This window comes from Rana temporaria (assembly GCF_905171775.1).
Source record: "Rana temporaria chromosome 4 unlocalized genomic scaffold, aRanTem1.1 chr4a, whole genome shotgun sequence".
In the NCBI taxonomy this organism is placed as follows: Eukaryota; Metazoa; Chordata; class Amphibia; order Anura; family Ranidae; genus Rana; species Rana temporaria.
In genome coordinates, this window is record NW_024404432.1 from 3,916,129 (window position 1) to 4,852,787 (window position 936,659).

At 46.3% G+C, this 936,659-nt stretch overlaps 2 protein-coding genes and 2 long non-coding RNA genes across 4 annotated transcripts; 2 read left to right on the forward strand and 2 right to left on the reverse strand.

Annotated features, from left to right (window-relative positions):
- The first annotated feature begins 71,116 nt into the window (after positions 1 to 71,116).
- LOC120921726 lies at positions 71,117 to 71,630 on the forward strand. The gene is made up of 2 exons (XR_005744934.1): positions 71,117 to 71,221; positions 71,449 to 71,630. It is a non-coding gene; the product is annotated as an uncharacterized LOC120921726 (long non-coding RNA).
- An 11,929-nt stretch (positions 71,631 to 83,559) lies between these two features.
- Positions 83,560 to 566,680, reverse strand: LOC120921724 (NACHT, LRR and PYD domains-containing protein 14-like). Its single transcript, XM_040334262.1, has 13 exons — positions 566,543 to 566,680; positions 481,643 to 481,687; positions 432,286 to 433,942; positions 411,723 to 411,893; positions 391,205 to 391,375; positions 378,849 to 379,019; positions 320,064 to 320,234; positions 273,153 to 273,323; positions 197,735 to 197,905; positions 155,098 to 155,268; positions 136,923 to 137,099; positions 83,881 to 83,950; positions 83,560 to 83,785 (listed from the first exon to the last, which is right to left on the reverse strand). Exons 1-12 carry the CDS (start codon positions 566,562 to 566,564, stop codon positions 83,917 to 83,919), a joined length of 3,132 nt encoding a protein of 1,043 aa, XP_040190196.1. The 5' UTR covers positions 566,565 to 566,680; the 3' UTR covers positions 83,560 to 83,785; positions 83,881 to 83,916.
- Positions 566,681 to 778,793: 212,113 nt separating this feature from the next.
- On the reverse strand, positions 778,794 to 779,797 carry LOC120921732. Its single transcript, XR_005744936.1, has 3 exons — positions 779,757 to 779,797; positions 779,511 to 779,646; positions 778,794 to 778,833 (listed from the first exon to the last, which is right to left on the reverse strand). It is a non-coding gene; the product is annotated as an uncharacterized LOC120921732 (long non-coding RNA).
- Positions 779,798 to 792,802: 13,005 nt separating this feature from the next.
- On the forward strand, positions 792,803 to 797,925 carry LOC120921735. Its single transcript, XM_040334269.1, has one exon. It carries the CDS (start codon positions 793,063 to 793,065, stop codon positions 797,923 to 797,925), a length of 4,863 nt encoding a protein of 1,620 aa, XP_040190203.1. The 5' UTR covers positions 792,803 to 793,062.
- The last annotated feature ends 138,734 nt before the right edge of the window (positions 797,926 to 936,659 follow it).

Genomic DNA, 936,659 nt, shown 5'->3' on the forward strand with positions numbered 1-936,659 from the left:
CAACACCGATCTCGATAAAGAGCCTCTGAGGGAGGCCCTTTACCACATGATCAGCTGTGTCCAATCACAGCGTAAACAGGAAGAGACGTTTATCGACTTTTCCTCACTCGCATCTGACAGACGAGAGTAGAGAAGAGCCGATCGGCTGCTCTCCTGACAGGGGGGTCTGTGCTGATTGTTTATCAGTGCAGCCCCCCACCCAGGACCACCAGGGATGCCTACAAAGGATGCCCACCAGGTATGAGGTATGCTACCCTGGACCACCAGGGATATGCCAATCAGTGCCCATTAGCAATGCCTGCCAGTGCCATCAGTGCAGCCTTTCAGTGCCACTTGTCAGTGCCCACCAGTGCCATCTCATTGGTGCAGCCTGATCAGTGCCCATCAGTGAAGGAGAACACATACTCATTTACAAAATTTTATAACAGAAACAAAGAACAATGTTTTGTTATTATTATTATTAATTCATTCCGTTCCATTCGTTTAGATGCGGCATTCGTTATTTCGGGTAACTCGTAACTTCGGATAAATTCGTATTCATTACGTTCACTAACAGCTAAATTTGAAAGAAAATTCCGATACCGATAATTTGTTATTATTTCGGATTTTCGAATTTATTCAAATGAATGAATGCCGATCATAACGAATGACCCAAAAAAGGAAGAAACAAATGAAAGGAAAACAAAGAAATGTTTGGTCAGTGCACATGTCTACAGCTTAGTAGATGATAAATTAGACAGATAACTGAGAAGCCGCAGATGTCACTCGCTAACAAGCTTTTAGATGTTTTACGAAGTTCCAAGGAATGTCTATACAAGAGGAAATCTATATGTTGTAAACGCCTAGAAGAGGCCACTTGGCATCCTGGCGTGAGTCGCTCCTTTCCCTGGTGAAATAAAAGGTTTGTTTTCCTGGAGTCCGTGTCCGGAGTCCATTCCTGGTTTCCCAGAACTCAAAGAGCCGTTTTGCTGCAACATTTATCTGGTGCATTGGCCGGGAAACCAGGTGTGACGGCTGTGACAGGTGACAACACCACCAGCAATTCTTCTCATTCCACCGACACACACAACTTTTTTTTCTCTTCAATACATTTTTTTATTATAATTTTTACTTTTAAACAGATTACAGTCATAGAATCAGGAAATAGTAAAAAGGTAGAAATGCGATCGGTCAGGAAAATGACTTGTCTGGAATGTGGAGGCGGAGTCATACAATACACAACGTGTTCCATTATTATAACAAAGTACTGTAGAAAAGATCACACCATAGAAAATGGGGGAAAGGAGAAAATAAACCCAGATATTAAGGGGGAATTTGTGTACGAGGAACACCTTAACAATCACCACCATTTTATTCTCTAGGGTGTAAGAAAAAAAATATATATAATGTTTGGGGGTTTTAAGTAATTTTCTAGCAAAAAAATCTGTTTAATCTTGAAAGCACCAAGTCTGAAAAACAGGCCCCGGTCCTTAAGTGGTTAATAATCAATTCCACTTTTATATCCCGGGGTGAAGGACATGAAAGAAAAAACACAAGTACCATAGTGCTCTCTGCTTCTGAATTTATTATAAAAGCCCCCCCCCCCCCTAAAAAGTTACACTTACAATAAAAACAGCAAGTATCAGATCACCAGCTCACTCACCGCCGATCGACATTCACATTAGATTTTATTAATGATTGATTGTAATATGTTTATAAAGTGATATAAGCTCATGAAATGTGGGAGGGGTAACTCGGCTCGTTGGTCTAGAGGTACGATTCCCGCTCGGGGTGCGAGAGGTCCCATATTCAAATCCTGGACAAGCCGTAGTTTTATATATTATTATTATTTTTTAGGATCGGTGTACAATTGATTTTTCATATATGTGATTGATTCATACATATTTATATTTTCTAGAATAATTTTTAATGAATGGACAACGAGGTCCTAATAAAGATAGAATTTGTCCCGGTAGATAAAGATATACAGTACATAGGAACATCTTTTCATTTTATTTTAGACTTGTTTTTTTATTGTATGTATATGGGGATACATCGCACACTCATGTGGAGATCAGATTGTAAAGGGACATTACCACGGAGCTCAGCGGTGTGATCGAGTGAGAGCGCCCTGCTGGTTTGCAGATTCGGGTGACACGCTCTCCAGCTCTATGAATGTGAGCTCTGTAGTCACAGGAAGAGGGCGTGTCCTCACAGACTGTGGTGATGCCTGAAGGGTTGCCTAGGCAACAGGCAGGTATATAAGGTTTCACCTCATTTGACCCACCCATCTACCGACGAAGGCCAACGAGAGGCCGACACGCGTTTAGAAGGGAGGAGCCCTATCTGTGATGTCAGGCGAAGCGCCGTGGGTCTAGATCGGTGGTGAATGAGCTGGTGATTTGATACTTGCTGTTTTTATTGTTATTTCTTGTAAGTGTAACTTTTTAGGGGACTCTAGCTATGACTAAGCACTAGTTTCAGTGCAAAACGCGTCAGCGGTCGGGTTTTATTTTGCTGTGACTTGTAGTGCTGTCCTTCTTTTAATAAAGGCGACAATTTGTTCAGAGTGCGGCTGTCCAGAGACAATTTTTGTTCCTGTGTAACTTTTTAGGGGGGTCTTTTATAATAAATTCAGAAGCAGAGAGCACTATGGTACTTGTGTTTTTTCTTTCATGTCCTTCCCCCCGGGATATAGAAGTGGAATTGATTATTAATAAGTGAATGGAGGAAGGTGGTGTTTGGAGACAATTTATACGTTGATTCCCCACACAGAGGTGCAGTCTGGAGACTGTAGGAATTACTACCATTGGTAAAGTGGACGGATCGTGATCGGACACGAGGAGTGATCTGTCTATGAGTTTTATACTCACCCTTGAGGTGAGCATGCATTTTAGCAGGTGGGGGTGCGTACTGAATATTGGATCCATTTAAATCAGATTTTTCACAGCGGTGACAGCTTTGGAAACCTCCATATGAACTGTTTTTTTTATCATTTATTTCTTTTTTCATAAATAGTTTTATGGAATGTATAATTATTTGTTTCTATAAGATTTATAGATACGGAGCGCTGCACTATTTTCACACAATTAATACGCAGCTTCTACTTTTCAGAGGTGCGATATCCTTCTCTGTACAATCCGTGTTTTATTGATTGCATGGAATATTGGAATTTTCTGAGATTGTGGATTTGGGGTTTTCATGAGCTGGAAGCCACAATCATCACAATGATGACAAATCACGGCTTGAACCCTCTTGCTTTGCATGTAACGAGTCTCTCTCATATATTAGTCTCGCCTTTTAAGTTGCATTAGTGAAATAAATGAACTTTTGCACCATATTCAAATTTTTCGAGTTTCACCCGTATATCAGGGTGTGCTTCTTCCCCACATGTCCAGCAACATTCACACACAAAGACATTTCCCGCACTCACTAATACACCTCGAGGGTTGTGTGAGACCCCTGATGTACAGGAAGACAGGACTTCAGTGAGGAACAATTCCCTCACTCAGGACAGGAATACGGCTTCTCCCCCGTGTGAGATCTCTGATGTGTGGAAAGATTGGACTTCTGTGAAAAACATTTCCCGCACTCAGAACAGGAAAAAGGCTTCTCCCCCGTGTGAGATCTCTGATGTCTGTAAAGATTGGCCTTCATTGAAAAACATTTCCCGCACTCAGAACAGGAAAAGGGCTTCTCCCCCATGTGAGATCTCTGATGTGTGGAAAGATTGGACTTCTCTGAAAAACATTTTCCGCACTCAGAACAGGAATACGGCTTCTCCCCCGTGTGAGATCTCTGATGTCTTGAAAGAATGGACATCTGCGAAAAACATTTCCCACACTCAGAACAGGAAAAAGGCTTCTCCCCCGTATGAGATCTCTGATGTTTGGAAAGACTGGACATCTGCAAAAAACAGTTCCCGCACTCAGAACAGGAAAAAGGCTTCTCCCCCGTGTGTGATCTCTGATGTTTGGAAAGACTGGACATGTGCGAAAAACATTTCCCGCACTCAGAACAGGAAAAAGGCTTCTCCCCAGTGTGAGTTCTCTGATGTGTGGAAAGATGGGACTTCACTGAAAAACATTTCCCGCACTCAGAACAGGAATACGGCTTCTCCCCTGTGTGAGATCTCTGATGTGTGGAAAGCTTGGACTTCACTGAAAAACATTTCCCACACTCAGGACAGGATAACGGCTTCTCCCCCGTGTGAGATCTCTGATGTTTGTAAAGACTGGACTTCACTGAAAAACATTTTCCGCACTCAGAACAGGAAAATGGTTTCTCCCCCGTGTGAGATCTCTGATGTGTGGAAAGACTGGACTTATCTGAAAAACATTTTCCACACTCAGAACAGGAAAAAGGCCACTCCCCGGTGTGTGATTTCTGATGTGTGAAAAGATGGGACTTCCGTAAAAAACATTTTCCACACTCATTACAGGAAAAAGGCTTCTCCCCCGTGTGAGATCTCTGATGTTGGGAAAAATGGGACTTCTGTGAAAAACATTTCCCGCACTCAGGACAGGAATACGGCTTCTCCCCCGTGTGTGATCTCTGATGTCTGGAAAGCCTGGACTTCACTGAAAAACATTTCCCGCACTCAGAACAGGAAAAAGGCTTCTCCCCCGTGTGAGATCTCTGATGTGTGGAAAGATGGGACTGCATTGAAAAACATTTCCCGCACTCAGGACATGGAAATCTCTTATGTGTTGGAAAGACAGCACCGTCCCGCACAGTCTGAGGTTCCTCAGGATAAGAGGAATACGATGGTTCGGCACCATCCCTCACAGTCTGAGGTTCCTCAGGATAAGAGGAATACGATGGTCCGGCACCGTCCCGCACAGTCTGAGGTTCCTCAGGATAAGAGGAATACGATGGTAAGACACCATCCCGCACAGTCTGAGGTTCCTCGGGATAAGATGAATACGATGGTCCGGCACCGTCCCGCACAGTCTGAGGTTCCTCAGGATAAGAGGAATACGATGGTCTGGCACCGTCCCGCACAGTCTGAGGCTCCTCAGGATAAGAGGAATACGATGGTCCATCTACACTGTGTGGTGCCGGATGGACATTTGAGGTAGTCGGGTTTTCTCCTGGACTATACTGTGTGATGTCCTTATCTTCTACTTTACAATCTGGAGACAAAGTGAGACAATCCTCTGAGGTTTTCCTCATCTCCCGTCCATCTACTAAAATAGAAATACAAAGATTATTACTAGACATGAGCTGATTGATTCCCCTAAACCAGGACTCCGCCCACATCAGGCAGCTTTGTCTCTGAGGATCTTACAATTCCCCCCTCAAGGTAACTAGTAAATGGGTCCTCTGATCTCCTACCAGATCATTTCTTTATTCATGGACCTTAGTCAGAGAGTGAGGAAACAACGAGAACTGTCTTTTATAGGAGTGACAGTGATGAGGGGATTATAGGACGAGGGTCAGGAGTATGTAATGTACAACATAGAGTATATAGTGCAGGGGTCAGGAATATGTAATGTACAACATAGAGTATATAGTGCAGGGGTCAGGAGTATGTAATGAACATGTAGCACCCTGGTGTTTAGGAAGGGTGGCTAATAAATTGAGTTCACCAGGTGGTAGTTATCCTTGCTTATTGTTAGGAGATTTACGGATTCCTCTCTAACTTTGGATGGCTGCACCTTTTCTCTTCAGTCACTAGGTGGCACTAGATAGACAAGGGTGTAGCAAGGTCGGATTATGAATGGATGGGGTGCCTCAGCCAATTTGCAGGGGTTTCTTTGGTCCCTTGGCCTGCTGGGAGAGACTATTTATTTGGGGGGGAGTCAGGTGATCAGGGTTCTGTGCCACCTGGACAGCTGTCTGGGTGGACGTGTGTTATGTTGCCCGGTTTCTTAGGCCGGAAGCCTGAGGCCTACCCAGGAGCAAGAGAATCAGCGTAGGATTGGGACTGCAGGATTGGATTCCAACTGAGAGTAAAGATTCAGCTGAACGGGGAACCAATTGTGGTTGGAGGTGGAGGGGAAGCTGTCAACACTAAGGGACCATCCACCTTGTTACCGGAGACTACAGTTAGTAAGCTGGAGCCAGTACCAGAGCAATCTTCTCACCAGCCTGGGACATTGAAGAAGTGGGAAAGCTTCAGCAGGTGCCAAGCCTGGGGCCCAGCAGGATAGCGGGGGTGACGCTTGAGGAATATACAGCGGGTTAGCTGTAGAAGAGCTCAGGAGATTCAGTGGCCACTGAATCTGGAAGTCCAGTGAGTAGGGAGGAGCCTAACACCTCCCAGTTCGGTTTGCGGCAGAACAAGCGAATAGACCGAAAGTTTGTGCGAACATTCGAACACCGTTAAAGTTTTTGGGGCCCGAACGTGAAAAATCAAAAGTGCCCGCAGGCTCTATATACTCTGAACAGCAGTATACAGGCGGTCCCCGGGTTACAAACAAGACAGGGACTGGAGGTTTGTTCTTAAGTTGAATCTGTTTGTAATTTGGAACTGGTACATTTTGTAAGTGTAGCTCCAGCCAAAAAATTATTTTTTAAGCTTTTTGGAAAACATAGGGAAGGGTTATCACCCCTGTAACATTTGTTTTGCTATCTGTGCCCCGTGTTCAGAAGATCTCACCTCACTTTTTGTCCCAATGACAATTGGATTTGGAAAATTTGGGGTTATTAGGGAAACAAGGATTGGTGATAAAGCATCAGTGGAGAGGAGACACCTTTTTCCCATATTAACTCTTACAGGAGAGAATTTCCCTTCCTAGGGGTAGATTTCCTCTCACTTCCTGTTGTCTCCTTCTGTTTGTAAGTAGGAGTCGTTTGTAAGTCGGATGATTGAAAGTAGGGGATCGCCTGTATAAACTATACAGCCTGCCCTATATACTCTGCAGAAAATTGGGCCTTAGGTGTTGGTGGTACCAGAACACTGTAAGCCCTCACCGTTACTCTTGGTGGGTGCAGGAACGGGCCCTGCTGTGAAATATTAAATCAAAAAATTTAATTAACAGGGGCATGTAAACAGGGGCAGAAAAATTGGGCCTTAGGCAGTGGTGGTAGTGCCCTGAAACAAAAATATTCTTAGAAGCTATCAACATGAACATTGAGGAGGAATAGGATAGTCACTCAGCATTATAGGATAGTCCCTCAGCATAGGCAGTCTTCAAGGGATCCCACATCCATAGAAAAATCAATTGGTTACATCAGCATCAGGTGCTTGGTAGCTGGTGATCCAAGACTGATTCATTTTTATGAAGGTGAGCCGATCAACAGAGTCTGTGGACAGGCGCACTCTGTGATCGGTTACAAAGCCTCCAGCAGCACTGAATGTGCGTTGGATTCAGGACAGGCCAGTAGCTCAATTGCATATTGTGCAAGCTCTGGCTCAGCTGCGATTCCCCTGTTTTTAAACGAATTATACAACGTTGTCTTATTTTTTAATTGCGTAAACCAATCCATCTATCTGTCACCCTTTTTTGATTAACTATTGCTGTGTGTTTTTCTATGATTAAAGTTCATTGTACCATCCATAGTGGTCTGTTTTGGTCTACTTTGAGAGAACTTTATTTTCTCACTTTTTTGCTAGATTTTTCTAGGCCATCAGAACTGCATTGACATAGTATTCTATGTGAATGAGACTTGGATAGATGCACTGAACTATATGTAGATTTACATATACTACCTCTTTGTAAGGTATTTATAATCGGTTGATCCAGGCATTACTCCATATTTTTCGCTCTGTCAAACAAGGCCCAGACATTGCCTTCCACATGCTGGTAGAGAGCCGGAATGGTCTTCCGTGAAAAGAAATGGAGTTTGGGAACCTGCCACTGAGGTACCGCACATTCCACAAATTCACAAAAGGGGGCAGAGTCTACCAGCTGAAAAGGCAGCAGTTGCAGTGCTAGCAATTTAGCCAAGCTAGCGTTCAGACGCTGAGCATGTGGATGGCTGGGACCATATTTCTTTCGACGATTTAGCAACAGGGGTAGGGAAATTTGCCTGCTACAATCGGATGTTGGGACACCTAATTCTACACCTTCATTCCTCTTAGTGCAGGCTTCTGAGAGGACTGAAGGTATACTGGGGTTGGAGATCCCAGCTGATGAGGAGCTAGGAGAGGTCCGCCTTCTTCTTTCATGTGGGTCTTTTAGGTACACTTGCCAACAGACTGCATGGGAGGTCGTCATATGTCTGGTCAAGCATGTGGTGCCCAAGCGGTTGCTGTTTTGGCCACGCTTGATACGCTTCAGATATAATGTTGCAAACAGCAACGGTGCGATCTGTTGCACATGTGTCAAAAAAGGCCCACACCAAAGAACTTTTCAAAATACGCGGAGAGTCAGCAGCGCCCTGCACATGCTTAGCTCTGCAGTGTGATGCAATAGGGTGGCTGCCCTTAAGCTGCCCCCTGGAGGGCATTCTGCCTCATTGGAGATGTTCCTCCTCCTCTCTTCTATCAGGCACCCAAGTAGAGTCAGTGACCTCATCATCCTCTTCCTCCTCCTCACTGGAGCAAACTTGGCAGTATGCTACAGCTGGGGGAACATGACTGCCAGTTTCTTGTCCTTCTTGGGCACCCCCTCTCTCTAGGCTCACGTTACTCCCTTCCTCAACCTGGGTCCCATCATCAGAGCCTTCAAAACGCTGTTCATCCTCCTGCAGCATGTACCCGACACTGTGGTCGAACAGTTCGGGGGACTCCTCTGTGCATGATGGTGGGGCTAGGAAAGGCCGCTGTGGCAGTTGCATTGGCAGGCAAACTACTCTGAGCCTGGGTGACAGAGGATGAGGACGGCTTTGTTATCCACGCCACCAACTCTTCTGCATGTTATGGCTCAAAGCTTGGCTAGACTGGATGCAGTGGATATATATATGTAGGAGACTGTATATATATATATATATATCATTTTTTGGACTGCAGCTCACTGAATCACCTGCCTGCCTGAAAGTATATTAGAAAAAGTACACCAGGAACGGCCTGCAGTCAGATCTAGCTACACTGGATGAATGAATGAATGAAAAATTTATATAGCGCAGCACATGCGAACTAAATCGCCTCTGGGCGCTCGTTGTTCCTGTCTCTCTTGATATCAAAAGAGATGAGTTTTGATCTGTCTTCTGAAGGTCAGGTGGTTTTCCTCTAACCGAATGCTGGTTGGCAAAGCATTCCATAGTCTGGGACCTTGGAGCGCAAATCTTCTTTCTCCTTTGGACTTGAATTTGGCTTTGGGTATCTGAAGCAGATTTTGGTTGGTGGATCGCAGAATGCGATTGGAGTTGTGAGCTTTTATCTTGTCGCAAAGATATTGCGGAGCCTTCCCATGGATGCACTTATGCGTCAGACAGAGTGCTTTGAATGCAATTCTGTCCTTTACTGGCAACCAGTGAAGGGTTCTCAGTGAAGGTGAGATTGATTCCCAGGGCTTTTTCCCAGTCACAAGTCTGGCGGCCGTATTTTGTACGACTTGCAGACGAGCGATTTGGTACTTTGGGAGTCCAAGATAAAGGGCATTAGCATAGTCCAATCTGGAGTTCACAATTGTTCCCACCACGACTGCTTTGTCCTCTTTGGGGATAAATGGAATAAGTCTGCGTAGTAGGCGCAGCAGATGGTGGGATCCGCTGACTACTGACCCTATTTGTGCGTCCATTGTCATGTAGGTGTCAAAGATGATCCCGAGACTTTTGACTTTGGAGCTAGGGGTGATGATTTGGCCCAGAATGGGCGGGGGTGTCCAGGTTGTTGTCCGTTGACTCTTACGGCTGGCCTGTAATAGAAGAAGTTCTGTTTTGGAACTGTTGAGTTTAAGATAACTCTTGGTCATCCAGTTTTCTATCAAAGAGAGGCATGTCTCTAGATTTGGATGATGATCCTTTTTGTTGCGGATGCGAAAATACAGTTGCGTGTCATCTGCATATGAGTGATAAAGTAGTTTTTGGCTACTGATGATTTCAAAGAGAGGGCGAAGGTATATATTGAATGCAGTGGATTATATATATATATATATATATATATATATATATATATGTGTGTGTGTGTAGGAGACTGTATATATATATTTATATTAAATGCACTGCAGCTAACTGAATCACCGGCCTGCTTAATCTAAATGACACTCTGTCTCTGTCCACGCCAACAACACACTACACAGGGCCGACGTGCATGTGACCTTATATAGTGTGGGGCGTGGACTTAATCCCCCTGAGCCATGATTGGCAAAAGGCACCCTGCCTTTGGCCAATTATGTCTCTCTTTGCTGATGGCGCTGGGATTGGCTAAAGTATGCGGGTCATAGTGCATGCTTTGGCCAATCATCATACAGCAATGCACTGCGATCTTGTAGTGCATTATGGTGCGTGACGCAGTGCTCGAATTTGGCGCGAACGCCCCATAATGTTCGTCTTTCCTTGAACGGGCGAACAGCCAATGTTAGAGTGGAACTCATGTTCAACCCGAACATAAAGCTCATCCCTACTAATGAGAGACCGGGAGCTCAGGGAGAGAAGATCTGCAGTGAGAGACTGTGTGAGAAGAAGAGAACTATTCTGTGTTACCAAGAGTTATGTAGAACTAGCGTTAGTGACTGTAACAAGATTTGTTACCATAGGAGACAGCGGTCCTACCTATACAGAAGTGGTGTCCGGCTGGAGGCCTTCCACTGTATAGCAGTCTACCTATAGAAGTCTCGGAGTCTGCCAATTGTCATTGCATCTACTCAAATGTGTCCTGGCCCTAAACCGTCTCTCCAACCGTTCTTGTTCAGAGATAATAAAGAGTATGTAATGTACAACATAGAGTACATAGTGCAGGGGTCAGGAGTATGTAATGTACAACATAGAGTATATAGTGCAGGGGTCAGCAGTATGTAATGTACAACATAGAGTATATAGTGCAGGGGTCAGGAGTATGTAATGTACAACATAGAGTATATAGTGATGGGTCAGGACTCATGATATTGGTATTCAGTAATCAGTGGCAGATGAAATGTTTACTGGAGACAAGTTGCAGAGATCCCACACCGCTGCCTCCCATCTCCTGAGACTGCACTCAGTGACTTGGGTCTGAGACTATACAGACATATCCCTCCACCCGGCACAGCCAGCAAATAACAGAGCAAGTAACCCGGGAGAATTGTTCTGTCAGAGATCTCACTAGACCCGGGCATGGGGACAGAAGACCCAAGGTACATACCCCAGGTGTCTAGGTCGATCAAACCCTATAGTGAAAATCAACATTTTGCTGCCAGCTGAACCCCAGAATCTCCATAAATCCAGTCTAGAGACATAAATTGTGTCTGCAGCACAGAGAAGGAAGATTACCTGAGAGAAATACAGGAATACAGGACAGGGAACACAGCTCAGGAAAGTGACCAGGGGATTACAGGCTGATATCACCCAGTCCCCGCCCTACTCTGGCCCAATCAGTGAGCAGTATGGGTGGAGGAATGGATTTAGTGTTAATGACCCACCTGTGCTGATCTCTGTAGGAGTGTCCTCCTCTATAAATGTCCCCGTTATTCCATCCTCCTCCATAGACTGCTGATCATCCCTCACATACGTCTCTTCTTCTTCTGATTTCACCTCAAATTCTATATCGATTGGATCTCCACTCTAAACCAAGAGAATGAGAGAGAATATCATCTGTAAGATATAAACTTACATACAAAATCCACACATCATCTCCACCAGTCCATGTTCTAGATGCTCCGCCCCACCGACCTTGTAACAGTGGGGGATGGTGTGACCTTCCTGTGTGGTATTCCGGGAATACAGAGGACGGGGACATCTCTCTGGGGGGTTCCTGGTATTAGGTGGCTCCATCATATCCTTGTGTCCTTCTGAAAACTCCTCCATCCTCCATACTCCTTATCCTCCTCTTTATATTCTTCTTTTACAACAATATTATTATCCCAGAGGTTTCCACCCTAAAAATATATAATTATACATTCATTGTAACGAAATAGCTTTAGTATGAACCTTTCCCATCTTTGTAGATGCTCCGCCCCACCGACCTTGTAACAGTGAGGGATGGTGTGACCTTCCTGTGTGGAATCCCGGGAATACAGAGGACGGGGACATCTCTCTGGTGGGTTTCTGTATCTGGATGACTCCACCATGGTGTCCTGGTACAGATCTTTGTGTATTTCCTCCATCACCCCATCCTCATCATCCTCCTCCTTTATCTCTTCTTTAACCTCAACTTTAGGATATCTCAGGTTTCCACTCTGAATATAGAATAAAAATGACATCAATGGTAACAATGCAGATAATGTACAGATCCTAATGATACTATCAGTGATTGTTCCTCATCTACCTGATGATGGTGGGGGATGGTGTGACCTTCCTGTGTGGAATCCCGGGAATACAGAGGACGGGGACATCTCTCTGGTGGGGTCCCATTACTGGATCCATCTGTAGGAAACACACACACTGACTGAATCCATTGTTTCTATGTGTTTATCAGATGATGGGGGATCTAGGTGGAGCCTCCGTACTGCTCTCTCCTTTACAATAAAGTCTCCTCTTACCCGGTGATGTGAGGGGCGGCTGATTGTCCATCATGACGTCCTTGTAGAGATCCTTGTGTGCTTCTAAATACTCCCACTCCTCCATGGTTAAATAGACAGTGATTATAAAATCAAACACATGTATCATAAGTCCACCTCTTAATAAATGCTCCAACCCGTATTATCGTATAATCCGTTAGTATAAAACTGAAAAGGTGAAACTGATGGGAAAAAAATAATTTCCGAAATGAAGAGAATGTTCCGGCCCTGTAAGTGGGGGGATGTTCTGACCCTGAAGGGGTTAATGTACAACTCCACACTATATATGTGTACATACCTCCCAACTTTCTGAGATGGGAATGAGGGACTTCTATAAAGTATGTAGGCATAGGACACACCCCCTGACACACCCCTTAATGGAGAAACATTTAAAAAAATAATCGGTTAAACCCACAAGTGCATTTTTACCACTAATATTCCTTTATATTGGCTTTCGGAATTTACAAATGCAGCAGAAAAATTTAGAAATTGGATGGAAGGTTTAGCACTGGTAAAGACATTTTGATAGATAAATAGTACATTTTATATACATGTATATAGATCAGACCAACATGAGGAGGAAAGAGGGACTTTGTTGTGAATGAGGGACAGTCCCTCCATATCAGGGACAGTTGGGAGTAGGGTTGCCACCTCATCCCTTTAAAAAGGAACACATCTGAATTACACAGGTTATGAGGCTAATTTAATGCAGATAAGGCACCAAGTGAGTTTAATTACCACCTTAATCATCCACAGAACCTGTGTAATTCAGATGTGTTCCTTTTTAAAGGGATGAGGTGGCAACCCTAGTTGGGAGGTATATGTGTGTATTATCATCTGCTGGAGATAAAAGACGTCACAGTGACTATGGAGGAAGAGGACAGACATGACGGGGGTTACTGGGTGTAAATAGAAGATAAGATCTTATTACCTCATCTGCTGCCGATTCCAGCTTTGTCTCCTTGCTACTTCGTACCTCATGGAACTTCCTGTTTTTATCTAATATTACTTCCTGTTTGTATCTGACATCACTTCCTGTCTTCCATAGAGACATCCTTTCTCTATGGTATAAGTGAGATCACCACCTTGTGAATCTCAGAGGAACTGCACCCCCGAGAAACGTCTCGTAGTGTGACCACGGCCTTGTGCTGTGTGTGTGTGTATGTACTGTATAACCTTATAGATGGGTCATCTCCACTCCCACCAAGGGGGAGAAAAATATATTACTGCCTAGTCCAGACTTTCTCAGCCAGGGTTTCTCCAAAGGCTTCTAGGGGTTCCTTGAGCAATGAGCAATTTCTGTCTCTTAGTAACAACTGACATCAATGATCTGTAAGGAGGGCAGTCTTCCCACCAATGACAAAATAAGGGGGTCCTTCTCCCATTGGTCACCAATGTAAGGGACCACTACACTGACCACTGATATAAGGGGGTCCTTCTCTCATTGGTCACCAATGTAAAGGACCAATAAACTGACCACTAAAACTAGAGCTCTGGGTTTGGACTGAACCCATTTTTGAACAGAACTTGGCTTGTTTAGGCGGTTGACTGATCTAAATACATGTTCAGCCAATTCCAACTTTTGAGTGCAGTATTACTACCGCTTCTAAATATAGCAGCTTCCTCACCAGGTTGGATGATAGGAGATAAGTTAAGTGTCAAGACAAGTGTCTTAACACCCAGTGATGTATAACTACCAGACTTGTATCATGTCCTCAGTCTCTGACCTTCTCTTGTATCATGTCCTCAATCTCTGACCTTCTCTTGTATCATGTCCTCAATCTCTGACCTTCTCTTGTATCATGTCCTCAGTCTCTGACCTTCTCTTGTATCATGTCCTCAGTCTCTGACCTTCTCTTGTATCATGTCCTCAGTCTCTGACCTTCTCTTGTATCATTTCTGCAATCTCTTACTTAAACACACTGCTAATAGTATTAGCAAAATTTCCATTCAGTGCACCTCTAGCAGACATAATACAGGAGATGGTCAGAGACTGCAGAAACTATACAAGAGATCAATGCAGCCTCGCCAGTGTCTGTGGGATGCAACCTGTGCCCATCAGATGCAGCCTCGCTAGTGCCCATAAGATGCAGCCTCGGCATTGCCTGTTGATTCAGCCTGCCTGTGCCCATAAGATGCAGTCTACCAGTGCCTGTCAGATGCAGCCTGCCTGTGCCCGGAGCTGGATCTGATTAGCCCGGGCCGCAGTAACAATGTCCCGCCTCCAGTGATCACTTCACACTGATTCAATGTCCCGGCATTGGATCAGTGTGCCGTCTATCACAGGAGGCGGGACATTGTCACTGTGGCCCGTGCAATTCAGCTCCCTGACACAGTGAGTAATATGATTCAAAGAAGGAAGGGGTTGGTTGGAGAACCTGGAGGAAGAGTAAAAAGAAAGAAAGAAAGAGAGAAAAAGAAAATGAAAAAGGAGGAGAGAGGAGAAAAGAAAGGAGGGAGGGGAAGACGCAGAGAGGAACAAAGATTGAAGTAGAAACACAAGGATAGCACTCACATGGGCCACATCTGTAATTATATTAGGGAAGAAACAATATCAAGCAAGTGGACATTGATGGTCAGACTTTCAGGCCAAGGAAGTATGGTTTTGTAAAAATATATAATTTAATAGCATATAAATAAATTAAACAGGATATACAGAAAAAAATATACAGAAAAGAATTTATCACAAATTGATCAACAGCAAGTGACCACTGTATATTCCTTGGAAGTCGCCAACGCACGTTTCGCCGTGGGGCTTCTTCAGGGCGAGGATGAGGAATATAGAGTTAGCAGAGAGAAAGAACCTTATCTGCAATGATACAGTGTGTCACATTAGTAAAACAGAAATATTAATCAAAATACAGAATTAAAAATGAAATAAATTGAAGTATCGTAGTGTGTATTTACATGGCTGGTGGTCCCTCGACGAATGCATCCACGGGGCATATAAGATACAGGTGGAAATAGACAGGTCGGGAGATAAGCTTAGGTATAAGCTTTCATATATCGAAAATCTAGTTGACAAAAATATATATATATATATAGCAGTAATTAATTATTAAATTCATATCGTAGCTGCTGTCAAGGTGCAGACACAGATACCATATAGAATGGTGAAGGTAGAGTGAAGAAACAAGATGAAAAATAAAATTAAAAGATAAAGCAAAGAAAACTGAAAGCCTGTATGCGTGTATATGCATACACACAAAAAACTAGATGCACACACACACACGCACACATATAAAAGAAAGGGAGGGGGAAAAAAGAAAAAAATAATAAATAAATGAAAATAATAAAATAATACAAAGTGAAATAAAATAAAGTGAGGTAAAAAATCATGTGAACAAGTACACTGAATGTCACTGCTACATACATCCATCAATAAAAAGACAAATCAGCCAACATAATCACCTTGGGTAGATCGAAAGAGTCAAAACTACATATCCAAGGAGTGGAAATTATACACCACAGGAGGAATTGTAACTCGGACTGTAATAATGAAAAGATAACGAGAAAAGCTATTAAACAGCCTTTAAAGACTAACTTTTGAGATGGAAGTAAAGAGTTAATAAAAAGATCAGGGTTACCTATTTTTGTGAGGTCCTAAGCAAACTGGGACAGCAGATGGCAGTGCAACAGCAATGTAGGGGAGCTTACATAGAAAAACCCTGTCTGTAGCATCATTTGCATGGGGCATTAGTACAAGCCTGTTGAAATGAAACAATGTGTTCATTCAATAGGTTATTAAAGTGTGATAAAGTTGAGGAAACGGTTTGGAGCAGAAAAAGTGACTTACCATGTATCTGATTGCAGCAATGCGTCTGTGTCCCAGGGTGTACACACGGTACCACAGCGCCATTGCATGAGCATCAGGTTTATATAGCCTGTGGGATCTCATAGACGTATGACGTGATGACGTCATAGATGCGCGCCGTTTCGGTGACACGGCGCATAAACAAAGATCCCAGTGAGGCGGTGCATCAAAGCACATCGCCCAAAACGGCCCATATAATTCAGGGCACAAGACAACAGGGAGCACACACGTCCAGACAGAAACCACACAAGAGTAGCCATCATGGCTTAACTACCTAATAAGCATCAGGCACATAGTAATGGATTAAGATATCTCACATGGCTTAACTATAAGGATTAATATTAATGCTAGGGCTGCCATCTAGCGGTTATGTAGGGAAATACATCCCCAATAGTATACTAGATGGAGAAACCTAATTAGTAGACCATTAGGTATAGTGCATAGCAATATGTATTAATATCACTAATGTAAGTGAATAGAAGGTACACACGATATTACAAATAAGGAGGAGAGAAAAAAAGAAGAAAAAGAATGAAAAATGGAAGCTGTGTCCGCACATAGAAAGCAGCAAATGTCAATTATTGATAATATTGTCTAATACCGCTATCAACAGAGTATCATTCAAGATAGCCTTATGATTTGATGGTTCTATTGTGAGGGAAGAACCAATTGAAGTAAATCAACCCTCACAAACCGACAATACTGGTCATATCAGTACCCGGTGCATCCGCGGAGGGGCGTCCAAACGAGAACACACACAAAGACACAATTTCATTAAAAAATAGAGAGAATATACATAATAAATATACAAAGGTAGATCTATCTACCTTTGTATATTTATTATGTATATTCTCTCTATTTTTTAATGAAATTGTGTCTTTGTGTGTGTTCTCGTTTGGACGCCCCTCCGCGGATGCACCGGGTACTGATATGACCAGTATTGTCGGTTTGTGAGGGTTGATTTACTTCAATTGGTTCTTCCCTCACAATAGAACCATCAAATCATAAGGCTATCTTGAATGATACTCTGTTGATAGCGGTATTAGACAATATTATCAATAATTGACATTTGCTGCTTTCTATGTGCGGACACAGCTTCCATTTTTCATTCTTTTTCTTCTTTTTTTCTCTCCTCCTTATTTGTAATATCGTGTGTACCTTCTATTCACTTACATTAGTGATATTAATACATATTGCTATGCACTATACCTAATGGTCTACTAATTAGGTTTCTCCATCTAGTATACTATTGGGGATGTATTTCCCTACATAACCGCTAGATGGCAGCCCTAGCATTAATATTAATCCTTATAGTTAAGCCATGTGAGATATCTTAATCCATTACTATGTGCCTGATGCTTATTAGGTAGTTAAGCCATGATGGCTACTCTTGTGTGGTTTCTGTCTGGACGTGTGTGCTCCCTGTTGTCTTGTGCCCTGAATTATATGGGCCGTTTTGGGCGATGTGCTTTGATGCACCGCCTCACTGGGATCTTTGTTTATGCGCCGTGTCACCGAAACGGCGCGCATCTATGACGTCATCACGTCATACGTCTATGAGATCCCACAGGCTATATAAACCTGATGCTCATGCAATGGCGCTGTGGTACCGTGTGTACACCCTGGGACACAGACGCATTGCTGCAATCAGATACATGGTAAGTCACTTTTTCTGCTCCAAACCGTTTCCTCAACTTTATCACACTTTAATAACCTATTGAATGAACACATTGTTTCATTTCAACAGGCTTGTACTAATGCCCCATGCAAATGATGCTACAGACAGGGTTTTTCTATGTAAGCTCCCCTACATTGCTGTTGCACTGCCATCTGCTGTCCCAGTTTGCTTAGGACCTCACAAAAATAGGTAACCCTGATCTTTTTATTAACTCTTTACTTCCATCTCAAAAGTTAGTCTTTAAAGGCTGTTTAATAGCTTTTCTCGTTATCTTTTCATTATTACAGTCCGAGTTACAATTCCTCCTGTGGTGTATAATTTCCACTCCTTGGATATGTAGTTTTGACTCTTTCGATCTACCCAAGGTGATTATGTTGGCTGATTTGTCTTTTTATTGATGGATGTATGTAGCAGTGACATTCAGTGTACTTGTTCACATGATTTTTTACCTCACTTTATTTTATTTCACTTTGTATTATTTTATTATTTTCATTTATTTATTATTTTTTTCTTTTTTCCCCCTCCCTTTCTTTTATATGTGTGCGTGTGTGTGTGTGCATCTAGTTTTTTGTGTGTATGCATATACACGCATACAGGCTTTCAGTTTTCTTTGCTTTATCTTTTAATTTTATTTTTCATCTTGTTTCTTCACTCTACCTTCACCATTCTATATGGTATCTGTGTCTGCACCTTGACAGCAGCTACGATATGAATTCAATAATTAATTACTGCTATATATATATATATATTTTTGTCAACTAGATTTTCGATATATGAAAGCTTATACCTAAGCTTATCTCCCGACCTGTCTATTTCCACCTGTATCTTATATGCCCCGTGGATGCATTCGTCGAGGGACCACCAGCCATGTAAATACACACTACGATACTTCAATTTATTTCATTTTTAATTCTGTATTTTGATTAATATTTCTGTTTTACTAATGTGACACACTGTATCATTGCAGATAAGGTTCTTTCTCTCTGCTAACTCTATATTCCTCATCCTCGCCCTGAAGAAGCCCCACGGCGAAACGTGCGTTGGCGACTTCCAAGGAATATACAGTGGTCACTTGCTGTTGATCAATTTGTGATAAATTCTTTTCTGTATATTTTTTTCTGTATATCCTGTTTAATTTATTTATATGCTATTAAATTATATATTTTTACAAAACCATACTTCCTTGGCCTGAAAGTCTGACCATCAATGTCCACTTGCTTGATATTGTTTCTTCCCTGACACAGTGAGATCGCCACTCTGCAAGGAGAGGAGGAGGGGAGGACAGGACCTTGAGCCACCAGGATGACACCCCGCAATGGGAGGACCCCCGGAAGCGCAGCCACTGCGACTGCGCAATTATCTGCACTTTTTATTCTTTCGGGAATATGCTGAAAACACAATTTTCGGCCGATAAGTTTCGGGCCGATGAAATTTCGGAGCATCTCTTTTTTTTTTAATCTCTTTATTAATATTCCATTTTTTTTCCATACAAAAAAAACAAAAAACATACATATACATATTTATATACATTTTACAGTTACATTTAGCTGCTCTCTTCTCGAACCTTCATCAAATTCCGCTAACATTCATTTCATCTTGTGGGAGAGATGGAGGGAGGATCTACCCGATTTGGATAGGGAAACCTGGGAGGAATGTTTTGAGGCCAGTTCTAAAGTAGTTATATCTTCTAGGGACAAGCTGATCCAAACAAAACTTCTGCATAGGGTGTACCTTACGCCTCAGAGGCTGCACAGAATTTATCCGCTCCGTTCTCCGAACTGCCCTCGATGTCAATCTCCTAGAGCACCTTTTTACACATGTTCTGGACGTGCCCGAAGCTGGCGAGGTTCTGGGCTGCGGTGGGTGAGACTATTAATTTCCGCCTTCAACTGGAACTCCCCTTGTCGGCGGAATTGGCCCTATTGGGTATACAGGATGATGAGCTGCGCCCTAGATTTACCAAGACGTTGATTTCTTTGCTGTTCTTCTATGCAAAAAAAGGGATTCTGTTGAAATGGATCTCCCCTTACCCCCCACTGTGGGCTCCTGGGAAAATGCGGTTAACGCAGTACCTCCATTGTATAAATTGACGTACATAAGTACAGGGTGTCCTATGAAGTATGAGAAGGTGTGGCGGCCTTGGACTGATCCCTCATATGTTGCTAACCCCTGAGTTGTACTCGGATGAGCTATCCCTGGCACCATGGGCAGGCCTTCCCCCTCCCCTCCCTCTTCCCCCTCCCCTCCCTCTTCCCCTTCTCCCCCCCTCCCTGCTTCAAGGCGTTCGCTCTCGTGCCTGTGGTGTTGTTTATTGAGAAGTTGCCTGCTGTCTTATTTGCTTGGTATGACCTCCTTCTCTCAAAAAGTGTGCCTTATTATTTATTATCCTTTTTTTCTTTTCAGTCGTATTGTGCCTTGTCAACCCGTGTGTTTCTTTGTTTTTTCCTTGATATGTAATCAATGTATTGTTCTGCTCTTTCCCAGAATGATTTGTCATGTACCATTTTTGTGTTTTTCCCAATAAAGACCAACCTTGTTGTTAAAAAAAAACATTCATTTCATCTAACACAAATACCTTTTTTACATTCATCTCCCTCCCTTTCTTTAATGGTGTGTTTATCCTCCCCTTATTCCCTATTTATCCTGAAGCTGTCATAGGATTTTCTATCCAACCTGCCCATACTCTCTCGTATTTCTCCCCATGTCCTCTATTGCAGTATGTCTCCCTGTATAATGGTTGATTATTATTTACTAGGTTTTTCCAGTGTGCTACCGAGGGAGCTTCTACCTTCTTCCAATTTAAGACTATCGTCTTTCTAGCGTAGAATAATAATAGGCCCACCTGTGTTCTCCTTCCCACCGGAACAATCTTCTTCCCTACCAATCCCAGTAGGCAGATCTCCGCCTCCTGTTTAGAAAACTATGGATGTTACTATAGCAATTATTCTCAGGACTTCCCTCCAAAATACCACTATCATTGGGCATGACCAAAATATATGCCTGAAGTTTCCTGGAATGGCTGCACATCTCCAGCAGTTCTGAGAGTTTGATGGAGAGATCTTATATAACTTATATGGTGTGTAGTGGCTCCTATGTATTATTTTGAATTGTATTAGTTTGTCTCGAAGTGATACCAGTATCCGAAATGGGAACCTCCACACTTCCTCCCAGTTCTCCTCCACCAAGTTTGGAAAGTCCCTTCTCCAATGTTCGCTTAATTTACTTATATCTGGTGATGTATTTATTAAAAGATACTTATATCGGGTTGAAGTCGACTTTTTTCCACTTTTTACCATTTGCTCGAGACCTAATTCAATTATTTGCGGAGTCCCCCCAGGGAACTGAGCTGATAACATTTCGGAGCATCTCCAATTATAAATACACCTCTTAATAAAAACCCCATCCCGTATTATCGTATAATCTGTTAGTATAAACTGAAAAGCTGAATTAGATGGGGGAAAAAAAACATTTTCGAAATGAAGAGAATGTTCCGGCCCCGTAAGTGGGGGAATGTTCTGACCCTGAAAGGGTTAATGTACGACTCCACACTATATATGTGTACATACCTCCCAACTTTCTGAGATGGGAGTGAGGGATTTCTATTAGTATGGAGGCATAGGCCACACCCCTTAATGGGAAAAAATGCATTTTTACCACTAATATTCCTTTATATTGGCTTTTGGAATTTACAAATGCAGCAGAAAAATGTAGAAATTGGATGGAAGGTTTAGCACCGGGAAAGACTTTTTGATAGATAAATGACATATAAGAGAGTCCTTCTCCCATTGGTCACCAATGTAAGGGACCACTACACTGACCACTGATATAAGGAGAAATTCCATCCAAACCGTGAGATTGGTCAGAGACTAATTGGTATTATTCTGGGCATTGCCAGACTATGTCTTAGTTACAGAGTGAAGGGTGATGCTGCTCATACTATATGTAACCCTCATCTACATCATGGACATCTTCTTCAGCTTCTTAATAAATAGGATAGAAATCTTCACAATCCTATAGAAGAGGTTGGGGGTCCTGAGTAGTCCTAGAAAGGCCCAGCACCCCAATAGTAGAGGAAGAGGTGGTCTGGTGACATGGAGAAGAAGACTCCGGCCAGTCTCTGGATCTCCATCATTGGAAACATGGTGAGACAACAAATACAGCGGGATGGTGGGGGAGATGTTGGTGTCGGTGTGGAAATGGACAGAACACGGGATGATGACACTGAAAGAACAATACGGCTTCATTCTACGATATGCCAAGGAGAGAACCGTACAGGAGAGACTTTTCTCTCTAATTAATGTCAGTAGATGACCCTGACCCCTGTATATGATATACTCCTGACCGCTGTATATGATATACTCCTGACGCCTGTATATGATATACTCCTGACCACTGCACTCTAGGCCCATTATTCAGGGTTACTTTTAACCTGATGACCTGTGAAGACTTTTAACCACTTCCCACCTGGCCTATAGCAAAATTACGGCCGGGAAGTGGTTCAGTTATCCTGATTGGGCTTCATATGATGTCCAACAGGATAAGACATGATTGTTGCCCTAGGGGGAGCGCAGCGCGGCGATCACTGTTGTGGTTTGTCAGTCTGACACACCGCAAGACCGATCTCGATAAAGAGCCTCTGACTGAGGCTCTTTACCATGTGATCAGCTGTGTCCAGTCACGGCTGATCACAGCATAAACCTCTGTATATGATATACTCCTGACCTCTGTATATGATATACTCCTGGCCCCTGTATATGGTATACTCCTGACCTCTGTCTATGATATACTCCTGACCACTGTATATGATATACTCCTGACCCCTGTATATGATATACTCCTGACCTCTGTATATGATATACTCCTGACCACTGTATATGATATACTCCTGACCCCTGTATATGATATACTCCTGACCACTGTATATGATATACTCCTGACCCCTGTATATGATATACTCCTGACCCCTGTATATGATATACTCCTGACCACTGTATATGATATACTCCTGACCTCTGTATATGATATACTCCTGACCACTGCACTCTAGGCCCATTATTCAGGGTTACCTCTAACCGGATGACCTGTGAAGGCTTTTAACCACTTCCTACCCGGTCTATAGCAAAATGACGGCCGGGAAGTGGTTCAATTATCCTTACTGGCGTGTTTGCGCGCCCTAGGGGGTCAGTCAGTCTGACACACCACAACACCTTTGACGGAGACTCTTTACCACGTGATCTACTGTGTCCAATCACGGCTGATCACAGTGTAAACAGTAAGAGCCGTTTATCGAATTTTCCTCACTTGCATCTAACAGACGAGAGTAGAGGAGAGCCAAATCGGCTGCCCTCCTGACAGGGAGGTCTGTGCTTATTGTTTATCAGCGCACCCCCCCCCCCCGGTGGATGCCCATCCAGGACCACCAGGTATGCCACCCTGGACCACCAAGGATATGCCGAGCAATGCCTGCCAGTGCATCAGTGATGCATATCACTGCCACCCATCAGTGCGGCCATCCATGTTTCCTATCAGTGCTGCATGTCAGTACCCATCCGTGCCATCTCATCGGTGCCGCCTTATCAGTACCCATCAGTGTTGCCTATAAGTGCCACTTATCAGTGCCGCCATATCAGTGAAGGAGAAAACATATTAATTTACAACATTTTATAACAGAAACAAACAGAAATGTTTTGTTATTATTATTAATTCATTACGTTCCATTCGTTTAGATGCGGCATTCGTTATTTCGGATAATTTATATCTTCGGATAAATTCATAATCATTACGTTCAACAACAGCTAAATTTGAAAAGAAAATTCCGATACCGATAATTTGTTATTATTTCGGATTTTCGAATTTCCAGATTTTCAAATTTATTCAAATTAATGAATGTCGATCATAACTAATGACCCGAAAAACAAAGAAACAAATGAAAGGAAAACAAAGAAATGTTTGGTCAGTGCACATGTCTACAGCTTAGTAGATGATAAATTAGACAGATAACTGAGAAGCCGCAGATGTCACTCGCTAACAAGCTTTTAGATGTTTTACGAAGTTCCAAGGAATGTCTATACAAGAGGAAATCTATATGTTGTAAACGCCTAGAAGAGGCCACTTGGCATCCTGGCGTGAGTCGCTCCTTTCCCTGGTGAAATAAAAGGTTTGTTTTCCTGGAGTCCGTGTCCGGAGTCCATTCCTGGTTTCCCAGAACTCAAAGAGCCGTTTTGCTGCAACATTTATCTGGTGCATTGGCCGGGAAACCAGGTGTGACGGCTGTGACAGGTGACAACACCACCAGCAATTCTTCTCATTCCACCGACACACACAACTTTTTTTTCTCTTCAATACATTTTTTTTATTATAATTTTTACCTTTAAACAGATTACAGTCATAGAATCAGGAAATAGTAAAAAGGTAGAAATGCGATTGGTCAGGAAAATGACTTGTCTGGAATGTGGAGGCGGGGTCATACAATACACAACGTGTTACATTATTATAACAAAGTCTTGTAGAAAAGATCACACCATAGAAAATGGGGGAAAAGGAGAAAATAAACCGGGATATTAAGGGGAAATTTGTGTACGAGGAACACCTTAACAATCACCACCATTTTATTCTCTAGGGTGTTAGAAAAAAATATATATAATGTTTGGGAGTTTTAAGTCATTTTCTTGCAAAAAAAAACTGTTTAATCTTGAAAGCACCAAGTTTGAAAAACAGGCCCCGGTCCTTAAGTGGTTAATAATCAATTCCACTTCTATATCCCGGGGGGGAGGACAGGAAAGAAAAAACACGAGTACCATAGTGCTCTCTGCTTTTGAATTTATTATAAAAGCCCCCCCCCCCCCCCTAAAAAGTTACACTTACAATAAAAACAGCAAGTATCAGATCACCAGCTCACTCACCGCCGATCGACATTCACATTAGATTTTATTAATGATTGATTGTAATATGTTTATAAAGTGATATAAGCTCATGAAATGTGGGAGGGGTAACTCGGCTCGTTGGTCTAGGGGTACAATTCTCGCTCGGGGTGCGAGAGGTCCCGTGTTCAAATCCTGGACAAGCCGTAGTTTTATATATTATTATTATTTTTTAAGATCGGTGTACAATTGATTTTTCATATATGTGATTGATTTATACATATTTATGTTTTCTATAATAATTTTTAATGAATGGACAACGAGGTCCTAATAAAGATAGAATTTGTCCCGGTAGATAAAGATATACATAGGAACATCTTTTCATTTTATTTTAGACTTGTTTTTTTTATTGTATGTATATGGCGATACATCGCACACTCATGTGGAGATCAGATTGTAACGGGACATTACCACGGAGCTCAGCGGTGTGATCGAGTGAGAGCGCCCTGCTGGTTTGCAGATTCGGGTGACACGCTCTCCAGCTCTATGAATGTGAGCTCTGTAGTCACAGGAAGAGGGCGTGTCCTCACAGACTGTGGTGATGCCTAGGCAACAGGCAGGTATATAAGGTTTCACCTCATTTGACCCACCCATCTACTGACGAAGGCCAACGAGAGGCCGACACGCGTTTAGAAGGGAGGAGCCCTATCTGTGATGTCAGGCGAAGCGCCGTGGGTCTAGATCGGCGGTGAATGAGCTGGTGATTTGATACTTGCTGTTTTTATTGTTATTTCTTGTAAGTGTAACTTTTTAGGGGACTCTAGGTATGACTAAGCACTAGTTTCAGTGCGAAACGCGTCAGCAGTCGGGTTTTATTTTGCTGTGACTTGTAGTGCTGTCCTTCTTTTAATAAAGGCGACAATTTGTTCTGAGTGCGGCTGTCCAGAGACAATTTTTGTTCCTGTGTAACTTTTTAGGGGGGGCTTTTATAATAAATTCAGGAGCAGAGAGCACTATGGTACTTGTGTTTTTTCTTTCATGTCCTTCCCCCCGGGATATAGATGTGGAATTGATTATTAATAGGTGAATGGAGGAAGGTGGTGTTTGGAGACAATTTATACGTGGTTTCCCCACACAGAGGTGCAGTCTGGAGACTGTAGGAATTACTACCATTGGTAAAGTGGACGGATCATGATCGGACACGAGGAGTGATCTGTCTATGAGTTTTATACTCACCCTTGAGGTGAGCATGCATTTTAGCAGGTGGGGGTGCGCACTGAATATTGGATCCATTTAAATCGGATTTTTCACAGCGGTGACAGCTTTGGAAACCTCCATATGAACTGTTTTTTTTTATCATTTCTTTCTTTTTTCATAAATAGTTTTATGGAATGTATAATTATTTGTTTCTATAAGATTTATAGATACGCAGCGCTGCACTATTTTCACACAATTAATACGCAGCTTCTACTTTTCAGAGGTGCGATATCCTTCTCTGTACAATCCGTGTTTTATTGATTGCATGGAATATTGGAATTTTCTGAGATTGTGGATTTGGGGTTTTCATGAGCTGGAAGCCACAATCATCACAATGATGACAAATCACGGCTTGAACCCTCTTGCTTTGCATGTAATGAGTCTCTCTCATATATTGGTCTCGCCTTTTAAGTTGCATTAGTGAAATAAATTAACTTTTGCACCATATTCGAATTTTTCGAGTTTCACCCGTATATCAGGGTGTGCTTCTTCCCCACATGTCCAGCAACATTCACATACAAGACATTTCCCGCACTCACTAATACACCTCAAGGGTTGTGTGGGGCCCCTGATGTATAGGAAGACAGGACTTCAGTGAGGAACATTTCCCTCACTCAGGACAAGAATACGGCTTCTCCCCCGTGTGAGATCTCTTATGTTTGGAAAGACTGGACTTATCTGAATAACATTTCCCGCACTCAGGACAGGAATACAGCTTTTCCCCCGTGTGAGATCTCTGATGTGTGGAAAGATGGGACTTCTGTGAAAAACATTTCCCACACTCAGAACAGGAAAAAGGCTTCTCCCCCGTGTGAGATCTCTGATGTGTGGAAAGACTAGACTTATCTGAAAAACATTTCCCGCACTCAGAACAGGAAAAGGGCCACTCTCCCGTGTGAGATCTCTGATGTTTGGAAAGATGGGACTTCACTGAAAAACATTTCCCGCACTCAGGACAGGAATACGGCTTCTCCCCCGTGTGAGATCTTGTATGTGTGGAAAGATGGGACTTCACTGAAAAACATTTCCCGCACTCAGAACAGGAATACGGCTTCTCCCCCGTGTGAGATCTCTGATGTTTGGAAAAATGGGAACTATCTGAAAAACATTTCCCGCACTTAGAACAGGAATATGGCTTCTCCCCCGTGTGAGATCTCTGATGTGTGTTAAGATGGGACTTCTGTGAAAAACATTTCCTGCACTCAGGACAGGAATACGGCTTCTCCCCTGTGTGAGATCTCTGATGTTTGGAAAGACTGGACTTATATGAAAAACATTTTCTGCACTCAGAACAGGAAAAGGGCTTCTCCCCCGTGTGAGATTTCTGATGTGTGGAAAGATTGGACTTCTTTGAAAAACATTTCCCGCGCTCAGTCTGAGGTTCCTCAGCATAAAAGGAATACGATGGTCCGGCACCGTCCCGCACAGTCTGAGGTTCCTCAGGATAAGAGAAATATGATGGTCCGGCACCGTCCCGCACAGTCTGAGGTTCCTCAGGATAAGAGGAATACGATGGTCCGGCACCGTCCCGCACAGTCTGAGGTTCCTCAGGATAAGAGGAATACGATGGTCCATCTACACTGTGTGGTGCCGGATGGACATTTGAGGTAGTCGGGTTTTCTCCTGGACTATACTGTGTACCAGATCATTTCTTTATTCATGGACCTTAGTCAGAGAGTGAGGAAACAACGAGAACTGTCTTTTATAGGAGTGACAGTGATGAGGGGATTATAGGACGAGGGTCAGGAGTATGTAATGTACAACATAGAGTATATCGTACAGGGGTCAGGAATATGTAATGTACTACATAGAGTATATAGTGCAGGGGTCAGGAGTATGTAATGAACATGTAGCACCCTGGTGTTTAGGAAGAGTGGCTAATAAATTGAGTTCACCAGGTGGTAGTTATCCTTGCTTATTGTTAGGAGATCTACGGATTCCTCTCTAACTTTGGATGGCTGCACCTTGTCTCTTCTGTCACTAGGTGGCACTAGATAGACAAGGGTGTAGCAAGGTCGGATTATGAATGGATGGGGTGCCTCAGCCAATTTGCAGGGGTTTCTTTGGTCCCTTGGCCTGCTGGGAGAGACTATTTATTTGGGGGGGAGTCAGGTGATCGGGGTTCTGTGCCACCTGGACAGCTGTCTGGGTGGACGTGTGTTATGTTGCCCGGGTTCTTAGGCCGGAAGCCTGAGGCCTATCCAGGAGCAAGAGAATCAGCGTAGGATTGGGACTGCAGGATTGGATTCCAACTGAGAGTAAAGATTCAGCTGAACGGGGAACCAGTTGTGGTTGAAGGTGGAGGGGAAGCTGTCGCCACTAAGGGACCATCCACCTTGTTACCGGAGACTACAGTTAGTAAGCTGGAGCCAGTACCAGAGCAATCTTCTCACCAGCCTGGGACATTGAAGAAGTGGGAAAGCTTCAGCAGGTGCCAAGCCTGGGGCCCAGCAGGATAGCGGGGGTGACGCTTGAGGAATATACAGCGGGTTAGCTGTAGAAGAGCTCAGGAGATTCAGTGGCCACTGAATCTGGAAGTCCAGTGAGTAGGGAGGAGCCTAACACCTCCCAGTTCGGTTTGCGGCAGAACAAGCGAATAGACCGAAAGTTTGTGCGAACATTCGAACACCGTTAAAGTTTTTGGGGCCCGAACGTGAAAAATCAAAAGTGCCCGCAGGCTCTATATACTATGAACAGCAGTATACAGGCGGTCCCCGGGTTACAAACAAGACAGGGACTGGAGGTTTGTAATTTGGAACTGGTACATTTTGTAAGTGTAGCTCCAGCCAAAAAATAAATTTTTAAGCTTTTTGGAAAACATAGGGAAGGGTTATCACCCCTGTAACATTTGTTTTGCTATCTGTGCCCTGTGTTCAGAAGATTTCACCTCACTTTTTGACCCAATGACAATTGGATTTGGAAAATTTGGGGTTATTAGGGAAACAAGGATTGGTGATAAAGCATCAGTGGAGAGGAGACACCTTTTTCCCATATTAACTCTTACAGGAGAGAATTTCCCTTCCTAGGGGTAGATTTCCTCTCACTTCCTGTTGTCTCCTTCTGTTTGTAAGTAGGAGTCGTTTGTAAGTCGGATGTTTGAAAGTAGGGGATCGCCTGTATATACTATACAGCCTGCCCTATATACTCTGCAGAAAATTGGGCCTTAGGTGTTGGTGGTACCAGAACACTGTAAGCCCTCACTGTTACTCTTGGTGGGTGCAGGAACGGGCCCTGCTGTGAAATATTAAATCAAAAAATTTAATTAACAGGGGCATGTAAACAGGGGCAGAAAAATTGGGCCTTAGGCGGTGGTGGTAGTGCCCTGAAACAAAAATATTCTTAGAAGCTATCAACATGAACATTGAGGAGGAATAGGATAGTCACTCAGCATAATAGGATAGTCCCTCAGCATAGGCAGTCTTCAAGGGATCCCACATCCATAGAAACGAATTAGACAACGTTGTCTTATTTTTTATTTAAACGAATTAGACAACGTTGTCTTATTTTTTATTTGTGTAAACCAATCCATCTATTTGTCACCCCTTTTTGATGAACTATTGCTGTGTGTTTTTCTATGATTAAAGTTCATTGTACCATCCATAGTGGTCTGTTTTGGTCTACTTTGAGAGAACTTTATTTTCTCACTTTTTTGCTAGATTTTTCTAGGCCATCAGAACTGCATTGACATAGTATTCTATGTGAATGAGACTTGGATAGATGCACTGAACTATATGTAGATTTATATATACTACCTCTTTGTAAGGTATTTATAATCGGTTGATCCAGGCATTACTCCATATTTTTCGCTCTGTTAAACAAGGCCCAGACATTGCCTTCCACATGCTGGTAGAAAGCCGGAATGGTCTTCCGTGAAAAGAAATGGAGTTTGGGAACCTGCCACTGAGGTACCGCACATTCCACAAATTCACAAAAGGGGGCAGAGTCTACCAGCTGAAAAGGCAGCAGTTGCAGTGCTAGCAATTTAGCCAAGCTAGCATTCAGACGCTGAGCATGTGGATGGCTGGGACCGAATTTCTTTCTACGATTTAGTAACAGGGGTAGGGAAATTTGCCTGCTACAATCGGATGTTGGGACACCTTATTCTACACCTTCATTCCTCTTAGTGCAGGTTTCTGAGAGGACTGAGGGTATAGTGGGGTTGGAGATCCCAGCTGATGAGGAGCAAGGAGAGGTCCGCCTTCTTCTTTCATGTGGGTGTTTTAGGTATGCTTGCCAACAGACTGCATGGGAGGTCATATGTCTGGTCAAGCATGTGGTGCCCAAGCGGTTGCTGTTTTGGCCACACTTGATACGCTTCAGACATAATGTTGCAAACAGCAATGGTGCGATCTGCTGCACATGTGTCAAAAAAGGCCCACACCAAAGAACTTTTCAAAATACGTGGGGAGTCAGAAGCACCCTGTACATGCTTACCTCTGCAGTGTGATGCAATAGGGTGTGCTGCCCTTAAGCTGCCCCCTGGAGGGCATTCTGCCTCATTGTAGATGTTCCTGTTCCTCCTCTCTTCTATCAGGCACCCAAGTAGAGTCAGTGACCTCATCATCCCCTCCCTCCTCCTCACTGGAGCAAACTTGGCAGTATGCTGCAGCTGGGGGGAACATGACTGCCAGTTTCTTGTCCTTCTTGGGCACCCCCTCTCTCTAGGCTCACGTTACTCCCTTCCTCAACCTGGGTCCCATCATCAGAGCCTTCAAAACGCTGCGCATCCTCCTGCAGCATGTACCCGACACTGTGGTCGAACAGTTCGGGGGACTCCTCTGTGCATGATGGTGGGGCTAGGGAAGGATTGACTGATGACATGGAGCCGATGGAATAGGCCGCTGTGGCAGCTGCATTGGCAGGCAAACTACTCTGAGCCTGGGTGACAGAGGATGAGGACGGCTTTGTTATCCACTCCACCAACTCTTCTGCATGTTGTGGCTCAACGCTGAAAAAAAAGGAGATAGGCTTGGCTAGACTGGATGCAGTGGATATATATATGTAGGAGACTGTGTGTATATATATATATATATATATATATATATACACATTTATTGGACTGCAGCTCACTGAATCACCTGCCTGCCTGAAAGTATATTAGAAAAAGTACACCAGGAACGGCCTGCAGTCAGATCTAGCTACACTGGATGCAGTGGATATATATATATATATATATATATATATATATATATATATATATATATATATATATATATATATATATATATATATATATATATATATATATATGTAGGAGACTGTGTATATATATATATTTATAATAAATGCACTGCAGCTAACTGAATTACCTGCCTGCTCAATCTAAATGACACTCTGTCTCTGTTCACGCCAACAACACACTACACAGGGCCGACGTGCATGCGGCCTTATATAGTGTGGCGCGTGGACTTAGTCCCCCTGAGCCATGATTGGCCAAGGGCACCCTGCCTATGGCCAATTATGGCTCTCTTTGCTGACGGCGCTGGGATTGGCCAAAGTATGCGGGTCATAGTGCATGCTTTGGCCAATCATCATACAGCATTGTAGTGCGATCTCGCAATGCATTATGGTGCGTGACACGGCGCTCGAATTTGGTGCGAATGCCCCATAATGTTAGTTTTCCGATGAACAGGCGAACAGCCAATGTTAGAGTGGAACTCATGTTCGACCCGAACATAAAGCTCATCCCTACTGATGAGAGACCGGGAGCTCAGGGAGAGAAGATCTGCAGTGAGAGACTGTGTGAGATGAAGAGAACTATTCTGTGTTACCAAGAGTTATGTAGAACTAGCGTTAGTGACTGTAACAAGATTTGTTACCATAGGAGACAGCGGTCCTACCTATACAGAAGTGGTGTCCGGCTGGAGGCCTTCCACTGTATAGCAGTCTACCTATAGAAGTCTTGGAGTCTGCCAATTGTCATTGCATCTACTCAAATGTGTCCTGGCCCTAAAACAGCTCTCCAACCATTCTTGTTCAGAGATAATAAAGAGTATGTAATGTACAACATAGAGTATATAGTGCAGGGGTCAGGAGTATGTAATGTACAACATAGAGTGCAGGGGTCAGGAGTATGTAATGTACAACATAGAGAATATAGTGCAGGGGTCAGGAGTACGTAATGTACAACATAAGAGTATATCATGCAGGGGTCAGGAGTATGTAATGTACAATAGGGATGAGCCGAACACCCCCCTGTTTGGTTCGCACCAGAACCTTCGAATGGACCGAACGTTCGCGTGAACATATAGAACCTCTTTGACGTCTATGGGACTCGAACGTTCGAATTCAAAAGTGCTCATTTTAAAGCCTAATATGCAAGTTATTGTCGTAAAACGTCTTTGAGAACCCGGGTCTTGCCTCAGGGAACATGTATCAATGGAAAAAAGTTTTAAAAACAGTAGTTTTTTCAGGAGCAGTGATTTTAATGATGCTTAAATAAAAAAAATAATGAAAAATTCCTTTAAATATCGTACCTGCTGGGTGTCTATAGTATGCCTGTGATAACGTCTTTAAATAGCACAATCACCTGCCTGCCAGTAAATTAGGAAGAACTGATCTAGCTAAACTATACAGTGTATAAATATATGTACAACACCTGGGATGTATATATATCCTCTACACACTGTAACAATAACTGACTAGCCTGCCTGCTCTATCTACCTGCAAAAATTACACTCTCTCTGTTCCCTGTTAACTGCCGCAACACACTACACAAGGCCGCCCTGCAGGTGGCCTTTTATAGTGTGGGGCGTGTACTAAACCCCCTGAGCCATAATTGGCCAAAGCCACCCTGGCTTTTGCCAATTATGGCTCTCCGTTTTTTGCACGCTGTGATAGGCCAAGCATGCGTGTCATAGTGCATGCTTGGCCAATCATCAGCCAGTGATGGCACAGTGAATTATGGTCTGTGAAACGTAACTCGAATTTGGTGCGAACGACCCGTTTTGTTCGTATTTCGACGAACGATCGAACATACGATATTTGAGTCGAACATGAGTTCGACTCGAATACGAAGCTCATCCCTAATGTATAGCATAGAGTATATAGTGCAGGGGTCAGGAGTATGTAATGTACAACATAGAGTATATAGTGCAGGGGTCAGGAGTATGTAATGTACAACATAGAGTATATAGTGCAGGGGTCAGGAGTATGTAATGTACAACAGAGTATATAGTGCAGGGGTTAGGACTCATGATATTGAAGTTCAGTAATCAGTGGGGGATGAAATGATTACTGGAGACAAGTTGCAGAGATCCAACACCGCTGCCTCCCATCTCCTGAGACTGCACTCAGTGACTTGGGTCTGAGACTATACAGACATATCCCTCCACCCGGCACAGCCAGCAAATAACAGAGCAAGTAACACAGGAGAATTGTTCTGTCAGAGATCTCACTAGACCCAGGCATAGGGCAGAAGACCCAAGGTACATACCCCAGGTGTCTAGGTCAAGCAAACCCTATGGTGAAAATCAACATTTTGCTGCCAGCTGAACCCCAGAATCTCCATAAATCCAGTCTAGAGACATAAATTGTGTCTGCAGCACAGAGAAGGAAGATTATCCGAGAGAAATACAGGAATACAGGACGGGGAACACAGCTCAGGAAAGTGACCAGGGGATTACAGGCCGATATCACCCAGTCCCCGCCCTACTCTGGACCAATCAGTGAGCAGTATGGGTGGAGGAATGGATTTCGTGTTAATGACCCACCTGTGCTGATCTCTGTAGAAGTGTCCTCCTCTATAAATGTCCCCGTTATTCCATCCTCCTCCATAGACTGCTGATCATCCCTCACATACGTCTCTTCTTCTTCTGATTTCACCTCAAATTCTATATCGATTGGATCTCCACTCTAAACCAAGAGAATGAGAGAGAATATCATCTGTAAGATATAAACTTACATACAAAATCCACACATCATCTCCACCAGTCTATGTTCTAGATGTTCCGTCCCACCGACCTTGTAACAGTGGGGGATGGTGTGACCTTCCTGTGTGGAATCCCGGGAATACAGAGGACGGGGACATCTCTCTGGTGGGTTCCTGGTATTAGGTGGCTCCATCATATCCTTGTGTTCTTCTGAAAACTCCTCCATCACTCCATACTCCTCATCCTCCTCTTTATACTCTTCTTTAATATCAATATTATAATCTCCGAGGTTTCCACTCTAAATATAGAATAAAACATTCATTATAATAAACATGTTTGTGTATAAATCATAACCACCAATAATTGTTCCTCATCTACCTGATGATGGTGGGGGATGGTGTGTTCTTCCTCCATCACCCCATCCTCATCATCCTCCTCTTTTATCTCTTCTTTAACCTCAACTTTAGGATCTCTCAGGTTTCCACTCTGAATATAGAATAAAAATGACATCAATGGTAACAATGCAGATAATGTACAGATCCTAATGATACTATCAGTGATTGTTCCTCGTCTACCTGATGATGGTGGGGGATGGTGTGACCTTCCTGTGTGGAATCCCGGGAATACAGAGGACGGGGACATCTCTCTGGTGGGTTCCCATTACTGGATCCATCTGTAGGAAACACACACACTGACTGAATACATTGTTTCTATGTGTTTATCAGATGATGGGGGATCTAGGTGGAGCCTCCGTACTGCTCTCTCCTTTACAATAAAGTCTCCTCTTACCCGGTGATGTGAGGGGCGGCTGATTGTCCATCATGACGTCCTTGTAGAGATCCTTGTGTCCTTCTAAATACTCCTACATAGGGAAATAGACAGTGATTATAAAATCAAACACGTGTATCTTAAGTCCACTCCAACCCGTATTATCGTATAATCCATTAGTATAAACTGAAAAGGTGAAACTGATGGAAAAAAACAAATTTCCGAAATGAAGAAAGTGGGGTAATGTTCTGACCCTGAAGGGGTTAATGTACGACTCCACACTATATATGTGTACATACCTCCCAACTGTCTGAGATGGGAATGAGGGACTTCTATCAGCAAAAGTATGTAGGCATAGGACACACCCCTTAATGGAGAATAAAAAATAAAATAAAAAAAATCGGCAAAACCCACAAGTGCATTTTTACCACTAATATTCCTTTATATTGGCTTTTGGAATTTACAAATGCAGCAGAAAAATTTAGAAATTGGATGGAAGGTTTAGCACCGGGAAAGACTTTTTGATAGATAAATAGTGCATTTTATATACATGTATATAGATCAGAACAACATGAGGGACACATGAGGAGGAAAGAGGGAATTTGTTGTGAATGAGGGACAGTCCCTCCAATTCAGGGACAGTTGGGAGGTATAAGTGTGTATTATCATCTGCTGGAGATAAAAGACGTCACAGTGACTATGGAGGAAGAGGACGGACATGACGGGGTTACTGGGTGTAAATAGAAAATAAGATCTTATTACCTCCTCTGCTGCCGATTCAAGCTTTGTCTCCTCGCTACTTCGTACCTCATGGAACTTCCTGTCTTTATCTAACATTACTTCCTGTTTGTATCCGACATCACTTCCTGTCTTCCATAGAGACTTCCTTTCTCTATGGTATAAGTGAGATCACCACCTTGTGGATCTCAGAGGAACTGCACCCCTGAGAAACATCTTATAGTGCAAAGACGTCCTTGTGCTGGGTGTGTATGTACTGTATATCCTTATAGATGGGTCATCTCCACTCCCACCAAGGGGGAGAAAAAAATATTACTGCCTAGTCTAGTCAAAGCCAGGGTTCCCCCAAAGGTTTCTAGGGGTTCCTTGAGCAATGGACAATTTCTGTCTCTTAGTAACAACTGACACCAATGATCTGTAAGGAGGGCAGTCTTCCCACTGATGACAAAATAAGGGGGTCCTTCTCCCATTGACCACCAATGTAAGGGACCACTACACTGACCACTGATATAAGGGGGTCCTTCTCTCATTGGTCACCAATGTAAGGGACCAATAAACTCACCATTAAAACTAGAGCTCTGGGTTTGGACTGAACCCATGTTTGAACAGAACTTGGCTTGTGTAGGCAGTTGGCTGATCTAAATACATGTTTAGCCAATTCCAACTTTTGATTGCAGTATTACTACCGCCTCTAAATATAGCAGCTTCCTCACCAGGTTCGATGATAGGAGATAAGTTGCCACAAGTGTCTTAACACCCAGTGATGTATAACTACCAGACTTGTATCATGTCCTCAGTCTCTAATCATCTCTTGTATCATGTCCTCAGTCTCTGACCTTCTCTTGTATCATGTCCTCAGTCTCTGACCTTCTCTTGTATCATGTCCTCAGTCTCTGACCTTCTCTTGTATCATGTCCTCAGTCTCTCTGACCTTCTCTTGTATCATGTCTGCAATCTCTTACTTAAACACACTGCTAATAGTATTAGCAACATTTCCATTCAGTGCACCTCTAGCAGACATAATACAGGAGATGGTCAGCGACTGCACAAACTATACAAGAGATCAATGCAGCCTCGCCAGTGTCTGTGGGATGCAACCTGTGCCCATCAGATGCAGCCTCGCTAGTGCCCATAAGATGCAGCCTCGGCATTGCCTGTTGATTCAGCCTGCCTGTGCCCATAAGATGCAGTCTACCAGTGCCAGTCAGATGCAGCCTGCCTGTGCCCGGAGCTGGATCTGATTAGCCCGGGCCGCAGTGACAATGTCCCGCCTCCTGTGATCACTTCACACTGATTCAATGTCCCGGCATTGGATCAGTGTGCCGTCTATCACAGGAGGCGGGACATTGTCACTGCGGCCCGTGCAATTCAGCTCCCTGACACAGTGAGATCGCCACTCTGCAAGGAGAGGAGGAGGGGAGGACAGGACTTTGAGTCGCCAGGATGACACCCTGCAATGGGCGGATCCCCGGAAGCGCGGCCACTGCGACTGTGCAATTATCTGCACTTTTTATTCTTTCGGGAATATGCTGAAAACACATTGGGCCGGATTCAGATTGATTTTTCTATCTATCTGCTGGCGTAACGTATCTGCGATACGTTACGCCGCCGTAAATTAGGGAGCACGTTCTGTATTCAGAAAGGACTTGCGCCCTATGTTACGGCGGTGTAACGTATGTCGTCCGGCGTAAGCCCGCCTAATTCAAATGTGTTTGATGTGGACGTGTTTTATTTAAATTCACTTTGACCCCACGTAGTTGACGTATTTTACGAACGGCGCATGCGCCGTTCGTCAAAAAATCCCAGTGCGCATGCTCGAAATTACGCCGCAAAGCCTTATTGGTTTCGACTCGAACGTAACTTACACAAAGCCCTATTCGCAAACGACTTACGCAAACGACGTAAAATTTTCAAAACTTGGCGCGGGAACGACGTCAATACTTAACATTACCCAAGCCTCATATAACAGGGGTAACTTTACTCCAGAAAAAGCCTCACGTAAACAACGTAAAAAAATGCGCCGGCTGGACGTACGTTTCTGAATTGGCGTAAATACCTAATTAGCATATTCCTCGCGGAACTATACGGAAGCGCCACCTAGCGGACAGCGTAAATATGCAGCCTAAGATACTTACACCGGTTGGATCTTAGGGAAATCTATTCGTAACTGATTCTCTGAATCAGTCGCATAGATACGACGGCCCGCACACAAGAGATACGACGGCGTATCTGGAGATACGCCGTCGTATCTCGTATCTGAATCCGGCCCAATTTTCAGCCGATAAGTTTTGCGCTGATGAAATTTCGGAGCATCTCTTTTTTCTTTTATCTCCTTATTAATTTTTCTATTTTTTTCCATACAAAAAAAACATACATATACATATTTATATACATTTTACAGTTACATTTAGCTGCTCTCTTCTCGAACCTTCATAAAATTCCGCTAACATTCATTTCATCTAACACAAATAGCTTTTTTTTACATTCATCTCCCTCCCTTTCTTTAATGGTGTGTTTATCCTCCCCTTATACCCCATTTATCCTGAAGGATTTTCTATCCAACCTGCCCATACTCTCTCGTATTTCTCCCCATGTCCTCTATTGCAGTATGTCTCCCTGTATAATGACTGATTATTATTTACTAGGTTTTTCCAGTGTGCTACCGAGGGAGCTTCTACCTTCTTCCAATTTAAGACTATCGTCTTTCTAGCGTAGAATAATAATAGGCCCACCTGTGTTCTCCTTCCCACCGGAACAATCTTCTTCCCTACCAATCCCAGTAGGCAGATCTCCGCCTCCTGTTTAGAAAACGATGGATGTTACTATAGCAATTATTCTCAGGACTTCCCTCCAAAATACCACTATCATTGGGCATGACCAAAATATATGCCTGAAGTTTCCTGGAATATCTGCACATCTCCAGCAGTTCTGAGAGTTTGATGGAGAGATCTTATATAACTTATATGGTGTGTAGTGGCTCCTATGTATTATTTTGAATTGTATTAGTTTGTCTCGAAGTGATACCAGTAGTAGTGATACCAGTATCCGAAATGGGAACCTCCACACTTCCTCCCAGTTCTCCTCCACCAAGTTTGGAAAGTCCCTTCTCCAATGTTCGCTTAATTTACTTATATCTGGTGATGTATTTCTTAATAGATACTTATATAGGGTTGAAGTCGACTTTTTTTCACTTTTTACCATTTGCTCGAGACCTAATTCCATTATTTGTGGAGTCCCCCCAGGGAACTGAGCTGATAACATTTCGGAGCATCTCCAATTATAAATACACCTCTTAATAAAACCCCCATCCTGTATTATCGTATAGTCTGTTATTATAAACTGAAAAGCTGAATTAGATGGGGGGAAAAAAACATTTTCGAAATGAAGAGAATGTTCCGGCCCCGTAAGTGGGGGAATGTTCTGACCCTGAAAGGGTTAATGTACGACTCCACACTATATATGTGTACATACCTCCCAACTTCCTGAGATGGGAGTGAGGGACTTCTATTAGCAAAAGTATGGAGACATAGGCCACACCCCTTAATGGAAAAAAAATCAGTAAAACCCACAAGTGTATTTTTACCACTAATATTCCTTTATATTGGCTTTTGGAATTTATAAATGCAGCAGAAAAATTTAGAAATTGGATGGAAGGTTTAGCACAGGGAAAGACTTTTTGATAGATAAATAGTGCATTTTATATACATGTATATAGATCAGACCAACATGAGGGACACATGAGGAGGAAAGAGGGACTTTGTTGTGAATGAGGGACAGTCCCTCCAAATCAGGGACAGTTGGGAGGTATATGTGTGTATTATCATCTGCTGGAGATAAAAGACGTCACAGTGACTATGGAGGAAGAGGACGGACATGACGGGGGTAACTGGGTGTAAATAGAAGATAAGATCTTATTACCTTCTCTGCTGCCGATTCCAAAGATGTCTCCTCACTACTTCCTCCCGACTCACCTCTCACCCGGAACTTCTTGTCTGTACCTGACATCACTTCCTGTCTTCTATAGAGACTTCCTATCTCTATGGTAGAAGTGAGAAGATCACCACCTTGAAAAATCTCAGAGGAACTGCAGCCCGGAGAAACTTCTCGTGTGTGTGTATGTACTGTATATCCTTATAGATGGGTCATCTCCACTCCCACCAAGGGGGAGAGAAATATATTACTGCCTAGTCCAGCCTTTCTCTGCCAGGGTTCCTCCAAAGGGTTCTAGGGGTTCCTTGAGCAATTTCTGTCTCAGTAACAACTGACATTAATGATCTGTAAGGGGGGCAGTCTTCCCACTGATGACATATAAGAGGGTCCTTCTCCCATTGGTCACCAATGTAAGGGACCACTACACTGACCACTGATATAAGGAGAAATTCCATCCAAGCCGTCAGATTGGTCAGAGACTAATTGGTATCATTCTGGGCATTGCCAGACTAGGTCTTGGTGACAGAGTGAAGGGTGATGCTCCTCATACTATATGTAACCCTCATCTACATAATGGACATCTTCTTCAGCTTCTTAGTAAATAGGATAGAAATCTTCACAATCCTATAGAAGAGGTTGGGGGTCCTGAGTAGTCATAGAAAGGCCCAGCACCCCAATAGTAGAGGAAGAGGTGGTCTGGTGACATGGAGAAGAAGACTCCGGTCAGTCTCTGGATCTCCATCATTGTAAACATGGTGAGACAACAAATACAGCGGGATGGTGGAGGAGATGTTGGTGTCGGTGTGGAAATGGACAGAACACAGGATGATGACACTGAAAGAACAATATGGCTTCATTCTACGATATGTCAAGGAGAGAACCGTACAGGAGAGACTTTTCTCTCTAATTAATGTCAGTAGAAGACCCTGACCTCTGTATATGATATACTCCTGACCACTGTATATGATATACTCCTGACCTCTGTATAGGATATACTCCTGATCACTGTATATGTTTTACTCCTGACCTCTGTATATGATATACTCCTGCCCTCTGTATATGATATACTCCTGACCTCTGTATATGATATACTCCTGACCTCTGTATATGATATACTCCTGATCACTGTATATGATATACTCCTGACCACTGTATATGATATACTCCTGACCCCTGTATATGATATACTCCTGACCACTGTATATGATATACTCCTGACCTCTGTATATGATATACTCCTGACCTCTGTATATGATATACTCCTGACCACTGTATATGATATACTCCTGACTACTGTATACGATATACTCCTGACCCCTGTATACGATATACTCCTGACCTCTGTATATGATATACTCCTGACCTCTGTATATGATATACTCCTGACCTCTGTATATGATATACTCCTGACCACTGTATATGATATACTCCTGACTACTGTATACGATATACTCCTGACCCCTGTATACGATATACTCCTGACCTCTGTATATGATATACTCCTGACCTCTGTATATGATATACTCCTGACCACTGTATATGATATACTCCTGATCACTGTATATGATATACTCCTGACCCCTGCACTCTAGGCCCATTATTCAGAGTTACCTTTAACCTGATGACCTATGAAGGCGTTTAACCACTTCCCACCCGGCCTATAGCAAAATGACTGCCGGGAAGTGGTTCAGTTATCCTGACTGCCCATTATATAATGTCCAGCAGGATAAGCCGCCCTAGGGGGCACACAGCGTGGTGATCTCTGTTGTGGTGTGTCAGTCTGACACACCACAACACCGATCTTGATAAAGAGCCTCTGACAGAGGCTCTTTACCACATGATCAGCTGTGTCCAATCACGACTGATCACAGCGTAAACAGGAATAGCCATTTATCGACTTTTCCTCACCCGCATCTGACAGACGAGAGTAGAGGAGAGCCGATCGGCTGCTCTCCCGACAGGGGGGTCTGTGCTGATTGTTTATCAGTGCAGCCCCCCACCCAGGACCACCAGGGATGCCTACAAAGGATGTCCACCAGGTATGCTATACCCTGGACCACCAGGGATATGCCAATCAGTGCCCATTAGCAATGCCTGCCAGTGCCGTCAGTGATGCATATCAGTGCCACTGATATATATCCATCAGTGCAGCCTTTCAATGCCCATCAGTGTTGCCTATCAGTGCCACCTATGAGTGCCCATCAGTGCTGCATATCAGTACCCACCAGTGCCATCTCATTGGTGCCGCCTCATCAGTGCCCATCAGATCAGTGAAGGACAAAACGTACTCATTTTCAAAATTTTATAACAGAAACAAACAGAAATGTTTTGTTATTATTATTAATTCATTACGTTCCATTCGTTTAGATGCGGCATTCGTTATTTTGGGTAATTCGTATCTTCGAATAAATTTGTATTCATTACATTCACTAACAGCTAAATTTGAAAGGAAATTCCGATACCGATAATTTGTTAGTTATTATTTCGGATTTTCGAATTTTGAATTTCCGGATTTTCAAATGAATGAATGTCGATCATAACTAATGACCCGAAAAATGAAGAAACAAATGAAAGGAAAACAAAGAAATGTTTGGTCAGTGCACATGTCTACAGCTTAGTAGATGATAAATTAGACAGATAACTGAGAAGCCGCAGACGTCACTCGCTAACAAGCTTTTAGATGTTTTACGAAGTTCCAAGGAATGTCTATACAAGAGGAAATCTATATGTTGTAAACGCCTAGAAGAGGCCACTTGGCATCCTGGCGTGAGTCGCTCCTTTCCCTGGTGAAATAAAAGGTTTGTTTTCCTGGAGTCCGTGTCCGGAGTCCATTCCTGGTTTCCCAGAACTCAAAGAGCCGTTTTGCTGCAACATTTATCTGGTGCATTGGCCGGGAAACCAGGTGTGACGGCTGTGACAGGTGACAACACCACCAGCAATTCTTCTCATTCCACCGACACACACAACTTTTTTTTCTCTTCAATACATTTTTTTATTAAAATTTTTACTTTTAAACAGATTACAGTCATAGAATCAGGAAATAGTAAAAAGGTAGAAATGCGATTGGTCAGGAAAATGACTTGTCTGGAATGTGGAGGCGGAGTCGTACAATACAATACACAACGTGTTCCATTATTATAACAAAGTATTGTAGAAAAGATCACACCATAGAAAATGGGGGAAAAGGAGAAAATAATCCCGGATATTAAGGGGAAATTTGTGTACGAGGAACACCTTATCAATCACCACCATTTTATTCTCCAGGGCCTCTGCTATCAGATAATATATGTTTGGGGGTTTTATCTAATCTTCAGGCCTAAAATAATGCAAAAACATCTGACAGTGAAAGGGTTAATGTGAGCTAGATGGGATCACTCTGCTGTGCTCACACATTAGAGCTCCCCCTAGCTGTAGCCTGGTAATAACATTGCTAGGAGGTCTATTCATTTATCTGCTCCATACTTCCCATCTTTATATAAACGTCTCCTGACATTTAGGGGTCTATTCATAAAATATGTGCATAGCAATTCCCCCGGGGAAAGTCCATGTACATTCCTTCTGTGTGAATGGGGGAAAGATGAATGTTATTAGGATATTTGCTGTGCTGGTCGAACGGTTTCCATTCATTTACAATGGAAATGATTGCATTTGGCCACTAGATGGAGATAATTTCTATGGTACTTAGCGCCATCTAATGGCCAAATGTGGTATTTTCTGTTTTACGTCGATGGTCTGTATTAAAACCACAGGGCCAGATTTTTGCCACTAGATGGAGCCGATGATCCAATATTTGTCATGATTGGAGGAATGCGTGTCACATTCATTCTACAATTCGTTTTATAATAGATCCCTAAATGTCTGTGAAATCTTCCACCACAAAATGTACTCAGCCAATGAGAGGGAATGACTCCATTTTTATTTTTCTCCTGCTATCAATGGCCAACACGATACAACACTTCATCCATGTCTTTGGTGATCTCTGATCTCCTTATGAAGTGTTTCTTACATGATGAAGATCAGCCATGGAGTATATCTGAGGTGTACAGGTGAAACTCGAAAAATTAGTATATCGTGCAAAAGTTCATTTATTTCACTAATACAACTTAAGAGGTGAAAGTAATATATGAGAGAGACTCATTACATGCAAAGCAAGAGGGTTCAAGCCGTGATTTGTCATCATTGTGATGATTGTGGCTTCCAGCTCATGAAAACCTCAAATCTACAATCTCAGAAAATGTGAATATTGTGAATAGGTGGAATATTCTCAGTGTAAAGTGTCCTCCTCTAATCAGATAATTAAGACATAACACCTGCAAAGGGTTCCTGAGCTTTTAAATGGTCTCTCAGTCTGGTTCAGAAGGAATCACAATCATTGGAAAGACTGCTGTCCTGACAGTTGTGCAGAAAGCCATCATTGACACCCTCCATAAGGAGGGAAAGCCTCAAAAAAGATCATTGCAAAAGAAGTTGGATGTTCCCAAAGTGCTGTATCAAAGCCCATTAATAGAAAGTTCTGTGGAAGGGAAAAGTGTGGAAGAAAAAGGTGCACAAGCAGCAGGGATGAGCGCAGCCTGGAGAGGATTGTCAGGAAAAGGACATTCAGAAGTGTTGGACTTTCACAAGGAGTGGACTGAGGCTGGAGTCAGAGCATCAAGAGCACCACACACAGACGGGTCCTGGACATGGGCTTCAAATGTCGTATTCCTCTTGTCACCCCACTCCTGACCAACAAACAACTTCAGAAGAGTCTTACCTGGGCTAAATAAAAACACACATGGTCTGGTGCTCAGGGGTGCAAAGTCCTCTTTTCTGATGAGAGAAAATGTTGTATCTCATTTGGAAACCAAGGAGCCGGAGTATGGAGGAAACCAAGGAGCCAGAGTCTGGAGGAAGAATGGAGGAAACCAAGGAGGCGGAGTCTGGAGGAAGAATGGAGGAAACCAAGGAGCCAGAAACTGGAGGAAGAATTGAGGAAACCAAGGAGCCAGAGTATGGAGGAAGAATGGAGAAAACCAAGGAGCCGGAGTCTGGAGGAAGAATGGAGAAAACCAAGGAGCCAGAGTCTGGAGGAAGAATAGAGGAAACCAAGGAGCCGGAGTCTGGAGGAAGAAACCAAGGAGCCGGAGTCTGAAGGAAGAATGGAGGAAACCAAGGAGCCAGAGTATGAAGGAAGAATGGAGGAAACCAAGGAGCCGGAGTATGGAGGAAGAATGGAGGAAACCAAGGAGCCAGAGTATGAAGGAAGAATGGAGGAAACCAAGGAGCCGGAGTATGGAGGAAGAATGGAGGAAACCAAGGAGCCGGAGTATGGAGGAAACCAAGGAGCCGGAGTATGGAGGAAGAATGGAGAAAACCAAGGAGCCAGAGTCTTGAGGAAGAATAGAGGAAACCAAGGAGCCGGAGTCTGGAGGAAGAAACCAGGGAGCCGGAGTCTGGAGGAAGAATAGAGGAATCCAAGGAGCCGGAGTCTGGAGGAAGAATGGAGGAAACCAAGGAGCCGGAGTCTGGAGGAAGAATTGAGAGGCACACACTGCAAGATGCTTGAAGTCCAGTGTGAACTATCCCAGCTCGGCTGGGATACGAGTGAGGGCAAGATGCCCCCCCCCGTCTCCATAGCATAGCAGGGCAGAATCGATGTCAAAACATCACATCCGCCCATGCTTCTTAGGCCGCATACACACGGGCAAACATGTACGATGAAACGGGTCCGCCGGACCGTTTTCACCGTACATGTCTGCCCGGGGAGTTCTGTACGATGGCTGTACACACCATCGTACAGAAGTCCGCGCGTACTCGATACGCGGCGACGTGACGGCGCCATCGCCGCGACGATGTGCGCGGCCCGGCCAGTTAAATGCTTCCACGCATGCGTCAAAGTCATTCGACGCATGCGAGGGATGGCGGGCGCTCGGACATGTACAGTAGGTCTGTACAGACGACCGAACATGTCCGAGCGGACAGGATTTCAGCGGGCTGTTTTAAAACAAGCCCAGGAATATTTGTCCGCTGGGAAAAGGCCCGGCGGGCAAATGTTTGCTGAAATTCTGTCCGTTCGGGCCTACACACGATCGAACATGTCTGCTTAAACTGGCCTGCGGACCAGTTTCAGCAGACATGTTTGGTCGTGTGTATGGGGCCTTAAAGGCACATTTTCTTGTTGTCATTTTTTTAATTTTGAAGCGTGACATGTTGGGTATCATTTTACTCGGCGTAACATTATCTTTCACAATATAAAAAAAATTGGGCTAACTTTACTGTTGTCTTATTTTTTATTCCAAAAAAAAGTGCGCTTGTAAGACCGTTGCGAAAATACAGTGTCACAAAAAGTATCGCAATGACCACCATTTTATTCTCTAAGGTGTTAGAAAAAAAAAATATATATATATATATATCTATATAATGTTTGGGGGTTTTAAGTAATTTTCTAGCAAAAAAAACAGTTTAAATCTTGAAAGCACCAAGTCTAAAAAAACAGGCCTCGGTCCTTAAGTGATTAATAATCAATTCCACTTCTATATCCCAGGGGGAAGGACATGAAAGAAAAAACACAAGTACCATAGTGCTCTCTGCTTCTGAATTTATTATAAAAGCCCCCCCTAAAAAGTTACACTTACAATAAAAACAGCAAGTATCAGATCACCAGCTCACTCACCGCCGATCGACATTCACATTAGATTTTATGAATGATTGATTGTAATATGTTTATAAAGTGATATAAGCTCATGAAATGTGGGAGGGGTAACTCGGCTCGTTGGTCTAGGGGTACGATTCTCACTCGGGGTGCGAGAGGTCCCGTGTTCAAATCCTGGACAAGCCGTAGTTGTATATATTATTATTATTTTTTAGGATCGGTGTACAATTGATTTTTCATATATGTGATTGATTCATACATATTTATGTTTTCTATAATAATTTTTAATGAATGGACAACGAGGTCCTAATAAAGATAGAATTTGTCCCGGTAGATAAAGATATACATAGGAACATCTTTTCATTTTATTTTAGACTTGTTTTTTTATTGTATGTATATGGCGATACATCGCACACTCATGTGGAGATTAGATTGTAACGGGACATAACCACGGAGCTCAGCGGTGTGATCGAGTGAGAGCGCCCTGCTGGTTTGCAGATTCGGGTGACACGCTCTCCAGCTCTATGAAATGTGAGCTCTGTAGTCACAGGAAGAGGGCGTGTCCTCTCAGACTGTGGTGATGCCTGAAGGGTTGCCTAGGCAACAGGCAGGTATATAAGGTTTCACCTCATTTGACCCACCCATCTACTGACGAAGGCCAATGAGAGGCCGACACGCGTTTAGAAGGGAGGAGCACTATCTGTGATGTCAGGCGAAGCGCCGTGGGTCTAGATCGGCGGTGAATGAGCTGGTGATTTGATACTTTCTGTTTTTATTGTTATTTTTTGTAAGTGTAACTTTTTAGGGGACTCTAGCTATGACTAAGCACTAGTTTCAGTGCGAAACGCGTCAGCAGTCGGGTTTTATTTTGCTGTGACTTGTAGTGCTGTCCTTCTTTTAATAAAGGCGACAATTTGTTCAGAGTGCGGCTGTCCAGTGACTATTTTTGTTCCTGTGTAACTTTTTAGGGGGGGCTTTTATAATAAATTCAGAAGCAGAGAGCACTATGGTACTTGTGTTTTTTCTTTCATGTCCTTCCCCCCGGGATATAGAAGTGGAATTATTAATAAGTGAATGGAGGAAGGTGGTGTTTGGAGACAATTTATACGTTGATTCCCCACACAGAGGTGCAGTCTGGAGACTGTAGGAATTACTACCATTGGTAAAGTGGACGGATCGTGATCGGACACGAGGAGTGATCTGTCTATGAGTTTTATACTCACCCTTGAGGTGAGCATGCATTTTAGCAGGTGGGGGTGCGCACTGAATATTGGATCCATTTAAATCGGATTTTTCACAGCGGTGACAGCTTTGGAAACCTCCATATGAACTGTTTTTTTATCATTTATTTCTTTTTTCATAAATAGTTTTATGGAATGTATAATTATTTGTTTCTATAAGATTTATAGATACGCAGCGCTGCACTATTTTCACACAATTAATACGCAGCTTCTACTTTTCAGAGGTGCGATATCCTTCTCTGTACAATCCGTGTTTTATTGATTGCATGGAATATTGGAATTTTCTGAGATTGTGGATTTGGGGTTTTCATGAGCTGGAAGCCACAATCATCACAATGATGACAAATCACGGCTTGAACCCTCTTGCTTTGCATGTAATGAGTCTCTCTCATATATTCGTCTCGCCTTTTAAGTTGCATTAGTGAAATAAATGAACTTTTGCACCATATTCAAATTTTTCGAGTATCACCCGTATATCAGGGTGTGCTTCTTCCACACATGTCCAGCAACATTCACATACAAGACATTTCCCGCACTCACTAATACACCTCGAGGGTTGTGTGGGACCCCTGATGTACAGGAAGACAGGACTTCAGTGAGGAACATTTCCCTCACTCAGGACAGGAATACGGCTTCTCCCCCGTGTGAGATCTCTGATGTCTGGAAAGATGGGACTTCACTGAAAAACATTTCCCGCACTCAGGACAGGAATACGGCTTCTCCCCGGTGTGAGATCTCTGATGTCTGTTAAGAATGGACTTCTCTGAAAAACATTTCCCACACTTAGAACAGGAAAAAGGTTTCTCCCCTGTGTGAGTTCTCTGATGTTTGGAAAGATTGGACTTCATTAAAAAACATTTTCCGCACTCAGAACAGGAAAAAGGCCACTCCCCCGTGTGTGATCTCTGATGTGTGGAAAGATAGGACTTCCCTGAAAAACATTTCCCACACTCAGAACAGGAAAAAGGCTTCTCCCCTGTGTGAGATCTCTGATGTTTGGAAAGATCGGACTTCTGTAAAAAACATTTCCTACACTCAGAACAGGAAAAAGGCTTCTCCCCCCGTGTGAGATCTCTGATGTGTGGAAAGACTGGACTTCTCTGAAAAACATTTCCCGCACTCAGAACAGGAAAAAGGCTTCTCACCCGTGTGAGATCTCCGATGTTTGGAAAGATTGGTCTTCTGTGAAAAACATTTTCCGCACTCAGGACATGGAAATCTCTTATGTGTTGGAAAGACAGCACCGTCCCGCACAGTCTGAGGTTCCTCAGGATAAGAGGAATACAATGGTCTGGCACCGTCCCGCACAGTCTGAGGTTCCTCGGGATAAGAGGAATACGATGGTCCGGCACCATCCCGCACAGTCTGAGGTTCCTCAGGATAAGAGGAATACGATGGTCCGGCACCGTCCCGCACAGTCTGAGGTTCCTCAGGATAAGAGGAATACGATGGTCCGGCACCGTCCCGCACAGTTTGAGGTTCCTCAGGATAAGAGGAATACGATGGTCCATCCACACTGTGTGGTGCCGGATGGACATTTGAGGTAGTCTGGTTTTCTCCTGGACGATACTGTGTGATGTCCTCATCTTCTACTTTACAGTCTGGAGACAAAGTGAGACAATCCTCTGAGGTTTTCCTCATCTCCCGTCCATCTACTAAAATAGAAATACAAAGATTATTACTAGACATCAGCTGATTGGTTCCCCTAAACCAGGACTCCGCCCACATCAGGCAGCTTTGTCTCTGAGGATCTTACAATTCCCCCCTCAAGGTAACTAGTAAATGGCTCCTCTGATCTCCTACCAGATAATTTCTTTATTCATGGGCCTTAGTCAGAGAGTGAGGAAACAACGAGAACTGTCTTTTATAGGAGTGACAGTGATGAGGAGATTATAGGACGAGGGTCAGGAGTATGTAATGTACAACATAAAGTATATAGTGCAGGGGTCACGAGTATGTAATGAACATTTAGCACCCTGGTGTTTAGGAAGGGTGGCTAATAAATTGAGTTCACCAGGTGGTAGTTATCCTTGCTTATTGTTAGGCCTCATTTCCACTGGCGTTTTTACAGCCACGTTTCTGAGCGTTTTTTACAGCTTAAAAACGCCTGTCCATGTTATTCTATGGCTTCATTCCCACATAGGCGTTTTTGAGCTGCAAGTGGCATAGACGTTTTTGAGCTGTAAAAAAAACGCGGGACCAGGGCGTTCTGAAGCTCCAGAGTAGAGCTGTAAAAACGCCAGACGTTAAAAAACGCTCAAAAACGCGCGAAAACGCTCAAAAACGCTCAAAAACGCGACAGGCGTTTTTAAGCTGTAAAAAAGGCTAACAACAGTGGCTGTAAAAAACGCCAGTGGAAATGAAGCCTAAGGAGATCTACTGGTTCCTCTCTAACTTTGGATTTGCACCTTTTCTCTTCTGTCACTAGGTGGCACTAGACAAGGGTGTAGAAAGGTCGGATTATGAATGGATGGGGTGCCTCAGCCAATTTGCAGGGGTTTCTTTGGTCCCTTGGCCTGCTGGGAGAGACTATTAATTTGGGGGGAGTCAGGTGATCAGGGTTCTGTGCCACCTGAACAGCTGTCTGGGTGGACGTGTGTTATGTTGCCCGGGTTCTTAGGCCGGAAGCCTGAGGCCTATCCAGGAGCAAGAGAATCAGCGCAGGATTGGGACTGCAGGATTGGAGTCCAACTGAGAGTAAAGATTCAGCTGAACGGGGAACCAGTTGGGGTTGGAGGTGGAGGGGAAGATGTCGCCACTAATGGACCATCCACCTTGTTACCGGAGAGTACAGTTAGTAAGCTGGAGCCAGTACCAGAGCAATCTTCTCACCAGCCTGGGACATTGAAGAAGTGGGAAAGCTTCAGCAGGTGCCAAGCCAGGGGCCCAGCAGGATAGCGGGGGAGACGCTCGAGGAATATACAGCGGGTTAGCTGTAAAAGAGCTCAGGAGATTCAGTGGCCACTGAATATGGAAGTCCAGTGAGTAGGGAGGAGCCTAACACCTCCCGGTTCGGTTTGCGGCAGAACAAGCAAATAGACCGAAAGTTTGTGCGAACATTTGAACACCGTTAAAGTTTTTGGGGCCCAAACGTGAAAAATCAAAAGTGCCCGCAGGCTCTATATACTCTGAACAGCAGTATACAGGCGGTCCCCGGGTTACAAACGAGACAGGGACTGGAGGGACTGGAGGTTTGTTCTCAAGTTGAATCTGTTTGTAATTTGGAACTGGAACATTGTAAGTGTAGCTCCAGCCAAAAAAAAATCTATTTTTAAGCTTTTTGGAAAACATAGGGAAGGGTTATCACCCCTGTAACATTTGTTTTGCTGTCTATGCCCCATGTTCAGAAGATTTCACCTCACTTTCTATCCCAATGACAATTGGATTTGGAAAATTTGGGGTTATTAGGGAAACAAGTATTAGTGATAAAGCATCAGTGGAGAGGAGACACATTTTTCCCATATCAACTCTTACAGGAGAGAATTTCCCTTCCTAGGAGTAGATTTCCTCTCACTTCCTGTTGTCTCCCTCCGTTTGTAAGTAGGAGTCGTTTGTAAGTCGGATGTTTGAAAGTAGGGGACCGCCTGTATATACTATACGGCCTGCCCTATATACTCTGCAGAAAATTGGGCCTTAGCTGTTGGTGGTACCAGAACACAGTAAGTCCTCACCGTTACTCTTGGTGGGTGCAGGAACGGGCCCTGCTGTGAAATATTAGATCAAAAAATGTAATTAACAGGGGCGTGTAAACAGGGGCAGAAATATTCTTAGAAGCTATCAACATGAACATTGAGGAGGAATAGGATAGTCACTCAGCATAATAGGATAGTCACTCAGCATAGGCAGTCTTCAAGGGATCCCACATCCATAGAAAAATCAATTGGTTACATCAGCATCAGGTGCTTGGTAGCTGGTGATCCAAGACTGATTCATTTTTATGAAGGTGAGCCGATCAACAGAGTCTGTGGACAGGCGCACTCTGTGATCGGTTACAAAGCCTCCAGCAGCACTGAATGTGCGTTGGATGCAGGACAGGCCAGTAGCTCAATTGCATATTGTGCAAGCTCTGGCTCAGCTGCGATTCCCCTGTTTTTAAACTAATTAGACAACGTTGTCTTATTTTTTAATTGTGTAAACCAATCCATCTGTCAACTATTGCTGTGTGTTTTTCTATGATTAAAGTTCATTGTACCATCCATAGTGGTCCGTTTTGGTCTACTTTGAGAGAACTTTATTTTCTCACTTTTTTGCTAGATTTTTCTAGGCCATCAGAACTGCATTGACATAGTATTCTATGTGAATGAGACTTGGATAGATGCACTGAACTATATGTAGATTTATATATACTACCTCTTTGTAAGTTATTTATAATCGGTTGATCCAGGCATTACTCCATATTTTTCACTCTGTCCAACAAGGCCAAGACATTGCCTTCCACATGCTGGTAGAGCGCCGGAATAGTGTTCTGTGAAAAGAAATGGAGTTTGGGAACCTGCCACTGAGGTACAGCACATTCCACAAATTCACAAAAGGGGGCAGAGTCTACCAGCTGAAAAGGCAGCAGTTGCAGTGCTAGCAATTTAGCAAAGCTAGCATTCAGATGCTGAGCATGTGGATAGCTGGGACCATATTTCTTTCTACGATTTAGCAACAGGGGTAGGGAAATTTGCCTGCTACAATCGGATGTTGGGACACCTAATTCTACACCTTCATTCCTCTCAGTGCAGGTTTCTGAGAGGACTGAAGGTATACTGGGGTTGGAGATCCCAGCTGATGAGGAGCTAGGAGAGGTCCGCCTTCTTCTTTCATGTGGGTCTTTTAGGTACACTTGCCAACAGACTGCATGGGAGGTCGTCATATGTCTGGTCAAGCATGTGGTGCCCAAGCGGTTGCTGTTTTGGCCACGCTTGATACGCTTCAGACATATGTTGCAAACAGCAACGGTGCGATCTGTTGTACATGTGTCAAAAAAGGCCCACACCAAAGAGCTTTTCAAAATACGCGGAGAGTCAGAAGCGCCCTGCACATGCTTAGCTCTGCAGTGTGATGCAATAGGGTGGCTGCCCTTAAGCTGTTAAGCTGCCCCCTGGAGGGCATCCTGCCTCATTGGAGATGTTACTCCTCCTCCTCCTCTCTTCTATCAGGCACCCAAGTAGAGTCAGTGACCTCATCATCCCTTCCCTTCTCCTCACTGGAGCAAACTTGGCAGTATGCTGCAGCTGGGGGAACATGACTGCCAGTTTCTTGTCCTTCTTGGGCACCCCCTCTCTCTAGGCTCACGTTACTCCCTTCCTCAACCTGGGTCCCATCATCAGAGCCTTCAAAACGCTGCGCATCCTCCTGCAGCATGTACCCGACACTGTGGTCGAACAGTTCGGGGGACTCCTCTGTGCATGATGGTGGGGATAGGGAAGGATTGACTGATGACATGGAGCCAATGGAATAGGCCGCTGTGGCAGCTGCATTGGCAGGCAAACTACTCTGAGCAGACTGTATATATATATTGTGATAGTACAGTTATCTGTCCTGGTAATGGTCGCCCAGGACTCTCCAATAGGCAGGAATCTCCAATCCTGGGACCGGGTTTTGGAAACAGCCAGGAGTCTGGCTGGTTGATTGAGCAGGTGGGTCCTGGGCTTATAGTAGAATCAAGACCAGTGTTCTGGACTCCACCCTCCCGAGGAGTCCAGGCAAGCAAGGGAGAAGCATGCATGTCTGCATGGTATAGAGACAGAGGACCCAAAGCTGTGGGCTGAGCAGCACAGAAGCTGAGAGAAGGTACAGTGATTTGTACAGGTACTTTGGTACGTGGCCAAGAGGGCTGAAGTGTAAGCCTAGGGGGCTGTATTTATGAAGAGAGCCAGGTGGCTTGGCATTTTCGTTTGACCATTTCTATATTGCTGTAGAACTTTGAAACCCCTGCGTGGGAAATTCTGGATGGACGTTTTTCTTTCTTTTAATAAAAGTGGGTCAACAAACCCTTAAAAAGCACAACTGGCGTGGACTGCTGCTCACTGGTATGCTCTACCCAGATGCTAAATAACCCCAACATTACAATTGGTGGAGAATGCGGGCACATGGACTGAAGATCCTTGCAAATACCAGTGAGCTATTGCCAGAAACTGCATAATCTGTGTGTGTGCAGGTGAGGAGAACCTGCAAGAGAAAGGTGACTAGCCTTAAAGAGACAGTGCTCTAATTTGTTGCTGAACTGTGCAAATTTTTTTTTCTGAGTGATTGTGAGTATGGGGCGATCAAGACGCCTAAAAGAAGCAAGGATGGCTGAGATGATAGATGGAGCTCTGAGGCTAGAGGGGTTGTTACCGCCTGATTGAACCCCATACATGCCTGAACAGAGTTTTCCAAGGGAAAAGAGGGCTGCTGTTGTCCCTAGCAACCCTGGTGCAATGAGTGCACAGACGGCTAATGTGGAGCGTCCACCAGCGTTTGAATCTGCAGTGGATTGGTGCAAGCGACACCTGGCAGGATTGGACCAACCTAAAGTGGAAGGCAAGCCAACCTTTGATAAAAAGAGAGATCTGCCAAATGTCCATGCCTGGGAGAGGGGTGTTGTTGCCCCTGGCAACGCTGCTGCAGTTAAACCAGCAGCTATTGTGAAAATTGTGAAAGTGACACAGCTTGAGACAGGGTCCAGCAGATGCAGTGTGGGAAACCCTGACAAGACAGGAAACCAAGTGCGCTGTTTGTGGTGCAGCGAGTGGGGGCATGCAGTCTCCAAGTGCCCTTTGTCCCTGGCTCCAATGCAAAGCTACCTAGCAAAACAAAGGTCTGCGAAGCCTATGTTATGTGCCAGAAGAGAGGCTGACCAAAAGCCAGGACGGAGAGTGGTTGCCCATAGCAACACAGAGGAGGCCAGTCGGGCTGTCTGTAGACCATGGGGTGTGCTTGCCTGCAAGGGTCGTGACAAGTGGCTTCCGAAGGAGCCAATACAGCATGTTGGAGAGAACCAGCAAAGCTCTGCAGGGAGAGTGCGATCTCCCATGACAACAAGAGTGGAAGTTGTGCCTGGAGAGAGGAGCTGCAGGAGAGATTTGCCTCAACGTCCCCACAAAGAGCCCTGTGCCTTCTTGCCAGCTGGGAATCACCAGGAGAGAAACGCACTGGAGAAAAGTCGTCCTGTTCCATGTCTGGAATGTGGCCAGCTGGGGCACGAAATGTTGTCTTGCCCTAGATTCTGGGGTGCACCTGGAGGTAATGATGCTGAGCCAGTTTCCTGTAAAAATATATTTGCTGTCACCCCTGGCAACAAGGAGGAGTTTTCTGTTGTGTCTGCAGGGGGTGCGATTTCATCCCGTGGCCACCAGGGGGAGTTGGCCAGTAAATGTGCGGCTGAGGACTGTTTAAGACATGGGTCCTCAAACTACGGCCCTCCAGTTGTTCAGGAACTACAATTCCCATCATGCCTAGTCATGTCTGTGAATGTCAGTGTGTTACAATGCCTCATGGGATATGTAGTTCTACAACAGCTGGAGGGCCGTAGTTTGAGGATCCCTGGTTTAAGACAACGTACTCAAATGAAGATGGTGACCCCAACTACTGCGGTGGGTAAGACTGTCTTTAATGAAATGATGTCTGGGACTGCTGATTACAGGTATAAAAGAACTGGTTACGAGACTGTCCATGATGATGTGAGAGTGACCCCAGTTAGTGTGGCCACTACATGTGTGCTTGAAGATTACTTCTCCCTACAAAGTGGGAATGCAGGGGTTAAAGTCCAAACAGAACCTGTATTGATGACTAAACGTGTTGTGTCTAATGTCTGCCAGTCTCAAGTAGGCAGTGGGCTAGGACAGCCTGCAAAAACTAAAAATGCTATAAGTGTTATTGTTAATGAAAAGTTTGCTGCTGTCAGGAAAATCCCAGGTTCTTTCAGAGCAAACCCTATTGTCACAAATGGGCTGTTGCCTGTAGCAACTGATGGTAAGACCGCACAATTGTCCCCAGAAATCTCCAGGGAACTTCATGTATTGAAGTCGGAGGTTGCCATGGACAACTGGTATGTCACTCTGGTGGGACAGAGTGGAACTGTACCGTGTAATGGTAATGTGTTAGTGCAAGCTGCTAGTACTAAGAATGTGCAGGTAAATGGTGGGTTAAAACAACATGTGAAAAATGCAAAGGTGTGTGAGGCTTATGAAGCGCCGCCCGAGCAAGGTGGTGGTGGTTGTGTTGTATTGCAACCTGTGGTGCTAGAACATGTGTTACCGACGTCTGCCATGATTTGTAATTTGGGTAATGAATCTGCAACTAAACCCATCTGTTCTAATGTGTGTCCTTGGGCGGATGGATCGGGGCTAAGGAGCGCCGATGAATGGAGCACAGCTACAACAGAATGGGATAGTTGGGGTAAAAATCTAATGTCCCTGATAGATGAGGCTTTCATGCATAAAAGTAAGGTGGACAAAGTTTCTGCTGTGCCAGCAGGAGGGATGGCAGAACAGCTTATACCTGAGGGCGCGATGGCTGCTGCAGGGGTTAACCCTCGTGAGAAATATGGACCACATAAGGGCGAAAACACAGCAGACACTTTGTCCGCAACCTACAAAAATGATGCTGGCGTGGCATGTCAAAGTGATGTTGGTAATGTGAAGCAGTTCATTGGTGCTGAACCTGAGAAGTTGGGTGTGAGTCAAGCACCTGGCAGCGCTCTGGTAGAGCACCAGGCTGTGGTCGTCTCCAGCTGGGAGAAGGTTTCATTAAACCTTGCAACCTCTCACGTCTCAGAGTCTGTCTGCATTCCCAGTGTCAGGAAAGTCCCCAGGAAGGATTTCAATCCGAAGTCAAGGGTATGGTTTCTAACAAAAGTGTTAAAGGAGATGCTTAAACTTTGGGATGTACAGCCAGTCTATACTGGGGTGTCTCCACCACAGTCAGACAGTCTGGTACTGCGGAGTACCATTAGGTGGACCCCCGAGTGGCAGGTGGTACAGCACAAGGGAAGACAAGACAAAAATGGTTTATTTATGACTGTATTACTTACTAGTGTTAAAAGTCGCCTCTAGGTATGCTGATGGGTTACTTCCTGTACAAGAGGTTTATGGGAGAGGCTTTGGCGAAAAGAAAGTGTCTGAGGTTTCACCACCTAACAGCCAGGTAGAAGGCATTTCTGCTGCTATGGTTCAGGATCGTACTGGTCAGTTGTCGATGAAGGGCGTGTATGCTGTACCAGTGGTACCATCACATGAGATGGAAGGGCCAAGTGTGGACCCGAAAGCAGCAGAAATCCTAACTGGGGCCCAACCGAAGGTGGTTAAAGAGACTGGGGTCCCCAGTCCAATGTTTGGTTTAGGTGACAAACGGATAAGAAGTGCAGTAAAAATTGTATGTGGATCAGACGAGAGCTTGTCTCTTCAGGTGGATAAAAATACAGATGGCATCAGAACAGGTCAGGTGGTAGGACAGCTGCCTGCAGAGAGGGTGAACCCCAGGGAGGTGACGTCCTCTGAGGTTCCCGTGGGTGATGGCAACCCTCTGGTATTTGTGCCCTCTGCAGACTCTGCCCTAGCAAATACTGAAAAAAAAGGCATTGGTGACTTTTGCAACATTGAGAGGTGTAAAGTTGGTTTGAATATGTATATCAATGATGAACCAAATAATTTGTTAAAGGTACATGACAGTGTGGTGTCCAAAGGTATTGGGAAACCTGGGAACCTGAAGCGTGGAGGCAGAAGGGTTGGTAGAAAGACCAGGGGTGCCCTGTTTAAATTTCAAAAGAGGAAGTGCTTATGGAACCCCAAAAGAAGAGGGAGAAGGCTGAGTGTAGGGAAATATAGCTTGTTAAGATCCAGGGTGGGACGTACCTGGAAGCGCACCCGGAAAAAAGGTTGGGCCTATGTGGCTGATAGCCAGCACAGAGGTGTCCCAATCATGATGATGGGTGCTGGTGTTCCTCCCTCTGGATCGAAACAAAGGGGGGGGGGGTATGTGATAGTACAGTTCCCTGTCCTGGTAATGGTCGCTCAGGACTCTCCAATAGGCAGGAATCTCCAATCCTGGGACCGGGTTTTGGAAACAGCCAGGAGTCTGGCTGGTTGATTGAGCAGGTGGTTCCTGGGCTTATAGTAGAATCAAGACCAGTGTTCTGGACTCCACCCTCCCGAGGAGTCGAGGCAAGTAAGGGAGAAGCATGCATGTCTGCATGGTATAGAGACAGAGGACCCAAAGCTGTGGGCTGAGCAGCACAGAAGCTGAGAGAAGGTACAGTGATTTGTACAGGTACTTTGGTACGTGGCCAAGAGGGCTGAAGTGTAAGCCTAGGGGGCTGTATTTATGAAGAGAGCCAGGTGGCTTGGCATTTTCGTTTGACCATTTCTTTAATGCTGTAGAAACTTGAAACCCCCTGTGTGAGAATTTTGGATGGACGTTTTTCTTTCTTTTAATAAAAGTGGGTCAACAAACCCTTAAAAAGCACAACTGGCGTGGACTCTGCTGCTCACTGGTATGCTCTACCCAGATGCTAAATCACCCCAACATTACAATATATATATATATATATATATATATATATAGACCCAGTGATCGTCATTAGTAAGTATAAATGTCCACTCCACAATATAGTACAATACTAATAATTATTATATTATTCATTGTGTTATTTCGTTCCCGTCAAACCCCTCATTTGCTGATTTAAAACAAGTTCCCAATCTGTTCCCATACAAACGTAAGCTATTGAATTGTATTATTGTTGCACTGTCTCCATGGTGACCACCATGCAGATTCGGCTTGCTGGTATATTTAAATCCCCTCCCATGACATGGCCGCCATCCAAAGCCTGAAGAAAGAGTAAGAATACTCTGAAAGCTAGCACCACCCCGCTGACCCGACCCGGAAGTGACCAGACCTGGAAGTGAAGCCGTCCACTGTGCACCGCTGATCGTGTTCCATCCAGCTGGAAGCATTGTCTCCAGCTTTGTTCCCGGAGGACAGACCCGACTGCGGAAACCCGTCCACAACAGCGAGGCTGGACCCACCTTCTTCTCTTTGCACCCGGAAGTCGGAGCGGATGATCTTTACAATGCCTGTTTCCACTACAATCCTGTGAGTGCAATCATTTCAATTGTGTCTTATTTATAAGTACTTTACTGCACCTAGAGGGTGCTGTTCCCTCTCCCCTTCTTGCAGAAAAATTGGGCCTTAGGTGTGACGAACGCGGGTGTCAGATACCCGCCCTCCGCGCTAATTTTCGGCGAAGGACCAGCCAACCTCACACCATGCTGTCACTTACGTAACAATGCCACTCTACTAAACTGCGCCCAGCACAAAGATTTTCCAATCTAAGTGCCAACAGCCTGAGAGCAATTGTCACTGGGCTAATGACACAATGAACCCTTTAACTGCCACCACTGACATTTGATGAGGGAGAGTCAGTACTCCCATTAATTAGCAATACCAATTATGATTTTAGAAAAAGCGTCTGCAACACACACTGTCACCATAGACAGGTCTGCTCAGAGGCCTTACTCTACAACAGTAGAGGCAGAGGTTCGTTTATAGCTTTCATTAAGAGTTTTAGAGACAAGGTTAACACTCTTCAACATAAAGGTTTATTACGAAAAAGGCAAGTTGGTGCAAATAAAACATGTACACAAAAAAGATGTTGCAAAAGAGATAACGACAATATACAGCCACAAAGTAATAAGGTAGAATTGGAGAAGAAGAATACTTGCAATTAATGTCCATGGGTTGATCAGAGTTCGATCGATGAACTGGTTAATCGATTCTCAAACTTGGTAGATGTTCCTGCTTCAATGGTAAAAGGGAGAACTCCCATTGACTTGGCATCTCCTCTTTTCTGTCAGATCAAAGGGGTGTTGACATTGACCAATCGTCTGGTCATCTTATTTAGGTTGGTTGCTGGGAGGGGTCTACATTCATGTGTCCCAGGTACACTTTATGATAAATATTCAACTATTAAATACAGAATACTCAGAGGCGCTTTCCCTCTTGTTTTTTCTTTTGCATATTGTGAGCTGGCTTCACTTCTGGAGAGCTGCCCTGAGCGCCTGTAACATACACTGGCTATATATACCTACCAACAATAGCCTAATGGTACTTTGCTTGGACTGATTCCTAAATGGACTTATGAATCTATAGACTTTTAGGCCATATACACCGCCGTTGTGGTTTTATCCTATCACCAATTATATAGAATCTTGCCCTATAATTGATTGTTTGCGCAGACACCCTGAGCGCTGTAACCCACTGCTATTCCAGTCTCGGTAAAGAGCCCAATGCCCTGTACACATGATCGGAAATTCCAACAGAAAAACCGTGGATTTTTTTACGATGGAATGTTGGCTCAAACTTATGTTGCATACACACGGTCACACAAATTCCGAACGTCAAGAATGCGGTGACATACAATATGTACAATGAGCTGAGATCAATGAAATTCAAAAGGCAGTTTGGCTCTTCTGCTTGATTCTGAGCGTGCGTGTTTTTTTTGCATACAGACGATTGAAATTTCCGACAAGAACTTTTTTCATCAGAAAAATTGAGAACCTGCTCTCAATCTTTTGTTGGCGGAAATTCCGACAGCAAATGTCCGATGGAGCATAAACACGGTCATAGTTTCTGACCAAAAGCTTGTTGGAATTTCCGATCGTGTGTATGCAACATAAGAAGTTGGCTTTTCACCATGTGATCAGCTGTGTCCAATCAAAGCTAATCACATCGTAACCAGAAAGTGCCGGTTATCGGCTTTCCTTTATTCATGCTGACAAGGCGTGAGCAGAGGAGAGCCAATCCGTGTCTCTGCACCGATATTCAGCATTGATTATCAGTACAGGCCCATCGCCAGTGATGATCGCCAGTGATGACCACTAGTGATGCCAGTCAGTGCCCACCAGTGAAATAGAAAACGTACTTATTTACAGGATTTTTTTTTATTCTTTTTATTAAGCTTTTAAAGATTATATTACATCAACAAAGCCTATCGGGAATACCCAGGCTTGAATTAAAAACAAAAAACACACACACACAATTATAACCTAATAACACAAGGTATATTTACAACATTTTTTTACAGAAACAAAGAAAAACTTTATTTTTTCAAAGATGTTTGTCTTTTTTTTATTTGTAGCACAACAAATAAAACCCCAGAGGTGATCAAATACCACCAAAAGAAAGCTATATTGGGGGAAAAAAGATAAAAAAATCATTTGGGTACAGTGTTGTATGACAAGTGTGAGAGAGCTGAAAATTGGCCTGGGCAGGAAGGGGGTAAAAGTGCCCGGTATTGAAGGGGTGTTGAATGTGGGCAAACAAAAAAACTGCAAAACCGTCTCTGGTAGTGAAAGGGTTAAAGGATAAGTTCACCTTTGGGAAGATGTTACATGTTCCTGTTCCTGCAGCGGCTCAGCAATCTGAGACATTTCCCACACTCAAGGCCCTAATACACCTCAAGGGTTGTGTGGGATCCCTGATGTACAAAAAGACAGGACTTCAGTGAGGAACATTTCCCACACTCAGGACAGGAATACGGCTTCTCCCCCATGTGAGATGTCTGATGTCTGGAAAGACTGGACTTATCTGAAAAACATTTCCCGCAATCAGGACAGGAATACGGCTTCTCCCCCGTGTGAGATCTCTGATGTGTGGAAAAATGGGACGTATATGAAAAACATTTCCCGCAATCAGAACAGGAATACGGCTTCTCCCCCATGTGAGATGTCTGATGTCTGGAAAGACTGGACTTATCTGAAAAATATTTCCCGCAATCAGGACAGGAATACGGCTTCTCCCCCGTGTGAGATCTTTGATGTGTGGAAAGATGGGACGTATGTGAAAAACATTTCCCGCAATCAGGACAGGAATACGGCTTCTCCCCCGTGTGAGATCTCTTTTTTTGTTTTTTTTAGATATATATCACATTTATTGTACTAATTTTGATTATTTATATTATAAGGAATATGAAATAATGAAATATTATATGTTTGACATTGGCTACTCCATTTTAGATTTAAGGTTCCATTTTGTATAACATAGGTCTCTTAGAGACATTGCAATATGTACTTTATTCTTGTTTTTCTTCTACCATTTAAGCTTTGTGGTTTTTGTCATAGATACAAATAGATTATGTGTTAAACGGCTAGCTGAAACTTGTGAACTTCTTCCCCTTTTCTCTGAACATGTAAAAAAGGGGGAACTTCTGTATGTGTATATAAACTCTGTGACAAAATATAGCAAGTTGCAATCTTTAATACAGCATATCGTGTCTGTGTTTTAATTGACCCGCCGGCGAGGGGGCTATACATCCACCTGTCCAAAGTCCAGCCTAGGCAACGGAACCAGAACCGAACCTTACAGAACCTTTCAACTGGTACCAAAAGTGGGGTATTGATTGACCAGGTAAGTCCGCATCTATTCTCGAATTTTAATATTTGGGCGTTTTTGTGTTCTTTGCCTGGCTCAATAGTACCTCGGATAAATTTTAGTTTTAAAGTATTATAGATACGTTCTGTGCGTATTGCAGAGGTTGCGGTTATAAAGGATAGGGAGAGTCCGACGGGGTGTCTGACTATAAACTATTGTAAGAACATTTTCAGGGTAGCAGCAGATTGCTCCCTGAGGGAGGACGGACATAGAGTGGAGCCCCAAGTACAAAAGAGCTCATTTCTTATTTTGTATTATCTGAATTTGATATGATTGAATCTGTTGCAACCTTTTGAATGATATAGAACATAATGCATTGTATAAGATAAGATTGATTGTTGTTATTTTTGTAACAGTGATTGCATGTCATACTCTGTGTCAAAGACCTCCTGTATTCAGTGCAAAACAGGTTTTACCTTTTCGGTAAACGGGACTAAATTATCCCTTATCTCTGTATGGCCAGGGGGACATAGAAGTCCAACACAATTAGGCAATAGAAGGTTTTATTCATTTAATTCCCAAAGACAGACCCCCGGCACCATAGTACACAGAGTAAATATACACAATCAAATACCGTTCACCCCACAGGAAGGTCTTAGAGAAGGCCTGTCCCCGGACGAAGTGAAAAAGATTGTACAAAGGACAGGACAAACTTTAGTTGTCTGTCCCTTTTCTTTACCAGTGTCCCAAATATTTTAGGAGGACTTGAAATACAGAGTACCGACATGGGTAATAAATTTGGGAAGGAAGATTCAGAAGGTGAGCTGAAACAACCCTCCCCTATAGAGTTTGTTAAGAGTGAAATACCAATTGTATATTGTGATCCTTTTTGGGATTTGATATTGAAACAAAGCCACCAGTTGCATATGTCAGGATATAGTCCCGTGGGTCCCACGAATAGGGAACAATGGTATGAGGTAGAGAAAATGTGTGGAATAGGAAAGAACATATATCCACCAGGGGATTGGGATATGGAGTATATGAAAAAATGTTGTAAGAAGTGGAGGCCTTTAGTGGAAAGATATGAAAAGAAATACGCGGAGTTGGACCAAGGTACTGCCCTTACCAGGGAAGTTCCCCCACCTTATACCAGGCGCCCACCCCCAGTGCCAACCGCGCCAACTCCACTATCTTATGTTTTTGTTAAAGAGGAAACCCCTCAAAGAAAAAGAAAATTATTATACCCCGTCCTTTCAAACCCTCAAGTTGCAATCATGGCTTATGGCTTATGGAAGAAGACAGACCATACACTTTTTGTGACCACCACACTTAACGGGGGAAGCCAGAAGATAGCACAGATGCTAAAAATACTAGACCCTACAATTATGAGAATGGCCCCGGACGCCTTCGTAGAACATGTAAAGGTCAGACACCAAACAGGTCTTTTTGAGGCAAAGGGAGGACTTTTCCCAGCTTTAACGGGAGAGCCCGTGCTGGAGGAAACACCCCTGTTGGCGGCGCAAATGCCTTACCAACAACAGAATCAGTACCCTGGTGGCAATCAGTATCCCTCACGTTTTGTGCCGTATCCCCGCCAAGGCCCACAAAATGACCAGGCATGTTTCCATTGTGGTGGCTTTGGCCACTGGAGGGCTAACTGCCCACAAAGGAGACAAAGTCATAGAAGTAAAGGGGGAAACAGGGGAGCTTATAGAGGTCAAAACCCTAACTGGAATGACAATAGACAGATAGCCCAGTACCCACAGTGGAACCAACAGGCACAATCTCAAAATCAACCACAGCAGCAACAAGCTGGTGCCGGACCTCTTCCCTCTCCCCAAATACCGGTACAATGGCCAAATAGACAAAACCCATAGGGAGGCCCGGAGCGTATCCCGTCCTTAGTTCTTTGCTCTTATTCTGGCACTTGGCAGGCTTTACCTATTATAAACCTTGTTGTAGAGGGGGTAGACACCTCATTTCTGGCTGACTCAGGGGCGAAAACCAGCTCGTTAAACAACAAGGCTTTTGCCAGTAGGGCTATTACACAAGGACGCTGTGTGGGAATTAATGGGATACCAACACCACATGACATAACATCAGACTTAGAAATATGTAATCAAGATGGCAAGTTCCTATGTAAATGTAGTTTTGCTCTGTTATTTACTTGCCCAGTCTCTCTAGCTGGTAGAGACTTACTATCCAAACTACAAATCAAAATAATTTTTGAGCCGAATGGCACGGTGTCAGTTAATTCACCAGACTGTGATGTGTCAGTGCAGAAACGGGTGGACATTAGATCCTTCTTTGTGGCTCTACCCCCACCAGTAGGTCAGCATAAAATATGGGCAGAGTCCAAAGATTCTGTGGGTTTTCTAAATTGCACACCCTACCGGCCAACAATCAGACAGGGATGTATCCCCATTTTTCAGAAACAATATCCCATGTCTGAGGAGAAGTTGAATGGTATAGACCCGCAGATACAATTATTTTTACAAAAGGGCATACTGACTCCAGTCATCAGTCCTTGGAACACACCCATTAAGAAAGGCAAACGGAACATGGCGCTTGGTACAAGATTTGAGGCCCTTGAACAAATGCATTACACCTCTACCTCCCCTCGTTGCAGATATTAGCACCATCTTTGCTCCTTTGACACCAGAGCACAAATGGTATACAGTGATAGACCTCGCCAACACATTTTTTAGTGTGCCCGTTGATGCTGCTAGTCAGCCCCTCTTTAGTTTTTCATGGAAACCCGGCCAACTAACGTGGACCAGATTACCGCAGGGCTTTGTGGATAGTCCAGCCGCCTTCAGCATGGTGTTAAATCAATCCCTGACTGACTGGGTTCCTGAACATGGTTCAGTTCTGATCCAATACGTGGACGATCTTCTAATAGGAAATGGGACGGAAACTGGCTGCTATAATGACTCTGTGCATGTGTTAAACCACCTCGCTGGCAAGGGCCACTTAGCATCTTTTAAGAAGGTGCAGTGGTGCTCGCCTCGGGTGGAATACTTGGGAGCGGTCATCTCGGAAGGTGCCAGGCTGGTATCCCCTGCCAGAGTAGAGGCCATATCGGCACTAAGCAGGCCGAGCGACAAGCGCTCACTGCTGTCTTTCCTAGGCTCAATAGTGTACTGTAGGCAATGGATTCCAGACTGTTCATTTCATGACTCAGTCCTTAGGAAGGCTACACTCGCCACAGCCCCCAAACAAATTACCTGGACCCCTGAGATGGTCACTGCCTATGACACGCTGGTGCGTTCACTTCGTAATGCACCCGCTTTGGGGTTGATACAACATGGTAGGGCCTTCTCACTGTATTGCCTCGTTGTGGGGAATACCATGGCTGCTGTTCTGACCCAAGAGCATGGTGGTAAGCAAAGACCTGTAACGTATATTTCAAAGAAACTACCTCTTCAGGTTCTAGGTATGCCCGCTTGTCTTCAAGCACTGGCCGCCTGTGCCTTAGCAGTACAGGCGGCAGAGAAACTTGTTCTGGCATCACCCATGACCCTTTTCACAACTCACAGCGTCACACAACTGATGCAAAACATGAACACGCAACATATGACAGCTCAGAGGTTAAGTGGGTACGAGATAATTCTCTTGAACACACAAAATTTAGAAATTAAAACTTGTCCATCCACAACTCCTATAGTACGGTTTCTGCACTCCCTCATTAAACTAATGCCTGAATCAGAACCAGTGCCCGAACATAATTGTGAAGACCTAATTTCCCAAACAACCTCCCCAACAGCTGATTTAAAGGAGAAACCCCTGGAAGGGGGCATTGACATATATGTGGACGGTAGCTGTACACGTCCCAATGATAAAACCTACCGTACTGGTTATGCAGTTGTCCAACTTCCTGACATTATTCATGAATCAAAACCCTTAGTCGCAAAATCTGCGCAAGAATCTGAACTTACTGCGTTAATACGTGCCTGTCAGCTGTTTGCAAAACAACAGGGATATCTAACCGCAGAAGGGAAACCTATATCACATCAAACCCTTATCGAAACATTACTAGATGCCATACACCTGCCTAAAGCGATTGCAGTGATTAAAGTGAAAGCTCATACTACGAGTAGGACCACGGAAGCACTTGGCAATGCATTTGCTGACAGAGTAGCCAAACAAGCAGCGGATACTATCCCTGCACATGACACCCCTGTAACCTCTATGTTTTACATGAGTGATTTTAGTGCACCAGACTTCAAAACTACGGTTATGCTTTTACAGTCCATGGCTTCGCCTATTGATATTTCTGACTGGATGCAGCATAATTTGGCCAAAGATCCTTCGGGTCTTTGGACAAATAAGGAGGGAATCATGGGTATTCCTAAATCTGCGGCACCATTGATCATCTCATACATTCATGGACCAGGTCACATAGGCCAGAAGTCCATCTTGAGACCACTTTCAAACAAAAGGACTCATAAAAATAATACAAGACTTTGTAAGCTCATGCGTTACATGCGCACAAAATAATGTACAAGGCAAGGCAATGGGAAGACACGGAAATTTGCCCCCTCCATTTGGACCTCTCACAGACTTACAAATAGACTTTACACATATGCCAAAACAGAAAGGGAATGTCAAATATCTTCCAGGTATACTTTACCAGATAAGGGTTACCCCTAATTCTAGAGGGTATTCCCCTTTTGAGATACTCATGGGACACCCTCCAGCTGAGAATAGTGTAGGGAAGGATAATGATTTGTTTTCTCAACAGGAGACTTGGATGCAACATCTGGTAAGTACTATCCAACATACCCAAGAAGGACAAATATGTAAATGAAGCACAGATACTCAAATCACTGAACACCACACCCCGATATAAACAGAAAACAAGAAATGCGGGAAAGGGTGACAAACCCTGGGATTTTAAAGGTGTTAATATTGGAAAATTCAATCCAAAACAATGAAATAAATATAAAAATAATAATTTATTCAGACATATAAATTGGTTTTTAAATAACACAGAATATCAAACAAGACATGGATGGTCTCATAGGTGATGTTAGCGACTAAAACAGTAGCAGAGGAACCTGTTGGAGGAGGCCCGACATGTTTCGCTAGATTGAGCTTTATCAAGGGCAGTGCAACAAGCTACAAAATAGAAAAAAGAGAAAAACAAAATAAGGCATTGTGAATATTGCCAAAAACAACAACAACAGTCTGAAAAGTACAGACCGCTGGTGTTGCAGTACAAAATGATCTATATTTATACATAAATGATATTTGGGGGATAAACATTTGTAATAGAGTAGTTCATGAAAATACAGATGAAGTCCACAAGGGGCTCTGCCCCTACCAAATCCAACACAGGCCCTAGGGGCCAAATCAACACTCGAGCAGCTGCGGCCAAGAGCTTGCGCATTAATCAAATCAACTCGAGTGGAGCATCTCAGAGCAACACTGCTCCCATTGTATCATCAGTAACATGGGATCCCTAGTTGAATGACCCAGTTTTGGGTGCTTCACAGGGGGATTTTCGGCCAGTTCCCACGTTCAGTCAGCCAGTCTTGGATCCCAGAAAATTGGCCAATCAGAATCCTTCAAACCCAGTGGTGCCCAGGGTAACTTCCAAGTAGTTAATCTATCCTCATATGAGCTATCAAGGGATCAGATTTCCGTCTTGGAATTGGGTTTATCGTTTTGCCCCACCCAAAACATTGACGCATTTGAATTGATCAAGGACGTCAATCTTTTTTCGAGGAAATTGATGTTAAAAATTCTTTTTGACAAGCCTAAACCAGCCATTGAATCAACGAATTTTGGCAATCCCCTTTGGCAGCAAATGTCATTGGAAGATATTAAAGCTGTGGAAGAACTGATGGAGCTTTGGGAAGAGGGACACATTGATGATGATGATCTACTCATGGCTGAATTGCTTGAGGGTGATTCACCATCATCTATTTCCATCGCTGGGGGTCTCCGGCCCAGCGTTGTCCCCCCCATTACTTCCCTCAAAAGAGACTACAAACCAAAGTCTCGGATGTTTCCCACTCTCCAAGGCAACCCCAATGTATGGGCATTTACCAATCAGGTTGCTCAGGAGATTGCCCAAACAAAGTGGCGCAATCTACCTGAGACTAACCTGACGCCCTCTCAGAAACTAGCTCTTTCCTCCTTACAACAACACACTGACATCATAATTAAACCTTCGGATAAGGGTGGTAATCTAGTCGTCATGGATGTCCCTCAATATGAACTTATGGTTTACAATATCTTAAACAACAAGGAGTGGTATAGAAAGGTATCGGTGGATCATTTGAAACTGACTACCTCCCTCTACCAGAGACTAATAGGCTCAGCTTACCACAATGGTTTAATCACTAAACCGACTTGGGAATTCCTAAACGTCACGTGCCCACGCACCCCCACCCTTTATGCCCTGCCCAAGATCCACAAAAATATCCGTCTACCTCCAGGACGCCCCATTGTTTCGGGCAACGGCTCGTTGACGGAAAGGGCAAGTGAATTAATTGATGATTACTTAAGACCCCATGTGGAGGGTCTGTCATCATACTTGCAGGACACGGGCGATCTTCTCAGATCCCTTGATGGCATTACTGTGCCACATGGTTCTTGGTTGGACTCTCTGGATGTGGAGGCCCTCTATAACTCCATCCCCCATGATCGGGGGGTGAGAGTTGTGGAGGAGTTCATTTCAGAGAGCACTGAGGCCCTTCCTCACTACAACCACTTCATCTTGGAATTATTGAGTTTCATTCTAACTAACAACATCTTTTTGTTTGGCGGCTCCCACTTCCTCCAGGTACAGGGTGTTGCTATGGGGACCAAGTGTGCCCCCTCCTATGCAAACCTGTACCTGGGGGGGTGGGAGCGTAGCCTTTTTCACCGGGAGGATATTCAACACCATCTTGAAAAGATCCCTATGTGGCGACGTTTCATAGATGATGTTTTTTCATCTGGACCGGGCCACACTGTGAGTTGACCTCTTTCATCGATAGTCTCAAGATGAACGAGTTCAACCTCAAATTCACCTTTGAGACTAGCCAAGAGAAAATATCCTTTTTGGACGTTGAAATTTTGATCCATCAGGATGATACCATTGGCACCTCCCTGTTTAGAAAGCTCTCGGCAGGGAATGCCCTTCTCCATGCTACCAGCTCTCATCCTGAGCCTCTTAAGTCCAGTATCCCCTATGGGCAGTATTTAAGATTGAGGAGGAACTGTAGCACGGACCATGATTTCCTTCATGAGGCAAATTTGCTCCAGAGACGGTTTCTCGATAGAGGATACAGCAAAAAGTGCCTCAAAAAGGCATTTGCAAGGGCCAAAGCCAAGACCAGGGGTTCGTTCCTTCATGATCCCAAACTTCCCAAACAGAATCCAGGTACTAGGATCATTACTCGCTTCTCTGGGCATCACCGTCAAATTAAGGTCATCCTCCAGAAGTACTGGTACCTACTAATGGGTGATGAAACCGTATCGAAACATCTATGCTCTTTTCCCCAGATCACTTATCGAAGATCCCTATCTCTGCGGGACAAGCTGGTCCGGAGCCATCATGCCAGCCGGAAACCCATTTCGGCTGACATGCTTGGCACACGACCATGTCACAACTGCTTGTTCTGCAGATATATCCACGCAGCAACGACTCTCACTCTCCCCAATGGACGGAGATTTAAACCTCGCTTCTCTGCCAACTGCCAATCCATAGGGATTGTATACATCATGTTGTGCGCATGTAATGCGTTCTATGTTGGGAAAACGAAGCGACCATTCTTCCATCGTATCAGGGACCATGTTGCCCTGGTACTGAAAAAAAAAATGGAAACACCTATCAGTAGACACATGGGGCTCTTTCATGACTTCGACAGTTCCTGCATGCATTTTTTTGCATTAGAGCATATCCCCCCCGGTGACCGAGGAGGAGACTATGACAAACTGTTGCTTCAGAAAGAAGCCAAATGGATCCATCAGCTGTCTGCATTAAAGTCCCCCGGTCTTAATGATGGGTTTAGTTTCAAGCCCTTTCTTTAGGTTAGCGGGCAATACAGTATTATTTACATATGTATTTTGCCTCTTGTGTTTGTTTATTTTTAACACGCATATGTTCTGATGCATGTTCTATTTGTACATGAACTGACGGTCTGCTTGATCTATCTCTATGTTCATGTTCTTTCTTCTCCCTTTTTTTTTTTTTGTTGTGTTTATTTTTATTTTTTTGTGTTTATTATAATTTATTTTTTTTTCTTTTACTGACCGTTTTTGAATTGAAATGTATTCGATGCTATTTGTGTCATTTTTGTGTACTTATTGTTTAATAATGCATGTTTATACTGAGCATATTTTCTATTTGTCCAGGTCCGGACCATCCTTTTACTATGATGTTTTTCATCGATATGTTTTAGGGAGATATTGTTCATTTTTTCTCCTCTGTTGGATGTTAAATTTTTTTGATCCAACATTTGTCATGCTGTTGGGGTACACTACCCCTGTGTTATTTACACACATACTGAAAAAAATTTCATTTCAATTTTGTTCCACTAAGCATGCATCCCTTTCGGGTCCCACTCTTTCCAGCCGTTTTAGGGTTAATCACATGCTATATGGGCCTGTGGGGCGCACCCGATTCGTGGTCTTTGATCGGTAAGTCCACGTGGGTGATCCCCCCTTTTCTCTAGGGTGCCTTTGCCATTTGGTTGCTGATGGCCTGGGTGACTCTATGCCACCCTGGTCCTTTGTTGGAGACTCAGGTTAGTCATCCCGCCCCTTTAAGAGTCTAAACCATTTTGGTTATTCCTATTTTGTTTGTTCCGACCCCTCGTTTAATCTGGGCGGAACTGACCACCTAGGGGCGGCCACCTTGGATCTCCCTGCCCAGCCCATTTTGTCATTGGACACACTTTTGATTCAGGCCCACCCCCAGCAGCTTTGCATCACAGCTGGGGGGTATTTAAAGGTCAATTATGTTTGCTCTTGCCATGGCTCTGAAATGTCAGAGCTTCAGGCTGTCTCTGCCTTATGATTTCTCAGGCATGTGATTTCAACCTCTTCAAACAGGTTTGTTTCTCTCTCTTTCCTTGTTTTATTCTACAGCTTTTTTTGATATCCTAATATTACTGCATTGGGTGTTTATATTGACACCATTAGTGATTTATATGTCTTCTTATATGTTTTTTATTAGCAACCAGCGTTGTTAGAGGTTTCTCTCCAACTGATCAATGCTAACTGGCTGTTTAACTCTTCCTGTGCTGGACACAATTTTGCTAGTCCCTCCTTTTGATCCGATCCAACTGCCTATCCAAGGTATTTACATATGCTTATATATGGATACAGCTGTATATAGAAACTTTTATTTTTAACCTTATTGCTTGAGATTTTACCCCCCCAGAATTTTCTTTGGTGGGTGTACTCTCCCATTATTTATTATTGTTTACCTTTTTTACTATAGCATTGTGAAAACCCCACTTGGACTGACTGGCTGGTGTGGCTCTCCTTTGGGATGCTTGCTAGATTCGGCATATATACTGTGGAATCCTTTTTCACAGTTTGATTTAATGGCATACAGCTGATTTTAATTGTGATTGGATGTTCTTGGACCTGGACGGGTAAGTGTGCTCCTGGTCTCTTTCACTGTACAACTAGTTTATGTGACCTTTGTATTTTCATGAACTACTCTATTACAAATGTTTATCCCCCAAATATCATTTATGTATAAATATAGATCATTTTGTACTGCAACACCAGCGGTCTGTACTTTTCAGACTGTTGTTGTTGTTTTTGGCAATATTCACAATGCCTTATTTTGTTTTTCTCTCTTTTTTCTATTTTGTAGCTTGTTGCACTGCCCTTGATAAAGCTCAATCGAGCGAAACATGTCGGGCCTCCTCCAACAGGTTCCTCTGCTACTGTTTTAGTCGCTAACATCACCTATGAGACCATCCATGTCTTGTTTGATATTCTGTGTTATTTAAAAACCAATTTATATGTCTGAATAAATTATTATTTTTATATTTATTTCATTGTTTTGGATTGAATTTTCCAATATTAACACCTTTAAAATCCCAGGGTTTGTCACCCTTTCCCGCATTTCTTGTTTTCTATATATTTCTCTACCTATAGCAAGAAGCAGGAACCCAGCCCTAAACAATGTACTGCACAGACAATATATCACAGGGGACAGGTAGAGTGCTGGTGAAATAGGCAGAGATTCACCTATATATATTTCTCTACCTATAGCAAGAAGCAGGAACCCAGCCCTAAACAATGTACTCTATTTCTCTACCTATAGCAAGAAGCAGAAACCTATCTCTAAACCTACCTCTAAACAATGTACTGCACAGACAGTATATCACAGGGGACAGGTGCAGTGCTGTTGAAATATACCTAGTCACCCATAGATTGCTGTCCATATAGGAACATTTCTGGAACCTGTCCCTGAACTATGTACTGGACACACACAGTATATAACAGGTGCACAGGTGGTGGCAGGTGCAGTGCTGTTGAAATATACAGAGTCACCTATAGATTGCTGTCCCTATAGAAACATTTCTGGAACCTGTCCCTGAACTATGTACTGGACACACACACAGTATATCACAGGTGCACAGGTGGTGGCAGTTGAAATATACAGAGTCACCTATAGATTGCTGTCCCTATAGGAACATTTCTGGAACCTGTCCCTGAACTATGTACTGGACACACACAGTATATAACAGGTGGTGGCAGGTGCAGTTGAAATATACAGAGTCACCTATAGATTGCTGTCCCTATAGGAACATTTCTGGAACCTGTCCCTGAACTATGTACTGGACACACACACACAGTATATCACAGGTGCACAGGTGGTGGCAGTTGAAATATACAGAGTCACCTATAGATTGCTGTCCCTATAGGAACATTTCTGGAACCTGTCCCTGAACTATGTACTGGACACACACAGTATATAACAGGTGGTGGCAGGTGCAGTTGAAATATACAGAGTCACCTATAGATTGCTATCCCTATAGGAACATTTCTGGAACCTGTCCCTGAACTATGTACTGGACACACACAGTATATCACAGGTGCACAGGTGGTGGCAGGTGCAGTGCTGTTGAAATATACAGAGTCACCTATAGATTGCTGTCCCTATAGGAAAATTTATGGAACCTGTCCCTGAACTATGTACTGGACACACACAGTATATCACAGGTGCACAGGTGGTGGCAGGTGCAGTGCTGTTGAAATATACAGAGTCACCTATAGATTGCTGTCCCTATAGGAACATTTCTGGAACCTGTCCCTGAACTATGTACTGGACACACACAGTATATAACAGGTGGTGGCAGGTGCAGTTGAAATATACATAGTCACCTATAGATTGCTGTCCTATAGGAACATTTCTGGAACCTGTCCCTGAACTATGTACTGGACACACACGGTATATCACAGGTGGTGGCAGGTGCAGTTGAAATATAGAGTCACCTATAGATTGCTGTCCCTATAGGAAAGTTTCTGGAACCTGTCCTTGAACTATGTACTGGACACACACAGTATATCACAGGTGCACAGGTGGTGGCAGGTGCAGTGCTGTTGAAATATACAGAGTCACCTATAGATTGCTGTCCCTATAGCTGAACAAAATTCCTAAACTATATGAAGTACAGCAGATGTCACAGGAATAAAGAGTGCTTGTTTAGATTTCTGAAGCAGGATACACCTCTCTGACACTGTCCCACAATCAACAACAGCAGCCTCTCCCTATCATAACTACAACACAGTGACGAGCCATAAACCATAAGATGATGCAGATCTCATAGAAAAAAAAAGTGTGCTTGTTTAGATTTCTGAAGCAGGATACATCTCTCTGACACTGTCCCTAAGCAGCAGCAGCCTCTCCCTATCATAACTAAAGCACAGTGACGAGCCAGAAACCATAAGATGATGCAGATCTCAAAGAAATAAAGTGTGCTTGTTTAGATTTCTGAAGCAGGATACAGCTCTCTGACACTGTCCCTAAGCAGCAGCAGCCTCTCCCTATCATAACTAAAGCACAGTGACGAGCCAGAAACCATAAGATGATGCAGATCTCAAAGAAATAAAGTGTGCTTGTTTAGATTTCTGAAGCAGGATACAGCTCTCTGACACTGTCCCTAAGCAGCAGCAGCCTCTCCCTATCATAACTAAAGCACAGTGACGAGCAAGACCCCCATCAGGGGTCTTTTAGATACGGACAGTGCACATGTAATCTACAATATGTAGGTAGAACTAAAAGACCCCAGATGGTCCGTATCAAATAACACATTAAAAATATACTAAAGGGTATTGATAAACACAATGTCAGTAGACACTTTGATCAAGTCCACAATAGGAATCCACGTCATTTATCTTTCTGGGCTATAGACAAGTACAACAAACCATGGAGAGGGGCACATCTAGTTAGAACGATAAGCCAAAAAGAATCTTAATGGATACACACTTTACATTCATTGGTGCCTGATGGATTAAATGTGGACTTTGATGTCAACTGTTTTCTCAGTAATTTTTAAGTATTTATGCATTGTAGTTTATTGTAAAGGATGAGATGAAGCTGCACTTCGGTTTATTTTTAATCTTGATCCAATCTTCCCCACCCCTTGCCTGCCCTATATTCAATGGCTAATAGCCTATATTGGATAGTCTGATGACGGGCAATTTTTGAGCTAGGGTGGATCCTACTATTTTACATTATACATCTTTGGGCGTCGACCCATTTTATATTAATTATTATTATATATAATAATATTTTATATTCTAATTTCATTTTAATCTATTATAATATTTTAATTATGCAATTTTATATACAGGAGAAGGTAATGGTTTCTTCCCATATTTGATTCAGTACAGACTGTTATCAATCATCAGAACGTTTCTAGTGACCACTTGTGTTCACGATATGTTCCGGTCTTCTCACCTTGCACCTTTATGATTATCAGTCTATATGTGCAAATATCCTGTTTTAGTCTCTACAATTAAGTCCAGGTAATATACTGACGAGTTCGCTCGTTTATTTGGACACACAATTTTGCTATGATTTTGCCCATTGTTCTCTATTAAAGATTGCTGTGTGTGTTCCCATATCCAAGATGGCCGCGGCTCGGCCTAAGGGCATCCAGCATCGAAAATGGCTGCATTGAACTTCCGCCCACTGCCCTATTTAAGAAGAGTGGGTCGAACCAATCCCTAGCCTCTGATGAAGTCACGTGTCGTGACGTAACGGGTAAGGCGTATCTAGAATTTACCGGAAGTGACGCGGCATCTCGTCCGCACTACCGCTGTATGTCATCTCGTGTTTCAATGTTTTAAAGTTTTACGCTATGCATCCAGATTTTTTTTAATCTATTAAACATTCGTTGGGAATTACTTCACTATTGGAGCCCTTTTTTCTTTTCAACCACCTTGTATTTGCTGGGATACGGAGTCGCCATCTTTGGGAAGCCCGGATCTGCATACAGAGTGAAGGACACGCTTCTGGAGAATAATCTACAGGACGGCGGTCGCCCATTTGAGAAGGAAAAAGTTTGTGTGCAGTCCAGCTGATGATTCCTATGCTGTTTTCCCCTGTGAGGGAGGTAAGCGCTCTGTGAGCCCAGTCGTCATGTGATTATTTACTACTTGTAATTGGATCATTCCATCGCTGCCAGCACGTTTACACGGATTACTTGATTATTTGTTGTAGCTATTTGGGACATTTCATTCATTCATTTAGTTATCTATTTGAAACACTCTATTGGACTATCCTTGTTTAGCACATTTCTCAAGCCATTAATATTGATTGTGGATTTGAGTCATTTCCTCTATTAGAGGATCTTAAGAATCATTCTTTCTATTGTTCACTTAATCATTTTGTTTATGTGTATATGTCATATACCTTTGCGCTCATCATATACTTTATATATTCACTGGTTTTGTTGTTAGCACAATTTAGATTTGAGCTGCATTGGTTCTTTATTATTCATTTTAGATTGTCAGCACATTTCTCACTTTTATTAGGTTAGTATTGGCCAGCGCTTTAGTCACCCCCCCTTATTCAAGAAACCATAAGATGATGCAGATCTCAAAGAAATAAAGTGTGCTTGTTTCGATTTCTGAAGCAGGATACACCTCTCCCTATCATAACTAAAGCAGAGTGACGATCTGTGCTGTGTGCCTCGATCTAATATAGAGGCTGGTCACATGCTGGGTCACATGCTGCACTGGCCAATCACAGCCATGCCATAAGTAGGCATGGCTGTGATCAGTTCCCAGTCACAGTAGTAAAACAAATGGCGATTGGCTGCCGTGCAGCGCGCCAAAACAAACCCGAACTCCGAACCCAAACTTTTTTCAATTATTCGGGTTCGGGAGCAAAAAAAACCCAAAGTCTGTACCGAACCCGAACTTTACAGTTCGGGTTCGCTCAACCCTAGAAATAAGCCATCTTTAAACTAAATAGATTCACTCACCATCCATTCCCTGCCATACATACATGTCAAGAGACCTCATACCATGCTTGTTTTCATCTCGACATCCTCACCAGACTGCCGCCGACGCCCATCCAGGTGTTCTTTTATTACCACAAAATTCTTCACAGACCACATCTGATTGGAGGAGATCACAGCATGTGACCATAGGAAGTGATGTCACAGCATGTGACCTCCTCCATGGGAAGTGATGTCACAGCATGTGGGCTCAACACAGCAAATGCCCATATATGTATTTGGCAGCACAAGATAAACCCTTCCGACAGGGATTCAATACAGTAAAAATTCAATAACAATACAGCAATATAACAACAACAATACAGCAATATAACAACAACAATACAGCAATAAAAACAACAACAATACAGCAATATAACAATAACAATAGGATACAGTTCCTGATGAGAGGAGCTTATCTGCAGGTGTATGCGCACATCACAAATCAGTGTTGATCAGGCACTGAGAGATGCAGAGCGGACACACCCAGAAGGCGAATATCTGTGCATCACACAGGGGCCCTTTCGCCGGCCGACACTCCCCCTCCACAAACACCCTTCTCCAAATCAGGAAGTGTATCTCAACCAGTCTGTCTGCCCCAGTCAGCTTTCTAGAGCGGGCTGAGGGAGAACCAACAATGGGTGACACTATGACAATACATAATAAATACATCTTTAAATTTCCACAACACCCCACGCTTTTTTTTTTATGAATGAATTCTCTCTGAATTGCCAGAGCCGACAATTCATTATAGCCGCGAGTCTGGTATTAAATGACTTTTTTTCTTTCAGAAATTACACTTTGTGCAGTGACAGTTCTATGTACGAGAAACATGCGCTATTTCACATGCTTACTTTACACCACACCCCCCCCCCTGTACGAAATTTAAAGGAATATTTCACTTTTATTGTTTCACTTTTAGCATTATTAAATTCACTGCTCCCGAAAAAACTGCAGTTTTTAAAACTTTTTTTTGCATTGATACATGTTCCCTGGGACAGGACCCGAGTCCCCAAACCCTTTTTAGGACAATAACTTGCATATTAGCCTTTACAATTAGCACTTTCGAATTCAAATGTTCGAGTCCCATAGACTTTAACGGGGTTCTAAAGTTCACACGAACATTTGGTGTGTTCGCAAGTTCTGGTGCGAACCGAACAGGGGGGTGTTCGGCTCATCCCTAGACACATCACATCACATCACAAGAAAATGGCCACGATGCCTCATTTTAGGTAAGGGCTACAAGAAAATGGGCGCAGTATCATTTCCTGTCGGCAACATAAAAATACAATTATGTAACAGCCAATCCGGCTCCCTTGATGAAGTCGTGACGTAACACATAGGGCATGGCCGTTAACAGACACGGACCGGAAGTGACATGAGAAGGTGTTTTTTTTATTCCAATGCACTTTTTAAAGCTTATTTTATGTAAGAGTCCATTTGTTTACAATAAATATCCCTTTATTCAAATTTACTATACTATGGAAGGCTTTTTTTTCTTTTGATTCCTATTTCAACTGGAGCCTATAGAGATTTGGGAGCAGTTTAAAGTCTGGCGTTTTGGAGTCTGGATGCTGGTCTACTTTATGAGTCTCATGAAGGCGTGTATACAGTATACCAGTGAGAGGAACCCGAAGTGATATATTTTAAGGTTGGATATTCCTTTAAATTTTGAGGCTGGATATTCACTGTTTTAAAAGGTGAGAGTTCTGAGAGCACATAGCAGTTGTGTGAAGGCACAAAATTAATCTACATTAGAGATATCACTAGCATGAAGAACCATGTGGATTTGATGTTTTTGGACATGTTTTAGTACATGTGTTTTGCACATTGTTTGTGATAATTCAACACTGCACAAGATCACTTGTTTATGATTATTTATAATGGCACAGGGCCACCTACTGGATGGAGAACAACCTGCACCTGTCTATAGGCTGCTATGACTCAGAATTATCCAATTAACACAATATACTATCTGCCCCAGAGCTTCTCCATAAACTGATAATGATACAATGTGAGCTGAGTCATTTATAATATAGTGTCAATATACTCCTTTATATCTGATTCCAGAAACCAGAGGATGAAGATGAGAACACAGGGAGTCCTCTAAATCAGTGGCCCTGTCAAGTACCCCCAACAGGCCATGTTTTGGTAATTTCTTTTAGATAAATCAGCTGTCCAAAATACCAAGCCATTGACTATGATTTATAGCACCTGTGCAAGATAAAGCAAAACCTGCAAACATGGCCTGTTGGGGTACTTGAGGACAGGGTTGAGAACAACTGCTCTAAACATCAACACGTGTCTCCCTTCTTTTTACAGACACCATGTTGATTTTTGACATTATCATACACAAAGAATATTTTTATTTTCCAGGAAATAAGACTTTACCCCTTCAGATCTGTATGCATCTTTATTCCCACTTATGGAGCAAAGCAACTTTTACATTTCTATTATGAGACTCTTTATTCAGCAAAAATGTTGTTAACAATGAACAAAATAAAATAATATATCATTGATTTTTTTTAACTAGGCTTTTTTTTGGCAATGTTTTGCTAAAATTATTTTATTTTCTATAAAATCGTAAGATAAAATATAATTTTTATTTCTTTTTTTTAGCAGTGCTACTAAAAAGTGATTTTACTGTAAATAAAAAGTATACATTTTATTAATTGTCCCATTTAAAAGTATTTGAATGTGAAGTTTCTGATACAAAGCAAAGCATAGCGAAAAAAATTGCCCAAAAAATTAAATTTAGAAATAAAAAAATCAGCAGAAAATATCATAGCTAATGAGGATATTGGGAGAGAGGAGTTGATTAGAATTGATTGAGGTTAAATAAAAGTAAATACAGTGCCTCGAAAAAGTATTCATAGCCCTTGAAATGTTCCACATTTTGTCATGTTACAACCAAAAACGTAAATGTATTTTATTGGGATTTTATGTGATAGACAAAGTGGCAAATAATTGTGATGTGGAAGGAAAATGATAAATGGTTTTCAAATTATTATTTTTTGTATTCAGCCCCCTTTACTGTGATGACCCTAACTAAAATCTAGTGGAACCAATTGCCTTCAGAAGTCAACTAATTAGTAAATAGAGTCCACCTGTGTGTCATTTCATCTCAGTATAAATACAGCTGTTCTGTGAAGCCCTCAGAGGTTTGTTAGAGAACCTTTGTGAACAAACAGCATCATGAAAACCAAGGAACACACCAGACAGGTCAGGGATAAAGTTGTGAAGAAGTATAAAGCAGGGTTAGGTGATGAAAAATATTCCAATATTTGAACATCTCATGGAGCTCTGTTCAATCCATCATCGGAAAATGGAAAGAGTATGGCACAACTGCAAACCTACCAATACTAGACATGTGCATGACGAAAAAATTAGTTTCGTTTTGATCCGCTAATCTAGTTAATTTGTTTGGTTAAACTCGGTTAATTTGTAATCAGAATTTTCTTCGAATTTACCAATTTCTTAAATTTTTTGGGAAACTATCAAATCGATACATTTTTGGAATCGGTCAAAATGAAAATTTTATATTTTCGTTTCGAATGCAGCAAAGTGAACAAACAAAAGAAAAATCTTCACCTTTGGCTTAACAAAAACAGCATTATTTTGAAATGGTAATTCTAATAACACACAGGGCCAGATTCATAAAAGAGATACGACGGCGTATCTCCTGATACGCCGTCGTATCTCTGAGATACAAAGGTCGTATCTATTCGACCGATTCATAGAATCAGGTTACGCATTGATCTCCCTAAGATCCGACAGGTGTAAGTGACTTACACCGTCGGATCTTAGGCTGCAATTCTAGGCCGGCCGCTAGGTGGCGATTCCATTGTGGTCGGCGTAGAATATGCAAATGACTAGTTACGCCGATTCACGAATGTACGCTTTGCCCGTCGCAGTAAATGTACGCCGTTTCCGTAGAGATACGCAGCATAAAGATAAAGCTGCCCTCTAGGTGGTCTAGCCAATGTTAAGTATGGCCGTCGTTCCTGCGTCGAAATTTGAAATTTAATGTCGCCGTCCCCGCCCCATTTGAATTAGGCGGGCTTGCGCCGGGCGGATTTACGCTACGCCACCGCAACTTTACAGGCAAGTGCTTTGTGAATCAAGCACTTGCCAGTAAAACTTGCGGCGGTGTAACATAAATGTGATACGTTATGCTGTGGCTAAGTTACGTGGAAATACGTGAATCTGGCCCACACAGTCTTTGATTTCAGCAATTTGTGTAGTAAGAATTCGACTGGAGTTCAATGTAGAATTTCAGTCCAAATTTCTGAAATTCGGACAAATTTTGTTACGTTATTCGGAGCAGTCAGGAAAATTTGTTTATATTGTAATTTGGTTATTCGGATATATCAGAATCTCACAATAAAGAATTTTTTGTTCAGAATATTAATTCGGAACAAAACGAGCCGCACATGTCTAACCAAGACATGGTCGTCCACCTAAACTGACAGGCTGGGCAAGGAAAGCATTAATCAGAGAAGCAGCCAAGAGGCCCATGATAACTCTGGAGGGGCTGCAGAGATCCACAGCTCAGGGGGAGAATCTGTCCACCGGACAACTATTAGTGGTCTCTCCACAAATCTGCCCTTTATGGAAGAGTGACAAGAAGAAAGACATAAGAAGTCCTGTTTGCAGTTTGTGAGAAGCCATGTGGGGGAGGGGACACAGCAAACATGTGGAAGAAGGTGCTCTGGTCACATGAGACCAAAATTTTACTTTTTGGCCTAAAAGCAAAACACTATGTGTGGGGCAAAACTAACACTGCACATCACCCTGAACACACCATCCCCACGTGAAACATGGCGGTGGCAGCATCATGTGGTGGGGATGCTTTTCTTCAGCAGGGACAGGGAAGCTGATCAGAGTTGATGGGAAGATGGATGGAGACAAATACAGAACAATCTTAAAAGAAAACCTGCTAGAGTCTGCAAAAGACTTAAGACCGGAGCGGAGGTTCACCTTCCAGCAGGACAACGACCCTAAACATACAGCCAAAGCTACAATGGAATGGTTTAGATCAGGCATGTCCAAAGTCCAGCCTGCGTTCCGGTTTAATGCGCCCCCACTGGTGATATATATATCTTTTGTGGCCCCCAACGAATCGGGATTTGTTAGGGGGCCACAAAAGCTATATACCATATTTATTGTTCAGTTCTGGCAGCCTCGGAGGTGACAGGGAGGGGGCGGGGTGAGTGCCGTTAGATTACATACATCAGAATCTCTTGTTTACTCGGTGGACTCTGTAATAAGAAGTCCCCTGGGTTGACATTGGACAATGGTTCTGTTTATCATAGGAGGCGGGACTTTGTATTAAAGAGGCTGTTGAGTAAACAGGAGATTCTCCTGTATGTAATCTGTTGTCACTTGTCCTGCTGCTCTCCTCTCTGTCCTGACCAAGGCTGCAGATGGGCATGAATGAGGCTACATTCATGGCAATGGTGAGGCTGCAGATCGGCATTGACCCTTAATTTACTTCAGTTCTTTATTTAAAATTGTATTATTTTCCTGAAACTTCCCTCCTAAAGTGAAGGTGCGTGTTATACGCCAATACAGTATATCCAAATAACACTCCTGAGCCCATCTTAGACTCTTCACCACACACAGCCACAAAGGCAAGAAAATTCTTGTTGGCAAATGTATTAGTTAATTTGCATTTCATTTTAATGGTTCAAAGAATGTCAGGCAAAATGGTCAGCTCTCATGCATGTTCATGTAGATAAGGAAGTAGATGGACAGCCGCACTCCAAGTAGGTCTTTAAAAGAAGACGTTGCTTTTATTTAAAAGGAAAAATGCACAGCATACAAACAGCATACAGTGGGGAGAACAGCTGACGCGTTTCGCATTAAGAACTAATGCTTAATCATAGCTACTTTGGTAGCTATGATTAAGCATTAGTTCTTAATGCTTATCTACATAATCTTATGCATTGCCAGCACCCGTGTGGTTCCTGAGTGGACATTGATCACCTGCTTGTGCTCACCTGGAGCGGCGGTCCTTCTACCTCTCATGCATGTTCACTTCATCAAATCTGGCCCTCTTTGAAAGAAGTTTGGACACCCCTGGTTTATATCACAGGATAGTCATGTGTTAGAATGGCCCAGTCACAGTCCAGACCTAAATCCCATTGAAACTCTGTGGCAAGACTTGAAAATTGCTGATCACAGACGCTCTCCATCCAATCTGACAGAGCTTGAGATATTTTGCAAAGAAGAATGAGCAATAATGTTCCTCTCTAGATGTGTAAAGCTGGTAGAGACATCCCCAAAAAGACTTGCAGCTGTAATTGCAGAGAAAGGAGGTTCTACAAAGTTTTGACTCCGGGGGGCTGAATACAAATGTCCCCCCGACACTTTTCACATATTTATTTGTAAAACCATTTATCATTTTCCCTCCACTTCATAATTACATTTTTGGTTGTAACATGACAAAATGTGGAAAATTTCAAGATGTGGGAATATTTTTTTCAAGGCAGTGCAATAGCTAAATATAAATGCATTTTTATATATATATATATATATATATATATATATATATATATATATATATATATATATATATATTTTACTTTTAGGTTTTCTTTAACTGATGTCAGATGCAAATCAGAGGTCACCCTTGTATCCTACATATGCATGACATTAAATACAATGTAACAAAACATGGATACAATGAATTACTCAATAACACTTGCAGACAATCTACAAGCGTGATTTTACACACAAGAAGTTGCACTATGACAGGCTGTAACTGCCGGTAGTAGCAATGGGGGAGCAGCAGCAGGGAAACAGAGCTGGGTTTAAGAAATCCATCCTAACAACTTTGGGCCAGATTCACGTAGAATCGCGGCAGCGTAACGTATCATAGATACATTACACCGCCGCAAGTTTTCTTCGCAAGTGCCTGATTCACAAAGCACTTGCGAGAAAACTTCCGCCGGCGGCCTCCGGCGTAAGCCCGCGTAATTCAAAGGGGCGTGTGCCATTTAAATTAGGCGCGCTCCCGCGCCGGACCTACTGCGCATGCTCCCTTTTGAATTTCCTGCCGTGCTTTGCGCGAAGTGACGTAATTTTTTAGAGCGGCGACGTGCGTAGCATACTTCCGTATTCCCGGACGTCTTACACAAGAAGGAAAAATTTTCAAATTTCGATGCGGGAACGACGGCCATACTTTATACAGCACATACGTGTGCTGTGTAAAGTTAGGGCACCAAAAACGACGACTAACGACGGGAAACTAGACTAGCAGCGACGTAGCGAACGCGAAAAACCGTTGTGGATCGCCGTAACTACTAATTTGCATACCCGATGCTGGTTTACGACGCAAACTCCCCCCAGCGGCGGCCACGGTATTGCATCCTAAGATCCGACAGTGTAAAACAATTACACCTGTCGGATCAAAGGGCTATCTATGCGTAACTGGTTCTATGAATCAGCCGCATAGATACTCTGAGAGATACGACGGAGTATCTGAGATACTCCGTCGTATCTCTTTTGTGAATCTGGGAACTTGTTTCTTAGGATGTATCTCTTACATTATAAACCCTATATAGGTCCTAATACAAATTCCAATATAAAAAGATGAATGCAAAAGATGGGAAATTCCTGAACAGATCATTATGGAATATTTCCCAGTAGATGGAGGTCAGAAGATTACATGGTATTAGTCTGTCCAGTCTGAAAAAAAAAAGAAAAGTGGAAGAATTAGTCTGAGGATTATACAGTATGATAGAACTGAATCCAATCAGAAACAGCCAAATACGGAGCAATACCTTTTACTGCTGTATAACTTCCTCGTTTATGTCTGCTTATGTGCATCTTTTGTATGTAATATAAATCTCTCTAAATGATAAGAGAAAAAAAAAGTTAGTGTGAGTCTGGTATCTGTGATGGCAATCAATAATCCTGAACTGTACAGATGTCCTATATACAACCAATGTATAATCCTAATAAACACCCCCTCTTCTCCTACACGACCTATATATGACCAATATATATAATCCTGATACTCACCCCTGTCCTCCCTCGAGGAGAGCCTATATAATAGTCTTTACTGAAGGAATGCAAACATAAAGGAACAGTTCTTGCAAAGCTGCTTCTTACATGAAATCCTGCAGAACTATGTCCCCTGCCCTCCAAACACACCCTCAGCCGGCAGACTCGCCATAACCAGCCCTTAACCCCCCAATCACGAGGAAAACCACAATGATGTTGAGGGTTAAACATGGATAGCATAAACTGTTAAGTACAAAGCATACACTTTTTTAAACAGTTGGGGACGCTCCCCTTAGCCTTGTCATTAAGGGGTAGGGGACAAGGAAGAACCAATGGGAACTCGACACTTGTACATTCATACAGAAACTACAGTGGAAACAAAGAGATTATGACACACTGGCAGCCCTTCCTTTCACATCCCCCACTGAGATGCCTCTCCACACATTTTGCCTACGTGTCATGACATAACATAATTAAACACAAAAACAAGAGGGGGAGGATGGGGAGAAGGGATGCAATTTATATAGGGACATAATTGCATTATCTCAACGCCATCTTGTCCCCCAAGTCTCTCGTTCTCTGTTGGGCCATAGTCTGTGGGTAGGAGGCCAGCCCACAGCCCCTCCAAAACACACAGTGACAGTGGGTTCTGTCACATTTCTCCTCTTTTAAAAATGGACTAACCAGGTCCCTGACCTTCAACTGGTCCTAACCTGTGTTGGTCACAAACTCCAACCCCAGGCCAACAGTAAAAGTAACAGTATGACTCTGGCGCAGGGGAGAAAAAACGCACATATGATCTCCCGCTGCAGCACGGGACCGGCTGTCCGCCTTCCTATGATCTGGGTCTGGTGTGCAGGTATCGTGCAGAGGTAAATAACCCTCTGCCCCAATGCCAGCACTTCATCTGCCCTGTAGCCAGTGCTTCAGCTGGGGGGGATGGATACAAAGTTAGAGATCGGCCGCTGGAGAGGGGGAAGGGTTTTCTCCTCTCCCGGCTCTGTGACCAGCCACTGGGGCAACTTCTGACAGGGACTGTCTCCCAAACCATCTGAAAACACACTGGGGGCTGGGAAGAGGCCAGCAGAATTCTGCCCAAGAGCTTCTGCTGGAGGGATGAACATTGGGGTAGTGTCTTATTGCTGGGAGGGAGAATGGCTTTCTCCACTCCCGGTGGGGATATTTGCTGTTGGGGAAACTGCTCACAGAGATGATCTCTCGGTCTCCCTGAATTTAACTGTGAGGGTGGGCAGAGGCCAGCGGCACGCTGCTCTGTAGCCAGTGCTTCGGCTGGTCACCGGATGAAATACTCTGGGCTTGCTGCTGATCTCTATCTAACAGCCTTCCATCGCCCATCTCAACTCCCCCTTCTGAGACCTTTATGCTATCAGCTTGTCTCGCTGCCTGGGAAACCTCTGGTTTGCTCTGGCATTCTAGCACTCACAGTGCCCTCTGTATTATCGCTGCTTCTTCCATTGTGGTTAGGATGAGAGAACGTAGGGGCACCCCAGGCCCCATTTCCTCCGCATCTTCATGACTGTCATACTGCTACTTCTCCTGGACAGTCTCAGGCAATGGGAGCCATGCCGGGCTGCTGATCACTGTCAAACAGCTGCTTGTAGGCAATCTTGAGCTCCCATTCCTTCTCAACCAGGAACTCCAATTCCTCCAGGTTACACGACTCTTCAGGGAGAGCCAGCACCTCATCTCGGAAGTCTCAGGATGTCTTCCAGCTGCCACTCCCCATCGTTCCCAAAGTCTGGGTCTCCACTTTCTGTTGGGCTGCCATCTGCTGTACCTGGCAACAGTTGAGCTGTGAACCACCGGAGGGCTCTGTAGCTGGCGTCCAGCCTTGTCTACTCCCAGATTGATCTTCTGAGCTCCATATTCCACTCGTCTTGCAGTCGTTCCCTCAGGAACACCTTTCGAGCATGGTACTGTGACTGGTACATCTCTGTGGAGGAGGGAAGGATCTTTCCCTGATGGTGCCGTTTGTTGCTTAGTGTCTCTTGCCAGAGTTGCCAGCAGATCACATCCCCCCAGCTGAGCAAGGTGCGCTCTGTCGCTAGTCCCTGATGTTGCTTCCACATGTCTTGCAGCCTCCTCCCGAACTCCGCTCTCATGCTGGCCGGTCCCGTACCGCTCCTCGAAGGCTGCCCGGATCTTGAATCCTGGTGGTGGTTTGGATGTCCCGGACTGCAGGAGACGTCAAATGTGATGGATCCCGTATACCCCTCTAGGCACCTCCACCAGAACTATGTCTCCTGCCCTCTAAACGCCCCCTCAGCCAGAAGACTCGCCATAACCAGCCCTTAACCCCCCAATCACGAGGCAAACCACAATGATGAGGGTTAAACATGCAGAGCATAAACTGTTAAATACAAAGCATACACTTTTTTTAAACACAGTTGAAGACACTCTACTTAGCCTTGTCATAAAGGGGGTAGGGGACCAGGAAGAACCAATGGGAACTCGACACTTGTTCATTCATACAGAAACTACAGTTGAAACCTATAAAGAGATTCTGGCATTCTGACAGCCCCTCCTTACATATCCCCGCTGGGATGTGTCTCCACAAATTTTGCCTACGTGTCATGACATAACATAATTAAACACAAAAACAAGAGGGGGAGGATGGGGAGAAGTGATGCAATTTATACAAGGACATAATTACATTATCCCAAAGCCATCTTGTCCCCAAGTCTCTCATTCTCTGCTGGGCCATAGTCTGTGGGTAGGCCAGCCCACAGCCCCCTCCAAAACACAGTGAAAGTAGGTTCTGTCACAATGTTTAACAAAGTATATTTCAATGTGTTACCTTCTGTTTAACGCAGTTTAGTTCAGTGCGCTACTGCAATTTAACGCAGTGTATTACAGTGCATTACATGCCATTTAACGCAGTATATTTCTGTGTGTTACTGCACATTTGATGCAGTATATTGCAGTGCACCAGTGCAGTTTTACTGCAGTATAGTGTATCAGTGGAGTGTGTCTGTGTAGTGAGCACTCAAGTTGAGGTGCACCAAACATCACTTTCCATTGATTAAAGTGCATCCATGTACATATTTCCACATCTTTATTACATTTTGTTAATAAGCATCCCCCAGGAGGGCAGATATACAACATGGCGCCAAGCAGCAGTGTGATGCTGGGAGCTCCTGGGTGTTCCCCCCTGAGAGAATATGCTAAACGAGTCTGCAGGTTCACGTTAAAGCCGACCTATGCCCCCACCATGGTAACTACACATTGGTCTTCTACTAAGGGAGCAGTGAGCCTCATAACGCCACTGGAATGGCTGAATTGCAGGACTGAAGACCGGGTAGGAGTAGTTACTTTGCCTACTAAAAGTAAAAGTGCTATCTAGGTAGCTGTCTGGCTGAAACAGGATCAGGAGGAAGAGGACTGCTGCTTAATTTAAAGATACCTGTTTTTGATTTGTTTCTGGTCTTTAATACTGCATCTGTTGACTGTCTGCTCCCTTTATCATCACTGTAATATACATATAGAAGTTTGAAAACCCTCCTACCAGCCTGATTGAACTAATTTGCTTATATCAACCTGCGTGACTATTCAGTTGCAAAAACGTTCTTCTTTTGGTAAGTTTAGCAAAAAAACGCATAAATACATCTGCTTCTATTTTTACATCTACCTGCATACTTTCCTGCAAAGTTAATGAGGAAGAATACTCCTTAGTATACAGAAGTTGCCTTGTTTTTGGTCTATAGAAACTGTTTTGGGGACACCTTCCCCTCCCTTAAGAAGTTGAAAGGAGAAAAGTTGATTTCTATGGCTGGCTCCTTTGCCTGAAGAAATATCTGTTTGTGTGAACAAGTTGGAAAAACAATTACAAAGTATCTATATATCCCTCTGTACAAGCCGGTATCCTCATTCCTGTTCTACCTGCATCTTTATTTTTCTACCCACCTTTATACCCTCCTGTTGATATACCGCATACAGACTTACGTTCTATTCGGATACTTACCTGGATTTCTATTGGTAAACTGGAACGCATTTGCATTCATGTGAGAATGTAGCAGAATTATTTATGGGATGGTTAATTAAATTGTCCACCTAAGTGTAGATCAGTCATGCGTAAAGGTAAAAACTGTTAGCGATTACCGATGCAAGATTAAATGGGCTAAACACCACCGGGCTGGCAACATATTGGAATACCCCTTTTTTTTCACCTTTAGATCAGTGAATACAGAAAGTGAATAGGAATTTTTTTTGAGGGAAGAAGTAATGGTGAGAAAAGGAATAAAGACCACCCAAGCTGAAACTCCATAAAAACATATATGGTGCAAGATAAAGCAGATCAAAGGGTGGACAAAGTAACAGAGAATGAAGAAGGAATAGCCTCCCCCCAGAAGGGCAAAATAAAAATATTGGTCCAGGAGAAGAAGGAGCCACGCAGCAAGATCAACAACAACAAAAAATGGAGAAAGAAATGGACAATCTTCAGGCACTTCCTACAAAGTAAGATATGGTAGAGATGATGTCCCATTTAGAAGGTATGATTAAAGGAGAACTTAACGCTTCTAGAATGGACATACAAAATGTACTACAAAGCGTAGAAGAATCTGAAGTCCATCTAGATGAGCATAAACATGCGATTTTAGAGCTGCGGGAAAGGGCGGAGATGGATTGAATGGAAATAATGAATATCCGGTATAGGCTTGAAGACCAAGAAAATCGTAATAAACAAAATAACTTGAGGATTCGTGGACTACCGGAATCCGTAAAAAATAGGATCGAGAAAACATGGTCCGTGAGGTGTTCAATAACATACTGAAAAAAGAAGCAACCTCTCCTATACTTTTCGAAAGAGTCCATAGAATACAAAGAATAACCACTACATCAACAGATACCGTGATAGCTGTGATAGCGAGGTTCTCAAATTATGAAAGAAAACAACAAGTCTCACAGAGTATGAGATGTGCGCCACCGATTGAATTTATGGGAGTTGAGATACTAATTTTTACAGATTTATCACAAGAAACTTTAGCCCGTAGGAGGGCTCTGAAACCTCTGATAAAACAGCTAAAATATTTTTTTATAGATGGGGTTTTCCAGCCTGTTTAATAGCAAAAAATCAAGGGGTTTCTGCCACATTGCGATTTCCAGAGGACTTGAAAGATGTCTGCAGTAAATTGGACATACCATTGCTTAACTTGGAAAACTGGGAAAAAAAACAGAATGGAGGAAGTTAAAAAAACAGCTATGGAATAAAGTTTAGAGTTTTAAATAGCATAAAGAAAATAAATAAATAGCACAGTTAGCAGGGTGGGGAAGGTGGGTGGGTAAGAGAGGAGGTTTCCCTTGGGGGGGGGGGTGCACTGGGGTCCGGCCATGCCTATCTGTGCCCCCGGGACCATTCCCATATTGGGGATGAGGTCTGGGGGCCCTGGAGGGCATGTGAAGACCCTCAGGGGATGCCCCGCTTAGCTGAATGCCAACAATCTAGGCGACAGCTTGGTGGGCCATAACATTGATATTTAATGTAATAGGGGATGGGAGGGGGGCTTTATATGAGGAAATGTGTTGGGGCAGAGCTTTTTTTCTCAGAAAATAGGTGCAGGAACTCAACCACGACCCGTTCAGATTTCACAAACAGTAGAAGGGTATTAAAGGGGCATTAAATACCAGGATTGCATTACATACAGAGTGCAGAGTTCAAGGGGGATACACACAGAGTGCAGAGCTGTCACTTGTAAACATAGAAACCAGATTTCTGTGTTTACAAGTGATTGTGGTGAGCAGGCACCAAAGGGTCTGAGCCAAAGGTGGTGGAACTGAGTTCCCCCAAGTTCCTCCTGAAAAAAAGCCCTGGTTGGGGGTAATAGTTGTTGGTGCGTTGTTTTTGTTCTGTTGTTTGTTGAATGGGTCAATCCTTGGAAATTAGAAGAACTGTGTTCCCCCTTGTGGTTAAAAGTATCTGGTCACTCAAGTCATATTTACTTGAGAGATGGCGCCCTTAAAGATAGTGACCTATAATGTTAGAGGCCTAAATAGCCCTAGCAAACGGCATCAAATACTGCAGGACCTGAAAGGTTGGGCATCAAATATATATTTTTTTGCAAGAGACTCACTTTAAGCGGTCATCTAGGGCTGGTTTCAGCTCCAAAGGTTTCCCAGTCTGGTTTTATGGGTATTCTCCTAATAAGAGATCTAGAGGGATAGAAATTGGCTTTGATAGGAATACACCATTTATTTTAAAAGCAATGGAGTCTGACTCTGAAGAAAGGTACTTATTTGTAAAGGGGCACTTGTTTAATAATGAGTTTACATTTGTAAATATTTACTGTCTCAATGTTCACCCCTGTCTGTTTCTAAAAAAAGGTATTAACCACTTAACCACTTCCGGACCTTAGGTGTTTTTCAGATTTGGTGTTTGCAAGACTAAAACAGTTTTTTCTGCTAGAAAATTACTTAAAACCCCCAAACATTATATATTTTTTTTTCTAACACCCTAGAGAATAAAATAGTGATCATTGCAATACTTTTTGTCACACCGTATTTGCGCAGCGGTCTTACAAGCGCACTTTTTTTGGAAAAAAATCACTTTTTTGAATTAAAAAATAAGACAACAATAAATTTGGCCCAATTTTTTTTATATATTGTGAAAGATAATGTTACGCCGAGTAAAATGATACCCAACATGTCACGCTTAAAAATTGCGCCCGCTTGTGGCATGGCGTCAAACTTTTACCCTTAAAAATCTCGATAGGCGATGTTTAAAAAATTCTAGAGGTTGCATTTTTTGAGCTACAGAGTAGCTCTAGGGCTAGAATTATTGCTCTCGCTCGAACGATCACGGCGATACCTCACATGTGTGATTTGAACACCGTTTTCATATGCGGGCGCTACTCGCGTATGCGTTCGCTTCTGCGCGCGAGCTCGTCGGGACGGGGCGCTTTAAACATTTTTTTTTTTTTTTTCTTATTTATTTTTATTTATTTTATTACTTTTTACACTGAAAAAAAAAAAATTGATCACTTTTATTCCTATGTAAACATCCCTTGTAATAGAAAAAAGCATGTCAGGTCCTCTTAAATATAAGATCTTGGGTCAAAAAGACCTCACATCTCATATTTAGACTAAAATGCAAAAAAAAAAAAATTTGGAAATGTAATTTTTTCAAATGACAAAAAAAAATAATTGTCTCTTTAAGACGCTGGGCGGGACTGACGTTTTGACGTCACTTCCGCCCAGCAGAGCTATGGGGACGGGCGAAGGAGATTTTTCCTTCAGTCTCGTCCCCGCTCAGCTGCCGAATGGTCCCAATCTCCTCCGCCGCTACCGACGGCTACGGTAAGCGGCGGAGGGCGCGGGAGTGGGGGGGCCCTCTCCCGCCACCGATAACGGCGATCTCGCGGCGAATCCGCCGCAGAGACCGCCATTATCGTTTACCAGACCGCGCACACTAAAGATTGATACCTCGGTTGTGGCAACAGCTGCTGCCGTTACCGAGATATCAATCTTTAAAAACAGGACGTACATCGTCGTGCGCAGGTCTGGAAGTGGTTAAGGACCGCCACACGATGATATACGTCGGCAGAATGGCACGGCTGGGCACATGGACGTATATATACGTCCCCTTTAAGAGCCCAGACGTGGCGCACGCTCGCGACCCAGTCCGAAGCTCCGTGACCGTGCCCGCGGGACCCGATCCCTGCAGGTGTCCCACGGTTGGGTCACAGGAGCTGAAGAACGGGGAGAGGTGAGTGTAAACAAACCTTCCCCGTTCTTTTCTGTGGCAGTGTCAGTGATCGTCTGTTCCCTGATATAGGGAATGACGATTACTGATGTCACACGTCCAGCCCCGCCCCCCTACAGTTAGAAACACACATGAAGTCACACTTAACCCATACAGCGCCCCCTAGTGGTTAACCCCTTCACTGCCATTGTCATTTTCACAGTAGTTAGTGCATTTATATAGCACTTTTCGCTGTGAAAATGACAATGGTCTCAAAACTGTGTCAAAATTGTCTGATGTGTCATGAAAAAAAAATCGCTGATCGCTGAACGCTTATTGTGATTTTTTTTACCAAAGCTAGTTAGAAGATTACGTATCGACCTAAACTGAGGGGGGAAAAAAATGTTTTTTTTTTATATCTTTTTTGGGGATATTTATTATAGCAAAAAGTATTTTTTTTAATTTTTTTCAAAATTGTCGCTCTATTTTTGTTTATAGCGCAAACAATAAAAAACGCAGAGGTGATCAAATACCACCAAATGAAAGCTCTATTTGTGGGAAAAAAAGGACGTCAATTTTGTTTGGGAGTTAAGTTGCACGACCGCGCAATTGTCAGTTAAAGCGACACAGTGCCGAATCGCAAAAAGGGGCAAGGTTCTTAACCTGCATATTGGTCCGGGTCTTAACCGGTTAAATAAGCTGGAAAATTTTAGAGGGAAAAAGTGATTATGGCAGGAGATTTAAATTTTGTGTTTGATCCAACCCTGGATACCGAACCTCTCTCCCTACGTTCAGAGGAAAAATATCTCAAGGTAGTTAAACAAAAACTACACCAGCAGCAATTAGTGGAGGCTTGGAGAATATTACACCCTAGGGGGAGGGATTTTACATACTTTTCCCAGGTACACTCTTCCTACTCAAGAATTGATTGATTTTTTTTTTTTTAGATCATCAACTCATAGGCCCATGGGTGTAGGAACCCTTACAAATCTGGGGGGGACAGCATTTTTACTCGCCAGGTATATTCTTATCCAGTAAACTGGGAGTTGCTAGCGGCCGAATAGCGCTGCAAAACGACAGTAAAGCGCCGCTAAAAATAGCGGCGCTTTACCGCTGATGCCTCAGTGTGAAAGTAGCCTTAGGGCCCTTTCACACATACGGACCGTATGTCCGCATTTTCATCCGTCCGTTTGCGGATGAAAACGGGACATACATGGGTCCCTATGTGATTACGGGTGTCAGCGGATGAATATCCGCTGACACCCGTAATTTGTCCGCCTCCGCAAAGATCCGCATTTACAGACGGAAGAAATCCTATTTTTCTTCCGTCTGCCGGATCGGATGCAGTCGGACATACGGTCCGTGTTCATCCGATCCCCCATAGGGGAGAGCGGAGGAAAGACAGGGCGGTCCCTGCACAGTGTGCGGGGACCGCCCTGTCAGCTGCCAGCTCAGCAGGGATTTTATGGAGGATCCCCGCTGAGCAAAGCGGACACACGGAGCGGATCATTACTGATCCACCCCGTGTGAAAGGGCCCTTAGAGTGCCGCCTAATCAGTGGCAATGAGTGCAGCCTCAACCTCCTTAATGAGTTTGCATTGATTTCAGCATGCATTGCATGGAACACTTTGCACATGCTGAAATCAATACAAACTCGTTAAACAGACCACATTCATTGAAAGTTGATTAATATACAGATCATGATTTTGCAATAAAGTGATCCATGCTGCAAACTCATTAAACAGTCTCCACCTTCAGTGAAAGTTCATGTACTGCAAAGTTTGCAAAACTTGAACTGTCGCTGAAGGGAGAATGTTGAGTTTGCAGCATGGATCAATTTATTGCAAAATCATGATCTGTATATCATGATAAGAGTATTTTATTACATTGTACCTGCTGTCCTTTGCAGGGGGTTCCCCTCGTGCTTCTCTCTCTCCTCCTCCTGTCATCAGACAGCCTCCCCCTCCCAAGAGAGGACCCAGTGAACAACAGCCGCATGGAGGGGGTGGGCGGAGCGTTAGGCTCCGCCTCCGCCAGTCATGTTTGTAATCCATTAGTCATCAGCCGCTCCGTACTATCCCCCGCCCTCCACCCCTCTACATTGAACTCCGCCTCTCCAGCCCTCTACATTGCCGCTCCCTCCTACTATCCTCAGCATTCGTGAGTATAGCGGAAAAGCAGAGGGATGGAGAGGCGGGGCGGTATTAGCATTCGTGAGGAGAATACTAGGAGGGGGCGGCATTGTAGAGGGCTGGGCCTCCGCGCTGCACACAGACAAAAAAATAAAAAAATAAAAGCAAAAAACAGGCTGAGACAGCGCCGCGGCCGTTTTACCTGGGGGGGATTTTACAATACCTGTCCCCCCCCGCATTATTTCCTGGGGGGGATGCGTCCCCCCCATCCCCCCGGTTCCTACGCCCATGCATAGGCCCCATGCACACGAGACACCGATGCAAACTCTGCTGAACACACATTTTTAATGGCTAAAACGGGCGTTTAAAAACGCCCGTTTTACCGCGTTTGCGTTTATAAGCGTTTAGTTAAGAAACATCATAAGACCCTCCCTAAGCACAAAAAACAATATTATTTAACCATTTCAGCCATTTTGTAAGACCAGAGTGAGTAGCAGCTGAGAGAGCAGCAGTGTACTTGTATTTAACGTGTCACTTGCCACATCACCTGCCACAAGCTGCAGATTGTCTACTTGCCACGTCACCTGCCACAAGTTGTGAATTGTCCACTTGCCACGTTGCCTGGCCACGTCACCTGCCACAAGTTGGCAGGTGACTTGCCACATCACCTGCCACGTCACCTGGCCACAGCGCCTGCCACAAGTTGTGGGTTGTCCACTTGCCATGTCACCTGCCACATCACCTGGCCACGTCACCTGGCCACAAGTTGTGGATTGTCCACTGGCCACGTCACCTGCCACAAGTTGTGGATTGTCCACTTGCCACGTCACCAGGCCACGTCTCCTGCCACAAGTTGTGGATTGTCCACTGGCCACATCACCTGGCCAAGTCACCTGGCACAAGTTGTGGATTGTCCACTGGCCACGTCACCTGGCCATGTCGCCTGGCCACGTCACCTGCCAAAAGTTGTGGATTGTCCACTTGCCACGTCACCTGGCCACTTCACCTGCCACAAGTTGTGGATTGTCCACTGGCTATGTCACCTGGCCACATCACCTGCCACGCCACCTGGCCACATCACCTGCCACGCCACCTGGCCACATCACCTGCCACGTCACCTGGCCACATCACCTGCCACAAGTTGTGGAATGTCCACTTGCCACCTCACCTGGTCACATCACCTGCCACGTCACCTTGCCACGTCACCTGCCACAAGTTGTGGAGTGTCCACTTGCCACGTCACCTGGTCACATCACCTGCCACGTCACCTTGCCACGTCACCTGCCACAAGTTGTGGAGTGTCCACTTGCCACGACACCTGCCACAAGTTGTGGATTGTACACAATGCAATGCAAGAAATTACATTTTTTATGTTTTTTTAATGTTTTTTCATCATCATTTGCCATCATTTTTGAGATTTCTAATGTAAAAAAATAGGTTACCTTTAAAAGCGGCTATAAACAAAATTGCGGCAAAACGCTGATACCGCGTTTTGCGTCTGAAACGTGGAAAACTGTTGCGTCTGAACCCATTTTTTTGCTTCTGGAAAAACTAGGTTAAACGCAACTGCCTAAAAACAGCAATAAACGAGACTGTGTGCATGGACACATAGCATAACATTGAATGTGTTCAGGGGCAGTTGAAAAAAGTGTCCAACTGCCTCTGAACACTTGTTTAAAAGCGTCTCGTGTGCATGGGGCCTTAGAAGGCCTACTAAAGGCAGAAGTTAAATCGATTACCCTCTCCGATCATGCCCTGATGATGGTCAGCTTGGAGTTAAAAGATATACCGGATAGGCAAAGATCCTGGAGGGTGGACAAAACACTTCTATATGATCAGGGTATATTAGAGGATTTGGAAGGGGAACTGAATTTCCTTTTTGAAGAGAATAATATAGAGAATATTGCGCCAACTGTTCTGTGGGAAACCCATAAAGTGTTTATGAGAGGGAGATAGCAGAAGGAGAGAAGAGAAAAAAAATTTGGACAGCCCAAAAGCAGTCCCTCCTACAAGAAAATCAGGAGTTGGAACAGAAACACAAAAGTTTAAATGATAGTAAGGTATTGGCTGAACTAACAGGAAAACGGGAGGCCCTGAGGGATCTGTTGGAGCAAAATACTAAGCGAGTATTTACTAGAACAGCGAAAAGACAGTATGAATTCGGGAATAAATCAGGGAGATTGCTGGCAGGGGTGGTTAAACCCAGAAGGAACCCGAATTACATAGCAAAAATTAAAGATAAAAATAAGGAGATGAAACACGCTACTAGGGACATCAGTAAAATCTTTATGGAATACTATCAATCATTATATAAAGTCAATTTGTCACTTCCGGCCACACAGTCTGTGGGTAGACTGCGGGCAGGACGTCAGATCCTGTCCCCCCCGTTGTGTTCTGGGAAACACTCGGCTCCCAGAACACAGCGGAAACCAGTCAGCACGGAGCAGCGTCACTCGAGCATGCGCCGCAGGGAACCGGGCAGTGAGGCGGGAGCGCTTCACTTTCTGGTTCCCTCACCGAGGATGGCGGTGGGGGCAGCAGAGTGACGAGCGATTGCTCGTCCTCTGCTGCGGATGGCGCTGGACTCCAGGACAGGTAAGTGTGTTGATATTAAAAGTCAGCAGCTGCAGTATTTGTAGCTGCTGGCTTTTAATATATTTTTTTTCGGCGGAGATCCGCTTTAAACTGGACAGTGATATTTAAAAAGGAGAAATAAAATGGGCAATTAAAAACTGTAATGCCGTGTACACACGGCCATTTTTAATGGTCTAGAAAAAAACTAAGTTTTTTCCAACCCGATTCTTGTCAAGCCTGCCTTGCCTACACAAAAAAGCTTGAGCAAAGCGCGGTGACGTATAAGGTCTCGTACACACGACGGGACTGTCCGATGAAAACGGTCCGCCGGACCGTTTTCATCGGACATGTCCGCTGGGAGAATTTGGTCTGATGGCTATACACACCATCAGACCAAATTCCGTGCGGACAGAATACACAGTGACGACGCTGCAACGTGACAGCGACGATGACGCGGCGACGTGCGTGAACCCAGAAGTTCAATGCTTCCACGCATGCGTCGAATCACTTCGACGCGATGTGTGGGTTCTCGGGCCAGCGGACATGTCCGATGAGTCGTACTGACCATCGGACATGTCCGGCGGACAGGCTTCCAGCGGACATGTTTCTTAGCATGCTAAGAAACATTTGTCCGCTGGAAACCTGTCCGGTCGGCCGGAAAATTGTCCGGTCGGCCGTACACACGACCGAACATGTCCGCGGAAACTGGTCCGGCGGACCAGTTTCAGCAGACATGTTCGGTCGTGTGTACGAGGCCTAACACGTACAACGACACGATAAAAGGGAAATTCGGATGGTGCCACCCTTGGGGCTGCTTTTGCTGATTTTGTGTTAGTATAAGTTTGGTGAGAGACGAATCACGCTTTTCAGTCTGTTACAGCGTGACGAATGTTCTATTTCCATTGCGAACGCTAGTTTTACCAGAACGAGTGCTCCCGTCTCATAACTTGCTTCTAAAAATGCACGTTTTTTTCACGTCGTTAAAGACTACACACGACCGTTTTTCACGACGTGAAAAACTACAACGTGAAAAACCACGCGGAAAAAATAGAGCATGTTCTAAATTTTTAATGCCCATTTTTCACATCATGAAATATGCTCTGGAGCCCATACACAATCGTTTTTAATGACATAAATTTTTTTTTTAATTTTCACGTCATGAAAAAACAGTTGTGTGTACGCGGCATGAGGGGGGGGGAAGCCCTGTACCGCCGAGCCCACACGCAGAAGCAAATGCATACGTGAGTAGCGCTGGCATATGAAAGCAGTGTTCAAACCACACATGTGAGGTATCGCCGCGATTGGTAGAGTGAAAAATCAATCTAGCCCTATACCTACTCTGTAACTCAAAACATGCAACCTGTAGAATTTTTTAAAACATCGCTTATGGAGATTTTAAATGGTAAAAGTTTGTCGCTATTCCACGAGCGGACGCAATTTTGAAGCGTGACATGTTGGGTATCAATTTACTCGGCATAACATTATCTTTCACAATATAATAAAAAATTGGGCTAACTTTACTGTTTTATTTTTTTATTAAAATTTTTATTTTTTCCCAAAAAAGTACGCTTGTAAGACCGCTGAGCAAATACGGTGTGACAGAAAGTATTGCAACAACCGCCATTTTATTCTCTATGGTGTTAGAATAAAATATATATATGATGTTTGGGGGTTCTAATTGGAGGGAAGGAGATGGCAGTAAAAACACAGGGGAAGCTCCATTAGTCTTGTCATGCGGCCACCACAAGATGGCGCCAGATCACAGAAGGAAGCATAGGCCTGCAGAAGGCCGCAAAGCCGCGGCCTCAATTACCGGCCGGCGCTTTCTGACGCGATTGCGCGGCGGGGGAGCACATAGACACAGGATGGGGTATCCTGTGTCTCTGTGCGCCCCCACCTCCCCCGCCGTGCGATCGTGGCGGGCCGCACCTGCCGGTAATTGAGGCCGCGGCTTTGTGGTCTTCTGCAGGCCTATGCTTCCTTTCCCAGGCGCCAGGTTGCTAATTCTAGTCGCAAATTGCGACCTGGTGCCCGGATTTCGTCGAGCCCTGGTCTATAGTATGCCTGTAAAGTGGCGTGTGTTTCCCGTGCTTAGAACTGTCCCTTCACAAAATGTAATTTCTATAGGAAAAAAAGTAATTTAAACCTGCTTGTGGCTGGTCCCTGCAATATGGATGAAAATCATTGAGAAAAATGGCATGGGTACCCCCCCCCCCCCCAGCCCATTAGCAGCCCCTTTGGGTCTTGTATGGATATCAAGGGCAGGGCTGGACTGGGACAAAAATTTGGCAGAGGGGGAGCTGAGAGATAGAAGAGGGGTCTGAGAGACATAGGGGGCTGAGAGACAGAGGGGGGGCTGAGAGACAGTGGGGGGGCTGAGAGACAGAGGGGGGGCTGAGAGACAGTGGGGGGGCTGAGAGACAGAGGGGGGCTGAGAGACAGAGGGGGGGGCTAAAAGAGGAGGGGGTCTGAGAGACAGAGGGGGGAGCTGATCGACAGAGAAGGGAGCTGAGCAACAGAGGAGGAGCTCAGAGATAGAAGAGGGGTCTGAGAGACATAGGGGGGGCTGAGAGACAGAGGGGGGGCTGAGAGACAGAGGGGGGGCTGAGAGACAGAGGGGGGGCTGAGAGACAGAGAGGGGCTGAGAGACAGAGGGGGGGCTGAGAGACAGAGGGGGGTCTGAGGGACATGGAAAAAGTGGAAATGGATGGACAGCCGCACTCCAAAGGAACTTGAAGAAGTAGTTTTTATTAATAAAAACTGGACATGCAAATGCAAAAATACAGTCACATAAGGGGACAGCCGATGCGTTTCGCACACTGTTAGTGCTCAGTCATGGCTGATGTACAATTAAAACATAATAAAATTTATATGGTATCTGCACCAAACATGTGACCACCATCCCATGAATGTGGGCCAATTGGTGGAGAAAACACCCAATCTAGATTAGTGATGGAGATCACATGTGAATACAGAAACATTGAAATGCAAACATGGACAAAAGTATATAAACAACATCACTTTCAGAGGCACATTTTTATATATATATATATATATATATATATATATATATATATATATATATATATATATATATATATATATATATATATATATATATATATATATAAACATTCTCTCAACCCAAACCATTAATGTGGGCAAAAAGAAAATATAAAGTGAAAAAAGAATATATAAATGTGTGTACAAATATGTGTATATAACGATCTTTTAAATATGTGGATTTATATATAGAAGGTAGCCCTGCAAAGCTTTGCAGGATGCAAAACCTCAAATAATAAATTAAGTTATGTGAAACCTATATATAAAAAACATATTGAGTGTGTAAAAAGTGTTTAACACACATATGTAAATATATGTGTATAGCAAATGTAACACCTGTGTATATATATATATATATATACAACACACATATGCAGAGTGTTATCAAATAAGTGAGTATGAACGTGAAAGTGAAAAAGAAAAATTGAAAAAAAGGGTGAAAAAAGAAAAAATAATATTTTGAATACAAAAAAGTGAATGTTGTGATGTTAATGAAATAAAAGATAAGGATTAAATCAGGACCTTGTATGAAATATGAATGCAGTTACAATGAAACTGGTAATGTGCATATCTAACTTACATATATATGAGTAATGTATATAACATGATGTAATGTGTGGTAGCCAATGTGTAACTTTAGCATATCTAGAATGAAATACCATGTGTATACAGGTGTTAACCTTAGGACCACACACAGTATAAATCAAAACACAAGAAGTCAGTTATGCACTGTTGAGGCATGGGCAAAATGAATATAAAGGGAACGGGAACATGTATATGTGTGATTATGTATATAGAGATGATGGTGCAATATGGGTATAAGTGTGAGTATAAGCGCATATGCATGTGTACAAATAAAATAGCAATAATGTACCGTACATGCTATTATCTCGTATGACAGGTGGAGAGACAAAAGTACCGTATTTATCGCGGTATAACGCGCTCTGGCGTATACCGCGCACCCCCAAAGTGGCCCCCAATCCTGTGGGAAAAAAAGATTTTTTGTTGTTTTGTACTTACAGTTTTGATGTCTTGCGTGGCGTCCATCTGCGGCCTCGTCGGGTCCGGCGTCCTTCTGCGGCCTCGTCGGGTGTCCTCTTCGGCGGGTCCGGCGTCCGTCTTCGGCGGGTCGGGCGTCCATCTTCGGCGGGTCGGGCGTCCATCTTCGGCGGGTCCGGTGTCCATCTTCGGCGGGTCCGGTGTCCATCTTCGGCGGGTCCGGTGTCCATCTTCGGTGGGTCCGGTGTCCATCTTCGGCGGGTCCGGTGTCCATCTTCGGCGGGTCCGGCGTCCTTCGGCGGCGTCCTCCCGCTCGTTTCCCGCCACGACTTTGAATACTGCGCCCGCATATAGCGAGCGCAGTACACTCGTGAATCTTCGGGCAGGCTCGGGCGCCTCTCGCACTGACGTCCTGTACGCTCAGGACGTCAGTACGAGAGGCGCCGAGACTGGCCGAAGATTCACGAGTGTACTGCGCTCGCTATATGCGGGCGCAGTATTCAAACTCATGGCGGGAAAGCGGGTATCGGCGTATATCGCGCACCCACGATTTTGCCCCGATTTTCAGGGCAAAATAGTGCACGGTATACGCCGATAAATACGGTACATGCATAAACAAATACCTAATTTTGCAATCAATTATCCACATTGTCCAATGCATGTGCCGAACGTACAAAAATCTAAAAAACGAAGGCCCCGTACACACGGTCGGAGTGAAAACCGATGAGAATGAACCGAAGTTCAGTTTCATCGGACCAAACCGACCGTGTGTATAGGCCAGCGGTCTGTTTTTCTTCAGTCCAAAATTTTAAAACATGCTTCAAAACCGAACCGATGGACCGCTGCCCCATCGGACCAAACCGATGCTCAGAATCAAGTCGACGCATGCTTGGAAGCATTGAACTTCGTTTTTTTCAGCACGTCGTGTGTTTTACGTCATCGCGTTCTGACCCGATCGGATTTTGAACTGATGGTGTGTACACACATCAGACCATCAGGCCACTTCTGCAGTGAACCGATGAAAACGGTCCGTCGGACCATTCTCATCGGTTCGGTCCGACCGTGTGTACAAGGCCTAATATGTAGAGCTACACCCGAACAAAGGTAAAAGCTTATGTAAAAGGATCATATACAAGGAAGGGGGGGGGAAGCCCTCCTAGCTAATTAGACAGGTGTACATAAGTGCACATACATGCACGTTCTTTAGGTATAGATCTAATAAAGACAGATATACATATAAACCAATTATGGACTGTAAGAGCACCTTATGACAATAGCATATAGATTACAAAACAGTGATCAATGTGCTCCATATGTCCATAGTTTTGAGTGAAGTGTATAGGTCAAACTCAAGTGAATTGGAATATGTATATTGTTGAATGAATGAATGAATGACAAACTTATATAGCGCGGCACATGCGAATTTAATCGCCTCTGGGCGCTTGATGTACCTGTCTCTTTTGATATCAAAAGAGATGAGTTTTGATCTTTTTCCTGAAGGCTAAGTGGTTCTCCTCCAACCGAATGCTGGTTGGTAAAGCGTTCCATAGTCTGGGACCTTGGACCGCGAGTCTTCTATCTCCTTTGGATTTGTAGTTGGCTTTCGGTATCTGAAGAAGATTTTGATTGGTGGATCGCAGAACGCGATTGGGATTATGGGCTTTTATTTTTTGGCATAGATAATGGGGAGCATTCCCATAGATACATCTATGCTTTAGACAGAGTGCTTTAAAAGTGATTCTATCTTTTACTGGCAACCAGTGAAGGGCTCTCAGTGAAGGTGAGATTGATTCCCAGGGCTTTTTCCCAGTCACTTGCAGACGAGCGATTTGGTACTTTGGGAGTCCGAGGTAAAGGGCATTTGCATAGTCCAGTCTGGAGTTCACAATTGATCCCACTATGACCGCTATGTCTTCTTTGGGAATAAAAGGAGTAAGTCTGCGTAGTAGGCACAGCAGATGGTGAGATCCGCTGACTACCGACCCTATTTGTGCGTCCATTGTCATGTAGGAGTCCAAGATGACCCCGAGACTTTTGACTTTGGCGCTAGGGGTGATGATTTTGCCCAGAATGGGCAAACGATGTTGCATGTTGATTCATCCGCTTGGCGTGAAACAGGAGAAGTTCTGTTTTTGCTCCGTTGAGTTTAAGGTAACTCTTTGTCATCCAGTCCTCTATCAAAGAGAGGCATGTCTCTAGATTGAGGTGGTGATCCTTTCTATTGCAAATGCGGAAGTATAGTTGCGTGTCGTCTGCATATGAGTGGTAGAGCAGTTTTTGGCTGCTGATGATTTCAAAAAGAGGACGAAGATAGATGTTGAATAACACCGGCGACAGAGGCGATCCTTGAGGGACTCCGCCTGATACGGTGCGTTTCTCAGAAGTGAAGGGTCCTAACTTCACTGTTTGAGATCGGTTTTCCAAAAAAGAGGAGAACCAAGATAAATCGCCCTCTGCAACTCTGGCTACTTCAGTTAGCCGTGTCAATAATAGTTTGTGGTCTACAGTGTCAAAAGCTGCGCTTAGGTCTAACAGAACCAGAAGACAAGATTCTCCTTCGTCTGCGGCCTCGAGAGCGTCGTCCCGTATTTTAAGCAATGCTGTTTCCGTCCCGTGTCCGGGACGGAAGTCCGATTGAAATGGATCAAGTAGGTTGTGGGTATCTAGATGCTGTTGCAGCTGTTGTACCACTACTTTTTCCATTATCTTTGAGAGTACATTTAGGCATGTTATGGGACGGCGGTGGAGTGGGTCCTTGGGGTCTAGTGTGGGTTTCTTCAAGATGGGTTGGATTATGCCCTCTTTCAACTTGGAGGGCATTATGCCCTCCTTGAAAGATTGGTTTATAAGCTGCGTGATAGGAGGTGCCAGGATGTCGGCGCATTCCTTCAGCAGTTTAGTGGGGATGATATCATTCGGTGCTGTGCCGTTACGCAAAGCACTGATGATGTTCTTTGTGGCATGGATAGAGATGGGTTCCAGCGTGAACTTACCTGATTGTGGTGGATTGTTGTGGGTATAGTGTGAATAATTGCGGGGGGAGTTGAGGGGGGTATTGTTTTGCTGAATGCTTTCTCGGATTTCCCCAAATTTATTAATGAAGTAATCCGATAAATCATTGCAAAATTCTTGGGTGTCCGAATTGGGGACTTCAAGACAACCTGGATTCATGGTCTGAGTGACCAGCTTGAAGAGTTTGCGGAGGCGGTTGAGGGTGCTGTTGATAGCCTTGGAAAAAAAAAATTCTTGGCTTTGAAAATTTCTTTGTGGTATTTTCTTGTTATTGCTTTGTAGATGGAGAGGTTTTCCTCTAAGAGCTTCTTTTCCAGGCGGCTTCCGCCCTTCTGCGCTCTTGCTTCAGTAACGCCAGTTGGTTGTTGAACCAGCTGGAGGAATTTTTTTCGGATGCAGGTTTTACGTTTCGGCGCTATTACAGTAAGTCAGCAGACTGTAATAGGGCTGCATTTATGGCATCCAGTGTTTCTTCGGCCGTTTGATGCGGCTGAATTGTTTTTATTTTTCCCCTTAACGTGGTTTTGAAGAGTTCCGAGTGGAGCTTCTTCTGACATCTAGTCACTGGTTTTGATGTTTTTGTTAAGGGGGGGATTTACGAAATAATGAATTTAATTGCATGGTAATCAGTCCATGGCAATGGTTCATTTTCCAAGATTTTTATTTCCAGATCTTGTCTGAAAATAAGATCGAGTGTGTGACCTGAAGCATGTGTGGGTCCACATACTAATTGTTGTAGCCCTAATCCTTCCAGGTGATCAATGCAGGCGTCGGCAACAGGGTCTTGCGGGGAGTTGGCCCAGAGGTTGAAATCCCCGAGCAGCAACAGGTGTTTGCCGTTAAGGGTATAGGTGGAGATAAAGTCCGTCAATGATAGTAAGAGCTGCGATTTTGGGCCGGGTGGTCTGTAGCAGAGAAGAATGTGGACGGTCTCCTGGGAGTTTGTTTGCAGTTGTAGAGTAAGTGTTTCCATGAATGGAAGAGGGTTCTGAAGGACTGGTTTGGTGATCGCAAGATGAATCTTATGGATCACCGCCAGGCCTCCTCCTCTTTGCCCTATTCTGTTTTCCGTTATGATACGATAATTCTCTGGCACCAGTTCACTTAGAATGGTGTTGCAGTCGGCTGTGAGCCAGCTCTCTGTAATAAAGAGGCAGTCTAAATCGTATTGTAGAATGAAATCATGGATTTCTAGTCAGTGTTTTACTGCCGATCTTGTGTTGATTAGCGCACATGAAATGGGCTTAGGCTGCGGTGAACGGCAGGGATTTTTGATAGTCGATCGTTGATCAATTCTCAATAGTCGCTCAATTATTAGGGCTTTTTTGGCGATGGCTGGCAATATTGCGGCAAATCGCCTCAGATCCCAAATGGTTTCTGCAGAATATTGCAGATTGACCATGTTTGCGAATCACTAGGGGGGGGGGGGGGGGGGGAGGTTTTTCAAGGATTAACTGGATCCTCTATCCTGGCTTGGTCCAGAGGAAGGCAAAAAAAACCCTGGCCGAGCTGTGCCAATATGCTATGACAGCGAAAAAAATTCCTTCCTGACCCCTTCAGAGGCGATTGGGCAAACCCTGGATCAAGTTCTAATAGTATTGAGAAGGGGAGAGTGGGGCTGGGTGTAGCAAGATGGCCGCCGATCAGGCAGTAGGGGCCAGGCTGGTGGCTATCAGATTGGGTGGATCGGTGCTGCTGGGGAAGACAGGATCGATAGCAGGGAGAAAGGTACTCTTCAGTGGTAGGGGGGGCTTTTCTGGGCCGTTTGGGCAGTTAGGAGAAGGTTGCTGGGGGAGTGGAAGCAGTTGCCGCGATTTGTTACAGGCCGGCGCGGACGCCCGAAAAGGCGGAAATTGAGCCGGAGAGGTGGCGGAGGGATGCCTGGAGTAGTGGTGGTGTGGGGGAACAGGAGAGGGATGTCTCTGTGGAGCTAGGGAAGCCAGGGGAAGCCAGATGGGGGAGTCTATCCGGGCGGAAAAGCCGAGGCTTATCCTTAAAAGGACGGCCGCAACTCGCCCCCGGACCAAGGATCAGAAAGATGGACGGCAATCGTGTAAACACAGGGGCTTACCAGTGAGGTTTCTAATCCTGGGAGCTGGAAGCTGGAGTTGTTTTGTGTAGCAAGGAGCAGGAGCAGCTGTCCTGGCTCCTGGGTCTTGGAGGAAAAGAACACCTGCCTGCCTGCCTAGCTGTCTGCTGCTCGGAGGGAGCGTGCGAGGAGGATGGAGTACTGGAGGTCAGGAGAGAAGAGCTCTCAGGCACACGTCCGTCTGCTAGACCAATGTGCCTGCTGACTGTCTACAGGACTCTGTGTCTGCTTCCTTCCGCAGACGAGCTCTATGGGGATGCTGACTTCATTGTTATCTAGTATTACTGACTGACATGTGATTAGGATGAAACTAATCTATATATACTAGAATCCATAAGGAAAAAAGTGGGTGGGTATTCCTCATGCCTAAAGGAGCATACCTTATATAAAAAATAAAAATAAAAAAGGTTTAAAAAAACATACAGATAATGGAGTCCTAGATAATATGTATATAAAAGAACATACAAATGTGTAAAAACATGCAGTTACATTATAGGGACTCCAAATAGTAGAACCCCCAGAGGACAGACACCTATCACGTGTATAAATAATCATTCATAGAGTGAATTAGCTGTTGTACGTGTCTGTCAAGGCATCTGGGAATGTTAAAAAGGATAATGAAACAAAGAATAGATACTATATGGTAAAAAGAAATGGATGAATTAAATAAACTATATATTCAAACAGACTCTGAGAAGGTATGCTGTAAACACCCTAGATGTATATAAGAAAAAAGGGACTATTAATAAATAGATAACCTCAATGAACAACTACTAGGTGAAAACAGCAAAATATATCCGTGTCTGGTGAAAGGACACTGTGCGGACAATGTCACATAGGTCTAGCTACAGAAAATTTAGGCTAAGATGAACCTCCTGATAAGGATCCTCACCTCCCGGAGTCTTATCGCCCTATTTCCCTGCTTCAGGTGGATGTCAAGATACTCGCTAAGGTGCTTTCCATCCGCCTGAAAAAGGTTATCCTGACACTGATACACGGAGACCAGGCATGCTTCATGCCTGGTAGAAACACATCTTATAATCTCCGCAGACTGTTTATCAATCTACAGACAACTCATGATAACCCGGGATCCAGGATGATAGTTGCCTTGGACACCGCCAAGGCATTTGATTCTGTTGAGTGGCGTTATCTATGGACATGCTTGGGAGAATTTGGGTTGGGACCCAGATTTATAAAATGGGTCCAGCTCTTGTACCAGAACCCAGTAGCAAGGGTCTTGGCAAACGGTTGGCCCTCGGACCAGTTCTCATTGTCCAGGGGCACTAGGCAGGGATGTCCTCTGTCGCCACTGCTGTACGCATTGGTGGCGGAACCCCTGGCCATAGCGATTCGAGCACATCCGGGGATTGTGGGACTGCACGGGGCGGGAGTAGTAGAAAAAATCAGCACTTATGCTGATGATACCCTGTTATACCTAGATGACTCGGATAACTCCCTACCCCAGGCCCTAGCCTTGATAGAGCGATTTTGCACCTTTTCTGGCCTTAAAATCCACTGGAATAAGTCCCAGATACTTCCGTTAGACAGTTTCCCAACACCTGAAGATAGAGCGCTGCTTCCCTTACAAAGAGTCGACTTTATAAAATACCTTGGGATTTATGCCACCAGAGACCCGTCCGACTATGTGACACTCAATATAACGCTTAAAAGCAAGACACAGGTGTGGGCGCGTTTGCCCCTGGGAGTCATGGGTCCAGTAAGCCTCATCAAAATGGTCTTGCTGCCTAAAATTTTATACGTGCTCTGGCACTCTCCTGTGTATCTTGTGCTCAGGCTTTTCAAATCCATAGAGGCTCTTTTAAAACCCTTTGTATGGGGCAATAATAGGCATAAACTCCCATGGCACAAACTTAAACACCCCACTGACCTTGCAGGATTGGCACTTCCTGATTTTAATCTGTACTACCTTGCGGCCCAGCTCTCTCAAATCTTCCAAATTGACAAGACTGACAGGGACAGGTTCCTGGGTTTTCTTTGTCCAAAATGGTCTCGTCCAACATTGGACTCCATGGTGGCAATAGTGGGAGGGGCGGGGAGGATGGGTGGACAGACTGGCCGCAAGACCCTCTTGCATCAGTATAGAAGAGTGTGGACTCTGGCGTCGACCAGATTGAACATCTCACCCCTGCATAGCTATACCCCCCTATGGCATAATGTGGCCCTTCCCAAATTTAATGTGCTCCCAGATAGTGGACTTTGGAGCTCACGGGGCATTTTTTATCTATCTCATGTCATCTCTAACGGAAACCTGAAGCCCTATGACCAACTGCAATTAGAGTTCTCTCTCCCAGATCACATGCATTTTAGGTACCTACAGCTCCGACATGCTTTTCATGCACAGTTCCCCTTAGATGGTCCCACTATAGGAAACAATCCCTTGATGGAGGCAGTAAAATACCCTGATCCTAAAAAGCTAATTTCTAACTTTTCTAACTTTTACACTATGCTGACGCTTGCTGTGGCAACTGTAGCAGCGTATGCTCTGAAGTCTCGGTGGGAGGGAGACATGGGCCCTATTGCTGATGATGAGTGAAGCGACTCCTTAGACACGTGCAAATTGGTTTCCCCCAAATTGTCTGACCAACTCACTCAGATATTTATCACACACAGAGCATATCTCACACTGTTGAGGGTCTCGAGGTATAAGAGAGACCTCTCGGCTGCATGTCCAATGTGTGGTGGGGAGACGGGCACTTTCTTCCACCTCCTGTGGAAATGCCACAATATTCAGGCCTTCTGGTCCCAGGTTGTACGATTTATGCACGACAAAATGGGATCTCCCATAACCCTAGAACCGAAATCATGCCTTCTGGTAATCTTCCCTAACCCGGACATTAATACGTTTACTAAAATCTTCTTACACGAAACACTCTTCTCTGCACGCAAGGTGGTCGCTAGAGTGTGGATGAGGCCTAGCCCTCCGAATATATCGCACTGGATTACGGAGGTTAATGCAGTATTGCCATACAAAAAATTGATATACTCTCATAGAGGTTGTTCTTCTGAATACGAAAAGGTGTGGGATAGATGGCTCAAGGCGGCCGACACATGCAGGGCCGCCATCAGGAATTATGAGGCCCCTTACACTGCTTCAGGCATGGGCCCCCTGGGGAGGGGGCCCACTGTGGGGGGGGGGGGGGGTGTTGCTGCCTCAAATTGAGAAGTGGGGGGGCTGTCCCGAATTGAGAAGCGGGAGGCTGAGAAAATTCAGAAGCGGGGGGCGTAAATTTAGAAGCGGGGGGGTGCCACCTAATTGAGAAGGGGGGCTGCTGCCGCCACGATTGAGGTCAGGGGGCTTTGGGTGCTGATGAACAAAAACAAAAAATAAATAAATAAAAAAAGAATATATATATATATATATATATATATAAAAATATATATATATATATAAATGTATATATAAATGTATATATTCCCCCGGGAACCTCTGGGCCCTTTAATAAAAAGAAAAAAGAAAACACACATATATATATATATATATATATATATATATATATATATAAAAAGGGGGGTTGCCATCCGGGCCCTGGGGACCTCTGGGCCCTTTAATAAAAATAAAAAATATATATATAAAAAAAATATATATTTATAAAAATTCAATAAAAAAAAGGCGGTTGCCATTCAGGGCCCTGGGGACCTCCGGGCCCCTTACAAAAAAAGAGAAAATAATTAAAAAATTAAAAAAGGGGGTTGCCATCCGGGCCCCTTAAAGGGGGGGGGTGGCCCTTTAATAAAAAATAAAAAAAATATATAAAAAAAATATTACAATTTTTTTTTTAAATAATAAAAAAAATGAAAAAGGGGGTTGCCATCCGGGCCCCTTACAGGTCTACTGCCTGTACCCCCTGATGGCGGCCCTGGACACATGTGTCTAGTTTGAAGAGACGTGGCTTGCTTTTTTCTATCTCCTCTCCTAATTGTAGGGGGATATGTGTAATGTATAGGACCTTGGGCAAAACAAGATGCCGATACCTCGAAGTAACAGACTGTTAGGCCCCGTACACACGGCCGAGGAACTCGACGTGCCAAACACATCGAGTTCCTCGTCGAGTTCAGGGATGAAGCCGCCGAGGAGCTCGGCGGGCCGCCTTCTCCCATAGAACAACGAGAAAATAGAGAACATGTTCTCTATTTTCTCGACGAGTTCCTCGGCGGCTCCATCGGGCCAAAAGTGTACACACGACAGAGTTTCTCGGCAGAATCAGGCTCTGACCGAGTTTCTCGCCGAATTCTGCCGAGAAACTCTGTCGTGTGTACGAGGCCTCATAGGCACCCACTGAGTAGTCTTGCATATATGATTGTACCAGTGAGGAATGATGTTCTGTTTTACTGTTTATGAGCTGTATTTGATGATTGTCATGCTATCCTTATGTATGTACTGTATCCGTTCTTTTGCTCAATAAACAGACTTTGATAAAAAAAAAAAAAGAGCTCCTATAAGTTTAGCTATTTATTTATTTATTTTTAACTTTGTTTATTTGTTTTCTGCAATTATAATCATAAAAAAGGCACAGCAACTGTTACAACACTGGTAGAAAATTACGCAGAATACAACAATCACATATTAATCAACAATTCTCCCCTCCCTGAGAATATGTACCCCGGTCCCTCAACGGAGGAACAAGAACAACAGTTGCTCCATGGTATCCCACATGGACCACACTTGGCCTCCTATCTTAGATACACCATGAACAGTGGAAATACCAGTTAGATACAGAACACATCACTCAACACATTCACGCACACCCAAGCATCCATACTGACCTTCTACCAGCCCCCCCACCCCCACACCCAGACTGTTCACACCCCAACCACCCCCCAGCCACCCAGCGATCACCAGAACCATCCAGGACCCCCCTGCTCACAGCCCTTTATGGCTGAGAAAGCGGGGTGTCCCTCCAGAAGGAGTCCGCAATATCCAGACAGGGTTGCCAGATCTTGTTAAACTTTTTGGGACAGGCCCTGCCTTTATATATGCACTTAAATATGGGTAAGACCTTATTCACCATACAATATAACATTTGAATATCCGGAGCAGATGCACTCTTCTAATGTAACAAGATCAGTTTCCTAGCATACAACAAAACTATTCGTATCAGAATTCGAGCATGAGTTGTAGGTATAGAATCATTGAGCACACCCAACAGTCCAACCTCTGGAGTGAGAGGAACGGGGAAGTGTAGAGTGTCCTTAAAAAAAGAAAACAAGTCCCTCCAATACGATAATACAGCAGGGCATGACCAAAACAAGTGTATGTAGTCGGCCTCAGTGGAGTCACACCTAGGACAGAAAGCAATAGAAACCAGACCCATACGGGCCAACCTAGCAGGAGTATAGTGTAACTGGTGCATACATTTAAATTGAACATACTGATCATTGGACCCAATAAGATCAAGGAAGCAGGCATCCGAGGAGTCCTACCACCCCTCCTCGGACAGCCTCGGAATGTCTACCTCCCACTTCCGCTGAGCAATCAGGAAGGGCTTAGCCCCCGTCGACTGGAGGCGTGAGTAAAATGTCATAACCAGTTTCCCAATATCTGAGTATGACATGAGCGTCTCCAAAGGCGATTCAGTGAGCTCCTGGGTCAGACCCTAAAATTGTGTCTGTACTGCATGGCGGAGTGACATATACCTCAATAGAGATGTATCCGTTACCCCACTACGTACCTTTAGGTCCTTGAATGAAGTAAACTTGTCATGAATAAAGATGTGAGAAATGCGTGTGACCCCCATTTGGGTCCACCACCCCGAGTCCGGGTGGCCCAGGAGCTCAGGAAAATTAAAATTTTGCCATAGGGCAGTTCTAGGAGACACCCCACCCGAATCTGTAAGCACCCCGTTACCTTCATGCCAAGCCAACCAGCTAACCTCTATTGGGGAGCTACGGGAGCACCGTCCGGCCTTAGACCTGAGTAGGTCATCAACCAGCGAGTCCCTGGAGCCCACCAGAGCAGTCAGTAGAGCAGTGGAACAGGACGGGGAGGCCTCCAGGAACCAATCATAGACATACGTAAGCTGAGATGCTATAAAATACTATCTCAGGTTAGGACATGCCAGACCCCCATCCAGCTTAGCAGCCTGGAGAGAGGCCCTAGCAATTCGTGGGTTTGACCCCTGCCAGAGAAAAGTGAACAGAAGCGCATTACATTTTTTAAAAAGTTTCTTCAACAAAAAAATAAGGGATGCCCGGAACACATACAAAAATTTGGGTAGGTATATCATCTTGAAAATATTTACATGGTCTATGAGATTAAGCGGTAAATAAGCCCACATTTTAAGCCTGGTCTCCATATGTGATACAATTGGGGTAACATTTATGCCGCGTACACACCATCACTTTATGTGATGAAAAAAAATGACATTTTTAAAAACGTCAATTTAAATGACCGTGTGTGGGGGAAAACGTTGTTTTATGTCTTGTAAAAAACGACAAAAAAAAAATTGAAGCATGCTCCAATTTTATGTGTCGGTTTTCAAAACGTCGTTATTTACTTCACAGAAATTGACCGTGTGTAGCAAAAAACGACGTTTAAAATGACGTTTTTAAACCCGCGCATGCCCAGAAGCTAGTTATGAAGCTAGCTTCAATGGAAAAAAGTGGTGAACGTAACCGCGCTTTGCTAGAGCATTGTGAGAAAAACGATGGTGTGTAGGCAACTTCGTCTTTGAAAATTGAAGTTTCAAAAACGTTGTTTTTTACTTCACAGAAAATGTCGTTTTTTTTCATCACATAAAGTGATGGTGTGTATGCGGCATAAGAATTTCAAAAGAAGACAAGTCTGCGTTAATATGTATCCCCAAATATTTAAAAGTAGGCTGGATGGACAATTTAGACCTAGAGAGGTAGGAATAGTCAAGTGCAGGGCCTATAGGAAATGCCACTGATTTTTCCCAACCTACCCTCAACCCAGAGACCTTCCCGAATTCCTCCACCACGCTCATCAGGGAGACAAAGGACCGCTCTGTACCATCCAGGTAAATTAAGGCATCATCTGCATAAAGAGAAATCTTTTCAGAGAGGGAACCATACAGATGCCACCCACCTCCGCCATCTGTCGCACCGCCAGAGCCAGTGGCTCAATGGCCAAAGCGAACAGGAGCGGCGAGAGCGGGCAGCCCTGCCTGGTGCCCCTCTGCAAAGTGAAAACATCAGAAACATCTTTGTTAGTGCTCATCCTGGCCCTAGGGTTGGTATAAAGCAAACGGACCCATCTAATAAAGTGGGCGCTAAAGCCCATACGGTGCATAGCTTCCCACAGGAAGGACCAATTAACTGTGTCAAAGGCCTTCAACACGTCCAGAGACAGCACCAGGCCACCTCTTTTAATGGCTGCCGCCCTATGAATGTGCAAGTAGAGTCACCGGATGTTATCGTACGTACTCCTTCCAGGCATAAACCCCGCTTGGTCCCTGTGAATAAGGTGAAGAATAACCTTCTGCAGTCTTAGGGCCAGAATTTTGGCGAGCACCTTCACGTCACTATTTAATAGGGATATGGGGCGGTATGACCCACACAACAACTTATCTTTATCGGGTTTAGGGAGCACCACTATCAGGGCCTCGCACATGGAGGAGGGAAGCTCACCCTCCTGCAGTGCCCGCCCAAACAAGGAGTGCAGCCTCTGTGCTAGTTCTTCCGCATAGTTTTTATACCACTCGGCGGGCAAGCCGTCCAACCCAGGGGCTTTGTTAGGAGGGAGTGAATAAATAGCCTCAGTGACCTCTTCCACCGTAAGGGGTTTGTCCAGGATCATAATGTGTGATTCTTCCAGGACAGGGAATTGGAGAGATTCAAAGAATCCCAACGTCTCCACCTCATCCGGAGGGGATGGGGCAGTGTAAATGTTCTCGTAGAAAGCCTTAAAAGTTTGGTTTATGACCAAGGGATCCGATGTGACAGAGCCGTCCAGCAACCGAATATGAGGTATCGTCCGATCCACATACTCCGTGCGGGAGAGATAGGCCAACATCTTACCATTCTTACCACTGTGTTCATGCAACCTAGCTGACAGATATAACTGCTGTTTCCACGTCACCTCCACCCTGTGAAGGTCCAGAGCCCTGTGTGCCCCCACCAGGACCCCATGGGAGTCTGGGGTGGGGAGCGCAGAATATTGGGCCCTGGCGTTCTCCAGGGAGGATTCCAAGGCCAGAAGGGCAGCCTGAGAGGATTTTCTGTGTCGGGCAATATTAGAAATATACGAGCCGTGCACTGACGGCCTAAAGGCATCCCATGTGGGGCCAAAGGAGGCCGAATCAGCATTGTCCATAGTGGGACATTTCTTGCTGGACCGGCTCCTGAAACTCAGGAGTGGAGACCAAGAGAGGATTGAGCCGCCACACCCGAAAGGAGAGCCTGTGTCCCACCACCATGTCTATAGATAGGGCAGAATGATCTGATAGCGTCTGAGATAAATGTGAAACTGTCTGTATATTGGGGACCAAGTCAGGAGTCCCCAAAGCGTAGTCCAACCTGGAAAGAGTACGGTACGTCCGAGACTGACATGTATATTCCTGAGTCCCGGGATGGCCGAGCCTCCAGAGATCTACATAGCCAAAGGAGGTACACCACTGACTAAAAAGCTTAGATTCATACTGGATGGGCCTCAAGCGGTCCCGAACAGCGTCGAGCACCAAATTAAAGTCCCCCACTATAAGAGCAGCCAACACCGGGAAGGTGGCAAATTGTACACTTAAGTCTGTAAAGATGTCTGCCGTGACAGGGGGGAGCATACACCACCACCAACAATAGTGGCGTGGCATGCACCGTGCATTGGAGAAAAACATACCGACCCTTACGGTCCAACACCACCCTTTCACAGTAGAATGGGAGGCCCTTCCGCACCAAAACGGTTACCCCCCGTGCATAGCTAGAGTAGGTGGAATGGTAGCCATACATAACACAACACTTTTTTAGTGCCAATACCTTTGATCCCAAAAGATGCGTTTCCTGCAGGCATAGTAAATGGGGATTGTGCACCTTAAGGAAATAAAATAGTAAAGCTCTTTTAAATTTTGAGTTCAACCCCCGGACATTCCAGGAGATACACCTTATCACTGACATGCAGGGCTGGACTGGGACAAAGATTTGGCCCTGGACTTCATCCAGACCGGCCCACTTTATTTTGGAAACACGCACAAAAACAGTGTACAAACATTACATTTCTACTAAGGCCTCATTCACATGGTATGTACTAAAGTGTGAAGGCCATGTTAGAAGCATGGGGATGTACAGGTGTATGGTGGGGGGTAGTATGTACATGAGTGAGGTGTGGAGTGTAGGGTGGGGGGGTATTATGTACATGAGAGAGGTGTAGGGTGGGGGTAGTATGTATATGAGAGGGGTGCGGAGTGTATAGTGGGGGGTAGAATGTATATGAGAGGGGTGCGGAGTGTATAGTGGGGGGTAGAATGTATATGAGAGGGGTGCGAAGTGTATAGTGGGGGGTAGTATGTATATGAGAGGGGTGCGGAGTGTATAGTGGGGGGTAGTATGTATATGAGAGGGGTGTGGAGTGTATAGTGGGGGGTAGTATGTATATGAGAGGGGTGCGGAGTGTATAGTGGGGGGTAGTATGTATATGAGAGGGGTGCGGAGTGTATAGTGGGGGGTAGTATTATATGAGAGAGGTGCGGAGTGTATTGTGGGGGATAGTATGTATATGGCAGGGGTGCACATGGTAGAAAAGTGGTATATGGTGGTGTGAATGAGCCAAATTGTTTGCTCCATCACTGCAGAGACCACCTTGCAGTGACATGTATGGAACAACTGAAGTTCGCGGCACAGCACCAGAATTTGTTTCCCACCTTGCTGCAGACACTGCTCTCACTGACTTCCCCCTCCCCCATCTCAAGTCCCGACACACAAGTTCTCCCACAAAGCGGCCAGCTCACCTCCCTCCACACATCCGTTGTCCTGTCCCAGAACGAACTCTAAGCTGCCTCCATAGACCCGGGCACTGCCACAACCCGCTCCACTCCCACTGCTTCTAATCGCAGTGAGCGGACAGACACAGGGCACAACGTGCTGCGCCGCAGCGCTGAGCACACAGATCGGAGAGGAGCGAGACCGCCGGAGGGTACTGTAGGTGTGCTTCTCTGAGTGGAGAAAACTTCCGCTTCCTTCACCGCAATTCATTGAGAACATCACCATCCAAGTGGTCAGTCCCTCCCTGGGCAGTACAGCGGTGCTCAAAGTAATGGCTGCGCAAGCCGCGCAGCCATTACTTTGACAGGTTGTCACTCAAACCAGCCCACTGAGCCATCGGCCCACCGGGAAACTCCCGGTAGTCCCGATGGCCAGTCCATCCCTGCTGACATGTTAAAGCATTAAATGTAATAAAGCACAGCAGCACATCATCAAGCAGAGTCCCAGACAAGGCATAGGTGGGGGTAGAGAGAGGGCCAAAAACACACATGCACACCACACTCATCACCTCATACAGCAAAGCAACCATAACCCAAAACAACTGCCCATCACGATTAACCCCTGTCAGACCCCAAAAACAAGGGGCTGGCTTTGACCCTGAACTGCATGTAAATGCTAGGAACATGGCCTGCCGCAGGCAAGCCAGCAAACTAAGTTGGAACAGTCAGCGTTCAGTTAACTAAAGTAAATGGAAAAAAAGAACAGTTGTTAGCAAATATTAGCAGCACAGTCTTCCAATGGAGATCTGTGTCCTCTTACCACAGCAATTAGCTGAAACCTCCTTCCCCAGGTACACTCCGGTGTAGCGTAGTACAACAAAAAACAAGAAAAATGGAAAAGAAAACTGGTGTAAGTAAATCAAGTGTCGGTTGCCCTATCAGACACACGGCCAGGTTGGTGCAGGGATTCAAACCAGGACAAAGCGTTGGCAGGGGTTTGGAAAAAGTGCACCTGGCCCTGATGCACCACTCTCAGCGTTGCAGGAAACAGCATGGAATACTGGATGGTCTTCTCCCTCAGCTTCTGCTTGACATGCTGGTACTTGGCTCTCGAGGCACGGACAGCAGGGGAGTAGTCAGGGAAGAGAGACACAGAGGCATTATTGATCTTCAGGCTCCCCTTAATTCGGGCAGCACGCAGGATAGAGTCCCGGTCCCTGTAATTAAGGAGGCGCATTATCATGGTGCGAGGTGGGCCTCCCGCAGGCAGCGGCCTGCCAGGCACCCTATGGGCCCGCTCCAAAACAAAGCAAGGGGATAGGCAGTCCTTTCCAAATTCCTGGGCAAACCAGCTCTCCAGGAAAGCAACCGGGTCGGAACCCTCGACCCGTTCAGGAAGGCCCACCAAGCACAGGTTGTTCCTGCGTAAACGGTTCTCTAAATCGTCCATTTTGTCTTCTAGCGAACAAATTTTAGTGCCCTGGGCCTTAATAGTGGGAAGGGTTGGGCCTGCAGTGTCTTCCAGATCACTGATGCGGCTCTCCGTTTCAGAGACCCGGTTCGGCATTTTGTGCATGTCCTGGCGCATTATAGTAATGTCCAGCTTGAGCTCCTCCATCTTCCCCATACTATCAGAATGGTTTACCTTCATGAGCTTAAGGACCTCCAGCAGCGTGGGCTCCAGTTCTGGGCCATCCTCCAGGCCATCCTCGCTGGGCGACGCAGGGGCAGGCAGCGCTGGTGTCCACCAGAATCCTCCGAAAAGTATCCCAGGAGCTTCCCCGAGGGAATTGCAAGGTTAGTAGCCATTTTAGAAAGGCAGGAGAGCAGAATGGCACAGGATTGTTCAGAGGGATCTCGGAGCTGCTAAGAAAGACGTCCACTCACATGCTGCTCCAGGCCACGCCCCCAAGTTGAGCTATCTTAACTCATGGCCACAAAGTCGCTGGTATAGCAGTTCCTGGAGCGGGCGAAGAGTGCAGGCAGACAGAAGTGGCTGTAACGCTGCCTGATGCTGGCTAAAGAGGAGAGCCTGCAGAAGGTGGCGTGGCATCGCAGATAGGAAGGTGGAGTCGCAGTGCCAGCTGCGGATGAATGCCATGGACCCAGCCTGGCAGAAGGAAGGAATCCAGTGGTAGCCCTCAGCTAAGCCACCAATCAATGCCCAAACGCTCCCGATTGAGCTGATAGACCAGCTCTCGGACCCCCAGGGAAGGTATGTGTTTTTGAAGTTCTCCTTATGGGGGGACAAATTTCACTATTGCCAACCTATACCAAATACTAATCAAATAGCGTCTGCTCTGCGGTACATGAGGATTTTTTCGGAATTTGCAGAAGGTAAACTAATCGTAGGTGGGGATTTTAACGCCCCCTTGGACCCATTCCCAGACTCATCAACCTCTCGCTCCTACATCTCCTTTCCTAAGCTTATGGCACTCAAATAGGCTATTTACGACCTCTGACTAATCAACATTTGGCGGGTTCTGTTTACAAAAAAATCACAACTATACTCACTTCTCACAGGTCCATCACTCTCGTAGTCGTATTGACTATTTTCTTCTTGATCATAGCTGTTTGGATTGGTCACCTGAATGTGAGATAGACTCAATGGTTTGGTCTGACCACTCACCTATCTGACACTATCGGGCCCGTCCACAAACCACGACTGTTCCCACAAGGTTTCTGAAACCATTTCCAACTTCTTAACAGATCATACCTCGGACACCACCCTGCTACCCTTACAATGGGAGGCGCTTAAAGCTGTCCTGCAAGGAATCTTTATTCAGATGGGGACCCGCTTGAAAAAGGTACGATCAGCCGCAATAACGGCAGCAATGCAAAAGCTACGAGACCTTGAGACCCAACATAAACGAGCCCTAACGGTGGTGACTCTTACAGAGGTCCCAACGGCTCAATCCCAACTCAAGGACTTGTATGAGGCCTCAGCTCGTACCTATGCGGACACACTTGACTTGCAACAATGCCGAGTCCAAGATAAATGTGGTAGACTATTGGCTTGCACCCTCCACCTAAACACGTCTTCCACATTTATCCCACATATTCGGGCCCCTTCTGGGGCAATGATCAGTGAGCCCTCCAAGATATCACAAACATTCCAAGATTTCTACCAAGCATTATACAATCTACTGACTGCATCCCTTCTAGACCCGCCACTACCCCTGAGAATGATAGACAGCCTTATATTGAGGAAATTACAGCAGACAAGGTCGTAGGAACGATAGTGGCCACCCCATTTGGTAAAAGCCTGGGTCCCGATGGTTTCACCCCTAAATTCTACAAAATATTTCTCTTATCACCTTCCAGGACGGCACCCGAGAGATGATGGCTCCTCCCTGCAGGAAACACAATCACATGACAGTTTAAAAAGCCCCACTTTTCCCCTTGCTCCCCAGTATTGATTGTTTCTCCGAACATGCAGCGACACGTTTGTTTTGTTTAAGGAAAACCTAGAGACCGGGGAGGGTCGAAGGTACCCCTGTGAGACAGGTTTTAGGGAGGCTGGGGAGGGCTGAACTAACCTATAGACTTCGGTCCAAATTCACAGGTCGCCCCCAGTACACGCCAGTGCTCTGAGCTGCGGGGAGGTGAGCCATCACTGAGTGCTGTTGAACCACCGCCATTCGAATTGCTGTTCCCGGGTCTTCTAAACTCAAATGCCGCGCTCCAGGCCTCATTCTGAGAACAGGAACCGCATCACAGGAAGTGGGCGGTTCCCGGCGGCGTAACCCGGAAGTTCCTGTCGGCAACGTGGAACAGCGCTGGGCGGTGGACAGGTCGGCTTGCGGACAGCTCGTGCAGGAGTACCGGCAGCCAGGACCGAGTCACCCTCTCATGGAAGAGGACGGAAAGGCAGACGCGACCGCTGGCAGATCCAGGTCGGGGGTCGGTAAGTACTAATCCCCCTGGAAAGGGAGGAGGGAGGCAGTGAGAGTTCCCAAACTTTTAGGTAATGACCAGTGCAGGATCTGGCCCCCTTCTCGTCTGCTTTCTCTCCTCCCCAGTACAGCCAGCAGTCTTGGGAAAAGACAGGGTAATGTATGTGTACCTCATGTCTTTCAGAATCCCCCAGCGGAGCCCAGGAGGCCTCAGTTCAGTCTCCTGCCGCTACAGGGCATAGTTCCTCTAAAAAATGTGGGAATTGTAGAGAGAAGCTCACCAAATCCTACTCTAAGCCCTTCTGCTACAAATGTATTAATACTCTAGCAGGAAAGGAAGCTGCTACAATGATGAAGAATTTTCTTGCATCCATGCAAACAGAAATGTTAGCAACAGTGAAAGCTTTCCGGGAGGCAGCTGGGCAGTCAGCACAGACCGGGACAGAGGAACTTACCCCCAGGGAAGGCACTTCCTCTCTGGAAAACCCCTTTTCTAGGGGCCCAAGTGCTTTCTTTACACCCTCACAAATTCCCCCTCTGGGTGAGGTAGAGGGTGAAGAAAGTGAGGTAGCAAGTCTACCCAGGTCTAGGCACAGCTCAGGAGAGGTAGATGGAGACCCCATTAGTCAGTCTCAGGAAGATATACATCTAAGGAGACACCTCTTTGCCGTGGAAGATCTGGAGGGTCTCCTCCAGGCAATTTACGCCACAGAGGAGATTCCAGAGACCCCTAAACCAGCCTCAGCACAGGATAAAGTTTACAGGGGCTTGGGTGACACCCAGTCTAAGGTATTCCCCCTACACCAGTCCCTTAAGGAGTTAGTCCTACAGGAATGGAGAGACCCTGAAAGGAGAATAATCAAACAAAAAACCTGGAAAATAAGGTTTCCCTTCTCCCAGGAGGACGAAGAGGTCTTTTTTAAGCTCCCTAGACTTGATGCGGCTTTATCGCAAGTCACTAAATTGTCTGACCTCTCCTTTGAGGATGCGGGTAACATCAAGGATGTAATGGACCGCAGAGCAGAATCTCTCCTTAGAAAAGCTTGTGAGGCCAACTCAGCAGCACTGAGTCCAGCTTTAGCAGCAGCATGTGTAGCCAGGAATACCGATATATGGGTAGAAACACTCACCGAACACCTGGCTCAGAACGCCGAGGCAGAGGAGGTGGTTGAATCACTTACAGTGATAAGGAAGGCGATTGCTTACCTAGCAGACGCAGTAATAGAATCTGCTAGAGCATCAGCCAAAACAGCAGCCCTCATTAACTCGGCTAGGAGGGCAGTTTGGATCAAGGCTTGGGAGGGAGATGCAACATCCAAAGGTAAACTTTGTGGCATCCCCTTTCAGGGTTCCTTGTTGTTTGGCAATGGCTTAGATAATGTCCTAGCTAGGTCATCAGAAAGAGGCAAGAAATTTCCTGTTAAACCCAAAAAAGAAGGTTTCAAAAAAACTTTTCGAGGCCCCCAGGGGCAGGGTAAACAAAAAGCCAAAAAGGAACCTTACAGGCGTTGGAACTTTGGTAAAGGGAATAAGAAGAACAATCTGCTTTTCCCTCCTCCCAAAGCCAGCGACAAACAGTCCAAGTGACGCCGAGATCAAAGTGGGGGGTCGACTGTCCCAATTTTTTCCCCAATGGGGAAAAAATTTCGAACAGTCCTTACATTCGCCTAATAATTCAAAAGGGCTATCATTTAGAATTCCTGACGACTCCCCCCTCCATGGTCACCTTTACCCATCTTCCCAGGGATGCCCTGAAGAGGTCTGCCCTCCTAGAGGGCATAAAGGAGTTAGCCGAACAACTAGTGGTAGTGCCGGTACCAAAGGATCAGCAATACCAGTGTTATGACCCTGACAATGAGAAGACTCTATTTAGAGTTTAGACCGCAGCTGTAGAGGCTTATCAGAAATCAACCACCAGTTCACTCTCACTGAACAATAAGAGTTTGGGGTTATATCATCATATCCTCTAATGGAAGTAAAACATAAGCGTAATAGCTTAATTCCTCTTAAGCTTAATTAATGGACACAATCCAGATACTACGAAGATAAAGTCTCGTCTAGGTAAATTCAACAAATAAAGGTAGTAGAATTACTGGTACTGTAGAATATCACCACACTGGTATCAATAACATGAAGTAACTCTGCTGTATCTGGTGCTAGTATATAGTAACAAGTATAGAGTGAAAGATACAGTCCTGACATATACTAGCAATCACTGTCAGCATAACAAGCTGGTATTAGATATACTTGCGGTTTAGGAGGTAGTCTGTACCAGGAATGTCCGCACAGGTGTTGATGGTATCTTTATACAGCAGTAGTTTGGTTTAGATATACTTGCGGTTTAGGAGGTAATCTGTACCAGGAACTCCGCACAGGTGGTGGTGGTATCTTGCATGTAGTATGCAGTAGTGGTGAGTCTTTACCAATATGTACCGAGGTCTTGGGTCTCTGAGGAGGTGTGCTGTGGAGAGAGGTGCTACAGGGACTCTGTAGCTTGCTCCGGGTTCCCAGGTGGCGGCAGGGTCCAACAGGAATATCCGAACACCCTGCCGCCATTCCCGGGAGTTTAAATAGCCCGGGCTGTGGCTGAGCTGAGCGCCACACGCTGGAACGCACTTCCGCGTTCCAACGTGGAGCGCAGACGTCCGCGCACCGGAAGTGACGCGGACGTGTGTCTGAATGGAGCGCAGCTGTCATAAGTGACAAGCCTGCGCTCCATGTAAAAGGAGTAACGCTGACGGCGTTACATACTCCCCTCCTCAAGGGGGCACCTCCGGGGCGCCCAGTGAGAGATGGTTTATTAGGATATTTATGATGAAACTGCTTAATGAGTCGAGGAGCATGAATATTTGAAGAACATTCCCAGGAATCATCTGTGGGAGAATAGCCTTTCCAACGAATCAAATATTGAATAGAGGATCCTCTTTTCCTAGAATCAAGAATCTTCTCTACCTGATATTCAGTTTCACCAAAAACTTGAATTGGAGGAGGAGGTTGTGGATCTCTATCTGGAAAGGGATTAGATTTATAAGGCTTAATTAGTGAAACATGGAAGGATGGATGAATCTTCCAATCTGGAGGTAGAAGTAATCTAACAGCATTTTTGTTTATGACATGAGAAATTGGGAAAGGTCCTGTGTATTGACGACCAAGTTTCTTTGAAGGAATATTAAGTCGCAGATTCCGAGTGGATAACCATACCAAATCTCCAATCTTGTATGGAGGTGATATTGTTCTATGAGAGTCATAATATTTTTTTTGTCTAATTTGAGCAGCTTTTAGGTTAGAACGGAGAGTATTTAAAGTGTTTTTTATGGTTGAGAAGAAATTCTCAACAGCCGGAACATTATTTGGAAGAAAAGTAGAAGGTAAACTATTAGGATGAAACCCATAATTTGCGTAAAAGGGTGAAAACTGAGAAGATGAATTGGAAGCATTGTTATATGCAAACTCTGCATGTGGAAGTAAGTCAACCCAGTCATCTTGAAGATGAGTGCAATAACAGCGCAAATACTGTTCAAGTGTTTGATTGACACGTTCCGTTTGCCCGTTTGTTTGGGGATGATAAGCAGTAGACCTGCGATGATCTATTTGTAATGTTTGGCAAAGGGCTCTCCAAAACTTGGAAATAAACTGTGACCCACGATCCGAAATGATTTGGGATGGAAGACCATGCAATTTAAGAATATTAGATACAAAAGCCCTTGCTGTTTCTTGAGAAGTAGGTAACTTTTTCAAAGGTACAAAATGGGCCATCTTGGTTAATATATCAACAGTGACCATGATGGTGTTAGCTCCATTTGATCTAGGAAGATCTACTATGAAATCCATGGATATAACATCCCAAGGTCTATTAGGTATTGGGATGGAGGTTAATAAACCATAGGGTGGTTTCCTTGAATGCTTGTTGATGGCACAAGTGTGGCAAGAACTCACATAGTCGTGAACAGTTTTTGTCAGATGAGGCCACCAATAATTTCTCTTCAGTAAAAGAAGGGTTTTACTAATACCAGGATGACCTGCAAGTGGGGCATCGTGGAGTTGTTTTAATAGTATGAGTTGTAAACTTGGTGGAACATAGATCTTGTCGTTGAAAGTTAATAGTCCATTAGACTGCTGTTGTAGACCTTTAGGGAGTTGAGATTTGTCTTTGGAAAGAGTTTGAATGAGCAACTTATTAAATGTCAAAGTTGTTCCAATGAATCGGTTGGAGGGAATAATGGAAAGTGGAGGAATGTCCATGGATTGATCTTCATTCATACGAGATAAAGAATCTGCTTTAATATTTTGAGTACCCGGGAGGTATGAAATGACGAAATCAAATCGATCAAAAAATAAACTCCATCTGACTTGACGGGCAGAAAGAGTTTTACAAGTTTTAAGATGCTGTAAATTACGATGGTCAGTGAGAATAGTGATGGGGTGTGTAGAACCCTCCAGAAGGTGTCTCCAGTTTGTGAGAGCGTCCTTTATTGCTAACAGTTCCTTCTCACCAATCGGATAGTTCTTTTCAGCTGGTGATAAAGTTCTGGAATAAAAGTCAACAGGATGTAGTGGTTGTGATAATGTGGGTCGTTGGGAAAGTACAGCACCCAAGGCAAAATGTGAGGCATCAACTTCCAAAGTGAAATGAAACCTTGGATTGGGAAGTTGGAGAATGGGAGCTGAAGAGTAACTGAGCTTAAGTGTTTCAAAGGATTTCTGTGCTTCCTTGGACCAAATGAAAGGTATCTTAGAACTGGTTAAACTAGTAAGTGGTCTCACAATTAATGAGAAATTTTTAATGAATTTTCTATAATAATTAGAAAATCCAAGGAATCTCTGAAGGGCCTTTCTAGACTGGGGAGAAGGCCAGGACAAAATGCAATCCACTTTAGTATGGTCCATCTGAACTCCGTCAGGAGTGATTTGATAACCAAGAAAGGAGATAGTCGTCTGACTGAAGACGCACTTCTCAAGTTTCGCATATAGAGAGTGAATTCTGAGCCTATCCAGAATCCAACGCACATGCTTGTGATGTTCCTCCAGAGTATCAGAGTAAATTAATATGTCATCCAAGTAAATAACAACACAAATGTCAAGCAGGTCATGAAAAATATCGTTAATAAACCACTGAAAAGTTGCTGGGGCATTACATAAGCCGAAAGGCATTACACAATACTCGAAAAGCCCGTATCGAGTTTTAAAAGCAGTCTTCCACTCATCTCCAGAGCGGATCCTTATCAGATTATAGGCACCTCTGAGGTCCAGCTTTGTGTAGATCTTAGCTGTTTGTAAACGTTCAATAAGTTCTGGAATGAGTGGTAATGGATATCTATTCTTTATAGTGATGTTATTGAGGGATCGATAATCTATTATCGGTCGAAGTGATCCATCCTTATTTTTTACAAAAAACAGAGCTGCACTAGCTGAAGAAGTGGAGGGCCTTATAAATCCTTTTTTAAGGTTCTCATCCAAGTAAACTTTTAGGTGTATAAGCTCTGGTTGTGAAAGGGGGTAGATCCGAGCGGTAGGGATAGGACTGTCAGGAATTAAGTCAATAGGACAATCATAAATCCTATGTGGAGGGAGTTTATCTGCGTTAGTCTTACTGAACACATCAGCGAAATCTTGTAAGTAATTTGGTAGATTAGTAGGATGAACTTCTGAAAGGGAGATGATACATGGAGGATGACAGAATTCTGTACAGTAAGTAGACTGTAAGGAAAGGGATCTTGTGGACCAAAGAATAGTAGGCTGATGAAGATGCAACCATGGTAGACCTAAAACTATAGGGAAAACTGGAGATGAAATAATATCAAAATTGAGAGTCTCTGTGTGGCCAGTGGCACAAGAAACTGTTAAGGGAACTGTCTGAGATGTAACTGGACCGAAAGAAGAGTTAGAACCATCAATAAATGTGAGTGACACTGGAATCTGCTTTAACACACTGGGAATTTTATTTGCTTTTACAACATTTGAATCAATGAAATTGCCACATGCCCCGCTGTCGACCATTGCTTCAATGGAAATCTTTCCTTGATCCCACTGTAGGGTGAGAGGAACAAAAATATAATGATTAGATATGGTTCCGGGTGAATTTAATTTACTAATGTGGGAGAAATTACCTTCTGAGTTCTTCTTGAGAAGAGGACAGGTGGAAACGATATGGTCAGGAGCAGAACAATATAGGCAAAGATTGTTAACTCTGCGGCGCTGTTTCTCTGCAGAAGTTAAAGGTCCTTTAATAACACTAAGATCCATTGGAGAATCTTTGGGAGGTGATCTAGACCTCCTGAAGGGAGTGACAGAATAAGTAATGGCACGTTCGGTCTTTCTTTCGCGAAGGCGACGATCAATAGTCACTGAGAGGTGCATAAGATCTTCCAAAGTAGTGGGTAGGTCAACGCGGGCAAGCTCATCCTTCATGGCCTCAGATAAACCCAAACGGAACTGGTTTCTGAGAGAAATATCAGACCATTGAGTTTCTCTGCACCAACATTTGAATTCTGAAATAAAATCTTCAACAGGGCGCCTTCCCTGTTTAAGACTCCTGATTGAATTCTCAGCTGTTAACTGTTTGTTGGGATCTTCATATAACAAAGACATTTCATCAAGAAATGTGTCAAAATCTCCTAGGAGATCTCCGTGTTCTTCTACGTAGGTGTCAGCCCATACCCTGGGCTCACCTTTAAGATAAGTAATTAATGTGAGGATCTTTATCCTATCAGAATGATAAGTACGTGGCCGCAGTTCAAACATCAATCGGCATGAACTAATAAACTGTCTGTAATTTTTTCTATCTCCAAAAACAGGCCTTTGGTTCAGGTCTTTCCCTGGCTTGTGCAAAATTTTGATCTCTTAAAGCATCATTCTGCATACGTAACTCATTCATGTTGGTGGTAAGATTATCAACCCTTTGAGAGAGTGCAACTAAATGATTTGCAAGGTCAGCTGGATCCATTTTAAAGATATATGTATATATATATATATATATCCTTTCTTCCTTTATTTTTGGGGGTTCGGATATTATGTTATGACCCTGACAATGAGAAGACTCTATTTAGAGTTTAGACCGCAGCTGTAGAGGCTTATCAGAAATCAACCACCAGTTCACTCTCACTGAACAATAAGAGTTTGGGGTTATATCATCATATCCTCTAATGGAAGTAAAACATAAGCGTAATAGCTTAATTCCTCTTAAGCTTAATTAATGGACACAATCCAGATACTACGAAGATAAAGTCTCGTCTAGGTAAATTCAACAAATAAAGGTAGTAGAATTACTGGTACTGTAGAATATCACCACACTGGTATCAATAACATGAAGTAACTCTGCTGTATCTGGTGCTAGTATATAGTAACAAGTATAGAGTGAAAGATACAGTCCTGACATATACTAGCAATCACTGTCAGCATAACAAGCTGGTATTAGATATACTTGCGGTTTAGGAGGTAGTCTGTACCAGGAATGTCCGCACAGGTGTTGATGGTATCTTTATACAGCAGTAGTTTGGTTTAGATATACTTGCGGTTTAGGAGGTAATCTGTACCAGGAACTCCGCACAGGTGGTGGTGGTATCTTGCATGTAGTATGCAGTAGTGGTGAGTCTTTACCAATATGTACCGAGGTCTTGGGTCTCTGAGGAGGTGTGCTGTGGAGAGAGGTGCTACAGGGACTCTGTAGCTTGCTCCGGGTTCCCAGGTGGCGGCAGGGTCCAACAGGAATATCCGAACACCCTGCCGCCATTCCCGGGAGTTTAAATAGCCCGGGCTGTGGCTGAGCTGAGCGCCACACGCTGGAACGCACTTCCGCGTTCCAACGTGGAGCGCAGACGTCCGCGCACCGGAAGTGACGCGGACGTGTGTCTGAATGGAGCGCAGCTGTCATAAGTGACAAGCCTGCGCTCCATGTAAAAGGAGTAACGCTGACGGCGTTACAACCAGGGATTTTATTCCCATGTATTCGTAGTTCGCAAACCATCCGGAAAATACCGTCTAATAGTGAATCTGAGAAACCTGAACAAGTTTCTGGAATACAAAAGATTCACTATGGAAAGTATCTATTCGGTAAGAAAGAACCTTATGAAGGAAGCCTTCATGGAGACCCTAGACCTCAAAGATGCCTACCTTTACGTGCCAATTCATGTGGATCACCAGGCATACCTGAGGTTTGTGGTCGTAGTGGAAGGAGAAATCCTCCACTGGCAGTTCAGGGCACTACCATTTGGGCTAACTTCCAGCCCAAGGATATTTACAAAAATACTAGCGGAAGCAACGGCATTCTTACACCTCCAGGTTATATAACTTATACCCTATCTAGACGACGTACTGATTTCAGGAAAGTCAGCCATCCAAGTTACGTTGGATACCAACAGGGTAATAGCACTCCTGGAGAGCCTAGGGTGGATAGTCAACAAAGAAAAATCCTCCCTCAAGCCAGAACAGGTCAAGACCTTCCTGGGATATATAGTGGACACCAGGCAGCAGAGGCACTTCTTGCCAGAAGACAAGGTGTTAAAACTAGCCTCAGCAGCAGGGGACCTAATAAAGAACCCCAGACTCTCCAGAAGAAATGTTCTGAGAGTCTTAGGCCTGATGTCAGCAAGCATTCCAGCGGTAGTCTGGGCTCAGCTTCATGCCAGGACACTGCATTTCTTCTTCCTGTCTTCATGGGACAGAAAGAGTGAGTCCTTAGACCAGGAAATTCTGCTCACCCCTCAGGTCCTGACCTCCCTGGAGTGGTGGACGTTTCACCAAAACCTGAAGGAAGGGCGACCATGGGCACAGTGGAACCCAGTAAAGGTTACTACGGATGCCAGCTCCTGGGGGTGGGGCGCCCACCTGGGAAAGAAAAAAGCCCAGGGGCAATGGGACAGCTCACTAGCTCGCAGGTCATCCAACTACAGGGAACTCAGAGCAGTGGGGGAAGCCCTAGTAGCCTTCCAGGAAGACATCAAGGGCAGAGAAGTCCAAGTAAGCTCCGACAACTCTACAGTGGTAGCGTACCTAGGTCACCAGGGAGGGACCAGATCCAGTCCCCTACTAGAACTATCCAAGGAGATCTTGGAATGGGCAGAAGGAAGAGTGCTCTCTATCTCAGCCATACACATAAAGGGCACGAACAATGCAGAAGCAGACTTCCTCAGCCGCTACCAGCTGAGGCAGGAGGAATGGGAACTGAACCCAGAGGTCTTTCAAACCCTGGTCCAGTGCTTTGGAAATCCGGAAATAGACTTTTTTTGCCAACCGACAAAACAGGAAGGTAGAAAGGTATTTCTCGATTTCCCAGGAAGTACAGTCAGAGGGTCTGGATGCACTATCCCAGACCTGGCGCTTCGGACTGGCCTATGCCTTCCCGCCGGTGGCACTTATTCCGCGAGTTCTTCAAAAACTCAACAGGTCTCCAGGCCAGATTCTTCTGATAGCCCCATGGTGGCCAAGAAGAATTTGGTTTGCAAACCTAAGATCCATGGCGATAGTGGAACCACTAAAACTCCCGTACAGGGCAGATCTCCTCAGGCAGGGCCCAGTACTTCACCCAAAGCCGGAATTCTTTCAGCTAGCGGCCTGATTAGTGAGCGCCAGATCTTAGAACGCAAAGGCTGCTCAGAGAAGGTCATAAGTACTGTCCTCATGAGCAGGAAACCAGTAACTCAAAAGATTTACCTTAAAGTGTGGAAGACCTTCTGTTCCTGGGGTAAGGAAAGACAGGTATCTTCAACCTCTATCCCGGTTATCCTCCAGGATGGGGTAGACATGGGATTAAAAGTTAGTACCCTTCGGGTCCAGGTAGCGGCCCTCTCAGTCTATCTTGACAAAAGATTGGCTAAAGAGGACCTTATTAGACGTTTTTTGTTGGCTAGAGAAAGAGTTTCTCCAGTGCAGAAATATAGTTGTCCGCCTTGGGACTTAACTAGGGTGTTAGAGGCGTTATCTATACACCCATTCGAACCTCTGGAAGAGGTTTCCATTAAGTTTCTAACCTTCAAATTGACTTTTTTGTTAGCCATTACTTCGGCCAGGAGGGTAGGGGATTTGCAGGCGCTATCCATGAAAGAACCCTTCCTGAGAGTACAGGCAGATAGGATCACTCTTAGAGCAGACCCCCTGTATTTACCTAAAGTGGCATCCTTATCTAATAGGACGCAAGACATAATATTGCCGTCCTTTTGTTCTGAACCAAAGAACGAGAAAGAAAAGAAATTTCATTTTTTATACGTAAGAAGGTGTCTTCTCACTTATCTAGAGAGAACTAAGTTTTAGGAGATCCAATCACCTATTAGTTCTACATGCTGGGCCCAGGAAGGGACTGCAGGCATCAAAAGTTTCAGTCTCAAGATGGATTAGAGAAGCTATATCCATAGTCTACGTATGCACCGGAGCGACAGCTTCCATTAAAATCAAGGCTTACTCTACTAGATCCTTAGCTACTTCCTGGGCTGAGAAAGCAGGGGCCTCCTGGGAACAAATCCGCAGCGCGGCTACCTGGTCCAGCCATCACACATTCCTGAAGCACTATCGTGTGGAAATGTTGTCACAGCAAGACTTAGCCTTTGGTCGAAAGGTTCTACAAGCTGTGGTCCCACCCTGAAGGTAGGCCTGTGTATACTTGATTATCCTCTCGGGTGCCGTCCTGGAAGGTGATAAGAGAAAACCTACGTTAGGCTTACCGGTAACGGTATTTCTATGAACCTTCCAGGACGGCAGGCCTACTTCCCGTCCTATGTGGAGGGAAAAGGTAAGTACCTATAAGGACTACGTCCCTTGTGAACCAGTTCAGGATTACTCTATTACATACTGGGGAGCAAGGGGAAGGGTGGGGCTTTTTAAACTGTCATGTGATTGTGTTTCCTGCAGGGAGGAGCCATCATCTCTCGGGTGCCGTCCTGGAAGGTTCATAGAAATACCGTTACCGGTAAGCCTAACGTAGGTTTTTCTCCCCTACTGACCTCCTTCTTGGCTAAGGTGTTCAACTTCCTATCGCAAGGCTCGGCATTTCCTTCACGCTTGAAGCCCACATTACCATTATCCCAAAACCAGATAAGGACCCTACTTAATTATAGAGCCCATATCATTAATTGGAGTAGACTTAAAAATATATGCCAACATTTTAGCCACTAGATTGCAACCGCTGTTCTCCCGCCTCATACACCTGGACTAGGTGGGTTTTGTAAGTGGTAGCGAGGCAAGGGACAACACCCTGAAAACCTCTATGCCTTTTGACCGTCGATGCAGAAAAAGCATTTGATTGGCTCGACTGGCAATTCCTCCAGATGTCTCTGAAGCAGATTGGTCTGGGCCCCAAAATGCTATCCCAAATTATGTCCCTCTACTCCTCTCCTTCTGCTAAACTTTGCGTGAATGGCTGATTGTCACCTACATTTTCCATCCATAACGGGACACAAGGCTGTCCTCTATCTTCCCTTCTCTATGTCCTCATCATGGAACACTTGGCAATTGCCTTGCGCTAAAACATCTCAGGAGTATCGGTGGGCCCCACTCACTCCAACCTGGCTCTCTTTGCGGATGACCTGTTATTGTTTGTAACCCAACCCCATCTATCTTTACCACATATAATGCAGGAATTCACAAGGTTTGGGAAACTGAGAAATTTCAAAGTGAATCATACTAAGTCAGAAATCTTGAACATCTCACTGTCCCAGGAGACCCTCCGCCAAGTCTCCACTAAGTTTTCCTTAAAAACAGGTTCCACTTCCATTCGTTACCTCAGAATCCAAATACCCACAGAAGGGTCCCAATTGTTCTCCCTGAATTATGCTCCTCTGCTGCTTAGAGCCAAGACAGATCTCTCAAACTACATGAAGAAATGCCTATTGTGGCTAGGCAGGATGAATGCTCTGAAAATGGACGTCCTCCCTCGGTTTCTCTATTTGTTCCAAACAATTCCCATTTCCATACCCTATTGGTTCTTTAAGAAGCACCGGCAACTGTTTTGCTCCTTTATCTGGGGGAGGGTGGGGCTCATCCTCGGATACGCTATGAAACTCTATCGCTCCCCAAGATTTGTGGTGGAGCTGGAACTCCAGGTGCCTCTATACTATAGAGCAGCAGTACTAGCGCGTATACTCAACTGGTCCATCATTCCTCCACCAATTTATGGGTACAAATAGAGAGCCATCTCAGTTCAATAGATCTCTGATCAATAGACCGGAATTGTGACATACACGGAGCTTCCCCCTCAGAGAAAACATGCTTAGTATGGTAAAAAAAAGCCCTAGCTTAATTGCAATGAGTGGGCACCACTCGCTGAGTGGATAGTGGTGCTTACCAACCCTTAAAGGGGTTGTAAAGGTTTGTGTTTTTTCACGTTAATGTATCCTATGCATTGAGGTGAAAAAACATCTTGCTGTCATGGGCCCCCAGCCCCCCCGTTTTACTTAACAGAGCCAGTTCATCTGCTGTGCATGTCCCCCGGTGTCCTCTTCTCCACGGAGTCTGGCCATTGATTGGTAGCAGCGCAGCCATTGGCTCCCGCTGCTTTTAATCACACCCAATGATGTGGCCCCTAGGGGGCAGGACTGAGTCATGCGATCTGTGTCTATGGACACAGTGTGTATGACAGGAAGCGCACCTGCAAGCTAACCCCCTTGGGAAAGAGCTTCCCAGAGGAGGTTAGCTTTAGCGTGGAAGAGCTGAGACAGCTGCCGTCAGGGCCACTATGTGCAAACAAACTGCACAGTGGAGGCAAGTATGATATGTTTGTTATTTTTATTTATTTTTTAATCAAACCTATAAACCCCTTTAAGTAAGGTTAGACGATATACAGTAGCTATACAGACTTCTATACCAAACTAACCATGAGACAATATGATACCAGTATTGAAATGATGTTTACCTTTATATATGTGTTACTGAATGACATATTTGTTTACTGTACATTTTTCTTTCTCAATAAAAATAAGATTGAATTAAAAAAAATATATATAGTGTGGCACTAAATAACCATATTGTATTAAAGGAGTTCTCTAAGCTAAAACTTTTAACCCCCGCTGTGCCCGGGCTGAAAAACTATCCAAAATAAACTTTCACTTACCTGCCTACGATCCCCCGTTGTTCCGTTATCGCCGCCCGTGCTCCGGTTCCTGTCAGCTTCCTCTTCCTGCGGGTCGGTGACTCACCGTGCGCTCAGCCTATCAGCGGCCGCGGCGGGACATTGCTGCGGCCGCTGATAGGCTGAGCGCACGGTGAGTCACCGACCCGCAGGAAGAGGAAGCTGACAGGAACCGGAGCACGGGCGGCGATAACGGAACAACGGGGGATCGTAGGCAGGTAAGTGAAAGTTTATTTTGTATAGTTTTACAGCCCGGGCACAGCGGGGGTTAAAAGTTTTAGCTTAGAGAACTCCTTTAATAAAGAGCCACAGTATTAATCATCTAATGTGTTAACCAATAAAAGCATATGAAATAAACAATTAAAATAAAATATCATCAAATCGGATAATGTGCTCAATTAGTAATTAAAAAAGTGACCTTACTATATAATGTGTTAAACACATCAACCTTTACAGATATATATATATAGTAAAGTCCAAGGGCCGGATTCAGATACAATGGCGTATCTGTCCGGCCCGCGTAACGTATCTCCGATAGGTTACGCCGCTCTAACTTTGGGCACGAGTTCTTTATTCACAAAGAACTTGCGCCCTTAGTTACGGCGGCGTAACGTATGTGTTGCGGCCTAAGGCCGCGTAATTCAAATGGGGATGTAGGGGGCGTGATTTATTTAAATTTTGGTTGACCAAACGACGTAAAAAAAAAACGCCGGGCGGTCGTTCGTTTCTGAATCGGCGTAAATCCTCATTTGCATATTTGTCGCGTAAAAATACGGAAGCGCCACCTAGCGGCCAGCCGGGAATTGCAGCCTAAGATCCGATGGTGTAAGACACTTACACCTGTCGGATCTTAGGGATATCTATGCGTAACCTGATTCTATGAATCAGGCGCATAGATACGACCGTCGGAACTCAGAGATACGACGGCGTATCAGGAGATACGCCGTCATATCTCTTTCTGAATCCGGCCCCAAATGCCCTACTGGGCAGTGAACTCAAATCCCAGTGCTGCAAATCTAGATAAGTGAATACACAAAGTCCCATTTGCTCTAAATTAATATAATAGGTGCAATCTATCTATTTAGGTTCTTCCACATAAATAACTTCATTCTATAAAGTCCTGTGTTCCACCAATGTGCAGAATGGCCACCTACCTGCAAATTAAATATAAAGTGCTTTTGTTTAAATCCATGTAATCTTCCTCCCAGACTTGGCAGTATGGCTCCCCGGTGTTTCTCTTAATTGGCTATCACATGCAATAATAAGAATCTATATGGTGTAGTACTTTTTAAAAGATTTACTAAAATAGTAACACTCACGTTAAAAATACTGCTCAAGGGCGAGTGTAACGGGCAGCAGAGTCATGCAGTGTACAATCGCTCTGTAATCCGATCTTATGGTCTTGGCCATGACCGAAAGTGACATCACCCAGCTCTTCCCAATGCGTTGCATCACAGGCACGTGACTTAATTCCTTTCTTTTATTAAAAGTATCATACAGCCCCTCCCATGTCAGAACCCTGAGCTTATTATTTAGTTATTTAAGCCCCCCATCCATAGGTGCTCATCAAAGACTGAAGGATATATAGATGGTATCAGCATGGTGAAGATCTGTGATCCCTCAGTTAGTTGACTGTATCCTGGAATGATGGACTGTTATCTATACAGGGGGAGAATATGTCTGCCTATGTAAGAAAAAGAAGAACTCTGCATTATAAATAGGAGTAGGTTTACTTAAGTACTGGCGGAACCCATTTTTATTAGTCACTTATTGCTCATGATAAGATTCATAATAAATTATATAATGTTCATCTCCAGCTCTTTACAATTTTTTTTTAAATTAGACAAAATGTCTTACCCCTAAAAACATATATAGAATCTAAAATACAACTGTAACGGTCAGGGGTTAACACCGTTTACGATCTTCCATTCCACCAACCATGACAGCTTATCCGACAATCCAGCAGACAGGACCCATTCCATTCCCCAGAATAAAGATGAGACACACAGCTCTGTTCTTTCTGGTTCCAAACGAATGAATCCTTTAATGGTACACTCAGCTTGTTATATACAGTTGCAAGTATGCTACAGTAGTCACAGGGACAATGAAACTCTCCACCCAAAACATCACACAATGGGTGGTTAACGAGTTCCCCCTCCAATCCACATTCCAGACAGACATTCGGGCACCGCATTTAGAGGAGTTAATTACTACAGCTGACAAGTCACATTCCACATCTATTACTAATAGTCTTTTCACACAAAACAGTGTCATTAGTATCCACAATGAAATATCTTAGGAGCAGACCTAATTAGCACAATGGACACAGAATGCAATCACAGCAAGACACATAAACATCCCATAATAGGCAGCCAGACTGGCTACCAAGCTCCAATTCACATCACTACAGTAGCAGACTTGATTAGCATCTCAACAGTCTATTGAATGAGACATTCTTATTGACCTGTTGGGGGTCAGAATAAACCACCTGTAATATGTCAAGATCTCCTGCAATACATGAATTATCATTAATGTCCCATCTCATGTAATCCGAGATATCAGTTCTCAGTCATTCTATGCCCAAAAGGGACTCCCGTTACAACAATTATCAGCATTAAATAAATCATTGACAGTGTTTGAACACTTATTAATAGAAGATCAAGCAATGAGTAGAAGCCTCTCAAAAGTTTATAAATCACTACTTCCCTCAGGTCCAATAAATGAAGTAATACATATGAGAAAATGGGAGGAGGGGATAGAAATAGCAATATCTGGAATGGAATGGGAAAAGGCAATACTAATAATTCATAAAGCATCAACATAAATGAAGCATCAAGAAAGAAACTATAAATTACTGATGAGGTGGTATTGGAATCCAGTTGCCTTAAATAAAATTAATAAAGACAATGCAGAAATGTGCTGGAGGAAAGGAGAACAATGGTACACATTTGATACAAGTGTAGACGTGTGAAGGAGTTCTGGAATAAGATAGGGACAATCTATCAAAAAGTATCAGGAGTAGAATTAGAAATAGATATAAAAGATATAGTATTATCAATAACATCAAGAGCTATAAAAAACACAAGATTAGATATTTTTCACCACATGATTACAGCGGCAAGAAGAATAATAGCACGTAAATGGAGGAAGATAGAAACCCCAACAATAATAGAATGGGTAAATGAAATGAATGAAACACAACATGTTAAGGAAGGAAGGATACATAAAAAAATCAATTACCAAAAATATGGCAACAATGGGAGGATTTCAGGCACTCGGTAAATAGAAGTACATTTTATTAGGGTTTGAGGGGAGAGGCAGAGTGGAGGGGGGGGGGAGATAAGAGGAGAGATAGATTTAACAATATAATTTTTTTTTTCTTTTAGGTTGAATGTGTATGGAAGGAAGCATGAATAGGTTGGCTAATGTTTTAAACATATATAAGTTTTTATATATATTTTTTAGTGCTGTCAGTTAAACGCGTTATTAACGGCGTTAACACAAACCCAATTTAACGCCGTCAATTTTTTTTTGTCAGCACGTACCTCTTAACCCTTTCATGCCGACAGGACGCATATATGCGTCCTCGGCGTTTGGGGGTTATACCAGGATGATGCCTGCAGCCGCAGGCATCATCCCGGTACCGTTGTTTAGAGCGGGCGATCGGCTATCCAAACATAACAACCGATGCAGCTAAAAGCCGCTCGGTTGTTATGCCGGAGGAGCGGGAGGGGACATCCCCCCCCTCCCGCCGCCTTTCGCCGCTCTGACCGGGCCTCCCGTCCCACCGGGAGACCCGATCCTCCATCCGCCGCGTTCTGTGTTCAGGCGGAGACTGACACTAAGCCGTAAACGGCTTTGATTCAGTCTCCGCATTGAAACCACGGAAGCGGCGTCATGACGTCACTTCCGGGTTTCTCGGCTGCCAATGGCGCCGGATTTAAAAAAGTACACAGTATTCAGAATCGCCGTTTTCGGCGATCTGAATACTTTGAAGTGCAAAGGAGGGCTCGGAGGTCTATTAGACCCCGATCCCTCCATAAAGAGTACCTGTCACCACCTATTGCTGTCACAAGGGATGTTTACATTCCTTGTGACAGCAATAAAAGTGATAAAAATGTAAAAAATGTAAAAATGTAAAAAAACACAATTTAATATTATAAAAAAAAAAAAATTAATAAGAAAACACAAAACATTTTTTTTAAAGGGTGAACCTCCTTAATCGCGCGATTAATCGTGAGTTAACTATGACATTAATGCGATTAATCGACATTTTAATCGCTTGACAGCACTAATATTTTTAATTGCAAACTGTATGGAATCTTGTATAAATGACATTTTTTTGTATTAATTATAAAGAAAAAAAATGAATAAGGAAAATCAATAAAGAGAGATTGAAAACAAAATGTCTTACCCCAGAAGAGAAGTTTGATTCCACGCCCAAGTGCAGCACAGATGCTGTAATTGATTAATACAATCATTTGCCTCTGATTGACTAACAACCAGACTTGCCTCCAGTTGGATGCTTTTTTTTCTAATAACTGAAAAGAGACTTTCAGCGCTCAACATTTTTCCAAAACTATGAATGAATCTGGGGAGAGAAACAAAATAATGTCATCTTCATTTTCCAGCATAAGTGTGTCCGATCCCTGACCAACAAAAGTGTGTCCGATCCCTGACCAATAGGGGTAAGCCGAGCACCCTCCGGTTTGGACCAGAAAATGCGAACTGTCCAAAAAATATGTGCAAACACCATTTAAAGTCTATGGGACACGAACATGAAGAAACCAAAAGTGCCAATTTTAAAGTATATGTTAATGATTCTGTTACTCAAAATATGTTCTATCCTGCAGTGCTTAATACTATGTTGCAAGAAGTAGTTGCTTCATTTGCTGATTAATACACAGGTTAAAATATAGTAGCGGTGGGACCCCGTGCGACCTTAAAGACTGTTGGTTTACGCCAGATTTCGTAGAGAAAGACACGCTGATTGCACAGCTGTGTGTTGGGCTATTTAGTTCTGACCTGACTATGACTCAGGCCCCCACTCAGTGTTGCCAACCTACCAGATTGAAATTTACTGACACAACACCCAAAATTTACTGGCACAACCAAGTTTTTACTGGCATTTCCAAAAGTTATAAAATTACAGTTTTAAGTGCAAATTAGAGTATTTAGGCTACAAACAAATATGATATGCAATTAGCAATATGATTTAAGGTAGATAATAAAGGCAAAAAATGAATTTCTTATTGTATATTTTTCAATGTAATAAGTAGCTCAGGGACAGGCCTCAAAAGGGCAAAACTCTCACAGTGACACTGACAGCAGTGTGCAGCAGCACAGATGATGATATGACCTCACTGATACAACATATCCCCTCCTTAGTCACAGTGACAGTCTCTCTGCAAGCCAAGATGTCCCCTCAGTCCACTCCAGTCTAAACAGCACTGAGGGTCAGGCACTGCCTCCACCAGAGCCACCCGATCACACTGTAGCAGGCAATCGGATGGTCTCAGCTGCTCCGGACCAAGTCGAGCGTCACAGCCATATTTTTTGGCAACCTTCTACTGGCATGAGAAAATTGCCTGTTTTTTACTGGTTGCATGTGAGTCAGGTGGACTCCCACCCCTCTGAGAGGAGTCAGATGCTGCATGGGTGCAGCCAGAGCAAGGGAGGATCCAGAGTCTAATCTTTGGGAGGGTCACTGCCAGAAAATAAGGTGTTGCTTACAGAACTCAATTAGGTGTCCGGTGTGTCCGCTGCAATGTTGCAGTACCGCTAAAAAATCAATGATCGCCGCCATTACTAGTAAAAAATATTTAAATATAAATGCCATAAATCTATCCCATAGTTTGTAGACGATTGTCAGGGACTGTAGACATGGTACAAGAGATGGTCAGAGACTGCAGACATGGTACAAGAGATGGTCAGAGACTGCAGACGTGGTACAAGAGATGGTCAGAGACTGCAGACATGGTACAAGAGATGGTCAGAGACTGCAGACATGGTACAAGGGATGGTCAGAGACTGCAGACTTGGTACAAGAGATGGTCAGAGACTGCAGACATGGTACAAGGGATGGTCAGAGACTGCAGACATGGTACAAGAGATGGTCAGAGACTGCAGACGTGGTACAAGAGATGGTCAGAGACTGCAGACATGGTACAAGAGATGGTCAGAGACTGCAGACATGGTACAAGGGATGGTCAGAGACTGCAGACGTGGTACAAGAGATGGTCAGAGACTGCAGACATGGTACAAGAGATGGTCAGAGACTGCAGACATGGTACAAGAGATGGTCAGAGACTGCAGACATGGTACAAGAGATGGTCAGAGACTGCAGACATGGTACAAGAGATGGTCAGAGACTGCAGACATGGTACAAGAGATGGTCAAAGACTGCAGACATGGTACAAGAGATCAATGCAGCCTCATCAGTGCCCATCATTGCAGCCTCACTGTACATAGGATTGCAGCCCCACTGTATATATGAACGCAGCCCCACTTTTGTATATTAATGCAGTCCCACTTTTGTATATTAATGCAGCCCCACTTTTGTATATAAATTCAGTCCCACTTTTGTATATGAATGCAGTCCCACTTTTGTATATGAATGCAGTCCCACTTTGTATATGAATGCAGCCCCACTTTTGTATATGAATGCAGTCCCACTTTGTATATGAATGCAGCCCCACTTTTGTATATGAATGCAGTCCCACTTTTGTATATTAATGCAGCCCCACTTTTGTATATGAATGCAGCCCCACTTTTGTATATGAATGCAGCCCCACTTTTGTATATAAATGCAGCCCCACTTTTGTATATAAATGCAGCCCCACTTTTGTCTATGAATGCAGCCCCACTTTTGTCTATGAATGCAGTCCCACTTTGTCTATGAATGCAGTCCCACTTTTGTATATGAATGCAGTCCCACTTTTGTATATGAATGCAGTCCCACTTTGTCTATGAATGCAGTCCCACTTTGTCTATGAATGCAGTCCCACTTTGTCTATGAATGCAGTCCCACTTTGTATATGAATGCAGTCCCACTTTGTATATGAATGCAGTCCCACTTTTGTATATGAATGAAGCCCCACTGTGCATGGCACTCACCATGGCATTGCCTCGATCACACACAGCAGGTATCTCCTCTCCCGACATGTGTCATGGAACAAACAGGAGCTGTAGGTCTGTGTTCGGCAGGGCAGTGTGCTCTAGCAAGGTCCCCCCTAGACGGGCTTGTGTGATAGACAAAATACTGATTCAATCAGTGTTCCATCTCCATCTACTATCACACAAGCAGGTCTAGCACAGGCAGCACAGCCGATCACAGATCCAGCTCTCACACACAGCGAGAGATGCCCGGTGTCATACACGCAGGAGAGAGGGGAGTGCTGCAGTCAGCTACAGCTCCAAGCAGCCTCAGGACAGGCAGCCTACCGTGACATGATTGTCCCGGGGGGGGGGGGGGGGATTGCCCTGTTGCCCCCCCTGGATCCGCCGTTGTGCGGGGGCTGGTCCATTTGTAACATGTTACACCCTAAATATGGGTGAAACATGTTACAAAAGGTGAACTTACCCTTGAACCTATTTCTAATAGGAATATGAGTATAGTTATTTTCTACATGGGGATTATGGGTGGATTATCATGATTACACCTTCCGAGGAACATATGTAACCTGTTTCTGATAAGAATATGCATCCAGTGGCGTATCTAGGGTATGGCAGCCATGGCAAGTGCCATGGGCGCCATGGCAGGGGGCGGCAAAAAGCCACCCCCCGCATAAAAAAAACTCACCCGTCCTCCCGCACTAATCTCCCGGCGCTGTGGCCGCCCTGCTGGAGTACAGCGCCGGCATAGCAATTGCTAATATTTCTCCTTCTGCCTGGGGATGGGAGTGACAGGTGCCCCCATGACGGTCGATGATTGGTCTGACCGGATCCACGTACGGTGGCAGAGCCTAATGCTCCGCCTACCCTATCATCTTATCCCCAGAGCGGGGAATGGGACGTGAGGTGAGGAGAAGAGAGGACAGGAGAGAAGGAATGTATGGCGGCCCGATGGAAAACCCCCGGCCCCATCAGCAGCACCAAGGATAGCAGTCAGGTACTACTTGATCCTCGTCATCATATTCATGTGTGCCAACTGCCAACCAGAAACAAGCAGCAAAATATAATGCTCAGTGGATTAAATAAATATGCATAGCCATATCATAAATAAAGTGTAATAAAGTGATTTGTGAACAGCTGTTGCACTAATCACTTTAATACACTTTATTAATGATATCTATGGCTATACATATTTATAATTTTTTTTATTCCATATTGAGCACTATTTTTTATGCCTGACGCACACACAATCGCACATGATGATGACTTAAAACTTTTAAGTCATCATGTGCGATTGCGCCCCCCCAAAAACTTTCAGCACCAGCCGCCAGTGGTCCCCGGTGTCCCTCTCTGTCCCCGCCATGTCCCTGGTTATCTGAAAGATGGGTTTCAAATGTTTTGACAGGGGCACAGTTTCAGTGTTTGCCATAGGCGCCATTTTCACTAGATACGCCTCTGTATGCATCTAATTAGTTTTCTACATCGGGATTATAAATGGAATATCATGGTTATTCCAAGGGACATGTTCAACCAATTTCTAAAAGAAATATGCATATTATTTTTCCAAATGGGGATTGTGTGTTGAATATCATGATTACACTTAGCAAGGAAAATATTTAACATGTTTCTGAAAACCTTATGGGTATACTTTGTTTACTGCATGAGGCTTATGGGTGGAATCATGGTTAAACATGCCTAGGAACACAGTTGACCTGTTTCTGATACATTTTTGAGAATGGTTATTTTTCTACATGGGTGGATAATTGTTGATACACATGCCAAGGAACATATTTGGGCAACTAAGTGGCAGATGAGGTTTTATGTTGATAAATGTAAAGTTATGCACTTGGGGGCTAAGAATATGCATCATACAGGGGCGGACTGACAACTCATGGGGCCCCTGGGCAACAGGAGATCATGGGGCCCCCTGTATCCCTGCCCACACTCAAGCTACACCCACACACATCATGGGGGCACACAGCAGGGCCTAGGGCCATGGAGCGGGGCATGGGAGCAGATAGCTGGGCATGGGGCACAGAGCAGGTTGTGGGGCAGACATCAGGACATGGGGGGCACAGAGAAGGGCATGGGGCAGACATCAGGGCATGGGGGCACAGAGAAGGGCATGGGGTAGACATCAGGGCAAGGGGCAGAGATCAGGGCATGGGGTCACAGAGCGGGGCATGGGGTAGACAGCAGGGCATGGGGGCACAGAGCAGACAGCAGGGCATGGGGGCTCAGGACACATCACAGGGCCAAAAGGAGGGAATTGGGCACACAGTGGGACATATAGTAGGGCATTGGGCACACAGTAGGACATATCATGGTGCACACCGTAGAGCACATCATGGGGCACACAGTAGGGCATATCACAGGGCACACAGGGCATGGGGCACATCATGGGGGCACATAGAAGGGCATGGGGGCACACATCGGGGCATGGGGCACGCATGGGGGCACACATCGGGGCAGGGGGCACAGAGCAGGGCAAGGGGGCACACAGAATATGAGGCAAAGAGCAGGGCATGTGGGCACAGAGCAGGGCATGGGCAGACATCAGGGCATGGGGCATATATCAGGGCATGTGGCAGAGAGCAAAGTATCGGCAGATATCAGGGCATGGGGCAGAGAACAAGGTATGGGCATATAGCAGGGTATGGGGCAGAGAGAGAGCAGGGTATGGGGCAGAGAGAGAGAGAGAGCAGGGTATGGGGCAGAGAGAGAGAGCAGGGTATGGGGCAGAGAGAGAGAGAGAGCAGCGTATGGGGCAGAGAGAGAGAGAGAGCAGGGAATGGGGCAGAGAGAGAGAGCAGGGTATGGGGCAGAAAGAGAGAGCAGGGTATGGGGCAGAGAGAGAGAGAGAGAGAGAGAGAGCAAGGTATGGGGCAGAGAGAGAGAGAGAGAGAGAGAGAGCGCAAGGTATGGGGCAGTGTGAGAGCAGGGTATGGGGCAATGTGAGAGCAGGGTATGGGGCAGAGAGAGAGAGAGAGCAGGGTATGGGGCAGAGAGAGAGCAGGGTATGGGGCAGTGTGAGAGCAGGGTATGGGGCAGTGTGAGAGCAGGGTATGGGGAAGAGTGAGAGCAGGGTTTGGGGCGGTGTGAGAACAGGGTATGGGGCAGAGTGAGAGCAGGGTATGGGGCAGTGTGAGAGCAGGGTATGGGGCAGTGTGAGAGCAGGTTATGGGGCGGTGTGAGAGCAGGGTATGGGGCAGAGAGAGAGAGCAGGGTATGGGGCAGAGTGAGAGCAGGGTATGGGGCAGTGTGAGAGCAGGGTATGGGGCAGAGTGGGAGCAGGGTATGGGGCAGAGAGAGAGAGCAGGGTATGGGGCAGAGTGGGAGCAGGGTATGGGGCAGAGAGAGCAGGGTATGGGGAAGTGTGAGAGCAGGGTATGGGGCAGAGAGAGAGCAGGGTATGGGGCAGACAGAGAGCAGGGTATGGGGCAGAGTGAGAGCAGGGTATGGGGCAGTGTGAGAACAGGGTATGGGGCAGAGTTAGAGCAGGGTATGGGGCAGAGAGAGCAGGGTATGGGGAAGTGTGAGAGCAGGGTATGGGGCAGAGAGAGAGCAGGGTATGGGGCAGAGAGAGAGCAGGGTATGGGGCAGAGAGAGAGCAGGGTATGGGGCAGAGTGAGAGCAGGGTATGGGGCAGTGTGAGAGCAGGGTATGGGGCAGAGAGAGCAGGGTATGGGGAAGTGTGAGAGCAGGGTATGGGGCAGAGAGAGAGCAGGGTATGGGGCAGAGAGAGAGCAGGGTATGGGGCAGAGTGAGAGCAGGGTATGGGGCAGAGAGAGAGCAGGGTATGGGGCAGAGTGAGAGCAGGGTATGGGGCAGTGTGAGAACAGGGTATGGGGCAGAGTTAGAGCAGGGTATGGGGCAGAGAGAGCAGGGTATGGGGAAGTGTGAGAGCAGGGTATGGGGCAGAGAGAGAGCAGGGTATGGGGCAGAGAGAGAGCAGGGTATGGGGCAGAGTGAGAGCAGGGTATGGGGCAGTGTGAGAACAGGGTATGGGGCAGAGTTAGAGCAGGGTATGGGGCAGAGTGAGAGCAGGGTATGGGGAAGTGTGAGAGCAGGGTATGGGGCAGAGAGAGAGCAGGGTATGGGGCAGAGTGAGAGCAGGGTATGGGGCAGTGTGAGAGCAGGGTATGGGGCAGTGTGAGAGCAGGGTATGGGGCAGAGTTAGAGCAGGGTATGGGGCAGGAAACACGGGGGAAGCGGCTGTAAACATACCTCTCGTGATGCGCTCCTCCCCGCCGGCCCCCTCTCTCTTCTCGTCCGTCCGAGGTGATGACAAATAGAAGCACCTGGGGTGGACGGAAGGAGAGGAGGGGCCGGCCGGAGGAGCGAATCACAAGAGGTCTGTTTACACTGCAGTCTTAGCAGGACGCAGTGATTCGGGACCCGATCTACCCGTCAGCTAGTTGTGATTGACGGGTAGATCGAAGGGGACACTCAGCTGTCATGGGGCCCCCTACTGGTCACGGGCCCTCGGTCCGTGCCCGAACTGCCCTATGGTCAGTCCGCCCCTGGCATCATACATACTAGGAGGAGTAGAACTGGGGGGATCTGTAGTGGAGAAGGATCTGGGGGTTTTAGTTGATCATAAGCTCAATAATGGCATGCAATGCCAAGCTGCGGTTTCCAAAGCGAGGAAAGAAAGGCCCCGATCAAGAGTGCAACTAGGAGGAGGGCTGGCATGACTAAGGGGGGCAGTGAGGCGGAGTAGGTAGAGTATGGTTTAGGGGAGTTCTTTTTCTTCTGAGTAGCTGGGACATGTTGTTTTGGGTTAGGGCAGTCAGGTGGTTGGGGGAGGTTGCTCAGGGGGGGTAGCGAAAGGGGTGTTTCTTAGGCCACCAGCTTCAGTCGGAGCTCGTGGCAGAAGAAGGAACAACAAATTTTACCTGTTCCTGTTAGCTCCATTTTTCTTTTGCCTTAGAGATACTAAACAAAAATTTTTAGGACTTACCGGCCATGGATTTTGAACCGTGGTTGTCCCAGTTCAGGGCTTGTATAAGAGAGGTATGGACTCCAGAGAAAGAGATATAGGGCCAGATTCAGAAAGAACTGTGGCGGCGTAACGTATCGTCTTTAAGTTACACCGCCGCAAGTTTTCCTCGTAAGTGACTGATTCACAAAGCACTTGAGTATAAACTTGCGGCGGAGTAACGTAAAGACGTCCGGCGCAAGCCCGCCTAATTCAAATGGGGCGTGTACCATTTTAATTAGGCGCGCTCCCGCGCTGGATGTACTGCGCATGCTCCGTTTTGAAATTCCCGCCGTGCTTTGCGCGAAGTGACGTAATTTTTTTGAACGGTGACATGCGTAACGTACTTTCGTATAACCAGACGTCTTACGCAAAAAAAAAAAATTTGAAATTCGACTCGGGAACGACGGCCATACTTTAACATGGCTCGTCTAAAGTTAAGCCAAGTTAAAGCAGGCTTAACTTTGCGACGGGGAAAAAACGACTAGCGACATCGTAACGAACGCGAAAACCTTCGTGGATCGCCGTAAAAGCTCATTTGCATACCCGACGCTGGAAAACGACACGAACTCCACCCAGCGGCGGCTGAAGTATTGCATCCTAAGATCCGACGGTGTAAGTCAATTACACCTGTCGGTTCTAAGGGCTATCTATGCGTAACTGATTCTATGAATCAGCCGCATAGATACGACAAGAGATACGACGGTGTATCAGGAGATACGCCGTCGTATCTGTTCTGAGAATCTGGCCCATAATTCCCCCCCCCCCTGTACAAATCATTAGTAAGACCTCATCTGGAATAAGCAGTTCAGGCATGGAGGAGCTCAGCTATGAGGAAAGATTAGAGGAACTGAATCTATTCACTCTTGAGAAGAGGAGAATAAGGGGGGATATGATCAACATGTACAAATATATAAGAGGTCCATATAGTGAACTTGGTGTTGAGTTATTCACTTTACGGTCATCACTGATGACAAGGGGGCGCTCTTTACGTCTAGAGGAAAAGAGATTTCACCTCCAAATACGGAAAGGTTTTTTCACAGTAAGAGCTGTGAAAATGTGGAACAGACTCCCTCCAGAGGTGGTTCTGGCCAGCTCAGTAAATTGCTTTAAGAAAGGCCTGGATTCTTTCCTAAATGTACAGAATATAACTGAGTACTAAGATTTGTAGGTAAAGTTGATCCGGGGTAAATCCGATTGCCTCTCGGGGGATCAGGAAGGAATTTTTTTCCCTGCTGTAGCAAATTGGATCTCATGCTCTGCTGGGGTTTTTTGCCTTCCTCTGGATCAACTGTGGGTATGGAGTTGGGTGTATGGGATTGTACTGTGTTTTTTATTTTGTTTGTTTATTATTTTTGTGGTTGAACTGGATGGACTGGTGTCTTTTTTCAACCTGACTAACTATGTAACTATGATACACATACCAAGAAAAAACATTTGGCCATTTTCTGATAAGAATATGTGTAAATTACTCTTGTATATGGGGTTATTGTAGAGCATGGCTTTTTTTTCAGCTGGAAGGCAGTTCTGGCACCTTAAGAGTCGGTTCACACTAGGGCGACACAACTTCAAGCGCGACTTTCAGTGGCGACTCTGACACGACTTGAGCATGAACCACAGGGCGATCTGGGGCGATTTACAACACAACTTAAAGTCGTCTCCAGGACAGGAGACTTTCCAGTGGCCAAACAACAAATCAGCTCTGGGAGAGGGAGGGGGAGGGAGGGGGGCAGGAGAGGTTTCCCTGAGAAATGTATGTTATCTTCCTAGAAAGTCGCTTCAGTTAAGACAGTGATCAGACTTCTGAGGCGACTTCCATTGAAATCAATGGGTACAAATCGCCTAGAAGTCGGATTGAAGTAGTACAGGAACCTTTTCTGAAGTCGGATCGCCTTGAGTAGTGTGTATTAACACCGCTCCCATTTACTTCCATTGTTTTTCTCTACAGCGCGACTTGGGACGACTTGAGGCGACATTAAGTCGGATCGCAAGTCGCCCCAGTGTGAACCGTCTCTTAAGGGGTTGTAAAGGAACATTTTTTTTTCATAATAAGCATCTTTTACCTGCAGACATTCCTCTTTTCACTTTCTCATTGTTCCTTTTTGCTCAGAAGTTTCTCTATTTCTTCTCTGTTCTGTTCACTTCCTGCTTGTCTGATTGTTACTCACCACCGTGAAGGGAGGCTTTATTGCGGTGGACAGTGACCTGCTCGCCCCCTCCTGGGAACTACATCTGTGCAGCAGGACGCTCTCTACGTGTTAGAGACTTCAAGGAGGTGTGAATTACTGGGCGTGCCGCAATGCATACTGGGAAATGTAGTTCTTACATGAACGAGAGCCGCAAACAAGGAAGTGAATGAGAGAACAGAAACTAGAACGCCGGAGGTGATATAGATGAAGGAATTTAATAGGTATTTACTCGTTTTTTAACAGAATCATTACACTATTTTGTCTGTCTACCTTGCAGACATTAATTTTAGGCAATTTTTTTTTCCTTTAACACTCCTTTTAGCATTGAATGCATTAATGGCAAGGGGTGTTGAGGTGTGCTCGAGGGTCTATTAATGCTGGCTACTGGAGGATCTATTGTTGCGGTGGGGGGAGATTCAATAGCTGCTGGGAGGGATTTAGTGTTGAGAGAATGGTCTATTATTGTTGGCTGCTGGAGGGTCTATTGATGCTTAGGGCTATAGTAAATTCTTGCTGGGAGGGTTCTACTGTTGAGGGAGGGGTCTATTGTTGTTGGCTGCTGGAGGGTATATTGATGCTGGTTGCTGGAGTAGGGGGGTTCAATTGCTGCTGGGAGGAATATACTGTCGGGGAAGTGGTCTATTGCTGTTGGCTGCTAGAGGGTCTGTTGATGCTGGCTGCTGAAGAATCTATTATTGGGGGGTCTACTAATGCTGGGGTGGATCTATAGTTGCTTGTTGTGGAGGGGTCTATTGTTACAGGGGCGAACTATTGTTGAAAGGGGGTGTATTGTCTCTGGCTGCTGGGGATATATTTTATAGCTTATCATTAACAAATTCCATACAAATTACTAAATACCGTAAAATGATACTTGGTTCTTTATTCTCTAAAAGGGGTGGAAATGGGAGGTGGATAGGGGAGGAACCAAGGGAGGGTGCTCGGAGGTGGGTAGGGGGCGGAGACAAGAAGGGATTTGAAAGGAGGAGTTCCTTCACCTATGTTCTGAGAAAAAAAAGACCTGTTGTAGAACAATAATTATAGCTATAGTCCCATCAGAAAAAGGTCGAAAACATTACATGAGATGTGTAACAATGATATTTGCCCCATAATCGCCTTGTTGCAAAATAATTATACCCATGTTCTTATCAATTAAAGATCAAATACGTTACGTAGGATGTGTATACATTCAATTCCACCCTTGCTTACATTAGGAAAAGGTCAAATATACTGTATTCCATCTATAATCCACATTCAGATACATAATAATCACATTCTTATTAGACATGCCGTAATTATTTTCCTTGGCATGTGTATCCTATAATCTGCATTTTTAAAACATTGTTTTCCAGGTTCCTAATAAAACAATTAAAATGTATTGCTTTACCCTATTATTTCTATTGTTTTTCCATGATTTTTGTTTGATTTACTATGACTCTATTGTGTATATAGAAATCAGCAAGTGAACAGTTAAAGTGGTTGTACAGGCAGAAGGTTCATTCTATACATTCAAATAAAAAGCAGCCCTCCTAATACTTACCTGAGCCCATCTGGATCCAGAGATGTTACAGGAGTGTCTTGGCTGCCCAAGATTCTCCCTCCCCCTCTGCTGAAACGGCAATGTGGTGCTATTGGGTCCAACTGCTGTCAATCAAATTCAGTGAGCCAATGATGGGAAAGAGGGGGCAGGGCCGGGTTGCAGCTCCTTGTTTGAATCACACAGAGCTGCAGATTGGGTACCCCCATAGCAAGCTGCTTGCTGTGGGAGCACTCGACAGTAGGGAGGGGCCAGGAGTGCCAAAGAGGGACCTAAGAAGAGGAGGATTTGGGCTACTCTGTGCAAATCCATTGCACAGAGAAGGTAATTATAAGATGTTTATTATTTTTAACTAAAGAAAAACAAGACTTTACAGTCACTTTAAACATTAGTAACTGCTTCTTGCAACATAGTATTAAAGTGGTTGTAAACAGAGCTTTTTTTCTCAGAAAATAGGTGCAGGAACTCAACCACGACCCCATTCAGATTTCACAAACAGTAGGAGGGTCTTAAAGGGTCATTAACCACTTCCCGACCTCCTCATGTACATTTACGTCAGCAGAATGGCACGGACAGGCACATCCACGTACCTGCAGTGCTACCTAATGTGAGTAAGGTACCAAATGTGATATTAAACAGCGCTCAGAATAATAAGTGAGAATATGAATCAACACATATAATATTGGTACAGTGACATAGTGAAAAATAAATAAATAATTCACCCTCTAAGTGAGACAATATATAAGTGTCCAAAAATACGTGCAAAAATTACATCAAAAAATACCAGGTTGGCAAATACAGTCCATAAACTGCCTAAGTGAACAAAAAATAATTCATAGATGGAGAACAGAAGAAAAATCCTTCCCGATCTTCAATACGTGCTTTCACCACACCACAATGACTGCGTGCTTCCACCACCCATCAGAAATGCAAACTCACCACAACAAATGGCCTGACACTTTCGTGTTTAGGCACACAGGCTTGTTAACTGACCCCCTCAGTTTAGTTGATAGAACTCCTTCTTTTTATAGAGTGGAGCATTCAGTTAAACAGATGGAAATCCGAAGCAAAAAGAAAACTCCAAGATGACAGCCATATGCAATGAAAAAAGAGCACAATAGTGTGATACTGTGACACAACTTTTAATAACACACTACAAATCTCTCAAAGAATGCACTCACAAAGGTAACTCTTGTTACAAGCAGTGTATAAATCCAAAAACTGACACGGTGTAAAACAAAAAATAAAGATATCCTCCAGGTGAACTAGTGGTCACAGCGGACCAACGAATAGCCCAAGTGTTACTCACAGCCCTTGTGCAGGTGTACTGGAGCCGCTGCTTAGGTAATTGAGCTGGTGGCAGATTAGACCATTCCACGTTCAAGCTTAGAAAGTTAAGGTGTGCGGTTGTGACTTCAGTAATCACTCCCCGACATGTTTCATCGAAATGATTTCGTGCTTACGATGAAAGCACGTATTGAAGATCAAGAAGGACTTTTCTTCTGTTCTCCATCTATGAATTATTTTTTGTTCACTTAGGCAGTTTATGGACTGTATTTGCCAACCTGGTATTTTTTTATGTAATTTTTGCACGTATTTTTGGACACTTAGGGCCCTTTCACACTGGGGCGTTTTTTGAGTGTTATTAGAGCGTTATTACAGCGTTATTCAAGCGTTTTTCGAGCGAAGCCTCATCTGCAATCCAAATGTGCTGGTAAAGCACCGCTAAGACCTTAACATTTTAGGGTGTTTTTGCAGTGCCTCAGTGTGAAAGGGTAAGGCGTTTTTACATCGCTTTCAATTCATTTCAATGGAGAGGGGCGTTTTTGGAGCGTTTTTTTCAGCGCCCAAAAGCTATTCCAAAGATGCTGCTTGCAGGACTCAGTGTGAAAGGGTCCATTGAGATGCATGGAGAGCGTTTTAAGAGCGCTATTTTTAATGCTAAAGCGCTGTAAAAACACTTCAGTGTGAAAGGGGTCTTATATATTGTCTCACTTAGAGGGTGAATTATTTATTTATTTTTCACTATGTCACTGTACCAATATTATATGTGTTGATTCATATTCTCACTTATTATTCTGAGCGCTGTTTAATATCACATTTGGCACCTTATTTATAATAGGTAGCACTGTATTTGCATATTAACTATTTTTCATTCTATAATTTTTAAAGCAGCAGCTCTCGTATATTTATTAATTTATTCATTTATTTTATAAATATCACCATAGTTCATATTTATTCTCCAGCTACGCGCAGTGAGGGTGGCCCAACTAGACGGCCCTTATCTCCACCCCTTTTTTTCACATCCACGTACCTGTACGTCCTCTGCTAGACGTGGGTGGGGGGTCCGATCGGGACCCCCCCGGTACATGCGGAGGTCGTGTCCGCTCGGGGAGCGATCCGGGACGACGGCGCGGCTATTTGTTTTTAGCCGCTCCGTCGCGATCGCTCCCCGGAGCTGAAGAACGGGGAGAGCCGTATGTAAACACAGCTTCCCCGTGCTTCACTGTGGCGGCTGCATCGATCGAGTGATCCCTTTTATAGGGAGACTCGATCGATGATGTCAGTCCTACAGCCACACCCCCCTACAGTTGTAAACACACACTAAGTGAACACTAACTCCTACAGCGCCCCCTGTGGTTAACTCCCAAACTGCAACTGTCATTTTCACACTAAACAATGCAATTTAAATGATTTTTTTGCTGTGAAAATGACAATGGTCCCAAAAATGTGTCAAAATTGTCCGAAGTGTCCGCCATAATGTCGCAGTCACGAAAAAAAAACGCTGATCGCCGCCATTAGTAGTAAAAAAAAAAAAAAAAAAAAAAATGCAAAAAAACTATCCCCTATTTTGTAAACGCTATAAATTTTGCGCAAACCAACCGATAAGCGATTATTGCGATTTTTTTTTACCAAAAATAGGTAGAAGAATACGTATCGGCCTAAACTGAGGGAAAAAAAAATGTATATATGTTTTTGGGGGATATTTATTATAGCAAAAAGTAAAAAATATTGCATTTTTTTTAAAATTGTCGCTTTATTTTTGTTTATAGCGCAAAAAATAAAAACCGCAGAGGTGATCAAATACCACCAAAAGAAAGCTCTATTTGTGGGGAAAAAAGGACGCCAATTTTGTTTGGGAGCCACGTCGCACGACCGCGCAATTGTCTGTTAAAGCGACGCAGTCCCGAACTGTAAAAACCCCTTGGGTCTTTAGCCAGCATATTGGTCCGGGGCTTAAGTGGTTAAATACCAGGATTGCATTACATACAGAGTGCAGAGTTCAGGGGGGTTACACACAGTGCAGAGCTGTCACCTGTAAACATAGAAACCAGACTTCTGTGTTTACAAGTGGTTGTGGTGAGCAGGCACCAAAGGGTCTGAGCCAAAGGTGGTGGAACTCAGTTCCCCCTGAAAAAAAGCCCTGGTTGTAAACCCTTACACACCACTTTTCCCTACAGGTAAGCTTATCATAAGGCTTACCTGTAGATACTGGAAATATCTGATAAACCTGCATGGTTTAGGAGATATTTACCATATTGTGCCATTTCTATGGTGCCCGTGCCGTGACGGTCGGCTCCAATGCATGTGTGGGAGTGATGTCACGTGACTCTGGCCAGTAACAGAGCCGGAGTCCATGTACCCTTGGAAGGAAGAGGGGTGAAGAAGGAAGCGGCTGCCAGCAGGGACCTCTGGGACATTGCAGGCTATCTTTGCAGGTAAGTGAAACATAATGGGCTAGTATGCGATGCATACTAGCCCATTATGATTTTACTTTGCAGGGAACAAAGAGGAAGTAAAACCCATCAGGGTTTACTTCCTGTTTAAGCTTTGGTGACCAGATTTTTAAAATGAAATCCGGGGACATATTTTTTCTTTACTAGTAATGGCGGCAATCAGCGACTCTCTGCCCATCGTCGCTGCCTCACAGCCTCTCAAGTCTCAGGCCCCATACACACCATAGAATCTATCCGCAGATAAATCCCAGCGAATGGGTTTCAGCGGATAGATCCTATGGTGTGTACACGCCAGCGGATCTGTTTCCGGGGATAAATCTCCCCTGGGATGGATTCCAGCAGATCGAATATTTGCTGACATGCCAAACAAATCCATCTGCTGGAGTCCATCCCAACGGATGGATCCGCTCGTCTGTACAGACTCACCGGATCCATCCGTCCGAAGGGATCCCCCGCATGCGTCGTAATGATTTGACGCATGTGTGGAATTCCTTATATGACAGCGTCGCGCACGTCGCCGCGCCATAATCGCTGCGACGGCGCGACACGTCATCGCCAGAGGATTTCGGCGCGGATTTCAATGCGATGGTGAGTACACTCCATCGCATTAAAATCTGCTGAAATCCTCAAGAGGATTTATCCGCGGAAACGGTCCGCTGGACCGTATCCGCGGATAAATCCTCCCGTGTGTATGGGGCCTTACTCTTCAGGCCCCGGCTACTACTGGATGGGGAGCGGAGGAAGATCACTCCACCAGGGAAGGCAAGGAGACAGGCAGGTGGCTGGCCGGGATTTGAGCCAAGGCAGAAGAACATGCGAGCGTAGCTGAATGGGCATGTACCCGAAACTGAAGAAATATTCCCTCCGCTCCGACCATCACATGATCATCAGAGAGGGGCACAGATAATGGAAAAATACAACCCCCTAAGCTAGTAGGCACAGCGGGGGGGGGGGTTTGCCACCTTTTCTTCAAGCCAACACGAACACTTTAGCAACGCACAGCATTTTTTTGTAGTATACACTATATATATAGATTAGTGTCCCTTTATATTAGCAGCATAGACTCACCCCCTTTATATCAGCAGCAGAGATCTCCCCCGGGACCCCCCTTTATATCAGCAGCATCGACCTCCCCTGGGGCCCCCTTATATCAGCAGCATCGACCTCCCCTGGGGCCCCCTTATATCAGAAGCATAGACCTCCCCTGGGGCCCCCTTATATCAGAAGCATCGACCTCCCCTGGGGCCCCCTTATATCAGAAGCATAGACCTCCCCTGGGGCCCCCTTATATCAGAAGCATAGACCTCCCCTGGGGCCCCCTTATATCAGCAGCATAGACCTCCCCTGGGGCCCCCTTATATCAGCAGCATAGACCTCCCCTGGGGCCCCCTTATATCAGCAGCATAGACCTCCCCTGGGGCCCCCTTATATCAGCAGCATAGACCTCCCCTGGGGCCCCCTTATATCAGCAGCATAGACCTCCCCTGGGGCCCCCTTATATCAGCAGCATAGACCTCCCCTGGGGCCCCCTTATATCAGCAGCATAGACCTCCCCTGGGGCCCCCTTATATCAGCAGCATAGACCTCCCCTGGGGCCCCCTTATATCAGCAGCATAGACCTCCCCTGGGGCCCCCTTATATCAGCAGCATAGACCTCCCCTGGGGCCCCCTTATATCAGCAGCATAGACCTCCCCACTAGGGTGACCACATTTCCAAACTACCATTCAGGGACACCTCCCTTCCCAAAAATTAGCCTGTGCTGTAACGAATCACAGCACAGTGATTGGACACAAGAGGTGGGATTTATGATTTCTCCAATCACAAGCAGGGGGCGGGGACTGTGCTCCTCCAAGTATTCCCGGCCAGGACAAGTACTGTCAGTGTGTAAAGCGGTGATGTGGTGGACTTTTTTGGGGGCATCAGATTGGCCCGGGGGTGGCTGTATCAGCGTCATTCCGGGACACTGTATTGTCCTGGAATGAATGTGCCCGGGACAGACCTGCAAAATGCGGGACTGTCCCGGGCAATCCGGGACGCGTGGTCACCCTACCCGTACTCCCCAGGACCCCCCCCCCCCCCTTAGAGACCCATAGAGCAAGACAAAACCCCCTTACCTTCCAGGAGCCGCTGCAACAATGTGTGCAAACCTGTTAGGGGGCGTAGTCTAACACCATGCTCTCGAGTCCTCCTGCATAGGCGTCCCTGGTTGCTAGGATACGGTCCCTTCGCTGTTTCTGGCATCGGCGGGAGAGAGAACACAAGCCACAGACTGAGTGTGACAGAGAGAGGCGGACTTGAAGAGAGCAGCATGCTGTCAGACAGGCTGGTGGAAGGGGAGATGAGAGACCGAGAGACCTCAATCAGGACTAGAGGAGACGAGACACACAGCATGTGCCAGGCAGGGAGGCGGGACTCTGGGCAGCCAGGATCACCCACAGTCATGTGACCAGTCATCAGCTCCACTCGCCCAATCACAGACCTTTATGTCCGCCGCTTGCACATGACCCGGGCAGCCAATCTCACGCAGGCTGTATGTGACAGTGAGCGTAACACTGATGGCAGCGGACACAGGAATCGCTATGCGCGATGCGCTCTAGATGTTGCGGCCGGGGCCACTGATCACAGGACGGCTGAACAGTTATGTGTCCGGGTTTCAGGCGGCTTGAAAACCAGACACATGTGTCCAAATCCGGACTGTCCAGGTCAAAACCGGACAGGTGGCAACCCTGGGGGGGTGTGATTCAAATCTTGTTATTTTAATTCTGTACTGACTGTCTTTGAAATTGCCCCTGCCCCCTATTAAATCCAATCTGGGGACAAACTTGGTCCAGGGACAGTGTCCTCAATCAGGGGACTGTCCCCTGAAATTGGGGATGTCTGGTCACCCTAGTTTAAGCACAGTAGGAAAAAACAACATATTTTGAGTAAAAGAGTCATTGCCATATGTGTGTGAAAAGTATACTAACATCTAGTGAGAGTTCTGAGTATTGCAGCCAATAATCCAATCATTCCAAATATGTCCCATAATTCTCACCTCATTTCCTTCAGGGTACATTTAGGATCTTTGAGTCCATCACACAGAAGTTTTATTCCTGAGTCCTGGAGCTGATTTCCTGATAAATCCAATTTTCTGAGAGATCGGTTTGTGATAAGAACAGATTGGAGATCTTGACAGCAAACAGAAGTCAAATCACATTGCTGGAGACTGCGGAGACCAAAGAAACGCACATAAAATTGGTATAAAATCATTATAACTGAATTATTAGAGAGAAACTGCAAATGTTTTAGGCACATTAATGGATTTTTGTGTACATTGTTTATACAGGGACATAATATAAAAGATGTACAAATACAAGTTTTACTTTCACATACACTAATACAAAGTAAAAGATCAACTTTTGTGAAGTTCTAAAAATATGATGTGTTATTGGAACACCTATACAAATTCCCGTATATAAGAAAAAATATAGTAATACAAATTAAAAAAAAAATTGTAGGGATCTACTGCCCTCTACTGTTAGCTGTTAACCACTTCAGCTCCAGAAGGTTTTATTCCCTTCATGACCCGACCATTTTTTGCTATTTTTGTTTAAAGCAGAGGTCCCACGGAAAAAAATATATTAAAAGTCAGCAGCTACAAATACTGCAACTGCTGACTTTTAATATTAGGACACTTACCTGTCCTGGAGTCCAGCGATGTCGTCAGCAGCAGACGAGCGATCACTCATCTCTCAGCTACCCCCGCCGCCATCCTCAGTGAGGGAATAAGAAAGTGAAGCGTTGCGGCTTCACTGCCCGGTTCCCTTCTGTGCATTCGCGAGTAGCGCGGCGCGTTCCCAGTAGTCCCCGCTCTCTCCTGGGACCAGTGTGTTCCCCAGAAGAGTCACTCACTGGAAGTGGGTGCAAATACCTGTATCAATCACAATAGTCTGCTTTGCTGCTATGGTTATAAAGAGCATTAGTTCAAATCATTTTTTGCTATTCAGCACTGTGCTACTTTAACTGCCAATTGCTTGGTCGTGCAACACTGTACTCAAATGAAATTGATATAATTTTTTTCACACAAATAAAGCTTTCTTTTGGTGGTATTTAGACCAAAATGTATTCAGCTACATGTCTTTGATAAAATAAATCACAATCAGTGTATATTAGTTGGTTTGTGTGAATGTTATCTACAAACTATGGTATATATATATATATATAGTATATATGAAAGTTTATCAATTCTGATGGCCTTTCTCATTTCTTGAGACCTGAAATCACCAGGGGCCAGATCCACATACTTCTGCGCCGGGCGCCGCTGTAACTTACTTTTGTTTTGTTTGAATCCACAACGAATCCACGCCGTAAGTTACGGCGTAGCGTATCTGTTGCGGCGTAAGGGCGCGGAATTCAAATGGAAGTGATGGGGGCGTGTTTTATGTTAATACGTCGTGACCCGACGTAAACAACGTTTTTTTTTAACTGCGCATGCGCCGTCCCTGGGGGTATCCCAGTGCGCATGCTCAAAATTAAACCGGAACCAGCCAATGCTTACGACGGTGACGTCATTCTACGCAAATTCCTATTCGCGAACAACTTACGCAAACGACGCAAAAAATTCAAAATTGTACGCGGGAAGGACGGCCATACTTAACATAGAGTACACCTCAGAACAGCAGCTTTAACTATACGCTGGAAAAAGCCGAACGCAAACGACGGAAAAAAATGCGCCGGGCCGACATACGTTCGTGGATCGCCGTACATAGCTAATTTGCATACTCGACGCGGATTTCGATGGAAACGCCACCTAGCGCCCTCCGAAAAATTGCATCTAAGATCCGAAGGCGTACGAAGACGTACGCCTGTCGGATCAAGCCGCGATGCCGTCGTATCTTGTTTTGAGGATTCAAAACAAAGATACGACGCGGGAATTTTGAAATTACGCCGGCGTATCAATAGATACGCCGGCGTAATTTCTTTGTGGATCTGCCCCCAGGACAGTACAAATACCCCCCAAACATAGGCATGCGCACAGGGTGTACCAGGTGTGCCTGGGCACACCCTAATTACCCCATATGGTGCAGATTCACCCTTTTAGACCCCAGATATTTGACCAAGGCCCCCTTATGGGGCTCCTAAAATTAAAAAATTAAAATTAATACAATTGTAAAAAAAAAAAAAAACGACTAAAACTGTGTGTGTATATATATACACATGCACACACACTCATATGTGTTTGAGATTTGGAGTGCACGCTCTTATACAATAAGCTGTGCACCCCTATGCCTCCAAATTACCCAATTTTTTGGAAAGTACACAGTCCAAGGTATTTAGTAAGAGGCATGGCAAGTTTTTTTGAAGGTGCCAGATGTTGCATGGGCATTTAACAAAGGGATAACTGGTTTAACCCGTAAAAGGCAGTTATATGGAGAGGCCCCCAATGGACCGGGAAGGGAACTCCAAACTCACTGGTGTGGGGTGATCAGGGTGTCACCAGTACAGTACAGTGTCATCATATGAGTGAGTGAGAAACTTGTAAAGCGCAACACATGCGAACTGAATCGCCTCTGGGCGCTGTATCCATTTCATGGGTAAGGAACCCCCTGACCTCAGAAGAGATGGGTTTTAATCTTTCTCCTGAAGGCCAAGTGGTCCGACTCCAGTCGGATGGTGGTTGGTAGTGCATTCCACAGGCGAGGTCCCTGGACTGCAAATCTTCTATCTCCTTTGGACTTGTATCTGGCTTTGGGTATCTGGAGGAGGTTTTGATTGGTGGATCGCAGAATGCGATTGGGGTTATGGGCTTTTATTTTTTCGCATAGATATTGGGGGGCGTTGCCTTGAATACACTTATGTATTAGGCAGAGTGCCTTGAAAGTGAATCTGTCTTTTACTGGCAACCAATGAAGGGATCTCGGTGAAGGTGAGATTGATTCCCATGGTTTTTTCCCAGTCACTAGTCGAGCGGCCGTATTTTGAACGACTTGCAGACGAGTGATTTGGTATTTGGGGAGTCCTAGATAGAGGGCATTTGCGTAGTCGAGTCTGGAATTGATGATTGTTCCCACCACGACTGCAATGTCCTCTTTCGGGATAAAGGGCGTGAGTCTGTGTAGTAGGCGCAGCAGATGGTGCGATCCGCTGACTACTGACCCTATTTGTGCATCCATTGTCATGTAGGTGTCGAAAATGACTCCGAGACTTTTGACTTTGGTGCTAGGGGTGATAGTTTTACCCAGAATGGGCGGGGGGGGGGGGGGGGTCCATGTTGACGCGGGGTGATTTTTCCGGTTAGCGTGAAACAGGAGAAGTTCTGTTTTCGAACCATTGAGTTTAAGATAACTGTTTGTCATCCAGTTATCTATTAGAGTGAGGCATTTCTCTAGTCCAAGAGAATGATCCTTTTTGTTGCAGATGCGGAAATACAGTTGTGTGTCGTCTGCATAGGAGTGGTAAAGTAACTTCTGGTTACTGATGATTTCAAAGAGAGGGCGAAGATAGATATTAAACAATACGGGCGACAAGGGAGATCCCTGAGGGACTCCGCATGATACTGTGCGTTTTTCAGAAGTGAAAGACCCCAGTTTCTTTCATATGACTGGTGTGGGGTGATCAGGGTGTCACCAGTACAGTACAGTGTAATCATATGTGGATATATACACTATATTACGAAAAGTATTGGCACACCTGCCTTTCCACGCACATGAAATTTAATCGCATCCCAGTCTAAAGCCCCATACACACGAGAGGATTTATCCGCAGATACGGTCCAGCGGACCGTTTCCACGGATAAATCCTCTCAAAGATATCCGCTGATTTCGATGGGATGGAGTGTACACACCATCCCATTGAAATCCGCGCGGAAATCCTCTGCCGATGACGTGTCGCGCCGTCGCCGCGATTATGACGCGGCGACGGGCGCGACGCTGTCATATAAGGAATTCCACGCATGCGTCAAATCATTACGACGCGTGCGGGGAATCCCTTTGGACGAATGGATCCGGTAAGTCTGTACAGACGAGCGGATCCATCCGTTGGAATGGATTCCAGCAGATGGATATGTTGTGCAGCACAACAAATATTCGATCTGCTGGAATCCATCCCAGAGGAGATTTCTCCGCGGAAACAGATCCGCTGGCGTGTACACACCATAGGATCTATCCGCAGAAACCCATTTGCTGGGATTTATCTGCGGATGGATTCTATCGTGTGTATGGGGCCTTAGTCTGTAATGACTTTTACACAGCGTGGCCACATACAGAGGCCCAACATGCAGGGAGCACCTTCAGGCGTCCTGGAGCACCCAGGCCAATTCTGACATTTCTCTCCTACATGTAAAAATCATCATTTATTTGCTAGAAAATTACACAGAACCCCAAAACATTATGCATGTTTTTTTTAACAAAGACCTTCGAGAATACAGTGGCGGTCATTGCAACTTTTTATCTTGCACGGTATTTGCGCAGTACAGTTAGCCCAATGTTTTTGCATAATGTGAAAGATGAAGTTACGCCGAGTAAATGGATACCCAACATGTCACCCTTCAAAATTGCACACACTTGTTAAATCCCCATTGGCGACGCTTTAAATTTTTTTACTGGTTACATGTTTTGAGTTACAGAGGAGGTCTAGGGCCAACATTATTGCTCTTGCTCTAAACTTTCACAGCAATACCTCACGTGTGTTTTGAACACCGTTTTCATATGTGGGCGGGACTTACGTATGCGTCCGCTTCTGCATGCGAGCTCACATGGACTTTAAAAGAAAAAAAAACATTTTTGTTCATTTTACTTTATTTATTTTAGTTTGACATGATTTTCTAAAAAAATTTAAAATTTTGATCACTTGTATTCCTATTACGAGGAAACATTCCTTGTAATAGGAATATGGCATGACAGGTTCTCTTTACAGCGAGATATGGGAGGGTCAATAAGACTCCACATCTCACCTCTAGGCTGGGAAGCCTGAAATTACAGAGTATTGCAGGGTATTGTGTATTACAGAGTATTGCACATGTAGCACCCCCTTACTTTCAGTAAAGGCACTACGCTAAAGTTAGTGGGGAATGAGAGAGATAAGTTGCTCTCGTTCCGAATTGTGTTAAATTTGGGCTGCTGTCATTCCTTAACTGTCCTGTAGGTCAGTCTGCGCTCCAGGGATGCGATCCCATCCCTGGGCGGCAGTTGGCGCTAGAGGGGTTCTGGCAGAGCCACTTTTCCCCAGCAGCCAATTAGAGGAGTTTTCCCTCACGGGGCATGCTGGGGGAGGGTATATCTGTGGCAGACGCCATTTTTCTTGGTTCTTCGCGGGTTCCAGGTGCGGCACCCACCTTTAGGGTGTGCGCATCCAACGGACCCCGGCGATATGGCCTACCAGGCCGGGGTCGCATGCTACGTGGAGTTCCCTGCTGATGCTGAAAGGGGCCCCAGTGACTCGCTGGGTCTCCCGCTCTACTGAAGAGATCCCAAGCTATGTGCTGTGCAGTGGGGGATCGGCTCTAGGAGAACCCGGAGGCAGGTTATCTGAGAGACTTGAATGAACCATCTGGGATCTGGTGACCGGGACATAGACAGGTACACTTCCACTGTCAACCGGTGACCCTGACTTAATCTACTGGGAGGATTCGCTCAATCCATTTAGCTCATACAAGTATTAGACCTGTGGCAGAGGTCCCTAGAGCCGGGTCTGTGGCAGAGGCCTGTTCCTCTTAGCAACCTAAAGTGACACTTCGGCTGCCAGGCCCGTGGCAGGAGTCTGTCCGGAGGCACTTCACCCACTCCGGCTGGAGTGGCGACGAATTGTGTCTACTACTACTGAGAGCAGGACTGCTTTTCTCTTATCCAAGGCCTGATACAGCAAGGTTCCCTTACTTCATCAACCTTTTCTGCCTACCTCATGTTGATGTTGGTCGTGTTGGGCCGAGAAATAAAGCATTCAGAAAACCTTATTCGCTGACTGGACATTCGTTTATTGCTCTACTCACTATCATCACCCCTGGACAACCTTAAGAGGTAACTTAATACGCCGATCCCAAAAACAACCAGCGGCTCCTTCGGGGGTAGCGCTACACACAGTAATGCACAGGGATGGCTGATCATGAATGGATGGATGGCTTGATCTGTGAATGCAATTGTCACAGATCCAGCCCACAGCACTGCTGCTGCTGCCTCCGCTCATCACATGACGCCGGTTTGTTTGGGGGGTCTGGAGTAGAGACTTCTATTCCAAGGATGTGTGCACAGCCTGCTGACATCACATCCGTGTCGGACGCCCCTGCTCTGGCGCATGCGCAATCATATTCGAGACCCATAGAGCCTAGAACAAGCACCCAGGATTGCAGCAGAGGGTGCATAGCACCCCAGGGCTGGCCTTTGGGGTGTGCGAGCCGTGCAGCTGCACAGGGTGCCATGGGCAACAGGGGCGCCGTGCGGCACACACAGCTCACAGAATGCGAGTCACATCAGGGCCGATCCTAGATGGGGTGCAGTTCACCCAGGCGCCACAGAGGTGGGGTGCTCAAGCACCAGAGTGCTCCCCTCCCTCATCCTCCCCCTTGTTGGTGTCTCTCTCGCAGCTCACAGTCGCCGCGCTGTTTCACGATAGCCTGCCCTATGCCACCACAACCTGCCCTATACCACCCCAACCTGCCCTATGCCACCGCAACCTGCCCTATATCACCCCAACCTGCCCTATGCCACCACAAACTGCCCTATACCACCCCAGCCTGCCCTATGCCACTGCAACCTGCCCTATGCCACCGCAACCTGCTCTATACCACCCAACCTGCCCTATGCCACCGCAACTTACCCTATGCCACATCAGTCTGCCCTATATCACCCCAACCTGCCCTATGCCACCACAACCTGTCCTATACCAACCGAGCCTGCCCTATACCACCGCAACCTCCCCTATACCACCCCAGCCTTCCCTATACCACCGCAACCTGCTCTATACCACCCCAGCCTGCCCTATACCACCCCAACCTGCCCTATGCCACCCCAACCTTCCCTATACCACCCCAACCTGCCCTATGCCACCGCAACCTGCTCTATACCCCCCCAAACCTGCCCTATGCCACCGCAACCTACCCTATGCCACCGTACCCTGCTCTATACCACCCCAACCTGCATTATGCCACTGCAACCTGCCCTATGCCACCGCAACCTGCTCTATACCACCCAACCTGCCCTATGCCACCGCAACTTACCCTATGCCACATCAGTCTGCCCTATATCACCCCAACCTGCCCTATGCCACCACAACCTGTCCTATACCAACCGAGCCTGCCCTATACCACCGCAACCTGCCCTATACCACCCCAGCCTTCCCTATACCACCCCAACCTGCCCTATGCCACCCCAACCTTCCTTATACCACCCCAACCTGCCCTATGCCACCGCAACCTGCTCTATACCCCCCCAAACCTGCCCTATGCCACCGCAACCTACCCTATGCCACCGTACCCTGCTCTATACCACCCCAACCTGCCCTATGCTACCGCAACCTGCCCTATGACACCACACCCTGCTCTATACCACCCCATCCTGCCCTATGCCACCCCAGCCTGCCCTATATCACCCAAACCTGCCTTATATTACCCCAACCTGCCCTATATAGCCCCAGCCGGCCCAATACCACCCTATACTTTAATTTTCAGGGGCCATTTGGGGGGGGGGCGCCACAGGATTATCTTGCACAGGGCGCCTGAACACCTAAGGCCGGCCCTGATAGCACCCTCTCCCCATCAGAGGCATCACCTGCAACTGGGTAAACAACAGAGACGATCAGTAAATGCCCCCCCCCCCCCATCTCCCAGGGGCACCTGAGTGTCCATCAATATTGACTCGGTCAGATGCGCAGGTCTGATCCCCACACCAGAGCAAACAAACCTTAGCAATCAAATTAACACCAACACTATTATAGGACGCAGTTATGTATCGGCCTCCACTGAAGGATGGGAGTGCTAAATGGGTACCTAAACCAAAATATATAAAAAAAATGAACCCTATAAAAAGGGCTTAAAGGTTAATGCTGTATTCAACCCAGGGACTGAGGTCACTTTTTGGTTGAATATCCATTTCGCCTCCTGTTTTAAAATTTGTTTATCAAAGTCACCTCCTCATGGATTTCGGGGAATCCTTTCTAAAATGAGGAAAGAAATCACTGTGGGAACAAAGCTGTGTCTCAGCCCTTCATGTTTACATATAGGTGTGTACAAGAGACCCACATCATAGGTGATCCTGCACCCATTGACCAAAGGCCCGTTTTCGTCTTTCCAATATAGAAAGCTTCACATATACATAGTGCTATATATACCACTCCCATTTTTTGGCAGTCCACATGGGACTTAGATTTGTAATTACCACCTCTTAGGATTTCAAGTGTGTTACCCTCCCTGATCCAGGGACATTGATTACAGCTCCCACATCAATATGTCCCCATACCACCCACAGCTCCTGCCAATGCATCTGGAGTGCAGAGAAGGGAAACCATACTGATAAGAGGCATGGAGGAGCTCAGCTATGAGGAAAGATTAGAGGAACTAATTTTATTCTCTCTTGAGAAGAGGAGAATAAGGGGGGATATGATCCACACATGTACAAATATATAAGGGGTCCATATAGTGAACTTGGTGTTGATTTATTCCAGGGCCGATCCTAGGCAGGGTGCACGGGGTGCTCCGCACCCAGGCGCCTCAGAGGTGGGGGGCGCCGTAGCTCCAAAGTGCTCTCCTCCCTCCTCCTTGTCTGTGTCCAGAGGCGGAGCGCATGTAGCGGGTGCTGCGTTTCCCCATCCCGATTGCTATCTCCGCTGGCAACTGACAAGAGCACATATCTCCCGCTGTCCCCAGAATCCAGTCTGGGTACCACAGCGGAGCCTAGTACCGGAACACGTTCCGGCACTAGGCTCCACTAATTAATTCTGTCCGGTGTGCATGGAGCAGTCTCCTGTCTGCCCCGCTGTCTCTGTGTGTGTCGGCTCTTCCCCATAGGCAGTGTGATGAGAGGCTTCTGGGTTGGCTGGAGCTGCTGCCAATCATCCCGTGCACTCCCAGAAATGCTCTCCGAGTGCCACCCTTCAAGTAACCAAAGATGCCACGTATGCCCCACCCCCTTTAATGTGCTTCTGCTCCCAGTGCGCCCAAGCTACAGGGATCTATTGGACAAGTACTGATCTATGGGGACACCTGATGTGGGGGGCTCTGAGGGACTCCTTCTGTGGGGGGGGCTCTAATGGGGGACACCTGCTGGGGAGGCTCTGATGGGAGACAACTGCTGTGGGGAGGCTCTGATGGGGGACAACTGCTGGGGAGAGGCTCTGATGGGGACACCTGCTGTGGGGAGCTCTGATGGGGGACACCTTCTGTGGGGAGGCTCTAATGGGGGACACCTGCTGGGGAGGCTCAGATGGGGGACAACTGCTGTAGGGAGGCTCTGATGGGGGACACCTGCTGGGGAGACTCTGATGGGGGACACAAATTAAGACTTCTTAGGGGAGCATCTCTGTGTTTGAGTCATAGCCATAGAAACATTTGTAAAGGGGAGGAGTTAGTAAGATGACCCTGCCCATGTGGGAAAGGGGAAACAACAATTACAAGTAGATATTAATGGTCAGACTTTGAGGCCAAGGAAGTATATTAAAAAATAAAGTTTAATATCATATTAAATTACAAAGAAATACATGCCCATGTGGGGGCGCCAGAAATATTTCTGCACCCAGGCGTCTGTGACCCTAGGATCGGCCCTGATTGAATTTATTCACTTTACGGTCAACACAGAGGACAAGGGGGCACTCTTTACGTCTAGAGGAAAAAAGATTTCATCTACATATACGGAAAGGTTTCTTCACAGTAAGAGGTGTGAAAATGTGGAACAGACTCCCTCCAGAGGTGGTTCTGGCCAGATCAGTAGATTACTATAAGAAGGGCCTGGATTCTTTCCTAAATGTACAGAATATAACTGAGTACTAAGATTTGTAGGTAAAGGTGATCCAGGGAATATCTGATTGCCTCTCGGGGATCAGGAAGGAATTTTTTCCCCTCCTGTAGCAAATTGGATCATGCTCTGCTGGGGTTTTTTGCCTTCCTCTGGATCAACTGTGGTTATCGAATTCGGTATATGGGATTGGATGATATTATTATGTAGCGCTACCCCCGAAGGAGCCACTGATTTGTTTTGGGATCTACTCTCTTTAGTTTTACTCACCCCTATTTAACAAGCTCAAACCCTCCCTTGACACATCAGAAGTCTGGTGGGTAAGGTATTGTGACCTCTGCCAGGCTGGGGTCGCAAAATAGCAGGCATGCAATATACAGTGATATAGCAATAGTATTACCTGACTATGATTCCACAAGGGCCCTTGCAAGAATCAGCAATTAATATCAGTGATAAGAATTTAAACCAAAGAATAGTACTATTCACTTTAAGCTAAGGTAGGAAGTCTGTGCTCGTGAGCTCCCTCTAGCGAGCAGTACTGCAGAACGGTTAATATCCACGTTGCTGCCGGTTGGTGCACATTAAATTTGTAATCCACAAGTGGCAATTAATGAAAGGAATTAAACAACGAAAGTATCTGGAACAGTAAACGTTGGTGAGCTGATCGCCCGTCCGCGTCAGTCACTCCTATGAACACTCAAACAGTTTACCGAGTCTCCAAGTTACAGCCGGGGCCGAAAGTATGGTTGCGGCCTGTGAGGCGGCGCTAGGGTGTCTGCCTAAGTGGAAGTCAAAGCTTGAGCATGTGCTCTCTCACCCGACAGGCCGATCCACCTGAATTCTCCTCAGAAGGGCGCGTTGGTAAACCGCTGCTCCACAGCACAAGGGTTCCGGACGAGGACGCTCCACTGTTTCAGTTGTCAGCTGGGCTGCCTCTTCGATCTCCGGGAACACGGGCTGGATACCGGAGTCTTGCTTCCTTCCGGATGGCTGGTCTCTTGGTGAATTTAGGCCCAGGCTTGTGGCCTAGAAGCACGGCTGGGCTGTGTCAGCCGCTCCACAGAGGAGAAGATGCAGGTCCCGAGAGGCCGAAGTCAGTCGCGCCCTTCCTTTAAGTAACCTCCCCCATAAGTCTGTGCGGAGGTGTCACATGTTCCAAAGTCGTAGAGCATTGTGGGAAGTGTAGTCTGTTTCTCCTCAGAGTCAATGGAGTCCATATCTACTGCTACTTGCAATCCCACAATGCATAACTCCTTAAAGGTAACTCACATATTTACAAGCATGACCAAAAGTCCAGCGAGGAAAGCCTGTCGTTGAGTTCTGACAGGATGACCCCGCTACAATTATTTTTATTTTGTGGTTGAACTGGATGGACTTGTGTCTTTTTTCAACCTGACTAACAATGTAACTATGGAGGTGTATAGTGGCTGTGGACAAGACTATGGGGTCAATTCACAAAGCTTTATTTCCAGATTCCGGTCGTTATTTTAACGATTTTGCACGTTATTGAAGCTAGTTCAATTCACTAAACGATTTAATGCTTTGAAAAATCATCAAATAACGTTTCACTACACGGAACCGATATTTTAAGGTGTGGGTCGTTATATAAGGATTCGATCGTTGTTTTAACAAGTCAAATCGTTAAATATGTACAGAAGTGCAATTCACAAAGATTTTTTTGACATATATCAATCGTTAAGCAATCGTTACATAGCACCTGCCTCAGGGTGTTGTTATGACATTTCCCTGGCGATATTTCGTTGTTAGAGGAAGCTTTTGGCGATTTTTGTGTAGTGAAGTTTTTAGTAGTTTTGGGCAAGATGGAACCATGCTCTATTTAAACTTAAAATTATCCAGAGGCGAAGAAAAACACATTAGAATGTTGTTCAGATTTATAAACGTGTATTCCGTTCACGTACTATTTTGGATGACTTTTCTGAAACCCAGGTGATGGCTAAATTCCGATTATCATCTCCCATGATTTATTCTCTGTATGAGGAAATACACATGGCTTTAGAAAAAACGCACACAGAGAAGTTATGCACATCACATGCTCAATCTCCACGTGTGTCTTGCTTGTGTGTCTCTCTCTCTCTCTGCATCTGCTCTTTTCCACATGCAGCTGTTCTCCTCCCCTTCTGCTCCCAGAATGCATCTCTCCAGGGTTATTTAATGATCTTAGACGTTATTATTACGATTTGGGACGTTAAAATAACTCTTGAGTAGTTAGCATAACGTTTGAATTAAGAGTCAGTTGAAAACCATAACAACTATGTTGAATAACGATTATAGCTTTCGTGAATACCATGTTTGCTAGCCTTAAATAAGGGGCGGTAATTTAACCACTTGCCCACCGGGCCTATTCTGGCACTTCTCTCCTTCATGTAAAAATCACAATTTTTTTGCTAGAAAATTAATCAGAACCCCCAAACATTATATATTTTTTTAGCAGACATCCTAGTGAATAAAATGGCAGTCATTGCAATACTTTTTGTCACACCGTATTTGCGCAGCGGTCTTACAAGCGCACTTTTTTTGGGAAAAAATCACTTTTTTGAATTAAAAAATAAGACAACAATAAATTTTGCATATATTGTGAAAGATAATGTTACGCCGAGTAAAATGATACCCAACATGTCACGCTTAAAAATTGTGCCCACTCGTGGCATGGCGTCAAACTTTTACCCTTAAAAATCTCGATAGGCGATGTTTAAAAAATTCTACAGGTTGCATTTTTTGAGCTACAGAGGAGGTCTAGGGCTAGAATTATTGCTCTTGATCTAACGATCGCGGCGATACCTCACTTGTGTGGTTTGAACACAGTTTTTATATGCGGGCGCTACTCACGTATGCGTTCGCTACTGTGCGCGAGCTCGTCGGGACGTGGCGCTTTAAAAAAAAAAATTGTTTTCTTATTTATTTTTATTTAGTTTATAATTTTTTACACTGAAATAAAAAAAAAAAAATGTATCACTTTTATTCCTATTACAAGGAATGTAAACATCCCTCGCCAAACGATAACGGTGATCTTGCGGCGAACCTGCCATGGAGACTGCCGTTATCATTAACAGAACCGCCCACTGAAGAGATAGATATCTCGGTTGTGGCAGCAGCTGCTGCCGTTACCGAGATATCCCTCTTCAAAAACATGACGTTATTTTACAGTGGGCGGTGGGCAAGTGGTTAACAACTGAAGGAAACCAATAACGTTTCTCTTTGTGAATTGACCCCAATATCTCATTGATCAGTAACTCCAAAAAACAACCTCAGGATGATTCTGTACATATTTTGAAATAGTACTAGCTTAAGCTAAAAAGTGCCAATTCCGAGCGAGAATTCCTTGGAACTGCTCCTGTCGGGTACTAAATGTCATATTTACTTTAGCTGTATTGTTGTTTTTACGAGTTTTAGATGTATAAATAAACTGTTCTCTTTGGTTGGATTTTGCTCTCTGCTAGGCACATTTGCTGTACCCTCGAGCCAACAGTCAATTACAATGCTTCAAACTCAAAATCCTGCTCCCTGGCACAATTCCTTTGCAGCCTGAGATATTGACTGTATGGAATAATACGTACCAGGAAGCGAGGATGAGCACCAAGTAAAAGAAACCAAGTAAAAGTTTTTTTCACTTGTTGATCTCAGAAATATGATAAAAATTTAATTTAGGTAAAGCAATGCATGACCGCGCAATTGTCATTTAAAGTGTGACAGCACTGAAAGCTCAGAATTGGCCTGGGCAGGAAGGGGTGAAAGTGCCTGGTATTAAAGGTGTTAAGCACAAAGATTTTCCTAAATGTATGTGTAGCGCCTGTGTACTTTTAGGTACTGATGCTATTTCTAAATTTAAGGGGGATGAGAGAGTAAGTTAGCTCTCATCCAGTTGATTTGTTCAAATTGGGTCTCTGCTTTAGCTGGGCTGTACTGTGGGCTCATTCTGTTGTTGCCTTTTGCCAGCAGCCAATAGTGAGGGAGTTTCTCTCGCGGGGCATGCTGGGGCAGAGTACTTCTGGGGCAGACGCCATGAGGCGGGGTTCTTGTTCCTGGTGTGGCACCCACCTTTAGGCCGGGGTGCGCGTGCCACGAGGTGGTCCTGGTTCCGGGACCATGTTGGCCCGGAACATTTAAAGCTGTGGCGGGGCCCCAGTATTCGACTGGGTCCCCAATTCTGAGAAGATCCCAAGCAAGATAGCTGTTCAGTGGGGAGTCCGCCTGAGGGGAGCCAAGAGAGGCTGGCGATCCAACAGGGCCTCGGACATTGATTGATTGATTGATTTTTTGAGCTTAGTTAGGCGCCAAATGGAGGAAAGAGCCGTGGAGTGTAAGAGAGAAAAATAGAAAAGAAAAAGGAGCTAGAGGAGGGGTAGAAGACATCATAGATGTCTGAATAGTCCAAGCCGTTCCGGGATCATGGTTATTAGAGAGGCAATTGGCCCCTTGAGGGGGCGAACTATGAGGGGAAAAAAAAAATGATCCATAAGCCTGGACGAACAGCTCCGTCTTCAGTTTTTTTCTGAAGAGGAGCAGGTTAGATGTCATCTTAAGTTCCAAGGAGAGGGCATTCCACAGCATGGCACCCCTACTCTGGAGTCGTTTGCCTCCCATGGAAGAAAGTTTAGATGGAATGACTGTGGCTAAATTTTGGGTCTTGCATCTTAATGGGCGCGAGGGTTCATAGTGCACTGCCAAGCTGTGTAAGTACTTGGCACCCTGTCCCCAGTATGCACGAAAGAAGATACAAAGCGTTTTAAAGATCACTCTCTGCTCGATAGGGAGCCAATGAAGTGATCTCCTGGCCAGGCTAATATGGTCTCGCTAGACCGAGTACAAAGCGAGCAGTGTGGTTCTGAACCACCTGGAGCTTATGGGCCCATTTTTGCGGGGCGCCCAATAGGAATACATTTGCCCCGTCTAACCGGGAATGGATAAAAGCCTGGGCAAGTAGTGATCTGTTATTTTGCGTGAATAGGTGTTTCACTTTTCTGAGGAGCCTTAGATGGTAATTGGCATTCCGCAGGATGTTTCTAAAGTGGGGCACAAACGAGAGGGTGTCATCAATTATGACTCCTAGGTTTTTTACCTGCTTGGCTGGAATGGGTGCAGGTCCGAAAGATGGAGGCCAAGCAGCCAGCAATAGGGGGCTAGTAGGACCAATTAATAGAACTTCAGTTTTGGCTGCTTTCAGTCCAAGCTTATTGCCAGCCATCCAGTCCTGTATTCTACCAGGCATTTTGCCAGCTGAACTGGCTGCTGAGGTCCTCTTGCTGAATCAACCAGAATTTGTGTGTCATCGGCATATAGCTGACACTCCAAGTTATTGTTCTGGATGATGTCAGCAAGAGGACGAACATAGCAGTTAAAGAGGAGTGACGATGGAACTCCGCATGTCAGAGGTCCTGGGGTAGACCGCTGTGTTCCCATCTTGACATATTGTGTTCTCTCATGGAGAAACGAGCGTATCCAGCTCAGGACCACCCCATTAAGACCAAAAAGATTTTTTAGTCTGTCCAACAGTATATCATAGTCGACAGTGTCGAATGCTGCGGAGAGGTCTAGCAGAATCAGGTCTGCCGCGAGTTATCACAGGAAGCAAGTTCTTTCTAAATCCCGCGATAACTCGCAGCAGACCTCCGCAATGTCTCCTGGGAACAATGACAAAAGCTCCCAGGAGACATTGCGGCATCGAAGAAGTGACGGAATACCCGCACACTACCTGATGAATCCATATACAGGAAGCGGCCAGTAACATAAAGGATTACTAAGGTTCGCCTGCCCCTGACAGTGACATGAGCTGGGCATCGCCGCTTAGTGAAGGATTGACTCGGGCGGCTCGGCTGCTCTCGGCTGCTCTAGTCCTGCAAAGGGAACTGCGTTCCTGCTGTGAAAAAAGTGCAGGGACTCCGTTCCCACGCGTTCTCGCAGGACTTGAACCCTGGGTTTAGGAGATATTTCCAGCACCTACAGGTAAGCCTTAATACAGGCTTACCTGTAGGTAAAAGGGGTTATACAGGGTGTACAACTACTTTAACCCCTTCCATACAGGGCATTTTCACCCCCTTCCTGCCCAGACCAATTTTTAGTTTTCAGCGCTGTTGCACTTTGAATGACAATTGCACGGTCATGCAACTCTGTACCCAAACTAAATCTTTATGTTTTTTTCCCCCCCACAATAATAGCTTTAGTTTGGTGGTATTTGATCATCTCTGCGGTTTTTATTTTTTGCGCTATAAACAAAAGAAGAGCGACAATTTTTTTAAAAAACACAATATTTTTTACTTTTTTATTTAATAAATATCAAAATTAAAAAAAAACAAAAAAAAACATTTTGTATTCTCAGTTTAGGCCGATACGTATTCTTCTACATATTTTTGGTAAAAAAAAATCGCAATAATCGTATATTGATTGGTTTGCGCAAAAGTTATAGCGTCTACAAAATAGGTGATAGATTTATGGCATTTTTATTTTATTAATTTTTTTACTAGTATTGGTGGCGATTTGCAATTTTTTACTGTGACCGTGACATTGCGGCGAACACATCGGACACTTTTGACACGTTTTTGGGACCATTCACATTTATACAGCGATTAATGCTATAAATATGCATTGATCACTGTGTAAATGTGACTGGCAGGGAACAGGTTAACCACTAGGGCGCATTGAAGGGGTTAATATGTTCCCTAAGGTGTGTTCTAACTGTAGGGGGAGGGGACTCTCAAGGGGAGGAGACCGATGTGTGTTCCTCTGTACTGGGAACACACATTGGTCTCCTCACCGCTGACAGGAGGTGGATCTGTGTGTTTACACCCCATCATTACACACACAGATCCACACTCCTGCTGTGATTACCGGCAATCGTGGGTGCCCGGCGGCAATCGCGGCCGCCGGGCACCCGCGCCGGGTCACGAGCGGTGCCGCGGGCGCGCCCTAGATCGCCGGGAACACAGGACGTCATATGATGTCCACCCGGATCGAGAGAGGGTCCCTGCCGGCGTCATTTTACAATGTGCCGGTAGGGAAGTGGTTAAGGAGGACACTCCACATTCTCGGTTTCTCCATTCCTATATTACAGTAATATTGAAGACCAGGAAACATGCTCCTATTTATAGACCTATAGCCTTACTTAACCACTTAAGACCCGGAACATTATGCAGGTAAAGGACCTTGCCCCTTTTTGCAATTCGTCACTACGTCGCTTTAACTAACAATTGCGCGGTCGTGCGACGTGGCTCCCAAAGAAAATTGGCATCCTTTTTCCCCCCCCACAAATAGAGCTTTCTTTTGGTGGTATTTGATCACCTCTGCGGTTTTGATTTTTTGCGCTATAAACAAAAATAGAGCGACAATTTTGAAAAAAAAATGCAATATTTTTTACTTTTTGCTATAATAAATATCCCCCAAAAAGATATAAAAAAACGTTTTTTCCATACGTATTCTTCTACCTATTTTTGGTAAAAAAAAATCACAATAGGCGTTTATCGATTGGTTTGCGCAAAATTTATAGCGTTTACAAAATAGGGGATAGTTTTATGACATTTTTATTAATATTTTTTTTTCTAGTAATGACGGCGATCAGCGTTTTTTTCGTGACTGAGACATTATGGCGGACACACCGGGCACTTTTGACACTATTTCGGGAACATTGTCATTTTTACAGCAAACAGTGCTATATAAATGCATTGATTACTGTGAAAATGCCACTGGCAGTGAATGGGGTTAACCACCAGGGGGCGCTAAGGGGTTAAGTGTGCCCTAAGGGAGTGTTCTTATTGTAGGGGGGCGTGACTGTAGATGTGACGTCACTGATCATCGTTCCCTATATCAGGGAACAGACGATCAGTGACAAGCCACAGAGAAGAACGGGGAAGGTTTGTTTACACTCGCCTCTCCCCATTCTTCAGATCCTGTGACCGAATGTGGGACACCGGCGGCAATCTGGTGCGCAGGTCCCGCGGGTGCGGTCACAGAGCTTCGGATGGACACAGCAGCAGCAGGACACGGGTGCCCCCATAGAAAGCGTCTCTCTGTGGGGGCACTTGATGCGGGGAGGAGACAGGAGCGCCGCCGGGGACCCCAGAAGAGGAGGATTGGGGCCACTCACTTTTTTTATAAATTAACCTTTAGTTATCCTTTAATTCAGATTGTCATGGAATGTCCCCGCACTCCGACCGAGTGCTTCCGTCATATACCGCTTCCTATCAGTCTGGACATAGATATCAGATATTTCCAGCTGCCTTCAACACACAACAAGATGAGACTTGTCTATGTGCCAAGTATGGAGTCTTTAATAGAACCAAAACCACAATCTTATATACAGTAAAGAGGAGGTGACCAGAACAATAATTAACATGAGCTAATCATCTAATCATTTAGCCAGACGAGGTGACTAGACGCCCCGACTCCACCATTCATCTGCTGTACAATACACAATCTCTTAAGCGTAAACACAGGACATCTTCACACACACAATAGAGGCAATTAGCACAGATAATAGAGAGATAGCTGGAGGTGAGGACATTAACATCCAGCAGTATAAAAAAAGTCACATCTACAATCAACAAACTTAAAATAGTCCTACAGATCTTGGAATATAATGTGGATAATAAATACATAATAATCCCATCTCAGGTAGTCCAAGATATCATTCTTGAGGCATCCTATGCCCCTAGTAGTCATATGATGATTTTAGACATAAGAAGGTCTGAGTCTGTGACACAGATTACACCATTTTCACAAAAATCCTAGCTAATCAGATATCTAAGCTTCTCCTCCGACTTATCAATAGATAAAGTGTGGTTTGTACTCACCTGGCAGGTGGGGGACCACACAAGGCAAATTATTGACCTGGTTGATCTGGTAAATAAATATGACTAACATCCCTACTCTTTTGTTGAGCCTGGATACACAAAAAAACATTTGATAGACTAAGCTGGCCACATATGCTTTCAGTTCTACAATACCTCAGGTTTTGGGGCCCTTTCTTAAAACAATTAAAGCATTATATTTGACTCCCACATCCCAGGTCAAACTCCCGCACACCATGTAAAACCCTTTACTTTGTATAATGAAACTAAACAGGGATGCCACTTATCAATTTTTTTTATTAATTTAATGTTAAGATCCTTTGGCATTAGCCATATGCAATGATAAGATAAGATTTAGGGCCAGATCCACAAAGAAGTTACGTCGGCGCTTCTGTTGATTTCCGCGTAGAGTATGCAAATTAGCTAGATACGCCGATCCTCAAACGTATGTCCGCCCGGCGCATTTTTTTACGTCGTTTACGTAAGGCTTTTTTTGGCGTAACGTTACCCCTGGGTCTATGAGGCGTACGCAATGTTAAGTATGGATGTCGGGCCAGCGTTGCATTTCCGTCGTGTACGTTGTTTGCGTAAAACTTTTGCGAATAGGGCTTTGCGTAAATTACGTTCACGTCGAAAGCATTGACTATTTGCGCCGTGATTTCGAGCATGCGCACTGGAATACCCCCACGGACAGCAGAGCAGCTCCAGCTGCTGTCTTGGGTCCTGATTGGATAGATTGGATAGATTGATAGCAGCAGGAGCTACTGGCTCTCACCGCTGTCAATCAAATCCAGTGACACAGGAGCAGGGGTTGGGCTGCGTCCTGCTGTCTGTCAATGGACACAGCAGCAGCACTTCCAGGCCTTGCTTCGAGAAATGCTGCATTCTGCTTTTGCGTGCACTGGCAGAGGAATTTCCACTCACAGAGAAACAGTCTCGGGTACCAATCCAACAGCGCCTGCAAGAAGAGGGCGGTTTGAAGATGTGTTGGTCACTAATGATATGAGATCATTCTTTCAGCCGACCCATCGACAGCTGTCCTCCGGATCCAGCATCAGGGAATGCCTAGACTGACAGGTGTCAGACTACATCGGGTTAACGGCCGATGTGGACGCACTGAGAAGTGATGAACCCCTGGACTACTGGGTGGGCAGGCTTGACCTCTGGCCAGAGCTTGCACAATTTGCAATGGAACTGTTGGCTTGCCCCTCATCCAGTGTCCTGTCCGAAAGGACGTTTAGCGCAGCAGGGGGGGTCGTGACCGATAAGCGCACTCGCCTAGCTCACAACAGTGTTGACTACCTCACATTTCTAAAAATGAATGAGGCATAGGATGCATTAAGGTGAAAAAAACACGAAGGTTTACAACCCCTTTACGAATAGCGGTCTGGCTATGACCTGACTGAGTTCTTTAAGGACTCTCGGGTGTAAGCCATCTGGTCCTGGTGATTTACAGGTATTTATGTTTAGTTTCTCTAATCCTTTCCGGACTCTGGCCTCTATTAGCCACAAGGCTAGATCCTGTGGCATGTTGCTAACAATATTTAAGCATTTAGTACAGCTGCCTTCCCTGTCCTTTATGAGGCCTATGTGTTCCCGCCTCGCCTTTTTACTGTTGATATATAAAAAAAAATATTGGGATTATTTTTACTCTCCTCCGCTATGTGTCTCTCATATAGCCAGATTCACGAAGAGTTACGCCGGCGTATCAGTAGATACACCGTCGTAACTCGGAATCTAAGGCCCCATACACACGACCGAACATGTCTGCTAAAACTGGTCTGCGGACCAGTTTCAGCAGACATGTTCGGTCGTCTGTACAGCCGAGCGGACAGGATTCCAGCGTACATTTGCCCGCCGGGCCTTTTTCGAGCGGGCAAATATTTCTTAACATGTTTAGAAACATGCCCGCTGGAATCCTGTCCGTCGGGCATGTTCGGTCGTCTGTACAGACCTACCGTACATGTCCGAGCGGCCGCCATCCCTCGCATGCGTCGAATGACTTTGACGCATGCGTGGAAGCATTGACCTTCCTGCGTCGCGCACGTCGCCACGTCATCGTCGCGGCGACGGCGTGGACACGTCACCGCGCTGTCTGTCCGCGGGGATTGTCTCTAATTTCTGTCTGATGGTGTGTACAACCATTAGACAGAAATCTCCGACCAGACATGTCCGCTGAAAATGGTCCGGCGGACCGTTTTCAGCGAACTGTCCGGTCGTGTGTACAAGGCCTAAGCCGTCGTATGTTTAAGTGTACTCTCAAACTGAGATACACTTAAACCTAGCTAAGATACGACGGCCTGCGCCGTCGTATCTTAGCTGTCTAGTTCCGCCGGCCGCTAGGGGCGTGAACGCTGATTTACGCCCAGAATGCGTAAATCAGCGAGATACGCTGATTCACGAACGTACGCGTGCCCGTCGCAGTAAAGATACGCCGTTTGCGTAAGGCGATTCCCGGCGTAAAGTTAGTCGAACAAATAGCTGGCCTAGTCAATGTTAAGTATGGCCGTCGTTCCCGCGTCGAAATTTAAAAAATTTAACTTTCCACTAAAAGAGGCTATACTTAAGAAGGCAAGAGAGAAAAACAGGATCATTTTTAACGGCAATTAGATTAAACTCTACCAAGATCTCTCTAACATCACTTTGCAACAGCGCAGAGCTCTAAGATCACTCTTAGAACAGCTAAGATCCAGAAACATCCCATATAGATGGATGAATGAAAAAATGTACAAGATAGCCGCTTTTGCGGACGACATGCTTCTTTTCCTTTCGCTTCCTCATATATCCCTACCCAATCTCCCAATCTACTACAGGACTTAGAACAATTCCAAGCAATATCTTTTTTTTTTTCCACCTCAGACTTAACCATTTGCAAAGGAAGGTCGCGAGACTTACCCGCCTTTCATTTGCCCGCCATATCTCCTTCCTGGTTTCGCATCATATGTGGAAATTTTTATATGTGGCTTTTTTTTTTTCCCCCCCTCCCTCCCCCTCTTTCCCCCTCTCGTATCTAAAAAGAGCAAGTATATATTTTATCTACTTTTACATATTTTTAAACATTTCACCTTTAATTCTTGTAACCCTTATACCCCACCATTTCCCTCCTCCCCCCCGCCCCACCCCCTGGGACTCCAGTTGCCTTTCTGTATCTTACCTTTTTTTTTTTTCCTCTCTTAATTTTGAGGCTTTCTTATATTGGGTCTATCCTTAAAAATCCGAGAAAGTCTTACCAAGTACTATACCCTATGCACCCATTAGCTCCGCAAATGTCATGGAGTTTTTGAACTCTGTCCACTTAGACCAGGTCTTTTCAAATTCCTCTAAACCGTCTGAATCACTTAACCTTAGAAATTCTAAGTTTTGAATATAATTCATTTTATTGCACTATTCTTTAATGGGGGGACTTTCCCTTTCTTGCCAGTGACTGGCTATCAGGCTTTTAGCAGCAGTTAACAGGTGGGGTAAAAGACTTTTCTGATATTGTTTCATAGGTAATCTTATCCTCTGATGCAAACATCCCCAGGGATCATCTGGAATCTCTGTGTTCGTTATTTCAGTAATTAATTGTCTAATTCTTCTCCAATACAATTTAATTTTTGGACACTGCCACCAAATGTGAGCCATATCTCCAATCTGCCCACATCCGCGCCAGCACATCTCTGAGGCTTCTTTCTTATATTTGTGAGCCTTGTCTGGGGTGATGTACCATCGGATTAAGCATTTATAATTTAACTCGATTATTTTACTATTTGCTGATGAGGTGTACACTCTTCTCCTTATTTGTTTTAATTCTGGAATACTCAACGAGGAACCCAATTCTTCCTCCCACTTTTTGATATATGGTGGAATGTCCAAGTGATCAAATTCTATCAGATTTTTATAAATCTTGGAGATAACTCCTTTCCCTGTTTGTCCTTGACTAATTCTCTCAAGTGGGCGTAAGTTTTCTGCTGATCTACGCGGCTGTGGGAGAACCTCAAAAAAATGTTTTAACTGGGCGTACCGCCATTCGTTTATCTCTATTATCTCTCCTTTTTCCTTCAATTCCTCATAGGTATTTAATTTATCTCGCGTCATGACATCCTTCAGCTGAGCATTTTTTTTTTTTATCCATTTACCGGATATCTTTTCTAACCCCGGTGTAAAATAGTTTGAGTCTTTTATTGGCATTAGTGGTGAATTAAAATCCCATTTTTCCCTCTTATGAACTTTATCCCATATTTTTATAGCATGACGAGTAATGCTATGTGATTGTCTACCTAACTCCCTATATTTGTCTGGGATCCAGATGATGCTCCCTAATAGGACATTGCTCATCTGATATTCCATGCTTACCCACCTTTTTTGCTTAGTGTCTCTAATCCAGTCTATCACTCTTGTGAGAATTACTGCTTCATAATAACCTCTTATATCTGGTGCTCCCTATCCCCCTTGTGTCTTATTTTTTTTCAACGTTGCCCAACTGATACAAGCTTTTTTACCCTGCCAAACAAAGTTTAGTAAAATCGTTTGTAAAGTCTTAAAGTACTTCTGGGGTAGAGCAATCGGCAGCATCTGTATCTTATACATGATTTTGGGCAGGATCACCATCTTAAAAATATTCATTCTCCCCCCCAGGATATCTGTCCTGCCGTGAATCTGCTAAGTTCCATTTTGATATCTTCCAACATAGGAACGAAATTTACTTTATAGATCCTCTCTTTAGAGATTGCTATTTTTACCCCTAAATATTTTATTTCCTTTTTCCCCCACACGAATGGGAACTCCTTTTGGTAAGTATTTTGATCTTTCTTAACTATATTAATACATAGGGTTTTGGACTTAGATGGATTCACTTTATAGTTGGAGAGCTCTCCATATTGTTTCAAAAGTTTTAATAAATTTGGTAACGTTGTTCTCGGGGATGTTAAGTAGAACAGGATATCATCCGCATACGCCGCGAGTTTGTGTTCCTCCCGTCCGACTTCTATGCCCTTTATATCAGGATTCTTCCTTATTTTCCTTAATAATGGTTCTAAGGCTAGGACGAACAATAAGGGAGAAAGGGGGCATCCCTGTCTTGTACCGTTGTAAAGTTCAAAGGCCCCTGAAAGGGTCCCATTAATTTTTACTCTTGCCCTGGGTTTATTATATAATACCTTAATCCAGTTCAACATTTTTTGACCTATTCCAATTCTCTCTAAAGTCTTATATATGAAGCTCCAGTCTACTCTATCAAACGCTTTTTCCGCATCTACTGATAAGAGTAGACCTGGAGCTCCACTATCGCTAATTTTCTGAATGGCTAGCAGTGTTCTGATCCCATTATCTCTCCCCTCCCGTCCTGGTACAAAGCCAACCTGGTCGGGGTGGATCAGGTCCTTCATTATTCCCTTCATCCTCTCTGCTATTATTTTGGAAAAAATCTTGGTGTCGCAGTTCAAAAGAGAGATCGGTCTATAATTCGAGCAAAGTGTGCTATCCTTCCCCTCTTTCAAGATTAAAGTAATAGTAGCTTCAATAGCTTCTTTACCCATGTCCCACTTCTCGCCTAAGCCATTCATATACGAAAATTTTTTCGGGGCCAGAATATCGATAAACTTTTTATAATAAAGAACAGTTAGGCCATCCGGTCCTGGACTTTTACCGTTTGGCGCATTTTTGACTATTTCTCTAATTTCCTCTTCTGAGATCGGGGCTTCGAGCTTATTAAGATTATCCTCGGATATTACCTCCCACTCTATTTCCTTTAGAAATTTATATATTTTTTTCCCCCTTAATCCTAGTTCTTCCATTGTCTCCTGTTTCTTGATTGAATATAGTTTTTCATAATATTCTTTAAAACTCTCCAGTATTTCGCTAGTTTTATGAACTACTTCCCCCCGACTTGTTTGTATTTTCTCAATATAATTCAGACTTTTTTTTTTTTTTAATAAATTTGCTAAATGTTTCCCTGGTTTATTGTCCCATAGATACCTCTCTTTCTTCACTTGATTAAACGTACTTCGTGTTTCTTGTTCTATTTGCTCTCTTAACTCCTCTCTTTTGATATTTAAATTTAATAAAATTTCGTTATTTCTGTCTTGTTTATGTTGTTGTTCTAGCTTATGAATTTCTTTTATGAGTGTTGTTCTAATATCCTTATCCTTCCTTTTTTTTTCTTTCCGCCCCCATTTTAATTAATACTCCGCGCATAAACGCCTTGTGAGTCTCCCAGACTATGGCTTCCGAGACATCCTCTGTTGAATTTATTTAGAAAAACTCCTCCAGTTCTGTTTTTATTCTGATTTCTACCTCTTTATCCTGCAGGAGTTCTTCATTAAGCCTCCACTTCCTATTATTTTCCTGTCTCTTCCAAGCAATATCTAATCTAAAAATCAACCACGTTGAATATTACGTTATCCCCGGGCGAGGTGGACCTTTGTAGGAAAAACTTTCCATTCACTTGGGCAGAAAATTACTTTACCTATTTGGGAATTGTAATTCCCAAATCTTTACCTGACTTATTCAAACTAAACTTTACCCCAATTCTAAAGGAATCTAAAGAAGATCTCAGGAGATGGAGCTCCTTGAATGTCTCTTGGTTTGGCAGGGCCTCGTTGATTAAAATGACAATACTACCCCGCTTCCTTTACGCTATGCAAGCGATTCCTATTAAACTTCCTAGTGCCTTTTTGGTCGCCTTTCGACAAGCCTGCTCTTCTTTTATTTGGAGAGGCAAATCCCCAAGATTAAGATTTACGAAACTGAATTTACCCAAACACAAGGGAGGGATTGCACTTCCTGATCTGCGTAAGTACCACCAAGCTGCCCTTGTAGCGAGGATAGTTGATTGGAACAACCACCACTTAATAAAGGACTGGGTCACATTGGAACACTCGCAACTTGATCAACCAGTCAGGAATCTTCCTTGGATCCACCTGAAACACCACCCTCTAGCTGCCAAACATCATCCTCTCATTGGCCCCACCTTAGAAATATTTCGTACCACATTTAAAGCATCCTGCCCGTCACCATGGCTAGGCCCACTTACCCCCCTAGACAACAATCCTGATTTTCCTCCTGGGCTAGAACGTAATTTCTTTCCCAAGACTTGGCCACACAGGGACAAACGGATTTTGCACTTTTTTAAGTCTGGTATCTTAATAACTAGAGATGAAGTAAACAGAGAACTGAAGTCGACTGTATTTTCACATTGGCAATACTTGCAAATAAAACATTTCTTGACTGCGAAAGAGCCTATCAGTATCTGGTCAAGACCCCCCACAGTTTTAGAGACCTTAACTTCGCAAAATAAACCACAAAGACATACCATCTCTATACTGTATGGGCCAGATTCACGTACCTCGGCGCATCATTAGGCGGGCGTAGCGCATCGCAGATACACTACGCCGTAGAAGCTTAGAGAGGCAAGCAGCCTATTCAGCAAGCAAATGCGCGCTGCGATGCGCCATCGTAACTTAATTTAGACGGCGTAAGCCGACGTAATTCAAAGTGGGAAGGAGGTGGGCGTGATCCATTTAAATGAAGCGTGACCCCATGCAAATTAAGGTCCGAACTAACGGCGCATGCACCGTCACGTGATAGCATGCCCCGTGTCCCACTGCGCATGCGCGCAACTTCACCTATCGTATCCCCCCGAGATAACCCGGCCCACCGTTTATGCCCAGGGCATAAATACGCCCAGACATGCGCCCGTCAAGTGCAAAAGTACACCAGCAGGTTTTGTTGGTTTGGTGTGGCTACTTTTGTCTTGTTCTTAGCTAAAACCATGTCTGAAGCAGAGCCTAAAGAAAGGAGGCAGAAAAACTTTTCAAATGAGGAGAAGGCGGTCATAATTGATGCCATGTCAAGGTACAACAAGTACCTCCACGGCTCGGAGAGTGGCTCGACCAGCAAGTTCCGTAAGGATGAGATATTGGCACAGATTGCAGCAGAGGTGAGTGGCCTTGGCTATGCGGAACGGACCCCAAACAAGATAGCCAAGAAAATCAATGACCTGCGGCGTCTCATCAAGGAGAAGGTGGCAAAGATGAGGAGGCACAGAAGGGGCACCGGAGGTGGACCAGCCCTGAAGATCACCCTGACACCTGATGAGCAGGTCATAGCCAGGTTCTTGGAGAAGGAGCAGGTGGAGGGCCTGGATGGATTTGAGTCTGTTGATCAGCCCTTGAGGACAGGTGAGTGTGTTTTATCTTTTATCTGGTGTGTAGCATGTGTGTGGGGGGGGGAGGTTGCATGTGACAAGTGTGTGGGTCCTCCAACATGTGAATGTTTTGTGTCATCCACAGATGTGCAGGATGAAGCGGGCCCATCCTCGGCTGCTGGGCTACCAACCACATCCCATGAGGACAGTGTCCACACATCTCCTTTAGAGGAAGTGGAGGAGGAGCACGGGGACCTGGAGGATGGCATTTACCTGGGGGACGAGACCACCATCGCAGGAACCTCCCATACCACCACCTCCATAGGGGATAGCCCCCCAAGGGCCTCCAACTTCAGGGGAAGTCCCCCAAGGCCCTCCTCAAATGTGGGAACCCCCCCAAGGGCATCCACCCTTTTGGGAAGCCCCCTAAGGGCCTCCGACCTTTTGGGAAGCCCCTCCTCCATAAGTGCCCCAAGCCTCACCTGCACCCAGGAAGGCAACTAGGAAGACGAGGGGTGATCCGGACGCCTTAGAAGCCACTTTGGCAAGGGAGCAGGCCAGGCAGACCCAGCATGTTGGTTCTGTGGCGTGTGATATGCGCCGGGTGGCAGCCAGCCTGGCCTCCATGCAGCAGTCCCAGGCTGCTTTCACTGCCGCCATGACCGAAAGTGTGCAGGAGGTCAGTGCCAACAGCACTGCGTTGGTGACCTGTGTCAGTGACCTGGAGGCCACAAATTCAGGCCTTGTGGCAGAGGTGAGGAGCCTGGCAGTGGCCATACAGGCCAATACAACAGCCATTGAGGCGGTGGGGAATCAGACAACTGCGGTCCTCACCCGCATAGCCGTGGCTTTAGAGGGTATCCAGGCAGCCAGGGAGAGACCGGGGGATGTTCCTCCTCCCAATGAAGCACCCCCCCACCCGCGGCTGCCACCAGGCAACAGAGGGCCAGGAGCCTTGACACTAGGTGTAGTCCACGTCAGGCCAGATGAGTGCCAGTTCTATGATTTTCTTTTTATACTCGATATGAGTCTTATTTTTTTTATTATTCTCATGAAATGAGTCTTATTATTTGATTATTATACTCATGATATGAGTGATATTATTTTATTATGATACTCGATTGGAGTTTTAATTATTTTATTATTATACTCGATAGATTTTTTTGAATTTATTTTCACAAAAATATACAGCAACATAATTGGAGCCTTGACGTGGCGTTGCTGCTCCCTAGTACCGTGTGCTGTACTTCGGTCTAATCCAATTTAATGGGGTTGTGGGGGGGTGTGCTAGGGACCACAGTGATGTGCATGCGTGCATTCTCATTGTGCCATGTTTATTTTGTGTCTTTAACGTGAAAAGAAGCCTACCACGAGGCATCTCCTGACTGCTCTTCCCTCAGCAGACGGGGGACCCTCGGTTGGGGGGGGGGGGAATGTCTGGTTCGGGGGTCAGGTCCTCACGTAGATCAATCTGCAGGCCCCTTCTCACTGCGAAGTTGTGCAGAATACAACATGCCCCGATGATCTGGCACACGAAGTTTGGGGCATACAACAGGGTCCCCCCAGACTTATCTAGGCATCGGAAACGGGACTTCATGAGGCCAAACGTGCGCTCCACCACTGCACGGGTACGTATATGTGCCTCATTATATCTTCTCTCTCCTGGGGTTTGGGGATTCCGGAATGGGGTCAAGAGATGGGGTCCCAGTGCATATGCAGAGTCACCTGTAAGGGAAAAGACAGAAGGATGTTAGTCATGCATGTGCCCCTCGTGATGTCTGCATCATGGGGGGGGACAGTCATACCTGACACCCATGTCACTCACCAACCAGCCAGCTGTCCCCATACACGTTCTGTTCAAATTCTCTTGGGATGCTGCAGTGTCGATAAATGTAGCTGTCATGGCTGGCCCCTAGGTGTTTGGCACAGACGTGCCATATGAGGCCTTGGGCATCCACTATTATCTGTACATTAATGGAATGCCAGTGCTTCCGATTTCGGTATAGGTGCTCTGCGTCCCGGGGGTGCTGTAGTGCCACATGGGTACAATCAATGGCCCCGATGGTGCGTGGGAATCTGGCAATTTGGTAGAAATCTGCCCTTATCTTATTCCGCTGGACCTCCTGGGTGGGTCTGAAGATGTGGTGTGCCATGTGTGCACGCACCTGCTCATGGTGGATTGTGACATCCCAGCCAAATTTCCACTTGTTCTTTGAGCAGTGGCGGCACTGCTTGTGAGCGTTGTGTATTGCTGGTGAGGTCATCCTGCAGGGATCGTACTATTTCCAGGATGGCTTCAGTGTCAAATCTGAACAAGCGATACACCTCCGATTCCACCATGCCAAAGAGGTCCATGCGATCTCGGTATACCCTCTCCTGTGCCCTCCTCCTCATACGTGCGCGTAGACATAGTAGTGCTATGACCACGGCTGCCCCTGGCATGTTGGCACACAGATGTGTTGTCCTGCAAGTGTTGTTGCTCAGCTCCTCTGTCACGCTGCTGCTGTTGCTGCTCTCCAGCTGACCTGTGCAAGTCTGCTGCAAAGTTACCCCTGCTTTTATGAGGGGTAACTTTAAGCCGGGCGTGCAGCTTACGCGCACCGCCCGTAGCCTGCGCCGGACAATCGTACGCATGTGAATCGGCATATCTACCTCATGTGCATAATTGAATAGGAAATCAATGGGAAAGAACGATGCGCCCAGCCGAAATATGCGCCAAAGTTCCGCCGGCGGAAAACAGTAACGTCGGACGGGTGAAGCCTATTTCCGCGTGTATGTGCTTCTGTGGGTACGGCACATAGATACGACGCCGAAATTTAGATTTACGCCGGCGCATCTCCAGATACACCATCGTATCTCTGGTCCTATACACTGGTCCTATCTATGCGCCTGATTCATAGAATCAGTTACGCATAGATAGGGCTAAGATCTGACAGGTGTAACTGTGTTAAACTGTCGGATCTTATTTTCAATTTAAAAATGGCGCCGGGGGCGTTCCCGCTGATTTACGATGAATAATATGTAAATCAGCGAGATACACAAATTCACGAACGTACGCGGACCCGACGCAGTCTTCTTACGACGTTTCCGTAGCGGCGTACCCATCGTATACTTACCCCTGCTTTTATCAGGCACAGCCAATGTTAAGTATAGCCGGCGTTCCCGCATCGAATTTTAATTTTCTTACGTCGTTTGCGTACGCCGATTCACGAACACGCGCGTCGCAAGTCACGCTCACGCCGAAACCACTGACGTCCTAGTGACGTCAGTGGGAGCAATGCACGCCGGAAAATTCCCCGGATGGCGCATGCGCATTTAAATCGGCGCGGGAACGCGCCTGATTTAAATAGTACACTCCCCCTAGCCGCGGAATTTGAATTCCGCCGGGGGATTTAGGATCCGCCGCCGCAAGTTTGGAGGTAAGTGGTTTGTGAATTACCCACTTGCCTCTCAAACTTGCAGGAGCGGATCTTAAATCACGTAGATCGAGCGGATCTATAGATCCGCTGATCTACGTGAATCTGGCCCTATAACTCTTTATTTGAAACCGCTGCGGACTTCTCCAGTCCGTCATGTCTGGCATGGGAAAAAGACCTCAACCTGAACTTCACACAAGCAGAGTGGGAAACCATCTTTATGTACGCCCACAAGGGCTCTCTAAATGTTGTCACCCAAGAGTGTGGCTATAAAATTGTAACCAGAACTCCCACTTTGCTCCATAAGTTTTCAGCACAAATTTCTAACAAGTGTTGGAGATGCAATGGGGGGAAGGCTCGATGCTTCACATCTGGTGGTCATGCCCATTAATCCAACCCTTCTGGAAAATGGTTCATGAAACTATCACCTCAATCACTTCAGAAGTCCTCAGACTTGAACCGACACAATACCTGCTACACCATGGTTTAATCCCCAGAAGGAGATACTTGAAATCCCTCACAATGTTCATGATAAACGCTGCTAGACACTGTATTCCTTGCCATTGGCGATCAAATATCACACCAACAAAGAAAGAGTGGTTTCGCAGGCTAATCAACATAGAAAGAATCGAAGAACTCATTAGCACTGCTCAGGAACGGATTACTACATTTAATACGACTTGGTACAAATGGCTTGAGTTTAAAAGCACCCCAGAATACAAAACCTATAACTTGTAATTCCTGAACCTCAGATCTGTCTACACTGAGATTGATGGCTTAGCTGATTTTCTCCTCTCATACACGCTGCACATGTTTTTTTCGTTCAGTCCCATCCCCCCCTCATTTTTTTTTTTTATCTAACCCCCCCTCCCTCCCCCTCCTAGGTCAATCCTTCACCTTCCCAAACCCTAAATACAGGTGCAAAACTAAAGGAAGAATTTTTTCTTATACCAATACCTCAAGCAAACTTCAGTTTATCCCATATGCATAATGTCTGCACCATTCCTTTTATTTTGCGCATACCTTTAAAAGTTCTTTGTACTGAATTGTTTAACATTTTATGTGCTCAAAAAATGTATTTTCTTGTTGTCTTTTGCACTATTTTATACTCAATAAAGACTTATGGAATAAAAAAAAAGAATAGGTTGGTGAAAAGGAGAAAACTTTGCAGATTCAGGCTATGGATAGAAGAAGCAGTCCTGGCCTCCAATGATTATTCTTGCTTCGTCGCCACTCCAGCCGGAGTGGGTGTAGTGCACCTGGACAGGTCCCTCTCACAGACCTGGCAACCAGGGTGTCACTCGGAACCACTGAGAAGGAACAAGTCTCTGCCACCGACTTGGCTCTAATAGAATTAGGATTAGTAAAGGGTCTCTGCCACAGGCCCAGTACTCAGGAGCACAAATAGTAGAGCGAATCCTCTCAGTCAATGATTTGCCTGAATCAACCTCAGGTAATGTCAGGATATAACTTACCGAAGCCAAGATGCCAAGGGCGGCTCACCTTTGCGACCTGATGCGATCCGCCCTCTGGATTTTGGGACAGAGGGTAGGACGCAACAGGAGGCACCGGGACCAGTGGCAGGAGGAGATCCAAGGTAAACCGGAAACTGGATCGCAAAAGCACACTGGAGACTGTAGCGGATGACACAGGAAAAAGTCCAAAATAGCAGGTGCACACAGGGAACAAGACTGAAGGAAAAACCAGGAACAAGCCGGAGTCAGGGGCTGAAGCAAGCGGTGTATCCAAAAGTCCAAAGCCGAGGGTCAGGGATTACAGAGATCAGAGAGTCCAAGTTCAAGCCGGGGTCAAGGTAAACAGAAGGCGATAATCCAGGAAACAGGCCAGGGGTCAGGTAACGAGATATCCAAAGAGTATTCAGCAGCAAGGTAATCCAAAAAGCTGTTTACGAACCAGCAATTTGCAAAGAGGAAGGGGCTGGCTTAAATAGGCCGCTCAGGCCCCTGATTGGTCCAAAGTAGCACGAGTTCAGAACCAGGCTCCGACGGACAGCAAGAAGAATAACACTGAGCAGTGGCTCAGAGGCAAAGACCTGGACCAGCAATGGAGAGGTCCTGGGTTCGATTCCACCCAGAGCCAACTGGGGAATGTGACCGTGAAAGGTTAGTGCCCTGACAGGTAAACTTGTTAGATTGGGGTCGGTCACTGACTGACAGTTTGCAGCATACAACCTGTCAGTGTCCGGTCACCCAGATCCCAGATGGATCGTCTAAGCCCTGTTGGATCACCTGCCTCCGGGTTCACCTCAGACCGACTCCCAACCGAACAGCACAACTCGCTTGGAATCTTTCTTTTGAAGGGTGGGGACCCAGTAAGTCACTGGGGCCCCCTTGCAGCTTTTGTTGCTCTGAGCCATGAGGGCCCAGAGTCAGGAAGTCTGTGTAGTCTGGTAGGCCATATAGCCGGGACCCGTGATGTGCGCACACCCTAAAGGTGGGTGCCGCACCTGGAACCAGGAACCCGTGAAGAACCCCAAAAAATGGCCTCCGCCACAGAAATACCCTCCCCCAGCATGCCCCGCGAGGGAAACACGCCTCTAATTGGCTGCTGAAGGAAAGGCATCTCCGCCTGGACACCTCTGGCACCACTTGCCATCTGGAGATAGAACTACATCTCTGGAGCACAGAATGACCCACAGGACAGTTCAGGGCTGGCGACAGCTAAATTTAAATAAATCAACATGGATGAGAGCAAATAACTCTCTCATCCCACTAAATTTGACATAGCACCTGTACTGATAAGTACACAGGCGCTACACCTCTCTGTCTGCCTGACCACCAATCCCTCTCTGTCCACCTGTCCCTCTGTCCACCCATCCCTCTCTGTCCACCTGTCAGCCCATCTCTCTCTGTCCGCCTGTCCCTCTGTCAGCCTGTCCCTCCCTGTCCGCCAGTCCCTCTATCAACCCTCTCAGCATTCACCACAATACACAGCCTGGGATGTGGACTAAAAGTTCCAGCATTCACTGCAATACACAACCTGGGATTGGGACTACAAGTCCCAGCACTCACTGCAATACACAACCTGGGATGTGGACTACAAGTCCCAGCATTCACCACACTACACCTCCTAGGATAGGGACTACAAGTCCCAGCATTCACCACAATACACAGCCTAAGATGGGGACTACAAGCACCAGCATTCACCGCAATACACAGCCTGGGGTCATGGGGGACTACAAGTCCCAGAATTAACCACAATACACAGCTTGAGGTCCTGGGGGACTACATATCCCAGCATTCACCCTAATACACAGCCTGGGGTTGTGGGAGACTACGAGCTGGATTCAGATAGGTTACGCGGATCTAAAGATCCGCTAACCTATCTGATTTACGATCCGCCGCCGCAAGTTTTAGAGGCAAGTACCTAATTCAGAAAGCACTTACCTCAAAACTTGCGGCGGCGTATCGTAAATCCCCCGGCGGAATTCAAATTCCGCGTCTAGGGGGAGTGTACAATTTAAATCAGGCGCGTCCCCGCGCCGATCGAACTGCGCATGCGCCGCCAGCTAAATTTCCCAGCGTGCATTGCTCAAAAATGACGTCGCTAGGACGTCATTGGTTTCGACGTGAGCGTAACTTGCGTCCGCCCGGATTCTGAATCGACTTACGCAAACGACGTAAAAATTCAAAACTCAGCGCGGGAACGACGGCCATACTTAACATAGGATACGCCACACTTACCCCTGCTATAGCAGGGGTAACTTTCCGCCGGAAAAAGCCGAACGCAAACGACGTAAAAAGCAACGGGCGGGCGTTCGTTTCGGAATCGACGTAAATGCTCATTTGCATATCCGACGCGTAAACGAGATGGAGGGGCCACCTAGAATTGCAACCTAAGATCCGACGGTGTAAGTCACTTACACCTGTCGGATCTTAGGGAGATCTATGCGGAACCTGATTCTATGAATCAGTCGCATAGATACGACGGCCGGACTCAGAGATACGACGGCGTATCAGGAGATACGCCGTCGTATCTTCTTTTTGAATCCGGCCCTACAAGTCCAAACATAGCCAGCTGTATACTGAGCTCTGTATACAATTATAACACAACCAGCTGTATGAGGATCTGTCATCCACCTGCTCAGCGGGGATTAGCAGAGAAATCTTCGCTGAGCAAGTGGATTCCGCTTAGCAGAGGCGCCCGTGTGCAAGGGGCCTAGGGTGGCATGAGTTACTGGATCTCCTATCATCCCCACCTTGCTGTACTGTGAGTCGCTGCCCATCACATCATCAAGCCTAGTACACACGGGCCGAATGCCGGGCGACATTGGTCGGTTCAATAAAAACTGGCTGCCATTCGGCCCGTGTGTATGGCAGCCGGTCCGACAGAAGCCAGCTATTCGGCATGCTGAAAAAAAAAACTGGCTCCTAACTTTTCTAGCTGGCTCCTAGATTTCAAGCAAATTTGTCACGCCCTGTAGTATAGAAAAACAACAGGAGGCAGTTTTTGACAAGTCCTTTATTAAAAAAACAAAATAAAAAAAAATGTTTTCTGGTGTAGATCCAGCGTCAATCACAATGAATGCTGCCCGCTGACGATCCTCCAAAAAAAAAAAAAAAAAAGAAGAGGTCTGCACCCGACATAGTCTCCTGCTGAATAGCAGCATGGATGACTCCGGCCACAAGATAAACTAACGGGCGGGCCATCCAGTGACTTCACCGGGTGGCCCAACCCGTTTGTTTTTGTTTTTTTAACGGTGGGAGGTGTCGGCGGAGCTGTGATTCAGCAGGAGCCTTCGTTGAGAGCTGAACGGGTCGGCAGACAGCATTTCTTGTCATTGACGATGGATCTACACTGGATGGATTAAGGACAATATTTCTATTTTTGTTTTTTTAATCAATGACTTGGCTGCATGCTCAGATAGGGGTCTAGTATGGATTGGGTAGGGTACCCCAAAAACATTTTCTCAATTTTTAGTGCCGTCAATTGTTCTACATTCATCTGTCAGTGGGGAAGCCCACGGATAGCTGATAAGTCATCCACTGTTAAGGATGCAACAGCCGGCTTGTCGGCCCGCTCCTTGACAACCACTTATACACTGACACTGGCTAAGAAAAAAAATAAGCTGCAAAGCGGTATTTAGCAGTGGTTATCAGCGTTTTGCAACTTCTAGGAGCTGTCAGCTTTTTTTTTTGGTGGCAGACCGCTTTTTTCTACTCCTAGATGCTGAAGCTTGAAAAACGCTTCTAGACTAAAATCGTGTGCATGGACACATAGGATAACACTATTTATTCTAGAAGCATAGAAAAAAACACTCATAACTAGCTACTAGGAGCTTAGAAAAACACTACAGTGCAAGGAGCCTAAAACTCACATATCTGAGCCCCCAATCAATAAGCTTGACTCTAAAGTCCTGGAGTAGGGATGAGCTTTATGTTTGTGCCAGGTTGCGTGCTCGGATAAGGGTCTGTTATGGATTTTCGGGGGGCTCACACCATTTTTTTTTTCGGTGTGGGGTTCCCCTTATAATCCATACCAGACCTGAAGGGCCTGATATGGAATTTAGGGGGACCATACACTTTTTTTTTGGTTCGGGGTAATGGACTGGGGGGGGGGGAAACCCTGCCGTTTTTTTCAATGACTTTGATCTGTATTGCCGGGAGCCGACAATTCATTAATGGAAAATAGTAAAGATAGTGCGCATACCCAAAAAAGTATATATGATAAACCAGCAGCAAACTCAAAAATGTTATACAACATATACAGGAATCAATAAAAAGAAGGAGTTGCGCTATAAACACCTTATAGATGGTGATATCTATAAGTAAATTACTAAATAAAGTCACATGAGTGTATAGACCCGTGTAAATATGGTGTAAAAACAATAAATGTCCAATAAGTAAAGAAAAAATAGTCCAAATTCCGTGATTTATGATGCTAAGGTGTAAGCTGGGATAGAGGAATATCCAAAGTTCAGGCTGACCCTTACCGGAAATAAAGATCCTAACAGATCAAGTTGGGCAATAAGTAGTGTGTATCCAATCAATGCACCAAAACGAAAGGACCTTCTGCCAGGATGCTCCGAAGTCACCAACCGCAGCGCAGCAACCAAGGAAAAGAGAAGGACCAAAATAGTGCAAAACCACATGACAAAACATAAAACACCTTGTTCTGTGTGCCGGCCGGCTGTTTCGTTTGTTCCATGCTGTTCTTATACTACCTAAGTGTAAGTTTTTTACTCGTTACTTTTTATTAAACCTGATGGTATTTCACTATGTGAGCCCCCTCTCTTCTTTACAGTTAAATCTGATCCCTGAACTGGAGAACATATCTTATGACGCCACATCACTACAAGCTGCAATACTGTTTACATGCTTAACTGATCCCTTGAGGATCACAGGGCTCTGGTAAGGGTCAGTGTGTCTCTGTGGTGGTGGTCCCTCACCTTACTTCACGCTGTCTGTCAAGTGTTCACTGGGAGCAAGTCTGAGTGTTTTATGTTTTGTCATGTGGTTTTGCACTATTTTGGTCCTTCTCTTTTCCTTGGTTGCTGCGCTGCGGTTGGTGACTTCGGAGCATCCTGGCAGAAGGTCCTTTCGTTTGGTGCATTGATTGGATACACACTACTTATTGCCCAACTTGATCCGTTAGGATCTTTATTTCCGGTAAGGGTCAGCCTGAACTTTGGATATTCATCTATCCCAGCTTACACCTTAGCATCATAAATCACGGAATTTGGACTATTTTTTCTTTACTTATTGGACATTTATTGTTTTTACACCATATTTACACGGGTCTATACACTCATGTGACTTTATTTAGTAATTTACTTATAGATATCACCATCTATAAGGTGTTTATAGCGCAACTCCTTCTTTTTATTGATTCCTGTATATGTTGTATAACATTTTTGAGTTTGCTGCTGGTTTATCATATATACTTTTTTGGGTATGCGCACTATCTTTACTATTTTCCATACACGTTCTTATACTCACTAGTGCAGCTACCACTGTGCCCTATCATAGAGCATTATTACCATATCAGCAGATATGGACATTTTTGAATTTAGAGCCCAACGAGTGGTCAATTCAGAGGGTGTGTTTGAAACCTTCAAGGATGGAGATGGCGATTTGGGCGGCCTATTTATGAGGCTTAAAAATCTCACTATAGCTGAACTCCATACTCAATGGGATGTTATCTTCCTAGATACCTATATCAAGCACCAAATGGTTCCCAGAAGCCTGAGATGGGAGGTTGCCCCCCAAAAAGGTGATACAGACTTGGAGGGCTGGTACAAACATTTTAATGAATCTGGTCTCAGTCTCCTTAAATTTTTGGGGGAACGCAAGACCACAAAACTCAAAAGGTTGGATGACGAGATTAAATTAATTAAAGAAAAATTATCTCCATTTATGACGAGTGTGGAATACACCGATAGATCAACCAACCTTCTGAGAATTCTGGAAAAGGAAGAAAAGGAGCAAAAAATTAAGAAAAAGAAAAAATTCAATAGGGACTATAGTGACTACCAGGGTAATGTGGTCTTTGAATGGCAGAAAAAGATTTTGGCTGAGGCTTCAAACACTGGCATTCTTGCAATGGAAGCCACTCCTGTAAATACAGGTGCATACATAGCCGCTCCCTCTACTGGCACGTCTAGGAAGAACAACCAGACCCGTACCCCGAAGGGACAATCTAGAGGTAGAAAATTGCCTGCACCCCATTCCTACAATTAAGGAAGAGGGGGTGGCAGTCAACGAGGACCATCTGGCCCCCCTCCAGGCTATTATGGCCAACCCTGCGGACACAATACCTCAATTAGACCTGGTGTTTCTTCTATACGTGGCCAAGGCCATTTCGATGCCCCCCCCCCCCCCAGGTTATCCATTGAATTATGGTGTGGGACAGCCAGGTACACAGGGCCCCAATCAAGGGGGTGTATTTACCCAAGATCCTCACCCAAATGTGACACAGAGATACAGAAACAGTGAGGTGGCACACTATGCGGGGAATTTTGAACCCGATTATAGTGTACTCACCCACAACAGCTTTCTCCCTCTGGGGAAATTTAATAACCCAGAGGGTGATAACTGTTTCTCTATGCCTACTACTAGTCAGGTGCCGACAGCGGGACCCTATGAATTTGGTTATCCTGGCAGCCAGAGTCAGCCAATTTGTCACTCTCAGCTCAATTGGGGTTTCCCCCGGGCAGGACAAGGGACCAAAAGATTAGCAGAACTAAAAGAGGGACCCGAGGGGGGAAATCCAGAAAGTCCAAAAAGGCCCAAAATGTAATAGGGACTGGCATTTTTAACTTGAGTTCACATACTCTATCAAACTCTGAATTAAGTGTTCTGGATAAGGGGTTGAAATACGCTCCACCAAAGAATATCAACAAATTCAGAACTTACATGGACATACACAAATTTGTTCGCAAACTAAATATTCAGAGGCATCTGCCCTCTAATCCCTTTAATCCCCCCAAGTCCCTATCTCTGAACTATACCCACTCTGGTTTGGCCAATGCCTCTACTTACAACCCACCAGGCCATTTGCCCGCTTCATTGAGGGTTTTAAGGGACTTAACACTTAAAGATTTAGATGAGCTAAACGTTAAAAAAGTGAGGTGTAAACAAACCATTGAGGAAGGAATTAAGTCACTGTGTGATAATAAGGACTTAGTTATCCGCCCCGCTGATAAGGGGGGCGGTATTGTAGTCCTCAACAAAGATGACTACTTAGCTGAGATGCAACGCATTTTGGATGATGGCGATACTTATACTCGTCTCCCCCTGAACCCTGGAGACAAGTATAAGAAGGCCTTGATAAAAATTGTAAACAAGGGCTCTCGCCTCGGTATTCTTAATGCTAAGGAGAAAGCCTTCCTTGTCCCTAAAGCTCCAAGGGTACCTGTCATGTACTACCTACCTAAAGTACACAAGGACCCAGTTTGCCCCCCGGGCCGCCCTATAATCAGCGGAATAGATTCTGTTACGTCCCGGGTGGGCAAATACATTGATTTCTTCCTCCAGCCTCTGGTCAGGAATATGCCATCTTTCCTTAAAGATACGAGACAGGTTATTAATTTAATGTCTGGCCTACAACCATCACCGGATTTGTGGTTGGTCACCGCTGACGTTATGTCATTATATACGGTGATTCCCCACAATCTGGGTCTGGAGGCAGTCTCCCATTTTCTCGAGAGAGACTCGGGTCTTCCTATGATCCAGATCTCCTTCATTATGGAATTGCTGCAATATGCAGCTTCCCATAATTTTTTCTGGCATAATGGCCAATATTACAGACAAGATAGAGGAGTCGCGATGGGGGCTAAATATGCCCCCAGTTTGGCCAATTTGTTTATGGCCAAGTGGGAGGAGGATGTCGTCGATGTGGTCTCTAGGCCCCAGGTAATGCTGTGGGCCAGATACATTGACGACATCCTCCTCCTATGGAAAGGGTCTGAGATGGAGCTGTCTCGCTTTATGGCCTTTCTCAACTCTAACAACAGGGGCATTGCCCTTAAGAATGAAGCGAGCCAAGAAAAAATAAATTTCCTGGATTTGGTCATCTCTGTGGAAAAAGATAGGTTTGTTACCTATACCTATTTCAAAACGACGGATAGAAATTCCTTTATCCCTATTGACAGCTGTCATCACACCACTTGGTTAAGGGCAGTGCCCAAGGGACAGTTCCTTCGTTTAAAGAGAAACTGTACCAACCATGACACCTTTTTTGAGCAGGCAGGTGTCCTGACCCAACGTTTCGTTGAAAAAGGATACTGTCAAAGGTCCCTTGATGACACTCTTGAGATGGTAACCCACACTGATCGGGAAGAGTTACTTAAGGTTAAACCTAAGAGTAATTCGAGGAGGGATTTTAAGACCCCGTTTGTGACCGACTACTCTTGTCAGCATGCCAACGTGAAGCACATTGTAGCCAAGCATTGGCATGTTCTCAAGAGTGACAAAGTTTTGAACACCATTTTACCTGATAAACCTCAGGTGGTGTTTAGAGGTTCACAGCCACTAAGAAATAAGTTAGCACCGAATGTGCTAAATCCACCTGGGATTCAGTCTATGTTCTTGTCAGGATTGGTGTTTTTTTTTAAATGTGGTCGCTGTCAAACCTGTGCGGTTAATAGTGTTACCCCGAAAAAGACCACCAGTTTCTGTTCCAGCAGTACATCCAAAAGTTATCAGATTGAGTCTTTTATCACATGCTCTACGTTGGGCGTTATCTATCTACTTCAATGCCCTTGCGGGCTTCAATATGTGGGCAGAACCAAGCGGGCCTTACAAGTACGCCTGAACGAACATGTGACTAATATCTACAGTGGGTTTGCCAACCATTCGGTTTCGAAACACTATTTACTGGTCCATAACAAAGACCCCACGGGTACTTTATTCCTAGGGATTGATAAATTTCAGGCCCACTGGAGAGGCAGTGATCTGGTCAGGAGTATCTCGAGGACAGAGATGATGTGGGTACACACGCTTAGGTGCTATGAACCATACGGACTCAACATCGAAGTTGATGTCAATTGCTTTATAGATAATTCCTAAAATTACCATCTATAGTTAATCCATTAATCCTCTATATATTATTTATACATCCTGATTATACACTCTCCGTCTAGATGGGCGTTCTGATATATATAATATTCATATACCTATTTTAAAAAAATGCCATAACGGATTATGTCATATTTCTTTTCGTTTTTACTTTTGTCCTTTTTTTCCTCATTATTTATTGTGAGGCAGGCAGTTTTTGGTAAGGGTCACAATAGCTACTGTCAAGGTTGTAACGTTTAATTATGTTCTTTTGACTGAAGGTGTAGTTTGCCCTCTTGAACTATGAGTCTGTATTGACCATTATGTCTTTATATTGTCTAACTTTTAAATAGGTAATGTCTGATGCAGTAACATGCATAAACTCGTTTTTATGTTTTAATGTTAAACATTATTTTTTTAAATAATGTTTTTATATGCTAATTAACATGGATGTGATGCCTGGCTCTTGTGAGTGTAGGCCCGTCATTTGGAAGGTTATTCCATCTGGACCTCTTAATTTGAGCCCCCTTTTTCGGTTTCTCTAATTTGCATGGCATTCGCCATCTGCGCCTTATAGTGCGCCTTTCAGAATAACCTTAGCTCCACACATCCATTGATTTAAACATTAGGTGCTGTTGCCCTTACAGCTTCCCTCTTGCAAGATGGCGGGCCCGCACTCGTTCGAGTTTCGGACTTGACAATTCCCCGCCCTCTATGTCCTTTGTGTATTTAACACGGTTAAGCAGGAACGTATCCTCAATCCCGTGACCAAGTCTTCCTGAAGACGAAACGTTGGGAGGCGACGTGCTGACGTCACCGCGTATTGAGGACGCACCTGGTTCTGTGTGCCGGCCGGCTGTTTCGTTTGTTCCATGCTGTTCTTATACTACCTAAGTGTAAGTTTTTTACTCGTTACTTTTTATTAAACCTGATGGTATTTCACTATGTGAGCCCCCTCTCTTCTTTACGGTTAACTTGCCATCTGATCCCTGAACTGGAGAACATATCTTATGACGCCACATCACTACAAGCTGCAATACTGTTTACATGCTTAACTGATCCCTTGAGGATCACAGGGCTCTGGTAAGGGTCAGTGTGTCTCTGTGGTGGTGGTCCCTCACCTTACTTCACGCTGTCTGTCAAGTGTTCACTGGGAGCAAGTCTGAGTGTTTTATGTTTTGTCATATGGTTTTGCACTATTTTGGTCCTTCTCTTTTCCTTGGTTGCTGTGCTGCACTACTTATTGCCCAACTTGATCCGTTAGGAACTTTAATTCCGGTAAGGGTCAGCCTGAACTTTGGATATTCATCTATCCCAGCTTACACCTTAGCATCATAAATCACGGAATTTGGACTATTTTTTCCTTACTTATTGGACATTTATTGTTTTTACACCATATTTACACGGGTCTATACACTCATGTGACTTTATTTAGTAATTTACTTATAGATATCACCATCTATAAGGTGTTTATAGCGCAACTCCTTCTTTTTATTGACAATTCATTAATAGCCACGAGTAGTTTTGAATGACTTTTTTCCTTCAGAAATGTCATTTTGTGCAGGGACAGTTCTAAACACGGGAAACATGAGCTACTTTACAGGCATACTATAGACACCCCCCAGGTATGAAATTTAAAGGAATATTTCACTTTTATTGTTTCACTTTAAGCATTATTAAAATCCGCTCTCCCGAAAAAACATCAGTTTTTAAAACTTTTTTGCATATTAACCTTTCAAATTAGCACTTTTTATTTTTCATTTCGTGTCCCATAGACTTTAACAATGTTCGTGTGTTCAAACTAATTTTTTGCCTGTTCGCATGTTCTGGTGCTAACCGAACTGGGGGGTATTCGGCTCATCCCTATCCTGGAGTATAAAATGTAGAATAATTCTCACCTCATTTCCTGCAGGGTACATTTAGGATCTTTGAGTCCATCACACAGAAGTTTTATTCCTGAGTCCTGGAGCTGATTTCCTGATAAATCCAGTATTTGGAGAGATTGGTTTGTGATAAGAACAGATTGGAGATCTTCACAGCACAAAGAAGTCAGGCGACATAATTGGAGTCTGCAGAGACAAAATAAACGCACATAGAAATGGTATAAATTGTATTATATTATATTAAGAACTGAATTATTAGAGAGAATCTACAAATTAATGTTTTTGGCACACTGGCAGATTTTTTGCATTCATTGTACATAGTGTTGGGTTAGCGGTTCAGCCCGAGCATGAGTTCGGGCCGAACATTGGCTGTTTGCCCTGTTCAGGGAACACCCAAATTTGCACAGTTTTTGACAATTCCTTTATCAAAAAATGAAAAATAAAACCAATGGCCCCCTATGTAGATCCATCGTCAATCACAACACTGCCAATCTGAACAAAAAGAAATACGCCCGCCATGTAAGGCAAACCGCCGAATGGCTGGCTTGCTGTTTGACAGTTCTTATATAGGTAAGGATGGGTCTACCTGATGCTGTCACCTGGTGGCACTGCCCCCTTGTCACAGTGCATGCTGGGTCAGTGACGTCACAATGTACCCCATACTTATTCACATAGGGGGTCGGGATCTGGGGGCCCCCTTCTTAAAGGGAGCTTCCAGATTCTGATAAATCTCCCACCCGCAGAGCCACCCCGCTCACTTGTTCCCCCCCTTTCCTGGCGTGCCAGGCTGCATGTTCAGATAAGGGCCTGGTATGGACCAGGGGGAAGCTCCATGCCATTTTTTCTTTTAAATAGCTGGGTGCCGTTGCAACTGTGAGTCATTTTAAACTTGTTTTTTTTTCTTTAGAAATAAAATTGTGCTGCAGCATGTTCTATATATTGACCCCCCAGGTACTATATTTAAAGGAATTATACATTTTTATTATTTCACTTTAAGCATCATTAAAATAACTGCTTCTTTAACCACTTAAGGACCGGGCCTATTTTTCAAACGTGTTGTTTAATAGTTAAAATCATTTTTTTGTTAGAAAATTACTTAAAACCCCCAAACATTATATATTTTTCCTAACACCCTAGAGAATAAAATGGTGGCTGTTGTAATACTTTTTGTCACACCGTATTTGCGCAGCAGTCTTACAAACACACTTTTTGTGGGAAAAATTCACTTTCCTGACAGACTCCATGGCAGCCTACGTGTGGGTTAATCCCGCCTCTCATACCTCATAGGACCCTACTCCCATAAAGCTTTGCTTCTCCAAATAGACTGTGTTAATTTTTTGTCCTCCTCCTAGGACCTAGGTTGTTTTTTTACCTGGAAAGAAGTATGTCCCTCGGTCCGAAAGTCCTGGTAGTTATACAGAGTTTCTCTGTCATGTTTGTAAGTCCATTAAATCTTGGCTATTAGCAAGATGGACGTCTGCAGTATATTTATGATGCTTACTAACCTGCCATTGGCAGGTAAGCGGTAGAAATCGGCCATACATCCTGGCTATTAGCAGGAGGCCTCGTTTTTTCTAAGTGACCCAGTCTACACTATGGGCAGCGGTGGCCCTTGCTCCAGGCAGGATCGCGGGACTCCGTGGTGTTAACGTACATTTTTTACTTACTTACAAGGCAGCCGGTTGGTGTATGTTGTCTGTCATTAGGATGTAGCTATGGCCGCTGGAGCGCATTGCGTTCTGGCCTCGCCGCCTTCGGATGGTGTTGCGCGTGCGCTGGTCTCGTTCCCCGAACGAGGCTTGGTTGCGCACGTGCGGTCCCGTCCAGTTGGTTGCGATCGCGCATGCGCGCAAGGCCTGCGGGGGTAACGCCGGACACTGCGCAAGCGCGTGACACGCACGTCCGAGCGCGGTGACGTCATCGCGTGGCAGCAAGTTTAAATAGCTGTCAGATACAGCTATTTGGTGGCACAATCCGGGAGCAGTGTATACTAGGTGCTATTCGTCTGTCCTAAAGGTAAGAGACAGTGCTGGTTCACTGCCTTTGTGTTGATTTATATTTGTGCTGGTTCTCATTGCCTTCTCATGGTGCTGGTTCTCATTCTCATGGATGTGTCACCGCCCCCCTGTGGCCAAACCTTACGCTGCAGGTAGGATGGAATTATTTTCCCTCTACCTGTTTTCTATTGGATTTTTGGCTATTTAAAAAAAAAATATATATATACCTTTTTGTCTTTTTTTTTTTGTTTCCAGTCCCTCTAGGTCTATTTCTCAAAAAATAGTACGTGAAGATAATATTGAAACTCAATCACAAAAACATCAATCAAAATCTAGAAGCTCTAGATCTTCATCTAAACATTATAGAGAAGGTTCTAGATCCTCGTCTGGTCACCACTCTCACCACCATTCCAGTCACTCTGGAAGGAATTCCTGTTGGGGATGTAGAGCCCAGGTCCCAGAAGGAAAATCCCTCTGTGAGCCATGTTATTCCCGTGCTGTAAGGGAAAGAGGGGGTGAAGACCAGCAGGTGGAAGCCCTGGTCAGAAGAGTGGTCCAGGAATCTTTGAACGGCTCTGATTCCGTCCAAGCGGTTGTTCCTCCTGTTGAACCATCTCCAGTCCTGGTGCAGGATGACCCTGAAGTTGCAGGGCCCTCTCGAGTTAACCGCTCCCCAAGTGTGTCTTCAGACAGTGAAATGGAATGTGTCAATTATGCTGCAGGTTTTGACTTTTCCCTGGTTCCAACTTTGGTAAAAGCAGTCAAGGACGCTCTAAAGTGGGAAGATCCAGTAGAAGCACCTTCCAAACAAAGGAAGTACTTCAGCCAGCTTAAAAAGGACCGTCCAAATTTTCCCCTCCTTGGTGAGCTAGGAGATGTAATTACGGATGAATGGTCCGGTACAGACATGAAAAATTCTTTACTATCCAAGATAGCGAAGCTGTACCCATTCAAAAGTGAAGAGGTGAGACATTTAGAGTCAGCTCCTCTAGTTGATGCGGCTTTGATGAGACTGGTGAAACACGTCACTCTCCCTTTGGAAGACACCGTTTCCTTTAAGGATGGACTAGAGAGGAAAATAGACACTGACTTAAAACGCATTTACATTACAGCCGGCATGGCTTGTAAACCAGCCTTGTCAAAAGCAATGGAGGCCCGGACAGGTGAAATGGGCTCTGTATTATCTTGTGTCTCTGAAGACATAAAGTGACAAGTGCTTCTGCGCTAATATAGATCCTTAATCTTCAATAACCTCAACAAAATATATACAGTGCAGCAAAACCTAGCAGTGTTTACCATACACAAAACAGAAATCAAATAGTGAGAGTGATTCTGCGCAACGTATCTCACAACGCTGTGACACACAAAAAATAAACCACAATAAAAAAGTGTGAATAAATATTGGAATAAGTAGTCCATGCAATAAAGTAATATAAGAGAGCTTGTCACACTCAAATAGTGCATCAAAATAGAAGTGCAATAAGAAGTCCAAACTAAGAACCAAAAAATGGTTAAATGAATGGTGTGCAAAAAAGCAAAATAAAGTCCTCAAGTTATATATTAAAAGGATGAGAGCTGCCAGATGATATGCTAAATAATGCTGAATCCAGTATTTAGATAATGACAAGCAGGTGATGGATCATATCCTTCACTAGGCTCACAAGCCTCTTACCTCCAGGCAGATATAAATGAGCATTCAATCTCTCACACAGTTGCAGTCCTCTATGGATAATTCCTGTCCGTCCACCCCTTGAGCTGGCACCGCGTCTCTTTCACAGATCCATACAGTACTCAGCCCAAAATGTAAATAAGAGAGTGTGATACATTTGCCTATATGTCTCAGTTTACTGCTCCCTGCTAGCCAGGTTATTGATGTGCTAATGTCCCCTCACTATTTCTAAAGGTTAATTGATCTATTGTGTTGTGTGAAGGAGAGCTGGGTTTAAGTGGCTTGTGTTAATTATTCTGATTGCTTCATTGTGGTAATTATCTCTCTATATGCGGGGTCGAGCGGTCTGGTTGATGTATTCAGTACAGCTAGTGCTCAGCGTCATTGATGTCATTGTCTAAAGAAAATGTGTTTCAGCATCGGCCCCGTCGTGTCTACCTACTCATCTGTATGGAAGCCCCAGTGTGAGGGGGGCGGAGATTTGTCATTGTAACAGTTTTGGAAATGACATATAAGCTGTGTGTGTTATAACATTAAAGTCTGTGTTGTTCAAGCAGTAAGCTGGTCTCATGTGTGGCTTTCTGGGCGATTCCAGGGATATCCCTCCTCGTGGAATATTGGGGTGATTTTCGTTATGGGAAGAAGGGAACGTTGACGGGGATATCATACCGATACCGTCACAATTGGTTGGTAGCAGTGGGATTTTTCCCTTCTATTCCCCTTCACACCCGGATTCCAAGCAGACACTGGAAGAACTACTGGAAGTTCGTGGAAGGATTGCTAGCAACAAAACCAAGCGGGTCATCATAGCAGAATCAATGGAGCTAGACCAGGAGGACGGGATTGCAGCAACGCCAGCAGTACAAGAGATGGAGACACCAGTGATTCAGGAGGAGGAATCGCCAGCCAACAAGCTAATGAGAGAGAAGCTAGCGTGGTTCGGCCCGAACCCAACGCCAGATGTGGTGCTGAAAGTGATGGACCTGTTAGCGAAGGAGGCTAAAGAAATAAGAGACGCAGAACTACAGGAGGATAAACAAATAAGAGACGCAGAGCTACAGGAGGCTAAACAAATAAGGGACGCAGAACTACAGAAGGATAAACAAATAAGGGACGCAGAACTACAGAAGGCTAAAGAAATAAGAGACGCAGAGCTACAGAAGGATAAACAAATAAGGGACGCAGAACTACAGTTAAAACTGGCAGCAGTCCAACAAGCAGCCGCACATTCTCCAAACAGTGAGTACAGCACAGCAGACGCAAGGAAGATTCCGTTTAGCGCTTTTAAAGCTTTTGATGAAAAGGACTGTGAGATTGATAACTTCCTGGCGGATTTTGAGCGACAATGTAACCTGCACCGAATAGCTAGAGGAGAGTGGGTTGCAATATTGTCAGGCAAACTGTCAGGCAAAGCTTCTGATGCTTTCCGGACCGTGCCAGATCAGGATATTCATAGCTACGCCCGGGTTAAAGAAGTGCTCCTGGCTCGTTATGCAGTAACCCCAGAGTCCCACCGACAGAAGTTCAGGGACTCACGCAAAACCACGAAAGACTCTTATGCGGAATGGGCATGCCAATTGTCCCTGTCGGCCTCTAACTGGGCTAACAGCAGCCAGGCCACCACCGCAGAGGACATTTTGCAACTAATGCTCCTGGAGCAATTTTACAATCACATCCAGACGGACGTCAAAGATTGGGTGAGAGATCGCAGGCCCATGACTCTACCAGAGGCCGCGAAGTTGGCGGATGAATATGCAGATACTCGCAAGACGAACCAGGTCACACCACAGGAACAACCTCCACCACAAACGGTGCCCTCACACCCACCAACCGCTAGATACCAACCTCCTAACAGACCGGTGACATCTAGCCCTCGCTATCATCGCCAGGAGGGCAACGAACAACGCTGCTTCCGGTGCAAACAGCTGGGTCACTTCAAGCAGAATTGCCCCATGAATGACAACACCAGGTCAAATTGGTCTCAACCTGGGTACCGCCCACCAGCAGCAGCCCATTGTGTAGACTCGGCTTGGGATCCAAAGGAGCTGGGTCAGGAAGAACCATTGGGCACCCCTTACGAAGCCCTCATGGTACAATCTGTTATTACGGACAACAGGGAACACCATTGTCAGCTGGTCATGGGCGACAGCCCTGAGCCGGAGGGGCCCTGGAGGGAGCTGGGCAGAAAGAGGCACCGCCGGCCACCCTTCAAGAAGAAGAGGTCCTGGAAGCCGTATAACAAGCTGACCTGGGAGGAGAAGAAGCGACTGGAGGAGAGGGAGTCGCAGCGGGCGTCCCAGATGCGTGCCGAGATGTTCGCCAAGGGCCCACCGGTGGCCCCTTACACCACCACCCAGTTCCTGATGATGAAGGACCACGTGGAGAGCCTGCAGGACATGAGCAAGCAGGAGCTGATCCGTGAGTACATAGAGCTGGAGGAGTGCATAAGCCGCATGGAGGAGGAGAACAACCACCTGAGGTCACAGCAGCATGAACTGGAGATGGAGCTGGAGAAGCTCCAAGAGGAGAACCGGCGGCTGCGGAGGGAGCAGGGGGTGGCTGACCTTATGGGGCTCTGATTCCCCTCCCCCCCCCCCCCGGACTCTGAGCACCAGTGCTACAGCATTTCAACAAATATAACTTTTTCTTTTTATGAATCTCCTGGGATTGTCACTTCAGAGCCATAACCTGCCCCCTCCCATAGCGGGACACCTAGACGGCGGCGCACAGACCCATTCGCTGTCTTCACACTGACTTCTGGTGACCTTGCAAATCGCACAAAGACTTGGGGACTGACCGGCGTGTGATCTGACGACCCGGTGACATACCTGAGTCTGAAGCAGTTGCCAAGGGAGGTCAGTCATGCCAAACGGAGTTAACCTCTGACTAATAGCTCTGAACCCGTCAACCCTACTGGACCAGGGAAGGTCCAACCGGGTTTGCCGGAGCAGGGAGCAAAAGGGGGGCCATTGTGATACATTTGCCTATATGTCTCAGTTTACTGCTCCCTGCTAGCCAGGTTATTGATGTGCTAATGTCCCCTCACTATTTCTAAAGGTTAATTGATCTATTGTGTTGTGTGAAGGAGAGCTGGGTTTAAGTGGCTTGTGTTAATTATTCTGATTGCTTCATTGTGGTAATTATCTCTCTATATGCGGGGTCGAGCGGTCTGGTTGATGTATTCAGTACAGCTAGTGCTCAGCGTCATTGATGTCATTGTCTAAAGAAAATGTGTTTCAGCATCGGCCCCGTCGTGTCTACCTACTCATCTGTATGGAAGCCCCAGTGTGAGGGGGGCGGAGATTTGTCATTGTAACAGTTTTGGAAATGACATATAAGCTGTGTGTTATAACATTAAAGTCTGTGTTGTTCAAGCAGTAAGCTGGTCTCATGTGTGGCTTTCTGGGCGATTCCAGGGATATCCCTCCTCGTGGAATATTGGGGTGATTTTCGTTATGGGAAGAAGGGAACGTTGACGGGGATATCATACCGATACCGTCACAATTGGTTGGTAGCAGTGGGATTTTTCCCTTCTATTCCCCTTCACACCCGGATTCCAAGCAGACACTGGAAGAACTACTGGAAGTTCGTGGAAGGATTGCTAGCAACAAAACCAAGCGGGTCATCATAGCAGAATCAATGGAGCTAGACCAGGAGGACGGGATTGCAGCAACGCCAGCAGTACAAGAGATGGAGACACCAGTGATTCAGGAGGAGGAATCGCCAGCCAACAAGCTAATGAGAGAGAAGCTAGCGTGGTTCGGCCCGAACCCAACGCCAGATGTGGTGCTGAAAGTGATGGACCTGTTAGCGAAGGAGGCTAAAGAAATAAGAGACGCAGAACTACAGGAGGATAAACAAATAAGAGACGCAGAGCTACAGGAGGCTAAACAAATAAGGGACGCAGAACTACAGAAGGATAAACAAATAAGGGACGCAGAACTACAGAAGGCTAAAGAAATAAGAGACGCAGAGCTACAGAAGGATAAACAAATAAGGGACGCAGAACTACAGTTAAAACTGGCAGCAGTCCAACAAGCAGCCGCACATTCTCCAAACAGTGAGTACAGCACAGCAGACGCAAGGAAGATTCCGTTTAGCGCTTTTAAAGCTTTTGATGAAAAGGACTGTGAGATTGATAACTTCCTGGCGGATTTTGAGCGACAATGTAACCTGCACCGAATAGCTAGAGGAGAGTGGGTTGCAATATTGTCAGGCAAACTGTCAGGCAAAGCTTCTGATGCTTTCCGGACCGTGCCAGCTCAGGATATTCATAGCTACGCCCGGGTTAAAGAAGTGCTCCTGGCTCGTTATGCAGTAACCCCAGAGTCCCACCGACAGAAGTTCAGGGACTCACGCAAAACCACGAAAGACTCTTATGCGGAATGGGCATGCCAATTGTCCCTGTCGGCCTCTAACTGGGCTAACAGCAGCCAGGCCACCACCGCAGAGGACATTTTGCAACTAATGCTCCTGGAGCAATTTTACAATCACATCCAGACGGACGTCAAAGATTGGGTGAGAGATCGCAGGCCCATGACTCTACCAGAGGCCGCGAAGTTGGCGGATGAATATGCAGATACTCGCAAGACGAACCAGGTCACACCACAGGAACAACCTCCACCACAAACGGTGCCCTCACACCCACCAACCGCTAGATACCAACCTCCTAACAGACCGGTGACATCTAGCCCTCGCTATCATCGCCAGGAGGGCAACGAACAACGCTGCTTCCGGTGCAAACAGCTGGGTCACTTCAAGCAGAATTGCCCCATGAATGACAACACCAGGTCAAATTGGTCTCAACCTGGGTACCGCCCACCAGCAGCAGCCCATTGTGTAGACTCGGCTTGGGATCCAAAGGAGCTGGGTCAGGAAGAACCATTGGGCACCCCTTACGAAGCCCTCATGGTACAATCTGTTATTACGGACAACAGGGAACACCATTGTCAGCTGGTCATGGGCGACAGCCCTGAGCCGGAGGGGCCCTGGAGGGAGCTGGGCAGAAAGAGGCACCGCCGGCCACCCTTCAAGAAGAAGAGGTCCTGGAAGCCGTATAACAAGCTGACCTGGGAGGAGAAGAAGCGACTGGAGGAGAGGGAGTCGCAGCGGGCGTCCCAGATGCGTGCCGAGATGTTCGCCAAGGGCCCACCGGTGGCCCCTTACACCACCACCCAGTTCCTGATGATGAAGGACCACGTGGAGAGCCTGCAGGACATGAGCAAGCAGGAGCTGATCCGTGAGTACATAGAGCTGGAGGAGTGCATAAGCCGCATGGAGGAGGAGAACAACCACCTGAGGTCACAGCAGCATGAACTGGAGATGGAGCTGGAGAAGCTCCAAGAGGAGAACCGGCGGCTGCGGAGGGAGCAGGGGGTGGCTGACCTTATGGGGCTCTGATTCCCCTCCCCCCCCCCCCCCGGACTCTGAGCACCAGTGCTACAGCATTTCAACAAATATAACTTTTTCTTTTTATGAATCTCCTGGGATTGTCACTTCAGAGCCATAACCTGCCCCCTCCCATAGCGGGACACCTAGACGGCGGCGCACAGACCCATTCGCTGTCTTCACACTGACTTCTGGTGACCTTGCAAATCGCACAAAGACTTGGGGACTGACCGGCGTGTGATCTGACGACCCGGTGACATACCTGAGTCTGAAGCAGTTGCCAAGGGAGGTCAGTCATGCCAAACGGAGTTAACCTCTGACTAATAGCTCTGAACCCGTCAACCCTACTGGACCAGGGAAGGTCCAACCGGGTTTGCCGGAGCAGGGAGCAAAAGGGGGGCCATTGTGATACATTTGCCTATATGTCTCAGTTTACTGCTCCCTGCTAGCCAGGTTATTGATGTGCTAATGTCCCCTCACTATTTCTAAAGGTTAATTGATCTATTGTGTTGTGTGAAGGAGAGCTGGGTTTAAGTGGCTTGTGTTAATTATTCTGATTGCTTCATTGTGGTAATTATCTCTCTATATGCGGGGTCGAGCGGTCTGGTTGATGTATTCAGTACAGCTAGTGCTCAGCGTCATTGATGTCATTGTCTAAAGAAAATGTGTTTCAGCATCGGCCCCGTCGTGTCTACCTACTCATCTGTATGGAAGCCCCAGTGTGAGGGGGGCGGAGATTTGTCATTGTAACAGTTTTGGAAATGACATATAAGCTGTGTGTTATAACATTAAAGTCTGTGTTGTTCAAGCAGTAAGCTGGTCTCATGTGTGGCTTTCTGGGCGATTCCAGGGATATCCCTCCTCGTGGAATATTGGGGTGATTTTCGTTATGGGAAGAAGGGAACGTTGACGGGGATATCATACCGATACCGTCACAGAGAGAACAGAGAGGAGCCTCCGATAGTGAAGTGCAGTAAACCAGGGTAAAATTTATTAGAGGAAAAGACCTGTGCTTACATCTAAAACTACAAACGTGCAGCAATTTTAAAAACGAGCGGCGTCCACAGTGCCGGCTTACGTCACTCCAGGTGTACGCCAATCCCTACGCGTTACGACCAAGCGTGCCCTGTGGCTACGCCCTTGGGTGGCTGACCCTGCCTCTAAACATGCATGGTGCAAGATACCCTTTTTGGGTTCTTCCCTGTTTGGGAACAAATTAGATGACGCCATCACCCGAGCCACAGGGGGTAAGTCAGTGTTCCTTCCCCAGGATCGTCGTCCGTATGGACAGAAGAAATTCTTTCCCAGGCAGGATCAAGATCGGGCAAGGGAGGCTCGTCGGTACAGGCCTGGACGTGATTTCAGGAGGAATTGGAGAAGAAACCAACCCTCTGGTCAGAAGCCGGCAAAGAGCCCTTCTTCTAGTGGACGTGACGCCCCTAAATCCTTTTGATGTAGAGCCGGCCCAGACGGAAAGAGTCGGGGCTCGTCTCTTCCAGTTCAAGCATGTCTGGGCAGCCTCAATAAAAGATTTCTGGTCCGTCAAGACGGTATCTACAGGCCATTCCTGGACTTTTACAGATCCCCCTATTCTTCAAATCATTCATACAACAATGCCATGCTCAGAGAAAAAAGACAAGTCCTCCTGTCATACACAAGCTCCCTTGTGGCTCAAGGTGCTGCTATACACGTCCCAACGGCCGAGAGGTTCCAGGGGTTGTATTCACCCCTTTTTCTGGTCCAAAAAAAGTCAGGTTCCTGGAGACCAGTGATAGACCTGACACATCTAAACACCTTTATCAAGAAGGAGAAATTCAAGATGGAGTCGCTGCTCACGATCCGTCAAGCAGTTCAACCAGGCGAGTTTGGTTGGCTTCTAAACAAGGAGAAGAGTCACCTAGTACCGACACAATCTTTGATCTTTCTCGGGGCCCAATTCAATACAGCCCTAAGTACCATCTCATTGCCCCTGGAGAAAATCCCAGTTGTTCGCGACAGGATCTGTTGCGCTCTAGAGTCTCCTTTTCTGAAAGCCTCACAATGCCTCAACATTATAGGCACCATGGTTTCCACAACTCCGATGGTGAGATGGGCACAGTGGAAGATGCGGCCCTTCCAGAAGGGTTTTCTTCAGCAGTGGGATCCGAGATCACAAGACCAAATGATTCGGATAACATCACACATGCGGGAAAGTCTTTCTTGGTGGCTTCTAAGGAAAAATCTCCTCAATTGCCATTCTCTAGCCCCTGTGTCTTGGATCACGATCACGTCAGATGCCAGCAACACAGGTTGGGGGGCTCTCTGCCTGAAGGAAGTAGCCCAAGGGAAGTGGGATTTTCCGTCCCAGAAAATAGAATCCAATGTGCTGGAACTTCGCGCAGCCTTCTGTTCCCTACAAGCATGATAAAAGGATCTTCAGTCCTCCTAAGGATGGACAATCCATCAGCAGTATCGTACATCAAGAGACAGGGTGGCACTCGCAGTCTGTCTCTACTGAAAGAGGTGAATCCAATTATGTCTTGGGCGCAGACACACTTGAAGGATTTGACAGCTGTATATCTCCCCGGATCTCAGAATCTACAGGCGGATTTCCTGTCGAGAACATCTCTCGACAACAACGAATGGTCTCTCCACAGCGAGATTTTCAGTTGGATCCTGTCACTGGATTTTTCACCAGAAGTGGATCTGTTTGCATCCCCATGCAATTTCAAACTGGAGAAGTATTACACCAGATGCCGCTGTCCCCAGGCCTTCGGGGTGGATGCTCTAACGGATCAGTGGAGGTTCCGCAGGGCTTATGCCTTCCCTCCAATTCCAGTCATCCTCAAGTTTCTATCGAGACTCAGGTGGGAGGAAGTCAAGATAGTGGCAATAGTCCCATACTGGCCCAACAGGCCGTGGTTCCCATTGCTGTGTCAGTTGAGCTTCCGGGACCCAGTTCCTCTCCCATCCAGACCAGATCTCCTGTTGCAAGGATCGACTCCTCATCCATGTCCAACCCATCTACATCTGATGGCCTGGTTCTTGAAAGGGGAAGGTTGGAAGCATTAGGATGCCCAAGTGGAGCCATCTCCACTCTACTGAATACTAGAAGACCAAGCACTAACAGAATCTACCAAAGAATATGGTCAAAATTCTCAGACTACAATACTTCTATGGATGGTTCTCCTAGTAATCCCAGAATTCAAGACATTCTGGGCTTCCTTCAGACGGGTCTTGATCTACCTCTATCCGTTAGCTCATTAAGAGTCCAAGTTTCAGCTATCTCCGCATTCACAGGGATTTCCTGGGCTACTCACACTCTTGTCAGACAATTTTTCAGAGGAGCTATCCGTCTGAGACCTCTAAGAAAACCAAGGTTCTCCAAATGGGATCTTCCTCTGGTTTTGGACTTTTTCTCAAACATTCAAAGTTCAGATCAGCAGTCGATTAAAGATCTTTCTCTTAAGGTGGTCTTTCTCGTAGCCATGACTTCAGCTAAGAGGGTTTCAGAAATTGGCTCGTTGGGGTGTAAGGAACCTTTCCTTACGTTTTTCCCTGATCGTGTGGTCTTGATTCCTATGCTAGGTCACAAACCTAGAGTTACATCGGTCTTCCATGAAAACCAGGAGATCGTCCTTCCCATCTTTCGTTCTTCTGAGGACTCTGATATTCATCCTTTGGATGTTGGGAATGTGTTAAAACAGTATCTGGAAGCTACAGCATCTTTTCGGCAATCCGATCATCTATTTGTTTCCTTCCACGGAAAGAACAAGGGAATGTGTGCTTCCTCTAGAACCATTGCAGCATGGATTGTGCAGGCCATCCAAGGGGCTTATAAAGCGAAAGGTTTGGCTCCCCCAGAAGCGGTAACCGCCCATTCACTCGAAGCGTGGCCACGTCGTGGGTGGCTGCCCGGCACGTTTCTCCGGAAGTGATCTGCAGAGCGGCCTCTTGGTCATCATTGAATACATTTATGACGCACTACTGCGTAGAACCGGCTTCCTTATCGTCGGTTAATTTTGGTTTACATGTTCTATCTGTTGACAATGTCAATTAAAAACTTTTTCTTTAACCAGCAAATTGCCCACCCGGGTGTGTATGGCTAGTTATTTCCCACACGTAGGCTGTCATGGAGTCTGTCAGGAAAAAGGAAAATTTATATGAAATACTTACCGTAATTTTCCTTTCCTGATGGACTCCATGGCAGCAGGAGTTCCCTCCCCTTTGCTGGAGTAGGCTATATTACAGAACACAGTCTATTGGGAGAAGCAAAGCTTTATGGGAGTAGGGTCCTATGAGGTATGAGAGGCGGGATTAACCCACACGTAGGCTGCCATGGAGTCCATCAGGAAAGGAAAATTACGGTAAGTATTTCATATAAATTTTCCTTTTTTTTTTAATGAAAAAACAAGACAATGTTAAAATTAGCCCATCATTATTTTTTATATTGTGAAAGATAATGTTACACCGAGTAAATTGATACGCAACATGTCACGATTCAATGTTGCGCCCGCTCGTGGAATGGCGAAAATCTTTTACCCTTAAAAAACTCCATAGGCGACTTAAATTTCTTTTTACAGGTTGCATGCTTTGAGTTATGGAGGAGGTCTAGGGATAGAATTATTGCTTTTGTTCTAATGATCGTGGCGATACCTCACTTGTGTGTTTTGAACACCGTTTTCATATGCGGGCGCTACTCACGCATGCGTTCGCTTCTGCACGCAAGCTCAGTGGGACAGGGTACACTTACATTTTTTTTACCTTTTATTTTAATTTTTTTACACTGTTCTTCTATGAGATGTGGGGTCAAAAAGACTTCAGATGGGGGGCGTGGTCTGGACATGGCAGAGTGAGGCTGCATACCATCTGAGCTCCCGGCCTGATCCCCCAGTTTTGAGCCAAAAAACGCCTTGAAACCGGCATGAACCCCAATAAAAGATACGGGACCAGAGCAGCATCGAAGGGCACCCCGTCGGGGAAGAATACTGGAGAAATCTCAAAGTATTTCAAGGTCCTACAGGACGTCTCCCCAGATCCGGGCCTACCAGAGGCACGAGACCCTCCACGTGGTGAAGCAGAGGACCCTCGCTCGCAACTACCGGGCCCCAGTGGATCGGAAGACTGGTTCCTATTCAACCAGGAACCCACGGAAGCCCCCCTCCAGGGAGAGATGTCGGGCTTACAGGCCCCGGAGCTGGCTAACCTTGACCCGGTCATTAAGGCCCTACTTCAGGCCTTGCCGACGAGGAGCGACATCGAAACCTTGATCCTGAAGCTAGAGGAGACGCACAGGAGGGACATCCAGGAGGTGAGAGGGGAGGTCTCCACCCTTACCGACCGGGTGAGGAGTCCGTCTCATCCCTGGCGGATCGGGTGGCGGCACTGGAGCATTCTCGGGACCAGCACCGAGATGCGGCTATTACACTGCAGCTCCATATGGAGGAGGCGGAAGATAGAAGCCGCCGCAGTAATCTACGGATCCGCGGGCTACCTGAACCCGCAGAGGCAGAGGACGTGGGCGCAAAAATTTCCGGGATCTTCCGCAACGTTCTAGAGGATCCGGGGGCAGTGATTATCCTGGATAGAGTGCTCGGGCCTAAACCGACGGACCAGGAAAGACCGCGGGATATAATATGCCGCCTCCACCGTTACAACCAGAAGGAGGCCATCCTCCGCAGAGCCTGGGAGACATCGAGATAGACGGGGCACAGGTCCGCATCATGCCCGACCTCTCCAGGGCGACCCTGCGACATAGAGCACTGCTGCGCCCTCTTTTGGAACTCGCCAGGCAGTCGGGACACACATACCGCTGGGGATACCCGCTGGCGGTTACCTTTCGGAAGGACGCCGAGGCCTTTACCCTCCGAAGCCCAGCGGATCTCCCGGCCCTCTTTCGCTTCTTGGGCTCTGAGCCTATTCAGGTCCCGGATTGGCTCCAATTCTTCCCCCGACCGACCGGAGGTCCCTTGAATCCACGCCAGCAGAGGGGAAGACGGCGATGCCATTCGGCCCGCGGGGGGGCAGCACGTGAGTAGGCCCTAGGCCGCAAGCCAAATACTTCTACCCCTGCCGAGCCACCATCCCGGCTCCATGAGACTCCCCCTCGACACTTCCAGGTCACCCCCCCTGTGGATAGATTTTTAGAAGCGCCCGGAGACTGTTGGGCGATATTCATGGCCTCCTATGGAGATGTTCCCCATTTCCCCCCCCTTGACTACATTGTTTATGGCCGCCCCGCTTGCGGGTCATTGCCTTTGGGGTGGCGCCGGGTGATCCCCCTTTCCCCTTGGATGATCCTGGCCCTGGGAGCACTCGACGGAGTAGGCTCCTTCTTGAGGGGGAGCGGGCCCTTGCTGTCTGCCGTGTCCCCCCTTGTACGCTGAATGAACCCCTTGATGACCCGATCCGGGCAGAGCTGAGGCCCGACAGACATTGTGCAAGCCGCTATGGTGGCTCCCCTGCACAGGAAGACCGTATCCGTGAAAGGAAGATGTGAAAACCGGGGTCTCAGGTTTGACACTATCAAAACCTTACTGTCCCTGTTTAGCACATCTCCCCCACCTAGGGCTGCGCTCGTTCCCTGGGGACACCCAGAGAACGCTTATAGCTGTTTTCGGCTAATTTGGTAGAAGCTCCTTGGAGGCCCCATCTGGGACCTTCCCTTTGAGCTCTTTATCTTCCACCTTTTTCTACTCTCTTCCCTTTTCTCCTTCTACTTCTCTGTTCCCTCTTTTCCTTCCAACACTCCCCCCCCCCTTTTTTCCACCAGGGCACACCTACCCATCTCCCATAACCCCCCCCACTGCACGAGCATGGAGGTGCTGATGGTGACGTCATTTAACGTCAAGGGTCTTAACTCCCCCGAAAAAAGACGCATGCTGCTACAGGACATGCGGCGCATGGGAACAGATGTGGTACTCCTCCAGGAGACACATTTTAAGAAATCCAACCTACCGCTCCTGAAAAACAGGTTTTTCCCCACGGCACACCATTCTCAATATACGGAAGCTAAGAGTAGGCCAACCTCTATGCTCCCAATGCTCAGCAGGATGTTTTCCTGAGGAAAACCTTGATACAGCTCAGGCGCTTCGCGGAAGGCCATCTGATACTGGGGGGAGACCTGAATGTATCCCTGATCCCGACTGAAGACACATCTACCGGGAGGTCGTCCTTGACCCGAGATATGCGGAAGCGTATCGACGCTACCCTACACTCGATGCAACTGATAGACGCCTGGCATCTTATGCATCCTGGAGAGAGGGATTATACCTTTTTCTCCAGGACGCACCAAACGTATTCGAGGATCGACTACTTCCTCTTACCACATAGACGCGGTTCAGGGCATTGACATTGGCTCGATCACATGGTCAGACCACGCCCCAGTAACTCTGAAGTATTCCCTCTCTGAGTTCCAGGGGAGTCAGAGGCCACTGTGGCGACTTAATGAGGGGCTCTTATAAAACACAGAGGTCATGACAGACGTCATCACGGAGCTAGTTCATTACTTCTCCACTAATAGCTCCCCTGACAGTGACGTGGGCGTAGTTTGGGAGGCACACAAAGCGGTGATCCGGGGGGTGCTTATTAAGCACGGCGCACGACTGAAAAAAGAACGATCGGCACAATTGCTCCTTACTAGGCTGCGGACGTTGGAATCCACACATAAATTAACCCCGAGTAGACAAATCGGCGCGGAACTAGATGTGCTTCGCTCACAGGTCACGGATCTCTTGCACTTCAAGGCCAAAGCGGCAATGCAGACCTGTCGACGCTACACCTATGAGTCGGGTAACAAATGCGGCAAGTTGCTAGCTAACACACTGCGCTCCCGTCGACTAGCCTCCTACATTCCACACGTACTATCCCCTACAGGGCAGAAACAGTCCACTCCACAGCAGATTTCTCAGGAATTTAGGCAGTTCTATAGCTCCCTGTATAATCTGACCAAACCCCCCACTCAGGCGGACTCAATACGGGACTATATCTCCACGTCTCTAATGCCCTCCCTACCCACTGAGGCTTGAGACAGCCTGGAAGACCCCATTACACTTCCAGAGATCCAATTAGCACTGAAAAGCGCCAAACCGGGTAAAGCCCCAGGCCCTGACGGCCTTACCATTGCGTACTACAAGACTCTACTCCCAACAGTGGGACAACATATGGTAAAACTGTTCAATGAATTAGGCGCGGGGAAACCGTTTCACGCCACCACTCTACAGGCCCAAATATCTGTAATTTTAAAAGAAGGTAAGGACCCAGCTAGTTGCGGCAGATACCGTCCCATATCCCTCCTCAATACAGACCTCAAAATATTCACCAAAGTCCTGACATCGAGACTCCAGGGACACCTCCCGCGTCTTATTCACCTGGACCAGGTGGGCTTCGTACCCACGAGGGAAACCCGGGACAATACGATTAAGGTGCTTAACCTCCTACACATGGTGTCCTCCAGTAAAACACCTGGCCTGTTTGTCGGAACGGACGCCGAAAAGGCGTTCGACCGAGTGGACTGGCAGTTTATGATGTCAACCTTAGAGCACGTAGAACTGGGGGACAAAATGAGGAATTGGGTAGCGGCGGTGTACAATGGTCCGACGGCACGGGTAAGAACTAATGGGGTGTTATCGGATTCATTCCCAATAACTAATGGGACGAGACAGGGGTGCCCCCTATCACCCCTCCTATTCGCACTATCGCTAGAGCCCTTCCTGTGCCACGTCCGGCTGAATCCTGACATTAAAGGCGTACTTACCACAAAAGCACACTACAAAGTCTCCGCGTATGCAGACGACCTGCTTTTTACCCTCACGGACCCTGACACCTCACTCCCGGCACTCTTCCGGGAATTTGACACTTACGGCGAGCTCTCCAACTTAAAAATTAATCTGACGGAATTGGAGGAGTTATGTGAAGAGACTGGAGTGCTCCCACATGCTCTCTCCCTGCTTTATGCCATGTTGATCACCCCCCCCGGAGACTACCAGATACCGGCCATGGCAAAATGCGAAAACGACCTAAATACGCGGTTCTCACCCACCATGAAACAGAACATAATCCGCTTCGCACACAAATCATCGTTGTGCGCGAAAACCCAGGAGACAAACTATAAGGTTCTTACCCGCTGGTATAGGACCCCAGACCTCCTAAAGAAACTATTCCCCAACACCTCCGACGCCTGCTGGAGATGCCAGCAGGATAGGGGTACTCTGCTCCACGTCTTCTGGGCCTGTCCACGGATCAGGGGCTTCTGGGGAGAGGTACGCCGGATCACACAAAAATTTACAGGTTACATAGTCCCGGATGACCCGGCCTACTTCCTCCTGCACGCAACCAATATACCACCGACTATTGCTCTCTGGCTGAACAAAGTAGACGAGATCAGCCGAATGGAAGACTTGGTCCTCTCCAGCCAACAACGTCAGGAGACATACTCTGAGACGTGGCAGCTGTACAACATGTTTAAATACTCAGACGAAGGTCAGAGTCTCAGAGAAGTCGACTGCCCGACCCTAAACCAGCTGCAGGTATAATGCCTGCTCATCTAGACATGCAAAATATGCGGAAACAGATTAGTTACACCTTACGCCCTTCGGGGCGCTTTACATCGACCCTGCTCGTGCAACTCCCCCCCCCCCCCCCCTCCTGTTTTCTCTCTCTTTAACTTCCCCACTCACTCTTTACTATACTTTTCTCCACACCTCTCTACTCTCTAACCTCCATCCTATTTCCTTTACTGAAAACGGAAAATGGACCTGGGGGCCAGTCCGTACGGGATACGCTATCAAGGCATGAGGTAATAACTTCAAAGGCGGAGGGTTACATCCTTCCCGGGGCTTAAATTACACTTTGATGCTTCACCGAAATAATGTTTATAGGCGCATAAGCCCACATGTATATTTGTAACTGTATACGAATTCCATTATCTCTACTGGTATTATTGTATAAAGTTGGTCCGTGTGGACTGGTTTCTTTGATGATAAATAAAAAATTAAAAAAAAAAAGACTTCAGATCTCATTATTACACTAAAATGCAATTAAAAAAAAACAATAATTAAATGTCATGTGAAACATTTTTTCCCTTTAAGAGCTATGAGTGGAAGTGACATTTGACGTCTCTACCACCTTGCTATGATATGGAGACGGGGGGGGGGGGGGGGGGCCATCTTCCATTCACTCGTTTCCATACCAAACCAGGGATCGCCTCCGCTGCTGGTAAGCGGCAGAGGGTACCGGAGAGTGCCGGGAGGGGGCCCGCTCCCGCCGCCGATAAAAGTGATCTTGCGGCAAATCTTTTTCCTATTTAGTTCCCAGAGTCTTCAATGGGGTTCGCCATTTGGGTCAGAACTTTTCTCCTATTTGGGAGTTCTGCTGCGAATTGAACAGGGGGTGTTCGGCCCATCCCTAATTGTATATACAGGGACAAAATATAAAAAGATGCGCAAATCAATTTTTTTACTTTCACATTAGACATGTGCACTGCTGAGAAATTAGTTTGGGTTAGTTTTCGTTTTTTTTTTTAGTTTTTCGGTTCATTGTGGAAAAAATTCATTTTTTTGAATGAAAAAATAAGACAACGGTAAAAATTAGCCCAATTCATTTATCGTAGGCACAAATTTCGTAAATTCGAAAAATATTAAATTTGGAAATTTGAAAATCCGGAAATTTGAAAATGAAAAAATCCGAAAATAAGAAAGAAAGTCCAAAAATTTGAAATATTGTAAATTCGAAAATTCGATAATTATAAAATTTCAGATTTTTGAGTCCTTTTGGTTTTTCGCATTTTCGGTCTTATTTTTGATTTTTCAAATTCTGAATTTCCGAAATTTCAAATTATCGAATTTCCAATTTAAGAATTTCTGGACTTTCGAAAAATTTGTTAAACCATTTTTTTTTTAGTTTGTACAATTCCAAATTAACATATTTGTCTAAATTTGTTAAAAAAAATTGTAACAAAACTAATTGCACATGTCTATTTCACATACACCAATACAACAATCTATTTTTGTGCAGTTCAAAAAGTATGATGTTTTACTGGAACACCCATACAAATGGCCATATATAAGAAGAACAGATACAGTAATAAATATTAAAATGATTTTTTTTCCCAGTGAAAAAAAAATATATTTTTTAAACAAGTAAAATATTTTCTCTCCTGTTTAAAACAGGACCAAGTAAAAATGATTAAAGGGGTTGTAAAGGTTTGTTTTTTATTTTCTAAATTTTCCTTCCATTTCCCTTCTAAATGTTTTTTTCTTTGTCTGAATTTCTCACTTCCTGTTCCTCCTCAGTAAGCTGTTCTAAATGACTTTCCACCGCTCGGATGATGGTGGAAAACTTACTGAGGAGAAAAAGGAAGTGAGAAATTCAGACAAAGAAAAAAAACATTTAGAAGGATAATGGAAGGAAAAGGTACGTGAACCAACAATGCACAAGCTTAAAGTAACCTATTTAGAAGAAAATAAAGGAACCTTTACAACCCCTTTAACCACTTGACCACGTAAACCCACTTAATAACCAGACCAATTTTCAGCTTTCGGTGTTCTCACAATTTGAATGACAATTACTCAGTCATACAACACTGTACCCAAATTAAATTTTCGTCCTTTTTTTCACACAAATAGAGCTTTCTTTTGGTGGTATTTAATCACCGTTGTTTTTTTTATTTTTTGCGCTATAAAGAGAAAAAAGACTGAAAATTCTGTAAAAAAAAAAGAATTTTTCTTTGTTTCGGTTATAAAATTTAGTAAATTTTGTATTTTTTCTTCATTCTTTTGCATAAATGTGGAAGATGAAGTTACGCCGAGTAAATAGATACCCAACATGTCACCCTTCAAAATTGCACACGCTCGTGGAATGGCGCCAAACTTCGCTACCTAAGAATCCCCATAGGCAACGTTGCAGGGTATTGTGGGGTATTGCGGAGTATTGTGGGGTATTGCGGAGTATTGTGGGGTATTGCGGAGTATTGTGGGGTATTGCGGAGTATTGTGGGGTATTTTGGGGTATTGCAGCAGAGTATTTTGGGGTATTGCAGCAGAGTATTTTGGGGTATTGCAGAGTATTGCTGGGGCATTGCAGAGTATTGCTGGGGCATTGCAGAGTATTGCTGGGGCATTGCAGAGTATTGACGGGGCATTGCAGAGTATTGCCGGGGCATTGCAGTGTATTGCCGAGTATTGTTGGGGCATTGCAGAGTATTGCTGGGGCATTGCAGAGTATTGCTGGGGCATTGCAGAGTATTGCTTGGGCATTGCAGAGTATTGCTTGGGCATTGCAGAGTATTGCTGGGGCATTGCAGAGTATTGCTTGGGCATTGCAGAGTATTGCTGGGGCATTGCAGAGTATTGCTTGGGCATTGCAGAGTATTGCTTGGGCATTGCAGAGTATTGCTTGGGCATTGCAGAGTATTGCTGGGGCATTGCAGAGTATTGCTGGGGCATTGCAGAGTATTGCTGGGGCATTGCAGAGTATTGCTGGGGCATTGCAGAGTATTGCACAGGGAGGGATGGATGGCTGGCTGGATCTGTGACTGCATGTGTCACAGATCCAGCTCGCAGCAGCTGCTGCTGCATGCGCTCTCTCCCCTCTCCTCTCTCACACTGTACCGTTCGGTACAGAGAGGAGAGGGAGGAACCGGCGTCATCACATGACGCCAGGTTGTTTACTAGTGATCGCTCCGTCATTGGACGGAGCGATCACGTGGTAAACCGCCGCTATCAGCGGCGATTTACCGTGATTCGCGATCAGCCGGGTCCGGAGGACCCGGCGGTCACGGAGATTCCCGTGTGCGCGCCCCACAGGGCGCGCGGGAGCGCGATTCTGGGAGGACGTACATTGACGCCCTCCCAGAGTTAAGCAACCGCCTTGTAGACGTATTTCGTCTATAGGGCGGTTGCTAACTGGTTAAGTACAGTGAACATAGGGCCAGATTCACGTAGAGCGGCACATATATAGACCGGCGTAGCGCATCTCTGTTACGTTACGCCGGCTCAATTTAGAGACGCAAGTACCGTATCCACAGAGTATTTGCGCCCAATTTTGCGCCAGCGTAATGTAAATTCCGAGGCTTAAGGCGGGGTAATTGAAAGTGGGAAGGAAGTTGGCGTACTCCATTGAAATGAGCCGTGACCCCATGCAAATGAAGGGCCGGCCGGACTGCGCATGCGCGCATGATTCTGCACCTCACTGTGTATGCTCAGAACTCGGCCCGGCGCAATCAGTGAGATAGGAACTAGGCCCAGGGTACTTAGTGAGATACGCCCTGTGTATAAATAGGCCCAGACAAACGCCCTTCCATTGCAAAAGTACATCCATGTGTTTCCCTTCCTGAAGCAAGGTGCTTTTGTTCTGTTGTCTGTGGCTGTGTGTTGGTTTGTGTAGGAGTGTTATAGGAAAGATTTATTGGAGTAGGAGATTGTATTAGCTGTTTGTTTTTTCTGTGTGTTTTTTGGTGTCTGTATTAGCTGTCTGTTTGTGCTGTCTGATTATGGTGTCTGGTTTTTGTGTCTGGTTTTGTGTCTGTGTGTGCTGTCTGTTTTTGTGTCTGTTTGGTGCTGAGTGTTTGGTGGTGATATGGCACCAAAGAGGAGAACATTTAACTTCACTGTCCATGAGAAGGAGATCTTTGCCAGGGCCATCACCCGAAATGGGCTTTTTTTGCATGGCCCTGAGAGCCGGGACACCACCCCGGCCAGGAAGAAGGATATCCTCCAGGACATTGCTGATGAAATCAATGCGTTGGGGGGGAGACAAGGACCATCAGTGGTATCGCAAAAAAGATTAATGATCTTAGGAGCGTGGTCCGTGATAAGCTGGCCAAGCTTACAGTACATTCCATGGGCACTGGAGGGGGACCACCTTGCACCATCAGGCTGACTGATGAGGAGCGTGCAGTGGCCCGGTGCTTCAACAGGCAGCAAGTGGTGGGCCTTCCTGGCCTTGACTCCGATGAGGCCGTGAGGACCGGTACGTTTTTTTTTCCTATCTGGTGAGTAGCATGTGTGTGGGGGGGGGAAGGGAATATGTGACAAGTGTGTGGATCCTCCAACCTGTGTATGTTTTGTGTCATCCACAGATGGCCAGGAGGGTGCGGGGCCATCTGGCCAGTCTGCACCATCCCCCGGACATCAGGCTGCTGAAGATCCCCAGGAAAGGCAGGAGTTCTCAGGGGAGGGGAGTGGCCACAACTCACCGCATGAGGAGGATGAGGGGGAGGAGATTGAGGAGGAGGAGGAGGTCACCATTGCCAGTGAAATACTTTGCCTTTTGGATGAGGCTCCTCCTGTGGCTGGCAGCAGTCAGGCCTCCATCAGGGGTAGCCCCTCCCACTCCTCCCTTAACAGGGCTCCCCCCCAGGGGGCTCCCCTTCTCCCAGGCCACAAGCCTCATCTGGAGGCAGGAAGGCCACCGGAAGACCAGGGGGGTGGCAGACTTTCTGCCTGTTAATCTGCAGAGGGACCAGGCCCTTCAGACCCGCCATCTGGGTCAGGTCACCCAGACATTGGCCCAGATGGAGGAGAGCCTGGTCTCCATAAAGGACTCCGTGATGGACGTGAGCATGAACTCCTTGGCATTCATCAACTGCTTTAATGAACTGCAGACTGCCACAGCAGGCGTGGGTCAGGAGGTGCATGCCCTGACCCAGGCTGTCCAGGCCAATACCCAGGCTGTCCAGGCCAATACGGCAGCCCTCACTGTGGGCCTCAACAGGATAGCCGTGGCCTTGGAGGGCAGGCCAGCAGGTGGGCAGAGCCCAGGGGAGGCTCCTCCTTCCCCTGATCCCCCCCCCATGAGTCTCCCGAGGGGCCGTGGCCGGCCCAGGTGTGGGTCACGCCAACGTTAATTTGTGATGTACTTTTTTTTTCAGTGTTTTATAATTCTTTTTTGTTTTTACTGTGATTATGATTTGTTTTATGTTTGTGAATGATGTATGAATGTGGGGGTGACATTCCTGCCAGAAAAGGGGTGTCACCATCAGTTTTGGTGGAGAAGGGTTCCCCAGGACCAGGGAGAAGTGATCCCAGGTCCATGTGAATGGTGTATGAATGTACAGTGACATAATTGGAGCCTTGGAGTGGCGTTGCTGCTCCCTAGTACCGTGCAGTGTACTTTGGTCTAATCCAATTAGATGCGGATATGATGTGTCTGTGCTAGGGACCACAGTGGTGTGCATGCATGCATTCTCATTGTGCCATGATTAATGTGTGGGTTTAACATGCAAAGGTGCCTTCTGCGCACCTTTAAAGTCACTAGTATAGCTATGAGCATGGATGCCCCTGGCATCTTGGCATACAAATTGTTGTCCTGCAAGTGTGTGTGCTCAGCTGACCTGCACACGTCTCTGTTGCTTTAGCTGACCTGCACACGTCTGGTGCAAAGTTAAGGCTGCTTTTATAAGGGGTAACTTTACGCCGGACAAACAGCTGATGCGCACAGGGCGTAGCCTGCACCGCACAAACCAGATCCTTTTGTGGATTGCCGTATCTCCCTCATTTGCATATTTGACTAGCAAAACAATGGTGCGTCTAGCGTATTTTGCGCCCCAAGATGCGCCGGTGTAATCATTTTACGTCGGTCGGAAAAAGCTGGGTTTCAGGCGTATCTCGTTTTGAGGATACGGCGCATAGATACGCACGGCGCATATTTACAATTACGCTGCGCATCTCTAGATACGCCGGCGTAAGTGCTTTGTGAATCTGGCCCATAGTCACTACAATATTTTGCTGGCTTTTTTAAGTGAAATATACAGTTTTATATACTGTATAATCTTATCTTGATTTTCGGGTTAAAAGCTGTCTGGTGTCTGCCTTATTTACATCAAGAAAGGGCCCGGATTCATGGCGTAACTTTCGGCAGGCGTAGCGCATCTCATATACGCTACGCCGCCGTAACTTAGAGAGGCGAGTACCGTATTCAGAAAGAACTTGCCCCCTAAGTTACGACGGCGTAGCGTAAATGGGCCGGCGTAAGCCCGTCTAATTCAAATTATCAAGGCAGTGGGCGTGTTGTATTACAATGAGCCATGACCCCATGTAAATGAGGGGCCGAACGAACGGCGCATGCGCCGTCCTTGGACGTATCCCAGTGCGCATGCTCAAAATCATGTCGGCTAGAATGCCTAAGATACGTCGAACACTGCCTACGACGTAAACGTAACTTACGCACAGCCCTATTCACGTACGACTTACGTAAACAACGTAAATTTTGACGGTCGTTCCGACGTCCATACCTTAACATGACTTATCCCTGCTTTATGAGGGGTAAAGTTACGCCGGTCGTACGCCTTGCGTAAACAGCGTATAATAAATACCCGGGCGCAAGTACGTTTGTGAATCGGCGTATCTAGGTCATTTGCATATTTATAATGGAAACGCCGAATGCGTCCAGCGTAACTATGCGCCCATGATACGCCGGCGTAGGCAAGTTACGTCGGACGGCTGAAGCCATGTTTTTAGACGTATCTCGCTTTGTGAATCGGCGCAAAGATGCGACGGCGCACATTTGAAATTACAGCGGCGTATCTGGAGATACACCGACGTAAATGCTTTCTGAATCTGGCCCCTAGTGTTTAAATACTTTTTATGGAGTTGTTACAATAGTTTGGCTTTATGCAACTGAAATATGAGGAACTCGAGGACCACAACCGTCGCAAAAACTTGAGGTTTAGAGGGGTCCCCGAGACAGTGAAGAAAGAGACATTAGAAAAGACTGTTCAAGCAATATGCCTCCAAATAGCCACTCCCCCCACACATCAGGTATTTGAGTTTGAAAGACTCCATAGATCTTTGGGTCCCCACTCAGTGAACCCTAATAGACCTAGAGACGTGATTTGTTGCCTCCAGCGCTACTCTCATAAGGAGTTGATAAGTCGTGGAGCGTGGGAGGCAGGAGAGATCACATATGAAGGTTCACAGATTAAAATCCTACCAGATCTATCCTGAGCTACTTTACAGCGAAGGGCGAAGTTACGTCCTTTGCTAGATAAAATTAAGAAATCTAGGGGGACTTATTGGTGGGGCTACCCACTTTCTTTAACAATAAAGAAAAATACAAGATCCTTCTTATTACAACATCCGACAGATCTACCTGATTTATTTAAGTTTCTAGAGACTGAGGCAATGGAAGTGACGGATTGGTTGCAGTACATCCTGGGACCACCCAGGCGGACAATAAACCTAGCAGAAGGGAATGAATCCCAAGTCCAAAGGTGTGGAGAAGGCGGGACGACAGAAAGACCCTTAAATGACTAGAAATAATCTATAATACATAAAAAGAACAGAATAAATATACTGAGAGGGCCTTTAGGTTTTTCAGATACTCCCCATCCCCATCCCCAAACTGGAACTGATTGTTGCCCTCCCCTATTGTCAGATTATTCAGTAATGGCCCTGTGTCCCCTCTCTTTTTACATGCTTGGCAGCCGTCAGCAGGTTTACCCAATGCGCAGTGTAGGTGATATACCTGCCCTGATCGTGCTTTGCAGACCAGGTATCAGTGGTCAGATGGACCCTTGCCCCAACACTGTGTGCCAGGGATGCCATGACCTCCTTTTGCACAATAGAGTACAGGTTGGGGATTGCCTTTTGTGAAAAGAAATTTCGGCCGGGTACCTTCCACTGCGGTGTCCCAATAGCTACAAATTTTTTGAAGGCCTCAGACTCCATCAGCTTGTATGGTAAAAGCTGGCGGGCTAAGAGTTCCGTCAAGCCAGCTGTCAGACGCCGGGCAAGGGGGTGACTCTGTGACATTGGCTTCTTATGCTCAAACATGTCCTTGACAGACACCTGACTGTGGGCAGATGAGCAGGAACTGCTCAAGGTGAGAGACGGAGTGGCGGATGGTTGAGAGGGGGCAAGGAGGACAGCAGTGGTTGACGTGACTGAAGATGCTGCACCAGGAGGGGGATGGTGGCTTCGAGCTTGTGTGCTGCTTGTACTCGTCATCATGTGTTGATCCCATAGGCGTTTGTGATGTGTGATCATGTGCCTTCGCAAAGCAGTTGTACTTAGGTGGGTGTTGGATTTCCCACGACTCAGTTTCTTTTGGCACAGGTTGCAAATAGCATCACTGTTATCAGAGGCAGACACACAAAATAAATGCCACACTGCTGAGCTTTGCAATGACAGCATTCTGGTGGTGGCAACAGCATGCGTTGATTGGCGTGCTGTCTGGCTGACCCCGGGTGCCGATACATGCTGTCTGACTGTGCCACTAGCTCCTTGCGACGACCTCCCCCTGCTTCCAACTCGTCTCCTCCTCCTCTCTGTCTCCCCATCTGAACTTTCCCCCTGTTCTTCTCTTCGAGCGGGCACCCACATGACATCCCCGGACACATCGTCATCATCAACCGCTTCACTTGTATCTGACAACTCAGCAAAGGAAGCAGCAGCGGGTACATCATCATCACACCATACGTCCATGTGTGTAATGCTGCCTGACTGAGTCATATCCCTTTTATCTACATCCTCTGGCAATAATGGTTGCGCATCACTCATTTCTTCCAACTCATGTGTAAATAACTCCTCTGACAGATCAAGTGAAGCAGCTGTGATGCTAGTGTTGGTGGTGGCGGCAGGCGGGCGAGTGGTAACTTGAGAGGTGCCCGAAGCTGAGTGGGAGGAGGATGGTGCGTCAAGGTTTCGAGCGGAAGCTGTAGAAGATTGGGTGTCCTGTGTTAGCCAGTCAACTATGTCCTCAGAACTTTTCGAGTTCAGGGTACGTAGCCTCTGAACACTGGGCATTATTCTAGGGCCAAAGGGAATCACAGCACCACGACGGCCCCTGCGGGGTGGCCTGCCTCTGCCTGTCATTTTTTTTAGATTAGTTTAGTTGTACTATGCGTGCAAGCTACTGTGCCAACACAATATAGATGAGATGTGGCACTGGCAGGCAGGTGGGCAGAGTTTACCCTGTGAGGCAAAGACACCCTGGCAGACAAAAGACTACTATTTAGTATTGCAGTGAATTTTGTTTTTATATCTTATCAACTGTGCCAACACAATATAGATGAGATGTGGCACTGGCAGGCAGGTGGGCAGAGTTTACCCTGTGAGCCTGGGCCCCTTACATTACACAGCACCCCACAGCTCTGGGCCCCTCTACAATGCACCCAGCACCACTGGACCACTTTATATTACACAGCAGCTTGCAGAACTGGGCCCCTTTACATAGCACCCTGCACCACTTTATATTACACAGCAGCTTGCAGAACTGGGCACCTTTATATTACACAGCAGCTTGTACCACTGGGCCCCTTACATTACACAGCACCCCACAGCTCTGGGCCCCTTTACATAGAACCCTCCACCACTGGACCCCTTTATATTACACAGCACCCTGCACCTCTAATCTAACTAAACTATACAGTGTATAAATATATGTACAACTCCTGGTGATGTATATATATATATCCTCTACACACTGTAACATTAACTGACTAGCCTGCCTGCTCTAACTCCAAAAAATTACACTCTCTCTCTCTCTGTAAACCACGTAGCACAGATTACAGAGAGAAAAAAAAAGCAGACTGATTAATTAGGGGGGTGTTTGGGGTGCTGTTCTAACAGCAGAGATCAGATGAGTCTTTCAGGACTGGAGTACACTGGCCTAGCTAGCATTTCCCTATAAAATCAGCAGCAGCAACACTGTCCCTCCTCTCACTAAGAATGCAAGTTCAGAATGAATCTAAAATGGATGCTGCCCGAGAGGTGGAAGGGTCAGGGAGGGAGGGTATGCTGCTGATTGGCTGGAATGTGTCTGCTGACTGTGAGGTAGAGGGTCAAAGTTTGCTCAATGTTAATTAATAGGAGGCGGATCGAACATCGCATATGTTCGCCCGCGGCGGCGAACGCGAACAAGCGAAAATCGCCGCAAACTATTCGCCGGCGAACAGATCTGTACATCTCTACTCCCAAGTCCTGCATGGTGGACTTGGGCTAATCCAATGTGAAGTGGATGTGGTGTGTGTGAGCACAGGACCCCAGATGGCAAGTCACCTTTTTTTAAATAAAAAAAAAAAAAAAAAATTGATATTTTTTAATTTATTTTTTTAATCTTTTTTGTTCCTTTTTTTCTATATATTTTTCTTTAGTTTGTCTTTCTAAATTTGCGGCAGTACCCCCCAGGCCCATGCCTGAAGCTGTGTAAGGGGCCCTGTCATGTTACATGATATTATTTTTTATTATGTACTGTCTCTTTAATGTCTATCTAGTTTGTCTCTTGTGGCATTCCGTAGTTTCCATGCTGCTCAGTCTCTCCTCCCCCTCTTTTTCTGTATCAGTCATTTTAATGCTGTAATTCATCTGACCTGTGTGTATCTTCTATACCTGCATGGAAGAATCGTTCTTTTACCTGTTGTAACTTGCATTCTACAGATCATACGACGAATAAACATCGCCAGATCTTCTCTTATGTGAGTTGTGACTGAGTAAGCTATCTGAAAGGTGATTTGGGATGAACGATCTCTTCAGAGCATTTAGGAACCATGTGCTACTGAAAAACCACATTCATAGCCTTTGCAGCCGATTCAGAATAGTAAAAGAACGTATCCAGCAGCCTGCACAGAGATAACTGCGTCACAGGACAGATCATAGTGAAGTGTAACTGTGTGTATTGCATGAGAATTCTGCATACAACCCCAGCACAGCTTGTTACAGCTCCTCACAGTATACAGACACTCTTCATTGCTACAGTCAAGCCTGTGTACTGCAGGCCATCATGAGTGGAAAGGGCTCAGTGTGTGATGAAACACCACAGCATGCTTCACACAGAGAAAGCCAGGATGAGGACCCAGAGTCCACTGCATTGACCAAACGCTCTGTGAAACCCACTTGGAAGGTTAAAGAGAACTATGAATCCATGAGAACTGAACTAGCAACCAGTTTGAAGCAGATTTGGGATAAAATCCTCACCCACATTGATGTGATTTCATGTCCCAGCCATGAGGTACTGCAACTAGAGGGCGCCATAAAGCATCTCTCTGCTTCATATGAACTGTACCAGACTACAAGCAATAAATATAAAACTATTCTGCAAAGCATCAACACTGAGGAGTCCTTAGAGCAACTTAATAATGCCCAGCTTCTTAATGAGGAAAGAGAAAGCTTTATCCAGCGAACTAAAGCAAAGGCAGAAGCAAAATTAATGCTGCCACGGGACACTGTATCTCACAAATCTGTATCCACCAGACGTTCTAAAGGTTCCTCTAGATCCCGAAGTTCAAGGCACTCAACGCTTAGTGAACAGCTAATAAATGCCCGCGCCGAAGCAGAGGCTATCAAAGTACGGGCCGCATATGCAAAAAAGAGAGCAGACATGGAGGCCGAGGTTGCAGTAATGGAAGCCGAGGCAGCGCATCAAAAGGCAGTAATGAAAACCGAGGCAGCGCATCAAAAGGCAGTAATGGAAGCCGAGGCAGCGCATCAAAAGGCAGCAATAGAAGCTCAAACGGCACGTCAAAGGGCAGCAATTGAAGCTTTAAAGGAACAGAGCAACTACGAGGCAGCTGCAGCAAAACTAAAGGTTTTGGAACAAGCTATCGGTGCAGATGAAAACGCTAGTGAAAGGGTCAGCGTCAAGGAAGATGTAGAAGATCCTTTCGAATGCACTAAGAACTATGTTCTAAACCACAGCAGTGAACACTCAATTACCTCCACGTTTCACGGCAACGCAAGGACTTCACCACATCATCAGGTAAAAGCTGTTCCAGCCACTTCCTACATGCAAAACCACCCCAGTGCAGCTCCCGACTGTCATGCTGATCCCGCATATGTCACAAAACGGCACACTAATCCGCAAGCAAGTCGCCAACCTCCTGCTAACAGTACTGTTCCAGACCTTCACCCAACAATTCAGCTGAATGCCCTTGCTGCACCATATCTTCCCACGTCTCTTTACAACAATACCATAAACAATGCAATCCACAACAATCAACCAGCAACCTCCTATGTAAAGTCAGAGGCAACTGATACAACAGAGTTAGTAAAGTACTTACTTCGACATGAGCTCACCAAGTCAGGCCTAGTAAACTTCGACGACCATCCTGAAAATTATAGAAGCTGGAAAGCCGCTTTCAAAACTACAATAGGCAGTATCGGTATTACTGCCGGTCGTGAGCTGGATCTGCTGATCGGGTTGCTTGGCCCACAGTCTACAGAACGTGTCAAGAGCCTCAGGTCAGTCTACATCGACAATCCAACTGCAGGTCTCACCGCAGCATGGGAGCGTCTAGAACAGACTTACGGTAGTCCTGAAGCCATAGAGAATGCATTGCTCAAACGATTGGAAAATTTCCCAAGGATATCTGGTAAGGACAATAAAGAGTTCCAGAGACTCAGTGACCTTCTTCTCGAAGTCCAGCTTGCCAAAACCGACCCTAAGCTACCTGGCCTCAGTTACCTGGACACTGCTCGAGGAGTTAACCCTATCATTTGCAAGCTTCCGCATGGCCTACAAGAAAAGTGGATCCAAGTTGGGTCATCATACAAACGGGAAAACAAGGTTTCCTTTCCCCCGTTCTCCTACTTCTGCAATTTTGTCAGGAACATTGCTGACACCAAGAACGATCCTAGTTTTGCATTCAGTGAGTTCAATACTCCCTCACCTAAAGGCGACAACATACATACTAGCTACAGGAACCGCAGAGGTCCCGTGTCTGTTAGGAAGACAGACATTATTCCCACTCCCGCCTTAGCTCCCGCCTCAAACAAGAGCGTCAAGATCGAAAACCCAAACCGATTATGTCCCATCCACAAGAAGCCTCACCCTCTTAAAAAATGTATCGGTTTCAGAAAGAAGCCCCTACAAGAACGAAAGGAACTCCTAAAGACTTTTGGGGTATGTTATAGATGCTGTGCTTCCACCGATCACTTTGCTAAGGAATGTAAAACTCCTATCAAGTGCATAGAGTGCCGTTTCCGAGGACCACGTGCAAGCACTCCATCCCCTTGAGTCCAATCCTTCACAACATGCAGACCTTCCTCCTGGGCAGAACCACAGCGGGAAGAGTACAGATCACGTACCTAATTCCACCATGGTATTTTCTTTGTGCACTGAAGTCTGTGGGGAAGACCACTGTGACAAATCTTGCGCTAAAATATGCCTAGTGAATATTCATCACAAGGATCAGCCAGCAAAGACTTTAAGGGTGTATGCTATCTTAGATGATCAAAGCAATCGATCTCTTGCACGATCCGAACTGTTTGATCTATTTTGCACAAAAGGAGAGGTTCACCCTTACACCTTAAGCACTTGTAGTGGAACTACAGAGGTTTTTGGAAGAAGGGCTCATGGATTTATTGTGTCCTCCCTAGAAAATAACCTACAATTACCCTTACCTACACTTGTAGAGTGTAACCAGATACCAGCCAACAAAGAAGAAATACCCTACACCAGAAGTTGCCTTCTACCACCCTCATCTAAGGTCAATAGCAAGTGAAATCCCACCACTTGACAAAGATGCTAAAATCCTTCTTCTGCTGGGAAGAGATATTCTAAGGATCCACAAGGTACACAGGCAGGTCAGCGGACCTCCAGAGGCCCCATTCGCCCAGTACCTGGACTTAGGCTGGGTCATCATAGGCAACGTCTGTATAGGCAAAATGAAAAGGCCTACTAACATTTCTTCATTCAAGACAAATGTATTGCCAAATGGTCGTAATACTCACTTTGAGCCATGCCCACATCACTACTGGGTAAAGGAGAAGGTAACTAGCTGCAAGTTGCAACATTGCAACACAAACCTTTCCCGCACCTACGATGACAGCTTTGGTTCTACAGTTTTCAATGTAAGCAGTGAAGACAACAAGTTGGCTCCTTCAGCAGAAGACAAAGAATTCCTTAAAGTAATGGACAATGAGTTCTTTCAGGAAGATTCCAATAGCTGGGTAGCACTCCTACCCTTTCGCCTCCCGAGAGAGAAGCTACCAAACAATCTACATCAAGCAGTCAAAAGATTCTCCTCCTTAAAGCGTACCTTAAGCAGGAAGCCAGAGATGGAAAGACATTTTGTGGACTTCATGCAGAATATCTTTGATAGGGGTCATGCCGAACCCGCACCCCCATTGAAAGAAGGAGAAGAATGCTGGTACCTCCCTTCCTTCAGTGTGTATCACCCACGAAAGCCAGACCAAATCAGAGTTGTCTTTGACTCCAGTGCCCAACATGAAGGCTTCTCACTTAACAACGTGCTCCTCACAGGGCCCAACTTGAACAACAGCCTCATTGGAGTCCTAATTCGCTTTCGTCAAGAACCCGTAGCGGTGATGGCCGACATTCAACAAATGTTCCACTGCTTCATCGTCAAGGAAGATAACAGGAATTACCTCAGGTTTCTATGGCACAAGGACAACGACATCAACAAAGGTAATTGATTACCGAATGAGGGTGCATGTCTTTGGGAACAGCCCTTCCCCAGCTGTAGCAATCTATGGACTAAAAAAGACAGCTCAGCTTGGAGAAGCTGAGTATGGATCCGATGCTCGTCAATTTGTTGAAAGGAACTTTTACGTAGATGACGGGCTCAAATCCTTTCCTACTGCTAAAGAAGCAATTAATCTTCTTACCAGAACAAATGAGATGCTAGCTGTAGCAAACTTGAGACTTCACAAAATTATATCTAACAGCCAAGAGCTAATGAATGCATTTCACCCTGAGGACTATGCTGCCAGTGTGAAAGACCTTGACCTTGGGTCAGACACACCCCCTATGCCAGAGGCGTAACTAGAAACTTCTGGGCCCGGGTGCAAGAAATCACAAAGGACCCCCCCCCCCCCCGAAAAAGCATGATTTTGATACTTTTTTTGAGGGGGTGGCAACGGCGATAGTTGAGGGGGATGACAGCTGTGTTACTTGAGGGGGAGGTGGCAGTGGTGGTGTTGAGGGGGGTGACTGTGGTGGTACTTGAGAGGGGTGGCAGTGCCATCCTCTCCCACCACCACCTGTGCCTCTTACTGATCCCATCCTCCCACCACTGATCTCAGCCCTATCCCCCATCACCTCTGTTGTAGAAGTAATGGGGGGGGAAGGGATGAGATCAGTGGTGGGGGGGTGGGATCAGTAAGAGGCACAGGTGGTGGAGGTTGGCATCGATTGCTCAGCTCTGAAAAATGTCACTTACTGTCAATCAATCGAATCCCTGGGAATTCCGTTCGATCAGTTACGGTCACCATCACTGTGCCTTCTAATCTCCCGCCAGGATGCCTTCTTGTCTCATGGGTAGACGGTATAGGTACTCCACACAGAGAGGAAAGCTCCTCCCCCGCCTTCTCTCATTGGTGTCAGCCCTCAGTCTCAGCGCTGCCTCTGCCCAGGCCCAGATTTATTCCCTTTGCTGCCCCAAGGCCAGGTCCTTCAATGCCACCCCCCCCCCACACACACCATCACATAGGGGGACTCCCCAGAGAGCCCCCCTTACATCAGGGTCCCCAGAGAGCCTTCCTACTTACACCAGGGTCCCCAGAGAGCCTTCCCCTACATTAGGGTCCCCAGAGAACCTCCCCTTACATCAGGGTCCCCAGAGAACCTCCCCTCTTACATTAGTGTCCCAAGAAAGTCCCTCCTTACATCAGGGTCCTCAGAGAGCCTCCCCTCTTACATTAGTGTCCCCAGAGAGCCCCCCTTACATCAGGGTCCCCAGAGAGCCTTCCCCTACATTAGGGTCCCAGAGAACCTCCCCTACATCAGGGTCCCCAGAGAGCCTTCCCCTAAATCAGGGTCCTCAGAGAGCCTCCCCTCTTACATTAGTGTCCCCAGAGAGTCTCCCCCTCTTACATTAGTGTCCCCAGAGAGTCTCCCCTCTTACATTAGTGTCCCCAGAGAGTCTCCCCTCTTACATTAGTGTCCCCAGAGAGCCCCCCTTGCATTAGTGTCCCCAGAGAGCCCCCCTTACACCAGGGTCCCCAGAGAGCCCCCCTTACACCAGGGTCCCCAGAGAGTCTCTCCTCTTACATTAGTGTCCCCAGAGAGCCCCTTCCTTACATCAGGGTCCCCAGAGAGCCCCCCTTACATTAGTGTCCCCAGAGAGCCTCCCCTCTCACAGTAGTGTCCCCAGAGAGTCTCCCCCTACATCAGAGCCCCCAGAGAGTCTCCCCCTACATCAGGGCCCCAAGAGAGTCTCCCCCTACATCAGGGCCCCCAGAGAGTCTCCCCCTACATCAGGGCCCCAGAGAGTCTCCCCCTACATCAGGGCCCCAGAGAGTCTCCCCCTACATCAGGGTCCCCAGAGAGCCCCCCCTACACCAGGGTCCCCAGAGAGCCCCCCTTACACCAGGATCCCCAGAGAGCCTCCCCTCTTACATTAGTGTCCCCAGAGAGTCTCCCCTCTTACATTAGTGTCCCCAGAGAGTCTCCCCCTCTTACATTAGTGTCCCCAGAGAGTCTCCCCTCTTACATTAGTGTCCCCAGAGAGTCTCCCCTCTTACATTAGTGTCCCCAGAGAGTCTCCCCCTACATCAGGGCCCCCAGAGAGTCTCCCCCTACATCAGGGCACCCAGAGAGTCTCCCCTCTTACATTAGTGTCCCCAGAGAGTCTCCCCTCTTACATTAGTGTCGCCAGAGAGCCCCCCTTGCATTAGTGTCCCCAGAGAGCCCCCCTTACACCAGGGTCCCCAGAAAGCCCCCCTTACACCAGGGTCCCCAGAGAGTCTCCCCTCTTACATTAGTGTCCCCAGAGAGTCTCCCCTCTTACATTAGTGTCCCCAGAGAGCCCCCCTTGCATTAGTGTCCCCAAAGAGCCCCCCTTACACCAGGGTCCCCAGAGAGTCTCCCCTCTTACATTAGTGTCCCCAGAGAGTCTCCCCTCTTACATTAGTGTCCCCAGAGAGTCTCCCCTCTTACATTAGTGTCCCCAGAGAGTCTCCCCTCTTACATTAGTGTCCCCAGAGAGTCTCCCCTCTTACATTAGTGTCCCCAGAGAGCCCTCCTTGCATTAGTGTCCCCAGAAAGTCTCCCCTCTTACACCAGGGTCCCCAGAGAGTCTCTCCTCTTACATTAGTGTCCCCAGAGAGCCCCTTCCTTACATCAGGGTCCCCAGAGAGCCCCCCTTACATTAGTGTCCCCAGAGAGCCTCCCCTCTCACAGTAGTGTCCCCAGAGAGTCTCCCCCTACATCAGGGCCCCCAGAGAGTCTCCCCCTACATCAGGGCCCCCAGAGAGTCTCCCCCTACATCAGGGCCCCCAGAGAGTCTCCCCCTACATCAGGGCCCCCAGAGAGTCTCCCCCTACATCAGGGCCCCAGAGAGTCTCCCCCTACATCAGGGCCCCAGAGAGTCTCCCCCTACATCAGGGTCCCCAGAGAGCCCCCCTACACCAGGGTCCCCAGAGAGCCCCCCTTACACCAGGATCCCCAGAGAGCCTCCCCTCTTACATTAGTGTCCCCAGAGAGTCTCCCCTCTTACATTAGTGTCCCCAGAGAGCCCCCCTTACACCAGGGTCCCCAGAGAGTCTCCCCTTACATCAGGGTCCCCAGAGAGCCCCTCTTACACCAGGGTCCCCAGAGAGTCTCCCCTTACACCAGGGCCCCCAGAGAGTCTCCCCATACATTAGGGCCCCCAGAGAGTCTCCCCCTACATCAGGGTCCCCAGAGAGCCCCCCCTACACCAGGGTCCCCAGAGAGCCCCCCCTACACCAGGGTCCCCAGAGAGTCTCCCCCTACATCAGAGTCCTCAGAGAGCCCCCCTTACACCAGGATCCCCAGAGAGCCTCCCCTCTTACATTAGTGTCCCCAGAGAGCCCCCCTTCACCAGGGTCCCCAGAGAGTCTCCCCTTACATCAGGGTCCCCAGAGAGCCCCCCTTACACCAGGGTCCCCAGAGAGTCTCCCCTTACACCAGGGTCCCCAGAGAGTCTCCCCCTACATCAGGGTCCCCAGAGAGTCTCCCGCTACATCAGGGCCCCCAGAGAGCCTCCCTCTTACATTAGTGTCCCCAGAGAGCCTCCCCTCTTACATTAGTGTCCCCAGAGAGCCCCTTCCTTACATCAGGGTCCCCAGAGAGCCCCCCTTACATTAGTGTCCCCAGAGAGCCTCCCCTCTCACAGTAGTGTCCCCAGAGAGTCTCCCCCTACATCAGGGCCCCCAGAGAGTCTCCCCCTACATCAGGGCCCCCAGAGAGTCTCCCCCTACATCAGGGTCCCCAGAGAGCCCCCCCGGGCAAGGGTTGTGGGGATGAGACCCTTGTCCCCATCAACATGGGGACATCCTCCCCATGTTGAGGGCATGTGGCCTGGTGCGGTTCAGGAGAGAGGGGGGGCCGCACTCTGTCCCCCCCTCTTTTCTGCGGCCGGCCAGGTCAACGTGCTCGGATAATGGGTCTGGTTATGGATATTTAGGGGGAACCGCACGTCATTTTTGTTTTAAATTGACGGCGGGGTTCCCCTGAATATCCATACCAGACCTGAAGGGTCTGGTTATGGATATTTAGGGGGAACCGCACGTCATTTTTGTTTTAAATTGACGGCGGGGTTCCCCTGAATATCCATACCAGACCTGAAGGGTCTGGTTATGGATATTTACCGGGAACCGCACGTCATTTTTGTTTTAAATTGACGGCGGGGTTCCCCTGAATATCCATACGACTTCTGGAGCTGGACTTCAAGAAAGGGTGAAATGTTTTTTATTAACGGACGTTAGAAAGGAATGATATAACGGATGTATACGGATATATACGGATAAACATTATCCGTTTTCAATAAAGGAAGAATGGTAAAATATTTATCTGTATGTATCCGTTATTAAATCCGTTAATAAACGTCCGTTAATAGGTGTAATACGGATATTATAAAACGGACATACAATCCATAGTGTGAAAGAAGCCTAACTCCGAATCATGTATACAGCAGAGGGGGAGGGGCCTCTGACCCGGGCATCAACAACAGTGTGCAAGCAGAGTGAAAGTGAAACTGATACCTGCCTGGGTCAGAGGCCCCTCCCCCTCTCCTCTGTATACACTGACACTCGAGTACTACAAGCCCCAGGGAGATCCTGCTGCCCACACAGGCACCATAGAGCTGCCGATCGCTGCCTTCCACCTCCTACCACATCTCCCCACTGCACTCCAAACGGCCAGCCAGAGGAGATGCCGGGTCTTGGGGGGGTTGCTGCGATACCGCCCCTGCATCTACTGCCTTGTCTGCACCCGATCCCCGCGGCGGAACGGCTCCTCACACTGGCAGGCGGTGGGCGGGCCCCCCGGACTACAGGGCCCAGTCGCAACGGCGACTGCTGCTACTATGAAAGTTCCGCCACTGCCCTATGCAGAGAAGTCTAGGTCTGCTGTGGAACATCAAAATAGACACATTCACCTTCCAGGTGTCAACCTGTGACAAACCCTTCACCAAGAGAGGAGTCTTGTCCGTAGTGAACAGCATCTATGACCCACTGGGATTTATAGCCCCAGTCACCATCCAAGGTAAGATGTTATTAAGACAGCTCACTACTGATAACATAGATTGGGACACTCCGTTACCTATTGAGAAACAACAAAGATGGGAGAAATGGAGAGGTTCTCTGAAGACATTAGAACAGCTCCAAATTCCACGTTGCTATGCCCCAGTCTCCATCTCAGCCGCTGTCCAGAGGGAAATCCATATTTTCTCAGATGCATCAGTTGAAGCTATAGCTGCAGTGGCCTATTTGAAGACCTCAGGAGTTAATGGAGACATACACTGCAACTTTGTTCTAGGCAAGACAAAGCCAACACCAAAACCTGCACATACCATACCCAGACTTGAACTTTGTGCAGCTGTGCTAGCAGTGGAAATAGCTGAAGTCATAAATAGTGAAATGGACATTAAAATTGATTCCTTCACATTTTACACAGACAGCAAGATAGTGCTTGGTTACATTTACAACCAAACTAAACAATTTTACGTGTACGTCAGCAATAGAGTAGAACGTATCAGAAGGTTCTCCTTGCCAAAGCAATGGCATCATATTCCCACTGACCTTAATCCTGCCGATTGTGGGACAAGAGCTAAATCTCCAGTAGCTCTCCTCGACTGCCTGTGGCTGTCGCCTCCAAGATTTCTTTCTGAAAACTCCTACTCAATTTCCACAGACACTACCTATGAACTGGTATATCCTGACGATGATAAAGAAATCAGGTCTATGTACACCACACTGCGTACCTCTGCGAGTTCAGAACAAAAACTAAAGTCGCATCGTTTTGAACGTTTCTCAACCTGGTCATCAGCTGTTAGGGCTGTTGTTTATTTGATACACATTGCCCATTGTTTTAAAAGGAGGTTCTGCTCGGACTTTCTCACGACCAATCACGGAATTGGTGCTTCTTCTCCCAAGTGAGTGACTTAGGCAGGAGTACCGGCTATACCTGCTATGGCGGGGAGAATATCACTATCACTATTGACTGTGCTACTGTTGAAGTCCCACGATTATAAACGATAGACTACAGGACTCAAGCCATCTGTTTTTTGGACGTCATGTTTCGTTGTTCATTTACTGCATACTTTCTTGTGTTTGCGGGTATCTCGTATCCATGGTTTACACACCAGTTTTACCTTTAACGTTTCTTCCCCTACAGGTTCAAATTGGACTTCTTGACATCGGGACTTATCTTTATATATTGTCAGGGAAGGTTCCTACCGCTGGTGTTACTGCCTGGTATTTGGCGTGCAGTACTGGCGTCCACCAGCGGGGCGTTCTTGGCAGTATGGAGCATACAGCCCTTCCTGCGTTCAGGTGTGACCTGAATGCAATCAGCACGCCTCTATAAATACCCGGCGTGTGTAATCACTCCTCGCCCTGGTATCGTCATACCTCCTGGACCTGAGCTTGTATTTGACCCTGATTTCTGGACCTGATCCTGATCCTTATCCTTGATCCCTGCCTGGACTTGTCCTCCCTGTGTCCTGATTCCTGTTCCCTCTTGGATTCTTGCCCCGCAGCCTGTCCATCCATCCGCTCCCTGATCCGCTGTGTTCCCATCCTCACCCATCTGCTGACTTCCCCTGTGTATGACCTCGGCCTGGCTTCGTTTATGAATACGGTATTTCCCCTGATTGTATATGCTATTTTGTTACGCACTGGTTGTCTTCATTTATTTGTTAATAAACACCTTTTAACTTCACCGCATACATTGTGGGTCTCCTCTGTGCAGTCACACAGTACTGGTCTACTATACTCTCCTGACATATATGTAATAGACTTTGAAATCTAAAGATTTCAGGCGGGGAGTGTCATGTTACATGATATTATTTTTTATTATGTACTGTCTCTTTAATGTCTATCTAGTTTGTCTCTTGTGGCATTCCGTAGTTTCCATGCTGCTCAGTCTCTCCTCCCCCTCTTTTCTGTATCAGTCATTTTAATGCTGTAATTCATCTGACCTGTGTGTATCTTCTATACCTGCATGGAAGAATTGTTCATTTACCTGTTGTAACTTGCATTCTACGGATCATACGACGAATAAACATCGCCAGATCTTCTCTCATGTGAGTTGTGACTGAGTAAGCTATCTGAAAGGTGATTTGGGATGAACAATCTCTTCAGAGCATTTAGGAACCATGGGGCATATCCACAAAAAGCCGGCGCAACTTAAAAAATCCCATTTAAGTTACACTGTCTTAAAATTTCTACCTAAGTGCCCGATCCACAAAGCACTTACCTAGAAATTTCAGGCTGTGTAACTTAAATCCGGCCGGCGTAAGGCGTTCCTCTTCATCAGGGGGCGATTCCCATTTAAATTAGGTGCGCTCCCGCGCCGGTCGTACTGCGCATGCGCAAAGTTACATTACGCCGAGTTTTGTGGATCGCGCCGAGTAAAAAAAAGTTGCGTCGAAAAAAAAAAAAAAAAAAAATTGACAGCGTCGCTCGGCATGCATTCCTGAGAGGGAGAACTCCATGCCAATTTTCAAATAAAAAACCGGCATGGGTTCCCCCCCCCAGGAGCATACCAGGCCCTTAGGTCTGGTATGGGTTGTAAGGAGATCCCCCCTACGCCGAAAAATCGACGTAGGGGGTCCCCCTACAATCCATACCAGACCCGTATCCAAAGCACGCTACCCGGCCGGCCAGGAATGGGAGTGGGGACGAGCGAGCGCCCCCCCTCCTGAGCCATACCAGGCCGCATGCCCTCAACATGGGGGGGTTGGGTGCTCTGGGGCAGGGGGGCGCACTGCGGGCCCCCCCACCCCAGAGCACCCTGTCCCCATGTTGATGAGGACAGGACCTCTTCCCGACAACCCTGGCCGTTGGTTGTCGGGGTCTGCGGGCGGGAGGCTTATCGGAATCTGGGAGTCCCCTCAAATAAGGGGGCCCCCAGATACCGGCCCCCCACCCTAAGTGAATGGATATGGGGTACATCGTACCCCTACCCATTCACCTGGAGGCAAAGTGATAGTTATTAAACACACGACACAAGGGTTTTTAAAATCATTTATTAGTCTGCTCCGGAGGCCCCCCCCTGTCTTCTTTAGCTCTAATACCAGGGGGGGCTTCTTCTTCCGCTCTCCGGGGGTCTTCTCCGCTCTCCGGGGGTCTTCTCCGCTCTCCGGGGGTCTTCTTCTAGCTTCGCCGCTCTCCGCTGTTGACTCGGCGCACCCCGGTTCTTCTCCAGGTGTCCGGTGCCTTCTTCTTCAGCGCTGGCTGCCTGCTATCTTCGTGTGTTAGCTCAATTACTAGCAGGCAGCCAGCACGCTCTTCTGTGATGTCATCTTCTTCTCTTCTCTTCTTCTCCCTTCATCCAATGTTGACCCGATGCCTCTTCTCGCTGCAATGACGGAAGCGCGGCTTGCATCTGATTTATATAGGCCTCACCGTCCCATCATGCTCCGGTAGGTACCCACGTGGTGGGTGCCTACCCACGTGGGTACCTACCGGAGCATGATGGGACTGTGAGGCCTATATAAATCGGATGCAAGCCGCGCTTCCGTCATTGCAGCGAGAAGAGGCGTCGGGTCAACATCGGAAGAAGGGAGAAGAAGAGAAGAGAAGAGAAGAAGATGACGTCACAGAAGAGCGTGCTGGCTGCCTGCTAGTAATTGAGCTAACACACGAAGATAGTAGGCAGCCAGCGCTGAAGGAGAAGGCACCGGACACCTGGAGAAGAACCGGGGTGCGCCGAGTCAACATCGGAGAGCGGCGAAGATAGAAGAAGACCCCCGGAGAGCGGAGAAGACCCCCCGGAGAGCGGAGAAGACCCCCGGAGAGCGGAAGAAGAAGCCCCCCCCCCTGGTATTAGAGCTAAAGAAGACAGGGGGGGCCTCCGGAGCAGACTAATAAATGATTTTAAAAACCCTTGTGTCGTGTGTTTAATAACTATCACTTTGCCTCCAGGTGAATGGGTAGGGGTACGATGTACCCCATATCCATTCACTTAGGGTGGGGGGCCGGTATCTGGGGGCCCCCTTATTTGAGGGGACTCCCAGATTCCGATAAGCCTCCCGCCCGCAGACCCCGACAACCAACGGCCAGGGTTGTCGGGAAGAGGTCCTGTCCTCATCAACATGGGGACAGGGTGCTCTGGGGTGGGGGGGCCCGCAGTGCGCCCCCCTGCCCCAGAGCACCCAACCCCCCCATGTTGAGGGCATGCGGCCTGGTATGGCTCAGGAGGGGGGGGGCGCTCGCTCGTCCCCACTCCCATTCCTGGCCGGCCGGGTAGCGTGCTTTGGATACGGGTCTGGTATGGATTGTAGGGAGACCCCCTACGTCGATTTTTCGGCGTGGGGGGGTCTCCTTACAACCCATACCAGACCTAAGGGCCTGGTATGCTCCTGGGGGGGAACCCATGCCGGTTTTGATTTTACAAATTGCCTCTTCCCCCTTTACAATATATATATATATATATATATATATATATATATATATATATATCCCTTTTTTTTATGTAATGTTTACTACCCTGAGTCTATGGGAGATAATGTGAAATTCGAATTTTAGAAGATAGTTATATTCTATTTTATTCTATTCCTTTCTATTCTATTTTATTCTATTCAGAAATTTCAATTCAAATTTAATAAAACATGTTCAACTTTGATTTGAATTTTGTCCAAAATGTTGTAAATTTGTTACTATTGTACAATGAAAAATTAGTCTGAATTTCAATTCAGAGTCCAGCACTCCAAGTTGGAGAGAACAGGGGAGCTGTGATCCTTTCTTTTGGAAAGCAACAAGTAAATGCTGAGCTGCTGTATATTTTTAAAGAAGAAAAAAAACTAAGTGCAAAAACAGTGTGCACCTAACCACCTAATATTCACTATAATTAATAGTTAGGCATACGCCGGTTAGGCCCATTATCCCGCATATTGATGAGTCAAACTGCCCTGTGTTTGGTTTGTGCAGGGTCAGCAAACTTCAAAGAAGTTCGGATGCCTCACACAATCCCCAATGAAATCATTGGTAGCCGAATCTGTTAAACTAAAAATGAAAATTTTGTGGAATAATATACAAGGGGTATAAAAAAACTGCCCCGTGGAACATGTGCTAATGCAAAAAATGTTTTTGTTAACAATCCACAACCTCGGGGGCGTGGCCAAGAGCGGCATGTGAGTGGACGTGTCTCACAGAGCTCACTGTTAGTATCCTGCAACGATCCTTCTCCCGGCCGATTAAAACTTCAGAACCGTCACCGGAACACACTGCAAGGTACCTGTTCACCCTGGGCACGCTCCGGAGACTTAGCCGACCGTAGATCCGACATGATGACCCACAAACAGCTGAAAGGAGACGAGATGCAGGATGTCCAAAATGGCACCGCGGCTGCACAGCGCGCATGAGGGGACAAGAAAGACCCTGATAAGCAGCCTCCCAAGACTCCCAAAGCCCAGGGGAAAGAAGTCCCTAAGGATATGCTGTATTATGCACAAAAACACACTGAATAGTGTGGTGGACCGTCCCTCTGATGAGGAGCTGGATGCTACACCGGGCATTTTTCAGGCTTAGCAAACAGGGGAGTCCTCCATGCAGGCCTCACACCAGGCCTCAGCCCAGCTTTCCCCAGAGTTAGCAGAGAAGGAAGACGGGGAAGATATTTGAACAACCTACGCTGGCTGAGATCCTTAAAGTGGAGTTTCCATCCCAAATTTTTTTTCATTATTGTGCTCATTAGACCTAAAAAAGTAAAAAAACATTTTTTTTTACTCATCTGGAAGTGCCTGTTGCTATGCGGTCCCACGAAATCTGCCTTTGAAACCACCTAGGATTCTGACATCATCTCCCTCTAATGCTCCTGGGAAACGTGTGTCATAATTTCCCAGGATGCAGTGCGCTGTCCAATTATTACTCCCCATCCAAGACTTCCAGGAAGTAAGTGCTTGTAGGCTTCACAATGCCCACAAGCAAAATGACAACGGTGTAGACATAGTTTTATAAACTATATTTTTTGAATATCTATGCGGATCGACGGCGGATTGTAAAATAGTAAGTGACCGGATTTATATTATAAAAACACAGGATGAAAGGACATACATTTAAAAAATGCTAATTGTGGTTGGAACTCCGCTTTAAGGCAGTTAATAAGTGCACTGCCTCTGTACAGACACTGCAGGTACACTGTGGGGGCCTAAAGGAGGAGGTGGGATTGATCCGCCATGATATCCAGAAAATCAGGGAACGCACTACAGCAGTAGAGGGCCGTGTCAGTGATGTGGAAGACAGAGTGGCTCCTTTGGTTAGGGAACTACAAGTCGCAGCAAGGATAGCGTCTGCCAATGAACTAAGGAATGAAGACATAGAAAACCGTTTGAGGAGAAGTAACATTCGCATAGTGTGTTTACCATAAAAAACGGAGGGCAGGGACCGAACCGCGTTTGTGGAACACTGGCTGCAGGAGGTGTTTGGCAAAGATGCTTTCATGCCATTTTACTCGATTGATAGAACGCACAGGGTTCCACCCAGGCCCTTGCCTCCGGGCAACCCTCCCCGTACTATGCTGGCTAAACTCCTAAACTACAAGGACAAAGAGATAATCCTGCGATTTGCCAGAGAAAAGCGCAATGTACAATTTAATGGGGCCAGAGTATCTTTTTACCCCGACCTCTCAGCGGAAGTACAGAGGCGCAGAGCTAAATTTGGAGAGGTAAAGAAAAGGCTTTACCGCCTGCGGGCCAATTACGCCATGTTATATCCTGCTGAGCTCCGAATTATCGCTGGAGGCAGAGCACAGTTCTTTGAGTCGGCGGCGTAGGCTTCAGGGTGGTTGGAAGCAAATGAAACACCTTGTGCGACAGGCCGACGGACCAGCAGCGGACGCGGACTGTGCTTCAAGCACACGGAGACCCGAGATGTCCATTGGAGAAAGGAAGGTTTTCTCTTTTTTTTCCTTTTGTTTTTGTTTGCTTTGTTGCTCTTAGAAGCCATGGTTATCCATACACAGGGTCATACGACCGGGAGAACAATATTTCTATTTACACAGGTTATGAGCATGTGAACTTTTCATGCGATTCGATGTGCAGTTGAAGTACCTAGAGAGGTACGTTGCCTGGGCTGATGGATGCCTGTTGCATCAGAGGCCTATGTGGGTTCCTGTTTACACCCAGAAGGTTCTTATGTTTGAGTTATGTTTTTTTTTTAATGTTTTTTTTCTCTCTCGCATTCCGGAGACTCTCTGCCCAATGGTAATCAGGCAATAACAGTAGCTATCCCTCACTTTTGGATTGAGATCCTGTTGACTGGCCCTAATTTTTGTGCTCGGGACTGCATGACCCCCCTTTTGCAAGACTCTTTTTTCTTTTGCTCTCTTTTACCCCCAGCCATGCTGATTGTTTATATTATTTTTATTAAGCCACATGTGATATATGTATTCGCTTGCAGGTTTGAAGTGATGGGGAAGTGGATGTGTGCTGGGGGACTGGGGTTCTGTATGACAGCATGTACTGTGTATTGGTGCTGGCATGGTGGATACGGGGGCTCACCGCAGACCGAGTTCGGCAGGTGAGCACTCTTATCCGCTCAATTGCAGTGTAACTTTTACTTTCCTAATGTTCCATAATGGCGTGCACAGCATTGGTTTTGTGGAATGTCCGGGGCTTGGGTGATCCACTCAAGCGCACCATGGTGTCCACTACACTTAGAAAGCAACTGCCGGCGGTGTGTGTGCTCCAGGAGACCCACCTGACCCCAGGGACCGTATCATGGGTGGGATTTGCCTGGGTGGGCTGGGCGTATCATTCCACCCACACTTCTTAATCTTGGGGGGGGGAGTGTCCTGATACACCGATCTCTTGATTTTCAAATGCTTGACTCTAGGGTTGATCAGGAGGGCAGGTATGTATTTCTGTTATGCAGGCTGTACCAATTGACTCTCATTCTGAGAGCAGTGTACGTCCCGCCCCCGTTCAATCCTCTGATATTACGCACTCTTCTGACATTCCAGCTCAGTCATCCGGGTGCACCACTAGTCCTGGTGGGGGACCTTAATGGGATAGTTGACCCTGTTCTGGACAGACATCCTCCCCCGTCGGGTGGCCCGGGGAGGACGAGACCTGCTTTAGCTAAATTTATAGAAGAGGTGGGGTGGACGGATCCCTGGAGAAATAGGAACCACTTAGAGAGACAATTTTCATGCTTTTCTAAAACGCACATGTCCCTATCTAGAATCGATGTATGTTTATGTTCACTATCGGCATACCGATACATTGAGAAAGTGCAGTACCTTCCTAAAAGTATCTCGGATTACTCCCCCCTTTTGCTTCACCTGAGGGTCAGACCAGAGTCACACCTCCCAAGGGCACCATGGAAGTTAAATGCATTCTGGTTGAATATTTTTCCATCCCACACCAAAATTGAAAGTGAAATAGCTGCCTACTGGCAAAAACATGCGGACAGCCTCGACCTGGGTGCCGCTTGGGACGCTTTCAAAGCCTTCCTGAGGGGTATATTCATATCGGAGGTCAATGCTGTCAAGCATAATACTTCCGTACATAGAGAGCAAGCCGCACAGATGGTTAGGCGCTTAGAGGCGGAATACATTGCCAACTCAGGGGAGGGCTCCCGTGAGGCGTAGATAGCAGCTCAAAATGCACTTAGCAGGATTGATGCTTCTACCACGGACAAGAAAAGGTTCTTTAATAAATTAGCCTTCTATAAGGAGGGGGAGCAGACAGGCAAGCTTCTGGCCAAAATCATCCACTTGCAGGAGTCGTCTCCGTCTATTGGGGCCATACAAAATAAACTAGGGAGGGTGGTGAATGACCCGGATCTAGTGATGGGTGAGCTGGTGGACTTCTACTCAGAACTCTACGGCTCGAAGCAGGCTCATACAGAGGAGGAGGTTTGGGATTTTCTGCAGGGGATTGAGCTACCGTGTTTGACAGAGTCCCAGGCGGAAACTCTAGAGGCTCCCATTACTATTGAATAGATGGTTATGGCCACTAACTCCTTTCCCAATTCCAAGGCGCCCGGGGACGACGGCATCCCAATTGAAGTATATAAACAGTATGGTGATGAAATCTTGTCGAGATTGCTTCGTACACTGAACTCAGCTAGGGTCTCACAGCAACTCCCTGACTCCATGAGGCAGGCGAGCATAGTCTTATTACTTAAACCTGGGAAGGACCTGCTAGATCTGGGCTCATATAGGCCGATCTCGCTCCTCCAGGCTGATTTAAAAATTCTAGCCAAGGTACTAGCTGTGAGACTTAATAAAGTGATAGAGTCCATTATCCACTCGGATCAATCCGGGTTTATACCGGAAAGGTCCACTGCCATTAACCTCAGTAGACTTTTTCTTAACATGCAGTCCCCGGCTAACAATCTTGGAGATAGGGCACTGCTGTCGCTTGATGCGCACAAAGGATTTGATAGCAGAGTGGCGATACTTATGGGCGACATTGACCAAATTTAGATTTGGGCCAGTATTTCAATCCTGGGTTCAACTTTTGTATAACTCCCCATCGGCGGTCATCAGGGAGGCGGGTAGGGTGTCTTCCCCCTTCCAGTTGCACAGAGGAACTCAGCAGGGGTGCCCCCTGTCACCTCTGCTATTCGCCATCGCCATAGAACCTATGGCTGCAATGGTCCATTCCAACCCCTTAATAACCGGCTTTAAATATGGACAAATACACAAAAAAATTATGCTCTATGCAGATGATACTATGTTGCTGTTGGGGGACACGTCGGGCTCCCTTGAGGAGGCCATGGCGGTGATTCAGAGGTTTGGCACTTACTCTGGCCTGATAATTAATTGGACCAAGTCAGCAATTATGAAACTGGACTTGGCAGATCCAGAGGGCCCCATGCTGCAGAATATTCCCATATCGGTGAAATTTAAGTACTTGGGCATTTGGGTCACACCACAGCCCTGTGATTATATCACTCTGAACCTTTCTCCCTTGCTGAACCGGATTAGGGACAAATCGAAAATATGGTCAAAGCTGAAAATGTCCCTAGTGGGCAGAGTAAACCTTATCAAAATGATATTTATGCCACAACTCCTGTATATTCTTCATAATACCCCAATGGTGATCCCCTTGAAGTTTTTTAGGATAATCAATTCCCTATTCCGGGCTTTCATATGGCTTAACAAGTCCCCTAAAATCAAACTGGAACAGCTGCAAAAGCCCAAGGAGGCGGGGGGGCTTGCCCTCCCTAATCCTTGACTTTACAATTTAGCCGCTCAATTACAACATATTGCCCGGGTAGTGTCCACAAGGGGGGAGGCGGGAGGGGGCGTGGAGAAGACCCGACAAACACCCTGTTACGATACACTTCAGGTGCAGACACAGTAGTTATGGGCCTCGAGGCATTACAATTTGCCAAATCCAACAAGAGCTTTCCCACCTTTGCTCTGATTCAAAAGATTTGGAACAATCCACAACCTCAGAAACTCTTTGATTTGTTCCTCACGCTACTGAAGGGGCTCCAACAACATGGCGGCTGCCAAGTCTGCCGGTGGACCTCTAGTGGCTAGCCATGTTATACAGAGCGGGTCTTCTCCAACTCCCCCAGAACCACTGCTTCCATTCTCAGGACTGCACCCTCTACTAGAAGCCCTATTAAAGCAAAGCCCAGATGCAAATCTCTTGTTGCAAGTGGGGATAAGTAGCAAAATGAAGTGAGCGATCCATGTAATTCTCCTTTTATGGACACTGCTGCCGCAGATCCTATAGCCTCTTTTCCTACCAATGGCCAACCATAATCAAACACCACACTTAAAGAAATGTTATTATCACCAAGGGCGTCATTGCAATCTAATTTACTTCCTTGCCTACATCAGTGCAGAGCTGAAGTGAAGGAGCTAGTAGACAGAGTGAGTGAAGTGGAGAACAAAATGTCTAAGTTTGTTACTTCATTCAACATAATGGTGATACACATGATGCACACATCTGAAGATTTAACCTGGATAAAATCGAAGTTTGAGGATTTGGAGGAGGACAGATAACCTTAAAATAAGGGGGATGCCAGAATTTGTCTCTCCTTTCCAGCTGCCTCACTTTGTTTAGGGATGTTTTTCTCACTGCATATTCAAACCTCACTTCTGCAAATCTTACGATTGACCAAGTCCAAGGCATCCTCTAACCACCTCCTCATCTCCCATCTGACATCCCACGAGACGTACTTCTCAGAGTGCATTTCTACCATGTTAAAGATAATCTATTGGAAACCCTCAGATGAGTCGACCAACTTCCCGAGAAGATCTCAAGTCCCCAACTGTTTCCAGACTTTTTGCAATTCACTCTGCAAAGGTGCAAACAGTAACGAAAGCACTTTGAAACCACAAAATCATCTACAGATTAAATACCCTGCCAAGTTGGTAATTACCCACAGAGGGCCCACACTACGGTCCTTACTTTGAAAGAAGACTTCAACTCAGTAGTTGGCATATCCTCCCAGTAGCACCGCCTGATTCCATTCCATCTCGTCCTATCACAACACCAGAATTGTCAAGCGTCCCATCAAGAAGGCTGCCCCTGCCTTCAATCTCTGAAGTCTCCTGACTATCTCAACTCACCACGACAATAAATGGGCAATCCCTGGTCCACTAGATGAGCACCTGTCATTGTACTCTTATTCCCCACTCTTTTTCTTGCAGTGCATTCTGCTCTAGGCTCCTTCCGCAAAGGGCCTTTAATTTTTAGAATCACCCGCGATGTATATGTTGCAGCAAAGAGATGGCCCAATCCAGCAAAGAGACATCCCCATATATTCACCAAAGAGATGTCTCAATCTAGCAAAGACCTCCCCATATATTTACCAAAGAGATGGCCCAATGCAGCAAAGAGAAATCCCAGCATATTCAGCAAAGAGACATACCCAAATATTTAGCAAAGAGGTTGGCACAGTCACGGCAGGCTGGCAGCACATCCCCACATCCATACATGCCCCTTAGCATCGCTATAATCCCATTCTATAGGAATGTCAGCTCACAGTCATAGGAAAGGAATTTTGCAGCAGCATTACTATCACATGGGCAGGCTGGTCCACGAAAGCTTCATCAGACCCCCTTTCTTTTCGCCGCCACCAACCAAGCTCCAAATCAATCCCGGCTCAGGCTGTGTCAGTGTGATGCCTCATACACACGACCAGGATTCCCGACAGGAAAACTGCAATGAGAGCTTTTGGCCGGGAATCCCGGCTGTGTGTATGCTCCTTTGCAGTTTTTCAGATGGGAAAACTGCCGGCAAAAAAAAAGAGAACCAGCTCTCTTTTTTTCCCACCGGGATGTACGAGGCGTGTAGCAGAAAACTGTATTTTTTGGCAGTTTTCCTGTGAGGAAAAACCCAGATGGAGGGGCGTGGCCAGGCAGAAGATGCAGACGGACGCGTGTTCAGAGAGCTCCGCCGAATCTCCGGTAATATATCCTGTGAAATCACTTACCTTGCTCCGCACTTGGCTCCACGGCTGCCGGACGGTCTCCGATACAAGCCTGCACCTGTTTCAGCCGCTCTGTCCCTCGATGTCGGCTCCGAGGAAGCACAACCAGCCCCGGCCTACAGACCTCATGGCGCAAGATGGTGCCGTGGTCCAGCGTACTGCTAAGGACAGGCACAGAGCGGGGGCGGAAAAGCTCTTCTCCAGGGCGCTCATGTCGGATTCTGTCTCCTCCGCCAGCACCCCTGAGCGTGCACCCCAGGATGGATCGGAGGCGGATGACACCGTTCCCTTGGAGGATCCGGCCGGACCTGCCTTCTCATGGGACGCAGTGAGTACTCCAGAGGGGGCCCCTGCTAGGCCTCAGGCCCGTACAAGCCCTGCCGCTGATACTGAGCCCACACTGCGGGACATTTTTGCGGTGGTGACCTCTAACAATCTATCCATAACAGCACTCTCGGCTGAGCTTAAGGGACTTAAGACAGAAATCACTTTCCTGAGGCACGATAATCAGAAGCTTAGAGAGAGAACATCAGCATTAGAGGGAAGGGTGATCTCCATAGAGGACGACATGGCGCCCATGCAACGTGACCTCACATATAACAACCACCTTCTCACTCAACACTCCTCACGTTTGGAAGATTTGGAAAATAGGATGAGGAGGAATAACGTGAGGGCCATAGGGTTCCCTGAAAAGATTGAAGGCAGGAACCCGGTGGACTTTATTGAGCAATGGCTGTTTCAGGCTTTTGGCAAGGAGGAATTCTCCCCCATGTTTACTGTGGAGAGGGCTCATAGGGTCCTCCTGTCCCAGGGGCCCCCCCTCTGCCTTTTCTCTATAAGCTCCTTAATTACAAGGACAGAGATGCTGTGCTGCGCCTGGCCAGGCTGAACCCTGCTGCATTAAAATTCGATAACACTAAAGTTTAGATGTTCCCGGATTTTTCGGCTGATCTGCAGAAACAACGGGCCAAGTTTATGGATGTCAAACGCAGGCTCCGAGACCTGTATTTGAAGTATGCCATGCTATACCCTGCTCGCCTGTGACTTGAAGTTCATGGAGCCGTTCAATTCTTTGATTCCCCCTCGGCGGCTGCACAATGGCTGGATAGGGAAGAACACTCGCTACGTGAGGCGCGCAATAGGCAACCGGCACCCGTGTGAAGCTGAGCTGCTTTTGTTGCCTGATACAGATGTATATTCCACATTAATATCTCACGGTGGGGTAGTCTGATGCCATGCTGGCATTCTCACACTTGCTACGGTTCATTTGCCTTTGCTGCACGAGAAGCTTTTAAGACACTGAAGTGCGCTTCCACTGTTGCCCCCCAGGATGGCCTGGAATTGGCCCCGAGCATGTTTTTGCTCTGATCGTTTGACCACGTTGGTCAGTTCTTTTCACCCCAGCTCTGCTGAAGCTACCACCTCACCTACAATGCCTGCATTTTTCCTTTTTTATTATTTTTTTGCCCTCCTGCCTTTATTTTTGTCTCTGACACCATTTTGTCTTTCAAAAATTACCAGAAGCTTTGAACTGATGCATGTTCACCGACTGGAACTATGGTCCATAGGGATTGCTATCCCGCTGGGTTCTCGAGCTCTGACTCCTCGAACTGCCTACTTGCTACAGCTATTATTTGGGTACACGTGTTATTTAATATCTCTGTTTACTTTTAATATTGCATTCTTACTATGGCTAAGGTAACTAGATTTATGTCATGGAACGTTAGGGGTTTGGGTAGCCCAGTCAAACGTCTGGCAGTGACCCGCACGATTAAACAGCTCAATGCAGACGTGGTCTGCCTGCAGGAGACTCACTTCGCCCCGACTTCTACACCACAGTTTGCAGCTCGACAATTCTGTCATCAAAACCATGCCACTGGCTCGGTGTACTCGAGGGGAGTGAGTGTCCTTATTAAGCGGGACACGCAATTCTCACCTTTGAATGTTAAAATTGATCCGGAGGGCCGCTTTGTATTTATCCTGTGCTCCCTTTATGGGACTAAGTGTATATTGGCTGGGTTGTACATTCCCCCCCCCATACTCGTCTAGCTTACTCAAGGTTTTAGCTGATTATATGGCCAGATGCCCAGGGGTCCCTATCTTGGTCCTAGGTGACTTTAACAATTATTTAGATTACACAAAGGACAAGCTGATCTCCCGTCTTACCGATCCGGTGGGAGGATCCGCGGGACCTACTCCTTTTGCTCGCCTTCTAATAGAGATGGGCCTCACTGATGTGTGGCGGGTACGCAATCCTGAGGCAAGGGTATACTCTTGTCAATCGGCCTCGGTGGGGGGACTGTCGAGAATCGACATGGCGCTAGGTACTGATTTGTTATTGCCCTTAGTCTTGTCTTCACAATACCACCCAAGGCAGGTATCTGATCACTCCCCGATCACAATAGACGTTACAATGGGGGCCGTTAAGGGAAATTGTTTATGGAAATTAAATCCCTTTTGGCTGTCTCTCATACCGGACCCTGATCCGATCCCAGCACTGTTGGAGTTCTTTGGCCATAACCTGGACTCAGCGGGAGTGGGCACGGTGTGGGAGGCAGCCAAGGCGTTTCTACGTGGTCAATTTATTAGGGTCATCTCCCGGATTAAAACCAAGACCAAGGAATGGGAAACATTTGTACTAGCAGAAGCCCAACGGTTGGAAGCCGTGTATGTAGAGGATCCTAATGATTCTACAAGGAGGTCCTGGTTGGCCTCCCAGTCATTATTGGATCAGCTCTCCCTACAATTGGCCGAGAACAAAAGGTTATTTTTGCAGCAATCACATTTTGAAGAGGGGGAGAACACAGGCCATATGTTGGCGTTACTGGCCAGGTCTCAACAACCTGCCTCGCACATAGCGGCAGTGCAGGACGCACAGGGCACCCCATGTTACTCCACCCGATCTATTTTAGAAACATTCTCACATTTTTTTCAGGACGTTTACACGTCTAAAGTCCAGCCTACCCGGGAAGAGCTTTCCTCCTTTCTGGATAGGTACCCCATCCCTAGTCTGTCTTCATCTGACGCGGCGCTCTTGAACGCCCCGTTAACTGAGGATGAGTTACTGGAAGCCCTGGCACATGCGCAGAATGGGAAAGCACCAGGGGCGGATGGTCTACCTGCTGAGGTGTTTAAAAGATACTCAGAACAGCTCCTACCGACACTCCTGAAGGTTTATAATCATGCCCTTGAAACTGGTGAGCTTCCCCCCTCTATGAGTGAGGCCATTATAGTGGTGATACTGAAGCCTGGTAAAGACGCTATGTCACCGGACTCATATAGGCCGATCTCCTTATTGACATTCGATGTCAAATTACTGGCAAGGGTCCTGGCCAACAGATTGTCCAAGTGCATACAACATGTAGGTAAGAGAGCTGCCGCTCCTGGTGAGCTCACTAGGGTAATTGATGTCCACTCAGAGTGTCAATGCATAATCAGCTATGATTAAGCATTGACACTCAATGCGAAACGCGTCAGATGTTTATCCCACTGTGTGCTGATACCTGTAGTGTATTTTTTCCTGTACCCAATAAAGGGCACGTCTTTTTCAAGTTACTGGAGTGCGGCTGTCCATATCCTTGTTGTTTTCTGCATACAACATGTGGTGCATAGGGATCAATCGGGGTTTATCCCGACAAGATCTACCGCCCAAAATTTGCATAGATTGTTTCTCAACTTACAGGTACTGGTTGACAACCCTGGAGATCGGGCCATCTTCTCGCTGGACGCCGCCAAAGCGTTTGATAGCGTTGAATGGCCTTATCTCTGGGAGGTCCTGGCGAGGTTTGGGGTGGGTAGTACATTTCTTAAATGGGTTCAGCTACTGTATAGCGCCCCGACGGCCAGGATAAGGGTTAATGGAGAGATCTCTGACTCCTTTAGGCTATTCCGAGGCACCCGGCAGGGGTGCCCTCTTTCACCCCTGCTGTTTGCCTTGGCACTAGAACCCCTGGCTATTCATGTTAGAGCTTCACGTGATATTATAGGCTTTTGTAGGGGGCCCAGGCAGGATATAATTTCCTTGTACGCGGATGACACCCTAATATATCTCGGAGACATGGACGGCTCCCTGAGGAATGTGATGACTTTGATCACTGACTTCGAGCAGTTGTCAGGATTTAGCATAAACTGGAATAAATCGGTGCTTCTACCGCTTGACCCCCTGACACACCAGTTACCTGACTGTGCTACAGATGTACTGATAGTGGAAGAATTCAGATACTTAGGCATCCAGGTTACGGCAGACCCAACCCAGTACCTCCCACTTAACCTAGCGCCATTGTTGCGTAAGTTCCGGGCAAAATGCTCAGCTTGGCTTAAGTTACCCCTTTCGGTTACAGGAAGGGCTAACTTGGTCAAGATGATTTGGGCCCCACAGCTGCTTTACATATTCCACAATGCCCCGGTGTGGATTCCGCACACATGGTTTACCCAGATAGATGCCCAATTCAGAAATCTGATATGGGGCAACAAAGTGGCCCGTATCGGTCTATCCTCCTTACAGCTAGCCAAGGATCAGGGTGGCATGGCAGTCCCACACGCTAGATATTACTTTGTGGCCTCACAACTTCAGCACCTTGGGGGCTGGGGCGAGGAGGACACGGAGGACCTCATTCGTTTATTAGTGACACCCTGTGGATCGGAGTTATCTGCGCTATCTCATTTAGAAGCGGGACTCACATACGCCTCGGGTTCCCTGCCTACCTTCAAGCTACTGAACTCACTATGGAAGTACACCAGAACGTTGTTACGCATAACAGGCATATGTTCATTCACACCAATATGGGACAACAAATACTTTACTGAACTCTTTAAACTTAAAAACTTCCGGTCCTGGGAGCTAGCTGGCATACGGTACATTACCCAGCTATACAGAGGAACAACTCTTAAATCCTTCACTGATCTCAGGGAGGAATTTGCCCTACACAGGTTTCAATTTTATAGATACTTGCAGTTGAGACATGCGATACAAGCTGAAACTAGGCTCTCACCGCTTCTATATCCAACATATACAGGGTATTGCTTAGCTTAACGCATGACGCTTCCTCTCTGCCGTGCAGAAGGGGATGGGAGAAGGATCTAGGCCCTATAGATGGAGAAACTTGGGAATTGTGTCTTACCTCAGCTCCATTGGTATCTGTATCTGCGTCTCGCAGACTCTCTCATTTGTTCCTGCTTCATAGGGTGTACAGGACCCCAGTACGTTTGCATAGATGGGGGTGTCGGAACTCACCAATATGCCTAAAATGTTGTGCACATGAAGGGGACCTACTGCATATGATGTGGAAATGTCCGAAACTGTTCCGCTATTGGAGCTTCGTTCTGACCACCATTTTCCAAACGTATCAAGTACCGATCCCGCAAGACCCAGTTGTGTGTCTACTCGGGGCACTGGAGATACCCTCGCTCTCGCCCAATGGCCATACTGCAATAATCCGCCTGTTATACATAGCCAGAACGGCGATTGCGAGGCTTTGGATATCTTCCAGGGTGCCGACGGATAAGCAATAGATTGATGATGTTAATAGATTGTTAATCAGGGAAAAACTTACTTATCAGCATAGAAATGCATTACGAAAGTTTTATTCCATGTGGCAACCATGGCTTGATGTCCCGGGACTAGGTCCTCCACAACTTATCACAGATAGATTGTTGCAGGGGTAATGGGCTGTCGCCTAAAACTATAGAAGCTTATGTCTTACTGGGGACAACTGATGTCTACTCTAACTCGGACCTTCCTCCTTCTTATTCCCCCCCCCTTCTTTTTTCTAGCAGGCGGCATGATGGACTACTTCTTCTACTTCCCCCCCCCCCCTCCTCTCCCCTCCCCACCACCCTCTCCCCCCCTTTTCTTGTTTCTTCTTCCTTCTACCTTCAACCTTCCCCAGGCAGGCCCTACTGAGTCCTTTCTAGGTGGTAGCTTTGATTCTGTTTAAAATTGTTCTGATTCTGTAACATCCCGGTCGTGTTCAGTTTTTCGCCCCGGGATGGCACTGTCTACACTTGTTACGTGTTTTTATACATGGCGATGTAGAAAATACTATAAAATGTCTATTTGCATTTTCTGTACAGCAGGAGTTAAGGATTTTGTCGGGTAGATCTTTCCATTTATCCCTCTCCTTGAGTAATATGTCTTTTATATTGGATTAATGTTAATGCTGGTATCCAGAAATATGTATGACAGTGTATGTTGATGTATGTGATTTTACATTGTTTTTCTCAATAAACGTCTTTTGATAAAAATAAAAAATAAAACCCAGATGGAGTATACACACGGTCAGGATTCCCGAGGAAAAGCTCTCATCTGGGTTTTCCCGACGGGAAAACCGATTGTCTGTACGGGGGAAAAATAGAGAGCAGGTTCTCAGTTTTCCCCTCTGGATTTCCAGCGGACCTTTTCCGGTTTGGGAATCCTGGGCGTGTGTACGAGGCATGACTGATAAATGCAGCCCTGTCCTCTCAAGCACAGACTACCTTTTGACTCTCCTCTCCATCTCTCTCTAGTCTTCCAGCCTCAGTTTGACTGAACTATGCTCTACCACCAATGAACACTTGTAGCTGGATTCAGGTAGGGCGGCTCACTTTTGAGGCGGCGTATCGTATCGCATATACGCTACGCTGCCGTAAGTCAGAGAGGCAAGTGCTGTATTCACAAAGTACTTGCCTCCTAAGTTACGGCGGCATAGCGTAAATGGGCAGGCCTAAGCGTGCCTAATTCAAATGTGAAACAGGGGGGCGTCTTTTATGTAAATGACTGGTGACCCGACGTGATTGAGGTTTTTAACGAACGGCGCATGCGCCGTCCGTGGACATATCCCAGTGTGCATTGCTCCAAAGTACGCCGTAAATTACGTTCAGCCCGATTCGCGTACGACGTAAAAAAATAGGCCTGTTCCGATGTCCATACCTTGCATGGGCTGCGCCACCTAGGGAGCAGCTTATCTCTAACGTAAACGGTGTAACTAATTGCGACGGGCGCATGTACGTTCGTGAATCGGCGTATCTAGTCATTTGCATATTCTACGCCAAACTCAACGGAAGCGCCACCTGGCGGCCAGCGTAAATATGCACCCTAAGATACGACAGCGTAGGAGACTTACGCCGCTCGTATCTTAGCCTAATTTAAGCGTATCTGGTTTCCAGAATACGCTTAAATTTACGACGCCGTAGATTCAGAGTTACGACGGCATATCTACTGATACGCTGCCGTAACTCTCTGTGAATCTATCTATTGGTGACCAGAGGCGGCTCTAGGATTTGTGAGGCCTTAGGCAAAACTAAAACATGAGGCCCCACTCATGCCCATAATGGGAAAAATAATGACAGCGATCGATAAAAATAAACTGTATTAGTAGGGTAAAGTATAGGGGGAGGGTAGGTGGACAGTACTCGGGTCAGAATGGTACAGTACAGGAGGGTAAGTGGACACAGTACAGGGGGCAGGAGGATACAGTACAGAGGGGAGCAGGAGGGCACAGTACAGGAGGTAGGTAAGTGGACACAGTACAGGGCAGTAATGAATGTTACAGATATGGTCTACTAAAGCAGAGCTGCACAGGGAAGCTGCTCTCACAGATCCCACCTATTTTGGCAGGCTGTCACTGGGCTAAATCTACACTAGAATGACAACTCCCCCTCTACCTTCCCCTCCAGAGTTTTGCTATCTTGCGGGACTTTGCAAGGGTTAAGCAAGGTGGAACATCTTATAACTGCTGCTGCTTGTGTGGGTGGGATGTGTATTGCAGCAATCACATGGGATGAATAGGAGAGGAGGGTCAGCAGGGATTGGTGCAGCACACATCCCACCCACAAGCAGCAGAAATAGTAAGATGCTCTGCCTCTGGGTTCTTCCTTAGCCCCTGAAAAAATGTGAGTGGGGGATGGGGCTGGGAACCATGGGGTGGGGGAGTAGGAGGAGGGTTGAAAAAGAGGGGAGTGGGTAGGAGATGGGGATTGAGTAAAGGGGAACTGGAATGGTCAGGGGAGAAAGAAAGATGAAAGGAAGAAAAGAAAGAAAAAAAATATAAAAAGAAAGAAAGAAAGAGGAGGATGAAAGGAGAAAGTAAGAAGAAAGCATAACGGGAGAAAGGAAAAAAAAGAGAGAAAGAAAGAAAAAAGAGAAAGAAAGAAAGATTAAGGGAGAAAGAAAGAAAGAAAGAAAGAAAGAAAGAAAGAAAGAAAGAAAGAAAGAAAGAAAGAAAGATTAAGGGAGAAAGAAAGAAAGAAAGAAAGAAAGAAAGAAAGAAAGAAAGAGAGAAAGAAAGAGAGAAAGAAAGAAAGAAAGAAAGAAAGATTATTATTATTATTATTATACAGGATTTATATAGCGCCAACAGTTTGCGCAGCGCTTTACATCAGGGAAGACAGTACAGTCACAATACAATCAATACAGGAGGGATCAGAGGGCCCTGCTCGTTAGAGCTTACAATCTAGAAGGGAGGGTCAAGTGGAACAAAGGGTAGTTAGCTGTGGGGGATGATCAGATGGACTCAAATGAAAAAACAGTTATGTGTGGGAAGGGTAGGCTTCTCTGAAGAGAAGGGTTTTCAGGGATCCTCTAAAAGCTGATAGAGAAGGAGATAGATGGATAGATTGGGGTAAGGAGTTCCATAGGCATGGAGAGGCTCTAGAAAAGTCCTGGAGACGAGCATGGGAGCAGGTGATGGGAGAGCTAGAGAGTAGGAGGTCTTGAGAAGAACGAAGAGAACGTACAGGTTGGTATTTAGAAACTAGGTCAGTGATGTAGCTGGGGGCAGAGTTGTGGATGGCTTTGTAGGTAATTGTTAGTATTTTGAATTTAATTCGTTGGATGAGCGGAAGCCAGTGGAGGGATTGACAGAGAGGAGTAGCAGAGACAGAGCGGTTGGTAAGGTGGATTAGTCTGGCAGCAGCATTCATGATAGACTGAAGGGGGGATAGAGTATGCAGCGGTAAGCCAATGAGGAGGGAGTTGCAGTAATCGAGGCGAGAGATGACCAGGGAGTGAATTAAGAGTTTTGTGGTGTCATTGGTTAAAAATGGGCGTATTTTGGAGATGTTGCGAAGGTTGAGGCGGCAAGATTTGGACAGTGATTGAACGTGAGGCTTAAAGGAGAGTTCAGAGTCCAGGACTACTCCTAGGACCTTGACATGTGGGGATGGGCAGATAGTTGTACCATTAATTTTGACAGAGAGATCAGGGGAAGAGGCACGTGGGGGAGGAAAAATTATAAGTTCCGTTTTGGATAGGTTGAGTTTGAGGAAGTGGTGTGACATCCAAACTGATATATCCGATAGTAAATTAGTGATACGTGAGGAGAATGAAGAAGTGAGTTGAGGGGTAGAGAAATAGATTTGAGTGTCATCAGCGTAAAGATGGTATTGGAAGCCGTGGGAGGCTATCAGCTGACCCAGGGAGGAGGTGTAGATAGAAAATAGGAGAGGTCCAAGAACAGAACCTTGGGGGACCCCAACAGAGAATGGAAGAGGAGAGGAGGAAGTAGAGTTGTAAGCAACGCTGAAGGTGCGGTTGGATAAGTAGGTGGAGAACCAGCGAAGAGTACAGTCACGGAGACCAAAATTGTGGAGTTTTTTGAGGAGGAGTGGGTGGTCAACCGTATCGAAGGCGGCAGAGAGGTCCAGGAGTAGGAGCACAGAATAGTGTCCCTTAGTTTTGGCTGTTAGTTAAAGATAAAGGGAGAAAGGAAAAAAGAGAGAAAGAAAGAAAGGATGAAGGGAAAATGAAAGATAGATAGATAGATAGGTAGATAAATAGACAAATAGCTAAAGGGAGAAAGAAAGAAAGAAAGAAAGAAAGAAAGAAAGAAAGAAAGAAAGAAAGAAAGAAAGAAAGAAAGAAAGACAAAGGGAGAAAGGAAAAAAAGAGAGAAAGAAAGAAAGGATGAAGGGAAAATGAAAGATAGATAGATAGATAGGTAGATAAATAGACAAATAGCTAAAGGGAGAAAGAAAGAAAGAAAGAAAGAAAGAAAGAAAGAAAGAAAGAAAGAAAGAAAGAAAGAAAGAAAGAAAGAAAGAAAGAAAGAAAGAAAGAAAGAAAGAAAGAAAGAAAGAAAGAAAGAGAGAAAGAGAGAAAGAGAGAAAGAAAGGAAAGAGAGAGAGAGAAAGAAAGAAAGGATGGATTAGAAGCTGCAGCACCGGAGGTGGGGCGTGGCTCAATGATGGTGGAGTAGAGACACACTAGCTCCAGAGCTCCACATCCTCCCTCCGCCCCCGGACAACTATCCATGCCGAATATGTACCTACGATCCTAGCCTAAACAGCCTTACATTGTCCAGCTCTGAAGAGGGGAGTAGGTCTTGGTCGGCGCGCTGGGGATGAAGAAAGAGGAAAGATCCTCCAAAGGCCGCATCCAAGCCGAGATCCAGCAGTACTTCCCGCAGACCAGAGCAGTAGCTAACCGCACTCGATCCGCGGTATCACGTGTGGAGTCAGACCCGGGTACACGCGCTCCGAAATTTGCAGGAAGTAAGCCGGCGGAGAGACACTGCGAGCCGCTCTCACCTACAGTCTTAGGAGAGGTGAAGGAAGGGGGGTCACGGCGGGGGACGCTGGAGACGCTGGAGACGCGGACAGACCAGGGAGAGCTGGCATTTGAGCAGCGACAGCACGAGATGGCACAAGTAATAACAGACCAGGAGCCGGAGCTTAGATCCCTGAAGGAGTTGCCGTTATCCCTCCCAACACGTGCGGACATACTCGCACTGCCTACAAGAGCGGAGATGGAAGCATTAGTAGTAAGGATGGAGGAATCGCACCGAAGAGACCTGGAAACTGTACAGGAGGAAGTACAGCTACTATCAGATAAGTTGGCTCATGTGGAGGTTGCGGGGGGGCTGTTGGAGAAGCGGGTGGCGAGTTTGGAACAATCTCAAAGGTTACAAATGGCACAAGTGGACTCCCTGCAGCTTAAGGTTGAAGAAATTGAGGACCGCAGTAGGCGCAAGAATCTGAGGTTTAGGGGGGTGCCTGAGACTATTGGGAAAGAAGCCATACAACAGACTATTGAGGCAATATACCGCCAACTGGTAGACCCCCTCACCCCTGGCCCCCCTGAATTTGAGAGGCTACATAGAGCTTTGGGACCTCCATCAGATAACCCAAATAGACCAAGGGACATAATTTGTTGTTTCCATTATTTTTCTCAGAAAGAACTTATAAGTCGGAGAGCATGGGAGGCTGGAGAAATTTTGTTTGAAGGGTCGCGGATACAGATACTGCCAGACCTCTCCCGCGCTACCCTCCAACGGAGAGCAATGTTACGTTCAGTTTTGGATAAGGTTAAGCAGGCAGGAGGGACCTATCGGTGGGGATACCCGATTGCGGTCATAATAAGGAGGAATACCCAGACATTTCATTTACAACAGCCCCTGGAACTCCCAGAGATGTTTAAATTTATGGAGATGGAGACAATGGAGGTGCCAAATTGGCTGCAGCATTTATCTGGGATTTCCAGGGGTACAGCAAAATACGTGAGGACTGGCAGGTCTGAGAGGAGAAAGGAGAATGTTGGGGTACCCCCTTAAGGAGAAAGAATAAGGTCCACCTAATACGTGGATGGCTGTACTTTATTGCTTTCCTCCTCCTTGTGGAAGAAGAAATCCTCCCCTTGTCCCTTTTTTTTTTTCTCCTTCCCTTTTATTTTTTTTATTTTTCCTTAGTTTTGTATTATCTGCTCCTCCTGCCCTTTGTGCCCCATGTGAGGTCTTGCCCATGAGGAGTAGATGGGTCACCTCCACCTCTGCCCCGATACCCGGTATTAGGGGGGGGGGACACCCCGACCCCCTGGGCCTGGACTGCCTGTAGAGAGTTCCAGGAAGTAACACTTTTTTTTTTTTTTTTTTCAAAAGGGGGGTTTTGGTTTTTGTTCCTCCAATTTGCACGTCTGTTTTTTTTTCCTCTCACTGGAATAAGTATAAACCCAATACAGTGGGTAATATATAGGAGTGGATAACTTATACACATATATTATAAGGAATGGGTACAGATAGAGTACCCCAGAGTACCCCAGAAGGGGGTTATGTGGTGTTTTTTATTTAGCAATGTTTGACTTAGAAGTGTTTTGTTTTTTATTTATTTAATTTTTCTTTTTTTGTATTTTCCTCACTTTCCTCACTTACCATGCCCAGCAAGTCTGGGGACATGGTATATATAACACAGTTAAGTAGGTTGGGTTATAGTAGACTATAGTAGACCATAGTAGACCAGGGTGGCACTAATGGTAGCAACACAAAGTATTACAAAGTATTACAAAGTAATAAAAGTTCACAAGGAATATAAGCATGCATGACACGGGGGATGGGGGAGGGTTGGATTCCCTCCTGGTTCCCGGGGTGTGAAGGATCACTTAATTAATATATAATGCTGGGACTGAGGGATGGTGGGGTCCAGGGGGGAAGGGGGGAGAGTTAGGGGTGGATGGTGGGCAGGAATTAAGGTGGGGTGTAAGCCCTAGAAGAGGGGAGGACGGGTAGGGAGGAGGAAGGCCTGGGTCGGGGCAGGGGGAAGGGGAAGGGAAGGAGAGAGGGAGGAAGGGAGGGAAGGGAAAAAGAAAAAAAAAAAAAAGGAAAGGGGAAACTTTAATGTATGGATAATGGACTAATTGGAGGGCAAGATAAGAAAAACATGTGGATACGCTAAGGAAGAATAATTTTGTGGGGTAGGTAGGGGGGGATAAATAAATAAATGATTGAATAATATGACCGTAGGGATAAATAAATAGAGGAATAACCGGGGGGGGGGGGAGGGGTGGAGATGGAGCAGGCTGGGGTGTCCCATTTTTATTTTATTTTCTCTGTGTGTGGTTTTTCTGTTTATTTTTTTTTTTTTTTTTTTTTTTGCTCCACTTAAATTGGACCAGCCCCTAGAATAGAATATTACCCACCGAACCATTGGGTGAGGGGGTTTAAAGTGGGTAACGTACCCTGAGGGGACTTAGAGGTGGGAGGGAAGATAAGGGGAGATAGAGTGGGGGGGGTTAAGTAAAGGGGGTGGGAGAGTAAGGTGTTTTTTTTTTTTTTTTCTCTCCCTTCCGCGCCGGAGATGGAGGGATTAAAAATTACCTCCCTAAACGTAAAGGGACTTAATGTCCCTGAGAAACGTAGGATGTTATTAAATGACCTGAGACGTTTAGAGACAGATATTGCCTATATACAGGAGACCCATTTTAGGATGGGGGGGCTCCCACTGCTGCAAAATAGATTTTTTCCTTCGGCCTACCATGCAGGGAACCAAGAAGCAAAGTCCAAGGGGGTGTCTATTTTGATTTCGAATAGGATCCCCTGGACATTAGAAAGTAGCTACTGTGATCCAAAAGGGAGATATCTCTTTTTAAAAGGGAGATTAGGAGAAACAAAAGTGACTTTAGCTACAGTCTATTTACCCAATGTACATCAAGATACCTTTATGAGGAAGATTCTTAAAGAACTGATGGGGTTTTCAGAAGGCAAATTGATTCTAGGGGGGGACTTTAATATCCCCCTAAATCCAAAGATGGATACTTCAAGGGGAACCTCGTCCATCAAGGAGGGGGTCAGACGGGGGGTCTTACGTAGCCTCCATGAAACCCAGCTGGTGGATGCATGGAGGACGCTACATGGGGAAGAGAGGGACTATACCTTTTACTCTAATCCGCATCAGGTGTACTCGAGGATAGACCTCTTCATGTTACCTCACTATTTGATCCCCTTGGTGATGGAGGTTTCCATTGGTAGTATAACATGGTCGGACCATGCGCCGGTTAGTTTACGTATCTCATTATCAGGAGCAGGGCTTGCTCAGGAGAGAAGGTGGCGTCTAAATGAAAGCCTCTTGCAGAATAATGAAGTGAGAGAGGAAGTGGCTCGGGAAATTACAGAATACTTTCAAATGAATGTTACACCCGGGTGTAACCTAGGGATGGTGTGGGAAGCGCATAAAGCGGTGATAAGGGGGGTCCTCATCAGACATGGAGCGAAGATAAAAAGGAAGCGAGAACAGCAGGTTAAAAACTTACTAAGGGAAATTCAGGAATAGGAACTCCAACATAAAAAGATACATAACCCCCAAACAAGCAGAGAACTGAGCCATCTCCGTAGGCAGATCACAGAGATCCTTCGCTATAAGGCCAAAGCAATAATACAAAGGGGTAGAAAAATAAATTACGAATTTGGAGATAAGTGTAGCAAATTACTGGCAGGGAAATTGAAAGAGAAAAGTCAACAAACGTATGTCCCACAAATTAAGGGGAAGGAGGGACAATTAAAAAGGAAGCCAGAAGAGATAGTGGAGGAGTTTGGGAGGTATTATTCCTCTCTATACAACCTGACTCAGCCACAAGCAGACCAGTCAAAAATAGAAGAATATCTCTTAGCAACGGATTTAGCGAGGTTACCATCAATAGCACAGGCAAGTTTAGACATCCCCTTCTCGATAGAAGAATTAGAAGCAACATTAAAAACTATGAAAGAAGGGAAGGCCCCGGGCCCAGATGGATACACAATCAGATATTATAAAGAATTTATAAAAGTATTGGGAGGGCAGTTAACAGAATTTTTCAATGCAGTGGGTCAGACGGCTAAATTTCCACCAGAGGCCTTATTAGCTCAAATTATAGTTATCCCCAAAGAGGGGAAAGATCCCGCGGAGTGCGGTAGCTATAGGCCGATCTCATTGCTAAACTCGGACTTAAAACTCTTTACGAAGATGTTAGCAAGATGGATCCAAGTATGGGTACCTGAGCTAGTGGACATGGACCAAGTGGGTTTTGTTCCTACTAGGGAGGCAAGAGACGGTACAATAAGGGTTCTTAACCTGGTGCAGTGGGCTAGGGACCGGGACATCCCTTGCGTGTTCCTAAATACTGATGCCGAGAAGGCTTTTGATAGAGTGAATTGGAGGTTCCTGTTCTCAGTGCTGAGGCACGCGGGTCTGGGGGAAAATATGTTAAGATGGATTGGGAGCGTCTATACAGACCCGAGTGCCTCAGTGAGAGTTAACGGAAGGAACTCCAAAACTTTCAAAGTTACAAACGGAACGCGCCAGGGATGTCCCCTGTCGCCATTATTATTTGTGTTATTCCTGGAGCCTCTATTAAACAAAATACGCCAAAATCCGGATGTACAGGGTTTACAGATAGGGGGGAGAGGGCACAAAGTAACAGCATTTGCAGATGACTTGCTGTTCACTATATCAAATCCACACGTATCTCTTCCCAGTCTCGTCAAAGAAATCGCTAAATTTGGAGAGCTATCCAATTTAAAAATAAATCAGGCAAAATCCGAAGTAATGAGTGTGTCACTGACATCCCAGAAACAGTCGAGGATACGACAAAATTTTAGTTTTAAGTGGAAGACTGCACTGAAATTTTTGGGTACCCTGATCCCAGCAAACTTAAAAGAAACATTTAAAATACATTTTCCACCACTTCTTACCTCAATAAGTAGGTTACTTGGAAAATGGCAACATGGATTACATTCATGGTTTGGTAGAAATAATATACTTAAGATGAGCATTTTGCCAAAAATTACGTATTTATTTCAAACACTTCCGATAATGATACCATCGGTATTCATTAGGCAAACGAATGCCCTTCTGATGAATTTCATATGGGCAGGGAAAAAGGCCAGAATCAAAAAAGAGGTGATGAGGTTGCCCAAGTGTTTTGGGGGGATGGCAGTTCCGGATATTGCCAAATACTACCAAGCGGCTCATTTGACGAGAATGATAGATTGGTGCAGAAACGGGCAGTATAAAAAGTGGGTTGAGGTAGAGCAGCAGTTATGTCCAATAGCACTAAGTAGGGCATCTTGGTGTTATAAATTATTGCCAAGTAAGATGAAGAAACACCCCACAATTGGTCCAACGCTATTAATTGCAGCTAAAATCTGTAATAACCCGAAATTTTCATCAAAACAATCCCCTTTGTTCCCTATATTAGGGAACCCGGGTTTTGTTCCAGGTACAGAAGGAGTAATCTTTAATAAACTAAAAGAAAGGGGCAAGGTACAGGCATCCCATTTTTTGCAAAGGGATATGTGGCCATCAATTGAGGCTCTAACAAGGAGAGGAGGGAATTACGAGCTATCCCCTTGGCAAGCACTACAAATAAGTTCCTTCCTAAGATCCCTGGGACATCCATCCAATTTCCGGCGCCAATTAACAAAATTTGAACAATATTGCGACGAGGAGGAATCAATACAAAGAGTGAGTTCAAAGATGTATAGTTTATTGAATGCCCCTCAAGAGGATTTCGAGCTGCCGGGATTGAGGAGATGGGAAAGGGATTTGGGGAGGAACTTTTCACAGTCTCAACGTAAACACATAATTCATTTAGCATTAAACTCTTCAATATCTACACAAATACAGGAATCAAATTATAAACTATTGACCCAATGGTATTATACACCAGTAAAGTTGCAAAAATGTTCTAAAGATTACTCAGAATACTGTTGGAGATGTGGCTTGGAGCAGGGAACCTTCCTACACATATTTTGGTGTAAAAATAAGAGAATATTGGAAGGAGGTTCAGAGAATCGCTCAGAAGTTTACGGAATTTCAGATTCCGGATGATCCAGCCTTTTTTCTGCTCCATAGTTCACAAATCCCAGTACGAGAGTATAAAAAGACGGTAATTTGCCACATGATAAATACAGCCAGAAAGGGGATAACACTACAATGGAGGGACAGTAAACCACCATCCATCGCGAGATGGCTCAATAGAGTAAGAGAGACTGGAGCTATAGAGGACTTGATCCTCTCAGCCCGGAACAAAAGGGAACAATACATAGAAACATGGACTGGATGGAATCAATTTGTAAACACGGAAGAAGGGAAGAGTCTACTGGAGGAGGAGAGCGAGTAGGAAAATACCCTTTTTGGGTAGGAACATGTTGGGAAGGGTCGAAGGGTCGAAGGACTTATCTGGGAGTGGCCCCTTGTCTCCGGCGCGGAAGGGATGGGGGGGAGGTAGGAGGGGGGGGGTTTCTCTCTTTTTTTTTTTTTGGGGGGGGGGGGGTGGGTCTGGGGAGGGGTTAAGTAGGGGAATATGGAAGGGTAGGGGAAAAGAGGGGTGAGTGTTGTTGGGGGATGATATGGTGGTACTAAGAAATGGGAACGGAAGTTAAGGATAAGAGGCGGAGTGGTATGTGAACGGGGTTAGGGGACGAAAGAGTGCTTTTCCCTTTGCTTAGGTTTAGTCATTTTAAGTTGTTCGGAACCCCTCTTGTTTTATTCACCAACCTTATATAAGAGTGTAGTGTGAAAAACTACATATATATGCTTCTGTACCCATTATATATGTTATGTTAACCTTTTGTGATACTGTCATATAAAGAAAAAGAGAAATAAAGTACAAAAAAAAAAAAAAAAAAAAAAAAAAAAAAAAGAAAGAAAGAATGAAGGGAAAAAGAAAGATAGATAGACAGATAGATAAAGAAAGAAAGAAAGAAAGAAAGATGAAGGGAGAGTTAAAAAAAAGACATACATAAAGAAAGGATGAAGGGAGAAAGAATATAGATAGATAGATTAATAGATAAAAGGGAGAGAGAAAGATAGATAGATAGAGATATGGAGATAGATAGATAGATAGATAGATAGATAGATAGAGATATGGAGATAGATAGATAGATAGATAGATAGATAGAGATATGGAGATAGATAGATAGATAGATAGATAGATAGATAGATAGATAGATAGATAGATAGATAGATAGATAGATAGATAGATAGATAGATAGATATAGATAGATATAGATAGATATAGATAGATATAGATAGATATAGATAGATATAGATAGATAGATAGATAGATAGATAGATAGATAGATAGATAGATAGATAGATAGAGAGGGGAAAGAAGGGAACCCCTACATCAGTGTACAATGTACTCACTTGGAGGCAGGAGGGATTGATTGGATGGATCAGACAGACTCCATCTTTCTTTTCTGTTTGCTGGACTTTAGTTTCAATCTTCCCGCCCACATCTCTTAGGCAGCAGAACAGTGTCTGTTGGGGAGAGTGGGCGGGGCAGACACAAGAAGAGAGGACTGGAGGGGAGGAGTAGAAGCAGCTCCTCTCCTCTTATTGGCTGTGCGGGCAGCAGGGGGCGGGAGGAAGTGTCAGAGCTGGCTGTTATACGCCCAGCTTATCCCTCTCTATCTGGACGGAGCTTTCAGTGAGCTCCGATCCCCCTGCTTGCTGCTAATACCGTATGTCGCGTTCGCGTTTTCTCTATGTTACTCGGCGCTGCGCTGGTGGCAGGGATGTCTGCAACTAGAAGAGGTGACTCTGTTATAAGGTAAACTAGGCGACCGTGAGGCCTCTCTGATCGCGGGGCCTAAGGCGATCGCCTAATTTGCCTAATTAGAGAGCCGCCTCTGTTGGTGACCGATACCACGCTCACCCCCCAGCCAAACAAAGGAATCTGCAGGTGAGAGGAGGCTCAGCAGGAGTCTGTCTGTTAAAGCGGTGGTTCCCCTAAAAATAAACTTTTGACATTGCATTTGCTACATTAATTACAATTAGAATCGGCTGGTTTTATTGAAAAAATACCTCCGTACGTAGCGTTTGCTATATTCGTTCCCACCGCCACTTCCGGGTACGATGCTGGCGGTGGGCAATCCTAGTTGATGGACAGGCATCCGACCGACGCATCCATCGCGTCACGAGATGCCGAAAGAAGCCGAACGTCGGTTCGGCTCTATACAGCGCATGCGCACCGACGTTCGGCTTCTTTCGGCATCTCGTGACGCGATGGATGCGTTGGTCGGATGCCTGTCCATCAATTGGGAAAGCCCACCGCCAGCATCGTACCCGGAAGTGGCGGTGGGAACGAATATAGCAAACGCTACGTACGGAGGTATTTTTTCAATAAAACCAGCCGATTCTAATTGTAATTAATGTAGCAAATGCAATGTCAAAAGTTTATTTTTAGGGGAACCACCCCTTTAAGCTAAATTCTCCACTTGCTCCTGAAAGAAAATACAGCGGAGTGGGCAGCTTGGGGTGGTGGGGCCCTTTACATGTGTATGGGCTGTTCCCCCTGATGGCGGCCCTGGCCATTCACACAGTAAAATGCAGGCCTCACAGAATGGTCCCATTAATCCTAATGGCACACCTCCAGCACTGTAAATTGCACCCACACTTAGAACTGCACTGTACTCAATGTTCCCGTGTAGGCTGCGATTTCCAACGTCATGCAGGAACTACTATACTTTCCTGTGTTTCACAGGGCATGGCAGCCTATTCAAATAAATGTAGTAGTTTTAGATACACTAACAAATTGAAGCCAAACTCCAGCTCACACTTTATACTCATTTACAGCAAACAGTGTTTTTTTGTGATAAATGTGTAGCGCTACCCCCGGAGGAGCCGCTGATTAGATTGGGGATCGGCGTATTTAAGTTACCTCTATTCTGTGTCTAGGGGTGATGGTAGTGAAGAGAGCAATAACAGAATGTCCAGACCGTTGTTTGACGTTTTCAATGCTTTATTTTCCCAGTCAAACACGACCAACATGTGAACTTGAGGTAGACAGGACAGGTTGGTGAAAGAAGAATAAACTTCACAGTATCAGGCTATGGATAGAGAAAGCAGTCCTGCCCTCTGTAGTTATATTCGTCCACGTCGCCACTCCCGCCGGAGTGGGTAAAAGTGCCCCTGGACAGACCTCTCTCACAGGCCTGGCAGCCAGAGGCCCACTTAGAGCTTCTGAGAGGAACAAGTCTCTGCCACAGACTTGGCTCTGAGTAAATTGGGATGTCCAGGTGAGACCTCTGCCACAGGCCTAGTGCTTGAGAGTTAGAATGATAGAGCGAATCCTCCCAGTATGTCTTTTGGGGTCACCGACTGACAGTCTAAATGCAACCTGTCAGTGTCCAGATCTCCGATCTCCGATGGTTTGTTCAAGCCCTTTTGGATCACCTGCCTCCGGGTTCTCCTCAGACCGATTCCCCACCGAACAGCACCCAGCTTGGGATCTTCTCAATAGAAGTGGGGACCCAATAAGTCACTGGGGTCCCCTGGCAGCATCAGTTTCTCCGAGCTATGAGAGCCCAGAGTCAGGAACTCCATGTAGCATATGACCCCGGCCTGGTAGGCCATAGTGGTGGGGCCCGTGATGTGCGCACACCCTAAAGGTGGGTGCCACACCTGGAACCAGGAACCGGCAAAGAAGAACCCCAAACAACGGCCTCCGCCACAGAAATACCCCTCCCCAGCATGCCCCACGAGGAAAAACTCCTCCAATTGGCTGCTGGGAAGAAGCGGCTCCGCCTGGACCCCTCTGGCACCACCTGCCGCCCAGAGATGAGACCGCATCTCTGGAGCGCAAACTGACCCACAGGACAATCCAGATTTGGCAACAGCCAAATTTTAACAAATTAAAGAATAAGAGCAACATAACTCTCTCATTCTCCCACTAGATTTAAATATAGCACCCAGGGCCGGACTGGCCTACCGGGATACCGGGAAAATTCCCGGTAGGCCGCCTAAAGTCAGTCAAAAAACAACAAGTTTAGCTGCCTGTGTGGCCGGGCTTTTCAATTAGCCCTCTCCCAGTGACTGTCATGTTAATGGCTCTCACCTCTGATCATTGTGTGTATGTTTTTAAAAGCAGCGGCGGCCGGCCGCCGGCGATTTGCGGCCGCCATGCTCGCCGCTGCACTTTCGCGGCTGTGTGGACTGTCTGGAGGCGCGATCGTGTCACGTGTCTGAGGGAGGGGAGGAGCCGAGCAGGAGAAGAAACGAACGTCAGATGTTCTTCCTTCTTCCCGTGCGGCGCCAGCACCGCCAAGTGCAGAGTGACGTCACGTGTCTTCAGCCGCAGAGAAGAAGATAACGCGCGGCCCGGCCACCCTTGGAGCACAAGGTGAGGAAAAAAAGATTAGAAATCCTGACCTGTATAACATCTCTCGACTCTCTCTCACTATATAACGGTGCACCCCCCGCCCCCCCCCTCCTCTCTCTGCCACCTATCTACCTTTGTTGCCCCTGGAAAATGAAAATTATCTGTCTAATAATCTCAGAGAGGGGAGGGGGGGGGGGTTGACCATGGAATGGTGAGAGAGAGAGATTATACAGTTTACAATTTGCAGGGGAAGAAAAGGTAGGTGCAGAGAGGGGGGGGGGGTTGACCATGCAATGGTGAGAGAGATGATACAGTCCAGATTACAATTTGCAGGGCAGCAAAGGTGACAGAGAGAGAGGGGGTTGCATGGTGCACCCCCTTTCTCTGTCACCTTTGCTGCCCTGCAAATTGTAATCTGGACTGTATCATCTCTCTCTACCCAGTCCCCTGTCACCCAGTCCCCCGTCACCCTGACCCAGTCCCCTGTCACCCAGTCCCCCGTCACCCTGACCCAGTCCCCTGTCACCCAGTGCCCCGTCACCCTGACCCAGTACCCCGTCACCCAGTCCCCCGTCACCCTGACCCAGTCCCCCGTCACCCAGTCCCCCGTCACCCTGACCCAGTCCCCCGTCACCCAGTCCCCCGTCACCCAGTCCCCCGTCACCCTGACCCAGTCCCCCGTCACCCAGTCCCCCGTCACCCAGTCCCCCGTCACCCAGTCCCCCGTCACCCAGTCCCCTGTCACCCAGTCCCCCGTCACCCTGACCCAGTCCCCCGTCACCCAGTCCCCCGTCACCCAGACCCAGTCCCCCGTCACCCTGACCCAGTCCTCTGTCACCCCGTCCTCTGTCACCCCGTCCTCTGTCACCCCGTCCTCTGTCACCCAGCCCCCTGTCACCCCGTCCTCTGTCATCCAGCCCTCTGTCACCCCGTCCTCTGTCACCCAGCCCTCTGTCACCACGTCCTCTGTCACCCAGCCCTCTGTCACCCCGTCCTCTGTCACCCAGCCCTCTGTCACCCCGTCCTCTGTCATCCAGCCCTCTGTCACCCCGTCCTCTGTCACCCAGCCCTCTGTCACCACGTCCTTTGTCACCCAGCCCTCTGTCACCCAGTCCTCTGTCACCCAGCCCTCTGTCACCCAGTCCCCTGTCACCCAGCCCTCTGTCACCCCGTCCTCTGTCACCCAGCCCTCTGTCACCCCATCCTCTGTCACCCAGCCCCCTGTCACCCAGCCCTCTGTCACCCCGTCCTCTGTCACCCCGTCCTCTGTCACCCAGCCCTCTGTCACCCCGTCCTCTGTCACCCAGCCCTCTGTCACCCCGTCCTCTGTCACCCAGCCCTCTGTCACCCAGCCCTCTGTCACCCCGTCCTCTGTCACCCAGTCCTCTGTCACCCAGCCCTCTATCACCCAGCCCTCTATCACCCAGCCCTCTGTCACCCAGCCCCCAGGCAGCCAGTCCTCTGTCACCCAGTCCTCTGTCACCCAGCCCCCTGTCACCCAGCCCCCTGTCACCCTGCCCCCTGTCACCCTGCCCCCTGTCACCCAGTCCCCTGTCACCCAGTCCTCTGTCACCCAGTCCCCTGTCACCCAGCCCCCTGTCACCCAGTCCTCTGTCACGCAGCCCCCTGTCACCCAGCCCCCTGTCACCCAGCCCCCTGTCACCCAGTCCTCTGTCACCCACTCCTCTGTCACTCACTCCTCTGTCACCCAGTCCTCTGTCACCCAGCCCCCTGTCACCCAGTCCTCTGTCACCCAGCCCCCTGTCACCCAGCCCCCTGTCACCCAGCCCCCTGTCACCCAGTCCTCTGTCACCCACTCCTCTGTCACTCACTCCTCTGTCACCCAGCCCCCTGTCACCCAGCCCCCTGTCACCCAGCCCTCTGTCACCCAGCCCCCAGGCAGCCAGTCCTCTGTCACCCAGTCCTCTGTCACCCAGTCCTCTGTCACCCAGTCCCCTGTCACCCAGTCCCCTGTCACCCAGTCCTCTGTCACCCAGTCCTCTGTCACCCAGTCCTCTGTCACCCTGCCCCCTGTCACCCAGCCCCCTGTCACCCAGTCCCCTGTCACCCAGTCCACTGTCACCCAGCCCTCTGTCACCCAGTCCCCTGCTGTCACCCAGTCCCCTGCTGTCACCCAGTCCTCTGTCACCCAGCCCTCTGTCACCCAGTCCTCTGTCACCCAGCCTGCTGTCACCCAGTCCCCTGTCACCCAGTCCCCTGTCACCCAGCCCTCTGTCACCCAGTCCCCTGTTACCCAGTCCCCTGCTGTCACCCAGTCCTCTGTCACCCAGTCCCCTGCTGTCACCCAGTCCTCTGTCACCCAGTCCCCTGTTACTCAGTACCCTGCTGTCACCCAGTCCTCTGTCACCCAGTCCCCTGCTGTCACCCAGTCCCCTGCTGTCACCCAGTCCTCTGTCACCCAGCCCTCTGTCACCCAGTCCCCTGCTGTCACCCAGTCCCCTGCTGTCACCCAGTCCTCTGTCACCCAGCCCCCTGGTACTCAGTCCCCTGCTGTCACCCAGCCCTCTGTCACCCAGTCCCCTGCTGTTACCCAGTCCCCTGCTGTCACCCAGTCCCCTGCTGTTACCCAGTCCCCTGTCACCCAGCCCTCTGTCACCCAGTCCCCTGCTGTCACCCAGTCCTCTGTTACCCAGTCCCATGCTGTCACCCAGCCTTCTGTCACCCAGTCCTCTGTCACCCAGTACTCTGTCACACAGTCGCCCAGTCCTCTGTCACCCAGTCCCCTGCTGTCGCCAAGTCCTCTGTCGCCCAGTCCCCTTGCTGTCGCCCAGTCCTCTGCTGTCAGCCAGTCCCCCTGCTGTCGCCCAGTCCCCCTGCTGTCACCCAGTCCAAGTGACAAGTGAAACGCTGAATCTGGTGATGGGATGGGTGGCAAGTGACACACTAAATCTGGTGGCAGGGGACGGATGGCAAGTGACATGCTGAATCTGGTGACAAGTGGCAAGTGACATTTCCGAGTGTCTCCGATGCTCTCTGGCGCCCCCCACCTCTGGCCACATGCGGTATTGCATTCAATTGAAGTCAATGCGGAACAAATTATTTTCGTTTCCATTAACTTCAATGGGGAAACTCACTTTGATATGTGAGCACTTTGGATTACGAGCATTCTCCTGGAACGGATTATGCTCGTAATCCGAGGTTCCACTGTGTAATATATATATATATATATATATATATATATATATATATATATATATATATATATAAAATCTCCCTAGCCCTATGTGCTTTCATATCTGTCTTATCCTTATATAATACGCTCTTTAAATATTTCTTTAAAATGTATGGTTTTCTCTTTTATGAACAAAAAAATAATGACGTTATGATGTTGGGCTGGTATAATAATGCTATAGGGCTGGTATGAAATGTTTTCCAGGGCTGGTTTTTACTCCCAGTCCGGCCCTGATAGCACCTGTAGGAAAAGTACACAGGTGCTACAAAGGTTTTACACAAATCAATAACAGCTAATCATTGTAAGCACCCAAGCCAGTGTTTAGCGGTATGTCTCATCCCTGTAAACTGATACATTGTGCTGGAGAGCTTGTGCTTCTGAAAAACAACAGATTTGCTGGCTAGTTTACCAGGTAAAAAAAGAAGAAAGAAAGCCTAAAAAATAAAATGAATGCAGCCGTCACATATAAAAATTGGTAAGCTGTAATAACATTTTTTGGGGGTTTAATACCGCTTTAAATCGGTCCCTACAGGGTACAGCCAAAATCTACAAGTCCTTTACACACACATTTTGTTTACGAATTTTACAGATTATTGTGTCATTTATAAGTATAATTCTTACCCCAGCACCTGTAATCTACAGCCTGGAGCTCGGAGTCCCTTACACAAATGTTTCACTCCAGAGTCTTGTAGATCATTCTCTGATAAATCCAGTTTTGTTATGATTGGATTTTTGAACAGAACAATGCTGAGATCATCACAGCATGAGGAGGTCAGACAACAATCATTGAGGCTGCAGAGACAAAATAAAGATATTAGGCATTAGATAAATAATCTTTTTTTTATTCTAATCTTTATCATATTTTTGTTATATTAAACAGAGAAAATAAAAACAAAGAACAAAAAAGAGCAATGTAGCGCTACCCCCGCAGGAGCCGCTGGATAGATTTTGGATCTACTCTCACTAATTGATTCACCCCCTTCAAGTGGCTCGAACCCTCCCTTGGCACACCAGACAAATGCAATAGTATTGTGTCCCCTACTTGACTGGGGCCACAATAACACATATGAAATATGCAATGGCAATACAATAATGTTGTTACCTTCTTCAACTTACGGCTCCGAGGAGTAAACACACCTCACACAATCAATGTAGTAAAACCAAAAGGGTAAATTTACTTGGCATATAGTAAAGAGGGTAAAAGGGGGGTTGAACAACAGGTTAAACACACAAATATTGGTATAAAAATTACTCTGCAAGCGTCCCTGCAGTAGTCGGTAAAACAAACCTAAAAGGGTAATACAAATGAGTCTATAAGTAACTGTAAGTAATCTATGCTTGCGAACTCCCCCTAGTGGGCAGCTCCGTAAAACACGAGTGCAGAAAAACCCTGGCCAGGCCTGGCTCAACTAGCTTCAGAATGTTCTTCAAGGATGAAGTCTATGTTGAAAACGTTAGTGCACTTAATTTAATTGTAATCCAAAAAGGAAGTTAAACTCAGTCGAAGGGGTATGATGAACAAAAGTGCTTGTGGACCGATCATCCAGTCAGCGTCAGTCAACTCTGCTAGCATACTTTCAGATGTTAGGCCTCTCAGCTAAATCAATGAACAACACGTGGCTCCGGTTTATGGAGTACTATTCGTTTACTAGCTGTGGTCATTTTAGAACTTGGGCAAGTGCCCGATCACCCGAGCAGGCCCAGTCCGCCTGAGGCCTTCACGAAAGACGTGCCAATCAGTCTCCGCTCCGCAACACATGATCTCCGGTATCCGGCTCTCCACTGCTGCAATCGTCAGCTGGTGAGTTTCTCCGGTCTCTTTTAAGCACGAGCTGGAGGCACTTGGTCTTGTTCCTCTCCGGATGGCCGGTCTCCAGATGGATCTCCTCTCAGGCTTCAGGCCTAACTCCTTGGCTGTGATGCTCTCCCCTGCTCCGCAGAGGGAAGAGCGTAGATCCCAAGAGAGCGAATTCAGCTCCTCCCTGCCTTTAAGTAACCTCCCCTATAAGGCTGTGCGAAGGTGTCATGTGCTCCAGGAAGGCATTGTGGGAAGTGTAGTCTATTCCCACTAATTGTCAATGGAGTCCATTTCTCCTGGTACCTCTAGTCCCACAATGCATTGCTTTTAAGAAAACAAACACATATATACAATGTAACCGGAGCTCCAGTGGGGATTCAGGTCTACATTGCTATCAATAGTCCATGATGGCATGACCCCGCTACAGCAATATAAGGCATAAATAATTCAGAATATTGCACAATTACCCATAGAAACATATAGGCCCAGATTCTTGTATCTCGGCGTAAAACGTTCACGGACGACTTACACAAACGATGTACATTTTTTAATTTCGACGCGGGAACGACGGCCATACTTAACATTGGTTGCCCCTCATATAGCGGGGGCAACTTTACGCCACGCAAAACTTACGGAAACGTCGTAACTTCACTGCATCGTTCGTGAATTTGCGTAAATAGCTAATTTGCACACTCGACAGGGAAAACGATGGAGGCGACACCTAGCGGCGAAAAAAAAATTGCATTTAAGATCTGACAGCGTACTGTAAGAGCCTTGAATGAATGAATGAATGAAAAATTTATATAGCGCAGCACATGCGAACTAAATCGCCTCTGGGCGCTCGTTGTTCCTGTCTCTCTTGATATCAAAAGAGATGAGTTTTGATCTTTCTTCTGAAGGTCAGGTGGTTTTCCTCCAACCGAATGCTGGTTGGTAAAGCATTCCATAGTCTGGGACCTTGGAGCGCAAATCTTCTTTCTCCTTTGGACTTGAATTTGGCTTTGGGTATCTGAAGCAGATTTTGGTTGGTGGATCGCAGAACGCGATTGGCGTTGTGAGCTTTTATCTTGTCGCAAAGATATTGCGGCGCCTTCCCATGGATGCACTTATGTGTCAGGCAGAGTGCTTTAAAAGCAATTCTGTCCTTTACTGGCAACCAGTGAAGGGTTCTCAGCGAAGGTGAGATTGATTCCCAGGGCTTTTTCCCAGTCACCAGTCTGGCAGCCGTATTTTGTACGACTTGCAGACGGGAGATTTGGTACTTTGGGAGTCCGAGGTAAAGGGCATTAGCATAGTCCAATCTGGAGTTCACAATTGTTCCCACCACGACTGCTATGTCCTCTTTGGGGATAAATGGAATAAGTCTGCGTAGTAGGCGCAACAGATGGTGAGATCCGCTGACTACTGACCCTATTTGTGCGTCCATTGTCATGTAGGTGTCAAAGATGATCCCGAGACTTTTGACTTTGGAGCTAGGGGTGATGATTTGGCCCAGAATGGGCGGGGGGGGTCCAGGTTGTTGTCCGTTGACTCTTACGGCTGGCGTGTAACAGAAGAAGTTCTGTTTTGGAACTGTTGAGTTTAAGATAACTCTTGGTCATCCAGTTTTCTATCAAAGAGAGGCATGTCTCTAGATTTGGATGATGATCCTTTTTGTTACGGATGCGAAAATACAGTTGCGTGTCATCTGCATATGAGTGATAAAGTAGTTTTTGGCCACTGATGATTTCAAAGAGAGGGCGAAGGTATATATTGAACAGCACCGGTGACAGGGGGGATCCCTGGGGGACTCCGCATGACACCGTGCGTTTTTCAGAAGTGAAAGGTCCCAATTTCACTATTTGTGATCGGTTTTCCAGAAAGGAGGAGAACCATGCTAAATCACCTTCTGCGACTCTGGCTACTTCAGCTAGCCGAGTCAGTAGCAGTTTGTGGTCTACCGTGTCGAAAGCTGCGCTTAGGTCCAACAGAACCAGGAGACAGGGTTCTCCTTCGTCTGCGGCCTCGAGGGCGTCATCCCAAATTTTGAGCAATGCTGTTTCCGTCCCGTGTCCGGGACGGAAACCCGATTGAAATGGATCAAGTAGATTATGGGTGTCCAGATGCTGTTGCAGCTGTTGTACCACTACTTTTTCCAATACCTTGGAGAGGGTGGTTAGGCCTGTTATGGGGCGGCGGTGAGTTGGGTCCTTGGGGTCTAGGGTGGGTTTTTTCAAGATGGGTTGAATTGTGCCCTCTTTCAGCTGTGAGGGCACTATGCCTTCCTTGAATGACTGATTTATAAGCTGCGTGATAGGCGGCGCCAGGATATCGGCACATTCCTTCAGCAGTTTAGCGGGGATAATATCATTAGGCGCTGTGCTGTTTCGCAAAGCGCTGATGATATTTTTAACGGCATCGATGGAGATGGGTTTCAGAGTGAACTTTGTAGATTCTACCAAATCTCTATGGGTAAAACAAAACAAAAAACCCTAAGGTTGGCGCTGCGCTGAATTAATTGAGTGATTAAAAGGTGTAACAATAAAAATTAATAGTTATATAAATGAAGAGCAGCTAGCATTAAATTGTGTACCACAATATTACAAACATAAAAACAAAAAAAGGGGATGCAGCGCTAATAAGTGACGAATCAGCAATATAGGTGAGTAATTGGTGATGTTAGTAGAAAAAAATCAATAATAAAAATGATCATTCCAAAGAATAAACAATTTAAGGAATAAATAAGAGAAAATCACCACGCTGCAAATAGTCCAGAAGTTAATGAATGATTGCACTTAATTTTCTCTTAATTGTCCCACAAGTGAAAATGTGAAAAAAACTAAAAAAAGAAAAGATGACACGGAAAATCCATATAAAAAAGATCCATAAAGATTTCCAAGACGGTGAAGATAGGGTGATGAAAGATGAAATTCCACACTGCACCCGTGCTTATAAAATGCCTCCTTACCGCAATTAAAGACTGTATCTCACCAGTCTCATAAAGCCTATGGGAATTGAGGTATCCCACAACCCATCCACCTGGATGATCAGAGGGCTCAGCATAGGGTCCGAACGGAACCGTGGATAATGAAAGAGAAAGGGATTCTCATAGTGTATACCGTTTAAAATCACAATCGATATTTATTAAAAGTTGCACTTACAGTTAAGTAGTGTATAATAGGCAGTAACAAGCAGTCATAGAAAAAAGTCCTTCTCCGATGCTCCAATGCTACGATGCTTCCTCGCTACCAGGACTCACACACCGCTAGCGTACAGGGCGAAAACGCGATGACGTCACAGCAACCCGACGATCGTTTCGTCTCAACAGGACATCTACGGGGGTTTGGCCGGATGACGACGTCAGCGCGCACAGTGTATAAATAGCAGAGGACTCCATCTTTGAGGTGGGAAAGACATGCAAAGGCCCTAGTATTCGACTGAGGGCAAACTAGTATAATTGGTAGCGGGAAGAAGAGATCAATTCCGATCATTGCATAAAGCTAATCGGTCAATCATAGTAAAAATAAAATCTTATAGCATAAATTCTTATAGCATATAAGAAAAGAAACGCGGAGGTGTGTTGTCAACCAGTAGGATAGCATCGGGTAGGCGGCAACTAAGTATGATCGGAGAGGATCGATGTTATATCATAAATTAATACAATGTAAACAGTTAATATACATTCTAATTAACAAATTAGATATGCTTAAATTACAATATAAATTAGATAAGAAATTAATACAACAATATATTAACGGGTGCATATAGGACGTATAGACATGCATGCCAGTGCTTGATCACCGGGTTGTATATAGTACCCATTAGGGCATTAGATTTACTTCTGCCATGCCAAATCAAAGCATGTCAGTGACTAGCATGCCGGTGTTCAATCACCAGAAAGTATGTAACAATCAGTACGGCATCAAGTTAACTGCAACCATACAGAAGTATAGTGCACGCCATTATTTATCAACAACATACATAAATATAATAAACTTTTAATGATAAAACCATATAGAATAAACCCTAAATTAATCATGGGTCACATAAGTTTGGATAATAATTTGTTAAAAAATAATTTGTTAAAAAATAATTTGTTAAAAGGAATTTATATTAAGAATTATTAAGAAAACAATTAATATCCCAATCGACATTTAGTCCAAAGGGAACAAAAGATTTTAAACAAAAAATCCAGCGAGTCTCTAGCCTCGATATGGCACGAACCATGTTGGTACCTCTCCAATGAGGGCGGATGTTATCAATAGCAAAAAAGGTGGTCCCCTTCAAATCTCTCCCATGGTATTTGTCATAATGTTTAGAAAGATTATGTTTGGGGAACCCACTCTTAATCCTACCTATGTGTTCACCAAGGCGAATATGCAGTTCACGTTTGGTGCGACCCACATATTGCTTCGAACATGGGCACTGTATCATATACACCACATACTTTGTCGAACAGGTAATAAATGATTCAATCTCATGTGTTTTCCCAGTGACTGTAGATTGGAAATTCGTGCATTTTCTTTCCTTAAAGGAATTGACCTTACAAACACTACATTTCCGGCATGGAAAAAAGCCCTTCAGAGATTGAAAGAAAACTAAGTTTTTAGGAGGGTCGATGACATTGGGTGCTAAATTCAGCCTTAATGAGGGTGCCCCTTTAAAAATCAGGAGTGGGTTCTCAGGGATATATGCCCCCAGGATCCGATCACTTCTAAGTACCCCCCAATGCTTCCTCAGGATTTTTTTTTTTTTCAATTAAAAAAATCCTGAGGAAGCATTGCCGGAAATGTAGTGTTTGTAAGGTCAATTCCTTTAAGGAAAGAAAATGCACGAATTTCCAATCTACAGTCACTGGGAAAACACATGAGATTGAATCATTTATTACCTGTTCGACAAAGTATGTGGTGTATATGATACAGTGCCCATGTTCGAAGCAATATGTGGGTCGCACCAAACGTGAACTGCATATTCGCCTTGGTGAACACATAGGTAGGATTAAGAGTGGGTTCCCCAAACATAATCTTTCTAAACATTATGACAAATACCATGGGAGAGATTTGAAGGGGACCACCTTTTTTGCTATTGATAACATCCGCCCTCATTGGAGAGGTACCAACATGGTTCGTGCCATATCGAGGCTAGAGACTCGCTGGATTTTTTGTTTAAAATCTTTTGTTCCCTTTGGACTAAATGTCGATTGGGATATTAATTGTTTTCTTAATAATTCTTAATATAAATTCCTTTTAACAAATTATTTTTTAACAAATTATTTTTTAACAAATTATTATCCAAACTTATGTGACCCATGATTAATTTAGGGTTTATTCTATATGGTTTTATCATTAAAAGTTTATTATATTTATGTATGTTGTTGATAAATAATGGCGTGCACTATACTTCTGTATGGTTGCAGTTAACTTGATGCCGTACTGATTGTTACATACTTTCTGGTGATTGAACACCGGCATGCTAGTCACTGACATGCTTTGATTTGGCATGGCAGAAGTAAATCTAATGCCCTAATGGGTACTATATACAACCCGGTGATCAAGCACTGGCATGCATGTCTATACGTCCTATATGCACCCGTTAATATATTGTTGTATTAATTTCTTATCTAATTTATATTGTAATTTAAGCATATCTAATTTGTTAATTAGAATGTATATTAACTGTTTACATTGTATTAATTTATGATATAACATCGATCCTCTCCGATCATACTTAGTTGCCGCCTACCCGATGCTATCCTACTGGTTGACAACACACCTCCGCGTTTCTTTTCTTATATGCTATAAGAATTTATGCTATAAGATTTTATTTTTACTATGATTGACCGATTAGCTTTATGCAATGATCGGAATTGATCTCTTCTTCCCGCTACCAATTATACTAGTTTGCCCTCAGTCGAATACTAGGGCCTTTGCATGTCTTTCCCACCTCAAAGATGGAGTCCTCTGCTATTTATACACTGTGCGCGCTGACGTCGTCATCCGGCCAAACCCCCGTAGATGTCCTGTTGAGACGAAACGATCGTCGGGTTGCTGTGACGTCATCGCGTTTTCGCCCTGTACGCTAGCGGTGTGTGAGTCCTGGTAGCGAGGAAGCATCGTAGCATTGGAGCATCGGAGAAGGACTTTTTTCTATGACTGCTTGTTACTGCCTATTATACACTACTTAACTGTAAGTGCAACTTTTAATAAATATCGATTGTGATTTTAAACGGTATACACTATGAGAATCCCTTTCTCTTTCATTATCCACGGTTCCGTTCGGACCCTATGCTGAGCCCTCTGATCATCCAGGTGGATGGGTTGTGGGATACCTCAATTCCCATAGGCTTTATGAGACTGGTGAGATACAGTCTTTAATTGCGGTAAGGAGGCATTTTATAAGCACGGGTGCAGTGTGGAATTTCATCTTTCATCACCCTATCTTCACCGTCTTGGAAATCTTTATGGATCTTTTTTATATGGATTTTCCGTGTCATCTTTTCTTTTTTTAGTTTTTTTCACATTTTCACTTGTGGGACAATTAAGAGAAAATTAAGTGCAATCATTCATTAACTTCTGGACTATTTGCAGCGTGGTGATTTTCTCTTATTTATTCCTTAAATTGTTTATTCTTTGGAATGATCATTTTTATTATTGATTTTTTTCTACTAACATCACCAATTACTCACCTATATTGCTGATTCGTCACTTATTAGCGCTGCATCCCCTTTTTTTGTTTTTAAATCTCTATGGGTGTTGTGTGAATGATTGAGAGGGGGGTTCAGGGGGGTATTGATTTGCTGAATGCTTTCCCAAGTTCTCTCGATTTTATTGATAAAGAAATCCGATAATTCATTACAGAATTCCTGGGTGTTTGAACTGGGGGGTTCAAGACATCCTGGATTCATGGTCTGAGTGACCAGTTTGAAGAGTTTGCGAGGGCGGTTTATGGCATTAGTAATGGCATTGGAAAAGTGATATTTTTTGGCTTTGAAGATTTCTTTATGGTATTTTCTTGTTATTGCCTTGTAGATGGTGCGGTTCTCCTCTGAAGCGTTTCTTTTCCAGGCGGCTTCCGCCCTTCTGCGCTCTTGCTTCAGTACCGACAGCTGGTTGTTAAACCAGCCGGAGTTGTTTTTCCGGATGCAGGTCTTGCGTTTCGGCGCTATTAAGTCGGCTGACTGTAATAGGGCTGTATTTATGGCGTACAGTGTTTCAGAGGCTGTTTGAGGTGGTTGGATTATTTTTATTTTATTACCTAAGGTAGATTTGAAGAGTTCCGAATGGAGCTTCTTCTGAGATCTAGCCCAGTGTGTTATCACCGGCTTAGGTATTTTTATTAATGGTGGAATTTTGGAAACTATGAATTTAATTGCATGGTGATCTGTCCATGGCAATGGTTCATTTTCCAAAATGTTTATTTCCAGATCTTGTCTGAAAATCAGGTCGAGCGTGTGACCGGAAATATGTGTGGGCCCACATACTAGTTGCTGCAGACCTAGTCCTTCCAGATGGTCAATGCAGGTGTCGGCCACGGGATCCTGTGAGGAGTTTGCCCAGAGGTTGAAATCCCCGAGTAGCAAAAGGTGTTTGCTATTTAGGGTGAAAGTGGACATGAATTCTGTCCAGGGTGAGAGAAACTGCGATTTTGGACCCGGTGGTCTATAGCAGAGAAGAATATGGACGGTCTCCTGGGGGTTTGTTTGTAGTTGCAGGGTGAGGGTTTCCATGAATGGAAGTGAGTACTGAAGGGCTGGTTTAGTGATCGCGAGGTGAGTCTTATGGATCACTGCCAGGCCTCCTCCTCTTTGCCCCACTCCGTTTTCTGTTATAATGCGATAATTTTCTGGCACCAGTTCACCTAGAATGGTGTTACAGTCAGCTGTGAGCCAGCTTTCTGTAATAAAGAGACAGTCTAAGTCGCATTGTAGGATGAAATCATGGATTTCCAATCGGTGTCTTACTGCTGATCTTGTGTTAACCAAAGCGCATGATATTCGCTTGGGCTGCGGTAAGTGGATGTAATTTCGCCGTGTCGATCGTCGATCGATTCTAAAAATATGCTCAGTCCTTAGAGCTTTTTTGGTGGCGGCTAATAATCCTGAGGCAAATGGCTGTAATCTCCGTATAGTTTCTGCAGAGTATTTCAGCTTGGCCATTGTCGCCACAAGGCGTGGGGAAATGTTGTCTATTTGGGATGGGAGGGTATTTCAGGAGGATTCACTGAATCCTTCCTTCCTATTTTTTTGATCCAGAGGAAGGCAAAAAACCCCTACCTGTGCTGTGCCAATATGCTAAGGATAGGGGAAAAAATTCCTTCCTGACCCCTCGGAGGCGATCGGACGAGCCCTGTATCAAAAAAAATGTGAGAAAGCTGTGGTTGTTAGGGCCTAATGAATAGGGGGGGGGGATATACTCTCTCCTATGTCCTATGTCCAGTAGGAGCAGCTTGTGGTTATTGGGGGGGGGAGGGGGTTCAGATAGCCCCTGATCAGGGGTCCTGGTCTGGATGGTCTGCCGCTGGATGGTTAGTTTGAGCGGGGGGGGGAGAAAGTTAGAGGGGTGTCTAATGAGGGGGGAGTCCTCCTGGGGTAAGAGGGGGCTTAGTATAGGTTGAGACGGGTGCTGGCTGTTTTTGGTGCGGCGAGCCGCTAGGCCGCGGATGAAGCCGCGGTCTTTCCTAAATGCGGCTGCCGCGAATTGTTCCACGAGGTGGCGCGAGGGCCAGGATCCGGTTTGTTGGCTGTCGGAGGCCGAGGGGGGGTACCTCAGGTTCCGATTGGTGGTCGAGGGTCCGGAGATGGGGGGTGAGAAGGAGGGGGGTCGTTTCCCCGATGGTGAAAGCTTAGGCCGCCGCCACGGCTTGTCCTGAAAAGGACGGCCGCTTGCGGGCCTCGGGGAGGTGTGGATAGCTCTGAGTAGGAGCCTACCTTGTGAGCCTCCTGGGGGTGAAGCCTGCGGAGGGGGAGAGGCGGCCAGGAAGAAGGTGGATGGTCCTGGAGCCTGGAAGGTGGATGGTCCTGGAGCCAGGCGTGCTGCGGCTGGAAGGTGGAGACCCTGCCTGTCTGGAGCCCAGGAGCCACAACGTCCTACTGGTAGGTACGTGCGCCAATTACTTACTGGGACAGTTCTCGCCCTCGGGAGGGTCACTCTTTCAGACCCAACAGGAAGAGCTCCTGGAACACCTTTGCTTATGTCACATCTGTGTATTTCTCGCACTGTCCGATCTAATGGATATCTATGCGTAACTGATTCTAAGAATCAGTCAAATAGATACGACGGCCCAGATTAGGACTAACGACGGCGTACATGGCGTTGCGCCGTCGTAAGCCCTTTGAGAATCTGGGCCACACGTTTTTGTTAGTCATAGACAAGGTAAGAAATACCCTGTCAGAGGATGAATAGTTTGCAAGTAAACAATAACAGTTTGCATTACAATTGCACAGATGTACAGGCCAGAGCCTGAGGCATATCCTGGGGACATCTGGCTGCTAGGCTGTCTGAGGGCCTATCCAGAAGCAAGAGCAGCGCAGGGTTGGGACTGTGGCTTGCAGTCCAACCACAAGTGATGGTTCTGCTGGCCGGAGGTAGAGGGGAAGCTGTCGCCGCTAGGGAAGGGTGACCAGACATCCCCGGTTTCCGGGGACAGTCCCCAGATTGAGGACACTGTCCCCGTACCAAGTCTGTCCCCGGTTTTGTCCCCAGATTGGATTTCAACAAGAGCTGGGGCAATTTCAAAGACAGTCAGTGCAGAATAAAAAAAGGTTTAGGGGAGTGTTTTTTATTCCATTATCTGTGCCCCTTTCTGATTATCATGTGCTGGTCGGAGTGGAGGGAATATTTCTTCAGTTTCGGGTGCATGCCCATTCCGCTCGCATGTTATTCTGCCTTGGCTCAAGTCCCGGCCAGCCGCCTGTCTGTTTATCTCTTTGCCTTCCCTGGTGGAGTGATCTTCCTCCATTCTCCCCCCTGGAGAGTAAGACTTGACTGGCTGTGAGGCGGGCAGCGGCAACGGGCAGAGATTCGCTGATTGCCACCATTACTAGTTAAGAAAAAATATATGTCCCCGGATTTCATTTAAAAAATCTGGTCACCTTACGCTAGGGGACTATCCACCTTATTGCCAGGGACCACCATGAGTAGCAGAAGCCAGTACCAGAGCAGCATTCTCACCAACCGGGTACGGTGAATAATTGGGAAAACTTCAGCAGGTTACAAGCCAGGGACCCAGCTAGCAGAGGTGATGCATGCAGAGCAGTCTTTGGTTCCAAGCCAGGGACCGAGCAGACCAGTGGGGTGATGCTTGAGGAGTATCTGTGAACAGAGGCGTCTCTCTAATTGGGCAAATTAGGCAGTCGCCTAAGACCTTGCACTCGCAGGGGCCTCACGGCCGCCTAATTTGCCTGTGATCAATACTAATGTCGACGTCATTGGATCTCTCTATTACCCCTCTCTCTTTCTCACCTCCCCCTCTTTTCCCCCTCTTGCATTGGCTGAATATGTCTAATGGGTGAAGAGGGTGCCCTGGAAGTGGTGCTGATCACCTGTGTGCTAGATCCATGCATTTTCTCCAGCCATTTTTCTTGCTTGAATTATTTTTCCCATTATGGGCATGAGTGGAGCCTCATGTCTAAGTTTTGCCTAAGGCCTCACAAAGCCTAGAGCTACCTCTGTCTGTGAGTTTCAAGCTAGGGACGCAGCAGGGACACGGTGGTGATGCCTTGAACGAGCGGAATTTCCGTTGAAAAAAACTTGGATGTTTTTTCCGGTGACGTAAAACACTACGATGAGCCGAGAAAATTATGTTCTATGCGTCGATTTGTTTCCGAGCATGAGTCGGAATTTTGCCCAACGAAAATTCCGATCGGATTTCTTTCCAACGGGAAAATAGAGGACCTGCTCTCTATCTTTTGCCGGCTGTTTTTCCGTTGGAAAAAGTCAGATGGAGCATACACACGGTCAGGATTCCCAACCAAAAGCTCAGACAGGAATGACGGCATGATGTTTGAGGAAGATACTCAGTGAGATGATTGAAAGAGCTCAGGAGATCCTGTGGCAGGGGATCAGCGGGTCTAGGTGATAGACTGGGAGCTCAGTTGAGTGAAGATCTAAAAAAGGAGATTGTGTGGAACATTCAATGGGGCGTGGCCGGATGAGGGAGAGATTGGGAGTGAGAGTAGTGATGTGAGTATGAGTGTGTGAGGCTTCCACACCTCCCCGCTCCCTGGCAAAATACATGCTGCCTAAGTACTGATTTCTAAACCCCGGAGATGATCACTCTAAAGGACTGCCGTGTACCTGTCTGTTACCCGCTGCTCTGACGGGATTGGTCGGCTGCAATCGGAGGGATCGGAGGCTGCTGGACGTTGAGACGCTGAGCTGTGAGCGGGCTCCCCCAGCTGTTCCCCGACTGTTCCCCGACTGACTCCCCGAGTGTTGTCCAGGGGGGGCGGTGCGAGACTCGGGTCTCCCAGACGCTACTCCCGAGATCTCGCGAGACTACGGAAACTCGCGAGTGTGCCTGTCACGCTGATCGGAGCTGGTCGGCGCTGGGGAGACGACTCGCAGAGCTGGAGGATGGCGATTTGCTCCACCAGGATCACTGCCGGAGGGGATAGAGGAGATCACAGAGGAGGGACATTACACTACGCGTGGAGGTACTGGTAAGGAGAAGCCTGCTCCAGCGCGCAAGTATAAACTACCTAGCGGTTCCCTGGTAGCTGCCTGAACATTTGGCATTTGGGATTTTGTCTTTGCAGCTCCCCTCTCTTTTTCACATCAATAGACCATTATTATTAAAGGAACAATGAGAGCGATCTCAACTGCTGTTTAAGAAGGGGGGAGAGGAAAGGAAAGGAGAGGACTTAAACATTCCTTAAAAAAAAAAAAAAAAAAAATCAATTTGTTTTCCTACTGTGTGGACTGAGATTTTGAATACATATAAGAGTCTGTTGGCTGCTGCTCTCCTTTATAGCGAGGATCGGGACGAAACTGAGCCACTGAGAGCGGGGGAAAGATCCCAGGGCTATTATTAGAGTTACCAGAGGACTGCATAGAGGCAAAGTGGAAAGAGCCACATTGTATGCGAGGGTATTGGTAAGGAGACAACTTCTGAAGCACGCAGGGACAAGTATCCAATGCTCTCTGGTGGTTCTCTGCGCTTATTGCCCATTGCATTAGAAACAGTGTGAATCTATGTGTTTCCTCCCTATTAACAACAGACTATCTTCTGATACGGGGTCCTAGATAGTTTTTGGGAGCCCCTGGGAGACTTGTCCCCCCCCTTCTTTTTTAATATAGTTGGGATATTCTCTTTTGTATCTCCCTGTCCTTTTTTTTCTCCTCCATGTTTACCATGACTAATAAACGTGGGCCTGAGGACCAGCAAAACTTAGAGCAAAAAACAAAAGAACAAAAGCTGGACAGCCGCACTCCAAAATTTTCTTTAAAAGAGATGTCTTTTATTTTCAACTGTGCATACAGTCACTGCAAGCCCACAAAAATCCGTATGGCCAACGTTTCGCACTGGCGTCAGTGCTTAGCCATGACTAAGCACTGACGCCAGTGCGAAACGTTGGCCATACGGATTTTTGTGGGCTTGCAGTGACTGTATGCACAGTTGAAAATAAAAGACATCTCTTTTAAAGAAAATTTTGGAGTGCGGCTGTCCAGCTTTTGTTCTTTTGTTTTTTGCTATTACCGCATCGCCAGCACCCTGGTGGTTCAACAACCCCTGATCATCACGAGGCTCACCTGGAGCGGTGAGAATTCTGTCAGCAAAACTTAGAGGGAGCCCCTACCACACGGTCCGCTAGGGGAAAGGAGAGGGGTAGCCAGGCTGCAGCGGCTAAACTGGACCGTTTCTTTCATCCATCTCAGCCCATATCCCAAACGCCCACTAAAGGAGGCCCATCACCACCAGCTACACAGCCCAAGGGCTCCGTGGGTTCATCGGGGGTTAGGAAAAGTCAGGGGTCGGTGGTCTCTAAATCAACTAACCCCACAAATCTAACTGGGACTAAAGCCTCGACTACTACTAAAGGACTTGGGGGGAGGTACATGGAGCTGCGTCTGCATTGGCTACGCTTACGATACCTGATCATACTACCGTACCCGGCCCTGAACTAGTAGAAGACCCCACATTGAGGGATGTCCTGCGAGCTGTCAATGACTGTAAACAATACATGGTGGGCTTTGATAATCAGTTAAAGAACCTGAGTGATGAGCTTGTCTCAATACATCAGGATATACGCAAAACTGTTGAAAGAGTTACCACCCTGGAAAAACGAGTGAGTACGGTGGAGGATACCCTGTATCCCTTTGAGAAGGAACTCAGGGGTCTACAGGAGAAAACGAATCAACAAGCAGCCAAATTGGGAGGGGGGAGGGGAAAAGTGGGAGGGAATTTTGGGGGAAAGAGGTATCTTGGTCATCATAGAGGAGAGGAGAGGTCTTGGTTTTGATAAGTGGCAGAAGGATGGGGAAAGGGAGAGAGAAGGGGATGAGAAAAAATCGGCTGCTCTATGTTATGCTATCTTATTTTATGTCATTGCTACTTTATTTAGTCCATGGCTTTGAGAATTAAATCATGGAACGTACGAGGGCTAGGGGACCCCACTAAGAAAGCACTGGTGCTGGCTTCAATGGAGGGAAGGGGGCCAGGGATACTCTCCTTACAGGAGACACACCTGACCAAGGACACTATGACCCAGCTGGGTCTACGAAAATTTCCGTTCCGCTACCATTCTGTACACTCCTCATATTCGAGAGGAGTGAGCATAATGGTGGGGAAAGGTGTGCCATTTACATGTGAGAGAAGTTTGATAGATGAGCAGGGGCGGTATGTGTTCCTGGCCTGCTCTATTGAAAATAAGCAGTATATTCTTGCTAATATCTATATCCCCCCCCCCCCCCATTTAAGTTTGATGTCTTACAGAAATTAGTGGAATTTATGTTGGACAAAACTGACATTCCCTTAATAGCAGTGGGTGACTATAATGAAGTGCTAGATAGAGCCTATGACAGATTCCCCTCGACATACGATCCAAATATGGAACAAGGGAGCCGACTGGCCCATTTTCTGGATGAGATGGGATTAAAGGATATTTGGCGTACTCGACATCCTTGTATCCGACAGTATTCTTGTCTATCTAGCTCCCATGCTACTTTGTCCAGAATCGACATGGCCTTGGGAAACGAGTTGGCTCTGGGCATGGTTGAGAAGATAGAATATGGGCCAAGGGGAATCTCAGACCACTCACCATTGGACTTAGTGATTAGGAGGAGTAAGAGCACCTCTCTAAGAGAGTGGAAAATTAGTCCATACTGGCTTGAGCTATTGGGAGACTCACAGGAGCTGTTGAATAGCTTGAAAGAATATGTCGAAATAAACACAGGCTCAGCAAAGCCTGGAGTGGTCTGGGATTCGCTGAAGGCTTACTTGAGGGGTTTGCTGATCCAGAGAGTGGCAAGAGTACAGAGAGAGTCTAGGGCATGGGAGGAGGATCTTAGAAGTGAAGTGATGGTAGCTGAACAAAGATATATTGAGACCCCGTCCCCAAGCAGGCAAAGAGAGTGGCTCGACAAACAGAAGGTCTATAAAATGGCTACCATGAGAAAGGCAGAGAACCATCGAATATTTCAAAGACAAACCCAATTTGGGGAGGGGGAGAAAGTGGGACGAGTATTGTCCTTGCTGACTCGGGCCAAATATTTTGGCAATTAGGTCTTTAACAGGTGATATTTCTACGGACGGTAGCGAGATAAGACAAATATTCCACGGCTTTTATAAATCTCTCTATAAGTCAAGGGGAGGAAACGAAGGAATGGAAACCTTCTTTCAGGGAATTCCAGCTCCAACACTATCAGATAAAGATAGGGAAAAGTTGGATTCTCCAGTTACATTGGAAGAACTACAGTTGGCAGTAGCGGGGATGTCCAGCCACAAATCACCTGGCCCGGACGGGCTCCCAATAGAGATCTACAGGCGCTTTGGTGAAGCTTTGCTACCAGAATTGCTTCAGACATTGAAAAGTGCTTTTTTGGAAGGGCAGCTTCCCTCCTCCATGATGGAGGCAACGATTGTTGTAATCCATAAAGAGGGAAAGGATAAACTAGACCCGATCTCCTACCGCCCAATATCATTGCTCTGTACAGATGCAAAAATCCTCGCCAAAGTACTGGCAGATCGCTTAAAAGGGTGTATTGAGAGCCTTATCCACTCTGATCAATCAGGATTCATCCCAAACAGGTCAACTAGCAAAAACATCAGAAGAGCCTTCTTAAATATACAGATTCCTATTGACAATGAGGGCCCTAGAGCTCTGCTGGCTTTAGAAGCCGCTAAAGCTTTTGATAGCATCGAGTGGCCATACCTATGGAAGGTATTAGAAAGCTTTGGATTTGGCCCAACATTTATTAAATGGGTCAAACTCCTATACAGCGAACCACGGGCAAAAATTAAAATCAACGGTGAAGTCTCAGATATATTTGAGCTCGAGAGAGGGACGAGACAGGGTTGTCCCCTTTCACCGCTTCTGTTCGCACTTGCTATGGAACCCCTTGCTATCAAAACCAGATTAAATAAAGACATACAGGGCTTTAGAAGGGGTATAGAGGAGGACAAGATATTGCTTTTTGCGGACGATGTCCTGTTTTTTATAGGAAATGTGGATAACTCGTTGACTAAAGTGGTCCAAATGGTTAAGGAGTTTGGAAGATTCTCGGGACTAAGTGTTAATTGGGATAAGTCGGCCCTACTCCCAATAGATCCGTTGGGGGAACAGACAATCGCCGAAATGCCCCAGCTGAAAATATCAACAAAATTGAAATATTTGGGGGTTTGGATCACTAGTGAAGTTAAGGAGTACACCACCAACAATATAGCTCCACTATTGTTGAGACTGAGATTAAAGAAGGATGTCTGGGGCCGCTTCCCCCTCTCTGTAGCTGGGAGATGCAACCTGATAAAAATGATCTGGCTACCCCAGATATTATATGTTCTTCACAACTCTCCAATTTGGGTGAACCAAATATGGTTCAAACGAATGGAAACATTATTCAGGGAGTTAATGTGGAAGGGAGGCCAGGCCAGAATTAGACTGCAGACTATGCAGCTCCCGGTGAAGGAGGGGGGGATGGCGGTCCCACACCCTAGAACATATTTTCTGGCATCTCAGTTGCAACACATGGTGGGTTGTGGTATTCAAAATCCGGGTAACAACGACTTTAGATTAATCCTATTAAGGTCCCCACATAAAATCCTAATAGAAGCCCTGGAAGCAAACTCATTTCGCCATCAGTGCCCAACTGTAAAGCTAATCAACAAAGTGTGGCAAACTACTAAAGCTTTGCTGGGATATACTGGTGTAACTGAGTATGACCCCCTCGGGCACAATGAAAACTTGACAGAACTTAAAGATATTGAAATCCCTAAGATCTGGGAGAATCAGGGGATAACACGGGTATTACACATGTATGAGGGAAACTTAATTAAAACGTTTTCGAAATTGAGGGGTGAATTCAACATACCAAATAAAACATTCTTTAATTATCTACAAGTCAGACACGCCCTCCAAACCCAGTTTAAGATTCATCCGATGGTTAGGACCCATACCCCTGCGCTTCTTAAAATGATTCAGACTAACATCACAAAAGGTCAAATCTCTGTACTGTATGGGAAATTGGGGGCTAAAGCCATAAGTCAAACCGGGGTCTCTAAAAGCCGAGAAAGGTGGGAAAGAGACATTGGATTGTTAACCTCTGAGCAGTGGAACCAAATCTTACAGAGAGGAACATTGGTGTCAATTGCCCCTGCACAGAGATTGTCCCATCTATTCCTACTGCACAGGGTCTATTACACCCCTAAAAAAATGTTCGTACTAGGCTGGAATGTAAGTGATGAATGCCCCAGGTGCAAAGCAACAGGGGATTTCATCCACATGTTCTGGAGATGCCCCAAGCTTTTTAGATATTGGATAGAAGTGATAAATAGGATTAATAAAATCTTTAAGACCTCTTTAGAGCCGGAGGCCAGAACTTGCCTCCTAGGAGACATGGAAGACCATAGAATCCCTGCAGGAGCTTTGGAAAGCGTGCTTAGGTGCCTTTTCCAAGCTCGGAAGCTAATAGCACAGAGATGGCAAGCGCATGTTCCTCCAACAGTGGAGAACTGGGTTGAAACCATTAATGCTCTGATTTGGTGCGAGAGGGTGGCCTTTATTAAGCAAGGAAACTACAACAGGTTTAGAAGAGTGTGGGAGCCTTGGCTGACAGAAATGGGAATATCCGTGGAGAGATAGTCTCTATAGGGGGACTATAAACCCCCCCTTATCCCAGTAGTTGGTAAAGCCGAACGACAAGGAGAAATCAATCTAATATCGCTCTCTCCAGTCCTGGACATGCTGGATTCCCTTTCCAGGTTTTTGAGATTGGACACTTTCTCCCTTTTTGTTTTCTTTCTCTCTCCTTTTGTTTTCTTTTCCATTCTACTCTCTTCTCTTTTACCCCTTTATTCTATTCCTTGTCAACCAATCAAAAGACAATGTAGACCAAGATATCTGCCTCAACTTTTTTATAACATGTTTATAATATTAATAGGGAGGGTGGGAGGGGGGAGAAGAGAGGGAGGGGATGGGGTAAATTAAGGAATTTAAATAATATATGCTTGGTTATATGTAGAAATATAATGTAATTGTACCAGACAATGTAAACTATCGATATGTAAACATATAAATCTGTAGATATGTCTATTCTTTGGAAAACAATAAAGAAAAATTAAGATAAAAAAAAAAAAGGAGATTGTGGAGGAAGTAAAAGAGTTCATCGCAACCTTTGTTAGAAATAGGGATGAGCTGCGAGTTCAAGTCGAACCCATGTTCGACTCGAACATCACCTATTCGGCGAATTTCGAACATTATGGGCCGTTTGCGCCAAATTCGAGTGGTGCGTCACGGCCAAGCATGCACCATGCTTGGCCAATCACAGCGCCTTAAGTACAGAGAGCCATAATTGGCCAAAGCCAGGGTGACTTTGGCCAATCATGGCTCAGAGGAGTAGGTACACGCCACACACTATATAAGGCCGCCGGCGTGGCGGCCTTGTGTAGTGTGTTGCGGCGTTGGGTAAGAAGACAGAGCGAGAGACAGTGTAATTTGATTTGAGTTAGATAGAGCAGGCAGGCGAGTCAGTTAGCTGCAGTTACAGTGTGTAAAGGATATATATGCAACCCAGGTGTTGTATATATATTTATACACTGTATTCAGTTTAGCTAGATCTGTTCCTGTTATTCTCTATACTGACAGGCAGGCAGGTGATTGTGCTAGCTGCAGTATTTTAACTTAACGTACTGAGTCCTTTGCACAGCGTGCTCATAAAGCTACCTGAATACAATTGGTGGTGTTCTCATACTAATACCACAGGCAGGGAGCTGCATTATTTTCATTTAGTGTACTGTGCCCTCTGCAGAGTGTGCAACTAAAACTAACTGAAGACAATTGCTGGTGTTCTCATACCACAGGCAGGGAGCTGCAAGTATTTTCAGTTAGTGTACTGTGTCCTCTGCACAACTAACTGTTGGGTATTAGACATGTGCACACTGACGCATAGATGTATCCATGGGACCGCTCCCCATTATCTGTGCGAAAAAATAAAAGCTCACAACTCCAATCGCGTTCTGCGATCCACCAACCAAAATCTGCTCCAGATACCGAAAGCCAATTACAAGTCCAAAGGAGAAAGAAGATTCGCGGTTCAGGGTCCCAGACTATAGAACGCTTTACCAACCAGCATTCGGTTGGAGGAAAACCACTTAGCATTCAGGAGAAAGGTCAAGACGCATCTCTTTTGATATCAATGGAGACAGGAACAACAAGCGCCCAGAGGCGATTTAGTTCGCATGTGCCGCGCTATATACGTTTTTTCATTCATTTCATTCATTCATACATGAAATATTTTGTTTTGGAATTTCGTTTTAGTCCGAAAAATAAATAAATTTAGTTACTCCCGAAATTCGTTATTATTTATTTTGTTTTTCGTAAAAAAAATGCATTTGTCCCAAAATCCAAATTAATTAAGGTCGAATCTGTCATTGAAGGCTTATGGCGTCTGTCAAATGTTCTAAGAAGATTCAACGGAATCTTTAAAAAAAAAAAGAAGAAGATTCGACGGAATCTTTAAAAAAAAAAAAAAGATCCGACGGAGCAACGAAACTGTACGATGCCGCAATCGTACATTTGCGGTCGAATGTTCTGCCTACAAGCTATAGAAGAATTCTAATGTTGTATGACTAATAATAATTATATTTATTAATTATTATTACTATATAAATAAACGCTGGTAAACAAACATAATTAACGCCCCCTAGTAACTTTCTAAACTATTCAGATGCAATAGATAGTGACCTGCGCAATAGATACATTTTTAACCCTCAAAATCCCAATAATCATTGTATTGGGTTTTTTAAAACAATGGTGCTAAAGGATTTGGATGAACTCCCCCTTTAAAAAACAGATAAATCCTGAATATATCAGAGAGGGAATAAATGCCCTGGAAGATAGAAAGGATATCATTATACGTCCAGCGGACAAAGGGTAGTGTTGATGGAGAAATATTTTTATCACAACCAACTCATTGAACTTTTGAATGATCAGAAAACATATAAAAAATTGTTGAACGATCCAACTGCACCATATAGGGATTTAGAAATCATGCCTTAAATCCAAAAGAAAGGAGATACCTTAATCCCACTTCAAGTAGAATCCTGGTAATATATACATTACCAAAAATTCATAAACATGCAGAATTCCCACCAGCATGACCAATTGTGAATGGTATAGGATCGATCAGCGCGAGACTTGGAGAGTATCTTGATAAATTTCTCCAGTCAAGTGTGATTACTACAAGAGCATATTTAAAAGACACTACTGACTTGCTGCGGTTGCTGGATGGGGTCAGACTCAATTCGGATTTGACCACTTATCTAGTAACCTGCTCCTTATACACCATCATACAATATGATGATGCAGTTTTGGCATTGAACTGGGCCTTAAGAAAACGAGAGGATTTTCCTTACATACAGAAATGTTTTTTGGGCAAGGTTTTGGACTACTGTATGGCTCATAACTACTTTTGGTATCATGGCCAGTTCTATTCACAGCAGGTTGGCGTGGCTATGGGAGCCAAATTTGCCCCTAGCCTCGCCAACCTGTTCATGTCTGAGTGGGAGGACAGACATGTCTTCAACCAATGCAGACCAGAGTTGAAATTATATTGTCGATTTATTTATGATATTTTGTTCATATGGGAGGGCTCCGAAGAGTCAGTCTTGAAGTTTTTGAACCATTTGAATATTAATACCAACAATATTGTGCTGGACCATGTGATTAGTAAAGAGACTAACTGGATTTAACTATTATGAAAAGTGGGGACACACTAAGCACGAAAGTGTATTTCAAACCAACTGACAGAAACAATTATCTGTCCATTGGGAGTGGTCACCATTCATCATGGATCAGGAACATCCCCAAGGGAAGATTCTGAGAGTACGGCGTAATTGTACGACCTCAAGCGACTATTTTGCACAGGCCAATATTTTGGGCAATAAGTTAATTCAGAAGGGATATAAAGAGGATAGAGAAAAAAATGGAAAACAACTGCGCTATGTGAATATAGTGGATGTGGGTTAATAAGCAGCAATTAATACGTCAAACGAACATAAAAAAGCATAAGGAAAAAAATAACTGCGCTAAACCAAAAATTAGTGTTCGTTTGAAGGAAAACTAGGTCGGGCGTAAGCCCAAAGATATATGTTGTTACCTAACAGTAAATTTCACCGTGATGCGTGCATACATAAATGAAATAAGTAAAAACACATTAGGTGAATTTACACAAAGATACGTGCATACATGAATAAATAAATAAAAACACATTAATCTAAGATGATAATTGAGCTCCAACAGCCTGGAGACCCAATGTGAACTTGTGTATATAGAACAGTGACACTTGTGTGTATAAATTAATAACACCTGTGACCATTGCTGGAAAAGTTCCAATATATAAATTATATCCTTAGCAAAATAAAAAATAAAAAGAAGCAGTAATAAAAAAGTTCATTTTTCTAAATTGGTGTCACAAAAGGAGGAAATAAAGTCCGTAGTTGTGTCAGTTTTGAACACCCGTGCACAATCCAAACAGGTAGCTATTCGTGGTTTATAGAAGCCTTATGTGAATCCACCACCAGCAGTCTGAATCTGCTTACCAGATATGAAGGTCCCTACGGACCAAGCCCAACATGTAACTCCAAAACAGATGACCTGTTTGTTAATGATTTCCGGGTACAGCAAACTCCAAGTTAGTGTTCAATGAGACCGATCAGAAAAAGAAAAAAAGAGATGCTTCCATAGCATAAAACCAGGGATACTTTTATTGTACAAAGATTTACAAAGGTATAGCACTCACATTTATGATGATTTGTAAAAGCATTCAGCCATGCAGCTCCGGCCGGATGCTTGCAGGCAAATGGACCGCTCGTGGAGAGGTACGGTGAGAGGGGATGACACCAACGTGTCGATCGTTCCACCCGACGCGTTTCGTGAAAGAATCACTTCGTCTCGGGGCACGTCTCTTTTTCTTTTTCTGATCGGTCTCATTGAACACTAACTTGGAGTTTGCTGTACCCGGAAATCATTAACAAACAGGTCATCTGTTTTGGAGTTACATGTTGGGCTTGGTCCGTAGGGACCTTCATATCTGGTAAGCAGATTCAGACTGCTGGTGGTGGATTCACATAAGGCTTCTATAGACCACGAATAGCTACCTGTTTGGATTGTGCACGGGTGTTCAAAACTGACACAACTACGGACTTTCTTTCCTCCTTTTGTGACACCAATTTAGAAAAATTAACTTTTTTATTACTGCTTCTTTTTATTTTTAATTTTGCTAAGGATATAATTTATATATTGGAACTTTTCCAGCAATAGTCACAGGTGTTATTAATTTATACACACAAGTGTCACTGTTCTATATACACAAGTTCACATTGGGTCTCCAGGCTGTTGGAGCTCAATTATCATCTTAGATTAATGTGTTTTTATTTATTTATTCATGTATGCACGTATCTTTGTGTAAATTCACCTAATGTGTTTTTACTTATTTCATTTATGTATGCACGCATCACGGTGAAATTTACTGTTAGGTAACAACATATATCTTTGGGCTTACGCCCGACCTAGTTTTCCTTCAAACGAACACTAATTTTTGGTTTAGCGCAGTTATTTTTTTCCTGATATAAAGAGGATGTTATTAATGAAACTATCACTGAAATTGTCAATATACCTAGGGAACAAGGTCTGAAGAAAAAAGACAAAGTAGTAGGAGATGGCTCACACCAATGGGGGTTTATCTCCAGCTTTTATTCCCAGTATAAGGAGATAGAGAGTATATTTTGAAAACATTGGCATATTTTGTGTATGGACAGACATTTTGGTGGCTCCTTACCGTAAAAACCTAAATTCATTTATAGGAGGGCACCCAGCTTTGGAGATAACGGAAAATTGTTATCCTTACCTTCGGTAATTTTCCTTTCCTGGCCTGTCCTCACGTCAGCACATCATCATGGGTTAATCCCCTCCTCCGGTCCACCAGTACCACCTTCTTCTAGCTAATAAGTAGGGGGCCCTTCCTCCCAGTCCTTGTTCCACTAATTTGGCGGACAACAGACTATAGGGAGGGAAAGGCTGTGCTGATGTGAGGACAGGCCAGGAAAGGAAAATTACCGAAGGTAAGGATAACAATTTTCCGTTTTCCTGGCCAGTCCTCCCGTCAGCACATCATGGGATTTAATTTAGCACCCTAGGGCGGGAAAATGTATATAAGACTCGGACGACAACTGTTAATGCTGCTTAAGTAAATATATTTATTCTTTTACTTTAACTTATTTCTTATATATACATATATTTTTTTTTATCTTGTCTGAAAAGGTGCCGATACTACGGCATTTCCGAAACTAGACGCCTTGGCTGACGTCACGTCTAGATTGTAATGCCTCGCGAAGGTCTTGCAGGAACTCCAGCTGGCCGTCCTGCATATTTCTTCAATTGGTATTTTGGCAAATGCTGCCCAAGAGGCTGCCACCCCTCTGGTAGAATGAGCTCTAGTTGCCTGTGGAGGCGTCAGCCCTTGCTTCTTGTACGTGAGCTTTATTATTTTGGTGATCCAGGTTGAAATTACTCTTGTTGAAGCGGCTTGTCCTTTTTTAGGCCCAGATGGTAAGATGAAAAGGGAATCTGTCTTGCGCATCTGTTGAGAACGGTGCAGATAAATTGAAACAAGGTTGACCATGTCCAGAGGCCTGAGATCTAGTTCTTCTTCTTGTCTAGGCGGTAATGTAAAGCTAGGTAACACCGCCTCCCAGTCAAGGTGAAACTTTGAAACTACCTTCGGTGTTGTTATTGGTGAAGGCCTCAGAATCACTTTGTCTGGAAGAATGATGCAGTATGGTTCCTTACTGGACAGGGCCGCTAGCTCGGAAACCCTCCTTGCCGATGTTACGGCGATGAGAAACACCAGCTTAAGTGTTAGAAACCAGAATGGGCAAGATTCTGCCGGTATAAAAGGATGTTGGAGCAGTGCTTTTAGTACTGTGCCTAAGTCCCAGGCCGGAAATAGAGACTTTCTTGGAGGATTTATTTTCATGGTCGCTTTTAAGAATTGTTTTACCAGTGGTTCGTCTGCCCACCTGTATCCTGAAAAACCTGACAAAGCTGAAATTTGTACTTTTAGTGTACTATGGGCTAGACCTTTGTTTAGAGCAGATTGTAAAAAGTCCAGTACTTGTGCCACATTCGATTTTATTGGAGAAAAATTTTGTTGTGACGCAAAGGTTGAAAACTTTGCCCAAATCCTGTTGTAGGTGACGTTGGTCGAGGCTTTCCTAGACTTTAATAGAGTTGAAATTACTTCCTCTGATCCTCTGAAATGCCTTGTGCCTGAAGTCTGGTTGATTCAGCAGCCAAGCCGTCAGTTGCAACCTGTTTGGGTTGGGATGTACCCATTGGCGCTGCCATAGGAGATCCCTCTTTAGTGGTAGCCGTATCGGGGGAGCCGACGACATGTGAAGGAGTAGAGGGAACCACGGCCTCTGTGGCCAAAAGGGGAGAATTATTATTGCATGTACCCTCTCCCTCGCAATTTTTAGCAAAGTCCTCATTACTAGCGGCACTGGCGGAAAGATGTAGACTAGGGGAAAATCCCATGGAATGGAGAAGGCATCCTGGGTCAAGGCTTTGCTGCAACGGAACCTGGACACAAAGTGAGGTGTCTTTGCATTGACTCGCGTCGCCATCAGATCCACTGAGGGTGTCCCCCACTCGGAAAAGGTGGGTTCCAGGAACTTCTCGTTCAAGGCCCATTCGTTCTTGTCGGGGAAGTCCCGACTCAAGTGATCCGCGATGGAATTCTGGCTGCCCGGGATATAAGCTGCTGTTAGGGCTTCCAGGTGTGTTACGGCCCAAACAAATATCTTGGTTGCCACCTGCAAAAGTGGCAAGCTCTTGGTTCCGCCCTGTCTGGCTACATATGCTACTGCTGTCTTGTTGTCTAACATTAGTTTCACTCGAGCACCCTGTACCAGTTTCTCGAAGGCCCGCAGGGCCATGTATGCTGCTTGCAGCTCCAAAAGGTTGGAGTGTCGAGATTCCGTCTTGCTCCAAACTCCCTGCACCTGCCTGCCGAGGCAGTGAGCACCCCAGCCCTGGAGGCTGGCATCCGAAGTTATCAGAACCCAGTCCCCGGGGCTGAGGGGCATGCCCCGCGACAGGTTCTCTGACGACTTCCACCAAGCTAGGTTCCGTTGAATCCGGCCTGGTATGAGAATCCTCTGATGGAGAGAGGTACCGTCCCATTGGTTCAGGAAGGTTGCCTGGAAGGCTCTTGTGTGGAATCTTGCCCAAGGAATGGTTGGGCTTGCTGCAGTAAACATCCCGAGTAGGGTCATACAATCTCTTGCCATTAGCGATGTTGACTTCATCACGCTGCTGACGCAGGCTACCAACTCTGCCTTTTTCCGTTCGGGTAGAAGGACCAGGCCTCTGTTTGTATTGAACATCAGTCCTAGATATTCCATCTGTTGTGAGGGAATTAACTGGCTCTTTTGCCTGTTGATGATCCAGCCAAATCTTGATAGGATTTCTAGAACCATCTCGCGTTGAGACGCCAGTTCTTCGCTCGAACGTGCTACTACCAGGATGTCGTCTAGGTAGTGAAATATCTTTATGCCTTTCAGGCGAATGACTGCAATAACAGCTAGCAAGATCTTGGAAAATACTTGAGGGGCTGTGTTGATGCCGAACGGCAAACACCTGAACTGGAAGTGGTCTTCTCCCACCAAGAATCTTAGGTATCTTTGGTGGCTCTCGTTGATTGGAACGTGCAGATATGCATCTGTCAGATCTACTGATATCAGCCAATCTCCTGGTTGCAGCACAGAGATGATTGTAAATACAGACTCCATTTTGAACGTCCTGGGTTCTATGAAGTGGTTCAGAAATCTCAGGTCCAGAAAAGATATTTTGTAACCGTACTTGACTGTCTTGCGGACCCATTGGTCCTTGACTTCTTCCGCCCATACTTCCCAAAAGGACATTAATCTGGCGCCCACCTGGGCAGGATGGGCGGTTAATCTGTCAAAAAGACTTTTCAGTTTTCTTTGCGGTCTGCGCCGCTCTAGACTTTACCTTCCGTAAGAAGGAATTTTGTGGATTTCTCCAGTAAGGTCTAGTATACTCCCGTCCTGGTCTGTATGACCTGGCGTCATACCCCTTTTTGTAGTCTGGTTGAGCGGGTCGGATGGCCTGCTGTCTTTTCCTGGGTCTTTGTGGTATTAGACCCGATTTTCCTCCTGTAGCTCGACTAATCGCTTCCTCTAGGGTCTTTCCAAACAGCACTTTGCCGTTAAAGGGAATATTGCAGAGACTCAATTTTGAGGTGCTGTCTGCTCCCCAATGCCGCAACCAGAGCGCCCTCTTTGCTGTCACTGCAAAAGACATGATTTTTGCGAGCAATTTTGTCAAATCCATCGCAGCTTCTGCTATGAAATCGGCGGCAAGATCAAATTCTTCCATTGACTGTATAGCTGATTCCGAGCCTGTATCTGCTTTTGGGGCTGCCTGAGTTCTCGCGGTCCAGACCTTTAATGCTCTGGAAACTGAGGTTAGGGCAATGGCCGGACGGCACGCTGCCCCTGCGGTTGAGTACACCTTTTTTAGGTCTGTGTCTGCTCGTCTGTCCATTGGGTCTTTAAAGGTCGTGGAATCTTGTAACGGCAAGGCGACCTGTCTGGCCAGGCGTTGTAAAGCCGCGTCTATGCCCAACGGAGACTCCCAAAGATTTGCTTCTGGGGTATTAAACGGGTACAACTTAGAAAAACGATTTTGTGTGTTTGCCTTCTTCTCTGGCTTCTCCCATTCCTCCTCGAACCATTCTTGGATTTCTGGCAAGAGGGGGAAGGTAACCCCTTGTCTTTTCCGGCTAGGGAAAAATCTTTTAATTTTTTCAGGTGGCTGAACATCTTGATCCCAGTCAATGGCCTCCTTTACGGCCATGACAAATGATTCAATATATTGAAAATCAAACAAATATTCTGAGGGCTCTTCCGCGTCCGATGAGCCTAGTGATAGCGCTTCCTGCGCTGGTGATTCGTCGCGCCGCGGCTGACTGGCGCTACTAAGTTTAGATTTTGCCCCAGGGGTCTTGGTGGCTGAAGCTGATTGAATGCCTTCCGCCACTGCGTCTTGAAAATAGTCTCTAATCCTTATCGCCTCTGCTTCTCTGTCTGTAGCCACGTCCGTAATGCAGCCGGTGCAAAGAAGTTTACCAGGTTCGGATGGTGCCGAACATGCCCAACAAAGACCATTGTCTGGGCGAAGTCTTGATATATTTGGTTCTGCTACAGTCGCAGAGTGACTGGATTTGCGTGCTGGACTAGCGTGGGACTTATGCGTTGCCCGAGAGCCAGACGCTTGCGGAGATTTTGAGCGGTGGCGGGACTTTTTCCTCCGTTCATGTCTTATCTTAGGGCTTCTGCTCCTAAAAAGACAACCAAGAAACACTACCTTTAGCTCTTGGTATTGCACTCTTTTACATTATGGCCCCCATTGACCCCTCCTACCTGTCCGGTGATCTTGGTGCATTCTGGGGCTGTGGTGAGCTCATGCTGTATAAAGAAGCAGGATACGCACATCAGGTGGCGAAACAAACCGCTATAGTGTCTAATCTCTATATCTTTTTTTTTTGCAAGAAAATATTATATATTACATATCTCTTTTTTTTTTTTTTAAATAAATAAATAAATAAATAAATAAAAACGTGTATACCTCTATATTTATACTTTAAGAAAAACACATTACCCCCCTTTTTTTTTTTTTTTCTTTTACAAACTATGGGCCAAATTCTCAAAAGAGATACGCAGGCGGAACTGCTGTTCAGCCTGCGTATCTCTGGGCCAAATTCCCAAAAACGTAGCCTAACTTAAATTTCAGCAGTTAAGTTACACTGACTTAAAATTTCTACCTAAGTGCCCGATCCACAAAGCACTTACCTAGAAATTACATGCCGTGTAACTTAAGTGCCTCCGTCGCAAGGCGGTCCTCCTCTCCGGGGGGCGATTACTATTTAAATGAGGCGCGCTCCCGCACCGGCCGTACTGCGCATGCGTGTGACGTAATTTTCCCGACGTGCAGCGCGCAAACGTAATTTACGCCGGGCTTTGTGGATTGCGACGGGACACTAAAGTTGCGACGGGTGAAAAAAAAAACGCGCCGGGAAAACAAAAACAAAAAAGAAAAATTGTCAGCGTCGCTCGGCATGCATTCCTGAGAGGGAGAACTCCATGCCAATTTTCAAAGAAAAAAATGGCATGGGTTCCCCCCCAGGAGCATACCAGGCCCTTAGGTCTGGTATGGGTTGTAAGGAGACCCCCCCTACGCCGAAAAATCGACGTAGGGGGGGTCCCCCTACAATCCATACCAGACCCGTATCCAAAGCACGCTACCCGGCCGGTCAGGAAAGGGAGTGGGGACGAGCGAGCGCCCCCCCCCTCCTGAGCCGTGCCAGGCCGCATGCCCTCAACATGGGGGGGTTTGGTGCTCTGGGGCAGGGGGGCGCACTGCGGGCCCCCCCACCCCAGAGCACCCTGTCCCCATGTTGATGAGGACAGGACCTCTTCCTGACAATCCTTGCCGTTGGTTGTCGGGGTCTGCGGGCGGGGGCTTATCGGAATCTGGGAGTCCCCTCAAATAAGGGGGCCCCCAGATACCGGCCCCCCACCCTAAGTGAATGGATATGGGGTACATCGTACCCCTACCCATTTACCTGGAGGCAAAAAGTTAAAGTTATAAAACACACAACACAAGGGTTTTTAAAATAATTTATTAGTCTGCTCCGGAGGCCCCCCCTGTCTTCTTTAGCTCTAATACCAGGGGGGGCTTCTTCTTCCGCTCTCCGGGGGGGGGTCTTCTCCGCTCTCCGGGGGTCTTCTTCTATCTTCGCCGCTCTCCGCTGTTGACTCGGCGCACCCCGGTTCTTCTGCAGCTGTCCGGTGCCTTCTTCTTCAGCGCTGGCTGCCTGCTATCTTCGTGTGTTAGCTCAATTACTAGCAGGCAGCCATCGCGGTCTTCTGCGACGTCGTGTTCTTCTTCTCCCTTCTTCCGATGTTGACACGTCGCCTCTTCTCACTGCAATGATGGAAGCGAGCCTCGCATCCCATTTATATAGGCATCACCGTCCCATCATGCTCCGGTAGGTACCCACGTGGTGGGTGCCTACCCACGTGCACCCACCACGTGGGTACCTACCGGAGCATGATGGGACGGTGATGCCTATATAAATGGGATGCAAGGCGCGCTTCCATCATTGCAGTGACAAGAGGCGTCGTGTCAACATCGGAAGAAGGGAGACGAAGAGAAGAGAAGAAGATGACGTCACAGAAGACCGCGCTGGCTGCCTGCTAGTAATTGAGCTAACACACGAAGATAGCAGGCAGCCAGCGCTGAAGAAGAAGGCACCGGACAGCTGGAGAAGAACCGGGGTGCGCCGAGTCAACAGCGGAGAGCGGCGAAGATAGAAGAAGACCCCCGGAGAGCGGAAAAGACCCCCCGGAGAGTGGAGAAGACCCCCGGAGAGTGGAAGAAGAAGCCCCCCCTGGTATTAGAGTTAAAGAAGACAGGGGGGGCCTCCGGAGCAGACTAATACATGATTTTAAAAACCCTTGTGTTGTGTGTTTAATAACTATCACTTTGCCTCCAGGTGAATGGGTAGGGGTACGATGTACCCCATATCCATTCACTTAGGGTGGGGGGCCGGTATCTGGGGGCCCCCTTATTTGAGGGGACTCCCAGATTCCGATAAGCACCCGCCCGCAGACCCCGACAACCAACGGCCAGGGTTGTCGGGAAGAGATCCTGTCCTCATCAACATGGGGACAGGGTGCTCTGGGGTGGGGGGGCCCGCAGTGCGCCCCCCTGCCCCAGAGCACCCAACCCCCCCATGTTGAGGGCATGCGGCCCGGTACGGCTCAGGTTTGCTCGCTCGTCCCCACTCCCATTCCTGGCCGGCCGGGTAGCGTGCTTTGGATACGGGTCTGGTATGGATTGTAGGGGGACCCCCTACGTCGATTTTTCGGCGTAGGGGGGTCTCCTTACAACCCATACCAGACCTAAGGGCCTGGTATGCTCCTGGGGGGGGAACCCATGCCGGTTTTTTATTTGAAAATTGGCATGGAGTTCTCCCTCTCAGGAATGCATGCCGAGCGACGCTGTCAATTTTTTTTTTTTTTTTTGTTTTCCCGGCGCGTATTTTTTTTTTCACCCGTCGCAACTTTATTGTCCCGTCGCAATCCACAAAGCCCGGCGTAAATTACGTTTGCGCGCTGCACGTCGGGAAAATTACGTCACACGCATGCGCAGTACGGCCAGCGCGGGAGCGCGCCTCATTTAAATTGTAATCGCCCCCCGGAGAGGAGGACCGCCTTGCAACGGAGGCACTTAAGTTACACGGCCTGAAATTTCTAGGTAAGTGCTTTGTGGATCGGACACTTAGGTAGAAATTTTAAGGCCGTGTAACTTAACTGCTGAAAGTTAAGTTAGGCTACGTTTTTGGGAATGTGGCCCTATATATCTATATATCTTTTTTTTTTTGCAACTTAATCTGTCTATTCATACATCGATTTTATTTTACCTTTAAGGAAGCAGCAAGGTGTCTCAGGGTGGCAGCAGTATAAGGGGAAAGATTGTCTCTTTGAAGACCTGTAGATCAGGAAAAAAGAACCAGCACATTTTGACAAGCCCAGCGCTGACACCAGTTTCTCTCACTCACTCACTCACTCACTCACTCCTCCTTTGCTGGAGGCTTACAGAGAGCTTCCTCTCCCTAGGCAGCCTACTGCCTAGGAGAGTTTTTCTAGCCGATCCGGGCACGCCCACGGTGTGCCCCCGGCACCGCCCTCCCCTCTGACGTCACCGCCGCTCGACAGAAGGCAGAGAGAGGAGGGGCGGCGCGCTCCTACGGAGCTCAGTTGAGCCAGGGAAACCAAGCGTGTTACAGCATATGGAGGGAGACACACCACAGCCCAGAACACAGTAAGCTTCATATAAGCTAAAACGCCCGCGGCCATGCACCTGGCGTCCAGTATAATAAAGGGGCATACCTTTATTGCCTCTGGACCTTCCAACCCCAGGAGAGGCTGAACCTGGGTGGGGAGGGTTCGGCAGGGGGGTTTTCTTTTTCTAATTTGTCTGTAGCATATGTTTAGGAAGAGTCTTAGGTGGTCTGGCGTCCGACCAAAAAAAAGGAACAAGGACTGGGAGGAGGGGCCCCCTACTTATTGGCTAGAAGAAGGTGGTACTGGTGGACCGGAGGAGGGGATTAACCCATGATGATGTGCTGACGTGAGGACTGGTCAGGAAAGGGTTGTGCAGAAGATCTTGGACCCGCCCATAACTCAGAACTTGGGAATAGATCTTAATGGTTTCTATTCATGTCGTAAAGGCATTTGTTGTAGGACGGTCAGAGTGAACAACAGAGGCATGGTTAGTGTTATGAATTCAGATCAGGAAACCTTTAAGATGGAACACTTCATTACGTGTAACTCGTCTTATGTGGTCTACCTTTTATGGTGCCCTTGCGGCCTATATTATGTAGGAAGAACAAAACATCTTTTAACCACTTAAGATCCGGACCAAAATGCAGCTAAAGGACCCGGCCAGGTTTTGCGATTCGGCACTGCGTCGCTTTAACAGACAATTGCGCGGTTGTGTGACGTGACTCCCAAACAAAATTGGCGTCCTTTTTTTCCCCACAAATAGAGCTTTCTTTTGGTGGTGTTTGATCACCTCTGCAGTTTTTATTTTTTGCGCTATAAACAAAAATAGTTCGACAATTTTGAAAAAAATGCAATATTTTTTACTTTTTGCTATAATAAATATCCCCCAAAAACATATAAAAAAACATTTTTTTTCCTCAGTTTAGGCCGATACGTATTCTTCTACCTATTTTTGGTAAAAAAAATTGCAATAAGCGTTTATCGGTTGGTTTGCACAAAATTTATAGCGTTTACAAAATAGGGGATAGTTTTATTGCATTTTTATTATTTTTTTTTTTTTTACTACTAATGGCAGCGATCAGCGGTTTTTTTCATGACTGCGACATTATGGCGGACACATCGGACAATTTTGACACATTTTTGGAACCATTGTCATTTTCACAGCAAAAAATGCATTTAAAATGCATTGTTTATTGTGAAAATGACAGTTGCAGTTTGGGAGTTAACCACAGGGGGCGCTGAAGGGGTTATGTGTGACCTCAAGTGTGTTTACAACTGTAGGGGGGTGTGGCTGTAGGTGTGATGTCATTGATTGTGTCCCCCTATAAAAGGGATCACACAATTGATGATGCCGCCACAGTGAAGACGGGGAAGCTGTGTTTACACACAGCTGTCCCCGTTCTTCAGCTCCGGGGACCAATCGTGGGACTCCAGCAGCGATCGGGTCTGCGGGACCGGTCACGGAGCTTCGAACCGGGTCGCGACCCACGGCTGGGTACTAGCACACCACGTACCTGTACGTACATGTGCCCAGCTGTGCCATTCTGCCGATGTAAATGTGCAGGAGGCGGTCCTTAAGTGGTTAAGGATTAGGATAGCGGAACATCTTGCTAATATCAGTAAGGGGTTCAACGACCACAGTGTGTCTTTACATTTTAAGGAGAAACACAGCCAGGATCCATCTGTCCTTCAATTCTGTGGAATTGATTGTACATTCCCATCTTGGAGGGGGTCGAATCAGGGCCATCTTTTCCATTGGGCACGCTGGGAAGTTGCCCGGGGGCCCCGCTTGCCTGGGGGGCCCCACCGGCTGCCCAGCAACCCCAGTAAAAAATTATGGAGAGTGACGGGTTAGAACTGCCCATGCCCAGTTCGCGGAAATCACAGAGAAGATCCGGTCCTCCACGAGTGCGGGGGTTGCTGATGTAAGGGGGGAGTGAATGCAAAAATGTAAGGGGGCACCGATATAAAGGTTCCCCCTCCTATATTAGTGACCCCCCTTACCTTCGTGTATTTAATCTAAGGAAGGTGGTCTCTGGTCACCAGAGTACCCCCCACATCAGAGTCTGCAGGATTCCCCCTTACAATGCAAGGGGGAACTCAGTCTGCGGACCCTGATGTAAGTGGGAAAGAGAAAGCAGTGGACTCTGATATAAGGTGGTCTCTGGTCACCAGAGCCCCCCTCCACATCAGAGTTCCCCCCTTAGATCATGATCTGCAGCGTTCCCCTTTACATAAGAGTTCCCTTTCACTGTAAGGGGGAATCCTGCGGACTCTAATGTAAGAGGAAACGCTGTGCTGGCTGGGTTATAGTAACCTGACCTTCATGTCAATGAAGACATTTTTTTTTTTTTACTTTTGTTTAACTTAAACACATTTCTAATAGCACTAGCTATATGTTTATAGTTTAAATACTGACATTTGCATTGTTGGGCACTGAAAACTGTAATTTTAGGTACTTTTTTTGCAGTGGCAGTAAATGTGGTTCTGCCAGTAAATTTTATGATTTTTGTCAGTAAATTCTCGTGCGTGATTGTGTAGACAGGGCCCCAGTGCACTGTATTGCCCGGGGGCCTATAATGCTCTTAAGATGACACTGGGTCGAATCGGATCAGGGATTTGTCACAGAGAGAAATTAAGTGGATTTTCCTTTTGAAGTGTTTACACCCGAAGGGGTTGAACATCGAACTGGATTTAAATAGTTTTATCAGCAATTTTTTATTATAAAATAAACTAAATGATTTGGTTACTATCCATCTTGTGTAGTATGTGGAATTTGGGACTAATATTCCATATATTGCTGAATTATTTAGTTTTGGTTATTTTGCATATCAACATTATGCGTTTCTCTCTAAAACCACCTTTTTACTCAACTTCAATGCTGCCGATAGATTGTTGAAGCCGTAGGTACTTTTATTATTAATTAATTAATTTTTCCAACCACTCATTTTATATAATATTTACATAAATATAATTTTTTTATGTATGGGGGCTTTTTTAGATAGTTGTCATATTATTGAGTGTAAATTGGTGCATGCAAATGCACTAATTAAATATGCATTTTACTCAAGAAGCATTTGTCACTGTAATGTACAGGTAATTTGGGACGATGCATTTAATTTATGATCATTTTATATATTTTTTTTTTATTCACCTGTGTTTACCATTTAAATGCTGGGGTATTGCGGCACTGGAGACACAGAATGCGCGCAGGCGCATTAGGAGACACTCGGTAATGGGAAGGGGGGGCGGACTATAAAGATGATGCTGCTATGTTGTGCAGCCAATCCCATTGAAAAAGTCTATACTGACGAAACATGTCAGGGCGGGGCCTGCACGGCAAATTTTTGTGATCCCTATACTACTATACATACTATGGGAAGGTAGCTGTTCCGGCTGGGGAAATGAGCGAGAAAGTGGAGGGTGAGATCTGCTGGGTGTTCTGTGTCCGCCGTGACCGCAATAACCTAACCTCTTACTGCAAGTCTCCTTCATTAGAGAACTTTTTTGATTGAAGTGTCTGTGTGAATTTTATAACATGTGAGTACAATGAGTGAAGATTTGTGTTGTGAGCACTTTTTAACCACTTACCCCCCGGACCATATTGCTGCCCAAAGACCAGAGTACTTTTTGCGATTCGGGACTGCGTCGCTTTAACAGACAATTGCGCGGTCGTGCGACTTGGCTCCCAAACAAAATTGGCGTCCTTTTTTTCCCACAAATAGAGCTTTCTTTTGGTGGGATTTGATCACCTCTGCGTTTTTTATTTTTTGCGCTATTAAACAAAAATAGAACGACAATTTTGAAAAAAATGAATATTTTTTACTTTTTGCTATAATAAATATCCCCCAAAAATATATAAAAAAACATTTTTTTTCCTCAGTTTAGGCCGATACGTATTCTTCTACATATTTTTCGTAAAAAAAAATCGCAATAAGCGTTTATTGATTGGTTTGCGCAAAAGTTATAGCGTTTACAAAATAGGGGGTATTTTTTACTAGTAATGGCGGCGATCAGCGTTTTTTTTTTCGGTATTGCGACATTATGGCGGACACTTCGGACATTTTTGACACATTTTTGGGACCATTGGCATTTTTATAGCGATCAGTGCTATAAAAATGCATTAGATTACTATAAAAATGCCACTGGCAGTGAAGGGGTTAACACTAGGGGGCGGGGAAGGGGTTAAGTATGCCTGGGTGTGTTCTTACTGTGGGGGGGGAGTGGCCTCAGTAGGGGAAACACTGATCCTCGGTTCATACATTGTATGAACAGAAAATCAGCATTTCCCCTGCTGACAGGAACGAGAGCTGTGTGTTTACACACACAGCTCCCGTTCCCCGCTCTGTACCGAGCGATCGCGTGTGCCCGGCGGCGATCGCGCCCGCCGGGCACACGCACGGGGGGCGAGCGGGGGGCGTGCGCGCGCTCCTCCGGCGGCGCGCGTGCGCCCCTAGTGGCGGCTAATAGGCAGGACGTCATATTACGTGGTCTCGCCTAGGAGAGCCACCTTGTGGACGTATTTCGACGGTGCGGCGACGGCAAGTGGTTAATAAATTGGTTTTACATACTTCACCATTGGAAGCATTTTTTTTTTCATGTGGATTTGATTGATTTGTGATCACTGTTGGAATGGTCTATCAACCCGGGTGGGTTATCAAGCTATTGTGCCGAACATGTGAATGTGAGGCATATCGTTTTGGTGAGTTTTTTCCTTTGGGAGTGGATTCAAAAGCACATGAGGTGTGGTGGAAAGTTTGTATCAAGATTTCTTCAAGAAAGATACCATTCATTGATCAATCACTGCTTAATCACTTGAAGATTGGTGTGATTTATGGACACTTTTTAATTTTCTTTTCAACTTTCTTTATATGTTTATGGATCAGTCACATGCACTTTCACTTGTTAATTTTTATGTGCTAATTTTTATGTGTTTATTTATGTTATTTTAATATAATCACTTTACTAGTACTGTTTTATGAAACAGAGCGCTACTATTTTTTTCACTAAAGATTCACTATATATGTGTCTATGTAATGACAGATCATGTGACGCTTAGATTGCACACAGGTGAACATCATTTCACAATTATTATTTTTTTTACAACCACTTCAGACTTTACCAGAACTAGAGACTTGCTCATGGTTTGTTTACTTCAATCGACTCTGCAACGGTTTAGCATCATTTGTGGTTTTCTAAATTTAATTTAATTTTGTCTTGTTTTATTTTTCCCAAAAAAAATTAAAATCATATAGCCTTCGTAAATCCAGCCTAAGCCAGCTAAGGATGCTTCCTTTTGGTCAGTTATTTAGAAAGTCTCCGCGATAGATCCTCCCCCTATTTTTTTCAATTGAAGTTTTCTCCCTTGGTGCTCCCAACTCCCTTTCCCATTTTTGGATGAATGGGGGCATCTCGAACTCGTCCACCCTAAGCACCAACTTATACATCTTTGAGATAGTACCCTTTGAGCTCTCTGCTATGCAGAGCTGTTCCAATGGGGTAAGCTCCTCCCCTGATCTCAGAGGTTGGAGTAGGTGCTTAACAAAGTGGCTAAGCTGGTGATACCGCCACTCATCCATTATCATTAAATCTTCCTTAGATAATTATGTGACTTCTGAAGGTAATTGGTTGCACCAGAGCATTTTATGGGCTTCATAACAAGGGGGGGGGGGGGGGGGGTGAATACATACGCACATGACAATTATCTTTTTTTTTTATTTCTGAAAAAATAATTTTATGTATTTATTTTTCTAATTTTACGTCACTAACTTAGACTATTGTGTTCTGATCCATCACATATAATTCAGATTAAAAAAACATTGAAAAACGCTCTAGCAATACACACCAAACTGAACATGGACTGGGTCATGTGTTGGGATCTATACTGGTAAGGATTATATCTATTTAAAATGATTTGCATCAACTTCCTGCCAAATCCCCTTCATGTGATAAAATGGTACTATTACCTAAACTTAAAATATTAATTCCAAATGCTCCTTATTTCCATATTTCAGGCTTATTTAAATCCTTTAAAAACTTGAATCCCCAAATATGTCTGGTAGCATAAATGCCCTAGACTATTGTATTCCCTATTACCAAAACTAAGCCTGATGGTAGACTTTCCTTGGTTGATTTTAAGCGGTATTACCAAGCAGTGGTAATTTACTGCACTGCTGATTAGGTATATGGCACTTGAACCCTCTCAAATTATGGGTCTCGTTGCATAAAACCCTCTTACCTTTCGATGGGACCAATTTTTTTTTTTACCAGGTAAAGAGGATCCCTCTTTCTTATGATGGTCCAAAAATAAGGACTTCTCTGCATGTCCTGTCTGATTCTACAGTACTCTATGCTCTCTGCAGGACCTCAGGCAGGGCCGTTTGAAGGAATTTGGGGGCCCCAAGCAAATTGGACATGGAGGCCCCCCAACCCTCCCAACACGCAAAGCCTACATGAACCACAGCATAGCGATACAGTTTAAGTTCACCCACACCCTCCCTGTGTCCTTACTCCCCTCCCTGTGTGTTTCTTACTCCCCTCCCTGTGTGTTTCTTACTCCCCTCCCTGTTTCCTTCTTTCTCCCCTCCCCTCCCCCCGTGTCCTTCTTACTCCCCCCTCCCCCTCCCTGTGTCCTTCTTACAGGGAGACAGGGAGGATGGAGATGACAGGGGTGGGTGTTAGGAAGGTGACAGGGAGGATGGAGATGACAGAGGTGAGTGGTAGGAAGGTGACAGGGAGGATGGAGATGACAGAGGTGAGTGGTAGGAAGGTGACAGGGAGGATGGAGATGACAGGGGTGGTAGGAAGGTGACAGGGAGGATGGAGATGACAGAGGTGAGTGGTAGGAAGGTGACAGGGAGGATGGGGATGACAGAGGTGAGTGGTAGGAAGGTGACAGGGAGGATGGAGATGACAGAGGTGGGTGGTAGGAAGGTGACAGGGAGGATGGAGATGACAGGGGTGGGTGGTAGGAAGGTGACAGGGAGGATGGAGATGACAGAGGTGAGTGGTAGGAAGGTGACAGGGAGGATGGAGATGACAGAGGTGAGTGGTAGGAAGGTGACAGGGAGGATGGAGATGACAGGGGTGGTAGGAAGGTGACAGGGAGGATGGAGATGACAGAGGTGAGTGGTAGGAAGGTGACAGGGAGGATGGGGATGACAGAGGTGAGTGGTAGGAAGGTGACAGGGAGGATGGAGATGACAGAGGTGGGTGGTAGGAAGCTGAGAGGGGTGGGTGGTATGTATGTATGACAGGCCTCAGAGATAGGGTGGTGGGATCATCATGCTCCTCGTCATCCCCCTGTTCCTGGCATCCCACTGGGATGACAAGGAGCATGATGATGACAGGCGACAGTAGGTGGCATTACAGCATTACGGCTGTGTGTGAGGTCATCACGGGCAGCTGGTAGCAGGGATGTTGGGGCGCCCCTGTTCAGGGTGTGACGTCACAGGAATCGGATGCTGTCAGTGTCAGCAAGGATGCACAGTACCTTGAGACTGGCTCGCCGATGATCGCGCTGCTGCAGGTGACAGGTCTTCCACACTACGGCCGTCCACCCTGGAGGAGAAGTCAAGGAGCTGCTTGGCATTATCCACGCTCTGCACATGGTACTTAGGAGATTCGCAGAGCGCGGGAGAAGGGGAGGAGCCGGGGAGCACATAGATCTTTCATCCACTGATGAAACAACAATTGGATGATCGAGGTTACAACAAGCTCCCAGCGCCTCCTCCTCTTCCTCCTCAGAACTGCGCCGCGGCAAGGACTACTGCTACTGTACACTGTTAAACATTTGACTGAGTGCAGGGGGAGACAGGGAGTGGAGCGCGCGGAACGGGATGGTGGGCACTTATAGCAAGCGGCTGCTGGGGGGCCCCCTGGCCAGCTCGGGGCCCCAAGCATTTGCTTGCTTTGCCTGTCCTGTTCCGACGGGCCTGACCTCAGGTAGAAAAATGGTCCCTTTTCTCTAGACCACAGGTGTCAAACACAAGGCCATCTTCTGGTCCTACTCCAGACCCTATATTTTCTGCTTTCTAGCAATGCATCCAGCTTCTTCCCCGCCGCAGCATAAAGTAAGGGGGTGCACTGTGATGTAAGTGGGGGACTCAACTTCTGATTGTGGGGTGGTTCTTGACATCTAATGTAAGGGAATGCTGCCAGCTCCAATACTTTATATCCGCATTACCTCAGTCTCTATGTTCGACAAAGGACTTTTGAGTGACTTTTCACCTTGCCAACAGTTTTGAACCACTGTTTCTCAAATGTATAACATCCTTACCACTAGGGCCGGTACAAGGCAGGGGCGGGCGGGGCGAGTGCCCTGGGCGCTACCATTCCGTATAGGAGGGGGGCGCAGTTCTGACAAACAGGCAGCCGCGACCGCCACCCGCCAAACCAGTACACTTGTGTGTCTAGTACTAGTAGTAAGCGCGGGCAGCGGCTGCCGAGTGCGCTCCTCACCTCCTGGCTCCCTTTCCTCTTTGTTTACTAACTCCCCCTATGGAGTCAGTTGGTCCATTCCAGCGTCGTGAGCCGCGTGACGTCACGGCCGGAGGCGGGCTGAGAGAGAGGGAGGACTCGGAGCAGCACTGCGCAGGGAGCTGTGTCTGCTGAGCTGGCAACTGGCAAGGACTAGTCACGAGGAGCCAGAGCGTGCCTAGGAACCTAGCAGCAGTGTGCTACGCTAAAGTACTGCAAAGAAGACTTATTGACTACTAAAAAGTAAGCAGAACAGAACAGAACCTGTTAAAGCAAGTAATTAAATGACTGTATTATTTAAGCTGACTGAGGTGATCAGCACTTTGTGTTATTTTGAATCATGCCTTCTCTGACTAGCAAAAAAAAAATCATCAATTGCAGCCTCACTATGCCACCAAACGCAGCCACTGTGCCAACACACGCAGCCACTGTACCATCAATTGTCGCCACTGTACCATCAATTGTCGCCACTGTGCCCATCACACGCAGCCACTGTGCCCATCACACGCAGCCACTGTGCCCATCACACACAGCCAGTGTGCCGATCAAACGCAGCCACTGTGCCATCTAACACAGCCGCTGAGTGGCTGTGTTTGATGGCACAGTGGCTGCGTTTGATCGGCACACTGGCGGCAATTGATGGGGCAAACTGGCAACAATTGATGGTTACAGACTGTAACCATCAATTGTTGCCAGTTTGCCCCATCAATTTCCGCCAGTGTGCTGCCAGTGTGCCCATCAATTGCCGCCAATGTGCCCATCAATTGCAATCAACGCAGCCACTGTGCCCATCACACGCAGCCACTGTGCCCATCACACGCAGCCACTGTGCCCATCAAACGCAGCCACTGTGCCATCTAACACAGCCACTCAGCTGTGCCATCACTGATGGCACAGTGGCTGCGTTTTATGGGCATACTGGCAGCACACTGACGGCAATTGATGGGGCAAACTGGCAACAATTGATGGCTACAGACTGTGTGCTGCCAGTGTGCCCATCAATTGCCGCCAGTGTGCTGCCAGTTTGCCCCATCAATTGCCACCAGTGTGCTAGTGGAGGAGGCTGACTGAGGTGACCAGCACTTTGTTAATAAAAAATGGCAGATAAAAAACGGGGAGGGGGGGGGCGCAGTTTGCCATCTTCGCCCTGGGCACCAAATGGCCTTGTCCCAGCACTGCTTACCACTTTAGCTGAGCCCAGAACTCCAATGTATCTCTGATGTATCTGACAAAATGGTAGGAAGAGCTAAACACATTACTTCCAGATCTCCAGGGAGTAAAAAATATTCAGATTTCAATTGTTAGCAAGGGCATATATTACCCCATTGAGAGCCCAGGATTACCATCCTGACCTATCACCTCTCTGCTGGTTGGGAAGTAACTCTTTGGGCACTTCTGTCTATATTTGGTGAGATTACCCTATGATTCAAGGGTTTTGGGAAAAAATGTTTTAGGTAGCTGAACAGATAAACAGTGTATCTATCCCAGTTAAACAATGGTTTTAACAGATGTCAACTGTTTGAGGACACGTGGGTGTAAGCTATCTGGTCCAGGTGCTTTATTCACCTTTAAATATGGCATAGTGTGCATTGAAAAAACACCTTTAACCCTACTAACAATCATGATCCCAATGATACTATAGGGTTGATTTACTAAAGGCAACTAGACACTCTGAGGGAATTTGCTCCAGAGCTTAATAAATGAAGTAAAGCTTCACTTTATAAAGTATACCCAATCACATGCAAGAAAAAAATAAGCATTTCTGCATGCTTGCGCATGATTGGATGATGGCAGTTGGCAGGGCTTCCCCTCATTTACCAAGCTCTGGAGCAAATAACCTTGCAGAGTGCCACTGCAATTGCCTTTAGCAAATCAACCAGCTGTGTTCCAACTCAGCCACTCCTACCCCCACACTCGTTCTGTGTGATAGGTGTCCAGATGATCCAGATCCAGTATACTGAAAAGGACAGCACTGTGTGTGTTAAGCTAGTAATTTAAAGCTCCTGTTTCCTCCTACACTGTTTTGCCTGGCAGGTATCTGCGTGTGGTCTCCAGCACTTCTGTCCCCGGATTGGATTTGAACAGGGGCTGGGGCAATTTCAAAGACAGACCGTGCAGAATAAAAAAAAACAGGATTACACACCCCTGCTCCACCGCTCCCACTAGCATAGGGGGGTTGTATTCCATTATCTGTGCCTCTTTCTGATGATCATGTGCTGGTCGGAGCGGAGGGACTATTACTTCAGTTACAGGTGCATGCCCATTCAGCTCCGCTCGCATGTTCTTCTGCCTTGGCTCAAGTCCCGGCCAGACGCCTGCCTGCTTATCTCCTTGCCTTTCCTAGTGGAGTGATCTTCCTCCGCTCCCCACCCAGTAGTAGTCGGGGCACAGAGATTGAGACTTGACAGGCTGTGAGGCGGGTGGCAGCGGCGACGGGCAGAGAGTCGCTGATTGCCACCATTACTAGTAAAAAAATATATATATGTCCCCCGGATTTCATTAAAAAAATCTGGTCAGGCCTAAAGGGTGCACAACATCCTTCTCCAGACACGGCTCCTATTGACCAGTCCATAATGTCTTAATGCGTGTCGCTTCCCAACCTGTGTTTCCGGACCAGTACCTATGGAACAGTCTTTAACTGCCTTCAGAAACAGCTCCCATGGAATAGCCCACAATGGTTTTACCGTGTTGCGCCTCTCAACATAGGCTTTCGAACCAGCTCCTATGAACCAGTCCATAACAGTCCTAACGAGTTGTGCTTCCCAACACATGCCGCTTTGCTACTGGGTGACGCACCAACATCATTCTTCCGTGACAGCTTCCATGTCACCATTCTGCATCTTCTTCTTCCTGACATCTTCATGAAGGGATATAGTACCGGCAAGGGGATCCATTCACTCACCATTCACCAGCACACACTCAGAGCAACATCTCAACCATCCTTCAGATACAGAGCCTCAAGGAGGACCTTACTTGCCCATATTATTAGCCTAAAATAACCTTTATCACACCACACCTTAACATAAATCCACCCATTAACATTAATACATGCATATGTATGATCCATCCAATTGCGCCTCCCGCTCCCAACCTTCTATATCTCTTTATTGTAGATACAGGTCGGGATTATGCAGGCTTGCTCACAGTGGTCTTTCCTACCGCAACTTGGCCTGTCTGCAGTACCTCAGGGATCTAAATTGTCAGCAAAGTCTCTAATTTGTATGAAAAGACCCCACCGTCAACTTGTCCCTCAACTTGCATAGATAGGCGGGAGAGCTTCCTATATAAGTTTTGAGTCTAACAACACATATAATTCTGACAAAACCCACAAAATTCCATCCCTGTGCCTGGATTTCAGTGACCATGCTGAGGGTATATCATGCACCCCTACCTACTGTTAGCTTCAAGAAACACCCTTGTTCCATGACTAATGTTAAATCTGTATCCTTTAGGACAAAGAAAAAAAATTGTCTTTGTCCTAAATAATACCCAGGTGCTTCCTTCCCAGCAATGATCTCTCCATCCAGAACACAGAATACCGTGTATTGACGTGGTATGCAAAGGACATCGTGGTCATGCTTCCAACAGAGGGAAATATCAACCTGCCCCCAGCTTCCATACTCTCTGATCACATATGGGTCACTTAGCCACAAATGCAACAAGATAGAATCCCCAGTCAGTAAGCCCATTGATGCCACAAAATAAACAGACTGGGCCAGATTTACATAGGTTAGCGGATCTTTAGATGCGCGTAATCTATCTGATTTAAGATCCGCCGCCGCAAGTTTTAGTGACTTAAGTGGGTAATTCACAAACCACTTACCTCCAAACTTGCGGCGGCGGATCGTAAATCCCCCGGCGTAATTCAAATTCCGCGGCTAGGGGGAGTGTAGCATTTAAATCAGGCGCGTCCATGCATCGATTTAACTGCGCATGCGCCGTCCACAAATTTTCCCGGCGTGCATTGCTCCCAATGATGTCGCTAGGACGTCATTGGTTTCGGCGTGAGCGCAACTTGCGACGAGCGCTTTTGTGAATCGACGTACGCAAACGACGTAAAAAAAAAAATTGAAGCGGGAACGACGGCTATACTTAACATTGGCTGCGCCTCATAGAAGCAGGGGTAACTATACGCCGGGAAAACCCTTACGTAAACGTCGTAAAAACACTGCGTCGGGCCCGCGTACGTTCGTGAATTGGCGTATCTCGCTGATTTACATATTCTCGGCGTAAATCAGCGAGAACGCCCCCAGCGGCCATTTTTAAATTGCAGTTAAGATCCGACGGTTTAACACAGTTACACCTGTCGGATCTTAGGGATATCTATGCGTAACTGATTCTATGAATCAGTCGCATAGATACGACCGGCCTAACTCAGAGATACGACGGTGTATCAGGAGATACACCGTCGTATCTCTTTGAGAATCTGGCCCACTGAGTTTGTACTTCAGTACATGGATCATACAGCACACCCTTTCACAATCCAAACCAGTACAGCCTATCCAGGCATTCGACGACTACCACTTTGGATTAGTGTAGGCGACGTGTTTTGCAAAGTCTTACTGAGCGGTGATGCTAACTCATCAGGCCACTGCCCCTCAGAGAGAGACTGTACAATCAGCTTGATATTGGTTGATAACTCCGCCTGCCCCTGTGTGCACACCAGGCCAATGACATATATCTGTCCTATACCATCTCACACTCTCTACCAACCTCTCACCATGGTTGACAAAATCTTGAGCCACTTTACACTGGGTATTTATGTGACTCTGTTGAATGTTATCAAGGGGGGGGGCATCCATTTCTGAGTAACAAAGCCCTGCTTGCTGTCTGAAGCTATGGCTGAGAGTTTGTTCCTCAGGAGATTGATGTCCACTCCACTAACAACACCCATCCCAGCTCCTTTTCCCCCCAATATAGTGCTGAATACACTAAGCATTTGACTAAGCATTGGTTTTCAATGTGAAACTAGTTAGCTCTATTACCCCACTGTTTGCTGTTTTTTTTGCTTTTGTAGTATTTTTTACCAGAATAAAAGGCACCACCTTTTTACCTTTTATTGGAGTGCGGCTGTCCAAAATGTATTTCTTCCCATTTATGCTCTGTGCATTGCCTGCACACACTGGATTTTGGGCTATTTTATTCACCACTGAGGTACATCATCTGGAGCGGCGGTTCCTTCTTTCTATACCAACAATAATAATACAAATTGATACTTATTCACTCCTCGAGGTAAAGTCCCCTTGCTGGCTGAGCTCCGACTGGAAAAAGAGCTAGGCCTCTGTGAGCCTCATGGAGTTAGGCCCAAGCCATCAGGCTTCTATGAGGCCTTCAGGGATCCATGTGGCTTCAGCATAGGTCTTCAGGTCAAGAGAACTCTCTCATTCACAAACGTCCTGTTTTAAAGGACCTCAGTCATACCTCATTCAAACTCCCTCCCATTGCCAGCCCATTTGCCTTTTGACCAATCCTTGCATTTCTGGGACCATCATCCTTGTTACTGACTGTCCTGCCATACTTGGCCTCTGGGGGCGGTATTGCCCATATAATCTCCAATAGTTCACTGGCCCTTTGATCATTGCAATTATGTTGACAGTTGCAATTCCCTTTTGTCTGCGGAGGGGCTAATTCAAAAGGATCCCGCAGACATCGCAGAGCCGGGTTTAACAGATTACATTCCTGAGGGGGGGCATGCTGTCCTCCAGGACACTGCCGACAAGCCTCAGTTTATCTGACCATTGGGAATGAAAACAGAATATGTACAAAACCCATAAATGATATTCCTTACAACAGCTCCCCAACCAGTGCACCAGATTGTATGTAAGATTTGTATCTGCCTGTGTCTGTGGTCAGTCGGCTGGATTGCAGTAGAGTTTCCCTCTAGTAGTGGCCAGGGGTATCATGGGCTGTAAAAGTGTATCACAGCCAGTCTAAGTTCCCCATTATTGCCTCTTAATCCTGGACACAAACCACGTCTGGGTTAGCTAGTCGCTGAAGGCGTGCGTCACCGTGACACATTGCTGTTTTCTTTTTGTTCTAGTATTACACTATTAGTGATGGCAATTTACAAACAGAACAATCTCATTCAGCCAGTGGAGGTTCTAAATGCAGCCAGTGCCATGTGAAATAAGACCTCCTGTCCAGTCCATGGATGAAGAACCTGGTGAAGGAAGATGATAGGACAGTTTTGTTTTCCCTGTCCCTCTCCTTCATTTGCCTTGGGGTTAGTGTGGTATAGATAGACTCACCTTGAGACCCAGAACCTATCCCAGCAGTGTGTGTGGCTGGTAGTTTGGACTCATGTGTTAATTCTAAGAAAGCTAAAACCAGTTAAGCATTTGGTGGCATCTGCACAACATTTTTTTTGCTATATTGGGTGGTCTTGGGTCCAGAGATGGGTCTTGCTGTCATCTTGGAGTTGTCTGTTAGTGAGCTAGGACACAAGGGGCCTGTAGAGCCAGTTTGATGACTTGCCATCAGTTCAGCTTAGTGTGCCCAGAGGAGTAAATGGAGCTAGCACTGACAGTGAGAAGTAGCACAGAGGAGAGAGGTGGAGAGGGGTGGAGAGGGGTGGCTGGAAAAATAGCAACACATACTATATGAACTAGAAGCAGTGTACACAGCACCATGTTTCTAGTTCTGTCAGCTTCACTTTTAATATAAATAGAAAGAATGTCATAAAATGTCACCTCAGGTCCTGCAGATTACAACGTGTATCTCTGAGACTCTTGCACAGAACTTTTGCTCCAGAGTCATATAGATCACACTCTGATACATCCAGTTTGGTGAGAAAACGATTTGTGATGAGAACAGAGCGTAGATCATTACAGCATGCGCGAGTCAAACCACATCGCTGAAGTCTGCAGAAACAAAATAGACATCAAATACATTAGAAGATCATATGAACTTACAGTAGTCATTCTATGTTTCTAAAACCAATTACCTGTTTTGGTACTAGCACAGGTGTACCGGTTATTGAAGGGGTAACATTGAAGTGGGGGTATCGGAGAAGTGAGAATCATATTTCTGAGAATGCCCATTCATACAATACACCACAAAGCCATTCTTGAATAGCTCAGTGCTGGTCACAAACTGTACCTACCTAGAGGGCCAGATTCAGAGAGAGATACGACGGTGTATCTCCTGATACACCATCGTATCTCTGAGTTAGGCCGGTCATATCTATGCGCCTGATTCATAGAATCAGTTACGCATAGATATGCCTAAGATCCGACAGGTGTAACTGTGTTACACCGTCGGATCTTAACTGCAATTTAAAAATGGCCGCTGGGGGCGTTCTCGCTGATTTACACCGAGAATATGTAAATCAGCGAGATACGCCAATTCACGAATGTACGCTGGCCCGACGCAGTGTTTTTACGACGTTTACGTAAGGGTTTTCCCGGCGCATAGTTACCCCTGCTTCTATGAGGCGCATCCAATTTTAAGTATGGCCGTCGTTCCCGCGTCCAATTATTTTTTTTTTACGTCGTTTGCGTACGTCGATTCACAAAACCGCTCGTCGCAAGTTACGCTCACGCCGAAACCAATGACGTCCTAGCGACGTCATTGGGAGCAATGCACGCCGGGAAAATTCGCGGACGGCGCATGCGCATTTAAATCGGCGCGGGGACGTGCCTGATTTAAATACTACACTCCCCCTAGCCACGGAATTTGAATTCCGCTGGGGGATTTACGATCCGCAGCCGCAAGTTTGGAGGTAAGTGTTTTGTGAATTACCCACTTGCCTCTAAAACTTGCGGCGGCGGATCTTAAATCACATAGATCACGCGGATCTAAAGATCCGCTGATCTATCTGAATCTGGCCCTGAGTCTTTAAACACATCAATACAGGGTACTTTTGCCCCCTTACTTCCCAGGCCAATTTTCAACTTTCAGCGGTCTCGCACTTTCAATAACAATTGCGTGGTCATGCTACGCTGTACCCAAATGAAATTTTAATAATTTTGTTCGCACAAATAGAGCTTTCTTTTGGTGGTATTTATTCACGACTCCATATTTTATTTTTTGCGATATAAGCGGAAATTTGAAAAAAAAAACCAATATTTTCTTTATTCTATTTTAAAAGAAATCCAATAAAATCGAATCTTGTCAGAAAAATTTAAGCCAAAATGTATTCTACTATATGTCTTTGGTTAAAAAATCCTGTTAAGTGTATAATAATTGGTTTGTGTGATCACGGTCATATGTACACAAATGATTATGTACAGATGTGCGCAGGAGATCACAGACATATGTGTGCAGATAATCATTGGGACATGTGATTTTACTGGTACATATGTGGGGGACATGTGTGTGGGACATGTGTTTTGTGGACATTGTGTTTTACACTGTTACTATGCTGGTGATCAGTGTGTAAAAAGCTGTAAAAACAGCTCATACTCACTGATCACCAAGCCAGCTGCAGCGATCCGCTCTCCTCACCGACAACTAATGTGTGAGGAGAGGAGAGCTGATCGCCTAGCAACCAGCTCTCTGTGATGGCTGTGATCGGACATGGCCGTCATGTGATCAGGAGGGCCAATCACAGAGCCCTCCTGCCGATCTGAGATGCGCCGTGTCTGGGCGCCACTGCGTGGGCTCGCACGCATGCTCGCTCGCGATCCCCCTCCTTCTGAGGGACGTTCCTGAACGTCCACTCAGAAGGAGAGAGTGCCTACCCGGCCGTTTATATGCAGCGGCTGGGTGGGAAGTGGTTAGCAGCTCACTGTGACATTATCAGGCTGCTTAGTCTTATGTTTGTATTCAGATGAACTGCAGTACCCAAACACCCTGTGTCCAGTATGATTTTACAACACAAAAAAATGGTTATTCTGGAACTATGGAGGGAAACAGAAGGTAGCACCAGCACAGGAAACAATAGAAGTGTCATTGAGAAGATTGAAATAGAACAGTGGTCTCCAAACTGCAGCCCGGGGGTTGAATGTGGCCCTTTGATTGCCCCCTGGGGCATTATTCCCCTTACTGTCAGCAACAGTGGACCAAAGTTTCTGTCATTATATTCCTCCTATTAACACAAATGATGGGACATTAGTCCTCTTACTGACACCAACAATGAGGCACTATTCCTCCCACTTCATTTCTACTACCACTGCCCACAGTCTGGCCCCCTAAAGTATAAAGGAAAGTAAGCTGGACCTCTGTGTAGAAAGTTTGGAGACCCCAGAAATAGAAAAAACATTTTTTTGGAAACCGTGTCATGGAGTGCAGGAGCAGTGTTGATAGAACCAATGACTGAGAAGATGGACTTGGGCATGGTATACATGTTTGGAGGACCGCAAACAGTGCAGATGATAGGGTTGTTAAATTGATACTGAAGAGCTAAGATAAGCATTCAACCCAAGAACAATGTAAATATTGCCAATGTGTGTGCTGGGGGTAGGATACAGGGGACAGACCATTGTGTGTGCTGGGGGTGGGCTAATGGGGACACATTAATGTGTGCTGGGGGTGGGATACAGGGGAGAGACCAATGTCTGCTGGAGGAGGTAAAAAGGGAAGAAACCAATGTGTGCACTGTGGGTGGGATACAGGGGAAAGAAAAGCCCAGAGCAAATGGAATGTAATGGAATTAAGTGCAGGGCGCACATGACAGTGTTAACAGGGTCATAGCATAGGAATAAAATGTGCAGTGGGAGGGGGCAGGAGTTAATAAATATGGTGGGCCCCTCCCCCGGGGCACCACAGCACAAAGGAAAGTTAGAGAACAGGTGCCATGTCGGATGTGGAGAAGCTTTTGGCCCAGCTTCGGGCGGAAGCGGCGACGCGAGGCACAGATTGGCCCTAGGAGACCTTGGGGCCGATGCTGGTGGGTCAGGCGACTGGGTCAAGTACGGTGGTGAGGGAGGCTCGGCAAGCTTGGAGGTCCTGGCCTCTGGAGCACTTCACACCGGGCCCCTCCTCTCAGGCTCAGAGGCAACATGGGAGTCCCCCGAGGGCGAAACAAGTGTGTGAAAAGCTCTCGCGCCTCAAAATGAACTCAGTAAAAATGATAAATAAATGGATAGATTGCGTGTTAATGCTGCTCAATCTAAGTGTAAATAAATAAATGTAGCGGGGTCATCCTATCAGGGACTATTGATAGCCTGAATCCCCATCGGAGCTCCAGCCACGTCTGTATATAAAAGTTGATATGTCTTTAAAAGTTATGCATTGTGGGATCAGAAGTACCGGGGACTCCATTGACACTTAGTAGGAACAGACTACACTTCCCACAATGCCCAGCCTTATTGGAGCACATGACACCTCCGCACAGACTTATGGGGGAGGTTATATAAAGACAGGGAGGAGCTGACTTCGCACTCTCGGGACCTGCATCTTCTCCTCTGCGGAGCTGTGGAGGAAACCACAGCCAAGCTGTTAGGCCTGAGGCCTGGGCCTGGACTCACCAGAAGGCTAACCATCCTGAAGGAAGCAAGACCAAGTATGCCCAGCTTGTGTTCCAGGAGACCGGAGAAGCTCGCCAGCTGACGATTGAAGCAGTGGAGAGCCTGATGCCGGAGACCGAGTGTTGCGGAGCGGTGACCGATCAGCGCGTCTTGTGAGGAACTCAGGTGGATCGGGCCTGTCGGGTGAGAGGGCACATGCCCAAACCTCAAATCCCACTTCAGTTAATAACTTGGTGTCCCTCCGTGAACCGGAGCCACGTGTTTGATCCCTGACTGGATTAGAGAGGCCTAATAGGTTGAGAGTTATACCCGCAGAGTTGACTGATGCTGATTAGAGATCAGTTCAGTTTATTCCCTCTTTTACCCTTTTGGATTACAATATAAAAGTGCACCAACAGCTGCAACATAAACTTTGTTCTCCGGAGACATTTGAGAGCTGTTTGAGCCAGGCCTGGCAAAGAGTTCTACATTAACTGTTCTGCAGGACTGCCCACTAGGGGGAGCCCGCGAGCAAAGACTACCTATAGTTGCGTAAGTTTAACAATATTACCCTTTTAGTTTAGATTGTCTTTCTTTAATTGCTGATTCTCGCAAGGGCCCTTGCAGAGTCATTGTGTGTTAATACCCGTTTATCGTTAATGTATTATTCAAACCTCTTTTATCCTCTTTACCATACGCAAAGTAAAGTTACTCTTTTCGTTTGAATATAACAACTGTGTGGTGTGTGTTTACTTTTGGGAGTCGCCAACAGGAAAAGCTAACAATATTATTGTATTACCATTGCATGTTTTGTGTGCTATTGTGGCCTCAGCCAAGTAGGGGCCACAATACTCTTAGGCCCCGTACACACGAGGGGATCTCCGCTGGAAACGGTCTGCCGGACCGTTTCCAGCGGAGATTCCTCCTCCGGATTTGGATCCGATGGCTTGTACACACCATCGGATCAAAATCCGCGCAGAAGTCATCCGCGGTGACGTGTCGCGCGGTCGCCGCGACGATGACGCAGCGACGTGCGCGACGCTGGAAGGTAAGTACTTCCACGCATGCGTCGAATCATTACGACGCATGCGAGGGAGGGGAGCGGACGGATTGATCCGGTGAGTCTGTACAGACCACCGGATCAATCCGCTGGACCCGATTCAAGCAGATAGATTTCTTAGCATGCTAAGAAATTTATATCCGCTTGAAATCGATCGGCCCGAGGAATCTCCGTGGAAAAATATCCGCTAGGCCATACAGACGACCGGATTTGTCCGCTGGAACTGATCCGCGGATCAGTCCCAGCGGATAGATCCGGTCGTGTGTACAAGGCCTTAAATATATCTGGTGTGCCAAGGGCGGGTTCGAGCCAGTTAAAGGGGGTGAAACAGTTAATGAGAGTAGATCCCAAATCTAACCAGCGGCTCCTGAGGGGGTAGCGCTACACGTGGGGGCTCGTCCGGGAATCTACTTCTCAAAAATAAAATTCTGCCTCATACTGAGCCTCACCCTTGCCAAGACCAGCCATGGATGCTGCTGCCGCATCTAAGTGGTGTGAATAAGAGAATTTTTCCTTGACAACGGGCCTAGTGATTGAGATCAAGGGGGAAGCTTGGACTGAAGAGAAACTACTCCCAGTTCTGAAAACTTTATCCAAAGACAAGAAGTTATGGGTGATAGACATGAGGATAGATAATACAAACCCACACACATATGCCCTATGTGAATGGAAACAGGAACTTCCAGACTGCTTTAAAACCCTGGTGTGAAGACCCTAGATGGCATAGAACTTGTTCTGATACATCCAACAGGAGAACAAGACAGTCCTACTTCTTCCAGTGCACCGGCACCCAAAGGGGCTACAGAACAAAAGACAAAGGGGTCTGGCACCACACCTCTAAAGAACATTGGCCCGGAGCTATGTGCTGTTCTAGGGGAAATTGTAGCTCAGTGCAAGAAGGATTCCCCGGATTACCTGATGACAGGATATAGGAAAATTAGAACCTTCTCAGGGAGACATCCAGTGCCATCCTCGGAGGATGGTTTTGAAGAATGGATGGATCATGCCACCCAGGCTCTAGAAGAATGGAGAGTTCCTGAGCCGCATAAGAAACAAAGGATTATGGAAAGTCTCAGAGGACCAGCGCTAGAGGCCATACGTAACCTTAAGCTCAGTAAAGATGATTGCACTGCCCAGGATTATTTAGATGTTCTGCAGAATGTGTTCGGGAGAACTGAAAACACCAGTGAACTCCACTACCAACTAGAGCACTGTTTTCAAAAGAAAGGGGAAAAGTTATCCAAGTTTGTCGGCCGCCAGGATAAGATCCTGCATCAGATCTTGTTGACGAAGGGAATAGATCCAAGGGCAGTGGATGAAACCAGGGTTCAACAATTATAAGGGGAGCCCAGCCCATGGATCCTATTGCTTTCCAACTACGAACCCAACAAGGGAGCGGGGTGTTGAAATACCCTGACCTGATTCGGATCATCCGACAGGAGGAGGTTCTACTGGATCAGAAGAATAGGTACCAACCCCCAGAGACCCCTGCGCGAGTTTGTGTAGTGGCCACAAAGGACTGTGACACTCAATTTAAGCTCTTGAGGAAGCAAGTGTCCCAACTGACGGAAATGGTAGCTGCCTTAACCAGTCAAGCGGGGTTCCCTCCTTACCAAACCAGAAGGTAAGAGCCAGAGAAACCCGCCTATGGGCCATACAATCAGAAAAGGAAACCAAGAAGGTTTACATTCTGCTTCAATTGTGGAGGAGTAGGGCACACAAGGGAAGTTTGCCCCAGCCCGATTAAGGCTAACCAACAAATGTACAAGCAGGCGGAAAACTCCAGAGGGTCCCGGAGAAGGAGTCAACCGGGAGCCCGCCTACTGTAGACAACTCCAAGATAAAGCAGGAAGCAGAAGGGCAGAAGCAGAAAGGGAAACTTCCTCCAAAGCCACCTTCTACTCCTTACTCACGTAGATGGGTGGAAGCCAAAAATAATTCCCACAAGGGGGAGTAAGGGTACAGGTTACAGGAAAAAGAGGGAAAGCTACACCTCAAAAGTTCCCTGAAAATTTAGTGGGGCCATCCCCGTTAGTACCCATTCAAGTGGAAGGGATCTACACAAAAGCTCTCCTGGATACCGGAGCCCAAGTGACCCTTCTATATAGAGACTTCTATGATAAGTATCTCTCCCACTTACCTCTGCAGAAACTGGAAGATTTGGAAATATGGGGCATTGGGACTCAGAGTTTTCCTTATGGTGGGTATCTACCAATACGTTTGACCTTTGACCCTTCAGTAGCCGGAGCAGCAGAGACTTTTTAAACATTGGCGATAGTCTGCCCTCGGCCATCAGGGGCCCACAAGAGCTCCCTCATCATAGGAACGAATACGGCTTTAGTCAGAAGACTTTTGACTCCTTTAACTGAGGCAGTAGAGGTTTCAGCACAGAGTCATCCGAGACCAATGGAACCCCAAATGTGAAGAGGCGTTTGTTCAACTCAAAAAGAACTTAACCACTGCCCCTGTTCTGGCCTACGCGGATACCTCCAAACCCTATGAGTTGCACGTAGACGCCAGTAGAGAGTGGCTAGGGGGAGTTCTTTATCAAGAACACAGTGGTCATCTATGCCCAGTAGCCTATGTGAGCAGGAGTCTAACCTCATCCGAAAAGAACTATCCCACTCACAAACTTGAATTCTTGGCGCTGAAATGGGTTGTCATAGATAAGCTTAAAGATTACTTATACAGGGTCGAGTTTGTGGTGAGGACTGACAACAACCCACTCACTTACCTGCTAACCACAGCCAAGTTGGATGCAACAGGACACCGATGGCTAGCAGCCCTTTCAGGATTTAATTTCAGCCTGAAGTACTGACCAGGGGTGGGAAACAGAGATGCAGATGCCATCTCCAGGAGTCCCCATGGATCAGTTGTCCCTGAGAAAGAGTGGACTCAAATAACCTCTGAAGGGTTGCGGGCTCTGTGCAAAGGGACAGAGTTACAGATGAAAGGGGGGCCCAGAGCCGAAGAAATAGGAGTTTTGGTGGTGGGAGTACCCAAGTTCTATTGCAATGTGACTCAAATGGGAAGCGGAGACCTACCCAAACTGTCAAAGAAAGATCTAAGACAAGATCAAGAAGAAGATCCCCTTGGAAAGTTGGTCCTGGAGGCTTTGGAAGACCAAGACCCAAGTGTGCTCTTTACCAGTCCCTCAAGGGAAGCATGGCTGGTGCATAAGGAATGGGACAGGTTGCAGCTCCATCAAGTGGTGGTCTACCGAAGGGGCCCCTCTGATGGTCCCGAAGAGAAGTGGCAGATGTTTCTGGCCCAACGGCCTGCTATCCTGTGTCTGTCTCCTCTGTCCTCCTCCCCCTCCCCTCTTTGCTTGTCACCTAGTGACAGTGCCACCCCATCCCCCTCCTGCTGCAGGAATATAAAATATATCTATATACTATCCGTTTTGTACCCTAATAGAGTTCCCCGCTGTCTGTGTTTCATAAAAAAAATAGGATTTTTTGTACTCACCGTAAAATCCTTTTCTCTGTCGTCCATGGATGGACACAGCCTTCTCAAGTTTTGACAAGTGATTTATGTTCCTGTTCACAGGGAGAGGACTAGGCAGAAACATGTTAGATATTTAAATACATGTTACTTTACCAGAGTTAAACAGCCCCACCCAGGGGGGGGGGGGCGGTCCCTCTGGACATAACCCTTCTCCCTGCAGCATGCAGCCTCAGTTCGTAACAAGCAGTACAAACCTAAAAAGGAGGGGTGGGTGCTGTGTCCGTCCATGGACATCAGAGAAAAGGATTTTACAGTGAGTACAAAAAATCCTATTTTCTCTTATCGTCCATGGACGAACACAGCCTTCTCAAGTCTTGACAAGTGGGATGTCCCAAAGCAGTGTCAAAAAACGAGGGGTGGGAACAGTATCAGTAAAAACCCAAAACAACTTCACCCCAAACAAGCAGAGCTCCTCAACGGAGGAGGTGCAACTTTAAACAGCTGCCTGCAAGACCTTGCGGCCAAAGGAAGCATCTGAAGATGCACTCACATCAACCTTGTAAAATTTGGAAAAAGGGCTAATGGACGTCCAAGTCGCCGCCTTGCACACCTGTGAGACAGGCGCTTGATGTCGGAAAGCCCAGGAAGCACCAATTGCCCTGGTCAAATGTGCCGTGACTGGAAAGGGGGGCGCCTGCCCCCTAAGAGCATAGGCCTGAATGACGGTCTGCCTGATCCACCGAGAAATGGTGGCCGACGAGACCGCCAGGCTCTTATGTGGACCAGACACCGACACAAAAAGGGAGTCAGACCTCCAAAACGGAGCCATAGCAGACAGGTACACCCGCAAAGCGTGTACCACATCCAAAGCATGCAGCGCAACCTCCTTAGGATGCACCGGCCGAGGACACAAGGATGGAAGTACAATGTCCTCGTTAAGGTGAAATGACGAAACCACTTTTGGAAGAAAGGAAGGTTGCGGGCGCAACACCGCCTATCCTTATGGAGGACCAGTTATGGCGACTTGCATGACAAGGCCACCAACTCAGAAACACGCCTGACCGAAGTAATGGCCACCAAAAAGGCCACCTTCTGAGATAGTGTCAAGATAGGAATCTCTCTGATGTCTTCAAAGGAAGGTTCCTGAAGAACCGAGAGCACCAGATTCAAATCCCAAGGAGGAAGAGGTGGTTTAAGAGGGGGAAGTATATGACGAGCCCCCTGCACAAAGGTACCCATCAGAGAATTGGATGCCAAAGGCCGCTGGAAGAACAAAGCCAGAGCTGAAATCTGTCCCTTAATGGTGCTTAAGGCGAGCTTCTGATCCACTCCATGCTGTAAAAACAGCAGGATTCTGGAAACCGAATACGTCCATTGATGCCACCCCATCTCTTTGCACAAGGAGATGTAGGCATTCCAGGTGCAATGATAGATCTTCCTGGAAGAAGACTTCCGTGCCCTCAGCATGGTTGAGATGACTGAGTCGGAAAGACCTGGGCCCCTCAAAACCTGACTTTCAACAGCCATGCCGTTAAAGACAGCGACTGTAAAGCAGGATGGAGTATGGGACCCTGAGACAGAAGGTCCTCCCGCATTAGCAGCCGCCAAGGTACATCCGCCACCAGGCACACGAGATCGGCGTACACCAATCCGGAGCGATTAGAATCATCGGGATCCCCTTGGCCTCCACTCTGCGGAGCAGACGAGGGAGCAACTTCAATGGTCGAAAGGCATAAAGTAGCTGATACTGTCTGCCCAGGGATCTCTGGACCTGGCCACGAACCTTGACACCTTGCGGTTGAGCCGAGAAGCCAGGAGATCCATGTCCGGTGTGCCCCATCTCCTGCAAAGGAGCTGAAACACCTCCATTCCCCCTGTTCCAGCATCTGGTGACTCAGATAGTCCGCCTGCGAGTTTTCTACGCCTGGAATGTAGATGGCCGACAGAGCCGGCACGTTTCTTTCCGCCCACCTTAGAATGTGAGCGACCTATGACGCTGCAGCCGAGCTCCGTGTTCCCCCCTGATGGTTAACATAAGCCACCAACGTGGTGTTGTCCAACTGAATCCTGATTGGGCGACCTTGCAACCTCCTCGACCACGAGAAGAGACATAGCCTGATCGCCCAAAGTTCCAGGACATTGATCGGCAGATGGGATTCCTCCAGAGTCCAGCGACCCTGGGCCGACTGGACTGGACTCCCCAGATGCCCCCCCAACCCGTGAGGCTGGCTACCATCATAATCACGGTCCACTGTAAGGGAAGAAACGACTTCCTGGATCTCAGCCACCAATTCAGAGAATCTGATGATCCAAAGACAAAAGGGATTTGTTCCGCTTGGACAGGATCTCCCTCTGCAATACGTGAGTGTGGAACTGGGCATACGGTACCGCCTCGAAGGAGGCTACCATCAGGCCCTGGACTCGCATGCAAAACAGAGAGACGTCCATTTTCGGGATGCCAACACCTTCACTGCAGACTGAAGAGTCTGCAATTTGTCCAGGGGAAGGAAGACTTTACCAGAATCAACCCTAGGTACTCCAAACGCTGAGTCGGTATCAGGACCAATTTCTGAATGTTTAACACCCACCCTTGGAGGGTCTGGCTGGCTATAGACAAATCCTCCTCTAATTCTGAGCCAGAAGCTGCTCTCAGAAGAAGATTTTCCAAGTAGCCCAAGATATCAATGCCTCGCTGTCTCAGCAAAGCTAGAATCGGTGCAAGCACCTTGGTGAAAACTCTTGGTGCCGACGCTAGGCCAAATGGAAGGTCCACAAACTGATAGTGGTCTTCCCCTATCGCAAAGCGCAGTAAACCTCTGGGACATGCAAGTAAGTGTCCTTGATGTCCAAGGATGCCAGAAAGTCCTCCGGATGGAGCGCAGCTACCACCAAGCAAATGGATTTCATGCGGAACTTCCTCTCTCTCAAGAAGGCATTGAGGGTCTTGAGGTCCAAGATTGGATGGAAACCGTCTATCTTCGGGACCACAAACAGATTAGAATAAAAGCCCTGAAACCTCTCGTCCTGCGGAACGGGCAAAATTTCCCCGCAACTTAGCAAGTCCTGCACTGCCCCTAGCAGGGCAGACCGATGAGCCAGAAGGAGAGGGAGACTTAAGGTAAAGAATCTGTTTGGTGGATAGGAAAGAAACTCTATCTTGTACCCCGAAGAGACCACCTTGCAGACCAACTGGTCAGAGAGCAGGGAGGTCCACCGAGCTGTGAACCTGCGAAGCCATCCCCCCACCCATGAGTGGGGGCAAGGCTTCATGCATTGGCGGGTTTGGGTTCCGCCTTGTTCGGCTTACGCACCCAGAGACGTTTCGTTCCCCCAGTTGAGCCCTTGTCGGCCTGGGAGGGTTTACCCGAGGGCCCTGACTGACAAAAATATCGCTTCTGAGTGGGAAAAGAAGGACCCGGCTTACGGCGTGGCTCCTTTCCCTTGGTGGACTGAGGGAGGAGAGTGCTCTTACCTCCAGTGACATCCTTGATAATATCATCCAGCGAGGTACCAAAAAGCCTCCCACTCTTGAAGGGTAAATCAGCCAGGGCTTTTTTGGATGCTTGGTCAGCAGACCAGAATTTCAGCTAAATCAGGCAGCACAAAACCACCGCCGAAACAGAGGCTCTGGATATCAATGGTGCTGCATCCAGTGTAGCATCACAGACATATACAAGGCCCCGGACCAACTGGTCAGCCAGTCTAATAAATTCGGGAGGGAGTTGGTGCTCCTCCACAGCCTGGTGCAAAGCCTTTGCCCATTCAGTGAGTGTCTGAGACACCAGGGTTGCGGCCACAATAGGCCGCAATGCAGACCCCAACATGGCAAACATGGAGCGGGTCAGTGCCTCGGAGTCTTCCTCACAAGGAAGGTCCTGGTCCATATCTTCAGATAACACATAACTGGGACCCTGAACCGCAGCCAGGTCCTGGTCTGAGTCAGAACATTCCCCAGGTGATGGCGAGGGGGTGCTTTTTACCCCCTTACGCCCTTACACCGCTTCCACCCTGGCAACAAATGTTTCCAGGACTGCCGACAAAGTGTCTATGGAAACCGCAGGGGCACCAGCTGCCATCTCAGGCATGTTTGGGGAAGAAGAACCAGATACTGACTCCATCCAGACAGCTCTCAGGGACCTATTCAGACCTGAATAAAAACCCACCCTCCTGCTGCGCTGACCAGAGGTTACCCAGGGAACTCACCAACCACAGGAAAAGACTGTTCAGCGCCGCTGCCCACCCTCAGTACACAGCGTGTGTGAGGAAAAAACTGAGGTAAAGCTGTGAGGTAAATCACTGTGAGGAGATCTGTGCTGCACGCTGTAGAAGCCAGCACTAGAGGCCAAACCACATCCAAGATGGCAGCCGGATGCCTCAGAAAGAGCCATGCATGGCCACAGTAAAATGGCCGACCGCAATAGCAAGCTGCGCAATAGTGTGGCCACAACAAAATGGCCGCCAATGGTATTTCCTTATGCAAACCAGCAGACTACAAAAAATGGCGCCGGCAAAATGCCGAAACGTGAATGAGAAGGTCTAATGGGGCCTTTTTGTGGCAAAAACACCCCCACGGAAAAAAAGCAGGCTTAAACACCCCACAGTCCCCAGGTGGGAAAAGGAGCCCCCCCACAGGTCTACCCCAGCAGCAGCATAGCATTGCAGTAAGGGGGAAACATGACAGAGAGCAGGGAAGGGAGCATAGGGGGACCCCCTAACCCAAGGAATGCTCAGCTGTACCTGTGGTGACCGGGGAGGGTGAGTCCCACGGCCACACACATGCGCTTGATGGTTAGCTACTTGGTTCTTGGGGCTAGGAGCCCAGGGTCAGGTGGTATTAACCCTTAGTGAGGGCCAGATGGTATTAACCCTCTCTGTCACGTGACGCCACTGTAGTCTTGGTATACCCCGGGAAACTACAGCTCCGGGGGCCTCCGTATCCCCGCTAGTTAGGATGGTAATAACACAGTCCACCACAGGGGGTTAAAACAACAAAGGCTTTACTGGCATGAAGGCAGGTGTCAAAATCTTCACAGCTTTAAACAGAGTGTCAAAATGTTCTGCAGGCAGTCTCTGGATCACACAGCTGATAATGCTTGAGCTTAGTTGATCATATACTGTATATACTCGGCTGCAAAAGCCGGATAGTAATTCAGGGCCTATGCTTAACTAGGCTGAAAAATAGATACACTTACTGAAGTGTCTGTAGACTTGAGGCTTTTTGCCGGAATAACGGATTGATCCGATAAATGAGCTGAAGTACTGGTTCTGTAATGTTTAGGGATACTCCACTCTTTGTTGTATTTTCTCCTGAACTGGAGGCTTCTGGCCTGCACTTCTCCTCTGACTGTGTGTTGCTCTGCTCTGCCAGGAACTGAGGGAAGCATTAGACTGCCTTAAACAGGAAGTACAATCCCTTATAAGGGCCTGTTTAGACTGAAGCCTATTGGTTGAGAGCTGTGAATCATAGAGACTGCCTTGTAGGATAACATAACACAATAAGGTCTTATCTAGCATTTAATCCTCCTGACTCTAATACACTGACTTAACATGAGATGGTTGACTAAACCTCTTAAAGCTATACACACCTAATAAACGTATTATCAACCATAACAGTATATAAATCACATCATGACTAGCTGAGTCCCTGCAGGGGAGATCCCACAAGCCGAGGGCCTCAATCTGACAGGGCCTACAGCAAATACCTGTACTGGGACACCACATACCGACCCGCCGAGGACCCGCTGATGCATTCCTGACAGGCATACAACCCCTGGAGTCATGGGGCATGTCGTGGCAGAACCAGCCTCTTTAGCAATGGTGTGTTAATCAGGGCTGTGGAGTCGGAGTCGGAGTCGAGGAGTCGGAGTCGGGGGAAATTTTGGGTACCTGGAGTCGGAGTCGGAAAACAATGCACCGACTCCGACTCCTACTAAATTTAGATTGGAAGTAAAAAAAAAAAAAAGCAAGTTTAAATGTCCCAATTCACAAAAAGTTATAATTAATGACTTCTCTACTGTAAGAATAAAGACCAATGCATGCAGTGCCTCACGTAACCGCAAAACGAACACGTTAAGTGACCGTGAAGAAGCATGCTTTTCATGTGCTTCACTATATGGCACGCAACACACAATTAGGAGCTGCAATACTTATACTTTCCATAGTGTTGTGTTCTGCTTTTACAGGGAACGCATGTTAGAGAACCAGTAAGTGTCCAAATAAAAAAATTCCAACAGGAGTTTTATAAAGCACTAAAAGAAGTTGAAAAGTATGATCGCTCATCAAAACTTACTGTTGAGGGGGCTTGACCGGAAGCCAGCCTGGAAGGAAGCATCCCCTGAGAGCTCCTCTCCAGCCCGCAGCACTTAGGCAGAAAACCGGGGGATTCTGCAGCCATCCATGGGCGGCTCGCAGACCACCAGATCCACAAAGGCACGGGGATCATCCCAACCCCCGCCAGGCTCCTCCACGACCTTCGAGCGCTACTTTAAGCCACCCGACATGCCGCCGGGTGAAGGGGACAAGACGGCGCCGGACGCGGCCACGTTCAACACAGGGACATCTCCCCCTCGCTCACCTCAGACCAGCCATCCAGAGCCATCCCCGACCCGATCGCAGACCTCGGCCTCCTCTGAGAGCCCGGATGGCTCCCAGCAACGGGTGAGTGCAACCCCGCACCCCTGCCGCGGACCATGCGGCACAGGCCGCAACCATCCCCGACCCCCGGGACCCCCAATGTACGGGGGCCTTCCCCCGTCTGCTCCGCACCGCCCCGGATCAGGACTTCCAAAACGGGGCCCAGCACTCCCCCTCTCCCACGTTCACCGGGGAGGACTTTCCGGCTCTCCAAGCCCCCACCAACTCCCAGGCCTCCATGAGCTCCCCAGAGCAGGGCAGCGTCTCAGCCAGTGATAGGCCTCAATACACCTCCCCTGCAGCCAGGGGACAGATCCATCAGGCCATCCAGCCCGAGGTCGGAGATCGGAGAGGGATCTCTCCCCCTTCATATGCAGCCATGGCCAGCAATAGCACCCCGTGGCACGGAGGGGCCCCCACCTCACTGGGGGATCAGGCTGAGGCCTGGTCCGCACCGTGGGACTCATCCCATCAACCCCCCCCCCCTAGAGCCCAGAAGGCACGCAGAATTGGTCTCCAGCCACCGACCGTCCCCCACCGATCCACTTTATAACCCCACTGGCACCAGAGGAGCTCCCCAATATCCTCCCCCGCCATGGCAGTCCTATATGCAGGCCTTCCCCACGAAAGAGGATTTCAAACAATTGATTGAAGACGTTAAGGCGACATGCCGCACTGAAATACAGGCCCTACACACAGGCCTCAAGCACTTAGCTGACAGAGTGGAGATGGCGGAGGAGGAGATACAAGAGACTAAACTGGCGGTGCACCGCACCCAAACTCAGGCGTCAGACCATCACCTTATGCTCAGGGATATGCAGCGGCACATTGAAGACCTGGACAATAGGGGGCGCCGCAACAATATCCGCATACGCGGTCTCCCCGAAGTCGACGGGGCGGAGGACCTCCAGCTGACCCTCCAGAATTTATTCAACGACATACTGGGCGCACCAGCTGACAAGCCCATTGAGATGGATAGAGCCCACAGAGCCCTTAAGCCAAAGGGTCCTGCCTCCAAACCGCGCGATGTTATATGCCGTGTAAACTCCTACCCGATGAAGGAAGCTATAATGCGTAAAGCGCGCCCCATTCGCAACCTAATCTTTCACAACAACCCACTACAGCTCTATCCGGACCTCTCCTGGATCACCCTGCAGAAACGACGGCTACTACAACCCCTGCTCCGTACCTTACAGGACAGAGACATTGTCTACCGATGGGGCTTTCCCTTTAGCCTGTCCGCCACCCACCAGGGGACCTCTGCCACTTTGCGTTACCCGGAGGACCTAGACGCCTTCTGCAGAACCCTGGACATCCCCGTCCCCCAGTTGCCGGATTGGGACCTTGTGGCCACGCCACCCCCTCCACCAGTGGTCTGGCAGAGAGTCCCCCCGCCCAGACGCCCCAGGGGACGTGACCCTGCCCGAAAATCCCCCAGGCACAGCCCCACCTGAGACGGCCGCCCTGGCCACAAGAGCCGCCCAGAAATCTACATGAAGCCCTCTTGACTTATTTTCTTTTTTGTTGTTATTCAGTTATTTTACCCCCCGGTTGCCCCAGCCCTACCTTAACGCTACACATCGGGCCTGTCTTGGACGAGACACCGTAGAGGCTGCCCTTCTGAGTACGGACCCCCCCCATGGCTGATAGCCTGAGAGTTCCTTCCTTCCCAATCCCCCTAGTGGAACCTCTCCACGCCACCCCCTTGCCCCCCCGACCCACATTTTTGGACATTTTGGTCGGGAGGTCCTTAAGGAACTGTTGGGACCTGAGGGCCCCTAGGCCACTCGGGCCCACGTTGTTGAATGTTGATGTGTGCTTTTTTTGGTCTTTTGCTCTCATCTTTCTCTTTCTTTTCAGACACCTCTCTCTCCCCCCCCCGCAGGCAGGACCCGACGGCACGTCCAGGTGGCTGTCGGCCCGGCGGCTCCTCCACTCGCCCTCCCAGAACCGAATGCAACGCACCTGACTCCAGCTAAGTATGAACCACGGTCACTCCACCCACAGTATGGCTAAGTTACTATCCCTGAACGTCCACGGGCTTAACTCCAACAGGAAACGTCATCTGGCACTTAGGGAATTTAGGCAGTCAGGGGCGGAGATAGTAATGGTACAGGAGTCGCACTTCTCTAAGGGCGACTCCTTTGCGTTTGCGTCCAGATATTTCCCCTTAATATATCAGGCCTTTAGCTCACGGAAACGGGCAGGGGTAGCAATTTTGGTAAAAAAGGGCACCCCCTTCACCTGCACAGACTCCTACATAGACCCCCTAGGCCACTTCATTATCCTGCGGGGAACGTGGCACTCACGGGACATAACCCTATGCACGCTGTACGCCCCCAATGCACATCAGCATAGATTCCTAGGTCGGGTTTTTGCTCGTCTGGCCAGATCCCCCCACGACCTATTGGTAGTGGGAGGGGACTTTAATCTACCTCACTCGGCTACCTGGGATCGCCTGGTGGTGGATCCTCGGGCCTCGCAGGCAAGGGCCTTGCGGGACTCTAGGCTCTTCCGCCAGCTAACGAGCAGGCATGCTTTGTTTGATGCTTGGAGGGCGCTTCACCCAGGGGACCGCCAGTTTACATTTTACTCATCCCCCCACCACACGCACTCGCGCATAGATTATTTCCTACTAAACAACACCACGTTACGTGTTACTGAGACAGCACGGATTCTGCCCATCTCCTGGTCCGACCATGCCCCCATTACCCTGACCCTTGACCTGAACGCCCCCACCCGTAGGCCCTATAACTGGCGTCTAAATGATTTCCTTCTGAAGCACACCCCCTCTAAAATGGAAATAGACTCTGCCCTTCAACTCTACTTTAACGAAAATGACACCCAGGACATTTCCACTGCCACTCTATGGGCCGCGCATAAAGCGGTAATTAGAGGACGTTGCATGGCCATCTCTTCGGCCCTAAAACGGAACGCTGAGTCGGCTAGAGAGCAGGCGGAAACGCAGCTCCGAACCCTAGAAAATCGCCTACTGACCTCACCCTCCCTACTGCTCCTTAAACGTATCGCCCTGGTATGGTCAACACTTCGGGACCTGGCGCTGGGTCGAGTCGAGAAAGCCCTAGTTCGCCTACGACAGGTATACTATGACAAGGGCAACAAGGCGCAAGCTTTATTGGCAAGGAAACTAACAGACCGCGCACTTGCCTCCACCCCGCACCAGGTCCAGGACAGATCGGGTAATATTGTATCACACCCCCAAAGTATTGCGGATGCATTCGCAGCATTTTACGCGGACTTGTACAACAAGCCAGAAATCCCCCATAACCCCCCCTCCCCCGACCTGTTAGATAGGATGACACGATACCTGACACAGGCGGGCATCCCTCGGCTAAAACCGGAGGACCTGGCCTCCCTAAATGCTCCCATTACAGGAGAGGAACTGACCTTGGCCATTAAGGCCCTACCCGCTCGCAAATCCCCAGGCCCAGACGGGTTCCCATACGAATATTACAAGACCTTCCTCCCCACACTCCTTCCCCATATGACGAAGCTCTTCAACGCCTTTCTACAACGTACCCCCATCCCACAAGACATGCAGCGATCATTTATCACCCTTATCCCTAAACCAGACAAGGACCCCGCATTATGCGCCAGCTACAGGCCAATAGCCCTGCTGAACTCAGATCTTAAGATCTTTACGAAGGTCCTCTCCCTCCGCTTAAACGTAGTCTTACCCTCCCTGGTCCATAAAGACCAGGTGGGCTTTGTCCCCCTCCGCCAAGCGGGAGACAACACGAGAAAGGTGATTGACCTAATTGACGTGGCGTGCAGGGAGGGCTCGGAGTCCTTGCTCCTGAGCCTAGACGCAGAAAAGGCGTTTGACCGCCTTGGCTGGCCCTTCATGCTCGCCACGTTAAGACACATGGGTTTTGGGGGACCTTTCCTCCAGGCGGTCCGACACCTCTATACTAATCCGATTTCACAGGTGAAAACTCCCTTTGCCACTTCATCCACCTTCCCCGTTACTAATGGCACTCGCCAGGGGTGCCCTCTGTCCCCCCTCCTCTTCGCCCTTTGCATAGAACCTCTAGCAGCAACGATTCGCGGCAACCCGGATATTCGGGTATCCCAGTAAGGGGAAGGGAATTTAAAATTTCCCTCTTTGCCGACGACATCATTCTGACCTTGACGCGTCCCCGCATCTCCTTACCCAACTTACAAAGGGAACTGGAACGCTACGGGGCCCTTTCGGGTTATAAAACCAACACGTCCAAGTCTATGGCCATGCCAATTAATATGCCCGGACCCGAGGCCTTGCACTTACAGTCCGTTTTCCCGTACCACTGGGAGCGAACCTCCCTGAAATACCTGGGGGTCCAGCTCACCCCGAACTTCGCATCCCTGTACCAGGCCAATTTCCCCCCCCTATACAGCTCAATAAGGGCGTTGATCCATAAATGGAAGTCTCACCAGATATCCCTTTTGGGCCGGATAGCAGCCATAAAGATGGTGATCCTGCCAAAACTGCTGTACCTTTTCCAGACCTTACCAATCCCGGTCCCGTACGCTCACCTGCGCGCCCTACAAGCGGACCTCCTCCGGTATGTGTGGAACTACAAGCGCCACAGGATCCCACGTTCGGTCATGACGGCCGCACGCACCGAGGGAGGATTGGCCTTCCCTGACCTGGTCAAATATTACCAGGCCTCGCAACTTCGAGCGGTGGCATCATGGTTTCCCCAGAAGTCCTACAACAGGTGGACGGAGGTGGAAAAGATTTGGCTGGCCCCAATACACCCCAATAATCTTTTATGGAACGCAAACGCGACGGTGGAACCCGGACGTTTGCTGGGTTCCATGCGGCAGCTGCAAAGTACCTGGAGGAGGCTAGCCCAAGACTGTCGACTCACGTCTGATAGCTCCCTGCTGACCTCCTTCCTCTATAACCCTAAACTACCGACGAGTCTCACCCACCAGATGTCATGGCCCTGGGCATCGCGAAATTTGTTTCACTTCGGTCACCTAGTAGACCCCAGATCCCGCACCCTGCACTCCTTCACTGAGCTCCAAGCCAAACACGACATTCCACGACAAGCCTTTTTCAGCTACCTACAGATCCGCCACTACGCCCACACGATGGCCCCCCGGCTCCTTTTCTCAAAACCGACCCCATTTGAGCGCATCATACTCGAGGGCACAGCCCGCAGGGGCCTCATATCAGATATCTATCAAATTCTAAATGAATACCCCTTACAAACTAAAGGCAAACACACCTACATGCTCCGTTGGGAGAAGGAGCTGGGAGGGGAGCTCGAAGAGGATGAGTGGAGGGCGGTCTGGAGGCAGGCGGCCAAGAGCTCAATCTGCACCCTCTATAAGGAAAATACATATAAAGTGCTGTTCTTTTGGTACCTGACCCCAGACGTCCTCCACAGGATTTATCCTTCCACCTCTGACCGATGCTGGCGGTGCAACCAGGCCAGGGGCACATTGTTCCACATTTACTGGACCTGTCCCTTGATAGTCCAGTTTTGGACTCGGGTGCAAGAGCTCCTGACCCGCCTCGTGGAGGCACCCATACCCCTCTCCCCGAAGCTGTTCCTACTGGGCCTATCCCAACCCCGCATAGCTAAACCCTATAAGAAACTCCTGAGACACATAACCACAGCTGCGAGGTGCCTGATAGCACTTTATTGGAAGAAACCAACGCCCCCACCCCAGGAAGCCCTTTATGCTAGGGTCAAGGATGTAGAGCTTATGGAAAAAATGACAGCTAGGATTCGGGATAGGCTGGAGGACCATGACCTGGTCTGGGAGAGGTGGCATTCGGTGGAGGACCCGCCGTGAGCTGACAACAGACCACCAAGGTACACTACCTCACCCGACACTCCTGCCTGCTCCCCCCCCCTCCCCTTCCCCCAGTCTCCCCTCTTCTCTTTTTTCTCTCTTTTCTCCCCCCTTTTTTTTTCTTTTCTCTTCCTTCCCCATCTTCTTCTTCTACTCTACCCTCTCACTTCTTCTCCTTTCCTCTTTGTTACCTAGTTGTTTTATACGTTACTGAATGTATAACCAAGAATGTGGCCGCTGTGTAAGCACATTCAGCTGGAATTTTTGTACTACCTCTATTATCTTACACTTGAAATGCTGCTACATTTTGTATTGACCTTTTTTCGAAAATAAAAAAATTGTTATTTGAAAAAAAAAAAAAAACTTACTGTTGAAGAAGCCATCCTTGTTTATCCAGAGATCGTTAGTGATGTGGCCAGAATAGTTACTGCAATGCCACCCACCCAAGTCAGTGTGGAAAGATTATTTTCAGCCCTAAAAATGATAAAGTCTGACTTAAGAGCCTCTATGAAAGAGGATCTGGCAGAGGCAATTCTCTTCCTTAGAACTCTACATTGAATTGATTTGCATTTGCTAAGCCTAGAACTACATTTCAAGATTAATATAAACCATTTCTAGGTTTTGCAGATTTTGTTTTTGGTTCATTATAGATAAGCTTTGTTTTTGTTCTAAAACAACCAAATAATGTGGTTTGTATTTTTGAACTGGTAAAGATCCTGTTCCTGATGTTTATGCCTGCTGCTACTATCCAGTCACTTGATTGTTTTCATTGTGTTTGTCTTTTGCTTAAACTGTGCAATACAGTAGACTGTTGGCTTCCCAGCCAGTAGTCCTGTGGTAGGTTGCGTTTCTTTCCCTCAAGGAATGTATAAAATACATTCGCATATTAATACATCGGAGTCGGAGTCGGGGAGTCGGAGTCGGAAGTACATAAAACTGAGGAGTCGGAACATTTATCTACCGACTCCACAGCCCTGGTGTTAATGCTCGCTGACCAGACTGACGAGACTACGAGGATCTATATATCCAGCCTGTCTGTCAGCCAACAGTTGAAAGATTCTCAACGAATAAAATTAAATAAAATATAAAGAAAAATTTCCTCAGGGCGCTGGACCCAAAGGGAGCCATATGTCCTTCTCATTTGCTAGGCAGAAACAAACTTGAGGCTGTATGCTTCAGGGAGGAGGGTTATGTCCGGAGGGGCTGTTCAACTCTGTTAAAGTAACATGTATTTAAATATCTAACATGTTTCTGCCTAGTCCTCTCCTGTGAACAGGAACATAACCCACTTGTCAAGACTTGAGAAGGCTGTGTCCGTCCATGGATGATAAGAGAAATATCTCCTTCACCGTATCTCACAGCGGCTCACGTGACCGGCCATGTCTCCTCTTTCCTGTCTTCCTCACATTGTGCTGAAGTCAGTGGGGAAACCTCGGTCCCACCCGCTGCTTCTGCAAGACGGGCAGAGAGGTGACACAGCTGGAGAGCCACCGTGAGATACAGTCTACAGTCTACACTCTATTAGGATACAGAACAGATAGTTACTGAAAGTAGATTAACCTGTTGCTATAGACAAAGAATTCCAGAATCCTAGAGGACACGGCGCATCACGGATCGCGGTAAATGGCCGCTAAACGCGGCCGTTTACCACGTGATCGCTCCTTCAAATGACGGAGCGATCACTTGTAAACAAACCGGCGTCATGTGTGCTCGCATGCAGAAGCGAACGCATAAGTAATAACCGCTGACATATGAAAACGGTGTTCAAGCTACACATTTGAGGTATCACTGCGAATGTTAGAGCGAGAGCAATAATTTTGGCCCTAGACCTCCTCTGTAACTAAAAACATGTAACCAATAAAAACAAATAAAAAAAAAATTAAAGCATCGCCTATGGGGAATTTTAGGTAGTGAAGTTTGGCGCCATTCCATGAGTGTGCGCAATTTTGAAGGGGGACATGTTAGGTATCTATTTACTTGGCGTAACTTCATCTTTCACAATATGCAAAAACATTGGGCTAACTGTACTTTTTTTTTTTTTAAGAACAAAACAGTTAAAAAAAAACGCGTTAGAAAAATTGCTGCGCAAATACCGTGCGAGATATCAAGTTATAATGACCGCCATTGTATTCTCTAGGGTCTTTGCTAAAAAAGCATAAATAATGTTTTGGGGTTCTATGTAATTTTCTAGCAAATAAATGATGATTTTTACATGTAGCAGTGAAATGCCAGAATTGGCCTGTGTGCTCCAGAACGCCTGAAGATGCTCCCTGCATGTTGGGCCTCTGTATGTGGCCACGCTGTGTAAAAGTCTCACACATGTGAAGGTGCTCCCTGCATGTTGGGCCTCTGTATGTGGCCACGCTGTGTAAAAGTCTCACACATGTGAAGGTGCTCCCTGCATGTTGGGCCTCTGTATGTGGCCACGCTGTGTAAAAGTCTCACACATGTGAAGGTGCTCCCTGCATGTTGGGCCTCTGTATGTGGCCATGCTGTGTAAAAGTCTCACACATGTGAAGGTGCTCCCTGCATGTTGGGCCTCTGTATGTGGCCACGCTGTGTAAAAGTCTCACACATGTGGTATCACCATACTCGGGAGTAATAGCAGAATGTGTTTTGGGGTGTAATTTGCGGTATGCATATGCTGTGTGTGAGAAATAACCTGATAATATGACAATTTGGTGAAAAAAAAAGAAAAGAAAAAAATCTTGATTTTGCAAAGTATAGTGGGAAAAAAATGACAACTTCAAAAAACTCACCATGCCTTTTTCTAAATACCTTGGAATGTCTTCTTTCCAAAAAGGGGTCATTTGGGGGGTGTTTGTATTTTTCTGGCACGTTAGGGTCTCATGAAATGAGAAAGGCCGTCATTACTTCAGGTGTGATACATTTTCAGTGATTGGTACCATAGCTTGTGGACTCTATAACTTTCACAAAGACCAAATAATATCCACCAATTTGTACTTATTTTTACCAAAAATATGTAGCAGTATAAATTTTGGCCAAAATGTATGAAGAAAAAATTACTAATTTGCTAAATTTTATAACAGACGAGAAAAAAATCTTTTTTTTTTACAGAATTTTCAGTCTTTTTTCTTTTATAGCGCAAAAAATTAAACAAAACAACAGTGATTAAATACCACCAAAAGAAAGCTCTATTTGTGTGACAAAAAGGACAAAAATTGTATATGGGTACAATGTTATATGACTGAGTAATTGTCATTCAAAATGTGAGAGCACCGAAAGCTGAAAATTGGTCTGGTTAGGAAGGGGGTTTAAGTACCCGGTGGTCAAGTGGTTAACAACCACTTTAACTCACTAATCCATACCTACTCACACATGCCTGAATTATGACAAGCAGGCTATAATTATTACTTTATTATGTATTTAGCCTTCCATTTTAACATTCAATCTTAAATCTCTCTCTCTTCTGGCTTTTTCTCCAACAAAATCATGCACTAGCCACTCCCATATTTAAAAAGCCCTCACTGGACCCCACCAATCTTAACAACCTACGCCCCATCTCCTTGCTCCCCGTTGCCTTCAAACTCCTTGAATGTCTGATCTACAACCAACTGAGTGACCACCTCATTAAGAATAACCTTCTTGATCCCCTTCAGTCTGGATTTCGCCCTCAACACTTCACAGAAACTGCTGTCCTGAAACTCGCAAACAACTTACTATAAGCAAAAACCAATGGACACTGTTCTATGCCCTTACTTCTGGACCTTTCTGCTGCTTTTAAAAAGGTTGACCGTTGACCACCCCCTCCTCATCAAAAAACTCCACTTTTGGTCCCAGTGACTGTGCCCCTTGCTGTTTCTTATCCTTGCTATCCCACCACACAGTGACACAGTGTCACTTACACTTCTACTTCCTCCAGTCCAATTCCTTTCTCTGTTGGATCCCCAAGGTTCTGTTCTTGGATCTCTCCTATTCTCCATTTGCACCTCCCTCCCTGGGTCAGCTGATAGCCTTCCATGGCTTTCAATATAATTTCTATGCTGACATCTACCAAATTTATATCTCTATCCCTCAGCTCACTCCATCAGTCTCCTCAAACATCATTAATTTACTAACAGACATATCAGCCTGGATGTCACACCACTTCCTCAATCTATCCAAAACTGAGCTCATAATATTCCCTCCCCCATGTGCCCCTTCCCCTAACTTCTTCTCTGTCAAGATCAATGGCACTAACCTGCATGCCAAGGTTCTAGTTGTAAATTTGTTTAGATAGTCTGAGGTCATGTCCCCTTATTTTTGATTTTGGATACCGTTGACTTGTCCTTAATGTTCCCCTAACGTGGAAGTTCCTTCAATGACTGTGCAGGCGCAAACTTGCCGACGGAAATCTCCGAACCTCGCCCTCCATCCAGGCTCATTCTTTAACATCCCCGTGGATTGGAGGATGTTAAAAAAAGAGCCAGGAGGCTGAGCGAGCGGAGCAAGCCGTCTGAGTGAAGCAAGGACGTGAGGCCGACTGGCCACTTACCTCGAAATCCACGTCGCCCTGGATGCCGGTCGAGGTTCGGAGATTTCCATCAGCAAGTTTGCGCCTGCACAGTCCTTGAAGGAACTTTCCCGTTAGCTGGAACGATCTCCGCACATCAGATTGCGCTTGCGCTGGAACTTCCACGATAGCTAGAACCAGCTCGGCAGATCACCGTCCAAAGCTTGCCACCTCAACCTACACAACATCTCTAAATACACCCCTTTCTAACCAATGACACCACAAAGCTCCTAATTCACTCACTGATTATCTATCGCCTCCACTACTGCAACTCGCTCCTCGTTGGCTTACCTTTATATAAACCAGTCAGAGAGCAGGGAGGTCCACCGAGCTGTGAACCTGCGAAGCCATCCCCCCACCCATGAGTGGGGGCAAGGCTTCATGCATTGGCGGGTTTGGGTTCCGCCTTGTTCGGCTTACGCACCCAGAGACGTTTCGTTCCCCCAGTTGAGCCCTTGTCGGCCTGGGAGGGTTTACCCGAGGGCCCTGACTGACAAAAATATCGCTTCTGAGTGGGAAAAGAAGGACCCGGCTTACGGCGTGGCTCCTTTCCCTTGGTGGACTGAGGGAGGAGAGTGCTCTTACCTCCAGTGACATCCTTGATAATATCATCCAGCGAGGTACCAAAAAGCCTCCCACTCTTGAAGGGTAAATCAGCCAGGGCTTTTTTGGATGCTTGGTCAGCAGACCAGAATTTCAGCTAAATCAGGCAGCACAAAACCACCGCCGAAACAGAGGCTCTGGATATCAATGGTGCTGCATCCAGTGTAGCATCACAGACATATACAAGGCCCCGGACCAACTGGTCAGCCAGTCTAATAAATTCGGGAGGGAGTTGGTGCTCCTCCACAGCCTGGTGCAAAGCCTTTGCCCATTCAGTGAGTGTCTGAGACACCAGGGTTGCGGCCACAATAGGCCGCAATGCAGACCCCAACATGGCAAACATGGAGCGGGTCAGTGCCTCGGAGTCTTCCTCACAAGGAAGGTCCTGGTCCATATCTTCAGATAACACATAACTGGGACCCTGAACCGCAGCCAGGTCCTGGTCTGAGTCAGAACATTCCCCAGGTGATGGCGAGGGGGTGCTTTTTACCCCCTTACGCCCTTACACCGCTTCCACCCTGGCAACAAATGTTTCCAGGACTGCCGACAAAGTGTCTATGGAAACCGCAGGGGCACCAGCTGCCATCTCAGGCATGTTTGGGGAAGAAGAACCAGATACTGACTCCATCCAGACAGCTCTCAGGGACCTATTCAGACCTGAATAAAAACCCACCCTCCTGCTGCGCTGACCAGAGGTTACCCAGGGAACTCACCAACCACAGGAAAAGACTGTTCAGCGCCGCTGCCCACCCTCAGTACACAGCGTGTGTGAGGAAAAAACTGAGGTAAAGCTGTGAGGTAAATCACTGTGAGGAGATCTGTGCTGCACGCTGTAGAAGCCAGCACTAGAGGCCAAACCACATCCAAGATGGCAGCCGGATGCCTCAGAAAGAGCCATGCATGGCCACAGTAAAATGGCCGACCGCAATAGCAAGCTGCGCAATAGTGTGGCCACAACAAAATGGCCGCCAATGGTATTTCCTTATGCAAACCAGCAGACTACAAAAAATGGCGCCGGCAAAATGCCGAAACGTGAATGAGAAGGTCTAATGGGGCCTTTTTGTGGCAAAAACACCCCCACGGAAAAAAAGCAGGCTTAAACACCCCACAGTCCCCAGGTGGGAAAAGGAGCCCCCCCACAGGTCTACCCCAGCAGCAGCATAGCATTGCAGTAAGGGGGAAACATGACAGAGAGCAGGGAAGGGAGCATAGGGGGACCCCCTAACCCAAGGAATGCTCAGCTGTACCTGTGGTGACCGGGGAGGGTGAGTCCCACGGCCACACACATGCGCTTGATGGTTAGCTACTTGGTTCTTGGGGCTAGGAGCCCAGGGTCAGGTGGTATTAACCCTTAGTGAGGGCCAGATGGTATTAACCCTCTCTGTCACGTGACGCCACTGTAGTCTTGGTATACCCCGGGAAACTACAGCTCCGGGGGCCTCCGTATCCCCGCTAGTTAGGATGGTAATAACACAGTCCACCACAGGGGGTTAAAACAACAAAGGCTTTACTGGCATGAAGGCAGGTGTCAAAATCTTCACAGCTTTAAACAGAGTGTCAAAATGTTCTGCAGGCAGTCTCTGGATCACACAGCTGATAATGCTTGAGCTTAGTTGATCATATACTGTATATACTCGGCTGCAAAAGCCGGATAGTAATTCAGGGCCTATGCTTAACTAGGCTGAAAAATAGATACACTTACTGAAGTGTCTGTAGACTTGAGGCTTTTTGCCGGAATAACGGATTGATCCGATAAATGAGCTGAAGTACTGGTTCTGTAATGTTTAGGGATACTCCACTCTTTGTTGTATTTTCTCCTGAACTGGAGGCTTCTGGCCTGCACTTCTCCTCTGACTGTGTGTTGCTCTGCTCTGCCAGGAACTGAGGGAAGCATTAGACTGCCTTAAACAGGAAGTACAATCCCTTATAAGGGCCTGTTTAGACTGAAGCCTATTGGTTGAGAGCTGTGAATCATAGAGACTGCCTTGTAGGATAACATAACACAATAAGGTCTTATCTAGCATTTAATCCTCCTGACTCTAATACACTGACTTAACATGAGATGGTTGACTAAACCTCTTAAAGCTATACACACCTAATAAACGTATTATCAACCATAACAGTATATAAATCACATCATGACTAGCTGAGTCCCTGCAGGGGAGATCCCACAAGCCGAGGGCCTCAATCTGACAGGGCCTACAGCAAATACCTGTACTGGGACACCACATACCGACCCGCCGAGGACCCGCTGATGCATTCCTGACAGGCATACAACCCCTGGAGTCATGGGGCATGTCGTGGCAGAACCAGCCTCTTTAGCAATGGTGTGTTAATCAGGGCTGTGGAGTCGGAGTCGGAGTCGAGGAGTCGGAGTCGGGGGAAATTTTGGGTACCTGGAGTCGGAGTCGGAAAACAATGCACCGACTCCGACTCCTACTAAATTTAGATTGGAAGTAAAAAAAAAAAAAAGCAAGTTTAAATGTCCCAATTCACAAAAAGTTATAATTAATGACTTCTCTACTGTAAGAATAAAGACCAATGCATGCAGTGCCTCACGTAACCGCAAAACGAACACGTTAAGTGACCGTGAAGAAGCATGCTTTTCATGTGCTTCACTATATGGCACGCAACACACAATTAGGAGCTGCAATACTTATACTTTCCATAGTGTTGTGTTCTGCTTTTACAGGGAACGCATGTTAGAGAACCAGTAAGTGTCCAAATAAAAAAATTCCAACAGGAGTTTTATAAAGCACTAAAAGAAGTTGAAAAGTATGATCGCTCATCAAAACTTACTGTTGAGGGGGCGTGACCGGAAGCCAGCCTGGAAGGAAGCATCCCCTGAGAGCTCCTCTCCAGCCCGCAGCACTTAGGCAGAAAACCGGGGGATTCTGCAGCCATCCATGGGCGGCTCGCGGACCACCAGATCCACAAAGGCACGGGGATCATCCCAACCCCCGCCAGGCTCCTCCACGACCTTCGAGCGCTACTTTAAGCCACCCGACATGCCGCCGGGTGAAGGGGACAAGACGGCGCCGGACGCGGCCACGTTCAACACAGGGACATCTCCCCCTCGCTCACCTCAGACCAGCCATCCAGAGCCATCCCCGACCCGATCGCAGACCTCGGCCTCCTCTGAGAGCCCGGATGGCTCCCAGCAACGGGTGAGTGGAACCCCGCACCCCTGCCGCGGACCATGCGGCACAGGCCGCAACCATCCCCGACCCCCGGGACCGGGACACCCAATGTACGGGGGCCTTCCCCCGTCTGCTCCGCACCGCCCCGGATCAGGACTTCCAAAACGGGGCCCAGCACTCCCCCTCTCCCACGTTCACCGGGGAGGACTTTCCGGCTCTCCAAGCCCCCACCAACTCCCAGGCCTCCATGAGCTCCCCAGAGCAGGGCAGCGTCTCAGCCAGTGATAGGCCTCAATACACCTCCCCTGCAGCCAGGGGACAGATCCATCAGGCCATCCAGCCCGAGGTCGGAGATCGGAGAGGGATCTCTCCCCCTTCATATGCAGCCATGGCCAGCAATAGCACCCCCTGGCACGGAGGGGCCCCCACCTCACTGGGGGATCAGGCTGAGGCCTGGTCCGCACCGTGGGACTCATCCCATCAACCCCCCCCCCCCCCTAGAGCCCAGAAGGCACGCAGAATTGGTCTCCAGCCACCGACCGTCCCCCACCGATCCACTTTATAACCCCACTGGCACCAGAGGAGCTCCCCAATATCCTCCCCCGCCATGGCAGTCCTATATGCAGGCCTTCCCCACGAAAGAGGATTTCAAACAATTGATTGAAGACGTTAAGGCGACATGCCGCACTGAAATACAGGCCCTACACACAGGCCTCAAGCACTTAGCTGACAGAGTGGAGATGGCGGAGGAGGAGATACAAGAGACTAAACTGGCGGTGCACCGCACCCAAACTCAGGCGTCAGACCATCACCTTATGCTCAGGGATATGCAGCGGCACATTGAAGACCTGGACAATAGGGGGCGCCGCAACAATATCCGCATACGCGGTCTCCCCGAAGTCGACGGGGCGGAGGACCTCCAGCTGACCCTCCAGAATTTATTCAACGACATACTGGGCGCACCAGCTGACAAGCCCATTGAGATGGATAGAGCCCACAGAGCCCTTAAGCCAAAGGGTCCTGCCTCCAAACCGCGCGATGTTATATGCCGTGTAAACTCCTACCCGATGAAGGAAGCTATAATGCGTAAAGCGCGCCCCATTCGCAACCTAATCTTTCACAACAACCCACTACAGCTCTATCCGGACCTCTCCTGGATCACCCTGCAGAAACGACGGCTACTACAACCCCTGCTCCGTACCTTACAGGACAGAGACATTGTCTACCGATGGGGCTTTCCCTTTAGCCTGTCCGCCACCCACCAGGGGACCTCTGCCACTTTGCGTTACCCGGAGGACCTAGACGCCTTCTGCAGAACCCTGGACATCCCCGTCCCCCAGTTGCCGGATTGGGACCTTGTGGCCACGCCACCCCCTCCACCAGTGGTCTGGCAGAGAGTCCCCCCGCCCAGACGCCCCAGGGGACGTGACCCTGCCCGAAAATCCCCCAGGCACAGCCCCACCTGAGACGGCCGCCCTGGCCACAAGAGCCGCCCAGAAATCTACATGAAGCCCTCTTGACTTATTTTCTTTTTTGTTGTTATTCAGTTATTTTACCCCCCGGTTGCCCCAGCCCTACCTTAACGCTACACATCGGGCCTGTCTTGGACGAGACACCGTAGAGGCTGCCCTTCTGAGTACGGACCCCCCCCATGGCTGATAGCCTGAGAGTTCCTTCCTTCCCAATCCCCCTAGTGGAACCTCTCCACGCCACCCCCTTGCCCCCCCGACCCACATTTTTGGACATTTTGGTCGGGAGGTCCTTAAGGAACTGTTGGGACCTGAGGGCCCCTAGGCCACTCGGGCCCACGTTGTTGAATGTTGATGTGTGCTTTTTTTGGTCTTTTGCTCTCATCTTTCTCTTTCTTTTCAGACACCTCTCTCTCCCCCCCCCCCGCAGGCAGGACCCGACGGCGCGTCCAGGTGGCTGTCGGCCCGGCGGCTCCTCCACTCGCCCTCCCAGAACCGAATGCAACGCACCTGACTCCAGCTAAGTATGAACCACGGTCACTCCACCCACAGTATGGCTAAGTTACTATCCCTGAACGTCCACGGGCTTAACTCCAACAGGAAACGTCATCTGGCACTTAGGGAATTTAGGCAGTCAGGGGCGGAGATAGTAATGGTACAGGAGTCGCACTTCTCTAAGGGCGACTCCTTTGCGTTTGCGTCCAGATATTTCCCCTTAATATATCAGGCCTTTAGCTCACGGAAACGGGCAGGGGTAGCAATTTTGGTAAAAAAGGGCACCCCCTTCACCTGCACAGACTCCTACATAGACCCCCTAGGCCACTTCATTATCCTGCGGGGAACGTGGCACTCACGGGACATAACCCTATGCACGCTGTACGCCCCCAATGCACATCAGCATAGATTCCTAGGTCGGGTTTTTGCTCGTCTGGCCAGATCCCCCCACGACCTATTGGTAGTGGGAGGGGACTTTAATCTACCTCACTCGGCTACCTGGGATCGCCTGGTGGTGGATCCTCGGGCCTCGCAGGCAAGGGCCTTGCGGGACTCTAGGCTCTTCCGCCAGCTAACGAGCAGGCATGCTTTGTTTGATGCTTGGAGGGCGCTTCACCCAGGGGACCGCCAGTTTACATTTTACTCATCCCCCCACCACACGCACTCGCGCATAGATTATTTCCTACTAAACAACACCACGTTACGTGTTACTGAGACAGCACGGATTCTGCCCATCTCCTGGTCCGACCATGCCCCCATTACCCTGACCCTTGACCTGAACGCCCCCACCCGTAGGCCCTATAACTGGCGTCTAAATGATTTCCTTCTGAAGCACACCCCCTCTAAAATGGAAATAGACTCTGCCCTTCAACTCTACTTTAACGAAAATGACACCCAGGACATTTCCACTGCCACTCTATGGGCCGCGCATAAAGCGGTAATTAGAGGACGTTGCATGGCCATCTCTTCGGCCCTAAAACGGAACGCTGAGTCGGCTAGAGAGCAGGCGGAAACGCAGCTCCGAACCCTAGAAAATCGCCTACTGACCTCACCCTCCCTACTGCTCCTTAAACGTATCGCCCTGGTATGGTCAACACTTCGGGACCTGGCGCTGGGTCGAGTCGAGAAAGCCCTAGTTCGCCTACGACAGGTATACTATGACAAGGGCAACAAGGCGCAAGCTTTATTGGCAAGGAAACTAACAGACCGCGCACTTGCCTCCACCCCGCACCAGGTCCAGGACAGATCGGGTAATATTGTATCACACCCCCAAAGTATTGCGGATGCATTCGCAGCATTTTACGCGGACTTGTACAACAAGCCAGAAATCCCCCATAACCCCCCCTCCCCCGACCTGTTAGATAGGATGACACGATACCTGACACAGGCGGGCATCCCTCGGCTAAAACCGGAGGACCTGGCCTCCCTAAATGCTCCCATTACAGGAGAGGAACTGACCTTGGCCATTAAGGCCCTACCCGCTCGCAAATCCCCAGGCCCAGACGGGTTCCCATACGAATATTACAAGACCTTCCTCCCCACACTCCTTCCCCATATGACGAAGCTCTTCAACGCCTTTCTACAACGTACCCCCATCCCACAAGACATGCAGCGATCATTTATCACCCTTATCCCTAAACCAGACAAGGACCCCGCATTATGCGCCAGCTACAGGCCAATAGCCCTGCTGAACTCAGATCTTAAGATCTTTACGAAGGTCCTCTCCCTCCGCTTAAACGTAGTCTTACCCTCCCTGGTCCATAAAGACCAGGTGGGCTTTGTCCCCCTCCGCCAAGCGGGAGACAACACGAGAAAGGTGATTGACCTAATTGACGTGGCGTGCAGGGAGGGCTCGGAGTCCTTGCTCCTGAGCCTAGACGCAGAAAAGGCGTTTGACCGCCTTGGCTGGCCCTTCATGCTCGCCACGTTAAGACACATGGGTTTTGGGGGACCTTTCCTCCAGGCGGTCCGACACCTCTATACTAATCCGATTTCACAGGTGAAAACTCCCTTTGCCACTTCATCCACCTTCCCCGTTACTAATGGCACTCGCCAGGGGTGCCCTCTGTCCCCCCTCCTCTTCGCCCTTTGCATAGAACCTCTAGCAGCAACGATTCGCGGCAACCCGGATATTCGGGTATCCCAGTAAGGGGAAGGGAATTTAAAATTTCCCTCTTTGCCGACGACATCATTCTGACCTTGACGCGTCCCCGCATCTCCTTACCCAACTTACAAAGGGAACTGGAACGCTACGGGGCCCTTTCGGGTTATAAAACCAACACGTCCAAGTCTATGGCCATGCCAATTAATATGCCCGGACCCGAGGCCTTGCACTTACAGTCCGTTTTCCCGTACCACTGGGAGCGAACCTCCCTGAAATACCTGGGGGTCCAGCTCACCCCGAACTTCGCATCCCTGTACCAGGCCAATTTCCCCCCCCTATACAGCTCAATAAGGGCGTTGATCCATAAATGGAAGTCTCACCAGATATCCCTTTTGGGCCGGATAGCAGCCATAAAGATGGTGATCCTGCCAAAACTGCTGTACCTTTTCCAGACCTTACCAATCCCGGTCCCGTACGCTCACCTGCGCGCCCTACAAGCGGACCTCCTCCGGTATGTGTGGAACTACAAGCGCCACAGGATCCCACGTTCGGTCATGACGGCCGCACGCACCGAGGGAGGATTGGCCTTCCCTGACCTGGTCAAATATTACCAGGCCTCGCAACTTCGAGCGGTGGCATCATGGTTTCCCCAGAAGTCCTACAACAGGTGGACGGAGGTGGAAAAGATTTGGCTGGCCCCAATACACCCCAATAATCTTTTATGGAACGCAAACGCGACGGTGGAACCCGGACGTTTGCTGGGTTCCATGCGGCAGCTGCAAAGTACCTGGAGGAGGCTAGCCCAAGACTGTCGACTCACGTCTGATAGCTCCCTGCTGACCTCCTTCCTCTATAACCCTAAACTACCGACGAGTCTCACCCACCAGATGTCATGGCCCTGGGCATCGCGAAATTTGTTTCACTTCGGTCACCTAGTAGACCCCAGATCCCGCACCCTGCACTCCTTCACTGAGCTCCAAGCCAAACACGACATTCCACGACAAGCCTTTTTCAGCTACCTACAGATCCGCCACTACGCCCACACGATGGCCCCCCGGCTCCTTTTCTCAAAACCGACCCCATTTGAGCGCATCATACTCGAGGGCACAGCCCGCAGGGGCCTCATATCAGATATCTATCAAATTCTAAATGAATACCCCTTACAAACTAAAGGCAAACACACCTACATGCTCCGTTGGGAGAAGGAGCTGGGAGGGGAGCTCGAAGAGGATGAGTGGAGGGCGGTCTGGAGGCAGGCGGCCAAGAGCTCAATCTGCACCCTCTATAAGGAAAACACATATAAAGTGCTGTTCTTTTGGTACCTGACCCCAGACGTCCTCCACAGGATTTATCCTTCCACCTCTGACCGATGCTGGCGGTGCAACCAGGCCAGGGGCACATTGTTCCACATTTACTGGACCTGTCCCTTGATAGTCCAGTTTTGGACTCGGGTGCAAGAGCTCCTGACCCGCCTCGTGGAGGCACCCATACCCCTCTCCCCGAAGCTGTTCCTACTGGGCCTATCCCAACCCCGCATAGCTAAACCCTATAAGAAACTCCTGAGACACATAACCACAGCTGCGAGGTGCCTGATAGCACTTTATTGGAAGAAACCAACGCCCCCACCCCAGGAAGCCCTTTATGCTAGGGTCAAGGATGTAGAGCTTATGGAAAAAATGACAGCTAGGATTCGGGATAGGCTGGAGGACCATGACCTGGTCTGGGAGAGGTGGCATTCGGTGGAGGACCCGCCGTGAGCTGACAACAGACCACCAAGGTACACTACCTCACCCGACACTCCTGCCTGCTCCCCCCCCCTCCCCTTCCCCCAGTCTCCCCTCTTCTCTTTTTTCTCTCTTTTCTCCCCCCTTTTTTTTTCTTTTCTCTTCCTTCCCCATCTTCTTCTTCTACTCTACCCTCTCACTTCTTCTCCTTTCCTCTTTGTTACCTAGTTGTTTTATACGTTACTGAATGTATAACCAAGAATGTGGCCGCTGTGTAAGCACATTCAGCTGGAATTTTTGTACTACCTCTATTATCTTACACTTGAAATGCTGCTACATTTTGTATTGACCTTTTTTCGAAAATAAAAAAATTGTTATTTGAAAAAAAAAAAAAAACTTACTGTTGAAGAAGCCATCCTTGTTTATCCAGAGATCGTTAGTGATGTGGCCAGAATAGTTACTGCAATGCCACCCACCCAAGTCAGTGTGGAAAGATTATTTTCAGCCCTAAAAATGATAAAGTCTGACTTAAGAGCCTCTATGAAAGAGGATCTGGCAGAGGCAATTCTCTTCCTTAGAACTCTACATTGAATTGATTTGCATTTGCTAAGCCTAGAACTACATTTCAAGATTAATATAAACCATTTCTAGGTTTTGCAGATTTTGTTTTTGGTTCATTATAGATAAGCTTTGTTTTTGTTCTAAAACAACCAAATAATGTGGTTTGTATTTTTGAACTGGTAAAGATCCTGTTCCTGATGTTTATGCCTGCTGCTACTATCCAGTCACTTGATTGTTTTCATTGTGTTTGTCTTTTGCTTAAACTGTGCAATACAGTAGACTGTTGGCTTCCCAGCCAGTAGTCCTGTGGTAGGTTGCGTTTCTTTCCCTCAAGGAATGTATAAAATACATTCGCATATTAATACATCGGAGTCGGAGTCGGGGAGTCGGAGTCGGAAGTACATAAAACTGAGGAGTCGGAACATTTATCTACCGACTCCACAGCCCTGGTGTTAATGCTCGCTGACCAGACTGACGAGACTACGAGGATCTATATATCCAGCCTGTCTGTCAGCCAACAGTTGAAAGATTCTCAACGAATAAAATTAAATAAAATATAAAGAAAAATTTCCTCAGGGCGCTGGACCCAAAGGGAGCCATATGTCCTTCTCATTTGCTAGGCAGAAACAAACTTGAGGCTGTATGCTTCAGGGAGGAGGGTTATGTCCGGAGGGGCTGTTCAACTCTGTTAAAGTAACATGTATTTAAATATCTAACATGTTTCTGCCTAGTCCTCTCCTGTGAACAGGAACATAACCCACTTGTCAAGACTTGAGAAGGCTGTGTCCGTCCATGGATGATAAGAGAAATATCTCCTTCACCGTATCTCACAGCGGCTCACGTGACCGGCCATGTCTCCTCTTTCCTGTCTTCCTCACATTGTGCTGAAGTCAGTGGGGAAACCTCGGTCCCACCCGCTGCTTCTGCAAGACGGGCAGAGAGGTGACACAGCTGGAGAGCCACCGTGAGATACAGTCTACAGTCTACACTCTATTAGGATACAGAACAGATAGTTACTGAAAGTAGATTAACCTGTTGCTATAGACAAAGAATTCCAGAATCCTAGAGGACACGGCGCATCACGGATCGCGGTAAATGGCCGCTAAACGCGGCCGTTTACCACGTGATCGCTCCTTCAAATGACGGAGCGATCACTTGTAAACAAACCGGCGTCATGTGTGCTCGCATGCAGAAGCGAACGCATAAGTAATAACCGCTGACATATGAAAACGGTGTTCAAGCTACACATTTGAGGTATCACTGCGAATGTTAGAGCGAGAGCAATAATTTTGGCCCTAGACCTCCTCTGTAACTAAAAACATGTAACCAATAAAAACAAATAAAAAAAAAATTAAAGCATCGCCTATGGGGAATTTTAGGTAGTGAAGTTTGGCGCCATTCCATGAGTGTGCGCAATTTTGAAGGGGGACATGTTAGGTATCTATTTACTTGGCGTAACTTCATCTTTCACAATATGCAAAAACATTGGGCTAACTGTACTTTTTTTTTTTTTAAGAACAAAACAGTTAAAAAAAAAACGCGTTAGAAAAATTGCTGCGCAAATACCGTGCGAGATATCAAGTTATAATGACCGCCATTGTATTCTCTAGGGTCTTTGCTAAAAAAGCATAAATAATGTTTTGGGGTTCTATGTAATTTTCTAGCAAATAAATGATGATTTTTACATGTAGCAGTGAAATGCCAGAATTGGCCTGTGTGCTCCAGAACGCCTGAAGATGCTCCCTGCATGTTGGGCCTCTGTATGTGGCCACGCTGTGTAAAAGTCTCACACATGTGAAGGTGCTCCCTGCATGTTGGGCCTCTGTATGTGGCCACGCTGTGTAAAAGTCTCACACATGTGAAGGTGCTCCCTGCATGTTGGGCCTCTGTATGTGGCCACGCTGTGTAAAAGTCTCACACATGTGAAGGTGCTCCCTGCATGTTGGGCCTCTGTATGTGGCCATGCTGTGTAAAAGTCTCACACATGTGAAGGTGCTCCCTGCATGTTGGGCCTCTGTATGTGGCCACGCTGTGTAAAAGTCTCACACATGTGGTATCACCATACTCGGGAGTAATAGCAGAATGTGTTTTGGGGTGTAATTTGCGGTATGCATATGCTGTGTGTGAGAAATAACCTGATAATATGACAATTTGGTGAAAAAAAAAGAAAAGAAAAAAATCTTGATTTTGCAAAGTATAGTGGGAAAAAAATGACAACTTCAAAAAACTCACCATGCCTTTTTCTAAATACCTTGGAATGTCTTCTTTCCAAAAAGGGGTCATTTGGGGGGTGTTTGTATTTTTCTGGCACGTTAGGGTCTCATGAAATGAGAAAGGCCGTCATTACTTCAGGTGTGATACATTTTCAGTGATTGGTACCATAGCTTGTGGACTCTATAACTTTCACAAAGACCAAATAATATCCACCAATTTGTACTTATTTTTACCAAAAATATGTAGCAGTATAAATTTTGGCCAAAATGTATGAAGAAAAAATTACTAATTTGCTAAATTTTATAACAGACGAGAAAAAAATCTTTTTTTTTTACAGAATTTTCAGTCTTTTTTCTTTTATAGCGCAAAAAATTAAACAAAACAACAGTGATTAAATACCACCAAAAGAAAGCTCTATTTGTGTGACAAAAAGGACAAAAATTGTATATGGGTACAATGTTATATGACTGAGTAATTGTCATTCAAAATGTGAGAGCACCGAAAGCTGAAAATTGGTCTGGTTAGGAAGGGGGTTTAAGTACCCGGTGGTCAAGTGGTTAACAACCACTTTAACTCACTAATCCATACCTACTCACACATGCCTGAATTATGACAAGCAGGCTATAATTATTACTTTATTATGTATTTAGCCTTCCATTTTAACATTCAATCTTAAATCTCTCTCTCTTCTGGCTTTTTCTCCAACAAAATCATGCACTAGCCACTCCCATATTTAAAAAGCCCTCACTGGACCCCACCAATCTTAACAACCTACGCCCCATCTCCTTGCTCCCCGTTGCCTTCAAACTCCTTGAATGTCTGATCTACAACCAACTGAGTGACCACCTCATTAAGAATAACCTTCTTGATCCCCTTCAGTCTGGATTTCGCCCTCAACACTTCACAGAAACTGCTGTCCTGAAACTCGCAAACAACTTACTATAAGCAAAAACCAATGGACACTGTTCTATGCCCTTACTTCTGGACCTTTCTGCTGCTTTTAAAAAGGTTGACCGTTGACCACCCCCTCCTCATCAAAAAACTCCACTTTTGGTCCCAGTGACTGTGCCCCTTGCTGTTTCTTATCCTTGCTATCCCACCACACAGTGACACAGTGTCACTTACACTTCTACTTCCTCCAGTCCAATTCCTTTCTCTGTTGGATCCCCAAGGTTCTGTTCTTGGATCTCTCCTATTCTCCATTTGCACCTCCCTCCCTGGGTCAGCTGATAGCCTTCCATGGCTTTCAATATAATTTCTATGCTGACATCTACCAAATTTATATCTCTATCCCTCAGCTCACTCCATCAGTCTCCTCAAACATCATTAATTTACTAACAGACATATCAGCCTGGATGTCACACCACTTCCTCAATCTATCCAAAACTGAGCTCATAATATTCCCTCCCCCATGTGCCCCTTCCCCTAACTTCTTCTCTGTCAAGATCAATGGCACTAACCTGCATGCCAAGGTTCTAGTTGTAAATTTGTTTAGATAGTCTGAGGTCATGTCCCCTTATTTTTGATTTTGGATACCGTTGACTTGTCCTTAATGTTCCCCTAACGTGGAAGTTCCTTCAATGACTGTGCAGGCGCAAACTTGCCGACGGAAATCTCCGAACCTCGCCCTCCATCCAGGCTCATTCTTTAACATCCCCGTGGATTGGAGGATGTTAAAAAAAGAGCCAGGAGGCTGAGCGAGCGGAGCAAGCCGTCTGAGTGAAGCAAGGACGTGAGGCCGACTGGCCACTTACCTCGAAATCCACGTCGCCCTGGATGCCGGTCGAGGTTCGGAGATTTCCATCAGCAAGTTTGCGCCTGCACAGTCCTTGAAGGAACTTTCCCGTTAGCTGGAACGATCTCCGCACATCAGATTGCGCTTGCGCTGGAACTTCCACGATAGCTAGAACCAGCTCGGCAGATCACCGTCCAAAGCTTGCCACCTCAACCTACACAACATCTCTAAATACACCCCTTTCTAACCAATGACACCACAAAGCTCCTAATTCACTCACTGATTATCTATCGCCTCCACTACTGCAACTCGCTCCTCGTTGGCTTACCTTTATATAAACCATCCCCCTTCAGTCCATCATGAATGCTGCCACCAGACTCATCCACCTTACCAACTGCTCAGTGTCTGCTACTCCTCTCTGCCAATCCCTCCACTGGTCCCCACTCAGTGTCCTCCACCCCTCTCTGCCAATTCCACCAGAGGCATCCATTTAGTGTCCTCCACCCCTCTATGCTGATCCCTCCATTGGCTTCTGCTAAATGTCCTCCACCACTCTCTGACAATCCCTCCATTGGCTTCTGCTAAATGTTCTCCACCACTCTCTGACAATCCCTCCATTGGCTTCTGCTAAATGTCCTCCACCCCTCTCTGACAATCCCTCCATTGGCTTCTACTAAATGTCCTCCACCACTCTCTGACAATCCCTCCATTGGCTTCTGTAAATGTCCTCCACCCCTCTCTGACAATCCCTCCATTGGCTTCTGTAAATGTCATCCACCCCTCTCTGACAATCCCTCCATTGGCTTCTGCTAAATATACTCCACCCCTCTCTGACAATCCCTCCATTGGCTTCTACTAAATGTCCTCCACCACTCTCTGACAATCCCTCCATTGGCTTCTACTAAATGTCCTCCACCACTCTCTGACAATCCCTCCATTGGCTTCTGCTAAATGTACTCCACCACTCTCTGACAATCCCTCCATTGGCTTCTGTAAATGTCCTCCACCCCTCTCTGACAATCCCTCCATTGGCTTCTGTAAATGTCATCCACCCCTCTCTGACAATCCCTCCATTGGCTTCTACTAAATGTACTCCACCCCTCTCTGACAATCCCTCCATTGGCTTCTATTAAATGTCCTCCACCACTCTCTGACAATCCCTCCATTGGCTTCTGATAAATGTCCTCCACCACTCTCTGACAATCCCTCCATTGGCTTCTGTAAATGTCATCCACCCCTCTCTGACAATCCCTCTATTGGCTTCTGCTAAATGTACTCCACCCCTCTCTGACAATCCCTCCATTGGCTTCTGCTAAATGTCCTCCACCACTCTCTGACAATCCCTCCATTGGCTTCTGCTAAATGTTCTCCACCACTCTCTGACAATCCCTCCATTGGCTTCTGCTAAATGTCCTCCACCCCTCTCTGACAATCCCTCCATTGGCTTCTACTAAATGTCCTCCACCACTCTCTGACAATCCCTCCATTGGCTTCTGCTAAATGTACTCCACCACTCTCTGACAATCCCTCCATTGGCTTCTGTAAATGTCCTCCACCCCTCTCTGACAATCCCTCCATTGGCTTCTGTAAATGCCATCCACCCCTCTCTGACAATCCCTCCATTGGCTTCTGCTAAATATACTCCACCCCTCTCTGACAATCCCTCCATTGGCTTCAACTAAATGTCCTCCACCACTCTCTGACAATCCCTCCATTGGCTTCTGTAAATGTCATCCACCCCTCTCTGACAATCCCTCCATTGGCTTCTGCTAAATGTACTCCATCCCTCTCTGACAATCCCTCCATTGGCTTCTACTAAATGTCCTCCACCACTCTCTGACAATCCCTCCATTGGCTTCTACTAAATGTACTCCACCACTCTCTGACAATCCCTCCATTGGCTTCTGCTAAATGTACTCCACCCCTCTCTGACAATCCCTCCATTGGCTTCTACTAAATGTCCTCCACCACTCTCTGACAATCCCTCCATTGGCTTCTGCTAAATGTACTCCACCACTCTCTGACAATCCCTCCATTGGCTTCTGCTAAATGTACTCCACCCCTCTCTGACAATCCCTCCATTGGCTTCTACTAAATGTCCTCCACCACTCTCTGACAATCCCTCCATTGGCTTCTGCTAAATGTACTCCACCACTCTCTGACAATCCCTCTATTGGCTTCTGCTAAATGTACTCCACCACTCTCTGACAATCCCTCTATTGGCTTCTGCTAAATGCACTCCACCACTCTCTGACAATCCCTCCATTGGCTTTTGCTAAATGTCCTCCACCCCTTTCTGACAATCCCTCCATTGGCTTCTGCTAAATGTACTCCACCACTCTCTGACAATCCCTCCATTGGCTTCTGCTAAATGTCCTCCACCACTCTCTGACAATCCCTCCATTGGCTTCTGCTAAATGTACTCCACCCCTCTCTGACAATCCCTCCATTGGCTTCTGCTAAATGTACTCCACCCCTCTCTGACAATCCCTCCATTGGCTTCTACTAAATGTCCTCCACCACTCTCTGACAATCCCTCCATTGGCTTCTACTAAATGTCCTCCACCACTCTCTGACAATCCCTCCATTGGCTTCTACTAAATGTACTCCACCACTCTCTGAGGGTCCAGTGGAACTAGTACCTGCGCTACTCTGGTAATCCCCTGTGATACTTCCTCCCAGTACCTATGTAGCTTTGGGCATCTCCAGATTAAATGTATGAAGTCCCCTTGCTGGGCTTTGTACTTTGGGCACATAGGGGTATCCCTTCTTCCCCATCTATGCAGTGCTTTAACTGGGCCGGAACACGGCGGTACTCAGTACCGCCACTTCCAAAAATGGCCCTGGAGAGTACCAGCACCTCTCCGTGTGCCCAGTACGTGGGTTTCCCGTACCGGAACGCAGCCCCAGGCCAGGAATATGATAGCGACCCACGCGGGTGCTATGGGGCCCGCAACTGAGTGGGGCCCGGTGAGCAGGGCAAGGCAATGACCGAGGTTTTTTTTTTTTTTCTCACCGCCGTCGCCGAGTGTCATCTCATTCAGACCTGGGAAGTGCCATCGGCGCTATAGGGGGGGGGACGCCCAAAATAAAAATAAATCCCTTCATAAAGATAATGATTCCTACGGCCGCCTCCCGCAAGCCCCGGCGGCGGTATGCACAATAAACCTTAACCAACCATCCAATCAGCTCATGTCAGCAGTTCCCTGTGTCAGCATTGAGGGGCCAAGTGTGACAGGCACCCCCCATGCTTGATGTGACCAGCCACAGCCCTCCTCTGCGCGCCTTCATCCTTTTGGTCTTCCCCCACGTGAGTGACGTGGGGTGCGCTAAAGTTTCTGGAGCCGGTCGGAGGACAGCCGCCCGGCGCCAGGTCATCGGGGAACCCCAAAGCCAGGCAGCACTGCAGGCAGGCGGCAGCAACACACACACACACTGAAGGCAAGGTCAGGTAAGAGTAAGACATTTCAGGTTTTATGGGGGAAGGGGGTGTTTAAAGACAAATTGATCCCGGTCACAAAAAGCACCAGAAAGGAACAGATTTTCATTTTGGCATGATGACTATCAGGTATTTATTTGCATAAAGAAAAAATATCATCTCACATTTTATGGCTTTTCTTTGATGCCTTTTCTCCAATTATATTAGAATAAGGAAAACCATAGTATAAGCACATTCTCCCTATAGGATGCAATGCATTTTTATGACATGCATATCGACCACAAAACAAAGACATATTGCTTGAATCAAATCAGAAATTACAGTTCAAATCCACGTGTCTGATGTAGGTCATTCAGCAGGGACAAAAAGAGATTCAACAGGGAGACAATTAACCACTTGCTTACTGGGCACATAAACCCCCTTCGTGCCCAGGCAGAATTTCAGCTTCCGGCACTGCGTCGCTTTAACTGACATTTGCGCGGTCGTGCGACGTGCCTCCCAAACAAAATTAAAGTCTTTTTCCCCCACAAATAGAGCTTCATTTTGGTGGTATTTGATCACCTCTGCGGTTTTTATTTTTTGCGCTATAAACAAAAATAATAGAGTACCGGCACCTCTTTTGGCCCACTTAAAGCACTGCATCTATGTAATTGTGGCGCTGTTCTGTAGGCCCTGTGTAAAATAAAAAGTTGTGATAATTTATGAGACGCCGATACGGACACCACCGGAACAGATTCAAGTGCCATTTCCCACTGTTCCTCGCTTATCTCCCCGATGTCTTCTACCCATTTCCTACGACTTCTGAGGGCAGCATGGTTCTGTATTGTTTTAAGCAGTCCCTCATATTTTTGTTATCAGTCCTCTCCCCGAGTTTCTGCTTGCAAAACCGCCATCATCAAAGATGACGGTGATATTACCACCAGCGGTCGTGTTTGTTGTTGTTTCTGTAGAGCATGCCGAAGCTGGAGATACTGATAAAAACCCTGCGGTGCTAATTGATATTCCCTGCATAAGGCTGGGTTCACACTACGGTTTTCCCGTCCGTCAGCCGCATACGATTTATATGAAAAACCGTATGCGGCTGAAACGGACGGGAACGTATGGAACCGCACATATGTACGTTTTCCATTGACATTAATGTTAAAGGAAAACGTATTCGGTTGCCATACTGTTTTAAAAACGACCGCAAAACCGTGGTTGAACACGGTTTTGCGTACGTTTAAAAAACGTTTTGCCAGCAAATCGTACGCACCCGGATGCATCTGAGTGCATACGATTTGCAATGCATTCTCTATCTATACGTTTTCCCGTCCGGGCCCGTACGTTTTCAATACTGAAATCGTATGCGGCTGACGGACGGGAAAACCGTAGTGTGAACCCAGCCTAACTGTGCATATGTTTTCAGTACCTCGCCTTCATATAACTGCGCAAAGAACCAGATTCCCCTCTTTTTCCAGGAGGTGAAACCTGATAATTCCCGCAGCTCTACATATCTAGGATTGTTCCATATTGGGGTGAATGGTAATACCCCCTCTATCCTCAGGGTCTTCCGTAGCTCCCCCCATACCTTTTTGAGAAGGATTCCTGTGGCTGCTGAGTGTGGCATACAAGGCAGATCCATCTCGAGATGGGAGGCTGCCTGCAATGAGGGAGCCGTGCTGGTCACCAAATTTCTATTCGGGTCCTCCCTTTCTTCCCGTCCCTATCCCGCCAGCTGTTGTATCTGTGAGGCCAAAAAATATGTTTTAGGGTGGGGGACCGCAAGTCCCCCCCCTGTCCTTTCTGTATTGTAGCGTAGATAAACTTATCCTAGCTACCTTTTTCTTCCATAACAGCTCCCGCATCTGGGTCTCGATTCTTTTGAACCATTTGGTATCCACATCGGTGAATTATGGAAAATATATAGGAGTTGTGGGGCCCATATCATTTTTATTAAATTGGCTCTACCTACCACTGATAGAGGGAGTTTGCACCAACTATTACATTTCTCTCTTTGTTTTACTAGTAGTGGGCCCAGGTTCAACCGAAGATATTCAGCTGTATAACTGTAGAAACCATCACTCCTAGATAGCAAAAACTACTTGCTATAGTAATCTGTTCTGCTCCTAGGGGTAACTGTTCCCTCAGCGGATCTATAGGCATTAATATTGATTTCGACCAATTTATATTAAACCCTGAAAAGCCTCCGAATTCTCCTATTATCCCCATTGCTGTTCGCAATGATGCTACCGTGTCTCCTAGATATATGATTATATCATCTGCATATAGGGAAATTTTTTCTTCCCTCTGACCCCTGCAAAACCCGACCACCTCCGGAGTAGTTCTAAACAGTATCGCCAGGGGCTCTATTGCCAAAGCGAACAGCAATGGGGACAATGGACATCCCTGACGTGTGCCTCTATGTAACTCAAATGGGGAGGAGAGGTTATTGTTGACTCGGAGTCTAGCTCTAGGTTTAGAGTACAGCACTTTTACCCATGCTATGAACCTTCTCCCCAATCCAAACCTGGTCAATATTTCTAAGAGGTAGGGCCACTCCACACTATCGAACGCTTTAGTGGCATCCAATGACAGAATGGCCCTACCCCCCGGGTTATCCACCGGGACCTGTAAGTTCATATAAAGTCTTCTTATGTTATCAGCCGTTGACTGGTTGGGTATAAAGCCAGACTGGTCACGGTGCACCAGCCTGCCTATAACCTGGGATAGCCTTTTAGCCAGAATTTTTGCTAAAAGCTTGACATCCGTATTTAATAAAGAGATTGGACGGTATGAATCTCGAGAGAGCTTATCCTTCCCTGATTTGGGGAGTAATATAATTATGGCCTCTTGCATACTATCAGGCAATGTTCCCGTATCCTCCGCCTCAGATAATGCCTCCAACAAAGGCTGCAACATAGCCTCCCCATATTGGGAATATACCTCCACTGGCAATCCATCTGGACCTGGGGATTTATGTTTCGTGGCCCCTTCCAAGGCTTCCTTCATTTTGGCCAATGTGATAGGTGAATTTAGCATTTCCCTATCTTCCTCCGATGCTTGGGGCATGGGGCAACCTTGGAGAAACGGGATCATCCTCGAATTTACAGTATTAGTTTTTGAGGAATATAACTCCCTATAAAACTCGTAAAAATCATTTAAGATATCAAAGCTAGTTGTGTGCGTCTCCACCGACTCGACCCTTATAGCCAGAATATTCGAAGAATCTCGTTGTTCCCTAGCTACCAGTGCCAGGATGTGCCCCGTGTTTTCCCCTTCCTCAAAGTGACTCTGTTGGTGGAAGTATCTCCTCTTCTCCACTGCCGACAACAGTACCGAATTGTACAAAGATTGTGCCTCCGCCCAGGAATCCTAATTACTTTGAGAGGGATCCACTATCAGAGCTTGTTCTCTATTTTTCATTTCCTCCCGGACTTTATCCTCCCATTCCCTAGAGCGAGTCTTAATACCTGAGATTTCCCTGATCAGGCAACCCCTCAAAAAAGCTTTTAATGTATCCCAGACCACCCCCGCATGTTGCCAATATTCCTGTATCAACCCTACCGTCCCATCTGGGGATGGGAGTAGGGTTAACCAGAATGGGTTCACTTTCCATAATGGGCGGCCCGATGCTACAGTGACATCCAGCCTAACCCAAAACGGAGAGTGATCCGACAATAATCTTGGCTCATAGGCCGTGTCTCTTACCCTTTGCATTAGTAGTGCAAAAGCTTAGCATCTTAACCTACAGTGCTGCTGATGGGCTGATGGGCTGCTTATTGATGTCTGCTGTCATCTACTATCCCTGGTTTGTTACAATCATTTGCTAAACTTCTTCTGATGCCTCCGTATGCTTGTCATACAGTGGTGCTGATTCACTGTCTCCTGCTGCCACCTGCTGCTCCCTGTGTGACACGCCGCCTGTTTAAAACACACATTGCGGGGGCGTGGCTTGGACATGGCCGAGTGAGGCAGCAGACTCCCTGAGCTCCTCACACACCGACGCTACAACAACTTGATCTGGCGGATCCGCGGCCACAAATAGGACGCCAAAGGCATGTCCCAGAGCCGGAGAGCCTCCTCCAGGACCAGGACAGCTTTACAGCCTGGAATCGGCACGATTAACGCCTATTTCGGCGGCGGAACGCAGTCAAGTGCTGGGCCATACAAGATGGCGCCTGGGAAAAGCAAGGGCGCGGATGCTGCAACGAAGCACGCGCTGAGGCCTACTACACCGCCGCAGCACGGAGGGTCCCCCATACAGACGCCGGCTCTGGTAAGGGATCCGACCCCCCCTGTCTCCCCAGTTTCCACTGCATCGCTAGGTCAGGGCTCTGACATCGCCGATCTGATGGGAGATAGAGACCTGCGACAGCATCTCCTGTCCCTCCCCTCCAAGGAGGACCTGGATCGCTTTGCCACCAGGGTTGAAAGGACCTTTAAGCAGGACATTGAACAACTGAAGTCAGACACCACTCAGCTAGGCACAAGGCTGGAGGCCCTGGAGCAGATAGTGGAAGAGGCCTTGCCTACCATCTCCCAGCTAAGGGATAGATGTGCTGCACAGGACAATCATATTGAGAGTCTCATATCACAACTGGATGATTATGAGAACCGAAGCAGGAGGTCCAATATACGCATAAGGGGACTGCCTGAAGCTACTGGGGCCAGGGATATTATCCCTACACTGCAGGGCATTTTCAAGGAACTGCTAGGCCTCTCCCCTACTGAGACTGTGGAAATTGATAGAGCACACAGGGCCCTGAGACCCCCATCGCAAGATGCGGAGAACCCGCGTGACATAATCTGTAAACTACACAGGTACACGGTCAAGGACCAGCTAATGCAGCGAATGCGTAACCGCCCTTTCTTTGACTTTGATGGAGCACGCCTGTTCTTCTACCAGGATTTGTCACAACGCACCCTGATGCAGCGCAGGGCCCTGGGCCCCCTCCTTGAATCCCTACGCTCGTCTAATGCCACCTACAGATGGGGGTTCCCCTTCGTTTTGCAGGCCAGCAGGGAAGGCAAATCGGCAGCCCTACGTACCAAGGACGACCTCCCGCACTTTTTGTCACAGCTACAGCTGGCCCCTGTGGATTTCCCGGACTGGAGGATCAATTCTGGCATTACGATGGTGGCGATGCCCCAACCATGGCAGCAGGTCCGCCGCTCCCGAGGCCGCAAACGGTCTTCTTCGGCTGCAGTGATGCCGGGGTCTTCAATGGGAGAATGAGATACCACGGAGACGTTAGACTTCCCATCGGGGTCTCCTAAGAACTGACCCTCTGATGTAAATGGCCAGTACGGAGGGGAGCTATTGCAACTTTATTCCCTGGGATGTCCCGGGCTTCTTCAGTATCTGTAGCTCACATGCTGTTGACTGCCTGCTCACCTGCCAGAAGCCTGGTGCCTTGTATTAAGACCCCCCTCCAATTTTTCAATGTTTTATTTTTTGTTACCTTTTCAGCGTTTTTCTTTTTAAGATGGCCTTTTGATACGTGCAATGTGCCCTGCTGTCCGGAGTTTTTACCCGGAGATACTTTGAGACTTTGTGGAGTCGCAATGCTCCCAGAGATATAATGTTTGCTTTTGCTGTGTGAGGGGTGGGAACCACCTGACTTTCCATGTCCGATCACTTCTCCCACATAGGACTACCCGTTTTGGGTGCCAGCCCAGATTTGGGCACTTCGCCCGGCCCAGGTAGCCCTCGCAAGTTGGGGGGGCTCCCTGGGCTTGGTGAACAGTTTGGGGCTTCTCCTCTTATCGCCTTTGAGGCGATCGAGTGGCCCTGTTTTATGTTTAATGTGCCTTATGTAATGTCTGTTTTATTAATGTGTTTTCTTCTCTCCCCTCACTTCTTCCTATTCTTCCTCCCTTCTCTTCCTTCTGGACTCTTACCTCTAGCGCTTATTCAGCGTCTGGCGGAGGGATCAGCACTCGCCGACTACAACAAGATGGGGACTGGCGCCTGGACAACCCTTAACGTCAACACATGGCTACGATCAAGGTAGTGTCATACAATGTGCATGGGCTGTGCTCTCCCAATAAGCGGAATAGGCTCTGGTTAGAACTTAAGAGATTGGGGGCCCAGGTACTATTTCTGCAGGAGACCCATTTTACCGCCTCCTCGCTTCCTAAACTGCCCAGCCACCTTTTTTCACAATGGTACCTTAGTAACTCTCCTACACCTAAGTCCAGGGGTACGGCGATAGCTGTCCATAGGAATTGCCCGTTCCAGCCTTCTGACCACAGGGTAGACCCCCAGGGGCGCTATGTGTTTTTGAAGGGCACAATAATGGGCCAGAAGTACACCTTCGCAACCTTATATGTCCCGAACTCACAACAGATCACGTTTTTGGACCGGACCCTGGCCCAGCTGAGTGACTTCCGGGAGGGCAGACTGATACTGGGAGGGGACTTCAATGTTAGCCCTGATCCTCTCTTAGATACCTCTGCGAGCAAATCTACCCACTCCCACGCCTTCCTGAAACACTTCAAGAAGACCCTTCAGGGACATACACTGGTGGACTGCTGGAGGGCCCTTCATGCTGAGGGGAGGGACTACAGCTACTTCTCCAGTGTACATAAAGTATACACCAGAATAGATTTGATGCTGGTGGATCAGGGTTCTCTGGACCTTCTGCTGGAGGCAACTATTGACCACATTACTATCTCCGACCACGCCCCTGTGACCCTTACGATCTCTTTAGCGCAGGCGTTAGCCAGGGCCAGGACTTGGAAGTTAAACGAGAATTTACTTGACGACGTGGGGGTGGTGGCGGGGGTTCAGGAGACTCTAACAAACTACTTTGCTGAGAATGCCAATGGTGAGGTCAGTGACGGCATCCTGTGGGAGGGTCATAAGGCGGTGGTTCACGGTACTTTCATAGCCTTGGGAGCCAAACTTAACAGAGAGAGGCAGGCGGACTTTCAGAGGGTACTACAGGCGTTGAGGCAGGCCGAACTTAGTCATAAGCAGACGTCGGCCCCATCCGAGCTCTGCCGTCTGAACGAACTTAGACGGCTTTTTGCTAAGTTGCTAGATAGGAAAATCGCTTGTAAACTGCGTTACATGGCCCACGCGTACTATGAATACGGCAATAAATGCGGACGGATGCTGGCGCGTGCGCTTCGAAAGAAGAGGCTTGCGGTTAACGTGCATAAGATACACTCCCCTAAGGGAGAACCGGCTCAGCACTCCTCAAAGATTGCCTCGATGTTTCGCGAATACTACGAGAATTTATATAATCTGGGAGCCACCGACTCCCCTACGGAGGCGACCCTCATAAAACTAAAATTGAGTCGTATCTTGCCTCGATCGGGCTCCCCACCCTACCCCCTGAACAGGCGACTGGCCTTGAACATCCTATCTCCCCGGCTGAACTTTTGGCGACTATTAAGTCTCTTCCCTCTGGCAAAAGTCCGGGCCCGGACGGGTTCACAAAGGCGTATTATGCAACATTTTTTGACAAACTGCAGGCCCCCTTATGCACCCTTTTTAACTCACTGGCGTCGGGTGGCCAGCTTCCAAGGGAGACTTCGTTGGCACACATCACGGTGCTTCCGAAGGACGGTAAGGACCCTACCCAACCTCAGAGCTATCGCCCGATTTCCCTCTTAAATACGGACCTAAAATTTTTTTCAAAGATTTTGGCTAACCGATTGAAACCTCTCCTCCCTGACATGGTACACGCGGACCAGGCTGGCTTCATACCGGGGCGGGAAGCCAGAGATAACTCAAATAGGGCACTACAGCTGATCCACTGGGCGCGTACACGCGATCGGATGCCTCCATACTTGATACTGTCCACCGACGCTGAAAAGGCATTCGATCGGGACTGGCAGTTCCTCAGCGCGGTTCTGGAGAAGTCAGGGTTGGGCCCACGTATGTTAAGCTGGATCTCTACGCTTTATGTCTCCCCTACAGCACAGGTTAAGGTGAACGGTGGTCTCTCGGCTGGGTTCGCGATCCGGAATGGCACAAGACAGGGGTGTCCGCTCTCGCCCCTTTTGTTTGCATTGGTCCTGGAACCGTTGCTGCAAAGGGTCAGATCTAACCCCAACATTAGAGGAGTAAATGTAGGCTCCCTAGAACACAAGCTCTCTGCTTACGCAGATGACATACTGTTCCATGTGGTAGAGCCCCTTGTCTCCCTGCCAGTCTTGATGGATGAATTAAGGGAGTACGGGGAGGTGTCGAACTTCAAGATAAACTATTCGAAATCCAAAATACTGCCTGTCACTGTCCCCCCCGCCTTAGCGTCCTCTTTGAAGGACTCATTCCCCTTCAGGTGGTCCACGTCCTCCATGAAGTACTTAGGGATCCAGCTTACTAATTGTTTAGACTCACTTTATTCCCAGAACTATATCCCTCTTTTGAAAAAGACTTCCCAGGACTTGCAGGCCTGGGATAGGACTATGTTCACCTGGGTGGGACGAACATTCTGAAAATGGCAGTTCTGCCCCGTATCCTATTCCTCTTGCAAATGATACCTATAAGATTACCGAAACGTTTTTTTCGCTGAACTACGAAGTCTTTTCACTAAATTTGTATGGGGGGGGTAGAAGACCTAGACTGGCAATGACGATCTTGCAGAGGTCCAAGTTGAGGGGAGGCTTGGGAATACCAAATATTCTTAGGTATTATCAGGCGATTGCACTACAGCGCATCCTGAACTGGAAGTTCCATACGTCCCTTAAGTTATGGGTCCCTCTGGAAAAGACAATGGCGGGACGGGACTTGTCCTACGCACCCTGGGTCCCGACGGAAAGCAGGGGGCTCTCTGACTGGGTGTCCCCGCTGACGGCTCACTCCCTGTCCATGTGGGATAAACTGAATGGCTGCCTGGCACTGGCGCCGAGGACTTCTCCTCTGGCGCCCGTCGGTGGTTACCCTTGGTTCTCCCCTGGAGAGCTGAAATCCTCCCTCCGAACGTGGGTTAGGGATGGAGTAGTTAGCCTCGCAAGATTTATGGACAGCGGAGTTTTAACACCGCTGGCCACCTTGCGCGCCCGATATGGTAGCTTTCCCTTTGACTTCTGGAGATACCGTCAGCTTGAGACCTTCACAGCAAAGTGTCAGAGGGTAGCACAGATCAGAACTAGCCTGACAGAGTTTGAGCGCCTTTGGGCGTCAGAAGATCCAGAGCCCCATTTGATCTCGGTACTATACCGGCTGCTGGAGGACGCTTCTCCGAATCCCCGTCCTTACTTTGTTAGAGAATGGGAGAGGGACCTACAGACTGACCTTACGGATGACCAACTTTACCACATATACCGCCTGACCCACAAGAGCTCAGTTGATGCCAAAACCCAAGAAAATAATTATAAGTTATTGACGCGTTGGTACAGGGTGCCGGCCTCATTAGCTAGAATCTTCCCCAATGTATCTGATAGGTGCTGGAGGGGGTGTGGACAGAGGGGCACTCTCCTCCATATTTGGTGGGAGTGCCCGGTGCTTCGCCCGTTCTGGGACATGGTTGCCAAACACGTGTCTGAGGGCTTGGGCATGGATATCCCGGCCCAACCCCAACATTTCCTGCTCCACGTCCCCCCCATTCCCCTGTCACGGTATAAACGTAGTGCTCTCCCCCACCTCCTCAATGCGGCAAAACGACTTATCCCGATTCATTGGAAAAGCTCACACATTCCCAGTGAGCAAGACTGGTTGGGGAAGGTGAGGGAGATCATGTAAGCGGAGGATTGGCTGGCCACTTGCAGGGATACCCGCGAAAAATTTGAGGTCACCTGGGCAGAGTGGAAGGCCCACGTACATGACACGGCTTTGCTCTCCTCCAGTTTGGATGAGGCGCTACTGGTGTTGGCTGACCCCTCCTTTGGGGAACTTGTCCGGGCGCATCGTCAGTCGGCCTCCTGAGGCCCCAGGTTGATGGGGGTCCTTTAAGTTGGCGAGTGTGGTGAGTGCTGGTCCATCTATCCTCTCATTTGTCTTCTCTCCACTCTCTCTGTCCCTCCTCCTGACTTCCACTCTGTTCCTCTATTCCTTGCTCCTTTTCCCCCTCCCAAATGTTTAATGCATAGATATTTGTTTAATATTGGGACCATCGATGCAACCCCCAACCTGTTTGACTAGCCCCGTTATCTCAGGTCTGTTACAATTAGCATGTAGTAAAGGGAGCCACCTTGCTGACTGCCGGGGGGCGGAGACACGGGGACACATTCCCTCCCCCGTTATTTAGGGGGGGACCCGCCCATGAGGATCGAATGTCCCGGGCGGGCGGTGTGCCCTCCTGTCCCTGCTTTATGGCGGGCCATTTCTCCCGGTTTAAGGTTTGCCTGAGCTCGGACCAGAGGCACTCTCCCTTAGAGTCCCTTTTCTCCCCCTTCCCTTCTCCCTCCCTTTGGCCCACTATCCCATATCCCTCCCTTTCCTCACCGTCACCCCCTACTCTGGTTATTGTTATTTTTTTGTATTGGCTTTCTGTCTGATTGATAATGCCGCATTGTACAACTGTCAATACCTTTTTGAAAAATGAAAATAAATATTTTACAAAAAAACACACATTGCATTTATGCCAAAAGCAACCAGTGACTGGGGAGCATACGTGAGTAACAAAACACTGTATACTGAATATGGAATATTGAATAGTATCTACAGTGCTTGACATGCTATATATGGTGCTCAGAAACTGAAACTGTTGAAGGTCCAATTTTTTTTCTATGTGCAGCATATAATTATAAAGTATCTATTATTCCTTAGGAAACGCGGGAATAACTCTTAAATATCAGGTTGACCGCTGGAAAAGTCACCCCTTTTTCCTTTTTTTTTTTTTTGGACTTTTTTTTTTACTTTTTTTGGACTTCTTTGCATTTTTGTGAAAAGGGAAAAAAAAAAGAGAAGGGACTGGGAGACAATTGGTAATGTTCCCACTATACTGCTATGTGCACTAAAATTCGGGGACTTTGGATATACGGGAATACTGTGACTATTATCCCGAGTATCTAATAAAGGTTGCCTATATATGCCTCAGATTGACTGTTTAAAAATCGACTGTTTATAACCTTTTGCTATTACGAAGAAATAATCAGCTATGTCGGGTCCACAAGCATTGCGCTCTGCTAAGGACAAGGAAAAAGATAAAAGCGGGTCAGCTAGCGCAGTGGCTAAATTAGAGAAATACGCGCATATATCAGACCACACCCCAGTCAAAGGGGGGTTACTAACCCAGACTAAAATAGCTGATAGGAAAAGTCAAGGACCACCGGCAGGGACTGTTAAAGGTATCATCAATAAAAATGTAGCCACAGTGGATAAAGGGACTGAGATAGATCCTGCATTTGCCCCCACTGTGGAAGGGGACCCTACATTAAAAGATGTATTTTTGGTGGTCAGCACATGTAAACAGACTCTGGGGGAGTTGTGCGACCAGATGAAAGGTGTTAAAGAAGAGTTGATATCCGTGCGGCAGGAGCTCCAAAAAACAAATGAACGAATAACTGAGGCAGAGGGAAGAATATCTCAAATAGAAGATGACCTATACCCAGTAAAGCAAGGGGTTAAAACAATGAAAGAACAGATGATCAAGTTTGAGGAAAAGCTGGATGAAATGGAAAACAGGAACCGTAGGGATAATGTGAGATTGGTGGGACTACCAGAAAAATGTGAAGGGACTAATCCAACACAGTTCCTGGAAAATTGGTTCTTAAAGTTATTTGGAAGAGACGTTTTTTCGCCACAGTTCTCCATAGAAAGAGCGCATAGAGTTCCTGCTAAACCCCCCCCCCCCATCAGGAGGAAGACTACGATCAATTTTGATGAAATTCCTGAATTTCAAGGATAAAGTAATGTTACTCAGAAAAAGATGGGGAGCGTTACGTGGGAAGGGTCGAAGGTCTGACTGTATCCAGACATTTCACCTCTCTTACAGAAGCGGAGGGCTAGCTTTATTGAAGTTAAACATAGAATGCAAAAGTTTAATTTAGTATATGCCTTGTTGTATCCGGCGCGGCTGCGAGTGGCTGCACTAGATGGGACTTTTTGGAGGGGGGGGGGGGGGGAGAGTGTGGATGAATCGATCACAAAAAAGGCCCACAGGGATTACCTAGGCGGGAGTAGGTGGGAAAGGGAGGAGGGAGGGAGAGCAGAAAGGGGGGGGAATATTCTAATGTGACATACTGCGGGAAACAGAAAGATTTGATTACACAGTGGGGAGAATATGTATATATACAAATGTTACAAATGATACAAATCATGGTAAAGGGGAAATCAACACAGATAATATATTTAGAAAAAGTAAGCATAGATTTCACAGAATATAAAGATGAAGTACACAAATACACTAAATGGTAGTAGAAAAAGTTTATGTTTGGTGTGATAGCACATTTAGAGAAAAAGGGAACACTAGGTGTACTGGGTATGGAAGAGAAGAAAAGGGGAAAAAAGGAGAGGCGAGGAACTCTCCTCTTGTCTTTTCCTATTGTTTTGTTGTTCGTCTCTGGAGGTCTTGGATGGTATATGGTTGGTCTAATAGAATGTTTAAGGATATAAATTAATGCAGAATAGAGCACCAAAAATAGGATCTGGGAAGCCATGTTTTTAAAATTAATGGATTTTTTCTATGGGTAAGCAGGTAGATACAATCCTATCCTGGAATGTCAGGGGTTTACACAATCCCCAAAAAAGGACTGCTTTATTTACTTTTTTTTTGCAACAAAACCCCACTGTTATATGTTTGCAGGAATCTCACCTTACGAATGATACTGCTCGATTGTTACGTATGTCTAAATATCCTGTGCAATATCATTTGTTTCATACTAGATACTCTAGGTTAGTATATTGTTCTCCAGAACTACTGCATTTATTGAACAGGATGTGCTTATAGACTCTGAGGGCAGGTTTATTTTTTTAATGGGGAAATGGGACTCTCATATATGTGTCATTGCTAATATATATGTACCGCCACCTTTTACGTTGACGGTATTACAATGTCTAGCTAGATTTTTGGTTAAACATCCCCAGCTCCCTGTATATGTCCTTGGGGACTTCAATAGTGCAATAGATATCTCCCTGGATATATACAAAAATGTTCTCCACAGGGGCCAAGGGTATATACCTCGCTAGCTAGATTTATGACTGAGTTGGGACTGGTAGACTTGTGGAGATGTAAATCTCCCCTTCAGGCCCAGTTTTCCTGTCATTCCTTGACTCATTCTACGCTGTATCGCATAGACTTTGCTCTGGGCAATGACTTAACGCTTTCCTTTGACCCAGTGGTGACGTACTTGGCCAGGGGTCTGTCCGACCACTCTCCAGTGCAGCTCTCCTTGGACTTCCATAAAATATGTCTCCCTATGCATTGGAAGATGAACCCCCTATGGCTCCAATTATTTACTGATGTAGAGAGTATGCGGATGCAGATCCAATATTTTTTGGACGATAATAAATCATCAGCTGCGCCGGGGATGTGCATAAAAGAAATTAGTGCCATTAAAACGAAGAATAGGCAGTGGGCCAAGGATGCTGAGAGGGCGGTAGAAAAAGCAGAGGAGATATACTTACTGGATCCTACTCCCGAACGGGGGAGAGAGTGGATAGATGCACAAAAACTTTACCGCACTATTCATTTACAGAAAGCTGATAATAAAAGGTTTTTCACCTCCCAAAATTATTTTGAGGAGGGGGAAAAAACTGGCCATATGTTGGCAATGATAGCTAGGTCACAGCAGACATCTCAAGTGGTTCATAGTATCATGACGTCAACACAACTGACTAACAGATACGCCTTCTATATTGAAGGAATTTCACTCTTTTTACCAAGATTTATACTCCTCTAAGGTGATATACCCAGTAGAGGATCTGACGCGTTTTCTTGAGTCTATCACACTTTCCCAACTTAAAGAGACAGATAGGCAACACCTTAATGCACCTCTTACCCTTGAAGAACTTCAGACAGCGTTGGCCACTTTTCTAAACTCAAAAGCTCAGGGTAATGATGGTTTACCAATTGAACTATATAAGAAGTTCGGGGGAGTGCTCCTACCGGAGCTACTCCATACGCTGAAAAATGCATTTGACTCAGATATTTTGCCGGGATCTATGTATGAAGCTGTAGTGGTAGTAATACTGAAACCAGGGAAAGAGCCCAATAATCCTGATTCATATAGACCTATTTCATTGTTAAATACGGACCTGAAACTTCTTACCAAAGTAATTGCCATGCGACTTTCGGCGGTGGTGACTACACTAGTGGATCCGGACCAGTCCGGCTTCATACCAAATAGATCTACGGCAAATAACCTGAGACGACTTTTTCTAAATATGCAGATCCCTATTGATAACCAGGGAAATAGAGCTGTACTCTCATTGGACGCCGCTAAGGCTTTTGACAGCGTGGAATGGGAATACCTCTGGAAAGTATTGGAGAAGTTTAATTTGGGCGAGGGAATAATTTCTTGGATTAAATTACTTTAAAAAGCACCAAAAGCGTGTATGCGGATAAATAATACCCTCTCACCCTCATTTGATTTATATAGGGGAACGAGACAGGGCTGCCCCCTTTCTCCCTTGCTTTTCGCCCTGGCCATAGAGCCCCTGGCGGTTGCTATAAGGGGGAATCCAGATATACAGGGTTTCAGGCAGGGAGAATTAGAAGATAAACTGGCACTATATGCAGACCACGCGCTGCTGTTTCTGGGTGATACGTCCGTATCCCTCGTCCACCTCATGGAATTGGTTCATACCTTTGGAACATTTTCCGGTTTTAGAATTAATTGGGATAAGTCTACCCTCCTCCCATTGGACCCGCTTCCGGGACCTTTGCCGCAGATTGCGGACCAGATTAAAGTTGTGGATAAATTCAAATATTTAGGTATTATGGTTCACTATAATTTAGACCAATATATCAAGCTGAATGTGGAACCTGTCTTAAAAAAATTTCAGGAAAAAAAAAATAGTTGGATCAAGCTGCTGCTGTCCGTGGTTGGACGTTGCAACCTGATCAAAATGATTTGGAATCCACAGTTACTTTATGTGCTCCACAATGCCCCCATCTGGATCCCTGCCTATGTGTTTAAAAGATGTAATACCATATACCGGGCGCTAATATGGAGGAAACAAGTCCCAAATGGCGTAGAAGAGATGATCCGTTCTGCCCCCGTTGCCTGGTGGATAACGGGACACTTGTGCATATGCTGTAGAGGTGCCTGAAGCTGCAGCGCTGCTGGGCTGCGGTAGTGGTCACTATCAACAGCATATGGAACCTTCAACTGCCTATTGATCCTAAACTCTGTCTGTTGGGGTGGTTAGATGAAGAGCGATATGGGCCACACACCTCTACCGCTATCCTTAGGGCTTTGTTTTTGGCCAGGAAACTTATTGCCAGGAAATGGCTGTCCGTAGAGGCCCCCACATATATAGAATGGGTTATATCAGTAAATGAATCTCTCGTTAGGGAACAACTTACGTATAAGCACCGGGGTAGACCGGGGAAGTTTGAGAACATATGGGAGCCCTGGTTGGGTACCCAAGGCCTGGCATCATCGTGGCTCATGCAAAGCAGGATCCATGGAGATAGAGCTGCAGTGACTAACTTACTTAACTAGATGGCGGAATGGAATAAAGATTTATTCGGTAAAAGAGAAGGGGAGAGGTACTAATGTTTTAATGTTTTCAAGTAGCTTATTCAGAGATAGCCCTCTTAATATAACATAAATGCTTTTGGATAGATTGAATATATTACATGTAGTGCTGTAGAGTATAAATAAGGTATATTCCTTCTTTCTGTGACCCTGATGATACTCAAAATTTGTTTTGTATTACATGTTTGAAGGGCTTTTGTAAAAAAAAAAAAAAAAAAAAAAAAGAGGGGGGGGGGGGGGGGGAATATAGAGAAAAATGTTTGTATATGTTTTTTATATGTCTCAATAAAAAAGTATCTGATTAAAAAAATTCCTCATACCCATCCAAATTGTTTTCCCTCAATAAAACAACAACTTTGTGTGGAAGTTGGAAAATGCGTGTTGCCTGGCTGTGCAGGAATAGGGGGACCCAGGAATCCAGTGGCTTGTTAGGTAGCACTACAATAATTATAACTTGTGTGAATTACTCTATTCTGTATATCTGGTGCCAAAAGTAGTGTGTGTGTGTGTGTGATTTATTTCATTACAGAAGTTATAATTACAATTCTCAAATTCTCACCTCAGGTTCTGCAGGGTACACCTCGGATGTGTGAGTCCCTTACACAGAAGTTTTACTCCAGAATCCTGTAGATCATTCTCTGATAAATCCAGTGTGGTGAGAAATCTGTTTGTAATAAGAACAGAACAGAAATCACTGCAGCAGGAGGTGGTCAGATCACAGTGACTGAGGCTGCAGAGACAAAACAAAGAAAGAAAGATATGGTTCACAAATGATTATAAATAATCATAGCTCCTAACCGTCCCTGATTTTGAGGGACTGTCCCTGATTTGAAACAAAGTCCCTCTGTCCCTCTTTCCCCCTCATTTGTCCCTCAGTTTGGTCTGATCAATATAATCATATATACAATGCACTTTATCATCTCTTAACCACTAGCCGACCAGCTCACACAAGAATATAGTGTGGCAGGTTGGCAGCGCTGCTCAAAACGCTATACCCATACAGCGACTCACGCAGTTGCGGGCAGGCGCATGTCGCTGCATGCTGTGGGAGCGGGTCGGTTGAACTCTATGTCTGCCGGCGGCCCACGATCGCCTATTACATAGGCAGAACGGGGGAACTGTATTTGTAAACAAGGCAATAACCCATTCTGACAGATGACATGACAGAGATCTACTGTTCCCAGTGTTTTGGAACAGTGATCTCTGTCATGTCCCAGTGAGCCCATCCCCTCAAAGTTAGAACACGCTGAAGGAACACAGTTATTATTATTATTCAGGATTTATATAGCACCAACAGTTTACGCAGCACTTTACAATATAAAAGGGAGACAATACAGTTATAATACAATGAACCACAAGAGGATAATGAGGGCCCTGCTCAGAAGAGCTTACAATCTAATAGGGTGGGGCAGGTGGTACAATAGGTTGTAACTGTGGGGAATGAGCTGATGGAAGTGGTAAAAAGATTAGTTGGAGACGTGATAGGCTTCCCTGAAGAGGTGAGTTTTCAGGGATCGCCTGAAGGTAGCAAGAGTAGGGGATAGCCAGACAGGTTGAGGTAGCGAGTTCCAGAGGATGGGAGAGGCTCTGGAGAAATCCTGGAGACGAGCATGGGAGGAGACGAGAGAGCTTGAGAGTAGGAGGTCTTGAGAAGAGTCGATAGGACTTTTTGGGCTCTCCATCAAGTACATGCTTAAATACATTCTGAGGTATGAATTCAGGGGCTTCTGGTCTAAGGGGTCCCATCACTTGCCGCTTCAGATGGGGGTAGGAAGAAAGTATCAGGCTCTGGTTGCTGGGGATACCATAACCACTCTGACCCCATCCACTCATCTGTGGACTCTTCATCTTCAGAATCTGGAGGCATGGTCTGAGACCTAGTGACTGGTCCCAGGGGCTTGGGCATAGAGGAGGGATCTGAGGAGTCAGGGGTTGTAGGTACTCGGACAGCCTTGGCAAGAGGTAGTAGATGATTCCTGTGCCAAGTTTTTAGAGAACCCACACTTTCTTCGGGTCTGACTTGGTACACAGGAAGGTCAGGCAGTTTCTTGCATATGATGTATGGCTGGGACTTCCAGCGGTCCGCCAGTTTGTGTTTCCCTGGGATTACCAGGTTTCGTAGCAAGACTCGGTCTCCAGGTTGTAGGTCTTGAATCTGGACTCTTAGATCAAAGTTCCTCTTGTTTCTTTGTTCTCGCTTCTAGGAGCTAGCGTGTGCCTGCTCGTAAGCAGTCCTGAGGCTTCTTTTTAGGCGGTCCACATAGCCTTTGTGGGAGGCCTCAGAAGCGTGGTCTAAGGAAATCCTGAAAGCCAGGTCAATTGGCAACCGAGCCTCCCTTCCGAACATTAAACGGTAGGGCGAGTATCCGGTGGGGTCACTCATAGTGCAATTATAGGCATGCACGACGGCTGCTATGTGTTTGCTCCAATGTTGTTTCTCCTCTGAACTCAATGTTCCCAGCATGTTCAAAAGGGTCCTGTTGAATCGTTCGGGCTGGGCATCCCCTTGGGGGTGATAGGGAGTAGTTCTGGTTTTGTCGATGTTCAATAGTCCCAGCAGCTTTCGTACCAGTTTGCTCTCGAAATCCCTCCCTTGGTCAGAGTGGATGTGTTGTGGAAGTCCATAATGGACAAAGAACTTTTCCACCAAAACTTTAGCTACTGTTGAGGCCTTCTGATCCTTGGTTGGTACATTTCCTATTCCACTCAGGTCAGGCTCCACACAAAGGAAGTCTATGCACACTAGTTCCAAAGGACCCTGACTTTGAAGATGGCCCATTGGGGCAGCTTGGCGGGGCAACGTCTTCCTTTGGATACACCGGAGGCAAGAGCAGCAATATCCCTCTACTTCAGCCCTCATGCCGGGCCAGTAGAATCTGTCTCTGACCATCTGGAAAGTCCTCTCAGGGCCTAGATGACCATGCTGGTCGTGAAGCGAAGCCAGCACAGTCTCCTTGTGCTTAGTGGGCAGGAACATTTGCAATTTCTCCTCAGGACCATCAGAGGGGCCCCTTCGGTAGACTACCCCCTGATGGAGCTGTAGCTTGTGCCACTCTTTGTGCACTAGTTGTGCTTCTTTCAAGGCACTGTCGAGGAGGATCTGTGGATGTTTATGTTCCAGGGCCTTCAAAACCAGCCTACCTAGCGGGTCTCCTTCTTGATCTTGCCGCATTTCCTTCTTGGATAGCCGGGGCAGATCCCCATTCTTCATTTGTGTTACATCACAGTAGAACTTGGGTACTCCTGCTGTCAGGACCCCTATCTCCTCAGCTCGAGATCCTCCCTTTGTTTGTAGCTCCGTTCCTTGGCACAGTGCCCGTAGCCCCTCAGGGGGTATGTGAGTCCATTCTGTCCCTAGGGTCACTGATCCATGAGGTTTCCTGGAGAGGGCATCAGCATCCTTGTTCCCCGCTCCTGGATGGTATTTTAAGCTGAAATTGAAACCTGAGAGTGCCGCCAGCCATCGGTGTCCTGTTGCATCCAGTGGTGAACAGGTAGGTGAGTGGGTTGTCAGTCCTCACTTCGAACTCAGCCCCATATAGGTAATCTCTCAATTTGTCCACGACAGCCCACTTAAATGCTAGGAATTCCAGTTTATGAGTGGGATAATTCTTCTCAGACAGGGTGAGGCTCCTGCTCACATATGCCACTGGGCGTAGGCAACCACCGTGTTCCTGGTACAAGACCCCCCCCAGCCCCTCTCTGCTGGCATCCACATGCAACTCATAAGGCTTTGATGTGTCTGCATAAGCCAGAACAGGGGCGGTGGTCAAATTTTTCTTGAGCTGGACAAATGCCTCCTCACATTTGGGAGTCCATTGGTCATGGATGGACTCTTTGTGTTTTCTGGGGCCCATGTGGGGCTTCACAGATTTTACGGATTCAGAAGCGCCCTCTTTGTCTCCAGTTTTTAGTAGTTCATTCAAAGGCTTGGCAATCTTTGAGAACCCTTCCACAAATCTTCTATAGTAAGAGCAAAATCCCAGGAATGACCGCAGCTCTGTTACATTGGTGGGCCTTGGCCAGGAGGTAACTGCCTCTAATTTCTCTGGATCTGTCGATATTCCTTCTGCGGAGACTATGTGCCCCATGTAATCGACAGATGATTGATAAAACTGGCACTTCTCTCTGGACAGCTTCAGGCCTTCATCGTGTAGCCGCCTCAGGACCTTCTCCAATCTCTGCTTGTGCTCTTCCAAAGTCTTCCCAAACACAATAACATCATCCAGATACACCAGTACCTCGATCAGATTCATGTCGCCCACAGTCTTTTCCGTGAACCTCTGGAAAGTGGCGGGAGCACCCGATAATCCTTGGGGCATGCGGTTGAATTCAAAGAAACCCACTGGGGTAATGAAAGCCGTCTTTTCTCTATCCTCTGGGTGCATTGGGATTTGATAATAACCACTCTTCAGGTCCATAACACTGAACCACTTGGCTCCTGACAAACTCTGTAATGCATCCTCAATCCGAGGAGAAGTGTACTGGTCAGGAATAGTCCGCTTATTGAGGGTTCTGTAGTCGATGCACAGCCTCAAAGAACCATTTTTCTTCCTTACCACTACTATGGGAGAAGCATAAGGACTCCTAGGCCTCGTACAGACGAGAGGATATCCGCTGGAAACGGTCCGACGGACCGTTTCCAGCGGATAAATCCTCTGGCGGATTTTGATCTGATGGCTGTACACACCATCAGATCAAAATTACGTGGCCGCGCCGTCGCCGCGACGATGACGCGGCGACGTGCGCGACCCTGGAAGGTAAATACTTCCACGCATGTGTCGAATCAATACGACGCATGCGAGGGATGGGATCGGACGGACTTATCCGGTGAGTCTGTACAGACGACCAGATAAGTCCAGCGGACTGGATTCCAGCGGATAGATTTCTTAGCATGCTAAGAAATTTTTATCCGCTGGGAATCCGTCGGCTGGATTTTTATCCGCTGGGAAATGTCCACTCGGACGTACACACGACCGGATCTATCTGCTGGAACTGATCCGCGGATCAATCCCAGTGGATAGATCCGGTCGTGTGTACGGGGCCCTAGACTCCCGAATGGTTCCGGTTCTTTTTAGTTCGGCAAGCTGCTCCCTGAGATCCTCCAAATCAGTCAGAGGGACTCTTCGGACTCGCTCCCTGAAGGGTTTGTCCTCTTTCAGTCGGATCTTGTGGGTGACGCTCTTCGCACATCCAACATCAAACTCAGTCTTGGAAAATATTTTCTGCCATCTACTAAGCTGAGCTTCCATCCTTTCCTTCCATTCTGGTGAAATCTCGACCCCGACAGGCTGTGAATCCTTCTTTGGGTCTTTCATCTTTTTGTTCTCCCCCAGATGGGGAGGGTTAACAGGGGTGGCCTGATGCACCCGGCCCAGTAGCACTCTGGCTGGCACCTCCACAGGGTTCACAGTGGGGTTCCGGATGTTGACGGATACCCATCCACGGTTTTTCTCTAGTATCTTCAACGGGATCACTGCAAGTATCACCTCCAACCCCTCTGTGGTTTCCCCCGGGTCAGGCTCAAGGACGAGATAGGGGCCTGGCTGAGGCCATGTGAGTTTCACTGAGGCCCTGAGGCAGGTTACTTCTCCAGGTTGCAGTGTCTTCTTTGTTCTTCCTATCCACCAGACTCTACCTACTCTGTCTTCAGGGGCCTTCCCCTCCATCACCAGCTGGTGGTACACCCTTCTTAACACCGGATGGATCCGCTGGATTGGGGCCTCTGTCATTTCGGTCAAAGGAGCCAAGGCTGTGTTTGTTCCTATGATGAGGAAACTTTTGTGAGCCCCTGGGGGTCGAGGGCAGACTATCGCCAGGGTATCAAAAGTTTCTGCTACTCCGGCTATTGAAGGGTCAAAGGTTAAGCGTATTGACAGATATCCATCGTAAGGGAAACTCTGAGTCCCAATGCCCCATATCTCCAAATCTTCCAACTTCTGCAAGGGCAAGTGAGTGAGGTACTTGTCATAAAAGTCTCGGTACAGGAGAGTCACTTGTGCTCCAGTATCCAGGAGGGCTTTGGTATAAATCCCCTCCACTTGAACGGGAACTAACGGGGGAGGCCCCACCAAGTTGTCAGGGAACTTACAAGGCACTGCTCTTTTTTTCTCTTCTGTAACTCGCACCTTCACCCTTCTTTTACGATGGCTCCTTCCAGCCTCCCTCCAACCATTGGGCTGAGAGTTGGGAGGCGACTCAAGAGGGAATTCCTCCTCCTTTTGCTGTTTCAGGGTTTCTTGTCTTGTGTTGGAGCTATTCTCGATAGGCGGGCACCCGGCTGGCTCCTTCACCAGGGCCCTCTGAAGTTTTCCGCCGGTCTGTACACTGACTGATAAGCATGAACCGGGCTGGGACAGACTTCTCTGGTGTGCCCTATCCCTCCACAGTTAAAACAGGAAATTAACCTTCTTGGTGCACCTTGCGGGTCATAAGATCCATAGGTAGGCTTTCCAGCCTTATCTCCATTGAGCTTGTAGGGAGAGAACCCCGCTTGGCCGGATAGAGCAGCCACCAATTCTGTAAGCTGAGTCACCCGTGATTCCAAGAGTTCAACCTTGGGGTCATTATCCTCAGTGGCCATGACATGTACCCGGGCAGGAGCTTCTGTGGCTTGGTACTTTTTCTTTTGATCTAGAAGGTCTTCCTCCTGCTGGATAGTCCGAATCAGATCAGGGTATTTCAACACTCCCCCCTCTTTTTGGGTCCGCAGCAGAAAAAACAATGGGATCCATGGGTTGGGCTCCCCTCACCCCCTGCTGGAAACGTGTTTCATCCACATCATTTGGCTGTATTCCTTTCTTCAACAGCATCTGGTGCAGAATTTTATCCAGGCGACTGACGAATTCAGACAGTTTTTCTCCCCTCCTTTGAAAACAATGCTCCAGCTGGCAGCGGAGTTCACTGAAGTCTTCAATTCTCCCGAACACATTCTGCAAGACCTCCAGGTAGTCCTGAGCAGTGCAATTTCCTTTGCTGAGCTTGAGAATACGTACGGCCTCTAAGGCTGGTCCTCTGAGGCCCCGTACACACGAGGAGACATGTCCGATAAAAACGGTCCGCGGACCGTTTTCATCGGACATGTCTCCTGGGAGCTTTTGGTCTGATGTGTGTACACACCATCAGACCAAAATCCCTGCGGACAGAGAACGCAGTGACGTAGAAGACACCGACGTTCTCAAACACGGAAGTGCAATGCTTCCACGCATGCGTCAAATAAATTTTGACGCATGCGCGTGATTTCGGGACGCTGGTTACACATCATAACCAGCGGACATGTCCGATTAGGTGTACTAACCATCGGACATGTCCAACGGACATGTTTCCAGCGGACAAGTTTCTTAGCTTGCTAAGAAACTTTTGGCCGCTGGAAACCTGTCCGCTAGGCCGTACACACGGTCGGACATGTCCGCGGAAACTGGTCCGCGGACCAGTTTCAGCGGACATGTTCGACCGTGTGTACAAGGCCTGAGGCTTTCCATGATCCTTTGTTTCTTACTCTTCTCTGGGATTCCCCACTCTTCCAGAGCTTGAGTGGCCTGATCCATCCATTCTTCGAAACCATCTTCTGAAGATGGTACAGGGTGTTTCCCCGAGAAGGTCCTGAGTTTTCTGTAGCCTGTATTTGAACAGTCTGTGGGATCTTTCTTGCACTGAGCTACAATCTCTTCCAAAACAGCGCACAACTCTGGGTTGAGATCTTTAAGTGGTGTCTTTGCTGCCCCCTTTATGGGTCTCCTTGGACCCTCACTGTGTGCCGGGGGCCCCGGAAGAGGTGGAGGGAGTCAGACTGGAAGAGGAGGAGTCAGCTAAGGTTTGGGTAGGTTGTGCTAGAAAAAGTTCTTTACCACTTATGGTCTTCACACTGGGTACCTTTAGGAAGTCTGGGACTCCATCTCGCCATTCACTTAGGATATAGGTATGCGGGTCGATTTCATCCACCTCTAGTTGCAGAACCCAGAATTTCAGGCCTTGGGACAAAGCTTTCAAGACTAAGTGTGCTTCGTCTTCATCCCAGACTTCTCCCTTCACCTCAATCACTAAGCCTTTCTTCACAGGAACACCTTCACTCGCACACCACCTAGTTACAGTGGCTGCATCCATGGCTGCTTCTGGCAAGGGCAGGGTTCAGCAGGGCCATCTTAATAGCATCATGGAGATGGAGTGTCCCTCCGGGCATTCCAAGCATTTCAGTGCAAACAGTGCTGGACAGCTGGGCTCACCATGACACCATCCACAATGCTACTTCCGCAGGTGGGCTCTTAGTGCTGCCGAATCAGCAGCTCCCACTCCAGCTCCTACCCCGCAGCCTTTGAGTCCCGAGCATTCAAGATGCATGGGGTGGGGTCAGAGCATCACAGGCATTTCGGGCCCTGTCCCTCTCTGCTGGCTGTGAAATAATAGATATCGTTCTGCACAGCATGGGGCACCGCTGCCAGCCTGCCTCCCCTGTGTATCCATCACTCTCAGTGCCATCATGGGGCCCCCAATTTCGGGGGAGCGTGGGCTCAAGGACCAGCTACTTTGGGGAAAGTGCAGGGGCCCCCATGCAGCTGGGGCCCCTGGGCAGTGCCCATGTGTGCCCTCTCATTAAGACAGCCCTGGGGTTCAGTATCAGGGGATATGTGGTGGTTGGAGAAGTAGAATCCCGGACGAGCCCCCACGTGTAGCGCTACCCCCGGAGGAGCCGCTGAATGACTTGGGATCTACTCTCTTTTGGTTTGACTCACCCCTTTTTTTAACTAGCTCGAACCCCTCCTTGACACATCAGAAGGCTAATGGGTTAGGTATTGTGACCCCTGTTTGGCTGAGGTCACAATAGCAAGCAATATATATATAGGTATGTAGATAAACAGTATAATGGTATTACCTGCTTCACGACCAATCCCTCCAGGTGAGAAACACACTCCACATAGTGAAAATATATTTGAATCAAAAGATATAAATTTACTTCAGGCTGACTTAATAAACAAGCATGAGGTAAAATCACAATTAAACACCGGGCAATGATTCCCACAAGGGCCCTTGTTTGGATCAGCAACTGATATAAAGAGGATATGACTTAAACTAGGAATGGTACCATTCATCTGAACTAAGGTAAACAGTCTGTGCTCGCGAGCTCCCTCTAGCAGGGATTCCTACAGTACAGTGAATGTCTATGATGCGGCCGGTCGGTGCACTTTAGAATTTGTAATCCACAGGGAGGGACGATGAAACTAAGTCAGTCAATCAAGGTGTTGTAGAGACAGAAGGCAGTGGACTGATCGCTTGTTAGAGTCAAACACTTCTATGAAACACTGGAACAATTAACTAGGCCTCTGAGTTCTGGCTAAAGACCCAACACGTGCCTGTGACCTGTGGGGTGACGCTAAGTGTCTGTACTAAACAGGAAGTTAGAAGTTGAGCATGTGCTCCCTCACCCAACAGGCCGTTCCGACTGAACTCTCCTTAGGAAGAAAAAATGCGTCGGTGAAACACTTCTCCACAACAAGAGGGATCCTGGACGAGGTCGTTCTTCTGCTCCGGTGGTCAGCTGGGCTGGTTCCTCGATCTCCGGGTATTCAGGCGGGATGCTGGAGTCTGTGGTCCCTCTGAATGGCTGGTCTCCCGGTCAATCCAGACCCAGGCTTCAGGCCTAACAGAACGGCCGTCTCTGTCAGCAGCTCCGCAGAGGAGAAGAGGCTGGTCCAGAGAGAGGGAAAAAGCGCAACACCCTCTCCTTAAGTAACCTCCCCAACAAGTCTGTGCGGATGTGTCACATGTTCCAACAGGGCAAAGCATTGCGGGAAATGTAGTTCGTTCTTCCTTAGAATCAATGGAGTCCATATCTCCTGCTTCTTGTAGTCCCGCAATGCATAACTTCACAACAGTGTCCAATGTATTTACAAGTGTGTGCAAAGTTCTAGCAGGACGGCCTGTCATTAGATTCAGACAGGGTGACCCCGCTACACTAGTTTTACCAGAACGAGCGCTCCCATCTCCTAATTCAGTCTGAGCATGCATGGATTTTTCTCTGATGGAGTTCCACACAGACGATCAAAATTTCCTATCGTTTTTTTTTTTTCCATTGGAAAAATTTAGAACATGTTCTATTTTTTTACTCTGATGAAAAAAGTCCGATGGGTCCCACACACGATCGGAATTTCCGATGAAAAAAGTCCATCTGACTTTTTTCATCGAAATACCGATTGTGTGTACGCGGCTTTAGAGATGTTATGGAGGTGAATTCTTCAAACTTTTGACAACGATTGGACTTGAGGCTGAAATGACAAGTCTGGCCCAGATTCACAGAGGAGATACGACGGCGTATCTCCAGATACGCCGTCGTATCTCTGAGTCTGGCCGGTCGTAGCTATGCGCCTGATTCTTAGAATCAGTTACGCATAGATTTGTATTACGTCGTCGGATCTTAACTGCATATTTACGCTGGCCGCTAGGGGCGTGTACGCTGATTTACGCCTAGAAATATGTAAATCAGCTAGATACGCGAATTCACGAACGTACGCCCGGCCGACGCAGTACAGATACGCCGTTTACGTTTCCCGGCGTAAAGTTACCCCTGCTATATGGAGGCGAACATGCGGCGTACCAATGTTAAGTATGGACGTCGTTCCCGCGTTGAATTTTGAAAATTTTACGTTGTTTGCGTAAGTCGTTTGCGAATAGGGCTGGGTGTCATTTACGTTCACGTCGAAAGCATTGGCTTCTTGCGGGTTAATTTGGAGCAGGCGCACTGGAATACTTTCACGGACGGCGCATGCGCCGTTCGTAAAAAGCGTAATTTACGTGGGGTCACATAAAATTAACATAACACGCCCACATCTACCACATTTGAATTTGGCGGGCTTACGCCGGCCTATTTACGATACGCCGCCACAACTTTTGTTTGAGAATACGGCACTTGCCTGTAAAAGTTGCGGAGGCGTAACGGAAATAGGATACGTTACGCCTGCACAAAGATACGCCGATCTTTGTGAATCTGGGTCTAGGATTACACCGAGTACCCTGGCCTGAGGAGAGGGACTGATGGTTGCATTGTTGATTTTGATGGAAAAGTCACGGAGGGGGGCACGGATGGGGAGAATATTAGTAACTCCGTTTTAGGGAGATTTAGTTTATGGAAGTGGTGCAACATCCATGCTGAGATGTCAGTTAGTAGCCAGTAATGCGAGAGGAGACTGAAGGAGTGAGGTAAGGAGTAGACAGATAGATTTGGGTGTCATCGGCATATAGATGGTATTGGAAGCCGTGGGCGGTTATCAAGTGACCAAGGGAGGAGGTGTAGATAGAGAAAAGAAGGGGTCCAAGAACAGAGCCTTGGGGGACCCCCACAGAAAGGGGCAATGGAGAGGAGGAGACAGAGTTGTAGGTAACACTGAAGGAGCGCTGTGATAGACAGGCAGAGAACCAAAATAAAGCAGAATCTTGGAGGCCAAGGGAATGGAGTTTATTGAGAAGGAGTGGGTGGTCAACGGTATCAAAGGCCGCAGAGGGGTCAAGTAGAAGAAGGAGTACTGGCTGTTGGTTTTAGAAGTTAGTAAATCGTTAGTGAGTTTTAGTAAGGCAGTTTCCATGGAGTGCTGCGAGTTAAAGCGAGGGGTCAAGAAGGTTATTTTCACTGAGGTAGTAGCCAAGACGGTTGTAGACTAAGGCCGCGTACACACGGTCAATCCATCCGATGAGAATGGTCAGACGGACCGTTTTCATCGGTTCACCGCTGAAGCAGACCGATCGGGTCAGAAGGCGGTGACGTAAAACACACGACGTGCTGGAAAAAATGAAGTTCAATGCTTCCAAGCATGCGTCGACTTGATTCTGAGCATGTGCGGGTTTTGAACCGATGCTTCTGTGTACTAACCATCAGTTTTGACCGATGGTCAGCCGTCTATCGGTTCGATTTTAAAGCAAGTTCCATAATTTTTGTCCGAAGGACAACAGACCGATGGGCCGTACACACGGTCGGTTTGGACCGATGAAACTGGACTTCAGGCCGTTTTCATCGATTTGGACCGACCGTGTGTACGCGGCCTAAGGGTTCTAGAAGTTTAGAGGTGAATGGGAGCAGTAAGATGGGTCTTAAGTTGTTCAGGTTGGTGGGGTCCAGTGAGGGCTCCCTAGTGTTAACCCCTTCTCTTCCAGTGTAATTTTTACATTGATCAGTGCATTTTTATAGCACTGATCAATGTAATAATGTCACTGGTCCCCAAAAAGTGGCATTTGGGGTCAGATTCGTCCGGTGCAATGTCGCAGTCCCGCTAAAAATCACAGATCGCCGCTATTACCAGTAAAAAAAGTCGCTAAATCTATCCCGTAGCTTGTAGACGCAATAACTTCTGCGCAACCAATATATATATGCCTATTGTGATTTTTTTTTTTTTTTTTACCAAAAATATGTAGAAGAATATATATTGGCCTGAACTTCTTTTTTTTTCACAATTCCAAAAAAAAATTGAGAAAAATTATAGCAAACAATTGACAATATACTAGCATTGTGACAAATATGTGAAAACAATGTCAGTTAACAGTATTACAGTGTTCAAATGTACATTGCATATTTATAAACTTATGAATATTTTTTATATATGTATTATAGCAAAAAGTAAAAAAAAAAAAAAAAAAAAAAATCCGCAGAGGTGATCAAATACCACCAAAAGAAAGCTCTATTTGTGGGAAAAAAAGGAAGTCAATTTTGTTTGAGTACAATGTCGCATGACCGCGACGCAGTGCCGTATCGCAAAATGTCCCGGTGATTAAGGGGGCAAATCCTTCCGGGGCTGAAGTGGTTAAAAAGTGTTTTTCGAGTGCTAAACTTTCATACAATTTCTAAATTGCTACATTTGTAAATGTCATAAGCCAATATAAAGGAATAATCTCAAAAAATTGGTAGGTATGGAATAATGACTAATTCATTCTTACTTCAGTTCCTGCAGGGTACACTTTGGATCTGAGAGTCCATCACACAGAACTTTTATTCCAGAATCCTGTAGATCATTCCATGATAAATCCAGTTTGGTGAGGGATCGGTTTGTAATAAGAACAGAGCTGAGATCACTACAGCATGAGGCAGACAAAACACACCTATAGAGGCTTCATACAAAATAGACAAAGAAATATGTTACAAGGTGATTAAAATACTTATTTAAAATCCTTCTATATAAATTGTACTAATATAATTTGTATCTTATTTATAGCAGGGTAGAGGCTGGACCTATGAGTCTCTCTTTATAATTGTATTTATTACTATTATTATCAGGGCCATATTTAACGTGGGGCAAATGGGGAAGCTGCCCTGGGCCCTATCATTGTTGTGGGGCCTATTGCAGCTGCCCCCTGAGCCTGCGCTACCCGCAAATATTTTTCCACATGTACCGGGTGCAGCTGATTCCCCCCGCTTGCTCTTCAGGCCAGTTAATTCAAGCAGCCATGCTGTGACAGGAGACAGACACAGCTTTGGGCTGTATGTGCCGCAAATTAAGCTTCTCCCTCTGTGAGGACTAAAGCTGCTGTGACAAGAAGTGAGACAGATCAGCTCTGTGTTCCCCCACTTGCCCCATCTTCTTCGGTCAGCAGCACTGAGATCAAATACACAGACCGGGCTGTGTGTTGATTCTTCTTCTCACCCTTCTGTCAGCAGGAAAGAGATTAATAGCAGGGGCAGGACCAGAGCAGCTTGCAGAAGAGGACACAGGGTAAGTTGCTGGCAATCAGTGAATGGTAATAATGTGCAGTAACCTCTCTAGCAACCAATCAATGAATGGTATTAAGGTGCAGTAACTGCTCTAGCAACCAATCAATTAATGGTAATAATGTGCAGTAACCTCTCTAGCAACCAATCAATTAATGGTAATAATGTGCAGTAATCTCTAGCAAAAGATTGGTGAATTGTAATGTGCAGTAACCTCTAGCAACCAATTAGTGAGTGGTATTAATGTGCAGGAACATCTAGAAACCAATTAATGAATGGTATTAACCAATTCCTGACGGCCGTACAACTTTGTACGGCCTCCCCTCCTCCTGGCCACTGGGGGGCACGTGCACGCGTGCCTGCCGCATTACTGAGATGCTGATGCGCATGCCTGGCAGCCGCGATGTCCGCTAAGCACCCGCGAACGGCAGGTAGAGAGACAAGGACATGGATCTGTGTGTGTAAACACAGAGCTCCACGTCCTGTCAGGGAGAGAGGAGACCGATCTGTGTCTCTTGTACATAGGGACACAGCATCGGTCACCTCCCCCAGTCACCCCCCTCCCCCCACACAGTTAGAACACACCCAGGATACACATTAACCCCTTCCTCACCCCCTAGTGTTAACCCCTTCACTGCCAGTCACATTTATACAGTAATTAGTGCATATTTATAGCACTGATCGCTGTATAAATGTGAATGGTGCCAAAAATGTGTCAAAAGTGTCCGATGTGTCCGCCATAATGTCGCAGTCCCAATAAAAATCGCAGATTGCCGCCATTACTAGTAAAAAAAAAAAATTCTGTCCCCTATTTTGTAGGCGCTATAACTTTTGCGCAAACCAGTCGCTTATTGCGTATTTTTTTTACCAAAAATATGTAGAATACATATCGGCCTAGACTGAGAATTTTTTTTTTTAAAGTGGGCTATTTACTATAGCAACAAGTAAAAAATATATATTTTTTCCCAAATTTTCGCTCTTTTTTTGTTTATAGCGAAAAAAATAAAAAACGCAGAGGTGAACAAATACCACCATAAGAAAGCTCTATTTGTGGGAAAAAAAGGACGTCAATTTTGTTTGGGAGCCACGTAGCACGACCGCGCAATTGTCTGTTAAAGCAACGCAGTGCCGGAAGCTGAAATTTCACATGGGCAGGAGGGGAGTATATGTGCTCAGTAAGCAAGTGGTTAATGTTCAGTAATTGGCTTTTCCTCCACTCGCACTGACAGGCACGAGTAAAGGAGAGCTGATTGGCTGCTCTACTGACAGGGGGGTCTGTGCTGATAATCTGCGCATTGATTATCAGTGAAAACCTATCGAGGATGCCCACCCATGACCACCAGGAATGCCAATCAGTGCCCAATAGGGCTGGCACTCTGTGTCCATCAGTGATGCCTGCCAGTGCCTCCTGGTCAGTGCTGCCTAACAGTGCAATCTATGAGTGCCGCCTATCACTGCCATCTGTAAGTGCCCATCAGTGCCACCTCATCAGTGCAGCCTTATCAATGCCCATCAGTAAAGGAGAAATACTTATTTCCAAAATTTTGTAACAAACAAAACTTTTTTTTTTTTTTTCAAAATGTTATTTTTTCTTTGTAGCGCAAAAAAATAAAACCCCAGTGGTGATGAAATATCACCAAAAGAAAGCTCTATTTGTGGGATTTTTTTTTTTTATAAAAATCGAGTTTGTGTACAGTGTTGTATAAAGTGCAATTTCACCGAGCCTGTTTTTCAGACTATTGCCTGACCTGGCATGCACACAACACCTTCCCGGAGCTCTGCCTGCTGAACATTGCTTTTGCCTGCTTTTGTCTTGCTCACACACCTTACCTCAGGACCAGGAAGAAGCAGGACTGCATCACGAGTCTGCTCTCACTCCCAGGGCTAGAACTGGTGCTAGCCAATAATTGGCGCGCGCTCCTAGAAGTAGGACGTGTGGCTCCTAGCACCAGACAGGCAGGTGGTTTCTCCCAGCTCCCCTGCACAGGACCCTGGACCCAGGACAAGCGCTCTTCCTCCCCCTTTGGCCTCCCCCTGCTCCTGAGCACCATCAAGGTAAGGCCTCTGTTTTCCCAGGCCTATTCCATCTCCCCTGGTGACAAGTGTGCGGCCTGTCCTTTTCAGGATAAGCCGCAGCTTTCCGGCCCAACATACGAGTGCACCCAGCCCAATTTCTTTATGCCCCACATCCCAAGCCGTCCTCTCCCTGCCAGCCATCCACCACAACCCTCACCAGCCTCAACCCCACCGCGGCCCACAAATTTCCGTGGGTAGGTCGCGGCGGCCGAGTTTTAGGAAAGTCCGCGGCTTCAGCCACGGCCTAGCGGCGCGCAGCATTTAAACCCCCACAAACATCACACAACCCCTTCTGGCCCCATGTGAAACTCCATTCATCTCCCCACGATCCCTCAGACCTTGCCCCCCCGTCGCACAACCAGCCCCATCCAGCAGCATAGCCCCTGGCTCGGGCCTAGTCCCGGTCGGCGGCCATCTTGGTACACCCCAGAAACAGATATCATTAGGATACTAGCTCCCAGCTGTAAACTTCAGGGGTGAGCTTACCCCTCCCCCCACCATCATCAGCTCTAACAGTTGCCAAGTGTTTGATCCAGGGCTCCACCGATCGCCCTTGAGGGATCAGGAAGGAATTTTTTTCCCCTGTCACTGCAGATTGGCATAGCATGGCCAGGGTTTTTTTTGCCTTCCTCTGGATCAAACGTGAAGGGAATGGTTTAGCGAGTGGGGGACCGACTTGAAAATCTTCCTTTCCGTCATCATTATATACCTCCCCGGGCAATATCATTCCCCCCGGCATTTTCTGCGATTATGTCTAAACTGACATACTCTGCAGAAATCATTTGGGGCCTAAAGCCATTCGCCTCAACATTACCAGCCGTCACCAAAAAAGCTCTAAGGAATGAGCAACTGTTAAGAATCAACCGACGATCGACAGTTAAAAATTACATGCATTTACCCCAACCTAAGCACATATCATGCGCTTTGGTCAATACAAGATCGGCAGTAAAACACCGACAAGAAATCCATGATTTCATTCTACAAAACAATTTAGACTGCCTCTTTATCACAGAAAGCTGTCTCACAGCCGACTGTAACACCATTCTAGGAGAATTGGTGCCAGAGAATTACCGCATTCTAACAGAAAACAGAGTGGGGCAAAGAGGAGGAGGCCTGGCGGTGATCCACAAGACTCACCTCTCGATCACTAAATCAGACCTTCAGTACTCACTTCCATTCATGGAAACCCTCACTCTGCAACTGCAAACAAATCCCCAGGACACTGTTCACATGCTACTCTGCTATAGACCACCGGGTCCAAAAACGCACCTGCTCATGTTATTGACAGAGTTCATGTCCACCTATACCCTAAACATCAAACATCTCCTGCTACTCAGGGATTTTAACTTTTGGGCCAACTCCTCTAAGGACCACATCGCCGACGCCTGCATTGACCATTTGGAAGGATTAGGTCTGCAGCAACTAGTATGTGGGCCCACACATGCTTCAGGTCACACGCTCGATCTTATTTTCAGACAAGATCTGGAAATTAATATTCGAGAAAATGAGCCGCAGCCATGGACAGATCACCACGCTATTAAATTCACAATTATCATAAATACCCCCTCAAAAAAACCGTTAAAACCGGTGACAACACACTGGACTAGATCTCAGAAGAAGCTCCATTCAGAGCTCTTCAAAACCACATTAGGGAACAAAATAAAAACAATCCAACCACATCAAACAGCCACAAAAACTTTTGATGCCATAAACCAGGCGCTACTACAGTCAGCCGACTTGGTAGCACCAAAACACACAACGTGCATCCAGAAAAACAACTCCAGCTGGTTTAACGACCAGCTGTCGTTGCTAAAGCAAGAGCGAAGAAGAGCTGAAGCAGCCTGGAAAAGAAGCTCTTCAGAGGAAAATCACACCATCTATAGGACAATAACAAAAAAATACCATAAAGAAATCTTTATTGCCAAAACATTTTTTTTTTACAATATTATCACCAATGCCCTAAACCGCCCACGCGAACTCTTCAAGCTAGTCACCCAGACTATGAACCCAGTCTGTCTAGAGGCCCCCAATTCTGATTCACAAGAATTTTGCAACAAATTATCGGATTATTTCATCAATAAAATTGAAAGAATCCGTGAAAGTATTCAGCAAAATACAACCTCCACCTACCCTCCCCCCCCCTAAATCACAGACCTAATATCCACATAATTCCACCACAATCACCTAACTTCACTCTAAAACCCATTTCCATCGATGCCACTAAAAATATCATCGGTACTCTGTGAAATAGCACAGCGCCCAATGATATCATCCCCACCAAACTGCTGAAAGAATGTGCCGATATTTTGGCTCCAGCAATCATTCAGCTAATAAACCAGTCATTCAAGGAGGGCATGGTGCCACCCTTGCTGAAACAAGGTATAATCAAACCAATTCTAGAAAAAAAAAAACATTGACCCCAAAGACCCAAACCATCGTCGTCCCATAACTGCCCTTAATGTCTTCTCCAAGGTAATGGAGAAAGTAGTTGTACAACAGCTACAACATCATTTAGACACCCATAAATTACTCGATCCATTCCAGTCCGGTTTCCGTCCGGGTCACGGGACAGAAACTGCACTGCTCAAAATATGGGATGACGCTCCAGAGGCCGCAGACGAAGGAGAATCTTGTCTTCTAGTACTGCTGGACCTAAGCGCAGCTTTTGATACGGTAGACCACCAATTATTGCTGACACGGCTTGTTGAAGTAGCCGGAGTTGCAGAATGTGATTTATCTTGGTTCTCCTCCTTTTTGGAAAACCGATCACAAATAGTGAAACTTGGTCCTTTCACTTCTGAAAAACGCACAGTGTCATGTGGAGTCCCCCAGGGATCCCCATTGTCGCCTGTTCCGTTCAATATCTATCTCCGCCCTCTTTTTGAAATCATCAGTAACCAGAAGTTACTTTACCATTCTTATGCAGATGACACACAACTTTATTTTCGCATCTGCAACAAAAAGGATCTTTATCTCGGAGTAGAGAAATGCCTTACTTTGATAGAAGATTGGATGACTAAGAGTTATCTTAAACTCAATGGCTCAAAAACAGAACTTCTCCTGTTTCAGGCCAACCGAAAGATTCATCCCACAAAAACATGGATGCCCCGCCCATTCTGGGTCAAACTATCACCCCTAGCACCAAAGTCAAAAGTCTCGGAGTCATCTTCGACACCTACATGACAATGGATGCACAAATAGGGTCAGTAGTCAGCGGATCACACCATCTGCTGCGCCTACTACGCAGACTCACGCCCTTTATCCCGAAAGAGGACATTGCAGTCGTGGTGGGAACAATTATCAACTCCAGATTTGACTATGCAAATGCCCTCTATCTTGGACTCCCAAAGTGCCAAATCACTCGTCTGCAAGTCGTTCAAAATACGGCCGCTCGACTTGTGACTGGGAAAAAAACATGGGAATCAATCTCACCTTCACTGAGATCCCTTCATTGGTTGCCAGTAAAAGACAGAATCACTTTCAAAGCACTCTAACGCATAAGTGTATTGTGGGACATGCCCCCCAATATCTATTCAAAAAACTAAAAGCCCACAACCCCAATCGCATTCTGCGATCCACTAACCAAAATCTACTCCAGATACCCAAAGCCAGATACAAATCCAAAGGAGAACGAAGATTTGCGGTCCAAGGACCCTGACTATGGAACGCTCTACCAACCACCATCCGGTTGGAGGTAAACCACCTGGCCTTCAGGAGAAAGATCAAGACCCATCTCTTCTGAGGGCCCAGGGAATGGATACCAAGCGCCCAGAGGTGATTCAGTTCGCATGTGTTGCACTATATAAGTTTGTCACTCACTCACTCATTCAAAATGCAAAAGTGCTAAAAGCTGAAAATTAGTCTGGGCAGGAAGGGGGGGAAGTGCCCTGTATTGAAGTGGTTAAAGCCCTGATTATTATTGGGATCTACTCTCATCTATTATTAGATACTAATATCACAGTTTTACGTATAAGTAAATACATTACATCCTGTCCCATGGTCTGAAGTAGGAAACCAGGAAAGAAGAAGTGAAGTGTGAGAGGCCTCTATTAGTACAAAACAGCTGTGCTGATCCCACCAGAGACTGTATTGTTGTGGCTGTTTCTGTGTTACTCAAGGAGTATCTCCTTACCCTACACTGAGGAAGTCCCGCCCACTGGGAAGCAACGCGTACGAGGGGGGGGGAGTTACGTATGACGTCACCCGCGATCGCCGCCTCATGTTGTTCCTGGCTGTACACGCTACACATTGTCAGAACTGTATTGCTTGGGAGCTTAGCACTCGGCTGTGAGTGCTATTCCATGTGAGTGTACCTTTTTACTTGTTTTTATTAAATGCTGGTTTGCTACAGAGAGCACTAGATCCCTCTCCATATTGTTTCATATGTCCAATTACTGCTGATATTCCATGGGCCTTTTTGCTGAGATACGGAAGTGCCAAGTAATCTGCTGACCCTTTATACCAGGACCTGTGTTTGCATACCACGCTTTGTGACCTCTAGGAGGTCGAATTAATGAGGTGAGAGGCCATCCTTACTTTCTGGTGGAGGATCTTTTTTTCTGGTCACCTGCTCTGGACTTGCACCAATTAATGAAATTATTGGATTTCTCTTACACTTATTCACTTATGGACTCTTTATATATCTTTAATTAGTATTATTAGTTTTAATTCACTTTGTTTGCGCTGCACTTCATATTATTATAAGTCTTTTTGGGATGTTTATCTGAATTTATCCTAAGTGCTGGCTAGCATTTTATTTTATTATTTTTTGTATTTTCACTATATGTTTCAGCGCTGAATACCTTCTTCTATTTTTACTCAAGGAGAGACACCATACCGCAGCTTCCAGAGAGGTGAGCTATTGCAGGTACTGTGCTTCTGCTGGATATTCCAAGAGAGAAAATAAGCGACTGCTGCAGAGGATACCATGGACCATCTGGAGGGAGGCTTCTACCGCTGCTGTATTTTCACCCAGACCAGAAGGAGAGACTGTTGGTGCCAGATAGACAACAGTTGGAGGACCTCCCGAGTGCTGCTGAATCTCCTCTTCAGGTCTCTGACACAAAGACAGACAGCTAGGGTTGCCACCTGTCCGGGTTGACCCGGACAGTATGGGATTTGAAGTGTGAGTGTGATCATGGAGGACACCTCCGGCTGGCTCAGGTTACTCTCTTCTTTTTAGTAACACAGACATTGGTGCTGGCTCAGCTCTGGAGGTAGGGGAGAGATCAGATGATTGTGTAGCTCTGTGTGTCCAAGTCGGACAGTGTGTGGTGTGCTTGGGGTGGAGGAGAAGCTCTTCATTATTCAATGCTCTCCAGGTGTCAAGAGTAGCACAGACATGTGTCCTGCTGTCCTCTGCTGTCACTGTCCAGGTCTCCTCTGCCCACACTTCCCCTGACTTGTCCTTAGTATAATCTGAGTTGTGAGCTGTCATATGGTGGGTTGTATGAGGTCATAGCCCAGATCTCTGCATGGATTATTCTATAAAGTTTACTCATCTACTGCATTTTATTGCAAGTTCTCCATAGAAGATCACAAGTCATATGACAGCTATGTGTGGTAGTGCCAGTGTGTTTCTGTAGTCAACCACTCCATGCAGCGCAAGCACGCTTACAACGCACTGCATTACATCTGTGTTAATCCTGACAGTACTGCGTGAGGCTTCACATAGTACTCATACCTAAGCATTGTACTGTATCGCACAATATTCACATCCGTACATTATACTGTGTATACAGTATGCCACATTGCACTATATTGAACATTACATACTCTCACCAAAGTAAAGAATTTCATTGGTTAAGTTGAATCTGTGTGCAGTCCATCTGTCATCCTATGGGATCAATACAACTCAAGGTAATCATTATCAGTACAGGTACTATGGTTACATTTAGTTGGGGAATGGGAGAGTTATTTGCTCCCATTCATTTGATTTGCTAAACTCGGCTGTCGCCAGTCCTGAACTGTTTTCTGGGTCATTCTGTTCTCCAGAGATGAGAAATTATACCGCTCTAAAAACTGCTAATCCCCTGGCTTTGCTTCCGCCCCACTAAGGCTGGGTTCACACTACTACACTACTTTCATCCTACTTTGCTCTGCTACATTGGTCCTACATTTATCCTACATTGGTCCTACATCCATCCTACTTTCATGAACAGGATACTACTTTGGTCCGACTTCAATGATATTCAATGGGCCTGAAGTAGGATCAATGTAGGACCAAAAGTAGTACAGGGAGCATTTTCAAAGTCGGACCGACTTGTGTAGGACGCTACAAGACGCTCTCATAGGGAAACATTGAACACAGAGCAAAGTAGGATGAAAGTAGTGTAGTAGTGTGAACCCAGCCTCAACCTAAAGGGTGCTGGCTATGCACAGGTGCATTGGATAGAAAAAGGTCCTGGACTGCCGCACTCCTTAAAACGATGTCTTTATTATACAAATAAAATCCAATGTTTTGTGTCATCCACTGATGTGCTGGAGGGAGCTGGGCCGTCGTCGGCTGCTGGGCGACCCATGCCATCCCTGGAGAAGAGTGCCCACACCTCTCCTCTAGAGGAAGTAGAGGAGGAGCATGGTGCTCTGGATGATGTTTTCTACCTCGTGGAGGAGACCCCCATCCCAGGACCCTCCCAAACCTCCTCCACCATCAGGGATATCCCCTCAAGGGCCTCCTCCCCCATCAGGGATATCCCCTCAAGGGCCTTCTCCCCCATCAGGGATATCCCCTCAAGGGCCTCCTCCCCCATCAGGGATATTCCTTCAAGGGCCTCCCCATACAGTCGGCTCCAAGCCTCTCCTGCCCCCAGGAAGGCTACCCGAAAGACCAGGGGTGATCCAGATGCCTTGGAGGAGAATCTGGTGAGGGACTAGGCCCGGCAGACCCACCATATGGGTGCCTTAGTGGTTGACCTGCAGAGAGCCTGGCCTCCTCGGCCCAGACCCAGGCTGCCTGCACCTTGGCTGTCCAGCAGGCCCTCACCCAGCAGGCTGTTCAGACTACCTCCATCACTGACAGCCTGCAGGATGTGAGTGGGAACTGCACAGCTATTGTGACCTGTCTGGGGGAGCTGCAGACCACAACAGCAGGCCTTGTCACAGAGGTCAGGAGCCTGGCAGCGGCCGTACAGGCGGAAGGGAGGCAGACAAGGTGCCACCAGCGCAATACCACCACCCGCCAGCTGCGGATGCAGGCTGAGACCAATGACTTTCTCCACCGCATTGCCCTGGCATTGGAGGGCAGGCAGCCAGCCAGGGAGAGACCGGGGGATGATCCTCCTGCAGATGCCCCACCCCCTCCACCTGAGGCTCCCCCCAGGCAACTGAAGAGCAGGAGCCGTGGCACCATGCGAGGCCCACGACAGGGCAGACGATTCCTTTTTTACTTTTTCTTTTATGCTCAGTTGATGTATTTATTTATTTTTTTAATACTCAGGTTATGAGTTTATTAATGTTTTTTTTATACTCAGGTTATGAGATCATTTATTTTTGTAGTGTATGCACAAGGTCAGTAGTGCAGGCTACAGTGTGACTGGTGTGTGAATGTGGGGGTGACATACCTGCCAGTAAGGTGTGTCACCCTGGGTCGTCGGGGAGAGGATATCCCCACGACCGTGTGAATGTGGTATGAATGGACAGCGACACCATTGGGGCCTTGGCGTGGCGTTGCTGCTCCCAAGTCCTGCATGGTGGACTTCGGCTATTCCAATGTGATGTGGATGTGGTGTGTGTGTGCTCGGTACCACAGTGGTGTGCATGCGTGCATTCTCCTTGTGCCATGATGAATGTGTGTGTTTAACGTGCAAAGATGCCTACTGTGAGGCATCTCCTGACTGCTCTTCCCTCAGCAGACGGGGTAGCCTCGGTTAGGGGGGGACTGTGTGGCTCGGGGGTCAGGTCATCACGTATGTCAATCTCCAGGCCCCTTCTCATGGCGAAGTTGTGCAGAATGCAACATGCACCGATGATCTGGCACACAAAGTTTGGGGAATACAACAGGGTCCCCCTGGACTTATCCAGGCATCGGAAACGGGACTTCAGGATGCCAAATGTGCGTTCCACCACTCCACGGGTACGTATGTGTGCATTATTGTATCTTCTCTCTCCTCTGGTTTGGGGGTTCCGGAATGGAGTAAGGAGATGATGCCCAAGCACAGGTGTATTTAGGTTTTGTGCTGCCCTAGGCCTGACTAAACTCATGCACCCCCTAATTTAAATACGACCCACACTTCCTGTCAAAGCCACACCCCTTCTAATTTAAGACACGCCCTATCATCTGTAAACCACACCCCTTCCAGACCCCCGCCCCCTCCATCTCCCCCTAGCAGCAAAAATACCCCCTTTCAGCACAAATCCTCACCCTCATATAACCCCTTCCAGTGAATATCATCATTCCCAGCACAAATTACATCTCTCGGCACAAATCCTCCCCATCTCCAACTTCCAGCATAAATCCTCACGTTCAGAAAAAAAATCCCTCCTCATCTCAAACCTGTGCCTCCTTCTCTCCCCTCCCAGTACAACCCCCCCCCCCCCCCAGCTCCTTCTCCTGTTCTGTAAGAGCAGCCTCCTATGCTGGGACTTGTAGTGCCCTCTGGGGTGCTGAAATATGGCAGCCTCCTATGCTGGGACTTGTAGTGCACTCTGGGGGGCTGAGATAAGGCAGCCGCCTATGCTGGGACTTATAGTGCACTCTGAGGGGGCTGAGAAATGGCAGCCTCCTATGCTGGGACTTGTAGTGCCCTCTGGGGTGCTGAAATATGGTTGCCTCTTATGCTGGGACTTGTACTGCATTCTGGGGGGGCTGAGATATGGCAGCCGCCTATGCTGGGACTTGTAGTGCACTCTTGGGGGCTGAGAAATGACAGCCTCCTATGTAGGAACTTGTAGTGCACTCTGAGGGGGCTGAGAAATGGCAGCCTCCTATGCTGGGACTTGTAGTGCCCTCTGGGGTGCTGAAATATGGCAGCCGCCTATGCTGGGACTTGTAGTGCCCTCAGTGGCAGAATGAGGATTCCTCAGTTCCCCCACAGTCTAAGGCACTACAAGTCCCAGCATAGGAGGCTTCCAGATTTCAGCCCCCACAGTGCACTACAAGTCCCAGCAAAATGGAGCGGCCATATTTCAGCCCCCACACAGTGCACTACAAGTCCCAGCAAAACAGAGCTGCCATATTTCAGCCCCCACAGTGCACTACAAGTCCCAGTATTCACTATATATGTATACATATACAGTATATGTATTCACATGTAAAAAAAAAAGTTAATAAGTGGGGGGGGGGGGGGGGGGGTTGTGGATTAGACATCATGCTGTATGTATTCACATGTAAAATAAAAAAAAGTTAATAAGCGGGGGAGGGTGACAGCAAAGCATGCATCTATATACAGCACTGCACAGGACAGTCCATCCATATATGTGACACTACCCCTCCATAGCCGGGCAGAGCCGGGCACTCACCCACCGGTCAGTGTGCTTTAACCCTTTACTGCGGTAGCTGGGAGAAGCTGAGGCTGTCCTGTGGTGTGAAGTCAGAGCCCTGCCCTCCTCTCCTCACACTAGTGGTGTGTATGAACACACAGCATGGAGCTCTCTTTGTCACACTGTGAGGCCAGGGAAGTGTGGGGGGGGGGGGGTTAGACATCAGACAGCTCTGAGCTCTCATCGAATTTTGTACCTGCTATAAGATGAAGCTCTCTCAGTCTCGCTCCTCCTCCTCCACCCGTCCCGAGTCCCGACCAGATGCTATGATGCCGCGCGGAGGCTGGGAGGCGGAGCATCCACCAACTAAACAACGTGCACCAGATCTATGGGGGGCGGCGCTGGCAGTCGCTCCCCACACTCCCACAGTATGCGGCGGTGACAGTGACACATACAGAACGGCAGCCAGCCGCGGGAAGCAGCAGGCAGCAGCTCCGCGGCAAGCAATCTCTGCGGGTGGCTGCCTCTGTATTCGGGAAACATTTGGGGTTTTTTTCGCGCGGGGGGGCCGTGAAACGCGGCCGCCCACCGCAAAGTGCCACCCTAGGCCTTGTCGGCCTAGGCCAAGATACATCTCTGGGCCCAAGTGCATATGCAGAGTCACCTGGAAGGGAAAGGAGTATGTTAGTCGTGCATGTGGCCCTCGTGATGTCTGCATCATGGGGACGGACAGAAATGCCTGACTCCCATGTCACTCACCAACCAGCCAGCTGTTCCCGTACACATTCTGTTCGAATTCTGTTGGGATGGTGCTTTGACGGTATATGTAGCTGTCGTGGCTGGCCCCGGGGTGTTTGGCACGGACGTGCCATATGAGGCATTGGGCATCGGCTATCACCTGTATGTTGATGGAATGCCAATGCTTACGATTACGGTATATGTGCTCTGTGGCTTAGGGGGGCCGTAGTGCCACATGTGTGCAATCAATGGCCCCCACGGTGCAAGGGAATCCGGCATTTCTGTAGCAACCACACCTGCAGGACAACACATCTGTATGCCAACATGCATGGGGCAGCCATGGTCATAGCACTACTGCGTTTACAGGCACGGAGGAGGGCACGGGAGAGGAAATACCGCACACACATAAACGTCTTTGGCATGGGTGATTCGGAGGTGTATCGCATCTTCATATTCAGCCCTGCTGCCATCCTGGAATTAGCCACAACCCTGCAGGATGACATCACCAGCTAGACACATCGTGTACATGCAGTGCAGCCACTAGTCAAGGTACTGGCAACACTGAATTTCCTTTTTAGCGTACAATTGGATCTCCGGGACTGTTACCGCGGAGGCGGAAGCCACATGGCCAGAACCCTCTACGTCGGTGGAGATCGTGGAGATGGAGGCTGTTGACCCGGAGGTCATTACCATCTCGTCTACTATGACTCTGATGTCAGCTACCTCGCTCTCCCGCTCACCGGAGGTAAGCACCATGGACGAGAGGGACAAAGCTGACTGACCGATGTGACAAGTGCACCAACCGAAGCCATACCTGAGACCACCACCACTACAGCGGTCTCCGTGTGGCATGCTACTGTTGGAGAGGGCCCTGCACAGGCCTCCCGCGGCTGCAGTCGAGGCCTACCTGCCTGTTGCTCTTTACCGATCCTGCCAAGAGACCCATCAGTCAAGGCCTGTGGTTACCTGCCTGCTGAGGAGTTAAACTCCTCAGAACTTGACTCCTTTTTGGATGATGACACAATCGATCATCTTTTTGAGCCTATGTTCCCGGAGTCGCAGGGGTTCGGAGGATTTCGAGCCCCCTACACTACAAGGCAGAAGAAACGCTCTGGCCGGAGCGCCCCGGTGGGTCTGATGCATCGACCTGGGACGTCCCGCAGCTGACCTGGGGAGACGGTGAGTCAGTTTCTGTTCTTGCCCTCACCGCTCCCATGCCCCCTGCTGTGCCTGCTCTTAGAAGGGCACCGGACGCTATTGTGCTCCCGGGACGCGGAGACCCACGTACGCTGCCCAACTTGGCCAGATTGCAGCGCGTGGTGATCCAAAAAGTTGCTGCCAACTATGGGTACGAATAACCATATGTGCCACCCACTCTCCTCTACCAGGTTGATCGGGAACGAGAAAGTTGGGGCCATGACGATATCTGGTCTCATTTGAAGGCGCCCAGATTTGTGTACGGCACAGACTTTGACCTTGCTCGCCTTAGACCCAAATTTGAGTATTGTCTCAAAGAATGGAGCTGGGGTCGCCACATTTTCAGTGATCGGGTGGTTATGTAGTGCCCAGGAAAAGCAGACCAGACTTTTTCTGTGACCTCCACAAATGCTAGTGGAGACATTGTTTCTTTACCAGACCCTCGGTTCTACAAGTAGGTCTCATGCCTGTGTTACCTGACCTACTCCTTTTTAAGAAGTTTTGGACAAGGGTTCTCGCCCCCACTCACCTTTTGTTCTTTTGTTTTTTTTTTCTCCTGCCTTTCCGGATCCACATTATTTTACATGTGAAGAACTTCGGGGGGTGGGTTCAGCCAGTTAGAGTGGGGCCTTGCCAACTTCTTCACAGCATCGAAAGAAGATTTAGCGAAGGGAATGCTTCATTTTTTATTTCCTTCTTGCTGCTATATCTTTTGAATTGAACTTGGACTGCCGTGTAATACCAGCGCACTGACCACTAGGGGAAGTGTTCTGCAACGTCTTATTGCAGGACTTAAATGTACATGTAGGGCCAGATTCACAAAGGTTAGCGGATCTTTAGATCCGTATAACCTATGTGTTTTAAGATCCGCCCTCGCAAGTTTGTGAGGAAAGTGTCAAATTCACAACACACTTACCTCCAAACTTGCGATGGCGGATCCTAACTCCCCCAGCGGAATTCAAATTCCGCGGCTAGGGGAGTGTCATATTTAAATCAGGTGCGGTCCCGGGCCGATTTAAATACGCATGCGTCGTCCGGGGAATTTCCCGGCGTGCATTGCTCCCACTGACGTCAATAGGACGTCAGTGGTTGCGACGTGAGCGGGACTTGCGACGCGCGTGTTCGTGAATCGGCGTACGCAAACGACGTAGGAAATTTCAAAATCGACGCGGGAATGACGGCCATACTTAACAATACTTACCCCTGCTTTTAGCAGGGGTAAGTATACGACGGGTACCGCGCTACGGAAACGACGTAAGAACACAGCGTCGGGTCCGCGTACGTTCGTGAATTTCGCGTATCTCGCTGATTTACATATTATTCAGTGTAAATCAGCGGGAACGCCCCCAGCGCCATTTTTAAATCAAAAAAAAGATCCGACAGTGTAACACAGTGTAACACTGTCAGATCTCAGCCCTATCTATGCGTAACTGGTTCTATGAATCAGGTGCATAGATAGGACCAGTGTAAGTCAGAGATACGATGGTGTATCTGAGACACTCCATCGTATCTCTTTTGTGAATCTGGCCCATTGAGTTTTATTTTCTTGCAGCTCAGAGTAAAAGTAATGCTCAGCACTTAGATAGCTCCCTGGGAGGAAGGGAATTTTCACTCTCTGACGAGAGGGTGCAGTTTCAATTCCGACCTTGGAGATTTGTAAATAGTAGAATTATTAATATATCAGAGTATATATAATGGCCCAGATTCAAGTAGAATCGCGCAATATTTGCGTGGGCAAAGAGCAAATTTTTTTCTCTGCGCCCACGCAAATATTGCGCTTTGCCCGCGATTCACGGAGCAGTTGCTCCGTAAATTGCGCGGGCAATATGCTAAGCAGCCGGGCGCAAGGCTGCCTAATGTAAATGATCCCGCCGGGGGCGGGAATCATTTAAATTAGGCGCGCTCCCGCGCCGAGCGAACAGCGCATGCTCCGTCGGGAACCTTTCCCGACGTGCATTGCGGCAAATGACGTCGCAAGGACGTCATTTGCTTGTAAGTGAACGTGAATGGCGTCCAGCGCCATTCACAGTTCACTTACGTAAACGACGTTAAATTTGAACGTCGCGAGCGGGAGGCGCAGCTATACTTTAGCATTGGCTACGCCTGCTATTAGCAGGAGCAACCTTATGCTAAAGGCGCCGTACGGAAACTCCGTACCTTGCGTAGGCAGGGCCCGCGCAACTTTTGTGAATCGGTGGTAGTATGCAATTTGCATACTACACGCCGATCACAAAGGCCGCGCCCCCTAGCGGCCAACGCAAGAATGCAGCCTGGGATGTGAAGGCATAAGGAGGCTTATGTTTGTCACATCCTAGGCTGCATTCGGTGTAACGAGGTTCCTGAATCAGGAGCACTCGTTACACCGGAGCAAGTAAGCACTTGCGCCGCGCAACTATGGTTGCGCGGGCGCAAGTGCTTCTTGAATCTGGGCCAATGTGTATGTGTATTTTTTACAGGTTATTGGACCCACCTACTATCAACACTGTCGGAGAATGGGCAGAATAGATAGATAGGGCTGTGTATGTGATTGTAGTGTTGTGTAATACCATAGTTCTTACTATAGTATTCAAGGAAGCTAATATTTGTACTTTAAAATTATGAAAATGTTTATCTCTTCTTTCCTACTTTTCTATATTGTTTTAGCAGATCCAGGCCGGCATTCAGGCTTGAATGCCTTAGGACACTGGGGACAGTGTCATTTCAAGTGGGGGGAGTGTGTAGCGCCTGTGTACTTATCAGTACGGGTACTATGGTTACATTTAGTTGGGGAATGGGAGAGTTATTTGCTCCCATTCATTTGATTTGCTAAATTTGGCTGTCGCCAGCCCTGAACTGTTTTCTGGGTCATTCTGTTCTCCGGAGAAATGCCGTTTCATCTCTGGACGGTAGGTGGTGCCAGAGGGGTCCAGGCGGAGCCGCTTCTCCCCAGCAGCCAATTGGATGAGTTTTCCCTCGCGGAGCATGTTGGGGAGGGGTATTTTCTGGGGTTCCTCATGGGTTCCTGGTTCCGGGTGCGACACCCACCTTTAGGGTGTGCGCACATCACGGGCCCCGGCGATATGAATGAATGAAAAACTTATATAGCGCAGCACATGCGAACCAAATCGCCTCTGGGCGCTTGTTGTTCCTGTCTCCTTTGATATCAAAAGAGATGAGTTTTGATCTTTCTCCTGAACGCTAAGTGATTTTCCTCCAACCGAATGCTGGTTGGTAAAGCGTTCCATAGTCTGGGACCCTGGACCGCGAATCTTCTTTCTCCTTTGGACTTGTATTTGGCTTTTGGTATTTGGAGAAAATTTTGGTTGGTGGATCGCAGAACGCGATTGGAGTTGTGAGCTTTTATTTTTTCGCCTACCAGGCCGGGGTGCACGTGCTACGCGGAGTTCCTGACTCTGGGCTCTCATGGCCCGGAGCATCTGATGCTGTACAGGGGCCCCAGTGATTTACTGGGTCCCCTATCTCTGTTGAGAGGATCCCAAGCGAGTTGTGCTGTTCGGTGGGGAATCGGTCTGAGGTGAACCTGGAGGCAGGTGATCCAACAGGGCTTGAACGAACCATCGGGGATCTGGGTACCGGACACTGACAGGTTGTATGTGGCAAACTGTCGGTCGGTGACCCCAAAAGTATATGCTGGGACGATTCGCTCTACTGTTTAAACTTTTAAGCACTAGGCCTGTGGCAGAGGTCTCATCCTAAAATCCAAGTGCTATCAGAGCCAAGTCTGTGGCAGAGACTTGTTCCCTCCCAGGAATTCTAAGTGACCATCCGGCTGCCAGGTTTGTGAGAGGGACCTGTCCGGGGGCACTTTACCCACTTCGGCTGAAGTGGCGACGAGGAAAGAGTTACTATAGAAGGCAGGACTGCTTTCTCTATCCATAGTCTGATTCTGTGAAGTTTATTCTTCTTTCACCAACCTATCCTGTCTACCTCAAGTTGACTGTTGGTCGTGTTGGACCAGAAATAAAGCATTGAAAAACGTCAATCAACAGCCTGGACATTCCGTTACTGCTCTCACAACCATCAACACCCCTAGACAAATCACAGAGGTAACTTAAATAAGCCGATCCCAAATCTAATCAGCGGCTCCCCCGGGGGTAGCGCTACATTTGCTTAAATAATTTTTTTGTGGTGCAGCAAGATATTGTGCTCCCCAACATTTATTGGGTCCACAATCCTCATTAATACCAGTTGTGCCAAGGGTGGGTTCGAGCCAATTCTAGGGGTTGATAGCCAGAGCGTATACCCAAAACAAGCCAGCAGCTTCTCCGGGGGTAGTGTTACATATATATACACCCAGATATAAAACATTGGTCTGGAGGGATCTCAATTAATAATTATATATACCTGGGTATATAACATTCATCTGAAGAGATCTCAAATACCTATATAACCCTGGGTATATGAACACAGCTCCCCCAGGAATCCTTTCGGGCCCTTTGCTGATAATCCCTTTGTGTACATTGGATGTATGGCCTGTTATTAATCTCTTCTGATATAAAGCTTGTATTATTTATATGCTGGTGTACATCTACTGTATATACCTATGATTCATGTTAAATGCTGGGTGCAGTAGTTCTTCTGCTCGCAGTTAATTTGATTAGATTACTGAATAATTTCCTCTATTCAGAGGCCCTGTCTTGGGTGGGAGCCCTGTCTTGACTGGAGGTCCTGTCCTGGGTGGGGGCTAGGGTGACCACGTGTCCCGGATTGCCCGGAACAGTCCTGCATTTTGTAGGTCTGTCCCAGGTACCTTTATTCCAGGACAATACAGTGTCCCGAAATTAAACTGACACAGCGCCCCCCCCCCCCCAGGGCCGATCTGATGGCCCCGAAAAAGTCCGCCACATTTACTCACTGACAGTACTTGTTCTGGCTGGGAATGCCTGGAGGAGAACCATGCTTGTGATTGGAGAAATCATAAATCCTGCCTCTTGTGTCCAATCACTGTGCTGTGATTCGTTACAGCACAAGCTGATTTTTGGGAAGGGGGGTGTCCCTGAATGGTAGTTTGAAAAAGTGGTCACCCTAGTGGGGGCCCTGTCCTGGGTGGAGGTGCTGCAAACTTCATGATCAGTCTCACTCTTCCACTTAGGCTGGATTCACACTTATGGCATTTTTAGTGCTTTTTGCATTTTGTAGATTTGCACTACAGTCCATTTTTTATTTTTTTTTATTAGTTTTTCAACATTTCCATTTAACAATATATTACATTATATCACACCCTTATACAATAAACATCCTTATCTGTATCCCATACTGGCCCCCGCCCCCCCCCCCCCCGGGGGAAATAAAGAAAAAAAAAAAAAAAAAAAAGAGAAAAAAAAATAAAAAAAATAAAATAAAAAGGAGAGAAAAATTACCCCCCTCACTTATTCCCTGCGGCTCTCTCCCCCCCTCCAAACACCAAACAGAAGATAAAATAAATAAATAAATAAAAAAAAAAAAGTGATCCCTTAGATATGAGGCTTCTAAAAAGCCATTCTATAGCTTATCGCTTATTATTCCTTGTTACCCCCTCCCCTAAAAACACTTTTACCAAGTATTTGAAATCTGAGGCCTCTATCAGGCCATAAAGCCACTTATGACTTAACCCCCCCCCCCCGCTTTTTTTTTAATTTTTTATCTCACCCTTTCTCCCTTCCCTATTCCACACACCAACCCCAAAAGAAAATAAGTAAATGTATATAATAAAAAAAAAAAAAAGACCCCTTATTATGTAGTATATCCCAATCCCACCCTCTGTGCCCACCCTCTCTTAAACCTGTACAGGTGGTGGTTAGGAGCAGTGCCGCACAGGATTTCATATTGAGAGCTAAAAATAAATAAATAAATAAATAAATAAATAAAATAAATAAATAAGTACGAGAAAAAAAAAAAAGAGAAAGAGAAAAAAAAAAAAGAAATGCGGCAAAATTATTAATACCTAGATTATGGAAACAGGATAAAAGGCCAACTATTCTTGAATGGAAGAGAGAAGTGAATTTAATTATGGAGGCAGAAAGATGGATTTCCAGGGTTAAAGATAGAAAGGAAAAGTTTAGAGTAATATGGTCAGAATGGGAAAAATGCTCACTAGAGATTGAATAATTTAAGGAGCTGTAGGAAAACGTAAGTGGATAGCCTGTGGGGGGGGGGGTGGAGAATGACTTGTTTGCACTACAGTCCATTTAACATGGTTTCCTATGGAACACGTTCTGTAGTGCAAATCTGCAGAATGCAAAAAGAAAAGGCCAAGTTGTACAACTGGTAATAACTCTGAGGGATGATCTTATAGAGAAGGTGAAAGTATTTTTGTATGGTATATTAAATATACCTCACCTCACATCCTGCAGAGTACAGTGCAGATCTCCGAGACCCTCACAAAGAGTTTTTATCTCATGGTCTAATATGGGGTTGCAGGATAAGACCAGTTTGGTGAGAGATCCTTTTTTGATAAGGATGGAGCGCAGAGCATCCCAGCACGAGGGTGTCCAATCACAGGAATTTAGGCTGCAGAGATATAATAAACACAATGAAGGTACAACACATTTTTATACTTTATCACATATTGCATGTCTCAATTATGAACAGAGTAATTGTGTCAGTTGGCACTAGATACTCGCTATAAAAGTATTGCAACTCATGGTAACTTGATATCAAGTTCCGAGACAAATGCTTACTTTTTCCACATAAAATTATTCTTTGATTTTTGTTTTGTGAAATTGGATGTTTATACTCAACATGCATTTTTTTCATAAATGTTTTTTCTTGTAGTCCACTGAGGGAATTTAGAAGGAATTCGGATACTGTCAATTCACGCTGCAAAAAACTTTCTGGGACACAGGAATTCATACACCAGTGGGACATCAGAAATTAGTCTAAGCCCACGTTCACACTGGGCTGGTTTGGCATGCGTTTGACATGCCAAATCCGTGCGACAATTCCTAAAAGTAGTTCCTGCACTACTTTTGGTGAATTCGGGTGCATGAACCTGCACAGATGTCTCTGAAATCACTCCCGAAGTCAGACTGTAATGCGGGTTAATAATTATGTGAGTTCAGAACCCTGCGCCAATATAAAAAACATGACGTGGGGGTCCCCCCAAAATCCATACCAGGCCCTTCAGGTTTGGTATGGATATCAAAGGGGGCTTCCAGATTCTGATAAGCCCCCCACAACCACCAGGCAATGGTTGTGGGGATGAGGCCCTTGGGGGACCCCAAAGCACCCTCCCCATGTTGAGGGCATGTGGCCTGGTACGGTTCAGGAGGTGGGGCGCTCTCTCCCTCACCTTTTCCTGTGGCCTGCCAGGTTGCGTTCTTGGATAAGGGACTGGTATGGATTTTGGGGGGACCCCCACGCCATTTTTTTTTATTTTGTCGCAAGGTTCCCCTTAAAATCCATACCAGACCTAAAGGACCTGGTATGGATTTTTTTTTTTTGAATGTTAGTGTGGGGTTCCCCTTAATATTCATACCAGACCCCAAGGGCCTTGTAATGGACTGGGGGGAACTTACGCCATTTTTTTCAATGATTTTTTTATCTATATTGCCAGGACCCGAAAATTTATTACAGCCACGAGCAGTTTAAATTACATCTTTTCCTTTAGAAATGTCATTTTGCTGTGGAACTGTTAAAAACATGGGACATATGCACTACTTTACAGGCAAAGGAGACCCCCCAGGCACGATATATAAAGGAATATTTCATTTTTATTGTTTCACTTTAGGCATTATTAAAATCACTGCTCCTGAAAAAACATCAGTTTTAAAATTAATACATGTCCCCTGGGGTAGTACCCGGGTCTCCAAACACTTTTTGGCAATAACATGCATACAGTATAAGCCTTTAAAATGAACACTTTTATTGTTTCATGTTTGTGTCCCATAGACTTAGGCCCCACACACGGGAGGATTTATCCGCGGATACGGTCCAGCGGACCGTTTCCGCGGATAAATCCTCTCGAGGATTTCAGCAGATTTTAATGCGATGGAGTGTACTCACCATCGCATTGAAATCCGCGCCGAAATCCTCTGGCGATGACGTGTCGCGCCGTCGCCGCGATTATGACGCGGCGACGTGCGCGACGCTGTCATATAAGGAATTCCACGCATGCGTCGAATCATTACGACGCATGCGGGGGATCCCTTCAGACGATTTTTCAGCGGATGGATTCTATCGTGTGTACGGGGCCTAACGGTTTTTGCACACATTTTTTGCCTGTTCGAAAGTTCTGGTGTAAACCGAACCTTGGGTGTTCGGCTCATCCCTACTTAACCTCCCTGGCGGCATGATTATGTCAGATTTTTTAAGCTGAAAGCGGAACAATTATTAAGCATGGGAATTTGGCGTTTTATATAGGAATAACTCACTTAAATCTGACCAAACAGAGTCTAATGCTGCATACACACGATCATTGTTCGGCATGAAAAAAATGTTGTTTTAAAAAAAATGTAATTTAAAATGATCATGTGTGGGCTTCACATCATTTTTCGGCTTCTGAAAAACGACAAAAATTTTTTCCGAGCATGCTGCATTTTTTAATGACAATTTAAACAATGTCATTTTTCAGGTTGTAAAAAATGACCGTGTGTGGGCTAAAACGACGTTAAAAAAACGCGCATGCTCAGAATGAAGTTATGAGATGGGAGCGCTCGTTCTGGTAAAACTACCGTTCATAATGGAGTAAAAACATTCATCACGCTGTAACAGACAGAAAAGCGCAAATCGTCTTTTACTAACGCGGAATCAGCTAAAAGCAGCCCCAAGGGTGGAGTCATCCGCATGGAACTTCCCCTTTATAGTGCCGTCGTACGTGTTGTACGTCACCGCGCTTTGCTAGAGCATTTTTTAAAAATGATGGTGTGTGGGCAACGTCGTTTTAATGATGAAGTTGGAAAAACATCGTTTTTTCGACATGCCGAAAAACTTCGTTTTTTACATGCCGAAAAATGATTGTGTGTACGCAGCATAATGCCCCGTACACACGATCGCTTTTCGGCATGAAAAAAAACGAAGTTTTTCCAACTTCATCATTAAAAATTATGTTGCCCACACACCGTTGTTTTTGAAAAATGATGAACAAAGCGCGGTGACGTACAACACGTACGACGGCACTCTAAAGGTGAAGTTCTATTCGCCTTGAGGCTGCTTTTAGCTGGTTACTTGTTAGTAAAAGACGATTCGCGCTTTTTTGTCTGTTACAGCGTGATGAATGTGCTTACTCCATTATGAATGGTAGTTTTACCTCCCGTCTCATAACTTGCTTCTGGGCATGTGCGGGTTTAAAACGTCGTTTTTGCCCACACACGATCATTTTTTACAACACGAAAAATGGCATTTTAAAAAATTACATAAAAAATTGAAGCATGTTCGAAATTTTGTGAAGCCCACACACGATCATTTTAAATGACGTTTTTAAAAATGTCATTTTTTTTTTCATGCCGAAAAGTGATCGTGTACGCGGCATTAGAGTCTACTAGACATCCCGGGTATGATGAAGTTTGAAACACAAAATTATAAATTATAATATAATAAATAACTATAATTATAACAAATAATATAATTATAATAAAAATTATTCAATAATGTAATCAAATCAAAAACACTGAAATTTGCTCAGTTGCAGAATTGTTGCTGTCATTACTTTTAATTTTTGATGAGGAATTTCCCCACAAATCGCTATCGCACAGTTCTGCAAGTGATTATAATTTATTATCACTGTTTTCTAGCTGCTCTAAAACCACTTTGGACATAAAGGGACACTTTTTGGTTGCTAAGGACAATCTACAGTTTCCAGGCAGAAAGAACAGTATTTATAATATAAAACTGCATGCAGGGCACTGGACAGACCACTAGGGACAAAGGGAATGTGTAATTATTTTATACAGTACTGTAATCTGTAAGATTACTGTATGTATTGTGTGTTTTTTACTTTTTTGAATTTGGCGCCGATCTCCGCCCGTGCTTAGCAACGTCGCAGGGAATGGAGCTCGGCAGCACTCGGGCACTGTGTGAATCGAGCGAGGAGACAGCTCGATCACACAGCGGGGAGGCATCACAGGATCCAGGGGACAAGGTAAGTAACTTTCCCTGTATCCTGTAATGCGATCCTGAGTCTGGCTCGGGGTTACCGCTAATGGTACTGAAATTCCACCCTGAGCCAGACTCGGGAATACCGCCAGGAAGGTTAAGACCAAAACAAAAAAGGGTCACCACCAGAGGGTTGACTCTGCACAGAACAGAACATAGAACCTGAACAAGCAACGATCTGATCAACAAGAATCCACCAAAACAGTTGGAACAGCAACAAATTCCCAAATAGAAGACGCACAACCTGATCAGGTTAACCAGAAATACTGTAGGCTTATGCTCCTAGAAAACATCTCCCAAGAAAGAACCTATAATTAGGGTTGAGTGAACCCGAACTGTTAAGTTCAGGTTCGTACCGGACTTTTGGATTTTTGGTACCCGGACCCGAACAATTTGCTGTAAGTTCGGGTTCGAGTTCGGCAATGTAATGGTGCGCTGCAGGGCAGCCAATCAACATTCGTTTAACTTGTGTGACCTAGAAGCCATCACAGCCATGCCTACTAATGGCATGGCTGTGATTGGCCAGTGCAGCATGTGACCCAGCCTCTATATAAGCTAGAGGCACATAGCACAGCACGTCACTCTGCTTTAGATAGGGTAGGGAAAGGCTGCCGCTGCTGCTGCTCTGGGGGAGAGAATTACATAGGAGCAGTGCCGATCCTGACCTCCCTGGGGCCCTAAGCAAAATGACATGTCACATTAAAGTTGAGAAGCGGGGGGGCTGCCGACAGTGACATGTAATGATGTAATGTTAAAGATTAAAGTTGAGAAGCGGGGGGAGGGGGTGTTCTGCTGTCGGAAATTACATCTTACATCATTAAAGTGCAGCCAGCAAGTTGAGAAGCGGGGTGAGGGGCCAAAAATTACTTCTCACCAGGCCACTAGTAATTTGGGGGCCCCTCCGCAGCTCTGTGGGGCCCTAAGCGGCTTGCATAGTGAGCCTATAGGGCGGATCGGCCCTGGATAGGAGTCAGACTCAGTCCTGCTTCAGAAATCAAATTACTCAGCGATCTACATAGCACAGCAAGTCACTCTGCTTTAGATACTTTAGGGAAAAGGTTCCTGTTGTTGGTTTTAGGGAGAGAAATAGATAGGAGTCAGTCCTGCTTCAGAAATCAAATTACACCCGCACTGCATATGTTACTGTGAGATACACCCTTTAGATACTTTCCTTCTATTGTGCTATTCAAAAAACACCCATTTAGGGCAAAAAAAAATATTTTGCAGTGTTTCCTGCATATCTGTACGTGTGAGATAAACACTTTAGCCAGTGTTCTTCGATTGTGCTATTCAAAAAACACCCATTTAGGGCAAGATCCTACATTTGAGAAACATGAGGAGAACGTCAAATAAGGGACGTGGCCGCGGGCGTGGTGCTGCTGGTGGAGCTCCTGTTGCAGGGAGAGGACGTAGTCGATCTGTGCCAGCTACACACACAAGTGAAACACCTTCCAAAGGTGCGAGTAGGCGACAGAGCCTGCAGCGGTATTTGGTCGGGCCTAATCCAGCTCTACGAATGTTGAGGCCAGGAGCAGAACAGGCAGTAGTAGATTGGGTTGCTGACAGTGCCTCCAGTTCCTTCACATTGTCTCCCAACCAGTCTTGTGCTGAAAGTTCAGAGTTTGCGCCTGCAGCCGATGTCCATCAGTCTTTCACCTCACCCCCTTGCAAATCAGCCAAGCAGTCTGAGCCCCAAAGCATGCAGCAGTCTCTTCTTCTTTTTGATGAGTCTGTTAGCATGTTTTCCCAGGGCCATCCACCTAGCCCTGCCCCAGAAGGGGAAGAGATTGAGTGCACTGATGTCCAACCACTTATATTTCAAGGTGAGTACATGGGGGGACCATCACTGCACGTCTCGGATGATGAAGAAACACAGTTGCCAACTGCTGCTGCTTTCGCAATTGTGCAGACCGACAAGGAGGGCAGTGGTGAAGACTGGGTGGAAGATGATGTGGAGGACGATGAGGTCCTCGACCCCACATGGAATCAACGTCATGCAGGTGACCCGTGTAGTTCGGAGGAAGAGGCGGTGGTCGCACAGAGCCACCAGCACACCAAAGCCAGGTCCAAGGAGGTCCCTAGCGTGGCAGTTCTTCACACAATGTGCTGATGACAAGACACGAGTGGTTTGCACGCTGTGCAATCAGAGCCTGAAGTGAGGCATAAACATTCTCAACCTGCATGACCAGGCATCTAAGTGCAAAGCACGAGCTGCAGTGGAGTAGACCCCTCAAAAACCAAGAAAGGTCTCTGGCTCCTCCTGCTTCCTCTTCTGCTTCAGTCTCTGCCTCTTTATCCACCTCTGTAGTGACAGTGGCACCTGCCACCCCGCAAACAGAGGATCTGCCAGCAACACTACCACCTGGGTCACCAACCATCTCCACAATGTCCCATGGAAGCGTTCAGCTCTCTATCTCCCAAACACTGGAGCGGAAGAGGAAGTACCCCCCCTACCCAGAGATGTATTTAGGTTTTGTGCTTCCCTAGGCCTGACTAAACTCATGCGCCCCTTAATTTAAATATGACCCACCCCTTCCTGTTTAAATCACGCCCTATCATCTGTAAACCACACCCCTTCCACTTTAGGCTCCACCTTTTCCTGTTAGAGCTCCACCATTTCCTCTCTGTACATTAGCACACTCACACACCATTCACTCCATACTTACATTAATCAATCCAGTTGCACTTGGCTCCTGTCTAAATTGTTGCCCTTACCATGTGTATGTATGAATGCGAGTTAGGGACTTTAGATTGTAAGCTCCTTGAGGGCAGGGACTGATGTGACCTCTGTACCCTCCCTGCACCTCTGTACCCTCCATGTACCTCTGTACCCTCCCCACACCTCTGTTTATGTCTGTACCCTCCCCGTACTGCTGTACCCACCCCGTACCTCTGTTTATGTCTGTACCCCTTCCTCTTGCACCTCTGTTTATCTCTGTACCCCCCCCGCACCTCTGTTCCCCTCTGATACCACCACTCCCCCCCCACACACACACACATCTGTGTTCCCCCTCTGGACCCCTCCCCCAATATCTGTTCTCTCTGTACCCCCCCACATATCTGTACCCCCCCCCACCTCTGTAACTTCCTCCCCCACACCTCTGTTCTGGGGCCTAGGCCTTGTCGGCCTAGGCCAAGATACATCCCTGCCCCTACCCACCCGCGATCCCTGGCCCTGAATGCCAGCATTTCAAAATTACTGGCCTTTGAAATGCTGTCATTCCGTCTGGTGGAGACGCAGAGTTTTAAAAGCCTGATGGCATTGGCTGTCCCACAGTACGTCGTGCCCAGCCGCTACTACTTTTTCAGGCAAGCCATCCCTTCCCTGCACAACCAAGTGGGGGACAAAATCAGGTGTGCACTGCGCAACGCCATCTGTGCCAAGGTCCACCTAACTATGGATACGTGGACCAGTAAGCACGGTCAGGGACGTTATATCTCCCTAACAGCACAGAGGGTAAATGCAGTGGCGGCTGGGCCTGAGGCGGATAGCAGTTTGGCGCATGTCCTTCCACCACCGAGGATTGCAGAGCGCTTCAGTTTGCCTCCTGTTGCTAACTCCTCCTACTCCACTTCCTCATCCTCTACCACCTCCTCATCCAGTCAGCGTAACAAACTCACCACCAACTTCAGCACAGCCATGGGTAAACGACAGCAGGCAGTTTTAAAACTTTCCTGTTTGGGGGAAAAACCACACACCGTGCAGGAGTTGTGGAGGGACATGGAGCAACAGACCGATGAGTGGTTGGCGTCAGTGAGCCTCAAGCCGGGCCTGGTGGTGTGCGATAATGGGCAAAATCTCGTAGCAGCTCTGGGCCTAGCCGGTTTGACGCACATCCCTTGCCTGGTGCATGTGCTGAATTTGGTGGTGCAGAGTTTCCTGAAAACTTACCCCGATATGCCACAGCTGCTGCAGAAATTGCGGTCCGTCTGTGCGCACTTTCGGCGTTCTCACCCTGCTGCTGCTCGCCTACCAGCGCTGCAGCGTAACTTTGGCCTTCCCGCTCACCGCCTCATATGTGACATGCCCACAAGGTGGAACTCCACCTTACACATGCTGGCCAGACTGTGCGAGCAGCAGCAGGCGATAGTGGAGTTGCAGCTGCAGCACGCACGCGTGAGTCGCTCTGCGGAACAGAACCACTTTACCACCAATAACTGGGCCTCCATGCGAGACCTGTGTGCCTTGTTGCGCTGTTTCGAGTACTCCACCAACATGGCCAGTGCCGATGACGCCGTTCTCAGCGTTACTATCCCAGTTCTATGCCTCCTTGAAAAAACGCTTCGGGCGATGATGGAAGAGGATGTGGCACAGGAGGAGGAGGAGGAATCGGGATCATTTCCAAGACTTTCAGGGCAGTCATTCACAGGGTGCATCCTGCACCAACAAAGGCCAGACAATTGTCCAGCAAGGGCACAGTTCTGGAGGATGACGAGGTGGAAGATGAGGAGGAGGAGATGGAGGAGGAGGAACCATGTTCACAGCATGGTGGCCCCCAGACCAGCTCATGGCTATCACTGGTGCGTGGCTGGGGGGATACAGAGGACACAGGCGATACACCTCCCACAGAGGACAGCTTTTCGTTGACTCTGGGCAGCCTGGCACACATGAGCGATTACATGCTGCAGTGTCTCTGCAACGACCGCCTTGTTGCCCACATTTTAACAGGTGCTGATTACTGGGTGGCCACGCTGCTGGATCCCCTTTACAAGGACAATGTACCGTCCCTAATTCCCTCACTGGAGCGTGATCGTAAGATGCGCGAGTGCAAGCGCATGCTGGTAGACGTGCTGCTGGTGGAATTCCCACCTGACAGTGGGGGCACAGTGGAAGCACAAGGCGAAGGCAGAGGAGGAGGAAGAGGTCGCCAACGCAGCAGGGGCACCGCCAGCACCTCAGAAGGCAGGGATAGCATGGCCGAAATGTGGAAAAGCTTTGTCAGCACGCCACAACAACCAGCACCACCAGCTGATATGGAACGTCTTAGCAGGAGGCAGCATTTCACCAACATGGGGGAGCAGTATGTGTGCACACGCCTACACGTACTGAATGACAGGTCTGCCCCCTTAAACTTCTGGGTCTCCAAATTGGGCACATGGCCTGAGCTTGCCCTTTACGCCTTAGAGGTGCTGGCCTGCCCTGCAGCCAGTGTATTGTCTGAACGTGTATTTAGTACGGCAGGGGGCGTTATCACAGACAAGCGCCGCTGCCTGTCCAGAGCCAATGTGGACAAGCTCACGTTCATTAAAATGAACCAGGCATGGATCCCACAGGACTTGTCCGTACCTTGTGCAGAATAGACACGTATACCGGCCTTACCCAGCCATTCTTGTATTTTTGATCTTTCTCACTCTTTTTGGGTGTACCCTAATTTAAAAAATAAATAAATTAAAAACAAAAACCTGTGTTGGCTACCTCGTCCTCCTCCACCGCCGATTCCACCTTCACCGCCACATCCACCGCCATCTCAACCTAGGTCAAGAGTTTTTTTTTTTTTTTTTTATGTATTTTATGTTATTTTAAGTTATTTCCCTATCCACATTTGTTTGCAGAGTAGTTGCCATGCTCTTACCAACATGTTGCTGCCATTTGCAGCCCTCTAGCCCTTCCCATTACTTTTTTAGAGACATTTTAGTACTCAAAAGTTCTGGTCCCTATTGACTTCAATGGGGTTCGGGGTCAAGTTTGGGTCAAGTTCGGGTCCCGAACCCTGACTTTTTTTCAAAGTTCGGCCGAACCCGAACATCCAGGTGTCCGCTCAACTCTACCTATAATAAAATAGGTCCCGGTGAAAAAGATTGCCTGTTTAAGTTTGAAGGCCCTAGCCCTTTATCCCCTCTGATCCCCTAAAATCAAGGGACAAGAACTTTATGACTAAAGAGATTGCCTGACCAGACAACTAACCTGGGAAAATCCTGAATTGGTGCAAATAAAACAGTCTAGAAGGACTGAAGTGTTGACTTAATCTGAAGGGAACTCAGAGATTCAATCCTACAAAATCAACCTGACCCAAAAGTAGGGAGTACCCCTGCAAGGGTAGGGAGGAAACCTCTTATTTGCCTCAGGCTAATAAACAAGAGGTGCCTCTGGGATGATCCCAGAAGGATCCAGCTAAAAAACAATCCTACCTATCCCTGACCTCAAGCCATATGTCTAGGAAAGTTTGTGATCCCCAAAAACCCAGCAAAGTATCAACAGGATATCAGGATCCTTTGTTCCGTGATCTACCATCACACCCCTGGGCCTTCAATGGCACCTTACTGCAAAAGCTAGTTATACATTGGGGTGGTTGCTTTTTTTGGGGCAGTGCAGTAAGGGGAGGCAGGGCTTCACATGTCATGAACATAAAAAATTAAATAAAAAAATTGAGTTTTGAGGGTCATAGCTTGGCGTCTAGTATGGATTCGCAGGGGACCCCCGACGCCCAAATTAAAACAAAAATGCCATGGGGTCCCCCCAAAATCCATACCAGATGCATGCAGCATGCCAGGTCAGGAAAGGAGGGGACAAGTGAGCGCCTCCCCACCTAAACCATTCTAGTTTGCATGCCCTCAACATGGGGGGTGGGTGCTTTGCCCCCATGTTGATGGGGACAAGGTCCTCTTCCTGACAACCCTAAAATCTGACATAAATCACACTGCCAGGTAAATAAAGGACTTGTCAAAAACCGGCTCTTGTTTTTAAAATACTTTTCCCGAAAATTAAAAAATTTGGAAATACGAAAATATGGAAATACGAAAATTCGGAAATTCGAAATTTTTGGAAATACGAAAATTCGGAAATAAAAAAATTCGGAAATACGAAAATTCGGAATTAACGAATTTTCAAATCTTCGTAAAAAAATACGAATTAGAAACTAAGGGCCAGATCCACAAATAGCGGGCGTAACTTAACTTTTCCCATTTAAGTTACACTGCTGCAAATTGTTCAAGTTAGTGCCTGATCCACACAGCACTTACCTGGAAATTTGCAGCGGTGTAACTTAAATCTGTCCGGCGCAAGGCGTGCCCAATCTAATGGGGCGAGTTCCATTTAAATTAGGCGCGCTCCCGCGCCGGACGTACTGCGCATGCTCCCGACGCGATTTTCCCGACGTGCTTTGCGCGGATTTACGTTGCGCCGAGTTTTGAGAATCGCGACGAGTGTAAAAGAAAAAAAAAGAGTTGCGGCGGGAAAAAAAAAATGTAAAAAAAAATTGACAGCGACGTGGGAAAGAAGGGTATACTTTTACATGGTGTACCAAGTTTACACTTTGTAAAAGCAGCCCTAATTTTGCGACGGCAAACTAACACTTACGGAAAAAAAACGAAGGGAAAAAGCTTTGTGGATCTCCGTAAGTGCTAATTTGCATACCCGTCACGGAATTTCGACGAGAAATCCCCCCAGCGGCGGCCGAGGTACTGCATCCTAAGATCTGACAGTGTAAAACTATTACACCTGCCGGATCTTAGGAATATCTATGCGTAACTGATTCTATGAATCAGCCGCATAGATAGAAACAGGGATACGATGGCGTATCAGGAGATACGCCGTCGTATCCCTTTTGTGGATCTGGCCCTAAACAAATTGCACATGTCTAAATGCCTTACTAATGTACTGTGTTTGAAATTTATACATATTATTTTGTACTTTATTCATGTATTTTTTCCACTTTTGCTAGTCATTCTGATGCTCCTGAAGAAGCGCAGAGTCGAGAACAAGTCTACATCGCTTCTCTGCAATGTAACTACACTCTTGAAACCACCACTACAATGGAATGATTTTCTTATCTTCCGTGTAGTTGTTTATTGGTTATACACAGTGGGCCAGATTCACATAGAGATACGATGGTGTATCTCCTGATACGCCGTCGTATCTCTGACTTAGGCCGGTCGTATCTATGCGCCTGATTCATAGAATCAGTTACGCATAGATAGGGCTAAGATCCGACAGGTGTAACTGTGTTACACCGTCTGATCTTAGGCTGCCTTTTCAGGCCAACCGCTAGGTGGCGCTTCCCTATCTTTTACTCAACGATTATGCTAATGAGCAGTTACGCCGATTCTGAAGCGAACGACCGCCCGGCGCTTTTTTTTTACGTCGTTTGCGTTCGGCTTTTTCCGGCGTATAGTTACCCCTGCTTCTATGAGGCGCAGCCAATGTTAAGTATGGCCGTCGTTCCCGCGTCAAATTATTTTTTTTACTTTGTTTGCGTACATCGATTCACAAAAGCGCTGGACGCAAGTTGCGCTCACGCCAAAACCAATGATGTCTTAGCGACGTCATTGGGAGCAATGCACGCCGGGAAAATTCGCGGATGGCGCATGCGCATTTAAATTGGCGCGGGGATGCGCCTGATTTAAATACTACACTCCCCCTAGCCGTGGAATTTGAATTCCGCCGGGGGATTTACGATCCGTCGCCACAAGTTTTGAGGTAAGTGTTTTGTGAATTACCCACTTGCCTCAAAAACTTGCGTTGGCGGATCTTAAATCACATAGGTTAGCGGATCTTTAGATCCGCGTAGCAAAAAAACGAAAAGAACTCTGGACAGCCGCACTCCAAAATGACTTAAAATAAAGTTGGTCTTTTAATGTAAAAAGTACATACAGGCACTGCAAACAACAGATACAGAATGGCCGACGCGTTTCACGCTGCAATTCAGCGCTTAGTCATGGCTAACATAGGTTCACACTGAAAAAACATATATACCCATACCACCATCATGTGGGAAAACATTCGCCAATGGCGAGACTGAATCGATTAAACAATTAGACAGTTAATTGCATACATATTAAAACCAATTATATGGAGCAGGTGATGTAACCTATCTTGCAATTGACATGTTAGAGTGAAGAAAAAAGACAAGAAATAAAGAATAAAAACATACATAAGCATGGGACATGTGAATAGACAAACCACACCTATATGCCTCGTAGGGTCTCCAAATAGGCAAAATGACCCTTGTGACCCATGTGTGACTCCACTTAAAGTTATATTTATGTGTATATAAAATTAAAAACAAAAAACAAAAAATTAAGAAAATATAAATAAAAAATAGGTAAATGAAAATGAAATTTCATTTATTGTGCTTGGTGAGAGACACAACTATTATGAGGATATATAAAGACACTCCTGTGTAAAATTGTGAATATACCCATCGAACTATGTCTTGGGGGTGAAGATTGAAGTGCTTCTAAATCTTTTACATTTTATTTTTTATTTTTTATGTGTATCATTTTACATTTTTTTTTTTTTTATTATTATGTTTATCTTTTGTTCTAAAGTTTTTTTAGAATTAATTATCTAGTGTTTTACTTTATGTGTTTTTCTAAAACAGAAATTAAAAAAATGAAATATTGAATATATAGAATTATCATAATCACAATTTGAAATTAACGTTAAAAAGATTGGCTTCTGTGTATTAGTGTTAATACCAATATCTTAAATTTTATTTTTATTTTTATTTTTATTTTTATTCTTATATGTGGTATATCAACTGTGACTTAGTGCTAACAAGCATATAGTGGAAGTCATGATCTAATCCATCTAGTTTATATGGTAAACTCGAAAAGATTGCTCCAGGTCATGTGTTTCAAACCAAAAATATATACATATGGAGATTGCAACTGTCAAGGTATAGCCTCTGGCCTCTATATATCTAGTTATGGGCCAGAAGTTGAAGACATAGTGCTCATATAGTGTGAGAATTAATTGTCGGGAACAAAAGCATTGCTCTCCAATACAAGAATCAATATCTAGAACACGAAGGCATGACTCTCCAAAAGGCTGTACAGGTGTAGATAGAGTTAATATCCTTCTCATAAACAAAAATTAAATAAGTATAGAACAGGCTCAAAAAGTTTATCAAAAAAACGGGAAGGAAGAGAACATCCCCTGTACATAAGAGTTGACAATAATTTATAATTGATGGTTGACATGACCATAACTTGATCAAGATCACGATCTGGTGTATTGCGTCCGTAGAACACACAAAATTTGTGTGTATGGACATTAAGTCAACAGTGATATGACACTGTGGAACACTATAGATGATCGGTTTGTTATAGGGACCCTGATCGTGACTCTCCAGAAGGCCAGAATGTAAAGCCAATGGGGGCAATGATGCTTAGTGTATGTTATCCAGTATATGTAGAACTAAGCTAAAATCAATCATGAATATAAGAAAGATGTGGTAATGATGTATGTTATGGGGGAGAACATGTGATCCCCGTAAAGAGAAAGAAAAAAGAGAAAAATGGTGATGGATATAATGTTCCGTGAATTGGGCTTCAAAGAAGCTCCGTTGGAACCGAAAGGGGGGGAGGAGGGGGGGGGGTGGATTTAGGTCTTTAGTATCGAGTCAAAACACAACATGAGAAATATTCCCATGTGGTGCAGAATGTTATAAAATAAAGTATGTGAAAAGTGAAGATTGAATGTCAATTAGCAAAAACAAGGTAGATGGAATGACACAGACACTGTGATGGTAACTCTGTGTCCGGCCAACTGGACTAAATGAAAGTCCATAGTAAGTGCATCGGTTAAGATAGAATTGACATCCAAAATAAAACAGTCATATCTGTAAATAATATAAATACAGATATGTACCGACCCGTCCCTTCTCCCCTCCTAGCAGAACCCTTCTACATCTCAAAAGAAGTTTAGTAAGGAACCCGATTGATGGTGGGTCTACATGAAGGTGAAGTGCAGCAAAGTGATGCATGTACATTGAACCTACATGAAAACTGGTCCATCTATGTGCCAATATGTACCTGTGTTATGCAGTGTCCTTGACACTGTACAGCATATACATTGAAGGCCTGGTATGTTAAGGCAGTATTGTGAATAGATAAAAAACAGTCACTATGTGTAAGTAATATAAGTATGTGGAATGAGGAAAAAAGGGGAGGGGAATAAATAATATAACTAAAGAAATACACAGAGAATAGATAAGGAGAGGGCATGTATGTCCACGAGAGGAGGGAAAGAGACAAAGGCGGGGGAGGAAGGCAATGTTCAGTCATAATAATGAGAGACATCCCAATCAAAGTTAAGTCCCCGCGGCTGTCTGCAGTCAAGATGGAAAATCCAAAAAACTTCTCGTTTACAGAGAAGCTTAAACTTATCTCCTCCTCTAGGTGGACACACTACCCTCTCCATACCCTGTATCGATAAACTGGAAATGTTTTTGTTGTGTGAATTGTTCCAGTGTTTAGCCACGTTAGTGTTGTGGTTCTTCTCAATGTCGTATAAATGATCACTAAGTCTATCCCTTAATCTCCTTATGGTTCTTCCAACATACTGGACATGACAAATACTGCACGAGATAACATAAACTACAAACTTTGTGTTGCAGTTAACGTACTGTTTAATTTTAAAATCTCTGCCATTGGAACATGACTGAACCGTGTTGCCAGTGCCTATTAAAGGACAATATCTGCACCCATGAGTGCCACATTTGAAAGTGCCAACAAAGTCAAGCCATGTGGGAGAGGCAGATTGTGAGACGAATAGGCTGGGTGAAAGGACACCCCCTAAAGTGGGGGCTCTACGGCTCACTGATTTGATTCCCTCAGACAGAATAGACGCATAAGTGCTGTCACTATAAAGGACAGGTAGGTATTTGTTAACGATGTGTTTAATCTTATGGTACTCTGTACTGTAAGCTGTAGAAAAAAAGAGGGGCAAATCTATGAGCCGAAGACCCAGTCTGGATGTCTTTCACTCGTTTTTTGGCCAATAATGAGTCTCTAGATATAGTGTTGACCCTACGTAGGGCATTGTTAATGACAGTTGCTGAATAGCCTCTGTCCCTAAATCTAAGCGCCATTTGGTCTGCCTCTTTTAAAAAATCATTAGGAGAAGTGCATAGCCTTTTCAAACGTAGAAACTGTCCATATGGAATACTATTGATGGTATGTATCGGGTGGGATGAGTCAGCTCGCAGCAAAGCATTGCCTGCTGTACTTTTCCTGTAGAGTCCTGTGGAAATACTTCCATTAGCTCCTGTGAGCATTACATCCAGGAACTCTATGGTGGTAGTTTGTAAATTACCCGTGAATTGCAGGTTCAGCTCATTATCATTGAGATATTTCAGCCATTCGTTCAGATCTGCAAATTCATCAGATACGATGAGTAGCAGGTCGTCTATGTAGCGACAGTATAGAATGGTGTCTAAACGGCGGGGGCTGGTATCCCCAAATATGCGGGACTTTTCCCACCATCCCATGTACAAGTTGGCCAGGGATGGTGAGAATTTGGCCCCCATCGAAGCCCCGCATTTCTGGAGGTAGCAGACCCCGTCAAACATAAAAAAATTATGGAAAAAGAAAAATCGCGCTAACCACACTGTAAACAAAATAAATGAATATGTGAAAAGGCAGCAAAAAAACGTGACAAAGCACAAGTATATAAGGAAAAGAAAATTTTGCGCCACTAATTAATAACATTCAAGTCCATTGTGAACAACACAAATAAATGAATAAAAAATGATGAATAAAAAAGTCCAAAAAATTAATGAAGTTCTTGTGACAAACAACACCCGGTGCACCAATATTGATAGTGAGCCACCACCACACGGACAGAGGCTTACCAGATGGTAGATAAATGTAAGCGTTGTAATACAATCCACAGCAGGATATCCAGATAGCATGAACACACACAGGTTGGGATCAGGGATACAGCTCATCCACGGAGGGATGCGGTTGAATCAGCATAGACAAAAACCTCTAAGACCTTTCCAGGGAACTCAGCAGCATATCATGTAAAAAGGAAAGCCGCACATGGTGTAATACGTCCAACGTAGTTTATTTAAAAACAGATTAAAATCTACTTACATCCATAAAATGTAATAGCAGCATAAAAGAGATGCCGGCCGGCATGAATAGGAGCCCTTCCTCCTCGTAGACACGCGATGACGTCACTGCACGCCGTACCCAGACGCGTTTCGTTATACAATAACTTTTTCAATGGGAAGGGGCTCTGCAGTGATGCATCGCATTAAATAGCCAGGCCTCGCTTTGATCGCCAGGAACCGGAAGTGGCGAAAACGCCATTTTGGAAATGGGAAACTGTATTGTAACAGCGATTGAGACTGGAGGTCTCAAAGTGGCAGCAGGGAAAAATATATCAATACGGAAAAAACATGTGAATATTCCATAGAATTATTTAAATTGCAGATGTGCATATCAAAAAAATAAAATTAAATCTTAATGTGGCTTATCGCAAATAACATTAAAAATTTAGTGCGGCCAAAAATGTAGATATATGTCTGTAACGATAACAGACAAAAGGCAGTCACTCCCCCTTCTGGAGAAAGCGGAGAACACATGCCATAAACATCTAATTCGATGGATAATAAGCCTTTATTCAAAAAAAAGGAAATATTCATATCAAAACATTTACAGTGATCCCAAGGCCTAATTAATACGCCTAGGATATAGAAAGTGAATAAGTGCCACATATAGTGGGTTATAAAAATATTAATATTTATAACTAAATAAATTAAGGGAATAGTAAATGAATCATCATTCCCAAACTTAAATGTATATAGATAAATAGAAGAAAAAATATATATTAAATATAAACGTGTATATAAATACGTATATAAATGCCCTTTGGGTGGGGGCCGATTTAGGGGCATTTATATACGTATTTATATACACGTTTATATTTAATATATATTTTTTCTTCTATTTATCTATATACATTTAAGTTTGGGAATGATGATTCATTTACTATTCCCTTAATTTATTTAGTTATAAATATTAATATTTTTATAACCCACTATATGTGGCACTTATTCACTTTCTATATCCTAGGCGTATTAATTAGGCCTTGGGATCACTGTAAATGTTTTGATATGAATATTTCCTTTTTTTTGAATAAAGGCTTATTATCCATCGAATTAGATGTTTATGGCATGTGTTCTCCGCTTTCTCCAGAAGGGGGAGTGACTGCCTTTTGTCTGTTATCGTTACAGACATATATCTACATTTTTGGCCGCACTAAATTTTTAATGTTATTTGCGATAAGCCACATTAAGATTTATTTTTATTTTTTGATATGCACATCTGCAATTTAAATAATTCTATGGAATATTCACATGTTTTTTCCGTATTGATATATTTTTCCCTGCTGCCACTTTGAGACCTCCAGTCTCAATCGCTGTTACAATACAGTTTCCCATTTCCAAAATGGCGTTTTCGCCACTTCCGGTTCCTGGCGATCAAAGCGAGGCCTGGCTATTTAATGCGATGCATCACTGCAGAGCCCCTTCCCATTGAAAAAGTTATTGTATAACGAAACGCGTCTGGGTACGGCGTGCAGTGACGTCATCGCGTGTCTACGAGGAGGAAGGGCTCCTATTCATGCCGGCCGGCATCTCTTTTATGCTGCTATTACATTTTATGGATGTAAGTAGATTTTAATCTGTTTTTAAATAAACTACGTTGGACGTATTACACCATGTGCGGCTTTCCTTTTTACATGATATGCTGCTGAGTTCCCTGGAAAGGTCTTAGAGGTTTTTGTCTATGCTGATTCAACCGCATCCCTCCGTGGATGAGCTGTATCCCTGATCCCAACCTGTGTGTGTTCATGCTATCTGGATATCCTGCTGTGGATTGTATTACAACGCTTACATTTATCTACCATCTGGTAAGCCTCTGTCCGTGTGGTGGTGGCTCACTATCAATATTGGTGCACCGGGTGTTGTTTGTCACAAGAACTTCATTAATTTTTTGGACTTTTTTATTCATCATTTTTTATTCATTTATTTGTGTTGTTCACAATGGACTTGAATGTTATTAATTAGTGGCGCAAAATTTTCTTTTCCTTATAAAAAAATTATGTGTAAGTAGATAACGTAAGGCTGAAATAATAAATTCCTGTAAGGCAAGCGAATGGCATCCCGACTGCTGTAAAAAATAGGACACCGCCTGTAGTCCCAGGTGGTGTGGGATGCTGGAATAAAGGCTACATACGTCAAAGCTCATCCACCTGTATCCGTGCCCCCAGGGAACCCCTGTTAATTTGCATAGAAGATGCTTGGTATCGCCACAAGTTTTGAGGTAAGTGTTTTGTGAATTACCCACTTGCCTCAAAAACTTGCGTTGGCGGATCTTAAATCACATAGGTTAGCGGATCTTTAGATCCGCGTAACCTATGTGAATGTGGTCCAGTAGCTTTATTTCAACTAGTATTTGATTTATGAATGTGGATTTTAAATATATATTTTCTATGTATATAATTAAAGTATATTTTTGTACAAATGGTCTGGTTGTGCCTAAAAAAAAAGCCTTTTCTTCATTTTTTATCTTCCTAAGGCTTCCAATAAAGTATAAGGGGCCAGATCCACAGCCCCGCAGCGCAACGTAATTTAACAGATTTAAGTTACACTGCCGCAAATTTCCTAAGTTAGGTATCGATCCACAACACACTTAGGTGTCCGTTTAATAAACTGTGAAGTTTTTTTCTCCGTTCAGTTCACAGCAGTTCTCATGAGGAGAATTATCTCCTCTGCAGCCGGTTTATTAAACTGAGAACTTCAGTTCTCAGATGGTGAACAGAGGTGAAGTTTTTTCTCTGAAAACAGCCGAGATCTGTGTAAAAGTGGGTGGACTGCCTGTAATCTCGTGAGATATTGTGAGATTATGGTGCAGCCAAATTCAAAAAGTGAAACTAAAGTTTAAAAGAACATGTAATTAATGTTTTCAGACATGTGATAACATAATATATATATATATATATATATATATATATATATATATAAAAAATTACACATATATACATACATATATACCGTATTTATCAGCCTATTGTGCACACCCGCGTATAGCGCGCACCCCTACTGGACGTGAAATTCCTGAATTTTATTTATTTTTTATTACTTACAGTTTTGGTGTCTTGCCTGGCGTCCATCAGAAATTTGCGGCGGTGTAACTCAAATCCGTCCGGCGCAAGGCGTTCCTAATCTAATGGGGCGAGTCCCATTTAAATTAGGCGCACTCCCGCGCCGGACGTACTGCGCATGCTTGTGACGCAAATTTCCCGACGTGCTTTGCGCAACGTGACGTCATTTTTTGATCGGCGCGTAGCATAGTTCAGTATTCCCGTACGGCTTACGCAATCGACGTAAAATTTAAAAATTCGACGCGGGAAAGACGGCCATACTTTACACAGCAGTACGCCTGCTGTGTAAAATTAGGGCTGGTTTACAAAAGTGTAACTAAGCGACGGGAAACTAACGTAGCGGCGACGTAGCGAACGCAAAAAAGCTTTGAGGATCGACGTAACTCATTAGCATACCCGACGCTTAATTTCGACGATGAATGCCCCCAGCGGCGGTCGCGGTACTGCATCTTAAGATCCGGCAGTGTAAAACTATTACACCTGCCGGATCTTCTGTCTATCTCTTGGAAACTGATTCTGTGGATCAGTTCCAAAGAAAGAAACAGGGATACGCAGGCGGAACAGCAGATACGCCGGCGTATCCCTTTTGAGGATCTGGCCCAGTGTCTCTTGTTTTTGCAGTAATGTCTTTATGCTGTTTTGACCCTGCATTGACATAGTCACATGAATGAGCACTTTCAACAGTAAATGGCTTCAAACATGCTTGGGACAAACATAGATCTATACTCAATAAGTTAAGAAAACAAACAAAATAAAAATGCAGACTTGACGGACTACTCTGTCTTTTTCTGCTGTAACTTTTCTATATTTCTATATTGGACTTGCTAGTGGAGTGCAAGACTTTAATTATACCACTGCCTGTAATATATAATTTTTTTATATTTGAATAATTCATATTTCCTTGTAATGACTTACCTAAGCTGTTGACAGTCATGTATGAATGGAGATAACCTTTCTAATGTCTCAGAATCCATTGTGACATTTTGAAAAGTGAGATTCTTACTTTTACAAACATTCAACCAATAGCACAGCTCCTTGGGACACTTCTTCCTGTTCAGTGATTTAGGAATCCGTGAGGGTCCAATGTTAAAATTTGATTGAGACATGATTTTCTTAATGATGTTGTCATTCTGAGTCTCATACAGACAAGAAATGGCTTCAGTAGATATACCTGATGGGTCATCAAACATAATCCATTCTAACATATAAGTTTTGGCTAGAGGTTGAAAATCAATCCTTATGTCATTTGAGAATTCCCAAACCAAATTTTCATTGAAGAACCCAAAGAGGAATCTTATGACTGGTGATAAATGTGGTTCATCTCTACACAATTCTGAGAATGATTTCCGGTGAAGGATTTCAACAAGAGAATTGCATTCCCTATAACAAGGATGGTAATTCAGCACAAAATCCAGAGCAGCAAGGAACTCCTGTACATTCTGATGGATGAAGCTGTAGTAGGCCTGGGTACCAGTTATATCTCTAAATAAGTTCACAAATACAGACACAAACTTGGAAAGGGGAGTATGTAGGTGTAACTCTTTTTTCTCAATTGTGTTTTGTTGTTTCTGAATTCCCTTATTAGCCAGCTCACACAGTTCAATCAGACTATTCTTTATATTGTGTTCCATGTTATCATTCCCTGTACCAGGGTCCGTTATTAAATCCTTCAAGTAGGATAACAAGAAATAAGTAGCTGTTTTACATGAAGAACTTTCGGGGTACTTAGCTATCTGATTGCACACCATCTGGGCCATGGAGGGGACAGCACACAGGCTGAAAAGAAGGTCATTGTCTTGTATTATACTGAGAGCCTTGTCTTCAGGCTGCCTATTCAATATGCTTTGGTTGCAGACATATTTTTTACGCTCTTCTCCTGTAAATCCCTGAATTTCCACAAAACTTGAACAGGATTCTTTAATAAGCTCATTTAACGTTTGTATTACCATTGGTTTTCTGGTGATGATCAGAGAAGCTTCAGGGAGACATTGTTTACTTAGTAAACCTCCCAGGAGAGAATGTGTGTTAGTGCTCTGAAAAGGGTCTTTACAAATCCCCCAGGAATATCGTTTAAACCATTCCACCTCATCAAAACCATCTACAAGAAAAAGTAATTTCTCAGGATTGTTCAGAATTGACTTTATCACATCCTCCTCCAATCCACAAGCTTCGGATAAACGTTTTGCAAGGCTTATGTATTTGGAACCGATTTCTCTACAGCTCAGATAAATCACAAAGTCAAACTTGTCTTGGTAGAGATCCCCAGAGGCCCAGTCCAGCATGATCTTCTCGCAGGTCATTGTTTTTCCAATCCCAGCAGGTCCTTCTAACACAACAATCTTAGGGGTGGAACCATCTTCATCAGGGTCAAAGAGGGCCTGGATTGTGGTTGGTGAATGCTCCTCAGAAGTTCTCTCCCCCATGATCTGGGGATGTTTTATACCCGAAGCTGTTCTTTTATCTTCTATCACCTCTTTATTCTGAGTATTTCTTATCATTATTAGGTTGCAGTAATCATTTTTTATAGATTGGTATTTCTCTTTCTCTGATTCCATGTATTTCTTTCTGAAATCTATATGAGGAAAATCAAGCATGTAATTATCAGTAAAAACAAAAATTACAACATTAAAAGACATCAGAACACGTTTTAGACACACAACTGATTGACGCTTATGTGAGTATTTATAAATTTGTCATCCATCATTTTCAACAATTCTATTTCCAACTATAGGTGGAGTGTGATGGGAATGCAATGGGGTTGATTTACAAAAGGCAAATCCACTTTGCACTACAAGTGCACTTGGCAGTGCAGTCGCTGTAGATCTAAGGGGAAGATCGAAATGAGGGGAAGCTCTGCGGATTTCTATCATCCAATCATGTGCAAGCAAAACAAATATATATATTTTTTAATTTTCCTTGCATGTCCCCCTCAGATCTACAATGACTGCCCTTACTTGTAGTGCAAAGTGGAGTTGCCTTTAGTAAATAAACCCCCAATGCCTTTATCTTTGATTTCAGGTCTCCCTTCCATAGTTCCTGTCTCTGTTCCCACCCAATTTGGGATGTTCCCAAATGTAACCAGTGGCCCGGATTCAGATAGGAGTTACGACAGCGTATATCCGGATATGCTGTCGTATCTCTGAGTGTGCGGGGTCGTATCTATGCGCCTGATTCGTTGATAGATTTCCCTAAGATCCGACCGGCGTAAGTCTCTTACACCGTCGTATCTTAGGCTGCATATTTACGCTGGCCGCTAGGTGGCGCTTCCATAGATTTACCCAAGGAATATGCAAATTAGGTGGATATTTTTTAACGTCGTTTACGTTAGGCTTTTTCCGGCGTAAAGTTACCCCTGCTCTATGAGGCGTATCCTATGTTAAGTATGGACGTCTTGCCAGCGTCAAATTTTCCGTCAATTACGTTGTTTGCGTAAGTCGTTCGCGAATAGGGCTGGGCGTAATTTACGTTCACGTCAAAAGCATTGGCTTTTTTTGGGTTAATTTTGAGCATGCGCACTGGGATACGTTCACGGGCGGCGCATGCCAAAAACGTCATTTACGTGGGGTCAGCCTTCATTGCCATACAACACGCCCACTGCATGGAGAATTTTAATTCCGCGGGCTTATGCCAGACCACATACGCTACGCCGCCTTAACTTAGGGCGCAAGTTCTTTCTGAATACGGAACTTGCGCCCTAAGTTACGGCGACGTAACTTATCTGAGATACGTTACGCCCGCCGATAGATATGCAATTGTATCTGAATCCGGGCCAATGTCTTTATATGACATGGAAAGACAGGAACCAAACCCCTTAGTACAGAGGAGCAATATACAAATTGCTCAAATATTTTAGAAACTTGTTTTTCAAAATAGTTTTATAAAATAGCTTTTAATTAGTTCGTAATTAGAAATTTTCTTGAAAGTGCAGTTAGAATCCCAAATGAAATCAATATTTGTTATGAACACCCTTTGCCTTTAACAAGCAGTGATTCTGATGGGTGCTTTTCATGCAGTGTCCAGACAAGGTCATCCAGTGCCCAGGGTCAGTGGAGGGGCAGAGCTAATAGTGGCACATGGATACAAATGTTTGCAATGTTTGTGGCATGTGCAAAATAGTTCCAATAGTTGTGGTACACTGCAGCAGAGGGAAGGGTTCAGTGGCGCTGGCGCTCAATGTTTTTTTGGGGGGGCAACAAACAAACTGGGCCCCCTCACTCACACTACAATGAGAAGGCGGCTAACCATTGCCTTATCTTGAGTCGGTGTTTGGGGGAGACCACAAAGTCCCTGGGTTGGGGGAAAGGGAATAGCCGCTCCAGGTGGGAACCCAGACGAACATCCACTGATGCAGACAACTCAGGTGCAGGCAATGCACTTAGCAAAGCAGTAACAAAGATTGTCTCTGGACAGCCGCACTCTGAACAAATTGTAGCCTTTATTAAATAAGCTATGACTAAGCACTAGTTTCAGTGCGAAACGCGTCAGTAGTTGGGTTTTATTTTATTTTGCTGTGACTTGTAGTGCTGTCCTTTTTTTTTAATAAAGGCTACAATTTGTTCAGAGTGCGGCTGTCCAGAGACAATCTTTGTTACTGCTTTGCAAAGTCCCTAGGTTGATGCTGTTGCTTGGGTCCAGGCAGCTCTCGTTTTTTGCTGCGATAGAGGTGTGGGGCGGAAAACAATGAGGAGGTGGTGGTGTTGGTGCTGGATCCGGGGTAGAGATCCTGGAAGAGGCTGTTGCTGCCTCTCCACCTGCTGCTCCTTCCTGCACATGGCCTGCAGCTTGTGGAGGGAACAGCCATGGCCGTTGCTTCTCCCAAGACTCCCTGGCCAATCAGGTCTCAGAACCAGCTTCCTGATTGGCCAGGAGGAGAAGTCATACTCAAGTAACCCTGTCAAAATTTTACACATATTTTGCTCAGAGGCGATTCAGTTCGCATGTGTTGCGCTATATAAGTGTCAAGAAATTTAGATGTGACCAGAACTGTGTGAACTGCACAAGTGAACCAAACGTATATAGGTGAAGAAAGTAAATTATTTATTAATGAAAATGTGAATACTATGAAACACAACCACCTCCAATAATACACAGTGCACAACAACCAATATAAGACAAGACCCACAAATAACAATAATCAGACAAATAAATATAGCCAAAGGGAATACCGGAATCGTAGTCTAGCAAGCCAGGGTCATAACAGGAGGTCAGCAAATGGGGGACAAGGAGCAATGGACAGGGAGAGGCTGGAAGGGATCGGATAGCAGGGCAGTGATCCAGGGATACAGGACTGACAGGAACAGGTGCAAATGGGTTAGGGATCAGGATCAGGTTCAGGTAACAGGTTCAAATCAGGGCACAAGCCAAAGCCAAGGCAAGGTGTCATGAGCTTGCAGGGTCTTTATACCATTACCTGCTATCAGGTTCAGGTGATACCTAATTGCAGCAGGAGATATCTGCTCCATCTTGTCAGGATCCACTCGCTGGTGGATGCCAGTACTGCGGCCCAAAGATCACATAACACCAGCAGGGAAAGGCTCTGACAGTTCCAAACTGCCAGGAGACACCTGCTGGTGGACATCAATACTGCACGCCAGATATCAGATGGTATCACCAGCGAGTGGAACCTTTCCCGACAATAAGTTTCTCACTCACTCACTCATAATTTTGACCATGCTGCTGCTGTTGATTCCCTTTTTCACAAATTACCCTTCCAACACTCTCATAAACCCACCTTGAATGACTCGAGTGTCCCATCTCTACAACACAAATCATTGCGGCTATTAAGGCTTTAAAACTTAATAAACGTCCTGGCCCAGATGGATTTTCTGCTTCCTACTACAATACATTTTCTGATACAGTATATTATCTCCTATCCTAACTGAGGCTTTCAACACAGTGTTGAGGGGACACTTTTTCATTCAGAATTCTTAATGGCCATAAATTCCGTGCTTCATTTTTCGCTTCTTAATGTTGACATTAAACTTTTAGCTAAAATACTTGCAACACGCTTGAATCAAGTAATAGGCAAACTTGTTCATTAACCACTTACCCCCCGGAACATATTGCTGCCTAAAGACCAGAGTACTTTTTGCGATTCGGGACTGCGTCGCTTTAACAGACAATTGCGCGGTCGTGCGACGTGGCTCCCAAACAAAATTGGCGTCCTTTTTTTCCCACAAATAGAGCTTTCTTTTGGTGGTATTTGATCACCTCTGCGTTTTTTATTTTTTGCGCTATAAACAAAAATAGAGCGACAATTTTGAAAAAAATGAATATTTTTTACTTTTTGCTGTAATAAATATCCCCCAAAAATATATAAAAAAACATTTTTTTTCCTCAGTTTAGGCCGATACGTATTCTTCTACATATTTTTCGTAAAAAAAATCGCAATAAGCGTTTATTGATTGGTTTGCGCAAAAGTTATAGCGTTTACAAAATAGGGGGTATTTTTATGGCATTTTTATTAATATTTTTTTTACTAGTAATGGCGGCGATCAGCGATTTTTTTTTTCGGTATTGCGACATTATGGCGGACACTTCGGACATGTTTGACACATTTTTGGGACCATTGGCATTTTTATAGCGATCAGTGCTATAAAAATGCATTAGATTACTATAAAAATGCCACTGGCAGTGAAGGGGTTAACACTAGGGGGCGGGGAAGGGGTTAAGTATGCCTGGGTGTGTTCTTACTGTGGGGGGGGGGGGGGTGGCCTCACTAGGGGAAACACTGATTTTCTGTTCATACAGTGTATGAACAGAAAATCAGCATTTCCCCTGCTGACAGGAACGAGAGCTGTGTGTTTACACACACAGCTCCCGTTCCCCGCTCTGTACCGAGCGATCGCGTGTGCCCGGCGGCGATCGCGCCCGCCGGGCACACGCACGGGAGTCGGGGGCGAGCGGGGAGCGCGCGCGCGCGCGCCTCCGGCGGCGCGCGCGCGCCCCCTAGTGGCGGCTATACGATAGGACGTATAGCTACGGGCTCTCGCCCAGGAGAGCCGACCTGCCGCCGTATAATGACGGTGGCTGGTCGGCTACTAGTTAAGATCAAGTTGGGTTTATCTCCTCGTTGCCAAGCAAGTGATAATAATCGTAGAGCTTCTTTACTCGCCCATGTTGCTAAATCCAGATGTCCACCTGCATGTTTTTTATCGCTCGATATTAGAAAAGCATTTGACACATGATCATACTTACAATATATTCTTCCAAAATAGGGGTCTGGACCGCATTTTTTGAAGTGGATTTCAAACTTATACGACAAGCCGAATGCATTTATCAAATATACTGGTTTTAAATCAGATCCTTTGCCTATTGGAAGAGGCACCCGTCAAGGATGTCCTCTCTCCCCCCTCCTATTTACACTTCTTAATGAACCCCCGGCCTATATAATTAGATCTGATCCAAACATAAAAAAGTATTGAATTAGCTGGATGTTATATCATATAGTACATACCAGTGGCGGCCCGCCAATAGGGGGCGCCGGGGCACCGCCCCCCCCCTCCTGTAGGCACAAAAATATATATATATTTTTTTTCAGTGGCCCCTTTAAGAAACTTGAAAAAAAAAATCCTTTACTTAAAAAAATTTTGAGCGGCGGCCACCATTGCCCTATGAAGCGCCACGTCAAGGCAATCTTTAGATTGCATACATGGTGCTTCATATGCAGGCTTTTCAATCCCCGCCTATCAAGCACATTGCAAAGCGCTGATGAGCTTCCCATCCCCGTGACAGTGCTTCTATGGGCGCTGGGAGGCGGGAGCATTGTTACTTCCGGCCATTCGTCTTTAAGACGAAAAGCAGAAGAGACGTCACGCGGCAGCTCACATCACTTTGCAAAGCCCGAGCGGTACGGCTAGGTAAGCCGATGGATGCCTGGGTTGTGACGTGACACATGTGATTTAAATACCTTGATCGCCCCCAAAGTCATCAGCCCGTGCAGTGCACGGGCTGATGACTTTGTGGGCGATCAAGCCAATCCTGCACTGCTTGATCCCCATCCACCTCGGAGCCTGTTATTGTAGTTAGACTGCTGGGACTTGTAGTTCTCCATCTTCTCATGGAGATTGGAGAACTACAAGTCCCAGCAGATTATACATACAATAAGGCTCTGAGGTGGATGGGTGTGGATTGCATGCACCTATCAATCCCCAGGGGGGGGGGGCAGGATCAGATAACACTGTTATGGCAACAATGGGCACAGAGGCTACAATTAAAGGGCATAGTGGTGACAATTGAGGGGCACAGTGGCTGCGTTTGATGGCATGGCACAGTGGTGACATTTGATGGCACAGTGGCTGTGTTTGATGGCATGGCACAGTGACTGCGTTTGATGGCATGGCACAGTGGTGCTAATTGATGGCATAGTGACTGCATTTGATGGCATGGCACAGTGGTGACAATTGATGGCACAGTGGTGCTAATTGATGGCATAGTGACTGCGTTTGATGGCATGGCACAGTGGTGACAATTGATGGCACAGTGGCTGCATTTGATGGCATGGCACAGTGGTGCTAATTGATGGCATAGTGACTGCATTTGATGGCATGGCACAGTGGTGACAATTGATGGCACAGTGGTGCTAATTGATGGCATAGTGACTGCGTTTGATGGCATGGCACAGTGGTGACAATTGATGGCACAGTGGCTGCATTTGATGGCATGGCACAGTGGTGCTAATTGATGGCATAGTGACTGCATTTGATGGCATGGCACAGTGGTGACAATTGATGGCACAGTGGCTGCATTTGATGGGCACGGTGAGGCTGCAATTTTTTTCTTTTCTTTTTTTTTTCGTTTGCGCCCCCCCAAAATTTTTTTAGCACCAGCCGCCACTGGTATATACATAGTTACATGGTAGGTGAGGTTGAAAAAAGACATAAGTACATCAAGTCCAACCTATGTGTGTGATTATATATCTGTATTACATTGTATATCCCTAAATGTTGTGGTCGTTTAGGTGCTTATCTAATAGTTTCTTGAAACTATCGATGCCCCTCCCCCGCTGAGACCACCGCCTGTGGAAGGGAATTACACATCCTTGCTGCTCTTACAGTGAAGAACCCTCTACGTAGTTTAAGGTTAAACCTCTTTTCTTCTCATTTTAATGAGTGGCCACGCGTCTTGTTAAACTACCTTCTGCAAAAAAGTTTTATCCCTATTGTGGCATCACCAGTACGGTATTTGTAAATTGAAATCATATCCCCTATCAAGCGTCTCTTCTCCAGAGAGAATAAGTTCAGTGCTCGCCACCTTTCTTCATAACTAATATCCTCCAGACCCTTTATTTGTTTTGTTGCCCTTCTTTGTCTTTGCTTCATTTCCAGTACATCCTTCCTGAGGACTGGTGCCCAGAACTGGACAGCATACTCCAGGTGCGCCCGGACCAGAGTCTTGTAGAGCAGAATTATCATTTTATCTCTGGAGTTAATCCCCTTTTTAATACATGCCAATATTCTGTTTGCTTTGTTAGCAGCAGCTTGGCATTACATGCCATTGCTGAGCCTATCATCCACTAGGTACCCCCTGGTTCTTTTCCATCCTAGATTCCCCCCAGAGGTTCTCCCCCAAGTGTATAGATTGCATTCATATTTTTGCCACCCAAATGCATTATATTACATTTTTATACATTGAACCTCATTTGCCATGTAGTTGCTCACTCCATTGCCCTGCTTAGCTTAGTATCGTCCACAAATACAGAGATTGCACTGCTTACCCCATCCTCCAGGTCGTTTATGAACAAATTAAACGGGATTGGTCCGAGCACAGAACCCTGGGGACCCCACTACCCACCCCTGACCATTCCGAGTACTCACCATTTATCACCACCCTCTGAACTCACCCTTGTAGCCAGTTTTCAATCCATGTACTCACCCTATGGTCCATGCCAATGGACCTTACTTTGTACAGTAAACGTTTATGGGGAACTGTGTCAAATGCTTTTGCAAAATCCAGATAGACCACGTCTACGGGCCTTCCTTTATCTAGATGGCAACTCACCTCCTCATAGAAGGTTAATAGATTGGTTGGGCAAGAATGATTCTTCATAAATCCATGCTGATTACTGCTAATGATACCGTTCTCATTACTAAAATCTTGTATATAGTCCAGTGGCGGTGCATCCCTAAGGGTGCACAGGCACCGCCCCCTCTCTCCTGCCACCCCCCTATCACCAATAGATAGATTAATGCATTGCATGAATTGATTGATTGATGTTAGGCTAACTGGTCTGTAATTCCCACGGATGTATTTTGGCCCTTTTTAAATATTGGTGCTACATTGGCTTTTCTCCAATCAGCTGGTACCATTCCAGTCAGTAGACTGTAGACAATGGTCTGGCATTTACTTGACTGTGTTCCCTAAGTACCCTCGAGTTCAAGCCATCTGGTCCCGGTGATTTAATAATGTTAAGTTTCCCCAAGTCTTATTTTAATTCTGTCCTCTGTTAACCATGGAGGTGCTCCTTCCTGTGATGTGTCATGAGGATAAACACTGCAGTTTTGATTACTGAAGCCCCTCAGATTCCCTTGCGAAGTCTGAGGAGAAGAATAAATTCAATACCTTTGCGATCTCCCCATTCTTTGTAACCAGATGTCCTTCCTCATTCTTTATGCAGACCACAACACTTCCATCTGTGACCTCCCCTCCTCTAATGGAGGAGGGAATCAAAATTATTCGTATTCCTATGGTCCACATGGTTAATCATATCACTCATCCCTGAACCCTCAGGGGAGATGGGTAGGCCAACAGCAGCACCCCAATGGTAATTGTGGATGGGGTGGCAGGGGAAGACCACCATATAGAACTCTATTTACCCACAATAGCTATCAGTCCCCTCACAGTGGACCCCCTCTACAATGGAGGGAGAGGAGGGAACAATACACACACTATAATGCTAAGGATTCACGTGGTCCTCAAAATAATGGGGGTCGCTCTAATCATCATAATGTAGACACCTACAGTAGGTATGCACCCCTCTCAAACTGAAAACAGAGGGGCAGAACCAAGAGTAATTAAGAATCATCCCGCTCCCCCCACCTCCTATGATCATCATCCAAGTGGAAACCATAACCAACAGGTTTTTCAGTGGGGCACCAAGGGGGACTCAAAAGAAATGGAGACGCAAGAGAGGGTCCAGAGGGGGAGGTATATTCACCCCAAAAAGAAGGAGGACCTAAGTGATAGTGGTATTATAAATTTGAGTACCAAGGAACTATCTAAAGTTACAACTCTTAATAAGGGACTTAAATTTGTACCCCCACATAATCTTAATAAGTTTTAAACTTTTATAGATATACAAAAATACACTCGAAGGCTAAATATAAAGAGATATCTCATAAGTAATCCCACTAGGCAACTAGCGAGGTGCACATCAGAGTTTATTGATTCTGGTTTGGCTAATGCCTCCCTTTTCAAACCCCCCTTGAAATAGTGCTCCTGATATAAATGTCTTTCACGATTTGGTTGTTAAAGCGGAGTTTCGGGTGAAAAAAAATTATATTTAAAAGTCAGCAGCTACAAAAAGTGTAGCTGCTGACTTTTAATAATCAGACAGACACTCACCTGTCCCAGGGTCCAGCGATGCAGGCGTACGAAGCCCTGCTCCTCTCCCCCTCCTCTCCATGGCGTGCCGGCATTTTTACTGTGGGCACCCAGCTGTGGCTTCACAGCCGGGCATGCACTGCACATGTGCAAGCCGTGCTGCGCACTGTAAATGTACCTGTGACGTGTCCCAGAAGAACTTCCTTCCGGCGCCGCAGAGCCCCGGGAGGTAGTGGGAGCTGAATGACTCTAAAAAGAGAGTATCCGCTCCCCCCTCCCTTTTCAACCCCCCTGAAAATAGTGCTCCCAATATGACGATTTAGTTGTTGAAGACCTAGAAAATTTGAGTGTTCGGCCTACCAAACCTCAACGTGATATTAGGATTGGACTAGACAGCTTGTGTAATAGAAAGGATATAGTTGTTAGATCAGCGGACAAAGGGGAAGGACTATTGTAATTCTGGACAGAGAAGGGTATTTATGGCGAGACCTTTGTCCGATAGTGACACATATACCTCTTTAGATATGTATCCCACGTTGATTTTTAAAAAAGAACCTAAAAAACGTGTGGCAAATGGATTTCACATGGGCATTTTAAATAAAAAAGAAAAGGAGCATATGGTACCTTTAGACCAGGGGTCTCAAACTGGCGGCCCTCCAGCTGTTGCAAAACTACAAGTCCCATCATGCCTCTGCTTGTGGGAGTCATGCTTGTAACTGTCAGCCTTGCAATGCCTCATGGGACTTGTAGTTTCGCAACATCTGGAGGGCCGCCAGTTTGAGACCCCTGCTTTAGACCCTAGATTGCACACAATGGGCCAGATTCAGGTAGGGAGCGCGTAACTCTGTGCAGGCTGTAATGTTTGGGGGACCAGCTTGATCGCAGGACACAGGCTTTTTAAATCAAAACTGAGGTTTATTAAACTTAAATGACTTAGCAGCAGCAAAAACAAAAGAAATAACAGTCTCACCGACAAGTACAGCTCAGAACTGCTATCGCAGTTAAACAGTCCTTGCAGGTAAGTCCTTCAGTAGCAGGCTTTCAGGCAACACACTGCCAAGTCCTTTCACAGCTTTTCATAGCTTCCACAGCTTTCCTTGTCCACCATTCACCATGCATAGACTCTCCTACACTCCTTCACTATCACCTGCACTTCCTGTCTGCTTTAAACTACTTCCTTAGACAGGTGCATTAACCCTTTCCATTCCCTTAAAGGCTCCACAGTCCAAACAGAGGGGAAATATAACGTCCTTCCAGGACCCAGCCACGGCGTCCTGTACATATCCCCCCCCCCTGTGCCCCAACGCCAAGGAGGTGGAGGCAACAGTGGAGCTCAAACAATGGACTCGGGAGAGGGCATCTGCATTTTGATGCAGTCTCCCGGGCCTATGCTCCACTACAAACTTAAATTCTTGGAGCGCCAGGAACCAACGTGTAATCCTGGCATTAGTCCCTTTACCTTGCCTTAGCCACGTTAAAGGTGCATGATCAGAAATTAACCTAAATTTCCTTCCCAAGAGGTAATATCTGAGGGACTCCAGAGCCCACTTAATGGCCAGACACTCTCTTTCAATAATAGCGTAGTTTTTCTCCGCTGCTGTCAACTTCCTACTGAGGAAGACTACTGGGTGCTCCTCACCATGAACAACCTGTGATAATACAGCTCCCAATCCTACATCGGAAGCATCAGTTTGGACAATGAACTCTTCAGAAAAATTGGGCGCTATCAAGACAGGGTGTTGGCACAGTGCTGACTTGAGCTCCAAAAAAGCCTTCTCAGCGTCTGCATTCCACTCCACCATGACCGATTTCCAACCCTTAGTCAGATCGGTCAATGGAGCTGCCAATGTGGCAAAGTTGGGTACGAACCTCCTGTAGTATCCCACCATGCCCAGGAATGCACGTACCTGCTTTTTTGTGAGGGGGCGGGGCCAACTCTTTATAGCCTCTACCTTGCTGACCTGAGGTTTCACCACCCCTCTACCCACGATATAGCCCAGGTATTTCACCTCCTCCATTCCCAAAGCACATTTTTCAGGGTTTATTGTAAACCCCTCCTTCCAGAGAGAGTCCAGTACTGCCTGGACTTTGGGCAAGTGTGACTCCCAGTCTCTGCTAAAAATGACTATGTCGTCCAAGTACACTGAGGCATACTCCCGATGAGGTCGTAAAATCCTATCCATTGCTCGCTGGAACGTGGCTGGAGCAGTTTGCAGTCCAAAAGGCATTCGTTTGTACTGAAAACTCCCCAGCAGTTTTCTCTTTAGCAGCCTTAGTTAATGGGATTTGCCAATACCCCTTGGTAAGGTCTAATGTTGTGATATACCTGGCTGGACCTAGTCTCTCAATAAGTTCATCTACCCGGGGCATGGGGTAGGCATCAAACCGTGAAACCTCATTAAGTTTCCGGAAATCATTGCAGAATCGCAGAGTCCCGTTGGGCTTTGGTACCAACACAATCGGGCTTGACCACTCACTCTGCGACTCCTCAATGATCTCCAGGTCTAGCATCTTCTTTACTTCCTCTGAAACGGCCTTCCTTTGAGCCTCTGGGATGCGGTAGGGCCTGACAAAAACTTTGACTCCAGGTTCTGTGATAATATCATGCTCTATGATACTAGTTAGCCCCGGCAAGTCTGAAAACTTCTCTTTATTTCTCTGCAAGAACTCCTTTGCCTGCTGACTTTGGTATTTAGATAGGGTATTTGCAACTTGGACACTCTCCACCCCAACCTGAGGCTCAAGTCTTGCATTAGCCAGGGAGGTCACCGGTTCCCTGTCTGTCTTTAACAAGTTGACATGATATATCTGATACGGTTTCCTCTTGCCTGGCTGGTGGACTCTATAATTGACCTCTCCCACTTTTTCCACAACTTCAAAGGGTCCTTGCCACCTGGCTAAGAACTTACTTTCCACAGTGGGAATTAGCACCGCTACTCGATCCCCCACTTGGAAGTGCCTTATTTTAGCAGCCCTGTTATAGACCCGTCGTTGAGCCTCCTGGGCCTTTTGCAAATGCTCTTTGACTAGCGGCATCACGGTTTGGATCCTTTCCTGCATTTGGGAGACATATTCCAGGACACTCTTATGCTGAACAGGTTCACTTTCCCATTCCTCTTTAACCACGTCAAGAAGTCCGCGAGGTCTCCGCCCATATACCAACTCAAAGGGCGAAAACCCCGTGGAGGCCTGGGGCACTTCCCGGATAGCAAACAGGAGAGCTGGTAACAGGCAGTCCCAATCTTTCCCATCCCTTTGTACTACTTTCTTGAGCATAGACTTAAGGGTCTTATTAAAGCGTTCCACCAACCCGTCCGTTTGGGGATGGTAGACCGATGTGCGTAGCTGTTTAATCCGGAACAGCTTGCACACATCGGCCATAACCCTTGACATAAACGGGGTACCCTGATCTGTGAGTATTTCCTTGGGGAAACCAGTCCGTGTAAACATCTGGAATAATTCCCGGGCAATGGCCTTTGAGGAGGTATTCCGCAGGGGTAGCGCCTCAGGATATCGGGTGGCATAGTCAAGAATCACCAATATGTAGGAGTGACCTCGAGCTGACTTTACCAAGGGACCCACTATATCCATGGCTATCCTCTCGAATGGGACCTCAATTATGGGCAGAGGGACCAAAGGGCTCCGAAAATGAGTCACCGGAGCGGTCAACTGACAGGTGGGACAAGAGGTACAGTATCTCTTTACCTCTGCTTTCAGACCTGGCCAGTAAAACCGGTCGGTGATCCGTGCCTCCGTTTTTTCAACTCCCAGGTGTCCCCCTAACACATCGTCATGGGCCAGGTCCAGAACCTTTCGTCTATATTGTTGGGGTACCAACAATTGCTCTACCACATTTTCTCTCTCCTTGGTGACCCGATACAGCAATTCATTATATATTGCAAACTGTGGCCACCTCTCATTCGCACCTGGCTCTTGGGGAACCCCATTTACTACTACAACTTGTTCCCGTGCATGGGCCAAAGTGGGGTCCTGCATCTGAGCAGTCCCAAATGCCCCCTGGGAAACACCCAAATCTGGCAGCGCAGGGGTAGAGGCCACTTCCTCATCCTCTTCCCCCAGCATTACCTGAAGTGGGGAAGGCTCCTCCCCCTTAGGGTTTTGATAGGTCTGTGGACCACATATCTTGACATTCTCAATAGTATCAACACTACTTTCATCACCATTAACCCAATCATTAGCATTTTCCTCATCTGTGTCCACATTAACATTTGGCAGTTCAGGGTTATCCCTCTCAACAGCAGGAACAGGGGGGCTAGTTTCTCCCCAGTCTCTGAACTGTTCTCCTTGTTCCCACAGTTTTGTAAACAATGGACAGTCTCGTCCTAGTGTTGAGCAGAATACGCCATATTCGATTTCGCGATATATCACGAATATATAGCCGAATATTCGAGAAATATTCGCTAAATTCGAATATTCGTGATATTTTATCGAAATGAAATGTTTGCGAAATTTCGCTATTGCGAATGCGAAAATAATTGCGAAATTTCGACAACTGCGGTAGGAGCCCTCTGATTGGCTCAGAATATTCGTAATATTTTATCGAAATTTCGCAAAATGCGAATGCGAAATTGATTGCGGAATTTCGACAACTGTGGTAGGAGAACTCTGATTGGCTCTGATGCAAAAGAAGGGCGGAGAAAATAATCGCGCAATATTCCTATTGCCGAATATTCGCATTGCGAATATTCGGCAATATAAAATGATCGCTTCAGCTACTCGGCCGGGTCGGCCCAAGGTCTCTAATCATACCAGCAATGCTTTTAGACGTCGATGGAGATGACTAGGATGTGATCTGTTCTAAAAATAAAATTGAAAAAATACGAATATTCGGAATAGCGAATATTGACCGCGAAATTCGAGATATTCGCGAATACTCGAATATGCCATATTCGAGCCGAATATTCGCAATACGAATATTCGTGAGCAACACTAATTATAACATCATGCACCAAGTTCTTTACCACCCCCACCTCTTGAGTAACAGTGCCACATGCTGAGGCGATAGACAACGTGATGAGCGGGTACTCTCTAGTGTCCCCGTGAATGCATACCATCCGTAAAGTTTTTCTTACCGGAGCGATCTTCCCAATCACTCTAGGATGAACCAGGGTTACCATGCTTCCAGAGTCCAACAAAGCCCGGGCAGGGAGGTGGTTCACTTGGACTTCACACTCAAACTTTTCCTCATCCAGGTTGAGGTGTGTGGTGCACACTTTATGGGCACAAAAAGACCCCCTCCGAAGAACCCCGCATTCCATGGGCTCCTCTTACAGTGGGCAGTGTGTCCGGGTATGACCCCAGGAATGACATCGCCAACATTGTACATCCCCTCCTCTCTGAACAGGAACAGAACGCTGAGGAGGTACCGGGAGTGACTCTTGGCCTTCCGGGGTGTTTGTTCCAGGGCTCCTTGGAACATCCTTTCGAAGGGCAGCAGTTGGTCGAACAGGCCGTGGCAGACTGGGCCCTATGCGCTTGGTAGGTCCGAGCAGGTCCTCCACCACTGTATATCGTTCCACCATCTCAACAAGGAGGTTTGCTGTTTTGGGGTCTCCATGGCTGACCCACCGTTGAAGGTCATCTGGCAGGGACCTCAGGTATCGGTCTAGCACGACCCGCTCCACGATTTGGGGGCCAGACAACACCTCAGGCTGCAGCCATTTTTTTTACTAGTTGCACCAGGTCGTGCATTTGAGACCGGGGTGGCCGATCTGGATGATATTTCCATTGGTGTACACGTTGGGCCCGAACGGCCGTAGTCACCCCCAGACGAGCCAGAATTTCTGCCTTTAACTTTTGATAGTCTTTAGCATCATCTGGTGGCAGGTCAAAGTAGGCTTTTTGAGGATCTCCAGTGAGAAAAGGAGCAATGAGGCCGGCCCACTGGTCCTGAGACCATCCTTCTCTCTCCGCTGTCCTCTCAAACGTAGCAAGAAATGCCTCTACATCATCGCTCAGGGACAATTTCTGTAGAAAATGGCTTGCCCTCACAGTCACCTGGTTGCCAGGGGCAACCACCGCTTGCTGGGCCGCCAACAGGCGAGTATTTTCTTGCTGCAGAGCCAGCGCCTCTTTGTGGTAAGCTTGTTGTGCCTCCAGCTGGGCTGCTAAGCGCTGATTAACTTCCTCATGGCGAGTCTGCGCTTGCATGTTAGCCAAGGTCAGCTGTTTAATTAGCTCCTCCATTGCTTCAACTTTCAATGTTTGTGCAGCTTTAACCCAGGACATAAATCCAATGTACTGTCCCTTTAAATGTCAGTTCAATATAAAGTCCAATGCAAAAAGGAAAAAAAAAAAAAGTTTTTTTTTTTTTTTCTCTTCTTATGCCTGTTATTCTGTCCTGCCCGCATTCGAGCACCAGTGTAATGTTTGGGGGACCAGCTTGATCGCAGGACACAGGCTTTTTAAATCAAAACTGAGGTTTATTAAACTTAAATGGCTTAGCCATACTTGCCAACTGTCCCGTTTTTAAAGGGACAGTCCCGTTATTTGGGACCTAGTCCCAGCTAATTTAGCCTGCCGGGACTTGTCCCGGCTAGTGGGGAAGGCAGGTGCGGCAGTATGTTTATATATCTCCCTGCAGTCCCGGCTGCCTGGTCCTGACTCCTGACACACACATTGCAGAGTGAGACGGAGTGAACTGAGCCCGCCCCCTCCTCCTTCTCCTGCTGTGTGATGTTTCGATGTGTACACAGAGGAGGAGGAGGAGGAGGAGGAGGAGGAGGAGAAGGAGGCTCACCACGCTGCTGCTGAGAAAAGCTGCTCGTCTGACAAGATGACACGTGTCCTAATGCAAAGTAAGTGAGCCTTCCAGAGGGGGAGGGAGGGGGTCATGCCTATGGGTTACAGTTTACTGTGAGTCATTTTGGGGGAAAGGATATGTTCTAGGGGGCACTTTATGATGTATGCTGCAAGGGGGCTTGGATATGAAATCCACCCCCTTAGCACATATTCCTCCCCCCAAATTAAAGCTGCTGTCTGCCACAGAGGGGGTGGCCCTTGGCATCCCAGAAGAGATGTGGCAAATTGCTCCAGGTGCCCATACTAATGCCCCCTTTCCAGGCAAGTTAGCAAAGTGTGGGTTCCAGGTCACAGGTCCAGGTTCACACTGAAAAACACAGGAACACGCTGTGCGTTCTGTGCAATTTCAGCCCAATTATGTCCGCACACTCTCTGACCATCTCCTGTACCATGTCTGCAGTCTCTGACTAAGGATGAGTTCCAGCGTTTTCACACAGCCCATGTGCAGAGCCCACCTGCGCTAATCACAGGCAGTGAGTCATAGATGTACAAGGCAGGAGGCGTGCTGATACTTGTAGTCCTTTATATTGGACCTTCCCTTACCCTAAGGACTTCCTCTCCCCTCTTACACAATCACAGAGGTTGTATCAATTTCCTGTAATTCTCTCTTTATTGAGTAGACCCTATAATCCAGTGGTCTCAAAGTACCGGCCCGCGGGCCACTTATAAATGGCCCACAGGCAGGGCGGAAGTGGGGGGAGTAGATTTCCTTCACATGCAGAGTAGCGCAGGAAGCGTCTCTGTCATAAGTTCACTTCTCTGTCTCACGCTGCAGCTGCTCCCCGCCCCCCGCTCTCTTCTCGTCCATCCCTATTTGCTTGTGATATCACCTGGGATGGACGAGAAGAGAGCATGGGGCGGGGAGCAGCCGCAGCGCGAGACAGAGAAGTGAACTTATGACAGACGCTTCCTGCGCTACTCTGCATGTGAAGGAAATCTACTCCCCCCACTTCCGCCCTGCCTGCGGGCCATTTATAAGTGGTCCCCGGGCCGGTACTTTGAGACCACTGGATTATAGGGTCTACTCAATAAAGAGAGAATTACAGGAAATTTATACAACCTCTGTGATTGTGTAAGAGGGGAGAGGAAGTCCTTAGGGTAAGGGAAGGTCCAATATAAAGGACTACAAGTATCAGCACGCCTGCATGTGAAGAAAAAAGAAAAACAAGTAAACGCTGACATGTACACTGATTGTGCCCCATGTGCTCTGTTTGTTCCCCATGTACCCCGATTGTGACCTCATGTTCCCCATGTGCCTTAATGTGCCCCATGTACCCTGATTGTACCCCGATTGTGCCCCCATGTACCCCGATTGTGCCCCGATGTGCCCCATGTACGTGCCCTCATGTACCCTGAATGTGCCCCATGTACCCTGATGTGCTCCGATGCGCCCCATGTGCTCCGATGCGCCCCATGTGCTCTGATGCGCCCCATGTACCCTAATGTGCCCCGATTGTGCTCTGATGTGCCCCATGTACCCTGATGTGCCGGGCTCTGTACCCTGATGTGCCGGGCTCTGTACCCTGATGTGCCGGGCTCTGTACCCTGATGTGCGCTGTGCCCTGTACCCTAATGTCCTGGGCTCTGTGACCTAATGTGCTGTGCCCTGATGGTGAGTGGTCAGTGTGTAGTGTAGTGGTCAGTGTGCAGTGTAGTGGTCAGGGTTAATAATGCATCCACTTACAGCAGTGCTGGTGGTAATAATGCGCTCGCTGACACCAGTGCTGGGGGTTAATAATGTGTTCGCTGACACCAGTGCTGTTGTTTTTGAAGTTTGAAAGTTTGCATGCGGCCCCCCATGGCATATGAAAACTTGTCTTGTGGCCCTCAGGTAATTTGAGTTTGAGACCCCTGCTATAATCTGATAAGTAGGCGAAGATTATGCGGAGTGGGTGGAGCTTCGGGGAAGTGAGTGTGGTAATTAATTAATAGCTGTGCTGCAAAGTGTCCCTGGAATTTTTTTTCAAATGTTGGCAACTATGGCTTAGCAGCAGCAAAAACAAAAGAAATAACAGTCTCACCGACTTGTACAGATCAGAACTGCTAACGCAGTTAAACAGTCCTTGCAGGTAAGTCCTTCAGTAGCAGGTTTTTAGGCAGGACACTGCCAAGTCCTTTCACAGCTTTTCACAGCTTTTCATAGCTTCCACAGCTTTCCTTGTCCACCATTCACCATGCATAGACTCTCCTACACTCCTTCACTATCACCTGCACTTCCTGTCTGCTTTAAACTACTTCCTTAGACAGGTGCATTAACCCTTTCCATTCCCTTAAAGGCTCCACAGTCCAAACAGAGGGGAAATATAACGTCCTTCCAGGACCCAGCCACGGCGTCCTGTACAGGGCGTAGCGTATCCTATTTATTTACTTTGACAGGCAAGTGCAGTATTCACAAAGCACTTGCTCCGTAAGTTGCGGCGGCGTAGCGTAAATAGGCCGGCGTAAGCCCGCCTAATTCAAATGTGGAAGATGTGGGCGTGTTTTATGTAAATTTATTGTGACCCCACGTAAATGACGCTTTTTCCGAATGGCGCATGCGCCCTCCGTGAAAGTATCCCAGTGCGCATGCTCCAAATTAACCCGCAAAAAGCCAATGCTTTCGACCTAAACGTAAATTACACACAGCCCTAGTCGCGAACGACTTACGCGAACGACGTAATCGACATAAAATTTGATGCTGGCCCGACGTCCATACTTAACATTGGCTGCACCTCATATAGCAGGGGTAACTTTACGCCTAAAAAAAACTTACATAAACGGCGTATCTGTACTGCGACGGCCGGGCGTACGTTCGTGAATAGGCGTTTCTAGCTGATTTACATATTCTAGGCAAAATCAGCGTACACGCCCCTAGCGGCCAGTGTAAATATGCAGTTAAGATACAACGGCGTAGGAGACTAACGCCGGTCGTATCTTAGTCAAATCTATGCGTAACTGATTCTAAGAATCAGGCGTATAGATACGACGCCGCACACTCAGAGATACGATGGCGTATCTGGTGATACGCCATTGTATCTCCTACCTGAATCTGGCCCAATGTATTCATTACCTAAAATTCATAAAAGTATGGTAAACCCCCCAGGACGACCCATCATCAGTGGAATTGACTCCATCACATCAAGAGTCGGCAAGTATATTGATCATTACTTGCAGCCACTTGTGATGGGTACTCCCTCTTTGCTTAGGGACACTAAACACGTTATTAATGTTTTAGATACAATTAAAGGGGTTATAAATGTTTGTTTTTTTATTTTCTAAATAGGTTACTTTAAGCTAGTGCATTGTTGGTTCACTTACCTTTTCCTTCCATTTCCCTTCTAAATGTTTTTTTTCTTTGTTTCTCAATTCCTGTTCCCCCTCAGTAAGGTGTTCAGTAAGCTGTTCTTAATGAGTTTCCACCGCTCGGATGATGGTGGAAAACTTACTGAGGAGAAACAGGAAGTGAGAAATTCAAACAAAGAAAAAAAACATTTAGAAGGGAAATGGAAGGAAAAGGTAAGTGAACCAACAATGCACAAGCTTAAAGGAACCTATTTAGAAAATAAAAGACGAACCTTTACAACCCCTTTAAGTGGAAACCTACATATCTATTGGTGACTGCAGATGTTGATCACCAGTGTTGTAACTAACAGCGTTTAAATAAACGCCGTTAGGTAACGATGGGCCTCCTGAGGGTAACGAGTAATCTATCAGATTACTTTTTTCCTCTCGGCAACGCCGTTCCCATTACTGGGCGGCGTTACCGAAATTACTCCTACCCGTGTCAGCACTGCAGCCGTCGCCCGTCGGCCATCCATTATTAAAAAGAGCACACCTCCCGAGTGTTCCGTGATAGGCGGAACACTAATTTTCCCAGCAGAGCCTCTGTTTAGTGTTCAGCCTATCACGGATGTCCTCTCATCCGAGGCTGAGGATGAGAAGGCATCCGTGATAGGCTGAACACTAAACAGAGGCTCTGCTGGGAAAATTAGTGTTCCGCCAATCACAGAACACTCAGGAGGCGCGCTTTTTTAATAATGGTTTGCCGCCGGCTCCCTCTCCCCTCCTCCTCCCTCCCTCACAGTCCGGAGCCGCCCGCCCGCCGAGTCACAGACAGCCAGGCTACAGCACAGCACAATAGGTAGTGGCAATCCCAGCCATGGCACCAAGCCAAGGACGTAAGGTAAGCACTCCACCACCGAGCGGGCGACTGTGGTGGAGTGACTGTACTAAAAAAAAATTGGAACGGCCTTCTAAATATAAATCAAACTTCTTCTTCTGTAAGCATGACAAAGGCAGAACAGGAACTGCTGAAAAGTTACATTGTATAAAAGATTTCATCTCCAAGTAAATAAATGTCATGATTTTAAAGAATCCGTCACTAAAGTGTAACTTTCATTGCTTTTTTATGATTTTTATTATTTTAAGTGTTAAAAAGAAACACACAAAAAAAATCTACCTTGCACCGTCTTTTTGGCACAAAAGAGGGTGCAAGGTAGATTTTTTTTTGTTGGAGGCACCCCATAGCTGCCCCCTTTTCAACATTTTAGCACCCACTTTGACCCGAATTAGCGTCCACCTAGCCCTCTCTTAGCACCCACCTTAAGCTCTATTAGTGCCTGTCATGCCCTTCATCAGAACCCACTTTGCACCCATTTAGCACTTACCTTGGGCCTCATTATTGCTCACTTTTAGGTAAATTCAGGTACAATGGCATAAAGTTAGGGCAGCGTAGCGTAGCCTGTTTAGGCTACGCCGCCGTAAATTAGCTAGGCTAGTAATGATTCTCAATATACTTGCCTGCTAATTTACGGTGGCGTAGCCTAAAACGAGCGGGCGTAAGGGCGCCTAATTCAAATGGGTTGGGGGGGGGGGCGTGTTTCATGGTAATGAGGCTTGACCTCACATTTTTTACGTTTTTTTGTCACTGCGCATGCGCCGGGCGACTACATTTCCCAGTGTGCATTGCGGTTACGTACGCCGCACGGGCCTATTGATTTCGACGTGGACGTAAATCCCGATTCGCGGACAACTTACGCAAACGACGTTAAAATTTCGAACCTCGCGGCGGGAACAACGGCCATACTTTAACATTGTTATTCCACCTAATAGGTGAAATAACTTTAGGCCTGTAAAGGCCTTACGGAAACGGCTTAATTTGACTGCGGCGGCCGGGGCGTACGTTCGTGAATCGGCGTACAAACTAATTTACATAATCTACGCCGGCCGCAATGGAAGCCACACCTAGCGGCCATCCAAAAAATTGCAACCTAAGATAGGACGGCGCAAGCCGTCCTATCTTAGATATGTTTAAGTGTATCTCTGTTTGAGCATATGCTTAAACATAGGTCGGCGCAGATTCTGAGTTAGGCCGGCGTGTCTACTGATAAGCTGGCCTAACTCTACCTGAATCTACCTGTTTGTGCCTTGTTAGTGCCTACTTTCCAGCCCATTAATGCATACATTGCGCCATGTTGGTGACCACTTTGTGGGGAATTAATGAAGCCTTGAGAGAAGACAGAATCTGGAGCAGCTGTGCATGGCAACTTATCAGCTTTTATCCTCAGTTTGTACAGTACAGTACTAGGCTGCAATTGCCCTGCTTTATCCCCAGCATTTTTTTTTTTTATTATTATTCCAAAGCTAAAGGTCCATAGTGCTTATTAACCCTTGGCTCCATTCATATGTAGATGTGCTGCATGCAGCTTTTTTGACTTTGGTGTAATAGTCAGTAAGGGGTGCTGTCATGGATGTTCACTCAGCAAGTGTGCCTAGATTCAGTGGCCCAGATTCAGGTAGATCCGCGCAATATTTGCGTGGGCAAAGGGCAACGATTTTTGCTCTGCGCCCACGCAAATATTTCGATTTGCCCGCGATTCACGGAGCAGTAGCTCCGTAAATTGCGCGGGCGCTATGCTAATTAGCCCGGCGTAAGGGCGCCTAATGTAAATGATCCCGCCGGGGGCGGGAATCATTTAAATTAGGCGCGCTCCCGCGCCGAGCGAACAGCGCATGCTCCGTCGGGAAACTTTCCCGACGTGCATTGCGGCAAATGACGTCGCAAGGACGTCATTTGCTTCTAAGTGAACGTGAATGGCGTCCAGCGCCATTCATGAATCACTTACGTAAACGACGTGAAATTTAAATTTCACGAGCGGGAAGGGCGGCTATACTTTAGCATTGGCTGCCCCTGCTATTAGCAGGAGCAACCTTGCGCTAAAGTCGCCGTACGGAAACTCCGTACCTTGCGTGCGCAGGGCCTGCGCAACTTTTGTGAATCGGTGGTAGTATGCAATTTGCATACTATACGCCGATCACAATGGCCGCGCCCCCTAGCGGCCAACGCAAGAATGCAGCCTGAGATATGAAGGCATAAGGAGGCTTATGTCTGTCATATCCTAGGCTGCAGTCCGCGTAGCGATGTTCCTGAATCAGGGGCATTCGCTACGCGGGAGAAAAACAGCTATTGCGCCGCGCAACCTATGGTTGCACGGGCGCAATAGCTTCTTGAATCTGGGCCAGTGTAATTAACCATTCAGTCAGTAACATGTCTTTTTTAATAGCAAAAGAGGAGAAAATTGCAGGGGCCAATCTGATGGACTATATAGCACCAACTACAAACCCTTCTCCCTGAAGCCTTACAGTTGTCCATATACTCTTCTCTTGAGGTTTTGAGGGAGGTCTAAATCTTGCCTGTAAGTGATTGCTGGGACCAGCTGTTCACCAAATCACCCTTTTCTTAGCTTGTCCCCTTAAGCCCATGTCATAATGAAGATTTACAGCAAGTATTTGTAGCACCGACAGACTCCCTCTCCTTGTGTCCATACCAAATTTGTGATCCAGTGAGGCCCGGAGTAAAAGCCAGGAAAGAAAATAACGTAGGGCCGGGCATGACTGTGGGGAGGTAGGACAAGGAGGGGTTAAAGGAAGAAGGAAGCTGGTTGGTGGTGAGAAAATGGAATGGTGTGCAGAGAGGGGAGGAGTTTTATAAATGGGGAAGGCGTGGACTCAGGAGGAAAGTGCGGGAAGGGACGACCAGAGGAGGCAGGTTTTTTCTCTGCTCCTGGTCTGCTAGCTGAAAATGGACATAGATTTAATATTTGCCAGGCTAAGGGCGGCGGCCACGTCTCGGGACCCCAGATGGCTGGAGGCACAGGTCGGTGGTCTCCTGAGGGAAGAAGCGGGGGGGTCCCAAGAGACAGAAGCGCGGGTGCCTCGCGCTCAGAGGTCCAGGGCCCCGGAGCGTTACTTGCCCAGCCCAGCAGTTAGAGCTCAGCGCCCAGTTAGGAGCCCCCATGTGGACCCGGCGCCCCCCCCCCCGGCCAAGCGCGCCAATGCTTCGGCGGGGGGTGAGGCGGACCGGAATCCTCGCCGTCGGCGGAGCTCGGTGGGCGGGGCTACGGGTCACGAGGGCGCCCGTACCTCGCCTGCCCGTCGGGGACACAGGGATCGCTCGGTCTCCCCCTCTAGTCCGGGGATCGCGAGGGGGGGGACTCAGCGCGGGAGAAGCAGGGATTCGACCGGCGGGCTGGATTACCACGCGGCCGCCGGTTCCCGAAGGGAGGGGGGTCGGAATACCCCAACCATGAAGATGGAGGGCCGGGGCCTAGTCGGGGCCATGGGAGAGCAGATGGGCAGTCCGCCCCGACGACAGCCGGGTCACACTCCAGAGGTCTCCCGGCGTCTAGGCCAGGGTCTGCGACCTCCAGGCAGGGTCCGCCTGGGGGGTTGACATCTTCACTGACGCCGGCTTCGGAAGACAGGTCGGAGGGGGAGGTCTCGGAGTCGGATGGAGAGGAGCCCGCGGTGGTGTCGCCAGCGGTGGACGGGCCTGCAAGGGCTGTGGGAGACGCATCCAGCCGGCACGGTAAGCACACTAACTCTATGGAGGGGGATGTAGCGGCGGTTTTGTGTAGATTGTTAGGGGTTGGGGGTGGGGGGGACACCTGATGTTTCCGTGGGGGGGGGGCCGCTTGCCCAAGTTCCCCCCCCCGCTGCTGGCCCGGGGGTAGCGGGCATCCCGCCTGCTGCGCCGGGGGCACCGGCGGGCCTGGGGGAATTTTTTAGGGGGTTACGGGACCTGGTGCAGAGGTTTTCTGGGGGGTTGCAACCACATCCACAGGTGGCCCCGTGGGTGGGGGGAGGAATCCCGCGCACTTTTGTAAATTGGTTACAGGCCTTTGCCATTATGGCCAGCGTGATAGGGGAGAAGAATCCGGAGCATTGCTCCGGGTTGTTCTGCTATATGGACGCGATTGGGGAGGTCCATAGGGTGTATGGGGGGACAGGTTGGTTGCGTTATGACGAGCAATTTCGTCAGCGCAGGGCGGTTCACCCCTCTCTTAGATGGGACCATAAGGACATCAGCCTGTGGATGCGCATGATGTCGGCGCCACGGGGGGGGCCGGAGGTACATCCGCCTCGGGACCGCCGGCCGGAAAAAAGTATGGGGTATGCTGGAAGTTTAACGAGGGTTCCTGCATGTATGGAGGAACCTGTCGTTTCCGTCACGAATGTTCAGGGTGTGGAGGCAGTCATCCAGCGTTGCGATGTTTTAAAAAAGGGAAGCGAACAGGGAAGGCTGGGAACAAGAGGGATGACTCCGGTGAGGGGGGAAAGGATGCTTCCTTTCCTAAATAGGTATCCGGATAGGGAGGCGGCTGCTTTGCTCGCCTCCGGTTTCTCGGTGGGTTTTACCATTCCCTGTGCTTTGTCAGAGGTGCCACCTTTGGCGAAGAACTTGCGGTCGGCTCTTGAGAACCCGGGGGTAGTGTCAGACAAGTTGGCCAAGGAGGTGGAATTGGGTAGGATGGGGGGGCCGTTTGATGAGGTGCCTTTGCCCCGGTTGGTGGTGCCCAAAAAAGAGCCGAACAAGTTCCGCCTCATTCACCACTTGTCCTTCCCAAAGGGGGGATCGGTGAATGACGCGATTGACCCAGAGGCTTGTACGGTGTCGTACACTTCGTCCGACGCGGCGGTGCAGTGGGTCAGGCGGTACGGAAAGGGGGCGCTTATGGCAAAGTCGGACATTGAGGCTGCATTTCGTTTGCTGCCGGTACACCCGGACAGTTTTTGGCTGTTGGGTTGCCGGTGGCAGGGGAAGTTTTATGTGGACCAGTGTTTGCCCATGGGCTGCTCCATCTCGTGCGCACTGTTCGAGAAGTTCAGTTCTTTTCTGGAATGGGTGGTTAGGGACGTGGCAGGAGTAAATTCTGTCATCCACTACCTGGATGATTTTCTGTGCGTGGGCCCCCCGTCTTCCAGGGTTTGCGCGACATTGCTGGCAACATTGCAGCATGTGGCAGAAAGGTTTGGAGTGCCGTTGGCGGCAGACAAGACGGAGGGCCCGACTACAGAATTGAGTTTTCTGGGGATCGTGATAGACTCGGTGGCCATGGAGTGTAGGTTACCAATGGAGAAGGTGGACAATCTCCGGCTGGAGATAAAAGGTATGTTGGGGCGCCAAAAAGTGCAGTTGAGGGCGCTGAAATCCCTGCTGGGTAAATTTAACTTTGCCTGCCGCATCGTCCCTATGGGAGGGGTTAAAGCACCGACACACTTTGTACGGTTGACAAGGGAACTACATGCGGACTTGCGGGTGTGGCATGCGTTTCTAGAGAAATACAACGGTCGGTCATTGTGGATGGAAGGCCCGGTGAGTAATTTTGATTTGGATCTGGTCACGGACGCGGCTTGGATCTACGGGTTACGGGGCTTTCTTTAAAGGACAATGGAGCGCGGAAGGGTGGCCGGTGGAGTGGGTCACGGCGGGGTTGGTGAAGAACCTGGTATTGCTGGAATTGTTCCCTGTGGTGGTGGCGATGGAGTTGTGGGGGGAGTCTTGCAGGAATATGAAGGTCAGGCTGAACTGTGACAACATGGGGGTGGTCCAAGTCATCAATCGGATCACCGCGTCTTCTTTGCCGGTGGTTAGGTTGCTGCGCCACCTGGTGTTGAGATGCCTGCAGTGGAACATATTTATGTATGCGGTGCATATTCCGGGGGTGGACAACAAGCTTGCTGATGCGCTGTCTCGCTTTCAGTGGGACAAGTTCAGAGAGGTGGCCCCGCACGCGGACAGAGAAGGGGTCCCCTGCCCGGGGTGGATGTGGGGGATTGTTTCGGAATCGCTGCAACATGGATCAGGCGCTCGGTGAGTGGGCCTACGTGGGCGGCATATGCCAAGGTCTGGAAGGAGTGGGCCAGTTTCATGCGTGTCACGGAGGGCGAGCCAGGTGATGCTGAGGTTGGTTGGTTGGTACTGTATTTTGCGGGTAGAGGGGGGGTTTGTCTCTGCGCTGGACAAAAAGTTGGCGGCACTTGACTTTTTATTTAAGCTTCAGGGCAGGATGGATTTTACAAAAACATTTTGGGTAAAACAAGCGGTGAAGGGGTACAGGAAGGGGAATAGGAGCAGGGATACGAGGAGACCGGTGTCCTTTGGAATCTTACAGGCGATTTGTGGGGTGCTGACGGAGGTATGCTCTGGTGAGTATGAAGTTATTTTGTTTAGGGCGGTTTTTGTTATCACGTTTTTTGGGGCGTTCCGGGTGGGAGAATTGGTTAGCCCCTCAAAAACAGTTGGGGGGGGTTGTTAGTCACGGACGTGCGCGTGGGGGAAGGTAGAGTGGTGTTTAGGTTGCGCAGGTCTAAAACGGATCAGGTGGGAAAAGGGGTTGACGTGTTTTTATATGCGCTACAAGGGTCGGGAGTTTGCCCGGTGAAAGTGGTGGGAGAGTTTTTGGCCATTCGCCCGGGGTTGGGAGGGCCCCTGCTAATGCATGCGGATGGTTCGTTCGTATCCAAGTTCCAGTTCACGGCAGTGTTTAGGAAATGCTTGCAGGTGGCGGGGTTCGATGGAAAGCAATTTGCTTCGCACTCCTTCCGCATTGGGGCGGCTACTGAGGCGGCTCGGTGCGGGTTGGATGAGGCAGCAGTAAAGCGTATTGGCAGGTGGGAATCCAAGAGGTTCAGGTCATACGTTAGACCGCATATGTTGACGGAGTAAAAATGTAAAGGAGGGTGGCTCATATGAGATGTGGTGCATGTTACTGGTCACTCAATTTTGTTATTTGTTTTTCAGATGGTGGTCAGGAGCGCCTCGTTTGGATTTTGGGGCACTCATATGTGTACTGGGGGGCCTGAAGGGCGGAAGCTAGGCCGGATGGCAGGCAGCTGGGTTTCCCTAGGGGAGTGGCTAGGATACGGTGGTTGGGTATCAGGGGAATGGGGTGGGGCAGGGTGCTGCCGGAGGTGCTGGACCGTCCTCCTGATGTGTTAGTCCTCCATGTAGGGGGGAATGATCTTGGAATTAGGCCTATCGGGGACTTGATCACGGCCGTTAAGGCGGATGTATTGGCCTTTCGCGCGGCTTATCCTGGAATGCTACTGGTTTGGTCCGACATAATCGCTCGGACCACTTGGCGCATGGCAAGATCGATAGTGAGGCTGAACAAGGGGCGGATCAAGGTTAACAAGGTGATTGGGTGGTTTGTGGCGAGACATGGGGGGCTAGTGGTAAGACACTTGGAGTTGGAGGAGAACGTCGGCGTTCGTGAGGGAAAGGTTCCTGATTGTTCTTCTGAGGGAAAGTGTTAGGTCTATGCTGTTCTACTGATCCAGAAATATCAAGGGGCACACTTTATTCATTTGATATCTGCATCATCTTATTTCTGAATATTTTAACAACAGTACACCTGCCACAGCACCTGTGCACCTGTGATATACTGTGTTTCTGTCAAGTTCCTTAGCAGGCAGGCACACTTTTCTGAAATATTTGTTCTGTAGGGGCAGTGAGCACTAAAGGTGACTGAGTATTTCAACAACAGTACACCTGCCACCCCACCTGTGATATACTGTGTTTCTGTCAAGTACCTTGTGACGGACTGCATCACATTGTCATCCAATATCTCCTAGTACTGAAGAGAATTCATGGTACCTTGCACACGCTGAAGCTTCCCTGTACCTGCAGAAGCAAAACAGCCCCAAAGCATGATTGACCCCCCGCCATGCTTCACAGTAGGCAAGGTGTTCTTTTCATCATAGGCCTTGTTCTTCCTCCTCCAAACATAGCGTTGATCTATGGGCCCACACAGTTGTAATTTTGATTCATAAGTCCACAGAACACAATCCCAAAACTTCTGTGGTTTGCCCACATGACTTTTGGCATACTGCAGTCGACTCTTCTTATTCTTTGGAGACAGCAAGGCGGTGCGCCTGGGAGTTCTGGCATGGAGGCCTTCATTACGCAGTGTGCGCCGTATTGTCTGAGCAGAAACTTCAGTACCCACATCTGACAAATCTTTTCTCAGTTCCTCAGCAGTCACACAGGGACTTTTCTCCACCCTACGCTTCAGGTAGCGCACAGAAGTCGAAGTCAGCATCTTCTGTCTGCCACGACCAGGTAGCGTTTCAACAGTGCCCTTTGCCATGAATTTTGCATTTACTACTGTATTACAAAACCAATTGATGTCATATTAGTTGCATATGGTTCTTTATGAAGTCCTTGTAGGATTTCATTCTGAATACAATTACAAATGTACACTAAATTCCCTAAAACCCTTTACAGCATTGGGGGGTTCAATAATTTTGAACAAAACTGTATGGACCTCGTCCTCCAAGGTCAAAATCATTATATTTTTTATTTTTATATTTTTTATGTTATTTTGAGTTATTTCCCTATCCATATTTATTTCCAGAGTACTTGCCATGCTCTTCCCAACATTTTGCTGCCATTTGCAGCCCTCCAGCCCTTTCCCTTAGTTTTTTAGAGACATTTTTGTAGTCAAAAGTCTGGGTCCCCATTGACTTCAATGGGGATCGGGTCAAAGTCCGGGCTCGGTCCCAAACTTTTTTTTCAAAGTCCGGGTTCGGGTCCGAACCCGAACATCCAGGTGTCCGCTCAACTCTACTGATGACCACTTGCTGGAGATTTCTTAACAGCCTCACTGTGCCTGTAACATGCATGTTACAGTAAGGTGACCGGATTTTTTAAATTAAATCCAGGGACATTACTAGTAATGGCGGCAATCAGCGACTCTCTGCCCGCCGCGGCCGCCGCCCGCCTCACAGCCTGTCAAGTCTTACTCTGCGGGCCCCAGCTACTACTGGGTGGGGTGCAGAGGAAGATCACTCTGCCAGGGAAGGCTAGGAGATAAGGAGGCAGGCGGCTGGCCGGGACTTGAGCCAAGGCAGAAGAAGATGCGAGCGAAGCTGAATGCACCCGAAACTGAAGAAATATTCCCTCCACTCCGACCAGCACATGATCATCAGAGAGGAGCACAGATAATGGAAACATATACACCCCCCTAAGCTAGTAGGACCAGCACACCCCCATCAGATTTTTTATTTTATTTTTATTCTGACTTGACTGTCTTTGAAATTGTCCCAGCCCCTATTCAAATCTAATCCAGGGACAAAACTGGGGACAGATTTGGTCCGGGGACAGTGTCCTTAATCTGGGGACTGTCCCCTAAAACCGGGGATGTCTGGTCACCCTATGTTACAGGCACAGTGAGACATGTTACAGATGGCACAGTGTCGTCTTATACGCCAGCAAAAAAAAAGTCAGTTACTTTGCTGAGTAACTAATTACTTTGCCAATGAAGTAACTGAGTCACTAACTCAATTACTTTTTCGGACAAGTAATTTGTAACTGTAACTAATTACTTTTTTAAAGGAAGATGAGCAACACTGATGATCACACATCCCAGTACACAGCTATTTCACATAGACTGGGGTATGAAGCGGTTCAATGCTTCCTCTCCCAAGATTTCACCGTTCCTTCTTTACAAAGCAACTTTATTCTAGAGTTGCTTGAATTCTCAATGTCATATAACTATTTTTGGCACAATGGTGCGTACTATCTACAGACAAAAGGTGTGGTCATGGGAGCAAAATTTGCTCCCAGTATGGCCAACCCTTTCATATCCAAGTGGGAAGAAGATGTTGTTTTATGTAACAAACGTCCAAAGTTAACCACTTAAGGCTTAACGCCGATATACGTCAGCAGAATGGCACGGCTGGACACATAGACGTATATATGAAGGAGTGAGTATTACCGCGCTACCAAGAAGTGGGGGGGAAGCGGGGGAGGAGGGGATACAGCTGCAGCACTAAAAAGTGTATCAAACCATAAGATAATTAATTGTGAAAGAAGGTAGTGCTGCGCTATAAAATAGGAGATGGGAAAAACGTGTGGAGGAAGTAAATATGTAAAGATAGTCTGTCTAAGGTTATAACAGTCCAATCAAAAACATGTGGCATCAAAAGTAAACATATTACAGTGAACTTGCTGACAAAGGTGTATCAATTCCAAACACCAGTGCTATTAAGTATATCTTCATAGTATCTTCATAATAAAGTGAAATACAATAATATAATAATATACTACTAAAAATTAAGATGTACAACGTGCATAACACACAAGTGGCTGAGATAGGCTAAAAAATAAAAAGTCCATGCAGCAAAGCCTATGGGCATAACAAAAAAGAAAGAAAAAATAAATAAACAGGAGTCCAAAAAATAATGAATAAAAGTGCTGGTGTGGATCCCAAAATACAATGTGAAGAAAGGATGAATTTCCAGTGATCTCTTCAGAGTAAGTGAGGATGTCCCCTTACCTTCCTGCTGTAAGGTAACAGCATATAAACCCAAACGCACTTTCTGATCGTATCCGCATAGGATGTTATCCAGATGGACTGTAATTCAAAAGACAGGTCCCTCTCGGTAGTCACGTCCCAGGATTGACAATGACTCGCACCCAGAGAGATAAAGTACCAATAGTGTGATATTGTTTAAAAAGGTTTATTCAACAGAAAGACTACATAAGTGTACTCACATAGCTATGATAAAATCAGGCATGTAAAAAAGGAAAGTGTGTTCGCCAACGTCATCTCCGGTACCTCTTGGTGGACTCTTTATAACACTCTTGCGCGTATTCGTCACTTCTCGTGACTTCCTCAGGTATATATACGTCCCCTTTAAGAGCCCAGCCCAGTATATATGACTTGACTTCCTCAGGTATATATATGTTCCCATTAAGAGCCCAGTCCAGTATATATGACTTCCTCAGGTATATATACGTCCCCTTTAAGAGCCCAGCCATGGGTTGCGAGCGCGCCTGCGCCGCGCGCTTGTGACCCGGTCCGAAGCTCCGTGACCGCGCCTGCGGGACCCACAGACCCGATCGCTGCCGGTGTCCCGTGATCGGGTCACAGGAGCTGAAGAACGGGGAGAGGTGAGTGTAAACACACCTTCCCTCTTCTTCTCTGTGGCAGTGTTACTGATCGTCTGTTCCCTGTTATAGGGAATGACAATCAGTGACATCACACCTACAGCCACGCCCCCTACAGTAAGAATCACTCCGTTAGGGCACACTTAACCCCTTAGTGCCCACTAGTGGTTAACCCCCTCGCTGCCATTGTCATTTTCACAGTAATCAGTGCATTTTTATAGCACTTTTCGCTGTGAAAATGACAATGGTCCCAAAAATGTGTCAAAAGTGTCCGATGTGTCCGCCATAATGTTGCAGTCATGAATAAATGAATGAATGAAAGACTTGTATAGCGCAACGCATGCGAACTGAATCACCTCTGGGCGCTTTTTCCAGCCAGTATCTGCTTGGCTGGTGCGGTCATTTTTACCCCGTAGGATCATGACACGCTAGGGACACACAGTCATACACACATATATACTGGGCCATTTTTGGACGAGATCGAATTTACCTACCAGCATGTCTTTGGGGTGTGGGAGGAAACCGGAGTACCCGGAGGAAACCCACGCATGCACAGGGAGAACATGCAAACTCCAGGCAGATGGTGTCGTGGTTGGGATTCGAACCAGCGAACCTTTTGCTGCTAGGCGAAAGTGCTACTCACTACACCACTGTGCTGCCCAATGAAAATAAAAATTGCTGATCGCCGCCATTACTAGTAAAAAAAATATATTAACCACTTCCCGACGGCCGTACGACTATATACGTCCACAGGGTGGCTCTACTTCTCTGGGACGCCGTCTTTTTACGGCTGCCCCTTTCCTCGTTCCCCGCACGCGCTCCCGAGCGTGCATCAGGGAACTTCTGTGCTGGCCGTGTCCCTTGGACACAGACAATCACAGATCGCGGTAAATAGCCAATCACAGCAGCTATTTACAGTGCGATCGTTGGGCAATGAGAGATGATCTCAAATGTAAACATATGAGATCATCTCTCATTGCCGGCTCTCCCTCCTCACACAGACACCGCGTGTGAGGAGCGAGAAAGTTCTGAGATAAAGGGCCCGATCAGTGCCCGACCAGTGCCATACAGTGCCCGACCAGTGCCATACAGTGCCCGACCAGTGCCATACAGTGCCCGACCAGTGCCATACAGTGCCATACAGTGCCCGACCAGTGCCATACAGTGCCCGACCAGTGCCATACAGTGCCCGACCAGTGCCATACAGTGCCCGACCAGTGCCATACAGTGCCCGACCAGTGCCATACAGTGCCCGACCAGTGCCATACAGTGCCCGACCAGTGCCATACAGTGCTCGACCAGTGCCATACAGTGCCTGACCAGTGCCATACAGTGCCCAATCAGTGCCATACAGTGCCCAATCAGTGCCATACAGTGCCCAATCAGTGCCATACAGTGCCCCACAGTGCCCAATCAGTGCCCAATCAGTGCCCGGGAAACACTTGGCACCCACCAGTACCCACCTCTGCCGCCTCCGTACCCACCTCTGCCCCCTCCGTACCCACCTCTGCCTACTTTCCAAGGGGTTATATGGGGGGCATTTGTACTTTCCTGACTTGTTAGGGTCTCAAGAAATGAGATAGGCCTTCAGTACATCAGGTGTGATCAGATGTGATAATTTTTTATGATTTGCACTATAGCTTATAGACTCTAAAACTTTCACACAGACCAAATAATTTCCCACATTTTTGGGTTATTTTTATCAAAGACATGTAGCAGTATAAATTTTGGCCAAAATTTATGAAGAAAAATTTATAATTTGCTAAATTTTATCACAGAAACTAAGAAAAAAACATTTTTTTTCAAAATTTTCGGTCTTTTTTCATTAATAGCGCAAAAAATAAAAAAGCCAGAGGTGATCAAATACCACCAAAAGAAAGCTCTATTTGTATGAGAAAAAGGACAAAAAAATCATTTGGGTACAGTGTTGCATGACTGAGTAATTGTCATTCAAAGTGTGAGAGCGCTGAAAGCTGAAAATTGGTCTGGTCAGGAGGGGTGTTTAAGTGCCCAGTAAGGAAGTGGTTAAAAGTCAACAGCTACACTTTATGTAGTCAGGAAAGTACAATACACTTTATGTAGCTGCTGACTTTTAATAAACAAAAAAGTCTGGAACTCCACTTTAATGCATCAAGACAACATATAGCAGATTGCACATGACAATGTAAAGGTCAGGTAAAAGCCTCCCAAATTCATAAGTCCACATATACAAATGAGGCCTATACTTCAAGCAGACTATTTAACCTAATACATATGCAGAGTCAAGAAATTGAATCACATATGAGACATGATACAAAATGGTACCAAAAGAGAATATAAGCCAAATAACACAAGCATAAGCTCCAATGTTGAGTATTTAACCACTTAAGGGGTCACTAAAGGAAAACATTTTTTTTGCTGAAATGACTGTTTACAGGGTATAGAGACATAAAAGTTAACTGATTCCTTTTAAAAACGATTACAAATAGATAAAAATCAATCATATAATGTGCCTGCAGGTTAGTTTCACGTTTAAACTGATTTCATGTTTATGTGAAGTAGAGAGACTCACAGAACAAAAACAAACAAATCCAGGGCAGTGTTTTGTTTTTAAAATGAATCTGATTGGTTCTGGGAAGTTTTAGACACAGTAATGACAGCTTAGACCATCGTGAGAAAGCTCCCAGTACCATGATTATAAGGAAAAAGACAACCAGGAAGTGTGGAGATCAGAGCAGAATTACAGCTACTTCAAAGCAAAAACGAGCAATGAGGACATGAAACCAGTACTGCAGTAAGGTAAAGGAAGCTATTTAGCTAAAAAAAAAAAAATTCCTTTAGTGACCCTTTAAGGACTGCCTAACGCCGATATACGTCGGCAGAATGGCACAGCTGGGCACAATCACGTACCTGTACGTGATTGTTAAATGCCCAGCCGTGGGTCGCGGACCCGAAGCTCCGTGACCGCAGGACTCGTGGACCCGATCGCCGCTGGAGTCCCGCAATCGGTCCCCGGAGCCGAAGAACGGGGAGAGCTGTGTATAAACACAGCTTTCCCATTCTTCACTGTGACGCCGTCATTGATCGTGTGTTCCCTGATATAGGGAAACACAATCAATGATGTCACACCTACAGCCACACCCCCCTACAGTTAGAAACACAAATGAGGTCACACTTAACCCCATCAGCGCCCCCTTGTGGTTAACTCCCAAACTGCAATTATAAAAATGAAGGAACACTAGTGTTGTTTAAATGTTACATATATAGAATATAACAGGATATGTAAAAAGGAAATCAAGGATGCAAAAAATTCAAAATGAACGACAGATTGCAAAAGATAGTAGGACAAACCCCAAAAAATTATTTAAATATATTAATAGTAAAAAGGTGAAGTCTGAGCATGTAGGCCCCTTACAAAATAATCTAGAGTGGGTGACTGGGGACAAAGAGAAGGAAAATTTATTAAATGTTTTCTTCAGCTCTGTGTATACAATGGAGCATGGGGGAGCTCATGTCCAAAATGGGGGTGGGAGTGACACAGCCCCAAATCCACAATGGCTCAAAAGTGATATGGTCCAGAAATATTAAGACAGAATAAAGGTGGATAAAGCACCTGGACCTGATGGCATCCATCCACGGATCCTAGGTGAGTTGAGCTCTGTCATTTCAAAGCCACTGTATCTAATATTTAGGGACTGTAGCGCCCCCCTACTTTCAGTACGGGCGCTACTCTAAAGTTAGTGGGGAATGGGAGGGTTAGTTTTACTCCCATTCCCAATTTATAGAAATTTAGGCTGTTGCCAATTTCAGAATCTGTCCTGTAGGTCAGTCTGCGCTCCAGAGGTGCGTTATCACCTCTGGGCGGCAGTTGGCGCTAGAGGGGTTCTGACAGACCCACCTTCTCTCAGCAGCCAATCAGAGGAGTTTCTTCCCTCGTTAGGCATGCTGGGAGGGGATATATATGTGGTGGCCACCTTTGGCGGGCTGTTCTGTGCGGGCCAGCTTCACTGAGGTCATGCACCATGCGGAGCCTCATCCTGACATTGAGAGGGGCCCCAGCGACTTGCTGGGTCCCAACCTTCTACTGAGAGGATCCTAAGCTGGGAGCTGTACGATGGGGGATTGGTCCGGGAGAAACCAGAGTTAGAGGTTGTCCAGGAGGCCCAGACGAACCATCGGGGATCCGGTCACCGCACCGTATGACAGGTATGCTCAAGCTGTCAGTGGGTGACCTTAATCACACTAACTGGGAGGATTTGCTCAAATCGATCTCACAAATCCTAAGTTGTCCGGCCTGTGGCAGAGGCCCTGAGTCAAGCCTGTGGCAGAGGCCTGTTTCCTCCCAGTGATCCTTAAGTGACGCTCCAGCTGCCAGGCCTGTGATAATCGCCTGTCTGGGGGCACTTTACCCACTCTGCTTGGGTGGCGACGAACTGAGTTACACTACTGCTGAGAGCAGGCTTGCTCTCTTTTCACATCCAAGGCCTGATACTAAAGTTCCTCTACGCTCATCAACCTTTCACTGTCGTGTGCCATGTTGATGTTGGCCATGTTGGGCCTTGGAATAAAGCATTGAAACCCCATTTGATGTCTGGACACTTGCTCTTCATCTACACTCACGGATGTCACCCCTAGACCAAGTCAAAAAGGTGACCCAGTATGCCGATCCCAAACTAAACAGCGGCTCCTTCGGGGGTGAGCGCTACAGGACTCATTAATGACAGGAATAGTACCACTGGATTGGCGCAGGGCCAATGTGGTGCCCATATTTAAAAAGGGAACAAAGTCTTTACCAATAACTATAGACCTGTTAGTCTAACTTCTATAGTTGGGAAGATACTGGAACGTTTAATAAAAGACCACATGGATGAGTTCTTGCTGGAAAAAATATTTTAAGCACCAGACTGCATGGATTAATGAAAGACAGAAGATGTCAGACAAACCTGATGAGGAGGTAAGTAAAACCTTGGACAGAGGGGTGGACGTGGTATACTTGGACAGAGGGGTGGCGGTGGACGTGGTATACTTGGACAGAGGGGTGGCGGTGGACGTGGTATACTTGGACAGAGGGGTGGCGGTGGACGTGGTATACTTGGACAGAGGGGTGGACGTGGTATACTTGGACAGAGGGGTGGCTGTGGACGTGGTATACTTGGACAGAGGGGTGGCTGTGGACGTGGTATACTAGGACAGAGGGGTGGCTGTGGACGTGGTATACTTGGACAGAGGGGTGGCGGTGGACGTGGTATACTTGGACAGAGGGGTGGCTGTGGACGTGGTATACTTGGACAGAGGGGTGGCTGTGGACGTGGTATACTTGGACAGAGGGGTGGCTGTGGACGTGGTATACTTGGACAGAGGGGTGGCGGTGGACGTGGTATACTAGGACAGAGGGGTGGCTGTGGACGTGGTATACTTGGACAGAGGGGTGGCTGTGGACGTGGTATACTTGGACAGAGGGGTGGCGGTGGATGTGGTATACTTGGACAGAGGGGTGGCGGTGGACGTGGTATACTTGGACAGAGGGGTGGCGGTGGATGTGGTATACTTGGAAAGAGGGGTGGCTGTGGACGTAGTATACTTGGACAGAGGGGTGGCGGTGGACGTGGTATACTTGGACAGAGGGGTGGCTGCGGACATTGTATACTTGGACAGAGGGGTGGCGGTGGACGTGGTATACTAGGACAGAGGGGTGGCGGTGGACGTGGTATACTAGGACAGAGGGGTGGCTGTGGACGTGGTATACTTGGACAGAGGGGTGGCTGTGGACGTGGTATACTTGGACAGAGGGGTGGCGGTGGACGTGGTATACTTGGACAGAGGTGTGGCGGTGGACGTGGTATACTTGGACAGAGGGGTGGCGGTGGACGTGGTATACTAGGACAGAGGGGTGGCTGTGGACGTGGTATACTAGGACAGAGGGGTGGCTGTGGACGTGGTATACTTGGACAGAGGGGTGGCTGTGGACGTGGTATACTTGGACAGAGGGGTGGCGGTGGACGTGGTATACTAGGACAGAGGGGTGGCTGTGGACGTGGTATACTTGGACAGAGGGGTGGCGGTGGATGTGGTATACTTGGACAGAGGGGTGGCGGTGGACGTGGTATACTTGGACAGAGGGGTGGCGGTGGATGTGGTATACTTGGAAAGAGGGGTGGCTGTGGACGTAGTATACTTGGACAGAGGGGTGGCGGTGGACGTGGTATACTAGGACAGAGGGGTGGCTGTGGATGTGGTATACTTGGACAGAGGGGTGGCTGTGGACGTGGTATACTTGGACAGAGGGGTGGCTGTGGACGTGGTGTACTTGGACAGAGGGGTGGCGGTGGACGTGGTATACTTGGACAGAGGGGTGGCGGTGGACGTGGTATACTTGGACAGAGGGCTGGCGGTGGACGTGGTATACTAGGACAGAGGGGTGGCTGTGGACGTGGTATACTTGGACAGAGGGGTGGCTGTGGACATTGTATACTTGGACAGAGGGGTGGCGGTGGACGTGGTATACTAGGACAGAGGGGTGGCTGTGGACGTGGTATACTAGGACAGAGGGGTGGCGGTCGACGTGGTATACTAGGACAGAGGGGTGGCTGTGGACGTGGTATACTTGGACAGAGGGGTGGCTGTGGACGTGGTATACTTGGACAGAGGGGTGGCGGTCGACGTGGTATACTAGGACAGAGGGGTGGCTGTGGACGTGGTATACTTGGACAGAGGGGTGGCTGTGGACATTGTATACTTGGACAGAGGGGTGGCGGTGGACGTGGTATACTAGGACAGAGGGGTGGCTGTGGACGTGGTATACTAGGACAGAGGGGTGGCTGTGGACGTGGTATACTAGGACAGAGGGGTGGCTGTGGACGTGGTATACTTGGACAGAGGGGTGGCTGTGGACGTGGTATACTTGGACAGAGGGGTGGCTGTGGACATGGTATACTTGGACAGAGGGGTGGCGGTGGACGTGGTATACTTGGACAGAGGGGTGGCGGTACAAAATAATCTAGAGTGGGTGACTGGGGACAAAGAGAAGGAAAATTTATTAAATGTTTTCTTCAGCTCTGTGTATACAATGGAGCATGGGGGAGCTCATGTCCAAAATGGGGGTGGGAGTGACACAGCCCCAAATCCACAATGGCTCAAAAGTGATATGGTCCAGAAATATTAAGACAGAATAAAGGTGGATAAAGCACCTGGACCTGATGGCATCCATCCACGGATCCTAGGTGAGTTGAGCTCTGTCATTTCAAAGCCACTGTATCTAATATTTAGGGACTGTAGCGCCCCCCTACTTTCAGTACGGGCGCTACTCTAAAGTTAGTGGGGAATGGGAGGGTTAGTTTTACTCCCATTCCCAATTTATAGAAATTTAGGCTGTTGCCAATTTCAGAATCTGTCCTGTAGGTCAGTCTGCGCTCCAGAGGTGCGTTATCACCTCTGGGCGGCAGTTGGCGCTAGAGGGGTTCTGACAGACCCACCTTCTCTCAGCAGCCAATCAGAGGAGTTTCTTCCCTCGTTAGGCATGCTGGGAGGGGATATATATGTGGTGGCCACCTTTGGCGGGCTGTTCTGTGCGGGCCAGCTTCACTGAGGTCATGCACCATGCGGAGCCTCATCCTGACATTGAGAGGGGCCCCAGCGACTTGCTGGGTCCCAACCTTCTACTGAGAGGATCCTAAGCTGGGAGCTGTACGATGGGGGATTGGTCCGGGAGAAACCAGAGTTAGAGGTTGTCCAGGAGGCCCAGACGAACCATCGGGGATCCGGTCACCGCACCGTATGACAGGTATGCTCAAGCTGTCAGTGGGTGACCTTAATCACACTAACTGGGAGGATTTGCTCAAATCGATCTCACAAATCCTAAGTTGTCCGGCCTGTGGCAGAGGCCCTGAGTCAAGCCTGTGGCAGAGGCCTGTTTCCTCCCAGTGATCCTTAAGTGACGCTCCAGCTGCCAGGCCTGTGATAATCGCCTGTCTGGGGGCACTTTACCCACTCTGCTTGGGTGGCGACGAACTGAGTTACACTACTGCTGAGAGCAGGCTTGCTCTCTTTTCACATCCAAGGCCTGATACTAAAGTTCCTCTACGCTCATCAACCTTTCACTGTCGTGTGCCATGTTGATGTTGGCCATGTTGGGCCTTGGAATAAAGCATTGAAACCCCATTTGATGTCTGGACACTTGCTCTTCATCTACACTCACGGATGTCACCCCTAGACCAAGTCAAAAAGGTGACCCAGTATGCCGATCCCAAACTAAACAGCGGCTCCTTCGGGGGTGAGCGCTACAGGACTCATTAATGACAGGAATAGTACCACTGGATTGGCGCAGGGCCAATGTGGTGCCCATATTTAAAAAGGGAACAAAGTCTTTACCAATAACTATAGACCTGTTAGTCTAACTTCTATAGTTGGGAAGATACTGGAACGTTTAATAAAAGACCACATGGATGAGTTCTTGCTGGAAAAAAAAACTATTTAAGCAGCAGACAACATGGATTCATGAAAGACAGAAGTTGTCAGACAAACCTGATTTCCTTTTATGAAGAGGCAAGTAAAACCCTGGACAGAGGCGTGGCAGTGGACGTGGTATACTTGGACAGAGGGGTGGCGGTGGACGTGGTATACTTGGACAGAGGGGTGGCGGTGGACGTGGTATACTTGGACAGAGGGGTGGCGGTGGACGTGGTATACTTGGACAGAGGGGTGGACGTGGTATACTTGGACAGAGGGGTGGCTGTGGACGTGGTATACTTGGACAGAGGGGTGGCTGTGGACGTGGTATACTAGGACAGAGGGGTGGCTGTGGACATGGTATACTTGGACAGAGGGGTGGCGGTGGACGTGGTATACTAGGACAGAGGGGTGGCTGTGGACGTGGTATACTTGGACAGAGGGGTGGCTGTGGACGTGGTATACTTGGACAGAGGGGTGGCTGTGGACGTGGTATACTTGGACAGAGGGGTGGCGGTGGACGTGGTATACTAGGACAGAGGGGTGGCTGTGGACGTGGTATACTTGGACAGAGGGGTGGCTGTGGACGTGGTATACTTGGACAGAGGGGTGGCGGTGGATGTGGTATACTTGGACAGAGGGGTGGCGGTGGACGTGGTATACTTGGACAGAGGGGTGGCGGTGGATGTGGTATACTTGGAAAGAGGGGTGGCTGTGGACGTAGTATACTTGGACAGAGGGGTGGCGGTGGACGTGGTATACTTGGACAGAGGGGTGGCTGCGGACATTGTATACTTGGACAGAGGGGTGGCGGTGGACGTGGTATACTAGGACAGAGGGGTGGCGGTGGACGTGGTATACTAGGACAGAGGGGTGGCTGTGGACGTGGTATACTTGGACAGAGGGGTGGCTGTGGACGTGGTATACTTGGACAGAGGGGTGGCGGTGGACGTGGTATACTTGGACAGAGGGGTGGCGGTGGACGTGGTATACTTGGACAGAGGGGTGGCGGTGGACGTGGTATACTAGGACAGAGGGGTGGCTGTGGACGTGGTATACTAGGACAGAGGGGTGGCTGTGGACGTGGTATACTTGGACAGAGGGGTGGCTGTGGACGTGGTATACTTGGACAGAGGGGTGGCGGTGGACGTGGTATACTAGGACAGAGGGGTGGCTGTGGACGTGGTATACTTGGACAGAGGGGTGGCGGTGGATGTGGTATACTTGGACAGAGGGGTGGCGGTGGACGTGGTATACTTGGACAGAGGGGTGGCGGTGGATGTGGTATACTTGGAAAGAGGGGTGGCTGTGGACGTAGTATACTTGGACAGAGGGGTGGCGGTGGACGTGGTATACTAGGACAGAGGGGTGGCTGTGGATGTGGTATACTTGGACAGAGGGGTGGCTGTGGACGTGGTATACTTGGACAGAGGGGTGGCTGTGGACGTGGTGTACTTGGACAGAGGGGTGGCGGTGGACGTGGTATACTTGGACAGAGGGGTGGCGGTGGACGTGGTATACTTGGACAGAGGGCTGGCGGTGGACGTGGTATACTAGGACAGAGGGGTGGCTGTGGACGTGGTATACTTGGACAGAGGGGTGGCTGTGGACATTGTATACTTGGACAGAGGGGGTGGCGGTGGACGTGGTATACTAGGACAGAGGGGTGGCTGTGGACGTGGTATACTAGGACAGAGGGGTGGCGGTCGACGTGGTATACTAGGACAGAGGGGTGGCTGTGGACGTGGTATACTTGGACAGAGGGGTGGCTGTGGACGTGGTATACTTGGACAGAGGGGTGGCGGTGGACGTGGTATACTAGGACAGAGGGGTGGCTGTGGACGTGGTATACTTGGACAGAGGGGTGGCTGTGGACATTGTATACTTGGACAGAGGGGTGGCGGTGGACGTGGTATACTAGGACAGAGGGGTGGCTGTGGACGTGGTATACTAGGACAGAGGGGTGGCTGTGGACGTGGTATACTAGGACAGAGGGGTGGCTGTGGACGTGGTATACTTGGACAGAGGGGTGGCTGTGGACGTGGTATACTTGGACAGAGGGGTGGCTGTGGACATGGTATACTTGGACAGAGGGGTGGCGGTGGACGTGGTATACTTGGACAGAGGGGTGGCGGTGGACGTGGTATACTTGGACAGAGGGGTGGCTGTGGACATGGTATACTTGGACAGAGGGGTGGCGGTGGACGTGGTATACTTGGACAGAGGGGTGGCGGTGGACGTGGTATACTTGGACAGAGGGGTGGCGGTGGACGTGGTATACTTGGACAGAGGGGTGGCTGTGGACGTGGTATACTAGGACAGAGGGGTGGCTGTGGACGTGGTATACTTGGACAGAGGGGTGGCGGTGGACGTGGTATACTAGGACAGAGGGGTGGCTGTGGATGTGGTATACATGGACAGAGGGGTGGCGGTCGACGTGGTATACTAGGACAGAGGGGTGGCTGTGGACGTGGTATACTTGGACAGAGGGGTGGCTGTGGACATTGTATACTTGGACAGAGGGGTGGCGGTGGACCTGGTATACTAGGATAGAGGCGTGGCTGTGGACGTGGTATACTTGGACAGAGGGGTGGCTGTGGACGTGGTATACTTGGACAGAGGGGTGGCTGTGGACGTGGTATACTTGGACAGAGGGGTGGCTGTGGACGTGGTATACTTGGACAGAGGGGTGGCGGTGGATGTGGTATACTTGGACAGAGGTGTGGCGGTGGACGTGGTATACTTGGACAGAGGGGTGGCGGTGGACGTGGTATACTAGGACAGAGGGGTGGCTGTGGACGTGGTATACTAGGACAGAGGGGTGGCTGTGGACGTGGTATACTTGGAAAGAGGGGTGGCTGTGGACGTGGTATACTTGGACAGAGGGGTGGCGGTGGACGTGGTATACTAGGACAGAGGGGTGGCTGTGGACGTGGTATACTTGGACAGAGGGGTGGCTGTGGACGTGGTATACTTGGACAGAGGGGTGGCTGTGGACGTGGTATACTTGGACAGAGGCTTGGCTGTGGACGTGGTATACTTGGACAGAGGGGTGGCTGTGGACGTGGTATACTTGGACAGAGGGGTGGCGGTGGATGTGGTATACTAGGACAGAGGGGTGGCTGTGGACGTGGTATACTTGGACAGAGGGGTGGTGGTGGACGTGGTATACTTGGACAGAGGGGTGGCTGTGGACGTGGTATACTTGGACAGAGGGGTGGCTGTGGACGTGGTATACTTGGACAGAGGCGTGGCTGTGGACGTGGTATACTTGGACAGAGGCGTGGCTGTGGACGTGGTATACTTGGACAGAGGCGTGGCTGTGGACGTGGTATACTTGGACAGAGGCGTGGCTGTGGACGTGGTATACTTGGACAGAGGCGTGGCTGTGGACGTGGTATACTTGGACAGAGGCGTGGCTGTGGACGTGATATATTTGGATTTTGCAAAAGCGTTCGATACAGTTCCACACACACGGCTCATGTGTAAGGTAAGGCTTGGAAAGATCAATTTGTAAATGGATAGAAAACTGGCTGAAAGACAGAATTCAGAGAGTCGTGGTTAATGATTCTTACTCTGAATGGTCCAATGTTATCAGTGGTGTACCCCAAGGTTCAGTGTTATCAGTGGTGTACCCCTGTCAGGACCATTAAGGTAAGTACTCACCGAGGCCGAGATGCTGAGGGCGGCTCACCTTTGCGACCCTGTGCAGACCACTCCCTGGAGTTAGAACAGAGGAGGGACGGCACAAGGAGGCACCGGTGCCGGGAACTGGTAGGCAGACTTGGTGCAGCTGACGAAAACAGGGCAGGTGCAGAGGACTGGAGACAGTCGTTGATCAGGCAATAACAGGCAGGTAAGTCCAGAAGGGACCAACAGGAAACAAGGCAAATCCGGGTCACAGGCCGTGGGTCAGGAGTTGGAGAGATCAGAGGAAGTCCGTGAGAGCAAGCCAAGGTCAAGGGGCAGGAGACAACAGCAAATCCGATAAGCAGGCAGGGGTCAAGGGTAGGAGACGGCAGAGAATAGTCAAGGCCCAATCCGGGTCAAAACAGGTCAGGGTATTCAGGTTTCAAGGTTCTCTCACAGGGTAAAGCTGACAACGAACCAGCAATTAGCAAAGGGGAAGGGGCTGGCTTAAATAGGCCGCACTGGTCACTGATTGGTCCACAGAAGTACAGGTTCAGAACCAGGCTCCAACGGACAGCACACAGACTAGAACTGAGCAGTGGCTCAGAGACAAAGAGCCGGACCTGAAAACGGAGAGGTCCCAGGTTCGATTCCACTCAGAACCAACCAGGGAACGTGACCGTGAAAGGTCTGTGCCCTGACAACCCCAAGGTTCAGCGTTATCAGTGGTGTACCCCAAGGTTCAGTGCTGGGACCCTTACTTTTTAATATCTTTATAAATGATATTGGGTCTGGTATTTCTGTCTTTGCAGATGACACCAAGCTATGCAGTGGAATAACGTCCTTACAGGATGTCTCCAATTTACAAGCCGACCTCAATGCTCTGTCTAATTGGGCGACTAAGTGGCAGATGAGGTTTAATGTAGATAAATGTAAAGTTATGCACTTGGGGGCTAAGAATATGCATGCATCATACATACTAGGGGGAGTACAACTGGGGGGATCTGTAGTGGAGAAGGATCTGGGGGGATCCCTAGTGGAGAAAGTTCTGGGGGGATCCCTAGTGGAGAAAGATCTGGGGGGATCCGTAGTGGAGAAAGATCTGGGGGGATCCGTAGTGGAGAAAGATCTGGGGGGATTGGTAGTGGAGAAAGATCTGGGGGGATCCGTAGTGGAGAAGGATCTGGGGGGATCTCTAGTGGAGAAAGATCTGGGGGGATCCGTAGTGGAGAAGGATCTGGGGGGGATCCGTAGTGGAGAAAGATCTGGGGGGATCTGTAGCGGAGAAACATCTGGGGGGATCCATAGTGGAGAAGGATCTGGGGGATCCCTAGTGGAGAAACATCTGGGGGGATCCCTAGTGGAGAAGGATCTGGGGGGATCCGTAGTGGAGAAAGATCTGGGGGGATCCGTAGTGGAGAAAGATCTGGGGGATCCATAGTGGAGAAGGATCTGGGGGATCCATAGTGGAGAAGGATCTGGGGGGGATCCGTAGTGGAGAAGGGTCTGGGGGGATCTGTAGTGGAGAAGGATCTGGGGGTTTTAGTTGATCATAAGCTCAATAATAACATGCAATGCCAAGCTGCGGTTTCCAAAGCGAGGAAAGTCCTTTCTTGTATAAGAGAGGTATGGACTCCAGAGACAGAGATATAATTTTGCCCCTGTACAAATCATTAGTAAGACCTCATCTGGAATATGCAGTTCAGTTTTGGGCACCAGTTCTCAAAAAGGATATAGGAGAACTGGAGAAAGTGCAGAGAAGGGCAACCAAACTGATAAGAGGCATGGAGGAGCTCAGCTATGAGGAAAGATTAGAGGAACTGAATTTATTCTCTCCTGAGAAGAGGAGAATAATGGGGGGATATGATCAACATGTACAAATATATAAGTGGTCGGACGGAAGAAAATCCTATTTTTCTTCCGTCTATCGGATCGGATGAACACGGACATACGGTCTGTGTTCATCCGATCCCCCATAGGGGAAAGGCAGGGCGGTCCCTGCACAGTGTGCGGGGAACACCTTGTCAGCTGCCAGCTTAGCGGGGATTTAACGGAGGATCCCCGCTGAGCTTTTACGGACACGCGGAGTGGATCATTACTGATCCGCCTATGTGAAAGGGCCCTTATGCCCCGTACACACCATCACTTTATGTGATGAAAAAAAACGACGTTTTTAAAAACGTCACTTTAAATCACCGTGTGTGGGGGAAAACGTCGTTTTATGTCTTGTGAAAAACGAAAAAAAAAATTGAAGCATGCTTCAATTTTATGTGTCGTTTTTCAAAACATCGTTTTTTACTTCACAGAAATTGACCGCGTGTAGCAAAAAACGGCGTTTAAAAGACGTTTTTACACCCGCGCATGCCCAGAAGCTAGTTATGAAGCAAGCTTCAATGGAAAAAGTGGTGAACGTAACCTCGCTTTGCTAGAACATTGTGAAAAAACGATGGTGTGTAGGCAACTTCGTCTTTGAAAATTGAAGTTTCAAAAACGTCGTTTTTTACTTCATAGAAAATGATTTTTTTTTTCATCACATAAAGTGATGGTGTGTATGCGGCATAAGAGCTGTGAGAATGTGGAACAGACTCCCTCCAGAGGTGGTTCTGGCCAGCTCAGTAGATTGCTATAAGAAAGGCCTGGATTCTTTCCTAAATGTACAGAATATAACTGAGTACTAAGATTTGTAGGTAAAGTTGATCCAGGGTAAATCCGATTGCCTCTCGGGGGATCAGGAAGGAATTTTGTAGCAAATTTGATCTCATGATCTGCTGTTTTTTTTTTGCCTTCCTCTGGATCAACTGTGGGTACAGAGTTGGGTGTATGGGATTGTACTGTGTTTTTTATTTTGTTTGTTTATTTTTTTTGTGGTTGAACTGGATGGACTTGTCTTTTTTCAACCTGACTAACTATGTAACTATGCAATTGTCATTTTCACAGTAAACAATGCATTTTTAATGCATTTTTTTCTGTGAAAATGACAATGGTCCCAAAAATGTGTCAAAATTGTCCAAAGTGTCCACCATAATGTCGCAGTCACGAAAAAAATCACAGATCGCCGCCATTAGTAGTAAAAAAAAATAATTTATAAAAATGCAATAAAACTATCCCCTATTTTGTAAACGCTATACGCTATACGCTATAAACCAATCGATAAACGCTTATTGCGATTTTTTATCAGAAATAGGTAGAAGAATACGTATCGGCCTAAACTGAGAAAATTTTTTTTTTTTTTATATATATTTTTGGGGGATATTTATTATAGCAAAAAGTTAAAAATATTGCATTTTTTTCAAAATTGTCGCTCTATTTTTGTTTATAGCGCAAAAAATAAAAACCGCAGAGGTGATCAAATACCACCAAAAGAAAGCTCTATTTGTGGGAAAAAAAGGACGCAAATTTTGTTTGGGAGCCACGTCGCACGACCGCGCAATTGTCCGTTAAAGCGACGCAGTTGCCGAATCGCAAAAAGGGGCCTGGTCCTTTACCTGCATTTTGGTCCGGGTCTTAGGTGGGACACATAGGAGACATAACATACAGCTGAAGCACGAGGTCACAGATTCATAGTGTATTCATCTAATACCCAACAGCAATACATATGCAACTGATGCCTATGCCACAATGCTAAAAATACGTGTCATAGATATAGCCTAGTCTCTGGATTCTGATGCATTATACATCTATCAGAAGGTGGAGCCCAGGAAGCTCCAGGTGATAAAAGTCTAGGCCTAAACCCTAAATATAGGGCGTCGCTGAGGTCACCATGGCGACCGGGCCCCATGCTGCAGGAGGCATAGCTGCAGGAGGCGTGCTATCGGCGGCGCGCTCGCAACCCCACGGCTGGGTTTAAAAAAACACGTACAGGTACGTGATTGTGCCCAGCCGTGCCATTCTGCCAACGTATATCGGCGTGAATGGGTCCATAAGTGGTTAAAGCAGCGCAGTGGCAAATTGTAAAAAGTCCTCTGGTCATTCAGCAGCCAAATCCTCCGGGCTGAAGTGGTTAAAATAAGTGAACACCCTGCACCCATGCAGGGCTGGACTGGGACAAAAATTTGGCCCTGGACTTCATTCAGACTGGCCCACTTTGACAGGTCTCTCCCATGGCGGCTGGACAACTCCCGCCCCCCCCGGCCACCCAAGCCCCCTCCCCCCTTCACTAGCCCCAGCTATTCTACTTTATTAGTAGAACGGCTGGTACTGGTACTCTTATAGGCAGTACCAGTGGGGAAGCTAGAAATTATTTCACCCGGGGCAAAGAATCAGTTTGGTGCCCCCCCTTATGGGACAAGATTAGGCAGAAGTGAGAAACTCCCAGGCCATAGCTGTTGAGTCAGCTGTCTGTCCCCTCCCCCATGCTCCTCTGTCGTCCCCCTGCTTCTCTGTTCCCCCAGGTGAGCGCTGCGGGGAGGGAGAGGAGGTGAGCGCTGCAGGAAGGGAGAGACGGAGGAGCGGAGGGGGGGCGGCGGTCCATGTCACTGAAGCCAGCCCACTGAGCCATCGGCCCACCGGGAAACTCCCTGTAGTCCCAATGGCCATTCCATCCCTGCACCCATGGATGATATGCCACTGTTTGTGTATCAGATTTATATTTTTTTAAGATTGAGAATACATCTGTATTAGTAAACAATATGTTATCATCACCTTCTCCAGTACCTTCATTACACATTTTCATCCTTTTCGGGCTTCCTGAAAGAGAGAGAAGAGAGGGTTATTGTTTAGTCATCTGACTCATATATTTCAGACAATAGTATAGTTGTGTACTGTTGGTATATGTTGGTTGATATATGTAAAATAATATATATGTATGTGTATGTATTGTGATGGGTTCACATACAAAAATTAAACCCCTGAGCCTGGAAATAGAAAATCCTGGACTTATGTGGATTGGAGCTCCCAGAGCATACCAAGCAGTGGCAGCCCGTCCATATGGGCGCTCGACGCCGACCCCCCAAGCTGTTAAAAAAAAAAAGTTAACTTCAAGAGTGACCAGACGCCGGACATGGTCTATGAGAAGCCTCCCAGCCTGCAATCATCTGATTGCAGGCTGGGAAGATGATTTGCCCGTGTGCAGGGCGTGTGCACTCGATGCGCCCTAAACACTCCCCACTCTACAGTGATTTGTCTCCGTCCTCTAGTGCATTATTCCTATTGGCAGGGACCGGAGGATGGTGGGCAGTGCTTTTTGATTCACCTCTTCCGGTTTCCCAGCTCACTGCGCTAGTGTGCTATGGATTGTGGACAGTAAGGGGCCCGTTGCCGGTATCTTGCAGAACTGGAGCTTATCCCACCCTGGGGATCACTGACCCTTCACAACATGGGACTGAATTCCCCTGGAGCAGCCAGCAGCAGCGGAGGTCACGGATCACAGTAATGTCTCGTTTCTACTGAGCAGATCGGTTCGGTACGGTACGCTATTTTGGGTGTTTCCATTATGAAAGTGTGCCATAAAACCAAACCGTATTGCACCATTCTGGGTCCTGCTTCAGATGGGGCCATAGAAAATGCAACGGTTCAGTTAGGGCAGAGCTACAATACATTCCACTGATTGGGGGACACGCTAGGCATTTTTTCTAAACCCTGTATGGCCCCCGATGTTCCAACTTGCAGTGGAAATGCTCACCAGAATAGACCGGAACATTCTAACCGTTTCCAAACTGTACCGACCCAAACCAGCCTCTGCCCGTCTACATAGAGGACAGATAAGACAGTGAGAGTAAGGGATCGAGAACAAGTGCACTGTGTGTTATAGAGGTGAGACAATGAAGCCAGCAATGTGTGGGCAGCTTTGTACTTTCACTCTCTCCACTTCCCCCCCCTCTTCCTAACCTCCCTGCTTGAAATGTGTGGCTGTGCTGGAAGACTCATACCTGGCTGTGAGGGGACCGTAAACAAGTCCGGAGGGGGGTGGTTGAACATGTGTGCCTGTGTGTGTGCTACACTGAGACATGTGAGAATGCTGACTGCATGCTAAGAGACCCCTCCCCCACTGTATACATAGCATGTCACAGTACAGAGTCCCTGACATGGGCACACTGGCAGCATTTGATGGGGCACAGTGGCTGCGTTTGATGGCACAGTGGCTGTGTTTGATGGGCACAGTGATTGCACTTGATGGGCACAGTGACAGTGGCTGCGCTTGATGGGCACAGTGACAGTGGCTGCATTTGATGGGCACAGTGACAGTGGCTGTATTTGATGGCACAGTGTCTGTGCTTGATGGGCACAGTGGCTGCGTTTGATGGGCACAGTGGCTGCGTTTGATGGGCACAGTGGCTGCGTTTGATAGGCACAGTGGCTGCGTTTGATAGGCACAGTGGCTGCGCTTGATGGGCACAGTGGCTGCGTTTGATGGGCACAGTGGCTGCGTTTGATGGGCACAGTGGCTGCGTTTGATGGCACAGTGACTGCGCTTGATGGGCACAGTGGCTGCGCTTGATGGGCACAGTGACAGTGGCTGCACTTGATGGGCACAGTGACAGTGGCTGCATTTGATGGGCACAGTGACAGTGGCTGTGTTTAATGGCACAGTGGCTGCGCTTGATGGGCACAGTGACAGTGGCTGCATTTGATGGGCACAGTGACAGTGGCTGTGTTTGATGGCACAGTGGCTGCGCTTGATGGGCACAGTGGCTGCGTTTGATGGGCCCAGTGGCTGCGTTTGATGGGCCCAGTGGCTGCTTTTGATGGGCCCAGTGGCTGCGTTTGATGGGCCCAGTGGCTACAGGAAAGTTAGTCCGTAATCCTGAGATTGAGCCAGCCCATAGAAATCCAAGGGCGGGCATAGAAGACCAGCACAAGGATGTCCATACCTCATATGTCCTGCTAAAGTAACATTATGCTGGCCTAGATGACATACCAGCTATCACACCGGAGTATATGTAGAACTTAAAAGCGGAATGGCTATAGAACATGCAACATTACATAAAGGAAAACAAACTTAAAAGGCACATAACGGAGAATAACATTCGCTAATTTACAAAATAAACAGCGGCACATCATGTGTCCAAGACCAACAGGACCGAGTCTGTGGGCCCGAGCAACAGAGAGAGAGAAGAGAGAGAGGGTGAGGAGAAAGAGAACCAGCTAGAAGAATAGCGTGGGCCTATAATGCTAAAGAGAATGGGAAAAAAAGGAAATGAAGAAGAAAATAAATAAGGAAGAGCAGGATAGGAGAAGAGGGGAAAAGGGGTCCACGGGGTGCGGGGAACAGAGGCTCATCAAAGGGAAAGTAACATTCGGTCAAAACGGGAAGGGTGGTTGTGGGCCACCCAGAGTTGCCATACCCGGAGAAATTTAACATGGGTGTCCAATTAAACGGCAGTAAGTTTTTCATTAACCATAATGTCATTCACACAGTTTTTAACTGCTACAAAGCTTTTATGTGGATTTTAAAGAGAGATGTAACCAGTTTTCAATTACAGATGTAGCGCCCTCTACAATAGGTAGGTTTTCGAGGTGAGGTTTTTGTGATAGCTGCCAGGCAGGTAAATTTAGGCAGGCCTATGCTGTATGCTAGGCCTGCTTGTTTTGGTCTGGGGGGCAGGGAGAGGTTAGTGTAGCAATGGGTGGGACCACCTGTCCTTCAGTTCTTGGGTGCCTCCCCAGCTTCCAGGGAGAATATTCTGGAAGAGGGGCAGGGCTGGTAGTTGGAGTGACAGGGAGATCATGTGAGGAGCCCTGACCAATCCCCAGTTGTAATTGGCAGGGTGCAGGCCTCTTAAAAAGGCTCAGGTCCAGCCCACTGGAGGGGGAGTTGTAGGCTGGGTGAAGTAAAGAATGAAGTGTTAGACTGCAGCAGGAGGCCCATCCCCATCTGGAGGGGAGGGGTGCACGCCTCGGTGGAGGAGCTCGGGAGCTGGGAGGGAGCATGAAATTAATGAAATGATTGACATGACAGTGATACAAATCAGTGTGCCGCAATTGCAACTGACAACGAACCAGACTGTAGAGTATGGAATAAAATGAAATGACCGAAATTAAGCCGACACAAATTGGTGTGCCTCTGGAGTGACTGGACTCGAATCGGAGTGTAGGGTATATGAAATGAAATGAATGATAGATATGACAGTGATACAAATCGGTGCGCCGCAATTATAACTGGATACAAACCGGACTGTAGAGTGTTTGAAATGAAATAATCAGAAAAAAAATGAAATAAACACATAATACGAATCATTGATGCACTAATGCAGCTGGATTAGTCCAAAACTATGTAGCATGTGACAACGAAAATGAAAAGATTGTACGAATGAAACCAAAATGAATCGGCTCAGGGTTTGTGCTTAACAAGGCTAAAATGAGACTGCGGGAGAAAGAAGTAGCCGCTCCAGGTAAGAAGCCCTGATTACAATCCACCTCACAGAGACCACAGGTGCTGGCGATGCATTCAGCAAGACAGGAATAAGAAAAGGGAAAATGTTATACTTACCTAACGGTATTTTTTCTTTCCTGATGCAAGCATGACAGCATATACGTATGGGAAGGCTCCGCCTCCCTGCCCAATCAGGACCGGTTATACTATAAAAGTGGTTCTCCTCCCTTACCACAGTATTCTCATACTTTAGTATCACTGCGGAAGGCCTTTCTTAAATGCTCAAAGCCCTTATATTTGTTTCACTTTATTTTTTTATTTTTTGGGGGGGAGGGGACCTATATGCTGTCATGCTTGCATCAGGAAAGGAAAATTACCGTTGGGTAAGTATAAAATTTTCCCTTTTCCTGACACAGCATGAAAGCATATACGTATGGGATGTACCAGATCACCAGACAACAAGGGTGGGTACTGCTCAAGTGTTTAAGAGGATTAGATCTATCCCCTCCAACGACTGAGATTTATTGTAGTTACGACTGCTGGGTCCACAAGAATGGACCCCCAACATGTTGAATGTAGAACAAGTCATAGTTTACATATTAACTCTGGAGGAACTATTTTGGAGTTCCGTCAATGGATGCGCAACCAGTTTGGAAGAGCTGTCTCTGCCCTAGTCTGATGAATTTGTCCTATCCATCTAGGCTTTGACTAACTTTATCCGCACAACTGCGATTGTCTTCATTGGACAGCGAGATTGTCCTTTTCCGATGCCGTTAGGCCTGATGAGTCTATCGTTTTTCTCCTAGAAGAAGGATAATTTTATGTCTCTCTTCAACCTTGAACCTCTTTTCAATGTTTGTGGAACTTCAAACACTTTAGTTTGGATCTGCCAAAAAGATGATGATGTTCTAACTGAGGTTGCCAAGATACCAACCTTTGTATAGTGTTGAGGTAGAGACTAGAGCCATTTTGCCTGATCATTTTAGCAACAAGGTAGTTCATGGTTTGACACTTGGATGTTTGAGATTCTTCTAGATCTACTCTACATACTGTATTTGCCAAAAGGAATTCTTATTCCATGCTACTGGCCATATTTAGGATGTCTTGTCCCTCTAAATGGAGAGTGAGATAATGTGTCTCACACTATTTGGAAGACCCCATGGTGGAAAGAAAAACCTGCCTAGGTCTTTCGGACTTGGTTGCTGACATATGCAACCGTTACTGGATCCCAGAGAGTGAAGACACAACTGAGTTTCAAGTATCCTTTAATGCCGTCTCTAGGCTTGCTTGTATACAATTAATTCCTTACAGTAAGGAACAGAGAATTCCATCCTTTAAATTCTGTAGGTTCTTCTCATAGCTAATGTACTTGAAGTCTGGAGTAGGCTCTCTGACCTCCATTGCATTTAAAACACTAACAGCGAGACCTCCACTTCTTGGTCTCCTGTATCTAGAGATAACTTGTATGAATTTGGAAGATATCGTTGGCACGCTGTATGAGGTGTTGAATCTCAGGAAGGAGAATAGGAAGTTCTCGGATCTGAGACTGTACCCCTGGGCATCATTGCCTGCAAGCCACAGGGCAATTATCGTTATCACCACTGAACGGCTGCGAATCTAGATAAGGATCCTGGAGACTTAGGTTTGTTGAATATTTACGTATTGGCTAATCTGCCGACCCAGTTGTCTGTCCTTAGTTTATCTGCTTCCATCTCTGGGAAGCCACCCAGGTTACTGTCAGACCAATATCTTGATAGCCTTACTCGTTGCCGATCCCTTGACCGTCTTTTGTTTGAGACTGTCCCTTGTCATCCAACGGCTTTTGTATCTTACGCCATCTGGCCGTAAGTTCTAGAAAACCCTAACCTAACATGCTGGGAGATACCTCTGACAGAAGTTGACTAGTTTTGCATTCCTTCTTGCCAGCGAAGATAGGCCTTCCCAATTTTGCTGAGTCCTTTCAGCATAGTTGAGGCTCCCTTTGTTGTGTTTCGGAAAGACTTCAGTCTGCGACCGCTGTAACTCTGGCTTTTGGACACCTTGTCCTTCATTGGCATGAATACCCAACGAGTAACAACTTGTGATGATTGGTATGCTGAAAGATTAGCTTAGCTACCTCCCCAAGAGGGGACTTTTCTCCTCTGTGGAGTCATCGTTTCTAGCACGGGAAGTAAGTCTTTCTTTACTACAAAACCAGTTAATACAGCTGTCAACCTTGCTTGGGCCCCCTCGGACCACATGGGTTATAACAGGCTACTTTATCGCTCTTGCGACCGTGGGATGCAACCAATGGGAAAGAGCCATTTGTTCAAATGAGATACTTATACTGTTGCTCTCTCTGAATGTAACTTTATTTTTTTATTCATTAACTTTTTCCAGAGTGTCAGAATTACCTCCCAGTAGGTGATTATTGTGATGAGATTAGTTGGTCTCTCGATGATGGCTCCTCCCGACTTGATTAAGTCTGTACTGGGACTTTTCCCAGAACCTGGAAGCCATTGCAACATTCTGTTGTCCAAACAAGACTCACCAGAAGTCCTTGTATCTGCAAGTCGGCCCTTACGGGACACAATATCCCAGGAGATTGTGGAAAGGTCACTGTCTGCAAGTTTAACTCGTAGTGCACTCTGATTGCCAAGTGAAGCTACTTGCTGAAACATGGGTATTTCGAAGTGTGTATACCTTATACACACACACACCCTTGTGAACGACCACCACATACAGGGTATACAAAAGTAAATACCGCCCTATAATCACACACCTGGGTTGGACTAGGTTTCCAGTATTACGACATAAAATTGTGCGATTTTACTGTGATTTCTATGCGTCTTGAATCAATGCCTGTGTATTCTTGATGTCCACGGTCCCCAGTTAGACCACAGTGGGATCTAACTCCGATGCATCATGGAGGGAATGCAATGAATTGGTAGAGGAATGAAAAACAATTCCATTGGCTTACTTAATGCACAGGAATCATGGATCCTAAGCTCAAATTTACATCCAACTGTCAGCTGACCCTATTGGGCGGCTTGGGTTTAGGCAAAAAAAGATGATTATTGATTCTTTATTCTCCGCTATAGTTCTCCCACATTTAACTTGTCAGTCTTTTGGCTATCCTCTGGTCATTGGTGATTAACAAAAGGAATTAATCTTCCTTCCAGATATCGCCATATCCGACTTGAACAGTCACCACTCTGACTTAAAGCGGCATGTGTTTACTTGTGGGAGGGGCCATAAGGGTTCACTGGCCACAATGATTTCTGGAGATACAGCATACAGTCTTGTATCCGCAGTGACTGAACTGCATCATTGGCTATTCCATTTTCAATCTAGGACCCGCCAGCATAGAGAGCTTATCACTGACCAGAGCTCTGCTTTCATCCTGCTCAATCGCAGGTCACAACACCACTACTTACCACCTGCATGCTTCCTGTCCACACCAAGTCCAATGAATGTCCATCCATGGTGTCATGATAAATGAGCAATCCCTAGAGACCAGATGCCTTCACCCCCATCTTCCTGGATCCTGCTGGGGTGATGCCTCCCCCATATAGGCGTTCAGGTCTGCCTGTACAGCGGGGAGCTTCGTCACAGGAGAGGCTTGAACCTGTGCGGCTTGGCCGGAAGTGTCCAGCAAGGAGAGGGAAAAACAAAAAATGTCCTGCTTTCTAGCAGTAGCATAACCTCCTGTAGCAGTGAGGAAAAAACAGAGAATACTGTGGTAAGGGAGGAGACCTACTTTTATAGTATAACCGGTCCTGATTGGGCAGGGAGGCGGAGCCTTCCCATACGTATATGCTGTCATGCTGTGTCAGGAAAGTGTATTTCTGGACAGCCGCACTCTGAAAACGTTGCCTTTATTAAAATTGGAACAGCACTACAAGCCACAGCAAAACAGCAAACTGGACAGATGACGCGTTTCACACTATTCCTAGTGTTTAATCAGCTATCTTTTTCCTGTCTTGCTAAAATGAGACTGCACTTGGAGACTTAATATACGATTCGTAAGTTCTGCTGCGGGGCCTTAATGAAACGTGGAACAAAACAACGACTACACGTGAAATTAAGAAATTATAAATGAATCCTACCTGCGACAGTTGAGCCACGAAAGGAGGACCGTAATGCCGCGTACACACGACCATTTTTAATGTCATGGAAAAAAAAGTTTTTCTCGACGTGATTCTTTTCAAGCCTGCCTTGCATACACACGGTCGTGGAAAAAAATGCTTGAGCAAAGCGCGGTGACGTACAACGGCACTATAAAGGGGAAGTTCAATTCGAATGGCGACACCCTTTGGGCTTGATTATGCAAATTTCCCTTCTCATAACCTGCTTTTGAGCGTGCACATTTTTTTCCCTGTCGTTAACCACTTAAGGACCGCCTCCTGTAAATATACGTCAGCAGAATGGCACGGCTGGGCAGATGTACGTACCGGTACGTCCTGTACAACTACCCAGCCGTGGGTCGCGGGCGCGCACCCGCGATCCGATCCGAAGCTCCGGGACTGGGACCCGCAGACCCAATCACCGCTGGGGTCCCGCGATCGGAGCTGAAGAACAGGGAGAGCCGTGTGAAAAAACGGCTTCCCCGTGCTTCACTGTGGCAGCTGCATCGATCGTGTCATCCCCTTTATAGGGACACACAATCGATGACGTCACTCCTAAAGCCACACCCCCCTACAGTTGTAAACACACACTAGGTGAAACATAACCCCATCAGTGCCCCCTGTGGTTATCTCCTAAACTGCAACTGTCATTTCCACAATAAACAGTGCATTTTAAATGCATTTTTTGCTGTGAAAATGACAATAGTCCCAAAAATGTGTCAAAATTGTCCGAAGTGTCCGCCATAATGTCGCAGTCATGAAAAAAATCGCTGATCGCCGCCATTAGTAGTAAAAAAAAATAATGAATAAAAATTCAATAAAACTATCCCCTATTTTGTAAACGCTATAAATTTGGCGCAAACCAACCGATAAACGCTTATTGCGATTTTTTTTACCAAAAATATGTAGAAGAATACGTATCAGCCTAAACTGAGGAAAAAAACATTTTTTTTATATATTTTTGGGGGATATTTATTATAGCAAAAAGTTAAAAATATTGCATCTTTTTCAAAATGTTCGCTCTATTTTTGTTTATAGCGCAAACCGCAGAGGTGATCAAATACCACTAAAAGAAAGCTCTATTTGTGGGAAAAAAAGGACGTCAATTTTGTTTGGGAGCCACGTCGCACGACCGTGCAATTTTCAGTTAAAGCGACGCAGTGCCGAATCGCAAAAAGGGGCCTGGTCCTTTACCTGCATTTTGGTCTGGGGTCTAAGTGGTTAAAGCCCACACACGACCATTTTTCACGTCGAGAAAAAAATAGAGCATGTTCTAAATTTTTAATGCCTTTTTTTCACATTGCGTCAGCCTAGTAACACAACGAATCGCACACAACCGACAAAGAACACAGATGAGTAGGCTGCTTAACCACTTACCCCCCGGACCATATTGATGGTCAAAGACCAGAGCATTTTTTGCGATTCGGCACTGCGTCGCTTTAACTGACAATTGCGCGGTCGTGCGACGTGGCTCCCAAACAAAATTGGCGTCCTTTTTCCCCCACAAATAGAGCTTTATTTTGGTGGTATTTGATCACCTCTGCAGTTTTTCGTTTTTGCGCTATAAACAAAAATAGAGCGACAATTTTGAAAAAAAGTTATATTTTTAACTTATTGCTATAATAAATATCCCCCAAAAATGTATATAAAAAAAAAAAATTTTCCTCAGTTTATGCCGATACGTATTCTTCTACATATTTTTCGTAAAAAAAAAGTGCAATAAGCGTTTATTGATTGGTTTGCGCAAAAGTTATAGTGTTTGCAAAATAGGGGGTATTTTTATGGCATTTTTATTAATATTTTTTTTTACTAGTAATGGCGGCGATCAGCGATTTTTTTTCAGTACTGCGACATTATGGCGGACACTTTGGACACTTTTGACACATTTTTGGGACCATTGGCATTTTTATAGCGATCAGTGCTATAAAAATGCATTGGATTACTATAAAAATGCCACTGGCAGGGAAGGGGTTAACACTAGGGGGCGGGGAAGGGGTTAAGTATGTTCCCTGGGTGTGTTCTTACTGTAGGGGGGGTGGACTGATTTGGGGAAATGACTAGGGTTGAGCGAACCCGAGCTGTAAAGTTCGGGTACGGTACGGACTTTGGGTTTTTCCCGAACCCGGACCCGAACCCGAATAATTGAAAAAAGTTTGGGTCCGGTATCGGAGTTCGGGAAAAAAAAAATGCGCGGAGGTCCCCGCAAATTCAATAACCAGACCCTTTAGGTCTGGTATGGATATTAAGGGGAACCCCGCCGTCAATTTAAAACAAAAATGGCGTGCGGTTCCCCCTAAATATCCATAACCAGAACCTTATCCGAGCACGTTGACCTGGCCGGCCGCAGAAAAGAGGGGGGGACAGAGTGCGCCCCCCCTCTCTCCTGAACCGCACCAGGCCACATTCCCTCAACATGGGGAGGATGTCATCATGTTGATGGGGACAAGGGTCTCATCCCCACAACCCTTGCCCGGTGGCATTTCACGAAGGAAGTGAAAAGTATTGTAAAAAAAACACACTGACACAAAAGAATAAAGTCCTTTATTAAAAAAAAAAAAAAAAAACCTCCAGCGGTGAAAAATCCACTCGTTCCCAGCTTCCTGCGTTGTCCTGATCCTGCGACGGCTGCGGGTGATCTCCCGCGATGAGAAGATCCTGCGACGGGTGATCTCCGCTCCAGTGATGAGAAGATCCATCCGGAGCGCAGCATCCCCGACCTCCTCTCACCGCTGGACACAGCCCAGCGAATGACGCGCTGGAGCTGTGACATTAATTATATAGAGGAGGCAGGGCCACCCGTCACGTGACCCCGCCCCCTCTGACGTACCCTCTGCTACGTCACTGGGGAAGCCCAAGAAGAGGGAAGACTCTGGGCTTCCCCAGTGACGTAGCAGAGGGTACGTCAGAGGGTGCGGGGTCACGTCACGGGTGGCCCTGCCTCCTCTATATAAGTAATGTCACAGCTCCAGCGCGTCATTCCGCTGGGCTGTGTCCGGCGATGAGGAGGTCGGGGATGCTGCTGCGCTCCGGATGGATCTTCACATCGCTGGATCGAAGATCACCCGGCTGCCGCAGGATCGGCTCATCGCGGGAGATCCCCCGCAGCCATCGCAGGATCAGGACAACGCAGGAAGCTGGGAACGAGTGGATTTTTCACCACTGGAGGTTTTTATTAATAAAGGACTTTATTCTTTGGTGTCTGTGTGTTTTTTTACAATACTTTTCACTTCCTTTGTGAAATGGTAGAGGTACAGTGTACCCCATTACCATTTCACACAGGGGGGGGGTCAGGATCTGGGGGTCCCCTTTGTTACAGGGGTCTTCTAGATTCTGATAAGCCCCCCGCCCGCAGACCCCCACAACCACCGGGCAAGGGTTGTGGGGATGAGACCCTTGTCCCCATCAACATGGGGACATCCTCCCCATGTTGAGGGCATGTGGCCTGGTGCGGTTCAGGAGAGAGGGGGGCCGCACTCTGTCCCCCCCTCTTTTCTGCGGCCGGCCAGGTCAACGTGCTCGGATAACGGGTCTGATTATGGATATTTAGGGGGAACCGCACGTCATTTTTGTTTTAAATTGACGGCGGGGTTCCCCTGAATATCCATACCAGACGTGAAGAATCTGGTTATTGAATTTGCGGGGACCTCCGCACATTTTTCTAAAAGTCCGTGTCCCATCGACTACAATGGGGTTCGGAGTTCGGGTTCGGGTTCCCGAACCCGAACTTTTTTTTTAACCAGTTAAGCCCCGGACCAATATGCAGCCTAAAGACCCAAGGTGTTTTTACAGTTCGGGACTGCGTCGCTTTAACAGACAATTGCGCAGTCGTGCGACGTGGCTCCCAAACAAAATTGGCGTCCTTTTTCCCCCCACAAATAGAGCTTTCTTTTGGTGGTATTTGATCACATCTGCGGTTTTTAGTTTTTGCGCTATAAACAAAAATAGAGCGACAATTTTGAAAAAAATTCAATATTTTTTACTTTTTGCTGTAATAAATATCCCCCAAAAACATATCTAAAAACATTTTTTTTCCTCAGTTTAGGCCGATACGTATTCTTCTACCTATTTTTAGTAAAAAAAATTGCAATAAGCGTTTATCGATTGGTTTGCGCAAAATTTATAGTGTTTACAAAATAGGGGATAGTTTTATTGCATTTTTATAAATTTTTTTTTTTTTACTACTAATGGCGGCGATCAGCAATTTTTTTCATGACTGCGACATTATGGCGGACAGTTCGGACAATTTTGACACATTTTTGGGACCATTGTCATTTTCACAGCAAAAAATGCATTTAAATTGCATTCTTTATTGTGAAAATGACAGTTGCAGTTTGGGAGTTAACCACAGGTGGCGCTGTAGGAGTTAGGGTTCACCTAGTGTGTGTTTACAACTGTAGGGGGGTGTGGCTGTAGGAATGACGTCATCGATCGTGTCTTCCCTATAAAGGGAATGACGCGATCGATGCGCCGCCATAGTGAAGGACGGGGAAGCCGTGTTTACATACGGCTCTCCCCGTTCTTCAGCTCCGGGGAGCGATCGCGACGGAGCGGCTATAAACAAATAGCCGCGCCGTGGTCCCGGATCGCTCCCCGAGCGGACCCGACCTCCGCATGTAGCGGGGGGGGTCCCGATCGGACCCCCCACCCGCTAATAGGCGAGGACGTACGTGTACGCCCATGTGCCTGTACGTGCCATATTGTGGACGTATATGTACATGCGGGGGTCGGGAACTGGTTAAAGTTCGGGTTCGGACCCGAACCCGAACATCCAGGTGTCCGCTCAACTCTAGAAATGACTGATCTTCTGTTCATACATTGTATGAACAGAAGATCAGCATTTCTCTCCCTGACAGGACCGGGAGCTGTGCGTTTATACACACAGCTCCCGGTCCTCGCTCTGTAATGAGGACCGCTGGGCACGCGCATGGGAGTCGGGGCGCGCGCACGTGCCCCTAGTGGCCGCTTCAGGAGCCGACGTAGGGAGCCGACCTGCTGCCGTAGAACTGCTGCAGGTGGTCGGCAAGCAGTTAAATACATCCAAACTCCTCCCATAAATTAAGGCCACCATACTGTAGATATATATCTACACCAGTGGTGGCTGGTAAAGTTATAGGATGGGGGCACCAGACCCTGCCCTTCCTTTTTAATCCATACCACTTTTCATAAGCCCCACCCCTTATAGAATCCACTCAGTCCCCTGTATTCCACTTGCTTCCACTAATAGTGTCAGCCAGGAGTATACAGCTCAGCATTACAGGACAGATTATACAGCCCCAGAATCACAAAACAGAGTATACAGCCCAGCATCACAGATCAGGGTATATAGCTCAGCCTCACAGATCAGAGTTTATAGGTCAGCCTCACAGATCAGGGTATACAGCACAGTCTCAAAGATCAGGGTATACAGTTTAACATCACAGGTCAGGGTATTGTTGTGGAACTTGGAAAAATAAATTAGGCTCCACAAGAGCTGACTGGGGCAGATTGACGCTGGTTGAGACCCGTCTGGTAGTGGAAAACGTCCTGTGATTGGAGAGAGGTGATATGTCCACTGGCGAAGGGCCCCAGTGCAATGCACAGAACAATCGTCTGAGGAGATATGTTCGCTCTGCAAGGACATTATCAGTTATAGGCAGATGTACACTCTTGTCTCTGCTGTGTTTGATCAGCACAGTCGAAACTCATAGCGTACACCTGCGGATGACCTCCAATCCCCAAGAACGGTAGTATAATCCGGGTATGCGTTGTTCTCTGGAACAGCGCAGAATAAGGATTGCTATCATCGGTAATACGGGAGCTTTGGGTTGTTATGGTCAGAGACGGAGTCCATGTTTGTTTAGCTTCCATGCACCCTGTCTCTGCCCAGACATGCCCATAAGCCTTTAGTCATTATTCATTGGTTGTTGTATAAATAAATTTTTCCTGCTTTGACATTCACATCCTGTGTTGTTACATCCTGTGTTGTCACATCCTTATTTGGTCATATCCTGTGAGGTCACATTCTGTGTAGGAGGCATTCTGTGTTGGAGCCAGGACTTCCTGTTTGTAATTTATTTTGTCTTTTACGAATAAAAGAGCCAGACAGACTGGTCTCTGAGAGGCATGCTGATGGAGCTGAGAACATGAGCGGTGGTGATATCGTATATCCCCAACACTTGGGGATATACGGGAAATAGAATGATTGGTAAGATGCATTATATCATTAGACAAAATGTGTGCTTATTAGCACAGGAGAAATGGTGTGCGCATAGCGTACATCCAAATTTCTCTGACAGTATACAGCTCAGTCTCACAGATCAGGGTATACCGCTCAGCCTCACAGATCAGGGTATACAGCTCAGCCTCACAGATCAGGGTATACAGCTCAGCCTCACAGATCAGGGTATACAGCTCAGCCTCACAGATCAGGGTATACAGCTCAGCCTCACAGATCAGGGTATACAGCTCAGCCTCACAGATCAGGGTATACAGCTCAGCCTCACAGATCAGGGTATACAGCTCAGCCTCACAGATCAGGGTATATAGCTCAGCCTCATAGATCAGGGTATATAGCTCAGCATTACATATCAGGGTATACAGCTCAGCATTACAGACCAGGGTATATAGCTCAGCCTCACAGAACAGGGTATATAGCTCAACATTACAGATCAGGGTATATAGCTCAGCCTAACAGATCAGGGTATATAACTTAGCATTACAGATCAGGGTATACATGAAGATGATGATCATCACTATCCCATTGTATAATACACCTGGTGTCATCGCTATTCTCATCCAGTGACCACTGCCAGGACATCCTCAGCCTCACAGATCAGAGTTTATAGCTCAGCCTCACAGATCAGGGTATACAGCTCAACATCACAGATCAGGGTATAGAGCAGCTCAGCCTCACAAATCGCTATTCTCATCCAGCGACCACTGCCAGGACATTCGTCCTGGTCTGGGCCCAGTCTGCACTCACTGAGTGGGGAAACCTCATCAAGCAGAGAAGCGCAGGGAACTGACTGAGGGAAGTGTGTGCGGAGCGAAGGGGTGGTTTGTGGTTGTCAGACAGTCAGCTTACTCAGCTAGCACTCAGAGGAGAGGATAGGGAAATTAAGCCTGAGGCCCGCGGCGCTGTTAGCTTTACCTACCATTACTGCGCGGCTCAGCTCAGGCCGGCTTCGACCACGCGTCGGTCGCACAGTCACTTAATCTCAGAGTCCCCTCTTAAGAACAGTAAGCCAGCTGGGAAAAGCACCGCCCAGTCGTCCTCTGGCCCCCGCCAATAAAAAAAAGGACAGGAGCCAGAGACAAATCATTGTAGAGTGGAAGTGTTTGTGGGCGCATCGCTTGCACCCTGAACACTCCCTAAACATGGGCAAATCAGCTTGCCAGTTGCAATTAGCTGATTACAAGCTGGGAAAGCTTCCCTTAGACTGCTGTGTGTCCGGTGCCTGGTCACTCTTAAAGTGGCCATTTTTTTTGTGAAAAGCTTTGGGGGCGGTGCTCGTGCACCCCCTATTGACGGGCCATTACTGATATATACTGTACATACACACAGTCTTTTTAATTTAATATGGCCTAACACAGCTGACAGGGAAGCTGCATTTTACATATCAAAAAGGCCAGAGGAGTTACTTGCAGGAAATTGTAAAATTTAGATTTTCCAGATCAGACTTTATTTTTTATTTTTTTCTTCGACAAAGAGAACCCTAAACGGAGACATAATCAATTTTGCGTTTATACGCTGTCTCTATCCTGGTTAGCATCATGGTAGGAAATTACTTTTTTGCCTTGTTTGTTATGTCATAATATGTTTATAGACATATTAAGCCGATATGGCCACAGAATGGCAAAGTACAAAAAGTGCAGAAGTTTACATAGTAATAAAACCAAAGTGCCCCTACCCAAGTCCACTAACCCCAACCCCCCCCCCCCCCCCATACCCAAACCCTCCTCTTTCTCTCCGGACCTTAGTCTCTTAACTTATCAACCTTTGCTAAAATGCGCTTCCTAACCTATACCATCTGAACTAGACAACTCTGTGATGACTTATAATCGACCCAGTCCTGCCATTTCACTTTAAATCCCCCTTCACCTTCCTCACCCATAAACTTAAGCTGTTCAATATAATAAATGTCATTTATTTTACCAAGACAATTTCTCATTGTTGGGCTCTCGGGATCTTTCCACTGTTTAGGGATCAGGCTCTTTGCTGCATTCTGGATATGGGGGAGCAAAGTTCTCATATATTGTTTACTAGTCATGTTTGTCCCGTGGAACAAGCACAACCACGGGTCGACTGCTATTTTAATTCCAGTAATTTCCTTGATTACTGATACAACTTTATGCCAATATCTATTGATTTTAGGGCATGTCCACCAAAGGTGTGACATAGTTCCAGGCTCCATACAACCCCTCCAGCAGAATCTGGAAGTCTCCCCTTGGAATCGATGTGCAATATCCGGGGTGATATACCATTGTAATATACATTTAAAATTCATTTCTATCATCCCACAGTTAGTTGATGTGATGTGCACATAATTTCCCATAATCTTTCTCAATATCCCCTGTTGCCAACTCTTCATCCCATTTTTTAATATACAGAGGTAGCCCTTTATTTTTTGGTCCAGACAGTATTTTATAAATCTGTGAGATCGCGCCTTGTCCGCACGGGGCTAGGCACATACGCTCTAGTGGGAGCAAATTTCCCTCTAGCCTGATCGGACGAGGAAGGGAGTCCACAAAATGTTTTAACTGTAGGTATCTCAGCCAATTCAGCTCAAACATTTCTTTGTGTTCCCCAAGTTCCTGATAAGTACAAATTTTGCCATCTTTCAGTATATCCCTTAATTTTACGTCAGTTTTTTTAATCCAACTCCCAGACAAGCTTACTTTCCCCGGTGCAAAATAATTTGTATCATATAGTGGGATTAGTAAAGAATTATATCCCCATTTTTCGTTTTTGTGAACCATAGCCCATATTACCATAGATGTCCGTGTAATCGTGTATAAGTGCTCTTTTAAATGTCTAAATTGTGCCGGAATCCAAATCTCCTTCCCTAACCTAGTTTTATTTAAACTACTTTCCAATTTAACCCATAGTTTTTCTTTATTTTCTCTAACCCATTCAACCACCCGTGACATGTGAATAGCCGTATAGTATGCCTTGATGTCTGGTAACCCCAAACCACCATGCGCCTTGTCTCTGGTTAGTACAGACATGCTTATGCACGCTTTCTTTTTCCGCCATATGAATCTAATTAATAACTTTTTTAACGTTTTAAAATATGCTTCTGGTATTGCAATCGGCAGCATTTGTAATTTATATAGGATCTTTGGCAGAGTTAACATTTTAAAACTATTTATTCTTCCTAATATGGACCTCTGTCTAGAAGCAATTTTGTTTAAATCCATTTTAATATCATTCAATAATGGAATAAAATTATACTGATAAATTGCCTCAGAAGATGTTGTTATATTGACACCTAGGTATTTTAATACAGTATCTCTCCAAATAAATGGGAAGTCTTTTTTAAATCTGGTTACGTCCTGTGCTTTCACACTAATATTCAGGATTTTGGATTTTAAGGGATTGATTTTGAAATGAGAAACTTCTCCGTAGACTTTAAAAGTTTTTAAAAGGTTAGGGAGAGATGTAGTTGGGTTCACTATATATAACAGAATATCATCGGCGTAAGCCGCAATTTTATGTTCTCCATCATCTGTTTGTATCCCCTCAATGTCATGGTTATTTCTAATCGTAAACAGTAAAGGTTCTAAAGACAAGATAAACAATAAGGGTGACAAGGGGCAACCTTGTCGGATCCCGTTAAACATCTCAAAAAGCCCTGATACCGTCCCGTTCACCGTAACCCTGGCAGTTGGGTGGTTATATAGAGCTTTTATCCACCCAAACATCTTGGGGCCTACCCCATAAAACTCTAAAGTAGTCTGAAGATATCCCCAGTCTACTCTGTCGAAAGCTTTTTCAGCGTCTATCGACAGTAGTAGACCTGGGGACTTACCTTCTTTTATCCTCTGTATCAGTAACAGTGTCTTAATACTGTTATCCCTACTTTCCCTACCTGGGATAAACCCCACTTGATCCTTATATACCAGTTTATTCATGATTTTCTTCATTCTACCAGCTAAGATTTTGGCGAACAACTTTACGTCCGCATTTAATAGGGAGATAGGTCTGTAACTGGAACACAATAAAGGGTCTTTACCTTCTTTAGGGATAATCGAAATGGCAGACTCTAGTGCCTCACGATGAATATCCCAGTTAGTGCCGATGCCATTCATATAAGAACACATCCTAGGAACTAAGATATCCCAAAATTTCCTATAATACGCAGTTGTTAGCCCATCAGGACCTGGGCTTTTCCCTATTGGAGACTCTCTTAGGTTTTTCCTAATTTCCATTTCTTATTGTTATAGGGTCCTCTAGAAAACTAAGTTTATCTACTGGTATTTTTTTTAGGCCTGCTTCCTCTAAGAATTTTTTTTGTATTCTGATCTCCTTTTCACTTTCTCAGGGGGATCGTTTTGAGATATCGAGTACAGCCTCCCGTAATATTCTTGGGATATTCCCGCAATCTCAGGAGTTATATATACACCTTATTTCCTTTACTCGTTTGTATGCTTTCAATACAATTTCTTGTAGATTAGTTTTTTAACATTTTGGCTAGATATTTACCTGACAAGTCCCCCCATTGATACCTCTCTTTCTTAACTTTAAGACAGGCTGATCTATTTTCTTGTTCATTAAGGTCCCTTAGTTCCTCCCTTTTAGAATAACCGAGTGTCCAGCTACGCAATTACCTGTTTGTTTATGTCTCTGTTCAAGATCCAGGATTGTTTTATGTAACTCATCACGTTTCTTCCTACTTTCTTTTATTTTAGCTGTTCCGATTGCAATCAGAATACCTCTGATATAGGCCTTGTGAGCTTCCCATACTAATTGTCACGGTCTGGAGTCAGGCTCAGAGGCCAGTAGCTATAGCAGCAGAACAGGTCACCCTGGCTGATGACACGGGGTCACCTGAGGTGCGGAATCTAAGCGCTAACCGGTATTCACCAGAGCTTCTGAAGGTGAAGATGGTGTAACGGACACAGGCATGCTGCCGAGACAGTTATAATCTTCGTGCAGGGGGACTACAAGGAACTGCATGGCTTGTCACAAGTGAAGGTACCACATTGTATTCTGAGCTCAAAGGGTTAACTGGACAAGTCTCTTTCATTGCTGGAATGCTAATGAACCCTCTTTTGTGTGCAGGTAAACAGCCCCCCTGTGAGGTGTATGCTGATGGGGATTATGTGTGAGTGATAATTGTTTTAAAGGTTAATTGAATTCTATGTGCCTGGCCAGGAAATGTTAAGTGGGGTGAGGTGCCGAAGAGTCTAGAAACTGGCCAAGTGATTAATTCAAGGAGATGTCATTGTTTCAGGGGGTCTGTGTTGAAGCCCCCTACTGGGAAAAGGGGAGGGCGGAAACTGTCATTGTTCTTGTAACAGTTGTAACCAGATATAAGCAGGTGAAATATGCCAAATAAAGTCAGTCTACTTGACCCTTCAAACGTAGCACGTCTCGTTTCTTGGAAGGGCGTTCGATGGGATATACCGGCGGTACCTGCATATCGCAGCTTGCCAGGGAAAAGGACGTCTCCAACGGCCGATACCCCTCACTACCAGTGGGTAGCCGTTACATTGGTTGGTAGCAGTGGGATGGTCCTTTTATCCAAAGAGCAAGTGCTGAATGGAGTCGCAGTACGCCAGGCTGAAAAGATCCACACTAAAAGATCTATTGGAGATTCGTGGTAGGAGCGCCAGCAACAGACCACGGAGGGAGCTGATAGCTGACCTGCTGGAGCTGGACGAAATGGATGGATCCATGGAAGGAACGGAGCCCCTTGCACCGGTCAGCAAAGAAGATGTAATTACTGGGATTGTACAGCGGAGATTATGCTTGTATCCAGAAACGTCCGTGGAACTAATCAACCAGCTGTTCCGGGAAGCAAGGGAAGAAATACAAACGAAGAGGGGACAAGAACTGGAACTGGTAAGAGCGAGACAGCCCATTACACCTGCAGTTCCTACCCCCCCACCTGCTGCTACAGGAAAGAAAATACCGTTCACTGCATTCAAAGCTTTTGTAGAAAGTGAGGAGGAAATCGATGGATATTTGGCGGACTTTGAGAGGCAGTGCTCACTACACCAGGTCCCACCAGACCAATGGGTCACTATTTTGTCGGGGAAATTGTCGGGCAAAGCCAATGAAGCCTTTCGGGCTCTCACTCCAGAGGATATTTTACAATACCAGCAAGTTAAAAAGGCGCTGCTAACCCGATATGCCGTAACGCCAGAAGCCTACCGCCGGCGCTTCCGGGAGTCCAAGAAGATGGCTGTGGACTCCCACATGGAATGGGCCAACCAGTTACAAAGGGTGGCATCGCTTTGGGTCCAAGGGTGCAAGGCCAACACCGGGGAGGAAGTATTGCAGCTGTTCCTAATGGAACATTTCTTCCAAGACCTGGCCGCAGACATACAAGACTGGGTACGAGATCGCCGGCCCGCTAACTTAAACGAGGCGGCTCAGCTAGCAGATGAGTACGCGGAAACAAGGAAAGTAAGCCAGGGTACTACACGGCTGGCTCATAAGGTAGAACCGCGTACTCCAACCGTCACCCCACGCCCAGAGTTTCGGGCTCCAGTCCCACCACGTCCTCAGGGGCCTAGCAACTACCCCCGGGATTCGCCTAGGGTGACGTGCCATCACTGCAGCGACACGGGACATATTGCTCGTTATTGCCCTTTGAGAGCTACAAATAACAATTGGAGACGCACAGAACCTAACACAGAGGTCACTCCATCACGTCCCTCTGCGGCCCACTGCCTGGAGACCGAGGGGGGCCCTGAGGAATGTCTGGGAATTTGGTATGAGGCAGACCCAATACAAGCGGCCTCTCCGGATAACCGTCAGCATCACCGTCAGGAGGTACGAGTGAATGGACAAGTAGCACAAGGCTTAAGAGATTCCGGGACTACTATCACTCTGATTCAAAAACATCTGGTAAAGCCAGAGAACGTGTCCACTCGCACAATTGCCGTCCGGGTCGCAGGGGGTGCTGTATTTCACGTACCCACCACCCGGGTGCACTTAGACTGGGGAGCCGGGTCAGGAAAGACCACAGTTGGTATCATGGACAACCTACCTGCCGAGGTGGTGCTGGGCAACGACATTGGCCCTCTGACTTCGGCTTATTTACCTACACCTGCTGCTGCTTGTCCCGTGACCACCCGCGTTGCTGGAATCAACCCGCTTGCTGCTGAGAACCGGGTAAGACTACCTTCCCCGACATGTACTGTAGATCCGGCACAATACCACAGTCTAAAATGGGAATGTGACAAGTTGGCCAGTGAGAAATCAGAGATGCAACGACACTATGTCACGTATTATGAGATGTCCCGTGGCTTGAACGTTGAAATGCACAAACAGGCGGAAATTGTCAAAAGATTAAATGGGATTTGCATCCAGGTGGTGCCGTATCTGTCCCAAGAGCATCAGCAACAGGTTTTGGGAGCCATTGAGAGAGCAAAGCAAGTGACTGTTCCAGAATTGAATTCTATTCTTCACCGTCACCATCAGCTACCGACATGGTAAGCCAATGGGAAGGCCGACGGACTGTCCAGGCAAACGGAACTTTTACCCTAACAGCAGACCGGACATCCCCAAGTTGATCCGAAAAGGATCAATCCGGGTCTGCCGGAGTGTTCCACAAAGGGGGAGTAGTGTAACGGACACAGGCATGCTGCCGAGACAGTTATAATCTTCGTGCAGGGGGACTACAAGGAACTGCATGGCTTGTCACAAGTGAAGGTACCACATTGTATTCTGAGCTCAAAGGGTTAACTGGACAAGTCTCTTTCATTGCTGGAATGCTAATGAACCCTCTTTTGTGTGCAGGTAAACAGCCCCCCTGTGAGGTGTATGCTGATGGGGATTATGTGTGAGTGATAATTGTTTTAAAGGTTAATTGAATTCTATGTGCCTGGCCAGGAAATGTTAAGTGGGGTGAGGTGCCGAAGAGTCTAGAAACTGGCCAAGTGATTAATTCAAGGAGATGTCATTGTTTCAGGGGGTCTGTGTTGAAGCCCCCTACTGGGAAAAGGGGAGGGCGGAAACTGTCATTGTTCTTGTAACAGTTGTAACCAGATATAAGCAGGTGAAATATGCCAAATAAAGTCAGTCTACTTGACCCTTCAAACGTAGCACGTCTCGTTTCTTGGAAGGGCGTTCGATGGGATATACCGGCGGTACCTGCATATCGCAGCTTGCCAGGGAAAAGGACGTCTCCAACGGCCGATACCCCTCACTACCAGTGGGTAGCCGTTACAGATGGATTTTGCTGCGTGTTAGCGCCAGGTCGCGGTCCTCAGGATTGCCCCACCAGGAGGTGAGAAAGCCGGGGTACAATAGCAGATAAGCAGGTAAGGATCAAACAGAAGCGTAGTCGATAACAAGCCAAGGGGTCGGTAAGGAGTATTTGTAGGTTGGGATCAGGCAGAAGCGTAGTCGATAACAAGCCAAGGGTCGATAACGAGCAGTAGCAAATATGGACGGCAGCAGGGAAGACAGGAGCAAGATACAGGCTGGAGATAGCACAATATTCTGGCAAGGAGGAAGTGCAGAGACATGGCTTATATCAGGAAGTTCGTGGGAGGAGCAAGGGGTTCAAGGTTCAAGACAATCAAGACACAAGGCAGGAATGTTGAATGGATCAGATGGGTTTGTCCAGCAGATCAGACAGGGAGCTGTCCAGCATCCCAGATAGCTCAGTGAGAAGGTTCACTGCCAGACATAGCTGAGGTCCCAGGTTCAAATCCAGGTCCTGACACTAATGCTTCTGACAGATATTCTGAACTATTTTCTTTAAAATACAGATCTAAGTACCTTTTGATCTTATCTACGACCTCTTCATCTTGCATCAGATCCTCATTCATTTTCCATGTTCTATTGTTTTTTTGTATTCCCACTATGTTTAAATGGATTGATACTGGAGCATGATCCGACAGAGTTACAATTCCAATATCAGAACTTTTGACCGTCTCCAAAGATCCATGGTCCATCAAAAGAAATGTCAATTCTAGAATACGTCCCGTGTACAGCAGAGCAGAATGAGTAATCGTGTAATTTTGGATGTTGTATTCTCCATACATCCATCAATTGATGTTGATGCAATTTCTTTTTAAGCGATTTCCGTTGTATATTCCCACCCCGCTGTACACGCGACGTACAATCGGCATCTTGGTCCAGGCAGAGATTCATGTCTCCGGCCATAATAACCCTGCCGGACTTGAAATCCATGAACCTCTCAATTACTCCCTTGAGAAATTTAACAGGGTTTTGGTTTGGGCCATAGATATTAGCTATAGAGTAGTCGACTTCATTTAATTTGCCCCTGAGGAAAAGATAGCGCCCCTCGGGGTCTACCATTCTCTCCCCCAGGGCAAATCTAACTCCCCTGGCAAAACCAATGGCAACTCCCTTAGCATGTTTAATCGGTGAGTCCCCATAATACCATAGCGGGTAATCATGTGAGCTTATTTTAAGATTAGAGTCCAGTGAAATATGTGTTTCTTGTAATAGAACAATATCTGCTTTAAGATATTTTAATTCTCTCAGAATGTTACTTCTTTTTATGGGATTGTTCAGGCCACGTACATTGTATGAAAGAATTTTTAGGGTTCCTATGTTGTCTGTCAGATGGTATTCGTTAAACTGAAGATTCGGAGAGAACCCCAAACTAAACCCGCCCCCCCCAAAATCCCACCACCCCCCACCCCTATCTTAGAGCCACCCATCTCCCCCCACCCACACTATCTCATACCCAGCCTACCCCCCCTAACCCTCCCTCTACCACCCCTATCATAATGGGGGATTGCAGCCTTCAAAAGGCTCAAGGATCCGTGGCCCTCCTTCTCCATCCGGCCCTACGGTTCTCCCCCCCGAGGTTGAGCTCTGATGTGAGACCGTCAGAGAGCTACTGCCACCCGCCCCCGACATCCACAGCCCTGCTTAAGCTTATGTCGCTTATTAATTGACTCTAAACCCATAGCATTCCCCATTCCCCCCCTCCCCACTCCTCCCCTCCCAAAATGCTCCAAGCCATGGTTTCTTGGGCCCTTATCACCCCTTCCCTCCCCCCCCCATTTAAAGCCACCCGGATACTCCCTCATTCTTATTTTATTTCTACTATATATCTATTTTCCTCTTTTATTTCCTGAGATGCGTTGCCAAGTCTGTTGTTCCCGTGTATCGGATGTTTTCTCATATGTTTCGCTCCAGCCAGGTATATCTATCAGAGGGATGTCCAGTCTCTTGCAGAACTTATCCAGCTCTTCAGGAAACCTTAAGGTTGCAGACCTACCTTCCTTCCTCCCCGTTGGACATGCAGGGTAACCCCAAAAATATTGAATATCATACGTTTTTAAGTGTTCCAGTAGGGGTTTTAATAATCTCCTTCTGGACAGGGTCTCGGTAGAAAGATCCGGAAAAATCTGTAAATTGACCTCATTAAACTTCGCAGGTCTAGATTTCAGAGCCTGCCAGATTTGTTCCTTATCTTGAAAGTTATGGAATCTCGCAATCACATCTCTGGGTAATTCCGCAGCCAATTCCGTAGGTTTTCTGATCCGATGAAACTTTTCGAATTTAACTTTTTCATTTTCGATTTTTTCCCAATAATTGACCAAAAACTTTATCAAATTTTTCTTGAAGGTCTTCTCCTTCCTGATCTGGCAAACCTCGGATCCTTTTTTTTCCCTCCGGTTCCGATTTTCTTGATCTTCCATTCTGTACCGCATATTCCTTTGATCCCTCTGTAAATCCTTCATCTGTTTTCTTAACTCTATCACTTCCACTGCCTGGTTGTCCAGTTTTTCCTCTGTTTCTTCAACTCTTCTTAATAGATGATTCATATCATCATGTACTATCGATATCTCATTTTTTAACGTATGCTCCATCCGAGAGATAGATATTTGCAACTTTGAAAACATCTCTAATAACTCACCTTTTGATGGTGGTAGATCTATATAGCTTGCTCCACTTAGTCCTACAGCTACCTCCTCTGTTTCTTCAATTGTCCTAATTTCTGATTGCCTTCTTTGACTGTTTTCCAATTGGCCCTTCAACAGTCTACTTTTGGCCCCCACGGTTTTCTCAGAACAGTCTTTGGAGCCATTTTGAGTCATGTATTTTTTTTATAGTGCCAGGACTAGCTCTAGTTTTGGGGGCATTGGCTACCGCTCCTCTTACTGGACGGCCTCTCATTCTAACTTCACTCCTTTCCGCTTTGCTGTTAAAAAAAGCACTCCAGAGCAAAGCAAAATCGGGGGGGAAAAAAACAGGGAAACAGCCCGCTATCAACTCTGGTAATTTTCTCTTATTTGTAACTTTATGGTTTTCTGATTTTTGATCTTATAGTTTTTCTTTTCTTTTTTTTTCCCCTTTTTTTTCCTCCCTTTATATATTTTAGTTTTTTTTATACCTAGTTACGTGTCAAGCCAAGCCAATAGTTGGATTACAGAATATAGATGTATAGGAGGGAAGAGTAATACCCGTCGCTTGTGAAATTGATTGTATTTTGCTACTGCGATTAATGCAATTAATGCTGGGTTTTTTTCTTCTTCTTTTTTAGTTATCCTGTTTATCCTGTTGTCCTGTTATAGTGAGACAAACCGACTGTGTTGTCCTCTTATAATGAGACAAACCGACTGTGCATGGTGTGCATGCTATGTATGCTGTAGAGATGTCCAATCTATAATCGCAATCAGATGGCAAACAGGGGGCTCCTCTCAAAATCTCATTCACAGTCACATAAGTATTTTATACAGAGCACACATTAACAGTCATTAGCAATCTAGCTTATCCAGTTGTCCTATTATAGTAGGACAAACCGACTGTACATGTTGTACATGCTATGCATGCTATAGAGATAACCAATCTATAATCGCAGTCAGGGGGCTTCTCTTAGAATCTTATTAACAGTCTCATAAGTGTTTCATGCAGAGCAAACATTAACAGACCTTAGCAGTCATTGGCAATTCAAAACAATTCATCTTGCAGAGCAATTTTTTAACCACAGGAAGCATGGAGTAAGGGGAAAGTGACTCTCCATTTGTAGAGCTCTCTAAACTCTCTATGAGTGCTGTCTTTAATGTTATCTTAGTGTTACCTGATGTACCTCCATGTACCTCCTTGCCTCTGCACGTGAATTAGAGCCGCTGATCTGCTGGTCCTTCAGGCGTCAGTCACTTCTCTGGGGGGGGGGGGACTGCTCACCCTGGTCCAAAAACACACGGCAAGAATCCAAGCCACCAACCAACCGAATTGTCTTCAGCAACGGGGGGGGGGGGGGCGAATCAGCATGGATCAACAGAGCTCAATGCACAGCGGGAGTCAGTGTGCAGCAACACCACGGCTTACCCCAGCATACCTCCGCTCAGCTCAGCTCCCGATCGATGCATGGAGTCTCCTTCTCATGCACACAAAGTATACTGCCTGCACAGGTGAGCCGGCGTGAAACCCCCTGATCAGACTTATAAGGAATAGTATAAAAAGTATTTATTGATGGTAGTTAGACTTGAGGGGGTATTCATGGGAAATAGTGGTTTGTTTACCTGGAAAACACTAATGTGAGGTTATTGCCAGTAATTAAATGTAGTATTTTCATCTTCAAAGAGTACTTTGGGTTGACCTAGCAGAAACCCCTCCAGTGTCAGACTAGTATTTCAGGGGGGACCATTCAAGCTGGCAGTCATTCATTCATTCTTTCTCCATAAAGAGATGAGGGCACCAGTCTAGATATTGTGATGGTGGGACTCTGTGCTATGTGAAAGATTGCTGGTTTACACCAGATTTTGGAGAGAAAGACACACTAATTGCACAGCTGTGTGTTGGGCTTTTTAGTTCAGTGAGGCCCGGAGTAAAAAGCCAGAAGACAATAACGTAGGGCCGGGCATGACTGTGGGGAGGTAGGACAAGAAAGGGTTAAGAAGGAGGGAAGCTGATTGGTGGAAAGGAAATGCAGGGACTGGCAATGAGGGGAGGAGCATTATAAAAGGGGGAGGCGTGGACCAGGGAGGAAAGTGCGGGAAGCAAAGACCAGAGGAGGCAGGTTTTTTCTCTCTGCTCCTGGTCTGTTAGTCAGTGCGATGGATATTGACCTGATTTTTGCAAGGCTACGGGCGGCGGCCGCGTCTCGGGACCCCGGATGGCTGGAGGAGCAAGTCGGCGGTCTGCTGAGGGAAGAAGCGGGTGGGTCCCAGGAGACAGAAGCGCGGCTGCCTCGCGCTCGGAGGTCCAGGGCCCCGGAGCGTTACTTGCCCAGCCCTACGGTGAGAGCTCAGCGCCCAGTTAGGAGCCCCCATGTGGACCCGGCGCCCCCCCCGGCCAAGCGCGCCAATGCTTCGGCGGGGGGTGAGGCGGACCGGAATCCTCGCCGTCGGCGGAGCTCGGTGGGCGGGGCTACGGGTCACGATGGCGCCCGTTCCTCGCCTGCCCGTCGGGGACACAGGGATCATTCGGTCTCCCCCTCTAGCCCAGGGACATCGAGGGGGGGGACTCGGCGTGGGAGTAGCAGGGATTCGACCGGCGGGCTGGATTCCCATGCGGCCGCCGGTTCCCGGAGGGGAGGGGGGTCGGACCCCCCCTTGAAGGAAGATGGAGGGCCGGGGCCTAGTCGGGGCCCTGGGAGAGGAGATGGGCAGTCCGCCCCGACGACAGCCGGGTCACAATCTAGAGGTCGCCCGGCGCTTAGGCCAGGGTCTGCGACCCCCAGGCAGGGTCCGCCTGGGGGGTTGACTTCGTCTCGGACGCCGGCTTCAGAAGACAGGTCGGAGGGCGAAGTCTCGGAGTCGGACGGGGAGGAGCCCGCGGTGGCGTCGCCGGCGGTGATCGGGCCTGCTAGGGCTGTGGGAGACGCATCCAGCCGACACGGTAAGCACTCTAATTCTATGGAAGGGGATGTGGCTGCGGTTTTGTGTAGATTGTTGGGGGTTGGGGGTGGGGGGGGGGCAATGGGGGTTTCTGTGGGGGGTGTCATGTCAGGGGGGGGTGGGCAGCCCGCCCAGCCCCCACCCCCCGCTGCTGGCCCTGGGGTGGCGGGCGTTCCGCCTGCTGCGCCGGGGACACCGGCGGGCCTAGGGGAATTTTTCAGGGGACTGCGGGATCTTGTGCAGAGGTTTTCTGGGGGGCTACAACCATATCCACAGGTGGCGCCGTGGGTGGGGGGAGGGGCGGGGGCTGCAGCGGCAGCACCCCCCGCGGTGGTGGCGGACGTCCCCCTCACCGGGGGGTCGGGGCCGGTTCCGGATAGCAGCACAGGAGGGGATAAGGCGGGGGGGGACAAGCCAGCGGTGGTCAGATCTGATGTGGTGCGCATAGCTGACGCTGCGAAAGGTGAAGTCTACGTTTGTTATGAGGGTCCGCTTGGGGTGCATTTGAAGCAGGAGGTGCGGGATAAGATCGTAAAAGGTGAGTACGTGGAAATCTTCTCCCTCCTCCCTTTGGAGAAGTTCAATCTGGATAGAGTGAAGCCGGATGACTCCAAAAAGGAGGATGAGGAGAAGAGGAGGTACAGGCTGATCCCGCGCACTTTTGTGAACTGGCTACAGGCCTTTGCCATTATGGCCAGCGTCATAGGGGAGAAGAATCCGGAGCATTGCTCCGGGTTGTTCTGCTATATGGACGCGATTGGGGAGGCTCATCGGGTTTATGGGGGGTCGGGTTGGCTGCGTTATGACGAGCAATTTCGTCAGCGCAGGGCGGTGCGCCCATCTCTCAGGTGGGACCACAAGGATATCAGTCTGTGGATGCGCATGATGTCGGCTCCACGGGCGCCGAACCAGTTTTTTTCGGGGGGGGCCAGAGGTACATCCACCTCGGGACCGCCGGCCGGAAAAAAGTGGGGGTTATGCTGGAAGTTCAACGAGGGTTCCTGCACATATGGAGGAACCTGTCGTTTCCGTCACGAGTGTTCAGGGTGTGGGGGGAGCCATCCGTTGTCACGATGTTTTAAAAAAGGGAAGCGAACAGGGGAAGCTGGGAACAAGAGGGATGACTCCGGTGAAGTGGGAAAGGATGCGTCCTTTCCTAAATAGGTATCCAGACAGGGCGGCAGCTGCGCTGCTTGCCTCCGGATTCTCGGTGGGTTTTACCATTCCGTGCGCATTGTCAGAGGTGCCACCTTTGGCTAAGAATTTGCGTTCGGCTCTTGAGAACCCGGGGGTAGTGTCAGACAAGTTGGCCAAGGAGGTGGAATTGGGTAGGATGGGGGGGCCGTTCGAGGAAGTGCCTTTGCCCAGGCTGGTGGTGTCGCCCCTGGGAGTGGTGCCCAAAAAAGAGCCGAACAAGTTCCGCCTCATTCACCATTTGTCCTTCCCAAAAGGGGGATCGGTGAATGACGCGATTGACCCAGAGGCTTGTACGGTGTCGTACACGTCTTTCGACGCGGCAGTGCAGTGGGTCAGGCGCTATGGGGAGGGAGCGCTCATGGCAAAATCGGACATCGAGGCTGCATTTCGTTTGCTGCCGGTACACCCGGACAGTTTTTGGCTGTTGGGTTGCCAGTGGCAGGGGAAGTATTATGTAGACCAGTGTTTGCCCATGGGGTGCTCCATCTCGTGCGCCTTGTTCGAGAAGTTCAGTTCTTTCTTGGAATGGGTAGTTAGGGACGTGGCAGGGGTTAATTCTGTCATACACTACCTTGATGATTTTCTGTGCGTTGGACCCCCGGCTTCCAGGGTTTGCGCGACATTGCTGGCAACATTGCAGCATGTGGCGGAAAGGTTTGGAGTGCCGCTGGCGGCAGATAAGACGGAGGGTCCAACTACAGAATTGAGTTTCTTAGGGATTGTGATAGACTCGGTGGCCATGGAGTGTAGGTTACCTGTGGAGAAGGTGGACAATCTCCGGCTGGAGATAAAAGGTATGTTGGGGCACCAAAAAGTACAGTTGAGGGCACTGCAATCCCTGCTGGGCAAATTGAATTTTGCCTGCCACATCATCCCTATGGGACGGGTGTTTAGCCGACGGCTGTCGGCGGCTACGGCGGGGGTTAAAGTGCCAACGCATTTTGTAAGACTGACAAGGGAGCTACAGGCGGATTTGCGGGTGTGGCATTCGTTTCTGGAGGACTACAATGGCCGGTCCTTGTGGATGGAAGGCCCGGTGAGTAACTTCGATTTGGACCTGGTCACGGACGCGGCGGGATCTACGGGTTACGGGGCGTTTTTCAAAGGGCACTGGAGTGCGGAGGGGTGGCCGGCGGAGTGGGTCACGGGAGGGTTGGTGAAGAACCTGGTATTGCTGGAATTATTCCCGGTGGTGGTGGCGATGGAATTGTGGGGGGAATGTTGCAGGAATATGAAGATCAGGCTAAACTGTGACAACATGGGGGTGGTACAGGTCATCAATCGTATCACCGCTTCTTCTTTGCCGGTGGTGCGGTTGCTGCGCCATTTGGTGTTGAGATGCCTGCAATGGAACATATTTATGTATGCGGTGCATATTCCGGGTGTGGACAACAAGCTGGCTGACGCGCTGTCTCGCTTTCAGTGGGACAAGTTCAGAGAGTTGGCCCCGCACGCGGACAGAGAAGGGGTCCCCTGCCCGGGGTGGATGTGGGGGATTGTTTCGGAATCGCCGCAACATGGATCAGGCGCTCGGTGAGTGGGCCTACGTGGGCGGCGTATGCCAAGGTCTGGAAGGAGTGGGACATTTTCAGGCGCATCTCAGAAGACAAGCCAGGTGATGCCGAAATGGGTTTGTTGGTACTGTACTTTGCGGCTAGACACATGGAAGGGGGCGGGTCGGTTTCCGCGCTGGACAAAAAGTTGGCGGCACTGGCCTTTTTATTTAAGCTACAGGGCAGGTTGGATTTTACAAAGTCATTTTGGGTAAAACAAGCGGTAAAAGGGTACAGGAAAGGGAACAGGAGTAGGGATACGAGGAGACCGGTGTCATTTGGGGTGTTGCAGGCGATTTGTGGGGTGCTGTCGGAGGTATGCTCTGGTGAGTATGAGGTTATTTTGTTTAGGGCAGTGTTCACTATCGCGTTTTTTGGGGCGTTCCGGGTGGGTGAATTAGTTAGCCCCTCAAAAACAGTTGGGGGAGGGTTGTGGTTCACAGACGTACAAGTGGGGGAAGGTAGAATGGTGTTTAGGTTGCGCAGGTCTAAAACGGATCAGGTCGGAAAAGGGGTGGACGTGTTTTTATACGCGCTACATGGGTCAGGAGTTTGCCCGGTGAAGGTGATGAGGGAGTTTTTGGCCATACGCCCGGGGCTGGGAGGGCCCCTGCTACTGCATGCGGACGGGTCGTTCGTGTCCAAGTTTCAATTCACGGCAGTGTTCAGGAAATGCCTGAGGGCAGCTGGGTTCGATGAAAAGCAATTCGCTTCACACTCCTTCCGCATCGGGGCGGCTACTGAGGCGGCTCGGTGCGGGTTGGATGAGGCGGCAGTGAAACGTATCGGCAGGTGGGAATCAAAGAGGTTCAGGTCATACGTTAGACCACATATGTTGACGGAGTAAAAAAGGTATCGGAAGGTGGGAGGTGGTGCATGTGGAAGGTGGTACATGATGCTGTTCACTCAATTTTGTTGTTTGTCTTTTCAGATGGTGGTCAGGAGCGCCTCGTTTGGATTTTGGGGCACTCATATGTGTATTGGGGGGCCAGAAGGGCGGAAGCTAGGCCAGAGGGCAAGCAGCTGGGATTCCCTAGGGGAGAGGCCAGGATACGGTGGTTGGGCATTAGGGGGATGGGATGGGGCAGGGTGCTGCCAGAGGTGCAGCATTATGCCCGATTGGACCGTCCTCCTGATGTGTTAGTCCTCCATGTAGGGGGGAACGATTTAGGAATTAGGCCCATCGGGGACTTGATCACGGCCGTTAAGGCGGATGTATTGACCTTTCGCGCGGCCTATCCGGGAATGCTACTTGTTTGGTCCGACATAATCGCTCGGACCACTTGGCGCATGGCTAGATCGGTATTTAGGCTGAACAAAGGGCGGATCAAGGTTAATAAGGTGATTGGGCGTTTTGTGGTAAGACATGGGGGGCTAGTGGTAAGACACTTGGAGTTGGAGGAGAATGTAGGCTTATACCTCAGTAAGGATGGTGTTCATTTATCTGATGTGGGGATGGAGCTGTGGTTTTTGGATCTGCAGGAGGGAATACAGAGGGCCCTGCGGGTGTGGAGGGGCCCGTAAGGGTAAGGCTTTACCCTTTCGGGCTGTGGCGGTGTTCGGTGGTCTTTGATGGTGGCAGTACAGACGGGATGAAAATGGTGGTGGGCTCATCGGTGGGATGGGACCCTTATGGGGGATTATTCCAGTGGAACGGTGTCTGCTGGAATACGGGTATAGTTGCACTGCGGTGGGAAAAGGTTCGTCTCCGAGCTGGGTCGGCTGGGGGCCGGTTATGGTTTCCGCAGTGTAAGGTTAAATAAAGGAGGTTTAAGCCGGGTACCGTCAAAGACCAATAGGCTGGGTTACTATTATTAAAAGTGGTTATTAAAGTGTTAAAGAAAAAGTTTTGTTGATTTAAGTATTTTATTTAATATTTATTTAATATTATTTTGTGGTAAAAATAAAAATTTTGGCTGTCGTGGCCAAATTTAACTCCAACTACTTGTGTCTCTCGTTTATATAATAATAGGGGGTTAAGGTAATGGTAACAATGTGGTTGGGTTTTGAGGGGTAATTGGGCTATCCGAATTACACTGGTCAAGTGAGGCCCGGAGTAAAAAGCCAGAAGACAATAACGTAGGGCCGGGCATGACTGTGGGGAGGTAGGACAAGAAAGGGTTAAGAAGGAGGGAAGCTGATTGGTGGAAAGGAAATGCAGGGACTGGCAATGAGGGGAGGAGCATTATAAAAGGGGGAGGCGTGGACCAGGGAGGAAAGTGCGGGAAGCAAAGACCAGAGGAGGCAGGTTTTTCCCACCCACCCTCCCTATTTTTGTTGTGTTTGGTGTAGTTTGTGTGTTTTTCTCTATTTCAGGTCGGAAGGATATGTTCGTCATGACAGCGGTGGCCGAGTGGTCGGCGGTGTTCGGTGGTCTTTGATGGTGGCAGTACAGACGGGATGAAAATGGTGGTGGGCTCATCGGTGGGATGGGACCCTTATGGGGGATTATTCCAGTGGAACGGTGTCTGCTGGAATACGGGTATAGTTGCACTGCGGTGGGAAAAGGTTCGTCTCCGAGCTGGGTCGGCTGGGGGCCGGTTATGGTTATGGTTTCCGCAGTGTAAGGTTAAATAAAGGAGGTTTAAGCCGGGTACCGTCAAAGACCAATAGGCTGGGTTACTATTATTAAAAGTGGTTATTAAAGTGTTAAAGAAAAAGTTTTGTTGATTTAAGTATTTTATTTAATATTTATTTAATATTATTTTGTGGTAAAAATAAAAATTTTGGCTGTCGTGGCCAAATTTAACTCCAACTACTTGTGTCTCTCGTTTATATAATAATAGGGGGTTAAGGTAATGGTAACAATGTGGTTGGGTTTTGAGGGGTAATTGGGCTATCCGAATTACACTGGTCATGATCTGACATGGCTCAGAGCTCCACCCTACAGACAGGAAGTCTGTTCCTGGGAGTCAGGTGGACTCCCATCCCTCTGAGAATAGTCAGAGGCTGTATGCATGTCTGCAGGAGGCAGATGTCATTGGTGATTGAGCAGCAAGACGCTGACAGGAGTAATCTAGGTGTGTGCTTAACTCTAGGAAACTGTTTGTTCTGAGGAACAGAACTTAGGCCTAGTCTACAGGCCTGAAACATCCGGATGGCAAGTATGAAAGCCAGGAGGCTAAACTGTTGAATTGGCAAGATACAGGAATGGTGGAACCCCTGCGAGGGATGTTAATGTATTTGTGAACGTGTGTGCTTTTAAATAAAAGTGGGCTACCAGGCCCTTAAAAACTCAGTTCTGGACTGGCGTACTCACTGGAAAACGCACCTACCACTGAAGTCTGATTCTCTAACCTTACATATGATGGAGGTATTGCTTCGGGCAGTTTTGGAAGAGTTCCAGATCCTCGCATACCAAAAACAGTAAGTAGAAAGAAACTGTGTGTTTTGCAGCAATACTGTGATGAGCAGCCAATGTGAACTGAAAGTCAAAGTTTTCTGCGATGAACTGCTGTTAGCTGTGTGTGGCAGCCAGGCAAACTGCATTGCACAGGAGTTCAATTGATGGACTGTGTTGCAGACAGGTGGTGTACCTGTGGAAGTGAGCGCAGCGTGGCCTGAGAAGATATATCTACTTGGGAAGGCCCAGTGAGTGGATGGTTCAAGCGGAATCGCAAAGAGTGAAGTCTGCATGTGAAAGTGTGGCGTTTGCAATTCTTGGAGACAGTACACCAAAATGTTCCTGTGTTTAAAAAGGAACCATGTTAAAAACCATTGCAGTGATGGGGAGGTCAAAACGCAAACAGGAAGCAATGATTGCAGAAATGAGAGACAGAAGCTTGTGGCTGGAGGGGTTGTTACCAACAGAAAAAGCCCCAGACTGGTGCAAGATGCACTTGGCTGCACTGAACCAATTCAAAGGGAAAGTGCATGCTGTTGCCCCTGGCAACGCTGGTGTAGGCTGGCCAGCTATCAATGTGAAAAGTGTTGAGAGCCAGGTGCGCTGTTTGCGATGCAGTGAGTGGGGGCATGAAGTTTTCAAATTCCCAGGCTTCAGCAAAGCAAAGGTATGAGAAGACTGCTCTGAGTGTAAAGAGTGAGCAGATGGGTGCAGTTGCCCATAGCAACGCCTGTGATGTCAGGTCAGTGGACCGCAAGACAAGGATATTGCCTACAGAGAGTCGTGGCAAGTTTAAAGCAACGCCGCTTCATGGAGAGAGAAGTCTATGTGTGTGGGAGAGCCAGCAACGTGCAGCTGGGAGATCACCATTTCCGTTAGCAACAGGAAAAAATGTGTCAATTGGAAAGAGGAGCTACAGGGAAGAGGTATATCATCATCCCCATGCCAGTGAAATTCTGTGTGTTGGGAGAGTGCCATCTCCCTTAGCAACAGGAGAAAGTCACCAAACACCATGCCTGGAATGTAGTCAGTAGGGATGAGCCGAACATACCCGGGTTTGGTTCGCACCAGAACGTTCGAACAGACCGTCCGTTCGCGCAAACATTTAGAACTCCATTGAAGTCTATGGGACTTGAACGTTTGAATTCAAAAGTGCTCATTTTAAAGCCCAATATTCAGGTTATTGATGGAAAACGTCTTTGAGAACCTGGGTCTTGCCCCAGGGAACATGTATCAATGGAAAAAAAAGCAGCGATATTAATGATGCTTAAAGTGAAAAAAAAAATTCCTTTAAATATGGTACCTGCTGGGTGTCTATAGTAGTGGCACGTGTTTAGAAATGTCCCTCCACAACATGAGATTACTCTCAGAAAAAAATAATTGAATACTGCCTGCGGCTTTAATGTAATGGTTGGTCCCTGCAATATGGATAAAAATCATTGAACAAAATAGCATGAATTTCCCCGCCACCACTCCCCCCAGGTCATTACAAGACCCAGTGCCGATCCTGACCTCCCTGGGGCCCTAAGCAAAATGACATGGCACATTAAAAATGAGAATCGGGGGGGGGGGGCGCTGATGACAGTGACATGTCACATTAAAGAAAGTTGAGAAGCGGGGGGAGGGGGTGTTCTGCTGTCGGAAATGACTCAGCCAGCGAGTTTAGAAGCGGGGTGAGGGGGCGAAAATGACTTCTCACCAGGCGGGGCCTCTAGTAATTTGGGAGGCCCTTTGCAGCTTTGCGGGGCCCTAAGCGGCTTGCATAGTGAGCCTATAGCGAGGATCGGCCCTGATACGACCTTTTGACCCTATATACTTTGAACAGTATACAGGCGGTGCAAACAAGATAGGGACTGTAGATTTCTTAAGTAGAATCAGAACCATGTCATACTTTGCTCCTGCATATTGCACAATTTCCTAAAGAGACCCTCAACAAACTACATGACACTTGTGCCTGATGAGGCCACTGATGTTCCAGTGGTGGTGGCCCGTGAGACTGTCCATACAGGCTTGGCCCCCCAAAGCGCACGTGCTGTGTGGCAACAATATGTTGATTATTTTAGGGGTGGGGGGCCATTACAATGCCAGATCTTGGCTCAATAAATTATTTTTGTTGGGAAAGTAAAATTCTAGAAAAAAAAGGGGGTTGCCATCCGGGGCCCCCTTTGAACAAATTCTGTGAAGAACTCCTGTTCTCTGAAGGCCTCCATTATTTCTGCAAGTAAAAATTTAGCCCAAAAACTAATGTCAGTCAAGCCTTAGCTTTCTCCCCATATCTAACCCACAAACTTATCCACTGATCATAAAGTCCAAAAATCAAGTTTCGTATCGTCGTACTGCACGATCGTTTACCCGACTTTTTCTACCGACTGCGACCGACGTTCTAACTCACGCAATATCCCTTTATACACTGCGCATGCGGGAAGCTCCGCATGTATCCCCGCCTATGACGATCATTCTAGTAATTGGCACGCCCCTTTTCAGTCGGTCAATGCACTTCACTGAAGAAGACATAATGGAGGAGACTCAGGAGAGACAGGAAGCTGCAACCACAATTAAGGAGAGAGGCCAGGCACACACCAGGAGAAGGAGCATGAAACAAGCCACCAGAATGACCTTTGATGAGATGGTGGAGATGGTTGCAATTGTTGAAGAGGAGGACTATGATTCCCTAATAGGGCCTTACAGGAAACCCAAGAAGCTAAAGGGCCAGATCATGGAGAAGGTACGGAGGACTCTCCATGAGAAATTCGGGGTGCAGAGGTCAAGGGATCAGTTGAGGAAGCGGTGGTGTGACTTGAAAAGAAGAAACCCAGAGCTGCTGGAGAGAATTCGAAGAGTCCTCATAAGACGTAATTAATTTTCATGTGTACTCTGAGTATTTGTTTTTATTATTTTGTGGCATTTGTGGTTTTTATTTCAGGATGTGTATATATACAGTTCAAGAATAGATGTTTCAAGGTTCATGTTTGTGGGCATAATAATTGGTTGGTCATTCAATTTAAGTTCTTTTTATGTGAGACCAATTTTTTATTTAATGTAGATGTGCTATTAACTAGATTTAAATAATCCAACTCACGTCAATATACAGTAAAAGGAGAGTATGCTCAGCACAGCAGTTGATTACACATATGGACTCAGTAGCACAATGGTTGGCATGGCCGATACGCCCTATAGGCTCACTATGCAAGCCGCTTAGGGCCCCGCAAAGCTGCGAAGGACCCCCCAAATAACTAGAGGCCCCGCCCAGTAAGTAGTAATTTGCGCCCCCTCACCCTGCTTCTCAACTTGCTGACTGCATGGGAGAAGAGGCAAGAAGTCAGCATCCCTTGCTTCTCAATTTACTGTAATGTAAGATGTCATTTTCGACAGCAGAACACCCCTCCCCCCACTTCTCAACTTTCTTTAATGTGACCTGTCACTGTCGTCAGCGCCCCCCGCTTCTCATTTTTAATGTGCCATGTCATTTTGCTTCTGGCCCCAGGGAGGTCAGGATCGGCACTGAGTGTTGGTCACAAGAACAACCTAGTTAGCGTGTCACACAGAGGTGATCCAGTGTATACTTGTTGTTTTTTCATGTAGGAAACTTGGCCAAAGATAGAGAAATGCAGCAGCTTTGGTAATGGATAAAAGCTTAGAAGGATTGTAAAACAGACAATTGTACCACACTTTTTTTTAAAAAAGATTGATATTCCTCTTTCAGGCCTCTAATCTTTTTGATTTATGTATCCCTTTTTTTACAATCTCATAGGGCGCAATGAAGCTTCATCAGTGGAGCCGACCAACCCCACACAGAGCCAAGCCCCACCCTCGCCGGATGTGCAGGAAGTGCAAAATGCCACTACATCAGGTCGGTGTCATACAGCACAGCTTCAGGTAATACATGTAGGCCTGCATAATTTTAATACATGTTTTTTTTTCCAAATTTCAGGAGGTGTCGGAGCTGTTGGGGGCACAGTGGACACCTACAGTGCCCATGTCCTAATTGGGGAGATAAATTCCTGCAGGGCAGAAATAGAGGAAACAAACATCGCCCTCCAGAATATTATAAATAAAAAGCGAAATCTCGAGCAAAAATTTAAGAATCTTATAGATGTGCTGGGGAGGGATTTAAATAAAAAAAAAAAAAATACATGTACTAAAATATTTTAAATCAAAAAAATATTTCTTGACCCAAAAAAAAAAAAAAAAATGTATATTATATTTTTTGAAAAAATAAAAATGACACATTTTAAGTGTGATACAATAAATATTTTTGGATACTGAACAATGTCTGGCTTCTTATTATATCAATGCTGCCTAAAAGAACAAATCTAGATTTGTGGTGTTTCCATTGACAATGATGATTATTTAGTAAAGTGAAATAAACATGACACTATAAGAACGTAGGAGAAAGCTAGAATGAACTCAAATTAGAAAAGAATCAAACCAAGAAAATTACTAGAACAGGGGCAGAAAATTTGGACCTTAGGCACTGGTGGCAGTGTCACAACACTGCAACCCATCACAGATACTGTAATTGGAGCGCAGCAAAGAGCCACATGCAAAGTATTGCATTAAAAATTGTTATTAGATGCCCCTGTTAAACAGGGGCAGAAACATTGGGCCTTAAATGGGAAGGTCCCCCAGTGGGGTTTTTTAGTGGCATGATGTTCTCAATAAATAAGAGTGGTTGGATGATATTGAAGTTAAAATCTTTCCTTGGTTTCAACATTAAATTACAATAAAATGTACAACATGGTTGGAGCATTTGTAAAATAGTGTAGATAATATACATATAGCACACTCTGATTATACATGAATATAAAAATAACAGTGGCAAAAATCAACAACAATACAATACATGTTACATCGTAATTCAATTGGTTTCCGTATGAGTACCCCGACGCGTTTCGACCTAAACTGTCACGGTCTTCTTCAGGGGAATTGTACTCACTCAAGGGTTAATGAATTAACATGTAATCAGAGATGGTTGCTGAGAAGTCAAAATGATCCGAAGACCCCCATAACAAGAGAAACCCCCGTTCCGCTTGACGAGAACCCACCAAACCGGGCTTACAAGGAGTCACAAGTGTGAACCATAGGGGGGAGGAGACGACCAGACGACACATAGGCTCCATCCTAATGTATGTGTGGAGGGAGCTGTAAACCTGGGACATTGAACTTCCGGGTTCGCGCACGTCGCCGCGTCATCGTCGCCGTCACGTCACCGCGCTGTCTGTCCGTGGGGATTTTGGTTTGATGGTGTGTATAACCATCAGACCAAAATCTCAGAGCGGACATGTCCGATGAAAACGGTCCACGGACCGTTTTCATCGGACAGGTCCGCTCGTCTGTACGCGGCCTAAGTGATATGATGTAGAGAGCCCCCAAACTCCTGTTTGCATAGCGTGACGCCTGGGGTCCCATACTGATAATCACTTGCATATAGAAGTGCATTGGAATCTTAAGAGTATACTATAATTTTAAATGCTAAGCTCTGGTCGCATGTAGTAATGCGTCCAACCTTAGTAGCTCAACGCCTTTCTATATGTGAGAGAGAGATGATGTAGAGAACCCCCAAACTCCTGTTTGTGTGGAGTGACGCCTGGGGTCCAATACTGAGTTCTCACATAAAGAAGTGCATTGAAATCCTTGCTAACCGCAGTTTTGGTTCACTCCCGTTCACCAGAGCTGTTGCATATGGGAAGGTTCCATGGAGTCTGTGTTGGAGTTTCTGAAACATTTAAATTCCAAACACTAAAAATATTGTATTGGACCATGTCATCAGTGATGAGAAGGTAAACTTCTTAGATCTGACTATCATGAAATCTGAAGCCACAATTAGCATCAAGGTATATTTCAAGCCGACGGATAGAAATAGCTATTTGTCCATTGAGAGTGGGCATCATCCGGCTTGGATCAAAAACATCCCCAAGGGACAAATGCTAAGAGTCCGTTGGAATTGCACCTTATTAAAGTGGTTGTAAACCCCTCCTTACAACTTGCACCTACAGGTAAGCCTAGATTAAGGCTTACCTGTAGGTGCAAGAAATAAGGAGATATTTGCTGTAAGGACTGCACCGATGTCTACGTCGCATGCACGCCATAGACAACGGCGCAGGCACACTCAGCGTGCTGGGTTTGTTAATGGGGGGTTAATGCCATAATCCCGCGCATTCGCAGGGATCTGCCAGTCCCATGCGCAGGAGTGACGTCATCGATGCTCCAGCCAGTCACAGCACCAGAGCGGCGAAACAAGGAACAAGACTGCAAGAGACATGGCCCCGGCGGCTAAGTGGACCGACGAGAACTTTGGGGGCTTTGATTTCAGGTAAGTCAATGATAATGAGCTAGTATGCTATGCATACTAGCTCATTATAAAAACATCTACACAAAATTCCTGTGAGGCCCCGTACACACGAGAGGATCTATCCGCTTGAATTGATCCGCGGATCGGTTTCAGCGGATAGATCCGCTGGTGTGTACAACCCAGCGGATATTTATCCGCGGATATTTTTCGGGCGGACCGATTTCCCGCGGATAAAAATTTGTTAGCATGCTAACAAATCTATCCGCTGGAATCGGCTCCAGCGGATCGATCTGCTGGTCTGTACAGACTCACCGGATCGATCCGTCCGAACCCATCCCTCGCATGCGTCGTAATGATTCGACGCATGCGTGGAATTCCTTATATGACAGCGTCGCGCACGTCGCCGCGTCATCATCGCGGCGACGGCGCGACACGTCATCGCAATGGGAATTCGGCGCGGATTTCGATCCGATGGTGTGTACACTCCATCGGATCAAAATCCTCAGAGGATTTATCCACGGAAACGGTCCGGAGGACCGTATCCACGGATAAATCCTATCGTGTGTACCAGGCCTTAGTGCTACAAACTACCAGTCTTGAACGTAATGTATGTGACTTGGAAAAAAAAAAAAAAAAACTAATAACCAGTGCGGCTGTTTTGTGTATTTTTTTTCTACTAGCTCATTATGACTTTCTCTTGCAGGTGTTTTTTTGTTTTTTTTTAAAGAAGGTTGAGGGTTTACTTCCTCTTTACCTGACTATTCCACTCAGGCCAATATGCTTGGAAATGTATTTTTACAGAAGGGATATAGAGAAGAGACAATTAAAAATTCTATTACCACTGAAGTAGCAACAATACAGAGAGAACAATGTTTGAAGAAGGAGGATGGAGTAAAAAATTACCAACATGTTCTGGGTTTTATCTCCAATTTCCATTATCAATATAAGGAGAATGTGAGATTTGTGACATTTTACCGGAAAGGCCAAGATCTATTTATAGGAAGGCCCCAAATTTTGGGGATCGGGTAGAACAAAAGATTCTGGATCCACCAGATAAAGGGATCTCGAGAATAGACTTTAAACGTTTTTTCTCTTGTCGCAAATGTATCTGCTGCAGAACAGTGAAAGTGAGCAATAGAGGCACCAGTAGTATAAAAAATAGAGATCATGAAACATTTGAAATTGATCAGTTTATTACATGCAATTCGACCTACGTGGTGTACCTTTTATGGTGCCCATGTGAGCTTCACTATGTGGGAAGAACAAAACGCCACTTAAAAATCCGTATAGCTGAACATTTGGCAAATATCAGGAAAGGGTTTAGATATCATAGTGTATCATTACACTTTAGGGAGAAACATAACCAGGACCCTTTGGTTTTGCAATTCTGTGGTATTAATAGCACCTTTCTATCATGGAGGGGTTCAAATCGAGATAGGGAATCGTCTCAAAGAGAGACAAAATGTATCTTTCTCTTTAAGAGTCTCCACCCGAGAGGGTTAAACATCGAGCTTGATTTGAACTGGTTCATCAACAATATAAAATGAATTACATTAGTAATCACATCCACTCTTGCATGGGGTGGGGTTCCCTTTTAGGATGAATAAAAACAGGAGTTGGGCCCCACCTGTGCAGCATATTGGTATAGGATATATATTGTATTGTAATATATGATTATTTAGTGCAGTTGTTGAACAGTTTGAAACAATATATGCTCCAAACTGCTTTAATTTTAAATGTATTTTATTTTGAAACATAGTTTTATATTGTACTATTTAATTTTATATGATATTATTCGATGGGTTTTAAATGTGATTTATCATTTATTAATATTGAAGGGTCTATATTGGACTATTCGGTACAGATTAGTTCATATATGCCAATTACTCTAACCATTAGCCTTTACTTATTTGGATTATGCTCTTTTTAATTAATTTTGCACATAAATGTATTTATTAATATAAATATATGTCATTACTCGTATGATCACAGCAGACAGGGTCAGACCCGATGTATTGTGGTCAGGGAGACACGGAGCGTGCGCAGGCGCAGTATCAATTAGTCCATACTAAGTGGTGGGCGGGGTATAAAGGGAATGCAGCTACGCTGTGTAGCCAATCCCATTGAAGAAATCAGTTTGATTAACCACTTCCCGACCTCCTCATGTACATTTACGTCAGCAGAATGGCACAGACAGGCACATGTACGTACCGCTCCGTCGCGATCGGTCCCCGGAGCTGAAGAACGGGGAGAGCCGTGTGTAAACACGGCTTCCCCGTGCTTCACTGTGGCGGCGCATCGATCGAGTGATCCCCTTTATAGGGGAGACTCGATCGATGATGTCAGTCCTACAGCCACACCCCCCTACACTAGTAAACACACACACAGTGAACACTAAATGTTACAGCGCCCCCTGTGTTTTAACTCCCAAACTGCAACTGTAATTTTCACAATAAAGAATGCAATTTAAATGCATTTTTTGCTGTGAAAATGACAATGGTCCAAATGTGTCAAAATTGTCCCAAGTGTCCGCCATATTGTCGCAGTCACGAAAAAAAATCGCTGATCGCCACCATTAGTAGTAAAAAAAAATAAAAAATAAAAATGCAAAAAAACTATCCCCTATTTTGTAAACGCTATAAATTTTGCGCAAACCAAACGATAAACGATTATTGCGATTTTTTTTTTACCAAAAATAGGTAGAAGAATTTGTATCAGCCTAAACTGAGGAAAAAAAAAATGTTATATATGTTTTTGGGGGATATTTATTATAGCAAAAAGTAAAAAATATAGCATTTTTTTCAAAATTGTCGCTCTATTTTTCTTTATAGCGCAAAAAATAAAAACCGCAGAGGTGATCAAATACCACCAAAAGAAATCTCTATTTGTGGGGAAAAAAGGACGCCAATTTTGTTTGGGAGCCACGTCGCACGACGGCGCAATTGTCTGTTAAAGCGACGCAGTCCCGAACTGTAAAAACCCCTTGGGTCTTTAGCCATCATATTGGTCCGGGGCTTAAGTGGTTAAACATGTCTCGGCTGAGCTACACGACAATCAACTGTGGTGTTTAGCATCTGAATTCACTGATCACCATGTGTGAAACCAATCTAGGAGCAGAGAGACAAGCGAGTGAGGGTGAGATCGTTAGGTTCAGCTCCGGGTCCGGCATGACCGTTACATATCGCATGCACCACTGTGAACCTCTTGCTTTTGAAATAGGATTTTGTTTGAAGTGCCTTGTTTTACTTGGAAGGATGTGAGTGCAATATTTGAAGAATTTATGTGTGCTGTTTTAATAAATGGTTTTACAGTACTTCACTATTGCAGCACTTATTTATTCTTACATGTGGAGAGCATTGATTTACTGAACACTGTTGGAATTGCCTGGAGACCTTGGAGGGTTTACTAAGCTTTAATGCCGAGCATGAGAATGCAAGGCATATTCTTGTGGTAAATGCAAATCCTTAAGGGTGTGGAATCACAGAAACACAATTGGTGTGGTGTAAGAATTATTTCAAGTATCTTTGATACGATTGCATGTTTCTTTAAGTTTGAAACACTTGGAAAAACACTACAATTTATGGACTTGATTTTTAGATTTTTTTTTACACTTTAGGCATGGTTTTTGGATGAACACTTATGAACACTTGTCTAGAAATTATATATAATTTTTAGTATATAAATTTCTAATTTTTTTTTTTTCATGTTCAATAATTTTGACACTTTGTCACATGGTGATTTAGTTTATATTATTTACATGCTTTAGATTTGTTTATATGATTTATGAACACAGCGCTATAAGTTTTTTCATTACAATTTTTGCATATACATCATACCATTCAAGTAGCAGCTTTAGGCCTCGTACACACGATAGGTTAAACAGAGGACAGCGGTCTGATGGACCGTTTTCATCGGTCAAAACCGATTGTGTGTGGGCCCCATAGGTTATTTAACCATCGGTTAAAAAAAAAAGCCAACTTGCTTTGAATTTAACCGATGGATTCCTAACCGATAGGTCAAAACCGATCGTTAGTAGGCACGACCATCGGTTAAAAATCCATGCATGCTCAGAATCAAGTCAACGCATGCTTGGAAGCATTGAACTTCGTTTTTTTCAGCACATTGTTGTGTTTTACGTCACCGCGTTCTGACACGATCGGTTATTTAACCGATGGTGTGTGGGCGCGACGGACCATCAGTCAGCTTCATCGGTTAACCGATGACAATGGTCCTTCAGACCGTTGTCATCGGATGGACTGATCGTGTGTACGAGGCTTTAGGCACATATATACACCTTGTGTATATATATTTATATTTACTTTTCCACACATGGAAAAAATAATTTTGTAGCTAATGATAAGACTTTTAATTTAAGCTTCTTTTATAATTGTTCCACGACATATGTTATTTATTGTATTTCTTGTCCCTGTGGCCTTTTTTATGTGGGGAGAACAATTAGAGCATTTCGCACTAGATTTGGGGAACATTGGCGTGCTGTTCATTGTTATGGGCTATGACGAAAATAATAATAATAATTTTATATTTACTGGCGGAATAATGAAGGTCCAATAGGCCTCAGAATTGATGTGAACGATTGTATATGGAAGTCTTTCAGTCATTGAAGAGAAAACAAACTTGGCTCATATTTGCCAAGTTCCCAATACATTAGCCATCTTCTGATTTTTACAACTCCTGTTCTCAAACAGAGAATTCAGAAACAATGGTAACTTTCGTCACAGAACAAAGAAATGTTGTCCCAGCTTTGGTGAACTAACAAGAAGATGTGTACTATCACTGTTGGTTATAAATCCTGCCATAGGAATATTTCTACAGGTAGCTAAACTAACCATCTTTTTATGAGCTCTTTTTGGAAACAAAAGACCAGGCCTGATGTGTACTCAGAATGATTTTAACACTATCAGACTCAGGATGGCGTGCACGTGCATGTGGGAACGTGGCGCGCTCGTAGGTGGGGGGAGTGGAGAACAATGGGATTGCCGGGGGGGTGGACTTCCCTCCTTCACATGCTGACAAGCGTGTTGTATACCGCCGCATACCAGGGGACCCAAGCCGACACCACCGCGGAGGAAGCGACTGTCAGGCTCCGTAGGATACACCGCACCGGAAGACACCAGAGATCTGCCTGTCGGCGAGGAGCAGGGACGGACGGATGGAGTAAGGTAGGAGATGGGCTATACAGCGGGTGGACGGAGCTAGGAGAGCTCGTGTGAGCAAGCATAGCCACCCCCCGCAGGTACAAGCAGCAAAGTAAAACAGCAAGTTGGAATGTCAGCCCAGAGAAACTCTCCGCTCAGAATTCCAAACATATAGGAAATGCCGGAGGTAAGGAGGGGGGAAGACACTGAGTGAGAGGCTAAGGAGGACTGAGAAAAGCTGGTAAAAAAAAAAAAAAGTGACACTACCTATTATCTTTGTTCTGGAAACCAACAGAAATGTGAAACAAATATGAAACAAAGGCACTAAAAGTATGGTGAAAATATGACCCTAAGTACCTACTGTTAGCGCACAAACTGACATATGTGTATGTATATGTATATGGTACCACCAAGACGGCATAAGCACAAGCGATAGCATTTGAAACACATGGTGAGAGGATTTAAAGCAGGGGTCTTGAATTAAAATTCAAGGAGGTCCGGTCACTAAAATTTTCTTTGGGCCGAGGTCCGAATCTCAAGTCCCCATTTGTCCCCATCACAGTGGATCTTTACATCATGTGTCGCTATCACAGCACCCCTTTACAACAGGTGTCCCTATCACAGCGCCCCTTTACATCAGGTGTCCCCATCACAGCACCCCTTTAAATCAGGTGTCCCCATGACAGCACTCCTTTACATCAGGTGTCCTCATCACAGCGCTGCTTTACATCAGGTGTCCCCATCAGAGTCCCCCTTAACATAAAATGTGCCCATCAGCATGCCCCTTAACATAAAATAAGGGTCACGCTGATGGCCACATTTTATGTTAAGGGACACTCTGATGGGCAAATTTTATGTTAAGGGGCACCCTTATGGGCATATTTTATATTAAGGGGCACTCTGCTGGGCACAACAGAACGTATCCCTTAACATAAAATTTGCCCATCAGAGTGTCCCTTAACATAAAATTTGCCCATGAGAGTGCCCCTTAACATAAAATATGTCCAACAGCATGCCCCTTAACATAAAATGTGCCCATGGGCACATTTTATATTGAGGGACACTCTGATGGGCACATTTTATGTTAAGGGACACCCTGAAAGGGGAAAAATTTATATTAAGGGGCACTCTGATGGGCACAACAAAACATGGCCCTTAACATAAAATTGCCATTTAGAGTGCCCTTTAATACAAAATGTGCCCATCAGTGTTGCTCTTAAAATAAAATATGCCCATCAGAGTGCCCCTTAACAAAAAATGTCCCCATCAGCAATGTCCCCTAACATAAAATAAGGGTCACGCTGATGGGCACCTTTTATGTTAATGGGCACTCTGATGGACACATTTTATTTTAAGGGGCACGCTGATGGGTATATTTTTAATGTGTACACAGATGGGCATATTTTATGTTAAGGGGCACTCTGATGGGCACAACAAAATGTGTCCATCAGTGTGCCCCTTAACAAAATATGCCCATCAGTGTGCAGATTAAAAATATACCCATCAGAGTGCCCCTTAAAATAAAATTCGTCCATCAGAGTGCCCCTTAACATAAAAAAGGTGCCCAATAGCGTGACCTTTAAACATATGACCAGCAGTGATCACTAAGAAACATGTCACATACCTTGAATGCAATGCTGCGAGATAAGGAGCCCGGGACCGCGAGTAGCAAGGGGGCAGGGCGCGCATGTGACAACGTGCTCATACTCGTAAGGAGAGCCAGGAGTGGACCCGCGAGCAGCAGGGGGCGGGGCGCGCATGTGACGTCAAGCCCCTACTCACGGTCCGTGAGTGCAAGCTGGTCAACTCCGAGACCTGCGGTGCGCTCACAGCGTCACTGGTTGCTGGGGAAACCCGCGGCCCCAGCAAACCAACGCTGACATTAAAATGATACTGGCGGCATTGTGGTCCGGGCAGAAGCATCACTCGGGCCGGACTCGGACCGCGGGCCGCCATTTAGTGACGGCTGATTTAAAGGATAAAACTTGCACTGCAGCGAAAGGGGCCAAAGGGAGATGACTTTTAGAATCAATCTATTAATATAAAATCCATCTCCTTGTATAAGGTATAAGATCACCAACACAGTACATTCATAATTTTTTGAGAACCGTGAACTTTGATTGGGTTTAACGAGCCTCTTTGTTTGGCCCTTCCTCTCTCTTCTCCTCCTTTTTTTTTGCCCTTTTTTTTTGCCCTCTTTTTTTTTTATTTCTATGTCGCACTTGGGACCCCAGAGATTGGTAATTCATTTGAACGAAGATTGGGATTTATCGAGCAACTCTTATTCATGGGGAGTTAATGAGAAAGAAAACTAAAGAACATTTAAATTTGAATGGTGTGGAAAACTGCTCTGACACGGTGGAGAGAAATATAAATAAGCAGGCCCTCAAGCAAAGTCGTCCTCCTACGTTTTCTTTCTTTTTTTTCCCCCTTTCTTTCTCTAGAACCCTGTGCCTGTTGGCTGGGAGTCATCATCCCCCCGCTATCGGCACAGCACAGCTTACGTGGAAAGACCGAGCTACCCGCCCCTAAAAACGTGGTCAAAAGACACGTGAAAGAAGAGAGGAAGGAGAGGAAAGAAAAGAAAGAAAAAAAGGAAAAAGCACAGGGGATAAACCCAAAAGAAGGGAGCAGCTCAGAAAAGAAAGAAGGCCGAGCTGGGTAAGAGAATTAGAAGGAGGGGGGGGGGGGAATGCACAGGATGGCAAGTAGATCTACTAAAGGGGGTCCCCTGAAGACACCAAGTGATAAAACAGCCACAAGCTCCATCAGATCGTTCATGATTAAAGATGACACCCCACGAGCACAAGGAGCAAAGCAACAACAGACAAAGAAGGAAAAAAAAAAACGGAAAACAAGCAACTTCAAAGCATAGACTCAAGAGAAACCTCAATGGAATTAAGGGAAGGGGGCAAAGAGAGCGACTCAGAAACTAGTAGGATGGATGAACTTCGGTCAGCCACTCAGACCCCGTCTAAGGGAGAAATGGAAGAGATGTTCCTGAGACTAGAGAACGCAATTAAGGGGGAGATACAGACCCTATGGACAGACTTCGGACACCTTCTCTCTAGAGTAGAGTCAGTTGAAGAGAGGATGGACAAGCAAGAACTAGAACTCAACACTTTAAAGGCCCAATTCGAGCAGGTACAACTCCAACAGAGACATACTATGTACCGAATGGAGGACCAGGAGAACAGAAATCGGAGACAGAATCTGAGAATAAGATCTATACCAGAGGAGAGAGGGGAGGAGCTAAAGACAATAATACAGAAGATATTTAATCCCCTATTGGGACATGCACCAGAAGAACCAATCAGGATCGAAAGAGTTCACCGAGTGGGAAACCCTAAAAGAGCTGAGACCGATCGAACCAGAGATGTAATTGTTAGATTCCTGCTATATGAAGATAAAGAAAGAATCTGGAAAAAGCTGAGGGGGGCACCCCCGATAGTGTTCCAAGGATTAGAACTCCAGGTATATGCAGACCTTGCTCCGGACACATTGGCAAGACGAAGACTTTTAAAACCACTTTTAAACCAGCTTGTAACCCAGAAAATTAAATATAATTGGGGGTTTCCCGCTTTTTTAACAGCAACAAAAGAAGGGAGGTCCGCGACCTTAAGATTCCCCGAAGACCTGAAGGACTTTTGAAATTGATTAGGAATTCAGCATCCCGACCTACCTGGATGGGTGTAGACCCCAGAGAATAGGACGTTTTTTTGTTTTTGTTTTTTGTTTTTGTTTTTGAAGGGGGGAGGGAGGGGAGAGAAGAGAGGGAAAAAAGGAAGAAAAAAAATAGAGAGGTCCGTACCCCTCTTAGAGGAGCAAGTCTGAACCCCTCTGCCCCACTCTAAAGTGAACGAGCGAGAAGAGGCAATCCCAGACCCCACCTAGAGAGACCTGAACCAGGACATGGTAGCTGGTTCAGAGGTCAATAGGTGGCCAAAGGGGGGGAGGGAGGGGATGGGGGGGAGAGGGATGGAGGGAGGGATGGAGGGGGGGAGGTGGGGGGGACAAATAGGGGGGTGGGAGGATCTGGAGGGGGGGTTTGGGGGGGTGGGGGAAGGAAGGGGATGGGGGCCTCTCACCAAATTAGCCAACAGGAGAAAGCTCAGGGAAAACGAAAGATCAGACTCAGGGAGGAAGGTAAGGAAGGAAAATAAATGCCAGTAGTTAAATGTTTATCATATAACGTAAAGGGTCTCAACAGTCCGGTCAAGAGGCATATAATATTAAAGGAATTGAAAAGATATAGAACAGACATAGCATTTCTACAAGAGACCCACCTTACAATTGAATCCAACATAAGGTTATATTCCCAAGACTTTCCAATTTGGTACTATGGAGATACGATCTCCAAAAGAGCTAGAGGAGTGGCAATAGGGATAGCCAAGGGGACACGTTTCAAACTATCCGACAGATTGACAGACCCAGAAGGGAGGTTTCTCTTTTTAAAAGGGAAAATAGAAGAGATGGAATGTACCCTCGTGAACATATATGCTCCAAACGACCACCCAACAAAATATGTAGCACAAATCTTGGGAAAGTTAAGAGATTTTAAGGTAGGAAAGGTGATCCTAGGAGGAGATTTAAATTTCTGTATGGACCCAAAAATGGATAAGACCTCACAGATACAGGGAATTAAGAACACACAGATCAAAATGATAAAAAATAGCTTACACAGAAGCCAACTGTTTGGAGAATCTCAAATCCTGGACACAGAGACTATACTTTCTATTCACAGGTACACGGAAGTTACTCACGGATCGACTATTTTCTTGTAGATCACAGCATATTGGAGATGATAGTCTAAACGAAAATTGAAGTAATCACAGTATCCGATCATGCTCCAATTAGTATATCCCTGAGAATCGAGGGAAATCAGAGGCCGAGCCAGACTTGGAGACTCAACAAGGGGTTATTAAAGGATGAAACCAGCTTTATAAGGGTAAAAAAAGATTTAGAAGAATTCTTTAGGATAAACGATACAGAGGGAATATCGACAGCAACTTTGTGGGATGCCCACAAGGCTGTAATCAGAGGGACCCTTATATCAGAAGGAGCCAGGAAAAAAAAAGAAAAAAGCCGTAAAAGGGAAAAATTAATAACAGAGATATACGAATTGGAACGAAAACATAAAACAGCGGAAACGAAACGAGAACTATACCATGACCTGGTGAATAAAATAAATGAACTTAAAGAACTCGTGGACCAGGAAACGAGAAGAGAGTTTAACCTTATCGCTAAGGAAAGATATATGTGGGGAAATAAAACAAATAAACACCTCGCTAGGATGGTACAGAAAAAGAAATCAAGGAATTACATTGAGAAGATCAAAAATGAGAAAGGGAAGGAGGTACACACAACAAAAGACATCGCGGAAACTTTCAGAACATACTATGAAAAACTGTATGCAGTGGAGCAGACGACCCGACCAGAGGAGGAGAAAAGAGACAAGATCTCAGAATTTTTAGAAGAAGCCGGACTGACAAGATTAAATCAAAATGACAGGATATTGATGGATCGGCCTATAACAGTTAAAGAAATTCAAACAGCATTGACAGGCAGTGCTCCAGGCAAAAGCCCAGGGCCGGACGGCTTTACAGCCTTGTACTATAAAAAATGTAAGGAGATCCTTCTCCCAGTACTTTGCAGATACTTTGATGGTCTTGGAAAAGATTACAGTTTAAGCAAAGAAGCCTCGGAGGCAACTATTACAGTTATCCCCAAGGAAGGCAAAGATATAAAAAGCTGTAAAGGCTACAGACCTATATCTCTGCTAAACGCAGATATTAAATTGTTTTCAAAAGTACTGGCAGAAAGAGTTAAATTAGAGATGGGTAAGCTGATCCACCCCGATCAGACGGGTTTCATCAAAGGAAGAGAGGGAAGAGATAACGGCGTTAGAGCCTTGCTGATCCTCCAAAAAATAAAAGAAAATGAGTCCCCAGGTCTACTCCTGTCGATCGATGCTGAGAAGGCATTCGACAGGGTAGACTGGGGACTCATGACACAAACCTTGGAAAACATGGGCTTCGGTCAGAGGATGTTAGAATGGATCAGGGCCCTCTATCGGTCTCCAACGACCAAGATAAAAATAAATGGCAGCTTATCTGATCCCTTCGCGATGAAGAACGGTACAAGGCAGGGATGTCCCTTGTCCCCTCTTCTCTTCGTATTGTCTCTTGAACCTCTACTGGCCAGGGTTCGCAAAAATCCGTACATCGAAGGAGTCAAAGTCGAAAAAGAGGAACACAAGTTATCTGCATTCGCAGATGATGTCCTCTTCTATGTGGTGAACCCTATAACATCAATTCCCAAGCTGATGAATTTATGTGAGCAATACGGGGAAATCTCAAATTTTAAATTAAACCTTTCCAAAACAGAAATTGCCTGGCAAATACAACCAAGAAAATTTATGAGATTAATTATCTACCTCTGTTGGATGAAATAAAGGCGGAAATCAAAAGGGTAAAAAACAGACCAATCTCATGGATTGGGAGAATACATTTTTGTAAAATGGTCCTACTGCCTAAAATTGTATACAAATTTCAAATGATCCCCATGGCCCTACCAAAGCCTCTGCTCAATATGCTTAAAAAATTGACCATAAATTACATATGAATAAGAAATAATAGAATAGAATAATAAGAAACATAGAATCTCCCTACAGACTCTGAAACAACCAAAAAATAAGGGTGGACTCGCTGTACCAGACATAAAAAAATACTATGAAGCAGTCGTCATATCGCGGGTAGTGGAGTGGGCCAGGGTCAACAAAGAAAAAAGGTGGGTCAGTCTGGAGAACGCACTATCCAAGGTGAGATTAGACACAATAATATGGAACCCCCCCCCAATACAGAAAATTAAGCACGAAAATACATGTGATAACAAAAAACGCACTTAGAATATGGGACACAGTAAACAAAGAAATGGATAGACAATTCAATTCACCCCTTATAGCACTAAAAAACAATGAATACTTTGCACCAGGGAAAACACAAGTGGGAGGAAATTGGATAAAGGATGACACGGCACAACTAAGAGATATAATTAAAGATGGACACCTGGAAACATATATGGAACTAAAACAGAAAAAAAACTTGATGGAAATCAATAAATGGAGGTATCAACAACTCAGTCGGTTTGTCCAGAAATTACCATCCCCATTAAGATCAAAGGAACAGCTAACTGAGATGGAAAAATTATGCTCAACAGAAAGCGCTAAAGGTACCATCTCAAAGGTATATAGGATTTTATTGGAAAATGACGAGCGGGAAATACCACCATTTATTGAAAAATGGGAAAGGGAACTTAAAACACAGCACGATAGGACCCAACTAAGCAAAATGTTGAAACTGACACACTCCTCGGCAGTAGATAGCGGAACGGCGGAAATTAATTACAAATGTATTGCCAGATGGTATATAACCCCCAAACAAACTAAGCAAATTTAAAGAGGGTCAATCAGAAAATTGCTGGAGGGGATGCGAGACCCCAGGAACGATGGCTCACCTATGGTGGGAGTGTCCCAAAGTAAAGATATACTGGGAGAAGATCTTGGAGTTTGTAGAAGAGATCACAAAGAATAAAATAAAAAAAGACCCATGGACGGTGTTATTCCACGGAGGTGAAGTAGGGTTAAGAAGATATAAAGATTCAATGGTTCCACACTTATTAAACGCAGCAAAGAGGCTAATTCCCAGAAAATGGCAAGAGACAGAATGCCCCATGATCTGGGAGTGGATCGACGCCGTCGAAGAGACATACACGATGGAAGAACTAAGGGAAGGGCTAGAGGGGAATAATAAGGGTCAAAGTAAGAAATGGGATGACTGGAAGGCTTTTAAGAGGTCATGGAGCTATGCAGAAAACCTGAGGGCTGATATAGGAGTTCCTGGAGGAATTCTAGAAAGTGGCTAAATTTGGTGAGGGGGGGGGGGGGGAGGGAATGGGAAATTTAATGGGAAGAAAATTAGGATAGTATACTTTGTAATCTCTTATAACTAAACTTAAAGAAAAAGGGAAAAGAAAAAGAGAAGGAAAAAGGAAAAAAAAAAAAAAACAAATAAAATAACTCATTTGGTGAAAAAAAAAAAAGGTAACAAGCATAAAGGAGATAAAAGTACACCTTTACTAATGATGTAAAACCAAAATAGAGACGCTACGTGGGCTGGCAAAACAAAAGCTGAGCGCTCTAAAGAAACTCTACGAGGTGGAACCTGAAGTAAAGGAAAAAAAAAAAGAAAAAGAATGATTTGAACAATGGTATCAAAATAGCTGAGAGTGGTGTTTTGAGCTCTCAAAAGTCTGGAACAATGATAACTAGTGTTGCTCACGAATATTCGCATTGCGAATATTCGACTCGAATATAGCATATTCGAGAAATCGCGCTATATTTCGAAATTCGCGGTGAATATTCGCAATTCCGAATATTCGATTTTTTACAATTTTTTTTTTTAATCAGATCACATCCTAGATATCTCCATCGACGTCTAAAAGCATTGCTGGTATCATTAGAGACCCTGGGCCGAGTAGCTGAAGCGTTCATTGAATTTTCCAGAAAGATCGCAATGCGATTATTCGGCAAACGCAATATCGCGCGATTACTTTCCTCGCCCCGATCTTCCGCATCAGAGCGATTTTTACAGTTTCATTTTTAAAACAGATCACATCCTAGTGATCTCCATAGACGTCTGAAAGCATTGCTGGTATGATTAGAGCCATTGGGCCGAGTAGCTGAAGCGATCATTTTATATTGCCGAATATTCGCAATGCGAATATTCGGCAATAGGAATATTGCGCGATTATTTGCTCCGCCCTTTTGCATCAGAGCCAATCAGAGTTCTCCTTCCACACTCGTCACAGGTTAGCAACCAATAGGAACCTGCCTGCATGGACATTATATAAGCTCACTCCCAGCACCATTTCATTGCAGATTCAGAAGCTGGCTATAGAGTGTGGAGGCTGTTTCTGTGTTCCTGGTTTCCTGTGTCTTTGTTCTTGATTGATTTAGATCATCACCAGCATTGCTATTTAGTGATTCCAGTGGATCTTTTCCAGTATATCAACTGCTTTTTTCAAAGCAATAGACCCAAGAGCTTTTTTCAAAGCTACGTTTTGTGCTGTTTTGTGCTGTTTTTTTCATTTGTGTTACTGTTTGATCCTGCAATCCTCCCTGTTCAGTTATATTTGCAAGAGATTTCAGAACACATTTTGCTGAGCTTTATAAAAGAGCTTTTCTAAAAGCTAAGTTTTGTTCATCTTGTGTTACTGTTAGATCTTGCAGGTTCGCTGTTCAGTGATATTTGATAGGCATCTCAGTTCAAATTTTGTTTAGTTTTCCCTAAAGAGCTTTTATAAAAGCTAAGTTTTGTGTTCAGTTTAGTTAAATTTTGTGTAGTAAGTGTACACACTGTTAGTGTACATTTATTTCATCTAGCTTAGCTTAGTGTGTGTTTAGTGTCTGTGTTTTGTGTTTAAAAAAAAAAAAAAAAAAAAAAAGTTAGTGTTTGTTTAGTGCTTTTTTTTTTTTCTTTAATTTTGTAGTCCTTGTCTGGTGTACTACTTTTCTTATAGTTTAGTAGCTGTCTGTGTACGTCTTTGTCTGCGTGCCTGTCTTGTAAAAAAAACACAAAAACACATTTTGTTCACATTTTCCCCCCCCAATAAAGTTTACCCCCCCCACACACATATCAGCAATAATGAGCGGCATCCGTGGCCGTGGCAGCAGGGGTAGGGGAGTTACTCCCAGTGCTGGATCGCTGCCAGCACGGGGTACCTCTCGTGCCCCTACTAGTGGTAGAGGATCGGGTGCAAGGGGAGTACGCCTGATCCGGGAGTTCTTCCCATCGGGCAGCCGCCCGATATTGCCATCTCAGGCTCAAGTAGTGGTGGACTACATGGGGCACAGCAGTGCCACTGAGTCGTCGGTCCCGACTCACAGTAGTACCACCATTACACCGTTGCCTGTACTACCCCCCCCCCCAGCCCCCAAGAGTCCAGCATCTTACTGTTCGACAGCGACAGTGATAGGGATCTCTTGGGGGAGGCCATGCATCAGGCAGACCTCCAGCTCTGTCCTGATGGTCAGGACCTTTTTGAAGGGATGGATGAGGAGGATGGGATACCTGCTGGCAGTATCCCAGAGACATCCCTTCAAACTGGTGCTGCTGTTTTGGTGCAGGAAACAGCAGCACCTAGTCAGACCCAGGCGTGGGTGAGGGGACAGCGGAGCCAGGCTAGAGGCTCCATGTCACGTGGTTCCCTCAGACCAACACATCTCAGCCCTTGGTCTGACATCTCTGGGGGCGAAGAGGGTGACCCATCATGGTTGCCATCTGACGCGTCGGCTCACTACGTCAGTGACGACGGGGAAGGTAGGCACCCTGGTGAAACGGTGCGCCAGGTCACCACCAGGGAGACCATCGTCAGGGTCTCCACTGGTGATGGCAGCAGGAGGTGTCAGGAGGAGGAGCAGCAGCAGCAGCAGCAGCAGCAGGCAGCTCCACCTGTGCGCACCGAATCCCAGCAGGTGCAAGTAAGCGTCACCCCATCTGACAGGAGGGCGGTGCTGAAGTCACCTGTCTGGAATTTCTTTACCCTGGTGGCAGACAACCCTACCGTGGCCATCTGCCGGATTTGTAAAGTGAGGGTGAAGAGAGGGAAGTGTTTGGCTCGGGTGGGTACCACAGCCCTGAACCAGCACCTGAGGATAAACCACTGGGCGTTGTATGACGAGATGAAGCGTGGTGGTGGTAGCAGCGCCACCACCACAAGTGAGCAGGGTACAGCAGCCCCTGCCACATCTTCATCTGTTTCCAGCAGGTCATGCCCCCCCGCTCCCTCTAGTAGAGGTACTGGTACCGGCAGCCAGACCTCTACTTCCACAGCACCCTCCACGTCTGTGTCCCGCACTGCCGTCCGGCGCCAGGCGTCGATTTCAGACGCCTTTGACCGCACCACTCCCTTCCCCCCTGGAGACCGACGTGTGCGTTCCCTCAATGGGCTCCTGGCAAGGGTTATTGCCCAACATCTGCTGCCCTTCAACATAGTTGACAGCAACCCCTTCAGGCAGATGTTGGAGCAGGCCCAACCCCAATGGCGTGTCCCCAGCCGCCATTTCTTTGCCAGGACTGGTGTCCCTGCCCTACACCAGCACATTGTGCAGAATGTAACCCTGTCGCTGGATCACGCTGTCAGCGACAGGGTTCATCTGACAATGGATGGCTGGACCAGCAGGCATGGGCAGGGACGCTACATCAGCTTCACGGCCCATTGGGTTTCCCTCCGAGGCGTCGGTGAGGGATCGTCGGCAACCGATCTTGTGGTGCCGCCCCGGGGTGTCCAGGGGAGAACTGCTGGTCTCCCTCAAGCCACTGTCTCCGCAGCTGCTGAGCCTCCCAGCAAGCGCCCCCGTAGCTACTCAAGTGTGGGGCACGTGCGCTGTCAGGCCGTGCTCCAGCTTGTTAGTTTAGGGGACCGGAGACACACTGGAGAAGAAGTGCTGAAAGCACTTCAAGCTCAGGTCCAGAAGTGGCTGACACCCCGAAGGCTCCAGCCAGGTATGGTTGTCTGCGATAACGGCAGCAACCTACTCGCCGCCCTCCATGCTGGCAGTCTGACGCACGTGCCCTGTCTGGCACATGTCCTCAACCTGGTGGTGCAGAAGTTCCTGCGCACTTATCCAGGGTTGAGTGACATTGTGGCAAAGGCGCGTAGGATTGCCAGCCACTTCAGGCGCTCCCCAACCGCTACCGCGTCCCTGTCCAAATTGCAGCGGAAGTACAATCTGCCCCTTCACAGGCTGATTGTGGACAGTGTGACGCGGTGGAACTCCACCCTCCACATGCTGAAGAGGTTGTGGGAGCAGCAAAGGGCGGTGAGGGAGTACCTGATGGAACTAGGCACTGAGAGGGCTTCACCACAACTCCCTTTCATCGCCTGTGCGCAGTGGGGGCAGATAAACCAGGTCTGCCAAGTGTTGTCCTCCTTCGAGCAGGCGACCAAGATGGTCAGCAGTGAGCAAATTGGCCTCAATAGCGTGCTGCCAATACTGTTCATGCTGGAGAGGACACTAGATCGCCTGCTCGAGGCTGGGGAGAGTGCCTTGGTGGAGCAGGAGGAGTCAGCAATGCTCCACCGAGACCAGGGCCAGGACGAGGAGGAGGAGGAGGAGGAGGATGATGATGAAGAGGAGGAGGAGGTGGTTGCTGGTGTCGTCCCGGAGTCAGGGCCTGGTCAGGAGGGAGAGCCGGTGTTGGGGGCACCGATAGTCCGGGGGTTGGGCATGTCTGAGTTTGACCAGCAGCGCCTCAGGGATGAAGAGTCGCACCTCATTCACCTGGCCAGCATTGAGGAGTCACAGCGGGCTGTGCTCTTCCCCATGGCTGCCCACATGCTGAGATGCCTCAGGAGGGACCCCCGGGTTAAGACCATCAAGACGAGGGATGATTTCTGGATGGCCACCCTTTTGGATCCCAGGTGCAAGGGGAAACTGGAGCAGTTCATCCCAGCCAGCCGGAGGCAGCACCGGATGGAGGAACTGCAGGCAGCCATTGTCAGACGGTTGGAGCAGGCAACTCCCCGGCCTCCAGTTGTCCCCCCTCATCTCACCCAGCAGGTGGCTGCACCCAGCTGCAGCCGAGCAGGGGACCTAATGGAAGAGATGAGGATGTTCTTCCAAACCGAGCGACCCAGTACCACCACCAGCAGCAGCAGCAGCAGTCACCACCAGCGGCTGGCCCACATGGTGGCAGACTACATGGCGTCCGTCGGTGCTTCTGACAGTATGAGCACCGACGACCCCATGGAGTACTGGGTTGCCAGATTGGACACCTGCCGCAAGCTCGCTCAGTATGCGCTGGAGTTATTGTCTTGCCCCCCCTCCAGCGTACTATCTGAGCGGACATTCAGCGCGGCAGGTGGGGTGGTCACGGACAAGAGGACCCGTCTGTCCACAGACTCCGTGGACAGACTCACATTCATAAAGATGAATGAGTCCTGGATCGGCGGTGACTTTCTGGCACCCGTCGTCGGTTCAGGGCGCTGAAGGGTCCCTTGCCATGCATTCCCTGATGAAGCCCCGGACCTGATGTATTTACAGTGCTGAATATAACTATTTCAACATCAGAGAAAATCAATGTTAATATTTGGTACAGTAGGCTTTCTTTGCAATTACAGCGGTCAAACATTTCTTGTAGTTTTACACCAGCTTTGCACACACTGGAGGAGGGATTTTGGCCCACTCCTCCACACAGATCTTCTCTACATCAGTCATGTTTCTGGGCTATCGCTGAGAAACACGGAGTTTGAGCTCCCTCCAAAGATTCTCTATTGGGTTTAGGTCTGGAGACTGGCTAGGCCACGCCAGAACCTTGATATGCTCCTTACAGAGCCAATCCTTGGTTATCCTGGCTGTGTGCTTTGGGTCATTCTCATGTTGGAAGACCCAGCCTCGACCCATCTTCAAAGCTCTAACTCAGGGAAGGAGGTTGTTGCCCAAAATCTTGCAATACATGGCCCCGGTCATCCTCTCCTTAATACAGTGCAGTCACCCTGTCCCATGTGCAGAAAAACACCACCAAAGCATGATGCTACCACCCCCATGCTTCACATTAGGGATGGCGTTCTTGGCATGGTACTCATCATTATTCTTCCTCCGAACACGGTTAGTGAAATTATGATCAAAAAATTATATTATAGTCTCATCTGACCACATGATTTTCTCCCATGACTCCTTTGGATCAGTCAAGACAATTATGTCAGCAGTTATTTCACACCCTATATACTCTTATTAAGACTGCTGTACATCATGGCAACTCCTGCCCATGTGATATGACTCTGTATCAACTACTACTGTTAATACTACTACTGCTGCTTCTGCTGCCCAGTCAAGACACCTATGTCAGCAGTTATTTCACACCCTATATACTCTTATTAAGACTGCTGTACATCATGGCACCTCCTGCCCATGTGATATGACTCTGTATCAACTACTACTGTTAATACTACTACTGCTGCTTCTGCTGTTGCTGCTGCCGCCCAGTTAATACACCTATGTCAGCAGTTGTTTAACACTCTATATACTCTTATTCCTACTGCTGTTCATCATGGCACCTCCTGCCCATGTGATATGACTCTGTATCAACTACTACTGTTAATACTACTACTGCTGCTTCTGCTGCTGCTGCCGCCCAGTCAATACACCTATGTCAGCAGTTCTTTAACACTCTATATACTCTTATTCCTACTGCTGTTCACCATGGCACCTCCTGCCCATGTGATATGACTCTGTATCAACTACTACTGTTAATACTACTACTGCTGCTTCTGCTGCTGCTGCCGCCCAGTCAATACACCTATGTCAGCAGTTCTTTAACACTCTATATACTCTTATTCCTACTGCTGTTCATCATGGCACCTCCTGCCCATGTGATATGACTCTGTATCAAATACTACTGTTAATACTACTACTGCTGCTTCTGCTGCCCAGTCAAGACACCTATGTCAGCAGTTATTTCACACCCTATATACTCTTATTAAGACTGCTGTACATCATGGCACCTCCTGCCCATGTGATTTGACTCTGTATCAACTACTACTGCTAATACTACTACTGCTGTTCTGCTGTTGCTGCTGCCGCCCAGTCAATACACCTATGTCAGCAGTTGTTTAACAGTCTATATACTCTTATTCCTACTGCTGTTCATCATGGCACCTCCTGCCCATGTGATATGACTCTGTATCAACTACTACTGTTAATACTACTACTGCTGCTTCTGCTGCCCAGTCAAGACACCTATGTCAGCAGTTATTTCACACCCTATATACTCTTATTAAGACTGCTGTACATCATGGCACCTCCTGCCCATGTGATATGACTCTGTATCAACTACTACTGTTAATACTACTACTGCTGCTTCTGCTGCCCAGTCAAGACACCTATGTCAGCAGTTATTTCACACCCTATATACTCTTATTAAGACTGCTGTACATCATGGCACCTCCTGCCCATGTGATATGACTCTGTATCAACTACTACTGTTAATACTACTACTGCTGCTTCTGCTGCCCAGTCAAGACACCTATGTCAGCAGTTATTTCACACCCTATATACTCTTATTAAGACTGCTGTACATCATGGCACCTCCTGCCCATGTGATATGACTCTGTATCAACTACTACTGTTAATACTACTACTGCTGCTTCTGCTGTTGCTGCTGCCGCCCAGTTAATACACCTATGTCAGCAGTTATTTCACACTCTATATACTCTTATTAAGACTGCTGTACATCATGGCAACTCCTGCCCATGTGATATGACTCTGTATCAACTACTACTGTTAATACTACTACTGCTGCTTCTGCTGCCCAGTCAAGACACCTATGTCAGCAGTTATTTCACACCCTATATACTCTTATTAAGACTGCTGTACATCATGGCACCTCCTGCCCATGTGATTTGACTCTGTATCAACTACTACTGCTAATACTACTACTGCTGCTTCTGCTGCTCAGTCAGTACACCTATGTCAGCAGTTAATTCACACTCTATATACTCCTATTACCACTGATGTTCATCATGGCACCTCCTGCCCAAGTGATATGACTCTGTATCTACTACTACTACTACTACTGCTGCTGTTCAGTCAAGACACCTATGTCACAAGTTATTTGCCACTCTATACTACTATTACCACTGCTGCTGCTGCTGTTCATGGCACCTCTTTCCCAAGTGATTTGACAATATATTGTCTACTGTTACTACTACTGCTGCTGCTCACGACACCTATGACACAAGTTATTTGACACTATAGACTACTATGGCCACTACTGATGCTGTAAAGTCTTGCCCAAGTGTTTAGATGCTATCTAGTACTATTACCACTACTGCTTGTAAATGCTGCCTGTGTGATAATTACATTATATTTTAATACTACTGCTGCAGCCTCCATGATGAGTAATGCCTCATGACCTCTATGGCACAGCGGATCCACCAAGAGCCTCCGCTACAAGCTACCAGACCGGATCGTAACAGCAAGTGTAACTAAAACAATGAACTTTATGTTAAACCCTGGTTTGCGGCCTTTATACTGCAACCATTAGCCTGTCTGCAAGAGCAAATCTGCACTCTCTCTCTTTCTTGCTCTCTCTCTCTCTCTCTATATATATATATATATATATTGTTGCTTTTGTTATGTTCATTTTTCAACAGTTTAGTTTGTGTTCGTCGTGTCTGTGTCCGCGAACTTTAGTTTGTCCTAGGTTTGTGTTACATAAAATAAGAGTATACAATTTTTTTTGCTTATTATGAAGTTAGATGTGTTGATGTTGATGTTGATGTGGTAGATGTTAAGTTAGATGTGTTGAAAAACCTAAAAATCTATCTCAAAAAGAAAGGAAACATTTCCAAAAAATAACATTTTTTATTTAAAAAAAAAAAATTAAACGTAATTAAGCATGCGCTGCTGAAGCTCTGCTATCTCTGCATAATTTTTTAATTGCTGCTGCTCCAGCTGCTGGTTCTGCTGGTCCAGATAACGAATTTTCTTCTGATTGGAGAGGATCTTGGCATTCGTTCTCTGGATCAAAGCCTGCTTCAGCAGCATATCTTTTGCAACTGTTAGGATATAAGAAAAAAACATTTGGATTTCAAAGACCGTTACCAAATAAATAAAATATTTATGTTGCTTATTAAACAATCATTATCATGTCTATACACTTGTTATGTGTCTAGCACATTCAGGGAGTGCAGAATTATTAGGCAAATGAGTATTTTGACCACATCATCCTCTTTATGCATGTTGTCTCACAAGCTGTATAGGCTCGAAAGCCTACTACCAATTAGGCATATTAGGTAATGTACATCTCTGTAATGAGAAGGTGTGTGGTCTAATGACATCAACACTCTATATCAGGTGTGCATAATTATTAGTCAACTTCCTTTCCTTTTGCAAAATGTGTCAAGAGAAGGACTTGACAGGCTCTGAAAAGTCAAAAATAGTGAGATATCTTGCAGAGGGATGCAGCACTCTTAAAATTGCAAAGCTTCTGAAGCATGATCATCGAACAATCAAGCGTTTCATTCAAAATAGTCAACAGGGTCGCAAGAAGCGTGTGGAAAAACCAAGGCGCAAAATAACTGCCCATGAACTGAGAAAAGTCAAGCGTGCAGCTGCCAAGATGCCACTTGCCACCAGTTTGGCTATATTTCAGAGCTGCAACATCACTGGAGTGCCCAAAAGCACAAGGTGTGCAATACTCAGAGACATGGCCAAGGTAAGAAAGGCTGAAAAACGACGACCACTGAAAAAAGACACGCAAGCTGAAACGTCAAGACTGGGCCTAGAAATATCTCAAGATTGATTTTTCTAAGGTTTTATGGACTGCTGAAATGAGAGTGAGTCTTGATCGGCCAGATGGATGGGCCCGTGGCTGGATTGGTAAAGGGCAGAGAGCTCCAGTCCGACTCAGACGCCAGCAAGGTGGAGGTGGAGTACTGGTTTGGGCTGGTATCATCAAAGATGAGCTTGTGGGGCCTTTTCGGGTTGAGGATGGAGTCAAGCTCAACTCCCAGTCCTACTGCCAGTTTCTGGAAGACACCTTCTTCAAGCAGTGGTACAGGAAGAAGTCTGCATCCTTCAAAAAAAACATGATTTTCATGCAGGACAATGCTCCATCACACGCGTCCAAGTACTCCACAGCGTGGCTGGCAAGAAAGGGTATAAAATAAGAAAAACTAATGACATGGCCTCCTTGTTCACCTGATCTGAAACCCATTGAGAACCTGTGGTCCATCATCAAATGTGAGATTTACAAGGAGGGAAAACAGTACACCTCTCTGAACAGTGTCTGGGAGGCTGCGGTTGCTACTGCACGAAATGTTGATGGTGAACAGATCAAAACACTGACAGAATCCATGGATGGCAGGCTTTTGAGTGTCCATGCAAAGAAAGGTGGCTATATTGGTCACTTATTTGTTTTGGTTTTGTTTTGGAATGTCAGAAATGTATATTTTAGAATGTTCAGATGTTATATTGGTTTCACTGGTAAAAATAATTAATTGAAATGGGTATATATTTTTTTTTGTTAAGTTGCCTAATAATTATGCACAGTAATAGTAGTCACCTGCACACACAGATATCACCCTAAAATTGGTAAAACTAAAAAAAAATACTACAAAAAAAATTCAGCTTTGATATTAATGAGTTTTTTGGGTTCATTGAGAACATGGTTGTTGTTCAATAATAAAATGAATCCTCAAAAATACAACTTGCCCAATAATTCTGCACTACCTGTATACTTCTATCATAAATACCATATTATGGTTCTGAAATCTGACGGGTGCGCTTTAAATGTTGTCAATTTTTATATCTACATGTTATTGTTAAAATGTTATTAAGCTTTGTGCACATAATTACCCTCCTGACCGAGGCTCACAGCAACGGTCTCTTCCACCTCCTCGACCTCCCCTGCAGCCGCGATTTGACCAGAAATTTGGGGGGAGGGGGTAAGCTCTGCATCAGGCACCTCAACTTGAGCAGGAGCTGGGGTTGGAGAGTGGGAGGGCCCTGCCTGCTCCTCGTCATCCCTCTCCTCCTCTGACGCATCCTCCCCTGCCGCATCCTCCTCCTCTGCGGCCTGTCGCCTTGTGCGCTTGGGGCGCACAGTTGGTAGCGGAGCTCCTATAATAACACAATGTTCATAGATTATAAAAATGTTTTCTAATGACGTATGCAAATTCTGTGTACTCTGCTGTATTGTATATGAATACAAAATTAATTTATATAGACAGTTAACCAATGGGACAATGTTATACTAAAGGGTCTTGTGAGCACTACAGGGGACTGAGCGTGAGCTGGGATGCCACCATGGTAAAATGAGCTGTTTTTGTCTCCTTGGTTTTGTTCAGACGATCTCATGTTAAAAAAAGGGCTTGATGGAGTACACGGGATTACTATAACAACCCCAAGCCTAACAAAGGAATTTAGTGGGAATCTATATATATAAAACTCAACGTGTGTGTGCATGCATGTATGTATGTATGTTCCACCATCACGTCAAAACGGCTAAAGATATTTACATGAAACTTGGCACACAGGTTACTTATATGTCAGCCACAAACATAGGATAGGTGGTTTAACCCTTACCCACCCCCATTTGCCTTGGTCAGGGTTTTTCTTTAAAGTCCCATTCAACTCTATGGGAAATACATGTTACTTCATAACAGCTGTAGATATTTCGATAACACTTGGTCACATGTTATCTATACGTCCACTTAAAGTATAGGATCGTTAATTTATCCCTTAACTTACCCCATTGGTGAGGGTCGGGCTTTTTGTTTAAAGTCCCATGCAAAGCAATGGGAAAAGTATGTTCCCACATAACTTCTGTGTTCCTGTCTGCTGTCCCATGTTTTTTTCCAACAGTACTATGAATACCTTGGCTGGTGGTGATATATGTTACAACAACATGGCGTCTTGGTTAACAACATCTGACCTTACATTAATTACATATGACCTTACATAACTGTCCCCAAGGGACCCGGGCTGGCTCAACGCGATTGCCACTCCATTCACCTCTGCAGCTAGGGGTTCGGATCCCGCTCTCGGCTACATGTGAATTGAGTTTGGTGGTCTCAGCTCGGCCCCCGGTGGGTGTGCTATGCGAGGTAAGCCTGCGCTTAGTATGCCCACCTCCCTCCCACAAAAACCACCACACTTACACACGCACTCGCAATTGGGTTAACATGCACGCACTCTGACCATGCGGTCTCTAAAAAGAGAGGCGAAGGACTAACGGGGCTGGTTGAGCGGGCAAATCCTCTCACTCCCTTATAGGGAGTCCCTCTGCCCCGTTGGGCTTCGAAGCGGAGCAGGTAGGACGGTCTGTGTGGGAGGACCCCCTCACACCCGCCATTGCCACCCGGAGCATGGAGAAAGGTGGCAGATTACCTCTGGGGGAGGCCTGCCTACTCCCAACTCCTGCAGTCCGGCTCCTCTCTCGAGTACACGCACAAAATACACTTTAGGGGAAAAAAAACATAACTGTGACCAATAACTTACCAGGATGATATTTATTCCGGATACGCCTGACCCGGTTCATCTGGCGCCTCTTTAGGTCGGACCACTTTTTGAGGATCGCCATGCGAGTGTGTTCTTCGCCTAGTTCCTCAATCAGGGAGCTTATAACTCCCTGTTTTTCTTGCTGCCTCCGCAGCTCATCGTATCCTGTTTCCAGGAACTTCTGCAAGATGAAGAACAAAGTATATTGTAATACTTCTGTTGACAGCCTTATGGATATATGACGTAAATGTATGCTATTCAACAATTGGAAGCATTCTCGCCTTATTAATCAATGACAGGGGTAACATGACAGATTTTATATCCTGCCATTTCGGTCGCCACCTTTTTTGCATAAATATAGCAGCCATTATCATTTGCATAATTATGAATATATTATTAACAACACAGGATACACGTATAGGGGAGATATGCGTTGCTAACTCTTTTCCCTGTCAGGAGCCTAACGCCCCGGGGGGTCAGAGACGGGACCTTTTCGGAGGACCACTGACGTATGCAACCGCCGCAGTTTTTTGTGATGTCACTCTTTAGGTGTGTGCACATTTTTCCTTGCACCGGGTGGAGTTTTTGGGTTGTGTTTTGCACGCCACAGGCTTTTCAACAGGAAAAAAACAGCTGGAGGCAGGATGGTTGCAAAACACTACGGGTTTGTTACCTAACTCTGGGTTTCAAGACCAGTCCACCTCCAGCTGTTGCAAAACTACTACTCCCATCAGCCACGGTCTGTCAGTGCATGCTAAGAATTTTACTTTTGCTGCATCTAGGGTGCCACAGTTTAGAGACCCGTGCATAAAGTCCTGAAAAATGGGGGCCTGCAGAACTTACAATACTAGAAGTGCCAGCATTCCCAGGCATGCTGGAAGTTGTAGTTCTGCAACATCTAAAGGGCAATATGTATTCGAACGTCCTTGGGCCTTGAGGACACTGAAGTCAGGACGTTCGCATACGTCCTATGTCCAATAAAATGTTAAATTCATTATGCTAAATAACAAGGAAAAGTGCCTAAATACACATTTGCCAACCAGGGTGTCTGCAGCTGTCCAGGCATGCTGGGACTTGTAGTTTTGTAAAAGCAGGAGACACATTTTTTGTGAAATACTAATATCTGATCATATATACTAACTTTTAAACTAGACTTAAATGCAGTTGAAGATGATGAAATAACAGTGGTCAAAATACTTACACAAATCAGCAACTTTTCCTCAGACTTAGTGAAATTGCTTCCCACCATGTTGCTGTAATATTGCGCTGCGATCATAAGTTGGAAACTGGCAAGGCTCCAGGAAATGGTCGCGTGTTGTTCGCGCAATTGCGCATGCGCGATCGAAAAATCGCAATCGCAATATGTATTTTGGTTAAAATATCATACATATTCGATTTCAGAGTGCTGCTACAGCAGTTTTCGAAATATCTGCAATCAATTTCGCATTCGCATGTTGCGATATTTCGATAAAATATCAGGAATATTCTGAGCCAATCAGAGCGCTCCTCCAGCATATCTCGAAATTGCGCAATAAATATCGCATTCGCATGTTGCGATATTTCGATAAAATATCACGAATATTCTGAGCCAATCAGAGAACTCCTCAAGCATATCTCGAAATTCCGCAATAAATATCGCATTCGCATGTTGCGATATTTCGATAAAATATCACGAATATTCTGAGCCAATCAGAGCGCTCCTCCAGCATATCTCGAAATTCCGCAATAAATATCGCATTCGCATGTTGCGATATTTCGATAAAATATCACGAATATTCTGAGCCAATCAGAGCGCTCCTCCAGCATATCTCGAAATTCCGCAATTAATATCGCATTCGCATGTTGCGATATTTCGATAAAATATCACGAATATTCTGAGCCAATCAGAGCGCTCCTCCAGCATATCTCGAAATTCCGCAATTAATATCGCATTCGCATGTTGCGATATTTCGATAAAATATCACGAATATTCTAAGCCAATCAGAGCGCTCCTACCGCAGTTATTAAAAAATCGCAATTATTTTCGCATTCGCAATAGCGAAAAATCGCAATCAATTAATTTCGATAAAATATCACGAATATTCGAATTTAGCGAATATATCTCGAATATTCGAATATATATTCGAGATATATCGCGAAATCGAATATGGCATATTCTGCTCAACACTAATGATAACAGCTTTCTCACCAAACAAGATGTTTGAACTGGCTTCAAGTGAGGAGATATACCCCTTGTGGGGTAGTTGTGGTGGACACTGGTCCTAAAACAATGGACAATGACCAACGAGAGCCCCTGAGAAGAAACTGTTTACACAGCTGAGCTATCATCCTGCCTTAATTAAGAGACAGTTTAAAGTCCTATTTTCAAAAACCAATATACGAATTTGACTTGCATTAAAAATACACATGATATTAAAGAATATGTATTGACATGAAATAAATGAAAATTAATGTTTAGATTATCAATGACATCTTAGGACCGAGTGAAATATATGACCATCGCATCCGTTAATTTAGAACTTTGTTAGAAAGAAATATTTAAATATATATATGAATGTAATTTTAATATAGAAGTGTTTTACAGAAGCTAACCCATATTAGGAAAGATACAGTATCAAATTGTAATTATGAAAATATAAATTAACCTGTAACACATATTCATCAAACACATATCAAAATGATTCATGTATCCACATTAATAATTATTTTTGCATTGATTGAGGGATAACCTATGCATATTTCGAAAAAAAACTGGGCCAGATTCACAGAAACAGTACGCCGGAGTATCTGCTGATACTCCGGCGTACTTTCAAATTTGGAATTCTCAAACAAAGATACGACGGCTTTTGGCTAAGATCCGACAGGCGTACGGCTTTGTACGCCTTCGGATCTTAGGATGCAATACTTCGGCGCCCGCTGGGTGGAGTTTGCGTCGTTTTCCGCGTTGGGTATGCTAATTAGCTGTTTATGGCGATCCACGAAGGTACGCGTGTTCGTCGCATTCTCTTACGTCGGCGCTAGTCGGTTTTTCCCGTCGCAAAGTTACGGCTGCTATTTAGGTGGTGTAAAAATAGACAGCCCATGTTAAAGTATGGCCGTTGGTCCCGCGTCAAATTTAATTTTTTTTTTTGCGTAAGACGTCTGGGAATACGAAAGGACGTAATGCACATCGCCGTTCAAAAAACACGTCGGGGCGCCGTAATTTCGCGCAAAGCACGGCGGGAAATTTCCAAGCGGAGCATGCGCAGAACGTTCGGCGCGGGAACGCGCCTAATTTAAATGGAACACGCCCCATTTGAATTAGGCGGGCTTGCGCCGGACGGATTTACGTTACGCCGCCGCAAGTTTACAGGCAAGTGCTTTGTAAATCAAGCACTTACGCTGAAAACTTGCGGCGGTGTAACGTAAATGAGATACGTTACGCCGCAGCGCAAGTACGTGAATCTGGCCCACTGTTTTTAAAAGACATACGCTTATAGAGGAATATAGAAGCGTTATGTGGGATGCAAAAGTATACTAATTGTATCATATATAATATAAAGTTACCAGAGTTGTATATGTGTATGGATATATATATATATATATATATATATATATATATATATATATATATATATATATACACACATATATGTAGATACTCTCCCCAGTAATATAAATATTAACGTATAGATAATCTCACAATAAAGGTGAGACACCTAGTGGTTGAAAGTGATATTACTTGAGGTTCTCAAAGCCTAGGGAACAGTTAATCATTGGGTTGCCAACCAATAGAAACCAGACACTTCATGACAGCAACTCCCATATGTGCCACGAACCTATGAGTGGAGGACACGTATTGAATAGGCAGGACTTGGTATAATTTTTATAGTCTTATTGTCCTGAAATATATATAATGAGGGAAGAAAATTCGAGCGTAAAATAGACCCCAGGGATGAATGGAGGAAAAAGACCCAAAGGAAGAGAGACCCCATCAATAGGATGACCCCATGAAAAGCAGGAAGGAAGCAATGACTGAAGTATGATGCAGGGAGGACTGACTCCGATGGGGATGGGCACATTAGCACAATGCATGAAGATATATCCTTATCCAATGAAGATACATAGAAAGACTGCAACCATTTTAGCTCTGGTCACTTGCCAGTAGGAAATAGCCATTTTGGAATTGGTAATTATGCCATTTTTAATTTTATCGTGAATCTATTGTTGTTCCCTAAAATTATTGAAATATTGAAGCATTGTATATCGTGTAATTATGGTTTGTTATCATAATCAATAACTGATATATTTTTCCTTAAAGAGTACAAATTTTAATTATATTTTTATTTTTGCATAGTTCCAATTTTATTGACAAAACAAACGTCCAATATATTTCACATTGTTAACCACTTACTTACCTGCAGTATAGTAACGGATGGACATGTGAAATAGACGCTTTTGTTTCATTGTCATTTACATAAAGTTATTGGGCCAGATCCACATACATTTAGTTCCGCGCAGCGTATCAGAGATATGCTACGCCGCCGTACCTTACCTGGCGCATTTTCGAATCCTCAGCGAGTTCACGCCGTAAGTTACGGCGGAGTAGTGTACTTCTGGCGGTGTATTTCAAATTGGGCGGGTTGGGGGCGGGTTTCATTTAAATGAAGCGCGTCCCCGCGCCGAATGAAATGCGCATGCGTCGTCCAGAAATTTCCCGCCCTGCTTTGCGCGAAATGACGTCGCAACGACGTCATTTTTTTAACTTAGACGTGAGTTACGTCCATCCCTATTCACAGACGACTTACGCAAAAAAAAAATTAAAATTTCGATGCGGGAACGACGGCCATACTTAACATGGCAATTCTATCTATACGCCGCAAAATACCAGCTTTAGCTATACGCCGGAAAAAGCCGACTACAGACGACGTTAGAAAATGCGACGGCCGCGCGGATGTTCGTGGATCGTCGTAAATCGCAAATTTGCATACCCGACGCGGAAAACACCACCCAGCGGATGCCGAAGTATTGCATCTTAGATCCGAAGGCGTACGAAGACGTACACCTGTCGGATCTAACCCAGAAGCCGTCGTATCTTGTTTTGAGGATTCAAAAAGTACGCCGGCGTATCAGTAACCAAAATGAGAAACGACCATGGCACTAATGTCAAGTATATCGCATGCCCATTTTGGGGGTATTTCATTGATTTTCAAGTCGTTAATGCAACGCAATTGGTATTTTAATTTCATGTAAATATTTATATTCTGTCTACCAATAAATTAGCTATTTTGTATGATCGTACGACTCCGTGAATAAGTTTCATATTATAGACTATGTCATATAGATTGTCTTGTATTTTAAAATATCTTCGTTATAAAAGAATTCAAAATAAATTACTGTGCGGGTAAAAATGACCTTAAAAAAGCACAACATCATGCAGGTAATCCCAAATACAGTGTTGCACGTCACTTTGCTACGCATCATCATAAGGACACCTCTCTTTTGCAGGTGTGGGTTATCGAGGCTATACCTGAAACCCCTACTGCAGTCGAAAGATTTCAACATCTTTGTAGACAAGAAACCTTCTGGATTTATTCTCTAAATACGATGTCGCCCCATGGCCTTAATGAGGAAATAGAGACCAATAATATTATCCAATGTTATTTATTCTATATAATTTTCTGATCACATACATACTTAATTTATCCATTTAACTGATAATTTATTCTTGCATATTTATCATGGTGAGTGCGTGCTGACATATACGCGTGATGATACAGGATTCCTTATGTGTATATGTATGCATGTACTGTCGATGTATCATTTTGATATATAGGTAGATTCACGTAGGGGCGCCTAACTTTAGGGCGGCCTAGCCTAGTCTTTTTAGGCTACACCGCCGTAAATTAGTTAGGCTAGTAGTGATTCTCAAACCACTTACCTGCTAATTTTCGGCGGCGTAGCCTAAAACGAGCAGGCGTAAGCGCGCCTAATTCAAATGACTTGGAGGGGGGCGTGTTGTATGGAAATGAGGCTTGACCTCACGTTTTTTGATGTTTTTTGACACTGCGTATGCGCCGGGCGACTACATTTCCCAGTGCACATTGCGGCTAAGTAGGCCATACGGGCCTATTGATTTCGACGTGTACGTAAACTACGTAAATCCCGATTCGCGCACGACTTGCGCAAACGACGTTAAAAATTCGAACCTCGCGGCGGGAACGGCGGCCATACTTAACATTGTTATTCCACCTCATAGGTGGAATAACTTTAGGCGGCCTATCCCTTACGGAAACGACGTAATGTGACGGTGTAGGCCTGGCGTACGTTCGTGAATCGGCGTATCCCCTCATTTACATAATCTACGCCGGCCGCAATGGACAGCAGAAACATTGCAAGCTAAGATAGGCCGGCTTGCGCCGTTCTATCTTAGCTTTGTTTAAGTGTATCTCTGTTTGAGAATACACTTAAACAAACGCCGGCGTAGATTCAGAGTTAGGTCGGCTTATCTACTGATAAGCCGGCCTAACTCTTTGTGAATCTACCTAATACTATATACTAATCATATACCCTTTTTTGTGTGTGTGTGTATATATGTGTGCATATGCATATTTCTTTTTCTATATTGAATATGTATGTATAATTTTATATATCATTTTTACTATAATTATTTCACTCTTCCCCTTATACCCATACATCTATATGTACATTGATATATGATGTGTTATATATTCGTATTATCATAATTTTTTGGTAATTTCACTATTTTCATCATTATCAATTTTTGGCTAATATTATTATTGTTATTATTTTTGTTTATTTTCCCTATTTACTACTAATATTAATATTATTGCTTTCTACCTTTTAGATTGCCATAGATGTGTGGGTAGTGTGTTTGTTTGCATGTACATATACATTTATGTGTGTGTATGTATATGCACACAAATAGCTAGATTCAGGTACAGTTATGACGGCGTATCAGTAGATACGTCGTCGTAACTCCGAATCCGCGCCGTCGTATATTTAAGCGTATTCTTAAACTGAGATACGCTTAAATGTTGCTAAGATATGACCGGCGTAAGTCTCCTACGCCGTTGTATCTTAGCTGCATATTTACGCTGGTCGCTAGGGGCGTGTATGCTGATTTACGCCTAGAATATGTAAATCAGCTAGATACGCCTATTAACCACCTCCATACCGGGCCTATTTTGGCACTTCTCTCCTACATGCATAAATCATAATTTTTTTGTTAGAAAATTACTCAGAACCCCCAAACACTATATATGTTTTTTTAGTAGACACCCTAGGGAATAAAATGCCGGCCATTGCAACTTTTTATCTCGCACAGTATTTGCGCAATAATTTTTCAAACGCCTTTTTTTGGGGAAAAAAACGGTTTTGTGAATTAAAAAATAACAAAACCGTAAAGTTAGCCCAATTTTTTTTGTATAATGTGAAAGATGAAGTTACGCCGAGTAAATAGATACCTAACGCCGAGTAAATAGATACCTAACATGTCACGCTTTAAAATTGCGCACACATGGAATGGCGCCAAACGTCAGTACTTAAAAATCTCCATAGGCGTCTCTTATTTTTTTTTTCAAGTTACAAATTTAGAGTTACAGAGTAGGTCTAGTGCTGGAATTGTTGCTGGCGCTCTAACGCACGCGGCGATACCTCACATGTGTGGTTTGAACGGCGTTTACATATGTGGGCGGGACTTACGTGTGTGTTCGCTTCTAAACGCGAGCTACCGGGGATAGGGGCGTTTAAATTTTTATTTTTATTTTTTACTTGATTTCTTTTATTTTTTATTTTTTTTGATCACTTTTATTCCTATTACAAGGAATGTAAACATCCCTTGTAATAGGAATGTTTGTGACAGGTACTCTTTATGGAGAGATGCGGGGTCAATAAGATCTCACATCTCTCCTCCAGGCTGGAAAGCATTAGATCGTGAAAAAAAATTCACCGATCTAATGCTTTCAGCCGCGATTGCGGCTGTGTTTACATTCCAGGACCCGTGGCGTGACGTCATAACATCGTGCCCGGGCCTCCGACGATCATAGAGATGACTGGTGACCATCTGGTCACCAGTCTACTCTATGGTTTCTATCAGACGCCGGCGGATCGTTTCTCCAGGTCTCCGATGGCAAAGGAGAGCCTGAAGAAGCACCGGATGGCGGCGGGAGGGGGGGCGTCCCCTCCCGCCGCCTATAAGAACGATCAAGCGGCGGAACCGCCACTATGATCATTTTTATGGTGCAGGGATTCGCCGGCTGAAGAGATGGATATCTGAATGATGCCTGTAGCTGCCCCATCATTCAGATATCCCCACTAAAAGTCCAGGACGCCATATGACGTCCTTGGGCGGGAAGTGGTTAACGAACGTACGCCCGGCCGTCGCAGTAAAGATACGCCATTTACGTAAGGCGTTTTCAGGCTAAAAGATAAACGACCAAAAAGATGGTGCAGCCAATGTTAAAGGGTCACTAAAGGATTTTTTTTTTTAGCTAAATAGCTTCCTTTACCTTACTGCAGTCCTGGTTTCATGTCCTCATTGTTCGTTTTTACTTTGATGTTGCTGTAATTCCTCTCTGTTCTGGACACTCCCCGGTTGTCTGTTTCCTGATCACCACAGTACTGGGAGATTTCTCACTGTGGTGACTAATCAAGGAGGTGTGATTACTGTTTGTAAAACGAAACTGGATTGGTGTTGAGGGGTTTTAGACAAAGCATCACTGCCCTCTATTGGCTCTCTGGCTCTGTACATCAGAGAACCAGGAAAATACAGCAAAAACAAAACTAAACTGCAGGCACATTTTATCTATTTTATCATTTTTAAAAGGAATCAGTTAACTATTATGTCTCTATACCCTGTAAACAGTCATTTCAGCAAAAAAATATATTTTCCTTTAGTGATCCTTTAGGTATGGACGTCGGGACAGCGTAAAATTTTTCACGTTTTACGTCGTTTGCGTAAGTCATCCATGAATGGGGCTGGGCGTAGGTTACGTTCAAATCGAAAGAATTTACTATTTGCGACATGATTTAAAGCATGCGCACTGGGATACTGGAATACGGCCGTTCGTTCAAAGCATTATTTATGTGAGGTCACGATTAATTTACATAAAACACGCCCACCTCTTCCACATTTGAATTAGGCGGGCTTAGGCCGGCCAATTTACACTACGCCGCCGCAACTTACGGACCAAGTGCTTTGTGAATACTGCACTTGCTTCTCTAAATTGCGGCGGCGTAACGTAAATAACATACGCTACGCCCGGACAAAGTTAAGCCACCCTACCTGAATCTAGCTATTACAGTATTTAAAAGTCCATAGGATCAATTCCCTTCTAATTTGTATTTTATTATTATGATCACCATCTTCCCCTATCTAATTTAATTATATTAGTATCTATTACTATATCCCATTTTGTTATAAACATATTCGTTCTTACTATTATTTCCCCCCCCCCCACACTTTTTTCCTCTTCTTCGTTTAGTAATTTTACATTTTAATTTCTATTATTGCCAATTTATTGGCTCTGTCCGCATCATTAGTTCTCAGACTTCCTACATTTGTAGGGAATTTTGTAGTATTTTTTGTATATTTTCTTGTATTTTTAGTGTAATTATCTATGTATTTTATTGTGTGTGTTTTAAAACTGCTATTTTTCCTATTGGCCCATGTTCATTCAACCATAGAGCCCCATCTTATTGATAGTATGCTCCGACTGTTTACTTTGTGTGTTCTCTGTTTTCATGCGCCGCTGACCAATCACAGCACTTCTCCTCGCATATAGTATGTCCGTTCTCTATGGATGCCATGGATCCGATGAAACAGCGGATGCTGTGAAACGCGTCATCCCATTGGCTGGCCCAGCTCCCCACGTCACTTCCGGTACAACGACGGCACACTGCGCTCCACGCTGTTCTGAATCGGCTTTTCCGGCTCCCTGCTCTCCCGTGGCTCCCCAAGGCTTCTGAGACCCTGGAGTCCCACTACATCCAGCGCTTGCATCATTATCTATTTGCCTGTGTTACCTCTCATGTTTGTGAGTAGCCAATTTACTGTCTGTGACATATTATCTAATAAATCCTTGGATTGGCGCATCTTTCTCTTTTACAATATTTTCCAGAGCTTGCTTCTGCTTCAGGGTTGCTGCCTCCAGTGCTTTTCATATATATAGTACACACCAGGACTTTTCATTGGCCTATTATTGGACATTTTATCTTATTCTCAGTGCATGGACCACATGATGATATGATATTGATTTTGACCATTTCTGTATGCTCTTTTTAATCGTGCGCCATCTACCACATTTTTTACATCTATTTATAGGGTAAGAGGCCATCTGCACAGGGGGAGGACACAAGGAATCTGTTGTTTTTATCTACATATTTTCCAGACTTGTAGCTGGATTCAGAAAGATTACAGATACGCGGCGTAAGTGTAAATATGCGCCGGCGCATTTATGTTCAGTACCCACAGAACAAGATACGACTGAAAATATGCTTCCTCCGACCAACGTAACTTTTCTACACAGGCGTATCATGGGCGCATATTTACGCTCGACGCATCTTGCGCTCACATTTATTTCCTATTCAAATATGCAAATGAGGGAGATAAGCCGATTCACGCATGTAAGTGCGCTCGACGCAGGCTAAGCCCGGTGCGCGTAAGTTGTACGTCAGGCCTAAAGTTATTCCATCAAAAAGCTGGAATATCTTTGCACCAGACGTCCACAGGTCAGCTGGAGAGCAGCTCCAGCAGCAGCGTTACGGACGAGCTGAGCACCCACACTTGCAGGAGAACACATCTGTGTGCCAACATGCCAGGGGCAGTCATGGTCCTAGCACTACTAATGGGTCCACCGACTCGTAGGAGGGCACGGGAGAGGATATAACGCATGCGCATGGATGTCTTTGGCATGGGTAATGCAGAGGTGTATCGCATCTTCAGATTCAGCCCTGATGCCATCCTGGAATTATCCACAACCCTGCATGTTGACATCACCAGCAAGACACACCGTGCACATGCAGTGCAGCCACTGGTCAACTGGCAACACTGCATTTCCTCGCCAGTGGATCTTTTCAGCGTACAAGTGGAGTGGTGTCTGGGATGTCACAATCTACCATGAGCAGATGTGTGCACCAGGTTGTCCCCGCAATCCTCAGACGCATGTCCCACCACTTCATCAAACCCACCCAGGAGCACCTGCGGCAGAAGGCAATGCAGGATTTCTACATAATTGCCGGATTCCCACGCACCGTCGGGGCCATTGATTGCACACATGTGGCACTACGCCCCCCCGTGACACAGAGCACATATACCGCAATCGGAAGCATTGGCATTCCATCAACGCACAGGTGATAGCCGATGCCCAATGCCTCATATGGCACGTCCGTGCCAAACACCCAGGGGCCAGCCACGACCGCTACATATACCGTCAAAGCGACATCCCAACGTAATTTGAACAGAACGTGTACGGGGACAGCTGGCTGGTTGGTGAGTGACATGGGAGTCAGGCATGAATGTCCGACCCTATGATGCAGACATCACAAGGGGCACATGCACGACTAACATCCTCCTGTCTTTTTACTTCCAGGTGACTCTGCATATGCACTTGGGCCTCATCTCCTGACTCCATACCGGAATCCCCAAACCAGAGGAGAGAGAAGATACAATGCTGCACACATACGTACCCGTGGAGTGGTGGAGCGCACATTTTGCCTCCTGAAGTCCCGTTTCCGATGCCTGGATAAGTCCAGGGGGACCCTGTTGTATTCCCCAAACTTTGTGTGCCAGATCATCGGTGCATGTTGCATTCTACACAACTACGCCATGAGAAAGGGCCTGGAGATTGAACTACATGATGACCTGACCCCCCAACCACACAGTCCCCCCCTAACCGAGGCTACCCCGTCTGCTGAGGGAGCAGCAGTCAGGAGACGCCTCACAGAAGACAATATTTGCACGTTAAACACACACATTCATCGTGGCACAAGGAGAGTGCACGCATGCACACCACTGTGGTCCCTAGCACACACCCCACATCCACATCACATTGGATTAGCCCAAGTGCACAATGCAGGACTTGGGAGCAGCAACGCCATGGCAAGGCTCCAATTATGTTGCTGTACATTCATACACCATTCACACGGGTCGTGGGGATAAATTCTCCCCAACGACCGAGGGTGACACCCCTTACTGGCAGGAGTGTCACCCCCATTCACACACCAGTCACACTGTAGCAGCACTCCTCATCGTGTGATTTAACAAATCCAAAAAAAAGCTCATGACCTGAGCATAGAATAATAAAAAAAAAAGGGCACTTATTTGGGCTGACGGGGGCTGCGCCTGCTGGCACCTCTCTGACTCCTCAGCTGCCTGGGGTGGGACATCTGGAGGTGGCTCATCCCCGGGTGTGCCACTCCTGGCAGGTGATGGCTGCCTGCCCTCCAAGGCCACGGCAATCCGGCTCAAAAATACATTTGTCTGGGCCTGCATCCTAAGCTGGCGGGTAATGTTATGCCGCTGGTTGCGCTGCCTCTGTCTCCCCTCCTCTTGGATGGCAGCCGTGTTGGCATTGACAGCCTCAGTAAGGCTTTCAACCTTGTCCACCAGGTTCACAGTGGTGGCCTGCAGGTCCGCCACACAGGTGACCACTGCAGAGCTATTGCAATTTGCATCCAGCACTGCATCATATATTTGGCCAGTGGTATGTGCCATACGCTGCAGGTGCCCGGCTATATCCCCCATATGCTGGGTCTGCTGGCCCTGGTCCAGGGCTATTTGGTCCTGGACACTCAGAGGAACACCCCTCGTCTTCCTTGACGCCTTTCTTGGGGCAGAAGACGCCTGCGATCGGGTGTATGGTGAGCCCCTTGAGGTGGCTCCCCTGCTGGTGGCAGATACAGAGGGGTTTCCCCTGATCAGAGGGGAGTTGTGAGAGGGCCCAGGCAGAACACTGGACTCCTCTATAATGAGGCCTATCTGCCCTAGGTCCACCGACTTCTCAACCACCTCCTCGAGAGGAGAGGTGTGGGCACTCCCCTCCCCCGCTGGATCTTGGGGGTCTTGCTGAGGCTGCTCCGGGGACGATGTGGTGGGACGGCCACCGGCAGCAGATGGGCCCGCTCCCTCCTGCACATCTGTGGATGACATAAAGCAGTCACATGTTGGGGGACCCACACACTTGTCACATGTTCCCTTCCACCCCCTCACATGCTGCACACTGGATGGGGGATAAAACACACTTACCTGTCTTTGAGGCATCGTCACGGGAATCGAAGCCCTCAACTCCCTCCAACTGCTCCCTCTGTATACACCGGGCGACCATCTCCTCCTCCGGTGTCAAAACAATGTTGCAGGGTGGTCCACCCCCCGTGCCACTCTGGTGCTTCCGAATGGCGGACAGCTTCTCCCGCACACGGAGCTTCAAGTCATTCATTTTCTTGTTAATGTCCTTGGCGCTGCGGGTAGCATTGCCAAGGGCACTAACTTGAGAAGCTATCGTATCCAGGATTTCCTGCTTCTTGGCGCGGCTGGTATACCGACTCTGGGCACCATGGAGGAACGTATCATATCTCTCCATGCCAGCAATCACAATTGCCCTCTCCTGGGGAATAACATTTCACTTTCTCTTGCTGACTGTAGCAGCCATAGCACAGCAAAAGAGAGCAGGAATAAAGAAAAGCAAAATTACCTTGCTCAGGGGGGGAAAAAGCAGGATGTAATTTTGCGTCGGAGGGGCGCATGTCTGGGCGTATTTATGCATTCGGTGTAAGCCGGTAGGCCGGCGTAAACCAGTAAGTTGGGCCGGCGAAGTTGTGAGCATGCGCACAAGGAAGCGATCATACGTCGACATCACTGCGCATGCTCCGTGGAAGATACTCCAGGCGTAATCCACTGCTCCATGCTCAGGCCATCATTTGCATAAGGTCACACCCACTTACACTTACACCTTCACATTTACGTTACGCCGGCGCAACGTGGAGAGCAAGTGCTTTGTGAATCGTGGGCCAGATCCTCAAAAAACGGGCTTAACTTAAATATTCCGATTTAAGTTACACCGCCGCAAAATTTCTACCTAAGTGCCCGATCCACAAAGCACTTACCTAGAAATTTTGAGTGGAGTAACTTAAATCGGGCCGGCGCAAGGCGTTCCTCATCATCAGGGGGCGAATCCCATTTAAATGAGGCGCGCTCCCGCGCCGGCCGTACTGCGCATGCTCGTGACGTCATTTTCCCGACGGGCATAGCGCGAAATTACGTTACGTCTGGCTTTGTGGATCGCGACGGGTCAATAAAGTTGCGTCGGAAAAAAAAAAAGATACGGCGGCAAAAAAAAAAATCGAAATCGAAAAAAAAGCGTGGCGCGAGGAAGAAGGGTCTGCATTTTACATGGTGTAAACAGTTTACACTTTGTAAAAGCAGCCCTAATTTTGCACTTGCAAACTAAAACTTACGGCGACAAAACGAAGCGTAAAAGCTTTGTGGATCTCCGTAAGTGCTAATTTGCATACCCGAGGCGGCATTTCGACGCGAAATGCCCCCAGCGGCGGATGCGGTACTGCATCCTAAGATCCGGCAGTGTAATTCAATTACACATGCCGGATCTTCGTCCTAACTATGGGAAACTGATTCTGTGGATCAGTTTCATAGTTAGGACCAGGGATACGACGGAGTAACAGCAGTTACTCTGTCGTATCTCTTTTGAGGATCTGGCCCCATATACTTACCTCTCTGACTTATGCCAGCGTAGCGCATATACGTTCAGTTACGCCGGAACAAAGATGTGCCCATCTACCTGAATCTAGCTAATGGACTCCCTTGCCCGTCCCTTTCCTCCGCTCTTTTATCTTGCTCATCCATGAAATGATCCTGTTGCAATAAGGATTGAGTTACTCCCTGGATGATCAGATTTTTCTGTGCATGCACCAATTATAGCACGTTTTTACATGGACTTGGTTTTAGTTTAATATATATTTTACCTGAATGGACTTTATATTATTAACCATATACTGCTGTGATACACATTATTTTCAATATTAGATTTATTTGCACTAATTTTACTCACATAGCACTTTTGATAAATAGTAATTAGCGATATTTAAAAAGATATTCAAATTATTTACATGGTCACATATTCCTATTCTAAAATGTCAGGCTGTTTTCTCTAATGGTGAATGTTAATTCTCATGATCAAATGTCCCTATTTTTCAAGTGACAATCTGCAACTTGTGGCAGGCAAGTGACAATCCGCAACATGTGGCAGGTGACGTGGCAAGTGACAATCCGCAACATGTGGCAGGTGACGTGGCAAGTGACAATCCACAACATGTGGCAGGTGACGTGGCAAGTGACAATCCACAACATGTGGCAGGTGACGTGGCAAGTGACAATCTTCAACATGTGGCAGGTGACGTGGCAAGTGACAATCCGTAACATGTGGCAGGTGACGTGGCAAGTGACAATCTTCAACATGTGGCAGGTGACGTGGCAAGTGACAATCCACAACATGTGGCAGGTGACGTGGCAAGTGACAATCCACAACATGTGGCAGGTGACATGGCAAGTGACAATCCGCAACATGTGGCAAGTGATGTGGCAAGTGACAATCCACAACATGTGGCAGGTGACGTGGCAAGTGACAATCCACAACATGTGGCAGGTGACGTGGCAAGTGACAAGCTGCATCTGGTGGCAGGCAAGTGACATTCTGCAACATGTGGCAGGTGACGTGGCAAGTGACAATCCGCAACATGTGGCAAGTGACAATCCGCAACATGTGGCAAGTGACGTGGCAAGTGACAATCCACAACATGTGGTAGGTGACGTGGCAAGTGACAATCTGCATCTGGTGGCAGGCAAGTGACATTCCGCAACTTGTGGCAGGTGATGTGACAATCCACAACGTGTGGCAGGCGACGTGGCAAGTGACAATATGCAACATGTGGCAGGTGACGTGGCAAGTGACAATCCACAACATGTGGCAGGTGACGTGGCAAGTGACAATCTTCAACATGTGGCAGGTGACGTGGCAAGTGACAATCCACAACATGTGGCAGGTGACGTGGCAAGTGACAATCCACAACATGTGGCAGGTGACATGGCAAGTGACAATCCGCAACATGTGGCAGGTGACGTGGCAAGTGACAATCTCCAACATGTGACAATCCACAACATGTGACAGGTGACGTGGCAAGTGACAATCTGCAAAATGTGGCAAGTGACAATCCACAACATGTGGTAGGTGACGTGGCAAGTGACAATCTGCATCTGGTGGCAGGCAAGTGACATTCCGCAACTTGTGGCAGGTGATGTGACAATCCACAACGTGTGGCAGGCGACGTGGCAAGTGACAATCTTCAACATGTGGCAGGTGACGTGGCAAGTGACAATCCACAACATGTGGCAGGTGACGTGGCAAGTGACAATCTTCAACATGTGGCAGGTGACGTGGCAAGTGACAATCCACAACATGTGGCAGGTGACGTGGCAAGTGACAATCTTCAACATGTGGCAGGTGACGTGGCAAGTGACAATCCACAACATGTGGCAGGTGACAATATGCAACATGTGGCAGGTGACAATCTGCATCTGGTGGCAGGCAAGTGAGATTCCACAACTTGTGGCAGGTGATGCGACAATTCGCAACATGTGGCAGGCAACGTGGCAAGTGACAATATGCAATATGTGGCAGGTGACAATCCGCAAAATGTGGCAAGTGACAATCTGCAACTTGTGGCAAGTGACGTGGCAAGTGACAATCCGCAACATGTGGCAAGTGACAATCTGCAACTTGCGGCAGGTGGCGTGGCAAGTGACAATCCACAAAATATGGCAGGTGACAATCTGCATCTGGTGGCAGGCAAGTGACATTCCGCAACTTGTGGCAGGTGATGTGACAATCCACAACGTGTGGCAGGCGACGTGGCAAGTGACAATATGCAACATGTGGCAGGTGACGTGGCAAGTGACAATCTTCAACATGTGGCAGGTGACGTGGCAAGTGACAATCCACAACATGTGGCAAGTGACAATCTTCAACATGTGGCAGGTGACGTGGCAAGTGACAATCCACAACATGTGGCAGGTGACGTGGCAAGTGACAATCCGCAACATGTGGCAGGTGACATGGCAAGTGACAATCCGCAACATGTGGCAGGTGACGTGGCAAGTGACAATCTCCAACATGTGGCAAGTGACAATCCACAACATGTGGTAGGTGACGTGGCAAGTGACAATCTGCATCTGGTGGCAGGCAAGTGACATTCCGCAACTTGTGGCAGGTGATGTGACAATCCACAACGTGTGGCAGGCGACGTGGCAAGTGACAATATGCAACATGTGGCAGGTGACGTGGCAAGTGACAATCCACAACATGTGGCAGGTGACATGGCAAGTGACAATCTTCAACATGTGGCAGGTGACGTGGCAAGTGACAATCCACAACATGTGGCAGGTGACGTGGCAAGTGACAATCTTCAACATGTGGCAGGTGACGTGGCAAGTGACAATCCACAACATGTGGCAGGTGGTGTGGCAAGTGACAATCCGCAACTTGTGGCAGGTGACGTGGCAAGTGACAATAGGCAACATATGGCAAGTGACAATACACAACATTTGGCAAGTGACAATCCGCATCTGGTGGCAGGCAAGTGACAATCCGCAACATGTGGCAAGTGATGTGGCAAGTGACAATCCACAACATGTGGCAGGTGACGTGGCAAGTGACAATCTGCAACATGTGGCAAGTGACAATCCACAACATGTGGCAGGTGACGTGGCAAGTGACAAGCTGCATCTGGTGGCAGGCAAGTGACATTCTGCAACATGTGGCAGGTGACGTGGCAAGTGACAATCCGCAACATGTGGCAAGTGACAATCCGCAACATGTGGCAAGTGACGTGGCAAGTGACAATCCACAACATGTGGCAGGTGACGTGGCAAGTGACAATCTGCAACATGTGGCAAGTGACAATCCACAACATGTGGCAGGTGACGTGGCAAGTGACAAGCTGCATCTGGTGGCAGGCAAGTGACATTCTGCAACATGTGGCAGGTGACGTGGCAAGTGACAATCCGCAACATGTGGCAAGTGACAATCCACAACATGTGGCAGGTGACGTGGCAAGTGACAATCCACAACATGTGGCAGGTGACGTGGCAAGTGACAATATGCAACATGTGGCAGGTGACGTGGCAAGTGACAATCCACAACATGTGGCAGGTGACATGGCAAGTGACAATCCGCAACATGTGGCAGGTGACATGGCAAGTGACAATCTTCAACATGTGGCAGGTGACATGGCAAGTGACAATCCGCAACATGTGGCAGGTGACGTGGCAAGTGACAATCTCCAACATGTGGCAAGTGACAATCCACAACATGTGACAGGTGACGTGGCAAGTGACAATCTGCAAAATGTGGCAAGTGACAATCCACAACATGTGGTAGGTGACGTGGCAAGTGACAATCTGCATCTGGTGGCAGGCAAGTGACATTCCGCAACTTGTGGCAGGTGATGTGACAATCCACAACGTGTGGCAGGCGACGTGGCAAGTGACAATCTTCAACATGTGGCAGGTGACGTGGCAAGTGACAATCCACAACATGTGGTAGGTGACGTGGCAAGTGACAATCTGCATCTGGTGGCAGGCAAGTGACATTCCGCAACTTGTGGCAGGTGATGTGACAATCCACAACGTGTGGCAGGCGACGTGGCAAGTGACAATCTTCAACATGTGGCAGGTGACGTGGCAAGTGACAATCCACAACATGTGGTAGGTGACGTGGCAAGTGACAATCTGCATCTGGTGGCAGGCAAGTGACATTCCGCAACTTGTGGCAGGTGATGTGACAATCCACAACGTGTGGCAGGCGACGTGGCAAGTGACAATCTTCAACATGTGGCAGGTGACGTGGCAAGTGACAATCCACAACATGTGGCAGGTGACAATCTTCAACATGTGGCAGGTGACGTGGCAAGTGACAATCCACAACATGTGGCAGGTGACGTGGCAAGTGACAATCCGCAACTTGTGGCAGGTGATGCGACAAACCGCAACGTGTGGCAGGTGACGTGGCAAGTGACAATAGGCAACATATGGCAAGTGACAATACACAACATTTGGCAAGTGACAATCCGCATCTGGTGGCAGGCAAGTGACAATCCGCAACATATGGCAGGTGATGTGGCAAGTGACACACTCGGGGGGCTCCCACTGATTCTACATTATGGTTAGTTGAAATTTTTCATTTTATATTACAATGTAATAATAGAAATAATTCACTTCAATCATCCTGACACCATAACAACCATGGCGCCGGGATGATTGAAGCGCCAACACCAGTCATTTCCCTGATAAATTGCCCCCCAAAAAATATTTTCTGGTAGTCCCCCTCCTGAGACTAGACTCTGGATCTGCCCCTGCATAGGCAGCTGTATACATCTCACTCTATATGTGTCTGGGGCATCGTATATATTTTTCTATTATATCAATTACAGTCAATGAGGGTGCAATGTAATAAATAATATTTTACCTTGCTCATCAGATGAGGCCATCTGGAGAGATTCCGGCAGCTGCAACCACAGAAACCACAATAGACGGTTGGGGTGGAAAATATGAACGTTGCTTCAGTTTCCGTATTAACAGGAAACACAGGGTTCTACTTTTCTTCAGACCTGAACCAGATATCAGAGAGAGCAAGACAGATTATCATTATTTTTTTTATTATTATTATTTATATAAAATGTATAGCATGCATTTCACAGCACAATCAACAAAAAAAAGTGCATATAATCAGTATAATCATTATAACAAAAGCTTAAACTAAACTTCACAAAGTGCAGAGATGGCACCACCTATCACACTGGCCCATTAAAACTGCTTTCCGCCCACCATATAGTGGAATGACAGGCGAGTGGGAGCGCTCTCATTCTGCGAGGAATGTGACATGCTCCTATTCTTGTCGCTCACGCAAGCCCGAGGGGGCAGGCGTGGTAATCAGTGGTATGCTGTGTCCCTAGGACACAGCATACCACTGATCATGATAAACAACGTAGGCTCTTTACCATGTGATCAGCTGTGTCCAATCACGGCTGATTACAGTGTAAACAGGTATTGCCGGTTATTGGAGAGGAGAGCCAGCAAGTGACATTCCTCAGTGGGGACATATGCACTGACAATTAGTGCCCTGATTATCAGTGCAGCCCCATCAGTGACATTTAGTGCTGCCAATTATTGCCCATCAGTGCTGCCTGTCAGTGCCTCCTCATCAGTGCCATTTTTCAGTGCTCATCAATGCCTCCTCATCAGTGCCTTTTCTATGTTCCCATCAGTGCCTTCTCATCAGTGCCATCTATCAGGGCCCATCACTGCCTCTCATTGCGGCCTATCCGTGCTGTCTATCAGTGCCTATCAGTGCCATCTATCATGCTGCATATTAGTACCTTCTCATCAGTGCCCACCAGTGCTGCATATTAGTGCCTCCTCATCAGTGGCCATCAGTGCTGTCTATCTGTGCCCATTAGTGTCGCTCATCAGTACCATCTCATTAGTGCCCATCAGTACAGCCTCCTCAACACCCATCAGTGAAGGAGAAAAATGTATTATTTAAAAAAAAAATTCTAACAGAAACTAAGTGGTGGTGATTAAATACCACCAAAAGAAAGCTCTGTCTCCAAAAAAATGTAACAAATTTCATAGGTGTACAGTGTTGTATGACCGCGCAATTGTCATTCAAAGTGTGAGAGCGAGTGTGAGAGCGATGAAAGCTGAAAATTGGCCTGGGCAGGAAGGGGCTGAAAGTGTCCAGTAGGCAAGTGGTTAATGGGGCAGCACCGCAACCTGAACACTTGCTCACAGTTGGGGCCTGGTATCACAGTGTTAAATTGCTATTTGGCAGTTTAACTCTTTCGCTGCCAGGTCAGTATGCCGTAGAGACCTACATTCCTCCTCTGCTATAAGTGACCATGAACTTATAGCAGAAAGACTCTGATGAACCAAATAATAGCCCTGATTATCAGCTAACAGGCCGCTGATCAGAGCTATTCACCTGAAATTACCCCGGCCGCTCCTGCTGCCACTCTACCTCTCACCAGCTGTTTCCTCCAATCCTGCACTGCCCTCCTCACCACTGTCCCCTGCCTTCACCACTGATCCCCCAGCACCAATTCTCATCCCCAGCATTAGCCTTCCCCCTGCCAGCACAGATCTCCTTGGATCTAATTTAATTGTCGGCTTCCCCCGCTACCTCTCTAAAGCAGTTAAAGTTAAACTTTTATTTAAATTATTTTTTATTTAAGTTTGTGCTGACACAATACAAAGAAAATTTGTCCAACATACATTCACTGTCAGTAAAAGTATTAATCACGACATATAGGTACAAGAAAGAGGCCTATGAAAAATAAGTCAAAGTCAGCTAAGGGCAATTACAAACTTAGAGAACAGAAAATAAAAAACTTTAAATTAAAGAGGATGTCCGCTGAAAAAAAAATATTAAAAGTCAGGAGCTACAAATACTGCAGCTGCTGACTTTTAATATTGGCACACTGCTGACCCCACTGCCATCTTCGGTGAGGGAACCAGGAAGTGAAGCGCTCCGGCTTCACTGCCCGGTTCCCTACGGCGCATGCGCAGTTATCTGCACCCCCTCCCCCTGAAAGGTGCCAAATGTGACACCAGAGGGGGGGAGGGTTCCGATCAGCAGGAGTTCACTTTAGCGCAAAAAACTTTTCATTAATGTAGCGCTGACATTCTTGTATATTGATGTGTGTTTGCATACTTTAATACAACGTCTATGGACATTGCTATGTTTAAGTATTTGGAGCCATCTAGTGACCAAATACTGGTAATGCAGAGAGATGTTTTGTTTAGTATTTTGGTTGCCTTGGAGACGAGGAGAGACCCAAATACTGGTAATGCAGAGAGATGTTTTGGTTGAGGATTTTGGGTTGCCTTGGAGACGAGGGGAGACAGGAGTGTAAACAAAAGCCTTCTGGATGCTGATGCCGAGCTGCTGGGGAGCGAAGGCTGAGCTCGGAGAGCTAGAGGACAGTGGCCGGATTGCAGAGACCGAGAGACACTCATCCTTGCATCAGAGAACCGGATCCATCCAGCGGAGCTGAACAGAGCTGACGGAGAAGCAAGTTGCAGTCACAGGACCCTGAACAAAAGTTACTACCCGGAGCTCCGATCCAGTGGGTGAGCGGGTCACGACCCACAGTTTGCTAAGTTTACACACCGTTAGACTCATATACAGGCCTCACTGGGATTTATAGTTCCACAGAGGAACTGAAACTGAGAAGGCTTGAGGCCTATCTAATTTGACATTTCAAGCGATTTTAAAATAGTTGTTGCAGTTACACCAGGAGCATTTTCACATCAATTTGACTCATCAAAACTGTGGATTACAAATCACTTTAGCTAGCGAAGAAAAGAAGATCCAAGACCAAGTACTTTAAGTGAGATCTCACGCATAGCTAATAAAGTAGGGGGAGCTCCCAGGTATAAAATGTTTATGTATACTGTTTTCAAATAGCTTATGTTTAAATCAATTGTGCTGTCGTCTTACGTTGGGATGACAGCACAATTACTGTAATCACTTATTTGCATATTGCACAGTAAAATATATCTCTGGTTAAGTATCCAGTTGTTGTGGCGTACTGTTTTTCTCACTCCAAATGCAGTCAGTGGATCCTGGGGTTATAATACAGGTATTTTGTATTGTCTTACATTGTATTGTATTGCATTGTGTGAAGCATGTAATTCTCCCTGCTTGTTTTAGAGATATTGTGTGTGTTAGAGGTAAAAAGGGTTCATGTGTTACAGGCTGATTGATATGTTAATGACCCTTCCTCAGCCAGCTCCCTAGTTCAAATGGTAAATGATTTATTGTGTGTGGGAAGGAGACCGGCCTTACTGTTTACAATGATTAGATAAGTGGCTCATGTTAATTATTCTGATTGCTTCATTGTGGTCAGGCTGTTACACCTAGTAATTAACTCCGCTGATGTCCTTATCTAAAGAAAATGTGTTTTCAGGTCGGCTCCGAATTGTCTGGCTATATTCTGTATGAGAACTCCAGAGTGGGTGAAAAGGGGGTGGAGCTCCCATTGTTCCTTGATTAAGGATTTAGCTTGTAAAACTGTATTTATAACCAGCAGCAAGCTGCCAATAAATCAGTCTTGGTTCCAGCCTTCAGTCTTGACTCATGTATGGATGATCCTGTGATGTTCTTGTATGGAGAGGAGGGAATGCTTGACGGGGATATCATACCGATACCGTCACAAATTGGTGGCAGCAGTGGGATCTTCCCTTCTACCCCCCCCTTACACCAGGATTCCAAGCAGACACTGGGAACAGTGAATGGAAGGCTGCTACACCCTGCTTAAAAGAAATACACTGAAAGAACTACTGGAAGTTCGTGGAAGGATTGCTAGCAACAAAACCAAGCGGGTCATCATAGCAGAATCAATGGAGATAGACCAGGAGGACGTGATTGCAGCAACGCCAGCAGTACAAGAGATGGAGACACCAGTGATTCAGGAGGAGTCACCAACCAACAAGCTAATGAGAGAGAAGCTAGCGTGGTTCGGCCCGAACCCAACGCCGGATGTGGTGCTGAAAGTGATGGACCTGTTAGCGGAGGAAACTAAACAAATAAGAGACGCAGAGCTACAGTTAAAACTGGCAGCAGTCCGACAAGCAGCCGCACATTCTCCAAACAGTGAGTACAGCACAGCCGACGCAAGGAAGATTCCGTTTAGCGCTTTTAAAGCTTTTGATGAAAAGGACTGTGAGATTGATAACTACCTGGCAGACTTTGAGCGACAATGTAACCTGCACCGAATAGCTAGAAGAGAGTGGGTTGCAATATTGTCAGGCAAACTGTCAGGCAAAGCTTCTGATGCTTTCCGGACCGTGCCAGATCAGGATATCCATAGCTACGCCCGGGTTAAAGAAGTGCTCCTGGCTCGTTATGCAGTAACCCCAGAGTCCCACCGACAGAAGTTCAGGGACTCACGCAAAACCACGAAAGACTCTTACGCGGAATGGGCATGCCAGTTGTCCCTGTCGGCCTCTAACTGGGTTAACAGCAGCCAGGCCACCACCGCAGAGGACATTTTGCAACTAATGCTCCTGGAGCAATTTTACAATCACATCCAGACAGATGTCAAAGATTGGGTGAGAGATCGCAGGCCCATGACTCTACCAGAGGCCGCGAAGTTGGCGGATGAATATGCGGATACTCGCAAGACAAACCAGGTCCCACCACGGGTACAACCTCCATGACCAACGGCGCCCTCACACCCACCAGCCGCTAGATACCAACCTCCTAACAGACCGGTGACATCTAGCCCTCGCTATCCACGCCAGGAGGACAACGAACAACGCTGCTTCCGGTGCAAACAGTTGGGTCACTTCAAGCAGAATTGCCCCCTGAATGACAACACCAGATCAAATTGGTCTCAACCTGGGTACCGCCCACCAGCAGCAGCCCATTGTGTAGACTCGGCTTGGGATCCCCAGGAGCTGGGTCGGGAAGAACCATTGGGCACCCCTTACGAAGCCCTCATGGTACAATCTGTTATTACGGACAACAGGGAACACCATTGTCAGCTGGTCATGGGCGACAGCCATGAGCCGGAGGGGCCCTGGAGGGAGCTGGGCAGAAAGAGGCACCGCCAGCTACCCTCCAAGAAGAAGAGGTCCTGGAAGTCATATAACCAGCGGACCTGGGAGGAGAAGAAGCGACTGGAGGAGAGGGAGTCGCAGCGGGCGTCCCAGATGCGGGCCGAGATGTTCACCAAGGGCCCACCGGTGGCCCCTTACACCACCACCCAGTTCCTGATGATGAAGGACCACGTGGAGAGCCTGCAGGACATGAGCAAGCAGGAGCTGATCCGTGAGTACATAGAGCTGGAGGAGTGCATAAGCCGCATGGAGGAGGAGAACAACCACCTGAGGTCACAGCAGGCTGACCCCCCCAGGCTCCATGAACTGGAGATGGAGCTGGAGAAGCTCAAAGAGGAGAACCGGTGGCTGCGGAGGGAGCAGAGGGTGGCTGACCCTATGGGGCACTGATTCCCCCCCCGAACTCTGAGCACCAGTGCTACAGCATTTCAACAAATATAACTTTTTCTTTTTATGAATCTCCTGTGATTGTCACTTCAGAGCCATAACCTGCCCCCTCCCATAGCGGGACACCTAGATGGCGGCGCACAGATCCATTCGCCATCTTCACACTGACTTCTGGTGACTCTGCAGATCGCACAAAGACTTGGGGACTGACCGGCGTGTGATCCGACGACCCGGTGACATACCTGAGTCGGAAGCAGTTGCCAAGGGAGGTCAGTCAGTTAACCTCGGACTAAAAGCTCTGAACCCGTCAACCCTACTGGACCAGGGAAGGTCCAACCGGGTTTGCCGGAGCAGTGAGAAAAAGGGGGGCCATTGTGAAGCATGTAATTCTCCCTGCTTGTTTTAGAGATATTGTGTGTGTTAGAGGTAAAAAGGGTTCATGTGTTACAGGCTGATTGATATGTTAATGACCCTTCCTCAGCCAGCTCCCTAGTTCAAATGGTAATTGATTTATTGTGTGTGGGAAGGAGACCGGCCTTACTGTTTACAATGATTAGATAAGTGGCTCATGTTAATTATTCTGATTGCTTCATTGTGGTCAGGCTGTTACACCTAGTAATTAACTCCGCTGATGTCCTTATCTAAAGAAAATGTGTTTTCAGGTCGGCTCCGAATTGTCTGGCTATATTCTGTATGAGAACTCCAGAGTGGGTGAAAAGGGGGTGGAGCTCCCATTGTTCCTTGATTAAGGATTTAGCTTGTAAAACTGTATTTATAACCAGCAGCAAGCTGCCAATAAATCAGTCTTGGTTCCAGCCTTCAGTCTTGACTCATGTATGGATGATCCTGTGATGTTCTTGTATGGAGAGGAGGGAATGCTTGACGGGGATATCATACCGATACCATCACACATTGCATCACAGCTGTGCCAAGGGGATTGAGCCAAGTTAGTGGGGTTTATTAGTAGAGTGCAGGCCCAAATTAAACCAGCAGCTCCTTCGGGGGTCAGTGCTACATTAAGATATTGGGCCTTCAGTCTTAATATTATATCAGATACATTAGATGCATTAGAGCAATGGTCATCAACCCTGTCCTGCAGGGCCCACTAACAGGCCAGGTTTTATGTATTACCTTGGGGAGATGCAGTCTAGAATACTGCAATCACTGAGGAGCAAATGATATCAGCTGTGATGTATTTCAGTTATCTTGCAAACCTGGCCTGTTAGTGGGCCCTGCAGGACAAGGTTGATGACCACTGCATTAGAGGACCTCCATTTTGAGGTGATCATAAGACAGGCTGCGATAATGATATGGGTGGTGATGCACCAAAACTGTGTGGGCACATTATCAATTGTAAGATTCAGTAAGGCTAGGGAGAGTGTAGGCGGGAGCAAAATTCCAGTGACAGATGCCAGTAAGGAAAACACAGATTTCCAGAAACTTCTTAGACGTTTAGACCCCTTTCACACTGAGGAGTTTTTCAGGCAGTACAGCGCTAAAAATAGCGCTGCAATACCGCCTGAAAAACTCCTTCACTGCCCACTCAATGTGATCCCCCGAGGGCTTTCACACTGAGGTGATGCGCTGGCGGGAGAGAAAAAAATCTCCTGCCAGCAGCATCTTTGGAGTGGTAAGAGGAGCGGTATGTACACCGCTCCTTCCCATTTAAAACAATGGGAAACCGCGGCAATACTGCCCGCAATGTGCCTCTGCAGAGGCACATTGCGGGCGGTATTAACCCTTTATCGGCCGCTAGCGGGGGTTAACACCGCACCACTAGCGGGCGAATCCCACGGCAAATCGGACGGTATAGCGCCGCTATTTTTAGCAGCGCTATACCGCCACCGCGGCTCCCGCCCCAGTGTGAAAGGGGCCTTGCACTCCTACATTAGGTGAAGTAGCATCTTTTTAGATCCACACTTCCTCCATTTTGAGGATTCCTTAAAAATCCATGATAACCTCCACAGGGGTCAAGTAACTCCTATTTAGAAGTTTCAGAGCTACAGTAAATCCCAGTGGTTCGTACAATGGGAATATTTATAGCTAGAGTAGATAGTCTTATGCCAAGTGGACCAAGATCCTTTTCCCAGTTCAGCATGCTAGAAAACTTAGTAGGGGTGGTATTGTGTAGTATTTTAAATAGAACCAGGAGAGACCTTTAGATTTCTAATACAAATTAATTAAGCATTAATTGGAGGTCTACATAGGATGCTGCATTAGACTGTTGTAGTTTAAGATATTTATACATAGTATCATGCTTATAGGATTCTTTACTTATGTTCATGGAAGGGATAAGATAATCATATGCACCTAGTGGAAGGTCCCTATGAGTGAGTGATGTGTCCTGATCAACTTGAATGTGTAGCATACAACAAATTGCTAGAGTGGTATCAATAAAGGGGAAGCAGAGTTAAAGTAATTGTAAAGCCTTGTTTTGTTTTTTAAATAACAAACATATCATACTTACCTCCACTGTGCAGTTCATTTTGCAAGAGTGGCCCCCGTCCTCATCTTCAGGGGTCCCCCAACCATGCTCGTGGCTCTTCCTTGCATCGGTAAACCCCCTAGGTCCCTAGGAGAAGCGCTCTCTCCCTGGGGGGGGTTACCCTGCAAGCGCGCTCCCGAGTCCAGTATTTGCGTCCATTCACACAGAATGCAGTACTCGATCCCTGCCCCCCCCCCCCCCCCGGTGCCCACATCATTGGATTTGAGTGACAGCAGCAAAAACCAATGGCTGCACCGCTATCTATCCAATCAAGAGCTGGGAACCCCGGGCAGAGAGGGAGAGCGTGTCTCTGCCGAGGGAACACACAGGTCCAGGTAAATAAAACAGGGGGGCTGGGGGCCCGGTCAATGTCAGAAGTTTTTTCACCTTAAGGTGAATAAACATGAGGGTTTGCAACCCCTTTAAACTCTACCAGTGCCTTTTGTCCCTGAATGAACTAAGTGATCATACCAATCAATCTGTTCATTCATCACTGACATGGACTAAATTGTGTTTACTATGCGGAAGTTTGGGATTAAGTGGGAGTATCTATGCAGACTGAAAAATGGGGGAACTAATGCGCAAACCAACAAGGGATAAAATATACTAAAAAAATAGCAGCCACCTAAAAAGTGTTCACACACTGAAAGGTATAACAATAAAAGGGGGGGTGGGGGGTGCTTACTATAAAAAATATTTTAAACCATCTAAAATAGGGTGCATAAAAAAACAAATAATTCAAGAGTGATAATTGCAAAACATATCCATAAATGACCCTTCATAAAGGTGAAATAATATAAAATAACACTGTGAAAAATTAATTAAAAACTGCAACAACCCAGTGCAGAAATGACCTGTGTAAAAAAACTATAAAAAAAAAACACACACATTCAAAAATAATGCAAGTCCTTGTGCTGGAAAATCTCTAAGCCACATTCCACAGCAATGTGCAAATAAATCCAAAAAGTGCAGATGCAAAACAATTGTCTCTTAATTGCAGTGATATCCAATAAAGTGCAGGTGCTTTCATCCAGTGCTACGTGCCAAACGATTCCCCCAGGGGAGTTCCAGGATTTTTTTTTATGTTTACAAAAAGTGTATCTGCTGGCTTTTAACCACTTAACCCCCGGACCATATTGCTGCCCAGAGCACTTTTTTGCGATTCAGGACTGCGCCGCTTTAACTGACAATTGCGCGGTCGTACGATGTGGCTCCCAAACAAAATTGGCGTCCTTTTTTCCCCACAAATAGAGCTTTCTTTTGGTGGTATTTGATCACCTCTACGGTTTTTAGTTTTTGCGCTATAAACAAAAATAGAGCGACAATTTTGAAAAAAAAGAATATTTTTTACTTTTTGCTGTAATAAATATCCCCCAAAAATATATAAAAAACATTTTTTTCCCTCAGTTTAGGCCGATACGTATTCTTCTACATATTTTTCGTAAAAAAAAATCGCAATAAGCGTTTATTGATTGGTTTGCGCAAAAGTTATAGCGTTTACAAAATAGGGGGTATTTTTATGCCATTTTTATTAGTATATTTTTTTTTACTAGTAATGGCGGCGATCAGCGATTTTTTTTTTTCAGTACTGCGACGTTATGGCGGACACTTCGGACATTATTGACACATTTTTGGGACCATTGTCATTTTTATAGCGATCAGTGCTATAAAAATGCATTGGATTACTATAAAAATGCCACTGGTAGTGAAGGGGTAAAGTATGTCCCTGGGTGTGTTCTTACTGTGGGGGGGGGGGGGGTGGCCTCACTAGGGGAAACACTGATCTTCTGTTCATACATTGAATGAACAGAAGATCAGCATTTCCCCCGCTGACAGGACCGGGAGCTGTGTGTTTACACACACAGCTCCCGGTCCCCGCTCTGTAGCGAGCAATCGCGGGTGCCCGGCGCCTATCGAGCCAGCCAGGCACACGCACGGGAGTCGGGGGCGGCGCGCATGCGCCCCTAGTGGCCGCTCAAAGAGCCGCCGTATAGCTACGGGCTCTCGCCATAGAATGACGGCGGCTGGTCGGCAAGTAGTTAATAAACAGACACTCACCTGCTCCACTGTCCAGCGACGGCCGGCGCTCTGCTCCTCTTCCCCCCTCTCCGGCCGGCGTCTTCATTCTTAGTGTGGGCACCCGGCCGTGACAGCCTTCGGCTTCACGACTGGACACTCACTGTGCATTCGCGAACAGCGCTGCGCACTGATTGGTCAGACGATCGCCTACAGGGAGATGATATATCGCCTAGGCGGTCCCTGGACAGAAGGAGGAAGTGGAACAGGAAGTCCCACTCCTCTTGAAGCCCCCACTCCCCTCCCCCCCCAAAAAATGACATGCCAAATGTGGCATGTAAGGGGGCAAGGAGAGAGAAGCCCGGAGCAATAGAATGCAATGGCATATGCGCAGGGCGGACATGACAGAGTTAACAGGGGAAGTAAAATGGTCAGGAGTTTAAAGGGGGAGTTGCCTAGGGGAGGGGTGAGAGGCATATAAAAGGTTGGCCCATCCCATCATAGGCAAGCACAGCGCGGGGGAAAGTTTCAGTGAGGCAGCATGTCAGGTATGGAGGAGCTTTTTTCTCAGCTCAGGGAGCAGGCAGAGCAGAGGGGACAGGACTGGCTGCAGGGGGTCTTGGGGCCTGTGCTGCAGCAACCGATGGAGGAGAGCCCGGCAGCGGCGCCCACGGGTGGCAGGGCCCGGAGGTCTAGGCCTCCAGAGCGTTTTTCCCCCGATCGTTTTGGGGCCTCCACGCGGCGGGGGGCGGCGGTTCGGGGGTGCAAGCGGGTCCCCCGGCGAAGCGATCGGCTGGTAGAGTGGCAGGGAGTCCTGTGCGGATCCCTGGCCAGACCAGCAGGCCTGCGATGGCGCGAGGGGGGGGGCTCGGGAGCTGCGGTGCGGCCTAGCAGAACAAGTGAGCGCGGAAACGCAGGCTCGGCCCCCGCAATGGCGTCACAGGGATCTGGGCCTAGTCCGGGGAGGGTGGATGCAAGAGCCCCCAGGCCTCCTGGTTCCGCGGCGGGGGGCAGAAGAGGTGACGATCGGGAGGATGGTGGATCGGCAGGAGCGGAGGCCGGCAGGACTGAGGTCCCACGCACTGGTCCTGGCAAGGCTGTCCGGAAGTCGGTGGACGGCTACGTGACGCGGAGGATGGATCCAATGTCGGCTGCACCTGCGGCAGCTGCAGCTGTTATGCCCAGTAGGCCGGTGTCGGATGAGGAACAGTCGGATGGTCCGCTGTCGGTCAGCGAGCTGGCGGAGTCGGAGGAGGATGAAGAGCCCCCACCCCGGAGGGTGGCTGCGGTGGAGAACAGACGATCGGCTGGCGGGTCAGCACCTGCGCAGTGTGGTAAGTCCAGTTTACCATTATCAGTGGGTGGTGTGTCTGGCGATGTGGGGCAAGGTAGCCAGGCGAGGGTTGTGGCCCCCGGTGGTCGGGGGGGCTGTTGGTGATAACGGGGGCATGTTGGCATTTTTGGAGGGCATTAAGGCGTTGGTACAAAATTTTGAGACGGCTGAGAGGTCTCGGGCGGGTCCAGCAGCTGCTTGGGTCCCTCCATCCGGGCTGGGGGCTACCGAGACGGGGGGGTGGGGGCCCCCTCAGGGCCCGTTGCGGCTCCAGTGGCTGTCCCTGTAGTGGATTCCCCTGCACCGGTGGTTCAGCAGGGGTCCAGTAAGGTGAGTACGGGGGAATCAGCGGGTAGGCAGGACATCATCAGGCTGGCTGATGCGGCGAAGTGCGAAGTGTATCTTTGCTATGAGGGGCCTTTAGGGTCACATTTAAAACCTGAGGTGTGGGAGAAGCTGTGAAAGGGTGAGTACGTTGACATCTTTTCATTGCTGCCGCTGGAACAGTTTAATTTGGATAGGGTTAAACCCGATGATTCCAAAAAGGAGGATGAGGAAAAACGGAGGTATAGGCTCATCCCGAGAACGTTTACTAATTGGCTGCAGGCTTTTGGGATCATGGCCAGCGTGATTGGGGAAAAGCACCCGGAGTGTTGCTCTGCGCTTTTCTGCTATCAGGGCTCGATTGCTGAAGCACACAGGGTTTATGGGGGCTCGGGGTGGCTCCGCTATGATGAACAGTTCCGGCAGCATAGGGCCGTATGGCCTGACCTGCGCTGGGATCATAAGGACATCACGGTGTGGATGCGGTTGATGACGGCTCCGCGGGGGCAGAATCAGTTTTTTCAGGGGGGGGGGCCAGTGGACCTTCGGCCCAGGGTCAGTCGGCCGGAAACAAAAAGGGGGTGTGCTGGCAATACAACTCTGGGACATGCAAATTTGGCAGTGCCTGCCGATACAAGCATGAGTGTTCCGGGTGTGGGGGTTCCCACTCTGGGTCAAGATGTTTCAAGCAGGGTAAGGGAAAGGCCGGCAACTCTGGTAACAAGAGGGAAGACTCCGGTGAGGGTGGAAAGGATGCTGCCGTTCCTAGGTAGGTATCCTGACAGGGCGGCTGCCCGGGTGCTGGAGGAGGGGTTCACGGTGGGTTTCAGGATTCCATGTAATTTGGAGGTGGTCCCCCCTTTGGCTCGCAATCTTCGGTCTGCCCTGCAGCATCCTGGTGTGGTTTCGAAGAAGCTGCAGAAGGAGGTTGCTTTGGGTCGCATGGGAGGTCCTTTCCCATCAGCGCCACTTTCTGACTTGGTGGTATCCCCGTTGGGGGTAGTGCCTAAGAAGGAGCCCAATAAGTTTAGGCTCATTCACCACCTGTCTTTTCCTAAAGGCGGGTCGGTGAATGACGCGATTGATCAGGGGGTGTGTTCGGTGACTTATACATCCTTTGATGCAGCGGTGAGATGGGTTCGGCGTTATGGGCAGGGGGCGCTTATGGCAAAGGTGGACGTGGAATTAGCGTTTCGGTTGTTACCTGTTCACCCGGACAGTTTCCGGTTGCTTGGGTGTTGCTGGAATGGGGAGTTCTACGTTGACAAGTGTTTGCCAATGGGTTGCTCGTTATCCTGTGCCTTGTGTGATTCACTACCTGGACGAATTCCTGTGCATCGGGCCAGCTTCTTCCAGACTCTGTGGGGTGCTCTTAGCTACGTTGGAACACATCACAGAGAGGTTTGGCATTCCGTTGGCGCCTGAAAAGACTGAGGGACCCTGTACGGTCATCAAGTTTTTGGGCATTGTGCTGGACTCCGAGGCCATGGAGTGCAGGCTGCCGGAGGACAAACTGTTGGACCTAAAAAGGGGGGTGGCTGAGTTGATGGGATTGCGCAAGGTTCAGCTGCGAGTGTTGCAGTCATTGCTGGGCAAGCTGAATTTTGCGTGTCGCATTTTACCCATGGGGCGGATTTTCAGTCGCAGGCTTGCGGCCAGTACAGCGGGCGTTAGGTCACCGAAGCATTTTGTGAGCCTGGCAAAAGACCATAGGGAGGATCTGGGGGTATGGCATACCTTTTTGGAGTGCTTTAACGGTCGGGCATTGTGGATGTCGGGCCCGGTGAGCAATTTTGACCTGGAATTGTTTACGGATGCCGCGGGATCCTTTGGCTTTGGAGCGTTCTTTCAAGGTCAATGGAGTGCGGGTCCGTGGCCAAGGTCCTGGGTGGAGGCTGGTTTTACCAAAAATCTGGTTCTGCTGGAACTTTTACCCGGTGGTCCTGGCGGTAGAGTTGTGGGGGACGTCTTTCAGGGATCTGAAAGTCCGGTACCACGGTGACAACATGGGTGTGGTTCAGGTCATTAACAAAGTCTCGGCGTCTTCATGCGAGACATCAAAGTGGATGTGGAGCAATTGATGGTGGAGTTTCCTGGCATGGTCATTGTCTGGTCAGACATTGTGGCAAGGATGACCTGGAGGATGGCCAGGTCTGTTGAGGGCGTTAATAGGGCGAGGAATAAAATAAACAGCGAGATAAGTAAGTTTATTGTGAGAAAAGGGGGTTTGGCGGTGAGGCACCTGGAGCTGGAGCAGGACACATGGAGATATTTGAGGGGTGACGGGGTGCACCTGACTGATGTGGGCATCGACATGTGGGTGTTGGGGTTGCAGGATGGAGTTCAGAGAGCCCTTAGAGTGTGGAGGGGCTCCCAAGGGTAAGGTGGTTCCCCTTGGGTGCTGTGGCGGGTGTTGGTCTTGGCAGGAGAGAGAAGATATGGTAAAAGGAGGAGTCTTGGGAACCCATCGTTGTTATGGGTCCCGATAATGTTTTCCAGCTAACGGAGGTTAGCTGGAAAGTGGTAATGGGGCACTGCGGTCAGTGGCTGTCTCTGGGCCAGTTTTTCGGCAGGAGGCCTATCTATACACTGTTTGGTACCGCAGTGCTTTATGGGTTTTTTCCCTGATATGAGTACTGAGGGCCTGCCGAGACCAACAATAGTTAAATTATGGTTTATTAACAGAGTTTATGTTATTATGGTATTTATAGTGTTATGTTATTTATATGTTGGCAGGCTGACCGCAGGGAAGCCTGTATTTGTAGGAGGAGTCGGGAGGTATTTAAACCCGCCCTCCTTCCTCCTTCTGGGCGTCGGTTTTCTGGTGTGTGTGGGGTTTCGGACGTCACTTCCGGTTTTTTGAACAGAGCAATGGCGGCAGCAGGTGTCCAGGGTGCTCGCCTCGGGATCCCCATCGGTCGGACGGTCTGTACCCCATCCTCCTCCGGTAGCTGAGCGCCGCTCACCCCAACCGCCCCCCCTTCTCCCGATGCTCGCAGTGGGGTGCAGGTCTGTATGCTGTGGCGGGCATCATTGGGAGGCTGTCCACCCATATCAGCCAGGCACTTGCCAGCATGGTAGGGGCTGCCCGCTTCTCCTCTCGGGCTGTAGTGGGGTCCCTCCGTCCTCCCTCCCGCTCCTCCGGGCATACTCGTTGAGAGGGGGGCCATCCTCCCTCTCACTCCTCCGGGCATCCACGGTGACGTCCACGTGGTACAGGGCTCCATGGAGACCGCTCGCCTGTTCCTCCCGCCCCCGTCTGCTCAATCTCCGCAGAAAGGGCCGCCCGCTCATCCATCTATCCATCCACTGTGGCCGTGCCAGCCGAGTTAAGTCCCCTCATCCGCTTGGAGCATGGACGGGTGAGGGGGAGTATTGTGTAACGCCGGGGGCAGAGCAAGGTAAACTCCACGTGGTGTCAGGGGAGGTGTGGGATCTGTGGCTAGCAGTTGCCACTGGCACAGCTCTAACATGCATACATGTGCAGCCAGTTACATACTCCATACTGCACATATTCCATGCTACACGTTAGCGCTGTCATACGCTGCTGTCCATGTGTCACCTGTCAGGCACCCCCCCCCCCCTCCTGTCTCAGGACTCTGGTTGGTGTGTGTGTGATCAGAATTCAGTTTGTTACCTCAGTGGTGTGTGTATTCAGTCAGATTCGTTATACATTCATTTCTCGTTTGTTTGTTTCTCTCTCCTCATGCGATCACATTTCCCATGCAATCTCATGCGATGACGTTTCTCATGCGATGACGTTTCTCATGCGATGACGTTTCTCATGCGATGACGTTTCTCATGCGTTGACGTTTCTCATGCGTTGACGTTTCTCATGCGATGACGTTTCTCATGCGATGACGTTTCTCATGCGTTGACGTTTCTCATGCGATGACGTTTCTCATGCGTTGACGTTTCTCATGCGATGACGTTTCTCATGCGATGACGTTTCTCATGCGATGACGTTTCTTATGCGATGACATTCTCATGGTGTTTTTCGTATGTAATGATGTTTCTCATGCGGTGACGTTTCCCATGCGATCTTTTCATGCGATCACGTTTCCCATGCGATCTTTTCATGCGATCACGTTTCCCATGCAATCTTTTCATGCGATCACGTTTCCCATGCGATCTTTCAATGCGATCACGTTTCCCATTCGATCATTTTTCCATGCGATCACGTTTTTCATGCGGTCTTCGCAGGCGTTCACGTTTCTCATGCGATCACGTTTCCCGTACGATCTTCTCAGGCGATCACATTTCCATGCGATCTTCTCAGGCGATCACGTTTCCCATGCGATCTTCTCAGGCGTTTTCTCATGCGATCACGTTTCTCATGCGATCACGTTTCTCATGCGATCACGTTTCTCATGCGAGCCAGGTCCTTGTGTGTTCACGTTTCTCGTGTGATCACGTTTCGCGTGGTAGTTCTCATGCGACTACATTTCGCGTGGTAGTTCTCATGCGATTACGTTCTCATGCGATTACGTTCTCATGCGACTTTTTTTTTTTCTCAGGCTAGTCATGTTCTCAATGTTTACATTTTCAATATCAGTTTCCCATGCGTCTACGTTTCCCATGCGTCTACGTTTCCCATGCGTCTACGTTTCCCATGCGTCTACGTTTCCCATGCGTCTACTTTTCTCAGGCTAGTCATGTTCTCAATGTTTACATTTTCAATGTCATTCAGTTTCTCATGCGACTATGTTTCTCATGCGACTATGTTTCTCATGCGACTATGTTTCTCAGGCTAGGCATGTTTTCAATGTTTACATTTTCAAGGCCATTCAGTTTCTCATGCGACTACGTTTATCATGAGTCATGTCCTCAGGTGTTTACGTTTCTCATGCGATTACGTTCTCATGCGATTACGTTTCACATGGTGGTTCTCGTGCAATTACGTTCACATGCGATCACGTTTCTTATGCGATCTTGGTTTTTTCACGAGTCTTGTCCTTGTGTTTACGTTTCTCATGCGATTACGGTTTGCATGGTAGTTCTCATGCGACTACATTTGGCATGGTAGGTTTCATGCAATCACGTTTCTCATGAGGCATGTGTTTACGTTTCTCATGCGATTACATTTCTCATGCGATTACGTTTCACATGGTAGTTCTCATCCGATCACGTTTTTCATGCAATCACGTTTCTCTTACGAGTCATGTCCTTGTGTGTTTACGTTTCTCATGCGGTTACAGTTTGCATGGTAGTTCTTATGCGACTGCATTTCGCATGGTAGTTCTCATGCGATCACGTTTCTCATGAGTCATGTCCTCATGTGTTTACATTTCTCAGGCGATTATGTTTCACATGGTAGTTCTCACGCGATTACGTTCTCATGCGATTACAGTTCACATGGTAGTTCGCATACGATTATGTTTCCCAGGGTAGTTTCTCACGCGATTACGTTTCTCAAGCATTATGTTGTCTCATGCATTACGTTTTTCATGCTCGTGTCTTCATGCGTTTACGTGTCTTCGTGCGTTTACGTGTTTTCGTGCGGTTACGTGTCTTCGTACGTTCACGTGTCTTCGTGCGTTCACGTGTCTTCGTGCGTTCACGTGTCTTCGTGCGTTTACGTGTCTTCGTGCGTTTACGTGTCTTCATGCGTTACGTGTCTTCATGCGTTCACGTGTCTTCATGCGTTTACGTGTCTTCATGCGGTTACGTGTCTTCATGCGGTTACGTGTTTTCATGCGTTACGTGTTTTCATGCGTTACGTGTCTTCATGCGGTTACGTGTCTTCATGCGGTTACGTGTTTTCATGCGTTACGTGTTTTCATGCGTTACGTGTCTTCATGCGGTTACGTGTCTTCATGCGGTTACGTGTTTTCATGCGTTACGTGTCTTCATGCGGTTACGTGTCTTCATGCGGTTACGTGTTTTCATGCGTTACGTGTTTTCATGCGTTACGTGTCTTCATGCGATTACGTGTCCTTATGCGATTACGTGTCCTTATGCGATCACGTTTCTCATGCGAGTTAGGTCTTCATGGGTTACGTTTTTCGTGCGAGTCATGTTCTCATGTAATTTTTACATTTCCGTGTTTCGTTTTACGTTACGTTTCTCATGCATTCATGTTCTCTAACATTTACGTTTCTCTGGCAGGTTTCAGTTGTGATACAATTACATTGGTCATGTTTTCATACGTTACAGTTTTCTTACTTTACGCTTTTCACAGAAGTTACGCTTTTCATACGAGTTACGCTTCTCACACGTTTACGATTTTCATGGTATTTTTATGTTATGTGTTTTTTCGTTCTCATGCAATCATGTTCTCGGGTGTTCACGTTTCCCATGCAATTTAGGTTCTCATACAATTTATCTTGTCATGTTTTCGTATCTCATGCTATTGATGTTTCTCATGTTTTTTGTTTCTCATGCTATTCATGTTCTCGAATGTGTTTGTTTCTCATGCAACCTTACGTTTCTCATGCAGGTTCCAGTTGTGTTAGTTTAGTTGGTAGTATTGGCATGTTCTCTTTAGATTCATGGCGTTCCACCGCTGGGGGGGGGGGGTCACCCATCACGTCTATGGGTGCTTACGGATTGAGATGATCGGTTTTAATTGGCTTGTACGGTAGCAAGTCTCCTCATCCGTTTCTCATAAGTTTCATGCATCCTAACATTTCATCTCTCACACAACGACCTGACACGTCTTCAGGTTCATCAGGCCTGAGTGTACGTTTTTAATTTGCCTGCTACGCCTCAGGTTGCTCGGCCTTCGCATTTCATGGGATTGTCACATTGGCAGTCCAGCTGCGTCAGTCCTACACTTACCTACATTTTATTGTCAGTCTGGGCATACATGTCACGTTCATATCCGCACGTTAGTTCATGGCCACTCTCCACTGCTGGGTACCATCACGTTAAGGGTACTGTCGGATTGAGATGTTTTCGTTTCTAATTGGCTTGTGCAGTGGCAAGTCCCCTCATCCGCTTCTCACGGCTATCATTACGTTTTCGTACGTCATGTTATCTTACTATTTACATCACTTGCCTGACACGCCTTCAGGTTTGTAGGCTTGAGTGTTACGGTTTCAGTTGGCCTGGTTTGCCTCAGGTTGCTCAGCCTCACTAGGTTCTTGAGACTGACACGTCTTCAGTCTTGTGCTACGTAGTCGTTCCTGCTCTACGTCAGTGAGTGTGTCAATCTCGGACACCCGCGTAGGCAGGGGTTAGGGAAGGTAGGGTTTTCCTTTTCCTAAGGTAAGTTGGGGCTCTTTGGTCATGTTTTGTTTTTAACGATGTTGGGCCAGATCCACAAAAACCTGACGTAACTTAAAAAATCCAATTTAAGTTACACTGCCTTAAAGTTTCTACCTAAGTGCCTGATCCACAAAGCACTTATCTAGAAATTTCAGGCTGTGTAACTAAAATTCCGCCGGCGCAAGGCGTTCCTATTCAAATGGGGCGAGTCCCATTTAAATGAGGCGCGCTCCCGCGCCGGCCGTACTGCGCATGCGCGAAGTTACGTTACGCCGAGTTTTGAGGATCGCGACGGCTTAAAGTTGCGTCGGGGAAAAAAAAAAATGACAGCGGCATGCATTCCTGAGGGAGAACTCCATGCCAATTTTCAAAGAAAAAACCGGCATGGGTTCACCCCCCAGGAGCATACCAGGCCCTTAGGTCTGGCATGGGTTGTAAGGAGACCCCCCCACGCCGAAAAATTGACGTAGGGGGTCCCCCTACAATCCATACCAGACCCGTATCCAAAGCACGCTACCCGGCCGGCCAGGAAGGGAGTGGGGACGAGCGAGCGCCCCCCCCCTCCTGAGCCGTGCCAGGCCGCGTGCCCTCAACATGGGGGGGTTGGGTGCTCTGGGGCAGGGGGGCGCACTGCGGGCCCCCCCACCCCAGAGCACCCTGTCCCCATGTTGATGAGGACAGGACCTCTTCCCGACAACCCTTGCCATTGGTTGTCGGGGTCTGCGGGCGGAGGCTTATCGGAATCTGGGAGTCCCCTTTAATAAGGGGGCCCCCAGATACCGGCCCCCCACCCTAAGTGAATGGATATGGGGTACATCGTACCCCTATCCATTCACCTGGAGGCAAAAAGTAAAAGTTAATAAACACACAACACAAGGCTTTTTAAAATATTTTATTATTCTGCTCCGGACGCCCCCCCTGTCTTCGTTATTAGCTCAATTACCAGGGGGGGCTTCTTCTTCCACTCTCCGGGGGTCTTCTCCGCTCTCCGGGGGGGGTTTCTTCTTCCGCTCTCCGGGGGGGGGCTTCTCCGGACTCCGGGGGGCTTCTTCCATCTTCTCCCCTCTTCCGCTCTTGACTCGGCGAACCCCGGTTCTTCTGCAGCTCTCCGGTGCCTTCTTCTTCAGCGCTGGCTGCCTGCTATGTTTGTGTGTTAGCTCAATTTCAAACAGGCAGCCAGCGCGGTCTTCTGTGGCGTCAGGGTCTTCTGGTCTTCTGGTCTTCTGTTCTTCCGATGTTGCCTCGTCGCCTGTTGTCGCTGTAATGATGGAAGCGCGCCTTGCATCCCATTTATATAGGCATCACCGTCCCATCATGCTCCGGCAGGTACCCACGTGGTGGGTGCCTACCCACGTGCACCCACCACGTGGGTACCTACCGGAGCATGATGGGACGGTGATGCCTATATAAATGGGATGCAAGGCGCGCTTCCATCATTACAGCGACAACAGGCGACGAGGCAACATCGGAAGAACAGAAGACCAGAAGACCCTGACGCCACAGAAGACCGCGCTGGCTGCCTGTTTGAAATCGAGCTAACACACAAACATAGCAGGCAGCCAGCGCTGAAGAAGAAGGCACCGGAGAGCTGCAGAAGAACCGGGGTTCGCCGAGTCAAGAGCGGAAGAGGGGAGAAGATGGAAGAAGCCCCCCGGAGGCCGGAGAAGCCCCCCCCCGGAGAGCGGAAGAAGAAACCCCCCCCGGAGAGCGGAGAAGACCCCCGGAGAGTGGAAGAAGAAGCCCCCCTGGTAATTGAGCTGATAACGAAGACAGGGGGGGCGTCCGGAGCAGAATAATAAAATATTTTAAAAAGCCTTGTGTTGTGTGTTTATTAACTTTTACTTTTTGCCTCCAGGTGAATGGATAGGGGTACGATGTACCCCATATCCATTCACTTAGGGTGGGGGGCCGGTATCTGGGGGCCCCCTTATTAAAGGGGACTCCCAGATTCCGATAAGCCTCCGCCCGCAGACCCCGACAACCAATGGCAAGGGTTGTCGGGAAGAGGTCCTGTCCTCATCAACATGGGGACAGGGTGCTCTGGGGTGGGGGGGCCCGCAGTGCGCCCCCCTGCCCCAGAGCACCCAACCCCCCCATGTTGAGGGCATGCGGCCTGGCACGGCTCAGGAGGGGGGGGACGCTCGCTCGTCCCCACTCCCATTCCTGGCCGGCCGGGTAGCGTGCTTTGGATACGGGTCTGGTATGGATTGTAGGGGGACCCCTACGTCGATTTTTCGGCGTAGGGGGGATCCCCTTACAACCCATACCAGACCTAAGGGCCTGGTATGCTCCTGGGGGGGAACCCATGCCGGTTTTGTTTTTTACAAATTGCCGTGGAGTTCTCCCTCGGGAAAGCATACCAAATGCCGTCGCTGGAATGGGCTTTTACAAGGTGTGACTAGTTTACACTTTGTAGAACCAGCCCTAATTTTACACTTGCAAAATAACACTTACGGCGCAAAAACGAAGCTAGAAAGCTTTGTGGATCGCCTTAAGTGCTAATTTGCATACTAGCAACGGCATTTCGACTCGAAATGCCCCCAGCGGCGGATGCGGTACTGCATCCTAAGATTCGGCAGTGTAATTCAATTACACATGCCGGATCTTCTGTCTAACTTTGGAAAAAGCCTTTTGAGGATCGTTTCCAAAGTTACACACAGACTGAACAGCAGTTAAGTCGGAGTATCTCTTTTGAGGATCTGGCCCGAAGTTCTTGTTTGCAGAATTCATATCACGGGCAGGAAAATTGAAGATTTTGCCGCCATCCGTCCTGCTCCGGTCACGGGGTTCCATACACAGTGGCAAGCCCTCTTGAACCTCCCGATACTACCTTCTCTTTGTTACAGACGAAGCTTGATCTTAAGTCCTGTTCAATTCAGCCTGGTAGCTCTTGACTCGGCCTGGGATATCTTCCAGGCGTTTCTATCTCAGTATCCGGGGTTCTTTTCTCACAAACATTCTGTACCTACTTGCCGTTGGTTCTTTTGCCACTTTTCAACTCAACAGGTTTTTCAAGTTGGTGCCCAGCACAGTCTGGGCGCCGGACTTTCGCGGATGTACTCAGAGATAGGCCACCCTCCTTTCCCTAGCACTCCCTTCCCTGCTAGCACAGGGCATGACACGCAGCTATTCCTTGCTGCCTAGCTAGGGTAGCACTTCAATATTCACTCCGGGCCGTGCTTTAGTACAGGTGCAGTTCTGCTGCTTTTCATCGAGGGGTCTGTATTTTCGTTGTTGAGAAGTTAGATTGGCGGTAGTCAGCTTTCTTTTCCGGACATATCCCAGTTCCACATGTCTGTCACAGGCATTCTTGCATTGGGGGCTTGTGGTTACATACGGTTACTCTCATTTCAATCTCTTTGCTAGCTTATCCTACTGTTTATTTTTGGCCTCTTTTAGGCATACCGACCACGTGACCCCGGCACACCTCAGGTCAATTTCCCTGTTTCCCCTCAGACCTTTCTCTAGCACGATTACCTGAGACTCTGAGTACAAGTTGGCAGGCTGACCGCAGGGAAGCCTGTATTTGTAGGAGGAGTCGGGAGGTATTTAAACCCGCCCTCCTTCCTCCTTCTGGGCGTCGGTTTTCTGGTGTCCCACCCACCCATCCCCTTTTTTCTTGCTATTTCTTCTTTTACTTCTACTTGGGTATGCCCCCTTTTAGGCATACCGACCACGTGACCCCGGCACACCTCAGGTCAATTTCCCTGTTTCCCCTCAGACCTTTCTCTAGCACGATTACCTGAGACTCTGAGTACAAATATATATATATATATATATATATATATATATATATATATATATATATATATATTATTATTATTTTTTTTAATAAATTAGGCTGCTACGGCCTTGTTTTAACTCCAACACTGGTGTGGTCTCAGTTACTATAGTAAGGTTAATGGGGGTTGTATTTGGGTTATAGAACAAGTCAATCTGTTATACCTTAGTCATGGTTTAAGTGTAAAGCCCCATACACACCATCAGATTATCTGCAGATTTTTGTCTTCAGATTTACCAAAACCATGTAGTACAAGGGCCTGCCTGATTGCATACAAATTGAAACTCTTAAGGTTTGACCTCCTATTAGATGGTTTTGGTAAATCTGCAGAAAAAAATCTGCAGATAATCTGATGGTGTGTATGGGGCTGAAGTTCCACTTTTGGGTGGAACTCCGCTTTAAGAGGCTAAATGATGAGCCTTTCTGTTGTATTCCTCATAATAAAAAAAAACGACCCCTGCTCACTTTCTCTCTATGGTCACACCTCCTGGTTAGATTCTCAGACAGACACATACAGGAAAGAGAGGGTACTCCATACTGTAGTATTTAACACAAAAAACAAACTTTTATTAATGGTCAAACACTCACATTTAAGCAGAGGTAATTCAGCATATAATGACAGTACTATGTACAGGAGGACTTCTAGGTTTGACCGCACCCGGAAGAGATGTCACCACGGCTTTCTGTCCTCACGCGTATCGTGACTGTTCACGCCACTTTTTCAAAGGATCGTTGCATTTTTTTAATACATTTTTTAGTGTTATTTTATATTATTTCACCTCATGTATGGATAAATCTGCACTTTTTGGGCCAGATTCACAAAGAGATACGACGGTGTATCTACAGATACACCATCGTATCTCTGACGTAAACTGGTCCTATCTTCTGCGCCTGATTCATAGAATCAGATACGCATAGATAGGGCTAGATCCGACAGTGTTACACTGTGTTACACTGTCGGATCTTTTTTTAAATAAAAAAATGGCGCTGGGGGCGTTCCCGCTGATTTACGATAAATAATATGTAAATCAGCGAGATACGCAAATTCACGAACGTACGCGGACCCGTCGCATTGTTTTTCCGTCGTTTCCGTAGCGGTTTTCCGTCGTATACTTACCCTTTCTTTTATCAGGCGCAGCCAATGTTAAGTATAGCCGGCGTTCCCGCGTCGAATTTGAATTTTCCTACGTCGTTTGCGTACGCCGATTCACGAACACGCGCGTCGCAAGTCCCGCTCACGTCGCAACCACTGACGTCCTAGTGACGTCAGTGGGAGCAATGCACACCGGGAAATTCCCCGGACGACGCATGCGCATTTAAATCGGCGCGGGAACGCGCCTGATTTAAATATGACACTCCCCTAGCCGCGGAATTTGAATTCCGCTGGGGGATTTAGGATCCGCCGTCGCAAGTTTGGAGGTAAGTGGTTTGTGAATTAGCCACTTGCCTCCTAAACTTGCGGGAGCGGATCTTAATTCACGTAGATCGAGCGGATCTATAGATCCGCTGAGCTACATGAATCTGGCCCAAAGGATTTATTTGCACATTGCTGTGGAATGTGGCTTAGAGATTTTCCAGCACAAGGACTTGCAATATTTTGCATGTTTTTTTTTTATTCGTTTTTTCTGCACTAAAGACTGTTTATTGCACAATTTCATACAGTTATTTTTTAGTGAATACTAAAAAGTTATCAAATAAAAGTGAACTTTTGTTCAAAGTGATAAAACAGCGCTATAAACAGATATATTCTGTTCAGATGGATATCCTGAATAAGTGATGGTGAGAGAGGTGATCGATCAATGGTATATAAGCACCTAATACCAAACAAAAAAATAATTTGTGAATGCACCTAAATGTGGATAAGTCGCCCAAAAAGGAGGAAATAGGCTTACCACTGCAAATCTATGTGTGATTTGCTTACCAACCATCAATACATCCAGGTACTGTACGGGTTAAACCAACTCAGGCGGGGGTACATAGAAGGCAAATAGACACAGAAATCATAGTGCAATGTGACTAAACATTGTCCCCTGCTAAGAATGGAAAAACCCTTTAATTAATGCCCGTACAATAATGTGAATAAGGTATGCAAACAATGGAAAGGTTTCACCGATAAACTCCTGTCCCCAGGGGCCGCGCGAGTGTTCAGATCAGCTGGTCTCGTTCTCCCGCTGTGGTGGACAAAAGATGGAGCGCGGTGGAACGCACTTTCGACTTCCGTGTAGCGTCTGACTGTAGCCACGCCCTGACGCGTTTCGTCACTTCCGACTTCAACTGAATCTCAGAAATTCCCAAACCTTCAGACTTCTCCTGCGGTTTGGGCATTTTTGAAACAAACCAAAAAACAAATTGAGAATTTTGTCGTCCCTAAGACTATGGACAACAACTTATCTCGGGCACAACAGCAGGCACTGACCCAACTGATGACCAACAGCGAATTAATCATTAAACCCTCTGACAAGGGTGGGAATGTGGTATTTTTTGGACAGAGTACGATATGTCAAAATGTGCAATAAGATACTGAGTAACCAAGACTGGTATAGATTGGTACCTGAAGAAGATGTTCCAAAAGCTAGGTCTCATTATTTATCAATTATTACACAAGCATATCAGCAAAATCTTATTGATAAGGACTTACGGGAATATCTAGAGATAAAATGGTCTATAATTCCAACCTTCTATTCATTGCCAAAGGTGCATAAAAACATTAAGGATCCTCCCGGCCGCCAGATCATATCTGGCATTGGGAGTCATACTGAGACGGCAAGTAAATATGTAGATACACAACTGAGACCCCATGTAATGGGCTTACCCTCATACCTTAAAGATACTCTTGAATTATTGAAAATCATTGAAGGCATGGTTGTGCCACCAGGTGCCATCATGGCAGCAATAGACATTGAAACACTTTACTCAGGCATCCCCCATGAAAAAGGTGTTGAGGTTATATCCCGTTTTCTTCGAGAACAGGACCACAACAACTGGAAACTCTGTAAATTTGTGACCATATTGCTTGAACATATTTTGACTAATAATATGTTAATTTTAAATGGCTCCACTTACCTCCAGGTATAGGGGGTTGCGATGGGGACATCATGTGCCCCCATCATAAGCCAACCTGTTCCTGGGGGGGTCGGAAAGAGCCGTATTCTCGGATGATGCCGCCATGATATACCTCCGCCACATCCTCCTGTGGCGGAGGTATATCGATGATGTGCTGGTCATCTGGACTGGATCTGCCGTTTTACTGTCTGAGTTTATGCAGTATCTGTCTACCAATGAATTTAATTTAAAATTCACTATTCAATTTGACACCGAAGCATCCCCTTCCTTGACCTGAGACTATTTTTGAATGAGGATGGAACACTATATAGTCATTTATACAGAAAGGAGACAGCAGGCAACACCATCCTACATTATTCAAGTTCTCACCCACGACCTTTAGTACAAAGTATTCCATATAGTCAATACCTTCGGCTACGCCGTAATTGTACAAGGGAGGAGGATTTCGAACAAGAGGCACGCGCCTTATTTCTACATCTACTGAAAAGAGGTTATACCAAAAAAGTACTGAAAAAGGCGTACGCTAAAACCAAATTAAGTACACAAGAGATGTTACTGTTTAAATATAAGAAAAAAGAATCAAATTCTACCACTAAACTTATCACAACCTTCAGTACCCACCAAAACGTTTTCCTTCAATTAATTAACAACAATTGGCACTTTCTTTCAGAGGACCGTATCATTTCCAAATATGTCTCAGATAGACCGGAAATTGTTTATAGGAAATCAAGATCTATCAAAGACGGTCTAATACATAGCCACCTTTCCCCTGATGCTTCAGTAATAGAAGCATCTGGGGGACTTGGAACCTATAAATGTGGGCACTGCTATCAGTGTCCCTGGATCCAGGAGGGTGAAGGATGCTCGCTACTGAGAGGTGGCTTCTTAAAATAAAAGATGTTTGCAGATTGCACCACAATCGTCATTGTTTATCTAGCTAAATGCCGATGTGGTGCATTCTATATCGGCAAGACTAAGCGGCCATTTGCCAAGAGAATTAAGGATCAACTGTATTATTTGCATGCTGGCCTTCTTTATACTCCAATGTGTAAGCATGTGGGGCTCAATCATAGCTTTGACCCATCTTACATATCATTGTTTGCCCTAGAGGTCATCCCCTTTCCAGAGAGAGAGGGGGTGACTTCGACAAAAGAATATTGCAACGTGAGGCACGTTGGATATTTGACCAAAGGGCCACTTACCCACCAGGCCTGAACACCTCATTGTCCTTTAGACCGTTCTTGTAGAAAATTATAGTATCAAAATCTTAAAATTGGTAATGTTAAAAGGTACTAATGTATGCGCTAGTGTCGCATTCTGCACTTATTATCCAGGAATGATATATTTTGTTGTATTTGTTGTTCATGTTTTGATTTGACTATTGCTGTGTTTGTATTTTAATCTTTATTTGTTTCTGTTCTGGCTCTCCCTCTGCCCAATTGTACTAGATGTTCCCTCTATTCTATTAATGGAGTTAAATATGCTGGCTATACTAGCCTAATAATGAGCCCACCAAATATCATCGCTAATTGGCATGTATATTAACTGTAGATCTATTTGTTCAATATGTAGTAATGTAACAATATGATGTAAATATACTATTGTATTCCGTTGTCACTTCTGGACTAAGACGCTTTCCATTCCTTCCCGGTGGTATTGGGGATCCAGGCGATGCAGGGCATCATTTTGCGTGGATATTTGTGGGTCCCAATAGGGAGGCGTGCCTATTCTGCAACGTCTCCCTTCTCTGTCGTCTACACCATCGACAGGGTGCGCGCGCCGCACATGGAGACGTATGTGGCTCTCGATCCATACACTGTCTGCCTGTAGCTGTGGGGTGCTGCGCGCCTCACGTGTGCGTTCCATGTGTGCGTCAGCACACATGGACGCAACGTATGCGCGCGCACCTTCTGGGACGCACGGACCGTAAGTGAAGTCAGAGGTCATTCGTGATCTTTCACTTCTGGTGAAGGTGTATACTTAAGATGGCGCTGACAACTCACATGTCAGATGCCGTCCTGGGTAGAAGGAGACAGCAGAACCGGCAGCAGAGCGGCATTGGACACTCGGCAGAGCTCTTGTTAGCCTCCTTTGGCATCCATCTTGCATCTTAAATTCAAGGTAATTACCATTCTCTGGCTATTTCTACTAAGCCATATACACTATACCTGTGTGTTTTGCTATCTAGCACTCCACCCCCATGTACCCTTCCCTATTCTAACGGAATTACCTTTGACATACAAACAACCTTCTTAACCCTTTTAACACCCTGCCTGGCTGCATCAATATACAACTGCTGCCATATATGTTACTAAATTTGGGATAACTCCTTTACTATAGGGTCCTATTTGTAACCAGATTGGGGGGCTCTCTCTTCTTCTTTTTTTTCTTAAATAAGTAACTATTTGGATACACATTTTGGATGGTTTATTGCTTATCTCTAATTGGATTCAATTTACATCATATATCCTGCCCCTATAAGCTTATTAGTGTGATCCAGTGTGGATCCCTAATCTGGCCCACATGGTTCATGTTGGAAACTATTGGTTACTTTGGCTATTTTGTTGTTATTTCCATGTTCCCTAATAGAGTCATGGGACTACAATAATAGTTTATTAGCTATTAAGTGATATTTCTGTCTAGATCTTTGAATGTTATATGTTTACAGCTCTACACAGGATAATTTAATATTACCCTTCCTTATATTTTAATAATTCGCAGATTTAAATTTGGCTCTTGCTGGCAATCCTAGCACCTTAATATTAGTGTTGAGCAGAATATGCCATATTCGATTTCGCGATATATCTCGAATATTCGAATATTCGAGATATATTCGCTAAATTCGAATATTCGTGATATTTTATCGAAATTAATTGATTGCGATTTTTCGCTATTGCGAATGCGAAAATAATTGCGATTTTTTAATAACTGCGGTAGGAGCGCTCTGATTGGCTTAGAATATTCGTGATATTTTATCGAAATATCGCAACATGCGAATGCGATATTAATTGCGGAATTTCGAGATATGCTGGAGGAGCGCTCTGATTGGCTCAGAATATTCGTGATATTTTATCGAAATATCGCAACATGCGAATGCGATATTAATTGCGGAATTTCGAGATATGCTGGAGGAGCGCTCTGATTGGCTCAGAATATTCGTGATATTTTATCGAAATATCGCAACATGCGAATGCGATATTTATTGCGGAATTTCGAGATATGCTGGAGGAGCGCTCTGATTGGCTCAGAATATTCGTGATATTTTATCGAAATATCGCAACATGCGAATGCGATATTTATTGCGGAATTTCGAGATATGCTGGAGGAGCGCTCTGATTGGCTCAGAATATTCGTGATATTTTATCGAAATATCGCAACATGCGAATGCGATATTTATTGCGGAATTTCGAGATATGCTGGAGGAGCGCTCTGATTGGCTCAGAATATTCGTGATATTTTATCGAAATATCGCAACATGCGAATGCGATATTTATTGCGGAATTTCGAGATATGCTTGAGGAGTTCTCTGATTGGCTCAGAATATTCGTGATATTTTATCGAAATATCGCAACATGCGAATGCGATATTTATTGCGCAATTTCGAGATATGCTGGAGGAGCGCTCTGATTGGCTCAGAATATTCCTGATATTTTATCGAAATATCGCAACATGCGAATGCGAAATTGATTGCAGATATTTCGAAAACTGCTGTAGCAGCACTCTGAAATCGAATATGTATGATATTTTAACCAAAATACATATTGCGATTGCGATTTTTCGATCGCGCATGCGCAATTGCGCGAACAACACGCGACCATTTCCTGGAGCCTTGCCAGTTTCCAACTTATGATCGCAGCGCAATATTACAGCAACATGGTGGGAAGCAATTTCACTAAGTCTGAGGAAAAGTTGCTGATTTGTGTAAGTATTTTGACCACTGTTATTTCATCATCTTCAACTGCATTTAAGTCTAGTTTAAAAGTTAGTATATATGATCAGATATTAGTATTTAACCAAAAATGTGTCTCCTGCTTTTACAAAACTACAAGTCCCAGCATGCCTGGACAGCTGCAGACACCCTGGTTGGCAAATGTGTATTTAGGCACTTTTCCTTGTTATTTAGCATAATGAATTTAACATTTTATTGGACATAGGACGTATGCGAACGTCCTGACTTCAGTGTCCTCAAGGCCCAAGGACGTTCGAATACATATTGCCCTTTAGATGTTGCAGAACTACAACTTCCAGCATGCCTGGGAATGCTGGCACTTCTAGTATTGTAAGTTCTGCAGGCCCCCATTTTTCAGGACTTTATGCACGGGTCTCTAAACTGTGGCACCCTAGATGCAGCAAAAGTAAAATTCTTAGCATGCACTGACAGACCGTGGCTGATGGGAGTAGTAGTTTTGCAACAGCTGGAGGTGGACTGGTCTTGAAACCCAGAGTTAGGTAACAAACCCGTAGTGTTTTGCAACCATCCTGCCTCCAGCTGTTTTTTTCCTGTTGAAAAGCCTGTGGCGTGCAAAACACAACCCAAAAACTCCACCCGGTGCAAGGAAAAATGTGCACACACCTAAAGAGTGACATCACAAAAAACTGCGGCGGTTGCATACGTCAGTGGTCCTCCGAAAAGGTCCCGTCTCTGACCCCCCGGGGCGTTAGGCTCCTGACAGGGAAAAGAGTTAGCAACGCATATCTCCCCTATACGTGTATCCTGTGTTGTTAATAATATATTCATAATTATGCAAATGATAATGGCTGCTATATTTATGCAAAAAAGGTGGCGACCGAAATGGCAGGATATAAAATCTGTCATGTTACCCCTGTCATTGATTAATAAGGCGAGAATGCTTCCAATTGTTGAATAGCATACATTTACGTCATATATCCATAAGGCTGTCAACAGAAGTATTACAATATACTTTGTTCTTCATCTTGCAGAAGTTCCTGGAAACAGGATACGATGAGCTGCGGAGGCAGCAAGAAAAACAGGGAGTTATAAGCTCCCTGATTGAGGAACTAGGCGAAGAACACACTCGCATGGCGATCCTCAAAAAGTGGTCCGACCTAAAGAGGCGCCAGATGAACCGGGTCAGGCGTATCCGGAATAAATATCATCCTGGTAAGTTATTGGTCACAGTTATGTTTTTTTTCCCCTAAAGTGTATTTTGTGCGTGTACTCGAGAGAGGAGCCGGACTGCAGGAGTTGGGAGTAGGCAGGCCTCCCCCAGAGGTAATCTGCCACCTTTCTCCATGCTCCGGTCGGCAATGGCGGGTGTGAGGGGGTCCTCCCACACAGACCGTCCTACCTGCTCCGCTTCGAAGCCCAACGGGGCAGAGGGACTCCCTATAAGGGAGTGAGAGGATTTGCCCGCTCAACCAGCCCCGTTAGTCCTTCGCCTCTCTTTTTAGAGACCGCATGGTCAGAGTGCGTGCATGTTAACCCAATTGCGAGTGCGTGTGTAAGTGTGGTGGTTTTTGTGGGAGGGAGGTGGGCATACTAAGCGCAGGCTTACCTCGCATAGCACACCCACCGGGGGCCGAGCTGAGACCACCAAACTCAATTCACATGTAGCCGAGAGCGGGATCCGAACCCCTAGCTGCAGAGGTGAATGGAGTGGCAATCGCGTTGAGCCAGCCCGGGTCCCTTGGGGACAGTTATGTAAGGTCATATGTAATTAATGTAAGGTCAGATGTTGTTAACCAAGACGCCATGTTGTTGTAACATATATCACCACCAGCCAAGGTATTCATAGTACTGTTGGAAAAAAACATGGGACAGCAGACAGGAACACAGAAGTTATGTGGGAACATACTTTTCCCATTGCTTTGCATGGGACTTTAAACAAAAAGCCCGACCCTCACCAATGGGGTAAGTTAAGGGATAAATTAACGATCCTATACTTTAAGTGGACGTATAGATAACATGTGACCAAGTGTTATCGAAATATCTACAGCTGTTATGAAGTAACATGTATTTCCCATAGAGTTGAATGGGACTTTAAAGAAAAACCCTGACCAAGGCAAATGGGGGTGGGTAAGGGTTAAACCACCTATCCTATGTTTGTGGCTGACATATAAGTAACCTGTGTGCCAAGTTTCATGTAAATATCTTTAGCCGTTTTGACGTGATGGTGGAACATACATACATACATGCATGCACACACACGTTGAGTTTTATATATATAGATTCCCACTAAATTCCTTTGTTAGGCTTGGGGTTGTTATAGTAATCCCGTGTACTCCATCAAGCCCTTTTTTTAACATGAGATCGTCTGAACAAAACCAAGGAGACAAAAACAGCTCATTTTACCATGGTGGCATCCCAGCTCACGCTCAGTCCCCTGTAGTGCTCACAAGACCCTTTAGTATAACATTGTCCCATTGGTTAACTGTCTATATAAATTAATTTTGTATTCATATACAATACAGCAGAGTACACAGAATTTGCATACGTCATTAGAAAACATTTTTATAATCTATGAACATTGTGTTATTATAGGAGCTCCGCTACCAACTGTGCGCCCCAAGCGCACAAGGCGACAGGCCGCAGAGGAGGAGGATGCGGCAGGGGAGGATGCGTCAGAGGAGGAGAGGGATGACGAGGAGCAGGCAGGGCCCTCCCACTCTCCAACCCCAGCTCCTGCTCAAGTTGAGGTGCCTGATGCAGAGCTTACCCCCTCCCCCCAAATTTCTGGTCAAATCGCGGCTGCAGGGGAGGTCGAGGAGGTGGAAGAGACCGTTGCTATGAGCCTCGGTCAGGAGGGTAATTATGTGCACAAAGCTTAATAACATTTTAACAATAAAATGTAGATATAAAAATGGACAACATTTAAAGCGCACCCGTCAGATTTCAGGACCATAATATGGTATTTATGATAGAAGTATACAGGTAGTGCAGAATTATTAGGTAAGTTGTATTTTTGAGGATTCATTTTATTATTGAACAACAACCATGTTCTCAATGAACCCAAAAAACTCATTAATATCAAAGCTGAATATTTTTTTAAGTATTTTTTTTTTTTTTAGTTTTAGCTATTTTAGGGTGATATCTGTGTGTGCAGGTGACTACTATTACTGTGCATAATTATTAGCCAACTTAACAAAAAAAAAATATATACCCATTTCAATTAATTATTTTTACCAGTGAAACCAATATAACATCTGAACATTCACAAATATACATTTCTGACATTCAAAAACAAAAACAAATAAGTGACCAATATAGCCACCTTTCTTTGCATGGACACTCAAAAGCCTGCCATCCATGGATTCTGTCAGTGTTTTGATCTGTTCACCATCAACATTGCGTGCAGCAGCAACCGCAGCCTCCCAGACACTGTTCAGAGAGGTGTACTGTTTTCCCTCCTTGTAAATCTCACATTTGATGATGGACCACAGGTTCTCAATGGGGTTCAGATCAGGTGAACAAGGAGGCCATGTCATTAGTTTTTCTTCTTTTATACCCTTTCTTGCCAGCCACGCTGTGGAGTACTTGGACGTGTGTGATGGAGCATTGTCCTGCATGAAAATCATGTTTTTCTTGAAGGATGCAGACTTCTTCCTGTACCACTGCTTGAAGAAGGTGTCTTCCAGAAACTGGCAGTAGGACTGGGAGTTGAGCTTGACTCCATCCTCAACCCGAAAAGACCCCACAAGCTCATCTTTGATGATACCAGCCCAAACCAGTACTCCACCTCCACCTTGCTGGTGTCTGAGTCGGACTGGAGCTCTCTGCCCTTTACCAATCCAGCCACGGGCCCATCCATCTGGCCGATCAAGACTCACTCTCATTTCAGCAGTCCATAAAACCTTAGAAAAATCATTCTTGAGATATTTCTAGGCCCAGTCTTGACGTTTCAGCTTGTGTGTCTTGTTCAGTGGTCGTCGTTTTTCAGCCTTTCTTACCTTGGCCATGTCTCTGAGTATTGCACACCTTGTGCTTTTGGGCACTCCAGTGATGTTGCAGCTCTGAAATATAGCCAAACTGGTGGCAAGTGGCATCTTGGCAGCTGCACGCTTGACTTTTCTCAGTTCATGGGCAGTTATTTTGCGCCTTGGTTTTTCCACACGCTTCTTGCGACCCTATTGACTATTTTGAATGAAGCGCTTGATTGTTCGATGATCACGCTTCAGAAGCTTTGCAATTTTAAGAGTGCTGCATCCCTCTGCAAGATATCTCACTATTTTTGACTTTTCAGAGCCTGTCAAGTCCTTCTCTTGACCCATTTTGCAAAAGGAAAGGAAGTTGACTAATAATTATGCACACCTGATATAGGGTGTTGATGTCATTAGACCACACACCTTCTCATTACAGAGATGTACATTACCTAATATGCCTAATTGGTAGTAGGCTTTCGAGCCTATACAGCTTGTAAGACAACATGCATAAAGAGGATGATGTGGTCAAAATACTCATTTGCCTAATAATTCTGCACTCCCTGTATGTGCTAGACACATAACAAGTGTATAGACATGATAATGATTGTTTAATAAGCAACATAAATATTTTATTTATTTGGTAACGGTCTTTGAAATCCAAATGTTTTTTTCTTATATCCTAACAGTTGCAAAAAATATGCTGCTGAAGCAGGCTTTGATCCAGAGAACGAATGCCAAGATCCTCTCCAATCAGAAAAAAAATCGTTATCTGGACCAGCAGAACCAGCAGCTGGAGCAGCAGCAATTAAGAAATTATTCAGAGATGGCAGAGCTTCAGCAGCGCATGCTTAATTACGTTAAATTTTTATTTTTTTTAATAAAAAATGTTATTTTTTTTAAATGTTTCCTTTCTTTTTGAGATAGATTTTTAGGTTTTTCAACACATCTAACTTCACATCTAACACAGCAGCAGCAGTAGTAGTAGATACAGAGTCATATCACTTGGCCAGGAGGTGCCATGATGAACAGCAGTGGTAATAGGAGTATAGAGTGGCAAATAACTTCTGACATAGGTGTCTTGACTGAGCAGCAGCAGTAGTAGTAGTAGTAGATACAGAGTCATATCACTTGGGCAGGAGGTGCCATGATGAACAGCAGTGGTAATAGGAGTATAGAGTGGCAAATAATTTCTGACATAGGTGTCTTGACTGAGCAGCAGTAGTAGTAGTAGATACAGAGTCATATCACTTGGGCAGGAGGTGCCATGATGAACAGCAGTGGTAATAGGAGTATAGAGTGGCAAATAACTTCTGACATAGGTGTCTTGACTGAGCAGCAGCAGTAGTAGTAGTAGTAGATACAGAGTCATATCACTTGGCCAGGAGGTGCCATGATGAACAGCAGTGGTAATAGTAGTATATAGAGTGGGAAATAACTTCTGACATAGGTGTCTTGACTGAGCAGCAGCAGTAGTAGTAGTAGTAGATACAGAGTCATATCACTTGGCCAGGAGGTGCCATGATGAACAGCAGTAGTAATAGGAGTATAGAGTGGCAAATAACTTCTGACATAGGTGTCTTGACTGAGCAGCAGCAGTAGTAGTAGATACAGAGTCATATCACTTGGGCAGGAGGTGCCATGATGAACAGCAGTGGTAATAGGAGTATAGAGTGGCAAATAACTTCTGACATAGGTGTCTTGACTGAGCAGCAGTAGTAGTAGTAGTAGTAGTAGTAGATACAGAGTCAGATCACTTGGGCAGGAGGTGCCATGATGAACAGCAGTGGTAATAGTAGTATATAGAGTGGGAAATAACTTCTGACATAGGTGTCTTGACTGAGCAGTAGTAGTAGTAGATACAGAGTCATATCACTTGGCCAGGAGGTGCCATGATGAACAGCAGTGGTAATAGTAGTATATAGAGTGGGAAATAACTTCTGACATAGGTGTCTTGACTGAGCAGTAGTAGTAGTAGATACAGAGTCATATCACTTGGCCAGGAGGTGCCATGATGAACAGCAGTGGTAATAGTAGTATATAGAGTGGGAAATAACTTCTGACATAGGTGTCTTGACTGAGCAGCAGCAGTAGTAGTAGTAGTAGATACAGAGTCATATCACTTGGCCAGGAGGTGCCATGATGAACAGCAGTGGTAATAGTAGTATATAGAGTGGGAAATAACTTCTGACATAGGTGTCTTGACTGAGCAGCAGTAGTAGTAGTAGATACAGAGTCATATCACTTGGCCAGGAGGTGCCATGATGAACAGCAGTGGTAATAGGAGTATAGAGTTGGAAATGACTTCTGACATAGGTGTCTTGACTGAGCAGCAGTAGTAGTAGTAGATACAGAGTCAAATCACTTGGGCAGGAGGTGCCATGATGAACAGCAGTGGTAATAGTAGTATATAGAGTGGGAAATAACTTCTGACATAGTTGTCTTGACTGATCCAGAGGAGACATGGGAGAAAGTCATGTGGTCAGATGAGACCATAATATAACTTTTTGGTCATAATTCCACTAACCGTGTTCGGAGGAAGAAGAATGATGAGTACCATGCCAAGAACGCCATCCCTACTGTGAAGCATGGGGGTGGTAGCATCATGCTTTGGGGGTGTTTTTCTGCACATGGGACAGGGTGACTGCACTGTATTAAGGAGAGGATGACCGGGGCCATGTATTGCGAGATTTTGGGCAACAACCTCCTTCCCTCAGTTAGAGCTTTGAAGATGGGTCGAGGCTGGGTCTTCCAACATGACAATGACCCAAAGCACACAGCCAGGATAACCAAGGAGTGGCTCTGTAAGGAGCATATCAAGGTTCTGGCGTGGCCTAGCCAGTCTCCAGACCTAAACCCAATAGAGAATCTTTGGAGGGAGCTCAAACTCCGTGTTTCTCAGCGAGAGCCCAGAAACCTGACTGATGTAGAGAAGATCTGTGTGGAGGAGTAGGCCAAAATCCCTCCTCCAGTGTGTGCAAAGCTGGTGAAAAACTACAAGAAAGGTTTGACCGCTGTAATTGCAAACAAAGGCTACTGTACCAAATATTAACATTGATTTTCTCAGGTGTTCAAATAGTTATTTTCAGCACTGTAAATACATCAGGTCCGGGGCTGCATCAGGGAATGCATGACAAGGGACCCTTCAGCGCCCTGAACCGACGGCGGGTGCCAGAAAGTCACCGCCGATCCAGGACTCATTCATCTTTATGAATGTGAGTCTGTCCACGGAGTCTGTGGACAGACGGGTCCTCTTGTCCGTGACCACCCCACCTGCCGTGCTGAATGTCCGCTCAGATAGTACGCTGGAGGGGGGGCAAGAAAATAACTCCAGCGCATACTGAGCGAGCTCGCGGCAGGTGTCCAATCTGGCAACCCAGTACTCCATGGGGTCGTCGGTAATCATACTCTCAGAAGCACCGACGGACGCCATGTAATCTGCCACCATGTGGGCCAGCCGCTGGTGGTGACTGCTGCTGCTGCTGGTACTGGGTCGCTCCGATTGGAAGAACATCCTCATCTCATCCATTAGGTCCCCTGCTCGGCTGCTGCTGGGTGCAGCCACCTGCTGGGTGAGATGAGGGGGGACAACTGGAGGCCGGGGAGTTGCCTGCTCCAACTGGCTGACAATGCCTGCCTGCAGTTCCTCCATCCGGTGCTGCCTCCGGCTGGCTGCGATGAACTGCTCCAGTTTCCCCTTGCACCTGGGATCCAAAAGGGTGGCCATCCAAAAATCATCCCTCTCCTTGATGGTCTTAACCCGGGGGTCCCTCCTGAGGCATCTCAGCATGTGGGCAGCCATGGGGAAGAGCACAGCCCGCTGTGACTCCTCACTGCTGCCCAGGTCAATGAGGTCAGACTCTTCATCCCTGAGGCGCTGCTGCTCACGCTCAGAGATGCCCAACCCCCGGACTATCGGTGCCCCCAACACCGGCTCTCCCTCCTGACCAGGCCCTGACTCCAGGACGACACCAGCAACCTCCTCATCATCATCATCCTCCTCCTCGTCCTGGCCCTGGTCTCGGTGGAGCATTGCTGCCTCCTCCTGCTCCACCAAGGCACTCTCCCCAGCTTCGAGCAGGCGATCTAGTGTCCTCTCCAGCACGAACACTATAGGGAGCACGTCATTGAGGCCGACATGCTCCCTGCTCACCATCTTGGTCGCCTGCTCGAAGGAGGACAACGCATGGCAGACCTGGTGTATCTGCCCCCACTCCGCACAGGTGATGAAAGGGAGTTTTAGTGAAGTCCTCTCAGTGCCTAGGTCCAGCAGGTACTCCCTCACCGCCCTTCGCTGCTCCCACAACCTCTTCAGCATGTGGAGGGTGGAGTTCCACCGCGTCACACTGTCCACAATCAGCCTGTGAAGGGGCAGCCTGTTGACCTGCTGCAAATTGGACAGGGACGCGGTAGCGGTTGGGGAGCGCCTGAAGTGGCTGGCAATCCTACGCACCCTTAGCACAATGTCACTCAACCCGGGATAGGTGCGCAGGAACTTCTGCACCACAAGGTTGAGGACATGTGCCAGACAGGGCACGTGGGTCAGACTGCCAGCATTGAGGGCGGAGAGTAGGTTGCTGCCGTTATCACAGACAACCATACCTGCCTGGAGCCTTCGGGGTGTCAGCCACTTCTGGACCTGAGCCTGAAGTGCGGTCAGCACTTCAGTGCCAGTGTGTCTCCGGTCCCCTAAACTAACAAGCTGGAGCACGGCCTGACAGCGCACGTGCCCCACACTTGAGTAGCTACGGGGGCGCTTGCTGGGAGGCTCAGCAGCTGCGGAGACAGTGGCTTGAGGGAGACCAGCAGTTCTCCCCTGGACACCCCGGGGCGGCACCACAAAATCTGTTGCCGCCGATCCCTCCCCGGCGCCTCGGAGGGAAACCCAATGGGCCGTGAAACTTATGTAGCGCCCCTGCCCATGCCTGCTGGTCCAGCCATCCATTGTCAGATGAACCCTGTCGCTGACAGCGTGATCCAGCGACAGGGTTACATTCTGCACAATGTGCTGGTGTAGGGCAGGGACACCAGTCCTGGCAAAGAAATGGCGGCTGGGGACACGCCATTGGGGTTGGGCCTGCTCCAACATCTGCCTGAAGGGGTTGCTGTCAACTATGTTGAAGGGCAGCAGATGTTGGGCAATAACCCTTGCCAGGAGCCCATTGAGGGAACGCACACGTCGGTCTCCAGGGGGGAAGGGAGTGGTGCGTTCAAAGGCGTCTGAAATCGACACCTGGCGCCGGACGGCAGTGCAGGACACAGACGCGGAGGGTGCTGTGAAAGTAGAGGTCTGGATGCCGGTACCAGTAGCTCTACTAGAGGGAGCGGGGGGGCATGACCTGCTGGGAAGAGATGAAGCTGTGGCAGGGGCTGCTGTACCCTGCTCACTTGTGGTGGTGGCGCTGCTACCACCACCACGCTTCATCTCGTCATACACCCGCCAGTGGTTGATTCGCAGGTCCTGGTTCAGGGCTGTGGTACCCACCCGAGCCAAACATTTCCCTCTCTTCACCCTGACTTTACAGATCTGGCAGATGGCCACGGTAGGGTTGTCTGCTACCAGGGTGAAGTAGTCCCAGACAGGTGACTTCAGCACCGCCCTCCTGTCAGATGGAGTGACGCTGACTTGCACCTGCTGGGACTCGGTGCGCACAGGTGGAGCTGCCTGCTGCTGCTGCTGCTGCCACCACCTGCTGCCATCACCAGTGGAGACCCTGACGCTGGTCTCCCTGGTGGTGACCTGGCGCACCGTTTCCCCAGGGTGCCTACCTTCCCCGTCGTCACTGACGCAGTGAGCCGAGTCAGATGGCACCCATGATGGGTCACCCTCCTCTTCGCCCCCAGATTTGTCAGACCAAGGGCTGAGATGTGGTGGTCTGAGGGAACCAGCTGACATGGAGCCTCTAGCCTGGCTCCGCTGTCCCCTCACCCATGCCTGGGTCTGACTAGGTGCTGTTGTTGCCTGCACCAAAACAGCAGCACCACTTTGAAGGGATGTCTCTGGGATACTGCCAGCAGGTATCCCATCCTCCTCATCCATCCCTTCAAAAAGGTCCTGACCATCAGGACAGAGCTGGAGGTCTGCCTGATGCATGGCCTCCCCCAAGAGATCCCTCTCACTGTCGCTGTCGAACAGTAAGATGCTGGACTCTTGGGGGCTGGGGGGGTACTGAAGGCACCGGTGTAGTGGTGGTACTACTGAGAGTCGGGACAGACGACTCAGTGGCACTGCTGTGCCCCATATAGTCCACTACTACTGGAGCCTGAGATGGCAATATCGGGCGGCTGCCCGATGGAAAAAACTCCCGGATCAGGCGGACTCCCCTTCCACCCGATCCTGTAGCACTAGTAGGGGCGCGAGAGGTACCCCGTGCTGGCAGCGACCCAGCACTGGGAGTAACTCCCCTACCCCTGCTGCCACGGCCACGGATGCCGCTCATTATTGCTGATATGTGTGTGGGGGGGGTAAACTTTATTGGGGGGGGAAATGTGAACAAAATGTGTTTTTTTTACAAGACAGGCACGCAGACAAAGACGTACACAGACAGCTACTAAACTATAAGAAAAGTAGTACACCAAAGACAAGGACTACAAAATGAAAGAAAAAAAAAAAAGCACTAAACAAACACTAACTTTTTTTTTTTTTTTAAACACAAAACACAAAGCTAAGCTAGATGAAATAAATGTACACTAACAGTGTGTACACTTACTACACAAAATTTAACTAAACTGAACACAAAACTTAGCTTTTAGAAAAGCTCTTTAGGAAAAACTAAGCAAAATGTGCACTGAAATGACTAGCAAATATCACTGAACAGCGAAGCTGCAAGATCAAACAGTAACACAAGATGAACAAAACTTAGCTTTTAGAAAAGCTCTTTTAGAAAGCTCAGCAAAATGTGCACTGAAATCACTAGCAAATATCACTGAACAGCAAAGATGCAGGATCAAACAGTAACACAAATGAACAAAACAGCACAAAACAGCACAAAACGTAGCTTTGAAAAAAGCTCTTGGGTCTATTGCTTTGAAAAAAGCAGTTGATATACTGGAAAAGATGCACTGGAATCACTAAATAGCAATGCAGCACTATGCTGGTGATGATATAAATCAATCAGGAACAAAGACACAGGAACACAGAAACAGCCTCCACACTCTCTAGCCAGCTTCTGAATCTGCAATGAAATGGTGCTGGGAGTGAGCTTATATAATGTCCATGCAGGCAGGTTCCTATTGGTTGCTAACCTCTGACGAGTGTGGAAGGAGAACTCTGATTGGCTCTGATGCAAAAGGGCGGAGAAAATAATCGCGCAATATTCCTATTGCCGAATATTCGCATTGCGAATATTCGGCAATATAAAATGATCGCTTCAGCTACTCGGCCCAAGGTCTCTAATCATACCAGCAATGCTTTTAGACGTCTATGGAGATCACTAGGATGTGATCTGTTTTAAAAATGAAACTGTAAAAAATCGAATATTCGGAATTGCGAATATTCACTGCGAAATTCGAAATATAGCGCGATTTCTCGAATATGCTATATTCGAGTCGAATATTCGCAATGCGAATATTCGTGAGCAACACTATTAGTGACGCTGGCAAAAGGGGGGTGAAAGGGTTAACTAGGGGGTGATCAAGGGGTTAAAACCTTTATTGGGGGGGGGGGGGTAGGGGGCTATCCTGGACCTAACACTAACTGCCTGACACTAACTGCCTGTCACACTGACACTAAATGCAGTGATCAGTAAATGATCACTGCTATTTAGTGACAGTGTGACAGGGGGGGGGTGGGGGGGGGGGGGGGGGGATTGTATGCCTATGTGTACAGGTGTCAGTGTAGTGCTTGTGTACTCACTGTGTGATGTCTCCGCTCCTCCGCCGGACGAATATACCGGCGGGAGGAGCGGTGACATCACTTTCTCCTCTGCCTGTGTTTACAATGCAGGCGGAGGAGGGCGGGGGAGGAAGCGCATTGGCTGGGGAGCGATCCGGAGGGGGCGGACAAAAACGAACCGCCGCCCCCTCATCCCGGATCGCTCGTGAAGATTACCGACCCGCGGCATGTACCGGGGGGTCCCGATCGGACCCCCGTCAAGCAGGGCACGTACAGGTACGTTGATGTGCCTGTCCGTGCCATTCTGCTGACGTAAATGTACATGAGCGGGTCGGGAACTGGTTAAATAACATCAACTCCATTATTTATTCAAAATTAATTCATCAAAAAGTCAAAAGAAACAAACATATTATTGTTCATATATAAAGATAGGGATGAAAAAAAATAATCTATTGTACAGGCCCAGTATAAGGGTCAAAAAATAATTATAGCGGTCAGATGAATAGCAACTCATTTCTCCCCTATACGTGTATCCTGTGTTGTTACTCATATATACATAATTATGCAAATGATAATGGCTGCTATATTTATGCAAAAAAGGTGGCGACCAAAATGGCAAGATATAAAATCTGTCATGTTACCCCTGTCATTGATTAATAAGGCGAGAATGCTTCCAATTGTTGAATACCATACATTTACGTCATATATCCATAAGGGTTTAAACAAAAGTATTATAATATACTTTGTTCTTCATTTTGCAGAGGTTCCTGACCAAATTCGGCGACAGCAGGGAAAAAAAAAATTGTCCGCTCCCTATTGCGGGAGTTACGCAAGGTGCATGGCCACACACATGACCACATGGCCATCTTAAAAAAGTGGTCTGACCTAAAGAGGCGCCACATGGGCCAGGTCAGACAGATCCGAGATGAATTTCATCCAGGTAAGTTATTGGTGACAGTTATGTAAGGTCATATGTAATTAACCTTAGGGCAGATGTTGTTAACCCAGACGCCATGTTGTGGTAACATATATCACCACCCACGGTATTCATAGTACTGTTGAAAAAAGACATGGGACAGCAGACAGGAACACTTATTAACTATAATTAAACTAAATAAACAAGACACACCATTATTGGACTAATACTGGCCGAGGCTGCTTTATTATTGGATTTCAGCCATATATTTTAAATAAATACTTTAATAACTTAAAAAACAGCCTAGTCACTACGGCTCAGGCTGTACCTAAATATATTCCAACTTTAAAATGTATCCAACAACAACTAAACTAAACAGATTTGTCCCCCTTTGTATAATTTTATTTTATTTTTTAAAACAAAGGTGACCAACTGACCATCCCACATAATTAAAGAAAGGAAGAGGTACAGCGCGAATTCTAGTGTATAGAAATTCTGATGTAATACCAGAAAATTCCTGACGTGACACAAATAAGTGAAGGTGACACAAAATCGTAAGGTCAATTGCTATGCATCACTGAAACTAAACAATTGAATATAAATAAAAATGCACGTGAAAAGCAAAAATAACTTGTAAATGAAAACAATATATGAATGTGTATAAAATCTGTGAATGAATGAGATTGTGCAAGCAAAAAAGACTACAGGTGAGGTATTAGTCCATATGCTCCCAGATATCTTAAAGAAAACTTCTTTAGAAGAATGAACTTCACAGCGAATGTCTTCAGAAAAAAGGATAGTACAGGGCTGACACAACCTTCCACCAAGGCACACCTGAGTGACAAAACAATGCCCTTACCAGATGTGGAGACCACAACGGTGGTCAGACTGGACCCCGGGTATATTTAGAGTCACCCAAATGACTGTATGTAGCACACTGGATCTGCTTCAAGCTATTTCCCATCAGTCAGAATGGATGAATGGCTCAGATGCAAAAAGAAAAGAAAAAGGGCCCATAGTGCAACTTTGCAAAACAATTTAATGATCAAAGTAAAATATTGCACTTACAGATAGGTGGAGAATCATAAGCCCAATAAGGTGCACAAAGTGCGGTTTCAAAAGCTGGATCTCGGCGTCCTCTATGGCTTCCGCTTCCTGGGTCACTTCAGGTTAGCATGAAAAACATCAGAGTGCAGGCCACGCCTATGCATTTCGTCATACGTGACGTCGTCTGGGACTGGCTCATCCCACATAATTAGCAGCCGCGACAAAAAGAAAAGAAAAAGGGGGGGGTTGGGGAACACCACAGTCCCGTCTACTGAGGCGACTGAGAGCAAGGCTGATGGAACCCTACTTATATACCCCTAACTAACACTGGATTTTTCCAGAACCAACTGGTACCAGGCCCACAGGCCTAAAAAGTGCGGGAAAAGCACGTGTAGGCCGCGTGATCACCTCGTGCTCACCAAAAAAACAAGTTTTCCAGCTAACTAGGCCACATGAGGACCATCTTACACCTAAAGAGCCCTATTAGGTTCCCAAAAGGGGAACTTGAAACCGTCACTACTAATTTTATTATGTCCTGCCGCTTTCCCATGAGAAAAGGGGGAATTGAAACCTTCTCCCCCTTTTCTATCATTATTCCATCAAGTTAAACCATGGAATTAAAGTGGTGGTGTGGTGGGTTAAAGGGGAAGGGGTGGTATTTTATAACTCAATTACCACTAAATTCCTGTGGTAGGCGTGGGGTTATCATAGTAATCCCGTGTAATCCATCAGGCCCTTTTTTTAACATGAGATTGTCTGAATAATACAAAGGAAACACAAACAGCTCATTTTACCATGGTGGCAGCCCAGCTCACACTCAGTCCCCTGTAGTGCCAGCAAGACCCTTTAATATAACATTATCCCATTGGTTAACTGTCTATATAAATAAATTTGTATTCATATACAATACAGCAGAGTACACAGAATTTGCATACGTTATTAGAAATCATTTTTACATATATGAACATTGTGTTATTGTAGGAGCTCCTCTACCATCTGTGCGCCCCAAGCGCACAAGGCGACAGGCCGCAGAGGAGGAGGAGGATGAAGAGGAGGAGAGGGATGAGGAGCAGCCAGGGCCCTCCCAGTCACCACCCCAAGCTCCTGTTGAGGAGCAAGAGGAGGAGCTGCAACCCCCCCCCCCAAACTCCTGGTGGTGAATCGGGTGATGGAGAAGAGGAGCAGGAGGATGAGACGGTTCCTGTGAGCCTCAGTCAGGAGGGTAAATATGTGCACAAAGATTAATAACATTTCAACAATAAGATGTAGATCTAAAAATGGACAGCATTTAAAGCGCACCCGTCAGATTTCAGAACAATAATATGGTATTTATGATAGAAGTATATGTGCTAGACAGTGACACATAACAATTGTATAGACATGATAATGATTGTTTAATAAGCAACATAAATATTTTATTTATTTGGTAACGGTCTTTGAAATCCTAATTTTTTTTTCTTATATCCTAACAGTTTTAAAAAAGATGGAGGAAAAACAAAGACTCCTCCAGAGGAACAATGAGAAAATCCGCTCAAATCGCCGGAAAATGCGGATCCTAGACCTCCAAAATCAACAGCTGCAGCAACAGCAGAGCAAGATTTTTGACGAGATGGCTGAGCTTCAGAAGCTCATGCATAATTACATTAAATTTTTTTTTCTTTTAATAAAAAATGTTATTCTTTTAAAATGTTTCCTTTCTTATTGAGATTGTTAGGTTTTTCAACACATCTAACTTCACATCTAACACATCAACATCAACATCAACATCAACACATCTAACTTCATAATAACCAAAAACATTTTATACTATTATTTTATTTAACAAAAACCTAAGACAAACTAAAATACACGGACACAGACACGACTAACACAAACTAAACTGTTGAAAAATTAATATAACAAAAGCAACAATATATATATAGATATAGAGAGAGAGAGCGAGAAAGAGAGAGAGTGCAGATTTGCTCTTGCAGACAGGCTAATGGTTGCAGTATAAAGGCCGCAAACCAGGGTTTAACATAAAGTTCAGTGTTTTAGTCACACTTGCTGTTACGATCCAGTCTGGTAGCTTGTAGCGGAGGCTGTTGGTGGATCCGCTGTGCCAGAGAGGTCATGAAGCATTACTCAGCATGAAGGCAGCAGCAGTAGTATTAAAATATAATGTAATTATCACACAGGCAACATTTACAAGCAGTAGTGGTAATAGTACTAGATAGCATCTAAACACTTGGGCAAGACTTTACAGCAGCAGTATTGGTAATAGTAGTATATAGTGGCAAATAACTTGTGACATAGGTGTCTGAGCAGCAGCAGTAGTAGTAATAGTAGACAATATAGTGTCAAATCACTCGGGAAAGAGGTGCCATGAACAGCAGCAGCAGCAGTGGTAATAGTAGTATATAGTGGCAAATAACTTGTGTCCTGACATAGGTGTCGTGAGCAGCAGCAGTAGTAGTAATAGTAGACAATATAGTGTTTTACCACTCGGGAAAGAGGTGCCATGAACAGCAGCAGCAGCAGTGGTAATAGTAGTATATGGTGGCAAATAACTCGTGACATAGGTGTCGTGACTGAGCAGCAGCAGTAGTAGTAATAGTAGACAATATAGTCTCAAATCACCCGGGAAAGAGGTGCCATGAACAGCAGCAGCAGCAGCAGTGGTAATAGTAGTATATAGTGGCAAATAACTTGTGTCGTGACATAGGTGTCGTGAGCAGCAGCAGTAGTAGTAATAGTAGACAATATAGTGTTTTATCACTCGGGAAAGAGGTGCCATGAACAGCAGCAGCAGCAGCAGTGGTAATAGTAGTATATAGTGGCAAATAACTTGTGACATAGGTGTCGTGACTGAGCAGCAGCAGTAGTAGTAGTAGACAATATAGTGTCAAATCACTCGGGAAAGAGGTGCCATGATGAACAGCAGCAGTGGTAATAGTAGTATATAGTGGCAAATAACTTGTGACATAGGTGTCATGAGCAGCAGCAGTAGTAGTAATATTAGACAATATAGTGTAAAATCACTCAGGCAAGAGGTGCCATGATGAACAGCAGCAGCAGCAGTGGTAATAGTAGTATAGAGTGGCAAATAACTTGTGACATAGGTGTCGTGACTGAGCAGCAGTAGTAGTAGACAATATAGTGTCAAATCACTTGGGCAAGAGGTACCATGATGAACAGTAGCAGCAGCAGTGGTAATAGTAGTATAGAGTGGCAAATAACTCGTGACATAGGTGTCGTGACTGAGCAGCAGCAGTAGTAGTAGTAGACAATATAGTGTCAAATCACTCGGGAAAGAGGTGCCATGATGAACAGCAGAAGCAGCAGTGGTAATAGTAGTATAGAGTGGCAAATAACTTGTGACATAGGTGTCGTGAGCAGCAGCAGTAGTAGTGATATTAGACAATATAGTGTCAAATCCCTCGGGCAAGAGGTGCCATGATGAACAGCAGCAGCAGCAGTGGTAATAGTAGTATAGAGTGGCAAATAACTTGTGACATAGGTGTCGTGACTGAGCAGCAGCAGTAGTAGTAGTAGACAATATAGTGTCAAATCACTCGGGCAAGAGGTACCATGATGAACAGTAGCAGCAGCAGTGGTAATAGTAGGATAGAGTGGCAAATAACTTGTGACATAGGTGTCGTGAGCAGCAGCAGTAGTAGTAATAGTAGACAATATAGTGTCAAATCGCTCGGGCAAGAGGTGCCATCAGCAGCAGCAGTAGTAATAGAAAGTGGCAAATCTCTCGGACAAAAGGTGACAGCAGCAGTATGAGAAATATATATCGGTACATAATCACTCAGCCTTTTGGCATTAGCAGTAGGAGCCCATATGGTGGCAAAATTACAAAAGCTTGAAGTTGCAGTAGCATGGTGATTAAATTTGAAAAGCAGAATGACACAGGCCTTAAGTAGCTGTAGCCTGACTATACCATAGTGCCTCATAATTTAAAAGTTTGATTAACGTTATTTCTATGCTATACGTGACTTTTTAAATTCATGATGAGCAATTACTTTTCAATGTGGGCAGCCATGGGGAAGAGCACAGCCCGCTGTGACTCCTCATGGCTGCCCGGGTCCATGACGTCCGACTCTTCATGCTGGAGGCGCTGCTGCTCGCGCTCAGAGATGCCCAACCCCCGGACTATCGGTGCCCCCAACACCGGCTCTCCCTCCTGACCAGGCCCTGACTCCAGGACGTCACCAGTAACCTCCTCATCATCATCCTCCTCCTCCTGGGCCTGGTCTTGGTGGAGCAGTGTTGCCTCCTCCTGCTCCACCAAGGCACTCTCCCCAGCTTTGAGCAGGCGATCTAGTGCCCTGTCCAGCAGGAACACTATAGGGAGCACGTCATTGAGGCCGACATGCTTCCTGCTGACCATCTTAGTCGCCTGCTCGAAAGGGGCCAACACATGGCAGACCTGGTGTATCTGCCCCCACTCCCCACTGGTGATGTACGGGAGTGTTTGTGATGGCCCGGCAGTGCCTTGCTCCAGCAGGTATTCCTTCACTGCCCTTCGCTGCTCCCACAACCTCTCCAGCATGTGGAGGGTGGAGTTCCACCGCGTCACACTGTCCACAATCAGCCTGTGAAGGGGCAGGCTGTTGTCCTGCTGCAACTTGGACAGGGACGCGGTAGCGGTTGGGGAGCGCCTGAAGTGGCTGGCAATCCTACGCACCCATAGCACAATGTCACTCAACCCGGGATAGGTGCGCAGGAACTTCTGCACCACAAGGTTGAGGACATGTGCCAGACAGGGCACGTGGGTCAGACTGCCAGCCTGGAGGGCGAAGAGTAGGTTGCTGCCGTTGTCACAGACAACCATACCTGCCTGGAGCCTTCGGGGTGTCAGCCACTTCTGCACCTGAGCCTGAAGTGCGGTCAGTACTTCTTGTCCAGTGTGTCTCCGGTCCCCTAAACTAACAAGCTGGAGCACGGCCTGACAGCGCACGTGCCCCACACTTGAGTAGAATACGGGGGCGCTTGCTGGGAGGCTCAGCAGCTGCAGAGACAGTGGCTTGACGGAGACCAGCAGTTCTCCCCTGGACACCCCGGGGCGGCACCACAAAATCTGATCCCTCCCCAGCGCCTTGGAGGGAAACCCAATGGGCCGTGAAGCTGATGTACCGGCCCTGCCCATGCCTGCTGGTCCAGCCATCCATTGTGAGATGCACCCTGTCTCTGACAGCGTGATCCAGCGACAGGGTTACATTCTGCACAATGTGCTGGTGTAGGGCAGGGACACCAGTCCTGGCAAAGAAATGGCAACAATGTTGAAGGGAAGCAATAACCCTTGCCAGGAGCCCATTGAGGGAACGCACACGTCGGTCTCCAGGGGGGAAGGGAGTGGTGCATTCGAAGGCGTCGGAAAGCGACGCCTGGCGCCGGACGGCAGTGCAGGACACAGACGAGGAGGGTGCTGTGGAAGTAGAGGTCTGGCTGCCGGTACCAGTACCTCTACTAGAGGGAGCGGGGGGGCATGACCTGCTGGGAACAGATGAAGCTGTGGCAGGGGCTGCTGTACCCTGCTCACTTGTGGTGGTGGCGCTGCTACCACCACCACGCTTCATCTGGTCATACTCCCTGTAACGGAATGACCCGGGACATCCAGAGACTTTGTGAGGATGGGGGATACTCCTGTGTCAGCGTCACTGATAACTCTTGGGTCTGAGTCCACCCTGTGCCTTTTGGGCATGGGGTGGCAAGGGAATCATAATTCATGTATTACATGAGATAGGACATCAATAATAATTCATATTGCAGGATCTTGAGAGATTGCAAGATGTGGGCCCAACCAGTCAATAGTGACTCATTTCTAGTGACATGCTAATTGCATCAGGGCTTGGAAGACATTCCATTGTCCTTGTGTAAAGGTGTTGTAACGGACAGGTGTTAATCCCAGGTCTGCTCCCAGAACTCTAATTATGCATGCTAAAAACTGTTTATGTGTGGAATGTACTTGCGGAGACGGAGTGGGTGAAGGTGTTTTGTTGTTATGCGGTTGATTAAGGAATGTTTAGTAATTAGCCTTAGTGTATGACTAGGGGGGGTGGAGATCTCATTGTTGCTTTAATGCCTGGTACTGTATAAAAAGCTGAGAAGAAACCATTAAAGTATCATTACATTTGGAACAAGCACAGAGCTGTGTCTCGTCTTGATTCTGGGCAAATGAAATGGGAACGGGTCCTGTTGGTTGGAGTGTCGATAAGCTGTCGTGACTGGGATGGAAGGTTGTAAACGGTGGTGACCGTTACAGTGGTGGCAGCAGTGGGATAATTCCATCCCTTAAAGGAGGGCTACAAGGACACAGGACGATGGAGACGCTGTATGAACGGCTGAAGCTCTCTTCCCTCAAGGACTTACTGCAGAGCCGGGGCAGATCGGCCGGCAACCGTAAGAGAAGGGACATTATCGCACAACTTGTCAAAATGGATAGAGCGGAGAGGCCCAGCGTAACAGACAGGACACCCGATGAAGAGTTTTGGGACCGGGCTGTTAGACGTGGACTGGCACAGTATGGACCTAATCCTCCACCGGAGATCATAGACCAGGTTATAGCGGCTGTGGATGCCACTTGGCTAGAGCAAAGAGGTGCTGCAGCAGCAGAAGTCACAGCAGCACCAACTGAAGAGAGGGGAGAGGTACAGATGCCAGTCACCATGAAAGTGGAGTTCCAGGGAGCCGGGGCAATTGGCCCCTCTCCCCAGCAACAAGCTGTGGTGGTAAAGCATTTACCCCCAGCTGAATCCCTGGCAGCAGGGCAGGATGCGACTGGCTGCGGCACACAACTGCAGCTGGAGCTGACATCGGGGGATGGGACTGTGGTCTCCCCTCAAAGCGACCCAGCAGAAGGGCTGGCAACGGAGCAGAGTGTCACAAGTCTCTGCTCTCAACTAGCAGGAGAGGGAGTTCCTGTGGGAGTGGATGGGACTGTGGTCTCCACTCAAAGCGACCCAGCAGAAGAGCTGGCAACAGAGCAGTGCCACAAGCCTCTGCTCTCAACTAGCAGGAGAGGGAGTTCCTGTGGGAGTGGATGGGACTGTGGTCTCCACTCAAAGCGACCCAGCAGAAGAGCTGGCAACAGAGCAAAGTGCCACAAGCCTCTGCTCTCAACTAGCAGGAGAGGGAGTTCCTGGACCAGTGGATGGGACTTCAGTCTCCACTGGTATACCACAGGGATGGGGGCCAGTTGGCCCAGATCCCCAACCACATGATGGACTGAGCCCAGTCACCCTGTCTTCTCTCCAGCGGCTGAAAGGACTCCAGGGAGAAGGGCCAGTCCAGGCCTCTCCCCAGCGGCAGGCAGGTTCTCTGAGAGAGACAGAGGTTGGCGGGGTGAGTAAGTCTCTGTTTGGAGCAATTTATTTGGGGTACGGTACGGATACCAGCATTGGAGGACTGGATCTACTGACTGACTTCGGAGTCAACCCGTTCGGGGTCTCCTCCTGTGTCAGTCTCCCACCGAAAGGGGAGAGATGTAACGGAATGACCCGGGACATCCAGAGACTTTGTGAGGATGGGGGATACTCCTGTGTCAGCGTCACTGATAACTCTTGGGTCTGAGTCCACCCTGTGCCTTTTGGGCATGGGGTGGCAAGGGAATTATAATTCATGTATTACATGAGATAGGACATCAATAATAATTCATATTGCAGGATCTTGAGAGATTGCAAGATGTGGGCCCAACCAGTCAATAGTGACTCATTTCTAGTGACATGCTAATTGCATCAGGGCTTGGAAGACATTCCATTGTCCTTGTGTAAAGGTGTTGTAACGGACAGGTGTTAATCCCAGGTCTGCTCCCAGAACTCTAATTATGCATACTAAATACTGCTTACGTGTGATAACACTGTCTAGAGCCTATTAAAGCTCAGAGGTGTCAAGCTGTGTGCGGAGACGGAGTGGGTGAAGGTGTTTTGTTGTTATGCGGTTGATTAAGGAATGTTTAGTAGTTAGCCTTAGTGTATGATTAGGGGGGTGGAGATCTCATTGTTGCTTTAATGCCTGGTACTGTATAAAAAGCTGAGAAGAAACCATTAAAGTATCATTACATTTGGAACAAGCACAGAGCTGTGTCTCGTCTTGATTCTGGGCAAATGAAATGGGAACGGGTCCTGTCGGTTGGAGTGTCGATAAGCTGTCGTGACAGGGATGGAAGGTCGTAAACGGTGGTGACCGTTACACTCCCGCCAGTGGTTAATTCTCAGGTGCTGGTTGAGAGCTGTGGTACCCACCCGAGCCAAGCACTTCCCTCTCTTCACCCTGGCACGACAGATCTGGCAGATGGCTACAGTATGGTTATCTGCTACCAGGGTGAAATAGGCCCAGACAGGTGACTTCAGCGCCGCCCTCCTGTCAGATGGGGTGACGCTGACTTGCACCTGCTGGGACTCGGTGCGCACAGGTGGAGCTGCCTGCTGCTGACACCTCCTGCTGCCATCACCAGTGGAGACCCTGACGCTGGTCACCCTGGTGACCTGGCGCACCGTTTCCCCAGGGTGCCTACCTTCCTCGTCGTCACTGCTGCTGTGAACCGACAAGGCACTGGCAGGTGGCACCCATGTTGTGTCACCATCGTCTTCGCCCCCAGATATGTCAGACCCAGGGCTGGAATGTGGTGGTCTGAGGGAAACAGCTGACATGGAGCCGCTAGTCGGCTCCGCTGTCCCCTCACCGACGCCTGGGTCTGACTAGGTGCGGTTGTTTCCTGCACAAAAACACCAGCACCACTTGGAAGGGATGTCTCTGGGATACTGACAGCAGGTACCCCATCCTCCTCCTCCATCATCCCTTCAAAAAGGTCCTGACCATCAGGACAGAACTGGATGTCTGCCTGATGCAGGCCCTCCCCCAAGATATCCCTCTCACTGTCACTGTCAAACAGTAAGAGGCTGGACTCTTGGGGGCTGGGTACTAAAGGCACCGGTGTACTGGTGGTGCTACTGGGAGTCGGGACTGACGACTCAGTGGCACTGCTGTGTCCCATATACTCCACCACTACTGGAGCCTGAGAAGGCAATATCGGGCGGCTGCCCGAGGGAAAAAAAAATCGCGGATGTGGCGGACTCCCCTTCCACCTGATCCTCTACCACTAGTAGGGGCGCGAGAGGTACCCCGTGCTGGCAGCGACCCAGCACTGGGAGTAACTCCCCTACCCCTGCTGCCACGGCCACGTATGCTGCTCATACTTGCTGATGTTAGGGGGGGGTAAACTTTATTGGGGGGGGAAATGTGAGGAAGGAGTGTTTTTTTTTTTTTAGCAAGACAGGCACGCAGACAAAGACGTAGACAGCTACTAAACTATAATAAAACTAGTACACCTAAATTATTATTATTATTTATTTTTTACACTGACTGACAAGGACAAAGACGAGGACTACAAAAGAAAAAAAAAATATGCACTAAACAAACACTAACTACTTACACAAAGTTATATGACTATAAACTAAAACTAATTTTTTTTTTTTTTTACACAAAACACAGACACTAAACACACACGAAACTAAGCTACCTTAAAGAAATGTACACTTACACAATGTACACTTACACTAACTACACAGCAATCTAACACTAAGCTACACTAACCTGGACAAAACAACACAAATCTGAGCTTTTAAAAAAGCTGTTGGGTCTTTTGCTTTGAAAAAAGCAGTTTAGAATCAGGAAAATATGAACTGAAATCAGTATAGCAAGGAAGCACAATGCTGATGCTGTAAGCTGTAAGATCACACAGAAACACTCCACTCTCTCTAGCCACCTTGTGAATCTGCACTGAAATACTGCTGGGAGTGATCTTTTATAATGGTCATGCAGGCAGGTTCCTATTGGTTGCTATGGAGGTTGCTAACCTCTGACAACTGTGGTAGGAGAACTCTGATTGGCTCTGATGCAAAAGAAGGGCGGAGAAAATAATCGCGCAATATTCCTTTTCCCGAATATTCGCATTGCGAATATTCGGCAATATAAAATGATCGCTTCAGCTACTCGGCCCAGGGTCTCTAATCATACCAGCAATGCTTTCAGACGTCAATGGAGATCACTGGGATGTGATCTGTTTTAAAAATAAAATTGAAAAAATACGAATATTCGGAATAGCGAATATTGGCCGCGAAATTCGAGTTATTCGCGAATACTCGAATATGCAATATTCGAGCCGAATATTCGCAATGTGAATATTCGTGAGCAACACTACGACACACACAACTTTATTTTCTCTTCAATTCATTTTTTTATTATAATTTTACTTTTAAACAGATTACAGTCATAGAATCAGGAAATAGTAAAAAGGTAGAAATGCGATTGGTCAGGAAAATTACTTGTCTGGAATGTGGAGGCGGAGTCGTGCAATACAATACACAACGTGTTACATTATTATAACAAAGTATTGTAGAAAAGATCACACCATAGAAAATGGGGGAAAAGGAGAAAATAAACCCGGATATTAAGGTGACATTTGTGTACGAGGAACACCTTAACAATTACCACCATTTTATTCTCCAGGGCCTCTGCTATCACATAATATATGTTTGGGGGTTTTATCTAATCTTCAGGCCTAAAATAATGCAAAAAACATCTCTGATGGTGAAAGGGTTAATGTGAGCTAGATGGGATCACTCTGCTGTGCTCACACATTAGAGCTCCCCCTAGCTGCAGCCTGGTGATAACATTGCTAGGAGGTCTATTCATTTATCTGCTCCATACTTCCCATCTTTATATAAACGTCTCCTGACATTTAGGGGTCTATTCATAAAATATGTGCATAGCAATTCCCCCGGGGAAAGTCCATGTACATCCCTTCTGTGTGAATGGGGGAAGGATGAATGTTATTAGGATATTTGCTGTGCTGGTCGAACGGTTTCCATTCATTTACAATAGAAATGATTGCATTTGGCCACTAGATGGAGACAATTTCTATGGTACTTAGCGCCATCTAATGGCCAAATGTGGTATTTTCTGTTTTACGTCAATGGTCAGTATTAAAACCACAGGGCCAGATTTTTGCCACTAGATGGAGCCGATGATCCAATATGTGTCATGATTGGAGGAACGCATGTCACATTCATTCTACAATTTGTTTTATAATAGATCCCTAAATGTCTGTGAAATCTTCCACCACAAAATGTACTCAGCCAATGAGAGGGAATGACTCCATTTTTATTTTTCTCCTGCTATCAATGGCCAACACGGTACAACACTTCATCCATGTCTTTGGTGATCTCTGATCTCCTTATGAAGTGTTTCTTACATGATGAAGATCAGCCATGGAGTATATCTGAGGTGTATATCAGGGTGTGCTTCTTCCCCACATGTCCAGCAACATTCATATACAAGACATTTCCCGCACTCACTAATACACCTCGAGGGGTTGTGTGGGACCCCTGATGTACAGGAAGACAGGACTTCAGTGAGGAACATTTCCCTCACTCAGGACAGGAATACGGCTTCTCCCCTGTGCAGTGGCAGCTGGTGCTCAAAATTTTTGGGGGGCGCAAACAAAACGAAAAAAGCTAGCTGCTACCATAACAATGGTATTTAGCGTCGTGATGTCACTTCTGCTTTTCGTCTGTAAGATGAAACCCGGAAGTAACAGCTATAGCAATGCTCCCAGCGCCCATAGTGGATCCAGGGACACACAGGAAGCTCATCGGCGCTTTGCAAGGCGGGTAAAAAGCCCGCAAATGAAGCGCCATGTCTGCAATCTCGTGATTGCATTGACGTGGCGTTTCCTAGGGCACTGGTGTCCGGCGCCTAAGTTGACTTTCCTAAAGGACATTTTTTTTTGCCTACAGGAGGGGGGGTGGCGCCCCGGGTGTCCCCTATGGACAGGCTGCCACTGCCCCCGTGTGAGATCTCTGATGTGTGGAAAGATTGGCCTTCTGTGAAAAACATTTCCCGCACTCAGAACAGGAAAAAGGCTTCTCCCCCGTGTGTGCTCTCTGATGTTTGGAAAGATAGGACTGATCTGAAAAACATTTCCCGCACTCAGAACAGGAAAAAGGCTTCTCCCCCGTGTGAGATCTCTGATGTTTGGAAAGACTGGACTTATCTAAAAAACATTTCCCGCACTCAGAACAGGAAAAAGGCTTCTCCCCTGTGTGTGCTCTCTGATGTTTGGAAAGATAGGACTTATCTGAAAAACATTTCCCGCACTCAGAACAGGAAAAAGGCTTCTCCCCCGTGTGTGATCTCTGATGTGTGGAAAGACTGGCCTTCTGTGAAAAACATTTCCCGCACTCAGGACAGGAAAAAGGCTTCTCCCCCGTGTGAGATCTCTGATGTGTGGAAAGCTTGGACTTCTCTGAAAAACATTTCCCGCACACAGAACAGGAAAAAGGCTTCTCCCCCGTGTGTAATCTCTGATGTATGGAAAGACTGGACTTCTCTGAAAAACATTTCCCGCACTCAGAACAGGAAAAAGGCTTCTCCCCCGTGTGAGATCTCTGATGTTTGGAAAGATCGGACTTCTGTGAAAAACATTTCCCGCACTCAGGACAGGAATACGGCTTTTCCCCCGTGTGAGATCTCTTATGTGTGGAAAGATTGGATTTCTGTAAAAAACATTTCCCACACTCAGAACAGGAATACGGCTTTTCTCCCGTGTGTAATCTCTGATGCGTGGAAAGATAAGAATTCCGTAAAAAACATTTCCCGCACTCAGAACAGGAAAAAGGCTTCTCCCCCGTGTGTGATCTCTGATGTCTGGAAAGCTTGGACTTAATTGAAAAACATTTTCCGCACTCAGGACATGGAAACCTCTTATGTGTTGGAAAGACAGCACCATCCCGCACAGTCTGAGGTTCCTCAGGATAAGAGGAATACGATGGTCCGGCACCGTCCCGCACAGTCTGAGGTTCCTCAGGATAAGAGGAATACGATAGTCCGGCACCGTCCCGCACAGTCTGAGGTTCCTCAGGATAAGAGGAATACGATGGTCCGGCACCGTCCCGCACAGTCTGAGGTTCCTCAGGATAAGAGGAATACGATGGTCCGGCACCGTCCCGCACAGTCTGAGGTTCCTCAGGATAAGAGGAATACGATAGTCCGGCACCGTCCCGCACAGTCTGAGGTTCCTCGGTATAAGAGAAATACGATGGTCCATCTACACTGTGTGGTGCCGGATGGACATTTGAGGTAGTCGGGTTTTCTCCTGGACTATACTGTGTGATGTCCTCATCTTCTACTTTACAGTCTGGAGACAAAGTGAGACAATCCTCTGAGGTTTTCCTCATCTCCCGTCCATCTACTAAAATAGAAATACAAAGATTATTACTAGACATGAACAGATTGGTTCCCCTAACCCAGGACTCCGCCCACATCAGGCAGCTTTGTTTCTGAGGATCTTACAATTCCCCCCTCAAGGTAACTAGTAAATGGGTCCTCTGATCTCCTACCAGATCATTTCTTTATTCATGGACCTTAGTCAGAGAGTGAGGAAACAACGAGAACTGTCTTTTATAGAAGTGACAGTGATGAGGGGATTATAGGATGAGGGTCAGGAGTATGTAATGTACAGCATAGAGTATATAGTGCAGGGGTCAGGAGTATGTAATGTACAACATAGAGTATATAGTGCAGGGGTCAGGAGTATGTAATGAACATGTAGCACCCTGGTGTTTAGGAAGGGTGGCTAATAAATTGAGTTTCCCAGGTGGTAGTTATCCTTGCTTATTGTTAGGAGATCTACTGATTTCTCTCTAACTTTGGATGGCTGCACCTTTTCTCTTCTGTCACTAGATAGACAAGGGTGTAGCAAGGTCGGATTATGAATGAATGGGGTGCCTCAGCCAATTTGCAGGGGTTTCTTTGGTCCCTTGGCCTGCTGGGAGAGCCTACTTGGGTGGAGTCAGGTGATCGAGGTTCTATGCCACCTGGACAGCTGTCTGGGTGGACGTGTGTTATGTCGCCCGGGTTCTTAGGCCGGAAGCCTGAGGCCTTCCAGGAGCAAGAGAAGCAGCGCAGGGTTGGGAGTGCAGGATTGGATTCCAACCGAGAGTAAAGGTTCAGACGAATGGGGAACCAGTTGTGGTCGGAGGTGGAGGGGAAGCTGTCGCCACTAAGGGACCATCCACCTTGTTACCGGAGACTACAGTTAGTAAGCTGGAGCCAGTACCAGAGCAATCTTCTCACCAGCCTGGGACAGTGAAGAAGTGGGAAAGCTTCAGCAGGTGCCAAGCCAGGGGCCCAGCAGGATAGCGGGGGTGAGCGCTTGAGGAATATACAGCAGGTTAGCTGTAGAAGAGCTCAGCAGATTTAGTGGCAACTGAATCTGGAAGACCAGTGAGTAGGGAGGAGCCTAACACCTCCCGATTCGGTTCGCGGCAGAACAAGCGAATGGACCGAAAGTTTGTGCGAACATTCGAACACCGTTAAAGTTTATGGGGCCTGAACGTGAAAAATCAAAAGTGCCCGCAGACTCTATATACTCTGAGCAGCAGTATACAGGCGGTCCCCGGGTTACAAACAAGACAGGGACTGGAGGTTTGTTCTTAAGTTGAATCTGTTTGTAATTTGGAACTGGTACATTTTGTAAGTGTAGCTCCAGCCAAAAAAATCGAATTTTAAGCTTTTTGGAAAACATAGGGAAGGGTTATCACCCCTGTAACATTTGTTTTGCTGTCTGTACCCCGTGTTCAGAAGATTTCACCTCACTTTCTGTCACAATGACAATTGGATTTAGAAAATTTGGGGTTATTAGGTGTGATGCATTTGCCTATATGTCTCAGTCTAATTCTCCCTGCTTACCATGTGTGATTCTGTCCTCGGCTAACAGGTTATTGACGTGCTAATGTCCCCTCACTATTTCTAAAGGTTAATTGATCTATTGTGTTGTGTGAAGGAGATCTGTGTTTAAGTGGCTTGTGTTAATTATTCTGATTGCTCCAGTGTGGTAATTATCTCTCTATATGCGGGGTCGAGCGGTCAAGTTAATGTATTTAGTACAACTAGTAATCAGCGTCCTTGATGTCATTGTCTAAAGAAAATGTGTTTTCAGCATCGGCTCCGTCGTGTCTGCCTAATCATCTGTATGGAAGCCCCAGTGTGAGGGGGGCGGAGATTTGTCATTGTAACAGTTTTGGAAATGACATATAAGCTGTGTGATATAACATTAAAGTCTGTCTTGTTCTAGCAGTAAGCCTGGACTCATGTGTGGCTTAATGGGCGATCTCAGGAATATTCCTCCTAGTGGAATATTGGGTGATGTTCTTATGGAAGAAGGGAATCTTTGACGGGGATATCATACCGATACCGTCACAATTGGTTGGCAGCAGCGGGATTTTCCCTTCTACTCTCCTTTACACCCGGATTCCAAGCAGACACTGGAAGAACTACTGGAAGTTCGTGGAAGGATTGCTAGCAACAAAACCAAGCGGGTCATCATAGCAGAATCAATGGAGATAGACAAGGAGGACGGGATTGCAGCAACGCCAGCAGTACAAGAGATGGAGAGACCAGTGATTCAGGAGGAGGAATCGCCAGCCAACAAGCTAATGAGAGAGAAGCTAGCATGGTTCGGCCCGAACCCAACGCCGGATGTGGTGCTGAAAGTGATGGACCTGTTAGCGAAGGAGGCTAAACAAATAAGAGACGCAGAACTACAGAAGGATAAACAAATAAGAGACGCAGAGCTACAGTTAAAACTGGCAGCAGTCCAACAAGCAGCCGCACATTCTCCAAACAGTACAGCACAGCAGACGCAAGGAAGATTCCGTTTAGCGCTTTTAAAGCTTTTGATGAAAAGGACTGTGAGATTGATAACTACCTGGCAGACTTTGAGCGACAATGTAACCTGCACCGAATAGCTAGAGGAGAGTGGGTTGCAATATTGTCAGGCAAACTGTCAGGCAAAGCTTCTGATGCTTTCCGGACCGTGCCAGATCAGGATATCCATATCTACGCCAGGGTTAAAGAAGCGCTCCTGGCTCGTTATGCAGTAACCCCAGAGTCCCACCGACAGAAGTTCAGGGACTCACGCAAAACCACGAAAGACTCTTACGCGGAATGGGCATGCCAGTTGTCCCTGTCGGCCTCTAACTGGGTTAACAGCAGCCAGGCCACCACCGCAGAGGACATTTTGCAACTAATGCTCCTGGAGCAATTTTACAATCACATCCAGACGGACGTCAAAGATTGGGTGAGAGATCGCAGGCCCATGACTCTACCAGAGGCCGCAAAGTTGGCGGATGAATATGCGGATACTCGCAAGACAAACCAGGTCACACCACGGGTACAACCTCCACGACCAACGGCGCCCTCACACCCCCCAGCCGCTAGATACCAACCTCCTAACAGACCGGTGACATCTAGCCCTCGCTATCCACGCCAGGAGGACAACGAACAATGCTGCTTCCGGTGCAAACAGCTGGGTCACTTCAAGCAGAATTGCCCCATGAACGACAACACCAGGTCAAATTGGTCTCAACCTGGGTACCGCCCACCAGCAGCAGCCCATTGTGTAGACTCGGCTTGGGATCTCCAGGAGCTGGGTCCGGAAGAACCATTGGACACCATTTACGAAGTCCTCACGGTACAATCTGGTATTACGGACAACAGGGAACACCATTGTCAGCTGGTCATGGGATGACAGCCATGAGCCGGAGGGGCCCTGGAGAGAGCTGGGCAGAAAGAGGCACCGCCGGCTACCCCCCAAGAAGAAGAGGTCCTGGAAGCCGTATAACAAGCTGACCTGGGAGGAGAAGAAGCGACTGGAGGAGAGGGAGTCGCATCGGGCGTCCCAGATGCGGGCCGAGATGTTCGCCAAGGGCCCACCGGTGGCCCCTTACACCACCACCCAGTTCCTGATGAAGGACCACGTGGAGAGCCTGCAGGACATGAGCAAGCAGGAGCTGATCCGTGAATACATGGAGCTGGAGGAGTGCATAAGCCGCATGGAGGAGGAGAACAACCACCTGAGGTCACAGCAGGCTGACCCCCCCAGGCTCCATGAACTGGAGATGGAGCTGGAGAAGCTCAAAGAGGAGAACTGGCGGCTGCGGAGGGAGCAGAGGGTGGCTGACCCTATGGGGCCCTGATTCCCCCCCCCCCGAACTCTGAGCACCGGTGCTACAGCATTTCAACAAATATAACTTTTTCTTTTTATGAATCTCCTGTGACTGTCACTTCAGAGCCATAACCTGCCCCTCCCATAGCGGGACACCTAGATGGCGGCGCATAGACACATTCGCCGTCTTCACACTGACTTCTGGTGACTCTGCAGATCGCACAAAGACTTGGGGACTGACCGGCGTGTGATCTGACGACCCGGTGGCATACCTGAGTCTGAAGCAGTTGCCAAGGGAGGTCAGTCACGCCAAACGGAGTTAACCTCGGACTAAAAGCTCTAAACCCGTCAACCCTACTGGACCAGGGAAGAGTCAACCGGGTTTGCCGTAGCAGGGAGAAAAAGGGGGGCCATTGTGATGCATTTGCCTATATGTCTCAGTCTAATTCTCCCTGCTTGCCCTGTGTGATTCTGTCCTCGGCTAACAGGTTATTGACGTGCTAATGTCCCCTCACTTTTTCTAAAGGTTAATTGATCTATTGTGTTGTGTGAAGGAGATCTGTGTTTAAGTGGCTTGTGTTAATTATTCTGATTGCTCCAGTGTGGTAATTATCTCTCTATATGCGGGGTCGAGCGGTCCAGTTAATGTATTTAGTACAACTAGTAATCAGCGTCCTTGATGTCATTGTCTAAAGAAAATGTGTTTTCAGCATCGGCTCCGTCGTGTCTGCCTAATCATCTGTATGGAAGCCCCAGTGTGAGGGGGGGCGGAGATTTGTCATTGTAACAGTTTTGGAAATGACATATAAGCTATGTGATATAACATTAAAGTCTGTCTTGTTCTAGCAGTAAGCCTGGACTCATGTGTGGCTTAATGGGCGATCTCAGGAATATTCCTCCTAGTGGAATATTGGGTCATGTTCTTATGGAAGAAGGGAATCTTTGACGGGGATATCATACCGATACCGTCACATTAGGGAAGCAAGGATTGGTGATAAAGCATCAGTGGAGAGGAGACACCTTTTTCCCATATCAACTCTTACAGGAGAGAATTTCCCTTCCTAGGGGTAGATTTCCTCTCACTTCCTGTTGTCTCCTTCTGTTTGTAAGTAGGAGTCGTTTGTAAGTCGGATGTTTGAAAGTAGGGGATCGCCTGTATATACTATACAGCCTGCCCTATATACTCAGAAAATTGGGCCTTAGCTGTTGGTGGTACCAGAACACAGTAAGTCCTCACCGTTACTCTTGGTGGGTGCAGGAACGGGCCCTGCTGTGAAATATTAGATCAAAAAATGTAATTAACAGGGGCGTGTAAACAGGGGCAGAAAAATTGGGCCTTAGGCAGTGGTGGTAGTGCCCTGAAACAAAAATATTCTTAGAAGCTATCAACATGAACATTGAGGAGGAATAGGATAGTCACTCAGCATAATAGGATAGTCACTCAGCATAGGCAGTCTTCAAGGGATCCCACATCCATAGAAAAATCAATTGGTTACATCAGCATCGGGTGCTTGGTAGCTGGTGATCCAAGACTGATTCATTTTTATGAAGGTGAGCCGATCAACAGAGTCTGTGGACAGGTGCACTCTGTGATCGGTTACAACGCCTCCAGCAGCACTGAATGTGCGTTGGATGCAGGACAGACCAGTAGCTCAATTGCATATTGTGCAAGCTCTGGCTCAGCTGCGATTCCCCTGTTTTTAAACGAATTAGACAACGTTGTCTTCTTTTTTAATTGTGTAAACCAATCCATCTATCGGTCACCCCTTTTTGATTAACTATTGCTGTGTGTTTTTCTATGATTAAAGTTCATTGTACCATCCATAGTGGTCTGTTTTGGTCTACTTTGAGAGAACTTTATTTTCTCACTTTTTTGCAAAAAAATTCTAGACCATCAGAACTGCATTGACATAGTATTCTATGTGAATGAGACTTGGATAGATGCACTGAACTATATGTAGATTTATATATACTACCTCTTTGTAAGGTATTTATAATCGGTTGATCCAGGCATTACTCCATATTTTTCGCTCTGTCCAACAAGGCCAAGACATTGCCTTCCACATGCTGGTAGAGAGCCGGAATGGTCTTCCGTGAAAAGAAATGGCGTTTGGGAACATGCCACTGAGGTACCGCACATTCCACAAATTCACAAAAGGGGGCCGAGTCTACCAGCTGAAAAGGCAGCAGTTGCAGTGCTAGCAATTTAGCCAAGCTAGCATTCAGATGCTGAGCATGTGGATGGCTGGGACCAAATTTCTTTCTACGATTAAGCAACAGGGGTAGGGAAATTTGCCTGCTACAATCAGATGTTGGTTTACCGCTAGAAGATTTCCCGCAAGTACTTGGCACACCTAATTCTACACCTTCATTCCTCTAAGTGCAGGTTTCTGAGAGGACTGAAGGTATAGTGGGGTTGGAGATCCCAGCTGATGAGGAGCAAGGAGAGGTCCGCCTTCTTCTTTCATGTGGGTCTTTTAGGTACGCTTGCCAACAGGGAGGTCGTCATATGTCTGGTCAAGCATGTGGTGCCCAAGCGGTTGCTGTTTTGGCCACGCTTGATACGCTTCAGACATATGTTGCAAACAGAGCAATGGTGCGATCTGTTGCACATGTGTGAAAAAAGGCCCACACCAAAGAACTTTTCAAAATACGTGGGGAGTCAGCAGCGGGGAGTCAGTGACCTCATCATCCCCTCCCTCCTCCTCACTGGAGCAAACTTGGCAGTATGCTGCAGCTGGGGGAACATGACTGCCAGTTTCTTGTCCTTCTTGGGCATCCCCTCTCCCTAGGCTCACGTTACTCCCTTCCTCAACCTGGGTCCCATCATCTGAGCCTTCAAAACGCTGCGCAGCCTCCAGCAGCATGTACCCGACACTGTGGTCGAACAGTTCGGGGGACTCCTCCGTGCATGATGGTGGGGCTAGGGAAGGATTGACTGATGACATGGAGCCAATGGAATAGGCCGCTGTGGCAGCTGCATTGGCAGGCAAACTACTCTGAGCCTGGGTGACAGAGGATGAGGACGGCTTTGTTATCCACTCCACCAACTCTTCTGCATGTTATGGCTCAACGCCGAAAAAAAAGGAGATAGGCTTGGCTAGACTGGATGCAGTGGATATATATATGTAGGAGACTGTATATATGTATGTATATATATATATATATATATATATAAATAATTTAATGGACTGCAGCTCACTGAATCACCTGCCTGCCTGAAAGTATATTAGAAAAAGTACACCAGGAACGGCCTGCAGTCAGATCTAGCTACACTGGATGCAGTATATATATATATTTATTTATTTATATTAAATACACTGCAGCTAACTGAATCACCTGCCTGCTCAATCTAAATTACACTGTCTTCATCCACGCCAACAACACAGGGCCGACGTGCAGACGGCCTTATATAGTGTGGGGCATGGACTTAGTCCCCCTGAGCCATGATTGGCCAAAGGCACCCTGCCTTTGGCCAAATATGGCTCTCTTAGCTGACGGCGCTGGGATTGACCAAAGTATGAGGGTCATAGTGCATGCTTTGGCCAATCATCATACAGCAATGCACTGCGATCTCGCGGCGCTCGAATATGGCGCGAACGCCCCATAATGTTTGTTTTTCGATGAACGGGCGAACAGCAAATGTTCGAGTGGAACTCATGTTCGAACCGAACATAAAGCTCATCCCTACTAGTGAGAGACCGGGAGCTCAGGGAGAGAATATCTACAGTGAGAGACTGTGTGAGAAGAAGAGAACTATTCTGTGTTACCAAGAGTTATGTAGAACTACCGTTAGTGACTGTAACAAGATTTGTTACCATAGGAGACAGCGGTCCTACCTATACAGAAGTGGTGTCCGACTGGAGGCCTTCCACTGTATAGCAGTCTACCTATAGAAGTCTCGGAGTCTGCCAATTGTCATTGCATCTACTCAAATGTGTCCTGGCCCTAAACCGGCTCTCCAACCATTCTTGTTGAGAGACAATAAAGAGTATGTAATGTACAACATAGAGTATATAGTGCAGGGGTCAGGAGTATGTAATGTACAACATAGAGTATATAGTGCAGGGGTCAGGAGTATGTAATGTACAACATAGAGTATATAGTGCAGGGGCCAGGACTCATGATATTGGTATTCAGTAATCAGTGGTGAGTGAAATGTTTACTGGAGACAAGTTGCAGAGATCCCACACCGCTGCCTCCCATCTCCTGAGACTGCACTCAGTGACTTGGGTCTGAGACTATACAGACATATCCCTCCACCCGGCACAGCCAGCAAATAACAGAGCAAGTAACCCCGGGAGAATTGTTCTGTCAGAGATCTCACTAGACCCGGGCATGGGGCAGAAGACCCAAGGTACATACCCCAGGTGTCTAGGTCAAGCAAACCCTATGGTGAAAATCAAAATTTTTCTGCCAGCTGAACCCCAGAATCTCCAGAAATCCAGTCTAAAGACATAAATTGTGTCTGCAGCACAGAGAAGGAAGATTATCCGAGAGAAATACAGGAATACAGGATGGGGAACACAGCTCAGGAAAGTGACCAGGGGATTACAGGCTGATATCACCCGCCCTACTCTGGACCAATCAGTGAGCAGTATGGGTGGAGGAATGGATTTAGTATTAATGACCCACCTGTGCTGATCTCTGTAGGAGTGTCCTCCTCTATAAATGTCCCCGTTATTCCATCCTCCTCCATAGACTGCTGATCATCCCTCACATACGTCTCTTCTTCTTCTGATTTCACCTCAAATTCTATATCGATTGGATCTCCACTCTAACCAAGAGAATGAGAGAGAATATCATCTGTAAGATATAAACTTACATACAAAATCCACACATCATCTCCACCAGTCCATGTTCTAGATGCTCCGCCCCACCGACCTTGTAACAGTGGGGGATGGTGTGACCTTCCTGTGTGGAATCCTGGGAATACAGAGGACGGGGACATCTCTCTGGTGGGTTCCTGGTATTAGATGGCTCCATCATATCCTTGTGTCCTTCTGAAAACTCCTCCATCACTCCATACTCCTCATCCTCCTCTTTATACTCTTCTTTAATATCAATATTATCATCCCCGAGGTTTCCACTCTGAATATATAATAAAACATTCATTATAATAAACATGTTTGTGTATAAATCATAACCACCAATAATTGTTCCTCATCTACCTGATGATGGTGGGGGATGGTGTGACCTTCCTCCATCACCCCATCCTCCTCTTTTATCTCTTCTTTAACCTCAACTTTAGGATCTCTCAGGTTTCCACTCTGAATATAGAATAAAAATGACATCAATGGTAACAATGCAGATAATGTACAGATCCTAATGATACTATCAGTGATTGTTCCTCATCTACCTGATGATGGTGGGGGATGGTGTGACCTTCCTGTGTGGAATCCCGGGAATACAGAGGACGGGGACATCTCTCTGGTGGGTTCCCATTACTGGATCCATCTGTAGGAAACACACACACTGACTGAATACATTGTTTCTATGTGTTTATCAGATGATGGGGGATCTAGGTGGAGCCTCCGTACTGCTCTCTCCTTTACAATAAAGTCTCCTCTTACCCGGTGATGTGAGGGGCGGCCGATTGTCCATCATGACGTCCTTGTAGAGATCCTTGTGTCCTTCTAAATACTCCTACATAGGGAAATAGACAGTGACATCACCTGATACTTACAAAGATAAAGTCATCATCCAGACACATCCCTTGTGTTGAACCTTCACAGACATCAGGAATAGTTATTTCCTCCTCCATAAAGATTATAAAATCAAAATCAACTATCATAAGTAAGAATGAGCTCCGGTGTGTTCGCATTGAACATGTGCGGAGCCCGCCAGGAAGTCGGCACCCGCGCTGCGCTAATCACAGCCAGGCAGACATTTCCCGATCTCTGCAGCCGAGCATCGGGAAATGATTAGCGCAGCGCGGGTGCCGACTTCCTGGCAGGCTCCGCACGTGTTCAATGCGAACACACCGGAGCTCATTCTTAATCATAAGTCCACCTCTAAAAAAAAAAAAAAACAACCCGTATTATCGTATAATCTGTTAGTATAAACTGAAATGAAGAGAATGTTCCGGTCTTGTAAGTGGGGGAATGTTCTGACCCTGAAGGGGTTAATCTATGTCTCCACACTATATATGTGTGTATCATCATCTGCTGGAGATAAAAGACGTCACAGTGACTATGGAGGAAGAGGACGGACATGACGGGGTTACTGGGTGTAAATAGAAGATAAGATCTTATTACCTCTCTGCTGCCGATTCCAAAGATGTCTCCTCACTACTTCCTCCCGACTCACCTCTCACCCGGAACTTCCTGTCTGTCCCTGACATCATTTCCTGTCTTCCATAGAGACTTCTTCTCTCTATGGTAGAAGTGAGATCACCATCTTGTGGAGATCAGAGGAACTGCAGCCCAGAGAAACGTCTCATAGGTGTCCTTTTATGAAAGTGCGGTAAAATACCGCTATTCAGTTCTCAGGCATTCTCAGTGCCTGTTTATGAAGCTTTGTAGATTGATTCTCATGTTGAGATGAGGAGCGATCTACAAACGGCTGGAAACTCCTGAGAACTGCTTCTCTCACTGTAATCTCGCGTGATGTAGCGGGATTACAGTATGAGGAAGTGAAAAATACAGAAAAAGTTGAACACGAATCAGCACACATTATACACCACATATTAATAAAATAATAAAGTTACATTCCCACCGAACAATATACATTAACCAAATTATTAAAAAAACATTGTTTTTATCAATATTTAAAGCTCATACATGTGCATATTTACATGTGAATGGTGTATAGGAAATGAATGGAATCCCACATATGTAATGCAGCTATACACCATTCATATCAATGAAAAATACATTTATAATCATTACATTTTTTTTTTTATAAAGTATACAAATATAAACCCTGTATAACTGTAATAGAACAGTCCATGGGTAAAACCATATTTTAGGGGTTACAATTTTTTTTACTAACAAATAAAAAATTATATAAAAATGACTTTAATAGCATTTTAACATTTTAATGCAGGTAGACTAATATATATATATATATATATATATATATATATATATATATATATATATATATATATATATATATATATATGTGTGTGTGTGTGTGTGTGTATCTATAGATATATATACACATAGAAATAAACAAACACACACACACACACACACACATATATATATGCTATATGATGATGTATATATATATACTATAAATTCCTAACCTGCTCATTTTGGGGGGTGTATTGGGGGGAAGATGGGATCTGACTGTATAGCTGCTTGTGTGTGAAGCATGGAAGACAAAAGACTTCCTTCTTCCTCCACAATACTCAGCCAGCTTCGGCTTCTCTCTTGGATTCTCCACCTCTGAGATGGTGAATCAGAAAGTGAGAATTCTGTCACAGATCGCCAGTGAGGTGCTGAGATCGCACCTTCATAAACTGCTTTCCGTTTCTGTGACAGTCAGTTACAGATTCTCACTGTGCTGAGATAATCGGTGGAGAGAACATGTTCTCCGCTGATAACCTCAGCTTCATAAACTGTGTATGACCCAGGGGAGGGCTGGCAGCCTTAGGCCTAGGGGGCAAGTCTAGTCAAGCGGCCCATAGAGTGTGGAAAAGTTATGGATTGAGGAAAACAGTATAACATTTTTCATGATCACAAGAGTCTGCACAGAGGCCCCCCTTACATCAGAGTCCACACAGAGGCCCCCCTTACATCAGAGTCCGCACAGAGGCCCCCCTTACATCAGAGTCTGCACAGAGGCCCCCCTTACATCAGAGTCCACACAGAGGCCCTCCTTACATCAGAGTCCGCACAGAGGCCCCCCTTACATCAGAGTCCACACAGAGGCCCCCCTTACATCAGAGTCAGAGCACCCTTTTTTATACACTGGTAGCCAGGAGAGGCAGTAGAGACTAGAGAGGGTGAGCTTACCAGAATGGAGGTTTGATGCTTTTTTGGGTTCAAACTTCCTGTCCAGTGCCCACACATGCCCGGGGAGTGTGGGCAGGGCAGACTCAGAAGGAGGAGGAGCATATGAGCTCTATCTCTCCTCGTGTCTTTGCAGAGAGAGAAGGGGATGTCAGCGCTGAGGCTGAGCTATGTGTGGGACGAGACATAGCTCTGCAGCCATCTACCTCGGAGCTGACACAGGCACGGCTGCACAGTGGGAGGTGAGCGGGGGCAGTGACCTGTGTTAACAGAGCTCCAGCAGGCATATTCCTGCTCTGCAAAAACAGCATTTGGTAGTGGCGGCCGGTGGCTGTGCATAGTTTCACCAGCCCGGGGGGAGATTTCCACCCTGCCCCCCCCCTCCCCTGGTATGACCTGAGATCAGCGGTGAGAATCGGGATCGCCGCTGATCTCACTTTCATAAAAGCACACCATAGTCTGAACACGGCCTTGTGCTGTGTGTGTATGTATTGTATATCCATATAGATGGGTCATCTCCACTCCCACCAAGGGGGAGGGAAATATATTACTGCCTAGTCCAGCCTTTCTCAGCCAGGGTTCCTCCAAAGGGTTCTAGGGGTTCCTTGAGCAATGGACAATTTCTGTCTCTCAGTAACAACTGACATCAATGATCTGTAAGGAGGGCAGTTTTCCCACTGATGACATATAGGAGGGTCCTTCTCCCATTGGTCACCAATGTAAGGGACCACTACACTGACCACTGATATAAGGAGAAATTCCATCCAAACCGTGAGATTGGTCGGAGACTAATTGGTAACATTCTGGGCATTGCCAGACTAGGTCTTGGTGACAGAGTGAAGGGTGATGCTGCTCATACTATAAGTAACCCTCATCTACATCATGGACATATTCTTCAGCTTCTTAGTAAATAGGATAGAAATCTTCACAATCCTATATGTAGCTCCTGTTGAGCAGGCCCTATTTTGTAAATTTAGTTATCTGAGCTGTAGTTGGCTCAGAATATTATGCCAAAATGTGGGTTTCGGTTCGAGTTCAGCTGTGTTGCACATCTTCCACTTGACTATGGGTGTCGCTGTCACCAGGAGTCAAGGTCCAGTCTTGGGGCCTGCTCGCCCGAGGCTCCACAACTGAGAGTAGGCCCAGGAGTTTTTGGGGCCTACTGGTCCAGGGGTGGTCCTGTGCTGTCTTGCCTGCGGGAAGAAACCGAACAATTGGGGGCTCAATTGGAGGACGCATCCTGGCCAATTTACCTCACTGTGCTGCCGGCCTGGCTGAAAGATCCTGGCACCGTGGACTGTGTGCTTTATTTGGAGCTTTGCAGAGTGTGTGGTTACATGATCTTGTGGCAGAGGACTGTGTGATGACTCGACGACACTCATCAAGTCTGTGGCAGAGACTTTGAACGAGCTTTGCACCGGCTGCTAGGTCAGTGAGAGAGGCCTATCGGGTAGTTGCTGAATCCAGTGTGGAACCGATTTGTCCTATGGGTCTAAGACTGTAACCATGATCCACAAGCAAGGTACCTGAATCTCCCCTATCCCTTCACCCCTCTGTTGAACCTTGTTTAATAAAACCCTTGAAGAAAAATACATTAAGTGTTGGTGCGGACATTTGTGATTAACTCTTCAAGAGGGACCCCTGGGACGAGTGTGGTGAACAGTAAGGTAATGGCAGGCCCAAATCTAAACCAGCAGCTCCTTCGAGGGTAGTGCTACATATAGAAGGGTTAGGGGGTCCTGAGTAGTCATAGAAAGGCCCAGCACCCCAATAGTAGAGGAAGAGGTGGTCTGGTGACATGGAGAAGAAGACTCCGGCCAGTCTCTGGATCTCCATCATTGGAAACATGGTGAGACAACAAATACAGCGGGATGGTGGAGGAGATGTTGGTGTCGGTGTGGAAATGGACAGAACACGGGATGATGACACTGAAAAAAGAATACGGCTTCATTCTACGATATGTCAAGGAGAGAACCGTACAGGAGAGACTTTTCTCTCTAATTATTGTCAGTAGAAGACCCTGACCTCTGTATATGATATACTCCTGACCTCTGTATATGATATACTCCTGACCTCTGTATATGATATACTCCTGATCACTGTATAGGATATACTCCTGACCCCTGTATAGGATATACTCCTGACCTCTGTATAGGATATACTCCTGACCTCTGTATAGGATATACTCCTGACCTCTGTATAGGATATACTCCTGACCTCTGTATATGATATACTCCTGACCCCTGTATATGATATATTCCTGACCACTGCACTCTAGGCCCATTATTCAGGGTTACCTTTTAACCACTTCCCACCCGGCCTATAGCAAAATGACGACCGGGAAGTGGTTCAGTTATCCTGACTGCCCATTATATAATGTCGAGCAGGATAAGCCGCGATCGCCTGCCATACGGGGCACACAGCCCGGTGATCTCTGTTGTGGTGTGTGAGTCTGACACGCCGCAACACCGATCTCGATAAAGAGCCTCTAATGAAGGCTCTTTACCACATGATCAGCTGTGTCCAATCACGGCTGATCACAGCGTCAACAGAAAGAGCCGTTTATTGACTTTTCCTCACTCGCATCTGACAGACGAGAGAAGAGGAGAGCCAATCGCCTGCTCTCCCGACAGGGGGGTCTGTGCTGATTGTTTATCAGTGCAGCCCCCCAACCAGGACCACCAAGGATGCCTACCAAGTATGCTACCCTGGACCACCAGGGATATGCCAATCAGTGCCACTCATATATACCTTTCAGTGCCCATCAGTGTTGCCTATCAGTGCCCATTGTCAGTGCCCACCAGTGCCATCTCATCAGTGAAGGAGAAAATGTACTCATTTACAAAAAAAAAATTGTTATTATTATTAATTCATTACATTCCATTTGTTTAGATGCAGCATTTGTTATTTCGGTTAATTCGTAACTTCGGATAAATTCGTATTCATTATGTTCACTAACAGCTAAATTACAAGGAACACCTTAACAATCACCACCATTTTATTCTCCAGGGCCTCTATCAGATAATATATGTTTGGGGGTTTTATCTAATCTTCAGGCCCAAAATAATGCAAAAACATCTGACAGTGATAAAGTTAATGTGAGCTAGATGGGATCACTCTGCTGTGCTCACACATTAGAGCTCTCCCTAGCTGCAGCCTGGTAATAACATTGCTAGGAGGTCTATTCATTTATCTGCTCCATACTTCCCATCTTTATATAAACGTCTCCTGACATTTAGGGGTCTATTCATAAAATATGTGCATAGCAATTCCCCCGGGGAAAGTCCATGTACATGCCTTCTGTGTGAATGGGGGAAAGATGAATGTTATTAGGATATTTGCTGTGCTGGTCGAACGGTTTCCATTCATTTACAATAGAAATGATTGCATTTGGCCACTAGATGGAGACAATTTCTATGGTACTTAGCGCCATCTAATGGCCAAATGTGGTGTAACGGAACCCCAAATGGGACAGGAGTTAAAGCCGTTTAAGATATTCTATTCCGAACCCAAGACAGCTATCGAAACTCCACAATCCGGCGAACACTACCCATACGGATTCTCCCAGAAATTAGATACAGTTCTGTTTGAGGTTAAAAACGAATAGACTCTTTAATGAGAAAATCAGACTCTTATATACAGTAAGTAACCAAAAATGAACAATGACTCAACTCCACCCACAACACGACACAATGAGCCCAATACACATCTTTTTAGTAGACATTCTGGCACCAGCTCTTGGTCTAATTAGCATGAGCTAATTAACTGCAGCTGATAAGTCAGACATCTGACCTTTAGACTGTCTGTTTAACTCACAATACACATGTATCATCAATAGAACTTCACACAATACAGGGTCAATTAGCACAACACAATGACAGGTTCTTTCAGGGCCATCCTAGATTCATTTACATGACAACAGACGACATTAACACCTAACGGTCTGTGTTCCCACATTGAATGAGTCACTCTTTCAATTAACCTGTTGAGTTCAGAATCAACAACCTGTAAATAGTTCTTACAGATATCCTGGAATATATTGTGGATTACAGACCCATGTTAAAGCAATCCAAGATATGTCTATTATTTCCTGGCTCATACTTTGCAAGAGCTTCTGGATTCCACGGGCCCTCCCGTTACATGTGGTATTTTTAGGTGTACAATTGATTTTTTCATATATGTGATTGATTCATACATATTTATGTTTTCTATAATAATGTTTAACGAATGGTCAACGAGGTCCTAATAAAGATACAATTTGTCCCCGAAGATAAAGATATACATAGTGTTATATTCTTAATATCTAAAATTTGATTTGGTTATAAAATATTATTGAGAATATGAATTCCTATAAATGGTATGGATGTTGGGCTTTGAGTTAATAATCTCCTGATGTGACATTTGAACCCAGGTATCAATTTCTAGAAGCTGTGAAGACATATTTATCCATTTTGTAAATATCTTATGTTTTTTTAAAAAGAAAAAGGTATTTCATATGACTGATGTTCTGTTTGAAAGTTGCATTCGAAGGCAGACGAATCCCTTCCCCCATTTCCTGTGTCTGTAAGTAATTAGGAAATAGACCACTTCCTATGGTAAGCCTCATATTCCTCCTCGTCATCCCCTCCATTCTGGGGAGTGATGTAGGAGGAGCGCTTTACTTTTCGGCGGGAAAGTCAAAGAAAGGATCTTGAAGTTTATAAAAAGCTTGGGTGGAAAGCTTCTCCCTCTCTTCTACCCTTCCCCCATCTTCAGAAGCACACAGACAATTTTCTCCAGCAAACACAGGGATCATCGGCCATCTTTAAAGCACATGTTCTCGAAGAACTTTCTTTTATGTATTGAACTTTTATTTGAAGCTATGAATGTACTGTAACTGTACTTATTATCTGTAATGGTCAGGGGTTAACGGCGTTTACGATATTCCATTCCACCAACCCACGACAGCTTATCGACACTCCACAATCCGGCAGACAGGACCCATTGGATTTCCCCCAGAATTACGAGACACACACAGCTATGTTCTCTGGTTCCAAACGGATAGATACTTTAATGGGAAAATCAGGCTCTTTATATACAGTCAGTAACAATGACTCAACTACACCCACAACATCATACAATGGGTACTAACGAGCCCCCCTCAATACACATCTTTTAAGATGGACACCTGCTTATACAATACACATTTCTTTAGTCAGACATTCTGACTCCAATTCTAATTACCTACATCTGGCAAGTCAGACATCTGACCTTTTAGACTGTGCTAATTCACAACACACATTATCATCAATAGAAATTCACACAAAACAGTGTTAATTAGCATCACACAATGAAAAGGTCTTTAGAAGCCAGACTGTCTACCAAGCTCCAATCCACATCACCACAGTAGCAGACTTAATTAGCACAATAGACAATAGAATGCAATCACAGCAAGCTTTTATCGTACACTACAGCCAGGTAGCTGAAGGTGATGACGTCTTTCAATTAACCTGTTGAGTTCAGAATCAACAACCAGTAATAGTTCAAGATATTCTGAATATATTGTGGATTATCATTACTGTCCCATCTCATGTAATCCGAGATATCAGTTCTCAGTCATCCTATGCCCCTAGTGGACATAGGATGTCCCTAGACACAAGAGTCATTGGTGAGGCTGAAACAGAAGTACCCCACACCCTTCAAGAGCCTCTGGGTCCCACGGGCCCTACCGTTACATTATCCTTTATAGTGTGTATATTAAAACACACAGTTTTTATTTACGTTAATTCACAAATTTGTCTCACGATTCGTCATTCATCCAGAACACAAAGTAAAGCCTTTAAACAGCAGAAGCTGCGATATTTGTACATTTGAAACCCTTGGGTTTTATCACATAGGAACATCTTTTCATTTTATTTTAGACTTGTTTTTTTATTGTATGTATATGGCAATACATCGCACACTCATGTGGAGATTAGATTGTAACGGGACATTACCACGGAGCTCAGCGGTGTGATCGAGTGAGAGCGCCCTGCTGGTTTGCAGATTCAGGCGACACGCTCTCCAGCTCTATGAATGTCAGCTCTGTAGTCACAGGAAGAGGGCGTGTCCTCACAGACTGTGGTGATGCCTGAAGGGTTGCCTAGGCAACAGGCAGGTATATAAGGTTTCACCTCATTTGACCCACCCATCTACTGACGAAGGCCAATGAGAGGCCGACACGCGTTTAGAAGGGGGGAGCCCTATCTGTGATGTCAGGCGAAGCGCCGTGGGTCTAGATCGGCGGTGAATGAGCTGGTGATTTGATACTTGCTGTTTGTATTGCTATTTCTTGTAAGTGTAACTTTTTAGGGGACTCTAGCTATGACTAAGCACTAGTTTCAGTGCGAAACGCGTTAGCAGTCGGGTTTTATTTTGCTGTGACTTGTAGTGCTGTCCTTCTTTTAATAAAGGCGACAATTTGTTCAGAGTGCGGCTGTCCAGAGACAATTGTTGTTCCTGTGTAACTTTTTAGGGGGGGCTTTTATAATAAATTCAGAAGCAGAGAGCACTATGGTACTTGTGTTTTTTCTTTCATGTCCTTCCCCCCGGGATATAGAAGTGGAATTGATTATTAATAAGTGAATGGAGGAAGGTGGTGTTTGGAGACAATTTATACATTGATTCCCCACACAGAGGTGCAGTCTGGAGACTGTAGGAATTACTACCATTGATAAAGTGGACGGATCGTGATCGGACACGAGGAGTGATCTGTCTGAGTTTTATACTCACCCTTGAGGTGAGCATGCATTTTAGCAGGTGGGGGTGCGCACTGAATATTGGATCCATTTAAATCGGATTTTTCACAGCGGTGACAGCTTTGGAAACCTCCATATGAACTGTTTTTTTATCATTTATTTCTTTTTTCATAAATAGTTTTATGGAATGTATAATTATTTGTTTCTATAAGATTTATAGATACGCAGCGCTGCACTATTTTCACACAATTAATACGCAGCTTCTACTTTTCAGAGGTGCGATATCCTTCTCTGTACAATCCGTGTTTTATTGATTGCATGGAATATTGGAATTTTCTGAGATTGTGGATTTGGGGTTTTCATGAGCTGGAAGCCACAATCGTCACAATGATGACAAATCACGGCTTGAACCCTCTTGCTTTGCATGTAACGAGTCTCTCTCATATATTTGTCTCGCCTTTTAAGTTGCATTAGTGAAATAAATGAACTTTTGCGCCATATTCGAATTTTTCGAGTTTCACCCGTATATCAGGGTGTGCTTCTTCCCCACATGTCCAGCAACATTCACATACAAGACATTTCCCGCACTCACTAATACACCTCAAGGGGTTGTGTGGGACCCCTGATGTACAGGAAGACAGGACTTCAGTGAGGAACATTTCCCTCACTCAGGACAGGAATACGGCTTCTTCCCCGTGTGAGATCTCTGATGTATGGAAAGACTGGACTTCTGTGAAAAACATTTCCCGCACTCAGGACAGGAATACGGCTTCTCCCCCGTGTGAGATCTCTGATGTCTGTAAAGATTGGACTTATCTGAAAAACATTTCCCACACTCAGAACAGGAAAAAGGCTTCTCCCCCGTGTGAGATCTCTGATGTGTGCAAAGATTGGACTTCTGTGAAAAACATTTCCCGCACTCAGAACAGGAAAAAGGCTTCTCCCCCGTGTGAGATCTCTGATGTGTGGAAAGACTGGACTTCTCTGAAAAACATTTCCCGCACTCAGAACAGGAAAACGGCTTCTCCCCCGTGTGAGATCTCTGATGTGTGGAAAGATGGGACTTATCTGAAAAACATTTCCCGCACTCAGGACAGGAAAAAGGCTTCTCCCCCGTGTGTGATCTCTGATGTGTGGAAAGACTGGACTTCTGTGAAAAACATTTCCCACACTCAGAACAGGAATACGTCTTCTCCCCCGTGTGAGATCTCTGATGTGTGGAAAGATGGGACTTCTGTGAATAACATTTCCTGCACTCAGGACATGAAAAAGGCTTCTCCCCCGTGTGAGATCTCTGATGTGTGGAAAGATGGGACTTCACTGAAAAACATTTCCCACACACAGAACAGGAAAAAGGCTTCTCCCCCGTGTGAGATCTCTGATGTGTGGAAAGACTGGACTCATCTTTAAAACATTTCCCGCACTCAGAACAGGAATACGGCTTCTCACCTGTGTGAGATTTTTTATGCTTATTAAGACTGCTTTTGAAACTGAAACACTTCCCGCACTCAGGACAGAAAAACGTATCTGTTGGAAGGATGGCACCGTCCCGCACAGTCTGAGGTTCCTCAGGATAAGAGGAATACGATGGTCCGGCACCATCCCTCACAGTCTGAGGCTCCTCAAGATAAGAGGAATACAATGGTACGGCACCGTCCTGCACAGTCTGAGGATCCTCAGGATAAGAGGAATACGATGGTCCGGCACCGTCCTGCACAGTCTGAGGTTCCTCACGATAAGAGGAATACAATGGTCCGGCACCGTCCCCCACAGTCTGAGGTTCCTCAGGATAAGAGGAATACGATGGTCTGGCACCGTCCCGCACAGTCTGAGGTTCCTCAGGATAAGAGGAATACGATGGTCCGGCACCGTCCCGCACAGTCTGAGGTTCCTCAGGATAAGAGGAATACGATGGTCCGGCACCATCCCGCACAATCTGAGGTTCCTCAGGATAAGAGGAATACGATGGTCCGGCACCATCCCGCACAGTCTGAGGTTCCTCAGGATAAGAGGAATACGATGGTCCGGCATCGTCCCGCACAGTCTGAGGTTCCTCAGGATAAGAGGAATACGATGGTCCGGCACCATCCCGCACAGTCTGAGGTTCCTCAGGATAAGAGGAATACGATGGTCCGGCAACGTCCCGCACAGTCTGAGGTTCCTCAGGATAAGAGGAATACGATGGTCCGGCACCGTCCCGCACAGTCTGAGGTTCCTCAGGATAAGAGGAATACGATGGTCCGGCACCATCCCGCACAGTCTGAGGTTCCTCAGGATAAGAGGAATACGATGGTCCATCTACACTGTGTGGTGCCGGAGGGATATTTGAGGTAGTCGGGTTTTCTCCTGGACTATACTGTGTGATGTCCTCATCTTCTACTTTACAGTCTGGAGACAAAGTGAGACAATCCTCTGAGGTTTTCCTCATCTCCCGTCCATCTACTAAAATATAAATACAAAGATTATTACTAGACATGAGCTGATTGGTTCCCCTAAACCAGGACTCCGCCCACATCAGGCAGCTTTGTCTCTGAGGATCTTACAATTCCCCCCTCAAGGTAACTAGTAAATGGGTCCTCTGATCTCCTACCAGATCATTTCTTTATTCATGGACCTTAGTCAGAGAGTGAGGAAACAACGAGAACTGTCTTTTATAGGAGTCACAGTCATGAGGGGATTATAGGACGAGGGTCAGGAGTATGTAATGTACAACATAGAGTATATAGTGCAGGGGTCAGGAGTATGTATGTACAACATAGAGTATATAGTGCAGGGGTCAGGAGTATGTAATGTACAACATAGAGTATATAGTGCTGGGGTCAGGAGTATGTAATGAACATGTAGCACCCTGGTGTTTAGGAAGGGTGGCTAATAAATTGAGTTCACCAGGTGGTAGTTCTCCTTGCTTATTGTTAGGAGATCTACTGATTCCTCTCTAACTTTGGATTGTTGCACCCTTTCTCTTCTGTCACTAGGTGGCACTAGATAGACAAGGGTGTAGCAAGGTCGGATTATGAATGGATGGGGTGTCTCAGGCAATTGGCAGGGGTTTCTTTGGTCCCTTGACCTGCTGGGAGAGCCTATTTATTTGGGTGGAGTCAGGTGATCGAGGTTCTGTGCCACCTGGACGGCTGTCTGGGTGGATGTGTGTTATGTCGCCCGGGTTCTTAGGCCGGAAGCCTGAGGCCCATCCAGGAGCAAGAGGAGCAGCGCAGGGTTGGAACTGCAGGATTGGATTCCAACCGAGAGTAAAGATTCAGCCGAACGGGGAACCAGTTGTGGTCGGAGGTGGAGGGGAAGCTGTCGCCACTAAGGTACCATCCACCTTGTTACCGGAGACTACAGTTAGTAAGCTGGAGCCAGTACCAAAGCAATCTTCTCACCAGCCTGGGACAGTGACGAAGCGGGAAAGCTTCAGCAGGTGCCAAGCCAGGGGCCCAGCAAGATAGCGGGGGTGACGCTTGAGCATCAGTAAGTGCCAAGCCAGGGACCAAGCAGGATAGCGGGGGTGACGCTTGAGCATACTGATGCCAGGGGCCCAGCAAGATAACAGGGGTGATGGTTGAGGAGCATCAGTAAGTGTCAAGCCAGGGACCCAGCAGGATAGCGGGGGTGAAACTTGAGCACCAGTAAGTGCCAAGCCAGGGACCCAACAGGATAGCGGGGGTGACGCTTGAGCATCAGTAAGAGCCAAGCACGGGACCCAGCAGGATAGCAGGGGTGACGCTTGAGCATCAGTAAGTGTCAAGCCAGGGGCCCAGCAGGATAGCGGGGGTGACGCTTGAGGAGCATCAGTAAGTGCCAAGCCAGGGGCCCAGCAGGATAGCGGGGGTGACGCTTGAGGAGCATCAGTAAGTGCCAAGCCAGGGGCCCAGCAGAATAGCGGGGGTGACGCTTGAGAAATATACAGTGGGTTAGCTGTAGAAGAGCTCAGTAGAGTCAGTGGCCACTGAATCTGGAAGTCCAGTGAGTAGGGAGGAGTGCCGCAGGCTCTATATACTCTGAACAGCAGTATACAGGCGGTCCCCGGGTTACAAACAAGACAGGGACTGGAGGTTTGTTCTTAAGTTGAATCTGTTTGTAATTTGGAACAGGTACATTTTGTAAGTGTAGCTCCAGCCAAAAAAAATCGAATTTTAAGCCTTTTGGAAAACATAGGGAAGGGTTATCACCCCTGTAACATTTTTTTTGCTGTCTGTGCCCCGTGTTCAGAAGATTTCACCTCACTTTCTGTGCCAATGACAATCGGATTTAGAAAATTTGGGGTTATTAGGGAAACAAGGATTGGTGATAAAGCATCAGTGGAGAGGAGACACCTTTTTCCCATATTAACTCTTACAGGAGAGAATTTCCCTTCCTAGGGGTAGATTTCCTCTCACTTCCTGTTGTCTCCCTCCGTTTGCAAGTAGGAGTCGTTTGTAAGTCGGATGTTTGAAAGTAGGGGAAAATTGTGCCTTAGGTGTTGGTGGTACCAGAACACTGTAAGCCCTCACCGTTACTCTTGGCGGATGCAGGAACGGGCCCTGCTGTGAAATATTAGATCAAAAATTGTAATTAACAGGGGCGTGTAAACAGGGGCAGAGAAATTGGGCCTTAGGCAGTGGTGGTAGTGCCCTGAAATAAAAATATTATTAGAAGATATCAACATGAACATTGAGGAGGAATAGGATAGTCACTCAGCATAATAGGATAGTCACTCAGCATAGGCAGTCTTCAAGGGATCCCACATCCATAGAAAAATCAATCGGTTACATCAGCATCAGGTGCTTGGTAGCTGGTGATCCAAGACCGATTCATTTTTATGAAGGTGAGTCGATCAACAGGTCTGTGGACAGGCGCACTCTGTAATCGGTTACAAAGCCTCCAGCAGCACTGAATGTGCGTTCAGAAAGAATGCTGGATGCAGGACAGGCCAGTAGCTCAATTGCATATTGTGCAAGCTCTGGCCAGTGGACCATCCTCAAGACCCAGTAACCCAGAAGATTTTCTGTTGGAAAGGTCTCCAAGTCTGACCTTGCCCATAGATGCACCATTTAATTCAGACACTGGCGACGGTTGCTGGAACCGATCAGATATTGGGGCTGCGGACTGAAGAATTGTCTGAAGGCATCGGTCAGACGGCCACCTTCTCCAGCGCTCTTTCTCTGACTGAACGAAGCCTCAGCAACACGTTGTCCAGCACCAGGAGATTATAACCTCCCAGGCTCTGGAAACGCATTGCACAAACCTTTCTGCAAGGCCTCCCAAAGATGTTTCATCCTCTGCTCCCTCTGCGAAGGGTGGATAAGTTCTGGGAAAGTTCCTGAAAACAGGGCACATGGGTCAAGTGTCCATGTCGGAGGGCAGAGAGGAGGTTGGTGCCTACAACCATTCCTGGCTGAAGCTGGCGTGGCGTCAACCACCTCTGAGCCTGCCCCTGCAGAGCTGACAGAATCTCTGCCCCAGTATGCCTCCTGTCCCCTAAGCAGACCAACTTAAGCACCACATGGCATCTTTTTGCCTGAGTGCTTGAACCCCTTGAACGTCTATGGAGCATCGCTGGTTCAGGAGGACAAATCTGCAGAGGAAGAGGCCATAGAGGAAGAAGAGGAGGGGGTGGAGGAGAATGCCACCACTAGCATTTTAGAGGTGTGGTGGCAGAACAAGCTCCAACAATACTGCACCCTGTCCTGCATCCTTCTCAGCTTCCAGCAGAGTTACCCAGTGCATCGTGAAAGAAAGGTAACGTCGCTGTCCATGCCTGCTGGACCACGAGTCAGCGGTAATATGCACCTTACTGCTGACCGCCCTGTCCAACGAGGCCAAGACATTGCCTTCCACATGCTGGTAGAGAACCGGAATGGTCTTCCGTGAAAAGAAATGGCGTTTGGGAACCTGCCACTGAGGTACCGCACATTCCACAAATTCACAAATGGGGGCAGAGTCTACCAGCTGAAAGGGCAGCAGTTGCAGTGCAGATGCAGTAGCCAAGCTAGCATTCAGACGCTGAGCATGTGGATGGCTGGGACCAAATTTCTTTCTACGATTTAGCAACAGGGGTAGGGAACGTGCATGCGGCCTTATATAGTGTGGGGCGTGGACTTAGTCCCCCTGAGCCATGATTGGCCAAAGGCACCCTGCCTTTGGCCAATTATGGCTTTCTTTGCTGACGCTGCTGGGATTGGCCAAAGTATGCGGGTCATAGTGCATGCTTTGGCCAATCATCACACAGCATTGCATTTGGCGCGAACGCCCCATAATGTTCGTTTTTCGATGAACGGGCAAACAGCCGATGTTCGAGTGGAACTCATGTTCGACCCGAACATAAAGCTCATCCCTACTAGTGAGAGACCGGGAGCTCAGGGAGAGAAGATCTGCAGTGAGAGACTGTGTGAGAAGAAGAGAACTATTCTGTGTTACCAAGAGTTATGTAGAACTACCGTTAGTGACTGTAACAAGATTTGTTACCATAGAAGACAGCGGTCCTACCTATACAGAAGTGGTGTCCGGCTGGAGGCCTTCCACTGTATAGCAGTCTACCTATAGAAGTCTCGGAGTCTGCCAATTGTCATTGCATCTACTCAAATGTGCCTGGCCCTAAACCGGCTCTCCAACCGTTCTTGTTCAGAGATAATAAAGAGTATGTAATGTACAACATAGAGTATATAGTGCAGGGTTCAGGAGTATGTAATGTACAACATAGAGTATATAGTGCAGGGGCCAGGAGTATGTAATGTACAACATAGAGTATATAGTGCAGGGGTCAGGAGTATGTAATGTACAACACAGAGCATATAGTGCAGGGGTCAGGAGTATGTAATGTACAACAGAGTATATAGTGCAGGGGCCAGGACTCATGATATTGGTATTCAGTAATCAGTGGTGGGTGAAATGTTTACTGGAGACAAGTTGCAGAGATCCCACACCGCTGCCTCCCATCTCCTGAGACTGCACTCGGTGACTTGGGTCTGCGACTATACAGACATATCCCTCCACCCGGCACAGCCAGCAAATAACAGAGCAGGTAACCCGGCAGAAATGTTCTGTCAGAGATCTCACTAGACCCGGGCATGGGGCAGAAGACCCACGGTACATACCCCAGGTGTCTAGGTCAAGCAAACCCTATGGTGAAAATCAACATTTTGCTGCCAGCTGTGGCAGAACCCACTGTCACTGTGTGTTTTGAAAGGGACTGGGGGCTGGCCTCCTACCGACAGACTATGGGCCAGAAAAGATACTGGAGACCTGGGACATGCTGGCAATGAGAGAATGTAATGTAATGCTACAGCCCTTCTCCCCACATCCCCCTTCTTGTTGCTGTGTCTAATTGTGTTGATTCATGACACATATGGTCTGGACTGGAGACATCTCTCCGCAGGGGGTGTGTATTGAGAGACTGCCTGCTTACCATAATCTTATTAGGTTTATCTGTAGCCTGTTTCAATGTACAAATGTTTAGTTCCCATTGGTTGTTCCTTGTCCCCCTCCCCTCTTTGACAAGGCTAAGGGGAGTGTCCCTAACTGTGTGTAAAACTGTATGTTTTGGAATTGAATAAACAGTTTAAGCTCTGCATGTTTAACCCTCAACACCTGTGTGGATTGTCTCGTGATTGAGGGGTTAAGGGCTGGTTATGGCGAATCTGCAGGCTGCGGGTGCGTTTGGAGGACAGGAGACACAGGTCTGGCAGATGTGCCCACCTGGGGTATCTGAGATCCGTCACACCAGCTGAACCCCAGAATCTCCATAAATCCAGTCTAGAGACATAAATTGTGTCTGCAGCACAGAGAAGGAAGATTATCCTAGAGAAATACAGGACGGGGAACACAGCTCAGGAAAGTGACCAGGGGATTACAGGCTGATATCACCCAGTCCCCGCCCTACTCTGGACCAATCAGTGAGCAGTATGGGTGGAGGAATAGATTTAGTGTTAATGACCCACCTGTGCTGATCTCTGTAGGAGTGTCCTCCTCTATAAATGTCCCCGTTATTCCATCCTCCTCCATAGACTGCTGATCATCCCTCACATACGTCTCTTCTTCTTCTGATTTCACCTCAAATTCTATATCGATTGGATCTCCACTCTAAACCAAGAGAATGAGAGAGAATATCATCTGTAAGATAAAAACTTACATACAAAATCCACACATCATCTCCACCAGTCCATGTTCTAGATGCTCCGCCCCACCGACCTTGTAACAGTGGGGGATGGTGTGACCTTCCTGTGTGGAATCCTGGGAATACAGAGGACGGGGACATCTCTCTGGTGGGTTCCTGGTATTAGGTGGCTCCATCATATCCTTGTGTCCTTCTGAAAACTCCTCCATCCCTCCATACTCCTCATCCTCCTCTTTATACTCTTCTTTTACATCAATATTATCATCCCCGAGGTTTCCACTCTGAATATAGAATAAAACATTCATTATAATAAACATGTTTGTGTATAAACCACCAATAATTGTTCCTCGTCTACCTGATGATGGTGGGGGATGGTGTGTTCTTCCTTCATCACCCCATCTTCATCATCCTCCTCTTTTATCTCTTCTTTAACCTCAACTTTAGGATCTCTCAGGTTTCCACTCTGAATATAGAATACAAATGACATCAATGGTAACAATGCAGATAATGTACAGATCCTAATGATACTATCAGTGATTGTTCCTCATCTACCTGATGATGGTGGGGGATGGTGTGACCTTCCTGTGTGGAATCACGTGAATACAGAGGACGGGGACATCTCTCTGGTGGGTTCCCATTACTGGATCCATCTGTAGGAAACACACACACTGACTGAATACATTGTTTCTATGTGTTTATTAGATGATGGGGGATCTAGGTGGAGCCTCCGTACTGCTGTCTCCTTTACAATAAAGTCTCCTCTTACCCGGTGATGTGAGGGGCGGCTGATTGTCCATCATGACGTCCTTGTAGAGATCCTTGTGTCCTTCTAAATACTCCTACATAGGGAAATAGACAGTGACATCACCTGATACTTACAAAGATAAAGTCATCATCCAGACACATCCCTTGTGTTGAACCTTCATAGACATCAGGAATAGTTATTTCCTCCTCCATAAAGATTATAAAATCAAAAACACGTATCATAAGTCCACCTCTAAAAAAACAAAAAACCCAACCCGTATTATCGTATAATCTGTTAGTATAAACTGAAATGAAGAGAATGTTCCGGCCTTGTAAGTGGGGGAATGTTCTGACCCTTAAGGGGTTAATCTAGGTCTCCACACTATATATGTGTGTATCATCATCTGCTGGAGATAAAAGACGTCACAGTGACTATGGAGGAAGAGAACGGACATGACGGGGTTACTGGGTGTAAATAGAAGATAAGATCTTATTACCTCCTCTACTGCCGATTCCAGCGACGTCTCCTCTCTAATTCCTCCCGAATCACCTCTCACCCGGAACTTCCTGTCTGTCCCTGACATCACTTCCTGTCTTCCATAGAGACTTCTTCTCTCTATGGTAGAAATGAGATCACCATCTTGTGGAGATCAGAGGAACTGCAGCCCAGAGAAACGTCTCATAGGTGTCCTTTTATGAAAGTGCGGTAAAATACCGCTATTCAGTTCTCAGGCATTCTCAGGGGAGATCGCTCTCCTCTGAGTGCCTGTTTATGAAGCTTTGTAGATCGATTCTCATGTTGAGATGAGGAGTGATCTAGACAGGCTGGAAACTCCTGAGAACTGCTTCTCTCACTGTAATCTCGCGTGATGTAGCGGGATTACAGTATGAGGAAGTGAAAAATACAGAAAAAGTTGAACACGAATCAGCACACATTATACACCACATATGAATAAAATAATAAAGTTACATTCCCACCAAACAATATACATTAACCTAATTATTAAAAAAACATTGTTTTTATCAATATTTAAAGCTCATACATGTGCCTATTTACATGTGAATGGTGTATAGGAAATGAATGGAATCCCACATATGTAATGCAGCTATACACCATTCATATCCATGAAAAATACATTTATAATCATTACATTTTTTTTTTAATAAAGTATACAAATATAAACCCTGTATAACTGTAATGGAACAGTCCATGGGTAAAATCATATTTTAGGGTTTACAATTTTTTTTTTACTAATAAATAAAAATGTATATGAAAATGACTTTAATAGCATTTTAACATTTTAATGCAGGTAGACTAATATATATATATATATATATATATATATATATATATATATATATATATATATATATATATGTGTGTGTGTATCTATAGATATATATACACATAGAAATAAACACACACACATATATATATATATGCTATATGATGATGTATACGTACATATATATATTGTGACAGGAAGTCAGTTAAATCTGTGGGTGTTGTCACAGACGGGAGATACATTTCTGCCTTGTTTAGACAATACACCAATTGTTATTAGGTGTCGGCTGCAGAAGTAGTCAGAAAGGTTTAAGGACGTTGGAAAACTTCAGCTGTTCAGAATGAGGCAATTAAGGCCTCTATAAGTAAACCAGAGGATTACTACTGATTGCTGCATCCTGAGGCTTTTTGAGTGAAGGAGAGCAGTGAGCTGAAAAGACTTCTGGTGGTGTTGATTTTTCTGTGTGATAAAATCAAAAAGACTTATGTTTTCTGCTGTATGACCAGCAGTGTCTGCCCAGCACTAGGCTGTGCCAGACTCCATAGGTAGGTTCCTGTGTGGTGAAGGTAGACACCCCAAGTGGCCAGGGTTTATTTTATGTTTGATTTTGTTTATGCTGTTTGGATGCTTGCACTTGTTTCCAGCAAGATGGAAGAATAAACCAAAATCTTTGCTTTCAACCGTCTTCGGCTGCTTCTCTGTATAGTTCAGTGTGTAGTGAACCCATCCAGGGGGTCACACACCCCGCTACCGAGCTAACCCCTTACATATGGTGGAGTGCCGCGGGCAGTTAAAGTAAACCCAAAATGGAGGAAATACTGAAACAGCTGGCTATAGCAAATGCAAATCAACAGCAGACAAATGCAGGTTTGCAGCGGAGCCTTGCAGCTCAACAACAGGCTCACGCAGCTCAACAATAGGCTCACCAAGAGAGCATTGCAGCTCAACAACAGGCTCACCAAGAGAGCCTTGCAGCTCAACAACAGGCTCACCAAGAGAGCATTGCAGCTCAACAACAGGCTCACCAAGAGAGCATGGCAGCTCAACAACAGGTTTACCAAGAGAGCATGGCAGCTCAACAACAGGTTCACCAAGAGAGCATTGCAGCTCAACAACAGGCTCACCAAGAGAGCATTGCAGCTCAACAACAGGCTCACCAAGAGAGCATTGCAGCTCAACAACAGGTTTACCAAGAGAGCATGGCAGCTCAACAACAGGTTCACCAAGAGAGCATTGCAGCTCAACAACAGGCTCACCAAGAGAGCATTGCAGCTCAACAACAGGTTCACCAAGAGAGCCTTGCAGCTCACCGAGAGAGCATTGCAGCTCAACAACAGGCTCACCAAGAGAGCATTGCAGCTCAACAACAGGCTCACCAAGACAGCATGGCAGCTCAACAACAGGTTCACCAAGAGAGCCTTGCAGCTCACCGAGAGAGCATTGCAGGCTTGGAACAGAGACACCAGCAGGAAATGGAGGCCACCATGAAACAGCTTCAGAGACAGCAGGCCGAGGCTGGGAGTCAGGCCAGTAACATACCGACTTTTCGGGTAAGACACTTATTGCCAAAGATGACTGCAGATGAGGACCCTGAGATGTTTCTGACCACGTTTGAGAGAACAGCGGAAAAAGAGAGTTGCCCTAAAGAACAGTGGGCTGGACTAGTGGCCCCCCTATTATCTGGAGAAGCCCAAAAGGCATATTTTGATTTGGAGCTTGTAGATGCAAAAAACTATGTTCGATTAAAAGAGGAAATATTGGCACGTTTTGGTGTAACCCTGGATGTTCGTGCTCAGCGGGTCCACAATTGGAGTTATCAGCTGAAGAAGCCACCTCGGTCGCAGATGTATGACCTCATCCATTTGGCTAAGAAATGGCTGCAGCCAGAAACTCTGTCCGGACCAAAAATTTTGGAGCGAGTAGTCATGGACAAATTTCTTAGGTCTCTTCCTAACACCCTGCAGAAATGGGTGAACCATGGTGGTCCGGAAACCGCAGACAAACTTGTAGACCTGGTCGAAAGGTACCTAACAACGGAGAATTTGTCCTCTTCCACCAGAGACGCACAGACTTTCCACCCCAAGACCAGACCCTCCCCACCTATAGGTAAGACTGCATCAAGGGATGGGGGTGGAGAGAGGGATCAAGGAGCAACTAGAGGAATTATTGGGACTACTGCTAATGATTGGCGAGAGCGGCCTGGAAGACCCATCCCACAGGAGAGGACCAGAAGGTTGTTTTGTTACCGTTGCCGGGAAGAGGGACATGTAGCAGCGGTTTGCCCAGCGGGTGATGAACCCATGCAGTGTGACTTTCTGACAGAGAGACGACAGTCCCTTTTTACAACCACATGCACTGCAGAAAAGGGAAATGAGAAACCTTTATATAGAATGTGCTTAGATGGTAAAAATTTTGTGGTATTTTTGGATTCAGGTAACCTGGTCACCTTAGTGAAAAGTGATCTAGTAGTGGGAAAAACCTTACATCCGAGGAAAATGGCTGTAGTTTGTGTACATGGGGACACTCGAGAATATGCGGTGACTACCGTTTCCTTTGAAACCTCCCTCGGTAACTTGTGTCACCAGGTGGGTTTAGTTCCTAAACTGCCACATGACGCCATTGTGGGAAGGGATTACCCCAAATTCTGGCAACTCTGGGACTGCGCAGATTCCCCAGTAGGTGGTTCTTCCGAGTCTGAACCATCTGCTCCAGAAACCTATAACTGTGAGGATTCTCCTGAGTTTCCTTTCTCAGTCTTAGCAGGGGAAACACCAGTCCCTAGGGAGGAGCCTGCTACCTCAGAAGAGGAACAGCGGCCGATAGGGTTTGATGACCTCGAGGTGCACAGAGAAAATGTTGTCACTGAGCAATTGAGGGACCCCACATTGCTAAGAGCCCGGGAGAATGTAGTGAAGATAGATGGGGAGTTAGTTAACCCTGACGAGAGGGTTGCCCTCCCTTACTTTATTATTGAAAGGGACCTGTTATATTGAGTGTCACAGAGGATAGAGGACACCATTGAGCAACTGGTAGTGCCTAAACCGTACCGCAAGATGGTTTTGGAACTGGCCCATGGGCACATTTGGGAGCAGAAAAAAACCCGGGAGAGGATCACCCAGAGGTTTTATTGGCCTGGGATCACTAAAGAAGTGGAATTGTACTGCTCTTCCTGTCCAGTGTGTCAGATTACTGCACCCATGCCACATTTCTGCAGTCCGTTGGTACCCCTGCCCATTATCGAGGTCCCTTTTGAGAGGATCGCCATGGACTTGGTTGGCCCCTTACTGAAGTCCACTAGAGGGCACCAGCACATCTTGGTAATAATGGACTATGCCACCCGGTACCCAAAAGCGATTCCTCTCCGAAACACCCCTGCTAAAACAATTGCCAAAGAGTTGTTTCATGTTTTCAGCCGTGTTGGTCTTCCTAAGGAAGTCCTAACTGACCAGGGCACCCCGTTTATGTATAGGGTGACCAAAGAACTTTGTAAACTCCTGAAAGTGACCCAATTACGTACATCAGTATATCACCCTCAAACAGACGGGTCAGTGGAAAGGTTTAATAAAACCTTAAAACAAATGTTGAGGAAGGTGGTGGATAAAGACGGAAAGAATTGGGATTATCTGCTCCCTTATCTGATGTTTGCAATAATAGAGGTTCCCCAATCGTCCACAGGGTTCTCTCCATTTGAGCTACTGTATGGAAGGCACCCCCGGGGCCTACTGGACATTGCCAGGGAAACATGGGAGAGTGAGAGTTCCCCTCATCAAAGTGTGATTGAACATGTAGCCCAAATGCAAGATAGAATTGCCCAAGTGATGCCGATGGTGAAGGAACATTTAGCCCAAGCCCAATTGGCTCAACAAAGGATTTACAATCGTGGGGCCCAGGTCCGTTCCATTGCACCTGGTGATAGGGTGTTGGTGCTGGTCCCCATGGTTGAAAGTAAATTCCTAGCCAAATGGCAGGGTCCATATGAAGTGTTGGAAAAAATGGGAGTGGTGAATTATAAAATTAGCTCTATCACGTGAACTTGCTGAAACCATGGAAGGATAGAAAGTCCTTGGTCGCTAAAACTACCCGATTTTCTGCTCCATTTAACCTGGCTGTCCCTGAAGTTGGGATAGCGGAGACTCTATCCAAAACTCAGCAACAGGAGGTTAAAGAATTTGTGCTCCGTAATAAGGAGACGTTTTCAGACCTGCCAGGTTGGGTCTCCAGAGTTGAACATGACATTGTCACCACACCAGGGGATAAGGTCAAGTTGAAGCCTTATAGAATTCCAGAAGCTCGGCTAGAGGCAAATCGCCAGGAAGTAAAAAAAATGCTTGAGCTGGGGGTGATAGAAGAGTAAAATAGTGATTGGTCCAGTCCCATTGTCTTAGTGCCCAAACCAGATGGAAGTTGGCGGTTTTGTAATGACTTTCGCCACCTGAATCAAATCACTAAGTTTGACACCTATCCTATGCCCCGCATAGATGAACTGATTGATCGCCTAGGCACTGCCCAATATATGACAACGTTAGACCTGACCAAGGGTTATTGGCAAATTCCTCTCTCGGAGTCGGCCAGGAAAAAAAAACAGCATTTGTAACTCCAGACGGATCTTTCCAATATCGGAGGATGCCTTTTGGATTACAGAATTCTCCCGCCACATTCCAACGCACCATGGATAAGACCCTTCGGCCTCATCGAGCCTATGCTGCTGCATACCTCGATGACGTTGTCATCCACAGTGAGGATTGGGAATCACACTTGCCAAAAGTTCAGGCTGTGTTGGATTCCATCTGGAAAGCCGGGTTTACAGCCAATCCAAAAAAATGTACCCTTGGGCTAGAAGAGGCGAAGTATCTGGGGTATACCATTGGAAGAGGTCTAATCAAGCCCCAAATAAACAAAGTTGAGGCTATTCAGGATTGGCCACGTCCCACCAACAAGAAACAGGTTTGTGCATTTTTGGGGATAGCGGGCTATTATCGCCGCTTTATCCCCCATTTTGCCTCACAGGCTGCTCCCCTGACCAATTTGACCAAAGGGAAGGAGTCTGTAATGACCAAATGGACTCCCGAAGCAGAAACAGCTTTTCAGGCGTTAAAGCAGGCCTTATGTAGTCAGCCAGTTCTAAATTTGCCTGATTTTTCACTGGACTTTTTGGTTTAGACAGATGCGTCAAATGTGGGCTTAGGAGCTGTACTGTCTCAGATTATCAAGGAAGAGGAACACCCTGTTATGTACCTCAGCCGAAAGTTGAAGACCCATGAGGAGAATTATGCCACCATTGAGAAAGAGTGTTTGGCGGTGAAATGGGCTTTGGATTCTCTCCGGTACTACCTCGTGGGTAGACAGTTTGAACTGGTGACGGATCATGCCCCATTGAAGTGGATGTCACAGAACAAAGAGACCAATAGGAAAATAAATAGGTGGTTCCTGGCACTCCAGGAATTTAGTTTTGTGGTAACGCATCGCCCCGGTGCTAAAATGGGGAATGCAGATGGGTTGTCCCGAGTGCATGCCTGCCTGGCAACCTGTGTCCCAACCCTAGGGTTGAAACAAGAGGGGGGGGGTATGTGACAGGAAGTCAGGTAAATCTGTGGGTGTTGTCACAGATGGGAGATACATTTCTGCCTTGTTTAGACAATACACCAATTGTTATTAGGCGTCGGCTGCAGAAGTAGCCAGAAAAGGTTTAAGGGCGTTGGAAGACTTCAGCTGTTCAGAATGAGGCAATTAAGGCCTCTATAAGTAATCCAGAGGATTACCACTGATTTGCTGCATCCTGAGGCTTTCTGAGTGAAAGAGAGCAGTAGCTGAAAGGCTTCTGAGGAGGTGAGGAGGATTGATTTTTCTGTGTAATAAAAATCAAAAGACTATTGTTTTTCTGCTGTATGACCAGCAGTGTATGCCCAGCACTAGGCTGTACCAGACTCCATAGATAGGTTCCTGTGTGGTGAAGATAGACGCCCCAAGTGGCCAGGGTTTATTTTATGTTTGATTTTGTTTATGCTGTTTGGATGCTTGCACTTGTTTCCAGCAAGATGGAAGAATAAACCAAAATCTTTGTTTTCAACCGTCTTCGACTGCCTGTCTATATAAATTCAGTGTGTAGTGAACCCATCCAGGGGGTCACACACCCCGCTACCGAGCTAACCCCTTACAATATATATAGATATATATACACATATATGTAGATAGTCTCCCCAATAATATAAATATTAAGGTACAGATAATCTCACAATAAAGGTCAGACACCTAATGGTTGAAAGTGATATCACTTGAGGTCCTCAAAGCCTAGGGAACAGTTAATTATTAGGTTGTCAGCCAATAGAAACCAGACACGTCTTGACAGGAACTCCCATATGGGCCATGAACCTATGAGTTAAGGACACATATTGGCTGGGCAGAACTTGGTATAATTGTATAGTCTTATTGTCCTGACGGGTATAAAGGATCAGATGAGAGAGATCGATGAGGGATCAATCAATCAATGGATCAATGACTGAAGGAGGACCCATGCAGGGATGATTAAGGACTGACTCCGACAGGGAGGGGCACACTTGCACTATGCATGAGGACATATTCTTGTCCCATGAAGATCCATAGAAAGCTACTGTAGCCATTTAGCTCTGGTCACTTGCCAGTAGGAAATAGTCGTTTTGGAATTGGTAATTATGCCATTTTTGATTTTTATCTTGAATCCATTGTTCCCTAAAATATTGAAGTATTGAATATCTTATAATCATGATTTGTTCTCATAATCAATAACTGGTAGATTTTTCCTTAAAGAGTACAATTTTTCACTATATATTTTTCTTCTTACATAGTTCCAATTTTATTGACAAAACAAACGTCCAATATATTTCACATTGTTAATCACTTACTTACCTGCAGTATAGTAACGGGTGGACATGTGAAATAGACGCTTTCGTTTCATTGTCAGTTACATAAAGTTGAAGTTAAAGTAGAATCGCGCAATATTTGCGTGGGCAAAGAGCAAATTTTTTTCTCTGCGCCCACGCAAATATTGCGCTTTGCCCGCGATTCACGGAGCAGTTGCTCCGTAAATTGCGCGGGCAATATGCTAAGCAGCCGGGCGCAAGGCTGCCTAATGTAAATGATCCCGCCGGGGGCGAGAATCATTTAAATTAGGCGCGCTCCCGCGCCGAGCGAACAGCGCATGCTCCGTCGGGAAACTTTTCCGACGTGCATTGCGGCAAATGACGTCGCAAGGACGTCATTTGCTTGTAAGTGAACGTGAATGGCGTCCAGCGCCATTCACGGTTCACTTACATAAACGACGTTAAATTTGAACGTCGCGAGCGGGAGGCGCAGCTATACTTTAGCATTGGCTGCGCCTGCTATTAGCAGGAGCAACCTTATGCTAAAGGCGCCGTACGGAAACTCCGTACCTTGCGTAGGCAGGGCCCGCGCAACTTTTGTGAATCGGTGGTAGTATGCAATTTGCATACTACACGCCGATCACAAAGGCCGCGCCCCCTAGCGGCCAACGCAAGAATGCAGCCTGGGATGTGAAGGCATAAGGAGGCTTATGTTTATCACATCCTAGGCTGCATTCGGTGTAACGAGGTTCCTGAATCAGGAGCACTCGTTACACCGGAGCAAGTATGCACTTGCGCCGCGCAACTATGGTTGCGCGGGCGCAAGTGCTTCTTGAATCTGGGCCAGTGTAACTAAATTGAGAACCTACCATTGCACAAATATCAGGTATACTAAATGCCCAGTTTGGGGGTATGTTGATTTATTTTCAAGTCGTTTATGGAACGCAATTGGTATTTTAATTTCATGTAAAATATTCATATTTTGTCTACCAATAAATTAGCTATTTTGTATGATCGTACGTCTCCATGAATACGTTTCATATTATAGATTATAGATTGACTTGTATTCAAAAATATCTTTATTAGAAAAGAATTCAAAATAAATGACTGTGCGGGTAAAAATGACCTTAAAAAAGCACAACAGGTTCGATACAAATTAGACCCCGGCAAGCAATTACCTGTCTCTGGTGACCGCCGGCAACCACATCAGACATAGATAGACCAACAACAGAGATGGGTCACGTACTGGTAAGGTACTGAAAGGTATGTCTTACCGTACTCTGGAGGTGATCAGTCTCCAGCTCGTCCGCACTGGTCCACCTCGGCGCCTTCGCGATCGGCTGTCCGTTGGTTCACAACTCGGGACCCTCACGTTAGGGCACCAGCTGATATGGATTAGACTAATCGTCTGGCGAGTATCTTCCCCGTCCTGATTAGGCCTATATGATGTAGTGCATGCACGAGAAAAGGACCACACTGAGACTGTGCTCAGATTGGAGATACTCTCTTTATTGGTTCCGGATACATGGGGGGTTTTATAGGTGAGCGACTAATGCTGTAAGCAAATGTATCATTAGCATAACGTTATCTAGATATTCGTAGCTTCTGATTGGTTGTGTCCATGTAAGGTGAACTTCCTCCAGGATCTGAGCGTCATCAGATACGGTGTAGTCCTGGGCGGAGGCGCCATTGTTTAGTTATATTCTTCACTCGATGGGAGGGGGTGCTACTAGCGGCCATTTTGAGCAAGGAATATAAAAGCAATTTATATACAGGAAAAATATAGACTTTATAGTATAGAAAAGATGCATAGAAAATGGGCATTTTACCTAATCATCACAGTATTATCACTGATCTCTGTATTGGTGTCACTGGTGATGTCAGTTCCCAGCCGGTGTCATTAGTACAGTGACAGTGCATAGTATTATCACTGATCTCTGTATTGGTGTCACTGGTGATGTCAGTTCCCCAGCCGGTGTCAGTAGTACAGTGACAGTGCATAGTATTATCACTGATCTCTGTATTGGTGTCACTGGTGATGTCAGTGTGAAACAATAATATAAATGTCATTTGTGTACAGCGTCACATGACTGAGCAATTACCAGGTAAAGGAGCACAGTGTTAAATAGCAAACAATGGTCTGGGCTGGTCATGAAGGGAGGGGGGTAAAACCTTCCCAAGGCTGAACTGGGTAAATAATATATAAGTCCAACATTTCCTCTTCCTGATCTGTGTCTGCTGTCCCATGTACTGGTATGAAGAAGTCTCCTGTTCTCTTTGTATTGCTTCCTTTGTGTGAAATCCCTGCTGATCCTGCCACTCCCTCTACTTTCCGGTTAAGAACTGACCACACTAGGCAGGAGAGCACAACATGATCAGTTTGCTGGCTGTGCTGAGCTTGGAAGTCAACCTGCTTTTCTCCAATGATCAGACTTGTGCTTACAACCTCCCCCCTGCACAGCCATTCACTGGGAAGACCGGTGTGTTGCTGTTTCTCCTATCCCAACTCTTATGCAGCTGAGAACAGAGGGAATGTGATCACTTATAAAAAAGGGGAGAAAAGTACTTCTAATATATTTTATATCTATACACAAATGTTTTGCCTTTCATTTCTATTATAAACTGAATGGGTTGTATTAGAAGGTGAGGCTTCCATACACTTTCCCTTCTATCCCCCAATATCTGCTGTACTGATAAGTGTATGAGTATGATCTCAGGTATTAGTATGAAATCATGTCTGACAGAGCAAACTGAGGGCTCTACTTATAGGAAATTCATTCAGCTCTTACACATATTGCTAGAATGTAACACAGTGATTTCCTATGATTGTCAGCTCCATCTAGTGGCCATAAAACAGTATTTTTCATTAAATACCTCAATCAGTAAAAATAGCACAATAACGCTTTATGGCCACTAGATGGAGCCAAGGAAATCAGTGTATGAAATAAAATACATCCAATATTCATCATGGCCGCTCACATTCATTCAACTATTTTTATTTTATACCGACCTCTAAGTGTTTGTGAAATCTTCCACCCCAAAATGTACTCAGCCAATGAGAGGTAATGACTCCATTTTTATTTTTCTCCTGCTATCAATGGCCAACACGGTACAACACTTCATCCATGTCTTTGGTGATCTCTGATCTCCTTATGAACTGTTTCTTTTTTTAATCCAAAATAAAGGTTTATTGAAGCACCAAAATAAATTTACATCCATCGAGAATACTTCCAGTCATAGATCATTGAACAGCAATCCATTACACATTTCAGCTTTGGTAAACCCTAGCCTTACATCATCAACCGATATGACAAAATCCAGTCCCATCCAGTCCCGCCCCCCCCCCCTCCCCACATAAATGCTTCTCCCGTCCCTTAGCCCGATCACATTGACAGTAGGGGTGCAACGGATCAAAAAACTCACGGTTCGGATCGTTCCTCGGATCAGGAGTCACGGATCGGATAATTTTTCGGATCAGCAAAAAAAAAATTGCAGCCTCACTGTGCCTCAAATTGCCGCCTCACTGTGCCCCAAATTGCCGGCTCCCTGTGCCTCAAATTGCCGCCTCCCTGTGCCTCAAATTGCCGCCTCACTGTGCCTCAAATTGCCGCCTCACTGTGCCTCAAATTGCCGCCTCACTGTGCCCCAAATTGCCGCCTCACTGTGCCCCAAATTGCCGCCTCGCCAGGGTGGAAGAAGTGAGAGGGCAGCCAGCAGGGCTGGATTTCCTTTCCCTGCCACCCCAAGGCCAGGTTTTGCAATGCACCCCCTCCCCACCAACCTAACCACCCCCCCGGAGAATAGCAGTTGGATGGCAGGGGCGGCATGGTTAGTTCAAATATTTTTTGTTTCTTCTTTTTTTTTTTATTACATTATCATTTTTTTTTTGTAGCTTGTCGTTTTTACTTTTTTAATTTTTGTATAATTTTCTTTTTTAATATTATTTTTCTTCTTCTTTACTTTTTAATTACTTATTTTTTTATTAATTGAATTATTGTTTCTTCTTTTTTTTTACATTTAACTTTATTGCTATCACACAAGAGAAAACAATTCCCTGTGTCATAGCAATTGAAGGTGACAGGTTCTCTTTGTTAACCCTGTCAGCTCCAAAAACAGTCCTCACAGTTGAGATAAGAAGAGCACAGCTCACCCATCTCACTGTGTGCTATTTGCAGCAGGGACAGGAGACTCGGCAGCTGGGGGGAGGAGGAACGAACGGACGGAAGGCAGCTGGGGGGGGAACGGACGGACGGCAGCTGGGGGGAACGGACGGACAACAGCTGGAGAAGGGGGGGAACGGACGGACGGCAGCTGGAGGGGGGGAACGGACGGCAGCTGGAGGGGGGGGAACGGACGGACGGCAGCTGGAGGGGGGGTGGGGGGTTATCAGAGCCAGCAGGGAGAAGTGTGGGGGGAACGGATGGCAGGCAGCAGCACATTGTCTCTGCTAGAAACCAACTGAACTCACCGCCGTCTCCACTCCTGCTCGTACACAGCCCCACCTCCTCCTAAGCCCACGCTGTAATAGACAAAACACATCAGCGCATTGGACACGCATTCTGTCTATCACAGCGTGGTTGGGAGCAGGCGGGGCTGTGTGCAAACAGCGGAGACAATTTCAATGTGTTTTTTTACCGCTTTGCTCTGCAGTCCCGCGGCACGCCACGGATCACGTGTGTGCCGATCCGAAGTCATTGATCCGTGCGGATCACGGATCAATGACGATCCGTTACACCCCTAATTGACAGTATAGAAATCAAGTTGGAGTGCTCAAACCGAGTAACCTACCCGTGACCAGGTCCACCGGTGCCAAGCCCGGTACATCTAGCCACCTGCCCCACAGCTTCTCGAACTTCTGGGAGCAACCTCTATGTTGGTATATCACTTTCTCTTTGCGCAGCATTTCCCCCATTAGATTGATCCATTCCCTCATACTGAGGGGCTCCTCCGCTATCCAGTGAGCCATTATAAGTTTGCGGGCCAGAAATAGGGACCTAATGACCGCCACTTTAGTGCCCTCCTCCCACTCCAGTTCATCCAATATAAGTAGCAAGCAATGTTTTGGGTCAATAGGCAGCGTTATCTGGAACACCCTGTTAATGGTGTCCACTACTCCCACCCAGTACGGGTGAAGCTTCGGGCATCTCCACAGTAGGTGAATCAGGTCACCATGGTCTCTCTTACACCTGGTACACAACGGGGTGGGTCGTAACCCCATAGCAAACAGTCTGTGGGGGGTGTAGTACACTATCAGTAGTAGGTATAATTGCGATACCTTATGGGATACATTTAGGGAGAAGATTGGTACCGCCTGTAGAGCCTCATCCCACTGTTCACCATCCATCGGGCCCACGTCCCCCTCCCACTTGGCTCTCACTCTCAACGGGTGTTTGGTCATGAAACTGTGTAACAGCATGTTATAGCATTGCGATATAAAACCCTTGGTAGAAGTCGCCCCTGCAACCAGATTGAACAAAGTGGTAGGGGAGGGAAGCCACTCCGTAGCGTCACCCTGGGCCTGCACTGCGTGTCTAAGTTGCATGTAATAGAACTGCATCGACATTGGTAGTTGAAAAAGCTCCCTCAGAGTCTCAAATGAGAGTAGGTTCCCGTTGCGAAATATCTGCCCCAGACGGGTTATCCCATATCTCTTCCAAAGTGCCCCATGCTGTAGCTTGGCTAACTAAGGGTATGAGTCATTCGACCAGATGGGGCTATATTCCGTGAACCCTGTTACTCCCTGCAAATACCTAGCTTTGTTCCATACTTTTTGCATGAGGTTATAGGTAGGGTATTGTTTGTTTGGCTTTCCAAAGGCCAGTGCTTCCAGGGCAGGTGCTACCGACTCCCTCCCAACTGTATGGAGCATCACCATCTCAGAGGAACCTCCTCCCTCCCCCTCCCTCCTCTCCGCAGTGCGAACCACGCCTACCAGCTGTTGCAGCTGAGCGGCTATATAGTATAACCAGGGATTAGGGAGGGCAAGCCCCCCCCTCATCCTTCGGACACTGGAGATGTTCCAGCTTAATCCTGGGGGTACGGTTTATCCAGATAAGTGAGCAAAACAGGGCATTAACAATCCGGAATACCTTCAAGGTCACCACTGTGGGGGTATTGTGAAGGACATAGAGCAGTTGGGGCATAAGGATCATTTTGATCAGATTTTCCCTGCCGGCTACCGACAGGCCTAGAGAATTCCACGTTTTAATACGGTCACAAAATTTTTGCAACAGCGGGGACACATTCAGTCTTCCATACTCGCATATCCTGGGCGTCACCTGGATACCCAGATATCGGAATGAGGCAGTCATGGGCACCGTGGAAGAGGACGGGGGGCCCCCCCTCGTCGGTGAGCATCAGCGAGGACTTGGTCCAATTTATCTGCAGCCCTGAAAATCTACCAAATTCCTTTATCACAGTCATAGCCCCCGTCAGTGAGCCCTCTACGTCTCCTAGCAAAATCATGGTATCGTCCGCATACAACATTATTTTTTCCTGCCTGTCTCCGTACCTGAACCCCACTACCTCCTGGCTGGCTCTAATTTTAATAGCAAGTGGTTCTATCGCCAAGGCAAACAGCAGAGGTGACAGTGGACACCCCTGTCGCGTGCCTCTCCCCAAAGAAAAAGTGTGGGATACCGCCCCTGACGACCGGATAGCTGCCCTCGGGTTGAAGTACAACAAGCGGACCCAGGAAATGAAGGATTCCCCAAACCCAAACCTCTCAAGCACCTCCCATAGATACTCCCACTCAACGCTATCGAAGGCCTTCATAGCGTCCAGTGAGAGCAGGGCCCTCCCTCCCACATTATCTGCCGGGGATTGCATATTCAAGTATAGCCAGGCAAGTTGACGGCCGTCGACTTGTTAGGCATGAAGCCAGCCTGGTCTGAATGCACCAGACTAGTAATGACCCCATTCAGCCTGATCGCTAACATTTTGGCCAACAGCTTAATGTCACTCTGGAGTAACGATATCGGTCTGTAGGAGCCCGGATCCAACGGGTCCTTGCCAGGCTTTAGTATCAAGACAATGTTAGCCGTAGTCATAGAATCAGGTCAAATCTGTCTTTCCCTGGCCGCATTAAACACTGCTAAAAGTTTCGGTAGGAGAATACCCGTGTAGCGTTTGTATATTTCAATGGGCAATCCGTCTGCCCCTGGTGCCTTACAGTTAGGGAACTCAGCCAGGGCCGTCTGCAGCTCCTCCAAAGTAAAGGGGGCGTCCAAGGCCCTCCGCTGCTCATTACCCAACCCGGGGAAGTCAATGCCCTCTAAGTAAGTCAAGAGTTCTGCTCGGGTAGATAGTTCCGTCGGAAGGTACAAATTCTCGTAGAACCTGGCCAGTTCCACCAATACTAGGTCCGGGGAGTTCACTATTTTGCCCTCTTTGTTTTTAATAGCTCCGATGCTGGGGGACCTCCGCTGGGAGTTAGCTATTCTTGCTAGCATACGTCCTGTATTTTCACCCTCCTCAAAGTACGCCAGTCTAGAGAAGAATAATTTATTTTCTGCCTTGGAGGCGAGCAGCCGCTCATAAGCTGATTGAGCTGACTGCCATACCTCTCTAGCAGCCTCCGTAGGGGTTTGCACGAAAGCCACCTCCAGGGCCGTTGCCTGTTTTTCAAGGTCCTCTTGGAGCCCCGAAGACGCCTTCTTCACCCTGGTAATTTCCCTTATAAGCAACCCCCTCACATAAGATTTAAAGGCATCCCATTGCTCGGGACGGGGATTCAACAAAACTCTCCCTATCCAAAAATTCCCGCATGCTCCGTTCCACCTCCTCATGCGACAGGAACAATTCTAGCCAAAAGGCGTTAAATTTCCATGGGGATCTTGGGAGTGTAGAGGGTGGAGAGATAATCAAGTTTGTCACCAAATGTGAGTGATCAGAGACACTACGTGGCTTGTAAGTCACTTCCGAGATGGACGGGAGCATAGCAGGGTTACACACTACCAGGTCTATCCTAGATAGTGTCCCATGAGTCTTGGAAAAGCATGAGAACTGCCTGTCCCATGGGTTCCTTGACCTCCATACATCTATCCAACCTACCTCGGTGAGCAATCTCAGCAATGGGGAATCCCTCGGAGTGGACGAGGCCCCAGAAATAGGGTGCCTGTCCACCGAGGGATTCAGCCAGCAATTAAAGTCCCCCACTATCAGCAGCGGAAGGTCCAGCCTGCCCTCCAAATAGGCCAGCAGCGACCGGAGCACCGCCACCGTGAACGGCGGGGGTATATAAACACATGCCACTATGCAGGTCAGCTTTCCCACCCGACAATGCAAAAAAATAAACCTTCCCTCTGCATCAATACACACATCCAGTTCCTGAAAGTAAATGGCGGCATGAATCATTACACTCACACCCCGGGAATACGAGGTGTGAGTAGAATGGTAGGCCTTACCCACCCAAGCATATTTCAGACAGCATTGCGTTTCAATAGTCAAGTGCGTTTCCTGCATACATAGAATCATAGGATGGTATTTTTTCAGACAGGTGGATACCATCATACGTTTCAGTGGGGAGCCTAGGCCCCTCACGTTCCACGATACTACTGGTAACTCAGCCATTAGGATAAAGCATGTATAAATGAAAGGGTAATAAAATTACAAAGAAAAACATCAATCCCAGGCTGGCATCTGGAGGCCCAGGAGTGGCTAGGAAAGGACAGTCACTATGCCACGGTGCAATGGTAAGCAAAAAGAGTTCTCGATGTAGGTGGTAAAAGTGCAAAAACCGAAAGGCCTGGGCCGTCAACTGACCGGTCCCGTATCCATGGCCTAGAATCCGAAAACAGAACTGTAGTGTGACAAAAATAACAAAAAAAAAAGGTTATAGGCCCAGGTCGCCAACAGAGCTGACCTCTCAGCTCCAACAGGGAGCGAACCATTATAAGGCACTTTTGCTCCACGTGTATTGTGGAGCAATCGCATTTTCCTTGCAACTTTACAAGGTGGCTCAAAGATCTCTTCCAAATGTAACGTCTCCCAGCAGAACATGGCAAAAACATAATCACATAGAAACAGGATAAGAGCCTTTTTGTGCAGGTAGCAATAAATGTTGACAGCAGGCCAGCTATTTCCAACAGGGGAAGGGGAAAGAGGGGATGGAAATCCACCCCTCCGCTTATAGAATGTGTAGACAGTACATCAAAAAGTAACGAGCAAACATAGTAGCCTGCTTCAGCTCCTGTAATGTCAGTCTCCTTCCTCCTCTCTCTCGCGGTGACGTAGGGCCTGTTCATTCCGGTCAAGCCATAATGCAGCATCTTGAGCCGATTCGAAAAATTGGGCCTGTCGGTTGGCAGTGACTCTCAGCTTAGCAGGGTACAGCATAGCATACGGTAGTTGTAGTGCGTGAAGACGCCTCTTCACATCCAAAAATTTGGCCCGGCGGCGCTGCACCTCAGCAGAAAAGTCCGGGTAGAAGGACACTCGGACCCCGTTAACCTATACATTAGCTTTCTCTCTGGCATGCCTCAGCACCGCCTCCCTGTCCCTATAATGCAGCAATTTGGCCAGGATAGGCCTAGGGGGGGCCCCAGGCTGCGGCGGGCGGCCTGGTGTGCGGTGCGCTCGTTCCACCGTAAAAAATGGGGAGAAGGCCTCCTTTCCGAATATCTCCACTAGCCAGCTTTCAATAAAGGTGGTGGGGTCCCGGCCCTCCGTTTTCTCCGGCAACCCCACTATGTGCACATTATTGCGGCGTAAATGATTTTCAATGTCATCAGCCCTGTTGTTAGTGTCCCTGGCCAACTGAATGGCTGCATGGGCCTCTCGGGCAACTGGGGGCAGCCTGTCTTCCACCTCTCCACAGCCGTCGTGCGCTCCCTTATCTTTTGCATGTCTTGCCGCAACAGGGATACCTCCTCCCTGAGGCCCCCAAACTGTTCTTTCAATGTGTTCACTGATGCAGTACATACATGGACCGCTCTTAGTATTTCAGCCAGTGTCGGTTGTTCTGTTTCCCCAGCCTCAGTATCCGGATCTGTATGTATGGAGGGGGGCTGTTCAGTACCGTCAGCACGCTCCACACATCTCCAGGCCCCGCCATCCATCTGTCCCTGCAAGGCCTGCCCTGAGTCCGGGGACCGCTCAGCTTCCCCCCCTGCTCCTTGCTCCTGGGGGCCCCCAAGCTTCTGCGTAAAAAAGGTCATGTCTCTAGGGTACTCCTTACCCTGAGTCTTTGTTGCTTTTTTGCTGGGCTCCCCCTGGGTTTGTCAGCGCCTCGTGGTGTGCGGAGGGCCCGGGCCGCGGCAGCGCCATCTTGGATCTCGAGTGGCGGCCAATCATCCTGTTTTTTAGCCATTCCGCGGGTGCAGTGAGCCTTCGGATGGACCGGGAGGTTGACCGGGTGAGTAGCCAGCTGAACCGCCGAGCCTTCGGATCGCTGCTGGGAGAGGATCATTAGCAGGTACTGCGGAGGAGCTGTGAGACACACGTCTTCTCACATGCCGGTCTTGGCCACGCCCCGTATGAAGTGTTTCTTACATGATGAAGATCAGCCATGGAGTATATCTGAGGTGTATATCAGGGTGTGCTTCTTCCCCACATGAGACCTGTGATGTCCAGCAACATTCATATACAAGACATTTCCCGCACTCACCAATACACCTCAAGGGTTGTGTGGGATCCCTGATGTACAGGAAGACAGGACTTCAGTGAGGAGCAATTCCCTCACTCAGGACAGGAATACGGCTTCTCCCCCGTGTGAGATCTCTGATGTTTGTAAAGATTGGACTTCTGTGTAAAACATTTCCCGCACTCAGGACAGGAATATGGCTTCTCCCCCGTGTGAGATCTCTGATGTCTGTAAAGATGGGACTTCTGTGTAAAACATTTCCTGCACTCAGGACAGGAGTACGGCTTCTCCCCCATGTGAGATCTCTGATGTGTGAAAAGACTGGACTTCAGTGTAAAACATTTTCCGCACTTAGGACAGGAATACGGCTTCTCCCCTGTGTGAGAGCTCTGATGTGTGTAAAGATGGGACTTCTGTGTAAAACATTTCCTGCACTCAGGACAGGAGTACGGCTTCTCCCCCGTGTGAGATCTCTGATGTTTGTAAAGATCGGACTTCTGTGTAAAACATTTTCCGCACTCAGGACAGGAATACGGCTTCTCCCCCGTGTGAGATCTCTGATGTGTGTAAAGATTGGACTTCTGTGAAAAACATTTCCCACACTCAGGACAAGAATACGGCTTCTCCCCCGTGTGAGATCTCTGATGTGTGTAAAGATTGGAGTAGTCTGAAAAACATTTCCCGCACTCACGGCAGGAAAACGGCTTCTGTCCTGTGTGAGATCTCTGATGTGTGTCAAGATGGGACTTCTGTGAAAAACATTTTTTGCACCCAGGACAGGAATAAGGCTTCTCCCCTGTGTGAGATCTCTGATGTGTGTCAAGAATGGACTTCCGTGAGAAACATTTCCCGCACTCAGGACAGGAATACGGCTTCTCCCCCGTGTGAGATCTTTTATGCATATTAAGAAGGGATTTAAAAAGGAAACACTTCCCGCACTCAGTACAGGAAAACATCTTCTCTGTTGGAAGGACAGCACCATCCCTCACAGTCTGAGGTTCCTCAGGATAAGAGGAATACGATAGTCCGGCACCGTCCCGCACAGTCTGAGGTTCCTCAGGATAAGAGGAATACGATGGTCGGGCACCGTCCCGCACAGTCTGAGGTTCCTCAGGATAAGAGGAATACGATGGTCCGGCACCGTCCCGCACAGTCTGAGGTCCCTCAAGATAAGAGGAATACGATGGTCCGGCACCGTCCCGCACAGTCTGAGGTTCCTCGGGATAAGATGAATACGATGGCCCGGCACCGTCCCGCACAGTCTGAGGTTCCTCAGGATAAGAGGAATACGATGGTCCGGCACCGTCCCGCACAGTCTGAGGTTCCTCAGGATAAGAGGAATACGATAGTCCATCTACACTGTGTGGTGCCGGATGGACATTTGAGGTAGTCGGGTTTTCTCCTGGACTATACTGTGTGATGTCCTCATCTTCTACTTTACAGTCTGGAGACAAAGTGAGACAATCCTCTGAGGTTTTCCTCATCTCCCGTCCATCTACTAAAATAGAAATACAAAGATTATTACTAGACATGAGCTGATTGGTTCCCCTAAACCAGGACTCCGCCCACATCAGGCAGCTTTGTCTCTGAGGATCTTACAATTCCCCCCTCAAGGTAACTAGTAAATGGCTCCTCTGATCTCCTACCAGATCATTTCTTTATTCATGGAACTTAGTCAGAGAGTGAGGAAACAACGAGAACTGTCTTTTATAGGAGTGACATTGATGAGGGGATTATAGGACGAGTGTCCCCACCCCCTCTATCACTCATTGCTATCTTCCCAACAAAAGAAGTCCTGCACCTCCTTATTTAGTCCATGATTTAGTCATGAATAACAGCGGGGCTGAGCCCCACCAGAGGTCAGTGAGTGAGGATGGGGGGAGAACAACCAAGATGAAGACTGGACTGATCCTGAAGACCCCCATCATTAGATTATTGACTCCTCCCTCATTATCACTTTCTGTTTAACCACTTTCCCACCGCGCTATAGCGAAAATACTGCTACAGCGCGGTGGAGTTATTCTGGGAGGACGTCCCTGGGAATCATCCGTGAGCGCCAGGTCTAGAAGACCCGGCGCATCACGGATCGTGGTAAATTGCCGCTGATAGCGGCCGTTTACCACGTGATCGCTCCGTCAAATGACGGAGCGATCACATGTAAACAAACCGGTGGTACAGTGCGAGAGGAGAGGGGGGGGGGCGGGTGGCAGCAGCAGCACTGTGGGCTGGATCTGTGAAAATTGCAATCACAGATCCAGCCACCCCTCCCTGCGCAATACTCTGCAATACCCCCCCACACTCTGCAATACCCCCCCCCCCACACTCTGCAATACCCCCCCCACACTCTGCAATACCCCCCCCACACTCTGCAATACCCCCCCCACACTCTGCAATACCCCCCCCCCACACTCTGCAATACCCTCAATACTCCACAATACCCTCAATACTTCACAATACCCCAATACGTCACCTATGGGGATTTTGAAGTAGCGAAGTTTGGCCCAATTCCACGAGCGTGTGCAATTTTGAAGGGTGACATGTTGGGTATCTATTTACTCGGCGTAACTTCATCTTTCATAGTATGCAAAAACATTGGGCTAACTTTACTGTTTTTTTTTTTAAGCACAAAACAGTTTTTTTTTTAAAACACGCGTTCAAAAAATTGCTGCGAAAATACCGTGCAAGATAAAAAGTTGCAACAACCGCCATTGTATTCTCTAGGGTCTTTGAAAAAAAAAAAGCATATATAATGTTTTGGGTTTCTATGTCATTTTTTAGCAAATAAATGATGATTTTTACATGTAGGAGAGAAATGTCAGAATTGGCCTGGGTGCTCCAGAACGCCTGAAGGTGCTCCCTGCATGTTGGGCCTCTGTATGTGGCCACGCTGTGTAAAAGTCTCACACATGTGAAGGTGCTCCCTGCATGTTGGGCCTCTGTATGTGGCCACGCTGTGTAAAAGTCTCACACATGTGGTATCACCATACTCAGGAGGAATAGCAGAATGTGTTTTGGGGTGTAATTTGTAGTATGTATATGCTGTGTGTGAGAAATAACCTGATAATATGACAGAAACTAGATTTTTTTTTTTTACAGAATTTTCAGTCTTTTTTCTTTTATAGCGCAAAAAAATAAAAACCGCAGAGGTGATCAAATACCACCAAAAGAAAGCTCTATTTGTGTGAAAAAAAGGACAAACATTTCAGACGGGTACAATGTTGTATGACTGAGTAATTGTCATTCAAATTGTGAGAGCACCGAAAGCTGAAAATTGATCTGGTTAGGAAGGGGGTTTAAGTGCCCAGTGGTTAAGAGGTTAAGGTTCTAAAGTCTGAGGATGTTATCACATTATTATCACCATGTAAAAGTCTGTGCTCCAATCAAATCATCAGATATAAAATGTCCAGCTGGTAGGAAATGGGTGTAAGAAAAGAGAATACATATTATGTGTATATATAGCAGTGGGTAGAGGGGAGAGAGCAGAAGTCAGGACTATGTAATGTACAACATATTGTATAAGATACAACAGATAGGACTATATAGTATCAGAATGATATAATGTACAACATAGAGTATATAGTGCAGGGGTCAGGAGTATGTAATGTACAACATAGAGTATATAGTGCAGGGGTCAGGTGTATGTAATGTACAACATAGAGTATATAGTGCAGGGGTCAGGAGTATGTAATGTACAATATAAATTATACAGTGTAAGGGTCAGGACTCATAATATTGGTATTCAGTAATCAGTGGAAGATGAAATGTTTACTGGAGACAAGTTGCAGAGATCCCACACCGCTGCCTCCCATCTCCTGAGACTGCACTCAGTGACTTGGGTCTGAGACTATACAGACATATCCCTCCACCCGGCACAGACAGCAGACAACAGAACAAGTAACCCCTTGGAGAATTGTACTGTACAAGATCTTGCCATACTCAGCATGGGTCAGAGGACCCAAATCACATACCCCAGGTGTCTAGGTCAAGCAAACCCCATGGTGAAAATTAGGGTTGTCCCGATACCACTTTTTTAGGACCGAGTACAAGTACCGATACTTTTTTTCAAGTAGTCGCCGATACCGAATACCGATACTTTTTTTAAATGTGTCCCCAAATGCAGCCATGTCCCCCCCATATGCAGCCATGTCCCCCACATATGCAGCCATGTCCCTCTAGCCATGTCCCTCACATATGCAGCCATGTCCCTCTAGCCATGTCCCTCACATATGCAGCCATGTCCCTCACATATGCAGCCATGTCCCTCTAGCCATGTCCCTCACATATGCAGCCATGTCCCTCCTAGCCATGTCCCTCACATATGCAGCCATGTCCCTCTAGCCATGTCCCTCACATATGCAGCCATGTCCCTCACATATGCAGCCATGTCCCTCTAGCCATGTCCCTCACATATGCAGCCATGTCCCTCCTAGCCATGTCCCTCACATATGCAGCCATGTCCCTCTAGCCATGTCCCTCACATATGCAGCAATGTCCCTCTAGCCATGTCCCTCACATATGCAGCAATGTCCCTCTAGCCATGTCCCTCACATATGCAGCAATGTCCCTCTAGCCATGTCCCTCACATATGCAGCCATGTCCCTCTAGCCATGTCCCTCACATATGCAGCCATGTCCCTCACATATGCAGAAATGTCCCTCACATATGCAGCAATGTCCCTCTAGCCATGTCCCTCACATATGCAGCAATGTCCCTCTAGCCATGTCTCTCGATGCGGCGGCAGCGGCGGGGGGGGAAGGGGGGGGGAAGTATTCTATTTAGGTATCGGGGGTATTTGCGCGAGTACGAGTACTCCCGCAAATACTCGGTATCGGTCCCGATACCGATACTGGTATCGGTATCTGGACAACCCTAGTGAAAATCAACATTTTGCTGCCAGCTGAACCCCAGAATCTCCATAAATCCAGTCTAGAGACATAAATTGTGTCTGCAGCACAGAGAAGGAAGATTATCCGAGAGAAATACAGGAATACAGGACGGGGAACACAGCTCAGGAAAGTGACCAGGGGATTACAGGCTGATATCACCCAGTCCCCGCCCTACTCTGGACCAATCAGTGAGCAGTATGGGTGGAGGAATGGATTTAGTGTTAATGACCCACCTGTGCTGATCTCTGTAGGAGTGTCCTCCTCTATAAATGTCCCCGTTATTCCATCCTCCTCCATAGACTGCTGATCATCCCTCACATACGTCTCTTCTTCTTCTTCTGATTTCACCTCAAATTCTATATCGATTGGATCTCCACTCTAAACCAAGAGAATGAGAGAGAATATCATCTGTAAGATATAAGATCACATAAAAAAAAATCAAACATCATCTCTGCGAGTCAATGTTCTAGATGCTCTGCCCCACTGACCTTGTAACAGTGGGGGATGGTGTGACCTTCCTGTGTGGAATCCCGGGAATACAGAGGACGGGGACATCTCTCTGGTGGGTTCCTGGTATTAGGTGGCTCCATCATATCCTTGTGTCCTTCTGAAAAATCCTCCATCACTCCAAACTCCTCATCCTCCTCTTTATACTCTTCTTTAACATCAATATTATCATCCCCGAGGTTTCCACTCTGAATATAGAATAAAAATGACATCAATGGTAACAATGCAGATAATGTACAGATCCTAATGATACTATCAGTGATTGTTCCTCATCTATCCTGGGAATACAGAGGACGGGGACATCTCTCTGGTGGGTTCCCATTACTGGATCCATCTGTAGGAAACACACACACTGACTGAATACACTGTTTCTATGGCCCAGATTCTCAAAGGCGTTATGCCGGGGCACCTTGATTTGCGCGGCGCAATTGAACAGATGCGCCGTCGTATCGGTGCGCCGTACCCACAGAACCAGGTACGCCAGAAATTAGTCTTGTTTCGATCGGCGCAACGTTTGTGCGCCGGTGTAGCGTAGGCGCACATTTACGCCGAGAACGCCCAGCGCTCCCATTGATTTCATAATCAAATATGCAAATGAGGGATATACCGAGATTCCCGAACGTACGACCGCCCGACGCAGGCTACGAGCGGTGCGCGTAAGCTGTTCGTCCGGTGTAAACTTGCCCCTCATAAAAGCAGGGGCAACTTTGCACCAGACGTGTGCAGGTCAGCTGGAGAGCAGCTTTAGCAGCACCCTTACGGACGAGCTCAGCAACCACACTTGCAGGACAAGACTTCTGTATGCCAACATGCCAGGGGCAGGCATGGTCATAGCACAACTAGTGTGCGCCCAGGCGCTTCGAATGAGAAGGAGGAGGGCACGGCAGCGTTTTTACCGAACGCCATTAGACGTCTTGGCCATCGGGGAAGCAGAGGTGTATCGCCTCTTCAGATTTAATACTCAAGCCATCCAGGAAATAACCACAATCCTGCAGGATGACCTTACAAGCCCAACACACCGCTCACATGCAGTGCAGCCACTGATCAAGGTCCTGGCAACACTCCACTTCCTGGCCACTGGATCTTTTCAGCGCACAAGTGGAGGTGTGGCTGGGATGTCACAAACCAGCATGAGCAGATGTGTGCACCAGGTTGTACCCGCAATCCTGAGACACATGTCCAACCAAATCGTCAGACCCACCCAGGAGGTCCAGCGGAATAAGGCAAGGGCAGATTTTGTCAGAATTGCAGGATTCCCACGCACCATCGGGGCAATTGATTGCACCCATGTGGCACTACAGCCCCCCCGTGACACAGAGCACCTATTCCGCAATCGGAAGCACTGGCATTCTATCAATGTCCAGGTTATCGTGGATGCCCATGGCCTCATATGGCACGTCCGTGCCAAACACCCCGGATCCTCTCATGACAGCTTCATCTACCGCCAAAGCGACATCCCAATGGAGTTTGACCAGAATGTGTACGGGGACAGCTGGCTGGTTGGTGAGTGACATGGGTGTCAGGTATGACTGTCCCCCCCATGACGCAGACATTACGAGGGATACATGCATGACTAACCTCCTCCTGTCTTTTCTCTTCCAGGTGACTCTGCATATGCACTTGGACCTCATCTAATGACCCCATTCCGGAACCCACAAACCCCAGGAGAGGAAAACTACAATGCTGCACACATAAGTACCCGTGCAGTGGTGGAACGAACCTTTGGCCAACTGAAGTCCCGTTTCCGATGCCTGGATAAGTCTGGGGGGACCCTGTTGTATTCCCCAGACTTTGTGTGCCAGATCATCGGGGCATGTTGCATTCTGCACAACTTCGCAGTGAGAAAGGGCCTGGAGGTTGAACTACGTGATGACCTGAGCCCACAACCCGACAATCCCCCCCTGCCTGAGGGTACCCTGTCTGCTGAGGGATCAGCAATCAGGAGATGCCTCGTTGAACGTCTCTTTGAACGTTAAACACACACATGAAAAATGGCACAATGTGAATGCACACGTGCACACCACTGTGGTCCCTAGCACACAACCCCCACATGTACATCGAATTGGATTAGACCCAATCAAACCACATTGTTTTAGGGAGCAGTAACGCCGCGCCAAGGCTCCAATTATGTTACTGTACATTCATACACCTTTCACACGGCAGAGGGTGACACCCCTTTGCTGGCAGGAGTGTCAACCCCCCCCCCATTCTCACACCAGTCACACTATTCTGCACGCCTCACCGTGTGCATTTGTCAACACTAACTTAAAAAACTCTTTACCAGAGCAATACTTTGAAAAATAAATAAAAAAACTCTTTACCAGAGCAATACTTTGAAAAATAAATAAAAAAACTCTTTACCAGAGCAATAATCAACACGAAAAACTAATTGGCCTGCCTTCGGCCACGGCCCCGGCCCCGGCTCCTCAACTGCCTGGTTGAGGGGGGGGGGTTTCATCAGGCAGAGGAGCATCCACCGGGGCTGGAGGCCTGCCCTCTAATGCCACCGCTATCCTCCTCAGGAGGTTATTGGTCTCGGTTTGAACACCAACAATGGCAGCTGTGTGCCCCTGGACGGACTCATTTAGGGTCTGCACCTCTTTCACCAGGCTTGCTGTGGTGGTTTCGAGATCCCGCAAACATGTGATAATTGCAGTGGTGTTGCCTGCAATGTCCTGAATCACATCGGTGACATGTCCCCTCTCCCCTAGGCTGTCAGCCACTCGAGTGAAGTCCTGGCCCATCGCACCCATAAGGCGGGTCTGGTCTTCCTGCGCAGTGGTCAGGGTCACAGACAGCAACTCGGGTACCCCCCTGGTTCTCGGCGTTGACCTCCTTGGTCCACGAGAGGCTTCAGGCCTGGCATAGGGTGAGGGATTAGATGGAGGGGGTGGGTTGGAGATGGAGACAGAGGGAGTGGCTGGGTTGGAGATGGAGTCCGAGGATATGGAGGATCGTGGGCTTGAGGTCCGGGATGGACCAGCCAAGCTTCCCAAATCCTCCAAGAAAAGGGACAGTGACACCTCCTCCCCCAAATGCTCCGCATCCTGCAGAACCTCCTCAATGGAGGCGTGGCCACCACTCTCCTCCACCAATGCCGCTTGCCTTCCCTGGGGGTCAGGGGCATCTTCATCAGATGAAGATGGTGTGTGACGGGCAGGGACATCAGCATCAGGGGATGGTGTGGGACGGGCAGGGACATCATCATCAGGGGATGGTGTGGGACGGGCAGGGGCACGAGACGGGCCAGCTTCATCCTGGACACCTGTGGATGACACAAAACATTCACATGTTGGTGGACCCACAAACTTGTCACATATTCCCTACCTCCCCCCACACACATGCTACACACCAGATAGTTGAAATAAACACTTACCTGTCCTCAAGGGCGGATGAACAGAATCATAGCCCGGCATTCCCTCAACTTGAACCCTGGTAAGGCACCGGGCAACTACCTCCTCATCTGGTGTCAGACGGATCCTTGAGGCAGGTCCCCCACCAGTGCCCCTGGCATGCCTCGCCATGAGGGCCATCTTGTCCTTGACCCTCCTCCTAAGATCATTAATTTTTTTGCCTATATGATGGGGCCTCCTCGCCTCATTGCCCACAGCATTCACTTGATCCGTTATCCTCTGCAGGATCTCATCCCTTCGCCCCTTGCTTGTGGTTTTACTCCTGGACCCATGGAGGCGGTCATAGTGCCTCTCCATGCCTGCGAGAATGATGGCCCTCTCATCATGAGAGAAATTCTTTTTCCTTCTACTTGTACGCTCAGCAGACATGGCAAAGCACTGCAAAAGTAAGCTCACCACCAACAGTAAACTAACAGGTGTACTTTTGCACATGATGGGCGCATGTCTGGGCGTATTTATGCACTTGTTTTGAGCAACTCGCCAATCGCGTTGTGCGCATGCGCATAGGGGCGGGGGACACCCGGTCACGTGACGGCGCATGCGCCGTCCGTTCAGACCATCATTTGCATAAGGTCACGGTTCATTTAAATGTATCACGCCCACTTCCTTCCTACTTTCACTTACGCCCACATACGCCCACGAATTTGCACTACGCCGGCGCAAATTTGAACGCCGGTGCTTCGGGAATACGGAGCTTACCTCTCTAAGTTAGGAAGGCGTAGCGCATCTTGGATGCGCTACGACCGCATAAGGATGCGCCGATGTACGAGAATCTGGGCCTATGTGTTTATCAGATGATGGGGGATCTAGGTGGAGCCTCCGTACTGCTCTCTCCTGTACAATAAAGTCTCCTCTTACCCGGTGATGTGAGGGGCGGCTGATTGTCCATCATGACGTCCTTGTAGAGATTCTTGTGTCCTTCTAAATACTCCCACTCCTCCATGGAGAAATAGACAGTGACATCCTGACACCTTATAGGAACCTGATAGGAGTCTCTCTATCCACATTCCTCCCACAACTCTGGCCACCTTACAATCCACTTATTCGTGTCACTGGTGTACCTGTTCCCTCAAATACCGGGGTATTCACGTCACACCCTCTCCTCATACTAAGCCAACTACTCCTTTTTTTTTCTAGACATACACTCATCCTTGCATTAATTAATATTTACTGTATAATATCTTCTGGCCAGGCAGGGTTAATGTCCTCAAATGTTAATTCCCCCCAAAATGGTGTACCTATTAGAGACTCTCCCAGGTCCCTTTTTCTCCCAAGTACCTTTGTTGTATATGGCACCACAAGACCCATCACAGAGCACAATCTACTTTTCTTTCCCTTGGATCTAGGGGCGGTCTGGGAGCACCTGACCTGTTCAAATATAATTATGCCTCCCGCCTCCGCACTTTTATGTCCTGGTCTGTCCATCGCCCACCCAATTGTTGGTGTGAAATAGAATTTGAACTCATCTCCTCCCACACACCTATGCTCTTTATTATGGTCAGCTGATTCCTCCATGTCCTCTCCACTCACACAATCCTCCTCCTTCTCCACTATGCCATTTATGTCGTCCTTCAATCCCAGACTCCCTGTCCTGTGGAAGAATCCTGCCTGAAACCAATAGATTTCAGTGCTGTCATTTTGTAGATCTGGTTACACGCAAAGCAGACCCTTTGGAGAATTCCACTCCAAGCACCACATTCCCAATAAGCTCTTTATTTCTTATATTCAATTCCTCCCTCTCTCCATTATTTATCTTTAGACCACCCAACTAAATTTGAGCACGTATGAATCCAAGGCTCACACCAACTACACCTCATATCTTCAAACTATTACACAAGGCATATACATGGACGTGGACCCCAAATCTCCAACGCCTTATCCCTGTGAAACCTTGGGAGGGAATGTGGTTTCTAAATCCTCCAGACGTGTGGTATATAGGGAGAACGCCTACAACGTTATGATGGACTGGTACAAGACGTCTGAGGAGCGCCATGCCACCATCTCCTGCTGGAGATGTGGCCAAGACAAAGGCTCTTTATTTCACTTACTATGGAGATGTCCTGATCTCCAGATTTTTTGGCTTTATGTTAAGTCCATGCTTGAAAAGTTCCTTGATGCCTCCTTGACTGATGACCCCGTCCACTACCTTCTTTTTTAGAAATTTCTAAACAATCATAGAAGTTGGCCAATCATATCCTAACAGCAGCTAGAAGAGAAATCTCTAGGTTTTGGCTTTCTACTTCTCCCCCCACCCATCCCCCATCCCATAGCCAATTCATACATACTATAACTATGGATCGGCAGCACATCCACACACAAAATATAAATGGATTTCTTTATTGAAAATGATAAAAGCAATGAATGGGCACCGCTTGAGACCGGACCAGACCGGCTTCAAAACAGTATCTATTCTGATTTTTCTTTACAGGGCTAGATAGGTTAGTGTTAGATCATCGATGTCTGTAGATGTAGAGATTTTAGTGTTAGGCTGGACTTCCACTTTAACTGACAAACTGGATCTATTCAATAAAGTCCAGCACTTTGAGGGTTGCTCTGACTTATTTCAGTTTATTGCATATACTTTCCAAGTATGCTGTATATCTATTGGCTATTGCAAGCTGTAACACTATACTAACTATATACCCTCTTCATGCTGTAATATCTATATACCCTCTTCATGCTGTAATATCTATATACCCTCTTCATGCTGTAATATCTATATACCCTCTTCATGCTGTAATACCTATATACCCTCTTCACACTGTAATATCTATATACCCTCTTCATACTGTAATATCTATATACCCTATTCATGCTGTAATACCTATATACCCTCTTCATACTGTAATACCTATATACCCTCTTCATGCTGTAATATCTATATACCCTATTCATGCTGTAATACATATATACCCTCTTTACCCTGTAATACATATATAGCCTCTTCACACTGTAATACCTATATACCCTCTTCATACTGTAATACCTATATACCCTCTTCATACTGTAATATCTATATACCCTCTTCACACTGTAATACCTATTGTCATGGACCTTGGAATGCTGAAGGGTATCTCTTTGAAATCTGTTACACAGTGGGGGGGTGTCTTCTGCTCTGTCTTAAGGCCAGACGGCTCCATTGTTCTGTGTCTGGCTATTGTGTACATTGATTGCCCCCTGGGGCTTATGTCTCAATACACATAACAGTCCCTCCATTCAAGCTATCGGACCAATCCCTGCTGACTCATGTTCAAGTCCTCATTTGCATGCCTAAGAGGACCTGAAGGAGAACTTAAAACTTAAAAGTGTGTTGTGTACTTCCAATAAAGGTCTTCCTGTTTGAACTTACATACAGCCTGCCTGGTGTTTGTTCTAATGGATTACGAACGGCACATAGCTGTAGTTCGGATCCCGGAGCCTTGGATGACCGAACCATCAGACGTTGCAATCTGCAAGCTGACTCACTGACTGTGGTGGTTTGGAGTGTACCCCATTCATGCTGCAATATCTATATACCCTCTTCACACTGTAATACCTATATACCCCCTTCATGCTGTAATATCTATATACCCCCTTCATGCTGTAATATCTATATACCCTCTTCACACTGTAATATCTATATACCCCCTTCATACTGTAATACCTATATACCCCCTTCACACTGTAATATCTATATACCCTCTTCACACTGTAATATCTATATACCCTCTTCACACTGTAATACCTATATACCCTCTTCATACTGTAATATCTATATACCCTCTTCATACTGTAATATCTATATACCCCCTTCATGCTGTAATATCTATATACCCTCTTCACGCTGTAATACCTATATACCCTCTTCATGCTGTAATACCTATATACCCTCTTCATGCTGTAATATCTATATACCCTCTTCATACTGTAATACCTATATACCCTCTTCATGCTGTAATAACTATATACCCTCTTCATGCTGTAATACCTATATACCCTCTTCATGCTGTAATATCTATATACCCGCTTCATGCTGTAATACCTATATACCCTCTTCATACTGTTTGTGATGGTTGCGTAATTCAAACCATTGACTATTCTCCACTACTGTTTTGTGAAATACAAGGGATGTAACTTTTTATATTTTTTGTGAAATTCAATAAAAATAAAATTACAAAAAATAATTTCCGTCCCCGCTCACCTCTCCTGTCAGCAGCTCCATCATCTTCTTGGTGACTTCTAGAATCTTCTCCATGTTGTGTCTCTCAGGTTTTAGGGAGTCACATGGAGGCACTGTGATGGTCATGTGATCACCTGACTTCACAAGACGAAATCTCTGTATTGAGGAACCAATAGGAATATCATGTTAGAATCCCAGAATCCTCCTCACCTCTCCGGTCAGGTGTGTGTTTTATTAATAGAGATAAGAGCGATGTCATGTGACCTCCCAGAATCCTCCTCACCTCTCTGGTCAGGTCTGTTTTATTAATAGAGATAAGAGTGATGTCATGTGACCTCCCAGAATCCTCCTCACCTCTCCGGTCAGGTCTGTATATTATTAATAGAGATAAGAGTGATGTCATGTGACCTCCCAGAATCCTCCTCACCTCTCCAGTCAGGTCTGTATTATTATTAGAGATAAGAGCGATGTCATGTGACCTCCCAGAATCCTCCTCACCTCTCCGGTCAGCAGGTAGATGATCTCCAGTGTGAGGTTTAGTATCTTCTCAGTCATGTGACTCCGGTCCTCCTCCATCCTCATTGGTCCCATCACTTGATCTATACAGGTCTCCTTGTAGACGGATAAATTTGGGAAATTAAAAAAAAAATTGGATGGTATTGGTAACACAATAATAGGATGTGAGGGGGGTAATAGGAGAGTTGCTGTACATTCAAGAACTACTACCCCCATGGGAATACATTATTGTTATAATACAGGCTTTATATAGCACCAACAATTTGCACAGCACAGGATGAATCAGGGGGCCCTGCTCGTTGGTGACTACAATCTAGGAGGGAGAGTGAAATAATACAAAAGGTGATAACTGTGGGAGATGAACTGATGGAGAAAATAAATGTACAGTTGTTAGGTGTGGACAGGATAGGCTTCTCTGGAAAGGAGGGTTTTCAGAGATCATCTAAAAGCAAACAGAGAAAAAGATAGTCAGACAGATTGGGGTATGGAGTTCCATAGGATGGGAGAGGCTCGGGAAAGTCCTAGAGGTGAGCATGGGAGGAGGTGATAGGAGAGCTAGAGAGCAGGAAGACTTGGGAGGAATGAAGAGAACGATTTGGTTGGTATGGTGAGACTAGGTTAGTGATGTAGGTGTGGGCTGAGTTACGGATGGATTTGTCAGTTATTGTTTGTATTTTTAATTTAATTTGTTGGGTGAGTGGCAGCCAATGGATGGATTGGCAGAAAGGGGTGGCAGACGATGAGTGGTATGTAAGGTGGATGAGCCTTACAGAGAATGATTGTGGGTATTTCAGAAGAGAGAAAGTAGGGTTGCCAGGCAGAGAAGTCATCAGGAAAGGTTCATACCAGTCCAGGGGGCCGGTAGATAACAGCAATTCTTAGAGAAACAGGAGAAAATAGACAAATACAATGTGCCTCAAAAGAGGAGAGTGTCAGAGAAGGAGGCGGGTAAAGGTGCTGTGTGAGGCTAGAAGGATTCTCACTCCGCCTCCCTTCCATCCACTGGGTCTGGGGGAGTGAGTCCCGAGAAGGCCACCATGGGGAAGGGAAGCAGGAGAAGCAGTGTCGGATTCATGATGCCAGGTTTTGGTAATGACAAGTAGGTAAAGGAAAGAATTTGTGATATAGAGGTTGTGGAGGGAGGTGAGTTTGTTGCAGGCAGAGCGGGGAATTCCAGAGAGCGCAGGAGAAGAGGAGGCTGGTTTTGGGCAGAAGAGGAATGGAAATCAAGTTCTGTGGATTGCGGATGCTGCCAGAGGGTGATGGGAGTGTTGGGCACAGTTAAATGATGGAGGCCCAGAGATTGGGAATATGTCACCAGAGGTTAGGAGAAGCAGAAGGGTGAGGGAGGTGATATGGGAGCGTGATTTATATGAAGGGACATACTCCAGCGTCCTGGTGGATTTATCAGCATGTAGGTGTAGAAGTATCAGGAGTTGGTGAGTGCAGTAATAGGGAGAGGACAGAAAGGAGGGTGATATATATAAGCTGTGGGGTGGAGGAAAGAGGACACAAGTGGTAGGGAGCGCATGTTACAGAGTGGAAAGAGAGCTGAATAGAGAGACGGGTCACCTGCAGCTTGTTTGGTGCTTTTCAGTGCAGTTTGCTATGTATGTTTTCTTCATTCAGTCGCTGAAGTGCAGAGCTTGAAGTGAATATCAGTTGTATAAAGAATCACTTATAGCAGTGGTTCTCAACCTGGGAGTCAAATGACAATTTGCCAGGGGTCACCGAATCCTGGGCTGTTCCTGAAGCCCACGCTGCTCTCCCAGCCTTTTTGCGGCCACCCAGCAGGGCTGTTCCTGAAGCCCACAGCTGCCCAATCAGTTCACGGCATGGCTGGGGGGCAGAGACTAGAGGTCAGCTGATGTGGGAGGGGCTGGAGGAGACCCCATATCCTGATATTGGCATAGGTGTCAATGCTAAAAGACACCACAAAGCCGGAGACACAGTAAGTAACACTACCTGTGATTAGAGTTGCCATTATAATGCCACGTACACACGATCGGAAATTCCGACAACAAAATCGTGGATTTTTTTCCGACGGAATGTTGCCTCAAACTTGTCTTGCATACACACGGTCACACAAATGTTGTCGGAAATTCTGAACGTCAAGAACAGGGTGGCGTACAACACTATGACGAGCCAAGAAAAATGAAGTACAATCATTCCAAGAATGCGTCAAATTGATTCTGAGCATGTGTAGGTTTTTTGTGCGTTGGAATTGCATACAGACTAAATCGGAATTTCCGACAAGAACTTTTGTTGTTGGAAAATTTGAGAACCAGCTCTCAAATTTTTGTTGACAAAATTCCGACAGCAAATGTCCGATGAAGCCTACAAACTGTTGGAATTTCCGTCAAAAAGATCATATCGAACATTTGTTGTCAGAATTGTAAGCGACATAAGTCCCCACTACAGTTCTCAGATCAGCAGATGACCTTGATCAAGAACACCTAAGTTGGCTGATCAGAACTCCCCCCCAGCACTGCCACTGATCCCAACTTCCCACCAGCACAGCCACTCATCATCCCAACTGTAGCCGGCCAGGTTACATGCTCGGATAAGGGGTCTGGTGTGGATTTTTGGGGGAACTCCACGCCATTTTTTTTTAAATTTGGGGTGGAGTTCCCCTTAAAATCCACACCAGACCTGAAGGGTCTGGAATGGATATTTGGGGGAACCCCACGTCATTTTTTTTCTAAATTGACGGCGGGGTTCCCCTTAATATCCATACCAGACCTAAAGGGCCTGGTAATTGAATTTGGGGGAAACCCACGCTTTTTTTATGAATGAATTCTCTCTAAATTGCCGGGAGCCGACAATTCATTATAGCCGCGAGTCAGTTTTAAATGACTTTTTTTCCTTCAGAAATTACACTTTGTGCAGAGACAGTTCTAAGTACGGGAAACAAGCGATATTTTGCATGCTTACTTTACACCCCCCTAGGTACGAAATTTAAAGGAATATTTCCCTTTTATTGTTTCACTTTAAGCATTATTAAATTCACTGCTCCCGAAAAAACGTCTGTTTTTAAAACTTTTTTTTTTCATTGATACATGTCCCCTGGGGCAGGACCCAGGTCCCCCAAACACTTTGGAAGGCAATAACTTGCACATTAGCCTTTAAAATTAGCACTTTAGATTTCTCCATAGACTTTAACAGGGTGTTTCAGCGGCTTTTTGAATTTGCCGCGAACACCCCAAATTGTTCGCCGAACAGGCAATGTTCGAGTCGAACATGGGTTTGACTCAAACTCGAAGCTCATCCCTAGTCACTGCACAGAAAATTACATAGGACATATAGACTGGAAGGCGGGACTTTTGGATGGCGAGATTTGAGGGGTCCTCTATATGAGGCTCCTGTGCAAACCCAATCATTGTTCCTGGGTGTGTCCTACCTCTCCTAAACTGAAGAGTGAACTTTGACCTTTACCATACAGAAATCTGTCAGGAATCTGTTAAAGTAAGCTCTCATGTGATCAGGTGACATGCGGAGGAACGGAGTGTAAATATCAGACAATTTTCTCCAGAGCTCCTAATGGTGAGGATGGATTTTGCTGAGTGCTGGGGCCAAGTTTCCACCCCCCAGGGTCACTGCAGGTGTGGAGAAAAGCTGTGTAAGAGGATATGGAGGAGAGATGAGGAGAAGATCCAGGAATCAGGATAAAGGTCAGGACAAGCAACAGACGAGCGCATCCGAGAGATGAAACCGGGGTCACTACACAGAAAATCAGTCCAAGGAAACAACAGGAAGGACGAGGAATAGCAAGAAGGAGCTCAGAGACCAATGAGAATATTGCTCAGCCAATGGGAGATTATCTCACCATGACTTACATAATTAAGTAGATGAGGGGGAAGGGAGGAATTTTTTGCCTAAAATTAATGGGGCAGATCCACAAAAGGATTACGCCGGCGTATCTATTTATACGCCGGCGTAATTTTAAATTTCCTGTGTCATATCTTTGTTTTGTATCCACAAAACAAGATACGACAGCATCTGGGATCGATCAGACAGGCGTACGTCTTAGTACGCCGTCGGATCTTAGATGCAATTTTTCGGCGGCCGCTAGGTGGCGTTTCAGTCGAAATCCGCATCGAGTATGCAAATTAGTTATTTACCGCGATCCACGAACGTACTTCCGGCCGTCGTTCCCGCGTACAATTTTTTACGTCGTTTGCATAAGTCGTTCGCGAATAGGGATTTGCGTAGAATGACGTCACCGTCGTAAGCATTGGCTTGTTCCGGGTTAATTTCGAGCATGCGCACTGGGATACCCCCACAGACGGCGCATGCGCAGTTAAAAAATAAACGCTGTTTACATCGGGTCACGACGTATTAGCATAAAACATGCCCCCATTACATCCATTTGAATTCCGCACCCTTACGCCGCCAGAGATACACTACGCCGCCGTAACTTACGGCGCAAATTCTTTGTGGATTCGAAAAAAAAAAAAAGTTGCGGCGGCGTAGTGTATCTTAGATACGCTACGCCCGGCGGGAAGATGTGCCCAGGTACGTGGATCTACCCCATTGTCTGCAAGGTAGACAGACAAAATAGTGTAAAGATTCTGTTAAAAAACAAGTAAATACCTATTAAATTCCTTCATCTATATCACCTCCGGCGTTCTAGTTTCTGTTTTCTCATTCACTTCCTGGTTTGCGGCGCTCGTTCATGTAAGAACTACATTTCCCAGTATGCATTGCGGCATGCCCAGTAATTCACAACTCCTTGAAGTCTCTAACACGTAGAGAGCGTCCTGCCGCACAGATGTAGTTCCCAGGAGGGGGTGAGCACGTCACTGTCCACCGCAGTAAAGCCTCCCTTCACGGTGGTCAGTAACAATCAGACAAGCAGGAAGTGAACAGAGAAGAAATAGAGCAACTTCTGAGCAAAAGATACATGGAAATTCAGCTGATTCAGCAGGGATCGGTCACATTTCCATCCATGTGTGGTCACTGCCGGATAAAAGTCACTCGATCAGAGGCTGCAGCCAATAGCTCCATCACTGATCTGTGTATTCTGAGAGCGGAGGAGCACCCCCCATTGTCAGAGTACAATAGTGCAGCGGGGAGGGTTCCCCCATCCCCCTTCAATGTGTGGATGAGGAAATCATCAACTAATTCCCCCCTGAAGGGGTTATTCTACATTTCCACACTATATATGTGTGTATCATCATCTGCTGGAGATAAAAGACATCACAGTGACTATGGAGGAAGAGGACGGACATGACGGGGTTACTGGGTGTAAATAGAAGATAAGATCTTATTACCTCCTCTGCTGCCACTTCCAGCAACGTCTTCTCTCTACTTCTTCCCGACTCACCTCTCACCCGCAACTTCCTGTCTGTGCCTGACATCACTTCCTGTCTTCCTGTCTGGGTAGAGGTGAGATCACCACCTTGTGGAGCTCAGAGGAACTGCAGCCCAGAGAAACATCTGGTAGTGTGAACACGGCCTTGTGCTGTGTGTGTATGTACTGTATATCCTTATAGATGGGTCATCTCCACTCCCACCAAGGGGGATAGAAATATATTACTGCTCGGGGGAGGGGAGGAGACATTTTGGCCCCTTTGATTTTGCAGTAAAATTGATGTGAGATTTAGTCATGTAGAACATCTGTTATATGGATACAAAGAACCCCAGCCGAGAGTAAAGGGTGGAAATGGCTCCTGATCCCCAGATTTGGGCAATTATGTCCCCAATATAAATAGAAAAAAACCTGCGCTATGTGTAACAACTCAAATACCTCCAGAAATAACTTCTACCGGACTGCTGCTGTAACAAAGGTAAGTCTTCCCTTTATCACCTAGAAGAGCATTATGTGTCACAGCGCTGTCCTATTGTGTGTGCCGCCCATCAATTATCACAAATACACTAAAATATGTGGAGACATTCATATATAAAGTGCTAGGGGCTCCAATAATATTCTCTGCAGATCTACTGCCTCCACTTTACACCTACTTCATTCATCTTATGGTGTTTATCAATAAATGAAGTAATCTGATCCATGTGCAAATTCATATACAACATAAAGAGCTTTGTACTCAGGATGATGTTCCCTGCAGATCCACTGCTTCCACTTTACACCTACTTCATTCATCTTATGGTGTTTATCAATAAATGATGTAATCTGATCCATGTGCAAATTCATATACAACATAAAGAGCTTTGTACTCAGGATGATGTTCCCTGCAGATCCACTGCTTCCACTTTACACCTACTTCTATAAATTCATAATATTTTTTGCTATATTAAATAAACTAAAAATCGGTGTAAATTCATGTAATCATACAATATTTTGTGCTCAATATAGTGTTCTCTGCAAGTCCACTGCTTCCACTTCACATCTACTTCATTTAACTTATTTTGCTCCAAAAACAATCCACCAATCAATGAAAAGTTGATAAGGTGTGAAAGTTCTCGGTGCTCCAATCTGTGCCAGCTGTAGTGTAGCCACGCCTTCTTACACCTCTTACACACGTGATGGTGAGGGCGCCCCTTAGTAGTGCTTCCCCACTCACCAGAGCAATATAACTCCCAGCTTTTCATCTACCAGAGTCACCAACATCCTTCACACTTTCCTCACCTCCGATGGATCCTCCTCGCTCACTCCTGCAAGTCTGCTGCGGTTTCTGTCAGTCTCCCTCCTAGACTCGGCTTCCTCCTCCGACCGCTGTTCCAGCAGGAGCTCCGCCTCTTCATACACACTCAGGGCTCCGCCTCTTCATACACGCTCAGGGCTCCACCTCTTCATACACACTCAGGAGCTCCGCCTCTTCATACACACTCAGGAGCTCCGCCTCTTCATACACACTCAGGAGCTCCACCTCTTCATACACACTCAGGAGCTCCGCCTCTTCATACACACTCAGGAGCTCCGCCTCTTCATACACGCTCAGGGCTCCACCTCTTCATACACACTCAGGAGCTCCGCCTCTTCATACACACTCAGGAGCTCCGCCTCTTCATGCACACTCAGGAGCTCCGCCTCTTCATACACACTGAGGAGCTCCGCCTCTTCATACACACTCAGGGGCTCTGCCTCTTCATACACACTCAGGAGCTCCGCCTCTTCATACACACTCAGGAGCTCCGCCTCTTCATACACACTCAGGAGCTCCGCCTCTTCATACACACTCTGGAGCTCCGCCTCTTCATACACACTCAGGAGCTCCTCCTCTTCATACACACTCAGGGCTCCGCCTCTTCATGCACACTCAGGAGCTCCTCCTCTTCATACACACTCAGGGCTCCGCCTCTTCATACACACTCAGGGCTCCGCCTCTTCATACACACTCAGGCCTCCACCTCTTCATACACACTCAGGAGCTCCACCTCTTCATACACACTCAGGAGCTCCACCTCTTCATACACACTCATGAGCTCCGCCTCTTCATACACACTCAGGGCTCCGCCTCTTCATACACACTCAGGAGCTCCCCCTCTTCATACACACTCAGGAGCTCCGCCTCTTCATACACACTCAGAGCTCCCCTCTTCATACACACTCAGGAGCTCCGCCTCTTCATACACACTCAGGAGCTCCGCCTCTTCATACACACTCAGAGCTCCCCTCTTCATACACACTCAGGAGCTCCGCCTCTTCATACACACTCAGGAGCTCCGCCTCTTCATACACACTCAGGAGCTCCGCCTCTTCATACACACTCAGAGCTCCGCCTCTTCATACACACTCAGGAGCTCCGCCTCTTCATACACACTCAGGGCTCCGCCTCTTCATACACACTCAGGGCTCCGCCTCTTCATACACACTCAGGGCTCCGCCTCTTCATACACACTCAGGGCTCCGCCTCTTCATACACACTCAGGAGCTCCGCCTCTTCATACACACTCAGAGCTCCGCCTCTTCATACACACTCAGGGGCTCCGCCTCTTCATACACACTCAGGGGCTCCGCCTCTTCATACACACTCAGAGCTCCGCCTCTTCATACACACTCAGGAGCTCCGCCTCTTCATACACACTCAGAGCTCCGCCTCTTCATACACACTCAGGGAGGAGAGAAAGTGGAATCCCACATCATGTAACACTTTTTATTAAAAGGAAATACTAAAATCTGCACTCACTGAGGTGGGAAGCTGCCACATTTAGCATTGGTAGTCATACTGCAACTGAAGGTTCATCTTGGCTGAATACCCAATCAGTGCAGCCGTTATCTCACCCCAAACAGGGCAAATTCACTCCAAACCCAAACAAAACCAAACAAGTGATCTGTTTATTGGTCCCTTATTGGTGACCGATGGGAGAAGGATCCCCTCATATCAGTGATCAGTGAAAGAAGGACATTTTTACATTATCAGGAAATTGTTGTTACTGAAAGACAGAAATGTATCAATTCACAGGGAATCCCAAAAATCCTTTGGGGGAACCCTGGCTGATAAAGGCTGGACTAGTCAGTAATATATTTCTATCCCCCTTGGTGGGAGTGGAGATGACCCATCTATAAGGATATACAGTACATACACACACAGCACAAGGCCACTTCAATATATTTCTCAGGACTGCAGTTCCTCTGAGCTCCACAAGATGGTGATCTCACTTCTATCAGGAAGACAGACAGGAAGTGATGTCAGATACATGACAGGAAGTTCCGGGTGAGAGGTGAGTCAGGAGGAAGTAGAGAGAAGACATTGCTGGAAGAGGCAGTAAAGGAGGTAATAAGATCTTATTTTCTATTTACACCCAGTAACCCAGTCATGTCCGTCCTCTTCCTCCATAGTCACTGTGACGTCTTTTATCTCCAGCAGATGATGATACACACATATATAGTGTGGAGACCTAGATTAACCCCTTCAGGGGCAGAACATTTCCCCACTTACAGGGCCGAATCACGCTCCATTTTGGAGATGTGTCACCTTTCCCACCAATCACCTTCTCACCTCATCAGTCTATATCAGGGGTCTCCAAACTTTATAAACAAAGGGCCAGTTTAGACTTTAGAGGGGCCAGTGAGAGTAGAAAATGTCCAGTGGAAGTGAACAATGCCCCATCATTGGTGTCAGCGGAAGGAATTGTACCCCATTGTTCATATCAATGAAATGAATAGTGCCCCATTGTTGATATCAATAGAAGGAATGGTGCCCTATTGTTGGTGTCAGTGGGATAAATAATTCCCCTATTGTTAGTGTCAGTGAATGGAATAGTGCCACAAGGGCCAGATAAAGGCAAGCAAAGGGCCGCATGCAGCCCCCGGGCCACAGTTTGGAGACCGCTCATCTATACTAAACAGATTATACCACTTTTATTAGCAGGGGAGTGGCAGTGTATATCATTGGAAGAAATCACATCCAGGTACATGTGAATGGTCAGGTTGGTGACAAGATACACAGCGGGTCCAACCAAAAAATGCACAGTGAGACCTATCTAGTAATAGAAGATCCATCCATTGTGGTGAGTGTCATCCATGTGGGGTCCCCTGGAAGTGGTCACGTGTTTATCTGTCACTAATGGCACAGCACCTGATCACCTACCTCTTGTTTTTCAAGCAACTAATATTTGAAGGGGACTTTTTGATACATTGGACATTAGTTGTTAGGGGTGTAACGGATCGTCATTGATCCGTGATCCGCACGGATCAATGACTTCGGATCGGCACACACGTGATCCGTGGCGTGCCGCGGGACTGCAGAGCAAAGCGGTAAAAAAACACATTGAAATTGTCTCCGCTGTTTGCACACAGCCCTGCCTGCTCCTAACCACGCTGTGATAGACAGAATGCGTGTCCAATGCGCTGATGTGTTTTGTCTATTACAGCGTGGGCTTAGGAGGAGGTGGGGCTGTGTACGAGCAGGAGTGGAGACGGCGGTGAGTTCAGTTGGTTTCTAGCAGAGACAATGTGCTGCTGCCTGCCATCCGTTCCCCCCACACTTCTCCCTGCTGGCTCTGATAACCCCCCCCCCCCTCCAGCTGCCGTCCGTCCGTTCCCCCCCTCCAGCTGCCGTCCGTTCCCCCCCTCCAGCTGCCGTCCGTCCGTTCCCCCCCTTCTCCAGCTGTTGTCCGTCCGTCCGTTCCCCCCCCAGCTGCCTTCCGTCCGTTCGTTCCTCCTCCCCCAGCTGACAAGTCTCCTGTCCTTGCTGCAAATAGCACACAGTGAGATGGGTGAGCTGTGCTCTTCTTATCTCAACTGTGAGGACTGTTTTTGGAGCTGACAGGGTTAACAAAGAGGACCTGTCACCTTCAATTGCTATGACACAGAGAATTGTTTTCTCTTGTGTGATAGCAATAAAGTTAAATGTAAAAAAAAAAGAAGAAACAATAATTCAATTAATAAAAAAATAAGTAATTAAAAAGTAAAGAAGAAGAAAAATAATATTAAAAATAAGAAAATTATACAAAAATTAAAAAAGTAAAAACGACAAGCTACAAAAAAAAAATGATAATGTAATAAAAAAAAAGAAGAAACAAAAAATATTTGAACTAACCATGCCGCCCCTGCCATCCAACTGCTATTCTCCGGGGGGGTGGTTAGGTTGGTGGGGAGGGGGTGCATTGCAAAACCTGGCCTTGGGGTGGCAGGGAAAGGAAATCCAGCCCTGCTGGCTGCCCTCTCACTTCTTCCACCCTGGCGAGGCGGCAATTTGGGGCACAGTGAGGCGGCAATTTGGGGCACAGTGAGGCGGCAATTTGGGGCACAGTGAGGCGGCAATTTGGGGCACAGTGAGGCGGCAATTTGAGGCACAGTGAGGCGGCAATTTGAGGCACAGTGAGGTGGCAATTTGAGGCACAGGGAGGCGGCAATTTGAGGCACAGGGAGGCGGCAATTTGGGGCACAGTGAGGCGGCAATTTGAGGCACAGTGAGGCTGCAATTTTTTTTTTGCTGATCCGAAAAATGATCCGATCCGTGACTCCTGATCCGAGGAACGATCCGAACCGTGAGTTTTTTGATCCGTTGCACCCCTATTAGTTGTGTTTTCTGGTGTCATTCATTTCTTTATTCTTTACATGTGGCAAACTGTTTAATAATCTTTATTTATATTTTTGGCAGCGCAGTCTATATACACATTTACTGGAGATCATATGACCATCACATTGCCTCCACCTCCCTCCCTGATAGAATAGAGAAATACAAAGAAGATCCTAGAAGTCACCAGAGAGATGATGGAGGAGAGGTGAGCGGTGCCGGGAATTCTGGGACATTATCCAGTAACAGACAAGGGGTGTGTCTGGATGGTGACTGTATCATTGTGTGTGTCAGGTTCCTATAAGGTGTCAGGATGTCACTGTCTATTTCTCCATGGAGGAGTGGGAGTATTTAGAAGGACACAAGGATCTCTACAAGGACGTCATGATGGACAATCAGCCGCCCCTCACATCACCGGGTAAGAGGAGACTTTATTGTAAAGGAGAGAGCAGTACGGAGGCTCCACCTAGATCCCCCATCATCTGATAAACACATAGAAACAATGGATTCAGTCAGTGTGTGTGTTTCCTACAGATGGATCCAGTAATGGGAACCCACCAGAGAGATGTCCCCGTCCTCTGTATTCCCGGGATTCCACACAGGAAGGTCACACCATCCCCCACCATCATCAGGTAGATGAGGAACAATCACTGATAGTATCATTAGGATCTGTACATTATCTGCATTGTTACCATTGATGTCATTTTTATTCTATATTCAGAGTGGAAACCTGAGAGATCCTAAAGTTGAGGTTAAAGAAGAGATAAAAGAGGAGGATGATGAGGATGGGGTGATGGAGGAGTCAGAGTTTGTAAAAGAACACAAAGATCTGTACCAGGACACCATGGTGGAGTCATCCAGCTACAGAAACCCACCAGAGAGATGTCCCCGTCCTCTGTATTCCCGGGATTCCACACAGGAAGGTCACACCATCCCCCACCATCATCAGGTAGATGAGTGACAATTATTGGTAGTTCTGAATTTATACACAGCATGTTTTTTTATTAAAGTATTGCAAACTTTCACTTATGAGTGCATCGTAAGGTATAGATGATACAATATGACAATCAAGAAAACGTTTGTGAATACAAATATATCAAAGCAGAATTCTTATGACAATATGTTATGGAGTACAGATTTCAGATCCAGGTAAATGGGGGGGGGGGGGGTGCTGTGTTATGATGAGGTAGTGGACAACTTTATACTTAAGGAATTCGGCAGAGAGAGAGGGTTGTGTTCAGCAAATAGGATAGACATCGTCAGGTACAACATAGAGCAGTACTGTGTAATCAACAAAGTAAGGCGGTGGTGTTAATATTGAAGTAATTGAGCCATGGGGCCCATTCACCCATTCACTCTGGAATTCAGGTAGGGTCAGGTTTGCTATGGGAAACATAAGTTCCATCTGTAGATGTAGATTAAGGAGTTGGGAGACTAGTTGAGAAGAAGGTGGCGATATGATATTCCAGTTCCTTGTTATGGAAAGTCTAGCTGCAATTAGGATGTGAGTAAGGATGACATGATGAGAAGAATCCCATGTTCCCATTCCCAAGCCTAGCAATGCCAGTTGGGTGTGATTTTTGTAGAGTTGCCGGTGATGTTGGTGATGAGTGTTTGAACAGATTGCCAGAAGGGAAGGAGCAGAGGGCAGGACCACCAGACACGTACCATGGACCCATCATGATGGGTTGATCTTATTTTGTGAGAGAGGACAGAGCATGTCGCACTCTTAGGTACTTGAAGAAGTCCTTATTGGGAATGTTGTAATCTTCATGTAGGTGTTGGAAGCTTCCCTTCATGTAGAATGTTTCCAATTGTGGTAATGCCCGCTGTTATCCAGGAGGCTAGGGACACATCAGACCATATTATTTCCAGCGCAGCCAGAGGGAGAGATTCCATTGCTTTTTCCGAGAGACCGTTATTTTGGCGATTAATAGAACTCCAGACTTTGAGGGTTGCATTTACTGTGCTTAAGAAAGATGGCGTTAGTCGATGTTATAGCCATATGGCTGCTAGCAGAGATTTGGTGGGGGTACTCTTCTATTTGCGCCCATAGAGGGCAAGATGATTGTGACCACCAATGTTGGGTTGGTTTAGAAGAACTGCTTTGTAGTAGTTCTTGAGGTTAGGAGCTCCCATTCCTGCTTTGGCCGCTGCAGTGCACATGGTGGAGTGTCTAACTCTGGGGTGTTTGCCATCCCAGATATAGTTGTTGATGGTGCGTTGTAGCGCATCCAGTTGAGAAGAGAGTAGTGGTACTGGGAGAGTTTGGATCATATATAGCATGTGAGGCAAGAAGAACATTTTGGATGGTGCCATCTTCCCAGCCCAGGAAGCCCGGGTGGTTCGGAGGGAGGTGCCGATATCCTGTAGTTTCTTAAATCGGTGTTCCAGTCACAATTTTTTTTTAAAGTCGACAGCTACAAACACTGGAGCTGCTGACTTTTAATAAGGACACTTACCTGTCCAGGGAGCCTACAATGTCGGCCCCCAGAGGCCAATCCATCCATTGGATCAGGTGCAGGCACCGCCATTCCAACTAAGGGAAACTGATAGTGGAGCCTTGCAGCTTCACGGCCGGTTTCTGACTGTGCATGCCCGAGTCTCGTGGCACATTATGAATGGCCAGCTTGTCTTCTGGGACACACACAGGTCCTAGAAGTCAATGGGGGTGCTCACAGAAAAAGAGGACGTGACACCCTGAGCCACTTGTACTGTAAAAAAGGTACTATTGTTAAAAAAAATGCAATATCCAAATGGCGATCGTTGCAATACTTTCTGTCACGCCGTATTTGCGCAGCGGTCTTACAAGCGCACTTTTTTGGGAAAAAATTACACTTTTTTTAATTAAAAAATAAGACAACAGTAAAGTTATCCCCATTTTTTTTAATATTATGAAAGATAATGTTACGCCGAGTAAATTCATACCCAACATGTCACGCTTCAAAATTACGTCCCGGTCGTGGAATGCCGACAAACTTTTACCCTTTAAAATCTCCATAGGCGACATTTAAAAAAATCTACAGGTTGCATGTTTTGAGTTACAGAGGAGGTCTAGGGTTAGAATTATTGCTCTCGCTCTACCAATCGCGGCGATACCTCACATGTGTGGTTTGAACACCATTTACATATGCGGGCGCTGCTCACGTATGTGTTCGCTTCTGCGCGCAAGCTCGTCGGGACGGGGTGCGTTTTCTGGCTCCTAACTTTTTTAGCTGGCTCCTAGATTCCAAGCAAATTTGACAACCCCTGATATCATGTGACTTTGTCGTTTGATGTGGTGATCAAAGGAGGCAAAACTCCTCTCTGAGTGTACTTAAGCAGGTGGTATCTGCATCATTAGGGGAGGATTTGTTTGTCTTTTCTAATTTGTGTACCTGATCAAGAACTATATTGTATTTCTTGTTTCGCATACGTTTCTCTTGGGCCCCAAGCTTAATGAAAACACCTCTCATAAAGGCTTTATGGGAGTTCCAAAGCAGTACATTGATACAGAGTTCATTTTGCACACAAAGTAGGTCTCCAACTCCTGCTTGATCTTTTCCTGACACTGAGGTTGGGATAAAAGGGAGGTTTTCATGCACCAGATGGTGGACAGTTTATTGGACTGATTGATCGAAAAATTCATTGTAACCGGTGCGTGGTCTTGCCATGTAATTAAGCCTATTTTTGCATGGGATATGGTTTGCAGGAAAAGGTCAATTCTGGAGTATGAATTTTGTGCGGCAGAGTAGAAGGTATAGTCCCTCTCTGTTCCATGTAAACACCGCCAGGAATCATAAAGATCTTCCAGTTGTGTGAGGCCCCGTACACACGGCCGAGGAACTCGACGTGCCAAGCACGTCGAGTTCCTCGTCGAGTTCTGGGATGAAGCCGCCGAGGAGCTCGGCGGGCCGCCTTCTCCCATAGAACAACGAGAAAATAGAGAACATGTTCTCTATTTTCTCGACGAGCTCCTCGGCGGCTCCATCGAGCCAAAACTGTACAGACGACAGAGTTTCTCGGCAGAATCCGGGTTTTGACCGAGTTTCTCTGTGAATTCTGCCGAGAAACTCTGTCGTGTGTACGGGGCCTGAGTGTGGAAAGGGCCGTGGATCTTTGTCTGTACTGGTTAGAGGAGTCAAGAGTGGTATCAATCCTGTCATTAAAATCTCTGCATAAAATTATGCATTCCTTTGGGTAATGAGATAATGAGGTAATGGGATTATTCATTATTGTTTTTGATGAGAAGTAGAAGCATATATGTTGTCTATAACATATGGTATATTGTCAAAGAGGGCATCTAGGATTAGGTATCTGCCATAGGGATCAGCCTCCAGGTGACGGTGCTTGAAAGCTAGGGATTTATGTATTGCAATCATGACACCCCTAGTTTTTTTGGTAGCATGTGCAAAGTAAGTATGGGGGGGTAGAGGTGGTGTTGACATGAGGGAGCTTTTTTTGCATAAAGTGCGTTTCTTGAACTCAAAGTATGTCTGTTTTTTGAGTGATGGCTTCTCGCCACATTCTAGACCTTTTGTAGGGGCTATTAAGGCCATTTGCATTGATAGTGGTAATACAGATGGACATATTGACAGGTAAAAGTACCACTGAGTTGTAGGTGCATGGGAGGGTAAGGAACAGTACCTGGACTCAGGTTAGTATTATCATAAGCAGTAGGTTATGATTAAACAAACACTTAATAATAAAGTAATAAACACAAAAAAATTATAGAAACAATTGCAGTGAATGTAGGCTGTGTGCGTATCATACTTCTTGCCAGGGTGTGTGATAACCAGAAAAAGATTAAACAGATGAACAATTTATAACATTCTGGGCCTCAGATCAAGTGGGTAATGAGGAACTAGACATCTTGTCTGAGGGGGGGGTAGGTAGACTTTGTGATCATGAGAGAATCAGGTAGGTTTTAGATGGCTATGCAGCATATTTCTCAGGATCTACGGATTGTGTTGTTACTTGGGTGACTTGTAGATGATGAAGTTGTTCGGCCCCAGTTATGGAGCATCTTGTAGCCATCTTTAGGGGCTGTGATGGTGATTTGTTGGCTCTGATATGTGACCAGAAATTTGGTGGGGAAGTCCCAGCGGCAAACTTTATTGTGGTCACTCAAAATCGCAGTGATGGGGGTATATCCTTTTCTCAATTTTGAGGTTGCTGTAGACAGGTCCTGGTACAGGGCTATCCCCGTGTGTGGAGGGGAGAGTGCGCAGGAGGATCTGCTCGCTCTGAGTAGGCGTTCTTTGATATGATAAAAATGGATCCTCGTTGGCACGTCTCTAGGGACTGTTTCAGGCAGATGTGTTGGTTTGGTGATCCTGTGTGCTCTATATTAGTAAATCTCTAGGTGTGAGATCTGGGATAAGCTTTAGGAAAAGCTGCTGCAAGGAAGATATGAGCTCTTGTGGTTTAACAGCTTCAGGGATCCCTCTTATTTTTAAATTATTGCGGCGGGAGCGATCCTCTAAATCTGCAACTTTCAATTTGTAGTTCATGTCCGTCTGTTCCTCATGAGCATCCACCATTTCATCCATGTGCTTTTTATGATCACTCCTAACTGATTCTAGGTGATCTGTGCGGTCTTCAATGCCATCTATTCTGTGAGTAAGGTGGGACACTGAGGAGCGTAGCTTATAATGCAGACCAGCCTGGAGGGATAATAACATAGCTGTAATGGTGTTTTCTGAGGCAGGGGCATCTTAAAGGGAAGCTCCACCCTAAAGTGGAACTTCCGCTCATCGGATTCCTCCCCCCTCCGGTGTCACAATTGGCACCTTTCGGGGGGAGGGGGGACAGGATACCTGTCAAAGACAGGTATCCTTTCCCACTTTCAGGAATGTATGTGTAGCTGCTGGCTTTTAATTATTTTTGCCCGGAACACCCCTTTTAAGCAGGGAAGGCAGCTGGGGTGCTGTGTGCTCTGCTGGAGTGTCTGCTGCTGACTCAGGGATGTCTTCCCATTGATACTTCTTAGCTGAGGGAAGTTTCTGTGGAGAGTGTGCAGGTGATTCTACAGCTCTCTTACCTCTATCAGAAGCTGTGGGGTTGTCATACTGCTGTGAGAAGTCCTCCATGTCGGGCCTCGTACACACGACCGAACATGTCTGCTGAAACTGGTCCGTCAGACCAGTTTCCGCGGACATGTTCGGTCGTGTGTACGGCCGACCGGACAATTTTCCAGCGGATCGGACAGGTTTCCAGCGGACAAATGTTTCTTAGCATGCTAAGAAACATGTCCGCTGGAAGCCTGTCCGTCGGACATGTTCGGTCGTCTGTATGACTCACCGGACATGTCCGCTCGGCCGAAAGCCCTCGCAGTGATGGAAGCATGCATGGAAGCATTGACCTTCCAGGGTCGCGCACGTTGCCGCATCATCGGCGCGGCCACGTCACCGCATTCGTTGTCCGCGGGAAATTTGGTCTGATGGTGTGTGTGAAGGATATGTCAGTGTAAATCTCCCTGCTTGGTTAAATTGTGGGTTAGAGGTAAAATGGATTCATGTGTTACAAGCTATTGACATGTTAATGACCCGTCTGCAGCTAGCTCCTTATTTCAAAGGGATGTTAATCCTGTTACTGTGATTAGAGGTGACTCATGTTATGTATTCTGATTGCTTCATTATGCGGTGCCAGGCTGCCCAGCTAATGTGTTCTGTACACCTTGTAATTAACTTCCCTGATGTCATTATTTAAAGAAAATGTGTCTCAGGTCGGCTTCGAATTGTCTGGCTATATTCTGTATGAGAAACTCCAGAGTGGGTGAAAAGGGGGTGGAGCTCCCATTGTTCCTTGATTAAGGATTTAGCTTGTAAAACTGTATTTATAACCAGCAGCAAGCTGCCAATAAATCAGTCTTGGTTCCAGCATTCATTCTTGACTCATGTGTGGAGGATCCTGTGATGTTCTTGTATGGAGAGGAGGGAATGCTTGACGGGGATATCATACCGATACCGTCACAATTGGTTGGCAGCAGCGGGATCTTCCCTTCTACTCTCCCTTACACCAGGACTCCAAGCAGACACTGGGAACAGTGAATGGAAGGCTGCTACACCCTGCTTAAAAGAACTACTGGAAGTTCGTGGAAGGATTGCTAGCAACAAAACCAAGCGGGTCATCATAGCAGAATTAATGGAGCTAGACCAGGAGAACGTGATTGCAGCAACGCCAGCAGTACAAGAGATGGAGACACCAGTGATTCAGGAGGAGGAATCACCAGCCAACAAGCTAATGAGAGAGAAGCTAGCGTGGTTCGGCCCGAACCTAACGCCGGATGTGGTGCTGAAAGTGATGGACCTGTTAGCGAAGGAGGATAAACAAATAAGAGATGCAGAGCTACAGTTAAAACTGGCAGCAGTCCAACAAGCAGCTGCACATTCTCCAAACAGTGAGTACAGCACAGCAGACGCAAGGAAGATTCCGTTTAGCGCTTTTAAAGCTTTTGATGAAAAGGACTGTGAGATTGATAACTACCTGGCGGATTTTGAGCGACAATGTAACCTGCACCGAATAGCTAGAAGAGAGTGGGTTGCAATATTGTCAGGCAAACTGTCAGGCAAAGCTTCTGATGCTTTCCGGACCGTGCCAGATCAGGATATCCATAGCTACGCTCGGGTTAAAGAAGTGCTCCTGGCTCGTTATGCAGTAACCCCAGAGTCCCACCGACAGAAGTTCAGGGACTCACGCAAAACCACGAAAGACTCTTACGCGGAATGGGCATGCCAGTTGTCCCGGTCGGCCTCTAACTGGGTTAACAGCAGCCAGGCCACCACCGCAGAGGACATTTTGCAACTAATGCTCCTGGAGCAATTTTACAATCACATCCAGACGGACGTCAAAGATTGGGTGAGAGATCGCAGGCCCATGACTCTACCAGAGGCCGCGAAGTTGGCGGATGAATATGCGGATACTCGCAAGACAAACCAGGTCACACCACGGGTACAACCTCCACGACCAACGGCGCCCTCACACCCACCAGCTGCTAGATACCAACCGCCTAACAGACCGATGACATCTAGCCCTCGCTACCCACGCCAGGAGGACAACGAACAACGCTGCTTCCGGTGCAAACAGTTGGGTCACTTCAAGCAGAATTGCCCCATGAATGACAACACCAGGTCAAATTGGTCTCAACCTGGGTACCGCCCACCAGCAGCAGCCCATTGTGTAGACTCGGCTTGGGATCCCCAGGAGCTGGGTCAGGAAGAACCATTGGGCACCCCTTACGAAGCCCTCATGGTACAATCTGTTATTACGGACAACAGGGAACACCATTGTCAGCTGGTCATGGGCGACAGCCATGAGCCGGAGGGGCCCTGGAGGGAGCTGGGCAGAAAGAGGCACCGCCAGCTACCCTCCAAGAAGAAGAGGTCCTGGAAGTCATATAACCAGCGGACCTGGGAGGAGAAAAAGCGACTGGAGGAGATGGAATCGCAGCGGGCGCCCCAGATGCGGGCCGAGATGTTCGCCAAGGGCCCACCGGTGGCCCCTTACACCACCACCCAGTTCCTGATGATGAAGGACCACGTGGAAAGCCTGCAGGACATGAGCAAGCAGGAGCTGATCCGTGAATACATGGAGCTGGAGGAGTGCATAAGCCGCATGGAGGAGGAGAACAACCACCTGAGGTCACAGCAGGCTGACCCCACCAGGCTCCATGAACTGGAGATGGAGCTGGAGAAGCTCCAAGAGGAGAACCGGCGGCTGCGGAGGGAGCAGGGGGTGGCTGACCTTATGGGGCTCTGATTCCCCTCCCCCCCGGACTCTGAGCACCAGTGCTACAGCATTTCAACAAATATAACTTTTCCTTTTTATGAATCTCCTGTGATTGTCACTTCAGAGCCATAACCTGCCCCTCCCATAGCGGGACACCTAGACGGCGGCGCACAGACCCATTCGCCGTCTTCACACTGACTTCTGGTGACTCTGCAGATCGCACAAAGACTTGGGGACTGACCGGCGTGTGATCTGACGACCCGGTGGCATCCCTGAGTCGGAAGCAGTTACCAATGGAGGTCAGTCACGCCAAACGGAGTTAACCTCGGACTAAAAGCTCTGAACCCGTCAACCCTACTGGACCAGGGAAGGTCCAACCGGGTTTGCCGGAGCAGGGAGAAAAAGGGGGGCCATTGTGAAGGATATGTCAGTGTAAATCTCCCTGCTTGGTTAAATTGTGGGTTAGAGGTAAAATGGATTCATGTGTTACAAGCTATTGACATGTTAATGACCCGTCTGCAGCTAGCTCCTTATTTCAAAGGGATGTTAATCCTGTTACTGTGATTAGAGGTGACTCATGTTATGTATTCTGATTGCTTCATTATGCGGTGCCAGGCTGCCCAGCTAATGTGTTCTGTACACCTTGTAATTAACTTCCCTGATGTCATTATTTAAAGAAAATGTGTCTCAGGTCGGCTTCGAATTGTCTGGCTATATTCTGTATGAGAAACTCCAGAGTGGGTGAAAAGGGGGTGGAGCTCCCATTGTTCCTTGATTAAGGATTTAGCTTGTAAAACTGTATTTATAACCAGCAGCAAGCTGCCAATAAATCAGTCTTGGTTCCAGCATTCAGTCTTGACTCATGTGTGGAGGATCCTGTGATGTTCTTGTATGGAGAGGAGGGAATGCTTGACGGGGATATCATACCGATACCGTCACAGTGTGTACAGCCATCAGACCAAAATCCACCAGCGGACATGTCCGATGAAAACGGTCCGCGGACCGTTTTCATCGGACATGTCCCGTCGTGTGTACGAGGCCTCAGAGAGATCGTTTGAGGCTGTAAGAGGTAAAGGCTCTATGTGAGGAGGAAGAGGAGAGTGGCCTTTCTCCCGGGTGCCATCTTGTGCATGCTTGCTGGTCGTTTGCATGAAGAAATCTGTTAGGCGGCAAGGTCCCGGTATCTGATTTCTTCTGCGGGACATAGCCTGGTAGTTCCCCAATGTTAAAAGTGGCTGTCTAGTGCGCTGTGAGCCGAGATATAGACCCCGTTGTGGCAGGGTGTTCTAGAGCCAAGCGGCCATCTTGGTCTGCAGCTTGACACGCCCCTATACACAGCATGTTTGTTACAATGAATGTTTTCATACATCTTTCAGAGTGAAAATCTCGGGGATGATAATATTGATGTTAAACAAGAGTTTAAAGAGGAGGATGAGGAGTATGGAGTAATGGAGGAGTTTTCAGAAGGACACAAGGATATGATGGAGCCACCTAATACCAGGAACCCACCAGAGAGATGTCCTAGTCCTCTGTATTCCCGGGATTCCACACAGGAAGGTCACACCATCCCCCACTGTTACAAGGTTGGTAGGACGGAGTATCTAGAACATGGACTTGTGGAAACAATGTTTGGATTTTTTGTGTGAGGTCACAATAATAAATCCTATTGTTTACAGATGATATTCTCTCTCATTCTCTTGATTTAGAGTGGAGATCCAATCGATATAGAATTTGAGGTGAAATCAGAAGAAGAAGAGACGTATGTGAGGGATGATCAGCAGTCTATGGAGGAGGATGGAATAACGGGGACATTTATAGAGGAGGACACTCCTACGGAGATCAGCACAGGTGGGTCATTAACACTAAATCCATTCCTCCACCCATACTGCTCACTGATTGGTCCAGAGTAGGCCAAGGACTGGGTGATATCAGCCTGTAATCCCCTGGTCACTTTCCTGAGCTGTGTTCCCCGTCCTGTATTTCTCTCGGATAATCTTCCTTCTCTGTGCTGCAGACACAATTTATGTCTCTAGACTGGATTTATGGAGATTCTGGGGTTCAGCTGGCAGCAAAATGTTAATTTTCACCATAGGCGGTACTCGATCTGGGGTATGTGTTTTAGGTCTTCTGCCCCATACCCGGGTGTGGCAAGATCTCTGACAGGACAAATTCTCCTCCCAGGATTACTTGCTCTGTTGTCTGCTGGCTGTGCCGGGTGGAGGGATAAGTCTGTATAGTCTCAGACCCAAGTCACTGAGTGCAGTCTCAGGAGATGGGAGGCAGCGGTGTGGGATCTCTGCAACTTGTCTCATGTAAAAAATGTATCTACCAATATTATGAGTCCTAATCCCTGCACTATATAATTTATATTGTACATTACATACTCTTGACCCCTGCACTATATACTCTATGTTGTACATTACATCATTCTGATACTATAAAATCCTAACTGTTGTATTCTACATAATAAATTGTACATAATCCTGACTTCTTTTGCACCCATTTCCTACCACCTGGTAATGATATATCTGATGATGTGATTGGAGCACAGACTTTTACATGGTGATAATAATGTGATAACATTCTCAAACTTTGGAACCTTAAACAAAAGTGATAATGAGGGGAAGGAGTCAATAACCAATGATGGTGGTCTTCAGGATCAGTCCAGTCTTCATCTTGGTTGTTCTTTCTCACTCTCTGACCTCTGGTGGGGCTCAGCCCCGCTGTTATTCATGACTAAATTATGGACTAAATAAGGAAGTGCAGGACTTCTTATGTTGGGAAGATGGCAATGAGTGATGGAGAGGGTAGGGACACTCGTCCTATAATCCCCTCATCACTGTCACTTCTATAAAAGACAGTTCTCGTTGTTTCCTCACTCTCTGACTAAGGTCCATGAATAAAGAAATGATCTGGTAGTAGATCAGAGGAGCCATTTACTAGTTACCTTGAGGAGGGAATTGTAAGCTCCTCAGAGACAAAGCTGCCTGATGTGGGTGGAGTCCTGGTTTAGGGGGAACCAATCAGCTCATGTCTAGTAATAATCTTTGTATTTCTATTTTAGTAGATGGACGGGAGATGAGGAAAACCTCAGAGGATTGTCTCACTTTGTCTCCAGACTGTAAAGTAGAAGATGAGGACATCACAAAGTATAGTCCAGGAGAAAACCTGACTACCTCAAATGTCCATCCGGCACCACACAGTGTAGATGGACCATCGTATTCCTCTTATCCTGAGGAACCTCAGACTGTGCGGGACGGTGCCGGACCATCGTATTCCTCTTATCCTGAGGAACCTCAGACTGTGCGGAACGGTGCCGGACCATCATATTCCTCTTATCCTGAGGAACCTCAGACTGTGCGGGACGGTCCCGAACCATCGTATTCCTCTTATCCTGAGGAACCTCAGACTGTGCGGGACGGTGCCGTCCTTCCAACAGAGAAGGGCTTTTCCTGTACTGAGTGCGGAAAGCTTTTCCCTTCTAAATCTAAACTTAATAGGCATAAAAGATCTCACACAGGAGAAAAGCCGTATTCCTGTCCTGAGTGTGGGAAATGTTTTTCAGAGAAGTCCAGTCTTTACACACATCAGAGATCTCACACGGGGGAGAAACCGCATTCCTGTCCTGAGTGTGGGAAATGTTTTTCAATGAAGTCCAAGCTTTACACACATCAGAGATCTCACACAGAGGAGAAGCCGCATTCCTGTCCTGAGTGCGGGAAATGTTTCTCGCGGAAGTCCCATCTTTCCACACATCAGAGATCTCACACGGGGGAGAAGCCGTATTCCTGTCCTGAGTGCGGGAAATGTTTTTCACAGAAGTCCCATCTTTGCAGACATCAGAGATCTCACACGGGGGAGAAGCCGTATTCCTGTCCTGAGTGTGGTAAATGTTTCTCAAAGAAGTTGCATATTTACAGACATCAGAGATCTCACACAGAGCAGAATCCGTATTCCTGTCCTGAGTGCGGAAAAAGTTTTTCACAGAAGTCCTATCTTTCCACACATCAGAGATCTCACACGGGGGAGAAGCCGTATTCCTGTCCTGAGTGCAGGAAATGTTTTTCACAGAAGTCCAGTCTTTCCACACATCAGCGATCTCACACGGGGGAAAAGCCATATTTCTGTCCTCAGTGTGGTAAATGTTTTTCATTGAAGTCTAGTCTTTCCATACATCAGAGATCTCACACGGGGGAGAAGCCACATTCCTGTCCTGAGTGCGGGAAATGTTTCTTACGGAAGTCCCATCTTTACACACATCAGAGATCTCACACGGGGCAGAAGCCGTATTCCTGTCCTGAGTGTGGGAAATGTTTTTCACAGAAGGTTAGTCTTTCCACACATCAGAGATCTCACACAGGGGAGAAGCCGTATTCCTGTCCTGAGTGCGGGAAATGTTTTTCACAGATTTCCAATCTTTACACACATCAGAGATCTCACACGGGGGAGAAGCTGCATTCCTGTCCTGAGTGTGGGAAATGTTTCTCACGGAAGTCCATTCTTGACACACATCGGAGATCTCACACAGGGGAGAAGCCGCATTCCTGTCCTGAGTGCGGGAAATGTTTTTCACGGAAGTCCATTCTTGACACACATCAGAGATCTCACACGGGGGAGAAGCCATATTCCTGTCCTGAGTGCGGGAAATGTTTTTCACAGAAGTCCCATCTTTACACACATCAGAGATCTCACAAGAGGGAGAAGCCGCATTCCTGTCCTGAGTGAGGGAAATGTTCCTCACTGAAGTCCTGTCTTCCTGTACATAAGGGATCCCACACAACCCTTGAGGTGTATTAGTGCCTTGAGTGTGGGAAATGTCTGGTGTATTAGTGCCTTGAGTGTGGGAAATGTCTTGTATATAAATGTTGCTGGACATCACAGCTCTCATGTGGGGAAGAAGCACACCCTGATATACACCTCAGATATACTCCATGGCTGATCTTCATCATGTAAGAAATGGTTCATAAAGAGATCAGAGATCACCAAAGACATGGATGAAGTGTTGTACCGTGTTGCCCATTGATAGCAGTAGAAAAATAAAAATGGAGTCATTACCTCTCATTGGCTGAGTACATTTTGTGGTGTAAACTTTCACAAACACTAAGGCCCCACACTATTAGATTTTCTGCAGATTTTTGTCTTCAGATTTACCAATACCATGTAGTGCAAGGGCCTGGCTGATTGCATACAAATTGAAACTCTTAGGCCGCGTACACATGATCGGTCAAACCGATGAGCAGGGCTGTGGAGTCGGTAGATAAATGTTCCGACTCCGACTCCTCAGTTTTATGTACTTCCGACTCCCCGACTCCGACTCCTCTGTATTAATATGCGAATGTATTTTATACATTCCTTGAGGGAAAGAAACGCAACCTACCACAGGACTACTGGCTGGGAAGCCAACAGTCTACTGTATTGCACAGTTTAAGCAAAAGACAAACACAATGAAAACAAAGTTTTTTATTCTAAAACATGATTTTCCTAGGAGAATCCCATAGTCGTGTTTAAAGTTTAAGCTAACAATCGGAGTTTACAAGTTTTTATAGCCTTAGCTAAATGACAGCAGTTTTTCCAATGGTTTACAGCTTCAGTCTTGAACTATTGGCCCTCCATTCCCTTCACTTATACAAGTGTCTCACTCTCTAGTCCTGCAAAAAACATATTTATTTAATCCCTTATCAGTGAGAGCCTAGGTTACACATGGACGCTGCGTTCCCTGTAAAAGCAGAACCCAACACTATAGAAAGTATAAATATTGCAGCTCCTAATTGTGCGTTGCGTGCCATATAGTGAAGCACATGAAAAGCATGCTTCTTCACGGTCACTTAACATGTTCGTTTTGCTGTTACGTGAGGCACTGCATGCATTGGTCTTTATTCTTACAGTAGAGAAGTCATTAATTATAACTTTTTGTGAATTGGGACATTTAAACTTGCTTTTTTTTTTTTAATTCCAATTTAAATTTAGTAGGAGTCGGAGTCGGTGCATTGTTTGCCGACTCCGACTCCAGGTACCCAAAATTTCCCCCGACTCCGACTCCACAGCCCTGCCGATGAGAACGGTCTGATGGACCGTTTTCATCGGTTAACCGATGAAGCTGACTGATGGTCAGTCGCGCCTACACACCATCGGTTAAAAAAACGACCGTGTTAGAATGTGATGGCGTAAAACACAACGATGTGCTGAAAAAAATGAAGTTCAATGCTTCCAAGCATGCGTCAACTTGATTCTGAGCATGCGTGGATTTTTAACCGATGGTCGTGCCTACAAACGATCGTTTTTTTGCTATCGGTTAGATATCCATGGGTTAAATTTAAAACAAGTTCCCTTTTTTTTTTTTTTTTTTATTTGTTTATTTATAGACAGGGACAAGGCCGCGCGGGCCGACATGTTACAATAGTACAAACAGTACATGTGATATGATAAGTAGGTCACAACAATACACGGGATCAATATAACGTTACACATTGCATGATGGATCATGGTAGGCGCCTACTGTGTGGCGCAAGCGTTAAGTGGCGTGTGTGTCCTAGGAGGGCTCCCGGGCTCCGTCCCCTGGTAAAACCAGTGGTGGCTCCCAGAGGGTATCTCCTATTAAAATAGGGAAGCGTGTTTGTTGAGTCGTAGCCCAGTGTCGGGTCCACACGACCCGTCCCCTCTTTTTCTTTTTATGTCGAGAAGAAGAAATGGAAGGGGGAAAGAGCCCCAGTGTGGGGTAGTAGAAAGTTCCAGGGAAAGGAAACAGGTCTGAAAGAGGGAAGGAAGAGAGAGGGTGGGCAGGGATAGGGGGGGGGGGGGGGGTCGGTCACCTTACAGATAGTCTCACCATAGGGGTAGTCCCTGTACCTTGTGGGTTCGCATCCTGTTATGTAAATGGACTGGGGCAGGGGGGGGGGGAATCGCACTGGTATGGTAGCGTTCACCCAACCGTCGCGGGCTCTCTCAGTGCCTGGCCCTCAGCTGAGTAGATGAAGATATTCCATAACTGCCAGGTGTCGGTAAATGTTTCCTGCCTGTTGTGTGCTGTGAGGATGAGATCCTCCATGTGCTTTATCTCCTCTACCTTCGTGATCCATTGGGATACTGTCGGCGGGAGCGTGGCCTTCCAATGTAGAGGGATGCAGGCCTTTGCTGCATCCAACAGGTGCCTGATCACAGATTTTTTATATGTCTTCTCCGGGACGGTAGATACGTGCAGGAGGAAGAACGCTGGGTCGTCCGGTATAGTGCGGGCCGTGAACTTCTGGGCCACCTCACGGATCACCCGCCAAAAGTGACTAAGGCCAGGGCAAGACCAAAAAATGTGCAGTAGCGTCCCCCTGTCTGCCCGACAGCGCCAGCAAAGGTCAGGCGTCGCCGGGAAGAACTTGTGGAGCAGTACTGGTGTCCTGTACCATCGTGACAGGAGTTTGTAGCTCGTTTCCTGCGTCTTGGCGCAGATTGAGGATTTGTGCGTGAATCTCAGAATGCGTTGTCGTTCGGCCGTAGTAAACTGACGGTTTAGCTCCCTTTCCCATTTAAGCATACCCGGGGGCACGAAGTCTGCGCATGGAGCGTTTATAAGACTATAGGCTACGGAGAGTGTATGTGACGTGGTACCTGAGGAATTGCAGAGATCCTGTAGTGGTGTGAGGGGCTGGGGATTGGTGGCTGGCGGTGTCAGGGATCGAAGGAAGTGGTTTAGTTGGTGGGACCTCAGGAAGTCCAACCGAAACGGGCCTGTGGGGTCAGAAAGTTCCGCGGTAGTATTCCACCGCCCTCCCGAACTAAAGTGGGAGGCTTGGTGGAATCCCGCCTCGACTAGATCTCGAAAGGCCTAGTCACGTATGCCCGGTATGAACTGGGGGTGCCCCAAAATGGGACACAGCGGTGAGTTGTTCGAGGACAAGGGCGTCTGTGAGATGAGTCTGGCACAGACTCGCGTCGTGTTGCCAATCAGCGGATGGCGTTTAACGTCTGCCGGTAGGCTCGGGGCGCACCAAGGTGCTCTGTTAAGGGGGATCTCGGTCTGGTCCTGCTCTATCTGCACCCAGAGCTTGTTCTCTCGGTTGCGGCACCAGTCTATAAGCCTGCTTAGGTGGGTCGCTTGGTGGTAGGACCGGATATCCGGGAGTGCAAGGCCTCCCTGGCATTTGGGTAGGACCAGGAGTTTAGCTGATAGCCGTGGTCTCTTTTTAGCCCATACAAATTCAGTGAATACGGATTGCACCCGTTTAAAGTATGATGTAGGGATATGTATAGGCAGTGCTTGCATGAGGTAGAGCAGCTTTGGGAGGATTGTCATCTTCAAGATGTTACAGCGGCCTACCCAAGAGTGTAGTCCTGTGTTCCACTTGTTTAGGAGTGCCCGGATCGCCGTCAGCAGGGGTGGAAAATTGAGCTCATATAGTCGTGTGAGTGTTTGAGGGATGTGTGTGCCCAGGTATTTCAGGGCAGTTGTCGTCCACTTTAGATTAAATCTGGCCTGCAAGTGCGCGAGTTGTGTGTGCGGGATCCCCACCCCCATGGCTTCCGATTTGGCGTAGTTAATTCTCAAATTGGAGTGGGCTCCATAGCGTTCAAATTCCATCAGGAGGGCTGGGAGGGAGACGGAGGGGCTAGTAAGGGAAAACATAAGGTCATCGGCGTAAGCCGACACCTTATGTTGGGTGTGGTTTATCATCACTCCGAATATATCGGGGTTCCGCCGCACATGGCAAAGGAACGGTTCCAACGAGATGGCAAATAACAGGGGTGACAGCGGACAGCCCTGACGCGTTCCGTTAGTAATCTGGAACGGATCGGAGGTTACTCCGTTAGCCCGGACTCTGGCTGCGGGCGACGCATAGGTCGCCGAAATCCAATGCATCATTTTACGGCCGAGTCCTACGTGGCGCAACGTGGCGAACATAAAGGCCCATCCGACCCGATCAAAAGCCTTCTCCGCGTCAGTGCTCAGGAAAATACTAGGCGTCTTAGTCCGGGTGGATGTATAGAGCAAGTTCAGGACTTTAGTGGTGTTATCCCTCGCCTCTCTGGTTGGGACAAAGCCTACTTGGTCTAGGTGGATGAGGTGGGGGATGTGGGATTGCAATCTGGTGGCCAGGATTTTGGTGAATAATTTAAGGTCCGTATTAAGAAGGGATATAGGGCGATAACTCCCACAATAGGACGGGTCTTTGCCTTCTTTGGGGATAACGGCAATCTGCGCTTGCAACGTTGAGGCGTGTAGAACATCACCCTCGGTAAGGCCATTAAGCATCTTTACCAGGTGATTGCCTAGAGATAGTAGCAGGGTCTTGTAATATTGAAGCGTGAAGCCGTCTGGGCCGGGGGACTTTCCTAGTTTAGTGTTGCTCACTGCGAGCTGTAGCTCGGCCAACGTGATAGGTTCTTCTAAAAGGGCACGTGTCTCGGCGGCCAGGGTAGGCATACCGGAGGACGTTATGTATTCCGTCAACTGGTCTGGTGTCGGGGGCGTCGTGGGTAGGTTGTACAGTGACTCATAGAAAGATTTAAATTCCTGTGTTATCTGCTGAGGCATAGTTATTTTCCCGTCGGGGAGTGTACAAACGGTATGTATGATGCCAGTTTCTGATCGCGTAAGGACTGTGCCAAAAGTCTACCGCATTTATTGCCTGATTCATAGACTCTTTTGCGAGTCGTCTGAAGTGCTATCTTGGCCTTAAAAGTAAGTAGGTCCGTAACCTGCGCGCGTACCGTGTCTAATTCTGCCGTCAGTGAGCCCGTCGGGGTTTGTTTGTGTCTGATTTCCAGGTCCTGAAGTCTGTCGAGTAGGGAGGTCAGTTGAGTGGTCCTTAGCCGCTTGAGTCTCGCGCCGTGTTTGATAAGGGTTCCGCGGATCACCGCCTTGTGGGCCTCCCATACTAGACCCGCCCCGCTCTCCCCAGCGTTGTTAGACTGAAAGTAGTTGGATAGTTCCCTATTCACATCGGCTAGTACCTCTGGGTCCTGGAGAAGGCTCTCATTAAGCCTCCACGGCTTCCGCTGGCCCCTGTAAAAGTCGGTCAGGGCATACTTCATTGAGACCGGGGCATGGTCCGACCAAGTAATGGAGCCCAGCGAGACCCCCTTAACAGCCTGCAGTTGGTTGTGGGGAACGAAGATGTAGTCTATGCGCGAGTACACGTTGTGGGGGCGGGAGAAATAAAAGTAGTCCCGTTCACCGGGATGAAAAAGACGCCAAGCGTCAGTAAGCTGCGATGCATGTAGAGCTAGGTGTATAGCCCTACGCATGCCCCGAATAGTCGATGAGCGACCCATAGAGGTGTCTTCAGTGGGGAGCAGGGGGACATTAAAGTCTCCCCCTAGAATAAGCTGACCCTCTGAGAATTTGCGGAGGGCGGCTAGGTGCTTTTTAATGAAGGTGTCTTGTTGACTGTTGGGGGCATAGAGGTTGGCAATTGTCACCTTCGTATTTCCAATCAGGCCCCGGAGAAAAAGGAATCTGCCCATCGGGTCTGTCTGGACCGCTGTCAGGGTCCATGGGAGTTTCGCTGAGATCAAAACAGAGACCCCTCTGGACTTGGCCTCCGCATATGTCGAGTGGTACACAGTCGGGTAAAATCTATTTTTGAGAATCGGGAAGTTATTTTCTCTGAAGTGTGTCTCCTGTAGGAGGACAACATCAGCATTTAGGTGTCTCAGGTCATTTAGCAGCATCCGCCGCTTCTCGGGAATATTAAGCCCCTTTACATTAAGGGTTACTACGTTGATCTCATCCATCGCCACAAAGGAAGGTGGGGGGTATGTAGGTGGCTGGGAGAGTAAACAAAAAACAAAAAAGGGGGGGGAGGGGGTGGGGGGAATAGAAAGGGTTAGTGAGAGGTACAGGTATCAGAAGTCGAAAAAGAGATAGTAGCTCCCCACGGGTGACCAGCCCGTAGGTAGGCAAGACGCGTCCGCTGGAGGGGTAAGCCTGCAGCGGGCGCTAACCAGCTTAGCTGGGTAACTAAAGTGGCGCAAATATTTTGCGAGAACGCTCCCTAGAATATCCAGGTAACGAGCGTCGGCCTAAGTGGGGGTGCGGTTAGCAAGGGTCTATGGGATACTCCCGGACCCCCCCAGCCCCACCGGCCACCGCCTAATATGAGGGCGTGGGCCCTTGATAGGGCTTCCACGACTTGAAGATGTGTGGACAGAAAAGGAAAAATAGAAAAAATAAAATGAACAAAAACATACAGGAACTTTAACATTACCAACGGTTTCCTTATATAACAACAGTAAATGAAACAGATGACATTTCAAAACAAAATTTTAAGTTCAGTGGCCAGGCCGGCTGTCCAACATGGAGGTGTCACCGCGGCACTCCCGCCCCCCCCCCCCCGGGGCCCAACCAGGAACACAGCCCCCCCCCCCCCCCCCCCCCCAAGCAACCGGATCCCCAGTCAGCACGCCATCCACCGTCCCAATAAGACTAAGCCCCAACCCCGCTTCCACATCTCTCCGGCATATTACATGTAATCCAGGCACACCCCCCGGTCTAGCAGTATCTTCCCCATCCCAGAAGTACTCACATTGTCCCGATTGCAGCCTTTATGTGGTTCCTGGTGTCTCAAGTTAGCCGAGGGTGGGGACCAGGGGGGGGGGCATGTAATTTTCAGCGCATCCGAGGGAGGAGGACCATGACAGGTAGAAACAAGTATGCCAGGGTCTCGCCGATCTCAAGCGGCATGGGGGGAGGGGCAATCCAACCCCTGGCGTCCGGGCCCCGGCGATCAGGCGGCTATCCCTCCGCAGGGCGCCGCAACCGCAGCCGCGGACAATCATGGGGGGCCAGGACAGCAAATCTCCGGTGCCAGGTCTCAACATAAAATAAAAAAGGAAAAAAAAAAGAAAGGGGGGGCCGCCGCATCCAGACCGCGGCCCCGGGGAGGGGCGGGCAGCGCCCGGCTGTCTAAATGTAAGGTGAGCTAGCAGCCAGCCTGGGCTAAAACGTCAGTCAGGGCAGTTGGTAAGCACTTATGACTCGTGTTCCTCAGCGGGAGGTGCGGATCGCATACGGCCGCGGGACCTCTGAGAGCGGGTAGGTTGGTCGTGGCGGCCGCCGGCAGGGCCCAGGCGGCCGTTCGGTCTGGGGATCCGTCGCAGCCAGTTCGGTACCGGGATTGGCTCTGCACCTAATGCGGCAAAGAGGTCTGGCAGGTCTGCTGGTGTACGCAGGGTGAATGAAGACCGCTCCATGCGGAAGGTGACCGCCAATGGGTATCCCCACCTGTAAGTGCAGCCATGTCTCCTCGCAACCTCCAGCACAGGCTTCAACATCGCCCGTCGCTGGAGGGTCGCTCTAGACAGGTCCGGGAGGATCCGAATGGTCGCCCCATCAAAGTCTAGGTCCCCCACATCCCAGGCCCTCCGCAGAATCACCTCCTTCTGTGCATATCGATGCAGGCGGCACAGCACATCCCGCGGTCTAGCGGGGTCTGTAGGCCTGGGGCCCAGAGTGCGGTGGACCCGGTCGATCTCCAAGGAGGGCGGCGGGGACTCCAGCAGCCTGTGAAAGATGGCGGTAACTGTCGCCGCTAAATCCTCGGAGCCTGTGGCCTCAGGGATTCCCCGCAGCCGCAGATTATTGCGGCGGCTGCGGTCCTCCATCTCCTCTATGTGCAGCTGCATTTCCTGGGCCTCCATTGTCTGGGATTCACAGGTCCGCTCCAGGGCCTGCACCCGGGACTCTAGTGAGGCAACTGCAGCTTCCCCCGACGTGACCCGGTCCGCGACCGAGGTTAGCTCGGTCCGGACCTCCTGGATGTCTTGGCTATGTGCCTCCTCGATTTTCAGGATCAGGGCCTCAATATCAGACCTCGTGGGGAGGGCCTGAAGCATGCTCCGGAGCTCCGCATCCAGGCGGCTCTGACTCGGCGCAGGGTCGGCCATCTCCATAACCGCAAAGAGGTCTGTGTCCTGTGAGGCTGCCGGTGTCGACATCTGGGCTGCAGCGGTGGAGGTCGGCTCCGTGTGGGATCCTCCCGGCGCGGCTGCGCTGGCGCCTGGCGAGAGAGTCAGGGGGCTCCTGAAAAAGGTGTGTATGCTGGGCTGCGAGGTCGAAGCAAGGGACCCCCGTAGAGCCGATCGTGTCCCGTATCTGTTAGGGGTGTTCATACCGTGTCCACGGTCAAGGAAATTGTAGCGGTAGCCGTGTGAAGTCGGGCGGGCCGGGAGCTCTTCTAGCACACGTCTCTACTCGGCCATTGCCAGGCCACGCCCGAAGTTCCCTTTTTTTTAACCGATGGATAAATAACTGATGGCGCCCACACACGATCGGTTTGGTCCGATGAAAACGGTCCATCAGACCGTTCTCATCAGTTTTACCGATCGTGTGTACGGGGCCTTAGGGTTTGACCTCATATTATATGGTTTCGGTAAATCTAAAGACAATAGCGTGTATGGGGCCTTAGAGGTCTATCTTAAACATTCGTTCAACTACTTTTTTTTTTTTTAACACATGTTAAAGTGTAAATTTTTGTCCTGAAGATTAGTTTAGAACCCCCAAACATATATTTTCTGAAAACAGAGGGCCAAATCCTCAAAAAACCTGCCTAACTTAACTTTTCCCATTTAAGTTACACTGACTTAAAATTTCTACCTAAGTGCCCGATCCACAAAGCACTTACCTAAAAATTTCAGGCCGTGTAACTTAAATGTCTCCGGCGCAAGGCGGTCCTCATCTGCAGGGGGCGATGACAATTTAAATGAGGCGCGCTCCCACGCCGGCCGTACTGCGCATGCTCGTGACGTCATTTTCCCGACGGGCAGCGCGCAAAATTACGTTACGTCGGGCTTTGTGGATTGCAACGGGACAATAAAGTTGCGTCGGGTAAAAAAAAAGTTACGCGCCGGAAAAAAAAATGCAAAATTAAAAAAAAATCGCGGCAATCGAAAAAAAGGTCTGTTTTTACAAGGTGAAAAGCTTTGTGGATCTTCGTAAGTCCTCATTTGCAAAGCGGCATTTCGACACGAAGTGCCCCCAGCGGCGGATGCGGTACTGCATCCTAAGATCCGACAGTGTAAGTTGTGATACATTTGCCTATATGTCTCAGTTTACTGCCCCCTGCTAGCCATGGGTAGAGGTAGAAAGGAATTTCATGTGATTCATTCCTCTGACAGGTTATTGACGTGCTAATGTCCCCTCACTATTTCTAAAGGTTAATTGATCTATTGTGTTGTGTGAAGGAGAGCTGGGTTTAAGTGGCTTGTGTTAATTATTCTGATTGCTTCATTGTGGTAATTATCTCTCTATATGCGGGGTCGAGCGGTCTGGTTGATGTATTCAGTACAGCTAGTGCTCAGCGTCATTGATGTCATTGTCTAAAGAAAATGTGTTTTCAGCATCGGCCCCGTCGTGTCTACCTAGTCATCTGTATGGAAGCCCCAGTGTGAGGGGGGCGGAGATTTGTCATTGTAACAGTTTTGGAAATGACATATAAGCTGTGTGTGTTATAACATAAAAGTCTGTGTTGTTCAAGCAGTAAGCTGGTCTCATGTGTGGCTTTCTGGGCGATTCCAGGGATATCCCTCCTCGTGGAATATTGGGGTGATTTTCGTTATGGGAAGAAGGGAACGTTGACGGGGATATCATACCGATACCGTCACAAATTGGTTGGCAGCAGCGGGATCTTCCCTTCTACTCTCCTTTACACCCGGATTCCAAGCAGACACTGGGAACAGTGAATGGAAGGCTGCTACACCCTGCTTAAAAGAAATACACTGAAAGAACTACTGGAAGTTCGTGGAAGGATTGCTAGCAACAAAACCAAGCGGGTCATCATAGCAGAATCAATGGAGATAGACCAGGAGGACGTGATTGCAGCAACGCCAGCAGTACAAGAGATGGAGACACCAGTGATTCAGGAGGAGTCACCAACCAACAAGCTAATGAGAGAGAAGCTAGCGTGGTTCGGCCCGAACCCAACGCCGGATGTGGTGCTGAAAGTGATGGACATGTTAGTAAACGCAGAGCTACAGAAGGCTAAAGAAATAAGGGACGCAGAACTACAGAAGGATAAACAAATAAGGGACGCAGAGCTACAGGAGGCTAAAGAAATAAGGGACGCAGAACTACAGAAGGATAAACAAATAAGGGACGCAGAGCTACAGTTAAAACTGGCAGCAGTCCAACAAGCAGCCGCACCTTCTACGAACAGTGAGTACAGCACAGCAGACGCAAGGAAGATTCCGTTTAGCGCTTTTAAAGCTTTTGATGAAAAGGACTGTGAGATTGATAACTACCTGGCAGACTTTGAGCGACAATGTAACCTGCACCGAATAGCTAGAAGAGACTGGGTCGCAATATTGTCAGGCAAACTATCAGGCAAAGCTTCTGATGCTTTCCGGACCGTGCCAGATCAGGATATCCATAGCTACGCCAGGGTTAAAGAAGCGCTCCTGGCTCGTTATGCAGTAACCCCAGAGTCCCACCGACAGAAGTTCAGGGACTCACGCAAAACCACGGAAGACTCTTACGCAGAATGGGCATGCCAGCTGTCCCTGTCGGCCTCTAACTGGGTTAACAGCAGCCAGGCCACCACCACAGAGGACATTTTGCAACTAATGCTCCTGGAGCAATTTTACAATCACATCCAGACGGACGTCAAGGATTGGGTGAGAGATCGCAGGCCCATGACTCTACCAGAGGCCGCGAAGTTGGCGGATGAATATGCGGATACTCGCAAGACAAACCAGGTCACACCACGGGTACAACCCCCACAACCAACGGCGCCCTCACACCCACCAGCCGCTAGATACCAACCGCCTAACAGACCGATGACATATAGCCCTCGCTACTCACGCCAGGAGGACAACGAACAACGCTGCTTCCGGTGCAAACAGTTGGGTCACTTCAAGCATAATTGCCCCATGAATGACAACACCAGGTCAAATTGGTCTCAACCTGGGTACCGCCCACCAGCAGCAGCCCATTGTGTAGACTCAGCTTGGGATCCCCAGGAGCTGGGTCAGGAAGAACCATTGGGCACCCCTTACGAAGCCCTCATGGTACAATCTGTTATTACGGACAACAGGGAACACCATTGTCAGCTGGTCATGGGCGACAGCCATGAGCCGGAGGGGCCTTGGAGGGAGCTGGGCAGAAAGAGGCACCGCCAGCTACCCTCCAAGAAGAAGAGGTCCTGGAAGTCATATAACCAGCGGACCTGGGAGGAGAAGAAGCGACTGGAGGAGATGGAATCGCAGCGGGCGCCCCAGATGCGGGCCGAGATGTTCGCCAAGGGCCCACCGGTGGCCCCTTACACCACCACCCAGTTCCTGATGATGAAGGACCACATGGAGAGCCTGCAGGACATGAGCAAGCAGGATCTGATCCGTGAGTACATAGAGCTGGAGGAGTGCATAAGCCGCATGGAGGAGGAGAACAACCACCTGAGGTCACAGCGGGCTGACCCCCCCAGGCTCCATGAACTGGAGATGGAGCTGGAAAAGCTCAAAGAGGAGAACCGGCGGCTGCGGAGGGAGCAGGGGGTGGCTGACCTTATGGGGCTCTGATTCCCCTCCCCCCCCGACTCTGAGCACCAGTGCTACAGCATTTCAACAAATATAACTTTTTCTTTTTATGAATCTCCTGGGATTGTCACTTCAGAGCCATAAACTGCCCCCTCCCATAGCGGGACACCTAGACGGCGGTGCACAGACCCATTCGCTGTCTTCACACTGACTTCTGGTGACTTTGCAGATCGCACAAAGACTTGGGGACTGACCGGCGTGTGATCTGACGACCCGGTGACATACCTGAGTCTGAAGCAGTTGCCAAGGGAGGTCAGTCATGCCAAACGGAGTTAACCTCGGACTAAAAGCTCTGAACCCGTCAACCCTACTGGACCAGGGAAGGTCCAACCGGGTTTGCCGGAGCAGGGAGCAAAAGGGGGGCCATTGTGATACATTTGCCTATATGTCTCAGTTTACTGCCCCCTGCTAGCCATGGGTAGAGGTAGAAAGGAATTTCATGTGATTCATTCCTCTGACAGGTTATTGACGTGCTAATGTCCCCTCACTATTTCTAAAGGTTAATTGATCTATTGTGTTGTGTGAAGGAGAGCTGGGTTTAAGTGGCTTGTGTTAATTATTCTGATTGCTTCATTGTGGTAATTATCTCTCTATATGCGGGGTCGAGCGGTCTGGTTGATGTATTCAGTACAGCTAGTGCTCAGCGTCATTGATGTCATTGTCTAAAGAAAATGTGTTTTCAGCATCGGCCCCGTCGTGTCTACCTAGTCATCTGTATGGAAGCCCCAGTGTGAGGGGGGCGGAGATTTGTCATTGTAACAGTTTTGGAAATGACATATAAGCTGTGTGTGTTATAACATAAAAGTCTGTGTTGTTCAAGCAGTAAGCTGGTCTCATGTGTGGCTTTCTGGGCGACTCCAGGGATATCCCTCCTCGTGGAATATTGGGGTGATTTTCGTTATGGGAAGAAGGGAACGTTGACGGGGATATCATACCGATACCGTCACATAAGTCTCTTACAGATGTCGGATCTTCTGCCTATCTTTGGAAAACTGCTTCTGAGGATCAGTTCCAAAGATAGGCACAGGGATACGCAGGCTGAACAGCAGTTCCGCCTGCGTATCCCTTTTGAGGATTTGGCCCAGAGTCCCTGTAGAATAAAGGGTGGTAGTTCAATTTTATTTATGTCACATGATATCAGCTCAAGTGTAAATTTTAGTAAGAAATACATTAAGTGTAATTTTAGAGGACAGTTGCAATATTTTACCCATTTTTTTTATAAAATATAAAAGATGAGGTTGTGCCGAGTAAATAGATACCACACATGTCCAGCCCTAAAATTGTGTGTGCTGATGAAATGATGACAGACTTTGGTACTCAAAATGTGCCCACAGGTGACGCTTTAAAAGGTTTCCAAGCTTTCCAGGTTCTGTGTGTCGGGGGTAACCCAGAATAATGGATGTAGAATGATTTCCCTCACTCTGACATGCATGGCGTTATGTAATATATGTAGTGTAATTAATGTTTTTTTCTTATATAGACCAGCAAAATGTTGTTTATGTTTGTAAATAAGAAGGAAATGTTTTGGGGTGGGGTTTTTAAGTGCTTGGATGTAAATTTAATTTTCTCAGATAACTTTATTGCTATCACTTAACCACTTAAGACCCGGACCAAAATGCAGGTAAAGGACCAGGCCACTTTTTGCAATTCGTCACTGCGTCGATTTAACTGACAATTGCGCAGTCGTGCGACGTGGCTCCCAAACAAAATTGGCGTCCTTTTTTCCCACAAATAGAGCTTTCTTTTTGTGGTATTTGATCGTCTCTTTTTTTTTATTTTTTTGCGCTATAAACAAAAATAGAGCGACAATTTTGAAAAAAAATGCAATATTTATTACTTTTTTCTACAATAAATATCCCCCAAAAATATATAAAAAAAACTTTTTTCCTCAGTTTAGGCCGATACGTGTTCTACCTATTTTTGGTAAAAAAAATCGCAATAAGCGTTTATCGATTGGTTTGCGCAAAATTTATAGCGTTTACAAAATAGGGGATACTTTTATTGCATCTTTATAAAAAAAAAAATTACTACTAATGGCGGCGATCAGCGATTTTTTTCATGACTACGACATTATGGCGGACACATCGGACAATTTTGACACATTTTTGGGACCATTGTCATTTTCACAGCTAAAAATGCACTGTTTACTGTGAAAATGACAATTGCAGTTTGGGAGTTAACTACTAGGGGGCGCTGAAGGGTTAAGTGTGACCTCATATGTGTTTTTTAACTGTAGGGGTGCGGGGCTGGATGTGTGATGTCATTGATCGCCTTTCCCTATATCAGAGAACAGACGATCAATGACAGTGCCACTGTGAAGAATGGGGAAGGTGTGTTTACACACAGCTCTCCCCGCTCTTCAGCTCCGGGGACCAATCGCGGGACTCCGGCAGCGATCGGGTTCGCGGGTCCCGCGATCACGGAGCTTCGCGCGCGCTTCCCACGGCTGGGCATTTAACAATCACGTACAGGTACGTGATTGTGCCCAGCTTTGCCATTCTGCCGACGTATATCGGCGTTAAGTGGTTAAGGGACCAATAAACTCCAATATGATAGCATTTTGTTGTGACAGGTTCTCTTTAATGAGACATCAGGAGTTTATCAGACCCCTCATGTCTCTCCTGCCCTCCATTGAAGATAATGGAGAGCAGATCATGTTCTATTATTTCCCCCTCAATCTCCTCACATATCACAAACTTACATATCAGTGTGGCTGTCACACCTTTTCCTCAAAAGTAATCTTTCTAAGACTGAGCTTGTAATATTTCCTCCTCCCCGATCCCCTCCCTATGACTTTACCATAAAGATCAACAGCACAACCATTGGTCCCGCCACACATGCCAGGGTGCTGGGTGTAATCCTAGGCTCTGACCTCTCTTTCAGCCCCCACATCCAATCACTGACTACATCTTGCCACCTTAATCTCCACAACATCTCCATAATTCTCCTCTTCCTGACTAACAACACCACAAAATAACTTATTCACTGCTTGGTTACTTCCCACCTTGACTACTGCAACTCCCTCCTCATTGGCTGACCTTTACACAGGCTATTCCCCCTTCAGTCTATTATGAATGCTGCTGGTAAAATAATACACCTCACCAACCAATCCATGACTGCTGCTCCTCTCTGCAAATCCCTTCACTGGCTTCCCCTCCCCCACTGTTTAAAATTTGAAATACTAATTGTGACAGACCTAGGGTCTTTTGGAGAGGACTGGGGGAAGCCTCTTACCCACTGACTATGGCCCCTGGCATTAATGGGAACACTACTCTTTGGAAGGTGAGGGGATGCGTGGGGTGGTCTTGTTACTTTGGATTCAAGTTCATGTCTCCCCAAGACACACAGATTCTGGGACTCTAAGGCCGGGTTTCATGGTAAGGGCCTAGATGTCACATTTCCAGCAAGGACGGCTCCACATTATGGGACTCAAAGCAAATGTTGATGTCATCAGCAGGCCACCTGTCTGGGGTTTCCTGCTATAATGTGTTTATTGCAAGTAGGTCTAGTGTGCCCCCTAGGGGTCTTCCACCCATTGTTATTTGTGCTAATTAACTCACCTTTTGTCTGTCTGCTAAGCAAACCATTGTGGGTTGTGTTTATACTTGTAATAATGTGTATTACTTGTATAAGACCACCCAGGTAGGTTGTTAGGTTCAAATGACGGAGAGAGAGATTTCATCAGCCCACGGGCCCGGAGACATCAAATGACACAGTAAACGAGCATGCGTTGTGTTCAAATGACATCTGTTTTACTCGACTTACGTCCCTCATATATATACAGATTTAGAAGGACAAAGGAGGAGTTTCTCAAGGGCATAGTGTAATTACAAGAATACATTCAGGTTAACCATTTCCTATTAGATAGTATCTGTTATATAAGTTCAGTTAATATATGGATGTGACCTAAGATCTTAAACAAACATTAGCAAAGGTGAAATTCCATTCATACATAACTAGGTGAAATGTATCTATAGATAACCATCTAAAACTTCATGTAAAGCTTTTTTAAACCTTTCCTTTAAACTATAACATGGCAACCTAAATATAAAATGGAGGTGGTCATGCTATGTTCTTTACAAATCCTCTCTTTGAGACATAATATGTCTCACAATTATATAATCCTTCTTCTATCATAATACATACTCAGATAAATCCTATTCGCAGCCACAGGATCAGATGTTCGGGATGCCTTAACAATTATGCACATTATAAGCTTATAACAAGCATATAGGAACAAAACAAAAAGAATGATCATAATGATGGTTATGGCAGCACTTTTTAACCATGTCAGTATTCCTACTCCAGAACTTAAGTTTGCAAAAGGATCCCATGTCTTGGCAATATTTCTAGCTTCATCTTGTAATTTGCTTACTTCTTTTTGGTGTTGTGCAATTATATCATAATAATCTGGTACCTCAATACTTGTGTTATGGAACCAAGTACAACACTCATAATCTTCTGTATTTTCACATAAACCAGTTAAAGCAGCACTCATGCTTTCTATGGCTAACTCGTGTAGTTCTAATTTCTCTAGTTTCTATATTTAATTTAGTAATATCATCAGAATTCTTTTCCATTATTTCATCAATAATTCCAGTATAATTATTTACACTTTTCATTAAGTTTATTCCCCACCCACTTCATGAGGGAAACCATGCCCATGTCATATCCTTTTCTTGGAATAAATCCCGTCTTCCATGATACTTAAGGGGGTATCTGGGATGCATACTGGCCTCTAATAGGTGTCTTCCCTTATCATCCCCCAACACACCCATTATAGGGATCAGTGATGCAAGGTAACACCATCCCTGAGGGTCCATGGGAATCCATGGATGACATGTTTTCCCACAACAGATATAAATACTGTTTCCTAAAGCTAGGGGTCGTTTGTTGAATATTATCATCATTTCGTCAGAAAGACTGGAAAAGGTTAAACTCGACAATAGTTTTCCTACTGTGGAAGTGGAACTGGAGTTAAGAAAGTCCATTAGAGTGGTGTTTAGGGCAGGTTCTGAAGTGTGAAAGAAAGGGCTTTCAATTGAAGTCATTGAAAAGTTAATTTTAGCTTGTTGGCAAACTTCATTTTTCATGCCCAGACTTCTACATATTTAAACTTCAATAATAACATTTTATCTGTAAAACTTTCTGAGTTTTAATTTCTCTTGTGTCTGTTATGTGTATTATTCTGTTGTGGCGTGTTAGAAGCTCCACAAATGCTCTTTATGTGTCCCAAATCTTTAGGATGATAAATACAGTTAGTTGTCAGCCAAACTGACAGGAATACGATCAGGGCAGCCCAGAATAAGAGGCACAAGGCTTTCCCAGAAGTCTGTGGTGAAATAAGCGACGTCATCTTCTTCAGAGCCTTTTTTTCCACCTGCTTCACTCACTGTTAGAGGATTTGTATCACCTTCTTCACCTCCTTTATCTTTGGCTTGCTTCTTAGGTGTTTGGTTCACCTTCTTCACACGACTGGCATGGATCCAAGCCTGTTGTCCCTCTACCAGAATAGCTGTTCGGGTAACCGCGATCACTGTAGTCGGAGGTCCAAATGGATACTCTTCCTTCTTGGTACGCTTCAGTTGCTGGACCACTACGACATCTCTCACTTAAAAGTTATGAGTTGGTTTCTGTGAAGAAGATGGAGAGGTGCGAGCAACATTCCTTTCAACTTGATCTAAAGTTTCAATAAGTTTTTTTACATATTCTTCCTGAATAAGATCTAGGTCCCCTCTTTCTAACATAAGTGGCTGTCTGGCCCATGGGGTGGGGAATGGTCTACCCATTAAGACTTCAAAAGGAGAGTATCCTGTCTTTTTAGAGGGTGTCATTCTTACCTCGGCTAGTACAGCTGGTAGGACCTTCTTCCAATTTGCATACGTACCTCCAGTGGCCTTCCTGATCGTATCTTTAAGGGTTCTGTTCATTCTCTCCACTATACCTGAGCTCTGGGGATGGTACGGAATATGAAACTTCCATTCTATTTTCAGTGTCTTTACTAGATCTTGACAAACTTTGGCCACAAATGCAGGGCCATTGTCTGAGTTGATCTGAAATGGGCATCCCCATCTGGGAATGATTTCCTGTGTGAGAATTTTTACTACTGTTTGTGCATCTTCCTTTGTTGTTACAAACACTTCTATCCATCTTGAGAACATGTCCACTATTACTAGCAAATATTCCTGTCTTTTACCTAGTTTGGGCATGTGTGTAAAATCAATTTGTAAATGAGTGAATGGTGTAGATGGATATATCAGGTGTTCATGTTTTGCCTCGTGAGGGTTTCTGGGATTATTCCGAATGCATGTGATGCATCTGGAAACATGCCTTAACGAGAGAGGGAAGACCTGGAATGTAAAAATCCCTATCCAAAAGTTCACATGTGACTTTCCACCCTCTGTGACCTATGCCATGGTATTGTGAAATAAAAATGGTTGTGCTGGCTACAGGGATACATGGTCTCCCCTCTTGGCAGACAAAGCCAGTTTCTGGGCTTGTCTGCACACCTATTTTGTTCCATTGCTGGATGTCTTGGTCTGTGGCATATGCTTGGAGGTCATGCAATGTTTGATCTAGGAGTGGGATTTCAGGTGAGAGCAATGGCATTTGGATGTCTGCTGGCTGTGTGGATGCTGCTTCTCTAGCTGCTTTGTCAGCTAAGGCATTGCCTTTAGCTATGTCATTTTGTTTCCCTGTATGGGCCCTACAGTGTAGTACAGCTATGGACCTTGGCAACTGTATGGCTTCTAATAGATTTGTGACAAGTGTGGAATGTGAAATTGATTTACCATCCGCTGCTATGTAGCCCCTCCTTTCCCATATGACCCCAAAATCGTGCGTCACGCCATGTGCGTATTTTGAGTCAGTGTAAATGTTTACATCTTGCCCTTCAAACAGCTGACAAGCTCTGGTAAGCGCAATTAATTCAGCAGACTGGGCTGACTGGAAAGGAACTGGATTTGCTTCTAGGATTTTATCAGGTAATTGTACAACAGCATACCCAACATGGTATGTGTTGTCATTCGGCCTGAAACAGGAACCATCCACAAAGACATTCTGTGCATCTGGAAGAGCCACAGAAGACATGTCTGGCCTTGGGGATGTATCCTGATGTATGAGATCGATACATTTATGCTGTGGGACAACCTCATCCTGTTCTCCTTTTAACCCTAACAAAGCATTCAGAATTGGGGCGGGGCCAGAAGTAGGAGAGGTGTACTTTATTTCAAGCTGTGGGTTGGACAAAAGAATAACCTCATACCCACTCAGCCGTTGGGCTGACATGTGTTGGGTATGGATATTCTTTAGTAAAATTGATACATTATGTGTAGTATACAGGGTGGTGGGATGACCCAGAGTGAATGATGTAGCCATTTCCACCACCATCGCACAGGATGCTAGAGCTCTGAGACACGCCGGCATGCCCTGTACTGGCATAGGCACAACTTTTGAAAAAAAAATGCAATAGGGCACAGTTTGCCCCCATGCTCCTGTGCCAGGACCCCCGCCATAGTTTTACAGTTGTCCCTTGCAAACAAGTGAAACATTTTTCCATATTCAGGTAGTCCGAGTCCAGGAGCCGTGACCATTGCAGTTTTAAGATACAAAAAAGCATTTTACATTTCATCATTCCATTTTACACAATGTGGCATGTCAGTACCTGTGGCTTGCCTCAGGAGATTATCATAGTAGGAACAATCAGGTATCCATTGGCGGCAGTAACCAATCATACCAAGAAAGGATAGCATGTCCTTCTTAGTGAGTGGGCGAAGCAGACCCATGAGAGCCGCAGCTCTCTTGTGACTGATTTTCCTTTCTCCTTTGGAGAGTACAAAACCAAGGTATTCAACAGTTTCCTGACACAATTGTAGCTTTTTCTTAGAAACCTTGTGACCATTGTCTGCTAACCAATGTAACAGATCTAAACCATCATTTTTACATGCTTCCCGGCTCGGACTAGAGAGTAATAAGTCATCAACATATTGGAGTAGGACGGAACCATGGCGGGGTGTCCAAGACCGCAGGGTTGCTTGGAGGGCCACTGTGTATACTACAGGGGAGTCTACATAACCCTGGGGCATTCTACACCAGGTCACTTGGCGATTTTTTTAATTAAATGCAAAAATAGGCTGTGTCTCCTCATCAACAGAAACGCTAAAGAATGCATTACAAAGGTCAATGACCGAAAAATACTCTGCATCAGATGGTATGGAGGTTAGGAGTGATGACACATCAGGCACTATGGGTGCAATGGGCACCACCAGGTTGTTTATAGCTCTGAGGTCTTGTACAAACCTGTAAGAGCCGTCTGGCTTTTTTATTGGGTTGATGGGGGTGTTGTAGGGTGACAGTGTCTCTTTAAGAATTCCTTGTTGCAGGAACCTCTCTACCATTGGGGCAATTCCTTCCTCTTTTTCTTTTGAAATGGGGTATTGTTTGTGATAAACCGGCTGTGCCCATGATTTCATAGCTGCCTTGTATGGGGTACAGGAAATAAGACCTACATCCAAGGAGCTTTTGGACCATACCGGATCATCTGGTGGAGGGAGATCACTATCCTCAATGTAATATATTGGTATTACTTTGGAGTGTATGAAAACCCCTCCGTCAGTGGTAATTTTCAGTGTTATACCCAACTTTCCCATTAAATCTCTACCCAAGAGATTCACAGGACAGTTTGGTATAATCCTGAAACAATGGTGCAAGACTGTTGCACCTCCCCTTTCAACATCACTTACTGGCAAAGGCGGTGTTTTGTATGTTTTGGTAAGTATTCCATTAATTCCCATATAAGGTTCAGCAATTTTAGTCTCACCTCTGTAGTAGTCCTCACTAGTGTTGCTCACGAATATTCGTATTGCGAATATTCGGCTCGAATATGGCATATTCGAGTATTCGTGATATATTTCGAATTTCGCGGTGAATATTCGCGATTCCGAATATTCGCATTTTTTCAATTTTATTTTTAAAACAGATCACATCCTATCGACGTCTAAAAGCATTGCTGGTATGATTAGAGACCCTGGGCCGAGTAGCTAAGCTGAGGCGATCCTTTTATGTTGCCGAATTAAAAAAAAAAAAAATTGCGAATTTTCGCTAATGCGAATGCGAAAATGATTGCGAATTTTCGATAACTGTGGTAGGAGAACTCTGATTGTCTCTGATGCAAAAGGGGGGGGCTTTGTGTATGTTTCTGTTATGAATATTTGTATGTTTGATATTATTTTTTTTTTGTAAGAAGGAAAAAATTGCGCATACCTTAAAAAAAGGGGAGAATACAGCAGCAACTCAAAAATGTTATACAACATAAATTAATACAAGACAGAAAATGGAGTCGCTCTACAAGAATAAAAAATATGTCTAGTGACAAGACATGTGGGCAAATTATAAAATAAGCAAGCGCAAATAACTTGTGAAATACACAGTGAAACAAATATATAAAGAAAGTCCCAATAATAGAAAAATAATCTTTCATAAAAATGTCTTTGATATGTGAAGTGAAAAAAAGTCCAAAGCATGCAGCATGAACGTGTTCAATCTTCAAGGTGTTTGATTGACAAACGGCTGTGACAGATGGATAGAGTAAAGAATCACCACCAATGCAAAACACTTTTTATTTTGTATTGTAAAATATCAAGAATATTCTGAGCCAATCAGAGTGCTCCTTCCGCATTTGCCGAATATTCGCAATTATTTTGTATTGTAAAATATCAAGAATATTCTGAGCCAATCAGAGTGCTCCTTCCGCATTTGCCGAATATTCGCAATTATTTTGTATTGTAAAATATCAAGAATATTCTGAGCCAATCAGAGTGCTCCTTCCGCATTTGCCGAATATTCGCAATTATTTTGTATTGTAAAATATCACGAATATTCTGAGCCAATCAGAGTGCTCCTTCCGCATTTGCCGAATATTCGCAATTATTTTGTATTGTAAAATATCACGAATATTCTGAGCCAATCAGAGTGCTCCTTCCGCATTTGCCGAATATTCGCAATTATTTTGTATTGTAAAATATCACGAATATTCTGAGCCAATCAGAGTGCTCCTTCCGAAATTTCGCCATCAATATCGCATTCGCATTTTGCGAAATTTCGATACAATATCACGAATATTCTGAGCCAATCAGAGTGCAAAATATCACGAATATTCTGAGCCAATCAGAGTGCTCCTTCCGCTGTTGTCGAAATTTCGCAATTATTTTCGCATTCGCAATAGCGAAATTTCGCAAAAATTTCATTTAGATAAAATATCACGAATATTCGAATTTAGCGAATACTTCTCGAATATTCGGCTATATATTCGTGATATATCGCGAAATCGAATATGGCGTATTCTGCTCAACACTAATAGTAACCACGCCTGTAAAATACCTTACAGAGCTACCACAGAAGATCAAATATAACACAAAAAAAGTAAGAACAAATAGATACAGTTCTTATATAACCAATTGTTTAACCACTTCCCGCCCGGCCTATAGCCGATTTACGTCCGGGAAGTAGTTATGAAATCCTGACAGGACGTTCGAGAACGTCCTGCAGGATTTCATGCCGCGCGCGCCCGTTGGGGCGCGCATCGCGGCGATCGGTGATGCGGGGTGTCAGTCTGACACCCTGCATTTCCGATCTCGGTAAAGAGCCTCCGGCGGAGACTCTTTACCACGTGATCAGCCGTGTCCAATCACGGCTGATCACGATGTAAACAGGAAGAGCCGTCGATGGCTCTTCCTCACTCGCGTCTGACAGACGCGAGTAGAGGAGAGCCGTTCGGCGGCTCTCCTGACAGGGGGGATTCGCGCTGATTGTTTATCAGCGCAGCCCCCCTCGGATCGCCACACAGGACCACCAGGGTGGGCAAAAAAAAAAAAAAAGTAAAAAAAAAAAAAAAAAGTAAAAAAAAAAAAAAGTAAAAAAAAAGCATTAAAAAAAAGATGCCAATCAGTGCCCACAAATGGGCACTGACTGGCAACCTGGCAAAATCAGTGCTGCCCCACAGTGTCCATCAGTGCCACCCCAGTGTCCATCAGTGCCACCCCACAGTGTCCATCAGTGCCACCCCACAGTGCCCATCCGTGCCACCCATAAGTATCCATCAGTGCCACCCATAAGTGCCCATCTGTGCCGCCTATGAGTGCCCAGTGCCACCCATGAGTGCCCATCAGTGCCGCCTATGTGTGCCCATCAGTGCCGCCTATGTGTGCCCATCAGTGCCGCCTATGTGTGCCCATCAGTGCCACCTTTGTGTGCCCATCAGTGCCGCCTATGAGTGCCCATCAGTGTCGCATACCAGCGCCGCCAATCAGTGCCACCTCACCTGTGCCCGTCAGTACTACCTCATCGATGTCCATCAGTGCCATCTCATCGGTGCCCATTAGTGCCGCCATATCAGTGCCCGTAATTGAAAGAGAAAACTTATTTACAAAAAAATTAACAGAAAAAAATAAAAACTTAATTTTTTTTCCAAATTTTTAGTCTTTTTTTAGTTGTTGCGCAACAAAAAAAAATCGCAGAGGTGATCAAAAACCACCAAAAGAAAGCTCTATTTGTGGGGAAAAAAGGACGCCAATTTTGTTTGGGTACAGTGTAGCATGACCGCGCAATTGCCATTCAAAGTGCGACAGTGCTGAAAGCTGAAAATTGGCTTGGGCGGGAAGGTGCGTAAGTGCCTGGTATGGAAGTGGTTAACAAAGATCTTTTTATTACATACAGAAAAGTCTTAAAGACACAGAACACAAGGTCACAACAAATGTATAGCTAATAAAACAGCTAGAAAATGGGTATGAGCTGTCTATACCTAGAGCTACACCCCGGCATGCCTCCATCCCGGCATATATATGTAAGAAGGAAGGGAGAGGTAGATTGGGACTTTGATGGAGGCATGTGGGTGTATCTGATAATGTGTATGGAATGTAAATAACTTGAATGTCACAATCCCCTGGGGGGGCTTCATGATAGTGATATTAGGAAACATCATTCAATAATATAATATAAGAACGCATTTATGATGTAAAAATACAATCATAAAAAATCTACATAAGTTGATATAATAATAATTCATTTATTAATACAGAGGTGATCACTAAACATGATTTGTGACAGACGTTACATTTCATTGTATTTGTGTCACTGATGATGTCAGTTCCCAGCCAGTGTCATTAGTACAGTGACAGTGCATAGTATTATCACTGATCTCTGTATTGGTGTCACTGGTGATGTCAGTTCCCAGCCAGTGTCATTAGTACAGTGACAGTGCATAGTATTATCACTGATCTCTGTATTGATGTCACTGGTGATGTCAGTTTCCAGCCGGTGTCATTAGTACAGTGACAGTGCATAGTATTATCAGTGATCTCTGTATTGGTGTCACTGGTGATGTCAGTTCCCAGCCGGTGTCATTAGTACAGTGACAGTGCATAGTATTATCACTGATCTCTGTATTGATGTCACTGGTGATGTCAGTTTCCAGCCGGTGTCATTAGTACAGTGACAGTGCATAGTATTATCAGTGATCTCTGTATTGGTGTCACTGGTGATGTCAGTTCCCAGCCGGTGTCATTAGTACAGTGACAGTGCATAGTATTATCACTGATCTCTGTATCGGTGTCACTGGTGATGTCAGTTCCCAGCCGGTGTCATTAGTACAGTGACAGTATATAGTATTATCACTAATCTTTGTATTGGTGTCACTAGTGATGTCAGTTAGTGTCAAATTGCCCGTCACACTCTGGCAGTCCCATTAGAAGTCGCTGATCACCACCATTAGTACTATAAACAAATAAAATAAATAAAAATTCCAATATATCCCATAGTTTGTAGACATTATAACTTTCACACAAACCAGTCAATATACACTTATTGGGATTTATTACCAAAGACATGGAGCAGAATAGATTTTGGCCAAAATTTATGAAGAAATTCGATTTTTTTATTTTTCTGTTGGATGTTTTATAGCGGAAAGTAAAAACATTGGGCCAGATCCACAAAAACCTGGCGTAACTTAAAAAATCCCATTTAAGTTACACAGAAGACCGCGCCGGCTGCCTGTTAGAAATTGAGCTAACACACAAACATAGCAGGCAGCCAGCGCTGAAGAAGAAGGCACCGGAGAGCTGCAGAAGAACCGGGGTTCGCCGAGTCAACAGCGGAAGAGGGGAGAAGATGGAAGAACACCCCCGGAGTCCGGAGAAGCCCCCCCCCCGGAGAGCGGAAGAAGAAACCCCCCCCGGAGAGCGGAGAAGACCCCCGGAGAGTGGAAGAAGAAGCCCCCCCTGGTAATAGAGCTAATAAAGAAGACAGGGGGGGCATCCGGAGCAGAATAATAAATTATTTTAAAAACCCTTGTGTTGTGTGTTTACTAACTTTAACTTTTTGCCTCCAGGTGAATGGATAGGGGTACGATGTACCCCATATCCATTCACTTAGGGTGGGGGGCCGGTATCTGGGGGCCCCCTTATTTGAGGGGACTCCCAGATTCCGATAAGCCCCAGCCCGCAGACCCCGACAACCAATGGCAAGGGTTGTCGGGAAGAGGTCCTGTCCTCATCAACATGGGGACAGGGTGCTCTGAGGTGGGGGGGCCCGCAGTGCACCCCCCTGCCCCAGAGCACCCAACCCCCCCATGTTGAGGGCATGCGGCCTGGCACGGCTCAGGAGGGGGGGGGGGGCGCTCGCTCGTCCCCACTCCCTTTCCTGACCGGCCGGGTAGCGTGCTTTGGATACGGGTCTGGTATGGATTGTATGGTTGTAGGTCCCCTTACAACCCATACCAGACCTAAGGGCCTGGTATGCTCCTGGGGGGGGAACCCATGCCGGTTTTGTTTTTACAAATTGCCGTGGAGTTCTCCCTCTCAGGAATGCATACCAAATGCCGTCGCTGGAATGGGCTTTTACATGGTGTGACTAGTTTACACTTTGTAACATCAGCCCTAGTTTTACACTTGCAAAATAACACTTACAGCGAAAAAACGAAGCTGGAAAGCTTTGTGGATCGCCTTAAGTGCTAATTTGCATACTAGAAACGGCATTTCGACTCGAAATGCCCCCAGCGGCGGATGCGGTACTGCATCCTAAGATTCGGCAGTGTAATTCAATTACACATGCCGGATCTTCTGCCTAACTTTGGAAAAAGCCTTTTGAGGATCGTTTCCAAAGTTAGACACAGACTGAACAGCAGTTAAGTCTGCGTATCTCTTTTGAGGATCTGGCCCTATGTTTTTGTTTTTAAATTTTAGTTCTTTTTATGTTTATATAATAAAAAATAAAAGAACGCAGAGGTGATCAAAAACACCAAAATAAATCTCTATTGGTGGGAAACAATAATATAAATGTCATTTGTGTACAGCGTCACATGACTGAGCAATTACCAGGTAAAGGAGCGCAGTATTAAATAGCAAACAATGGCCTGGGCTGGTCATGAAGGGAGGGGGGTAAAACCTTCCCAAGGCTGAACTGGGTAAAGAATATATAAGTCCAACATTTCCTCTTCCTGATCTGTGTCTGCTGTCCCATGTACTGGTATGAAGAAGTCTCCTGTTCTCTTTGTATGAAATCCCTGGTGATCCTGCCACTCCCTCTACTTTCCGGTTAAGAACTGACCACACTAGGCAGGAGAGCACAACATGGTCAGTTTGCTGGCTGTGCTGAGCTTGGAAGTCAACCTGCTCTCCTCCAGTCATCAGACTTGTGCTTACAACCTCCCCCCTGTACAACCATCCACTGGGAAGACCAGTGTGTTGCTGTTTCTCCTATCCCAACTCTTATGCAGCTGAGAACAGAGGGAATGTGATCACTTATAAAAAAGGGGAGAAAAGTACTTCTAATATATTTTATATCTATACACAAATGTTTTGCCTTTCATTTCTATTATAAACTGAATGGGTTGTATTAGAAGGTGAGGCTTCCATACACTTTCCCTTCTATCCCCCAATATCTGCTGTACTGATAAGTGTATGAGTATGATCTCAGGTATTAGTATGAAATCATGTCTGACAGAGCAAACTGAGGGCTCTACTTATAGGAAATTCATTCAGCTCTTACACATATTGCTAGAATGTAACACAGTGATTTCCTATGATTGTCAGCTCCATCTAGTGGCCATAAAACAGTATTTTTCATTAAATACCTCAATCAGTAAAAATAGCACAATAACGCTTTATGGCCACTAGATGGAGCCAAGGAAATCAGTGTATGAAATAAAATACATCCAGTATTCATCATGGCCGCTCACATTCATTCAACTATTTTTATACCGACCTCTAAGTGTTTGTGAAATCTTCCACCCCAAAATGTACTCAGCCAATGAGAGGTAATGACTCCATTTTTATTTTTCTACTGCTATCAATAGCCAACACGGTACAACACTTCATCCATGTCTTTGGTGATCTCTGATCTCCTTATGAAGTGTTTCTTACATGATGAAGATCAGCCATGGAGTATATCTGAGGTGTATATCAGGGTGTGCTTCTTCCCCACATGTCCAGCAACATTCACATACAAGACATTTTCCGCACTCACTAATACACCTCGAGGGGTTGTGTGGGACTCCTGTTGTACAGGAAGACAGGACTTCAGTGAGGAGCAATTCCCTCACTCAGGACAGGAATACGGCTTCTCCCCCGTGTGAGATCTCTGATGTCTGGAAAGATTGGACTTACCTGAAAAACATTTCCCACACTCAGGACAGGAATACGGCTTCTCCCCCGTGTGAGATCTCTGATGTCTGGAAAGATCGGACTTCTGTGAAAAACATTTCCCGCACTCAGGACAGGAATACGGCTTCTCCCCCGTGTGAGATCTCTGATGTGTGTAAAGATGGGACTTCTGTGAAAAACATTTTCCGCACTCAGGACAGGAATACGGCTTCTCCCCCGTGTGAGATCTCTGATGTGTGTAAAGACTGGACTTATCTGAAAAACATTTCCCGCACTCAGGACAGGAATACGGCTTCTCCCCCGTGTGTATTCTCTGATGTGCGCAGAGATAGGACTTCACTGAAAAACATTTCCCACACTCAGGACAGGAATACGGCTTCTCCCCCGTGTGTATTCTCTGATGTGCGCAAAGATAGGACTTCACTGAAAAACATTTCCCGCACTCAGGACAGGAATACGGCTTCTCCACCGTGTGGGATCTCTGATGTTTGGAAAGACTGGACTTCCGTGAGAAACATTTCCCGCACTCAGGACAGGAATACGGCTTCTCCCCCGTGTGAGATCTCTGATGTGTGTAAAAATGGGACTTCTGTGAAAAACATTTCCCGCACTCAGGACAGGAATACGGCTTCTCCCCCGTGTGAGATCTCTGATGTTTGGAAAGACTGGACTTATCTGAAAAACATTTCCCGCACTCAGGACAGGAATACGGCTTCTCCCCCGTGTGAGATCTCTGATGTGCGCAAAGATAGGACTTCACTGAAAAACATTTCCCGCACTCAGGACAGGAAAACGGCTTCTCCCCCGTGTGTGATCTCTGATGTCTGGAAAGATTGGACTTTACTGAAAAACATTTCCCGCACTCAGGACAGGAATACGGCTTCTTAACTGTGTGAGATTTTTTATGCTTATTAAGACTGCCTTTGGAACTGAAACACTTCCCGGACTCGGGACAGGACAACCTTTCATCTGTTGCAAGGACAGCACCGTCCTGCACAGTCTGAGGTTCCTCAGGATAAGAGGAATACGATGGTCCGGCACCGTCCCGCACAGTCTGAGGTTCCTCAGGATAAGAGGAATACGATGGTCCGGCACCGTCCCGCACAGTCTGAGGTTCCTCAGGATAAGAGGAATACGATGGTCCGGCACCGTCCCGCACAGTCTGAGGTTCCTCAGGATAAGAGGAATACGATGGTCCGGCACTGTCCCGCACAGTCTGAGGTTCCTCAGGATAGAAGGAATACGATGGTCCGGCACCGTCCCGCACAGTCTGAGGTTCCTCAGGATAAGAGGAATATGATGGTCCATCTACACTGGGTGGTGCCGGATGGACATTTGAGGTAGTCGGGTTTTCTCCTGGACTATACTGTGTGATGTCCTCATCTTCTACTTTACAGTCTGGAGACAAAGTGAGACAATCCTCTGAGGTTTTCCTCATCTCCCGTCCATCTACTAAAATAGAAATACAAAGATTATTACTAGACATGAGCTGATTGGTTCCCCTAAACCAAGACCCCGCCTACATCAGGCAGCTTTGTCTCTGAGGATCTTACAATTTCCCCCTCAAGGTACCTAGTAAATGGGTCCTCTGATCTCCTACCAGATCATTTCTTTATTCATGGACCTTAGTCAGAGAGTGAGGAAACAACGAGAACTGTCTTTTATAGGAGTGACAGTGATGAGGTGATTATAGGACGAGTGTCCCCACCCCCTCTATCACTCATTGCCATCTTCCCAACACAAGAAGTCCTACACTTCCTTATTTAGTCCATGATTTAGTCATGAATAACAGCGAGGCTGAGCCCCACCAGAGGTCAGAGAGTGAGGATGGGGGGAGAAAAACCAAGATGAAGACTGGACTGATCCTGAAGACCACCATCATTGGGTTATTAACTCCTCCCTCATTATCACTTTCTGTTTAAGGTTCCAAAGTCTGAGGATGTTATCACATTATTATCACCATGTAAAAGTCTGTGCTCCAATCACATCATCAGATATAAAATGTCCAGCTGGTAGGAAATGGGTGTAAGAAAAGAGAATACATATTATGTGTATATATAACAGTGGGTAGAGGGGAGAGAGCAGAAGTCAGGACTATGTAATGTACAACATATTGTATAAGATACAACAGATAGGACTATATAGTATCAGAATGATGTAATGTACAATATAGAGTATATAGTGCAGGGGTCAGGAGTATGTAATGTACAATATAGAGTATATAGTGCAGGGGTCAGGAGTATGTAATGTACAACATAGAGTATATAGTGCAGGGGTCAGGAGTATGTCATGTACAATATAGAGTATATAGTGCAGGGGTCAGGAGTATGTAATGTACAACAGAATATATTGTGCAGGGGTCAGGAGTATGTAATGTACATTATACAGGGTAGGGGGCAGGATTCATAATATTGGTATTCAGTAGTCAGTGGAAGATGAAATGTTTACATGAGACAAGTTGCAGAGATCCCACACCGCTGCCTCCCATCTCCTGAGACTATACAGACATATCCCTCCACCCGGCACAGCCAGCAGACAACAGAACACGTAATCCCGGGAGAATTGTTCTGTCAGAGATCATGCTAGACCTGGGTATGGGGCAGAAGACCCAAAGCACATACCCCAAGGTGTCTAGGTAGAGCAACATCTATGGTGAAAATCAATCTTTTTCTGAACCCCAGAATCTCCATAAATCCAGTCTAGAGACATAAATTGTGTCTGCAGCACAGAGAAGGAAGATTATCACCCAGTCCATGCCCTACTCTGGACCAATCAGTGAGCAGTATGGGTGGAGGAATATATTTAGTGTTACCCACTTAACGACCGGCCCATAGCTGACTGACGGCTACAGAGCGGTTCATTAATTCTTGGAGGACGTACATTGACGTCCTCCCAGAATCGCACCCCCTGGGAGGACATCAATCATGGAAAATGGCCCCTGATAGCGGCCGTTTACCACTTGATGGCTCCATCAAATGACGGAGCGATCACTTGTAAACAAACCGGCGTCATGTCCTGACGCCGGGTCCAATCTCCCCTCTGTGTACCGATCGGTACAGTGTGAGAGGAGAGGGGGAGAGATCGTGGCAGCAGCATTGTGGGCTGGATCTGTAGTGCCCACAGCGCTGCTCAGTGACAATTGCAGTCACATCCATCCCTCCATGCTCAGCCATACTCTGCCATACCAGGCCGTACTCTGCCATGCCCGGCCGCACCCTGCCATACCCGGCCGCACTCTGCCATACCCGGCCGCACTCTGCCATACCCCGCCGCACTCTGCCATACCCCGCCGCACTCTGCCATACCCCGCCGCACTCTGCCATACCCCGCCGCACTCTGCCATACCCGGCCGCACTCGGCCTCCGTATGTGGCCAGGCTGTGGAAGTCTCACACATGTGGTATCGCCGTACTCAGGAGGAGGAGAATCTATTTTGGGGTGTCATTTTTGGTATGTACATGCTATGTGTTAGAAATATTGTATAAATGGACAACTTTGTGTTAAAAAAATGTGTTTTAACCACTTCCCGCCCGCCGGCCGTCATATGATGTCCTTGAACTTGTGCGGGGATATCTGAATGATGGGTGCAGCTACAGGCATCATTCAGATATCAGCTTTTTCAGCCGGCGATTCCCTACACCATAAGAATGATCCTAGCGGCTGTTCCGCTTTCTGATCGTTCTTACGGGAGGCGAGAGGAGACCTCCCCCCTCCCGCCATCCTCCGGTGCTTCTACCGACTCACCGCTACGATTGAAGCCAGGATCGTTTTTTTGGGGGGGATTTCAGGCTTCCCGGCCTAGAGGTGAGATGTGGAGTCTTATTGACCCCCCCCCCCCCATATCTCACTGTAAAGAGGACCTGTCATGCCATATTCCTATTACAAGGGATGTTTACATGAATAGGAATAAAAGTGATCAAAAAATTTGTTTTTGGGGAAATAAAAGTTAAACTAAAATAAAGTAAAATGAAAAATAATAATAATTTTTAAGCGCCCCTATCCCCGTGTGCTCGCATGCAGATGCAAACGCATCCGTAAGTCCCGCCCACATATGAAAACGGTGTTCAAACCACACACGTGAGGTATCGCTGTGAACGTTAGAGCGAGAGCAATAATTTTGGTCCTAGACCTCCTCTGTAAATAAAAACATGTAACCAACAAAAATAATTAAAGCGTCGCTTATGGGGATTTTTAAGTAGCAAAGTTTGGCGCCATTCCATGAGCGTGTGCAATTTAGAAGGGTGACATGTTGGGTACCTACTCGGCATAACTTCATCTTTCACATTACGCAAAAACATTGGGCTAACTTTACTGTTTTTTTTATAAAAACACAGAACTGTTTTTTTTTCCAAAAATCCAGAAAAATTGCTGTGCAAATACCGTGCGAGATAAAAAATTGCAATGACCGCCATTGTATTCTCTAGGGTGTTTGCTAAAAAAAACGCATATAATGTTTTGGGGTTCTATGTCATATTCTAGCAAATAAATGATGATTTTTACATGTAGGAGAGAAATATCAGAATTTGCCTGGGTGCTCCAGAATGCATGAAAGTGCTCCCTGCATGTTGGGCCTCTGTATGTGGCCACGCTGTGTAAAAATCTCACACATGTGAAGGTGCTCCCTGCATGTTGGGCCTCTGTATGTGGCCACGCTGTGCAAAAGTCTCACACATGTGAAGGTGCTCCCTGCATGTTGAGCCTCTGTATGTGGCCACGCTGTGTAAAAGTCTCACACATGTGAAGGTGCTCCTTGCATGTTGGGCCTCTGTATGTGGCCACGCTGTGTAAAAGTCTCACACATGTGAAGGTGCTCCCTGCATGTTGGGCCTCTGTATGTGGCCACGCTGTGTAAAGGTCTCACACATGTGAAGGTGCTCCCTGCATGTTGGGCCTCTGTATGTGGCCATGCTGTGTAAAAGTCTCACACATGTGAAGGTGCTCCCTGCATGTTGGGCCTCTGTATGTGGCCACGCTGTGTAAAAGTCTCACACATGTGAAGGTGCTCCCTGCATGTTGGGCCTCTGTATGTGGCCACGCTGTGTAAAAGTCTCACACATGTGAAGGTGTCCTCCTTGCATGTTGGGCCTCTGTATGTGGCCACGCTGTGTAAAAGTCTCACATGTGAAGGTGCTCCCTGCACGTTGGGCCTCTGTATGTGGCCACGCTGTGTAAAAGTCTTACACATGTGAAGGTGCTCCCTGCATGTTGGGCCTCTGTATGTGGCCACGCTGTATAAAAGTCTCACACATGTGGTATCGCCATACTCAGGAGTAATAGCAGAATGTGTTTTGGGGTGTAATTTGTGGTATGCATATGCTGTGTGTGAGAAATAACCTGATAATGACAATTTTGTGAAGAAAAAAAAACTATAATTTTTATAACAGCTTACCTATAAAATCCTTTTCTTGGAGTCCACCACGGGACACAGAGCCTCTATTCATTACATAGTGGGTTGTATAGCTCACCAGAGGTGATTGGACACTGGCACAACCAATGAAGACAAGTTCCCCTCTTTATAACCCCTCCCCTAAGGGAAGTACCTCAGTTTTGTAGCAAAGCAGTAAGGATCCCATGAGAAGGGGGGGGGACCTCTGTGTCCCGTGATGTACTCCAAGAAAAGGATTTTACAGGTAAAAGATAAAATCCTATTTTCTTTATCGTACATCATGGGACACAGAGCCTCTATTCATTACAAAGTGGGACGTCCCAGAGCAATGCTCAATGAGGGGTGGGAGACACAGACCAAGCAGGCCGCTAACGGGCAAGAAGCCCTATACTGCTGCCTGCAGCACACTTCGCCCCAAAGGCGGTATTCCTCATGTCCTTTCACATCTATTTGATAGAATTTGGTGACTGTATGGACTGAAGACCAAGTTGCAGCTTTACAGATCTGAGCCATCGAAGCCTGGTGATGCACTGCCCATGAAGCACTTATTGCCCTGGTCGAATGCGCCTTAAAGCGGATGTTCCACCCCAAAAAAATATTAAAAGCCAGCAGCTACAAATACTGCAGCTGCTGACTTTTAATATAAGGACACTTACCTGTCCTGGAGTCCAGCGCCGTCCGCAGCAGAGCACGAGCGATCGCTCGTCACCCTGCTGCTCCCCCCTCCATCCACGCTGAGGGAACCAGGAAGTGAAGCGCTGCGGCTTCACTGCCTGGTTCACTACGGCGCATGGGCGAGTCGCGTCGCGCCGCGCCCGCCGATTGGCTCCCGCTGTGTGCTGGGAGCCGAGTGTTCCCAGCACACAACGGGGGGGCGACGGGATGTGACGCAATGCCCGTCTTTTGCCCGTGAATGCCGGGCCGGAAGTGGGTGCAAATACCTGTCTTTAGACAGGTATCTTATCTGCACCCCCCTCCCCCTGAAAGGTGTCAAATGTGACACCGGAGGGGGGGAGGGTTCCGATCAGCGGGACTTCACTTTAGGGTGGAGAACCGCTTTAACAGAAAAAGGAGGAATCTTGTTTCTTTTTTTTTTAACAGTAAAATAGGAATCTTGTTTCTTAAACCATAAGCTTGAACAATTACTTGTCGAATCCACCTAGCAATGGTGGATTTTGATGCCGCCTGGCCCTTCTTGGGACCATCTGGCACAATAAACAAAACATCTGTTTTACGTAACTGAGCCATTGCCTGCAGATAAACTTTTACTGCTCTCACTACATCTAGGGAGTGCAATAACTTTTCCCCCGCTGTTTGCGGCTCAGGAAAAAAGTAAGATAAAACAATGTCTTGATTTAAATGAAACGTCGACACCACCTTTGGTAAAAAGGTAGGATGAGGGCGTAGTACAATTTTGTCTTTGTGACAAATTAAATAAGGCTCTTTACAAGAAAGAGCTGCTAATTCTGATACTCTCCTAGCAGAGGAGATAGCAATCAGAAAGGCCAATTTTCTGCTCAAAAGAATCAACGGAATATGGCAGATAGGTTCAAAAGCTTGCTTTTGCAAGACTGACAATACTAAATTAAAATCCCAGGGACATAAGGGAGACTTGACTGGCAGATTGATCCACAGTACCCCCTGAATGAAAGCCCGAACTAGGGAATGAGATGCCAGCGGTCTCTGAAAAATGACTGATAGAGCCGATATTTGACCCTTGATGGTACTCAGGGCTAATTTCATATCCACTCCTAATTGGCAAAAGGTGAGAATCCTACTTATGACATACTTCTGAGGATTCCACCCTCTGGATTCACACCAGGAAACATACGCCTTCCAGACTCTGTAGTAGATAAGCCTGAAGGCTGGCTTTATAGCATTAATGAGCATGGAAATAACTGGACCCGAGAACCCTCACTTCTTCAAAATGTAGGTCTCAGTAGCCAGACCGTCAAATTTAGCTTTTGTAAGGAAGGATGAAACACTGGACCCTGTGACAGTAAGTCGTGATAAAGCGGAAGCACCCAAGGTTTTCCTACTGCCATCTTTATGATCTTGGCGTACAAGGGCCTCTTGGGACAATTTGGGGCCACTAGGAGTACTGGTATTCCCTCCTTCTTGATCCTTCCCAGTAATCTCTATAAGAGAGGGATCGGGGGAATGCATAGATCAGTGAAAACTGATTCCAAGGAATTTTCAGAGCATCCGTTCAGTAGGCCAGAGGCTCTCTCATCCTGGACACAAAGTTGCCCTACTTCCTGTTGAGCCTGGAAGCTAGCAAATCTAAATCTGAGGTCCCTCATCTCTGGCATATGGCCTGAAAGACATTGGGGTGGAGAGACCATTCTCCTGGCGACAGCTGCTGGCGACTCAGGTAGTCCGCTTGCCAGTTCCCTACACCTGGGATGAAGATTGCAGAAAGACAAGGTACATGATATTCTGCCCATGCCAAAATCCGATTCACCTCCTTCTGAGCATCCCGGCATCGGGTCTCCTTTAAATATCGTACCTGCTGGGTGTCTATAGTATGCCTGTGAGGTGGCACATGTTTCCCGTGTTTAGAACTGTCCCTGCACAAAATGAGATTACTATAAGAAAAAGTCATTTAAAACTGCTTGCGGCTTTAATGTAATGTCTGGTCCCTGCAATATGGATGAAAATCACTGAGAAAAATAGCATGGTTTTCTGCCCACTCCCCCAGGTCATTACAAGCCCTTTTGGCCCTATATACCTTGAACTGCAGTATACAGGCGGTGCAAACAAGACAGGGACTGTAGGTTTGTTGTTAAGTAGAATCTGTTTGTAATTTTGAACTGGTACTTTTTTAAAGTGTAGCTTTTCTGAAAACATAGAGAAGGGTTATCACCCCTGTAAACATTTGTTTTGCTGTCTGTGGGCATCTGTTCAGAAGATTGCATCTCACTTTCTGTCCCAATGACAAATCATTTTTTGAAAATGTGGGTTTTGTAGTGAAACAAGGATTGGTGATAAAGCATCAGTGGACAGGAGACACCTCTTACAGAAGAGAATTTCCCTTCCTAGGGGTAGATTTCCTCTCACTTCCTGTTGTCTCCTTCCGTTTGCAAGTAGGAGTCGTTTGTAAACTGGATGTTTGAAAGTAGGGGCCTGCCGTATATACTCTGCAGAAATTTGGGCCCTAGGTGTTGGTGTTGCCACAACACTGTAAGCCCTCACAGTTAGTCTTGGTGGGCGCTGGAACGCCCTGCTGTGTGAACTATTATATCAAGAATTGTAATTACATGCCATTGTTGAACAGTGGTAGAAAAATTGGGCCTTTGGTGCTGGCGCTGGTGCCACAACTCTGTAAGCCCTCACAGTTACTCTTGGTGGGCAGAGGAATGGGCCCTGCTGTGAAATATTAGATCAAGAATTGTAATTACATGCCCCTGTTGAACAGGGGCAGAAAATTGGGCCTTTGTTGGTGGTGGTGGCGCTGGTGCCACAACTCTGTAAGCCCTCACAGTTACTCTTGGTGGGCACAGGAATGGGCCCTGCTGTGAAATATTAGATCAAGAATTGTAATTACATGCCCCTTGTAACGGAATGACCCCCTTTCGGTGGGAGACTGACACAGGAGGAGACCCCAAACGGGTTGACTCCGAAGTTAGTCAGTAGTACCAGTCCTCCAATGCTGGTATCCATACCGTACCCCAAATAAATTGCTCCAAACAGAGCATTACTCACCCAGCCAACCTCTGTCTCTCTCAGAGAATCTGCCTGCCGCTGGGGAGAGGCCTGGACTGGCCCTTCTCCCTGGAGTCCTTTCAGCCGCTGGAGAGAAGACAGGGTGACTGGGCTCAGTTCATCATGCTGCTGGGGATCTGGGCCAACTGCCCCCCATCCCTGGGGTATACCAGTGGAGACTGAAGTCCCATCCATTGGTAGGTGAAAATCCCCCGATGCTTGCAAAGCCAAGCCAACATCCTCCTGTCACGGTGACGCATCATTTTCTGGGGTTGTGTCAGTGGAGACCACAGTCCCATCCACTGCCCCAGGAACTCCCTCTTCCGTTAGTAGAGAGCAGAGGCTTGTGGCACTCTGCTCTGTTGCCAGCTCTTCTGCTGGGTCGCTTTGGGGGTAGACCACAGTCCCATCCCCCGATGTCAGCTCAAGCTGCAGTTGTGTGCCGCAGCCAGTATCATCCTGCCCTTCTGCCAGGGATTCAGCTGGGGGTAAATGCTTTACCACCACAGCTTGTTGCTGGGGAGAGGGGCCAATTGCCCTGGCTCCCTGGAACTCCACTTCCATGGTGACTGGCATCTGTACCTCTCCCCTCTCTTCAGTTGGTGCTGCTGTGACTTCTGCTGCTGCAGCACCTCTTTGCTCTAGCCAAGTGGCGTCCACAGCCGCTATAACCCGGTCTATGATCTCCGGTGGAGGATTAGGTCCATACTGTGCCAGTCCACGTCTAACAGCCCGGTCCCAAAACTCTTCATCGGGTGTCCTGTCTGTTACGCTGGGCTTCTCAGCTCTATCCATTTCGACAAGTTGTGCGATAATGTCCCTTCTCTTACGGTTGCTGGCCGATTTGCCCCGGCTCTCTAGTAAGTCCTTGAGGGAAGAGAGCTTCAGCCGTTCATACAGCGTCTCCATCGTCCTGTGTCCTTGTAGCCGTCCTTTAAGGGATGGAATTATCCCACTGCTGCCACCACTGTAACGGTCACCACCGTTTACGACCTTCCATCCCAGTCACGACAGCTTATCGACACTCCAACCGACAGGACCCGATCCCATTTCATTTGCCCAGAATCAAGACGAGACACGCAGCTCTGTACTTGTTCCAAATGTAAAGATACTTTAATGATTTCTTCTCAGCGTTTTATATAGTACAACAGGTCATAGAATTTACAGGAACAATCAAACTGTCCCCCCCTCATCACACACTAAGGCTAATTACTAAACATTCTTTAATTAATAACAACAAAACCTTCACCCACTCTGTCTCCTAGGCAGACGTTTCGTCTCCGCATACAGAGACAGTGTTATCACACATAAACAGTTTTTAGTATGCAGAGCCTAGGTTCACACTGCTGCGAATTCAAAATCGCGGTAAAATGCGCGATTTTACCGCGATTTCGCGGCTGCGATTTTGCCCGCAATTTAATGTAAATCGCGACCCGAAATCGCAAAAAGTAGTACAGGAACTACTTTTTGAAATCGCAGATGCGGCATCGCACTGATTAGGACAGTGCCATTGCCGACAATTGCCGCCGATTTGAGATGCGATTTGACATGTCAAATCGCATTTCAAATTGTTCCAAATCGTACCCAGTGTGAACCAGGGCATAATTAGAGTTCTGGGAGCAGACCTGGGATTAACACCTGTCCGTTACAACACCTTTACACAAGGACAATGGAATGTCCTCCAAGCCCTGATGCAATTAGCATGTCACTAGACTAATCATAGAAATGAGTCAAAGAATATTGACTGGTTGGAGTCACAATTAACCAACATCTTGTAGTCTCTCAAGATCCTGCAATATGAACTGTCCGTGATGTCAAATCTCATGTAATACATGAATTATGATTCACTTGCCACTCCATGCACAAAGGGCACAGAGTGGACTCAGACCCAAGAGTTATCAGTGACGCTGACACAGGAGTATCCTCCATCCTCACAAAGTCTTTGGGTGTCATGGGTCATTCCGTTACACCCCTGTTGAACAGGGGCAGAAAATTGGGCCTTTGTTGGTGGTGGTGGTGCTGGTTTTACAACACTGCAACCTCTCACAGATACTCTAGTTGGAGCGCAGGAATAAGCCTGCTGCAAAGTATTGCATCAAAAATTGTACTTACACGCCCCTGTTAAACAGGGGCAGAAAAATTGGGCCTTAGACACTGGTGGCGGTGCCCAAAACCAAAAATGTTCTTACAATACAACCTATCAGCAAGATCATTGAGGAGGAAAAGGATAGTCACTCAGCATAACAGGACAGTCACTCAGCATAGGCAGTCTTGAAGGGATCTGACATTTAAAAACAAATTATTCAGTTACATCAGCATCGGGTGCTTGGTAGCTGGTGGTGATCCAAGCCTGATTAATTTTTATGAAGGTCAGTCGATCAACCGAGTCGGTGGAGAGGCGCACCCTGTGATCGGTTACAAAGCCTCCATCAGCACTGAATGTGCGTTCTGAAAGAACAATGGATGCAGGACAAGCCAGTAGCTCAATTGAGTACTGTGCAAGCTCTGGCCAGAGATCCATTCTCAAGACCCAGTAAGCCAGAGGATTTTCGGTGGGGAAGGTGTCCAAGTCTGATCTTCCCCCTAGGTATTCCCGCACCATGTAAAACAGACGCTGGCGATGGTTGCTGGAACCGATCATACCTTGGGGCTGCGAACTAAAAAATTGTCTGAACGCATCGGTCAGACGGCCACCTTCTCCACCGCTCCTTCTGTGACTCACCGAAGCCTCAGCAACACGATGTCCAGGACCAGGATTTTGTAACCCCCCCAGTCTCTGGGAACACATTGCACAGACCTTTCTGCAAGGCCTCCCAAAGATGTTTCATATTCTGCTCCCTCTGCGCCGGCAAGATAAGGTCCGCAACCTTATTCTTCTAATGTGGATCAAGGAGAGTTGCCAGCCAGTAATGATCCATCTCCTTGATAGCACGAATACGAGGATCCTTCCTCAGGCTTTGCAGGATCAGGGAGGCCATACAACGTAGGTTTGCTGAGGCATTTGGTGCAGAGTCCTCTGGGTCACTGAGGGCGACATGATCCACAGCCACCTCGTCCCAGCCACGTACAAGTCCATGGGTTCCTTGGGACTGTAATTGATCCCTTGAAGACTGCTGCTGATGCTGAGTGCTAAGTTCCACCTCCATGCTGACACAATCCTCCTCCTCCTGTGTGATAGGTGGAACACTGTCTGGATAAAGGGGGCCTTGAGAAGTAAGGAAGTCCTCCTCTTCCTCCCTCTGTTCTGCCTCAAGGGCCCTGTCCATTATTCCACACAGCGTGTGCTCCAACATGTGAATAAGAGGGACAGTCTCACTGCTCACCAGCCTCGTGGCCTCCTCAAATGGTGACAGGACAGTGCATGCATCCCTGATCACGGCCCACTGGCGTGGGAAAAAAAAAACAAGCTCCCCTGACCCAGTTCTGCTGCCATATTGGCACAGATACTCATTGATGGCCCTCTGCTGGGTGTGCACCCGCTGCAGCATGGCTAACGTAGAGTTCCACCTGGAGGGCATGTCACAGGTTAGGCGGTTCTTGGGCAGGTTGTATTCCCTTTGGAGGTCTGCCAGCCGAGAACTGGCATTATACAGTATGACCGTCAGAAATGCACACAGAGTTTCCTGGCCTGCTTCAGGACATCCTGTAAGCCCGGGTACCTGCCCAAGAATCGCTGAACCACCAAGTTAAGGACATGAGCAAAACAGGGCACATGGGTCAGTTGTCCCTGTTGCAGGGTGGAGAGGAGGTTGGTGCCATTGTCGCAAACCATCATTCCTCGCTTAAGCTGGCATGGCGTCAACCACCTCTGAGCCTGCCCCTGCAGAGCTGACAGAACCTCTGGCCAAGTGTGGCTCCTGTCCCCCAAGCACACCAGCTCAAGCACCGCATTGCATCTCTTTGCCTGCGTACCTGGATAGCCCCTTGAACGCCTACAGAGCACCGCTGGTTTCGAGGACACATCAGCACAGGAAGAGGCCACAGAGAAAGGAGAAAAGGAGGGGGTGGAGGAGAGAGGTGTGTCACCACCAGTAGTAGCATTTTGGAGGCGTGGTGGCGGAACAACCTCCAACACTACTGTACCTTGTCCTGCGTCCTTCCCAGCAGCCAGCAGAGTCACCCAATGCGCTGTGAAAGATAGGTAACGTCCCTGTCCATGCCTGCTGGACCATGAGTCCAGCAGGCATGGTATGCAGTGGTATGCATCTTACCACTAACCGCCCTGTCCAGCGAGGCATGGACATTGCCTTCCACATGGCGGTAGAGAGCCGGAATCGCCTTCCATGAGAAAAAGTGGGGTTTGGGAACTTGCCACTGAGTTACCGCACATTCCACAAACTCACGGAAGGGGGCAGAATCTACCAACTGAAAAGGCAGCAGTTGAAGTGCTAGCAATTTAGCTAAGCTAGCATTCAACCGCTGGTCATGTGGATGGCTGGGAGTGAACTTCTTTTGCTGGTGCAGCAGCTGGGGCAGGGAAATTTGCCTGGTACAATCTGCCAAGTACCTGGCAGTGACACACCTAATTCTACACCTTCAGTCCTATCAGTGCAGGTTTCTGAGAGGACTGAAGGTATAGTGAGGTTTGAGATCCCAGCTGATGAGGAGCAAGGGGAGGTCTGCTTTGTTCTTTGGTGTGGATCTTTTATGTACGCTTGGCAACGAACTGCATGGCAGGTCGACATATGTCTGGTCAAGCATGTGGTGCCCAAGCGGGTGATGTTTTGGCCATGCGAGATACGCTTGAGACATATGTTGCAAATAGCAGGGGTGCGATCTGATGCACTTGTCTCAAAAAAGGCCCACACCAAAGAACTTCTGTAATAACGCTGAGAGACAGCAGCGCCCTGCACATGCGGAGCTCTGCGTTGTGATGCAGTCGGTGTGCTGCCCTTAAGCTGGCCCCTGGAGGGCATCCTGCCTCGTTGGAGATGTGCCTGTGCCTCCTCCTCCTCTCAGGCACCCATGTAGTCAGAGACCTCATCATCCCCTCCCTCCTCATCGCTGGAGCAAACCTGGCAGTATGCTGCAGCTGGGGGAACATGACTGTCAGATTTCTGTCCTTCTTGGGCACCCCCTCTCTCTGGGCTCATGTTAATGCCTTCCTCTAGCTGGGTACCATCATCGGAGCCTTCAAAATGCTGCGCATCCTCCTGCAGCATGTACCTAACACTGTGGTCAAACAGTTCGAGGGACTCCTCAGGAGGACATGGTGGGGCTAGGGAAGGAGTGACTGATGCCATTGAGCCAAGGGAAGAGGACGCCTTGGCAGCTACTTTGCCAGACAAAGTACCCTGAGCCTGGGTGAGAGAGGAAGAGGATGGCTTGGTCATCCACTCTACCAAGTCTTCGGCATGTTGCGGCTCAACGCGGCCAGCTGCTGAAAAAAAGGATGAGCGTGTCCCGCGGCCACGTGCTGATGAGGATGCACCGTGTCTACGACCAGCACTGTTGCCTCTAGACACAGAGCCTGCTTGCCCTCTTTTATTGGCCTGTGAGTGTCTGCAGCTCCTTGTTGGCCTTCCAGACATATTTTATTTGATGTATTGGAATAGGTACACAAGGAATTGTCTACAGTCAGCTTTAGCTGCACACTGAGCCCAGTATACACAACACTGACTTAATATACTGCAGCGAGAATAACAGGAACACTCTGAAGTGAGATCTAGCTAAACTGAATACAGTGTATGTATACATATATATACACACAACGCCTAGGATGCATATATATACTAAATACACTGGGCCAGATTCACAAAGAGTTACGCCGGTGTATCAGTAGATACGCCGACGTAACTCCGAATCTAAGCCCGTTGTATGTTTAAGTGTATGCTCAAACTGAGATACACTTAAACATGCCTAAGATACGACGGCCAGCGTCGTCGTATCTTAGGGTGCAATATTTACGCTGGCCGCTAGGTCAGCGTAGAATATGCAAATGAGTCGTTACGCCGATTCACGAACGTACGCTTGCCCGTCACAGTAAATTTATGCCGTTTCCGTAAGAGATACGCGGCGTAAAGATAAACATGCCCCCTAGGTGGCGTATCCAATGTTAAGTATGGCCGTCGTTCCCGCGTCGCAATTTGAAAATTTTACGTTGTTTGCGTAAGTCGTCCGTGTATGGCGCTGGACGCCATTTACGTTAACGTCGAAACCAATGACATCCTTGCAACGTCATTTACCGCAATGCACGTCGGGATATTTTAGGGACGGCGCATGTGCAGTACGATCGGCGCGGGAACGCACCTAATTTAAATGATCCACGCCCCCTACCCGGATCATTTGAATTAGGCGGGCTTGCACCGGGGGATTTACGCCACGCCGCCGCAACTTTACAGGCAAGTGCTTTGTGAATCAAGCACTTGCCCGAAAAACTTGCGGCGGCCTAACGTAAATGCGATACGTTACGCCGCCGCAGATCTACGCGAATCTGGCCCACTGACTGCAGCTACCTGAATCGCCTGCCTGCTCTAACTGAAATGACACTCTGACTCTCTCTCTCACATGCCGCAACACTACACAAGGCCGACACGCAGGCAGCCTTATATAGTGTGGGGCGTGTCCCTACTCCCCTGAGCCACGATTGGCCAAAGGCACCTTTCCTTTGGCGAATTATGGCTCTCTGTGCTGACGGCGCTATGATTGGCCAAAGCATGCGGGTCATAGTGCAAACTTGGCCAATCATCAGCCAGCAATGCACTTGCGTTGACGCAGTGAATTATGGGCTGTGACGCGCCACTTGAATTTGGCGCAAACGGCCCATTATGTTCAAAATTCGGCGAATGAGTGAACAGCTGATGTTCGAGACGAACATGAGTTTGACTCGAACACGAAGCTCCTCCCTATTCGCTACACATCATGTCTTTCATACGCAGGCTCATTTGGCTATCCCTACAGTTTAGGTTCCACATCCACTGCAGGTTTATTAGTGGGGTGCAGAATTCGGCAGCAGACGCTCTGTCTCGTTTTGATTTCTCGTCCTTTTTCCAGGAGGTTCCGGATGCAGACCTCTGTGCCACCCCGTCCCTGCATGTCTCGCTGTTAAGGATGGATTAAACACGCACTGGGCAGGGGCATTAGGGTTGATTGACAGGTGACTGTCTATCAACACAAGGAGGGCTTACAGTACGGCCTGGAGAACATTTCAGTCTTTCCTAACTCGGTACCCTAGGTCCGATTGTTTTTATAATCACTACCTTTTGTCTTTTGTGGCCTACTGTCATTTTCAACTGAAATTGTCCCACAATACCATCAAGGGGTATTTGGCAGGTAGCCAACATTTTATTTCTCTACTTCATCCCGGTAGGCAGTCATTGTTTGCAGCTCATTCTGTTAAAGCTATCCTCAGGGGTATTCAGAAAAGCAACCCCCCGAGCCCTACTAACAGGCTGCCTATCGCAGGGCACATCTTCCGGGCCATGTCGGACATTTTGTCTAGGTCTCCTTTTGGGCAGCTACCTAGCCTGGTGCTGAAGGAGGCTATTTAGCCTTTTATGGTTTCCTTAGACCGGGAGAGTTCGCTTGTACGGGAGATAATTCCTGTACACTGATTAGTCAGTCGATCAGGTACCCTGACCATTTCGTGTTACATAGTTACATAGTTAGTCAGGTTGAAAAAAGACACAAGTCCATCCAGTTCAACCACAAAAAAAATTAAAAAAAATAAACAAACAAAATAAAAAACACAATAATTGAGATGTCTCAAGAATTTGTTCATTTGGCCAATTAATTTGTATTGTTTCAATAAACCTCCTTTATATTCTCATCCTAATGTCTTTTGTTTTTACCCCCTTTTAGGCATACTGACCACGGCACACCCCAGGTCACCTTTCAGCTTTCTTCTGTTTCCTTCCCCTAGTTCCACAAGAGGCTCTGAGTACAAATAAATTGTGTCTGCAGCACAGAGAAGGAAGATTATCACCCAGTCCCCGCCCTACTCTGGACCAATCAGTGAGCAGTATGGGTGGAGGAATGGATTTAGTGTTAATGACCCACCTGTGCTGATCTCTGTAGGAGTGTCCTCCTCTATAAATGTCCCTGTTATTCCATCCTCCTCCATAGACTGCTGATCATCCCTCACATACGTCTCTTCTTCTTCTGATTTCACCTCAAATTCTATATCGATTGGATCTCCACTCTAAACCAAGAGAATGAGAGAGAATATCATCTGTAAGATATAATCTTTATTATTGTGACATCACATCTATAGAATCCACACATCCCCCCACAAGTCCATGTCTAGATGTTCCGTCCCACCAACCTTTAAATAAGGAGGGATGGTGTGACCTTCCTGTGTGGAATCCCGGGAATACAGAGGACGGGGACATCTCTCTGGGGGGTCTCTGTAGCTGGATGACTCCACCATGGTGTCCTGGTACAGATCTTTGTGTTCTTCCTCCATCACCCCATCCTCATCATCCTCCTCTTTTATCTCTTCTTTAACCTCAACTTTAGGATCTCTCAGGTTTCCACTCTGAATATAGAATAAAAATGACATCAATGGTAACAATGCAGATAATGTACAGATCCTAATGATACTATCAGTGATTGTTCCTCATCTACCTGATGATGGTGGGGGATGGTGTGACCTTCCTGTGTGGAATCCCGGGAATACAGAGGACGGGGACATCTCTCTGGGGGGTTCCTGGTATTAGGTGGCTCCATCATATCCTTGTGTCCTTCTGAAAACTCCTCCATCACTCCATACTCCTCATCCTCCTCTTTATACTCTTCTTTAACATCAATATTATCATCCCCGAGGTTTCCACTCTGAATATATAATAAAACATTCATTGTAACAAACATGCTGTGTATAAATCAGAACTACCAATAATTGTCACTCATCTACCTGATGATGGTGGGGGATGGTGTGACCTTCCTGTGTGGAATCCCGGGAATACAGAGGACGGGGACATCTCTCTGGTGGGTTGCCACTACTGGATCCATCTGTAGGAAACACACACACTGACTGAATACATTGTTTCTATGTGTTTATCAGATGATGGGGGATCTAGGTGGAGCCTCCGTACTGCTCTCTCCTTTACAATAAAGTCTCCTCTTACCCGGTGATGTGAGGGGCGGCTGATTGTCCATCATGACGTCCTTCCCGGCACCGCTCATGTCTCCTGTCAGCAGTTTGATGATCTCTCTGGTGACTTCTAGAATCTTCTTTGTATTTCTCTATTCTATCAGGGAGGGAGGAGGAGGCAATGTGATTATCATAGGATCTCCAGACTTCACAGGAGGAAAACTCTAGATTTGAACACATATAGTAAAATCAAATGACATTCCCAGAATCCTCCTCACCTCACCAATCAGGTCTCCTTTTTTATCAAAACCCTACTTGGGATATAATTTACCCAGACAGGGCCCCCCACTCTGTAGGTTAAAAGCTTATTGTAAGGAATTCTGGGACCAACAATCTTGATTTTGCTTGTGAGAGGGACATTAGGAGGAGGAGCTGTGAGGTCAGTGTGATGTCAAAGGATTCTCTAACTTGGATTGGAGGGACATTGGGAGGAGGAGCTGTGAGGCCAGTGTGATGTCATAGGGTTTGCTGACTCTGGTTGGAGGGACATTGGGAGGAGGACCTGTGAGGTCAGTGTGATCTCATAGGATTCTCTGACTCTGGTTGGAGGGACATTGGGAGGAGGAGCTGTGAGGCCAGTGTAATGTTATAGGATTCTCTGACTCTGGTTGGAGGGCCATTGAGAGGAGGAGGTGTGAGGGGCGCTATGTGAGGTATCTGTACACACAGAGTCATTTCTCCCGGGTGCGTCCCTCCTCTCCTAAATAATAGATGAACGTTGTCTTTAGGCTTTGCCAGGACACATCATATTCCTGTGATCTCCGTCTACTCCGGAGACTTTACTGATCACATTTTAGGATGAAGATCTGAGACTGGGATCATTATGGATAGGGGTGCAATGGATCAGAGTTGATCCGTGATCCGAAGGGGTCACCGCCTTCGGATCAGCACACACTGTGATCCGCAGATTGCCGCGGCTCCGGAGCTAGGCCGAAGCCGCGGCCATAACATTAGAAAGGCCACGGCTTCGGCCTAGCTCAAGAGCCGCGGCCATAACATTAGAAAAGGCGGCGGCTTCGGCCTAGCTCCGGAGCCATGGCCATCTTGGTACACCCGGCGGCGGCCCTCCTCTCTGTTTACACCAACAGAGGAGGAGGAGCCAGCACTCGTGGGACACACCGCTGGGAGTCATACTACTGGGGGGTCTGTCTGTACTACCTGGGGGGTGGGGGGTCTGTCTGTACTACCTGGGGGGTGTCTGCCTATACCACCTGGAGGTTGTCTGTACTGAGAGGGGGGTGTCTGCACCGATGCGGCTGTCTGCACCGAGGGGGTTCTTTACTGAGGGGGGGTGACACCATTTTTTTCTGCACTGGGTGACACCAACCCTAGTGATGCCACTGCAGTGGCTATTACAGAGGGGGGCAGATGTGGATATTACAGTGGGGGGGGTGTGGCTATTATAGTGGGGGGGGGGAGATGTGGATATTACAGTGGGGGTGTGTGGCTATTACAGTGGGGGGGGGGGGGAGATGTGGATATTACAGTGTGGGGGGGGGGGGGAGATGTGGATATTCCAGCGGGGGGGGGGGGGGTAGATGTGGATATTACAGTGGGGGGGGGTAGATGTGGGTATTACAGTGGGGGGGGAGATGTGGATATTACAGTGGGAGCGAGATGTGGGTATTACAGTGGGAGCGAGATGTGGGTATTACAGTGGGGGGGAGATGTGGATATTACAGTGGGGGGAGATGCGGGTATTACAGTGGGGGGGAGATGTGGATATTACAGTGGGGGGGAGATGAGGGTATTACAGTGGGGGGGAGATGTGGGTATTACAGTGGGGGGGGGTGTGGATATTACAGTGGGGGGGTGTGTGGATATTACAGTGGGGGGGTGTGGCTATTATAGTGGGGGGGGGAGATGTGGATATTACAGTGGGGGGGTGTGTGGATATTACAGTGGGGGGGTGTGGCTATTATAGTGGGGGGGGGAGATGTGGATATTACAGTGGGGGGGGGGAGATGTGGATATTCCAGTGGGGGGGGGGGTGTGGATATTACAGTGGGGGAGGGGGGGGGTAGATGTGGGTATTACAGTGGGAGCGAGATGTGGGTATTACAGTGGGGGGGGGAGATGTGGATATTACAGTGGGAGCGAGATGTGGGTATTACAGTGGGGGGGAGATGTGGCTATTACAGTGGGGGGGAGATGAGGGTATTACAGTGGGGGGGAGATGTGGGTATTACAGTGGGGGGGGGGGTGTGGATATTACAGTGGGGGAGTTTTTTTTTTTTTTTGCCGATCCGAAAAATTATCCGACCCGTGACTCCTGATCCGAGGAACGATCCAAACCGTGAGTTTTTTGATCCGTTGCACCCCTAATTATGGAGACATTCGTTTTCAGGACATTCACTACAAATGATATTTTTCCCTCTTTCTTCCTATTTGAATCTTATAAAATAAAGACATACACATTCCAATCCCCCCTACATACCCCCCCCCCATCTCTAATAAACGTCATATAACTGTTAGTATAGACTGATGAGGTGAGAAGGTGATTGGTGGGAAAGGTGACACGTCTCCAAAATGAGGAGAATGTTCCGGCCCCACAAGTGGGGGAATGTTCCGATCCTGAAGGGGTTAATCTAGGTCTCCACACTATATATGTGTGTATTATCATCTGCTGGAGATAAAAGACGTCACAGTGACTATGGAGGAAGAGGACGGACATGACGGGGTTACTGGGTGTAAATAGAAGATAAGATCTTATTACCTCCTCTGCTGCCTCTTCCAGCAACGTCTCCTGACTACCTCTTCCCGACTCACCTCTCACCCGGAACTTCCTGTCTGTACCTGACATCACTTCCTGTCTTCCATAGAGACTTCCTGTCTGCCATCTTGTGGATCTCAGAGGAACTGCAGAAACGTCTCGTAGTGTGAACACGGCCTTGTGCTGTGTGTATGTACTGTATATCCTTATAGATGGGTCATCTCCACTCCCACCAAGGGGGAGAGAAATATATTACTGCTCGGGGGAGGGGGGGAGACATTTTGGCCCCTTTGATTTTGCAGTAAAATTGATGTGAGATTTAGTCATGTAGAACATCTGTTATATGGATACAAAGAACCCCAGCCGAGAGTAAAGGGTGGAAATGGCTCCTGATCCCCAGATTTGGGCAATTATGTCCCCAATATAAATAGAAAAAAACCTGCGCTATGTGTAACAACTCAAATACCTCCAGAAATAACTTCTACCGGACTGCTGCTGTAACAAAGGTAAGTCTTCCCTTTATCACCTAGAAGAGCATTATGTGTCACAGCGCTGTCCTATTGTGTGTGCCGCCCATCAATTATCACAAATACACTAAAATATGTGGAGACATTCATATATAAAGTGCTAGGGGCTCCAATGATATTCTCTGCAGATCTACTGCTTCCACTTTACACCTACTTCTTTATTCTTATCATATTTGCTGCTATATTACTTAATATATCACCAGTTATTGTGTCCCTGATCACCCCCACACCAGTTATTGTGTCCCTGATCACCTCCACACCAGTTATTGTGTCCCTGATCACCTCCACACCAGTTATTGTGTCCCTGATCACCTCCACACCAGTTATTGTGTCCCTGATCACCTCCACACCAGTTATTGTGTCCCTGATCACCTCCACACCAGTTATTGTGTCCCTGATCACCTCCACATCACTTATTGTGTCCCCGATCACCTCCACATCAGTCATTGTGTCCCCGTTCACCTCCACACCAGTTATTGTGTCCCTGATCACCTCCACACCAGTTATTGTGTCCCTGATCACCTCCACACCAGTTATTGTGTCCCTGATCACCTCCACATCAGTTATTGTATCCCTGATCACCTCCACACCAGTTATTGTGTCCCTGATCACCTCCACATCAGTTATTGTGTCCCTGATCACCTCCACATCAGTTATTGTGTCCCTGATCACCTCCACACCAGTTATTGTGTCCCTGATCACCTCCACACCAGTAATTGTGTCCCTGATCACCTCCACATCAGTTATTGTGTCCCTGATCACCTCCACACCAGTTATTGTGTCCCTGATCACCTCCACACCAGTTATTCTGTCCCTGATCACTTCCACATCAGTTATTATGTCCCTGATCACCTCCACATCAGTTATTGTGTCCCTGATCACCTCCACACCAGTTATTCTGTCCCTGATCACCTCTAGGCCAGATATTGTGTCCCTGATCACCTCCACACCAGTTATTGTGTCCCTGATCACCTCCACATCAGTTATAGTGTCACTGATCACCTCCACACCAGTTATTGTGTCCCTGATCACCTCCACATCAGTTATAGTGTCACTGATCACCTCCACATCAGTTATTGTGTCCCTGATCACCTCCACACCAGTTATTGTGTCCCCGATCACCTCCACACCAGTTATTGTGTCCCTGATCACCTCCACATCAGTTATTGTGTCCCAGATCACCTCCACACCAGTTATTGTGTCTCTGATCACCTTCACACCAGTTATTGTGTCCTGATCACCTCCACATCAGTTATTGTGTCCCTGATCACCTCCACATCAGTCATTGTGTCCCTGATCACCTCCACATCAGTTATTGTGTCCCTGATCACCTCCACACCAGTTATTGTGTCCCTGATCACCTCCACATCACTTATTGTGTCCCCGATCACCTCCACATCAGTCATTGTGTCCCCGTTCACCTCCACATCAGTTATTATGTCCCTGATCACCTCCACATCAGTTATTGTGTCCCTGATCACCTCCACACCAGTTATTGTGTACCTGATCACCTCCACACCAGTTATTGTGTACCTGATCACCTCCACACCAGTTATTGTGTCCCTGATCACCTCCACATCAGTTATTGTGTCCCTGATTCGAGTGGCGGCCCATAATTCTCTGCTGCATCGCAGTGCATTGCTGGCTGATGATGGGCCAAGCATGCTCTATGACCCGCATGGTTTGCAAATCACAGCGCCATAAGCAAAGAGAGCCGTAATTGGCCAAAGCCAGGATGGCTTTGGCCAATTATGTCTCTGGGGGTTTAGTACATGCCCCTAAACACTATATAAGGCCGCTGCCAAAGAACAAAACGGGCCTCTCCTTGCTCCTCATCAGCTGGGATCTCCAACCCCACTATACCTTCAGTCCTCTCAACCTGCACTGAGAGGATTGAAGGTGATAAATTAGGTGTGTCACAGCCAATTACTTGCGGGCAATCTGCAATCGGTACACCGACGTCAGATTGTACCTGGCAAATTTCCCTGCCCCAGCTGCTGCAGCGCCAAAATAAGTTTTCTCCCAGCCATCCACATGCCCAGCGGTTGAATGCTAGCTTGGCTAAATTGCTAGCACTTCAACTGCTGCCTTTTCAGTTGGTAGATTCTGCCCCCTTCCGTGAGTTTGTGGAATGTGTGGTACCTCAATGGCAGGTTCCCAAAAGCCACCTTTTCTCACAGAAGGCGATTCCGGCTCTCTACCGGTATGTGGAAGGCAATGTCTTGGCCTCGCTGGACAGGGCGGTCATCGGTAAGGTGCATATTACCGCTGACTCATGGTCCAGCAGGCATGGACAGGGACGTCACCTATCTTTCACGGCATATTAGGTGACTCTGCTGGCAGCTGGGAAGGATGCAGGACAAGGGGCAGTAGTGTTGGAGGTTGTTCCGCCACCACGTCTCCAAAATGCTTCTACTGCTGATTATTCCTTCATGGCCTCTTCTTGTGCTTTGTCCTCGGGAACCAGCGGTGCTCCGTAGGCGTTTAAGGGGCTATGCAAGCACCCAGGAAAAAGTTGCCATGCAGTGCTTGAGCTGGTGTGCTTGGGGGACAGGAGCCACACTGGGGCAGAGGTTCTGTCAGCTCTGCAGGGGCAGGCTCAGAGGTGGTTGACGCCACGCCAGCTTAAGCCAGGAATGGTGGTTTGCGACAATGGCACCAACCTCCTCTCTGCCCTGCGACAGGGACAACTGACCCATGTGCCCTGTTTTGCTCATGTCCTTAAATTGGTGGTGCAGCGGTTCTTGGGCAGGTACCCGGGCTTACAGGATGTCTTGAAGCAGGCCAGGAAAGTCTGTGTGCATTTCCGATGGTCATATAATGCCAGTGCTTGGCTAGCTAATCTCCAAAAGGAATACAACCTGGCCAAGAACCGCCTAATCTGTGACATGCCCACCAGGTAGAACTCTACGTTGGCCATGCTGCAGCAGCTGCACACGCAGCAGAGGGCCATTAATGAGTATCTGTGCCAATATGGCACCAGGACAGGGTCAGGGGAGCGTGTTTTTTTTCCCAACGCCAGTGGGCCATGATCAGGGATGCATGCACTGTCCTGTCACCATTTGAGAAGACCACGAGGATAGTGAGCTGTGACAGTGCATGCATCAGTGACACTGTCCCTCTTGTCAACCTGTTGGAGGATACGCTGCGTGGAATAATGGACAGGGCACTTGAGGCAAAACAGAGGAAGAGGAGGATTTCCTTACCTCTCAAGGCCCCCTTTATCCAGACAGTGTTCCTGCGGGCCCGCCTATCACACAGGAATAGGACGAGGAGGAGGATTGTGTCAGCATGGAGGTGGAGCCTAGCACTCAGCATCAGCAGCAGTCTTCAAGGGATCAATTACAGTCCCAAGAAACACATGGACTTGTACGTGGCTGGGAGGATGTGTCTGCGGATCATGTCGTCCTCAGTGACCCAGAGGACTCCGGACCGAATGCCTCAGCAATCTTACGCTGCATGGCCTCCCTGATCCTGCAAAGCCTACGGAAGGATCCTCGTATTCGTGCTATCAAGGAGAGGGATCATTACTGGCTGGCAACTGTCCTTGATCCACGTTACAAGAGTAAGTTTGCAGACCTTATCTTGCTGGCGCAGAGGGAGCAGAGGATGAAACATCTTCGGGAGGCCTTGCAGAAAGATCTGTGCAACGCATTCCCAGAGCCTGGGAGGTTACAAAATCCTGGTCCTGGACAACGTGTTGCTGAGGCTTCGGTCAGTCACAGAAGGAGCGGTGGAGATGGTGGCCATCTGACCGATGCGTTCAGACAATTTTTTATTCCGCTTCCCCAAAGTATGATCGGTTTCAGCAACCATCGCCGGCGTCCGTTTTACATGGTGCAGAAATAGCTAGCGGCAAGATCAGACTTGGACACCTTTCCCACCGAAAACCCTCTGGCTTACTGGGTCTTGAGGATGGATCACTGGCCAGAGCTTGCACAGTATGCAATTGAGCTACTGGCCTGTTCTGCATCCAGCATTCTTTCGGAACGCACATTCAGTGCTGCTGGAGGCTGTCAGGCCTGCCAGGACATTACAACTGTCCCTCCGCTTTCATGACCGGTAGTTTTGTTATCCCTGTATCAGGTGGAGGGACGGTTGAGATCCTGCAGCTAGAAATATAAGGAACCGCAATGGATGGTGCAGATAGCCTAACCACAACCCCCAGCAACAACTCATAGTTAGAAGGTTGAAGACAGGAACCCAGGAGGGGGAAAGACAATCAAAGTAACACAGTCTAGAACGAGCCAGGCAGGGTCGGCAACCAGATAAGCAAAGTCCAAGGGAAAATACAGGTATCGAAGTCAAGAACGAGCCAGGCGGGTTCAGCAACAAGATAAGCAAAGTCCAACGGATAATCTGAGTATCGAAGTCAAGAACGAGCCAAGTCAGCAACCAAAACTAAGAGCATCCATGAACAGGAACAGGAACCTATACTAAATAACTATGAACACCAGATCCCAAGATCAAATCCCGGACACTGCGTGGCAGAGGCTTTGTAACCGATCACAGGGTGCGCCTGTCCACCGACTCGGTCGATTGACAAACCTTCATAAAAATGAATCATGCTTGGATCACCATCAGCTGCCAAGCACCTGTTGCTGATGTAATCAAATACAATTTTTGGAAATTTTAGATCCCTTCAAGACTGCCTATGCTGATGCTGAGTACCCATGCTGTTTTTCTCAATAATTTTCATCCATATTGCCGGGACCACACATTACATTAAAGCCGCAAGCAGTTTTAAATGGCCTTTTTCCTATATAAATGGCATTTTTTGCAGGGACAGTTCTAAACACGGGAAACCCGTGCCACTTCACAGGAATACTATAGACACCCCCCAGGCACAATATTTAAAGGAATATTTGACTTTTATTGTTTCACTTTAAGCATCATTAAAATCACTGCTCCCAAAAAAACGTCAATTTTTAAAACTTGTTGTTGCATTGATACATGTCCCCTGGGGCAGGACCCGAGTCCCCAAACACTTTTTAGGACAATAACTTGCATATTAGCCTTTAAAATTAGCACTTTTGATTTCGAAAGTTCAAGTCCCATAGACTTTAACAGGGATCTAAAGTTCACGCAAACTTTCGGTGTGTTCGCAGGATCTGGGGGTGTTCATCCCTACTCACCAGTAATTGTGTCCCTGATCACCTTGAATGAATGAATGAATGAAAAACTTATAAATGCGGCGCATGCGAACTGAATCGCTTCTGGGCGCTAGTTGTTCGTGTCTCATGACATCAAAAGAGCAGAGTTTTGATCTGTCTTCTGAAAGTCAGATGGCTTTCCTCCAACCGAATGCTGGTTGGTAAAGCGTTCCATAGTCTAGGACCCTGAAAAGCAAACCTTCTTTCTCCTTTGGACTTGTATTTGGTTCCCTGACCAGATTTTGGTCGGTGGATCGCAGAATGCGATTCGAATTGTGAGGTTCTATCTTGTCGCAAAGATATTGCGGAGCCTTCCCATGGATGAACTTATGTGTCAGGCAGAGTGCTTTAAATGCAATTCTGTCTTTTACTGGCAGCCAGTGAAGGGTTCTCAACGAAGGTGAGATTGATTCCCATTTTTTTTTTCCCAGTCACCAGTCTGAACGACTTGCAGACGGGAGATTTGGTACTTTGGGAGTCCGAGGTACAGGGCGTTAGCATAGTCCAGTCTGGAATTCACGATTGTTCCCACCACGACTGCTACGTCTTCTTTGGGGATAAATGGAATAATTCTGCGTACACCAGTTATTGTGTTCCTGATCACCTCCACACCAGTTATTTTGTCCCTGATCACCTTCACACCAGTTATTGTGTCTCTGATCACTTCCACACCAGCTATTGTGTCTTTGATCACCGTCACACCAGTTATTGTGTCCCTGATCACCTCCACACCAGTTATTGTGTCCCTGATCACCTCCACACCAGTTATTTTGTCCCTGATCACCTTCACACCAGTTATTGTGTCTCTGATCACCTCCACACCAGCTATTGTGTCTTTGATCACCGTCACACCAGTTATTGTGTCCCTGATCACCTCCACACCAGTTATTGTGTCCCTGATCACCTCCACACCAGTTATTGTGTCCCCGATCACCTCCACACCAGTTATTGTGTCCCTGATCACCTCCACACCAGTTATTGTGTCCCTGATCACCTCCACATCACTTATTGTGTCCCCGATCACCTCCACATCAGTCATTGTGTCCCCGTTCACCTCCACATCAGTTATTGTGTCCCTGATCACCTCCACACCAGTTATTGTGTACCTGATCACCTCCACACCAGTTATTGTGTACCTGATCACCTCCACACCAGTTATTGTGTCCCTGATCACCTCCACATCAGTTATTGTGTCCCAGATCACCTCCACACCAGTTATTGTGTCTCTGATCACCTTCACACCAGTTATTGTGTCCTGATCACCTCCACATCAGTTATTGTGTCCCTGATCACCTCCACATCAGTCATTGTGTCCCTGATCACCTCCACATCAGTTATTGTGTCCCTGATCACCTCCACACCAGTTATTGTGTCCCTGATCACCTCCACATCACTTATTGTGTCCCCGATCACCTCCACATCAGTCATTGTGTCCCTGATCACCTCCACATCATTTATTGTGTCCCCGATCACCTCCACATCAGTCATTGTGTCCCTGATCACCTCCACACCAGTTATTGTGTACCTGATCACCTCCACACCAGTTATTGTGTACCTGATCACCTCCACACCAGTTATTGTGTCCCTGATCACCTCCACATCAGTTATTGTGTCCCTGATTCGAGTGGCGGCCCATAATTCTCTGCTGCATCGCAGTGCATTGCTGGCTGATGATGGGCCAAGCATGCTCTATGACCCGCATGCTTGGCAAATCACAGCGCCATAAGCAAAGAGAGCCGTAATTGGCCAAAGCCAGGATGGCTTTGGCCAATTATGTCTCTGGGGGTTTAGTACATGCCCCTAAACACTATATAAGGCCGCTGCCAAAGAACAAAGCGGGCCTCTCCTTGCTCCTCATCAGCTGGGATCTCCAACCCCACTATACCTTCAGTCCTCTCAACCTGCACTGAGAGGATTGAAGGTGATAAATTAGGTGTGTCACAGCCAATTACTTGCGGGCAATCTGCAATCGGTACACCGACGTCAGATTGTACCTGGCAAATTTCCCTGCCCCAGCTGCTGCAGCGCCAAAATAAGTTTTCTCCCAGCCATCCACATGCCCAGCGGTTGAATGCTAGCTTGGCTAAATTGCTAGCACTTCAACTGCTGCCTTTTCAGTTGGTAGATTCTGCCCCCTTCCGTGAGTTTGTGGAATGTGTGGTACCTCAATGGCAGGTTCCCAAAAGCCACCTTTTCTCACAGAAGGCGATTCCGGCTCTCTACCGGTATGTGGAAGGCAATGTCTTGGCCTCGCTGGACAGGGCGGTCATCGGTAAGGTGCATATTACCGCTGACTCATGGTCCAGCAGGCATGGACAGGGACGTCACCTATCTTTCACGGCATATTAGGTGACTCTGCTGGCAGCTGGGAAGGATGCAGGACAAGGGGCAGTAGTGTTGGAGGTTGTTCCGCCACCACGTCTCCAAAATGCTTCTACTGCTGATTATTCCTTCATGGCCTCTTCTTGTGCTTTGTCCTCGGGAACCAGCGGTGCTCCGTAGGCGTTTAAGGGGCTATGCAAGCACCCAGGAAAAAGTTGCCATGCAGTGCTTGAGCTGGTGTGCTTGGGGGACAGGAGCCACACTGGGGCAGAGGTTCTGTCAGCTCTGCAGGGGCAGGCTCAGAGGTGGTTGACGCCACGCCAGCTTAAGCCAGGAATGGTGGTTTGCGACAATGGCACCAACCTCCTCTCTGCCCTGCGACAGGGACAACTGACCCATGTGCCCTGTTTTGCTCATGTCCTTAAATTGGTGGTGCAGCGGTTCTTGGGCAGGTACCCGGGCTTACAGGATGTCTTGAAGCAGGCTAGGAAAGTCTGTGTGCATTTCCGATGGTCATATAATGCCAGTGCTTGGCTAGCTAATCTCCAAAAGGAATACAACCTGGCCAAGAACCGCCTAATCTGTGACATGCCCACCAGGTAGAACTCTACGTTGGCCATGCTGCAGCAGCTGCACACGCAGCAGAGGGCCATTAATGAGTATCTGTGCCAATATGGCACCAGGACAGGGTCAGGGGAGCGTGTTTTTTTTCCCAACGCCAGTGGGCCATGATCAGGGATGCATGCACTGTCCTGTCACCATTTGAGAAGACCACGAGGATAGTGAGCTGTGACAGTGCATGCATCAGTGACACTGTCCCTCTTGTCAACCTGTTGGAGGATACGCTGCGTGGAATAATGGACAGGGCACTTGAGGCAAAACAGAGGAAGAGGAGGATTTCCTTACCTCTCAAGGCCCCCTTTATCCAGACAGTGTTCCTGCGGGCCCGCCTATCACACAGGAATAGGACGAGGAGGAGGATTGTGTCAGCATGGAGGTGGAGCCTAGCACTCAGCATCAGCAGCAGTCTTCAAGGGATCAATTACAGTCCCAAGAAACACATGGACTTGTACGTGGCTGGGAGGATGTGTCTGCGGATCATGTCGTCCTCAGTGACCCAGAGGACTCCGGACCGAATGCCTCAGCAATCTTACGTTGCATGGCCTCCCTGATCCTGCAAAGCCTACGGAAGGATCCTCGTATTCGTGCTATCAAGGAGAGGGATCATTACTGGCTGGCAACTGTCCTTGATCCATGTTACAAGAGTAAGTTTGCAGACCTTATCTTGCTGGCGCAGAGGGAGCAGAGGATGAAACATCTTCGGGAGGCCTTGCAGAAAGATCTGTGCAACGCATTCCCAGAGCCTGGGAGGTTACAAAATCCTGGTCCTGGACAACGTGTTGCTGAGGCTTCGGTCAGTCACAGAAGGAGCGGTGGAGATGGTGGCCATCTGACCGATGCGTTCAGACAATTTTTTATTCCGCTTCCCCAAAGTATGATCGGTTTCAGCAACCATCGCCGGCGTCCGTTTTACATGGTGCAGAAATAGCTAGCGGCAAGATCAGACTTGGACACCTTTCCCACCGAAAACCCTCTGGCTTACTGGGTCTTGAGGATGGATCACTGGCCAGAGCTTGCACAGTATGCAATTGAGCTACTGGCCTGTTCTGCATCCAGCATTCTTTCGGAACGCACATTCAGTGCTGCTGGAGGCTGTCAGGCCTGCCAGGACATTACAACTGTCCCTCCGCTTTCATGACCGGTAGTTTTGTTATCCCTGTATCAGGTGGAGGGACGGTTGAGATCCTGCAGCTAGAAATATAAGGAACCGCAATGGATGGTGCAGATAGCCTAACCACAACCCCCAGCAACAACTCATAGTTAGAAGGTTGAAGACAGGAACCCAGGAGGGGGAAAGACAATCAAAGTAACACAGTCTAGAACGAGCCAGGCAGGGTCGGCAACCAGATAAGCAAAGTCCAAGGGAAAATACAGGTATCGAAGTCAAGAACCAGCCAGGCGGGTTCAGCAACAAGATAAGCAAAGTCCAACGGATAATCTGAGTATCGAAGTCAAGAACGAGCCAAGTCAGCAACCAAAACTAAGAGCATCCATGAACAGGAACAGGAACCTATACTAAATAACTATGAACACCAGATCCCAAGATCAAATCCCGGACACTGCGTGGCAGAGGCTTTGTAACCGATCACAGGGTGCGCCTGTCCACCGACTCGGTCGATTGACAAACCTTCATAAAAATGAATCATGCTTGGATCACCATCAGCTGCCAAGCACCTGTTGCTGATGTAATCAAATACAATTTTTGGAAATTTTAGATCCCTTCAAGACTGCCTATGCTGATGCTGAGTACCCATGCTGTTTTTCTCAATAATTTTCATCCATATTGCCGGGACCACACATTACATTAAAGCCGCAAGCAGTTTTAAATGGCCTTTTTCCTATATAAATGGCATTTTTTGCAGGGACAGTTCTAAACACGGGAAACCCGTGCCACTTCACAGGAATACTATAGACACCCCCCAGGCACAATATTTAAAGGAATATTTGACTTTTATTGTTTCACTTTAAGCATCATTAAAATCACTGCTCCCAAAAAAACGTCAATTTTTAAAACTTGTTGTTGCATTGATACATGTCCCCTGGGGCAGGACCCGAGTCCCCAAACACTTTTTAGGACAATAACTTGCATATTAGCCTTTAAAATTAGCACTTTTGATTTCGAAAGTTCAAGTCCCATAGACTTTAACAGGGATCTAAAGTTCACGCAAACTTTCGGTGTGTTCGCAGGATCTGGGGGTGTTCATCCCTACTCACCAGTAATTGTGTCCCTGATCACCTTGAATGAATGAATGAATGAAAAACTTATAAATGCGGCGCATGCGAACTGAATCGCTTCTGGGCGCTAGTTGTTCGTGTCTCATGACATCAAAAGAGCAGAGTTTTGATCTGTCTTCTGAAAGTCAGATGGCTTTCCTCCAACCGAATGCTGGTTGGTAAAGCGTTCCATAGTCTAGGACCCTGAAAAGCAAACCTTCTTTCTCCTTTGGACTTGTATTTGGTTCCCTGACCAGATTTTGGTCGGTGGATCGCAGAATGCGATTCGAATTGTGAGGTTCTATCTTGTCGCAAAGATATTGCGGAGCCTTCCCATGGATGAACTTATGTGTCAGGCAGAGTGCTTTAAATGCAATTCTGTCTTTTACTGGCAGCCAGTGAAGGGTTCTCAACGAAGGTGAGATTGATTCCCATTTTTTTTTTTCCCAGTCACCAGTCTGAACGACTTGCAGACGGGAGATTTGGTACTTTGGGAGTCCGAGGTACAGGGCGTTAGCATAGTCCAGTCTGGAATTCACGATTGTTCCCACCACGACTGCTACGTCTTCTTTGGGGATAAATGGAATAATTCTGCGTACACCAGTTATTGTGTTCCTGATCACCTCCACACCAGTTATTTTGTCCCTGATCACCTTCACACCAGTTATTGTGTCTCTGATCACTTCCACACCAGCTATTGTGTCTTTGATCACCGTCACACCAGTTATTGTGTCCCTGATCACCTCCACACCAGTTATTGTGTCCCTGATCACCTCCACACCAGTTATTTTGTCCCTGATCACCTTCACACCAGTTATTGTGTCTCTGATCACCTCCACACCAGCTATTGTGTCTTTGATCACCGTCACACCAGTTATTGTGTCCCTGATCACCTCCACACCAGTTATTGTGTCCCTGATCACCTCCACACCAGTTATTGTGTCCCCGATCACCTCCACACCAGTTATTGTGTCCCTGATCACCTCCACACCAGTTATTGTGTCCCTGATCACCTCCACACCAGTTATTGTGTCCCTGATCACCTCCACATAATTTATTGTGTCCTGATCATCTCAGATGGATGGAGGCAAATACAGGGCACTCTTAGAAGAAAACCAGTTAGAGTCTACAAAAGACTTGAGACTGGGGTGGAAGTTCTCCTTCCAGCAGGACAACGACCCTAAACATACAGCCAGAGCTACAATGGAAGGGTTTAGATCAAAGCCTATTCATGTGTTAGAATGGCCCAGTCACAGTCCAGACCTAAATCCAATTAAGAATCTGTGGCAAGATTTAAAAATTGCTGTTCACAGACTCTCTCCATCCAATCTGACAGACATCTGCACCAGAGGAACAGGCAGGGATCCCCATCTTGTACAAAAATATACCATCTGTGTTGGGAAATCAGAGGAACCCGATCCTGTACAGTAATATATTATCTGTGACGTGGGATCAGCCTGCGGATCCCAATCCTGTATAGGAATAAACCCTCAGGCAATAAGATGGGGGACCCCAATGCTCCTAGGTGAAATAGACACATTTCACACTGGACAATATTATACAGGTATGTAAACTGTAACATGTAGGTAGTCAAACATTAATACCTAAGGAAAACTGGATCTGTGGCACGATCATAAACACGGTGACATCTCATCGGCCATCAGATACGGGGGAAAATGGCAGGAAGTCAGAATTACATTCAGCACTTCCCCGATATGGTAGTGATGTATGGTAACAAGGGAAGCAGTCTCCTGTACATAGGCTTGGTTGGGAAGGACTTTGGGGACAATGATAATGGGTGTCATGTCTAACTCCCCCTCTGGTGCATTCCCAACATTTTGGTTTCTCTGGGAGGGATTATATCTAAGAGATGTCTTTAGTGGAGTCCACTCACTGGATCAGAGCGAATGTTTTCAGGTGGAGGGCATTCCAGATACACAGTGACAATATCCTCCTAATATTTGAGAAAGGATCTGGCCCTTTCAGTGGATTTACAATAGATAACATAGGAATTATAAATGACCAAATTAAAGAGGTACATTAAATGCAAACTTTCTTGTACCAGTGGTGGGTTCTTCTTGTTGCTAGATGGGTCTGGATGATCTGATCATTAGAATAGACTCACCCCATGAACAAATCAGGTTTCTGGACTGGACCATGTCTTCCGTGGATTTCCATTAAGGTGTGGTGGATTGAGAAAAGCACATACAGTGGGGCAAAAAAGTATTTAGTCCCCACCAATTGTACAAGTTCTCCCCCCACTTATAAAGATGGGAGGGGCCTATAATGGTCATCATAGGTAGACCTCAACTATGAGAGACAAAATGTGGAAACAAATCCAATCACATTGTCTGATTTGGAAAGAAGTTATTGGCAAATTCTGGTGGAAAATAAGTATTTGGTGAATATGAAAAGTTCATCTCAATACTTTGTTGGCAATGACAGAGGTCACATGTTTTCTGTAAGTCTTCACAAGGTTGTCACACACTGTTGCTGGTATGTTGGCCCAGATCTCCTCCATGCAGATCTCCTCTAGAGCAGTGATGTTTTGGGGCTGTCGCTGGGCAACACGGACTTTAAACTCCCTCCAAAGGTTTTCTATGGGGTTGAGATCTGAAGACTGGCTAGGCCACTCCGAGACCTTGAAATGCTTCTTACGAAGCCACTCCTTCGTTGCCCGGGCAGTGTGTTTGGGATCATTGTCATGCTGAAAGACCCAGCCACGTTTTATCTTCAATGCCCTTGCTGATGGGAGAGTTGCACTCAAAATCTCATGATACATGGCCCCATTCATTCTTTCATGTACATGGATCAGTCGTCCTGTTCCCTTTGCAGAGAAACAGCCCCAAAGCATGATGTTGCCACCCCCATGCTTCACAGTAGGTATGGTGTTCTTTTGGTTGCAACTCAGCATTCTCTCTCCTCCAAACACGACGAGTTGTGTTTCTACCAAACAGTTCTACTTTGGTTTCATCTGGCCATATGACATTCTCCCAATCCTCTTCTGGATCATCCAAATGCTCTCTAGCAAACCGCAGACGGGCCCGCACATGTACTGGCTTAAGCAGGGGGACATGTCCGGCACTGCAGGATCTGAGTCCCTGGTGGCATAGTGTGTTACTGATGGTAACCTTTGTTACGTTGGTCCCAGCTCTCTGCAGGTCATTCACTAGGTCCCCCCGTGTGGTTCTGGGATTTTTGCTCACCGTTCTTGTGATAATTTTGACCCCACGGGATGAGATCTTGCGTGGAGCCCCAGATCGAGGGAGATTATCAGTGGTCTTGTATGTCTTCCATTTTATAATTATTGATTTCTTCACACCAAGCTGCTTGCCTACTGCAGATTCAGTCTTCCCAGCCTGGTGCAGGTCTACAATTTTGGAAAGAGGGGGATAGAGGATGGAGAGACACAAGACCCAGCAGAAAGGGGGGGATAGAAGATGGAGGGACATGAGGCCTAGCAGAAAGGGGGATAGAGGATGGAGAGACACGAGACCCAGCAGAAAGAGGGGATAGAGGATGGAGGGACAAGAGACCCAGCAGAAAGGGGGGGATAGAGGATGGAGAGACATGAGACCCAGCAGAAAGGGGGAGGTTAGAGGATGGAGAGACACAAGACCCAGCAGAAAGGGGGGATAGAGGATGGAGAGACACGAGACCCAGCAGAAAGGGGGGGATAGAGGATGGAGGGACACGAGACCCAGCAGAAAGGGGGAGGATGGAGGGACACGAGACCCAGCAGAAAGGGGGGATAGAGGATGGAGAGACACAAGACCCAACAGGAAGGAGGGATAGAGGATGGAGAGACACGAGACCCAGCAGAATGGGGGATAGAGGATGGAGAGACACGAGACCCAGCAGAAAGGAGGGATAGAGGATGGAGAGTAGGGATGAGCCGAACACCCCCCTGTTCGGTTCGCACCAGAACCTGCGAACAGACCAAAAGTTTGTGTGAACTTTAGAACCCCGTTAAAGTCTATGGGACTTGAACGTTTGAAATCTAAAGTGCTAATTTTAGACGCTAATATGCAAGTTATTGTCATAAAAAGTGTTTGGGGACCCGTGTCCTGCCCCAGGGGACATGTATCAATGCAAAAAAAGTTTTAAAAACGTCTATTTTTTCGGGAGCAGAGATTTTAATAATGCTTAAAGTGAAACAATAAAAGCTCTCTGCAGGTCATTCACTAGGTCCCCCCGTGTGGTTCTAGGATTTTTGCTCACCGTTCTTGTGATAATTTTGACCCCACGGGATGAGATCTTGCGTGGAGCCCCAGATCGAGGGAGATTATCAGTGGTCTTGTATGTCTTCCATTTTATAATTATTGATTTCTTCACACCAAGCTGCTTGCCTACTGCAGATTCAGTCTTCCCAGCCTGGTGCAGGTCTACAATTTTGGAAAGAGGGGGATAGAGGATGGAGAGACACAAGACCCAGCAGAAAGGGGGGGATAGAAGATGGAGGGACATGAGGCCTAGCAGAAAGGGGGATAAAGGATGGAGAGACACGAGACCCAGCAGAAAGGGGGGATAGAGGATGGAGGGACAAGAGACCCAGCAGAAAGGGGGGGATAGAGGATGGAGAGACATGAGACCCAGCAGAAAGGGGGGGATAGAGGATGGAGAGACATGAGACCCAGCAGAAAGGGGGAGGGTAGAGGATGGAGGGACACGCGACCCAGCAGAAAGGGGGGGATAGAGGATGGAGGGACACGAGACCCAGCAGAAAGGGGGAGGATGGAGGGACACGAGACCCAGCAGAAAGGGGGGATAGAGGATGGAGAGACACGAGACCCAGCAGAAAGGGGGGGTAGAGGATGGAGAGACACAAGACCCAACAGGAAGGAGGGATAGAGGATGGAGAGTAGGGATGAGCCGAACACCCCCCTGTTCGGTTCGCACCAGAACCTGCGAACAGACCAAAAGTTTGTGTGAACTTTAGAACCCTGTTAAAGTCTATGGGACTTGAACATTTGAAATCTAAAGTGCTAATTTTAGACGCTAATATGCAAGTTATTGTCATAAAAAGTGTTTGGGGACCCGTGTCCTGCCCCAGGGGACATGTATCAATGCAAAAAAAGTTTTAAAAACGTCTGTTTTTTCGGGAGCAGAGATTTTAATAATGCTTAAAGTGAAACAATAAAAGTGAAATATTCCTTTAAATTATGTACCGGGGGGGGGGGGTTGTATAGTATGCCTGTGAAGTAGCGCTTGTTTCCCATGCTTAAAACTGTCTCGGCACAAAATGTAATTTATGAAGGAAAAAAAGTCATTTAAAATCACTCGCGGCTATAATGAATTGTCGGCTCCTGGCAATACAGAGAAAAATCAATCATAAAAAAAATGTAAATAAATGCGTGGGGTTCCCCAAAATTCAAATCTGAACCACTCAACGGAACAAACACTCAACGCTTTAAACAAAGCGTTACTACAAACATCAGACACAGTCGCTCCAAAACGCAGAGCTCTCAGCCGGAAAAATAACTCAGGCTGGTTTAACGACACTCTCACTCTACTGAAACAGGATTGCAGAAGAGCTGAAGGAGCATGGAGGAGGAACCCTTCAAAAGAAAACCTCACAAAGTACAAAACCCTCACCAAGAATTACCACAAAGCGATCTTTAAAGCTAAAAAAGACAATTTCGCACACACCATCTCCAAAGCCCTAAACCGTCCACGGGAACTTTTTAAACTAGTCGCTAAGACTATGAACCCCTCCTGCTTGGAGCCCCCTGCAAGTAAGACACAGGAATTCTGTAATGAACTATCTGACTTTATCGACAAAATCGAAAAGATTCGGGCAACAGTTCAACAGAAAAAAAACACCAACCCCACTCAGATACAGCAAGAAGAAGAAATCAACATAAATAGTCTACGATCGACAAATTTCGAGCTGGATCCAATTACCATCGACACCACAACAAACATCATCAGAAGCCTCAGAGACAACACATCACCTAATGACATCATTCCTACAAAACTCTTGAAAGAATGCACCGACATCTTGGCACCCACCATAACGCACATCATAAACCAATCATTCAGGGAAGGGATTGTTCCGAACAACCTCAAGCAAGGCATAATAAAACCCCTCTTAAAGAAACCCAACCTCGACCCGAAAGACCCAAACCAGCGCAGACCGGTAACAAGCCTGAACACCATCTCCAAGATCATGGAGAAAGCAGAAGTACAACAGCTTCAGCCCCACCTGGACGATTACAAACTCTTAGATCCTCTACAATCAGGTTTTCGCCCAGGCCACGACACAGAAACGGCTCTTCTCAAGATATGGGATGACGCCCTCGAAGCAGCAGATGACGGAGAATCTTGTCTCCTAGTGCTGCTGGACCTTAGTGCAGCCTTCGACACGGTAGACCACAACATATTGCTCACACGACTCAAAGAAGTAGCAGAAGTCTCTGACGCGGCCCTACCGTGGTTCGCATCTTTCCTAGAAAATCACACTCAGACCGTGAAACTTGGAGGTTTCACATCAGAAACACGGACCATTACATGCGGAGTCCCGCAAGGATCGCCCCTCTCACCTGTACTCTTCAACATCTACATCCGCCCGCTCCTCAAAATCATCAGCAAACAGGACCTGCGCTACCACTCCTATGCGGACGGCACGCAGCTTTACCTTCGAATCACCAAAAAAAAAAGACCAATTTCATGAACTTGGAAAGTGCCATACACTGATCGACGATTGGATGACTGAAAGCTCCCTCAAACTCAATGGATCCAAAACAGAACTACTCACCCTTCACGCAAATAGGAAATCAATTTCTAGGACCACAGGGACACCACCCACCATCCTCGGACAAACCATCGTGCCAAGCAATAAAGCCAAAAGTCTCGGAGTCATCTTTGACTCAGACATAAAGATGGATGCACAAATAGGATCAGTCGTCAGCAGTTCTCATCATCTTCTCCGCATGCTACGTAGACTCATCCCGGGAAAACGAAACGGCAGCAGTGGTGGGAACGATCATCAACTCACGACTTGACTACGCAAATTCCCTCTATCTAGGACTACCGAAATACCAGATGTCACGTCTACAAGTCGTCCAGAACGCGGCAGCCAGATTGGTAACAGGTAAAAAGCCGTGGGAATCAGTCTCCCCGGTCTTGAGGTCCCTCCACTGGCTGCCCGTACAGGATCGGGTGACATTCAAGACACTCTGCCTGACCCACAAATGTATACAGGGGAACGCTCCCCAATACTTAAGCGAGAAAATAAAACCCTACGTCACCAAGCGCGTTCTTCGGTCAACCGACCAAAACCTTCTCCAAATTCCTAAATCCCGCTACAAATCGAAGGGAGAACGTAGATTTTCGGTCCAAGGACCACGGCTCTGGAATGCTCTACCCACCACAATCCGCTTGGAGGAAAACCATTAGGCCTTTAGGAAAAAACGAAAGACCCACCTCTTCTGAAGGACCGGTACGACTCTGGATGGAAGCGCCTTGAGGCGATTAAGTTCACATTTGTTGCACTATACAAGTTACTCACTCACTCACACTCACTCACTTACGCACCTTCCCGCCCAAGCCAATTTTCAGCTTTCAGCACTGTCGCACTTTGAATGGCAATTGCGCGGTCATGCTACACTGTACCCAAACAAAATTGGCGTCCTTTTTTCCCCCACAAATAGAGCTTTCTTTTGGTGGTATTTGATCACCTCTGCGTTTGTTTTTTTTGCGCAACAACTAAAAAAAAGACTTAAAATTTTGAAAAAAAATATGTTTTTTTTTGTAAATAAGTAAGTTTTCTCTTTCAATTACGGCGGCACAGATGGGCACCCATGGGCGGCAATTATGGGTGGCACAAATGGGCACTAGGCATAGATGGGCACTGTGGGGTGACACTGATGGACACTGTGGGGTGGCACTGATGGACACTGTGGGGTGGCACTGATGTATCCATGTTGCCATCCATGTTGCCAGTCAAATGGGCACTGATTGGCATATTTTTTTTACCGACTTTTTTTTTATTGCCCCCCCTTGTTTTTGCCCTTCCCTGGTGGTCCAGTGTGGGCTTCCCTGGTGGTCCAGTGTGGCGATCCGAGGGGGGGCTGCACTGATAAACAATCAGCGCGAACCCCCCTGTCAGGAGAGCCGCCGATCGGCTCTCCTCTACTCGCGTCTGTCAGACGCGAGTGAGGAAGAGCCATCAACGTCTCTTTCTGTTTACATCGTGATCAGCCATGATTGGACACTGATCGTGTGGTAAAGAGCCTCCGCCGAAGGCTCTTTACCGAGATCGGAGATGCAGGGTGTCAGACTGACACCCCGCATCACCGATTGCCGTGCTGCGCGCCCCCACGGGCACGCGCGGCATGAAATCCTGCAGGACGTCCATAGACATCCAGTCAGGATTGTGTAACCACTTCCCGGAAGAAAATTTCCCATTGACGGGGCGGGTCAAGTGGTTAAAATTAGCACTTTAGATTTCTCCCATAGACTTTTACAGGGTGTTCCGTGGCTTTTTTGAATTTGCTGTGAACGCCCCAAATTGTTCGCTGTTCGGCAATAGAGGATGGAGAGACAAGAGACAGCAGAAAGAGGGGATGGAGTGACTATGAAGGGTTACAGTCATCATAGGGAGGCGGCTGATTATTTTCAGTCAGCACACATAATGGATCACTCTTATCAATGCATTGGTGATACACATATACCGTCTGTTTCCCCTGTTACACTTCCTGCTCTGTCCATTGTTCTCTGTGGATGGCCTTTGCCACATTATACCAGGCTTCTGCTGTTTTCAGGAAGTTGTTATCTGGCAAAACGCCTCGTTTGTCTTTCATTATCTTCCGCCATTCTTCCGGCTGTAGCCGGCCTCCACTCGCGGTCATCCCACATACTTTTGTCAGCTTTCCCAATCTCTTCACATACTCCACCCCCTCCCTTTCTGCCACAAGGTCAGATGCTGAAACTCCCTTTTCTGGTTTAACGGTTTTCTGTCCCATCTTCTCTTCTCTGCCGGGGCCCTCCCAACAAGAACCCAAGGTTTCTTACTCGCTATTTCTCTGTCCCCTCACACTCTTCTGGCTGTTCCTGATGACAGGGACACCTCTCGATACCGGGCCCCTCCCACTCAGCCTCTACTTCTATCTGCTGTATCGACTTTCCTATTTTCCCTTTGACCGGATAGTGAACGTTCAGGCGGAAGACTAAGACTTCAGGTTTTTCGGGCAGCAGAGGGTGGCGTCCTAGTAGTTCCTGACTATATCCTGACTCCTGAACTCTTATTAAACCCCAAACACCCTCATGGATGCCAAACATTAATCCACAAACACACTTAGGACATGACCTATCAACCGGCCGCAAAGAGAGAGATATGTTCTGGGGAGAGGGGCCCCCACAGAGTCGCTGCGCGGTCACCACCCGTGACGCGCACCCGACACCTCCTCTCACGATGCACACACCGCTGCCGTGAATGAGGAGTTCCGTGTCAATTCAATACCCTCTGCAGAGCACTCCCCCTCAGGTTCTCCCTCTCTCCGAGACCAGATGGCACATTTACACAAACACAAAACCGGGCAGCAGATACTCAGGTACAGGTTCGATACAAATTAGACCCTGGGCAAGCAATTACCTGTCTCTGGTGACCGCCGGCAACCACATCAGACACAGAGATAGACCAACAACGGAGATGGGTCACGTACTGGTAAGGTACTGAAAGGTATGTCTTACCGTACTCTGGAAGTGATCAGTCTCCAGCTCATCCACATTGGTCCACCTTGGTGCCTTTGCGATCAGCTGTCCATTGCTTCACAACCCGGGGCCCCACGTTAGGGCGCCAGCTGATAGGGATTAGACTAATCGTCTGGTGAGTATCTGCCCCCATCCTGATTAGGCCTATATGATGTAGTGCATGCACGAGAAAAGGACCACACTGAGACTGTGCTCAGATTGGAGATACTCTCTTTATTGGTTCCGGATACATGGGGGGTTTTATAGGTGAGCGACTAATGCTGTAAGCAAATGTATCATTAGCATAACGTTATCTAGATACTCGTAGCTTCTGATTGGTTGTGTCCATGTAAGGTGAACTTCCTCCAGGATCTGAGCGTCATCAGATAGGGTGTAGTCCTGGGCGGAGGCGCCATCTTTTAGTTACATTCTTCACTCGATGGGAGGGGGTGCTACTAGCGGCCGTTTTGAGCAAGGAATATAAAAGCAGTTTATATACAGGAAAAATATAGACTTTATAGTATAGAAAAGATGCATAGAAAATGGGCATTTTACCTAATACATCACAGTATTATCACTGATCACTGTATTGGTGTCACTGGTGATGTCAGTTCCCAGCCGGTGTCATTAGTACAGTGACAGTGCATAGTATTATCACTGATCTCTGTATTGGTGTCACTGGTGATGTCAGTGTGAAACAATAATATAAATGTCATTTGTGTACAGCGTCACATGACTGAGCCATTACCAGGTAAAGGAGCGCAGTGTTAAATAGCAAACAATGGCCTGGGCTGGTCATGAAGGGAGGGGGGGTAAAACCTTCCCAAGGCTGAACTGGGTAAAGAATAAATAAGTCCAACATTTCCTCTTCCTGATCTGTGTCTTCTGTCCCATGTACTGGTATGAAGAAGTCTCCTGTTCTCTTTGTATTGCTTCCTTTGTGTGAAATCCCTGGTGATCCTGCCACTCCCTCTACTTTCCGGTTAAGAACTGACCACACTTGGCAGGAGAGCACAGCATGGTCAGTTTGCTGGCTGTGCTGAGCTTAGAAGTCAACCTGCTCTCCTCCTATCATCAGACTTGTGCTTACAACCTCCCACCTGCACAGCCATTCACTGGGAAGACCGGTGTGTTGCTGTTTCTCCTATCCCAACTCTTATGCAGCTGAGAACAGAGGGAATGTGATCACTTATAAAAAAGGGGAGAAAAGTACTTCTAATATATTTTATATCTATACACAAATGTTTTGCCTTTCATTTCTATTATAAACTGAATGGGTTGTATTAGAAGGTGAGGCTTCCATACACTTTCCCTTCTATCCCCCAATATCTGCTGTACTGATAAGTGTATGAGTATGATCTCAGGTATTAGTATGAAATCATGTCTGACAGAGCAAACTGAGGGCTCTACTTATAGGAAATTCATTCAGCTCTTACACATATTGCTAGAATGTAACACAGTGATTTCCTATGATTGTCAGCTCCATCTAGTGTCCATAAAACGCTATTTTTCATTAAATACCTCAATCAGTAAAAATAGCACAATAACGCTTTATGGCCACTAGATGGAGCCAAGGAAATCAGTGTATGAAATAAAATACATCCAATATTCATCATGGCCGCTCACATTCATTCAACTATTTTTATTTTATACCGACCTCTAAGTGTTTGTGAAATCTTCCACCCCAAAATGTACTCAGCCAATGAGAGGTCATGACTCCATTTTAATTTTTCTACTGCTATCAATGGCCAACACGGTACAACACTTCATCCATGTCTTTGGTGATCTCTGATCTCCTTATGAACTGTTTCTTACATGATGAAGATCAGCCATGGAGTATATCTGAGGTGTATATCAGGGTGTGCTTCTTCCCCACATGAGAGCTGTGATGCCCAGAAACATTCATATACAAGACATTTCCCGCACTCACTAATACAACTCGAGGGTTGTGTGGGATCCCTGATGTACAGGAAGACAGGACTTCAGTGAGGAACAATTCCCTCAATCAGGACAGGAATACGGCTTCTCCCCCGTGTGAGATCTCTGATGTCTGGAAAGATAGGACTTCTGTGTAAAACATTTCCCGCACTCAGGACAGGAGTACGGCTTTTCCCCTGTGTGCAATCTCTGATGTTTGTAAAGACTGGACTTCTGTGTAAAACATTTTCCGCACTCAGGACAGGAATACGGCTTCTCCCCTGTGTGAGATATCTGATGTGTGTAAAGATGGGACTTCTGTGTAAAACATTTCCCACACTCAGGACAGGAATACGGCTTCTCCCCCGTGTGAGATCTCTGATGTGTGTTAAGATTGGAGTTGTCTGAAAAACATTTCCCGCACTCACGGCAGGAAAACGGCTTCTGTCCTGTGTGAGATCTCTGATGTGTGTCAAGATTGGACTTCCGTGAAAAACATTTTTTGCACCCAGGACAGGAATACGGCTTCTCCCCCGTGTGAGATCTCTGATGTTTGTCAAGAATGGACTTCCATGAGAAACATTTTCCACACTCAGGACAGGAATACGGCTTCTCCCCCGTGTGAGATCTTATATGCATATTAAGAAGGGATTTAAAAGGGAAACACTTCCCGCACTCAGTACAGGAAAACCTCTTCTCTGTTGGAAGGACAGCACCATCCCTCACAGTCTGAGGTTCCTCATGATAAGAGGAATACGATGGTCCGGCACCGTCCTGCACAGTCTGAGGTTCCTCAGGGTAAGAGGAATACGATGGTCCGGCACCGTCCCGCACAGTCTGAGGTTCCTCAGGATAAGAGGAATACGATGGTCCATCTACACTGTGTGATGTCGGATGGACATTTGAGGTAGTCAGGTTTTCTCCTGGACTATACCGTGTGATGTCCTCATCTTCTACTTTACAGTCTGGAGACAAAGTGAGACAATCCTCTGAGGTTTTCCTCATCTCCCGTCCATCTACTAAAATAGAAATACAAGGATTATTACTAGACATGAGCTGATTGGTTCCCCTAAACCAGGACTCTGCCCACATGAGACAGCGTTGTCACTAGGGGAGAGAGCAGAAGTCAGGAGTATGTAATGTACAACATAGAGTATATAGTGTAAGGGTTAGGACTCATAATATTGGTATTCAGTAATCAGTGGTATATTAAATGTTTACATGAGACAAGTTGCAGAGATCCCACACCGCTGCCTCCCATCTCCTGAGACTGCACTCAGTGACTTGGGTCTGAGACTATACAGACATATCCCTCCACCCGGCACAGCCAGCAAATAACAGAACAAGTAACCCGGGAGAATTGTTCTGTACAAGATCCTGCCATACTCAGCATGGGTCAGAAGACCCAAATCACATACCTCAGGTGTCTAGGTCTAGTACCATCTATGGTGAAAATCAACATTTTGCTGCCAACTGAACCCCAGAATCTCCATAAATCCAGTCTAGAGACATAAATTGTGTCTGCAGCACATAGAAGGAAGATTATCCCGAGAGAAATACAGGAATACAGGACGGGGAACACAGCTCAGGAAAGTGACCAGGGGATTACAGGCTGATATCACCCAGTCCCCGCCCTACTCTGGACCAATCAGTGAGCAGTATGGGTGGAGGAATGGATTTAGTGTTAATGACCCACCTGTGCTGATCTCTATAGGAGTGCCGTCCTCTATAATTAGCCTTATTATTCCATCCTCCTCCATAGACTGCTGATCATCCCTCACATACCTCTCTTCTTCTTCTTTCACCTTAACTTTATCGATCCGATCTTTACCCTAAACCAAGAGAATGAGAGTGAATATTATCTGTAAAATATAAGATCACATAAAAAAAAATCACACATCATCTCTACAAGTCCACGTTCTAGATGCTCCGCCCCACCAACCTTGTAACAGTGGGGGATGGTGTGACCTTCCTGTGTGGAATCCCGGGAATACAGAGGACAGGGACATCTCTCTGGTGGGTTCCTGGTATTAGGTGGCTCCATCATATCCTTGTGTCCTTCTGAAAACTCCTCCATCACTCCATACTCCTCATCCTCCTCTTTATACTCTTCTTTCACATCAATATTATCATCCCCAAGGTTTCCACTCTGAATATATAATAAAAATGACATCAATGGTAACAATGCAGATAATGCACAGATCCTAATGATACTATCAGTGATCGTTCCTCATCTACCTGATGATGGTGGGGGATGGTGTGACCTTCCTGTGTGGAATCCCGGGAATACAGAGGACGGGGACATCTCTCTGGTGGGTTCCCATTACTGGATCCATCTGTAGGAAACACACACACTGACTGAATACAGTGGGGTAGATTCACATAGATTAGCGGATCTTTAGATCCGCGTAATCTATCTGATTTACGATCCGCCGGCGCAATTTTGAGAGGCTAGTGCAGTATTCACAAAGCACTTACCTCGAAACTTGCGCCGGCGGATCGTAACTCCCCCGGCGGAATTCAAATTCCGCGGCTAGGGGGAGTGTATTATTTAAATCAGGCGCGTCCCCGCGCCGATCGAACTGCGCCGGCCTCGATTTTTCCCTGTGCGCATGCTCCAAATGATGTCGTTGGAACGTCATTGTTTTCGACGTGAACGTAAATTACGTCCATCCGGATTCGCAACCAACTTACGCAAACGATGTAAAAAATCAAAACTCGGCGCGGGAACGACGGCCATACTTAACATTGGATACGCCGCATATAGCAGGGGTAAGTATACGCCGGAAAAAGCCGAAAGCAAACGACGTAAAAAAAAAAACGACGGGCCGGCGTTCGTTTCTGAATCGGCGGAAATCGAAATTTGCATATTCTTCGCATTAAAAAACCGAAGCGTCACCTAGCGGCCGGCGGGAGATTGCAGCCTAAGATCCAACGGTGTCACTTACACCTGTCAGATCTAAGGGAGATGCGTAACTGATTCTTATGAATCTGTCGCATAGATCCGACCGTCGGATCTCAGAGATACGACGGCGTATCAGGAGATACGCCGTCGTATCTCTTTGTGAATCTTCCCCATTGTTTCTATGTGTTTATCAGATGATGGGGGATCTAGGTGGAGCCTCCGTACTGCTCTCTCCTTTACAATAAAGTCTCCTCTTACCCGGTGATGTGAGGGGCGGCTGATTGTCCATCATGACGTCCTTGTAGAGATCCTTGTGTCCTTCTAAATACTCCCACTCCTCCATGGAGAAATAGACAGTGACATCCTGACACCTTATAGGAACCTGATAGTGTCTCTCTATCCACATTCCTCCCACAACTCTGGCCACCTTACAATCCACTTATTCGTGTCACTGGTGTACCTGTTCCCTCAAATACCGGGGTATTCACGTCACACCCTCTCCTCATACTAAGCCAACTACACCTTTTTTTTCTCTAGACATACACTCATCCTTGCATTAATGGGATACTTACTGTATAATATCTCCTGGCTAGGCAGGGTTAATGTCCTCAAATGTTAAAATGTCGTCCTTCAATCCCAGACTCAATTCCTCCCTCTCTCCATTATTTATCTTTAGACCACCCAACTAAATTTGAGCATGTATGAATCCAAGGCTCACACCAACTACACCTCATATCCTCAAACTATTACACAAGGCATATAAATGGAAGTGAACCCAAAATCTCCAACGCCTTATCCCTGTGAAACCTTGGGAGGGAATGTGGCCTCTAAATCCTCCAGACGTGTGGTATATCGGGAGAATGCCTACAAAGTTATGATGGACTGGTACAAGACGTCTGAGGTACTCCATGCCACTAACCCTCCTTTACCCGACTCCTGCTGGGGGTGTGGCCAAGACAAAGGCTCTTCATTTTACTTACTATGGAGATGTCCTGATCTCCAGATTTGTTGGCTTTATGTTAAGTCCGTGCTTGGAAAGTTCCTTGATGCCTCCTTGACTGATGACCCCGTCCACTACCTTCTTTTTTAGATATTTCTAAACATTTATAGAAGTTGGCCAATCATATCCTAACAGCAGCTAGAAGAGTATTCTCTGGGTTTTGGCTTTCTACTTCTCCCCCCACCCATCCCCCATCCCATAGCCAATTCATACATACTATAACTATGGATCGGCAGCACATCCACACACAAAATATAAATGGATTCCTTTATTGAAAATGATAAAAGCAATGAATGGGCACCGCTTGAGACCGGACCAGACCGGCTTCAAAACGGTATCTATTCTGATTTTTTCTTTACAGGGCTAGATAGGTTAGTGTTAGATCATCAATGTCTGTAGATGTAGAGATTTTAGTGTTGGGCTGGACTTCCACTTTAACTGACAAACTGGATCTATTCAATAAAGTCCAGCACTTTGAGGGTTGTTCTGACTTATTTCACTTTATTGCATATACTTTCCAAGTATGCTGTATATCTATTGGCTATTGCAAGCTGTAACACTATACTAACTATATACCCTCTTCATGCTGTAATACCTATATACCCTCTTCATGCTGTAATACCTATATACCCTCTTGATGCTGTAATACCTATATACCCTCTTCATACTGTAATACCTATATACCCTCTTCATACTGTAATACCTATATACCCTCTTCATGCTGTAATACCTATATACCCTCTTCCTACTGTAATACCTATATACCGCTTCATGCTGTAATACCTATATACCCTCTTCATACTGTAATACCTATATACCCTCTTCATACTGTAATATCTATATACCCTCTTCATACTGTAATACCTATATACCTTCTTCATACTGTAATACCTATATACCCTCTTCATACTGTAATACCTATATACCTTCTTCATACTGTAATACCTATATACCCTCTTCATACTGTAATACCTATATACCCTCTTCATACTGTAATATCTATATACCATCTTCATTCTGTAATACCTATATACCCTCTTCATACAGTAATATCTATATACCCTCTTCATGCTGTAATACCTATATACCCTCTTCATGCTGTAATACCTATATACCCTCTTCATACAGTAATATCTATATACCCTCTTCATGCTGTAATATCTATATACCCTCTTCATGCTGTAATATCTATATACCCTCCTCACACTGTAATACCTATATACCCTCTTCATGCTGTAATATCTATATACCCTCTTCACACTGTAATATCTATATACCCTCTTCATGCTGTAATAACTATATACCCTCTTCATGCTGTAATACCTATATACCCTCTTCATACAGTAATATCTATATACCCTCTTCATGCTGTAATATCTATATACCCTCTTTACCCTGTAATATCTATATACCCTCTTTACCCTGTAATACCTATATACCCTCTTCATGCTATAATACCTATATACCCTCTTCATACTGTAATACCTATATACCCTCTTCATGCTGTAAACCTATATACCCTCTTCATACTGTAATACCTATATACCCTCTTCATGCTGTAAACCTATATACCCTCTTCATGCTGTAATACCTATATACCCTCTTCATGCTGTAAACCTATATACCCTCTTCATGCTGTAATACCTATTGTCATGGACCTTGGAATGCTGAAGGGTATCTCTTTGAAATCTGTTACACAGTGGGGGGGTGTCTTCTGCTCTGTCTTAAGGCCAGACGGCTCCATTGTTCTGTGTCTGGCTATTGTGTACATTGATTGCCCCCTGGGGCTTCTGTCTCAATACACATAACAGTCCCTCCATTCAAGCTATCGGACCAATCCCTGCTGACTCATGTTCAAGTCCTCATTTGCATGCCTAAGAGGACCTGAAGGAGAACTTAAAACTTAAAAGTGTGTTGTGTACTTCCAATAAAGGTCTTCCTGTTTGAACTTACATACAGCCTGCCTGGTGTTTGTTCTAATGGATTACGAACGGTGCATAGCTGTAGTTCGGATCCCGGAGCCTTGGATGACCAAACCATCAGACGTTGCAATCTGCAAGCTGACTCACTGACTGTGGTGGTTTGGAGTGTACCCCCTTCATGCTGTAATATCTATTTACCCTCTTCATGCTGTAATATCTATTTACCCTCTTCATGCTGTAATATCTATATACCCTCTTCATACTGTAATACCTATATACCCCCTTCATGCTGCAATATCTATATACCCTCTTCATGCTGTAATACCTATATACCCTCTTCATGCTGTAATACCTATATACCCTCTTCATACTGTAATACCTATATACCCTCTTCATGCTGTAATATCTATACACCCTCTTCATGCTGTAATACCTATATACCCTCTTCATGCTGTAATACCTATATACCCTCTTCACGCTGTAATACCTATATACCCTCTTCATGCTGTAATATCTATACACCCTCTTCACGCTGTAATACCTATATACCCTCTTCATGCTGTAATACCTATATACCCTCTTCACGCTGTAATACCTATATACCCTCTTCACGCTGTAATACCTATATACCCTCTTCATACTGTAATATCTATATACACTCTTCATACTGTAATACCTATATACACTCTTCATACTGTAATACCTATATACCCTCTTCATGCTGTAATACCTATATACCCTCTTCACGCTGTAATACCTATATACCCTCTTCATGCTGTAATATCTATACACCCTCTTCACGCTGTAATACCTATATACCCTCTTCATACTGTAATACCTATATACCCTCTTCATGCTGTAATACCTATATACCCTCTTCACACTGTAATACCTATATACCCTCTTCATGCTGTAATACCTATATACCCTCTTCACACTGTAATACCTATATACCCTCTTCACGCTGTAATACCTATATACCCTCTTCACACTGTAATACCTATATACCCTCTTCACGCTGTAATACCTATATACCCTCTTCACACTGTAATACCTATATACCCTCTTCATGCTGTAATATCTATATACCCTCTTCATGCTGTAATACCTATATACCCTCTTCATGCTGTAATACCTATATACCCTCTTCATACTGTTTGTGATGGTTGCGTAATTTAAACCATTGACTATTCTCCACTACTGTTTTGTGAAATACAAGGGATGTAACTTTTTATATTTTTTGTGAAATTCAATAAAAATAAAATTACAAAAAATAATTTCCGTCCCCGCTCACCTCTCCTGTCAGCAGCCCCATCATCTTCTTGGTGACTTCTAGAATCTTCTCCATGTTGTGTCTCTCGGGTTTTAGGGAGTCACATGGAGGCACTGTGATGGTCATGTGATTACCTGACTTCACAAGAGGAAATCTCTGTATTGAGGAACCAATAGGAATATCATGTTAGAATCCCAGAATCCTCCTCACCTCTCCGGTCAGGTCTGTGTTTTATTAATAGAGATAAGAGTGATGTCATGTGACCTCCCAGAATCCCCCTTACCTCTCTGGTCAGGTCTGTGTTTTATTAAGAGATAAGAGTGATGTCATGTGACCTCCCAGAATCCCCCTTACCTCTCTGGTCAGGTCTGTGTTTTATTAAGAGATAAGAGCGATGTCATGTGACCTCCCAGAATCCTCCTCACCTCTCCGGTCAGGTCTGTATTATTATTAGAGATACGAGTGTTGTCATGTGACCTCCCAGAATCCTCCTCACCTCTCCAGTCAGGTCTGTATTATTATTAGAGATACGAGTGTTGTCATGTGACCTCCCAGAATTCTCCTCACCTCTCCGGTCAGGTCTGTGTATTATTAATAGAGATAAGAGTGATGTCATGTGACCTCCCAGAATTCTCCTCACCTCTCCGGTCAGGTCTGTGTATTATTAATAGAGATAAGAGTGATGTCATGTGACCTCCCAGAATCCTCCTCACCTCTCCGGTCAGCAGGTAGATGATCTCCAGTGTGAGGTTTAGTATCTTCTCAGTCATGTGACTCCGGTCCTCCTCCATCCTCATTGGTCCCATCACTTGATCTATACAGGTCTCCTTGTAGACGGATAACTTTGGGAAATTAAAAAAAAAATTGGATGGTATTGGTAACGCAATAATAGGATGTGAGGGGGGTAATAGGAGAGTTGCTGTACATTCAAGAACTACTACCCCATGGGAATACATTATTGTTATAATACAGGATTTATATAGCACCAACAATTTGCACAGCACAGGATGAATCAGAGGGCCCTGCTCGTTAGCTACTACAATCTAGGAGGAAGAGTCAAATAATACAAAAAGTAATAACTGTGGGGGATGAGCTGATGGAGAAAATAAATGTACAGATGTTAGGTGTGGACAGGATAGGCTTCTCTGGAAAGGAGGGTTTTCAGGGATCATCTAAAATCAAACAGAGAAAAAGATAGTCAGACAGATTAGGGTATGGAGTTCCATAGGATGGGAGAGGCTCGGGAAAGTCCTAGAGGTGAGCATGGGAGGAGGTGATAGGATAGCTAGAGAGCAGGAGGACTTGGGAGGAATGAAAAAAACGATTTGGTTGGTATGGTGAGACTAGGTTAGTGATGTAGGTGTGGGCTGAGTTGCGGATGGCTTTGTCAGTTATTGTTTGTATTTTGAATTTAATTTGTTGGGTGAGTGGCAGCCAATGGATGGATTGGCAGAAAGGGGTGGCAGACGATGAGTGGTATGTAAGGTGGATGAGCCTTACAGAGAATGATTGTGGGGATTTCAGAAGAGAGAAAGTAGTGTTGCCAGGCAGAGAAGTCATCAGGAAAGGTTCATACCAGTCCAGGGGGCCGGTAGATAACAGCAATTCTTAGAGAAACGGTAGAAAATAGACAAATACAATGTGCCTCAAAAGAGGAGAGTGTCAGAGAAGGAGGTGGGTAAAGGTGCTGTGTGGGGCTAGAAGGATTCTCACTCCGCCTCCCTTAGGCCCCGTACACACGATAGAATCTATCCGCAGATAAATCCCATCGAATGGGTTTCTGCGGATAGATTCTATGGTGTGTACACTCCGGCGGATATTTATCCGCGGATATTTCCGAATTCCAGCAGATAAATATTTGTCGACATGCACAGAATATCTATCTGCTGGAATCGGATCCCACGGATGGATCCGCTCGTCTGTACAGACTCACCGGATCCATCCGTCCAAAGGGATTCCCCGCACGCGTCGTAATGATTTGACGCATGCGTGGAATTCCTTATATGACAGCGTCGCGCCCGTCGCCGCGTCATAATAGCGGCGACGGCGCGACACGTCATCGCCAGAGGATTTCAGAGCGGATTTCAATGCGATGGTGTGTACACGCCATCGCATAGAAATCTGCTGAAATCCTCGAGAGGATTTATCCGCGGATACGGTCCGCTGGACCGTATCTGCGGATAAATCCTCTCGTGTGTATGGGGCCTTACATCCACTTGGTCTGGGAAATCAAGTTCTGTGGATTGCGGATGCTGCCAGAGGGTGATGGGAGTGTTGGGCACAGTTAAATGATGGAGGCCCAGAGATTGGGAATATGTCACCAGAGGTTAGGAGAAGCAGAAGGGTGAGGGAGGTGATATGGGAGCGTGATTTATATGAAGGGACATGGCCCAGTGTCCTGGAGGATTTATCAGAATGTAGGTGTAGAAGTATCAGGAGTTGGTGAGTGCAGTAATAGGGAGAGGACAGAAAGGAGGGTGATATATATATATATAAGGTGTGGGGTGGAGAAGAGGGGTGAAGGAAAGAGGACACAAGTGGTAGGGAGCGCATGTTACAGAGTGGAAAGAGAGCTGAATAGAGAGACGGGTCACCTGAAGCTTGTTTGATGCTTTTCAGTGCAGTTTGCTATGTATGTTTTCTTCATTCAGTCGCTTGAAGTGCAGAGCTCGAAGTGCATATCAGTTGTATAAAGAATCACTTATAGCAGTGGTTCTTAACCTGAGGGTCAAATGACAATTTGCCAGGGGTCACCGAATCCAGGGCTGTTCCTGAAGCCCACGCTGCTCTCCCAGCCTTTTTGCAGCCACCCAGAAGGGCTGTTCCTGAAGCCCACAGCTGCCCATTCAGTTCACGGCATGGCTGGGGGGCAGAGACTAGAGGTCAGCTGATGTGGGAGGGGCTGGAGGAGACCCCATATCCTGATTTTGGCATAGGTGTCAATGCTACAAGACACCACAAAGCCGGAGACACAGTAAGTAACACTACCTGTGATTAGAGTTGCCATTATAATGCCACGTACACATGATCGGAAATTCCGACAACAAAATTGAAGATTTTTTTTCTGACGGAATGTTGCCTCAAACTTGTCTTGCATACACACGGTCACACAAATGTTGTCAGAAATTCTGAAAGTCAAGAACAGGGTGACATACAACACTATGACGAGCCGAGAAAAATGAAGTACAATCATTCCAAGAATGCGTCAAATTGATTCTGAGCATGTGTAGGTTTTTTGTGCGTTGGAATTGCATATAGACGAAATCGGAATTTCCGACAAGAACTTTTGTTGTTGGAAAATTTGAGAACCAGCTCTCAAATTTTTGTTGACAATATTCCGACAGCAAATGTCCGATGGAGCCTACAAACGGTTGGAAATTCCGTCAAAAAGATCATATCGAACATTTGTTGTCAGAATTTCCAATCGTATGTAAGTGACATCAGTCCCCACTACAGTTCTCAGATCAGCAGATGACCGTCATCAAGAACACCTTAGTTGGCTGATCAGAACTCCCCCCAGCACTGCCACTGATCCCAACTTCCTACCAGCACTGCCACTCATCATCCCAACTGTAGCCGGCCAGGTTACATGCTCGGATAAGGGGTCTGGTGAGGATTTTTTTTAAATTTGGGGTGAAGTTCCCCTTAAAATCCACACCAGACCTAAAGGGTCTGGAATGGATATTTGGGGGAACCCCACATGGTCTTTTTTTTTTTAAATTGACGGCAGGGTTCCCCTTAATATCCATACCAGACCTGAAGGGCCTGGTAATTGAATTTGGGGGACCTCCACGCTTTTTTTTTATGAATGAATTCTCTCTGAATTGCCAGGAGCCGACAATTCATTATAGTCGCGAGTCAGTTTTAAATGACTTTTTTTCCTTCAGAAATTACACTTTGTGCAGAGACAGTTCTAAGTACGGGAAACAAGCGATATTTCACATGCTTACTTTACACCCCCCCCCCCCCCCAGGTACGAAATTTAAAGGAATATTTCACTTTTATTGTTTCACTTTAAGCATTATTAAATTCACTGCTCCCGAAAAAACGTCTGTTTTTAAAACTTTTTTTGCATTGATACATGTCCCCTGGGGCAGGACCCGGGTCCCCCAAACACTTTTTAGGACAATAACTTGCATATTAGCCTTTAAAATTAGCAATTTAGATTTCTCCCATAGACTTTAACAGGGTGTTTCAGTGGCTTTTTGAATTTGCCGTGAACACCCCAAATTGTTCGTTGTCCGCCGAACAGGCAATGTTCGACTCAAACTCGAAGCTCATCCCTAGTCATTACTCAGAAAATTACATAGGATATATAGACTGGAAGGCAGGACATTTGGATGGGGTGATTTGAGGGGTTCCCACGATGCCCCTCCGTTGCAAATCCAATCATTGTTCCTGGGTGTGTCCTAAACTGAAGAATGAACTTTGACCTTTACCATACAGAGATCTGTCAGGAATCTGTTAAAGTAAGCTCTCATGTGATCAGGTGACGTGCGGAGGAATGGAGTGTACACACCAGACAATTTTCTCCAGAGCTCCTAATGGTGGGGATGGAGTTTTCTGAGTGCTGGGGCCAAATTTCCACCCCTTAGGGTCACTGCAGGTGTGGAGAAAAGCTGTGTAAGAGGATATGGAGGAGAGATGAGGAGGAGATCCAGGAATCAGGATAAAGGTCAGGACAAGCAACAGACGAGCGCATCCAAGAGATGAAGCCGGGGTCACTACACAGAAAATCAATCCAAGGAAACAACAGGCAGGACGAGGAATAGCAAGAAGGAGCTCAGAGACAAATGAGAATATTGCTCAGCCAATGGGAGATTATCTCAGCATGACTTACATAATGAAGGAGATAAGGGGGAGGGGAGGAAGTCACTTAAAAGAGTTGTAAAGGAAAAACATTTTTTGCCTAAAATTAATGTCTGCAAGGTAGACAGACAGAATAGTGTAATGATTCTGTTAAAAAACAAGTAAATACCTATTAAATTCCTTCATCTTTATCACCTCCGGCGTTCTAGTTTCTGTTTTCTCATTCACTTCCTGGTTTGCGGCGCTCGTTCATGTAAGAACTACATTTCCCAGTATGCATTGCGGCACGCCCAGTAATTCACAACTCCTTGAAGTCTCTAACACGTAGAGAGCATTCTGCCGCACAGATGTAGTTCCCAGGAGGGGGTGAGCACTTCACTGACCACCGCAGTAAAGCCTCCCTTCACGGTGGTCAGTAACAATCAGACAAGCAGGAAGTGAACAGAGAAGAAATAGAGCAACTTCTGAGCAAAAGATAAATGAAAATTCAGCTGATTCAGCAGGGATCGGTCACATTTCCATCCATGTGTGGTCACTACCGGATAAGTCACTCAATCAGCGGCTGCAGCCAATAGCTCCATCACTGATCTGTGTATTCTGAGAGCGGAGGAGCGCCCCCCATTGTCAGAATACAATAGTGCAGCAGGGAGGATTCCCCCATCGCCCTCCAATGTCCAATGTGTGGATGAGGGAATCATCAACTAATTGCCCACTGAAGGGGTTAATCTACATTTCTACATTATATATGTGTGTATCATCATCTGCTGGAGATAAAAGACGTCACAGTGACTATGGAGGAAGAGGACGGACATGACGGGGTTACTGGGTGTAAATAGAAGATAAGATCTTATTACCTCCTCTGCTGCCTCTTCCAGCGATGTCTCCTCACTACTTCCTCCCGACTCACCTCTCACCCGAAACTTCCTGTCTGTGCCTGACATCACTTCCTGTCTTCCTGTCTGGGTAGAGGTGAGATCAGCACCTTGCGGAGCTCAAAGTAACTGCAGCCCTGAGAAACATCTCGTAGTGTGAACACGGCTTTGTGCTGTGTGTGTATGTACTGTATATCCTTATAGATGGGTCATCTCCACTCCCACCAAGGGGGATAGAAATATATTACTGCTCGGGGGAGGGGGGGAGACATTCTGGCCCCTTTGATTTGGCAGTAAAATTGATGTGAGATTTAGTCATGTAGAACATCTGTTATATGGATACAAAGAACTCCAGCCGAGAGTAAAGGGTGGAAATGGCTCCTGATCCCCAGATTTGGGCAATTATGTCCCCAATATAAATAGAAAAAAACCTGCGCTATGTGTAACAACTCAAATACCTCCAGAAATAACTTTGTAACTGTCCGCTTATCATTGTGGATCTTGTTCAGCACTTACTGCTGAGTGGAACCTTTCTGCCTCCCTTTGGTTCCCTGGGGAATGTTTTGATCAGCAGGATTACAAGACCACTCCTTCTTCCTGTCTTAAAAAGAAAGCCTTTTCCTGTATCTCAGATGCCACATGTTAGCTGTCTGCATAGGATTTCATGGAAGATGTCTGCAGAAAATCCCTAAAGCTTAAAGTTTGTACCCCCCTTGGCAAGTGGATCGAGTTTTCACGGTGCTATGGTGCTATGGTGCTTACGATATTCATGTTTACGGTGCTCAAGGAGATAAAGAAAATAATATTCAACCCTGCTGCGCACCTTTGTCGTGAAAGAATAAAACTACTGCACCCGTCAGAAGCTCTCCTCTTGTTATTTATTCAATGCCAAAGGGGCCGTAACAGTGAAAACTTGTCGCTGCGGTGGAGACTCGACATCACCAGCTGCGTCGCTGTCTTCATCGAACTGTGAGTAAAGGCTTCCCAACGCCTCGCAAGACACGTGCGGACGCCATCTTGGCAACAGAGACTTGGCTAAAAAAGTAAACGTGTCACGTGGACTTTTAAATATAGCGGGCTCTTTATATGTGATCCGGAAGCCGCCCTTAACTACTATGCGAGCCAAATAGTTAATATTTTGCTAAACCAGTGATCAAGTTATTATATTCGTGTTTAGAGGCCTAGTGTCAGATTTAAAGCAACGCTATCTTCCAAGTTCCTAATCCACTAAACTGCAGTTATTTACGTAAAGGGTTAATTGTCTGGTTAGAAAGTGTCAGCAGTATATTCGTTTAAAACATTTTGTAGTACTGTATGCATTGTTTGCTAATCTTTAGTTACAAGTGTGAACACCTGTTATCTGTCGTAGCCCTTAGTAGCAAGTTTGAGCCAACACTCATTCAAGTTAGGTTTCAGGCACACTCACACTTGAAAGGCAAAGGCACACTAGAACAAAATGTTGTCACCTGCTGAAGAAACAGACAAACCCACAGAGTCACAACAGGTACGATCCAGCTCTAGAGAGCGAAGCCTAACAGAAAAGGGCAAAGAAATGCACAAAGAAACAGTTAAGAAAAATGAAAAGGCATTCAACAAGGTGTGCAACTCTTGGAAGGAGCTAGCAAAGGAATGTAGGACAAAGTTAAAAGATTTCTGCTCAACTGAAGACCTTAATACAAGATTGAAAGAGATTAAAGCCAAAGAAGCGTTAGTGCACCAACAGTATGAGTCCATGTGCCGAAATAATTCCACTACCCCGTACGTTGTTAAGAAAATGGATGCATGCACCGCGTTAACGGCTGAAATCTGCAACCTCATCAGCAAGCGGCTAGAGAATGTAGATGAAATCTTTAACGATCAACTTGAGAAGGAAAGGGTGAGGATGGTGCTTAATAAAGAAGAGCATGAGTCAGTCTTTGGAAACTCAGAAACAGAAACTGTCCTCTCAGAGTCATTACCAGACTCCAACGCAAGCTCAAGAGCCACTTCCAGATCTAGCAAACGCGCTGACGCAGAAGCAGATCTTGCAGCCAAAATAGAACAGGCAAAGGCGACGCAACAGATGCGCGAGGAGCAAGCTAAGCTGAACAAACTAGAGGCAGAAATTAAACTGAAGTTGGATGAGGAAAAGACAAGACTACAACAGCTACACGCAGAAAATGAAGTCAAGGTAGCTGCAGCAAGAGTGAAAGCCTACACCACTTATGATAGTCTTGAAATTTACGAACAGGAGACAGACCACAATGTGCAATACCTCTGCCAAAATAATGAACCACGAAACTCATTGAATCCAAAGGCTGTGCCATTTCAACCTTCAAATACACCACTTGGGGTGTCAAGACCAAATGAAGAAGTTAGTCTAACCCCAGGACTTGCAAGTCTGCTTATCTCCAACCGTCTCCCTATACCTGAACCAACTGTATTCACAGGTGATCCTTTGAAGTTCATAGATTGGAAGATATCCTTTATGGCGCTGATTGATCAGAAACCACTCCCTGTGTGCGAAAAAATGCTGTACTTGAAGTGGTATCTCGGTGGTGAAGCTCGTAAGGCAGTGGAAGGGTTCTTCTACCGAAATTCAGAAGATGCCTATCTAGGTGCTTGGGGAATCCTACAGGACAGGTATGGAGGTCCATTCATAGTGCAAAGAGCCTTCAGAGAAAGGTTGGCTAAATGGCCAAAGATATCAGCAAATGACCCTGTAGCATTAAGAGAGTTTGCGGATTTCCTTCAAGGTTGTGTGGAGGCCATTCCTCATGTTAAAGGCCTAGCTATTCTAAATGATTGTGAAGAAAACCACAAGCTTCTCAAGAAACTGCCTGAATGGATCGTGCGCAGATGGGGTCGCATCGCCGTGGACGAGCTGGACAAGTCCCAAGAATACCCAACCTTTGCTCGTTTCACAGAGTTCCTGCAAAGGGAAGCTAAGATTGCATGCAACCCCATTGCCTCTCCTTTTCTCCTCAGTACCAAGACTACAGATGAGAGAATTCCCAAGAGAGCCAAGGCGCTCAACACAAGCACTCAAATGAAGCCCTCTACCTTCAACGTTCCAAATATCTCAGCTTCAAGACCGAAACCACCTTGCCTAGTCTGCAAAGACGAAACACACGGTGTCGCTAAATGTCTGACTTTTGCGGCAAAGACCATCGATGAAAAGAGGGCCTTTATTCACGAAAACCATCTCTGTTTTGGTTGCTTAAGAAAGGGCCACACTACAAAAGACTGCAAAGGAAGACACACGTGTAGCATATGCAGTCGACGTCATCCAACCTGTTTGCACATACAGAGAGACACTGAGCCTGTCAAGGCATTAAACGATGATTCAGTAGGCATGAGAAATAAGGCAAACGACAACGTTCCCAAAGTTATGTCCCATACTTTGACAAGACATACGTCTGCCACATCCTGCATTGTTCCAGTTCTGTTGTCAGCTACTACGGAGCCTCAGAGGGAAATCCTCACTTATGCCTTACTTGACACACAGAGTGATTCAACCTTTATTCTGGCAGACCTGGTATCGAAGTTAAGTGTGAGCACCAAGCCATTACAGCTAAGGCTCAGCACAATGACAGCGGTTGACACAGTTATTTCAAGCCAAATTGCTCACGGTCTGCAAGTGCGTGGCTTCAACTCCGAAGTTCAAGTCCAACTCCGTCAAGCCTATACAAGAGATTTCATTCCAGTAGATAAGTCTCACATCCCCACTAAGGAGACTGCACTCCAGTGGTCACACCTCAAACACTTGGCAAACAAGTTACAGCCACTTCAAGATTGCGAAGTAGGACTACTGATCGGTTATGACTGCCCATCAGCACTGGCTCCCTTGGAGGTTGTTATCGGCTCCGAAAATGAACCCTTCGCTCAAAAAACTATGCTCGGCTGGAGCATTGTAGGATCAGCAAATCCACATCTTGATAGACAGGGTAGCCAGAGCTTCGTACACAGAGTCGCAGTGAAAGAAATGCCAATGCCGCCGGTCGCTGATGTGTTAAAGGCTTTAGAAATGGACTTCATTGAAAGAAATTATGAAGATAAGTACGTGTCTCAAGATGATGTTCGCTTCGTGCAGTTTCTCTCGGAAACTATAATGAAAAGGAAAGATGGACACTACGAGATGCCGTTACCCTTCAAAGACAACAGTCAACCGGCACTACCAAACAATAAGAGGCTGGCCCTTATTCGACTTCATCATCTAAAGAAAAGATTAAAGGGAAATAGACAGTACCATGAACACTACACTGCATTCATGGAAGAAACAATCAGAAAAGGTGATGCAGAACCAGCCCCTTCATTATCAGAGGAAGAGACAGTGTGGTACATCCCACATCACGGGGTTTATCACCCCAAGAAGCCAGACAAGTTAAGAGTTGTCTTTGATTGTTCAGCAAAGTTCAAAGGCATCTCCCTAAACGATACCTTGCTGACAGGTCCCGACCTGATAAACTCTCTAGTGGGAGTCCTCTGTCGCTTCAGGAAGGAAGCAGTTGCTGTGATATGCGACATTGAAAAGATGTTCCATCAGTTCTATATCCCCTCAGAAATGCGCAATTACTTAAGGTTCCTTTGGTGGGAGAACGGTCAGTTGGAAACAGAACCGAAAGAATACAGAATGGCAGTTCACCTTTTCGGTGCCAGCTCCTCTCCAGGATGTGCCAATTTCGGCCTTAAGTATCTTGCACGACAACACAAGTCAGAACATCCCTCAGCATCAGCCTTCATCGAGAAGAACTTTTATGTCGACGACGGCCTAACTAGCGTTCCAACAGTCAGCGAAGCTTCAAATCTAATCCTCGAAACTCAAGGATTATGTAAAAATGCTGGCCTACGACTGCATAAGTTCAACTCTAATAAAAGGGACGTCCTGTCCTGTATAGCTCCGTCAGAAAGAGCAACAACTAGTGTACCTGTCAAACTTAGCCCAGACTCAACAACAGAAGGACAAGTACTTGGCATTCAGTGGTCAATTGAAAACGACACCTTCAGTTTCAGTGCTGACATAAAGGATCAACCCTCAACTCGTCGTGGTATCCTGTCAGTCGTAGCCTCCCTTTATGATCCTCTAGGCTTCATAGCCCCCTTCATACTGAGTGGCAAGTGCATTCTCCAAGAGCTTTGCCGCAGAGGCATCAGTTGGGATGAAGCACTTCCTGAGAGCTTATGTCCACGGTGGGAGGCTTGGAAGAGTAGTCTGCAAGCTTTAAGGGAAATCAAGATACCCAGATGTTACCATCCCCCAGACTTTGGTAACAGAATGAAAGTGGAACTACACCACTTTTCCGATGCCAGCAACATAGGATATGGTGCCTGTTCGTACCTTAGGTACAAAAATGACAGAGATCAAGTCCATTGCAGCTTCGTAATGGCCAAGGCAAGAGTTGCACCAACGAAGATTGTGAGCATCCCAAGGCTTGAACTCTCAGCTGCTGTCACTGCAGCAAGGTTGAGTGTCATGTTGAAGGCAGAACTTGAAATAGAAGTTGACAAAGAGTTCTTCTGGACAGACTCCCAAGTAGTCTTAGCCTATATCAATAACGAAGCAAGAAGGTTTCACGTGTTTGTAGCCAATCGTGTTCAACTCATAAGAGAGATTACAGATCCAACCCAGTGGCATTATGTGGATACGACACAAAACCCAGCCGACCATGCATCCAGGGGTCTACATGTAGCGGATATCTCCACCTCAAGTTGGTTATCTGGGCCTAGTTTCCTTTGGAGATCTGAAGTGCACGCATCTTCAAGCTCTTCAGCAAAACTAATTGTAGGCGACCCTGAAGTCAAACCTGTTACAACCCTTGCATCACAAGCCAATGAACAAACTGATACTCTAAATCGTCTGAGCAGGTTCTCCAGTTGGTCAATGCTCATTAAGGTGATTGCAAGAATCAGGAGAATAAAAACGAAGACGTATCACTGCAGCAATCTTGTGTCTGTGGAGGAACGTAAGGAGGCCGGGGAGGTAGTGATAGGTCTAGTTCAACAGCAAGTTTTCCCCCAAGAGCTAAAACTCCTTCAAAGAGGAGATAGTCTCCCAAGTTCAAGCCCTCTTAGCTGCCTTGACCCCATTCTGGTTCAAGGACTTCTTCGTGTTGGTGGAAGGCTGTCAAGATCAACTCTTAGTCAAGAAACAAAGCACCCAGTCATCCTCCCAAAAGAAGGGCACATTACCCAGTTAATCCTGTCCCACTATCATGCAGCCATTCATCACCAGGGCCGCAGCCAAACTCTAACAGAACTCAGAGCAAATGGATTTTGGGTGCTTGGTGGAAGCAAGTCAGTTGCCAAGTTAATACATAAATGTGTACAGTGTCGAAAGCTCCGGCGTCCCACAGAGGAGCAGCATATGTCAGAGCTTCCCGAAGAACGCGTAGAAGTTTCAGCTCCCTTTACATACTGTGGTATGGACTGTTTTGGTCCCTTTATCACCAAACAAGGTCGAAAGGAATACAAGAGGTATGGTCTAATCTTCACATGCTTCTCCTCACGTGCAGTCCACATCGAAATGCTTGAAGATTTATCTACAGATTCCTTCATCAATGCCTTAAGGTGTTTCATCAGTTTAAGAGGAGCCGTTTGCCAACTTCACTGTGACCAAGGCACAAACTTCACAGGAGCAAAGAACGAACTTAAAGAAGCCCTGAAGCAATGTGACACAAAGGCACTAGAAACTTTCCTAGCTGATAAACAGTGTGAGTTTATCTTCAATGCTCCTTCCGCAAGTCATGCAGGTGGAGTCTGGGAACGTCAAATTAGAACCATTCGTAATGTGCTAAATGCTACAACAGTCCAATGTTCAAGTAGACTAGACGATGCTTCTCTTAGAACGCTATTTTATGAAGCCATGGCCATTGTTAACAGCCGTCCTTTAACTGTCGATGGAATCAATGACCCCAAGGCGCCAGAACCTCTAACTCCAAACCACCTCATCCTGATGAAATCCAAGGTTGCATTACCTCCACCTGGGAAATTCGTAAAGGAAGACGTATATGCAGCTAAACGGTGGCGTAGAGTGCAATATTTAGCAGAACAATTCTGGAGTCGGTGGAAAAGAGAATACCTCATGAGTGTTTCCACAAGACAGAAATGGCACACACCTCGACGTAACCTCAAAGTAAATGACATTGTCATAATCAAAGATGATATGTCTCCCAGATGCCAGTGGCAACTAGGACGTGTAATTGAAACTACAATAGAAAAGGATGATCTAGTTCGTCGAGTCAAGGTGTTAGTAGGTGACAGAAGATTGCAAGATAAGAAGGACTATGTATCAAAACCTTCAATTATTGAACGTCCTATTCAAAAGCTAGTAGTCCTCATAGAAAGCAAATAAGTTCAGTTTTAGTGATACACTAGCATACCACCACACAAGTCAGTAGCCAGTTACAGAGGTACCTATAAGCTAAATTGTGTATGATGCACCATGTTTTATAGCGGCCAAGGTTATGTTCTGTAAATTATGTATGACTTTTAGGTTATGTTCATCATAACATAATTTGGTGGGAGTGTAACTGTCCGCTTATCATTGTGGATCTTGTTCAGCACTTACTGCTGAGTGGAACCTTTCTGCCTCCCTTTGGTTCCCTGGGGAATGTTTTGATCAGCAGGATTACAAGACCACTCCTTCTTCCTGTCTTAAAAAGAAAGCCTTTTCCTGTATCTCAGATGCCACATGTTAGCTGTCTGCATAGGATTTCATGGAAGATGTCTGCAGAAAATCCCCAAAGCTTAAAGTTTGTACCCCCCTTGGCAAGTGGATCGAGTTTTCACGGTGCTATGGTGCTATGGTGCTTACGATATTCATGTTTACGGTGCTCAAGGAGATAAAGAAAATAATATTCAACCCTGCTGCGCACCTTTGTCGTGAAAGAATAAAACTACTGCACCCGTCAGAAGCTCTCCTCTTGTTATTTATTCGATGCCAAAGGGGCCGTAACAAACTTCTACCGGACTGCTGCTGTAACAAAGGTAAGTCTTCCCTTTATCACCTAGAAGAGCATTATGTGTCACAGCGCTGTCCTATTGTGTGTGCCGCCCATCAATTATCACAAATACACTAAAATATGTGGAGACATTCATATATAAAGTGCTAGGGGCTCCAATAATATTCTCTGCAGATCTACTGCTTCCACTTTACACATACTTTTTTAATCTCGTAATAATTGCTGCTACATTAAATAAAGTAAAACCTGTGCAAATTCATGTAATCATACAATATTTTGTGCTCAATATAGTGTTCTCTGCAAGTCCACTGCTTACACTTTGCATCTACTTCAATTAACTTTTTAAAAACAAATATCCACCAATCAATGAAAAGTTGATAAGGTGTGAAAGTTCTCGGTGCTCCAAACTGTGCCAGCTGTAGTGTAGCCACGCCTTCTTCCTCCTCTTACACACGTGATGGTGAGGGCGCCCCTTAGTAGTGCTTCCCCACTCACCAGAGCAATATCACTCCCAGCTTTTCATCTACCAGAGTCACCAACATCCTTCACACTCTCCTCACCTCCGATGGATCCTCCTCGCTCACTCCTGCAAGTCTGCTGCGGTTTCTGTCAGTCTCCCTCCTAGACTCGGCTTCCTCCTCCGACCGCTGTTCCAGCAGGAGCTCCGCCTCTTCATACACACTCAGGAGCTCCGCCTCTTCATACACACTCAGGAGCTCCGCCTCTTCATACACACTCAGGAGCTCCGCCTCTTCATACACACTCAGAGCTCCGCCTCTTCATACACACTGAGGAGCTCCACCTCTTCATATACAATCAGGAGCTCCGCCTCTTCATATACAATCAGGAGCTCCGCCTCTTCATACACACTCAGGGCTCCGCCTCTTCATACACACTCAGGAGCTCCACCTCTTTATACACACTCAGGGGCTCCGCCTCTTCATACACACTCAGGGCTCCGCCTCTTCATACACACTCAGAGCTCCGCCTCTTCATAAACACTCAGGAGCTCCACCTCTTCATACACACTCAGAGCTCCGCCTCTTCATACACACTCAGGAGCTCCGCCTCTCCATACACGCTCAGGGCTCCGCCTCTTCATTGACACTCAGAGCTCCGCCTCTTCATACACACTCAGGGAGGAGAGAAAGGGGAATCCCACATCATGTAACACCTTTTATTACAAGGAAATACTAAAATCTGCTCTCACTGAGGTGGGAAGCTGCCACATTTAGCATTGGTAGTCATACTGCAACTGAAGGTTCATCTTGGCTGAATACCCAATCAGTGCAGCCGTTATCTCACCCCAAACAGGGCAAATTCACTCCAAACCCAAACACAACCAAACAAGTGATCTGTTTATTGGTCACTTATTGGTGACCGATGGGAGAAGGATCCCCTCATATCAGTGATCAGTGAAAGAAGGACATTTTTACATTATCATGAAATTGTTGTTACTGAAAGACAGAAATTGATCAATTTACAGGGAACCCCTAAAAACCTTTGGAGGATCCCTGGCTGATAAAGGCCGGACTAATCAGTAATATATTTCTATCCCCCTTGGTGGGAGTGGAGATGACCCATCTATAAGGATATACAGTACATACACACACACACAGCACAAGGCCACTTCAATATATTTCTCAGGACTGCAGTTCCTCTGAGCTCCACAAGATGGTGATCTCACTTCTATCAGGAAGATAGACAGGAAGTGATGTCATGTACACACAGGAAGTACCGGGTGAGAGGTGAGTCGGGAAGAAGTAGAGAGAAGATGTTGCTGGAAGAGGCAGCAGAGGAGGTAATAAGATATTATCTTCTATTTACACCCAGTAACCCCGTCATGTCCGTCCTCTTCCTCCATAGTCACTGTGACGTCTTTTATCTCCAGCAGATGATGATACACATATATAGTGTGGAAATGTAGATTAACCCCTTCAGGGTCAGAACATTCCCCCACTTACAGGGCCGGAAAACACTCCATTTTGGAGATGTGTCACCTTTCCCACCAATCACCTTCTCACCTCATCAGTCTATATCAGGGGTCTCCACACTTCCTAAACAAAGGGCCAGTTTAGACTTTAGAGGGGCCAGTGGGAGTAGAAAATGTCCAGTTGAAGTAAACAATGCCCCATCGTTGGTGTCAGTGGGAGGAACTGTGTCCCATCGTTCAGATCCATGAAATGAATAGTGCCCCATTGTTGATACTAGTAGAAGGAATGGTGCTCTATTGTTGGTGTCAGTGGGATAAATAATACCCCACTGTTAGTGTCAGTGGATGGAATAGTGCCACAAGGGCCAGATAAAGGCAAGCAAAGGGCTATATGCAGCCCCCAGGCCACAGTTTGGAGACCACTGGTCTATACTAAACGGATTATACCACTTTTATTAGTGGGGGGCAGTTGCAGTGTATATCATTGGAAGAAATCACATCCAGGTACATTTGAATGGACAAGTTGGTGACAAGATACACAGCGGGTCCAACCAAAATGCACAGTGAGACCTATCTAGTAATAGAAGGTCCATCCATTGTGGTGAGTGTCATCCATGTGGGGTCACCTGGAAGTGGTCACGTGTTTATCTGTTACTAATGACACAGCACCTGATCACCTACCTCTTGTTTTTCAAGCAACTAATATATGAAGGGGACTTTTTGATTCATTGGACATTAGTTGTATTTTCTGGTCTCATTCATTTCTTTATTTTTTACATGTGACAAACTGTTTAATAATCTTTATTTATATTTTTGTCAGCGCAGTCTATATACACATTTACTGGAGATCATATGACCATCACATTGCCTCCACCTCCCTCCCTGATAGAATAGAGAAATAAAAAGAAGATTCTAGAAGTCACCAGAGAGATGATGGAGGAGAGGTGAGCGGTGCCGGGAATTCTGGGACATTATCCAGTAACAGACAAGGGGTGTGTCTGGATGGTGACTGTATCATTGTGTGTGTCAGGTTCCTATAAGGTGTCAGGATGTCACTGTCTATTTCTCCATGGAGGAGTGGGAGTATTTAGAAGGACACAAGGATCTCTACAAGGACGTCATGATGGACAATCAGCCGCCCCTCACATCACCGGGTAAGAGGAGACTTTATTGTAAAGGAGAGAGCATTACGGAGGCTCCACCTAGATCCCCCATCATCTGATAAACACATAGAAACAATGTATTCAGTCAGTGTGTGTGTTTCCTACAGATGGATCCAGTAATGGGAACCCGCCAGAGAGATGTCCCCGTCCTCTGTATTCCCGGGATTCCACACAGGAAGGTCACACCACCCCCCACCATCATCAGGTAGATGAGGAACAATCACTGATAGTATCATTAGGATCTGTACATTATCTGCATGATTGATGTCATTTTATTGATGTCATTTGATGTCATTTTTATTGATGTCATTTTTATTCTATATTCAGAGTGGAAACCTGAGAGATCCTAAAGTTGAGGTTAAAGAAGAGATAAAAGAGGAGGATGATGAGGATGGGGTGATGAAGGAGTCAGAGTCTCTAAAAGGACACAAAGATCTGTACCAGGACACCATGGTGGAGTCATCCAGCTACAGAGACCCCCCAGAGAGATGTCCCCGTCCTCTGTATTCCCGGGATTCCACACAGGAAGGTCACACCATCCCCCACCATCATCAGGTAGATGAGTGACAATTATTGGTAGTTCTGAATTTATACACAGCATGTTTGTTACAATGAATGTTTTATTATATATTCAGAGTGGAAACCTCGGGGATGATAATATTGTTGTTAAAGAAGAGTATAAAGAGGAGGATGAGGAGTATGGAGTGATGGAGGAGTTTTCAGAAGGACACAAGGATAAGATGGAGCCACCTAATACCAGGAACCTCCCAGAGAGATGTCCCCGTCCTCTGTATTCCCGGGATTCCACACAGGAAGGTCACACCATCCCCCACTGTTACAAGGTTGGTGGGACGGAGGTTAAAAAAAACACACTTATAGAGTGGATTTTTTATGTGATGTCACAATAATAAAGCTTATATCTTACAGATGATATTCTCTCTCATTCTCTTGATTTAGAGTGGAGATTCAATCGATATAAAATTTGAGGTGAAATCAGAAGAAGAAGAAGAGAGGTATGTGAGGGATGATCAGCAGTCTATGGAGGAGGATGGAATAATGAGGCTAATTCTAGAAGACGGCACTCTTACAGAGATCAGCACAGGTGGGTCATTAACACTAAATACATTTCTCCATCCATACTGCTCACTGATTGGTCCAGAGTAGGGCGGGGACTGGGTGATATTAGCCTGTAATCTCCTGGTCACTTTGCTGAGCTGTGTTCCCCGTCCTGTATTCCTATTTCTCTTCCGTTCATGGACGGACACAGCATCCTTTGACAGTAGGGTTATATCCGCTTCCTTTAGGAGTGTTTAGGCAGAAAAAAAGCACTTTAAGTGTTAACAACACATTCCTCAGTGCAGCTCCTCCCAGGGGGCGTGGCCCCCCGGGTATAACCCACACCCTGCTCTAGCAGCCTCAGTTTTTTCCTGCCTAACGACAGGAGAGGTCAGGCACTTCTGGAGTCCTGTACTCTGGAGATTTTTTTTTTCGCTTTTTATTATTTTGTTCCTACATTTTTGAATCATGTGATTCTTCTATCAACAGCCGACTGGGTGACAGGCTGGGTCTTGACTCTTGTAGTCCCCCCATGTTCAGCTATCGAGCATGTGCCGGCCCTCAGCTCAGCTTTGGGACGTCCACGACAGGCCCCTTTGCTCCAGGGGCGGCCGGGGGGAAACATCTTGTTCTAGGGCACACATATGACTGGTCTTTTATGGCTTTGTCACAGTGTGTCTGGCCGACAGCCATGCTGTTTAGCGGACGTTGGATCTGTCTGGGATACCTCCAGCCGGTGGTTGCAGGACGGGTAAGTGCTCAGGTAAGTGGTCTGGCTGGAATTTTCCCCTGGGAGGTCGACTGAGGGCTTGCCCTGCTTCCCTCTCTCCCTTATTTCCTCTCCCTCCTTTCCCATTTGGGTAGCGGCTGTGAGGGGGGCTTTCTGGGGTCTCTTATTACACCTGGGCCTGTGTGCATAGCGGGGGCTGAGTGTGTTCACTGCAGGGGGCTGTGTGTGTTCACTGCAGGGCCTTTTTGTGTGCTATAGTGATTTTGTGCTGTACTGTTTTTTGCTATGTCACTGTCTTTTTAAATGCACAACGGCTGCCATTTCGTGGCTGTTGAGAGCCAGGGGCTGAAAGACCAAGGCCTATGGGCTATGGGCTCGTGGTCTCTACCGTGCTGCCTGCACAGAAGTCTACCTCACGTAGGATTTACCATCATACGTGGAAGGCCTACATCTCTGCGTGTGAGGAGATGAAATGGCACCCTCGTACATACGTGGTGTACAGGATTCTGCTGTTTTACAGCAGGGAGTGGATCAGGCTCTCGCCTTAAGTACGGTTAGGAGTCAGATTTCTGCTCTGGCTGTTTACTTTCAGCGACCCTTGGCGTCACACTCCTTGGTGCGTACGTTTGTTCAGGGGGTCTGGCATGTGGCCCCTCCGGTGCGCCCTCCACTACCCCCATGGGACTTGATTTTAGTCCTTTCGGTACTTCAGGATGCTCCCTTTGAGGACATTCCAGAGGTTTTTTGTTGACTGTCACAAAAGGTGATTTTTTCTGGTAGCAATTACCTCGATCAGACGAGTGTCTGTCTGAACTGGCGGCCTTGTCTTGCAAGGCTCCCTACTTGGTCATCCATAAAGATGAGGTGGTGCTGCGACCCCAAGGTCGTTTCGGCTTTTCACATTAATGTGGACATTGTTCTTCTATCCTTATGTCCTCAGCCGAAATACCAGGTGGAGGCCACTTTACATCCTCTGGATGTGGTTCGGGCCCTGCGAGTGTACTTATCTGCTACGGTTCCGTTCCGGAAGTCGGACTCACTGTTCGTGTCGGTGGCTGGTCCTACAAGAGGGCCTGGCAGTCTCGTCGGCCACCATTTCTAGGTTGATCCGACAGGTTGTGCTTCAGGCCTATGCCCTGAGGGGCAGGCGCCTCCCTTTCGGGTTAGGGCACATTCGACCAGGGCGATCGGGGCCTCTTGGGCTTTCTGGCATCATGCCTCTGTGTTACAGGGGTGTAAGGAAGCGACCTGGTCGTCGGTCCACACTTTTTCAAAGTTCTACAAGGTGGATGTGAGTGCATCTTCTGATGCCTCCTTCGGCCGCAAGGTGTTACAGGCGGCAGTTTATGGTTGGAGTTCCTCCGTTGAGTAACTCCGGTTTTGTTTGGGGTGTAACCTGGTTTGCTGTGTTGTTTTCCCACCCCTCGAAAAAAATTTACACTGCTTGGGGACGTCCCTAAGGTCAATGCTGCTGTGTCCGTCCTTGAACGGAAGAGAAAATAGGATTTTTGTACTCACCGTAAAATCCATTTCTCTGAGTTCATGGACGGACACAGCACCCACTCCTCCTTTGTTTGTACTGCTTGTTATTAACAGAGGCTGCTAGAGCAGGGTGTGGGTTATACCCGGGGGGGGGGGCACGCCCCGTGGGAGGAGCTGCACTAAGGAATGTGTTGTTAACACTCAAAGTGCTTTTTTTCTGCCTAACTCTCCTAAAGGAAGCGGATATAACCCTACTGTCAAAGGATGCTGTGTCTGTCCGTGAACTCAGAGAAATGGATTTTACGGTGAGTACAAAAATTCTATTTTTTTTGTCCTATTCCTGACATCAAAATGTTAATTTTTACCATAGGCATTACTAGACCCAGGCACCTGGGGTACGTGTTTTGGGTCTTCTGCCCCATACAGGGGTAAGTATGACAAGTTTGTTTAAAAAAAAGAAATCCAACATTTACAATGACTTTAAGGCTCTGTGCAGGGAATATCAGCATCTGACCCCAGAGACACTGGAGGCTGATAGACTGGAAGTGATAGAAGGCATTACAATAACATTTAACCAGTGTCCGGCCAGACCATAGCCAAATGATTACTACAGCATGGTCAGGGAGGGTGTCCTATGATATCCTCTCAGAATCGCGGTCCCTCGCACCCCCGGGGAATATCCATGACTGTCGGGTTCCCCTGGATCTGGCGCATCACAGAATGGGGTAAGGGGCCAATGACAGCGGCTTTTTACTACGTGATCGCAGTATGTCCAGTTCAGCTCCCCCCTCTTCTCGCACTGATCACTACAGCTGGGTGCAGAAGCGATGTGGGCTGGATCTGAAGTGCCCACAGTGCTGATCTGTGCCCATTCCTGCCCATCCATCGCTTATCCATGGCCATCTATAGCTTATCTGTGCCCGTCCATGGCTCATTCGTGCCTCATTCCTGCTCATCCGTGCCACATCGCTACTCATCCGTACCACATTCATGCCACATCGCTACTCATCAGTGCCGCATTCATGCCACATCGGTACTCATCAGTGCCGCATTCATGCCACATCGCTACTCATCTGTGCCACATTCATGTCACATCAGTTCTCATCCGTGCCACATTCATGTCACATCAGTTCTCATCCGTGCCACATTCATGTCACATCAGTTCTCATCCGTGCCACATTCATGCCACATCGCTACTCATCCGTGCCACATTCATGCCACATCGCTACTCATCCATGCCACATTCATGCCGCATTCATGCCACATCGCTACTCATCAGTGCCGCATTCATGCCACATCGGTACTCATCAGTGCCGCATTCATGCCACATCGCTACTCATCTGTGCCACATTCATGTCACATCAGTTCTCATCCGTGCCACATTCATGTCACATCAGTTCTCATCCGTGCCACATTCATGCCACATCGCTACTCATCCGTGCCACATTCATGCCACATCGCTACTCATCCATGCCACATTCATGCCGCATTCATGCCACATCGGTACTCATCAGTGCCGCATTCATGCCACATCGGTACTCATCAGTGCCGCATTCATGCCACATCGCTACTCATCTGTGCCACATTCATGTCACATCAGTTCTCATCCGTGCCACATTCATGCCACATCGCTACTCATCCGTGCCACATTCATGCCACATCGCTACTCATCCGTGCCACATTCATGCCACATCGCTACTCATCCATGCCACATTCATGCCGCATTCATGCCACATCGGTACTCATCAGTGCCGCATTCATGCCACATTGGTACTCATCAGTGCCGCATTCATGCCACATCGCTACTCATCTGTGCCACATTCATGTCACATCAGTTGTCATCCGTGCCACATTAAAAGTGTAATAGGTAGTCAAATTTGATGTGTAATTTATGCTCCTAGAACAATTGACGGTGCTCCCTGCATGTTGGGCCTCTGTATGTGGCCAGGCTGTGTAAAAGTCAGAGATAGAACAGGGCTCTGTTCAGTGCTATTAGACATATATAGCTAGATTCAGAAAGACTTAGGCTGGCGTATCAGTAGATACGCCAGCCTAAGTCTGAATCTGCGTCGACGCTAATTTAAGCGTATTCTGGTAACCAGATACTCTTAAATTAGGCTCAGATACGAGCGGCGTAAGTGTCTTACACCGTCGTATCTTAAAGTGTAATTTTTAGGCTGACCGCTAGGTGGCGCTTCCATTGCGGTCGGTGTAGAATATGTAAATCACTAGATACGCCTATTCACGAACGTACGCCCGGCCGACGCAGTACAGATACGCCGTTTACGTAACGCATTATCAGGCCTAAAGTTATTCCATCAAATAGCTGAGATAGTAATGTTAAGTATGGCCGTCGTTCCCGCGTCGAAATTTGAATATTTTACGTCGTTTGCGTAAGTCGTCCGTGAATAGGGATTTACGTCATTTAGGTCCACGTCGAAACCAATAGGCCCGTGCGGCGTACGTTGCCGCAATGCACACTGGAATATGTAGGCGGACGGCGCATGCGCCGTTCCAAAAAAACGTCAATCACGTCAGGTCAACCAAAATTAACATAAAACACGCCCCCTCAGCCTATTTTGAATTAGGCGCGATTGCGCCCGCTGCATTTACGCTACGCCGCCGTAACTTAGCAGGCAAGTACTTTTTGAATCATGTACTTGCCTCGCTAACTTACGGCGGCGTAGTGTAAACACGATACACTACGCTGCCGCAAAGTTAGGGCGGGCTTTCTGAATCCACCTAATAGAGCTAGATTCAGGTAGCTCGGCGCATCTTTTGGCCGGCGTAGCGCATCTCATATGCCCTACGCCGACGTAAAACAGGTAGCCCAGACCAGTATTCTCAAAGATCTGTCGCCGTACGTTGCGCCGGCGTAGTGTAAATAGGCCGGCGTAGGCCCGCCTAATTCAAATGTGGAAGGTAGTGGGCGTGTTGTAGTAAAATTATCCGTGACCCCATGTAAATGACTTCCTGAACGAACAGCGCATGCTCAGGGTCACGTCGCATATACTCCCTAAGATATGTCGCCTCAATGCTTTCAACGTGAACGTAACCTACGCACAGCCCCATTCACGTACGACTTACGTAAACGACGTAAAACCCGACGGCTGTTCCGACGTCCATACCTTAACATTGGCTGCGCCTCTTATAGCAGGGGTAACTTTACACCGGACATAAGTCTTAGGTAAACGGCGTAGCGGGCGCAAGTACGTTCGTGAATCGGCGTATCTAGCTCATTTACATATTCTACGCGTAAATCTACGGAAGCATGCGTTATGTTCTGTTTAATGCCGTATATTTCAGTGTGTTACATGCTGTTTAACGCAGTTTATTTCAGTGCGTTACTGCATGTTTAACACCGTATATTTTGGTGGTTTACCTTCCGTTTAACACCATATATTTTCAGTGTGTTACTGCACGTTTGACGCAGTATATTGCAGTTTTACTGCAGTATAATATGATGTATCAGTGGAGTGTGTCTGTGTAGTAGATGAGTACTTAAGTGCACCAAACACCACTTTCCAGTGATTAAAATGCATATGTGCATTTATATATTTGTGTATGTGTGTGTGTACATATGTTTATATGTGTGTGCATTTATATATGTGTGTGCATGTACCTAGGGGTATTCTTCATGGGTGCCCTGACTGGAAAAAGATGGAGAAACACGGAATAGAGGAACCCCTCTCTCCATTTTCCTCCTGCAGGTGCTGAATGCCTGCAGGAGGGAGAGGAGGAAAAGTGGGGGGAATGGAGAGAGATTGGTTCCTTTATATGCAGCCACACCCACAGATCCTCCTATCCAGCTCTTTCTGCTGCCCCCTGTGCTTTTTCCTGCCCCCCTTATCCCCACAGCTATGCAGGATTCTCCCCTCTCCTGCCGGCTGCTATGGTGGATCTGTCAGGATGAAGTCTTCTCAGAAGGGAGAATCGGTTATCCATACCGATCCCTGACTCTGTCTATTTACAACTGAGACATAGTAAACTGCCTCTTCTATGCTTCAAAAAAAAAACTGTAAAAAAGATAAAAAAAATGATATTGTAAAAAAAATGAATAAAACAAATAGTATAAAAATAAAAAACTACTGACACCAGTGGGAGAACTACCACACAAACTTCACACTTGTAACCGGGCCCTGGCATTACACCACCGGGCTCATAGGGAAGGGCCGCATAATCCGAAGGTCAGGGGGGCCCTTCATGGTTTCTTGCATCGGGGCCCTGAAGGTTTATAGTTACACCACTAGTTTGTAGACGCTATAAAATTTCACAAAAAATGAATAATATACACTTATTTTGGTTATATTTTCCAAAGATATGTAGCAGTATAAATGTTGGCCAAAATTTATGAAGAAAAATTACTAAATTTTATAACAGAAACCAATAAAAGTTCATTTTTTTTACAAAATGTTCAGTTTTCTTTCATTTATAGCGCAAAAAAAAATCCCAGCAGTGATCAAATACAACCAAAAGAAAGCTCTATTTGTATGAAGAAAAGGACAACAATTTCATATGGGTTCAGTGTTACATGACTGAGTAATTGTCATTCAAAATGAGATCACTGAAAGCTGAAAATTGGCCTGGGCAGGAAGGGGGTGAACATGTCCGGTGGGCAAGTGGTTAAAGGAAAAGTTTACTATTATTGTGCATTAGAGCTGCACGATTCTGGCCAAAATGAGAATCACAATTTTTTGCTTAGAATGAAGATCACGATTCTCTCACGATTCTAACGAAATATTTTACATTTATACAAAAAAAATAGGCTAACTTTACTGGCTAGTTTTTTTTTTAATTCATTAAAGTAATTTTTTCCCAAAAAAATTGCATTTAAAAAGACTGCTGCGCAAATACAGTGCAACATAAAATATTGCAACAACCGCCATTTTATTCTCTAGGGTCTCTACTAAAAAAATATATAATGTTTGGGAGTTCTAAGTAATTTTCTAGCAAATTTTTTTTATTTTAGCTTGAAAAGAGCTGTCAGAAAAAGGTTTGGTGTTTAAGTGGTTCCCAATTTACATACAGAAGTTTATTCCTTTGATGTAAAATGTCAATGTGATACAATGTTTAGACTTTTCACTGATAAAGAATGTTTTCAAAACTTGGCAGGCTGCCCAGACTTTGGGGTAGATTCAGGTAGCTGCGCTTTATGTTACGGCGGCACAGCGTATTGTATTGACGCTACGCCGACGCAACTTACAGGAGCAAGTGCAGTATTCACAAAGCACTTGCTCCGTAAGTTGCGGCGGCGTAGCGTAAATGGGGCCGGCGTAAGCCCGCGTAATTCAAATGTGGAAGGGGGGGCGTGTTTTATGTTAATGTGTGTTGACTTGACGTGATTTACGAACGGCGCATGCGCCGTCCGTGTACATATGCCAGTGTGCATTGCTTCAAATGACGTCGCAAGGACGTCATTGGTTTCGACGTGAACGTAAATTACGTCCAGCCCTATTCGCGAACGACTTGCGCAAACAACGCAAAAAATTCAAATTTCGAAGCGGGAACGACGTCCATACTTAACATTGGCTGCGCCACCTAATAGCAGGAGCAACGTTACGCCGAAAAAGCCTTACACAAATGACGTAAAAAACTACCGCCGGGCGCACGTACGTTTGTGAATCGGCGTAACTAGGTAATTTGCATACTCTACGCCGAAAACTACGGAAGCGCCACCTAGCGGCCAGCGTGAGAATGCACCCTAAGATACGATGGCGTAAGAGACTTATGCCAGTCGTATCTTAGGCTAATGTTGGCGTATCTTGCTTTCTGAATACAGAAAGAAGATACGCCGGCGCAGATTTGAATTTACGCGGCGTATCTATGGATACGCCGGCGTAAATTCTCTCTGAATCCGGGCCTTTGACTTTTGGATGAGAGCAGAGAGGAAATTATTTTCATGTCAATGATCGTGAAACCCTGTGTCAAGAATCACAACGGGAAAAAGATCGCGATAACGATTCTTGACAATTAATCGTGCAGCTCTATTGTGCATTATGTATAAAATTTATATATCCATGAAAAAAGTCTCAGCTTTCAGTATTACTTTAATATAAAAGTCCCCCCTCCCCCTCTAACCTCCATATATCTTCATGTGTGACTCCCAGGTAAAATCCCCATATATCCTACTTCTGGGTATATTTGTTATTATATATATGATATAAGATATATTACTTTCCCTATCTCACAGTATAAATGAATCTCTTATAGTAGTGATTATCGGATGTTTTTGTACTATAAAGGAATATTTTTTATCCCATCATAACAGATGATGAAATAAAATCATGCTGCTGCTATAAATGTCCTATGCTGGTCATACACGGATCTATTATTGGAGGAGAATATTCACACAAATATTTGTATGAAAATGATTTGTACATTCGATGAATGGACGAGTGTAGATAGAAAATTCCACTTTCTTTTACCATTCAATTATAAAATGAATGTAACTTCTGAGTAAAAACCACACCCACCATGTGAGAATTTGTTCTATGGAGAAAAGTTTTCTGTTCTGCTCCTTCCAATTTTCCCGTCACTGTGGTGGAAAATGAACGCCGATTTGACCCACTAATGGTTAGAAAATTGGATGAATGTTTTTGTGAAAGAAAAATGAGTTTGTGTACGGCCAGCATAAGTGACATCAGGTGCAGGGAGCTTGTACCCACCTACCTGTCTATGACAAGGGAGTCTGTCACCCATCATATTATATTACACTCCTGTCTGATCATCTGCAAAACAGCGTTTTATCTCTTTTTTATATTTTATTAATGTTGTTCTCTGATTGTGATATGTAGCAGATTCACCCTCTAATAATACATCTATCTGTCTGTTATTCTCAGAGTGGATTAAATATCCAACTATATATCTGGAGATTTATATTTACCACTGTATATAGATATTCAAGAATATTAACTAATTATACACCAAACTTTTTCCAGGGTTTTATCCAATTAATAAAAACAATAATCAGAGATCAAGTGCAGAAAAAATGAAGAAAAATGTCCATTGGTGATCCTGGGATCCTAGGGCCAGATTCACAAATGAGATACGCCGTCGTATCTCTGTTTCTATCTATGCGACTGATTCATAGAACCCGTTACGCATAGATATCCCTAAGATCCGACAGGTGTAATTGTTTTACACTGTCGGATCTTAGGATGCAGTACCGCGGCCGCCTCTGGGGGGAGTTTGCGTCGTAAACCAGCGTCGGGTATGCAAATTAGGAGTTACGGCAATCCACGACGGATTTTCGCGTTCGCTACGTCGCCGCTAGTCTAGTTTCCCGTCGCAAATTTAGTCGTCGTTTTGGGTGCCCTAACTTTAGTCAGCAATCGTATTGCTGTCTAAAGTATGGCCGTCGTTCCCGCGTCGAAATTTAAAATTTAACGTCGTTTGCGTAACACGTCCGGGTATACGGAAGTACGTTACGCGCGTCGCCGTTCGAAAAAATGACGTCACGGCACGCAAAGCACGACGGGAATTGCGAAACGGAGCATGTGCAGTAGGTCCGGCGCGGGACCGCGCCTGATTTAAATGGCACACGCCCATTTGAATTGGCCCGCCTTGCGTAGTTTTCATCGCAAACTTGCGGCGGTGTAACGTATCTACGATACGTTACGCCGCCGCGATTCTACGTGAATCTGGCCCCTAGATCCATAGGTTTGAACAGCGTGCACCGTCCACCAAAGAAACTTCCGATCCACCTCGTGGGAACACACTCCCCCTTTGGGGTTTGAACTCACCAGAGCAAAGCTCAAGCCAGGCAATGTATAAACACCAAAAGAAGTACTGCACTCGTCATCAGCCAGGTGACCATTAAGGCCCCTTTCACACTGGGGTGTTTTTCGAGCGTTATTACAGCGTTATTACAGCGTTATTTGAGCGAAGCCTCATCTGCAATCCCAATGTGCTGGTAAAGCACCGCTAAGACCCTAAAGTTTTAGGAGCGTTTTTGCAGTGCCTCAGTGTGAAAGGGTAAGGCGTTTTTTAATTCATTTCAATGGAGAGAGGCGTTTTTGGAGCGTTTTTTTCAGCGCTCAAAAGCTGCTCCAAAGATTCTGCTTGCAGGACTCAGTGTGAAAGGGTCCATTGACATGCATGGAGAGCGTTTTTATGAGCATTTTAGGAGTGCTATTTTTAACGCTAAAACGCTGTAAAAAAGCTTCAGTGTGAAAGGGGTCTAAGTGCGTTTTTTAATCGGACCTTTGAACTTCGGGTCAAATTTAGCCGGTTCATATGCAGTTGGGTGAACTCCGCCCTTTTGCTCGGGACATGCCCTCTTCTCCCAGAATGCACTTAATGGTTACCTGGCTGATGACGAGTGCAGTACTTCTTTTGGTGTTTATACATTGCCTGGCTTGAGCTTTGCTCTGGTGAGTTCAAACCCCAAAGAGGGAGTGTGTTCCCACGAGGTGGATCGGAAGTTTTTTCGGTGGAAGGTGCACGCTGTTCAAACCTATTAGGATCACCTATGGACACTTTTCTTCATTTTTCCTGCACTTGATCTATCATCTAAAGATATCATTGTGGAGTTGGCCATATGTTATCATTATTAATAATTCACCAACACTAGCGCTGTTTGGGTTTACGATTGTCACAGTTGAACTGTGTTCTAGTCATCTTAACCTTTGCAATTTTATCTTTATCTATTTTAACTACTAGCCGACCAGCCACCGTCATTATACGGCGGCAGGTCGGCTCTCCTAGGCGAGAGCCCGTAGCTATACGTCCTCTCTTTTAGCCGCCACTAGGGGGCGCGTGCGCGCGCCGCCCGCTCGCCCCCGACTCCCGTGCGTGTGCCCGGCGGGCGCGATCGCCGCCGGGCACATGCGATCGCTCAGTACAGAGCAGGGAACGGGAGCTGTGTGTGTAAACACACAGCTCCCGGTCCTGTCAGCAGGGGAAATGCTGATCTTCGGTTCATACAATGTATGAACCGAGGATCAGTGTTTCCCCTAGTGAGGCCACCCCCCCCCCCCCCACAGTAAGAACACACCCAGGCATACTTAACCCCTTCCCCGCCCCTAGTGTTAACCCCTTCCCTGCCAGTGGCATTTTTATAGTAATCCAATGCATTTTTATAGCACTGATCGCTATAAAAATGCCAATGGCCCCAAAAATGTGTCAAAAATGTCCGAAGTGTCCGCCATAATGTCGCAATACCGAAAAAAAATCGCTGATCGCCGCCATTACTAGTAAAAAAAATATATTAAGAAAAATTACATAAAAATACCCCCTATTTTGTAAACACTATAACTTTTGCGCAAACCAATCAATAAACGCTTATTGCGATTTTTTTTTTATGAAAAATAGGTAGAAGAATACGTATCGGCCTAAACTGAGGAAAAAAAATGTTTTTTTATATATTTTTGGGGGATATTTATTATAGCAAAAAGTAAAAAATATTTTTTTTTTCAAAATTGTCGCTCTATTTTTGTTTATAGCGCAAAAAATAAAAACCGCAGAGGTGATCAAATACCACCAAAAGAAAGCTCTATTTGTGGGAAAAAAGGACGCCAATTTTGTTTGGGAGCCACGTCGCACGACCGCGCAATTGTCAGTTAAAGCGACGCAGTCCAGAATCACAAAAAGTACTCTGGTCTTTGGGCAGCAATATGGTCCGGGGGGTAAGTGGTTAAACAGCAGCTTAGATTTTTAGGTTTCTTTTCCTTTTTTTAGCAATTTATTAAGGGATTGTTTATTATCAATTGGTTCTTCTCATGGTGACACTTTAGTGTGTTTTCTGTGTGTTTTTTTCAGAAGTGCAACATTTTATCCATTGGCACAGAGTGGTGTATGGGAGGCAATTTATATACACTCTTGTTTTAGATTCAAAACAATAATCAGCCAACTAATCAATTCAGAAAATAATCATTAGTTGCCGCCCTACAGAGGAGCCATTTACTAGTCACCTTGAGGCTCCATTCACATCTAGGCGGACGAAATCGCGGTGTTTTGTCACCGCAAATCGCGGTACAAATAGCGGCGTTTTGTACTGCGATTTGCGGCGACGGTATTGTCCGCCCAGATGTGCCCCAGAATGACCCCCTCTATGGAGATGCTTCCCATCTCCTAGCCGAAACGCCGAAAGACGCCTGAAAAAAAGGTCCGGGACCTTTTTTCAGGCGATAGGCGTCCGGCGTTCGGTGTGGAGATGTGAACCATCTCCATAGAGGGACATGTATTTCCAGCCCTCTGGCGGCAGTGGCGTAGCGCTACAGGCGTAAAAATGCCTAGATGAGAATGCGGTCTGAGGGGGAATTGTAAGATCCTCAGAGACAAAGCTGACTGATGTGGGCGGAGTCCTGGTTTAGGGGAACCAATCAGCTCATGTCTAGTAATAATCTTTTTATTTCTATTTTAGTAGATGGACGGGAGATGAGGAAAACCTGAGGCCCCGTACACACGACAGAGGAACTCGACGTGCTTGGCACGTCGAGTTCCTCGTCGAGTTTTGGGATGAAGCCGCCGAGGAGCTCGGCGGGCCGCCTTCTCCCATAGAACAACGAGAAAATAGAGAACATGTTCTCTATTTTCTCGTCGAGTTCCTCGGCGGCTCCATCGAGCCAAAACTGTACAGACGACAGAGTTTCTCGGCAGAATCCGGGTTTTGACCGAGTTTCTCGGTGAATTCTGCCGAGAAACTCTGTCGTGTGTACGAGGCCTCAGAGGATTGTCTCACTTTGTCTCCAGACTGTAAAGTAGAAGATGAGGACATCACACAGTATAGTCCAGGAGAAAACCCGACTACCTCAAATGTCCATCCGGCACCACACAGTGTAGATGGACCATCATATTCCTCTTATCCTGAGGAACCTCAGACTGTGCGGGACGGTGCCGGACCATCGTATTCCTCTTATCCTGAGGAACCTCAGACTGTGCGGGACGGTGCTGGACCATCGTATTCTTCTTATCCTGAGGAACCTCAGACTGTGCGGGACAGTGCCGTCCTTCCAACAGAGAAGAGGCTTTCCTGTACTGAGTGCGGGAAGTGTTTCCAATTTGAATGCAAACTTAATAGGCATAAAAGATCTCACACGGGGGAAAAGCCGTTTTCCTGTCCTGAGTGTGGGAAATGTTTTTCAATGAAGTGCAATCTTTCCACACATCAGAGATCTCACACGGGGGAGAAGCCGTATTCCTGTCCTGAGTGCGGGAAATGTTTTTCACAGAAGGTCAATCTTTACACACATCAGAGATCTCACACGGGGGAGAAGCCATATTCCTGTCCTGAGTGGGGGAAATGTTTTTCAGTGCAGTCCCATCTTAACACACATCAGAGATCTCACATGGCGGAGAAGCCGTATTCCTGTCCTGAGTGTGGGAAATGTTTTTCAGATAAGTCCAATCTTTACACACATCAGAGATCTCACACGGGGGAGAAGCCGTATTCCTGTCCCGAGTGTGGGAAATGTTTTATAGTGAATTCCAATCTTAACAGACATCAGAGATCTCATAGAGGAGAGAAACCATATTCCTGTCCTGAGTGCAGGAAATGTTTTTCAGAGAAGTTCAGTCTTTCCGCACATCGGAGATCTCACACAGGGGAAAAGCCACATTCCTGTCCTGAGTGCGGGAAATGTTTTCCACAGAAGGCCAATCTTTACATTCATCAGAGATCTCACACGGGGGAGAAGCCATATTCCTGTACTGACTGCGGGAAATGTTTTTCACAGATATCCAATCTTTACACACATCAGAGATCTCACACAGGGGAGAAGCCGTATTCCTGTCCTGAGTGAGGGAATTGCTTCTCACTGAAGTCCTGTCTTCCTGTACATCAGGGATCCCACACAACCCTTGAGGTGTATTAGTGCCTTGTAGGGGTGCAACGAATCACAGTTGATCCGTGATCCGAACGGGTCACCCCCTTCGGATCGGAACACACTGTGATCCGCGGATTGCCACGGCTCCGGAGCTAGGCCGAAGCTGCGGCCTTTCCTAATGTTACGGCGGCGGCCGAAGCCGCAGCCTTTCCTAATGTTATGGCCGCGGCTTCGGCCTACCTCTGGAGCCGCGACCATAACGCTAGGAAAGGCCGCGGCTTCGGCCTAGCTCCGGAGCCGCCGCCGTAACATTAGGAAAGGCCGCGGCTTCGGCCTAGCTCCGGAGCCGTGGTCATCTTGGTACACCCGGCGGCGGCCCTCCTCTGTTTACACCCACAGAGGAGGACCCCGTACTCGTGGGACACACCGCTCGGGGAGTGTCTGTCGGTACTAGCTGGGGGGGTCACTGTCCTGGGAGGAGGGGGGTCACTGTCCTGAGAGGAGGGGGGTCACTGTCCTGAGAGGAGGGGGGGTCACTGTACTGAGTGGAGGGGGGGTCACTGTACTGAGTGGAGGGGGGGTGTCTGCACCGAGGGGGTACTATAGTTGGTGGGGGGGGACATGTGGATATTACAGTGGGGGAGATTTTTTTTTTTTGCCGATCCGAAAAATGATCCGATCCGAGGAACGATCCGAACCGTGAGTTTTTTGATCCGTTGCACCCCTAGTGCCTTGAGTGTGGGAAATGTCTTGTATATGAATGTTGCTGGACATCACGGCTCTCATGTGGGGAAGAAGCACACCCTGATATACACCTCAGATATACTCCATGGCTGATCTTCATCATGTAAGAAACAGTTTCAGGGGTATGGACATTTTTTGGAAAAAGGACTTGTCCAAGGGACTAAATAGGGGTCCCAATCTCCTTGTTCCTAATGATGATCTCCTTGTTCCTCATCTACCAGAGAGCTCAGCAGCGGTGTGGGAGTTTATTAAAAACTACAAGCCGACATCGGCAAAGGACAGAACTCTGAATGAATAGCACGGGCGCACTCTTTTCATAAAGTGACAGCCCGTACGGGGAACTTGTCGCCGCATTCCTGTCACACAGAGGACGCGGTTTGCTGACCGACTGCAGGAACAGAAACTTGTAACATCTTCCCGAAGGTGAACTTATCCTTTAACCACTTCAGCCCCGAACCATATTGCTGGTCAATGACCCGGCCACTTTTTGCCATTCGGCACTGCGTCGCTTTAACTGACAATTGCGCGGTCGTGCAAAGTGGCTCCCAACCTAAATTGGCTTCTTTTTTTTCCAACAAATAGAGCTTTCTTTTGGTGGTATTTGATCACCTCTGCGGTTTTTATTTTTTGCGCTATAAACAAAAATAGAGCGACAACTTTGAAAAAAAAAATCTTTTTTACTTTAATAAATATCCCCCAAAATATATAAAAAAATCTTTTTTTTTCCTCAGTTTAGGCCGATATGTATTCTTCTACATATTTTTTGTAAAGAAAAACTCGCAATAAGCGTTTATTGATTGGTTTGCACAAAAGTTATAGGGGCAGATCCACAAAGATATTACGCCGGCAAATCTCTTGATACTCCGCGTAATTTCAAATTTTGCTCGTCGTATCTTTGTTTTGTATCCTCAAAGCAAGATACGACGGCATCTCGGCTAGATCCGACTGGCGTACGTCTTAGTATGCCGTCGGATCTAAGCTGCAATTTTTCGGCGGCCGCTAGGTGGCGTTCCCGTCGAATTCCGTGTCGAGTATGCAAATTAGCTAGTTACGGCGATCTGCGAACGTACGTTGGCCCGGCGCATTTTTTACGTCGTTTGCGTTCGGCTTTTTCCGGCGTATAGTTTAAGCTGCTGTTATGAGGCGTACTCAATGTTAAGTATGGCCGGCGTTCCCGCGTACAATTTTGAATTGTTTACGTCGTTTGCGTAAGTCGTTCGTGAATAGGGATTTGCGTAGAATGACTTCACCGTCATGAGCATTGGCTTGTTCCGGGTTAATTTCGAGCATGCGCACTGGGATACCCCCACGGATGGTGCATGCGCAGTTAAAAAAAACGTTGTTTACGTCGGGTCACGACGTATTAACATAAAACACGTCCCCATTACATCCATTTGAATTCCGCGCCATTACGCCGCCAAAGATACACTACGCCGCCGTAACTTACGGCGCAAATTCTTTGAGGATTCGAAAAAAAAAAGTTACGGCGGCGTAGTGTATCTTAGATATGCCGCGCCCGTCGCAAAGGTACGTGGATCTGCCCCATAGCGTCTACAAAATAGGGGATAGTTTTATGGCATTTTTATTAATATTTTTTTTCTCTAGTAATGGCGGTGATCTGCGATTTTTATGGGTACTGCGACCTTATGGCGGACACATCGGACATGTTTGACACATTTTTGGGACCATTGGCATTTATACAGCTATCAGTGCTATAAAAATGCATTGATTACTGTAAAAATGTCACTGGTAGGGAATGGGTTAACACTAGGGGGCGATCAAGGGGTTAATTATGTTCCCTTATTGTGTTGTAATTGAAGGGGGGGTGGGACTGACTAGGGGAAATGACAGATCGCTGTTCATACATTTTATGAACATGCGATCAGTCATTTCTCCCCCTGAAAGAACACACACAGCTCCCGGTTCTCGCTATGTAATGAACGTGCCCGCCGGGCACTCGCATCGGCACCAGGGGCAAGCAGGGGGCGCACGTGCCCCTAGTGGCCGCAATGCAAAATTGCATTATATTACATGATTTTGCGCAGCCGAGCCGACCTGTCACTGTAAAACTATGGTGGGGGGTCGGCAAGCGGTTAACCCTGTCCCTGCCAGAGATGGTTTTGCCCACATGTATAACCACTTCAATACCGGACAATTTCACCCCCTTCCTGCCCAGGCCAATTTTCAGCACTCTCACACTTTGAATGTCAATTACTCAGTCATGTAACACTGTACACATGACATTTCCCCCCCCCCCCACAAATAAATCTTTCTTTGGGTGGTATTTGATCATCACTGGGGTTTTTATTTTTTGTGCTTCAAATATAAAAGATAGAAAATGTTGAAAAAAATGTTTTCTTTGCTTCTGTTAAACAATGTTGTAAATAAGTAAGTTTTCTATTTCACTGATGGGCACTGATTGGCATGCCTTGTGGGCACTGCTGGGCATCACTAGAGATCATCACTGATGGGCCTGTACTGATAATCAATGCTGAATATAAGTGCAGATCTCCCATGTCAGGAGAGACACTGATTGGCTCTCCTCTTTTCACACCTTGTCAGCATGAATAAAGGAAAGCGGATAACTTCCTGATTAGAATTTGATTGGACACAGCTGATCACATGTAAAGAGCCTTTGAGAACGTCTGTTGATGACGAAACGTGTCTGGGACGGCGTACACTGACGTCACCGTGCTCAACAGGAGGAGAAGGGCTCCTTAGTGCCGGCCGGCATATGTTTTTAATGCTTTAAAACACTCTGTGTTTGTGAGTATGTTTTTACCTTTTGTGCTTTTAATAAATTTGTACGGTATCACGCTATGGTCCGTTTCTTTCCATACCTTTTATATCGAGGATCTGTATTTTTTGAGCAAGTGAACTCGTTCATGGAAATCTGCCCACTGGAGCCTGACAATCTGGTGTCCTAGTCCGTGGATGGTGTTTATACCTACATGCCTTTCAATCTGGTTGCTCTGGTAAGCGGCTTTCCGTTTGGTGGTGGTGTTTTTTCACTAAGAAGTCTCTATCACGGTGGTGCTGCTACGATCTGCTTGTGGGTTTGATGTAATCCACCTACCCATTTGGAACTTTTTGTGTGTGCCCATCTTTGACCACTTAGGGGCTATCAAAGACTCACCTTCTTATTCAGTACTGGCTTTTGCCTGCTGTCTTTTTTCACTGGCGCAATGTATTTATATTATAAAGAGCCTATGTCATAGTCTCTTTACCAAGATTGGAAATGTGGTGTGTCAGAGCGACACTGCACCACCAATCACCACGCGCCCGAGCGGCTTATTCTTCTGAATGTCATATGAAGTCCAGTTAGGATAGTGGAGCCCCCGCCTGGCCATCATTCTGCTATAGGCCGGGCAGAAAGGAGTTAAAAGATCATTTTAGGCCTAAAGATTATATAAAACCCTATAGACACCCTAGAGAATAAATTAGTGGTAGTTCCAATTTTTTGTCACACGATATTTTCGCAAAAATCTGGGAAACACATAATATCAGTAAGAAACACTAAAGTTAATTTTGGGGGGCACAAAAACACAATGAATTACCCAATTATTTGGTAAAATATAAAAGCCGAGGTTGCACCGAGTAAATAGATACCCAACATGTCAAACCTTAAATATGTGTGTACCTGTGAAATGGTGACAGTACCCTATATTTTGTATAGGCAAGGCTTTAAAAGCCCCCTATAGGTCACCAGATTAGTGTTACGGAGGAGGTCTGGTGATAGAATTATTGTTCTCATTCCGGTTTGTGTTGATATGTAACATTTGTATCACAATCAATGTTTTCAGGTGTAGTTGCCCAATGTGTGAGTTTATGTTTGTGCATGTGTATAGGTGGGGGTGGGGCCTCAGATTTTTTGGGGGGGAGGGGTTATGCGCCTGGGTTTAAATTTTAGTTTTGTACAATTACATTTTTTTTCATTACATAGAGCAGCCTTTTTCAACCAGAGTGTCTTGAGGTTTCTTCAGGGGCGCCTTGGCAAAATGCGAAACAATTGCCCCAAAATTGTATACAATCCGGAGGGTGGATGAAGACTTTTATTTGCACAAAGCCTCAGGTTTTCATTGTCACCATTACAACCTTCTAGCTGCCAACCTCCTAATGACCAATGACATCATGAGCTGATAAGGGGGATGTCAGTTGCCTGAATATCATCCTTGTGTGACCCTCCCCCGCCTCTCCCCATCAGCTTTGGGGTCTCATTAGCTGAGTGATGGAGAAAAACAGAGGGAGAAGAGAAACATTGGGATACTAGTCAGTACCAGTTTGTAAAAGTCTATTTGCTTTGGAAGAATAAATCACTTATAATGTTGGGTGTCCTACGTGTGTTGATGTCGTTGTATTATGTAGAATTATTAGAATAGTTTTATACATTTTAGATTGGCGCGCCTCAAGACTGCCCATAATTTTGGAGGGTCGCCTCAAGACTGCCCATAATTTTGGAGGGCGCCTCAAGACTGTCCATAATTTTGGAGGGCGCCTCAAGACTGTCCATAATTTTGGAGGGCGCCTCAAGACAGTCCATAATTTTGGAGGGGACCTCAAGACTGTCCATAATTTTGGAGGGCGCCTCAAGACAGTCCATAATTTTGGAGGGCGCCTCAAGACAGTCCATAATTTTGGAGGGGACCTCAAGACTGTCCATAATTTTAGAGGGCGCCTCAGGACTGTCCATAATTTTGGAGGGCGCCTCAAGACTGTCCATAATTTTGGAGGGTGCCTTGACTGAAGAAATGGTTGAGAAATACTGACAGAGGACAAAAAGTCTCCTATGTGATGATTTTTTGGTGACAGGTTCTCTTTAATGTGACATCCAGGGTCAAAAACAGGGCTCAAAATTTCAAGTCATGAGCAACTAGCCAGGCCTTAAGAGTTACTCATCACCAGTTGCCCCACCCAGCCCCACCCCTAAGTCCGCCCCTAAACACACCCTTGTAACTAATCTCATGAAATTACACTGTTAAATGTGTTAAGCAGAATTAAATTCCAAAAATAAATATTAACAACAACTTTAACAATATTAACATAAAGCATATCAGTGCAGCCTCACTGTGCCCATGAATGCAGCCTCACTGTGCCCATGAATGTAGCCCCGCTGTGCCCGTGAAAGCAGCCCCACTGTGCCGATGAACGCAGCCTCACTGAGCCTGTGAATGCAGCCTCACTGTGCCTCATCAAATGCAGCCTCACTGTGCCTCATCATCAATACAGTAGAAATATTTTCCAGCACACCATGGAACAGCGTAAATAGCGTCCAAACGGATGTTTTATTGCATGATCACAACACAAAGAGAGTGCGACGTTTCGGAGCCACGCGGGGCCCCTTCGTCAGGCATGTGATAAATGTGGGGTTTACAATGTGCAAAATATAAAGAGACATCAACCAATCAAAAAAGGACAGAGAAAGAAAAAACAGCAGAAAACCAAGCTCCGCCCACCCCCGACTGGTATGACGTCATAAATCCCGCCAGGAAACATTTAAAATGACCACAGTGTGTCACTAAAAAGTGACACAAATCAGAGGTACCCTGGGAAGGCATGTTTAAATGTGCCTAAAATACCTGTTATCAGTCTCGAAGTAAAACGATCCGGCTGCCGTGGGAGATATATGTGTTTTACTCGATTGGATGATGCCAGTGCAGGGTGAGCGGTATTTGTGTGTATCGCGGCGGTAACCTAGTGACCAGCAACGCTCAAAGGCGTCTAACATGGATGTACAGGGAGGCCCTGTATAGCGGGCCGCGCGTGCACATCATAGCAAGAGGATTGTTGCCAACGCCATCATAGAGACGTCGGCGAATCCCGTCCCTAGGTCGGGAAGCGACCAATCAAGACTCACCTGGATGACGAATCACACACAGTGGGCATGCCCCGCTGGGTGTCACGAAGCTTGGTCTGTGTTCAGTGGCGTGGTGTAACAAGGTCCCGCCCCCCTAGACCGGCTTGTTTCATAGGCGGAACACTGAATCTACTATCAAACAAGCTGGTTTAGGGGGCGGGACCTTGTTACACCGCAAGGCCGAACACAGACCCAGCTCCGTGACACACAGCGGGGATGCCTGCTGCATGTGTAATACACAAGAGGAGGAGGAGAGAGGGGGAGGGGAGCACTGCAGCCTCAGCTCAGTTCAAAGCAGCACCATAACAGTCCAGCCCTGCCGCTCTGTGCCCTCCGGCTGAAAGTTTCCTAGCTGATCGCTACATCCAGGAAACGGTCAGCCTGGTCCACCCCTGCTACTCACTCGCCCTGCACTAAATTCCACTTGCAAAATACGAGTGGAATTTTTGAGGGCTGGTCTAAAAGACCCCCCAATGTCTCCCCTGTGCTCCACTGAATGTAATGCAGATCACACTGCGTTATATTCTTTCCCGGCCTTGATGGATGAGGAAACTGTTAACAGGGACCCGGAAGTGATGTCATACATGCCACTTCTGGGTCAGGAACAAGAAGGGGAGAAGAGGAGATGTGTCCTCTCTCCTCCTTCCCCTATACCCATCATCACCCGCTATGCTGGTCCCGGGTCTGCAGATGAGCAAGAGGAGCTCGGGATACATAGCGGGTGTGTGTTGGGGTGGGGGCCGGGTCGCGGGCGCGCGCCCCACAGCTGGGCACTTAAAGGGGACGTACCCTTACGTGATTGTGCCCAGCCGTGCCATTCTGCCGACGTATATCGGCGTTAGACGGTCCTTAAGTGGTTAAAACAAATAGTTTAATAATTATGAGCAACATTCACCCAGCTGTGATGAATATTGGATGTATTTAATTTCGTACACTGATTTCCTTGGCTCCATCTAGTGGCCATAATGCAGTATAGTGATATTTTTACTAATGGAAGTATGTTAGGGAAAATACCCCATTATGGTCACTAGATGGAGCTGATCATCATAGGAAATCACTGTGTTACATTATGGGCAGAATATGTAACGGCTGGATGAGTGATTGTCACATTCATCCCATGAATTCTCTATAAGGAGACCCCTTAGTTTCCTCCATCAGACATGTCTTCATACTAATACCTGAGATCACACTCATACACTTATAATTACCAAAACATCACACAGACCCCCCGAGGTTCTTCTATGTATTTGGGGGATCTTTGGAGGGTCTGTATGCTGTTTAAAAAAAATATCCGGCAATGAAATGTCACTTTTTCTGTAGCCCGTCCTACAGCAAAAATGAAAAAAAGTATAGAGCCCCCCAAATACACAGCAGACCCTCTAAGTCTAAGATGGATATTAAAGGGGACCTCATACAAAAAAGTGGGTGCCCCTCCAGAAAAATATACACCAGACCCTTCATCCAAGCATGCAGCCTGGCTGACCAGGAAAGGGGGAGGGGCGAGCATGTGGCCCCACCCCTTCTGAACCATACCAGGCCATGTGCCCTCTACAGGGGGGGCTCTTCCCATGGAAAAGCACCATGGCCCCATGCTCACAACTCTGGCTTGGTGGATGTGGGGGTCTGTGTACAGGGGGGCTTATCAGCATATACTGCTCCTCCCCCACGTGAATTAATTTGGGGGAAAAGGTACATATCGCACCTACTCATTCACAAACATAAGAAATAAAGCAATAAAGACCCTCAATGTCTTTTGTCAAAATAAAATCCCCCAAATACGTCTCTCATTGTAAATCCATCATCAATCCCGATGCCAACCCCCCACTGACCCCCCACTGACCCCCACACAGGAGTGATCTCTGATGGTAACACTCGCTGACTGATAGTGTCCTGAGCTGTCATCAGCTATATAAAGGAAGGGGCGGGGATAGTGGTGACATCATTGCTCAGATATGGTCATATTCAGACAATGATGTCATGATCTATGCCCCACCCATTTGCCTACGTGGCCATGTAAGGGAATGGGCAGGGTGAAGTCAGCAGTTGCTAAGGACACAACCGTTGCTTCCCTAGAAACCAGTGACAGCCAGAAGCCGTCACATTCGTCTGCACCAAATGCTGTAAACGTTGGATGTTCAGAAGAATGTGGGAGGAGCCAGTGTTCATCCAATCTTCTGTTCAGACACAGAGCTCCTCCCTAATGCAGATTATTGCCAGTGTGTGGAAGTGATTGTATCTGGCAGACAGGGATCTGTATGTGTGTGTGTATCACTGCCCGGGACACCACACACATCACACACTTCATCCAATCTGCCCTAAATCATGTGTGTGGGGGTGGGGGAAGAAGTCATCACACCAGGATTCTTGGGGATCCTCTGTAGTGTGTGGGGATCACTTGTCTGCTCCACACTCCTTAGATTGTATCAGATTGTATGAAAGATTTGTATCTGCCTGTGTGTGTCCAGCCAGATAAATGTGGGAGAGTCTCCCTCCAGTGGTGGTCAGCAGTATTGCAGGCTGTGAGAACCGTATCATAGCTGGTTTTATGAAAATGAAGGGAAAGATGGAGAGCCGCACTCCAAAGACCGCTGAGGTTGTCTTTATTAAATGAACAGCAAATACATCACAGGGTTACAGCAATAGAAACAAGGGAACAGCCGACGCGTTTCGCACTGGGTTAGTGCTTATTCATGGCTTATATTTGCTGTTCGTTTAATAAAGACAACCTCAGCGGTCTTTGGAGTGCGGCTCTCCATCTTTCCCTTCATTTCCATGCTTGCCTCGTGCACTGCCAGCACCCTCGGTATCCTGAGCCAGCCTGTGATTGCACAGCAGACCCCCCTGGAGCCGTGATTTCTTTTCTTCCATTCATAGCTGGTTTTATCTTCCCAAACAAACCACTCCCTCATTTCTCCTCCACCAATCAAGACTCTCGCTTCAGTTAGCAAGTCCCCATGTGGATGATTTCCTGTGAGATAAAATAAGCCCCATTGTTGGTGTCAGTGAGATAAAATAAGTCCCATTGTTGGTGTCAGTGATAATAAATAAGCCCCATTGTTGGTGTCAGTGATAATAAATAAGCCCCATTGTTGGTGTCAGTGAGAATAAATAAGCCCCATTGTTGGTATCAGTGAGAATAAATAAGCCCCATTGTTGGTGTCAGTGATAATAAATAAGCCCCATTGTTGGTGTCAGTGATATAAAATAAGCCCCATTGTTGGTGTCAGTGATAATAAATAAGCCCCATTGTTGGTGTCAGTGATAATAAATAAGCCCCATTGTTGGTGTCAGTGATAATAAATAAGTCCCATTGTTGGTGTCAGTGAGAATAAATAAGCCCCATTGTTGGTGTCAGTGAGAATAAATAAGCCCCATTGTTGGTATCAGTGAGAATAAATAAGCCCCATTGTTGGTGTCAGTGATAATAAATAAGCCCCATTGTTGGTGTCAGTGAGATAAAATAAGCCCCATTGTTGGTGTCAGTGATAATAAATAAGCCCCATTGTTGGTGTCAGTGATAATAAATAAGCCCCATTGTTGGTGTCAGTGAGATAAAATAAGCCCCATTGTTGGTGTCAGTGATAATAAATAAGCCCCATTTGTTGGTGTCAGTGATAATAAATAAGCCCCATTGTTGGTGTCAGTGATAATAAATAAGCCCCATTGTTGGTGTCAGTGATAATAAATAAGCCCCATTGTTGGTGTCAGTGAGAATAAATAAGCCCCATTGTTGGTGTCAGTGATAATAAATAAGCCCCATTGTTGGTGTCAGTGAGATAAAATAAGCCCCATTGTTGGTGTCAGTGATAATAAATAAGCCCCATTGTTGGTGTCAGTGATAATAAATAAGCCCCATTGTTGGTGTCAGTGAGATAAAATAAGCCCCATTGTTGGTGTCAGTGATAATAAATAAGCCCCATTTGTTGGTGTCAGTGATAATAAATAAGCCCCATTGTTGGTGTCAGTGATAATAAATAAGCCCCATTGTTGGTGTCAGTGATAATAAATAAGCCCCATTGTTGGTGTCAGTGATAATAAATAAGCCCCATTGTTGGTGTCAGTGATAATAAATAAGCCCCATTGTTGGTGTCGGTGATAATAAATAAGCCCCATTGTTGGTGTCAGTGAGAATAAATAAGCCCCATTGTTGGTGTCAGTGATAATAAATAAGCCCCATTGTTGGTGTCAGTGAGAATAAAGTGTAACCCCAGCCCAGCATTGGTGGTCAGTGGTGGTACTTACCTGATCACACACTCCCGCTGCCTCTCTGCTGATGTCGGAGTTCTACTATCACTGTCAGAAAGGAGATCACTGCTCCCCACAGTCTGGTATAATTGCAGTGCCTGGTGATGGGACCCAGAGAGTGTTCCCCCCGTCATCCCCTCACTGACACTCCGCACTCGGAGTCCTGGAACCTGTGAGATGAGGACATGAGGGGACAGAGCAATAAATCCCGGGACTGTCCATCATCTGGAAGCAATGGCAAGGCTGTAATCACATTATGAGATATTTCTCTGGGCTGCAGTTCCTCTGAACTCCACAAGATGGAGATCTCACTTCTACTCAAACAGGAAGTATCCAATAGGAGACAGACAGGAAGTGATGTCAGGTACAGACAGGAAGTTCCGGGTGAGAGGTGAGTCGGGAGGAAGTAGTGAGGAGACGTCGCTGGAAGAGGCAGCAGAGGAGGTAATAAGATCTTATTTTCTATTTACACCCAGTAACCCCGTCATGTCCGTCCTCTTCCTCCATAGTCATGATGATATAGAAGTGTAACGCCCCCTCTTTTTTTAGTTAGTGGGGCGTTACGCTAAAGTTAGTGGAGAATGGGAGATTTCAGTTGCTCCCATTCACTAATTGTTAGTTTGTGCTGGTGCCAGTTCAGAACTGCCTCTTGGGTCAGTCTGTGTGTCCGGGGGTGCGCTCCCACCACTGGGCGACAGTTGGCGCTATAGGGGTTCTGACGGAACCATCCTTCCCCAGCAGCCAATCAGAGGAGTTCCCCTCTTTGGGCATGCTGGCGGGGGGGTATATCTGGAGCACCGGGCATTTTTCGTGTAGTCTGCGTGGCCCGAGTTCCAGGTGCGGCATCCACCTTTAGGGTGCGCGCATCCACGGGCCCCATCCTCATGGCCGGTCGGGTCGAGGCTGTGCACCTCGCAGGGCCTTCTGTTGATGAAGAAAGGGACCCCAGCGGCTTGCTGGGTTCCGGATCCTAAGCTGGAGGCTGAACGGTGGGGGATTGGCTCGGGAGAACCTGAGTGCAGAGGTTGTCTGTGAGGCCTGGACGAACCACCGGGGATCCGATCATCTCGCTACATGACAGGTATTTTTCTTTTGCTGTCAGTAGGTGATCCTACAGAATAAGACTTACTGGGAGGATTCGCTATCCTTAACTTCAATTATACCAAGAAAATTTACTAAGCCTGTGGCAGAGGCATTGTTTCCTCCCAGTGATCTGATTATTGCGAGCGACCCTTTGGCTGCCAGGTTCAAGTTAATTGCCTGTCCAAAGGGCACTTACCCACCCTGGTGAGGGTGGTGGCATTTGAATTATTTGTGCCGAGAGCAGGCTTGCTCTCTATGCTTCTGATATCCAAGGCCTGATGCTGCAAGTCCTTCCTACTCATCAACCTCTTGCTCTACTGTGTGTCATGTTGATGTTGGCCGAGGAATAATGCATTAAAAACTCACGCTACCTGCTGGACACTTGTTCTTTTATCCACACTCACAAGCATCACCACTAGACAGAAGAATTTGGTAACTTAATACGCCGATCCCAAATCAACCAGCGGCTCCTTCGGGGGTAGCGCTACAGAAGTTATATTAAATTATTCTGGGCTATAAATGGTTAAGGAATCTGGGTGGGTGTAGGAATGATTATTAGGACCTCTTCACCGGGCAATCGCCCTCCTGGACAAAGATTGGCATTTTCCAATCCAAACGCGTTGGATGTCACCAGGTTAGGAGAGGCGCCCTCTCTGTTTACATCAAAGGGTATCCGGCCCGCCATCCAATGGGGTATCTGCAGCCGGGACTCTGGCGGGGGATTAGCACTTCTGCTCCTAATGCTGGCATTCCTCATAAACTGCTATAGAGACATCTATAGGTTCACAGGCACCATGTGTTCTGTGGGACTACAGAGCCCAGCACACCTAGTCATCTACAGCTGGAGGTTTTCTGAGTAAGTGCCGCCAGGTTACCCCAGGAGTTGTCTGACACTTTATTATCAGGAAGTTTTATTGGAACTATCGTGTTGTGGATTCACATATTTTGTCCATAGTGCAAGCGCTGCCCCAACATTTATTATTTGTAGATTAACCCCTTCAGGGTCAGAGCATTTCCCCATTTATGGGGCCGGAACATTCTCTTCATTTTGGAGATAAATTCTAGTAAATTTGGTCCTCTAAACAAACAGCACTGACAATAAATAGACAAGACAATGACCACCCTGACCATACATGACCTAGAATTTGATGGAGTGTAAGGACTTTTGGGACCTCTTAGGAAGTAATAGGGCTGAACAAGTCTGAGAGGTTAGTGGGGCTGAAGGGCTGTGGGGGCCTCTGAGGGGGTAGTCAGGCTGCAATGCTCTGAGGTTTGAGGCGTCTTAGGGGCTCTTGGTCTCTGATGCTCCTCCCACCCCACCTGCACTTACTTTTCTGACCTCCTTAAAGAACTCCTGCCAGCAAGTGAAGGAAACCTTCACCTCACCATCTCACTGGTCAAGAAATATTTTTCAGGACACAAAATAGACCAAGAGAACAAACACCTCCCCCTGCTGTCCTCTTCCTACCCACACTGGGCTTCCATTGGAGGAAGGAGAACAGACTCCTCCCCCACAGCTCTCTACTCCACTAGCAGCATTTCCCTGCTATCCAATCCAATCCCTTCTCTTACTGCATCACTCCTGTCAGTCAGCAGGCTGCCGGAGATTGGAATCTTGTAATTATCCTGATTAGACGTCAACTCCGGCCAAAAGTCAGCAAGTTCCCCTTCCTGGACATCATGATGACCCGACATTGTCCTCACAGCACTGCCTCAGAACAAACAAGTCAAATGAAGGATCATATTTATCATTCCTTGTCTGCAGATGTAAAATTATTCAAATCCAGTTCAGAAACCAAACAAACCCAACAGAGAAAATTAAATTTCTGATCCAACAGGTCAATAGGGTTCCAGGACCTCCAAATTGTAGCAAACACTAAACAGTCCAGACTAAATGTGTTCCCATGGAGGTAGTAGTTCTTAAATATCCAGCAACCCTCCTATTTCCCCCCCCCCCCCTCACATCCACATCCTATTATTGTGTGACCAATACCATCCAAATAATTCTTACTTTCATTTCCCAAATGTATCCGTCTACAAGGAGATCTGTATAGATCAAATGACGGCACCAATGAGGATGGAGGAGGACCGGAGTCACATGACTGAGAAGATACTAAACCTCACCATGGAGATCATCTACCTGCTGACCGGAGAGGTGAGGAGGATTCTGGGAGGTCACATGACATCACTCTTATCTCTATTAATAAAACACAGACCTGACCGGAGAGGTGAGGAGGATTCTGGGAGGTCACATGACATCACTCTTATCTCTATTAATAAAACACAGACCTGACCGGAGAGGTGAGGGGGATTCTGGGAGGTCACATGACATCACTCTTATCTCTATTAATAATACACAGACCTGACCGGAGAGGTGAGGAGGATTCTGGGAGGTCACATGACATCACTCTTATCTCTATTAATAATACACAGACCTGACCGGAGAGGTGAGGAGGATTCTGGGAGGTCACATGACATCACTCTTATCTCTATTAATAATACAGACCTGACCGGAGAGGTGAGGAGGATTCTGGGACTCTAACATGATATTCCTATTGGTTCCTCAATACAGAGATTTCCTCTTGTGAAGTCAGGTGATCATATGACCATCACAGTGCCTCCATGTGACTCCCTAAAACCCGAGAGACACAACATGGAGAAGATTCTAGAAGTCACCAAGAAGATGATGGAGCTGCTGACAGGAGAGGTGAGGAGGATTCTGGGACATTATCCAGTAACAGACAAGGGGTGTGTCTGGATGGTGACTGTATCATTGTGTGTGTCAGGTTCCTATAAGGTGTCAGGATGTCACTGTCTATTTCTCCAATCACTGAGAGTATCATTAGGATTTGTACATTATCTGCATTGTTACCATTGATGTCATTTTTATTCTATATTCAGAGTGGAAACCTGAGAGATCCTAAAGTTGAGGATAAAGAAGAGATAAAAGAGGAGGATGATGAGGATGGGGTGATGGAGGAGTCAGAGTCTCTAAAAGAACACAAAGATCTGTACCAGGACACCATGGTGGAGTCATCCATCTACAGAAACCCACCAGAGAGATGTCCCCGTCCTCTGTATTCCCAGGATTCCACACAGGAAGGTCACACCATCCCCCACCATCATCAGGTAGATGAGGAACAATCACTGATAGTATCATTAGGATCTGTACTTTATCTGCATTGTTACCATTGATGTCATTTTTATTCAGAGAAGAAACCTGAGAGATTGTAAAGTTGAGATGAAAAAAGAAGAGACGTATGTGAGGGATGATCAGCAGTCTATGGAGGAGGATGGAATAACGGGGACATTTATAGAGGAGGACACTCCTACAGAGATCAGCACAGGTGGGTCAATAACACTAAATCCATTCCTCCACCCATACTGCTCACTGATTGGTCCAGAGTAGGGCGAGGACTGGGTGATATCAGCCTGTAATCCCCTGGACACTTTCCTGAGCTGTGTTCCCCGTCCTGTATTCCTGTATTTCTCTCGGATAATCTTCCTTCTCTGTGCTGCAGACACAATTTATGTCTCTAGACTGGATTTATGGAGATTCTGGGGTTCAGCTGGCAGCAAAATGTTCATTTTCACCATAGGGTTTACTTGAACTAGACACCTGGGGTATGTGATTTGGGTCTTCTACCCCATGCCCGGGTCTAGTGAGATCTCTGACAGAACAATTCTCCCGGGTCACTTGCTGTGCTGTCTGCTGGCTGTGCCGGGTGGAGGGATATGTCTGTATAGTCTCAGACCCAAGTCACTGAGTGCAGTCTCAGGAGATGGGAGGCAGCGGTGTGGGATCTCTGCAACTTGTCTCATGTAAACATTTAATCTTCCACTGATTACTGAATGCCAATATTGTGAGTCCTGACCCTTACACTGTATAATGTACATTACATACTCCTGACCCCTGCACTATATACTCTATGTTGTACATTACATACTCCTGACCCCTGCACTATATACTCTATGTTGTACATTACATACTCCTGACCCCTGCACTATATACTGTATGTCACAGGTGACAAACACAAGGCCTGCGGGCTGAATCTGGCCCTCCAGGCCATTTTATGTAGCCCTCAAACCTCTCCTGCAGCTGCAGGAGGGCCCCAGCCCTCCTCTGGTCCTCCTCCAGACCCCTACTTTCTGCTTTCAAGCAATGCATCCAGCTTCTTCCCAGCAGCAGCATAAGTAAAAGGGGGGTGCATTGTAATGTAAGGGAGAGTGGGGGACTCAACTTCTGATGGTGGGGTGGCTCTTGACATCTAATGTAAGGGAAGGGGGTGCGCTGGACATCTAATCGTACAGATACAACCGCCCTTTTGATAACAATTATAATGCTGATGCGGCCCACAATGAGATTGAGTTTGACACCCCTGCTTGTACATTACATTATTCTGATACTTTACAATCCTAACTGTTGTATTCTATATAATAAGTTGGACATTACATAGGCCTTATGTCTTTTGCTCCTATTTTCTACCAGCTGGACATTTTATATCTGATGATGTGATTGGAGCACAGACTTTTACATGTTCATATTAATGTGATAACATCCTCAGACTTTGGAACCTTAAACAGAAAGTGATAATGAGGGAGGAGTCAGTAACCCAATGATGGTGGTCTTCAGGATCAGTCCAGTCTTCATTTTTGGTTGTTCTCCCCCCATCTTCACTCTCTGACCTCTGGTGGGGCTCAGCCCCGCTGTTATAAATGACTAAATCATGGACTAAATAAGGAAGCGCAGTACTTCTTGTGTTGGGAAGATGGTAATGAGTGATAGAGGGGGAGGGGACACTCGTCCTATAATCCCCTCATCACTGTCACTCCTATAAAAGACAGATCTCGTTGTTTCCTCACTCTCTGACTAAGGTCCATGAATAAAGAAATGAACTGGTAGGAGATCAGAAATGTAGGGCTGAAACAGCTAAATAATTATAATCAATTATGGGAATAGTTGGCAACTATTTTCATAATGGATTAGTTGGTCAGTCGATTATTTGGCCTGCATACAGAATGCATTATTTCTTTACATATCAGAAAATACAGCTCAGTACACCATCCATACATGTCAGGAAATGTCTGAGAACATGAATGTGTGAGGAGCAATGACTCATGGGACATGTAGTCCTGGGCAAGAGAAGGAAGCAAGTGATTCTAAAAATCAGACAGAATAAAGACAGAATTGTTTTTTATTTTCCTATAGGAGAACTCTATACTATACTTTGTACCTTCCTATAGGGGAACTCTATACTATACTTTGTATCTTCCTATAGGAGAACTCTATACTATACTTTGTACCTTCCTATAGGGGAACTCTATACTATACTTTGTACCTTCCTATAGGGGAACTCTATACTATACTTTGTACCTTCCTATAGGGGAACTCTATACTATACTTTGTACCTTCCTATAGGGGAACTCTATACTATACTTTGTACCTTCCTATAGGGGAACTCTATACTATACTTTGTACCTTCCTATAGGGGAACTCTATACTATACTTTGTACCTTCCTATAGGAGAACTCTATACTATACTTTGTACCTTCCTATAGGGGAACTCTATACTATACTTTGTACCTTCCTATAGGGGAACTCTATACTATACTTTGTACCTTCCTATAGGAGAACTCTATACTATACTTTGTACCTTCCTATAAGGGAACTCTATACTATACTTTGTACCTTCCTATAGGGGAACTCTATACTATACTTTGTACCTTCCTATAGGAGAACTCTGTACTATACTTTGTACCTTCCTATAGGGGAACTCTATACTATACTTTGTACCTTCCTATAGGAGAACTCTATACTATACTTTGTACCTTCCTATAGGAGAACTCTATACTATACTTTGTACCTTCCTATAGGAGAACTCTATACTATACTTTGTACCTTCCTATAGGGGAACTCTATACTATACTTTGTACCTTCCTATAGGGGAACTCTATACTATACTTTGTACCTTCCTATAGAGGAACTCTATACTATACTTTGTATCTTCCTATAGGGGAACTCTATACTATACTTTGTACCTTCCTATAGGGGAACTCTATACTATACTTTGTACCTTCCTATAGGGGAACTCTATACTATACTTTGTACCTTCCTATAGGGGAACTCTATACTATACTTTGTACCTTCCTATAGGGGAACTCTATACTATACTTTGTACCTTCCTATAGGGGAACTCTATACTATACTTTGTACCTTCCTATAGGGGAACTCTATACTATACTTTGTACCTTCCTATAGGAGAACTCTATACTATACTTTGTACCTTCCTATAGGAGAACTCTATACTATACTTTGTACCTTCCTATAGGGGAACTCTATACTATACTTTGTACCTTCCTATAGGGGAACTCTATACTATACTTTGTACCTTCCTATAGGGGAACTCTATACTATACTTTGTACCTTCCTATAGGGGAACTCTATACTATACTTTGTACCTTCCTATAGGGGAACTCTATACTATACTTTGTACCTTCCTATAGGGGAACTCTATACTATACTTTGTACCTTCCTATAGGAGAACTCTATACTATACTTTGTACCTTCCTATAGGGGAACTCTATACTATACTTTGTACCTTCCTATAGGAGAACTCTATACTATACTTTGTACCTTCCTATAGGGGAACTCTATACTATACTTTGTACCTTCCTATAGGGGAACTCTATACTTTGTACCTTCCTATAGGGGAACTCTATACTATACTTTGTACCTTCCTATAGGGGAACTCTATACTATACTTTGTACCTTCCTATAGGGGAACTCTATACTATACTTTGTACCTTCCTATAGGAGAACTCTATACTATACTTTGTACCTTCCTATAGGGGAACTCTATACTATACTTTGTATCTTCCTATAGGGGAACTCTATACTATACTTTGTACCTTCCTATAGGGGAACTCTATACTATACTTTGTACCTTCCTATAGGAGAACTCTATACTATACTTTGTACCTTCCTATAGGGGAACTCTATACTATACTTTGTACCTTCCTATAGGGGAACTCTATACTATACTTTGTACCTTCCTATAGGAGAACTCTATACTATACTTTGTACCTTCCTATAGGAGAACTCTATACTATACTTTGTACCTTCCTATAGGAGAACTCTATACTATACTTTGTACCTTCCTATAGGGGAACTCTATACTATACTTTGTACCTTCCTATAGGAGAACTCTATACTATACTTTGTACCTTCCTATAGGGAACTCTATACTATACTTTGTACCTTCCTATAGGGGAACTCTATACTATACTTTGTACCTTCCTATAGGGGAACTCTATACTATACTTTGTACCTTCCTATAGGGGAACTCTATACTATACTTTGTACCTTCCTATAGGAGAACTCTATACTATACTTTGTACCTTCCTATAGGAGAACTCTATACTATACTTTGTACCTTCCTATAGGGGAACTCTATACTATACTTTGTACCTTCCTATAGGAGAACTCTATACTATACTTTGTACCTTCCTATAGGGGAACTCTATACTATACTTTGTACCTTCCTATAGGGGAACTCTATACTATACTTTGTACCTTCCTATAGGGGAACTCTATACTATACTTTGTACCTTCCTATAGGAGAACTCTATACTATACTTTGTACCTTCCTATAGGGGAACTCTATACTATACTTTGTACCTTCCTATAGGAGAACTCTATACTATACTTTGTACCTTCCTATAGGGGAACTCTATACTATACTTTGTACCTTCCTATAGGAGAACTCTATACTATACTTTGTACCTTCCTATAGGGGAACTCTATACTATACTTTGTACCTTCCTATAGGGGAACTCTATACTATACTTTGTACCTTCCTATAGGGGAACTCTATACTATACTTTGTGCCTTCCTATAGGGGAACTCTATACTATACTTTGTACCTTCCTATAGGGGAACTCTATACTATACTTTGTACCTTCCTATAGGGGAACTCTATACTATACTTTGTACCTTCCTATAGGGGAACTCTATACTATACTTTGTGGCTTCCTATAGGGGAACTCTATACTATACTTTGTACCTTCCTATAGGGGAACTCTATACTATACTTTGTACCTTCCTATAGGGGAACTCTATACTATACTTTGTACCTTCCTATAGGGGAACTCTATACTATACTTTGTACCTTCCTATAGGGGAACTCTATACTATACTTTGTACCTTTCTATAGGGGAACTCTATACTATACTTTGTACCTTCCTATAGGGGAACTCTATACTATACTTTGTACCTTCCTATAGGGGAACTCTATACTATACTTTGTACCTTCCTATAGGGGAACTCTATACTATACTTTGTACCTTCCTATAGGGGAACTCTATACTATACTTTGTACCTTCCTATAGGGGAACTCTATACTATACTTTGTACCTTCCTATAGGGGAACTCTATACTATACTTTGTACCTTCCTATAGGGGAACTCTATACTATACTTTGTACCTTCCTATAGGGGAACTCTATACTATACTTTGTACCTTCCTATAGGGGAACACTATACTATACTTTGTGGTTCCTATAGGGGAACTCTATACTATACTTTGTACCTTCCTATAGGGGAACTCTATACTATACTTTGTACCTTCCTATAGGGAATCTCTATACTATACTTTGTGGTTCCTATAGGGGAACTCTATACTATACTTTGTACCTTCCTATAGGGGAACTATATACTATACTTTGTACCTTCCTATAGAGGAACTCTATACTATACTTTGTACCTTCCTATAGGGGAACTGTATACTATACTATACTTTGTACCTTCCTATAGGGGAACTCTATACTATACTTTGTACCTTCCTATAGGGGAACTCTATACTTTGTACCTTCCTATAGGGGAACTATATACTATACTTTGTACCTTCCTATAGGGGAACTCTATACTATACTTTGTACCTTCCTATAGGGGAACTATATACTATACTTTGTACCTTCCTATAGGAGAACTCTATATACTATACTTTGTACCTTCCTATAGGGGAACTCTATACTATACTTTGTACCTTCCTATAGGGGAACTCTATACTATACTTTGTACCTTCCTATAGGGGAACTCTATACTATACTTTGTACCTTCCTATAGGGGAACTCTATACTATACTTTGTACCTTCCTATAGGGGAACTCTATACTATACTTTGTACCTTCCTATAGGGGAACTCTATACTATACTTTGTACCTTCCTATAGGAGAACTCTATACTATACTTTGTACCTTCCTATAGGAGAACTCTATACTATACTTTGTACCTTCCTATAGGAGAACTCTATACTATACTTTGTACCTTCCTATAGGGGAACTCTATACTATACTTTGTACCTTCCTATAGGAGAACTCTATACTATACTTTGTACCTTCCTATAGGGGAACTCTATACTATACTTTGTACCTTCCTATAGGGGAACTCTATACTATACTTTGTACCTTCCTATAGGGGAACTCTATACTATACTTTGTACCTTCCTATAGGGGAACTCTATACTATACTTTGTACCTTCCTATAGGGGAACTCTATACTATACTTTGTACCTTCCTATAGGAGAACTCTATACTATACTTTGTACCTTCCTATAGGAGAACTCTATACTATACTTTGTACCTTCCTATAGGGGAACTCTATACTATACTTTGTACCTTCCTATAGGAGAACTCTATACTATACTTTGTACCTTCCTATAGGGGAACTCTATACTATACTTTGTACCTTCCTATAGGGGAACTCTATACTATACTTTGTAGCTTCCTATAGGGGAACTCTATACTATACTTTGTACCTTCCTATAGGGGAACTCTATACTATACTTTGTACCTTCCTATAGGGGAACTCTATACTATACTTTGTACCTTCCTATAGGGGAACTCTATACTATACTTTGTACCTTCCTATAGGGGAACTCTATACTATACTTTGTACCTTCCTATAGGGGAACTCTATACTATACTTTGTACCTTCCTATAGGGGAACTCTATACTATACTTTGTACCTTCCTATAGGGGAACTCTATACTATACTTTGTACCTTCCTATAGGGGAACTCTATACTATACTTTGTACCTTCCTATAGGGGAACTCTATACTATACTTTGTACCTTCCTATAGGGGAACTCTATACTATACTTTGTACCTTCCTATAGGGGAACTCTATACTATACTTTGTACCTTCCTATAGGGGAACTCTATACTATACTTTGTACCTTCCTATAGGGGAACTCTATACTATACTTTGTACCTTCCTATAGGGGAACTCTATACTATACTTTGTACCTTCCTATAGGGGAACTCTATACTATACTTTGTACCTTCCTATAGGGGAACTCTATACTATACTTTGTACCTTCCTATAGGGGAACTCTATACTATACTTTGTACCTTCCTATAGGGGAACTCTATACTATACTTTGTACCTTCCTATAGGGGAACTCTATACTATACTTTGTACCTTCCTATAGGGGAACTCTATACTATACTTTGTACCTTCCTATAGGGGAACTCTATACTATACTTTGTACCTTCCTATAGGGAACTCTATACTATACTTTGTACCTTCCTATAGGGGAACTCTATACTATACTTTGTACCTTCCTATAGGGGAACTCTATACTATACTTTGTACCTTCCTATAGGGGAACTCTATACTATACTTTGTACCTTCCTATAGGGGAACTCTATACTATACTTTGTACCTTCCTATAGGGGAACTCTATACTATACTTTGTACCTTCCTATAGGGGAAATCTATACTATACTTTGTACCTTCCTATAGGGGAACTCTGAAGGCAGGAGGAGCCAAAAGTTCTGAGATGGGGGGCCCAGAAGAGGAGAATCAGGGCTGCTTTGTGCAAAACCATTACACAGAGCAGGTAAGTATGACAAGTTTGCTTAAAAAAAGAAATATAACATTTACAATGACTTTAAGGTCTCTGTGCAGGTCAACATCTGGCCCCAGAGAAGGTGGAGGCTGACAGACTGGAGGGAATAGAAGGCATTATTACATAAAGTAATAGTTTACTAGTATTGTGCATTGTATTTAAAATTATTATATCCATGAAAAATAAGTCTCAGCTTTCCGTATTACTTTAATATAAAAGTCCCTCCTCCCCCTCTAACCTCCATATATCTTCATGTGTGACTCCCAGGTAAAATCCCCATATATATATTCTACTTCTGGGTATATTTATTATTATATATGATATAAGATATATTACTTTCACTATTTCACAGTGTCATGGACCTTGGAGTACTGCAGTGTTTCTACTTGAAATCCTAATTCATGTATTTCAGAAGATGGGACATTACTGACAGTTCATTGCAGGAGATACTGGACACATTACAAGTGGTTTAGTTTGTCCTGACTAGGTCAATAGACAATGACCCTTCAATGCTTAGCTCAGGCTATTGAAATGCTAAGTGGAGCCGGCTTGCGAAATACCTTTTATTGTGTTCTGCAGGTTAATAGCTGTTGTCAGAGACGGGACGTCTCTGGGAGATAATTACCTCCACTAAATGACTTTTAGAATGTGATTGAAGTTCATTGTATGTGTATTGTATAGTGGGGAATTGCAGACGAGACGCCTAGTCACCTCGTCAGGCTAAATGATTAGATAATTGGTTCAGATTAATTATTCTGCATGCTTCATTGTTCTTTGATTGATGATAAGCTTGTAAACTGTATATAACCAGCAGAATGCTGCCATTAAAGTGAGTCCTGTTTGAACATACATACAGCCTGCCTGGTGTGTGTTCTTAATGGGTCTGAACGGCACATAGCTGTAGTTCGAATCCCGGAACCTTGGATGACTGGACCATCAGACGTTGCAATCTGCAAGCTGACTCACTAGTAGCAGAGGAGTGTCGGGAGAGCAGAACCGGGCGAGCAAAGGGTCTCGTCACACACAGTATAAATGGATCCCTTATAGTAGTGATTATCGGATGTTTTTGTACTATAAAGGAATATTTTTTATCCCATCATAAGAGATGATGAAATAAAATCATGCTGCTGCTATAAATGTCCTATGCTGGTCATACACGGATCTATTATTGGAGGAGAATATTCACACAAATATTTGTATGAAAATGATTTGTACATTCGATGAATGGACGAGTGTAGATAGAAAATTCCACTTTCTTTTACCATTCAATTATAAAATGAATGTAACTTCTGAGTAAAAACCACACCCACCATGTGAGAATTTGTTCTATGGAGAAAAGTTTTCTGTTCTGCTCCTTCCAATTCTCCCGTCACTGTGGTGGAAAATGAACGCCGATTTGACCCACTAATGGTTAGAAAATTGGATGAATGTTTTTGTGAAAGAAAAATGAGTTTGTCTACGGCCAGAATAAGTGACATCAGGTGCAGGGAGCTTGTACCCACCTACCTGTCTATGACAAGGGAGTCTGTCACCCATCATATTATATTACACTCCTGTCTAATCATCTGCAAAACAGCGTTTTACCTCTTTTTATATTTTATTAATGTTGATCTCTGATTGTGATATGTAGCAGATTCACCCTCTAATAATACATCTATCTGTCTGTTATTCTCAGAGTGGATTAAATATCCAACTATATATCTGAAGATTTATATTTACCGCTGTATATAGATATTCAAGACTATTAACTCCATCATACACCAAAGTTTTTTTTCAGGGTTTTATCCAATTAATCAAAACAATAACCAGCCAACTAATCAATTCTGAAAATAATCATTAGTTGCCGCCCTACAGAGGAGCCATTTACTAGTTACCTTGAGGGGGGAATTGTAAGATCCTCAGAGACAAAGCTGCCTGATGTGGGCGGAGTCCTGGTTTAGGGGAACCAATCAGCTCATGTCTAGTAATAATCTTTATATTTCTATTTTAGTAGATGGACGGGAGATGAGGAAAACTTCAGAGGATTGTCTCACTTTGTCTCCAGACTGTAAAGTAGAAGATGAGGACATCACACAGTATAGTCCAGGAGAAAACCCGACTACCTCAAATGTCCATCCGGCACCACACAGTGTAGATGGACCATCGTATTCCTCTTATCCTGAGGAACCTCATACTGTGCGGGATGGTGCCGGACCATCGTATTCCTCTTATCCCGAGGAACCTCAGACTGTGCGGGATGGTGCCGGACCATCGCATTCCTCTTATCCTGAGGAACCTCAGACTGTGCGGGACGGTGCCGTCCTTCCAACAGAGAAGCCGTATTCCTGTCCTGAGTGCGGGAAGTGTTTCCCTTCTAAATCCAAACTTAACAGGCATAAAAGATCTCACACCGGGGAGAAGCCGTATTCCTGTCCTGAGTGCGGGAAATGTTTTTCAGTGGTGTACAGTCTTGACACACATCAGAGATCTCACATGGGGGAGAAGCCATATTCCTGTGCTGAGTGTGGGAAATGCTTTATACAAAAATCAGACCTTGTCATACATCAGAGATCTCACACAGGGGAAAAGCCGTATTCCTGTCCTGAGTGTGGGAAATGTTTTTCAAAAACGTCCAGTCTTTACATACATCAGAGATCTCACACAGGGGAGAAGCCATATTCCTGTCCTGAATGCAGGAAATGTTTTTCACAGAAGTCCGATCTTTCCACACATCAGAGATCTCACACGGGGGAGAAGCCGTATTCCTGTCCTGAGTGCGGGAAATTTTTTTCAGTGAAGTCCAATCTTTACACACATCAGAGATCTCACACGGGGGAGAAGCCGTATGCCTGTCCTGAGTGTGGGAAATGTTTTTCACAGAAGTCCAATCTTTCCACACATCAGAGATCTCACATGGGGGAGAAGCGGTATTCCTGTCCTGAGTGAGGGAATTGTTCCTCTCTGAAGTCCTGTCTTCCTGTACATCAGGGATCCCACACAACCCTCGAGGTGTATTAGTGAGTGCGGGAAATGTCTTGTATATGAATGTTGCTGGACATCACAGCTCTCATGTGGGGAAGAAGCACACCCTGATTTACACCTCAGATATACTCCATGGCTGATCTTCATCATGTAAGAAACACTTCATAAGGAGATCAGAGATCACCAAAGACATGGATGAAGTGTTGTACCGTGTTGGCCATTGATAGCAGTAGAATAATAAAAATTGAGTCATTCCCTCTCATTGGCTGAGTACATTTTGTGGTGTAAGATTTCACAAACACTTCGAGGTCTGTTTAAAAAAAAAATAGTTGAACGTTTATGACCGAAATTCACCCAGCTGTGATGAATATTGGCCGTATTTTATTTCATACTCTGATTTCCTTGACTCCATCTAGTGACCATAATGCAGTATTGCACTAATTGAGGTATTTCAGGAACAATACCCGATTATGGCCACTAGATGGAGCTGATGATCATAGGAAATCCCTGTGTTAGATCACAGCCAGAAATTGTAACAGCTGGATGAATGATTGTCACATTAGTCCAATAAATGCTTTGATAAACAGACGTCTTATTTCCCTTCATCAGACATGTCTTCATACTAATACCTGAGATCATACTCATACACTTATCAGTACAGTACACGCTGAAGGATAGAACTTCAATAAGACAACACTATTACACTAACCATTGACTTAAAATGAGAAATACTATGTTTGGACTTTAGATGGCGCTAAGTATACTAGCAATTATCTCCAGCTAGTGGCAAATGTAGTATTTTCTATTTTAAATCAATGGAAATTATTCGACCAGCAAATAGCCAATTAAACTCCATTTTCCCCTCATTCACACAGAAGGAATGTACATGTATTTTCACCCGGAAAATTGCTGTACAATTATTTATGACGAGACCCCTAAATGTCAGGAGACGTTTATATAAAGATGGGAAGTATGGAGCAGATAAATGAATAGCCCTCCTAGCAATGTTATTACCAGGCTGCAGCTAGGGGGAGCTCTAATGATTAGAGTGTGACCACAGCAGAGTGATCCCATCTAGCTCACATTAACCCTTTCACTGCCAGAGCTGGTTTTCCATTATTTTTGCACACATGGTAAAATGCAGATTTTGGGCCTGAAGATTAGATAAAACCCCCAAACATATATTTTCTGATAGCAGAGGCCCTGGAGAATAAAATGGTGGTAATTGTTAAGGTGTTCCTCGTACACAAATGTCCCATTCATATCTGGGTTTATTTTCTCCTTTCCCCCATTTTCTATGGTGTGATCTTTTCTACAATACTTTGTTATAATAATGTAACACGTTGTGTATTGTATTGTACACAAATTAATAATGACTCCGCCTCCACATTCCAGACACATCATTTTCCTGACCAATCGGATTTCTTCCTTTACTATTCCCTGATTTTATTTCTGCAATCTTGTTATAAGTAACATTATAATAAAAGTTTATTGAATGAAGAAAAATAAAGAGTGTGTGTCGGTGTAATGATGAAAATCTGTGATATGAAACATTTCTCATCGGTGACACTATAAAAGTCTTTACAGGTCATCAGTTTAGAGTTCGGGGTCATTATTCTCACCATCTGCAGAGATCTGCCTTGTTCTGCACTAGGGAAATGCACATTTGTGCAAGACACATAGATAACAATTGTTTTCTATGTCTGGTTCACACCCAAACCCGTGTGTGATGTGTGGGGCGGAGCTGTGTGGGGTTATGCAGCATGTCTGCAGTTTTCCGCACCTAAACTGAAGGAAACTGACAGCGCCGCTCTGCACTCCATGTGAGAGGAGAGTCGTGTGTCCCCACAGATAAGAGAGGACAGCAGGAGGAATCATGGGGGGCAGGAGCATGTGATCAGTGTGGTGGGGGAGAAGTATAAGAAACAGGCCCGTCGGAACACAACAGGCAAAGCAAGCAACTGCTTGGGGCCCCGAGCTGGCCAGGGGCCCCGAGCTGGCCAGGGGCCCCAGCAGGACGGGCCCTTACCTTGCCGCTGTGCAGCCGCTTAGGGTGCCTATGTTTGTCCCTGGTCCTGTACAGTTTCAATGGAGGACACAGCCTGTCAGCCAGCACAGCCACTGCATTTCCTGGACTGGTTGCTAGGGCCGCACCGCTTGGCGTCTAGTAACCAGTGATGTCACTCACTGTCAGGAGGGAAGCCCTCGCTTACTGCTGCACAACTCTCTGGGGCCCCGCCCCTCCTCCGGCGCCCAGTGGCATTTAGGGGTCTTCACTCGTCTCCATGTGATCTGAAGCTTTCCCAGGCAGCTGCACACTGGCTGCTAACTTCTCTCTCTCCCTCCCGCACTCCTTTGGGCATAACAGCAAGTAGAAGAACCGTGCTGGCAGTGACAGTGAGTACACTTGATATATCACAGGGATCCAGCCTGACAGATGCCTCTGATCCTTCCCACGCGTTCCCCCTTCCTCTCCCTGTGCTTGATAATGGAGGTGGGGAAGTCCGCTCCAGCCAGCTACTGTGTCTCTCTGATGTTTTTACAATCACTCCACGGTGCCTCTCTGATACTCCCCCGTGCTCCCCCCCTCCTCTACTTGGGCTTGATAACAGAGGTCACTGCAATGGCTCGTTTTTAGCCTCACAGACTGCACACCTCCTGTCCCTGCTTTCTCAGCATGCCTGGTTGCTGCTCCCTCAAACACCACAGTAGAAGAGGGGGCACATTAATGTCTGATTCACACTGCTGCAATGTCATACATCACATGTGATTCGCACCTCACTGCTGTGCAAATCTCATGTGATGTCTGTGAGTCTTACCCTAAGGGGCTCTCTACCACTGGAGTTGTCTGATTTTTGTGCTGGAGCTAGAGAATACTCAAAACTGGCTGTGTTGGAAAGGTTCTGGCTACAAACAGAGCACACAAGTACTGTACATAAGCTGACATGTTGTAACCTATCATTTTAAAAAAAAATGTAATGTAGCGGGCGGGGAGGGGGTGTGTTGTCATATTCTGCTCCCTATCGCAGAATGTTGCAGAAGTCACGTGGCGGCCAACTGCGCATGCGCAATGCGCTCCAACGGCAAATGCGATGCGTTCCACAGGATTTACGACACTACACTCCAGTGAACCCATCACAATTTGTCACACGGAGCGGGGGGAGAGAGAGAGAGAGACACATTCTGAGCGACAGAGAAATAGACATATAGAGATACTGAGATACATTCAGAGCGAGAGAGAGATGGCGTACATATATTGTATATAACGGAAGTAATGCACATAGGGAAGGTAATCACCCCCCTGAGCCCCGGTTCTCTCTCAGTATCTCTATATCTGTATCCCTCTCTCGCTCTGAATGTATCTCAGTATCTCTATTTCTCTCTCGCTCTGAATGTGTGTGTCTCTCTCTCTCTCCCCTCGCTCTGTGTATGCTAATATGTCACTTCCGTGACAAATTGTGATGGTTTTACTGAAGGGTAGTGTCGTAAATCCTGTGGAACGCATTGCACTTGCGGTTGGAACGCATTGCGCATGCGCAGTTGTCCGCCACGTGACTTCTGCAGCATTCTACGATAGGCAGCAGAATGTGACAATACAGGGGCCCCCAGGGGGTGGGGCATAAAAAGAACATAGGGAGGGAGGAGGGGGCCGGCGGATGTAAAAAGAACATGGGGGGGGTTGGGGGGCCTCCATGTCCATTTTGCTTGGGGCCCCCAAATTCCTTCAAACGGCCCTGATAAGAAATGATCTCCTTACCTGCCCATCTCCTACGCATAGTTCAGAAAAGAACATTCGCGTTTATATCGGGATCTTCAAAACCGCTCATACCTCAACACATTATACTTACCCAAAACTCTCGGAGGTCGAGGAGTACCAAATTTTGCTACTTATTATAGAGCAGCCCACATAGCCAGTTCACCTAAATACCACGCCACACAGGAAATTCCTCTATGGCTGTGGATAGAGGCTTATGCCGCGTACAGACGGTCGTTTTTTGTGATGAAAAAAAACGACGTTTTAAAAAACTTCATTTAAAATGATCGTGTGTGGGCAAAACGTCGTTTTATGTCTTCAAAAAAACGACCAAAAAAAATTTCGAACATGCTCGAATTTTTTGTGTCGTTTTTCAAAACGTCGTTTTTTGTTTCACAGAAATTGACCGTGTGTACCAAAAAACGACGTTTAAAACGACGTTTTTAAACCCGCGCATGCCCAGAAGCTAGTTATGAAGTGAGCTTCAATGGAAAAAAGTGGTGAAACGTAACCTCGCTTTGCTAGAGCATTGTGAAAAAACGATGGTGTGTAGGCAACATCGTTTTTGAAAATGATGTTTCAAAAACGTCGTTTTATTTCATGATTTAAAACATCGTTTTTTTTCATCACAAAAAACGACCGTCTGTATGCGGCATTACGTTTGTGACCCTATATCGATCTCCAATGTTTTATGGATCCATTCCAAGAGTCGCCTAGGATTATGTAATCCCATAACTGAACATTTCCTATCCATGTGGGAAAGGTTCAAATTTAAGTATAATCTACAATCTCCACACAACCCTCTCCTCTCCTTCCTCCAGAACCTAACCTTTTACCCGGCATGGACCTTTCCTCTATTAAATCATGGTCATCATTACACATACTCCAATTTCACAAATGTGTAAATTCATCCCCTTTTTCCCCTTTCCGTCTCTCTGCGAAGCACATGGCATCCCACAATCTGAGATGTAAATAAAATCATTTTTCACACCTAACACCAATACTGACATACCTCTGAATGATTTCACTAGCTATGAATCCGCCTGTAAGAATGACCCCCACGCTAAAGTACTCATTTCCTCCCTCTATTCACAACGACTCCTAAATTCCGATACGGATAGACCTACTTATGTGTGGAAATGGGAGAAGGACCTGGAATATACCTGAACCATGCAGAATGCCTTAAGATTTGGTCAACAACTAAATCATCTTCCCCTAATGTATTAGCCACGGAAACCCATTACAAAGTACTAACTGGTACCAACCAGAATTGCTGAATGTATCCCTGACTATCCCGATCATTGTTCCCGTGGCTGTACAGAGAAAGGGACATAGAGACATATTTGGTGGTCCTGTCCAATAGTAAAGACATTTTGGAAATACATTTTTACACATGCCTCCAAAATGTTCAAAATAACCCTTCAACCTAATCCCGTCACTGCATTACTTACCTCAAACCGGATGGCCTGACTCCTCCCCAATTCAGGCTCTTTGTATTTCTGATCACAGCAGCAAAACAATCTGTGGCGAGAGCTTGGAAAACCTCTTCTTTGGCGTTGGCTGAGACAAAACAAAGAATGAACAATGTTATGATACGCGCCAAAATGGCGGCCATTAAACAAAACCAACATTCCGTAAATGATGGCAAGTCTGGATAGAACACTTCTTGCCATCATCATTTAATGACAATGTTTTGATGCCATGGTAGATGAGCAGAATTGGTGCTGATTAGGCAGATCTGATTGCGACCTTTGGATCAGCCCGGTGGACCCTTCTTCACTCTTCACTCTACTTTTCACTCCCCTCTTTTCTGATCTGTTTCTCCTCATATTTTATGATTTGGTAGTTTATCAGGTTACAAAAAAATATTAGTGATGAGAAATATCTCATTAACTCAAGACGGTTGAGGAAATCTTTATTCAGTTCCTTATAGTTATAAGAATTACTAATTGCTGTTGATAATATAGTTGGTTGTATAAATAACTGTTATTAAATTATAAAAAAAAATCATAATTTCCTATATCCTAATCAATAATATATTTGTAACCATTTATAAACGTAATATAATAATTCTGAATTGTATAATATTCATTCCATTGTACATGTATTTATTTTATTGTTTATTATTAAAATATTTTTAACAAGGAAATGATCTTCTGTGTGTCTCTCCCTGCAGCTGCTGAAAGCTGCTTCTCCTCCTCTCCCTCCTGCCAGTATTTAGTGACTGCAGGGTGAGAAGCCAAAAAGGGGGTCATGAAATTTGAAAAGAGTCCCATTTGCGCAATTGGCTGCATCATTCATTGAAGGACTGACGCGTTTTGTGTAAAAAACACTCCTCAGGGGCAGATGCAATGGGATATCGGAAATAACAGAGTCAATTCTAATCAGGAATTCATCTGTGTGACGTCCTTTGGGCGTCGCATTGATGGGCGTACAATGTCTATCTCAGCTGACACAGCGTGTTCGCGTGGCGTCGGTTTTTGGGCGGGATCACACACCGCCCGGCCGTGGCCCCGCCCCTCCTGCACTATCGAGCCCAAAGCGACGGTGGTGGGATCACGCATGTGCAGGACGCTACTTGGGCATCTCCCCAGCTTGTTGCCACTTGCATACAGACACTACAGTCTTGACCCCTGCCTTTCAGCACACAAAGGTAATACCTCACGACCCTCATACCTTGTCTAATTAGTAAGCACTCATTCCTGCCTCCATGGGCCTATTCTGATGGATCTACACATCCATTACAGGTGCCCACATATCATCATGACGGAATATTTGGCTTCATGACAAAATGGCAGCCTGCTGTTCTTTGGGGATGATGTCTTTGCGCCACGTTGCTTGCTGGAGTTTCTGCCACCTCTGTTCCCGGGACGGACAGCCTTTTGGCCCAGTCTTTCACATACACCATGCCTGGCATTATTTGTAAGTACCCAGATTTGACCATGTCTTCTCTGGTAAAATTGAGTCAATATCCTGATTAGAATTGACTCTGTTATTTCAGATATCCCATTGCATCTGCCCCTGAGGAATGTTTTTTACACGAAACGCGTCGGACCTTCAATGAATGGTGCAGCCAATTGCGCAAATGGGTCTCTTCAAATTTTATGATACCTTTTTTCTTACAACTTGTACGATCTCATCATCATATGTTGCTGTGTGTTGCTCAGTTTTTATGGATTCATATGCGATTACATCGATCAATAATGTATTGCTATGTGTGTTTATACGATGTCATGTTTATATGAATGTACTGTTTGGTTATGCCTTGTGCTTTTTGTACACGCTACCTGTTTTATTTCTACTTTCTTACTATCAATACAACACACGTATGCATATTTCTAGTGTTTCATTTTTTATTTTTAGCAACCCCCTCAGGTCCACTGTTTCACTCAAAGTCCCAAACTCCTTTGTCTTTTTTCACAAATATGGGATGGAGACACATCTTATGTCCCAAAGTGCCGACCGGCGTTCCCCTCGCTTCTTTATCACCTAGAAGAGCATTATGTGTCACAGCGCTGTCCTATTGTGTGTGCCGCCCATCAATTCTCACAAATACACTAAAATATGTGGAGACATTCATATATAAAGTGCTAAGGGCTCCAATAATATTCTAAAGGGGAAGTAGTGGATCTGCAGAGAACATCATCCTGAGTACAAAGCTCTTTATGTTGTATATGAATTTGCACATGGATCAGATTACTTCATTTATAGATAAACACCATAAGATGAATGAAGTAGGTGTAAAGTGAAAGCAGTAGATCTGCAGAGAATATTATTGGGGCCCCTAGAACTTTATATATGAATGTCTCCACATATTTTAGTGTATTTGTGATAATTGATGGGCGGCACACACAATAGGACAGCGCTGTGACACATAATGCTCTTCTAGGTGATAAAGGGAAGACTTACCTTTGTTACAGCAGCAGTCCGGTAGAAGTTATTTCTGGAGGTATTTGAGTTGTTACACATAGCGCAGGTTTTTTTCTATTTATATTGGGGACATAATTGCCCAAATCTGGGGATCAGGAGCCATTTCCACCCTTTACTCTCGGCTGGGGTTCTTTGTATCCATATAACAGATGTTCTACATGACTAAATCTGACATCAATTTTACTGCCAAATCAAAGGGGCCAAAATGTCTCCCCCTCCCCCGAGCAGTAATATATTTCTATCCCCCTTGGTGGGAGTGGAGATGACCCATCTATAAGGATATATAGTACATACACAGCACAAGGCCGTGTTCACACTACGAGATGTTTCTCTGGGCTGCAGTTCCTCTGAGCTCCACAAGGTGGTGATCTCACTTATATCATAGAGACAGGAAGTCTCTATGGAAGACAGGAAGTGATGTTTAGTTACAGACAGGAAGTTTCTGGTGAGAGGTGAGTCGGGAGGAAGTAGTGAGAAGACGTGGAAGAAGCAGCAGAGGAGGTAATAAGATCTTATCTTCTATTTACACCCAGTAACCCCGTCATGTCCGTCCTCTTCCTCCATAGTCACTGTGACCTCTTTTATCTCCAGCAGATGATGATACACACATATATAGTGTGGAAATGTAGAATATCCCCGTATATTACAATGAGGGAATTTATGGTCTGTACCACGAGGGGAGTTATTGATGTCAGTAAATGTCGGTTCCAGACATTGTATGTGGGGGGAATGAAATGATAATTAAAGGTCGGGATTAGGGAAGATTTCTGTAAGATTTTACACAGGAATGATCAGCGCCCCTCCAGAGACACTATGATGAGTCTCACAATAGGAGTCTGAAAGGGACTGGATTTAGGGGGATGAGATTGTGAACCCAGAGGGGGGCAATTTAAAAAACAAAGATGTCCAGATTGGAATTAAAAATGATTTTCCAGCTGAATACAATTGCTCCTGCATCTGTTTTATGCATCTTTATAGTGGGGTAGATTCAGAGAGCAATTACGCCGGCGTATCTGCCGCGTAATTGCGCCGGCGTATCTACTTTCTGTATTCAGAAAGCTAGATACGCCGACTGTAGCCTAAGATACGACTGGCATAAGTCTCTTACGCCGTCGTATCTTAGGGTGCATTCTGACGCTGGCCGCTAGGTGGCGCTCCTGTAGTTTTTAGCGTAGAGTATGCAAATTGCCTACTTACGCTGATTCACAAACGTACGCGCGCCCGGCGTTCGTTTTTTATGTCGTTTGCGTTAAGGCTTTTCCGGCGTAACGTTGCTCCTGCTATTAGGAGGCGCAGCCAATGTTAAGTATGGATGTCGTTCCCGCTTCGAAACTTGAATTTTTTACGTTGTTTGCATAAGTCGTTTGCGAATAGGGCTTGACGTAAATTACGTTCACGTCCAAAACCAATACGTCGTTGCGCCGTACTTGGAAGCAATGCACAAATAAAACACGCCCCCCTTCCACATTTGAATTACGCGTGCTTACGCCGGCCCCTTTTACGCTACGCCGCCGCGACTTACGGAGCAAGTGCTTTGTGAATACAGCACTTGCTCCTGTAAGCTACGGCGGCGTAGCGTAAATACGATACGCTGCGCCGCCGTAACTATGCGCACCCATACGTGAATCTACCCCAGTATCTTTATATTTGTATAACTTTATTTGTTAAAGAAGAGGAGGATGAGGAGTATGGAGTGATGGAGGAGTTTTCTGAAGGACACAAGGATATGATGGAGCCACCTAATACCAGGAACCCCCCAGAGAGATGTCCCCGTCCTCTGTATTCCCGGGATTCCACACAGGAAGGTCACACCATCCCCCACCATCATCAGGTAGATGAGGAACAATCACTGATAGTATCATTAGGATCTGTACATTATCTGCATTGTTACCATTGATGTCATTTTTATTCTATATTCAGAGTGGAAACCTGAGAGATCCTAAAGTTGAGGTTAAAGAAGAGATAAAAGAGGAGGATGATGGGGATGGGGTGATGGAGGAAGGTCACACCATCCCCCACCATCATCAGGTAGATGAGGAACAATTATTGGTAGTTCTGATTTATACACAGCATGTTTATTATAATGAATGTTTTATTATATATTCAGAGTGGAAACCTCGGGGATTATAATATTGTTGGTAAAGAAGAGTATAAAGAGGAGGATGAGGAGTATGGAGTGATGGAGGAGTTTTCAGAAGAACACAAGGATATGATGGAGCCACCTAATACCAGGAACCCACCAGAGAGATGTCCCCGTCCTCTGTATTCCCAGGATTCCACACAGGAAGGTCACACCATCCCCCACCATCATCAGGTAGATGAAGATCAATCACTGATAGTATCATTAGGATCTGTACATTATCTGCATTTTTACCATTGATGTCATTTTTATTCTATATTCAGAGTGGAAACCTGAGAGATCCTAAAGTTGAGGTGAAATCAGAAGAAGAGGAGACTTATTTGAGAGATGATCAGCAGTCTATGAAGGAGGATGGAATATTGAGGCTAATTCTAGAGGACGGCACTCTTACAGAGATCAGCACAGGTGGGTCATTAACACTAAATCCATTCCTCCACCCATACTGCTCACTGATTGGTCCAGAGTAGGGCGGGGACTGGGTGATATCAGCCTGTAATCCCCTGGTCACTTTCCTGAGCTGTGTTCCCCGTCCTGTATTTCTCTCAGATAATTTTCCTTCTCTGTGCTGCAGACACAATTTATGTCTCTAGACTGGATTTATGGACATTCTGGGGTTCAGCTGGAAGCAAAATGTTCATTTTCACCATAGGCGTTACTAGAACTAGACACCTGGGGTATTTGATTTGGGTCTTCTGCCCCATGCCCGGGTCTAGTGAGATCTCTGACAGAACAATGCCGGGTGGAGGGATATGTCTGTATAGTCTCAGACCCAAGTCACTGAGTGCAGTCTCAGGAGATGGGAGGCAGCGGGGTGGGATCTCTGCAACTTGTCTCATGTAAACATTTAATCTTCCACTGATTACTGAATACCAATATTATGAATCCTGATCCCTTACACCGTATAATTTATATTGTACATTACATACTCCTGACCCCTGCACTATATATTCTATGTTGAACATTATTACACCATTCTGATACTATAAAATCTGTTGATTCTTATATAATAAGTTGTATATTAGATAGGCCTTACCTCTTTTGCACCCATTTACTACCAGCTGGACATTTTATATCTGATGATTTGATTGGAGCACAGACTTTTGCATATTGATAATAATATCCTCAAAGTTTGGAACCCTAAACAGAAAGTGTTAATGAGGGAGGAGTCAATAACCCAATGATGGAGGTCTTCAGGATCAGGCCAGTCTTCATCTTGGTTGTTCTCCTCCCATCCTCACTCTCTGACCTCCGGTGGTGCTCAGCCCCGCTGTTATTCATGACTAAATCATGGACTAAATAAGGAAGTGCAGGACTTCTTGTGTTGGAAAGATGACAATGAGTGATAGAGGGGTGGGGACACTCATCCTATAATCCCCTCATCACTGTCGCTCCTATAAAAGACAGTTCTCGTTGTTTCCTCACTCTCTGACTAAGGTCCATGAATAAAGAAATTAACAGGAAGGAGATTCAGAGATGTAGGGCTGAAACAACTAATCGTCATAATCGATTATGAAAATAGTTGTCAACTATTGCCATGAACAATTACTTGGTCAGTCGATTAAGTGGTCTGCATACAGAATGCATTATTTCCTTACATATCGGAAAATACAGCTCAGTACACCATCCATACATGTCAGGAAATGTCTGAGAACTTGACTGAGTGAGGAGCAATGCCTCATGGGACATGTAGTCCCAGGCAAGAGAAGAAAGCAAGTCATTCTAAAGGCAGAAGTTTTTTTATCTTGTTATAGAGGAAATCTATACTATACTTTGCAGCTTCCTATAGGGGAACTCTATACTATACTTTGTACCTTCCTATAGGAGAACTCTATACTATACTTTGTACCTTCCTATAGGAGAACTCTATACTATACTTTGTACCTTCATATAGGGGAACTCTATACTATACTTTGTACCTTCCTATAGGGGAACTCTATACTATACTTTGTACCTTCCTATAGGAGAACTCTATACTATACTTTGTACCTTCCTATAGGGGAACTCTATACTATACTTTGTACCTTCCTATAGGAGAACTCTATACTATACTTTGTACCTTCCTATAGGAGAACTCTATACTATACTTTGTACCTTCCTATAGGGGAACTCTATACTATACTTTGTACCTTCCTATAGGGGAACTCTATACTATACTTTGTACCTTCCTATAGGGGAACTCTATACTATACTTTGTACCTTCATATAGGGGAACTCTATACTATACTTTGTACCTTCCTATAGGGGCACTCTATACTATATGTTGTACTTTCCTATCGGGGAACTCTATATTATACTTTGTGGTTCCTATAGGGGAACTCTATACTATACGTTGTACTTTCCTATCGGGGAACTCTATATTAAACTTTGTGGTTCCTATCGGGGAACTCTATACTATTCTTTTCAGATTCCTATAGGGGAACTCTATACTTTAATTTGCAGATTTCTATAGGGGAACTCTGAAGGCAGAAGGAGCCAGAATTGCTGGTGGGGGGAGGGGGTGTCCAGAAGAGGAGAATCAGGGTTGCTCTGTGAAAAACTGTAACAACACCCCAAGTATGAAAGGGGTTAACATTGTTTAGGATATACCATTCCCGAACACCAAGGCAGCCACCAGACACTCCAACCAGCTGAATAAGACCCCATATGAATTATTTTCCCCAAATACACAACGCTCTGTATGAGGTTCAAGCAGGAATCACAATATTGAGAGACCACAGGCTTATATACAGTAAGAGAGGAGGTGCATACATATCCTGATCATATTACTCTGAAAATACACCTGTGACCAGACCGAATTATCATGAGCTAATTAACTAATCCCTTTAAGCAGCCTGGCTGTCTCCTAAATTAAAATTCACATTGTCACAGGGTCAATTATCACAAGCCACAATAAAATGCAAAGCGGTCACACTAGACTCCTTTATATTATAGAAGACGACAGACAGGTGGCTGGGGGTGATGACATTAGCATCGTTAAGCAATAAACAATAGAATACAGTCACAGCAAATAGAACACAACAGCCAACACACAATATATACAATGTATACAGCATTGAATCTGACTAGGACAGATCATAGTGGGGTTCTCATTCACCCTGTGCCCCTATTAAAGATATTGGATTCACGTAGCACTTACGCCGACGTATCTCGAGATACGCCGCGTAAGTGTAAACGTGCGCCGTCGTATCTATGCGCCTGACTTTGAAAGCAAGAAAATAGGCTTCATCCGACCGACGTAAGTTTCCTACGCCGTCGTATCGTGGGTGCATATTTACGCTGGCCGCAAGGGGCGCTCCTATTGATTTACGATTAGAATATGCAAATGAGTGAGATACGCCGATTCACGAACATACTTGCGCCCGGCGCATTAATATACGCGGTTTACGTAAGTCGTACGTCCGGCGTAAAGTTAAGCCTCATAAAGCAGGTGTAAGTCATGTTAAGGTATGGACCAGGGAACAGCCGTCGTATATGCATCCACGGGACGGCGCATGCGCCGTTCATTCGGCCTATCATTTGCATGGGGTCACGCTTCATTTAAATGGATCACGCCCACTTCCACCTACTTTGAATTAGGCCGGCTTACGCCTACGATTTTACGTTACGCCGGCGCAACGTTGGGAGCATTTGCTTTGAGAATACTGTGCTCGCCGCTCTGCGATACGTCGGCGTAGCGTATATTCGATACGCTACGCCGGCATAACTATGCACCGCTCTACGTGAATCCGGGGCATTGTTAATAATAGGGTTGTCCTGATACCGATACTAGTATCGGGACCGATACCGAGTATTTGCGGGAGTACTTGTACTCGCGCAAATACTCCCGATGCCTGATAGAATATATATATATATTTTTTTCCCGAGTGCGGGTGAAGAGGGGGTGGAGAGCGGAGCAGAGCAGTCCTCGTATGGGGGAGAGGAGAGCTGCTGCCGCTGCCGCCTTAGACAAAGTAAAGTCAATCCCCCCACTCCCCCCGCCGCTGCCAACATCTAGTTACTATGCTCTGGGGGAACACAACAGCTGTCATTTGCATTTGAATAGCTGTGTGTTTCCCCGCCGCGCCGTCATGTATAGCCCCTCCCCCTTTCCCGGGCACTTTGATACGACGGGTGACCTGTCTATCAAAGTTTCTGGGCAAGGGGGAGGGGCTATACATGACGGCTACAGACCACCCGGTCCAAAATCACAGTTTCTACCATCATTGACAGAGTTTATCGCCACTTACACCCTCAACAGCAAACACCTCTTGCTGCTCGGGGATTTCAACCTTTGGGCCAACTCCTCACAAGACCCCGTTGCTGACGCCTGTATTAACCACCTGGAAGGATTAGGGCTACAGCAACTAGTATGTGGGCCCACACATACTTCAGGTCACACGCTCGATCTTATTTTCAGACAAGATCTGGAAATAAACATTTTGGAAAATGAACCGTTGCCATGGACAGATCACCATGCAATTAAATTCACCATTTCCAAAAACATCAAAACCAGTGACAACACACTGGACCAGATGTCAGAAGAAGCTCCATTCGGAACTCTTCAAAACCACGTTAAGGGAAAAAATAAAAACAATTCAACCTCATCAAACGACCTTAGAAACTCTGGATGCTGAGCGAAACGGGGGTGTGACCGGAAGATGGTGGAGTAGGGACAGACAGGCTCCACTCCACACGCCATGCTCCTCCACCCGACCGTGAATGAATGAATTTTCCATCTGAGGCTCCCGGATTGGACCTGCAGTGAAACGACGTTTGGTCAGCCTGGGAAGAGCAGTAGCTACAGTACAGTACTGCGAGAGAGATCGGTTAACGATCGTAACAACCATCCGGACTGCGGTGGAAGGACCCGGGGGATGAGGAAGAAAAAAGTGGTAATAACCCACCTGGAGAGGAACCACGGAAGGAACTATTGCAGGCACGGCTGTTCGGGCCGTCGGGACCACCTAGGACGCCCAAACAGACTTACCCATCCCAGCCGGAGATTCAGCGATACTTTCCCTTGACGAGGTCGGTTGCAAGTAAACACCGCGAGACTGGGTCACATGGTAGTGTGACGTCCGGGGAGACGCTAGCAACCGCTCTCTCTCTTTCCTCGACCGTGACCGTGTCAGCAGGTACAGACACGCTGAGTACAGGAGGAAGGGAAGTTAGAGAGAGCGGAGATCAGGAAAATCAGATGGAGCAGAAAGGAAAAGAAATGCCTCAGATACAGCTCCCGCAGGAGACCGAATTGAGTGTGTTAAAAGCTATGCTACAAGCTCTCCCTACCAAAGCAGACATGGAGGCATTGGTGAACCACATGGAGGAAGCCCACCGCAAGGACTTGGAGGTCGTACGGGGTGAAGTCCAGCAGATAGCAGATAAGTTGGAAAGGGATGAACTATTGTTGTCAAATTTGGATGCTCGGGTTACTGCAATAGAGCAGATATATAGTGTTAAAATATCCCAAGTTGACTATATACAGCTTAGGCTGGAAGAAATGGAGGACCGTAGCAGACACAGGAACTTAAGGTTCAGGGGGGTCCCCGAAACGGTGGAAAAAGAAAATCTGCAGTCAACTATAAATGAGATATGCAGTCAATTGGTGGGCTCACGGCCCCCACGGGGGTTTGAATTTGAAAGGTTACATAGAGCATTGGGCCCTCGTTCAACTAATCTGGACAGACCGAGAGATATAATTGGGTGCTTCCATAGATATGCCCACAAAGAGATGGTCAGCAGAGCTGCATGGGAAGCGGGGGAGGTAGTGCTTGAAGGGGCACAAATAAAAATCCTTCCGGACTTATCGAGGGCTACGTTACAAAGAAGGGCAATGTTGCGCCCACTGCTGGATAGAATAAAGGGGGTGGGGGGGGAACTATAGATGGGGATACCCAATATCCGTGACTGTAAGAAGGGGAGCCGAGTCTTTTCTCTTACAGCAGTATGAGGACCTTCCCGGCTTGTTTAAAATGATGGGAATAGAGCCAATAGAAGTTCCAGATTGGCTACAGCACTTATCGAAGTTAAGAAGATGAGGCCAAGTAGAAACCGAGGAGAGACTGAAAGGGGGGAGACCCTGAAGGATGACTAGGAGGGATAGGGGGGGTTCCCTGCGCTTTGCCTTGCATTGCCTGGTGGAGTTAGGGGTCTCATCTCCTTATTGAGCCGTCTGGGCTACATAAGGCTCGGAAAGGGAGAGGTCAAAATAAATGGTCCTGCCCCTTTCCCTTTTTTTGTTTTTTGTGGTCTCTTTCTCTTCTCCTTTGTTAGATATGAAGTTATTGTTATTAAGATATATTAAGATAGAGGTCTTTTGAGTTTGGGCGTATTCTGTTTTCCTGTTTTCCGGCTCTCTCCCCCCCATATATTGAGCTTTTTCTAGTTCACCTAGTTTAAAAAAAAGAGGAGAGGGAAAAAAAAAAAAAAAGGGAAAGTGGGAACTAGACAAGAAGAGATAGCAAACTAAATTAAATAAGGGGAACTAGATAGTAGGGGAGAAGGAGGGGGGGGTTGAGATAGGGAAGAGAAGGGAGAGAAGGGGAAGAGAGAGAGGGGAAGAAACAATAAGGAAGGATAATACAAATTAATACAAATTAATAAAAACGTAGAGATGGAAGGGGAACGGGAGAAAGAAAAAGGGAAAGGGGGGGGGGATAGATGCAGGAGAGCAGGAAACAGGAGGGGGGTTGAAAGGAAGAAAAGGGAGAAAAAGGGAGAAAAAGGGAACGAGATGGAAGAGAATAGGGAAGGAAGGTCGGGGGAGGAGGGGAGTGGAGCTGGAGGGAGCTACTTGACCGCTCCGTTATACCCCCCAGAGTAGGTATACACCCACGGTGATTACTGGAGAAGGATCCAGTCTTGGGTGTTTTTTTCCTTAGGGCTATAGAAGGGGGATTGGGGTTGATTTAAGGGAGGGAGGGGGGTAGATTAGAGGGGCTTTTTTTTTTCTCTCTTCTCTCGCTCTCTCTCTCTCTCTCTCCTCGTCTCCTCTCTGATTGTCGACATGGGGACAATAAAAGTAACCTCTTTGAATGCTAGAGGATTGAACATTCCAGAAAAACGGAAAATGATTTTGAAAGATTTAAGGAAATGGGAGACGGATGTGGCCTTTGTCCAGGAAACTCATTTCAGGGGAGGGAGCCTGCCATTTCTCCAGAACAGATTTTTTCCATGCGTGTATCACGCGATGAACCAGGAGGCGAAAACAAAGGGAGTGTCAATTTTGATTTCAAATCGAGTGGCTTGGACCCTACAAGATAAACGTCTGGACCCTAGTGGCAGGTTCCTTTTCCTGAAGGGTAGTATAGGAGGGGTTAAGGTGACCTTGGCTTCGCTGTATGCACCAAATACTAAACAAGACATATTTTTAAAAAAAAGCTCTTACAGAATTGGATGAATTTTCAGAGGGTAAATTAATTTTGGGAGGTGATTTCAATATCACACTAGATCCCGGATTGGATGCATCCTCAGGGACCTCGTCGATATCAGGGAGTATCAGAAGGGGGATAATAAAGAAACTACACGAGGTACAACTAGTGGATGTGTGGAGGATTTTACATGTAGATGAAAAGGACTACACTTTTTTTTCTAACCCACATCAAGTATATACTCGTGTGGATATGTTTCTTATCCCTCATTATCTGACTACCTCAGTAACGGAGACAACAATTGGGAATATAACATGGTCAGATCAGGCGCCGATTAGTCTATGCCTCTCCCTCTCCAACGATGTATTTGCCCAAGATAGAACATGGCGCCTGAATGAGAGTTTGTTGCAAAATTCAGAAGTGAGGGACGAGGTCGCTAGGGAGATTGCGGCAAACTTTCAGGTCAATGATACGCCAGGGAGTAATCCAAGTATGGTGTGGGAGGCCCATAAGACAGTAATCAGGGGAATCCTGATAAAATATGGATCGTATTTGAAAAAAAAACGGGAAAAACAGATTAGGGAGATATTAGAGGAAATTCGGGAACTAGAACTCCAACATAAAAAAAAAAAACACCCGAGGTGGGGAGAGAGCTAGGACAACTAAGGAAGCAGATCTCAGAGATTATGCGGTTTAAAGCCAAAGCGATCATACAGAGAGGAAGGAAGGCTAACTACGAATTAGGTGATAAATGCAGTAAACTTTTGGCAGGGAAACTCAAGGAAAAGAGCAGGTCGGTATATGTTCCGCAGATTAAAGGGAAAGAGGGACAGCTTATAAAAAAACCCAGAGAGATTGCCCAAACATTTGGGGAATATTACTCGGTACTATATAATTTACCATCAGAAGTAGATACAAAATTGGAGATGGAGGAGTATTTATCTGTTGCAGGATTATCTAGATTACCATCCCCAGTTCAAAAGAAGTTAGAGAGTCCTATAACTATTGAAGAGGTAGGGGAAACCCTAAAGAAAGTGAAGTTAGGGAAATCCCCAGGTCCAGATGGATTCTCGGTAAGTTACTATAGGGAATTTTCCATGATATTGAATGAACAGATGTCAAAGTTTTTTAATGCAGTGGGAGGTATTGCGGCTTTTCCCCCAGAGGCACTTTTGGCCCATATCACTGTCATCCCTAAAGAGGGGAAGGACCCGGCTGAATGTGGTAGTTATAGGCCTATATCATTGTTAAACATAGACCTCAAACTTTTCTCCAAAATAATAGCATCTAGGCTTCAACCACTGATACCACAGTTAGTGGATATGGACCAGATGGGATTTGTCCCAGGGAGGGAGGCTAAAGACAATACGATAAAAATCCTTCACCTGGTGCATTATGTTGGAGAGAAAAAAATCCCCTGTGTATTTTTAAACACCGACGCAGAAAAAGCGTTTGATAGGGTGAGCTGGCGTTTTTTGGAGGAAGTGCTGAGACATGTGGGCCTGGGTGAACGAATGGTCAGTTGGATCATGAGTATGTACACATGCCCACGTGCCTCAGTAAGGGTCAATGGAGTAATATCACCCCCTTTTAAAATTACGAACGGGACAAGACAGGGATGTCCTCTATCGCCCCTGTTGTTTGCTCTTACACTAGAGCCCCTGTTAATTAGAATCCGACAAAATGTGGATATCCAGGGAATTCAGATGGGAGATCAGGTACATAAAGTAGCTGCATATGCGGACGACCTGCTCTTTTCAGTGACTAACCCTCATGTATCACTCCCTAACCTGGTAAGAGAAATGGAGAAATATGGGAGAATATCCAACCTGAAAATAAACAATACAAAATCTGAGGCAATGAAGGTGGCGATCCCAGAACCTATGGGTGACATAATAAAACAGAATTTTAAGTTCAAATGGGGGAAGGTATTAAAATATCTAGGTACATATATATCATCAGAGATCAAAAATATATATGCACTGAACTTTCCCCCATTGTACAATGCAATACGAATATTGCTAGATAAATGGAGACACGGAATGCATTCGTGGTTTGGGAGAGGAAGTATAGTTAAAATGTGCATTTTGCCAAAGGTTCTGTATTTGTTTCAGGCACTGCCAATCTCGATACCAATAACTTTTCTTCGACAAGTGAATACCTTGTTGATGAAATTTATTTGGGCAGGGAAAAAAGCCAGAATTAAAAGAGATTTGCTGAGAATGCCTAAAAGCGCAGGAGGGATGGCAATCCCAAACATAATAAAATACTACAGAGCAACGCACTTGACTAGATTGGTAGAATTTCCTTTTTTTTTTTTTTTTTTTTTTTTTTTGAGGGGGGGGGGGGGGGGGGGGGTCTGGGGGTATAAAATAATATGGTAATAAGAGTGATGATTGTTAAAGGGAAAAGTACTGATGGAGAATGTATTGAACCTGTATTTGCATTTTGTCAGTTGTAGTATTTTGTGTTATTTGTTTGAGAAAACATAAATAAAAGATATGTAAAAAAAAAAAAAACTCTGGATGCCCTAAACACAGCCCTATTACAGTCAGCCGACTTAATAGCGCCGAAACGTAAAACCTGCATCCGGAAAAACACCTCTAGCTGGTTTAACAACCAGCTGTCGTTATTGAAGCAAGAGCGCAGAAGGGCGGAAGCCGCCTGGAAAAGAAGCTCTTCAGAAGAAAACCTCAACATCTACAAGGCAACAACAAGAAAATACCACAAAGAAATTTTCAAAGCCAAGAAAAATTATTTTTCCAAGGCTATCAAAAGCGCCCTAAACCGCCCCCGCGAACTCTTCAAGATGGTCACTCAGACCATGAATCCCGTCTGTCTTGAAGCCCCCAATTCGGACACCCAAGAGTTTTGCGATGAATTGTCGGATTACTTCATTAATAAAATTGAGGGAATCCGGGAAAGCATTCAGCAGAACCATACCCCCCTCACCCCCCCCCCCCGCAATTACTCACCCAACACCCTCAGAAATTCACCACAATCAGGAAAGTTCACTCTAGAACCCATCTCCATCGATGCTACTAAAAATATCATTGGTACATTGCAAAACAGCACAGCGCCAAATGATATCATTCCCACCAAACTGCTGAAGGAATGCGCCGACATCCTGACACCCCCGATCACGCAGCTTATAAACCAGTCATTCAAGGAAGGCATAGTGCCCTCCCAGTTGAAAGAGGGCATAATCTAACCCATCTTGAAGAAACCCACCCTAGATCCCAAGGATCCACTTCACCGTCGTCCCATAACAGGCCTAAACGTTTTCTCCAATGTAATGGAGAAAGTAGTGGTACAACAGCTGCAACAGCATCTAGATACCCATAACCTACTTGATCCGTTTCAATCAGGTTTCCGTCCCGGACACGGTACGGAAACAGCATTGCTCAAAATATGGGACGACGCTCTAGAGGCCGCAGACGAAGGAGAATCTTGTCTCCTGGTTCTGTTGTACCTGAGCGCAGCCTTCGACACTGTAGACCACAAACTATTACTGACTCGGTTAGCTGACGTAGCCAAAGTCGCAGAATGTGATTTATCTTGGTTCTCCTCTTTTTTGGAAAACCGGTCACAAACAGTGAAATTGGGACCTTTCACTTCTGAGAAACGCACGGTATCGTGCAGAGTCCCCCAAGGATCGCCGCTGTCGCCGGTGCTGTTTAACATCTATCTTCGTCCTCTTTTTGAAATTATTAGCAGTCAAAAACTGCTTTATCGCTCATATGCAGACGACACGCAACTGTATTTCCGCATTTGCAACAAAAAGGATCACCATCTCAATCTAGAGACACGCCTCTCTTTGATAGAGAACTGGATGACAAAGAGTTACCTTAAACTCAACGGAGCGAAAACAGAACTTCTCCTGTTTCACGCCAAGCGTATGAATCAACCTGCAACAACTTGGATACCCCCGCCCATTCTGGGCAAAATCATCACCCCTAGCGCCAAAGTCAAAAGTCTCGGGGTCATCTTTGACTCCTACATGACAATGGACGCACAAATAGGGTCAGTAGTCAGCGGATCTCACCATCTGCTGCGCATACTACGCAAAATCACTCCTTTTATTCCCAAAGAAGACATAGCAGTCGTGGTAGGAACAATTGTAAACTCCAGATTGGATTATGCAAACGCCCTTTACCTCGGTCTCCCAAGGTACCAAATCGCTCGTCTGCAAGTCGTTCAAAATACGGCCGCCAGACTTGTGACTGGGAAAAAACCCTGGGAATCAATCTCACCTTCACTGAGATCCCTTCATTGGTTGCCAGTAAAAGACAGAATTGTTTTTAAAGCACTCTGTCTAACGCATAGATGTATCCATGGGAATGCCCCCCTTTATCTATGCGAAAAAATAAAAGGTCACAACCCCAATCGCGTTCTGCGATCCACCAACCAAAATCTGCTCCAGATACCGAAAGCCAGATACAAGTCCAAAGGAGAAAGAAGATTCGCGGTCCAGGGTCCCAGACTATGGAACGCTTTACCAACCAGCATTCGGTTGGAGGAAAACCACTTAGCATTCAGGAGAAAGATCAAGACGCATCTCTTTTGATATCAAGAGAGACAGGAACAACCAGCGCCCAGAGGCGATTTAGTTCGCATGTGCCGCGCTATATAAGTTTTCATTCATTCATTAACTCCATTATACACCAAACTTGTTTTGAGGGTTTTATCCAATTAATCAAAACAATAATCGGCCAACTAATCCATTATGAAAATAATCATTAGTTGCCACCCTACAGAGGAGCCATTTACTAGTTACCTTGAGGGGGGAATTGTAAGACCCTCAGAGACAAAGCTGCCTGATGTGGGCGGAGTCCTGGTTTAGGGGAACCAATTGGGTCATGTCTAGTAATAATCTTTTTATTTCTATTTTAGTAGATGGACGGGAGATGAGGAAAACCTCAGAGGATTGTCTCACTTTGTCTCCAGACTGTAAAGTAGAAGATGAGGACATCACACAGTATAGTCCAGGAGAAAACCCGACTACCTCAGATGTCCATCCGGCACCACACAGTGTAGATGGACCATCGTATTCCTCTTATCCTGAGGAACCTCAGACTGTGCGGGACGGTGCCGGACCATCGTATTCCTCTTATCCTGAGGAACCTCAGACTGTGAGGAACGGTGCCGCCTTTCCAACAGAGAAGAGGCTTTCCTGTCCTGAGTGCGGGAAGTGTTTCCGTTATAAATGCCATCTTAATGAACACATAAGATCTCACACGGGGGAGAAGCCGTATTCCTGTCCCGAGTGCGGGAAATGTTTTTCACAGAAGTCCAGTCTTTACACACACAAAAGATCTCACAAGGGAGAGAAGCCGTATTCATGTCCTGAGTGTGGGAAATGTTTTTCACATAAGGCCAGCCTTTACACACATCAGAGATCTCACACGGGGCAAAAGCCATATTCCTGTCCTGAGTGTGGGAAATGTTTTTCAGTGAAGTCCCATCTTGACAAACATCGGAGAGCTCACACAGGGCAGAAGCCATATTCCTGTCCTGAGTGTGGGAAATGTTTTTCACAGAAGTCCTATCTTTACACACATCAGAGATCTCACACGGGGGAAAAGCCGCATTCCTGTCCTGAGTGTGGGAAATGTTTTCCAGTGAAGTCCAGTCTTTACATACATCAGAGATCTCACACAGGGGAGAAGCCGCATTCCTGTCCTGAGTGTGGGAAATGTTTTATACAAAAATCAGACCTTGTCATACATCAGAGATCTCACACAGGGGAGAAGCCACATTCCTGTCCTGAGTGCGGGAAATGTTTTTCACAGAAGTCCTATCTTTCCAAACATCAGAGATCTCACACAGAGGAGAAACCATATTCCTGTCCTGAGTGCGGGAAATGTTTTTTAGTGAAGTCCAGTCTTAACACACATCAGAGATCTCACACAGGGGAGAAGCCGTATTCCTGTCCTGAGTGCGGGAAATGTTTTTCAATGAAGTGCAATCTTGACACACATCAGAGATCTCACACAGGGGAGAAGCCGTATTCCTGTGCTGAGTGCGGGAAATGTTTTTCACGGAAGTTCAATCTTTCCACACATCAGAGATCTCACACAGGGGAAAAGCCACTTTCCTGTCCTGAGTGAGGGAAATGTTCCTCACTGAAGTTCTGTCTTCCTGTACATCAGGGATCCCACATGTAACAAAACGTCCCACACTCTACTTGAGTGTTTTTGTCATATACCGTTTCTTTCCAATCTGAATACAGATATTAGATATTATTGCCGCATATTACAACCACGAACAAGGCAGGACTTTTTGGCTACAAGCTGGAACATGAACTCTTTATTAGAATACAGAATACAGTCTTTTATACATTTAAGGAGGAGGTTCCCCCTCCTGCTCATATTACTCAATTACTAAATTTACATGAGCTAATTAACTAATCATTTCCAGACTAGGTGACTCTGAGATATAACCTTTCATGTCCTAGTCTTGCTGTCTCCTAGCTCCCTAACTACAATACACATTATCATAAATATCAACACAGAACTCCTTCACACAATAGCAGAGTTAATTAACACAAACAAGTGAAGGACCCAGAAGCCACAATAGAACTTATGTCGCGTACACACGGGCGGACTTTTGACCGGGCAAACTTCCGTGGGAATTTCCGACGGAAAAATAGAGAACCTGCTCTCTATATAAGTCCGTTGGAAATTGTGACGGAAAAAGTCAGATGGGGCATACACACGGTCTGAATATCTGATGAAAAGATCCCATCTGACTATTTCCATTGGAAATTCTGACCGTGTGTACGCAGCATCATTTACAATAAACACACTATAGCAGACAATCTAAGACAGGTGGCTGGCTGATGACATCAGCATCTGCTAATATGGCATATAGGCCCTTGACATGATTCCCAGCGTCTGTGTGTCTTAGGGGAACATGGACTTGAATCCAAAGTTAAATTACTTCAAGGGTCCCCAGGCATACACCTCACAAAGAGTAGTGTTTCCTTAAAACCCATGGCCCATAATCAGTAGGCAAGACCCCAACAAAAGCCTCTCTCCCGGGTGAATCTATCACACCACACAACCCCCGAGGTGTATTAGTGCCTTGAGTGCGGGAAATGTCTTGTATATGAATGTTGCTGGACATCACAGCTCTCATGTGGGGAAGAAGTACACCCTGATATACACCTCAGATATACTCCATGGCTGATCTTCATCATGTAAGAAACAGTTCCAGGGGTATGGACATTTTTGGAAAAAATGACTTGTCCAAGGGACTAAATTGGGGTCCCCATCTCCTTGTCCCTTATGACAATCTCTTTGTTCCTCATCTACCAGAGAGCTCAGCAGCGGTGTGGGAGTTCATTAAAAACTACAAGCCGACATCGAAAAAGTACAGAACTCTGTGAATGAATGGCACGGCTTTTCATAATAAAGTGACAGCCGGTTCGGGGAACTTCTCCCTGCACTGCTGTCACACAGAGGACTCGGATCGCTGAGCCGCTGCAGGAACATGTAACATCTTCCCGAAGGTGAACGTTTCCTTTAAATCTTTCACTGCCAGAGCCGGTTTTGCAGGAGTTTTTTGCCCACATGTATAACCTCTTCAATACCGGACACTTTCACCCCCTTCCTGCTCAGGCCAATTTTCAGCTTTCAGCGCTCTCGCATTATGAATGACAATTTTGCGGTCATGTAACACTGTACACATATGAAATGTTTATATTTTTTCCCCACAAATAGAGCTTATGTTTTGGTGGTATTTGATCACCTCTGGCATTTTCATTTTATGTGCTACAAATAAAAAAAGAAAATGTTTAAAAAAAGTAGTTTTTCTTTGTTTCTGTTATAAAAATGTTGTAAAAAAAGTAAGTTTTCTCTTTCACTGATGGACACTGATGAGGAGGTACTAATATGCAGGACTGATGGGCGATACTGATAGATGGCAGGTGGAGGTACTGACAGGCATACCTGATGAGCACTGATTGGAATCCCTGTTGGGCACTGGTGGCATCACAGACGGGCACTGGTGGCCATCACAGGCGATTATCACTGATGGGCCTGTACTGATAATCAATGCTGAATATCAGTGCAGATCCCCCCGTCTGGAGAGACGCTGATCGGCTCTCCTCTTCTTACTCCTTCTCAGCATGAATGAAGAAAAGCTGATAACCGGCACTTTCTGGTTACGATGTGATTAGCTTTGATTGGACACAGCTGATCACATGGAAAGAGCCTACGTCATAGGCACTTTACCGAGATTGGAGATGTGGTGTGTCGGAGGCGACACACCGCACCACTGATTGCCACACGCCCAATCGGCTTATTCTTCTGTATGTCATATGACGTCAGGTCAAGGATAATGTAACCCCTGCCTGGCCATCATTCTGCTATAGGGAAGGAGTTGAAAAAATAATTTTAGGCCTGAAGATTATATAAAACCCCCAAAACATGATATATTTTATGAAAGCAGACACCCTAGAGAATAAAATGTGGTAGTTCCAATTTTTTATGTCACACAATATTATTGCAAGAGTTCAGTAAAAAAACACACACAAGTAAATTTTTAGGGGGCACAAAAACACAATAAATTACCCAATTTTTTGGTAAAATATAAAACCTGAGGAGTAAATAGATACCCAACATGTCAAACCTTCAATTTGTGTGCGCCTGTGAAATGGTGACAGTACCCTATATTTGTTATAGGCGATGCTTTAAACGCCCCCTATAGGTCATCAGTTTAGTGTTACGGAGGAGGTCTGGTGATAGAATTATCACTCTCATTCCGGTGTGCGCAGCAATATGTAACATTTGTATCACAATCAATGTTTTCAGGTGTAGTCACCCCAATGTGTGAGTTTATCTTGGTACATGCGTATATGTGGAGGCATCTGGGTTTAAAAATGTAAAAAAAAAATTCATCACATAGAGCAGCCTTTTTCAACCAGGGTGCCCTGATGTTTCTTCGGGGTTCCTTGGCAAAATGCCACACATGCCACACAATTGCCCCAAAATTGTATACAATCCGGAGGGTGGATGAAGACTTTTAGTTACACAAACCCTCAGGTTTTAATTTTTCACCATTACATCCTTCTAGCTGCCAACCTCCTAACGACCAATGACATCATGAGCTGATAAGGAGGATGTCAGTTGCCTGAATATCATCCTTGTGTGACCCTCCCCCGCCTCTCTCCATCAGCTTTGGGGTCTCATTAGCTGAGTGATGGAGAAAAACTGAAGGAGAAGAGAAACATTGGAATGCTAGTCAGTACCAGTTTGTAAAAGTGTATTTGCGTTGGAAGAATAAATCACTTATAATGTTGTGTGTCCTACGTGTGTGGATGTTGTTGTATTATGTGGAACTATTAGAATAGTTTTTACATTTTAGATTAGGGTGCCTCAAGACTGTCCATAATTTTGGAGGGCGCCTCAAGACTGTCCATAATTTTGGAGGGCGCCTCAAGACTGTCCATAATTTTGGAGGGCGCCTCAAGACTGTCCATAATTTTGGAGGGCACCTCAAGACTGTCCATCATTTTGGAGGGCACCTCAAGACTGTCCATCATTTTGGAGGGCACCTCAAGACTGTCCATAATTTTGGAGGGCGCCTCAAGACTGTCCATAATTTTGGAGGGTACCTCAAGACTGTCCATAATTTTGGAGGGTACCTCAAGACTGTCCATAATTTTGGAGGGCACCTCAAGACTGTCCATAATTTTGGAGGGCGCCTCAAGACTGTCCATAATTTTGGAGGGCGCCTCAAGGCTGACGCCACTGCGTTACACTGAGTCCCGGAGTGAACGGGCTGTGTTAGCCGGCCGGCTACAGAACTTTCACACGCAATTTTATATCTACTCAAATGTGAGTGTGTTTTTAATTTTCATATTTTATTAAATTTACTACTGGATTACACTATGTGCGCCCTTTTTTCCTTTCCTCTTGTTTGGGTGTGATCAACATCGTCCTGAGCGACAGAGGATCCGAGAGATTTGGGGTGAAGACATCCTTGCTAGACAAACCTTGAGGCTGGGTTCATAGCCACAGGCTCACAGAAGATCTCTAATTGGGATCTTCTCATCTGGTAAGAAGCTGATAATCATTGTGGTGGAATATCCCCTTTACTGTCTCTGGTCACCTTTCGTGGTGTTTTTTACACCATTTGTTTCCTCTAGAGGAGCAGCACATCTTGAGAGAGACGATCACTCTTTGAATCACTTTTCATTTATTTTTGTCACAGAGACTAAATCTTATTTGAGGACTAATTTTTCATTGAATTTCACTAAAATTGGGTTCTACATTCTCTTTGGAGACCTTCTTCATCTTTGATTGTCCACTCAGTGGTCGACACTTACAATATTTGCGCAGCTTGTTTTTTCTTATTTATGTTCATTTTGTGTATATCTCACATTTTAAGTTGCAGCATTAGTATTTGTTTGGAATCATTTTGACAGCGCAGTATTTCCATTTCTTTCCACCTCAAGACTGTCCATAATTTTGGAGGGCGCCTGGACTGAAAAAAGGTTGAGAAACACTGACAGAGGACAAAAAGTCCCCTATGTGATGATGTTTTGGTGACAGGTTCTCTTTAATGAGACATCCCGAGTCTAAAAGACCCCCAATGTCTCCCCCTGTGCTGCACTGAATGTAATGTAATACAGATCACACTGCATTATATTCTTTCCTGGCCTTGATGGCGGGGAAACTGTCAACGAGGACCTGGAAGTGATGTCATCTCTCCTCCCTCCCCTCTACCCATCATCACCCGATATGCTGGTCCCGGGTCCACAGATGGGCAAGAGGAGCCCGGGATACATAGCGGGTGTGTGTCGCGTGGGGGGGGGGCAATTTACCGGGGGTGTGTGGAAACATTCACTCAGCCACCCGAATGCTTCCATCCGACAAGTAAACCTGCTCCTCACTTGCCCACAGCAGGGATAAATGTTAAAAAAACCGACCTGTCCGATCCTCAGAACTGCATGTCCCGGGTGTCAGGCGATAGGAATTGTTCATCCCGGAGTTCATAAGGAGATCAGAGATCACCAAAGACATGGATGAAGTGTTGTACCGTGTTGCCCATTGATAGCAGTATAAAAATAAAAATGGAGTCATGACCTCTCATTGGCTGAGTACATTTTGTGGTGTAAGATTTCACAAACACTTAGAGGTCTGTTTAAAAAAATAGTTGAATGATTAGAACAGGCGTTCACCCAGCTGTGGTAAATATTGAATGTATTTTATTTCATAGACTGATTTCCTTGGCCATAATGCGGTATAGTGATATGTTTACTGATATGTCAGGAAAAATACCCCAATATGGTCACTAGATGGAGCTGATCATCATAGGAAATCACTTTGTTACATTATGGGCAGAATATGTAATGGCTGATGAGTGATTGTCACATTCATCCCATGAATTCTCTATAAGGAGACCCCTTAGTTTCCTCCATCAGACATGTCTTCATACTAATACCTGAGATCATACTCATACACTTATAGTTACCAAAACATCACACAGACCCCCCGAGATTCTTCTATGTATTTGGGGGATCTTTGGAGGGTCTGTGTGCTGTATGATAAAAAAAGAAACCGGCAACGAAATTTCGTTTTCTGGCAATTTATACTGATACATTTTTTCTTTGTAAATGTCACTTTTTCTGTAGCCCGTCCTACAGCAAGAATGAGAAAATGTATAGAGCCCCCCAAATACATACCAGACCCTCTGAGTGTAAGATGGATATTAAAGGGGGACCTCACACAAAAAAGTGTGTGCCCCCAGAAAATCCATACCAGACCCTTCATCCAAGCATGCAGCCTGGCTGACCAGGAAAGGGGGAGGGGCGAGCATGTGGCCCCACCCCTTCTGAACCATACCAGGCCATGTGCCCTCAACATGGGAGGACTCTTCCCATGGAAAAGCACCGTGGCCCCATCCTCACAATTCTAGCTTGGTGGATGTGGGGGTCTGTGAACAGGGGGGCTTATCAGAATTTGGAACCCCTCTATAATATTTGGGGTCCCACATATACTGCTCCTCCCCACATTAATTAGTTTGAGGTACATATCGCACCTACTCATTCACAATAAGAAATAAAGCAATAAAGACCCTCATCAATGTCTTTTGTTAAAATAAAATCCCCCAAATAAGTCTCTCATTATAAATCCATCATCAATCCCGATACCAACCCCCCACTGACTCCCCCATAACCCCCAATCACCCCCCACACAGGAGTGATCTCTGATGCTGACTGATAGCGTCCTGAGCTGTCATCAGATATATAAAGGAAGGGGCGGGGATAGTGGTGACATCATTGCTCTGATATGGTCATATTCAGACAATGATGTCATGATCTATGCCCCACCCATTTGCCTACGTGGCCATGTAAGGGAATGGGCAGGGTGAAGTCAGTGGTTGCTAAGGACACAGCCGTTGTTTCCCTAGAAACCAGTGACAGACAGAAGCCGTCACATTCGTCTGTGCCAAATGCCGTAAACGTTGGATGTTCAGAAGAATGTGGGAGGAGCCAGTGTTCATCCAATCTTCTGTTCAGACACAGAGCTCCTCCCTAATTCAGATTATTGTCAGTGTGTGGAAGTGATTGTATCTGGCAGACAGAGATCTGTATGTGTGTGTGTATCACTGCCCAGCACACCACACATCACACACTTCATCCAATCTACCCTAAATCATGTGTGTGGGGGTGGGGGGAAAAAGTCATCACACCAGGATTCTTGGGGATCCTCTGAAGTGTGTGGGGATCACTTGTCTGCTCCACACTCCTTAGATTGTATCAGATTATATGAAAGATTTGTATCTGCCTGTGTGTGTCCAGCCAGATAAATGTGGGAGAGTCTCCCTCCAGTGGTGGTCAGCGGTATTGCAGGCTGTGAGAACCGTATCATAGCTGGTTTTATGAAAATGAAGGGAAAGATGGAGAGCCGCACTCCAAAGACCGTTGAGGTTGTCTTTATTAAACGAACAGCAAATACATCACAGGGTTACAGCAATAGAAACTAGGGAACAGCCGACGCGTTTCGCACTGGGTTAGCGCTTATTCATGGCTTATATTTGCTGTTCATTTAATAAAGACAACCTCAACGGTCTTTGGAGTGCGGCTCTCCATCTTTCCTTCATTTTCATGCTTGCCTCGTGCACTGCCAGCACCCTCGGTATCCTGAGCCAGCCTGTGATTGCATAGCAGACCCACCTGGAGCCGTGATTTATTTTCTTCCATTCATAGCTGGTTTTATCCTCCCAAACAAACCACTCCCTCATTTCTCCTCCACCAATCAAGACTCTCGCTTCAGTTAGCAAGTCCCCATGTGGATGAGTTCCTGTGAGATAAAATAAGACCCATTGTTGGTATCAGTGATAATAAATAAGCCCCATTGTTGGTGTCGGTGAGATAAAATAAGCCCCATTGTTGGTGTCAGTGATAATAAATAAGCCCCATTGTTGGTGTCAGTGATAATAAATAAGCCCCATTGTTGGTGTCAGTGATAATAAATAAGCCCCATTGTTGGTGTCAGTGAGATAAAATAAGCCCCATTGTTGGTGTCAGTGATAATAAATAAGCCCCATTGTTGGTGTCAGTGAGATAAAATAAGCCCCATTGTTGGTGTCAGTGATAATAAATAAGCCCCATTGTTGGTGTCAGTGATAATAAATAAGCCCCATTGTTGGTGTCAGTGGGATAAAATAAGCCCCATTGTTGGTGTCAGTGAGAATAAAGTGTAACCCCAGCCCAGCATTGGTGGTCAGTGGTGGTACTTACCTGATCACACACTCCCGCTGCCTCTCTGTTGATGTCGGAGTTCTACTATCACTGTCAGAAAGGAGATCACTGCTCCCCACAGTCTGGTATAATTGCAGTGCCTGGTGATGGGACCCAGAGAATGTTCCCCCCGTCATCCCCTCACTGACACTCCGCACTCGGAGTCCTGGAACCTGTGAGATGAGGACATGAGGGGACAGAGGAATAAATCCCGGGACTGTCCATCACTTCCAATGGCTGTAATCCCATTATGAGATATTTCTCTGGGCTGCAGTTCCTCTGAACTCCACAAGATGGTGATCTCACTTCTACTCAAACAGGAAGTATCCAATAGGAGACAGACAGGAAGTGATGTCAGGTACACACAGGAAGTACCGGGTGAGAGGTGAGTCGGGAGGAAGTAGAGAGAAGACGTTGCTGGAAGAGGCAGCAGAGGAGGTAATAAGATCTTATTTTCTATTTACACCCAGTAACCCCGTCATGTCCGTCCTCTTCCTCCATAGTCATGATGATATAGAAGTTATATTAAATTATTCTGGGCTATTAATGGTTAAGGAATCTGGGTGGGGGTAGGATCGATTTTTAGGACCTCTTCACCGGGCAATCGCCCTCCTGGACAAAGATTGGCGTTTTCCAATCCAAACGCGTTGGATGTCACCAGATAGGAGAGGCGCCCTCTCTGTTTACATAAAAGGGTATCCGGCCCGCCATCCAATGGAGTATCTGCAGCCGGGACTCTGGCGGGGGATTAGCACTTCTGCTCCTAATGCTGGTATTCCCCATTTACTGCTATAGAGGCGTCTATTGCTTCTCAGGCACCACAAACTCTTTGGGACTACAGAGCCCAGCACACCTAGTCATCTACATCATTTGTTATCAGAAAGTTTTATTGGAACTATCGTGTTGTGGATTCAGATATTTTGTCCATAGTGCAAGCGCTGTCCCAACATTTATTATTTGTGGATTTATCCCTTCAGAATCAGAACATTTCCCCATTTATGGGGCCAGAACATTCTCTTCATTCTGGAGATAAATTCTAGTAATGTGGCCCTCTAAACAAACAGCACTGACAATAAATAGACAAGACAATGACCACCCTGACCATACATGGCCTACAAAGGGCAATGATTACACTACACAGACAGCAAATGGGCAATCATTAAAATATGCAGCCAACACAATGATGGAGTGCAGGGGTCTGGAGTATGGAGCATAGAGCCCCTTACATTGCTGGTCAGGAGGAAGAAAACATTCCCCAGCCTCAAATGAAAAATAGGTTCCATGATTCGTGTCAGAGGGAGGAAAATCCTGAGGGTTCTGAGGGAAGTAGAGGAGCTGAGGAGGTAGTGGAACTAAATTGAGCCTCCTGAGGGTTTACTGTAGGGGTGCAACGGATCAAAAAACTCACGGTTCGGATCGTTCCTCGAATCAGGAGTCACGGATCGGATCATTTTTCGGATCGGCAAAAAAAAAAAAAAATCTCCCCCACTGTAATATTCACATCTCCTCCTCCCCCCCACCAACTATAGTACCCCCTCAGTGCAGACACCCCCCCTCCTCTTAGTACAGAGACCCCCCCCCTCTCAGTACAGTGACCCCCCTTCTCAGGACAGTGACCCCCCCCTGCTCAGGAGAGTGACCCCCCTGCTCAGGAGAGTGACCCCCCCTGCTCAGGAGAGTGACCCCCCCCTGCTCAGGAGAGTGACCCCCCCTGCTCAGGAGAGTGACCCCCCCCTGCTCAGGAGAGTGACCCCCCCTGCTCAGGAGAGTGACCCCCCCCTGCTCAGGAGAGTGACCCCCCCCTGCTCAGGAGAGTGACCCCCCCCTGCTCAGGACAGTGACCCCCCCCTGCTCAGGACAGTGACCCCCCCCTGCTCAGGACAGTGACCCCCCCTGCTCAGGACAGTGACCCCCCCTGCTCAGGACAGTGACCCCCCCTGCTCAGGACAGTGACCCCCTTCTCAGTGACCACCCCCAGCTAGTACCGACAGACGAGCGGCGTGTCCCACGAGTGCGGGCTCCTCCTCTGTGGGTGTAAACAGAGGAGGGCCGTCGCCGGGTGTACCAAGATGGCCGCGGCTCCGGAGCTAGGCCGAAGCCGCGGTCTTTCCTAATGTTACGGCGGCGGCGGCGGCGGCTCCGGAGCTAGGCCGAAGCCGCGGCCTTTCCTAACGTTATGGTCGCGGCTCCGGAGGTAGGCCGGAGCCGCGGCCATAACATTAGGAAAGGCTGCGGCTTCGGCCTAGCTCCGGAGCCGCCGCCGTAACATTAGGAAAGACCGCGGCTTCGGCCTAGCTCCGGAGCCGTGGCAATCCTCGGATCACAGTGTGATCCGATCCGAAGGGGGTGACCCGTTCGGATCACGGATCAACTGTGATCCGTTGCACCCCTAGTTTACTGTATCTGATGGACTCTTTTGGACCCCCTGAGCAGGAAGTGAAGCAGAAGGACTTAGGGAGCCTTTTAGGAAGTAATAGTGCAGAAGAACTTTGAGAGGTTATGAATGAATGAATGAAAAACTTATAAAGCGCGGCGCATGCGAACTGAATCGCTTCTGGGCGCTAGTTGTTCGTGTCTCATGACATCAGAAGAGCAGAGTTTTGATCCGTCTTCTGAAAGTCAGGTGGTTTTCCTCCAACCGAATGCTGGTTGGTAAAGCGTTCCATAGTCTCGGACCTTGAAAAGCAAACCTTCTTTCTCCTTTGGACTTGTATTTGGTTTTTGGTACCCTGACCAGATTTTGGTCGGTGGATCGCAGAACGCGATTCGAATTGTGAGGTTCTATCTTGTCGCAAAGATATTGCGGAGCCTTCCCATGGATGCACTTATGTGTCAGGCAGAGTGCTTTGAATGCAATTCTGTCTTTTACTGGCAACCAGTGAAGGGTTCTCAGCGAAGGTGAGATTAATTCCCATTTTTTTTTCCCAGTCACCAGTCTGGCGGCCGTATTCTGAACGACTTGCAGACGGGAGATTTGGTACTTTGGGAGTCCGAGGTAAAGGGCGTTAGCATAGTCCAGTCTGGAATTCACTATTGTTCCCACCACGACTGCTACGTCTTCTTTGGGAATAAATGGAATAAGTCTGCGTAGTAGGCGCAACAAATGGTGCGCTCCGCTGACTACTGACCCTATTTGTGCGTCCATTGTCATGAAGGTGTCGAAGATGACCCCGAGACTTTTGACTTTGGAGCTAGGGGTGATGATTTGGCCCAGAATGGGCGGAGGTGTCCAGGTTGTTGCCAGTTGACTCTTTCGGCTGGCGTGAAACATAAGGAGTTCTGTTTTTGAACTGTTGAGTTTAAGATAACTCTTAGTCATCCAGTTTTCTATCAAAGAGAGACATTTCTCTAAACTGGGATGATGATCCTTTTTGTTGCAGATGCGAAAATGCAGTTGCGTATCGTCTGCATAAGAGTGATAGAGTAGTTCTTGGCTACTGATAATATCAAAGAGAGGGCGAAGATAGATGTTGAAAAGCACCGGTGACAGGGGGAATCCTTGGGGGACTCCACATGACACCGTGCGCTTTTCCGACGTGAAAGAACCCAGTTTAACTGTTTGTGATCGGTTTTCAAGAAAGGAAGAAAACCATGGTAAATCACCTTCTGCGACTCCTGCTACCTTGGCTAGTCGCATCAGTAACAGTTTGTGGTCTACCGTGTCAAAGGCTGCGCTTAGGTCCAGCAGAACCAGGAGACAAGATTCTCCTTCGTCTGCGGCCTCGAGGGCATCGTCCCATATTTTGAGTAAGGCCGTTTCTGTCCCATGTCCGGGACGGAAGCCTGATTGATTGTAATGGATCCAGTAGATTGTGGGTATCTAGATGCTGTTGTACCACTACTTTCTCCATTATCTTGGAGAGAACATTTAGGCCTGTTATGGGACGGCGGTGAGTTGGGTCCTTAGGATCAAGGTTAGGTTTTTTCAAGATGGGCTGGATTGTGCCCTCTTTCAACAGGGATGGCACTGTGCCTTCCTTAAATGACTGGTTTATAAGCTGTGTGATGGGTGGTGCCAGGATGTCGGCACATTCCTTCAGCAGTTTGGTGGGGATGATATCATTGGGCGATGTGCTGTTCCGCAAAGCACCAATGATATTTTTTGTGGTATCGATGGAGATCGGTTCCAGAGTGAACTTAGTTGATTGTAGAGCGTTTCTGTGGGTGTTTTGTGGTTGATTTATGGTGGGGTTGAGGGGGGTATTGTTTTGCAAGATGCTTTCCCGGATTCTTTAAATTTTGTTGATGAAGAAATCCGATAGTTCATTACAGAACTCTTGGGTGTCTGAGTTGGGGACTTCAAGACATCCTGGATTCATGGTCTGGGTGACCATCTTGAAGAGTTCGCGGGGGCGGTTTAGGGCGCTGTTAATCGCCATAGAAAAATGATGTTTCTTGGCTTTGAAGATTTCTTTATGATATCGTGTTGTTATTGCCTTGTAGATGATGAGGTTATCCTCTGCAGGGCTTCTTTTCCAGGCGGCTTCCGCCCTTCTGCGCTCTTGCTTCAGTAGTGACAGCTGGTTGTTGAACCAGCCGGACTTTCTTTTTCGGATGCAGGCTTTGCATTTCGGTGCTACTAAATCGGCTGACTGTAGCAGGGCTGCGTTTATGGCATCCAGTGTATCTGCGGCTGTTTGATGTGGATGGATTGTTTTGATTCTGTTTCCCAAGGTAGATTTGAAGAGTTCCGAATGGAGCTTCTTCTGAGATCTAGCCCAGTGTATTGTCACCGGCTTGGGTGCTTTTATCACTGGGGGAATTTTGGAGATTATGAAATTAATTGCATGGTGGTCTGTCCATGGCAATGGTTCATTTTCTAAAATGCTTATTTTCAGAATTTGTCTGAAAATTAGGTCGAGTGTGTAACCTGAAGCATGTGTTGGCCCGCATATAAGTTGCTGTAGCCCTAATCCCTCCAGGTGATCAATGCAGGCGTCCGCAATGGGATCCTGTGCGGAGTTGGCCCACAGATTAAAGTCCCCGAGCAGCAAAAGGTGTTTGCTGTTAAGGGTATAAGTGGATATAAACTCCGTTAAAGATGGCAAAAACTGCGATTTTGGCCCAGGTGGCCTATAGCAGAGGAGAATGTGAACAGTCTCCTGGGGGGAAGTTTGAAGTTGAAGAGTAAGGGTTTCCATGAATGGAAGAGGATTTTGAAGGGCTGGCTTAGTGATTGTAATGTGATTCTTGTGGATCACCGCCAGGCCTCCTCCTCTTTGCCCTATTCTGTTTTCCGTTATAATGCAATAGTTTTCTGGCACCAATTCTCCGAGAATGGTGTTGCAGTCGTCTGAGAGCCAGCTTTCTGTAATAAAGAGGCAGTCTAGATCGTTTTGTAGTAAGAAATCGTGGATTTCTAATCAGTGTTTTACTGCCGATCTTGTGTTGATCAAAGCACATGATATGTGCTTGAGCTGGGTTAAATAGTTAAAATTTTTGATGGTCGATCGTCGATCGAATCTCAAAAGTTGCTCTATTTTTAAGGCCTTTTTGGTGACGGCTGGTAATGCTGTTGCGAATTGTCTCAGACCCCGAATAGAGTCCGCAGAGTATCGCAGATTAGCCATTGTCGCCAGTCACATTGTCGTCAGTCTTTCCTAATTGCGGCGGCCGCGAATGAGGCCTGGTCTGGCGCGGATGTGGGAAGAGCCGCGAGACGCCGGACGTGATGGGTGGAAGACTGTCCAAGTGAGCCGTCACTCGTTGAGTCTTCTCTCCCCGATTGGTCCAGAGGGGAATGTGTGGGGAATCAACGTATAAATTGTCTCCAAACACCACCTTCCTCCATTCACTTATTAATAATCAATTCCACTTCTATATCCTGGGGGGAAGGACATGAAAGAAAAAACACAAGTACCACAGTGCTCTCTGCTTCTGAATTTATTATAAAAGCCCCCCTAAAAAGTTACACAGGAACAAAAATTGTCTCTGGACAGCCGCACTGTGAACAAATTGTTGCCTTTATTAAAAGAAGGACAGCACTACAAGTCATAGCAAAATAAAACCCGACTTCTGACGCGTTTCGCACTGAAACTAGTGCTTAGTCATAGCGAGAGTCCCCTAAAAAGTTACACTTACAAGAAATAACAATAAAAACAGCAAGTATCAAATCACCAGCTCATTCACCGCCAATCTAGACCCACGGCGCTTCGCCTGACATCACAGATAGGGCTCCTCCCTTCTAAACGTGTGTCGGCCTCTCATTGGCCTTCGTCAGTAGATGGGTGGGTCAAATGAGGTGAAACCTTATATGCCTGCCTGTTGCCTAGGCAACCCTTCAGGCATCACCACAGTGTGTGAGGACACGCCTTCTTCCTGTGACTACAAAGCTCACATTCATAGAGCTGGAGAGCGTGTCACCCGAATCTGCAAACCAGCAGGGCGCTCTCACTCGATCACACCGCTGAGCTCCGTGGTGATGTCCCGTTACAATCTAATCTCCACATGAGTGTGCGATGTATCGCCATATACATACAATAAAAGTCTAAAATAAAATGAAAAGATGTTCATATGTATATCTTTATCTACCGGGACAAATTCTATCTTTATTAGGACCTTGTTGTCCATTCATTAAAAATTATTATAGAAAACATAAATATGTATGAATCAATCACATATATGAAAAATCAATTGTACACCGATCCTAAAAAATAATAATAATATATAAAACTACGGCTTGTCCAGGATTTGAACACGGGACCTCTCGCACCCCGAGCGAGAATCGTACCCCTAGATCAATGAGCCGAGTTACCCCTCCCACATTTCATGCGCTTATATCACTTTATAAACATATTACAATCATTAATAAAATCTAATGTGAATGTCGATCGGCGGTGAGTGAGCTGGTGATCTGATACTTGCTGTTTTTATTGTAAGTGTGACTTTTTAGGGGGGGCTTTTATAATAAATTCAGAAGCAGAGAGCACTATGGTACTTGTGTTTTTTCTTTCATGTCCTTCCCCGGGATATAGAAGTGGAATTGATTATTAACCACTTAAGAGGCGAATTGCTATGCACATATTTTATGAATAGACCCCTAAATGTCAGGAGACGTTTATATAAAGATGGGAAGTATGGAGCAGATAAATGAATAGACATCCTAGCAATGTTATTACCAGGCTGCAGCTAGGGGGAGCTCTAATGTGTGAGCACAGCAGAGTGATCCCATCTAGCTCACATTAACCCTTTCACTGTCAGATGTTTTTGCACATTTTAGACCTGAAGATTAGATAAAACCCCCAAACATATATTATCTGATAGCAGAGGCCCTGGAGAATAAAATGGTGGTGATTGTTAAGGTGTTCCTCGTACACAAATTTCCCCTTAATATCCGGGTTTATTTTCTCCTTTCCCCCATTTTCTATGGTGTGATCTTTTCTACAATACTTTGTTATAATAATGTAACATGTTGTGTATTGTATTGTATGACTCCGCCTCCACATTCCAGACAAGTCATTTTCCTGACCAATCGCATTTCTACCTTTTTACTATTTCCTGATTCTATGACTGTAATCTGTTTAAAAGTAAAAATTATAATAAAAAAATGTATTGAAGAGAAAAAAAAGTTGTGTGTGTCGGTGGAATGAGAAGAATTGCTGGTGGTGTTGTCACCTGTCACAGCCGTCACACCTGGTTTCCCGGCCAATGCACCAGATAAATGTTGCAGCAAAACGGCTCTTTGAGTTCTGGGAAACCAGGAATGGACTCCGGACACGGACTCCAGGAAAACAAACCTTTTATTTCACCAGGGAAAGGAGCGACTCACGCCAGGATGCCAAGTGGCCTCTTCTAGGCGTTTACAACATATAGATTTCCTCTTGTATAGACATTCCTTGGAACTTCGTAAAACATCTAAAAGCTTGTTAGCGAGTGACATCTGCGGCTTCTCAGTTATCTGTCTAATTTATAGGGAAGAGCCGAAACACCCCCGGTTCGGTTTGCGGCAGAACATGCGAACTGGCAGTAAAACACTGCGTGAAAAATCAAAAGTGCTAGTTTAAAAGGCTAATATGCAAGTTATTGTCATAAAAAGTGTTTGGGGCCCCAGGTCCTGTCCCAGGGGACATGTGTCAAAGCAAAAAAAGTTTTAAAAACAACAGTTTTTTCATGGAGCAGTGATTATAATAATGCTTAAAGTGAAACAATAAAAGTTATATATTCCTTTCAATTTCGTACCTGGGGGGTGTCTATAGTATGCCTATAAAGTGGCACATTTTTTTCCCCGTGTTTAGAACTGTCCCGCAGCAAAATGACATTTCTAAAGGAAAATAATTTGTTTAAAACTACTTGTGGCTGTAATGTAATGTTTAAAAGTAGGGGGCCGCCTGTATCTACTATGCGGACTGCACTATATACTCTGCCGAAAATTGGGCCTTAGGTGTTGGTGGTACCCGAACATGGTAACCCCTCACAGTTACTCTTGGTGGGCGCTGGAACGGGCCCTGCTGTGAAATATTAGATCAAAAATTTTAATTGCACGCCCCTGTTAAACAGGGGCAGAAAGTTGGGTCTTTGGCCGCGGTGGTGGTGCCACAACACTGTAACCCCTCACAGACACTCTTGTTGAGCACAGGAACGAGTCCTGCTATGAAATATTAGATCAAAAATTGTAATTACATGCCTCTGTTAAACAGGGGCAGATAAATTGGGCCTTAGGTAGTGGTACCTTGAACCAAAAATATTCATAGAAGCTAGCATCATCAAGATTGAGGAGGAATAGGATAGTCACTCAGCATAATAGGATAGTCACTCAGCATAGGCAGTCTTCAAGGGATCCCACATCCATAGAAAAATCAATCGGTTACATCAGCATCAGGTGCTTGGTAGCTGGTGATCCAAGACTGATTCATTTTTTTTTTTTTTACAAATATCTATTTTATTTTCAATTAAAAAAAGACAGTTCCATGTCAAACCAACAATAATGATATAACAATAGTGTACCGATAAACATAACATATATATACATCACATCAATAGGTATCCACAAAGTCCAAAGTAAAATATCATACTCATATCTTATACCTATGGAAAATAAACAACCCTCTCCTATCTTCCTGAGATTGGGAGTCATCATAACGCTGGATACACTAAACACATGGGTCGCCTGCCTTATATAATTCTTTCCCTATATATCCCCCTAAAAAAAAAACGGGAAAAAGAGCCCCCCCCCTAACTAAAAACATATATAGTCATACATATACCCATATATATCTAACTCTGTCCGCCGGAAGGTACAAAGACCCCGCCTACTCCACCACCCTATATCCTTGTTCTATTCAGTTCTCCTACATATTTGTTGCATTGTCGCGAAGAGTTTTCCCTCGTCAGAAGCGAGAAAGGCATTCCAAGGACCCCAGGTCCCGGAATATCTCTCTTGCTGATGGTGGGAGGAGAGCACCAGATCTTCCAATCTACTAATCTCCCTCACTCTACAGACCCACATCTGTATTGTTGTTGGTAATGTTGATTTCCACTTTAGTGGTATACAAGCTTTTGCAGCATCTAGAAGATGACAAATAATTGATTCCTTGTATGCCTTCTCCGACAGGTCATTAACATGTAAGAGGCAAAATGCTGGCTCTTCCGGTATTGTTGAGTCTGTGAAGCGTTGAAGAATTTTTAGGATCTCCCCCCAAAAACTTTTCAGCCTTGGACAGTCCCAAAAGATGTGTAACATGGTACCTTTCTCTTTCTGACATCTCCAGCACCGATCTGTGGTGTCGGGGAAGATTTTTTTTTTAGTTTTTATGGTGTTTTGTACCATCTAGAAAAAATATTATAGTTAGTTTCCTGTGTTTTAGCACATCTTGATGTTTCATGTATAAATGTAATCATCCTTTGTTGCTGTTCCAGGCTAAAAGTCTTCTCTAGCTCCCGTTCCCAATCCCGAATACACTTCAGCGAATGTGTTTCCGACTGCATATTTAGTAACCCACTAACGAAAGTGTATAGGATATTGCTACTCTACCACTACAGAGCTTTTCAAATGTATTAAGGGGTCGGATGAACCGTCCTGGTTCTGGGAGGGACCTGAGAAAATGGGTAATCTGTAATGCACTCCAAAATTTAAGTTTGAATCTATTCCTTTGTTAGTCAGTTCTCCTATTGTCAGCCAGGTCCCATTATGAATAAAGCTGGATGCATGAATGCATCCCATATTAACTAACTGTCGATAGTTATTTCTTCACATCCTGGCTGAAACTGGGGTTGCCTAGTACCGGATATAAGGGAGAGGTCATAGGAGCTATCCCCAAAGTGGGCAGCAATGCCGCGCCAAGTCTGATCGTGTTGCCCACCAGGCAGGGAACATGGGTCATTTTGGAGGCATGGTGGCGGAACAAGCTCCAACAATACTGAACCCTATCCTGCATCCTTCCCAGCTGCCAGCAGAGTTACCCAGTGTGCCCTGAAGAAATGGTAACGTCCCTGTCCATGCTGGACCATGAGTCAGCAGTAATATGTACCTTACTGCTGACCGCTCTGTCCATCGAGACCCAGACATTGCCTTCCACGTGCTGGTATAGAAACCGGAATGGTCTTCCGTGAAAAGAAATGGCATTTGGGAACCTGCCACTGAGGTACCGCACATTCCAAAAATTCATTAAAGGCGGCAGAGTCTACCAGCTGAAAAGGCAGCAGTTGCAGTGCTAGCAATTTAGCCAAGCTAGCATTCAACCGCTGGGCATGTGGATGGCTGGGACTGAATTTCTTTCTACGGTTTAGCAACAGGGGTAGGGAAATTTGCCTGCTAAAATCGGATAGTGGTGTACTGCTAGCAGATTGGCTGCAAGGACTTGGGACACTTATTGCTATACCTTCATTCCTCTCAGTGCAGGTTTCTGAGGACTGGAGGTATACTGGGGTTTGAGATCCCAACTGATGAGGAGCAAGGAGAGGTCCGCCTTTTTTTATGTTGGTCTTTTTAGTGCTGTTGCCAATGGACTGCATGGGAGGTCGTCATATGTCTGGTCAAGCATGTGGTGCCCAGGCGGCTGCTGTTCTTGCCACTCTTGATCCACTTCAGACAAAGGTTGCAAACAGCAACGGTGTGATCTTCTGCACACGTGTCAAAAAAGCCCACACCAAAGAACTTTTCAAAATACACAGGGAGTCAGCAGCACCCTGCACTTGCGAAGCTCTGCAGTGTGATGCAATAGGGTGACTGCCCTAAAGCTGCCACCTGGAGGGCATCCTGCCTAATTGGAGATGTGCCCCCCCTTCCCCTCCTCCTCTCTTCTATCAGGGACCCAATTATAGTCAGTGACCTCATCATCCCTTCCCTCCTCGTCACTGGAGAAAACTTGGCAGTATGCTGAAGCTGGGGGAACATGACTGCCAGTTTCTTGTCCTTCTTGGGCACCCCCTCTCTCTAGGCTCACGTTACTCCCTTCCTTAACCTGGGTCCCATCATCGGAGCCTTCAAATTGCTGCGCATCCTCCTGCAGCATGTACCCGACACTGTGGTTGAACAGTTCGGGGGACTCCTCCGTGCATGATGGTGGGGCTAGGGAAGGATTGACTGATGACATGGAGCCAATGAAATAGGCCAATTTGGCAGCTGCATTGGCAGACAAACTACCATGAGCCTGGGTGACAGAGGATGAGGACGGCTTTGTTATCCATTCCATCAACTTTTCTGCATGTTCTGGCTCAATAACAAGGCCAGCTGCCGAAAAAAGGACAAGCATGCCCCACGGCCACTTGCTGAAGAGGATGCACCGTGTCCATGACCAGCACTGTTGGCTGTAGACACAGAGCCTGCTTGCCCCCTTTTAGTGGCCAGTGAGCGTCTGCCTCTCCTTGGTGGCCTTCCGGACATGATGTCAATTTTGTTTAGCAAAACCACACTACACTGTATTGTGTACGGTGTACACCACCAGAAAAGTAGTAGCAACTGCACTAGGTGTGCACTGTATTGTGTACTGTGTACACTGCCTGAAGTATATTAGAAAAAGTACATCAGGAATGGCCTGCAGTCAGGTATAGGCTACACTGGATGCAGAGTGTATATATACACACGAGACTGACATATATATATATATATATATATATATATATATATATATATATATTGAATACACTGCAGATAACTAACTGAATCACCTGCCTGCTCAATCTAAATCACACTATCTCTCCGTCCACGCCAACAACACACTACACAGGGCCGACGTGCATGCAGCCTTATATAGTGTGGGGTGTGGACTTAGTCCCACTGAGCCATGATGGGCCTTTGGCCAATTATGGCTCTCTTAGCTGATGGCGCTGGGATTGGCCAAAGCATGCGATCTCACAGTGCATTATGAGGCGTTACGTGGCAGTCGAATTTACACCCCATAATGTTAATATTTTGACAAAACGGGCGAACACCAGATGTTCAAGTCGAACTCATGTGGCATATAAAGCTCACAACACCCTTCTGGAACTCGGCTGGAATACTCTCCTTCCATTCTATCAGGGCATATGTGCAGTCTTCTTCAAACTCATGTTTCAGGTCCAAGAGGTAGGACCCCTTTTCCGGAGCGACCTTCCTCATCAACTGCCGCGCCTCCCTGTCAAACCACTGGACTCCTGGTAATCTCAGAACTATGGTTTGCTCTGGTCGACTCCCATACTCCTGACTCCACTGTGCGGCTGTGGCTGAGTCCATGGTCTCTTGCACTCTGGACGCATCAACTGAGATGGGGTATCTCGTGGGACCTCCAAATGTAGCGGTACCCCCATGGGGGCTGCTGATTGACTCTCTTACCTCTGACACCTTGGGGGAGGGGGAGTATTTAGAAGGACACAAGGATCTCTACAAGGACGTCATGATGGACAATCAGCCGCCCCTCACATCACCGGGTAAGAGGAGACTTTATTGTAAAGGAGAGAGCAGTACGGAGGCTCCACCTAGATCCCCCATCATCTGATAAACACATAGAAACAATGGGCTAGATTCACATAGATCAGCGGATCTTTAGATCCGCGTGATCTATGTGAGTTAAGATCCGCTGCCGCAAGTTTGAGAGGCAAGTGGCTAATTCACTAAACACTTACCTCCAAACTTGCGGCGGCGGATAGTAAATCCCCCGGCGGAATTCAAATTCCGCGGCTAGGGGGAGTGTACTATTTAAATCGGGTGCGTCCCTGCGCCGACCGCGAAATTTCCCGGCGTGCATTGCTCCCTCTGACGTCGCTAGGACGTCGGTGGTTTCGGCGTGAGCGTAACTTGCGGCGTGTGGGTTTCTGAATCGGCGTACGCAAACGACGTAAAAAAAAAGAATCGACGCGGGAACGACGGCTATACTTAACATTGGCTGCGCCTCATAGAACCAGGGGTAAGTATACGCCGGGAAAACCGCTACGGAAATGTCGTAACAACACTGCATCGGGTCCGCGTACGTTCGTGAATTGCTGTATCTCGCTGATTTACATATTTCTCAGTGTAAATCAGCGAGAACGCCCCCCGCGGACATTTTTAAATTTCAGTTAAGATCCGACGGTGTAACACAGTTACACCTGTCAGATCTTAGGCATATCTATGCGTAACTAATTCTATGAATCAGGCGCATAGATACGACCAGCCTAAGTCAGAGATACGACGGCGTATCAGGAGATACACCGTCGTATCTCTATGTGAATCTAGCCCAATGTATTCAGTCTCAGGAGATGGGAGGCAGCGGTGTGGGATCTCTGCAACTTGTCTCATGTGAACATTTAAGCTTCCACTGATTACTGAATACCAATATTATGAGTCCTGACCCTTACACTGTATAATTTATATTGTACATTACATACTCCTGACCCCTGCACTATATACTCTATATTGTACATTACATACTCCTGACCCTGCACTATATACTCTATGTTGTACATTACATACTCCTGACCCCTGCACTATATACTCTATGTTGTACATTACATCATTCTGATACTATATAGTCCTATCTGTTGTATCTTATACAATATGTTGTACATTACATAGTCCTGACTTCTGCTCTCTCTCCTCTATCCACTGCTATATATACACTCTGGGCCAGATTCACGTAGATCCGCGTATCTTTGCGCGGGCGTAACGTATCCGATTTACGTTACGCCTCCGCAACTTAGAAGGGCAAGTGCTGTATTCTCAAAGCACTTGCTCCGTAAGTTGCGGCGGTGTAGCGTAAAAAGGCCGGCGTAAGCCCGCCTAATTCCAATTTGGAACAGGGGGGGCGTGTTTTATGTTAATAACTTGTGACCCGACGTGATTGACGTTTTTCACGAACGGCGCATGCGCCGTCTGTGGAAATCTCCCAGTGTGCATTGCTCCTCATACGCCGCAAGGATGTATTGGTTTTGACGTGAACGTAAATTACGTCCAGCCCCATTCACGGACGAGTTCCGCAAACGACGTAAAAAATTCAAAATTCGACGCGGGAACGACGTCCATACTTAACATTGGTACGCCGCACTTACGCCACCATATAGCAGGGGTAACTATATGCTGGGAAAAGCCTAACACAAACGGCGTATCTGTACTGCGTCGGCCGGGCGTACGTTCGTGAATTCGCGTATCTAGCTGATTTACATATTTCGACACGTAAATAAGCGTACACGCCCCTAGTGGCCAGCATAAATATGCAGTTACGATCCGACGGCGTAAGACTTACGCCAGTCGGATCTAAGGGAAATCTATGCGTAACTGATTCTAAGAATCAGGCGCATAGATACGACCGGCCAGACTCAGAGATACGCCGTCGTATATCTTTTGAGAATCTGGCCCTCAATATGTATTCTCTTTAGTAATATGTATTCTCTTTTGTTACACCCATTTTATATCTGATGATTTGATTGGAGCACAGACTGTTAGATGGTGGTGATAATGTGATAACATCTTCAAACTTTGGAACCTTAAACAGAAAGTGATAATGAGGGAGGAGTCAATAACCCAATGATGGAGGTCTTCAGGATCAGTCCAGTCTTCATCTTGGTTGTTCTCCCCCCATCCTCACTCTCTGACCTCTGGTGGGGCTCAGCCCCGCTGTTATTCATGACTAAATCATGGACTAAATAAGGAAGTGCAGGACTTCTTGTGTTGGGAAGATGGCAATGAGTGATAGAGGGGGTGGGGACACTCGTCCTATAATCCCCTCATCACTGTCACTCCTATAAAAGACAGTTCTCGTTGTTTCCTCACTCTCTGACTAAGGTCCATGAATAAAGAAATGAACTGGTAGGAGATCAGAGGACCCATTTACTAGTTACCTTGAGGGGGGAATTGTAAGATCCTTAGAGAAAAAGCTGCCTGATGTGGGCGGAGTCCTGGGTTAGGGGAACCAATCAGCTCATGTCTAGTAATAATCTTTGTATTTCTATTTTAGTAGATGGACGGGAGATGAGGAAAACCTCAGAGGATTGTCTCACTTTGTCTCCAGACTGTAAAGTAGAAGATGAGGACATCACACAGTATAGTCCAGGAGAAAACCCGACTACCTCAAATGTCCCTCCGGCACCACACAGTGTAGATGGACCATCGTATTCCTCTTATCCTGAGGAACCTCAGACTGTGCGGGACGGTGCCGGACCATCGTATTCCTCCTATCCTGAGGAACCTCAGACTGTGCGGGACGGTGCCGGACCATCGTATTCCTCTTATCCTGAGGAACCTCAGACTGTGCGGGACGGTGCCGTATCATCGTATTCCTCTTATCCTGAGGAACCTCAGACTGTGCGGGACGGTGCCAGACCATCGTATTCCTCTTATCCTGAGGAACCTCAGACTGTGAGGGACGGTGCCGGACCATCGTATTCCTCTTATCCTGAGGAACCTCAGACTGTGAGGGATGGTGACGGACCATCGTATTCCTCTTATCCTGAGGAACCTCAGACTGTGAGGGACGGTGCTGTCCTTTCAACAGAGAAGAGGTTTTCCTGTACTGAGTGCGGGAAGTGTTTCCGTTATAAATACAAACTTAATAGGCATAACAGATCTCACACAACAGAGAATTCACATTCCTGTCCTAAGTGCGGAAAGTGTTTTCGTTGTAAATCCCAACTTAATGTGCATAAAAAGTCTCACAAGGGGGAGAAACTGTATTCCTGTACTGAGTGTGAGAAATGTTTTCTTTTTAAATCAGGACTTAACAACCATAAAATAACTCATTCAGGAGAAAAACCATATTCGTGTTCTGAGTGTGGAAAATCTTATTCACGGGCCGTGCATCTTTACACACATCAAAAAGTGCACACGGGTGAGAAGCCATATCCCTGTCCTGAGTGTGGAAAATGTTTTGTACTAAAATCAAAACTTTTAATACATCAGAGATCTCACACAGGGGAAAAGCCGTATCCCTGTCCTGAGTGCGGGAAATGTTTTGTACAAAAATCAAAACTTTTAATACATCAGAGGTCTCACACAGGGGAAAAGCCGTATCCCTGTCCTGAGTGCGGGAAATGTTTTGTACAAAAATCAAAACTTTTAATACATCAGAGGTCTCACACGGGGGAAAAGCCGTATTCCTGTTCTGAGTGCGGGAAATGTTTTTCACGTTCCTCGCATTTATCCACACATCAGAGATCTCACACGGGGGAGAAGCCGTATTCCTGTTCTGAGTGCGGTAAATGTTTTTCAATTCAGTCCAATCTTGAAATGCATAAGAGGTTGCACACAGGGGAGAAGCTGTATTCCTGCCCTGAGTGTGAGAAATGTTTTTCACTGAAGGCCAATCTTTACAAACATCAGAGATCTCACACGGGGGAGAAACCATATTCCTGTCCTGGTTGTGGAAAATGTTTTTCAGTGAAATACGCTCTTTCTATGCATCAGAGATCTCACACAGGGGAGAAGCCATATTCCTGTCCTGAGTGCGGGAAATGTTTTTCAGTGAAGTCCAATCTTTACAGACATCAGAGATCTCACACGGAGGAGAAGCCGTATTCCTGTCCTGTTTGCAGGAAATGTTTTTCACAGAAGCCCAATCTTTCCAGACATCAGAGATCTCACAAGAGGGAGAAGCCGTATTCCTGTCCCGAGTGTGGGAAATGTTTTTCAGTGAAGTCCAGTATTTCCAGACATCTGAAATCTCACACGGGGAAGAAGCCACTTTCCTGTCCTGAGTGAGTGAACTGCTCCTCACTGAAGTCCTGTCTTCCTGTACATCAGGGATCCCACACAACCCTCGAGGTGTATTAGTGAGTGCGGGAAATGTCTTGTATATGAATGTTGCTGGACATCACAGCTCTCATGTGGGAAGAAGCACACCCTGATATACACCTCAGATATACTCCATGGCTGATCTTCATCATGTAAGAAACAGTTCATAAGGAGATCAGAGATCACCAAAGACATGGATGAAGTGTTGTACCGTGTTGGCCATTGATAGCAGTATAAAAATGGAGTCATTACCTCTCATTGGCTGAGTACATTCTGTGGTGTAAGCATAGCTCCCAACTGTTGCTGATTTCGAAGGGACTGTCCCTCATTCCTCCTCATTTTGGTCTGATCTATATAGTTATCTATCAAAAAGTGTTTTCCAGTGCTAAACTTTTCATCTGATATCTAAATTGCTGCATTTGTAAATTCCAAAAGCCAATATTAAGGAATAGTAGTGGTAAAAAAGCACTTGTTTACCCAATCTTAGTTTTTGTACAGTTCTCCTTTAAGGGGGCGTGGCAAGATGACTGTCCCTCATTCCCATCTCAAAAAGTTGGGAGGTATGGTGTAAGATTTAACAAACACTTAGAGGTCCATTTAAAAAAATTTTTTGAACAAGTTGACAAGTTTTAGTCATATTTTTATATATGATCATTGGCTCCATCTAGTGGCCATAATGGTGTTTTGCACTAAATTTACTGATGGAAATGTTCCATTACACTGAACACAGCAGAGTGATCCCATCTAGCCCACATTAACCCTTATCCTGACAGAGCTGTTTTGTATTTTTTTGTTAAAATGTACATTTTGTCCTGAAGATTCGTTTAGAACCCCCAAACATATATTTTCTGAAAACAGAGTCTCTGGAGAATAAAAGTTGGTAGTTTAATTTTGCTATGTCACATGATGTTAGCTCAATGGTTTACCAAGTGTAAATTTCAGTAAGAAATACATTAAAGCGGAAGTTCACCCATAAAAAATGTTTTCCCCTTAGATGGATGCTCATTTTGTCTAGGGGAATCGGCTAGTTGTTTTAAAATTGAAGCTGTACTTACCGTTGTAGTATGGGCTGCGGGACTGGGCATTCCTATTTTGATTGACAGGCTTCCGACGGTCGCATCCATCGCGTCACGAGTAGCCGAAAGAAGCCGAACATCGGTGCGGCTCTATACTGCGCCTGCGCACCGACGTTCGGCTACTTTCGGAAAATCGTGACGCGATGGATGCGACTGTCGGAAGACTGTCAATCAAAATAGGAATGCCCAGTCCCGCAGCCCATACCCGGAAGCGGCGGAGAAGATCGCTCTCTACAACGGTAAGTACAGCTTCGATTTTAAAACAACTAGCCAATTCCCCTAGACAAAATGAGCAGGAATCTAAGGTTAAAAAATGTTATTTCCGGGTGAACCTCCACTTTAAGTGAAATTTTAGAGCACAATTGCAATATTTTACCCAGTTTTTGGTAAAATATAAAAGATGAGGTTGTGCCGAGTAAATAGATACCCAACATGTCCAGCCATAAAATTGTGTGTGCTGATGAAATGATGACAGACTTTGGTGCTCAATATTTGCCCACAGGTGACGCTTCATAAGCCTTTCCAGGTCCTGTGTGTAGAGGTAACCCAGAATAATGGTTGTAGAATGATTTCCCTCACTCTGGCATGCATGGTGTTATGTAATATGTGTAGTGCAATCATTGTTTTTTCTTATATAGACACCGGCAAAATGTTGTTTATGTTTGTAAATAAGAAGGAACACAAAGTTGTGGGGTTTTAAGTGCTTGGATGTAAATATAATTTTCTCTCATAACTTTATTGCTATCACTTAAGGGACCCATAAACTCCAATATGATAGCATTTTGTTGTGACAGGTCCTCTTTAATGAGACATCAGGAGTCTATCAGCGGATCCCACCATCTGCTGCGCCTACTACGCAGACCCCTTTATCCCGAAAGAGGACATAGCAGTCGTGGTGGGAACAATCATCAATTCCAGACTCGACTACGCAAATGCCCTCTATCTAGGACTCCCCAAATACCAAATCAGTCGTCTGCAAGTCGTTCAAAATACGGCCACTCGACTAGTGACTGGGAAAAAAACATGGGAATCAATCTCACCTTCACTGAGATCCCTTCATTGGTTGCCAGTAAAAGACAGAATCACTTTCAAGGCACTCTGTCTAATACATAAGTGTATTCAAGGCAACGCCCCCCAATATCTATGCGAAAAAATAAAAGCCCATAACCCCAATCGCATTCTGCGATCCACCAATCAAAACCTTGTCCAGATACAAGTCGAAAGGAGATCGAAGATTTGCATTCCAAGGACCCCGCCTGTGGAATGCACTACCAACCACCATCCGACTGGAGTCGGACCACTTGGCCTTCAGGAGAAAGATTAAAACCCATCTCTTCTGAGGTCAAGGGGTTCCTTACCCATGAAATGGATACAGCGCCCAGAGGTGATTCAGTTTGCATGTGTTGCGCTTTACAAGTCACTCACTCACCCCTCATGTCTCTCCTGCCCTCCACTGAAGATAATGGAGAGCAGATCATGCTCCATTCTTCATTCCCCCTCAATCTCCTCACATATAACAAACTTACATATCAGTGTGGATGTCACACCTTTTCCTTAAACTTAATCTTTCTAAGACTGATCTTGTAATATTTCCTCCTCCCCGATCCCCTCCCCATGACTTTACCATCAAGATCAATGACACAACCATTGGTCCCGCCACACATGCCAGGGTGCTGGGTGTAATCCTAGACTCTGACCTCTCCTTCAGCCCCCACATCCAATCACTGGCTACATCTTGCCGCCTTAACCTCCGCAACATCTCCAGAATTCTCTTCCTGACTAACGACGCCTAAAAACTTTCTATTCACTGCTTGGTTATTTCCCGCCTCGACTACTGCACCTCCCTCCTCACTGGCTGACCTTTACACAGGCTATTCTCCCTTCAGTCTATTATGAATGCTGCTTGTAGAATAATACACCTTACTAACCAATCCATGACTGCTGCTCCTCTCTGCCAATCCCTTCACTGGCTTCCCCTCCCCCACTGTATAAAATTCAAAATACTAATTGTGATAGACCAAGCCAGGACAGGGGCTTTTGGAGAGGACTGGGAGGAAGCCTCTTACCCACAGACTATGGACCCTGGCATTAATGGGAACACTACTCGTTGGAAGGTGTATGCCTGGGGGATCTGTGGGGTGGTCTTGTTACTTTGGATTCAAGTCCATGTCTCCCCAAGACACACAGATTCTGGGACTCTAAGCCCGGGGTACATGGTAAGGGCATAGATGTCACATTTCCAGAAAGGACGGCTCCACATTATGGGACTCATAGCAAATGTTGATGTTATCAGCAAGCCACCTGTCTGGGGTTTCCTGCTATAATGTGTTTACTGCAAGTAGGTCTAGTGTGCCCCCTAAGGGTCTTTCACCCATTGTTATTTGTGCTAATTAAAGGGTCACTAAAGGATTTTTTTTAAGCTAAATAGCTTCCTTTACCTTACTGCAGTCCTGGTTTCATGTCCTCATTGTTCGTTTTGCTCTGATGTTGCTGTAATCCTTCTCTGTTCTGAACACTTCCTGGTTGTCTGTTTCCTGATGGAAAAAGTCATGGGAGCTTTCTGTCTGTGGTCTCTAATCAAGGAGGTGTGATTACTGTGTATCTAAAACCCCTCAACACCAATCAGTTTCGTCTTACAAACCATCACTTCCCTGTATTGGCTCTGTGTCTCTGTACATCACAGAAGCAGGAAACAGCATGCAAAAACGAAACTGAAACTGCAGGTACATTATATGATTGATTTTTATCTATTTTTAAAAGGAATCAGTTAACTATTATGTCTCTATACCCTGTAAACAGTCATTTCAGCAAAAAATTTTTTTTTTCATTTACAACTCCTTTAACTCATCTATTGTCTGTCTGCTAAACAAACCATTGTGGGCTGTGTTTTTACTTGTATTAATGTGTATTGCCCAGTACACAGTATTCAGTATTGTAGAAGTCGGCAAATCTGACCTGGAATGAAACCTCTCGGTCATCCAGGTGGCTAATTACCATAATGTTTATAGTATACAGGGAGTGCAGAATTATTAGGCAAATGAGTATTTTGACCACATCATCCTCTTTATGCATGTTGTCTCACTCCAAGCTGTATAGGCTCGAAAGCCTACGAACAATTAAGCATATTAGGTGATGTGCATCTCTGTAATGAGAAGGTGTGTGGTCTAATGACATCAACACCCTATATCAGGTGTGCATAATTATTAGTCAACTTCCTTTCCTTTGGCAAAATGGGTCAAAAGAAGGACTTGACAGGCTCAGAAAAGTCAAAAATAGTGAGATATCTTGCAGAGGGATGCAGCACTCTTAAAATTGCAAAACTTCTGAAGCGTGATCATCGAACAATCAAGCGTTTCATTCAAAATAGTCAACAGGGTCGCAAGAACCTTTTATAAAAACCAAGGTGCAAAATAACTGCCCATGAACTGAGAAAAGTCAAGCGTGCAGCTGCCAAGATGCCACTTGCCACCAGTTTGGCCATATTTCAGAGCTGCAACATCACTGGAGTGCCCAAAAGCACAAGGTGTGCAATACTCAGAGACATGGCCAAGGTAAGAAAGGCTGAAAGACGACCACCACTGAACAAGACACACAAGCTGAAACGTCAAGACTGGGCCAAGAAATATCTCAAGACTGATTTTTCTAAGGTTTTATGGACTGATGAAATGAGAGTGATTCTTGATGGGCCAGATGGATGGGCCCGTGGCTGGATTGGTAAAGGGCAGAGAGCTCCAGTCTGACTCAGATGCCAGCAAGGTGGAGGTGGAGTACTGGTTTGGGCTGGTATCATCAAAGATGAGCTTGTGGGGCCTTTTCGGGTTGAGGATGGAGTCAAGCTCAACTCCCAGTCCTACTGCCAGTTTCTGGAAGACACCTTCTTCAAGCAGTGGTACAGGAAGAAGTCTGCATCCTTCAAGAAAAACATGATTTTCATGCAGGACAATGCTCCATCACACGAATCCAAGTACTCCACAGCGTGGCTTGCAAGAAAGGGTATAAAAGAAGAAAAACTAATGACATGGCCTCCTTGTTCACCTGATCTGAACCCCATTGAGAACCTGTGGTCCATCATCAAATGTGAGATTTACAAGGAGGGAAAACAGTACACCTCTCTGAACAGTGTCTGGGAGGCTGTGGTTGCTACTGCATGCAATGTTGATGGTGAACAGATCAAAACACTGACAGAATCCATGGATGGCAGGCTTTTGAGTGTCCTTGCAAAGAAAGGTGGCTATATTGGTCACTGATTTGTTTTTGTTTTGTTTTTGAATGTCAGAAATGTATATTTGTGAATGTTGAGATGTTATATTGGTTTCACTGGTAAAAATAAATAATTGAAATGGGTATATATTTTTTTTTTGTTAAGTTGCCTAATAATTATGCACAGTAATAGTAGTCACCTGCACACACAGATATCCCCCTAAAATAGCTAAAACTAAAAACAAACTAAAAACTACTTCCAAAAATATTCAGCTTTGATATTAATGAGTTTTTTGGGTTCATTGAGAACATGATTGTTGTTCAATAATAAAATGAATCCTCAAAAATACAACTTGCCTAATAATTCTGCACTCCCTGTATGTCTGTTGTTGTAATTATATTCCTGTGTGCAGTTTGTATTGTTAGGGTAATATGATCAGGAGGGGGATGTCCTCCTATGGTGTAAATATTCTGTGTTAGTTTGTTCAAATAAATATGTTCCAGTTTTGCAGCCAAACGAGTCCTGCCTAGTTCTTGGTTACAAAATGTGGCTATAATATCTGATATCTATCTTCAGAATGGAGGAGAGCAGTATATGACGGAAGCACTCAAGCGGAGTGGGAAGCAATTCCGTTACACAGTAAGCACAACATACAAAGCCACCCACAACATTGTCCCAGCTTCATCACCAGATATCACCCAAATCATCCTCTCTGCGGCTCCCAATGCCTCCTGCTCTCTAGATCCCGTGTTACCTCCTCCAATACTTACCTCCAGGACCTTAAAGCGCTGTGCAAACTGTTGCGCTATATACATTTTGTATAATATTAGTAATTCACAGCTTTTCCAGCCACAGCGGTCAGGAATGATAGCAAGTCACCTAATGCATATCACTTCTGGGGTCATTCTAGCTATGGGGATCAGCTAGCGGATGTTCTCTGGTCTCTATTTTCTACCCAGTGCCACCCACCATGCCAGGCTTATAGGTGGGATAGTGGAGCCCAACAAACAGTAGGCGTATATGGAAACCATCCAGTGCCAGTTTGGAAAGCTTGCCTGTGAGGATGTCTGAGAGCGCACTTAAGCCCTGTACACACGATCAGATATCTGATGGAATCTAATCCGATGGATTTTTCCGTCGGATAGCCAATGAAGCTGACTTTCATCAGTCTTGCCTACACACTATTGGTCAAAAATCCGACCGTGTCCAAACGCGGTGATGTAAAACACTACGACTTGCTGGGAAAAAAGGAAAATTTATTATCATACTTACCGTAATTTTCCTTTCCTGATGGACTCCATGGCAGCCTACGTGTGGGTTAATCCCGCCTCCTCTCCATTGATAGGACCCCATACCCATAAAGGTTTACTCACCGCCCAGTACTGGTGTTCCGTAACTATCCCGACTCCATAATTTCAGGGTGGGAACTCTGTCTGCCATGGAGTCCATCAGGAAAGGAAAATTACGGTAAGTATGATAATAAATTTTCCTTTTTCCTGACTGACTCCATGGCAGCCTACGTGTGGGAAATAACTAGCCAGACCACACGGGTGGGTATGCTGAACAAAAATAAATTTTAATTTGTCCCGTCAACTGACAAAACTGATAAACCAAAATTCACAGAGGAAAGAGATGCAGGCTCAACACAGTAATGGGACATAAAGGTATGTATAGAAGACCAAGAGGCCGCTCTGCAGATGACATCTGGAGCCACGTGACGAGCTGCCGCCCAGGATGCGGCCATCCCTCTGGTAGAGTGAGCTGTCACCGCTTGCGGAGGAGCCAAGCCCTTCGCCCTATAAGCCTGCTGAATTGTCTGAACGATCCAGGCCGCGATTGTTCTGGCAGAAGCCTTTTTCCCCTTGTTACTGCCTGAGTGCAGGATAAACAAATGATCTGAACGTCTAAAGGGGGACGTCATCTGGATGTATTCAGAAAGGATTTTGCCCATGTATAGAGGGTGAGTCTCATTGGAATCCGAAGACCTGAAGGTAGGAAGGACAACTTCTTGATTCTCATGAAAGACAGAAGAAACTTTCGGATTTGAACCCAGCATGGGTATCAAAACCACCCGATCCGGGAAGAAGGTCAGGAATGGCTCTTTGTGACCAAGGGAGCCGATCTCCGACACTCTTTTGGCCGAGGTGATAGTGACCAAGAATGCCACTTTAGCTGAAAAGTCTTTTATAGAGGACGGGGAAGGCCCCGCCGTACTGAGCCCACTCAGAAAATCCAGGACTAGTGGGAGATCCCACTTGGGAAATCTAGGCTTCCTTTGAGGTCTCAACCTTGATGCCCCTCGAAAGAATTGTTTGACTAGTGGGTGTACTGCCCACGAAATTCCAGAGAAGGCCGACAGAGCCGAGATTTGAACTCTCAATGAACTTACGGATAGGGGAAGATCTAACCCCGTTTGGAGAAAACTCAATACATCTTGGATTTCTGGATTCCTAAAGGACCTGCCTGACACCGTAGAGAATTCTACAAATTTATCCCAAATTCTTCCATAGACCTTATTCGTGCTTGCCCTTCTCGAGCTCATCAGCGTGGAGATCACCCCAGAGGCGCAACCAAGGGATTCCAGCCTCTCCCTCTCAAGAACCAGACCGTCAGTTTCATCAGAGCCGGACAGGGGTGTAGGAGTGAACCCTGAGAGAGAAGGTCCGGTCTGACTGGTAGAGGTACTGGGTCCCGATAGCTCAGTTGGACCAGGAGAGGGAACCATGGCCTGTTCGGCCAGTAGGGAGCCACTAGTGTCACCTTGACCTCTTCTGCTTGAAGTCTCTGTAGAAATCTCAGAATTACTGGGATCGGGGGAAAAGCATATGCTCTCTGGAAACTCCACCGATCCGTCAAGGCATCCGTCCCGATCGCCTGACTGCAATGACCTCTCGAGTAGAACTTCTCCATCTTGGCATTGTGCTGTGAAGCAAAAAGATCTACTTGGGGACTGACTCCCAGAGACAAGATCCATTGGAACGTTTGGAAGTGGAGAGACCACTCGTTGATATCCACTTGAGTGCGAGAAAGAAAGTCTGCCTGGGAGTTCTGTACTCCGGGAATAAAGACTGCTGTCAGGTTGGCCAGGTTTTCCTGTGCCCACTTCATGATGGGTTCGACTTCCCGTAGAAGAGACGAACTCCGTGTCCCTCCTTGCCTCTTGACATAGGACACTGCTGTGGTATTGTCCATCCTCAACAGTACCGACTCTCCCTTCAGGAGTTGGGAGAAGGACTGGAGGGCACACCAGGCTGCTCGAAGCTCTAGGATGTTCGAGCCCGGATTGCGGAGGCGAGCATCCCATCTGCCCTGTGCCATGTTTGTACCACACAGGGCCCCCCAGCCGTAGCCACTGGCATCGGTCGTTACTGTGACCCAGGAGACCGGGGCAATGGAATGACAATTCCGTAGATTTTTTGGCTGAAGCCACCAAAAGAGGCTGTTCCTCATGGAAGTTGAGATGCGAATCTGCTGATTCTTGTTGCCTGACTTCCACTGCTTGAGGAAGCCGGACTGGAAGGGACGTAGTCTCCATAATGCCCATTTCACCATGGGGGTTGTGGAAACCATTGTTCCGATGATCTTTAGACATTGGAATGCCTTCAGGTGGTGGGTGTCTAACACTCGAGAAATCCTTTCTTGAACCACAGGGATCTTTTCCATCGGAAGAGAGATGGTTTTCTTCACTGTGTCGAACTGGGCCCCCAGATATACTAGGCATTGAGTTGGTTCCAAATGGCTTTTCGTTAAGTTCAGGAGCCAACCGAATTCGGACAGGATCGAGATTACCTGATCTCTTTGCGTTAAGAGCTGTGTCTTGTCCTGGGCTAGGACAAGGAGGTCGTCTAGATAATGATAAAGTCTTATCTTTTTCAGTCTGATAAAGGCCACCACTGCCAACAGGGTTTTGGTGAAGACTCGTGGTGAGGTTGTCAGCCCAAAGGGTAGGCACACGAATTGAAGGTGTTCTTGTCCAACGTGGAACCTGAGATATTTCTGTAGCTCGATTGCCACCGGAACGTGGAAATAAGCTTCCTTCAGATCTATCGAGATCATCCAATCGCCTGGCTGTATGGCTTGCTGGATTGTCGACAGGGTTTCCATCTTGAACCTTCTGTGTTTTATAAATTTGTTTAGATAGGTCAAATCTATGACTGGACGCCAAGCACCGCTTTTCTTCTGCACCAAGAAGAGGGGGGAGTATACTCCATGAAACTGTTCGTCCTTTGGGACGCATACTACTGCTCCTTGGGATTTGAGTAGATCCACATAGGTTAGAAGAACCTGTCTCTGTTCCGCTGACCTTGGGAGAAGGGTGGAAATGAACCTTGGAAGAGGAATGCTGGAGAACGACCATGCGTGGCCTGATGTTATTGTCTTGATGACCCAAAAGTCCGTGATCGAGGCCGCCCAAACGTGCCGAAAGAGGAGCAGTCGAGCTCCCACCCGATCCGCCTGGGCGGGCGTTGTTTCAAAAGGACTTAGCCTGATCGCGTCCACTCGACGCTTGGTTAGAAAACGCTGGTTTGCGAAAAGATGCACGGCCTCTACCCCAGTTTCTTCTGAAGTTTCCGCCAGGTCTGTAGGCGCGAGCTTCTCTAGTGCGGTCCGGGCTATACCTTCGGAATTGTGGTTTCTTCTTACCGGACTGACGCCTATCCTGGGGGAGAAAACCTGATTTACCACCTGTAGCTTTAGCAATGGCGTCATCCAGCTTGTTGCCAAACAGGGATGATCCCTCAAAGGGAATCTTACACCAATTTTGTTTGGACGATGGGTCAGCGACCCAGGGGCGCAACCACAAGGCCCTTTTGGCTGTAACAGAGGACAGCATAATTCTTGCCAATAGGCGAATTAAATCAACGGATGCCTCCCCCAGAAAGGCAACTGCTAGTTTAAGTTCTGAAGTAGCAGAACTTCTGGCCAGCTCTTCAGAGACACCCTTAAGGAAGGAGTCCACATTTTCCGTCCAGGCCTCCATTGCTTTGGATAAAGCTGCCAAGGCCAAAGCAGGTTTGCAGGCTGTACCAGCCAGACCGTAGATTCTTTTGAGGTCTTGATCCATTCTCCTATCAAGACCGTCCTTGAAGGACACTGAATCAGCCAGTGGCAGTGTAACATGCTTGGCCAGTCGTGTCACTGCTGCGTCTACCACAGGAATATTCTCCAGGTGTTTAACGTCATCTGCTTTGAAGGGATACAGTCTGGAGGCCTTGTTGGCCATAGAGGACCTCTTGTCTACTCTACTCCATTCTTCTTCAAAGATGCCCTTTAGTTCGGTTAACAACGGAAAACTTGGGCGTTCCTTCCCCAGGCGTTTAAAATATTTCTTTTGCTTAGCTGGAGAAGTAGATTGCTCTTCCCACAAGAGAGCCTCTTTGATTGCCTTGATAAGTGGTGTCACTTGGGAGAAGTCGAACTCTAGACTCTCCTCATCGCTTTCCAGTTCACCCTCCTGGGAATCTGGGGAAGCAGCGCGAGGCTGGGAAGGACCAGGATCCTCATGGACCTCAATGGCTGGAGAACCAGACCTGATGGTACCGGTTTGACTTTGTGTGTGGGAGACATTTTCTCTCAAAGATTTTTGCACCACACGTTCCACAAGAGACTCAATACGACGATCTTCAGTCTCCTTTTCCCCAACCGCCAGGGCGTAGCATCGGTCACATAATGATTTGCCCTCCGGGACGTAAGTGTCACATCCCCAGCAAGCTCTGTGATCAGAGCGGCTTTCGTGGCGGTGGGAGCGGTGTCTGGAGGAGGAATAGGAAGTTCTCCTCTGATGGGAAGATGTAGATGGAGATCTTCGTTTACTCTTTGATTTGGATTTGGAAGAGGAACGTTGATGCGGCCTGGCAAGGTCTGCGGACTGGATAGCGGCATAAGGATCAGGACCGGAAGGGCTGAGAAAAAACAAGATATATATAGGGGAAATAAGTCAGACAAATTATATAAAGTGTGACTTCCACCCCTACGCCCCCCCTCACCCGCACATACCTTGTGCGTGAGGGCTGGCCACCTGTAGACGGTGACTGGTCCATAGTGTCTTGGACCTGCATAGTACTGTGAAACAGCGGAAGAGATCCTAAGGTGCCAGATAAAAAATAAAAATATAAGACACTGCCCCTTTAACCTCCCTGGCGGTATGATTCTGTCAGAAAAAACATGCTAAAAGCGGTACCATTATTTGCAAGGAAATTTGGCGTTTTATATTGTAGGTCTGTAATTTTTTGAAATAACTCACTTAAATCTGACCAAACAAGATTCTAATAGGCATCCCAGGTATGACATTTTTTTAAAAACAAAATTATAAATTATAATATAATAAATAATTATAAATAATTATAATAAATAATAATATAATTATAATAAAAATTATTCAATAATGTAATCAAATCAAAATCACAAATTTGCTCAGTTGCAGAATTGTTGCTGTCATTATTTTTTTTTTTTTATGACGAATTTCCCCACAAATCGCTATCGCACAATTCTGCAAGTGATTATAATTTATTATCGCTGTTTTTTAGCTGATCTAAAACTATTTTTGACATAAAGGGACACTTTTGGTTGCTATGGACAATCTACAGTTTGCAGGGAGAAAGAAACGTTTTTATTATATAAAATGACATGCATGACACAGGACAGACCACTAGGGACAAGGGGGGTGTGTTTTTTTTACATACAGTACTGTAATCTATAAGATTACAGTATACTGTATGTAATGTGTTTGTTTACTTTTTTGAATTTGGCGCCGTTCTCCGTCCCCGTGCGTCGTAACGTCGCAGGGAACGGAGATCGGCGTCACACAGAGGCACTGTGTGAATCGAGCGAGGTCCCACTCGCTCACACAGCGCGGTGGCATCGCTGGATCCAGGGACAAGGTAAGTAACTTGTGCCTGTGGATCTAGCGAGGCAAGCCCGAGTCTGACTCGGGGTTACCGCTCGCAGCAGGAAAATCTAACCCCGAGTCAGACTCGGGAAGACCGCCAGGCAGGTTAAGAAGGGAAACATTTTCCAAATACCATAGAGAAAATATAATTTTAAAATTGCTATGCAAGGAGAAAACAATACATTAATTATTAATATGCAGTACTTTAAAATCATCCCCAAACTAAATGCATGAGAAGGAATATAAAAGGGGGATCTATGCCTAAGCACAGGCAGATCCCCCACACTAACCTGGCACAGATCACAGTGTCAGCTGCTCGCCTGTCAGGAAAACCCCAATGTACACAGGCGAGCAGCTGATTTTTAAAATCCCCGCCGATGACGTCAGACGCTGCCCACGTACGCGCCTGCGCAGTGGTGAATGACTCAACGGCGCCTGCGCGGCCGCCGCGAGTCTCGTCCGACTGCGCATGCGCGAACCAAGCCTCACTCTGAGAGTGGGCATTGCGCATGCGCGAAGGGCTCTGATGCTCACACCAGGAAGAGGAAAAACGGCGCTGGAACGCAGGAGCGCTCCAGCCGCCATACAGGCAATAAACACATACAAAAAGACATACAACACATAGGTGACTGCCATGAATAAGATAAGACTTTGCCAGCCGGGAAGTCCGGATCTTCAGCACACACAGCAACGACCGCACAGTGGAGGGGAAGTTGCTGCAAAGCTCTCCACCCGCCCATGGCTGGGATCCGAGCTGCACCGCTTAAAGTGTGCTATCCTTTTTCCAAGTAAGTCTTTGTTTTGAACAACTCTGTATTTCCTTGATCCATGGAGGAGGACAAAAAAGGAACACCAGTACTGGGCGGTGAGTAAACCTTTATGGGTATGGGGTCCTATCAATGGAGAGGAGGCGGGATTAACCCACACGTAGGCTGCCATGGAGTCAGTCAGGAAAATTAAGTTTAATGCTTCTGAGCATGCATGGATTTTTGACTGATGGACTTCCACACAGATGATCGTTTTTTTCTATCGTTTTTTTATCCATAGGAAAATTTTAAAACATGTTCTATTTTTTTTCACTGATAGAAAACAAACCGATGGGGCCCACACACGATCGGTTCGTCCGATGAAAACGGTCCATTGGTCCATTTTCATTGGACAAATCGATCGTGTGTACAGGGCTTTAGTCTTCACCAGAATGTTCCAGAAGGGTTCTGCTGGTCTCTGTGACAAATGATTCCACCATTGTATGTAGGTTTGGGAAGGTTTCCCTGAACATCATAATTTGGTGTTTGACAATTTTCACCATTGGCCAATATCTGTAAAATATCTAATCCGAATGTTTGCCGATACTCTGATACCGGTCTGGTAATATCATAGATTTCCTTAACCATGAATGAGATGAAGAAGGGTCCATATCCTGTCCAATCAGGAAGCAGATTTCTGGCCTCACTCACAGCTTTATTGTCAGATCAAGAGGAGCCCTCCAATGTGCTCCAGGCAGTACAGTACAGGGCCAAAGTTATTTATTTTCCTTGGGGGGGGCTGGGGTACCCAGGAGAATAAATAGATGGTGCTCTGCAGTAAATTGTGTGTGGCAAAATTGCACTAATCCCCCCAGGTGACATCTGAATGGGCTGGGCGGGACATGTCATCGGTTGTTGGGACACAACTTTAAAGTTGGATATTTGCTAACCCCCGAACAACCAGCCTGAGCTGCTATATTTCAGAGCAATAGTATTACTGCAGTTGGAGGTTCACTGAGCTGAACACTTATTTTGTTCAGTTGTTTACCAAACCCCCAAACAAGCTAAATTCTGAATCTGGGTTCAGTCCAAACCTGGAGCTCATCTCTAGTGGTCAGTGTAGTGGCCTTTTTCATTGGTGACCAGTTGAAGAAGGATCCCATATCAGTGGTCATTGTAGTGGTCCCTTCCATTGGTGACCAATGGAAGAAGTGCCCTCTTATATCAGTTTAGTGGTTTCTTGCATTGGTGACCAATGGGAGAAGTGCCCTCTTATATCAGTTTAGTGGTTTCTTACATTGGTGACCAATAGGAGAAGGATCCTCTTATATCAGCGGTTAGTGGGAGAAGGAAATTGTTACATCGTCATCATCAGTGGGAAGACGTCTCCCTTACAGATCTTTGATGTCGGTTGTTACTGAGAGACAAAAATTGTTAATTTCTCAAGGAACCCCTAGAAATCTTTGTAGGACCCCGGGTGAGAAAGGCTGGAATGCAGCGTGGCATGGAGGAGATCAGCCTGTGGCACTGCTGAGGTGTTATGGAAGTCCAGGTTGCTTTGATAGCGGCCTTCAGCTCGTCTGCATTGTTGGGTCTGGTGTCTCATCTTTCTCTGGACAATACCCCACAGATTCTCTATGGGATTTAGGTCAGACGAGTTTGCTGGCCAATCAAGCACAGTGATACCATGATCATGTGACCAGGTATTGGTAGTTTTAGCAGTGTGGGCGGTGCCAAGTCCTGCTGGAAAATGAAATCAGCATCTCCATAAAGCTGGTCAGAAGAGGGAAGCATGAAGGGCTCTAGAATTTCCTGGTTGAGGGCTGGGCTGACTTTGGACTTTGTCAGAACCATTGACGTATCTCGGCATAGAGCCTACACATACCGTCAGAATATTTATTCTGAACTATAAAAATATTATTGTATTCTTGAAAATATGTAAATCTGTGCTTTGGGAGAAATACAATTTTCCTACAATACAAGATATCTAAAATTCTTTTATCCGTGCTATTTTGAGGATAAGCAATACAAATTAATATTTAAAATATATCTATTTATTAACTAAAGATACAGTGCAAAATTAAAATCAGGTACAATTCGTATTACAACAAATAATTGATATGCTTCTATAATCAGAAATAAGCGATGGTTGAATGTTTAGATAATATTTACATCATATGACAAGGCATATTCCTAGCTCTTAGTGACATAACCTTGACATTGTATTATCTCTTCTCAATAACATACAGATCTCTTGCTACTACTTATTATATACGTGTACATAAAAAATGTTATGTTGTACACAAGCTTTTGTTAAATTTGGCGAGGATATATCTTCACATACGCCCTCACTCTAAAACCGATTTACCATCATTGGCACTTAGCTTTTCAAAGACAAACGTAATGCGTATGTCTTTAATATTTGGAATACAATTACGTCATACTGCAGTTAGACATAACTATCTCCCAAATTATATTTGCCAAGTATATTTACATGGTTTTAGTTGTGTGTATGTGAAAATCTCCAAATTACCAAAAAGGTAAATAATCAAAATTATACATTACCAGTAATTAAGAGCTCTGTCTGTTTGAGAAGTGAAAGTCCTATCTGGGACCCTCTTCATTCCCCTACATCTTTGCGGTCAATCTCTGCCTTCCAGCTTCCTTCAGAGATCAGAGAAGCTCCAGCCATCAGCCCTCCAGGGATCAGCTCCAGCCATCTCTCTCCCACTGAGCTTTTTCAGAGATCCCCTCCTGTCCTGAGTAATCACTTTTTATCTCCCCAAATAAGTGGGTGTGTATTTTACTACCACATGACTGGCGATGTAACATGATAATATTATTCTGATGAGTGACTATATTGAACCATGCCGATATTAACCTGTAGGGGGCAGTGGTGTCTAAGGAATTATTCCTAATGATGAGGTCAAGCAGAGTTAATCATGACTTACGACCCCCTTGACTTCTGGCCTGGTATAACACCATAAATTATTTTATATGTCAAACAATATGACAACAAACCTAGACATTTCGGCAACCCCAAAATTTATGATTGAGATAAGGTTTTATGATCAACACACATGCCTTGGAAAGTTCCTTTAACCACTTGAGACCCGCACTATTGACAAAAGACAACAGCGCGGCTCTCAGGTGCCAACTGGACGTCTTTGGACGTCATTTGAAGTGCATTACCCGGGGGCGCGCAGCGGGTAAACACTGTCCCGGCGCATCGCTGGGAAGCCGATGCGTGTACCCGGCGGCCGCGATGTCCGCCGGGTACACGCGATCGTCGGTAAGACAGCAGGGACGTGGAGCTCTGTCTGTAAACACAGAGCTCCACGTGCTGTCAGAGGAGAGGAGACCGATCTGTGTCCCTTGTACATAGGGACACAGCATCGGTCACCTCCCCCAGTCACCCCCCTCCCCCCACACAGTTAGAACACACCTAGGATACACATTTAACCCCTTCCTCACCCCCTAGTGTTAACCCCTTCACTGCCAGTCACATTTATACAGTAATTAGTGCATTTTTATAGCACTGATCGCTGTATAAATGTGAATGGTCCCAAATTTGTGTCAAAAGTGTCCGATACGTCCGTCGCAATATCGCAGTCCCAATAAAAATCGCAGATCGCCGCCATTACTAGTAAAAAAAAAATAATAAAAAAAATATCATAATTCTGTCCCCTATTTTGTAGGCGCTATAACTTTTGCGCAAACCAGTCGCTTATTGCGATTTTTTTTTTTTTACAAAAATACGTCGAATAATACGTATCGGCCTTAACTGAGAAAAAAAATTGGGATATTTATTATAGCAACAAGTAAAAAATATATATATTTTTTTAAAATTGTCGCTCTTTTTTTGTTTATAGCGCAAAAAATAAAAACCGCAGAGGTGATCAAATACCCCCAAAATAAAGCTCTCTTTGTGGGGAAAAAAGGACGTCAATTTCGTTTGGGAGCCACGTCGCATGACCGCGCAAATGTCAGTTAAAGCGACGCAGTGCCGGAAGCTGAAATTTCGCCTGGGCACGAAGGGGGTTTATGTGCCCAGTAAGCAAGTGGTTAAACTAATGCCGGAATGTGATCAAAGCAGTCTAATACTTTGAAGTTATTATAGGATCTTATACCTGGGACCCCAGTAATGCCTATGTATTAACGAGTTATACTATATGAACTACTAATACACATATATTGTTATGGCATTATAAAGACACAATACTATTTAAGATATATAATTCCATTGGGATTGTGAATAAGCCCCCTTAGTCTCATAGTACAGAGACCACACTATGTTTAGTGTCCTGCTGTGCCAGGCTTTTCATTATCTTATCTTATAAGTGTCAAACCCAAAGAGATATGACCTGGGAGATAGCACAGGCAGGCTCTTTACAACCTAAAAACAGTGTCTATTCATGCCTGAGAACCTATGTTTAAACTTTAACAGGGAAAAATGGCTGTGCTTCAGTTCATCATATCCATGTATATGGAACACTATGAAACATATATTATGTGCAATCTTTATATGTATTTTTTAACCCCAAATGTTCTGACAACTTGATAAAACACAGAGGACCAACACCAGTAGATGACAGGGCTCCCCAAATCATCAAGGGGTGTGGAAAATGTTGCATTTCATTTGGAAATCACAGTCCCAGAGTCTGGAGGAGGAGTAGAAAGGCGCAGGATCCAAGTTGCATGAGGTCTAGTGTGAAGTGTTTTGTGTGCTTTGTGAATCTGGGCCAATGTTACATTTGTTCATTAGATGGAGATAACTTCTATGATACTTGGCGCCATCTAATGGCCATATGCAAATTTTCAGGTTTAAATCAATGGTTGGTTTAATATTGTTGCTTTGATTATCTTATATTCTTCAGTGTGTTCTGTACTCACCAGTGTATGAGGATGACCTCCGTTATCTGTATGAAGACATGTCTGATGAAGGAAACTAAGGGGTCTACTTCTAGAAAATTCATGGGATGAATGTGACAATCACTCATCCAGCAATTACAAATAATGGCCATAAATGTAGCAAAGTGATTTCCTATGATGATCAGCTCCATCTAGTGACCATAATGGGGTATTTTTCCTGACATACCTCCATCAGTAAAATATCACAATACTGCATTATGGCCACTAGATGGAGCCAAGGAAATCAGCGTATGAAATAAAATACATCCAATATTCATCACAGCTGGGTGAATGACGCTCAAATTCATTCAACAATTTTTTTACATCTAAAAAAAGAGGAAGATTTGGCTACTATAAATATACCACATCAATTATATAAATATAACATTTCAAAAAGAACCTTGTATGTCGGACTTTATTGATACAAAAAAAAGGCCAAACATAATATAAATCTTTCTTACAAATATTAAAATGATGCATTAAAACCACATGGGAACAAATCCATCAAACATTAGGCCATATATATTCATAATGACTCGTTTAGCTTTGTTGAATTGTCCAAGAGGTTGACGTGTTTCACATCAATAAACTTCTTCAGGACCTTTTATGCTAGGAGGTCTATTCATTTATCTGCTACATACTGCACCAAAATCAGCCTAACTAAAAAAAAAAAACATACAGAATATAAATACAGAGCAATCTCATAATTTTATAACATTGTAAATTATCATCCATGCCACTTACACAATACTTGGGGGACATAGCAAGGAGACGGTGATAAATGGGGGGTAAAAGTAGCTTACACAGTCAGCTGGTCATGAATTACAATGATTAGCGGGATAATAGACATGTGCATGAAAAAAGTTAGGCACATTTTTTTTTTTTTACTTGTACAAAAATAAAAAGTTACACCCAAACACATAAAACCCCCCAAAAATTGATGCCCTCACCCCCACATATACAAACATAAACTCATACACTGGGGTGCCTACGCCTGAAAATATTGATTGCAATACACATGTTACCTATCGCCACACACACTGGAACAAAATAATTCTATCATCAGACCTCCTCTGTAACACTAAACTGATGACCTATAGGAGGCTTTTAAAGTGTTGCCTATAGAAAATATTGGGTACTGAAGTCTGTCACCATTTCACAGGCGCACACAAATTTAAGGTTTGACATGTTGGGTATCTTTTTACTTGGTGCAACCTCGGCTTTTATATTATACAAAAAAAAATTATTTTTTGGGCCCCTTACCGATTTTTTTACGGATATTTTTCATTTCCTAGACTGATGCAGTAATATCGGGTGACATAAAAATTTGGAACTACCATCATTTTATTCTCTAGGGTGTCTCCTTTCAGAAAATATATAATGTTTTGGGGGTTTTATATAATCTTTAGGCCTAAAATTATTTTTTTAAATGTGGGCAAAAAACGCAAATACAGCTTTGGCAGTGAAAGAGTTAAAGGAAACGTTCACCTTCGGGAAGATGTTCCTGTTCCTGTAGTGGCTCAGCCATCCGAGACCTCTGTGTGACAGCAGTGCAGCGAGAAGTTCCCCGTACCGGCTGTCACTTTATGAAAAGAGCGCGGCCGTGCCATTCATTCACAGAGTTCTGTCCTTTGCCGATGTCGGCTTGTAGTTTTTAATGATTGGTTCTTCCTGTCACTGTATCTGCCTTCCCGTATAATGTACAAACAGACAGATTACACGGACAGTCTGCAGGAGTCCTGCATAGCACCAGACATCAGCATATCATGGCTGCAATGCTTTCCAGGATCCTAAAAGAAAATAGGAAAATATATTTTTTTAATCTGCAGAAAATGTGCATTTATTATATTTTATAAAAGGTGGACGTTTCCTTTAATGGAGCGGACACCGGAGTGAGATTTGTCTGCTCAGCATGCACTTGTATTGAGCACCCAAGTTATAAAAGCCCCGACATCTCAGATTTATATAGTAAAAAACAAGTCCCTCAAGTTGGGATTTTAAATGGACAATAAACAGTAACCGTAAAAAAGTTACACATTTATTAATATATATATATATATATATATATATATATATGACAAATAACAAAAATTGAAGATGATAAAAACAAACACGTGTGTTGGGGGCAGACGTGAAAACATCTGAAAGGGGAGCCCAAAACTGTGAACTGACAGTGACTAAACAAGTTTCGAAAGCACACAGTGCAGATCTTCTTCAGGGCCTAAAAGGGCTTGAAACTTCCAAAACTGCGGCTTAAGTCCCAAGTGTAAGTGTTCCACCCGAACCGCAGAAGTAACTCAACAAATGAAGAGAGAAAATGGTCCGTCAGAGCCATGCATGAACAACAGGCCAGGATATCACCGACCGACAGAGATTCCCATATAACACAATAAGCACTCGAAGGGAGTACAATTGGCCGATAGATTTGTCTGCAAAATTTCTAAAATCACCGGGACTTCACATAGAGCAGAAAATATTCGTCCTCCAGAGGCGTATATTGTCTGCAACAGACACCATCTCAGTCTCTATATACAAGCATCCAAAAATCACCAGCCAGTTACATGGGAGTCTATCATAGGGCTAGGGACCCATAATGTCTTGTAAATGGAGTGGGATAGTATGGCTCCTTCCATTCCACCTGATGAAGATCAGCCATGGAGTATATCTGAGGTGTATATCAGGGTGTGCTTCTTCCCCCACATGAGAACTGATGTCCAGCAACATTCATATAGAAGACATTTCCCGCACTCAAGGCACTAATACACCTCGAGGGTTGTGTGGGATCTCTGATGTACAGGAAGACAGGACTTTAGTGAGGAACAATTCCCTCACTCAGGACAGGAAAGTGGTTTCTTCCCCGTGTGAGATCTTTGATGTCTGTAAAGACTGGACTTGCCTGAAAAACCTTTCCCACACTCAGGACAGGAATACGGCTTCTCCCTCATGTGAGATCTCTGATGTGTGTAAAGACTGGACTTCCATGAAAAACATTCCCCACACTCAGGACAGGAATATGTTTTTTCCCTCCTGTGAGTTCTTTGATGTCTGTTAAAACTGGAATTGTCTGAAAAACATTTTCCACACTCAGGACAGGAATACGGCTTCTCCCCCGTGTGAGATATCTGATGTGTGGAAAGATGGGACTTCCGTGAAAAACATTTCCCGCACTCAGGACAGGAATAGGGCTTTTCCCCCCTGTGAGATCTCTGATGTCTGTTGAAACTGGAATTGTCTGAAAAACATTTCCCACACTCAAGGCAGGAATACGGCTTCTCCCCCGTGTGAGATCTCTGATGTGTGTAAAGACTGGAATTCGCTGAAAAACATTTGCCACACTCAGGACAGGAATACAGCTTCTCCCCCGTGTGAGATCTCCGATGTATGGAAAGATTGGATTTCTTTGAAAAACATTTCCCACACTCAGGACAGGAATACGGCTTAGGCCCTATGTGAGATCTCTGATGTATGTAAAGATTGGATTTCCGTGAAAAACATTTCCCGCACTCAGGACAAGAATATGGCTTCTCCCCCGTGTGGGATCTCTGATGTGTGTAAAGAAGGGACTTGTGTGAAAAACTTTTCCCGCACCGATAACAGGAATATGGATTATGCCCCATGTGAGATCTCTGATGTGTGTAAAGATTGGAGTTGTTTGAAAAACATTTCCCACACTCAGGACATGAATACGGCTTCTCCCCCGTGTGAGATCTCTGATGTGTGGAAAGTCTGGACTTCACGGAAAAACATTTCCCGCACTCAGGACAGGAATATGGCTTCTTCCCTGTGTGAGATCTCTGATGTATGTAAAGATTGGACCTCACTGAAAAACATTTCCCGCACTCAGGACAAGAATATGGCTTCTCACTTGTGTGAGTTATTTTATGTCTATTAAGACCGGATTCAAAATTGAAACACTTCCCACACTCATCACATGAAAAACTCTTATCTGTTATAAGGACAGCACCGTCCCGCACAGTCTGAGGTTCCTCAGGATAAGAGGAATACGATGGTTCGGCACCGTCCCGCACAGTCTGAGGTTCCTCAGGATAAGAGGAATACGATGGTCCGGCACCGCCCCGCACAGTCTGAGGTTCCTCAGGATAAGAGGAATACGATGGTCCGGCACCGTCCCGCACAGTCTGAGGTTCCTCAGGATAAGAGGAATACGATAGTCCGGCACCGTCCCGCACAGTCTGAGGTTCCTCAGGATAAGAGGAATACGATGGTCCGGCACCGTCCCGCACAGTCTGAGGTTCCTCAGGATAAGAGGAATACGATAGTCCATCTACACTGTGTGGTGCCGGATGGACATTTGAGGTAGTCGGGTTTTCTCCTGGACTATACTGTGTGATGTCTTCATCTTCTTCTTTACAGTCTGGAGACAAAGTGAGACAATCCTCTGAGGTTTTCCTCATCTTCTGTCCATCTACTAAAATAGAAATACAAAGATTATTACTAGACATCAGCTGATTGGTTCCCCTAAACCAGGACTCCGCCCACATCAGGCAGCTTTGTCTCTGAGGATCTTACAATTCCCCCCTCAAGGTAACTAGTAAATGGGTCCTCTGATCTCCTACCAGATCATTTCTTTATTCATGGACCTTAGTCCGAGATAGAGCTGCACGATTCTGGCCAAAAGGAGAATCACGATTATTTTGCTTAGAATGACGATCACAATTCTCTCACGGTGTAAAATCTTTTACATTTATACAAAAAAAAAAATGGGCTACCTTTACTGGCTATTTTTTTTAAAATTCATTAAAGTAATTTTTCCCCCAAAAAATGCATTTAAAAAGACTGCTGCGCAAATACAGTGCAACATAAAATATTGTAAAAACCACCATTTTATTCTGTAGGGTCTCTACTAAAAAATGATATAATGTTTGGGGGTTCTAAGTAATTTTCTAGCAGAAAAAATGATTTTAACTTGAAAAGAGCTGTCAGAAAAAGGTTTGGTGTTTAAGTGGTTAAACGTTCCTAATTTGCATACAGAAGTTTATTCCTTTGATGTGATACAATGTTTAGACTTAACTTTCCACTGATAAAGAATGTTTTCAAAACTTGGCAGGCTGCCCAGACTTTGACTTTTGGCTACAGAGCAGAGAGGAAATTCTTTGCATACCAAAGTGCAGAGAGAAAATTATTTTCATGTCAAAGATCGTGAAACCCTGTGTCAAGAATCGCAACGGGAAAAAGATCGCGATAACGATTCTTGATGATTAATCGTGCAGCTCTAGTCAGAGAGTGAGGAAACAACGAGAACTGTCTTTTATAGGAGTGACAGTGATGAGGGGATTATAGGACTAGTGCAGGGTTTGACAAATTTGCTTGGAATCTAGGAGCCAGCTAAAAAAGTTAGGAGCTAGAAAACGCGTCCCGACGAGCTAGCGCGCAGAAGCGAACACATACGTGAGTAGCGCCCGCATATGTAAACGGTATTCAAACCACACATGTGAGGTATTGCCGCGATAGTTAGAGCGAGAGCAATAATTCTAGCTCTAGACCTCCTCTGTAACTCAAAACAAGCAACCTGTAGAATTTAAAAAGGTTGTCGGCATTCCACGAGCGGACGCAATTTTTTTTTTTTTTTCAAAAAGTATTTATTGAATTTTCAAGAAATACAAAACAGGAGTGTCAAAGCAGGAGAGACGATGCAAGGTGTTACAGGTAACAAAAGGGACGCAGCCCTGGTGTGACAATACTCATACGTAAACAAAGACATGTCACTGAGCGGATCAGAGAATACGGCACTTGAAGAAGATCAATAAGCATGTAATGGTTACAGTAAATAGTTACAGTAGAGGCGAGATCCTCATCCACCGCCCCCCAAAAACAGGTGGGGGGTGCGAAGGAGGATACCGCCCCCACAGTGGTATGAACTGGTGGGATCTATGTAACAAAGATAGATACGTGGCCCGTGTGGATCTGGAGGACGATCCTAGAATTACAAAACAGCTAAAGTAACTTTGCATCGTCATAACATAACAATTGGAGCTAAGGTAGGAGGGGGGGGTGGGGGGGGTAAGGTGGGGGAGGGGGGAGGAGGCACCGAGATAGGAGCAGTGTCCAGTTGACCATAAGGGAGGGGGGGGAGAGAGAGAGGTGACAGCCAAGGCCAAAGTCATCTGTACAGACCCAATCAGCTGGGAGCGGTGGAAAGTGACAAAGATGGGGTATCCTTGCCTGAGGCCACAGGTGGAGGAGAAGTAAAGTAAGAGAAAGAGTAGTGTCCAAAGGCGCTGTAGTCCTCTGGAGAGAGTGATGCGGACATAAAAGGTTGCCAAGTTGCGAGGAAGCGGGACTTTGTCATAGTACGTTGGAAATCCGTTGTGGCTCGTTCCTTGTAGAGGAGGTGAAGGAGGTCTCGCGTAATCATGGTGATAGATGGGGGTTGAGGAGAGATCCAGTTTCTCAGGATAGCCCTTCGTGCGACCAAGAAGCATAGTAGAGGCCAGTTCTTGGGTACCTGTGAGGGGGGCGGGAGAGCAGTGGAAGGGGGGGCAGCCTCTTGAGATCTTTGGAGCAGCAGGGGGTCCCAGTAGCCAAATATGAGGAGGAAAGGGTCCTTGGGTAACTTCAGTAGGGTGATTTGAAAGACGTAAGCCAGGACTTGGTCCCAGAAAGTTGAGATAAATGAACATGACCAGAACCGGTGCGTCAGAGACGGTTTCGGGTGTTGGCACATGGGGCAGGATGCGACATTCGTGTCCTGAGATGAGCGTAGAAACGGGATGTGAGCCCGGTGAATTATCTTTAACTGGGTTTCCTTCCAAATTTCGTTCGGGGTTAACTGTTGGACTTTGTTAAAGCCATGTAGTAGTTTTGGTATCAGATTCTCGTCAGGAAAGTCCTTGCCCCAGTTAGCAGCGGATGAGGACGACAAGGAGGGTATGGCTTTAAGGAGCAGAGGCTTGTAAATGTCCGAGATTTTATAGGAGCATTCCTGGAGCAGTCGGTCCGTGAAGGTGGGGGAGAAGCGCTTCGCAGAATTAGTACAGGAGAAACGAATGTAATTGAGACATTGCCAGTAATGGAAGATATGCGACTTGGGTATATCAAACGTTTCAGCAGTTTCCGTGAAGGACAGGGGGAGGCCTGTCGACTTGTCGCACAGTGAGGAGAAAAGCGTCAACCCCTTTTCCTGCCATACTTGGAAGGGTTTGTGGTCCAGTCCCGCTGGAAAGCTGGGGTTGCCCTGGATGGGAAGGTGGCGAGACATGAAAGGGGACAGACCAAGGAGCTTCCGGGTTTCCCTCCAGGCGATGACTGTGTCCCTGAGTAGCAGATTATGCTGTAGTGTGGGAGTAATCGATTTCCATTTGCAGTGGAGGAGGGCCACTAGGGAGAAGGGGTATACCATAGCGGATTCTAGGGAATAGTTTGAGTACCTCGACGAGTGCGAGATCCAATCTAGACCCGTTCTTAGTAGACATGCTAAGTTGTACAATCTAACATTAGGAAGACTAACACCGCCTTCGCGTCTGGGAAGAAAAAGTTTTTTCAGAGCTATGCGGGGTCTCTTGCCATGCCATATAAATTTGGAGATAGCCGATTCAATAAGTTTAATATCTTTGTGGCGCAGGAGTAGGGGTATGGTTTGCATAGGGTATAGCAATCTGGCAAAGCTGACCATTTTGACCAAGTGACATCTTCCCAGGAGCGAGAGTGGCAGATCCGACCAGTTCAACAGTTCCTGATACAATTTTTGGAACAAAGGGGGGTAATTCAGATGGTACAGAGAAGAGGGGAGTTTGCCGATTTTTATGCCAAGATACGTAATGTGAGAGGTAGCTACCGTGAAGATGGAGTGGCGCGTCCAGGGGGGGGGGGTCAGGGCGAGTGCCCAGGGGTAGGATCTCGCTTTTGGAATAGTTTATTCGGAGGCCGGAACAGAGACGAAACGTATCGAAAACCGTTTTAATGGTGAGCATATCTGAGGATGGGTCTGCCGAAAAAATGAGGACATCGTCGGCGAATAGAGACGAACGCAGGTCGTGGGAGCCCGATTGTATGCCGTGGAGGGGGGCTATTTGGGAGAGGTGCCTGGACAAAGGTTCTAGGGCTATGTTGAACAGGAGAGGGGAGAGGGGGCATCCCTGCCTCGTCCCCTTATGGAGGCGGAAATCATCTGAGAGAATTCCGGCGGCCACTAGTTTCGCTGAGGGAGTTGTATACATAGCGTTTATAAGATGGCAGAAGGGACCAGAGAATCCCATTTTTGCCATGGACAAGGAGAGCCAATCGAAGCTGACATTATCGAAGGCTTTCTCCGCGTCTAGTGTGATAATGGCATAGTCGCCTTCTGGGTGTTGTTTGGCGTGTTCCAAGGCCAGCATCACTTTGCGGATATTTAGGGTGGCCGTCCTACCCTTCACGAAACCCGATTGCGCCGGGTGTATTAGGGAGGGGATGATGTCGGAGAGCCTATTTGCAACGATCTTAGAGAGAATTTTCACATCAAGGTTTAAAAGGGATATTGGTCTGTAGGAACCTGGTTCAAGGGGGTCTTTACCTTTTTTAGATAGCAATTTGATAATCGCCTGGTTTCCCGAGGGGAGGTATGGACCGCCGGACCACACGCCGCTGTATACTTTGTGCAAGGTAGGCTCTAACATGGTTTGTAGGGTCTTATAGAGTTCGCCTGTGAAGCCATCTGGACCTGGGGCTTTCGAGGGTGTAAGTTTGCGGATGGTGTCTGATATCTCTGAGATGGAAATAGGGGCGTTTAGGCTTTCTAGTTGGGAGGGAGTAAGTTTAGGAATGTCTAGAGTGTCCAGGAAGGTGGCCGCCGCATTTTTGTCTATGGGGTCCGGTGCGTACAGGGCCGAGTAATATTGGAGCATCACTTTGTTAATCGCCGGGGGGGTGGATTTAACGGAGCCGCTGGGGTCTCTCAGGGAGGTGATGTGGGTGGGGGCAAAGGGGCCTTTACACAGCCTGGCAAGTAGTTTGCCCGACTTGTTCCCAAATTTGTGGAGGGTGGCATCTAAATTCGCTCTTTTGACTGTTTCTAGGGTGTCTGCCCAGGTGTCGAATGACCGCTTGGCTGCATGCCATTCGTCTCTGTTGTCAGGGGAGTCGGTTAGATATAAGGTCCTTTGTGCTGTATGTAGTCGGGAGCCTGTATGTAGTCGGGAGCTCGCTAATTTGTATTTAGATAGTGCGTTTCTCTTGAAAGAGGTAGCGTAGGAGATAATTTGACCCCTGAGGAAAGCCTTGCCTGCGTCCCAGAAGAGGTTTGGGTCATCTATATGGGGGGCATTTGCCGAAGAGTATTCTACCCAGGCTTTCTCCATAAAGAGTCTGAAGTCTGTGTGATTGTGGAGGTAGGAGGGGAAGCGCCATAACTTCGGGTGGGGAGGAAGGTCTAGGTTATCAAGGGATACTGATACCGGGGGCGTGGTCGGAGACTGCGATGTCGAGGATATCAGAGGCTGACACCAAAGGGATTAAGTCGTCGGATCCGAAGAAATAATCTATTCTAGTGAATATTGCGTGGGGGTTCGAATAAAATGTAAATTCCCTATCTGCAGGGTGGGACAAGCGCCAAAGGTCTCGCAAGTGGAGGGAATCCATAGTGGAGGCGAATAGCGAGGGTTGCGACGTGTCAGGGCCTGTGCTGGAGCGTTTGGGGGACGATCTGTCGTCTACCTGGTGGAGAGTGTCATTGAAGTCACCTCCGACCAGATGGGGGAGATTGTTGTTTTGCAGTAGCCAGGAAGATAACTCGGAGTAGAAAGCTTTTCCTGGGCTGTTAGGGGCATAAACGTTAGAGATGACCAGTTCCTTGGAGCCAATTTTGAGGTGGGCCGAAACTAGCCGGCCATGTGAATCGGAATTAACCGCTAGAACCTTGCATGGGAGATTTTTATGGATCAGTAGGAGGACACCAGCCTTGCGGCCCTCCGCTTCAGAGCCCAAGACCGTGCCCACCCATAGTTTCTTCATGCGTGGGAAGTCAGGTGTGGCTAAATGTGTCTCCTGTAACAGCGCTATGTCCGCCTTAAGTCTTTTTAAGTGTCTGAGGATCTTCATCCTCTTGTTTGGGGATCTAAGGCCTTTTACATTCCATGAAAAGATTTTCATGTTATGGGCTCTGGGAAGGGGGTCTGAGATGTATTTGTAGGTGAGGCACCGCTTGGTGCGCGGGCCGAGGAGGTCACCATAGAAAGGGGCAGTAGGTCCTGCGCGTCACGGGAGGAAGAGGGGGTGCGTGGTGAGTGTATGTAGGTGCCGGGGGGAGGGGGAGGGGAAGAAGGAAGTGGGGTGAGTGGGGGCGAGAGGGAGAACTGAAAAGAAAGTAACAGAAATAACCAAACCAATATCGAGTACTTCGCTTTTTTCCGCATGGAGTCACTGTACTAGCAGGCCCCCTTGTCACGACCCTGGTGACAAGTGTCCAAGAGCCCGGACACTGGTAGCGAGGTTCCTAGCAGTGGAAACCGTCAGCGTACAGAGTGCGGGGGGGGGGGGGCATGCAGATAAGAACGTGCAGTGAGACCAGGAGGGGCACATATATATAACTACTATAGCAACATAACTGAATGCATGAAAGATCCATTAGGGGGGGGGGGGGGTAGAGGGAGAGCATGACCGGATAGAATGCAGTCATTTGCAGATGAGCATAGAACATAGTAAAACTAAACCAAATAATTATGTCAAGATGATAAGATAAACGAGCAAAAATAGGGACATAGAGTAGATCAGACAGATACATTACATATGAGTCTACCTGTCCTGACGCTGAGGATGAGCCGACCGCCAGTGGGTAGGGTCAGGCAGTGCCAAAGCATGGCCTGCTCGGGAAGGTCCTAGGCGGGGCAACAAGAGTGTTCAACGGTAAGGGTTGAGCCAAGGGGTAGCTCTGGTTGCAGGTAAATCATTTTGCGGTGACCCAGGCCGGTTCTTGAACCGAGGGCCTGAAGCGCTTGGGTGATTCTTTCCTCTGGCTTCTTTGGTCCAGTGGACGGTTGAGTGGAGAGGCCTTAGAGGGCGTCTGGGGGTTAGGGTGTGCATGACGCGACCGCAGGAAAGCTTCGGCTTCCGAGGGGTCCTGGAAGGTCAGCTGATCACCGTTAGGGGCCCTGAGGCGCAGTATGGCGGGAAAGGCCAAGGTGAATTTGATTTGTTGATTAAAAAGTTCCGTGCAGACCTGTTGAAATGCCTTTCTCTTTTTAGATACCTCAATGGAGTAATCAGCAAACACTAGCACTTTTACGCCGTCGATCTGGAGCTGGCGGGCTTGCCTAAAGGAGTGCAGTATGAGAGTCTTGTCAGCATAATTGAGGTATTTGGCGATAATCGGGCGCGGTGATTTACGGTCCGAGTTAAATGCCCCCATGCGATGCGCCCGTTCTACCGTGCAAGGGCCTGGAAGCCCCAGCGCCTCTGGGATACGTTGGGCGCAGAAATCTGAGAGTGCAGAGGCCTGAAGTGATTCCGGGACACCGACGAATCGCAGGTTGCTCCTCCTAGACCTGTTTTCTAAATCGTCCAATTTCTGGAGGATATATTGGTTTGTCTTATCTTGTGCATGCTCTAGAGCCTGGGCCTGATATAGCTCCTCTTCTGCGCTAGAGAGGCGCCGTTCCATCTCATTTAGTCTGGTGCCATGCTCTCCTAGCTGGGCCTTAATTTGTGCCATCCCGGCGTTCACGGCCTTCTCCACCGATGCTGCTATCATGGGGGTCAGCAGGGCTGCTACAGCCTGAGCTATGCGCTCGGTGGTGTTGTCCCCTGAAGCCTGGGGTGGGGAGGTGTGTGGAGAAGGTGGATGGGAGCTGTCACCGCTTACCTCCATGTCGGCCGGCGCTGTGGATGTCCGCGGAGCGGAGTAGGCCGAAGCCGGGGCCTCAATTTGCGGCTGGGCCGCCGCCGGCGGCACCGTCTGGGCCGTGTGGGCGCGAGCGCCCGTTTTTTCGACGAATCGATCCATAGGGGTGCAGGGATGTGCCCAGAGGTGGAGGGGGGCTCGAATGGCTTCTTGGGCCGGTTTTACAGGCTGATTTGCGGATCATACGGCGGGAGCTGCAGAGGAGAGCTGCTAGTCCATGCGGCGCCGGAACAGGAAGCCCGGACGCAATTTTGAAGCGTGACATGTTGGGAATCAATTTACTCGGCGCAACATCATCTTTCACAATATAAAAAAAAAATGGGATAACTTTACTGTTGTCTTATTTTTTAATAAAAAAACGTGTATTTTTTCCCCCAAAAAGTGCGCTTGTAAGGCCACTGCGCAAATACGGCGTGACAGAAAGTATTGCACCGATCGCCATTTTATTCTCTAGGGTGTTAGAATAAAAAATATATATAATGTTTGGGGGTTCTAATTAGAGAGAAGGAGATGGCAGTGAAAAATTACACATTGGAACTGCTATTTTACTTGTAATGCCAACATCCAACCACCAGATGGCGCAGGTCACAGAAGGAAGCTTGGCACTTCACAAGGCCGCAAAGCCGCGGTCTCAATTACCGGGCGTCACGCGATCGCGCGGTGGGGGCGCACAGGGGCACACTGTGCCTCCGTTAGCCCCCACCTCCCCCGGCGCGCAATCGCCGCGATCGGCGGCGGGCCCACAACGGCCGGTAATTGAGGCCACGGCTTTGCAACCTTGTAGGCCGCAGCCTCAATTAGCCGGTGGACGCGGGCGCCAGGTCACAATTTCTTGTCACAATTGCGACCTGGCGCCCAGATTTTGTCGATCCCTGGACTAGTGTCCCCTCCCCCTCTATCACTCATTACCATCTTCCCAACACAAGAAGTCCTGCACTTCCTTATTTAGTCCATGATTTAGTCATAATAACAGCGAGGCTGAGCCCCACCAGAGGTCAGTGAGTGAGGATGGGGAGAACAACCAAGATGAAGACTGGACTGATCCTGAAGATCACCATCATTGGGTTATTGACTCCTCCCTCATTATCACTTTCTGTTTAAGGTTCCAAAGTCTGAGGATGTTATCACATTATTATCAACGTGTAATGTCCAGCTGGTAGAAAATGGGTGCAAAAGAGGTAAGGCCTATGTAATGTACAACTTATTATACCTGTATAGGATACAACAGTTAGGATTTTATAATATCAGAATGATGTAATGCACAACATAGAGTATATAGTGCAGGGGTCAGGAGTATGTAATGTACAACAGAGTGTATAGTGCAGGGGTCAGGAGTATGTAATGCACAATATAAATTATATTCAGTGTTCAGTGGAATTTTAAATGTTTACTTTAGACGTCCCACACTACGGAAAGAACAACTTCTAAGAATCAATCGATGATCAACTGTCAAAAACAGGATGGCACTATTTCAACTACTACACCTATCATGCACCCTGATCAACACAAGATCCGCAGTCAAGCACAGACAGGAAATTCACAAGTTCATCACCCAACACAACACAGATTGCCTTTTCATCACAGAAAGCTAGCTAACATTGGACTGTAACACCATCCTAGCAGAACTAGTGCCAGAGAACTATTGCAGCCTAACCGAGAACAGAATCGGGCAAAGAGGAGGAGGCCTAGCAGTGATCTACAAATCTCACCTCTCTCTCACCAAACCAACTCTACAGAGCTCATTGCCGTTCATGGAAACACTCACCCTGCAACTCCAAACAACACCCCAGGACAGCGTCCACATACTACTATGCTACAGACCGCCGGGACCAAAGACACATCTCCTCACATCTCTGACAGAATTTATCTCGACATACACCTTGAAAACCAAACACCTCCTGCTACTTGGGGACCTCTGGGCCAACTCCTCCCAGGATCCCATCGCCACCGCCTGCTTTGACCAATCGAAAGGACTAGGTCTGCAGCAACTGATATGTGCTCCCACGCATGTTTCGGGTCACACCCTCGACCTTATCTTCAAACAGAATATGGACATCAACACACTGGAGAACAGGCCCTTACCCTGGACAGATCACTATGCAATCAAATTCAAAATAACCACCGACAATGTCTTCAAAAAACCGACAAACCCATTAACAACACACTGGACAAGATCACAGAAGAAACTCCACTCGGAACTCTTCAAAACCACACTATTAAACGAAATAATAATGATAAAACAAAATCAATCAACAGAGGAAACACTCAACTCCATTAACAAAGCATTACTACAGACAGCAAACATAATCGCTTTGAGACGGAGAGCACTCATCCGGAAAAATCATTCCAGTTGGTTCAATGACGCTCTCACATTATTGAAGCAAGTACGCAGAAGAGCGGAAGGAGCCTGGAGAAGAAACACAACAAAGGAAAACCACACAAATTACAAATTTATCACTAAGAAATATCACAAAGAAATCAATCTTCAAAAGCAAAAAATAACACTTCTCTAATACCATCACAAAAGCCCGAAACCGTCCCTGCAAGCTTTTTAACCTAGTCACTCAGACTATGAATCCAGCCTTCCTAAAGGATCCAAATATTGAAACAAGATTTCTGCAATGAACTATCAGATTTTTTCATTGACAAAATTGAAAAAAATATGTGAAACTATTAAAAAAAAAAAAAAAAACATCAACAAGCCTCACCCCTACAAATCAAGAAGGAAATATCAATATAAATATTCTTCAATCAACAAAATTTACACTGGATCCAATTACCATGGATACCACTAAAAGCATCATCAGAAGCCTCCGAAACAGTAACAACATCATTCCCACAAAACTTCTGAAAGAATGTGCTGATATTTTGGCACCCACGATCACACACCTTATAAATCAATCATTTAAAGAAGGTATGGTTCCGACCCCCCTCAAGCAAGGCATAATCAAACCCCTTCTAAAGGAATCTAACCTCGACCCCAAACACCCAAACGATCGTCGACCTATAACCAGCCTTAATGTCTTCTCCAAGATTATTGAGAAAGCAGTAGTACAACAGCTACAACACCATTTAGACACCCACAAACTACTGGACCCACTACACTCGGGTTTCCGACCGGGTCATGGGACAGAAACAGCACTCCTCAAAATATGGGATGATGCCCTTGAAGCAGCAGACGAAGGAGAATCCTATCTTCTGATACTGCTGGACCTTAGTGCTGCCTTTGACACAGTAGACCACAAAATGTTGCTAACTCGCCTCACAGAAGTAGCCAGAGTTGCAGACTCAGATCTACCCTGGTTCACATCATTCCTGGAAAAATCGATCCCAGACAGTGAAACTAGGACCCTTCACTTCGGAAGCACATACCATTTCATACGTAGTCCCTCAAGGATCACCTCTGTCGCCCGTACTATTCAACATCTATCTCTGCCCACTCCTCAAAATTATCAGTAATCAGGACCTACTCTACCATTCCTACGCTGACGACACTCAACTATGCTTTCGCATCAGCAACAAAAAAGACCAATACCACGGACTAGAACAATTCCTCACATTGATAGACAACTGGATGATGGAGAGTCACCTTAAATTGAATGGATCCAAAACAGAACTTCTTCTGCTTCATGCAAACCGAAAGACAAATTCTAGGACGACATGGACACCACCCCCCATTTTGGGACAAACCATCACGTCAAGCACCAAAGTCAAAAGTCTAGGAGTCACCTTTGACTCTGAAATGACTATGGATGCACAAATAGGATTAGTAGTCAGCGGATCTCACCATCTTCTCGCCTGCTACGAAGACTCATCTCCTTCATCCTGGAAAGAGGATACAACAGTAGTGGTTGGAACAATTATCAACTCCAGGCTCGACTATGCAAACTCCCTCTACCTTGGACTTCCAAAATACAAGATTGCTCGTCTACAAGTCATCCAGAACACGGCAGCAAGACTGGTAACAGGAATCAATCACCCCGTCCCTGAGGACCCACCATTGGCTGGCCGTAAAAAACCGAGTCACATTTAAGGCCCCCCTGCCTGACTCACAAATGTGTACAAGGACTCGCCCCCCCCAATATTTATGTGAGAAAAAAAAATACCACAACCCCAATCGCATTCTTCGATCAACCAACCAAACCTGGAGAGATCACCATGCAATCAAATTCAAAATAACTAACAACACCATCTTCAAAAAACTGACAAACCCGTTAACAACACACTGGACAAGATCCCAGAAGAAACTCCACTCAGAACTCTTCAAAACTACATTATTAAATAAAATAACAATAATAAATCAAAATCAATCAGCAACGGAAACACTCAACCTCATCAACAAAGCTTTACTACACACTGCAGACAAAATCGCTCCGAAATGCAGAACGCTCATCCGAAAAAACAACTCCGGCTGGTTCAATGACGCTCTCACATTATTGAAGCAAGAACGCAGAAGAGCGGAAGGCACCTGGAGAAGAAACCCAACTATGGAAACCCACAAAATCTACAAATTAATCACTAAGAAATATCACAAAGAAATCTTCAAAGCAAAAAAAGAACACTTTTCAAACATCCTCGCAAAAGCCCTGAATCGTCCCCGTGAGCTCTTCAACTTAGTCGCCCAAACCATGAATCCAGCCTGCCTAGAGGCTCCGAAACATGAAACACAAGATTTTTGCAATGAATTATCGGATTTTTTCATAAACAAAATTGAAAAAATCTGTGAAACAATTCAGCAAAAATAATCACCAACCCCATCCCCACAATTCTAAAAGGTAAAATTAATACAAATACTCATCAATCAATAAAATTTAAACTGAAGCCAATTTCCATCGACACCACTAAAAATATAATCGGTAGCCTGCGAGACAGTACATCGCCTAATGACATCATTCCCACAAAATTGCTGAAAGAATGGGCCGATATCTTGGCACCCGCGATCACGCACTTTATAAACCAATCATTTAAGGAAGGCATGGTGCCGACCTCCCTAAAACAAGGCATAATAAAAAAAAAAACAACCTCGCCCTAAAGACCCAAACCACCGTCAACCTATAACCGGCCTCAACGTCTTCTCCGAGATTATTGACAAAGCGGTAGTACAAAAGCTACAGCACCATTTAGACACCCACAAACTACTGGACCCACTACAGTCGGGTTTCCATCCTGGTCACGGGACAGAAACAGCACTCCTCAAAATATGGGATGATACTCTCGAAGCAGCAGATAAAGGAGAATCATGTCTTCTGATTCTGCTGGACCTTAGTGCCGCTTTTAACACAGTAGACCACAAAATGTTGCTTACTTGCCTCGCAGAAGTAGCTAGAGTGGCAGACTCGGATCTACCCTGGTTTTCATAATTTCTGGAAAACCGATCCCAGACAGTGAAACTAGGACCCTTCACTCCCAAAGCACGTACCGTGGCATGCAGAGTCCCTCAAGGGTCACCCCTGTCGCCCGTACTATTCAAAATTTATCTTCGCCCACTCCTCAAAATTATCAGTAACCAGGATCTACTCTACCTTTCCTATGCTGGCGACACTCAACTCTACCTTCGTATTGGCAACAAAAAGGACCAATACCATGGACTAGAAAAATGCCTCACCTTGATAGACAACTGGATGACGGAGGAGTCACCTAAACTCCAATGGATCAAAAACAGAACTCCTTCTGCTCCACGCAAACCGGAAGAGTCTTGCAAGGTCCACATGGACACCCCCGCCCATCTTGGGGCAAACCATCACCCCTAGCACCAAAGTCAAAAGCCTCCGAGTCATTTTTGACTCCGACATGACAATGGATGCTCAGATTGGGTCTGTAGTCAGTGGATCCCACCATCTTCTGTGCCTGCTGCGAAGACCGTTCCCTTCATCCCGAAAGAAGACACAGCAGTTAGTGGTGGGAACAATAATCAACTCCAGGCTCAATTATGCAAACTCCCTTTACCTCGGACTCTCAAAACACCAGAACGCCCGTCTACAAGTTGTCCAAAACACGGAGGCACGACTGGTAACTGGAAAAAAAAACCTGGGAATTAATCACTCCATCCCTGAGGTCCCTCCACTGGCTGGCTGTAAAGGAACAAGTCACATTCAAGGCCCTCTGCCTGACCCACAAATGTGTACAAGGCATCACCCCCAAATATTTATGTCAGAAAATAAAAAACCACAACCCCAATCGCGTTTTCCGATCAACTAACCAAAATCTACTACAAATCCCAAAGGCCCACTACAAGACAAAAGGAGAACGAAGATTTGCAGTCCAAGGACCTTGACTGTGGAACGCACTACCAACTAATATACGAACGGAAGTGAATCACCAGGCCTTCAGGAAAAAACTCAAGACCCACCTATTCTGAAGGCCAAATTAGAAGGAAATTGATACCAAGGGCCTTGAGGCGATTCAGTTCACATTTGTAGCACCATATAAGTTTTCACTCACTCACTCAAATCCTCAAGGCTATAAGTCTAGAGGAGAACAAAAATTTGCAGTCCAAGGACCTTGACTGTGGAATGTGTTACCAACTAACATCCGAACGGAAGAAAAGTCATTAAGCCTTCAGAAAAAAAACTCAAGACCCACCTCTTCTGAAGTCCTAAAGAAGAAAAAAGATAAGATGGAGCCATCTAATACCAGGAGCCCACCAGAGAGGCGATCCAGTTTGCATTCACACTGCTGCCTCCTAACTCCTGAGAGTGACTTGGGTCTGAGACTATACAGACATATCCCTCCACCTGGCACAGCCAACAGACAACAGAACAAGTAAGCCTGGGAGAATTGTTCTGTCAGAGATCTCTGCCATACCCGGGTATGGGGCAGAAGACCAAAGCACATACCCCAGGTGCCTAGATCTAGTAACGCCTATGGTGAAGATTAAAAACTGTCTAGATACATAAGAACACAGCTCAGAAAAGTGACCAGGGTAGACAGGCTGATATCACCCAGGCCTTGCTCAACCCCGGACCAATCAGTGAGCAGTATGGGGTGTGTAGGAATGTATTTAGTGTTAATGACCCCACCTGTGCTGATCTCTGTAAGAGTGCCGTCCTCTAGAATTAGCCTCAATATTCCATCCTCCTGATCATCGCTCACATAAGTCTCTTCTCTTCTTTAACCTCAACTTTAGGTATCTCTCAGGTCTCCACTCTGAATATAGAATAAAAATGACATCAATGGTAACAATGCAGATAATGTACAGATCCTAATGATACTATCAGTGATTGTTCCTCATCTACCTGATGATGGTGGGGGATGGTGTGACCTTCCTGTGTGGAATCCCGGGAATACAGAGGACGGGGACATCTCTCTGGTGGGTTCCTGGTATTAGGTGGCTCCATCATATCCTTGTGTCCTTCTGAAAACTCCTCCATCACTCCAATACTCCTCATCCTCCTCTTTATACTCTTCTTTAACATCAATATTATCATCCCCGAGGTTTCCACTCTGAATATAGAATAAAACATTCATTATAATAAACATGCTGTGTATAAATCAGGACTACCAATAATTGTTCCTCATCTACCTGATGATGGTGAGGGATGGTGTGACCTTCCTGTGTGGAATCCCCGGGAATACAGAGGACGGGGACATCTCTCTGGTGGGTTTCTGTAGCTGGATGACTCCATCATGGTGTCCTGGTACAGATCTTTGTGTTCTCTTTAGAGACCTCTGACTCCTCCATCATCCATCCTCATCATCCTCCTCTTTTATCTCTTCTTTAACCTCAACTTTAGACTCTCTCAGGTCTCCACTCTGAATATAGAATACAAATGACATCAATGGTAACAATGCAGATAATGTACAGATCCTAATGATACTATCAGTGATTGTTCCTCATCTACCTGATGATGGTGGGGGATGGTGTGACCTTCCTGTGTGGAATCCCGGGAATACAGAGGACGGGGACATCCTCTCTGGTGGGTTCCCATTACTGGATCCATCTGTAGGAAACACACACACTGACTGAATACATTGTTTCTATGTGTTTATCAGATGATGGGGGATCTAGGTGGAGCCTCCGTACTGCTCTCCTCCTTTACAATAAAGTCTCCTCTTACCCCGGTGAGGTGAGGGGCGGCTGATTGTCCATCATGACGTCCTTGTAGAGATCCTTGTGTCCTTCTAAATCCTCCCACTCCTCCATGGAGAAATAGACAGTGACATCCTGACACCTTATAGGAACCTGACACACACAATGATACAGTCACCATCCAGACACACCCCTTGTCTGTTACTGGATAATGTCCCAGAATTCCCGGCACCGCTCACCTCTCCTCCATCATCTCTCTGTTGACTTCTAGAATCTTCTTTGTATTTCTCTATTCTATCAGGGAGGGAGGTGGAGGCAATGTGATGGTCATATGATCTCCAGTAAATGTGTATATAGACTGCGCTGCCAAAAATATAAATAAAGATTATTAAACAGTTTGCCACATGTAAAGAATAAAGAAATGAATAACACCAGAAAACACAACTAATGTCCAATGTATCAAAAAGTCCCCTTCAAATATCAGTTGCTTGAAAAACAAGAGGTAGGTGATCAGGTGCTGTGCCATTAGTAACAGATAAACACGTGACCCCTTCCAGGTGACCCCACATGGATGACACTCACCACAATGGATGGATCTTCTATTACTAGATAGGTCTCACTGTGCATTTTGGTTGGACCCGCTGTGTATCTTGTCACCAACTTGTCCATTCACATGTACCTGGATGTGATTTCTTCCAATGCCTTACACTGCCACTCCACCACTAATAGAAGTGGTATAATCCAATTAGTGTAGACCAGCGGTCTTAAAACTGTGGCCTTCATGCGGCCCTTTGCTTGCCTTTATCTGGCCCTCGGGGTACTATTCCATCCACTGACACTAACTATGGGGTATTAATTATCCCACTGACATTAACGATAGAATACCATTCCATCCTTTGACATCAACAATGGGGCACTATTCATTTCATTGATATGAACAATGGGGCACAATTCCTTTCTACTGACATCAACGATGGGAACATTTTCTACTCCCACTGGCCCCACTAAAGTCTAAACTGGCCCTTTGTTTAGGAGCGTTTGGAGACCCTGATATAGACTGATGGAGGTGAGAAGGTGATTGGTGGGAAAGGTGACACATCTCCAAAATGGAGAGTGTTTTTTCCGGCCCTGTAAGTGGGGAATGTTCTGCCCCTGAAGGGGTTAATCTAGGTCCTCCACACTATTATAGTGTGTATCATCATCGCTGGAAGATAAAAGACGTCACAGTGACTATGGAGGAAGAGGACGGACATGACGGGGTTACTGGGTGTAAATAGAAGATAAGATCTTATTACCTCCTCTGCTGCCACTTCCAATGTCTTCTCTCTACTTCCTCCCGACTCACCTCTCACCCGGAAACTTCCTGTCTGTACATGACATCACTTCCTGTCTGTCTTCCTGATAGGAGTGAGATCACCATCTTGTGGAGCTCAGAGGAACTGCAGTCCTGAGAAATATATTGAAGTGATCTTGTGCTGTGTGTGTATGTATTGTATATCCTTATAGATGGGTCATCTCCACTCCCACCAAGGGGGATAGAAATATATTACTGACTAGTCCAGCCTTTATCAGCCAGGGTTCCTCCAAAGGTTTTTAGGGGTTCCCTGTGAATTGATACATTTCTGTCTTTCAGTAACAACAATTTCATGATAATGTAAAAATGTCCTTCTTTCACTGATCACTGATATGAGGGGATCCTTCTCCCATCGATCACCAATAAGGGACCAATAAACAGATCACTTGTTTGGTTGTGTTTGGGTTTGGAGTGAATTTGCCCTGTTTGGGGTGAGATAACGGCTGCACTGATTGGCTATTCAGCCAAGATGAACCTTCAGTTGCAGTATGACTACCAATGCGAAATGTGGCAGCTTCCCACCTCAGTGAGTGCAGATTTTAGTATTTCCTTTTAATAAAAAGCGTTACATGATGTGGGATTCCCCTTTCTCTCCTCCCTGAGTGTGTATGAAGAGGCGGAGCTCCTGAGTGTGTATGAAGAGGCGGAGCTCCTGAGTGTGTATGAAGAGGCGGAGCTCCTGAGTGTGTATGAAGAGGCGGAGCTCCTGAGTGTGTATGAAGAGGCGGAGCCCTGAGTGTGTATGAAGAGGCGGAGCCCTGAGTGTGTATGAAGAGGCGGAGCTCTTGAGTGTGTATGAAGAGGCGGAGCTCTGAGTGTGTATGAAGAGACAGAGCCCTGAGTGTGTATGAAGAGACAGAGCCCTGAGTGTGTATGAAGAGGCGGAGCCCTGAGTGTGTATGAAGAGGCGGAGCCCTGAGTGTGTATGAAGAGGCGGAGCTCCTGAGTGTGTATGAAGAGGCGGAGCTCCTGAGTGTGTATGAAGAGGCGGAGCTCCTGAGTGTGTATGAAGAGGCGGAGCCCTGAGTGTGTATGAAGAGGCGGAGCCCTGTGTGTGTATGAAGAGGCGGAGCTCCTGCTGGAACATCGGTCGGAGGAGGAAGCCGAGTCTAGGAGGGAGACTGACAGAAACCGCAGCAGACTTGCAGGAGTGAGCGAGGAGGATCCATCGGAGGTGAGGAGAGTGTGAAGGATGTTGGTGACTCTGGTAGATGAAAAGTGGGAGTCATATTGCTCTGGTGAGTGGGGAAGCACTACTAAGGGGGCGCCCTCACCATCACGTGTGTAAGAGGTGGAAGAAGGCGTGGCTACACTACAGCTGGCACAGTTTGGAGCCCCGAGAACTCTTCACACCTTATCAACTTTTCATTGATTGGTGGATTTTTTTGGAGCAAAATAAGTTAATTGAAGTAGATGTGAAGTGGAAGCAGTGGACTTGCAGAGAAATTATATTGAGCAAAAATAATTGAATGAATTTGCACAGATTTTTACTTTTATTTATTATAGCAGCAAATATTATAAGAATAAAGAAGTAGTGTGAAGTGGAAGCAGTAGATCTGCAGAGAACATCATTCCTGAGTACAAAGCTCTTTATGTTGTATGTGAATTTGCACATGGTCAGATTACTTCATTTATTGATAAAACACCATAAGATGAATGAAGTAGGTGTTAAAGTGGAAGCAGTAGATCTGCAGAGAATATTATTGGGGCCCCTAGCACTTTTATATATGAATGTCTCCACATATTTTAGTGTATTTGTGATAATTGATGGGCGGCACACACAATAGGACAGCGCTGTGACACATAATGCTCTTCTAGGTGATAAAGGGAAGACTTACCTTTGTTACAGCAGCAGTCCGTAGAAGTTATTTCTGGAGGTATTTTGAGTTGTTACACATAGCGCAGGTTTTTTTCTATTTATATTGGGACATAATTGCCCAAATCTGGGGATCAGGAGCCATTTCCACCTTTACTCTCGGCTGGGGTTCTTTGTATCCATATAACAGATGTTCTACCATGACTAAATCTCACATCAATTTTACTGCCAAATCAAAGGGGACAAAATGTCTCCCCCCCTCCCCGAGCAGTAATATATTTCTCTCCCCTTGGTGGGAGTGGAGATGACCCATCTATAAGGATATACAGTACATACACACACAGCACAAGGCCGTGTTCACACTACGAGATGTTTCTGCAGTTCCTCTGATCTCCACAAGATGGCAGACAGGAAGTCTCTATGGAAAGACAGGAAGTGATGTCAGGCACAGACAGGAAGTTCCGGGTGAGAGGTGAGTCAGGAGAAGTAGTGAGGAGACGTTGCTGGAAGAGGCAGCAGAGGAGGTAATAAGATCTTATTTTCTATTTACACCCAGTAACCCCGTCATGTCCGTCCTCTTCCTCCATAGTCACTGTGACGTCTTTTATCTCCAGAGATGATGATACACAATAAATAGTGTGGGGAATGTAGATTAACCCCTTCAGGGTCAGAACATTTCCCCACCTATGGGGCCGGAACATTCTCTTCATATTGGAGATGTGGGGGGGAGGTTTATATAGACATAAACTTTATGTCTACATAACACACCCCTATCCCCCCCACATCTCCAATATAAAGAGAATGTTCCGGCCCCATAGGTGGGGAAATGTTAAAGGCCAAAGGGAAGGAGGATCCCAGAAACATATCAAACACTAAACTGAATGTTCCTCTGTGTGTAAGACCACTGGGGGGCGTTCTTACATGATAGAACCCCTCATATTATCCCCCATACACCCCCATCCTAATATTATACAACCAGTACAGTCCAGATCATTCTCTCTTATTAATTATTGGTCCACAGGTAAATCTGTATACATCACATGACCAATCAGCATGGAGCAGGACCGGAGTCACATGACTGTGAGGATTCTAAACCTCACCCTGGAGATCATCTACCTGCTGACCGGAGAGGTGAGGAGGATTTCTTGGAGGTCACATGACATCACTTTTATCTCTATTAACCACTTAAGGACCGCCGCATGTACATTTACGTCGGCAGAATGGCACTTACAGGGACATTGGCGTCCCTGCCTAGACGTGGGTCGGGGGTCCGATCGGGACCCCCCCCGGTACCTGCGGCGGTCCCCGTGGCTGTCCGAGCGATCCGGGATGAGGGGGCGGCTGTTTGTTTTTGTCCGCCCCCTCCGGATCGCTCCCAGCCAATCCGCGCGCTCCCCCGTGTGTCACTTCCTCTGCCTCTGCCGTCGTATCTCTGAGATCCGACGGTCGGATCTATGCGACTGATTCATAGAATCAGTTGCGCATAGATCTCCCTTAGATCCGACAGGTGTAAGTGACTTAGACCGTCGGATCTTAGGCTGCAATCTTCCGCTGTCCGCTAGGTGGCGTTTCATGTTTTACTCGCGACAAATATGCAAATGAGGAGATACGCCGATTCAGAAACGAACGCCCGCCCGTCGTTTTTTTTTTACGTTGTTTGCGTTCGGCTTTTTCCGGCGGATAGTTACCCCTGCTATATGAGGGGTAGCTAATGTTAAGTATGGCCATCGTTCCCGCGCCAAGTTTTGAATTTTTACGTTGTTTGCGTAAGTCGGTCGTGAATACGAATGGCTGTAGTTTACATTAACGCCGAAAACAATGACGTCCTAGCGACGTCATTTGGAGCATGCACACTGGGAAATTTCGCCGGCGGCGCATGCGCAGTTAAATCGGCGCGGGAACGCGCCTGATTTAAATTGTACACTCCCCCTAGCCGCGGAATTTGAATTCCGCCGGGGGAGTTACGATCCGCCGGCGCAAGTTTGGAGGTAAGTGCTTTGTGAATACTGCACTAGCCTCGCAAAATTGCGCCGGCGGATCGTAAATCAAATAGATTACGCGGATCTAAAGATCCGCTAATCTATGAGAATCTAGCCCAGTGAGTCTGCACAACACTACACTGACACCAGGACACACGCAGACACATTAACCCCTTGCGATCACCCCCACCTCCCTGTCACAGTGTCACTGAATGCAGTGATCATATATGTACTGATCACTGCATTTAGTGTCAGTGTGACAGGCAGTTAGTGTTAGGTCCAGGGTAGCCCCCGTACCCCCCCTAATAAAGGTTTAACCATTTGATCACCGCCCTAGTTAACCCTTTCACTCCCTATTGCCAGTGTCACTAAGCGATCATTTTTCTGATCGCTGTATTAGTGTCGCTGTTCCCGCTAGGTAGCTATTTTTTTTTTTATTGCGATTTTTTTTTTTTACTAAAGACATGTGGCTGAATACATTTTGGCCTAAATGTTTGACTAAAATTTAGTTTATTTGATTTTTCTTATAACAAAAAGTAAAAAATATTGTTTTTTTTTCAAAAATGTCGCTCTATTTTTGTATATAGCGCAAAAAATAAAAATACCACCAAAAGAAAGCTCTATTTGTGGGAAGAAAAGGACGCAAATTTTGTTTGGGAGCCATGTCGCACGACCGCGCAATTGTCTTAAGGGACGCAGTGCCGAATTGTAAAAACCCCTTGGGTCATTTAGCAGCATATTGGTCCGGTCCTTAAAGAGGAGTTCCACCCATTTTTTTAAGTTTGGCTGTACTGCATGCCCTTAATGCATAGTTTTCACAATGGGCAATATTTAAAAAAAAATTGGATGGTAAATACCTTTTGTCCCTGTTTTTATGCACAGCTTCCGGTCCTAATCACCTAGGCGATCAAGTCACAAGGCAATTCGCAATGGTTCCTGGGATGAATCGCCTTTTACCGAAATCTCGCGTTTTACTGTGTGCAGGGAGAGAGAGAAAGAGAGAGGAGCTTTCTGACATCATCGGTGAAGTCGGGGTGGGCGGGACAAAGCAGCTATTGATCACCAGCCAATTATTTGGCTTCTTAAGAAAGGGGGCGGAGCCGCATACACGTAGCGGTCCGCCCCGACTCCATCCTATTGGCTCGCGATCGATAGCTGCTCTGTGCCGCCCACCCCGACATCGCCAATTAATATTCTGAAAGCTCCTCTCTCTCTCTCCCTAGATTACAAGACAGTGTCACACACCGTCACTGGGGAGAACAATGTTGAGCCGTGCTGGAGGGGGAGAGAGAGAGAGAGGAGCATTTAGAATATTCATCAGCGATGTCGGGGTGGGCGGGACAGAGGAACGCCAGCCAATAGGATGGGGTCAGGGCGGAGCCGCATACATAAATAATTGGCTTGTGTTAAATAGCTGCTTTGTCCCGCCCACCCCGACATCGCAAATGAATATTCTGAAAGCTTCTCTCTCTCCCTAGATTACAAGACAGTGTCACACACCGTCACTGTGTAGAGCAACATTGAGCCGTGCTGGAGGGGGAGAGAGAGGAGCTTTTAGAATATTCATTGGCGATGTTGGGGTGGGCGGGACACAGGAATGCCAGCCAATAGGATGGGGGTCAGGGCGGAGCCGCATACATAAATAATTAGCTTGTGTTAAATAGACGCTTTGTCCCGCCCACCCCGACATCGCAAATGAATATTCTGAAAGCTCCTCTCTCTCCCTAGATTAAAACCAATATAAGGATGGTGTCACCCTGTTTCGGTCCACAACCACTATTAATTTTTTTTTTTTTTAAAAGCCTATGGCGTGTGAACACACCCAAAAAACTCCACCCGGTGCAGAAAAAATGTGCACACACATAAAGAGTGTTCACAAAAACGTGCAGACGGGTGCATCGTCAAGTGGTCCTCCTGTGAAGAAGGGACCCAAACCCTGATCCCCCGGGGCGTTAGGCTCCAGACGGGGACTGAGGTACTGTGGTCTGAGCAACCGAAGCCGACACGGACCCAACTTCCTCGGAGGGACTGCCGAAACAGAACCCTCCCAGTACTAGGTGGGGCTCCCCCGAAGGGAGACCCCATGAGAGCAGGCGAACTAAGCCAGAAGGCCATGTCCACCCACTCCCAAGACGTTCAGGGCTGGCCCGAGGACCCGCACCCTACTAATCACACAGTGACACAAAACGTGCACAACAAAAAAATACAAAAAAGTGACAAACACAGGCTTAAATAAAATAAAGTGGGGGAAGGGATAGTGGAGAGGAGAGTGAAATAAGTGGCCATTGTGGTGAAACAATGACCAGGCCCTCCGGCCAGGAATAAAAAAAAAAAAAAACACAACCACTATTAATGCCAGTGCATTTCCTGCCTAATGTGACTTCTCTTTCCTTTCCTCCCTGTGTTGTGATTGACAGGTTGCTATAGCATGGGGGCAGGAACTTCTGCAGACTCGAGATTGCCATAGCAACCTGTCAGAAAGAAGGACGGCCTCCCTGAGGCATTACTGAGCATGTGCGAGATTTGCTGGTGCATGATGGGTAGATAGCTGAAAAGAAATCCAGGAAACACGAGAGGGCTTCAGATGCCCACAACTAGAATGGAAACTGCCTGCTTCTGAGATCAGAAAGAAATAACTAGAACTGGAACTCCCCTTTAAGTGGTTAATAATACACAGACCTGAGCGGAGAGGTGAGGAGGATTCTGGGAGGTCACATGACATCACTCTTCTCTCTATTAATAATACAGACCTGACAGGAGAGGTGAGAGGGATTCTAACGTGATATTCCTATTGGTTCCTCAATACAGAGATTTCCTCTTGTGAAGTCAGGTGATCACATGACCATCACAGTGCCTCCATGTGACTCCCTAAAACCCGAGAGACACAACATGGAGAAGATTCTAGAAGTCACCAAGAAGATGATGGAGCTGCTGACAGGAGAGGTGAGGAGGATTCTGGGACATTATCCAGTAACAGACAAGGGGTGTGTCTGGATGGTGACTGTATCATTGTGTGTGTCAGGTTCCTATAAGGTGTCAGGATGTCACTGTCTATTTCTCCATGGAGGAGGGGGAGGATTTAGAAGGACACAAGGATCTCTACAAGGACGTCATGATGGACCATCAGCCGCCCCTCACATCACCGGGTAAGAGGAGACTTTATTGTAAAGGAGAGAGCAGTACGGAGGCTCCACCTAGATCCCCCATCATCTGATAAACACATAGAAACAATGGATTCAGTCAGTGTGTGTGTTTCCTACAGATGGATCCAGTAATGGGAACCCACCAGAGAGATGTCCCCGTCCTCAGGATTCCACACTGGTC

Bases quoted from the DNA above. Each gene is read 5' to 3' on its own strand.
- LOC120921724 (XM_040334262.1), bottom strand. From the start codon at position 566,564: ATGGCCTCATCTGATGAGCAAG. The intron at 411,894-432,285 runs GTAAGTCATTAC...ATATCTCTGCAG, and splicing joins CATGACTGTCAACAGCTTAG to CCTAAATTCCTGTGATTGGA. The intron at 137,100-155,097 runs GTGAGAATTATG...TTCTCTCCCCAG, and splicing joins TGTACCCTGAAGGAAATGAG to ATTCATTCATAGTTTTGGAA.
- LOC120921735 (XM_040334269.1), top strand. From the start codon at position 793,063: ATGGCGCTGATTGATCAGAAACCACTCCCTGTGTGCGAAAAAATGCTG.